The sequence below is a fragment of the Syngnathus acus genome, chromosome 4 (genome assembly GCF_901709675.1).
Source record: "Syngnathus acus chromosome 4, fSynAcu1.2, whole genome shotgun sequence".
NCBI classification, from domain to species: Eukaryota; Metazoa; Chordata; class Actinopteri; order Syngnathiformes; family Syngnathidae; genus Syngnathus; species Syngnathus acus.
Genome location: NC_051090.1, coordinates 1,957,924 through 3,035,534, shown reverse-complemented (window position 1 = coordinate 3,035,534; position 1,077,611 = coordinate 1,957,924). Strand labels below are relative to the sequence as shown.

At 45.4% G+C, this 1,077,611-nt stretch overlaps 123 protein-coding genes, 9 long non-coding RNA genes and 4 other non-coding genes across 272 annotated transcripts in view; 63 read left to right on the top strand and 73 right to left on the bottom strand.

Moving 5' to 3' along the window:
- The window catches only part of fryl (furry homolog, like), a 34,967-nt gene extending 10,839 nt beyond the window's left edge, over window positions 1-24,128 (bottom strand). For 4 of the 7 annotated variants that reach the window (XM_037250316.1, XM_037250320.1, XM_037250322.1 and 1 more), the window contains exons 1-45: window positions 23,692-24,128; window positions 22,865-22,930; window positions 14,559-14,767; window positions 14,218-14,271; window positions 13,340-13,479; window positions 13,164-13,260; window positions 12,590-12,669; window positions 12,444-12,524; window positions 12,196-12,364; window positions 11,513-11,605; window positions 11,343-11,441; window positions 11,174-11,275; window positions 8,754-8,857; window positions 8,488-8,596; window positions 8,313-8,399; window positions 8,074-8,245; window positions 7,748-7,880; window positions 7,557-7,664; window positions 6,991-7,483; window positions 6,757-6,843; window positions 6,411-6,679; window positions 6,131-6,341; window positions 5,938-6,062; window positions 5,812-5,869; window positions 5,644-5,735; window positions 5,381-5,553; window positions 5,150-5,310; window positions 4,942-5,052; window positions 4,402-4,556; window positions 4,233-4,332; window positions 3,920-4,088; window positions 3,565-3,833; window positions 3,355-3,495; window positions 3,116-3,284; window positions 2,950-3,034; window positions 2,720-2,835; window positions 2,508-2,658; window positions 2,336-2,439; window positions 2,086-2,268; window positions 1,798-2,017; window positions 1,587-1,708; window positions 1,243-1,430; window positions 962-1,056; window positions 284-894; window positions 1-190 (exon numbers count right to left, since the gene is read on the bottom strand). The exon at window positions 1-190 is cut by the window's left edge and continues 79 nt beyond it. In XM_037250316.1, coding sequence (XP_037106211.1) covers window positions 1-190; window positions 284-894; window positions 962-1,056; window positions 1,243-1,430; window positions 1,587-1,708; window positions 1,798-2,017; window positions 2,086-2,268; window positions 2,336-2,439; window positions 2,508-2,658; window positions 2,720-2,835; window positions 2,950-3,034; window positions 3,116-3,284; window positions 3,355-3,495; window positions 3,565-3,833; window positions 3,920-4,088; window positions 4,233-4,332; window positions 4,402-4,556; window positions 4,942-5,052; window positions 5,150-5,310; window positions 5,381-5,553; window positions 5,644-5,735; window positions 5,812-5,869; window positions 5,938-6,062; window positions 6,131-6,341; window positions 6,411-6,679; window positions 6,757-6,843; window positions 6,991-7,483; window positions 7,557-7,664; window positions 7,748-7,880; window positions 8,074-8,245; window positions 8,313-8,399; window positions 8,488-8,596; window positions 8,754-8,857; window positions 11,174-11,275; window positions 11,343-11,441; window positions 11,513-11,605; window positions 12,196-12,364; window positions 12,444-12,524; window positions 12,590-12,669; window positions 13,164-13,260; window positions 13,340-13,479; window positions 14,218-14,271; window positions 14,559-14,767; window positions 22,865-22,930; window positions 23,692-23,962 — 7,022 coding nt within the window. In that variant the 5' untranslated portion in view covers window positions 23,963-24,128. Of the gene's footprint in view, window positions 191-283; window positions 895-961; window positions 1,057-1,242; window positions 1,431-1,586; window positions 1,709-1,797; window positions 2,018-2,085; window positions 2,269-2,335; window positions 2,440-2,507; window positions 2,659-2,719; window positions 2,836-2,949; window positions 3,035-3,115; window positions 3,285-3,354; window positions 3,496-3,564; window positions 3,834-3,919; window positions 4,089-4,232; window positions 4,333-4,401; window positions 4,557-4,941; window positions 5,053-5,149; window positions 5,311-5,380; window positions 5,554-5,643; window positions 5,736-5,811; window positions 5,870-5,937; window positions 6,063-6,130; window positions 6,342-6,410; window positions 6,680-6,756; window positions 6,844-6,990; window positions 7,484-7,556; window positions 7,665-7,747; window positions 7,881-8,073; window positions 8,246-8,312; window positions 8,400-8,487; window positions 8,597-8,753; window positions 8,858-11,173; window positions 11,276-11,342; window positions 11,442-11,512; window positions 11,606-12,195; window positions 12,365-12,443; window positions 12,525-12,589; window positions 12,670-13,163; window positions 13,261-13,339; window positions 13,480-14,217; window positions 14,272-14,558; window positions 14,768-18,944; window positions 19,418-22,864; window positions 22,931-23,691 lie in introns of those variants that run through there. The other 3 variants (XM_037250318.1, XM_037250321.1, XM_037250323.1) reach the window with 2 other exon arrangements.
- A 129-nt stretch (window positions 24,129-24,257) lies between these two features.
- On the top strand, window positions 24,258-25,254 carry LOC119122116. The gene is made up of 2 exons (XR_005097802.1): window positions 24,258-24,427; window positions 24,462-25,254. It is a non-coding gene; the product is annotated as an uncharacterized LOC119122116 (long non-coding RNA).
- A 4,629-nt stretch (window positions 25,255-29,883) lies between these two features.
- On the bottom strand, window positions 29,884-31,733 carry dtymk (deoxythymidylate kinase (thymidylate kinase)). 2 transcript variants are annotated; one of them, XM_037250429.1, is made up of 5 exons: window positions 31,533-31,733; window positions 31,187-31,295; window positions 30,823-30,913; window positions 30,451-30,648; window positions 29,884-30,389 (listed from the first exon to the last, which is right to left on the bottom strand). In XM_037250429.1, exons 1-5 carry the CDS (start codon window positions 31,660-31,662, stop codon window positions 30,219-30,221), a joined length of 699 nt encoding a protein of 232 aa, XP_037106324.1. In that variant the 5' UTR covers window positions 31,663-31,733; the 3' UTR covers window positions 29,884-30,218. The 2 variants fall into 2 exon arrangements, with proteins under 2 accessions (XP_037106324.1, XP_037106326.1); XM_037250431.1 differs by having other exon boundaries at window positions 29,884-30,377; window positions 31,533-31,728.
- A 242-nt stretch (window positions 31,734-31,975) lies between these two features.
- On the top strand, window positions 31,976-32,047 carry trnap-cgg. Its single transcript has one exon. It is a non-coding gene; the product is annotated as a tRNA-Pro (tRNA).
- A 567-nt stretch (window positions 32,048-32,614) lies between these two features.
- On the top strand, window positions 32,615-32,686 carry trnap-ugg. The gene has a single exon. It is a non-coding gene; the product is annotated as a tRNA-Pro (tRNA).
- Window positions 32,687-32,692: 6 nt separating this feature from the next.
- On the top strand, window positions 32,693-34,322 carry im:7152348 (uncharacterized protein LOC559250 homolog). 3 transcript variants are annotated; one of them, XM_037250428.1, is made up of 4 exons: window positions 32,693-32,963; window positions 33,500-33,867; window positions 33,954-34,037; window positions 34,113-34,322. In XM_037250428.1, exons 1-4 carry the CDS (start codon window positions 32,760-32,762, stop codon window positions 34,165-34,167), a joined length of 711 nt encoding a protein of 236 aa, XP_037106323.1. In that variant the 5' UTR covers window positions 32,693-32,759; the 3' UTR covers window positions 34,168-34,322. The 3 variants fall into 3 exon arrangements, with proteins under 3 accessions (XP_037106323.1, XP_037106322.1, XP_037106321.1); XM_037250427.1 differs by having other exon boundaries at window positions 33,945-34,037; XM_037250426.1 differs by having other exon boundaries at window positions 33,942-34,037.
- A 488-nt stretch (window positions 34,323-34,810) lies between these two features.
- On the bottom strand, window positions 34,811-39,783 carry rab6ba (RAB6B, member RAS oncogene family a). Of its 3 annotated transcripts, XR_005097811.1 has the most exons (9): window positions 39,434-39,783; window positions 37,461-37,519; window positions 36,920-36,973; window positions 36,728-36,833; window positions 36,505-36,616; window positions 36,140-36,233; window positions 35,987-36,053; window positions 35,516-35,674; window positions 34,811-35,403 (listed from the first exon to the last, which is right to left on the bottom strand). XR_005097811.1 is itself a non-coding variant. In XM_037250432.1 (8 exons), the coding sequence occupies exons 1-8, from the start codon at window positions 39,501-39,503 to the stop codon at window positions 35,610-35,612; spliced, it is 627 nt and encodes a 208-aa protein (XP_037106327.1). In that variant the 5' UTR covers window positions 39,504-39,783; the 3' UTR covers window positions 34,811-35,609. The 3 variants fall into 3 exon arrangements, 2 of the variants coding, with proteins under 2 accessions (XP_037106327.1, XP_037106328.1); XM_037250432.1 differs by having other exon boundaries at window positions 34,811-35,674; XM_037250433.1 differs by having other exon boundaries at window positions 34,811-35,674; window positions 35,990-36,053.
- Window positions 39,784-39,865: 82 nt separating this feature from the next.
- On the bottom strand, window positions 39,866-45,957 carry slco2a1 (solute carrier organic anion transporter family, member 2A1). Its single transcript, XM_037250422.1, has 14 exons — window positions 45,855-45,957; window positions 43,396-43,533; window positions 43,122-43,284; window positions 42,426-42,638; window positions 42,227-42,325; window positions 41,999-42,144; window positions 41,764-41,830; window positions 41,525-41,689; window positions 41,246-41,450; window positions 41,006-41,153; window positions 40,766-40,929; window positions 40,631-40,695; window positions 40,416-40,536; window positions 39,866-40,302 (listed from the first exon to the last, which is right to left on the bottom strand). The coding sequence occupies exons 1-14, from the start codon at window positions 45,873-45,875 to the stop codon at window positions 40,182-40,184; spliced, it is 1,836 nt and encodes a 611-aa protein (XP_037106317.1). The 5' UTR covers window positions 45,876-45,957; the 3' UTR covers window positions 39,866-40,181.
- Window positions 45,958-46,169: 212 nt separating this feature from the next.
- ryk (receptor like tyrosine kinase) lies at window positions 46,170-58,000 on the bottom strand. Its single transcript, XM_037250421.1, has 16 exons — window positions 57,344-58,000; window positions 54,795-54,916; window positions 54,622-54,721; window positions 54,411-54,542; window positions 54,200-54,271; window positions 53,676-53,817; window positions 53,504-53,604; window positions 52,750-52,833; window positions 52,158-52,283; window positions 50,412-50,498; window positions 50,257-50,326; window positions 49,642-49,774; window positions 48,704-48,813; window positions 48,454-48,613; window positions 47,535-47,671; window positions 46,170-47,217 (listed from the first exon to the last, which is right to left on the bottom strand). The coding sequence occupies exons 1-16, from the start codon at window positions 57,573-57,575 to the stop codon at window positions 47,106-47,108; spliced, it is 1,920 nt and encodes a 639-aa protein (XP_037106316.1). The 5' UTR covers window positions 57,576-58,000; the 3' UTR covers window positions 46,170-47,105.
- A 288-nt stretch (window positions 58,001-58,288) lies between these two features.
- On the bottom strand, window positions 58,289-73,966 carry sned1 (sushi, nidogen and EGF-like domains 1). Of its 3 annotated transcripts, none has more exons than XM_037250416.1 (32): window positions 73,018-73,966; window positions 68,874-69,161; window positions 68,669-68,809; window positions 68,423-68,585; window positions 68,230-68,355; window positions 67,996-68,109; window positions 67,604-67,717; window positions 67,243-67,356; window positions 67,103-67,150; window positions 66,924-67,034; window positions 65,238-65,330; window positions 65,024-65,158; window positions 64,619-64,738; window positions 64,434-64,550; window positions 64,136-64,276; window positions 63,239-63,412; window positions 63,042-63,155; window positions 62,865-62,978; window positions 62,660-62,773; window positions 62,438-62,554; window positions 62,068-62,361; window positions 61,677-61,866; window positions 61,302-61,414; window positions 60,934-61,212; window positions 60,762-60,858; window positions 60,603-60,694; window positions 60,084-60,185; window positions 59,848-59,967; window positions 59,192-59,279; window positions 58,851-58,930; window positions 58,744-58,777; window positions 58,289-58,658 (listed from the first exon to the last, which is right to left on the bottom strand). In XM_037250416.1, the coding sequence occupies exons 1-31, from the start codon at window positions 73,231-73,233 to the stop codon at window positions 58,746-58,748; spliced, it is 4,161 nt and encodes a 1,386-aa protein (XP_037106311.1). In that variant the 5' UTR covers window positions 73,234-73,966; the 3' UTR covers window positions 58,289-58,658; window positions 58,744-58,745. The 3 variants fall into 3 exon arrangements, with proteins under 3 accessions (XP_037106311.1, XP_037106312.1, XP_037106314.1); XM_037250417.1 differs by having other exon boundaries at window positions 60,612-60,694; XM_037250419.1 differs by having other exon boundaries at window positions 66,924-67,011; window positions 67,104-67,150.
- Window positions 73,967-74,095: 129 nt separating this feature from the next.
- crocc2 (ciliary rootlet coiled-coil, rootletin family member 2) lies at window positions 74,096-88,269 on the bottom strand. Of its 6 annotated transcripts, none has more exons than XM_037250410.1 (36): window positions 88,064-88,269; window positions 87,080-87,203; window positions 86,899-86,996; window positions 85,484-85,645; window positions 85,219-85,302; window positions 85,060-85,154; window positions 84,495-84,639; window positions 83,911-84,017; window positions 83,431-83,631; window positions 83,283-83,358; window positions 83,084-83,173; window positions 82,912-83,022; window positions 82,644-82,843; window positions 82,363-82,503; window positions 81,983-82,127; window positions 81,773-81,919; window positions 81,465-81,695; window positions 80,413-80,606; window positions 80,218-80,345; window positions 79,963-80,132; window positions 79,723-79,890; window positions 79,429-79,563; window positions 79,210-79,353; window positions 77,570-77,787; window positions 77,266-77,425; window positions 77,028-77,195; window positions 76,601-76,934; window positions 76,410-76,537; window positions 76,170-76,281; window positions 75,958-76,112; window positions 75,417-75,818; window positions 75,137-75,286; window positions 74,860-75,060; window positions 74,671-74,784; window positions 74,424-74,603; window positions 74,096-74,313 (listed from the first exon to the last, which is right to left on the bottom strand). In XM_037250410.1, the coding sequence occupies exons 1-36, from the start codon at window positions 88,121-88,123 to the stop codon at window positions 74,218-74,220; spliced, it is 5,574 nt and encodes a 1,857-aa protein (XP_037106305.1). In that variant the 5' UTR covers window positions 88,124-88,269; the 3' UTR covers window positions 74,096-74,217. The 6 variants fall into 6 exon arrangements, with proteins under 6 accessions (XP_037106305.1, XP_037106307.1, XP_037106306.1 ...); XM_037250412.1 differs by having other exon boundaries at window positions 74,424-74,597; XM_037250411.1 differs by having other exon boundaries at window positions 79,723-79,884.
- On the top strand, window positions 77,482-77,553 carry trnap-cgg. The gene has a single exon. It is a non-coding gene; the product is annotated as a tRNA-Pro (tRNA).
- Window positions 79,621-79,692, top strand: trnap-ugg. Its single transcript has one exon. It is a non-coding gene; the product is annotated as a tRNA-Pro (tRNA).
- A 104-nt stretch (window positions 88,270-88,373) lies between the features above and the next one.
- On the bottom strand, window positions 88,374-91,731 carry klhl30 (kelch-like family member 30). Its single transcript, XM_037250423.1, has 8 exons — window positions 91,606-91,731; window positions 90,495-91,328; window positions 90,185-90,389; window positions 90,020-90,106; window positions 89,800-89,955; window positions 89,520-89,708; window positions 89,301-89,446; window positions 88,374-89,226 (listed from the first exon to the last, which is right to left on the bottom strand). Exons 2-8 carry the CDS (start codon window positions 91,266-91,268, stop codon window positions 88,978-88,980), a joined length of 1,806 nt encoding a protein of 601 aa, XP_037106318.1. The 5' UTR covers window positions 91,269-91,328; window positions 91,606-91,731; the 3' UTR covers window positions 88,374-88,977.
- A 107-nt stretch (window positions 91,732-91,838) lies between these two features.
- On the bottom strand, window positions 91,839-99,104 carry LOC119122185 (espin-like protein). The gene is made up of 11 exons (XM_037250420.1): window positions 98,744-99,104; window positions 98,472-98,668; window positions 98,224-98,410; window positions 97,969-98,151; window positions 97,623-97,754; window positions 94,408-94,464; window positions 94,245-94,341; window positions 94,046-94,176; window positions 93,811-93,975; window positions 92,911-93,734; window positions 91,839-92,826 (listed from the first exon to the last, which is right to left on the bottom strand). Exons 1-11 carry the CDS (start codon window positions 99,032-99,034, stop codon window positions 92,280-92,282), a joined length of 2,811 nt encoding a protein of 936 aa, XP_037106315.1. The 5' UTR covers window positions 99,035-99,104; the 3' UTR covers window positions 91,839-92,279.
- A 151-nt stretch (window positions 99,105-99,255) lies between these two features.
- Window positions 99,256-102,894, bottom strand: scly (selenocysteine lyase). 2 transcript variants are annotated; one of them, XM_037250424.1, is made up of 13 exons: window positions 102,760-102,894; window positions 101,914-101,993; window positions 101,738-101,847; window positions 101,534-101,634; window positions 101,303-101,465; window positions 101,027-101,154; window positions 100,706-100,861; window positions 100,530-100,636; window positions 100,312-100,348; window positions 100,005-100,088; window positions 99,791-99,890; window positions 99,640-99,715; window positions 99,256-99,541 (listed from the first exon to the last, which is right to left on the bottom strand). In XM_037250424.1, exons 2-13 carry the CDS (start codon window positions 101,988-101,990, stop codon window positions 99,388-99,390), a joined length of 1,293 nt encoding a protein of 430 aa, XP_037106319.1. In that variant the 5' UTR covers window positions 101,991-101,993; window positions 102,760-102,894; the 3' UTR covers window positions 99,256-99,387. The 2 variants fall into 2 exon arrangements, with proteins under 2 accessions (XP_037106319.1, XP_037106320.1); XM_037250425.1 differs by having other exon boundaries at window positions 101,914-101,990.
- A 343-nt stretch (window positions 102,895-103,237) lies between these two features.
- Window positions 103,238-124,046, bottom strand: kif1aa (kinesin family member 1Aa). 11 transcript variants are annotated; one of them, XM_037249770.1, is made up of 50 exons: window positions 123,775-124,045; window positions 121,848-122,021; window positions 119,792-119,865; window positions 119,534-119,716; window positions 119,303-119,368; window positions 119,013-119,191; window positions 118,837-118,948; window positions 118,680-118,757; window positions 118,538-118,603; window positions 118,428-118,445; window positions 118,266-118,344; window positions 118,109-118,187; window positions 117,678-117,820; window positions 117,359-117,397; window positions 116,590-116,723; window positions 116,366-116,445; window positions 116,206-116,281; window positions 115,724-115,803; window positions 115,528-115,634; window positions 115,377-115,457; window positions 115,105-115,285; window positions 114,969-115,041; window positions 114,812-114,902; window positions 114,591-114,739; window positions 114,345-114,523; window positions 114,101-114,271; window positions 113,638-113,934; window positions 112,334-112,452; window positions 112,185-112,270; window positions 111,878-112,007; window positions 111,512-111,674; window positions 111,222-111,312; window positions 111,026-111,144; window positions 110,865-110,920; window positions 110,004-110,112; window positions 109,861-109,927; window positions 109,705-109,789; window positions 109,519-109,624; window positions 108,665-108,691; window positions 108,200-108,226; window positions 107,422-107,536; window positions 107,216-107,349; window positions 106,946-107,153; window positions 106,665-106,850; window positions 106,461-106,532; window positions 106,262-106,383; window positions 106,034-106,177; window positions 105,765-105,957; window positions 105,572-105,690; window positions 103,238-105,474 (listed from the first exon to the last, which is right to left on the bottom strand). In XM_037249770.1, the coding sequence occupies exons 2-50, from the start codon at window positions 121,951-121,953 to the stop codon at window positions 105,432-105,434; spliced, it is 5,442 nt and encodes a 1,813-aa protein (XP_037105665.1). In that variant the 5' UTR covers window positions 121,954-122,021; window positions 123,775-124,045; the 3' UTR covers window positions 103,238-105,431. The 11 variants fall into 11 exon arrangements, with proteins under 11 accessions (XP_037105665.1, XP_037105661.1, XP_037105671.1 ...); XM_037249766.1 differs by having other exon boundaries at window positions 112,185-112,452; window positions 123,775-124,046; XM_037249776.1 differs by lacking the exon at window positions 108,200-108,226 and having other exon boundaries at window positions 111,878-112,001; window positions 123,775-124,044.
- Window positions 124,047-124,296: 250 nt separating this feature from the next.
- LOC119122069 (tetratricopeptide repeat protein 39C-like) lies at window positions 124,297-128,325 on the bottom strand. Of its 2 annotated transcripts, XM_037250244.1 has the most exons (15): window positions 128,243-128,317; window positions 128,006-128,159; window positions 127,681-127,729; window positions 127,462-127,590; window positions 127,267-127,381; window positions 126,794-127,151; window positions 126,562-126,730; window positions 126,402-126,495; window positions 126,217-126,324; window positions 126,042-126,151; window positions 125,767-125,890; window positions 125,594-125,691; window positions 125,427-125,531; window positions 125,168-125,206; window positions 124,297-125,090 (listed from the first exon to the last, which is right to left on the bottom strand). In XM_037250244.1, exons 1-15 carry the CDS (start codon window positions 128,265-128,267, stop codon window positions 125,001-125,003), a joined length of 1,767 nt encoding a protein of 588 aa, XP_037106139.1. In that variant the 5' UTR covers window positions 128,268-128,317; the 3' UTR covers window positions 124,297-125,000. The 2 variants fall into 2 exon arrangements, with proteins under 2 accessions (XP_037106139.1, XP_037106140.1); XM_037250245.1 differs by having other exon boundaries at window positions 128,006-128,325.
- Window positions 128,326-128,835: 510 nt separating this feature from the next.
- On the top strand, window positions 128,836-131,732 carry zgc:103559. 2 transcript variants are annotated; one of them, XM_037250246.1, is made up of 11 exons: window positions 128,836-129,023; window positions 129,212-129,375; window positions 129,481-129,595; window positions 129,831-129,977; window positions 130,190-130,235; window positions 130,315-130,408; window positions 130,507-130,693; window positions 130,783-130,921; window positions 131,003-131,175; window positions 131,247-131,279; window positions 131,343-131,732. In XM_037250246.1, exons 1-11 carry the CDS (start codon window positions 128,880-128,882, stop codon window positions 131,493-131,495), a joined length of 1,395 nt encoding a protein of 464 aa, XP_037106141.1. In that variant the 5' UTR covers window positions 128,836-128,879; the 3' UTR covers window positions 131,496-131,732. The 2 variants fall into 2 exon arrangements, with proteins under 2 accessions (XP_037106141.1, XP_037106142.1); XM_037250247.1 differs by having other exon boundaries at window positions 128,837-129,023; window positions 129,224-129,375.
- Window positions 131,733-131,836: 104 nt separating this feature from the next.
- On the top strand, window positions 131,837-134,155 carry agxta (alanine--glyoxylate and serine--pyruvate aminotransferase a). Its single transcript, XM_037250249.1, has 11 exons — window positions 131,837-132,217; window positions 132,318-132,510; window positions 132,599-132,663; window positions 132,728-132,828; window positions 132,896-132,966; window positions 133,045-133,129; window positions 133,225-133,323; window positions 133,387-133,456; window positions 133,536-133,631; window positions 133,723-133,851; window positions 134,038-134,155. Exons 1-11 carry the CDS (start codon window positions 131,936-131,938, stop codon window positions 134,143-134,145), a joined length of 1,299 nt encoding a protein of 432 aa, XP_037106144.1. The 5' UTR covers window positions 131,837-131,935; the 3' UTR covers window positions 134,146-134,155.
- A 187-nt stretch (window positions 134,156-134,342) lies between these two features.
- On the top strand, window positions 134,343-137,864 carry cep63 (centrosomal protein 63). 2 transcript variants are annotated; one of them, XM_037250279.1, is made up of 13 exons: window positions 134,343-134,718; window positions 134,794-134,971; window positions 135,043-135,138; window positions 135,232-135,351; window positions 135,466-135,558; window positions 135,638-135,805; window positions 135,866-135,948; window positions 136,024-136,158; window positions 136,225-136,318; window positions 136,611-136,676; window positions 136,759-136,928; window positions 136,988-137,141; window positions 137,270-137,864. In XM_037250279.1, the coding sequence occupies exons 1-13, from the start codon at window positions 134,678-134,680 to the stop codon at window positions 137,423-137,425; spliced, it is 1,554 nt and encodes a 517-aa protein (XP_037106174.1). In that variant the 5' UTR covers window positions 134,343-134,677; the 3' UTR covers window positions 137,426-137,864. The 2 variants fall into 2 exon arrangements, with proteins under 2 accessions (XP_037106174.1, XP_037106175.1); XM_037250280.1 differs by having other exon boundaries at window positions 136,991-137,141; window positions 137,270-137,861.
- A 2,803-nt stretch (window positions 137,865-140,667) lies between these two features.
- Window positions 140,668-146,262, top strand: amotl2a (angiomotin like 2a). 2 transcript variants are annotated; one of them, XM_037250147.1, is made up of 11 exons: window positions 140,668-140,916; window positions 141,620-142,289; window positions 142,354-142,462; window positions 142,566-142,710; window positions 142,776-142,868; window positions 143,381-143,676; window positions 143,761-143,945; window positions 144,018-144,119; window positions 144,482-144,627; window positions 144,855-144,971; window positions 145,048-146,262. In XM_037250147.1, exons 2-11 carry the CDS (start codon window positions 141,688-141,690, stop codon window positions 145,134-145,136), a joined length of 1,884 nt encoding a protein of 627 aa, XP_037106042.1. In that variant the 5' UTR covers window positions 140,668-140,916; window positions 141,620-141,687; the 3' UTR covers window positions 145,137-146,262. The 2 variants fall into 2 exon arrangements, with proteins under 2 accessions (XP_037106042.1, XP_037106044.1); XM_037250149.1 differs by having other exon boundaries at window positions 140,669-140,916; window positions 142,363-142,462.
- A 2,296-nt stretch (window positions 146,263-148,558) lies between these two features.
- Window positions 148,559-155,508, top strand: sap130a (Sin3A-associated protein a). Of its 2 annotated transcripts, none has more exons than XM_037249889.1 (21): window positions 148,559-148,669; window positions 149,257-149,399; window positions 149,638-149,895; window positions 149,977-150,143; window positions 150,233-150,359; window positions 150,433-150,548; window positions 150,619-150,743; window positions 150,821-150,968; window positions 151,054-151,144; window positions 151,224-151,328; window positions 151,396-151,537; window positions 151,651-151,766; window positions 151,890-152,174; window positions 152,313-152,466; window positions 152,607-152,705; window positions 152,902-153,263; window positions 153,364-153,585; window positions 153,697-153,822; window positions 153,908-154,011; window positions 154,140-154,253; window positions 154,334-155,508. In XM_037249889.1, the coding sequence occupies exons 2-21, from the start codon at window positions 149,285-149,287 to the stop codon at window positions 154,490-154,492; spliced, it is 3,135 nt and encodes a 1,044-aa protein (XP_037105784.1). In that variant the 5' UTR covers window positions 148,559-148,669; window positions 149,257-149,284; the 3' UTR covers window positions 154,493-155,508. The 2 variants fall into 2 exon arrangements, with proteins under 2 accessions (XP_037105784.1, XP_037105785.1); XM_037249890.1 differs by having other exon boundaries at window positions 149,641-149,895; window positions 154,334-154,492.
- A 139-nt stretch (window positions 155,509-155,647) lies between these two features.
- Window positions 155,648-167,300, top strand: LOC119121872 (unconventional myosin-VIIa). Its single transcript, XM_037249888.1, has 47 exons — window positions 155,648-155,985; window positions 156,379-156,405; window positions 156,505-156,606; window positions 156,684-156,836; window positions 157,162-157,346; window positions 157,418-157,539; window positions 157,607-157,749; window positions 157,812-157,925; window positions 157,987-158,140; window positions 158,200-158,276; window positions 158,336-158,455; window positions 158,691-158,830; window positions 158,991-159,201; window positions 159,274-159,409; window positions 159,468-159,637; window positions 159,720-159,860; window positions 159,929-160,087; window positions 160,164-160,256; window positions 160,329-160,423; window positions 160,499-160,583; window positions 160,712-160,930; window positions 160,994-161,194; window positions 161,262-161,471; window positions 161,596-161,760; window positions 161,826-162,119; window positions 162,196-162,486; window positions 162,781-162,900; window positions 162,958-163,131; window positions 163,222-163,449; window positions 163,517-163,684; window positions 163,755-163,872; window positions 163,990-164,116; window positions 164,184-164,344; window positions 164,405-164,586; window positions 164,659-164,777; window positions 164,849-165,003; window positions 165,087-165,240; window positions 165,297-165,452; window positions 165,547-165,652; window positions 165,743-165,856; window positions 165,917-166,004; window positions 166,076-166,182; window positions 166,253-166,438; window positions 166,503-166,619; window positions 166,691-166,774; window positions 166,847-166,966; window positions 167,040-167,300. Exons 1-47 carry the CDS (start codon window positions 155,869-155,871, stop codon window positions 167,130-167,132), a joined length of 6,801 nt encoding a protein of 2,266 aa, XP_037105783.1. The 5' UTR covers window positions 155,648-155,868; the 3' UTR covers window positions 167,133-167,300.
- A 620-nt stretch (window positions 167,301-167,920) lies between these two features.
- gpr17 (G protein-coupled receptor 17) lies at window positions 167,921-171,038 on the top strand. Its single transcript, XM_037250066.1, has 2 exons — window positions 167,921-168,632; window positions 169,709-171,038. The coding sequence occupies exon 2, from the start codon at window positions 169,718-169,720 to the stop codon at window positions 170,726-170,728; it is 1,011 nt and encodes a 336-aa protein (XP_037105961.1). The 5' UTR covers window positions 167,921-168,632; window positions 169,709-169,717; the 3' UTR covers window positions 170,729-171,038.
- Window positions 171,039-172,009: 971 nt separating this feature from the next.
- inpp5d (inositol polyphosphate-5-phosphatase D) lies at window positions 172,010-177,714 on the top strand. Its single transcript, XM_037250065.1, has 27 exons — window positions 172,010-172,278; window positions 172,351-172,414; window positions 172,585-172,720; window positions 172,789-172,933; window positions 173,005-173,145; window positions 173,248-173,338; window positions 173,397-173,474; window positions 173,541-173,618; window positions 173,687-173,810; window positions 173,893-173,999; window positions 174,064-174,166; window positions 174,234-174,430; window positions 174,494-174,611; window positions 174,670-174,766; window positions 174,840-174,978; window positions 175,058-175,166; window positions 175,230-175,318; window positions 175,404-175,485; window positions 175,814-175,903; window positions 175,978-176,088; window positions 176,169-176,248; window positions 176,313-176,400; window positions 176,461-176,607; window positions 176,669-176,891; window positions 176,952-177,379; window positions 177,465-177,501; window positions 177,623-177,714. Exons 1-27 carry the CDS (start codon window positions 172,097-172,099, stop codon window positions 177,630-177,632), a joined length of 3,294 nt encoding a protein of 1,097 aa, XP_037105960.1. The 5' UTR covers window positions 172,010-172,096; the 3' UTR covers window positions 177,633-177,714.
- Window positions 177,715-177,934: 220 nt separating this feature from the next.
- smx5 lies at window positions 177,935-179,669 on the top strand. Its single transcript, XM_037250327.1, has 5 exons — window positions 177,935-178,016; window positions 178,206-178,273; window positions 178,391-178,421; window positions 178,903-178,962; window positions 179,124-179,669. The coding sequence occupies exons 1-5, from the start codon at window positions 177,942-177,944 to the stop codon at window positions 179,247-179,249; spliced, it is 360 nt and encodes a 119-aa protein (XP_037106222.1). The 5' UTR covers window positions 177,935-177,941; the 3' UTR covers window positions 179,250-179,669.
- Window positions 179,670-180,610: 941 nt separating this feature from the next.
- bcl6aa (BCL6A transcription repressor a) lies at window positions 180,611-187,079 on the bottom strand. Of its 2 annotated transcripts, none has more exons than XM_037250622.1 (9): window positions 186,966-187,079; window positions 185,419-185,590; window positions 185,123-185,344; window positions 183,966-184,901; window positions 183,131-183,309; window positions 182,854-183,021; window positions 182,580-182,710; window positions 182,315-182,452; window positions 180,611-182,247 (listed from the first exon to the last, which is right to left on the bottom strand). In XM_037250622.1, the coding sequence occupies exons 1-9, from the start codon at window positions 186,994-186,996 to the stop codon at window positions 182,104-182,106; spliced, it is 2,121 nt and encodes a 706-aa protein (XP_037106517.1). In that variant the 5' UTR covers window positions 186,997-187,079; the 3' UTR covers window positions 180,611-182,103. The 2 variants fall into 2 exon arrangements, with proteins under 2 accessions (XP_037106517.1, XP_037106518.1); XM_037250623.1 differs by having other exon boundaries at window positions 185,419-185,587.
- Window positions 187,080-187,354: 275 nt separating this feature from the next.
- Window positions 187,355-250,776, top strand: LOC119122293 (LIM domain containing preferred translocation partner in lipoma). The gene is made up of 13 exons (XM_037250624.1): window positions 187,355-187,694; window positions 194,668-194,783; window positions 196,269-196,533; window positions 205,262-205,303; window positions 215,692-215,879; window positions 220,104-220,207; window positions 221,743-221,865; window positions 227,935-228,453; window positions 234,672-234,774; window positions 241,100-241,269; window positions 248,577-248,755; window positions 248,851-248,971; window positions 249,079-250,776. The coding sequence occupies exons 5-13, from the start codon at window positions 215,696-215,698 to the stop codon at window positions 249,205-249,207; spliced, it is 1,632 nt and encodes a 543-aa protein (XP_037106519.1). The 5' UTR covers window positions 187,355-187,694; window positions 194,668-194,783; window positions 196,269-196,533; window positions 205,262-205,303; window positions 215,692-215,695; the 3' UTR covers window positions 249,208-250,776.
- An 849-nt stretch (window positions 250,777-251,625) lies between these two features.
- LOC119122295 lies at window positions 251,626-259,329 on the top strand. The gene is made up of 3 exons (XR_005097829.1): window positions 251,626-251,793; window positions 256,741-256,773; window positions 258,645-259,329. It is a non-coding gene; the product is annotated as an uncharacterized LOC119122295 (long non-coding RNA).
- A 1,991-nt stretch (window positions 259,330-261,320) lies between these two features.
- tprg1 (tumor protein p63 regulated 1) lies at window positions 261,321-269,023 on the top strand. 3 transcript variants are annotated; one of them, XM_037250132.1, is made up of 8 exons: window positions 261,321-261,444; window positions 261,511-261,565; window positions 261,620-261,771; window positions 262,349-262,440; window positions 263,411-263,587; window positions 267,697-267,850; window positions 267,919-268,128; window positions 268,660-269,023. In XM_037250132.1, the coding sequence occupies exons 1-7, from the start codon at window positions 261,430-261,432 to the stop codon at window positions 268,111-268,113; spliced, it is 840 nt and encodes a 279-aa protein (XP_037106027.1). In that variant the 5' UTR covers window positions 261,321-261,429; the 3' UTR covers window positions 268,114-268,128; window positions 268,660-269,023. The 3 variants fall into 3 exon arrangements, with proteins under 3 accessions (XP_037106027.1, XP_037106026.1, XP_037106025.1); XM_037250131.1 differs by having other exon boundaries at window positions 261,617-261,771; XM_037250130.1 differs by having other exon boundaries at window positions 261,614-261,771.
- A 9,639-nt stretch (window positions 269,024-278,662) lies between these two features.
- Window positions 278,663-295,079, top strand: tp63 (tumor protein p63). Of its 7 annotated transcripts, none has more exons than XM_037249911.1 (14): window positions 278,668-278,854; window positions 280,875-280,991; window positions 281,304-281,415; window positions 287,675-287,929; window positions 290,949-291,135; window positions 291,203-291,318; window positions 291,393-291,502; window positions 291,577-291,713; window positions 291,906-291,988; window positions 292,065-292,189; window positions 293,222-293,367; window positions 293,713-293,860; window positions 294,213-294,335; window positions 294,417-295,079. In XM_037249911.1, the coding sequence occupies exons 1-13, from the start codon at window positions 278,802-278,804 to the stop codon at window positions 294,298-294,300; spliced, it is 1,677 nt and encodes a 558-aa protein (XP_037105806.1). In that variant the 5' UTR covers window positions 278,668-278,801; the 3' UTR covers window positions 294,301-294,335; window positions 294,417-295,079. The 7 variants fall into 7 exon arrangements, with proteins under 7 accessions (XP_037105809.1, XP_037105808.1, XP_037105806.1 ...); XM_037249907.1 differs by having other exon boundaries at window positions 278,671-278,854; window positions 294,242-294,335; XM_037249908.1 differs by having other exon boundaries at window positions 278,672-278,854; window positions 291,577-291,701; window positions 294,242-294,335.
- A 7,212-nt stretch (window positions 295,080-302,291) lies between these two features.
- zbtb11 (zinc finger and BTB domain containing 11) lies at window positions 302,292-307,463 on the bottom strand. 3 transcript variants are annotated; one of them, XM_037250085.1, is made up of 11 exons: window positions 306,923-307,463; window positions 306,467-306,705; window positions 306,148-306,379; window positions 305,034-305,974; window positions 304,525-304,842; window positions 304,014-304,422; window positions 303,619-303,736; window positions 303,383-303,541; window positions 303,135-303,310; window positions 302,638-303,035; window positions 302,292-302,601 (listed from the first exon to the last, which is right to left on the bottom strand). In XM_037250085.1, exons 1-11 carry the CDS (start codon window positions 307,230-307,232, stop codon window positions 302,428-302,430), a joined length of 3,474 nt encoding a protein of 1,157 aa, XP_037105980.1. In that variant the 5' UTR covers window positions 307,233-307,463; the 3' UTR covers window positions 302,292-302,427. The 3 variants fall into 3 exon arrangements, with proteins under 3 accessions (XP_037105980.1, XP_037105981.1, XP_037105978.1); XM_037250086.1 differs by having other exon boundaries at window positions 302,656-303,035; XM_037250083.1 differs by having other exon boundaries at window positions 302,292-303,035.
- Window positions 307,464-310,956: 3,493 nt separating this feature from the next.
- dpt (dermatopontin) lies at window positions 310,957-317,863 on the bottom strand. Its single transcript, XM_037250209.1, has 6 exons — window positions 317,112-317,863; window positions 316,512-316,970; window positions 312,528-312,956; window positions 311,514-311,639; window positions 311,264-311,371; window positions 310,957-311,205 (listed from the first exon to the last, which is right to left on the bottom strand). Exons 3-6 carry the CDS (start codon window positions 312,812-312,814, stop codon window positions 311,139-311,141), a joined length of 588 nt encoding a protein of 195 aa, XP_037106104.1. The 5' UTR covers window positions 312,815-312,956; window positions 316,512-316,970; window positions 317,112-317,863; the 3' UTR covers window positions 310,957-311,138.
- A 103-nt stretch (window positions 317,864-317,966) lies between these two features.
- On the top strand, window positions 317,967-324,277 carry atp1b1a (ATPase Na+/K+ transporting subunit beta 1a). Its single transcript, XM_037250208.1, has 6 exons — window positions 317,967-318,273; window positions 321,646-321,774; window positions 322,505-322,660; window positions 322,734-322,918; window positions 323,137-323,217; window positions 323,571-324,277. Exons 1-6 carry the CDS (start codon window positions 318,180-318,182, stop codon window positions 323,826-323,828), a joined length of 903 nt encoding a protein of 300 aa, XP_037106103.1. The 5' UTR covers window positions 317,967-318,179; the 3' UTR covers window positions 323,829-324,277.
- Window positions 324,278-324,748: 471 nt separating this feature from the next.
- Window positions 324,749-332,929, bottom strand: nme7 (NME/NM23 family member 7). Its single transcript, XM_037250337.1, is given in 17 exon segments — window positions 324,749-326,071; window positions 326,879-326,890; window positions 326,892-326,987; window positions 329,158-329,259; window positions 329,361-329,423; window positions 329,540-329,604; window positions 330,492-330,597; window positions 330,828-331,023; window positions 331,417-331,467; window positions 331,943-332,031; window positions 332,034-332,055; window positions 332,307-332,333; window positions 332,335-332,360; window positions 332,362-332,417; window positions 332,420-332,472; window positions 332,741-332,853; window positions 332,915-332,929. Coding segments are annotated over 17 exon segments (1,125 nt in total). The 3' UTR covers window positions 324,749-326,038.
- A 1,250-nt stretch (window positions 332,930-334,179) lies between these two features.
- Window positions 334,180-336,410, top strand: zgc:172121 (uncharacterized protein LOC337599 homolog). The gene is made up of 7 exons (XM_037250210.1): window positions 334,180-334,386; window positions 334,637-334,704; window positions 334,773-335,034; window positions 335,348-335,509; window positions 335,566-335,771; window positions 335,862-335,941; window positions 336,196-336,410. Exons 1-7 carry the CDS (start codon window positions 334,288-334,290, stop codon window positions 336,282-336,284), a joined length of 966 nt encoding a protein of 321 aa, XP_037106105.1. The 5' UTR covers window positions 334,180-334,287; the 3' UTR covers window positions 336,285-336,410.
- LOC119122042 (basic immunoglobulin-like variable motif-containing protein) lies at window positions 336,064-339,148 on the bottom strand. Its single transcript, XM_037250204.1, is given in 10 exon segments — window positions 336,064-336,606; window positions 336,609-336,777; window positions 336,852-336,948; window positions 337,010-337,093; window positions 337,190-337,417; window positions 337,504-337,608; window positions 337,686-337,781; window positions 337,976-338,099; window positions 338,196-338,635; window positions 338,925-339,148. Coding segments are annotated over 9 exon segments (1,404 nt in total). The 5' UTR covers window positions 338,620-338,635; window positions 338,925-339,148; the 3' UTR covers window positions 336,064-336,529.
- Window positions 339,149-339,258: 110 nt separating this feature from the next.
- si:ch211-201h21.5 (uncharacterized protein LOC555526 homolog) lies at window positions 339,259-341,349 on the top strand. Of its 3 annotated transcripts, none has more exons than XM_037250206.1 (5): window positions 339,259-339,676; window positions 339,907-340,092; window positions 340,158-340,269; window positions 340,500-340,636; window positions 340,770-341,349. In XM_037250206.1, exons 1-5 carry the CDS (start codon window positions 339,494-339,496, stop codon window positions 341,157-341,159), a joined length of 1,008 nt encoding a protein of 335 aa, XP_037106101.1. In that variant the 5' UTR covers window positions 339,259-339,493; the 3' UTR covers window positions 341,160-341,349. The 3 variants fall into 3 exon arrangements, with proteins under 3 accessions (XP_037106101.1, XP_037106100.1, XP_037106102.1); XM_037250205.1 differs by having other exon boundaries at window positions 339,895-340,092; XM_037250207.1 differs by having other exon boundaries at window positions 339,260-339,676; window positions 339,910-340,092.
- Window positions 341,350-341,420: 71 nt separating this feature from the next.
- tmem131 (transmembrane protein 131) lies at window positions 341,421-355,940 on the bottom strand. Of its 2 annotated transcripts, XM_037250202.1 has the most exons (41): window positions 355,606-355,940; window positions 353,343-353,404; window positions 353,081-353,118; window positions 351,730-351,819; window positions 351,048-351,116; window positions 350,182-350,302; window positions 349,981-350,097; window positions 349,782-349,904; window positions 349,604-349,684; window positions 349,221-349,371; window positions 349,086-349,142; window positions 348,955-349,016; window positions 348,767-348,875; window positions 348,529-348,637; window positions 348,313-348,466; window positions 347,860-348,030; window positions 347,641-347,751; window positions 347,394-347,528; window positions 347,216-347,320; window positions 347,062-347,148; window positions 346,827-346,979; window positions 346,636-346,711; window positions 346,442-346,556; window positions 346,186-346,324; window positions 345,998-346,107; window positions 345,747-345,819; window positions 345,522-345,673; window positions 345,305-345,447; window positions 345,055-345,241; window positions 344,792-344,977; window positions 344,568-344,723; window positions 344,077-344,504; window positions 343,771-343,955; window positions 343,561-343,691; window positions 343,333-343,451; window positions 343,123-343,257; window positions 342,744-343,016; window positions 342,598-342,679; window positions 342,419-342,522; window positions 342,167-342,318; window positions 341,421-342,093 (listed from the first exon to the last, which is right to left on the bottom strand). In XM_037250202.1, exons 1-41 carry the CDS (start codon window positions 355,736-355,738, stop codon window positions 341,830-341,832), a joined length of 5,448 nt encoding a protein of 1,815 aa, XP_037106097.1. In that variant the 5' UTR covers window positions 355,739-355,940; the 3' UTR covers window positions 341,421-341,829. The 2 variants fall into 2 exon arrangements, with proteins under 2 accessions (XP_037106097.1, XP_037106098.1); XM_037250203.1 differs by lacking the exon at window positions 349,604-349,684.
- Window positions 355,941-358,389: 2,449 nt separating this feature from the next.
- LOC119121841 (cyclic nucleotide-gated channel cone photoreceptor subunit alpha-like) lies at window positions 358,390-364,348 on the top strand. Of its 4 annotated transcripts, none has more exons than XM_037249816.1 (9): window positions 358,390-358,710; window positions 361,124-361,248; window positions 361,390-361,461; window positions 361,606-361,737; window positions 361,814-361,873; window positions 362,327-362,488; window positions 362,588-362,689; window positions 362,759-362,865; window positions 362,939-364,348. In XM_037249816.1, the coding sequence occupies exons 1-9, from the start codon at window positions 358,699-358,701 to the stop codon at window positions 364,333-364,335; spliced, it is 2,169 nt and encodes a 722-aa protein (XP_037105711.1). In that variant the 5' UTR covers window positions 358,390-358,698; the 3' UTR covers window positions 364,336-364,348. The 4 variants fall into 4 exon arrangements, with proteins under 4 accessions (XP_037105711.1, XP_037105710.1, XP_037105713.1 ...); XM_037249815.1 differs by having other exon boundaries at window positions 361,561-361,737; XM_037249818.1 differs by lacking the exons at window positions 361,814-361,873; window positions 362,327-362,488.
- Window positions 364,349-364,369: 21 nt separating this feature from the next.
- Window positions 364,370-368,699, bottom strand: il12rb2 (interleukin 12 receptor, beta 2a). Of its 5 annotated transcripts, none has more exons than XM_037249812.1 (16): window positions 368,567-368,699; window positions 368,362-368,490; window positions 367,993-368,253; window positions 367,804-367,927; window positions 367,532-367,704; window positions 367,321-367,463; window positions 367,108-367,255; window positions 366,959-367,032; window positions 366,420-366,630; window positions 366,102-366,275; window positions 365,894-365,995; window positions 365,642-365,788; window positions 365,433-365,564; window positions 365,259-365,361; window positions 365,102-365,189; window positions 364,370-365,030 (listed from the first exon to the last, which is right to left on the bottom strand). In XM_037249812.1, exons 2-16 carry the CDS (start codon window positions 368,432-368,434, stop codon window positions 364,677-364,679), a joined length of 2,307 nt encoding a protein of 768 aa, XP_037105707.1. In that variant the 5' UTR covers window positions 368,435-368,490; window positions 368,567-368,699; the 3' UTR covers window positions 364,370-364,676. The 5 variants fall into 5 exon arrangements, with proteins under 5 accessions (XP_037105707.1, XP_037105709.1, XP_037105708.1 ...); XM_037249814.1 differs by having other exon boundaries at window positions 367,108-367,252; XM_037249813.1 differs by having other exon boundaries at window positions 368,362-368,447; window positions 368,567-368,648.
- il23r (interleukin 23 receptor) lies at window positions 368,672-373,715 on the bottom strand. 2 transcript variants are annotated; one of them, XM_037249808.1, is made up of 16 exons: window positions 373,514-373,715; window positions 373,303-373,432; window positions 373,055-373,233; window positions 372,862-372,985; window positions 372,633-372,790; window positions 372,380-372,522; window positions 372,145-372,301; window positions 371,832-371,914; window positions 371,542-371,740; window positions 371,280-371,480; window positions 371,096-371,194; window positions 370,825-370,980; window positions 370,536-370,676; window positions 370,311-370,395; window positions 370,145-370,232; window positions 368,672-370,074 (listed from the first exon to the last, which is right to left on the bottom strand). In XM_037249808.1, exons 1-16 carry the CDS (start codon window positions 373,551-373,553, stop codon window positions 369,592-369,594), a joined length of 2,466 nt encoding a protein of 821 aa, XP_037105703.1. In that variant the 5' UTR covers window positions 373,554-373,715; the 3' UTR covers window positions 368,672-369,591. The 2 variants fall into 2 exon arrangements, with proteins under 2 accessions (XP_037105703.1, XP_037105704.1); XM_037249809.1 differs by lacking the exon at window positions 373,514-373,715 and having other exon boundaries at window positions 373,055-373,244; window positions 373,303-373,401.
- A 512-nt stretch (window positions 373,716-374,227) lies between these two features.
- Window positions 374,228-376,493, top strand: LOC119121843 (cytochrome P450 2J2-like). Its single transcript, XM_037249819.1, has 9 exons — window positions 374,228-374,492; window positions 374,639-374,801; window positions 374,904-375,053; window positions 375,118-375,278; window positions 375,341-375,517; window positions 375,587-375,728; window positions 375,790-375,977; window positions 376,047-376,188; window positions 376,252-376,493. The coding sequence occupies exons 1-9, from the start codon at window positions 374,310-374,312 to the stop codon at window positions 376,425-376,427; spliced, it is 1,482 nt and encodes a 493-aa protein (XP_037105714.1). The 5' UTR covers window positions 374,228-374,309; the 3' UTR covers window positions 376,428-376,493.
- Window positions 376,494-376,883: 390 nt separating this feature from the next.
- On the top strand, window positions 376,884-379,998 carry LOC119121433 (cytochrome P450 2J1-like). Of its 2 annotated transcripts, none has more exons than XM_037248977.1 (9): window positions 376,884-377,100; window positions 377,473-377,638; window positions 377,710-377,862; window positions 377,988-378,148; window positions 378,420-378,593; window positions 378,652-378,793; window positions 378,886-379,073; window positions 379,164-379,305; window positions 379,376-379,998. In XM_037248977.1, exons 1-9 carry the CDS (start codon window positions 376,909-376,911, stop codon window positions 379,549-379,551), a joined length of 1,494 nt encoding a protein of 497 aa, XP_037104872.1. In that variant the 5' UTR covers window positions 376,884-376,908; the 3' UTR covers window positions 379,552-379,998. The 2 variants fall into 2 exon arrangements, with proteins under 2 accessions (XP_037104872.1, XP_037104873.1); XM_037248978.1 differs by having other exon boundaries at window positions 376,972-377,100; window positions 377,508-377,638.
- Window positions 379,707-383,341, bottom strand: LOC119121434 (LIM/homeobox protein Lhx8). Its single transcript, XM_037248981.1, has 7 exons — window positions 383,260-383,341; window positions 382,348-382,473; window positions 382,025-382,146; window positions 381,413-381,633; window positions 381,073-381,176; window positions 380,774-380,869; window positions 379,707-380,662 (listed from the first exon to the last, which is right to left on the bottom strand). The coding sequence occupies exons 1-7, from the start codon at window positions 383,290-383,292 to the stop codon at window positions 380,435-380,437; spliced, it is 930 nt and encodes a 309-aa protein (XP_037104876.1). The 5' UTR covers window positions 383,293-383,341; the 3' UTR covers window positions 379,707-380,434.
- A 3,774-nt stretch (window positions 383,342-387,115) lies between these two features.
- Window positions 387,116-393,148, top strand: erich3 (glutamate-rich 3). 2 transcript variants are annotated; one of them, XM_037248973.1, is made up of 14 exons: window positions 387,116-387,238; window positions 387,869-387,962; window positions 388,185-388,310; window positions 388,421-388,492; window positions 388,550-388,675; window positions 388,741-388,869; window positions 388,948-389,169; window positions 389,265-389,445; window positions 389,548-389,734; window positions 389,800-389,948; window positions 390,020-390,160; window positions 390,228-390,503; window positions 390,728-390,871; window positions 390,940-393,148. In XM_037248973.1, the coding sequence occupies exons 1-14, from the start codon at window positions 387,219-387,221 to the stop codon at window positions 392,829-392,831; spliced, it is 3,759 nt and encodes a 1,252-aa protein (XP_037104868.1). In that variant the 5' UTR covers window positions 387,116-387,218; the 3' UTR covers window positions 392,832-393,148. The 2 variants fall into 2 exon arrangements, with proteins under 2 accessions (XP_037104868.1, XP_037104867.1); XM_037248972.1 differs by having other exon boundaries at window positions 390,225-390,503.
- On the bottom strand, window positions 390,661-399,720 carry tnni3k (TNNI3 interacting kinase). The gene is made up of 26 exons (XM_037248974.1): window positions 399,579-399,720; window positions 399,337-399,445; window positions 399,177-399,262; window positions 398,842-398,939; window positions 398,669-398,779; window positions 398,506-398,604; window positions 398,306-398,444; window positions 397,671-397,815; window positions 397,503-397,607; window positions 397,341-397,435; window positions 397,130-397,279; window positions 396,987-397,070; window positions 396,855-396,911; window positions 396,448-396,540; window positions 396,322-396,379; window positions 396,056-396,250; window positions 395,541-395,645; window positions 395,401-395,453; window positions 395,284-395,336; window positions 394,672-394,804; window positions 394,448-394,557; window positions 394,267-394,326; window positions 394,017-394,186; window positions 393,812-393,891; window positions 393,638-393,726; window positions 390,661-393,009 (listed from the first exon to the last, which is right to left on the bottom strand). Exons 1-25 carry the CDS (start codon window positions 399,616-399,618, stop codon window positions 393,647-393,649), a joined length of 2,508 nt encoding a protein of 835 aa, XP_037104869.1. The 5' UTR covers window positions 399,619-399,720; the 3' UTR covers window positions 390,661-393,009; window positions 393,638-393,646.
- Window positions 399,721-399,832: 112 nt separating this feature from the next.
- On the bottom strand, window positions 399,833-402,241 carry fpgt (fucose-1-phosphate guanylyltransferase). Its single transcript, XM_037248976.1, has 4 exons — window positions 402,111-402,241; window positions 401,758-401,925; window positions 401,528-401,620; window positions 399,833-401,466 (listed from the first exon to the last, which is right to left on the bottom strand). The coding sequence occupies exons 1-4, from the start codon at window positions 402,199-402,201 to the stop codon at window positions 400,073-400,075; spliced, it is 1,746 nt and encodes a 581-aa protein (XP_037104871.1). The 5' UTR covers window positions 402,202-402,241; the 3' UTR covers window positions 399,833-400,072.
- A 199-nt stretch (window positions 402,242-402,440) lies between these two features.
- acot11b (acyl-CoA thioesterase 11b) lies at window positions 402,441-407,180 on the bottom strand. The gene is made up of 16 exons (XM_037248975.1): window positions 407,020-407,180; window positions 406,417-406,603; window positions 405,931-406,000; window positions 405,737-405,797; window positions 405,566-405,667; window positions 405,281-405,416; window positions 405,053-405,206; window positions 404,796-404,915; window positions 404,540-404,678; window positions 404,371-404,426; window positions 403,923-403,989; window positions 403,749-403,832; window positions 403,535-403,668; window positions 403,328-403,459; window positions 403,137-403,263; window positions 402,441-403,033 (listed from the first exon to the last, which is right to left on the bottom strand). The coding sequence occupies exons 2-16, from the start codon at window positions 406,589-406,591 to the stop codon at window positions 402,845-402,847; spliced, it is 1,746 nt and encodes a 581-aa protein (XP_037104870.1). The 5' UTR covers window positions 406,592-406,603; window positions 407,020-407,180; the 3' UTR covers window positions 402,441-402,844.
- Window positions 407,181-407,619: 439 nt separating this feature from the next.
- Window positions 407,620-417,779, top strand: ssbp3b (single stranded DNA binding protein 3b). 3 transcript variants are annotated; one of them, XM_037250157.1, is made up of 18 exons: window positions 407,620-407,821; window positions 408,723-408,795; window positions 409,123-409,184; window positions 409,282-409,366; window positions 412,370-412,459; window positions 413,880-413,954; window positions 414,140-414,202; window positions 414,490-414,553; window positions 414,707-414,780; window positions 414,844-414,908; window positions 414,983-415,031; window positions 415,182-415,217; window positions 415,289-415,340; window positions 415,409-415,473; window positions 415,573-415,651; window positions 415,750-415,778; window positions 415,862-415,963; window positions 416,050-417,779. In XM_037250157.1, exons 1-18 carry the CDS (start codon window positions 407,766-407,768, stop codon window positions 416,077-416,079), a joined length of 1,149 nt encoding a protein of 382 aa, XP_037106052.1. In that variant the 5' UTR covers window positions 407,620-407,765; the 3' UTR covers window positions 416,080-417,779. The 3 variants fall into 3 exon arrangements, with proteins under 3 accessions (XP_037106052.1, XP_037106053.1, XP_037106055.1); XM_037250158.1 differs by lacking the exon at window positions 413,880-413,954; XM_037250160.1 differs by lacking the exons at window positions 412,370-412,459; window positions 413,880-413,954.
- Window positions 409,706-414,222, bottom strand: LOC119122011. The gene is made up of 2 exons (XR_005097794.1): window positions 414,116-414,222; window positions 409,706-411,970 (listed from the first exon to the last, which is right to left on the bottom strand). It is a non-coding gene; the product is annotated as an uncharacterized LOC119122011 (long non-coding RNA).
- Window positions 417,780-419,131: 1,352 nt separating the features above from the next.
- Window positions 419,132-422,157, bottom strand: dio1 (iodothyronine deiodinase 1). Its single transcript, XM_037250165.1, has 4 exons — window positions 421,747-422,157; window positions 421,256-421,399; window positions 420,971-421,170; window positions 419,132-420,474 (listed from the first exon to the last, which is right to left on the bottom strand). Exons 1-4 carry the CDS (start codon window positions 422,081-422,083, stop codon window positions 420,409-420,411), a joined length of 747 nt encoding a protein of 248 aa, XP_037106060.1. The 5' UTR covers window positions 422,084-422,157; the 3' UTR covers window positions 419,132-420,408.
- A 257-nt stretch (window positions 422,158-422,414) lies between these two features.
- Window positions 422,415-424,255, bottom strand: rex1bd (required for excision 1-B domain containing). Its single transcript, XM_037250166.1, has 5 exons — window positions 424,103-424,255; window positions 423,737-423,819; window positions 423,287-423,491; window positions 422,927-423,018; window positions 422,415-422,837 (listed from the first exon to the last, which is right to left on the bottom strand). Exons 1-5 carry the CDS (start codon window positions 424,103-424,105, stop codon window positions 422,765-422,767), a joined length of 456 nt encoding a protein of 151 aa, XP_037106061.1. The 5' UTR covers window positions 424,106-424,255; the 3' UTR covers window positions 422,415-422,764.
- A 227-nt stretch (window positions 424,256-424,482) lies between these two features.
- fam78bb (family with sequence similarity 78 member Bb) lies at window positions 424,483-427,028 on the top strand. The gene is made up of 2 exons (XM_037250164.1): window positions 424,483-425,075; window positions 426,149-427,028. Exons 1-2 carry the CDS (start codon window positions 424,810-424,812, stop codon window positions 426,669-426,671), a joined length of 789 nt encoding a protein of 262 aa, XP_037106059.1. The 5' UTR covers window positions 424,483-424,809; the 3' UTR covers window positions 426,672-427,028.
- Window positions 427,029-427,121: 93 nt separating this feature from the next.
- Window positions 427,122-433,171, bottom strand: slc35a3a (solute carrier family 35 member A3a). Of its 3 annotated transcripts, none has more exons than XM_037250161.1 (8): window positions 432,898-433,171; window positions 429,618-429,813; window positions 429,294-429,448; window positions 429,115-429,237; window positions 428,824-428,998; window positions 428,599-428,717; window positions 428,392-428,525; window positions 427,122-428,292 (listed from the first exon to the last, which is right to left on the bottom strand). In XM_037250161.1, the coding sequence occupies exons 2-8, from the start codon at window positions 429,805-429,807 to the stop codon at window positions 428,202-428,204; spliced, it is 987 nt and encodes a 328-aa protein (XP_037106056.1). In that variant the 5' UTR covers window positions 429,808-429,813; window positions 432,898-433,171; the 3' UTR covers window positions 427,122-428,201. The 3 variants fall into 3 exon arrangements, with proteins under 3 accessions (XP_037106056.1, XP_037106058.1, XP_037106057.1); XM_037250163.1 differs by having other exon boundaries at window positions 429,618-429,809; window positions 432,898-433,168; XM_037250162.1 differs by having other exon boundaries at window positions 429,618-429,816; window positions 432,905-433,168.
- Window positions 433,172-433,947: 776 nt separating this feature from the next.
- On the bottom strand, window positions 433,948-459,051 carry notch2 (notch receptor 2). Its single transcript, XM_037250156.1, has 35 exons — window positions 458,651-459,051; window positions 452,459-452,540; window positions 446,641-446,915; window positions 446,148-446,355; window positions 445,903-446,036; window positions 445,305-445,427; window positions 444,971-445,204; window positions 444,503-444,658; window positions 444,240-444,425; window positions 444,053-444,166; window positions 443,870-443,983; window positions 443,563-443,796; window positions 443,016-443,126; window positions 442,734-442,926; window positions 442,518-442,663; window positions 442,339-442,452; window positions 442,143-442,262; window positions 441,922-442,074; window positions 441,615-441,843; window positions 441,348-441,549; window positions 441,112-441,265; window positions 440,848-441,032; window positions 440,628-440,760; window positions 440,311-440,562; window positions 440,118-440,230; window positions 439,201-439,736; window positions 438,536-438,877; window positions 438,331-438,473; window positions 438,065-438,269; window positions 437,914-438,001; window positions 437,695-437,845; window positions 437,305-437,624; window positions 437,081-437,228; window positions 436,826-436,923; window positions 433,948-436,752 (listed from the first exon to the last, which is right to left on the bottom strand). The coding sequence occupies exons 1-35, from the start codon at window positions 458,721-458,723 to the stop codon at window positions 435,382-435,384; spliced, it is 7,440 nt and encodes a 2,479-aa protein (XP_037106051.1). The 5' UTR covers window positions 458,724-459,051; the 3' UTR covers window positions 433,948-435,381.
- A 3,980-nt stretch (window positions 459,052-463,031) lies between these two features.
- Window positions 463,032-477,543, top strand: shroom2a (shroom family member 2a). 4 transcript variants are annotated; one of them, XM_037249761.1, is made up of 11 exons: window positions 463,032-463,310; window positions 463,986-464,195; window positions 467,392-467,540; window positions 471,767-471,895; window positions 471,963-474,195; window positions 474,408-474,493; window positions 474,921-475,277; window positions 475,682-476,167; window positions 476,236-476,404; window positions 476,517-476,789; window positions 476,866-477,543. In XM_037249761.1, the coding sequence occupies exons 2-11, from the start codon at window positions 463,992-463,994 to the stop codon at window positions 477,136-477,138; spliced, it is 4,359 nt and encodes a 1,452-aa protein (XP_037105656.1). In that variant the 5' UTR covers window positions 463,032-463,310; window positions 463,986-463,991; the 3' UTR covers window positions 477,139-477,543. The 4 variants fall into 4 exon arrangements, with proteins under 4 accessions (XP_037105656.1, XP_037105659.1, XP_037105658.1 ...); XM_037249764.1 differs by lacking the exons at window positions 463,032-463,310; window positions 463,986-464,195 and adding an exon at window positions 464,525-464,624; XM_037249763.1 differs by lacking the exons at window positions 463,032-463,310; window positions 463,986-464,195; window positions 467,392-467,540 and adding exons at window positions 469,323-470,024; window positions 471,277-471,378.
- A 1,076-nt stretch (window positions 477,544-478,619) lies between these two features.
- Window positions 478,620-480,638, top strand: cldn34a (claudin 34a). The gene is made up of 2 exons (XM_037249765.1): window positions 478,620-478,828; window positions 479,135-480,638. The coding sequence occupies exon 2, from the start codon at window positions 479,211-479,213 to the stop codon at window positions 479,919-479,921; it is 711 nt and encodes a 236-aa protein (XP_037105660.1). The 5' UTR covers window positions 478,620-478,828; window positions 479,135-479,210; the 3' UTR covers window positions 479,922-480,638.
- A 1,509-nt stretch (window positions 480,639-482,147) lies between these two features.
- LOC119121803 (putative claudin-24) lies at window positions 482,148-483,114 on the bottom strand. Its single transcript, XM_037249729.1, has one exon. It carries the CDS (start codon window positions 483,011-483,013, stop codon window positions 482,363-482,365), a length of 651 nt encoding a protein of 216 aa, XP_037105624.1. The 5' UTR covers window positions 483,014-483,114; the 3' UTR covers window positions 482,148-482,362.
- Window positions 483,115-484,385: 1,271 nt separating this feature from the next.
- On the top strand, window positions 484,386-498,358 carry wwc3 (WWC family member 3). 2 transcript variants are annotated; one of them, XM_037249847.1, is made up of 20 exons: window positions 484,386-484,885; window positions 490,039-490,148; window positions 490,303-490,506; window positions 490,751-490,827; window positions 491,534-491,613; window positions 493,375-493,504; window positions 493,707-493,868; window positions 493,935-493,996; window positions 494,092-494,397; window positions 494,462-494,551; window positions 494,662-495,182; window positions 495,375-495,495; window positions 495,576-495,659; window positions 496,012-496,098; window positions 496,198-496,393; window positions 496,458-496,628; window positions 496,696-497,049; window positions 497,282-497,611; window positions 497,690-497,817; window positions 498,090-498,358. In XM_037249847.1, exons 1-20 carry the CDS (start codon window positions 484,734-484,736, stop codon window positions 498,160-498,162), a joined length of 3,438 nt encoding a protein of 1,145 aa, XP_037105742.1. In that variant the 5' UTR covers window positions 484,386-484,733; the 3' UTR covers window positions 498,163-498,358. The 2 variants fall into 2 exon arrangements, with proteins under 2 accessions (XP_037105742.1, XP_037105743.1); XM_037249848.1 differs by having other exon boundaries at window positions 484,387-484,885; window positions 496,738-497,049.
- A 382-nt stretch (window positions 498,359-498,740) lies between these two features.
- On the bottom strand, window positions 498,741-502,254 carry traf3ip2l (TRAF3 interacting protein 2-like). 5 transcript variants are annotated; one of them, XM_037249853.1, is made up of 11 exons: window positions 502,100-502,253; window positions 502,005-502,032; window positions 501,158-501,224; window positions 500,438-500,970; window positions 500,329-500,365; window positions 500,168-500,235; window positions 499,996-500,093; window positions 499,853-499,921; window positions 499,671-499,787; window positions 499,526-499,600; window positions 498,741-499,275 (listed from the first exon to the last, which is right to left on the bottom strand). In XM_037249853.1, the coding sequence occupies exons 3-11, from the start codon at window positions 501,184-501,186 to the stop codon at window positions 499,129-499,131; spliced, it is 1,173 nt and encodes a 390-aa protein (XP_037105748.1). In that variant the 5' UTR covers window positions 501,187-501,224; window positions 502,005-502,032; window positions 502,100-502,253; the 3' UTR covers window positions 498,741-499,128. The 5 variants fall into 5 exon arrangements, with proteins under 5 accessions (XP_037105748.1, XP_037105746.1, XP_037105744.1 ...); XM_037249851.1 differs by lacking the exon at window positions 502,005-502,032 and having other exon boundaries at window positions 500,438-500,976; window positions 501,158-501,260; window positions 502,100-502,254; XM_037249849.1 differs by lacking the exon at window positions 502,005-502,032 and having other exon boundaries at window positions 500,438-500,976; window positions 502,100-502,254.
- A 597-nt stretch (window positions 502,255-502,851) lies between these two features.
- chd1l (chromodomain helicase DNA binding protein 1-like) lies at window positions 502,852-509,287 on the bottom strand. Of its 4 annotated transcripts, none has more exons than XM_037250211.1 (25): window positions 509,098-509,287; window positions 508,890-509,002; window positions 508,658-508,764; window positions 508,474-508,579; window positions 508,376-508,407; window positions 508,014-508,095; window positions 507,794-507,956; window positions 507,521-507,676; window positions 507,361-507,453; window positions 507,195-507,291; window positions 506,918-506,991; window positions 506,742-506,852; window positions 506,295-506,409; window positions 506,045-506,198; window positions 505,760-505,952; window positions 505,538-505,683; window positions 505,307-505,470; window positions 505,035-505,231; window positions 504,863-504,961; window positions 504,715-504,785; window positions 504,486-504,600; window positions 503,779-503,887; window positions 503,429-503,638; window positions 503,117-503,198; window positions 502,852-503,034 (listed from the first exon to the last, which is right to left on the bottom strand). In XM_037250211.1, exons 1-25 carry the CDS (start codon window positions 509,189-509,191, stop codon window positions 502,909-502,911), a joined length of 3,009 nt encoding a protein of 1,002 aa, XP_037106106.1. In that variant the 5' UTR covers window positions 509,192-509,287; the 3' UTR covers window positions 502,852-502,908. The 4 variants fall into 4 exon arrangements, with proteins under 4 accessions (XP_037106106.1, XP_037106108.1, XP_037106107.1 ...); XM_037250213.1 differs by having other exon boundaries at window positions 502,852-503,031; XM_037250212.1 differs by having other exon boundaries at window positions 505,319-505,470.
- Window positions 509,288-509,594: 307 nt separating this feature from the next.
- Window positions 509,595-511,391, bottom strand: sft2d2a (SFT2 domain containing 2a). Its single transcript, XM_037250311.1, has 8 exons — window positions 511,191-511,391; window positions 511,032-511,121; window positions 510,605-510,690; window positions 510,443-510,524; window positions 510,292-510,327; window positions 510,146-510,204; window positions 510,035-510,064; window positions 509,595-509,916 (listed from the first exon to the last, which is right to left on the bottom strand). The coding sequence occupies exons 1-8, from the start codon at window positions 511,254-511,256 to the stop codon at window positions 509,877-509,879; spliced, it is 489 nt and encodes a 162-aa protein (XP_037106206.1). The 5' UTR covers window positions 511,257-511,391; the 3' UTR covers window positions 509,595-509,876.
- A 207-nt stretch (window positions 511,392-511,598) lies between these two features.
- tmem45a (transmembrane protein 45a) lies at window positions 511,599-514,547 on the bottom strand. Its single transcript, XM_037249870.1, has 6 exons — window positions 514,181-514,547; window positions 513,078-513,283; window positions 512,796-513,008; window positions 512,536-512,720; window positions 512,191-512,333; window positions 511,599-512,105 (listed from the first exon to the last, which is right to left on the bottom strand). The coding sequence occupies exons 2-6, from the start codon at window positions 513,271-513,273 to the stop codon at window positions 512,009-512,011; spliced, it is 834 nt and encodes a 277-aa protein (XP_037105765.1). The 5' UTR covers window positions 513,274-513,283; window positions 514,181-514,547; the 3' UTR covers window positions 511,599-512,008.
- Window positions 514,548-515,180: 633 nt separating this feature from the next.
- lnp1 (leukemia NUP98 fusion partner 1) lies at window positions 515,181-516,531 on the bottom strand. Its single transcript, XM_037249871.1, has 4 exons — window positions 516,194-516,531; window positions 515,844-516,080; window positions 515,679-515,777; window positions 515,181-515,607 (listed from the first exon to the last, which is right to left on the bottom strand). The coding sequence occupies exons 1-4, from the start codon at window positions 516,395-516,397 to the stop codon at window positions 515,419-515,421; spliced, it is 729 nt and encodes a 242-aa protein (XP_037105766.1). The 5' UTR covers window positions 516,398-516,531; the 3' UTR covers window positions 515,181-515,418.
- Window positions 516,532-517,666: 1,135 nt separating this feature from the next.
- Window positions 517,667-521,794, top strand: tomm70a (translocase of outer mitochondrial membrane 70 homolog A (S. cerevisiae)). The gene is made up of 12 exons (XM_037249868.1): window positions 517,667-517,969; window positions 518,379-518,552; window positions 518,732-518,858; window positions 518,941-519,050; window positions 519,265-519,413; window positions 519,498-519,705; window positions 519,774-519,908; window positions 519,983-520,090; window positions 520,165-520,281; window positions 520,347-520,444; window positions 520,566-520,688; window positions 520,754-521,794. The coding sequence occupies exons 1-12, from the start codon at window positions 517,730-517,732 to the stop codon at window positions 520,905-520,907; spliced, it is 1,743 nt and encodes a 580-aa protein (XP_037105763.1). The 5' UTR covers window positions 517,667-517,729; the 3' UTR covers window positions 520,908-521,794.
- Window positions 521,795-521,910: 116 nt separating this feature from the next.
- Window positions 521,911-527,638, top strand: tbc1d23 (TBC1 domain family, member 23). 2 transcript variants are annotated; one of them, XM_037250024.1, is made up of 19 exons: window positions 521,911-521,977; window positions 522,639-522,750; window positions 522,822-522,927; window positions 523,018-523,222; window positions 523,336-523,459; window positions 523,537-523,661; window positions 523,736-523,782; window positions 523,906-524,009; window positions 524,090-524,212; window positions 524,290-524,382; window positions 524,464-524,634; window positions 524,707-524,749; window positions 524,864-524,970; window positions 525,062-525,195; window positions 525,339-525,383; window positions 525,953-526,041; window positions 526,119-526,254; window positions 526,327-526,521; window positions 526,592-527,638. In XM_037250024.1, exons 1-19 carry the CDS (start codon window positions 521,940-521,942, stop codon window positions 526,674-526,676), a joined length of 2,082 nt encoding a protein of 693 aa, XP_037105919.1. In that variant the 5' UTR covers window positions 521,911-521,939; the 3' UTR covers window positions 526,677-527,638. The 2 variants fall into 2 exon arrangements, with proteins under 2 accessions (XP_037105919.1, XP_037105920.1); XM_037250025.1 differs by lacking the exon at window positions 525,339-525,383.
- Window positions 527,639-527,924: 286 nt separating this feature from the next.
- Window positions 527,925-529,844, top strand: nit2 (nitrilase family, member 2). Its single transcript, XM_037248693.1, has 10 exons — window positions 527,925-528,041; window positions 528,121-528,239; window positions 528,303-528,423; window positions 528,520-528,608; window positions 528,685-528,778; window positions 528,853-528,927; window positions 528,997-529,075; window positions 529,148-529,246; window positions 529,348-529,403; window positions 529,516-529,844. Exons 1-10 carry the CDS (start codon window positions 528,014-528,016, stop codon window positions 529,614-529,616), a joined length of 861 nt encoding a protein of 286 aa, XP_037104588.1. The 5' UTR covers window positions 527,925-528,013; the 3' UTR covers window positions 529,617-529,844.
- On the bottom strand, window positions 529,712-531,791 carry LOC119121278 (T-lymphocyte activation antigen CD80-like). Of its 3 annotated transcripts, none has more exons than XM_037248690.1 (5): window positions 531,433-531,791; window positions 531,033-531,308; window positions 530,624-530,932; window positions 530,327-530,500; window positions 529,712-530,157 (listed from the first exon to the last, which is right to left on the bottom strand). In XM_037248690.1, exons 1-5 carry the CDS (start codon window positions 531,497-531,499, stop codon window positions 530,072-530,074), a joined length of 912 nt encoding a protein of 303 aa, XP_037104585.1. In that variant the 5' UTR covers window positions 531,500-531,791; the 3' UTR covers window positions 529,712-530,071. The 3 variants fall into 3 exon arrangements, with proteins under 3 accessions (XP_037104585.1, XP_037104587.1, XP_037104586.1); XM_037248692.1 differs by having other exon boundaries at window positions 530,648-530,932; XM_037248691.1 differs by having other exon boundaries at window positions 529,712-530,145; window positions 531,433-531,790.
- gtpbp6 (GTP binding protein 6 (putative)) lies at window positions 530,823-535,259 on the top strand. 2 transcript variants are annotated; one of them, XM_037248673.1, is made up of 11 exons: window positions 530,823-530,956; window positions 533,070-533,237; window positions 533,326-533,463; window positions 533,545-533,615; window positions 533,826-533,956; window positions 534,051-534,121; window positions 534,211-534,369; window positions 534,437-534,645; window positions 534,709-534,857; window positions 534,922-535,074; window positions 535,139-535,259. In XM_037248673.1, exons 2-11 carry the CDS (start codon window positions 533,108-533,110, stop codon window positions 535,257-535,259), a joined length of 1,332 nt encoding a protein of 443 aa, XP_037104568.1. In that variant the 5' UTR covers window positions 530,823-530,956; window positions 533,070-533,107. The 2 variants fall into 2 exon arrangements, with proteins under 2 accessions (XP_037104568.1, XP_037104567.1); XM_037248672.1 differs by lacking the exon at window positions 530,823-530,956 and adding an exon at window positions 532,432-533,007.
- On the bottom strand, window positions 534,863-537,807 carry si:dkey-66a8.7 (PI-PLC X domain-containing protein 1). Of its 2 annotated transcripts, XM_037248684.1 has the most exons (6): window positions 537,369-537,805; window positions 536,901-537,037; window positions 536,532-536,660; window positions 536,300-536,455; window positions 535,951-536,134; window positions 534,863-535,770 (listed from the first exon to the last, which is right to left on the bottom strand). In XM_037248684.1, exons 1-6 carry the CDS (start codon window positions 537,511-537,513, stop codon window positions 535,505-535,507), a joined length of 1,017 nt encoding a protein of 338 aa, XP_037104579.1. In that variant the 5' UTR covers window positions 537,514-537,805; the 3' UTR covers window positions 534,863-535,504. The 2 variants fall into 2 exon arrangements, with proteins under 2 accessions (XP_037104579.1, XP_037104580.1); XM_037248685.1 differs by lacking the exon at window positions 536,532-536,660 and having other exon boundaries at window positions 537,369-537,807.
- An 18-nt stretch (window positions 537,808-537,825) lies between these two features.
- Window positions 537,826-551,078, top strand: LOC119121284. The gene is made up of 3 exons (XR_005097647.1): window positions 537,826-537,887; window positions 538,533-538,628; window positions 550,983-551,078. It is a non-coding gene; the product is annotated as an uncharacterized LOC119121284 (long non-coding RNA).
- Window positions 539,003-542,167, bottom strand: plcxd1 (phosphatidylinositol-specific phospholipase C, X domain containing 1). 4 transcript variants are annotated; one of them, XM_037248689.1, is made up of 8 exons: window positions 542,069-542,167; window positions 541,454-541,537; window positions 540,701-540,825; window positions 540,491-540,629; window positions 540,251-540,379; window positions 539,971-540,126; window positions 539,695-539,878; window positions 539,003-539,491 (listed from the first exon to the last, which is right to left on the bottom strand). In XM_037248689.1, exons 2-8 carry the CDS (start codon window positions 541,481-541,483, stop codon window positions 539,256-539,258), a joined length of 999 nt encoding a protein of 332 aa, XP_037104584.1. In that variant the 5' UTR covers window positions 541,484-541,537; window positions 542,069-542,167; the 3' UTR covers window positions 539,003-539,255. The 4 variants fall into 4 exon arrangements, with proteins under 4 accessions (XP_037104584.1, XP_037104583.1, XP_037104582.1 ...); XM_037248688.1 differs by having other exon boundaries at window positions 540,491-540,633; window positions 540,705-540,825; XM_037248687.1 differs by having other exon boundaries at window positions 540,701-540,831; window positions 541,451-541,537; window positions 542,069-542,166.
- On the bottom strand, window positions 542,772-548,528 carry jade3 (jade family PHD finger 3). The gene is made up of 11 exons (XM_037248667.1): window positions 548,328-548,528; window positions 546,759-546,818; window positions 546,600-546,679; window positions 546,379-546,536; window positions 546,116-546,306; window positions 545,826-546,037; window positions 545,577-545,744; window positions 545,390-545,506; window positions 544,847-545,317; window positions 544,652-544,769; window positions 542,772-544,578 (listed from the first exon to the last, which is right to left on the bottom strand). Exons 2-11 carry the CDS (start codon window positions 546,805-546,807, stop codon window positions 543,743-543,745), a joined length of 2,400 nt encoding a protein of 799 aa, XP_037104562.1. The 5' UTR covers window positions 546,808-546,818; window positions 548,328-548,528; the 3' UTR covers window positions 542,772-543,742.
- Window positions 548,936-552,740, bottom strand: rp2 (RP2 activator of ARL3 GTPase). Its single transcript, XM_037248683.1, has 7 exons — window positions 551,840-552,740; window positions 550,967-551,242; window positions 550,508-550,900; window positions 550,309-550,423; window positions 550,090-550,175; window positions 549,914-549,998; window positions 548,936-549,881 (listed from the first exon to the last, which is right to left on the bottom strand). Exons 1-6 carry the CDS (start codon window positions 551,999-552,001, stop codon window positions 549,915-549,917), a joined length of 1,116 nt encoding a protein of 371 aa, XP_037104578.1. The 5' UTR covers window positions 552,002-552,740; the 3' UTR covers window positions 548,936-549,881; window position 549,914.
- Window positions 552,741-553,177: 437 nt separating this feature from the next.
- Window positions 553,178-562,176, top strand: slc9a7 (solute carrier family 9 member 7). The gene is made up of 17 exons (XM_037248670.1): window positions 553,178-553,193; window positions 553,279-553,637; window positions 554,043-554,248; window positions 554,320-554,397; window positions 554,856-554,932; window positions 555,102-555,214; window positions 555,348-555,453; window positions 555,798-555,939; window positions 556,134-556,239; window positions 556,308-556,396; window positions 556,728-556,841; window positions 556,915-557,026; window positions 557,099-557,252; window positions 559,521-559,584; window positions 559,918-560,000; window positions 560,151-560,256; window positions 561,310-562,176. The coding sequence occupies exons 2-17, from the start codon at window positions 553,391-553,393 to the stop codon at window positions 561,547-561,549; spliced, it is 2,037 nt and encodes a 678-aa protein (XP_037104565.1). The 5' UTR covers window positions 553,178-553,193; window positions 553,279-553,390; the 3' UTR covers window positions 561,550-562,176.
- Window positions 562,177-562,781: 605 nt separating this feature from the next.
- On the bottom strand, window positions 562,782-565,606 carry chst7 (carbohydrate (N-acetylglucosamine 6-O) sulfotransferase 7). The gene is made up of 3 exons (XM_037248681.1): window positions 564,713-565,606; window positions 564,118-564,598; window positions 562,782-563,558 (listed from the first exon to the last, which is right to left on the bottom strand). The coding sequence occupies exons 1-2, from the start codon at window positions 565,511-565,513 to the stop codon at window positions 564,131-564,133; spliced, it is 1,269 nt and encodes a 422-aa protein (XP_037104576.1). The 5' UTR covers window positions 565,514-565,606; the 3' UTR covers window positions 562,782-563,558; window positions 564,118-564,130.
- A 775-nt stretch (window positions 565,607-566,381) lies between these two features.
- tubgcp5 (tubulin, gamma complex associated protein 5) lies at window positions 566,382-571,877 on the top strand. Its single transcript, XM_037248663.1, has 22 exons — window positions 566,382-566,674; window positions 566,741-566,794; window positions 566,969-567,077; window positions 567,141-567,237; window positions 567,314-567,393; window positions 567,459-567,594; window positions 567,671-567,788; window positions 567,912-568,001; window positions 568,107-568,200; window positions 568,273-568,507; window positions 568,572-568,774; window positions 568,836-569,208; window positions 569,302-569,500; window positions 569,724-569,912; window positions 569,980-570,162; window positions 570,234-570,318; window positions 570,386-570,506; window positions 570,580-570,737; window positions 570,850-570,975; window positions 571,132-571,220; window positions 571,294-571,394; window positions 571,467-571,877. Exons 1-22 carry the CDS (start codon window positions 566,541-566,543, stop codon window positions 571,511-571,513), a joined length of 3,021 nt encoding a protein of 1,006 aa, XP_037104558.1. The 5' UTR covers window positions 566,382-566,540; the 3' UTR covers window positions 571,514-571,877.
- Window positions 571,878-572,181: 304 nt separating this feature from the next.
- cyfip1 (cytoplasmic FMR1 interacting protein 1) lies at window positions 572,182-583,711 on the top strand. Of its 2 annotated transcripts, XM_037248662.1 has the most exons (31): window positions 572,182-572,535; window positions 574,428-574,545; window positions 574,661-574,750; window positions 575,449-575,526; window positions 575,617-575,718; window positions 575,789-575,970; window positions 576,159-576,255; window positions 576,361-576,489; window positions 576,575-576,679; window positions 576,745-576,836; window positions 576,907-577,024; window positions 577,098-577,220; window positions 577,294-577,419; window positions 577,489-577,655; window positions 577,731-577,878; window positions 577,957-578,110; window positions 578,198-578,354; window positions 578,444-578,540; window positions 578,618-578,694; window positions 578,780-578,888; window positions 578,971-579,090; window positions 579,159-579,358; window positions 579,432-579,519; window positions 581,609-581,752; window positions 581,832-581,922; window positions 582,050-582,180; window positions 582,300-582,372; window positions 582,511-582,605; window positions 582,699-582,937; window positions 583,010-583,157; window positions 583,258-583,422. In XM_037248662.1, exons 2-31 carry the CDS (start codon window positions 574,429-574,431, stop codon window positions 583,420-583,422), a joined length of 3,762 nt encoding a protein of 1,253 aa, XP_037104557.1. In that variant the 5' UTR covers window positions 572,182-572,535; window position 574,428. The 2 variants fall into 2 exon arrangements, with proteins under 2 accessions (XP_037104557.1, XP_037104556.1); XM_037248661.1 differs by having other exon boundaries at window positions 577,731-578,110; window positions 583,258-583,711.
- LOC119121282 (fibronectin type III domain-containing protein 9) lies at window positions 579,878-581,447 on the bottom strand. The gene is made up of 2 exons (XM_037248696.1): window positions 581,334-581,447; window positions 579,878-580,604 (listed from the first exon to the last, which is right to left on the bottom strand). Exon 2 carries the CDS (start codon window positions 580,579-580,581, stop codon window positions 580,000-580,002), a length of 582 nt encoding a protein of 193 aa, XP_037104591.1. The 5' UTR covers window positions 580,582-580,604; window positions 581,334-581,447; the 3' UTR covers window positions 579,878-579,999.
- On the bottom strand, window positions 583,660-586,995 carry nipa2 (NIPA magnesium transporter 2). Its single transcript, XM_037248682.1, has 6 exons — window positions 586,882-586,995; window positions 586,492-586,749; window positions 585,959-586,015; window positions 585,654-585,744; window positions 585,406-585,566; window positions 583,660-585,315 (listed from the first exon to the last, which is right to left on the bottom strand). The coding sequence occupies exons 1-6, from the start codon at window positions 586,946-586,948 to the stop codon at window positions 584,687-584,689; spliced, it is 1,263 nt and encodes a 420-aa protein (XP_037104577.1). The 5' UTR covers window positions 586,949-586,995; the 3' UTR covers window positions 583,660-584,686.
- Window positions 586,996-587,622: 627 nt separating this feature from the next.
- LOC119121281 (melanoregulin-like) lies at window positions 587,623-589,935 on the top strand. 2 transcript variants are annotated; one of them, XM_037248695.1, is made up of 6 exons: window positions 587,623-587,721; window positions 588,208-588,376; window positions 588,442-588,673; window positions 589,168-589,258; window positions 589,329-589,495; window positions 589,656-589,935. In XM_037248695.1, the coding sequence occupies exons 1-6, from the start codon at window positions 587,718-587,720 to the stop codon at window positions 589,734-589,736; spliced, it is 744 nt and encodes a 247-aa protein (XP_037104590.1). In that variant the 5' UTR covers window positions 587,623-587,717; the 3' UTR covers window positions 589,737-589,935. The 2 variants fall into 2 exon arrangements, with proteins under 2 accessions (XP_037104590.1, XP_037104589.1); XM_037248694.1 differs by lacking the exon at window positions 587,623-587,721 and having other exon boundaries at window positions 588,119-588,376.
- Window positions 587,884-591,003, bottom strand: LOC119121283. 2 transcript variants are annotated; one of them, XR_005097645.1, is made up of 3 exons: window positions 590,894-591,003; window positions 589,622-589,703; window positions 587,884-588,718 (listed from the first exon to the last, which is right to left on the bottom strand). It is a non-coding gene; the product is annotated as an uncharacterized LOC119121283 (long non-coding RNA). The 2 variants fall into 2 exon arrangements; XR_005097646.1 differs by lacking the exon at window positions 590,894-591,003 and adding an exon at window positions 590,777-590,831.
- herc2 (HECT and RLD domain containing E3 ubiquitin protein ligase 2) lies at window positions 590,319-617,228 on the top strand. Of its 4 annotated transcripts, none has more exons than XM_037248655.1 (91): window positions 590,319-590,451; window positions 591,164-591,282; window positions 591,502-591,595; window positions 591,811-591,954; window positions 592,737-592,956; window positions 593,016-593,116; window positions 593,180-593,321; window positions 593,393-593,497; window positions 593,583-593,754; window positions 593,840-594,013; window positions 594,099-594,287; window positions 594,364-594,515; window positions 594,594-594,751; window positions 594,825-594,938; window positions 595,010-595,261; window positions 595,344-595,537; window positions 595,692-595,892; window positions 596,010-596,238; window positions 596,372-596,496; window positions 596,608-596,786; window positions 596,856-597,043; window positions 597,119-597,274; window positions 597,345-597,530; window positions 597,601-597,777; window positions 597,840-597,943; window positions 598,059-598,209; window positions 598,287-598,501; window positions 598,562-598,694; window positions 598,771-598,898; window positions 598,971-599,166; window positions 599,241-599,368; window positions 599,433-599,612; window positions 599,683-599,819; window positions 599,903-600,054; window positions 600,182-600,373; window positions 600,477-600,664; window positions 600,738-600,930; window positions 601,002-601,184; window positions 601,259-601,443; window positions 601,509-601,656; window positions 601,732-601,928; window positions 602,003-602,233; window positions 602,338-602,476; window positions 602,577-602,723; window positions 602,936-603,078; window positions 603,163-603,433; window positions 603,514-603,656; window positions 603,763-603,861; window positions 603,925-604,093; window positions 604,183-604,308; window positions 604,390-604,498; window positions 604,622-604,761; window positions 604,832-605,022; window positions 605,105-605,210; window positions 605,276-605,367; window positions 605,434-605,609; window positions 605,679-605,790; window positions 605,862-605,943; window positions 606,013-606,247; window positions 606,320-606,497; window positions 606,574-606,655; window positions 606,734-606,905; window positions 607,108-607,252; window positions 607,387-607,612; window positions 607,752-607,923; window positions 608,013-608,199; window positions 608,360-608,503; window positions 608,687-608,878; window positions 608,942-609,095; window positions 609,172-609,279; window positions 609,355-609,486; window positions 609,562-609,720; window positions 609,875-609,993; window positions 610,095-610,220; window positions 610,327-610,482; window positions 610,628-610,942; window positions 611,001-611,215; window positions 611,323-611,500; window positions 611,668-611,829; window positions 611,933-612,024; window positions 612,092-612,231; window positions 612,352-612,539; window positions 612,599-612,796; window positions 612,888-612,971; window positions 614,011-614,152; window positions 614,228-614,422; window positions 614,511-614,623; window positions 615,278-615,468; window positions 615,569-615,674; window positions 615,895-616,107; window positions 616,180-617,228. In XM_037248655.1, exons 2-91 carry the CDS (start codon window positions 591,211-591,213, stop codon window positions 616,450-616,452), a joined length of 14,502 nt encoding a protein of 4,833 aa, XP_037104550.1. In that variant the 5' UTR covers window positions 590,319-590,451; window positions 591,164-591,210; the 3' UTR covers window positions 616,453-617,228. The 4 variants fall into 4 exon arrangements, with proteins under 4 accessions (XP_037104550.1, XP_037104552.1, XP_037104551.1 ...); XM_037248657.1 differs by having other exon boundaries at window positions 599,436-599,612; window positions 616,180-616,452; XM_037248656.1 differs by having other exon boundaries at window positions 601,005-601,184; window positions 616,180-616,452.
- Window positions 617,229-617,306: 78 nt separating this feature from the next.
- oca2 (oculocutaneous albinism II) lies at window positions 617,307-629,681 on the top strand. 3 transcript variants are annotated; one of them, XM_037248666.1, is made up of 25 exons: window positions 617,307-617,431; window positions 618,554-618,745; window positions 619,962-620,183; window positions 620,649-620,744; window positions 620,824-621,021; window positions 621,102-621,159; window positions 621,293-621,365; window positions 621,444-621,601; window positions 621,692-621,774; window positions 621,844-621,997; window positions 622,284-622,355; window positions 622,485-622,550; window positions 622,817-622,873; window positions 623,806-623,930; window positions 624,003-624,141; window positions 624,757-624,889; window positions 625,365-625,512; window positions 625,725-625,782; window positions 625,865-625,973; window positions 626,798-626,925; window positions 627,007-627,066; window positions 627,727-627,831; window positions 627,909-628,002; window positions 628,077-628,170; window positions 629,226-629,681. In XM_037248666.1, exons 3-25 carry the CDS (start codon window positions 619,969-619,971, stop codon window positions 629,311-629,313), a joined length of 2,511 nt encoding a protein of 836 aa, XP_037104561.1. In that variant the 5' UTR covers window positions 617,307-617,431; window positions 618,554-618,745; window positions 619,962-619,968; the 3' UTR covers window positions 629,314-629,681. The 3 variants fall into 3 exon arrangements, with proteins under 3 accessions (XP_037104561.1, XP_037104560.1, XP_037104559.1); XM_037248665.1 differs by lacking the exon at window positions 617,307-617,431 and having other exon boundaries at window positions 618,309-618,741; window positions 620,854-621,021; XM_037248664.1 differs by lacking the exon at window positions 617,307-617,431 and having other exon boundaries at window positions 618,310-618,741.
- A 2,860-nt stretch (window positions 629,682-632,541) lies between these two features.
- Window positions 632,542-640,800, bottom strand: LOC119121272 (gamma-aminobutyric acid receptor subunit gamma-3). Its single transcript, XM_037248679.1, has 10 exons — window positions 640,733-640,800; window positions 638,574-638,707; window positions 638,186-638,331; window positions 636,956-637,023; window positions 635,541-635,764; window positions 634,925-635,007; window positions 633,709-633,846; window positions 633,467-633,619; window positions 633,196-633,395; window positions 632,542-633,123 (listed from the first exon to the last, which is right to left on the bottom strand). Exons 1-10 carry the CDS (start codon window positions 640,775-640,777, stop codon window positions 632,842-632,844), a joined length of 1,473 nt encoding a protein of 490 aa, XP_037104574.1. The 5' UTR covers window positions 640,778-640,800; the 3' UTR covers window positions 632,542-632,841.
- gabra5 (gamma-aminobutyric acid type A receptor subunit alpha5) lies at window positions 640,282-650,599 on the bottom strand. 4 transcript variants are annotated; one of them, XR_005097643.1, is made up of 12 exons: window positions 650,521-650,599; window positions 649,178-649,312; window positions 648,290-648,374; window positions 648,103-648,227; window positions 647,918-647,985; window positions 647,583-647,803; window positions 647,003-647,085; window positions 644,924-645,067; window positions 642,352-642,504; window positions 642,084-642,295; window positions 641,459-642,018; window positions 640,282-640,792 (listed from the first exon to the last, which is right to left on the bottom strand). XR_005097643.1 is itself a non-coding variant. In XM_037248675.1 (12 exons), exons 1-11 carry the CDS (start codon window positions 650,534-650,536, stop codon window positions 641,722-641,724), a joined length of 1,539 nt encoding a protein of 512 aa, XP_037104570.1. In that variant the 5' UTR covers window positions 650,537-650,599; the 3' UTR covers window positions 641,370-641,590; window positions 641,687-641,721. The 4 variants fall into 4 exon arrangements, 3 of the variants coding, with proteins under 3 accessions (XP_037104570.1, XP_037104569.1, XP_037104571.1); XM_037248675.1 differs by lacking the exon at window positions 640,282-640,792 and having other exon boundaries at window positions 641,370-641,590; window positions 641,687-642,018; XM_037248674.1 differs by lacking the exon at window positions 640,282-640,792 and having other exon boundaries at window positions 641,370-642,018.
- On the top strand, window positions 643,524-655,145 carry gabrb3 (gamma-aminobutyric acid type A receptor subunit beta3). 2 transcript variants are annotated; one of them, XM_037248677.1, is made up of 10 exons: window positions 643,524-643,618; window positions 649,875-649,922; window positions 650,741-650,832; window positions 650,914-650,981; window positions 652,686-652,906; window positions 653,076-653,158; window positions 653,754-653,891; window positions 653,971-654,123; window positions 654,456-654,700; window positions 654,780-655,145. In XM_037248677.1, the coding sequence occupies exons 1-10, from the start codon at window positions 643,524-643,526 to the stop codon at window positions 655,143-655,145; spliced, it is 1,509 nt and encodes a 502-aa protein (XP_037104572.1). The 2 variants fall into 2 exon arrangements, with proteins under 2 accessions (XP_037104572.1, XP_037104573.1); XM_037248678.1 differs by lacking the exons at window positions 643,524-643,618; window positions 649,875-649,922 and adding an exon at window positions 650,501-650,630.
- Window positions 655,146-657,096: 1,951 nt separating this feature from the next.
- Window positions 657,097-670,766, bottom strand: atp10a (ATPase phospholipid transporting 10A). Its single transcript, XM_037248660.1, has 21 exons — window positions 668,415-670,766; window positions 666,732-666,936; window positions 666,578-666,663; window positions 666,038-666,144; window positions 665,840-665,971; window positions 665,618-665,748; window positions 664,858-665,110; window positions 664,567-664,784; window positions 664,182-664,376; window positions 663,119-663,674; window positions 661,631-661,734; window positions 661,398-661,524; window positions 661,110-661,294; window positions 660,590-660,932; window positions 660,418-660,494; window positions 659,662-659,787; window positions 659,391-659,591; window positions 659,220-659,300; window positions 659,037-659,141; window positions 658,758-658,945; window positions 657,097-658,593 (listed from the first exon to the last, which is right to left on the bottom strand). The coding sequence occupies exons 1-21, from the start codon at window positions 668,822-668,824 to the stop codon at window positions 658,311-658,313; spliced, it is 4,113 nt and encodes a 1,370-aa protein (XP_037104555.1). The 5' UTR covers window positions 668,825-670,766; the 3' UTR covers window positions 657,097-658,310.
- A 132-nt stretch (window positions 670,767-670,898) lies between these two features.
- Window positions 670,899-675,144, top strand: ube3a (ubiquitin protein ligase E3A). Of its 2 annotated transcripts, none has more exons than XM_037248668.1 (11): window positions 670,899-671,081; window positions 671,760-671,807; window positions 671,913-672,154; window positions 672,276-673,396; window positions 673,499-673,643; window positions 673,703-673,908; window positions 673,973-674,137; window positions 674,213-674,368; window positions 674,436-674,509; window positions 674,574-674,717; window positions 674,797-675,144. In XM_037248668.1, coding segments are annotated over exons 2-11 (2,376 nt in total). In that variant the 5' UTR covers window positions 670,899-671,081; window positions 671,760-671,805; the 3' UTR covers window positions 674,918-675,144. The 2 variants fall into 2 exon arrangements, with proteins under 2 accessions (XP_037104563.1, XP_037104564.1); XM_037248669.1 differs by having other exon boundaries at window positions 671,690-671,807.
- Window positions 675,145-675,620: 476 nt separating this feature from the next.
- LOC119122056 (zinc finger protein GLIS1) lies at window positions 675,621-718,582 on the top strand. 2 transcript variants are annotated; one of them, XM_037250226.1, is made up of 10 exons: window positions 675,621-676,065; window positions 691,461-691,653; window positions 692,733-694,290; window positions 707,033-707,194; window positions 708,748-708,846; window positions 711,013-711,133; window positions 713,004-713,184; window positions 717,068-717,216; window positions 717,863-718,006; window positions 718,081-718,582. In XM_037250226.1, exons 1-10 carry the CDS (start codon window positions 675,801-675,803, stop codon window positions 718,215-718,217), a joined length of 3,009 nt encoding a protein of 1,002 aa, XP_037106121.1. In that variant the 5' UTR covers window positions 675,621-675,800; the 3' UTR covers window positions 718,218-718,582. The 2 variants fall into 2 exon arrangements, with proteins under 2 accessions (XP_037106121.1, XP_037106120.1); XM_037250225.1 differs by having other exon boundaries at window positions 708,748-708,858.
- Window positions 718,583-718,637: 55 nt separating this feature from the next.
- On the bottom strand, window positions 718,638-721,095 carry elovl8b (ELOVL fatty acid elongase 8b). Its single transcript, XM_037250234.1, has 7 exons — window positions 720,768-721,095; window positions 720,097-720,284; window positions 719,916-719,996; window positions 719,777-719,833; window positions 719,581-719,695; window positions 719,374-719,501; window positions 718,638-719,168 (listed from the first exon to the last, which is right to left on the bottom strand). The coding sequence occupies exons 1-7, from the start codon at window positions 720,823-720,825 to the stop codon at window positions 719,004-719,006; spliced, it is 792 nt and encodes a 263-aa protein (XP_037106129.1). The 5' UTR covers window positions 720,826-721,095; the 3' UTR covers window positions 718,638-719,003.
- A 173-nt stretch (window positions 721,096-721,268) lies between these two features.
- On the bottom strand, window positions 721,269-724,688 carry mutyh (mutY DNA glycosylase). 2 transcript variants are annotated; one of them, XM_037250229.1, is made up of 16 exons: window positions 724,575-724,688; window positions 724,142-724,247; window positions 723,772-723,902; window positions 723,618-723,657; window positions 723,469-723,542; window positions 723,355-723,396; window positions 723,216-723,287; window positions 723,037-723,150; window positions 722,869-722,966; window positions 722,644-722,788; window positions 722,489-722,576; window positions 722,249-722,431; window positions 722,040-722,188; window positions 721,811-721,960; window positions 721,677-721,727; window positions 721,269-721,576 (listed from the first exon to the last, which is right to left on the bottom strand). In XM_037250229.1, exons 2-16 carry the CDS (start codon window positions 724,245-724,247, stop codon window positions 721,436-721,438), a joined length of 1,584 nt encoding a protein of 527 aa, XP_037106124.1. In that variant the 5' UTR covers window positions 724,575-724,688; the 3' UTR covers window positions 721,269-721,435. The 2 variants fall into 2 exon arrangements, with proteins under 2 accessions (XP_037106124.1, XP_037106122.1); XM_037250227.1 differs by lacking the exon at window positions 724,575-724,688 and having other exon boundaries at window positions 724,142-724,413.
- A 339-nt stretch (window positions 724,689-725,027) lies between these two features.
- mpnd (MPN domain containing) lies at window positions 725,028-729,151 on the top strand. The gene is made up of 13 exons (XM_037250231.1): window positions 725,028-725,235; window positions 725,905-726,101; window positions 726,165-726,386; window positions 726,536-726,638; window positions 726,893-726,971; window positions 727,032-727,128; window positions 727,226-727,298; window positions 727,367-727,443; window positions 727,526-727,694; window positions 727,826-727,896; window positions 727,963-728,052; window positions 728,114-728,206; window positions 728,371-729,151. Exons 1-13 carry the CDS (start codon window positions 725,232-725,234, stop codon window positions 728,455-728,457), a joined length of 1,362 nt encoding a protein of 453 aa, XP_037106126.1. The 5' UTR covers window positions 725,028-725,231; the 3' UTR covers window positions 728,458-729,151.
- On the bottom strand, window positions 728,846-736,433 carry sh3gl1b (SH3-domain GRB2-like 1b). Of its 2 annotated transcripts, XM_037250232.1 has the most exons (10): window positions 736,078-736,433; window positions 733,510-733,578; window positions 733,357-733,429; window positions 733,140-733,283; window positions 732,933-733,066; window positions 732,700-732,858; window positions 732,514-732,617; window positions 732,275-732,408; window positions 731,936-731,983; window positions 728,846-731,120 (listed from the first exon to the last, which is right to left on the bottom strand). In XM_037250232.1, the coding sequence occupies exons 1-10, from the start codon at window positions 736,120-736,122 to the stop codon at window positions 730,927-730,929; spliced, it is 1,104 nt and encodes a 367-aa protein (XP_037106127.1). In that variant the 5' UTR covers window positions 736,123-736,433; the 3' UTR covers window positions 728,846-730,926. The 2 variants fall into 2 exon arrangements, with proteins under 2 accessions (XP_037106127.1, XP_037106128.1); XM_037250233.1 differs by lacking the exon at window positions 731,936-731,983.
- A 1,039-nt stretch (window positions 736,434-737,472) lies between these two features.
- rorca (RAR-related orphan receptor C a) lies at window positions 737,473-748,652 on the bottom strand. Its single transcript, XM_037250230.1, has 10 exons — window positions 748,240-748,652; window positions 742,995-743,080; window positions 742,733-742,874; window positions 741,496-741,924; window positions 741,290-741,411; window positions 741,060-741,192; window positions 740,316-740,423; window positions 740,127-740,237; window positions 739,938-740,050; window positions 737,473-739,875 (listed from the first exon to the last, which is right to left on the bottom strand). The coding sequence occupies exons 1-10, from the start codon at window positions 748,244-748,246 to the stop codon at window positions 739,714-739,716; spliced, it is 1,413 nt and encodes a 470-aa protein (XP_037106125.1). The 5' UTR covers window positions 748,247-748,652; the 3' UTR covers window positions 737,473-739,713.
- Window positions 748,653-758,946: 10,294 nt separating this feature from the next.
- Window positions 758,947-832,293, bottom strand: sema6bb (sema domain, transmembrane domain (TM), and cytoplasmic domain, (semaphorin) 6Bb). Of its 3 annotated transcripts, XM_037249088.1 has the most exons (20): window positions 831,691-832,293; window positions 818,242-818,245; window positions 811,290-811,425; window positions 794,696-794,823; window positions 793,368-793,482; window positions 789,143-789,203; window positions 788,979-789,041; window positions 782,960-783,058; window positions 781,527-781,617; window positions 781,068-781,187; window positions 780,590-780,678; window positions 780,126-780,343; window positions 777,427-777,558; window positions 777,163-777,312; window positions 776,999-777,031; window positions 776,034-776,213; window positions 775,472-775,612; window positions 775,073-775,150; window positions 773,004-773,062; window positions 758,947-763,821 (listed from the first exon to the last, which is right to left on the bottom strand). In XM_037249088.1, exons 4-20 carry the CDS (start codon window positions 794,802-794,804, stop codon window positions 762,932-762,934), a joined length of 2,628 nt encoding a protein of 875 aa, XP_037104983.1. In that variant the 5' UTR covers window positions 794,805-794,823; window positions 811,290-811,425; window positions 818,242-818,245; window positions 831,691-832,293; the 3' UTR covers window positions 758,947-762,931. The 3 variants fall into 3 exon arrangements, with proteins under 3 accessions (XP_037104983.1, XP_037104982.1, XP_037104984.1); XM_037249087.1 differs by lacking the exon at window positions 818,242-818,245; XM_037249089.1 differs by lacking the exons at window positions 776,999-777,031; window positions 818,242-818,245.
- Window positions 832,294-838,221: 5,928 nt separating this feature from the next.
- On the bottom strand, window positions 838,222-840,062 carry LOC119122035 (oocyte zinc finger protein XlCOF19-like). The gene is made up of 2 exons (XM_037250196.1): window positions 839,540-840,062; window positions 838,222-839,430 (listed from the first exon to the last, which is right to left on the bottom strand). The coding sequence occupies exons 1-2, from the start codon at window positions 839,730-839,732 to the stop codon at window positions 838,649-838,651; spliced, it is 975 nt and encodes a 324-aa protein (XP_037106091.1). The 5' UTR covers window positions 839,733-840,062; the 3' UTR covers window positions 838,222-838,648.
- A 2,060-nt stretch (window positions 840,063-842,122) lies between these two features.
- On the top strand, window positions 842,123-845,743 carry plin3 (perilipin 3). The gene is given in 11 exon segments (XM_037249644.1): window positions 842,123-842,266; window positions 842,504-842,560; window positions 843,437-843,514; window positions 843,587-843,593; window positions 843,596-843,790; window positions 843,848-843,891; window positions 843,893-843,936; window positions 844,047-844,276; window positions 844,356-844,693; window positions 844,766-844,984; window positions 845,069-845,743. Coding segments are annotated over 9 exon segments (1,290 nt in total). The 5' UTR covers window positions 842,123-842,266; window positions 842,504-842,560; window positions 843,437-843,457; the 3' UTR covers window positions 845,225-845,743.
- A 36-nt stretch (window positions 845,744-845,779) lies between these two features.
- On the top strand, window positions 845,780-848,446 carry zgc:77486 (uncharacterized protein LOC405808 homolog). Its single transcript, XM_037249643.1, has 5 exons — window positions 845,780-845,927; window positions 847,331-847,531; window positions 847,713-847,830; window positions 848,163-848,295; window positions 848,392-848,446. Exons 2-5 carry the CDS (start codon window positions 847,372-847,374, stop codon window positions 848,395-848,397), a joined length of 417 nt encoding a protein of 138 aa, XP_037105538.1. The 5' UTR covers window positions 845,780-845,927; window positions 847,331-847,371; the 3' UTR covers window positions 848,398-848,446.
- A 373-nt stretch (window positions 848,447-848,819) lies between these two features.
- Window positions 848,820-851,672, top strand: LOC119121754. The gene is made up of 2 exons (XR_005097756.1): window positions 848,820-849,802; window positions 850,128-851,672. It is a non-coding gene; the product is annotated as an uncharacterized LOC119121754 (long non-coding RNA).
- A 368-nt stretch (window positions 851,673-852,040) lies between these two features.
- On the top strand, window positions 852,041-855,424 carry abhd17ab (abhydrolase domain containing 17A, depalmitoylase b). The gene is made up of 5 exons (XM_037249144.1): window positions 852,041-852,572; window positions 853,097-853,470; window positions 853,593-853,787; window positions 853,919-854,098; window positions 854,229-855,424. Exons 2-5 carry the CDS (start codon window positions 853,103-853,105, stop codon window positions 854,440-854,442), a joined length of 957 nt encoding a protein of 318 aa, XP_037105039.1. The 5' UTR covers window positions 852,041-852,572; window positions 853,097-853,102; the 3' UTR covers window positions 854,443-855,424.
- Window positions 855,425-856,311: 887 nt separating this feature from the next.
- Window positions 856,312-873,677, bottom strand: rgl1 (ral guanine nucleotide dissociation stimulator-like 1). 2 transcript variants are annotated; one of them, XM_037249142.1, is made up of 19 exons: window positions 873,565-873,677; window positions 872,246-872,435; window positions 863,246-863,356; window positions 861,749-861,957; window positions 861,544-861,603; window positions 861,282-861,472; window positions 861,081-861,205; window positions 860,777-860,992; window positions 860,487-860,590; window positions 860,329-860,413; window positions 859,940-860,029; window positions 859,768-859,854; window positions 859,344-859,376; window positions 859,149-859,270; window positions 858,749-858,838; window positions 858,269-858,455; window positions 857,935-858,186; window positions 857,692-857,806; window positions 856,312-857,572 (listed from the first exon to the last, which is right to left on the bottom strand). In XM_037249142.1, exons 2-19 carry the CDS (start codon window positions 872,396-872,398, stop codon window positions 857,373-857,375), a joined length of 2,430 nt encoding a protein of 809 aa, XP_037105037.1. In that variant the 5' UTR covers window positions 872,399-872,435; window positions 873,565-873,677; the 3' UTR covers window positions 856,312-857,372. The 2 variants fall into 2 exon arrangements, with proteins under 2 accessions (XP_037105037.1, XP_037105038.1); XM_037249143.1 differs by lacking the exons at window positions 872,246-872,435; window positions 873,565-873,677 and adding an exon at window positions 865,735-865,990.
- Window positions 873,678-875,594: 1,917 nt separating this feature from the next.
- colgalt2 (collagen beta(1-O)galactosyltransferase 2) lies at window positions 875,595-882,561 on the bottom strand. The gene is made up of 12 exons (XM_037250250.1): window positions 882,247-882,561; window positions 879,500-879,610; window positions 879,271-879,388; window positions 878,933-879,067; window positions 878,516-878,720; window positions 878,010-878,129; window positions 877,712-877,785; window positions 877,532-877,638; window positions 877,319-877,451; window positions 877,131-877,258; window positions 876,835-877,041; window positions 875,595-876,069 (listed from the first exon to the last, which is right to left on the bottom strand). The coding sequence occupies exons 1-12, from the start codon at window positions 882,462-882,464 to the stop codon at window positions 875,796-875,798; spliced, it is 1,830 nt and encodes a 609-aa protein (XP_037106145.1). The 5' UTR covers window positions 882,465-882,561; the 3' UTR covers window positions 875,595-875,795.
- Window positions 882,562-885,341: 2,780 nt separating this feature from the next.
- zgc:92140 (uncharacterized protein LOC447854 homolog) lies at window positions 885,342-896,248 on the bottom strand. 4 transcript variants are annotated; one of them, XM_037250109.1, is made up of 6 exons: window positions 896,087-896,248; window positions 890,201-890,333; window positions 887,744-887,829; window positions 886,990-887,054; window positions 886,314-886,374; window positions 885,342-886,069 (listed from the first exon to the last, which is right to left on the bottom strand). In XM_037250109.1, exons 2-6 carry the CDS (start codon window positions 890,289-890,291, stop codon window positions 886,010-886,012), a joined length of 363 nt encoding a protein of 120 aa, XP_037106004.1. In that variant the 5' UTR covers window positions 890,292-890,333; window positions 896,087-896,248; the 3' UTR covers window positions 885,342-886,009. The 4 variants fall into 4 exon arrangements, with proteins under 4 accessions (XP_037106004.1, XP_037106005.1, XP_037106007.1 ...); XM_037250110.1 differs by lacking the exon at window positions 896,087-896,248 and adding an exon at window positions 892,735-893,099 and having other exon boundaries at window positions 890,201-890,332; XM_037250112.1 differs by lacking the exon at window positions 896,087-896,248 and adding an exon at window positions 892,851-893,099.
- A 620-nt stretch (window positions 896,249-896,868) lies between these two features.
- edem3 (ER degradation enhancer, mannosidase alpha-like 3) lies at window positions 896,869-905,715 on the bottom strand. Of its 3 annotated transcripts, none has more exons than XM_037250093.1 (21): window positions 904,793-905,715; window positions 904,673-904,718; window positions 904,450-904,550; window positions 904,299-904,338; window positions 904,104-904,216; window positions 903,575-903,728; window positions 903,354-903,488; window positions 903,121-903,226; window positions 902,866-902,963; window positions 902,519-902,644; window positions 902,360-902,443; window positions 902,036-902,119; window positions 901,728-901,852; window positions 901,436-901,607; window positions 901,208-901,362; window positions 900,976-901,120; window positions 900,524-900,715; window positions 900,282-900,447; window positions 899,603-899,788; window positions 899,318-899,365; window positions 896,869-898,451 (listed from the first exon to the last, which is right to left on the bottom strand). In XM_037250093.1, exons 1-21 carry the CDS (start codon window positions 904,879-904,881, stop codon window positions 898,126-898,128), a joined length of 2,691 nt encoding a protein of 896 aa, XP_037105988.1. In that variant the 5' UTR covers window positions 904,882-905,715; the 3' UTR covers window positions 896,869-898,125. The 3 variants fall into 3 exon arrangements, with proteins under 3 accessions (XP_037105988.1, XP_037105989.1, XP_037105990.1); XM_037250094.1 differs by having other exon boundaries at window positions 899,351-899,365; XM_037250095.1 differs by lacking the exon at window positions 899,318-899,365.
- A 333-nt stretch (window positions 905,716-906,048) lies between these two features.
- On the top strand, window positions 906,049-910,928 carry npl (N-acetylneuraminate pyruvate lyase (dihydrodipicolinate synthase)). Its single transcript, XM_037250105.1, has 12 exons — window positions 906,049-906,204; window positions 906,605-906,686; window positions 907,447-907,520; window positions 908,614-908,701; window positions 908,828-908,885; window positions 908,996-909,071; window positions 909,155-909,247; window positions 909,567-909,712; window positions 909,792-909,838; window positions 909,973-910,057; window positions 910,347-910,386; window positions 910,493-910,928. The coding sequence occupies exons 2-12, from the start codon at window positions 906,616-906,618 to the stop codon at window positions 910,636-910,638; spliced, it is 924 nt and encodes a 307-aa protein (XP_037106000.1). The 5' UTR covers window positions 906,049-906,204; window positions 906,605-906,615; the 3' UTR covers window positions 910,639-910,928.
- LOC119121976 lies at window positions 910,753-911,070 on the bottom strand. Its single transcript, XR_005097790.1, has 2 exons — window positions 910,989-911,070; window positions 910,753-910,937 (listed from the first exon to the last, which is right to left on the bottom strand). It is a non-coding gene; the product is annotated as an uncharacterized LOC119121976 (long non-coding RNA).
- A 170-nt stretch (window positions 911,071-911,240) lies between these two features.
- Window positions 911,241-913,725, top strand: sec22bb (SEC22 homolog B, vesicle trafficking protein b). The gene is made up of 5 exons (XM_037250108.1): window positions 911,241-911,454; window positions 911,916-912,025; window positions 912,111-912,271; window positions 912,341-912,487; window positions 913,087-913,725. The coding sequence occupies exons 1-5, from the start codon at window positions 911,380-911,382 to the stop codon at window positions 913,239-913,241; spliced, it is 648 nt and encodes a 215-aa protein (XP_037106003.1). The 5' UTR covers window positions 911,241-911,379; the 3' UTR covers window positions 913,242-913,725.
- A 295-nt stretch (window positions 913,726-914,020) lies between these two features.
- Window positions 914,021-917,474, bottom strand: LOC119121964 (zinc finger protein Xfin-like). Of its 3 annotated transcripts, none has more exons than XM_037250091.1 (3): window positions 917,199-917,474; window positions 915,321-916,770; window positions 914,021-915,272 (listed from the first exon to the last, which is right to left on the bottom strand). In XM_037250091.1, exons 1-3 carry the CDS (start codon window positions 917,383-917,385, stop codon window positions 914,210-914,212), a joined length of 2,700 nt encoding a protein of 899 aa, XP_037105986.1. In that variant the 5' UTR covers window positions 917,386-917,474; the 3' UTR covers window positions 914,021-914,209. The 3 variants fall into 3 exon arrangements, with proteins under 3 accessions (XP_037105986.1, XP_037105987.1, XP_037105985.1); XM_037250092.1 differs by having other exon boundaries at window positions 914,021-915,378; window positions 915,571-916,770; XM_037250090.1 differs by having other exon boundaries at window positions 914,021-916,770.
- Window positions 917,475-917,744: 270 nt separating this feature from the next.
- On the bottom strand, window positions 917,745-920,742 carry LOC119121970 (zinc finger protein 774-like). Its single transcript, XM_037250104.1, has 3 exons — window positions 920,469-920,742; window positions 919,008-920,108; window positions 917,745-917,904 (listed from the first exon to the last, which is right to left on the bottom strand). Exons 1-2 carry the CDS (start codon window positions 920,659-920,661, stop codon window positions 919,027-919,029), a joined length of 1,275 nt encoding a protein of 424 aa, XP_037105999.1. The 5' UTR covers window positions 920,662-920,742; the 3' UTR covers window positions 917,745-917,904; window positions 919,008-919,026.
- Window positions 920,743-920,935: 193 nt separating this feature from the next.
- LOC119121968 (oocyte zinc finger protein XlCOF6.1-like) lies at window positions 920,936-922,940 on the bottom strand. Of its 6 annotated transcripts, XM_037250100.1 has the most exons (4): window positions 922,635-922,940; window positions 922,144-922,419; window positions 921,719-922,060; window positions 920,936-921,688 (listed from the first exon to the last, which is right to left on the bottom strand). In XM_037250100.1, exons 1-4 carry the CDS (start codon window positions 922,825-922,827, stop codon window positions 921,003-921,005), a joined length of 1,497 nt encoding a protein of 498 aa, XP_037105995.1. In that variant the 5' UTR covers window positions 922,828-922,940; the 3' UTR covers window positions 920,936-921,002. The 6 variants fall into 6 exon arrangements, with proteins under 6 accessions (XP_037105995.1, XP_037105993.1, XP_037105994.1 ...); XM_037250098.1 differs by having other exon boundaries at window positions 920,936-922,060; window positions 922,635-922,937; XM_037250099.1 differs by having other exon boundaries at window positions 920,936-922,063; window positions 922,156-922,419; window positions 922,635-922,932.
- A 179-nt stretch (window positions 922,941-923,119) lies between these two features.
- On the top strand, window positions 923,120-928,072 carry anapc4 (anaphase promoting complex subunit 4). Its single transcript, XM_037250096.1, has 28 exons — window positions 923,120-923,299; window positions 923,416-923,531; window positions 923,599-923,704; window positions 923,785-923,917; window positions 924,010-924,084; window positions 924,147-924,173; window positions 924,255-924,299; window positions 924,373-924,457; window positions 924,518-924,625; window positions 924,716-924,886; window positions 924,951-925,015; window positions 925,089-925,131; window positions 925,232-925,308; window positions 925,379-925,479; window positions 925,546-925,597; window positions 925,679-925,734; window positions 925,798-925,844; window positions 925,994-926,050; window positions 926,107-926,163; window positions 926,237-926,330; window positions 926,428-926,525; window positions 926,602-926,663; window positions 926,744-926,782; window positions 926,844-926,945; window positions 927,022-927,099; window positions 927,155-927,322; window positions 927,525-927,648; window positions 927,781-928,072. Exons 1-28 carry the CDS (start codon window positions 923,245-923,247, stop codon window positions 927,979-927,981), a joined length of 2,442 nt encoding a protein of 813 aa, XP_037105991.1. The 5' UTR covers window positions 923,120-923,244; the 3' UTR covers window positions 927,982-928,072.
- Window positions 928,073-928,210: 138 nt separating this feature from the next.
- Window positions 928,211-929,642, top strand: LOC119121972 (zinc finger protein 2 homolog). Of its 2 annotated transcripts, none has more exons than XM_037250106.1 (2): window positions 928,211-928,428; window positions 928,776-929,642. In XM_037250106.1, exon 2 carries the CDS (start codon window positions 928,785-928,787, stop codon window positions 929,568-929,570), a length of 786 nt encoding a protein of 261 aa, XP_037106001.1. In that variant the 5' UTR covers window positions 928,211-928,428; window positions 928,776-928,784; the 3' UTR covers window positions 929,571-929,642. The 2 variants fall into 2 exon arrangements, with proteins under 2 accessions (XP_037106001.1, XP_037106002.1); XM_037250107.1 differs by having other exon boundaries at window positions 928,211-928,457.
- A 289-nt stretch (window positions 929,643-929,931) lies between these two features.
- On the top strand, window positions 929,932-934,665 carry LOC119122128 (zinc finger protein 454-like). Its single transcript, XM_037250334.1, has 4 exons — window positions 929,932-930,215; window positions 930,325-930,504; window positions 932,478-933,322; window positions 934,552-934,665. The coding sequence occupies exons 1-4, from the start codon at window positions 930,035-930,037 to the stop codon at window positions 934,663-934,665; spliced, it is 1,320 nt and encodes a 439-aa protein (XP_037106229.1). The 5' UTR covers window positions 929,932-930,034.
- Window positions 934,666-935,012: 347 nt separating this feature from the next.
- On the top strand, window positions 935,013-936,575 carry LOC119122127 (zinc finger protein 2-like). Its single transcript, XM_037250333.1, has 2 exons — window positions 935,013-935,316; window positions 935,797-936,575. The coding sequence occupies exons 1-2, from the start codon at window positions 935,124-935,126 to the stop codon at window positions 936,573-936,575; spliced, it is 972 nt and encodes a 323-aa protein (XP_037106228.1). The 5' UTR covers window positions 935,013-935,123.
- A 1,518-nt stretch (window positions 936,576-938,093) lies between these two features.
- LOC119121496 (N-acetyllactosaminide beta-1,3-N-acetylglucosaminyltransferase 3-like) lies at window positions 938,094-943,346 on the bottom strand. Of its 2 annotated transcripts, none has more exons than XM_037249084.1 (2): window positions 943,247-943,346; window positions 938,094-940,386 (listed from the first exon to the last, which is right to left on the bottom strand). In XM_037249084.1, the coding sequence occupies exon 2, from the start codon at window positions 940,374-940,376 to the stop codon at window positions 939,234-939,236; it is 1,143 nt and encodes a 380-aa protein (XP_037104979.1). In that variant the 5' UTR covers window positions 940,377-940,386; window positions 943,247-943,346; the 3' UTR covers window positions 938,094-939,233. The 2 variants fall into 2 exon arrangements, with proteins under 2 accessions (XP_037104979.1, XP_037104980.1); XM_037249085.1 differs by having other exon boundaries at window positions 938,094-940,389; window positions 943,247-943,324.
- Window positions 943,347-943,545: 199 nt separating this feature from the next.
- LOC119121494 (potassium voltage-gated channel subfamily V member 2-like) lies at window positions 943,546-946,591 on the bottom strand. 2 transcript variants are annotated; one of them, XM_037249083.1, is made up of 3 exons: window positions 946,415-946,591; window positions 945,066-946,315; window positions 943,546-944,358 (listed from the first exon to the last, which is right to left on the bottom strand). In XM_037249083.1, exons 2-3 carry the CDS (start codon window positions 946,308-946,310, stop codon window positions 944,077-944,079), a joined length of 1,527 nt encoding a protein of 508 aa, XP_037104978.1. In that variant the 5' UTR covers window positions 946,311-946,315; window positions 946,415-946,591; the 3' UTR covers window positions 943,546-944,076. The 2 variants fall into 2 exon arrangements, with proteins under 2 accessions (XP_037104978.1, XP_037104977.1); XM_037249082.1 differs by having other exon boundaries at window positions 945,066-946,591.
- Window positions 946,592-946,986: 395 nt separating this feature from the next.
- LOC119121493 (low-density lipoprotein receptor-like) lies at window positions 946,987-954,632 on the bottom strand. 2 transcript variants are annotated; one of them, XM_037249080.1, is made up of 13 exons: window positions 954,540-954,632; window positions 953,704-953,829; window positions 953,234-953,599; window positions 952,611-952,730; window positions 952,249-952,374; window positions 951,563-951,728; window positions 950,697-950,912; window positions 950,145-950,263; window positions 949,722-949,861; window positions 949,026-949,167; window positions 948,760-948,951; window positions 948,162-948,301; window positions 946,987-947,538 (listed from the first exon to the last, which is right to left on the bottom strand). In XM_037249080.1, the coding sequence occupies exons 1-13, from the start codon at window positions 954,598-954,600 to the stop codon at window positions 947,506-947,508; spliced, it is 1,947 nt and encodes a 648-aa protein (XP_037104975.1). In that variant the 5' UTR covers window positions 954,601-954,632; the 3' UTR covers window positions 946,987-947,505. The 2 variants fall into 2 exon arrangements, with proteins under 2 accessions (XP_037104975.1, XP_037104976.1); XM_037249081.1 differs by having other exon boundaries at window positions 948,171-948,301.
- A 541-nt stretch (window positions 954,633-955,173) lies between these two features.
- ndufa7 (NADH:ubiquinone oxidoreductase subunit A7) lies at window positions 955,174-956,268 on the bottom strand. Its single transcript, XM_037250349.1, has 4 exons — window positions 956,156-956,268; window positions 955,898-955,947; window positions 955,484-955,621; window positions 955,174-955,351 (listed from the first exon to the last, which is right to left on the bottom strand). The coding sequence occupies exons 1-4, from the start codon at window positions 956,204-956,206 to the stop codon at window positions 955,264-955,266; spliced, it is 327 nt and encodes a 108-aa protein (XP_037106244.1). The 5' UTR covers window positions 956,207-956,268; the 3' UTR covers window positions 955,174-955,263.
- A 1,614-nt stretch (window positions 956,269-957,882) lies between these two features.
- mast3b (microtubule associated serine/threonine kinase 3b) lies at window positions 957,883-976,887 on the bottom strand. Of its 6 annotated transcripts, XM_037250394.1 has the most exons (29): window positions 976,648-976,887; window positions 976,516-976,607; window positions 975,003-975,092; window positions 971,262-971,350; window positions 970,160-970,232; window positions 969,034-969,054; window positions 968,771-968,849; window positions 967,763-967,920; window positions 965,854-965,929; window positions 965,415-965,624; window positions 965,051-965,152; window positions 964,830-964,962; window positions 964,511-964,563; window positions 964,233-964,324; window positions 963,862-964,070; window positions 963,659-963,797; window positions 963,459-963,591; window positions 963,230-963,395; window positions 962,814-962,915; window positions 962,601-962,723; window positions 962,382-962,494; window positions 962,132-962,298; window positions 960,757-960,878; window positions 960,491-960,691; window positions 960,205-960,431; window positions 960,003-960,125; window positions 959,756-959,892; window positions 959,371-959,555; window positions 957,883-959,299 (listed from the first exon to the last, which is right to left on the bottom strand). In XM_037250394.1, the coding sequence occupies exons 2-29, from the start codon at window positions 976,560-976,562 to the stop codon at window positions 958,260-958,262; spliced, it is 4,410 nt and encodes a 1,469-aa protein (XP_037106289.1). In that variant the 5' UTR covers window positions 976,563-976,607; window positions 976,648-976,887; the 3' UTR covers window positions 957,883-958,259. The 6 variants fall into 6 exon arrangements, with proteins under 6 accessions (XP_037106289.1, XP_037106290.1, XP_037106291.1 ...); XM_037250395.1 differs by lacking the exon at window positions 976,648-976,887 and having other exon boundaries at window positions 970,160-970,229; window positions 976,516-976,626; XM_037250396.1 differs by lacking the exons at window positions 969,034-969,054; window positions 976,648-976,887 and having other exon boundaries at window positions 976,516-976,626.
- A 2,387-nt stretch (window positions 976,888-979,274) lies between these two features.
- Window positions 979,275-981,806, top strand: LOC119122178. The gene is made up of 5 exons (XM_037250406.1): window positions 979,275-979,496; window positions 979,837-980,157; window positions 980,307-980,453; window positions 981,080-981,117; window positions 981,184-981,806. The coding sequence occupies exons 1-5, from the start codon at window positions 979,439-979,441 to the stop codon at window positions 981,328-981,330; spliced, it is 711 nt and encodes a 236-aa protein (XP_037106301.1). The 5' UTR covers window positions 979,275-979,438; the 3' UTR covers window positions 981,331-981,806.
- LOC119122179 lies at window positions 979,923-983,358 on the bottom strand. The gene is made up of 2 exons (XR_005097810.1): window positions 983,281-983,358; window positions 979,923-980,516 (listed from the first exon to the last, which is right to left on the bottom strand). It is a non-coding gene; the product is annotated as an uncharacterized LOC119122179 (long non-coding RNA).
- Window positions 982,483-985,882, top strand: il12rb1 (interleukin 12 receptor subunit beta 1). Its single transcript, XM_037250404.1, has 13 exons — window positions 982,483-982,747; window positions 982,832-982,968; window positions 983,042-983,081; window positions 983,240-983,362; window positions 983,454-983,530; window positions 983,597-983,831; window positions 983,904-984,035; window positions 984,151-984,249; window positions 984,343-984,498; window positions 984,590-984,745; window positions 984,843-984,918; window positions 985,034-985,115; window positions 985,445-985,882. Exons 3-13 carry the CDS (start codon window positions 983,075-983,077, stop codon window positions 985,712-985,714), a joined length of 1,413 nt encoding a protein of 470 aa, XP_037106299.1. The 5' UTR covers window positions 982,483-982,747; window positions 982,832-982,968; window positions 983,042-983,074; the 3' UTR covers window positions 985,715-985,882.
- A 97-nt stretch (window positions 985,883-985,979) lies between these two features.
- ddx49 (DEAD (Asp-Glu-Ala-Asp) box polypeptide 49) lies at window positions 985,980-988,825 on the top strand. Its single transcript, XM_037250403.1, has 13 exons — window positions 985,980-986,240; window positions 986,399-986,522; window positions 986,702-986,787; window positions 986,860-986,981; window positions 987,055-987,242; window positions 987,307-987,447; window positions 987,556-987,631; window positions 987,698-987,774; window positions 987,849-987,946; window positions 988,034-988,108; window positions 988,185-988,273; window positions 988,375-988,446; window positions 988,554-988,825. The coding sequence occupies exons 1-13, from the start codon at window positions 986,126-986,128 to the stop codon at window positions 988,707-988,709; spliced, it is 1,419 nt and encodes a 472-aa protein (XP_037106298.1). The 5' UTR covers window positions 985,980-986,125; the 3' UTR covers window positions 988,710-988,825.
- A 1,059-nt stretch (window positions 988,826-989,884) lies between these two features.
- upf1 (UPF1 RNA helicase and ATPase) lies at window positions 989,885-998,045 on the bottom strand. 3 transcript variants are annotated; one of them, XM_037250402.1, is made up of 24 exons: window positions 997,634-998,045; window positions 997,087-997,229; window positions 996,467-996,556; window positions 996,197-996,364; window positions 995,904-996,084; window positions 995,627-995,788; window positions 995,416-995,503; window positions 995,069-995,167; window positions 994,812-994,920; window positions 994,445-994,604; window positions 994,202-994,320; window positions 993,946-994,110; window positions 993,483-993,597; window positions 993,252-993,395; window positions 992,954-993,167; window positions 992,736-992,853; window positions 992,462-992,618; window positions 992,215-992,357; window positions 991,953-992,127; window positions 991,737-991,809; window positions 991,483-991,647; window positions 991,198-991,415; window positions 990,995-991,117; window positions 989,885-990,828 (listed from the first exon to the last, which is right to left on the bottom strand). In XM_037250402.1, exons 1-23 carry the CDS (start codon window positions 997,802-997,804, stop codon window positions 990,998-991,000), a joined length of 3,297 nt encoding a protein of 1,098 aa, XP_037106297.1. In that variant the 5' UTR covers window positions 997,805-998,045; the 3' UTR covers window positions 989,885-990,828; window positions 990,995-990,997. The 3 variants fall into 3 exon arrangements, with proteins under 3 accessions (XP_037106297.1, XP_037106295.1, XP_037106296.1); XM_037250400.1 differs by having other exon boundaries at window positions 991,728-991,809; window positions 997,634-998,044; XM_037250401.1 differs by having other exon boundaries at window positions 991,728-991,809; window positions 995,419-995,503; window positions 997,634-998,044.
- Window positions 998,046-998,692: 647 nt separating this feature from the next.
- LOC119121514 (pyroglutamyl-peptidase 1-like) lies at window positions 998,693-1,003,949 on the bottom strand. Of its 2 annotated transcripts, none has more exons than XM_037249113.1 (6): window positions 1,003,716-1,003,949; window positions 1,002,193-1,002,245; window positions 1,001,331-1,001,447; window positions 1,001,029-1,001,261; window positions 1,000,734-1,000,957; window positions 998,693-1,000,693 (listed from the first exon to the last, which is right to left on the bottom strand). In XM_037249113.1, exons 1-5 carry the CDS (start codon window positions 1,003,747-1,003,749, stop codon window positions 1,000,762-1,000,764), a joined length of 633 nt encoding a protein of 210 aa, XP_037105008.1. In that variant the 5' UTR covers window positions 1,003,750-1,003,949; the 3' UTR covers window positions 998,693-1,000,693; window positions 1,000,734-1,000,761. The 2 variants fall into 2 exon arrangements, with proteins under 2 accessions (XP_037105008.1, XP_037105007.1); XM_037249112.1 differs by having other exon boundaries at window positions 998,693-1,000,708; window positions 1,000,749-1,000,957; window positions 1,003,716-1,003,948.
- Window positions 1,003,950-1,004,347: 398 nt separating this feature from the next.
- On the top strand, window positions 1,004,348-1,005,999 carry lsm4 (LSM4 homolog, U6 small nuclear RNA and mRNA degradation associated). Of its 2 annotated transcripts, XM_037249115.1 has the most exons (6): window positions 1,004,348-1,004,478; window positions 1,004,746-1,004,787; window positions 1,004,949-1,005,047; window positions 1,005,119-1,005,299; window positions 1,005,425-1,005,572; window positions 1,005,634-1,005,999. In XM_037249115.1, exons 1-5 carry the CDS (start codon window positions 1,004,476-1,004,478, stop codon window positions 1,005,526-1,005,528), a joined length of 429 nt encoding a protein of 142 aa, XP_037105010.1. In that variant the 5' UTR covers window positions 1,004,348-1,004,475; the 3' UTR covers window positions 1,005,529-1,005,572; window positions 1,005,634-1,005,999. The 2 variants fall into 2 exon arrangements, with proteins under 2 accessions (XP_037105010.1, XP_037105009.1); XM_037249114.1 differs by having other exon boundaries at window positions 1,005,425-1,005,999.
- Window positions 1,005,651-1,006,939, bottom strand: LOC119121516. The gene is made up of 2 exons (XR_005097694.1): window positions 1,006,806-1,006,939; window positions 1,005,651-1,006,693 (listed from the first exon to the last, which is right to left on the bottom strand). It is a non-coding gene; the product is annotated as an uncharacterized LOC119121516 (long non-coding RNA).
- Window positions 1,006,940-1,007,367: 428 nt separating this feature from the next.
- LOC119121512 (transcription factor jun-D-like) lies at window positions 1,007,368-1,010,031 on the top strand. Its single transcript, XM_037249109.1, has one exon. The coding sequence runs from the start codon at window positions 1,007,533-1,007,535 to the stop codon at window positions 1,008,361-1,008,363; it is 831 nt and encodes a 276-aa protein (XP_037105004.1). The 5' UTR covers window positions 1,007,368-1,007,532; the 3' UTR covers window positions 1,008,364-1,010,031.
- rab3ab (RAB3A, member RAS oncogene family, b) lies at window positions 1,009,250-1,013,957 on the bottom strand. Its single transcript, XM_037249110.1, has 5 exons — window positions 1,013,855-1,013,957; window positions 1,011,713-1,011,937; window positions 1,011,079-1,011,197; window positions 1,010,760-1,010,884; window positions 1,009,250-1,010,645 (listed from the first exon to the last, which is right to left on the bottom strand). The coding sequence occupies exons 2-5, from the start codon at window positions 1,011,935-1,011,937 to the stop codon at window positions 1,010,455-1,010,457; spliced, it is 660 nt and encodes a 219-aa protein (XP_037105005.1). The 5' UTR covers window positions 1,013,855-1,013,957; the 3' UTR covers window positions 1,009,250-1,010,454.
- A 583-nt stretch (window positions 1,013,958-1,014,540) lies between these two features.
- On the top strand, window positions 1,014,541-1,017,990 carry mpv17l2 (MPV17 mitochondrial inner membrane protein like 2). Its single transcript, XM_037250219.1, has 5 exons — window positions 1,014,541-1,014,877; window positions 1,015,944-1,016,105; window positions 1,016,441-1,016,517; window positions 1,016,884-1,017,012; window positions 1,017,081-1,017,990. The coding sequence occupies exons 1-5, from the start codon at window positions 1,014,688-1,014,690 to the stop codon at window positions 1,017,183-1,017,185; spliced, it is 663 nt and encodes a 220-aa protein (XP_037106114.1). The 5' UTR covers window positions 1,014,541-1,014,687; the 3' UTR covers window positions 1,017,186-1,017,990.
- Window positions 1,017,991-1,021,520: 3,530 nt separating this feature from the next.
- On the top strand, window positions 1,021,521-1,054,965 carry LOC119121846 (cAMP-specific 3',5'-cyclic phosphodiesterase 4C-like). 10 transcript variants are annotated; one of them, XM_037249832.1, is made up of 20 exons: window positions 1,021,522-1,021,720; window positions 1,024,092-1,024,139; window positions 1,026,949-1,027,151; window positions 1,028,120-1,028,374; window positions 1,045,481-1,045,672; window positions 1,046,102-1,046,138; window positions 1,046,301-1,046,374; window positions 1,046,454-1,046,503; window positions 1,046,597-1,046,709; window positions 1,047,701-1,047,794; window positions 1,049,449-1,049,624; window positions 1,049,702-1,049,800; window positions 1,049,950-1,050,114; window positions 1,050,188-1,050,287; window positions 1,050,421-1,050,575; window positions 1,050,727-1,050,849; window positions 1,050,987-1,051,169; window positions 1,051,238-1,051,607; window positions 1,051,681-1,051,827; window positions 1,054,835-1,054,965. In XM_037249832.1, the coding sequence occupies exons 2-19, from the start codon at window positions 1,024,125-1,024,127 to the stop codon at window positions 1,051,779-1,051,781; spliced, it is 2,505 nt and encodes an 834-aa protein (XP_037105727.1). In that variant the 5' UTR covers window positions 1,021,522-1,021,720; window positions 1,024,092-1,024,124; the 3' UTR covers window positions 1,051,782-1,051,827; window positions 1,054,835-1,054,965. The 10 variants fall into 10 exon arrangements, 9 of the variants coding, with proteins under 9 accessions (XP_037105724.1, XP_037105727.1, XP_037105729.1 ...); XR_005097769.1 differs by having other exon boundaries at window positions 1,051,238-1,051,827; XM_037249834.1 differs by lacking the exon at window positions 1,051,681-1,051,827 and having other exon boundaries at window positions 1,051,238-1,051,611; window positions 1,054,835-1,054,949.
- On the bottom strand, window positions 1,054,035-1,056,560 carry LOC119121849 (gamma-interferon-inducible lysosomal thiol reductase-like). The gene is made up of 7 exons (XM_037249845.1): window positions 1,056,410-1,056,560; window positions 1,055,578-1,055,766; window positions 1,055,446-1,055,517; window positions 1,055,069-1,055,158; window positions 1,054,825-1,054,977; window positions 1,054,678-1,054,746; window positions 1,054,035-1,054,613 (listed from the first exon to the last, which is right to left on the bottom strand). Exons 1-7 carry the CDS (start codon window positions 1,056,536-1,056,538, stop codon window positions 1,054,554-1,054,556), a joined length of 762 nt encoding a protein of 253 aa, XP_037105740.1. The 5' UTR covers window positions 1,056,539-1,056,560; the 3' UTR covers window positions 1,054,035-1,054,553.
- Window positions 1,056,561-1,067,350: 10,790 nt separating this feature from the next.
- On the bottom strand, window positions 1,067,351-1,076,995 carry LOC119121847 (phosphatidylinositol 3-kinase regulatory subunit gamma-like). Of its 3 annotated transcripts, none has more exons than XM_037249838.1 (12): window positions 1,075,982-1,076,995; window positions 1,074,058-1,074,629; window positions 1,073,240-1,073,365; window positions 1,072,794-1,072,890; window positions 1,072,529-1,072,627; window positions 1,072,242-1,072,422; window positions 1,071,964-1,072,086; window positions 1,071,759-1,071,901; window positions 1,071,486-1,071,662; window positions 1,071,329-1,071,397; window positions 1,070,889-1,071,050; window positions 1,067,351-1,070,810 (listed from the first exon to the last, which is right to left on the bottom strand). In XM_037249838.1, exons 2-12 carry the CDS (start codon window positions 1,074,290-1,074,292, stop codon window positions 1,070,621-1,070,623), a joined length of 1,602 nt encoding a protein of 533 aa, XP_037105733.1. In that variant the 5' UTR covers window positions 1,074,293-1,074,629; window positions 1,075,982-1,076,995; the 3' UTR covers window positions 1,067,351-1,070,620. The 3 variants fall into 3 exon arrangements, with proteins under 3 accessions (XP_037105733.1, XP_037105734.1, XP_037105735.1); XM_037249839.1 differs by lacking the exon at window positions 1,075,982-1,076,995 and adding an exon at window positions 1,075,939-1,075,957; XM_037249840.1 differs by lacking the exon at window positions 1,075,982-1,076,995 and adding an exon at window positions 1,075,771-1,075,884.
- Window positions 1,076,996-1,077,611: the final 616 nt, after the last annotated feature.

Here is a 1,077,611-nt window from a genome sequence, read left to right as displayed (position 1 = left end):
TTGGCGCAGTCGCGCGAGTAGCTGTGCGTGCTGTACAGGCTCATCATGTGGGCCAGGTTGCAGAGCGTGGCCGACTTGTCGTCGGCGCACAGCTTGGCGATCTTGTCCGCCGTCTCCTTGCAGAAGGCCGTGGGGCTGTCAAAGTGCTGGATGAGGTGCGGCAGCAGGCACAGGATGTTCAGCGGGAAACCTGTGGCAGGACCAATGGCAGTTATAGCCGGCTGAATGACAAAAAAATGGTATCCGGCAAATCTACATTGGACAATAATACAAGTCGACTTGCCTGCCAGTTGCGAGGGGTCGACCAGCGCGTGCCTGGAGACGCTGATGAGCTTGCTGAGCAGCTGGATGGTGAGCTCCTGCGTGGCGGTGGAGGTGAAGCCCTTGAGGAAGAGCTGCAGCAGCCCCGGGAAGCTGTACCACTTGAGCTTGGCCTGGATCCTCTCCAGATGCTCCCTGTTGTCCTCCCGCTCCAGAGGCAACTGGCCCAGCAGCTTGTTGAGCAGCCGCAGCGCCAGCAGGTACTCGAACTCGTAGTCCGACTCCAGCAGCGAGGCGGCGATCCAGAACACCGTGGCCATGAGGTTGGTGGGGTCCACCGGGGGTTCGGCGTCACGGCCCGGGCCGCCGTTGCCACCCGGGCCCCCGCCGCCCAGCGCCGATAAGCTGCGGGTGCGCGCCAGGTTGCCGTGGCTGCCCCCGAGGCGGTCGGCCACGTCCAGGGTGTTACTGCGCCGCCGGTCCGCCCTGCGCTCGCCCATCAGGCTGGTCCGCAGGGAGTTGCTACGATTATGGACGCAGTGGAACAGCCCGCCGTTGCTCAGGTTCAGCTGGCCCGTGCTCTTCCTGTTGGCCGCAAATTTGGGCCCCAGCAGATGATCACTAGTGGAGGTTCTGAAATGAGCAAAAAGCGCTGAGAAGATGAGCCCGCTACCGGTACACGGCAAACGTCGGGACGTACTGCACTAGGGCGGTGAGGAGGTCGTAGTTTTTGACCGTGTCCGCCAGTGTGTCGATGCCAGATTCCAGTGTGAGAAGAAGTTCGATGACAAAACCCTGAGGAGACAAATGTAACAATTAACTTCTTCAATAGCTTAGCATACAGCATCCAATAATAATAATAAAAACACAATGCCATATTTAACTTTAACAGGTTTTCTGCCTCAACATGCCACTAGATGGCGCCTGGGTGGTACATTATTTATTTACATTTTCAGAGCCACAAGTTGACTAGGTCCTAACCTGAGCCTCCTCTCCAGGGTCCCCCACAGTCTCAACCAGTCTGGAGAGGATGTCGGACAAGGCGGCGGGAGTGAGCGGCTGCTTGAGCGCCCGGAATATCTGGAAGGAGCGTCCGGCGTAGTGGCGGGAGGAGCACGACAGAGCCGTCTGCAGGGCTACGTCGCTCAGCAGAGAGTCGAGCTGAAAACCTGGAGCGAGGTACGAGAGATGTACAATAAAAAAACAAGTCATACTGACGCCAAGTACAACAGTAACGCTATCTGTGAAAACCATTGAAATCAACAACGGCGCCAAAGCACACATTTCTGTGATATTGCGGGAAACACTGTCTGGAGAAAACACACCTGGTTGGGAAAGTTTGAATACATTCATGACATGTCGGACAAACACGCTCAGCTGCTCGGCGCTCTTGATGTTGGGGTTTTTGGGCGACACGTCCTCGTGGTTCCAGAATGGCCCGCGCTTCCTAACAGAGGGGCGGGGAGGTTCAAAAATGAAATTTGAAAAAAAAATGAACACCCGCCACCTCAAATTGATGCAATGAGCGCTTCTGACCTGGAGGTGATGAACTCGATGAGCGCTTTGACCTTCTCGTCCTTCTCGGCCGTGGCGTCCACCTCGCTGAGGATGGACGGTGACGTGTGGGACAGGTGCGACAGGTGGGACAGGGACGAGCCGCCGGCACCCAGGCTGATGCTGGACGACGTGGAGCTGGAACTGAGGCCCGAGTCCGTCACCGGAGACGGCTGACAGTCGGGCAGCAACTCTTGGACGCCTGGCACCCGCAAGCACACAAAGTTAAATCCACACGAGGGGTCGGTCTCCAGCGACAGAAGCGGCAACCTGTGAAGTGGAACTCGGGCGGCGGGGGCTTGACGGTGAGCACCCTGGGGTCGTTGAACTCCCTGTTGCGAAGCAGCACCATGGCCATGCCTTGAACGCTGCTGTTGGCTCCCTGCACGATGAGCAAGTGCAGCAGGAGGCGCTTGCAGTGCTCGTACACCTCCGGGTGCTGATGGTCGAACCCTGGCGAGACGACGGTAGCGACATTAGCGCCGAGCCGGACGGCAAGCCGCTTTGACCAGCGAGTTACCTATAAAAACGGCATGCAGCAAGAGATGCAAATAGGCATTCCACTCCACTTTGACGCCGTGGTCCACTATGAGGTCGGTTAGAAGGATGACGGCGATGTTACATCTGAAACGAAGCACATTTGTTACTTTTGGCACCTACCTCAGGTTCGGTGAGAGGTCCGGGTGGCGTACCTGTGCAGTGCTACAGCGGGGGTGTTGGTCTCCGGCAGGTAATCCACCAGCGGGGACCAGCAGCCGCCCGTCGGGGGGAAGGGCAAAGGCTCCGGGCGGTTGTGATCCATCACTTTCAAGCGCCAGTTAGCATAAAGCGGCATGGAGTCGCCTGGAGGAAGCCATTGGTTAGCCGATCACTTGTATTGACGCTCACGCGAGTGTGAGCTTACTTTTCTCTTCTTCGTAGGAACCTCCCGAGCTGCTACTGTAACGGGACTCCAGGCGGTGGTGCTGGCGGTTCAGGTTGGTGTTCAGACCGCCGTAGATGTCGAGGTGTGTGTAACTGCTAAGCACAACCAAACACTCGTGTTAGGTCAAACCAAAATCCTCATATTTGTTCCGTGTTGATTCCCAGCAGTCTAAAATCAAACTTGACCCATTCAAGTTTTATGATCTGCACCTGTCCTCCATGTTGGAATCTTTGCCCTTGCCGTCGTGATGAGCGTCATGTCCGGGCACCATGGTGTTGCTGCTGGACGTGGTACCTACGGGTCGACACGGGCGAGACGTGACGTCATTTGGCGTTAGCGCTTTTTACAAATCGCGGCACTCGTCACGTGGCTAACCCGAGGCGACCGAAGGGATCTTGTAGCTGGAGCTGATGCGGTAGAAGGGCGGGTTGTCCATGTGGGCGACGGCCGAGCTGACGGCGTCTGTCAACTCCAGCTCGCTCATCAACTCCTCCAGCAGCTGCATGGTCTTGTCTCGGCCCAGGTACACCACCACTCGCTTCACCTGCAGAGACACGGGTGAGTGCTGGGCAGCGGGCGGGGGGCGTGCCCAAGATATGCAAAATGAAACTCACATAAGGCAGGAGGCTGGGCTCGCTGCTGACTCCGGACATGCTGATGAGGAAGTGCAGGATTATTTTGAGGTTCTTCGGCCAGCTGTCAGCTAAGGTGGTCCACACGTTCTCGATCTCCGACCAGGCAAACTCGTCCCCGTACTGCAAAAGAATAGAAAGGTCAGCCTGTCCTCCCTTGGTACATGCTGTATATATGTTTTAAAAACCCACCTTGGCCGTCATGAACATGAGGTTGTTGAGCACCATGGTGGTGGCCCGTGGCGAGCCCCATCCCTCCCCGTGCAGCCAGCGCCGGCTGTTGACCATCATAACGTCGCCCTCTGGCACTTCTTCGTCCTCCTCGCTGCTGCCGGCGTCCTCCGGGCGCCGTGCGACGGGCTTGAAGTCCACCAGCTCCACGTTGTTCATCCAGGGCAGTAGGTAGTGCAACATCACCTGGCGACCGCCGGGGTGCGCCGTTTGGATTCGCTGGCTCACCTCTGCATACCCAGGGAAATGTTGGAAATCGGTTGAGAACAAATGAGAAACACAAGCAGCAATGGACTAAGAGCAGTATTGGTAAGACCTGCGAAGATGGGCAGCGTGAGTTCTGGGTACGTCCTGGCCAGCTCCTCGGAGAGCTGGTAGTACGACACGGAGTAGAGGTGCGGCAGGGGCGAGGGCGGCGTCAAGATGCCGTCCGTTCGAAGGATCTCCAATTTATGGGCATAACGGAAAAACTTGGGTTCCAGGATCTGCGCATGTACAAATAAATTTATTGGGAAAACATAGTGAGACATTCTCAATGTTCGATTATTATTCTCAATGTTCTATCTATTATTACGTGACGTTAATTCACAATCAATGAACGAAAAAAGAAACGCTGACTATACACTCACCTGTAACAGTTGCATGGCCACCTCGTAGATATCCCTGGAGGAGTCGGCGGCCTTGAACAGAATCAGGTTCAGCAGCACCACAGTGTCGAACTGATAATCCCTGAGAACAACAACCAGAGTCTAAGAAACAAAGCTAGCAGCAACAGCAAAGCAGCACGGCGTTTCATACCTGTTATGAAAGACGTTGGCGATGGCCCGGAAGCAGCCGGCGGCCACGCGGCGGGAGCCCGTGTAGCAGCGGTCCACAGCCCAGAACATCAAGTTGCTCTGGTCCGGGTTCAACTCCAGCAGCAGCATCACCGCCTCACAGCCCAACTGGTGAACCTGAAGGAGTCCGTTTATTAGAAAATGGCTCAAACGAGAGAAACCTGTGAAGGTGCGCTGTACCTAAAACAACACTAGAGGGAGCTAAATGCACATTAAGCGTGGCGTGACCTCAACCGTCTGGATTACGCCAAGCAAAACACACTGGCTCATTGACATAGCACCTATGTTATGCAGTTAGGAAGCATTATGTAACCACATTGCACTTCAGACCATTCTAATCGTCGACCGAGTGACTGCACAAAGGCGTAAAATTCACAAAGTCACACCAGCAGAGAATAGAAATGGGATAATCTGTTTTTTTCTAACTTTGTTTGCTCCAATCTTGTTTTTTCTGTTGACCCCACATTACGTAGACGTTGAAGGATTCTTGATACTGCGGTACCTTCTTATCCTGGGAATCCAGAATGTTGTCCAGCCACTTGTAGAGGTAACCATCAGAGGAGAGGCCAACGTTGTCAGCGACGGGCCCGCAACACAACACAGCAGACATGGCCTGCATGGGAGGAGGATTTCATCACATTTCAGCCTCTGTGTGCTGATAGTTTTGCGTCGTCTGGTTAGTCAGAGGACTTGACAAACAAGTGTCCTACTTTTAATGCACAGTATTGATGGCGGTTGATCTGCATGTTGCGGTCGCTGTAGCGGTCCAGCGGCGTGAACATGATGCTGAAGGGCCCGGCCCAGTGGCTGAAGAGCATGAAGAGGCTGTGTCGCAGCGACTGCTGTGGGAAGATGCTCCGACGCTGGTGCACTGCGAGGGACAAAAACGAGGACATTTACTTTTCTCGAACTTTTCAACCTCATCGCCGGTTGAGGAGTACCTGGAACATTCTGGATGATGTTTGCCACAAGCGCGCTGAAGTGACAACGGATGTCCTTCAGCGTGTCCGAGTCCTTGTCGTTTTCCGCCTCCAGCAGCTGCCGGGTCAGGTCCACGTACTCTAGCAGCGTGTTGTTTAGAGAGTGACTGTCGCCATCTAAGCCCCCACTAGCTCTGCGACGAGAGTGGGATAGAATTTGTTACCGGGATGTTATGGTCAGAACAAAAATTGGCAAGTTGCAAAAACATTTTGAATTCCCGTACATTTGACTGACGACGCCGGCGTCAGCCAGAAGCTCAAAAATCCGGACCAGCTGGACCCTGAGGATGTCGCGGCGCCGGCGTCGCTTCACGTTCTGCAAAGCAAAAAGAGCATCGCCGTGTTTGATTCGGACTTCGGCGGCACTCGACTCCTTCAGACATCAAACTTACTTCAGGTCTTCTTTCCAGAGCTTCTTTGATGATAGGATTGAGCTCCTCTAACAAGTCTCTGTGGATGTAAGAGTTGCCCAATTAGCATGTGTGTTATTCACGAGCCAGCGAGAGAGGTGCTCATACCTGAAGGCCACAGGGTTGGTCCTGCCAAGTCCCAGCACGAGAGATTCTGTGATATCCATGTTCTCGGAGCGCATCATCGGAACAATGTGTTTGAACAGTGAGGAAGGGGATGGAGTGCCCACAATCTGGGAAGAGAGGAGGGGCAGACCGTTGTAGGTGCTATTTGATTATTGGGTGGGGGCGTCCTCCTAACCTTGGAATCGTAGCTGTAGCCACTGTCCGGCGTTGACGCCAGCGTCTCGGACGGGGAACAGCGGACGGAGCCCGAGGCGGACGAGGAGGAGCACGCGAGCGACGAGGACGAGGAAGCCGCGCTGCAGCACAGGATCAGGTAATTCCGCCAGAGGCTGACGTAGGAGTCGCTGCTGCTCAGGCTGTTCACTTTCTTGGCGTTGATGGGGCTGCTACGGGAGGAAGAAAGACAGGAGACGTTAAAGTCGTCCGATCCCAAAGAGCGCCTTCGATTGACCTACTTGATATCAACTTGAGGAGAGAGCAGCTGCAAGCGGGTGTAGGCAAACATCCAGGCGTAGTTGAGAGCGGCGGGGCAATGCTTGGGCAGGTTCTCCTGGCGCAGGTAGCTGGACAAGCTGATGACCCAGGGGTCCTGGCCCTGCGTGACGTGCGCAAACACCCAGATGTGCGACGGGCTCACCACGTCAAACTGGTGGCTGATGGGAGACGAGCTCCATTCGGCCAGCGACTGGAGGTCGATGCCGCTGGGACAGTACAGCAGGTTGGTCTGAAAAGGCAGTCGCATTTCAACCGGACAATTCTACCTGGCTGGGCCATTCGTTCTTTAACAGCACATTGACATACCTGATCAGCACCAGTGAGATGAATGAAGCTCTCCAACACCGAGGCACTCAGCCTATCCATGACATCTATTGCCAGCTCCTCATCACCCTAAAAGAGTGTTACAGAACTCAAATGACTGGAAGTTTCAGAGAGGTTCTCAAATTGGGGTCCTTGGGCGCACATTGGTCCACTAGCTGTAGGTTGGGGGTCCGTAAAATTGCGATACGGGTGATGGTCATGAATCCTCTTTATTACCTTGCTGATGCCCAGGGCAGTGTGCAGTGCGCGGACCTCCTTCAGGACGTTGACGGCCAGCCTGCGCGTGGCAGGGCGACAGCTGCAGAGCACCACCATTGCCAAACCTTCGACCACATGAAGCACGCCCAGCAACGAACCGCTCCAAACAAAGAGAATGGCTGCTGCTCGGAACTCTGTGAAGATTGTGTTGAAGGGCATTTCGTAAATGGACCTTTTAATTTGATCCAAACCAAGCAGACCAAAGTAACGCACCTGCACATCGTGGCTCCTGCTGCTGCTTTGCGCCACCTGCCTCCACTGACTTATAAGCTGGAGGAGCATCTTGACCGAGTTGTCCAACAGCGTGGGGTGCACGTCCGTCACCTCGCGCATGATAAAGTAGACGAAACCCGACAGTACATCCTCGCGCCACTCCGGGAAGTCCACCATGAGGGCTTGGAGGGAGGTGAAGGCCAAGCCGCGGAGCTCCTCGTCCATGTGGATGGTCAGCCTGGATGAGAAGGTTGGCAGAAATTGAGGGAGAGCGTATCGACGGTGCCACCGAACTCAAAAAGAAGACATACTTGGCAAGGAGCTCGATGAGATCTTGTCTGCTCATGCCGTCCGGTATCAGTCGGGGAATGGCAGCGATGCAGGTGCGGAACAGATCGATCTTTGGTTTCCTTTCACCTCTGTCGACCAATCAAGCCACAGTTGAAATTGAAAGTACAACACGCACGAGCGACACACACACACTCATGCGCGGAGAACATACGTGATCATATCCTCTGGCTCCTTGTTGGACATTTGGACGCTGGTCATGCTCATGGAGCGTCCCACCTCCTTATCCAAGTGTCTCAGGATGTTATCCAAGGCCTTCCTCACTTGCGGGTAGTACAGGGACATGCCTGGGAGCGACAAATCATCAATTAGAGCTGATCTGCCGTATTATTGGACTGCACCTAAATTGTGTGCCAACTGACTGCGCTGACTCCCGTTTAATATGGCTTTGAAACACAGCCACATCCCCCAGTTATAGGAGGGTGTGCAGACTTAAGCAATTGCCATTAAGTCTCTTCATACGTCGTGACTCAAGCGCACCTATGACCTTGGCCTCTTCGTCAGTGAGCGTGGTGTTGAGGAAGATCTTTTTAACGCGCAGGGTGTTCCCCGAGGGCATGATGATGCTGGTGGTGGGCATGGGGGGCTCACTGTCCTTCTGCTGCAGGCTGTTGGCAATCACCAGGAAGGCTCGCAGGCCGATATTCATCCTCTGGGAGGGAGATGACAAAACAATCAACTCACAAGATATTGAAAAGAGTTTGTCAGTCACAGCTTACCTCGGGATTGATGGTGAAGGTTTTGTGAAACTTGCCCACGCATAGGAGGTCGTAGATGATCTCCTTCATGGCAAAGTCCAGTCTTTCCTAGCATACCGAGTCACACGAGACAATCAAGCAAAGGCAAAATAACTCCGAAAAAAAACCCAGGTTTTTTTTTTCTTTCCAGGGCTACCTGAGCAATGAACTGGATGATTCGGACAAATATGTTGAGGGGCGTGTCCCGTGGCACCACACTGCGGGAGCCTTTGGGGAAAAGTGCTGAAACGATGCTGAGTAGTCGACTAGGAGGAGGAAGAACGAAAAAGAAAAAAAGCACCCACTTTAATCTTCAGGATACAACGCTGCCTCGAAATACAACTAACAGGTTGGACATACAAGCATAGATTCTTTATCCTCCGCAAAGAACGACTATTATTATAAATAAATGTCAGAACTAACCTCTGCGTGACAGTGTTGCTCTCACACTTGATCCTGATAATGTACACCCACAGCAGCCTGTAAAGTGACTCCAGAGCCACTCGGGACATTTTGGGGTCTTTGTTCTGCGGAGGTAAACACAGACACGCATGTGAGCAAACTGAACAGCGCTTCGCATTTAGGGCTGGATTCACACAGCTGGCTCCGAGTGGCAGAATCAATCAATTCGCATGTACATATTTCATCCACTGCGCTTGTTAGTCATTAAATCCCCGCGGTGCATTTAATCATTCTCACACAGCGATTCAAACCGAATACAAAAGAAAAAAATATCAATCAACAAACAAGACCCCAAAGAAGAGTTTCCTCCAACCTCGATACGTAATCGACTCGACAAACAATCAGGGATGCAAACCAGCTCGAGGAAAACTTTCCTCATACTTTTCAACTCGGAAGCTATTGGAAAGCCCCTCGTAAGGCTTCGCCGGGTCGGGCGGAGAGAGGCCAGACGCCACCAAAGAACTCACCTGCAGCGTCTCAATCTGCTTCCGGATGCTGTTGTTAGACGGCATCTGGAGCAGGTGGAGGAGGAGGAATAAAATGACAGCAGGCAAAGAATGGAGGTTGGTGGGGAGAGTAAGCACAAAGACACATCAAACATGCGAGTTATAAACAAAAAAATGAGAAGAGAACAAAACCTTACATGCCAATAAAAGACGCATGTAAAGTTAGCGATATTTGGCTTTAGCTGAGACATTTCAGGATGAACCTAAGATGCACGATACCTCGACAGGTGAATTTAAACGTTTTTTTTTCCCAAAAGTTTCAGATCACAATATAGATTGGAGCGCATTCTCGGTTCATCCTGACACTCCAAAGTCAAATATCGTTAACTTTGAACTGTGCAGTATGTCACATAATGTTAGAAGCTGTTAAAAATGAATGCATCAAAATAATGCGTTGATGATGTGCTGCGGCCTGCAATTGGAGTCACATGAGCAGAGAACAGAAGACAGAGCGAAAGCGACGCCAACACACACACACACGCATCCACACACAGGAAGCGAGAATTTCAAATACAGTGGAACATCCCAAAAGGAGAAAAATTGAGTTTTTAAAAATGGCATTTTCTTTTTTGTCCACTTGCCATTATTTCTTATGGGGCTTTTGGAGTGTTAATTATTGTGTTGTGGACTTTTGAGGTTCCACTGTATGGTTAAAAAAGAAAGAAAGAAAGAAATTTTGGTTAAAAGGCAAACAAATCAAAGTTTTCACCTAAAAATGGACAAGCTCGAAATGATTTCTGACCAGATTTGAGGCGTCCAAGTGTGGCCAACGGAAAACTGGACTGCGCCATGACGACAGGCAAATACCAATTGCTTGCCACTGATAAGGGCGGTGGGAAGGCAATTACAACTCGGCCCGTGTGTTATTTTATACGCCGCTGTTGAGTTTTTGACAAATGAGCCCCTTGTTCTCCGTGAGATCCTTGTCTGGCGTTCCCAGCACAAGCAAAATGCCTCCCTCCATCCATTCCGGCATGCAAATACAATGGCCGCCCCAATGCGCTCATATTTTGGGCACAATGCTACGCGTTGATGTATTGGGCAACAAAAAACCTGACACTTGGCTCCTCATAACAAACTTCACTTCTACTGAGGGGCCAATCATGAGAACAACAACAACAACTTGAAAATGATCCCAGATCCTGGACCAGAATTATTGCCCAAGGAGACTTATTGTTAATTCGGGGCCACCTAATAGAAAAAATCACAACGATGGCACACAACTCACAACCACCAAATAATCGCCACAAGGATCAATCAATGTAAAGAGAGTCATCGAGTTGGATCATTCGGTCGGAGATTTGATTTCATTGATTTCCGTGGATTCATTCGCAGACCTGAGTAAGAAGAGCGCTTGGAAATAAAGAAATTACATTTTAATATCATTTCAATTCGAAATTGTTCGTCTCACGCTTTCTCACAATTGGGAAAAAAAAAATAAAAAATCAGTGAAGATATTGAAAATCATTTTACATGTACCCCGCTAAATTTAGATGCCTAGAATCATACTTTGTTTTTCCTGCCCCCGGTGAACAAAGATTGTACTATCAGCCGACGCAAGCCAAGTGCTATTCCTGCTCAGATCTGCTGCTTGACAATGCGAGGGACAGAACATGATGATCTTCAAGCCGGCACCACGGGGCACACGGGTCGCGACAGAACCGCTTCTAATTCAATCAGCTGTTAGCCATCACAACAATGAAAGCAAAACACTCACACTGTTGGGTTCTCTCACTGAAAATACCAGCGCCGGGATTACGCAACGCCAGTCATGAGGACTCCAAAGTCAATCGAGGCATTGTCCAGCCCGGTCCGTGGACTCGGTACAGTGTACGGATGGCGCAAACCTCAGAGAGTTGGGGGGGGGGGGGTTACCTTGAGGTGCGAGAGGCAGTTCTGCAGGAAGATGTGCCAGTTGTTGAGGAAGAACTGTTTCTGGCTGACGCACAGTAAGCAGGTCACCAAGGGGTACAGGGCCTGCATCGGTGAAAATAACAGCCAGCGTCAGACAAGAACTTTAATTTGAACATTTTGTGATATTGACCAAAGAGTGCTTCTTTCTGGAGCTAAGGTCAAAGGTGGTCTGGTACAGCTTCTCCACAAAGTTCTTCAGGCACGGCACGTTGACTTCATTCTTCACCGCCTGCGGGACAACAAAGAGCAACTTAGGCGAGGAAGGAGAACAAAGATGGCGAGGGAGCTGGCTTCACTCACGGCCGCAACTGGGATCAGAATCTCCACAAAGAGGCCGGCGAGGGCGTGTTTTATGTCCTTGTCCTTGACTTCCAGGAAGTACTGGGCACACTCCTACAAAAAGACATGAGGTCACACTTTCAAGAAGTAATGGAGTGGAACGTGAGCCGGTCAGGCTTACACGTTTGTTCACAAAATAAAAATCAATCACTTGACAGTTGAAACGATTCCTATGGCGGGAAAGCGTTTTGTATTCCGGGTGTCCCAATAAAACAATTTCATCGCCACGCGGTGGCTTTCAACTACACGCGAGGCCGGTTGAAACGAGGACAAACCGGCGCGTGCGCTTCATTAAAGGCGCTTACGAGGCAACAAGTAATACTTTGCGGAGAGCTGAATGGAATCTTCAAACGGAGGCACGCGCGGACTTCTTGGCAAAACCTCTGGCAGTTATTCACCGGGTTTTATGAGGCGCTACCGGCTTTGAACAGAGCGGTAAAGTCATAAAGAAAAAACTTCACGTCTGGTGTGATTTAGCAAACATTCTTATCGGCCGATTGTTATGATGACAAACGTTTTAGAGTCGCGTCCTGCGTGTGGGAAGCAGACGGAGCGTTTATTCCGCCGCCTTGACATCTAGCTTAAACTCCGCGAGCACTTTGTCTTCACTCGCAGGACAAATTTGGCATAAGACTTTCCCTCACCTGCATGAAGAGAAAGGACGCCTCGAAATCCTCCACGGGGTACATTTTGACCCGAAAGAATTTCATGCCCATGATGAGACTGATGATGCACTGCACGATGTAGGGACTCTGCTCTTTTTTCCGGAGCTCATCCAGTTCAGTGTTGAACTTTTTCGTCACAGCTAAAAACCTGACGCACAAAAGATTAGAAATGATTCGATTTTGTGTGAGTCTTGCTCACGTGTGAGAGAGAAAAAAAAAAGACTAACTTTGACTGCGTGAGAACTCCAATGACCTCTGCGTACAAGTCTGCGATGATGTGCACGTTGCCTGTGTTGGGGCCACAGTATCTGCAATGAAATAAAAGTCACGCAATTTAAAACAATTCCACAAAATAAAAATATACTTGACTTACCCCTCTTTATGTTTAAAGTGCTTAAATGCCAGGTTTAGAACTTCGTGTACTAAAGCGTCCGGCACTGGGTGAAGAGGAATCTGCGACAAACGCAAACAAATTACTCGCATTAGTCAGCAGTGATATATTTTTTTTTCTTCGCATTGCGACATTTCATTTCCTTCAGGAGCGGAGCCAAGGGCAAGTCGGAGCCGGTCTCCCGGGAGGGGGGGGTCGGCTTTGGGAATGTTGCTTAAAAATGTGGATGGTCTCCTTTGGCCACGCACCAAGGAAGGCTGCAAATTGTGCGAGTGTTGATTTATTAGGAACCCCCCCCTCCCCGTGGGCAAAGGCCTCAATGACAATAGAACAGCACATTCCATCAAACAATCACGTTTTGAAATGAAGAGAAAAACTTTCAATGTACTATTCATAGATGTAACTCATCATGGGGGACAATGTACAAGATTTTGGTTTTTTTTTGGGGGGGGGGGGTGACACTTCCTGCTTTACAGTAACCAAAGTAGAAGTGCTTTTTCTGGAAAACAATGGAAAATGCAAAGCGGCATTCAAAGCAACAAGAAGGGCGTCTCACCCGTTTGAGAACTTCCACCGACACCAGGCAAAACATGAAATCTATGGCTAAATCCCTCCTCTCCAGAAGGTAGTCTTTATCTCGGTGCTGATCATCTCTGCAAAGTTAAAAAAGATGGCATGAGAGGGAAATACTGCACAAAAAAGAAAAATGGCTAAGATTCTAGAATGTGTCACCCTTTGGACTTTGTGCTGGAACGAGGCCTGTACTCGTACGACTCGTCTTCGGTGCCGCTTTGGCGCCGGTACCAGTCGAAGAGCGTACGCAGCAGGGAGGGCAAACAGTGTTCGGCTATGGAGCTCATAGAGCTTATTAACTGGAAAAGAGAGGGGGGGGGGGGGGGGATCACAATCCAAAATTCTGATTTGTTAACCTCTGTGAAGACAAAAGTCTGACCCATATGGATTTTCTTAGGCAGTCGCCAATATTTGTCAAAATAAAGTTCCGATAACTAATTCATTTAAAAACAATTAATAAAATTTGTTTTTTTTTTAAATTTTAACACTTTAATTTTACAATTGAGATAATATTGAGATAATTTTTTTATTATATTATGTATTGTAATCAATAGTCAGGGAGAAACTAAAACTCCAAACGCTTTTCATGTGACAACTAACACGCGACACAGTCAAACGTTTTGGACGTGGCAGGCGGCGGTCAGCGGGCATGCAGGGCGTCGACCGTGGACGGCGGCCAGCGCAGTTACGCAAGCCACATGCCCGCCACTGCCCCTCGTGGCGCCAGGCAGCACGCACACACACACACACACACACACCCACACACACAAACAGACATACGGCAGCAGCGAGTGGCAGATTTAGTTGCGAGGATGACACAGCGCTTCCACCCTTGCTGACTTTCCCCTCGCCGTAAATTCTCCTCGTCGGCCTGGCGTTGTTGCGAACAAAGCTCTGCGGCGGGCCCCCATTGTACACACGACGGGCCGCTGAATGGGCCATTGATTGGCCGCAATTCAAATACTGCGCACAAGTGCAGTATGGAACTTGGCAGCGGGAGGTTGGTGGGGGGGGGGCGTTCACACTGCCGCACTGACCTGGTCAAACTGTGCATCCTCCCCTCTCTGGAGGGAGCGGGAAAGAGGTTTCTCCTGGGTGGGGGAGGAAAAGATTCTAAAGTCAACAAGGTATGTAACAGAAATTTTTAATAAAATCATAAATATTTTCGACATATATATAGTACAATAAACTCGACTGGTTTATTGAAATGACAATAAAACCAATCATTTGATTTCAAAACGGAGAGCGAGTCCCTTTTATTAACATTTGAAATCTTTCAGAGCGAGGGACAATCAGCGCCGCGTGTTAAGCATTAATCGATGCTCGTAAAGCTAACGAGCTTCCGCGGCGGCGGCGAGGTCGTTAAAATGACACTCACCAGCGGTTCGGCCATCACCATCTCGATCTTCTTCTCGGCCAGCACGGCGAACTCGGCGAACAGGCTCTTGATGACGAACTCCCCGGGCTTGAGCTCGGGGTCGATGGTGATAATGGACATGGCCGCGAAGTTGTGTTTTTCCCACAGGGGAGTCGTCAAGGCGGGGGCGCGCCGTCTACTCACGCTGCTGCTGCTGACCGGCGCGGAAGCTGCGGGACGAAAAGGCAAGGGGTCAAAGATCACGGAAAGTCGAGATAGGTGTTTGTGGTTGTAAAATGTATCTCAGGAAGCTTTCAGGTCAACGATTGATGACATGAAACAAACACGACAATGGCGCAGGCCCGCACTTGCGAGAATAACACGTTCAATAGGCTTGAGGAAAACGGCGCTAAGCCTCATGAAAGGCGTTGTCACGCAGCCAGCTCACAGTCATAACTTTGAATGGTGCGTGTGAGAATTATGTGGCGCAACTTGCAGCCCGGGCCCGCAATGGCTGCCGAGTGCAGCCGAGCGAGCGAGCGGTCGTCTGGCGGCGACAACAACGACGCCTTTACATCATCTTCCCCTTACGAGAACAATCTGCTTCTTGGCCCAGAAGCATTCAGATGACGAAATGATTGTTGATGACAAGCGTGTGAAGCGCGCCATTCGGTTACAGTTTGTATACTAAATATGAGATTATAAATGTGCAATGAATATCAGCCTATATTATCTTATTTTTGTCCAAGTTTTGGCTTATTTTAGCAAATTCTTTTGTTGGATTTTTTTTATTTTCGGCTACATTTTTAGCAACTATATTCAGTTTTTGCCTATATTTTTTATAATATATATATATTTTTTTGTCAAGTTTGTCAGTTATTGTCATAATTTTGCTCAAGTTCTTTTAAAAATGTTTTTTTTAGGTTTATGACAGTGATTCCTATCTGTTGTTTTTACCAATTTTTTTTTTCAGTTTTGTCAGTTGTGTCATATTTTTGTCCTTTTCCAGATTTGTCAGTTTTTTTTTTTTTGGGTCCCATTCAGCTGTGTGTTTATTTACAATAAAGATTTCATCAACATGGAAAGCGACTATTTATAAAAGAGGCCACACAAATTTGGTTGACCACTAATTATACAAATCAAAATTTTAAAATGACAGTCATGGATGGAGAAAGTCCAAAATGTAACCATAACCAATTGCGACATCACATTTGGCTTGTTCAGAGAGAGACGTTTTGGAAAATAAACAGCTCACAAAGGATTTCCTTAGTACACTTTCCACAATTTGTCCCGGCTAAAATATTTTCTTGGGAATTTCTTGGTACGTTGAGCACATTGCGGCGCTGTGTAGTATGCGGCGGTCATGTTGTCCTGCAACACAGAGAGCCTTTCAAGCCATTCTTGTCTTTGTTTACGATGATGTCACGCACTCGGCTTGCCTCTCCCCTAATAACCAATCAACGGCGTGGGCATCCTAATCTTCTTTCTCCCGCCTCAGACCAGCTGGAGCGTCGCACACAAAAGTGCTAATGCTGCACTTGTCAACAACAACAAAGTAGAAAAACAACATAAGCATAACACACCCAAGTGGCATTCCAAACTTCTTTTCCACGGATGACATCCTACTGACTTAAAAAAAAAAATGATAAAAGTGATGCCATTTTCCAACTCTGCTGCAGACCAAACTATTTATGTCTAACTAGGAAAAAAAAAAAAAAAACAGTTCTTGCTCTTCCCATAAATGACAAATTATATCCCTATATATTGGTTTATTGTGAATAGTAAAACTTAAAATGTATTTTAAAAGTATTTAATTAATAAATAATAAATTCATTTTTAATGAGTTAATTAATTAAAATGTTATTCATCATTACTACAAGTTAAAACTGGAAGAAAAACAAACAGTTTGAGGCTGCAGGAATTTTTTTGTTTATTTTTTTCTATTTCTTTTTTCAACACCTTGCTGCTCGAGGCATGCAAAGTACACAAGCCCTGCTTTTCACTTAGGAAATATGATTACACAACTATAGTGACTCCACCTTGTCACAGTTACAAAGAAGAAGAAAAAAAAAAAAAAAAACACTCCCAGCGGCCTGCTCACTTCCACTGTCAGGACAACCAGCAACAACAGCACAATCACACAAACGGCTGGAATGCAGAGCTGAGAGTTTCTCTCTTTTTTTTTTTAAACCAGACAAAAGACCTGCTGCTAATGTTTCTGCGGCATGGCAGTGCCAAATGTGTTATTGTGTCCTAACACGCTCCGGCTGTGACGAGTTACAACTAAAACACAACATAAAATCCGTGACTTTCTTTCCGCGAGTGGGTATCGTAAAAAGCACCAAAGGAAGGTGCTGTGTTTTTGATTTGATGGTTCCCTCGTTTGTTTTGACAGGCCCGATGAGGAACTGGCGCCCAACGTGGGAGGGGCAGTATGAAAGAGGGGTGAGTGGCAAACTATTGATCGCAATGCAGTTTTGTTTGGAAGTCATACAGGTATGGACGACTACAGCAACAATGCTTCGTAAAAAATAAAGTGGCGTGTCGCAACCTCGAGATGACTTGAAATAGCCTCTCTCGGGGTATTTGGACTTTCCCCTAAGAGATTTAAAAAAAAAAAAAACACTCACGTTGCAATTTCCTAAAATAAAGTACTGATAAGACATACTAAACAAACACATTGCATGTTCCTAAAAATACAACGCATTTTTTTGTTTTGAAGTTTCTGCAATATTCTTAAATTTCACTAATTTAGCCTGTGATTGGCTGGTGAGCAGTATAGGCTTAACCCCGCCTCTCGCCCTAAGGGATGGGCACCAGGCAGCACTCTCGCAGCCCTACTGAGGCTAAGCAGTGAAGAGGATGGACAAATGGATAATTTAGCTTCATTTCAAATGTCATTAACGTCAAAAAGCGCTCAGCTTGCGAACGAGCAAAACCAGAAAACTGGCGAGTGCTGATTGAGTGTTTCATGAGCCCTTGGGCACTGTGATGTCATTTTCTATTGACAGCAAGTGGCAGAATGTTAAAAAAAAAAATAGAAAATTGACAATCCGGTTCTGACTTTATGCCCGGGCGACTGTTGGCAAGCGGGGTGAATCTATAGCAAGCATACCGTCGCTGCATGTTAATTATACTCGTGTGACACTGCGCTCTGCAGTAATGGCACGAAAATGATGAGTCATCAGTGTGCTTAAAGCTCCATTGAAAGGGCATTATTGCGCTTCTATATGGACGGCTCAGGGACATAAATGTTGCATGATCGCACGTATGGATTTATGAATCACAGTATCAACATCCGGGAAAGAAAGAGGACACTATGGGTCGACTTGCGACTATGGTGGGAAATCCGTGCAAAAACGTGCACCCGTTTGTTCATAATCCACGAAGCAGACTGTAGAGCGAGGGCCTGTTGGATTTCTTAGAGTACACGTCGGGAAGCTAATAACGGGACAGAGGCGGAAGACGGATCGATGGTCGGGAAACATTAGCTGCCCCGGAGGGGATGGAGAGCAGGGTTATAAAAGCAGGACGTGGGGGTGGGGTGGGGTGGGCTGGGATGGGGGGACTGGGATTTGCGTTGAGTGCTGCCAAAGTAGATTTGGGTGGTAAAACGGAGCAGACAGTGACAGAAAGCGGCATGAGCGGAGGAGGTACTTCCGGCTGACTTCTAAATAAGGAAGCAGAGGGTTCGAATGGGATGGTAACTTTGAGCATAAACATTATATGCAATGTATTGTTTCATATGTTTGGGTATGACACATAAAAAAATAATAATAAAATGTTTCTAGGTGTATTTAAGTTACAAGAACAAAAGTACTATTTGTGGCATATGGGTGGAAACAAACCGCTGCTAGCCGTACTAGCTAGCTGAAATATTTCTCCATCCCAGTTCCCTGACATTGCCTTTTTCAAAGAGGTGAAAAACCATTGGGCTCGTCGACTGCTCGCATCGACGACGAGACTGCGAGCGGTCGTGTGGCTTTGCCTGCACCGACGGAAAGTTGGAGTGGTTTTTGAAAGCACGACTTTTTAAAGCCGCAGTAAACCTTGAAACGGGTCACTAGCACCTGACTTATGTTTTGCCTCCTTTCCAATTCCAAGTCAGCAATGTCTCAGAGTACAAGGTAAGCGATTTGTGTGCCAATCTCGACGTGAACACCCGGCTCGCTACGCATCAGTAGCGACGTTTTTACTGAAGTGAGACCGAAAGATGCGGTTGAACGAGGCCACCTGCACGACGCCAGCCCGATTCGGGTCTGGATTCAATACAATCAGTTATCCTGACACTCCATTAGTAATCCTAACACAGGTTCAAGATTGGTGGTGGTGGTGGTGGTGGGGGGGGTCCTCGATGCAACAATGCTGCGCAGATAAGATTGCGGTATGTAAACATCAGGTACTCACAGCTGCTGCTCCACGACTTGAGCAGAGATTTGATGCTGATCTCAAAGAAGACCGAATCCTGCAGGCTCAGCATGGCGGCGCCGACTCAAAACTTTGGCATGGTCCAGCAAGGCACAATTCTCACACGGTTGCGCTCAATTTGACCGCTCGCTTCACGAGCCATTTGGGTTCAATCAACGCCAGCTCCGTTACCCTCCGCAGGCGGCGGCCAAATGTGTCATCCTGACCGAGTCGTACGAGCGCTACGCCACCCCGCCGGGAGGTGCCACCGGGTTGTTTAGCTCCAAGTTCGGGGGTTGCCAGGCGAGTGAAGCGATCCGCTCGCTTGCCGATCCGCCGGCTCCTTCGTGCGGCGCATGGAATCCGGAAAGTGGATTCAACTTGTCGTCTTCGAAAAAGAGAGGAGGTGAGGAAAATAGTGCAAGGTATTAACAACGCACTGCGATATTTCCTCTGCGCTGCTCTTCCTGTGTGTGACTGTGCCAGTACGAGCCTGCTAGTACAGCCCCCCCCTCTCCCTCCCCATTCGCTCGCAGGGGCCTCCTCCCCTTCCCGAGCATCGTTCGTTCACACAGACCAAAAGAGAGAGAGGCCGAGCGAGCTTGTTTCGACAGCAAACAGAAGGGGGTGGGGGGGAGACAGAAAGAGAGGGTGGGCTCGCTGGCTGTCGGTGATGTCATCAAAATGCTGCCGGTGTCAGAGCGGCTACTGTGCGGAAGGCCGCGTTAACCCAGCGCCTTGGCTGGCGGCCTGTGACAAGCCGCTTCCTGTCAAAACACCGCGGCAATACGTGATGCGTCACGGCTGACTGTTGCGGGAGGAGGAGAAGGAGGAAATGGGAGGGTCGGCGCCATCACAACACAGGCCGACACCTTTGGAAAAGAAATATGTCAGACAAACATGACTCGGCTATTCCAAAACAATCAAATAGGGGACATATTGGGCATTTTTGTTCACTCTTTCCAGTTGCCCAAATAGAACGAGGATGTATTTTCAGGGAGGGGGCGGTCCCATCTCGTGCACATGAGCCACAGCTCGCCACACCCTCTTGGACCGTCAGCTTTCATTCCCATGACTAGTCCCGAGTCTAAATAAAGCCAGTATGAACTGCGGCAAAAAAAAAAAGGCCATTTTACATTTTACTCAAATTTCAGCAGAATTCAAATTTTAATGACGGCGTTCACACAAAGAGGAAGGGGGGGGGGGGCACTTCCATCTAAAAAGCACAGCCTCGTGCGTGACGTCAGTGTTCAGCCACAGCGCGATTAACCAGGGAGACTCACACACGCACACACACACCAAGCCTACGCACGCTGACGTTGCTAACGGGCCTAAGTGGTCATTTCCTTTCCCTTGTAATTTGACAGCAGGAATGAACAACCGCGTCGTAATAAGTCTAGTCGGACTAGTATTGGGGGGAAAAGGACACTTCATTATGGACAACAGCGTTTAAATGTGAGCTAATAAAAGAAGTGTTTGATCATTTTCCATTTTGATCACATTGTGTTATCAACACAGCGATGAGCAATCTTAATTGATCTGATATTCGAATTTGGGGGTCGACGGTCGTCTTTTCCGGACTCGCCAAGCGGAGCCGCGTGACATCAAGTCATTTGGCGCTTAAAACACTGGACGGGGTTTGTTGACAAAATAGCCGAGGAAATGAGTCGAGGCCAAGGGCGGCGACGGACAAAAGGTCTTTGTCCCCCTCTCGTTTGCTTGATTTCTCATCTCTGGCCGTGTCACATGCCCCACCGAGTTATGCAAAAAGCAAGCAGAGCCCAGCGCAAACAATCGACACAAGCGGGGACTTTGTGGTGCCGCCCCGACGCTTTTCAACGGACGGGTGCAAGAATGTCCACCGCAAATTACGTAATCCATTCGCTCGCTCGCTGTGGCCGTTTTGCGACAAATCAAAATTCCCATTTAACGGCGAGTTCTAACGGCCGTTTGGCTTCCCGTCGAAACATTCTCGGCAAGAAACACTTACGCGGCCACCGTTAAAATTGTTCATTGTACTTCCCCTGCTGTAAAAGATTCCTTTTCCCCCAAAGCGTTGTAAAGGTCATAGGTCACAAAGGTGAAGGGAGTTTTGGGATTCTTTCTTTTTAAATTGCCGTCATTGGAACAGGGGGGTGTAGACTTTATGACATCATCCAACGTGTTCTACTTTCGGGGCTGTAACAACAACAACACAAAGACATGCGGCACTTTTATGCACTCCGGGAGTCTAATCTCGTTCCTGAGTGTCAGTTTACGAGGTGCGCGGTTATGAAGCTACTCGAAGGGGGAGGAGGGCCGAGGCATATTTCACCATGCGGCCCTTTTTTTTTTTTTTTTTTTTTTTTTGAGAGCCGGCTGTTTACACTCTGCCTAGCCTAGCATACCTTGCGATGTCAGCGCGGATGGAGTCCCCGCTGAGTGACGGCCGGCTTGATTTATTCACCTGATTAATTTTCGCGGCCTGCATTCCGTTCAAGACCCGCCCTACCCTGCCTTGGTCTTAAAGAATGCAGGTGGGTGGGGGTGGGGGAAGCATGAATGGATGAAATTTACGGTGAAGACGTTGAACTTGAGTTTAGAAAGGATTTTCACTTCTTATGTCATAGAATGTGCTCGCAGATGAGCAAGCACGACTGGGGCTGCCGCTAACAGACAATTTTCACTCGCGGAGGCAGCACTTCATCGCCGAGCACGTGCGGCAGACAAACAGGAGACAATCCGAACATCCCAGAAAGCATTTTTTATTTGACCTCCACTGTAACAGAGCTTCAGGCTCAAAAGTTGTTTCTGGTTATCGTCCAATTAAACACGCTGAGTAATGCCCTCTTGCAGCATACCAGTATTGTGACACTCGCGCAAATACTTCCCCCTCCCTTGAGAAAAATAAGGGTAACATCACGCCTTGTTTGTGAGCGAACAACAAAGACGGGACATCGGAATATAAGCCAGCGCAGTTATCGGCGAAGCGGCCAGACTTGGGGAGGGAGGAACTGTTTTGTGTAAACCCAGCCTGCTTGTTTGAGGAATGCAGAGGAGGAACCGACAACACGGTCTCTCGATGGGAACATTTGCGCTCCGAGGTGACGGCTTCCGTTGTAGCAGGGGAGGGGGGGGGGTGAAAATAGCTGCTTGATCAAATAATCTCAAGAATCCACAACAATCTTCTATATACAATCGCAGACATTGATGGCAAAGTTCAAACGTGGCGTCATCGCTGTTCCCAGTGAACCCTGCTTCGAGCAGGTGATGTTCCTGGCCGGATGATGCATTTCCTGTCTGAAGGGCAGCACTTGGAACAATAATTGATCCGAGCCGAAATTTGATCCTCGACCTCTGCTCCAGTGGTGCCCGAGCGGCAGAGGACGGGCAATTTACATCCGGACTTTTTTTTTTTTTTTTGCCCAATCAAATCTGTGCGTGTCATTTACAATCTTATAAAATAAATTCAAAAGGATGTAATTATATTTTTTTTTTCCTCCACCGCTCTCCGCTAAATTCTCACACGGCACTTCAATGCGCCATAGTAGAGATTCTTCAGCTATTTGTCATTTAACAGCGAGGCCGTGCGACAACACAATGCGGCCAGTGTTCCGAGCGGGTAGAAAAAAGGACAAACAAATGTGCCATCACAAACACAAATCCCTGATCCTGTTAATTAAAATGCTCTAATCACGTCATAGATGTTTTTTTTAAAAACAACAAAAACTTGTTTGTGAGACAGCAGGGAAGTAGCGCCACCTTAAAAGGCAACTCAGGCTAAGCCAGTTTTGCAGAAGGGAGTGGCGCCGAGATCACAGCAAGGCAAATTATCCTTTGGTATGAACACAACGAGCGGGCGACAGTACGTCTTCAATTTAACAAAACATTGCATTTTTTTTTTTCTTTTCTTCTTCCTCGTTTCTAAAAATACAACTCACCCTGGCGGTTCCGGCCACGTTGAGCATGCTGTAAAAAGGAGGTTTTTCGAAATCGCTGGATGTTTTCTGGTTGGGGAGAAACAGAAAAGAAGATTTAGAATCAAGGTTAAAATCCGTGAGAGCTGTCTGAACATGCACGAAATTAGCATGAACAGAAAAATTGGAAGAATTTCACCTCTGGCATTTGGATTAGCGCAAACACAAATTATCGTAATAATTTTGTGTATAATGTGGGTTTGGCTTCTCGGTATTGTATAGTTTGTGTGTGCTGGAATTAAAGCAGCAACTCCAGACATGAAAGGAAAATGATCCGTCAGAATTGATGTGCATTTATTTATTGTAATGTAAATAAATAACTGGGTTGATTAAAGCAAATAATGTCTTCATTTTAACCAATGATTAAAAAAAACAACAACACTTTGGCACTCATAGAAGTCACTAGTATTGTCGTCAACCTCGCGCTCCACACGACAACATCCATGACTTTGAGTGTGTGCGGCTTTAAGCGGGGCACGGCCTGCTGAGCGAGATGGAAGTTGGCGAGCTGGTGTCAAATATGTCATCACCAGGCCCGAGCAAGCGGCGGATATCTGGGCTGCCACTTCCTCTTACGCGTGGCCGTCCGTCTTATCAGCAAGCGAAGACGCGGTACAAACAGTTGACCTTTGTAGCTGATCAATAGCAACAGACGCAGAGATTGCCAAATGGTGTCACTATCTTTCCATTCCCAAGTTTCCCAAACAAATGATAACATTTCTGGATGGGTCCGAAACATCCCAAAAACGGCATCTCGATCCATCGGCGTACGACAGCATCTTACGTCGTACCTTTGAATTGAGTTCTCCTATTTCGGAGCAGCCCGGCTGGGGTGACCACCGGGTTGCCGTCGACCGTGGTGTCCTCCTCCACAATAGTATCCCTCATGACCAGCAGCCCCATCCTCCTCATGCGGATGAGCTGTGGGCCGGCTTCCTGCGGCGGGGCGGCGGGCTGGACAGGAGCCCCCTGACCATTGGGCAACCGACTCTTCAGAAAGTCCATGTTCAACTTTCCGCTTTTTCGCTCGGGCGTACCGTCCAGCAGCTTGTGCCACGCCATCGTCACCCCATCCTAAGGTACGAGGGCGTCGAAGGCCATGTGTGAGCGACCACGCCAGCTCACGAGGCAGTTGACATGCCGCACTCCCTTAAAAGTTGTCCGTCTGGAATAACGAGTCACTGGCATAGCGAAACAACTTCCCTGTTCTGTGACGCTACCTGTCGGAAGGCGAGAAGCCCCAGCGCTTGTTGTGATGTCACCGCCGGCGACTGGGCACTATCTAGGGCGGGACTCGGACGTGTTCCACATGAGATAACGCGGCGGAGGAGGAGGAAGGCCCCGCCCCACCCCGGCTGGCCCGCATGACTCGTCCAGTCAAATTTGGAGATTGACAGGCGGCGTGAGAAGTAGGAAGGCGTCAGAGAGCGAGCTAAACTCGTCCGCCTGCGGGAGTCGATAGGCCTTATCACGACACTCAAATGCTCGTTCGCTTCCATCCAAGCGCTCTCAAGAAAAACAAAGACTGTACAGCGAGTCCACTTTCATCGAGGGAGTATAGACAAACGACAAAATGTGGCAATTCAAGTCATTCTCCAGCCCCCCTTTTTTTTTTTTTTTTTTTTTTAAACAAGCGTGCCAAACAGATTTAACAAATCCATCAGACATCCAAGAAGGAAGGTTGCCAGGTTGGTCTTCTGCCGGGATGGTGCAGAGAGGCTGAGGCAGCAGATCCTGCTAAGAATCGCTAAATCAGCCAGACGGGTGGCGACCGAGAGGGGGCACCCACTAATGACAAGGAGGTTCGCATTACAGATTTTTTTTTTAATTAACTCCATTTTGTAACTCTGGTGACAAGCAGGTTGCCGTCTGTCACCTGGTGCAATGATGGCAGCTGTCCATGGGTCTGCTGGACAGTAAGAACAATGGCGTCACACGGGGAGGAGGAGGGGGGCCAAGATCCCAATCAGCCCAAGAATGTGAAAGAGGAAGCCCGGGGAACAATGTGCAGCGCTACCCGTGCCGTTCTGGGCCCGCCCCCCCTGCCTTGGCCCGCTTTCAAACGCAGGAGAAAACAGGAAAACTCGTGGGCTGGAACCCAAAGACCCAAGTCTGTGTACTGTGTGGAGCGGGTGATACTGTAAGTCATGAGAATCACTTGGACAGTGAACTTATTTAACCTGCCTCACAGCCACAGATGAGCTCGAAAACAAAGTTAGACTGCCCCCTGGTGGCAATAGTCACACAAGACATCTATCATGGAAAAGTCTACACACCCGTGTTCAAATGCCAGGCTTTTGTGATATATAAAATAAATATTCTTTATTATTGTGACCTGTACAATTGAGTTGGGGGGGGGGGGGGGGGGGGGGGAATGATATCCACTTTAAGGTGCCTCTGTTTAATCCCAAATAAAGTTCAGCTGCTCTAGCAATGTAGGCCAAAAAAAAAAAAACATTAAAATTGACAAAATTAGGGAAAAATATTTAAAAAAAAAAAGAAAATCAGGCTAAATGTTTTTTTTAGAATTCAAAAGTCTGACAAAAACACATCAAAAACCGCCACAAAGAAAGTAGTCAGCGCTTCGGACTTTCACCACATCAGGAAGCCGGTCTTTGTTCTCGTGGTCACAGAAATGCTTGCTGCCACTTTGTGTTGTCTCTTGGGACTTTTCAGATCTGTGGAGCAGCCTTAGAATCGCTGGCCATCTTTTTTTTTCCCCTAGCGAGCGAAAACAAGCAAGGCTATGTTCAAGTTCTCAACGATCGGACAAAGAAGTCCGGCTGGTTTGGTCACAAGCCAGAACCACACTTGTGGGGCGACCCGGGAGTTGGTGGGGGAATGGGGGGGCTAAAGAATGTCACCTGACCGGACGAGACCCTTCATCCAAATGTTTTGTATCCCTGTCCAAAAGCAGGAAACATTTAACTAACTTCGATTTTTTTTATTGTGTTATGAAGGCACGCCGTCTTTTCAAACCAATATTTGAGGGACTACGAGCAAGTGCGTGACTTTATGTAACGTGACGCTCTCCTGTCCAGAGTTTGCGCGACATGATAAAAAAATAAAAAAAGTTACACAAGCTCGCAAAGTTGGGAAATAAAAGGCAGGGAAGAAAAGGCAACTTTGCACTTTTCACAATCGGGCCAAACAAACCAAGAGATTAATCGGGCCGGCGTGTTTGGTTCCCACGCTACTTAAGCTCACAGTCGCTAAGAAAACCTCAACTGCGACACACGAGTGACACCTTTTCACCACGTGGAACGGAAGTAGTGACGACAGAACGGATGACTTCTCCAGAAATATCTCGCACAATTTGCCATTAGCCACTCATTTTGCATACTTGCCACTTAACTGTTCTTTTCTCCGCTCATCTGTTTGTGCCCTGCCATTGACTGGCGACCAGGCCGTTGTCTTGGCAACGGGACGGTTCCGCTGAGCTCTGCTCGGCTTCGGGCTACCACCGGATTAAAACCTTCTCCCGAAGCGGCGGAATAATCTGAAGATTACCCTCCGACATCAATCTCTTACATAACTGATCCCCGGCGCGCTAAAGTGCATTTTCCTCCCAGTTTAAAAAACAAAACAAAAAAACGGTCCTAAAATTTGTGCTGAGAAATCATGTCGCAGTGACGCGTCTTTTACCCGCAAAACCACGACAGACGCATTAGTAACGCATTATCACACTTCCTGCTCCGTCGCGGTGACTTCAAGTTCAACGCAACAACCAAAGTGGGTCAAACGGTTGAGGTCAAACAGGTTCAATGCGTTCCTCTGACGTCACTAAAAATATTTAACAAAGTCCTCCACTCTTGGACCAGATGAATAACTCTGAACTGCATTTCGGTGCCACTCCAAGTCTCGGTGGATGAAAGCCCAAATTGAGAGGGGGGGGGGGTTAAAGGTCGGCGGAACGAAAAGCATCTGATCAATGATTAGCTCAGCCTCAGCCGATATGAGCCGTAATCTGCTTAAATGCAATGCAATAGGGATGCTACACCGACTTCCACATTAAAAAATATATATTTATTCTTCTCAGTACGAGCAATATGTGAATTGATTTTATGGATTTTTTTTTTTTATGTGACTTAAAATGTCACATGTATAGAACAAAAACCTCCGATTATTTCCATCATTGTTGTTAAAAATAAAATCCAGACAAAAGTGAGTCGGACCTCTTGTGGTTCTCCTGTACATTTCTGTGGTGGCATTTTTCCATCTATAAGAAGCAGTGCCAGTTACAAAACACACAAAAAGGCGTTGGACAAAAGCAGCGCAGGCTTCTCTAGATGCTCAAACGGACGCTAAATAACAGGCTCGGCCCGGCCATAATAACCACGTCCTTTGGCGGGAACGCGACGGGACGAGAAAAGTGACGGGATGTTAACCCCATGGACATTCATTCCTCAAGATCATATTGGAATGCGGGAGCGGGGTCTTCGGTAGCAACTAAATACGACCAAAACGCCAGCGCTCGCCTTCTCTCTGGTAAAAAAGAAAGAGTGTGGTTTCCTTCCCAAACATCAATTATGATCCAAAAGCTTGCTCCCGACGCTCGGGATAATCTTTCTCAGCAGGGCTCAATTATAGTTTATTTCCAGCTCCCCGGCTCGGCTCCACGCAATCGAGTGAAAGAGAAAATAAACATGTCGAAAGCTCGCTAAATCTCGGGGCTGTTTCACGCTACTCGGAAGATAAAGTAAGCAAGTTAACTTGCAACAATAATCAGGAGGGATATTATTTTGTTTTGTTATACGACCAAATTATTCAGGGTGGGACAAAAGTATCGAATCAGTATCGATTAACCTGATCGTTGTCGATTAAACATCATTGGGGTATCCAAACATCCACTTTTAAATCACTTCAATGGCAACAATTGACTTATACACAAGTCATTTTCTTGAGAAAGGAAAGAATTACTTGTGTTCAATGAAAAAACGGGAGCTACACAAGGCGGTCTCATTTTTATATATTGAGCGAATCGAGTCCAAAGTGACTTTTAAAACCACAACTGGGGATGAAAAGCGCCGGTTTTGTTTAAACAGGTGAGCGCGACGCTGAATGGAGGTGATGAGCCAAAGGAGCAGATGCGAAAGTGCCCTATACCAGCCCAAATATTTGTTCAGTCCCATGCGTCAACGCACTTCCCGCAGTGCAACGCCACCGTCAGCAGAAGGTCACTCATTAGAAAGGTGCACTCGGCATAGAAAATAGCGGCGAGAGCAAAAAAAAAAAAAAAAAAGAATAATGCACGTGTTTTGATTTTGAGCAAGCATTTTAAAAGATTTTTACGCTCTGTCTGCATTGCTGACTTGGCTGCTAATCCCGTGCGGGGCCAGTTTAGAGGAAGGGTGGGCGCTTACAGTCTGGAAACTTCAACCCTGTGCACTTTATATATATATATATATATATATATATATATATATATATATACACACACACACACATACATACATACATATATATAAATTGTCTGCGTGTGTAAATAAATGTAAAGATCGCTTTAAATATGGAATAAATGCTCAACTAACTTTCCATAAATACAAAAGGCAAAACAAATGCTTCATTATGTCAAGTGACACTGAGAATTTAACTCCAGGGGTCAAACTCTGCACCAGCAGGGTTGGACATGTTGTGGCTTTAAGTCCCTACAATCACGCCACCCTTAAAAAAAAATGAAGAGACACAGAAAGGGAGAAGAGTGACCTCCCCCAAGCACAAATGCCATGTTAGCCTTGTTATTTGTTCGTTCATGACATTCAATTTGGATGTTTTTAGTTGTGTGTTTGACTATTTTAAATATGAAGATGATTTTAAAAGGGCAGTTACACGACTTGCCGCAACATCCACCCAACAGCTTTTTTAGCTCATGTATAGGAGGCTAATGTAAAGAGAGATGCTAGTTAGCCACAACAGCCAAGTTTGAAGTTCATATTTTAACACAACAGCAAAAACTGGCGTCCTAACCGTCTTGTAAGAAAATGTTTGTGTGGACTATAGGACACTTTTACCTCCTCGTTTGGCAAGCTTTAAGGCTGCGTTTAAGCATCCCTCCCTCCCCCCAAAACGACAAAGTTAGCGTGCGGTAACGTTGCCGACAACATCACGAAACGAATGACCACCACGTTCTTCGTTTTTTTTTTTTTTTCCGACATAACAACGGCGTTACTTACAACTTTGTTTTCCGCTATGTCTTCTCTTTCTCTGTCCGTCTCTGTTCTCCCCCGTTATAGTTGCGCTATGCGGCTGGCTCGCAGACTTCATTCGCCGAACAAGCTCCAACGTCCTGGCCCTCCTCCATTGGAAGGATTTGCGTACTGGTGTGATTTGTTTTTTTTTTTCCTCCTCAATCTGCTTCGGGTGTAGAAAGTGCTCCTCTGTCAGAGCAGCCTGTGGTCACTTCGCCCCGCCTTTCACTGTTTTGATTGGCTCCACTAAATTACGCCTACACCAAGAACAGCTTCCTATTGGAACAGACTAGATGTCGATCTACCAAAAACAAACCGTTGATTGGTCGGCGTAGTCAGGGCAACATTCCTACGAGCTCGCTCGCTTTAGTAATGGCGTACACCGAAGATACTCCAGACGGGCGGATGCGTCGGTAAATGAATGCAAATAATTAATCAAGGACACAAAACACCATAAAAGGAAGACACCCCGACTGCTGCGTAGGCAGGAAACGTCACACACGTTGTTTAAAGTGTAGTTTGTCAATGATACCGGCATTGGTTCGCCGTAATTTATTTAACTAAAATAATTTTGCAAAAATTCACACTATTAAATACTAAATATATATAATGAAATAAAAAAAACGGCATCTTGTCTATCCTAGTCTTATTCTGTATGTACATTCTATGTTTAAATATAAATGGATAAATGAAATGTATCTCTCCTTCATTACTTTTGACAAAACTAAATTACTAAATGCAAATGACCAAGAGTAAAATAACCCAAACTGAATACATATTTCATTTGTCCCTCAATTGATTGCATTCTATCATTTTATTTCATACACTCTCACCGCTATTTCATACATTGCACTAAAGTACTACCTCCTGTAACATGTACGAATTAAACGACGACAGCGCATTCTCGAGGTGATTTTGTGTAATTACCATAGCACTTACTCCATTGTTTCGCTTCCAAGCAGACCAAGCAGACAATAACTTTAACTTTAGCATAAGCTATCACATGGTCTATGTAATATATATAGTATAATATAGGTGTTTTTAAAGAAAAAGTGACCATATATTATATATATTATAATAAAGATTAAAACTGACTATAAAACATCAGGAAATGCCAACTTGACTAGGAATCATTCAACTTCTAATGTTGTGATTGTGGGCTTGGACATAATTAGGCTATTTGTCCAGAGCTCACCCAGAGGTTGCGTCTGCGCAATGCGGATGTTGTCCAGACTCTTCTGGGCGATGTCATTGTGAACTTCATTCACGCTCCCGGATGCATCCACCACCTGCACGGGACACTTACGCAACATGAGCCAGGAAGAAGATCTCATCGCCAAGCACGGTTTTTAGCATACTCACCTTCCAGTTGACGGATGGGTCGTCTATGAGCTGATTGAAGCGGTCGAGCACGGCGCTCTGGAAGGCGGCGTCCTCGTAGCGCTCCTCGCCATAGCGACCTCGCAAAGCTGCTTCGACCGGGCTCAAGCGCAGGAACAGGACCATGTCTGGCTTGGGCAAACCCACATCTGGCCTGGTGCACCAATCTAGAGTGAAACCCTAAAATTGAGACATTTTTTAAAGTTGTAAGTAAAATGAAATAAAATGGTGACATTTTTAGTCAAGTAAAATTCAACATTTTTAATCCAGGTTATGCATCTTATTTAGTAAAACTCGAAAATCTTTTTTTTTTTTTTTTTTAGTAGTACATTGGCTGATTAGGGACCGCCTCACCGGTTTGGCGCTGGTGAAAGCAGCCCCGGAGAAGGCGTACCGGTCCACCACTAGCGTGGTCCCTTGCTCCAACTTTTGTTTCATAACAGGCCTGCAGAAGAAGATGACAAAAAGTTATGATGTTACTCCAAGATAAATGCTTGAGTCATCCATTTGTGAGGAAATAGTTGGACTACCACTAGAATATAGTTGCAACATTTGGAGATGAAAAGTCAAATTTAAAAGGGAAAATGGCATACCAGTTCCAAAAACTTGAAAATGCAAGGGAAAAAATGTGATCATCACAACCAAGTGAACAACTTTGCTAAAGAACCAAATGAGAACCTCTGCCTCACATGACATGAAAATGATCTCCTCCACTTACACCATTTCCCACCGGTTAGCGGAAAAGAGAAGGTGCACTGTGTGGTCCTCCAGGTCGCTCTTCTTCTCCAGGTAAGCGCTGATCAGCTTTCCAATCGGAGTGCTTCTGTCTACCAACAAAAATCACAATTTCTTTAACCTTTAAAAACTTTATGCATCATTTTACCCTGAAATTTGATTACTTTGCCTTTAGCAATCCTGTACAGACAATAATACTACATGCATAGCATAGTATACATATAGACAGTCATCAAGAGTATATGCATAGGAAACGGACAGTATGCAGGAGATCGGAGCACGTCCATACTGGGTAGGCTAAGCTGCAGAAATTTCGTGTCGGGCCTCACCGGGAAACCTCATCATCTCCGCCGGGTGTCCTCTCTGTTGCAGCGCCTCGACCAGCTTCTTGCACTGCGTGGTCTTGCCGGCTTTGTCCACCCCCTCTAACACGATGAGCGTGCCTCGCTTGGCCGCCATGCTGGCGTCGCCTATGTTCTTCCCGCGCCGGAAAATGTAAACACGGAAGTTCGAAGTACTTCCTGTATGATGGGAAGTACTTCCTGTATGACGGGAGCGTCAGAGGACCTCGCCTCCTACGTCATCACGCAACGATTGGAGAGCGAGAAGGAAGCGAGGTCGGCTAAGCTAGAGAAGCCAATGCAGTTGTCTCGCATTTTCTCTCAAAAGTCATATAATTATGGGGAACAGGAACGGAATTGAAGCCGTGTTGATGAAAGAACATGATTTAGCGTCTCTTTATATATGAAAATGATGGTCGAGAGAGGCACGTGGCTCGTTGGTCTAGGGGTATGATTCTCGCTTCGGGTGCGAGAGGTCCCGGGTTCAAATCCCGGACGAGCCCATTATTTTGGTTGTCTCTACGAGCCAAGAAGTCAACACGCTGGTATAGCCACAAGAATTCCGTTGAACCAGTTGATGTTGATTCGAGTCTCCCGTTTAACTTGAATATCATATTTTGTAATGGATTTTGGTACAAAATTAGCTTCTGTCACAATGACTAATTTGAATAAAGTCATTGATGACGTAAACCATAGTCCGGAAAAACTTAAGGTTTATAAATAGGCTCATTTAAGTCAATGATAAAATACCCCATTTTAAACATTGGCAGGGTGTTTAGTTTCAGGAAATATACGTATTTGCCACCTCTGTCGACAGTAACATTGTTTGAAATGCTTAAAAGACCTTAAGAAAAGGTTTGTGGGAAAAAAAATGCTTTGTTTTACCCGAATTTGAAAGCATTTGCACAGGGGGCTGTCTTCAACTCTGTCGCTAATTCCCCTCGCGTTCGGCATAACAGCTAAATATCGCATAAATCCAGGATTCAAGTATGAACACTGGTAAATTGCATCGAAAGCACAGCGAACAAGGTATGAGATTCATTACAATATTTATTCACTTAATACAGCGTGGCTCGTTGGTCTAGGGGTATGATTCTCGCTTTGGGTGCGAGAGGTCCCGGGTTCAAATCCCGGACGAGCCCAATATTTTTTATCATTGCATAATTGATCCGATTTTTGGCTCCCGTCTCCATTCCCGACGTATTAAACTGTCTGATGCGCTTGGTTCAGCTGCTCCTAACAAAGGCTCGCCCGCCTCCTCAGTGCTGTCTGCTTCCACAGCTGCCGTCCCGACGACGTTCCAACTGGGAACCGCCCCCACAATACAAAGAAACAGGCTTCGCCGCCTTCATTCACAAACCAAAACCTCTCAGCAGCCATCACTCAAGCCTTGAGATTGGATTTATTTCTTCTCATCAAGTAAGTACTTTTTTTTTTTTTGTAGGTGACGGGAAATCAGCATAAGTAACATTTGCTCAGTTGTAATTCAAGTTGATAAAGTAAATGAGTTCAATCGCTGTATATTAAAAGTATGCAATGTATAACAAAATACTCTTGGGTGTATTTTAAACAGGCACATTTAAGTCAACTACAAAATTACTTGCCCAATTATTATACAAAGATAGAGAAATACAGTTTTTCTTATGTCATACTAGTAAACAATAAGTGAACAGCTGTATAGTAAAACTGTAAAAAATGAAAACTGCTTACTCACCCATCTTCAGCTTCTTGTGATGAAGTGCTGATCAAAAATCAATGAGTAGCTCTTTACTAAATCTAACAACTTTAAATTCAGTTTGCCAGTTTTCCTAGCTAAAAGTAAAATAATAATAAAGGAAAACAATCCATTTTTTTTCCTTCCACTTTCCAAACGGCTCCATAGACGTCAACGTGTGTGACCATTTGTCTGTGTGTGCATTGTGACTGTCTGTAAACATGAACTTGCAACCTCGCAGGGGAACATAGCTGGGGGTCCCTCCATGGTGCTGTGTGGTGAGGGCGACTGCGGCGTATGCCTGCAGACCTTCAACAGGGTGGAGCGTATCCCCCGGACACTGCACTGCCGACACGCCTTCTGCCAGGCCTGCCTGGAGGCCATGGCGGTGTGTTCAGGGCCCGGAGGCGTCGGGCCGTCGCTCAGCGTATGCTGCCCGCTGTGCCGCCGCGTCACCTGCGTGCAGCGGGGCCTTAGCTTGCGAGAGGCGCTGTGGGTGGACAGCGACCTGTGGGAGCAGATACCCAGCGACCAAGAAGACAAGGAAAAGGAAGGCAGGATGAAAGAAGACAGGGAAGAGGCCACAGAGACCACACCCCAAGCCAAATGGTAGCTCAACAAATCATCGATGTATTCATTTTTACTCAGTTATTTGTCAAAATTGTTCAGCCCGATAACCTCTGTCATCCTTCCAGGAACAAGGTCAAGTTCCGGTCCTTCTTCCGCAAGTTTACGCTGACCAAGAGACCCCGAGAGAGGATCATGCCCAGCAGTAATGTGTAAGTCTGACCCCCCCCCTCAATGATGACATTGATGAAAACGCTAGATAAATTGGCATTTTTTTATCCTTGCAGGGAAATGAAATCCTGGCGCAGGCTCTCCGGTGACGAGACGTTACGAAACCCCTGACTTCCACTTATTTATTCTGGGCTTAGTTCTCCCAGCTGCTGCTCCGGGATTTGGTTCAACACGGACTAAAACACATCCAGGGACCCCCGGGGAACAGATGGCTTCCCTCAATGTTCCCAAATAAACAGCATTCTTTTTTAATTTATTATGACAAAGTAGCTGTCGAGAGTATTTATTTATGTGCGATCTGCTAGTATCAGCTTTAAGGGACAACAATAATTTCACTGTGGGTGGCTACTCTTATTTTCTTAGTTTTACAGGACAACAATCAGCTTGTAGACACCAGTCCTTCTGCCGAGGAGACTGCTTCTTCTGCCAATGTCACAACAGAAGCATGTGACAAAAGGCTTGCTGAAGCATGAAAAGGGATTATGAAGGGCATTCATCCAGCATCTGGCAGAATCTTAGTTGGGATTGTATGGAAAATATTGGATCATCACTTTCATTAAAAAGCAGATTACAAATTTCTCAGGTCTCGAGTTTCGGGTCACAGTTGATGACGCAAATTTGGGCCATGGTGGTTTCCCAGTGGCGTGGCGCAAGAAATCCGTTTGTTAGCGATCCGGTTTGGTGTGAATTTGTTGGAACAAGTCAGATCAGCAAACTGTGACAGTTACAGTTTGCCTTGAAGGGCTTTTTTTTTGGGTGAAATGTTGCTATGTACGTACAGTATTTGACCTGGACTAAAGTCAGGACCAAGATTTGGATTCTGGACTGAGAATTGGTCCAAGATATGATGGCAAGACATGTTTAATGGAGACATCGTCATTATGCTCCGTAAAGTTGATGAGAGCGGCCGTCATCGCTGCCCCCAAGCATCACCACAATGCTCACATACAGGAATAAATACAAAGAACCGTCTTACAATGAAGAAAAAAAAAAGTGCTCATCTGATATTAAAAAAAAAAAATGTCATAATTCAAACACTGTCATCAGATTTTCAAGGCGTATTTGGGTCAAATTTGGACTCTTGAGATTCCATTGTAAACACATTCTAGTATTCAGCACAAATACTATTTACAGACAAATTCCAGGTTTCAACAGTGACATTGCCCAAATGTTATACAGAGAAACACAAACATGATGAATCAAAACAAAAGTCCAACGTTAGTGTGTGCGTGTGTATGACGTTACCTGCCATAAAGCGAAGCGTGCATGGATAGTCCAAATGATGTAAAAAGTCTCTATTGTTGCCGTCTGTCTTAAAGTTAGGGGCTCCGAACATGAATATAAAACCTGAATATAAAAATACAAAAACAAACTGACTTGATCAAGACAAAACTAAAAGAAGAGTAAACTTGTTTTTGGCAGCTTCAGCGTTGACATATTCCTCTCTGGAAGCACTGACCAGCAGTCGGGATGGTAACCAATAGGAAGCCTCAACATAAGAAGCGTGGGGGGGGGTGCACATGATGACCGCTTGCGACTGATGCTAGCGGCTATTAGCAAGAGCAGCCCGCTTCATCCGTAGGTGACTCGTGTACTTTGTCCAGCTTGATGTCGATCACTGGAGGAGATTGTGAAGGAAATCATAATGGAAAGACTTTTTTAGTTCAATCGAAAATAATGTAGAGGAATTTCAAGACAAGGTGACACTGGTCAGGAAGTTGTGTTGCAGTACTTCCTTACAACCACTTGGTGGTGCTGTTTAACTTCAGTAAAATGTCTACAAAGGTTGATAATCAAGATCCCATTTTGGGCGTTATAAAATATTTGCTAGTTTGACCTTCTATTTGCATACGAACTGCACCATTTGGCGTGAAGGCTGCGGGACAATAAAACAGCTTAACTTTTTTCTGAACACATTAGAAAAGGATACTACCTTCTTTGCCGGTTTCCTGAATGCCCTCAATGCCGGGAAGAGCCGAGGCCACGCGGCGGAACAGCTGCAATAAAAAAAAAAGACAAGTCTCAAACATTCAAAGTGATTCATATGAAGACTTTCATCATTTTAACTTAATGTTACCAAGACCTGTTTGACGTTGTGACCCGTCTTGGCGCTGGTCTCCGTGAACATGACGCTGAGCTCTTTAGCTTGCTGCTCACCTTCCTTGACGCTAATTTGCCTAGGAAGCGTCGACAGCAAGTGATGACACAACTGAAGTAGCACGATTGTCATGCTTATTAGCAAAACTCCACTGAAAAAAATTCATATAAATCAGAGCAAATAAATACATTTACATATCAATGACACGTGAGCGCGGCTGTTTCTGTGTGCGTGTTGCGACTGAAGCCGAGGCTTGCTCATCATCATCAACATCGTCATCATAGCTTGCATAACTCTGGTCCTAAAATACACGAGAGGTCTGTTTCTCCTGGTGGGCAGCACATATGTACCTCTTTTCTGCCAAGTCCGTTTTGTTGCCCACCAGCATGACGATGACGTCACTTCCTCTCTCTGTCCGCACGTCGTCAATCCATTTGGTCGTCTGCCGGAAGGAATTTGCGTCTGTTGACACAAGACCAGGTTTTGACGAGACCACGGCTAAACCACATTTATGCGATATAGAGAGAAGAAAAAAAAAAGATTGCTCCCACAAGCCATTTTACCAAAACCTACTGGTGATGTCGTAGACCACCACGGCCACCGTGGAGTCACGTATGTAGCTCGGGATGAGGCTCCTGAAGCGCTCCTGACCCGCCGTGTCCCACAGTTGCAACCTCACCTGCGGTTTCGGGACCGACAAGACATACGCATGTTTCATAATACAAGACAACATCACAACAGCACAGAGTGGAGTCGGCGGCTTACCGTTCGGTCCTCCAGGTACATGGTTTTTGACAGGAAGTCGATTCCGATCGTCGCCTGGAGAGGAAATCCAGAGATGAGTTCATTAGCACAAATTGACCCACTTTTGGTTGGAAGCCGTTTAGCAGTATTCCGAGTAAAAGCTTTCTGTCTTGCTTTTGGCCCAGGTGTTAAAAATAGCTGTATATGAACACATTGGATCCTTGTAAATTTTTTACAACGTCTTTTTGAATGATTAATGAGGGGGGCTGGCTCCACGCCCGTCCCGAAAAACCAAATAAAATGATGGACGGATTTTGCCGATTGTGAATCCAGACGAATGCCAAGCATCTTATTTTCACTTTCCTCCCAGATTTCAAAACACAGACCAAATTTATCGAACAATTGTATATTTGTCACGATACGAGTGGCGCTAATCTGCTTACGATTACTCCATAATAGCTTGCATGTGAACGTCACTTGGAAAGGGCTTTTTGAGCTTTACTTTAAAGCCTTATGATCGCCATACAAGACAATCTTTGTGTGATTGAAGTTTTTTTTTTACCTGGTAAGTGCTGTCGAAGCTGTCGTACATGAAGCGCGTGATCAGCGACGTCTTTCCCACTGTAAGAGAAAACAAAAATATCAAACGGTGCCCAAAGGGATCATGCAGACTCTTATCAGGAATCCACGTCATCAACCTAGAATGAGCTCGCCAAGACTTTTAATCAAGGAAACTAATTACACTTGCCTGCTGTGTATGTCTGCCAGGCACAATGTGATGCACAGATAATGACCCTCCTAATGACGCCTCGCTAATTTTTTAATCACCGCATCATATGAGCTAACTTTAGATAAACGTAGCAATCAACTTGCCGTCAGCACTATCAGGCACTGACACGCTTCAATAGATTTTTCTGGCACATTTTGCAATTTCCATTCTGTGCGTGATTTTCTTTTCCAAATCACAATGAACTTGTCGGATAACTCCGATGACACCTGTGCAAAAATAAAGGATGAAACATCGGCAAACAAAAATCGATTTCAGCTCTGTTGTGGGCTGATGGAGAATTGGGACTGTAGGCCAAACACGACAACACACACACACGTGTGTATCAATATTGGAGGACACTAACAAACGCAGCCAGGTGTGATGCCATGTTCGCCTCAGGAAAGCAGACCTGATCGAGGCTGTTATGACAGAACACACTTGTTGTTTGAATGCGTCCAATTAGATTGCGTCCTACAGGCAAAAAGCAGAACACAAAAACACTCGTGCTGCTTTTTTCTATCAAGCTAGCTAAACCTGTGAGCCAACTGAAAAAAATAATGAGTGCAAATGATAGCCTGCTAAATTTTGAGTTAGTTTGTAATTGCTTACAGGTGCCACAAGATGGCAGCAAAGCATATTTTCTTTTAGAAATGAAGACGTCACGAGGAACTGTTTCATGTCTTTGGCCTGAGATGTCACGTAATCTTCCCTTCTTGGTTGTTTTGACAATTGTGCTGAATCACCGGTCAGAGCAATATGCTGTACTGCACGTTCTGTTAGCCGCACTCAGACATCAATCAGCACGTGTGTGAGCAGGAAGCGGCAGCCTACAAACATTTCCTCACCGCAGATAACCATTAAGTGAGGCTAAGTGTTTACATATTCCTTATCTTTGAAATTCAGCTTAAGGCAAAACTCAGGTCACTGGAGTACTGTTGACCTTTAGCTTGACATCAGGTCATGATTTATTAAGTGCATGGGCTGGCATTAATTAAATCAACATTTCCGCCACCCAGTGTTTCTGTTTAAAATGTCATGATTTTGCAAATCCGCTTTGACCTTTTAGCCGTTGGGGGTTAAAACACATGCAATGTGAATATAATCTTCACATTAGGAAAAGTTATGTTTCTATACTGTGCCGTGAAAAAGGATTTGCCCTCCTCTCACAATGGAATTTCAGGAAAAAGAAAAAAAAAAAGCATTGCACCAAAAATGAATGTCGATTTGAAAGCTTTCAAAGTGTACCGTTTAAAATTTGGACGATAGACATTTTCTAATAAGCATAAAAGCTTTGCTGACCAAATGACGTCATAGTGGAAAGCTTGGAATCTAAAACAAGGATCTCGTGGGAGGAAGCTGCGTAACTTAAGGTCTATTTTGGATCCTGGTTAATGAGAAACCTTTTTAAAAAAAACGAACCGGAACCGCATCCATTTTTGCCACGTCCAACAAGCTAAATGTGTCAGACAAATACGTCCGCCGCATCACTCTTGAACTCCATTTTGGCTCCTTAAACGTCTTCAAGTGGATGACAGCACTCTTTATATGTTCAATTCGATTCACAGAGACGCCCTTAGCATTTCCTAAAACAAAAAAAATCACAGTACTGAGCTTGATCTCGCTTGAAATTGACCAAAAATGAACTTGGTGACCGGGCAGGTGCATCGGCATCACGTGACACCGCCCCCTTTCGTCCACAGGAAAAAAAAAAACAAAAAAAAAACACAACTTTCGCCACGACACGTAAATGAAATGTTACGTCTTACCGCTCTGCTCCCCTAAAAAGACGAGTTTGAATTTCTTCAAAGGATTCCCATAGTCACTAGCCACCGACATGTTGACCAAAAAGAAGGGAAGGGCGGCTCGTGAACGCCGGAGAATGGACTCTTCAGGCTGTTTGTGCTGCCGGACGACGATGAGGATGGTGGGGAGGAAAAAGGCGGCGGTGTCGCACACCCTCTCCACTTCCTCGCTACCTCTCTCCTTACGTCTCTCTTCCGCACTTCCTCGCTCACTTTATGACGGTGACAAGTCGCCCAAAACCCGAACGTGCAGCTCGCTCCCTTCCGGCGGGGCTGCTGCGTGGTCTGGGTGGGGATCGGGGACTTTCGTCGCACGTCCCGAACCTTATGCGCATGCGCAGTTGGCGGAATTATCCGAAGAAGCGAAGCCGAACAGTGAAATGACGTGATTGTTGATTATTGTACAGGTTGTTTTTATTAGAAAGCAGGCATAATGTGCGGTACGTAGCACCGAAAAACGTGTGATTAATACAACGAGTAAATACAAAATAAAAAAATAAAAACATTGTATAAAATGAACAGCGTGCACTTACACAGTATAAAAAAAAAAATCACTTAAATATTAAGCTATACAGTTAACGAGATGTGCATTAGACTCTACCCGACGGGCACTAGTGAATATGTTATTGTACAAGTCCTGCAAAAGCTGTGAGGTATTACCAGATTTTGGTCTTTTGAGCACTCCCACATTAAGCTGGGAAAGGGGCATGTTTTATAGCACGCCATCAGGCCTCTTCTCTAGACTGTACTCCTGTGTCCGCATCACTTTCCAACCCAAAATAGCCAGCAGCGCCACACCCATCACTTTGTAGCCCACCACCAAGCCCAGGTACCTGAAAAATAGCAAAAGTGCATTTGTTCTAGTCAAGAACGTCACAAGTCGTAAATAAAAGAGACTCAGGTCGCGTCATTTGAGTGCTCCATCTTTCTTTGGCCATGTTCTAACCTGTTTCTCAAGATGTCATTGTCATAGTAGCCGCAGCTGAACTTCTTGCCGCACACACGCTTCCACCAGATGCACGAGGTGTCGATGGCCATGCCGAACAGCGCCGGAGCTGGAAGCCACGCTGGGACCGAGGGGACGCAAAAATCACAATTTAACCCGCCCTACTCGAACCAATACAATTTATTAGCAAATAGCATGATAGCTTTCTGACTTACCCAACAGCCTCAGGAGGAGAAACTGAACTCCGATAGCAAAGGACTTCTCCTCTGACGCAACGCTCCTAAATATGACGACGTCAGTCACTTGCGCATCTGAGATTTGGCTGAGTTTGGTGAGGAACGACAGCTGACCTGAGCAGCATCATGTACATGGGGTTGTGGGTGAGGCAGGCCACCAGCGCCCCCGCCGACAGCATCAGGATGACGGGCAGCAGGAAGTGGGTGCACTGGTTGGTGCAGGGCGACGGCCGCACCTGACTCTCACTTCCCGATACGCACCTGCAGTTGGTGTACAGCTAAAAAACGCACATGACAAATCAAAGTCGGATAGCTTCAGCGCTGAATATTTGCCGAACGGGTGACTTATTATACCTGGACGGCGTGTGGGTTGTCCGGGTTTTTGGTGAAGTTGGTGCAGCCGGCGTGGCACGGTGAGATGTACTCCACGCCGTCAGAACCACAGACTGGATTGAAGGTCCCGGAGGGGCATGAACAGTTGACGTAGCACATGGATGGAGAACTGCGCAAAACGAATATGTTGAGTCCAACGAGACAAAATAAAAGACTGGAGAAGGAATCCCGTACATTGCTTTGAAGGAGACGAAAGCTCACCCATGGTGTCCGACCTGGTGGTGATTGACCAGGGACACTTTTTGTGTGGAGCATCCCATGAAGAAGAGCGGCACGCACATTAGCGTGGAGATGCTCAACATGAGCACAGAAAAGCGAGGGATGTTCTTCAGAGAGATTCTCGTACGCTTCATGATGAACCCGCCCGCCAGCATGCCCACCGCCACGGCCGGAAGATTGACAGCACCTGCGAAGGAGCAACATTTTAGGATCACCGCTGGTCTCGTCTAGTCCTGCGTGAGGCGAGGAGTTGACACCCACCGACCAGCATGGTGCTGTAGGCGACGGAGGCGCCGTACTGACGCTCCAGGAACTTGTTGAGGAAGGTGGAGAGGCCCGCGATCACCGACGAGAAGCAGCACTGGGCCAAGATCAGGACCAGGAAGAGGGGATTTAGCAGCAGGTGGAAGAACATCCTGGGAAACACTGAACACAAAAATTAGAATCTGGGAATTTCTTGATTATTATTACCTTAGTAATGAGGAATTTAAGGAACATACTTTTCAAGAAGTCGAACAAAGAGACACGAGGTTTCTTGAAGTCCACGTTGGTTTCGCTTCCAATCATCTGCAAATACACAAGTGTAAAAATAAGTTGAACACTATGCCATGCGAGTAACAATGTCAGACGACAACCTTTGAAAATGCCTGTCTTGGATGTTTACAAAAATAATAATAATATGTAGTGAGGAGATACAGCCAGTAGAGGGCGACATATCGCTGCAAATGTTCTTACCCGCCCTTCTGATGGCATGCTGCGGGGGAAAAAGAAGTAGGGGAGCGAGGTGAGAGCCAGGCAGGCGGACGTGATAAGGAGGCCCATCCACCAGGCGCCCACCCAGCGAGGGTCTCCCGGTCTCAGCTCCTCCCCTAAGTCGCCATCTGAGTGGAAACAAAAAAAGCAAACTTGCGTCATGAGTATGAAAGCACATCAGGATGCGGAAAGGCGAAAGGTCGTCGTTACCCGAAGCCACTTTGTCCACGTCCACGTAGATACCAAGCATCACGGAGCACAATAAGAAGCCGAAGGCGGGACCAAAAACGGAAACGGCAAACAAGATGGCTGCAAGTGGAAATAAACCGTAAACATTCAAATTTGGATGATACATTTTTTGTTTTTTTACAAGCTAAGTTCAAGAATATTAAAAGGTGGAGAGGTTCACCTATGTAGAGTGGAGAGTTCCCGGGCGCGGCGAAATCGTCGATGTAAGAGATGCCAAAAGGTTGCATGGGCACCGAGCCAATACCGAAAAGCAGCTGAGCGGCGGCCATGAGCATCCACAGGGTGCGCGTGTCGGCCAATCGCTCGCTCTCATCGTGGCCGCAAGACTCGGAGACGCTGGAGTTCCTCTGCGGGTTGCAAATGTCCTGACGGTCTACAAGAACCAGATGGAGGCATCACGTCTCTATACCGGATATGTCTGTAGTCCCTTTAAGGTTTATCAGGGAATTTCGTGAGTGGCCATTTTAATTTCCTGAACATTAAGTCCGGAGGCGACGTGAATGAATGGTGATTTTCGTGTCAGATAATACAACACGCACAATGACGAATTTCCGTCTAATTAAGGCCAAAGTTGAGCTGGAGTGCTTAATGGAGGTTCGCAAAGATAACACCAAGGACCATGTTGTGCTGAGCATGGCAGGACAAACGTTCCAGCGCGGAGACATTTATCAGATTAAGCACTGTTGAGCGTCAACGTAGCCTAGAGGAAATTAGTTAATGACCTCTTCCCTGGATTTCCTTTTGCAAGACTCACATTGTCCGTACACGTACGTTAAGTTTGTTCGGGGTCACGGTTCATTCAGGCCTCGTTTTTGATTGACAGTCTTTGTTGATGAAATACAAAATGTGCTCGTACTCAGTAGCGCCGAGTCGTATTCATACGGTTGCGACAGGAAGTGCGGCAGGGCGAGCATCACGGCGCTGATTGACATCAACAGTCCGCCGATGCCGATGACGCGAGGGCGGTGCACGCGATTCCCAAAGTAGCTCAGGAAGACGATCAATACGCTGTTGCTCACCTGGAAAGACAGACGGACACCTTGAAAGTCCATCAACGTGGAATCTGAGTCTTATCTGAAGTGAATTACAATTACAAACAGTCAAGACAGATCTTTCCGTTTCTCTTTTACCTCGTGCAGGGAGGACAGCGTTCCGGCGGAGTAGCTGCTGAGCCCGTAACGTTTCTCCACCGTGCTCAGGGTGCTCTTGAAGTAGGAGCTGTACAGCAGCTGGGAGAACTGCAGCAGGCCGTGACATAGCACGAACAACTTGAACAAATAGAGCAGGATTACAAAATAGGTTGAAAAGAAAAACAAAATGCTAACCAAAAAAATACAGCGCTTTAATGTAGAAAGAAAATTCAAGGTATACATTTATTTATTTATCTGTTTATTTATATTTTTCTAATTTATATGTATTTATCAATCTGTTTATTTATTTATTTTGTTGAGCAGTTATGTGGCGGGGTCAAATATAAACAGCTCTCGAATCTGACGTGACAATTAGCAAACAAACGACACGTTCGAGTTCTCTCTGTAAAAACGGGGCCCCGGAATGTCACACAAATGCTCCTTTGTTGGTGACGTTAATTAAATCGCTTGTAAATAAATGAAAGCAGGCCTAATTTTCCATTTGAGTGATGCGGTCAAGTGGCAACGTTTACAAAAACTCATTCATTGGGTTCAACAGGTGTCTAAATTGCCTTCGCTGTTTACGAATGAGGTTAGTCGACTGAAAATTGTCAAATGGACTTTTGATTTTTATGAAAAGTGTCACCAAACGGAATGAATGACATAGTCAAGTGGCAAAGCCCCATCATGTCATCCTTCTGACACCTTGTGTTGATTCTTGAAGTGTTATGACGAGAGATGCGAGGTCGTAAGCGTCGTCTTTGTTTCAACACGCCGGTTGTCCTTCAAACCTGCTGCGACGGTAAGAATTGAGGGAAGTTTGCTCTCCCCTTTCAAACGCTACGTGGGACGCGAGCTTGATGTATCTGTGGATTTCCACATGGAAATCTCTGTTGTTTTTGTTCTTTTAAACCTTGGAGCAGAACGAAACAAAGGAAACGCAGAAAAAAATCCCAAGATAGGTCACGGAATCGACTCCCCTCATTGTGTGGGGGACATGAAAGCGTTTGGCTACACAATAGTTTCGATAGAGATCATCACCACATCATGTTACGCAATTAGCGACGATTGAAATGATTTTATGGTTTTACGGGAATAAAAAAACGCAAATCATGCAAATTATTTGTGATGTTTCCAAAAAGCCCGCACGTTCAAATCAACGACTCAGAATTGTCGTTGAGTGTTCAACGACTACAAATTCTTTGACGTTCGAAATTGATGTTTACACAAACGTTCGTTTATTCCCAGCCTCGAAAGCCTTATTTACCAAAATGCAAGTTCGACCTTTTTGGGAGTCAGCGACATTGCCGGATGTTTTTCCAAAACATCTCAGATACGTGTCAAGTCAATCCAGAAGTGAGCATTGAGCATCTTGGATTCCAAGTTGTTAAATAATACAACTGGGGTAGTTGATGTTGGATCTACTAAGTGTATCACTATCAATCTGTCGTTCCCTTTTGTCTCCTACAATGGCGATGACAGAAATATCCTTGAAGAATTTATGTTGCAATCCTGCTCTGTGCTGCAGAATGGAATTGAGCAAATACACAGATCTGAATGAACATTGTGTTCCGGAGCCAAGAAAAGATGGATTTATTATGAAGTGTTTTTTAAAGGTGCGAAAGGGGATGAATAAAAGTTAAAAGGCAAAAGGGCCTCTCCTGTGTGCAAAGCTACTCCCATTTATCCAAACATAACAAAGGAGGGTTGTGCAGTGCAACCTTGCCAGATCAAGGGCGTAGAGAAGAGATTATCAAACTTCTTATCATAGCAAGAACAAAATAAATCTGAATTCCTTGTTTTATGGTGGGTCATCAAACTGTCACCACAATGACAAACATTTGAAGTTGTCGTGATTCTGTTTAGTGTATGTGGTTCAAATTGAGAACCAATCAGATAAAACTTGTACAGTTGTGCCTTGAAATACGAGTGAATTAATTTGAATTATTTTTATTATTACTATATCCGTTTGTTTTTAAGATATACACTATATACTAAAATGTGGTCATTTTCATTGCACTATTTTCTTTCAATGTTAAAAACTGCAAAACATCAATAGGATCATTATATGGCAGATTTTGTGAATTTTGAGCCTGTATAAATATAAATAGAACATCTGCACACAAAAAAAAGGATAGCTGAAGTTGCCATTAATTTCACAAAATTAACTTGAAGTTTTAGGAAGCAAACAAAACTGAAAGGTAACATTTTAAAAATAGGATTCTGATGACTCAAAATTAAACCGAAGTGTCACACGACCTATTCTTTTTCATTGATTAAAAAAAATAAAATTATTATACGTGTACGTCTCGGTCGAAGAAATGTTGACATTAGCATGGTGGGGACGCTCACCTGTGCACTACATAGCTAATTTAATAAATTATCTAGCGTGTTAAAATGCGTTTAGATGAAGCTGTTGCTATTTTTGAGGGAACGATTTAAAAAAAGTTAGCTCCTACCTTAATGCTACGGAACGTCATCGTCCTCTTGTTTGTCTCTTCACGTCCGTGCTGGAATGATATCAAATGAAGTGTGCGTGTGTGTGCTGCTAGTGGGCATGCGCGCAAACTTATTTTTCCCTCCGGTGAGGCCCGCGTGTGACGTCACAGCACAACGTGTGCCGGCCATTAGCTGAGTCACACGCGCTTCTTAAGAATTATTATTTTTATTTACACTTTCCACGCAATTTAAACACACAATGATACCTTGACTCAACTTGAGCTTTTCTGGATTAAGTGTTATTTATACTAACAAAAGGAAGTTGAATGCTATAATAGCAGGCAAAATTCTAATGTAATGATTTAATGGAAATTCAAACTTGCCTGTATACGGGAAAAGCCCACGGGGTTCATTGTATGATGAAAACATATAATGGTGATTACAAAATCGGTCAATTACTAATGTATTCCCGCACACACAAAGGATGTAATGCAAAGGAACATTGTTCGTGAACTATTTGCTCATTAACTCATCACTTTGGTGACAGGATAATTGAAGCTAATGAGGAAGTGGGGGAATCTAGTGTTGATGAATGGGGCTGGGAATGGAGTGATAAATAAAAACATTGACGTGCCAAGGTACTTCCACTTTGTACCCTTAGTATTGATCAGGTCAAATTTGACCTGTTTTGACATTAGACAGCAATACCCTAAATTTTGATGTCTTAAGAAAAAGGTGTGGGGGAAAAACATCAAAGAAATAACATTTAATAGTGAATGTCATTCATTCGTTCGAGCACCATCATCCGACATGCAGTGATTGGGGGGAAAACACCCAAAAATACACCCCGCCCCCTCAAAAAAGAAAGAAAAAAAATCCCATCAAAATATGTTGAATGTTTACAGCAATGCGGACAAATTTGTGAACATCAATGAATCCTGTCATCGGTGTATATATAACTAACGTATATTGTTGGAATATAACAAGTGAACGATGACGTAATATGCAAAGCGGCACCCCAAGAAAACTGTCGTACCGCGCTCGTTGGCCGTACAAGATATACACGCGAACGCCCAAGTGCCTTTAAAACACGGCACGTGAATGTCGGTGGAAAAATTCCCAAAAGGGAAAGTCCTCAAGTGGAAAAACATCCGAGGGAAAAATACTTGCTATGCTGTAAAAGGCTATATAAAAAAATAAAACCTGTACAAAGTCATCAGCCTCCATTTAGTTTTTTTTTGATAAGGCACAAAGAGGACGTGAAAGGCTTTTTACACGTAAGCCCCCAAAGCGGCGTGAAATTCTGTGAGGCACTGGACCAGCTGCTGAAATTTGGGTCTCTCCTCAGGGTCCAGAGCCCAGCAGCACGCCATGACCGCGAACCTGCCACACAAATACGGCAGATGAAAGAAGACGTCAACAAAGGCGGAGGAATTTGGGCACACGCAACAGGAATGGGCACTTTTATTTTGTGGCCTCATCACAGTCGCCTCATCACCTTTTGTACTTGGCAGGAAATCTCTGCACGCGTCACCGACTTCCAATTTTAGTCAAAACACACACAGAATGTCGGAAATGAATCAGACAGCCCGGCAAAAATATTTTGTCATTATATAGGAATAAGTCTGTATAAATAGAAAAATAAGATGACGTGGAAAAAACAGCGGAGGTAACGAAACGAGCGGCTTATCGGAACGTACAGTTCATCGGGACAGTTGATTGGCTGCGCTATCCTGTAGCCGTCCTTCAGGTAGGCCGACATCTCAAAGGGGTCAATGTCGACGTACGGCGTCTGGCCCAGAGTCATTAGCTCCCACAGCGTCACGCCGAAAGCCCACTGTGCGGAGAAAATAAAATTGATTCATTATTGAAACGCTTTGTGAACACCCGGCGGGAAAAACAATACATGGAAGTAATGCTGAAATCTTTTGACATGCAAAATAAATCCCTTCTTGTTAGAGTAGCTGTTAACAAGCCGCTGAGGCCATTTGTTTTGATCAACCAAACGAGACATTAAAAGAAACTCAAAAACAATTCCAAAAATGGAATTAGAAAAACACTCTGTACATCGTTTTTAATCTTCCTTTTTTCTCTGCACAGAAGATTCTGACTTGTGGTCACGCCACAACGCTGTGCGCACTTGCAACCGACGATGCCAAACACCTGTTAGTGAAACGAGCCGGCGTGCGATTGCCGTTACGAAACCGAGCGAAGCGGCACGTGTGAGGACAAGCCCGGCGTGTGATTCACTGCCGTGCGCTACGTGCGAGCGAAATCGCCTTTTGTTAGAAGCCGCGGTTGGCGGAGACGAGTCAGATATCCTCGCATCCTATTGGCTCGCTCCGAGACTTGGCCGGGCGATGACGTGACGGAGCAACATGTTCATTAGAGGAGAAGACCGCAGCGTTCTAGCTCCAGGCGAGCGCATGGTGAATTCAAATGCGTCATGCTGTGTGCGTCATGTGAGCGTCTTTGCGTCTGAACTTCGCCCTGAAGCTCAGCTAAACAGTCGGCTTCGGCAGGCGGCGCTTTTGGGCTTCCATCGGGCGGCGAGGTCGTGTGAAGAATGTGTGGGGGGTTAGTTTGGTTTGAGTCGAGGGCGTCGCTGCGAATTCCTACCACATCGCTGGCACTGGAGAAGTCGTTGTCGAGCAAGCTCTCCAGCGCCATCCAGCGCACGGGCCGGTTCTCGTTGTCGCCCAGGCAGTGGTAGTCCATGGGGAACAGATCGCGGGCCAGGGCGTTGTCCGTGATCTTCACCTGCATGTTGTCATCGATGCTGACGGGAGCGAGGAAGCGGAATCAGGTGAAATCGTTGGCGGGGTGTTTTGTTTTTGTTTTTTTTAAACGGGCGTGGACGGACACTTACACGCAGTTCCTGGCGGCGAGGTCTTTGTGGATGACCTCGCGGCGGGCTAGGTAGCTCATGCCGCACGCTATCTGGATGGCCATGTAGACCAGGTCTTGCTGGGAGATGGCCTGGCAGGAAGCGCAGGGGGGAGGAGGGGACAGCGCTTGAGAGCAGGAAACACACGGTAGCGACCGACTGTGACTTTAGGTGTCACGCTGCCCTCGTTTCCTTTTTAAATCAAGAGTTGGACGGAATCGTTTTGAGCAGGGGAGTCCAAACTACGCCATTTTCAGTCTTTAAGACATTTTGGGCACGTAGACAACACAAAGCATCGCCCAGAAAATACAACTTGTTTCTTTACTTTGCCCTAATTGAAAACAATCCATTATCATCATCATCGAGTGTGATAGCGGTTTGAATTGCGGCATGTCAAACCAGTGAACTTGTTTTTTTTCCTCTACCCAGCCGTACCTTTACAAAACAGTTATTCTTTTGTTTTCAGCCAAACCCGCTTCGCAAGTTTAGGTGAGCTCGATTTGGCGCGATGAAACGTGCTTATCAAACATTGGCAATCAATTTCAGATGAGGTGTCAAATCGTCAATCAGGCAGAAGACGAAGGTTTTGCGGTTCCAGCTGCTTTTGAGCGCAGATGAATGGCACCTGATCGGGCCGCGCTGTAGACAATCAGCCTTTGTATGCTTTTCATCACGTTTGCAAGATGGAGCTTGCAGTCAGTCCTCAGCAAAACTCACTTTGCAGCCTTTGAGAGAAACGCTAGTTTGAAAGAAATCAGCCTTTTGGCGCTGGCGGGGGGAAACGGCGTCGCTTTTGCAATAAGCGTTGCAGCTGTAAATCAGGTAGTGGTGCCATTTTTTATTTTTTTTAACAATATCGCTCGAATCCAGATTAAGCACAGTTGTATTTTTTTCCTTATGCTGTTTTGTAAGACTCTCACCTGCGGGTTGTTAGCCTCTGCTAGCTTGCATTGGCGCAGGAAAAGCTTCAAGTTCCCCCAGGCCATGAAAGGCAGCAGCACCATTGGTTTCTCGCCGTCCTCCGTGCACACGTGGCTGATGGGTAGCAGGTTTCTGGAAGGGAGGGGGCGGGGGTCATTTGTTGTCAATGCACTCACTGGCCATTTGATTAGGTACTGTAGCTATGTTGGCAGGGATTTCTCCCAAAACATTGTTAAACAGGGGGGCAAAGGGGAAGAGGAAGCCTTGGCATCGTGAGGAGGAAACGGTGTCGGCCAAAATGTGTCCACTTAAGGTTGCCTCTTCCTGATTGGTTGAAGCATTGCAAGCAAAATTTAATAGGCACGATGGAAAATGATCCCGGACTTCCCCGTACCCTCCGAATAAGTCACAAGTTCTCTGTGGACTCTCATATCAGCAAGAAAAAATGTGCTTTTTGCCAAAGAGTTGCAAAAAATCCAAACTCTGATATCTGGAATGTCAACTTGCGTCCTTGAGCCACTTTGCGCACCAACATTGACTCGGATGGCTACTTTGAAGCAAAATAGTCAACTTTCGGCTTGAAATGCTGCCAGCAGGCAAAATGTGCAGCTCACCTGTGATGAAGGCCGCGAAGCTTGCAGCTCTCAGTCAACATCATGGTCACCTGGACCTCAGACGCGTGCTCTGCAAACAAAGCGGGAATTTCAACACTCTCCAAATGTGCATTCCAAAACGTTGAGAATTGTGTCCTAATATTTAGCATGGATACCTTTCACGGTCTTGACAAAGACCGGCCTTTCCTTGGCAGGGTCCTTTTCATCCAGCAGCACGCCGTGGAAGATGCGGCCAAAGGTGCCTGTGCAAAAATAAATCAAATAAAAATTGATTTTTAAAACTTTTAATGTCACACTGGGCTAATCACCGAATCAGTCTACGGCAGCAAAGCGCTTTGTCACATTGGCCAGATTTCCATCTCAGCTCTTTGCAGAACCACACGAGGAGCCAAGCGAGCGCATTCATCACCGCCGTTGTCTAAACTGTCAGAGGAGCGCTTGAGGCGGCAACTCCAGTGAGGTGAGCAGCAGAGCGTGGACGTAAAGTTTAGAAAAACATCTGAGCCCTGAGGCGAGCTGGGCCCAACAACAAGCTCAGTGTTTCGGCGCCTCCCCTTCCCACCTGGAGCGTACGCGTCGGGCGTGTTTGGACCGGTTCGCAGGCCGCAAGGGTTCATTTTTCACCGCAATGTGCCAAGCGTATGCTCCGGTAGTTATCTGATATTTATTTTATCCTTTGCAAGCCTGGGCTGTAATGATCAAGTACCGTATTTTCCGCCCTAAAAGGCGCACCTAAAAACCTAAAATTTTCTCAAAAGCCGACAGTGCGCCTTATAGGCCAGTGCGCCTTATATATGGATCAACTGATGAATTTGTTGATCCATACTGGTTGTACACAGTGCTCTGCCAAAATGTTTCAGTACGTTTTAGTACGACTAGTAAATTACAAGGTCGCATCGCTTCCCAGCATTACGGCAACTGTAGTCAGGGGGCGTCACCGAATAGCTGTTGTACCCGCGAGGCTATTTCATGTCAAAATAGGCTGCTCTGTTAATGTTTCGAGTAAATCTACGGATCGATATGGAAGGGAAACATAGGTAAGTAGTACCAATGCGTTAGATCGAACTTTAGTCAGTTCTGATCATTTTATAGGAGATCGTTTGAGAAACGCGATTGTTTACAGAGGGCTCGTTGGTTATTGGCTAGTGGATGCATACCGCAACCCTAGTCAACCTCAGTTTGATGCAGTATAGCTTCTATTTTATGCGCCTTATAATCCGGTGCGCCTTATATATGGACAAAGTTTTAAAATGGGCCGTTCATTGAAGGTGCGCCTTATAACCCGGTGCGCCTTTTAGGGCGGAAAATACGGTAATCAAAAAGAAAAAGACGGACTTTTCTCGTCCTCTCATTAAAAGCAGTGGAAATCGGATTCATTAATTAACTTCAAAACGGGAGGGGGAGCACAAATTTATTAATTTCAACAGCGGACCGACAGTCAGGTTGCCGGGAAGCCAATGCACGCACCACCTTTGTACGCGAGAAATTACGAGACAACTTCCCCGCTACCCTCCGTTGGTTTATTCAGGATGACTTGGACCAGTCGAGCAGGATTTATTGACGGCGCTTATCGAAAAAGAGTAATCTTTACAATATTTACGTTCCGATCGCGCGTTCCCAGACACGGGCCAGTGTGCTTGTGTCAGCCGTTCGGGGAAACGTACGGATACTAAATCCACCTAAGTGGGCCGAAGTCCAGCAGACTGAAAGACGGTCTTGTTCACTCCATGACAAAGCTAAGCGGCGTCCAAAGAATGAAGGCAACGTGGAAGGTTAACATAGTTGCATGACAAGAGATCTCAATGTGGTTTAAAAATGGGATGAATCATCCCAAAAATGTATCGGATTGTGATTTTTTTCCACTGCTAGTCCAAAGAAGCCAAAGTAACAGATGATGATACCTTCGTGCAGGACATCCCGCAGTGTGACCCTCTCCCGCGAGATGGCGATATCTTTGACTTTGGCCTTGGCCTCCATGAGAGTCACGCTCCTCAGGTCGTTTTTCTCGATGCGGAGTGATGGGAAGCCTGCGAGGGAGGGAGGGAGGGATGGGAGATGATCCAAGTGTAAACACAAAATCCCGGGCTTGGTCTACTTACTGGAAGAGTATCTGCTTTAGATCACTTTGACAGCATACATGCCACTTCTCTTAACTCTCCGAGCTTGATGTTGGCCATTTGTGACCACCTACCTTTCCTTTTTGTTTTATTAACCATCATCATAGTGTAAATGCAAATGGAATGAAACTTCCGAGGAATTATATATGTCCGATTGACTTTTTCAACTCGACATCTTCAAATGTCTGCTTTGCGATAAGGCTGCTTCGAGCAAAACAAGCAGAGTGGATGTTTTGATGTTCTTGTTACGTGCTATGAGATAAAGTGAAGGCACCGTGGTGGCATGCGGGTGGGGCAAAAAGAAAAGCCTTGAGGGTCAATGCTGCCCCCTGGAGGCAAACTGTAGCAAAGCGGTGCATTAGCGGGGGTCACTTACTTTTGGTTTCGTGAGGGGGGGCACCGGTGTTTTGGAAGGAGGAGGCTGCAAGCTGGAGAATGGGTGCGGAACTGGGGTGGTTGTCTGATAAGAGGATAAGGAGGGGAAAAGGGGGATGGCAAGGATTACACAAATGATGTTTACAAGTCACTTTAATAGGAACAGCCGCACTGGAATATCCGATGAAGGGACTTGTTAGTGTCGAGTAGGCGTTTGTTATAAGCTCTGACGCAAAAATAAAATCAGGCATTAAGATGATGGAAGGTGGAGTCCAAATCAGTATGCGACATGAGGTTAACGTTGCGTCCACTAGAGGGCGACAATGACTTGTAAGACGTCACCCTGCTTGCGGTTGGAAAAAAATCCTCAAAGTGTCAAAGCCTGAAAAATGAATTTCCAACTTTCTGTCGCTATTCTTGCCCTTTCTAAAAACAACCTTGAGTGTACAGTAGCTCTGCATGTGTCAAAATCATTCAAAGTTAAAGTGGGTGTCAGCAAAATAGCTTCACGGGTGCCGGATCCCGCGAGTTGACTTTTTGACCATCTCGTGACAGCAGTTGAGCTCGCTTCAGCATTCTTGCTCGCTAATCACATTTGGACAAGGACGCAGGATAGTGTCTCATTATATTAGCATAGCCACTGTTAGCAAATCTTCAGAAATAGCAACAGAATCATCTTTTTTTTTTTTTTTTAACAGTCTTGCGCAATCTTCAGAAAACATTTAAAAGATGCGGAACGAATGATAAAATCTTACTAGACACGGGTGCAGCGTTGTTGGGCGTGTCGGCCCGTAGGTATTGCGTGGTCTGCGTGGAAGGCTGAGAAAGTCCCTGTGAGCTTCCACTGTCACTCACACTGGAACAATGAAGAGAAATAAAAAACTAGTCAATGATATTCAATGAAGTCATTGGACGAAAGAAACCGACCTGTCCTCCATCTCCACTCGCTTCATGCTGTGCAGGTGCAGGATGGCCAGGATGATGGCCACCAGGAAGATGACGATGCAGCACACGCTCACGCTGATGTAGAAGACCTGAGTGGAGGTGGTGGGGGCAGTCACGCCGTCAACTGATGGAAAGAAAAGTTCTTAGAGAGCATTCGAATGTTTTTCGGTGAATTTATTTGAGGAATTTGACGTGCTCATTCCATGTTTTTTTCCACAAAAATGGCAGCCACTTGTCAAGTTGCTACTTCAAGCTTTAGAATGCCTCAGGTTGTTCCCGCTTGCTGGAGCAGAACTAAGGCCGCCCGCTAATGGTGCCGCTAATAGCAATGCGCTCACAAAGGAGGCCAAGCACTACGTGAGATGGTTATCCAGACGATTAAAAAAAAAAAAACGACCATTCAGAGACATGGACTTGTCATCTCCAAAATCGTTCATTTTGAGGAAATTGAACGAGTCAATGAATGCCGCTTTACAAGCAGCACGCTCCCACAAGGCCATACTCACAGTCGGGCTGCTGAAGCGTGTGAAGGGTGTGGTTGGTGAAAGGAAATGGAATCTTTGGGTCGGAATCTATTCCTGCCCAAAAGAAAAAGGACAAAGAGACCAGCGTTAGACTTTACGAGAAAACAGCCAAAGCGTTTTGACGTCATCGTGCTAATCGATCCAGCGAAGATTTACTCATCGACTTTCCCCGCAACAACATTTGCCAGCTTACTTTTGTAGCACATTTTCCTCCGCTTGAAGTTGAGCACTGTGTAGTTGTCGGCCCGCAAGGTCACGTTGAGCTGCACCGTCACGACGGCTTCGCCATCCACTTTGCCCGAGCAGAAAAGGTCCACTCGAAAAACTGTTGTGAGCACGCAGGCGCCAGAAACACCATTTGGTCATGCTCGTGACCGAAATGAGAAAGAATATTCTCAACCAACCGGAGGGAAAGCGGGGAAGCTCCCCTTGACTGGAAATGTTGCTCTGTGGGACGTTCATGGTGGTGGGATTCTCCACATGGAAACCTAAGCGGTAGTCCACCTAGGGAGTCAAAAAGAATTCAGCGTACAAAAAGAAATTCTGATGTTCACGTGTTGTCCAAAGTGACGTTTACCTTGGACTTGGCGTGCCAGGTGAAGTGTAGGCTGTCGGTCTCGCTTGGCACGGGCATCGTGAACGACATGGCGTTGAGGTTCACCACATCGTCGCGGACGTAATAAAGCTCTGCGTCCAGACCTGGAGAACACATTTCGGAAAATCAGCCATTTTGCTTTGCTGGTGGTTCCTCGTGAATTTGAGCTTCCGGCTTGGTGAACCAAGCACATCTGCTAGCACTTGAAACCTGGAAAAGTCAAGTTCAAAACATTCAAGTGCGGACCAGTTCCAAAATGAGGGGCAATTTCACCGAGGGGTTAAGAGAACGCTTCGGCTCTCCGTCCTAACTCGGAGGATCTCGTTTATAGGCAAGAATGCGCGCGACGGCCTCGGGGCTCGGACCACCTCCTCATATTGACTCAATTAAAAACATCTCAGGCCTTCGCTGCCAGCTTAGGGAGCAGATGGGCGACATCTTCAAGGGCCTCGGGTGGGCGGTGGCGGCGGTGGTGGCAGTGGGCGTTAAGCCTGCAGGGCTGATTTTCTTTCCATTTATGAGCAGAGATCAAACGACGGCGCACGTGTTGCGAGTATTACCAGAATCCGTCACCTTGGCTCAAAAGAGAAGGAAAATGTTTCAAAACACGTTTCAAGATATTCCTGAAACTTAATGACACTGTGTTTTTTTTAAGTTAATAAACAGTTGGAGTCAAAAGACACAATGAGCGAAAACGACCCCGGTACTGCGATAATTGCCTTTCTCCGGCTTGAACTCTGCGTTCCCCCCGTGTCTCCGCGTGAGGCCACCGCACGCTTCGATAGCAATTAAAGCGGCGCAACCGAGCGTGACATCAGTTCTCCCTTTCACTTTTTTTTTTTTTAGCAACTTTAACACAGGTAGTGACAGGAAAGACAAAAAGTCCAGTCTGAAGCTTTTGCTCACAACTTAGACGACACGATGTTAAACGCTAACTCCGATGCTAACAGGCTTGTTTGTCCACTGGGGGTTGCTGTTTTGAATTCCAGCGTGGCAGCGTGTTGATTTTGTTTTGAGTGATCACTTCCCTTGGGATCAAAACGTCACCTTTCCACGCTAGGAACACTCCACTCAAGTACACTTGACCTCGGTAACGTCAACGCTGTCATTTATTAACGCTTTTATAACCAGCCACACTTACCCGACGCACTTTCGGTCGTGCCGTGACTCAAATAAGGCTCTTCTTGCCTACACGTACCCCAATTGCTCCATTCATTTTCCCACTTTAATGTGAAGTAACACCGGCCCGAATAAACCGCAAGAAAGACGAAGCAAATCCGCGGCGGATCGCATTGCACGTTAAAAGGACAAAAGGTGGCGGCGAGCAGGTGCCGAGGTCACGCTCGCATGGAACAAAGACCCTCTTGTAGCCCGCTCTTGTGCCTTTACCTCCCCGAGGCACAAAGCTACAGAAAATAATGGAATAAAATGGACTTTATGTTGCTCTCGATAAAGACGTAACTAACATGTTAGCACGGGCCGCTGTGTTCTGTCGTTGGACTGTGGGGCAGAAGTTGAAAGGCGCTGGTTTCAAAAATAGCAAGCTTTCAAAGCCACAAAATGCAGTTTTCTTTCACATCAAAAGGACCCAACATCAACCGCCTGCTTTTATTCAACGGAGGGCCTCGGGGGGGGCCGATGTCGGCAGGAATGCCAGCCGGGCCGTCTGCTTCCAAAAGCACCTCACTGATGCTTGTTTGCTACACAAATAAACAAACATTGGATGGTTTGCTGAAGAAATGATTAGGTTGGGACTCAAGAGAATGATTTCTACTTTTAGACTTTAAGGAGGCACATTTTAACCACGCACAAATCCTGGTTGCAGGATGATATACATATATAGATAAGCACAAAATACACCAAATGTTAACTCGTTGGACATCTTCTGCATTCCAAAGTGTGTGTTTGCTTTTAAAGGACACATCCGTCACATGCAAAAGCGATCAGGGATTGTGTACACATTTGAGTTGGGCCCAAATGTCTCTCTTGCAGTTCTCATTTGGTAAAGTTATCAGAGAAACTTTTCCATCCGTTGTCCCGCAGAGACTTGACATGCAGATGTTGAACTTTATCCTCTATACTGAGTCTTAGTACTATTACAATACAAGAAAATTTAAATAAGGGAGGGCCATGAAGCCAGGAACTGTCAGATGCTCACTGCATTGTGAGCAGGCATGAGCGTGCAACAACTTTTGACCTTTTCACGCAACGCAAACACAGTAGGGCATCTTTGAAGATGTTCTGGTTGATTGTTTGACCCGCATAAAAAACAAAAACTGGTTTATCTATTGAGATGTCAGTACTGGAACTTTTCTGACGCAACCCGTTTTCTGGTTTTATACAGTATTCGATTTTTTACTGTATTACTTCCTTTTGTTTATGCATTTTTCCTAATATCTGTTTTAGAGTTTGCTTACAGGTGTCAACTGTAGCTAATGTGAATATTTTGTGTTTTTCAAACATCTTCGTATTGACCATTCTTTTTCTAGTATCACTTTCTTCTGTTTTTCCTATAAAACAAGTTTGCTTACCCAGTAATCTGTTGAGCTCGTCCACACTCATGTAAATGTTGACGCTGCGGTTGTTGCCGCCGTTGTCGTGGTCAAGCCCCGAAGCTGAAACACCAAGGCCGAGGGCCCCTTCGAGCATCAGCAGCAGCCCGACGAAGAAGCCCTCCAGCGGCCGCCGCGGCACCGCCGACTGCGGCCATCGCCAACGCTCGGACGGGCCGCCAGAGCCGAGCAGCAGCAGCCACCCCAACATGGCAGCGGTCGTCTGGCTCGCAAGTTCTCGTCTGCCTTCCCGAGTGTCCTTCTCATCCGTAGGTGAACTTCTGAATCCCGGGGGGCGACATTCCTAGTCACTCTTCGCCGCCTCGCTCGTTTCCCCGCGGGCCTGTTTTTGTCCTGGACTCGCTAGCCGAGGCGGGCTAATTTAGCCGAGGCGAGCTAATTTGGCTAACTTTTCCAGACCAACCTCGGGCTCCAAATTGGGAGATGTACGACTTTCCCACCCGCCGCACATAACAACAAATCACTAAAACAAACACATTTAGCCTCCACGGTTGGCAAAAGTGATTAAAAGTGTCTGGAATTTGGGTGAAGATACCCAGTGTTCTCCTCCATGATCGTCCCGTCCCGATTCTTTCCTCACCGCCACTAGCTCACTTTTCATTGGGGGAGCGCGCACTGCGCATGGAGCCGCGGGGGCGCGCACTGCCGCCTTTACATGCTGTGGTAAATAGCAACACTTATGAAATCATGACGTCACATACCTGAATATTGATTCACTGTCACACATATGCTCAAATATAACTTTACGTGCTGTGGTACTTGTTATTGGTTAAAAGGTTTACAAAAAGTAACAACTTCAATATAAATTATGCAATTCATCCATATGTACGCTATTCGGGTATTATAAATGTGCTTGTACTGTAAAAAAAATATGACTGTCAGAATAAAAGGCACCAACCCAAATGGACATTTTAACATTTTTATTATTAAAATATTCACCTACAAAATTGGCCTATGAACACTATGTACAGCATAACGAGCAGCGATGCCTGCTAATACATAAAAATAACAAAAATAATAATAACAATAATAATCAAGCTATTTTACAAAGAAAACACTGCGCCATCATCAGAGATAGGGAGAGATGAATTCTTGCAATTCGCAAGGAGATTGTCAGAGTTCTGGAGCCTGAAATGTTACTACATGAATGTCCATCAACAACACCAGCGGAACCTCGTCTTATCTTATCTTGCAACCAGCTAGTTCACGGACATTATTAACACCAACATGGACATTTCCATAGGTACGGTCCTTGTGCTGGCCTCCAAATGTTCTAGAATTTAAAAAAAACATCAGATGCGGGTTTTTGGCCATTTGTGATCATTATTTTTTTTGTGGTTAAAGCAAAGCAGACTAACCTTCACTGTTGTCTGCTTGTTCTTCTGACTGTTACTATGGAAGATGAAAATTATTGTAATTTTTTTGATTCAATTTATTATTATTGTGACATCAGATCCAAACTCACCCTGACTTTTCTTCTGAAGCGTCGATTCGCAAACTTCTTGGTAGCAAACATCCTGTTGTACCTTATACGTTCTTTTGTACCTGCAAGAACAACAAAAGGAACAACGGAGGATTAGAAAAAAAAAAGTCAGGCTGAGAATAGTCACAATCTTGTGAGCAATTGAATAAAATTAAAGTTGAAATTCAAAGATGGAAATTTTTTCTTGAGTGTATATTTCTTTTTACTGTTTAACATACCCAACAGTTGTTTCTGTATTAATAATATGAGTGACAATTTAAAGTATCTATTTTGAATAATTCTTGAAAAAAGATTCAAATAACATTACAAAGGGGGATACTTACACGTAATGGCAGACGTCGCCCTCCCACACGGGCTCGCTCTTTGTCTCTGAGTAGAGGCGGGTGCACGGGTGAGGCACTCGCTGGCACGCTGCGCAAAAACAAAACATCAAAATGTGATTATTTGGCTTTTTTTTACTCTGACCAACTTTATTTTGTACCTACAAATCAGTTAATTTTTTTGTAAGTATTTATTTCTTTTTTGCTGATGTTGATCTTGCAGGGTTGCAGAAAAAAACATCCTCTGGGTGACAATACGGAGAGAGCTCTTCTAGGTTTTGCACCACAGACCCATTTGACCACAAGCTAAAAATCATACTCAGAAAGCAGCAAGCCACAGTGTGAAGGAAAGAAACTTGTCACTTTGGCCACCATGTGTCCAAGAAGTTTCAATTGCCATGTGACAAGTAAGGGGGGTGATTAAAGTCTTCTATGATTCTTGCTTTGGTTGCCACAGATACCAAGTTCAAATCCAGGACAAAAGTCAACACACTTGATTGTTCTCCTACGAGTCATCTAGTAGTTGAAAAACTATCAAGTTTATTCTCCATGATTTATAAGATTTTTCACCTTTGGGGTGGTTCTGAAACGTATTCTTGGTTTCATGTACTAAAACCAAATGTAGCTGTGTTTGTGTGTGTGTGTGTGGGTCAACATACACAATTCACACTGTGCGCCTTTGAACCCAGTGGCGCAGTCGCAGACGTGCGAGTCGCCACTGTTATTTCTGCATGTGCCGCCATTCAGGCAGGTCAAAGTGAGACAGTCCTGAGGCGACTCTGAAACAAAACAAGCCCACTCGATATCATCGCTGCCCCAAAAATACCCAAGACTTCTCGATATCCAAAGCAGCATGGTGGTCCAAATCTTCAAAACTTCAAGTTTCGACACCTACCGAGTTTCGCCCCGGATGTGGTCTCCTCTTGAATCTCCAGCGCCAGGCTGATTTTGTTTGTGGTCTCCTCCATCCTCTCCAATCGAACCGGCGGCTGGGCTTCTGCCAAGCAAAAATATAATGAAAAAAAAAAATAATAAAAGCTTCACAAATTTACAGTAACTTGAATTGAGGAGCTCTGGAACACACCGTAGTCACCATTTTGGAGTTGATGATGTCATCGGCAGCATAATTCAATTAGCAAAGCATAACAACACATCTTGACATGTCAAAAAAACAACCCAAGAGATCCTTTTGCCTAATCTAGAGACACACATGGAACGACTTAAGCGAGAGATTTTTTTGGGGGGGGACCTCCTTAACGTAAACAAACGTCACACAAACACGCAGATGTAGAAAAGCTAAAATGGGTGGAAATACTGAAATGGCCAAAACTACATCGATATATGTATACTACAAAATACTACATAGCTGAAAGTTTTTAAAAAAATGCAGTTTTAAATCCGCACTGTGTTTTACTTTGCTTACTGGGCCGATGTCGAATGGCTTTTCTTGGCAAGTGTGTGAACTTGGCTGTGATCTTTGCTCTCCTGTCAATCAGTTCAGTGTATCTGGAGAGAACATCCATGTCAGTACAAGTATTATTTTTTGGTATTATCTTTTTTGGTATTTTCCCACCTTGGTTCCGGGCCACCTCCCTGGGTCTGAGGCTGAGACAGCCTTCGTCCCTCCTTGATCGGTCGTTCTCTTCTTCCGGGCCTGGCTTCCATCGGCACTGAGCCCAAAGAAACACAATCATTTAAAAACTTCATTCAAATGTCAAATTGTCAGGTGGACTTGTGGTACCCACAGGTGGTGAAGTCCAGGTACTGAGGCTGGCTGTGGATCTGCTCCTGTCCCACCTTCTTGACGGAGGTGAGGGCGAGGCGGTAGAGCTGAGCCGGCGTCAGTTCTCGGAGCGTGTACGAGCCCACCAGGCCGCCGGGCAGAAAGCGGCTCCTGGTGGTCAGCCCTCGCGTCACGTTCACCACAAAGCCGTCCGAAACCAGCCCCGGGTGGCGGGTCCAGGTGATGGCGGCCGAGTTGGCGGTCACGTGGGCCAGCGACAAGTTCTGTGGGGGGGATGGCCCTGCAGGCAACACCACAAAACAAATTAAATGTAGTATATTCTTGAAATTGGCGAGGAATCAATTCTATTTAGAAAAAAAGGAATCCCACGTGTCCAAAAGTGCAAGGGTCCTGCCGAGTGGCTTGTGGAGGGAAACTCATCGGGTCTGAGTCCACTTTGCGCCAACACGTCCACCGTGTACTTGTGGGCAGGAAGCAGAGAACTGAAAAGATCATGACAGTCGATGTTACATTACAGAGTTGTGCAACAGCAGCCCCTAGTGGTAAGAACAAAAACACACTTTGGCCAAGCAGAGCATTTTAATTCCTGCCTACTAGCTCTGGGATTTATACAACTTTAAAAGGTAGGTAGTTAAGTAGCTAGCTACTTAGCTAAGTAGGCAGCTAGCTAGTTGGTGGGTAGAATTGGAGGTTACGAGATAGGTTGATAGTTGGGCGTGATTTGTGACTGTTTCAGGGTCTGACCTGAAGGCAAGTTCGCTGGTGGTGGTGTTGAGCAGGACTGTCTGCGTTTGACCACCGTCCTCAGATGTTAGCGTGACTCGAATCCTGCTGACGGGCGCGTGTCGAGTGGCCTTGAGGTTGAGGCTCCAGCTCAGCCGCACGTCATACGCCGTCACGTTCAGCACCTGAAGATGCTCCACCCGCCGAGGCCCTTTTTGAAAAGAAACAATACCGTCAACATGAGTGTAACCGCTTGACAGAAAAACGACTGAAATGCTTTCACACACGAGTGACATGCTATTGACATGTATTTCAGTATATGAGCGCATTTCAGAGTATTAGACGAACACATTTCAGTTGTGTATGTGAGCCTTTTAGTAGTATCTGTGAGAAAAGTGTGTCTGCCACTGACTGGTGCGTATGAGAGCGGTGGCTGGCCTGCTGACGTGGTCGCTGTTGGCGTTGCGCTTGATGGAGTAGGTGGAGATGTTGTAGAGCAGGCCGGGCACCAGACTTCGCAGGACGTGCCGTCGGCTCTGCCGGTCCAGAAAGTCCACCTTGCGGGCGCCTCCGCGGCCGTGCGGCGCGTACGTCACCACGAAGCCGCTCAGCCACGCCATAGAGGACGCCTCCGGCTGGTCCCAGCGTAGCTCCAACTCGCTCTCTTCCACACGCTGCACGTGCAGGCCGGAGGGGGGCAGCAGATCTAGGAACAAGCCAGGTAAAAAAAAACAAAATGAAAACTTCTAAATAGTACATAAACTCAAATAAAGATGTCCGACCTTTCTCACAGTCTTTCCCCGTGTGTCCGGCTTTGCACACACAGTCGTAGTTGCCTCTTCTGTCACTTCTGCATTCACCCCTGCTCCCGCAAGGGTGCAGCACGCAGGGGTCCTCCACTAGGGGGCGACAGAGTCAAACACTTGTTACAGCGCTGCTCCCAAACAAAGTGTGAACTGGCTGAACTTGAGGAAGATGAGAGGGAGGAGGGGAAAGTCACTTACACATCTGGCACCGGTCGCCGAAGAAGCCATCCTTGCATGTGCACGCGTACGTCCGCTTGGAGGCACGACACACGCCGCCGTTCAGACACGGGTTGGACTCGCAGCTGTCCTGCTCTACGCACATATCCACACAAACACACACAACGAGCATGTTTGAGGTCTTTGTTTTGTAACAAATAATACAGTCAGCATGTTTTATGTGTACCCGTTTGGCAGTGGCGTCCTTTGAGGCCCACCGGACAGCGACACAAATAGGACCCCGGCTGGTTCTCGCAGGTTCCTCCGTTCTTGCACGGCTCCGACAAGCACTCGTTGACGTCTTACAAAGAATAGAGTGCAAATTAGAAATAATTTACCCTGACAAAAACAATTAAGCACTTACCTGTCTGACATTGGTTTCCATTATAGCCTTGCTCACAGTCGCAGACGTAAGAGCCTCCGTGGTTGCGACACGTCCCGCCGTTCATGCACGGCTCAGATAAGCAGCCGTTGAGTTCTGGAGGAAGGATAGAACTAACTAGCATCATTTGTTTTATGGGAATCCATTTGAGGATTGGATTGCGGGTTGTTGTGACGCACCTTCGCAGACGGGAGGCTGGCTCCAGTCGCCCTGGACGCCGCAGACACTTTGCGTGGCTCTGGGCACCGCCACGTATCCCGCCTGGCACAGGTAAACGGCCAGCGATCCCGGCAAGGTGGACAAGAACTGAACGTCGGCGTGCTCCACCTGCGGCGGCGGCCCGCAACCCATCTCTGCAACAACCAAGTGGCGTTTGTTAGCAAGAAAGAACGTCGAGGAAAGAAAACAAATTCTTAAGAAGAAAAAACAGAGATGCAAAAAGAATTTTGTATTTTCCACAAAAAGTGAAAAAACAGTTTGGAGGCTACTTCCTGAGTCATGTTTACATTGTCACTTGTTGCTAGGCAGATTTCATTGGGCTCAATCCCACCAGGAAACCAGTGGAAATAAAATGTTACTTGGCAACCACATCCATTGAGCTTATGAATTAGAAACAAGGATTTTTTTTAACACATTTATTTGAAGATGAAATCACTCAATTAAATATTTCAAAAACTATAAAGTTGCCACCAGGACATGGCACTAGCAACAGGGGCACATTGAGACTAAAATGAGCTTGGCCTCAATGCTCATATGTCCTGGACTTTGACTTGAAATAACTTTTACTCGCTTCTACTTGTACACGGGCTTGTGCCGCTACAGGGCAGCAACCACGCTAAGATTAGCGTCACATGGACACGGCCAGGGTCATCGGAGCGCCACGAGGTTGCGTCAGATTAGAGGTGGAATCGGACCAAAATATTATCCTATCTTGGGGCAGCGTGTAACATTACAAAATTTAAGTAAAAATGATTGTGAAGAAAAAAAAAAAGTCGCTTTTCCTTTTTATAGGAGCAACGTTGGTTGCAAAAACCTATAAATAAAACAAGATTGTTTTGGGGTAAGAGATGGCTGACCTGCGTGACGGTGCGTGGCAGTGTTGACCTCACAGTGTCTTCCGGTGAAGAAGTCGGTGCACTCGCACTTGTACTTCCCGATGTAGTGGAAGCACGTCCCTCCATTCACGCAAGGACTGGATGAGCATGGATCTGGCTTCCCTAAATGACAAAAATTCTTCAAAAAAATGAAAGCATTTGCTGCATCTGGAACATATCTGGTACTTTTCCGGATTTGATGTTTCAGTGCCCCGCCCCCTCAGTGGTTACAGCCTCATTCTAAAATGCATTAAATCCATTTGTGTAAGGGCCCACTCACCCACTTCACAGTGCTTTCCGGTGAACCTGTAAGGGCACACACATCTGTAGCTGCCCGCTTCCTCCCTGCACGAGCCCCCGTTGCGACACGGACCGGAGGCGCACGTATTGAGTCGCACTAAAACCACACGTAGGTAACATTTGCTCATTTTTCTTCTTGTGACTTTGTCGGCTTGCCCACCCTACCTTTCTCGCAGTGCTTGCCCCAGTGTCCGTGGGTGCACTGGCACGTGTAGCCGCCGTCGCGCTCGTAGCAGTAGCCGCCGTTGAGACACGGGCTCGAGTCGCAGACGGATTGGGGCTGTACTGAAAAACACAAAGCGACACTTGACTGTGTTCCTTCCGTCTCGTCTGGCTGTTAAAACCGCAAGCCTGCCGAGGGCTATTTGAGCAGATTGGAAAAATTAAAGAAATTATTAATATTACACCTTTTGTTATTTGAAAATAAAATGATTAAATAAAAAAAAAAAAAAATCTCCATTTAAATATTTTAATTAATCGAGAATACAACTTTATTCTACAAAAATATGAACCAAACAAATACACTGGATGTTTGTAAATGTCTTAGTGGCCTTGAATGAGCACTCTTACCATAAGGGTAAAAGTCCTGCTGGTCCAGTTCTGCAGCACTGGTCTGACACGTGCACAGGTACGCACCGCCGTATTCCAAACACGGACCCCCGTCGGGACACGGATGATTGTTGTTGCACGGCGTCTGCGTCACCTCTGAACGCAAATCACCAACAGTTATCGATTTGTTGAACAGGCCACTTTGAAACAATAAACGGGTCGAGTCCAGACTTACCGAATTGGCAGTAGAGGCCCGTGTAGGAGGCGGGACATTTGCACGTCCCGTTGCTATCCACACAGACGCCGCCATTCTGACACAGACATTGCTCTGCAGACAGGCAAAATAGCAAAAGTTAGCGAGTGGATTCGGGTGCTGATCCAAATGTAAACAAAAGGCAGGCTGCGAGCTGGAATGGTGAATGAATGGCGACCATCTGTAGTGAATACCGAGCGTCTTTCATCTTGTTATTGATTAGCTGCCATGTGACTTATTATTGTGTCAACGGTGAAGCGCATTCACACACACTGCTCCCACAAAAAAAAATCTCTTAATATTTTTTGCTACTTGACATTCTACTGCTTCCACATTCCTCAACCGATTCATTCCGACATCCTGATGTATAAAATTCAAGTCATGAAGAATAATCACACCTTTCCCATGATTTCCTTCAGGCATGAAAGACCTGGATGAGAAAGCATTTTTTTTTTTTTTGACTGTGAAGGAAATACCAGGTTTTCTTAAGATGGGACCCAAAGGCGGCAATTACAATGAAAACAGCAGGGGCCCCAAAATTGAACCCTTTGGAACACCGGTGGGAGACCGAGCGGGACAACTAACACAAAAAAGTTCTCCATCCTAATTGAAGGCGGAGGAAGCAGCCGTATCACGCAAAAGAAAAATGCCAGGCCTTTGAAGTTTATTCCTCTCGTGATACGGAACCGATGTGGGGAGAACCCTGGGGCCCATTAGCGGTAGCTTCATTAGTACAACGTGCTCTTTCATTGGCTACCTTTGAAGCCATGAGGCGCTCGCTGATGTCCTGCTTGCTTTTCTTTTTCTTTTTTTTTGCTCCACTAGCCGTTCCAAGAAAAGCATTTGGGAAGATTTAGGAGACGCTTAGTTGCGCTAAGGGGTGACAAGTTGCATGCTGTTTGCCGAAGCGCCGCTATCAAAGAGCTTTACCACGGCGAGGCACGATATGCTGCTGGGTTCTGCTCTCTCGCCGCCGCAAATCAACATAGAAACACTTGATATTCTCCACATGGCTTTTTTGGATTAAGAGGTATTCGTAAGTCAAAGTGTCAAGGTTTTAGTCGGATTTTACCATCACGGCGGGGTCAAACGCATCAAATACCAGACAGCTGAATATTGATGCATTTTTAACGCCATTTGCTTCCAATTCAATGAACATATAGCAAGGGGCAGATTCACTTATATGATGAAAAATAATTATTTTTTGGGCTTGAAAATTGGAATAAAAAAAGTTATTTTTTGCTAAACTGTAAAAACTATTTGATATCCTTAAAAAGTAGGAATTCATTCTCGCAGTATGATTTTGTCTCCGCGTTCCGAATACGACACGACTCGTTTTCCCTTTTTTCTCCCAAATTGCGTCTGTTTTGATACTCAGTGTGGCGTGCTGGCCGTGCTCCAGAGGAGCAAATAAGTAGCCTCATATTTGCGCAGCGGGAAGCAATGACTGAATACCACAGATTGCGGCATCCCCTCATAAACAAACATTTGGCCGTCTAGACAAAAGCGCTTCCTCTTTTGTTGGTAAACTCATAAAGAATGCTCCATAAAAGAAATATTTACAGGAGGCAGCCCGCCTAACCCTCGGGTCAACTCAAATGTGTCAGTATGGATAATTACAACGATGCATCAGCATGCTACCTCTTCCAAGGACGCGGACGGGCTTACCTTGGCACATGTCGCCGTAGTATCCCGGAGCACACGAGCACCGGTGTGCGCCGGAGTCGCCGTCCGATTGGCAGATCCTGTTCTTGCCGCACTCGTCCGGCTGGCACGAACCTGCAGGCAAAGACGAAAATGATCAAAAAAAAAGAAGACGACAAAAATGTGGGCAAAGTTGAGCTCACCAGTTTGGTTTTTGGACTCGGTTGAATTGAACTGAAGCTCCATTAGCTCTGTGGGGAACAAAATGATGAATTCAATTAATAATTAGGTCACGTCACGTGACAACACGGTAGACAAAAAGGTCTTTTGACCTGAATTTCACCTGACTCACAGACGACTCCTGTGAATGGAGCGGGACAAAGACAGGTAAAGTTGAAGCCGTGATTGACGCACTGGCCTCCGTTCAAGCAGGGCCGCGAGTCGCACTTGTCCATTTCTACGACAGAAAATGACACAAAATCCAATTATTATTGAAATACAAACTAAAAAAAAAAGATGAAAGTACAGTGAACCTGACAATGATGCTAATTTCTATTAGCCCATCTATGGTGTTTCACATCACATGATAGCATAAAGCTAGCAGTAATGTTTCATTTGTTTGTGCCACTTTTAGGTGCTTACGTCTCCAACTTTTGTTTATATAAACGGCAGTTGACTGTCCACCTTGACAGACTGTGTCCCACCTGTCTGGCACAGCACGCCAGTGTAGCCCGGCTGGCACACGCAGGTGAAATTGTCAGCAGTCTGCACGCACAGAGCGCCGTTGAGGCACGGCCCGTCCCTGCACTCATCCACATCTGCAACGGAATGTTACATCCATATTTCAATATTTACTCAGCCGATTCATATATCCGCCACGCGGCTCCCCTCGTGCTGCAAATATGCGCCGCTGGCCGTCAAATAAAGTATCACAAGAGGTCGGATACATCTTCACATCGCCCGGCTGTGGGAATGTTCACGAGAACGCCGCAGAATTGAAGAGTGAATTTCTCACATCTATTTATCAACTCGTGTTATTTGTTTGAATTCCTTTACTGTTACTGCAATTCAGATTTTACACATAAGCAGTGATTACCTGTTTCACACAGAGAGCCAGTGTATCCAGGTGGACACTGGCAGGTGAAATTGTTGACGTGGTCTTGACACGTTCCTCCGTTCTGACAGGGAAACGAAGCGCACTCGTCCACATCTGCAAAGTACGGTGACGGCTTTTACAAACTGTGCGAGGTGTGCAAATTCTGTGTTAGTGCCGGAAATGCACAGTCCAGACACAGGAAGGGCTCGTGCTACTATTACGCCGCCGACTCACTGATCTGGCATCGGCGTCCGGTGAAGCCCGACAAGCAGGAGCAAGTGAACGAGGGATTTCCAGTGATGCAATCGTCGATGCAGCGGCCTCCGTTAAGGCAAGGCCTCAGGTGCGGGCACACCGACGCTGGAGGAACAAATCACCGCGTGAAAGGGACTCCTCGCGGTTGGTCAAAAGCCGGTGTCGCTCCTACCTGAGTTATTGCAGCCGCCCACCTCCACATTGATGTGGTCGATGCGAAAAACCCAGCGGCCCGGGAAGCCCACGTTGGTGGTGGTCTCCACCTGGGCCACGTCTTGGGTGCGCGAGCCGGGAATGTTGAAGTACCTTTTACCGTCACCGGCGTTAAAACCTGCCTGGGGAAAGGCGGGAAGTGGGGTAGCCAATCAGAGCCTAGTAACGAATCACAGTTTCCTTCCTTCCTGTCAACCATGCTTACCTGCGCTGCAATGCCTCCCAGGCCATTTGCGTCCCCCCCGCTACTGGCGTGCCTTCCGGTGGTCCAGGTGATGTTGTTGTACTGGAAGATGGTAAACGAGAGCTCGCCATCCGTGATGAGCACCACTTGGAATGTGTTCACCTGCAGAAAGACAAGAGAACTCGTTTGTGTCTATACGATCATGGTTTGAGGTGGACCTCCATACCGGCGTGGTAGAACTGCCGCCATAAAAAGTGACTTGGTGCCAGGTGGAGACGAGCACCCAGGTGGCGTTGAAGTCAGGTAGGTCTGAGAAGTACATTCGGATGTCGGAGGACGCCCGGCGGAGGGTGAGCGGCTCGCGGCTCTGTCGGTAGAAGACGCGTCCCGCCCGCCGGTTGTCCACGTCGGCCCAGAAAGGCGCCACGACTCGGCGGTCCCCGGCGATGGGGAATGCCACGGGGGTGAACTGGGACACCTCCCGAAGGAAAGACACCAGGCCGTTGTTGTTCACCTGTGGAGGAGAGAAGTGAATCATCAGTGACTCAGTGATGGATGTTTGCACTTCCCCAATGGCAAACACATGCGAGGTTTATTTATTTCGTGGAAGGACAGACTGCAGCTGAGCAAACCGAGAGATTCTCAACTGGGAAGTCACTCAGGCGGATGGAAAGTTCACACGTCTTCCGCTTAATAATAATACGTTTGATTTATAATTCCCTTAAAAAAAAACTCAAAATGCTTATGTCAGTGATAATGTAGGTAGTTGGAAGCTAGGTAGGAAGGTAGCTAAGCCGGTTTGGTCGGTAGATAGTCGGTAGTTATGTCAGTAGGTAGGAAGGAAGGTTTGAAGGAGATGAACTTTGCCTCTGTGCCCGCGTGGCCAAGCAGCATGTGACAACAAAAACATGAAGGGAGAGTCAGTCGAAGGCACCCGGCCAGCTTTGGCTTGACGCCTTCAAAACATCATTTGGTATAAAAACAGCCCAGGAAGTTTTATTTGGCTACAAGGACGGAAGCTCAGTTAATGATCCCCAGCACAGTTTTCTTCCCCTTCGCATCAGCGGGACGGAGTGAGAACCTGGACTTCTGCGGAAGACTGCGGAACACGGGCGCCGAGGTCGGCCCATCCGATAGCGGGAATTAAAAAGGACGCCTATTTGGGAGTTGTGAAGCTCCCACGCCTGCGGAGCAAAGCGCTAATGATGTGTTTCTGAGCCTTCCGATGACATTGGATAAACTGTACATGAACACATAGACCGTAAATATATACAAAGTATATATAGACCGGATTTACGAGCGTTTAAGACGAACTGAGGACCTTTTGTCCGTGCAAGTGGTGGATGGTGTCTGAGGCTTTGCACTTATGTGAGAGAGTGAACGGGTTCAAGTGCTGCCCAGCGAAACAGAGCCAAGGTCAGACTCACAGGAGAAACATCTCTGTCGGTATTTCTTTAAAAAAAGAAAAAAAAAATGAGGAGGATTGGTAGGGGGAGTTTATTGAGTGGCGGACACATCCTGGATTTAGCTTGGGTGCGTTTCTGCCGGCATCGGCGCTTTTATGGAGCACAACAAACTTTGATGTGGTTTACGCCGGGCCAAAGCAAACCCGCCGAACGGAGGAGACCATGCCCAGGCGTCAACAGGAGGGGAAACACTACTTCTTTCTTGTCAAAAGACGGACGTTTCCGCTACTCCAAAGACTTTTCGCCTCATAAATCCCTTTCAGAACAACTTTAATACGGTGCCGACTCTGCGGGTAATTGCGGGGCTCCTTTTTTAATTAAGGGAAATAGTCAGTTTATGTCTTGACAAATCTCGACAACTTGCTGCCAAACGTAACAACACACGGCAAGTGAGAACATCTCGCATCTCATTAACGAGCTTTGTGAGCTTGTTTTGCTTCTTTTTTTTGTCGCATATTTTCTTTCAAGCATCGTTTCCTGTTTTTTCACATTGCACAGGTGGCAAAAGTAAAAATATTTTTGGAACGTAATGACTTGTTTTGTACCGTGCAGTTGATAACGAGACATAAGAGGGTTCCCCCGACTGAGAGCGCAACTTCTTTTAACTCTCTGTGACTATGCTAAGCTAAGTGACATACACTATAGGCCTTGATGTAAAGTGAGTTGTGACATTACTAGTAGCCAGTAGATCAGAAGATGTCAAAGGCTTCCCCTACTTGTTTTAGCACATTGCTCTTGTGCTACGTTAAGCAATACATATATATCATGTGCATATATATTAAGTTGAGTCATTACAAGTGGGCATAAAAGCCCCCCTCCCCATGCATTCCCACTTCTTGTTTTAGCACTCTAGTCGCTAGGCTACGCTAAGTGACAATAGTATATATAAATGTGAGTTGTGACATTACGGCGCAGTGGAAATAAGGTCATAGGTGGTTTCCTAAATAAAACAAACTAAAAAGTTAAGTGAACTTAGTATAGTGGCTTTTGCGCTACCTACGCTATGCTAAGCTAAACTATTACGAACTTGCTCAAAACAGAGCATTTAAAAAAAAAAAAAACATCTTTAGAGATGAGCGCTTGCAGATGTTGGCCAGATATTCTGTGAGCTTCTACGTGCATGCATCATGTGTTTCACTCCTGGCACCGCCTACTTCTTCTTTCTCTCCACTTTCTCTCGCAATAAAAAGCGGCAGATCGTAACTATCTCTTGCTCACATCTGCTTCCAAACATGTGCTCTGTCCTCCCTGACCTTCACGCTCCCGAACCCCTGCGTTAAAATGTACGGTGAAAAAAAAAGAAAAAATAGGGGGCCACTCGGTTTTGGGAGCCGCGGCGCACGGGACTGACATCTGGGTTGCGTTAAGCCTTGATTGGTCATTTCTAAGATAAAGCAGCTGGACAGTTCCAGGGGGAAGACCCCTGCCATGTTATCTGAGGCGTGGGAGGAGGAGGGGGCGGGGGGGGGCTTATGGGGGGGTGGGTGGGAGGGGATCCCACAGCAACATGTGAAAACTCCCCCACACAAAGCACAACAACACAGCGACAGCCTGCCTGGTTACTGAGGTTCCTTGTTTGTCAATCACAGTGGACCAAAATAAAGGCAGGGCAGAATATGGAAAGCGCTTTCAGCATTTAGTCGATTCAGTCAATTTTATGATATTTATACAATTTAAGATGAGACCATATAGTACAATATTGAAATTGTACATATGCTATATTTCACTTTGCTTTTTTTTCAGTTAAATCAATTATTTCTTATTTTATTATTAGGCTTGTATCAATGTGAACTGTGCTTATTGTTATATTTATTTTTATGTATTTAGTTTTTATTATTATGCATTATATTATTGTTATATGTTTTATTTTATAATATTTCGTTATATAAAAAAAGGATTTTTTCTTTATAGGGCTCTCTTTTGATATCCTTAGGTAAGCGCTACGGGAAAATTCAAGTTACATACCAAACAAGTTTTTTTTTTTTTTTACATTCAAATGGGCTGCAACATTTTCCTGCACTTTCCAAAGCAGCTAAGGTGACTAACTTGACTGACTTATGCCAATTGTTGCTGTGGTTCCTCAGCCTCCCCTGGTGGCCATTTGAAGATATGAGGAGGAAGAGGAGGAGGAGGAAGAGGAGGAGGAGGAGGAGATGCATCCGCACACAACAGGTGGTGCTGATTTAAGGAACATCAAAGTGTGTGCGTGAAAAGCCGGTGAAAAGTTCTTCTGCGGGTCGCACGGTACGGCAAACATTTAATACGGCGCAAATGAAGGTTACATGCACATGCACGCAAACATACACAAACAGATTTTTCAGCAAATAAAGATCATATTCTTTTATGAGAATAATGTTTTTTTTGCAGAAAAAGGTTTTGTAATATAAAATCGTATTTTTTTGACAGATATTTCAGCTTTAGGAAAACATCTTGGGTTTTTAGAAGAGTGAGACAATTATTTGATGTTTTCATTTTTCAACGAGTAGGTGTGGAAGGGGCTGACTTGTTTGCGAAATAAAGTTTGTAAACCAGTGAAATGACGAACACGTCCCTGTTGATTGTGGTTGCATCATTTTCACAGCTTTTGAGTTGAAGATAAAGATGAGTGGGGGAATTGCGTCCATTACGAGGGAGGGAAATGGATTGAACATTTTAGATGACTCTTTCTTTTGTCACAGAACATTATTGAGATCATGAGAAAACATTTGGAAAGGTAAAAGTCCGATTTTTGCAGTATAAACACACACGCGGCAAAACATGCAGAAACTCTGCGGTGTAGCGGCCGGGCGCCAGCCCCCCTGCTCCGTCTCATCCCCCTGGAGTCCTGTCACTTTCCTTCGCCAAGTCCGCACAGACACACATGCACACACACATGCACACACTTAAAGACATAAACACACTTACATAGAGTCCCGTGTGCTTGTCTCCAAAGAAGGGGAACGCCACCGAGATGTCAAGGAGTCCCGAGCCTCCGTCGTCCTGGGCCACCGTCTGCGCGTCCCCCCGCTCCGGGCCGAAGGGGTAGAAGTCCTCCAGGGGCACGGCCGCCTCCGCCCCTCCAGGCGGCAGCAGCAACAGCAGCAGGGCGCAAAGCAAGGAGGACAGCGGCTGTGGCGGCATGGCCTCAGCCACCCTAGGGGGGTAGCGGATGGAGGAGGCCCTGACTCGAACCCAGCTCGGGAGGGGGGTACAAGCGGTCTCGGAGGGTCTCACGCTGGTCCTTCAGCTCCGCGGCGTGTGAGGAATACTGGGGATTCCTTGCATTCTGCTCTGGGAATGAACGAGCAGCAGCCGGAGCTGGAGCTGATGTTTAGTTTTGTTAGGTAAACAATCTTGCAATTTTTTTTTTTTTTTTTTAAGGGGGTCCCCTGATGACTGAGCCTGTGAGATATCCTCAATAAAGCACTCTATTCTAAGCCTGCTAAAGGACTTCTTTCACAATTTGGCCACACCCCCCCCCCCCCACCAGCGGGGATAGACCACCTTGCATAATTAGCCGGTACCAGCCAATGGCGACGCGGGGGGCGGGTAACCGGAGCGCTGCCGGGGGCGGGGCTATGGAAATCAAAGCGCCGCTTGCAGCCCGGTCCGGCCGCTCAGGAGAGAGCGCACAAGGAGGCGTTCTCATGAAACGCCCGCACACACACGCTTTTGTGGTTTGTCAGCAGTTCATCCTCTCACAGCCACCGCAACACTAAATCCACTTCTTTTTTTTTTTTATTTAATGGTCAGCGTGTAATGAAAGACACTTCTGTCCCGCTCGGAGTCCCTCCCCAACATAACTCAAAGCGCCCCCCCCCTTGACAAAATACAAACAAAAAAGCCACACAAAGAACAACGTTAACGTGTCGAGAAAATCTGACTTCAAACAAAAGTCAAAATTAGCACCGTGTTGTCATCAATAGCAACTAACTATATCTTTTAACTAATAACTATCAATATACCTTTTGAAACTAATCCTCCCAATCTTTTTTGTGAGTGATAATATTGATAGCCTGCAAGCGATAATATTTGTCACCCAGAGGAGTCGAACAGTTCGTCCCGTCCGCTCCGTCGTAAACAAACGCCCCGTCGTGGTTGTTGTTGTCACGCGTGTGACGGTGGCTACATACTTGAGTGCACGCCCGGCCGCAGCATCTTGTGGACGCAGGCCTGTCGCCTTCGTGTCTCCTCGTCCAGCTGCTCCTTGAGCGTGGACACCTGTGCACCAGATGTATCTTCGCTGATTGAGGACTTCAAAACCGTCAACGCCCACCAAATCGAGTTGAGATGTTCTAGTAGGCTTTTCCTAACTCTGCAGTCACACGTACCTGATCCTCCAGACACCTGACCCTCTGGCGATGGGCCTTCTCACGGCTCTCCAGCGCCTGCTGAGCCTGCAGCTGGGCCTGGCGCGACCGCTCTGTGGCCGTTTCCATCTCCTGGTGGTGGCGCGCCGTCACCTCCAGGAGGCGCTGTGCCTGAGCCTGCTCCAGCTGACCTATCTGCGACTACGATACAAAATTGGTGATCCGAAGCATACCACATCATACGCACAACTTCCAAAGAGGTGCTGACCTTCAGGGCAGTCACCTGGTCCTGCCTCTCCACCAGCTGTCGTTCGAGGCAGACGAGCGCCTCTTGCGTCTCCCTGGTGATCCCCTCCTCCGTCCTCCGCCTGTTTGTCTCTGCCTAACCGCACATCAACACACACGTGAGGAGGAAACTAATAATGCAGTGCTGCTGTTGGATTTTGTCTTATCTCACCTTCTCCAACGACTTCCTGAGAGCACCTTTGTCTTTTCCCAGCCGCGCCATGGCTTTCTCCATGTCGGCTTTTTCCCGCCGTAGCTGCTGCAGCGCCGCCTGTAGGTTCGTCACCTTGCTTTCCAGATTTGTCGCCTTGCTCTCCAGCTGCTCAGCCTTCTCCCGCGTCGCCTGCTGCGCCCCCTGTTGCACCTTCAGACTCTGCGAGGAGTGAAAGCTCACTCGGATATGCAACGTGAAGTACCATCGTACCTAATAAAGTGTCTGGTGCGCTAACCTGCTGCAGGCTGATCTTTTGTTTGTCCAGCTCACGGTTCCTCTGCTCCAAGTCCTCTTGTTCCCTTTTAAGTGTCTGACTGCGTTCCATCAGAGAGCGGTTCAGCTTCTTGCTCTCCGCCAGGGCGTCTCGGCTTTCGTTGAGACGGTCCTGTGATTTCACATGGCGAGATGTTGGGATCAAAGCTCACACCGGTCGGGTGAGCGTCAAGCGGACCCGAGTCTATGCGCAAGAATGTGACAAATGAATCATTATATGGAAGAGACAAACAACGGAAGACCTGCAGGAGTTGTCGTTCCGTCTCGCTGTCAGTCAGAGCTCTGTGCAGCTGCTTCAGGTTCTCCTGCAGCGCCCCCTGGCTGCTGCGCTGCTTGTTCAGCTCGGCGATCACCTGCTCGCCCAGCTGTCCCTGTCGCCGATCAGCCGCGCTCTGACGCTCCTCGCCGGCTCTCAGCGCCGCCTCGCTCTCGACGAGTTTCTTCGACGCCTTGGTCAGCCTCTCCCGTAACGCCGTCGTCTCCGCCTCCAACTCAGATGCTCTTTGGCGGGCACACTGCAGCTCGGCCTCCAGGGAACCTTGAGCGAGTTCCAGCCGGACATTGCTCCTTCGGGCCTCCTCCAAGGCCTCGTTTAGTCTCTCGTGTTCCGCGTGTGCGTTAGCCTGGGAGCCATCCAGCTTATCCTTGGGCAGAATAATCAAAGTGTCAGTCGAGAGCAGGGATGGGCAACTGGTACCACAAGATCAAGTAACTCAGTAGTAGTTGGCACTTGGTATTATTTAATGGCATTTTTGTCAAACATCTGGTTAGGAAGTCACACACCTTGAGTGAATTGGACTCAACTTGGAGAGTGAGCAGAGCGGACCGCAGCTGAGTCACCTCCTCCTCCTCCAGGCCCGCCTTGTCTCTCTCGGCTTCCCGGTGAAGGAAAAACGAGGTCTGCGATTCACGCAGTCGCTCCTGCATCTCCCGATGTTCTGCAAATAATAATAGTTGAATTTTGTCGCTCTTGTGCGTCCTTCACCTCCCCTTACCGTCTTTGAACTGCTTCAGGGACTTGTGCAGTTTGGTCACCTCGCCGGCTGATTTGTCCTGGAGTGTTGACACCTGCTCGCTGAGCATGACCAGCTGAGCCTTGGACTCATCCTAAATACAACAAAGAGACCTTGTGTAAGGCCAGTGGTGCCTTGACTCAACTTTATAAAGTGTCAGAGGCTTACAATAATAATGTCTCTCTAAATAATAAGTCCCTGTGTCAGGTTTTACAGACATACTCTTTCTCTCTGTGTGTCCCTGAGTTCCCTCTGGAAGTCCTGCAGGCTGTCCTGGATGAAGTCCAAGTCCAGTTCCTCATCATCAGCACAGGAAGTGGAGATGCTGGTCAAGCCGTCTCCCGCCGAGCCTGCGGCGAGCCTGTGTAAACCTCTTGACAGCCGCATGTAAACTAACAAGCAACAAGACAAACCTTGAAGAGGAAGCCTCCTCCTGGGAGATGTCAGGCGGAGACGGCGCAGCGCCGAGCCCACCGCCGACACTTTGCGCTCAAGCTCGCGCCGCCGGCTCTCGCTCACCGCCAAGCGACGCTCCAGATCCAGGGCGGCGGCCTCGGCGCCGTCCAGCCGGGCGCTCGCCTCTCCGGTTTGGAGGGCGGCGTCCTCCAGGCTTCGCTGCAGCCGGGCGGCCTGGTCGCGACGCTTCTGGTCGGCCAGCCGCTGCCGGGCTTGCTGGACCTGCAGGAGCTCCGAGGCCTGACGCTCCGCCTCCTCCAGTTCCAATACGCGTCTCTGCAGGGATGACGCCTGCTCAAGTAGAAGAGAGATGCAAAGTTGACTTGTGTTTAACATTTAAGACATCTCATCCACCCTGGGTCAAAGGTCAAAGGTGAGCATGACCTGATTGGTGGCTGCATCTCTGGCTGCCTCGGACTCCAACACTTTCTGCTTGAGACCGAACGCCTGGCGTCGCGCCTCCTCCCGCTGCTGCTCCTCCTGACACAGTTGCGCCTGCAGCTGCTTCAGCTCTTGCTCCTGACGCTGCTTCTCACCTTCCAGGACCTTCAGCTGAGACCAACGTGATTTATTTTCTTCGACTAACTTCTGGTATATTTCACTTCATATCTAATTTTCCAACCTGTCTGCGCAGCTCCTGATTCCGTCGGCGCGCCTGCAGCCGTGACTTCTCGATCTCTCGCATGCTGCTCCTCAAGGTGGACGCCTCCTGCTGCACGGCGGCGCTGCGCTCTTCCAAGACGGACAACTGCTGCTCACACCCCTCCAACGCTCGCCTCAAGCTGATGGCCAAGGGAACATGTGACCAAAAGAATGGTCGTCAGTGAAATTATAGTGTGGCTCGTTGGTCTAGGGGTATGATTCTCGCTTCGGGTGCGAGAGGTCCCGGGTTCAAATCCCGGACGAGCCCTTCTTTAAAACTTTACCTGCTGTTGTCGCTCTCCGCCCGCTTGATGGAAGCTCTGAGCTCCTGGTTGGAGGTGTGAATTGCTTCCTTCTCACTGGTTTCGTCCTCCAGTAATCGCCGCAGGTTGAGGGCCTCCTTGCGCTGCTTCTCCCAACCCTGAGAGCTCTCCTGGAGGGACTGTCGGGCTTCGGCCAGTTGCTCCTCGGTGTGCTGCAGCTGAGCTTGAAGAGCCTCCACCTTATGCGTGATGGATGGAGAACATTATAAACGCATCAAGTAGACAACATTGTTTCTCACAATTAAACCCGACTCAGCATATCAAACTCTTTCGTCTTCATTTCTAAATATTGTCAGAACCGATAATAAATTTAGAGGAGAAAAACTGGATTCAATTTTCATTCGTCCCTACGGGAGAAAATTACCTTCCACTGTTTATTGCTTAATTTAGTGGAAGAAGTCCAAAAATGTTGAAGCAGCTACTAGAGGAAAAAGATGAGACTGGCGATAAAAAAACAAAAGTCACAAGAAGTTGAGTTCAAGTCCAAATGGGTGAATGAGCTCATGTAAACAGAGCAGAGTGAGCACATGACCTATATTAGTATATATTTTTTTATATTTATATTTTCCTCGAGGGAGGATGGGGGCTTATCAGGGCCGGGGCTAAGAGCCATTTGGGCACACGGCCAGCTTGCGTCTCCTCGCTGAGCTCACAGTGTCAAGAATCCGCAGAGCTGCGTGATAAACAGCAGCGCACCCCCCTGAACTTCGGGACGTGTGGGGGAGGATGAGGAGGCCACACAGGATGATTCTTTCATAAACGCATCTGAGGAATAACAAGCTGATCCCACCAATTAGCCTTTATGAGGGACATTGGAAAAATGCAGCTCCCCCAAAGTCACTTAGCGACATTAATATAAATCATTAGTAGCAGTACGCCTAAAAAAGCCGGTCTGAAAAAAAAAAACATAAAATCGGACATTTGACTGAGAACTTGTTGGCGTTTTTGTCATTGCTCGTGGGCGGAGCTTGGCAGCCATGTTGGACGCCTCGCCATTAAACAGAAAAGTCTCCCCGAGCCCACAAACGTCTCGTGTGTGATGAAGGTCCTGCCCTGAAGAGGTTCGTCCAACCGGCAGAAATGTATCACACGCCCTCGAGGGCCGAGGGTGTGAGGGTCCGTTCATCGGCGCTCTCAGCTTCTAATTTTTTTTCTCCACCCCCCCTCTTCTACAGGATGAGATGGGGCAGTGTAGTGTTATATGTGCGAGAGAAGGGGGGAGAGGTGGGAGTGGGGTTGAGGGTCCCGCTGGAGCCAGCCTTTTGCTGTTACAAGGGGGAGAAAATAAACACCCGGCCGGCCCCCCCCTTCACTGCTGGCTTATTTACACAAGGGGTTAACGCAAACTTTGATTTCATAATACGGTACCAGGGACCCGCGATCCCACCAACCCTCTGATACCGTCCAGCTTCTCATGCTCTGTCACACGTAAAAGAAGGAAGAACTATTTTCTTTTGAACTATGATTCGATGTAGAAAAAAAAAATAAAAAAATCACGGGTACGGGAACATTTTTGTCAAGAAAAAACAATGGTAGAATATATAATAAAGAGGTCTTTACTGAATGCTGCGCATCCAGACAGATCAAGAGAATTTCCTGACCTGCTGCTGGGCTGCCTGCTGCTGTTGGCTCAGCTCACGCAGCTTCTCGCGTCCACTCTGCTCGGCGGCCTCGTGCGAATGAAGCCACGCCTCCAAGTCGGCACGCAGCTGAAGTGTCTCGCGCCGCAGGACGGAGATTTCATTCTGGAAGAAAAGGTGTACACGTTAAATGGAGGAAAAGCTTCTCAAATGGAGGGATGGAAGGTTGGTGATGGTGACCTTGTCCTGCTCCTGTGCAAAGAACGCTTCCTTCCGCGTAAGCTCCAGATGACTGGTTACCGATTTTAGATCTTGTTGGAGGATAGCAAGTTCCTCCACCAGGGATGTCTTCTCCGTGTCTTTCTGGGACAAAGCCTGACCATAGACACACAATTTGGCTTTGGGTACGGCAGGACCTCAATGACCTCATGTGGCTCGTTGGTCTAGGGGTATGATTCTCGCTTTGGGTGCGAGAGGTCCCGGGTTCAAATCCCGGACGAGCCCTCCGACGAAACTCTCTTTGGTTCTGCTTACCTGCTGATTCTCGTTGTGGGCCTTCATAATGCTCCTCTTGCAGTCCTGCTGGACTCTGAGCATCTCCTCCTTGGCTTTTTGCACCTCGTCCCGACTGCGCTCTGCCAGTTGTTGGTTGAGTGAGCGCAGCTGCTCCAGCTGCCTCATCAACTCTGTAAGCTTCTGCTCCTGTACGGTAGATGAGCATCTGTGACGGCTCATCTTCATCCTACCGCAGCATCAGTTTCATCAAGGTCAAACCTGCTGTCTGCTTGCATCTTCCAGCTGCTCTCGGTGAAGCTCGTCGCTGTTCTTCAGGCTCTGCAGGGTCTTCCGCTCCGCTTGGACCAGCTTCTCTTCTAGGTCGCTGCGCTCCTGCGCGACCTGAGCAAGCTCACGCTCCGCATCCAAACGCACTCGGGCAACATCACCTGCATGTGAACGTGGTGGTAATCAGATACATTCTCACGGATAAGGACAAAATGAGAAAAATGTTGGGGGGGGGGATCTACACACGTGTCAAGGCTTCATTAGCCGACAGCAATCTGCAATTCTCGGCCTCCACGCGGCTACGCTCGACCTCCAGGGACGAGGCCAGCTCCTGGCTCTGGAACACGCTGGTCTCCGAGGACTGCTTCTCAGCTCTGCAAGTTCAAGTGTGGTCAGAAGCCACGTTCTAACTCAACTCAATATTTATTGTTGCCTTCATACCTGAGTGCCAGCAGCTCCCGGGCAAGGTCGCAGCTTTTGCGCTCGGCCGAGCAGAGTCGGACCTCCAGGGCGGCCTTGTCTTTGGCCAGACCGTCTCTGTCTGCGGTAACTTTCTCCAGAACCTTCTCCTGCTCGTCCAGCTGCCTCCTGCTCTCGCAAAGCTCCTCCGATGTGCTCTGCACCTGTCTGCTCACCTACAACACATATAACAAAGTACTTGCTGACTTTCGGCCTAATTGACGTAGAGATGGTGAAATGTAGATCCAGGACCCCAAAAAAAAACTCATACGTCCAAGAACCTTTAGGTTGGGATACATGAATAAATCCATGAGAAAAAACAGAGGGGGAAAAAGTGCCGCAATGGCTGAGTTCATAACGCGTACCTCAGCACCCTCTCGTGTTTATATTTTTTTCCAGCGCGGCGGAAGGTTTAAAAAAGCAATAATCAGCGTAATTTGATTTCCATCCAGGCTAAATTGAAGTCAAACTAAATATTAGCGCAGCACGTCTCCCGGCTCAGCCTGGATGACACCCAAGCTTTTTCGCATTTATTTTCACAGCTCGCTTATCTCAAAGTGTTTGGACGGAATTTGTCCATTTGTTTGGTTTGTTAAAAACTACCTGAGCTCAAACGCGGAGGTCCTGCTCAAGCCATAATAAAGCAGGAAAGGATTCTTGTCATTCTTCAGAGAGCAAAGAATGAGAAGACTTTGGCGGCGCAAATTTACGAGGCTCTCAAGTTAAAAAAAGCACTCTGAACCTCCATTTATCTTCCTCGCATTTGTGCATTATTCTTTCTCCCCGCTGACACATAAAAAACTATTAATAGCACTTTAGGCCGAAGAAAATATCAGTTTTAAGGAGACAGTAATGATACTAAAAGTTATATACTGGCCTTCATATCTGCGGTAGCTTAGATTCTTGACAAAAATATGACATTCATTTTATCACCTGTCTAACTCGAGGCTGAATTTTTCAAATTGTGGCGTAATCCTAAAATGGCCGCTCCAAACCAAAGATTTCCAGCATCTTTTCCGATCTTCAGCCCTTACCTGCGACCGCTGCTGCAGGTTGCGAGCGTTTTCCTTCTGCAGTCGCTCCAGGTCCTCTTCCGTCTTGCGCCGCAGGTCCCATAGGTGGCGCTGCGAGCTCTCCAGGGCTTCCTTCTCCATCAGAGTGTCTGTCGTCTCCCGTTGTAGCTGGGCCACCTCCTCCCGAGCCAACGCCCGCTCAGCTTCCGCCTCCCGATGGCGGTCGCCGAGCTCCGCCTTCTCAGCTTCCGCCTGAAACGGAGTGACGCAATAGGTGACAAAAATGAAGGGTCCTGAAAAGCACTCTCTTCGTTGAGATGACTGCTAACCTGCAGGAGCAATCGGTTGAGCTCCACCTTGTCCTTGGCCAGGCCCTCACTCAGAGCCGCCATCTTGGCCAAGGAGTCCTTCAATCCGGCTTCCTGGTGCCGCAGCTTGGCCAACAGCGCTTCCTGCTCCACGCCGCGACACTCCGCCTGTGTAACGATGCGTCACGGCGGTCAGAAAAAAAGATACGGACCAGGTGGCGGTGGTCCAACCTTGCTGAGAGCCAGAGCCAGGCTAGCCTTGTCCTCCTCCAGAACCTCCTTCTCCAAGCCAGACTGGCTCAACGCCTCCCTCGCCGCCACCAACTCCCGTCGGACGTCCGAGTGCTTCCCCTCCAGCTCCTCCAGGCTCTGCTCGCTGGAACGTAAGCACATTTTCTCACGCCGTTGCGTCATTGCACAACAAGGGGGGAAACAGCACCCCCGAGCAATAATCCATCTGGCCTTTGAAAGATGGAGCGCCAAAGGCCGCCATCCAGAGGAACTGAGCTGGATCCCTCTCGGATCCCCCGAAAAACGTCTATTTAATTTCAAACCCATCCTGCAAATAAAGGCCTATTAGGTATGTAATGATCTGTGTGTGTGCGTCGCACCTTCTCTGGACGTTGGAACGTAGCCGTCCCAACTGCAGCTCAACATCTCTCCGCTGCCGTCGCAGGGCCTCCAACTCGCCCCGCTGGGTGTTGCACTCCTTTCGGGTTTCTGCTAAGAGCTGCTCCACATGGCACTTCTCTCTGGGTACACAAAGACGACGGGTTTACAGAATAAAAACGTTGGTTTGATCCGATCTGTTTTTTTTTTTTTTTTTAGTTCTTCTATGTTCTCAGTCCTTATAGTCCATGTGACTCCTTATCTTTGTCGTGATGACTGATACCTGGAGACATCGTCCAGCGAGGAACGGTATCTATCCTTCTCCTGCACAGTTTCCTCCAAAGCCTTTTGGACCTCTTGACTTTCCTTTGCGACTTCCTGGATCCTCACCTCCAGCTCCGTCCTGGCCGAGTGGCTCTGCTGCAGTCGAGTACGCAGCGAGTTCGCCTCGTTCAGAGAGGCCTCCAGGCGAACACGGAGGTCCTGGAAGATTGGGTATCATTTCAAGAGAACTATTTGCGATAGAGGGCACCAGAAAAAGGGAAGCAGACTTGAGTTTGTTGCTTGTGCTTGTCGAGGGCAGCCTGCACAGCCTTCAGGGTTGCGATCTTCCGTGGAGAAAAATCAAGAAGACCTCCACCATCAACCTCTCTGGACACTAGCTGGGGACCCATGTGGACATTGTTAGACTATTTGTACACATTGAACACTTTTTCTTCTGACCTGGTGGACCTCATGGAGTACTTTCTGAAGGGTTTGATTCTCGGCCTGGAGGACTTCCAGTTCTCCTTTGTCCTCGCTTCTGCTCGTCTCCTAAGCGGGAGACCATGCAGGTCAAACAAACTGTAAACTTAAGCCTGACATTTTCCAGACGGCAGCTGCTCAACCATCAAAGCTTTGAGACCAGCAAATTTGATCTCACCATCCTGTCCAGGCTGGCGTCCTTCTCGCTGTTTTGGCTGCGGAGGTGCGTCAATGCATCTGTCAGCTCCATGATCCTGAATTAGACATCAGAATAACAAAATAAATAGGATATCTTGTTTGGCTTTGGTCTCCTTTGCGTTCGGTACCTGGATTTGAGTTCCACTTTCTCGGCATCCCAGCGCCCCTGAAGCTGCATGGCCTCTCGGAGTTTGTCCTTTAGCTGCCGCTCCAGCGCCGACACCTCCGTGCCACCGGGGGAGCTCTCCTGCGTGGCCTCCAGATGACGACAGGCCACGCGGAGCTGCTGGCCGACGGCGACGCACTCTCCTCGCATGTCGGACAGCGTCCTATTGCAGTGGACCCCCACATACTAGCAGTTTGGCATCCACCAATTTTTCTTTCTAATTAAAAAAAGTTTTTCTGCGAAGTCAACCTTCATTTTGGGGGGAAAACTGTTCTTGGAGGTTCCATTTTTATTTATTTTTATTAATTCGGGGGGTTTAAAAATAGTCTTAAAATATTTGTTTTATGTACTGCTCCTTGTGAAGTCATGTGAATTACCGGATGACAACAAAATAAATAGTAAAAACAATTTTCCGTGTGCTTTTTGTTGACTGCACACTCACCTGTCAGCAAAGGTCCTGAGTTGCGTGAAGGAGTTCCTCAGGGAAGCGGCCTGGCGCCACAAGCTTCTGACGCGAGCCTGCTCCCGACTCAGGCGGCAAGACGACGCCTGCCAAGGGGTGAGCGTATATGTGTGTGTGTGTGTGTGCAGCAAGTGGGAGAGAGGTTAGCGAGAGATGGCACCTCTCATGTTATTGTGATTCCAAACAGACGCTGTCCTGGAAGTGTGCTGGCACACACACAAGTCATTGGATTTCCCTGAATAAACACACGTCGGACATTTACGGCAACAAAGCGGGCCTCTTACTCCCGCCCCTCGCCACTTGGAATGTTTTCACAGGAAAAAACAACGAAAGAAATCATACGAGAGTGAACGTTGGCTATGATTGACCTAACTAAAGTTAACCCTTGAGTGATCCTGGGGACATTTTGGAGTTTGTACACAAGTTTTGAGTTCCACATTTTGCCACCAGATGGTGCTACGTGTCTCCTATTCGAAGAATGCAACAATTGTTCTATTTTTTAATTTCTACTGTTTTCTGCAAGGGCAGTATTCAAAATACTATAAAAATAATAAGTTGCTCACCTCTTGCTGGTGGCGCAGGCGCGTATCGCACAGCTCCCCGTCCTGACGGGCCTTCTGCAGGCTCTCGACCAGGCCCTGGTTGAGGGCGTCGGCCTCCTCCAGCTGTTCTCGAAGTACACAGTTGACTTGGCTCAGGCTGCCGCATCTGGAAACACGGCAACACCAACTTAGCACATCTGCGTTAGCTTAGCTCGAGTCACACACGCGCGTCCTGTTCCATGCGCCAATGCTATCTGCTTTGTATTACCTAATGATGTTTGTGATGGATTTACGCCGCATTCGATGCAACTGGGATTTCGGAAATATCCAATTTGGAGATGACAGGGTGTGACGTCAAAGACCTCCAGGCGACCGCTAACAAAAAAACACGGCTGAGGACCTCGGTAAGATTTGGAGTGTTTGTTTTGCTTGAAAATTCACACGAGCGTTGTGAGCTACAAGTGGGACATTTCCAAATCTCCCAGCAGCTTCAAATGTAGCATGAGTGCAATCCACACTTACAAAGCAATAATGACAGTGTCGTGTTTGGAATAAGGAATGGAAAGTTACTCGTAGCTCTGCCCACCTTCTCTGTTCCTCTTCCAGCTGGGCAACCTTGCTCCGGATGCTGATGCTGAGATCTTGCACTTGACGTTGGGCCGAGTCTTTGTGGGCCTGCAACTACCCACCCGTACAAACAGGGGTTGGTTTTGTGTGTCCACAAGACAAACATATTGGTACACACCAACAGTCGCATCTTCTCCAAATCAGAGGTCTTCTCCAAGACTTGTCCTTCCAGCTGGCCACACCTGCTTTTGTACTGGAGGACCTTGTAGAAAAAAAACAGGACCAGATTGAGGAGTGGACTGAACAAAAACTCTTTTCAGTATTCATTTCCCATCCTTCATTTTTATTATTCAACCTGTTTTATGGCTGAGGACAAAAGGCCTTTTTGTACACTGACCTTATGGAATTAATGTTACGAGCGGCTCCATCACTACTTAGCTCACCTTGGTCTGCAGCCTCTGGACCAGCTGGGCCTGCTTCTGCTGGGCCTCCTGGAAGAGCAGCAGCCTCCGTTTGTACTCTCGCTCCTGGACGGCCTGTTGCCACGGCGACGCGCCGTCCCGGTCCGACTCTGCTGGCGACGGCATGCTCAGCATTCGATCCAGCTGGATGCAGAGAGAATTCTTTTAAGTTTGGATGAGCTACAAAGTGTTTTAAGATGCTCCATGTTCATTAGGGTTTGAGTTAGTGGAATTGGGTTTTATATGGTTAGAAATAGTATAAATAGTGTCAGGGCAGTTGACGTGGCCAGGTTGAAAAGTTGAAACATTCTGGCAAGCTTGGATTTGACTTTGATTCAGAATGATACACGGCACGACGGGTAATAAGCTGTTGGAGTGTGTCGACGTTACGCACGTACTATTTATGTAGCGCGCAAGCCTTGATGTCATTTCAGGATTCGAAACGGTTGCCATGGTTGCTTTTGATACCACACCCTGGGCGTATGCGCGCATTTCCACCGTCATCGTTGCCTTCAGAAACATGCTTTGAATTATCTTATTTCTTGATATGTATGATTTGTGCCCCTCCTCGCTTTTGTCTCCTGACTTGAAGGAAACGCTTTGAAGCTGTTGCCAGCGAGCAAGCGGAGGCTGGCTCCGGAGGCCCCCGTGAAGCCTTTGGTGTTGGCGCCAAACCGAGGATGGCCGAGGTTGGGTTTTCGTGACGCTTCTTGCGAGCAGCTGATCGAAGCTCTCGGGCCGCATCCGCCACATCTGGCGGCCCGGCGTGCAAAGTTTTAGCGCAGCTGCCGCCATTTTTTCTCTTCGAGCCGAGGGGCTTAATAAAGAGAATTAATGAAGCGTGCTATCTGGAAGATTCCTAAACACAGCTGGGGCGGATGTCAACGCTGGAATCACGCTGAGAGCGCTTGCTGGGAAAGCTGCGAACAGTTTGTTTTATCCAAAAGGAGACTGAGGGCCACTGCAGAAAAGCGGAGACTGTGGAGTGGTTTTTATCCAAGGGGCCCAGCTTTGACCTTCTTGCGGCCTCACTATTTGATCAATATTTAGCCATACAAAGTGTAATGTGTGCGTCAAAATCAACCTAGCAAAGACGTCTGGTTGCTAATTGGGACCTATATGTATCCCCTGAGGTAAACATAAGTGTCAAACTAATGAACCGGCTTTTACGGTCCGGTCCGAGCAGACAGACTGAGCGCAGTGTTGTCACAAATGGCAACTTTGTGTGGCAGGTGAAAAAAAATAAAAAATTCTTCATCATGACGGCGGTCCTCTGCAGTGTAGACATCACAAGGGGTGCCTTCATGAACCCTCTTTATTGACAGTTACAAATGATTGCGATAACTTAATTCCTCCACTTTCAGATTGAAGTGAAACATTTTCCATCTTTTTCTTACCTTTTCAGTGAGGCTGCATGGTTGGACTTGCTCCTTGCAGATCGTCTGAGTCAAAGAACCCTCATTCTTGGGGTTCTCCTCCATTTTGGTTGCCTGACCTACCAACAGAAAAGCAAATCGCACAAATATTCACTTTTTTTTTTTTACACAAAGCGCTTATTGGATTATTTGTTTTTCCAACCGTCAGGCGACTCGGCCACCAGGTTCCGGGTGATGATGTGGCGGATGCGTGCTGACACCGGAGCCGGTGCAACTCCAGAGTCTGCTTCATGGCTCTCAGAGTCAAGCAGAGACTCCTCCAACTTCTGCAAGTCATTGATAAGTAATAATAAGGATTTTAGACATTTTGTCTCATATATGCTAGTTGCCTTGTCTAGGTTGGCTCAATGGAATACTACTAATTAATCTGATATTTTAAGATCAGTCAGAATGACAATTTCAATTATTTTCTGTTTTATTATATACGTATGTTAATTTTTGATAAACTAGCTTAGCAGCTAACCACGTGCTCTTGAGTTTTATAAAAATAGATTTACAAACCTGTTATGTAATTACAGTAATAGTAAAACTAGTACTCAAAATGTAACTTTTCTTATTTGTAAAGGAATTAATTACTTAGCAACAGCTCACCAATATTTTTTTAAATATTCTTCAGGTGTCTTGCGATCTGTATCAAGGTTGCGCCAAAGACAGCAAAGTAAATGATAAACATCAAATTGTTAATTATTAGCGTTGAAAACGAAACATTAGAATTAAACAACTATACAAAATTGTAAAACAAGCGGCTATTGTTTAAAATAGATAAAAAACTGACTTAAAATTTGATTTTCGATGATTCTCGAAACGGATCAAAGACGGAGGCCGAAACCGGAAGTCAGCGGAATATATTTCCGCTGCCGTCTAATAAACTTTTAAAACAAATTATTTAGTTCGAAAGTTAATATTTAATTGATGTGGTTGTTTAATCGAGTAATTTAAATATTGTTTTAAATCAAATACTCCTACGCTAAATTACGGACAGCGCCAACATCATGCGGTTTACATGTGCAATCTTTTACGTAACAGTAGATAATTAAAATCTGTCAAAAATATACAAATATTTTTTCTGAGAATTTCAACGATTAAATAATAAAATAATCAATAGAAATAAATCAAATTTACCAACCTGAATGACAAGGTCTAGTGTAGGTGAAAGTGTGCCGTCCTCCTCCTGCGAGGAACTCATTCCAAATAAAAAAGTGGAGTAGAAATATTCGAAGTAAAAGGACAAAAGTTGCTGGTCAAACTTTTTAGTCGACTGCAAAGCTTTTGCCGTCCCTGCGACCACTGATCAGGTCGTGTGGTTGCCATGGCAACCACACACAAGTCCTGGGTGGGGGTCGTTGCCAAGGAAACTGAGTGTTGTTTGACTATTTCCCTGGCAGCCTCAGCGAGGACTGGATTCCTCAAGGGTTAATGATCACAATACCAGGTGATGCCATTTTATTATTTTATTCCTCAATCAAAACATAAGTACACAAGCAGAATAAAATCACAGTCATATGAGAATAAACGTGTGGTTTATCAAAAAGCACCATCTAGTCTTTTCTTAATTAGAAGGCAGAATTATTTTAAGTTATTTTTCAAGTCATTTTAAGAGAAAAAAGTACAATTGTATTTTACAATAATAAAGTCATCGCGGTATACACTAATATTAAGTTACAATATTAAATCAATAAAAAAATAAAATATTTTTTAAAAGGCAATCTTAATCTTGTAAGACAAAAAGCTTATTTTTAGAGATTTATTTTCCAAAAGTTTATACTATAAGAAAAACCTAACCGTTTTGAAAATTAAAATTGCCTTTCCCCCATCACATTTTTTCTTTTAAAAATGCATATTTAAAAAAAATACCTTCTTGTACGACTGAGGCTTATTTATTCTCACAACTGTGACTTCTTTCTCAAAAAAAAATTTTCCCAAAAAAAGCGAACATTCAAATTCTTGTATTTCATGTCAAATTGTGCGTAGGTTCTTTTTAACACATTAGCTCGATGTTTTTTTGCATTCAAACATGTCCAGCACATCACGTGACATCACCTACGTGGCGTCGGCGGGGAAGACCCGAGGCCAGTTGGTGGGGTCCAGGAAAATGGTGGAGACGCCGCTGTAGAACCAGAGTCTGGGCAGGAAGCCCTCCACCTCCCAGGTGTCCGAGGCGCGGTTGTACACTTCCACCTCCACGCCGTAATCGCCTTCCATCCCTTTCCAGTGGCCGCCCGTCACGTACAACCTCCCGTCCAGCGACACCAGGCCGCCGTTCTCATGTAGCATGTGGAGCAGCTGGATCTACAAAAGAACATTTCCGATGAGATCATCGCAATTTCATAGCGGAGCTTCCCGGTCGGGAAATAAGATGGCACCTTCTGCCACAAGTTGGCGTCGGGGTCGTAGGAGTAAACTTTCTTGGTGTTGTCGGCCAGCAGGTAGATGTTTCCTTCCATGCACACCGAGCGAGGAGACGAAAGGTACTTGGGGATGAATGGCGAGCAGATATTCATCCAGCTATCTAGGACAAAAAAATAAGCACGAATGGACAAAAGTGTTAGGACACAGTAAAAGCCCTTTTGACGTGTCCTCACCTATGACGGGGTTGTAGCATTGCATGGTCAAGGCGTTGTACTTGACGGCGCAGGAGCCAATCACGTAGAGCTTCCCCTGGCACGCCGTACACGTGAAATTGGTCATGTACTTGACGGCGGGACACGTGGAGGTCCACGTGTCGTGGTACGGGTCGTAACGTTCCACTTCTACCCGAGCTAATGTCGTACCTGAAAACACACGAGGGAAAAAAAGAGCATGATTGGACAGCCTTGTTGTCAAAAGTATTGGGACACTTAAAAGTTAGTTCGTCTCTCTTGCCTCCAATGACGTAAATCTCTCCGTTAAGCGTGGCTGACGAGTGATTGGTGCGAGGTCTGAGCATGGGCGCCACCGTGACCCAGCGTCCTTCCTTGGTGATGTACTTCCATGTCTCCGTGGTGGACCAGGTGTTGGTGTTGGAGCCCCGAGAGCCTCCTGCGGGGGAGACGTTTTGTTTGAGCCTCAAAATGGCTGACAGCGAGACGGGCGCATGCTTCACCTGTGACGTAGACGTCATTATTCAACGACACCATGGAGAAGCCCCATTTGTTGGGGTTGGGGAAATTTGGGAGCTCATGCCACTGTTCTGGAAAGACAACAAACATGGGCAAAAGTATTAGGACACATACATGGAAAGAAATATTGAGTTGAGGATTGTTTGTACTTGTCTTGGTGTTATAGAAGGCACAGTTTTTAAGCTGAGCTCTGCTCTCTCTCGCTCTGGCTCGCTCGCCATCCTCGTCGTCCGAATCGTCGTCGGAGTCGTCGTCCAGGGAGCGACCCCCCATGACGAAGAGCACCTCCTGCAGATTGGGCTGTGGACTCTGACCGTCCACTTGACTCATGCACTTCGGGGCCAAATGCATCTTCTAATAATAAATAAATAAATCTGAGGAAGTTGTTTGTTTGTTTCTACAAAAGTAAAGTGCATTATAAATAAATCTATTATTCATTTCAAGTAAATATTTCCGAACCTCTATGTGGACCTTCTCCACGGCCTCCCTGCAGCCGTCCGAGGCCTGCACCAGAGCATCCTGCAACAGTGTCCCCTTCAGGTAGTCCGGGTCAAGCAGCTCCAGTCTGCACAGGCCCAGCAGCTCCGGCATTTGGTCCAACCGAGCCTCCCGCCGGTGCCCGACCCACCTAAGAACGGCCTCCACTCTAGCGTGCTCGCATCGGATCTGCAGGCCATCGTGGCTCAAGCAGGAGACCAAGCGATCCTTCTCCTGGAGTAGGAACTCCTCGCTCAGCTGGACAGCCTCAAAGTTCTCTAAAAGAAAAGCCCGTGCCTTGGCCACCACCTCAGGGCAGCCGTGGATTTCTCCAAACTCCAGTATGCCCAAGCAGTTGGTAGCGTCAATCTGGTGCTGGAGGTAACGTGTGCACACGGCGCGGACAGTCTGGAACTGTAACCTACTGGAGGTCCGGATCAGGCCCTCCACGTTACTCTGGTTGATGGTCAGTTTGCCCGTGTAAGCAAAGTCCAACAAGCAGCCCAGTATTTCCGGGTCCACTTCTTGGAGCTCCACGCGGGCCGCAATGCTCTCGGCGAAGTCCCCCGAGAACATGGAGCTGAAGTAGGCGCTGCAGAGGGCCAGGACACCGCGGTGGCACGGGAAGTCACGACCTCCGGCGCTCAGCGTTACGTCCACCATCTTGGGCTGAGAGCACAGGGCACGGAGGCCCTCCAGGATGGTCTGCGGGTGCGACGGCAGGCAGAAGTCAAGGTCGTCCACGTTGCGTACCATTTTCAACGGCAAGTCAATAAAGGAAGAAGAAGAAACTCACAGATGCAGCAAGTCATTCACCTGAAAATGAAACAATTATATTGATTGTTACCAGAACATCTATGCTATTTTCTTTTAGCTAAATGTTAGCACTATAGGTGACAAACAGTTTCCTCAAAGTTTCCATTTCTTATCAATTTATAAATAAGTTGAATTATGTTTTATGGATGTAGAAAGTATCCCCGCAATTTACGATACGTTTATCCGACATGTGACTCCACCTGGTTGTGTCAACACCACCATTAAAACACAAACTCAGGCCTCAATGTGAATTAAATAAAATGGTAAATAGACTCACCGGGGCGACTCATCCTGCGATAGGACCGGACTATTTGCTTGTGAAGTGGGAACGTTATGCCCAGTCACCGTGTTGTGCTGCCTTTGGGTTATTTTGGGCTCCGACTGACAAGTGACGCTAAAGGCTGAAGTCACATTCTAAATAACATGCAGCTGCTACCACAACACACACAAACACACACACATTGCAGGGCAAGCTCATATGACCAATAAGAGGAGCCCAGCTAGCTTATGTGCACTTTGACTCATTTATTTCCTCTCAGCATGAAAAACAATCTGCTAAATTAAGTGTAAGCACACAAGCTTCTAGATCAGGTTCAATAACAAAAAAGCTTTTTCATTGCAACATAGAAAGCTAAAAGCCCAAACCCATGTTTAATGTATAAAAATTGATTTGGCGCCATCTGGTGGCATCAATAACGAATGACATGGCCATTTTGGTTTGAATCTCACAATTAGGCATTTTTTAGAATATTTTCAGTAACTCCGATTGTAGCACTTGTGGGTTCAGAATATTGTATATGGTTTGTGTTTTGGAGGAGAAATGTTGCTGGTGGGTCTGGAATTTATCACCCATTAGGAGTTTCGCAATACCTCAGTTTGGATGACGCCCTCGAGAAAGATGGCTACAATTCTAGATCGAATGTATTGTGTGAATTACAAAAGCTCAAGCAACTACTCAAAATCGAAAATTTCCGCCTCCTTCTCCTTCCAAAAGGCAAAGCTCCGGTCGATGTATTGGCATATCTCCTCGTTGCTGAAAGAGGAGATGTCGGTCCCGGCGTGGAGCGAGTTCTCATCCGGGGTGGGGGTCTGCACGATGACTTTAGGGAGTGGTCGAATCTCCGGAAGCTGGCGCGTCTCCGCTTTAGTCTCCGCCTCCGCTTTGCCCTCCTCAGACCTGGCTGTCGCCTCCCCGAAAAACTTGAGCTTAAGATCTTCGAAGCCGTCCTTCCACTCGCGGTCGCCGGCCTCGATGTCCTGGATGACAGCCTTGTGGAAGTCGCGCACCAGCTCCCAGGGGAAGCTGCCTACGTGGTCAAAGACCTCGAAGCACAACAGGTGCCTCATCTTGCGCTCATCCACCGGCAAGTCCAGCTCGAGGATGTGGAAGTAGCCCAGCATGAAAAGGTCCAGGGTCAGCTTGTCGTACTCCATCGCCACGCCGTCCATCCGTGGGAGGAACTGCTCCGGGGAGTAGAGGGTCTGCTGTCTGTGGAGCCTAAAAGAAATAATCCAAAAAGACGTTTCTGAGTCTCAATGTTGGATTTGTTTTCGTCGGAAATGACACAATTTCCGAGCCTACCGTCGTATTTGTCGCGAAGGCACGCTGGAGATCATCCTCCTCCAGTTGCCCAGCATTTTGTTGACAGCGCTCCTCTGCTTAAAAAAGTGGCCCAAGGAGCTGTTCATCATCTTGTCCCGACTGCTCTCCTCGATGCTCTTCTTCCTCTCGGCAGCCTCTTTGCTCTTGAGCGTCACGGCGTAGGCCGACTTCTTCCAGTGTCCCAGGAAGAGCACCACGATGCGCTCCTTCCTGAGGCTGGTGTTCTCGACCACTCCCGGGGGCTTCTCCTCAGGTTCTGGAGTCAAGGCGGAGAAGACCTCGTCCTCCTCGGCGGGCTCGTCCTGCGTCTCAAAATTAGACTTGAGCGTCCTCACCGACACGCCGAAGCGCTGGATCTCGTCCTCGATTCTCTGGCGGCGCCCCCTGGTGGAGGCTTGCCGGTCAGGCGCCTGCGAGAAGACACTGGCCAGCTGGCTGTCGGGCATCTTGCAGTGCGGCTGCTCGGCGAGGTCGCTCATGAGGAGAGACATGCTCTTGACGATGCCCGAGATTCGACCGCACCAGCCGGGCAGCAGAGGCGGACGTCCGGCCGGGTCGGCGAAGCGAGCGTGGGCGCTGATGTTGACGATGGGCGCCGGCAGGATGTGGCGCAGCTCGTCGGCCAGCCGCGCCAGCTCCAGCTCGTAGCCTTCGCCGGCGTGGCGGCGGAGAGTCACGCTGGCGATCTGCTGCTCCAGGTAAACCAGGTCGTGCTCGGTCAGGAGCTCGCCCGACGGGCCCAGGATGGCGTTGTGGGCCTGCGAGTAGCGCCAGTTGACTTTGGACAAGCTCCGGCCGTTCTCCTGGAGCAGATAACCCTCAATTGAGACAAGTGGACGATTTTTAAAGGTACTTCAATCTCTTGTAAGGTCTTCCAACCTTCCAACTTTGGTCCTCCTCATCCAACAGTCGAGCTTGAAGCTGCCTCACCATCACCTGCCGCTTCCACTCGGCGATGGGCTGGCCCTTCTCGTCGTGGCTGGGCACCAGATAGTCCATGTCCGCCAGGTTGGCCTCCTCGGCGGGCAACACCACCATCTTGCTCTGCGGTGGGAAGTTCAAATACTTTGGAAATGTGTCAATGGAATCTAAAATGGCGGCGGGCCGGGCTTACGGCTTGTCCGGTGAAAACGCCCGAAATGGACGACTGCTTGAGTGACATAATGGGCTTCATGTCGCCGAGGAGCTTCCTGTCGGCGAGGAGGTCGGGTGGCGACCTCTTTGGCTGATGTAAACCTTTAATCACTGAACACGCAAATGATCTTTGGCGTCTCGTCAGTTCCTCATATTCGCCGAACCTTTGATGAACTTACCAGAAGTGGCCGTTTGGATTTTCTCAATGTGTGGGACGATGCTCTTGCAAGGCAGAGGGTACCTGGCCGCCGCCGCCGTCTCCTCTGTCTCGGGTTGCTGATTTGACGAGAAGAGGTGACGTTATTTTGAGGGTTTCGTTGAAGTTTGCAGATGACAAACAACCTTTAAGGTGTCCATGATGGTCACGGCCGTTTTTGTGTCGTCTTGTGGTTCGGCGGCCTGGTTGTATCAGGAAAAACAACATCCAATTATCCATAAATGAAAAAGTGAGGACTGGAGCAACTCGGTGGAATATATTTGAGAGTGGAGAGAGCGGCTTGATTTTTTTCCCCCACAATACTAAATCCTTTTATATACGTACTTGATTTATTTCTTATTTTTTTTAATCGTTCAATTTGGCCTAGTTGTAAACACTCTTCTCCGTCATGTGTCAAATTTACAAGACATATTGTATTTATTTTCACTTTACAGGCACTTCAAAAAAACTTTCTTCATCCCTCCACCAAGAGGAAATTCCCTCACAAAATGCATGTCGTTTTTGCTTTGAATTATCTTGACACATCTACAACAAACAAAACTATTGACATGATGAATGAAGAAAACAAAATCATTCTCAGATGACAAGACCTAAAGGAAAAGCATGCATGGCGGTCGTGTTGAAAAATTGACAATGTCCTCATGTGCTCTGCCGACAACAAACCGTATCACATTCTGCCTTGCGAGTGCATCGGCAACTCCGCATCAAAGTCGAAAAATCGAGGGGGCTGGTCCTCGCCGCTTCCTCTCACGCGGCGCTACGGCTTCCCCGAAGTTGCGCAATCCCCAAGAGATAAACAAGGAGAAGAAGAAGAAGGGAGGAGGAAGAAGAGGAAGAGGAGGAGGTGGTGCTTCCTGGGTGACCCTTCTCGTAACAGTTCAACGTCTCTGTGCGAGCCTTTAATTGGACCCAGTGGCAGCAAGCATTTGGTTTTCATCAACGCCACCTCTCAGCTGCTCCGCACGCACGCACGCACTCACGCACGCTATCAAAGACCCCGATCACGACACATCGGGAGTTCACAACCTCGCGCGGCGTTCCATTTTGCTCCTGCCAGCGTTTGCAACAACACACACACACACACACACAAGGCTGCGGATGTAAGTACACATCCTCTCACGAGTTCACACACTCGGGTTTCCCGGTAGTCCATTTCTCTGGACGGATCGAAAATCAATCACAAGGGGCATTGAGTGCAAATGACAACTATGTGAACCACTACAGTGAACCCTGATGTTTTCTCGCAGTAGTAATATCTTTGCAGAGGATAAAGAATACATGACTATTGCGAAATTATCTGTCTACATGAGTTGCTCCACAGGTTGTGTTTCAATATGCTTAAAGAGGTTAGGAGAGCACGACACAGAAAGAAATGGACCGACCTTGATGTCAGCGGTTCAGCATGGCTGCGCGTTGAAGATGTGGCAGCGGCACGGCTGCTTCAACACCGGCGCCGTCTGCGTTGTGGCCGAGGGCCCGTCAACAATAAAGCCGGTGGAGGACGGCGTGAATAATTGAAGGTGGGGAAGGATTGGGTGGCTAATGTAGCTAATGCGAAAGGAGCGCTGGCACGGAGCGGGTATCAACGGAAGCTTTCGAAAAGAGATATTTTATCCCGTCGCATCCTCCTGATTTTTTTTTTTTTTTTTTCCACCGGCGCTTGCGGGAGTGGAAAGACAAATGACACCGTCAAGCCTGGATGCTTCAACAACAACAACAACAAGCCACCAACGAGTCGGGTGTGTAACACTTGTGGTTGGCTGCTCCCAATTCATTCTGTCTCCATTGCTTTACTTTCTTATTTACCGATTCGGCTGATATCAAATTCCGCACGTGATACTTCTCCAGCTGCCCGTCTAGGCACCAAACTAGTTGGGATGAAACAACTGCTTTTGCCTGATATTTCTGCCAAATTGTTTACATTTCTAATTTCTAACTTTGCCACCAATTCAACTTGCCTCCTTTAATCAGCTTTTTTTCCCTAAATGAGCAGCTGTATTGACAGGAAGTTGGCAAACTCATTGGGCCTGAATCAACTGCGCCCTCTAGTGGCCATTCATTGCTCCGTTCACTTCCGGCTTTCAACCGCAGCCCGTCTAGGCGACAAATACCAGCCCTCTTTCACGCAAGGTAAAGAGCCTGAAGACACCTGGAGAGATGTAATTAAAGCTCAGGTGATCTTCAGTAATAGGAGGCTCCAGCGCAAGAGTCTTCCTTGAATCTTGCTCCTTAGTTGGATTGAGTTGCCGGTTCCAGGCGGTGAAAAGCGTGAAACCAGAGCCCGTGGATCTCGTAACAGAGCTGGCTTCAGTTTATTTGGGGCCTTCCACCTGAGAGGAACGGGGGGGAAAGCTGATAGGAGCCCTCGCCCGGCGCTAATTACCCCGCCATTGTTCTGGGGGTGGCGAGGCACGGATCCCGATGAGCAATTGCAGGCAGCGCTGCTTCTTCTTAACTTATCGCCGACTCCCGTTGGTGGTGCGGGTGGTCCGCCGAGACACCTGGGAGGCTTTAAGGTCTGTCTGCGGACAGCATTCCCTGATTACTACGCCGCCCTTTGATCGCATTTCGGGGGGGGCGGGGTCGTAAATCACCGAGACGAAACTGACTGGGCTTTTAAACTTTTTTTTGCTTTTCTTTGTTTATTATTCAAGACCATTATAAAAAGGACATTGGAATTGCTGCGTGCGGTTGCAATGAATTCCACGGATCCCTTGATCCATAAATTTGCTCTTTTATAACACAGCTCACAAAAAGATAAAGGGATATTTTGGGTCAGAATTTCTGGATCAACCTAAAATGCACCTTTAGAGTATCCGTGAACTTGATTTGATCTCCTCTAAACTTGTGTTATGTTCCTAATTTTCTTCAACTAGCAATGGCATTCAACACTTTGAAGCTTCTTTTTTTTTTTTTTGAAATGAATTGTTCACTATCTGCCAAACTTCTGTTTGCTGAGAAGCGAGATGAGTTCACAGCCACCGCACAACGCCCATTTCTCAAATTTTTGAACGCAAGTCAAAGCAAAAAAAAAAGCTAAATCCAAAGTTTGGGCACTTGCTGTTTTTCGCTAGCAGAAAACTGTTTGGAAATGTTGTTCAGGGACACAATGGAAGCCCCGAAACAAAAGTCCCCTTGGTTGAAATTGTAGGCAACACCAGCGCTTTCATTTCCCAGCCAACAAAGCTGAGTGACCTCAGTGTCACAAATGGAGAAAATGATGCGAGATGCTTCCAGATGTTTTGCTTTTACCCCACAAGCCTCCCTTCCTTCCTCCCTCCCCGCCACCGCCGACCACACCAAGAAGCAGATGGTCAGCGCTGAAGCAGAGAGAACTTACATGTTTGTGGTTCGCTCGCAGGTATCTGGCGCACTGCTGGTGTCCGTTGTAGTGGGCCAGCTGGGCAGGGGTGAACCCGTCCAGATCTCTGTCAGATGGGTCGGCCTGGCTGGCCAGCAGCCGTTCGCAGCACTGAAATATGCAAAGATGATTTACAGCTACTGACGATTTTCTTTTTCTTTAATTAGCAATTGTGCCCTCCTCAGGCTTTTTTGGAAGAGCTGAGCATTTTAGCTGTGTTTTCCAGTCCAGTGTCTTTTATGCTTCTTTTTGTACTGTGTTGCCACATTTAGTACCAAATTATTTGGGTCATAGAGTTGAAAAGGGCACAAGGGTAGAGGCCAACCTCGATCTCTCCATTTTCGGCAGCATCGTGCAGCGGCGTCCCACCCCACAAATCCTTCAGGATCTTTGCCCCGGCACAAAGCAGCCGCTCCAAGACGCAAGCGTGCCCCCTGCTGGCGGCAAAGTGCAGCGCAGTGGCACCGTCCCGGTCCTGGCAAGATGGCTCCACGCTGGTGTGGCTCAACTGGCATGGCAAGAAAAAAATGGAAGGAGGTTGATATTTTGAACGAGGGACGTTACCTCGACTTCGACCCACCAGCCAGGCCACCACGTGGACGTGGCCCATGTGTGCGGCGGCGTGCAGGCAGCTCATTCCATCGTGCGCTCTCACGTGCACGTCTGCACCGCAACGCTCTACCAGGTACTCGGCAACGGTCACGTGACCCTCCTGGCACGCCAAGTAGAGCGGTGTGGCGCCTGTAGACATCTGCCGGCTCACGCACCTGAAATGATGACACAGATGTTCCATTCATGTCGTAGCAGATTTCCAAAATTGATGCTGACCGCGGCGCGTGGCAAACGAGCAGCTCCACGCAGCCGAGGTCTCCGTTGAAAGCGGCGTAGTGAGCTGCCACGGCGCCGCACTCGGTTTCCGCTTCTTCCAACGTCGAGCCGCCGGCGGACAGCAGCCAGCGGACCGCCTCCACGCAGCCGAAGCGGGCGGCCAGGTGAAGGGCCGTGGCTCCGGCGGCATCCCGGTCCTACAACAACAATTAAAATTAAAAAAATATGACTAGATGTAAAACTAGACCACACTTCAATGTATCGTAGCTCACCCCAACGTTGCATCCCGCCTCATCCAGCAGCCACCTCAGCTCCCTCACGTGTCCCGTGGCTGCCGCGTCGTGAGCCGGCGTGGCCCCGTTGGCGGCCCGGGCGTCCGCCGGCAGCCCGTGCTCACTCACCAGAAAGCGGAGGCACTCCAGGCGGCCGCAACGAGCGGCGTGGTGTGCGGGTCCGGCGCCTTGAGTGTCCACGGCGTGCGAGAGAAGACCACGCGTCGCCAGCTCCCGTAGGGCGTCCACGTCGCCCGCCCGGGCCGCTCGGATGGCCTGGTGGAGAACCATGGTTAGTTATGGAACCGTGGAGCTTCTCGTAGGGTAAACGTGTCACCGTCTCCGCCTACCTTGGTGGAAAAGTGACACCTGAGAGGCAGCCAGCTGGCCGGCGTGAGTGCAGAGGGGAGTCGAGCCAGCCGCTCGGAAAGGTAACGAAAGATTGCCGAGTTGACCACATGCTGACCCGTGGCAGGACAATGATACGCATTTTCATAAACAGACAACCTACGTGTTTTATTGCACAGTATTTATTGAACAACTTGTTATTCCATTTAAATAAAACGATTTTGATTTCTATAGAGCTGATTCAGAATTTCTCGGATAAGAGTCATTGCGGATTGCCTGCCTGTGATCACGAGGCTTTATTGGCTGCGCTCCAGTCGCTTGACGGCCTCCAGGAGGTCTTCCACGACAACGTCCACGTCCTCTCTGCTGGTCCTGCGGCCCACGCTCAGCCGCAGGGCGTTGGACGCCACCTCGGGGGCCACGCCGCAGCTCAAGAGGATGGGGGAAGGCCTGGCGAACCGCAAAAAAAATTGTTGGCCTCTAATTGAGTCTTGAAAATTGCAAAAATGTTCTAGCTGTTCACTAGCCTAGCCCCTCAGCTACGTCACCTGTCTCCGTGGTCCGAGTGGCAGGCGGCGCCCACACTGGCCAGCAGCTTCTCGCAGTGGGACAAAACTCGCCAGCCTGAGGCAGAACGAGACTGGTCCGTTTTTTTTTGTTTTTGTTTCTACACAGCTCAGGAGGCTATCAATAGGACACCTTGTAAGCTCGGGCCCAGGATGGACACGTTGCAAGTGTTAGGCAGACGATCGGAACCGTGGAAATGGCTGTTGAAGTGCAGCTTGTCTTTGAAAGCGACCTGTAAACATAAAATAAAATTCGGTGGTGGGGTGGGGCAAAACTTTTTCAATGTCGTCATCGTTTGCTCATTCTGAAAGCAACTCGGAAATCGGAATTTTGTATTCAAACTAACCTTGAGGCGTTCCTCCAGGTACTCCCTTACATCCAGCATGTGAGTCTCGTCGTCTGAGAGGCGAGCTGTCACCAATTCGGCAGCCTAGTAGACATAAAAAAAAGTCACAAATATAAAATCATGCAATAAGAAATATCAACATTGCCGCATAGAAAAAAAAATACACATCATTGAAGAAAATATGCCAATAATTAAAAATCCTTTGTTTGGAAATCAGCAGTGAATGAACAATACTGAAGATAAAAAAAAAAAGTTGCCAGAACTGTTTTTAATATTATTATGATTCATATTATTCCTTAAAACATACCTTTCCCAATCCAGCAATCATTGGTGTGTTTTCTGTGCTGCCATGTTACAAAAACATAAAAGTTAGTTTACCACTCAGTGCAAAAACAAAAAATATTTTGATGTTGCAGTAGTTATTTAAGAACTGATATTTGAAAACAAAGTAAAGGCATCACAGTTCTCCTGTATTAATTTATTGTTTTGGCTTTGTCATTGATAAAAGTTAAAAAAATGACATACCCAGGTCGAAAGTTCCTCTCCTGCCCGCCGCCAAACAGCATGGGAAAGAGTGGCGTTTTCACCCCGAGGCCGTTTACAAACAGCGCACCGATGCGGGGCCCGTAAAACTATTAAAAGAATCATAATAATCAACTCAAAACTGATTATCAGCTGCCTTTATGAGAAATGCTGCCTACCTTGTGACCCACAATGGTGAGGAAATCAACACCCAGGTCCTTGACGTCCACTGGGATCTTCCCCAGGGCTTGAGCGGCGTCCGTGTGGATGAGGACACGCACACGCTCGTCCTGTTGCTTCACTGACCGGATGCGCTGCGAGATCTCGCGGATGGGCTGACACACAAATTTGAAGAAACAATCACATAGCTATGACTTTTAATTCTTGGAATGCTGCTTGAAAGCAAAATGGCCGACCTCCTATGTATTTTTGGACATGGGTTCTTAAGGCTTTTTTTGTGTGTGACACACTCGCCCAGTCATTAGTGTAACTTTTTTTACCACGATGATGCCCGTCTCATTGTTGGCCAGCATGATGGACACCAGGCAGGTATTGGGGCGCAGGGCTGCAACCACATCGTCAGCCTCCACGCGACCCGTCTCCTTGGAAACCGGCACAAAGGTCAACTCTGCAATAAAAAAGTCTCTTAAGTGTCATGAAAAGAAAAAAATCGAGGCAATTGGACTCTTTTCGGTCGTGGAATCCATTTCCCCTTTAATCCAAGAGCAGTTTAGTTTGAAAGTACAAATTCTATTTCATTGTTGCTATCCTCATACCTGCTTTCCCTTCCTTCTTCAGGTGCTCGGCCACCAGTTTAACAGAGTCGTGCTCCACATTGGAGGTAATGATGTGCGGAAGGATTCCAGCACCTCCCTCTCTGCCACCACAATGGTGGCACCGGAAATGCTCAATGGCGGTGTGCAGCACCATGTTGTTGGCCTGGAATGAGTTTTGATTTTTATCATTTGATTTTTTTCAGATGTCAGTGGGGAATTTATTGATATTACCTCAGTTCCACCCGAAGTGAAAACGATGTCCTCAGAGTTGCTTCCGACCATTCTCGCCACGTTCTCCCTAGATTGACTAATGATGGCCTGCGCTTTCTTGCCTTGAAAAAATAGAAATAAATTTGTAGAAGTCCTGAATGTTCTTCAGCTAAACAGTTTGAAATTGTTCCAATAAAAATACATATTCGGGAAAAGTAGCCTCACCTGCAACATAGCTGCTGCTCGGGTTTCCCCAGGCGTCCCGCATGGCCTCGTATGTGGCCTGGATCACTTCAGGTCCCACCGGCGTCGTAGCATTGTAGTCCATGTATATTCTAAATAAGTATGATAATTAGGATAAGCATTGTGGTTGACTCATGTAGCCATTTTGACAGTCCTACCTGTCATGGCTCTTTTCAGCGTTACTGAACTCTCTTCCGTGTCCTGGGAATGTGTCGCCATTGGATTGATTGGACATCTTCTGGGGATGAAACATTTTTCAGTATCCATCCATGATGAGTGATGGATGCTAAAAAGCTGAACTGAAGTCATTATTAAAGAGATATTTGAATTAAAACAGATTACAAACATTCTTGTTTAGGGGAAAGGACACATTTAAGTCATTTTTATTATTTCAATATGGAACTTTAATCTCACGGCACGACTGCACTGTAAAAAAAAAAATCGATAAAACGGGGGGCAATCGGTGAACCCCGATAAGTAAACCCGATAGTTACCCCTCCAATATGGCGACTGTAAACGTGCGTGCGTAGCCGTTACGTAATCCGAGCGCGCCCCGTTCAAGATGCATTTAGGGGAGGAAGTTGAGCCAAAATATCACTAAGCATAAAATTAAAATATAAAAGGAAACAATTATTTTAACAACGAGTCAACATAAAATCACATTAGAAATGTGTTTACATTATAGATAAATGGAAAATACGTGTTTATTTTTTATTTTTATCAAACGTGTCGAACAGTCGTTGATGATGACCCATAGTGAAACTGAAACAAATAATTTGTTTCAGAATTGTTCTATTAAAAAGACAAAGCCAAGATATGAATTAAAAGAGGCACAAGTAATTAATTAGCGAAAAACGTCATATTTTAAACGAGTTTCACCGGTCGCTACAGTTGCTGACGTGCCGCGAGTTTTACTTATACCTGCTAGCATAATTACAGCCATGCAATAGCAGTACAATATGTTCACAATTTAAAAGTTTTCGGTGCTCAACTTCATCTCTCACCTTGTCAAGTGATGTCAAGTTGTCCCGGAGATAGTTTTACTGCGTCTCACTCGCGTCAATCATCTGCTAGGAAAGCGAAAGCAGTGAGGACACCAGAAGACGCTGCTGTTATCGGGTTGCCAGGTTTGATGAAATCAGTAAAGCAGTCGTTCCGTTGTTACCACCACAGACATGTTCATTTAATCAATGTGTTTGGTTTGAAAGTATTTTAAAAGTCGTCAAAATATACCGAATGGGCAGTATATCAAATCTTTGCTAAAATCAGAATATCCAGGATTCAGATAACGATTTACGACAGTGGCGGTTGATTTCCAGATCTGGCAACTTGTCTCAATGATATTGATAAGTGACTAAAAAATCGTTCATTTTTTACAAATGTCTTAAAATAACATTTAACGGAGTGTTATTCTTTCTGTACTTGGCAGTAAATTGTTTCACACAGTCACCCACGTATAATGATATAACCAACGCCATGTATGTGTTGCATCATTATTTTTATTTTGATTTCATATATGACAATGTGTTCCAGTGCAAACATACACGCACAAACATTTGGACGCTTAAACTCCGACGCTCGGAAAAAGACACACACTGAACTCTACAGCCCATTTACAGTAAGATCTCGGCCGCTTGATGATATGATACACACCTTTCACAGCAATTGTGTTTATTATATACATTGCAATGTCGTTTTTTAAAAAAACAAAAAAAGAAATAAACGTGGAAGCACAAAAATTGCTATTTGTCATTCAGAGCAGAGGGCGATAGAAAATGGATGACGGCTAAAGGGTGCATATTACAACAGTGGTGCCGCAACACACGCTGAAGGTCATATGGGAGCGCACGTACGTACACACAAGCACTTCAGTAGTGGTAGCAGTTTAAAAATGTGGTTTATACATTCAGTGTTGAGTGACTGAAACAACTTTGGTTGGATCCAGTGTGACACGCATGAAAAGCCCTGATGAAGCACTTATGTTGAAGAGGAACATGCAAAGTTGTAAAATGTCAATAAGTTGCATATGAATGAACATGTACACGATTGTAGGCCTTGGACAGTGATTCTATTGTTATTTAATTTTTATGGACAATTAATGTTAGGTGGAAGTTGGTGTAAATGGTTTAAAATGTCAATTGTAAAATGTTAATTGTGGTATAATGAAAAGAAACACTTTTGTGAGTGTGCATGCAGGTTGGCTGATCTGATGCACACTCAAAACATGTGAAAATGTGATTAAATGTTTAAAAGAAAAATCTTACATTTACGTTTGGGCGGGGGCAGTGGACTTGAGTAGAATACAGCAGAACCTCCTGAGTCCGTTAAAAATGGGACAATGTAATAAATGTTAAATTATTTATAATAATAAAACTAAAAATAATAAAATATAAACATAACATTTAATTCAAAATTATTTCATTTGTAATAAATATTTAAATATCGAACAAATCATTTTCCACTTTGGAGATTCTGCTATATTCCAAATATTAAAGTGTAGACATAACACATGATGATGTGGTGATAAAGAGTACAAATAGCAGCGTGAAGGTTGTTCGATAGAACGCAACCAAGAGGCACTACACGTCATCCATATGCACTTAATACAAGATATATATAGTTGAAGATTTTATACTATTTCCTACTTGCCTGACAACGTAAAGTTGTGGAGGAGATTCATTCAAGTAAAGTGTGGTTGTGTGATTATTTGCAAAGCAACATGGGAGGGAGCGTCTTACAAAGTGCCGCGTGCAGAAATTGCACCACTTTATAAATATACTGTAAACGTCTTTGTCAATAAATAAATACATGCAGACAGAAATAAATTAGACAAAAATAAAGGGAGCGGTTTGAAATTGTGAGGATGACCGTGGCGTCGCTGTTGTGTCGTGCGAGTGCAGATATGCAAACATGATAGGCAGCGTGTGAGACAGTTTGTCAGAGAAATGGCAAAAAAAAAAAAGAGTTATCTGTTAAAGACATTTTTTCCGCATACAGAGACAAAAGTATTAGGACATGTTTATCAATTAATCGGTCAGGGGGTTGAAGGAAGTTGATTTTCCCAAAAAGCATGCTGGACAGTAAAAAGGAAAATTATCTTCATTAATGGTGCAATATGTTTTCCAAATTAAACGTTCATTTCCTATTGGTGTCCCAATACTTCTGCTAAAATTGCCTCCCCTCCCTTTAAAGATTGGTAGATGTCCCAATACTTTTGCAAAAACCTCAAATCATCTTTTCTGCATGTCCCGACACATTTGTCCGAATTTTATTTTCCGCTGCTTATCTGTCGGAATCTCGTTGTCCAAATGTTCTTGTTTCCAGGCTGTGCCAATACTTTTGAAAAACTTGTCATTTGATCACAATACTTTTGTTCACACTGCAAATTTCTTACCTCCCACTCCAGTTTCCTCACGATACCCAAATAGTACCTTTGCCCAAACTTCAATTTTCTTTCTTTCTTCCTCGCACGCACACAGGCATGTACTATTGTATGTATAAGGCCGGATGCGCCACTGACACGACGACTACATGACATCACCACACATATGGAGTCTGACTACTGGACTGATTAGAAAAGTCTTGACACGAGATGGCGTCGAGGAACGCTAGCAGAGCGGAGGAAAGGGGGGGGGGGGCGGGGGCGGTGGTCTATGTACACCTCAAGTCTTTTCCATCACATCCTCATCTGTCCCACTCGTCTTCTGGACAACTTGGATCTGAGGGACAAGGGGTGGAATTAGCATTTTAGCATTTCATCTGGTATGCTAGCATTCTATCATCTTTTAAAAATCTGTGAGTTGTAAGCCACAATACCTGATAGTCCCCGCCAGGAGAGGATTGAAGGCATACAGCCAGTCGTGCATGTCTTTGTCACTTGTGGCTTGAAGCAATATTCCGCGGTGCTCCGTGCACACGGCAAACGTGTTGGGGGTCTGTCGAAGAGAAATAAAAGATTGAAAGGTGGCGAGGTGTCGATGGCTAATCAATACGAGATGACGGGTCGCACCTTGAGCATGGCCTGCTGGTCTTCGCTGTATTCGACCTGCGCCGAGGAGAGGTTGAGAATGGCGCGCTCGACGGCGTCGCGCTCCGTGTTGTAGATGTAGACGTACGGCCGGCGCACCACCACGTAACGCTTCACCCAGCCGTTGGTGTGCGGCTCCAGGAAGTGCAGGTAACCCTTTTTGGACACAATAGGGCTGCGACGCCAGAACCACGTTTGTTTTTTTTAGATTTCTACACGCATATAATGTTCTCTTCTATTTCGCAACTCACCTGACTCGGATCTCTTGGATGTCGGGGACAAATCGACGTATGCGAGGTTTCCCTTCCGTGGTTGCGCCCACGCACTTCTTGGCTTCGCCGTCCGGCTGCGCTTCGGGACTCGGACTGACGGCGCGAGAGCGAGGAGCGGGAGGTCTGCAATAAAAAAAAAAAAGTCACGTATTTCCATCGTATTTATTTTAGCGTATGCCGCAAATCTACAAAATGAACATGACTGACCTGAGAGCAGCGTTGTCATAGCAACCCTCCACCAGGGAAGGGCAGGTGGACGAGGGCGTGATGGTGTTGAGGGCAGAGATGGAGGCCGAGTCTCTCAGCGTGGTGACGGACATCTCTGAGATCTGCAAGAAACACGTGTAGGTGTCTTATGTGAGGATCATCGTGACAGGAAGTGGCCGCGGTGTGGAACAGGAAGTACCTTGCTTTCACTGGCGCTGACGCACACGTGAGTGTATTCCCTGTCGAAGGAGTGAGTGAGCAGCCGCAGACACTGCGTGGAAAAAAAAAAAGAGCAAGACTGGATTGGACAGCAAGAGAGTGAGAACAGGTGTTTTGATGAATTCATGTGTGCTTTTATAAATGTGTGTTAGCGTGACAATGTTCAATTGGGAGTGTAGGGAACCTTGGTGGCGAGCTCCCGTTGCCTCTCAGTGGTGATGTCTGATGCGGCGCAGACTTCCAGATCAACCCGGGTGGGCGGAGACGGCTCGCCTGGTTCCTCCACCAGTTGCTGAGCCCCCTGACCGGCCAGCAGTAGGGTGGACTCCAGCTTCTCCCGCAGCAGCAGGAAATGTTTGGTCTTTTCCACCTGACAATATAAGTTTATCTTAATATTGTTGTATATTCAGGATTTAATTTATTCTTCAATTATTTACATTTCTTTCTTTGAATAAAGTGGCTTACTTCTTGAAGCAAGCTGAGCTTGTCTAGCTCCCATTGATGCTCGAGGATGAGGCTGTCGCTGCGAGGCCGCCAACCGGCCAGGTTCTCCTCGCCGCGGACGTACGCCACCGACGTGTCCAGCACTCGCCGCCTGCGCCGCTGCATGCCCGGACTCCCCGCGTCCGCCAAGTGGCACAGGCTCAACTCGTACACGCCTGTCACTCGGTTTCTGATGATGATTATGATGATGTGAGTTGATGATGATGAGGTGACAGGTTGTTTCAAACTCACCCATCGGCCGCTCTCAAGCTTCCGGTGCCGAAAAGGTTCCGAATGGAACGCGAGGCGGACAGTTTGGTGTCGCGAGAGTAGAAGACCATGCAGACATCTTTGGTCACCACGGCCGGCTGTGTGCATTTCTCCAGCTAAAAAAAAAAAAAAAAAGCAGACGTTAGCACCCTGTCAACACACGAGTCCACCATTCACAGCACCGTCACCTCCAAGTAAGCCGAGAGTGTCATGTAGATCTTCTCGCCATAGGGGGTGACTCTGTTGAGGAGCAAGGAGTTGTGCATGGAGCTGTCCCACGCCGCCTCGAAGCGGTAGAACGTCCTGAAGGCGATCAAGCAATATGAGACACTGACAGACGCTATGCTAAAGTTACTGCACGTGGCGAGGAAACGATGACATCATGCCGATTGACTGAGATGAAGCACAAATGAAGTAGAGGAGCATGGAAAGCCTTTTGAGTCATTTGTCCAAATCCTGCTTCGGGTCCCTGTACGAGTGGACTAGTTGTCCTCACTAGTGAGACAACTATGCAGTAGAATTAATGTATGTTATTATAAATAATGATTTTTTTCTGGAGCCACTTTTGTATGCAATTATATCTTACTAATAACTGCGCTCTACTAGTAACATTATGAGCCACAACTCGTGGGTATGGGTCACGCACTAGTAGCCTCCTCATCGAAGCGCTCAAATGGCTTTCCATTAAGCTCTTTGAGAATTTATTCGCTATCCATGTACTCGTGCCAACCTTTCCCTCACAAGAAGACAATTTGGGCGTACCTTTAGGGTGGCTACTTGTTACCAGTGAGGCAAACTATGCACTAGTTGTATCCTACTCGTGATACCCGAGGTGTTAACCGGTAGCACTTTCAGTAGTAGTTGTAGCAGCACACCGTTGCCAGTTTTCCCTTCACTAGGAGTACATGGATCTAAATGCTCAAAGGTTTTCCAGAGACGAGTGCGAGTGAGGCAGAGGATCAATACCTCGGATCAAGTCCCCGACGGGAGATGCTGTGAGGGGGAAGAGATGACAGAGGAAGAGGAAGAGTGAGAGAGGAAGAGGTCGCGTGACAGGAAGTGGGCTGCGCTAAACTACTACAAACTATTACGCTACTACCAAGTGGTAAAAGCAACACACACCTCCGACCCCGCCCCTTGCAAAGCCGGCCATGCAGATCATCAAAGTATGAAGAGAACAAACGAGAAACAGCAACACAAGTGGAGCTGATGAAGAAATGATCATGAGGGCACGTATGAACAGATGAAGCGTAAAATACAATACAGTGAACCCACGGGATATTGTGCTTTCATATTATGTGTTAGCATTAAGCTAGCAGACTTTTGATGGCCAAAATGACATCATTTGGTTGAATTTATAGGTGTGCCAAGTGAGATCACACGATAAACGGAGGTTCACTGTATATAGATGAAAAGTAAAATGAAATATACCTAGGCATGTCCGAATCAAGAAACTGTCTGCAAAAAGCAAATCAATAAAAATAAAAACATTCCATTAGTGGATTGGAGAGAGAAAAACATTAGCGGCCATTCAAATATTTTGTGTTAGTTCCTCAATGCATTGTAAGCTACTAAAGAGCAGCCGGTGCTGGTCAGGCGAGGCGGGTAGCTTGGCAAAGAAATGGAATCTCCCGCCAAAAAATATGAAGTTAGCTTGTATTCAGTATGGTCAACACAATGTATACATTTTATATTTGTCTATAACATGGATGTCAAATATAAATTCCAATCGCATGCTAGGTTAGAGGCGCAAAAGTAATGATGATAATAATGGGCTGATGAAATGCGTCTTTTCACACACCCCTCTTTAAATGTTAAAAAAAACATACAAAACCTCAGATAACTCTTTTTTTCTGAACATATATGTCTATTTTTTGTCGTGACACTACGAAATTATTGTATGTAAAGTAAAACAAAAACATGCATGGAATATTGTTTTTCCTAAAATATGACTAATAATTTCAAAAAAATAATTCTAAGATTGTTTGTTTACAAAATTTCGCATCATTTTAAGCCAAATAGGAAATATAAAACAAGTGACGAAAACATTTAAACAAGTGCAAGCCCTTTAAATCTGCATCAAGCAGATTCATTTTGCAGTTCGCCGACATGACGCGTGACGATGAACGGGATGACAGGCGTGATACGACAAAACGTGAAACGACAAACGTTAAAGCTCGCACAGCTAGCTTGACGTCAAATCACGGTGACCATTTTGCATTCAAAGAGCTTTTCGTAGCCTCTCTCTGTGATGTTGTGGTCGTGGCCTCTAACGCCAAGTGTACCTGTCGTCGTGCAAGGGCCTGACGTAGCCGGCAGACAAAATGTTGAGGGACAGAATGTTGGGGTCCACGATACTTTCGTCACATTCAGGGGTGTTGCGGAGTCGCCCTGGTGTGGAAAACAAGCGCACCAATAAGACAAAAAAAAAAAAGGTATACGCACAACTGTACGATGCAGCTACAACGTACCCACAACGAGCTCTCGCACATCTCTCCATTCGATATCGCCGCCAGACTCGTGCACGATAGTGACAGTGATTCTCCTCTGGAGACCCTGCGGAGCAACCACAAAATTTGTTTTTCTGAGTATTGAACTTCTCAGTGGAGGGAAGCAAAGAAACCAACCTGGTGCAAGAGGAAAGTGCCATGACAAGGCATTCCTCCTCTGTGGTCCACCACAGCAGGGAGGTAGCTGAAAAGCAAACATCAACATTTTATTTTGAAAGCCCACAACATTTTATTGCGAAGAGATCCTAACAGATCCTTACTCTCCGTTGGCTTCCAGCTCACAGATCTCAAAGAAAACCATCAGGTCGTACTTGCAGTGGCACGGTCCGACTTGCGGGCGAGCCACCGCCGTCAGCTTGGTGGCCGGAACTAAACAGGAAATAGGATAGGTTAGACAGGAAGTAGAACGGGCTTGACAGGAAGTAATGCCAGCTAGTCCTACATGGGAAAAAGAGAGGGAAGAAGACAGGTAGAGCGGTCATGGAAAGATGACAACAAAACAATATCACACTTCATTCTCATGACTTGATGACTTTCCTGGAAAAGTAATTGAAAAAAGTCTGGATGGTCCAAACGAGGAAGAACAGGGGAGACGAATCACACCCGACACCAAAAGAGCCAGAATCCAAGCGACCAATCCTGACACATTAAACAAACCCTCTTTTCATGTCACTTCACTTATTTGTTCCTTTTTCTGAAAAATGAAACTGGATCTTTTTTAGCTGTTATTTTTTGCAGGAGACCAAAACAAAGATCGGAAACCAAAGTGAGTGACATTGAAAAAAAAAAAAAGTGTCAGGATTGTATGGGATTATCATGAACCAACCGGGCGTCTGCGCTTTAACAACAGAACAAATGGCGGCGGGCACGGCGGCCCACGCGGGCTCATTCGCTTCCATCAGAAAAGAAGCGGCCAGGCCCGCGGCGGAGAGGGCGTGGCCCGACAGAGAGTCCACCAGCGCCCCGTTGAGCGCGTCGGGCACCAGGTGTCGGATCAGTTCCAGCGCTTTCTCCTGGTTTTGCTCCGGGTCCGCTGCTCACAGCCAATGACACCAACATGACCGACACGCGGCTGACATCCACAACACAAAAGAGTCAGCGCTGTGTTTGGGTTTCTTTACCTGGTTTAGACAGAGGCATCACACGGGGGAACTGTCTCCTACAGGGCCGCAGTGGACTATGGAAAAGGAGGAGGGTGTTATAGAAGTATTTAATAAAGTGTGTTTACAATGATCATTTTCATTTGTATTATATGTTAGCATAAAGTAGCATGTTGGGCTACCTGATGACATCTTTACAGAGAGGAAGGAAAGCTTGTTTCTGGTAGTGTCCAAACACCTCAAACACGATGGGCTGAGTGCTGATGTAGTCCACGAACGATTTGGTCACTTCAACGGCGATCTGAAAAGAAAGACGAGCTAGCGATGAACTGAACCAAGCTACGATGACACTTCAGCATCATTATCATCGGTTGTTACATTCTGTACGTGGTAAAAGCCCAGCGGGGGTCCACGGCCCGGGTTCTTCAAGGGTTCCGTGGAGAAGGCTTCATCGTGTCGGTGGATGAAACTGTGCACAAGAAAATATACAGAATGTAACAGATTTAGATTTATATAGATATTATAGAGCAGCATTTGTTTTTTTAAACTTTTTTTTAGTTTCAGGGCTAAAGAAAGTTGAAATATTTCAACCTTTTCTTGGAGATAATATAACTTTTACTCAGAACAGACTTTTTTTTTTTTAAAGTAAAGGTGGAGGCATGTCTTACTTGAACTGGCAGAAGATGTCAGCATACTCAGCGGCGATGTTGGATGCTTGTAGCAGAGTCACACGGAAGGTGAAAATGTTCCCAATCTTCAGATGCTCCGCCGTCACGTCCACTTGGCCGTCCGGTCCCGACTTCACTGCTACGTCGTCCATATCACCACCGGCTGTCATCAATGCAAACAAACATACATTAGACAACAGCATGGATTCTTAATTATCGTGGAGTCCCTCAAAGCTCTGTCCTCGATCCACTTTTATTTTCATTGCTCCCTTTGGATCAATTGTTTTCCCCAATAATTCCTCACCACTCAGCCCCCTGCCTTTTACTGTATTTGAGTTGTGCTCCACTCTACAATACGACTCTCACATGTGTTATTGTTGACTTCATCGGCCGAAGGTCCCGTCTCAGCACTCTGCCCCTCGCCCTCCACAATACGAAGCTCCTCCTGGGATCCTCCAGTGCGGGAAAGTCCGGCTGTGCAGGACTCTGACTGAAACTGCGTGAAAAATAACAAGCAAAGGTTATTTGTCATTTGCAGAACAAACATCTCTAGACTGAGATTTTGTGCGGCATCAAAGGTTTTCCGGCACATAAAACCCACCAAAAAGGTTTCACTGTATGCTATGCTATCACCTAATTGCTAACAATATACTGTAATGTGTTGTTTACTTACCTTTTCGTATTGTTGATCTTCAAAGGAGATCTTGGCAGTGCCAGACTGTCGCACCCCTGAGCCGTAGTCGGGCGCTTCCTCATCGGCTGGAGGGCGGAAACGACGCCATTTACAGCCAATCCCACTTTTAGCCCGTTGCTGAGTCTTACCCGATATGGCCTGCACCGCCACGCGGAGGAAGCCCTTCACGTCGCCCTTCTCGCTCACGACGGCCACGCGGTGAACCAAGGGAACGCGGTACAGCAGGTTGCTCAAGTACACGAATGACCTGAACGGGAAATGGAAAAAGGAGGACAAAATGAAAGCGTCAAACGGGACAAGACGAGAAAAATCACAATACAAAAAACACTGAGCTGCAAAGCAACCAAACACAAGCTGGGACTGCTCTTGAGCGATGGCCATGGCTGCCCTTTACTTTTGCTTTCACTCTTCATATTTTAAGATATATTTTTTTTCAACTTGTATTAAGTCAGGGGTTATCAAACTGTGGTGCGTCCAGTGGGTGGGCCAAATCATAATGTAGTGCAACACTGGTAGAGTAATTACTTATGTATTTGTTTTTTATATTTTACCAAATAAAATGGATGTGTTATTTCAATTATTGACACGCCAAGACATATTAAAGTAATTTGAACAGCCTGATTTTGTGTGTGTAGGAAATTGCCTAAAATTTTTATGAAATGTTTTCTACATGTCGTTTGTCATATAATAGGACTGCACCACATGTCCATGTGCTAATTTGAGTGGGTAGACATTTAAGGGGTGTTAAAACAGAGAGACGGCGGGGGGCAGGCTTATGACAAGATTGGTGAGGTGTTAAGAAAGGCATGCTCAGGACAAAAAAACAAAATGAAATAATGCTTTTTTTTTTTTGGACGGTCAAATGACACAGAAAATCATCATCATCATCATACGGGGGGGGAGGGCGGGGAAAACACGGCTCAGCCACACAGCCGACCAATCAAATTAAAAGGACACCTCGGGGAGGGCCGCGAGGAGGTCACGGACAAAACAAAAATGAAAGGCCTTGTGCTCTGGCATGCCTAAAAAGAGACGGCTGAGGTCGAAACCAGCTCTTTCAACTTGAGACGTCAACTTCCTGTCTCGTCGTGATTAGACATGTCAGACGTGAGAAAGGACACACGCACGACCACGCGACACAAGCAGGTCGACGTTGCTTGGTATGATCCCTACAATTGTTAGCGATGAATATGGGGACAGGATATACGGTCGTTATAAAAATAAAAAGCCCAGAAATGTCTACTCCAGCATCAGGAAAGATTTCAGGAAATTAAAACCGAAGACCAAACAAGCAACTGCGACTAGTAAATCAAGTTACTGGATTATTAATTCTACGTCATGCACACTTTATCCCGCCTGTCATTGGCGTCTCAGCGTGAAAGAGCTAGTTTCGCCCGTCAGCGCGCGCTCTCTCCCCGTAAACCTCACCAACCTTCCCACTACACTGAATAATGGCGAGCGGTCGTAAAAGGGATCCTGGCCTTCGCTGGAGCCTCGGCACAGTTCTCGCTCCTCCTCCTCCTCCTCATCCTCATCATCATCCTCCTCCCCCACCAGCTCCGAGCTCGGCTCATCCAAAAAGATATCATCGTCCAGCTCCTCCGATTGGTCGTCCTCGCCGCCGCGAGCCTCCCGCTGAGGGGAGTCGGTGGTCTCGGAGGCGGAGGGGGTGGGGGACGGGGTGGGGTCGCTCATGCGCTCACTCATGCACGTGTTGAAAAGAGGATTTCTGGGGGAAGCGGGTTAGTAGAGAGAAAACACACTGAATATGGATCGGCCCCGCCTGTTAGTGGACGCGCACCGGGACCGGATGCAATAGATGATTGCCAGATGATGAGCCTTGTCCAACGTAGGTAAAAAAAAAACATTTTTAAGGGCTCGTGTTTCGAGCGTACCTGCCCACCAGTCGGAACCACGGGAAGCGGTCGTAAAAAGGGTCGCGGCCCGTCGTGGCGCTTTCACTGTCATCTGCGGTGACATTGGAACGCGTTGAGGAGACAACGGCAGTGGCGGGGGGGACCTCGGCGGCACGGTCGTACATCTCCCGCATCAGATCAAGTCTTTGCCTGCAAAGTTTGTTTTGTTCAATAATACTGTCTGGCAACTTATTCTTACTCCTATTGAGGGTCATTTTAAAACCTGAGTTTTTCGAGTGTCCAGTAGTGAGTGGCTCCATTCTTCTGGTCCTGCACCTCCACAGCCACGATGGTTTGCGGGAAGATTCGCCTCTCGCGGTCTTTGCCGGGATCGGGCGGCAGCAGGTCCGGCGGGAGCGGCGAATAGAGGGTGTCGGTCAACAGCACGAACTGGAACTGAACCTGCCGGGCATAAAGGTATGACTTGTTACCGTCATGGCGGTTAAGGGGACGGCGGGGGGGATTTTACCTTCTTTTTGAGCTCCACGCTGATGGCGTTGGCCTCCTTGAGGAAGATGGCGTTGCCCCACAGGAGGTCCCGCAGGGAGGTGAACTGGTAGCAGCGCCACCTGCGAAAGCTCCACTCGGCTAGCTCTCTTTCACGCTCGCTCCACTGGACTGTGAGACGGCACCGAGGTCAAAGTTCAGCTTTTACCCTCGCGACATACAAGCGTCCATTTAGTGCGTTACCTTCTTCTTCTGGCTCCTCCTCTTCCTCGGGAGCTTCTGGGTGATAAAGATCCACCTGCTTCTGAAGAGCCTCCAGCTTGCTCTCATAATCCTGACAAATGAAGTGACCACAAATTCATTCGTAATTCAAAAAATACGTTTGCAGTTGTAGACGTACCAGTCTTTGCTGCTCCAGCAGGTTGTTAGCCTCCTCTCTCTCTTTGCGATATTGATCCTCCAGCTCTTGCAGCCTAATCACAACCATTTTTAGTTTCAGACGTTCATTTGTACACCCGCGCTCCTCAGTGGTTTACCTCTGCTCCATCTCTTGCTTCATGTCGATGCCTTGCTTGTCCAGCAACTCCCTCTGAGCAAAGGCCCAGTCGACGGGCTCCGCGGGGGTCTCCACGCACGGGGTCCTCTCCCTCTCGGCCCGTGCCTGCACGGGGTGGTTGAAACGGAACACGTGGCTCTTGCCCAGGATGATACGATTTCCTAAATGTCACAGAGGCACCAAATGTACGATATAGTGACATTTATAAGAATCCATTCTTCAGACAATGAGAAGAGATCACATTTTCCTAACCTGATTTAAGGACTGTGGCCTCCGTCACTCTCTTGCCGTTGACGTAGGTCTCGGCTCCTTCGCAGGGCTCCAGGACAACGGCTACTCGGCAACAAAGACGGCAACGAGGTGAGACGACAAACCACCGGGTGCAAACCTGAAGATCACTCACTTTCTCCTTGCGGGCCGGTGGAGCTGGTGAAAGTGCAGTGCTCATCCTTGATGAAGTGGCCGCTTAGAACGATGTCCTGGCGGCTTGCGGCGTCCACGCGGCCCACCCTGGAAAATATTTTCTTGATGACTTAGCAAAGAGGAGCAATTGCAATATATAAAATAGCAATACACAAAGGGTTCCTCGTTCATCTTACCTGGTGATTCCATCTTTGATGTAGTAGAGCAAGCACTCGGACATGAGAGGGTCCTCGTTCAGGTTCACCAGATGGGGCGTCTGAGGGGAAACATAAAAAGATTTAAGTCGATTTCTGTCTGTCTCTTTATGATCCCTTTAAGAATTATGAACATTATGCAAACACTGCATATCACAGCGCCCACACAAAGCCAACTCGTAAAGAAAAGAAAAACATGCAGATAAAGCGAGTTTTATCTCGTCTTCAAATCTATCGGACAGTTTCAGGTCCAGATAAAACTTAATAAAGGCCAGAGACTGAAAAGCACCCGCACACTTCTCAACGACAAACCTCGTTGGGGGAAAACAGGCCGACAGTGTCAATAAAAACAGCCTGGGGCTTTCTGTGGGTGTCTGACGGCTTCGGGGACGGATAAAGAGGCTGTTTATTCTTCAAATGCGTCAAAGCACTTTGAGGTGTCAACTCAGTGGATGTCTGATTACCTTCTTGGGGGAGAAGACACCGACTGTGCCGCCGTCCTCGCGCATGGCCACGCCCATTTCGGCTAGAAGGGCCTCTCTGTGGATGAAGGGCACGGCTTGAGTTAGCCGCAACATGCTAAGTGTGTGAGTCTGTTGTCGGCGACGGGAAGTCGGAGCTCACCGTTCCATTCGAATGGCTTCAGTCCGACGAAGTTTCTCTTCCCACGTCTCGTTGAGCTCTGCGATGATTTTCTCAGTTTCCTAATGTTTAGAAAAGTTGATAAGATGACCTAAAATGTCCGCTTCAAAGCAAAATGGCTGACATTCGGCGCCTTTTGACTTATTGAGCCTTTTTTTCTAGACAAATCTTGAATTTGATGTTTTTAATTCCACCACCACACTCACCTTCAGACGCTCGATGGCCTCCTCGTTGGCCGGGCTGAACATGATGCGGTCGTGCAGGCTGGCGATGGAGCCGGCGCGGCTAGAAAGCACTGACAGTGATGGCGACGGACTCATGCCCGTCATGGCGTTGGTCACTGGAGCGTGAGAGACGGAAAAAGACAGCGAACCTTTTGATTGATAAATGATCAATTCCTGTATGATTGCTTTTTCTGTGTGACAAGCAAGCCATCCAGCAACAACAGCAAAAAAAGATGGAACACTTGAACCGCCAAGCTAAAAATAAACAAGCTGCAGAAAGCATTTTGCTCGTTGGCCATTTCAGATAAGGGAGGATTACAATTATCACAAATGAAATATAACAGCGAGGCCATTTCTGTGACTAATTAGCAGTACCTCTCATTTCAGTTGTGCTGCAATTGTTTAGCTCAGCTGTAATTGTTTTTTTATTTATACAGCTCAAAGTTCTTGACATGTTTACTTTCCACAAAATCTTTGTCAAAAACCAATGTTATGGTAAACACAACCCATGATCTACAGCTAAAGAACAAGAAAAGGTTCAATATGGGGAATTCTACTTTGAAACCGGCGCTACTGAACCATAAATTCCAACATCAAGAGCATGCGCATTATCTCTGCTGCACTGTGACGTTGCAAATTGTGTGAGGGTCATTAAAGGACACTCAGGGGCTGGGCAAAACACAAAATGAAGCTCTGACGTTGGAATGCAATGCAAAGCTGGCAGAAGAGAGAGAAACCAACAACAACACACGTTTCAAACCCTCAATCTCAGCAGCAGTGCCTCGAAATGCTTGGAGAGAGACACACAGGGAGAGAATAAGACAAGTAGCACAGGCTAATGACGTCCATTTGGCATTGCTTACAACGCTGCCGCTTACATCATCCGACATTACGGTAAACCTTGTGCCGCAACATGGCGGCCGGCACTGAGCTGTACTGGAAGTGGATGCGGCGTGATTAAGAGTAAAAAGCGGAAGTGCGTCCTTGCGAGTCTTGTTGTGTGCTCTGTTTAGCACATTTTACATTAGCGAGAAGCTAGCGGACTTGTTTTGGATGCAATGTTTGCTCACTGTCGATGATGTCCCCCAGGCCCTGGGCTAAGAGCAGGTCTTTGAGGCGGGACACCTCCTCCTTCAACTCGCGCACCAGCCGGTTGTTGGGGTCCTCGTTGATGACGGCGTTGCAGCGGATTTGTTTGGCGCGGTCGGCATACCTGGCAACAGGAACACGTATTAGTTTAATTTGTTTATAGAATGATAGAGCATTTGTCTCTCTTAGTAAATTACATTTAGCTTCTGCTCCACTTTTACACGGCGTTCCCCAGGGTTCAACTTTGGGCCCTCTTTTCTTTGTACTTGGTTATTTTCTCATTTCACTTTAATGCAAATGACTCTCAAATGTAAAAATGTTTGATCAGGATTTTAATTAAATTTATTTTGACTAACTGTCAAAAATATTTGATTTGGATTAGATGTGGTAAAAGTCGGCGTGCTGGTTCAACCTGAGTGTGCTGAGAGTCTCGTCATAGTTGATGTCCGCCGGGCTCAGAGCAGCCACCATGGCTGTGCGAGAGTTGCCGCCTGATGCAAAGCGGAAAACGTGACATTACCTCACTTTAAATAAGAAAAGGCGCTGATGAACGGTTAACTGATCCCTACCGAGATTCTCTCGGAGCAGCCAAGTCAGCACCGAATCGCGATAAGGAATGAAATTTTCCACTTTCTTCTTCTTTTTGTTCTGCAAGTAAGTTTAGGCTCGGTTATTACTTTTACCGGGTAGCTTCTTAATATAGTTAGCAGAAAATAATTTAATTGGTGTACCTTGTTTGATCCAGAGTCCTGAAATGAAGCAGTGAGAACATCAGAATGATTAACACACATGAATAAAAGTGAACAGTTTGTACTTGAGATGATTTATGTATAATTCTCACCACTTCTGCCAAAGCGGAGATGACTTTTCCCAATGTGGTTAGAGATTTGTTGATGTTGGCTCCTTCCTGTGACCCAGCACAACAATAATTTGAATGTGTTTAGATCGAAGGCGAGACATTAGGGAGGGAAAAAATGTCCTACCTTCAGCCTGGTCCCTTTGGCTCCAGTGGAATCAGCTCTCTCGCTGCCTGCTAAATCCACCAAACTGATTTTACTAACCTGAAAAGTTGAGGAGACTCCGGTTCAGAAAAGATGAAAAAGGCTTCTTGGTATTATCAAAAGGTTGCCATCAGTTAACCTTCTCAGAGGTGTTTTCGCTGTCGGCGTCGTGGCGTTTCTGTGTGAAGATGATGTTAAAAACGGCATGCGAGCGACTGCTGGTCTCGTTCATGTTGGTAGCAGCCACCGTCCTGTCAGGAGAAAGAAAGTCGCTTGAGTTTGTTAGCAGAAAGCTTTCTACCATCACTGACCTACCTGGCTTTGTTGCCAGAGTCCATCAAGTCCTGAATGTCATTGTAGGAGGTGACGGCCAGCTTGGACAGATCCTCCACGTAGGGCCCCATCAGCGGATGCTCGCGTACCCGCAGGTTGCCTTTGTTCTTGGGGTTGAGAAGGTCGCGCACACGCTCGCAGTAGATTTCCATGTAGCTCACCTACGAAGAGGCAGCGAGTCAGCACCGAGCCAAAAAAAAAATAAAAATCACAGAAATCGTAGAGGACATGCATCCAAAACAAAGAGAGAGAAAATATGGTTGGGATCTTACCTCCACAGAGTAGGACATGCTGTTGTCTGCGTTGTCATTGATTTTGGTAAAGAGGTCTTCACAAAGCTGGAAGCAAAAAAAAAAGATTTGTAAAAATCAAATCCTCTTATCAAATCACAATAAAGGGCTTGTTTACAAACGTTGCCATCGGAAATAGCTCCATCTCTGACGTGTGTGGGATGTCGCAGAGTAAATATTTACATGAGTCATCACTTCGCTACACGTGCGTACCAGCGGGATGATGCCTTGTTGATCTTTGACGTCCTGCTTGCCCATCATGGTGTAGGACTTGCCAGCGCCCGTCTGGCCGTACGCAAAGATGCAAACGTTGTAACCCTCGAAGGCGTGCAGCAGCATTTCTTCGCCGATGTCTTTGTAGACCAGCATTTGAGAAGCGTAGTTCACATCCTCGGGCTGCCGGTGGAAATGAAAACATATTTGTGAAGATGAGCAGTTAACAGCTCTGAGGTGTGTGTGTGCGTGCGTTACCGAGGTGTGTGACCAGTAGGAGTAATCGAAATTGAAGCTCTTGTTGTCTTTGGCCTGCTTAGGGTTGATGATGGCTGGGAGACAGAAAGATAAGGAGAGCATGTTCGGAAAAATACGATCCATTCAGACATTTTCTAGAAGCCTAACAAAAAAAGGTAACAAAAATCCAAACACGTAAAACCTATTTTAAATCAAAATCGAAAAAAATAACATGTCAATGATATCTAAATAAAAAATACATTTTAAATAGAATATTATTTTACCATATTTATGATTAGACCTTTTCATTAAATTAAAAAATGAAATGTAATTAAAAAAAAAAATTTGTAAAACAAAACATTCATATTTGTAATGATATTTTTGCAAATTGTATTTATCAAGCATTGGATGCACTATATGGGTCAGGGGGAAAAAAAGGAGGGGCGGAAACCCTCCAGTAAAACCTCTTACAGGCCTGTCAATTTAGAAGATGAACGTCGTAGCACCTCACTGGCCATTGAGGACGTGACCTAGAGCGGAGGATGTTCTAATGACCCGCTGCGCTGACGTCATTCCCTTCGCAGCGCTCTGCCGGTGACGCCACTCTGAGCGGCGCTATTAGCACGCCGAGCACGTCCTTCCGTGGAGCAGGCATTCATTTTTTTCTTTTCAACAGCGGGCGTGGCAGCAGCCGAGTGCGCCTCGCTAGCAACAGTTGTTACCCAAACTAATGACACCCGATGCAAGAGCTTCATGTCAAACGTATTGTTCACTTTTTCAAATTCAGCTTTACTTGGCAGCATGCCCCAAGTTTGTCATTTTGGTTCTTTGGGTGAGCTCTCCAACAAGAGGCCTCAGTTTAGTGCTTTGCATTTGAATTCATCTCAGCGTGGGAGAATCCCCCCCCCCCCTCTCTCAACTCAATAAAAAAAAAAAAGATGTCTGCCATTCTCCTGCCATGTGGGAAGCAGCCTCTGGACCAGCATGGCAAGAAAGACGACAGGAAGACAATGAGACGTTTATATGCCGACACTGCCACTGCAGAAGGAATGAACTCGCTCACATCCTTTAGAGACACACACACACACACACTCTCACAAAACATGTCTATGGATGAGTCTTTGCGTGAACACCAAGCTGCATCGCAATGAACTTACAACATTGTGGGCTATGACTTCATATTACAGTTATGTTTTGGAATTAAACGAAACAAAAATCAAAAAAAGTCACACAGCTGAGAAGTTTAGTCAGCCGTGACGCGACACAAGGGAGGGCAAGGGTTTAAATTAGGCCAAACGTTAAATATTTCACTGGGCTTCATCTATTATTGACGTGTGGCTTTAGCTCGGCAAGCAGACGACATATCCAGTGTCTCTTCCCAAGGCAAAGTGACGTGCACGTTTTGGTACTGACAACATGTACGAGTTAGTCATCAAATGCTGGTTTAATTCAGGAGCACATTATGTTGCCTCTGTGATGCTTTCGTAATAAGAGCGACATTTTAATTTGATTGTTTTTAGTACAGGCAGCACGGTCGAGGGGGTAGCACTCCTGGAGAAAGATGCGCCAAAGCACTACTTTTACTTGACAAAGTCCGATCTACTGTCAACACTTGAACTCTTTTCTACTGCCTTGCTTGATGGTTTGTCTGCCATCTTGTGTCCTTTTAGGGTGTTTTGTAAAGTGCACCAAAACGGAAAGTATAGGTGAGTTATTCAGGTTAGGTTACCAAAAAAAAAAAATGCAATAAAATCCAAAGGTAGCAAATCATAATATAATATCCGGAGAAAACCAACGCGGGCGCGGAGAGAACATGCACGCAATATTTTTATTTATTATTTATGAAAAGCGGTGCTGCTTCGATCGATCAGCCACCAGTCGTATCCGGACGATTTCCGTGGAGAAGTACGTGATCAAAAATAACTAATTTCCTTCCCTAAGTAGGATGTCATTAAGGTGAAATCCCACACCGACCGCGACAACTCAACTCGAAATGCACATTACAGTTACTGAACACAGTTGCTGTTCCGTCCTGAAACGAACCCTAGATTGAAATATGGGTGTGGTTACTACTCACTGGTGGTGTTTCCCGACATCTGGATGATGCATTTGCTGTCTTTGTTCATCTCCCGAGAGTTGAAAGGGCGGACTCGGACCGCCACCTTCACAGAGGCCCCTGACATGGTGCACTGCTTTTATTAGCACCCGGGGTGTGCCTGTTTCTTGCTGACTTATTTGGACCGGCGCAGCTCTGTGGAGGGAATCAAACAGGGAGCCCTGGTTAGTTTTACTGTATGTCAATAAATGTTTGAAATAAACAAAATAATAATAACACAACAGACTAACTCGGTTTACTGACTCAGCGGTTCAGTGAACCCCTGATGACTTAAGGGACTCCAGTAAATCGGATTTCTTTAGCGCATGATTCGTTTTAGAAAGCACATTTGAAGATGTCCTGGCGGTCCTGATAGAATGCAACCTTTGAGGCGGATGTTTGGGACAATGGCGGAGCATGCATGGTCAGCTGCTGCCATGGCGATGATAAAGTAACCAACAAAAGAAGCACAGGCCCAGCTCAAATATACGTCCCGGGATAAGAGCCACACATTCCCGGACCGTGTGGAACTTAAAAGCCACAATGTGTGTCGGGAAAAAGCATGACTCATCCCAATCCAATTAATGACGATCCTTATCAATAGCAGGCAGGATGACGCAATTAAATGAGTCTACAGGAAGCATTCAGGAAAATTGGCAATCGGCAACTGAGTATCTTAAGATGCCGTCTTGCAAATGTCACATGACCAAACGAAAACAGATGAGCTGTGATTGGTCGTTACCTGAGCATCTGTGATGTCATTGTCAGGGGACAGTAAGTGGCAAAATGGCCGAACCCTGAGACGGATTTTGCTGCTTAATTCATATTCCACAATCACAATAATAGAATGTTGTGTTTAGAATTGTGGAATAGAACTTGACTTCCCTTTAAATACTGGTAATATGGTTATGTTTAGTCAATCACATGTTCATTTAAAGTCAACAACATGCGTCACCATTTTATGTCTCTGATTAGGCCCAAATAAAGTTGAGCAATTTGCATAGTTAAGTAGTCGTTTTCATATTCATTATATGTGAGGAGCTACAATTCTAATGAGGTTGGCGAGTGAAATGATGCCTGGACAAAAGTAAATGGACACCGCTAGGGTGTTTTCTGTCGAGAAGGCGTCCGTTTACTTTCCGCTAAGTTCCGCTCTATTCTGGTTTTATTTCACCAAAAGGGCACACTTGGACGGCTACTCCCTTGATGCTGGCTAAAATGACATCTAGTGAGATATGCTGTCACGTCACGCTGGATTTTTTTTTTTTTTTGCTGAGTCATCACAGTTGTTGCCTCTGCCAAGCAGCACCTAAATGAACATCATGTGCCAAGCATTCAGACTGTTAAGAGTGGCATCTTGTTTATGTCAGTCACTTGGTGCTTAGCATAGCCTCCACACACACACAAACAAAGATTCTGTGTATTTTCTAAACTTAAAAATGATATTTAAGTCTGATTTTTGTCTTTGTTTTGCCCCCTGTCATGACGATGCAGGACAGTCAGGGCGGTCACCGTGTCGCTGGTGACAAAAGGCTACAACACCTCATGTCCCTCCCAACAAATTGTAATCATTTGAAGAGAAAATAACACAATTATTTTAAAACAAATAAGCAGTCACCAGCAAATGTCATTTATAAAAGAAATGACATGTTGATTCATGTAATTCGGTAGACAATATTATTTCAATTTAACTCTCTAAACTGTGAACATGACATTATGTTAATATAATACATATTATACAATAACAGGTAAACATGACAAGTGTCCCGGGGGAGGCGGTGGCAGCCTCCTCAATGGCCGCACCCTGAGCCCACGCGTCCTTCGGTGGGATTTAAAAAGCACAAACAGAAGCACCAAAACGTACACGAAGCGCGGAATAAAAGTGAAATATTGATCAAATCGTACATACGTGATGTTAGCACCGAGTGTGGGGCTCCGTCGTATTTTCAAATGGATCCTTTCCGCCTACGAGCAGCCTCCATCAAGACGGAAGGACTCGGTGTCCTCTATCGACCCGGGAAAGGAGGTGCCTTCGCGGGGTAGGTGGTGGCCGTGTGGGCCGCCGTCAAGATGACTTGGGTCTGGGTGGTGGCGTCCAAAATGGTTGTGTCGGAGGAGGATGCTGTGGCGAACCTCAGGGCGGTGACGTCACCGCCGAGGGAGGTAACAGCATCAATGCGGTGGTAGGAAGAGCGCGGAGGGGGAAGAGGGGGGGGGGTAGAAGGAAGAGCGCGGAGGGAGGTTTTTTGGGGCTTGGTTGGGAGGGGGGGAGCAGGAAGTGCACCTTGGCGATGCTGACGTCATAGCAAAACGTACTGTTGTGTTTATTAATTTCATTTATAGGCCTAGTTGGAAGCTAGCTAGATATATAAATAGATAGGTACGTTGATAGAGATATATTTATATGGCTTGTCAGATTAAAAGAAAACACTTTGAGGGAAAAGAGTTTATTGTAGAGTTGAGTGACATTTGAACTGAAATGTGGATCAAAACATTACTTGACAAACGGACCACTCGCACACTTCCACGTTCATCACAGAGATGAGGAATAACAAACACGATAAATAGCACAATTTCCTCCATCTTCTCGGAGTGGCTTTTTGTTGGAGATTCATCAAAATCGACACGAAAATTAAGGATGACACTCGATGTAAAGAGACCATCACAAATTGAAGAAATTTGCAACAGTGGCAAACGAAACATACTTCACAGCAGGCAAATGTGTTATAACACTGAGAAAAATTCTGTTAAAACCGTTTTGAAAACATTTGTGTGGCAAAAATTCTGTTAAAACTGTATTTGAGGCAATCACAATAAATATTGAGTTCTTTTCCCTGCATCAAACATCTTAATGTGTGCACAGGTGCTTGTTGTGATGAGCTAAATCATACAATAGGTGAAAGCATTTTTACATGGGCGAAAACCTTGTCAAAACACGGCACCGTTTGTTGCAAGTGGGACAAAAATACAGTACTTGAATGTACAGACTTAAGTTTGCATCCGGCACTGGTATCTTAACATTGTACAATGAGTAAATAAGTGATTTTCAAACTGGGTCTGGAGGTTTCCTTTAACAGATTCAGTTCGTGGGTTAAAAGATGATGTAAAAAGACTAACGCCGACCCCCATCTGGAGTCACTGAGGCACGAGTTCCTTCAGAGAGGCTAACGCCGAATGGATGCGCACGTGAAGCCTGTTCTCAAAGTCGTAGCCCGTGAAATCCTCCTGGAAATACAAATGGAGAAAATAAATATCAATCGGGTTAGCCTGTAATGCTAAGTGTGTGTGCTAACCATTTTTACCTTTGCTTGGAGTAGGAACGATCTTCCCTTCCCCACTGTCTGATTGGTGGGAACACAAAAGAAATGTGTCATCAAAAACACGTACCTTAAAATTATTATTTTTAATCAGATTTAGTGTTTTGGATGTATAATTGGAAAAGAAAATTGGACATACTTCTGAATTAAATTTAAATATACCAGCACAGTCTAGAACATAAATTAAAATATATATATAAAAAAAAATAATAATAATTAAGAGGCAGATGAGGACTGGACTGACCTCAGGTTTAGCTAACAGCATGCAGCCCAGCTCGTAGACGGCGTACGGCTGAACGTACGAATTGGTCTGACGTCCGTGCTCGTCTCTGGCTGCCATCTGGAAGGACTGCGCAAAAATATTCCACAGTAAACACCACATGGGGTGATTGTCAGAGGCTGTTAGATTACCTGAACGGCGTCTCTGATGTTGCCGTGACACTTGTGGATGGCGCCCAGCAGGAGATGTTTCAATCCTCGACACGACGCCTCGTCAAGACGCTGCAACACTGAACCCACAGCGTTACTCTTCACTTGCACAGCTTTGTTGACACAAACATGTCGCAACAGGGTCACTTTCGTACCTTGGTTCATGACCTGCAGCTTGGACGACGAGCAGTTGGGAAGCGCTTTCCACAAGTACAACACCTCAATGACGCCCAGGATGCAAAGCTCCCTGCTGAGTGAGATCTTCCTCAAACGCTCCGCCTGTACCCACACATCAAAGACACATCCCGAATCAACGACACTCATCCAAAACACACCACAGCTCCATCACCAAAACAACAGACACACATCTAATCCTCATCCAAGACACAATACTCCAAAGAGAGCGATTGTCTTTTTTTAGAAGGCATACCCGTTTGACAGCAAACTGCTCAATCTGGTTGTTTTTCCTCTTGAACAGCTTCTGCACATCTTTGAAGACACCGCTAGCGCCGTCCAGGTCGCCCGAGGCGCCCTGACACACTACGGAAAAAGACCAAAGAGATGCCACGATGCTAATGTCAGTAATGCTAATGTCGTCTTCTTACCTCCGGTCAGGTAAGCGTAATAACACTGCGACCATCTTGACTCATTCTTCAGCCTCTCGAAGGCCAGGTGGGCGTCTTCGAAGTTCATCTCGATCATGCTGCACCAGCCTGATGAGACAGATGGAAACGATTCATCACCGCAAATCCCTGACGAGCAGCGCCAGACCCGACGAGCCGCAACGTACCAATCTCATACAGACACACGTGCTGGAGTTCTCTTTGGTCTGAAGCCAGTTCCAGTGCATCGTTGAAGCACGCCAGAGCGCTGTTGATGTGACACTAAGGATACACAAAATCACGATCCTGAACGCATCACCGAAACGTTTGGGCCTAAGGCAGTCCTACCTCCAGTCTGTGTACGCGCCCCTTGAAGAAGATGAAGAGGGAGGAGTTTGGGTAGACCAGCGACTTCCTGTGCAGGATCTCTTTGGCTTCAGTCAGGCCAGCGTGAGAATCACACCCGTCGAGTGCAAAGAAGGGCAGCACTACCGTGTGGTACCACAAGAGGGCCAAACTGATGCCGCAAAAGAAAAACTTTAGTCACAATTGGAGAGTTTGTGTTAGTTTTTGTACTTACGTAGCTAAAGGTGCCTTCATGTCCTTGCTCTCGCTGGCGTAGGCAAGTGCGGCGAGGCCTTGCAGGCGGTCTCCGGGGAAGCCCAGCAGGTTGATGATCTTGAGAAGGTGAGGGGGCACCATGGAGATGCACAGGTGGAACAGGCCGTAGCCGAAGCTCACCGAGCCCTTCAGGCGGTCCAGGGCCTCGGACGTCACACCGCTCTCCACCTCATTGTGGTTGGCATTGTCGGGCACGGCGGCGGCGGCGGTCTCGGCGGTGGTCTGCTGGCAGGCGTCCTGCAGCTGGCTGATGTCGCTGTGACATTTGTTGTACATCTTCCACGCTTTGCGGAGTATCCATCCACCTTTTATGTACGCTGTTAAACCACATTTGTCATATTTATGGAACAGAAATCAAAAGAAAGACAATAACTAACTTGCTAACAACAAAATAGTCCACACCACAGAAGTGGAAGAAAGTACGAAGCTGACCTGAGAGTTCCTGCTTGACAAACGACAGCACGGCCAAGTAAACCTGACAGTCGGCCACAATGATCTGTCTTTGCAGGCGGTCTACCACCACCACTCCGGACCGCTGAGAGTCCATCTGTACATACGCAGAACATTCGAGAACTGTCTTTGGCAATAATGCATACAATGAAATCAAGTGTTTGATAATAAACCGACACTCTTCTTAATCTTGTTCCTGATGGTCTCCAGCACGCCGACGCTGTCGCTCTCACACAGCTTCTCGGTGGTCTTCAGGTCATCGCAGGCCGTCTGCATTTTCTCCTCTTCGAATGTCATCATGGCATTCTGAAAACGTAATTTACACACACCTCAAGGGACCTTATCAGCATAATGTCACATGTACTCCAAATATTTGCACACAAGCGTATCACTCACCAAGAAGCTGACAAAACTTGCCCCGAAGCTCATCAGCGGACTCTGACTCCTGCAGAAGACAACACGAGTGAAAATACACCACAAACTGCATGCAAAGCTGAAATGTGCCATGATGACTATTAAACCAGGTGGCATAAAGGTAAGGCATCTGGAAGGTACCTTTATTAATTAATATATACACAAAAACATCTAAAAATGCCTCAGCGTCAAGTCCATTTTACGAGGCTGGCGATGTGACGTCATGAAGTTGACTTCACCGCATATTTGTTAACACGCCCATACCCGCACAATCACGTATTTCTATAGGCGAGCACGGGAACGTTACCGGTATCTCCTAAATAGCTCATCGCTCTCCTTGAAGCCGTTGTTGAGGAGCATGTTGATGCCTTGCAGCGCCATCTCCGCATCATCGATGTGCTCGGCCTTCTCCTCCTCCACCTGCTGCTGAGGCTGCTTCTGCTGATCCGGGCCCGCCATCGCTGCTCGTGTGAAGATGAGGAGGATGAGGTTGATGGAGACAGTTGTTAAAAGAAAACCTGCTGCTCACGTTCACTCTATTCATCCATTGTTTTTCTCGAGCTAGCCATCCATCCAGCAATCGCTTTCCCCGCCTTGTCCTCCCGGGTTGTGCGGCATCCGGTACATTACGTAATGAAAACAATCACGTGATTCGGCGAGATTTGCGTTCTGACGTCACTAGAAAGGGAACCAATGCTGTTGAAACATTGAACATTTAAGAGTTTGACGAAGATGTTTTATTCAATATTATTATGATTTTACGTTTATCTGGTTCATTTTTCAAGTGTAATTTGTATTCTTTTTTCTCTCGTTTGTTAACTTTCTTGTATTTCACTTACATTGGCATTTCATCAAAGAAAATTAGGTTGATTATTAGCTTGTTACCCAGCCAGCTAAGTAACTCATTAGCTAGGTTGCTAGATGGTCGGACAGATAGCTGCGTAACTTTGTAGCGTGTAAAAAATAGTAAAAACGTCCTCTTAGTTGAACATAATAACACATAATAATGTTCTTCTTGTTTGGAGTGTTTTGACAGTTGTCACATGGTGGTGGTAATTCTCCGAACCATTTAGACTGCAGGCAGGGGCGGGCCGACCCCTGAGCATTCCACATGATCCGGTTTAGTCATTAAACAGACATTTTGAGTTTGTTATTCATATTCACAGGCATTGAATGCAGACATGGAGCTGGGATCCACTGTGTCGGCGGTGAAGAGCACCAGAGTGCTTCTGGGGAACCAACAAGTCGGATCTGCCATCATCCTCATACGGGATGGGAAAATCCATCAAGTGCTTTCCGCTGAGGAATTTACAGAGGACGTGGAGGTAAGATCAAACTGTTTTGTTAGATTTCTCGTTGTCACAAGCTACTGGGTCACAAATTAGGTTGCACGCTACATAGAAGCAAGTTAATGAGCTCGAATAAAGTTACAACGAGATAGCTCTCTCGGTTCTGCATTAAGTAGATAGCAAATTTGCTAACTCAACAGGTAGCTGGCCAGTGAAACCTGCAGCCTTGTTTGCAGGTGTTGGATGCAGGCGATAGCGTAGTGATGCCGGGAATCGTGGACTGTCACGTTCACGTCAACGAGCCCGGACGCACCTCCTGGGAAGGATTTTGGACGGCCACCAGGGCGGCGGCAGCAGGAGGAGTCACCACCATCGTGGACATGCCCCTGTGAGTGACCTACCCATGGATCTAGCAAAGTATCACGTGAAATGATTTTGTTACTCTTTTAACTATTAACTTCCATCAACCCTGTACATTACCCATTTATTCCAGAAATAGCATCCCGCCAACCACCACGCTGGCTAATTTACAGGAGAAGTTGCGCGAGGCTACGGGTAAATGCTTCGTGGACACTGCCTTTTGGGGTGGTGTGATTCCCGGCAATCAGGTAAGGCGGTGTATCAAATAACAATGCCGCTCCTTCTCTCACTACCCGTGGACATAGGGCCCTATTGTTAGAAACGGGCGTTTGCGCCGTTGTGGGAGTGAACACAGCTGATTTGCACATGGCGGAAGCATAAAGCGACTCGCTGGAGTCCATTCAGGCATGCAGAAAATCAACACGTGTGAAATACATTTATAAGGAACTCCACAACACTAACAAAACTCTCCTCTGCTTAAAGCTAGAACTTCAGCCCATGATCCAGGCCGGAGTGGCTGGCTTCAAGTGCTTCCTGATCCACAGCGGCGTGGATGAGTTCCCTCACGTGAGCCACGGAGACCTTCAGGCTGCCATGGAGCAGCTGAGAGGAACAGGAAGTGTCCTACTGGTACACGAATACACCACAGCAGGGCACATTAATAATCATTGCTGTTTTACATATCATTAGCATTATTAGTTTCAGTTAGCTTTAGCGCACCTCTGTTTTGCATACAGTTAGCATCTGACCACATTCTGCGTCTATTTTACTCAGATTGAGCGTTTTATGAAAAAAGATGATGGAAGATCGACACGTGGGATCTTTTTTTTTGTCTCTTTTAGTTTCATGCTGAGAAGGAAGTTCAACAGACCAGTGAGAGCAATGGCGGTAATTTTCTATTTACTGTAACACTTATTGCAGTCTCCCCCATCAGGTATATGGACTGATTATGTTATGTCCACATCAGATCCTCAACAATATGACACCTTCCTGCAGTCTAGACCTGACATCATGGAAGTGGAGGCTATCCGCAGTGTGGTACAGCTCTGCACCGAGTACCAGTGAGATCATCATCACCATGACAACCAGAAATAATCAACTCCCAGTTAGCGATATTTCAGGGACGTTGTTTTATGTCCGCTGTGTTTTTGTGCTTCAGGGTACGCTGCCATGTGGTCCACTTGTCTTCAGCTCAGGCGCTGCCTCTCATCCAAGAGGCCAAAAAGGGCGGGGCCCCCCTGACGGTGGAGACCACCCACCACTATCTGAACCTGAGTGCAGAGGGCGTACCAGCGGGGGCCACGCAGTTCAAGTGTTGCCCACCCATCCGATCAGCTCACAACCAGGTCAACGGCAGTTCTGTCACTTATTTTGAAATCTGTTTAGATATTAAAAGTCTTTGTGTCTGTACCGCCATCGTAAATGATACTTGCAGGATCAGTTGTGGGCGGCGCTGAAGGAGGGCCACATTGACATGGTGGTGTCGGACCACTCCCCCTGCACGCCTGACCTTAAGAAACTGGACCTTGGAGATTTTACTCAAGCCTGGGGAGGAATTTCATCTCTCCAGTTTGGTAATACCGGCAACAAAAATCTTGTCGTAAACTCCTCTATGGTCATAAATCACAATTTATGACTTGTTTGATATTGGTTAGGCTTGCCTCTGTTCTGGAGCGCAGCCAGTCAGAAGGGCTTTCAGTTTGGGGACGCCGTACGCCTCCTGTGCAAAAACACGGCCCAGCTCTGTGGCCTCGGCCAGCAGAAGGGCAGCCTGGCACCGGGTTACGACGCTGACCTGGTCATCTGGGACCCTGAGAGAGAATTTGAGGTTTGCAGCAAAAAAAAAAAAAGTCCAAGTAGCTACAAGGCTGGTAAAAACTTTGTTTCATCCTGGTATAGATTAAAGAAGAAGGCATACATCATAAGAACAAGGTAGGAAACAAACTTGAAGCAGGATTCATTCTGAAATTTGATCTTTGTGCTCTGTATGCGTAGCTAACTCCGTACCTGGGGGTGCCTCTCCGAGGCGTGGTGAGGTCCACCATCGTGAGGGGACAGCTGGTGTACCGCGACGGCTCCTTCAGCACAGAGCCCCTGGGGAAGACCCTTCTTCTCACCCCGAGAACCATCCCTCAGGATGACGCATGAAGACGAGGACATGAAACCAAGTATTTTTAAAATATGATTATAGCCACAAAAATATATAACCAGACAGTAGAAGCACTATATTAGATGTAGTTACTTCTGACGTTCATGTTCTGGCTGTCATGAGATGGTGAGAGTCCAAGTTAGAATATGCTACTTTTTAACCTTTCAAAGATAAAAGTATTAACATAAATATATGATGGAATATGTACCCATTTTACTATGTAAAATAAATGTATAGCGGTAATATAACAGCTTGTCTCCTGATTTGCACATTTTTAAATATTCAAACTTTGTAGTAAATATTTTACAGAAATATTTATTCAGCAATTATGTATCAAACCAAGTCTGCAATTTACACTATGATAGAGATTTTAAATTGATCTTGACATATCATTACGTATCACCGAATGTCATTTGTTACAACTTGATTGGATGATACAATGCCGCTAAAAAAAGTGAAGAGTCATTCGTTAATATTTAACTTCAGCCAAGGACTGGCAGACAAACAAAGTTGGAAAACTAGTCTGGTCGGAGTTCGCACAGCTCTCCGCACAGATTTAGCCATGTCCTCCTTGGCGGTTCCACCTCCGGAACGTCTGCGGACTCCCATGACGGTTCCTCGGCGCCACATGTTCGGACCCGGACCCTCCAACGTTCCGCCACGCATCTTGCAGGCCGGAGCCAATCCCGTAATCGGACACATGCATCCAGAAACCTTTGAGGTAACACCCAATTGTCTTTTTATTTTGACTGTGAAAAATGGGTGTGTATTTACAAAACAATCTTTTAAAATGAAAATGAATGAGATGTGTTGCTTTGCAGATAATGGCCGACATCCGCAGCGGAGTACAGTATATGTTCCAGACTCTGAACCCGGTGACTTTGGTAGTGAGTGGCACGGGCCACGCCGCCATGGAATGCGGCATCTTCAACGCCGTGGAGGCCGGCGACAGCGTGCTGGTAGCAGTTAACGGCATCTGGGGAGAGCGGGCGGCGGACATGGCAGGGAGGATTGGTAACACTAGCTTCTTAGCAATTACATTTCCTTTCTGACTTTTTTTTTTTATGAGTATCAACAGACTGAAATTTCATTGACTCAACAGGTGCTGTGGTTCACACCATTATTGCGCCCCCTGGTGGAGTCTTCACCAATGCAGAAATCGAACAGGTAAGCGGACACTGACGCTAACATGCTAACAAATCAATATCGATTGATTGTTGTGCCACGCTAGGCGCTAATCAAACACAGGCCTGGACTGCTTTTCCTGACACACGGAGAATCGTCCACTGGCGTCCTGCACCCGCTGGACGGCATCGGACAGCTCTGTCACAAGTAAAAATGATAAAAATAAAAATAGCAATGTGAAGCAATGATGATGATTGCGTTTGTGCCTCAACAGGTACGACTGTTTGTTGCTGGTGGACTCTGTGGCGTCAGTAGGTGGCGCTCCAGTGCGCATGGACCAACAAGGTATATAAAGTTAATATGCTCGATCACATACAAAAATATTGTACATCAAGGCAATGGGACACTTCTCTTTATGTTTAGAGATCGACATCCTGTACACGGGTTCGCAGAAAGTTCTGAATGCCCCACCAGGAACCGCACCCATCTCCTTTAGTGAGCGAGCATGGTAAAGCCTCAAAAACAAGCCGCAATTACTCATACAACGCCAGTCAACTACAAAAAAAACAACTTCCGTGTAGAAATGCAGCATTTTGCCCACAGTCGGAAAATATTCGAGCGCAGAACAAAGCCGGTGTCGTTCTTCTTGGACCTAAGATGGCTGTCTAACTACTGGGGATGCGACGGCAAAGCCACCCGAGTGTAAGGACTCCATTAAAAGGGTTTCAAAGCAGAAATCTTGTCGTGAACTAATCATCTTCGCAGGTACCACCACACGGGTCCCGTCTCTGCATTTTACTCCCTCAGGGAGAGCCTGGCCATCCTCGTGGAGGAGGTGAGGCTAACTCATCATTTGGTGGCTCAAAAGTACAAAGTAAATATTTATTTGTATCTAATCGTCTGCTGCTCGGTAGGGTCTGGAACATTCCTGGAAGAAACACAGGGAAGTGGCTGAGTATTTCCACACCGGTTTGGAGCGTATGGGACTTAAGCTCTTTGTGGAGGATCAGGTGAAATGTTTGGTTGGTCATTTATTGCAGCGGACGACAAGTCGGGTCACTCATCACTAATTGTAATAATTTCTAATACGAATTTTCCAAGGCGTTGAGGTTGCCGACGGTGACGACAATCGTGGTTCCGGATGGATACGACTGGAAGGAGATCACAGCCTATGTCATGAAAACGCACAACTTGGAGATCTCCGGGGGGCTCGGACCTTCTGCCGGCATGGTAGTGTGCAACCTACGTCTCTATTTATCTGTCTTGCTGGCAGCCTGCCTAACCCTTAATGCGCTAATCACGTGCCTCGCTAGCTAGCAACGTGAAAACTGCTGTCACCTACTTCTTTGGCAACCAATCAACATTCCTATCTTAGCTAGCATGTCACTTAGCAACCTAACATGTTGGCTGTTGCAGGTGCTGCGTGTCGGTCTGATGGGATGCAACAGCAGCATTTCGAGTGCGGACATGGTGCTGGAGGCGCTGAAGGACGCGCTGGCACACTGTCACAAGAGCAAAGTCTAATATTAGCATCATAAAAAAAAATTACACTGTCACTGACAAGTGCCATATGAGATCTTGTTATTATAATAAAGTTTTTTATAAATTAAATTGTTTCCATGGTTTCAGTATATGCGATGCCTGCACAAATTATCTGAATCAATAAAAATGACAACTTTTAAAAAAATAAAATTAAAAAATGACAAATTTCGCCTCACGGCTTCCGTCGGACGTGATGACGTCACTGGAAAAGGCGGGGTCTCTCGCTTCAAACAGGAAGTAGTTTGCTTTTAATGTACTTTGAGAAGTTTGTTTTCCTTCAATGTTCAGTTGACCACTAAATATTGTTAATTTATTTCCGTTTAGCGCGCTAGTTGCAAGCAGTTAGTCTTTTGAAAAACTAAGATATTAAGCGCTAGATTGCTTCGCTTTAAACGTAAGCGATAAGTTAGCTTGGTGGTTGCTAGCCGGTAGCTAATTCACCTTTTTACCCAAGTATGTATAAATAGTCTATTAAAGTTATATGGTTAATATTGGAAAACATTTATGAGCTGTAATGGAGGCGTGTTTGGGCTCGTTGCTGAATTCGGACCTCAGGTAGAGTCATGCTAATAGTTTTGTAACTTGTCATGTCTCCTATTTCATGCACTTGTTTGTCCACAAATTCTCCAGCTCAGTGCTGTCAGCGTGCGAGCCTGAGCTCCAGGAGTTGATGCGGCAGATCGACATCATGATGAGCATGCAGAGGAGCGAGTGGGAGACACAGATACGGGACCTCCAGCAGCAGCTGAAGGGCGGCCAGGAGGACATTTCCACATCCAGGGTGATCATCCAACGCAAAGACCTGGAGGTGAATCATACGTGGTGGGTACTATTATGTTCCTGAAACTCTGACATTTGTCTTTTGCTTTGCCGTTGTAGATTGGAGTTCTCCGCAAGCAGGTGGAGGACATCCAAGCCGGGCGACATGACTTGGCAACCAAGTACGAGAAGCAGCTGGGAAAAGTTAGTGAGGAGGTGAGCAGTTGTGATGTGCTGTCACTGTCCAAAAATCGAAAAGAACACTTTCACTTTATCCCACTTCACCGGGTTCCGCGTGAAATCCCTCAGCTGGACAAATTAAAGAGGAATTATCAGAAGCTTGAGCGCCGACACATAAAGAAGGGCAGCACTGAGGAATCCAAAGATGAGGACGTGTCTGAAGTCAGGGTGCTAAAGGAGAAGCTTGAGGTATTACACAGAACATCGATATGATAGATTTATTCTGGAATATGCTTTCCATACAACTGTCTTTCTGTCCCTTTGCTGCCACGGTGATGTGACTGCTTCCAATTCTGGCTGCAGGAGTACAGTCAGAGGTTGGTGGTCTACCAGACGCAGCTAGCAGAGTTGGAGGCCCACAAGAACAGTCTAAATGAGGAGCTTGCACACGTCAAAGTAAACGCATTAGTTTGTACCTTTGTGGTATCCAAACATGATAATTAATCTTACAATAGAGAAAATGATCTTTGTCCAGGCACAGCGTGCGTCCGAGCGCCTACACGCCGACTGCTGCATGGATGCTCAGCGAATGCGTTCTCAGCTGGATAAAGTTCACCATGACCTACACGTGCAGGAAATGGAACTGGAACGCTTCCGAGCCCTGGCAAACACGAGGCTGTCGAACGACCGTTGGCAGCGACAGGTAAGGAAGAGCGGCGGAAAAATATCGGCGCGACCAATCGACTTGTGTTTCGGCCGACAGGATAAGACGGAGGAGATCGAAAGGCTTCACAAAGACGTCAGCACGCTCAAACACATGCTGCACGACAAAGAGCGAGCGATAAGGTGGGTAGTCTGCATCCAAAGGTGTTGATGAGTGAGATCACGTGTGTATCTATAATGTGTGTGTCGTTGATTCAGCTCATTGGAGGAGTGCTTGACATCTCACGACGCGGGGAAGCTTCGCGAGGATCTGCAGAGGGCCTCCGCGGAGCTCGACCGCGCTCGCACGTGTGAGGCTCACCTCAACGCGCAAGTGACCCGACTCAAAGAGAGGTATGTGTGTGTGTGTTTTGGATTGTCGATAAGAATGATTTTGTGACCGTCTGCACGTGTGCTCAGATTGGAAGAAACCAGCGTCCAGCACGCAAAGGTCCAACAAGAAGCCAGGGTGCTAAAAGACGCCTTTGATACTTCAGTAGCAGAAGTGAAAAGGGTTGGACATCTCTTTTTTTTTTTTTTCCCTCCCACTGGTGACACATCATACTGGAAGTGACATCCTCATATTAAATATTCCACATTTCTTATTTACCATATCAATTGAATATTTAGGTATATAATAATAATTAAAAAAAATGTGTAACTATACATTTGACATTAAATTTCATTCAAAAATTTACATGTTTCACAATATTTGTATATTTATTTGAGAATTGTTACATATTTACATACCGTAGTTCCATAAGCATATTTTTAAAACCTATACAATATTTCATGCACATTCTCAGTTGCGAGAGGAGCTGTCGAGGGCGGAGCAGCGGCACAGCGGAGACACGGATGACGTGAGGAAGCAGGTCGGTCGTTATCCGTGCTATTTCCTATTCTATGGCTTTCATCACACTTCTCTTTTCTATGCTGATTGTTTTCTTCTCGCAGGCTGAGGCGTCGTCTGCAGCATCGTTGGCCTCCCACAGGGAAAGCAGCGTAACGGAGCAGCCCCAGCTGAGGCCGGAGCTCACGCAGACGACGCGCCCGAGGCCCGCCGGGGACGGGCCGACCTCGCAAGGACACACCGCAGACGACCCTGCCAAGACGGTTGCGGAAAGGTTCGCCAAACATAATCCACTTCAGACTTACTTTGACTTAACACCACTTCCTTTGTCAGCAGCAGTGTCAGCGAGGGAACTTCCTTTGACGGCGACATCCAGCGTTTGTTCACTCAGCTTCGCTCGACGGGCTCCCGGCAGCCGCCCGGCGAGCAGTCGGCGCTGACCAAGCGCGCTCTGGAGGGACGAAGCTTCATCTCGCCTTCGCCGCCGGTGAGCTCCCACCCTCTGCACATTCTTGGACATCTCCCAAACACGTGGGGGGGACGTCATTCGCCTAAAAGCATATTTGCCATCCTCTCAAGATGATGGACGCTGACTGGACTTTGGTATTTGTTCAGGATGCTTCTCAGGTGGACGCCACCGTGTCGCATTACCTGGAAAAGGAGATGCTTCACTCCAAGGAGCTTCTGCACAAGATGGACACGCATATCCTCGGCATGGGCGACAGCCACGCTGCCACCGTGGCCAAGTGCCTCAATGCCAAGACATCGTGAAGGTGGAGCAAAAACTCTTTCTTTTAGTTTTTTTAAACACTTTGCACATTAAACATGTCTGAAAAGTGACAAGAATTCTGCTAGATCTCATTTTTTTGTTTTGCCAGGAAATTCCTAACAGATTTTTTTTTTTTTTTACCTTGTAGTTCTGTGGTAAAAATGAAAATTGTTTTCACTTCAAATATGAATGTAAATGGTGCTAAAATATATACGTGTGCCCCCTGAATTACATCTATTTTTATATAGGTAAAAAATACAGCATTAAAAAAGATCTGTCTCAAAAAATTACTGTCCCTAGGTTATTCCTTCATGTGCCACTAGAGGGGGCACCACGCACACACATTATAGAGGCTTACTGAACTCTCGTGAGATTTGCGTTTGTGACCTGGTGAGGTCATCAAGGCCACCTGAGCTGGGTGCATTGGTTCCGTGACCCCCCCCCCAGCAGCTGCACTCGCTGAGAGTGAATGTGTGTGTGCGAGATGTAAAGAAAACAGACTTCACAGCTGTATATTGCATTTGATGAAAAAAAAACAGTTTAAATTTTGTGCAAAATAAATTACGAGAAAGTTTTAGTCTTATGTGCAATAGATGGGCAATACTCAGGTACAATTATACACGCACTAACAAGCAATTGTAATTTTAGAAAGGAATGTCACTTTCCTTTGACTCTTGACTGACTCCAGAGTCCAGCACTTCCTCTGTGTGTGTTAGGGGGGGCCATGGCGTTCACAAAACACACAGTTGATTTACTGTGAATAACACCTCAATTTAAAGAGAGGATAAAAGCAGTTACTTGTCGAGCAATATGAATCCTGCCTAGCAACAACAACAAAAAATGTACCCAAATTTTAGTGCTCTCTGCTGACACCTCTATTTTGTCGCCCAAGGGAGGTCACACACTTTATCTGCTCTTTACTGGCCATCTGGGAGGGGGCGGGGCTTAGTACCGGAAAACTCCACAGGCTTTGTTTTGCTTTTGCCTCATTTTTGCATCCCAACATTTTTACTGAATAAATCATATTGCGGTAAGAAGTTAAATTGCAGTTTATGGAAGAGAAAAAAAGTAATATTCGAAAAACAAAATCAAATTAATAAGAATTATCAAATGAAATTATAAAATAAAATGATATATTTACAATACCGATACATCCTTCTATTTTCTTCAATACGTTATCGAAGGCTTTCTGCTGAACTGGCTAACGAAGGGTCAAATAAGTGTGTCTGTTTTGAACACACTTCAACCTGCATTTCAGTCTTTGTCTCGATCTCCATATGCTGCGTGCGTGCGTGTGTGCGTGCATGTGACAGGTGCACATCGAAGTGCTGCGGGGCAGGACACGTTCTTTTGTGTGCGGAAACATCTGCCGTTTTGCTTAAACGCTTCACATGAATCTTTCCATATGGACTCAGTGGGCATTTATTCAAAAATCCCTGTGCTTAGCTTAAGTCTTAGCGTTATTCTTTGCGGAGGATAAAGAATATCTTTTTATTTCATCAAAAGTGTAACAGGTATTATAATCAGGATTGGTGATCACAATGTGAGTACACATGCTGGGTTAGTGGTCATGAATTTGGGTGACCATGTGGGGTGTCCCCCCCCCCCACCCCCCCTTCCGCCCCATCAGCAAACTGCAAGCTAGGTCAGACGCCATGGTCATGGTAATTTGAGGAATGTGTCCATTTCCTCCTTTGCGGGGTGTGTGTGTGTGTGTGGGGTGTTGGTCAAACAAAAGAAGCTTCTCCCACCTCAGCTCACATCACCATCAGCACACAGCAGCTCACATTGTGCTCAGCCAACTCCACCAAAGTGGCACCCGCACTTGTAATAGCTTTAGGAAAAGAAAAGAAAAAAAAAGTTTATTTATACCACATCAGCTGGTTTGTGCGTTGTGTTTTTATGTTGCAGGTGAAAACAAAGAAAATACCTTTGTGTTTGGTGTACACACAAACTACTACTTTCCAATCACAACAATCAAACAACAAGACAAAAAGGTGGTGTTAAAGTCCCCTGGAACGAAACATAAACTTTTTTTATGGGTCTATTCATGATTGACTTTTTTTTTTTTTTACCAAATTTGGTCTTTTAGGAGGCCAATGGCAGACTTACTTTGTATATGAAGACAAGAGTTAGTATAATAAAAATAAAATATACATTAAAAACATTCCTCCCAAATTTCATGCTACTAAGGGAAACAGTGTTTGAGGCGGAATTTTTCCCAACAGTCCAATTTAAGTTCATCTTAAAGGATCCCAAACCACAATGGCTGACTTCCTGTGTGTTTTCAGGCAATAGTTCTTGGAACCTTATCGGTCTACTCATGACACTCCAAATTTAGTGTTTTTCTATTCTTGTCTCACTTTATGTAAGTAAGCTAGCACAAATACCGTATTTGAACTCCTATCAAAATTCTTCTTCTAGAAAACGACAAAGACGACATTGTGCTGATTAGCCTAAGCAGCATTTTAGCGCCGTTGGGTTTTTTTTGGGTTTTTTTGCGGCTTATCTGGAGACTAGTGTCAGTTGAACTGCCATGCAAATGAGCAGGTGGACGTTTGGCTGCCATAGATAAAGCAAACCTGGGCGGGCCACGAGACGGGCGGGCGGGCGGGCAGGCGCTAACAAGCGCTGTTTTGTTTACAAGCTGCCGACATATTAACCCGCCCGCCACCCTCCAATGGATGGACAGCTGATCCCGAAAAGCTGGAATGATGGTTACTTGGGGGGGGGGTTGAGGGCAGCAGATGGCAGGTCTGCCCCCATCATGTCTGCTTTTTGGGGGGAGAACAATGCATCTCTCACAGCTTCTGCTCAAAGGAGGGAAGATTGTTTGGGGGCGGGGGGGTTGAGTTTGTGGACAGCTGGCAGGCAACGTGCCTCGTAGACCAACAACCACCCCCCCAAGCCATTCAGCCAGCACACCAGGACCCTCACTCCACAATTACCCGGCACGAGCCCCGGCTTAAATATTTACCCTCAATCCTAGACTAGTTTTGAAACTTGTTCCATCATCTTACAAATGCAGAGGAATACTGTACTAACATTTCCAACTGCCCTGAAGGTCACAATAGCTCAAGGTCATTTTGCAGGAATAGTGCAATTTCTGATAGTCCCTGAATGCAACATTAGACCCTTGGAAAGCTAGGTGGATACATATATAGCTAGACAACCCCCCCCCTCCTGCTCACGCCATCATCAGCACCACCACCCCTTGCCCACCGCCCTCGTGCCACCCCCCCTCCTCCTTCCTTTTCCTCTCCCCCCTCCTCCTGGTGCGTTTGATCCCCGGGGGACGTGAAGCCTCAGCATTCCTCTCATTCCTCCCTCGCAACAATCAGCCTGTGAGCCTTTTATGAGCCACACTCAGTCTGCTCACACTCACTTGCGCGCGTGGACTGCATTTGCGCACTCCGGGAGCTTTTCGGAGGTTTTTTTTTTTTTACTCCCGGACTTTGAAGTGTTCTTCTTTGTGTGATGAGACTAAAATTTGGTGAGTTTTGAGTGTTTTCTAGATTTTTTTTCCCCCCGTTTTATGGAATGTGCTGCACAATGGCGCAATAAGTGTACGTGGGGCAGAATTCTTGGCCGTTGGGTCGTGTAGAGCTTTGTGTTAAAATGTGTAAAAATATTGGAAGGCTGTTTTTGACCTTTTAAGTTAATTATCAGTCAGGAGTAAGAAAAAAAACTAAAGTGTAAAAGTGCATTGTTTTGAATTTTACATGATGGTTTTGTTTTTACATTTTTATTTTTTATTGGTGGTCCAAAAAAAAAAAAAAGAAATTAGCATTGTTTGTTTTAATTCATCTTCAGTCTTATAGCCTTTCAACAATAATGTTACAAAAAAATACATTTTATGTGTTATTTACAAGACTGATGTTGCAGTTGTGGAGCAATCAGCAAATACTATTTGAGGAATTATGACATTTCATATTCAACTGATTTATGTGGCTGATGAGCAACAACATGGGATTGGCTCAATTACTCGGCCAGCACCATAAAGCATATTAAGCGTTGACCAACAGCTGCTGTCTCTTTTCAGAAATCTTCTTGAGACTTTTTTTGCGGGACAACTCATGAACAGCATGCCTACCAAATTTCAGGCACTTCTAATTCAGTTCTACCAAATCCAATTTCCCTCGCACGCTGAAGCCCTAATAAACGATCGAGGGGTTGACAAGTGTCTTTTCCTTCAGATTCCTTGTGATCCGTGCTGTTCCTCAAGTCCCCCCCCCATCCAGGCCGCCCCCTCGCCTTCTCGGACATGAGAACCGCCGAGGCTGCCCCCGGGACGGTCCTGCACCGCCTCATCCAGGAGCAGCTCCGCTTCGGGAACCTAGCAGACACCCGCGCCCTGCTGGCCATCCAGCAGCAGGCCTTGCGCGGTAGCGGCGGCGGTCGAGGGAGTCCTCGTTCTTCTCAGGAGAACCTAACCCGAGACGAGTGCCAGTACCTGCACATGTCCACCCGGCAGGACCCCCAAGGCCAGGAATACCAGGGAAGCTGCGTTCATCCGGAAAAGCCTTTGAGGATATCCTACCACGGGGAGGAGCTTCCCACCTACGAGGAGGCCAAAGTGCATTCGCAGTACCTAAAAGGGGAGCTGGACTCTGGCGTGGACATGCACTGGGATGCCAAGCGGGAGCACGCCCGCTCCCTCAGCGAGCGCCTCATGCGACTCACCCTGGAAGGGAACCCGGGGCCTCGAATGATGCCGGCCATGAGCACCTCTCAGAGTTTTCCGCAGTTGTACACCGCCATTCCTCAAGGGGACCCGCGGGGACCCCCGCCTGGGTATCCACCCCAGGACCAGGAGGTGTACTTCCTTGACCCGAACACGCCTCCACCCTTCTATTCTCAGCGCAGGTATAGTCGACTCGGCTCGGCTGGTTTAAAGTCTGCGGTCGATTCATTTCATTCCACCCATCAGGAACGGAAGTGAAAGGTCCGGAGACGAGGGTGACGCCCTGAGACGGGAGAACTGGAGACTGAGGCGGGAAGTGGACATCTACGCTGAGAAGGCCGCACGCCTGCATAAGGTAAATGAGGGGGATTTCCTTCTTTTGTCCCTCCTTTACTTTCTTTCTTTCCTTCCTCGCATTATCCGACTTGTTTGATTGACGCTCCGATGTCTCCTCCAAGCTGGAGAATGAGATCGCCAGGATCTCAGAGGCGTACGAGACTCTAATGAAGGGCTCGTCCAAGCGTGAAGCGCTGGAGAAGACCATGAGGAACAAGCTGGAGGCCCAGATCAAAAGGATGCACGACTTCAACCGGGATCTCAAAGGTACGGCGCGACTCGGTGACTTGATACCAGAACTTCAAACCCTAACCATGTGTGTTGCTTTCCAGAACAAGTGTGCGCGGCCGCCAAGCGGAGAGCAGACAAGGAAACCGAATGCTCCGAACAAAAGCAACACGTTTTCCTCAAGCTACTCGAACAAAGTGAGTCCATGTACACACACACACGCACACTTGTTTGTGGACTGGACACAAGTCGGACAATAGTAGGGCGCTGATTTCACCGTCTCGCTGGCGCTCGCTTATATTTTCAGCTTCTTGTTTGCTTGGCGTTCCGTGGAGGCATTCCACAGCTTTTGGCAGTACAAAGCTATGCCTTGTGTATGTACGTGTGTGCGCATGTAAGTGGATCAGAGGAAGTCTGCATTCCCCTGGCAGGCATGCAGTCACAGCACAGGGGGGTGCTTGTGTAATCAACCCCCTTTCCAAGTGACACATCATTTTCTGTTTTATTGAGAAGTTACCGAAAAACAAGTACAAAAGCTGCAGTGTCTCGATTTATCCTCAACTTTATTTATAAGACGCTTTAAAGGAAAACCACAGCTGTCATCCACACAGCCTGGAAGAAATAAAATGAAAACAACAAGGGGCCCGAAATTGAACCCTGTGGAACAACCAAATGAAAGATTTTTAACTCTGTGTAAATGTGTGTCCAGATGAGGAGCAGCAACGTGAGCGTGAACGTCTGGAGAGGTCCCTCCAGAACTTGCGGGTGTCAGCGGAGGAGAGCCAGCGTGGACGCGAGCTCCTGGAGAAGGCTCTGCTCTCAGCGCACGGCCGAAACCGCCAACTGGAGGACGAACTGCGCAGGAAGCGAGCCTACGTGCAGAAGGTGGAACGCCTCCAGAGCTCGCTGGGTCAGCTGCAGGCGGCGTGCGAGAAGCGAGAAGAGCTGGAGATGCGACTGCGCACCCGCCTTGAGCAGGAACTCAAAAGCATGCGTGTGCAACAGGTGAGGATATTTCCTGATGATGCAAGTCTCTGGGTAGAATTAAAATTCATCAGGGGGAACTAACTTGACCCACGTTGCCTTCAGAACCAGACCTCAGGCTCCGTGGCTTCGGAGCTAAGCTCCTCGCTGTCGCAACAGCAGCTGAGGGAGCGTGAGGAACGTATCCTGGCCTTGGAAGCGGACATCACCAAATGGGAACAGAAGTACCTTGAGGAGAGCACCATGAGACAGTTTGCCATGGACGCCGCCGCCACAGCTGCAGCGCAAAGGTACGTGACAAAATCGCAGCTGCCCAAAAACATCCCACTTTTTTTTTTAAAACAGTTTTTGATACTTTACAGAGATACCACCATCATCAACACCTCACCCCGACATTCACCCGACAGCAGTTTTAACGAGGACCTGCCTCTGACCAATCACAGACGTCAGGAGATGGAGAACAGGTACACAAAATGTTCTCAAATAGAGAACCGAATCAATCCCCAATAACGATTCGGGTCACTCCAGGTCTCCGGAAAAATCCAACAGAATTCCACCAACTGATTTTCCAAGTTAGAAATTAAATTCATCCCTGTTGACTTCACAATGGGTCCATTCAATACTTTGACACACTTTTGGAGCTTGCAGACTTCCCCTAAAATTGGAAAGATACCCAGTGCTTTGGTTCCGGCTGATATTTGGTGTTCCGCGTCATCCGTCAGATATCATCATTGTGTGACAAGAATACAAGATGGCCTTTGTGTTTTGAAAAGAATGCCTCAAGTTATTTATCGACTAACGCGAGCGTCCGTGTGCGTCGCTCCAGAATCCGAGCCCTTCACACACAGCTCCTGGAGAAGGATGCCATGATTAAAGTCCTCCAGCAGCGCTCCAGATGGGAGCAATCCAACCTTCGTCCGGCCGCGTCCGTCCCGTCCATCGCCACGGCGACCGTCAGTACCGAAACGAAAGGTGAGCTAACGCGAGATCGTATCGAGGGACAACTGGCCACCGGACGAAAAAACCCAGACGGCCCCTCCTGGTTCTCAAATAGACGAGGCGTTTTGAAGCTGGAATGCGTGTCATGGCCCGCCTCCAGAATAGCCCCGTTCCAGAATAGTCATGGGAAGAAGCGAGCGTGTAAATGTGGATGTAAGCAAAGCTAATTAAGCTACTCCTTTCTTTGTCCGCATCCGCAGGAAAGCGCTTCTCGGATGACCAGACAGGTGGTGCCATGCTACGACGCAAGAGCCGGGACTCCAGCACGCAATGTGACCAACTAGAACCAAAGTCAAATTTAGCAATGGCCGCCCCTGGTGAGTTTTTGTTTCTTAATAAACGTAGATTGTTGTCTTCAGTCGTTGTCGTGACGATGACGTTTGTCGGGCGCAGGTAATTCAGAAGAAGCCGAGCTGGGAGGAGTCCGACGGGCCTCGGAGAGCATCGACAACGACTCCGAGATGGTGGAGATCCTCATTTGAGGGATGTTGCTGTATCTTATTTATTATTTCTTTTTGTCATCGCTGCTTATTTGCATCGTGTCGCCCTTTAAGCTAAATGTTTTTGTAATTTAAAAGAATGGAAGTTGTCGGTGGAGGCGCGCCGTGTCTTCTGTGTGACAGAACAATGTATATTTAACTTTTATTTATCTTTGGGGATGGAACGTTTACAAAACTCTCAACGCGGAGCGGCTTTAGAAAATCCAAACGGAGCGTTTGTCGCCGAACGCCGATGATACGAAAACATTATTTTGCTACACTCGACATTTCAGGCGTGAGCGAAGGGAAGGACTTGGGTTTGTTTTTCAGCTTTGGATTAGTTTTTATTCGGACTCCATTTTGAACGTTAGGGTTATGTTGAATTTAGGCTTCACACGGGTCGGACCTTCCAACTCCGAAGCTAATATTTGCGGCCTTGTAGCGTCAATTCCCCCTGGCCTTGCCTCGCCCCTGCGCTGGAAGCTAATCTTCTCACATTCCTGGCTGAGGGAGTGAGAAAAAAAAGGCTATCTAAAGCGGGGAATGTGAAGTCCCTCAGCCCTCGTTAAAACGTTGCGCATTCCCCCGCTTTAGATAGACTTTGCTTTCCGCCATCAGCCAAACTCCAACTTTGCCTGGAATGTGTTTTCGTATTAAACTGGAATGCCCACTCTGGAAGGGGGGAAATACCGCCTCGGTACACTAATCCAGTTTGGAACTGTCGCCGTTGGTGTCAGTGGGGATTACCCAAACGTAAATTCTGACATTAAATGGCTCGTTCCACTTCACGCTTTCCCATCCATCGCACACAATATGAATCGATGCATTTGCTGGTCAGTGCAGCGGAACAGATTGACGAAAATGGCTCTCTCGGAATGTGTTTACATGGAAGTGAAGTTAATATATAATTGTTTTTCTTTTTTCGTTCATAAGTTTGTGTTGTTTTCTGGTGCCAAAGATGTTCTCTGATTTGGTTTTGTTCTCTTATTAATGTTATAACAGGTGACATAGATACACAAAAACTTTCTGATCCAGTATGGACATTGCTGTGAAGTTGTTGTTTTTTGTGAAGTATATGACTTCATATTTTTACCCCACTGAGAGATTAAAGATATTAATATATGTCCAGCAAATGGCTTTCTCTTTTATTTTGATAGCAATTCTAAAATGAAAGAAATTGATTTGACCAAAAAAACAAAAAAAACTTTCAAGTAAAAACAAAAATAATGATCCGACCCAAAAAATATATAATTTTTTCAAACTATTTACATAATTTTCCAAATAAAAACAAAAAAATTTATCTGACCAAAAAAAAAAACCTATTTGCATTTTTACGCTCCAAACAGCACAATTTTTTTTATCAGTTCTCCGTTTCCTTTAAACAAACCCTGAAGATGTCCATCTCCCAATGCTGAGATCTGCCTTATCAGGCATCTTCCATCTTGGCATGTGCAGCTGTGCCGCATAAAAGAAAAAAATTCTCAATGTCAATATTTATGCCTTCCTCGTTGGCCCGCTCGGTGAGACAGCGATGGCATTCCGTGGATGCCATTCGTTCTCTCACCGCTGCTGTCTTTACTTGTTGAAAATAGCCATGGAGAATCTCTTCCCAAACGGGGCAGGTGTCTTTGAGATTTACCGTCGCCCTTTTTTGGCCCATTTCTCACTTGCATACTCCAAATTTCTGATTAATTCCTGCAAGCATCACCCTCCCTCACTCGCCCGGCGATGAACTGAGAGGAATGTTCCGAGTCGGAGCGCTGAGTGACGGAACATTGCTCCCAGGAATTAAGATCTCGTGTCATTCCATCCACACACACGCACACACACATCTGGATTCCTGCTGGGATTGCCGTGACCTAGCATCCCAAGTCTAGGCGCATCCATTTTCTAAGATCTGGAATTCCCCCAGGATGGTCGCTTTCAATCAAAATGGCAAAATTCCTCTTCAATTTCAGGCTTGGGTCGAATTGTGAGCCCCAAGATGGCTGCCTTGTTCAATTTCAGGCATGGATCCTCGAAGTAGCTACGCATGGCATTTTTTTTGCGAAGTTCCCTCGAGACGCTATGCTCCATCAACGTCAAACAGTTGAAAAATCCATGTCGAACTCTGTGCTTTGCTCTCATTTTCATGGAAATTCCACAACTTCCTGCCTACAGCTTCCATGGAATGTCAACCCCCGCCTCATAGCACCCCACCACTCAACTTTTCCACGAAGCTTCTGATTTTTTGGAATGTTTCTCCTATGAATGAATTCCTGAAAACGCACCATTTTTCCAAGTGCTTGTGACATTTTAAAACTGTGTGTATTTTAGCGGGCACTAACTTGCCTAAAAAACACTTGCCCATTGGGCTGCTTGACTTTGCCCTAATTGACCTTTCTTTATCCTCCTAACTATTTTCTGCAGTATGTCGAGAATGCACTGAAATCAACATGCTGACAGTGTGTGTGTGTTTAAGTATGTCAAGTGTGTTTATGTGTGTGGACTCGTGTATGTGAAAGAGTGCAGCTGTGCAGAATTGTCCGATCATGCCTGAGCATGCAGAACGAGTTTATGCAGCCACATGTACGCTGCATGTAAATAACGAAGGCCCTAAATTGAATAACGGAAATAATGCTGGACCGACGGCAAGTCTGGCTTTTGTTAGCGTGACCAGCTGGGGGGTGGCTTTGTAGCTATGCGATAACACAGAGGCCTACTCGGAGGCAGCGGTTCATCCACGACATTGCAAATCGGTAAACGATAAAAGCAAAGAGAAGTATTGAAACGCTCAAGAAACTTTTTCCCTCAACAATTGTTATTGTGTTGTTTGATGCTCGCTGAGCTGAGGTCATGAATGGCATCACAATGACAGGTGCAGGCAATAAAATGCAACTTTTCGAGGTGAAAAGGGCACAACGCTATTCACCTCATTCCCAAATGTCAGTCTAGCGCCATCTCGCGTATATCTGCGGTATCACAACCAGGAGTCATAATCGAGTGGCGGGAAATTCAGCAGGGACCGCCAGCCCGCACTGACTAAATAATTGTCATTTTCACTTAATAGAATAGAAAATACCTTAATTGATGGATAAAAAAGTAAACATATTTAAATAACGTAAATAACGGTAAACATTCTTGTGGAGGTCAGAGGAGATTCTCGCTCTCCCATTGGTCGACACTTTGGTCTTCTTTTCGCTGATTGGTTGAGGGAAGCAGAAGGGCGGCTCTTGGTTGTTAAGGTTGGTCGACGCATTTCTCACGCTTCCATTTGGCAATGCCCCGGTTTTCTCTTCCCTCATTCGTTAAAACTAGTTAGAGGGGCCGGCTCTCAATCTAAGGTTGCGATTGGTTGATACATGTTCCCCGCTCCCATTGGTCGACCTCTCGGAATTCTCTTCCCCGATTGGTTGAAAGAGTCAAGGGGGCCGGCTCTCTATCAAGCGTTCTTCCGGCTTACATGTTGTCGCGAACGAAGAAAAAAAGGAAAAGAAAAGACGAATGGAAAAATTGTAATCCAGAAAAGGAGCGTTGCTTATCAACTCAGTGATACGGTAAACACATGTGGACACTCGGATACGCCTTTGCTTGTGTAGGGTGACCTGTTTTAGGCAGTCGTTCGCCATAAAAGTTCATTTGGACGTGAGTGATAAACAGGCGGCAGCAAGACCTAGCGAGTCTCACGTTAGCTTGTTGCTAATAAGCTCGCTCGGATAAAAATGTATTCCTTCTACTATGTGATGTTATCGAAGCAAAAGCGTCGAATATTTCCACTGGAAGTCTCACTGGGCTAACATCGCGTTTGTGTTCTCTTCCCAAAGCGGCGAAAATGACGTCGCCACACTTGATAAATGGTGATGAAACTTGAGGTTAGACGAGTGTTTCGAGCGATAAACGCAAGCAAAAATACTCTTTAATTTACGTATCGATTTGCTTCTGTTAACCGGGTGTCTTATCATGTTGGCCGCTGACCATAACTATGTTCAGTTTTCGTGCCCTCGCTCATTCCGCTAAAGGGTTAATTTTTCGAGTCTTTCATTGTTGAGGTGCTCGTACTTCGGTTGGCACCGCCGCGCATGCGCACATTTTCTTTTCAAGCGTTTTCACACGCGTGTATTTACGTACTTTTTCTTTTTTTAAGTGGTCGACTTAAGAAAATAAAAATCCGAATGAGCTCCCAACAATTCCCACGACACGGGCAGCCCGCCTCGAGTCCCGGGGGACCTCCCCTGATGCCCGCCGGTGGAAACCTGGTGGCTGTCAGTCAACCGTCAAATTTGCAAGGTGAGCGAAATAACCATCACTTTTCCAATGATTAATAAGTGATGCCCAAAAACCAGGGAGGGAGCGAGACATTAAATTTGAGTCGGTACAAGGGAGTGATTTGAATAATTATTATTTAATGAGTACCGAGAGTCATCATTTAACTAGATTAGTTGTATCACAAGTCCAACAGGGGGGAAAAACGCTCCATTCCTTTCTGTTTGTTTATGCTAGTCTATAAATAAATATGATCGTTTAATAGCCGGCGCTGAGGCTGTGGACAGCGACCAGCAGGAGCACCCGCCAGCGGGAGGCGGAACGACGGTGGTCTTCCGGGACGACAAGCAGGAGACCATGGTGGTGCGACCGTACCCGCAGGTGCAGACGCACGGGCAGCCACAGCCCGCCCCGCAGGCGCTGCCCATCCAACCTGGTGGACCGCCTATGGCCTTGCCTGCTCCGCCGGTGCATCTGCCGCAAGGCCAGCCCACGGTCCTCACTGACGGACAGATGAAGGTACCGTATCCAAGAGTTGACAACCAACATTAATGTCTTTCTTAAATAACAAATCTAAGCCAAAGTGAAAATAATCACCCCTAGGTTCTGAAGTCCCCCATGCCGAGCCGCTTGATAGCCCCTGCGCCAGCATCCAACCAGGGCCACATCACCATTCCCCCCAAGGTCCCGGCCCACATGACAGCCACCCCGGAGAGCAGCAGCGCTACCACGCTTTCTATTCCCGTGGCCACCATCAGCGGACAGCAGGTGTCGTGTCACGTCTGCACCAAGTTTTCATTTCATGTTTCCCAGCCCAAAATCCCAAATGACTTTGGTGGCCTTTCTTTGTGCGTCAGGGTCACTCTAGCAACTTGCACCACCTTATGTCGGCCAACATCCAGATCATTCGAGGTAGCGGCCCAACGCTGCAGATCGGGACACCTGCCGTGCCGCCGCAGACTTTTACGTCGCATCTGCCACGAGGTATTTTACATGCTAGTTTGATTGTGACAACCAATAAGTGTTAGTTTTAACTCCCAAATATTTTCCCTCACAGGTGCAGCTGCAGCCGCGGTCATGTCCAGCTCCAAAACAGTCCTCCGACCGGCCACTGGAGCAGGCGCAGGCCCGGGCCAGCCCACCGTGCAGCACATCATCCACCAGACTATTCAGGTACTAAACACACATATTGTGCACTCAATCATTTTATGTGTGTGTGTGTAAGACGTCGTTGTCTCCACAGTCTCGTCCGGCTGTGACGACGTCCACGTCTGTGCTTCCCACCGCGGTGGCCCCCATTTCAGCCACGAGGACCCAGTCTCCCGTCATCAGTCCCACGGCCACGCACTCTGCAGAAGTTGCTCACGGGTAAGATGACCACCTTATTTCAACATTCAACTCGCATTGGACAATCGCTTTAAAGTATGGGATCTGTTTTCTTCCAGGCGTCCCGGCTTGACCATTCACCCGCCGCCAGCCAGCATCAGCATCCAGAGGCCTCAGACATCACGCGACACAGCCACGCGCATCACGCTGCCCTCGCACCCGGCCATCGGCGCTCAGAAACCTCAGCCACCGCACACCATGACGCAGGTTAATCGACTCGGCGGCAAAGGAAAGATTTTTTTGCTTTTGTGAGACAGAAAATGTAAATACCCCCCCCGTTTTGACCTCATAGAAGCCCATCTTCAGTACCGTCACGCCAGTGGCAGCCGCCACCGTGGCGCCCATCGTGGCCACCAACACCGTGCCCTCCACTACCTCGATTGGTACGCAGGCGCAAGAAAGACACTCCTGCCAAAAAGATAGCGGATGAACTCCTAATGCACATTTGTGTGTTGCGTTCAGGTTCCGTGCCCCACACCCAAATGAGCAGCAACACTATCGTCACCATGACGATGGCCTCCCACTCGTCGCACGCCACCGCCGTCACCACCTCGGCCATCCCCGTCGGTGAGTTTTCCTATTTTTGCCTTTCCCGCTTTCCTTCACTTTGGCCTCACCTCGCTGTCGCTCGCAGCCAAAGTGGTGCCTCAGCCTATCGCCCACTCGTCGTCTCGCGTGCAGCCCGACTACCCCGGGGAGAGAGCCAACCTCATTCCCATTCAGGGCCATCGCTCGTCGCCCAACCCCGTCACCATGGAGCCGAGAAGCGACAACAGGTGGGATAAGATATTTTGCTAAACGACATCTTTGATGTAATGTTCCATATATACATTATTTGATCTTGATACGACAACCTTTGGGTGACCTTTTTTGACCTTTGATTTTCAAGGCCTCCCGTTCCGGTCCAGTTCCAGTATTTCCTGCCGACGTACTCGTCGTCGTATCCCCTGACTCACACCTACACCCCCATCAGCAGCTCTGTGTCCACCATCCGACAATATCCTGGTAGGAAACAGGTTTTGTTAACCAATAAATTCATTGGTTTTCTTTTTCAGGCAATTAAATTGGCGATAAAAAAAATGGGATCATTTTTTCACATTTTAACCTGAGTTTCTCCTCCTTTTCAAGTGACTCCCCAAGCTCCAAGTTCCGCGCTGCCCGCGCAGGCCGGCGTGGGTGTGGCCACCACCGTGCACCTCAACCACATGCAGCTTATGGCGGTGGACCGCATCGGCCTGCCGTCGGCGCAGATCAGCACCCAGGGCATCCAGCCGGCGCCCATCGCCACGCAGGGCATCCAACCGGCGCCCATCGGTGTGCAAGGCCTCCACCCGGGTACGGCGTCCATCGGTGCGCCTGGCCTCCAGCAGGGTGCTGGCCAGCAGCAGCAACCGCCCGCCGAAGCAAAATCCGGTACCATATTCCCTTGACGATACATATGAGTAGTTCACGATAAATTCCCTTTTTTTCTCTTGAATCTAACCTCAGCCGAAGGAAAAGTAGTACAATCATTGCTTTCAAGGATTACTCAACCGTTTTAACCCCATCCAGGTGTGGTCTTGGCTGACGGCTTTGTGGCTAACCCGATCGGCAGCACCGCTCAACCGGTCGGCACCATGGTGCAGGCTCACGGACAGGCAGGGGCGCCCACCCAGGGGTCCTCGCCGAGACCCTGCATCCTACGCAAGAAGCCCACCACCGAAAGGTGAGAGGCGATCCGAATCATTGATCAATTAAAAAAAAAAATTCAAGGGGCAGTACATTAAATATCTCATTTTCAGGCTCGACACTTCGAACATGTTGTCTTTACATCCATATATTTCTAACTTCTTGTTTTGTTTTCAGTTGTGTTCGCAAGACCCTCATTCCTGCTCAGCCCAGTGAACCGAGCAACGTCCGAATGGAGAGTGGCATGAGAGGCGCGAGTTCCCCCCGACCCGCAGGGTGAGCATCCCTCACATGGATCGCTTCGAAACATATCAACCTGACGAAAGTTAACGTTGAGTGTGATTGTGGGCTGTGGCCAAGGGGGGTTTAGTAAAGCTAAAAATAGATGTGTGCTAAGTGGCTAATGCTATATCTCATTTCGAAGGGTATTCAAAACAGTTCTTGAGTGCACTTTGACCTTTCACCCCCTCAGAGTCAAACCCAAAGCCGAGGTGCACATGGCGGTGGCCCCTCCCGTCATGGCCGCCGTGGATGCGCTGCCCCCGCCACAGGGCGGCGAGAAGCAAGCGATAGTGGCATCGGGGGCCCCGCACCTCGCCCAGGCCCTGCCCGCCATTCTGGCCACGCCGGGGCCCGCACCGCCCTCTCAGCCCTCTGCCGTCCTTTCGGCCCTTCCTGCGGCCATGGCGGTGACTCCGCCTACTCCCGCTTCCATGGCCAACACGGTGGCGTCGCCCACGCCACCGGCCCCCAGCAGCACCGCCGCCTGCATCGCCAGCTGCCCCGACGCCAAGGTCAAGCACGACCCGGACAGCGTAAACACCTCGCACCCAGGTGAGGAGGCGACACTCGTACTCTTCTCGCACAAATCTATTACCGATGCTGGTCATGCTTGAGGTTTACAACTTTTTTTTTTTTGCTTTTTTCTTCACAGACGCCAACCCTGTCCTGAACACCTCCGCCCTCAACGTGCCCCCCACGGGAGACCTCATCCCAGGGGCCTCCCCGAGGAAGAAGCCTCGCAAGCAGCAGCACATCATCTCCATCGAGGAGAGTGAGATGATGGAGACCAACAGCACAGACGAGGAGAAGGCGCCCGGGAGGCCCATCACAGGCAGGGCTGAGCGCAGAGAGTCTCCCCCCAGGGAATATGTCGGTACGTAGACGGGTGAAGTATTTACGTACTTTTGACTGGTTTTGCATATTCAAATGCCACCTTTAAAAAAAAAAAAAAAAAAACAAAAAAAAAAAAAACATCTTCTCTCAGATGAGGAAGGGGTGCGCTACGTGCCCGTCAGGCCCCGGCCGCCCGTCACCCTCCTACGGCACTACCGTAACCCCTGGAAAGCCGCCTACCACCACTTCCAGAGGTACAGCGATATCCGTGTCAAAGGTTAGTTTTTTTCCAGACAGATGCAAAGTGTCACCGGGTTATCAATTCAATAGAATTTATATATTTTGTGTGCGTTTGTGTCCAGAGGAGAAGAAGGGCACCTTACAGGACATGGCCAACCAGCGAGGGGTGGCGTGCCGAGCGCAAGGCTGGAAGATTCACCTGTGTGCCGCACAGCTCCGACAGCTGGTGAGTGGCAGGGACAAGCTGTTTCCTGACCTTTATATTTTCTTTTTATTAAACTTGATAAGGCGACGTCTCCGCTACGTCAGTCATGTTTTTGACTGACCTTCCCGCTGGTCATTTTGTGTTTCCAGTCTAGTTTAGAGCACGATGTGTACAGCCGCCTGTCCTCCCTGCAAGAGGGCCTCATCCCCAAGAAGAGAGCGGGAGCAGACGACGACCTACACCGCATCAACGAACTCATACAGGTCCACCTTTAATCCCGTGGAAAAAGTTCACACATATTGCCACAATTTTAATTCCAATTCAGCGCATCCTTTCCCCACAGGGCAACATGCAGCGCTGCAAGCTGGTAATGGACCAGGTGACGGAGGCTCGGGACACCATGATGAAAGTTCTGGAGCACAAAGAGAAAGTTCTGAAGCTGCTAAATAAGAACAGTGCTGTCAAGAAGTCGTCCAAGCTCAAGCGCAAAGAGCGGGCGTGAGGACCCCCCCCCCCCAACTGTCCCTTTACCTGAACCCCCGCTCAGAATCTGGTGCTATGATCTGCTCTATACAATCACAAGCACCCAACGTGGGCAACACGAGGCTGGCGGGGACCTTTTTAGGAAGAGGTTCTCACTTTTTTAGTTTTGTTTTCATTTCCGAAGACCCCGAGAGACTATGTTTGCCAACATTGCTTCCACAGCGTCGCCTCGCCGTGGCGCAAAAGAGGCAAGGAGGAGTAAGAAACGGTAACGTGAAGACCAACCTCAAACGTGCTGTTTTATGTTTTGTTTTCGATCAGTGCCTTCGTTGTGTCTGCGGATGATTTGGCCGCCAGCATTTTGCAACGACGTGTGCTCTCGTCACTCGTTTCCCTCCATTTTGTAGCACCCGATCAGGTTCCGAGTTTTCCTTGGGGAGTTTGCAATTAAAAATAGTGCTTTTTGTCATCTTTGTTACAACTGTGAATATTATTCCTAACAATAGTAGAAAAGAATGAAAGAAGTGAAGTGAATGTGGATGTCACCTAAACATTGGCCTTTGCTTTAAGCATGCTAATTTGCAACACTGAAGACTTAGAATGGAAAAACTCATCCATCTCTGACCTCATCTTCAGACAAACACTGCTTAAGCAATGTCCATCTGAACAAAGTGGATTTTTTTTTGTTTTAATTGCAGACTCCCCTTTTAAATCAAGTCATGACTTTTCCTAAGTAGAAAAAAAATGGTTTACAATTTTCGTAATTGGCAATCATGTTTTTTTTTGTTATTAGTGAAGAAGGCCGAGAAGGAATTTCAAACGGAGCGTTCTTATGTTCACAAGGCAAAATTACTGTTTTAATGTGCTCTTTTCTTTTGTACACTCCTCCACCCTCAAATTGCAGACATTTTATGCCCTGCGATGTGTAAAAAAAAGATTTCACAGAGAGGGAGAGTTGTAGTGAGTCGGGATCATTCAGCCCAGACCTTGTACATTGTTTTTGTCTGTAAGTATAGTAAAGATGCTTCAACAGTGCACACTTGTGCTCAGGTGTCATTCTACAACCAAATTCTTTCGTCATTTATATTGATCATATACATCTTCTGTGTTTCAAATTCTCATATTCAACATTTTTTCCCCTATTTGTATTAATAGCACTGCCAGTTGAGTTTGGCCTCAGCCCGTCTTCTGACGCCCTCTAGTGGCGTATGACAGAATCACAGATTTAAATATGTCATGTCACAGTGGCTTAAACTTTTACAATCCAGCTAAAATTTGGTAAGTACAGTTCAGTTGTATTGAACTTTTAAGAACAATTTTTTATCAGATTTTACTAGAGCTTGAAAAGGCAAGTACTTTTTTTGTTTATCATCCATGTGTTGTCTATGTTGATTCATGTACTGTTGTCACTGGGTGGTTCTGCAGGAGCAAAGTCAAAGAGTCGTAAAAAAAAAGACTTCCTTTTTCAGCGTCGTTGAGGGAGCAACAGCTCACAGGAGAAAACAGTCTCAGGTAAGACTTGCCTCACATATTAAGAACGCTAAATGATTGATTGTGTTTTTAAATGCAAGTTCATCCTGTTTTGAAAGGACAAGATTTTTTGGCAACTTCAAAATAAAATCTATTGGTTCATGAATTCATTGCAAAGAAAAGATTACACTGGTGTGTTATGTAAAGATGCTACCATCCCGACAAAGACCAAACAAAATAAATTAAGATCATCTCAAATTGGCAAACTTGGGCTTGGGGTCCGAAAGAGGTCCCAGATGAGCATATGTAATTCTTAAAAAAAAAAAAAAAATGTCACGGGATGTGGTATTATAAGAAGTCATAAATATCTCTCGATTGACTTCATATAGTGGGTCGTGATAGAAAAGATATTTTAATGAAAGTCATTTTTTTCAGATTCCCACAGTGATGCATCTGTCCAAGGTAAAAGTTTTTCAATTTTTTTAGACGAACAGTAGGTAGAATTTCAAGAGGAAGAAAAAAAATATAATCCTTTTTTTTAATCTTTTTTTTATCAATTAGGGGGATTTTGTGTGGGTGGACACCGGGGCCGGCGTGCCCATCGGTGCCCAGGTGAAGGTGACTGACACGGGGCAGCTTCACCTCATCGATGACGAAGGAAAGGTAAAAATAAATAAACACCGTACGATAAAAATCTTGCCAACTTTTTGGTGATGTGCGTTAAACCGCCCAATTTCCAGGAGCACAAGCTCACCGAGCGTATCGAGGGTGGTCTCCGGCCCATGCACCCCACCTCGGTGCAGGGCGTGGACGACATGATTCGGCTGGGGGACCTGAACGAGGCCGGCCTCCTCAGGAACCTCCTGGTGCGCCACAAAGACGGACTCATCTACGTAAGTCTATCTCGCCCGGCTTTTATGAGGCCCTAATCACCTCGCTGGGAGAGTTTAATCACTTCCCTGGACTTTGCCCCGCTTCTCTTGGGGTTTTATCACTCCTCTCCATGGTGACCATTCCAGCTCTACCAGGAAAAGGAAACTGAAGTGAGATTGAGACTCGAGTTGTCACGTGTAGTTATGAACGCTGTAAATGTCAGTCACCATGACTCGTGGTGATGCAATGGGGGGGGCTCTCTCATGATAAAGTTGTTCTTCACAGAGGATAAAGAATATAGGCCTGCTCCAAGATATTAACCGGACCGCACCTTTATGCTTTCAGACCTATACGGGTTCCATCCTGGTAGCGGTGAACCCCTACCAGCTTTTGCCGCTCTACACGGCCGAGCACGTGCACCAGTACACGGACCGACGACTGGGCGAGCTACCGCCGCATGTCTTCGCCATCGCGGACAGCTGTTTCTTCAAAATGCGCCGCAATCGTAGAAACCAGTGCTGTGTCATCAGGTTTGGGGACTCTCCAGGTTTCTAGACCTGGATTCAACACCTCTGAAAATGTGTGTGTTGTGTCACCGCAGTGGTGAATCGGGGGCTGGCAAAACGGAGAGCACCAAACTCATGCTGCAGTTCCTAGCGGCGGTAAGCGGCCAGCATTCCTGGATTGAGCAGCAGATCCTGGAGGCCAATCCCATCTTGGAAGGTAACATACGCCACTGGTTTTCTTGGATCAAACCGAGGCATCTCTTTAGCTTCTCATTTTCTCGCAGCCTTCGGGAACGCGAAAACCATCCGCAATGACAACTCCAGCCGCTTCGGCAAGTACATTGATATCAGCTTCACCAAAGGGGGCGCCATCAAAGGGGCTCGCATCGAGCAGTACCTGCTGGAGAAGTCCAGGGTGTGTCGCCAGGTAAGCTCGCAAAACGAAATCCACCCAGGTTGTCCTGAAGTTGAAGACTGTTGACTTTCCAGGCAGACGAGGAGAGGAACTACCATATTTTCTACTACATGCTGATGGGAATGCCGGCCGAGCAAAAGAAGATCCTTTCGCTCGGGAGCGCCGCGCAATACGACTACTTGACGATGGTATGGATATTTGTATAAAAGCGGTGATTCGACTCCTGGATGAAAACACTTGTATGAACAGGGCAAGTGCACCAGCTGCGAAGGTCGTGACGATATTAAGGAATACGCTCACTTCCGATCTGCGCTGAAGATCCTCATGTTCAGCGAGAACGACACCTGGGAAATCTGCAAGCTGCTCGCCGCCATCCTGCACATCGGCAATGTCAACTTTGACGGTGAGATCTCAAACTTCCCGGTCTTGACTATTCTCAACTCTCACTCCCTTCCATCTCAGGAACCATCGTAAACAATATGGAGGGTTGCGAAGTCCTCTCGTCATTGCATTTCGACATGGTCAGCCAACTTTTGGAGGTGAGTAAAAATATTTGATAGCACATGCCAGCTGGATTTGCAACCCTCTTGTCCTCTAGGTGGATCCTAAAGTTCTTGAGAATAGTCTTACTCAGCGTTCCTTCATGACCATTCGGGAAAGCGTGAGCAAAGTTCTGACCGCAGCACAGGCCTTGGATGGCAGGGACGCCTTTGTTAAGGTAACCAAAGGTCACTCCTTGACCTGTAATAACCTTTCCAATGTGTGCTTGATTCTTCAGAGTTTTGGTCTAACATAGGTTTTAGAGTTTGGGGATCTCCATTTTGTTTTGTTGATAATATACTGTATGAGTGTGAATGAATCACGTGTGTGTGTGTTGTGTACATGTGTGTGAAGCTTTTGTGCTTCGGTGGACACACTTTATGACAGAAGTCATTTTCTTTACGGTCGGCCAGGCTATTTACGGCCGGCTTTTTATTTGGGTGGTGGACAAAATCAATGCTGCCATTCATAAGCCGGACGAGGAGTCGGACGAGGTCACTCAGTCTATCGGCCTCCTTGACATCTTTGGCTTCGAGAACTTCAGCACAAACAGGTCAGTGTTCCCCCTTCTCAAGAATCCGAGTCGTCTGCCATGATCTATGATCCTGTTGTTTTTGTAACTTCAAATAAATAGCTAAAGCTGTATTTGTGTTAAAAAAAGAAAAAAAAAAAAGTACAAATTAGTGACTGGACTTTACTTCTCACCACTGCAGCTTTGAGCAGCTCTGCATCAACTACGCCAACGAGCAGCTCCAGCAGTTTTTCGTCAAGCACGTGTTCAAGATGGAGCAGGACGAGTATGCCCGAGAAAGCATCGTGTGGGAGCACATCGACTACAAAGACAACCAGGAAACATTGGATGTGCTCGCCCATAAGACCCTCAACATTCTAGCGCTCATTGATGAAGAAAGCAACTTCCCCAAGGTTCTCCAAATGTCTCATTTTTTGAAATCCAAACATTGCAGGTTCCAACTGTTTTTGTGTTTAATCCATCAGGGTACAGATACCACCATGCTCCAAAAAATGAATCAGGTCCACGGGAAGGGGAACATCTACATCCCCCCCAAGAATAACTACGAGACTCAATTTGGAGTGAATCATTTCGCCGGCATGGTCTACTACGACTCCAAAGGTAAGACTAAAAACTGCAAAATCCAAAGATGGAAAAACTAAGTTGTTTCTTAAATAAGGTTTCCTGGAGAAGAACCGCGACGCCCTGAGCCCAGACTTCATCCAACTGGTGGAAACATCCAGTAATAAATTACTCAAGATGGTCTTTCACAACGACATTTCCTCCAACAGCACCAAGATGACAGCCAATGCCAAGCTGACCATCAACACACCCACAAACTCACTAAGGGTCAGTTAACATGAACTGTCATGCTAACTTAGCCCCGTTTGAAAACAGAATCCAAAGCCGCTCATCTTTTGTGCGTCAACAGCAAGCCAACGAGGGCAAAAAGCGAGTTCCCACGCTGACTGGTCAGTTCCGCCAATCCTTAGAGTCTCTGATGAAAACTCTGATGGCGTGTCAGCCGTATTTCATCCGGTGCATCAAACCCAACGACTACAAGAAGCCCATGGTCAGAACGAAGCAATTTAACGATACAAAACATGGACCCTTTCAGATTTTTTTTTGGTGTGTATTCAGCTGTTTGACAGAGATCTGTGCCTGCGTCAGCTGCGCTACTCGGGCATGATGGAGACCATCAACATCCGCAAAGCGGGTTATCCGGTGCGCTATACGTTTGACGAGTTCCTGGACCGCTACAGGGTTCTTCTCAAGACCTACATCTGTGACCCACATAAGGTCCGTGGACTTGTTGGAAACCCTGGATGTGATTTTAGCTTCTCAAATGATTCTTTTCCCGATTGTCCGTGGACAGGAAAGCAAAGAGAAATGCTGCGAAAGTATCTGCGAGTCTCTGCTGGTCGGAGAGGGTGATTGGAAGACGGGAAAGACAAAGATCTTTCTGAAGGTGAGCTGACTTTGAACGAAAAATATGATAACTAAGGAAAAAGTTTAAATTCATAAAAACAATGGCGCTTAGGAATTTCATGACACCATGCTGGAAGTGGAGCGTATGAAAGAACTCAACGTCAAGGCACTTTTGATCCAGAAGGTTCTACGAGGCTACAAATACAGGTAAAAGGGAGAAGTCATCAATCAAAAGTATTCTGATCGTTATTATTGATGAGCTGTTTTTATGACTCTTCGCAGGAAACAGTTTGTCAAGAAAAGATCAGGTGCTCTCGTCATCCAGAAGCACTGGCGAGGACACAAAGGGAGACAAGTGTACCGTGTGGTGAGTTCAATAACGTCTCTAAACTTTTGATTGTCCGCCTGTTTAACATTTGACTACTTTTTGCACAACTTAATGTTCGCTTCCATATCCTCTTTTGTGACTGTCACTCTTCATCTGATATATTTTAGGTCCAGAAGGGCTTTGCCAGGCTCCAGGCACAGGTTCGCTCCCGCCAGCTGCACCTCCAGTACAAGAGAAAGCGGCAGGCGGCCATCTTGCTGCAGGCACAGGCGCGGGGCTACTTGGCCCGAAAGGACTGGAAACGCAAGCGGGACGCCGTGGTCTTCCTGCAGGCGCACACCAGAGGTCTTCTGGCCAGGAAGACTGTCAAGAACATGAGGAGAAACGTAAGACTAACATCTGACACAAACGTGGATTACGGTTATAAACGTTTGTTTGTTTCCATCCAGGATCTGTCAGCAAAAGAAAAAGAAGCCGAGCGTCTGGCCATGTTGGCGCGTCAGAAGCATCTTGAGGATGTGCTCAGGCAGAAGGAGATGGAGGCCCAAGCGCAGTCCGAGTCCACGATGGATCAGCAAGTGGACGACATGTTTTGCTTCCTGCCCGTCATCGTGGGAGGCCAAGAGGGGCAGGCGCCCGATGGGTTTGAGGTGAGGCTCCACAAAACTCCCCCGAGTCTTACTTTGATGTCAAAACAATTTTTGATGTGCTTTCAAGGCCTTGGAAAGCAAGCGGGTTCTCCTGGAGGAGATTGACATTGACAGCATTGAGGACGAAGACCTGTCCGTAGAGGACCAGGACGATCTGGACGATTATCCTTTCTCCAAATTGGCGTCGATGTTTTTCCAGGGCGGTGCGTCGCCTTCGCACATCCGCCAGAGATTGAGACGCCCGCTGCTCTACCACGAGGATGAAGGAGACGTGCAGGTGCTTCCAAATTCACTAACTGGGCATTCGAGACTGGTCGGGAAGTCGGTAGTTTAGCAACGGCTAACAAGTTAGCAGCAACTTTTTTAGCCCCCTTCCTTCACGTCCTTGTGTGGTTTTCCAGGCCTCGTTGACAGTTTGGTGGATCATCCTGCGATTCATGGGAGATCTTCCTGAGCCTAAAAAGTCTTTCCAAGTCCAGGGAAGCTCGTCACAGGATCGCTTTGTCACTCAGGCCGTCATCAACAGAGAGAACAGACGTCTCAGCCACATGGTCGGGCTGGATCAGGTGAAAGACATTTGAAATGCAGTAGTACGCACGGTGTGTTACATCTGTATTTGTTTTTGTTTCAGCGTGTGCTCCGAAACAAAAACACCCCGCCGTCTTCTCCTGTTCTGGAGGAGTCCACTCCAAACAGAAAGCAATCCATCTTCACGGACCTCCTGTCCAGAAACAAGAAGGCCGCTCCAGGTGAAATAACCCCAAATTCCAAGGTCTACACCGTCCCTGAAGGGACTCCTCGCAACAGGAAGGGCTCCACCTTCACAGATCTTCTGTCTCGGACTCGGAAAACCTCCAGCGTTCAGGAAAACGGAATCCCCAAATCCTCGTCCAGCTTCCGGAAACCCTCTATCATCGCGGAAGAGGTTATATTCTGAATGTTCAACTGTTTTAAGACTTTTTCAGGAAATGACTTCAACCTGACTTCAACTGCACTTTTAGTCTGAGGATCAGCCAGATGTATCCAAGGCTCCTGCCCTAGAGACGGTGAAGGAGGACGGTGGCGACGTCTTGATCGGCGAGGGTCCCTCCCTGGACCGGCCCCTCTCGTCTCTGGAGAAGCTGCACATCATCGTGTTCTACGCCATAGTCCGACGTGACCTCAGGGATGAGATCTATTGCCAGATCTGCAAGCAGCTGCAGGACAACAACAACCGCAATAGCTACTTCCGAGGATGGATCTTGCTCTCGCTCTGTCTCGGCGTCTTCCCGCCGAGCGAACAGATTATTAGGGTGAGGAGGCCATTTTGAATCTCAGACACCATTTTGACACTCGGAAGCTTTATCAAATCGTCTTATCTTTTGTTCGTAAAAGACAAGCGCGTGGAAGCTAACCTATCGGTGGCTAGCTAACGAGCTAGAGAATAAGAGAAAATAGCATAAGCACTCGACAATGTCAACTTTCAAATATAGTGTTAAAGAATTTTTATCCACAAGTGACAAGCAAATGGCAGTCGGTGAGCTAGCCTTTAAAACTGCCTCATTTTTGACATTGTCTTTCCACACAATGTGCGTTATGCCTGACAGTACATCCAGAGTTTCATCCGCTCTGCCCCGAGCGGTTATGCATCCTACTGTGCTGAGAGGCTGCGTCGAACACTCCTCAACGGCGCAAGAGGGGAGCCACCTGCCTGGCTGGAGCTTCAGGTACCGCCATCGATTTAGTTCCTCGGAGCAGGGTCATTCAATTCTCTGATATGACAGGCAACCAGGACGAAGAAGCCCATGGTGGTGTCAGTCACGCTCATGGACGGACGCGCCATCACCCTTTCCGTGGATTCGGCGTCCACGTCCAAGGAGCTCTGCCAGCTCCTCGCCAACAAAGTCAAGTTAAAAGACACCTTTGGCTTTTCCCTCTATGTTGCTCTGTATGAAAAGGTATTATTCATACATAGTATTTTTAATTCAATTCATTAATTTTAATTAAAATGTCATAGTAGTTTGTAATAGTAAGGTCTTTTCGATAAGGTGTGGGCCCTGGGCGGTGGGTGTGAGCACGTGATGGACGCCATCTCCCAGTGCGAGCAGGAGGTGAAGCGGCGCGGCGGACAGGAGCAGCACGCACCCTGGCGCCTGTTCTTCCGCAAGGAGATCTTCACGCCGTGGCACGACTGCGCCGAAGACGACGTCAGCACCGATCTTATCTACCGCCAGGTCGTCCATGGCCTGAAGTTCGGGGAGTACCAAATGGAGAAGGTGAGCTTGGACTTGGCTTGTACCAATCTGTAAACAATTTTTATGTTCCATTCTGAAATGATTTTAGGAAGATGACTTTGTCCAACTCGCCGCCAAGCATCTTTATATCCAGCATGGCTCGGATAACGGCAGCGAGTTGGTGAAGGAGGCGGTGCAGGCGTGCATAACCAACTCCCTGCTGGAGGCCACATCCGAAGGCAAATGGGTGCAGATGGTTAGCACGGCCCACGCTCAGGTGAGTTACGTCCCTCTACTGTCACTCGTGAGCCTCTGCTGGCTCTGATGTTGGGCTTCTTTTGTGCAAGGGTTCCTACTTGAGTTCTCAGCAAAATGTGAATTCGGTGAAGGCAGAGATGGTTGATTACGCCCGTGAGACGTGGCCCATCTTCTTCTCTAGGTTCTATGAGATGGTCAAGCTGTCAGGTAGGACTTGAGTCCATAAGGTACTGCTCAAGAGAATATTGGAGGCGACGTCCCGACGACTCCACTCTTCATCTATCAAAGTGGAACTGATGCAAATGGATTCTTCCTTGTTTCCAGGTCCTCCACTGCCAAAGAACAAATTCATCGTGGCTATCAACTGGACTGGCATCACCTTCCTGGATGAGCGAGAAAAGAGGCTGCTGGAGCTCTCCTTCCCGGAAGTATCTGGCGTTAACTCCACGAGGTCGAGATGAGAAAGCAGGAAGGGATTTTGAGGGTACCTGTACCTAAAAGCATCTTCTCTTCTCCAGAGGTGCTAAAGGCCCAGTGGTGTCTTTGCTGACTTTGAAAGGAGACTTCACGCTGAGTGGATCCACGGCCGAGAACATGGCTGAGCTGGTCACCATGTTCCTCAGCGGACTGACGGAGCGCTCGCAGTATGCCGTGACCCTGACGGACATGGACAAGCAAGGTTTGTCGCGGCGTCCCAGTGGTCATGTCTAACCCCTAACCACCTCCGTCCTTCTGACAGATGACCCGACGTTCCTCAGCTTCAAGAAAGGCGAGCTCATCGTCATCCTCAAAGACAACGAGTTCTCGCAGCAACGCGGCTGGATAAATGGGAAAAATGATAGCACGGGAAAAACAGGGGCCGTCCCCATGGAGGCCATCCTAATTCTGCCCACGCTCAACAAACCCACAAACAAAGTCATGGTACAGAGACAGGTCCATGCGGTGTATCTTCTCTGAGCTGGTTTCAATTTCGGTCTTCCGTCTCTTCATCAGAGCCTGCTCAGCCTGTCGCCCAACCAGCGGCAGAGTATCCTGGCCAATCAGAAAGAGACGGGCACGGTGGAGCGACTTGCTCCGTCTACCTTGAGGGAGTTTTCCCTCGAGTACTTCAGGTATCATTACCTCCTCTGTCGCAACCTCGACGTGTCTGAGGAAGATCTAGAAAAGATCTACCAATCTACAGGCAGCCGACAAAGGACGTGAACCGGCAGGTGATGTCACGGAACGCAGCTCCCGAGAGACTGTGGTTGAACTCCCGCGAGCCCATCAGACAGCCGCTCCTCAAGAAGCTGGCGGGCAACTCCGAGTTGAGCCACAAAGCCTGTCTGGCCTTCACCGATATCCTCTCGACGATGCCGTTTCGCATCTCCAAAAATGGCCTCGCCAGAATCCAAATGTTTCTTCCTTGACTCCTCGTCCACCCATCCTCAAGTACATGGGCGACTACCCCACCAAGCAGATGCAGAGTCCCCTGGAACTCACCGACCAGATCTTTGGGCCCGCCGCGGAAAAAGAGATTCTCCGAGATGAGATCTACTGCCAAATTATGAAGCAGATGAGCAGCAATAACAACCGGTAAGGCGCAGTCACGTTCTCGTGATGGTCGTATCACGTCGTGACGCCATTTTCAGGTTCAGCTTGGAACAAGGGTGGCAGCTGCTGTGGTTGTGCTGTGGCCTCTTTCCTCCAACTCAGTCGCTTCTGAAGCACGCTCGGCGATTCCTGGAGTCGCGGCGCACGCAGCCGCTGGCTTCCGACTGCCTGCAACGACTGCAGAGCTCTTTGAGGTCAGGAGAAGCCCGGGTGGTTCAAAACGCGGCCGTGTAAAATATCGCTGGACTCTCGTTTTGATGACTAAACATTTTTTGGGTTCCGGAGCAGAATGGAGCCCAGGAAGCTTCCGCCACACCAGGTGGAATTGGACGCGATCCAGCAGAACAGCACGCAGATCTTCCACAAAGTCCACTTCCCCAATGACACGGGGGAGGTACGACAACCTGGTGTGTCACCCTTTAGGTTGGACGCACCTCACTGTGTGTGTCCCCCACCCCCCCCCCCCCCCCCCCCCCCCCCCCAGATCTTCGAGGTGGCGACCAGCACCAAAATCAGAGATCTCATTCGGAACATTTCCAACAAACTTCAACTGACGACGGCCGACGGCTTCAGCATTTTTATCAAGACGCACGACAAGGTCCTTTTGATAGCTTTCTTTTGACAAAGAATTTCTCGTGACTCTCGTCTCACATTGTAGGTCCTCAGTCTGAATGACGCCGACTACTTCTTTGACAGTCTGAGGCAGATCACAGACTGGTCCAAGCAGAACAAACGTATTAAAGACGGTAATTCTCACAACAGTCTGATGACATTCTGTGCGGACATTTTTGTTTTAGCCTATTTGTGGCTTGTGCAGTTAGTCAAGTCAACATGCCCTACCTGGTCTTCTTTATGAGGAAGTTGTGGTTCAATGTGATCCCTGGCAGAGATCTGGAGGCAGACCTCATCTTTCACTTCCCTCAGGTGCACAACCAACAAGTCTCAGAATCGGACTGTATAGTTGGTGCTGATGTTTTTTTTTTTATCTCTCCAGGAAGTCCCCAAGTACCTGCGGGGCTACCACGTGTGCACCAAGGACGACATGATCCACATCGCCTCCCTGCTCTTCCGCATTAAAGTGGGTAACGACAAGAGTCAGTTTGTGAGCATCCCCAAGATGCTGAAAGAACTCGTACCCGGTGACCAGCTCAAGGCTTTTTCTGAGAACGAGTGGAAGAAGGTACGACAATCTAAAAGCTTTTGCGAACCAAAACAGCAGCACATATTTGTTTTGTCCACCTCAGAAAATCGTAGAGTCGTTTAACAAGCAACCGGGAATGACCGCCGACGAAGCCAAGGTGGCGTTCCTCAAGGTGGTCTGTCGCTGGCCGACGTTCGGCTGCGCCTTCTTCGAAGTGAAGGTGATCCTTTCTCCTCCGTTCAAATCGCCGCGACAACCATGAAGACGTCGTCTCCTTTTCCATCATTTCAGCAAACCTCGGAGTCAAATTTCCCGGACATTGTGCGCATCGCCATCAGCAAGCAAGGACTCACCATCATACACCCCAAAACCAAAGTCAGACGGACGCTTTTGATGAACGTTGATGGATGTCATCCGTGTTGTTAAGCCGTTTCTTCTCCCACGCAGGAAGTGTTGGCAAAGCACCCGTTTACCAGCATCGCCAGCTGGTGCAGCGGGAGCACGTATTTCCACATGACCATCGGCAGCTTGGTGAAGGGCAACAAATTCTTGTGCGAAACGTCACTGGTGAGCACCTTCACGACTTCCCAATTTGCAAATGAGGGCTTAGACTCAGGAAGTGTGTTGTCAAAAAAAAAAGGGCTACAAGATGGACGACCTCATCACTTCCTACGTCAATATGTACTACATGCAAGAGAGGCCAGTGCAGAGCAGGAACCAACGCTTCAACTGATGTCCACCAACTACGTATGGAGACAAATCATTCTCAAAAATGGAATATATAAACTCTACCGATGCTAGTGCTGGAAATATTTATTCAAGTTCCTTCCAATCATATTTACCTTTAGTCATTTGCTTGATCTGATTTGATTCTTCATAAATAAATATTCATTGTATGCTACACGGGCAAGATGTTTTCCCACAAATGTATCCTCCATTTTGCTCCAGAAGCTTTCAAGTGGGAGATTGTAAGCAGGTGAACTCGCAATAGATAAATAAATATTACAATAATATATATATATATATATATATAATAAATAAATAAATAAAATCCCCGCGATAGACTGAAGCTGAACTGCAAAGTAGCGAAGGCACACTGGATATAACAGGGGTTAAAAGATTATATATTTGTGCAAGAAAAAATCTAAAAATCAACTTACGACTCTGCTAAAAATCTGCAAAAAAGTTAAATACAACAAAAACAAATCTGACCAAAATATCCCACAATAGGTGATCAACTGTGTCTGCCATCAGAACAGGACAGCTGACCCGCTTTAGATTAGCAAACAACAACAAAGACCGTGAAGAACCCCTAAGAAACATCTCTCAATGCATTCAATTTCACAAGACGCTGTTTCTTTTTTTTTTTTTCTAGCGTGATGAGGGAGGGCTTTGGGTATACGCACGGCAGACTGAGCGTCTCCCCCCGACAAAGCCTTTAGTTGAAGGGGACGACGAGGGCAGGGGGGGGGGCGCTATTCTTTGTCCCAATTAGCGCTCGATTAACAGGGTAGCGATGTCAAGGCGTAGATAGTGGCCTCATTGACGGCGTCCATTTGCATGAAGACCAGGACAAAGAGCAGAAAGGCCTGATGTGTAAGGACAGCTGTGCTATGAAAGAAATATTTCTCCGCTATCCACATCTGTGCCGCCGGCTATGTGACTGATTATTTTTGGGGCCGTTGTGAGTCGGCGTGCCCCCGGGAGGCAGGGGGACCAACAAGGGCCTCTGTTTCTTGAGTGTCCAACCCCCCCTCCCTCGACCCCTTCCCATGTCCACTTCTCCTTCCCACCAGCAGCACTCTTGTTTTGCTCTCCTCTGCGGAACCTGAAGACAGCAACTTGGAGCGATCAGCTCACTCATAAACGTGTCAGTTGACTCTCCATCAGCGAAGGGGGGGGGGGGGTTCTTGATGGTTTCCATGGAGCAACGGTCCGACGAGCGGGTCCCCGACCGGGCGAGGCATGCCATTCTTCCCCACTTAGTCTGACTCGAGGCTATTGTGGAGCGCAACAAGTGGCTCTCTGAGGAGGAAGAAAGGGGAGGGTTCAGGGTTCAAACCCCAGCCTCCCGTCGGGACTCCCTCTCTCTGTTGTCCAATTTGTACAGCCACAAAAAGAGCCGCCGTCTCATCCATGAGAACATCTTGTGGGAGGGAAGGTTAAGGAGAAGCACGACCTGTTTGTCCCACCCTGACGTTTTTTTCCTTCAGGCTTTCTCGGTGAAGATCAGGTGAGCCACTTTTTCTTACACTGTTGAAGATATCAACTTCTATTGCCTAAAAGCTATTGATGGTATGTTTTTGCAGTACACAATAATCCAATCCATTCAAATGTTCTCCACACTGGTCAACTTGAAATTTTCATCAATTTGATGTCAATTGTGGAAATGCTTCACGACCGATAGTTCTGGGACCAAGCCCTTTGTGATTTTGTCATTGGATTAGTGACGTGCTAATGTTCGCTCTTTCAGCTGCCTCTAATTACTTTTCCCGATTTGAGCTTCTGAAAGCCCGATGCCCCTCATTGAAAGCCGTCACACGCAAATGCACACGCAATCCCCAAGGCACCAAAGTCAGGGCGGCTGCAATTGGTATTTCCTCCTCCCGACACTCCTTTTGAATATCTGCGAGTTTGTGACTGCCCCAAAAAAAATATTCACTTTCCATCCCACTGTGGGGATGAAAGGGAAATAAATACAGTGAGGTAGGGCGGGAGGGGGGGCTCCCAGGGGACAGGAGTCGAGGGTGATTAAACGCGAGGTGTGTCCCAAAAAGATAACACAACATCCCAAACGGAATGTGTTAGTCAAACGTAACTCCGTCTGAGATCGATGCAACTTGGGGAATATCCACCCAGGTTCACTTCAGGGTTACCACGTATGATTGACGATTTAGACACATTCAGCACTTTGCTTTCCAAAGTTCTCGTTTTGTGTCTTGACTGTGCAAGCTAACTTTTGGCCCCAAAAAATATTTGCACCCCGGATAGTTTGTCAAGTACAGATTAGGATCCCAGTTGCAAGGCAGATGTGTTGACCGCGAGTCCACCTTGGTGTCCTTGGTGTAGAATCATAAGCGATAATCTCTTAGCCATCTCTCGGTTATCAGCAGAAGAGACAGGAAACGCCGCACAGCAGGGGGGGGAGTTTGTCACAGGCCGGTCCACACTGCCCAACAATAGATGCTAGTGTCGCTAGTGGTTTAAAAAAAAAAAAAAAAAAGAAATCTGATAATGACTTCTTGCTCAAACATCAAGACTTCCTCTGCAGAGCCCCAAAATCGATTTTTGAAAAAACTTCTTTGACAGACGCCAAAGATGGAGTACGCCACCACGGAGCTGCCGTCCAATCAGACGTTACCAAACTGCACGGTGGAGTCGGCGACGGAGAACGTCCTCTTCGGGAGCTTCTACATCCTGATCTTCTTCCTGGCGCTCAACGGCAACAGCCTGGCGCTGTGGATCTTCTCCCACCAGCGCGGCACGTCGTCCCCGGCCAATATCTTCCTGACTCACCTGGCTGTGGCGGACCTGTCTTACGTGGTCATCCTCCCCCTGAGGGCCACCTATCACCTCACGGGGGGTCACTGGCCCTTTGGCGAGGTGCCCTGCCGCTTGGCGGGCTTCCTTTTTTACGTCAACATGTACGCTAGCTTGTACTTCCTGGCGTGCGTGGCGGGCGACCGCTACCTGGCGGTGGTCCACGCCGTCCGCTCGCTCAAGGTGCGGCGTACCCGCTATGCCCACATCATCAGTTTCAGTTTGTGGGCGTTGGTCACCATCGCCATGGCGCCCCTGCTGGTGACCCACCAGACACTGGAGGTGGACGGCACGACCGTTTGCTTGCAGCTCTACCGAGAGAAAGCGTCCCGCAAGGCGCTGGTTTCCCTTGCTGTGGCTTTCACGCCGCCCTTCCTCGTTACGTTGTCCTGCTACCTGCTCATCATCCGCAGCCTGCACCGAGGGTCTCGGTTGGAGCCCAGCCTAAAACTGAGGGCGCTGCGCACCATCGGTTTGGTCATGCTCATTTACGTGGTGTGCTTTCTCCCTTACCACGCCAGCCGCGCCACCTTCATCCTGGGCTACGGCTACCCGGATGCGTCGTGCCGGACACGCCGAGGCCTGAGCCTGGCCAACCGGCTCACCTCGCTCCTGACGTGCCTCAACGGCGCCATGGATCCACTCATCTATTTGTTCGGAGCGGAAAAGTTCCGTGGCACCTTGATACGACTGCTGTGCAAAGGCAAGGCGGCGGGGGCATCCGGGGCGACCAGCGTCGAGTTGAAGGGGACCCACGAGAGCTCTGTGAGTGCCAAGTCAGAATTTTGAACTGGATCTGCCAAATGAGTCCCAAACATTGTTTCTGTGACTTCCATGCAGCAACCAACCAGCTTTTTCCCAAAAGAACTTCTGTTCAAAAAGTTGTTTGCCAGTTATCGCAGAAAGAGATAGAAAGGCGGAGCAAGAGAGGGCTGGCGAGGTCACTGATTTTGCAAAATTAGCTTGGATTCCTCGGGGCCAGGCCAGATAATTGAGTTTTGGGTATTTTCCGATTATTTTTTTTCCAGAAATTATTTTCCACATTTCACACTGTTCTCTGTAACGAAATATATGGAATCAGCTTTTTCTGGAAATTAAAGAAAAAACAAAGTTTCTGAAATGACCTTGGTCACCCCGTGGGCCCCCCCCGAGGGAAAAAAAAAATCCTAGCTCCGCCAGTGGTGTATAAGTCAACAAATTCTCGTAAAATTTGGACTTCAAATTTGTTGCTTCAGCTTTTTTTTCTTCAGTACGGCCCTCACTTTTTTTGTCTAAAATATGGAAACAAGAGGGAAAAAAATACTGTATTTGTAAAATAATGGTACACTGTTGTAAGTATGTTAACCAAAATGCTACAGCAAAGCTAACACAATGACATTTTTATACTCTTATTGCTTTTTTTTGCTTCCAAATCATTGTAAATAATAAATATGGAGAATTGTGAGCTTTTGCCAACAATAAACATTATGACAAAAATGTGTAAATCAATCTCTGAGCCATATTAGTACATTTATAAACAGATTATTTTTGCCCTCACGGTTTACTGTAAAGTAGCTATTTAAAAACGAGGCAGCGGTTGTCATTCGCACATCAACTTTTTATGTCACGTGACTCCGCTTGTGGTTTTCTTCAGCCATGTATTTTCCTCCTTCTTGTTCTGCAATGCTTCCTGTCCATTGCGTGAAAAGGGCAAGCGGTGCTTCCTGAATATTGTTAACACCCAACTTTGCATTTATAATCATTCAAGCTGATCATCAGATAACAGTAACTTCAATGTAGAAAATCAGGTTGATTAATTTAAACAGTTGCTGTTTCACATGAGACTTTTTTTTATTCAACTTCTTTCAGATATATGCTGAACTATTGGCACTTCCTTTTTTTTTTTGTCAGTTCCTGATTTTCATTGTAACACATAACAAACATTCCATCAAAATACAAGCTAAAATTCACAATCGAAAAATCTCCAAATGACAAAAACTTCATTTTGTGCAACTATTTGCATTTATGAATGTGTGACATATCCGGCATGTGTGTGCGATGTGTGTGCGTGTGTGTGGGGGGCGGACGGTTTTGTGTGTCTGCTTGAAATGAGGAAGTGAGAATGAACGAGCACTGAAAGATGAATCTCCCCAAAAAAAGAAAAACATTCGGCATTTAATGCCAACTAGTTTAGATTCAAAAGAGGCCAGAGCAGTCAGGATGCACAACCAGCACGCTTGGTGTCATGGCTATATCACTCGTTCCAAGACAGAAGATCTACTCTCAAAAGCAGCCAAAGATGGAAGCTTCCTCATTCGGGACAGCGAGTCCATACAAGGAGCATTTGCTCTGTGTGTTTTGTAAGTACACTACACATTATATTCCTTTTTGTACTCTTTCACATTGTTGCACTTTAATGATGACAACCACAGATTCCAGAACCAGGTTTACACGTACAGAATCCTGCCCAATGAAGACAAGAAACTGTCAGTCCAGGTGGGTCAAGGTTTCTAAACGTACTTTTGTTGGAGAGTGTTATTAACTCTGCCGGCCCAGTTAAAATGGATCTTTGACGTCTATACCCGTCAATGGGAGTGAATGACTTGACAGAACACTTTAAAAGACGAAGGTGCAAAAAATGTTGTGTTCTTCTATCTTCTCTCCAGGCATCAGAAGGAGTTCCTATTAGGTTCTTTTCCATGCTTCCGGAGCTGGTGGAAGCCTACCATGACCCTAATATGGGACTCGTCACTCATCTGCAGTATGCCGTCCAAAGAGAGGAGGAGCGTTACGAGGAACCGGGTTAGGACACATTCAAGTAAAAATTGAAGTCCAACGTAAGATCTGAAAAGAGCTGCTTTGTTCTCCAGAGTCCAACAATCCTCCACCACAGCTTCCTCCCAGGAACTTCATGGCCAACGACTTGAAGGACGGAGACACCAGGTCTTCTGACCAGGTGGAAAAAAGCCTATCAGACACCTTCTTGATGAGGCTCCAACACATGGACATGACTACGTATGATGGTTTTTAAATCCAAACTTAAACGGCTAGCTCTTGTGTTTAAACGTTTTGACGTCAATTTTCAGGATACCAGAAGAACAGCAAGCCCTCATTTCGGACTACTTCAGGACTTCCATCTGTCTCGATGCTGAGCAAGTCCAGAGTGGGAACACCAGCCTTCCTGGACTCAAGAAGCTCACCGGGGCAATCTGCAAGAACCTCAACAGGTACACTAATCTTCAAATCGGAGGAACCTGAAACTTCCACACGGGAACTTCTTCTGAGACAAATGTATTTCTAAATATTAAGACATATCTTTTGGGTGGCAGTGAAATTTCCCGGATCCTACCAGCTCTTGAGATTTGCCACAGAGCGTTGGACCAGCAGCTCTCATCAGGCATCGGGAAGCTTCCAAAACAAGTAAGTGGCAGGCTCCTTTTGTATCCCGCTTAGGTCGACAACCATTTTTTTTTTTCAGATTCCAGCAGATCCAAACCTATTTGTCTCCTTGAGGCTGGAGCAACTGACCAAACTGCTCTACTCCATCGAGGATCGGGTAATCACAGATGTTCGGTCCGACGTGAACCTTGAGCTTTAAAACTCCTGCTCCTTTTCCATTTAGGCTATTAACGCGGTCTTCAACTCTGTCGGCTATGAAGGAGGTCACAGAAAGTCTCTCATCCCTCCTGTTGTCTTTGAGGTACCCCTGACACCTTCTGGCAAATATTTGCTTTGTCATTCATTTGATCATCGACTCTCCCCCGTAAGGTCAAGCAAGAATCTCTGGGGATCCCCACCAAGTTGTTTATAAAAGTTGACGTGGAAGGCGGGAAGCTTCACTTCAAAAAAGCAAAAGATGGACCTGACGATAAATACTTTGCACACAACAAAAGTAAGGATCTGTTTGTTTTTGGTGGCTCCTGGCTCACACTGACAATCGACCCGATTCCTTGGCCCTGGATTTTGTTCCCCAGTTAGACAGCTGGTGAAGTCCCAGAAGATGCACGCCAAGCTGGTCATCGTGGTGGAGACGGAGAAAGAGAAGATCTTACGCAAGGAGTATGTCTTTGACAACACCAAGGTCAGACACACAATTTTCAAAACGGAAAGAAATCCAAGAAGCTCACTTTTTCTTCCGACATCAGAAACGAGAAGGCTTCTGTCAGCTTCTTCAACAAATGAAGAATAAACATTCCGAAAAGCCAGAACCGGATATGATCACGGTTTTTGTCGGCACCTGGAACATGGGTAAGAATCTCCACTCCGGATCGTAGGTAAGAAATTCCGGTGTTCAGTTTTTCTGACGTCCCCTCAGGAAACGCCGGTCCACCTCGCAACATCACTTCCTGGTTTCAGTGTAAAGGTCAAGGGAAGACGCAAGACGACACGGCCGATCACATCCCGCACGATATTTACGTCATCGGGACGCAGGAGGACCCTCTGGGCGAAAGGGAGTGGGCCGACACGGCGAAAGCCGTCTTGAGGGACTTCACCAATATCAGCTTCAAACAGGTCAGCGCGTCAGGAGACGACATTCACGCCACGTCCGTCCTAACGAGGCTTCCGATCTCCTAGGTGGTGATCCAAACGCTGTGGAACATTCGGATTCTGGTCCTGGCCAAGCCGGAACACGAAAACAGGATCTCGCATGTTTTCTCCGATAGTGTCAAGACGGGGATTGCCAACACTTTGGGTAGGCGGAGTTAAATGTTCCTGTGCTGGTGAAGTCACTGGATTTGGTTTTCACTCAGGTAACAAAGGAGCAGTGGGCGTGTCCTTCATGTTCAACGGAACGTCCTTCGGGTTTGTCAACAGCCATCTGACGTCGGGGAGCGAGAAAAAGCTCAGGTGGGCACGACTTGTGGATTTTTTTTTGCCCGTAGCGTCAAATTTCAACTGGTACCTTTTCCTGTCTTTGCAGGCGTAACCAAAACTACTTGAACATTTTACGATTCCTCACTCTGGGAGACAAGAAGCTCAATCCGTTTGATATCACCCATCAATTCACGCACCTTTTCTGGCTCGGTGATCTCAACTATCGTGTGGATTTTCCAAATGCGGTAAATTGCAAAGAAGAATATTTGTAGCTGTCTTTAGCGCTCGTTGTGATCTGTGTGTTTTGTGCCGTCATTTTGTCAGGAAGCTGAGAATGTCGTATCAAAGATCAAACTGCAGCAGTACCAGGAACTCCTGTGCAGAGACCAGCTCAACATGGAGATCAACGATGACAAAGTCTTCCTGCATTTTGGTACGTCTTGATTGAGCAAAGTCAGTCTTTTAAAGATTCTAACGACTTTTTTTTGGATGGTAGCTGAGGAGGAGATCACATTTGCGCCCACGTATCGTTTTGAGCGCTACACTCGTGACAAGTACGCCTACACAAAGGCCAAAACCACAGGGGTACGTTAGGGTTTTCTCAATTGCAGTTTTTGTGTTTTTCACAAAGAACTACTTTCATGTCATTGTTTACATTGAAATCTCGCAGACTAAATATAATTTGCCGTCATGGTGCGATCGTGTCCTGTGGAAGTCGTACCCTCTTGTCCATGTGATCTGTCAAGCCTACGGTGAGTCGTGTGAATTTTTTTTCAGCCCCCCATATTTTCCAAAATAATATAACATATATATAAAATATAATAAAATTATTTGGGAAAATTTTAAATACATATTTTATATTTGATACATATATATATTATATTATTTGGAATTTTTTCCGAAATAATATATATTTAAAATATAATAAAATTATTTTGGAAAATTTATAATATATATTATTTTATTATATTTTATACATCTCTATATATTATATTATTTGGAAAATGTATTTATTTATTCAAAAAATAGGAACATTTTATAAGTAACATTCTGATCCCCGTGTTTGTTGTGATTGGCAAGGCTGCACAAACGACATTATGACCAGCGACCACTCCCCGGTGTTCGCCTCCTTTGAAGTGGGCGTGGCCTCACAGTTTGTCTCCAAGCGAGGTTTGTTCACGCTCTGGATGACTTTCCACTCTCCAAAACAGCTGAGTTGTGTATTTTCCTTTTCCTTTCTCCAGATCCAAACAGTGCGCCCCAAGGCGGCATCCAGATCATGAACTGCAAGGCCACCCTGCTGACAAAGTCCAAGACCAAGTTCTTCATCGAATACCACTCCAGCTGCTTGGAGAGTAAGACCACAAAAACCCGAATGGCATCGGCTTTAAAATCAGAACCTCCCCAAAACTGAACATTCACTGAATTCCTCCAGAAACTGTCAGAACCTACGAAGGCGAGAACACGGAGCATTCCGACGGCTCCATCAAAGTGTGGTTTGGGAATCAGGTTGAGGTAAGGATTCCGCTACAGGAACGTGAATCCGTCCCAGAACCGAGTGACTCTTGTCTATATCCAGCTTACGCCAATCATCTCGGATGCCGAGTACCTTCTTGACCAGCACATCCTCATCTGCGTCAAGTCCACGGACTCGGACGAGTCATACGGTAAAGATGGCAGAAAATGAAATGAAGTACAAAGTAGATTTTTTTTCCATTTGTTCCAAGGTGAGGGTTGCGTGGCCTTACGAGCCGCCCAGTTCTGCTACACCGAGTTCCAAGTGGCGCTCACGCACCACGGCGAGAAATCCGGCGTCTTGACCGGCGGCATTCAGCTCCACGCCTCCGAAGGCAAACCCACCGAGAAGTTATACGGTGAGTCCGATCGCTTCATTTCCTTGGAAACCTTGGCTTCATCTATTTTTTTGTCTCTCAGACTTTGTCAAAGTGGAGCGAGATGACTCCAAAGGCAAAACCGGCGACCGGACCATGGCCGGCCATGACATAGCTAACCCGAGCTACATGGAGGTGACCTACAGGAGCGGCAACGTGATTGACAAAGGCTGGAGTTACAGCATGCCACCGAGGAGCCTCCCCATCGGTGGCCAAGCCGGGATGGACACAAAGAAGAGTCCCACCGGAAAACCTTTGAAGCCAGCGTAAGTGGCTGCTTTCACGGTTCACGACAACATGGTGGAAATGTGGATTGTGTCTCTCAGGGATATCCAGGCAGCAGAGATGTTCGACAATCCACTTTATGGCTCCATGACAACATCACAAAGTCAGTCCAAGGACCAGGATGCCGCACAGAAGAAAGCCGTCATTCAGCCAGATCCCATTGTTGGAGCGAAGCCCCCGGATGGAGAACATGAACGCCCCCCGGTGCCCACCCCTCGCAATCGTTCCTTCACCATCTCCGAGTCGAAGCCTCCTCTTCCGGCCCCTGTCGCCCAGCACAAGAAGCCAGTGTTTCCAACACGCTCGCAGGGTTGTGTGGTCAACAGCCGACCGCCTCTGCCCACTAAAAGGAACCCTGGACCTCCAGATCCACAGACCCGCAAACCCAGAGACTACAGGGACAGCTCTGAACTCCCAGGCAAGCACAGACCGCCAACGAGGCCCGGCCAGACGCAGGTCCAAAAAGACGGTAAGGAGGTGGTTTCCACACTTCACAAAACAGTTGTTGGCTTGGTTCGTTTTCTTCCAGTTTGCTTGTCTTCCTTTCTTTTCAGTGCATCCCAACGTTGCCAAGATGGGCCATTCCGTGATGTGAGTCCTGGTTGCACTTCTCAACTCTTCCTTCATTGTGATCTATTCCCGTGCTGCATTTCTTTTGAGCTGAATAATATTATTAATTACTATCATTCTAATGTATTGCACGATTCTACAGCAGCCAATGAATGTTTGCAGTCCTATATTGCACATATTGGATGTTTGATGCCACTTTGATCATTTCTCCAATAAACATAAAATCTGGACTTACATTGTAGTATTAGTGTGTTTTATTGCGCATCAAACCGATGAAATAAATGTTTCAATAAATGAAGGAGCCCATTTTATAAATAGCGCCCATTTGACTTCAGAATCATTTAGTAACAAATGTGCACGTTAGCTGACTATGTATGCGTTTCATCGCATTCCGTATCAAATGGCGCCACCCAGCGGACGTTTGGAAAACTGCCTTTATCAGTACGGTCCGTCGCGGTGAAATGACGTCATGGTACGTCTGCCTACATCATCGACGTCAGCCCAAACGCCGCAAAAATCAAAACGGCGCAGCAATGGTGAGGAAAAACCGGCTCGAATGAATGAATTTGTCACCGTTTTAAGCATTTTGGCGATATTAAGTGAAACTTATTGTTGCGACGAAGACCATGTTTTGTTTATTTGTGTGCTAACTGCGTCTTCTCCAGTGTTAGCTTGTTACCAGGCTAACGTGGTTGTGTCGTTTTGTGCTCTATTTTTATGTTCAGCTTTTCTACTCGTTTTTCAAATCGCTCGTGGGCAAAGACGTGGTGGTGGAGCTTAAAAACGACCTCAGGTAAAATTTGATGTTGTATTGATTAAAAGTGATAACCAACAACGTTGTGTGAACCAATCGATTGCAACTATCGCGGACGCACCGCTTTACTTATTATTCCATTTGTTTTGTATTTAGCATATGTGGAACTCTTCATTCAGTTGACCAGGTATGAATACCATTTATTTGCGTATGCATTTTTTTGAGAAATGTGTGTTGTGAAAAGTCCCTGCAGAGAACACAATAGTGCACCGGTGTCAAACTCAAGGCCCGGAGGGCAGATACGGCCCGCCACATCATTTTATGGGACCCGTGCATCAAATTCGTGTCATTATTAGAGTTGCAAATTGTCTTCACTTTTAATAATGTCTCTCTTTTTTTTTTAAATAGTTTTACTCATCTGATTTGAAAACGAGTTGTCAGTTTGTTTTGTAGCTTTTACTGTATATAATATGAGGTGCTCATACATTTATTTGGGTTGACAGTTATAATGGCCCTCCAAAAGAAGCTATGACTACAATGCGGCCCACGAAAAAAATGAGTTTGACACCTCTGCAATAGTGTGTCAAATTGCACGCAATTAAAAAAAAAAAAAAAAAAGATTGTTGCTGACCTGAACTTTTGACATGCTCTTTTCTTTCCTGTTGCAGTACCTCAACATCAAGCTGACAGACATCAGTGTCACGGATCCAGAAAAATATCCACACATGGTAAGTAATATGACGTCATCCCAGCTATACATCATAATGTTCAATCAATCAATCAAAATAAAATGTGTGACAATTGGCCTTCCAGTAGACTCTGACATGTGACTGTTCCACAATATTGTATGATTCCGACTGACAGGAAATCTTGTGATGGTTACTTTCAGTTGTCAGTGAAAAACTGCTTCATCCGCGGCTCGGTGGTGCGCTACGTGCAGCTGCCCGCCGACGAGGTGGACACGCAGCTACTTCAAGACGCCACACGCAAAGAAGCCATGCAGCAAAAGCAGTGACCGCAGGTGTGGGTGGGACATGGGGTGGTTAGGGTCTTTATTAATCATGGTTCAGTTGTCACAAAGATTTGAGTTGTTTTGTGTTCTCTTAAAAAGAGAGACAAAGTTGATCTTTGTTAGTCAACTCCATATTTGATATTAAGAATACATCTTAAAAAGGTTGAAAAATGCTGACTATTAATGTTTTAATAATTCCTGAAAGGGTTTGGTTAAGCACAGCAGATTTCATACCTTTCTTAGTTTGTTTACTGTTCAAAAAAAAAAAAGCAAATGGCAAACCTTTGTATGAAAACAGGTATTTTTTTAAAGTTGTGTTTTGATGTCTTTTTTGTTGTTTTTACTGTGACTTTATGCTTGGCCTCATGATACCAAGTGTAAATGTTCAAATATTCATTTCTGGGAAATAAAAAAGCAAAATCTCATGGCAAATCTGTATGGTTAATCATATTTTTTTCCAGACTTATGAGCATAAAATCATATTTGATGTAAAAAGTTTTTGTCAGAATCTTGCCAAAGAAATTGTAAAAAGTAGCTCGATTTGCGTTCAAATAAATGCAATGCACATCCAACCCGGAACGTTCGTCAATGCCCCCATTACCGGTGCACCCTTAACACTGACGGACACACGTCACAGCTTCAACCGTCGGGTAAACGTGCGTCTGGGTAGACCAGCCGGTTGTCAGCACAATTCATCCACGTGGAAGTCACGAACACCAAAATAAGGACGCCGGCACATTGCGCGGAATGCTCTTGCGCACGAGGCCGGCGTACAGTCACATCCAGGAAACTCCAAATGGTCTTACACAGGTAAGACATTTTTGGTCTCTTTTTCTTCTCGAGTGTTCTGTCATAATATTTCATAGTTATGTACCCTTAGCTTAAAAGTTGACCTCGTGAAACTCGTTTTGAGCAAGATGTGACTTTTTTCCGCTGCCCATGCACTGCTTTTGATGGGAAAGTTGCCCCCACTAGCTTAGCCGCTACGTAGGCACGTTGAGTGGCGGAAAAGTGCAACAAAAGTCACGTGTGTGCCGCCTTTTCGACTGACAAGTGGAGATCAATTAAAGGCAATAATGTTCTGGGGAACAAAATGCCTAAAATGCCACTCTTGTCTTTTTCTACTGTTTCGTATCAAATGCAATTAAATACACGTTTCCAGAGTAAAAAATATTCACGCCAATCTTCCCATTTATTTAAAATAATTTTTAATCTTGCACAAGGGCGCTTTGTAAACCTTCTTAGTTAATGGCATATTTTGGGATGGAAAGTAATTTTATTTATAGAAGTTTTTTTTTTTTTAATTTTTAGGTAAAGAAATATTTTTTCTCACAATAAAAAAGTTTGTCCACTCCTGTTTATACATAGAAATCAAATACCTTTATTTTACATTCATACATCAAAGGACATTGTACAATAGTTTTTAAATTCCGTTAAAAAATTCCAATCCAAAAAGATTTACAGTGATGCATTTTGCATGTTTTTAAAGTTAGTGACAAGCAATGAAAAACACAAACACACACAGGGAGGAGTTGGGGCGAGGGGGGCGGTTGTACCTTAATTGCGTTGGCGTGGAGAAAAGGCACATTGAATCCACAGTGTATATATGTACAAAGTGACAACTACACAACTGTACGTCGGGAGGGATAACAATGACCAAAAAATAACAAATTAAATCCAAGTCTTCACTTATGAAAACCAAAATTCAATATCAATCCCCCAAAAAGAAGAAAAACACCTATACAAATACATCAAAATTTAATTAAACATCAAAGATGATTGGCTCCGCCTGCAGAGAACAATCCCACAAATATGTATAAATACACAATATGTCACAATATTTATAACCGTACCCCTCGAGTGGCTCATGCATAAGCAGTTGTTGGACAAATCTTTTTTTTCCATTTTTTCTATTATTTTTTTAACTCATTTCACAATGGTGCTTAAAAATGAAGACTACTGCCGTCATTTTTAAAATATATATTACCACCCGTCAGTCAATGTTTCCAGAAAAGTAAGTTCTCTGATATAAAATACTGTATTTTTTTTTTTTTTTTATCTTCTCCTTAAAAATCACCTTTTTTTTAATACATTCCATTCTTCGACAAAATAAAGCTTTATACTCGTACTTTCGAAGCTTAGAAACATACATACACATACTTATTATATAGATCTGTACGTATAGAAACCATAAAGTGACTCGACGTTCACATGTAGTGGAAACCCGTTTTTTTTTTTCATTAGCGGAACATTGCTATTTTGATTTGTCCGAACACAGTGTGGCACTAGCGTCTTAAATGATTGTACACATCAAAAGGTGGTGGGGGATCGCTTTAGGTGGACGTCTCGAGTGATGCTACCAAAAATTGAACACGATCCAAATAAAAAAACCCCGAATAAATCTGCTACCTGCATTCACTGCACAAAAATCATTGGAAAGTAAAATTTGTTCTAAAAATAAATAATAGAATGAAGCAATAACATTTTTGGCCTATGTAGAGCCCTCGAGAGCTTCTACTATTGTGCAAAATTTCAAATTGCACAGACAAACAAAAACAAACCCTCATTGCACTAGTTCGTCTGTAATCGGAGTAGGCTACTCTTTTCAATGACATCGATTTTGATAACTTCTGTAGAATGTGACACCATTTTTTAGCCCACGTGGAAATCTCAACCTTTGCTACCGCCAAATAAAATCAGAATGCAACAACTCCACCTTTTGTTGTAGCGCACAATAAAAAAAAAAAAAAAAGTCCACTTCAATTAGTCCCGTGAACAAAGTGTGGCACGAGCGTTTTTGGATGATTGTACACGTCAAAGGGAGCTGCTCGGGTTTCAAATCAAGCTGTCCGCCATTTTAACAGGCCTTGGTGAGGTCTGTGGGCATCGTGTCGGTAGAAATGCGGTACTGGATTTTGGTGTTGGTGATGGCGCCGTGCTTCTGCCGCAGGTGGAGACGAAGCTGACTCTTGTGGCGGAAGTGCAAGTTGCATTTCTCACACTGCAGGGGGAAAAAAACGGTTAAGGTTTTTGAAAGCATGTAATAAGAAAAATAAATGGGGACATACGTGGTAGGGCTTCTCGCCGGTATGTATGCGCAGGTGGCTCTTAAGGGTCTGCAGGTGGCGGAAGCGCGTTCCGCAGATCTCGCAAGGGTACGGCTTCTCGCCTGTGTGGATTAACACGTGGGCTCGGAGGTGGGCAACCTGCCGGGAGAAAAAAAACACAGCAAGTTAGGCAAAATAATTTGGTTTTTTTGCTCAAAATATTTGGTTTTCAGGCATGTTGAGGCCCACCAAATTTTGATTTATTCATAAAAAAAAATAATCGGACCTGTACAAAGCGAGCGCCGCACGTTTCACATTTGTATGGCTTCTCTCCTGAGTGGATGCGAGTGTGAGTCTTGAGGTTGGCTGGTCGGTTGAACTGAGCACCGCAGATGTTGCAGCGATATGGCTTCTCGCCTGCAAACACAACAGGTGGTGAGTCCAACAACAACAAATCTGAAAAACACATTAGAAAGGCCAATAGACTTTTGATTAACTCGTTCGTGTCAGAGGGAGTGATCGTGAACACAGCCAGGGAGGGAAAGCGAAAGTGTGCACACCCGTATGGACGGTCTTGTGGCTGGCGAGGTTGCCTTTGTAACGGAAGGCGGCCTGGCATCGGTCGCACTTGTAGGGCTTGTCGCTGTGGACTTGGAGCACGTGCTGCTTCAGAGCTTCCTCCTCGGCAAACTTGGAGTCGCACTCGTTGCAGAAGTAGGTGCCGTTTTCTGTTGGGGAGGAAGTGCCGATAAAGAATGAAACGTGTGGAGCGACTCCATCCGAAAGAAAATCCAAATGAATTCATCAATAAAAAGGGAATCGTTTGATCAGACCTACCACAACTGGAGTCGGAGTATTCCGAGTGCATTTCGGCCATGTCCTCGCCCAGCCTTGACCGGGAGGGGCAGACCTCGGAGTGCTGGGGCGACTGGGCGCCGCACGATGAGCAGTTGAGGCGCTTGAGGTAGCGCGTTGGCTGTTGGGCCTCTGCGCTTCTCACTGACCCGTCCAGCGCACTTGAGAGGAAACACATGAATATCAGTCGAAAAGAGGCAAACACAATGGCTACGTTGGCGCGACAACAGAGCGTTTATTAAACATCAACCCTTTGCATAGTTTAGCTCACGTAGCATCTTGCCAAACGTTGACTGAGCCATTAAAGCTAAAATTGCAATTTACCCCACTTTCCTGAAATGGCACGAGAAGTGGTAAGACAAGTCCAAGAAGCTTTTGAATTGACGTGACGTGATGATTGAGGGAACCAGGGGTTTTCCCTCAACCAAAAAGTGTGCCGTTGCCACGATTCACATAAGACAACAACAAAGACAACTTGCTAACTTTTAGACCGTACGAAACAAAGAATAAAGCGTGGCAGGTCACAAAGGAAGTCGGAAACTTTTTGAAGTCGGATTAAAGCAACCGGATTCTTCTTGGCTGTTCAACAACCAATCGTAGTGCAGTTGCAATTTTTAGACCGTCCTAGTTTGAAGTTAATGACAAAGACTGTGGATTGTTCAAATTCGAAGGACAAGTCCAACTGCCACAAAAATAGAACTGAAGAAACCGGACTCTTTGTTTTCGAAAAGTTGAAAATCCACATTTCTACTTTTGCGGATTACCACAATCTTGGTGACTGAGAATCGACACCAGCAACTAAAATGTCTTTCCTCACCTGCTGATGATGTTGTTGAGTCGACTGGTCTGCGGCATGGGATGATCCTCGACGCTCTTCCTTGCGCTTTGCACCTCCAAATTGTCCCCGGCGTGGAGATACGGCTGCAGGCCGACACGCTGAGGCGAGCACAGTCCGGGGTTCCGCAGGCCAGCCTCGTCCTCCCTGGCGCTCTGGTTGAGCACGATGAATTTGTACTTCTTCCAGTTGCGAGCTTTGGGGTCCTGCGTTCCCGCCCCCGCCTGCTGCGCCCCGGCCTGCGACAGTCCGGCGTTCTTGCTACTGCTGGACTCTGTCGGGGAGTTGGGTTGGCAGTCTGACTTGAGGGGGCTCTGTGGGCTGCTCATGAGACTCTTACGCCCAGCGGAGGAGATCCCAAGAGGGTAGTGGTGATGGATCATGTCCTCCTCGCTTGGCGGGACGTGCTCTTTGTCTTTTTGGGGTTCAAGGGTCAAGACAGGGTAGACCCGCTTCCTCCCGCCCAGGCCCAGCGGTAGGCCGAGCCCCTCGTGGCTTTCCTTTTTCACCTCGTCCTCCCGCCCGAACTCCCTGGGGGCGAAGTTTGCGGCGTGCAGGATGCCGGAGGAGCCCACCGCCCGGGCGTACTCGGCCCTGCTGATGGCGGCGGCGTCGTGCGGGTGCTTGTGGTGGATCCCGCTCCGTGACAGGTCGCTGAAGGCGTTCTTAGCATCGGTCAGCTTGCAGAGAGGGAAAGGGAATCCCGTCATGGGGAACTGCCCGTAGAGGTGGTAGTTGCCGGGGGCGGTGACGCCGTTGAGCATGCCGGAGCTGTACGCTGGCCGCGCATCCCTGAAAGGCGCCACGCGGCCGTGCAAGGCGTCCACCATATCGTGAGGGCGGTATGCGTGGACGTCCTGGGGCAGAACCAGAGGGCTCACCAGGAATTCGTCTCTGGGGAGCTTGACGGTCGGATCGCTGCAAGAGAAGAGACGAAATGTGAAGGTGCGGTTTTCGGTTCACTTTGAATCATTTTAGAATTGGCAGCGTTTGAACTCTTTTGAAAAGATCACAAGATGGCAGCAAGTCAATGCCTGGAAGTAATAAGTACTGCACTGTGAGATCCTGGAGCACAGAGAAAAACAACCGGAAACATGCCAGGTCCACATGAAAAGACACACAAAGACTTCTTCTCCAACCTGGACTTGATGAAGCGGTGGCAGGTGTCCACCACGTGATCCATCTGCAGGTAGACGGCCGTGTTCATGATGGCCATGATCAGACTCTCCCTGAGCGCTAGCCTGGAGGTGTACATGAACTCTAGCAGGATGGCAAAGCCCTCCGGGTCCACCTTGGGGTCCAGGCTGATGGCATTGAGGTTGCACTTGTGCGAGTCGGTGAAGATGGTGTAGAAGAGCCCGCTGTGTGGAGGCAAAGACGAGAAGATCAGTCATCCTTTTTGACAGCACCAGACAAGACTACCGTTGCTACATACCTGCAAGCCATGAGGACGGTTTTGTGCGCCCTGAACTGTTGCCTGCTGACCAGGATGGTCACGTCGGTGAGGATGTCCCGACTGCGGAGGCGGTTCAGGTTGAGCAGGACGTCGCTGGCGTGACGCGTGAACTGGATGCAGCTGTCGGCCAAGCAAGACATCCTGCCGACTTCTGGAGGGGGGGGGGGGGGTACGCGCAGAAAATACACATTTACACTTTAGTTGCATGTCAGACTTGGTTAAACTGCATTTTGAAGGAGCCATTTGCATTTCCTCTGAGTGCCGTTAGAGGGCGCAATTTAGCCGACTACGCCGGTTTGGGACATTTAAATTTTGACACCCTATTTATTTATTTTTTTTCTCCTCAACCGCAGCTTTGAGGGCAACGCGGGTTGACAAGAAGAGGACAACAAATTATTTAAATGAATTATAATAAGGGGAGGGGGGAAAAGTGCACGGCGTGAAAACGACTGAGCTGCGCACGGCAAAAAGTGCGTGACAAAGCGACAGTAGTAGGCAATAAATAAACTTAATAAAAAGACGGATTTTTTTCAGGCGGGTAGCAAAAATACAGATAAAACATGCGCATGCACGAAAATAACATTCTTTGCATTTAATTGATCAAATGCAACTTTTAAAGACATTTTTACTTTTTGAAACCAAGCACAAGAGCCCATTCTTAAGCGTTATACAAGTTAAAAACTGAGATTTAACAGTTTGACAGTTAAAGATGCATGCTCAAGTGATGTTTGGTCGCGGGTTAAACTCAAAACTACATTTGTTTTCCTCATGCACTTTTTCCATATTTTGTATTCGACTTAACTGTACTTCATTCGTTTACTGTACTTTCTTATTTATTTTGCCCCAGCATGCATACATACTTAGCTGCAAATTCAATCCCTCAAGCGTTACAACAACGGGGAAAAAAAAAAGCATGCAACGTGCACACGCAACCCCACTTTGCGCAAACGCAAAGAGACAAGTTGACAACTCCACCTCGGAAACGCACGCACAATACAACACTATTATGCACATTTACGCAACAATGTCACGTTGACTGCTCGCATCTCTACAATAATGCATAGCAAATACATCATTTAGTTTGACCAGAAAACCCCGAAAACATCCCGTTAAAGTTGGTGATGCGTGACAACCGGGAGCACCGGAGGGGGCGGCTCCGGCCCTAGCTGCAGCCGCCTGACGCGCGCATTATCTCGGCTCGAGAAGCCGCGGAGGACCGAGGGTGGTGGTGGAGGGGGTTGCGAAGCTTTTGCGGATGAAAGCCTCGGGAAGAGACTGAAGCAAGGGGAATGGGAAGGTGCGGTGAGGTGGTGAAAGGGGGAAGGAAGGTTCAGGCTTGTCGGATGTCTGACAGCCGGAGAGCCGCAGCCGCTGCTGCTGCTGAACAAGTACGCGCACAGACAAATTCACACTCAATACGGTGACATTGGCAGCATAAATCCCCGTGAAATAATTACGAGGGAAGATGAGAGGGAGGAGAAAAGAGGGGAGGGATAATGTAAAAAATGAAATTTGTCAAAAATCACCTGGTAGCGCTTTCCTAGAAACTTCTTGCATCACCACTTCTAAGAAGCCCAGTTCTAAGAATCAGACGAGCTCAATTCTCGGAATTTGAGCCCGGGATCGTACCAACGTCTCCGGCCAGGGGGGAGAGGCCGCTAATCCCCCTCCGGCTTCAACTCCCTATTCCTTCCCTCTTCTCTTCTATATTGCCACCCCAAATCAATTTTCACGTCTACCTAAAATATCAAATTGACATGCAAGTCACTTTAATCGACTATTTTATGGTAAAATAACCAACACGGGACAAGCGTGCTATCCCGGACTCCCCCCGTGCAAGGTTGGTGGAGTCCAAAGTGTGTGACGTCACACGTCTCTGAGCCCCGCCCCTCCGCGGAGCTTCTGAGAAGTGGCTTGGAGTCGTCACCTAGAAGGGAGAGAGTCCACTTAAGGAGCCCGAACGTCGGCATCACCGGGGGGTGGGGGGCGGTGTTGGTGCCCGTGGACAGCACATTTGATGCTTCTTTATATAACTTACATTTGTGATAAGATGGTTGGTTAGTTGCGGTAGTGTTTGGAGTTAAACTCGATGCATGTTATTGTCGTCGGCTGGAGAAGCGGCAAGTGGCATACTTGTTGAATGTCCGTGAACGCGTCATCGTTGACAAAATAGTGACAGCGGAGACGCAACTTCAAAGTTGATGCGCGTTCAGAAAACTGGGAAAAAATAATTGAGAGTAAACGTGACAGTCGCGGTAAGGGAGTAAATGCTTTTACTATTAAACAAGTATTTGTGCATTATTAGGAATTACTTTAGTTCTGTATACATTTACAGTATTATTTTTCATGAATTTATTATGAATATGCAAATTAAATGTTTTATTTAAATTTTCATGGTATCCTCATTTGCTTTTATTGTATTTCTGTCCTATACTTGAAATAGACTAATACCTTTAAATATCATTGTTTATATTATTTGAGGTTCATTATAAATATTTAGGTTATATTTTTAATTTTAAGTATTTTCTTTAGATTTTATATTTACTTTTTTTATTGTATTTGATTCAGATTCATTATTTTTTACATTTTATTCAAACTTCTTTATCTGCCTTTTCATTTATTTTAGTTCATACAGTCTTATAGTTTATAGTAAAGTTGTATGTATATTTTGAATTAGAATTTTATTTGTCATTTTCTGTATTTAAATGCTTTTTATTGTGTTAAACATATTTAAATGTAGAATATATATTTAAAAAAATCTTCATTTTCTTTTAATCGACGCAACAGCACGTTGAATTGGCTTGCATGGGACAAAATGATCAAGTGTGATAAGAACATCTAATGGAGGGTGTGTGCTGTTTATCACACAATGAATCGATTCAGTAGAAATAACATCAATTGAACTTGTTTGTGTTCAAAAGGACACCATCAGCATCAGCGCCAAGATGTTGAGTGACAGTAACGCTTCGCGTGTAGAACGTGGCCGCTGACTCACCGTGGAAAGTTTGTTTGTGGTGATTCCAAAACAGGGATTTCCCGTTCTTGTCGGTTCTCATGCACAGAAGTGACAATTTGTGCACTTGCAAGCCACAAAAACGCCATAACATTATGTTACTTTGATTCAGAAATACATCGCTTGCCGTAATGCACACCATCGAGAAATTGTACATTGGGATATGACATTTGAGACACCGAGAACTCGAGTGGGCTAACTCCAGTTGTCGGAGAATGATTTAAAGTTTTACGTCAGCAAGAAAAATCTGGAGGATTTAGACCTCGGCGATTTATACAGATGACTTTTTCTCAAATTATTACTTATTAATTATTATTTTTTAATGTACACCATGCGATTTGATTAAAAAACAAGTAAAATATATTCTAAAAATATTTGTATTTTTAAATTAATTGAATTTAAATTCATTTAAAACATTTGTACACTTTTAAAGTAAAATATATCCTAAAAATATTTGTATTTTTAAATTTGATCTTTACACATTTCTTGCCCCATCCCCCTTGTTTTGCACATTTTCGGCCTTGAAAACAATTAACGTCTGACCAGACGAAAGCTCTCGATCGATAGGCGCCGTTAAACGGACGTGAGCAGCCCTCCGCCGCTCATCAAGCGTCCCGACGTGACGTGACCCAAATCAACGCCGCCTGCAGTTTCCTTTTCTGTTTTAACCCATTTGTACTGTGACACTCGCCGTCGTAACGTATCTGACGTTGCTTTTCCCCCTTTGAGGAACGCCGGAGCATCCGCCCATCTGCATCCGCTGTTATCCTGCCTCCCGCAAAAAAACAAAAAAACAAAAACAAAAAAAAATAATCACTGCATGTGTAAACAAACCATAAGAGAGCCGGCCAAAAAAAAAAAAAATCAAATAATTAAGAGTGCAAACAAAGAGCAGCGTCAACTTTATTTCCATCCACTCGGGGGAAGTTGGAGGCGCTGCTCTCCCGGCATGCTAATGCATAATGCACCGCAAGTGTGGCGGCATTTGCCAGATTTTCATTTGCTCAAGGATGACGACGACGCTTCAGTTGCGCTTTCTTGCCAAGATGAGGAAAAACACTTTCAAGGGACATTTAGCATTGTTTGCTAGAAACCGACTAAAGCATTGAAACAAACCAGCCCAGCAGGTGGGACAATATGTACAAAATGGCGATGGGCCTTGATGGCCTTTGACCTCTCTGATTGGCTAAAAAATCAGTGCACGAGATAGAAGTCAGGTATGTGACACGGCTTCCATCTTTGTTTGGGCAAGACTCGGTCTGCCCATTCCACGTCGCGGAGGAATAAATGCGTAAAAAGTCCGGCTTCACTTTTTTTTTTTTACACGGGTGGCGGGTGACAAAAGCCCGAGGCCCGGAGGTTGCCTCACTTGCAAAGTGCTTCACTTTTGTCTGAGGTTTTCGCAGCAAAATTGTGCCGACTTGAGTGTTCATTGTCAGCAAAGAGTTTTTTTTTTTTTTTTTCTTTTTTTCTGAGCGGCATGATGCAACACGGCTGTAACACCCAAACACACACGGAGATGTTGGGGCTGTTAGCGACATAGTTACTCCTCCTCTTTCTTGTTCTTCTCTTTTCAAACTCTTTTCTTATTGTTAACTTTCACTTCTTTTTTATTTTTTTTTAAAAAGCCCTGACAGGCCAACAGGCATGTCCACGATCATGTTTTGTTGCATATATATATATATATATATTGCCATCTCTGATGACAATGAGGATTAATTACCAGTAAAAATTATTTCTTTTAGTTTACACAGAAATTCCCCGATGCCGCATGAAAGCTTTTCTTTGTGCCCGCAGGCAACCCGCATTTTTTTTTTTTTTTCCAAAGTAGCATACGTGCAGGTATGACTGCAAATCATATGTGCAACACTCATTCATCTGAATCAATTTTATTGCTTTCTATCGTTTTTTAAGAAATACTTTCGAACAGCCAACGTTCGAGAAGTTAGGGTGTGTTTTTGTTTTGGCACTACTTGGCTCTTATTTAAATTCTTAGGGAAAAACAAAGCGTGTGGAATCAAGACTTTTAGCACCAGGCAGGAATGTGACCTGCAAATTTGGAATTTCCCACACGGCGAGCCTCCTCGCTCGGTTGGAATGCCACCTGCAGGATAAACCTTTCATAAGATAACCAAGCGGCGTTTATTTCTTCGAACCCCGCCCATTTTCACCAACCTTTCTCATATCTTGGCTCAAGTTGGCCTATCAAGTAAATTTGTGATGGTATCTTTTTTTTCGTGTGCCTTCATTATCATAACGCCGTATTGTTCCCGCAGAAGGAATTATTGCATAGTACATTACTAGATTTCAATCCCACACGGGCACACCGGAGGGATTGACCAGGATCAACTCAATCCCTAAACCGCTCTCCACCGATATGATGCGTGCATATGTCCACTTGACATCCTGAATCATCTAATGTAGCGATTCTCAGTGTGGTACACGTACCATGACTGCGCCCTCTAGTGGTAGTACACTTTTCTAAACGGTTTCTGAATTCAAGAAGTCTTAATATATCCAACTGTGCATAATGTAGCATTTGATTATTATTATTTTTTTTATATACATGACAGTATTTTTAAGTACAGTTCAGTTGTATTTAACTTTAAAGTTCAAAATATTTGGATTTAATCTGTTAGAACTGCTTGGTGTATTTAAGTGCAGTGTTCATGTTTATAATCAAATTAAATGTACCTTTTAGGAACGAAACTAGTGAGTTTTATGGTGTGTAATATTTTTTTAGGCAAGTCGCTACTTGTATTTATTCACTCATTTGACTTTCAGGTGTCAGTTGTGCAGACGCTTTGCATGAGCCTTCATTTTAATTTATGGCCCTTTCATATCATATTTTACTGGTATTATTATTTTAAGTTTAAGTATTATTTTAAGTTTGCATATACACACTTTTCCATATGTATTTACTCAAGCCCCCGTTTAGCCCCAGCAGAGAAAAAAAATCAAACCTCCCCAAAAATCAAGAAAAGCAATCAGCTTGACCGAATTCCCAACCAACTAACATACAGATGAAGTTTGTTGGTTATGTTGATTGGTGGGTCACCAAGCAACGAAGCATTTTTCCTGTGGAACCAGAAGAAGACATCTTACCTTTTTTTCTCTGGAGGGAGTGAGGCATGCTGGCAAGTCCAATCTTCAATCTTGGATAAATCCAGAACCTTTTTTCTTGTCTTCTCCTAAATATGGAGACGTGAGACGGACAAAGCTGTCTTGAAGTCCTCCAGAAAGATGGGTGGGATGCGAAAATCCGAGATAGAGATCGTAGCTTTCACTTGCTCGGCTTTCCCGTGAATGTTACAAGCACCGATATTTTTATTATTTGTAATTTTTTTTCCAGAAAAGAGATTAAAGTAATCTCCAATCCCATTAGGACACACTCAGACTAGCTGTGCCTTTAACATGGCAAGTGAGTGAGCGCCCAGAGATGATGAGCCATCTGCCATGGAGACACATTGTTTGATAAACACAGCCTTTATACAACAAACATTTGAGTGCATTAATCTAGCTAAACTCAGCTCAATCTGGGGAAGCAGATATTGCTCTTTATAACTTGTCCGCAGGGGGAAAGCCAAGGAGTGCCATCGCGTTATTACATCACGCCAGATGTCGCATCTACAACCTGGGGAAGGTCACGCCCACCAAGAGGGAATTCCAAACACAATTGCGGGAGAAATATGTTGAACACGACATCGATTAACCGAACCGATCCTTTTTTTTTGCTAGCGTCGTTTTAACCGCACACTTGATGTCGAATTGCCCGTGCAGATAATCTCGCCCAAAGAGAAGACATGCTACCGTCCAGCGAGGGATAATCTGACGGATGAGTGGACTAATATGGGGCCCATCCCGTTTTAAGACAAATTAGTCCAACACATTTCCATCACTGCGGAGGGCCTAACGAAGCTGAGCCCTCGGGGGACGTTGGCGGGAAAATTCCCTGTCAGATCCATGGTCATCCCGGGATAAACGGGGCGGATTAAATTTGTGATTGGGACATTGATTTGAAAGCCAACGACAGGTCAGGAAAACTTGGTTTTTCCTTCTACGTTAACATTTTATACACTGCAAAGAGAGCAAAAAAAAATAAAAATCACATACCTTTATCTTTTTACAAAAAATCTATTTGCCACTACTCACAAAAATGGGAACGCCAAGGTGTTGGTGTCATTTACACAAAACAGCAACATGGAGGGAGGGGCGAGCAAAAAAAAGACTATTAAAGGATATCGAGCAATACCAAAAAGACTTTATGAAGAGGACAACCAAATCTATGCATCACTACCCCTCCGTTTTTACGCCATTAGAAGCTTACATGAATGACCTTAATCATCAGGCGGGCTATTTGGCTTTTTATTGGCCGAGTGCTGCAGTGGCACTGGCAGGCATCAAAAAAAAAACAAAAAAAAACAAGCGGGAGGGCAAGGTCGGTTGTCCCAGTATAATCCATATCATCCCGTTACACAGGCGAAGCGCTAGCTCGCTAGCTAGCCTGCTGCATTTTGTTTTTGATGTTGATAATGATGGCGGGATTACTCTGTCATCTGATGTCGTTTGAAAGGAAGGGAAAAGGAAGATTCTTTCAAAGAAGGATCAACTGGGAGATGCGCCATGTTGTGAGGTCACCGAGGCCTGATGTGTTTATTTACACCAAACTCAACTTTTGTGAGGGCCGCTAAAAAGTACAGCCAATTTGATTTTCTCTTTATTAAGAACAGTTCGGAACATTTGCCGTTCTTCAGAATGTAATGATTGGTGAGACGTCGTTGAGTCATGTCGTCTGATTTCTTAAGCGACTTTGTCCAAAGATTTGAGTCGCATTTTGAAATTGCAATTACCGTAATTTTCGGACTATAAGTCGCACCGGAGTATAAGTCGCACCAGCCATAAAATGCCCAAAAAAGTGAAAAAAAAACATATATATATATATAAATCGCTCCTGAGTATAAGTCGCCCCCCCACCCAAACTATGAAAAAAAACCGCGACTTATAGTCCGAAAATTACGGTATTTACAAACATTTTAGTAGAATATGGGGAAAAAGAGGGGATTACTGTGTCCAATATTTTAGTTTGGTCAAATTGCATCAACTTAAATTCTGTCAAAATTCCTTGAAAATATTTGGTTGAATTTTGAAAATGTTTTCTTTCTTTTACAAATAACTTCCTGTGTGTAATCCATTTATTTTTAAAATGTCACGCTCTAGATAGAATTCTAAACCCTTTGACAAATAATTTTGGATATCCAATGCAAAAACTTTCATTCCGCTTCAGCAGTGTATTTTCCCACTAAAAAATGGACAAAATTCCTCACCACACAATCACTAAAAGTGCCACATTTTCCACGTGCCTGAATGTTGTTGTTTTTCTTCATGGCACATCAGCACAACCGATTTGGGGGCAACAATGACAAAACGAGGAGCGCTTTGAAGGTTTGCAGCATGACAATCCCGCATCCACGTTTAACTAATGCGTTAGCTCCGGGCGGGGATTGTTTGATTTACATGCTCAAACACAAGAATTAGAATTCATTAGCACAATCTAGGGTCTCCATCAAGACGCTGACTTGTTTGATGAGTGGCTTTGGGACATTGTTTTTTTTTTTCCGTCGTCATTCTGCCTGCTTGCTGCCGACTTTTGTTGCTTGCTTATTAGGCGTGACTGGCCCGCTAACGTGGCTGCTGTGCTTGCAGACTAATCTGCGCTATCTACACTCTTAATTAAGGCAGCGTATGTGCTTCCCAGACACGCTTGTTGTTCCTGCTTGCTATAAAAGTCTTGTTTTTCTCAGCTTGCCACCATTCCTTGTGAATCAAACCAAAAAAAAAACATCACTGGAATAATCTTTTCATATTACATTGATGCAAAATGTTGGTTAGCGCTGACCTGTCACTAGGCCACATAGACACAGAAAAAAAAACACTGAACGTGTGACAGTCTTTTAGAAATATTTTTCTTTGTCTAACATTTTTGTTTTGGTCTGTTTCAAAAAGCCTAAATGAACCCGCATGAATGGGTTGATGCTATTTTGTTTTGAACTCAAAATGCCACGGCATTGCTAACTTGTATCCGCATAACGACCCCGTGCAAAAAACAAAATACTTGCCCCCTAAACCTAATAAGCAGCATCCTCTGAAATCAAGAGTTTTTCTTTTTAAAGCCTTTCAGAAGCTAATATCTCTTGCCGGTTTCGTTTCTGCTGCAGAACCCGAATGCAACGTCGCTTGACTCAAGTCGTGAATCAAACGGGCCACCTCTGATTCCTGGAAACTGTTGATTTGGTGGAAGCCAGTGCGAGTTGAATCGTCGAGGATTTGAAAGGTGAGCGTTCCATCAAACGTTGAAAGAGGAAGTGAGGGGTGCAGCTGCTGTCTTCTACGTTTGAGGTTTAACTCATCGCAAGGGGGGGAAGTGGTGTCTGTGTGTGGGCAGTGGTACAACCTGCGAATCAAACAGGATATCCGTCCTGGAACAAATTGTCATCCACTACTTGTTTGTCGACTATTAATGCATTGTAGGCAGTCTACAATTATTTTAACTCACTGTTACTAGATCAATTTGAAATAAAATTGTGCTTCGTTCAATTATGGCAACGATGCTATAAGGCTAACGATAGAGCGTAAAAGATATTAGACGCCGAAGCGATTCTCTCCGGCTTGGTGCTAAAATGGTGACATTGCGATAAAAACCTATCTGGAGAGAGACTTATCTGTGGCGGTGGACCCTGAAAGCGTAACCCCACTCCCGTACTTGTGTGAAATTGAAAGGCATCATCTCAAGGAAAGGCGAGACATCAAAGCTCCCGATGTCCTCTAACGCAGCATGCTAATTGCTCCTTGATTGCGAACTTGAGTTCTTGTTCCGGGGTGTCTGTTTGAAATCGGCTTTTCTGGCACACGGGTGATGGGGCGTGACTAGCGGCTCCGTTTGGAAATTAGGAACTAAAACGTCACACGTTACAAATGAGATTAGCTTTAGCAACCTGCGGACGAGGAGGCTAAGATGCGAAAAGAGCTAAACTACTTTGGGGTTTTTTAATCAGCGTGTTGCATCTGTGTGTGCTGTTTTTGCTTCCTGATGGGGAGAAAGGAAAAACAACAGAATATTTGATTGCTGGCAGCACAATGCGATCAGATGCAGTCGAGCGACAAGACGATTTTGTTCGTTTCCGTGACAGAGCGACGATTCCCTTGGAAATGTTCGGTGCTGGTTTTCATAAAAGATAACATCAATATGTATTTGCATGTTTTTAGACACACGACACAATGTCAGTATTGTAAAAACACTCAACTATCAAGATAAGCAGAGGGGGAAGCAGTTAGCATTTATTTGCATGAAGTCATGAATGTGATCTAAACAGACTTATACTTAGTAAACTGGACAACGTGCATCTAGAACAGGGGGGAAAAAAGTAATTTGCATGATTAAATGGCATATAAGAGCCTGAAAACACAGTTATTATCTATATAGGCGATAAAAATATTTCAATATATTTTTTCATTAATTTTTGTGTTCTAGAAAAGTGATGACCATGCGTGGAGGGGCAGTGCCCCTATTGTAGCAGTCACCACTGATTTTGATTAAATAGTTTTGCAAATAATAATAAAAACATGTAGTGAAGTGTTTAAACTGTGTATAATGTTATAATGGCTTTTAATTATAATTTTTTTACGTTAATGTTACTGTATTTTAATGGTGTTCGTGACGATATTTAATTGTACATTTAATTTTCGTTTTAAGTTGTATGTGTTCTAGAACATTTCCCACTGCTATAAGTAGTTTGATTCAACTTTTTTTTTCTTCAAGACAAACATACTTCCACTTTAGAAAAGAGGGCGTCGGCGCTGAGCTGGCCGGGTGACGGTGCGAAGAAGCGGGGTGTCCCTGCTGGCTGTCCCCGCTGGCCTGCTGCCTTACATGGGCAAACCTCAGCTTGGAATTTCACCGCGTGACGTCACTGGCCACAAAACTCTCCCATAATTGAGGATCAAGAAGTTTGGGCTGTTTTTTTCCCCGAGGATTCTGACCGTCTTCCTATCTTTTTGATTTCCTCGAAAGCCCCAACTAAAAGGTAAACCGAACCGAGCCGAGCCTGAACCGGGCGCGGTTGCGTTGAGCTGACGCGAGAGTTTGAGGAAATGTTTGACGTGCGGTTGGCAACAGAAGCTGCTTCGTCTTTGGGGCTCTGTGTTAGCGGCGGTAAGAATGCGTGAGTGTGGCCGAGGTTCGGACGTGGATGACGGGGGGAGGAGGGCGTGGGCACACCATGGGGCCGACGCTCCAATACTCGTTTAACTAGCATGACGAGTCGGGCCAACTCTCGGCTAACTAGTCACTAGCTAACGGAAAAAAAAGCCAAGTGAAGTTGGGGAAAGTTTTTTTCCCCCTCTCTCTTCAAACTTTGGGCGTCTCTTGCTGTGTTTGTGTCTGTTTTTAGTCGAGTGGCAGGCAGCTCGTCTCTACGAAGGACGAACCTTTGAGCCATTGAGAAGAAAATGTCTCGAAATGTTTAACTTTTGGGGAGAGACAACCATAAGAGCAATGCGAGCTTGTTAGCCTGTTGGTTAGCCGTTTGAAGTAAACCCAGCCCCTTGAGTTGAAGACGCAGATTCGTCAGACTGTCACAGGGGCTTTAAATGTGATTATTATTGATTATAACCAGTTCAGGAATGACTACTTTTAGTTGTCTACTGTTAGAAAACACCAATGGGTCTATTATTATTTTGGAGTTTTCTCAGCATATATAGATTATACCAGTCCATAAATGGTTGTCACATTTTTTATGCTAAATTCTCCTATAGTGTTTTTTTTTTTTTAATCTATGTACCACTAACATAATGAAGTATCCATCAAAAACAAGACAGCAGCTTTATTCCTAAAACCTTGATGTTATTGTCACCCATTGTACCGTATTTATTGTACAATTTAAATAAACATTGAATCGAAATAAGTATTCTAAAAACAAAATGATGTTGGAGATGAAACGCAGAGAAAATCAGCAGGCCTTACCGAAATCCAGATAACGATCCTGATCTTTTCAATCAGGATCGTTATCTGAATTTCAGAACCAGATTTGGATACTCCAATGAAACATTCTTAATGGATCTATGGGATCCTTAGATTGAGGATGGTCATACCTGTAGAAGCTGAAACTTCCTCACAAAGTTCTTAAGTCTCAAGACGACGACTCACGCAGAGCCGCCGCCGCCGTACCCCCATTAAAATGTGCCTGAGTGACTGCGACGAACCCACCAGGAGGGTCCGCGGCTCAAAGCGTCTTTCAACTTTAACATCATCAACACTGTCAAACGTGTCCTCTTTATTTTTTAAAAGAGCGCCGCCGCTTTTAATGCAGTCAGAAACGGTTCTGAGCGACGCAGATGTATGCGGTTTGATAGCGGCTGCTCTCAAGGGGTGTCGGGGCGCTGGGCGGGTGGAGGAGGTGGGCTTCATATTATTGATTTGAAATTCACACTATGTGTGTGTCCTCTTTCCTTTTAACAACTACAATCGAGCTCTTTTTCCTCTTCGTTTATTCAGACGCGGAGTCAAAGCGCATTGACATCGCGATAATGTACGCTTCTTGATCGCCACTTGTGTAAAATCACATTGCAATTATTGTGAGTTATCTGCCTTTGTCCCTAATTTTTTTTTTTGATAATGCACTGCAGCAGTCTGTTTGGAAAAACAGCGTAAAAATAGTTGTTGTGGAACAGGCAGAGTATTTAAAAAAAAAAAAAAATGGTTTCAGGACCTTGTTAGAATGGCCTTGTGTTGAAAGGCTTTTTTTTTTTTTTTTTACCAACGTATTCATCAAAACATCAGTGCTTCAAAGGTTCATCAACAAATTATATCTGACAAAATGGAGGGCAAGCAAAGTGTTTGACCGCCATTTTTGTTGTCTATGCAATTGTGATAAGGAATTTATTAACCAACCAGGTACAAAGGTTTCTATAGATATTTTTACATCCTTGCCTGTTGTAAAAGTGTAAAAAACACTTAGTACTGTTAAATGTAAAAGTTGCCACGCCTTTAGCTCACCTTACACATCTTTGCGTGGTTATCCTGAGAAAAAACATGCCTTAAAAATGAATGTTGGTTTGGCCACATGGTGCTGCCCCCCCCAAAAAAGTCCAATTTACAACAAGAATAATGACACATAGCAATTCCAAAAGGGACACATTTAAATAAAACGTGCCAAGGAAGTGACTCATTGACGTTTATTGAGAGGAAAGAATTAAGCGCCTTTGTTAATCAAAGTAGCAGATTGTGCGAATGTCTGAAAAAAAAAAAAAAAAAGAGGGTCCATTTACTCTGAAGATTACATTGTAGTGATTAAAAAGGTATAATTAAAGTCTGATGACTCCCCAGGAGTGCCGCAGGGGTCAGCGGTGATGAAGGTGATATTAACAGCAGCCAAGAAGAGAATATTACTATGAGAGACAAGTCCTCTTGACTAGTCTGCGATTTTACTGGCAATTCGTAGCATGAAAGACAGAAAATTACAAGATGTCGCATAATTACATGACCGGCTGAAAAATACAAGTTATATTTTATAATATTTTACCCTGTTGAGCGGTTCGTCTGAATTTGGATACGTCGAATTTGTACTTGAGATTTTAAGCGTTGTTGTTTTGGAGCTTTAACAATAGAAATATTATTTCCCCCTGGCCTCCGATTAGCACCCACCCGACAGATATGTCGCAACACGCCGCGTGCGCAAGCGCGCCAAGAATGTGCGCCGGGTGACTCTTGTGCACACTGACGAGCGCTACGTGCACCGCTATCAATCACCGCGTTGAACGTCTTGGCTTCTTTAAAGTCTCCGTGTGAAACTCAGTAGGAGATTGTAACAAGCCAATGACCTCAGGTTGAGGTCATCGATGATGTCATAACATTGTCTCCTTTAGGATTGGATAGCGTTCAGATTTAGAAAATGGGCTCGTGATATCATTTTCCATGGATTCAACTTTTCTACATGTTTGATTTAGCACGCAGGTTTATGAACTTTCTGGTAATCTCCCCCCGGATACAAACTCCCTTTTGGAGCGTCCGCTCGCAATCATTTGTGATGTATACGGTAAACACGCGCACATGATGTATCCTGCAACGTTGAGCAATAAAAGCCGCAGACAAATTCCTGTTACGCAAGAGCAGATTACAAGTTTCTTGGATATTAATTTTCTCTGTGAAAAAAAAAAGAAAGAAGAAGAGAGCCACGGCGGTGGACAGGCGGAATGGAATGCGCAAGTACAATTTAAAAGTGGGATAAATATGCTGTGAAGAAGCATTTGTTTTTTTCTGGGGCACGTCTTTCATTCAAACATCAATTGGACAAACTGCCGCCCTGTAATGAAAAAACACTTTGTTGTTTTATTTACTACTGACTGCGCCATTTTAACTACCATGAGTTTGTCTGATTCGGATTTCAAACAAACAGTCTAGAAAAATGGGCACAATTTTGATGTTCATTGGTGGCATTCAATTTTTAGACTTTGCTGGATTCTAAGTTTGATTATCATTTCAAAGTTTCTCCAAATTTTTGAGAAACAAAATTCCCAGATTGTGGTGAAATTCAAGAACTCACGAAAAACTTTGAAGAACTCCAACACAAAATTGAACAGGAAGTCGGCCATTTTGGGATGAATTCCAAAGACATGGACATGTCAATCATAATTGAAGGCCTTGTACGAAGCACATTAAAACCAAATCGTTTTTCAATTAAAGGCTTTGCCTTATGAACCAAGGCTTTTGGGCTCTCAGCTTCCAATATTTTGATTTGTAAGCTATGCACCGCAGTACTGGCTCTCTCTTGACATTCCCAGCAAAACTAAACCAAAAGTGACATTGCCCCTCCATTGCTGACTTCATAGTTTCTCCATATTTGGAAATGTTTGCCTCCTTGCGATGCTCGACAGCGATCGGCAGAGAAGGGGATGTGAGTCACTTGGGCTGCACACGACTTGCTCTGCCATTCCTTTCCCTGATCCAAACCAATCGTGAGTATCTTCTTTTCATTGATGAATAGACGCCGCGGTCTGCTGTGTGTTAAGGCTTTTAATAGTTGCCGCCAGAACACGACAAACTCATTTCGCTACCATTTTTCTAGCTGTCCCTCCGGCCTGTTAGGATGAATGTGTGCTGACCTTTTTCCTTCCGTCCTTGCTTTCTTACTTCCATCTCGCACGTTCACACTTCAAACATCAGATGGCTCGGTGGAGAACATCGGGGGGGGGGGGGTATGGGAGTGCGATATATCGTTAAATGAGTGGCTGCGAGGGCCGAGACGTTCTTATCTTGTCGGTTGGGGACGAGGAGCTTCCAAATGATCCTTTGAAGCCGATCGGGCACCTGCTGCCGCCATCATATCCATCGAGTCGTGCCTCCAGGGCGGCAATGTCGCATTCCGAGGGGCTTGTTTTTTTTAGCCGTAAGTGGGAAAAAATTGTCACGAGACAATGACAATTTGGAAAAAGAAAATTTCTCCTTTCAAGGGTGAAAAGGATTGTTTGTGAGAATCGTGTTGTTTATCCTGCTCATTTCGCTAAAATACAATTTTAAACCCCAAATGCATTTTTAATTTTTTAATCTTATTTTTACATGATATAGATTGTTTTTAACTGAAAAGCCCAAAAGTTGTGTGGCAGGTTAGTTTTGGGCGGAAAAACAATTGCGTCACCTTTTTCCATTCCAAGGCAAATGTGGTCGGTGTGAGTTAATTATCACATACTTTTGACGGCAGTTCAGTTAAAATGAATTTTTACTTGGTATGTGTGTGTAACTGGTTTGGAATTCTAGATTTTGTTTTCCTCCAGGCCAACTAGTTCATATTTTGAAAGTCGGCGGCTAAACGAAAGCATTCTCTTGAAATCGCTGCATCAATTCCAATTTTTAGCAAGGTTCTTTTAATTAACAGCAATTTGTCTGGAAATTCAAAATTCCCACTACATCATCCACAAACTTAATCTGGCCTCACTCGTCCTTAATTTCAAGACGTTGGCAAGTCGTCTGAAAAGAAATCTCAACAAGTCAACAAATTAATACACGATTAACGGGAGCAATTACACCGCCGCCGATCTCGCCTCAGCTCAAGCACAGATTATCTGTATGTCATTAATCACTTTAAAGGTTGTGATTACTTTCTGTTTTTCCCGCTTAAAGTCATTGCTAGCCCTTCCCAAACAGCTATTTACCGTTGAGGCTTTTCGGGTGCCGATTTGGGATTATACGCACACGTGCCGCCATACGCGGGTGGCGTATTTCCATTTATTCCTCTTGGGCTTTAAGCACTTTTGAAGGATTTTTGGATTTACTCTGTTAACCCGCAAGCCGGTTGGGCTGATTTAATAAACTCAGAGGCTTCATGCTAGTGCTACCTGTGGCCTCTGTTTTGTGCCTTTACCCTCGTTTGTGTTGCTATTTACAAAATGCTAGTCGTTGTTGTTATGTTGCTATGTGGTCGGGCAGAGAAGATGAAATGAAATATGATCCACACGTCTTGAGACCGCTTTTGGGGAGTTTTGTAATAGATGGTATTTTTTTTTGTAATTTTCTATTACCAAAATGCAACACAATTTGGCATATATTAAAGTTCGGTTGTATTTTTTATTTTTATATTTAGGAGCATGAAGTCAATCTTACAGGAACAAAAAAGTAAATAGTCTGAAGAAGTTAAAAAAAAAAAGTTATCTTCTAATATTAAACTTGAAATAAAACCAAAGTTACAAGAATATTTGTAATTTTTGTCAAACTTTTTTTATTGAATATTTTTGTCACAAAGGATGCTCAAGTTTTGGCATTTTTGATTCCAAAAATTGTAATTTAACAATGAGTTTTTTTTTTTTTTTTACAGTCGCTTTGCCATGTGTCACTTAGCGCTTGCAGTCAAAATGAAAAAAAGTTCATATCAGCCAAGTCCTCTGGTGCACATTTCCACTTCCTGTCAACGAGCATTTTCAACCAGTCAAGGAAATGCTTCGTCATGAAGCCAACCGTCCCGGACAGCCCAACTCGCGCTGTGCCAAAAATGACATTTCCTGCCTCCTCCTCCCCTCTCGTTTAGCTCGGGATGCCGCTAAGTGATTAAACTGAGATTAGGCAGCCGGGCCGCTGCGGGCTAATGGGAACACACTTTGCGCTGTGTGTGACTGATACACTCTCCGATGCCAGCCGCTAAACACTCTCAAATGACTGTGGCGGCCTGTTGCCAAAAGAGCGTCATTTGGAATAACAAAAATTATACACAAATGTTCGGATGATAGAAACTGAAAAAGAATTGAACGACACGCTATAATTTCCTGTGAACATAAAACATTTTTGGTCTGTTTTTTTTTTTTGCGCTGACTCGAAATGTGTCAACATCCGTCACCGTTTTGACACGGCAGCAAACAAGACGAGCGTACGTATTTCAATCGGTTCAGCGTCGGTGGAATTAATTGGCGTCAAGTCCTCCGTGGTTCCCGAATGCAATTACCTACTGACCCAAATCATTTTCTTATGTGTGTGTGTGTGTGTGTGGTGCTATGTTACACCCAAGACCAAAGTCCTCACATGGTGTCTATACATCATGGCGGTGCACCGCTTTATGTCTCGTGTTAGCCGGCGCTTGTGATGTAAGGCAAGCATTTATCACCGGAAAATGTTTCATCCGACGATTATTCTTCCACCGGATGTAAAGTCTGTAAAAGTTGGATTGCATGAATGCAGTGTCTTACTCCTTTCCTCACTGGATTAAACCTGGCCTGGGGAACTCAGGCATTCTTTTTAACTTCAAGAGATTGTGTATGTATCTGTTAAGAAGAAGCTAACGCTAAAAGCTAAAAAGTCAAATATTTCAAGTATCATGAAAATGTCCCATTGCTTCGTGTCGCCAAAATTCTAGAGCTGTCTGAAGGCATCTATTATGGAAGACTGGCTTGTCAATCTCGATTCATTTGTTTTTAGTTTGTGGCGCCTTTATGATTAACCTAATTTTCATTCCTCTGTGGCCTAAAACAAAACAAAACAAACAAAAAGTCAGCCGAACTGAATGGAAAGCATTTCTTGGTGGCGCGTTCTGACGCCGCGTTGTTAATGCTGTCACAAGTGTGTGACAGCCGAGTGCGGAGCTTCTTCTCATGTCGCGTCTAATCGCATCTTTTAGCAGCTTGTCACAGAAAATGTTTCAGTGACGGATTAACCAATTGTATACGCTGCACCGCATATGTTGCATAATTGCCGTTGATGTCAGTTGAGTTCAGTTGTCTTCGCGTAAATTGAGGCGTCTGGCCGTATCTGGGCCTTGGGTTTGACTCCTATGTTCGAAACGAAAGACATTTGTTGTTGTTGTTTGGATTCGTCTGCTCTGTGCCTTGTGTCATTGACAAAGTGGATGTAAGCGTTCTCGTTGGCTGCAACGAGGCTAAAAATACACGAGCGCAGTGTTCGCCAATCTATGTCTTTTTCATTGGCTCTGCTCGAACATTTCCAGGCCCAATAAGACTTGTGCACAACCTTAGGGAGAACGTATCCGCCAAGGTGCCATGGCCTATTTGGGAACAAAAAAAAAGGCAAACAAACATCAAATGTAGTTTGCAAAAATAGCAGAAAAAGGAAGACGACAAAAAAAGCATCATTGCTCTTAGTAATGAATTTTTTGGTCAAGGCTTTCGAACGATTGTCCTCTTTCAATTCTCGAGCAGAACAAGAAAGACCCTTGTACATTGTATTTACTCGGTGACTCGATAAAAATAAACTGCAGCAATACATTTTTTGGGTGTTTAAAAAAAAGCCTTGTGCTGTACTTCAAAATTACTTGTTCTTGATTATAGCCCAAAAAAAAAAAAAAAGGTGAAGACATGAGTGGATCGCTTTTAATAAGAAAGCATCCAAGGTCCAATTGGAGTCCCGCTGATGACGAAGATGCGTTTCGTTCAGAACTAGTCAATCCATGTGCCTTGGCACATTATCCAAATGGAGCACCAAAAACTTTTTTGCTTGTTTTTGCTATGCTTGTCAAAAAAAAAAAAAGAACACTACTGTTTTGTTTCCCAACACGCAAACAAGCAAAAAGTTAAGGAAAAAGTCTCGCTTGTCAGAAAATTATACTTGCAAAAAAAAAAAGTGCGAAGGAGGCGGCCTGGATCACATCCAAACTGGCGCCCACCAGTAATTACGATGCGAGTACAAAGAAGAAGAGGATGCACGCCGTCCTAAAGGGAAAAAGGGGGAGTGTAGGTGTATTAATTCCTATTCCCGCCTCGCCTTACACAAAAAAAAGAAGACCCACCCTCCCTTTTTCCTTCATTTTAAAGAAAGAGGAAAAAACAACTGTCACGTTGACTGACGCCCATCGTGCGGAGCATCCGCGTTACATCCCATCGTCGTTCCCTGAAGTATACGCCGCCGAGCGGGGAAACTGACACTGTCAATTTACGGCAACAAAAGGCTTCCTCAGCGAGAGCATCGCGCATCTTTTTGGGGGGCCCTGGAGACAAAAAGAAAAATAAATAAAGAAATCACTCCGCCCCCACTTTTACCTGCATCCAAAGAGAATGTAGGACATTTCGCTGCGCCAGAAATAGCAATTTTGCTCGCAATTATCTGTTTCAATTTATCCCCTCCAGTCAAAAGTTGCTTTTTAACTTTGTTTGCGTTGCACTTTAATGCTAACTCGGCTAAGAAAAAGCGCCGAGGCGAACGCACGGGAGGCAAACTTTGGCCACCTGAGATTGGACAACACTGATGAACAAACGACGTCTTTTCTATACTCGTGTTGTTCCCCAGCGTGATACTGAATTTTTTTTTTCTTTGTCTTACAGGTGCCGCATTGTGTAATAACTCGCCTGGTGGTAAAAGTTTTGGTGAGTTTTTATTTCTTTCCTTCTTTTGTTTACAATATTTTGATTGGGTTCTCAGTAAATCCCAAGTAATTTGTCATTTTAAATTTTTTTGTAAGAAGCTCCTGACTGAACAGGTGCGAACAGTTTTTATTCTTTATTCTTCTTTGCGAAAAGAAATGACACAACTAAAGTGATGCCGTGCCCTCTTTGTAATATTTGTTTGTACATATTGTGAGTGTAGGACATCATGATGTATATTTGATGTCATATTTTGGTAACATTTAAGGGGCATGATTTTTTCATTGTCATCCATTATTCACTGCATCTTTTCGCTTTTCATAAATGGCCTTCACGAAACTTTCGACCCTTGGTGCGCTGTGATGATAATTTCTTTTAATTTATGCAAAAACAACAAACACAGAATTCTACAGTCTGTTTTAAAAAATATTAGCTGTGAGCATTGTAAAATACAAATAAAATATCTCAGAAAACAAAACGAATTGTCATCAAGGTGAAGGTATTTTTCAAGTTGTAAAACGTTACAATTATTTTAGCAACTAAAAAAAATTGTACAACATAATCTTTATGAAAAGATGAAAATAAAAACATTGGTGTGCGCAAAAAATAATTAATTTGATTAATTAGTACATGATTTAATTTGACGATTGCACAAAACATTCAAATGTAATTTGCACATTTCTAATGCATTTGTTTCAAACGTATGGAAAAGGTTTTCCCTGTACAAAATAATCCAAATTCAGAAAAGTGTCAAAATGAGTCCACTCCTGTTAATATGCAATTGTAAAAGTCACAAACCACTCTCCCCTTAACTTTGCCAGCAAATATGATAAAAAAAAAAAAGAAGTACAAAACCACCACTGATGAAAGATGAAAGCTATGGCACAAAGTGGCTGTGAATGCCTTCATTACAATACAATCTTGTCTCCCCCCCTTCATTTCACACACTTTGATAACCATCTATGTTCCTCCTCGAAAATACCGCTGCACCTCTTCTTGTAAAGACTGAGAAAAAAAATGTGTGCAATTATGTCGTTAGGGTTAAACATGGTCGACTGTCATTGCATTCACCTCGCACTCGCTGACCCAGCTAAGTTAAAAGAAGAAAGAAAAAAAAACATTAAGCGAAACGCAAGTGGCTGAGAGTTTCATTTGACAGCCACGGTAATAACAAGCTCGGTCCTGAGCTGTTTTAATGTGTTGAAAATATCCGCAGGAGCATCTCTGCATTCCCGCGGTTGCTCCTACGAAAAAAAAAAAAAAGTGGAGCTGGAAAAACGTGCCAGCGATGGATGCTTGTCGGTTTTGCCTCCTGGGATTCCTCACGATGGGCTGGATTTCTTCAAGTTACCGTCCAAACCCCGCTGCCCACTTGAATTTCAAGTTGACGATATTTAAGCGTTTGGGCTTGTTTGTTGACTTGTGAATGTCTGTGATTATGGAATTGTGTGATTGCTGGGTAAACATCTTTTCATCGATGTACTTTTAAGTCCCGCTTCCATTCAAGCTGCCGTTCTCTTTGTAATCTTCTCCTACCTGTGAATTTACGCTTATGTTCCCTAGCGGGCCCTGAAATTTCACCCAATAAACGTCGTGAAGTATATCAAATTGTCACAGTGGATGCTCTAAATTGAAATAGCTCTGAAAGATGAATTTGTGCAATATTTCTCAAAAGATGTCGCAAACATTACTTATGGCGAAGTGCTGTGAAGAACGTTTTACAAATACCGCCACACTTAGGCAACTCCAAATCATGCAAAATCCCTAAAAAGCTCACGAAACTCCTTCCAAATCGTCTAAAAATCACACAAAAATGTCTTTGTGAGGCGTCTTCAAATCTTGTAATGCCTTTTTTGCAAAACATCTGTCAATTCCACCACACCTCTGACAATAACAATTTCAAAGCAAGCTCTCCGAATCTCCATGAAATCTCAGAAAATCTTGTGCACAACCTGATTATCTCAAGAGGCCTTTTCAACATTTTCAAAACGACTACAAATCTAACAAACGTTACAAATGATTCGAGTTTGTGGCTCACTCCGAAATGAACACATTTATTGAATTCAATCTTAGTAGACTTAAGATAGTCGTCCGCCGTTCAACGTCCTTTGTTTGGAAAGGGGCAAAATCCGACAGCCCGATTGTCTTCAGGCACAAGGTCATGGGAAACCCCTGCAAATCTTGTAAAACCAGTAAAAAAAAAATCCCCAGAGACATTTTTCCGTCGACTTGAACTCTGTGAACGTCAAATTGTCACACAAGTGACAGGTAAGAATGCTTAAATGTGATTTTTCACTTTGCCCGTGGCCAAGGACAGACTGGGCCCCAAATTGAGTTCAGGAATTTGAGATGTTGAGACATTTTTTTTTGTTCCTCCTGCCGTTGACAGAGATTTTAGATCTCAGAGACTTTAAAATGTCAAATTGACACTTTATTAAATATAAAAGAAAACTAAATTATGGCTCACTGGACTAGATTGCATTGGACTTGAGGTTTCACTCTACAATAAACCATGACATCATCAAAAGACCACGACCCGACGAGACGAGGCGGTCCTGAGCGTCTGTTAACGAACTAACAAACGTGCCACTATTTGACACGATGCCTCCGGTGTTTTTGCGTTCACCAGCGTCTGTTTAACAAAAGCGCCCTGATTGCTCTGTTGCCGGCACCGTTTGGGATTTGGCGCCTCATTAGCATCACATTTGGCACGTTTGGGATGAGTGAGGCGGGCGGGCGGGCGCTAATGTGCCGCCATGTCACTGGGGTAATCATCGTGTTGATTTTGTGTTTACTCCTTTTAGATTTGCTTGCGTTATGCGGCAAAAAGGTGGATTTGGAACTCATTCGGAACCACTCTTCCGAAGATTTGATATCAATATTTGATTTTTTTTTTTTTTTTTTTTTGCTCCACGCCATGGTAAGCCTTGTTCTACTTCAAGCGCGACGGCATGTTTTTGCGCGCGAGGATCAGGCCTGTTTTGAGCACAAAGTGCGGAGCTTAGGTGCGGGAATCATCATCAACATCTTCCTCCTCCTCCTTGCTGAGGAAATGGAAGAGGTGCGTAAAAAGGGGTAAATAAGACACGCTTAAGGATGGACAGATGTGATTAAGATAGGCCGCCGTGATTAAGAGGCTGATATAGATAGCGCTCGGATAAACAGCCTGAGCCGGGAGTCAATTAAAGTCCAAAGCCGGCCAAAAACAACGAGTTTAACTTTTCAATTAATCTCCTTTCACAATGCTGCGGAGTGAGCAGCGAAGCCAAACAGCTGGAAGCTTCCAGGCCTAAGACAAAACTCTGACCTCAACCTCCAGATGCTTTTAGGCAAACAAGATTTTTTTTTGTTTTTCTTCTGTCATCTCTTTGACACAACGCATCGGAGCAATAATTAGTTTCTCACAGAACCGGGATTTAAATGCAACTGTGTGTGCTTTGGTGAGCCACATGCTGCTTCACCCAATTCAAAGCTAAATATCATTTCATGCGTCGGCCTATTCTGCTAAAGCATGGCAGAAGACCGGAGTTGTTTTGTTGCAGCGCGAACCGGTGTCGGATTGTTTGAGGGGCGGATTAAACCCGGTTAAACCTTGCGTCGGGCCCGCAGCGATAGACATCTCTGCGAGTGCTCGCCTTCTGCGGATAACAAGTTAAACACATTTTAACATCCGTCATGGCAGAAAAGCAGCCGAGTAAAAATCCACAGGAAGCTCGCTGGTTCATGCAAAGGTGAGCTCAAGTATTCAGGTGGGTTTAATACTGATGCAACGTTACCATACAAGACACTGATCAAATAAATGTAATAAAATTACTTTTTTTTTTTTTCGAGCTCCTTTGGTTGCCCTCCAAAATCAGATGCTTGTGAAGTTGAAAAAGAAAAAAAAAAAAGGCACCCAGTGGTAAGCTTAGCCACATGCTATTGTGTGCAAAAAGCAGTATGAGGAAACCTTGGCGCACTGTGACATGATGGAAGTTTTTTTTCTTCAAGCTGCCTCGAGCTGCTCATTGTTATGTGTCGGCCGTATTCTTTCTCCGAGAAGGGCTGGAGAAAAGCAGCCATGCGGCTGCCAACTTTTCCCAAGCACAAGTTCAAGTATGCGGTAATAAGTCGAGACGAGCGGATAAATCAACCTCGCTGGCTTTCATCGAGCCACGTTGAGATAACGCGGACGCACGCCATTGCTATGCAGAAGATGAGCGAGGCGTCTCAAGACGGTTATATTGATGCGCGGTGGCCTTTCTTTGTCTTCTACGGTTGGCATTCTCTTCCTCAGGTCATTCATTTTCTCTTCTAGTCCAGGTCTTACTTCCAAGTTTATCTTTTCTTCCATCGATTGCTTTTTCTTCTTTGTTCATTTGTCTTTACCCCCGTTTGGGTCTCTTTTTTGTTTTTGATGCTCTTAAAGTCATCTGTAGACAAAGTGCCATCGAGCAGCCGCCTTGCCAGGGAGGAAAAGGATTACACGCCCGAGCCAAAACAAGTTTGCACAGACACCGGAAACAATACCAAAGCTATTGTTGTCTCCAAACATTGGCTCTATCAACTCTCTAATTGCCAGTGATAATAGTTTGTGTCATTAAGCAAAACCGGAATGGCTTTTTAGCAGCATACGGCTGAGAAGAAATCCAGAAATCCACACTAATCCGCCAGTCTTGTATCGTACACTCACCACGGGGATTATACGTTCCCACTTTCCCCATGTTTACCTCCTTTAGCTTAGCATTGAGCCCAGTTCCCTTTCAGCAAACGTTGTTGTTGAGCTGCGTAGCATCTGGTCAGCGGTAGTCGTTCAAAAAAAGAAACTTGTTTTTCACTACTTTGGCTTAAAAACTGTAAATAAACAGTAAAGCTGACCCCGCCGTAGATAAGAAGCAATGAAGGAGATTTTCTTTTTGTGTTTACAGATGTTCCGCGCGTAACGGCGCGCTACCAATCAGTTTCGTACAAAGCTTGCTTCCAAGGTCACGTTCGGTACGAAACAAGAGCAGGTTTGTACAGTATATGAAGAAACAAATCATAATAATACAAACTGCTAGCTGCAAACAAAAATTCTCTTACACGCTACGGTAAATATGGTAAAACTTCAAACGGACATAGTAATCGTCTCACATTTCATTCTGCTTTATTGATAAACACTTTTATCCCTAGCGGATTCGCTTTCCTTAAGCGGTCCACTGTGCTTTGATGCGCTGCACAACATTTGAGCGTTTGACTTGTTTCGCTCCGAGCTATCATCATCAGTTGGTCTTTGCATCCCAAAAATGTCAATGGGCTGTTTTGCCCCCCGCCCACTGAATTTTCTTTGCCTCAAGAGGACTGAAAATTAAATTCAAAAGTGTTAATCCGGAGATGACAGCGGTGACAATGACAGGACATTATTTAAAAATTGCTAGCAGCTACGTGTGTTAAGGCGAGTTGGGGTGGAGGGGCAAATAAGCAAAACAGTACTTTGGTTCGGGAAGAGGTTTCTGGCAAAGACGAAAAACAGTAAAGCCTATCTGGAAGGGAACAACATTGCCTTGAATTGATTAAATGTCACATCAAACCAACGTTAATTACTCTCATGGTGTTGTCCTGAAGCTTGTTATTAGCGCATTTCATAATAATAATAATTCAATAAATTTGTATAGCGCTTTTCAAAAACCCAAAGACGCATTTATTCTTCGAGCTACCTGGATGCTAACCTCTTTGAAAATTCAGCCCTTGAAAATGGTTTAATATGGCAAGATGAAATTTGGTAGGCAGGTCTGTCATGATTAGATGCACAAAGAAAAAAAAAGCTTTGGAAGCCATCCCTGAATATACAAAGTGGCTGTTGAGTTTTAGGGTCAATCTTGCCACGCGAAAAGCTCCATATTTTTTGTTTTGCTGAAGAAGTTTGATGACTCCTAAAAACAAGTAAAGAACTGGAACTGGTCGAAGTTGAGCGTAACCCCGAGTAAAACTTTCTAAAAAGTCTTGTTTTGAAGGCAAAAAGTGTCAGGTTATGAATTTGTGTCACGAGAGGTGTGGCCTTAATTTTCCAACCTTTCATGTTTTCTGCACCTGAATGTTTGGCATGCTAATCAGGCGACTCATATTGATTTGCAGATGCCTTGGTTTGTTTGTTGTCGGCGTGGCGTTCGCGCCTTTAAAAGAAGAGCGCAATCCTCGGCGGAGGCTCGCGGGTTTGCGACGCGATATATTTACAGCTGTCACTCAGCGACCTCCCGAGACGCGAGCGAGATCGACTCCCGAGACGCGGCGCACTTATCAAGGAGCGAGCCGAGCAAGCCCGTCCCGTTTTTCTTTTTGATTCCTCCCCCGCCGATGCCGGCTGTCAGTCAGCGTTAAAGTCACGTTCGGCGTATTTACAGGAACTAGTTTTGCTACGCGCCGTCATTAGGGAGCAAAGGCCAACTTGCGTCAACAACATTGCGAGCGTTTTGTCAACAGGTTTTTGCGGTGACGATCATTTTAGTTTTTTTGCGGTAGACAATAATTGAGTCAATTAACACTTCATTCATTGTAATATAATTGCTTTGTTCTGCTCTTCAGTTTTTATTTGCGTGCCACTTATGAGAAAATTACAAACCCATACAACTTTTTAGAAAACCTTTTCACATCTACTCGCATTTTTGTTTGACAAACTTCAGGCTTCCGATAAAAAGTTTTCAGTGTAGTTCCAAGCGAGAAAAGTAAAGTAGTATCACAAGTTTTGTTGTCGCGTTTGTTTTTTGGGACACTGTAAAAGGTGACGCTAGCCGGCGGCGTTTCTCGTCGGCGTTGTCGTGGCTGCTTTGCGTCAGCCGTCCGCTAATTCGGCTCACACCGGGGATGACTGCGTGCAGGTGTCGCAGGTGAAGCGTGTCACAGGTCGCCAGGCAGACTTGTGGTCACAGCTTCTCTCCCCCCTGAGGAGGTGTTGAAAAGTTACAGGAGCTCCATTCAAGTCGACACCCGTAGCGTCTAGTCACATTTATAATGCTATCGACAAATCAAAGGTTTGGAAATCTTAGCCAGCCTACTTGATTTTGTGGTTTTAAAAAAAAAAAGAAAAAAAAGAAATTAACTCATTCACTACCATTGACGGCTTAAGACGTCAAATATGCATTTTAACCGGGTCGGCAGCGAACGAGTTAGTTAATGATAGTTTTTATGCTTGTAGCCGAATTACTGCGACCTCTGACTGTGCGCAATCAAGCATGCGCTCTAATCCCCACCCTACATGTTGTATAGGGATAAGTACTTTTTAAAAAATATGTAATAAGAGTTAAGATGTCTTTTCTTACTTTCTCACATTGACATGCGACAGCATACAAATCCCACTTTATTTTTTATTTTTTAGGTCAGGACAAGAAATGTCCTCAGAATTCCCAAAACATTATAAAACAGGTTATACTAAGATGGAAGTGGCCACTGATTTTCTACTTGTCATTTTTATTGCTTTCAGGCAGTCTGTAAGGTTTGCAATGCAGTGTTTTCAGGAGTTATATTTCAGAACACCGTGTTTGACTTGGCCCGTGGTCTGACGCTGTTGTTGCCTCGCCTCGATTAAACTTTTAACACCCAAAAGGCGTCCTGAACAGCTCTCCGTGCTGTTGGTAAAACACCGCCAGTCAGTCAGCTTTTGAAGGCCCTTCTGAAAAATCTTTGCGAGCCACGACGACCACTTGACCTCTTTGCTCCCGGCGGTTGTTGTCAAAAGGCTTTGGGTGGTACGATGACTGGAAATAAGGAGAAAGTGTGAGCGGGCGTTTGTATAATGTCGCGTTAACCCACTCAGCCATTCAGGCGTATCCGAGGCGGCCACCGCTGCCGTGGGCTCGCTCGCTGGGATGGGAGCGTTGAATTTTTTAGAGCTTCTGCTCGCCTGGCTGAGCGGCCTCCGCGCTTATTGCGTCACCGAGCGTGAGTGCTAATCCCGGTCACCCCTCCCAGCCCTGTTGAGGTGGTACGACAACGGTGTCTGTTTTAAGTGATGTTTTGATCGGTGCCTAGCCGAGCGAGGCAAGTCTACTCCCGGGACAGAAACGCAAGGTTTTTTTTGGGTGGGGGGGTTCGTCAGGATGGCAGCAGCCCATCTAAGCGGCATCTCGGAATCATCCCGCCAAAGAAGTTTGGCTGGCAGGTTCACGTCTCTCACTTGAAGACTTGCTCGAAAGCTCGTCATGCCCAAAAGAAAAATGTTTGACAGTGTAGCTGAGCATCCCTCTTTGATGGCTTCCGTGGTGGCCATGAAAAATTAATGCAGCAGAAAAACACCTGCAGCGAGTTCCTCAACGACAAGCAAGAGAGGGGAAAAAAATAGCCGAAGTTGGCAGCTAAAAGTGGCGGCGAGGCTAACTGGAATGAAAATGTGGATTTTTCTTGTTTGTTTGTCGATTCCCTTGTATGTCGTTGGGAGTAGCGGTGCTTAGTCATGAAGAATCCACGCCATCCAGGCTCACGCGCTCCGTCGTTTAATATAATCTTCCTCGGACATGCCTCCATTAGTTCGCCTCCAGATAAAGTGACTTTTAATGAGTCTGACCTCTAAAAGTGGGACGCCACCTAGCCTTGTGCTTACGAACACGAATCACGGGTTGGAAAATGTTCCATTGATAGGGGGATATTATTTAATGCAACATTGTGCTGTGCGTTAAGCCGGAAAACCAAGCGCAAAATCGGTAACTCTCGTCGGTGCGTATCGTCAGCTCAGCGTGTCTTAAGAACCAGATATTTCAGACAAGATAGACACTTGGGTTGTTCCTAATATTTTGTTTTTTATAGTTGAAACTAGGGTCGGCGATATGGCCTTCAAATAAAATCCATTTTTTTCTCCCTCGCAAAATCGGATTCTCTGTCATAACAGATTGTTTTACCCTTTAAGGAGAAAAATAAACAAATTCCGATTCGGTTATTTCAACTTGGGGATTTTTGTTTTTGCATTTCAATTATTTGCTTCACTTATTCTGCCCCGCCCCATCTCAGCCATAACTATCAGTTTCCACATCTAGACTATAGCATTTTCCACATTCCCCAAATTGCCACATTTTTCTGTAGTCCACATTTCCCACGACAAGATAAAAAGTCCCATTCCGTCATCACATCTCTTCTCTTAATGCCTTTTTATTTATTTTTTTTGGTCATTGTTTTCTTTTTGTTTGTTAAGCTACCGCTCCATCCCAGTAAGTCCCGTTAGCTGTTCTATGGGCACCATCACATCATTTGTTAGCTTTCTGGCACTGACAGATGTTTGGATGGCTGGCGTGCCCAACGCGCATGTTAGCACCCGGTAAGCACAAAACGACGACACGCTGTGATTGTACACGGCGCGATCAAAGCCCGGCGCCTTGTATTGTACGCGCCGCGCGGCGCGGCGTGTTGAATGTGCCTCGCGTCTCAGATCATTTTCCCCTTTCTTCGCTCGCCTCTTTTTGGTGAAAGGCGTGAAAGGACAGGTGGGTGTGAGACATCCCGCGTTAAGATATCAAACACGAGGAGCCGGGTTTTCAGCTAATATTAAAAGATGATTGTGCGTGGGCCTCAGCCGGAAGAATGGAAACCTCCCAAAATCAGTCGCTGTCGTGATAAGAAAACCGCACAAATAAGATGAGAAATGGAAGAAGAGGAGGACGACAGGAATTTTGCCGTATAAATAGATGAAATAATTGATGTGATTTTTTGGGGGGGGGTTAAAGAAAAAAGGCTTCTTGTTGATAAATATAAACAAACACGTTTTTGTCGATCAATTCAACCTCCACTGCTACAGTGTTAGGGCCGAATAACCTGGGAAGAAGTACCACTCTTCTTTTTTTGTTTTGTTAACACTGTCCTCGCTGGTATCCTTGAGTCTTTATCATCAATGTTCCAGTTTTGGAAAACATTTGTAATAGAGTTGTTATTGATGTTCCTCGATCTCCATCGTTTGTTAGCATGATCGTAGCGACAGTAACTTAGCAACGGGAGAGTTCAATTAAAGATGAATTACAAGATTTTTTTTTTGAGAACTGCAACCAAACACAAACCAACGCAAGTGGTTGCAGCAGAATTGCAGCATTTTTCAATATGTTTTTATTTCATTATTTTTACTGTTGTTGTTTTGGTGAGTTCGCTTTTGTCTCTCATTTGATTTGTGGGGCTTTGTAGCGCAAGAGAACAAGCAACAAAAGGTTTGGCACTTCAAAGTCATTTTGATTGTTTTCTTGTTCCAGGCTTTTTGGACACATTCAAAGGTGTCAAGATCACAAGATCATTTCTTGCTTCTCAACTTGTCTTCGCCACTGACTCGATAGTTAAAAAGTTCATTCAGGCATCACGCCTTCCTAATTACTGTTGGTGGGGGGACTTTTATGCTCCAAATTATATAACATTTAATTTTAATATGTGATTTTTGTTTTGGATTTTCTTTTCTGTCTGCTCACCAGAAGCATGTGGAACGCAGGCAACAGTGGCGACGGCGGTCAGGTGACCGCCAGGATGGAGACCACGCCGTCGCCGGGTAGCGCCAGCATCTCCGTGTCGCAGCAGCAGGTGCCCAAAAAGTTTGCCCCGGTGGTGGCGCCAAAGCCCAAGTTCAACCCGTACAAGCACGCCACTGACACCGATCCTGCAGGTAAACGCCACCTGGAAACTTCATCTGCTATCACATTTATGCTCATGCAAATGTGAGAGTTGCGCAATCGCATTAGTCCCGGTGTCACAGGCCAGATCCATAAAGGACACTCCGCAAATAAGAGTCACTTAAAGCGACCCATTAGGATTCCTTGTTGAGCGAGCAGCCCCTTGAAGCTAATTGCTCAATAAAGAGAGTGGAAGTGTTGCGATTAAGCCGCTCTTCCCGCTGCTTCTTCTCTCAATTAGCGCTGGCGGCTTCGAAGCCCGCTGATGTTAAAATGGACGCCGCCGCATGCACGGCACGGACAGGAAAAAGTCACAGATGTGTGACGTCTTGTTCCACTTTCTCTCATCTTCACCTACATAAGAATATTGTTGCACATCCGTTTTTTTTTTAAAAATGTTTTCTATACTTTGAAATCTGTGAGGGGAGGGCCCCCATGTGGCCCGTGGGCCGCTACTTGATTACCCCGGAGTTAAACCCTCAAATCTGTTGTAAGTCATCTTGAGTCGTCGTCTGGCTCACGCTTCCCTTCCCGCTGGGAATCGACACAAGTTCTCCGACAAAAAGATTTGGAGTCGGCGGACCCCGCTAATGGCCTCAGTGAAGCCCCCCAAGCAAGGCGAGACAAAGGCGGCAGTGAGGCGCGCTGCCAAATTGACTTGTCTCTTAATTTCTATGCTAATCCTCATTTTTACATCAGACGATTGATAAAAAAAAATAAATGCGAGGGATTAATGTGCTCATAAAGACGTCTTATCTTTTTGACAAGTGTCTGCAGACGCTTACACATGCTGTCACTTTTCATAATAGTGTCTATGTGCTAAGAGTGATCTGTGAGATACATTGATCAACTCTAAAAACACTGTATTTACTGGTATTAAAAAAAACAATTATGTAAATTAAAGAGCAGATATTTGATCACTTTCCGGCTCACAAGACAGACAAAATGTTCTGAGTGGCGAGAATCAGCTGCCGCCTTTTTTATTTTTTTTATTTTTGAAGCGCAAATCATCATACTTATAGGATCTGTTTTAGTCCAGAGAAGACAAAAGTTAAAAAAAAAGAGAGAGAGAAAACAAAAGTGAAGCTCTTAATTAGCGAGATATCTCCGGAAGAAAACGCCGACTGATTTTATGACATTTTAGTCCTCTCAAGTGCAGACAAGGCAGGAGGATTTGGGGGTACTTTGGAGATGTGAAACAGCAGCAAAGCCCTGGAAAAAAAAAAAAAAGAAAAGAGAATTCCCTCCGGATGAGAAATTGAGATGGAGAACAATAGGAGGATTATTTTATTGTAGCAGAGGGGGAAAAAAAAAACAAACGTTGGCAGAAAAGGTGAATGCCTTTCAAAGAGCAGCCAGTCTCTTTAGCGGAACATTTCAGACGGGTTGAAACAAATGACGGCTGTGAAATGTGCGCTATGCGTGTCGACTGTGTTGTGTGTGTGTGTGTGGAGAGAGAGAATGTGTCACAACATGAAGCAGACCGCCATCATGCTGGGAAGGTGCAATGAAATTAGACAATTGAAGTGTTACCTAAATGTGTAGCAATGAAAGTCTTTAACAGGGGACTTATTAGAGCTTCCTGTTTTATGGCGAGCCTTCAAAGTTTACCGAAATGTTTTATAATTTTGGGTCGCCGGCCCGAGTAGAATACATATTTTAAAATCGTTAGGCTATCAGATTAGTTTGTGATGGATGGACTTTTGGAAACGAGGAAAATGACTTTAAAATGGCCACGGCAAAGCAAAATGGCTGACTTCCTGTCCATATTTGGGTATGGCCTATTGAGACATTTTTATAGGTCTACTCAAGATAGTCATGTCTCACCCAAATTTATGTTGCCAGGTCAAACTAGCTTTGGAGACCAAATTTGGAGAAATTATGAGTGACTCTTGGGAACGACTACCTCAAAAACAAAAATGGCAGACATCTTGTGTTTTTTCAGGCATGGCTTTTGTGAGTCTTCAGTGAAGGTACAGCAATGAAAGCTTCAACCCAAAATGGCAGTCTTCTTGTGTCTTACATAGCACACTTAGTTTTGTTTTTTTCTGGAACCACTTAAGACTTTTTTGTGTGGTTGATTCATGATAGACTTGCCAAATCTCATGTTGTGAAGTGAAACTGGCTTCAGGGTCTAAATTGTCACCATTTCTTTTCCTTCTGGCACGTGGTCACTCAGCAATATTAAAATCAGATGAGTCCTCATTTTTGTTTAGTTTTGAACTCCACTTTTCAATTGAAACACTTTTATTGCTCTTGTGTAACTGATTGTCATCAAACGGGGCGAACAAAAATGCAGTCACAAGGCAAAGAAACATCAAGGGCTTGCGCTAATACACACAAAATGAAACACATCTTGATGTGAAAGCCGCCAGGCGCGAAAGGAGCAGTCTCAACGGGACGGCCGAGACTGCTCGCCGGTGGACTTCCTGTCAATCCTCCCGGCGAGGTGCGCCAGGGACGGCGACTAAACACTCGCTCGCCTCAGAGCAGGAACGAAAAAGCGCTTATGCAATCGCTAAGCGACACTAAGCCCACAATTAGTAAGTTGACTCACAAGTTTTTTGCAAGTTTTAGAGGAAAAAAAAAAAAGAGCTTGTCAGATGTTTTATTTTTCAAACTTTTTTTTTTAGTATTGCTGCTGATAATCACCGCGATATCATGTGGGGCCACTTCCTATCAACAAATCCGTTTAGCTTGGGGAGGTTGTGAGGGGGGGGTGCTAATTGTTTTGAAAAAGACGACCTTGTGATAGCTCTTTCTTTGTCACATGGACCTTGTGAACAATAAAAGTCTTTTATGGGTTTTGATAAATGTTTTTTGTGAAGCTTATCTTGTAAGAAAAAATATTGAAAATTATTTTTCTACTGTTGACTAACAGCAGCGGTTTTAAAATGACCAAACAAAGTAAGTAACAAATAAACCAAGTAATGGGCCAATCAACAAACAAAGTAAGAAATGAAATAAATTACAGGAAAAAAAACTTGCTAACATAAAGCTAACTGCCAATGCTACTAACTACAAACCAAGTGCTAAAAACGCAGTAAAATGATGAACCAAAAGGTTTTGGGATTGAAAGCTTCACACATCTCGTGTTTATTGCGTAAAAAAAAAAAAAAAAAAAAAGCCGCCGACGCGACTCACTCAAAATGAATTCCCACATGGTCACGAGTGCTCAGGACACGAGCAATTAGAACCACGGGGCATTATCTGTCTACTAAATTAATTTGCCAGTCTGCCTTGGATAAGCGACACCGACGACATCAATTAAGACGTAATGAAATTCGTCAAAGTCTCGGAATTGGCACCAGTTCCCGTTCATGTCCGCCTCATGTACCATGATCCCGCCGTCTTAAATCTTACTTTAATTTGGCCACGCAACTCCTCATCCCGTCTGAAACATGTGGCCCCCGCCGCAATCCTTTTGGATTAGCGCCGATTTAAGGAGTGCAAATTTGGCTCATTTCCCTCGCCCCTCAAAAACACATTTGACATTTCTAATCTAAAAAAAACAAAACAACCACCTTAGATCCAGATTATCAGACTACTACTACTTCGTTAGGCAAATTGCGACAACTCTTTCAATCAATTTATGCGACTGCAGACAATCTGCCACAATTTATGGTCTTCTGTTTTTTCGGGTGAGACCTCCAGCGTCTTTGTCTCCCGTCTACGCTGTATAAATCTCAATGTAGCAGGACGCAGGTGCTGATCCATTTTTGCAGGGCAATATTTACTAAAGCGAGTAATCGACCTTCAATTGGGCCAGTCTGGGGGCTCATGTGGACGTTGGCTATTTTTGATAGAAATTCAAATTAATAATGTCGGCATTTTCTCACTGCTTTTGATATTATTCACTCATTTGTCAGAATGTTTTGTTCCTTTGTGTAACTGCGGTTTGGGGCTCTGTTAGTTTCGTAAGCCTTTTTGTGGCTTCTCGCATTCCGTCTTAACATCAAGCGAGCGGACTTTCGAAGACCAAGTAATGTGCTTTAGTGAAATGGCTCTGTTGAGTTTGACAGTAAACTTTGCACAAAAGCGCTTGAAGCGAGGACACTTGACCTCGCTTTTCCAAGAACTCTTTGCCAAAATGCACGTGGGAGAATCTTTTCAGCAAGTTTTTCCCTGCAACATTAGGTCAAATTATAAATTTTTACAATGTCGAATCAATCCTTTGCTGAAATGAATCTTAGATTTTGTTTTCTTTCCCTCCCTAGCTGACTACCCTCCTCCGCCGCCTGCCGCTGATTCAATCCGCTCTCCGCCGTCGTCGGCCGCTTCCTACCCGCCTCCTCCGCCCGCCAACTCGTACGAATATCAGGTGAGAACCGCCCACCCTCCTCATTTCTGTCCGAAGTGTCAGCGAGGTATAGCGGTGCGCCGCGAGCGTGGCGCGCTCCCAAGCTCACGCGGCGGGGTCCGGCCCAGCACGCGGCCGATCGTCCGCGCTGACCTGCAGCCTAGCGTGGATACTTTGCAGCTCAGCTCCACGCCCGCAGCCATGAGCTTGAACTCCAGCACCCCCATGCACACACACAACACACTCACAAGCAAAGTTTCTCAGACTGAAGGCTGACACCTGTTGGTGAAGCTTAGTCATTCCTGCCTCGTTGGAGGAATTTACAGAGCACAAAAGCAGCCAAAACAAAAGACGACAATATCTCTGGGGACCTGAGGGTAAACAAGAGGAAAAAATGAGCACAAAAGGAAATAAAATTTAAAGAAAAGTTGCACCAATGAATGAAAAAACGCTTTACTCTGCTGAAAAGAGTGTACGAATGAATAAGGATACAAAAAAAGGATGACAACAGCTAGATTGAGCCAAAAAGGAAGCACAAAAGGCAGCGAAAGAAACACAAAGGCAACTTTTCCACGTCTTGAATAGCGCAGAAAGCAAGAAACGGCAAGACGTGTGAAAACTGGGGATCAACAAGGTCAACAAATAAAAACTCTTTGGTGGGAAACAAAACAAAGAGAAGTGGAAAAAAAAAACAATAAAAAAAAAAGACAACAGTCAGAACTAGCTGAGGAAAATAAGGAGAAAAAGAGTCACGAGGACGACGAGAACATCGCTTTTTGGAACTTGTCGATAAGCGGGGAGAAGAGAAAACCGCCAAATGCACTTTCAGAGGACAAAAACAGCGTCATGGGATGGACAAGGACCAAATGGCAAACAAACAGCAAAAACAAAAAAGCTGGCCATGCGACTTGAAGAACGTGAGGATCAAAAGGAGAAAAATGGCACGAAAAAGCAAAAGACAGCATTTGTCCAAGCACGGTGATGAATTTGATTGCAATTCGCTGGGAAAAACAAAAGGCAAAGAGTGCAAAAGCAACAAAAACACGATAATGAACACTGACCGGAAAAAAAATAAGCACAAAAAGCAACAACAAATGACGGCCGAGCACTTGTTGGAACCTGGACGCAATAACAAAGGACGTCAAGGTCTCGTCGTACGTGCATGGCATTCCATTGTGATGCGTAACCATGACTGCGAAATAATCCATAATCATCTTTTGATAATTTGATGTGCTGCTTCACAATGATTCGCTTGTGACCGGTGTTGCGCAATCTCCAGTCCATTTACGTAAGCTTCATGTTATTTTTGTCCATCACCACGTGTATGATAATTGACAGTGACTCACATTTATTCACATCGGCGTGTCACTGTTTGGCTTCATCTAATTATTTTTTAATTCAACTTTTTTTCTAAAATAAGAAAAATATATTTTTTTTTTAGCAAGCCCATTACTATATATTTTTTATTTTTTTATTTTTTATTTTTTTTGGGAGGTATCCTCAACAATAAAAAAAAAAAAAAATCATCCAGAACTGCAATTCTTTTTTTGTCACAGACGAGAGGACCCGAGAAAACGCTGGAGGAGCGACGCTCCAGCTTGGATGCCGAGATCGACTCTCTCACCAGCATCTTGGCCGACCTGGAGAGCAGTTCGCCGTACAAGCCGCGAAACACTCAGGTAACCCAAACACCTCCCTATTCCGTGCCCCCCCCCCTCTGAAAATGTGCCCCAAGATTTGAAGTGAAATCCGGCTGCAATTCAGCAAAGTAGAATAATTGTCGGAAAAAACCCAACTTATATTTCTCCTTTAAAAATCCGAAGCCCAAACGAGTCCTGGTTTTGTTTGGCAATAACGACTAAATGTGCCTCGACCTACATAAACGAGTTGACTTTTTAAGGATATTAAAAGAAAGTCAAAGCCTAGGGCACAAAACGAAATTGTTTCAATCAATGTAGGACAGATGCGTGATTTAGATGTATTAGAAAAAAAAAAGGTCACGGGTAACTGTGGCGCGTTAAGAGTTGTGTGCATAGTGTATCAAAGGAGGCATAATAGCGTACATAGTGTATATTTATACATGCGTACAAAGTAACATGGTTGACGTAGGCGGACATAAATAATTGATAGCTTTTCATTTAGCTCCCATTGAACTCTGTGGCCTCAGACAGTGGAGGAACTTCATGCACGAACAAAAACACGAACGGTTTAGTCGCAGCCAACATTTCAGGAATTCAGACTTATCTGTTCGTGTGCAGTATTTACATTTTAATTCATCGACAAAAAAAGAATGATGTTTTTTTTACAGAAATGAAAAATAGCATGTGCAGTTATATTTAAAGTTTCATTTAAAAAGATGATTACAAAAAAAAAACTTTCAATACATTTTAATAGTCAAATTAATAAAAATATAACACGTTTTTTTAAATGTCATTAATATAATTAAAAAAAAAAAAAAGTATCATTGGAATTAATAAAATCACATAAAAGCAAACCAATGAATGAAACAAGTGTATCAGGTGAAATTAAATATGTGTCATTGTTAGGTACATGAAAATCTTGAAAGTTGTACCCAAAGTGCTTGAAAAGCACTTGAACGTGACTTTATGAAAAGTTTATGGAGTGAAAGCTTAATGGCGGAACCTGACAAGCACGCTTCTTTCTTGCTTACATATAGCTTATCTTTTTTTTGTTTTGTAAATAAAATAGTGCATAGCTTAGTCGGGAGAAAACACGTGCTATACCGTATTAGCCAAGGAGACCTGAAAGCTTTTGTCAACATGCCGTAAAACATTGATAGGCACCTGTCCAGGATCTCGCGCGCAGGTTAGCGTCTGTGCTAACTAATGTATGGCCGACCTGCTGCTTTTTACCTGTAGTGGTTAAAATGTTTTTTTATTTATTTTATTTTATTTATAGCGACTTCCAAGCTGCCGCCAACATGCCTGCGCATGTTTTAATCATGAAACGTGGAGAAAATGTAGCTTTTTTTTTTTTTATTGTACAGTACAGAATAGAGAGACTAGTAAAAGTTTCTAGAAGTGTGCCGTGAGGTGTTTTAACCAGTCAAAATTCCTTTCATTGACTTCGCAGATGGTCATTTTCTATTTATATGGGGGGGACTGTGGGCTCTGTAATACTCCCTAGCTCCGCCCCTGGTCATGGTAACTCAATAATGTAACTACTCCATTTTACTTTTGGTCACTTTGCTCTTAAAACAAAAAAAAAAGACATGTTAGGGACAATTTAAAGTCAAGGTTCCTTTGTATTAGGAACTTAGCGGTATACGCAAGGATTGTAATTGTAGCAGATGAACTCACCTTGAAGCATCTTGGCCTCGCCGCGACTCCGGCTGGGTGATTTACGGGCAATTACGAAGCGGCCCGGTCAAAATCAATCGGTCGACCAGCGCACTCCGGCGGGAACGATCTTGCCCTGACCAGCAAAAAGGTGCTTGGTGTAGCCGTGTGGTAGACAGACAGAAACAATCGTTTCGGACAGCTAGAGTATGATGCCATGAGATCTACCTACTCTGGTGTTTAGTGTACACGAGGACAATCCCAATAGCGCGGCTTTTCCCCTTCCCTCTAAATGTTTCCCTCCGAGAGTTTCGCTGCTCGGTTGTCCGAACTCATCATCTCTGTTTTGGTGAGTTAACAAGGAGGCGAGCGCCGGTGTCAAAATAGACTACTTGTCAACCCGCTGCGTTAACGCCGCCGCGGCTACGCGACGCTACCCGACACTACGCTGACCTCCTGCTCGCATCCTCGCTGACCACTTGTGATTTTTTTTTTTTTCTCCTCGAAATCAAAGACGCACTTGATGTCTGGTTGGTTACTCAAGGTCAGTGTTAACCTCACATGGGGGTTTTGTTCCAATTGCGTGTTCCATTTTTTTTTTTTTTTAGCTTTTTGTGGATTGGGACGAAAACAAAATAGAAACAGTTGTTGTTGAGCTGCTGTCGGCCACTACTCGCGCCCAAACGCTCTCAGACTACAAACTGATTCAAAAGTGTGATACGATTTAATTTTCAGAAACAATAAAACTTGAATAGTAAAGAAAAAAAACCTACTTAATACATTTTTGTATTTGTTTGCCCAAATAGCAAAGGTAAAAAATAAAAAGACAAATGAAAAACATTGAAATTTAGTTCAATATAAATAGAATTTCTTTATTAATGAGGTATTTGTGTGGTTACATTTTTCAAGTGCTGGATTCAGTCTGGAAAACAGCCGTTGTTTGTCCTTAAATTGCGCAACCCAATCAGCCAACATCATCATTAGCAACCTTCACCGCTATGAAATCAAAGCCGTGTTCTTTGTTCCTCACGTACAAAACTATCTCATAAAGTGGCCTGAATCTTTCATTAATGCGCCATTCAGCCAGCCGCGTGTTTCTTCCGCCTGTTTAGCAGCATACAACCTTGTAATAGTTTTGTTTTGGACTAAGTGCTCTCCCGTGTTCGTTCATATTTAAGTTTGAAAGTGAAGTCGAGCCGTTTGACATAACTTCTGCACCCAAAGCTCGCGTTTGAGGCTTCAAACTTGGCTTAGGCTTTCAAAAGGACCCAACATGACGATTCCTCGCCCATCGTTTTGTACGCACTCGGAGAGATGCGAGCATCCAGACGGCGGATCACATCCCGCCACGGAAGACGCTTTGACGGACGCGCCGTGACGCCGTCTCCCCCGGGACATCTCGCCGAAGCCATCCAACATCTCTCCGCCATTTCCAGTACTCTGTTTCTGTCGGCCTGTCACGCTCCCGACATGACATTAGCTCCGCATCGGGCCTTTTGACCCCCGAGTATAAATATAGCGTGTAAGGTAGCCGAGCGGACTGTGATGCACAAAGACAACTGGACTTCTTCTTTGTGTGCTCACTTACACATCAGTGCGCTTGACCGATTCGCCGTTTTCAAATGGTGATACTCACCGTCGGCCAATCGGAGGATGGCGGCCGTGTTTAGGTCCACACTAAAAATCGCAGGGGACGAGTACTGATGCTAATTCCGGTTGTTCTCTCTTGCTTTTTTTTTGTTCTCAATTGAATAAGTCTACATCATTACGAGTTAAAAATAGAGCGGGAATCTGCAATCCCCGCCACTAACGGAGTCGTACCAACAGTTTGCCCGCGAGTCCAAATGGGTGTACCACATAGTTTACAGCTGTTGATGTTGTGACATTTCATATGAAGCAACAAAGTCAAAAATCTCTGACTCACAGTGTCAATGTCATCAAAGTGCGTAGGTGCGTCATAATTTACAGTGACAGCAGTTGACGTCAAGCCTGTTAGCATTGTTTCGAGGACTTTTTTTTTTTTTTGGATGTAAAGAGTGAGGTTAGCGGCTGCGACCCTTGTTTGTCATTGGCCCGGCCTGTTTATCAAAGACAAAAAGACGGTGACTAACAAACGTTGACGGAACAATGCGAAGTGCTTCCCCATCGCCCCCTCTGTCACCTCGAGGCTAAGCTACGCTAGCCCGCAGTGCGCCGCCCCTGTCAAAACTCTGAACCTGCTGCCGGATTGACCTTCCAGTCAACGGCCGCCGCTGGCCAACGTGGCGTCGTGCAAACAATCAAAGGCAAAATACAAAACGTGAGGACATTACTGGCATGCTGCAACCTTTATTCCAGCGACTTAAAATGGAGTGGAACCCGCAACACAAGATGTGAAGCATTTCACAGCTGGAAAATGCTTCACATCTTGTGTGATGCCTTTTCGCTTAACACAGTGCGCCAACCCTCAGCCCCGGCGCTCTGAATTCACAGTGACTTTTCTGACAAGTTGAGTGTGAAATTTGTCAGAGAGTCTCCTGAAAGCCTTTTCGACACGTGAGGGGAAGATTAGGAGCCACTCCAGCAGCCTTTGGGGTCTGTTCGCTTAAAACTGTTAACTTTGCATTTCAAATCACCAGGGTGGAGAATTCATCTTTTTCTTTTTTAAGCTTTAGGAAAAAGCCTCAGAGAAAGGAAGCCCTGCATCTTTTTTTTTTTTAAGGCACATCACAAAAATTTGCTTCTTTACACACACAATGCTTTTGCACTGTTGGCTTCAGATTAGCTTTTGGAGCCTTGTCCAAACTGTGCGGCCGGTCTCGTCGCGTCAAGGCCGAACGCATTTCAAAATGAAATTTCGGGCCGACAAAATAAAAGCTCAGGAAGAAGCAAAATTCCAACAGTTTGTTGGATTCTAGCAGTTTTAGAGGCTCATTTGTTCAAAAAGAAAACTCTTTGTGTTCAAATATCCGCTCGGGCAGACATGCTATCTGCGCGGGCGGATCCTAAAAATGTATCCCGCTCGGCAGAGTGACTGATAGTGCGCATTTGATTAGTTTCATCACATTCCGCCGGCGTAATTGGTAGAAAATCTACCGTCGCGCCATAATTATTTTGGAGGGGGCCCCCTCAATTTGCATTAGCCGCGGACGCGCTAACTTAAATGCTAGCTCTGGAGGCCTGAAGAGATTAATGAATAATTGCCACTGTTTAAAAGCCATGAAAGATTTAAATGAAGTAATGTCTCTTCCTAAAGGGCACAGTGGAGATTTCACCCCATATATATGCAGGAAAAACCCTCCAATTTTTTTTTGCCTTTTAATGAACATCAGCGCTAATCAGCCAGACAAAAATCAGACTGGAAGTACGTCTTTTTTTATATATTTTTTTATTTTATTATTTTAGCTTTTACTGCTTCCTTAGGGGATCCGATATGGGATTTGGACAAACATGCTAACTCAGATGCTAACAAACTGATATATGCTAATCTCATCGCTAGCAGTCAGTGTGGAATGTGTGTGTGTGTGTGTGTGTGTGTGTGTGTCCTATTTTTTTTTTTTAGAAGAGGGAACTACGCATTTTATTTGTTCCGCCCAGTCAACTTTTTTTCTTGAGGTCATGTTGGAGGCCTTGTCTTTGAGCATTAGTGTTTTGGTTCCACCACAATGATGTCTTTCCAGAAAGCTACAGGATTTATTAGTTCCACACAATCTGTTTTAGTTTTCACTCTTTATTTGGATTTCTCCATAAGAGTAAATTATTGACTTATAGACTATGACCCTGTGATTAGCAGTAGCAGACTGGGTGGAAATATGTCACGTTCATAACAATGCGGAGCGACTCATTTGGACCTCAGTGAGTCAACAGAGTAAATTCCTAAGCATCTTGACAACAGCCACACAATGTACAGCTAACGGGCGGAGAGAAGGACGGAGGACGGGATAAATGGTTGCGCAGGATGGAAACGCCACAAAACACTTGTGCTGACTCGGATGGAAAAAGACGCTAAATCACCGAGATTTGCGACGCCCTCTGCGTTTCCTGGGAAGAGTTGCGACGAGCGAGCCGCTCGACCGAACGACGGCCGGCTCTCAAGGCCTAGACAATAATAACGTCTCAATCACGTGGCGGCGGGGCTAAAGTACGTATCTGTGGTGTCAGTCTTAATTGTTTTCCGCCCAACGCCAAGTATCGGTGTCAGACACGCAGCCAGTCTAAAAAGGGTCTGTCATTAACCTTGAGCGGCCTTATTAGGTTAGCGCCTAAAGACAGAAAAAAGTCAATTACTAAAACTTAGAGCACAAGGAGGAAAAAAAAAAGAGACAAGCTAGACCTTTGCTACTCCTCCAGACGTCTGCTGAACCAGGGCAATCTCTTCAACTCTTGACGGCTGCTGCATTTCTTTATTATTCTTTCACAGTCGGCCAAAATTGTGTGTATATGTGTCATGAATTCTCTGTCTGTTCCTAGACCCTCGGTCCATCTTCAGTGTCCACCCCCAGTGCCCCGGTGACAGGCTACAAGCGAATGGTCATCCCCAATCAGCCACCTCTGACCGCCACCAAGAAGTCCACGCCCAAAGCCCAGCACCCGGGCAGTGGCTTCTCCACGTTGCCGGCGAAGCTCCAGCCCGTGGCGGCCTCCTACGCCACCGCCTCCACGCCCAGCCAGCCCACCTTCAACGTCCAGGTGCGGGCAGCCCAGCCCAGCCCTCAGCACCCTACCAGCGGCGGGCAGCACTTTGGCGGGGGCCAGCAGCCAGCGCGCAGCCCCACCCAGGTGCAATACACGCCGGCCCAGGCCAAAGGGCCCGACTTTGCCTACGGGCCGCCCCAGCCGGGCTTCTCCCCGGGCGGTTATCAGGATCAGCAGGCCTACAGGAGAACCGATCCTCAGCCCTACCAGGCGGCGGGCCCCAAGAAGACCTACATCACTGACGTGCCTCAGAGCCTGGACCTGTACACTTCTGGGCCAGCCGTTCCACCCAAGGTAAGAACAGTCCCAGAGTTGATTCTTCGTTTTGTTCCGTCATGTGGTCGCTCTACCATGTCGTATGTGTGTCGGTACGCATTTTCTGTGTTCACGCGTATACAATATTTACTTGAGCGGTAATGCGACAGGGGAGGTGCTTGATTGTGATGCACAGAATAAACTGTTGTCTTAACCTTTATGAATTTTTCAAAGACGGCGTCCGTTGGGGCGATGCGCTTCTGAATCCATTTGTTACCAGCCGCGGAGTTTTTTTTTTTTTTTTTTCTTTCTTTTTTTTTCATCTCCGCCTCCCTCACTGCGATTGGATATAGCGTTCGTGCAGAGATTAAAAGGTTTGTTTACACTTTATTTAGTGTTAGGTAGAGATCTGTTTGTCTTTGGAGTAACAACACGTCCAAATGGAAAAGCTCTATTGAGCTTTTCAATTCAATTTGTTTGTAATAGACTCCGAATTATGCTGCAATGTGGCATTTATAAAGTCAAAAATTGATTAAAACTCAAAATACGTAATAGAAAATAATGGTGAAAAAATGAGTCAGGACGTTTTATTTTGTAAATCAAAAAAAGGCCATTTTGCTTGACTCGCAATTTATGATTAAAATGATGGAATACTATAGAATAAAAATGATTTGTCGTATTTTTAGAAAAGAAGAAAAAAAATCAATCCCTTTTCAGTTTAAAAATAAATTATTTATGAAAAAGGCGACTTCTTTTGCCGCATGCTGCCGGGTGCCAACAGAGCTTCTAATAGTGCCGTGCGTCTGTGTGCGGAGAATTTGCAAGTATAGCCGAATACCGTCGAGACAAACTTGTTGTAATGTGAACAACATCTCTGGAAAGTAAAAGGCCCTGGAGTTCTCCTTCGATTCAAGGATTTTTGTTCACGTACAAAGCGCCTCCGCCCGCCATCCTGCGGGAGGCGTTCATCAAGGACCGTACGTGTTTTACTAAACACAAATTAGACGTGCCAGCCTAATTATATTTGTTCAACAACAGGAAAATCTACATTTTTTACTTGAAAGCTCGCTCGCCCGACGTCCCAGCCAAAACCCAAAAGGTGATGTTGAGTAAGTTTGTTTGCCTTTGATGCCACATAAAAGGAAAGAAAAGAATTCATTAAATGCAATGAAAGCAAAATGAGCGCCTTGTATGTATATATTTAGAAATGACTCTCTAAGGTCTTACGGCTTTGCGATATTAGCTTACTTCGTTGTAGGAAGAATGATTGTAATATAATTGCTGCCATGAAGTCTTCCCGTTAATGGCCGGCCGCCATTTTCAATGGCCCTCATCTTTTTCATCTTCCCCTTGAATTTCACTCCTTTCTTTGACTCGTTGACAACTTGTCTCAGATCCGATAATTAAAAATTGCAGCGTTATGAAAACATTTGCTCCCTAAGCATGTCGTGACTTGCGGGTAACCTTGGCGGTATGAATTGAACGCCATTTTAAATTTTAAGCCACATCCATTAGCTTGATTGATTGACGGGATAGCGAGATGCTTTTGATGGATGCCTTCATTACAGGATCACGCCGCGATTATTCATGAAAGGTTATGATGAGTTCACTACCAACTCATGTGACCTAAGTCATTTTATTTTCTTCATCACCGCGTGACAAATAGATGACCAATTTCCACGAATCTCCCCTACCGCCACTCGCCAAAATGGGAACGCTAAGCGGGTTGACAACTCGTGTTCTTGCCGGCTGAGCTTGAGTGACGGCAGAGTTTTTACAGCAGCGGATTATTATTTCAAAATCCCAACCGGCGGCTAATGTCCGCCGCAAGGTCGCCCATGTTAGAACTACACTGTGTGGAAAATTTCATGAAGATTTTTGGGTGATTTTTCAAAATCACTATTCTCTTTTACCATCATGCAGATGCAGTGGCCTACACGGGAAGTAAAGAGTTGAGTCGCTCAGTGGTCAGCCGGCGTAGATCAGTTTGTCACACACTTGTAAATAAGCGAGCGCGCTCCGAGACAAACGGCGGCGCCGCTAAATAACGACCTCAATCGATAGCTGTTGTCGGGAAAGCAGCTTGGTGGAAAATGCCTATTGCTCTCTTCTTCAAACCTGCACGGTTGATACAATGGCACCAACGCATGCTGCTATCTTTTTGTGTATGTTACTTTTCTCAAGTACTGTAGAAACAGCGCCCCCTGCTGGCTCGGTTTGAATCACATGCTTGTGCTTTTAAAGGGATAGTTAACTCATTTAGCAATTTCAACAGTAAAACGTGCATATTTTGTCTGAAATTAATTTGATAGTTATTGCATTTTTTTTTTTAAACAATTATTCAATCACAACGTTTGGTCATGTGACGTTCAAAAGCGACTCTACAATACTAGAAAGGTGCAGGAATCTCCCAAATGCCCACTTAAAATCCTAAAAAAAAATCCCAAATTATATTAATTGTATACGTTAGTACAAAATTTTAATCTCATTAACGCTGCACGCTAAAGACACGTCAACTGAGTTCACCTCTGTCCCAACCGTCAGTTGTGGTTATGTTCTTTGCCTTTTTAATTCTCTTTTTCCCCCTCCCCTCCAGATTGCTGGTGGCGGCCCCTCTCTGCACTCAACAGATTTTCAAATATCTGTTTGCAGGCGCATGTGTCACTTCCAAACACATGACCTACTTTTGTACTCACGCACAATCTTACAAACGTAAAAAGAAAAGGAAAGCCGTTCCCGCCCGCCCGCTCGCTCGCTGGCTCGCATACATTACACGTTGTCTCTTTGCGGGAATCCCGTCTGCACGGCAACATGAGTCCGTTATGGCTCGACTCTTAATTTTTAATTACGGTACACAGCTGCTCTACAGTTATATTTCTCTATTTTCTCCTCCCCCCTTCACCCTCCGCCCTCTCTGCACCCCTCAGCATTTAATTGGAGCTGAAAGAGAATGACCTATTTTGTTTGGAGAACATTTAGACTTATGTGCTCCTCCTCACGAGGCGGAAGGTGGCCTTGGGCTGCAAGGCTTCCTCTGGAACAATTTAAAGAAAAAAAAAAATCGTAATGCATCCTATTGGCAATCAGCAAAGAGTCAAACAGGATTATGAAAAGATGTGCGCATCCAAAAAGATTAACCAAGCAGCTGGCAGGAGAACATGACAAAGCAAATTTCCCTCGAAACAAACATGGATGAGCAACCGCATGTCGGCATCTACTGGACACAATCGTCATTCGAGATACCGTCGGCGCATAACCTCGAGAAACCAGATGCTCCGAGTAACTATGCTAGAACCGGCAAGAACCGAGGCGGAACAAATTAATCACTTAACTCCTCAGAATGTAAATATTGTCACACACGACATGCGGGAAAAAAAACCATGCAGGAATTTGTCAATAAATCATCAATTGCGCAATGGCAAGCAGGACACTGCTACGGTCGGTTGTCTCACGCTCCCCATCAAAGGCGTTTCGTGCAACTTGACAGATGTCGTCAGTCGCCAACTGACATTTGAGAGCCGTCGTCTCCGATGTCAGTCAAGCGGCGGCTTGCAAAAGGCACGACTTTGTCGCCCTGAAGAAAAACAAAACAAAAATGGCTTCATGTTGAAGAGCACACACAAACGGGGCCACGTTTCTTTCATTTGCTTTTGTTAGCAACCTGCTAAGCTAATGAAGCATTTTAGGCGATTTGCAAGTCGGCACATCATTTCATTTTTTTCACTGTCAGTGTAACAAGAAAAACAGAATTTTGACTTGTGTTAAATGAGACACATTTGACTTTATAATGTAATATATTACAGTAAGCTATTTGTGTAGAATCTCTCGTAAGAAGTCGATTTAGTGTCCTGCAGCTTCAACAACCTTTTCAGACTGACAATGGAATTATCGGAAGACGGAAGCAGAGAAGCTTACAGTATTATTAGCGGAGCGGCGATAAGAGGACAAAAAAATATAAGAGCAGGGCAAATGAGCGTCAGCGTTTGTTCGTTAGGATTCACAAGGGACGATAATGTTTTATTGGAGTGACTGTAAAAAAAAAAAAAAAAAATTCATTTGTTGTCGTGCGGTACCGCTAAACGGGTGATTACAATGGCTTAGGCGACTCGCTTTCACCCAAACAATGCGAGGATTGCTGGGATCAGTCGCGCGCACACACACACACTCGCACACTCGCACACATCCTTTCACTCACTTGTTGTGTTTGCGTGTGTGTGTATGTGTGTTTGACTAGAATTAAACAGTTGTGTTATGTACTTTGTATTATATGTGACAAGTTGACAAGCTATTTATTCTCACCACTAGGTGGCAGTACACTGTATATACCGTATAACAAAATATGAAATGCAAAAATGGTTTGATTTCACGAACAAATTGGTTGTTAGAAAGCTAAATCGCTAAATTGACATTTTGTTTCATTGTAATTCAAATAGTTCGAACCATGTATACCAGACAGATTGTTGATGCTAAACTGCAAATAGTTGAGTTTTCTTGATTGCGAATCTGTGAATCACGGCAACAGAGTTCCGATGATCTGGCATGCACGGAGTCTCATTGCGCACACAGGAGGAAAGAACGTCTGCTGCTTTTAAAGCGCAAACCTAAATGAAAGTTAGAGTCCCGAGGGGCCGAGGCAAACAAATGATTGCATAGAGACAGATGGAAGTTTAAAAAAAAAAAAGTCGATGATTTCTATTGTCGCCGGTGGAGGGGGAAAAAAAAAAATCTCGGCAGGAAGCGCGGCGGCATCACAAAAGCGTGCGGCAGCAAAGCAATTTCTTTTATATTCAAGTGAAAAAGTCTGGGGTGCCATCACAAAAGAGAAGCCTAACAAGGCGCTTTAAACTCTGCCACCGCATCGCTGCGGGCTGTCAAACGAGCAGATCAGGTATATAAAGCCAGCTTCTAGTCAAAAAGTCTGTTTGGGGTAATCGCTGCCTTTTTTCCACCGCACGTTTGATGCGCAGCTCAGATTAACTGCATCAAATTTGACTGCGACTTTAAAAACCCAAAAACTAAAGGCATTAATGGCTCTTGACATCTACTTCCTTTGAGGTTGTCGACGTACTCTGTTTAACCTTCGGATTTGTGTATCCTTTAGAAAATGCTGCCTTTCGCCTCTTACGAATGCTGATCTTGACCTATGATACCGCTGCGGCGATTAATCGAATAAATCAATTCCATCACCCCAAAAAAATAAAATGGCCGAAGCAAAATGACATTTTTCTAGTTACTTAAGTCACCCCACTCCATGTTGTGGAAAAATAGAAACAAAAAAATAGAAATAATTTGTAAAATTTCAAGTATATGATTACAAACAAAGCTATCGTCAACGTTGTTAGCGCTAAAACGCTAACAGCACTCTCCGAGGCGCTTGGCCGAATATCCACTAATCAAGAGGCCGAGCGTCTTTACACGTCGTCGTCGTTAGAAGAGCTAAAGACCTTCCGCTCGATCCGCATCGACTGGTCTCATCCGAGTTTGAAAGGCGTCAGAACCTTCCCGCCGCTCCCAAATGTCTCAATTAGGAGGAACAACTGAAAGGTCACGGCAGACGTCAGTCCGAAGTGCGTTATTGATAATCAAAGCCGGCGTAACGATCTGCGTGGCGAAGGTCAGAAATGCAAACGCCTCACAAAGGATGCCAAAATAAGCATGAGCTGGAATGTCAAACACCATTTTTTAATACTGTGTATGTATCTATGCGTTCTATTTCTAGGCTACATTCTATCGTGCAAGGTGGCGGTTGCCAAGATTCAGTGACAAGCAATGAATTTTCAAATTGAAGTTCAATTTGATTCTTTCTTGTCATTGCATTTATTGCTATCGTGCAAGGCGACAGCACGAGTTCAAGCAACGTGCAAGTACGTCCTTACGCAAATGAACAGCTCAAGAGAATTTTCCGTCTTTTGCGTGGTTTTATTATTATTTTTTTAGCTTTATGCAAGGTTGAATCAGGGTCGTCCTTTGTACGGCGCGCGGCAAGACGTGAGCGACCTCCTCGTAGCGCCCTGTCGGGGCCTGATCCAGGGTCAGCTCTCTCTCTCGCGGGGGGAAGACGCACTAACACCGGCATGAATGTAAATCGTACTCGCTGACTTTGACCTTCAGGCGGCGCTTCGTTAACGTGTTTGTACGTGAGTGCCGGAATTCAAACCTTTCGATCACGCTCGTTTACTCTCCCGCAAACAGCAGTCAGGTGGAAACGTCTTGACTCAGCACTTATGGTTTCAACTTCCTGTGTGTGTTTCTTTCAGAGCGGCGGCGGACCCCCTGCTGCCCACCCCGAGGACGAACTGGAGCGCCTGACCAAAAAGATGCTCTTTGACATGGACCACCCTCCGTCCGAGGAATACTTTGGTAAGTGTTTAGTCTCTTTTTGACATTGTGGATTATAAAGAGTCGTTTTTCTTTTGCTCTGTTGCGCGAGATTTATTTATTTTTTCCCTTCTGAGGTGTTTGATAATTAATTTAGCTCTCGCTTTCATAAATAAAAATATAACTGCCAGGATTAAACGTTAATACTCTTTCGGGGATTGAACGAGGATTCTCGGCATTTATACGTGGCTGATATTTTCCCGCCCTCTCTCCCCTCCGGAGCCTTTAATCCCCCTCGGGGGTGGTGGCGGGGCGGGTAGGCTGCTGTCGCCTCACGTGCCCATTAGATGGCTGGCGGTGGCGTGTAGGTGTATTATAATATTAGCGCTGCCGGAGACTTTGATTTAAACTGCCTCTGCTTAGACAGCCCATGTTGATGAAGACCTTAATTGCCTGCTTGGCTTAAGCACAGCAGAGAAATGACCCTCAAAGCCTCGTTGGCCTCAAATTTTATTTTTTTTTGGTGGCGTGCGGACATGCCAGTTGACGGACGGATGGGCCGCGTGTCAGCTGAGGTGGCCGGTGAAATGGTTTCCTTTGACAACATAAAAATGAATTATTATATCGCGAGAAGCTTTGCCCAAAACCTCAGGGGTTTTACATTTTGGTTAGAAGTCAAAAAGTACCAAAAACTGCATATTGATAACTGGTCATGATAGCCACTTCCACGCCGTTTCAAGCTTAATGAACCCCTGCAAACCGGGATCATGAAAAGATTAAGAAGGTGAGCGGGGCAACTCATTAGCAGAGTCGGTCGGCCGTCCGCTGAGAGACCCCCGCTAACAATCCCCCCCCTCCTTCAGACACGGTCACTACGGCAACCTTAAGATCCATCACTTAAGTCTGCTATGTTTTCCGGAGCCAGTCCCAGAGCGTGAGACTTTTGTAATTACAAAGAATGTAATAGCGCATAAGCCTGTGCGCACTTTGTTTTAAGAGTATGAAGGGGGAGGGGGCTGACAGGGGGGCTAGCGGTCGCCGAGACCCTGGGGTGAGTAATTAACGAGATTAATCAAAGTAGGCCCGTCATTTGGACCGAATGGTCGTCTTTGCCCAGCAAAGTTCCATCGCTCTTGAGTTCCGGGGTCTTTGATGAAGTTGAAACGGCGGCGTCTCATTGGTCCGCTGGGGCTTTGTTGAATTGAATTAATGTTAAAGGCTGTCGATGGAAAAAGTCCTGCTCACTATTCTGTATAACTGTACTCGAATCAACTCTGTAACAACTCTAAATTTGAGATGAATGCTTTTGGAAAATAATCTGTTTTGATCGTTATGACCCCCCCCCCCCCCCCCCCCTTCCTCGATAATGTGATTCCCATTTAAAATGCATTAATTTTCCAAGATCTTCTTCTCATTCAAAATAAATAAATATATCTCTTACAATAAACAATTTGTTTCGGTTTAGGCTAAAATTAAGGCAAACGAACAGTGAATTAACATAACCTAGCCTTGTAAAATTAGTTTAGCTGGTTAGCAACAAGGCCTCACGGTGTTTGCATTTTGGCTAACGGGTTAACAACATACTTAGCCCATAACTACTGGGAAATTGGCAAGTCGGTGTTTCACGAGCGTGATCAAGTACTCATCTTGATCAGGAAAAACCTAAAAATGAAAGCGCGTAGCAAAAAAAGTGAATATGCTAGCATCTTTGATTTAGAGTCTCAGATTAGATCGGCGTAATCTGAAGGAGCCTCTTGTACAAATGTCATCATTCGTCATGTCTAATCCACTTAGCCGCTGCGTAGGTGTACGTGCGTGTGCGCGTGTGTGTTGAAGTGTGTGTGTGTTTGTGCGCGCCATGCAGGCAAATCTAATTGGAAGCAGCAGCGGCTGTACAAATTCCCCGGCATTTGTACTTATGTTGTTGTCGCTACAATGCTGTCAAGCAAAAACCAGGACAAAAAACTGAATAATTGAAAAAGGATGAGCGGCTCTGCATTATTTACAATTAGCGATGGTGGTGTTTTATTTCCTTTGCTTTGTGTTTGCTTTTAATGCGGGAATTTCTCTTTCTTTTATCTGACTGTGCGAGATTTTTTTAATCATGTTGAGTTAGTTGGTTGGCAGTTTTTGTTTTTCCATGGACCAGGTGAGGTGAGCTTTTTTTTTAAAAAAAATTAGTATCGTGGAATACAAGCGTGGGAAAAAGCGGGAAACCTATTGCCGTTTTTCCGGGATATGTCAGGCGTCATAATTCATGAGACACATCGCATGAAATGTTGATGAGGAATCTTGGAAGACTTCGGACGCGGGATCAGCAGAGGTAATTGGGTCAGGCGCAAGTTTTGCTTTTTATTTTTTTGGCGCCGGTATTAATAGAGGCCTTCTTTAGACAGCGGCTCATCTGACGCCCTCAGCAGCCTGTCGGGAGTTTGCTTTTAGGTGCTGCCTGGCTTGTCACAACGACGAGACATTTCACTAAAATCAAATATCACAAACCCGAAATGCAGACGAATATAGACACAAGTTGCTGTCAAATGCTTTTTTTTTTTTTTTTTTTTTTTTTTTTTTCCCCAACCCCCCCACCTTTAATCTGCTTACAGGCCCTCTAGTTGTTTCCTCTTTTTATTCCTATTTAAGGATTTCCTCAATCACAGCATTGCCTCTTTGTCATGCTGTGCGAACATGCGTGTGTGTGTGCGCACATTATTATGATGCGGCTGGAAGGAGGTCACCCAGCAGCCGGGGGCACCGGGGGCCATCAGTCTGGTGACATGGCAGCTCTCCTCTTAAACCTGGCATCAGTGTCCGACCACCTACACTGGATTAGCATGCAGTGAGAGTATGTGTGTGTGTGCTTGTGTGTGCGTGTGGCTGCCAAAAGGCCAAACGAAAGCACACAATGGCCCCGCATGGTCTATTGGTATGCTGTTCAAACCAGGAAGTAGTCCCCTCCCAAATTTCAAAAGCCCGATTGACAACTCCAAATCGCCCACTGTGATGATATATTTTGCTTTGTCCTGGGACAGAAATGTCTCCGCCCACTTTTCCATCCGCCGCATCAGCTCTGCTTTCTAGTTTCTGCGTCGCCGTGTGCCAGCGCTTCTTGTCCTCTCTTGCCTTCCCTTTTCTCGGCGACCCGAGCCTGCGCTTCTTCCTTTCCTTCTGCCCCCCACTCGCTCTCTCACTGTCTTTCTTGCAGCGGTTCATGCGAGGTGACCGCCCCCACTCCCCCCTCCCTGTCGTTTTCCCCCCGCCCCCCCCCCGGGCCGAGGCGCTCGCCGGCGCTCCTGCCTCGTTGAGACAGCTTCAGTCAGGCTTGCAAGATCAGCTGGCGTGCGAGCGCACGCCAGGCTGCCGGGCGCTCACGTTGTTGCTAGATTTCATTTGTGAGCGAGTGTTTGACCTCGGGAGTGTGCCGACATCTGCATGCTCACGCACGCAAGCACACACAGGGAGAACCAAACAGCTGCTAAACACACACACACACACATGCTACACACACAGACACACACAAAATCACCTGTTCCCTGCCTCGACTCCACGCCGACCTGCTCCTCAAACGTGTAAGCTACACTCGGCTCCCGACCGCTAATGTCGAGTGGCACGGGTCGGGGCTGCTGTTTGCTGACACTGGCAATGAGATTAAAGGCGGGCTTACGGAGAGCGCAGAGAGGCGGCCGGCCATGATGGGCTGTGACAGGCTGCGCCGCTTTGGGGCGAGCCGAGGCTAAAAGCTAAAGCCGCCTTGCACGTGAATGTGATGCGTTGTTTTAATGATGGACCAAAAGTTAATTCATATCTTAGTCAAAATTGTTCGTTTCGGTAGCCCTGATGTCGTAATTGCTCCATTTGTAGTCATATTCCGCTTTTGTTAGTTTGGCTGCAGACGTCGGCGCGGCCTCGCAACGGTTGCGCCAGCGAGAACGTCGTTCTTCATTTTCACACAAGTGGCGGGAAATAAAGTTTTCCCTCTCCCACAAGAAAAAGTTGCGTGCGTGCGAACGCTCTCGCCTTTTTTTTTTTTTTCTCCCTTTACACGCCGCGTCTTTGATTTGCGAGGATGTAAGATCAAATTGAGGCGCGAGTGTGCGCTCCCTCACTGCCTTGATATCACCGTGTGCATTTGTGTGTGTGTGGTGGGGGGGAAACACACATACCAAAAAACAAAAGAAGACTTTCCTGCCACTCAACAGCCGTCCCCCCCCCAAAAAAAAGCGCCATCTCCTTGTCACTGCCGATACATTAGAAATCAATTATTAATGGCCCAGAATCAGGGTCTCTTTAATCTTTGCCTTTTATCCAATTAAATTGTCTTAGCATCGCCAGGCGGCTCGCGGGATACGTGCGGCAAAAAAAAAAGAAAAAAAAAAAGGATTTTCTCTTCTTCTTTTTCTTCTTTTTTGACTTTGGCACAGAAGAGACACTTCTGAGGCGGCAAGAATGAAAGCAAAGAGAGCGAGTCAAGTGTAAATGAAGCTCCCGCCCTCCCCGTCACACTTGCGTTGCTTGTACAGGAAACATTTGAAGTGGAGACATTAAGGCTTCCATTCTCTTCCGCTCGGGACAGCTCGGGCTTTCTTTCATGATTCCTTGATGCGCCCGCCGCCGATGGTTGGAAAGTGTTGGGGTCGGTCGCCGTCCGTCCGTCGGGGTAAATAATCACGGCACGTCTTGCGGTTTGCGAATTATTCATGTGAGACATATCTTTACGCGAAAGCCATTTGTTTCGCGATCATACAAAAAGTTCCCGCAAAAGTCTTACTCTGCCGGGAAGAAAAATGGGATTGTTCACTTTTGAAGGGAATTTTGTTTCTGAAGAATACTTCAATTTTCAGCAGAAAAAACAATGTCGCATTGACAAATGGAAAATCTCAATTTTGTGATTTATGCAGACAAAAACAGTAACAAGCAAAAAAAAATTCTTTTGTTGATCATTTTAAAGAATAAATCTTTGCCATTTATTAGCATGAGGATTTCCGCGAGGTTTCTGCTCGCTGTTTAAAAGCGAGAGCCCCGCGGGACACGTTTGGCATTCCCATCAGCTCACCGGAGATGGCCTGTGATCCCCAGCCGCTAACACACGCACACACACGCACACAATTCCGTCGACACCCACGTGCTCCCACGAGACGAGCCTTCTCTCCTTTGTTGAATTTGCCTCCCTTTCCACACAATCTGTACCGCTGGCACACTTGAGGCGCCGAGGCAACTCATGATTGCCGTGATCATTTGACCAAAATGCATGAAAACATGCCAGTCAATTTAAAACATCATGAACGTTTTTTTTCTTTCAATCAATGAAATGTAATTTTTGGCTTCTTTCATGAGCAATTTTCCACAGAAATTGTCAGTGTGGTGTGAAATGGTTTCAAAACAAAAAATAATTAACAAAATAATCCCATTTTTTTGTCGCAGCCGACGTTCCCAAAACTTTAGCATTAGCTCACTTTGGTAATCCCATCAGTGACTTCATTGAAATGAGAAGTTGCAACACATCGCTACCTGCCAAATATCAACATCAGATGGCGGCACAAACACTTGCGTGGCTTGCCAATCATCAGCCAAATCGTCCCAAAATGAAGAAGCGGAATTAATGTCGGAGATGGCATCGTTCGTCAGATGTGTCAAAAAAGAAACCATTCTCTGATATCTCTTTCAAGGCTATTATTGTCAGATAGCGCTAATGAAATTGACAGTGGCCTTAATTGGGCGCACAGATAAGTGCCATTGAGTGGAGGACATCTTAAAGCCAATTAAAGATATCGCCCACGCAATTAAAGATATCCAAATGCCACACCAGCGCGCAATCGGGCTATTTTGCCCGCAATCGTATCTCGTAACTCGTGACCCCTTTAAAAAGTTTGTTTTATCGCGCCCACACTTTTATTCTCTTTTGTCGCTTGGCTTTGTGGGATTATGTCGAAGCCGCGCACACGCCCAAAGTCGACTTTGTTCCAAGACTGGAAGTCGAGTCAAATGATGTGATGGCTTGGGCAATCGGAGCTGATCGGCAGTCCGTTTGTGTATGACTTTTTTTATTTATTTATTTATCTATTTGAAATTTGTATACACTTTTATTTCTCAAAATATATCTTTCTCTTCCTGTCAGACTTTTTCTCAAAATGTTTTTCAAAAACTCTTCCACAAAAAAAATCCCTTTTTTTTTAAATGCTCTGTAATTATTCTTAAAAAAAATGTAACAATAAAATGCTTCTAAAAAAGTTGAATGGAAAAAAGTGAAAGCCAATCATTATTCTCGATTTTTTTTTTTTTTACGACGACACTCCCCAACTCTGTAAACTGTGCGAGCGTGATGTTTACTGCCAATTTGCTTGTGACCTTGAATTCATCCCCTTTCCCCCAGGGCGCTGCGCCAGCTGTGGGGAGAACGTGGTGGGTGAGGGCACCGGCTGCACGGCCATGGATCAGGTCTTCCACGTGGACTGCTTCGTGTGCATGACCTGCAGCGGCAAGCTGCGCGGCAAACCCTTCTACGCCGTCGACAAGAAGGCCTACTGCGAGCCCTGCTATGTGGTGAGTTGATGTTTTAAATAGCCACACTGACCGCTGGCCCTTTAAAAAAAACATATATTATTTTATATTTTTTTATTTATTATTATGACATTATATGTATTACATTATTTTATATTTTTTTTATATATTATTATATTCTCTTATTATATGTCTTATTTCATTAAGAGCAGTTTTGGGTTATACCATTTTGAAACAATGTCCACGTGTTCAAATGAGTGGGGGGGAAGACAAAGTTGCAACAACTTGCCTAAATAATGATCTCAGTTTCTTTTGGACTCGATTTTTCTTTTTTTTCTTCTTCATGTTTTGATCAAGCCGATGCTATCTGCAAGTCGATGGCGGCGGCGCGCCGCTAAGCTTGCCGTTCCACCGCGCTTTGTGTATTTAATAAATGTCAAAAGCATTTTAATTAGCTTTGGTGAACTGATAAGGAGGAGAAGAAAGAAGAGTTTGAATTCTTCTGATGGCTTCCGGGGTGGAAATGTTTGATTTGGATTGTGCTGTCTCCTGCATCGACACTGATGCAATGTACAAGCGGCGGTGTGACGCGCCACTAATTACCGGAAGAAGTCGTCAGTCACTTTTAGTTCAAAGCACTTAGTTGCCGTAATACTTCAGGTGTTAGGGGTCTGAGGTTTGGGTGGGGGTTCAATACAAAACCAACGTGCCAAAGAAAATGCCAAACACTTGACCGTCTTATTTGCTTTTCATTGAAATGGGCGTGGCCGTTGAAGGTGTTTGACGCCCGGCCGCCTCTCTTAAATCTTCCCCCTTTTTGCGAGGCACTCACGCCGATTGTGCCCGTCTCGCCTGGAACTTCTCCAAGCGGGATAATTGAGCAACTTTTATTTATGCATTTCATCAGCATAAATGTTCTTCTGGCGCCGGATCAAAAAAAGCGCGGCGCGGAAAATCGGGAAATTCCTTAATGGACGTTGTTCCTCCTCCTTTTCTTCCCATCCCGCCGGCATCTCCCATGCGATTACGACAACGGTCGCTCCAAAAGTCCACCTTCCATTCATTTCTGATGTCGGCTTTTCCCGTCTGGGTTCACTTTGCATTGCTTCAGTTACAGAAACAAAAGTGTCGCGTCTCTAACGGTTCGGCGTATGAAAGAAACTTGATAAAAGCCACTGTATGAGGATATTATGCGGTGTCTCTGTGACAAATGACCTTGCCGTACTCGCACGCACACGCACGGTGTAGTAGTGTGTGTTTTGTGTAATGCTAATCCTGTCATCTTGTTGTAGTGCACTTCATCAACTTGTGACAACACATTGAGCTGCTTAAAGGCCTTGTCGCGCTCCTCAAATGGAGGCGCAATCCGCATTAGCCCCAATCCCGCAGATTAACACCGTTTAAACTCGATGCCGCCATTATTCAACGGTGAGACCTTTTATCCGCACTGTCGCACTTTTATCCATCCTAAAAAAAAGAAAATCCTCTTTCCCCCCCCCCCCCTCCCCGTTTTAAATATTATCGCAGTGGAATGTCCGTACTTTCTTTTAATCCCCTTTAAATACCTTCACAGACTGTCTGTGTCCTGCCGAGAAACTGCACAGTCAACTTCTCCCTCAAGCCATGTTGGTGATGTTCGTATTTATAGACCGAAAGGTGTTGACAAAATGAATAATTAAAAAAAAAAAAAGTCGCTCACTGTCAATAAACCCTTTCAAACAGAATCGGGACAGCCGTGCAGCCTAATTGTCTTTGGCAAGTGTGTTAACACGCCGCCATTTGCGATCCCATTCAAGCCGGCGCTGTCTAATTGCTGGGCTCCGTTGAGGAATTAACAGATTTAATTACGTGTGAAAGTACACAAGTCAATTTCGCCACAAACAGGACATGAATATTTGATGACTCGGCCCCACGGGAGCGTCTCGAGGCTCTCCGTTGCAGTCTCCGAACGCGCCGCCGAGTCCGCATGTGACGACCCGCATATCCGTCACGGGGGGCGGCGGTGACAGGTGTGTGTGTGGGCGGGAAAATTCAAGTCAAATTAAAATCACGCCACCGACGTCAAAGACGCGGCTATGATCCTCATATGCTGTCATGTCGGATTGCTTAAATGCTAATGTGCTAATACGTAGCAGTGATGCTAAGGAAGAGTGGGTGGGTGTAAGATATGTTACAGGACATAAAAATCATGGCGTACTGTCCAGTCACGTCATCTTTTGCCCGGAACCTTTCCGTAGAGGTACGCTAGCAATTATCTCAACACAATCCCAAACTGACAATTTTTGACGCCCGCCCCGGGCAACCTTCGGGCGCCGCGCAAACAAACTGCGACGACGACTTGAGGTGTGCGTAGGTGCGTCACACGGATGAAGGGTGATCCGCGTAATGGGAAGCTCGCTCTTGGTCTCAGCCATCTTGAAATGCGTTTCCCAAAAGATTGTGAAATTCTCAGTCTGAATGTTTGTGACGCTCCTTGACGGAATGTTCATCCGGGGTGTGAGCTGAGCTGAAGTTTCGACTTAGTTGACCCGGCCTGGCCTCTTGCTTGTTGGTAAGGTGCAGAATGACTGGCGGGTCCAAGAACGGCGTGGCACCGGGCCAGAGCCTCCCACCATTTTTTTTTGCGCTTCGACCTCCACTGGATTGCTTTATGTAGAGTTTAGTTTCTCTTAAAGGCGTATGCATCCGAGCCGGGTCACTCTCTGGCACTTTTGACAAACCTGTCCGGAGTGGTTTATCATGACAGCAGGCCTTCCGGTGTTAAAAGGTGTCAGGAGTGCAGCGATCTCACTCCACCTCAGATACCGCGGCCCGGTACTGCCTCTCCGCCTTAGCTCCCGCTCGGCAGCTGAAAGTGAAACCCGCGTCGCCGGCTCGGACTTTCCTTCGACGTGACGGGTCGTATGTCAGCCCCCCCCTCCCATCCTTCGCAGAACAAAAGGTGGCAGGAGCGGCGCCGTCCCGCTCCGGCCCGGCGCTGCCTCTCCGCCTTAAATCCCGCCGTGTGGCTAAAAGTGACCCCTCTGGACTTTAGGCAACGTCTCCTGCCGCGGTTGCCGAGAGAAAGTGACAAAGAGCCCGGCGGTAGTTGGCCGATGTCATGAGTGGGAGTGACATTGCGGCGGGTCAGCAGTGGGTCGCCGATATTTTCCTTGCCCCCGGGCAAGGAAATATGCTTAGACAAAAAACATGAGGGAGCTTCCGCGACTCTTGTCCAAACAATGGACCCTAATAGCAACACTTTGGAGCTAGAGGCGGGACAGAATATCGGTGTATATCGTATCATTATCTCTGATACGTACAGGCTTGTGAGTGTGTTAAATTTCCCACCAGTCATATAATTAGTTGTTTTGGTCTGGATCTGTTACGTCCTTCTCTACTCTCATCATCGTAAGAGCTAAATAAGTCATAGTGATTGCCGTGTGGCAACATGAGCTAATAATGCTAACTTAAGCATGTCCGATTCCTCGCCGCCGTATTTGCCAAAACCTTTGATGTTATTTCCGCCGAACCACCTTTCCTTTTTCGTCTCGCTCCTCTCTTTGTGAGTCATCATCATCTGCTCTTCATTTCATCTCCTCAAACTTCCTTCTCATAAACAACACGAGGCTTGTTTGTCAAGCTTCGTTAAGTCACCTACACCCTGCCCCCCCCCCCCCTCTTTTTTCTTTTTTTTCTTTGCCGAGGTGACTCATCCATCCGGCATTTTGTCCCGACTTTCCTCCGGTCGCTCGCTCATTCGCTGGTCCCATAGCAGTAAAGCCAGGCACCGAGCAGACGCGGCACTGAATCAGCTCAGCAGTAAATTTAGCGGCAGCGAGTTCATCCTGCCAGGTCATAAATCGCGTGCAAAGCGCAGCCTGCCTCCCGTCAGCCCCGATCGGCCTCGCGGAAAACACGGCTGGCAAAGAAAAAAACAGAAATGCTAGGTGTAAAATGTGTGTCAAAGGAGGAGAGATGAAGTTATTCCCCCCGCTTTGGAACACCGCTGTGTTATCATATGCGGGAAATTGGTGATGCAATCCGGAGCGGTTTTCACATCACGGCGAAGGGAAAAAAAAGTCTGATGCAGATGTCGGGATGTTTAAATCACGGCGAATAAGCAGATGGAGGCAGCAGGGGTTCCTTCAATCATTGTTAGCATTTCAGGCACTCTGTTTGGACGCCGTCACGTGTCAATCATTCCAGTCGCTCCGCTTGTCAAAGCAGGAGAATTAAAGGAAAAGTTTGCAGATGTGAGGGATTTTATTAGGGTTTAATTGCACAAATTATTTGTAATAAAATTAAATAATTAAAATAATTTTTGATCCACCTTTTACGTTTATATTTTAGGAAATTATATTCTAATAATAAATGATGAAATACATTTAATAATTCAATTGTACAATGCTTAATTCAAATCAAACATTTGTGTACATTCTGTTTGGGGGAATTTGTCATAAAATAAAACAGTGGCCAAAAGGCACTTCTCATTGGAGCCTCTCCCCCGTCAATCATTTCAGCATCACCACAGATCTCAGCCTCATCATCAAGTGTGTCAAGAAGCAAACGCGGAGTTCTTCTTCTCGTGTTTTTTTTTTACGCGAGTATTTTACTGCGGGAAATTGGTGATGCAAGTTTTCACGTTATGCAATCGCCAGCGGTTTTAACATCACAGCGGCAGCAAGGGGAGAAGGAAAAAAAGGAAGAGAGCGAGCTTGAATGTCGGGACGTATGAATCACGGAGGAGTCGAGCAATAATTCCAAACATTTGGCGGGCGGGTGCAGCAGCATTTCGCACGGAACAACATTGAATTAGTTTTATTTTGGTAACCATGTTAGACAGCCTCATTAAGAAGCCATCATTATGTCCGACCACATTTATTTTTACTTTGCTTCTAATGTAGTTAAGAAGTACAACATGAAGCAGGACAGAAATGACCTCAATGACCTTGAAATGGCTCCAATTTAGGCCTTCCTTCAGTTCCAATATAATTTTTGAAATTATTATTATTAGGCCCTTTGAATCCAGTTGCTAACCAAAACAGCAGCACCTCCAGAAGTCCCCACCCACATTATCCTGGAGCAGTTCCAAGTCGACGCGACGCACGCATGGCCTCGTCGGGCCTGAGTGTCACCAAAACACATGCTTGCTCCATTTTAATTTCCCCGCTACACGCTGTGTTTTGCCAACACGGCTCCTCGTGTCCGCCAAAAGCTGTCAGACGTCGTTTAGCGTCCGGGCCAAGTCTCTGCAGACACTGTGGGCTTTGCAGGAAGTGGGGGGGGGGGGTCTCCATACAATTGACTTAAAGTGTGCGTTTGTGTGTGTGTGTGTGTGTGTGTGACCTACATTCACTTTACTGCCGAGACGTTTGTTTAGCCTTGTGGGCAAACACGCATGTGAGAGAGAGGAGGCGCATCGAGTCAGTCAGTATGCTTCAATACATCGTTGCAGCAGTGCTTGTATGTTGCCCTCTAGTGGCGGTGGGCATATGAAGCCCCCGCAACGGAGGCCATCCCGGGACTCAACAGCAAAGGGTTGGCAACAAGTGGCACCGGTTCAAACGTGAACCCTGATGTGAGTGGGCTGAGGACATCAGGGAAAAATATCTTGGGAACTTTACTGTGAAATTGGTTTTAAGGTACCGAGTTGTACACCAAGCTTGAAATACATTAGCGACTCAATTGTTTCATGGTGTTTTAAAAGTTCAGGCTCCGCCCCGTCAACCGACGTGTCAACTGTCAAGTATCGCATCCATTTTTATTTGGGGGAGGGGGGTCTTGCGAGTACTGTAGTCAGGCAGCAGGAAGTGAAATCACATGCTCCAGTTAAGCTAAACAAGGCTAAGGTATTCCCACAAGTAGAGGCAGGGAAGGATGCGGATCAAGTACCGTTCCTCACGTTGCTTTGGCGCCTGCGAGGTAAATAAAGCCGGCAGGCTCGCGGCATCCGGCTCATTAAAAAGCTTTTTTATCCTTTTCCAGCCTGCACGCGGCGAGACTGCAGCATGGACATTGTTTACACACAAACGCCGCCCCGGGAGTCGTGTTGATTTCTACGAGCGTCTCGCTTTTCATGAACTCTTCCAGCCTTTCCAGGAGCGCTCGCGAGCCACGCGGCCGCGCCGCCGCCGGTCCAAAACATGAAAGTCTGGCATCTCTCAGATTGCGGGGCCTCAAGATGCCGTGACCGCACGACCCAATTCTGCGCTAACTATAACATTCGGCCGGCCGGCAGGTATATGTGAAAACGATTCAAGTCAAAACTGTTCAAATAATTTTCGTAGCCCATTAGCAATTTTTCTCTTCAATTTTTTGTACATAAGTTCAATATGCAAATATGTTTTAGACATCACAAAAATATAATTGAATTAGATTTTTTCAAATTTTCTTTGTTTTTTTGGCTACACCATGGAAGTATTTTTAATTGACTAAAAATTAGATTTTTTTTTAGTAGATCAAATTAAATAATTTAACAATTTCAATTGAATGTCGTTTGACAAATAAATTGTATTTTTGCATCAAGATCTTCGATACATTCAGTTTCAAATAGATGCTGTGTCCTCGGTGACCCCAGTAAGGTGTGACACCATGTGACCTGACAAGCTAGCCTCCGTCCCCCATGCAGGCTATGCTAGGTCGCTCATTAGCATGCAGATGCAGAATGTCAGCGCACACGCCGGCGACCGCTCCTCGTCCCGGCGCTCGGGGCCCGGCGGCGCGTGACTCTGCGCCGTGTTGGCCACACACTCACAACCGTGTTTGGAAACACTGAGGCGGCAGGATGGGCTTTGGCGGAATTCGGAGGCAGCTCAAGCGTGTGCGCTTTAGCCCGGTCGAGCACGCAAAACGGCCACGGCGGAGAACAGATCCAGGAAATGCGCAAAAGGCAATGCAGGCATACCTGTGTGTCGTCTTTCCACGTTGAAATGATGGAAATGAATACATTTTGAGCCTCTTGACAATACTGCATACACACACAGACACACACACCCCGCTACCTCCACCACGGGCTGCTTGCCCGAGAGTTCTGGCGGTAGAAAGCCTGCAGTCATCACAAAGTGGAAATATTTACCACCCCTCTCGCGCTCCACTGTGGCTCCGAGGGCATCGGCAGCATTGCCAGGCAATGTGAGGACACCCCACGCAAAAAGAACTTCACCAGACTTGACATGACCAGGAGCAGTTTTGGAGGAGCAACTTTCTAATTTTGAGAAGCACATTTTTTTTTCCAGGGTTCACAATCTAATGGTTGTTTTTTGTGAGAATCGTTTTGGGGTCATCATTCCTCGGAGGTTCCTTGTTTATGCATTTTATTTATTTTAAAAACCAGGCCTGGTCTTACGTGTATGCGTGTGTGTTTGCAGAATACGCTGGAGACATGCAGCATGTGCAGCAAGCCCATCATGGAGCGCATCTTGAGGGCCACGGGAAAGGCCTACCACCCTCACTGCTTCACCTGCGTGGTCTGCAAGCGCAGTTTGGACGGCGTGCCCTTCACCGTCGACGCCTCCAATCACATCCACTGCATACACGACTTCCACAGGTGACTTATCACTAAACTTGAAATACTAGTGGCAGTCCAAAAGTTGTAGTACGACTAATAATGTCTCTGTCGTGTGTGGTGTTGTGGCTGAGCAGGAAGTTTGCACCCCGCTGCTGTGTGTGTTCTGAACCAATCATGCCCGCTCCCGGTCAGGAGGAGACGGTTCGTATCGTGGCTCTGGACAGAGACTTCCACGTCCACTGTTACCGCTGTGAGGTACGTACAAACGTCAAAACACTACATTAAAACCACACGACGCGGTAACTTAGCATAAGGCTAAGCTAACATGTGTTAGCATGCTAACGTATGTGTTATGGGTACAGGACTGCGGCTCTCTGCTTTCCGAGGGTGACAACCAGGGCTGTTACCCTCTGGATGGACACGTCCTGTGCAAGAACTGTAACACGGGACGCATCCAGGCGCTCTCCGCCAAGGCCACCACTGACCTCTGAGCAGCCGAACTATTTTTTCCCGCTCTTTTCGTGCTCGCTTAACTCCGCTTCCTTCTTTGACTCAATAGCACACACGTTTTTTCTTGCGCGCTTGGATAAGTATTATAGTTATTACTACATTGTTTTACGATGAGCATCACGGTATATAATACGGTTAGTCCATCTCAGCATAAATTTGGCTAACTGGTAAATGAATTAAGTTTGACTCACCAGGCTAGACTAATCAGTGACTAGCTGCGAACACGGCTTAGTAGAAACTCAAATTACAAAATTACCTAAAATATTCTGAAGCGCATGTTAGCCTAGTAGCCATTAGCCAAACATTTACGCCGGGAATAGAATCGATTTCGATTCCCAACAATTTTTAACATTTATCGCTTTGATGCTAAGCTACTTTACTCAGTGACAAGTGTGGACATTTTGTGATTGACGCTATCATTAGCCTAGCGTAACATAAAAACAACTAACTGTGAGACAAACTCAACTAGGTCAATCGGCTGATAGACATGAACATTTGCCATTTGTGACCATTCCAGCATTTTCTTTATCTTGTTTACAGATCCAAATCATGCTAACACTCACAGCGTGGCATTGTAGCCTTTATGAGCAATTATCCCTCCTATGCAGAAAGAATATGAAGTTTTCGCTTGTGTTATCGAAAATTTGCCACTTACATGGCTAATGTCAGTCGCATTGACACTTTATCAGAAATTTTCTGAGTTGAATATTTTTTTTAACGAGTACAGAGCAGCGCATTCTCATCGTTATCTTTCTAACACTGTCGGTACGCCGCCGCCTAACGCTACCAACCGTGTGTGCAGTTGTCAGTATTTTGTCCGACTTTTCGTTTCCAGCGTTTATACTAAGCAAGGTGGCCATTTATTTTTTACATCATAATAGAAGCTACACGTAACCTAACTTGATCATCAAGATAGCTTACAGACAGCGTTCTCGTTCGATTCCCAAGTATATGACACTCTTGCGGATTCCTTTATGCTGAGCTTGGCTATTTTCGCAACAAGATGCAGACATTTCACGTGTACAACAAGCCAGCAGAATTTTTTTGGGAGCAAGTTTGAAGCTGCCGTTAGTATAGATTAGCATGAAGACAGCTAATTGGGGGAGCGTTGTAGTTTAACTACCAAGTGTACGACACTCTCGTCCAGTCTTACCGTTGCTCGCTATCGTGCTCATCTTAATTAGCATAGAAATAGCTAAGAGAGAATTGTAATTTTCAGAAATATTTTTTGGGGGGCATTCCCAAGTGTATGACACGCTTGCAGATCGTTATCATTTCCTGTTATTATGCTAAGGTAGTCTAAATTTATGACGCTAGCGCTAAATGGTTGGCACAGAATAAACAACGTAAAGCGATTATATTTTTTAAAATTTAACGTAAATGATCATTTTATTTGCTGTTGTGTTGTTAGCTTGCTGTCTTTTTGTTTCAATAAAAGTGCCTTTGCCCCTTTGTGACCAAAGTAAACAAACAAGATAGCCACCTGACACACAACCATACTGTATGTTCGATTTTTTTTCAGTAATAATAAAATAATGCAACAGCACCCACTCTGTCGTCGTCGTTGTTGGCGTTTGCTTGCCTTATCATTTTTTCAGTAAGCTAGCTTTTTCACTGTTGTCAAACTTAGCATTTAACTTTTCTTGTGTTGTGTCTCTATGTGTTTTAGTAGGTGTTGCCGTGCCGGAATAACGGGAGATTTCCTGGTCATTTTTCCTTTCTTTTTTTTTTTTTTCTGTATTCCTTGGCTTGACGGGCTGCAGGCCAAAAAGCGCTGAGCTCGTTGTTCATGCATTTGCGTGCAGTGCTTCAGTCGCCGGCGGCTCTCCGCTCGCTTTACTGCGCATAAATCTGTTGTTTACAAACAAATTGATGAGTGATGCGCCCCCTGGCCAACACAGTGCACGCCTCCCCCCCCACTTCCGTACAGTCCCTTCCTCTGCATAAATATCCCTCCGTGACTTCATCTCCCTTTCTCTGCCCCCCCCCCCTTTGCTTAAACGTCTTCTCGTATGCTGAATGATTCTATAGGAAATATTGTTCAGATGCACTGGGCTTAAAAGGGGGATGAAAAAGGGCAAAATAAAGGTAGATGGGTGGCTGCATGGGAAAAAAAATCGAGAAGTGAAGTGTGAGAGGCTAACTTGGTGGCTGCAAGGGGCCAGCTAGATGTTAAAAAGGAGCCTGTAAGGGGACAAAATGAGACCGCAAGTGTGGGTCGCAACAGAAGGGGCCGCAAGGTGGTCAACCCAAGGCCATAAATGGCGTCAAAAGTGACTCGCAAGAGGTTGAAAGAATGAGTCATTGTTCAGTGCTGCTGTAGAATAGCAGCAACCTGCTTAGTCGCCAAGGACTTAAATGGCTAATCAAAGACACTCAATGTCACACTAACACATTTCCCGACAAGTCATCCACTTATGTTTGCACAGTCACACACTCTAAACTTGCAAAAAAAAAATTTTTCACTTTAATCACTGTAAGAATGTTAACGCGTTAACTAGCTATTATTGCAGTCAAGGAGAAGCTGTGACTCGCTGTCAAGGAAATCAGCTGTTCCATTCAATCTGGTGTGTTCTTTGTTCTTAAAAATTCCGTGCCAAAGTGAAAAGGTTGAAAAGTGACTTTTTCTTTTCTTAGCCTCGAGGTTGCAAGGTGCCGCCTCAAAAGAGCTTTCTTAAATCATGAGAACCGCGTTACCTTTCCGTAGCGCTCCCGTCCGTAAGTCGCTAAAGTCGGAGGACTTATCCCAGATCCTCACGACGCTTCCGCCATGAATATCAAGCAGACGCTAGCGCTACCCAAGTGCTACGAGGATCGCACTCAATGAGAGCAGGCCAGACAAAGGTCAGGTCGATAAATGATTCTTGAATCCAAAATAGATCATTTGATTTATATTATAGTCATGATTTAGCTATGTTTTACCCCGTATTTTATTTGACGCTAGCCACTATGCATTAGCGACCATTTTACTCAACATTTTTGTCATTTTACTTGATACTCGTCTCACCTCCATATTAGCTTATATCTAAGTGCTAATTTAGCTATTATTCCAACCGTTAGCTGAGTATTAGCATGAAGAAAATTTCCTGAGCGTGTCGGTGATTCATATCATTTCAAATGTGTTTTGAAAAGTTCCTTGATTTTCATTCAGATTCACTGTGCTAATGATAATTGGTCTGAACTCTGAACTGCAGCTGCACTGTCAGAGATGTGTTGAATGTAAATATGTGCACACTCAAGTCAATGAGTCTATTAGTGGTGTGTATATATTAATACAAGTCCCAGAATGAATAGCAATTTTCTCCACACGACGTTGAATTGACTCTTTTCATCCATAATGTGTCTGTGATTTTTATGAGCGCAAGGATATTGGAATAGATGTATTTGTGTTTCTTGATATTAACCACCATCCTTCAGCCAAAAGTTTTCATTTTTGTTTTAATTCCCTTTGCAGACAATTATTTGATTGCGAGCGGATCTACAATTATTATTATTATTATTTTTTTAAACGATTCCTTTGGACACACAACAAAGACCAGAGCGATGCATTATTCACAGCTTCCCTCGTCGCGCTTTTGCTAGTTGTCCAAGCCGAAATCTACCGGATTAAGTTTTTTACTGTATACTGCTGTGTTTATTAATTACACAAATTGTCTTTTGACATTCTTAGGTGATAAACGCCCAAATGTCATTCGACGTGTTCCTTCAAAACAGTGTTCCCTCGTCTCACCCTGGCTGAGGTCTTGTCTTATCCCGGCTGATTTATGCGGGCTGTTTTTTGTCGGGGATCAAGCGGCTGTGATTAAGGGGATTTGGGAGGAGAGGAAGTTTGTGTGTGTGTGTACGTACGTGTGTGTATGCGTGCGTATACGTGTGTGTGTGTGCACGCACGTTAGGGGGGGATTTGCTGGATTAGCAGTGCAAGGTTCGTGTGTGTGCGTGCGTGTGTGCGTGTGTGTGTGTGTGTGTGTGTGTGTGTGTGTGTGTGTGTGTGTGTGTGTGTGTGTGTGTGTGTGTGTGTGTGTGTGTGTGTGTGTGTGTGTGTGTGTGTGTGTGTGTGTGTGTGTGTGTGTGTGTGTGTGTGTGTGTGTGTGTGTGTGTGTGTGTGTGTGTGTGTGTGTGTGTGTAAACAGCTGTATGTCACAGGTTGTGTGTACTATCATTGACTTTAGACTGTGCACTGGATTAACGCAACATCAGATACGGCCACATTGTGAACAAATGTTTTATCATCAACATGCTGCGCCAGGGGAGGAAAATTGATTTTTTAAAAAACGCACTTAATAATAATGATTCAATTTGCACCTATTGTTCAAATATGGCCGACAACGTGAGTTGCCGTTCCAATTGAAAGTACGCATGAACCAAAAACGTCAACAGTCGTTGTGAAGACGCTGACTGGAAGATGTCTCACGATACTCTGCGTGAAAGTCGTTACCCTCGATTAAATGCCTTCCCTCTCCATAACTCATCATCTTTTAAAGTTTAATCCCCCTTTCTGAGATGAACCGCACTCTCCGTGTTCTTAGCAATAGCCTCTTCGGTGCTCGCCGTCCACGCGTGTTTTCCTTCCGCGCCTCTCGTCAATGATTCACGACGTACACGCTGGAAGTCGTTTTGCAGATGTTGTCTGCGGTTGGGCTTTTTACGCGGCACGCCGGTACTGGTACCACGCGCACACATTTGCACGCATATCCAGACGCGGAACGCCTGCGGGAGCTTAAATTGCGGGTTAGCCTCGGATTTACACCTCGGGATGTTGCACCTAGGGCGGGAAATGTGAGTGATACCCGCTTGCATTTGAAGAAACCATTAAGAATTAAGAACGTCAAGGACGATGGCGAGCCGGCACGGAAAGAAGCAAAGCGGTGGAAATAGTCACGTGCCGTAGCGTGTAGTTGTCAACTCTTTTATGCGGAAGCTTTTGACTTGACACGGGAGGACGACAACGCCAGAAATCTTCCGCCCTAGGAAGCAGGTGTATGCAAATGAGGTGACACGGACAGGAAGTACTAAAAAGGAAGTGCCTGGAAACAAGGATTGTTTCTCAATATGAAGAAATGCTGAATAGGCAAACGTTTCCCGAAGTACTTGGTAAAAGCGCAAGTGGGTGTCAATCAAATCCACCGCAATTGTGCGTTATTTGATTTTGGCGACCTATGTATGATGAGTTTTCGGCCTCCCCCGGGCGGCCATCCCGAAGGAGATAAAGGATGACGAGTTGATGGATGAAAAGGATGATGAGCACATGGATAAATAGGATGACGGGGAGATGGCATTCAGGAGCTCTCAAGCCGCACGCACAGGCTTTTTATTTTTACCTCGCCGCGTCTTGCCAGCCATCTGCGCCGACGTTTTAAAGGAAAGGAAAAAAAAAAAAACCCGAAGCTGCACCAGACAATGAAGATTATTGCTTTACATTACTTTGTTATAATTGCCTGGCTACAGTTACCTAGTTACAAACCTGTGACTGACTTGAAGGCAAGAACCAACAGCGATTTTACAAATGATCTGACTCGTAGGTTCATTTTAAAAGTCAAATGTCAATCAAAGCACAGATATGAAGAGGAGGGTCCAAGTTCCTGCACGTGCGCCAGCAGCCCGCCCGCCGATTGACTTGCTGTCTTTTACCGCTCGCTTCCTTTCATTCCCTTTAATCAGCCACTCGTCACAAAAGGTCATTGACGTGCGTTAAGTGGAGTGTCCTGTGCTTATCTGCCTCATTCACAAGGGTTCATTTAGCTAACAATGTTATCACGCCCTCGTCTGTCTGCTCATAATTGGCTTTTTTGACGCTTTTCATAATAAAAAAGACGAATAAAAGAATAATGACACTTCCCCGGAGACTTTTCCTCTTTATCTTTTTTGTTGCACGGCACTCCAACCCTAACCCAAAGATGCCGACGCGCCGTTATTGTTCTGCTGTTTATTTCTATTTACGGCGCTTAATACAATGATTCCCAGGCGCGACCTATTTAAGTGCAGCCTTTGGCAATCAGCTACAAAGTTAGCGTGCACGCGCGCAAGTGTGTGCGTGAGCGTAGGTGGAGGTTCAGAGGCCGCTTGTTTTCATTTAAGCAATGTTCCGTTGCCATAGGAGCGATGCCTCCGTTCTTCTCCCCACCCTCAAAACCGCACAGCTTGTCTTTGATGGAAGGTGTCAAGAAGGTTGTCCAGGTTTTTACACAGCTCTTCTGTTGCTGCTAGCATGATTGTTATCTGGTGTGTTACATTCTAGCATGAAAATTGGCAGAAGTTAAAACTCGCAGAAGCTAAACACTATGTCTGTCTACATGTGTTGCTTCACCATTTTTTTGTCCAAATATTAATTGCTAAATGGGTTGTCGTTGCGACCTGTTAGCGCATCAACAGCATGTCAACATTGAGCTGGCAGTTGTATTAATGCTAATAACCTCAACTTTGCATTAAGGGACCGACTAGAAATTAAACACAAGAGTGAAAAAAAACAACAACAACACAGCACTCCACTTGGTCATGCTCACAATGGAGATTTGTCGTATCGTTACGGTAATGCTAAGGTTCCTCGGCAGTTATTCATGATCTCCGCCACCTCGCACAACAAAAATAAACAGAAGGTCTAGAAATAATCCACAGAGTCAACAAAGTCGACTTGCACAGTCTGCTGTGATCTCTCTTTTTGCACAATAACACTCAGCCCAATTGAAAAAGTGGGTCAGCCAAGCTATTCTTAGTAGCCGCCGAACGTGCTTTTTCCCCCGCCAAACAAGCTACGCTAACGCTAGCAAGGCAAATAAAGGTGGAAATAAACTTTTTTTCCCATTTTAAAATCCGAATCCTCGCATCAGGTTAGGGAAAGCGGGATTTTTTTTTACGTTTGGTCATTTTCAAGTGAGCCTTAACTAATTTCCTTCCTTTTCAAATAGTTGTGTGTGCTGATTATTTTCAAAAAATATTTTTTAAATGTTTTTGTGTCAAGTTATAAAACACAATCTTCTGTGAGCCTTGAAGGATTTGTCAGAATGCTCTAAATTGGCGGGCACTCAAGAGGTTCTCTTTTTTTGAAAATGGCTGGCATTGAAAGAAATGTTTTTTTTTTTTTTTAAGGTCTAAAAAATGTTTCTTTTCAATACAGCCATAATGGTACCATATTTCACATGGACTTTGGTCATTCATGACACACAGACACACACAGGTGGAAGGCCGTTTTTTTGTCTTTTATTTTTTTTCCCCCTAAATCACTGTTAATGATGACGTGGGAGCAATCAGGCTGGATACATCACACACGAGGCTGTGCGCTGGCTCGGCAGAGCAGAAAGTGATTTGGAGGCCGAGCAGAAAATGCACTGTCTCCCTGCAGGCATTGCATGACAAATCTTTGAACTGGCACATTCCTCCTCCACCCCGTCCACGTTGCTGTTTGTTTGTTTGTTTGTTTGTTTGTTTGTTTGCTTGTTTGGATGACTACCTGAATGCTCGCTTCACCCCTGGCACCGGCATCCTAAATTTACAGTTTTTTTTTTTTTTTCTTTCAGTCGCCTCAGCTCAACCTCGACACTCTTTTGAAGGTGAATTGCAGCAGTGGCTCTTCTGGCAGGTGCCGAGGAGGATTTCCAGGAAAATTCTCTTAGTATTTATCATCTGCAGTTAGTGAATGGGCGAGCGAGGTCTCAAGAAATGGCAGCTTGCAGGTTGAATAAAAGGTAGAGAAAAAAAAAAAAAAGCAATTATACTAAGTCATATTGACAATGTCATAATACAAATTTGGTTTATGGCCGTTTTTTAGAAACAAAATTGAAATTTAAGACACTGTTGAAAGTAATCGACTTCATTGTACGATTCCCAGATTAATTGATAACCGATTGGATATTCGATTCTCCAGCGATTCATTTGTGTCAGTCCTAGTTTATTGATTTTCTTATCAAATTGATAAATTATCTACAAAGAACTTAGGTAAGATGTTTATGACCCCGCAATGAGTCAAATTAGATGAGCTTTTGTAATTATGTTATGATGTTGACAACACAGATCGACGGCATTGTTACATCTTTGTCTGGAAATTGCTCATTACCTTGAATTTGAGGTTAGACTCTTAGCACTTGGTTGTAAATGGATTTAGGATCCTTTTAGCAGGGAAATTATGCTTCGCATTTATGTGAGGGGATAATAATGTTCTTTGTGACGTTACCTAATTATTTGATTGTGCAATGCACTCAAGTGTGAATGGCGCAGCAGTATCCCGCCTTCAATAGGTTTTGGAGAAACGTGGACGCACACCACGGCTTCTCATGTCAGCGATGTGACATTTTTGCGTAATCTGTCTTTGTGAAGTCTCTCGATTGCTATATGGCCTCTTGTGTCGCTGTGGATACCCAGCAGGAAGCACCCTCGCCACACACACAGTATTCACCATAAAGTGAAATGTTTTGCACTGCAGCCTTGAGTGCAGAGTGACTGGCAAGGAAAAGTGGCCTAGAAATTGCTGCTTTTGATTTGTGAGTCCTAAAAGCCTGAGCAGAGACGATGAATTGAAGGTGCCAAGTGACGAAATTGTATTTATCAACCATTTTTTCCCCCCCCAAAGTTTTTGATGAGGGCTTTTCAGATCTTTAATCCAGCCGTCTTATTACGATTTAGTAACCCCCCAAAAAATGCACCTCTAGGGCTAACTTTAACAAGTTCTGGGAGTCATAAGTTAATTTAATAGGTACCACATGGAGTCACGCCTTAAATTAAAGATCTTTCCAGATATGTTATTAATACGAAAACATGGACTCATTGGTGAAATCTATGGTCTCTATGAAAGATTTTTCAGATATGTTTTGTCAATAAGACTCATGCCCCAGGTCAAATTAAAATGTTAAAAATCAAGGGTCATAAATCAGTTTGCAAGGCCTCACATGGAGTCAAATTAACAAGGTCAAATTTGAGTCATAGATTCATTTGCACAAAAGTAGTCACGTTTGAAACGAAAGGTCCTCGTGATGCTTTTCCAGATAGTATTTGGTCAATATGCCCTCATTTGACACTTCAGCCCACATTACACAATAAGCATGTTGAAACATTACACGTGAGGTGCAGCCTGCCTTCACCATGACTGGAATTACACTGCCACTTAGTGGTTGCATCATCGCCTCCATGTGGAAAGCAGCAGGGAGGATCTTTTTTTTCTTTTCTTTAACGCCACAGGGGGAACAAAGTTTGGGGCAAAGGCTGGTCTTGAACTGCACATCACATCCCCCTGCAACGCCATCTATTATTACGCAAGTGCTTACTTTTTAAAAAGCAGCCTTTTTCCGCCTGGGGGACGCCATCAACATTTAAATAAAGACTTTAGCGGTCTGATTTGTTGTTGTTGTTGTTACTGTCTGTGATGCGACAAAGTTGGGATGTGTACAAGGGCCTGGAAACCATGCAGTGAACTTGCTTTAATTACCAGGTCAGCCTCCACTTCAAAATGGACGCCGCAGATAGTCAAACCACGTGAGGCCTCCCAGCCAGCCAAGACTGATAAATATTACAATCCTAAAATAAGCCCGTAACATAAGATCATCTTCTTGAATGCGTTGAGAATGTTGGACTGTTTACCTGCTTTAGTAGGTGCTGCTGTTTTGGTTAGCAACAGAATTCAAGTGGGCTCAGCCATGGGTAAAAAGTTAGTCCTTTCTACATCGCGTGAGTCATCTGCAGAGAAGCTTTTATGTTTTTTTGTTGTTGTTGTTGTTGAATGTTTTGGGTTTTATTTCCAGCTCAACAAGCTTCTGCAAAGCTAATGAAGCCTCACCGCCGCCCCCACGCAACCGCCACTCATGTCTCTGCATTATTTCCACAACTAAAAAAGCTACCGTGTCTGCCTACGCCCCAGCGAGCTGCAAACACACACGCAGACGATGGGAAGTTTGGAAGGGTCAAAGGGGTCTACGCAAAACATCTGCTAAACCGGCCCGCCCCCGCACCGTGTCACTAACTCGCCACCGAGCCTCCATGCGGGTAAACAAACATGGCGGGAACCTAATTGAATTACTTCCGTCCGTCAACAACCATGTGGCTCACGACTCGGACATGTTTGCTACCACAGAGGAGGCAAAAGTCGGCGTGCCGTGTCGAGATTTCAGTTCACAGAGCATCTTTGGATGAACTCTACAAGTGTTGTATTTTTTTTTTGGCTACACGGTGACATTTAGTTGAATGTAAACAGTGCATAACATACTTTTTTTACACTCGGTGCCCCATAACAATGTTGAGAAAGAATGAAGTTAACTTATATTTTCAGTTAAACATAGTTAAGAATGTTATTAAGAGTGCTTAACTTATTTTTACGCTTGTGTGACCATTCAGTATGTAATTAAAAGTGAATACCTTACTTTTTAGATTGCCCAATACGTGTTACTAACGTTTTTACAAGAATGTTACAATTTATTTAAACTTGCATGATATTTAGTTGTTTAAACGTGACTGAAAAATCTATTATTTCTCGCAAAAAACAAAAGTGATGCATGATAAGTTACACGCACGCATTAAGCACACAACAATGGCAAACACGCTCGCAATCCATTAAAAGGAAGCTCGTGTATTATTCACTTTGTTATTAATTCATGACAGAGCCCATCAGCGATAAACATGTATGTCGAAGGCGTAAAGGTGAGAAGATAGAGGAGCATCTCCGCATTTTACGCCGTCTTGATTGCTTGGCCTAGATACTACGTTATGGATTATTCTTATCCTTGCTGCTTGGCCTGCAGCGATGCATCATGGGGGCAAAGGCTTTCTAAGTTCACTCGCTTACGTAAAGAAAATAAAGTCGTGTATTGTGTAGCAGCAGGAATCCACGAGTCACGCTTAGCTCTTTTTTTTTTTTTTTACTCCGCTATAATCCCAATGCAGGAAGATCTTAGGGGGAAAACACAACACAAAATGATGGGAGGAAAAAAATATTGGACATTTTTAGTTTGTTTGACAGACTTTATCAAGGATTTGTATTTTGAGCTAAGCTTTTTGCTGCTTCTGAAATTGTGGTTTATGAGCACCTTCAAGTGGCATGCAAAAGAATCACCGCCTAAGTTCAGCTCAGTTGTATTTCATTTTAAAAGGTGGACTCAAAACTAAAATGTTCTTTGCAATAACAGATAAAACCGAAAAACACTTACACCGCCAAAAAAAAACCAAGTCAAATGTATACACGATTTAGAACCTATTTGCATATGCTTTATGTGTTATTTCTGTCTAGAAAGTGTTTACGCAGAGAAAGGAGTTCAATTTTAAGATATTTTCCTGCTAGATGTGCAGAAAGATTGTCTTCCAAACAACAGAGGACTTATCCAAAACGCTTTTTTTTTTTATATCACAACGGAATTATTTATGACAGCTTTATTGGAACACGGGGATGACTTGACATCTCTCAGATGTGTTCGGTAAACAACGCTGACAGTGTTGATGAAGGATTTTCACCGCGCGTCTTCCTAAAAATATCACTCAATGGCATTTCAAGATGCCGCTGGACAATGAAACCGACAGGCGATTTGTTGCACAATGAGATCTTTACACCCACAAAATCCTGGAAAAATAGCAGCGGCCATTGAGATGTCAATCAAAGCCCAAGCTAAGGTTTTGTGACGTGAGGCCACACTCTCACTCAATCTCGATTGTTCCGGATCTCAAAACGCCCTGTTGGACCTGGGAACTCCGTGGAGCTGTCTGAGAAATGTTTGTGACGGTTCACATTCCGCACGGATGCTTAGCGACTCCCACAGGCTTTCTTCTCGGCCTTTTTAGCATCAATGTCGTCGTGGCATGAATGGCATTCAAGGCATGAAAGCTGTCAAAGGAAAATGTATTTTTGCTACAAAGATCTGTTAAATCTCCATTAGACTTGGAAAGAGTCAGAAAACAAAGTGTCTTGGATTTCACTTTTAATGGGTCATTATCAAATTGACATTTATTTTTACCCTCGTCATGAAATTTCAAATAGCCCTTGCGAAAAATACAGAAAAATGCACTTGTTATAAAAGTTTTAGTTGTGCCAAGACAAAATATTGTAGTAGATTTAGTGAAAATGATTTCTAAATATTATTCAGTGATATTTGGATGAGCTGGGAAATAGTTTGGGTCACGTGACACGCGCCACACCCGGAAGCAGGAAGTTCTCGCCGCACCTGTCGCGAAGATTCATTTCTCGAAAATTCCACTCAAGCTTTTCTCTAGTTTATTCAACCTGCGGTTCTTTCATGTCGTTACTTGAGGTGAGGAAATGCGCGTTTGTTGTTTTTAATTACTCTTCTGAACACTTTTCCTTCATCCAAAAAAAGGCTTCCACGGAGGAGGGAGCGGCGTCGTTCGCGGCGGTGGCATTGGTGACCGAGGAGACGTCGCAGCCGCCGCCGACCCCCCCAAAGAAGCCGCCCGCGACGTCGCCGCCGCCGCCGACCCCCCCAAAGAAGCCGCCCGGCGCGAAAGTTGAGGAACCGGCGACTATCCGCGTAGTGAGCCATTGCCACTTCGGAGACCCATCCGGAGAGCCACCGCTGTCTCTGAATCAATTTAAATGCAAGAAGTTCTTCGTCCTCAGGGTAAATTGTGATTTAATTTCAATACGTCACATGTATTATTAAGTAGAGGCCTCGCGTTTTAACCAAGCAGAACGTGTGGAAAGAAAAACTTTTTAAAATGGAACACACTAAAACTAACTTGTGACCTTCCGCCGTATCTTCACACAAAGAATTTTAATCACATTTTGCTTGTTAGACCATGATTTATTTTTTAAATTATGTCGTGAGAAGGTGAATTAACAGTATCACCCAAGTAATAAAGCATTTTTCCATACTGAATTGGGTGAATTCTAGTGCCAAAATTAAAGCAACTTTAAAAAAAAAACACAAATCACTGTTGGCAGTAAAAGCTAGTCATAACTGTGCTTTAATCTAGTATTCTATGATCACCTCTTGTGGCATTGAACCTTCTTTTTAGTTTAGGTCCAGCCAAAGTGTCAAAAAACAAACAAACACCAAAGCTAACCTGTCTCTTAGTGAAAGTCCAATTGATACTCATAATGTGAAGCATTTTGTTGTTATTCAGTTCTTCCTCCACCACCTGTTGCTTTCACTGCTGTTTAGCGGCAGAAATGACATATTTTGTCCCCCCTTGCAGCCTGGCACGCTGCACCAAGCCGTCAAAGAGGTTAAAGTTCTGGTGGACCCACAAGTTGACGGCAACATTCTCGGCGTCTGGCTTATGGCAGAGTGAGTTCATTTCGCATGCACACTTCTTATTGACGTTCAGGCTCACTCCTGCATCATATCAATTACATCGTTTAGTAAGTGGGAAAATAACACAACAAGACGCCGGAAAGAAGATAAGAGCCACACGGACTGATTCAAAATTTCTGTGACCGCTAATAGACACCTCTCCTTTACTTCATTTGCGGGCATACCATGAATAGTTTCAGATAAGTGGGACGCCTGACAAAATGGAGGCCAAGCAGAGATTCCAAACAGTCACTTTCAGATCCACCAAACCAGTTGGATGCTGGAATTTTCTTGCGTCATTCAGCACCTATGAAATACGTAACACACAATTACTGCAGGCTGTCAACAAAAGGTGTACGCGTGTGTTTGTGTAGGTTTTAATCACACAGATCACCATAACATTGATAACCCAAAGCCCCATGACTCAAAAGTAGCATTGTCCTTTGTATTAAAATGTTCCCCGGCAAGAAAAGAGAACATACTTTTTCATTTTGAATGGTCAGATACTTAATTTCTTTCTTTCCTTTTTTTTTTTTTTTTTTGAAATAGTTTTTTTGCTTGGGTCAAAAGAGAACGGAAATTGATGAAATGGGCTTTTGTTGTACAAAATTGAATAGCCTCCTGATAGATGTTTTACTTTTGTTAACCTGAAACCACTTTGACGTTTGCGGTAGAGTTTTCTTTCAGCCTTTCTCGCAAAACAACGGCAAGGTCTGAGAGTTTCAACTATCAATTATCCTGTCAGTGCTCTTTCAGACATTAATGGACTAGCCAGAATGAGGACAAAAAACATTTTCCCATTTACCGAATGATTGCTGCCGATAATAGCTGTATTTTCTGCTTGTTTTCTCCAATTTTCAATTAATGTACTAAAAAGGAAGTCGAAAATTTGAGTTCTCCTTAGTCATATGGTACCTGGGTTGCTGCAGCCATAAGTAAAAGCAAACACGGTGTTTGACTTCAGGGTGGATCACTGGAACAACGAAAAGGAGCGCCTGACCGTCATCACCGACAACTTCCTGCTGATCTGCAAGTACGACTTTATCATGTTCCAGTGCGAGCAGGTCCAGAAGATCCCGCTCAACATGATTGATCGCATCTGCTACGGGAGCTTCACTTTCCCGCCCAATTCCGTACTTCAGTAAGTGCATCAAACCACACTTCAGGCTCATTCGCTTAGTTTAGTGCGCCAAAGCTCTTTGTTGGATTTAAAGAGCTAATTAAAAGCATTGCAAAAGAGACTCTGCCTCGAGAGTTTCCGAAATTCTTTATAATTAAGACGGCTTGTGCTCCGCTTTACTTTACACAAAGAAACAAAATTCCCTTTGCTTCTGCAGCCGAGGGTTTCTTCTTTACCTCAAATGTTCCCCATCCATTTGCGCTCAACTAAAAGTTTTTACTTTTCTATCGTCCTCCAACTCAGAAAGTACGTCAAGACGGTTGAGTGGTATCGTCGTCTTAGTATCGAAGCACTTTCATGACAAAAACTTCATTCTGGTCTTCTTTTTTCCCCCCCATTTCGGTGTGACCCTAATACTTCGTTGTCGATAGGTTAGCATCGCTCAAACAAGGCGTCGCAAGAGCATGCAATTTCTTTTTTTCCCCCTTTTCTGCAATGTTTAAGAAGTGCAGAGCTGTCATTTGGACCTGTCACTCGGCTGATTAGCGGCTAAAACGAAGGCGGTCCTTTTGATGTGAACCTTTTTAAAGGCGGCTCAGGGGATAGCCCTGCGACGGCGGCTAATTTGATGAATAAAATGTAATGCGCTGTGAAGAGCTTAGAGAGCGTCGTCTTTATTCCGGGCTTTATCTCGCGCGCATTCCTTTAAATTATACATAAAAGAGTCGGCGGCGGAAGACACGCGGGACAGTCGAGGGAGAAAGACGGATCCAAGCCAAGGCGACGTTCTTGCGTTTCTCTTCTCCGCCTCCCACAGGAAGTGTCTTCATTTTGCGACGAGGTCACTCTGTCACCTCCTGGCGGGAAAGTGATCCGTGAGAAAAATGCCAAGTTAGGCCAAAAAGTTTCAGACGGTTTACTTTTTTTATTTAATTAAATTCAACTGTTTTGTTAAGAAAACAATTTGAAGCCTGATTAAGGTTTCAAACCATGGTTAGGTTTTCATATTTGAGTTTTGATGAAGGGTTTGAAATTAGTGTTGCAAAGTTTCAAACTTGATTTATGATTTCATGGCAGTGTTTGGATTTCAAAGTAGGGCTTCAAACTGAGCTTATTGTTTCACGTTGTGGTTTCAAGACAGCGTTAGGGTTTTAAAGTTTGGGCCAAGCCACGATTAGGGTTTTCAAGTTTGGTAAGGTTGTCACTAACCTCTCCTGCCAGCAGAGGCTGCTGCTGCGTTGCAAATCTTCACCACTGTTTGTCTTTGCAATAAGCGCACCACTCAAGAACACGATTGGTGCTGCACAGGAACAGGGACGCTCCCATCTTACCCATGAAATCCTTTTTAGGCCTTTCATGCTACAAGATGACAATCCTCGCATAATACCTGCTTTGACCTCATTTTGATCAACGCAACATTGAATAAAATATGATGACATATTAGAACAACAATTCAACTCCAAAAGCAAGCAACATAAAATATTCACATTCCTAAAAATACAAAGTGCACAGGGCTTTTCCTCTTAAATATTCCATGTATAAATGAATGAAGAGCCATAAATATGTGATGTTCCTGGCGTACCAATGATCTGAATGTATTCACCTCGAGAGCAATGCGCATAGCCTCCAAACCGAGCGGTGGACTTAATTCTAACACCTAAAGCCTCGACCTTCCCAAATCTTGGCACCTCACCCCTTGCTCATTTGCCCGTGTTGTTTCTGGGCGGCCGCTCCGCACCCTCCGTTGGACGCACGCACCTATGGGCGGGCGAAGCTTCGGGCGCTGTTGAGCAATCAGTGCACATTTGTTTGTTCGCCCCCAGACAATGTGGGACACTTGCCATGACAGCTGGAGCTGCACTCTATTTATCTTGCGTGTTGACTTACGCGTCCCAAGCGCCCACAGGAGGATTTTTTTTTTTTTCCCCCCAATCACTCGCCCTCCAGCTCAGAATACAGTCGTTCTCTCGGTGTAGATGCACACCGTGGAGAGCGCTCAAGGGGGAGGTCAGTCAAGGGTGGATTTCCTTACCTTCCTCACCTTCAGGTGCAGGATGAAGGATGACATCATGAGTTCATGGAAGTGGACGAAGGGAAGGAAAGTTCAGCCCCCAAAGCAAGTTGAACTTAGACACGTGATTCGATAGTCTTGTCCGAAAAGACAATGGAATTGTGGCCTTTTGGTTTGAGCAGACATTTGAGGTTCAATTTGGCAAATTTTTAACATGACTTTTCATACTCCTCGCATTCAACCCCAGCTTCTTAGTTGTATTTTATTTATTTATTTATTTATTTATTTTTTTAAACCAATCGTCCAAGAAATTTTATTCGATTGACAATTTTAGGGTCATTAAAATTTTTTGATTGCATATGTAGGAAGACCACTTCTCCAGCATTTGATCAATTCCCATTTTCTATCCATCTTCACATGGTCACTAATTTGCGCATCTCTCATAGTGCCAGAGGCCAAGGTTGTGTCAGTCGGAGTGAAAGTCCAAAACCCGCAAGATGTCCAAGGCCTCTGGCTAAAAAAAAAAAAAAAAGCCCCGCCCTACTCTCTACCTGTTTGGGCTGGTCTGCCCTGGCTCACCGGTGATTGCTTACCTGAGGAATTCACAAAGCTCTTTTTTTTATTTTTTTTATAAATATATATTCATATACGTCGACATTTACACGAAGGCCATAGCTCAGTGCACTCACAAAGGCCAATGTGTACCCACCTAACCCGCCTCTGAGGAAACATAATCAGTCTTTTGAGTCTGGGCTTTGCTTTTGTGCCACCCTTTATACTTTCCTCCCACTTGCGCAAAATGTTCCTGTGCGGCATTGTCATTGCTCAAAGCTCTTCTGTAAACACATCTGGATGTTTGTGGCCGTGACATGGCTCCTCCTTCGCACGCCGTGGCTTACGCTCGCGAGTCTTCGTCGCTTTTGTTTTGCCTCGGGGGCTGTTTGAATTGAATCTTATGCAAGGTTGCTAATAAAATGAACACAGCGCGATGACTGGTTGTTAAAGATATCTGGGCTCGTCCCGTTTTGTTCATCCCCATCTTCTGCAACTATTCAATAATTTGTAGTCCTACGTCGCTCGACCAGAAATGTTCTTAGGTGTCAAGGCTGTTTGAGATGTCATTCCGAAACTGTTCCTTTAACTTGCAGGCTTGCGTGACTAACACAATGCCATATTCGCTAAAAATGCTTTTGTTATGACATTTTGTTCTCTTTTTGAGGGGTGCGCCAACGCTGATCTAACCGATTAATCAAACGATATTTATATGAGTGTTGCTTAATTTCCAGTCAACGACACGAGCTAGCTTCAGGCATTTAGTCATCTTTGAAGTTTTTTTTTTTTTCCACACAATCATCAAGCCGTCGTAAATATTGTAGCATCACCCTTTATTTTTGAACTTCCTGTGAACCCCAAACAAAGGTGTCGTATTCCTCTGATAGCACGCTTTTAGAATCATTGGGCCTCGAATGCATTTGATGGACAAACATCACGCAGAGTTGTGAGGAACGTTTTCAAAGACCTGCGACTCGGTTCACTCATTGAAAGCCGCTTCATCTAGCCTAGAAAAGACGGAGCCCCGGGGCTTTTTCATTAAAACCTTTGGTATGTTCCCCTTAAAAACGAGCACGCAGGCAGAAGACAGAATATGACGAAGACGCTGTTGATTAGCCTGAAGTTGGAGATCACGCTCACATAATGAGCGAGCCCCCGCAGGGCGCTAATGTCATTGAGTACCCACAGATCTGCTTGTCCCCTGCAGGGAAGTCATGATTTAGGGGGGGGGGGGGGAAAGACATCAGAGGGCTGCTACTGTATATATTCCATGTATGATATATATTTTTGACTCAAACACAAAGGATCTGCTTTGCAAAGTCATCATGGAACTAAATATATAATGTAAAAATGCTAAAAAATTAACAAAAACATTCAAAAGTAATAAAATGGAAAAATATACAGATTTAAAAAAAAGAGTACATAAATACTAGAAAGCAGTAGGCTACATTACACACTAAAAAAAACAATTAGATACACAAATATTGCATGAAACTGCAAAATATTTGGGGCAAATTTTTTTTTTTTTAAAAATAAGAGTATGAGAAAAATGTCTCCATGTGATCAGCCGCGAAGGCGAAGGCTTGCGGGTCTTCTGGGACCGCTTAAGAGAGCCGACCCTCTTGTCCTGGTGGAACCCCTTCGCCACCGATCTGCCATACATGACCTTCACGTCTCATCCCGTGAGAATGTTCGACGATGCTTTCGCCACCATTTGCCACGTAAGCTCCCATCAGTTTATACTTTGTTCGTTTTTGCCCTTCTCTGACTTTGGCCATGTCGTCCGCAGATGGAGAACTTCCGTGAGCAGCTCAAAGAAGCGGCACAGAAGGCCCACAAAGCCAAGCCGGTACCCGGGAAGGCCAATGGTGTCCTGCTGCTGAACCAGGACATCTCCATCAAGGCCTACTTTGGCTTCATGTCCTTCCTGGGCAACACCAACAAAATGGGCTACTGCATAGCGCGGGGAAACCTCGGCTTTTAAAGCTAGCTTCCTTTGGTACTTTCATTCATTTCCTCCCTTTTCTGCGGTTATTTTCCTCCTTTGCCGACTCGGAAATTGAATTTTGAACAACCGGTCAATCCAAACCATCTGGCACGATTTAGTTTTAGAATTATTAAAGCAAAAACGAGCTGGAGATGGCCAACTTTAACGCACCTTGTTTTGCCGTCTTTGGTTTAAAATCGACTTCTGTTTACCTCAAACCGATATGCAAATTTGTCACTGTCACGCAATGGGACTCCTTTCTTCTTCTTGCTGTCTCTCCCATAAAAAGTCACTCAGCACGCCGTTCAGCCTCCTCCGAGAGAGCGCTGAGGGGAATACGGTTGTCATTTTATCTTTAGAAACACAAAATTGTTTGTCTATTTTTCAAAAGCTAGACTTGTGTGTTTTCAGTAGTTGACGCTGCCTTTATGTCCGCTGAGAATCACGGCAGCTGATGTCCCAATTACACCAAACGTTACACTCGTCTTGTGATCACAAACGTACAATTGTTTCTGTATTTTTAAACAGTACTTGTGTGTTTAGAACCCCGGAAGAGCTGGAAGAAATAGCGGCCGGGGAAAAGGAAGTTTGCTGAAGCTGATGCCTCCACGACCCAAGCCCGACTAAACGGTAGATAATGGATGGATGAATGTTTGGAGTCTTGTCATTTGCATTCCAGTTAAAAAGGGGCCTCATAGAAAATTATTGGGCAGATTATAACAAACTTTATAGTCTTATTTATATTACGGTTACATTTGATTGTGTTGTGACGGTAAAGCGGGTATTTTGTTACAGCAAAGCAGGTATTGGTTTTTATTGACTATTTGTATTTATAGCATCAACAAATCACTTGTAAAAAAAATAAATAAAAAACCCCCAATAAAGATTTCTGTTTTTTATGCAATTTAACTGTGTCACTTGAATGGAGTTGAACAGTATGAAAGAAAAAAAAAAAAGATTTACAAACATACTTTTTTGTGTACATTTCACGTGGAATTTTGTTTCTACTGCTTTGCTTTGGCTTCTAACACAATAACCGCTTTCCCTCTAATATTTATGGCTTGGTGATTACAAACAATTGTTTCTTGTGCTTTTTCCCCCTGCAAATTCTGTGATTTTATTAGGCCATGCTCTGTTTGTGTCTTCTAACACAGTAGCCTCTGTTCTTCTGATACTTAACATTAAGCTGGCTTGAGTTCTGCACATGCAGTTCTTCTCTGACTAACAAATTCACTTGTATTTGGACAAAGTCAAGCCTTGGCGTTCTCGCTCTCTCTGGGCAGGAAGCAAGGTTAAGTATCTTAACGAGCATGTCGTCCAGATGTAGCTCCACGAGGTAAAGTGGCACATAGAGTTCTTCACCCGGGTATTGAGTATCAGCACCCGAGGGGGCCGCAAAGAGGGTTTAACCTGTTTCCTCCCAGAGTGAGGTCGTGTCTCTTGTGGGATCAAGCTCTTTGCTTCTTTGCTCTGGCCTCGAGCTTAACACCTTGTCCATACGTCTTGTTACGAGCCTCCTCTTCAGGTAGTAAAAGATGTTCACCACGCTGACCTTGACTGCACCCAAAAAAAGCCCTCGAGAGATGTGGTAATTCCTATGAAAGTAGAGTCCCTCATGCTCTGGTAGCAAGTCTTTGGCTTTTGGCCTACGCTCTGCCAGCAAGTCTTCTACTTTTGTATTATAGATGGACGTTGTTTATATTTGAGTTAACTAGCCATCACTTTTCCTTGATGTGACTTGACTGAAACCCATATGCAGTATTTCAGTAAATCTGCACGCGTGTGTGGGTGGGTGGGTGTGTTGTGTGTCCTCAGTTGCTCCTTATGTAGGAATTACACATCATTATTTGCTTCTGCCCTCAGGCTATGTAAGCACAATTAAAGGAATCCACATTTTCTTCTGATAGGTGTCGTTGATACTTTAATGAAGTAGTGTGGACAGAGCTAATTATAACACAAATCAAAACGGAGCTAATATAACTTCTTTTTTTCATGTACAACTTAAAAGTGAATGTCATTATCCCCCCCCCCAGTTGTCATTTTCTGTAAGCTAAGGATACGCCCTCTTAGTGTTTGCTACGCGCTGAAACCTGCCTGTCTTATCCTAATCACTTGGGACTTGAACTCGGAACTTGTTGCTAGCGGAGCTGGTAAGGCAAAGGAGTTGCTAGGAGATCGGACAACATGCAGACATAATAGTTGCTAGTGATGCGGAAAACACGGAGGCAGACGACTTGATAGTGGGCTGGGAAACTTGCAGAGTGTAAAACATGGAACATGGATTGCAGGAAAGGAAAACCTAAAGGCAGGAGAGTAGAAAGCATGGAGGTGCATCACGAATAATATTGCAAAAATAATTGGCTGCCGTCACTGTGGTGAACTTGATGTGTTCTTGTGCTTTGTCCAAGTGACTTTCCCAACCAATCATCGCATTCCAGGCTACCCAGGTAATCTGTTACCTGCGGCTACATACTCCTCATTAATGTGTTCCTCACGCCTCCCTCCGATTATTTTCCATCAGTTGAGAATCCCAACAAATTAAACATTTTTAATCATCATCCCAAATTGTGCACTGCTAGCCAATTTCAAAGCAGAGTTCATTTTCCAAGAATTTTCGTGATGGGGGGAAAAAAAGCTGCGAGCTTCTCTTCTTTAGATTTTTCTACCCTCTAGCAATTCTACCTCTGTTATCCTGCTAGGAGGTTTCCACCATGTAGTAATTTTTTATTGCTTTAACTAACGTTTGGATTGAAAGGTTTAAGTTTGGCGTTGTGAAATAACTGCTGACTGAGCGCAACAGCTAAGGTGGGGCCGCGGTGAAGCAAAACGCTACTCGGTGTTTATTGGACGGCTTTTGTGTCCGAGGCCAGCCACTGAGAATTCAGGGTGTGTAGCGGCCTACATAGTCGGGAGGCTCCGCGGATTTGACACTTCTCCAAGTGGCCGCGTTCACCTAAAACGCCTCCAGACACAACACTGACAGCTGGCTGTGTGTGTGTGTGCGTGTGTACCTGTGTGTGCAAGTGTGTGTTACCGATAAATAAAACCAGCATGTATCACATACTGGGTCCCCCGCACACGTCGCCTCGTTCACACTTAGTGCATCGACAACACATGCGACCACAATGGTGGCGCCGTTAGCAACCAGCGCTAACTCCCTCGACAGCTGGAAGATGTTTACCAAACAAGCAAGCAAAATGGCCTTCTCCCGCGAAAAGGGCTTTGCAGGTATTAGCGGGCGCTAGAATTTGTCTTGTGCGACGCGCCTCCAGCATCCCGACGCGGACGTCTGAGCCAGGCCGTTCCAGGTCTCCTCTCGCTTTCCCCGTCGCATTCCCATGTCTGGCATTCCCGATAGATTCCGCTACCGGGCGAACCTTGGCCTCCCGTGGAACCCTAGCAACCGCATCCCAGATGAACGGACATTTCTTCGAGAAACAGAACAGGAAAACAAATCCCAAACTTGCTGGTAGTGAAGGAAAATAGATTAGCCTGAGTGGTACCATAGTATGATTATTTTTATTTATTTTTTTAATATTGGCTTGATTGTATTTCTTGAATTTGACAACAAAATGAAGCATCTGTCAACGGCTTATGGGGATGCAGTGGATGTACAGTCCAGCGCATGCGAGAGGACAGGGACATCTGGTGAAACCGGAGCGGCACAGCTGTCGCCTGTCTCGCTCTCAAATGTTCCCTCTGCCGGTGTACAACATGCCAGCCGTATCTACGTTGCATATTTGGCAACTCGCGGGAGGGATGGGGAGGGGGTGCTGCTGCTGGGTAGGGAGAGGAGGAGAGAGTCAAAGGTCACAATACTTGATCGGGATGCAGTGTAAAAAGTTAGCCACAGGTCATCATTATGTTGAAACTATTTGATACTTAATTTTCTTCATTTAATGTGATTTTTAATAATTCTATAACATTTCTATTCATTTTTAATCAAGTAATGTTACTTCTATTTTTTATTTATTTAAATTTTATATAAATCAGTCATATTCTTGTTGGTGTAATTGTTAGAAATGGTAGTTTTGAATTATTTAAGGACTTCTATGATGACAATTTATTGAAATGAATTTGCAGTTATTGCATGGATTTTTTTAAAAAACAATCAATCCGTTTTTTCTAAATCTCATTTTATTCTATCGCAACATAACGCATTTATCGCATTTTATTTAATGGCAACAAAACTCCCATTTTTACACTGGACGGTGTCTATTGGTCAGGCGGCATGGACATTCCGGTGGCTCTGATGTTCCACTTGTTCATGTGCAACATGATTTAAAGCAGGCCGTTGGACTCATGTTACATTTTGGATGGCTGCAATCTATTCAGCAGCTTCTTCTCACGTTGTTTTGATAACTCTGGCGACGTGTTGTTTTGAAAAGGCCTCACTCGATGAAAGATTTCTTTCTTTTTTTTTTTTTTCTTTACTGATGACTGAGTGAGAGCAGGAGAGAGAGAAAGAAAGAGGTGTTCCTTACCTAAGATGTCAAATATGGCATAGTGAGAACAAATGACAAGAAAAATCAATTCAGCTCACGTGTCGGACGCAGCACGTTTATTTTTTTTCAAGCCGGCGTTTTAGGACGAAGCTGCATTTCAGTGATGCGTTTATGATTGTGTTGGCACGTTGCCACCTCACATGCAAGCTTAAGCCGACTTTGAATGGTTGGCGTGGTCCTTGAAAAAAAAAAAAGTTTACAAATGCATTCCAGACCTGGCGATTAGCTGGAGGGGAGGTGTTTAGGGGTTAAGGCGAAAGGGTAGGGCTAAGGTTAAGGGGAAGAACGTTTAGGATTTCGGTTTAGGGGTAAGCTTAAAGGGGTGATTGGGAATTTATAGTTTGGATATAGAAGTATGTTTAAGGCCTTGGAGTGTGTTTTAGAGGTAAGGATCAGCAGTAAAAGAAAGGTTTGGCCATAAAGGATAGTGAAGAAGGTGTTAAAGAGGAAGTCAACCCAGAACGTTTTTTACAATATGTGTCCAAACACTATATTCTGATTAATACTACGTTTGTAGAATATGAGTTAAGTAGCCAAACAAACCCGTTTTTATCCAAATCAGTTTTGGAACTTCCTGTCGACTGAAAATGACATCACGGTTTCCAGAGCCCAGGTCATAGCCAATCACGGCTCAGGTTCAGAAAGGTTATTTGTGATTGGTTGACACTGAGGCAACTGTGATGTCATTTTCAGTCAACAGAAGGTTCCAAAATGGCCGTCCCTGATTTGGATAAAAAGGGGTGGATTTTGCCTGTTTAATTCATATTCCACCAACGGAACTTTAATCAGAAAACTCATGGGCTGCACAGAATATATTATTACAAAGAAATCTTAAGGGTTATAAATTGGGTTTAGGGACAAAGAGAAGAGATAGAGGAAGTTCACGAAGGGATCGAGATAAAAGAAAATTGGCATGGCTGCTTTTTCCTTTTGTCTGGCATGTGTTGCAACACTTTCAGGATGACTGGGAAGCGACTGCCTGGAGCAATTTTGCGTGTCTGCAAATTACACGGAAAAACTGACTGATGACACATTCATCACATTTTCCGCCCTTCACACACACATACAAAACAAAAGATAGGCGGGAATAATGAACTACCCTAAGTGTTCATTATTTGCCACCGGATCCTTTTCGTTGGTGCCCCCCCCACCACCCCCTCCCCGTCATGAGTGAAAGTTCAGGGCTTTTGTCATCGCGTCCCTCCCGAGATCATTTGGAATGACTTGATATATGTGAACGCCTGTCAGGAGGACGCATAGTTGACATGATTGGTGACTTTGTGCTATGGAGAGCAAGCTCCGCGGGGTGCCCCCGGGGGCTCCACAAACCAGTCCTGCAAGGTTCTTAGTTCGTCTGCAGATTTGAAACACACACACACACACCCTACTTGTTTAATAACCATGTCTTGTGTTACAAAAACAACAACAACAACACAGCATTTTCAAGCGTCTTTGGGTTTTTGAAAAGCGCTATACAAATTTAATGAATTATTATTAATTATTATTATTATTTTTTAACCTTAATTACACTTTAAAATGTGAATTGGTCATGCTTATTAAGTTTGGGTATACAATACACGTGCGTCTCCTCCTCATTGGTTGGACGCAAGCTGTTTGCATCCTGAATACTTTGTGTTTTTCCACATACTGTACAGTATTGCGTTGTAATTGAAGTGAATGTTTCTATAATGAATCATTTTATTGAAGTGAATCTTATTATACTCCAATTGAAGTGAATTGTATTTTATTTAGATCAAATCGTATTGTAATTGGAGTGACTCACAATTTGAGGGAATCGTGTTTTAATTGGATTGAATCGTTTTACAATTGGCATGAATTGGAATGAATTTGCTTACTGCTATTTTGTTTTATGCTGTTATGAAGCTTTTGCCACAGCCATGGAATTAATTCGTAAATTTAAATAGTCTAAGCATGAAATGTATTAGTCCACTGAAAGAGCAGCAGACATTCCTCAGCATCCTTGCCCGGCGGTTCACCGCGACACGTTTGTGTGGCTTTAGTAAGACGAGATGAGCGGAAACGTCCCGGCAGAAACGAACAGTTGCGCCGGTCCAGTCCCTGAAGCTTGTCGCCGACGGATTGACATGTGACGTTACGCCGCAGGAAGCTGGCTCTCTACCTGACAGGGCTAACATTCCGCCGCGGGATCGGCTTTCGCATGCGCTCATAGCAATGTCGATTCTCTAAAGCCTTCCAATTAGCGGCCTGACGTCACTCAGCGGGCATGAATAGGCCTGGCCAAAGTGTAACGAAACGCCCGGCAAATAGAAACAAAAGTCAAGGTCGTTACAAAATGGTGATTGTGTGTGAACGCAGACCGGCCAATCACAGCACAATGCAGACAAACAGTCTGACATTTTACGATTCTTTCATTTTCCATATTCATTCGTCTCTTAAATGGTAAATGGCGTGTAATTTTGTTGTTCCGCATTTTGCCATCGAATCAAATTGCATTTTATCAAATCGTAAATCGGAAGTGTATCACTGGAGTGATTGCTTTCTTAATTGGAGTGAATTGTAAACTATCGTAATTTGATCGAATCGTATCGGAATCTGCGTGATTCTTGGTTTGGGATTATCATTTTTTTTAATCCTTGAGGTCACCATCCAATCCGTTTTTAGTGATGTCTCTGTTTGTTGTATTTGCGTCTTTCCAGCGTGCCTTTTTTATACCCGCGCATCCATCTTCTCACCAGCGACCCTGCGGAATGTTTCTCTTTCGTCCCCAGTGTCCCGCAACGTGGACAGCATGTTTTATTTTTAAAACATGTATCCGGTGAAAAAAGACACTTGAACTTGACGCTTGGATTACCCAGTGTAAATTCATGCTAACGTGTCGGCATTGCGTCGTCGCACCCTCGGCGAGAAATGCTTTTTAATTGGTGCGGAGGCGCTCCAATGGCACCCCGTCGCCCGTGGGGCTGTTGCCGGGATACTGCGGGCCGTGGTCGCGCCAAACACCGCTCCGCAACTTTTGCGTCATGCGCTATCTTTCGGACAGTTTCGAGCGCGGGACGATCGTGTTACCGCGCAGAAGTGCTGAAGCAGGTCGCGGCGGCCAGCTGCTCGCTCCGTGTAAAGTATCGTCACCCTTGTCCGAATTCTTAGTCGTTTCCCCCGCCAAGCGACGTCAGATTAGGGATTAGCACCAGGGAAGGATTTGAAATGAGTTAGTGTCAGTTGCAAACTGACAAAAGAGAAACTGTTGACCGTGTTTGTGTCATTAACACCACGTAAAGTGACTGCAGTGGGAAAAAAACAAAAAAAAAAGCGGGATAAAACTGGTTCAGTGGTGGATTTTAACCGTTTGACTTTTGTTCCGTCACAATTGGCAGCGGCTGGAGGAAAACGTGGATCGTGATCAGCCGGAGAAAAACATCAGTGTGTTTGAAAAGTGAAACGATAAAAAAAAACAAATCACACACACAAATCCAGTTCAACTTGTTTGTCGAGGAGCAAGTTTTAAGTTTACAGTTTGATGTTTTGCTTTGTTTTGCACGACCTGGTGCCTTGCTACACGGTGGGTGGGCTAGTGGTTAGCAAATCCGCCTCACGCGGAAATAAAAATTGGAGATTGTAGTTTAGAAAAGAAGATTGATGGATGGCTCTTAGCAATGGTAGCATTTTCCATTAGCTGTAATTCAAACGTGCCAGTTCATAGTAGTAAACGTCTTACTTTTAATTCTATGTTTTTTCTTGAGGCCGTGACAGATAGTTAGTCAGGAACATTCTGATACATAAAAAAAAATGTTCCCAATGAAGCAAACAACTCCTCCTTTGGATTATTGCACTCTGACTCATCATCTTTTCCCGCTTGCCGCAGGCAACGTTCATTTTCTCAAACGCAAGGACAACATAAGATCACAATGACGAGTCGCAGTGACAAAATAAAAATCCATGACACCGTGGGAAGGTTGCATGTGGGCGAAAAAAATAAAAAAATAAACGTATTACAATTGTCTAGCAGTTTGAAAACGTGTGTCATACATAACTTGAAATTCAAACAGGATTTGAAGTCCTGAAAAAAAAAAAACTTTTGGTTATTCTTATTGATATTTAAGACCCTTGGATTTCTTATTTCTTGCTTCTTATTTATCCACTCATTGTTTTCATTGTAACTGGCATAAATTGTTTGGTAATTGGAGTGAATCGTATCATGCTGAGGAAATCGTATAATCTCAATGAATCAGGTTTTTATTGAAATTGATCACATCTGTATTAGAGTGAATCAAACAGCGTAATTATTAGAAAGAACAGTTCAAAGAATTGACATAATTGGAATGAATCGTATCTTTCCTTGTTTGAAGTGAATCATATCGCAACGATTTTCTCATATGAATAACAACGCTGAGGTTTTAACAGAACTTCATTTTGAGTGCAGACCTCATTAGCAGGCCAAATAGTTGCCATTGTTGCACTTAGCTTTGCTTTTAGCGTATTCCCAGTGAGAATATCGCGTGTGGCGCGGTTCGGCGGAACAATGCCCCGGTTGCCAGGCAGTTTTAGCGTATAGGCCATAAATTATCAGCGTTGCATCGGACACTGGTCCTTTTGACTCATGTGGATTTCCCCTGCATTAGTCACCCGGTGGAATATACACACGCTCGCGCACTCAAGTATGTCCATATACCCCCCGACACACACGCACACACTTTCAAGAGTGATGTTCCGCAATGACTGACAGCCGTCTTCGCTTCCGTCAGCTGCCGGGCCAACTGTAATGTAAACACGTGAAGGGGATATATCGTAGCGTTGGCGGGACGATGAGCAGCACGGATTAAGACATTTACGGCCCATTTAAAGTCTATTTTGTCATTTTTGTACGGGGTGGTTGATACCCAGCCGCCATGCTTGATGACAGCATGACGTAGCCGCCAAGTCATAAACGCACGCGCATGCATGTCAAGTGAAGTAATCGAGGCTCAGTGACGCGCTCCCGCTGTCCAGGCCTTAGTGTAATTAATGATGTAAGGGTGTCGAGTGTCGGCCCTCGTAAAAATATCTCATTTAATGGGCCACCGCGGAGGTCGCTTTGTCCTCGCGCGGTTAAAAAGGCGCATTAAGGGGATTTTGTTGTGTAAATTTCCTAAGACTGAGATATTACCGGGATTTTAATAGGATTTTGTCATATCAACAATAATACTGACATTTTAGCAGCATTTTTTTGTTGTGCAGATAACATAATGGCACCATTGTAACAACTATAAATTATTTTAATAGGATTTTATTGGATGTTTTTACAACACAATGCTGGAATTTTTAGCGAGATGTTCTTTTGAATAATGGTGACATTTTAACCGAATTGTAACATTTTTAACAAGACATTTTTAATGGGATTTTGACAAAGCAGAGAACAAAGAAGCATCTTGTAGGCTGTGGTTCCCCAGATACACCGCATCTATTTATTTGCTTTTCCCCCACCGTGACCCTGCCCGCCTTTTTATTTTAGCACACTGATTCACCTGCTGTCCATCTCGGCAGCACCTCTAGGTTTACACTCTCATGCCGAGACGTCGGGAGAGGCCTCTTGATAACGGCTCGGAAAAAAAGCGTGCATAGCTTCCACTCGTACCTTTCCTTCTCGAGCCAGACACAATGGAGGTTCACTAAGGTGGAGGCTCGTAACCAGGTGGAGATGTCGTGATGTTGCAAACTAGCTCGACGTGTCTAGCTTGTGATAAAAGTTGATCATGAACTTATTTTTAAAGGTTTGTACTGGCTGGAAGACCATCTGTCTCGTATATCCGACATAAACACAAGATAATGTTTGTTTTGTCTCAAACATTACGGCTTACAATATGACAAACATGCCCTGGCGGGGGGCAATGTGTATGTGGAGATGTGTGTTAGGGCAACGGGGTCAACTTGGCATGACATGTATATCCCAGCAACTGAATTTGCGAGTAATATGCAGCACTCACCAGCGTAGCCAGCGATTGGTCGCGCCGTCCAATCAAGCCCCTCCTTCTTATGAAGCCAAAATATCTAAATTCAAAACACATCTCACAGCACTCCCCACTCTGCACTGTACCCTCAGGCACTTTAACGTTGATGATTTCTATTTATAGGGAAATTTTTCTTGAGGTTGTTGACGCGTATTGGTCATTCTAGATGTGGTGCTAGTATCTTTTTGTACCTTTGTCCATCTGGCATGACAACATGAATTCACCCTATGCGGCTGTGCAGTACTACCCCGACTTTCCCTTTCACCGGTAAGTAGGGCTTGTGAGTGATGCTAACCCCGCTAACGTAGCATACGCGACACGAAAAGGGATTTTGATTGTGAGTCAATAACAGAAGCGGGGAATCCCCCTTCAAAAGATGCCCGGCAACAGTTGCGTCCGCCTGCTTCCTCAGCTGCCGCCACGGCGGCGTGTATTTTTAAGTGAGGAGCGCGACGGCTGGACAAACGGAAGCTCATGTGTTCAGTGCCATCAAACGGCTGTCGTGGCCATTTTTTAATGTTATAGAAACTTACCTAGTACAAATTGAAAAAGTGAAAAAATAAAACCAACGCTTTTAAGGAGTTTTATGAGAGTGTCGTGGCCAAATTTTGACAGTGTCTTAGCGGTAGCTAACTGGAATTAACTGTTAAAATTGTGTTCGATTTGGGGAAAAAATGAAGGAAAAAAAATTATAATCGCATTTTATAAACGATCTTTATATCAATGTGTAAATTAAATGAAAAATGGAAGAAAAAAAAGGAATTTCGTACTTTTTGTGTTTCTGATCAGCCCACGTGGCGCACTTTTAACCAGCGCTAGCTGTACAAATTCTACCACAAATTAAAAAAGATAAATTATGAATATAAAAACGTTAAACAAAAAATTTGTTGATTTTAGATTATTGAAATTAATGGTTTATTTTCACCACAAGAGATAATTGATCTTTTTGGGACAATTGGTGAAGTCGGTGACAGCTAGCTTATTTAATAGTTCATCAGCTAGCTTTTTTAGTTGAATGTTCATTGCATGTGCTTTTGTAACACAATATTTGGTCCCATTCTTACTAAAAAGAAATTGCTGCCTGTTGATTTGAGCCGGTTCAACCTCATCATGTATCAAAGTGTCTTATTGCTTCTCAGAGTCTTTGCATTCCAAACCTAAAGAGAATTTGACTTTTGACTGTTTCACTCGTGCGGCAGGAGTCAGAGGATAAGTGCAGGAGAAACTTGGGGCTTTCTTTTGTTTGGCAGTCATGTCGCCCTTTTTGAGAGTGGCTTGGGGGGGGCTGACAGAGCATCTTTGAACAAGTGATTAATAAGGACACTGGAGAAGCCTGTTTGTTTTGATTGCATTTTCATCGGCAGACAATGGGCCGGCCCTGTTTTTAGAGTTGACCTCTGAACCGGCTCCCTGTCTGGAGGTCTTTAAGTGGAGGCCGGACAGCCTTCGCCTCGGGCCGACTGAGGAAATCGGACACCCGCATCCAGACAAACAAAAGACATCCGTCAATTGACTCTCTCTACCTGTTTCGAATCACGCCAATTGTCTTCATTAAGTTCAGTGTGATCGCCCAAAAATGGCTTTTGAATTTTTGAAATGTCAGCCCTCAGTCTCAAGAAGCCATACCCAAAAAGACCAAAAGTTTTACCGTTTTGCTTTCAAGCCACCATTTTACGGTCCTGTTGGCAATCATATTTTTAACAGAGTAATTCAAAGCCAAAAGAGAGGCGTTAAGTGTTTTCTCGATATCCTTGGGGCAAATTGGATTTGATGTACTTTGACCTGGCAAAGGTCAGCAGGTTGAACCCCACCTTAAACACCCCCCACCCTCCATCATTCTTACATATATATATACAGTATATTACTGTATAACAATTTCTTTCCATACACAGGATATAATATTGCGTGTAATATGTGTGTATTTGTTGACACCGTCGGGGGGAATTCCAGCGGCCCTTAAAATAGTTTGCGCTCCGCATTGCCCGTCCAGCTGCACTCATAGCACAAGTCGCGATGGTATTCAGTGTCTGGTGCTTGTCGGCGGCGGCGGTGGAGGGAAATTCCGAGCGTCTCCGGGGAGGGATGCGAGCGTGCGCCACTTGAGCTTCAACAATGGCGGCGTGAGTTGTGAAGCAGGTGTCACCTTTCAGCTCATTACGCACACAGCCAATATTCACAAAGGCCAAGCGGGTGGCATCCAGGAAGTGCGCTGGCTGACGCGGTGGATTATTACTCTTTTATTTGGAAATCCCACACGTCTGACCCAAGGTGATTGGTGTTCCCGCAGACTCCGAGAGAGGAGGGACAGCCCCTTCCTCGCCGCATCGTCCCACGGTCAGGTGGCGCCCACCGCTGAGATCTTCAACCAGGACGTCTTCAACCAACTCTTTGACATGCTGGACCAGTAAGTGCACCCAGAATCATGACAGTGAAATCTGTGAAGTGGAACACATTTACAGCCAAACGTATTTTCACTAATTCATATATTTTAGTTGTCAGGTATGCTAAAAAACTTAGAGGCACAAGATGGCACCAATGTCCTGTCTAAATAGGAAAGTAGTACAATATTTGGTGTTGAAGTATTTTGAAGTGCTCTATCTGGACTGTGTGTTTAATTTTTTGATTGATTTTATTTTGTTTTATTTATTCTTTTTTTTGGTTTCAGTTCATTCTATTATTTTGTTTTTTTGTCACTCGAATTTCTTTTGTGCATTAGCTCCTCCATACATTCAGTGTTCGGTGAGAGTCCACCTCACGTTTCGGGGGGGAACACCATCCAGATCAGCATGGACTGCATCACCATGCACAAGCCTGACGACACGCTAACTGTGAGTAATATTGCTTTCCTTTCATACGTCTATTTTATTTATTTTTTGCATCTGATCATTTCTGGAATGGTTAGTTAGCATTTGGCATTCGGTCAACGTTGACGATCGACGCCCACAAAATCTGCAGGTGACTTTCGCTTTAAGTGTTCGGGACTTCCAGGGGTTGCGGTCATCAAGTCGTACAATGTTCTCCTCGCAACAATGGAATTTCCCCGGGACGGGCTTTGATGCAGAGCGGCTTCACGAGTCGCGTTATCAACAGATGTTGTCTGCGAGGGTTGGCAGATATGATCTCCCAGTGCACTCTGACCCCTGTGAACCCCCTCGGGGTGGTGGTGGTGGGTTTGGAGCTTCATACATGGAGCTGACGATGTGCTTAGAAAAGTTTCTTTTCTCTTTTCAAACAGTCGAGATGGCCAAATTGACTCAAAAATGGCTCTTTTGTGTCTGTACTGACGTGGCTTATTGAAAATTTGATAGACACGCCTACCAAAATCATGTTGCTATGTTAAATTGACTCCAGGGGCTGAATTTTGTTATGGCGAGTCATCAAATTTGAAAAAATGAATTTCCCCACCCCTGGGGACCAATAAATATTCAATCAATCAATCAATCAAAATGTAAGTATACTTCATATTTGCTAATGTTCTGAGGAAAAAAAAAAAAGTCTTCTGTGGAGTAGGTGTCATTTTGACCCATGCAGCTTTTCATGACACTCAGGAAATACAAAAAGAGAGCCTCCATTTTGGGAAGGCTGCAGGCTGGGAAATGTCGCAAATATAAATTTGCTTTGTGGAGCTGAGTGATGTTGCCTCCCCCAAGGAGAGGCTGTGTGCTCCTGATGAGTGATGGGCCTGACCTATGAACCCCTAACCCCCCCCCAACACCATTTCCAAAAAGTACCGTATACTTACTGTCATTTGAAAGCAATGCATTATATTGCAGTTTTACAATCAAAATAAGTGGTGCCTCTGGATATAAGTTTAAATGCACTCCAAAAAATAGAAAAACATTTAATGAAAAGTAGCACTCTAATATTTTACTGTAATAAACAGTAGTGGAAAATAAATAGAATATATTTTTTCTTACAAATTATTTGCTTCATGTCAGTGGTGTGCTTTGGCCGCCTGGGGGCAGTATAATACGGACAGACAAATATACAGGGTGTTGGTTTCTCCTCTGTAAGCTGCGGTAATGTAGTCATTCTACACAGAGGATGAAGAATCTATGAGTATTAATATATTATTTGTCTACGCGTGCTGCTCCTCTGCTTGTGTTCAATGTTGCACCCACCACCACTAGCCCCCCCCTCCCCATCCAGCCTCCTTGAGGTGTGCCTCTGTTAAGTCATTAAATGTCAGCCTGGTGTTTAGTGCCCTGAAGGAGCTTATTTGTATGGTGGAGGGTTTTATGTTTAATCTTAAATTCCTCTTTCCCCCCCCACTTGTAGCTGCAGGGCGACAATTTAACGCAACTCCCATCTCTCATCGATCAGAGTGGATGTCCCTTGCCCCCCCCCCTCCCTCATCCTCCCATCCATGAGTGTAGTGGTGGAGGTTAGAGGGATGCAAACAGAGGGTCGGATAACACTGAGGAATGTAGCGGCAGAAGAAACGTTATATCCTGCCTCTCAAACAGCTGATTTTACACATTGATAACATGGGAGGGGGGGGGATCAGCTGTGTGTTGAGTCAGGGGGCTATCAGGGTGCGTGGAAAGGGGGGGGGTTAGGTGGCGACGGCGCACCTTTTCAGAGGTGCGGAGTGGCTCGAGCGTCACTCGGGAGGGGGGATCACGTTACGTGTTTGCGCTTCCTGTCTCTGAGTGCTCGTTGGGTAAAGTCAGTCAATATTTTTGCCTTTGTTTCCTTGCTAGGGATGGCGGACATTTTTGTTCTTATGCGGCATTAATTGAATAGGATCCGTTGGTCTGTGTCTCCAATCAGCAGCCCCACCTTGTGTTACATGGCTTGGGGGAAGGGAACGCCTATGGGGGCGGGGGTCAACACATCAACACTTTAAAGTGTCCTGCAGCTTTGTGAGGGGCATCATTAGCCCACCTAAACAAACTTCTAATTATGTGGAGAGAGAGAAAAAAATGCTCAGTGGCGACTACGCAGTAGCGAGGAGCCTCAAGTTAGTTTGGGTGATGCAAATTTTTTTTGGGCTCTTGTACTTTTTTTTTTTTTTGCATTTTTAGATGACGTATAAAGAAAAAAAACGTTTGCAGTTTGTATTACGAATGTATCGTTTGATCGTCTGCATTTGTAGTAAACAAAGTAAGCAACCCTCTTAAGTTGGGGCACTCTTAAGTCAAGGTTTCACTTCAATCCAATGCATTAGAATTAGCAGTTTTGTGTTTCAAAACTACTTGAGTCAGTTCTTGAAGTAGCCGCTGCCTCTTCTTCCCAGGATGGGCGTGAACTCAGGTAGCTCACAGGTAGATCTTACACCCCCCACCTTCATGGTATAAAAGAGCCCTCCCATGGATTCTGTAAGAGCCGCTTATTCATCTTCTCCTCCTCGCCCGTCCACGTCGCTAACTAAGCATCTCGTCTAGTCCCCCCCGCCCGCCCCCCAACGAACCACCACGCTATCGATTCAGCATCGTTTGCGCTCCGTGTCGGGTAAAGATTTTTCAGGGGGGAATCCTGGAGCCGGTGGAGCAAACAGCAGCCGCCCTGCTCAATCTCAGCGCCAACATGTTGTACCTGGAGACGGGCACCAGTACGCCCTACAGCGAGGTAAGCAAATTGGCAGCCCCCCCCCCCAAAAAAAATAGGCCAAATCTTGGATTCTTTGGATTTTTATTTGAAGTGAAAACCTTTGTCGTTGGATTTGCTAGACAAAACAAATCGGAATGTTAGCATGTGTAGAATGTAAACAGTTGAATGTGCGGGTAAAACGCGCGCGTTTAAATTTTTAAGCGTCAAATGTCTTAACGAGAATGTTTTTTCGTTTTTATATTGCTGGATGAAGGATATTCTTTTCGAGAAAAATCAACAGAAAATTAATTTGCGGTAATTGCTAAGTGGCTGGCACTTTTGTGTTTAGATTTTTTTTTGGCAAAGGCAAACATAGCTTGAGAAAGAAAAAAAAAAAAACAATGACAATATTTGGAGGGGGATTGTATAAAAAAATCCCCTTGCTGTTTTTTTTTTTTTTCCCCCTCATTAGTAACTTTTCCTGGACCGTGACTGTCATTTTGATTTTTTTTTTGTGGTTGGAGGGGCAAAATCTTTTAAATTGATTGCTCTTATGTTCACTTTATTGCCTTGATAGCTGTTTTGAATTCTATGCAACTTAAGCTGTTGTGCATAAACTAGCCTGAAATGCCATTTCTATCTTTGATTACATCATCTTGAAGAACAAACAAACAAAAACTTTTTTTGTTCTCCTAACATGAGCAGTTAATTTCCGCTTCTGAATTCGTATTTGTCATCTGCAAGTGTACGTCTTTCTGATTTCTTTGTGTAACCACACCTTGAAAAACACAGACTGTGTCAACATGTAATTGAGGCTTTTTTGATGTTCTTCGATGTTTCCCCGAGCATGTGAATAGTGATGATTTATTTGGTGCGCTTAGGCGAAGCACACCTGGTTGCGCCCTTTCATTGCACAAAAGTGAAAATGCATTGAAAAAAAATGAGTTGCTGACTGTGAAAACGCAATCAAGGTTGCTTTGCTCTGAATGTCAGGTGCCGTGATTGATGTCAACACGAGCCGCTGTTGTGATTTTGACAGTCACTTGAGTTGCTTTTGAAAACGTTTCCTGCTCTGGGGTTGTCTTCCTTGAGCCGCTTTTTTTTTTTTTTTTGGGTCTCGGGTGCAAGCGTGAGGCCCGGGTCACAGGGGTCACGATGACAACACAGGCATTTTTTTTTTTTTTTGGTGCTGAGTGACTTGCGTTCCATTGCACTTTTGCTGAAAGCGGAAGTGGGGAATGTCCACCGCCATAGTTTGCGTCCAGCAGCGGGCTAATTGTGGATAGTACAATTCCATTTCCCTTTATTTAAATAATTTACTTTAAATTTGGATGGTGTCATTGCCTTTTTTTAATTTACTTAATTTTTTAATTTTTAGTTTACTATCATGCTATTAGGCTAACAGGTGTACTGTATGTGCTGTCTGGTTTTTTGTTTTTAAGATTTGTTTTCGTCATGTGTGCAGGTAGCATTTAACAGGTGTGTGGGGTCACTGTCTTTCAACCTGTTAAGCAAAGCACAGGGCGGGGGTCTTTAAGTGGTGTCCGACTCAATCCCACCGCAGAGCCGAGGGGGATCGTGTTGCAAAGCCTCCTCACGCACACCCATGCACCCCCCACGAACCCCCTTAGAAGCGGACAATGCGGCCGTCCGGGGCTGGTAATTGCTGTAATGGTGTGTTGATGTTGATACAATCACCTGCTGCCAAAGGTGCCGAGAGAGCGACTTTAGCCAACACCCGCCTCCACCCAGACTTTAATGACCCCTCCAGCCACTGTGGTCACTCGGGCTAACCACTCCCTCGGTTCAGAAATTCCTGACGTATTTCAAAAATGTGATAAATCCGGCATTCAGTGGTAATTGGCAATGGCCAGCCTAACATGTTGGTACTTTTGTATTATCAATGGCGGCAAATCACTTTTTTTCTATTCGACAAGGTAATGGCTTGTCTAAATGAAGCTCCTCCCTTCATTTCGTCTTAGCACCAAGATGTTACAAAATGATGCCAAATGAATATTTTCATCTTAGACACTAGATTATTACGATCTAGTTCACATAACAGTAAACAAAAGTGAGTGTTAGCAGTTGTATGCTTGTGGCCAAGTTCTGATTTATTTCCCCTGCCTCAAAAGCAGCTTTTGAGCGGACTTGGTAACCTTTCTGGGGGAAAAAAAAAAGGGTGCTGAGCTTGTCAAGGATGTTGATTTACATTCCCAAAGTCCTCGGAATGCTCCGGAGGCGCTTATTAAATGGCCATTATGGTGGAGTCACTTCAAGGAGATTTTTTTTTTTCTTTAATAAAAGGCGTTATCCTGACTTCCAGTCAATTAAACAGCAAATCCTTGGCGTTTATTCTGCTGCCTTTTCTTTCTTCCCGCTGTTATTTGATCATTATTGCCTGTCGCTTCCGCGTCATAGCATCACCCCCCGCCACCCCCGCTACCCGATGAGGCAGTGATGTCACTCATTCCGGGAAAAGACACAATTGTGTAAGATTCATTCCTGGCTTTGGTGTGTTTGCTGATGATGATCCCAACGTCTCACTAGCCCTATTTATTTTTTCTTTCTTTTTCCGCAAATGCCATTCTCCCAGGTGCACTAACATAAAATGGTGGTAGTATCAGAAGTTTATGCTACCTGTGCAAGTTTTGTGTCACATTTCCCCAAGTCGCTGATCTGTATGAACGACACAAATTTGGTGCAGGGGGATAAAGTCACACAAATTTGGTGCAGGGGGATAGTCAACACCTGCATGGTCTGCACTATTGTGTCCCCCAGACCCTTTTAAGCGGCACTCTTTCCGGAGCTTAGCGGGGCCTTGACGGGCTTTTGACCCGCATCCCGCCCGCACTCAGATGACCCGGCGGTGGCGGCGTTTCCTCATGTGTGTTTATGTGTCAAAGCGGAGTTTCATAAGGGTCCGGTAACACCTGGCCAGCCGGCCGAGGGGGGGTGCAAGAGGCAGCTGTGGTCATTCCGGGAGGGGATGGAAATATATCCGCGACAGATTGATGGCCGTCCCGGAATGCGGCGCTTATAAAAGGAACGGAATGACTGTGTTTGAAGACGGATATGTTTTGGATCTTTTATGTCCTGGAAAGCGAGGACAGTTATTTAGTAGCATTAGCCATTAGCACCTAACTGTTTAGCTTTGATCTTTGACCATTTTTTTTCAAGCGTCAAGACCAAACTCTTGAGTTATTTTTACTGTCACATAATCCCTCATTGCTCTGTATTAAATAGAACCTACAGTATATAAAGATCAAGGTTGATCGAGTAGGTTGATCGGGCTGACTTGACTCGTCAGGAGCCCAGTTTAAATGGCCATCACTGCCTTAAACTGCCTTTGTAGCTAATGGCTAGCAGCTAGCTGCTAAGCGAGTGCCGATATAAGAAAGTTTTCATTATCGAGTGAAGTGTGTCATTCTGTATTCGTAATTGTTCTTTAACCAAGCAAAAATATATTTTCTGTTTTAGCGGAACAGCTCTACTTAATGAAATGAATAATGAATTTCTGTACTATATCACTAAACGATTGTTTTGTTCCTCCCGCAGTCTCAGTACACCAACCTGGGCCTGTTGAACATGGAGCAGAACATCCAGAACGGAGGCTCCACGTCCACCAGCCCGTACAACACTGATCACGCCCAGAACGGCGTCCCGGCGCCGTCGCCTTACGCTCAGCCCAGCTCCACCTTTGACGCCTTGTCGCCCTCGCCCGCCATCCCATCCAACACCGACTACGCCGGCCCGCATACCTTTGACGTGTCTTTCCAGCAGTCCAGCACGGCCAAGTCGGCAACCTGGACGGTAAGGCATCTGTCTTTCAAAGTCAAGTGCTATCTCACGGAATAACCACATCAGAACACTTTCACACGGCAACACTGCATTCCAAAATCTGATAACTTCATGACATCAGAACATCCCTGGTTGACTTTTTATGGGAAAAGAACCGGTGGTCATGTAGCAGATGTGGCTGGTAATGACAGAGCCTTTCAACCTCAACATACCTCTCAAGGTTTTGTTTTCACCACTCTCATAGAGTTGTTCTCTAGTCCTGTTGTGCATTTGTCAAGATCCTGCCATAGTTGTGTTTTGTGTAAAAAGGTTACGTTGGATGAATCTATTATGTCCTTGATCCTGCTGCATCTTTGTTACCGTCGTCCATTTTGTCAAGCAAATGAGTTGGCGGGTAGTGACGTCAAACAGCGAGAAGTCACATTCTGACTCAAAACACACCAATGTCGAGACGGTCGAGTGTTGTGCAATGCGGGCCGAGGAGTGCTGGGAACGCCGTGGTGGTGACACCCTCCACCCTATTCCCGCACCAACGCCACGCCCTGCAAACTCAACTTTAACACAAACAGCAAAGCATTTAAATGACACCGCTAAGGTCAGCCTCTTTTGAACTTCATCTGCCAAACGCTCTGAGGGAGACGACGCAGGTAATCCTCAGCCCATCGCTGGCTTCACCTCTTCCTGTCTGGGAAGACCAGGGTGACACACAACACCTCCAGTCCACCTCTTCCCCGAAAGCCTTCCCCACCCTTCTTCCTTTTCCTCCATCACTGATCTGGCAGCTCGGAATGAATGGCGCTTATCCTCGGCTCCCATTGTGCCTTGGGAAGATTGGCGCTGTTTGCCCAGTGTCTTAGGGGGTCGCCGGGATTACAGTAATGGATGGAGGGAAGACTTGTGTCAATACTGCCTTTTCGAGTCAATTGCGCCGCAGGAGAGGAAGGAGGAGGAGGAGGTTAGGGTTTGTCTGAAAGAGAAGAGTGTTCAGCGAAAGGCGGCAAGACGCAGCTTGTCCCGGGAACATCTGCGGGCCCGTCCCACGCTTCACGAGATGGGGCCGAGACTTGTTTGTGTCAGGGAACGTGTTGACACTCGCCCCTGGAAGCTACTGAAGGTGCTGCAGGAGGAGGAGGTGACGAAGGAAGGGGAGTTTTTTTTTTTTGGTTTTATGATTTGGGCTTATGTTGTGGAAAAGTTTAAGAAGACTAGAATTCAGGGAGCAGTGATTGGCGTTGTTCTAATGTCACCTTTTTTTGCGTACTGTTTAAGAACTCATAGTCAGATTAATTTCATTTTTAAAGAAAGTTATACCTTTGATAACACCTTTTTTGGGGCTTAACAGAAATAGAATCTCTCAACCACTGTGTATGCCACCAAATCACAACCTTGAACCACATGCTGCTTCACCACCACCAGCAATTTTCTCCCTGACAAATTCCAATGATTCTCACTAGAGTTCAATGTCAGTGAAGAATGGAAAACGAAAAAGCCCGAATCCTTCACGTTATTGACGCTGCAGGCAAGACGCGACTTGTCAGGTATGAAGCAGACAAGACCAGAGGCGCCACGTCGTCCTTGTTTTGTCAGGACTTGACTGGGGTGCATGCGCCCGCAGCGCCTGTCAGCGCCACTGGAACACCGCAGCTGGCGGGCCTGCCGGGACCTGCAGCTGTACGGGAACGCACTCGCTCGCTCGCGTGGCCCGCCCTAGTGACGGAATAGACCCAACACATAGCTACAACATACGAGTTGTGATGTCATGTATGCAAAACTTCCCTTTTCCTTCCTTTCTTCTCTCTTCCCGTTATGATTTAAAAATGAAATAATATTGGGCCGTTGAGTTGGAAAAAGTGTCTGGAGTGCGTGTCAGCATGAGCAACAAAATGACACGCCTCACTCCCCCCACCACTGAATGCCATCATTCAACCCTTAGCGTTAGCTGTTAGCGCTGAGCAAACCAGCGCATATTTGGGCTGAAAAGTTTGTAGCTGGAGGGCAGGGATGGTTGGTGTGGTGTGTTGTGTTGTGTTCTCCTCGCGCTCCTCCCGGGTGGGTGCGAGCGAGCCTGGGATAGTTTGATATCATCTAAACAAACTTTTAGAAAGATTAGATCTTTTCTCCTCTGTGTGTTTTGCGGCTTTTGTTTTTAGCCTACAGCTACACAAAAAGCCGCAGCTTGTAATTATTGTAAACAGCATCCAGAAAACCATCTCTGCCAAACATTTTTTCAAAATGACATTCTTATTGTCTAAGTTAGGAGCTGTGCAGTTTAGATGTTTTTTTAATCGTTCAAAATCAATCACCCAACAGAACTACGATAATAAACACACATGCTAGGAAGGCGGACAATTGGCCCCCAATTGGACACCCTTGACCAGTCCCTCCCTCCCTCTGTCCCATCACATTCAGCTCCATTCCCACCTCGAATCAGAAAAGCTTTTCCGCCTCATTTAGCAGAGCGACGGCGGCGTGCAGGGGAGTGTCGGGTTCGAGTGCAGCTATCCGTCTTTGCCACCGCCTCTTGTTTTTGTTACACTTTCAGCCGGATCGCTCGCCGGCCAATGTAAAGGAAGAAAGAGTGAAAGGAAGGAAGGATGAGGGAATACATATATTTGGAGGTTTATGTTTTTTTTAAATTTCATGAAGAAAGGGAGCACACAAGGTTAGAAGCCTTAACCCTAAGCCTCGTGTGCCCCCCCCCCCCCCCCAAAAAAAGATAAAAGCCAGGCCCGGTTTAATTGCGGCTGCAGGCTTGGTTTTTATGGAGCCGCTCGGAAGTAGCGCAGGCTTTCCATCAGACGTCTTCAAGGGTGCCCAAAATGTGCGTGCGCGTATTCAAGTGGGTGGTAATCACAGTCTTGACTCCAACCTCCTTTTTGCCTGAGGGCGAAACAAGGCAGGGTTGGTTGGGTTGGTCCAGCCAACAGGTGTTCCCTTCCAGCCTTGTTGTTTTTGTGCGCATGATGCTAATGCTAAACCAACAGTTGAAAAATGCCGGCTGAGATCATTTTCTTGCCGTGTTCTCTTTCAGTACTCCACAGAACTGAAGAAGCTGTATTGCCAGATCGCCAAGACATGTCCCATCCAGATCAAGGTTCTTACCACCCCACCGCAGGGCGCCGTCATCCGCGCCATGCCCGTCTACAAGAAGGCGGAACACGTCACCGAGGTGGTCAAGCGCTGCCCCAACCACGAACTTAGCCGCGAGTTCAACGACGGTCAGTTGATTGATAGACAAGTCGGTTTCTCATCGCGTGTGTTGACCGCCGGCGTGTTCCGCACCAGGTCAGATCGCACCTCCGAGTCACCTGATCCGCGTGGAGGGTAACAGCCACGCCCAGTACGTGGAGGATTCCATCACTGGGAGGCAGAGCGTGCTGGTTCCCTACGAGCCGCCTCAGGTGGGAAACTCTCCGCCCATCTCAGGGATATTTTTTGAGAAAAAGAAATGAGCTCACTTCCCATCGGCCAACAGGTCGGCACGGAGTTCACCACCATCTTGTACAACTTCATGTGCAACTCCAGCTGCGTTGGCGGTATGAACCGGCGACCCATCCTCATCATCGTCACCCTGGAGACCAGAGAGTAAGTGGCACACTGCAAAGGAAACTGGCAGGGGGGGAAAAAAAAATTAAAAGCCTTACTTTGTGTGTGCGTAGCGGTCAGGTTTTGGGCCGCCGCTGTTTCGAGGCCCGTATCTGCGCATGTCCGGGTCGCGACCGCAAGGCCGACGAGGACAGCATTCGTAAGCAGCACAACACGGACGGCACAAAGAGCAGTGACGGTACGAAGCGCCGTAAGTAGAGCTTGGGGGGGCTTGGTGACGGGTTCTGCTGCTGCTTTGTTTCTCTTCCTTAAAAAGTTAAGAATCCTCCTTGTGGTGACGACCTGTCCAACTTTCGGCTCCCTCGCTCGTCGCTCTGCCATAGTAGACCTGAAACGTCACCGCTTCTCACACTTACGTCTTCCCATCTTTCGGCTCTTCCAGCCTTCCGACAGGTGTCTCACGGCATCCAAATGTCGGCCATCAAGAAGAGAAGATCCACGGACGAGGAGGTGTTTTGTTTGCCCGTGAGTATTTCCTCCTCTTCCTCGGTTCTGAGCGTTTTTTCCGCCCCGCCGCCTCTTGACGGCCTTGTCCTTGCAGATAAAAGGACGGGAAATCTACGAGATTCTGGTGAAGATCAAAGAGTCTCTGGAGCTGATGCAGTTTTTGCCGCAGCACACGATTGAGTCATACCGGCAGCAGCAGCAGAACCTTCTGCAGAAACAGTGAGTAGAACCAAGCAGCGCTCACTGGATATTCTTTTGTGTTGCAAGTCAAAGTTTGAGAAACAGGCAATTTCTATTTTCAATTCTTGCCTCTCCCGCTTTCCTTGTGACTCTTTTTGTGTTGGCGTTGTGCCCTCTAGTGGCCAATTTCAGTAGTGCGACTTTACTTCTTCAGGTCTTTGGGGTCAACTACTTGACAGGTTGCTTTTGTGTGTTTGGTCCCTTGTTGCAGTGTGATCAAAACGCGTCTCGGCAGTCAGTTACTGGATCCCGCCGGGGACGCCAGGTGGCGCTGCACCTCCTCCTGAGCCTTCCTCATTCCTTCTCCTCCTCTTTTCACTCCTTTTTCTGGACTCTTTGGATGAGTTTGCATGTGTTTCGTGTGTATGTGTTGCTTTATCGCCAGAGCTGGACTCATTTGTGTTATGGTGTGGGTGGGTCATGGGTCTTAATATTATTATTTGTTATAACAAAATGCTGGTCATATTTTGTAAAGTCACTGCAGGACAGTTTGGGGAAACAAGAAAATGTTTTTTCTTCTGTTTGAAACAGATTCTCTTTTCTTGTGGCTAATGCTAATAAATTTGCTTTTTTTGTTTGGGTTATCATGTGGTTCTTTTTTGGTTGTTGGTTTTATTTCAATATTCACAATTCTGTTTAATGTCAAAAGACATGCTGTGTACCTTGAAAAACTTGGTCTTGAGGCTTGAAGTATTTTTAAATATATTTTTTAAAATCAGGAAAATGTCAAACTATTATTCTAAAATTTAATAGTTAATGTAAGGCAATTTTTTTTTTTTACTGTATTGCAAAACAGAGCCACGATGCCTGTCTTTACTGACTTGTATACATACATTTTAAAGTTCTTATTGACACATTAAAAAATATAATCTATAAATATATTTTTTAAAAGCTGTCTTGTGAAAAAAAAAAAAAATCTATTAAATACAAAAATGTCAAAACTCAATCTTTTTTCAAGTTATACTTCTGCAAGTACTTTCTACTCTAATGTCTCTTCTCCTTTGCCCCCAGAACGTCAATGGCGCCTCAGCCGACTTACGGCTCCAACTCCCCACCTCACGGCAAAGTCAACAAGCTTCCTTCAGTCAGTCAGCTCATCAACCCGCAGCAGCGCAACACGCTCACCCCCTCCGGCATGTCCGCCGGCCTCACCGACAGTAAGTGCCGCTTGCTTGATCCACTTCCTGTCCCACCTCGCACCCGCATTCATTTTTAGGGCAGGGCGATCTATCCATTTTCTATAGTGCTTTTTGGGGTGGAGCCTATCCCAGCAGCCAATCACAGGGCACACAGAGACAGACAACCATCGGCACTCGCACTCACCACTGCAATGTAAAAAAGAAAAAGTTTCCTCTGGGACGAAATTCTGTGTAATTGTGAAAATTTGAACCCATGGCAAAGCAGTTAGAGAATTCTTGTACAGGGAGAAAAAACATTTCTAAAAGCGAGCTCAGGTCGAACTTTTTCCGGCTGACCGACCGCCACTGCTTTTGTCTCTGCAGTGACTCCTATGATGGGCTCTCACATCCCCATGAGCGCTGACATGAGTTCACTGAGTCCCACTCACGCCCTGCAGCCCCAGCTGCCCCTGGTGCCCTCCTCGCACTGTACCCCCCCTCCTCCGTACCCTATGGACAGCAGCATCTCCAGGTACCCCGCTAAAAAGAAAATAGTCGAAATTCATCCCGGAGGAAATAAACACAGCTCGAGTGGAAGCGCAAAGATTCAAACTTTTCTTCTACTAAAACCAAATGACTGTTAATAATAAAAAAAAAAAACTCATTGTTATATAATACCTAATATCATAGAAGTGAATTACTCTAAAATAAACTGGCATTAAAAACACATTGATTCGAATATGGAAGAGTTCAGGGTAGCTAACAAAAAACTGATTCCTTGTAGTATTTTGACTTCTCTGAAAATTTGTGTATGTTTACGAGGACATTTTCCCAACACTTGCTTAAAATTTGACTAATGAAGATTTGTTTTTTTTTCTTTTTTGGTCCCCTTCCCTTCCCCCTCACCTGGCAGCTTCCTCATTCGTCTGGGCTGCGCAGGCTGCTTGGATTACTTCACAGCACAGGGTTTAAGCAACATCTACCAGATTGAGAACTATAACATGGAGGTGAGCCCTCAACCGTCGTCAATCGCAAGCGAGTGGAGCCCCGCCACGCCTAATGCTGCTCCCCTGTGTCATGACCGCTAGGACCTGTTGCGGCTCAAGATCCCCGCCGAATACCAGCATGCCATCTGGAAGGGCATCCTGGAGCACCGGCAGGCCATGGACTTCTCCCCCCCGCCCCACATCGTGCGCACCACCAGCGGGGCCTCCGCCGTCAGCTCATCCGAGGCGCGCGGCGAGCGCGTTATCGACGCTGTACGCTTCACGCTGCGCCAGACCATCTCCTTCCCGCAACGCGACGACTGGTCCGACTTCTCCTTTGACCTGGATTCGCGCCGCAACAAGCAGCAGCGCATCAAGGAGGAGGGAGAGTAGTACTGGACCCAAACAAAAACGCCCAGAACATTCCCAATTTTTTTTTTTTTTTTAAATAGACGTGCACTTATTCTTCTTCTTCTGCACGGTTTTGATTTCTTGAGAGCACTTAAGAAATGTTAAAAGTGTTTTTAAAATGCATTTCCAAGTCCTGATTGTACATTTCAAGTACCTCTATCTCAATATTTAGCTGGTGTGTCGCCACCTATAGGCCAAAGTGTTGTACAGGATTCAGGAGCATCATTTCAATTTAAGTGTTAGCCACTCCTATGTTGTATTTGGTTGAGGATTCTTACATTGGATTAATGTGTGTACATGTTGTATAGTTTTTTTTTGTCATCAGAGAATAAAACATTAAGTTAGAACTAGAGACAGATTTGTTAAATTTTCCTCTTTTTTTTGTACAATTTTTACTGTAAATACATTGAGGCTATTTTGATAAAAATCCAAAATAAATATTTACCTTTCTTGACTGCTGTCTTATTTGATTTTTATAAATACCTCAAATATTTTAAGCACATATAAGAATGTGCTCACCTCTGAAATTGAACCAGGGCAGAAACCTTTGTCACTAACCATTCGGCTATTTCGACCTGGTAGCGCCAGGCATTCACTTTTTTCAGTGAACGAGAGTGAACGAATCACTTCCTAAAATGATACTTTTCACTTTCAGTTCAGCTTTGGCCATGATTTTTCCCTAATGAAGTGGCCTGTTATTAGGTACACTTGAAAATGGCAGCGTACCTAAAGGAGTGTCCGTGTGACGTCACAGATCAAACATATAACCATACACCTCCCTAAAGGTTAGGGTTAGGGGCTAGGCTTAGGGTTAGCGCTAGGGTTAGGGTTAGTGCTAGGGTTAGGGTTAGAGGTAGGGTTAGGGTTAGAACTAGGGTTGGGGTTGGAGCTAGGGTTAGAGCTAGAGCTAGGGTTAGAGCTAGGGTTAGAGTTAGAGCTAGGGTTAGGGTTAGAGTTAGAGCTAGGCTTAGGTTTAGGTTTAGGGTTAGAGCTAGGGTTAGGGTTAGAGCTAGGGTTAGAGCTAGGGTTAGGGTTAGGGTTAGAGCTAGAGTTAGGGTTAGGGTTAGAGCTAGGGTTAGAGCTAGGGTTAGAGCTAGGGTTAGGGTTAGAGCTAGGGTTAGGGTTAGACTAGGGATAGGGTTAGAGCTCGGGTTAGGGTTAGGTTTAGAGCTGGAGCTAGGGTTAGGGTTAGAGCTAGGGTTAAGTTTAGGGTTAGGGTTAGACCTAAGGTTAGGGTTAGAGCTGGAGCTAGGGTTAGGGTTAGAGCTAGGGTTAGGGTTAGAGCTAGAGCTAGGTTTAGGGTTAGGGTTAGGGTTAGGTTTAGGATTAGAGCTAGGGTTAGGTTTAGGGTTTGGGTTCGGGTTAGGGTTAGGGTTAGGGTTAGAGCTAGGGTTAGGGTTAGAGCTAGAGCTAGAGCTAGGGTTAGGGTTAGGGTTAGGGTTAGGGTTAGGGTTAGGATTAGAGCTAGAGCTAGGTTTAGGGTTAGGGTTAGGATTAGAGCTAGGGTTAGGTTTAGGGTTCGGGTTCGGGTTAGGGTTAGGGTTAGGGTTAGGGTTAGGGTTAGGGTTAGAGCTAGGGTTAGGGTTAGAGCTAGAGCTAGGGTTAGGGTTAGGATTAGAGCTAGGGTTAGGTTTAGGGTTAGGGTTAGGGTTAGAGCTAGGGTTAGGGTTAGACCTAAGGTTAGGGTTGGAGCAAGGGTTAGGGCTCTAACCCAAACCCTAACTCTAGCTCTAACCCTAACCCAAACCCTAGCTCTAACCCTAACTCTAGCTCTAACCCTAACCACTACACAATGGAAGCCTCGCGCACATTGCATGGAATATGTATGGTTTTATGGAGTAGCTGACAAGCGAATAGTAAAGATCAGTGGTCCCCAACCTTTTTTGCGCCACGTACCGGTTACGTGTCAGAAATATTTTCGCGGACCGGCTTTTATATGAATAAATAATACATGTACTAGGTTCATCTTGTTTTTTCTTTTTCAATTACTTCACTGGTTCTTCTATATCAAACAATTTGGGTTAGGGTTAGGGTTAGGGTTAGGGTTAGGGTTAGGGTCATCTTTGGTGACATTATGTACTGTAAATCCCTGCCGTTTACAAGCTTCTACCCAGCTAAAGCATTTCTCTCCGTTCTTCCACGGCTTTGGGAAAGATATGAAGAAAACTGCCCTCATATGATCCCGGTCAGCATATCGCGAGTCGCTCCGGGAGGCTTTTGTGTTTGTCCCCATCGCCGGGGGCGAGGCGCATGCGCAGTTCACTGTGCTAAAACGTTCATAACCAGTAAAAAGTTAAAGTTAAAGTTAAAGTCCCAATGATCGTCACACACGCACCTGGGTGTGGTGAAATTTGTCCTCTGCATTTAACCCATCCCCGTGTGATTTTAATCCATCCCCTGGGGGAGAGGGGAGCAGTGAGCAGCAGCGGTGCCGCGCTCGGGAATCAGTTGGTGATCTAACCCCCCAATTCCAACCCTTAATGCTGAGTGCCAAGCAGGGAGGCAATGGGTCCCATTTTTATAGTCTTTGGTATGACCCGGCCGGGGTTTGAACCCACAACCTTCCAGTCTCAGGGCGGACACTCTACCACTAGGCCACTGAGCTGGTCAGTGTAGGTGTCAGTAATGCCCATTGAAGCTGGTGCCACCTCGCCGTAAAACAAAACGAAGAAGAAAATGACGTCACTGAATTATATTTCCCACTCACCAACGAACGAATCTGTGAGAGTGATTCGCATTTCCAGTTCATCGCGAGAACGGATCAGTGAGGGAATGAATCCTGACTTTCCCGTTCGCGAACGAGTCAATGGGTCAACTGCCTTCCTTCCCGTGCATCAACGGATCAGTCAGTGAACGTGTTGCGTCTCCCTCCTGGCGTGAACTATGTAAGCCAGATTGTAGATTTACGATTTGCCAAGGAAAGAAAGAACCACTTCTTTTATGCGCGTTTTCTCCAAGCTAATGGCTAACTTTATTGCACGAAGGGATGCGCCGTTATGAAACAACGGGGAGATTATGCTTCTCTTTGGGTAATCTTGATTTTATAACACTTGTAGTAGTTTTTAAATAACGTGTATGCATATATACGCCTAAATATTGTTTCCAATATATCTACTGCAATTTCACATTGGATTGCTGGTTTGAAATTTACTTTTAATATTATTATTTTTAAATAAACATTTATGTTAAAACTTGTCTGGTGTTTTATTCCTTGTTTTTATATTCGCCAATTAAAACATAAAAAACAGACATTTGGTTAACTGCTTTATATGACAATATGTGTATGTACGTATATCTACTGCAATTTCACATTAGATTGTTGGTTTGAAATTTACTTTTATTATTATTTTAATAAACATTAAAAACCTGTTAAAACTTGCCTGGTGTTTTATTCCTTGTTTTTATTTTTTTGGGCATGAAAACAAAAATTTGACATTTGGTTAACTGCTTTATATGATAATATGTATATGTGTTTTACGTTGTGTAACGTGTTGGTGTCCCCCAAAATAAAGAGCAACATTCTTGACACGTACAAAAAATACATAAGGTTATTAGGTACACCTGAAAATGGTGGTGTACCTAATGTAGTGTCTGTGTGACGTCACAGACCAGCCAGCCAATCAGGAGGTGGGGGTGAGGGCGGGTGTGGCACCTTTCACTTTCAGTTCAGCTTTGGCCATGATTTTTCCCTAATAAAGTGGCCTGTTATTAGGTACACCTGAAAATGGCGCCGTACCTAAAGGAGTGTCCGTGTGACGTCACAGATCAAACAGCCAATCAGAAAGTGGGGGTGAGGGCGGGTGTGGCACTTTTCACTTTCAGTTAAGCTTTGGCCATGATTTTTCCCTAATGAAGTGGCCTGTTATTAGGTACACCTGAAAATGGCGGCGTACCTAAAGGAGTGTCCGTGTGATGTCACAGATCAAACAGCCAATCAGAAAGTGGGGGTGAGGGCGGGTGTGGCACTTTTCACTTTCAGTTAAGCTTTGGCCATGATTTTTCCCTAATGAAGTGGCCTGTTATTAGGTACACTTGAAAATGGCGGTGTACCTAATGGAGTGTCTGAGTGATGTCACAGATCAACCAACCAGTCAGAAGGTGGGGGTGAGGGCGGGTGTGGCACTTTTCACTTCAACCAGGGGTGTTACCCTCCAGTCCTCGAGGGGCCGCGTTCCAATATGTTTTCCAAGTTACCCTCGTTAAGCGCACCTGCGTGAAAAGTTTTAGCTCCTTTCACGTTCCGCAGGAGCTAAAACTTTTCACGCAGGTGCACTTAACGAGGGAATCACACGGACACTCCATTAGGTACACCGCCATTTTCTAGTGTACCTAATAACAGGCCACTTTATTAGGGAAATATCATGGTCAAAGGTCACAGGTGTCAAGCTCTAGTCCTCGAGGCCGCGTTCCAACATGTTTTCCAAGTGACCCTCGTTAAGCGCACCTGCGTGAAAAGTTTTTGATCACTTTCACGTTCCGCAGGAGCTAAAACTTTTCACGCAGGTGCACTTAACGAGGGAATCACACGGACACTCCATTAGGTACACCGCCATTTTCAAGTGTACCTAATAACAGGCCACTTTATTAGGGAAATATCATGGTCAAAGGTCACAGGTGTCAAGCTCTAGTCCTCGAGGCCGCGTTCCAACATGTTTTCCAAGTGACCCTCGTTAAGCGCACCTGCGTGAAAAGTTTTAGCTCCTTTCACGTTCCGCAGGAGCTAAAACTTTTCACGCAGGTGCACTTAACGAGGGAATCACACGGACACTCCATTAGGTACACCGCCATTTTCAAGTGTACCTAATAACAGGCCACTTTATTAGGGAAATATCATGGTCAAAGGTCACAGGTGTCAAGCTCTAGTCCTCGAGGCCGCGTTCCAACATGTTTTCCAAGTGACCCTCGTTAAGCGCACCTGCGTGAAAAGTTTTAGCTCCTTTCACGTTCCGCAGGAGCTAAAACTTTTCACGCAGGTGCACTTAACGAGGGAATCACACGGACACTTCATTAGGTACACCGCCATTTTCAAGTGTACCTAATAACAGGCCACTTTATTAGGGAAATATCATGGTCAAAGGTCACAGGTGTCAAGCGCTAGTCCTCGAGGCCACGTTCCAACATGTTTTCCAAGTGACCCTCGTTAAGCGCACCTGCGTGAAAAGTTTTAGCTCCTTTCACGTTCCACAGGAGCTAAAACTTTTCACGCAGGTGCACTTAACGAGGGAATCACACGGACACTCCATTAGGTACACCGCCATTTTCAAGTGTACCTAATAACAGGCCACTTTATTAGGGAAATATCATGGTCAAAGGTCACAGGTGTCAAGCTCTAGTCCTCGAGGCCACGTTCCAACATGTTTTCCAAGGGACCCTCGTTAAGCGCACCTGCGTGAAAAGTTTTAGCTCCTTTCACGTTCCACAGGAGCTAAAACTTTTCACGCAGGTGCACTTAACGAGGGAATCACACGGACACTCCATTAGGTACACCGCCATTTTCAAGTGTACCTAATAACAGGCCACTTTATTAGGGAAATATCATGGTCAAAGGTCACAGGTGTCAAGCTCTAGTCCTCGAGGCCACGTTCCAACATGTTTTCCAAGTGACCCTCGTTAAGCGCACCTGCGTGAAAAGTTTTAGCTCCTTTCACGTTCCACAGGAGCTAAAACTTTTCACGCAGGTGCACTTAACGAGGGAATCACACGGACACTCCATTAGGTACACCGCCATTTTCAAGTGTACCTAATAACAGGCCACTTTATTAGGGAAATACCATGGTCAAAGGTCACAGGTGTCAAGCGCTAGTCCTCGAGGCCACGTTCCAACATGTTTTCCAAGTGACCCTCGTTAAGCGCACCTGCGTGAAAAGTTTTAGCTCCTTTCACGTTCCACAGGAGCTAAAACTTTTCACGCAGGTGCACTTAACGAGGGAATCACACGGACACTCCATTAGGTACACCGCCATTTTCAAGTGTACCTAATAACAGGCCACTTTATTAGGGAAATATCATGGTCAAAGGTCACAGGTGTCAAGCTCTAGTCCTCGAGGCCGCGTTCCAACATGTTTTCCAAGTGACCGTCGTTAAGCGCACCTGCGTGAAAAGTTTTAGCTCCTTTCACGTTCCGCAGGAGCTAAAACTTTTCACGCAGGTGCACTTAACGAGGGAATCACACGGACACTTCATTAGGTACACCGCCATTTTCAAGTGTACCTAATAACAGGCCACTTTATTAGGGAAATACCATGGTCAAAGGTCACAGGTGTCAAGCGCTAGTCCTCGAGGCCACGTTCCAACATGTTTTCCAAGTGACCCTCGTTAAGCGCACCTGCGTGAAAAGTTTTAGCTCCTTTCACGTTCCACAGGAGCTAAAACTTTTCACGCAGGTGCACTTAACGAGGGAATCACACGGACACTCCATTAGGTACACCGCCATTTTCAAGTGCACCTAATAACAGGCCACTTTATTAGGGAAATATCATGGTCAAAGGGCACAGGTGTCAAGCTCTAGTCCTCGAGGCCACGTTCCAACATGTTTTCCAAGTGACCCTCGTTAAGCGCACCTGCGTGAAAAGTTTTAGCTCCTTTCACGTTCCACAGGAGCTAAAACTTTTCACGCAGGTGCACTTAACGAGGGAATCACACGGACACTCCATTAGGTACACCGCCATTTTCAAGTGTACCTAATAACAGGCCACTTTATTAGGGAAATATCATGGTCAAAGGACTGGAGGTCGGCACACCTGGTTTAAGTGAAAAGTGCCACACCCGCCCTCACCCCCATTTTCTGATTGGCTGTTTGATCCGTGACGTCACTTGGACACTCCATTAGGTACACCGCCATTTTCACGTGTACCTAATAACAGGCCAGTTCATTAGGGGAAAATCATGGCCAAAGCTTAACTAAAAGTGAAAAGTGCCACACCCGCCCTCACCCCCACTTTCTGATTGGCTGTTTGATCTGTGACGTCACACGGACACTCCTTTAGGTACGCCCCCATTTTCAAGCGTACCTAAAAACAGGCCAGTTCATTAGGGAAAAATCATGGCCAAAGCTGAACTGTTCGTTGGTGAACAGGAAGTGACGTCATTTTCTTCTTCGTTTTGTTTTATGGCGAGGTGGCACCAGCTTCAATGCGCATTACCGACACCTACCGGTTGAAGTCATATGAACTGAAAAAAGAACCAATCACATTAGGAAGTGATTCGTTCACTGAAAGAAATTCGTTCTTTTGAACGAATCGTTCACTCACGAGCCAACACTATTCGCCAGGCTCGTGATCCTTATGAAGCTGAGTGCTTGACATGCAAGGCAGGCAGGTAAAGGTGCCAGCCAACACAGACCGCAAGAGGAGGACTGAAGAGGAGCCCTTTTTTCTTCTTCAGATGCTGCACCGATGGTCGTATTTCTTTGGTCTTTTTTTACTTAGTGTTCCACTTTAAAACTAGTTAAATATGCTTTTGTTATTATATATATATGTTATATATAAATCTGGTCACCCGACTTAATGAAGAGTCCATTAACACACACACAAGCAAACAAAATTGGCTTAAAAAAACAAGGGATAATGCAGTGGCATTTGTTTTTTATTATCTTATGTAGGCCCAAAAAGCCTCAATTCCTCCAATTTGTCCAAAGCTATTTACACAGTTGAAAGGGTGGCTCAAGCTAAATAAAAACAAAGGTCCAGGATAACAAATATTTCTACTCTATCTCGGCCACCTCGACCTCCATGGTCTGAATGGCGTCGGGCGCCTCGTCCAGCCGGATGCCCGTCATGGCCTGCTGCGCCAGCACGTAGTTGACCACCTGCATGATGCCCCGGTCGGACAGCGTGGCCAGTGAGCCGTCGGCCGCCGCCTCCACCGCCTCCACCGCCTCCACCGCCTGCACCGCCTGCACCGCCTCTACCGCCTCTACCGCCTCTACCGCCTCTACCGCCTCCACCGTCTCTTCGGTAATCAGCACCGTCTCGATTTCCTCAGAGGAGGAGGCGCCGGCGGGCGGGGCGGGCGTCTGCGCCAGCCGCAGCTCGGGCGGCAGGTCGGCCGCCAGGATGCTGACGGCGTGCTCTACCTGCGTGCCCTGGTTGTGAAACTGCAGTGTGTCCTTCTCCAGCATGATCTTGCAGGGTAGGCTGTCGGCGTGGTACTTGGACATGTGCTTGCGGAGGGTGCGGGCGTCGATGTGCGCCTCGTTGCAGTTGGGGCAGACGTAGGGACGCTCCCCCGTGTGCGTGCGTACGTGGCGCTTCAGTGAGCGGGCGTCGGCCCACGCCACGCCGCACGTCACGCACTCAAACGGCTTCACGCCTGGAGGAGAAGAAAGCAGAAAAGACACAAACGTTGCGTGTCGTTCAGCTGTTGTGTTCTTACTTATTGTGCTTCTGTAAAAATGAGCCCGGGCATCACCTTGGTGATTGTTGATGTGTCTTCTGTACTCTCTGAGCTGCGTGAATTTCCTGCCGCAGTGCTCGCATTCTCGCTCCAGGTTCTGCTTGACGCGACCCTTCTTGCCGTGCGTGGCTTTCTTCACGTGACGCCGGAACAGCGCCTTCTCGAAGAACTCCTTGCCGCACACCTGGCACCTGAGCGGGAGTGAGCAAGGTTTTCAACATTTGGCTTCTATACAAGGCCGGAGGTCTTGGTCCGAGACTCACTTGAACGGCTCGGCCACGCTGTGCGACTTGACGTGCGAGTACCAGTCCTTCTTCCAGCTGTAGCACTTGCCGCATATCTGACACTGGAAGGGCTTGAGGCCCATGTGCTTGTTCATGTGCTGCTGCAGGTCTTTGGCTTCGTAGAAGCGCTTCTCGCAGCTGCCGAAAAGCGCATGAGCGGTCGTCAGTGCCCAAACAGCGTTTGCATGGAAAAGATGAGGGGGGGTTGCACTCACTGGGAACAGGCGAAGGCACGAACGTCCGGCTTGGGTCTGTGCTTCTTCAGGTGCTTGCTCAAGGCCGAGGCTCGGTGGAACGTGGCCCCACACGTGTTGCACAGGTACTTGGATTCGCCTGCCACGCCGAAGGACATCGAGCGCAATGCAAACAAGAAAAACTTTCAGGTTAGGGTTTCAAACGAAAATTAAGTGTTCAAATGTTCGTTTGGGAAAAGGTTGGGCTGAGGGTCAAATTACAGTAAAAGCCTCAGCTAGCGTTTTAAGCAAATGTTAAGTAAAGATTAAAGTTCAAAATGATGGTTTCAAATAAAGGCGAGGGTTTCAAATCAGGGAATGTTGCTTTTTCAAATGAACGATTCTGAGAAACATTTTCAGTGAAGTGGTGTTCTGACCGGTGTGTAGGCTGGTGTGCTCCTCCATGCTGCGCTTGCTGACAAAGGACTTGTGACAGTACTGACACTGGAACTGCTTGGTGACGTCGTGGAGGACACGGTGCATCTTGAGGCTGTGCTTGTGGGCAAAGCTCTTGCCGCACACCTTGCATGTGTGCGGCCGCACGCCCGTGTGGTGCAGCATGTGGATGCGCAACGAGTACAGCTTGGGCAGCGTCTTGCCGCAAATGTCGCACACAAACTCGCGCTTGGTGTGCGACCAGGTCGCCGCTTTGGAGTCCTGGCCGCCCTCGGCGACATGCGAAGAGGACGCCGATTTGGAGGCGGGTGCCCTCTGGGCGCTCTGCTGCTTGTGGCGGGCCAGGTGGGCGCGCAAAGAGGCGGCGTACTGGAAGTCTTTGCTGCACAGCTGGAACACACAGCACGTTTACTTTTAACTTTGCGAATGGTAGGAATTAGCGTGTCAAGGCAAAGTAGGGCAGAGTTCAAATTGAAGTAGGCCTCTGCTTACGCTGCACTTGTATCCGCGACTTTTGTCATGCTTCCTGGCGTGCATGATGAGGGCGTAGCGGCGTGGGAAAGATAAGCCGCACTCTAAGCACGTATGCTCTCCCTCCACGGCGCCCTGGGCCGGGACCTCGCCATCCACACCCGGGTCAGATGCCGCCGGGGTGGGGACGTCGGCGGCCCCTGTCGAGCGAGCGTCTTCGGTCGCGACGGCTTCTGCGTGGTCTGGCTCCTTGTCCTCCGTAGACCCGGGTTCTTCTTTCACCAGGTTCTCTTCCAGCTGCTTGGGAGGCCGCCCCCTCTTTCCTGGCCTCGGACCCACCTACAACAATGTTTGTGGTGAGTGCAGTAAATAAGGGAACCTGTGGGGGTTCATGACAGCATGACTGCAATCAACTGGACTAACCTGCACTCTGTTGCTAACCAAAAGAGCAGTGCCAACCAAGACAACAACCGTGTCTCAGATGAAGTCAAGTGTGAACACATGAGTAATTGGGCGATAGAAGAGCATACCTTTGGGCTGAGGGTGGGGGTGGCACAAGGGGCCACGGCGGCGCTCTTCCCCTCGTCGTCGTCATCCAGGCCCATATGGAGGCGAGCGTAGCCACCCTCGCCAATGGAGCGCTGCCGCAGTCGCCGTTGGTTGGAGTCGCTCGCCGTGTCTAGCTTGTCGTCCTCGGCAGACGGCTCTGCCTCCTCCTCCTCTGGCGGCGGGGCAATCTCCTCCATCGCCACATCTTTCTTCACCTTGGGCGGGCGCCCACGTTTCCGTTTCGGGGGCGCCGGAACGAGGGCTTCGGGGGCTGACTCTGGGGCTTCGGTGGCCAATTTGGGTGTGTCGTTGTCCACCTGGTTCTGAAGTTCTGTGTTCATTTCTGCAGACTTCTCCTCTGCCGCCTCCATGTTTAAAAGGAAGGCCTCCGCCCCGTTTGGCTGCTCGATAGCCAGGCAGGCGGACACCACTGCCAGGGACTCGGTGGCTCCCGCCTGACCGCTGTGGGTGACCACCGTCATGGTTTCCCCCTCGGCGCCCATAAGGGCGGCCTGGTGCGCGATCAGCGTCAGGGTCTCGCTGGTCTCCACCCCCTCTGCCGTGACCGGCTGCTCCGTGCCCGCGGGCGCCACAATGGCAAAAGACTCCCCCTCCACAGCAAGCCCGGCCTGGGTGACTACCGCGCTGCCGTCGCTCTGTATGGTGACCGTGTAAGAGCCCGCCTCGTCGGGGGTGGACTCCGCTGTCTGTTCTGGTAAAACGGCACGGCTGTCCTCGCGCTGGTACAGGACCAGCCTCTGCTCCTCCACCTGCTTGTGCACCGACTCACAGATCTGCAGCACCTCAGGCATCAGCAGGTGGCGCGCCAGATTGGCAATCTCCGCCATAACATTGAAGTTGAACGTCAGCATGGACGTGTAGGAGAAATCCAGCAGGGGAAGGAAGCTGTCTTTGGTGAACCCTGGATAGAGAGAAGGGCAAGAGTTGAGGCACTGGATTGAGGCCAAGCCAGCAAAATCGTACGGACACACCAAATCAGCGGGTACTCGAATCAAAAAGAAATCCCCAAGCATTTTCTCAAATCAAGGAACTCTATTCTGGTTTAACGCCTAACAAGCATAGATGCCAACTCACCGGCAAGGTCGACCACAGCCTCGTGCGTGGCCGCGGCGCCCTTTTCGAAGAAGAGCTCATTGAAGTACTCGCTGCACGCCGCCAACACAGCCTTGTGCGCCCGGTACTCCTCACCCTCAATCAGCAGCGTGATGTCACAGAAATGATTGTTGAGTCGCTGTTGGTTGAGTTTGTCCAGCACCGTCTGGCCATGATTGGACAAGAACTGGTTCACCTCGCCTTTGCTGTTCACCTGGGGGTTAAAAAAAACACACGCAGCTCAGGATGAACTCCACCATTCCCGGTGTATGTGCTAATATAGCAGGCTAACAATACTTACATAAACCAGCTCCTGCTTATCTGAAGTCTTTGCCACCTTGGATCTTGACTTTGTGTGGAAGAGATCATCAATTTCTTCTCCCACCTCCATCTCTTCCTCTTCTTCATCATCGTCGTCATCTCTATCGGCTGTCTTGCGCTTCCTCGCCCGGCCGCCTCCCCCAAAACTGTCATCCGCCCCACGGCGAGCGGTGCAGGTTGTGCACTCGCGGATGTGATCCTTCACGTGCTTCAGGATACCTACGGTGGACGACAAAAACCACCATCAATGATGGAAACACTGGAAACCTCCAAGTTAATGACCACAGGATGGTGCCAAAACTCATGTGTACGTCACAGTGACCACCGGGGATGTGTTTGATACGAAACGCTGACATTTTCTCGCTCATATTACTGTTTTATCCCAAAAAGAAAATTATTTTCCGGGGCTGCCGCACAACTCGTCTTCCGCTCTTACCTCTCCACCAGTACTTCCGCGAGATGCCCTCCCAAGTGAGCTGCTGGTTGAGGTGCTCTCCTCCTTCGAGGACGTGCGTTTGCTCGATCAGTTCCTTCCTCCGCTCATCCCGCAGCACGACCTCCAGCTCGGTGAACTCGTCTTGGCCCTTGAGTCGCCGCTGGTAGTACAGGGTGCCGTCGCGGACCACGTAGCAGGCTGCTGCTTTGCGGATCTTGCGCTTGGTGTTGCCCGGCGTGCCAGGCGCGTACGGCTCCCGCTCGTCCGTCAAATAGCGAAAGATAGCCAAGTAGCTTTCGCTGCACGACATAGTGCTCTCTCGGCCCTCTCGCCCGCTTCAACGCGGGGCGTTTATCACGAAAAGTCTGTCCTTGCCTTGGACGTGCGTTTTTAGATGTTAATATATTTTTACATACAAGTTTAAAGTCGAAATAAAGCCATGGTATGTATATTCGAGTGTTTTTGTTGAGGTGGAACGGCAGTTGTTCTAGCGTCAGAGTAGACGTGCCCGAACAGAGAAAATGGCTGCTGCACAACCGGATGTTACGTACGTTACGCCGGAAATGCACCCCCGAAGAAAATAAAAGAAACACGACACTCCACCAGAGAGCGCTGTCGTCAAACTATTCATCAAATAGATACTTTCCATGTTTAGTAAATAGAAAGAATTATGTGTTATGTATATTAAACGTACCATCAGAGCAAATGTATCATACCAAGTCGGCGTGTTGATACACATGACAAGTTGTCTTGTGTGTCCAAAGTAAACAAGAGCTCATATTTGCAGAAACAAAGAAATAAAGACAAGGAAATTCTGTAAAAGGTGCAGATAAGTCACTTAACCTTGCACTTGACCCTTCAACAGACAACGAGGCCCTGTGTCAGAAGGTCTCGGCTATCCGAAACCACAAAAGTACGTGTAATTGCTGCTTACAAAGCTGGTTTATTCTAGGCATTTGTTTTGTTGTACTTTCCCCCATCCAGCCATCAACAGCATGTTTTTTATTATCTATTTTTTCCACCACTGTTTCACGTTCTCCTTGAAGTCATTTCCTCTTCATTGTTCAGTTCTCTCACTTGATTTTATTTTGATACAACTAAAAGATTTTCCTCTTTGAAAAGAGGAACATCTTGTCTGCCTCTCACGCAATCTGACAGTTTGAGTCAATCAGGACTATGTCACAATTGGAAACAGATTTTAGAATCAGCATTTTTCAAAGAATTTCTGAATATTGTAATTTAATAGATAGAAACTTTTCCTCTTAGCAACCCTGTCTTTGCACAGGGTAATATTATACAACCCAATGTCTCAGTGACAGGTGTCCTACAGTGATCCATTTTAGGCCGGGTGCTATTTACTTGATTTAAGCAGCGAGGCTCAGTCAAGGTTAGAGCAAGGTCCTTGTGGCAAAGCAGCAGTAAGTCTGGAGGTGCACACAAGGAATGGGGATCCGGGTTCGAAATTAATGAAAGCTTGATGGCCCACTAAACGTTTGCGTTGGGCCACGACCTATAAAAAAAAAAAAAAATCGTATTGCTTCAACGTGTGCAACTATCCATTTGCAATACGCGTTGGCTATCCTTGAGCTGCCTCATCAATCTCTACCGGTAATGGGTTTCGCCTCCAGCTGGAGGGTACAAACAAATCAGTTCGACGACCCCGCCTCAGATAACGATGTCTGCCTTCGGAAAAGCAGAAGCTGGCGGGGTTATCTTTTTAGTGTCTGGATGACTGTGCGTGCGTCCAAGGCCGTCTGATATGCGACTGACGACGGCCGTCCCTGGTGCTTCTTCTGCTGCTGCTGCTGCAGTACTTTTCCATGACACACTGCTGGTGGCACCATGAGAGAGAGACTGTGTGGACGTGAGAAAGAGCCTCTGTAGTGTTGTTCTTGTCTCATGTGCTGGGATTGCACGCAGCCAGGGTAGCGAGGAGGGAAACTGAGCAACACGACATTTTCGCCACGAGTGTTTTAATAACTGTGTACAGTACAAAGGCGGTAATGGGGGCAGCCATTATGCGTTGGGTGGCAGTACGAAGGCGGTAATGCTGTCGGAGGCGCCCATTTGGAGTTGAGTGGGTGGCCTAATTACACCGAGGGGGCGTTTGGTCAATTCCCATCAAATTCTGTGGTGTAGGCCCCAAAAGACATGGTGAAGTTCCGGAATGTTTGTCATTTTGGGGGGAAAAATTGCAGAGTGCCTTTTTTTTTACCTGGCTGTCATTTTAGGAGGAAAAACACAAGCAAGATGGGAATATCCGCTCTTCTGGGAAATCTCAGGAGGGAGCTCGGTGCAGATGTTTACACACTGCCCTCGTGATGTACAGCTTGGGGTGTCGGGTAATATCACGGTGGAGATTAAGGGTTAAGGATAATAATAATAAAGCATCCTCAGGGCAGTGTGGGAACCAGGGCGGCGTAAGGTGAGCCGGGTTGCTCCTCTGGTTCCCAGCCTCCACGTTTGGGCCACAAAAGCCTCATTCTTGCATTGGCTGAGGCGGAGTCTGAAGTTCACTGCAGGCCGCAACATATGAGCCGTCCATGGATATATGACAATCACAGAAATCTGATGGATCACCTCGCTACCACATAAACAGCTTTCCTTCGGACACTCGGGAAAAGCGGAATGAAGCGGTGGTGAAGGGGTGAAAGGTGAAGGCAGCCAGCATGAAAGCGCTGCTGAGAGCTGAGCCGGGCTCTGACAGTATTGTGTGCATACAAAACAAAAGCTCTTCTCGCACCGTCAAGCATGTGCTCCTATCTGGAGCCCAACCGCTGATGGGCCGCTCGCGCTAAAATCGACACCGAACAGAGAGAGCCTCACTTTTAAGGTTTTGGACCAAGAGCACAAAGCTCAAGCTAGATTGTAAGGAAATCGAAAAATGTGAGGCAATAAAAAAACAAAACATTTTGAATATGAAATCAAGACCGCCACATGCATAGACACGTTGCGCAGGATCACGTTGAGGATGATGATGGAGTGCGTGGGAAGCACGGGTGGGACGGAACACCAACGTGTGCCAGCCTGTGAGTGTTCCTTTTGCTTGCGTACCAGTGGGCGTCGAGAAGGTTCGTAAAGGTGAAGTGTGTCTAACATCATTTGAGTGCTGATGTCATTTGGAGGAATACAAGAGTCCTCTTGACTCCTCAAGAGTCACTTTGGGATTCCAGCTGTGAACACAGATGTTGCATTTAACCCCAAAATGTGTTTTGGCCGCTTATCCTCAGTCATGAATCCCACAACTAGCTAATTTATAGCAACTGAAACTGGTGGTTAGTCCTAAAACGTCTTCTAGATTTCCTTTGGCGACACGTTGTTTATTGTTATCGTGTTATTTTTATAAGCTAACTCAACCGGGCTACCCCGCTGCTGTTGTTGTCATACGTGGAGGAAAAGAAAAAAGAAAAAACAAGGCATCTGTTTTGGTTGTGGCTGGAGGAGAACTTAAATAAACAAGGCAGGCTTCAGGGGCAGGCGGCGGGGATGTCAAGCCGCATGGCGCTGACCCACTTGGGCTCGTCCAAACAACCCTCCCCTCGCACCATGAGAACCGAATACTTGCTGTCTACGGAGTAGAAAGTCCAAAGATTGACGGCCCGAAAGAACAAGAAAAGTTCTCACTGGGCCAGGCCACTTTGGCTTTTTTAGGAGGTGTCAGGACAAGGGAGGGCCTCAACGGGCGTGTGGCTCGCCGTGAGTCTGCGGCTCAGTGGCACAAGCGCGGCCGTGCTTGGCCTTCAGCCCCGAGACGGCAGCTGCCGTAAACAAACAGTGCTGAAAAGCAGCTGGCTCGGGCCCCGGCGTGCTCCTCAAAGAGGGCCCACTCACTTCATTGTGTCCTCCGAATGACTTTGCTAACTGGACTTTGGAGCCGGACCAGGTTGGAGACAAGCGAGATAAACGATAAAGCCAACAAAGTGACTTCTTAACTTCTTCTACCCCTGATTGGCTTTTTATGAAATTCCTTCTTCCTCTTGAGGTTTACCAGCTCAGATTATTAGTACCATATGGTGAAAGAATATAAATCCAAATGGAAAGGAAATGAGACTTTTAATTGTGTGGTTATAGAACATTAGTTTCTACAGCTTCTTGAAACTGAGCACAACTTTTGTTGTTTAAATGTTTTGACGTGGATTTTGCATGCTAGTAAATTATACGAGGCCCGCGGAACGTAACCACATGGTTGTAATTACGACACCTTCCTTGGATGAGTCTATAAATTCTCAAATTCGCAGTCGAAGTCGGTCATCCTGCACAAGATGTACTTCCACTGGCGATCCCTGCAGGGAAACATCGCTGTGAGTCCGGCAGCACAAGGAGAAGTTGAGAGAAACAGACCTTAGCACTCCGCTGAAGGTGGTTTGAGCTCCTCGGATGAAGAAGCCGTAGCTAGGAATCACCAGCTCGCCCTCCTCATGGTGGTATTCGGGAATGTCATTGGTCTTCCTGTCATAAAAAGCCACACACAATTCAATCCTGGAGATGATTCAATATGCATTTTTTCCCGTTTCAACCAAATGAAAGGAAAACTCGAAACACTAACTTACTCAAACTTGAGAAATATTGAACTAAATATCCGAAAACATACATGCAGTCGTATGGACATCGGCGTTTGTAGTAGCAGCAGTAGAATTGCCATTCTCGGTCCAAGACGCTGGGAAAGTATTTACTCTGCACGCCTGCCACCAAGCCGTTACGGGTGCACTTTGAAGTCCTGAAAAGAGAAAAAAAAAAAACATTATTATTATTCCACACACATGGAAGGCATATGTATAAATATATCGTGTTTGTCTACATGTGTTGCTGCACCATTTGTGTTCAAATCTCTTTTTTTACTAGTTCGGTGTTAGCAAGTCATGTAATTCTCGTATGATTCTTTTCATATGGGTGCAACCCGTTTAGGGAATGTTAAGGTCCAAGGGGAGTGGTGGTGTTGGGCATGTGTAGACAATTGTCATGGCAACATTAATCCCCCCGGCGTTCATTCAAATAGACTTGAAGTATGTTAGCGTATGGAGTGTTTGCCTTTGAATCAAGTCACCTGGGAGGCAGTAAATCTCAAGTTAAACTTTACGACGCTTCTTTGTGGCCCATTGGAGCGGTTTGGCTGGATGCTCAATCACGGTTGTTGCGCAACCGCTGAAGTTTCACATGACAAGTCCGGAGATGACTCTTTTAACTTTTATTCTGACTTCCATCACTTTCTTTTTTTTTGTCTCTGGGACATATTTGATTTCATATATATAAAATATTTGTTTTGTTGTGTGTTCTTACGTCGAGATATTTTGCTAATATATGTGTCTTGGCTCAAAAAAAGCTTTGGGAAATTGCTGAAGACTGTTGCAGGACAGCTGCTAGTATGTGGCTAATAAAATATTTCCAAAAAATGCAGCCTCCAAAAATCCAGCAAAATGCTTCCCCGCAAATAAAAGACACATGACTATGAGAATGACAATTTTGCGAGACGAAAAAGTACATAAAGTTGTGATGTACGACAAAAAGTCATTTTAATTTTCCTAGGAAAAAGTCGTAATATTAAAAACAGACGAAAATACTTTATCGGACAATTTTTTTTAGCTTATCTACAATGAAGGTCACCTACCATTCCAGGCCGGCACGGTTGATGTCGTCCCACCAGCAGTCGGTGGGGTGTCCCAACCCCTCGGGCGTGGGCTGGCACTCAAAGGACCAGAGGCGGTCGGAACCGTCGGCGGCGCTGAAGTAACTCCTGATAGCCACCAAGGCTTCGCCGTGGGGGCACTGGAAGTTGAAACCTTGACGGTAGCCGTTGATCCACCCCATGTCCTGGTGATCATGCAACTGAGACTCAGACTGAGCCTGGACCGAGACCACCAGGGACCAGGCCAGCACCACCAGAACTGGATTCATGTCGACGGGTGAAGACTTGTGGCGCTCTCCCTGGCAAAGTCCCGCTTATAAAGGCTTCAGATGTTTGGCATCCTGCGTGGATACAAATGAGTCGCCGAGGGCCAGAAGTCGTTGGACCTCCACGGACATTTTAAGGTGGACTCTGAGAAAAGAGAGCAGAATTTTCCATTCAGTTTCTAAGGGTGTGCCTTAAAAGGTGGGATTTGTCATTTAGTACATGCAATTCAAATATTGACGTCATGTTTTGTTAGCCTCGCTAACACGTGCAGTCGCGCATGTGTTAGCGATCGTAGCCATGTGTTCCACGTCAATATAAACACCAAGAAAGGATGTTTTGTGAAAGATGCAGGACAACTGGACCACACAAGCATTTACAAAACGATTTGTTTCGAATAGGATATGATTTATCTTATTATCATACGATTCAAACCGATTATGATACAATGCAATTAGCTTCAATTACAAGGATTACAATACGATTCATTCCATTTAGAACGTCATCGCGTTCACTCTGAATATAATCTGATACGCTTCACTTCATTTACAATGTCATGATTTGCTTTCCATGCACCGTGATACGATTCCCAGTAATGACGATAAGACTCGATCCACTTACGATATGCGTCACTCCATCACCTGTTTGTAATTGTAGCCATGTGGACCTCTTCAAATAAACACCAAGAAAGCGTGTTTTTGAAAAGGACCACACGTGGAAATGAATGTTTAGGAACAGGAGCCAAAAACTGGATATTGTAACAAACAACTATCGGAAAAAAAAAATGAAATACTTCAAAAGCTGATCGAACAGGAAATGGAATAATACCATACCAGACTCGGAAAGCCATTAGTGTATCAATACTGTGTCTCACGCTGCAAAAAGCTACTTACCTAAAATGGGAAAAAAGGGCATTTGCTGAAAACACACACACACACACCACTAAGTGCTCTATCACTGAGCATTGGCTGTTCCCTTAAGGGGTGGGGGGTGACAAATTAGCAAAGGAGCTCATTTTATGTACTTGGTGTCACATTTCCAATCATTCTCCTGCCACATGCTGCTTACATAATCTTCACATGAAAGATTTCACACATCGTATTAGACTCCATGTCTGTTCTTTGCAGGATTAAATTGCAGGATATTTAAAGCAATGTACCAGGCCTTAACAAAATAGACACAAAAAGTCTGTCTTCTGACCGTCTTTCCCTTTAGGACATGAGTGTCAACCAATGACGCATTGTTTCCAAGCGTCCCTCGGTCTCCGCGGCAACCTGTCGAGCATCTCTTGTCACCCTGATTAGCCGAGGGAAAGCATCCATTTGTTCTTCGAGGGCCTCGCGAATTCCGCACCACCCCCTTATGATTATCTTCAAAGCATCCCGAAATAAAACGCTGGCCCGTGTTCCAAAATAAGAGCCCTGAACGGGAGCACAACCGGCGAGTATTTTTAGACGCTGTTGTCTATTTTTGGGGCGTCCATTGGGAGCGGGGCTTGTTGAATGTAGGGCTACAATCAATGGTGGCCTGACTTCTGAGTTACACCAACCTCACAACTGCAAATTTATCACATCCAATATTTTGTCTTTTTAAAAGTACTATAAAATCGTATTCATATCGATTTTGGCTCGTACCTTTTTGTAAATACCAGACATCGTTAGGTGTTATGTTTACTTATTGTAATTCTTTATTGGCCCGTAAAACTGCGACGATTACTGTGATAAGCGTGATAACAAAACACAGCCATAAATGTAATCGTATTTTACAACCCGAGCAGCCCTGGTGCATGCTGGCAATTGTTTTCTTTAACCTTTACATGCCGCTCGGTTTCCTTGCGCACAGTATGACCCGGGGTCAAGGAAATAAAAGCATAAATCAAATTACAAACTACATATCTTTTCGGAAATGTATAAAAAGCCCTTCGGACATGAATAAATAAATGATTGTTCCTTAATCAATGTTTCAGAGACACGGGTAAACTGCATGACTGGCTGGTAGCAGTATGATTCAATATGACAACTGTTTACGTGACAAAGATGTACGGCTTCCGTTGACAGATACAAACCGCTACGATTACGAACGGAGTCGAGGACAGAAAACGAAAACAATCTGTGGTATGTGGCGTTGTGCTAGCGTGTCAAAAGGTCTCCCAGTATGATTCTATTCCCCTTCTCATCAGACTTTTGCTGCTTAATTGAGTTTCACTAATGTAATTAAGAGCTCGACCAAAAGGCCAACATAATAACCTTGACAAATCACAGTGCTCCGGGCAAGCATTAGCGGAAAAAAAATAAACGCCGGTGTCTCAGATAAGATGAAAAGGCCTTGGAGGAAAAAGGAAAAAGAAGTGTCACTCTAATTGTTGTGGGCACGTTTATTAGCCCGCACTTGGCATGTTTCATTGTTAGCTTGTTAGCATTGGGGGGAACTGGCACGCTGACACGTTGGAATAGCTTCAAGCTAACCTCAAAGCTCAGGTTAATGCAAATTCAAATTTTGCAATTCAAATGAGTGCAGAGGTGTGCGGAGACAATTTGCAACCAGTTGGGCTTATGCCGCCTGAACAACTGTGTAATGTGCTTGCTGAAATAATTTGGCGCACAGCATGAGGTGTCTTGAGTTGAATTTTGATGTCTTTATTGGCATTGCCAAAGTTTGACTTTAATTTTGTTTATGTAAGGTTGTCTTCAAAGATATGAGTAGTTTTACTTAAATTTCATTTTCTCTGTCTACCTACCTCAAAGACTGAGTCGTTTTACTTCACACACTGCCTGTCCATTGAGTAAAGCTTTTTATAATGGCAACTTGCCTGTGAGGAAAAAAATTGTTTTGCAATTACAACTTTGTGGAGGAGTCCATCTTTGACCCCCGCCCACTCCCGGGGGCCGCCCGCACAGGCACACGATTGTTGACAGGTTAGAGTCGGGCTGGCTCCTCACATACCAGATTTCTTCCACAGGCCATCTCAGAATGCCGCACCTCGTGGTAATCTTGGCGAAGCTTTCATCTGTGCAAACACGGCGGGCCTGCTGTGCTATGGCCGCGTAAAAAAATCAATAGTGTCGTTGGCGGACTGCGTTACACTGTTTTCTTTTTGGATGGAGTCAAAATAGACCCCAGGGATCGCCATTAACGCAGACGTTATCCCCCCCCCTCATCTTAACTGTACTACAAATGTAATAACACATTTATGACCATAAACTGTCAGACAGAGGTGCTGTCGTTCGGCCATTTTGTAAAATATATCAAAATATGGTGTCAGTGAACTCGACTCACTTTACAAGAGAGAACAGTTCTTTAGAAAAATATAACTATATTGCAAAATATAACTATACCAATGCAGATACGTACAAAGCATGGCAGCTACATGTCAGAGCAGCTAAGGCTGTAAGCTAATCAGGTCATAAATCAGACCTCCCCCTGTTGCTCCCGTCTCTGTGCTCATTATAAATCTGATTTGAAGAGATTGGAGCGTAATTTTCAATTGTTCGGTAGCCAAATCCCGGCTCAATATTACACACACACATATGCGCGCGCACACACATTGGAGGTGGAAACTTACTGCCTAGCGGGCACAAAGGCTGTGAATGGAATTTGTAGCAAGCCTGAGGTTTAACTGTTAAAATGAAAAAGACTACACTAATTCCATCATAAAGACTCACTAGAGAGGTCAAACAAAAGTGAGAATTCCGCAACACGCACCTTCATCCAGAGCTGCAACAACATTCCCAATTGGTTCGTTGTTTAGGGCCCATGCCACGTCCAAGTTTTAATTTTATCTGGCACACAAACAGATGAAAACATTAGTCTGTTAGGAATAAAAAGGGAGCAGAAAAACAAGAGTGTACAAGAAAATGACAATTACCTGCTGTTTGTTCTGACTAGAGGATAATGCTTTTCTTTGCCAAACTTGCGGTTGGTAGTAATGAGCATGATAAGGTGTAATGGAACCAAATCATGATCAATGATTAATCTCCACAAATGAGTACTACATTGCACGTTTTCAGCAATTATCTTCAAACACATATTTCTTTAGAGAACAAATCTTTACCAGATTTTTATGGTATAAGCTGGTAAGAAGGTAAGGATCTGGTAAGAAGGCAAGGTGATTTTATTTTTCAGTGTACCTATGGGAATAGCTGTTGACAATTTTCAGAATGACTGCTGGCTTTCGTCTGGGCAATGGATGACAGGCTTCAACCTGATTGGAGTCTATAGTTCTTCCTTTTGTTTGCAGACATGCAATGTGGCAACAAAGTAACAACATAAACTGCATAGGACCGTACCGAGAGTTAGCTGCACTATTTTTTTCCTGGTTTCCTGGTTTTTAGACAAAATCAAGGGTCAGTATTAGGCCCTAAATTGTTTATTTTGTATTTAAATGATAAGTGCACTGTATCTAAAGAACTAAAACTCGTCAATTTTGCAGATGACACCAATATCTTTTGTTCAGGTAATAACATCCAACAAGTGGAATCAGTGTTAAATGAGGAAATGAAAAAAATATAAAATATGGCTTGACTGGAACAAATTATCATTAAATGTATGCAAGACCAAGTTTATGTTATTTGGCAAAGGCACAGCGAACATAAAGGTACGAATAGAAATAGATGGGACTGAAATTGAAAGGGTGCAGGAAACCAAATTTCTTGGGGTTATAATAGATGTCAGGCTGAGTTGGAAGCCACACATCAATAGTGTTATTTGTTTTATTTTAAATAAAATATGTATTATTGCAAAATAAATGTAAATATTAAATATGTTCGAAATAAAGATATCAATCAATCAATCAATCAAGAGTTTCATCGTCTTCGACTTCACGTCAATCAAGGGAGTGGCGTCACCAACTACGTTTGATAGGGAAGGCGGGACGTGTGGTGGGGGGTACGGTTGCTATGGCACCTGGCCCATTTTGTCTTTTACAGCTCTTGGCAACTGAACGACATTTTTTTCCCCTTCTTTGAATCCCCCCTCCTCTTCGACACTGCCTTTATCATGACGTCATAGAGCAGCACGCCACTCTGATTGGTTCGTTCGCTGCCCCTTTGTGACCCTCTCCTCCCTCTTGCTGTAACTTATTGCGGGAGTTTGCGGGCGGAGTCGCGCACCGTGAGAGAGAGAGAGAGAGAGAGAGTGAGAGAGAGAGAACGCAAAAGAGATAGAGAGAGGGGGCAAAGGAAGAGGGAGAGAGAGCGGGGTGAGGGAGAGATTCAAGCGGCGCTGCGGGCTTAAAAAGTGTCCTTTTCTTGCTTCCGGTGAGGCGCAGCAGTCGTTTCCTCCGCAATACACTCTCGAGTGGTCGTGGGTTGCCTATTATAGAAGACCAAAAGTTGGAGCTACCCGGTGCGTGCGTGGGGGGACTTCTATAACATGTCGGGGAATAAGGACACCGACGGCGGCTGGAGGAGCTTTCTGTGGAATTCCGAGAAGAAGGAGTTTCTAGGAAGGACCGGCGGCAGTTGGTGTAAGTGATCGGTTTTTTTTTTTTCTTCAACTGTTGAATGTCACGACGCAAGATCGTTTTTTTTCCTTTGCCACCTTCCTCCATTTTCTGGCGACAGAAAGGTTGCTTGCTTGGTAAAGCAGCACCTGTTCGAGCTCTCCGAAGCTGACAAGGCAGCGTCGTGACTTGTCGGGAGTTTTTTTTTCTCCCTTGCGCCGTCATTTTGATTTGGGGAAATCGACGGCGCCGCGAAAATTGACAGCTTGAATTCACGCGAAAAGAGAACAAAACAGGGGAGAGAACTTGAGGGTAAAACGACTCAAATGTATTCAATTAAACGAGCAGAATCGATCAGTTAACGGAATCGATCATTTGAGCTAAAAAACCTCTTCATGACGACAAACTAGTTTACTACAAAGGCCTGACGAAATGGAAATCTGACGCGTAATAAAGGCTTCGCCGGTCGTTCTTGTTGTGGGGGGGGTTCGTTTAAAAAAAGGTCACCCCTGAAGGACAGCCTGTGCCGGGCAACGACTTTCTCTCGTAGGGAAAGTTGTGATCAGCCTGTAGCCTACAATCACACTTCTCCAGCATCCACACGACAAGCTAGTTCAATATCGAATGATTATGAATATATATAAGGGGGATCTGATTGGATGGTTTACCCCCTCAAAAGAAGCTAAAAATGAGCACTTTTTCCATGGTGAATAGTTAGCATTCCGGTCAGTGTTTGCCTCATCAAGCTTGACGTGGTTAGTAATAAACACGTGATGTGGATCCACCCCCTCCCCGTTTACAAAAGCCCCCCTGAATTGCATGTTAATCACATTTGAATGCGTCGATTCCGGTACTGTCGAACTGATCACGACTCACATGTCTCAAGCCCCCCCCACACACAATTTTCCTCCTCCTCCCCTGCCGTCGAACACATACGGTTAAATTTTCCGAAAAGAGGAAATTGGACTTTTGTCGCGTATTCATCCGAAAAAACGAGTTCCCCCGACCAGCTAACGAATGAGGCAACCATTTCTGGCTGTCACCAAAATGTTCGAAAGCAACAGGTTAGACATTGAACGCACCGCGGAAAGGGCTCGACGAAACGAAAATGCCTCCGAATTTAATTGGTTGTATTAATCATACTTTTCGATGGTGATTTTGAAGATTGACGCGACTTCAAAGTGCTCAGAGTGTCCGTGAACGTACCACAGAGAGTGCAAGGCTATGAAAAGGGGAGGGGGGGGGGGGCGCAGCGTGAATGTGGTGATGGTTTGTTCACCACAAGCTCCTGCTGCAGTGTGTTGGGGGATGGGACTCTTTCCATTGACTTGTGTCAGGTTGTTGTGCCTGTTCCCGAACTGCTAGATCAACACTGACTATCCCCAGCCACATGCGTGCGTGGGTGTGTGTGTTCGTGTTCATCTGCCTTGGGGCGACGCCCATGTCAAAATCGATTATGGCATTGAAATTTTGACAAGTTCTGCATCCAAATGCTAATTATTTTTCAAGCCTCCACTTCCTCAGGGAAAGTGAATCACTGTAGAGACCATTATTTGTACGCAAATTTATCAAAGGCATATTTTCATAATGTGGGAGTTTGGTAACTTTAGTTGTGGGAGTGTCTACACAAGTCAGACTCATTATCTTGAGCTGCACACATGCAACCGTGTGCCGTTGATAATTTTGTAGCGTGTACGTCCTGAGTTTGAGAAAAAGTGCGGGGTTTTGGCGTTTGGCCGCTGTGCGAGGCCAAGCGTTGAGTTTGTCACATGACACGGGCTACGACGCATCAAGACTACTCAAAATTGGCCACGACGTTTGTCTGCAACATGTCTACCGAGTCAAAATGGAGCCAAATTCGTGTATGCGGTAGTTATTACACGTTTATTGTAACAGTAGTTTAAAAGCATAACGACGAGCCCAGCCATTTGCATGACAATAATAAACTTGACTGTCGCTGCTATTTCTGTCACACCTCATTCTTACCGCTCATTTGCTTCGCAGATGACTGGCACTCGCTCGTAAATCAAAAGTGAAACGTTGAGATTCCTGCTATTGCTTAAAAAAGAAAAGTCAAAAGTGAATCTGATAGGAAGTGTTGTGACAGCAAGAAAGTTAGCGACTAAGCTAGCTATGGTTTCCAATGCCGCACGTGGGCGCAACTCAAAATGGATGCTGCTCTCGGAAGGCTGGTAACACTACGATGAATTGAAACTTCCGTGGTTTAACGTTAGACCAGCCGAGGCAGCGTCTGACGTGGCCCCGGGGGGCTGTCGGCTGAAGCTACGCTCGACCCGTCAAGCGGGTTCCCAGGGGTCCCGCTTGTAACTGGCAACAGAGGTACGCCTTGGGAATGCCGCCGTGACTACGGGAAACCGACATGAGATAGATGGTGTTTTGAATGAATGAGGGCTAGCTAGCAATTAGCATCACTTGAACAGGATACTAGCAAAATGAACACGAATGGCTTGATTGGTAGTAATCAAGCAAAACTTTATATTGTGTAATTACACTTTTATGACAACATTTTCAATTGAATTCAACGTCTGTATCGGCTACTAATCACGGAAGTAGTGTCATTTACGCACAAATTGATTCGAAAAAGCGGATTCATTCATCATCCAAATGACCGCTAACACTGTACAGCCACATTACATTACACGGACACTCATTTTACTTTACAGGGAGGCCACAACTGAGCCAGTTCCGGAGTCAAATTTCAAACTCGCTTAAAACAGCTGCTTCAATCCCAACCGGACCACTTTTCAATCTCAGGCATGAGGCCAAGCTTGGCGTTATTTTGCGAGTCCCGCTAAGATGCGCTCAGTTTCTTGTCTATGTTCAAACTGCTGTTGTGGACAGTTGTTTCTCTGCCAAACCTGTTGTGGCGGCAGCAGGCTACACCACGGGGGAGGGGGGGAAAATGGCCGGTGACTTATCCTGTACTGTGCTTCCCTAAATGGCTCCCCTCTCTCGCAACCGGAGAGGAGTGGAAAATGAGGCGCTCTCACAATAGTTCTCTCACAAAGCTTCCGCCACGAGACGAGAAAGGGATCCTTTGTGGTTGTAGTTCATCATAAAGCCGTCAATTACATGCAAACGACTAGTCGCCCCCTCCCGAGAACGCTCATTGCTCTACTTTTTTTTTTTTTTTTTTTAAAGATCGGGCAAATTAATAATGACCTCGGATTATGAAGGTCACATCTCCACAGTTTATCCAATGGGTACATGACATTCTCTTTTGTTTTGACGAAGCGTATTACCATGACTTTGTTTTCATGAACCAGACCCGGCCCCCGAACCTCGAGTTTGACACCAACGCTGTAAAGGTTTTATGTGTAACACGACGAAGAAATAATTGAAGCTGACCGTCCTACTCTTCTCTTTTGTCCACAGTCAAAATCCTTTTGTTCTACGTTATCTTCTACGGATGCTTGGCGGCCATCTTTGTGGGGACCATTCAGGTGATGTTGCTCACCTTGAGCAGGTACAAGCCCACCTACCAGGATCGGGTGGCCCCCCCAGGTACGTACGCTGCATCTCTTAGATAGCTTCCTCCATTTTGTCTTACACTCACGTGGAAACCTGTCAATGGCGGCGCCCCCCTCAGGTGACAGCAAGTGTTGCAGCCCTGCACCACGGAGGGGCTCGTTGTTATGGTTGCCCAGTGCGGTGCGAGGCCTCTTTAAGCTTGTTGATTAGCGGGACAAAATGCTCTCTGTAATGCCTAAGCTTTCGGTTAGAAACGGCAGCAGCGGCAGCGCATGTTTGAGCGTTATTTTTAGAGGCCATTGTGAAGCCCCTCGCGGTTTTAGTTTACCGCCCGGCGTGACTGGCGAGCTGCCGACTTTGGTTTACAGCGGTGTGACTGATAAAGGAAGCAGCAGGGGGAGTTTTTTTTTTTTTTTCTTCTCCACGCTGCCACTAAAAAAAAAGTTTCCACTGTGAAGGAGTCATGGGTGAAGAAGGCGGGAGACGCTCACAAGGCACACGTGTGTAAAATCTGCACAGCACTACGACTAACGTGTTTCCGCCTGATAACAAAGATGGCAGGAAGCAAAAGTGCTGTCAGAGAGCACTTAAAGGAGACTCATCCAGCATTTTTTTCCCCCCTTCCAGTTTAAAACAGTGCCTGGATGTCTTCAAATGTTTCGGATATCCTTTGATAAAAATGATGGCACACTTGGGTATTTTTTTGCAAGTTTGGTCTGAAGGCAGATGTATATTTACACAAGCTTTCCTCGCTTCCTTGCAGGTTTGTCACACACGCCACGCTCTGAAAAGTCAGAGATCGCATTCAGCATCAGGGACCCAAAGTCGTATGAGAAGTACGTGGACAGCATTAACAAGTTCCTCGCGCTCTACAACGACGATCGCCAAACCGACTTGATGAAATACGAAGACTGCGGAGGCAGGTTTTCAGCATCGACTCGCACAAAATGAAAAGGAAGCATCGTTAATGTGTTAACCTTTTCGCCGCACAGACACTCCTCAGCCGTACCGCGAACGCGACAGCATTGAGAGCGACAAAGGGGAGCGCAAAGCTTGCGGCTACAAAAGGTCCTGGCTGCAAAGCTGCTCGGGCAAGACGGACAACATGTACGGCTTCCAGCAGGGATCGCCGTGCATCATCGTCAAACTCAACAGGATTGTCAATTTCAGGCCCAAGGTGGGTGAGAGGGGAAGAAAAAAACAAAATGGCCAGCCATGAAAGATCGACTCCATCAAAGGGTGGGCAACAATTTACGACTTTATGACACCGCATAGACGAGTGTCAAATTGTAACGATTAAAGACATAGCAAGCGTTCTTCAGAACCGACCATTTTGGAGCAGCGTGCGGCGAGCACACCTCCTGACTGTCGGCCATTTTGTATGTGCGATTTCAGGTCCCCACCGATGATGATGTGCCTGTGCCTTTTCAAGCCCGAGTCAAGCCCAACTCCGTGCCTATTTTCTGCAAGAACAAGGTAAGCGGACTATTCTCCAATTGCATGTCACTCTTAACACCGACTCATTAAACACAAGAGAACATTGTAAATGTCAACCAAGAGCATAGAACTGAATGTCAACTTAATGCTAGTTAGCATACAGTATCACACGAGATGCTAAAGAAAATTAGCTTCGCAACACATACAAACAAGACTTTTTGCTCTGAGGGAACAACGACTATTACCAGAGCTTAATGTATGCCTCGTCTACTTGCTCTTCATCAACACCCGGTACAGCTCAGTGCTACCCCCGCTGGCACAACACTTGTACTACACAGCCAGCACTCCAACGTAGGACTTGAGAATCATCCCGCTCTTTTGTGTTTTATCAGCGCGACGAGGACGCAGACAAGATCGGCGATATTAACTACTATGGCTTTGAAGGCAGCTTCCCGCTGCAGTATTACCCGTACTACGGCCGGCAGCTGCACCCCAACTACCTTCAGCCCCTGGTGGCCATCCAGTTCTCCAACATAACGCTGGACCAGGAGGTGCGCATCGAGTGCAAGGTGTACGGCGGCAACATCAAGTATAGCGATAAGGACCGCTATCAGGGACGATTCGACGTCAAGTTCAACATCAAATCGTGACCTCTTCCGGCGGTCGGTCAGTCGGCGCGCACTCTTTACCACCCCCACCCACCCTTATTTGTTTTGACAAGCAGGTCTCCCCCCACCCCAAAAGAAAACACGTAGAGCCAACTGAGATGATAAAAGTCACATCCGCAAGAAAAAATAAACACCACTATAGTAGTCTTTAAATAATGACACAATACAGCAGTGGTTCTCAACTCTTGCTACCCTACTCCAGTTTCTGCCCGGGTTTTAAGCCAAGGAAAATATTGTTAGCCTAACAGGATGATTGCCAAAGTCATTTTTGTTGTGATAACAAATTAATGAAAAGTCCTGTTGCCTCCATTGAAATTTTGCAGATTTACTACGACGTGATGACTGAGAATCTACAGATTAAAAAAAAGGAACAAAGTTAAAAATGACTCAGGCAATGATGTAATTATTAAGCTCACAATATTTAAAAATTTTAAAAGAAAATGTCTTGCACACCGCCACCCAAAAATGTTACAAAATGTTTTGAAAAGTATGTTTCTTGTTCTGCCTGTCACTTTACATCACTAGCATAGATAGATGAACAAATTTTATTTGCGATTGATAAATCCTAACTTTTGGACCAATGTCACTTTCCCAGTGGATGGGAATCACTGCCCTCGGACACAGGTGCCAAACTTCAGGCCTACATCTGGCCCGTCACAGCATTTTATGCACGGTATCTTCATTTCTTGCCCAAATCCGTGCCAAAATTGTCCTCACGTTAAAAATGTTGGAATATTTTGTTTGTTGTCAAACTCCTTTTTAAAAAAGAAATTGATACTACTTTTTTATTACTGATTTCAAACATTGTTTTCCTATTTGTTGTTAATATGTAATAAATACTGAGGCCATTACACGTTTAAATGGTTTCAGAGTTAGAGCCCTCTAAGGGTGACAAAATTCTCTTTTTTTGCCAAATATATGACTATGACCATGAAGATTCAAATTTCTTTAACGCAAAATCTGGACTTGTTTTTGAAAATAAAAAAAAACAAAAAATCAAGACCTTTTTCCTGAAAAGGTATTTGTACTTGATTTTTGTTTTGTTTTAAAATACATGTTTGAGGTTTTTTTTTTTTGCCAACAATTTTTGTTTTTAACTGTCCTTAAAATTCTAATTCTATCCTACACTGCCATACGTAAGCACCGTAAACTGAGGGCGCCTCTGCCATTTTCTACTCCCCGCCCGCCACCTCAACCCACTTTTAGGTGCTGTACCACCAGTTGAGAATCACTGCTCTACAGGACTGTATTCCATTTGAAAAAAAAAAGTGCGCGCTTCATTCCCACATGGGCTTTTCGTGTCTGTCCACGGTTTTAGGATGTGGCGTAGCAATAGCAAAGCAAATCAAATCATATTTATTCTGCTGTACATGATGAATTTCACTCCTTCAGAGCCGTATAGACGCATCCATACTGTCTGAGGTAAAAAAAAAAAAAAATGAAATGAAACTCCACTACTACTACTACTACTACTTATTACTACTGACGTGTTTGTGTCGTAAAATCTCGTCGCGTCCGCTTTTGCGTGAGTGTCTGCGCGTGTGCAACTAACTGAAATACTAGCGCGGTACTGGATACCATCAAGGAAGGATCCATCATTTGTACGCTTTTCATTCCCCTCCATCTGTTGTTTGTAGTTTTTTTTGTAGTTCCTAGCAGTCCTGTTGAATGTTTTAGCCATGTTCATGGTGCAAGAATTTTATATTTATGCAGTTGTACATTTTATTTCACTTTCAGAAATGTCATGTTTTGAATCTGATACCAAAGTAGTCGCTGGTTGAAAAAAATAATTTCAAAAGAGTATCAATGCAGTATCCCGTTATATGTTGAGAAAATTAAGGAAAAAAAAAAAGAAAAAAGAAAATGAAGAAACTCAAAACATTGTCAGAAGTCTTCACTTTATTTAATCTGGCTGAAACAATAAACAACAACAAATTCATGTTTGTCCGTTTTTTTTTTTCCACAACTACCTTTAAGCGATTAGAATGAGTAAAATAATGAAGAGAACAAGTTATGCACCAAAATTGATTCTTAAAATATTCTATGCAATTCACAGAGCTGATTTTAAAGGTGCTAACTATTGCCGCATTATTTGGTCAGGCCTCAAATGACGATAATAATCCACATACTAGTCAGGAGTCTTCTGGTCAGAAGTTCTTCAAGGATAAAGTCTTGATGTGTCGTGATTGTGATCAGCTATCCAAGATCTTGAAGAAGTACTGCACCTGAGGAGCACAAAATGGCCACCCCTTCAGGTTCAAGTGGCAAATGGTTAACAAAGAGGCATTATGTTGCCCCCCCACACACACAACCACCAGCACCTCACCCCTCCGCTGCTAACAAAAGCTTTTGTTTCAAATTGCATCGTCATTCTTGTTCCCGTCGCACAGTAAGAGATCTGAGGCGGGCAGGATCGCGGTTCACGCTGTGGTCATGAGACCAAAGTTGGGTGGGAGGGGGGAGAGTATAACAGCCCCTTTCACACTGTAAAGGCAGCATTTTTCAGGTTGTCGCTATAGATGGCACCGACAGGAATGGGTTAGCAACATCTTTTAAAATACTGTAGCATAATTTCTCTAGTATATCACATCCTTAAAAATCGCTGTTCAAAAACTGACTTTTTATAAGCATCTTTGGAAAAACTGAAGTATCAACCGCATTGATAGCTTCCTCTCTATTATCTATTTACGCTTCATTTTTTTGTATCAGAGAACTTGACTTACCTTGCTGGTTTTGGCTGTCACCGTTTCCAGGTGTGACAGAGGAAGTGATGTCACAAAACCGAAGCGCGGCAAAACGTCCTGGATTTGCGCCGACGTAGCTCGAAAGTTTTTCCTTTCTCGAATGTAGCTCGAACTTTTAAGTCTCAAATAATTGCTCTCAAAAATTGAAAATGACCTCTTTCAATACCCTTTCTTTTTTCCCCGTCCCTTTGCGTTGGAAAATACACCGAGACCTTTTAGTCAAAATATGAACTTCACATGGGCTCTCGCTTGCCCCTTGTGTTTCGGCCGGAGATGCATCACACCTACCTCCAGGATGGCGGTCTTCAGGAAGATCTGTGCAATGGACGACGTTCTTGACTTTGTCGATGCCGTAAATGGCTCGCAGGGTGGACGGACGGAGGTGGCGAGCAATGGCCTGTGGAAGGACCAAAGGGAGTAATAAGATTCACATCAGGAAGTACTCTCCAGCCACATCCTGAAACTGAAATAGTTGACTCTCACTGGACATTAGATTAGGGACACCTGGACATAAATAAGTGAGGACTGCTGTCTTTGTGTTCGACCCAAAATGGCAGCGCAGGCAGCATCCCGCCCGCCAGTGTCCTTCTTTGAAGGTCACCGCGGCTTGCCGCCAGGAAATTAAACCCGCCCATTGGGTTCCGACACACACACAAAGACGAGTGTTAACTCTATGGAGTGAATGGCGGAAAGAAAGCGGATCATAAGAAAAGTCGGTTCCTATTTGTAAATGGGAGGAAGTCGCCACATGAACACAATTCGCGACGGCATTCATTCTCAAATTCACACTTTGGTTTATGATAAAACTCAAAACCTTTGTAGCACACCAAGTGCAAAAATATGTCCCAGCTTATGTTCCAGGATATTTCTTTCCTGAGGGGGACAAATGAAGAGAAACCTTGAAACAGGTTGTTTGTTTTTACTATTAATCAAATTTACAAAGTATTACCGCGCGTAACGATGTGACAGAGCGTATGTGTGCGTTTGTGTAGTTAAGGAGCTGCTGGTGCGTGATATGAAAGCTAATGGTTAGAACGCTGAGCGCTGTTGCCATGGCGACGCGGGGCAATGAGCTTGTCAGTGGGAATGTGACTCAGCACTGTTTTTAATTTGAAAAAAAACCAAACAGTTCAGCAAATTAATTACACTTGTTCTTAACATGTTTTAAAACTTAAATAATTAGAAAAACCATTGGATATAATCGTAAAATATAATAAATTTTTTTTGTTCCTAATTACAATAACTAGATAATATTTTCATTGGAAATTAATTTCTAATGAAATCCGAATTAAATGGAACGAGTATTTTTTTTTAAAAACGTACTTTAAAAATGAAAAAATAATTTCTTTCATTACAACAATTGAAATAGCGAATACTTAGAAAAAATAAAAGCAATTAAATAATTCAGACATATTGTATTTTTTTTTTCATGTTCACCTTGTCGTTACTATGCAGAGCAGTGTGCAGCAAAAAAAAAAGGTTAATTAATTGGCTAATGATTCCTAGACAGGTCACAGGAGCAAACATCCAAACGCTTGCCAAACGAATGAGGCTGGCTCGATACCGAGCTAGACGCAGGACGCGATGTTCGGGGTAGGGGGGGACGAGACCCACCATGCCAACCAATTGGAGCGAGGCCCCGACTGTGGTGCGAAGGTCACCGTGTGTGGCTGATGGCCAGAATGGACTATTGACGAATAGATCCACATCGCATGAGTGGATGACTGTCAGTGCTAATAATAAAAGACGCCACTCCTCTTTATCAATCAGACGCTCTACTCATGGATGACGCATTTGGGATGTGCGTGTGCGAGTGTGTACGTGTTGTCAGATGCCTGGAAGTTACACAACAGCATGCAACGTTGGACTGCAATAGCGTTTCTATTTCAGAAAAAGGCAGAGAGCGTCATCAGTTATGTTGCTGAAAGTTTACCCGTAAAGCAAAAACATGTGTTGCCGCCTCGGAAACCCGCTAAGCAGATGGGCTGACGCTATCGCTACGTGTCATATTCAAATGATGATTCTGATTATAATCAATTAAATAAACAATAGTTATCAATTAAATAATAAGAAAAAAGGAGTTGTTAATATCGAGTACATACATTTAAGATAAATAAAAATAGAGCTATAGAGACAAAATAATAGACAACTCAATGCAATAAAAAATAAAACTATACATGAGCAACATAATTTAAAATAGATAAATCACTAATATAAAATAGACAATAAATCTAACTTGAGAAAATAAAAGAAATCATTATAGAAAATAAACAAATAGAACAAGAGGAATCAACAATCTAATCTACAAAAGCAAATCATCTTGTTGGGTGTGTCAGAAGTTCAAAAACGACTCGCACATGACCTCTGACAGCGTCAGTCATGTGATCGCACACTCACTTGGTCACATCATCATGGGAATGTGTCACTGATAAGCATTGGGGAGGCAATGGCAACTTAGCCATTTGTAATGGTGCAATTCGCTCCCCCGCAGATTGTTCAAATAACTTACGAGACACGACTTTGTGGCAAAATGCAGGTAGGTGCCGCTGTTTTGGTTAGCAACTCACCGGATCGGCAGGACCGCAGAAGTCACGAAAGGTCTTGGCTACGTCGGCGCCGTGGAGCTCCAGCACCAAGCATGGTCCCAGAGACAGCTCAGTCACCATGTCCTGCGGGGAATACGAGAATGAACGACACATTTATCCAATGTCACTGATTACTTCGGAATGCTTTCCTTCCCGGTTGATGGCGCCGCCCGTGTCGTACTCACCATGTATTCCATCACGACGCCTTTGTATACTTCGTAGAACTCCTCGGCGTTGGCTCGGTCCACCTTTGAAACTGTGTGAAGGGAGTGAACATTAAAAGAACTACGAGTAGTTGTCGTCAAAGAAAGTGTGCGGTGGTAGTCGTGGAAAAACACAACGGAGTGGGCCAGCGTGTTATTACCATTTGCAGAGCGAGATGTGGGAAGCCAGCCGCAGCGATGGCGTTGATGATCTTGCCGGCCAGCCCTGCCGAACAAAATTCAAATGGATTCATATCAGACGCATGAATGCAGCAGCGTGTTTCTTACGGGGCTGACTTTTGAGACGCTCTCATAAGAGTCAGGCAGAGGCAAAATCGAAAACGTGACAGATTGTGAGAGAAAGACGACGAAGGTCACACAGGAGGACGGTGATAAGACGTTTGCCAATCTGGCTCAGTCTGTTTGGCTCGTGTGCCCCCCCCCTCTTAAAAAAAAAACAGCTGCTCCTGTTGCTAGGCAACCCGCTACTACTTGTGGGTGCCTGGCAACAGAAGCTTCTTCTATTCCAGTCATGTCTGCACGGCGCGTATGCTAGCGCGTGACCGCCAACGGGGGCGGGGCGGGGGGGACTCGGCCGCCATGACGCTGCGGACTCGTCTGGAATGAGATTGTGCGGCTGGAATAGTGATTCTGACAAGATGGATGCCAGTCAGAGAACCGATTCGAGCAAATCATCCGCAGCATCGCTCCCCCCGAGTCGACGAAATCAACTCAATAAACCATTTTGTCATTTCGGGAGATGAACTTTGAAAGTATAACATGTGCAACATTGTGCTCAGCGTGACAGTTGAGCATTCACTGCCGGTTGCTCTATCGTGGCCCGCATCAGAGATTCATTCTTAGGCTTATCTTACATAAACCGATCGTTGACATGTCTCGACACGAGACGCAAACTGCCTCGACTTTCACGCTGGTGTGGCTCCAGGCTATTAAAAATCTTAAATCCAAAACATTTCATAAGCCACCGGTCCGCATGCAAGGATTTAGGTGTGCTGAGTGGGTCGCAGAAGTAAAACCCGACTATACGCAGCAATCCCACGCAAATAATTTATGACTTCATTGAGTCTTCATTGGTTCTATAGTGACGCTTACCTTGTGAGACGGCGTGTGGTTTGATAATGCAACACGTGCACTGGGAATATTGCGCCGTGTTGACGGGCCCGTGGCAGATGGTGGTCGGGAAGAAGAACTCCAGCTCCTGCGCCACGTGAACAGAACGCTACATTAGAACATGGCGCCTACTTGCCGGGCGCCAAGACTAATGAAGAGAGAATAGCGGGGCGACATAAAGACGAGTGGGAACATGAAGATTTATGAGGGATGGGATAGAGGGCATAAAACCTGCTTGGACATTTGAATTGATGTTGCTGTTATACTAATGGGGACATGCATGGTACAAAGACTGGAAAGGACATGGAAGCAGTTTACTCTGGCTGCAGCGGTGAGGGAGTCGGAGCTGTGAACCATATCGCTTCCAAGGTGCCCCCGGGCGCTCTGTGGCGTCTCCTTGTGCGGCGCCGCCACATCCGAGGCTCCCAGGAGGTTCTTCCAGACAGACACGGCCTCATCTCCAACCAGCTCCATGGCGATCACGGGACCAGACGAAAGCTGCTGCACTAAGGAACTAGAGGAGCCAGACACGTTTACAAATATTTACTGTATATAAATACATCATCTCTTTCTAATGTGTAGTTTATATTTAATGCATAGCAATGACGTTAATTGCAATACAATGTTTGACACCTTGGAATAATTTGAGCATATCTGCACCCTTTCGTGCGCCTATTGGTCCGTTGGGAGTCTGGCCTAGTAACAGCTGCATGATCTGTTTTGATTGGCCCTATTTTTTTCTGCCTAGTAACAACTGTATAATCTCCTCTCATAGCTGTGAAACAGACTTATTCTAATTGCCTACCAACAAATACATTGATTCATTTCGTTGGCAAATTATCGTTTTGTCGTCAGCTGTTACGTAATATCGCAAATTGCGTCACCCGCTCTCAACATTTACACTCACTTGAAGAAGGATTTTGTCTGATGCTCCACATAAAAGTCTGCAGCTTGGCTCCTGTAATGAAAATATACTGTGATTTGTGTGTGAAAAGCATAAAAGGCTATGGTGAGCGATTCTTAGAACAAGTTTGTTTGTGTAAGGAAACGAATGAGGCGAGCTGAACAAGTGAAATAAATAAAACATAGTGGGCCTCTCGGGGAATGAGAACTCCATCGATATTTCCTACTATAAAAGTGTGTCAACTGGCAACTGGCAATTCATTCAGTATGTTCCTGTTAATGTATGCAACTAGTCTCTTACCATGCCCAACATCTGGACCTTGGCCCGTTTTACAACTGGTTCTCCCTCTCTCCTCCCCCCCTCTGATGTCTACTGTTCTTTATTAAAACATGCAATATAGTTTTCTTTTTTTTTGCGGCGGCCAGCTGAATAGATTCATGGTATTTAAACTATTCCAATGGGGAGATCTTGGACACGGAATAAATGAAACTCCCAAGGTACTGTAGAAATGTTTCCTACATTAAATTACCATGTCAAGTGTGTCATCTTGGCGTTGGTGACCATCAGGTTGGTCTGGGCGACCATTTCCAGCACGTCTCCCGATCTTGCTGACGCCGTCCGGCCTTAAGCAACGCGAGGGTCCTGTATACGACATTGCGTCATTTTATTACAATTTTTATGAGCATAAAATACTCTCATGCGACTTTAAGATTAAGACATGGGCCGTAAATGTGAAACAGGATTAGATTTGCTTCCAAAGTAGCGCTTGAAAAATGACAAAAGTCATCATTTTGACTAGTTCAAGCACGATATTCTGATCTGACGCCCGCGCTCATATCTAAGGAGTCCTAAAATAAACGGAGGCAGCTTTTGTGACGAGGTTAGGTCGTTACCGTTCTTTTTTGCTTCCCAGCTGCTGGCGTGTATTGGTCTGCGTAGTCAATGATGTTTGAGCTGCCGCGCAAAGACGTTGACCCGGTTGCCCACAAACAAATCCCTTGGAGCAAGTCTTCATATTTGGTCCGCCTCAGAAAGATGCGCTGGTTCTTCACGTCCAAACTGTCATGAAAACACAAAAATCCATTATCGTGGATTAATGGAGATAACCAGCAACTTCATTTGTGTTGCTAATAAGGCACGGAAAGGCCTGTCTTAAATAAACAGCGCTACAAGCCGTCAGCATAGTAATAAACATCAACTATGTCTTCGTCTGTTCAGTTCTTCACCCCAGAATAAATTCATTATCTATATTTACATCCATCCTTCTCATTGAGGATTGTACAGTATTAAATAATGTATGTAAATGAATAAATAAATAAAACAACACTGTACCATCTCAACAGAGTGGTCATGGGGGTAGTAAAAGAGCTGGTAGCGCCGTAGGAGTGATGCCGCCGGGTCGTACCAATCGGTCAGGAAGGCAAAGCGCTCCTTCTCCTCCTAAACAAAAAGAGACAAAAACATTAAGTACACTAGCACTATTTAATTCAAATTAAAAAACTTTAGTCATCCCCATGACATCCGGGATCGTACTTAGCGTTTGAGAGCCCCCTGGGCAATTATGGCGAAATGGCACGCCATATGGGCGAATAATTATTACCAAACTTCTTTTTTTTTTTTTTATAAACAAAAAGTCATGAATTTTGATAGCTTGTACACGTGTAGCTAATAGTGCAACAATCTCCATAGGAACAGAAAATGGACACAAACTGAAACAAACAAATGACTGACACAAATCTCAAAAGTACTTTTAACTCGCTAAACCGAAACTAAACGAACATTCATAATACATTTGTTCACCACAATTTGCTATATTATGAGAAAAAAATACGGCAAACCGTCAATTCACGTTAACTGTAATGCTAGCGAGTAAGCGACCGTGGATACTATGAGGGGAACACAATTGACTGTTTTCGACTGTGTTTTTCACCCGGAGGCGACTCTAAAGCTAACAAATAGTGTGTTCGTGTTGTCTGTCATATATCAAAAATGAGTTTTACTCAACTTACCATTATTTAGGCTTGAACGACGTGCTCAAGTCCCAAATGTTACGCTCAGCAAGCGCGCTATCTAGCTAGCTAGTTGTTTGTGCTCGTGGTGCATTTCAGGTCTAGTGTAAAGTTGGAGTAGAAATGAATCCCTTGATATTTAATGGTTCGTCACAAAGTTTCCAAACACATTTGACCCCAGACGTCAGTGTCAACAATATTTAGCAATTTTAAATTACAATTATTTTTATAACGACTCAAGATGTTTTGTCCTAATACGTCCTCGTGGGTTGAAACTTGGAGATTAAAAAAACTGAAGTTACAATTTCCGAAGAATTTTGAATGCGTCATTAGTTTCCATAGTAACTGTACAACAAGTTAAAAATGCATTCTGGCAACAAAGATGAGTGCGTTTATTTATATTAAAACAATTTACAGCTAGCCAATCTAAGATTTGGATCAAGTGGATCACCAAATACAGTAGCTCACCATAACAACACCAGCTCAGTGGCCTAGTGTCCGCCCTTTAACTTTAAATATGATATTGATCAGTCGAATAGGTGAGTGAATGACTTTTACCGGGAAGTTTGTAAGGTTGGTAAGACGTTGGTAAGACGTTGGTAAAACGGGAAATTGCAAGTGGGATTGAATAAAAACAAGAGTGCTTTACGTATTTTCTATTTGGAAATGTTTTAAGACACAGACAATCTTAAAGCGACATCTAGTGGGGATTCTGTGGTCGTGCAAAAGTCATCATGCTCCGGGTTGTTAAATGTTCAAGTGACTTTAAACGCAACACTTGAACCTATTGAACCCGGAAGCACAACATTGACAGAAAACAGAAACTACTTTATACATTTTTTGATTCACGTAAACGTTGTTTTTAATGAATTTACGAGCTCGACTGAGAGATGACCATGAGAGAGTTTTGCTCTTGGACGGCGGATTAGCAACAGAATTGGAGGCACAAGGTGCACATTTACAGGTACAATATACCAAAGTACTACTTGGATGGTCATTTACAAGTTATGACTATACTACAATAACTGGGAAAATAATTAAATATCTTAATTAATTTCCTCTGTTTTAAATATTTGTTTTATCAAATTTATGGAAAAGATTAAAAATGACAAATTTAAATTGTGTATTAAGATTTTTTTTTGCCACTCATTGTGACAATGCAGATGTAAAGTAAATAACAAACATGAAAGCTGGACTTTTGCCGCATTGTCTAGGGAGATCCATTATGGAGTGCCAGGCTATTGCACACCAACCCCCAAGCCATCAAAGCTGCTCATCACAGGTATGTCTAAGCGTGAATACATCTGCATTACTCTGCTACTGGTTGACATCTACGTGATGCGTCATCAGCTTCCTCCTGAACGGTGCAGATGTAATCACCACTGCCACTTACCAAGCTAGCATCCAAGGCTTCGTCCAACACTTGGGAGTCAGCTTAGATACCGCCAGGGAATTGATGGCGTCCGGGCTTCATCTTGCTGTAGACGCAGCGATGACTTTTGGTTCTGGAAAGCGGGCAAGGGCGGTGGCGGCATCCGTGGGACCCTACGGCGCCTTTCTTTGTGACGGCTCTGAGTACAGTGGAAAATACGCTGATAAAATGAGCGTAGAGGTGAGATGCATAGCAAAAAAAAAAAAAAAAAAGCTGTGGTGTCCCTCAAGGCTTCATTCTTGGCCCCATGTTATTCTCCTATTAAAGATTACTCACATCCAAATGTAAAATGAAAATCATGACTTGTAAAAAGGTAATTTTATCAATTTTAGAACATTGTAGTCATGATTGTTCTATGCATATACAGACCGTATGAAAAACAAAATCAAATTCATTTGAATAGTTTCTAACAACCTATGTAAACTGCCATAAAAAATGGCTTACCTTACTTGACGACAGAAAGATCTTTAAACTTGATCCCCCGCATTCCAAGGAGTTGAAAGCTTGGCATCGGCCTCAGCTGGAATGTTTAGCAGCAGCGGGAGCAGACGTCCTCGCTTTGGAGACCATCCCAAGCATCAAAGAGGCGGCAGCATTGGCCGAGCTGCTTCGGGAATTCCCAAACTGCAACGCCTGGATTTCTTTCTCTTGCAAGGTAATGAGACCAATCACCGCGATTGGGTCAAGCAAATTAATCCACCTTCCTGTCAGGACGGGGCGCATCTGTCAGACGGCACCCCGCTGCTAGACGGCGTCCGTGTGGCGAGCAGGTCCACGCAGGTGCTTGCTGTCGGGGTCAACTGTTGTCCTCCGGAGTTGGTGGAACCTCTACTGGATTCCGTCGCGGCCTTGAGGGGCCCCGATCTGAAATGGGTGGTGTACCCCAACAGCGGCGAGGATGGGATGCTCAGCGGGGGGTGAGTTGACAACAGCCACTGGTTGACATTAAAAAGTAGACGCAGCCTTAATTTGTCAAGTCAATTTTGGATTTGTACGTTTTGGTTAAGATGGCACAGCTCAGGGAAAACATCAGCGACTTTACCGGCTCTAAGTGACACTTGGATCAAGCAAGGGGCTGCTTTGATCGGTAAGGTTACAATTTTTACTTCGGAAATTACACATCTGAATAAAACCATTTCACGTTGGAGGTCATGATATCTTATTTTTGTCGTCAATGTGAAGATGTAATAAAAATATGCAGCCTAACTGTAAAATGATTATATAGAATGTTTATTTACACACTGACTTCACTATCAAATCACTACATAAGAAAAAACTTTTTCACCACAGAACTGGATGAAATTTGACATTCACATCGTTAAAATGTTTCTGTCCGGTCAGGTGGTTGCTGCCGCATTCGTCCAGAAGAAATTGGCGAGCTGAGACGACACTTACACCCAATGGAGAAGGAAGCGGACTTGGAAATCTAACACTAAAAATATCATTTCAAATGTATCGTTTTTAATTAATCGGGGAAACGCAAACACAAACTGTTTTGGGCGGGACATCTATCTGGTTTGTACAAAGAATAAATTAAGCACTGCATCTAACTAGTATTTGTTATGTATGAATTCAATGTCATTCGCGTTCATGAACTTCCAAATATGTATTTTTTTGCCAGAGGAAATCGTTTTAGCCATCAGTTCGTCAGCCCTCACGTTTGTTGTCCTCATGTTCAGTCGCCATTGTCCCCGTCGCTGTCGGGCAAGCTCTTCTGTTTGTTATCTGCTGTGTTGGACATGCGCCACCAGGGGCGTCCTTCTGGCTGCCCGTGCTTTGCGAGCGTCCCAGCTGAGCAAGGCGCTTAGTTTCTTCAGCCTCACTGCCCGCATGCCGCAGGTTTTCCAGGTTGAGGGCCCAGGGGCCCAGTTTCTGCCAGTTGACCCGCTGGAAGGCCATGATGCAGTGCAGGTTGCCACCCACCTGTGAACCCACCATGTCGGGTCATCAATCTATTTGCAAGACACTGCACTCACTGATGTCAAAAGTCTCGTACTTTTTTTGGTGGCGCGCCTCTGGATGCCCTTCTCCATGTGGCGGATGTCCAAATATTCCGGATTCTGGGTGTTGAGGTCGGTGACTATATCCGCCCACCTGCGCGAGAAGCTGTCTCAGTGAAGAGCCAAATGGAAGTGGGAGGAGCATAGAGGCTTACTTTTTACAGTGGATGGCTGCGTGCTTCCTGCTGGGTTCTCCAATCAGAATCCAGTGTTCCGTCTCGTTGGTGGGCAGAGGACCCCTGGCAAGTGCAACACAACGACCATATTTTATTGGAATATTTAAAAAAATATGTGACCGGAATGTAGCTTACTATAATGGATGGTTATTTCCTTACCGATATGCCTTGGCTGCTTTGAGGGGCGTGGCCTCAAATCCGAGGGGGCAGCAGTAATGGTTCTGGCAGTGGTAGACGTAGGCCATGGTGTCGTCCCTCAGACCCAGCATTAGCTTGGCCAAGGCTCCCTCTGCAGTCTCTCCCGCAGTCTTGTGTTTCCCGTGCGGCTTGTACAGGATGTACGAGCAGCCTCGCACGTGGAAGTGGTCGTTGATTTGCCGGAACCACCTTGGGAGGGGGCGAAAGAGCCAAAAAACAAGTGTCGCCATCTTGTGACACTTAAAGCTTATTAGAAGTCTGTTATGCCCGCTTACCGCATGAGGGTGGCGTTGCCCGTGAAGGGCCCGAACTTGATGTCATCGAAGGGCGGCTGGTAGCCCAAGATGTGTAGCGCCTCCTCCTGGGAGATGGGCGGCAGACTGGCAAGGAAAGGCAAAGTCACCAGGCGACATTTTGTGTGTGACGACGCCGAGAGGTGGACGGCAGTGGGCTTCACCTTCCTGCGCCTAATGTGCTATACAGGAAGTTCCAGCAGGACACCAGCGACGAGATCCCGCACGACGTCTTGTACTGAGGCCGGCTAATGCAATACCTGGCAACAAAACAAAACACTTTTATAAAAGGCCTATTTTTAATAGCGTTTGTGGCCATTTGTTTTTAAAATCATAACTGAACACACAGCTATTGCTTTCAGTTGGCCAAAAATGTAATGAATAACAAAACGTAAAAATATCAATGCCGGGCCACTGTATATAAACCCGGTATACAATATGGATGAAGAGTTACCATCTTCGGAGGTCGAGAACTTTCCTCTGCTTGACATCTTCCAGCGTGGGGTCAGGCAGCATGTCCTGAAGGTTCCGGCTAGCTCGGTCTGACTTCATTTTCTTGCTGCTGCACTTCACCACGCCTTGAGAGGAATACAAAAAACAAACTGATAAAATAAATAAAATGTGATGTAAAACAGTCAAATGTAGCAATAATGACTTTTTTTCTGTCATCTTACCCTTCCTGATTTTGCGCGTGAGAACCGCCTTGAAGTCAGTGGTGTCGATCTCCCACGCCAGCGTAGTCTTGGCATCCACGCCGCCTGTCAGATCTTCCATGTCGCAATCGCTGTCGGAAACCACGCAGGCCTCCGCTGACTGGAAGTCTCGGGCGGCATTGTCCCCGTCGTCTTGCTTTCTCACCGCCCGGTTGAGCAGTGCGTAGTCGGAACAAACAGTGTAGAACTTCTCCCGGGAGTGCGTGACCGGGAAGGCGCGGGGCAGCTGGAGCTCGCCACTGGACGCCCGCCGGCTTATGCCAGCAGAGGCGTCCCAGGCCAGGGAGCCAAGCAGGCGGCGGTCCTCTTCTTCCCTGGCCACGGTCTGTCTTTGCATACTTGCCGCTTTTGACAGACCCACCGCAGCTTCTGATGTGTTTAACATGGATGACTCACTTCTCCTGAGAAAACATTGACAGTTATTTTTTCAGATTCCTCCTGAGAAAACATTGAGTTATTTTTTCATATTGCTTTTGGTAAAAATTTCCTTAACACTGTTTTGCCAAGAAAAAAAATCAACAATTATGGGCAATGCACTTCAATTGAATCGTTTACATCGTTTCCTTATATTCAACTGCAATGTTAACATATGTCGTACATTCCATTGAGCGAGACATACGCTGCGCAATAAATACAAAAAAAACAAAAACAATATTCATAGGAACACAACTACAAAGGACCCCATTTTACCTGAGGATTCGATGAAGGCAGCAGGCTATACATCAGTTTGGAAAGCAGGTGCAGGTGCAGGTGCAGCTTTGCTACGTCCACTATAAATAGTACTCTTATAAGGTTACTTTTTAGCGTTTAAATTAAAAAAAAAAAAAGAGCTGTGATAACATTAGCACCTTAGCATTAGCTTGCTTAGACGTCAAGTCAATTAACGCTCGATGCCGTTTACTTCCGGATTAGCCGAACCGGAAAGAACCATTATCGGAAATAGGGGTCTTCAAGATTTTAACCAAAGAAAGGACTGTATTACAAATACACCCACGCGGTGATTAAGGTTAACGGACTGTATTACAAATACACCCACGCGGTGATTAAGGTTAACGGACTAAGTTATTAATAGCACGTTTGTTTTTCAAGTAGTTAGCAACATTTTGACGATTTAATAGCTCTGCCATATTCCACTCATTGGGATGATTCTGCCACTACGAGCCAATCAAACGAGACTGCGGTCTCGCCTCCTGTGGAAAGTTCAAACTCCACTCGGAAAAGTGGGACTTGTCCGCTTGGAAAGTCATATTTAAGCAAAGATGTCCCAGAAACTTCTCGTCATCGACACGGACTGCGGAATCGACGACGCCCAGGCCATCCTAGTGGCATTGGCAGCGACGCACGTCCGCGTCCTGGCAGCCACCTGCGTATTTGGCAACGCATCCGTGGACGACGTGTGCCAGAATGTATTGAAGGTGTTTGAAGTGGCGCAGCGCGAGCAGGTAAAATCGGATTTATACTGGATTAATGGATGGATGCAGAAAAACATTTTAAAGAAAGCTTGCAAAGTGCTGAGTCATGCATGCATTTAACCATTTACAGTTTAGTTTTAACGGTGGTTATTTGGGAGGTGGTTGTCAAGAATAGACAATAGCTGGTTTGGGTGGTTGGCAGGGAAATGTCTTGGAACATCTCACAAGTTCTTGTCAGCCTCATGCAGTTTTTCACCCAGGAGATCCCGGTGTTCCGAGGCTCCGCCGGGCCCCTGCTCGGAACCACCGCCTCCGCACATGACCACTTTGGCACAGATGGCCTCGGGGACGTTTTGGAGAATAGAGCGCCCCGATGGGAGGAGAAAATTCAGAAGGAACACGCGGTGAACGCCATGCTTCGCCTGGTGGCCGAGAATCCCAAACAGGTGAGTATGCGCAGCCCCGTCTTTGACCTCAGTTATTGGCATCAAGTGTGGCTTGGCTGCCGCAGGTGACACTGGTGGCCCTGGGTCCCCTCACCAACCTGGCGCTGGCTGTTAAGATGGACCCAAGCTTCCCTGGAAAGCTGAAAGAACTTTATATCATGGGCGGCAACATGGAAGGTAATCCAATATTTAAGGGCCTTCTTCAACAAGACTCACCTAGTTGTCCCTACAGGTTGATCAACAATGGTGGTGAGGAAAAATAAAACCAGGCTGTCTCACCTATCTACCAAACAAACATGATAAAACATGTCTGGTGTCCTGAAAGCACCCTAAAACGTCAATACTGGACTTGTGGACCTGGGAGCCATAAATTCACTTTTTTTGTGTTTCTGTGTGAATGAATGCAGGCAAAGGAAACGTGTCCCTGTGTGCAGAGTTCAACTTCGCCATGGACCCAGAAGCTGCTTACTTGGTTCTAGAGGAGTACTTATGCCCTACCTACTTGGCGACGTATGAATACGCCTGCAAGAACGTTTTGTCGTGGGTAAGACGTGCTAGTCTTAAAAAACTCAATTTGTTGGCTCTTACAAAAATTAGTCTCTACGAAATATTTCGAGAAAAATACAAATTTTGCCTCACCCATTTATGACTTGCCCGAGTTATTTTCTTTCATGAAGGAATTCTTTGAGGAGCTGACGAGCCAGGACACAGCAGCGTCCCGCTTTATGAAGACCATCACATCCCGCTGCTGGGCCTTCTCCCCGGAGATCCGAAACAAGCAGCGTGGCGGTTACTTCGAGCCAGGCTTCGTCTCCTATGACTCGTACGCGGTGGCGGCCTGCGTGGACGCCGACGTGGTGGCCGAGAGCGTGCGCTGTCCGGTGCGAGTGGAGCTACAGGGCACCGTGTGTCGCGGCATGATGGTGCTGGACCGTGTGGGCAGGCTCAACAAGCAGCACAGCGTGACCGTATTCACCAAATGCCACAAGGACAAATTGGCGCAGATGCTGCTCAAGTCGGTCGGGCATCCCTCAGGGAGCCCGCACGCTGGAAAAGAAACACCCTGATTAATTCAACGAATAATCAATACATTAGAAGAAAATGTCAATACCGTACTGTATAAAACCAAGTAATTTTTGCTTTTTTGGTATGGACATTGTGGTGGTACTTTTGTGTACCTTTGCCACCAAGGGGCAGAATAATACAGAGAGTTTAAAAAACAGTAAATGTACCTTCAACTTGGACATCTAAGTTCATTCTAGACAAATGACAGCAAAAAAATAATGCACAATCACTGCAAATCAGTAAATCCTGAGACCCAAAAAGAAAATTGTGCTGAAATCCTTTATTGGAATTTGGTGACAAATAGAGGCCTGGTATAATTCAAACTGAAGTACTTTTTGGACTTTTAAAACGGGGGAAAACATTTCTTGAAATGTCCAATTGTAGTCAAGGTTGCTGTCAAATTAGTGCGCTTGACTGAAAGTCCGTTTAAACCAATTGTAATAAAACTCTGAAAAATGTTACTTTTTTTAATACTGAAATTCAGTACCAGCCCGTCACATCTCATTTTAGAGGGGCAGAGGAGCTGCGCCTCTGTTAAAAGAAATAAAAGTGTCAGCCCCCGTGAGTAAAAAGCAGTGGGAAATCCAACACAAAAAGGAAGGTGAATGATTTAAATCCTTCCCGTCACACGAGAAAAATTTCTGATCGGCTGGCCGCCTTTAAGTGCCATTTTTAATTGTTGTCCTCCGAGGAACTGGGCCAGGGCTCGGAGCTGCGCCGGCTGAGCGTGGGCCGCCACATGCTCCATGGGTTGTACGTGCGGCTTATGTCGGCCGGGGGCGGCGGCGGCGGCGAGGGCTCCAGGGGGTCCGTCATGGTGGGCGGATTGGCGGCGGGGGAGTAGGGGTGCAGCGACGACTCGGTGCTCGCCGACCAAATGGAGTTGCCGAAGGCGGAGCTGGCGGACCACGGGTTGTGGCTGCTCCCCAGGAGTGACTGAGATGCAAACGCCCCAAAAGAAAAAGAAAATTACTTACTGCGAGACAGCAGCGGATAAGAAGCGTCTTACTGAGGTGGGCACGGTGGGTGAGCTGGAGCTGCTGGGCCAGGAGTGCAGGGGGTCCGGGCTAGGTATGTCCCAGATGGACGATGGCACCGTGGTGAAGTCGGGCCAACTCAGTTGAGGCTCCGATGGTTTCTGGAGGCCCATTCCGCTGAAAACTAAGAAAAAGTTTTCTTGTAAAAAAAAATACTTTCCTGAAAACACTTATCTAAAAAATTGATTCTTATTACTCATTCATTTTCTCAGCAATATATTTACCTCCTGTCAGGTTGAAGGAGTTGTTAGGCCCAAAAGCAGAGAAGGAGTTGGTGGAATTGAAGTTCGGACTGCTGGCTGTGTCGATGGCACTCCACAACCCTGAGCTGCAACACAAAAAAAAAAACATACATTTTGGGATTTTTGCGTAACGTGATATTTGTTATTACTGTCTTGAGTACCTGTCTGAACTGTCACTCTCTCCTGACATCGTGTGTGCCAGACTCCTTGAATGGCCTTCGAGCCTGCCCGGTCCAGAACCACCTGAAGCCACAGAGGAACTTTCAACTCCCTGTGGTGCACGCACAAAGCCATCCCATACTCTTACCTGGACTCTTGTCGTAACCACCGGCAACAGCGGCAAAGGTGGGGGTTCCGTTTTTGCCGGGGAGCGGCGTGGTGCAGGAAGCTTTGCTTCCTGGAGCTTTATTGTGGTTCACGTCGCTGTTGCTGTTGCTGTTGAGGACGCTGCTGTAACTGCCACGCGTCAGCAGACTGGGGGAGATGGGCGGAGGTGAGCAAGGTCTCGCCGTGGACGATCGCTTGAGGAAGGGGTCCGCGTTTAACGTCTGCAGGGAGATCTGCTGCAGGCTGTCTGCTTCTACGCATTCAACGAGACGTAGAGCACCGCTCATTTAAACATCTCTAAGAACATGGACATCAATTACACAGAATCGCAAGCCCAAAAAAGTTGAAGGGGTACTTACGGACGCTGGGGTTGTCCCACTCGGGGGCTGCAAACTCCTTCTCGCCCTCGGAGCCGCTGCTGTGTCCGAGCTCCTGAACCGAGTTGGACAGCAGTTTGACCAGCTGAGATCGACCGTCCTCCTGCTTGGGTTCGACTGTGGAGGGGGGGGGGGCAAACGAGTTGAAGATGATGACATCATAAGACGAGATCATGCTCGGAGAGGACTCACGTTGAGGACTTTGTGGCGGTTTTGTCTTAGGGGGACTGCTGACGGGTTGGGGCGGTTTGGACGTGGAGGACTTGCGCTGTTTATTCTCCTGCGGCGGCACGTACGGCAACTCCAGGGAACTGCTGATACAAGTTGTTTTCATGACCTTTGATTCCCTCAAATGCGTTTCTCGGTCTCTTCCGAGCAGTTAACAGTCTAGCAACGTACATCCAGCGATACAACACCGACCTGGCTTTTTCAACTGGGACCTCCTTTTTCGAAGCTCCATGCTTCTTGGGTTTCTGTTTGACGAGGAAACTTGTACCTTCTTTTTCTTCTTTTGGCTGACTGCCTGTCCTTCCTTTCTTTTTCAGTGGTTCCTGGTGAGAAAGCAACTTGCGTTTCATTGATAACATTGTGCATGCTCAAAATGTGCCAAGGAGATTTTTTTTTTGTTACCTCTTTGCCACTGGTCTCCATGTCTGGGTTTGATGTTTCCGTGGTGGTGGAGGAGCTGTCGTCGTTGTCGGCCAAGTTGTCCTTTAGCTCATCGCCCGGCGTCTTGACTGTTGATTTCTTCACTTTCTCCTCTTTCTTCCGCTGCACTTTTGTTTTGCCCCGGAGTTTCCCTTTGGATTCCAATGCTGGAAAAACAAAAGCACCCGATTACTTTTTCGAAAATTGCAACCGGACTCTGATTTTAATGTCAGAATATTCCGACTAAGCCTACGTTGGGGACATTAAAAACACTACAAAACAAAGCACCTTTGTTGAGAAGTGACTGAGAACTCTGGTCCTGTAGCGTTTCAACGAGAGAGGCTGGGCGCTGGCGATCTGTGTCCATGGTGTTGACCAGGTTGGCATATTCCGTGTCAAAGGTGGCAGTGCTCCTTTGCGGCGGCGACGCGGACACAGCTAAACTTGGCTCCGGTTTGGGGCTGCGAGCTTTGCGGTTGGCCAGCTGGCAGTCGGAAGATGGGGAGGCTCCTTCCTGGACCGAAGTGCCGCTCCCCCCTTTGGGCAAATGCACGGAGGAAGAGGCTGGCGTCGACGTAGACTGGCGGCCCAAGCTGATCCTGGAACGCTTGTCTTGGACGTCAGAATCGGACGACGTCCGGCTGTTGCTGTGTCGGCCTCCGCGCGTCGCTCCGTTGGTGGACGCGTATAACCCCCTGGAGTTCTGAGATGTATGACTAAAACATGAAAGTGGTCACACATTAAGAGTTCTTAATCCACATTTTTCCTTTGTCACTCACTTTGAATCACTGTGCAGCTGCACTATGTCCCTGAGATTAAAGGGCCTCCCCGTCTCCAAGGTACAGTTGGGCTCGATGGCTACGTGCCTCTTGAAGGGCTCCCAGATGCTCTGCGCCTCCAGGTAGGCCGTGCCGATCACCAAGAGAAACATTGAACTGCAGGACGATTATGAAGAATGAATGTCGCGAGGAGATTTTTTCCACAGTGCGCGTGCCGACATCACCTCATGACGATAGCCACGACTACGCAGAGCTCCATCTCCCAGGAGGGCCTGGGTAGGGTCTCGGCGCACGTCGCCAACATGTGGTATGGCAGTGAGGCGTTCATCACAAAAATGAACTCCGAGCCGCTGCACGTGACCAGCTTGAGCTCGCGGATAACTCGCGACGCGGTGAAGTCTGGTGTAAATCTAGCAGGAGGAGGATATAACATCAGATGGGGATACATTTTGGATCTTTTTCAACTTGCGAGTGGTGCGCCGCTCACAATATGATGAGGTCTTCCCACGCGTTGGGTTGAAGTATTAACTCTTGACAGTTGACGATTTTGAATCCGAATCCTTGGCAGGCTTCCCCGTTGACCTCCATCGAGCGGATGGTGATGGGGAGCAGACCCGTGTTCTCCACGCGGAATGTTTTCTTAAGCGTGAAGCTTGGATCCCTGGTTCTTTTCTCTGAAATCAAACAAGAGTCCAGTTAGCGGTTTGGTACTTTTTGCACAACTTGCTAGTACTCACTGTCTGTGCAATCTCTCAGTATCGCTTCCGTCATCTTGAACCTCAACGAGCCGCCGTTGCCCGGAGGCTTCCCTGCGACTTTGAGGCTTTCGGTGGCGCCGTGGCCGTGCAGGACAATGGTGTCTATTACAGTCAGATTATTCCTGAAAAAACAGACAGGAGAGATTAGAAACACAATCAGGTAGAGAGATTCGTGTTTGCAAGCTGAGACCTTTACCTGACTATGAGCAAGGAGGAGACGCTGTGGTTGCGGACTGGCGTGAATCTTATGTTCAACGACTTCTCCTCCCCGGGCATCAGGACCAGGTTGTACACGAAAGGTCGACTGGAACCCTCCGCAAAGCCGTTGACGCTCTTTACTGCAGTCGTCTGGCAAGCGGACAGAAATGTCAGTTGAGACAAAACGGGGTCACTCTGTGAGCTTATCTTCACAGGCACTCACTTGGTTTCTTTGCACTTGGAACTCCATCGTGTTTGTGTCAATGTTGATGTTGGACAGATTTTCTCGCTGCCATCTGAAAACACGGACGAGGAGTAATGGACACAAAGCAAGCTGCAGTGAACACGTCAACCGGAATGAAAACGTTCAATCAAAAAGATGGAAAATGTGGATGAAAAATCTCCTGGGTATCAGATGAGTGCCACCCAGAGGTAGCGGCGGGAAACCGTAAAAGGTTGCGAGTGACTTCCCACCTGTCTGCCAACTTTCCGGAAAAGATGGAGGGGTTGGGCAGTAGCGCCAGCGGGAGAATCTGAACGTAAACGGGAACGTCGGCTGGATTCTGCAGCTTTACCTCTCTTTCCTGAAGACGCGCGAGCAGCGGAAGAGACATTTAAAACGACCTCAAGACATTTTCTGAAAGCGTTTGCAGGGCACGTACAGTTGAGCTGTTTGTGTTTGTCAGCGGAAAAGTTATGTGCCGTGACGAGTTGATCAGCGAGGGCCAGGTCAGCTGGGCTGTAATTTTAGCCTGGACATTTTTCTGGAGATCCGTGTTGACTTCAAACATGGCTTCAACTCTTCATTTGGTGAGAGAATGGAGGAAAAAAAGAAAAACATTCTGTAAGTGTTCTGTAAATAGTTCTGTCCACCCGCAGAGCCACTAATTTGCAAGACAAAAAGGTTAAATGGCTCACATGTGGCCCGAGCGCTCTTTCAACTCGTTCCATCGCCTGAGAAGTTTCTGGTGGAGATCCACATCGGCGTCCCAAATGTCCTCCTGCAGTGCCATCCCGTGAGGTTTTGACTCAGCTGTCAATCCAGAGGTTACGTCATTATTATTTTTTTAAGAGTCCCGCTGTGAGCGCTGCGATGACGTCACAACACTTACTTTTAAATACGAAAGGCAGCCCCACGTAGCAGTGATCGCCACACTCTAAACTGGCATCAAAATAAATATTTGCAACCTGCCAAGAGGCATGCGAGATCTGTTAGGTGGGACCATTTTTTGTCAGATGGAAGTAGCAATAAATGGGCAGAATAAAAACAAATACAGCGACTCAAAAAGCAATGACGCCTAACCTTGGATTTGCGCCTGGGCTCGAGCTCGTCCTTGTTGCTGCGCAGGCGCTTGTAATAAAAGCGAATGTCTTCGGTCAGCGAGCGAATCTGCTCTAGCTTCACTTTTTGTGAGAACGAGCTCCGGATACTGAAAATCTGGTGTACAATTTTGCCCTACAACAGAAAAATAAAAACATTCGAGTTATCCCAGAAAATAGATGAAAGCATCATCAAATCCAAAAGCCGTCTTACTTACTGGAAACGACTGAGGCAGGACAAGGTGACTGGGGAAGCTGCTTAATTCCCCCACGGCGATAAGAGCTTTCACAGGAATGGTTAATATCTGGGGGGACAAATGAACGGGTTAAGTGTGAGCAGGTGAGTTGAGGTGGCAAGATGGCGCGCTTTACCTCATAATCTGTGGTGATGTGGATGGCCCCGTCATACGCGCCTTCCAGTGACTTGGCCACCAGTGTCACGCGGAAGGCGGCGTAAAAGCCAGATGCTATTATGACCTAAAGAGCCAAAAACATTAGACATCAACAGGCAAATTTGTGTCCATGTATTTTAAATGAAATAAGTCTTTACCGTTTCGTAATGCGACGCCGTCATGTTCTGCAAGTCCTTCAGGCGACTGGACGCCAACGTTGCGTTTCCCTTCTCGGCCTTGAGCAGCTCCACCGAGAGGCTGTCGCCCGTCACCTGCCAGGACCGTATCTCCAACTGAGGGGGTTCAAAATCACTTTGTTTGTACTTGACTGAGCAACCCCACAAAAGTAGATGTTGGAAATATTCCATCAGTCGCACGGTGAATAAAATTGGTTAGAGCTTTCACCTCTATAGGGTTACTGTTGACCGCCACGAATATGATGCTGCTGGTGTCTGTGGCGCTGCGAACACCAAAGTCCAGTATGTTCTTCTTCAGGCTGGGCGGCAGCACATGAGGCTGGTGGGGGCAGAAAACAAATATCACTTTTGATTAGCACTTTATTGGCCACACGAGGCTCCATTTTTTAATAATCCAGGAATAATACAGAGTATGTGAGACGTGTACCTCCAGAAAGCCCGTGTAGGCCCTGATAGGTAGGTGAAACTTTGATGCGTTGGTGATGAGCAGCATGTTGCTGTCGATGTGAATGGACGGCCGAACCGGTTGGAACAGCAGCGAGAAGATGTAGCGCGACTCATGTGAGGGGACCAGGATGGGTGCGCTGAAGTTTTGTATCTAGAAGTGAAAAAGGGGGGGGGGGGGGGGGGGGGGGGGGGGGGGGGGGGGGGGGGGGGGGGGGGGGGGGGGGGGGGGGGGGGGGGGGGGGGGGGGGGGGTGGGGGGGGGGGGGGGGGGGGGGGGGGGGGGGGGGGGGGGGGGGGGGGGGGAGTAGTCAGTGGTCAAGTGGACTCATAAAATAAAAAAATCACCCTCAAAAAATAAATATTGAACTTGCTCTGTGTCAATCTGACCCAGACACATTATTGCTCTTCTTAAGAATCTTTTGTCGGGGACTCACGCTGAACATGGTTTTGGCCTCTTCGGGCAGCGTCACGTTATGTATCCGGATGGCAGAGTTGAAGGCGTTTGTGAGGAATATAGGCCGGTCGACCGGGTCCACGGGGCTGTCGCGAATGTGGAACAACGTGGCCGTGTGGTCAAAGCCCAGATAGCTGAAGATGAGGACAGAAATTAAGTCGACAGCACACACGGCACACGGCAAAGTAAGACTTACCCTTCCAAAACGTCGGCCTGGTAGGGAATTTCTAGCTTGGCGTAGCTCTTCTCCTTGGCTTTCACGGTGATTTTCCCAAAGAGCTGATACGGTCGCCTGGCCCTGGAGGCTGCCGTGGGCGAGGAGAAAAAAACAAGCAAGCGGAAACGTTCTTTATTTGTTGACTGTTGAATCAATATTTTGTACAAAAGTATTTGTGCAGTCAGACAGATACTTTGCATATGCAGAGACGACTTACCGTCAAAGGTAATAATTGCTACTTTGGTGTATCTGCTCTCTCCCGCTCTGAGAGTGACAGCTTTAAAGTCTATCGTGATGGCATCATTGGGCGGCGTTGTGCGGATGCTCTGTGCGACAAGACACGTGTCAGTCAAGCATCTTTACGTACACGTGCGTTCCAAAGGCAAATAAAAAAAGGCAACCCACTGTGATGGGAACGTCTTTTGATCCCGAATTTAAAAGGTACAAAGCCATCAGTTTTGGCCGATCTGGGCGGGGGGGAAAAAAAGGTGGCGTGAGTGTATGGGGGGGGGAACAAAAATATTCAGAACATGTACCTTGTGAGCGCAACGTGCCAAAGTGGAGCATCTCTGTGGAGGCGTAAATACCAGGCGCTGCACACAAACGTCAAACATGGAGGCTCTCAGATGCGGTGCGTGTGCAAAAAAAAAAAATTAAAATAAACAGCGCACCTGATGTGACCTCCACCTCTACAGGCAGGATGATAAATTTATCTTCATTGGGTGCATTGGTTTTAATTCGAATGAAAGCCGTGTGGTTGTCCTCGTCTCGGGACGAGAAGCTGGCCCTCATCACGCCCTTGGTCTCAAAGGGCGGGATCTCCTGAGGGGGGAAAGCACAGCGTGGTGATTATGCGCAAAAAACATTCTCACAAAAAGCTCACCATCTCCACAGGTTTTGTGACTTTCAATTGGAGCGTAGCAGACCCATTCCAAGCAAGCCTTTTTGAAGGTTAGTTGGCATCAAACCGTTTCGCTACCCAAACACGCTCTACCGTTAGCTGTCGCTACAACCACTTAAAAAATACCAACCACAAAACGTGCAAATGACGCACCCATAATTTCCCCGTGCCTCCCTGTTGGCCCGTGGGAAGTTCGAGATGTAGATCCCCTCCACTGGAATACATCTCAACCACCTCCAGGTGGCCGCGCACACAGCAAGCAAACCCATTTTAATAAGCGTGGAATTGATATCTAAATTTAAAAAAAAAAAAAAAATCTCAGTTTGGTTACCTGGAGTGGCTCACTGTAGGGATTGTGGATGTTTATTAGCGGCGAGAAGCTGCTGTTTACTGGGACTCGAGCCCCAATGAAGGGGCGGAGCCTATACGGGTTTGGAATGCCCACTCCAAAAACCTTCAGAGAAGAGTTGGGGGGAGGATCAGCAAAGTCAAATGAAAGACTCGCAACTTTCCGTGTACTTTTCGGTTACCTGGTATGTAAACGTTCCGTGATGTGACGTATTAATAAATAAAGTGTTTTCTACATTCCCGACGACTCGCGCGAGGAACACGACATCGAATGACGTGTTGCCTCCTGGCGGGATTATCTGTGGAGGAAGCGGAAAGAAAGACGCTACATTGTTTTGAAGCAACACAGTAATTAAAAAAAAAAGTAACAAAAATGTACTCACCCTGTTTTGGAAAAAGGAGGCGTGAAAATGCGCCGTCGTCGCTGATATTGATATCAAACTAATTTCTTCTGGGCTAGGATTATGTAAATAAACTTTTTCCATTTTTGGCATCCCCACAGGCCTGCCAATGTTAGAAAAACAAAGATTAGACTGAGAGCAAATTAAACACGCATACATTGTTGCCAGTCACAGTGAAAAACAAAATGCCTAACTTTGTTTCCCATCAGACAGACATTGTTTTGCTCCAACATAATTTAGAGTTGAGAAACGGGTGTGGCACGTCATTGAAGTCATTTAAGGTCATCTTATTTACCGGCTGTCTGAACTTCATGTAATGAATCCATCTTTAATTGCTGTTGCTATTAAACTGATGTAACCCAACTTGCTTTCGTTGATTTAGTGAACGCTCAAATGCAAGAGGCGCCACGATTTTGTAAGCGCGATAAGGGCGCTTTCTTAAGGCTACGGCTGAAAAGTGCCGTGTTTGTTTCTGTTGGCGTAAGCCGGAGTGACGATAGCTTGTGACAGGCTACTTTGGTGGAATAGGAACACCCGTCCAAATTGCAACATCATTTTTTATTTTTTTTTTAAAGTAGATAACCAAGATTTTTTTTCTAGGATGATGTGTTCATGGAATTTCAAATCTTTAACTTGCTTGTATTGCTGTTTATTAAAACAAAAAGGGACATGTCTGGCCAACTTCCCAACTGACCTTATTTGCATGTCTCTGTGACATGCTGTCAAAGAACGAAGGGCGTGCCAATGCCGAGCAAAGGTGAAACTAGGCTAAGTTTTCTAGTGATTGTCCTCGAGCCGCCCGGCGATTGTGACCGAGTGCGTGAATGCGACGGGAGTCGAAAACTCACTGTTTGTGAAAGTCCAACATTGGAGGTTCAAAGCGTATGGGTCGGCAGCTGCCTCTGTGCGGGGCTGTGCTGTTTTGGGGAACAGAGAGATGTGACGGGAGCGGGGAAAGATTGGGGGAGAACAGCGGCCGTTCATATCAATGCCGTCTTGAGAAAAAAACGCACGGGGCTTTTGTCGCACGGGAAATAAAGTCACGCGACTCTTCTAAACACTGCCGCCCTATCAACGGATGCGGCTTACCTGTCGTCGAGGACGCGGGTACAATAACTCTCCTAGCCTGTTGGGCGACAGTTGGATCTTCAACAGACTGGTCGGTTCCTCTCGGATGCACAATGCCATCATAGGTGCCAATATGGGATCAACGGAGGTGTGGCACATTTCATTGCATTGTCGCGGAGGTGTGGCACATTTCATTGCATTGTCGCTTCATTTTTTTTTTTTTTTCTTATAAAGGCTGCTAAAACAACAAGCTGTATGGCCATTTTGGCTAATCAAAGAAGGGGGATAGTCATGATAGACTCGTTAGACTTCATCCAAAAGGAGAAACTGAGGGGTAACACTGTAGCGAGGATTAGACAAGTGTAGCAATTTCAAAGTCAACTTTCCAGTACACTGCGCCTCTCAACTTTTTTGCGCGAGATGTTCTGGAAGATGGCCATTTGGATTTTGGTAGACACCAACCTCATTTTCGGTGGACAAGCCTGGCAGCCCCGCCTCCAAAGATTGGGAGTAGGTTTCGGACATGGCTCCGGGGGTTTCCGGCAGGCGGCCCTAAAGTACCAGGACATTTGTTGTCGGTCTTTTGCCTAATCCTAGCTCGTGAAACCGGCAAAGCAAAAATCACTCGCGCTTAAAGGCCGAGCAAGGAAAAATGCGTCTCAAACATTTTGATTAGGTGGCCTGATTTAAAATGTCAATCATTTTCTTCAATGGAAACCAGCAGCTTCCCACTCCTGCCGGACAATCAAACTCGGATCAGTTTCATTTACTAGCAGCAGACAATGACTGGGGCGGCGTTCTCCATAGACGGCGCTCCCGAGGGATGGGATGATGTTCCACCTCCGGAGGCGCACGCACACAAAAACACACGAGACATTGGCAGTGCGCGGAGACAAGTGTGTGTGATCTCAATCGGGTTCTGAAGAATCACAAAGTGCCACCGCGGCTGTGAATTGCGTTGAGCTTGGTGCCGCCGAGCTAACGTATAGTAATCGGAGAAGCCGGTGCTCAAAGGAGGGGTGGTGGCGTTGGGGAGGGGGGGAGCATTTTAGGAGGACTATGATCTGCACGTTGCAGGTTAACTGGGTTACTCGAATTCATCTCAAGGGAGGAGCACAGGACTCTGGCAAAGTCAATGAGTTTGGTCCGACTGAGCCTTGGAACAATTTTTTTTTTTTTTTGTGGTTGCTTTTGTGCCCTTTGAGCTTGCACCTTGCCTAGCTTCTGCTTTTACATTCAAGCGGACAATCAAAAAAAAAAAAAGACCACAATCCTTTGCTTCCATCCACATCTGCTCATTCTCTCCATCGACTATTTTTTTTTTTTGCAAACGCTTCACGTCAACAGCCATGAAAACACTTGAATAGCGCCTTAGCAATGCTTTCAAAACCGAGAGTTCCGGATATGACTCAATGAATAAGTGAAAGAAAATTCAACTTGTCCTTCAACCCATATTCCGTCCAAATATGTGGCAAATTCTTAAGTTGGGCTGGCGACAAGACAAGCAGCCCACACAGACAACAATCTCCCTAGTGGAGGGCACGCCCGCAGCATAGCAGATAATGATTAACAAGCACCTCAGTGTGAGAGATCTTTCCTTTCCCTTCAAGGAGAGAGAGAGAGAGGGAAAAAAAAAAAACCTTTTCCTCTCCCACAGTGAGGGGAAGATAACCCATAGCGGATCAGAAGACTGTGCAGTCAAGTCTCCTTGACTCACGAGACTAAACACACTGTGTCGCGTCCAATCGCTACTTTACAAAGTCCTGAATTCATGTTCCAAATATGTTATGTGGTGGCGCACATTTTTACGTACCTTTGTTGATATAAATCATAATCGATGTCGGAGTCAGCCTGCAAAAAGACGGGTGCAGTCAGTAAAATGACATCAGCGGAACACATAATTGCTCATATCGATCACGCGTGGACGAATCCCGCCAAGGAGATCTCAGCGTCAACTTTATGGACAGCACGGTGCGCTAGTGGTGAGCATGTCTGCCTCACAGTCTTCATGCAGCTTTTTATCCTTTCTCAACTTAATTAGCATTCAATTTATGGTACATTATGTGACGGCTTACCGGTAAAGTTTCTCCATCACCGAAATTTAGAACTTCAAGTACTGTGTCACACTGAATGAACGCTGTGGGGAAGAAAAAAAAAATGGCACATCAGCATCGCAGATGAACATGACAAAATATCTTCCAAGAATATTTTTCTTTCCTGTCTAATGTCTGTGCGAGACATTTTTATTTAACATTTTTTGTAATACTTTCCAATACTTTGTATTCTTATTGTCCCCCTAATGCCTTTTCTTCCTCCCCTTTGCTGCAATATTTATTATTCTTTCTTTCCTGTTACGTTATGATTGTGACTAAGGAGAAGAACCGCTCACACGGCGAGGGAATTTTCGTTTTGCTCAACTCGACAGAGAACATCGGTTTGTTATTGGCATAATCCCTACAAGTGTTTGACTTTACAAATAGTTTCGTCAATAGTTGCAATTCAAAAACAACATTATGAACCATTTAGATAAGCGTTCCGCACAATTACCTTGACAGACATCGCCGACGTTTGATGCCGGCGTTATTTCTAAGTGAAGCGCGGATAAACGCGATGCCGCTCGGGATTTACGAGGCTTTTCGCCCGCATCACCCGACACCCGTCGAAATGGGATCGCGTGTTGGCGTTTTCGTCCCGACAAAAGCAGATTGTGGTTATTATCGTCGGAGGCAAACGCTGACACACAACGGATATATTGGATCAACACGTGAAGGCGAGAGCGCGAACTGTCAATTAAAGCGGCTTAACGCGGCTGAAAATAATCCCCTCTGTGCAAACATATCACAGCTCCATTAGCTTATGTGAAACAGATACCTCACGCTTATTTGAGCTTGCGCCGCAGACAATGTGTTTCAGCACATTTTGACTTACGCAAGCCCTTTCTTTAAAAAATAAAATTTGCTTATTGTCAGTGGCATTCCGCAAGACAAAAAAGGGTCAGTACCTTGCAGTACAAGCCAAACGGGGCTCGATATAACAGCCACAAGTTACAAAATTGGTAATTAAGTTTGTCATTTTGCCCAAAACAATTGAGTTCTAGTAGTGTCCCAACAATTTATTTAAGGACAATCCCGATTTCCATATTTGGCAGGATAAAATTACAATCACTGATTAATCGACCAATCAGTTTAAAATATATACACGATAAATTCAATAACTTATTTTTGGTACTAGAATTACAAGCAAAATATTTGACTAATTTACATTGTTTATCTTTACAACTGAGAAAAATCAGTTTCACCTTTAAATACGCAGTAATTCAATTCTAAATTCAACAAAATCTCAGAAGAATACAACTAAAGCCACACAAATCTCTAGTGTTTGATATGAAATAAAGATAACTTTTGCAAACTTGAACCTAAGGCAAACATAGTTGAATGACTAAAGTTCTACAATTCAGAAGTGGACCAACATTTTGAGAAATTCCTTGTCTGAAATTGAGCAAGTTTGTGGCGTCAAACTTGTACAGAAATCAAATACAGTTGACCTTCTTCAATTTAATGTCCCTAAAATTGTACATTCCAAAATGAAGGAAAACACATCTCTCGACTTTGTAAGACTTGTAATTTTTGGTTACCAAAGTTACCTACAGAAAAGTAAGTAAAACTAAGTTTGATTTCAAAGGAGGCGTCTGTGACACGTAACATTTTCTTTGCTTTGCTAAGACACGACGTTTTGTACACGCTCGTCTTTGTGGTTATGAAATGAAATTACTGTGAAGAGAAAGCATCTTAGTGTACTTCAGTTTTTCACAAAGTGAAACTGACGTTTTTCTGTACTCTTTAAGTCACGTCACAACGTCACTGTCCTTTTGTGAAGTTTGCTGGTAAACAAAAGTTGCAGCAAAGTGGCGGCGGGGGGCTCGCCCTGACAGGGAGCAGCTGTCCACTGGTTGTGGATCACCATGACCTGCCAAGAGTCCAGACACCCGATACGGGAGCAGATATGACGACACGGCTGTCATTTCTGCCTTCACTTCTCTAGCACAGTATCCAAGCCGGGCCACGTTTACAAACTTTAACCCGGGCCACCTGACTTACCCTGGAGGTAGCACCGCGATGCTAACCAGCCCAGCTATTAAATGCCACAACCGCGTCGTCGCGTCACGTCAACCAACATTGAAAACAGGTTGCTGACGTCATTACGGTAAACGGAAAAGTCAGCATTGATTTAACTCCTTGCCTTCTTAATAATAAATGATTTGAAAAAATGTCCACGGAAGTTACGCTAGCTCACTTGAGCTTCGGGAACCCGCCGCCCCCCCCTTTTTTTGATACAAACCTTGTCTATTCGCCCGTGCCATGTGGATAAAAGCAATAAATAATATCCTCAAGAGTCCCAGATACGGCAGCGTTCTCCTGTACGAAAAATGGCGAGAAGTCCAGCGGGCTCGCTCGTTCTGGCCCACCGCCATGCCTCCCAGTAGCCGAGACAGCTCTACGTTCTTCTCTTTTTTCACTTCAGCTGGGACAACCGTGCGAGAGTGAGGACCTGCCCGTGGAAAGTTCCTCGGACTCTGTCAATCATAGCCGTCGTCGCGGTGAGTGCTGCTAAGCGTACAGTTGTGGACGTACACTAGCCTCTCCTCTCTGGCTACAGGGCTTTCTTCTTCTATTGCAGGGGTGACGTTTCAAAGGTGCAAACGAAACGTTCACTGTGACGTGGACTGGCGGGTGCTGCCCCCTGCTGGTTTGGAGGGGCTCAAGGGCACGCGTGGGACAAACGTTTAGTCGAATTATGTAAAACCATTTCTTTCATCAATGAAAATAATCATTGTTTACACTATTTAAAAGAAATGAAAAAAAACAGTTATTTACTAAAAGAAATAAAAGCGACTTGTTTTATCTATTATCAGTACAACAATTTCTTGTTTAAACAAAAATATTTAAACGTGAACGTAATTCTTAAGGATTCATACTTTTAATTCGAAAATTCTTCAAAGAAATCTGTAAAAAAATACATTTGATGGCTTATTTTTTTCTAGCCTATATTAAAGCAAATTAATGACCATTATTATTGTATATCCAAATTAGACAAAAATATAATTAGGTAATTCAACTCATATAATAAGATGTTGATTTTCCTAACCATTATTGTTTTAGTAAATTCACATTCCTTGATGTCATTTGCCTGAGCAGGAATGTCAAGTGAATTTGCCAAATTCTGGAAAAGTAGTCATCAAAACAAAATCTTTTTTCTCACTTTTTTAAGGGGGGGGGGGGGGAAAGTCAGACACCATCGCATAAAGCAGCAATAACCTAAGTGGTGGTTTCATGTTGCACTGTTTTGCTATGCAATATCTATAGCAACAAAAACCCCAAACCACTAAACTGACCTATAATGAGTGTCCTGACATGAGAACATGCTCTAAAAATGTCCAAAACAAGTCAGGAAAATATATATTTTCTCAACACATGGCGGGAGAAGAGGATTTCATGCCTGCACAATATCTGACGTACATCTACGACAACAGATTCGGAAAGGCAGTGAATCATTGTTGTAAATGATAAATAGAAAATGAAACTACAATCGTGGTTAAATATTTACACTCAATTGATAACACTTAGACAAACCTTGTTCAATGAATGTCATTGACGCACTCTCGTATTTGCCATCATACAATTAAAAAAAAAAAAACCTCAATGGGGTCATCTGGTTATTGTCTATTTGGGAAGAAGGTTTATTTGCACTAAACCAACTTTATTGACCACCGTAATGACTAATAGTACATGCCAGTGAAATGAAAAGCACACTAAAGATAACCACTAATTATCACCACTTTGATAAGCAGATGCAAAGGTTAGTTTTCCACAACAAAAACAAAGACTTCATACATGGAAGCAATTTTAGAGCACGCTATTGTTTCCTCGATCATGATTCAAAGTGTTTGGTTTATATCATCACTGCCATTCTTGCCCACGCTTTAATTTCTATGTTGAAGTAGCCTGATTACACACCATTGACTGGCTGGATGAATCTTGACTTTTGTCAGCAGTGATTGGAATGACTCACAGTCATTATTAGGGCTGCTTTAGCGTCCATGTTGATGGCCCTTCTGCCAATCAGGAGCATCTGACATGATGATTGAAAATAAAATGTGATACAACCTCCTCTTTATACATTTTTTATGTGGCGGGGTCTGTTTTGTGTCGTCTCACTTGTAATAACCTCCATTTTAGACTAATTAAATGTCTATTTGCTGCCTATTGTCAAACAGTTGATGAATGAAACAAAAAGGAACCAAGGGGCTGTAATTGCACCGGGCACAGGGAGGATCTGGGGGAGGGGGGGTGCGCCGTTGCTGCCGCAACACATTGAGAAAGCATTAATGAGCACGTGGTATGATGAGTAAAGAGGCTTTGAATGGATCTCCATGCAGCTGGAGGCAGGCCTAAAACTAATGAGGTTTGGAGAGGGTGGTTGAGGGTACAGGGGAGAGGCCAATTGGTCGCCATAATAGTTAAAATGAGATTAGCCACGCTGCTTCATCAATATAATGACTCCTCCATGCTTGTGTTTTTTTTTTGTGATGTATTTTGAAGGTAAAGAATTTGAATTTTCCATAGTCGTGTTTGTTTCCCTAATAGAGTATGTTTTACACTCATGGAAAACAAAAGTGAATGGAACAATATGTACAAAAAGTTTGATTTCATAGTTGGACAATATGTTGACACAAAAGTTGAGAATATTGAATGGAAAAGTTGACCAAGCGACTATCAGGGGGCTTTAAATGGCTGAAATAGATTCTCCACACTAAAGCAGGATTAGAGGCAGGCCTCTGTTTATTGCCAAGGGATTCTTTTTTAACCTCACGGGGGTGATGAGTGAGCTGGGCGGGACACTGATATGCTAATGAGTTGCTCGTTATGATAGTAATTGTTCGACTGGGACAAATTGACCAGAGATGCTCAAATTTGAATCAAAATATCAGACAAAATGGTTCTTGTAGCCATATTATGATAATATGTTGTCAACGTAAACAAAGTTGTAAAATTCCAAGGAAAAAAAACTCAAAATCATTTTACCAGAAGGAAAATTGAGTCATAATGAGAGACTAAATTGACTGATTATATTGTGTTTTTATTGGGGGTTTTAATCATCTCATAGCCTGGACAGATGACTCCTCCCTCTTTCCTGATCTGATCTCCCGGCTGAACCTCTCCTCTTCATCCTCATCCTCACAGCCCGCTCGTCTGGCTGTCCAGGCGGCGTGCACCTCTTTAGATCTCGTAGACAGAGGAGCGAGCCATGGGGAATTATTTATTGGTCTAAAATTTGTCGTACACGTGAGGGGCAGACGGTGGTTTGAGGAAGGATGGATGGATGCGGACGGTGGTGGTCTCATTGGGGTCTCTTCTGATGTAGCGGACTTACATGCATGACCAGGTAGGTGCCACATTCAACAAACAAACAAAAATGGATGAATTTTTTATTGTTCAATGAGTAACTAGAACTGGTCCTAAATCTTATGTATTTATTTATTTGTCTGTCTATTTATTTATTCGTTTAATTATTCATTTTTTCATTATTTATTCATTCATTTATTTATTTTTGTTTATTTGGGTTTCTGATTATTTATTTGTTCATTTATTTATCCAAATAAAAAATTCATACAAATAGCTTTATAATTTTATCTTTTTTTTTTAAACAAATAAAATGTCATTTGTTTACTGGAATAGAGTGTGTCTATTAGCAAAGCTACCCTCATTTTACAGTCTCAATTAAATTTAATCAGTACAATAGAATACAATACAATAAAATAATCAATTAAACTCCCATTGTATAATACACTATACATCATTAAAATCAAAACAGAGCTAAATCTTCTCATATCATTTCAGACGGGATATTGGGTTGTCCCTGCCTGGGGTGAGGTTGTCCCGATAAATAGAAAGCCTCAAGCCTCTTAGCGGGTCTTTACACTACAGTGCTGCTAATCTCCCACAAACCAAATAAGAGCATTATTATATTACCAGATCATTCTGTCAACACAATGCTAACAGTAACTATGAATTTGTAAGTTTCAGTGCTTAGTTACATTCAGTGGTGGGTCGTGTCATACTCAAATCATAACAAGTAGTCAACAAAGTAGAAATACAAACTGTACTAGTAATTGTTTTGTAAACACTTTTTCATTTTCCTCGACAATTGAACACAAATACCTGTACAGTTTACTTCCAGCCGATTTAATCCACCGATATTAGCTCATTTAAAACCGGCAGATTATTTTATTCATTTAATTATTTCCAATTTTGTGCCAGCAAAGCACTTTTACAATTGGACAAAATGAAGCGACACTCTTCAGTTTAACATTGTCATCACATTTTTATATTAGACATAGCTTTGGCCTGATCTAAAAAAAAGAGCTGTACCTCCCTGGGTATCCTTGAATACCAAATATGTCGGGCTCACTGTACTGTATACAAAATACGAAATACATTTTTAATTTCGACTTGTGTACCTTTCACACTTTGTACTTATTTCTTCTTAGTACCAAAGTTGAATGAGTACTATGAGTTCTATTTGAGTACAAAATGTGAGTACTCTAAGCACCAGACGCATGTTCCAATGGCAAGTTTCTTTCGTATTTACAAAAACGAGATCAAGGTAAATAAATTGCAAAACATTGTCCATGATTATTATATAACATTATGTGCTAACTGCAGCCATATCATCATTGCAAATGAAAAGCTGTTCTCAATTTGCTTACCTGGATGAATAAGGGTTCAAATAAACAACATTGACTGCTATTTTGAACTGTTCATAATTAACGTAACACAGTGTTGATATTCACTGTGCATAGTCAAATTTAATCTATTTACTGAAATTAAATTCACACAAAATAATCAATACATCTCCAGCACGTCTGTTGTTGATATGTCTGATGATGTAATGCTAGTCAAGTTTACCTTTAGCCGCGCTGGCTAAAGGTAAACTGTCAGTTTCGTTTAATGTAGTGAGGCCGGAGGGAGTGTACTGTGCTTTTTAACTCCCTGGCATTAGCGCTAAGCTACACGTGCCTACATGTGTTACAACCACTGACATTAGCAAGCGAGTTTAAATCTTTGCTAAGATGACAGCGACAAAAACAAAGCAGATGTTGACTACTTCACAGCAGCCAAGAGAAAAAGCCAATTAATAGAGATATTTAACTAATGTTTAAATGTACATTTGTGTTAACCATGACTAACTATATCTTGCTATTTATCTGAGTTACTATGATATGACCTCAGGCTTTATCCTGCTAACTTTACGAGCCATTTCCCCAAAGATCGCAACCGCTAGCTAGCAAAGCTCTTTTAAAAGAGATGGTCCAGACTGAGCCTTCTCAGAGGTGAAGAAAGAAGACCTTAACTATGTGTTTCCAAAGCGCTCTGCCTAATGGACTTAGCCGGGCTATATATTCACACGGCCATGCTGCCAGCAGGTCCAACACAGACCTGTAAGAGGCACTTATTTTAAAATCAGGGCTGACCGTACACACATAGAGAGCGCGCTCATCCTGTTTAGTGGTAAAGACATAAGGAGGGGGTATTTTTAGAGGCCGTATGTATATACACAGACGCAGTGGAAAAGTGTCTGTCGGGTCCGTATATGTTGGAAGCAAACACAATTGAAGCTGTGAGGAGAAAGGAACAGGCCCTGGAATGCAATTCTTTGAATGTCACAGGAATGTTTAGAAAAACAAAAACAATCTGCTCTGGTTTTCTATTGTATCTCAATAGACTGAAACTAGATAACATTTCAGTGAGTTTTTTCCAAAACTTCTGTCCAAAAAGTTTTGTTTGTTTCTTCTCAGGCCAGTAAGGCCCGACACGTCACCATGGCAAAAGTCAACAGCGAAATCTCCTCCCTGACCAGACGTCCCTTGTCCAGTCACACATCTGATGAGGAGCTGGCCGTCATTGAAAATGGAGACAGCAGGTTTGTTTGAAGGTTTAAGAAGGTTTGAAGGCCCCTCTAAAGGTTTCAGTTGCAGACTACGCAGACATTTATGATCTGTGAAAGTGAAAAACATTTGATGTTTGACTTTGTGGCTCAAGTTCTGTGGACGGTGTCTTCCAGTAACAATTCCGAGAGGGCCCTATCTTCAAAATCCAACAGAACACTTTTTACTGGTACAGGCGCAATGGCCAGGTAAACTTCAATCTTATTTGATCTTACCACTCCTTCTCTCAGTAGCCTAGATGGGTGTCACGTCGTCGTCGTCTCTGTTCTCTCTCTGACCATGTCTAGGCTCTCTTACTTCTTCTACATGCTGCGCAACTGGGCCTTCAACAGGATGAACCCTGAAGTACCGCAAAGGCACGACTCCTTCCTGGAGCGCTTCCGAGGCCCTGAGCTCAAAGAAGTGTCTGGCTGCAAGAGCGACGGCCAGTCCCTAGACCGCAACGGCACAATGCACTGGAAGAAGTGAGTAGAAGTAATTTGAAGAACGTCAACCATCAAATAAGGGGGCTTGACTACCCTACGTTGTTTGTTTCCAAAGTCTTGGCAATAAGTGGCCGCTAGCTACTTACAACATGAATAACTGCAACAACACAGATGAGTAAGTTTATAGACTTGGTAGAAAGCTAGCCTACCTTGGTAGCGACATCCTTCCCATTTCTTACACCCAAGCAAAGGTACAGTTCCAAGAAGAATCTCTGTTTGTTTGGATTTGGGATGGATCTGCTTTAAGGCTAGGAGTCCTACCAAACCTAAACAAGATAGTTCCTGACCTGCACCAGACCTGCTCCTTTTGGTGTTGTCCGGAATTCTTCCAGTAGTCCTTCTTTTTAACTTTAACTTTAACTTTCTAGACCTAGTCAACCCCTCAATCCCTGATTCACAGTCAGAGTTTGTGACCAATAGCATAAAGGACGACAAGAATAAAAAGAAACTGCCAGGATATTTCTAGACCTCCCTCCCTCACCTCCCGGTGTAGTCTGGTATCCCTTTGGTAGTCCCTTATAGACATTTGTGATGAAGAGAATTCAAAGCCCAAGATTGTATCCTTTAGCAAAAAGGAAGACAAGAAAGAGGAGATTAAAAAAGACCAGGATGACAAAAAGGATGAGAAGAAGGATGACAAAAAGGATGAGAAGAAGGATGAGAAAAAAGATGAGAAGAAGGATGAGAAAAAAGATGATAAGAAAGACGACAAGAAGAAAGAGGAGCCCCCGTAAGTATTGTCCAATACGTCGGGGTCACTGAATTGCGGAAACATTGGTCTGATTCCTGCATTCTTCGACAATGAAATATGTTTTTTTTTTTATTTCAGGAAGGAGATCTGGATTATGGACCCGGCTGCAGACATGTACTACAAGTGGTTGACAGTCATCGCTGGCCCAGTCTTCTACAACCTGATAATGATTGTCACCAGGTATTCTTCTTGGCTTAACATTTGACGTGAAACTGAAAAGTCTTCAAATGTTTTCATCTATTCCGCCAGGGCCTGTTTCAACGAACTCCAGGACCGGTTCACAAAACTTTGGATCTTCTTAGACTACACCGCAGACTTCATCTACTTCACAGACACATTTGTCCGGTCAAGAACAGGTCAGTTCCTTGGCCAGGTCTTCACCTGGTAGCCAATCAGAGCCATCGTTTATTTACTCATGCCATTCCTCAGGCTACCTGGAACAAGGTCTGCTGGTGAAGGACGCTGCGAAGCTGCGAGCCAAATACAGGATGACGTCGCAGTTCAAGTACGACATGATTTCCATGATCCCCACCGATCTGCTCTTCTTCAAATTCGGATTCAACAACCCAGAGTTCCGATTCAACCGCCTCTGCAAGATTTCCAGGCTTTTTGAGTTCTTTGAGAGGACTGAAACGAGAACCAGCTTCCCCAACATGTTTCGTATTAGCAATCTCGTGCTCTATATCCTGGTCATCATCCATTGGAACGCCTGCATGTTCTTTGCCATCTCCAAGACAATTGGTTTCGGCACAGACACTTGGGTATACCCCAACATCAGTCACCCGGAACATGGCCGCCTGGCCAGGAAGTATATCTACTCCCTCTACTGGTCCACCCTGACCCTCACCACCATCGGCGAGACGCCCGCGCCGGTGAGAGACGTGGAATACCTCTTTGTCATCGCTGATTTCCTCACCGGTGTGCTGATTTTCGCCAGTATCGTCGGAAACGTCGGAGCCATGATCTCCAACATGAACGCCTCCCGCGCTGAGTTCCAGGCCAAGATCGACTCCATCAAGCAGTACATGCAGTTCCGTAAGGTTACCAAAGAGCTGGAGGCCCGGGTGATCAAGTGGTTCGACTACCTGTGGACGGAGAAAAAGACTTGCGATGAGAAGGAAGTTCTGAAGAACCTGCCGGACAAGCTCAAGGCTGAAATCGCTATCAACGTCCATCTTGACACACTGAAGAAGGTGCGCATCTTCCAGGACTGCGAGGCGGGACTCCTTATCGAGTTGGTGCTCAAGCTGGAGCCTCAAGTCTTCAGTCCGGGGGACTACATCTGCAAGAAAGGTGATATTGGCCGGGAGATGTACATCATCAAGGAGGGCAAGCTGGCAGTGGTGGCCGACGACGGCGTCACGCAGTTTGTGGTCCTCAGCGATGGTGCATACTTTGGGGAAATCAGCATCCTGGGCATCAAGGGCAGCAAGGCCGGGAACAGGAGAACGGCCAACATCCGAAGCGTGGGTTACTCTGACCTGTTCGCCCTCTCCAAGGACAACTTGATGGAGGCGCTTACCGAGTACCCAGATGCCAAGAAAGCCCTGGAAGAGAAGGGCAAGGCCATCTTGATGAAGGACAACCTGATTGACGAGGCTGTGGCTAATGCCGGGGCAGACCCCAAGGACCTGGAGGAGAAGCTGAGCAGGCTGCAGGAGAACCTGGAAGCCATGCAGACCAAGTTTGCTAAGCTCTTGGCTGAATTCACCTCCAGCCAGACACGCATGAAGCAACGGGTCACCCAAATGGAGGCCCAGGTTAAGGCGGTCAAACCTGAGGACCTCTCAGAAGTGGTGGCCGATAAGGATAAGAAGGTTCAGTGAGAAAGAACTTTTATAAGGAGTGAAGGACTGAAAGTTGTACTTGGTTTGATCCATTTATACATTTTAATCGCACATACGTACATCTTTTTGACAGCTATTTTCTCCACAGAGCAGGTCGAACAAAGTTTGATATTGTACATAATGCATCAAATATTTGTGCACATTACGCTAAGACGTCTCACTGTGTCATGGTCATTTTGTAGATAAAATAAAATATCACAACATATTTTTTGCAGTTTTTTGGCTAGTTTTCCACACCAACATGAAATTTGAGTTTTCAGAAATTTGGTAGGCGGACCCACGAAAAAGTCTCAAAAAAACAAGTCAAGTCAGGTTTGTGATCAGCAGTTCTCAGAGAGGCTCCAGTCAATCCTGACTAAATCCAGGGTCAACTTTCCAATGGTCGGCAGCTCCTCTGTTTTATATAGCCTATCGTCCTCTTCCTCCGAAAACTGTTCCTCCTGTTCAGTCTCGGTATCGAGCGAGGTCTGAGTCTGCTCCGAGCCATCCGACTTGTGGGAGTAACTCTTGATGTATGTGGGGAAGGATTGCCCGGGTGTGGAAGGGCTGGTCGGTAAGGAGTCCACCTCTTCTGTGTTATGATTGGACACTACTTCTGGATCTGTGATGATGACAACGATTGGCTCCTCCTCCTCCGTCAGAACGGTCTGACTTTGCTGAGCGTGCATTTTACCCTGAACCGTAACCAACAAAGGCAACTTTTTAATTAAATCAGGTTATTAAGGTCGTTTTTAAAAGTCATCACCTTCCCCTGGTCGTATTCTTTTGCCCATTTGCTGTTTGCGGGATCTGGCACCACTTGAAGCATGAAGCACTGGAAAAGTAGCCACGCCCTACAAAGAGAACACCATCGGGTCAAGGAAGGCAAACAAACTTCTGTACTACTGTGGCATGTTGTGAACCTCTTCTTCACGGCTCCGATTTGACACAAGCATAGCAGCAGTGGCACCGGCACGGTCAACAGCAAGCACAGAACCAAGAGGAACACCGGGATCCCATCGACAGCTGAGAACCACATTTCCATTTAGTCTTTCGAGCTTTTTGAGAGCATCAAACTCGAGTAGACATGTGCTCACCTTGGATGTTGATTTGGATTTTTAGAGAAGCCGGACCTTCTCCCTGAGAAGTCCAAGCGGTCATCCACAGGTTGTGGGGACCCACGGGCAGGTCCTCCAACACAAACGTCCGCTTGGTCGCTTGAACAGAGTCTTGCACATTAAAAAAAAACAGCAATGGCAGTTACAGTCGATGACATAAACTCCAAGGAGATATATTTGGTTGTTACATTGCTGCACATGTTCATGGCTGTCTTCCAGGTAGATGGTGTACTGAGTGATGCACCCGCTACGTTGAGCCCTTGGAAGCTCCGCCCACGTCAAAGTCACTCGAGTGGCATCTGCTTTCCATTTAACCGACGGGCCGACTTTAGGTACTACAAAAGAGGCGATTGAAATTCTCTGGAACGATTCCAGCGGCTAAAGACTTTCTCTTCAATTTGGCACATGGCCTCAGAGGAGGATTCATCTCGAATGGTCACCTGATTGGCTGGTGTTGAAGAGTCTAAACGTTCTCCAGGTCATCGAGCCGTCAGTGTAGAGAACGTAAACGGCCCCTTCGTAACACTCGGATGCATTCAAACCTGTGCATGAAAAAAAAAAACGTGAGCAAAAACAATTTGCAAACACATTGGGAGAGTGAGCGAGAACATCAAGAAGAACTTCTGAAGCAGGACGTCATTTCAAGACCTGTGATGATCGCACGATGATCTTCTCCTGCCAGTCTGAGCCATTGCAGCTCGTGCAGCTTCAGCCCTTCTGGGTACCACTCCACCACGTAGGACGCCGCCATTTCTGGTTGTCTCCACCAGAGGGCGACACCGCGCTCCTGTGCTTTCACGTCAACATCCAAATGAGCCGATGCTAAATGGAAAAACCAAAATGTGTTTGGGGAAAATGCAAATGAATTACTGGTAAATATATTGGTGTGATTTTCAAAAAAAGATTTTTGTAACACTGATTGGTTTAAATTGTAAACAATAATAATTTAAAAAAAAAGGGAAATACCTTTGGCATGATAGGCAAGGATTTTGGCTGGCGGGGACATTCCTTTGGAGTTGAGGGCGCTCACCGTCACGTGACACTCGGCACAAAACGTGACAGAAGTGTCGGTGGCATTTGCACTGAGGTTGGATGTAAACTCCAGTACAGACTGGGAGTTGTGTACGGACACCAAGTAGGCCACAATCTTCCCCCTGGCATGGCTCACGGTCATTGGCTAGAAAGTCAAGAAACATGACAGTGGAAAGAGCAACAACTAAAGATTTAGCTAACGCTAAACTCAAATGCTAAAAAGACATTGCGGCATTTCACGTCTTTCACTCGATCATTTCTCTTAAACTTCTCATTTCCAGTCAAACGAAAGTATCAGCTCGCCTTCGCTTTTTGTTTGAATATGACAATGCAAAGTGTGTGAATGTGCGTGTGGTTACAAGTGTCTATGTGTGATGTGCGAGTCGTGGTCAAAAATTGACCTTTAAATGTCAAAGTGGAATAGAAAGTGACGCTCAGGAGATGATACAACACACTCATACTTGAATGTTTACCTTCCAGAAGAGCCTGATGGACTCGAAGTCGAAGGGATGTTGAGTGTACCACACGTCCAGCTCCTTGGCAGGTGCTGCCAGACCACAAACCACGTTTGCTTTGAGAGAAAGCCTTTATTTGATGATTGTAGCGTAGAATTATTTCAGACCTTCCTCCTGAGTCCAACTGGAGGTGACATTGCTCCAGCTACTCCACAGTCCTGTTGTGAATTTGGCCCTGGCTCTGAACTGGTACCACTGGTAGGGCTCCAGAGATAAGATGGAGAACAACTGATCCAAAGCCACAGACATGTTCTGCTGTAGCAACGGTTAGCATGTTAGCATTTCTGATTGGAAATATTGTGAGGAACAAAGACTCTTACTGAATTTGGATCGGTAGTCCACAGTCCCGTTTCCGTAGCATACTGGACCTCCAGGTCTTGCGTCTTCACGGGTTGCCGAATCCTGATGGTGCAGCCCCTGGAGGTGCACCGAGGCACTCGGAGAACCGGAGCGGCAGGGGTCACTGTTCATATTAACACAACTTAAACATGCACCACAAGAGTCACACAAAGACAAGAACGCGAAAGGTACCGATGTTGCTGAGGGTGTAGTTGGCGGGCAGCGACATGGCCGACCCCAGTGCATTGTGGGTGGCGACTTGCACTGAGATGAACCGGACTCCATTGGGCAGGGCAAATCTAGCCGATGGGGGGTCAGATCCTTCGATTTTGATTGGACGCCAAGACTTTGAATCACTGCTCACCCTGCAACACACACAATTTTGTATGGGGAAAAACGTTTTGAATTCTTAAAGGTCATGCACTCACTCGCTCTGCCCCCCCCCCCCTCCCTCTCTTACTAACCGCAGTTCTGAAGTGTCTCTCAGGTGTGTCTCAGAGCCTTTTTCCCACGAACAAAACATCTCACCCATCTGCTCGCTCAGCACTGTGTAGTTGCAGTAAATGTTCCGTGGTGTCTCCGGTGGGTCTGCAAAAAAAAATATATGATTTATTTTTGGAGATGACAACCAGCTCCAGGTGGTCCTCACTCACAACCAGCCGAGATGTCAAGTCCGCAGGGGTCGAGGTCCAGGCACGTGCACAAGCAACTGAAGGTCCGGTCCTTGGTGATGTTCTCCACTTGGATGTAAGTGGTACTGTGGTTGACCACCGTGTGGCGCTGCAGGCTGGGCGGGTGCCCGCTGTACATGGAGCGGCCGCACCCGCAGCGAAAGGTGCAGTACACCTCCAGGCTGGAACCACGCCGGACCACCGGCCCTGCGCTGGACCAGATCACGCAAGAAGACAACTCACCTGAGAAAAATTAGACAATAACTGAAGGTTGCCTTCCACACCTTCTTTGTGACCTTCCTTCCTTCCTTTCATACCATACTTGTTTCTTTCAATAACTTTGTGGCTCACCTGTGCCTAATCGCAGCGGCAGCACAAGCGACACGGCGAAGAGCCAGGACCATATCGTGGGAATTGCCGCCATGTGTCATCAGGAACTGACAATGTGAGTCACATGTTCATATCAAAGACCACCACCACCTTTCACAAAAAACACAAAAGGGTTGAAATATGAGTCAGAAAAAAGCAAATCAACATTCACACAAAATGTACTTACCAAAAGTCTGAAGAAGAGATCCTCCATCTTTATCTTCGTGCTACTTTATCATCCTCCATGAGATCGGCGTGGTGATGTTTCATCTTTTCAGTTTTTCTTTGTTCTCATGCGAGTCATAGTCGCACTTGATGGGAGGAAGTTCAGTGCGGTGGCGAGCCGCACAATGGAACCACGACAATGCACACAAACGCCGTCCGTCCGTCAACCTTATCTGTGCTATCTGATCATATCCAGTTGTGTTTTAGAGTTTAGCTATGCTGATGTTGTCCTCAGCACAATTTCCGAGCATCTAGGAACTCCTTTTAGGCAGCACGACCGATGACGAGATACATTGTGGGACTTTCCCCCCAATTCCCACAAAGCATCTCCCTTGACTGGCACATTGTTGTTGTTTTTTTACCAGTAATGTTTTACATTGGGGTAGGTGGGGATGTGTGTGTGCGTGTGTGTGTGTGTGTGTGTGTGTGTGTGTGTGTAATAGTGGTGGTAGGGTGGTATTGAGGAAGTGAGACAGCCCTCAGGAAGTTGCAAAAAAAAAGTGTTAAGTTGAACTACACATTACTACCAAGCTTGGACAAGATGAGCCAATTGTTATGGTAATTGTACAAAATATTAAAATATATAATTAAAAAAGAACTCAATTTAGAAGGCCATATTGAGTCCATCCTCTTGAGAAATAGAAAATTGTAAAAAAAAAAAAATACTAAATGACCATTTTAGGGACTTTTTGCTGCAAAATTCAAATTTATAGGATTGTGAAGAAAAATTCTATATATTTTGTACATTCTATATATTTTTGGTTTGAAATCCTTTTATAGTTGGGTACTGTAAAATAGTGTACTTGCTTGCTTACAATTATTAGGATATAGTACAAAACAGTACACTCAGTATATTCATAATAATTTTAGGCAAACAATCCGTTTTTTTTTTCAAGAATATTTGCCACTCCCATATTTCAGATTTGAATTGGGGTACCATACTGATGCACAATATTGTCCAAAGCAATGCAGAATGAACAAACATAGTCATTCTGCCTCCTGCCCGCTGCTGGGAATGCAAATTTGTGGGATGTACCCACCAGTCAGCGAGACCTCCACCACGGTTGCACTTTGTAAATCCACCACTGGGGGGCGATCTTCGGGGTCACTCAAATTACCTCTGGTGCACTCTAATCCCATCATGTTGGGCCAGCTGGAGGAGTCCAACGCCAAGCCGGACAGTAAGTTCCCCAGGATCGGTCCAAAGCCGCCAGAACCCGAGTCATCCCCCGTGGGGGTCGTCTGGTCCTGGTCCGACTGGTCTCCTCGTGTGTCCACGGTCAGCTGAGGTTTGTAACCGTTGTTCAGCGTTGCCAGGACAACCGTCTCCAGAAAACAGGTCTCGGATTTAGTGGGATGCCGGACGGAGGGGACGAGGGGGTACAAGTCTTCTCCGGAGGCAAAACTGATCGGGGACAGCGGTGGGTCGCTGTCGGTGTATGAGAAGGATGGCTCGCTGCCGGCATCCAGCTAAAGATGGAGATGATTAATTTATTTGGATATCTTCATCATGCAGACACTTAATGAATTGTCCTACTACCAGTAATTTGATGGCTTGGCTATTTCCTGGCTTGGGAAGTTCCTCCACCAACCAGTCAGGACCAAACAATGCAACTCTTGCTTTGATCCTGTTCATCACAAACACACATGAGTGCTGCTGTTTTGGTTAGCAACAGGTTACTTCTAGTAACAAAAGAGTTCCATACCTTTGCCTGAAACAGCTCCAGCACGCCAGTTGTACAGTGACAGCCACCACAGCCAACACGGGGACCACCACCATGGTAAGTCCAGCTAAACAAAAAAAGAAATCATTCCAACATTACAAAAAAAGTAATTTCATTCACAACATCCAGGCATTCCACAAATTCTTCAGTAGTCAGCAACTTTCTACCCTAGTTATTATTTCTGAAGTAACATGATGGGGAGGAAACCTGCAGGTTCCGTGGGTCGAGAATAGATGAGGTTCCCGCGCCGGCCCTCTCCGGCGGCGGTGGAAGCAGACATCTGGAGAGTCACCGCACCCTCGGGACACTTCAGCCATGTCTTCCTGTGATGTGTTGCAGCCACCGCCACTAACAACGACATCTTCAGCTCAGCAAACTTGTAGTAGTCAAAACTCTCCACTAGAGGTCACTGTTATATTGAAGCAGTCTTACAATGCCTCAAACTGCTGTTTTTTTTTCTCTCCACTATTTGTTCTGCTGTGATGCTTTGGTTCACCTGGAATTTCTTGGCTATGCATGCGTAGGGTCCGTAGATAGACGGTGTAGTTGTTGATGAAGCCCCTCTGCAGCTCCACTGGAGGGTTCTCCCACTGGACCAGGAGGTGTGTGGCGTTGTGTTCCAGCACCGACACACTGGGACCGGCATCTGGTTCTGAAACATTGTGTGACTTCACAACTTATTTGCAGTCCATTCAGAAAGTTGATCACTTTTAGTCTTCTTGGCTTGAAACACCCAGATGATGTGATTTGTATTTTTAAAATATTACTGAGCTGTCCTGAGTAGGCCAAGATGGATGACGGCGTGCTGACTCCTCCTCTGCTCACGGCGTAGACTGAAATGTTGTACCTCACGCCCACAGACAGGCCTCAAAACAAAAAATTACAGATCGGGTGTAATACATTAGCAATCCACTAGATGTCAGTGTCGTATTGAAAAAGTTGTTTTTCTACCTTGGATGCTCGCATTGTTTTGATCCAGGGACACTTGTATCCAGCCGAGCTCACTTTTCCCTCCAGGCACGCTTGTCCATTCCACAATGTAGTAAAGCTCGTCACTTCCTGGTGCTCTTGGTCTTACCCAGTCCCAGGAGACTAGGATAGCACTGCCGTTAGCCACTGGATCAGTGAGTGTCAAAGCAGGCTCAGGGTCACCTGAACAGCAACATGCAACGTTAGCCTAAAACCTGCATTACATCGTCTGAAGTGTTTGTACCTGAGAATGTGAGGGGTACGCTGGCCGGCGGCGACGCCCCATAAGTAGTGACCACGCTAACGGCAAGCGCCTCAATATCGGACGGGACTTGAAGGGAAAACCGGCACAGGGACGTGGCACAGACTACTTGCCGTGAACCCCGGCCCTCGTCCACCTTGTAGTACTCCACCTGTCCATTGAACGTCTTTGAAGGAGGAGCCTAGAGATTGTTATCAGAGATTAGCATTAAATAATATACAAGCGTTATTTACTGCATGACTCCTTGAAAAATCGGATTAAAATCAGGTCACCTTCCACAAAACGGTGACATTCTGCATCGAGCTGCTTTTGTGATTACTCAATATCCGCCACGCACGCAGAGGCTGAGAAGGACCTGAAGATAAATGTACAGGAAATGCAGTAGTTATCACTGATAAGTTTTTTTTATAACCCCAAGAGTCCACTTTGACATCGGGGCCTGTTTGTTTCAAGCAGATAGGCTCTGTACGTTAGTGGGAAAAAAAATATATATATGAAATTAAAATAAAAATAAAATCATAAAATTATAAATAAATGAATAAATGAATAAATGCATGTTAATATTCAGAGGAAAATGGACCTGACCTTTTCCAGGACTTCTGCTCACTACCTCTTGACTCCATTTGCTGCATTTTCTGGTTGCCGTGCTACACGTCCTGATCTGGAAATGGTAGTCCACCAGGGGCTGCAGATCATCCACTCGTACCTCATCCTGGCTGAGCCGGGTCACCTCTCTTGCGTCCTAAGGGACTCAAGGTGGGGGTCAGTCCTGCACTGAATAAGGAGGTAACCTAGCTTTTGTGTATTTTGTTTTTTTTACCCAGGGGGAAGAGCTGGCGGGGCGGAGCCTGACGGTAGCTGTGAGCTGTGACGAGTTTTCGGCTGTCTTCCAGTGCAACACGGCCTCCAGTGCGGAGGAGTTCCCAAAGTGGATGTGTGTGATGCGAGGGCTTTGGGGTACCACTGCAAGACAGGGGAGAGCCCTTGATTAATGATCACGCTGGTGATCATTTCTATTTGATTTTTTTTGATGCAATTATAAAAAAAAAAAAGTGCATTTCTTGCTTGCTCACGTATGCGTGTGGGCTCCAGCGTGAACGGATCCGAGCGCGAGCGACCGAAGCGGTTGTCGGCGCTGACCACAAATCGGTACCGCTGGTTCACATTCATCTCGGTTTTTGGTAGCACCACCTTGTCCGCCTCCGAAGGCCAATTCCAGGTGCTGTTTCCACTGAGGACATGCACACAAATGTTAGCTTTGGCAAGTCAATCCGAGCCGTGGTTGAAGGACTGACAGCTGACCTGCTGAGTGACACGTTGTAGGAAGTGGGCACGTGAGTGTTGCGCCCCGCCCGCCACTGGCACTCCACCCATGGGGAGGTCGAGGTGGTCTCGCAGGTGATGTTCTCCGGCTTATCTGGGGGCCCTTCGGTGGTGGGAAACGCTTGTTAGCCATTAAGCTCGTTTAACATTTTAGTGAAGCTATGCTACATACATCCTCCCTGCAAGGTCAGCCCTCCGACAATGTTGACCAAGCCGTCTTTGTGCAGCCTGCAGAGCAGGTGGAAGCGAGGCCGTCGGACGTCGGGCAGCTTGAACGTCACGACCGAACTGCAGTCGTTCCTCTTCCATTCACTCTCGGGCCAGGGCTTCATCACCAAAGACACTTTGGACCTGCAAGGCGACTTGCAGTTCTTGTACTAGAGCGGGTCTGTGCCTAATATTTTGACTCCAGTTTCTTACCTCCATTCACACTTGTTGTGGCAGGACACCAGGAGGTCCGAGCCTAGCAGAAAGGGCGAAGGCGGTTCTACGCTGAGGTTGCCCAGGCTGTTGTCAAACACCTGGCAACCGCCAAAAAGTGGCCCACTTGCTGCGGGGAAGAGCGAAAAAGCAGATGTAGATGCTTTTTTGGAGCGTATGAGTGTGAGAAAAGCAAAAAAACAAGACTCACTGCTGAGGAGAAACGCGATGAAGCATCTCCAGAGGGTCATGGCCGCTCAGCACGAAAAGTGTCACAGCTTCCTGGCGTCAAGCGATTGGTTTTGACATTCTCCGAAGCGTCCATCTGATAAAACACAAATGGCATGACGGCGACGTGTTAAGATGGCACTCGGTGCGTTTGCTTGCGTTGAACGTGGGGGGAGCGAGAGAGAGAGAGAGAGAGAGAGAGAGAGAGAAAATGAGGCCAGTGACCCGGTTTAGTGACGTGGCGGGGTTAGTCATAGAACTCTTCCAGTCAACTGCTGCCCCAGTTCACTCACCGCAAGATGACGTTCACACGCAATGTTCCCATTTCAACATGTAGCTTAATATCGTGGGAAAAAAATATGAACTACCACGTTGCGGGAAACTTTCATTTCAAGCATATATTATTTTCTACCTGGTTTTGAACAAGTTTATTTTTGGACCCTACATTCCGAGAACCACCCATACAATCCCTGGCAAATTATTACTTGCAATTCTTCTTTATTACATTTATGACTGATATTAATTGCACCGCTTTAATGATTTTTAGGAGTGCCAAAGGTCACACACTAAGCCAATCTATTTAGTTATATAACTTTCCATTTTCTGCATGTGCATCCACTCCCTCTATGTGATTACTATCAGTAGCCAACAGCAACCTCTACTCTAATTCACATGGGGACGTGTTACATAACTTTCCCCACCTCCTTCTCCACCTCTCATTTCCCTCAAAAACAACTCCGATTGCCTGCAGACAGGTCAGAAAAAATCTCCTCGAAATTATGATTTTTCAAGCTCTTTTCGAGTGTCTGGACCCGAGCGGCTGGCTGCTGTTGGGTTTGGTGGCGCTGATGTTGACGGACGTGCTGCGAAACTGGCGGCCAAGCACTTTCCCACCGGGACCTTTGGCCCTGCCTTTTCTCGGGAATGTTTTCACTGGAATGGACTACAAATCCGTGGAAAACGTAAGATTGAGAATCAAAAGTGACACTGCACATGAATAGGTGGAGGTGGACCCGAGTCTGCAGTTTTTAAGATTCGGCAAAAATTGCATTTGATCAGTAGCACCATGTCAAATTGTACCGTTTCTCACAGGTCGTATTTTGTTTAGTTCACCAAGGAGTACGGCCCCGTGTGCAGCTTGAGGCAAGGCAGCGAGAGGATTGTGTTTATCTCCACCTACCGCATGGTCAAAGAGGCGCTTATCAACCAACTGGACAGCTTTGCCGACCGGCCCGTCGTCCCTCTCTTTGACGAAATGTTCAAGGGTCTCGGTGAGAGAGCTCCTTCTTAAATGCGATTTCAACAGCGCTGGGATAAGTGGCTGTTAAGTGTGCTGTAATAAGCTCGGCTTTTTATGGGTGACATTGCTACAGGTATCGGGCTGAGCAATGGTTACTCGTGGAAGAAGCACAGGAGATTTGCTAACACCCACCTGCGCTACTTTGGAGAGGGCCAGCAAAGCCTGGAGAACTACATCAAAGTGGAATGTGGCTTTCTGTGCGAGGCCTTCAAAGAAGAGCAAGGCAAGTGCTTAAGATGAGGATTTGTCAGAACCTTTTGCCATCCCCCGATGCTTTGAATTCTCAGGGAAGCCGTTCAACCCTCAATACAGAATGACCAACGCGGTGGGGAACATCATCTCCTTGGTGGCGTTCGGACACCGCTTTGAGTATAGCGACGTAAACTTCCGCAGATTCATCGAGTTGGACAACGAGGCCATTCTGAATAGCGGCTCTCCCTTCGCGCAGGTCCAAGTCCGAAAATCAGTCCTTGCCGCGTCGACCGACCTGACTTTTTGCTCCGACCGCAGCTCTACAACGCCTTCCCCTTTCTCTTCAAATACCTGCCGGGCCCGCACCAGAAAGTCCTCGCCAACTACAGGGAGATTGAGAGCTTCCTGCGGGGTGAAGTGCAGAAGCACCAGGAGCAGTGGAATCCGGATCTACCTCGGGACTTCATTGATGTGTACCTTGCGGAGATAGACAAGGTGGGCTCCTTTTTCAAGACTTTGAAAAACTAAAAAGGGGCTCAACATTTAAACAAGAACATTTTCTAGTTGAAAGGAGACCCTGAAGCTGGATTCAGCATTGAAAGCCTGGTGGTCACCACCTTGGACCTCTTGGAGGCGGGCACGGAGACCTCCAGCACCACCTTGCGCTGGGCTCTGGTTTACATGATGCACTATCCGGACATCCAAAGTGAGACAAACAAAACTCAACAGAGCAGAATCCAAATTCTGATTTGCGTTGCGCTCCCCAGAGAAAGTCCAGACGGAAATCGACAACGTGATCGGACAATCTCGCCAGCCGGCGTTATCCGATAGACCCGACATGCCCTACGCCGAAGCCGTCATCTACGAGACCCAGAGGATGGGGAACATCGTTCCTTTGGGATTCCCCAAGATGGCCAGTAAGGAGGCCACACTGGGAGGATATATCATTCCAAAGGTAAGTTATCAGACGGAGGAAAATGTTATGGAAGTATAAAACGATGACATCATCACCACCGCTTTCCAGGGCACGGTGATAGTTACCAACATGACGTCGGTGCTTTTCGACGAGAATGAGTGGGAGACCCCAAACACGTTCAATCCTCAACACTTCCTGGATTCGGAGGGCCACATTCGCAAAAGAGACGCCTTTTTGCCATTTTCTGCAGGTTTGCGTCTACGAGAAGAAACTTGCCAGTCCAAATTGATTCCTAAGTGTTTTTTCCTTTCAGGTAAACGAGTATGTTTGGGCGAGCATCTGGCGCGAATGGAACTCTTCCTCTTATTCACGGCCCTCCTGCAACGCTTCACCTTCGCCGCCGTCCCCGGAGAGATGCCCAGCTTGGAGGGCGTGCAGGGTTTCACCAATTCCCCCGAACAGTTCCGGACCATGGCCATACCTCGTTGAGAAGCAAGACCACCATTTTGATTCCAACTTTAAACAAGTTGACCAAATAAAATTCTTGTAAGGTTTTTGTCTTTTGTTTACTGTACATTCCTTTAAAAATAATATTTCTCAACGAGTTACAGTGACTTAACTGGAGTTAACTTATTTAGTTTTTGGGTTTGGTTTCCACCTTTTCTCGCTTGGCCTGTTCCTTGTGTCAACAAACCAGCTCCGGGTGCGCCTCATTGCCACACAAAGTTTTTCCAAATGAAATTCAGCCCAAGAGACAAATTTCAAGCTGACTTTTAACAATATTATCAAACACCAGATACCTCAAGGGCAACTTTCGTTGCCCTGTTTTGTTAAAATGTGTTTGTTTTGATGACTCTCCCGCAGCCCGTAGGGTTGATTCAATTAAATTAGATTAAATTAGGCATCTGGGCGGTATTTAGAGGCGCCACCTCGGGAAAGCCACACTAGCGGAACAGTCCAACGGGACATCATGTCGATGTATAGCGTGTTCCTGGGTCTGAATACTTGGGGGGTGCTCCTTTTAGGTCTAGCACTTTTCCTCCTTTGGGCCACCTTTGGCAAAAAGGAGCCGGCAAATTTCCCACCCGGGCCGCTCGCCCTGCCTCTCGTCGGAAGCGTTTTCAATATTCCTGTCAAGCAGCCTCACATGTATCTGACGCAGGTAGGAATTGACTCATTATGATTTTTGGAGGCCTTGACTATCATTGATTTTTTTTTTTTTTTTTAGTACATAGATCAGGAAAGTTAGGAATCATTAACCCCGGATTTTGATTTTGTGTGCCAAAGTATTATTTGAATAATCCAAGCTAAAACTAGCTGACTCATCACAATATAACATGAACTCATATTTTTTATGTACTTCATCTTAATCATGCGAGACTGGAATATTCTCCCATGGTGTTTTTCTATTCCCTCCGGGAGGGGAACGAGTAAATACTTCCATTAACAAATTGCTGACACACGGGGAATATTGTCTTGGAATAACCATGCACCTCAGCTGACCACAAGGCGCCATTGTCGTGTGCGTGCACAGTTGGCCGACACTTACGGGAACGTGTTCTGCATCAGTGTGGGACAAGAGAAGACGCTGTTTGTGTGTGGATGGGAGATGGTGAAGGAAGTCCTCGTGACGCAGGCTGACAAATTTGTAGACCGGCCCTACCAGGCCCTGTTTGCCAGACTGTACAATCAACACACAGGTAGGACACACACACACACACACATACCTACACAGTGACAGATGAGAGTCATTTTTCGCTTGTACCTTTAGGAGGGCTTTTCTGCAGCAACGGCAAGACATGGAGGAGGCAGCGTCACTTCGCCATGGGCACCCTACGCACCTTCGGCCTGGCTAACGGCATCACGGAGAGGACCATCAACGAGGAGAGCCAACACCTATGCCAGGCCTTGGAAAAACACCAAGGTGACCCAACATCAAATATTACAGATAGTGGTCTTCAAGTTGGGGATTTGAAGTCGCTAATTTTTGTTGAAAGTCCGATTTGAAGTCATCTTACTTTGTTGTATTGCCGTCACCTTCCACCTCAGGTGAATTATTTGATCCCGCCTCCGAGTTGAACAGCGCAGTGGAAAACATCATCTCCCAGGTGGCTTTTGGGAACAGGTTTGACTACAGCGACCCAAACCTAAAGCAGCTGCACGCCACCATGGCAGAGATGGTCTTTCTGGAAGGTTCCGTGTGGGCCCTGGTGAGGGAACTCGGATGCTAACTCAAATGTTCATCGTTATAACGGCAAAGGAATTCTTGTATCCTGGATGCTAACGCAGATACGAACTCAGCTGCTAGCTTAGGTGCTAATCATGACAACACAAAAAAAGCACAGTTGTCCGAGCCGATGTTTCCTTGGTGTAGCTCTTCAAGGCCTCCTTGTGGACCTTGTTGAGTGAGAATTATCTGGCACTGAAACTTCGGATGCTAACTGAGATGCTAATTCAGATGCTAATCATAACTTGCCGCAGCTCTACAATGCCTTCCCGGCAGTGCTGAAGCGATTGCCTGGGCCCCACAACAGAATCTTCAGCAACTTCCAAGCCGCAGGAAAGTTCATCAACACCCAGATACAAATCCACAAGTTGGAGTTTGACCCCAGCAACCCACGAGATTACATCGATGCCTTCCTGGTGGAGAGCAAAGTAAGACGACGACATCTAGGAGCTCCATAACGGACCCTGACTTTGTCTTTTCTGACAGGACAAAGCTAACAGTGAACTAGGTTTCACAGAAGAAAATCTGATTCTGTGCTGTCTGGATCTGTTCCTCGCCGGAACGGAAACTTCCTTCAGGACACTGCAATGGGGACTTCTCTTCCTTATCCAGAGCCCTGAAATCCAGGGTGGGTTTTCCTCAAGGCCATGAAAGAAACATGAAGTGGTGTTATTATGCTCCGGATATTAAAGTGCAACAATTTTCCATCCTTTCTCCAAGACAAAGTCCAGGCGGAGATCGAGCAAGTGATTGGGCCGAGCCGCCTCCCCAAGATGGCCGACAGAGCCCACATGCCCTACACTAACGCGGTCATCCATGAGATCCAGAGAATGGCCAACATCATTCCTCTCAACGGAGGCAGAGTGGCCTCGACAAACCTGAAACTGGGGGATTATGTCATCCCCAAGGTGGGTTGTACAAAATAGTCTCAAGAACCTATACATGTAACTGATTGGAAAGTCGGCCATCTTGGATTGAATCATGCTTGTGGTTTACAGGGCACCACCGTGTTGCCCATCTTGACATCGGTGCTGTTTGACAAGAACGAATGGGAAACTCCACATACATTCAATCCTGAACACTTCCTGGATTCCGATGGCAATTTTGTGAAGAGGAATGCATTCGTAGCTTTCTCTGGAGGTAAGAAAGACGGCGGGCTGGATTCTTGAGATGGTGGAGGATGGTTACGGTAATGACTGTCTTTTGTAAGGCAAACGTGCATGTCTGGGTGAGGGCCTAGCCAAAATGGAGCTGTTCTTGTTCCTCGTGGCTATGCTGCAGAAGTTCACGTTCTCCGTGCCTGAAGGAGTCGAGCTAAGCTCCGAGGGAATCATTGGAGTGACGCGCTCGCCGCACCCCTTCAAAGTCTTTGCTACAGCCCGCTGAGTGTCGAACACACATCTTATTTCTTCTTAAATGGAACTTGATGCAGGCAAAGGTGCTTTTTATCCATTTAGCTATCCTAGACTTATTTAAACTGCTTATATATATATATATATATATAAATATATATAATTATTCAGGTTTATAACAGCTCGATGTTTGTGAAATTAGACATTTATTTTCATAAAAGACACTCGACATACACACAATAAATTACATTTGCAGACGCATCCCATTTGCAATTGGTAAGCACATTCCGAGGGCTGCGTTCAGAGCGGGAAGGCTTCACAATACATTTTGAGGCAGCTTACATGAATAATATTTCACGGTTTGCAATTTCACATGTGATATGCTCCGAACATAGCATTATCAAGAAATGTGGTCAATCATTGCGTCATACATTTTTGCATGGCCCCATGATGACAATAAAACCTAAAATGATGTCTGGTAGAAAAATGGCAGCTAACCTCTAATCAGCCACTGCCCTATTTAATCGGGTGATTGTCAAAGTGAGCTACCGAGTACCACCACCTTTTTAGTACAACACATTTGCAATTAATCTTTCACCAACTGTTTGTTTTTTATCCTTTCTAAAGCTCCTCAAATTTCTTCAACCTAATTTCTTGGCACCAGGAAGATGCCAAAGCAATACTTTTATATTAAAATACAATTGAATTAGACCAAGACATTATACGGGAAATTAAAGCAGTGCTTTGTCGCCACCTTGTGTCCTCAATTGGAAAATACAAACTGTCACTCTACTGTTGAATTAATTTAGTGATTCTATGACGAGCCTCACTTTGAGAATCGCCACACATGACACATGGCACTGACGTGACACGCATGATTTGTGAAGTGGAAAAATGCAGACCGAGGTGAAAAGCAGTCACTCGTATAGTAGTTCATAAAAAGCCTGGTGCTCACTGTCGATGAAGGAGTGCAGCGCCGACAGCATGGAACCTTCCGGACCCCCGAAGGTGGTGTACTGTAGCTCCTCGGGGGTGGGAGTGGGCGGGGCCAGGCGTGCGGGTTGCAGAGAGGTCACGGGGGCAGCGGACGTGTGGTTGGGGCTCACGTGCTTCTTGTGGCGTGCTCGGCAGTTCTGGAACCACACCTGCACAATCCAGTTCGTCTTTATATGCACAGTAATGATCCTATTTATATTCATAAATGGAAGTTTTATTATTATTATGCTTGTTTTTGTTTGTATTATGTTTGCTTGAACCTGTATGACTCTTCGACTGAGGCCCGTCTGCTCGGCCAGTTTCTGCAGCGTCTGAGCATCCGGGTTGTTGTCCTGGGCAAACTGCGCCTGCATCACCTGCATTTGTAAAAATGGGGTTAAATAATATAATAATGCATCACAATCTGTAATAAACTCATACAAAAAAAAGGCCTTTAAATAGTCTGTGAAAATAAATGATGTATTTTTATAATTTTATATAGAATATTATAATATATATAATATTCTGTATTACACACGCACATGCAACTCTAAGCGGGAACATTTTTATTTTTTTTTACCTGGAGCTGGTCAGCAGTAAAGCTGGTCCTCGCTCTCTTGGATGGTTTGGGCGGGCTAATTTCTTGTTCGGTGGGCATGGCACCCTCCATATTGACACTGCTGCCTGCAGTAATCATAACAAGGTTATTCATATTAAAAATAGGCACCAAAATTGGTAAAAAAATAAATAAATAAAATGCTATATTTAAGAGCCGTGCATGTAAACTTGATATTTTATATGCTGAGTCTATTTTTTTTTTAACATCAGACATGTTATAATAATATGTTAGGGGTGTGGTGGCCATTTGGAATTTGGGGAAAATATTACTGGACTGACAATTATATTCATTTGCAAATGACCTTTATCGGCGGCCCTTTTGAGCTTGTCCAGCATGCAGTCGTAGTGGACCCTGCAGAGCACCTTGTCCTCCACCAGGGCAAACTCCTCTCCGGTGGACAGCTGCCGCTTGCACGAGAAGCAGGCGAAGCAAGCCAGGTGGTAAACGTTGCCCTTGGCGCGCCGCACCCAGTCGGTGGCGTGGATGTGGCGGCCGCAGCACGCGCACCACGTGCCGAACCTTCTGCGACACAGGCAACAAATGGACGTCGAGATTCACACGGTCACCGGGAAATTATACAAGAGGAAATTTTTATTTAAGATAATAATAATAATGATAACAGTAGCTTAGATGCATATCATTTATTCATTACTGTTATTCTACAGTCAAAAAAAAATACTAGAATAAATCATTTTAAAATATGTCAGACTATTAGTGTGAATTAGTGTCTTTGTTTTGAATCTTTTCGGGGGAAATAAAATTAATCAAGAGATAATGTGCACAAGTGTACACACCCTGTCATGCAAGTGTTTAATATGACCCAATCACTTTCAAACTTGTGTTAAACGGGAGGCGCACATGCACTATTAATATTAAAAAAAAAAAGAAAGCAATAAGCCGGACAAAGGTCTACCTGAAGTAATCCATCTTGCAGAAGACTTCCTTGTCTTTAATGTAGCAGCTGGTGTGGCCTCCCAGCGCGGCCTGGCACACGCTGCAGCAGAGGCAGCGCACATGCCAGGACAGGTCGCTCACCTGTGCGCACGCACACATACACACACGGAACACACTGTTTATTTCTTCTCCGGTCCTGTGAGGGATGAAGGCGTGCAAACCACAATCACCCTAAAGCTGTCATGAAAATGCTCATACAAAAACAACTTGGATATATATCAAGGCGCACACACACACATTCCAAAGCAACAACAAAAAAAGCAAAGTAACGCGAGAAAATACCTTCAATAAATATTTATCAACAATTTCTTCATTGCAACTGGCGCACACACACACGCTGGCGGTGAGAAGTGGCTCAGCGGACATGGCCTGCAGGCCGGAGCGCATGTCTTCAGCCACAACCTCCACCTGCAAGTGCAACAAAAACACAAGGCAACATTTCAAAATAAATATTAAATGAATCTCATTTGATATTATTTAGTGATTAAAGATTAAAAAAATAAATAAACAGCAAATTTGATTATTGTTAGTTGTGCTCAACTCCAAAGAAATTGTAATTATTAGAGCAAAATGATATAAGTGCCTTAAAACATTGACTATTATGTTATTGATTAGTAAGATTGACTTAATATTCCATAATTATAATTAATAGGAATACAATCAAATCTCACCTACTTTATATATTAAAGTCCTGAATTTTGAAGTCCTCACTCGCACATCAACTCAACTCTCTCCCGCTTAAGCATTTTGTACATAAAGGTATGCATTAATATTAAAAACACACCATTAAAATTGCAAACCCAATAACCCATATTAGGAGCAGAATTAGTTAGTTGAAAAAAATAAAGTTGCTGCTTAGATATTTTGAGCAAATTACATCTTTACACATTTGGGGAAAAAACATGTTATATAATATATATATATTTAATATTTAAGTGAATATTTCATTAAAAAATGACTCCCACTTTTATCTTTTTAAAATGATATAAATCAAAATATCTATGGATATAAGGAATGTCGTTTTGATGACCGGTTTAATTTTTTTTTTCATGACTATACACGGTTGTACGTGCATTAAGTTGTTAAGAACATTCCACATCCAAAAATAGCATCCATTAAATAAAATAATAGCAACAATAAAAAGTATATTTTTGCCCTGTTTAAAAATAAAATTAAAATAATCCCCATCCCTACCGTGTTGTCTTTGGAGTCCTCACATGCACACATATTTTCCTCTGCCCTCCGTCGCTGCGCGTGTCCTCGCTGCCCGCGTGGTGCGTTCAATGACCGGCGCTCTCGCCATAAATATCATCAGCTGGCCGCTCACTTGCTCACCATGACGACGCCAATTGCACATTTACAAAGAGTCATTACTTGGACTAACAGACGACACTTGAGCCGACACTTCTCCCCCCCCACCCCGCCCTTTTACCGATATTACATCAAAAGGGCGTTGATTTATTTAATAGCGGCGATTAAAACAAGTCAAAGTTAAAAAAAAAAAAACATGAAGTGGTCCCATTAACTGCTCGAGTTTTAACAACGATGGAAGCTAGGTGGAGTGGGTGCCCGCAGATTGCAGGAGAGAGCAATTAAAGTCCCAATATTGAACCAGGCCGGATCCACCAGGCAGACCCCCGACCCCGCCCGCCAACGCTTGACCCCGGGCCGGCCGAGGACTTTCATCCCAACCGACTCACCTCCTCGCCGGAGCCTCCAGCCAGGATGCAGCATTGAACTTTGGTCTCACTTTTCCAGCGCATGTCTGTGGCTTCTTCTTCTTCTTGTCGTCCTCCCAGAGAGTGAGCCTTCCCTAGGGAGGATCAGAATTCATATTTCACATTTCATATGTCACCTTTAGCCACGCCCGCCCACCCAGTTGCCTGCCTGCCTGCCTGCCTGTGTGGTTTCTTGCAAGCGTGCAAAAAAAAAAAGTTGAAGAAAAACGCAGGTATGAGCGGCTGGAAAGGACAAAAAGAAAAAGTTGTTCTTTTGGAGAGTTTTTGTGGTGACGTTTGAGAGTGTGAATTACAGTTTAGGTTTTGGGAGGGGAAGTAGAGTGAACTGTTTTTGTCTACAGGTTTTTTTGGGGATGAGAGATTTTGTTGTTTGGAGTTTTTTGTTGTGTTTGATATTTTTATAATGTTAGTGTGAGAGTTTTATGGTGTCAGTGACATTTTTTGTAGAGAGAAATTTTCGTGAGATGTTTTAAAATTCTGAAACGCGCTAAAAACGTTTGGCTAGTCAGCTTTTTTATTCGTTTGGGTGAATGTGACTTTTCTAATCAAATAATTTTTTAAAACACAATTTAAAAAAAGTTTTATCCATGCCGATATTAACAGTTTCAAAGCCATGACGATTTGGCTGCAAAGTATTTTTTCAATTTCCAATATTCATTTTGAAGAATTTCTTCTGCTCTTTTGAAGACGACTGCTACAAAGATAACGTACTGTGACTTTTTATTTTTCCTGTCTCTTTATCGCCTTGCAGGAGGTCTCGGTAGCTCGCAACCCGCATTGGCACGAGGCTCCCTATCACATCATCTCAGGAGGCCTTTAGCAGTCCTAGCGTGCCTCCTGGAAGATGTGTCGCGTTCCAGCTGGTGCCCATGAATGCTATTTTTTTTTTTTAAATCAGATAACGCGTTCTCAACCGTGCACCCAACTAAAACCTTGCTCAGATAGAACAGAGGTCAAAAAGTGACAAAATCGAGTGTTTTATCATCAAAAGAGCAGACGTAGTTAGGAGCCCGCATGTTGCTCAGATCCCAATCGGCCGCGTGTAGCGTTTTGCGGGCTACGGAGCAGACAAAAACAAGGCGGACAAAACTCCTCCGAGTGCCTTGTGACATCACGTCTGGATGATGCAGCGTGTTACGTTATGAACAGGGAGGAAGGAAAGTGTAAATAAGATGACATGTATGGATGAGGAGTTGTTGTTGTGGTCACATGAGGGTCTGTGGTCATCACACTTTGCCAGTGGAATTTTCTGATCTAATTCCATAACATCTCCGACGTTTTTCACAATTTCTCCACTTGAATGTTTTGTTTGAACGAAAAAAAGAACATCATACCAGATGATGTTGGTCATGGGGCTGTTATGTATCACCAGGACCTGGACAACTTGCTGGGATGGACGGAAGCAGGAATTCTGCAGACAACCCTGATGGAAAACATCAGTTTGTGACTTCAAGCTTCAAGACAAAAATGACTTCAAGAAATCGCGACAGCGCTGGCATGCAGCAAGCCTTTTTCCAAGTGAAGAGCATTTGACCTCTGAAGCTTTCCTTCCACTCCGCTTGCTTCATCTCGTTTATTTTATTAAAATCAGGTCGACAGGTTGGATTACAATTGACACTCGCAGATGAGCGTGACCTTTTCTCCTTGCTGTAAATGGCTACTCGTTGAATCTGAAAGGGAGGAGGGGGGGCTTTGGGCGAGGGGTTGGTGAGGACCATGGGTGGAAATCACAGCGGTGAAAATGGCAGTGAAAGAGGGGCCTGATTGCGCCGGGACGGTGCGAGCGGGAAGCAGCATGCTCAGCACCAATCAGGGCCACATGCGGAGGGAAAAAAAGTGCTCTTATCAACAAGTAATGGCCCACTTGACAATCACACAGCCACAAAACGGCTCTATTTAACACTGATTGCAAAAACTCAACCCCCCATCCTTCCATCAACAAAAGTGCAGGACCCCCAGGGACCTTCCCCCGTCGACAGCCAGAATCTTTTTTTTTTTCCTCCCTGAATGGAATTTATAATCATCCCTCTTCTTTTTGGTGGCTAATTGTTATTTTAAGGCTTGCTGACTTGATTACGGTGTTTAGCGGGCCGGAAGCGCATCGGTCTCAATTTCCAACAGCCCCCGACTGCTTGCTGACGGAAGTTTAAACAGGCCTTGAGGATGGATGGATGGATGGATGGATGGTGTTCAAAGACTCGATGCTATTCGTTAGCCCCTCTATGACGTTCTATATTGATTGTTAGCATTGAGCTAAGCAGACATTCCAATGGCAAAGCTTTTAATACACAAGCTGGATTTCTTTTCAACTGAGAGTGGCAATAAACAGATGAAAATGTCTTCCTTTTATGAGTTTAGTCTTGGAACCAATTAAACTAGTGAGTGAAGGTACGTACCACTGTATGGTCATTTTGGCACATCGGTCGTCCTAGTGGCATTGGCATCTCAAGAATGAAACATGGCCGCACTCGGCTCAAGTTTGATACCTAAAAAATAAAAAATCTATTAGTCAAAGGCAGTAAATTAATGCCACAATTCCATATACTGCAATATAATATCATAGTCCTAGATTAAAATTGTAAAGTTCACTTTTATTGAAACTGTTGGAGTATTGTATTAATCTAAATATTAAGTTGGACTCATAATTCACTAACAAGATTGTAATTTTCCTTATGTCCTCTAGAGGATAGTATAGGACCTGTGTACCACAAACTGGACTGCTGTGAGTTTTTTTATCTTAATCTTGGTCACGCATTATTTACTGTGTTTTGACTTCTGTAAGAGTATAGATGTAGATTTAGTAGCAGATGTGGCAATAAAAATAATGACATCAATTTCATTCTGATCATTTCCATTGAACATCATTATCACCAACAAGAGGTGTGATTGAATGTTAGTAAAATAATGCCATCTACATAATCTGTAGCAGTTTGCAAACAAAATTGAAGAAAAAAAAAAATCACCAGGGATGCTGATGTGCAAATCGTGTTTTGCTAATCGATCACTTTCGCTCTTAAGTTAAAGGAACAGTTCCAAGGGCCAACACTTCTGATTCTGAAGGCCCTGGGCAGGTGACAGTGACATAGCAAACACATAGAATAATTTGCTACAAGTCTCCAGAACAAATATATTACAATTGAGGTTGTAAATGTAGGTCAGTGCTTCGGGTGTCTACTTTGATGCCAGTGGGACTGCGTCTGTGTGTGCGCGTACGTGCGTGTAAGTGGAAACCAGCCTGGTTGGCAGCATTGTCACGTGGTCTCCCATGGCAACCGCCCAGTGTCACCGCTTCGACACTAGCAAAAGTAAGGCAGCGACTCCGGTCGGGGATCAGATGAGAATTTGGTGCTCCGTCACGACAACTCTGCCGTCCATCGAGCCAGCTGGAAAATTTGAAGGATTTGAAAGAGCACCATGAGTCACTTCAACCCGGGGTATGTGCTACTTGATTTGCTACTCTACGTTTTTTTTTGCGTGCGGCCTTCTTTGCGGGGACAATTTGGAGAAAAGGGCCTTTCAAGCATGAGCTGCGCACACAGTCAGGTATCGGATACTACAGTACACTGTGAAATTGGATTTACTAGCCTTATTTCAAGGTATCGGGTACTCGTGAAGGATACCGATACCAGGCCACAGATACTGAAATGAAAACAAAATTTGAGGTCATAAGTGGTATTGGTGGGTGTGAATATCCATCGAAAAGAATGGTGGACAAGAAAAATCAAAGAATTTAGGGATCGGGTGAATGATCGAGTCAAGCCAACAAAGGATGTGACCTGTTGGATGGCCACGCTTCATTAAAGATGTTCTCAAAAGAGCATCCGGCCGTCAAGAGCTGCACGAAGCGACACAGTAGCACATCAGAGACAATCCAGGTGCACAATAGAGAGGCGAAGAGGGTCAAGTGTGCCATCTCTTCAAATGACTGCATGTAATCAGACACCTTTTTCAAAAAAAGAACGGCAGCTAAAAGATCCCGATGGAAATAAATAAACATAAAAAAAGTTTCTTCTTATTTTAGAGTGACGCAAAAATACGCTTTGTTTTATTTCTCTCCGCCACAGGCTCATTTCAGCCTACAACAGCCTGACGGACAAGCACCTGAGCAGCTACTTCAGCAGTACTCGCATCAGGAGACATTTGCAGAGAGCCGGACTGGTATAGAAATAATCTGTTGTCGCCAGGAAGCCTTGTTTTAAGTCTTAATTTATAATACACAAATTAGAACAATTTTGTTCTAACTCTATTTTGGGTGTAATTCCAATGTCAGCCACTAGATGGCAACACATTATTGTGTTTCTCTGTGTAAATATGAACGCAGAAAGTATTTTAAGATTAGTTTTTGCTAAAGATTATTAAATGTCAAATCGTCTTCATCAGATCACCAGGAGCGGGCGCATCGTTCCCGACAAGGAGTACAAACACAAGATACTCCAGAAGGTGCACCAAAAACATGTCAGAGAGTGCCTGGCCCAGGCCATTTTCCTCAAGGTGCTAGAGATGGAGGTGGGTGGGTGGGGCGGGCGAGTGGCTCGGAACACGTTGTTCCAGACACAAAACCGATTCAGACAGCGAGGAGGGACGAGCCATGCTAATTGGCTCCTCTTCCCTCGCAGCGTCTCCATCAGATGGAGATTAAAAGAAAACTGGAGGAGTTTGCCAGGAGGGAGCGAGTGCACAAGATGAAGGTGAGTCATTTGCATCTTAATGGTGTCTACGTCACGTACCGTGCGATACTTTTGAAGGTGGCGCGTACAAAGCGATTTGAAGAAGATGTTCAGATGATGTCGCCGCACCCACCCGTGGGCGCGAGGGCTGTCCGGAAGCAGCACTCGGGACCTGTGGGCGGTCATTACGCATCCTCAGAATCTGTGAGTCCAAAGAGAACTAATTGAGCAACAGTGTTCCGCTCCCACCTTTGATTTCGTGTGCGCAGCCATGCTCATCTCGACCCAACACGGCTCCGGGAACGATGCAGCGGCCCGCTCGCTTGAAGCCCATCCGCAGCGGCGCCAATAAACGCCGCTCCGCTCACAAAGTCAACCAGGCGTTCAGCGACTACACCGTGAGACCAAAACAAAACACGTGCAAAAAGTAAAACACGATTTCGGATGATATATGAAATATTGAATACTTTTTTCAGAAGGAGAGAGAGTCGGGAAAACACGAGCCCACCGCATGGGATCCCCCGCCGGGCGTCTCACCTTACTGTCTGCCGGTCCTCAACAACTTTGTCACGCCGCTGCCTCCTGCCACCAAAAAAAAAAACAGGGGACCCGGCTGCAATCCCAGCGGCACTCCAAGTCTCAGGGGCGGCCGCCGCCTGCGCCCTGCCACCACCTTCAGTGCGGTCGACACCAACGAGGTCTAATCAACAAGTTGTCTGGTTCTGGAACATGAATCCAAACAAATGAGAAAAGTGCGAAAGAAACGTCAACCAAACGTGTCGTTTGACGACAGGAGCGGTCCCTGGTGAGGATTTCTGAGCCCCAGAGCAAAGTGCGTGTCACCATGGTGTATTTTGGCAAATCTGTGCATCTCTCTCATGACTCGGAAGACCCGAGGGACGAGGTCAGAGTGTTTCAGCAACACTGCGGAGGAGAAAACCTCTGCGTGTACAAGGGCAAGCTCCGTGAAGGAGGTCAGTGGTGAGATCTGTACCCATTAGCTTCATGCTAACATAACGCGAAATGCTATAAATGAAAATTAGCATTCATACAGAATGTCATGTGACCCACCTCAGAGACATTCCAGTTCGTGTCGAGGCGACATCGAGGTTTCCCCTTCAGCTTGACCTTCTTCTTGAACGGGCTCCAAGTGGAGCGTCTCAGCTCGTGCTGCGAGTTCAAGCACCGGCGAGGCCCCCGATTGGGCGGCAGGCACGGACACTTTGGCTTCAGCGTTGTGGAGCGGGCCTCGCCGTGCTACAAGTGAGGGACGCCGGTTAAACTACAAAATGGCCGACGATGAAAACCCTTGATTTAATGTGCTTTAGGTGCATAATAGCGATGGGGCTGGACAAGAAGCCTGCTCCCCCTCCCATGAAGGTCCAAGATGCCAGAGGAAGCTTCAAGGAGGCCAGGAGCACATCCCACTCAGGACGCGAGAGCACTCCATCACAACAAGAGGACAAACACAGACATGGTATGATCATGATGATGATGAAGACGTGTTATGTACCAGAAGGACCGACAGGCAATCATCTCATCGAGTAGATTACGACGAGGACTTTGAAGGAGACGACGACATTGCTGTGGAGGAATCCAATGAAAAGAAAGCTGCATCTCCAACCGGTGGAACTGACACACAGCCTAAAGATGAAACTTCATCAGACTCTGAGGATCACAACCAAGATGGTAGGCTGACTCTTGAGTTTGTAAGAGATGAGAACGCCAGGAACCATATCTAGTATCTTCACAGAAGACGACGACACGAGACCTCGTTCAAGTTGCTGTGAGGAGAGCGACGTCGAGGTCGTCGCCAGAGAGGACGAGGAAGAACCCAAGGAAATTCTCCAAGCAGAAACTGTGGATGAGGAAGAGGAGCAAGCCAACCCAGAAGACTCCGCAGCCTCCGAGTCGAGCGCCGATGTGGACGTCTTGGACTCGGGCCAGAAAGAACAAAGCCAGGAGACATCAGGAGAGAAATCAGAAGGTCAGGAATCAGAAGATGAGAGCAAGTTGGAGGAGCCGGAGAGGGGTGAGTAAATGGGAGTGACCCCCCCTCACAATCCAGAAACTATAACGACTGCTGAATCCTATTTTCATTTCTGTGTGCACACATTTGCATGTTCTTTGGACTCCAATTAAAGCTCCAACATCTAAATGAATTTCAGTTTCCTTATTGGGTGTCTTTCTTTCTTCGAAATGTTCTGCAAGTACCTGACAACGATACATCTGCTATGCATCTTTGTCTTTCCCAAGCCAAATCTGTGCAGGAGAAGCTCGCCGAAGCCATCCTGAAGGAGTCGCAGCAGAGTTCCGAGCCAGAGCTGAGCGACACCAGCACCGAAGAGGAGGAGACGGCGGCGGCGCCTTCGGAGCAAGGCCAGAAGCCGGAAAAAGACGGTATCAAATTGAAATCCTCTCCAAAATATTGTAAATGCTAATTGGAACCTCTTGGTGTGATTTTGCAGAAGCAGTTCTGGCGGAGGCTCAATTAGAAGAAGCGTCTGAGCCCAAAGAACCTGCTGAAGCAGGTCAAGAAGAACCTGAAGACGTGAAGGAAGGCGATTCCGAAGAGAAAATGGAGGAAGGCGCGGAGATGTTAGAACCTCAAGACAACTCTTCCGCTATCTCCGTCAATGTTGATCCAGAGGTGAAGCCAGGTAGCGAGACAACAGAGACCAAGGCGGAGGAGACTGCTGGAGGATCAGAATTAGAAGCAACACCAGAGGACCCGAGCGGGTTGGATACAATGGTTTCTCAAGAAGATGTCAAGGACGAAGCGTCGGGAGATGTCCAGGATGCTAGCGAAGAGCCAGATGATCCAGTGGATAAGTGTGAGGAAGATGGAAAGAAAGAGGAAGAACAAATAAATCCACAGATTGACATAAACCAGGAAAGTGAAAAGGAGGAAACCATAGAAAAGACTGGCGACGATGAAACGCAAGAAGCAGAAGTGGCGACCTTCGATGAAGCTGAGGCCGAAGAATCAGAAAAAACTGAGACGGGCAATTGTGAGGCTCTCAAAGTGAAGAGCGCAGAGGACCAAGAAGTAAAGGCGGATGAAGTTGAAGAAACAAACGAGGAAGACGAACGGGAAAACGAAGCAAGTGCAGACAAAGACGAGGCAGCCGGGACTGCTCAAGCCAACGAAGGGGAAGAAAGCAATAAAGCGACCAATGAGGAAAATGAAGCTGAGGATTGTCCTGATAAGGATGAAGAAGAGAAAATTGTTGAGGCAGAAGAAAGCCAAGAAACAAACCAAGCAACTACAGATAAAGAGGAAAGTAAACCGATGGAAAAAGTCGTGAACGAAGCTGAAGGACTTGAAGAGTTGACAAACAAAGACGACGAGAAAATGACAACTTTGGAGGTCAAGGAAGGACAAGAACTCGACAAAACAACCACAGATGAGGAAGAAAGTGAAGCCATAAAGAAAGACGAGAGGGAAGATGGAGCTAAAGATGACTCAGACAAAGAAATTATTATGAATGAAGAAATAGATATGGAGAGTGAAGCGAGACACAAAGACGACACCGACATAGGCGAACAAAAACAACAATCGACCGTGGAAGATGAGAACAAATCTGAAGACAGGAGTGTCACCTTTGACCCCGAAGAAAGACAAGAATCAGCGAAGGACTCACAGGAACAGGAGAAACCATCAGAAGCAAACTTGCAAAATGAACATCTGAACGTTGTGACGGAGACTCTCGGTGTCTTTCAACAATCAAGCCCGACCGAAGAGACCATAGCGGACAAAGTTCTGAGAACCGAAAACGGTAAAAGGAGTCAAGTTGACGGTGAAAACGGGGAGACGTCGGGTAGAGTTGACTTGACTGAGGAGCCAGATCAAATCAGACAAGACCTGGATCTTGAGAAAACCAAACAAACTGAGAAGCAGTCTTCCGAAGACCCGAGCCAGAACTTGACCTCCGAAATGAGGTCGCCAGGGCCCGAGGCCAATACAGAAGAGGCAAGCAAGGCCTCGGACGAAGGAGCAAGTGTGCTTCTCCAACCCCAGTCAAATACTCAAACCGCCAATCAGGTCCCCAACGGAGAAAGTCCAGATGCGCTGGCCCGGGCCAGCAGTGCCGAGCTAGTCACCAACTGGCTAAGCACGCATCAAGCTTCCAAGTTCTTTGAAACCTTTGTTGAACCTCTGGAAGACTTCAGGGACTCGGATGCGGGTCCCGGCAAGGAGGCCAGACAATCTTCAGAACCTCTGACGATTGTTGAGGAGTCATCCCGTGAGGAGGTCGCACTAAAGCACTTGGAAGGAGAAGCTCAGTCCTACCCTGAGAGACGTCCCATGACGGACGACTGGGGCATGCCCAAATCCAACTTGGCTGTCACGCATTAATCACAAAGTAGATGAGTTGTGATGGCTGCACACAATGTTTACAAAAGCAAAGAGGCTCGCTTAATGGGAGGTATCAAATGCTACGTTGGGGCTCTTACCTGCAAGCAGATACTCCGGCTCGCACCAATTAAATAATTCACGGCGACTGGTCTCCGAGGATTTGGCTTACCTGCGCACACTTAGACATGAAGTGCTTTCATGATTTTGGCTAGATGAGAGCTAATGTTTCATCACAAATGAAAAACTTTGCGATAAAATGATGAAAACTGTGGTAAGACTGTTTGTTTACTCGTAAATAAATTATTTATTCGCCTTACTATCCTCCAGTGTGGCTTTGCACGGCTTCATCAGTGGTTTGGCCATTGAAGAAATAAAAATTGACATACAAAGTCATGTGTGTTCATTTCGAATCCCCTCCTGTACAATTTAAACAAATTATAACATATTTAATATCGTTAATTTTTTTTTTTAATATCTTAATGTTTGTTCTCACTCTCAAACTTCCCCACAAAAAACAACAAAAATAAAAAAGTTTCTATTTCGACAATAAATGTCTCTTCCTCTTGCTGCTAATTTACTGCATCTCGTACACTAGAGCTCAGTGCTGCCAAACATGTTATGGCACAATGTGGTACTACACTAAAGATGCGCCACTATAAACTCCAACTTGCCTGTATACTGTAAAATAAATCTCAATTACAAATCTGTCAAGCAAACTCTATACACAAAACATACTCATCACAGATTTTACTGACTAATTTAAGAAAAAAAAACACAATTTAAAAAGAACCATGAGTGCAAACTACCACAAGGTGTTAGTTACTGTCTTCAAAGCTGCCGTTGCTGCTGAATGAGGAGCAGAATCGCATGGTGCTCATAGGATCGGACACGTAACCTGCAAAAAAAAAAAAAAAAAATTAAAAATGCAGTCTCAGATAGCTAAGATAAAATAATAAAGCTAATCATCTTGAATAACAAACCGTTGCGATCGACGGGGGAAAACTGCATGCTCCTTCGTACTTCCTCCAACGAGAGGCCTCCGGATGCACGCCTCCGCTCGCTGAAAGCCAAAAAACAAAACTTATTTACTGCACTTGCTGCTCTTTGTTGTCCGTTTGGTGTCCAAGCGACTCCAGCTGCCATTGTCGCCGTCATTCTGCGCTGGCATTTGCTTCTTCTTCTCACCTCTGACTCCAGAAGGCGTAGGCTCGAGTATTGAGCGCGTATTCCAACTCAAACCTGGACCGCAGTGCAGCCACATGACCCCGACTGGGCCCGGCTCTGGCGAGGAGGCAGTCGGAGGACGACGAGGGCGACAAGGAGCCGCTGCTGTTACTGGAAGCGGGTGACATCAGCTTTGGCCGCACAAACACACAAACGTGGTATTGGCGTACTCTGTTTGTTGACAAATATTGTCCAGAATTCCAAAGTATACCTCAATGTTACATAAACACTCTTCCAAGTTGGTGACCACCTCAGAAAACTCAGGACGGTCCTAAAACCAGATGAGAAAGTACAAAAATGATTCATCTGCAACTAATCGCTAAGATATTTTGAATGCAAATTATTGTTAGCCATGAATATTCACATTATTGTTTGATAAAAATATATAAGACCTCTGGACATGCGTTCCATCCTCTCATCAGAAGCGCAGAGATGGGCTTTGGGATCGAGTAGCCGACAGGAGGTCGGATGTGATGGTAGGCCATGTCTGCTGCTGCGGCAGCTGAGGACAAAAAAAAGAAATAAACAGATTTTCACATTTCTGTATTCTTGGCATTCATGGGCACTGCCCGATTGAAGCCAATGCAGACGAAATATGACATGAGGGAAATGTTACCAGGCTTCAAGTGTGCAAAGGGAATCTCTCCAGTCAGCAGTTCCCACAGACAGAGGGCGTAGCTGAACATGTCCGCCTTCACCGAGTAGCGTGTACATTGTGTGAAGACTTCGGGGGCCATCCATCGCAGGTTCTTAAAAAAAAAAAAATCATAAAACGCACATTTGACAACACACACAGGCACAGTCGCTTTGCCAAAAAAAATGCATTTGCATCAAGGTAATTAATTTCCTCCAACAGGCGGCTCTCCAGAGATGCAACACACTTGACGCCAAACTGCAGGCTAAGCACTTTGGCTCGTGATGAATCATCACCCCGAGACAAAATCTGCATGAAGGCAGTTTGGTAATTGATTGCAAGTGTGGGCAGGTCCCAAGCTACACGTTTAAGCCTCAGGAAACTTCGGTGGTGGGCCGTATATTTGCTACCTGACTCTTCAGTGGGGGAATATAAAACTTGAGCTTCCTCTTCATACCTTGTCACAATTTTAGAACTGCTATATACATCATTGCAATGTTGATTTAAATTAAATGTTCCCACCAACTGTCCGGTTTACACTGGCAGATGAGGTCGGCATGGCAACGGAGGCTGAACTCTGATTGGTAGACTTACGCCAGGCTGTTTGGTCATGTTGTCTTCGTCCACAGATTGGAGGAATCTGGACTCTGCGGACAGAAATCTGTGCTTAGCGGGGAAAGTCACTCAATCAGCCTGACAAACAGGTTTCACCTCCAAAATCAGCCACCACGGCGTGACCGTCCTCATAAAGAAGAATATTGTGACTGCAAAAGAACACACGAGTCAGCGATAACGGCAAACATCTCAAGGGTCACGGCTGGGCCATGTGTGTGTGTGTGTGAGAGCCATGCCTGTTGAGATCTCTGTGGATGATGGGCTGGGTGAGGTTATGCAGGTACTCCATCCCCTTGGCCACGTCCATGGCGATGATGAGCTTGGACTGCAGATCAATAAGCCTGTCCATTGACACATCATTAAAGCGGCAGCAACTTAGCAGCGGATCAATGGCTTTGCTAATCACACACACGGCTCTTAACATCCGTCGGTCGATACGCCCGAGTGCACCTGGGCACGCGCAAGACTTGATCCCAATCGATGAGCGTTGAGACTAAAGTGGAGGAATTGGGGAGGCGTTGCTTCCAGGGGGGATAATGAGACCGACTGCGCAAACATGTCTAACTCTTTAAGATATAAGTTTCCTGAACACAAATGGTGCTGCAACACATGTAGACAGACAATTAAAACACACATATTTATCCTCTGCAAAGAAAGACTAAAATGCTTACTGCGGTCTCAATGTATAACAATATATTTGGACTATACTGCCCCCAGGCGGCCAAAGATGGAAGCGCTGTCTCCCCCTCACCTCTTCTGCTCATGCAACAGCGCGAAGAGCGAGCCTCCCGAGATGTATTGGGTGACGATGGCAAACTGGCTGGGGTCGTCCAGACAGGCGCCCACGAACTGGATGATGCAAGGGTGGTTGAGGCGGCACAGGATGGACACCTCTCGGCAGAACATGTCCACGTCCGACTTGGAGCAGTACGTGTTGGCTCGGTAGCTGCGGAACGACGGCCCAAGTGTCAGAAAAGAGCGAGGTGGACAAGAAAAGTGCTTCGTGGGGAGGGTTACCGTTTAATTGCGACTATTTTGTTCCGGCACTTGCCTTTGTAAACTCTGCCGAAGGAGCCTGTGGGCGAAATAGCGTTTTATGATAATATTGTAAGATTTAAGGCGAAAATAAATCAATAGAATTACCAGATCCAATAATTTCATTAAATTCCAACTCGGAGAGCTGAAGATGGAAATGAGAAGGCAAGCTGGCTCTGAGTAGAAGAACCTCTGCTTTCTCTGAAACAAAACAGTCAATATTGGTAAACATGTAATTCAACATTCACGAGATGAAAAAGGTGTAACTTTTTTTTCCCCCTGTGATAAAATATTTTATTTATTATATATATATTTTTTCATCTAGTTAATTTTGAAAAATAAATAAATAAATAAAAACTAATAGAACTAATTATAAAAATAATAATAATAATTCTACTGAAAAATCCCAAACCATTATAATCCTGTTTATCACCAGTTTCCCTCCATGTGTGTGTGTGTGTCATGTCAGCTGACAGTAAGTTGAAAATGTGAGAAAATCCTCTCCGCCTTGTTACCTTTCGTCATGCTCTTGATCTTCCCCAGCGGCGACGGCACAGAAACGTAGGAGCCATCTGGAAGACAGTCGCCAAATTTAGCCGCTCGCACGTGACCCTTTGCGCGATTCCCCCAATTCCGGATGGACTCACCCCCTCCTGGCTGCGAGTACTCATTGCAGGGAGAGTCATCGGGACGCTTGTAGTGCTTCAGCAAAGTGACGATGGCGTCGTGACCTGCGGCGCCAAGCGGGATTGAGTCGAGCGTGACGGGCGCCGTGGTAGAGGTTTGTCACCTTTCTCGTAAGCCCACATGAGGCAGGTCTGCTCATCCTTCTCCCCGCTGGAGCGGCTGGGGTCACAAGCCACCAGGTTCATGTCGGCCCCGTTGTCCAGCAGGAACTGCACCAGGCGGATGTGGCCGTGGAAACACGCGCTGTGCAGGGCTGGACGACCACAAGGTTGAACATGACAGATTTTCGGCGAGGTCCACCGCAGCAAAGTCACCTGTGTGTCCATCTCTGCCTTGGTGGTTGATGCTCATGGCATTCTGGCTCAAAAGAAACTTGACCATCTCCAGGTCTTTGCCGTAGGTGCAAGCACTGAGATGCAAAACGGGAATCCATCAGGGCTTTACTCTATTTGAGGAAATACGGTAAAGGCCGATACCTGTGCAGCGACGTCTCGCTGAAAATGTTCTCCTTGGTGAGACTCTCGACACCAGAGAGCTGGACGATCTCCTTGACGACGTCGTATTTGCCGTTGTAGCAGGCCCTGGACGGGAAGACGGCACGTGAAAAGGCGGAACGACGGGGGTAACGTGACGACGGGCTTTACAAGTGTAACGGCGTGTCCCCGTAGATGTTGGTGGCGTGCGCCTGCACGTCCAAGTTGCCCTGAAGGAGGAAGCGTACCACCTCGTGGTGGCCGAAGCGAGCGCAGAAGTGGAGGGGGACGTGGTCCTCGTTGTCCTGCGCATTCACTGCATGCAGAGAGTGCACACAAGGAAATAAAGAAATGTTGATATGCTTTTAAAAATCCACTTTTACACATTTATTTTATTTGGAAAATTTGTGTGTTGTAACATTTAAAAATGATTATACAACTGTGTGATATTTTGTAACTTAAAATAAATTATGCGGTACCATTTTACCTTTAAAAATAAATCATTTTGTAAAAATACAAGTACAATATTTTGCAACCTTCAACTTAAATGACTGAATAAAAAATACTATAATATCTTGTAATGTTGAAAAAATATTTGCCTTTATTTTAATTTAAAAAATAAAATATTGATAGTAATATAATAATTCAAAACAATAATAAATAATAATAATAAATAATAAAATATATATAACATTTAATAAAAATATTGCGGTATTTTGAATCTTCGTGTTGGACAACCTTACCGAAACTAAAACATTCCCTCTCACTGTTCCAATTTATTTGAAGAGCTTGAAAGAAAGTCTCACCGTTTGCTTTCCCTCCTTCCCCAACGAGAAGCGCGATGATGTCCAGGAAACCCTTGGCTGCGGCCAGATGCAATGGCCGGTCGCCCACCTCGCCACTGGCATTCACATCCGCGCCAAACTTCAGCAGTAATTTGCTGAGCTGGTAAAAAAAAAAGATGATTATTCAAAATGTTTCAGCTCTGGATGGACATCGGTTTTACCTGCTCATTGCCGTTATAAGCGGCGATATGCAGCGGGGTGAAAAACACAGCATCCTGGACATTAACGGAAGCGCCGTGCTGGAGGAGAATATCGGTGGCCTGCAAACAAGTGCTAACTCAGCAAAAAAGCCCGTCGACTCTGGTCGGCTTGGCGTTCTCTCACTTCCATGTGTCCGGCCAAGGTGGCGACGTGCAGGGCGGTGAGGGCTCCGTAGCCCAGCTGCTGCACGTCCGACCCCCCGTGGAGGAGCGCCGTCACCAGCTCGCCGTTGTCCTGACAACAAATCAGACAAGTTCACGGTTGCCCATCGTTCAGGTTTCCCAATTTGACTTCACCTTATACGCAGCCAAATGGAGCGCGGTGAATCCATTCTTGGTCAGTCTGGACGGGCGAAGACCTTTGACCATTAAAGAGCTGATATGTTCCTTGTTACCTGGACACAAAATAGTATTGCAAAAGTCTACACACCCCTGTTCAAATGCCAGGTTTTTGTGGTTTCATTTATTTAAAGTGCCTCAGATTCATGCCAAGTCAAGTTCAGCTGTTCTAGTCGCCTTTTTCTGACACAGCATTAGGTCCATAAGAGTAGACTGTCCTTCAATGAGTCGCGAGTGTTGCAGCGTAGTGTTTTGTTGACGAGTTATTAATAGAGTGCGGTGAGCGCGCATACCTTCGCACACGCAGCAGAGATGCAGTAGGGACAGGCCTTTCTCCGTCCGGTAGTTCAAGTTCACCTTCTGAAAGGCCTCGTCGGAGCTGAGGCGCAGAGGGGAGAAAGAAAAAAAAATATATCAACATGGCCCGGCCCAGAATGTAAAATGAAGGCTCACCTGAATGCGAGTTTGAGATCCACGAGCTCGCTTTCCTTGAGCTGGAGGTCATCTTCCAGCTTCTCCAGGATGGCGGAGTACGACTCGCTCACCTTTTTCTTCCATTCGTCTTAAGCGAAACACAAAGTACTTCAGTGCATGTAAAGCTTGATGTTAACATTTTTTTAATCATTTTAAATTTCCAACATTGTAGCTGTAGAAACAATAATATTTAAAAAACAAAACACACAAAATGGTGTTACCTGTACACGTCTGTGACGGTCTGGATTTGTAGTTCCCCATTGACAAGTTCCCGTGTTGAGTCTGCGAGCAGGCCGTGAGTCATACAATCACTACCTCCTGCCACAATTGCACACATCCAGATAAAGAGGGGGATCATGGCGGGGGTCTAAAAATAATAGCGGCCCAACAAACGCCGACAACTGATCTCCCTTCATCGGCGTGACACGGGAGCGCGTGTCTGTGCACGTGTGACATATGTCCTCCATGACACAAGGATGTTAAATTCCCGTGGGGGGGGGGGGTTTAATTCATGATGGGAAACATACAAGATAAGCAGAATCATTGTTTTCCTCGGGCCGGGAAAGAAGCCCATTGAAAAGCGACTCCAGTCTTTTCTGTGAAATTCACATTTGTAAATCACTGCAATGACAAACATATCCCAGTAGATGGCGACAGAGGTCAGATAAAGATTAGGGTTGGCGCTTATGAGACACGTTAAAAGTGCCTATGAGCTTCAAGATCTCTGTGTGATGTCATGATAGAGTCCCTTCCTAAAGTTCAGCATCTCCTTCAGGTTCTTACACTGCAGTGCTTCATGCATGGATATTAATTTGAGGTCTTTAGGTAAGGTGAAAGGACATCTGTCCAGAACCGCTTGCAACATGCTGAGCGACACAGAGAACGAGCGTTCTTGGTCCTCATAAACTGGAAACAAACAAGCGGTCCACAAACTGGACACATCACCAGAGAACTTTAGGTCGTGGCAGTCCAGTCCCCAAAAGGTCACGCAGGCTTCCAGAGTCACGCCAAAAAGAGTCAACGAGTCCAAAGACGCGGAAGCTTTCACGCAGCGTTTTAAGTTGTCGTCTATTCCAAAGGCGACGGTTACGAAGCCGCTTCTGTTTTGCTGGGTCACGCAGAGCGAATGCATGAAGACGCCATCGGGCACCGAAGAACCAGGATTGACCCAGCAGCTGCTGAGCACCGAATCCCGACCCACGGACACCCCCTCGCCCAGTCTGGAGTACTCCACCACGGATCCGGCCCCCAGGGAGCAATTCGGTTTCAGGACGCTGTGCATCACGCAGGAGGTTGCATCGGTCTTTGGATCGGGTCCCACGCTGAACGCAGAAGATAAGACACCCAGCTCGCTCCTCAGGGCGTCATCCCCGGTGAGATGGAAGAGGTACTCCCTCGTGGTCCCCAAGTGATAAAACTTGGAGTTATTCAGGAGGACAACGTTGAGCGGCGTTCCCCGCAGGAGACGGAAAATCTTCTGGCGGATTTCTACCAGGCCGTCGTCCTCTTTGGTGACATTGGCCGTGTTGCGAGTGTATTCTATCGAAGCCAGCGGGCCTAACGCTTGGAGGAAATCGCCGTAGGCGTCGATCTCGCACTCCAGCGGTGCCACCTCTTTCAAAATACCGAGGAGACGCTGTGAGGTATCAAAGTCCACATAGTAGGTACTGTCCGTGTAGACAAATTCGGCATCAGAAAGAGGAAAACAATCGCTTCTCCTTTGAAAAACGGCGCCCGTGTCGCGCATCGTCTCGATGCTTGGTTTGTGAAGAAAGCGCAGGCAGGTTCTGTTCTCCATTTCCGACCATTCGGCGTCCTCAGTCGGCTTCAAAACAAACACGCCGTGGGTGGTGCCGATGGAAAGCGGCGATGGGTGGGCTAAAGCGGTGAAGCCGGGCTTGTCCAATGCAACACGCTCACCCTCGGCGATACTGTAGAGCTCGATGTCGTCCGCGCAGGTCACCAGCACGCCGGGCTTCATGTGATTGGGAAAATCCACATACATGGCTAGTTTGAGTTCCAGCATCTGGTAGAGGGGCTCGCCAAGCGGCACGGCGGTGAAGATCTTCCCGAGAGCGCTGGCACTGGGTAAGCGCTGACTCGAGCCACCTGGGTGAACAGTTAAGAATTAAATAAAATTCTTTTTTCATCCACTAGATTGAGCGCCAACCTGCATGGATCATGATGACTCTCATCCTGCAAAGAGTCTTGCCAAAGATGTCACTGAGATGCTGCAGAGCATATAAAGTAGAGCCGCCATTGCCTAGAATGCGTAAATAATTGTTCGTTTAATTTAGTACACAAAGAAAATCAAAACAATTTATACTGGAAAGCCTGCCCAACATTTTTTTTAATGAATACGACTAAATAAAGACAGTCATAGTAATTGAGCACACTCACCTATTTTATATCCAGGTGGATCCGAGAAGACTTTGTAGTGAACTCCAAATGGAAGCTCTTTCCTGTCTACTTTTTCCTTTATCTGAAGCTCGTAAGCATCTTTTTGCCTCTCATCCGCGGAAGTCACGACCACCGCGTCCCAAAACTCACCGCAGGCAACATCTCGACCTTTAGGCACACCACAAGGCACCATATTATTTTTCACTACACAAAATAGTGTGAAACAATGTAAATGTAAACCATCATGGTGTATCAGAGTAACGCAAACAACTTGGCAAACTAACTAAATGTTGACAGCCTAAATCCAATACAGGACTTGGAAACTACTGTAAGAAAGCTTGATAAAAACCTACCACGTAAACTGTTGAATTTTCTCAGTTTTTCTTTGGTTGCCATTTGCAATTTTTGGACGCAATTTTTATTGATGTTTGCTCCCGAGTCCATCTCGTGTATGTCTTGAAATCACTTCCTGTTTCACTTCCGGGTTTTTGGTCACATGACCGTGTTATACCGCGAGATTTTAAATTCATTTTTAATCAAACCTACGTAAAATTATTTATGATTTTTGACTATTTTATGCATTGACAGTGTTACAGACTTGATAGGATCACAATACAAAAACTTTAAACAAAAAACAAAAACAGATTATACCTTCATTTGTGACTTCTGTTTATATACCAAAATGTTTTTTTCTCTCAATTTACTGTCCGCATTCCTCTGGAGTACACAACTGACAATATAGCTTGTTTAATATTTTAAAAACATTTATTGTTGCTGCTACTTGGCCATGTTCTGTTATATCGCCATGTCATGCTCAAACTCAACATTAACCAGTACCAATCACAAGTGATAATTACACTAATTGCCAAAAGATGAGATGAAATAAGAAAATATAATCCACTAGATTAATAATTATTGCACAATTTCATTTTCCAGACAGTTCCGTTAAAGCTATAAAAGGCATCCTTGTGCAATCTTGCGCAATAACTGTTTATCCTATGCCCTTGAAACGAGGTTTGACGACACGCGGTATTTCCTTGGCACTTTGACAAATGCCCATAATATGAATGCAAGAGAGAATACAGTACTACGGCTCCTTTCGCAGAGTATCTGCTGCATATGTGACCTGCGGAGTTGATGTGGCCAAGCGGTCCTTGTTGGCCTCAAGGAAGTTACTACAGGCGGAAAAAGCGCTGTAAAAAGACGAGGACAGTCCGGCAATGTCTGTTGAGATGTAGGGAAGAACTCCTGGTGTGGCCTGATTGTAATAGGTGACCTGAAAGAAAATAGATTATTTCTCAGCACTTTGTTTTTCTACACAAATCACAGTTAAAAAATAAACAAAATGGCGGCGAGCAAAATGTTGGCAAATGCAGAACCTTAGTGACCGCGCTGGACTCCTCCAAGATTGTAAATCCGGCGCAGAGAACCTCTCCTCTGTCGTAGTCCGCAGTTGGCGGGTGAGTGGGCAGCGTGACAGATCGCAACGCGATCAGATACGGATCCCTACGAGGGTCAAAACTCTCAGCTCAGCGCTGTTCAAACTTTAGCACACGGTGTCACAACATACCTGACATCACATGGTTTCCGACAAGATGCCAGCAAGATAAAATCCTGACCTTTGCCCCCTTTTCGGGTGGAGGGCGTCCTGACGCGATATATGGTGTCGTCCTCGTCCGCCTGCGTGATCACCTCGCACGCCCTTGCGGGAAAGCCCAACATGTGCTTAACAATGAAACATTAAGCTGACATCGCTCGCTTTCAACAAGTGACTGACTGATAATGGCGGTCCCATTCTTTTCTCCTCCCGAGGTCCGAGAGAAGGTGGAAGGTCTGCTCGGCCGACACGCTCACGTTCATTTCCACTTTGAAGCACAGCGTCTGGTTCTCCTCCAACGTGTACAGTCTGACCTATAAATTGCGGTCAATGGAGAAAACAAAAGAGGTCAAAAATGGCCGATGAGGGTTAAGTGACCGCTGTTAGTACTCACTTTGTTTTTTTCCGAGGTCAACACCCAGTTGTTTACGGTGTCCATCAGTTTCAGAGCGGAGACATTATTGTAGCTCAAGTACATCTGACCGAGGAAAGCGAAACAGGGTTGTCAAACTCATTTTATTCGCTCGAGTGCCGGCATATGGAATTGCGTCTTTGGAATGACTCATACCTGGTTGCTTGGATCCCAGGGTACGGACAGAGGCACTTCATTTTGCTTGCAGGAGATGATGTATTTCCTGCACGCACAAGCAAGCATTTACTCTAGAAAGAAAAAAACAAAAGCAAGACCCGAAGCAATAGGAAAACATTCTTGTAGTGGGTCCGATGTTGGGCCGAATAAAAATGAGATTAGAAGGAAAGCTGGAAACAATTGGCGTATTATGCCCGGCCAGCTGGGCTCAGCACTAACATTCTATGTCACATGCTGAGGACGCGGAACAAAAGATTCCGCTGCACGACACAAACGCTGTGCACACAGCGTTACTTCTCATTTGAAGCAAATTGAAATGTATGAATTATATCGAAATTTGAATAAAGGAGCATCATGCCTTTTTGTAAACCTGAGCATTCAAGAGCTGAGAAAACTATTTGTAAAAACGCTGAGCTTTTCCACTCACCTATCGAGACGGATCTTCTTTCTGGCAACAGCTTCTTGATAACGTCGTTTACCGTCCTGTAAAACAAAAACAAAAATTTGATTGACATTTATAATTATCCCAACAGTCTTTATTTTACCGAATTTCTTTGGCTGTATCGCTTCGACTACAAACAACATGGCTGACTCACCACAGGCTCGGGTCTTATCCGAGGTAGCGTGCGCGCTTTCCGATTAGCATCCAGGACTTCGAAGATCATAAAGGCACTATTGATATGACGCTGAGGTTCTCCACCCTGGTAGGCCTCAGCGCACACTCCCACTTCCATGCTGCAACATCAAATTAACGGTGTTGCAAAAGTGTGCACACCCTCTTCTAATTGCGATCGACATAGGAGGCTTTCTTCGTGACGGTTTATTGTTATATTATTTTGGCTAAAGACTGACCTGTGCTTGAATGCGTTGTTCACAATTGACTTCAGTACCAGTCGGTCGCCGATGTGGGACGGGCCACGGAAATGGAACATGTCAATGCTCCTCAAGGTGGGATGGGCATTACACAAGCGACTATAATGACAAGGAGAGAGACAATAAATTCCTTTGCAGCGATTTATTGGTCAAATTCAGCTGCCCATGGAGTAACAAACAGCTTGAAGCAAGCGCGCTTGGCCTCTTTGCTAAATAGGGGTTTAGTCCTCTCATACCTTGCCGAAATGGTGGCTACATTCTCCATCCAAGCCATGATCTGGCCCCCGAAGGTGCTGACTTGGTGGTTGGCGTGGGGCGGCAGCACCAGCTCCACGCTCTCCACTCGGGTGCGCTCGGCCGGCACGGCGTCTTGGTACTCTTGGCATTCGCCTGCATACAATAGAATGTCTTTATTGGCGTTGTGCGATGCGGATCGAGAAAAATCTGGGGGCGGGAGTTAATACCGAGTTGTGCCGTGCTGCTGCTCAGCAGGTCTGTGATGATCTCGGCATGGATGAGCCTCATCCTCCTTCTCTCTGCTGCCAGGCTGTACTCCATCTGCTCCATTTGTGTTTGAGGGGTCAGCTGCTTCAGTTGCACCTGTGGTGGACAAATGTATTGGGACACCCATCAGGGGGTTCTCCAAAAATGTATGGGAATTTTGCCTTCCAATATTCCTAACCACGCCCGTGATGCAAAAAAAAAGCCCAAAACATTTGCGTGCAATGTCTCAATATTTTCGTTCCTACCTTTCCAGTTTCCCTTCTCCTGGCCACAAAGGTGGCACAGGCTTGACAAACCCTCCAGTGAGTGTCAGTGTAGAGATCCTCGCATGTCACCATGATGCCAACCTAAACGGGAAATAAGGAAGTGAGATCACTTGAATATTTTTAATGGTAAAATCAGTCAGGAGCACCCACCTCCATACTGGATGTGAAGGCTCTGTTGACCTTGGCTACGATGGTGACTACATTTCCCACACTGCAACACAAACAAGCTTACAATCAACACAGAGGGGTGATGATGGCATCAATATAGGCTAGGCCGCATATCTTGGTAGCATGAATTTTTTTTTTTTACCAAGACCAATGACCGGTGTTGATTCGGTTCTTACCCTATGGTGTGTTCAAAGTGGATGTCATCGACAGACGCCGTGACACAGGAGCAGCCTGCGTGTCTCTCGGCTGTAATCGCAATAAAATCCACATTGCAATGTAGTAGAATGCAATTTTTACATTTCAATTTGAATTAATACGTATTTTGTTGATTTTCTATTGTGTATCCATCATTAAAAATCCATTTATTTATTTATTTATTGGGGGGGGGGCAGTAATAGGTGCTACATTAAACATGTATGAAACTTTTTCCAACTCCATTTATTCACTTTCTGTGCAATTTCCTGCACGTTTATGTTTGTGAATTAGAGTTCCACTTAGGTGATGTTGCATTTTGAGCTCCACTATGCCCTGATAATACTAGGAAGGAGCAGTACAAAGTACAACAACAAAGAAACAAACCACGAGGTTACCTCTATAGATAGGTTACATTTGGTCATTGTCTTATCAGTTTTATCTTCGACACTCGATTTCGATTTGCTCACCTGACAAGCAGGCTGTGGAGTCCATCCACTTGAGCAGCTGTCCGGCGCTCAACTCGCTGCGGTGATTGGAGTGACAGGGCAGCACAATCTGACTCATGGTGACTTCGGTGGGGTTCCTGTAGCCCTCGCCAATCTCCACCGATGCGCCAGCGCATTTGGCCTCCTCCGACGTCATGGCTCACCCACGCTGTACAGACGGGAGACACGCGACGTGGCTGGGAGTCAATTGCAGCATTGCAATTACATTGAACACTTTCAAGACTGGGAAAAAAACGGAAATGATGTTTTTGCATAAGTGTGCACACCCTTAAACCCAACTTCGCTGCAGGTCGCTTCACTCTTGAGCTCTCATTTGCAGGTTGGCACTTGTATTAAGTCGTTTTACAAAATTGCAACAACCAAACTGCTACAAACAAACTGCACACGACATTAGTTGCAAAAGAGGTCATGCATTTGGATTTATCCTTGCAATGACCTTTCATCTTAATCCAGGTGTCATACGGGCTAAACAACGCTGTCGTAAACATTTGAAGCTTGTCTGTGTGATCCAAGAAGAAAAGAAAAGAGTTTGCCGAACTCTAAAGATCGCAAAAAGTAACTTACCGATTGAAAAAAGGGACTCCGGCTTTCAAAGACGAGTTGACAGTCCTTCAAATGGCGGAAAACTGAGTGGGAAAGACGGCAACCCGGAAGGGGCTTTCTTGCTCCATTTCCCCATTCTTAAATAACAACACACACCCGAAATACTGTTACAACACGCTCGCCACAGGAGGGGGAGAGAGAGCGAGGTGGGAAGGAGAAAAGAGGGAGGGATAAAACTGGTTTAAGTTTTAAGGCGGAATTTATATTTTCTTAGGTTAAAATGCTCCGAATATTTACTCATTATTTACACTTGCTCATTTTTAAAGGGCAGTAAGTTCTATAATACAAGCTGCAGTGAATACTTTGCATTGCAACGTAGCCAAGTATCTTACAGTAATTGAATCTTTACAAAATTGTGAGGTTGTACTTTTGTAGCTTTTCAATTAAGTGAAATTAATTAATGTATTCAACAAAAACTGTTTTACGCAATTATCAGCTCAATAAACAATGCGCACGATGAGGTCCACATTAAATAAAGTCCCACACGCTTATTGGCTAGCAAGACTATCAATCAGAACGCTAGCCCCGCCTTTGTCTCCGCCCCCTGCATGGACCAAGCTCGGTTGAGTTATCGAGCGAGGAGGACCAGTGTAGTGCGGTTGGAGTGTGAGAGGGTCGCGATGAACCGACAGATGAAATAGAGTGGCGAGGGGGGAAAAAACAACCAAAAATAAGCAAGAAAGCCGACTGTTCTACCACAAGAAACAATGTTCCCAAAAGGCAAAGGAACCCCAGTGCCGTCGGACGTCCAAGCACGAGAAAAGTAAGGCGAGAAATAGTGACGAATGTGCCGTCTTTTTTTTTTCTCCTCCCCTCGCAACTTGCCTGTTGTTCGCTGGACAGGCTAGCAAGAGGCGATTTCCTGCTACCGAGAATAGAATTGAATGAACCGCCTTGTCTATCGCCGCCTATTTAAAAAAAAAAAAAAATCCCCCTTTGTCCCAATTTCAATTTAATTTTCTAGCCATATATTCCGCCTGTAAATAGCGACTCGAATAACGAGCACTAGTGTGACATTTTGGCTCGAATCGAAAGGTAGAAAACAATAACATCGCCTGGCTGCACACTATATTGTTTTGCGTGCGGAGCTCTTTCCAAGCTTGCTTTCGATCGTTTGCCTTCTCGTCAAGCCTTCCTTGCAGACGTTTTGTGTCATTTCTGCACGATATACTGTTGCTCTCCCCTCCGCCACACTTTGTGTTCGGAGCCCCATGCAAGTGTTTGTGCCACAGCCTTGCTTGGCAGCCATTGTTCACAAGGCCTGCACAAGTATGGGAAGACGTTTGAGCATTTATTCTGTATCAGTGATTGCCAGTCGTGTAATAACTAGTTAACTCTTTACTAGTACGACAATTCAGTGCACTTGTAGAACGACTTGGGAAAACTAGAAAAGCGCGTGTCTTGCCAACAAGGTGGGTTTTTTTTACCCGATACTAGTGCAATTTTGGGTTTACTACTATGCAATAAAACCTTGCTAGTAAACTACTCTGGTGCACTAATAGTAACAAAGCTGGTTGAGCATTTATTCAATGTCAGTTTCCATGAACTAGTAAGCTCTTTGTCCTCGCTGGTAAAATAATGCAAGTGTAGTGATGTAGTAGAATGACTGTCTTACAAATATTTTTTTTATAGCTTGAATTAAAAATCTGGTTTGTTTCCCACAGGTTAGCTCTCTACGTTTATGAGTATTTGCTTCACATAGGAGCACAAAAGTCTGCACAGACCTTTTTGTCAGAGGTAGGTGCCCTTGGTGGATATTTTCAGTCTTGCACTTTCTGACTGACTCACATTTTCAGACCAATATAAATATTCATAAGTACTCACCAATACAGAGTACCTGCAGATGACAATTAGCCAATGTGTCAAATTGTCGCAATATAGCGCCGACTACTGGCGAGGATGACTTTATTAGAGGGGGGGGCCTTACGTAGTATCTGTGGCAGTATCGGCAACCCCCACAATTACCCGATACCTTCAAATAAAACTGGTATCGACCCAATCCTGATAACATTTTTTTTCATCATTTAATATAAAGTGTTTTAAAATTCCAAACATCCTCTCCAGATACGATGGGAGAAGAACATAACACTCGGAGAACCCCCTGGATTTCTGCATTCCTGGTGGTGGTAAGCACCGATGATCTCGTCTCCCCGTGTAAACACGTCCGGCCGGGGATTGTTTACGTGCTGATGTTTTTCTCACGTCAACACGTGTCGTCCTCAGTGTATTCTGGGACTTGTACTGCGCTGCGCCGGAGAGGAGAGAAACATGTGACCACTCCAGTGAAGCCAAAGCCTTCCACGACTATGTGAGTAGTCTGTTCATGTGTTGTGGCGTACATATTGCATCGCCCAGCACGGAATTCCATTTTCTGTTTTTTAAATAACTCGAATTCCTAGATTGGTCATGTGGAAAATTACTCCGGTTTTGAGTTTACTCAGGATGACTTGTACGTTAGACGGCAAACTAGTTCAGACTGGATCAACAGCCTTGGCCGGTTGCGGCTCAAGTCGTCCTCTTGACCTCAATTGCTTCATGGCCTGTCATTAATTGAAATTGCAGATTTTTTTAAAATAAAGTTACCATAAACTTTATTGATCATTGATATTTTACATGACAAAAAAAAATCTCAATGCTTTTTTTTTTTCCTGACTCTGTCCGTAATCTTGCCCTGTTGGTGACGCAACCGACGGAGGAGCTTATTTGGTTTCTGGGAAAAAGATGCTGATGTCAGCGTGTCAGAGCCGTACGCATAGAAGCATATTAACTCGCAATGGGATCATCTCAATTGATTCGCAGCGAGGGGGAGACGGCCAAGAGATCCACAATGTATGAATCGCACACCCGGTCAATGACACTTTTGTGATTGCGTGTTACTTTTTAAATGGATCCCGTTTTTTTTTATTGTGATACATTTTGTAAGGTTTTATCATGGCGGTCAAATAAGCAAGTGTCAATTAGAAGACTTTCACGGCATCAGCAGAAAAACACGACTGCTCGCCCGCCGGCGCTCGGGAGAGGAGAGGGGGGTTGACTCATCAGGCAGGAAGGGAGGGGGGGGGGTTAGCTAAAATGGAGAGGCGGGTTTCAGCAGATAGTTGTCACGGTAACGGACCTTCTGGTCCCGCCGGTGACCTAGGAGCTCGGCGAGCGTCAGCAGCGGCACACTGCCCTTTAAATAACGACTTGCCTCGTGATTGCCAGGCCGGCTCGTTGGCTCAAACGACATTCTTCCGTTTGCTTTGTGTAGTGTGGTTTGCAAACTGAGGATTGCACCTTGATTTACAAGTGACCCAGTTTGCGGTTTTTGAGTTACAAGACAGTGCTTGCTTGGTCCATTTACTTGCTTTGTGTTGCAAATCCGAACTAGTTAATTAGTCACGATTAATGCTGCTACTAACAATTATTTGAATAATTGAGTAATCTGTCGATTGCTTTTGTCGATTGATAGATTCATCGGATTAAGAAAATCACAAATAATGACTCAGACTATCGTGTGTGTGTGGACAGTACTTGTGCTTGGAGCGTAGCCATTGTCTGCGTGGGGGAGGTGCGTTGGTGCGCGCCGGCGCTCGTAAAGCCCTGGTGTACTCACGCCGGCGATGCCGAGCGCTCCCTGAGGGGCCCCGTCGCCATGGCGTCAGCGGCTGATTGATGGCTGTCAGGGGAGTTGAGGGCCAGATTGGCAAAAGGGAAGGGGGGGTCGGCAGCGTGGCATATGCCCACCAGCATGAGGCGAAAGGGGGCGGGACCGGAGAAGTCCAGTCGGGATCCGGGCCGGCTTTTACGACGCTGAGTAATGGTTAAACATTTACAAGCTAAACATGGGGCCTTTTTTTCTCTGCGCTGTTGATTCTAAGGGAAGAAGAGAGGGGCTGTTAAGACTTGGTTTGGTCAGGAGGCGGCAATTGGGTGGTCTCTCCAAACATTTCTCTCTCATGCCGTTTATTCGATCTGTGTTCTGAATCACTTCCGATCCAAAGCTCAATGTTGACGGGACGATAGGGTGTTTTGAGATACAAGTGACCCTGCTTACGGGATTTTTGCTTTGACTTGTGAGCAAAAACTTGCGAGTACTTTTTGCGACTACAATTAATCCCAAAACATTCTTCCAGCTGGTTAATGCAATACTCACCGGCATATATTCTTTATCCTCTGCAGTGAAGTAGAACAATCATTGTCGAGTAGAAAGGGCGCATGTCTGAAATGCAAAATCTTGCATGGAAGCTTGAAGACTTAAGTGCAATTTGCCGCTGCTTACGTGACTCTTCAATAAATTATACTTCAAAATTTACATTCAAGAAGAACAAAAGGTTGGACAAAAAACTAGCAGTCAACAGAAATATTGGCATCCAGCCTCCTCTCTCCCTGTGCCAAGCAAAAGGAACATTTCCAGGTAGACACAGGTGGTATTAATTAGGTCACAATGCCTCCGCCCCCCGGTGACACACTTAGCTCTTACCTCAAGTAACAAAAAAAAAAATCAAATAAATCCTTCTATGCTCGCTTAAACATTTTTGTGCCCCCCCCTCTCTCCCATAACACCAAGGTGTAAAGACCTACAAAATGCGTGTTTGTTTGCACATCATGGAGGTGTCGGGGCCTCGACTTCTCTTTCTGGCCTCACTTCTCTCCCGGCTGAGGTATTTCACAGTGGTCCTGCAGCTGCAGCCTGCGCCCATCCGATATAATAAGGGGGGGGGGGGAGTAGATACGCGTGTCGGCTCTTGACCACTAATGCCTTTAGTGCCCGTCAGCGTTTGCATATTTGATGCGACGTCCGAGCCTTGCGTCGTAGCCACTCCTTGTCGCCGTGCCATCCAAAATGGAGTCCTCCCCTTGCGTCGCTCCTCTTTGGAAGCCCAACAACGGTGCCGCTTAGGAGGCATTAGCACATCTCATGTTGCCTTCGCTACAAGGAAGAAAAAGACGCGGGCAATTAGGAGTGTGTGTGTGTGTGTGTGACCAAAGCAAATGGCACATTAGTGAATTAGGCCTGCGGTTTGCGCAGGAAATCGCTCCGGTCTGCCTCGGCTGTGGAGCCACTGACTCACCGAGTCCCCCCTGATGCTTATCTCAGGCGCTCCATCGTGGATCGGCGGGGCTCGGGATTTGCCTCATGGACCGGACCGGTTTAAGTATAGCAAATCCCATTTATTGCGAGGCACATGATAGGGAGGAAACGTAAACCCGACTCGAAACCAAAAGGTCGAGCTCGGACTGGCACCTAAAATCTCAGTTCCTCTTAATTGCTCCTAAAACTTCTTTTCAGTTCAAAATGGCTGACTGGAATGAATTGTTTTGTTTTCAGAGTGCAGCGGCGGCCCCCAGCCCCGTAATGGGAGGGATACCCCCTGGTGACGGCATGCCAGGAGGACCCATGCCACCTGGATTTTTCCAGGTCGGTGCAACGCTCGCCTCACTGATACCAGAAACATTTTCCCCCAAAATTCACCGTTCATTCATTCATTCTTAATCACTTAGGCTCTGTTCTCTAATACTGATGATCCAATTTTGTGACTCATGCGTAGGATTCCGGTTTTTTGTGTACCTGCGTGCTTGTTCACATAATCGACAAAATGCCAAATTAGCATGAACACATATTGAGTCATCTTAAGTCTGGCCTCTTGTTCATTACGTTAACAGCTCTGGGAACATTTTGTTCCAAGCCTTTTGAATGACAAGATTTCATTTTCATAACATCTCTGCTGCTAAAATTAGGATTGAGGGATTTTTGGAAACTTGCTCGGATTTTACGAAAGCAGCGTCACTAACTTGCCACAAAAGCGAAGGAACGGCACAAGCTTTTTGTTTAGTTTTGACTCTGCTTGGTGAACTTGTAAACGTCAGAGATGTTTAGTATGCACGGGCCGTCCAGTGCTGTAAACAGGAAGGCGTGGCGCGGCCATTTTCCCCTTAATGGAGAAATGGAAGTAGGCTGCACCTACTGTCAGATCAATATCTCGACAAGCGTTGGGTAACTGTGCGCAATGAAGCAATGATATTAACTCTGAAAAAGTCTTTTAAATAGATCCCATCCAAAATAGTCATCTGTAAAAATGTTCTTTCTCATTTTTCTGCACAGTAAATGAAATGAACTGGTTTTAAAATAGAAAGAACGAGTCATAAATTGAAAAAATAAAGCTACCAACACATTTTTAAACTTACCAATTCGATACTGTAAATATAATATGACAGAGCTAAGATATAATTTGTGATTGCAGCTATGACGATACTCCTTGATGCACTAGTTCGCCCCCTAGTGGTTGGCTGACTACTGTTTGCAAAAATATTGGCGCACAATTTAAATTCCATTAATAATGCAGCCCTACGACAGAGGGCTCGGGGTGAAAACAAAACCGGAACGAGGCCAAATAGCTCTTGAGGGGTTACGCAATCCGGAATCCTTCGTAAGTGTGTAAAACTTGGATGCCTGCTTCTCTTCCCAGAGTTTCGCATCAAGTGTTAGTGTACGGCTAATTGCACGGAGCCTAATTGATGCTGTTATTTTTGGGGGGTTGATTAGCGTTGATGACATGCTGCATGCAGCAAGGTTCCTCCCCTCCTTGATTGACAGGCGAGAGAGCCCACATCATCGTTCAAGGCCACGTCTCACTCGCTTGCTCCTTTCTGCTTAGCTTCCAGGAACACGATAGCCAGCTTATTCTGTTCTTGCTTTTTTTTTTTTTTGCATCTCTCGCTCCAACTGTCCTCTGCCCTGCAGTAACCCTGCTTTTCTTTTTCTGTCTTTGCCCCTCTTTCTCTCTTCACTCCCCCCCCCCCTTTCCTCTCTTTTGCCATCATTTTGTGCAATGCCGCAGGGTCCTCCCGGTCCCCAGGGCTCTCCTCACCCTCAGCCTCCTCCCCCTAACAATATGATGGGACCCCACAGTCAGGTAACGCTCCCTCTCCCACTGCGGCCCTCCTTGTTTTGCCGTCCGCCGTCGTTTCGGGACAGCGGCCGGCGGCGCTCGTTGCTTCGCTCTTTTGACGCTCACTGCTCGCACAACGGAGAGGAAGGAAGGAAGAGCCTTGAGGCTTTGAATGGAAATCTCACGCAGATGTCTTGTTTGTGTCGCAGTCCTTCATGTCGCCTCGCTTCGCCGGCGGCCCGAGAGGTCCCCCCATCAGGATGGCAAACCAGGTAAAAGTCAAACACACAAACAGAGGAAGAAAAAAAAAATAGACCAGGTTGAAATGACCAATTGAGAAATGTAATTTTTTTTAACCTGGATAAATATGCTATTGTATTGTTTAAATTCGTTTGCCTTGCTTAATAAAGACTTAGTGCGTTGCCCCCTGGTGGTTGGCTGACTTCTGTCACGTGATAATAACTGCAATATTAACTTAGATAAAGGTGCGGTAAATTGAAAAAAATATATATCATCCATTAGAAATGACAAATTCACATGATGCATTTCTCCTTCGCAGCCACCAGGGGGAGGACCCGGCCCGCATCCCATGTTGCCTAATATGGACCCCACAAGACCACAAGGTAAGGATCATTCCCATTTCCTCTGTCAGCGCTCGAAATATTCCTTTTTTAACTACCGAGGGGAGAAAGGAGGCACGCATTTGGGTGTAGTCGCTATTGAATCTGTTCAAGTAAAGGTGTGAAGAAATGCATTGTCTCCTCTCCTCCCTCCAGGTCATCCTAACTTGGGGCCCATGCAGAGAATGAGCGGCCCTCGAGGAATGGGGCCCATGGGGCCCGGCCCGCAGGTAACGCTAGATTGTCTCTTTGCTAGCACTAACGCCAAATAAAACAATGTGATGTCTCGTCAGAACTTTGGTGGCGGGATGAGGCCCCCACACAACACCATGGGCCCCGGCATGCCAGGAGTCAACATGTGAGCCTTCACGTCACTTCATATTTTCCACACAGAGCGCAAGTGTCAGGTTGAACATTGCTTTTGCCTTCCAGGGGCCCGGGGACCGGTCGGCCGTGGCCCAATCCTAACAATGCTAATTCTGTGAGTAAACACACAACCGCACAGAAAAGTTAATGTGCTGCGAGGCTCCCGCCTGGAACGCAATTGCGGCATTTTGTGTCATCGGAACCGGCGGCCATGATGACACTTTAGCCTTCTCTAGTCAGTAATGGTGGCTGTTGTTTCTTTCAGATGCCTTACTCGTCACCGTCTCCCGGCGCGTACGGGGTAAGAAGACATCTTTGCTCATTTTCCAACACATTTTTTCCCGGTGTTTAATGATGTCATTTTTTCTGAAGGGAGCATCTGGAGGAGGACCACCAGGGACGCCCATCATGCCCAGTCCCGCAGGTGAAAACTCATATTTTTACATTTTCCACGACGGCCGACATGAATGCTTATCTTTTTTGTTTAACCAGACTCCAACAATTCTGGTGACAATTTGTACACCATGATCAACACTGGACCCGGCAATCGAAATAATGTAAGTTACGACATTGAGATTGCAGCCGCAACTGTAGCTGTTTTTCTTCGTGAGCCTTCCAGTGGCCGTGCAATCCCACACATTGTGTTTCCGCTTCAGTTCCCCATGGGCCCCGGCTCTGACGGACCCCTGGGGGCTATGGCTGGGATGGAACCGCACCACATGAACGGGTCACTAGGTAACACCGCCTGCCGCAATGCACACTTTCAAAATATTACCAGAAAAAAAAAGTAGAAAGTGCTGATATCGGCATTCAAATAAGATTTATTTGTTTAGGCTCCGGCGATTTGGACGGAATGAACAAGGTAAATCTCGCAAGCGGCCGTGTGACCAAACCCTGCGCATCTACACAATAATAATTTCATGCTTTTTTTTTTCTCCTCCTCAGAATTCTCCAAACAATTTAAGCGGCATTAGCAATCCTCCGGGGACCCCGAGGGATGATGGCGAGCTGAGTGGGAACTTCCTCCACTCGTTTCAGAGCGAGAACGTAAGCTCACACCCACTTAGCCTCCCGTTCGTGATTTGCTGGTCTAATAGGATTTGGGTAACTGATCTTCTAACTCTCTTCTGCAGTACTCTCCAACCATGACGATGAGCGTGTGACTCCCCCGTCTCTCTCCTCTGCCCCCCCGCCCCCCTTGCCAGCCTTACCCTTCGTAATTTGCCATCATTCCAAGGATTCGAACCCCCATTCGATCAGAGGCATCAGCAAAGAATCAGGGATCCAAACTCCACGTCAGAAAGACGGGCAAAGAAAATGTCTCTCGCGGAACAAAAGCGGCGAGTGTAACGATGGCGACACATAACCCCGACGATACAGTAAGAGAGAGCGATGCTTTGCTTTTTTTTCCCCAGACGGAATTTGCGCAGGAATTGTCCCCATCGGGTCCACTTCAAACACTGGAGAGTGTACATACATGTACATGTGCATTGTGAGCTTTTTTTCTTTTTTTTTTTGGGTGCTGCTCGCCATACGTGCCCAGCTCGTTGCTTGAAACACTTTTTTTTTTTTTTCCCTCCCTCATACAGTGTTCCCCCACCTATTCCGAAATCCACTAGGGCCCGGCCAATACGGATTTTTGAGGTCAAGCTAACTCCAATATTTCGCAGAATATGATCATGATTAAACAGCCGATTTTTAAAAGCACTAGTTGGTCAATTTGCCATTTTTTGTGCCCATGCCCAAAGCGCTGTGAAATCTGAACAAGTAGTGCTTTGACGCCATTTTGTAGCATCTTGGTCGCAATGAACTATGCTGAATTGGAGGAGTCTAAAGTCCTGCTGAATATAAGTAGTGCTTTGGTGCCAAGAGAAGTCAAGCTTTTCTTAGGCCAAATCGAAATGTTGCCATCAGTGGGGGAACACTGTAGTTCGGACTCCATAGATTTTGGACAACAACCTGATCAAAATTCAACTGGTGAAATAACTGCCAAATATTGGTAGATTTTTAGACCTTTTTTAAAAATTTAGGATTTTTTTTTTCATTTCGTTTTTGACTGCTCTTACCTTTCCCAGTAAGTCCATCTGACTTTCAGACGTGGCCCAACGAATACACACATTTGGGAAGCCGTTTGAACGTTAATTCCACATTTTACTAGAAAGCTCGCTGGCCTCGATAGACAATTCAACGCGTCAGTGGATCGACTATGCCTTATTGGTATTTTTTTTTTCCTAGTCGTGTCCAAGTGTTACTTGTCTAGCACGGTAATTATGTACTGGAAGGCCAAAAGTAGCATAGTAGCAAAAAAAAAAAAAAAAAAAAAAGGATTTCTAGTAAAATAAATGTTCAACCGGCTTTCTTTCGACATTCTCAGCATGCGACCCAGTGCTGCCCCCAAGTGGACTCATGCTTTTAAACTTTTTTTTTTTCACTGTGGTCTTTAATTATTTTGTCCACATTTTTTAATGTAATATATTGATAATATTTTGGACTCCGTATATTGGCACAGCCATTGCGAGTGAGTCGGCGCCGTTACAAACTTAGCAAGCAGCAGTCTTGTAAATGTGATGAGGGGTTTTTTTTGGTTCTTTTTTTTTTTTTTTTCCTGTGAACATTACACGTCTGCTCTGTGTTGTCCTTTTTTTGCTTCTTTTTTTTATTTTAAAATTGAGGAAAGATTGATTGTTAATATAATTTTACAATAACTTAACTTCTAGTGTCTGTTTTTATTTTTTATTATATTTTCAATTTTTCCATTCACTGGGAACATATGGACGCCGCGGACACGATTGCTATTTATTAGACAGTTAACAGACATTATCATTCAACTGAGGCATGGAATAAAATGTGGCTTTAATACAAATCGTTAGCTTGATCTGTCTCCAGTTTTCATCAAGTCATGTATGTTCCCCCAAACTTCCTTTTCTCATCTAAAGACTTTTTTTTAAATTCTGCTAAACAGATGTTAAACTTTCTTGGGAAACAAAAAATTCTCTTATTTGCAAACAATCAATTTGAACGGTGCAGTACAGCAGGTGCAAACTGGTGGCTGCTGTTTTAACTCCAACCAAAAAGTTTCAAATGACTTACGTTATCTTCTGCATTGTGGCCAAGGTTAGACTCCAATCCAAGTCGGATCCTGTCTGGAAATCCATCCATGATCTGTCAAACCAAACACGAGCATTCTTTCCTCTCTCTTGTCCTTTGTGTCATTCCCCCCCCCCACCCTCTTCTTCCTCATTCTCTTTATTTATTGGTTAATTACAGCTTTTTGTTGTATACCGCCACCTGCTGTGCAATTTCTGTCACTCGTCAGCAAAACAAACAGTGACAGAATGAAAAAAAATGAAAACCCTTTTAGAGTACCGTTTACAGATGAACGTTTTGAAAGCATTTCTAAACCATTAAAAGCAAAAATATTGAACTTAAAAGAGAAACACAACTGATCTCTACTGTAATTCTTTCTGCTGCCACTAGAGGGAGTCATCACATCACACTTTGAGAACCTCAGGCCTTATAGAAAGCTTGTTTATGTTACCTAAGATGTTGAACTTGCTGACTTATGCAGACAAAACCAGAGGACATGTTCTGGCTCAGCGCGGGTCCAACGAGTCCAACAAGTCCTGCCTCGGCAGGAAGTGACCTGGCTGGGCGGCAGCCAAACTTTCTGTGAAACAAGAGCTTGCTGAATGTATGTGCCGGCATCACAAACAGACCCTCTGTTCACTACCTCATCCTAATTATACCCTCAGCAATAATAGCCGCCATTGCCCCCGTTTTCTGTCGCAGCACAGAGCGTCCTTTGTGGCTCCCACCGTGACTTCCGCTAATATTGTGGCAAATTGGCAAAATCGAAACTTGATGTTTGGAATTGACACAAAATCAAGCCACAACGTGAAGTAAGACTGCACCAAAACACAAAATCGTGTGACTTGTTATACATGAAATATTTGTTTGGCCTCATTATGGTGACTTGGAGAGACCTGGAACACCCGGGATTGGTCGCCAGCCAATTACTGGGCACATCGAGCGGTAACTTAAATGATTATAATGCCCCCGGGACAAAAACATTTGTCCCCATTAGTTACCAATTGGGCTCACGTCTAACAAAGTGAAACAGAGACAGTGACCTCAGGCTACTGAGATGATTCACGAGCGATTTTTATTCCAATTGAACTCCCCCCCCCCCCAAAAGCCCAAAAAATCGAGTTATAGTTGAATCGTTGCTTTTTATTGGACAGTGATAATATGCGGCGACTCGGATTGCATCACATTCCTCAAACTGCATGACCCATATGGTACACAGATCAGATTGTCTCCAGACAGTAAACAAAAGCTGGAGAACGACATGTCACTGTAATGTCAATACAGGAAACGATGCTGTTGGGAAAAACAGGGATTTTCCACTCCAGCGTATCGAACAGTCGCAACCATTTAGCCTCGGGCAACAGATACCGATAGCACAGTTAGAAAGTTTTTATTTGCCGTGTAAATCATGTTCCAAATCCAATTCCACCTCTGCCAAGAACAGATTCATTATAGTAAGGGTAGTAAAACTATACAAGGACCGCAAGTTAGAGTAAAATATCAAGTTCTCAATTACTCAGAGGAGTTTGTGAGCCACATGAGAAACTCGATGAACCTGCTGACCCGGCGAGGTCGTTGGCGCTGCACGCCTGCTTTGACTTGCCTTTTCCTTTTGTCTAGCTATGCCGTGTTTAAGGAACATAAGCTAATTATTAGCATTTATTTTTTTTCCATCATTTCTGGTCATGTTTTTTTTTTCCAGCTCTAAAAAGGCTTATCGTAAGCCGTATTAGCTCAGGGAAGAGTGTCAAAATTCAAAAAGACTCCTTTGATCAGCTTTGAGCTATAAATGCATTTTTGGATTATACAGAACTCATTCAAGCGGACATGTCAATTTTACAAACATGAATTTCAAAACCTCCCGTGCTCGATTAAAATGAAACAAAACTGAGCCGCAAATGAAACTGGAAACAGAAGCTTTTATTGCGAGACTGTAATAGAAGAAATATGGGTCACAGACGAGGCAACTTGGAAGCCTTCAAATTACAGCGACCGGAGGTTTGTGCCGTAATCGTCATGTAATCGTCTGTTTTGATGATAATTGCAGTCCTTACTGTTAAAATCACTGAGGCCAATTTCCAAAATCGCTCATGGTAATAACAACCGAGTTCAAATCCGATCGATTTATCGATCGCTTTAAATCACTTGGTCACAGCTGAGAGTTCATCTCAAAAGTTTACATTTCATTTTATCAGGCCACAGAGACCGGAAGGTTTGCTCTGTAGCCGTCACCAAGAAACACAGACCAGTTGAGATGAAGTTCAGACGTCACGCAAGTGTGTGTATGTGTGTGTTGCCAGGGGCAGCGCATCAGATGGGCAAAGACGAACAAGCTCAATGAGAAAATGGTGTTTAGTAAGTATTAGTGGCTCTTGAATAAAAAACGAGTCTACTTGTCTTCCTTCCTACTTGAGCTTCTCCAAGACCAAGCGGACCTCCTGTGGTTTGTAGCCCCAAGGCCCCATGCCCCCCTGCAACACACACACACACACACACACAATCTAAATTGTATCTAATATAAATGATTTAAGACATAGTTGCTTTTTTCATGGCAACCTGTGTTTACTTGTTTGAATAAAATCTCGCCAAGTCATAATTATTGGCAGACAATTGAGCCATAATGAGTTTTCTTTGTTTTGTTTTTACTCCAGCGTTTGTTGAACAACAGAAACACATCAGAGCATTCTGTCAAAACAACAGAGGATTCTATTGACGCATACTTTTCGGCAAGGCTTGTGTCAGCCTGGGGCAGAGCCAAGAAATTCCACAGCTATCTGCGGCGCTCTCAAGGCTCCTAGACACGCGATTGCATGAGCCAAGGCACGTCGACGCCCTCTTGGCCGGGATTCTAATCACAACATTTGCATGGTGCAAAGAAAGCTGAGAATGGAGCAGGGGAAATGCTTCTTCTTCTCCGATCACGGCAAAGAAAAATCGAATCAATAATATTGCTAATATCTGCCTCACCTTGTAGAGGACTTTGCCTTTGTGGAGCACGTAGAGCCTCTCGGGCAGCGCGCCGTACTCAGCGGAGGCCGTGTTGCTCATTTGGTCCACCACCACGGGACAAAGTGGATCTTCCTTCAAGAGGATCTGCGCCGCAGCAATCCTGTCCTCCAGGCTCTGGTGCTTGCTTACTTGAATGTTGTTGGTGAAGGCCCAACCATCTGCGTCCCAAATTATAGAAGGATTATTATTGTATTGAGAGTTGGGAATGAGTATGGGATTGAGTGTTAGGCTGAATGCGCTCACCACTTGAGTGCGCCTCCTCGATGTACACGACAAGAAAGTCGGCTATGTCGCCGAAGTCCAGGATGAGCTGCTTGAACAGGTCCAGCTTGAACATGAATGGGGGTCAGGTGCAACTTCCAAAGTTCAGCACCAGAGGCCTTGAACCTGCACGCACAACATTGAAGAAAGATATGGATTCGCATGCACTTCATATAGAAAACTAATTCGATTTTTTTAAGAAAAAATAATTTTATTCAGCTAAATGATGAATGAGCAAATCTAAACTGTTTTATTAAAAATACTTTTGCATAAAATAATTATTAATGAGAAATTTTACATTCTGGTATTTAACTAAAACATCGATAGTCATATTTATGAAAAATAGAATTCCACATTTCTTTTACGTTGGTCTGTTATTGGTGACGTCACTGGTGGGTGCCACCAATAAATTTTGAATAGGAAAATGCATGATTGAATTTTTTCGTGGATTTTTTTTTACCGATTGGACTCACCTTTGAGGAAGTTACAGATGCTGCTCTCGCGCTTATCCATGGTGACCACGGACGAGTCCGGGGCTGGTTCCCCCACGAACGCCTTCTGACCCAGGGACACCCACATGTGTTCCAAGGCGGTTTTGACAAACTTAAACGTGAAGAACGTGGGCCCCCAGTCGTCATAGGTGAAATTTGGATTCTTGTTCATCGAAGTATTTTCGTTCATTTTCATGACCACCTTCTTGGCCAGGGCTGGCGAAAGCACGTGGAAGACGCGGAGGACGACGTTCACGCACAGCACGAAGAGGAACATCCAGCCCGTGTAAAGGTACAGCCAGACCTTTTGCACAGACATGATCGCCGGCGTTGCTCTCGACTTCCCGTTTGGGAAATGAGCGCTCGAAGAGACCAAAAGACACGCATGATGCCTTCACGGGAGGTGTCTGCTTACGTCTTCACGGGCGACGCCTTCACGCGCAGCTCGGAGTTTCCAAAGACACCTGTTGCGTAAACTTACCCAACAAGCATGTTTACATTCGAGAAAGTCTCAAATGTTGAAGAAAAAAAACAAGTTTTTCTTTTGAGTAAAAGGTACTTTATCGATTTCACATGAATAAAATGCATCAAACAACAAGGAGCAGTTGAGCAGATGACAACTCTGAAAAAAGAAATAAAAACCAAGCGGAGCTGTTTAACTCCACCCCGAGTTGAAGTTTACTGTCTAACAAAATATATTACAAAAATAATATGTATATTTATAACAAACACACGTCCATTTAGCTTAATGCTAACACAGTTGAAAATGCCATGAAGTGCAAAAAAAAATAGCATCGTGTGGAGTCGTCACTCTGAAGCGACACATATTTAAACATGGAGCAACAAATGTAAACAGATAATGAAACAATACTCGCAAGTATAAATTGTTGAATTTGTTCGATCCTATAGAATAATATCAATATGTAAATTACAATGATATTCCCCTGAAAATATTTACAGATAAACTCCAAAAGCTGACTGAAGGGGATCGGACCGACGGTCAGTCGCTCTCCTCAGAGTCATACTTGAAGTCCTGCATGATCTCGCTGAGCACCTCTTGGGTCTTGATGATCCTGAACATTCCAAGCACACAAGAACATCACACCGGACCCGTGTGGTCAGAGGGCCACCTCGTAACCGTGGCAACAGAAACGGCGCTTACTCGTGTTTAAACTGCTGGATTTTCTCCTGACAAGCGTCCTGGTCTTCCGGTTGGTCCTGAGCCTGCTGCCGGGCCAGCTGCAGCTGAGCTGTCTGAAAAACATCACAATGAAACTCAAGTTTGTTTTTTAACAGCAAGTTAAACATGACTAGCAATTTTGGTATTTGGCTAACATGCAACAAAACTATAAGCAATGTGATTCTTTTGACTACCACTAGGGGGTGACAGTGTACCATTAGTGAGGACGCCTTATGTAAAACATGCATTAAAATCCCATGATTCAATAGTTGGTGTTACTTGTTTTTTATTTGGATAAAGAATATGGTTTTTATTTTGTAAAACCTTGTCAAACAGACTTACCAGTTGGAGCTTGTGCTTCTCTTTGCACTGCAACTTATCGATGTGATCCGAGAGGTCGGTCCGGTTCAAGTGGACTTGGAACTTGTCCTTGATGTCCAGGACTTCCTTGGAGATGCCGTTGAAGGCCAGCGTGATCTGGTGCACCAGCTGCTTGTAATGCTCAAAGTCATAGTGGGGCCCCGTCCTCAGGTAGGCCTCGTGTCCTCTGCAAATGCGTGAAATGATTTAGTTTCATTTCAGTGGGTTGAAAATGAGGATTTGTTGACTATAGAGTGGATATAAAAAGTCTACACACCCCTGCTCAAATGCCAGGCTCTTGTGGGAATAATTTACATTATTTATAAATGTATATAACCTATGACCTGTAGATCTCAACTATTTGGAACAGTTCCTAATGCTCTCCACCTTGCACCTCAACAAGAGAATGAGCAGCAGTACACACAAACGTACTCCTCAAAGAGTCGGTAGGTCTCCAGACGCTCTGCCTGCAGCTGGTAAAACCTTTGGATCAGCCCTTTGAAATCAGTGGAAAGCTGCAAGAAAACAGTCACTTCAACCATAAGTTTTTCTAGGCACTGGTGGGAGGTAAAACGTACAAATATTTCATTACTGCGCATAAAAAGTTTCCAGGTGTCTGTATTTTACATATGTGTTTTTCTGTCCATTACAAGTGAACGTTCATAGTTTTGTTTAACACGAATATGTGCACATACATAGTCACATGTTTTATTAAAAGATGGCAAAATAGCGGATCAACGCATTAGCTGCACACGTGTGTTGGTTAAAAAATGTAGATAACAGGTACGAAGTACTTACCATTTTCACCAACTCAGAAATACTATTTTGGGCTTACAATATTGATACAACAATATTAACGCTGACAATCACGTTGTTTCGTTTTGAGTCAAGTCATTTGGTTAAGGCGAGGCTTATTTCCGCATGGAAGTGACGTCATGCCCAATTTACTTTAACTGGCCTTCACAATAAAAGAGATTCTGAACCTATTTAACAATCCTTAACCATACACTTCAAAAATGCTTATATTTGAGTTAAGGAGATGATTACTCTCAATATCAACGCTGTTTTTTTCCCGTTTCAGACAACAGACTTGGAGGCATGAGCGCGTTTCCTCGTAAAAATGAAGTCAAGTCAATGTTAGTTGGATTGATCTTCAAAATAAAAGATCATCAAACGACGTGGAGGGGAGGTGTGTCGGTCACGTCTGCGTATCGCGTCACGTTCAGTTCAGCACCACAACGGGTTGAACAGCGACACGCGGGATGCCGGTGGACTGACCGACATCCGCGGCCGGGGTTCGGTCGGCACCGGCTACGAGCGAGCAGCCGCAGCATCCGATGCCTGACGCCCGACCTGCGGCATTCCGTGACATGCCCGCCCGGGCGAAGGGTGGGGAAGCTCCGGGCAGGAGGGGAGCAAAAGCGTCGACCCCCTGAGAGGCACTCCAGGCGGTGAACGCTGCCCGGATCGGGTGGCGGTGGCCCCGGCGGCGGTGGCCGGTCGTCATGGGCTGCGTCCAGAGCATCGCCTGCAACAAGTCGCGCGTCCGCAGGGAGAACGTGGTTGTGTGCGAGCTGGCGGCCACCATCGACCACCGCCCCACGGCCGTGGAGGAGGACTCGGCCATCGTGCTGCGCTACAAAACACCCTATTTCAAAGCGTCGGCCCGGGTTGTCATGCCACCCATCCCGCGCAACGAGACCTGGGTGGTGGGCTGGATCCAGGCGTGCACCCACATGGAGTTCTACAACACCTACGGAGACGTCGGCATGTGAGTGTGATGGAGGGGGTCCAAGGTTTATGACAGAGTTCCGGGGTCGGCGTGGGTCTAATTTGTTCTTGTATTTTTCCTGTTCGTTCTCTTACTTTCATACATATTGTCTTGTAATTTGGTTTTCCTAGATTTGATCGAGTAATTTGATTTAAAAGTAATATTTGTGTATTTTTAATTTATTGTATTTTTTTTAAATTATTTTTATTGGTCAATTTTCAACTTTCTTTTCATATTTTTTACTTTTTCTACTTTTTTTTCAAACATGTTTTATTATTTCATATCATTGTATTTGGATTAGTTTGTTATTTTTCACGTCACACATTTTCCATGTTATTTTTTTTCCAGCCGCAAGATACTGTGAAGAAACAGCGATTAAAAGTCAGTAATATATTCTCATTAACAATCTCCCCATAATTTCTGGCTCAGTTTACTGTAAACTCTTACTAAACGTAATTGATCAATTAAAGGGACGCCAACCGGGGTGGCCCAGACACGTCAACACAATAAATAATTCAGTGGATTGATGCAACTAATAGAGATGCTAGCATGGCACTTCTTATTTCCTGGCCAATCACAGGACACGTAAACAAAAAACAAGAATTTGCACTCACATTCTCACCTAAAACCACAATTCAGAGTCTTCAACGAAGCTTAATTGCATTGGAATATGGAAAAACGATTCATATTGCATTTTTTTTCTCTCTCTCCCCACGACTACTTGTGTGCCAAAGTCACAAGAACACAATGTGTGGGTGTGCTTCTGAATGCGGGAGTCTCACCTGCTGCGTGCACAAATGTTCCTCTTGATGCATTTTCATTCATTTACTTTTTTGCATTCTTATCTCTTCTTTTCACCCCTTTTTTACTTTTAGAGTTTATTACAGTTAAGTCAACTTTTTTTCCACCTATAGATTATTATAGCAAACAACTTCAAAAAAATTTTTCCTTCTCTGATTAAATGAATACACTTGCAAATTCGGCCTAGCAACTTTTAAATCTTAATCCGACAAAAGTGCTCCCCCTTATGTCTAACATGCATGATCGCAGTCACTCTGTGTCGCCCCCCGCAGGTCAAGTTGGGAACTGCCCGAGCTGCGCCAAGGCCTGGTCCGGGCCATCAGCGACTCGGACGGTGTTAGCTACCCGTGGTACGGCAACACCACGGAGACGGTCACCATCGTGGGCCCCACCTCCAAGCCGTCACACTTCACCGTCAGCATGAATGACAACTTCTACCCCAGCGTCACCTGGGCCGTGCCGGTGAGCCGATCGGACCAGCCCGCGCTGACCGACATCAAGCGTGACCAGAGCTTCACCACCTGGCTGGTGGCGCTCAACGCCAACTCCAAGGAGAAAATCCTGCTCCGTGCCATCAAGTGGCGCATGAGGGTGGACATCGCCGTGGACCCGACCCGGCCTCTGGGCTCCAGGGCGCGGCTGGTGGGCAGGGTCCACCAGGAGCAGCCGCGGGTGCTGACCCGCGTGGAGCCCATCCCGGCCAACGCCATGGGGAGGCCCAACGCCAACGATGCACAAGTGCTCATGTGGAGGCCCACCAGGGGACCTCCGCTTATCGTCATACCGCCCAAGTAGAGCTCGGTACAGAAGGCCCGTTTCGGGCCAAGACTAATCAAGCTTATCATACGTAAGCCTTAAAGATACTCGTGGAGAGCACAAATGCGTCAATCACGCAAAGTTTTGATAAGTGCTTTTCAATGTGTGGAGGCTTGTGTCTTTTCTACAATGGAGTCAGATTGCTGCTTATAGTTACACAAGACTGCCTCAAACGTCGCTCCAAGGACCCGGCCGGTGTCGACATTTTCATTGATTTCAAATTAAAGTGACTGGATGGTAGCATTACAATGTGTTGAAGGGCATCAAACCTCTCCTCTATGATTGTCCGGCATTAGCATGCAGTGTTTTGGAACTCATTAAAACAAATACCAAAAACATTTAACAATTGATTCATTCTTGTTGATAAGAGTTCAAACGCTTCGATTCAACCTTATATGGACATTAAAAAAGAAACAACTTTTAGCAAACTCATTGGCTTTTTATTGATATTGTCACAGTCATTTTAAAATGACTTGAGCAAATATACTATGAGGCTCACAATATGATTGAAACGAGAAAACAAATTCAATTGAAACTCCAGCCAGACTCCAAAAATGATGAAAACACTTTCACATGAATCGCGCTGGTCAAATTATGCATTTGATATCGACGTTTGATGTGAATACGGAATGGATGAGGTAGATAAAGAAATTAAATGTAACGTGGCTGATCACTACTTTTACATGGCAAACATGTTTTTTCTTTAACGCACTGGGTTAGGTTGCAGCGTATGAAAGATTATCAGGAAAAGCAGCACAAACATCCTGAAAAGATGATCTTAGTAGTAATTGAGACAAAAATAATCATCACTCAAATACTACAATCAAATGAAGCTTTTCAAAATAAAACCTCATCAATCTCTGATCAGCATTAAAAAAAAGGGGGAGGACCACATTTTCACCCCGACATTAACAATAAATAACACGATCTAACGGAATCACTCATTGAAATGAATCTTCTTAATTGATTTAATCGTTTCAAAGGCATCATTATTTACATCCACTGTAACCGACTTCATTTCTTAGTAACGGCGTCGGTCGGTCATTCAACCTCAAGTGTTTCTCAAGCGACTCGGTAGCCATGTTGAGCAAAGACGCTCAAAATCGGTTGCCTGGCAACAAAGCAAAATGGCCGCTTGAACGCCCATTCTTGACAGTGGCGCCACAGACGGCAGCCGAGATGGGCCTTCAAAAAGTTTTTGAAAGTTGACTTGTCAAGGTTATCCTGTATTTTACGGTTTAGCGGGGAGGACATTTCATTTGAGAACCTAATTGTAGGAAAACAGGATTTCCTACGACGTAACTGGAATCCTTAGCCAGCAGCCGTTCTTCAGTAACACGTGATGACATTATTGCTACAGATGGCGTGATTACGCAAGAACGTTTCCCGCTCCCAACAGAGGTACTTAAGGTGTCGCCAGCAATTGTGCTTGACCTATTTTTTTTTTTTACTTGTTCCTATTGTGTATAGGAACTGACCTCCTTTGATCGTGCTGGGCCCACGCCCGTCTCACGCCCTGCTGGGGTTGGCCGGCTTCTTGCCTTCGTAGCCGTAGAGGAATGTGGCACCGATAACGAGGGCGGCTCCCAGGAAGAAGATGCTGCCGACAAGAGAGAGAATTGATTTGCTTTTTAAGGTTCAACTCATTCACTGCCTGACACTTGATTGAAAATTTGTAATTCACCGCTACTGCTCGTACCTGGTGGGGTCAAAGTCCTGGAGCCAAAAGTAGGAAATGAGCGTGGAGACGATGATGGAGAGCGACGTAGCGAAGCCTTTGAGGATGTTGTCGGCGTACTTGATGACCGCCGCGATGACCAGACCGCCCAGCGCCTGGGGGGGGGGCACACACGTTCACAGTTGCACGGAGGCGAGACGGAGTCGGTCGGCAGCCGGCGAGACCGACCTGCAGCGTGACCACGGTGCAGGTGACGGCGTTGTACCCCTGGAACATCCCCAACTCCATCACTTTGTCACCATCGAAGCTCAGCATCCCCACAAAGCTGAACACCAGGCAGAACATCCCTGACATGTGCACAAGTTAGTATATAATGGAAAATGTCATAATATGACCCCAAGTGGACAAAAATAACAACTGCACCTCGAAACCAAAACAAAGTTCCCCACTGACCGAGCTGGATGTTGCGGATCCAGACGCTCTGTTTGCTCTCCTTCAGGATCTTCTCAAAGTAGACGCCGGCAAAGCCGCTGGAGCAGCACGCCACCAAGACGGCCATGACGCCCACAAACTGGGAGCCTGTGGAAGTTGACGCCTTCTCCGCCACCACCGAGGATTCAGACGGCCACTGCGGACGAGAGACAAACGTGTAAGCTGCCACTGAGATGATTCAGTTGTGAATTTAAACTAAGCTAGCCTTCAGATTAATGCTAACAAACGATGCTGAAAATGTTGGCTACCGACCTGTACGAGAGCCACTCCGGTCATGAGGATGAGCAAGGAGAGCCACTGGTAGATGCCCAGCCGGCGTCTCAGCATGAGCACGGAGAACAAAGCCGTGGTGAGGATCTTCAACTGGTACGTGAGCTGGAGGACAGGCAGGAGTGAGCGTCGACGACAAAAGTACATCTTTGTCCATGTACCTGGTAGGTGGCGGCATCCAAGTTGGAGAGGGCGACGTAGAGCAGGTTGTTCTGCAGGGTGTAGATGCCCGAGGGGATGGCCAGCTTCAGGGTTTCCATGGGCTTGTAGACGATCTCCTGCCGGAGGACGCTGTTGAACGCTCGCACGCTGTAACCTGAGGAGAGATGGCAAAGCTACGATAGCTTTTCAATCCATTGCTCATTTGGATTTATTTTGAACTTTTTCGGTTTTCGCCCTCGGTTTCCTCATTTTCGGTTTCCTTTTTAGTCATCCCTAATCGTTGGGTTGGTGAATGGCAGCAGATAATGGGTCCTTTCACTCACTGTGGTCTTTGAAGACGAGCATCAGACAGATGACGATCTTCATGACCTCGGCCACCACTACGGCCGAAGAGGCCAGGTACCGCGGACCCTCCGCCTGCAAGGTTCGGGAGTAGCGCATGATGAGCACCAAGGATGTGGTCTGGAACACCAGCACGCCCAGAGAGAGGTACTTGAGCCACGATGAAGCCATGCCTGCCTGACAGGAGACAAGAGGACAATGATGAAGAAGTAGTGATCCTTTTTATTTATCCTCACACTCACTTTTAATAAGTTATGAGTGTGTGTATGTGTGTTGGGGGGGGGGGAGGCAGAATCAGATTCTCTTGTTTTCTACCAATCACATATACGCACCATCCTGAAAAAAACAAACATTTTGTCCTAGCTAAAATAAACATCGGCGAGATGTAATTAATTAATAAAGACAGCAGTAAATAAAAAATATAGATCAACTTACAACTACGTTTTTAAGTGCATCAATTTGCCAAAAAAAAAAAAAAAAGCACCACTGCCATCTACTGTAGAGGATGTGCAATTACACTATTCTAACTAGAAAATGCAATTTCTGGAGAAATTGCGTGTGAAGGCGAAAACCATGAATGGGAATTGTAAAAAAAAAAATTGCGCCATTTTTTTTAAAATTTGTAACAAAACAAAAACTACAGGTTCAAGAGGTTCAATTTGGAGTTCAAAAGTTGAAACGGGTAAAATCGGACAAAAATTGTAAAAGTTAGAGTAAACGTTATATTTAGGTCACTTTTGGTTCCATTTACGGCAGTTATTGTTGAAATAAGGTGATTTCCGGTTTATTTGGGGCACTTCCGGTTTAATTTAGGTCACTTCCGGTTTATTTGGGGTCACTTCCGGTTTAAAAAGGTCACCTCCGGTTTATTTGTGTCACTTCCGGTTTACGTGAGGACACTTCCGGTTTGATTTGGGGTCACTTCCGGTTTACCTGAGGTCACTTCCGGTCTATTTGGGGTCACTTCCGGTTTGATTTGGGGCACTTCCCAAAAAAGCCCCAAAAAATTTGAATACCTGGGTCCTTCCCCGTATTTGAAAAGCACTGCTCTAAAGTCACACAAAATCAGGATTCTGTCCATGTGTTTCTGTTGACTTTTTACATACATTTTCTTCATACATAAATTGCAAAAAAATAGACACTAAAAAAAAAAGGGTATTAAAATCCTAATATAAAAAGAGAAGATGACTATAGGCTACAGAAGATTTGTTTTGCCAGAGAACATGCTACTCGATCCTGTGTGTGCTCTCCCTCATTTGCAGCAAAGATGTGATCCAAAGCGTCATTTACAGGTGGACAGCCCAGGTGGAGAGTGGACTGGCCAGGCTCAAGGTGAAGAAGGCGACGGGTCCAGATGGCATCACCTCCAGGCTGCTCAGATCCTGCTCCGGGCAACTGTGCGGGATCGTGGAGCACATATTCAACATGAGCCTGAGGCTGCACAGGGTACCACAGCTGTGGAAGACGTCCTGCGTGGTACCAGTGCCCAAGTCATCTCGCCCCAGTGACTTCAACCACTACCGGCCGGTGGCCCTGACATCCCACCTGGCGAAGACCCTGGAGAGGCTGGTCCTCCACCACCTGCGCCCCCTGGTGAGCTCCTCCGCCGACCCCCTGCAGTTCGCCTACCGGCCGAGCATCGGGGTTGAGGACGCCGTCATCTTCCTCATGCAGAGGTCCCTGGCTCACCTGGAGCGGGCTGGAAGCACTGTGAGGATCATGTTTTATGATTTCTCCAGTGCCTTCAACACCATCCAGCCAGAACTGCTGGGGAACAAACTGCACCATGCTGGAGCCTGCCAGCAGCTGACATCATGGGTCCTGGACTTCCTCACAAACAGACGGCAGTTTGTGAGGACAGGAGGCCGTGTGTCTGACACGGTGGTCTGCAGCACAGGAGCTCCACAGGGGACCGTCCTGGCCCCCCTCCTCTTCACCATCTACACAGCTGACTTCACCCACCACACATCAACCTGCCACCTCCAGAAGTTCTCGGACGACTCCGCCATCGTCGGTCTCATTAACAACGGAGACGAGACGGAGTACCGAGAACTGAATCACAGATTCGTGGACTGGTGCCGGCGGAACCGCCTCCAGATTAACTCTGGGAAAACAAAGGAGCTGGTGGTGGACTTCCGCCGGCGCAAAGTCTCCCCCTCGCCGGTGAACATCCAGGGAACGGACATAGAGATTGTGGACTCTTACAAGTTCCTGGGTGTTCACCTGAACAATAAACTGGACTGTTAACACTCAGGCCCTATACAAGAAGGGCCAAAGCAGACTCCACCTGCTGCGCAGACTGAGGTCCTTCGGAGTGAGGGACGGCCTCCTGAGGACCTTCTATGACTCTGTGGTGGCGTCCGCCATTTTTTATGGGGTGGTCTGCTGGAGCAGCGGCATCACTGCAGCGGAGAGGAAGAGGCTGGACAAGGTGGTGAAGAAAGCCGGCGCTGTCCTGGGCTGCAGTCTGGACTGGGTGGAGGTGGTGGGGGAGAGGAGGATGGTGGCTAAGCTGTCCTCCATCATGGACAATGTCTTCCACCCCCTTCATGAGACTGTCAGAGCCCTGGAGAGCTCCATCAGTGACCGGCTTCGTCACCCACGATGCACCACCGAGAGGCATCGCAGGTCCTTCCTCCCTGCTGCCATCAGACTGTACAACCAGGCCGATCACCGTAGCTAACGGACAAAATAACATGCAATAACGTGCAATAACCATATGTGCAATCACACTATGTGCAATATCTGTCTACCTCACACTCTTTTACCTGCTTTCTTTGCACTGTTTTTTATTTATTTTTTCTTCACTTGCACTAATTTTTTTTATTTTTTTTTTTATCTAATATTTTTTTTATCTCCACTGCATATTGTGTATTTTGTATACACTGTCCATATTTTTTAATTATATATACCTTCTACTTTAAAATCTTTTACCCCCTTCCCCGCATGCGTGTGTGTGTGTATATGTTAAGTGTACTGCTGCTAACATAGGAGTTTCCCCATTGAGGGAATAATAAAGGATTATCTTATCTTATCTTATCTTATCTTAGTCAATCTTCTCCTCATTGTTGCATCCTGTGAATTTGCAGCAAAGTTGTGATCCAAAGCTTCATTTACAGTCTTTAACACAGTATTTACCAACACCGATGATTTCGTTTAAACGTGTTAAAAATGAATGTCAAAAGTCGCCCTTGCATTCTTCAATTTTTGGGAGGAAACCGAAAGTTAAACACCAAAGGATTAGAGGAACAGTTTTCTTACCTGTAAGTGAGTCTTAAAATTACGAACAAGGGAATTGCAGCTCACTTCTCGTCCGCTCTGACAAAGTGTCAAAATTCTTTCTTTCGGTCACGTCCTGTTGTCCGTCAACCGGCCCAGGTCATCCACCATTCGCGGCGACTCAGACATTATGACGCACTTACCATCCTCAAAGAAAATTTGAATTTAGACAAGCATCGCTAAACCAGGAAAAGCGGAACAGACGTTTCGGTTCGCTCAACAATATTAAAAAAAAAGCCACTTCCGTGCAAACGTCTTCTTCGTTAGGTTCCAGGTTTGATTGGTGCTGTTAAGTCGATAGGTTGCCACCTACTGGCCAGTTAGCAAACTGCACAACACAGGTTTGCAGACAATAGTTGGTCAGAATTTATTTAAATATACACACGGAGAAATTTAGACAGACAGACGTAGATAGATAGACAGACAGATTTTTATCTCATGCGCTGATCGGTTGGCACTTTTTAAATTTCGTTGTACATGTGTGTCTGACTTCATAAGACCAAGTCGGGTTGTTATGATGCGTCTAGTGTGTTGGTGGAGTGCCCAGTGCATGTCACTTCTCACTGTCAACCCTCACCGCTGGCTAGCAGTATGCGAACGGGAGAGCCGAGTGCGTAAGTCTCTCCCTGCCAGTACAAAGCCTCTCTAACAGCAAGCCCTATGTAGTGCCTCCACGCGGCGACACATGGTAACTGGGTACAACACGGACCCAGGCTAAACTACAAGGGACTCGGAGGAGGTTTGGCCCCTAGACGTGCGGCACGCAGGCCCACCGGTGTGTGGACACGCCCTGGTGCCCACGAACCAGCCCCCAACTATGGGTTAATAGTACCACTGCCCAGTGGGCTCCTCGGGAGAGGAATGGGCTAAGGGAGTTAACCCCTACAGAAAATCAGGAACATGGACTTTAAACCGATGATGATGATGATGTGTGACAATGACAATAAAGATCTATTCTATTCTATATTTTATCAAATAAATTGAATTAATTAAGATAAAAATAAAACTGTCTAAAATAAAAGAACACACATGACGCTGATAATCCGGGCTTTAATTAGGAAAGTTGGCTGATCTTTTTGTTCTAGTTTACCAAACTTGGCCACAACTACATCTGGTCAATGAAAAGAAACATCTATATACACAGACTTTATAAACATAGCTTTTACCTGCTATATATGCAGAAATATCAAATGTCTCTTGTGGAAATTTAAACCACGACTTGGTTGAGAATATTGCCAATTGCAAATCGCAATTGCGACCTTTGTATAGGACGCACGACTGCAAGTGGGTACGGAAAGCCGTGAGAACATTTATTCCATATCCTTGACCTCAAGTTCCGTAACCTATTATACTTTTGCCTTCACTAATAAGACAATTCAGCACACCAGCAAAAATGACGAATAAATCCAAAAGTGGTACTTGCAGTGGAAAAAAAACAAAAACATTCCTAGTAGTCATTTTACTCCTACGCTAATTCTTATTAGTGAGAAAAGCGTATAAGTACCTTCTGAGATTACCAAGAATGTGGAATAAACGCTCAAACGGCTTTCCAGAGAAGAACTTCGAAGACAAAATACTTTGATTGACCTCGAGACGTGACTTATGCATCACGACATAAAACAGACACAATGATTGTAACTAAGCAAAAAAAAAAGAGGAAGGTTACATAGTTTTGAAAGAAAACATGGAAAAAGAGGCAGTTAAAAAAAAATCATTTACAATCAAGTGCGCACCGTATTCATATAAAAAAAGCCGTTAAAAAAAAAAACGTTGCCAAGTAAAATCTCAGACTTTACAAGCAGAATGTGCTGTGCGTCCGTGTATATTTCAACACCAGAAAAAAAAATGGAGCTTTCCAACGATGATTTTCCTTTTTTGTAACTGCCCACAAGTAAAAGCTTGCGATGGTGTCACGAATAACAAACAGGCAATCCAGTCCCGTACGCTTGGCCAAAGGGGAGTGGTTTCAACATGAACACGCATAAATAGAAGAGGCACAAAGGATCAATGCAGAACATCCCCGCTCCCCATCTCCATGACCATGTGATCGTAAAAAAAAAATACAAATAAAAAGTCCATGGTTGCTTGCCAACCGAATTTTACGTGAGGTTGTTTGGTACACATGGAGACAATGTCACAACATTATTTTTTTTTTGGGGGGTGTACTGTACAAAGATACTGTTCCATACAAGTTCATTAGTTCCAGGACCTCTGTGTGGTCTCATTTTGAATTTGGGTGTAATGATCACAAGTTTGCTTGTAACAGAAAAAAAAAAACACTTAGTCAAGGCACCACTGTATTTGATTTCTAGCTCGGGACATTTTAGAAACTATACATAAGTTTTCTTAAGTGCAAAGAGAGAAGGCTATAACATACATATAATGGGAACAAAGAAAGTTACTACGCGGAAGCGCGTAGAACCCCCAAGAGTCATTCTTTGGCTGCTTGGCCGCCCGCCGGCCAGCCTACGCGAACACTTGCTGGCTCCCCAAAGCCGACGACTGCTGGGACGCCTGTTGCTGCGCCGGCGGCTGCGCCTGCGGCTGCAGCTGCGCCTGCTCTGGAATGTGCGTGTGGCGGGCTGAGGGCAAGGCGTGGTGGCCGTTGGCCAGCGGGGTGGGGCTGGTGGTGACGTCAGACCAGTCCGAGTTGGAGTGCGGCGAAGACGACGACCAAGGGTCCGGGGATTCGGGCGAGGGCGTGAGATAGGGGTGCTCGCTGGGAGGATGCCTGGGGCCGGGGGTGGTGCCCTCGGAGCTGGCGGGGGTGAAGCTGTGCTGGGAGGGCGGGGTGGGGTACTTATCCACCGGGCTCTGCATGGGTGGATAGGAAGGCAGCGGCCCTCCGTGGCCGACGGCGTGCTGCATGGGGTGGGGGAGCCCCATGCTCATCTGCTCGGGCATCTGGTACACCAAGCCCTGGCTACAGCGGAGGTGGCCGGGTCCCGGTTGAGGGTTCTGCGGCTGGGCTTGGGTCACCTGCACGTGGGCCTGCTGAGGCTGCTTCATCATGCCTTGGCCTCCGCCGGGCGGCATCATTTGGAAGGTGACGATGGGGGGCAGCTGCTCCCGACTCATGGTGACATTCATGGGGGTCAGCATGGGGCCCCCGTGGCCGTGGTGCTGCGGCATACCGCGGTGGGTTCCCCCCATGGGGTGCGGCAGCAGGCCGAACATGTGGCCGCTGTAGCCGTGCTTGCTCATGCCCACCCAGGCTTGCTGCTGCTGCTGCTGCTGGCCCAGCATGTGGCTGACGGGGGGCAGCATGGGCCTGGTTCCGGGGCTGCTCATGAGGGGCGGCGAGTTGGCGGTGGTGGTGGCCGCGCCGGATGCGTCGCCCGTGTACGAGTGCGGCGACTCCAGGGAGTCGACGGGCGACATGGTGACGGAACTTTCGGGAAGTCCTCCAGCTGCCTTCACGCCGTTGACGCCACCGCCGCCAGCACCCGGACCCTCCCCTCCGGTGGGCTTCTTTCTTCGCTTGGCCTTCATGTCTTTGGGCTCCTTGGTCCCCCCTCCTACACCCCCCATCTTGCCGCCGCCCCTCCGGCTCTTTTTTCCCTGCGGGCCGGGACGCATGCCGATGAAGGCGGCTCCGTTCGCCCCGCACATGACTGAAGAGTTTCCGCCGATGTGATTGGGCCCATTGTGGGGGCTGTGAACCAAATTGTACTGGTCCAGCAGGCGCACTATGTCGTGGTGCATCCGTTCTTGAGCCGTGTCTCTGGGGAGACGGTCGAGATGGTCGGTGATGTCGCGATTTGAGTAGTGGTCGAGGAGCACTTGAGCGGCTTCGAAGCTGCCTTCTCTGGCGGCCAGGAACAGAGGGGTCTCCTCCTGAAAGAAAAAAGGCACCGGGTTGCCTCGTCACATGATTGAAAACTTCAAATTCATTCATTCGATGGCTAACCTTATTGTCCTGCATGTCGCGGTTGGCTCCGTTCTTCAAGAGCACAAGCGTGGCCTCCACGTTGTTCACTGCTGCAGCCCAGTGAAGAGCCGACTTGCCTGAATTGACGGCGAGATAAAAAAAGGACATACGTTGAAAAGCTCACCTATGTCCTGTTTGTGCTCAGGCGATGTAAAAGTAGTGCTTTGATGCCATCACGTGCCTACATATGATCTCAAGTACATTCGAAGGCTTTTTCCCTTTTGCATGACTAACCATGATCATCAACAGCGTTGATGTCAGCGTGGCAGTGGATCAGTTCTTCCACCATGCCTTCCACGGCCAACCTGGCCGCCAGGACTAGAGGAGTGGTGCCGTCATTCATTCGGGAGTCCAGATCCGTGGCACGATTGCGAATGAGAATCTACAAGGAAGCAAAAAGAAATGTAATTGGTGAGGAATCTCATGCGTGTCGTCCATGTCTTTGATGCCGGCCTGACCTGGAAGACGCCCTGCGCGTCCGCCGCCACGGCGGCGTGCAGAGGAGTTCTGCCCATGTTGTCGTGGGCGTTGGGATCAGCGCCGGCGTCCAGCAGCCTCTTGGCGGCGTCCGCCCTGGCGTAACGAGCGGCCAGATGCAGCGCCGTTTCTCCCGTGCGGTCCGTCTGGGCCATGAGCGAAGCACCTTGCGCGATCAGGTCGGATATGACGCTCGGACTCGGTTCGTCGCCTCCGCTCTCCTCTTCCTCCTCGCCCGGGAACGAACAGTCGGGGCCGCCGCCGTTGCGGAGCGAAGCCAACATCAGCGGCGTGAAGCCATCTGAAAGAAGAGCAATAAGAGTGGCAGGACGAACGAATTCAAAAGACTATCGGGCTTCAAGACTTCTTACCAGGTCCCTTGACGTTAACATCCAGACAGTTTGTATCTACATCGGCTTGCGGCGGAGTCAGGATGACATCAGCGGCCTTGCGATGTTGCAGGGTCCACTCCCTCCGGTCGACGCCTCCGTCGGAAGACATGAGCAAGGGCTTGTCTTCATTCTAACCAAAAGGCAACGTGAAGTTGGAGCACACATCGCAATGACCGAGAGTTCTCCTAATCGACTCACTCTTGGGATCTTGGCTGGAACCTCATCGTCCATCCATCGCTGGCCCTGCCGTCCATCCATCATGGCTCCGTCCGGGCTCTTGAAATTTCTGATGTGAGCAGACAAGTGTTTTATTTGGATGTCTTTGAATGCTCCTCATTCAAGCACTCACTTCATGTCAAAGTCATCTTGACCGACAGGTTCTTTCCTCTTGTCGTTCTTATTGGCCAAAAAGCCATCGGGTAGCCACAGCAACCCGTGTTTATTTTTCCTCTTGGCCGCCAGCATGCCCAACACCACAATGAGCAGAATGACGACGACCGCCACGCCGATCACGTACATGGGGAACGTGGGCATCTTTTGAACCGTCAGGTCGCCTAAAAAAGGAGCGTCGAGAGTCGGACCTTGTTTACCAGCCCGGCTGGGAAATCGACTTACTGTTAACAGACACGAGAGGATAAGGCAGGTCGGCCTTGATGTGCGCCGCTGCGATGAAGGAAGCGGCTTCGTTGGTGTTTGAGAAACAGTCTTCGGACTTCTGAGCGCATTCCCGGTTATCGATTTGCAGGTGGACCACAGAACTGAAAATGTTTTGACATTAGACACAAACTTTATCACTTTTAACTAAGATTCTCCTCCTTACCCGATAACTTCTCTCTCCATCTCACGCTTGCTTCTGCCCTTTTGAAAGAGACGCCCGTGGCCTTCCTCTGGCCCGTAGTACGGGTACACCATGGGCTCCTTGTTCTCATCCAGCTTCACCTTCGGGTTGGTGTGTAGCAGTGCTCCCAAGGAGCGCAAGAAGCCACGCATGTCCTCAATCAGCTCCTTAGGCTGAAGCCGGACCACGATGACCAGGGTACCCTCGATCACTTTGGCCGGAGTGTCTTTGGCGCAGTCCAGGCCGTCCCAGCCGCAGGCCTCCGTGTTGCAGCTCCAGTCACACACCAGGTTACCGTAGTGGTCCGGACAGTATCTGTCATACCTAAAAAAAGAAAATCAAACACTGAGATCTTGTTTGATTTTGCTTTGCGGCCATTTTGGATTTGTTTACTCCCCTTGTAAATAACAAAACATTTATTGGTTCATGTTTTTGTTTTATTTATTTATTTGTATTTTATTTGTAATTTATTTGTATTTTATTTGTATTTTATTTGTTATTTCTTTTATTCATTTAGTTAGTTAGTAACGCCTTTTTCAAAAATTGCTCCCTTGTCTAAAAATAAAGATAACTTAATTTTCAATTTTTGCACCATTTTATGTAAATAGTATTTTTTTTTCCTCAAATCAGTGGAATGGGTGACATACTTGCAGGCGCCGGGCGCATGTTCCTGGCACTCGAAGCTATCGAAGAGGCAGCCGGGGTTGTCGCACTCCTTGTCGCAACGTCCGTTTTTAAAATAGTCCCAGCAAGGAACACTGGCGGTGCAGTTGACCCAAGGCTGCTTCCAGTTGAGCGAGCAGTCGCCTCCGTCCCACTGACACTCGTGGTTGTTGCACTGCGTGTCGCACACTTTATCGCCCGACTGGTGCTCGCACTGGAGATACGGGCAGGAAGGGCTGCGCGGAACCGACACTTGGTTCTCGCAGTAGCGCCCGGAGAAATGCGTCGGGCAGCGGCAGCTGTACAGGTACGGGTTGGAAGGGTCGCTGATGCACGTTCCGCCATTTTGGCAAGGCGTCGGGCACGTCTGCTTGCTCTCGCAGTGCGGGCCGCTGAAGCCAGGTTGGCACTGGCAGTAGAGCTGGCCCACTGGTGACTCCACGCAGTTGCCACCATTTTGGCAGTGGAGCTTGGCGCAGCTGTAGCCTTCCAGGTCGCCACAGTTGAATCCAGCAAAGCCCTAAAAAAAGGAACATCCAATCGTATTCATGTTTGTCAAGTGGCGGTCGATCCTTGCAATAGCATGTGGAGGTAAGAAGCGCATTTGATGATTATTTACAACAAGTGCTTGTCTACCATACCTCGGCCATGGTTTGCCCGTCTGAAGCAAGCGTGAGGGTTAAAGAACGGGAAGAGGTTAGTTAAGAGAACAAGGATTAAGTGGAAAAAAGTTGTAACTTGACTGAAGCATTGAATTATAAAGTGTTGGATGGGTGTCTCTGAGGGGGCGTGGTCTAGTGATTGACATCATGACCAACATCGAATCACCTTTAAGCTTTTTTCTATTAGGCTGAGATTTTAATAAAAAGGTTTTGCCAAAGAAGTGGCACAGGAAACTTACAGGTGGACAGGAGCAGGTGTAGCCGTGAACTGAGCTCATGTTCATGGAGCAGACGCCGCTGTTGTGGCACGGCTTGGACAGACACAAATCCACCATGGACTCACAATGGCGACCTTCAAAAAGAGACCAAACATCAGAAGACATTTTTTTTTTTTTGCGTCATTATCGTGTCTCTCGGCGGGGTTCGGCATACCGGTGTATCCAAGGCGGCAGCGGCACAGATAGTCATTGACGAGCTGCACGCAGTCCAGGCTGCCGGCGGCGTGGCAAGGTCCGGACAGGCATTCATTGAGATCACCCTCACAGTGTTCTCCGACAAAGCCCGGCGGGCAGGTACACGTATATCGTCCAATCCCGTCCACGCACTGACCGCCGTTACGACAGCGCGGCTCCCACGAGCCGGGCTTGGGCGCGCAGTCGTCCACGTTCATCTCGCACTGGAGACCTTCGTGACACGTGACAAGCAGATGATGCCACATCTGTGGTTGGTGGAAGGAAGTCGGGGCTTACCTTGTGTTCCTGGCGGGCAAGCGCAGGTGAAGCGGTTGATGAGGTTGATGCACGTTCCCCCGTGGAGACACGGCCTCGAGTTGCATTCGTCCACGTCGTACTGGCAGTTCACCCCTTGGTAGCCCGGCTTACACTACAGAAGCAAAATGCGTGTTTAGGACAGAGGTGGAAGCTAATGGAATGAGTATTTACCCCATGCGCAAAATAAACATTTACTTACGACACATTCATATGTGCCCTGATAGTCCATGCAAGTAGCTCCGTTGCGGCAAGGATTGGACTGGCATTCATCCACCATATCTTTACAGTAGCTGCCCGTGTATCCTGGCTGGCACTGACACTGGTGGGAATTAGCCACGTTTACGCATCGCCCTGCGTTTTTGCAAACATTCTCCACTTCCAGACCTGGAGAAGTAAAAAAAAAAAAGACATGTAACATACACTACCTGCTAGAACATTTTGTAAGTAGACGAAATGTCCTCACCATTTCGCGCAGCAAAGTCCTGGCAGGACATATTGGGCACATCGCAGTAAAGTCCAGTCCAGCCCATTTGACAATGACAAGTCCAGGAGGTGGCGGTCTGAGAGCAGGAGCCGCCGTTGTGACAGCGCACTTGGCTACACAAGTTGACAAAGTTCTGGAAACAGTGTTTAAGTCAAAATTGTGTTGGAAGCTTCTACTCCAACGTCTTTCATCAAATACGAAAAGATGACACATGCCTGGCAGTTTTGTCCATTGTAGCCGACAGGACAAGTGCATCTGTAGGTGCCCAGGCCGTCGGTGCAGGTTCCGCCGTTCTTACAAGGCTGGGAGTCGCATTCGTTCTGCTCATACTCGCAAAAGGTGCCGTAGAAGCCGGGTCGGCAGCGGCACGAAAAGGTGTTGATGTCATCGATGCATGTGCCGTTATTCAGGCAAGAGCTGCCAAGGGAAGGAAAAAAGTTACAAAAAAAAAAAGCAAGTTGAGTAATCATTGGGCAGCTAACCTTTCGGTGCATTCTTGGATGTTGCGCTCACACAGGAATCCATCAAAACCCGCCCGACACTCGCACACGAAACTGTTGACGTAATCTCGGCAGTTGGCGCCGTTCCAGCAAGGTTGGCTGGCGCACTCGTCGATCTCGGTCTCGCAGCGACCGCCTGCGAAACCCTGTCGGCACTCGCAGGCAAAACCGCCCACGTCGTCCACGCAGGAACCTCCGTTCAAACACGGGTCTGAAGTGTGCACGAGGGGAATTATTTCATTAAAAAGATTCATCATCGTGCACCAACTCGCGTCGCGGGCAAACTCACTGGGCGAGCAGTCGTCGACATCCGTCTGACAATTGTGTCCGCTGTAGCCGGGTTGACATTTACACATGTAGCTGCCCGGGCTGTTGACACAACGGCCGCCGTTCCTGCAAGGATTCTTTTTGCACTCGTTGACATCCTCCGTGCAGCGCGGCCCTGTGGCGAGAAACAGATGAAGAGATTGAAGTCACGCGGAAGTCCTGGCATCGACCACAATGACGTACCTTGCCATCCGGCAGGGCATCGGCAGGTGTAGGAGCTGTAGTCCGCCGTGGGTCGGCAGACTCCTCCCCTTTCGCACGGATGTGAAGCGCAAGGGGCAAGCTCGTCCTTACAGTTTTTACCTGTTTGGAATATCAACCTCATCATTTCACAAATCACATTTTGGTTGACAACAATTTCCTAGTTAGGGCGCCCGACCTGTGAACGGCGGACTGCACTGGCAAGTGTAACCGTTGACCCTGTCGATGCAGAAGCCCTGGTTGAGACAAGGATTGGACGCGCACTCGTCGATGTTCTTCTCGCAGTTCACACCTAAGAGCAGATACGGAGTTTAAGTCGAGCTCCAAATGATTAATATCACATTGTCTTAACGCTACCTCTGAATCCAAGCTGGCACACGCAAGTGTAGCCGTTATGTCGGTCCACGCACGAGCCGTCATTTTGGCACGGATTGGGCTGGCACTCGTCTTTCTCCTGCTCGCAGTGTTGCCCTTCCCAGCCGGGTTCGCACTCACAATTGTACCTGGTGGCAAGGACAAGGAGGAGATGAGAAAGAACCACACGGGACCAGGGGGGGGCATATTCGGGCTTACCCGTGTTGCTGCTCGATACATTGGCCGTGCTCGCAAGGCTGGTGCTCACAGTGGTCGATCCCCGAGAGGCACAGGGGTCCGTGGGTGCTGGGCGGGCACAGGCAGTGGAAGCCGTTCACCTTGTCCCTGCAGGTCCCGCCGCTCCTACACGGGTTGGAGGCGCACTCGTTGATGTCCACGTCACATCTGAGTCCTGTTAGATGGTCAAGAGCATCCTCAGCTAACTTCACCGCGAAACGTTGCTTCCGAGATTCAATCGTGATTGTGGTTTTTGAACCATACCTGTGTATCCTGGGGAGCACACACACTTGTACTCATTAATGCCATCTTGGCACGCTCCATGCTCGCAGGGGTTGCTGTCACAGTCATCTTCATTGATTTCACAGTTCACACCTGAGGAAAGAAGAAAATATTTATTTTATTATAAATATGATTACATCATTTTATTATATATTTTTGCTTTTTGTTAGAAATTATTCTATTTATATATTTTTTTGATCAATTTATTATATATAAATTATATTTTATATACAAGTCTGGATGTCTCTTTATGTAATACAGTCAAATGACCACCAGGGGGCATTAGAAGACACCTTTCTGAAAACGCCCTAAGCAGGAAGCGCAAAAATGTGGACAAACCAGTAATTCAGCAAAAGTCAAATACATTCGGCGTGTGTCACAGCCTGACGAAGCTAACGCGTAAGTGTCATGCAAAGCAAACTTTCAAAAGAGGAACTTCGCAGGAGAGGAAGTGCAAGTATGAGACTGGAAAGTGAAAATGAACTCCACTTCTGGTCAGTTGAGGACAGTACAGGAAAAATAGTTTTACCCGAAGTCCCAGGTGGGCAGTTACACTGGTAGCCGTTGACCAGGTCGATGCAGCGTCCTCGATTCTGACAAGGGTTGCTGTGACACTCCTGCACTTGGATGTTGCAAATGGAGCCGACGTATCCCTGGATGCACTCGCAGGAGAAGGTGGCGATCCCATCCTTACACACGCCGTGGTAGCACGGGTCCGGCTGGCAGTCGTTGATGTTGTCTTCGCAAAGAAGCCCCGTGAAGCCTAATGAGAGATATCGGACGAAATTTAGCGTGCTTTTCAAATGAGCGAGTCGTAAAATCGGTCACGAAATTACCTTCAGCGCATTCGCAGTCGTAGCTGTTAGGTCGGTCGATGCACTTGGCTCCATTTAAACACGGTGTACTCGAGCATTCGTCGATGTCTATCTGGCACGTTTCGCCACTGAAGCCTGAAACGTGACAACAACAAAAAATTTTTTTTTTCCTTTCAACTTGCCACACTTTGAGTGCGTACCAACCTGCCGGGCACTCGCAGACAAAGCGGCTGACCTGGTCCAGGCATTTTCCCTGATTCAGACACGGGGAACTCAGACACTCATTCACCTCGATTTCACAGTGAGTGCCCTCAAATCCTGCAGGATGTCACACAAACTATTATTTCATTGATATGACCGCATCACGTTCAATGGATTTTGTGAAGCGTACCGTGCATGCAGATGCAAGTGTAGTCGCCGATGCGATCCAAGCAAGTGCCGTCGTTCTGGCAAGGGTTGGACGCGCACTCGTTGACATCCTGTTCGCAACGTGGTCCGGCGTAACCTCTCACGCAGTTGCACATGAAGGAGCCATCCGTGTTGACGCACTGGCCTCCGTGCTCGCAAGGGTTGCTTCCTGAGGAGAGAAAAAAACATACGAGGTGATTGGCAAATTGTTGGCGTCACACCGCCGGCACGGCACGTCTCTCTCACCGATGCTGCACTCGTCTCTATCGTTGGTGCAGGTGCTGCCGACGTAACCGGCCGGACAGTTGCAGTGGAACATGCCGGTGATGGGGTTGGTGTCACATTGGGAGCCCTCCCTGCAAGGGTTGCTTATGCAGGCGTCGTCAATGTGGCAAAGTAAACCTGAAGGTGGTTGAAGAAAAGGGATGAAGTGAGATCGTCATCATTAGCTACAAACCGGGCGATAAGCTAGTCAGCTGCGGTGATCACATGAGTTGGATTCTCGTGAAGCGCGGCTGCTGCATCTCCCCGAGGGTAGACGGCAGGAGGATCATAAAATCATCTAAATTTGGAAAATATTAGTTCTGGGTAGACCTGTTCCACAGATTGCAGTGGCCAATGTCCAAGAAGCATTTGAAGACACCTACTGGTGTTTATTGATTCAGTTCACGGACACGCCCGGTGGTTCGAAGAAGGGTTTTGTAACCGGCTCACCCGTCTTTCCATGGGGGCAGAGGCAGATGAAAGAAGCGACGCGATCGATGCACGTGGAGCCTTGCGTGCAGGCGGCGGTGGCGCAGTCGTCGATGTTTTCCGAACAGTCGGGTCCGCTCCAGCCGTTGACGCACACGCAAACGTAGCTCCCGGCTAGGTTGTTGCAGGTACCGCCGTTCTGGCACGTGTTGGGCTGGAGACGACATTCGTCCACATCCTCGGTGCAGTGCTGACCTGTGGACAGATGAATGAAGATGGAATGAAACTAATGCACTAATGTACAAAATACCGCAGCGGCGTACAAAAACGGCCGCTCGCATTAATTCAAACTTACCCGTCCACTCCGGAGGGCACTGACAGTTGTAGGTGTTGACTCCGTCCATACACGTGCCGCCATTTTCGCACTGATGACCGGGGCAGTCGTCAATGTTGTTCTCGCAGTTGGTCCCGTTGAAGCCTGGAAGAAAATATATGATAATCCATCGAATGTTTCAGGAACATAAATCAATTGCTCCATGTTGTTACAATCTTTCACATCATTCATCCAGTCAGTACACCACAATGCCTTCAATAGAAACTAAACACAGTGTAACACTGAGTTCCATTATGTACACAGTAAAGGCATTTTATTTTATTATTTTTTCCCCGAGGTGTGTTCAGGTTGACACAGAGGGGTTAAATAGAGGCTGAGATGGCGCATATGTAGACAAACGTCTCGTGTACGGAAGAATTATGACATGCCCCCATAGTGTAGAAATAGCAACTGTGTGTTTGTAGCGTCCGCTCGCTAACTGGAGAAGAGTGACAGGGCGTTGACAGCCAGCATGACCTGAATGTTTGTGTCTCAAACAATAAAATGAAACATCCATTCTCTTTTTACACTGGCCGGAAAAAAAAATCTCATTTAACCTTCCACAGTTTCAGCTCCTTACCCGGAAGACAGTGGCACGAGTAGCTGGTTTCAGAATTCTGATGGCAAGTTCCTCCGTTTAGACACGGCGAAGGAGAGCAAGGGACGTAGGAGCTCTCGCAGTGTCGACCCGTGAACCCGGCGCCGCAAATACATCTGTGGAAATAAAACTTTTTGAGAGCTTCTTTCCATGCTTCGTTGTTAGCTTCCATGCTAACGCTGATACTTGGAAAAATGAGATGGGCGGCCAAAATGTTTGAGTCTCACTTGTAGGAGCCGGGGGTGTTGATACACGTGCCTTCGTTCTGACATTTTGTGGGGGAGGCCACGCATTCGTCGGTGTCGTTGAGGCAGCGGGGACCCGTGTAGCCGGGTGGGCAGTAGCAGATGTGTTTACCGCCGGGCAAAGCGCGGCATGATCCGCCATTGGCACACGGGCTTGACAGGCAGCTGTCCTCGTGCTCACATCGCTGTCCTACGAAGGGGAAAGCAAGAAGACGCAGAATGCCGTGATCCATTTCTTTCTATCATTTCCTCACTCAGCAAGCCAATTTTTCCCACAAAAGCAAACAAAACGTTTGCTTCATACAGAGACTCTACCCGCTTCGCTTTTTAGCCAGAGGTACTACATATTAAATCTGCATTCACGTTTTTTTTCCTCTCTCTTTACAACAAATGTAACTTTATTCAGGACGATGAACGCAAAGTCGACTAACCCCGAGGAAACCTGAGACCTGAAATTCAGATGGCTTTCTCTCACCTGCCCAACCCCGGGCGCACTTGCAAGTGTATTTGTCGAGGGACAGCAAAGTGCATGTTCCTTTGTTGGCGCACGGGTTGTCGGGGTAGCACGTGGAGTTCTGGGGAATGTGGCAGTACTCTCCGATGAAGCCCAGAGGACAGACGCAGGTGGCGCTGCCCGGGACGGGGACACCGGCGAGCAAGCTCACGGAGCAGTTCCCGCCGTTCAAGCAGAAGCCGGGATGACAGGGGTCCTTGTGGTGACAGTATTCGCCCAGGAAGCCTGGCGCGCATCTGCACGAGAATTCAAACAACAATGCGTTAATGCCAAAGTAGGCGTGACAGTGACTGTGGTAAATTTGTCATTCTTTTCGGTTGTATATCTGTCAAGCGTTTTTGCGGTGTCACAAAATCATATCACTGTTCTGCTCGACACGTTTCTTTTGACAAAAAGCTCATTTTCTCCGTGATTTAGACATAAACCGGTGTTTTTGATGATTCATAAGAATGGATAAACAAAAATCAACCGCCCGCGACTGACTTTAAAGACAAATTGATGTACTGGAATGATAAACAGGACAAAGGAGGAAGTTGTAAAGGTTAAACTAAGGTCAGTGAAGAAGAAGTTCAAAAGCAGAAGGATGTGAAGTAGCGTCAGATGGAAATTGTTGACAGAGGCTTGGCAGAAACCATGGCTGCTTTCTTTTTCAGACAATCGATGAAAAATAACACGGCCATCTCCCCAAATGTTTGCTCGTCTACATTCAAGCCACAGTCGGCCACTCCCGCTTAAGCCCCGCCCACAAGGCCACCCTCCTTTTCCTGCCATCCAAAGCGTTCCAGATGAAAAAGTCTATGTTTGAGTAGCGTTCAAAAGTTGACCACATCACACAACGGCGAGCCCACGCCACCATAACCGATGTCGCTTTTTTGATTTAGCACGTTTCATCATGGGGCACGACAACATCTTGCATACAGTCAAACTGAAAAAACGACTATGTATGATTTTTCCACCGCATTTACTCCATTGGTCTATTTTCTTTCTGCTGCTGGGAAAGTAAATTACAACATTACACAACATAGAAAGTCCACAAAGGGTTATATGTTCCCTTTGAAAGTTTCTATTCCGCACTTGGGTGACGGGAGGTTGGTTGCCAAGTGTATCGTTTTGTCACAACAGCTCGTACTATTTCCCCCGGTGCGCCGAGCCGGCATTGTTGGAAAGTGTGCGGGTGCTGTCTTGGGACGGTGGATGATTGAGTGAACTGGCGCCTGCTACAATAGGCCCCTACAAACTTGCCTCCCAGGACGACGGGCTCAGGTGACATCATTGGAGAGCCCAAAGAAAAATGTTACATCCCAATCTTTTAGCTCTAAAAACTCAAAAGTGGCCCAACTAAATATTGATTGTCGCACAAAATCGTTTTTCTTCCACCATTCCATCAAATCACTGCGGTTCAACTCGGGTCGAGCTAATCCAAATGCCAAAGCGTCCGAAAACGATAACACCCAGTCCTTCCGGTTCCAGTACCAGATGGAGCGCTTTCTTTATTAGCCTCGGGAAGTCTCGCTCCAGCTCGCGGCAAACAGACAAGGCTGTGCATGATTCATATTATTGTCAGGGAGTGGCGTCTCACCGGGGAGGAAGCATTCTGTCAAAAAAAAAAAGAGTCAACAGATGACACATTACTCAGCATTGTCATCCGCAACTGGACATTGTCTCGGCATCAACGCGACGAGACTGTTTATGCATCGGTGGAATTCTTTGTCTCCCCCGCCTCCATCTTTTCTCAATCCCTCTCTTCCAGCTTTCTGCAGCACTTCTTTACCTCTTTCTCACTCCTCCACCTCGCAGTTCTGGCCAACTCAAGGTGTCAGGTTTCTACAGCTGGTTCACATTAGCGCCCCCGTACACACACTCACACACACGCCTTCCTTCTTTTCTCTCTGCACTCCTTCTCCCTCCTCTACCTCATGCTGACCTCAGCCAGTACCGGCTGGCTGCGGAGCTTGGGATCGGGTTGAATCTCACCAATAGCGTCTCTCAAACTAGTTTCTTTGCTGATCTATATACCAGGCCCCTTGTACCCACCCCCGCTACTTCCCCAAAGTTCAAATCTGAAATGCAGACCTCGCAACCCCTAATCTAGTCTCAAAGAAGCCTAATAACTCCATCATGCTTTCTTCCCCCCCTGCGGCAATCGCAGGGAAGCAGCGTGTGAACGTACGTGTGCGTATAACTCGGCTCACATTTCAAACCATGAATGCCTCGACTAAAGTCTGTTCAGTGTACCGTGGCCCTGTGTGTGCATGTCTGGACGTCAAAAGTCAAGTGTATAATACATTAGTGGCTTTATCGAATGGCTCAGCGTGAACAAAATGGCCACTTTACTGCTGGGGGGCGATATAGAATAAACCTCCCCCACGACTGTGGGCTTGGCGTAACCTGGAAAAGGCATCTTTCCTGGATGCCGCAATTTATATAACAGCTTAGCGGTGTTATTTAAAATCTGCCGAGAAAGAGAAATCATTTGAGAGCAGAGACAAAGGCTTGAATTTTTTTGAATGATTTTTTTTAATCATTCAAATTTGGCAGTGTAGCAAATTTACAATGCATATTTATTTTTATTTTATTGGAAATTGAATCTAGCTGAGACCCTACTAAGAATAAATACCAAGAATGTAGTAACAAAAAAACAGTGTCGCAGAGAATCGAAACTAACCAGAATTAGACTGGAAGAAAAAAAATCTATAGAGAGAGCAGGAAGCTGAGTAGGCTTACTAAACAAAGTGTGGCGAAAATAAGAAGTCAAAATAGGGTGGAGTCCACAGTGGGCTCGCGTGGTAAAATCTGAGCCTTTTTCATGAAATGCTTCAAAAAGGCTCATGTAAGAAACTGTGGTTGACAGACAGCGTCGGCTCTCTGCATAGCGTTTAGTCATCATCTTGTCCTTGTGGTTGTAATGAGGTCTAACTATAGACCTTCAAACTTTACGAACACTCATTACCTTACTTGAAAGTTTCGTCCCCCCCTCAAAAAAAAAAAGTCGTACTGACTTTAAAGAGCCTGACCTTTGTCATTCTTGATTATGTCACCCGAGTGCCACTTTAACAGATGCCAAGTTTGAAATGAGCATTTGCTGCCTAAAAGGTGACATTTGGCGCAACGCTTTGGATGATTCAAAAGAACAAAAGAGTTATATTTGGCCCACCTTGTCATCATCAGTGAGTGGCAGGAAGAAATTGTCACTGGTAGCTGGTTGCGACATTCCCCACACTTTTGTAAGTCTTCTTACCGGTCTGGATATGAATGGCCATTACAACTTGTTTGTTTGCTTTAGCGAGTCTTTACAAAAAAAACAGCCATTCAAACAACTATTTTTAGAAGATGAAATCATGTATTTTGGTAGCCTTGATAACTCTGAAGATATTTTTAACCAAAATGGCTGCTTGTGCGTGTGCGAGTGAGCCATATCCTACACAAAGAAGCTCTTATCATCGTGGCTGCACTTTTAACCACATCGAGCAAGCTGGGGGGAGGACCAGGGAGATTTATAAGACATTACAAACGTTGGCACAAATCGTGTTCAGAATTACTCCTTATCCTATATGGCGGCCATTTTATTTTTCTTGTACTACACGAGGATGATAATGAGGCTAGTTTAGTCGTGTCCTGAAGGCATCACGACCCTCCAATGAAGGGACTCGGTCACGGATAAATGACTGACAATGTGATGAAAGTAGCAGGAGGCAAATTATAGTCCCCCCCCCGCCTCATTCCCTTCACTTGTTGCTCTCTCATCAGTAAGAATTTGTGCTCTGGGGTAGTTCTTCTCAGATTACCTGAAAAGAGGCATCCTCTTTTCTTTTGGCCTTTTCTCTTCCTCTGTCTGCCCCGCGGGCAAATCCTGCCTGTCAGATCAAACAGGCAACAGGTCTGCACGACACCGTTTTTTTTTTTTTTTTTACTGGAACCTGACTGTGAGAGAGCGACCGGTTTTCAATCATCACCTGACTATATATAAAGGAATTTTATTTTGCGCAAAGCCGGCAACTCAACAGCTAACAGTGAGTCGGCCATCTTGGAAATGAGTTTGGAATATTAAAAAGAACGTACGGGGAGATCAACTTATGTATTTAAATTTACATGTGGTGTCATTTCAGTAAAGATGCAAGACGTGAACAACATAGCAAGCAATTAAGGGACAACATAGGTTTTCTTTCACACGCAAGCTAATGGCTTGCAGTCACACTGGTTGGGCAGCTTCTCTCAACCCTGCCCTAAAATGCCGGTAAGCTTTCCTATTCAATTTGTCGTCCAAAATGGGATTTGAGAGATAAAAAAAACAGCATAGGAATAGCATTTCCCAAGTTGCATTCATAACGTTAGCTCAAAAATCGGCGCGAAGGAGGTTCGCCGAAGTTCTTCTTGATAGGATGCAGTCAGACCAGTCCGATCGCAAAAAATAATCATCCATGCGGGCCCAAAGTCTAGAGTGAGTGTTTACTTACAAGCGACTGCCTTAATTCACTGAGCAGACGAGCAAATAGAAAATTTGATTTGGTTAACAATGAGCCCTTTGAGCAAAAGGAAGACGGAACAAAAAATGTGCACCAGGGCGTGTGTGTACTTTGTGTCTATGTGCGGGTAGAAGGAAAAAAAAAAACATTCGACTGAAGAGTTAATCAGTATAACAGTAGGCAGTCACGTTTGTCAGCTGACTTTTCCTAAATGAAAGAATCCTCTCTTTTTATCGTCATCATGTTCGCAGGAGCAAAGCGGCTGTTTTCAACTCTACTTTGGTCGAAAACTCGATTCCAGTTAATCCTCAGTCACCCACTTAACAGTCAGGATGACCTTCAACGTGTCACCTGATATTTTGCTGAAGATTTGGAGTCGGTCTGCAAAACACAGTCGAGGCACCCGTCCGTGATGGATGTTTGGTCCTGAAAGAGCGTGAGAGCGAAGCCGGGACTGGGCCGAGTAAATCAATGTTGTTTAATATCCACCGCGACCACCAGCCAGGAATGCGTCATTCCGGCGATTTAACGCCGGTCGGTTGATCATCAAGGTGACTGATCAGATCCTTCGTCTTAATATTAAAATATTCTAAATAAAGTGAGTCCACACAAGCTTGACTCGCTATCTGACCTTCGAGAAGACAAAGGATGTCAAACAGCGAAGAAGATAATGCGACTCACTCCGGCTCCCCTTTTACAAGAGTCACTCCTGGCATTCCCAACGGTGTGGGAACGAAAACACGGGCTGATTCACACTACACCTGATGAAATATGTTTGCGGGCTGGCACAGTGATAACATTTGCTGGCTTTTAATTAGACGGTAAGAAAAAAAAGCGGAGCTCATGCTGTAAAACTCAACAGGGCCACTCGAGTCAAGCACAGATTCAAGAAAACGAATGAACGAACGAGCAACAACCTGTGAGGACATCCTCCGGAACTTTCAAACTAAAATTTTTCTTCTATTGCCGTGACCTAAGCTCTAAATAAACGTGACCAATTACATTTGTCTTTTCACAAACTTGAAAACCACCTGCGGGGGGGAAAATAGTGGGAAATTAACGAGCGGCAATGCCAGAATCTGTTCAATCTGTAGTAAGGCCGATTGAAATAACATTCAAGGTACTAAATAAAATGTTGGAGAGGGGAAATGTGTGTCTTGGTATTGTTCCCAGTCGCCGTGGACTTTCTCACACAAAGCAGTCCATTATTCTCCGCTCTCGTCAAAGCGAAACCTCATGGCTCTGTGGATTGATATAAAAGCCCGACTCGCTCGGCCGGCTTTGGCGTTTAGCATCGAGAGCTAGCTTGCGCTTACCTGCAGTGTCCGGTGCCGTTGCTAAATGTCTGACAGGTGGCGTTGTTAACACATGGCGCTTTGTCATCTACACACTGAAGAGCTGTAAGAGACAAAAATTAGAGCTTTGTCAGAATCGGACATTTTGAATAAAGTTTTTCACTTCAGGCACACGTCGCTGTTCCTTCTCCCGCCGCCAGATAAAGCAGCGTGATAGCTTCGTCTTTAACGCGGTAAGGTTGGCCTCAGATTAGCGACCGGTCACAGGGCCGGCAGACAGAAACGAGCCTTGAGGAAAGAAAACAAAGCCCGACTATCTCCCTGCCAATGAAACACTCATAGCCGCACACACCGGCCATTGTGCGGGCACCGGGCCTCGGCTCGAGTGGTCTTTGCAGACACCCAAGTGGCGCACGCAGGCAAAAAGACATGCTGTGTTCCAGTTTTTATTAATCCCTGCAATGTGGCTGCCAAATGTAGAAAGACACTGCGAGGCGGGCCAGATTGAGCGCAACCGTGATGAATCATATTTCGAATAGCATCACTGCTTTCGTCATTTTTGGGAAAACAAGAAACGAAAGAAGAGCCCAGGAGGATCCCTATAAAGAGCCAAATTTTCATTTTCAAGTTTGAAAATGGCTGAAATTTTACAACCAAAATATGTGATTTAGTATTTTTGACAAAAACTGAGGCAGGGTCGATTTTTTTAAAGGAAAGGCTAACAAGTATTTGAACGCTGAGCGGGTGGTGTTACTTCCTGTGCCTGCGACTCATCTCAGGGTCACCAGAGTTCAAGAGTGTCTGTGACTAGAAGCAGACGTGATCGGATTGCGGCGGCGGAACTCGGAACGTGCGCGCGGTTCATTCTCGAATGGTGACGAATGTATTGGAGGCCTCTTTGTCTGACGCCATTCGACATGGGGATGCCTGGACGTATAGCGGCGTGAAATTTATAATCCTAGCATGCGCACATGCTAACATGCAAGACTGTCCACTGGGACCGCTGCAAAAAAAAATCCATATTGGTTATTATTTTCTGGAGTGTGTGAACGTATCAGATGTTCCGAATCTGACCCCGCACTCGTCGCGCTCGCCAGAGGGAGGGGGGGAGGGAGCGAGCGGAGTAGAAAACAAGCGAGAGTGAGGGGGAAGTAATTAGGAAAACAACACGCAAAGACTAAACACAAACCGCTGTCCCTGAGCCCTGGCACACATCCACGCGGCGGAGGACAGGAAGTTGTTCACGCTAAGTGAGGAAGTCAAGTCATTTCCTGAAATCGCTGCACAAGGCGCTCAGATCCTGCACTCCGAGCCGTCGCCATGGAAACGTGCAATAAAATACCTTTGGCTCAGCATGGGAGGAGGGAGATGAGGCTCAAACTAAACACCGTTACCCCGAGGGAAGCTCGGCCAGGCCCACACAAACAGCACACACGAAATATTGGCTCCTCTGACGTCACGTTCGGCTTGGAAGAAAAAACGTGACACCATGCGAGAATATTTTTGGCCTGATGTGGAAATACAGCTTAACCTCGACTTCCAAGTGACCGGACTTGCGTAACTTCACAGTACAATCGGCATAACATAAAATCTGGCAAAAACTGTTAAATTCTAAATGATAATGTAACAGCAATAAATCTTTTGCTCATGCTTAATAAAAATAATTTCATTTTTTTAGTGTTTTTGGAGGGAGTTTGGAACCAATTAATGGCATTTCTATTCATTTCTATGGTGAAAGATGATTTGTGACTAATAATCCTGCTTATTTGTGAAACTCTTCTTCAATTATTATTATTACAAGATCTTACTATATATTTTTAAAGGTACAGTGGTTTTGAGTAACCAGTGAGGTCACGGAAGAAATCTAACCTTAAAATCAAGGCAGCACTGTAGTTAATTAGCCAGAATGCTTTGAGATTTTAGCCTAGGCGTGATCCACTAATTAGGCGGCCAACGGTCCACTTATGTTTATAATTACAGACGAGTCGATCGAGCGTGTTTAGTGGCAAATTAGCCAGTGTGTAAAGATGTAGGACAGAAACAAAAGAAGAAAAAAACAAAAGAAAAATCAGACAGACAGCGACTATCAAAACAGTCGAAACTATTTTGAGGGACTTTCCCTCTACTCACTCAGGTCCAAAGTTTTTGGAGCTGTTTTTAAAGGGAGAGGCTAAAAAGAACCAGACTGCGTGTAAAATCATTTTTAAACATGTCACAAAGTCTATAGGGCCGATTTTTTTTTTTTTTTTTTTGGGCGGCATGGCTTATACTTCTTACTAACTCGGTTCACCCTGGCTGAGTGTCTCCGGGTTTACGGGCCTATTTGGCTGAGGAATGCAGCTGGCGGTAATTCCTTCTTAATTTTCTAACCCGTTGAGCAGAGAGGACTCAACGCTTTGTGTAATTCGCTCGACCTTCACCGCCGCAGACATCGCTTCCTGTGGTCGGTCTCGCACCTTTCCTTGTTCCACATTTTGACTGGCAACTATTTAATGCATGAGGATTAAAGGCGCTGAGAACAAAAGTGGTCAAGCAAGCACCTTAAATGATACACAATGCTCCGAACTATCCGCTTGTACAACACTCGGAATGGAAAAGACCGTGAAGAAGTTCTGGTGGGTAGAAGTGGGGGGTCGAGTAAATAATGCAGTGTTGTGAGTTGTTCAACAAATTGCTTTGTCTTCGGAGGGAAGGGCTGAGCTGCTGCACACACAAAAAAAAAAAACGCATTTCACACACTATAAGGCATCTTCTAGAATGCCCTTCGTTCGCATTTGGGCTATTTTAAGACAACTCAAAAAGTTTTTCTCCCTTTGGTCAGGTAGGAAGTAATAATCTGTGCAGGGAACAAAATTGAGTGCAGTTCGGTTGTCTTTAACTTTTAAGAAAAATACATAGCAGAAAATCTGCAGTATTTAGACCTTCTTTTTCTTTAACAGCCAGACACTGAGTCAATATTTTTTGCTTTGTTGCATTTCAGTGCAATGTAGACCAAATACATATTTGCTTTAGCGCTTTAGCGTCACGGCGTCAAGAAGGCTAATTAGCTTAAATTGCTCTCTTGCCTTTGCTGCCGTGGCGTGCCCTCATTGACTGCGCCGGTAATTACGGGAAGTAGCAACAAAGACCAGGTTAGGCCTCCTGAGTTCAATAGCTATGCAAATATTTTCTGTTTGAATTACTTCGAGATATGAAACGATATTATGAGGATTGTTTTGACATATTTCGGATCACTTGGTTTTTGTTTAAACATAGGAAGAAAGAAATCCAGAAGGGAAGTCATTCATTTTAAAAAATGTGCCCAAAATATTTCAAAACGATACAAAAGAAAGACTTTGAAGTGCATGTGTGTACAAGTTGAAGAAAATCGGAGTGCTGAAGAGCAAATCCAGCAAGTCCATCACTCACGTTCGACAAAGGAAAACAAACTCGAGTGGCCCAAGTCAGCAAAATTGCAGTCAATCAAATTGTTTTGATTCTTTTTAACTCATGCGTTTTGTTCCTGAACATCTCGTTCATAAACTGCCCCGAGGATAAGGCCAGCAAAATGTAGGTCAGAACAGAAGAACACTTTTGCCATTTACCAAAAGACAAAAACCCCAATACCAGTGCCCCGATACCAATGAAGTCTTTAAAACCTGTGGTGCCGGAGTTCAAAATATTTGTCAAAGTTTAAGAACCGGTCTACTCTGGATCTGGAAGGTATCCCCGTCGATACCCAGGAGTTGAGTGGCTCTCACATTCCACATCTCATCGCTATGATGAAGTAGCACGTCGAGATAATGCTAATGCCAACCTGCTACTTCCCACACGAGACACATAGAAAGCAAACACTTGGCAGGCCTTTATTATTATGTTTGTCGCAACAAGGGGGGGACGACACACCATGCCATGTTGACATAAGACATTTGTGACATTTCACATTTGTGTTAGCAAATACCTTCCATCAAGAAAGCAAGCCCTGTTACAATCCACCGTGGTAAACTGACTGGTAAGCGTTTTATGATGAGTTGATTTAATGTGCGCCCATAAAAGTTTAACAGCGTTCCGTAGAGCTGACAAAGCCTTTGCCCCTCCCCTGTGATCTTTGGCCCCACTATTAAGGGGGCTCGGACCCCTGGTTTGGAAATCTCCGCGTTAAATAATATTTTAACATGAAAGATGTTGGATAATGTGATCAATAGGCATCATCTTGGTATATTACGGTTAATTCAACGTTGTACTGTATGCATGTGTGAGAAAGAGCGAGAAAGGGGGCTGGGGAGGTGGTGGAATGTCAAACACCAACAACATTCCACTGCTCCTCCTTGCACTGCCTGCAGCACTTTTGCATTGTCTTTTCTCCTTTTGTGTGATTTCCACTCATTGGGCATTCATAGTAGCCATGCATGTATCCAATTGGAGTTACATAAACGTCGCTCCATACTCGTTAAGGAGCTTTTGTCGAGGGGCGTCGCCGTGTTGTTAGAACTAATGAGGCTTGAGAATAGACTAAATATAATCAAGTTAGGACATTGCAGTAGTTTATCAACAGGCGAAAATGTGAAAGTGCAATCGACAGCTCATCAATGAGCAGATTAAATGGTTGAGGACCTTAAACTTGGAATCCTCAGCCGCTCAATAATAAATACTCTCAATGTCTGTAAAAACAACAAGAATAAATATGATACGGATTGCAAAACACAAAATAAAAACATTGCCATCTGTAGCACCAAACTGTGCAAGTAAACCCAACAATAATGGTGATATTTAAATTAGAAGTCTCACTACATAGTCGATTAGTAGTTGGGCAAAAAAATAAATAAATCACTTGATTTTTTTATAACTTTCTCCTTGAGCTGGCCTTCCAGTTTGCGCCTTTCTGTCTGCTTTAACTAGCACTTGCGGCTCTGCACTACGGATCGTGGATTAAGGGTTTGAAAGCCGCTGTGTTCCACTATGCAATATTTATGTGCCAGTTATGCTGCGTTCAAAAAAAACTTTGTGCTTTGCAACATTATTTGCTCAAAACAGACATTTTCCTCACAAATGCTTGCTGTCCGGCTAACATGAGCTAATTTAGCAGTTATTAAAACCGTAAGAACAGTTTGTTGTCTCGAATTGCTTCACAAATGAAAAAGTGGCACACTTCCTTCCACAAATCAGAAGCGATGCCTTCGCCAAATCAGCAATGAGTCTCACCCCACTGACCTCCCCGATCAAATTCCCGTCCCCGCTTGGAAGACAATCAAACAAGACTTTAGTTGCTGCATGTGACTTTGTGTTTTCATGTGCCCAAAACCAACATGTGCAACAGTTTGTTTTGCATTAACACAGTTGTTGAGAATGAATTATACGACCCTTGCTAAATTATGGAGTGTGTTATGTACAGCTGTTAACCATCATTGTCACAGATGGAAAAAAAGTACTCACACGCTGTACTTAAGTATCAGTGCAAGTAACTTGAGTAAAAGGTGAAAGGTAACCAGCTTAAAACACACACACACATGCACGCACACACAAGCACATTTGTTTTTATTGGTATTGTGACAGTAGATAAGTGTTTCTCTATGTTCTGTCACCCCCCCAGGAAGAAGAAAATATCTTGCAGACCCCAACTTAGTGCCACAACTATAATAGTATTGTCTAAAAAATATATAAGTACACCTCGTCATAACATTGTATCTTTATATGACAATTAAAAAAACAAAAATATATAAATCTACTCCACCTACTGTGGAGAATGTGTAAGTACACTTTATTTTAGTACAGTTTTAAAATCAAAATTTCAAAATTTAAATAAAATATGTTTTATGGGGTGTTAAAAGTTTTACAACCACTGCATTAGACAAATCTTAGTTAAGATCATTTAATCGAATCGTGAGTAAACAAAGTTAAATTTGAGAAAGTACGTGTTGTATTTATTGACCTTACAAAAGGTGAGTAAATTCGGACCTTTTAAGATTCTGTGATAACATCATAAATAACTTATGCTAGATAGCTTCATTTTAGGGCAAAAAAAGCAGAGGGGTTGTTGATCTATCAGTAGTTTGTTTAAATGTTTAACGTCGTTAAAATGTGACTTAATTACCTGATGAGTTTGGAAGGATGAAGAAAAGTGCGGAGTACAAGTGAACGCGCAGTGATGCTACGCGAGGGAAAAGCGCCAAGGTGTCGGGGGGGGAAAAGTTGACAACTCGAGACGTGAACTCCGCCGTAAGAGAGGACACTTACCCTGGGAGAGGTGAACGAAAGTCAGGACGAAGACTAGCGACGTTCCCGAGGAGAAACCGGGTAACCTCTCCATGTTTTTTGGTGTAAAATCCACATAAGGTCACGCGAGTCCCAAAAGTGTGCTGCCTGCTTGCTTGCCTCTCCGGACGGTGACTTCTCAAAAAAAAAAAAAAAAAAAAAAAGTCCGGCTACGCTGGGAATTGACGCGTGCGTAATTAGTAGATGAAAAAATAGTAACTCGACGAAGATCAATTAAAGCATGTTGGTAGTTTCTTGATAAGTTGCTAGCACGCGTTTTTAGGCGTGGATAGTTTTTAAAAGTCCTTGTTTTTACTTAAATTGCTCAGGCGCCGCGTCGCACCTCTCTACCTCTCCATTGCTTGTCAACGAGTGAAGACGTGAAAGCGGATATCCTTCCGCCCTTCAAGTGGATCTATTTATTACCAAAAATGATGTCCCTTTTAAAGCCACCAAGGCTCGTTTTCTACTTATATAAACTCAAAATGTATAAAAATGATTAATTCTATTAATATATTCGCCTGTTGGGTCGAGGGTACGATGAAAAAGAAACTTGCGGAAAAGTTTTCCCTCTCGATGTGTCGCCGCAGCGGAGGAATTTCCATTTTATCATTTTTGTACTTGGCGGATGACTTCAGATTAACCCGTTCATTGAATCTCACAAAATCTACACGACCATTATAAAAATCTAAATAAGGACGAAACTTAATGTTATTTTACGGTTTTGTGGCAGGCTGAGTGCAGGTTTCTGGTCTGGATGGAGGTGACTCTTTTTTAAGAAAAAATCAAAAAGACAAAGGGACCCCTACTAGGTGCAAAAAGGTCAGCAGGGGGACTTTTTTTTAGGGGAAACCACAGGTTGACACTCAAACCATAAGCAGTCAAGTGCAACAGGAAAAAAATACTCATTTTACCTAGTGTGCATTCATGTTAATGTCCTGGTTGCCTCACAGTTCTAAGCTTCTGCATGGGTTTCTTCATCTAGTTATGTGGAGCAAACCCATGCAAGCATTTTCCAAAAAAAATACATTTATTCTTTGAAAAGTAAATTGTTCTGACTGGTTGTTTTGCATTGACCAGTCCAGGGTCCAGCCCACTTTTCTCAGCAAAAGTCAGCTAGGGCAAACCAGTCTATTATTGTGTCTCTTCTCAATCTCAGAACCTCACTTACAGTGATGGTGGCCCATCCTGCTCTGGTGAATCAGAGAATGTGCTGATTGCAATAATGGACTGCCCTCTTTATGTCAAAATTGGAACTAAACCTAGATTTAAACCAGTATTTATCAGAAAGTTATGTCTTCATTCTTAATTAAGAATGAAAATAATAATGTCAACTCACTCTAGTTTTCAGAGGATCAGTGTAGCGAATAAACCAGGTGTAAATCTGTGGCTCATCACAAGGATAAGCAACCCCCCCCCCATGTCGTGCCATCGATTGTTTGTCTTTACACCCCGTGACAGAACACTTGGCGGGCCTCCTGCTGCTCTGTCCTCCATTCAACCCAGCTCGAAGGCCTCGCAGGACCAAAAGGAGCAAATTAAGCCCCCCTCATGCGAGTCATTTTGTAGCAAGTCCAATTTGTCAGATTGTTCATATCTATTGATAATAAATAACTTGTATATATAGAAGTTGGCCATGGCGTCCCACTGGGATCCGCACGCCGACCACTTATTATTTATTACAAGTGGTGAAAAGGTCTGTCATTGCGATAGTGGTGTTATCAAGAAGTGAATGAACTCAAATTACTCCCGACTGAAGATCTAGGTAGCAAATGCAGCGGTCATGTGACAGCGGAATATGACGACCCGTCTGCAGCAGTGCTTTCTTAATGATGTCACTCCAGATGTGGCCTTGGGAAAGATGGTCTGAGAAAGGGCGTGGGTCGGCCTCATGAGTAGCAAAACAGGGATTAGTTCCCGCCCGCCATGGATGCTGATTAAAGACTTCCACAGGAGAACAGATCCAGCCCTGATACTTCAAATCCAGTTGAAGGATAATTTGGTGAAAAGCTAAAAAATATGCATTTTTGGAACAGATGTACTACTTTTAGTTTTCTTAAACTTATTCTCATAAAACTAATACTATGTTTATTTATTTATTTTGTAATGTTACGTTTTTCTCCAAAAAAAAACAATTTCCAACAAAGAACATTCTGTCTGGATCTGATAGCAGATTATTTTTAACCTTACTTTTTTTACACCAGTATTTTGAAGCCACTCTCATCAAAGTTGAAAATCTTCACGCTAATTCAGAGCGGATTGGTCAGGGCGACTCCAGCTGTCAGGCGGCAGATTTATGCTGCAAGACAGGAGGAGGACGAGGAGGGGGGGGGCGATAGGAGTGACTGATTACGCCGATGTGTGTGTGTGTGTGTGTGTGTGTGTGTGTGTGTGTGTGTGTGTGCACGACACCATAAACACGGCATCTTCCATAGCCATGGGAAACCAAATCAGCACCTGTCAGGCAGGAGGAACTGCCTGTGCTGTATACATGACGGCCTATAGTTAGCATTCACCTCATCATAAACAGATATAGAATGACTAAGGTCTCGTGACGTCCATTCTTGCGGTTTGCAGATTCTGGTGGTCGAAATCAACCCATTTGGGATTAACCAATCAGAGAAAACGATTTGTCTGGAAAAATGTGTTTTTTTGAAACCCCTCTGCTGTGTTTTTCTAGCGGGACTGATTTATCCCAAAAAGTTAGCAGCGTGACCTCTGTCGAGGAGCAACTCACCAGAACGAATGCACACACGGACATACATATTTGGATGGAGCAAAGGTCACGGGGTGGGCGAGTCGAGCCTTGCCCCTACAGTTTTAAGTTGTTAATGGCGCAACATAAACAGGCAAACACGCACGATTCCATCGTATCAGCACTTTCAGTGTGCGAATTGTTTTTTTCAGTTCTGTGTCCGTGCTAGCGTTTCGACATATCACATGAGAACATTTCAGTATGTCTACTTTATGTGCCAATCTCGATAGCTGTATAAATCCATAACTTTTCCCATCTGCCGAACATGTGAACCGTTGTGTAGCGCTCATGTAAACATGAAGTGATTGAGGCGAGGGGGGGGGGGGGGGGGTCATTTATCTTCATGACTTTATTACAGTTTAATCTCTGCTGCTTTTTTGTATATTGTGATGACAGCAAGGTGTGATGAATAACAAGTAGAGTTGAGAGCAGCCCCTCCGCTGTCCCCTTACCGTGAGAAGTTCCCTGTTCCCAGGCCCCGGTGTGTACGTTTGGGGGGCAATAACTCACCAGGTCCCCCTTCACTTCCTCTTTTAGGCCCTGCGCTTTTTATGATCTGCTCCTCTGCCGCGCATCTGCCAGCCTCACCGCTGCAATTGGACAATGGAGAGACGAGGAGGAGGAGGTGGATGCAACTGGGATGAGGTGGGAAGAGATGAATGCACCTTTTCAAAAAAGATAGTGTATAGATATCCATTTCACTTCATGAAAAATGTTTTTAATAAATTAGAGGAACAGACGCACGTCTGAAGGAGGCCTTGTGTATTTAATACGTGCGCCGTGTTGCTGACCCCCTGATCGCACCAACTATTTTAATCCAATCAGCTTCCTTTTCACATGACTGTCACACTCTGGCCGTCACCATGGCGACGCGGCGAGAGGAAGGAACAAGAAGCTGAGAAAGGTTTGCCTTGTCCTCTTCCTGTGACATTTAAACACACATATACTTTACAGACAGTCACTTTCATAGGTTTTGGTTGCTCTAATGAATTACAGCGGTGCCTTGACTTATGAGTTTTATATTTGCCATGAACAAGCTCGTAAGTCAATTTACTCCTGCAATACCGCGGAGCTAAACAAGATTGCACAGGCAGATAAACATCACATACTGTAAGCGAGACCAAACATCAAAACTCACTTCCCCTCTATGCAGAGGTGAAAAGTTGAGCCTGTGCCCTCTGGTTCTTTTTTTTCCCCTTTTTTTTTTTTTTACTCACACCGAGCTGCTATGCATGTTGCTTCTTGCATACTCATGTTTACTTACTCATGTTTAAAAAGTTTTACATTATTTTTGCTCTTGCGCCGGAAACTGCTGCTTGGATTTTCCTCACCAGTTATTTGATTCAATATAATTAACCTTTCCATTCACTCATTTAGATAGACAGTAATGCAATACTACCATCTAGTGGTCAACATGACTTACTACACACTTTCTGTGTCTCCGTCGTTCCACCTCCATGGGGCTTATGGGTAATGTAGTGAATTCGTTTCCTCACCGAGTCAGCGCAACGTTGGTTGACTGTCGGTAGAGGTCGCCATTGCGGCGTATTCCATATCTACGGTGGCCGAGTGGGTGCTAAAGCTAAAAAAGGCAACTTAGCTCCACTGTGTGCGTGCGTAAGTGAGTGTGGCAGTGTCGGCGGTGTGCGCCGCCAAAGAGTAGCCACACAAGCAGAGAAGCTTCTCTCACACTTTGTATTCGGCGCGCGCCAGGTTTGCAGGTTTTAACTATATAAGACAATCCAAAAATAAGTAAATTAAAAGGAAGAATGTGTAAAGGCGACACCGGGACATCAACCCGTCCGAACTGACTGACTGAGCGGCTAACTAAACGACGGGGACGGTCTGTGATCGCCCACCGGTTGATCCACAAGTTGCATTCCCCAGGTAAGGCGACGCTTTTAAGCATTAAATACGACGTTGTTTGTGGTAAAATTTGAAACTCAATTTAGTTTTGCCTTCGACTCGATGACAGAATTTGATTGGAAGTGTTTATTAGAGTTTTTGTTGCGTTTATTGCTGGACAAGATGGTCTCCCCCTTCTTTGTGTTTGTTCTCGGACTTTGTTGTGCTAAGAGCATTAAGTTGCCGTCTGGACGATGACAACAGGTGTTTAAACAAAAGAAAAACGGTCAATTATTTGACTTTTATGGGTTTAAAAAAAAGTTAAACAAGGGTTAGTTTCCAACGTTGACGTGTTTCAAATGATAGGACATGAGGATCTGTCCAGTTAAAACTGCTTATAAAGGTAGAAAAAGCGCTCCGTGAGTAGAATTTAGCTAGTTGTGTAAAAAAAATAATACTATTTGGATTAAAATTTTGTATATCGACTTCTGCCCCATGGTTCAATTTTCACTCAGCTGGTTTGTGTGTGTGTGTGTGTGTGTAAAACTGTTGAAACGTTCTACTTGTTATTCACATCTTCATTGTTCTTCATTCTTCCTTATTTTATTCAATCTAATATTAAGTTTGTCCTCTCTTGGTCAAATAAAATAGGTGGTGTTTACAATTGGTGTCATCAGAAACAATGGATGATTATCATCGTTGTTTCATTCCCTTCAGATCTCCATGGATTCAGAGCAGTACAACGTAGAACCACACTACATAGACGGCCACCACTGGCACGTCATGGCCAAAGCAGTCGACTCGGACCCCAGGGGACGAGACGGGGACGGCTGGAGGCTCCTGGAAGTGTCGCTTTCTGGAGGCGCGCCGTGGGGCTTCACGCTCCGCGGTGGGCTGGAACATCGCGAACCTCTGCTCATCACCAAGGTAACCCAAAACTCTACATGGCTTTTTCTTTGGCTTTTTTTTTTTTTCTCTTCTCACTTCCATTTGACTCAGTCACAGAACACGATGAGCACTGCATGTTGATTCAACGCAAACAACAGATAGTTTCTGTCTCAGTACGATTTGTGCTTCCATGTCACCGGTGTAATCATTTACCACGCAAGGCCTCGGCGTCTGCTTAATTCCCGATGCGAAAACACCATGTTTGAGTTCGGCCAGTCGCGTCGCCAAAGTGGTCCAAAGTTCAAGCCAAGTGGGGTGGAAGAGAGACTCTCGTGTAGGTCTCTTAAAAAAATGTGTCTCTTGAGGACTTAATATGTCACTGAAGACGGCAGTTTGATGTTGACAGCATTTTGCTGTTAATATTTCATTACCTCATGGATACCGGAGGAAACAGCCAATGGTGACCTGGTGAGATTTTAACCTTTTAAGTGCCGCGATCGATTGTGACATACCTTGAAATACAAGTAACCTGACTTTTCTGAGATACAAGCAGGTCCGCCGTGTTGTGGACTTATTGTGCTAAGCAGTCAGGACATTTGTTCCACATTGCTGCATCGCAACAAGGTAGCTCATTGTAAGATGATATTGGATACCAGATACCTGAACTAGATAAAGAAGCAAGTGTATCTATTCTTAGTGTCTGGAATAAAGGGATGGATAAAGGAATGTGTTCTGTGTAGCTCCAAAGCCGCCTGTAATTTTTTTTTATATGTCAGTTTTATTGGGTTCTGTCTCACAACACAGTTAACTGTTCTCCCGCGCGGATTTACTAGTATTAAAAAGTCACATTTCATCTCAGATTGTACGTTTTAAGATCGACATCTGTTTAACATACAGACACATCAATCAAAATTTGATGTTGCCCTGTCTTGTCGAGAAGTAGCGGGCCCCTTCATCTTTCCATAAAAAGCTAACTTCTTTTTTTATATTTTATACAAAGGAATTCAACTCTTATTATGTATGGCTGTGAAAACACAAGTATACAATATAAAATATTTGCACAATGGCACACAGTGTGAGAAGCGATTCTCTTGGGGGGGGGGGGGGATCGTTTTCCTGGATCTAATTAAAATTCTTAACATTCCTGTCATGACTCAGGTAATGCGCGAGGTCTTGGCGGCCTTAAAAGTCCTCACTCAGGATAAAGTGAAATAATCCCGTTTTACACGACACAGCTGGGCACGCCGCCCCGTCCGTACCTTTGACGTATTGTTGCGCAACGCCGCGATAAATCAAGTTCACTTAAAACGCATCGATTTAAAGAAGCGTCTTTAGATTTCATATCGTGGGAATGTTCGCCTTCAGAATCTTTTATGTATCTTCTTATCTTGGTGACTAGACTTAAAAGAGAATTCTTTCCATAATTCAAAGCAGATCCGTGGTAGTTTTTGCGATTTGAGAAAGCTTGCTTGCGTCCAGCTGTTTATTTTTTGATTCCTTTTAATACTGACCCCGCCTCACTCGGAACGTCCTCTCGGCTACACCTTTGACCCTCATGAGGACAATCTATGACACAAAAACAGAGCGGTGGCTTGATCTGTTTGTTTACTGGCCAAGCCTCAACTACACATGAAGTTTTGATGACGGGACGCCTTGTCAGCAGAAAGTCCGCATTCCCCCCCGCCCGCTCACACCACATCCTTCCCCTTGCATCCCCTCCGAGGGACTATTTTCACGGCCATAGCTGCACATTGACTGATTGGAGCCCGCAGGAAAAGCGTCAACAAAGGCCACGCTATGTGGCTGGCGCTGATTAGGCCAGCACGCTGCGAAATGTTTAGAAAAAGGAGCTGTAAATCTCCCGGAGAGTCGGCCCTTTTATTTTTGTTTGTCTGGCTTAGCCACATACTTGATGTATTCACGCCGTTGGACGCAATGAAAGCCAAACCCTTGTGCAGCCTTGACGCTGATGAGCATTTTTTTTTTTTATAACACTTTCTTTATTCGCCTATAGGAATTTTACTACCGAGGGTTACACGTGCGCGAACCCACGTAAACCGTTTAGCCAACACACCAATTAGCAGCAAGCGAGGGCAGTGATTAAGCTGCACCCAAACGACCCTAACACTAAATGTTGTAAAACACTTTGGCAGGATATTTAAAAAAAAAAAAAAAAGGCCCAGAATGCTCTTAAAACAGGCCCTCGTGCCTTGACCCTCATTATCATTAAAACTTAAATATGATTTATTGTGGCCTATTTGTCGAGCTGTCAAATCTTTGAGACTTTTTGTCCAGTTCTGATAAAACTGCTGCAACTGACTGGTCCGGGCCTCGTCGGCACCGCTTAACGCTCAGCTGCTTTGCAAACTCACCAAACCCTTTTGAGACACCCAAAAAGCCACAATTACGGTCTTAAAATTCGGTGCGTCGCAGACTAGCCCGCTTTGACGCTGCACATTCTGCGCTTGGACTCGTCAACGAGTGTTTATTTGATGTTTTAGTTGCACAGTTAAATATATCCTAAGCACTCTTTTGCGCTTGGCAGCGGCCAGAATGCGTCAGCCATCGATTCAGGCTCTTCCACAAAATACACCACCATATCGGGCCCAGGTCGGGAACCCGGCCAGCCTCCAAACCGCCGCCCCCTCCCCTCCCGTAACCTTGTTTCGTAGGGGAACGAGGAACGAAAGATGAGAAGAAGCTAAGATGGTCGCTCGTGGATGAAGAGCGCGTCATGTGCTGTTAATGTACACATGCCTGCGCCGTTGCGTCATCGGGTTCACACTGATAATCAGCTGCAGATCCCGGTGTGCTAATGCAATGTTGTCGATACGGTTTCCTCCAAAAGTATTGGAACATGACTTCTTTTTTAATACATTTGGGGTTCAGATCACATGACTTCTTTTCAGAGTGAGCCAACCGCTTTTTTCTAAAGACGACTTTGGCCGCTCTCCGCCAGCTGACCTTCTGTCCGCTGTGTCCCAGGTGTCTCCCGTCAGACACGCAGCGCAGCGAGTGTTTGGCAGACATAAAAACGCTCCCCTGACCCGCTCCTGACATCCATTTCTTCTTAGACTTTTTTTTATTTTTTATGTTAAACACATGGCAGACCACACATGTTGCCGTTCGATCTACCTCTTGGCAACTTTGATATTTATTTTACGGACAGTTTTTTACTTTGACTCCCAACCGGGTTCGGACCCACCCTGAATGGCGTGCTGCGTTTATGTGTCAGGTGGAGGAGTCCAGCAAGGCGGCAGCTGTGGGCCTGCAGGCGGGAGATGAGCTTGTCAACATTAACGAGATTCCCTTGAGCGGCTTCAGGCAGGAGGCAATCTGCTTGGTGAAAGGCTCCCACCGGACACTCAGCCTCATGGTGAAAAGGTAAGCGGGTCGCCGCGGCAACCACTCCCGACAACAAACCCGAGGTGACGCGGAGAGCTCCCTCTAGCCCGCAGTTGGGTTTCTAGCGGGCCGGATGATCCTGTTTGGTGGGCTGGCGCCGAGTTTGCGTTTTTTTGACAGGTTGCGGGGTGATTTTGGAATTCACTCAACTGTCAGTGGTGGTGGGAAGTAATCGAGTACAAATACTTTGTTACTGTCCTTTTGCTACTTTTATTGACCACTATTAGTTTTTCGAGGTGTCTGTGCTTGTACTTAAGTACAAACAGTGAGTACTTTTGCCGCCTCCGTGCGTCACCACTTCACCTTTACGCTCCCTGCCACCGTAAACATCTCGCGGCCTTCCTATCTTCTTTAAAGCGATGAATCATTCGTCAGCTCCTTCCGCCTCGACAATGGAGGCTTTGTCCACTTGTTGCCGTCTGTTTGCCTTTCTGCGTTGTCTCGCATTTTGGAACGCAGAGTAAAGCAAAAGGTGTGTTGTGTTCAAATTCATCCCAAAAGTCGTCATAGTGAAACAATGTGTGCGGTTGTCGTTTGAACACAATCGCCGCGGGAGGCGTCAAAGCGCGCATCTGCTTATTTGTCGCCTTTGCCGCGCTAAATGAAGAAAGATGTTTCCTGCAGACAGGATCCCATTGTTCCCGTTGCGTTGTTGACGGCCTCCAAGCCAGCTGGAACCGTCAACTTCCTTCCTGCTCTTCGGCCGCCTTCAAGAATTTATTTATCTGCTCCGGCGAGTTTGTCCAAGGTTATTCGGATGACTTGTGGCGAGGTGGGGTGGGGGGGGGGGCACAGAACATAACAATGGAGAAATGCATTACAGTAGTACTCAATCTTACTGAAGGCAAATATTTAGTCACATTGATTGAAGCACGCTTTCAAAAAAAAAAAAGTCCTTCCATAGCATTGCTGTTCGTTTTTGTTATCTCGGGGATCATGTTGAACAGGAAGCTGTCGGAACCTGCTCCGGGTTCAGGTGCGGCCTCCTTCCAAACAGTTTACTCCGTGTGCGCTGATGAAACCGGGATTGTCGATGAAGCGCCATTCCAGACATCCCCCGCGTTTTCAAATACAAAAGGTGCGGTTTGCATTTCAGCATCTGCCAAACATGCCCAGACATGGCAAATGGACGCGTTACGTAAGAGCGAATTAACGTCTGTCATGAAAAAAAAAAAAGGTCCCGAGGAACCGTGTCCCAAAATGTACTTGAAGCTTGCATGTGGGCGGAGCACGAGAGCAGATATTGATGACTCAGCATAAAACGGGAAAATCTGAATCGCTCCCCGATTTTGAAATCTCAACCAGTTTCACTCAGCAACGTGAAATTTGGTTGGCATGACTCTTATAAAGTTTCATGATGTCACGGACAGGCACAAGAACCGATTTGATGGCTTCATGTGGCAATTTTGGTCCTTCAGAGATTAATTAAAAAAAAGTTGACACTGTCCCTTTTTTTGTTGACTTCTTCACTTCAGTGGATTTTACTGCCAGACCCCTGCGGCCTGGACTCTCTCTCTTTCTTTTTCTCTCTCTCTCTCTCTCTCTCTCGCTCTCTCTGGGAATCATTGAAACTTCCCAACATGAACTCTCGCCATTCATTGCAGCGGTTGGCTTCCCTCTTCTGGTGTTTTTGCCGAAGTGCATTTTTCTCAGTCATTTTATAGTTGTGGTTCAGTCCACCTCCCTACCTGGAAAAGTTGATTGCACTTTTTTTTTTTTTTGCTCATAAGCCCATGCAGCATGTTTGGAATGCGCCGCGCTGAATTCCGCTCGGAAGTGGATTTGTTCAAATCAGTTGCTCCGTGGCTGGCGACGGGCTCACATCAGTTCTTCTAAATATTTCCACCTGTTGGACTTGGTCATGTTTGTCGCTGGCTAAAGATTGAGGTTACGCTAACGGGTAACGGCATCTTAATACTTCATTAATATTGTCAGATTCTTTTTTTATGATTACAATAACCTTGCACCAGTATGGATCACTTTTTCTCTTATGATGTAGTATTGTGACAACAATGTAGCTAAACATGCTAACCGCCTTGCCGCCTCCAACGGCAAAATCACAATTTCAAACCAAAACACGGCTCGTCGCCGTCACCCTGAGTGCTCGCAAAGCTCATTAGCCAGGCTTTCTGGAAGTGGGGTGCGCCCTGGAGATCAAGCCGTTGCCATAGCGATGGGAGAAATGCACATCCGCCTCACCACTCGGGCTGAGGGAGGGAGGCTGGCGGACGCTCTTGCATATAGCCACTTGAGAGCCAATAGGCTACAAAATCCCCAAGAGGGGACTGGCTTGGGACAATAGCTGTCCTCTTCATCTTCATCTTCTTCCCCCTCCGTGTGGTCACAAAAGTTTGGTGTAGCTTTCAGGACCTACCATGCTTTGCGTCTTTGGAAGCGCTCTCACTTTTTTCACCGAGTTGCTCTCGATGTTGTCTCGTTGGGGATTGCGTGTCCGCCGCCCGGGTGAGTCAAAGCAAACTTTACTTTGGCCCATATTAGGTTTGATGACCCTAATACGGAACTGTTTTGATTGTTTAGCTTCACGAGGTCACGCTTCATTTGGGTTAAGCCACGATCAACTCCGTCAATTAATCTCTAGCATGTGGTTTGAAGGGGATTATATTTGGGAATATTAACACGTCTATGCGGCGAGGTGACAATCGTGTTTTCCGTCGTCTTTGTAGGTCAAGTATGATTTTTTTTTTTTTTCTATGCTGGAAGTTTACCGCCAACTTTCCAGATATTTTGCATCCCTTTGCAGCCTCGCCCCTGCCCCCCATCGCGCGGCGGCCCAACCGATTCACTTTCGGAGCATATCTGCGCCAGGCCAGCTGTAGCCCTGACGATAGGCCTAATAAAGCCGCCCTCATTTGCATGCCAATGCCCGCCGCCGCCGCCTTGTGTGGCTGGCTGGCTGCTCACAAGTCCCCCGAAGATGGGAGTTTGCTTTTCTTAGTCTTTGCAGTCAGCGTTTAACACCAATCCGCAATTTTTTTATTCTCGGCTGAATCATCCAAAAAAATTTAAATTGGGTGGCTCTTTAAGAACAACGTTTTTGATAGTCTTATGGCCATTTTTCACAAATGAAAGCCCCCCTTGTCAAAGACTCATTGAAGTTCTTTTAGTCGAGGTGACGGAAAGGGCGCAACCCCCTGAACCCAAAGCTTTTTGTTTGTCAGGTCCGACCGAGTCTAATCAGAGTTGAAAGCCTCGTCTGAAATTCTTGACCAGCGCAACAGCGTTATGGAGCGTTTTGGAGCTGCTCGAAGATGGAAATGCTAAAGTGAGGCAGACGACAGCTTGCTTTAAAGGGGCTGAGGTGGCTCAGAGATTCTCCCATCACTAAGCCTTCCCCCACCACCCCCTCGCTGGGCTCGTGACGACCATATGTTCAAAGCCGTGGACATCTCGGCCTCGTCCTTTTCACAACGAATCCAGTGGTGAATACATGTCAATCATCATCCTGGGAGTTTGACTTTTTTGAGCATAGCCAGCAGAGAGAGCTGTAACACTTCTTTACTATTGGTTAATTTGTCCCATGAGCAAGTTCGTGACTCAAATTGAACGGATTAATGGAATTAGCATTCGTTTAAATAGCGAGGATGTTTTGGGTTGTGTTCTCTTCTTTTCTGAATGAGCAAAAAAAAAAAGTGCCATGTCTCGTGCTGAGAGTGTGTGTCGGGTGTATATGTGTGTTCCTTCCGTTGCTGCGCAGGAATATGAAAATGGTGGACATTGTAGCTCACAAAATGCCCTCAGAGAATGACGTGCATGTGGCCCGGAGCTTCCTTACCAAGATTTTGCGAAGTTCCATGAGGTACAGTTCTGTGGCGTCATCCAGTGACCAGTAGTAGCTTTAACCCTCATGTCGTCGCAATCTCCAGCCATATCCATCTTTATATATTTTTTTCCATTTTATCCGCTGCTTCTACCTTTTTTTCCGTAGCGACTTGTAGCCTTCCTCTCCGGCATGTGGATTGTCGTTAGCTTCATTCCTCATGTAGCGCATGTATGGAAGTTTGCAGTAGTTGTCTTCTGACATATGTTGTCATCTTCTTCCCGACACGCATCTCAGAAAGAATCACTTTATCATAGGGTACGTTTTTTATCGATGTGTATCAATATCAGAAAAGCGATTTATTTTTAAGGCATTTCTTTTGTCTCCAAGTCCACTCTGCATTTTGTTTTCGTCTCTCTGTGTTCAGACGCAATGAGCCCATAAGCAGGCCGCACTCCTGGCACTCCACTAAGTTCAACGAAGGGCAATCCGAGTCGGCCAAAACGCAGCCGTCTCCAAACTCGGCCGTTGCGTGGCGCACCACGTACGATGCGAGGTGAGGCTTCCGGGATCTCGAAAGTTTTTCGACAACTCTTTCACCGTTGCTCATTTTCACCCCCCAGCTCATCGTCGACTGACCTGTCCTCCAGTTGGGAGCAAACCAACCTCTGCAGGGTCTCGGACCATTTCAGCTCTCTGGGCAGCATGGACAGCCTAGAGCACGTCCCCCACCCGTACCCGGCCGGTCAGCTGTCCCCCGCTAAGTCCAACAACAGCATGGAGCACCTCGGCAGCGGCGGCGGCGGCAAACGAGACTCCGCCTACAGCTCCTTCTCCACTAGCTCCGGCACGCCAGATTTCACGCTGTCAAAGAGCAACGCTGCCTCCACTGAGAACGTGCTGTACAAAGTCAGCCAGTGGGATTCCGGAGGACGGCCCGTTAACGGCAGGATGGGCCAAAGTTTAGCGGAGGGCGTCAAACAGGACGACAGGCTGACGTACTTTCAGATGCCGGGAGGCTGCGACGGCCCGCAATGTGACGACCAAGCCGGCTCCCGCCACTCCGCTTCTAGTCGAATGAACTGCGGACCCGTCTGGCATGTTCCAGAGAAAAAGAAAAGCTCCTCCCCCTCTCCGCCGCCGCCGCTCCCGCCGGCACGCAGCGACAGTTTTGCCGCCACCAAGGAACGAGGCCTCGTGGCTCATCCCGACCCGCCCAATTCGCGAACCCCGGGGAAACCTGAAGATCGGAGTGGTCACAACCAGTCCCCGAAACAGGACAGGGCTAGTTTTTACTCTCACGCCCAGGTCAGCTCGAACAAGCAGCACTCCCTCTCCAGCTGTGATGTCCGGCAAGGTCATCCCAGACATCACAGCGATAAAAGCACTTTCCCCGCTCAGCCGTGGCCCGCCACTACTCCCAAACCACTAAATGTCGGAGGCTACTTCTCCAGCATGCAGGAGCTGACCACTAACGGTTCCGCTCAACCCGCCGGCCAGAACACCAGGAGGAATTTAAGCACAACGCAAGCAATTGACCCAGACGCTGAGAGCAACGGGCAGAGCCGATACTACTGTGCCGCCAAAGGCCAGCCTGCGACGGGACAAGTCGAGGACAGGCAAAGTTTTTCCGGGCTCGGCTTAACCCAGACAGAGCAGAACTCGATCGTCCCCAAAGCTAAATATCAACTAACTCCACAACAGCAGTACTCCTCAAATGGTAGAAAAACAAACGGATACAGCAAAAACCAACACGTCTCCTCTGCTGTGGAAGCCGTCGAGCCCAGGAGCCACAGGGGTCAAAGTTCACAAAACGAAGAGGTTCTGTACTCCGTTACTCCGATCAGACTGTCCAACCAACGGCGATCTCTTCCTCTGCAGCACAGAGAACCCCCGGGCCAAGAGACGAGACAGCGCAGCCAGGCCACCGACAGAATCTGCCCCCAGGCCACGCCCATTCTCCATTCCTTGTCCCTGGACGCCAAGGACGAGACCTCAAAAGGCGGCGGCGGTCCGGAGGAGACGTCCGAGTCCAAGCAGATCCGCCGCAACGAGCGCTTCGCCACCACCTTGAAGAACGAAATTCAGATGAGAAGAGTACAGCTGCAGAAGAGTAAGAGCGCCGCCGCTCTGCCCGACCGGAACCAAGACGAGCAGGACGTGTGGAAGTCCGATCAGAGCGCCGCCCCGGCTTTGTCGGAGAGCCCCTTCACCAACACGTACAAGGATAACTTGAAGGAAGCGCAAGCACGCGTGCTGAAGGCTACTTCCTTCAGAAGGAAAGATCTGGAGCCCGTGTTGGCGGAGCACCCGTCAGGGGAAGCCGTACCAAATTATCCATCCTCGGCCGTGGCCAGGAAAGATCTCACTCCTCTTCCGACACTGTCAGAAGCCGGGACCGGTAAATCCGCACCTTTGCGCATCGGTGGACGAAAGCGCTTCGCAGCAGAGAAGAAGGTCAAGTCCTTCTCTGAACCGGACAAAATCCACCACGTTGGCGTGAAAGAAGAAGAAAGCTCCTGCCCGGACCAACAGAACGGGAAATCCACCGCTCCCGGTCACGCCTCCGCCGACACGGAGAATTCCAGTGACTCCGCTGAAGCGGCGCCGAAGCAAAGCGGCGGGGACGACCACCCGGGCGGTCCAACGTACTCCGCCCTGGACCAGCAACGACTCGGCACCTTTGCAGAATACGAGGCCAGGTGGAACACCCAGAAGAAACCTGGCGAAACCAGAGCCTCCGGACGATTCCGCTCGGCCGACAACATTCTCAATCCGAGCTCGGAGGAGAGGGTCAAACCCGACTGTTTCCACGAGCGGTCCCGATCTTCACCCTCGGCCGACTTCTACGGACAGGTAAGGTTGATGTATTTTTGAAGGTCGCCGTCTTCAGTCCCTTGAAGACACGCCCGCAGCGCAACTCCATTGAAAATCAATATTTGTTCTTCACGACACGCCTTCGTTTCAGGCAGAGACTGCCGTCCATCTTGTTCCCGTGCATTCTTTTAGCGAGCAGGAAACTACCTGGAGCTGCTCCTTTTTTAAGATGAATCTTCTGTTTTCCCTAGACTACTCGTGTCCCCGCAATATCGCCGCAGAAGGAATATTCCCAGATGGAGGATAAACCTGCCGGGTCACTCGGCTCTGCCTCAAGGTAATGTGCTGCTGTTTTTGTTGTTGCTCAGTAGAACATTTGATCGCAAATATGGCGGCTTCGCTTTAGTTTGCATTTTGTTAAGTTTGAACCCAAGTTGCCACAAAGTGTATCTCATGACTACAATTGACGGACGTCTGGGCTTCCTAATTGAGTTTGCGTGGAAGCGCTCACATGCATGCCAGTAAAAAAATAAAAAACTTGCACTTGGTCTCTTAAGAGTTAAAAGCGCTCGAGAGGATTCTTTATTCCTCCTCGCTGGCTTTTTTTTATACTACTCAAGTATTCCTGGCAGCTCCAGTCAAGGGAGGAGACTATTTTTTTTATTCACGGCGGCTGCTGGCGAGAGGAAGAAGAAAACTTCCAAGGGTGGAGATGATAGTTTGTGCCCTGTGTAATTAAAAAGCCTTTTCGTTGTCATTCTCAGCTGCCCGGAGGACTGCAAAGAGAAGCCTGGCGAGTGCGAGCAAGCTCCTCCCGTGACCGAGCGCAGAGCTTCCACGAGCGCAGCTGCCGCTGTCAACCACAGAGCAGCCGAGTCCGGCCGCTCTCAGGTCACGCCCGGATGCCCTGACCTCGACCCAGACGCGGCCCAAAGTCACACCCCGAACTGCGAGGCTAAAAAGACAGACGACGAGGCGCGAGTTGGCGCAGTTGCGCGTCACACTCCCTCCTACAGGACGCCGGTCGCCATGGAGCCACGCCGCTCTCCTTCCCCGCAGTTTTCCCCGCAGAGACTCAGCGACAAGCCGCCCGTCTCGCTGCAGGACCAGGACTCCAACGGGTTGGTCTTTTTGATTTTAATATGCGTGTTCGCATTTTTACGCATAGTTACTTTTTGAAGTCAAGTACATTTTTAGGTGCAGTTCAGTTGTATTTAACTTTTAAGTGCTATGAAATACATTTGTGACGAATCATCGAGGACTGTCTGTTTTTAAATGTTCAAAAAAAGGATACATTATTTCAAAATAAAAGACTTTGAAGAATTGGGCTTCCATTGTACACTTCATGTGCTGGGTCATAAATTTCTAAAAGCAGACCAGCACATTTAGAATCTTCTTGTCAGTGGGCATGGAAAATCACTTTACCATCATGCGGTGTCATTTAAAATCAGCAAGCATGGGCCCACAGAATTTCTTTTTCCCTCCTCCTGAAACTATTCTCACTGTGTTTTTTTTTCCACGCCAGGGTGGAAAACGGGACGGAAAAGCCAAGCAGCGCGGTGAAAAAAGTGCCCGTCAGGATCGTGTGCTCCGAGGGAATGCTGGAAATGAAGAGCGGGAGGACTTTTCCGCGACCCGACGAGGCGCCTGTGGCCCAAACGGGAGGTCCTGATATGAGCAAGCTCGGCACCTTAGGAGCCGGCGGACAGGACTCCGTCTTCTGCACTTTCACTCGGCAGAAAGATCTCAATGAACCCGGCGTGACTTCGAACGAGCCCGAACGGGACGCCGCCCCGGGAATTTTGGAGGAGCAGAAGCGGGAGGAGCTGGCCCGCGACATCATGGACAAGGACAAATCGCTGGCTGATATCCTGGACCAGAGCAAGATGAAGACCACCATGGACCTGATGGAGGGCCTCTTCCCTCAGGGCGAGCAGCTCCTGGAAGGAGCTCACCAACGCAGGAAAGCACCGACCAAGCCCACGAACGTCGCCTGGCCGGCTGAGGAAAGGTCAGCAATCGTCAACTCGCTTTTCATGTTATGTTTGATATTCCACTGATCTTCTGATCTTATTTCAGAGAGAAGGAAGACAACATGGCAGCGGTCGCCATGGTGACCAGCTCTGCATATTACAGCACGTCAGCCCCCAAAGCTGAGCTTCTCATCAAGATGAAAGACATGCAGGAGCAGAACGAAGAATATGAGGACTCTGAGGATGAGCTGGACATGGATCTGGCTAACAAGAAGGTACGACACGCTCCTCACAAATCACCCCAAAAAAAAAATTGGGCGTATCAAACAAAGCATTCAGTATTTGTCACATTCCAAGCATTGTCTGAATGCATTTGATGTGGTGCAGCAAGAGCTGATGGACAGCCTGAGCAAGAAGCTTCAAGTTCTACGCGAGGCCCGCCAGAGCCTGCAGGAGGACATGCTCGACAACAACGCGCTGGGAGAGGAAGTGGAGGCCCGAGTCCAGCAGGTCTGCAAGCCCAACGAGCTGGACAAATTCCGAATGTTCGTGGGCGACCTGGACAAGGTGGTGAGCTTGCTGCTGTCACTGTCGGGCCGCCTGGCCCGGGTGGAGAACGCCCTCAATAGCCTGGACGACGACGCCACGCCCGAGGAGCGGGTATGTAGACGCTCACCTCTCCAGTGTCCCTTTGGATGGATCTTCTCCAATCCCCTCCTTTTTTTTTCTTCTTCAGCGCACGCTAACAGAGAAACGCAAGCTGCTCATTCGGCAGCACGAAGACGCCAAGGAGCTGAAGGACAACCTGGACCGGCGCGAGCGAGCCGTCTATGACATCCTGGCCAGCTACCTACCCGAGGACGGCATGGCCGACTACGAGCACTTTGTCAAGATGAAGTCGGCGCTCATCATCGAGCAGCGCAAGCTGGAGGACAAAATCAAACTGGGCGAAGAGCAGCTCAAGTGCCTGCTGGACAGTCTGCCCATCGAGCAGCGCTTGGCCTACTGAGATGCTTGCCGTCAAGTGCACCTCGCGTCCACCGGAGGGCGCCAGAGACTCTGGTATTTCCACTCCCCAGGACGATGCTGCTTTTTCTTGGCACTTGTGCCGAACGCAGTGAAACCATTTTACGACCCAGAAGACCGCAATACACGAAGATCAGCATTATAGAGAGACCACATACAAGGCTTTCATTTTAATGCCTCATAAAATAAGACGGAATGAAACATTGCACAGTGGTGCCTTGAGATACAAGTGACCCAGTTTATGAGATACAACCTGTCGTTTGGAAAATAGTTTTGCTTTGAATTGCGAGCGAACATTTCAGATAGTTGTTAAATTCCATACTAAACATCAAACCAATAGAATTTATTTAAAAGAAGAACCACACAGCTTTGCCTTCTGCCACTTTAATGCTAACACATAATGTAAAACGTCATAGACAGGCATGTAAAACAACAAATTACAGCAGCTTACTGAGTCATTTACAGTGCAGTAGGTGTGAAACTCTTCTTTGTCTGCGTTATGTGGCCAAGTCACTCACGCTAGTGCTGCCCGCCACGTTGTGGCACAAAGTGGTACTACATTGAAGGTGCACAACTTTTAAATCGGACTGCACACTGTCAAAAAAAGACTAACAAATTGAATGATTTGAAAACCACTGTATAGCTGGGACATGAATTTAACTGCGATACAACCGGGGTTCTTTTTCTGTTTTTTTTTTGTTTTTTTTAGTAATTTATTGTAGCCTTTGGTTCAGCACAGCAGGCGGATGACTTTTTTTTTGCGCTCACAGCACCACACTAGGATGAAACTATCATCTTTTCATGCCACTTTTTTTTTTTTTTCTATTATTTTGTCCATCAGCTGTATTGGCCTTGAAGTGAGGTCCTGTGTGACCCCTCACCGCCTGTTGTTGACATTTTACAGAGCACTTGGCCGCACAGGAGATGCACTTGACATTCAGTGGCAAGTGCCTGCCGACCACCACGCTGACGCAGCGTCCTCTCACGGGCCGTGCTAAATTGAAGAAATATGTATTGTTCTATATTATGAACATTTGTGATTTTTTTTATAACACTATCTGAGGTTGGTTTTTTTTGTTTAGAATTGCACGGGAGGGCCCTCTTGTGGTAGTTTCCATTTAGACACACAAAAAGCATTCACAACCTGCTTTAAAATCAAATCCAAATATCCCCAAAAATTCCCGTTGTCTTTTTTGTGTGTGATTGTTTTACATTTTCCAGACAATCAGCTCATCGGTGTCACTCATTAACTCAGCCAAGCCCTGCTGGGCTGCTGATAGTGTGAGAGTTGCACCAACATCTTTTACAGTCGCAACGTGCACTCGCCTCTGTCAGTTCGTGGTTTTTTTAAGACGCTAACATTTGGAAATTCTCACTCCGGCTGGAACTTCTTTACAGGTAACTATTGACATTTGAATTCAGACAAAGTGTAAATTTGTGTCGTGTGTTTAATCACTCTTGTGATTGAATGAGATAGAAAAGTTTTATTAATGTGCCATCTGAGCTGAGTGTGTGACGTGATGGTGATAAAAGCTACGAATAACTTTCAAATATTTCTCCCTTTTGACGGCAGCCATCTTTAAACATGATGGTCAACATGTCAACCATCATCAACTTCGCTGGCAAGTCATCAAAGTTGCTCAGCTGAATGGGAATCACTTTCTAATTAAATGGTAGGTCTCTTGTTTTATTCCTCATTTTCCTACATCATGATGACTGAGCACACCAAAGATACTTTGAAGTGATTTTGGCCCAGTAATGTGTTGAAATTTCAATTCAAGAGTTTCCATTCTGTATTTTTAAGTCTTAAAGTTTAGAAATGACAAATCTGGCTTCTTTTTGACACTTATTTATTTTTGCATTCTTGCATTCATTCTAGTCTAGTGAGTGACGTGGGTGTCGTCGAATGAACGTATAGAGTGAAAGAATTAATGATACATAGATTGTTGATGATGTTTTGTTTTTATTCATATACACAGCTGTCCCGTCACAAAATTCTCCTGAGGGAGACAAATCAAGAGCAACTTGACCCTTGACCTCACCATCATTCTCATCATGCTGTTCCTGGCGCACACAGCCCACTGGCAGTTTCTGGGCTTGCTGATTGGTTGCTTGGCGTGGATCCTCACCATGGCCACGGCGGGCATGGACGAGTGGCGTCTGTGGCACGTAAACCCCGACAACCTCACGTCCGTCATCACCTCGGGCGTGGCCTGGGTGGGCATCTGGCGGGCGTGCTTCCACAGTCATGCCCTGCCCAAGATGGAGAACTGCCAGACTATGGCCATCTCAGACAGCTTTGTCCCGGTGGAGATACGGGTGGCGCAGGTTCTCATGGTGCTGGCCGCGCTGGGCGGCCTGATGAGCAATGTCGCTGCAGTGCGGGCTGTGAGGCGGGTCTATTTCTCGTTGGAGCGTCGCGGCAGCGTGCGTGGGGTCTTCATCCTTGCGGGGGCGCTCTATCTCCTCACAGCGGTGCTTGTTTTGATCCCCCTGGTGTGGAACGCGGGCGCGGTGGCGAACAACGCTACCATCCCCTTCCCACCCAGGTTCAGGCTTCCCGCTGCTCCAGCTGGACAGCGAGTGGGCACAGCCGTCATGATGGGTTTCCTGGGTACCGTCCTCATGCTCGTCAGCGCGCTGCTCTTTCTCGCTCACCGATACGTGTGGCGGACTCTCGAACCCGAGCTCCATGGACGGGGGGTGGCTCAGGAGGACAAGCGAGGCAGGGATAATCCCGATTTTCATCCTGATGAAGTGTCGTGATGGTAACATTTTCAAAGGCTGATATCAATATGGTACTTTTACGTTAAATTAAAATTCTTCGATATGGAAAATAGCCAGAATAATCCTCCAAAATAAAAAAAGTGATATACACAACAAATTTTGACTTTTTTGTACAAATATTTGATGCCCATGATAATTGCATTAAATATTTTAATCAACCCCAATAATTCTTGAAGCAGCATAAATTGTATTGTGCTCTGTTACGACATCACATGCTCTCTCAAGATACTAGCATGCGAAAGAGTCATTGTGATTGTATGAGGCATGTTGGAGGGTCAGCTTGACAATGTGAACTTGGATGTAGGAGGCTAACAAACACGTGAGCTTTCGGAGAGGGGGCCGCCAGCCAGCCAGTGGAGAGAAGAGAACGGCGGGCGGCCCACTTGGGCCAAACAAAAGGCTGTTGAGCTGCCGTCACAAACACAAGTCCAGCATGAGTGGAGCAAGAGGGGAAAGCACAAGTGGCGCTTGGAGCACATACCCCAAAGTGAAGGAGCACAACGCTCTTGGCGCGCATTCTCCCCTAGTTGCAGATAAGACTGACATGACTTGTCGTTCTTATCTAATCTGCTGTGTCATTTATCGGAAGAGTAACCCAGCACAACATAAGAGCGGGTTGTAAGGAATTTTGGAAAAAAAAAAAAATCTGATGCTTAATTGTTATTTCAAACTCAAGGTTAATAAAAATGAGCAATACAAAAAATATTTGATCTTATCTTCATTTTGCATATAAACCAAAGTACTAAGAACAAAATAATATATTTTGGAAGCAGATTTGCATGATATAATGTTCCACGTGTGCTTGACTTTCCATGCAGTAAACCCACAAGATTTGTGACGGTGATAAAAATGTGCTCTCTGAACCCCGACTGACCTTTATCGTATCAAATCTTGCATCTTTTACGGCTCGTTTTACTGTCAACGTAAAGATAAAACATCTCGATAATAATGCTCAGACTTTTTCAGACTTGAGTATCTATACTTCTTTTTCTGATTTATTTTATAAATATCTGTACTTTCACTTTTTTACTTTCTCAAAGTAGCCTTTTTGTTTTTCAATCTGTATAGTTACTTAAGTCCAAATATTTTTGCTACCTCTGATGGGAGGACTGCAGTCTTCCAGCAAGTTTTATTTGTTTGTGTTCCACTTCATGTTAGCGGGAGGCCATTTTCTAAATCTGCGGAGGTTTAATAATCCCAAACATCTTGTGTGTGTGAGTGGGGGGGGGGGGGGTTGTTTCCCCCTGCTGCCTAAACTCAGCAGGTAAAATGTGCAGTCTGCTAATAAACATCCATTTGTGTCCAATAGACACGAATACAGATCATTAATAGTCTCATTATCCCCTTCAAATCACACAATCAGCTCCTTTTTAGTTTATTCTACACCGACGACCAATCACGGCTCAGCTCGTGAATGTCACATGACTAAATTAAAAAAACAGGTGAGCCAAACTAGTGAGCTGTGATTGGTCAATACCTGAGTAGCTATGATGTCATTTTCAATCAACACATGGCAAAATGGCCGCCGACTTCCTGGATGAAAACCGAATTTTGTTGGTTAATTCATATTGTGCTTAGTGTTTGTTGAACATTGTTAACATAATCATTGGGGGACTGGCTTAGATTGACTTTTTCTATAGCATGACTTCATGAAATGGATAGCGTGCTATCAGTGATGCTAACTCGTAGGCTAGCAACATTTTGACATCGGTTCAGCTCTAATCAGAGACCGACTCACTCGTTTTCTGCCACCTGGGAAGTAACCTGTGGCCTAATGTTTCCAAACATTACGAAATGGTCAATTAGCTTCCTCTTATGAGAGCAAACTCCACATGTTGCATGTCCAGTACGTTTTGTGCTCTTGTTGCTTTCCAGCCAAGCCGACGGCCTCTGACTGTTTGGCAAATTAAGGCGTTCATTAAACGCAGCTTAGCTGGGCCGGCGAGCAGGAAATGCGATGGAATTAACCTCACGCTGCGTTTCCACCAACGGCAAAACACAAGGCCCTGGTCCAAGTGACTGGGAAGAGGAGGAACGCGTGCCCTGCTTTTTGGTGGTATAACAAGCTTGGGGCACCGGACCCCCAGGAGTAAATATGGTTGGGCGTATATTAGGGTATTTTTTCCTTGGTGGCACGCGAGACAACAACTGTTTTAGCTCGAGCGCTATCTAGCTGATACAGTACCAATTCAAATGACTTACACATGTAATCTCAGTTTGATTTATTGTGATCATTCAGCACATACAGATTGAGTGCTCATTTTACAATCGCAATATTTTAGCTTGAAACATTCCACTGATAGAGGAGCAAGAGATATTTCTATCATTTTTAGCAGCATCTATTCATCTATTTACACATCTATGTACATTTTAGAAGTGAAACTGATTGCTTGATTGCGATGTTTTCCAGTGACGGGCCTTCATACGTACTCTGCCCGGGCCAGCACCGTGTTCATCACCTGGTACCTCCGCTGCGGGCCGGCGGGAGGGGGCGGCTCTCGGCCGGTCGAGCGGGATGCGAGCACCAGGAGGAGCCCGGCTAGCGCCAGGAGGAAGCCCCCCGCCCATCCGCAGAACAGGGCATCGCCAAACTCCCAGCGGGGCACCACGTCGGGCAGCGCGTCGTCGAAGAAGCGCACCACGGCCAAGTGCGCCACGTACGAGACGGGGATCAGACACAGAACCCCGGAGAGCATGCCCAGCACCCCGCCCGCTGTGCCTAGCGTCCTCTTGGCGCCGTCCTCCTCGCAGCCGTTGACCAGCGACAGACCGGGGATGGCCACAATGAAGCCCAGGGCACCGACCGCCAGGGAGGCGCAGGTGAGCACACGACCCAGCTTGAGATCGGGCGAGAGGCCCAGCAGGCTGTCGTAGGCCCGGCACTCCATGCCGCCCATGTCCTGGACCACGCAGGTCTCCCACAGGCCCAGCTCGTAGCTCTCCACGGGCAGCATGGAAGTGGACATGCTGAGCCAGCGCGGCGACACCACCGCCCCCAGGACGCACAGCCAGGCGCCGGCGTACAGCAGCATGCCCGGCAGCTCCAGGGCGCGACAGGCGCACCCCTCCATCAGCTTGAGCGAGAGCTGCTTGCTAAGAGGCTGGAGGGCCCGGGAGCTCCTGGCACCAAGTGCTGCCACTCAGAGGAGCGCTCATCCTCTACTGGAGGGAGGGGAGAGGGGAAGGCCAGCAGGGGCACCACGGCCCTCCCCTCTGCAGCCCTCCCTACTTCCTATGCCAATGGGCGGCGTGGGCAGAGTCGCTCACCCGTCCGTTGCAAAAAGTCAGTATCGCTCTGTTTGCGAAAGCCTTCCCCGACTACAATACATGAAAATTTAATGCAAATTAACCAAGAGAATTATTTCTTAAAACAAACTCATAAAACACGCCGAAGTGGTCGAAGTCGGACATTTGCAACCGACCTAATTGATTTTGGATGTGACCACTCCCACATCGGCGCAACCCTCCTGTGCTTTTGGCTGCAGGATTACCAACAGCCCCTAGTTTTATTTGATTTATGAAGCATGTTTTGACCGAAAATGTCTAAATGGTGCTGCCTTTGGAACAACACATTGTGAGTGACACTGCGGCCTATTGTGGAGTGTTCATATGGCCTGTGAGAAACGGCCTGTGGGAGGAGGCTGTGGATCACCGTTAGGATGTGAGATGGATGCGATGTGACACACACACACACACACACACACACATACATATGCATACACACTCATAAGCCATGCAGGAGATAAGAATGCAGAGATAAACTCCCCCTCAGGTGGAGAACAAACGCTCAGCTGACTGCAGTGACGCTCTCAGTCACACACACCATTGGTGGGAAGTAACCAAGTACAAATACTCTCTAACTACTGTACTCTACTGTACTCTACTGTACTCTACTGTATTGTACTCTACTCTACTCCATTCTACTTGAGTTTATATTTTTCTGACAGCTTTACAATTTTATTTTATGCATTGGAGAACAGATATCTGGATGGTCAACTTTCTTCGTCAAAATAGCCTTGTTACTTTTTTCAAAGGCAACTACCATGACGGTCAAAAACACATGACGTCATGGAGTGACAAAAAAATGGGTGCAATATTCACGTTGTGCTGTAGGTGGCGCCAATGTATATGAAAAACGATTCAAGCGCTCAGAGTTTGCACTGGAGGGAAAACTTGTTTGTTTTGAGGAAACTTTTTTCCCCGAGTTGTCATTAATCTTGCTTTCGATGGTCAAAACAGTCAATTAAATGACAGTTTAAGTGGAATTATCGGAGTTTAATGACACGATTCAACATCTTGTAATGGAAATAATAAATTATTAGCGGGGATTAATTAGCCAAAGTCAAGTCGAGTGACCGACTTAAAAAAAGTCAACTTTTTTTCTTTCCTTTTTTTTTTTTTTTTTTTTTTAAAGAGGGGCTGTTTTAAAGTGGACACGGAGGAGGCAGACAAGAGGAGGGGATTGGACAGAGTGGCCGAGCTCGCCCCGCACGTCCGTCCGTTTATGCAAATCCACCCCCGGCCCGAATAAGGACACGGAGGAATGAAACATGGTGGCGGAGGGATCAGGCCAACATGGAGGCGCGAGCACCGTGAGAGTACCGTCGCCGCCTCCTCTTTCTTTGTAAAGCGAAAACTTTGCTCTTTTCAATCGTGGGGCCGCGATGCGGTGAAGAGGAGCAACTGGTTGGCCGGCCCGGGGAGACACTGAGAGCAAACGACGACGACGACGAAGGAAGCAAAGAAGCAACGGGGCTGGAGCCCTCCGCTCAGCAGCGGCGGCCAGCCGCGATGCCGTGGCCGGGCGGAGGCGGCGGCAAGCGGCGAGAGAGCTCCGAGCTACCGCTGCCCGCCGGATGGGAGGAAGCCCGAGACTATGACGGAAGAGTGTTCTTCATCGACCACAACACTCGGCAAACGTCGTGGATAGACCCCAGAGATAGGTAAGAACCTCGAAGACGTCATTCGACGCATTTGACTTGAAAAGAAAAAGTGTCCGAATGATGCTTTGGGGGATTTTGTTGTTGTTCCTTTTCACACAAATGAACATTCCTTCATCACTCACGCAACTAAACCCTCCTCGTTCCGAAAAGTAACCATTTATGTTTTCAAATATTTCTGTTTTCCATTCCCATTTTACACACTCCCCTTGTGTGTGTTGATGACAAAGTGACTTGTATTATTCCAAATTCTCTAGTCGAGCCTGATTATCTTTTCTCCCTAAAGCCTTATTCCAAATATAATCAACTAATCAAACTGTGTGAATGTGTGTATTTATTTATTTGTGTGTGTGTGTGTCTTCCATTGATCTGCAGCATTCCAGCATCTCTCCCCTAACACTTTTGTCACCTCCTTTTGTGTATACTTTATTCCCGCTCCATCCTTTCCAATGTACGAAAATGTGTGTGAGACTGCCACTTTTGTAACTGCGTGTGTGTGCGTGGCCGTGAAAACTCCATCTCCCAGAAATCCAGGCAAAACTATGTCAGGAATGTTGCTAAAGTTGGGCCGCTGGGAAAAGCCGCGGGGAGGATGCGCGCCTCCAACCGGGACTGGGAATCCACCGAGTACTTTTGAGGATGGATCGGAAATTCGAAGCCGGGGCGATTCAAAGATACTTATTGTGCTCCCCCTCTCGCTTTAAAAAAAAAAGAAAAAATCCCAAAACATGTCTTTTTCCCCCTGTTCCTTCTCTTGCTGAAATTAGCCTGTTTTGAGGGGGTGGTCTTGTCTCCCTCTTTTGCTGGGTCAATGAAGATTTCATTGAGCCCAATGTTTAAAAGTGGACTTTGCAGCTTCCATTGAAGACTGGGAAGTGTGTGAGTAGGAATGAAAAATCATCCTTAAATAAATATGAAATATTGCCAGTGCCAGCCATCCGTATCAAAGTCTGCGCTTACATCGACCCGACAAAGCTTTAATACATCACAAAGATCATTCAAGTGACTTTTCCATAATATGACTCTTGTCTTGTTTCAAGTGATTCAAACAAAATGAATGCAGAAGTAGCGCGTCATCCAGATTAGAAAAAAAAACCTCATCTCCTCACCAGTTTTTGCTTCATCAGCAGTTTTCCAGTGATTCATAGATTTTCTCCATTGAAGGAATGCCTCCTTTCGCAAGCCCATGTTGACCTTTCGATAAATCAAAATACAACACGTACAATTCTATAAGAAATCGTTCGTCTTTGGTGTCATCGAACGGATATTTGAAAAGAATCCTTTTTGCCGATTCTACTCTTCCCAGCAGAATTCAATTGCGAGTCGGTGTGAATGGTTGTGTGTGAGTCGCCTGATTGACGGGTCATCAGTCCAGGGTGTGTGTCCTACCTCGTACGCTAAGTCAGCTGGGATAGACTTCAGCCTCCCCCCGTGACCCTGAACAGGATAAGCCCTGTTGAAAATGGACGGATGGCGAAAATTCCAAACATTCTTTTGCTACTCGCCTGCAGTTAGTTCTGTTGGACGCTATACGATTGCAAGCGGCGTTACCGTGACCGGACCAATTGAGTAACTCGCAAGTAATTTGATCTGTGACCACAAATGCCGTTAGTACAGAAATGCTAATCGTACAGAGGTGTCCAAACCTCGAGGGCCGCTGTCCTACATGTTTTAGATGTTTCCCTCCTCCAACGCTCTACAGAAGCCTGATAACCATCCTGATCCTTTCAATCAGGGGTGTTGAAGCAGAGAAACATCTAAAACATGCAGGGTAGCGGCCCTCGAGGACCAGATTTGAACACCTCAGTAGCCGTAAACCGCAGTCATGATAGTTGTTCTTTGCAGAGGATAAAGAATCTATACGCCTGAGTGTTGTTAGATCTGTCGACGCGTTGCTGACAAATTGCCGCTTGTTGTGAATCTCACATTTTTGCTCGAAAGCAAACAAAAAAATCATCCATAAAACGACTGGCGCCTTGAAAAACCTGTAAATCAGGATTCTTGTTCCTCAAGGCCGTGCTGTATTTGAATAAAACAGCCTCCACTATGTGGAAAAATAAAAATCGTCTGCAAGGACAGCGAGATTGGTCTCCTGATGAGTCTGCTGACTGACCCGCTGGCGAAAAACACAAGAGCCACTGAAGGCCAAAGCATAATTGTCAATGGTTGTTGCGATTCATGATGCCGCCGCCCAGCGTTGACGTGCGCTCGCTGACTGGATGTTTGCGTGAGCTCGCGGCATGTTGCGAAAAATTGGGTTAAGGTGCAAAGAACGCACAGAAGGGATCCCTCGGTCGAGCAGATGGTTTTTGTTTACCTTGTCGGGGTTACAATTGAGACCACTTCAAAACATTCCTCAAATAAATAGTCTTGAAATGATTTGTATTCAGATTTTTTAGGGTTTAAATGTTTGAGGATATTCATAAAAGAAATAATTGGATGAATAATTATTTCGTATTTTCTCCAAAATAATAATTGCAATAAAAATACATTTCATTTGTTTTTTTGGTACATTGATATTTAAATGAAAATAATCACATCTGCTTGTCTGAGGGGGGGGGGTCTCAGTTCACTCGGGGACGCCATTGCCGACTCACGCCGCTGCGTGGGTCTTTTTTGTTCCAGTGGAATGAGCGTCATGCTTGGCACGTTCAACACTAATGCCCGGGGGCTTGCTCGCTCGCTCGCTCGCAGCCTCAGAAAAAGCGTCAGAAGCGGGTGTAAGGGGGAGTGGCCGCGGTGGGGTGGTTCCCACGTGTCCACAACCCGTCCCGGCGGGCCCCCTCTATTAGCTCTGTTATGCAAGCCTGCGCCCGGCAAAGGGAGGCCATTATGCCGGCGCACAAAGCACACCAAATTCAATTATTCTGGAAAGGGTGAGCTGTGTTCGCAGGCGCCCAGAGGTTATTCACATGCGCTGAACCCCGCTTTTATTTTGCTTCCCACAGTGTTTTCATTATGTGCCAAGGGGGCGTCGCTTGAGCTCCGTGTCATTTGGCCCGTGTGCTCTTTTTATGTTTTTCATCATCCTTCTTTAACACCGTGCTATCTTGACTGTGAAGTGGCCTAAATAGATTGATTTTCAATTTACAAACTTTTTCATGTTGGACTTTGAGCCATTTTTTTTTTTGGATTGAAAATTTTGATATATTGTACATATTGTATATATTTGAAATACGGTTTTAAGGAGTCAAAGGGTGACGGAGGCCCAAATGTTGCTCGGCGTAGTTGTCTGTGAACGGGCCCCGCTCAGAAGAATGCAACCTAAACAGGACATGCCAAACTCTGCGAGCCATCAGGGCCTCTATTGTTCCACATTGGTGCACAATTCTTATTGAAAAGCAGAAAAAGTCGTCGCCTCAACGCTTTAGCTGTGCTCCAGGCAAACGACCCGATTCCAATTCCGTTGAATCCAACTTGCAGTTGTACGGTACCCTCAGTGTCTAACAATAGCAACAGTATAAATTAATTTGTGATTGTGTTTTAACTTAATATTATTAAAACTAATAGTAGGCTGTCGTTTGTTCTGCACTAACTGGGTGACTTTTTTCATCCCATTCGTGATGCTACGCTAGTGATGCTACAAACAAGCGACTCTGAACCTGGCTGGGGCTTTTCCGCCATACTTTCCACGAAACTCTCCTGGCCAAATAAGAGCAGTGACACTTTTATTCCCGGCACACACCGCCCACCCTCATCTCTTCTCCCCGCTCGCAGACGCTACTTTTAGGAGGCCTAATTCTATCGGATTTAACACATAAAGGCACACAAGCAGATTCCGTCTGCATATCAGCTGCTTTAAGCCGTGCTCTGAAATCCTGCACCCGCCCGCCCGCCTCAGACGAGGCCCGAGCGTGAGTGACATTCCTCCCAAAGTTGTTTTCACGTTTCTTTTTTAAACACACAATGGAATTTTGAGGCCGGCACCACTTGTGGCCTTTTTGTGGGCCATCTATAGAGGGGCTTGGGGGGGGTTGCTAATTAAAAATTGAGATTTAACTTGGGATTGATATTTGTCTTCTAACAAAAAGTGAGGAGATTCCGCATGTTGGAGAATTTCTGGCCTCCAGTTTCACATGCCTTTCTCACGCCACCGCAGCGGAGACCCTGTCGCCGGGCAGAAAGCGGCTGGCACGGGAGGGAAATATCCTCCGGGCCGGATTATTCTAGAATTAGCAAATGTCTCTTGACAACTAAATATATTTTTCATGGAAGGTGCGAAAGCGTCGCTCCACAGCTGGACATGCTTGCGAGTCTGCCTCGGCTAATTTCAGAAAACTCTTTTTCGCCACACCGATGTATGGAATGTGTGCACGGAATGTTACACACACACACACACACACACACACACACCGCTTTAAAATACTTTTGTAAAATTATTTTGAGATGAAATAAAAGACTTTCATTTTTTAAAATGTTTATTATTTTATTGTCCATGATACGGGGTCACTGGATGTCACTGTGTCACTATGACAACTCGTTTTGCTGCATGTACAAATATGCGCGCCTGGCTTGTGTGTGTGTTTTATTGAGAGACAGAAGTGACCACGCCGTCACAAGACTGCAGAACAAAGCAAACATTCACATGCAGTATGATTAGAATCTGCGAGCGGACATGTTTTTCCCCCTCAAGACGGTGACGTTGAACAACAACAACCAGAGAAATGAAATTGCATGAGATTGCTGACAAGCTGATATGGAATTAATTGAATTGTCCAAAATGGAGACTGGAAGGCTCCGTCAAGAAATGTGTAAAGTGCTGCGTGGAGTTTTTCATTTTGTTTGGGTCGTTGGGATGACTTCCCAAGATGACACAAGTGCCCCGAACGTGGTAGGCAGACACAAGCTGCTGTTCTTGAGCGGCTTTTCTTCCTCCTGCTTGTGTGTGCAGACATGACTTGAGTGTGTTTACCTTTAGCAAACACTTGAAATGAGGTGTTTGCCTCCTTGTTGTTTGTGCGTGTGCACTTTCACCTGTCTGTCACCTGCCTGACACGCGACCATTCATACATGCTGTTTTGAGTTTTAGTTGAATGTTTTCCAAAATCAAAAAAACAAAAAGTTGTTGCCTCATTGGAAGGATCGGGACGACTGAGACTTTGGACTGTATTGTTGGTTGGAGTGTCAATCAGTCCGATTTAATGGCGTCTCTTCAGGATCACCAAGCCGCTGAGCTTCGCCGACTGTGTCGGAGATGAGCTGCCCCTCGGCTGGGAGGAGGTCTATGACCAGCAAGTGGGCGTCTACTACATCGACCACATCAACAGTGAGTAGCCCACAGCGATCTGTACTTCTTTCCCCCCTCAAGTATCGGGTGGCTGGTATCGAGGTCCTCTACGAGTACCCGATACCTGCAGGTTTAGTTTCTTGTTGCTGTGGAAGTCTCACCGGTGGCGGTCTCACCTTGTGGCGTCCCTCAGAGACCACGCAGATCGAGAACCCGCGCACCCAATGGCGGCAGGAGCAGGAGCGCATGTTGAAGGAGTACCTGGTGGTGGCGCAGGAGGCCCTCCGAGCCAAAAAGGAGATGTACCTGGTCAAGCAGCAGCGTCTGGAGCTGGCCCAGCGCGAAATGTTGCTCTTCCACGAGCTTTCCGAGGACAGCCGCTCCGTTGCGAGCAGCGGTAAGACGCTAGCGAGGTCGGCGACATTAAAAAAGGCTACGATGAAGGACCATGAGAATTGTTGGTAGCGTCATAGTCCTTTTCACATCAAGTTGAATGTCAGAGTACATCCAGAACACCCAATTATTATTATTTGGTTTTATTTTTGTATTTTGGTTTCATCTTCACCTCAGATTCTGCTTTCAGCAAGCCGCAACTCACTCCCCTTCTGCTTTCTTTCTCGTGTGTGTGTGTGTGTCCACAGCGATCTCTGGCTCGTCCTCAGGCGCGAAATACGACCCAGACCAAATCAAAGTGGAAGTGGCTTGTAGGCGAGAGCGGGTGAGTCATTATCAAGGGAGAACAATGGGCTGCCACCGGGGCAAAGGGGGCGGCCGGGACAGCTGGGCGGTCGGGCGGGCGGGCGGGGTGTTGCCCCGACAGGATACCGTGGCCCGGGGCCTCTCGAGGATGAGGATGAGCTCAACATCAAAAGGTCACGGCGAGGCGAGGCAGCTCATATTTTGGGTTCTATACAACGCTAATGTAGCACATTCATCTCCCTTTAGGTGTCCGAATACTTTTGTCCGTGTAGCCTCTCTCCTAAGTGTCCTCACGGTGACCTCGCCGCCGACGCACACGAGACGAGGGCAGCGCAATCCGCATGACGCTGCTGTACTCGTCAGATGACCCCATAAAGAAAAAAAAAAGAATAATGAAATGACACGGGCGGCGCCATCGCAAGCTTTTCTCTTCTTTCGGGAAATTCATTCATTGCGATTAAAATGTGAAATCATGAATTGTCCTGTTAATCTATGAAATTGTGAAAGTCTGCTATAATTTGATTTAATGAGACGAATTAATTTCCGGGGTGGGGGGGGTTCTTGGTCTTGGATTTTTTTTTAAACATTTACTATATTCACTGGTGCTTTTATTCCAATTTTAAGAAGTGGCGTGCAGCCAGTGGGTGTGATAGTGCTGAGCGTGCACTTTAAATGGAGAGGAAACCTAATGATCTGCCCTTTCCCGGTCCTCGTGGCCTTTGCAGCTTTCCCGACTGAAGCACGAGCTGGCCCAGGTGAGGCAGGAGCTGCAGTACAAGGAAATGGGCGTGGAGACGCTGCAGGAGTGAGTGTGACCGCCACCCTTCCTCGTCAACACCCTTCTTCCTCACCACCCTTTCCCCTTGGCGCTCTCTCGCTCTCCATTTCTACTTTCAAAAGATGGAAAACACTTTTTAGAGGCTAACTCGCACGTCGCTGGTCAGGACTAGCTAACTTCCGCTTACTTGTTCACTCGTACTCGCTAAACAGCACGACAAAACGGATCGTTTTCAAACACAATCGCTTTCTTTTTGTCTCGGGAGAAAGTGAAGCTCTGCCGCCCACAGGACGGGGAATAAAAGTACGTTGAGTAACTGCAAATGGAGGGTCCCTGGAAAAGGGAGTGGGAGGTGCGGGGGGGGGGTCCCCACCTCAGGAAGAGGATGCACCAGTAGAGTGCAGGGAGCCAAGGAGAGGAAGTGGGGGGGGCGCACAGTTTGGAAAACAGTGCAGCGAGATATCTGCGAGCAAATTCCTCAGCACTTCCTGACTCGCTTATCTGCCAGATGTACACAACTGCACACGTTCCCAGAATAACCTGCACAGATTGTGCACCGTGTATGTGTGTGTTTGTTGTGCATGGTGTGTATGTTTGTGTGGATGCAGTGCATTGTGTTTGTGGAGAGCGGGGGCCACCTCGGGCTGTTGTGGCCAATAGGTCGTCCACACTGTGTGGCATCAGATCAAACGCACACTTTTGACTCGCTAGCCGACACAATTGCGCCTTTTATCTCCAACAGAGATTGGGGCAATACGTACGTTGTTCACATTGTTGCGCATTTGTGTGGAATTTGTTTTGTATTTGTAAGAAAGAGAATATACTTAGCCTTTACTCTTGTAAAAGTTTTTTTTTATTATTATTACAAATCTTAGTCGAATTTTATTCTTGTAAATGTACAACTTTTTTACATTTTTGTAAAACTGCATTTTTCCTCGAATATTTTTGAATTCATTTTATATGATCTATTGTCTTGGAGTTAATTTTATTTTTTGTAAATATTTTATTCTTCTAAAATGACCCTTTTTGGACGCAATTACACCCAATGATATTTTTGGATCAAGACTTCATTCTCAGGACATATAACTTAACTCTCGTAGCATGTTTCTTTTTTCTTTTCTTTTTTCAGTATGGGTCTTCCCCCCCTCCCCTCCTTCTTATAAGCATATAAACTCCACGGCCTTGCTAGTGTGTGTGTGGTGTGGTGGGGGTTTGTGATGGAGGTGAGGCGGCAGGGGGGTGTTGGGGGTCTGAACAAAGCAGGTCTTGTTGCCTGATGGCTGGCTGAACACTACCTGCTGTTGAAGGGCCGTGAAGGAAGCGGGCTGCGGTGAGCACGGCGGCCACGTGCCAGACCCGGCGACAGGGGCGGAGGAGGGCGCCCTCCGCCTCACCCCACCCCTTCCAGTGCCCCCCCCCCATCCTCCCTTGCAACCACGCTATAGAACATAAGCCGATTCACCTCAGGGCCACAGCGGCAGATTGGTTCCGTTTTGTTTTTCTGGAGCTCAATGATGAAAAGGCACTTTGAAGCACAGTGTGACAGAGTAGACACTGGATACGCACTGAGGAAATCCTTTGAAAGGAAAACTTGAAAAGCAGCTTGAACAATAGGATGTCCACGTTCCAGTCACGAAACTCGTCTCGGGTTAAAATCAGCGAGACTTTTTTTGTCATCAATATTAACCATTTTTCTCAATATTGCGAGTTGATTCATAGAAACATGTTTTATTTATTTTGTTTATCTCATCCAAACTATCTTAAGTAAATGTTTTTGTCCCGGTTCAGGATCGACCGCAAGATGTCGTGCAATCAGACCAACTACAAGCTGGACGAGGCCCAGGCCATCTTCAACGAGCTGCGTAACATCAAAAAGGCCATCAGCGCCGGCGAGAAGGAGAGGCAGGACCTCATCCAGGTGCGATTCATTCACTGCTCAACGTCTTTCCAGACGTGTGAGTCAGCTGGCGCGTTCCACTCATTCCGCCAGACAAGAAAAAAAGAATTCCCACATGACAAAGCTGGTGACTCACTGGGAAATTCTCATTTGTTTATTTGCAACTTCTTCAGTCCTTCATTAGCTCCTTGATGATTTATAATCAATATTTCTATTATTTTAGAGCCTGGCCAAGATGACGGTGAACTTCCAGAGCAGCTTGTCTGCGGGTCACGCAGCTGGCGAGGTGGCCAATAGCAGCGGAGGGGGCGGGGCCACGGTGGCGGGCGAGCATCAGCAGCAATACTGCGACGCCGGCTGCCAGACGGACATGATGATGGGAGAGGTCGTACCCTCATCCTCACGTGAGTCGGACCTGTGAGTCGTTTACTGACGGCCATCTTGTCTACAGGACTCCCCTCACACGGTGGACAAAGTCAAAGTCAACTGGCAGTACGAGGAGGCCAAGAAGAAGTAAGCGTCTTTGCGATATGTTTTTACTTCCTCCGAAAAAATGTAATGTCTGTAATATTTATTAAATGAGTGTGGGTCACCTATGTGTCCACCAGGGTGCAGAGTATCCAGCACCAGCTGGCCCAGCTAGACAGCGAGAGCTGGTCGGGCCGAGCCGAAGCCGACCGGGATCGAGATTTCATGCAGCTGTTGCGGGAGAAGGAGGCTCTGCTGCACGACATCATCATGGCTAGTAAGCAGCACAAGAAGGCTCATGGTCCCGATCGGGCTCCCGATCCTGGTGAGAGTCCGGAACCCGGTCCCGGTCCCGAAACGCTGCGCCAGCTGGAGGAGGAACGCTGCCGATTGGAGGAGGAAGTGCAGAGGGCTCACAGCTCACAGAGTCAAGGAGCCAATCAGAGGTCAGCGTCGACTCGATTCGACTCAACTCGACTCACCATGGAACTGCTTAATGTTTGTGTCCAGACTTCTGCAGCAGGAGAAGAGAAATGTGTTGCTGAGACAACTGGAGGAGGCCACGCGCATCACCACCTACCTTCACTCGCAGCTCAAGAGGTGTGTCATCATGCTTTCCAGATTGATTCCAAATATTTTGTACGTCACATCATGGTGTAAAGCTCTCTTCACTTCATCCCGTCTTGAGATTTCATTTGCGTGTCTGCCAGCCTATCTGCCAGCTCCCTGACGGTGTCCTCCAGCAGCAGCCGCGGCTCGCTGGCGTCCAGCCGCGGCTCGCTGGCATCCAGCCGGGGCTCCCTCAGCTCCATCAGCTTCAGCGACATCTACGGCCTGCCGCAATACGAGCGCCACGAGGAGCCGGCCGACGCCCACCTGCGCTATGCCCCGCCCCCGGAGCCGGCGTCCAGGGACACGTACACGCCTGAGCCGGCCGCGCCTAGCAAGGCCAAGCGCGCTCACGACACTCCGCAGTCGCTGGCCTCGCTGTCGTCGCGCTCGTCGCTGTCCTCGCTGTCGCCGCCCAGCTCGCCCATGGACACGCCCTACCACTCCACGTCTCAGGACTGCCCCCTGACGCAAATGACAGAGGAGTACATGGAGCAGGCGGGCCGCGGGCTCCTGGAGGGTCTGCGCGCCCAGTCGCAGCAGGACGCCCTCGCCGCCGCCGCCGTGCACCCTGCGGACGCTAAGAACCACGGAGGCTCTCAGGGGCCTTTCAACTCAACTGGTGGGTAATTTAAAAAAAAAAACTTCTCAGTGAAAAAACGTTTGATGGTACCACGTTCCAGTCACACTTACACGTGAACATATGTTGTCCGTCCATTCGTGTACATGCGTTGTGCAAACATTTGTCCGCTCGCACGGAAAGGTCGACCGTGGGTCTGTGCGTTCACACGCACACTTCAACTGTCATGTGCAGGAGTGACGCTGCGCGGCAACAGCGGCAGCAGAAGCAGCAGGAGGACCAGGAGGGTCTCGGCCGGCATCTCCGAGGACGCTCTGGCCACAGACAGCGGCGTCTTCGAGGCCTGGGGTAGGAGGTGAGTGGAGGCCACATATGGATTTAAAGTCAAGTTGTCAGAAAAAATCTATAAAAAATCTGACGTGTGCTTTCCACCAGAGCGGAGGAATCTGAAGAGATGTCCTACCTGAAGGAGCAGACGTGGTCGGCCGGCGAGCCGACGCAGATCCAGCTGGGACTGCTGTGAGTTTCCTTCCCTCCGTATATTCTTTATCCTCTGCATAGAGCAACTATGGCGAGGCCAATCTGTGGCTTACTGAGAAGTTGTGACATCTCCTTCAAATAAATCTGGATTATACTAACGCCAGGGGGCCACATTAGCAAACTGTGTGAGTAATTGTCACCCACCCAAACTTGTTTTTCCTAACTGCAAAGCATGAGACTCATCACGGCCTGACACCAGAATGCCACCAGATGGCGCCACCGTCATGGCCTGAGCTCAAATTGAAGTTTCTCACTGTACTTTCCGATTGTATTTATTGATATTTTCATTTTTCCAAATTTCACCTGCGCATTCTCGTTGTTTGCCTTCCAGGTGGGAGTCTACCTCCCAGTCCCTGCGTCTCCATCTGCTCCAGCTCAGGAATCTGAGCAGGTCCGTCGTGAGGGACGGATACAAAGTGTGAGTCCGGTCACTCTGGCTTTGTTGTCCATTTGTCAGACGAGTGCAAAAGTGTGTGTAAGGCAGACCTATAATATTGTTGTCAAAATGTATTTTCAGCTTCGTGAAGGTGCACCTGATTCCGCCGGACGCAGGGCGAGCCTGCGCCTTCTACTGCTGCACGGCTCTGGAGCCGCACACGCACGTGAGCTTCAACGAAGGCTTTCGCGTTCCCGTGCCCGTCAACGCCCTGGCCGGCTGTGCCCTGCAGCTGTCCCTGTGCTCGCTTGGCCCGCAGGCTCAGGAGGAGCTCCTGGTAGGTCGAAGGGGAGAAGAAAAAAAAAATTCCACGGTTGTAAATCGTGTGTGTGCGTGTGTAGGGCAGAGCACAGGTGGGCCTGGCTGAATGTGAGGGGAGTACAGAGATGGTCTACCACTGGCTGAGGGTTCAAATGTTCAGCGGGGCGGAGCCTCAGAGACCCGAGGTGAGAGGTCAGGGTCAGCGGCGACCTCACGATGGGCCTGAGGATGAGCACAGACCGAGAGCTCCGGTAAAGATGATTTCGTAATAAGAGTCAAATCCACGGATGCATATTACGCAAACATTTCCTGTTTTAGGATTATTGTCATGTGAGTGAAATGGGTTTCTCGCCAACCCAGGAGAGCTCGTGCGGACTGTTATCCCGCACTGACGCCGACCCGGACTCGGACCCGCTGCCGAGGCTGCAGGCCGAGTCGGTGGACAGCGGCTGCAGCAACAGCATGCCGAGCGAACGGATGCTGGGAAAGGTGGCCGTGCTGAAGGTGGAGAAGGCCACCATGACGGAAGGACACTTTGCCGAGGCGGTGCGAGTGCGAGGCAAAGAGAGGGGCGGGGCTCGCTGGGGCCACGCGGCACCTTTCATGCGCGGCAGCACTATTGTGCGCTCACAGACCTTCTCTCCCGGAGCTCGCAGTCAGTACGTCTGCAGGGTAAATAGCCTCGTAAAAGATGTCGGCAAAGCTCGTAAAAATAGAGAAGCTCGTAAAGCTTAAATCATGCGTCTAGTATGTACGTGATAATGAACGTGTTCCAGACTGCATTCGGTCGTTCAAACAAACCACCTTGACGTGATGCTAATCAATAGCTGGTCTGGCTAACATGCTACAAATCAAATATGCCACTTTATTTATTCATTTTTCCCATGTGTCGTTATTGCCGCAGTTGTACCGCAGCGACAGCGACAGCTCCACCCTACCAAAGAAAACGCCCTTTGTCCGAAACACGCTGGAGCGGCGGACGCTGCGCTACAAGCAGCAGTCGTACCGTTCCTCGCTAGCCGAGCAGCCCACGCGCACCTCCCTGGACCTGGAGCTGGACCTCCAGGCCTGCAGGACGCGCCAGAGGCAGCTGAGCGAGGAGCTGAACGCCCTCAGGGAGCTGAAGCTGCGTCTGGAGGAGCCGCCGCCGCCACCCCGCCAACCTGGAGAGTTGCCCCACTGGGCCCTGAGGGACGAACGCTTCCGCTGTCTTCTCAGAGAGGCGCACAGACAGGTCGGACGCACGTGACACCGAGGCGCAACGTTTTGGTGGCGGCTTGGCGTGACGCGAGCGCTTCCTCCGTGGTTGCAGGCGGGTCAGAGCGAGCAGGAGCAGCGTCAGGAGGAGGAGGTCGGCAGGAGGCTGAGGAAGGCATCCAAAGAGCTTCTGCACATGAGGGGGCAGAGCCACAAGGAGCCACTTCCCGTTCACACGTTCAGGTCAGTCAAACCAACCCACACATCCTCATCAGGCAATCTTTTGGGTTCAAAAAAATGTCAATCTTCACCAAGATGTTTGATGATAAAATAGGAAAAAAATGGAGAGAATAGAATAGAAAAAGCGTCTATAACTGCCACCCATCACATTGAAACTTAGCACATCAAATAAAAAAGAAAATCAAAAGACAGAATTACCTATAGTTGGGTCAACACATTTTTTGCGGCATTTGCATCTTTCTGCGGTATTTGACTCGAGTTAAATTTGTCTTTAGAGAGAAGATGGCTTTTTTCACCAGACCAAGGTTCAACATAAACGTACCTCCTTTACCGGCTGACGATGTGTGACGTGCGCCCCTTCCCGCGTCACATGACATGAAGTATTTGTGCTACTTGCCTCACACGCACTCACACACACACACACACACACACACAAAAGAAGTCAAGAAGAGTTTGTGTGTCATGAAGAAACTCTTCTTATTCCTGCACGAGTGTCTTCTGCTTGCCAGATGGGAACAAAAATTAAAAAAAGAAAAAAAGAAAATACACACACAAAGCTACTCACTGTACTGTAACTTATTTTATAGTACTTTTTTCCTTGAAGGAAATTTGGAAAAAACAAATAGATCATGAAATAAAACCTGCTTCCCGCTTTCATGTGTATTTTGTAGCTTTGGAACAAATAGCACTTCATTGTTTGTACTTATCCTAAACGCAATGTATTTACACCCAATGTCACTTTGTAATCCACTTTTATTACAGATGTCCCTTTTTGTTATTAAAATTAATATTATTTCATGTACTTTTCATTATACAGACAAAACACTGTATTCAGATTGTTTTTTTTTTCTAATGATGTCTGTATGAGCATCTGCAGTGTTACCTCTTTTGTGAAAATAAAACTATTAAACCACTTTTTTTTTTGGCGTGCCATGTCAACAGCTACGTGGCGGATGACCCCATTTAGGTGCAGGTTGGAAATGAAAAAAAACGCAAGACCCGCCCCCTCCACGCCAATCGTGGTTTTTCTAAGAAAAGAGCACTTTTTGAAGTTAAGGGCAAAAAGTTTGTAAAGGTGCTGTTGGGGCGTCCCTCCATTTTCGTAAAGTCCCCCTTCTCTCCCCCACACACTTTTAAATCCATTTAAAAAACATTTTTTTAACAAGTTTTATTAAACATCTCTTTCCTATAACATTACAAAGGCAATGTAAAAAAAAAAAAAAAAGTCCAATCCAAAATCCCAGGAGCCCTTTACCCTTGAAGTCACAAAAATGTCTTTTCATCTTCTCAGCGCTTAGCGTGTTGAGAAAAGCTCTATATAGGGATGGACACGATGGTGGGCAGTTCTCCGATGGGTGGCGGGTTGTATTTCTCAACCCTCATCAGCCGTCGCAGGATGTCGTCGCGGTCGCGCGGCCAACCGTACACGTGTGTGTTCAGCAGCCAGTTGGGAACGTGACGCTGCAGGCAACGCAAACACGTGGAGAGGGTTGATTAACTTCTTTCTACACTCACAGGTAAAACTGTTGATTTGACTTTTATTATAATGACTATTTTAATAACTTATTGAATTTGAAAGGGTTGTAATATACATTTACATTTTACAATTAATTGTAGCGTGTGCATGAGGTTGGATCCATTGCTTCAATGCTGGTAACCACAGGGGTTCCCCAAGACTCCTAGAACTTCCTTTTAATACATTCAATCTTACCTTTTTTGCCCCAGGGAACAAAATGGGAATGAATCGGAAATTCTTGCTTCCGTTCTGGATGAACTCATTCTGAAGCTGAACAGAAAGAATCATCAACAAGAAGCCAACCAGCGGTAAGTTCCTGTCGGGGTTCTTTATCGGGGACCTGTTTGTGGATGTAGACGGTGTTGCACATCCTCTCGTCGTTGTCGGGGCTGACGTGGGAGGCCGTGACGGTCTCGTGGTACTTGGGGCTGATGATGATGATAATCAGGTATTCCTTCTGAGGGGGGTAGACGACACCCGTCAGTTTGCGCTGCTGACCAAAACCCCAGAGCGGCAACTCACCTCGCTGAGGTAGCGCTCCATAAAGTCGATCTTGCTGATGCTGCGAAATTGTTGCTCGAATATGTCAATCTGAAAGCAGCGTGTTTGATATTGCGGTCACTCTCTGGACTGGGAAGTATGGTGACGTTTTCCAAATGTCTTACGTGAGTGTCGAAGCCGTTATGTCGCAGCAGGGCGACGAAATTGATGATCTCGTTGACGTGCGCGTCATCGTCCGCCTCGTACGTGACGAACACCCTCCCTGCAACCATGTAGATGTGATTTAGAGTGAGATGGCCAATCACGCTTGTCTCCGGAGTCACGTGGGCCACTTACTCTGCTCCAGGGACAACGGCATGCTCTGCGTCAGCGGCTTCTCCGCAGGTGGAATGCTGTGGCCGCCCCTGCCAAACAAAATATTTAGCAAAGCAGGCTGATATCGCTGAATCCTACGATCTGGTTTGTTTACGTGGAAAGAATTCCAAAGATGAACTCACGTCGGGGTGAATCGTTCCCAAGGAGGTCTGCAGTCACCTGTGTGTTAACAACAAAAGTAAAGCTGAGAACAGCGCAGCAAAATGTGCGCAGCGACAAGTCGAGACTCACGTTGCTGCGGGGCGTAAGCCGCTCTGTTCTGATGCCACGGCAGCTTAACGGGGCCCCCGGCCGGGGCGTCGGAGGGACACCGGGCCCAGCAGGCGGCCCCCGGCAGGGAGCACATGTACGGCGGAAGCGTGTGGTGCCGGCTGGGCGACTCGGAGCGCAGCGAGCACGGCTGCTCCAGGCTCAACTTGTGTCCGGACCGGAAGCTCTGGCTGCAGCAGCTACAGAGTTCTGTGGGGTCCGAGCCGGACGGGGGTCCGCTGCTGGGATATCCCGACCAATCGCCGGAGAAACTGGACTGTTGCGGCCAGCTGCCGTCCGCCAGACTCGGAAACGGAGCCGCCGGGAAGGAACAGGAGCTCAGGCCGGAGAAGGAATTCTCGTCTGGGTTGCGTTCCCTGTCCTGCTCCAAACCTTGCGGGCCAAGCCGGCTGGAGGCGCCGGAGTGGTTGTAAAGGGGGGCCGAGTCCAGTTTGGGGGCGTTTGCTTCTCGCTGTTCTGCGCTCATGGTTTCATCGTCCTCTTGGGGTGTGTTGCTGTTGCTCAGGAACCAATGAAATTAAACTGAAGTATCAGAAGTGCTGCTAAGTGACACCTGCCACCTAGTGGCAAAAGGTGTCATTACAACTTGATTATTACCAATAAGACTCTTTTTGGCAAAGATTTGGTTGGACTTTGGTAAAGAAATACCTTTCTTTGAAAAGCAAGTTTTGTGTCACTCACCTATTTGGAGATTTGCAAGCTGGCAGCATGATTGAGCCTTCGTATATCCGTGTGTGTTCACATTGCACTTAATACAAACACACATGTATTAATGCAACATACTCTGATTAAAAAAAAACTGAAGTTACTTTTTACTTGACTCATATTATTCTAAAGTAACAATAAAAATGTCGCCTACTCTGCCCCCCACCTCTGTTACTACGCCCCCAGGCATTTTATGTTTTCGCCGTAATTATTTATGATTGTGTTGAGGATTCAAAATGTCTCCACCCAATAAATGTAACACGTTACAGTGAAATGTTATGGCCGTATCACGCAAAATAGAAAAACAACCACACACGCACAGCAATAGAGTGGAAAATGGTCGAAGGTGTTTCCCATTTTGCTCTAATATAAAACTAGTGGACAAAGTTATGTGATTGTTTTAATACTCAAAATGTATTTTGTTTTATGTTAAAATTAACAGTCAAGGAGAAAGAAGCCCGTGGTATGCAAGAAGAATGTGCATAGGCAAGGATTGGGTCTCACAAATATAGAAAGACAAGAACACAGACACGCACACTCGGAGTTGAGTAGCTTGACACGGGTGAGTTGGTTCACGTGCGACGACGTCGCTTTCAAAACTAACACTTAAAGTCGTTTGATCAAATCACGCCCAGGTCTGCATGTGTCTGCAGTACAAATAGTCATTCTTTTTATCATCGCGCAATTTGTTCCATTGAATGACGTATGACATCTAAAGTGACATTTAAAATGACATTCGCGGTTATGTGTATGACCTCAATAAATTTTCGCTCACATCTTTTTTCCTTTGCTAAAGATCTCACGAGGAAAAAAACTTCCATACCTTCTGCGTTGTTACAATATTTATACTGCTGGACTTTTTTTTTTTTTTTAACTGTCAAGTTACACAAATGCAAGGAAAAAAAAAAAAAATCTTACCGTCGCTCAAGCCTGTGTTGGTTGTGAGAATCCTAAGCGACGACGCGCAAATTCCCTCGCTGGAAAACGAGCTCGCTCGGCGGCTACTTTGTAACCAAGACGCTTGCTCGGTTCAATTTTGCCTTATGATCTGACGTGTGGTGAAGCGCACTCGCTGTCTTGTCTTGGGCTTTCCGCCAAGTCCCGCCTGCCGCCGACGTCCCACGCACTTTCAGCTATTTACACAAACTTTACACAAACTGTGAACCTAATAGTTGCATAGATTGCATGCATGGGGCTGCAGATTTAATGTTGTCATTCTTTCATTTATTCAGTGTCCCACATATTGACTTGATTGCACATTTACACAATATCAAAGATTTCACTAACTTAAACACTACAAAAATAGCATTTAGACTTTCATGCGAATAAAATTGAGTATTTCTCAATATTTTTCAACTAATTGTGTTGCTCCTTTCCCCCCTTAATGTACTTAATTAAGGTCTTTGCAGGAGCAGAGGTCAATGAAAATGAACAGTTGGTGCCTCACTCACACAGGATGGGAGTACGCCATGACATCAGCCGATTCAGAGAGAAGAACTGACTGATAAAAGAAAGATTGATTGTTTTGGGGAAATAAGAAAAAAACGCCTTAGGAGTATCGCTGGCGCAGCGATGAGCAAAACGCATTTTTGGCATTGTTTACATTTGAAGTCAGTGGTAGTCAATCTCTTTCTGTCAGCTTGTGGTAACCAAAAATGAAAACAGGCATAAAGTGATCATTGCTTTTATTGTTCTCACACAGAGCTAAGACAATTAAACCTGAAGTGTTATGTGAGGGCGAGTATGAAGTCTGCGCTGCGGACTTGTTTCTGTTGGGAAAAGCAAGCTTCCAGCCAGGCCTTGCCAACCAGCACGGCCCGATGGTAGCGGTGCGTCAATTCCCGCAGCTCCTGCTTTCACACGCGACAAAACAAAACAAAAATCACATTAACATGTGCAGATGACGTCAGAGGGGTTAAAATTGCCACGGCTAACCTGAGCGTGGACCTCGTGCTCCACTTCGGCGACTATGTGCGTGACTTCGCCGCTCATCACCTCATCTTCATCGCCGTCATAAGTGCGCTGCAGCTAAGGAAGCATGATGTGTGTGATTTCTTTTTTTTTTAGTCGAAGAACCATTTACAGCCTGATGTTGCCGAACAGCTATACACGTTTTTTAAATCTCTATTTTTTAATGTAATATTTGAATCAAAAAAAGGAATTGCATAGTGACTTTTGAGACAAGCTGTATTATTTCTCATAGTTGTGCTTCTTTCTCTTGCACCAGGTTGCAGTTATCAAGGATATGTGACGAGGTAGCGGGCCAGCCTCTTCCTGTCCGTTGCCGTCAGGTTGTAGAAAAACACACGGATGCCTTTCATGAAACATGGCAGCTCCGAGGAAGTCCGTGGGGAGGATGGGCCTGTCTCCTGTGCATCCGCGGCGGCCGAGCTGCTCGCTTGCGCCGAAGAGGTGGTGGCGGTGGATTTGTTTTTGCCACCGCGATTGTGATAGTATCTGTCAGCCAGGTTAAGGGAAGCGGAAGCTCAAAGGTGGCGTTAATAGGAGATATGAATATCATTTGATCTATTTTTAGAATTGCACGTCAGGCCTCTTGTATAAGGCCATTCCCCAACCCTGCCAAAAAAAAAGGATACATGAAAGTGGGGATGCCTCTGGAAGCCAGATGTTTTCTGATCAGACGCTCAGTGCCGTACCAGTTGAAGCCCTTGGTGGCGTGGCCGATGCGAGGCAGGTGCACGCTCGCTTAAGCGTGAAGAAAAAGAACAGTTCGTATCAGCCAACCTGGCACGCATTCCAGTGTAGCCACAGAGGTAGCGCAGTGCGGCGGTGACGGGAGAGGGGGGTGTCTTAGCATATCCCGTCAGTCAAGTCTAACCATGACACAACAAAAAAACGCCGCCACGACGCCAAGAAAATGTTGCTCAAACCTGCAGTGTGAGAAATCAACTACAAGGGCAACAACAGTTATTTGTAGAATACTCGTGAAACGTCACTTCGTGTCGTATTATCACTTTGCTTTCTTAAAAAAAAAAAAGAAAGACTTTTACCTACAAAAAAAAATACAATTTATTGTTGTAAAATGTGACTGTTTTCCTCGAAAATTAAATGTAATTTTTGCAATATTACATCTTAAAAAAAACTTTATCTGGTGGCGTACTAATTCTAATTTTTCTTAACATGTAAATATTCTAAAAAATATATAATTATTTATATAAAATATTGTGAAAAAATCATAAAGGTAAGAGTAACTTAAAGAATTAAAAATGTGACACAATATTGCAGGTGTACCTAATGAAGTGGCTGACTGAGTGCATTTGGATTTTATTGATACGTTTTCCACCTTTGTGCCGTTTAGCGGCGGCGTGAATCTTCCTCAGGCCTTGGTCGAGTGCCGTCAGAAAGATTCCGGACAACTTGTTGGCTTTGTCTCGCTGCTGCGCGACGATGAGGGCCAGCTGAGGAGGGAGCAGAGGATACTCAAAAACTGAACATCGTGATGGAAATCAAGACAGGAAGTCACACGGCGCCATCGCATGCGCACACGTGCGAGTATATTTTCGGAAACCCACGTGATCGTTCCCGTCCAATCGGGACTGTTTGTCATCGATGGGAAAAAACAGCACGTTTCCGACATCCAAGTCTGTGGAGGAAAAACAAAGCGTTGGCATTTGTTACGTTATCGATTCTCCTGCCAACATTTTTTTCTTCTTCTCATACCTTTCATCTCTCCTGCCAGCTCGTACTGCCGCCGTGGTTCATCCGACCGCACCTCCAGCGCGGTGAACAAGCCTCCCTTCCCCCACCAGCCCGAGTCATCTAAGAAAATGTATTTTATTTCCAAGGTGATGCGTAAAACAATCAGTAGCGGGTCAGAAGGCGTGGCACGTACCCACACAGTGGACGATGACGGCGTCCCCACGCGCGGTGTGAGGATGCGTGACGTCTCCCAGGACGTAGCTGATGGCGCCGCTATCTGAGTCGGCCGAGCTCACGCTGCTGCCGTCCTCCTCCTCTTCCTCGTCTTCCTCGCTGTCCGCAGATTTCAGGCAGCGGGATGTGTAGCCTTGGGACGCCCACCACGCCATCCTGCGTGGAATGACATCAATGACGATGCAACTTTTTGCTTGGTGGTACGCCGTCAAATGTGTGTCCGAAACGGACTTTTTCTTGTACTTCTGCTCCTCCTGCTTCTTCTTAGCCTCTGCCTCATATTTGGCCCGCTTGGCCGCCGCCTCCTGGCGCTTCTGTCGGCGCAGTTCCAGCTCCGCCTCCGTGAGAGGACGCCGCTTCCTGGTCGGGAAGATGAGCCCCGTCGCCGACGACACCTGAAACAAATACGGTATAATTCAGATCCTACTATAGTCTGTTGAGTGTCAATGGGGAAAGTCGTACGTCGGTTTTGTTCCGTAGACTTCGTCCTTCCCCGCCAGCTTTCGGCAACTCGGCGAGCTGTTGCTCCAGCAGGCGCTCGAAGCTTCTCTGGTCTTCCGAGCTGGGGTCCTTGCTGTAGTCCTTTCCCTCAAAGTAGTACATGTGGTCTGGGAGGGCAATAACGGGTTGACATTTCCAACCCTTGTTGATCTCCAGATGAGAAGCTCCACGGTGAAAACGTACTCTGCCTGTCCGATTCCGAGTCGCTGTCTTCATCGTCTCGCAAGGGGGAAGGCGCTTCGCCGACATCATCTTGATCAGATGTCCAGCGGCCGTCGCGTGAGGCGCCGAGGATCTTCTCCAGTTTCACGTCCTGGACCGAGCTCTCGTCCGAAGACAGCAACTTGTCCACGCCAAACTTCAAGATCTCACTGAGCTAAGGAAAGCATATTTTGAAATGGTTTTTCCAAACAATATGTTTCTGTATATTGGAAGCCCCCACAAAAAATTGGGTGGTGTTGTGCTCACATGCAGTCCGGCCGCCGCCGACTGGGCGCGCTCCAGCAGCGAGAAGCGTCCCTCTTCGATCACCGTGTTGGTGAGCTCCAGCTTGGAGACGGCACGCGAGTACATGATCTCCTCAACCGTGTCTCTGGCCAGCAGGCGGATCACCTTCACCGGCCTGTCGCCAAAAATATAAGTCACACACCCACTGAAGATGATTAAAACATGTGTTTTCTGTCCAGGTAAAGGATGACATCACGATCGAGGCGGACACCTGCTCTGGCCAATGCGGTGACAGCGTGCGGCTGCCTGCAGGTCGTTTTGAGGGTTGAAGTCGCTGTCCATGAAAATGACCGTGTCGGCGGCCGTGAGGTTCAGGCCGACGCCTCCTGCATGATATTTTTTCAGGTAATAATTGATCAATGAAATCAATATGGAAAATATATTTAGCTACTTAATTCATATTCCACAATATGGTACACAAACTAAATCAGCCTTTTGATTAACTTTCTACTTGAAGACTCATGCAGGACGTGAAGGCCAAAGTATATCAGGAAAGTGACAGGAAGTGGCTGCCGTCACGCAGCGCAATGGCCTTGTTTTCGTCATCCTGTCGCAGATCTTATCTGCTTTCATCGGGCTCTCGCTTTCCTCCCTCACACACACACACACACACACGTTTTAGCTGAAGATGCAAGATGTGACGAGTGTGCAAGTTCACCTGCTTTGGTGCTAAGCAGGAAGACAAAAACATCTTTGCTGCTGAAGTTCTTCACAGCAAGATTGCGTTCTTCGCCACGAACCGAGCCGTCCAGGCGCTCGTAGCTGAAACCTGCGTGGAAAAGAAATCCGACTTGTTTGGTCACATGAGGTACAGCTGCTGCTAAGAGCGCTGACCTCTGTACTCCAAGTAGTCCTGAACAATGTCCAGCACCCTGGTCATCTGGGAGAAGAGTAGAACTCGATGGCCGCTGCAAGCGAGCCACATTAAAAAAAAAGCTTTTAAGGGGCCCTAAGTAAACGTGAAGCCAATCAAATAAATAAATAAAATAGAAGTTCATATAAATGTAAGATATTTAACTTTTTATTGATAATTTTCTGTTCATTTTTAATGAGTTTTGAAAAATTTCTCGCATTTATTTACGATCCAGCGGGTGACGGCAAAGTCACGCACCCTTGCTGCAGGTAGGCCAGCATGCTGTCAAGAAGGCAGAGTTTGCCGCTGGCTTCCACCAGATGTTCCCCCATCTCAAACGGCTCAGGCTCCACTCCTGGCCGAAACAAAAAAACATTTAAACCTCACGGGAAGCTGCACCTGAAACGAGCTGAAGTCACCTTACCGTCAAACAGATACGGATGGTCCACGCACTTCCTCAACTGAATCAGGATGTTCAGCAAACGGGTCTTGTTGCTTTGGTCGCTACCAAAAGCCTCTTGAAGAAGAAAGCACATTGTCGCCATCCTTAAATGGTCCAATAAAATCCTGGAAGTGACACTCACCGACATCTTTCATGAGGAGGGCTTTGTAGTATTTCTTCTGCAGCGCAGACATGCCGTGGTAGACCACCACTTCCGTCTTCTTGGGCAGATCCACCGCCACCTCCGACTTGACCCGGCGGAGCAAGAAGGGCTCCAGGATGCTCTGGAGCTCGGCGGCTAAGGGGCCGACACGTAATATGTATGTCGAACTTTTTCATTTGTTGAAGATGTTTCAGAAGTTGTGCATCCTCTAATTTTCTGTATGCAGACAAATGTTTTTGGGTTCAATCATACCGAGCGCAGGTCGATTCCGCACATCGGCGTAAGAGCGGGCAAACCCGTCGACGTCGTCCTCCGAGAAGATGGCGGGCTGGATGAAACTCAGCAGGGAGTAGAGCTCCTGCAGGTTGTTCTGGATAGGCGTGCCGGTCAGTAGAACCCGGAAACCCACTGAGAACTAGACAGGAATGTATTAGTGATGATGATAACAACAAAGATGGCGCCCACCCAGTACCTCCGTCAGGGTCTTCCGGAGCAGAGAGTTCTGGTTCTTGAGCCGGTGAGCCTCGTCTATGACCAGAACCTTCCACTTCCAGCTGAGGGGGGACGGCAACGGTGAAACGGTAAGAAAAGAAATTCTGATTTCATTATACCAAAGCTCATTGGGTGAGGGAATTAAACAATACAAATCATACAAAATCTCAGCGTCAATATCGTTGTTGTAAGCAGATGAAAACACAAGGGAGCGATGTCGCCACCTAGTGGCCAAGTTGTTAAATAACTTCATCAAACAACATCTTTACTTGGGATGGCTACCTTAGTCTATTTGAGTTTGGACTTTAAATCCAATCATTGAATTTTGGAGAGGACACTCACCGTCTCAGGAAGGAAGCATCTTTGAGGCAGAGCTGAAAAACAGGCCATTTTTTAAAAAGTAGAGGAATCAACAAACGTGTTCCTCCATGTTCACACACCTCGTATGTAGTGAGCAGAACGTGAAAGTCTTGCGCGTCCCCTTGAATCTCAATCCGTCTCTCTTTGTCTCCCTTGTAGCATAGCACAGTCAAAGATGGTGCAAAACTGGAAGGGAAAAAAAAACCAAGCTGAAACCTTTACAGGTAGATATTATTTTATGACGCTAGACTCAAACATCTTTACCGTTCCAACTCACTCCTCCAATTCTCCATGACGGAGAGTGGGCTAAGAATTAAAAATGGACCTTTGACATCAAGAGCGCCTGACATGTACACCAACAGGCTGATGGTCTGAACGGACGAAACACAATTTAAAGTAAATAATATTAAAAAGAAAACATTGCAGAGCGACCACAAGTCAGTCATATGCAACAAAAGACATAATATTATGGAGAAACTTGTTCGTTCTCTCAAACCTGACAAGTTTTCCCCAAGCCCATCTCATCTCCCAGGATGCATCCCTGCTGGTTTTTCAGGCACTGAGTCAGCCACTGGACGCCATGCAGCTGGTAGGTCCTCAGCTGGATCCCTGTTCGAGAGCCAAATCAAACCAAAGTCCATCTTAGCTTCCTTACGAATGGAAGAGATCATTGAAACTTCCCTCCGCTTTGCTGTAAAAGTGACCTTTTAAACCCCAACGCTGCAAGTCGCGCTGAGTCAAAGTCGTCTTCTTTTTGGCGGGCACGCTGTTTTTAATCTTCAGCAATAATTCAGTCATATTTTTTTACATCAAAGGGACCAAAACAGAAAATATTAATGTGTACAGGAAAGGCGTCTAAGCTGAGCGCTATGCCCCGCCCTCAAAGTCGAAAACACTTCCGAGTTGTCACGTGATGCCGGAAGTTATCCAACTTTTCGAAATTCTCGAAATTATAAAATACAACGCTGTGATTTGATCCAAGCCTGTTTTATTGTTTCATCTTAAGCAACAAATTGATTGTTTTGTTATGGGAATACAAAAATGAAATACAGGCGAGACTGCCAAACAGTTCCGTCACGTGACTCGTCGACACGAAAAGTAAAATGATCAGAAACAAAAATAATAATGTTAACATGCATATTCAAGGAAAAGAAGTTTAAAACACTTTCAAAGTTGATTGCAGTATTTTGAAATGAAACAATTGGCTTTTTTTACGTTTTTTATTGTGATGCATCAAGTTGTGATACTTTACAGTAGCAGAAACATTTCAGGTAAAACATTTTAATTTAAAATGAAATATATACTATACAACAAAAACCATAATTGTGTATAAACATACAAAAAGATACAGGAAGAATGAAATATACATAATGCACATGCACCCCACTTTCATTTATAAAAAATAAAAAAGCCAGGGGGGGGGGGGACACACACCTCTCCCTTAAATAAAAAACTGCAATATTGATGTCACCAGGCAAAGGCCTCATTTCATGCACATGGCCACCAACCTCAAGATGGCATCCCTGCAAAGTAATTTTTATCAGGTTAGACCAAAGCTACAAAAGTGTAGACAAAAGCAGTTCATTATCAAGTTATATCTATGTATTCATTTTTATTAGTGACAATGTTAAAATGACAAACCTGACAAATGGGATGTAAGAAAGGCTGTACCTGTAAACAAACCAGCAGTTTAAGTCCAACAAGGTCTGTAAATATGAGGTGATATTTGAAAAGGAAAGATGATAAACTCACCAAGTGAACGACAACACTTGCAGGATGACAAACAGCAACGCCAGACCAAAGTTTTTCCACTAGAACCAAAAAGATACAATTACTGGCAAGTTGGCTTGAACCAAAGTTTTTTCTAAGTGACATAACAACCCACTTAAGTCACTCACCCAGAAAGCGGCACAGAGAGTCAAGACTAGACAAGTCTGAAATAAAACACACACAAAAAATTGTATTTTTTAGTGCATAAAATAAACACCCAATTTCAAAAAGTGGTATAGTGGTGATCATTGCACTTTCAAGTGGACAAAATGAGCTCACAATCATTATGGTGGTTGCCAACGCTCTTGTCTTGTCACACATCCTCTTCAGTTGCTTCACGGGGCCCATCAGGAACATGGTACTGTATAGCACAAACATTCGTTTGGGGTGGGGTTAAAAGGGTGTGTAGACTTTTGATATTGCCTGATGACACACACTAACCTTGCCAGGGCACAAATATTTCCAAACGTGTAAAAGACGATGAATAGGATGATGCCGATCCTGGGGATGAAAAGTAAGCACACCCCCTGCAAAACACAACGATTAATCTTTTATTTTGAAATCTTAAATGTGGAGTAATTTGGTGGATTTATTAAAATGATAGCAATTCAGACTCAGTCTAAAATGCTTTGGTCCACTATGAGTATTTAAAAAAAAAATAGAGTTGTTGGAAATCAGGCACAGTTGAGTAGAATGCAATTTATATTAAAAATAAATAAAAACGGATTCAAAAGAACAATGTAGTTGCGTTAAAGTCAGAGCATCAGCAACATTCCTGAGAGCGAGACCAACCAGTAAAACGACAACAAGGCTACACTCAGCTTTCTCCTCCCCAACAAAATGTTGCCCGTTTCCGTGTGGGTCTTACGAGAATGGCGCAAACTCCTCCGATCACAAAACAGGCGATGAATCCTTTCACGCGAGTCCCCCAGCCCAACGTGGATGCTTCGTTCGCCGCCTGCACAAACGACCGCGGCAATTAACGATCAAATAAACGGGCACCACAAATCAGTCTGCTTTTGCTTACCTCTAAAATCGTCCTATCTTCTCTGCGCGATTCCTCGCCGCTTAAAACCGATTTGAGTTTATCCATACCCAAGTCTGGAGTTTACTTGGATTTGCTTTTTGAAATGAGGACAAATGTTGCGAGTATTTCCCTGAGTGGCACGGCGTGACCTACCTGAGCGGCTGGATGACGTCACCACCGCTTACCTGAGATCGTCAGAGCGGAAGTGTCGCTCTTGGGGAGAAACCGTGCCCTGTCGTTGTCCTGGCAACCACACTTAAGTACGTACGACTCAGTCTTTTAAATTGAATGAATTAAAAGGATTCGTGCACAGGCGTTTATGGGTGCTAGGGGGTGCTATAACCCCAGTTAAGCCTCGCCAGTGTTTTATTAGTCATAATTTTACTGTTTATTTACATAACAAGCACATTTAGACATAATATGTTTTTATTAGTGTTGCAAAAAACATGAGACTGTGATAAAGTGCAAGTCACTCTTAAAAAGATACCGTCATTATTTCTTAACACGTTTGTAGGAACATAAATAGAAGTGTGTGGTTTGTTTGTTTGTTCACGACCAAATATGACGTAACAATACTCAAGTGTAATGACATGAAATAACGTTATAAAATACAAACAGTTTGGCAAAACAGGGCCCCACCCTGCTCATACTGGCTGGTATAGCAATAGCAAAATAGCTAGCTACCGTTGATATCATGGGCCCTGAAAATACAAGCTACTAAAGGCTGTTAGAATAACACATGAAGGCAGTGATGATTCTCCTCACACCTCAAACATATTGTCCCTGATTTTAAACGACCACGGTGGCGGTGGTCGGCGTCACACCGCCTCGTCCTCAGACTCAGGGTCTTTGTTGCTGCGCTTCAACAGGCCCATTTCCACTGGGGGGGTTTTCTTCAGTCGGGTGCGAACGGCACTAGGAAGGAATTGACGACAAAAAAAAAACATGTTAACTGTTGGGAGAAGGAGCGAATTGACCATTGCTAGCTGCATATCCTCACCAGCTGACCAGGCAGTAGAGCATGCCTACGCCGAGCATGGCGAAGGCGAGGTGCCACGAGTAGCACATGGTGATGAACATCATGTTGTTGTGGTCCTTGGGGTCCCACTGGGCCCCACTGGGAGGGTACAGCACGTAACCGATCTGGGATGCAAACACGAGAGAAAACTCAGGCGGTTGCTTAGCAACGCACCTGCAATTCTGCTGGGACCGCTAGTGGGAAAGTAGCAAAATGGCCGCCACCTGAGATGAATGAAAACGAATGCATGTTCCAAAACGTAATCAGAATAGCGCCTTTGGACTAGTGGGGCCACCTAGAACACTTTGAAAATATTTGACCACTCACCTGCCAGAACCAGCTACCCTGCAACAGCGTCAGGGCGCAGCGCAGCAGCTCCAGAAGGATGTTGCCTCGGTGAAAAAGCTCCAGGAAGGCCACCGCCGCCCCGCCGAAAACAGCGTAGAGCAGCAACATGTGCAAATGCACGTCCAGCATGGACCGGCCATGGAGGTGATAAAGGAAGAGGAACCCTGCAAGAACAACATTTCATTTTTGGTAACGTCCTCTCAAAGGGGTTTCACTATTTTCTGTACTGAATGTCCAACCTTCATTAAAGAAGGCGATTGCCATCATCATCCTGTCGAGGGCGAGGGGCGCGGCCTCGGTGGTGTGGACAATCAGGGACACACATCCTGCCAGGCCGAAGAAGAGATACATGGTGGCGTGTTGCCAGTTCATCAGGTCTTTCCATTGCTTCTCCGCAGAGTCGTACAGCCTGAGTCTCGGTCCGTCGGCCAAGAACTGCTCCGCTATCATCCCTGGATGACAAACGGCGGCGGTCAATCACATAACGGACCCCCTGCGGGATGTCACCAGCTTGCGCTCACCTGCTAACGAGAAGAAGAGAACCAGCGAGCTCTCTATGACCTCCAGGCGACGTTGCGCCGCTCGGCTGCTCAGCCGGGTGGAACCGATGTTCTTGTTCCGCCGGGTGGCGTGCCACAGTGAGTACTTTGCCGTCCACCAGAGGCCGCCAATTAGGAAAAAGGTCCCAGGAAGCGCGTGGCCCTTGAAGCTCCCCATGATGCAACTCCTGCAGTGGGATGACATTGAAGGAAATATTTACTTTAGTTATGACTTTGCATCGTGTTGTGAGAAGGTTGAGCAGGAAAAGGAATGGTAGGCTGGAATTGAAGCACACAGTAATGACAGGCAATTAGCTTGTACACACTCGCATTTGGAGCTTCAAATCCGATTTAGAGAATAATTTTCTGACAACCTGCTTGATTTGATTTCCCAAGTAGCGCGGTAAGCATCCATTTTAGGAGATGATGATCAAACGGTCGGTCACCTTTTGAAAGCAAGGATGCTCAAACATAAGTGGATGTTTGTTTCCGGGCAAGACCACTTCAGAATGAGAAAAACAAAACCATCGCCGTGGCAACCGCTGTGTTACAATAGAGGCAGGAGTGAGGGTTAAATAAAATAGTGCTTGGGGTTTTGATTAATTGTGAAAATGTAAATAGAAGCATCAGCTGTGCCAAAAGGTGCACTGACAAAAAGCACTAAAATGAATTTAAGTAAGTTTAGAATGAAATGAAATGATATAAGGACCTGGCTCATTTGTCAGCAAGCTATTTTTGGAGCTTCTAAAATCAACAAAAAGCAGACGATTCTTTTTTTACACAATACAAGTTTACAACACAAGAACATTTGAAATAAACAAAATATGGGGGAAATTGAGAATAAATTGTAATTTTAGATAGATTTTTTCTGTATTACATAAATGATTAAAACATGTAAATTGCGGTATGGTATTTTTGTAGGGATCTTGAAAAAAGATATTTATCAGTAAAAAGGTTAAAAATAAAGCAGAAAGTTGTATGTGAGTTTTATAATGTACGGCTTATTTAAAATAAGTAAGCACAAAGCATTTAAGAGAAGAAAAAAAAGCTACAGAGTGGAAAAACCAAGGGGGTGAGCATCTTACCCAAAGTAGTTGTGTCTCCTAATATTTCAAAAAGAAAAAGTTAGTTAAAATAAAAATGAACACTTCTTGAATTTTCCATCATTTGAGCAAACTTCCTCATCGAAGTAGACCCTGACTTTCTCCTCAAAATCCTCGTCGCCTCTGAACCGTTTCACAACATCTTTTTTCCCCATTTTCCCTCTCGAGCGCTGTGATTGGTTGGCAAGGCTCAGCGACGTCACATTCACGATTTCCCGATGGCCGAAACACGCGTCAATCTCAGGTTTCCACGTGTGCATTTTCACTCCGCCTGCTCAAGAAAAAAAAGAGAATCCGCAACTTTCCGTACTGCCGAGTCGAACCGAGCAGAAACGAGGCCCGTAGCACGTACACAGCAGCCGAGGAAGTCTTTGTCCACTTTGGCACCTCCCCTTGCCAAGGAGGATTTGTTTATTATACATATTGGGCGATAGTACACAGAAAAACGAGTGGTTCCTGAAGGGGACACCTATTTAGGAAATGAATGGGGGGGGCGACCATTTGCAATGAAAATAAGTTTATTTTCAATTTACAAGAATACGCAAAGTATTATTTTCAATACATTATATATTCATAGTTGTCTCTCCTGGCCTGTATTGGGAGTCATGCACTCCTTCACTACTCCCAAATAGTAACAATATACTGTATATAAATGTAATTTGTGGACTAACCCTAACCCTACTTAAAAGTCCACTAAAAGTCCGTATGTGGTGAATAATGATTTTTTTTTTTTGCAAAATGGAAAACTGACTCGATAGGGAGTGATCCTCAACACAACCCTGGTGGTACACGCGAAACACACAATCCACTCCATTAGGTACACTACAGTACATGAGCTGTTCAAGAGTGTAACAGTGAACCAGACCAAAGTAAAAAAAATAAAATAAAAGAATTTGCAAATATACGAGTTAACTATTATTTTCGCAACGACAAGGAGGAGTTCATGCAGGGATGGTGGAGTTGTGGAGCAAATTAGCGGGACGAGAACCAGGGCATGGACACCAGGACACGACACGTTTGTTTCTTCCACAGCCATTGCTCCATGCACTGAAACACATTGTGAAATACATTTTTATTAATATATCAGGTAAGATAGTTGTCAGCACAGTGGAGCATGTGGTCAGCCTGCATGCCTTGCCATCAAGAAGTTGTAGACTAAAATCTCTGACGTGGCAATTCCGCGTTCGGCCTGCCACTGAAAAATATACACTGTGTTAAGTTCAACGGTGTCGGCGCAGGGAAAGCTGCCGGCGGAACGGCTGCCGCTGCTGCTGTTGTTGTTTTTCGGGGGTGACGGCACCGACTTCATCCGCGGACCTCCGCCTGTCGCTCAGGAGTCTCCTCACCATGCAGGTCGCGGCCGTCTCGCTGCCACTGCGTGGGCCGCACGGCTCGGACCTGCGAGCGGCCTTTCGTCCAAAAGCAGACTGGTGAGTTTTCATGACGTCATGCATGGCAAGTTAGTATTTACAAGCATTACCTCCTTGTGAAAGGTGTGCGCACAATGCGGCTCTTGAAGGCCAGCACCACTTTTGTACACGTTGTCATGACAAAGCAGACACATCTTGACATCTCCGTTCTGAAAAACAAAAACACATGAAGAAAAAGCAGCGTCGTCTTCATTTTGTGACCTCTGCCTGCTCACCTGGGACGGGGTGCATTTATCTTGAAGACAAAGTCTTTTTTGAAAGGATTCGGTCAGCTCAGGGATGGTTCCGATGCGGCTCTCCGGGACGGCCGACTTGGAGCGTCCGTTGTCGTCTGAGGATGTCCGCCGAGCCCTCTGGTGAGGTCTGACCTCACCCTTGTCCTCTCGGCTTTTCGCGTGACTCGCAGTAGTGGCCGCGTGTAACCGGTTCAGCTTCATGGCGTCAAGTTGGGACTGTGGAAAAAGCAGAATTGTTTTATCTACCATTTCATTTTAGCTGAGTCACCGTTGATTAATCGATGAGGTCATTGATACAGATATTTTATGTCATTGTGTTGCATTCTTACGACTGTTGGAAGAGATGCTCGTCTATCAACTCTTGTCTTGGCCGGTCTCCTAAAACTTCGCTTCCTTTCACGCAGGTGTCCTCCTCCACCACCTCCGCCGCGTCCTTCGGCTCCGTGTCCCCAGTAGCTGCTCATCCACTTGGTAAAGTTGCCGTCATCATCCTCGTCGTCCATGATGATGGCGGGCAAAAGCCTCAGCGACATGACTGTGGGATGCGGTGACTGACTGAACGCCTGACTGACTATTCCCAGGTTATCCTGAAATAACCTGCCGCAATCCCTTTCAATCTATTAGCTGGAGGAGAGTTGTCACTCTGGAGGGACTGACGATGGGAGTGTTGGTTTTTGGAACCCTTTTCATTTCAACCCAGTCAGCATCCGCACCCCCACCCCCTCCCCGAGGCATCTCCACAATGTGCCATACTTTCCATGAGCGCATCAAACATGTCAATAGTTATGGAGTGCTTCCCTGGTCCTGGTATGTAGGACAACAAAACATCAGCTTATAACACTTCCGTGTGTGCATGAAGCGTGCGAGGCAAAATATCATTATTTTTTTTATTTACTTCATTTCATTAAAAAAAAAAACATATTTAACATGGAAATTAACACAAAATTGGTGATAATTGGTAATACTGCCCCCGGTGGCCAAGTAATTATCACTAGAAGGAGCAACACAATGTCCATTGTAAAGAGTAGCAAAATATGACAAAATTGTTTCTTCTTCTTCATGTTTTAATGAAATATATTTTAACATGACTAAAACAACCAGATTTCATGAGATAGCTTTTAATTTGGCAATATTGAATTTTACAGGAGCTAATCTTGTAAATTTCCAACAGGCTTGAGATAAACAACGCGAAGGGATGGCATGCGATTCTTTGCAATAGGGTCACTTAGACACAAAATCATCAACATTTTTATTTTATAGGTTACCATTATGTTGACACGTGTGTTAGTCTTTGCCAACTACTCTGTCCCATTTGGGAGCTGAGCCCTGTTGTGTCTGGACGCCACTCGATGTTTTTTTGCCTGCGGCTATTTGTTCTCGACCTGTGACCGACACTCACCAGTCGTCAAAGTCAGCTACAGTCAACCCCGTCAGGCTTAAATAACGTCTCTATAACGAAGAGGTGTTAGAGCTAAAATTACTCCTATAATATTAAGGAGACTTGGATCATTTTAGCTCAGTTTATAGGATTTCAAATTCAAGCTCAAACCAGGGTTGGGGTTTCTCAGGCAGGGGTTGTATTTAAAAACAGATTTATAGTTACAAAAATGGATTGTTTGTATGTCTAAAGCACCTTTAAATTTTATTTGAGACAACAGAACAAACCGTCAAAACACAAAATAACATATTGGACCTGAACTAATCGGAAGCAAGTTTGGACTACAAATGACACTACTTAAAAACTACAGCTCCCGTCAGCCGCTATCCCATGATTCTTCACGTTGCTCCAAGCACGCGAAGAAGACGACTTGCGCAGAGCTGCTAACTCGCTAGCTAGCGCGCTCGCCGATCCTGGGTTGCTCATCATGGCTGCCTCCAAGCCAGTAGAGCCGCAGTCCGGCACCGGCCTCCCCCGTTGGCAGCTGGCTCTGCTGGTCGGCGCTCCCATCGTGCTCGGGGTAGGAGCCGTGTACCTGTGGAACCGCAGCAAGGCGAAGGGACGCCCGGGGAAAGGCAGCGGCGAACGGATAACACCAGAAGGCAGCGCCAGTCCGGAGCAGGGCCAAGACAGCGACTCGAGAGCCAACCAGGGGCTGGACAACATGGTACCGCTCGGCGGCGTTTTCATATGGCGCAACCGCGAGGGTTGTAGCGTGCCGCGGGGCTTGCTGGGCGGCTTATCCGGCCGAGGGTGTGTCATTGCCACTGAGGTGACGCGCACCCAAGGACACCTGCCTATGACAGCTACCCTCCGGCTGGGGAGGCCACGCGCACTCGGTCTATCGACTCGATCAAACAAATGAGAATGTGCTAATGCTACGAGCTCACTAACCTACAAATTTGCAGGGCTGGTTGCTAATTCGTCATAATGCTATCGTCAGGATTTCATTGTAACCTAACTTTAACTTAAAATGTGTTTTATGTTTGATAAGTATAATTCTGTAAATTTAATTTGATTGCAACAAAGGCAGATGCTGCAAGTTGGTTATTGCTCCTGTGTTCCTCCCCTTTTAGAGCCCTTTGGACAGGGCCCAAGCAGCAAAGAACAAAGGCAACAAATACTTTAAGGCAGCCAAGTATGACAATGCCATCCAGTGTTACACCGAGGCCATCGCGCTCTGCCCAGCCGAGCAGAAAAGCGATCTGTCAACGTTCTACCAGAACCGAGCAGCGGCCTTCGAACAGCAGGTTGGCACCACGCTCAACAAAACAAGCAAAGAGTTCTTGAGTCCTTCTCTGCTTCTTGAGGAGATCAGGCGTGTTGATGTTACATTTTGATGCATAATTTACAACCCTAAAATGTAGATAATCTGTTTAGGTAACTGTGTCTAATTCATTCATTCATTTAATCTTTTGTTTTTCCACAGATGAAATGGACTGAGGTGGTGCAGGACTGCTCAGAGGCTGTGAAGCTCAACCCGCGCTATGTCAAAGCTCTTTTCAGGAGGGCTAAAGCTTTGGAGAAGCTGGACAATAAGAAGGAATGCTTGGAAGGTGAGAGGTGTAGATGTGTGTGAGGGGTAAAAATGGAAAAAAAAAGTTTTTGCGTGACATTCCTGGTTGTGTGACATTACAGATGTCACTGCTGTGTGTATCCTGGAGGCCTTCCAGAACCAACAGAGCATGCTGCTGGCAGATAAGGTGCTCAAGCATCTGGGGAAGGAGAAGGCTAAAGAAAAATACAAGGTATGTACTTTCCTTGTTTGCACTTTAACTGTAGACTAAAATAACATTAAATTTCAATAATTGTATTCAAAACAATGCCATTTAAAATATTTACCAAGGGGAAAAAAAAACCATTGTATGTGTTCAGGGAGAAACACTGACACCTAGTGGCTGGAAATAAGCATAGTAAATGAACTTGCTTGAAGGGAAAGTAACCATGCTCCGTCTGTTCCAGAACCGTGAGCCAATGATGCCTTCGCCTCAGTTCATCAAGTCCTACTTTGGTTCCTTCACCGATGACATCATCTCGCAGCCCCTGCAGAAGGGCGAGAAGAAGGATGAGGACAAAGACAAGGAGGGCGAGGCCTCTGAAGTCACGGCCAGGTATGAGGGAAGATGATTTGCTCTTTCTCAAGGGGATGGCAAGCTTGCTATTTGGCGCTCTTAAAAATTGCTCCACATCGTTAGCTCGGGCTACCTGAAGGCCAAGCATTTCATGGAGGAGGAGAACTACGACAAGATAATCAGCGAGTGCACCAAGGAAGTGGACTCTGAGGGTCGCTACACGGCCGAGGCGCTTCTGCTGCGCGCCACCTTCTACCTGCTGATCGGCAACGCCACCGCCGCTCAGCCCGACTTGGACCGCGTCATCAACATGCAGGAGGCCAACGTGAAGGTGCTTGCATTTTTTTTTTTTTTGCTTGTTTTATTTTGGTGTGGGCTCATCTATTTTCTCGTCGGCAGCTGCGAGCCAACGCTCTCATCAAGCGTGGCAGCATGTACATGCAGCAGCAGCAACCCATGCTGTCCACGCAGGACTTCAACATGGCGGCGGAGATCGACACGCGCAACCCCGACGTGTACCACCACAGGGGGCAGGTATAAGTCAGGTTGATCAATTCTATATTCTATTTCCAGAAGTGATGTTTTATAACTTGTGGCTGTTTGCTCAGTTGAAGATCCTTCTAGACCAGGTGGATGAAGCCGTGGGGGACTTTGACGAGTGTATCCTGCTCAGGCCCGACTCCGCTCTCGCCCAGGCACAGAAATGTTTCGCACTGGTAAGTTTAGACAATCGTCCGCCACGTTTTAGCGTGAACGACTTTGCGTGAAAAAACACTCCTGTGTCCTCCAGTACAGACAAGCGTACACGGGCCACAAACCATCACAAGTCCAGATCGCCATGGACGGCTTCGAGGACGTTATCAGAAGGTTCCCCAAGTGCGCTGAGGGCTATGCGCTCTACGCTCAGGTAAGAACTCAGATTTATTCTCAGTGTGACAACAATACTTTAACATTTTCATACCTCCTTCTTAGGCTTTGACCGATCAGCAGCAGTTTGTCAAAGCGGACGAGATGTATGACAAGTGTATTGAGCTGGAACCCGACAACGCCACGACGTATGTCCACAAAGGGTAAGACTGTCACAATGGAGGATTCCTACTCTTGATGTCTACAGATCTGCTTTGGGTTCAGCGAGGCTTTAAAAAGGCTGTGGCGTAGTGTGCTATAAATCTTGATCCCTATTCTGTGCAGATTGCTACAGCTCCAGTGGAAGCAAGACCTGGACTTGGGTCTAGACCTCATCAGCAAGGCCATCGAGATTGACAACAAATGTGATTTTGCCTATGAAACAATGGGAACAATTGAAGTTCAAAGGTGAGGGGACCCCACTGATCTTTTTCGAGATGTGAGATAACCAGAGGGTAACTTTTTTCCCCCAGGGGTAATCTGGACAAAGCGATCGAGATGTTCAACAAGGCCATCAACCTGGCCAAATCGGAGATGGAGATGGCACACTTGTACTCGCTGTGTGACGCGGCGTACGCCCAGACGGAGGTGGCCAGGAAGTACGGCCTCAAGCCGCCAACGCTCTAACTCGGCATCAATCTGAAGGTTGCTCGTTCTCCAATCGTAACTGTGTAACTGCATCGATTTGTTTAAGCGAGGTGGGGAAAATGCTGGATTATAATGTAAAAAAGAATAATAATTCGAAGAGCCCGCCTGAGCATCGTGTTTACGTTGTGTTTGAAAAAGGGTCTGGAATGCTTAAGGTTTTTTTTTCCCCACCATGTGTCACACACACAAATGACAGTTAGTACGATTAAAAAAAGGGGACTTGTGACTTGTCAGCAGAGAATACTGTGAGAGAAAGTTTGACTATCAAAGTGTTTTGTTCCATTTATCTCCCAATATCAGTTCCAAATTGAAGATTCAAAACATGTAGCCAAATATGTCATGTCTGTCTTGGGAATGCTTGGGCCTGTATGCAAAAGTTGATTCGGAAGCAGGCAATGGTATTTCTTTTTTTGTTTTGCTTGTTTTTTAAAATATTGAATTGCCTGTTTCTTTTTTCTTTTTCTACGTTGCGTGCAGCATGTTCACTTTCTAATGTAAATGCAACGCCTGCGCTGTTTGAACACTAGGAGAATCAATCTTATCAGTCTGACTTAAAACGCCTCCTTTTTATAGCACCTGCATTGTTAAAACAGTTCTACGATTTAATTTACCTGTTGGGGACAAGAAAACTGGTTTCATTTCCTTTTCACCTGCCGGGGTCATCCTTTTAATCTCGTTAACTGAGCCTTTTTTTGTTGTTTCTCGTTTTACAGACAGGCACAAATTTCCTATTGGAATTGTTGTAAAGGTTTTGAGATGGACGCTTTGATTTTGACTGACAAATTCTACTGACATTCTTCATCGATGTGTATGGTGACCAAAGTGAAATAGAATTTGAATCCTAATAAAGTTATGATTCCTGGAAAGACTGTTGACGTGCTTTCACTTTTTACAATAAATACAAATCAACGCAAAGCAAAAACAAAACACCGACACGTTAGCTCCGCCCCTCAGCCACCAACAAACTCTCGCGATACTTGTCGGCACTTGACGTGTCTCGTCAACACAATAATGGCGGATGCTGTGGAGGAAGCGCTCCGGGGCAGCTGGTGAGACAATCTTCTTTTTGTCCTTTTCGTAAAGCGACACTTATCAATTTCCTGCAGTCGGACGTTCTTTATCCGCGGCGGGTCTACCGAATTTGATGGACGATAAATTTGTGTTGTTAATCTGCTTTTGTATCGTTTATTCCGTGTGTTGTACTCTTCGGTTTTTAGCCAGCTATTTATCATTTATTAAAATTAGTCACCACGTTAGGAGTCACACTCACGTCGAACTTACTCGTGTATTTTTGAGGAGCTTTCGAACAAAAAAAAAGCCTATTTTGGATATCTTTCGCTTGGTCAGCATATCTAGTTCGCCGGTTAACTCGCTGAGAATGCTAACAATGAGCAAGTCCAATTGATAGCTGGGATTTGTTGCGCTCAAGCCCAACCAAAGCGGAACGCTCGATTCAACAATGGCCTCTGTTTCGTTTCCCTTGCTGCTTGACGTGCTTAAAGAAATCTGACACAATACCTCGCTTCTCTGCTTGACCGACTTGCATAGGGTCATAAAGGACAGATCAACATCATCATCCCATCGGAATGAATGGAATGTGATGTGTTAGGGAGCGGTGTATCGTTTCATATGTATTTTACTACCTGTTCCTAACACTCGCGATACATAAAATCTAATTGATAATTGAAAACTTTCGGTTTGTCCCATCAGGGACCAAGATTTAGCTGAGGCTCTGGACTCGGGTAGTTCCGACATGGAGATGGACAAAGGTGTCGTCCACCCTCAGGAGACTTCAGCTCAACAGAGAGCAAAGATGTGGAAGGTACAGTTGTCTGGAAATTAAGATTTAAATAGTGATAAGTTGAACATCAACAGCTTATTGTGTGTTGCTAGATTGCGCTGAACGTGTCCGGTAAAGGAGACTCTCTGGCCCAATGGGATGGCATCCTTGATTTACCAGAACAGACGCTCATTCATAGTCGCAGTCAGCAGCTGATTGGTGAGGAAATGCGGATCGCTGTTTGAACAAAATTTGGGGGGATTTGGTCACTCATGTTTTTTTTTTTCTTTTGTGGATTCCCACATTCAGAGCAGCTTCAAGTGTCGGAGGAGGAGCGCGGCGACATGGTGTCCGACGTGGAGGCGGTGGTCACCTTCTACTGCAAGTCGCGCAATATCAGCTTCACTTCTGACCTGAGCTGGCCGCATCTACTCAAACCGCTGCTGGGCCTTCGGCTGGCCCGCAGCGACCTCTACAATTGCTTCTACGCCATTATGAACAAGCACATACCCCGGTGGGTGTGCTGTCCTTTTAAACAATTATTTGTTTTCAATCGAAATGTTTTGTGTATAAAAGTTGCCTATTAAATCACATCATTTAAGGATGGTTTTTTTTCCCCCCATTCAGGGAGTGTGTGCCCAAAGGTCGCCCGTTCCACCTATACCGACTGCTTCTGCAGTACCACGAACCTGAACTCTGCTCCTTCTTGGATACCAAAAAGATCACGCCTGACTCCTACGCCATCCACTGGGTGTGTTGGAATTCCTCAAATTGATTCTTTCCGTCACTGCGCTGTTAATGTCCCCGAACTGTTTGTGTTCTCCACAGATGGGCAGCCTGTTCTCCAGCCACTGCCCGGCCGACGTCACCCAGGCTCTGTGGGACTGCTACCTCCAACAAGCGGACCCGTTCCTCATCTTCTTCCTTTTGCTCATCATCCTCGTCAATGCCAAGTAAAGTCTTACCGTTTTCCTGTGAGAGAGAATCGGACTTCTTACTTTTTTTTTTTTATATATCCAACCTGTAGAGAGTCCATCCTTGACAGAGAAGGAGACAACAAAGATGACATCATCAGTAAGTATGATCCTCAGTCTGCATGCTTGAGGTGTTCATTGACCCCCCCAAAAAAATTGTAATTGACTTTAGATGCCACAAGATGGCGGCAAATCACTTTTAATGAATAACATTGGCTAACAGAAATGCTGGAAGAATCTCCTTCTCTACTTGAAGCTGAGGACATCGAGGACTTATTTTCCTTGGCCCAGTACTACCAGAGCAAAACTCCTCTGTCGCTCAGGAAGGTTGGACTTCCATTTCCTGGCCATCATCTACCACATCCTAGTCTGATGTCGACCGCTGACGCCTTTCTCTCTCTTTCCAGATGAACCAAAACCTGTTCGGGAGCAGTCTGGTGGCTCTGAAGGAGGAGGACATCGACCTGAGTCAGGCGCTCTGCCTCCCAGTGTCTGTCCCAGAAATCCTGCTGGCCAACCAACATCAGCAGGTGACTGAGCTGCCGACCATTTTAAAATGCAAGTGAATAAAATCTAACGTACCGCCACCTCCCTCTTTTCTACTCAGGACGGGGTGCGCTTCTTTGTGGTGGACTGCCGGCCGGCTGAGCAGTACAATGCCGGTCATCTGTCCACTGCCTTCCATCTGGACTCAGACCTGGTGAGTTAGCGCCATCAGTGGTACTCAGAATCATCCTGGCGCCTCTCTTGTCAATTGCTCACTTTTTCTGTTTCGCCACAGATGCTCCAGAACCCGTCCGAGTTTGCTCTGTCGGTCAAGTCCCTCTTGGAGGCTCAGAAGCAGTCCTTGGAGTCGGGCTCGGTCGCCAGCGGAGAGCACCTGTGCTTCATGGGCAGCGGCAGAGAGGAGGAGGACATGTACATGAACATGGTGCTGGCACACTTCCTGCAGGTGAGAGACTCGAATAGGGTGGGCTAAAACGCACGGGCTCATTTTATGCTGACTAAGAGCTTTGTCTTGCAGAAAAATAAGGAATATGTCAGCATTGCTAAGGGGGGCTTCATGGGTGAGTATAGTTATTTTTTAAAAGCCTTTCAGGTTGCCTCAATAAATAAATTAGGAAGGGATAACCAAGCACAATTTAAGTGACAGATAATTTAGTGTTTGTGTTTGTTCTCAGCTCTCCAGCAGCACCTGGTGGACATGAACGTGGAGGGCTTGGACTCGTCGTACATCCACTGGATCGTCAGCACGTCGGGATCTCACAGCAGCCTCAGCTCGGCAGACGTACGGCAGAAAAGTCTTTTTTATTTTTGCTTCCTGGTTGACATTTGAGTTGGAAGTGAGCAAGTTTCTTGTTCTTTTGCATGGCCACCAGGGGGAGTCTCTGAGTGACGGCAAAGGTGTCAAGTCTTTGGTCAACAAAATGACTTTTGCCCTCAAGTCCAAGTCGGTGAATGTGAAAGAGAAGATGATCAGCTTCATTGAAAACACGTCCACCCCTGTGGACAGGTGAGCAATTCCTTTATGTGCCCGTGTTGCCAGTGGAAATGAAAATATTTGTCCGATTGTGGACTTGAGCTTTGTCAGTGTTGCTCACCCCAAGCCCCAAAACAAATTATATTCACCGTACCTTGTACCTTATTTCATGCTAGAATATCTTTCAATCTGCCCTGGCCAGAGAAGGTGATTCCTGATAGGTAAGCGCTCGCTATTGAGCTCTCAGCATGCCAGCGACTGGCTCTGAAGAACACATTCACGCATGCCACTCTGTATTAGCATTCATGGCTCCCTCTTAACCCCCAAACAAACACACACATGCTAGTCGTCATGCTTTCACTAACATTTTTTTTGTAGGCGTTGGTTGATTCATCCTCACTTCAGCTTTCATCGTCTTTTTTTTTATTCCGTATGTCACGCAGAAGAGACTCACTGCCTAATCTTTATTGTCTACTCAAAAGCTATGCTGATCTCAAAACCAATGTGATGCAACATCGCCATCTGTTGGGGTGCGTTGGTCATTACAGTGGTTTACAAACTTGAATTTCTCAGTTATGCTGGGCAAGACCCTCTTTAAAAGCAAATTCATTGTCTTTATATTATATGTTTTATTCCTAGCAATTCTTGTCACGCTTTTCCTTTTTTCTGCAGCTTGGAGGTCTTCATCTGCCATCGCCATTTGTGTCAAATAGACGAATTGGGCTTTTTCCACAGTCGTGTTGCAGTCTCGGCATTTCCCCCCCCCCACTAAAGCGTTTCCTCTCTTCAGACACGTGAGCAGCAGCGACCGCGTGGGCAAACCTTACCGCGGAGTGAAGCCCGTTTTCAGTATTGGTGACGAAGAGGAGTACGACACAGGTGAATGCTTCATCATCTTCTTTCATCATCAGATGTGAGGAGCGTTTTTATCGACGTGTCCCCCTTGCGTCCTTTAGATGAGATCGACAGTTCGTCCATGTCGGACGACGACCGGAAGGAGATTATCAACGTTCAGACGTGGATCAACAAGCCCGACGTCAAGCATCACATCCCGTGCAACGAGGTGAAGGAGACCGGTCACATGTTCCCCAGGTGAGTCAAAACTTTATTTCTTTAAATTCTCTTTTATTGTGTTCTTACGTTGTGTTTTGCGCTCAACTGCAGCCACTTGCTGGTCACAGCCACGCACATGTACTGCCTTCGCGAGATCGCCACCAGGAAGGGCTTCGCTTACATCCAGTCCAGACAAGCGCTGAGCTCCGTGGTGAAGATCACGTCCAAGAAGAAGCACCCGGAGCTCATCACTTTCAAGTTTGGCACCAACAACTCCACCGGAGTGGAGATTTCCGCAGTGGAACGGTGACTTTTTGCTCAATCACTTGGTGTGCTTGTATGAGTCGCTAATCTGCGTGTGTTTGCCTCCGCTTAGATATCTTATCCCCAACGCCGGAGACGCCACCAAGGTGATCAAGCAGCAGATCATGAAGGTCCTCGACGCGCTGGAGACTTCGTAAAATGACAGACGATGACCACGACAACGGCGGCGTCTGGTGCCCGCTTGCCCCTAACAAAAACTGTTGGAAGTACCTCGGGTCCCCGACGCGGTGCGGCGTTGGCCCTCGGATGCCACGCCGCTCCACTGCACAACTGCGGGAGCCCAGAGCGTATCATGCTGCCCTCTTTACACTAACTTATGAAATATATATATATATATATATTGGTTATACTGTATTATTTGTTCATTCTAAAGCAGTGCTATTCCACTTTGGAAGCTTTCCTCTGGCCTTAAGGTAGCGTTACTATCCAAGCGGTTGTTCAATGATTATGTGACACACTTTGTTAAATGTTTAACAGTGTTTTCGCTGTCTTATTTCCACACCGGTTAATTTAGGCGGACAAGTACTGAATGTACAGGACTAGTAGCAGCAATGTTACAGTCGAGGCGAGGTTCTTTGATTTTTTTCCAGCAGTCAGCCTTAAGTAGAAACCCAATGTGAGGTTCATTATAAATATGTACATATGATGTACTGCTGTTATGTGAAGCATCTCCAAAGTTAAGAGTATGCAGCAAGGCTTTAAATTCATCTCGCGTGTGATGTAGCAACTGAGCATCAACATTTGTTTCATTACAGAATTATTTGCAGTTTACTTTTGCGCTTTAAAGAAAACATTACTGATTATACATACTGATTAGAATATGGTCGACACAAACTTGAATACAAAACTTTCAACGAATGACTTTTTTCACTCTGATCGTTACGCCAATGCATCGTGCTGTAAATATTACACTTGCAAGTATATGAACAAGAATTAAACTATTGGTCCTAGTCTTAATACCACTGGTTAACATCACTAACAAAAGAATGGCACCACTCGGCTGGCAATGCAAAAAAAAAAGGTTGAATTTGCACCTTACTGTACTGCTATTATTTTGTAAACATTTCCCATTTTAATAAACAAAACGATATCACTGCTGTATAATCGTTGTTTTTGATTAACTAATGGAAATTCCACAAAATCCTAATAAATCCAAGTTTCGCACAGAAACGCGATTGGCGGACAGATTTCCGCCCCTGAAAACGTCACTTCCTTTTACATTTCAGAGTAAAGTCTTATGGCATTGCGTATACACCTAGGTCGCCAAAGTACGATGAATAACTATGAATGTTGAATTGTGTTACATATAATCAAGAAAGTCTAAGGCTATCAATACTGTCATCAGTCTTCACTTGAAGAAATAAACTTAATCATTTACTTTTACTTTGAAGAGCAGTTGACGGCTAGCCTTAATGTAGTTAGCATATAAACATACACCACGCACGAACACTAGTTACAAGTAGCCGTAGTATTCATGTCTACAATAGCGAAGGCAATGTCCAGTAAGTGTGTCTTTTTTATCGACTGAGAGCCTCACTAAAACACAAACATATAATGGCGTCTTGTTGTCGCTGCTCGCAGAGTTCCGGCTTGCCGTCATCCAGCTGCAGGTGGGAAGCGTCAAGGCGGACAACCTGAGCCGGGCTCGGAGACTCATTGACGAGGCGGCGGGACAAGGCAGCAAAGTGGTGCTGCTTCCGGTGAGAAGACACAGTACCATTTTTTTTTTTTAAATTAAATTTGACTAAATTAAAAACTTGCAGGAATGCTTCAATTCGCCTTATGGGAGCGGTTTCTTTCCCACCTACGCTGAGAAGATCCCAGGAGAGTCCACGCAGCTTCTTTCCCAGGCAGCCAAGGACAACAAGGTCTACCTGGTAGGAGGTGAGAACCTGCTGCCTAACCCAATTTATTACAAATCTTTCACACCAATTCTCACGTATAACACCATGACTTTTATTTCCATTCTCATTGCACTAGGTTCCATCCCCGAGGAGGATGCAGGGAAGTTGTACAACAGCTGTCTGGTGTTTGGACCTGATGGACAGCTCCTTGTCAAACACAGGAAGGTACACCACCAAGAAGTTTGATTCCCACACACAGAGACACATGACACACACAAACTGTTGCTTTTTCCTCTTCAAGATCCACCTGTTCGACATCGACATTCCAGGCAAGATCTGCTTCCAGGAGTCGGAAACGCTCAGCCCAGGCAACACCTTGTCCATGTTTGAAACACGTGAGTGCCGTCGACTTGCTCTTATTTATTTTCTTTTGTCTTGACAATATTCCAAATGTCCTATTTACTCACAGCCTTCTGCAAAGTGGGCGTGGGGATTTGTTATGACTTGAGGTTTGCCGAGTTGGCGCAGCTCTACAGCAGGAAGGGTGAGTGTGTCACCAACGTTGATGTTTGTTATAAGGCTTTTTGACAGGTTCTTCTTCTCTGCTGGTCAGGGTGTCAGCTGTTGCTCTACCCAGGAGCCTTCAACATGACCACGGGTCCGGCCCACTGGGAGCTCCTGCAGAGGGGCAGGTGAGGTTTTCCGATGTACAGCGCTACTGCGATCCACGAGCGCAATGGTGTGAAAATATCTGTGATTCACAGAGCTGTGGACAACCAAGTGTACGTGGCCACGGCTTCACCCGCCAGGGACGAGAGCGCCTCCTACGTGGCCTGGGGTCACAGCACTGTGGTGAACCCCTGGTGAGACGCAGCACTTGACTTGAAACGCTTAAAGGTTGTTTGAATGGGAGAGAATACAAGAATGAGCCACATGCTGCTTCACCAAGATGTCTCATTTCAAGGGGGGAGGTTATCTCGAAAGCCGGCGCGGAGGAGACGGTGATCTACGCCGATATCGGTGAGTGTCAAGTGCACAGAAGCACTGGGCTAAGTTTTACAGCCTGAATTTGAATATTTGTTTTATGAAATTGTCTAAATTTGTGTTTCATTCGGCGACGCGCTGATTTCAGACCTTCAGTACCTGGCTGAAGTGCGGCAACAGATCCCCATCACCAGCAAGCGCCGCCACGACGTCTACGCCGTCACCTCTCCGCAGGGAGAGGCCAGATGACAAGATGGTGAACGTTTTTCACTTGTGATTGTTTGACGTTAAGAGGTGCGTCTTTTGACTTGAGATGAATGAAGAATGATTTTATAAACACATTGTGAAAAAAATGAATTTATTGGAAAAAAACTGAGAGCTCCAAAGCTAAAGTGCCAAGAATTCATTAAAACATTCGAGCAGTGATGAACAAATCGTCACATCTCCTTTTTCATGGTGAATCCTCCATTAAAAAAATTACACCTTATTTATGGTTTAGGCAAATTCCTTTCTTCCGTTTCCTTTTCAATCTTCTCCGTGAGTCCTTGAGAGCTTTTTGTACATATTGTTTTTGACATGTCAATTTCTTTTTCTAACTTTCCAGGAAGGTGCTTCCGAGTATGAAATGTCTGTTTCAAATTAAAATAGCCAACTTGCGGTTCAATATCGATCACGTGCAGAAGGAACATTTCAAAGTTGGACGATTAGACGTTGGACTCCCACGAATGCAACGTGACCACTTCCGTTTCCTCGGATTGCTGACGTCTCCTGTGGTAACCTGCAGATGGCGGTGCCGTTATTTGACAGTAGAGAATGCAAAAATCTGACTGCATTATTTTAATAGTTGCTATCCAAATCCTTAATCATTTTGAAAAATGTTCTAAGTTCCAATTTTGACGAAATGCACATGTGAGAGTTTCACCCGGGACCAAACTATTTCAGTGCCCGCCTATATTTACCTCTGTCCCTTCTGCTCCGGTGTTGTATCTTCTTCCTCTTGCTCACCCGGTCCAGGTGGATTTGGTAGCCCAAGCCCACGGCCACCATGATACCCACCACAACGCACAGAGCCGTGCTGAATACCCACAGGGCGTCTTTGGCCCGGGTCACCACGGGGCCATGCCACACCGCATCTAAGCAGAGACAAGGAAGAAGCCATCGGGACCCACATATAAACGTGCATAGATCAGGGCCACCATATTGGCCATCAGACCATGCCGACCCCCTTTCCAGTGACATCACAATCCTCCCCTTACCCCCTGCAGTGACATCCCACATACGTGTGGTGGAGGTTAGGGTCTGGTTGAGTAGCGTGTTGTGAACCACGCAGGACACGTTGTTGTCCGTCACGTTGACGGACAAGTAGCTGGTGACGTGGTAGAGGCGAGAGTCTTCCCGCAGCTCCACCTGGGTCTGTACCGAGCCCTCTGGGATTTCCTGGGCCCCGTCGTCAATCAGCCAGTCCACAACCGGCTTGGGGAAACCGCCGCCCGAATCGCACTGGAAGACACTGGGGACATTTTCCACCGCCGCCTCCCACCGCAGCTCGGGAGCGCTAAATGGAGCTGACGCACAGAAATAACACGGAGGTAAGACTCGGGTCTCTATTTTCGAAATTTAAAGGAAATGTATTTTTAATAAATAAATAAAATAAAACAAACTTACCAGCGACCTTGACACAGAGCGAGCAGGCCTCCAGGCTGCGGTTTTCCCGAGCGCTAATAATGACACTATAGGATGCATTGTCTTCCTGTGGGTCCACGGTGGGCAGGCTTAGTGTGAAATTGCCGGTGAGAGCGTCGTCGTTGTCATCGTCGTCTCCAACCACCTTATTCTCATTCCTCCTCCACTCAACAGAGACATTGGCCAAGGTGAGGGCTTCCGGGTAAAAGCAGGAAAGCCGCAGCGGCTGGCCCACAATGCCCAGCACGCACTCCACGTCTGGGGAGAGCATTTCCACAATTTTCATGTTGTTTGTAAAGAGACCAGTTTGTTAGCCTTTTCCTTGTATTGCACACGAAGTAAAACTCACCGTGACGTCATTAAATGTGGATTTAAATCTTACCCCAAGCGTTGCAGCAGGTGAAGAAGAAGCTGAGCAGTAGTCCTGTGCTCCACAGTGGCCCGCGCATCGCCTCTCTGCCCCCTAACACTGATTTCCCCTTTTTTTATGAAAACTCTTGACGCTGAAGTTGTCTAACTCCGCATCAATTGTTCACCCCAAAGGAATGTCAGCGTCATGTTGCGTCTTGTCGCGCCGTAAAAGTTTTTGTCGCTCCTCTTTACACTCACGGCGTGAAAAGTGTGGGAAGAAGCGAAAGGAAGATGAGACATGAAGGATTCGCTTTCAAGACTGCTGAATTTGTATCAGGAGGGGCCATTGATGTGTTCGGTCCAACCTGTTTGGTTTCTCTCACCTTTTGAGCACACGCCCACTAAACCCTGGAGGCGGCCGGGAGAGGGGATTTCAATGACATGAATCACCTCTGACGCCCATATTTCACCTATCAATTCCGTACTAATATTTCTAATTTGACATTGGTAAAGGTTAAATATTACATGCATTATTTATGTATTAGAAAGACCGATAACAAATGCTCATCTAACTGTTCTTGAGACGAAGCATATCCCATGAAAGAGTGAAATTGAATCGAATTTTAAAGCCTAATGACGCCATGATCCTTTAGAGGGCAATTGCCCCCCAAAAACGAGAAATAATTTTTGTTTTAAGCAATAAACAATAACTAGTTTTTAAAATTGTAGAGAGGACGTGGCATAGCGAAAAGCACCGTGACAACACCATAAACAATATTAACTTTGAAGTGTTGTGGTCTCCTTAATTTACTATTGTGTATTTTGTAAACAAGAAACTGAAACTCATTATTGACATTGACGTACCGAAACAATTTAGCGACCGGAAGTGACGTTTACAGCATAAATAATACAAAAAACGTATAACACTATTCAAAATGTCGTATTGTTTGTTTCATTGACTAAATAGTGTATATTGCTCCTTCTATGAGTAAACTTTGTTTTTGCTCGCTCGTTATCTGTACAAAAGTAGTTAAAAGGTTTATTGAAAAAATACAGGAAGTGACGCAAAAACACAATATGGCAGCGATGGTGATAAACTTGTTTTTCCGCATTTCATTTTGCAGGCATTATCGCTGCAGATATAGGAAGAAAACATCACCCAAACGCAAATTACTTGATAACTAAATCACTTTAGCTGCATTAAACTAATTACTTCGTAGTTAGTAACTCTGAATATATCGTAGTATTTAATCCATGGTAACTGTTGCCTGCAAGCATAATTAGGGTTGCATTTGTACTGTTTGGGTTACGCAGTAGTATGTTGCGAGTATTTATGTAGTATGAGGAAACGGTGAATTACAATGTTAGTTTACATGACGTGATTGAGAGACCGCAAATAACATGGCAATCGTGAGGAGGATCCACGCGTGGTCGTCTTTCTTGCACCGAGTCCGTGCACGCAACAGCCGGGCAGTAGCATCAGTGCCCCCAGCGTGGACGAGCTGTCTTCCATTGCACGGAGATGCCCCCACGCCGCAGTGCAGCAGAGCGTTTGGCCTCTCTCGCTCCATCCTGAGGCGCTCGGACGACTTCACTGAAGGCACAGGTGCTTGGGAAATAAAGTACAACCACCTTGAAAAGCAACTAAAGTACAACTACTACGTGCAGGTTTCACAGAGCAGGAAGATGATGAGGATGAAGACTCGATGGAGGAGGAGGCGGACGAGCTGTTTCGGGAGTTGCAGCCTGCCACGACCCTTACAGGTGGCCCGCATCGGATCTTTGTGGTCCACCCTGATGTGAAGTGGGGAAGCAGGAAGCAACACCTGACCACAGGTAAATCGTAGTCAACCAGGCGGATATTGTGGTCAGGCCAATTGAATCACTCTCGATCGGTCACATGACTCCCCCCCCCCCCCTGCAGCCGAGCTGATGATGGCGGAGGCGGTGGCGCTGGTCAACACGCTGGACAAGTGGTCCGTGGTGGATCGCCTCATCCTGTCCACCAAGACCCCAGAGAAGAGGAAGATCTTCGGCAAAGGAAACTTCCAGATGCTCACGGGTACTTCATGTTCACACCGTCACTTTAGCATCATAGGTCGAACAGGTTGTCAATCATCACGTGTTTCTCTTCCCTACGCAGAGAGAATCAGACGGACAGCGGGCATCACTGCCGTTTTTGTCAACGTGGAGCGCCTGTCGCCATCGTCAGAGGTGATGTCACTCTAGTTGTGCAGAAATTTTAACACTTGGAATTTCAGATTGACGTGACGATACATTATCATATCTGAGCTTTTAATTGGCCCACAAATTAGGTAGGGATGACTAATTGGTTTCTTCTTTTTATAGTAGTGTGCCTGTGTTCACAAAAAACGTTTAGCGCCTATATGCCAAATCACTGTAAATCTGCTTGTTGTCCTCTAGAGGGAGCTAGAGGATGCGTGGGGGGTGAAGGTGTTGGACCGATACTCACTGGTGCTTCATATCTTCCGCTGTAACGCCAAAACCAAAGAGGCTAAGCTACAAATCTCGCTGGCCGAAATCCCTCTGCTAAGGTACCACACAAAAGTCTATGCTACAATTATGTAAACAAAAATAAACATTACAATAATAATGGTGTTTAATGTCAACTTTTTTTCCCCCTGGCAGGTCACGTTTGAAAAATGAATTTGTCAACATGGACCAGCAGGGCGGAGGCAACCGGTACATCGGAGGATCGGGTAACCAACATTGCAAACTGACCACCGCCACGGGAGTTTTTTTTTAATTTTAAGCAACCTGGCCATTTTGATGTTGGTGGTCTATGCAGGCGAGACGCAACTGGAGGTCCAGCAAAGGGTGTTGAGGGAGCGTGAGATGAAGATTCGCACGGCGCTGGAAAAGCTGAGCAGGAAGCGGCAACTGCTTCGAACCCGTCGGAAGCACAAAGAGTTCCCCGTCGTCTCTGTGCTGGGATACACCAACTGTGGTGAGACAAGTCACTTCAATTGATGGCCGCATTTTCAGCAAATTCAAATTTCCGCAAATGTCCGCAGGCAAAACAACGCTGATCAAAGCGCTGACGGGCGACGCGGGGCTGCATCCGCAAGATCGGCTTTTCGCCACGCTGGACGTGACTGTGCACGCGGGCCTGCTGCCCAGCCGGGTCACCGTCCTCTACGTGGACACCATCGGTTTCCTTTCGCAGCTGCCGCACCAGCTCATCGACTCGTTCGCCGCCACGCTAGAAGACATCAAGCACTCGGTATGCAACCCTAAAAAGTGATTTTATGAATGTTGGTCCACATTTGTCTCGTGCGTGCGTCAGGACGTGTTAGTTCACGTACGGGACGTGAGCCATCCGGAGAACGTCAACCAGAAGGCCAACGTATTGAACGTCTTGAGGAACCTCCGAGTGCCAGACGCACTCATGAGCTCCATGATCGAAGTCCATAACAAGATTGACCTCATCGACAAGTAAGTCACTCTTTCTTTGGCTTTTATTTGGCACACATCAATAAACAAACGTTCTGATTTCCAGTTATGAATGGACGGAAACCGACGCCCTGGCCATCTCGGCCCTGGAAGGGCGTGGTCTGGAGGTTCTGAAGTTAACAGTGGAAGAGCGCGTGGTGGCCGCGACGGGCAAACGTCTCGTCAGCCTGAAAGTGGACCTCAGTACACCGCAGCTCAGGTGAGGTGACCACGTTCAGGCCAGACGCCACAAGCTGTGTCATAATTACCTTTGTGCTCCTCAGTTGGCTGTACAGGGAGGCCGCCGTGCAGGACGTCAGCGTGGACGCCGACGAGGGCTCGGCCGTCGTTCAGGTGGTCATCGGTAACGCCGCGTACGGGCGCTACAGGAAGATGTTTGGCTAGCGACCAACTACATGACTCATTGTAAAAAACAATTTCCTCCTTAGGCGGCAGAATGTAATGAATCCGGTTGTTGCGTAACTCTTGATACATCAACAGACAGTACGCTCAGTTGTTCCTACTATTGTGACCACCACGACAAGCTAACTATTGCATTTGCATTTCACAGTACGATTTACCACACAGTAATAAAAAAGTGTTCAACGAACAGACTTGATTGGCTGGTGCAAATGTCCACGAGGATTCTGTTAGCATCCGTTTTCAGTGTGCTGCTTTTTATCCGTCAGTAGTTTCCTGTTGAGTTCCACAACGAGGGGGCAGAGGGGGAGCAGGCCCACGAAGTCCCCGGCGATGATATTGAGGCTGTGGGGGTCCGAGCCGGGGGTCTGCTGCTTCACCCACTCGCTTAGGCTCTTCCACTGAGCCAAGGTCATCGTGCGTAAAGACTCCTTGGGGTTGGTGAGGATGTAATTCCTGTAAGCAGTCAGGTTTAAGCCCGCCACGAAGAAACCCTCTGCGGGGACAAACAGATGCAGTCGAATATTCAGAAAGGCGACCCCCAGTGGACAAAAATAATACCTGCACCTCAAATGTTTGATCAACAACATACGGGTAGAATCATTCTAAAAATGCTTGAGCGCCTTGCAGGTCTTGCTACCCGATGTCATGGTGAGGAGATGTCAAGTGGACTCACGAGGCCTTCCGAGCTGCTTGTTCCACTCCAGGAAGTTGATGGCGCTGCAGGCCGTGCGCTCATTGGCCCACCAGTAGGGAATGCCAGGGAGCAGGTCAGCGTGTCGGGAGGCTACGTCGGCGTCGTACGAGAGCAGAACCTGACGACCCGACGCCCACAGAGACCTCAGGGACCAGTCGGCTTCCTGAGCGGCAAAAGACAAACGTGATTCTCGAGTTAGAGCAAGGGACGTCTCATCGTGGAAAGTATACGCTCAAAAAACTCAATGAAAAGAAGCATCTTGTAGTCCAAAGCATCACGTCGAAGATCTAGCAATGGAAAGAAACAGCTCCAAAGCATACCACATCACCTGGCGCAAACAGAGTTTAGTGCCAAAGATCTTCTTGATGTTGCATATGAAGAAGTGATGGAGTGCATTGCTGAGCCCCTCAAAGTGTCTGCAGGCCAGGATGACCACCTCCTTGGGATGACTCTCCAGCCAGGAAGCCACGGACCACAGAGTGTCCTGATTGGTCAATAGTAAGCGTGCGTTTGAGCTCATTCGTCAGGGCGAAACTCAGCGAGCGTCGGGTGTCACTCACCAGGACGGTGACGTGTGTGTATAAAATGTGTGTAAAGTACAACTCCGACGACGGGTCGTTGGGTTTGTGGGCCACGCGCAGGTCAAAATACCGAATGCCCATTGACAGCTGATCTTCGATGCAGCGTTCCTGAGTGCACAGCATTTCAAAATATGGCTTTCTTTGGGGATGTTGTTATATACATGGGAAAAAATTACAATATTGCGCAATTTCAAATGTAATTGAACTGAATTGCTCACATTTTACTTTTTGCATAGCACACATTTTTATTTCCCTAGTAAAAATTCCTCCTTGATGACATAAGATGAAGTGACAAAAACTCGTCAGACTTGTGTTCATATCTGTATTTGTGATCTCCAGAGGTGGTACCTGCGTGGTGGCCCATTTGAAAACGGTGGGCCTGGTGAGGCAGCAGCAAAGTCCATCAAGCACCTTGAACAGGTCTGACTCAGACCTCACCAGGGGGGAGGAGATGTCCAGGCAGTAGCTCATTGCGTCGTGACTACCTGGAAGACACGTGCACAAACACATGCTGAACAACCAGAACAGGTTCTTGCACTTACAATGAGGTACTGTTGAAGGAATTTTTAGTAAAAGCCCGTGTGTGCGCACATAAATTAATTAGATCCAAATGGGAAGTAATATTGCATAATTGTATGAATAACTGTAGTATTACAGCATGTGAAGCGTTGTGCCTAATGTTTTGGGTTATTACTCCAAAATATTTTAAACTCATGCGTTTTAAGTTATACTGACGTTATTTCAGGACAATACATGACTCAACGTCCTAGTTGTTGTCATTGATGAAGCAGAGATTTGTAATTAAAGACACAGTACCCGGTATTGCCAAGTGGGTCAACGGGACGTCCAACAGCTCCTTCGGCAAATTGGACATCCAGTCTTCGCACCAGTGATCCATGTCGGGGGTCTCCTCAACGTCGCTGGACATGGACCGTGTCGGTGAGGACAGCCTCCCCCACATTCCACGCTGGAAGAATCGATCGCTTTCGATTATCTCATCCTGTGCCTTTAAGAATCAGGGTCAGAGGGTAAACAGGAAGTGGTAGTGGACAGTTGGATCATCCAGGTAAAATAAAGCGAAGTAGGTCCGCGCTTTTAGTCAGTCTGCTTGGCGTTAATGGTTGGAAACTGGTCGAGTCACCATGACATCATTCTCCTCACGAAATAAGCATTCTCGTTCCGGGTTCGTGTTTGACAGGCCAGTCCGGTGTTTGATGCGGCTGGCGGGTTTACTTCCTGGCCGGGCTACGCATGCGCACTTGACAGAAGCAATATGAACACGAAGCGGTAAGGTTGTCGAACTTGCAACCTGTAACATTGACTTCCAAAGTGAAGGTAAAACTAAAAAAGACTTTACGTTCTGCTTTCAAATATAAGTGCAAGCTAGTTAAGTGCAGCTTCTTAAATTTAAAAAAGTACCGTAGTGCACTCGTGAATTGTATTTTAGTAGAACAAATGCGTTTAGGTTCAAAATATGTCTACCAATTTTAATAACCAAAATAAGTCTAATTGACCAAGTCACGGGTAGTTCAACTCAACCAGGCCTCATGTTTGACTTTCGACCGCAGTTTTTAATGAAGCATGAGTGAAACCAAGAGCTGGGTTTCTTTGAAGAGGAACGCAAACTCTTCGAAGGCATCACGGCAAATATTACGTCAAAAGAGCAAATTGGAAATCACACAATCCAAATTTTTCAAGCACTTGTAGACCACAAGCGAGTGCAAGGTCCACGTGTGTCGGGCTAGTGTAATGCTGCACTAAATTAAAGGTTTAAAAAGAGCCGTAGCTAATGTTTTTTCAGGACAACACACAAAATCCCCCTAAAAAGGAACAAAGTCCCACTTCGAAGGTTAAGGCATGACATTTAGTGTTTTCTGAATATAAATTATAATTTGGAATACAAGCGCATATTCACAGTTAGGCATTCATTTTTCTTTAGGGGGATGAGCCAAGTAAATGACACTGCCTCTTGTCACACAGCTTTTAAATGACATCAAGTCTTTCAAGATGACGTCACAGAATTGCCGTCCTGAATGTCAAGATGAGCCAACGCAAAGCCCCGCAAAGAATCAACCGGTAAGTCTTGAATCATTTTTAAAAATGCTCATAACCACTATGTATATTAATTCACGTGGAATATACTAAATGATTTCTGGATGGTTGTTTGTAGAAAATACGAAGCATTTTCGACGGTTTTTGTAGTTTTAGCACCCTCTAGTGGTTTGTGATTTTAGGCACGTTTGGCCACCTATGTTAGGGATCTTAGCACCCTCTAGTGGTGTTCATGTGGTTTTAGCCGGTTGATACCGAAGGCTACACGTTCGAATTTGACCTCAAACGGTTAAGACTTCATAAAAATGTTTTTTGTATGATCGTATTCCAATTACGTGTAACCGCTCATTGGTTTACAGAAACCACAAAGGACAAATACAAATTAAATACTCCAGCGGTATGTCTAATTTTTGCACCCCTGTAAAAAACAATTTTAATCACATTGCAGTCCCTTAAACAAGTCATACAAGCAAATATTTTTTCACTGACAATATTCTTATAAAATAAACTTTTCCCTCACTTTTTTTCTCAACCTGGTCGGAGGATAGGCTTTATTTTATTCTATGTATTTGTTTAGTGTGTGCGGGACACAGTTTTTGTTTTTTTGGTTGTTCGTATTTTGAGGCCTGTAAAGTGCTCAGACGCGTGCTCCTAATTCAGTAGTTTGCGATTAAGCAACACGACGGTTTGCGCAAAGCGGCCGTCGCCGACAAAATCCGCCGCCACGATGTTGATCCCGCGCTGATGGTTGCCGGGCCTCTGCTGCTTGACCCACGCAAGCACCGCTGGGTTGGAGGTCTTCACCAGGTCTTTCAGAGATTTGTGCAGATGCTTGGTGATGTACGGCAGGTCTACTGTCAAGTTGATCCCAGCGGCAAAAAAACCTCCTGAAACAAATTTTTTGAAAAATCGTATTCAGCAACTTTAGAACTTGTACTAGGCTGTGCTGTACTTTTTTCAAAATAAATGTATATACTGCCGTCTAGTGGTCAACAGTGGAGGTAAAGTTTAGTGCCACACCAACCTTGAATCACAGAAAAAAGTAATGTGTAACTAATGTCCACTTGTCGGTGGATTCTGTGGCACTTACTCGGTCTGCCACCGCTCTTGTGCTTCTCTAAGCTCTTAATCAGGTCCCGTGCCTTGACCTTGTTGGCCCACCAGTACGGAATGTGTGGCCAAAAGTCAGTATTGCGGTTAACAATGGCGGACTCTTCGTACGACACGATCACCTGTTGGCCTGACTGCCACATCTTCCGAAGTGTTGGCATTTCCTGAAATGCAAAACCGTGACAAGAGCAGTTTTCTCCTTGCACGTCGACTTGAAAAGCTAATCCATAACCGTGAATAGTTATCAAGGGAGTACCGTTCTGGGACAGAGTTTGCCTGAGAAGATTTTTCGGATAGTGTTGACCAGCCGCATGTGTCGGTTGTTGTCGATGTCCAAAAAGTGGCTGAAGGACAGGATGACCACCTCGTTAGGGTGGTTGTCCAACCACTTGCGAATCTCCAGCAGAATCGCCTGTCCAGAGAACACAAGTCGTTTTGATTTACTCTGCCACAAATAGCAAATGAGACCACTTTCAAGGAGCAAAAAATGAAAGCAGTCAGCTGTTGTGCCACGTGCCTGCCTGGTAGTGGCGTACCTCCACTGTAACTTTGCTGTATAAGCCGTGGTAGAAGTAGAGGTTGGACGAGTTGTCCTTGGGCCTGCGCCCGATTCGGAGGTCGCAATAGCGGATGCCGCTGTTCAGCTGTTGTGTCACCGTGAGATTCTGCAACACACGTTAAAAAATGCACCTCAGGAAAATAAATGTAGAATTTGCGCCCCCTTGTGGAGTCTGAGGGCCACTTCAATGTGGTTTTTCTTATGCTGATGATCATACCTGCGTTTCACACCACTTGTGCATTAAGGGTCGAATGAGGCCGCTGGTGTATTTGTCCGCCTTCTTCAGCAAGTCAGGCTGGCTCGGGTCGACGGCAGATTTGCCTTGTTTATCCAGGTTGTACGTGATTGCATTGTGGCTGCCTGCACAGACAAGGGAAACACTCCAAGTGTGTGTCAAGGCTGATGAACACTCGAGTGTGCAGGTGGCCTACCTGGAATGGCCAAGAGGTTGAGCGGGATGTCCTGCAGGGCTGGCGGCATGTGACTCATCCAGCTGTCCATACGAACTTGAGCTCGAGTCTGAACTTGAGACACACGCCTCTCGCTTCTCGGCTCCATGTAAAAACATCCGCATAGGAAATATTATAGATTAAATGTGATAAAGGCATGTTCGAGCCCCGGCTGTTTACTGGAGGTTCCACAATGTCTTCATATTCAGTGCTTTTAAGTGGGCTACTCCTCTTGTTTAGGACGTGGATAACAGTAGATCATTAATTAATATAGATTAATTAATATACAACGAAAAAGTGAGAAAAAAATCGGTGGATAGAAAGTGTGTAAATTTCCGACTGCATTTGAATGCACCTCATGTATCTCGCGCATCGCGGAGCGACCAGGAAACGTCGGAGACTTTTAACGCTCAATGACGGCGTCGTTAACTTGCTATTTCTTCGTAGCGTGCTAAATTGATTAAAGTTATTATTGAAAGTGGCGTTTGCAAACTATGATGACGTGCGTGCTATTTTAGTGTATCAAATTAAAAAAGCAATATGAAGTAACTAAATTTTACTAAAGTGAGTGTTGACTTCAGGGGCCATAGGAATTTCCTTATATTCCTGTTTTCGTGCGCCTTTTGTCATTTCATTCACTACAAACTGTCTTCTTTTTGGGCACGCTTACACCAAAAATGCGACCAAATGTAAGCAATGTCTACTTTAAGCACCTAACTTGGTACTATTACCTCCGTAGTCGCGCAGAGAGCCGCTCCCATGGCTTTTGGTTGTTCGGATGTGGCTGCAGCGTCTTCACTCGCTTAACACGGCACCTGCACGTCTGCTTGTCAGGATTCACAGAAGTCCACCTCCACCCCTGCTATTTAATTGGCCCGCCCGGTTTAGGCCTTCATCTGCTATCGTGCTAAAAGTGTCTTTATGAGGGGCCTTCTTAGCAAAAATAGTCTTTATTCCTTTCCCTAAAGAATAACTCTCTAAAAGTTAACAAAGTGTCCTTTGTTGTGCACAAGAAGACATTACGGTGCTTTTGTTCTTAGAATTGATGCAATAAAGGCCAAATTAAAAAAAATTAAAAAAAATCAACAGATATTAATGTAACTTCAGAATATTCTGAAAGGACTTTAATTTTGGTATTGCTATTTTGTAAAGTCTTTTTGCTGCTACCACTTGTTTATATGTTATCCATGTTATGTGCCTTTTGTTATTGAATCCAGTTTCATTCGACTCTTTGGGATCCCATACATCATTCGCAGACTTATTAAATTTTGGAGGTAGCATCAGAAGCCGCTTTCACATTCCTGTAAATGAAAACAATGTTTGTAGTTCCCAGCATATCAACTCACATTTGTCTCGGGCATGACATTGAAGCTCAGCGTCCATTATGACGACATGCAAAAAAACAGGTTATGACTTTATCGAGACTCTTAGGATAGCCACTAGGTACACGGTTACTAACAAAAGGAGTTGCTAAACGGGTTTCAAAACAAACGTTTGACCTGTGACAAGTCAACAGGTTATTTCGTTATGAAATGTATTTACTGCTAACATTACCATTGTAACAATATTACCAGTAAGTAAATGGGACTTGTTGACTTCCCCTCAAAAGCATTTAGTGGCAAAAAGTAGCCTACTAGAACATCTGAACTTTATTTGGAGTTAATCAGAAGGAATTGAAATTGTTAGGTGTGTGCCAACTCCTAGTTAAGTTTGATGCAAGTCTTCTAAATAGTCTTTCTTCATGCAGAACCTTTTAAGGTAGCAGGCGTGTCATTCGGTTCGAATGTAAGCTGTGGTAAATACTGCCCCCTATCGTTATATCCGTGTATCAGCACAACCTCGATTATATTGCTGGTATTTATTTCACACAAACACAAAACTAAGATAATGAAATAATTATATTGTATCCTAACAGCAATTTTTGAAGTTAAATCAATTTTAAATCTTTTTTACACTATTTACATTTAGGTCTATTCTAAACATTTCAAAATTCCCCTACTCTTTAAATGGAGCATATTTTTTTAAAAAAAGAATATTTCATGCACAAGACAGTCTTGATTTGCTTCTTTATTAAATCAGGGATGAGAAAAGAAAAGTGAAGGCAGCAAATGCGACAGAATTTAGTGTCCGTTGTTGACGACACACATTAAAGAGGAACTCAACACAAATATTTTCTTTGCAATTGTTTAAACGACCCCCACAAACCTATACATGATAATCCAATTGATATTGTGCTTTTGGAATTTAGCAGCAAAATACACCCCATTTTTCATCCATCCCAGGTGGCGGCCATTTTGTCACTTGCTGTAAAATAGTCGTTTTTAATGTCATTTTCTAACAAGTGCCAAAATGGCTGCCTCGCAAGATGAATAAAAATAGGTGGATTTCATCTTCCAAAAACACAAAATGTATCCAAATGCTGTGATTCATCTCACAGGGGGTGCATAAAACATTGTAAAGAAAAATTTGGATTGACATCCTCATTAACATCTTGGCAACAATTCTATCCATCCATTTTATGAACTACTTCTAGTTCAAGAGTTTTTCAAGGCAACTTTTTTGTTTATATAAAGAAAACAAAATACAGTAGAAATTAAAAATGTGTTCATTTTTGGCCGCCATTATTAACAGTGTTCTCCCCCACCTATTTGTTAAAGGACTGAAATTTTCACCCGCTTGCTCTTTTTCTGTTATGGCCAATGCTTTAATATGAAAGTATTGCTTTGGTGCCATCTTGCCGCCAAGAAATGAGATTCATTTATTCAGGCTGCAGGGAAAACACTGTAATTTTGAGGGGTGTGGCTTAGTGACATCATCAGCTGGAGTCCTGGTGGGTGTTCTCATTTTGTCTTGATATTTTTGGTCCGTTGGTCAGAACACTGTACATCCAGCTGTGCGATGAGGAATGGATTGTAGTGAGCTGTTCAGTAAAAAGTTGTGCTACTTACAAACGTGGTGCTAATCGGTTAGCACGCTAATCTCGTATTTTCGCACAACGAGTGCAGCCGGACAGTCTGTCGTCACCTTTGTACGCAGTGTGAGGTTGCGCCTAGCGACTGTCTCCCGCGCCCACTGCCGCCCTTCTGGCTGCTACCACGCCCCCTCCGGGCGACATCCGGCGGGAGCGGACCGCCCTGGCGCCGGTGCCTCCCCTTGGCCTCGGGTTCCGAGTCACTGAGCTCCAGGTCGGGGCAGTAGCCGTCGCTGTCGTGGTACAAAAGCGCGTTGTTGGCCGACACTGCCTTGGGCCACAGTTTCTCTTTGCGGGCGAGCTTGTCCGAGGCCCGCATGTCCTCAGTGGTCCTTACCAAGTTCATGGTGGCCTCTTTGAAGGACCTGCCAAAGTGCTCCATGGCAGACTTACCAAAAGCACCTTTGTCCAGCGGTTGCTTTGGTATGTCGGGCTCGCCGGGTGTCTGACACGAGCTGTCTTTCTGCCCGATCAAGAGGCCATTTTTGGAGGTGCGCTCTTGCTCTGCTTTGCCGTTGGATGAGTGGCCGTGCAATGCGGAATGCAGGGCCAGCGGCTTCCCTGCCAGCGGCTTCCCTGCCAGTGGCTTGTCAGCCAGAGGCTTACCCGCCATGGGCTTGCCCGCTAGAGGCTTCCCCGCCACCCTGCCGTTGGCACGCTCCTCTCGCCGGGCGTGCCCGTGCAGCTGAGGCTTGCCTTGGCCCAGACCCTCGCTGGCGCGCCCAGACACGTTCTCGCTGTTGTCCGGACACAGAGGCCCGTTGGCCGATTTGGACGCGGTGTAGGAGTTTCCCATGCTGGAGGCTTTGGGCATTTTCAGCTTCAGCGTGATCCTCGGAGGAGGCCGGAACAGAACACTCTCCACCGGGAAGGATGCAGCAAGGCCTTTGGAAACACCAAAAATTAGCGGTAGATGTGTGAAAGGGACTAAAAAGACTCTGAGCAAAGGGCGGCTCACCAGCAGAGGTCTCCTGGCTCATGAGGGTGACGTGCAGGTTGAACATTTGCTCCTGGGCTTTGCTTTGCAGCAGCTTGAGCTTCTCCCGCCGGCTCACCATGTAGCACAAGTTCCTCACCTAAACCGACAACACATCACTTGAGCACAATTTGAAAACACCTTCAATTGAGTTAAGGTGGCAAAAATGGCACTGACCCTCTCCAGGTCCTGTCGCAGGTGCATGAACATGCGCATGCGCGTGTGGATGCTATCCTGGTGCGGCTGCAGAACCAGGTTCTCCTCATCTTCCTTGGGCGCCAGCAGGGCCTTGTTGAAGTTGCTCTTCCTCTTCAGCTTCCAGTACTGGTAGACAAAATCCACCAGACGCGACGAGAGCCCTAGAGCCCGCGACACCTCGTCCGGCCGCACCAGCGCGTAGAACTCCTCCTCCAGTTCTTGCAGCCGCTGCGCCCGCAGGCCCACCTTGGTCGGGTCGGAGGGCGGCGCCGGAGGCTTGGCGCGCGCCGGGCTCAGGCCCACCTCGCCAGCTGCTTTAGGCTTGCTGTGCTTGAGGCAGTACGACTTGAACTTGACCTCGTCGCCCTCGTCCAGGATAGTCTTCATCTCCAGGCTGTGCTCGAAGGCGCACGTCACGTGGAAGGGCGTGGTGCAGTTCTTCACCGAGCACTGTGGGGAGGGTCAAGTAGCACCTCATGCTTGAAATCAAGTTAATGTTATCGTGATCGCTGGCATCCTCACCTGGATGCACGCGCCCGTCTTGATTTTGCACACGCTGCAGATGAGCGACCAGCGGCTGGGTGGGATGTGGGACACTTTAGTGATGGGCTCCATCCTTTCAGGGCACGCGATGCTGACCTGCGTGCAGTGCAGGGACAGACTGTGAGTCGGAAATCTCAGAGGGGAGATTTTTCCTTTTTAATTTTACCTCAGGGATCCACAGGGCGCAGCTGACATGCGCCCACTTGGTGCCGGCGCGTGTCGCCTTCATGGCCCCGCCCTTTTTGGGGCACAGCAGGCACTGCGGGTCGATTCCCAGCACGCACGTGCGGCACAGCCAATTCCCGACGGGCACTTTGACGATCCCGTAACATGCCTGGGGAGTAAAGAAAAAGTACGTCCTCTTGACACATCTGCTACATTGCGAGTTCATGATTTTTGAGTCGGGACAACCTACCTGGTGCACGCAGATGTTACACTTGTCGCAGAAAACCATGTCGTTGCCTTCCTCGCTGTCGGGCGAGCGGCACACGTCGCACACCACGTCCTCATCGTACTCGATCCCCAGGCCCTCCACCGTCTCTATGGCGTGCCTCATGTTGTCGTGGCACTGGCCCTCCAGCGCCTCCATGGCGCGCTCCATCGTCAGCTCGTCCACCGGCTCCTCGCCTGTATGCCGCACGTGAGGGAAGCTGTAAAGTGCAGGCCGAAATGACATGTGGCACCGTTTTGAGCTTTGTGGCTCACCCATGCAGAGCAGCTGGGTGTTTAACGTGTGCAGCCAGTAGATGTCAACGTCGTCCAAGTCGTAGCGGCACATGGCCTCCGCCAGCTCCTTGATGTTGACGTAACCGGGCTCCACGGGGTCCTGCCCGGAGCACTGGATGTACTTCTTCTGGTGTCCGTACAGAATCTCCTTGGATTTCTCCGCAATGATCCTGAACATAAAAAACGACCACAACTGTTAATGACTTTGTTTACTTTTCTTTCTACCACGCCGTCACACGTACCTGACAGACGCTTGCGGGATGGTGTCCGGGCTTGCCAGAACCTGAACTCCTTTCTCCCATTCCTGCTTCCAGGTGTCGGCCAGCAGGTAGTACTCCTCCGGCGGGACGTGGTGCGAGTCCGGCAGCTTCATGGCGCTTATCAGGTCTTTTCGGAACACCTGCGAGACACGTCCAAAGTCAGGGTAGGCCCGAGTGTTAACCACCGCGGCAGGGAGACTTACTTCAGCCGGTTTCTTCGGGTCGGAGGCAGGGGTGCCCGGTTTGCTGCCATACTTGTTGGAGCAGAAGGAGGTTGAGGGACCTGGATGGCACACGGCATTCAGCTATATGCACCCAAATGCCGCCATTTTGTCATCGGGTAGTGTTGAGCGAGGACTCACTTTCATTGTCAGAAGTGTCGCTGCTGCTGGAGGTCCTGAGACGCTTCATCCTGTCACATCCTGCAGACAAGACGAACGCCGCACAAAGCCTTCAGACACATTGTTTACACTCGGACAAATTAGCCTTGAGTTGGAAATTGACATTTTGTGTATCGTGGTCAGCCAGTATGTTTCGTTTGGGCTTCTCTGGCTATCATCGCTTTTCCCATGACGCACGAGTGTGTCAGTGGAGCAAAAGGGTTGTTTAAACAACGTGGACATGCCTGACATTCCCCATGAGAGGGTGGACGTGGTCATTTATGTTCGTGCTACGCACACAAACATTCAGCTATTTTCTATGGCACTTTCATCTCAGCTATCGCGACACCGATCCCAGACTAACTGACGATAAGAACATGCAAACTGCACACAGTCGATCGACCCTTAGTTGTTCCGCAAGCTATTTTTAAATGGAAATGAGGAGAACGAGCTAGAGAGCACTTGACAACACCTGCTGTCGACATGAGGGGTGTCCACAACAATGCCGACATTTTAAGACAATGCCAACATGACAATCTCAAGGATAGGTGTACAAATGTTTTCCTCCGAGGGCCGCATACAGAAAAATGGAGGCGTACAAGGGCCAAGTAGACATTTTAACAAGATGAAGTACCCCATCAGCCGGTTTTATATTGTTTATTTATAAGTGCTTTCTGGTAAAGGCAATAATGCAAACATCAGGAAATGGGGAACTCTGTTTTTAAACTGTCTAATTTATCGAGTTAACATTCCAGAGTCAGAACTTTAAAAAAGTAAGTAAAGTAAGTTTAGTAAACTACTTATTTACTTTATTTTTAAATACCATAAATTATTCTGTTGTCTTTTGTTTGTATGTTTTGTAACTATTGAGTTGCTCTAAATTTAATCACAACTTTTCTTTTAACACAATTATCTGAAGTAGTACAAGTACAGAGAATGACTATTTGTGCTACCTCTGCTTCATATTAGTACCTAAACTAAATCTAGCACGTGAAAGGGGGGGCAACAAACTAGCAAAGAAGCTAACCAGACGGAGGGGGAGGGGTTGCCGGATGTGACGCCACAATAATGGGAACCCGCTGTTAAAAAGCTCGGAAACAATGAGCAAAATGCGACGGGCTTTGTTTACGTTGCGCCATGCGTGTCGCGTTGGCTTTTAGACTCCAAGCGTAGCATTCATTTTACCCCCCGACATGGTGGTCGGAAATAAATAGGTCATAAATAAAGCCTTTAACAGAGCTTTGGCGCCAACTCCAGTCGACGCGTAGGAAGCGGGAGACGACGAGGGCCAAATCAAACATGGGCGCCACCACCAGCGCGCCGACATGTCACTTCCTTACACAGGAGCCTTTAAAACGAGGGACAAGGTGGGGGGTAAACGTCGGGTTTACCCGCCCTGTGTGACCAAGCGACGAGGCAATCGTTCAAGGGGATTAAATCTATCAAAACGCCTCGTCAACAAAAGGACGGCCTGGCTTTAAGAGCAAGCATCCACGGCACTCCGAGCCAGGAAACACACGGGGAATATTGTTCACGTTCCCACCATTTTACCTTCAAATCTAAGCGTTGCTAGGTCCGCTTTATCCCATCCGTACGCCGTCCAACGTCAAATGCAGTGTATAGCCACAAAATGATAAGTATTTGTGCGTGGTAATATTTTAAATTGAGGGTTTTTTTTGTGGGGGGATTCTGCTCCCGGGCTTGCAGTCAGTCGGCCCACCAACACGGCACAACAGCGCTATTGTACCGCGTGGCCCGCCGGGTCCTAAACTCTGCCGGTTTCGCCTCAATCCACCTCGTGGGTACGTTCGATTTGGACACTGGTGTTAGGCGCGGGGACGGGTAGACACTCATTGACCCAAATTCAAAACGCTAATACAAGTCATGAGTTTTGCATTTAATACTGAAGAACTGTTTTTAAACATTAGTTTGGGTTAAAAAAAAAAGTTATATCCACTGACTATTATGTCAAAACAAATACTGCAGGCCCTTCAATCCATCTGGATGATTGAGGTGCAGGTTAGACTAATTAATATCATGAAATAATTTTAGTCGGAAGTGAAAGCTGCCAAGTGTGATTCATGGCACGGAGGAAGTCAGCAACTCCCACGCATTTGTTCTAATCTACACTAAAGATTAAAGAACAAAAATGAACTATGTCACAAATGTAAACTTTTATTTAAAAAAAAAAAAAAACATTCAGCATCAAACATCAATTGGTCTCTATACAAAATCATGTAACAAAGCATATAAAACACATTATACAAAAAAGACTGCTCAAATGATGGCCGACAAATACAGCATACACGTTCATTTATAGTAAAGGTGCGCTCCATCGTACACTCAAGTATCGTACAGACGCGTGACAATCTTTATACATAAATATGAGGCATTCTTGTGCTCCCGATGTTCCAGGCAGTGAAAGAACCAACACTCGTGCTCCACGTTCACATTTTGACAGAAGCAAGCATTAAGAAATAAATACAAATTACAAATATACACCCAAGCACACGTTGACCAGTAGTGTCAGGTAACCAAGTACAAATACTTACTATACTATATCGTCCAAAACGAATTGGGCTGACAACCTTAAATATTTCAGACCAAAAATCTACATTTGTGGGGAGAGTCAACAAGAGAGCAGCAGTCACAATTAATTTGAACTCATTGTTGTGACGCCTGATAGCACTCGCCGAAAGTCGCAACCAACAAAAGTGCATTTCAGAGTGTGGTTTTGTTTCCTTAAGGGGTTAAATCGATTATTATTTTTCCAGGTTTTTTTTTTTTTGATATACAAGTGTGTGCACTTCTACATATGTACACCATGTGAGTACTTCTGCCACTTCTAATGGCAGCAGCTAACAAACAGCAAGTGGTAAAAAAAAAAATGCAGACAGCATGAGGGTGAATTTCCATTTGCATTGATTGTGTAAATAACATGATCGGGCGGCCGCGCCATACATTCAAAGCTCCTTCGTCAGGTCAAACATTCCAGCTTGAGGTTTTGTTATGAAAGCAGCAGTAGGTCTGGATGGTGTGTGGCCCACATAGATTGGAGCAGTGCACCCAAACAAAGCTGCATCCAAATATGTACAGACCTGACGCCTCACAAGACCATTTGCATGTCGGCCTGACGCCTCACAAGCCCATTTGCATGTCGGCAAAATTGAAGAAGTTGTCCACGTCACGAGATGATGTGTTCTTGTTGTCTGAGACAAAAAACTGTGGCGGGGGGAAGGGGTATTACATTTTATACCATCACATTAAATCGGCCAGTAAATTATAATTGCAGTGATGAGAAAAAGGTGCTGACCTTAGTGCCGGCAAACACCTCGCTGGCTATGTTCTTGCAGGCTTCCACAACGCCGTCACCATTCAGCTCCAGAGCGATGACGGGACCTTTGCAATAACAAAGGAAAAAAGTAGTGAAAACCATTTCATGTGCACATTTGAACCCTTGACGTCGCCCGGCCATCTGGTTTAAAAATTCAACGTGGCCCTTTGAAGTAAACGCTTGATTGCAGTGAGCGACCTTTGCTGATCGACTCCACGAGATCCTCGGCGTTGTTCTGGAACACACGCTTAACGTCTTCGGGCCGCATCGACACCTCTTTGGTCTGGATCAGCACGAAATCTTTGGCAGTCACCTGATTGGAGAGGGCCAGTGTTAGGATGAGCAGGGGAAGGAAGAAAGGAACAAACATGCACGTCTTTTTTGAGCCACCTCTCACCTCGTCGATCATTTTGCGTGCATTGGCGGTGGTGTACTCTCCGGCAAAGAACACAAACAGACAGGACTCTTCGCTATCCTTACGCCGGCCTCCTTTGGTCAGCGGCACGATGCTGCGCGACACGTCCGCCGAGATGCGGACCGCCTTAAAGTCAGAGTCGGCGCTGGGGGCCGGCACCGACTCCAGCACGGCGGCGCTTTCGGGCAGCAGGCTCCAGTTGGTCTCGCCGGCCACGGGCGTGAAGTCGTGTACGTTGCTCCAGTTGTTGTTGAAGATGCTCAGACCGGCGTCCTTGAAGTGGAAGGCCAGCTCGGGGTAGTAGTACTGGAAGCAGCCAAACTTCATACCCGTGGATGACTCGATGATGGGCTGCGTGGCGCAGCACAGGAACACCTGTGGCGACATGTTGTTAGTTTCTATGAAAAAAAAAAATAGGTCAGAGTCCAGATTTAACAGCACCTCCATTTTTTTGCAGTCCCGCGTACGGAACTGCTGGCATGCCAGCACGCAGCGGATATCCTTGCAGTCCCGAAAGAAGACGCTGCCCTTGACCGGGCCCAGCACGATGCGACAGTTAACGCAGTCGTCGATGGTGACGGCCGCCGCGTGGTCGAACACGTAGATGTCGCAGTTGTGGCAGTCCTGGATGACAAACTGTTGACCGTTCAGCTTCCCGGGGAGGCGACCCGCTGTCACGTCTTTGAGGCCTGTAAGCATGTAGTCTTTGGGGTCCACCTGGGCAAAGGCAAATAAAAGGGCTGGAGGATTTATAATAATTGTGATTTAATGATAAAATAAGATAAGATAAGATAAGAGGAACTTTATTAATCTCACGTGTGAGAAACTGCATGTTTTGCAAATACAATGAATACACAGTAGCGCAGTAATAAATTGTTACTTATACAATTTAAGAGCAATCATCAACCCGGAAGTTGAACTGTAGGTTAGATTAAATGCGGTTACACGAGGTGCATTTTCTAATCCCATAATGGTTTTAGAGTTAGTGTTAAATTTAGTTCCACGAAGTGAGCGAGAGACGGTGCGAGGCCGATGGCTCGAATGTGAAAGTCCAAATCTGGTGGCTAAGATTAGAATTCACATGAGAGCATCAACATGCTACCGCAGACAGGTAAAACTCAAATGTGTCCAATTTTGACGCTAGTACGCTTCGAATCGAGTCATTCGCCATTTGCAAAAAGTCACACGCTTACACGTCAACGTCACCACAGCGACACTTCAGGTAGGCTGTCATGACACGTGACGTGTGTCAACTTTTTAAGCGTAAAAAATGGTGTATATTGCAAGAATAGAAAATGAGAAAGCGTGGAGAACCTTTTCTCTCTTGTCCCAGCTGTACTGTTTCGGTGCCGCCTCGTCTGTGTTGTTGCCAAGGGGAACAGCGTTGCTGGTCGTCGTAGTTTCCAGCGTCGTCGTTGTCGGTTCTTCTTTTTCCGACGACTTCCGCTTGGATTTTTTCGAATAAAAGCACCCCATTTTGTATCCTTTTAGTTTAGTTTTTGACGAGCTCTACAGGTAAGATACGAGCGACTCAAGATTGCGTGAGGTTTAGTTGACACAATTTCTTCCCCCTTCCCTTTTTCCCTTCTGGGTTGTGCAACCAATCAGCGCTGAGCAGGGCGGATCAGCAGCCAATCACAGCTCTTAATTCGACGTGAGGTGGGTGTGTCACTTATGATGCATTCGGAGACGAAAAGTAAAAATAGTTGTTTTGATATGCAATTTCTTTGAAGTTTAAAATACAACTTGATAAACTTAATTTTAAAACCATTACTTTATCTTTAGCTTTTAATATTACTGCATCATTACAACAAAACTCGCTGTATACAGTATTTGGATAAACCAATGATAAATGTTGTATAGGCAAACAAGGATAAAACCCTATAAAAATGCAAAAATCAACAACCACCAAGCAGATTACTTCGCAACTTAAGCTACTTGTTCATTCTAATAATAGTTAATCCACGCCTGAGTGTGAAGGATGTTTTCTAAACAGGCTTCTTTTCTGTGCAAGCCTCCTTGTCATTCCGTGAAACCAAACAACCGCAACCCCATGCTGCTATTTAACTTTCACATTAGGCAAATAAAGGTTTGGAAAATTAAGCTACAGAACGAGTCATCCCTTGTCTGTAATTCATTACTCACACAGCATGCCTTGCAGCCAAAACTGGAAAATGTGCGCCAAGATTTCCTTAAATCATGGCCAAACAAGCATCCGTGGTGGGTAAACTTAAATCAAAGTTTGTTCAAATAGAAGCCAGATGAAGCTATGGGTTGGGAATTTTTATACACTGTGGTAGGATTGTGAGGTATGCAAGCCTGCATGCCTTCCTGTAAATCGACCTCTTACGTGTCAGCTACGTGTCGCAAGAGCCATACAACCAAATAGTCACGATAACACCTTTAACGTCGTATTCCATTTTATTAATCATATGAGCTTGCATCTTTCTCATGTTCACTCACATTTACCAATGCAAGGGTTACTATCCAGATACATATGTGTCTATCCCTGTGCCACCATCTTTCTCTACTTTCAGGAGGCAAAGTCCATATTGTGAGCTTCCTGCTTGGAATTGGACTAGATTGCAAAATCAGCCAACAAGACAAAAAGCCATGACTCAGTTGCCTCGGGGTGATGTTGGTGGGCGTCTCCATCCGTACACGACTGGTACCCCCCCCCCCCCCCAACCCCTCCTCCCCTTCCACGCAGACGATTTGGACACTGAGTCGCGCGTGTCTACTGTGCCTTTAAGCGAAGGAGCTGAGCGGCGTGTGGCAACGAGTCAAGCGGGGCTCTCGGTGCGTGCTTTCCCGCATTAATATGGCGTGGAGGGCGGCGTGAGTGTGCAACATCCTCCCAGCGCCATGGCCGCATTCCTCGCGACGACGACGATGATGATGACGATGAATGTGATGGCGGCATCCGGGCAGGAGGACGCCGCCGCGTTGGAGGACCTTGCCACGGAGAAGGAAGCCGAGGAGAGCCACCGGCAGGACAGCGTCAATCTGCTGACCTTCATCCTGCTGCTCACCCTCACCATCCTCACGATATGGCTCTTCAAGCACCGGCGCGTACGCTTCCTGCACGAAACCGGCCTGGCGATGATTTACGGTGAGGCGTGTAGCTTTCCATCCATCCATCCCATCCATCCATCCATCCATCCATCCATCCATCCATCCATCCATCCACCATCCATCCATCCATCCAATCATCTGAACCGCTTATCCCTTTTGGGAAAATACATTACTGTATTTACATTAGTGGTGGGAAGTCACAAATACTGTGTAGATTTCCAGTATCGCCAACTTTACAATTTGTTTTTCTGATAAATGTTTAGTTTTACTGGTGAACAGATATCTGTACTTTTCTGTTGGTCTGAGATGTTCCTTTCCTTAGATTTATGATGATGTATGCTTTGGATCATGAGATATTGGTTCCCATAGAAGGTTCCGTCCCATCACTTGTGCTCCTAACTGTTGACCGACTGCCCCCCCCCCCTGTCTATCTTTTTGGTAGGCCTGCTGGTGGGCGTCATCCTGCGTTACGGCATCCCCGCCACCAGCTACCACAACAAGAGCCCCCCCAGCTGTGCGCTGACCAAAGGGCCCGCCAGCAGCAGTCTACTGCTCAACATCAGCGGCAAGTTCTTTGAGTACACCCTCAAAGGCGAGATCGATTCCCGTGACATTCACAACGTGGAGCAGAACGACATGCTGCGCAAGGTGATGTCAAATCAAACAACGCAAACAAAATGTCCTCAACTGACCCTTAGTGTCCTCTTTCTATCTCTTAGGTTACCTTCGACCCGGAAGTCTTCTTCAACATTTTGCTGCCTCCCATTATTTTCCACGCCGGCTACAGCCTGAAGAAGGTGAGATTTTTTTATTTTTTTTATTTTTGGGATCACGTAAAAACAATTTCTCGGGCAGCCATCTTTGTAGTCCTTCTGCACTTGGCTTACGTCCAGACTTGCATCATGCTTTTAATTAAATAACACTGGAAAAATAAAACAGTCAAATGAAATGGAAAGAAACTACCATACTGCAATATCTGCGTGTTGGACGTGTGCCTTTAAGGGGCGTGGCACTTGCCCTTTAAAACCATTACGTAAGTGCTTACCGGGTTAAAGATTACATCGAGACGTGCTGGTGTTTGATCTAAAACTTGTCAGTTTGGGCCATCAAGTGTCCCCCCCACCCAACCCACTAAAAACACACACATGCTTGCAGTTTTTTGCTGACATCCAGGTCATGCATCCGGCACAAATATCCTGCAGTAAATAGCAGAACATTTTCCCTGACTAAGCACATTTCTTATTCTCCTTTTTAGAAACATTTCTTCAGGAATCTGGGCTCCATTCTCACCTACGCATTCCTAGGCACGGCTGTATCGTGTTTCGTGATCGGGTGAGAGTCCATGAGATTTTTTTTTTATGGCCAGCCTATGAGCAAAAGTGTTGGGACCACACAACAATACACTACCTTATATTGCCAGCATGTTGCAATAGTACACTGGTTGTGCAATTCTATTTTTGGACCAACTGATGGACTCTAACCGTTTGTATTGTCGTCGCAGGAATTTGATGTACGGCGTGGTCAAACTGATGCAAGTGGTCGGCCAGCTGAGTGACAAGTTCTACTACACTGACTGTCTTTTCTTCGGGGCCATCATCTCAGCCACCGACCCAGGCATGTGACTTGACTAAAAATTCATCCATATTAGTAAAATTGTAGATCATTTGGAAGTGGTCTCTTCATATTTCCAAAGTTGTACAAGCACATACTTTGTACATGGCACATTAAATTTGATTTTTTTATTTAGTGACAGTGTTGGCCATCTTCAACGAGCTGCACGCGGATGGCGACCTGTACGCTCTGCTGTTCGGCGAGAGCGTCATGAATGATGCCGTGGCCATCGTGCTGTCCTCGTGAGTTTTTTTTTTTCAAACCTTTCTTGCCAACAAGCACCGTAGGTTAAAAATATGAAGACATCTGTACTTAAATACCTAAAAGAAATCCCCCAAAATTTCCAAAACAATACTAAAACAATATTTACATATATAGGAAATAATTGACAGGCTATTGAAACCCATATGAAGATGTGTCGTCCTTTGGCTCCCTCTAGCGGCAAGAGTGCGTAACACCCCTTGCATTGTCATGCTGCACATTTAACCCATGCAATGAATACGTTTCAGTAAAGCAAAAGAATCAATTAATAATAATGAAAATATCATATCTTTGTTTTTTCTTTTTTTTCCTCCCCAAATGTCAGCTCCATCATGGCCTACCAGCCCCGAGGCGCCAACACGCACATGTTCGACGCCTCGGCTTTCTTCAAGTCCGTTGGGGTTTTCCTGGGGATTTTCAGCGGCTCCTTCATGATGGGTGCCGCCACGGGAGTGGTCACCGCTCTCATATCCTTTTCTTCAATCTTTTAAGACAAGCTATAAAAAGTCTACACACCCCTGTTCAAATGCCAGTGATTAGAAGAATGAAATCTATCATTGTTTCTATAACTGGAACAACTCACCAGATGGCGCCAAAGCAAGAATAGTCAATTGCAAAATGTCGGTGAAAACATTCCTTAACTGTAATCCTGGTTCTGAACGTGACCAAATTTACCAAGCTGCACTGCTTCCCCCTGCTGGAGACGGCCCTCTTCTTCCTAATGTCCTGGAGCACCTTCCTGTTGGCGGAGGCTTGCGGATTCACAGGTGAAGACGAAAAGCATCGTAATTATTTTGTCATGATGGCCGAATCAGCGAATATCGTGTTCCTGCAGGTGTGGTGTCTGTGCTTTTCTGCGGCATCACTCAGGCACACTACACCTACAACAACCTCTCCGTGGAGTCCACCAAGCGTACAAAGCAGGTAAGTGTTACCCTCCATGTTTTTTTTGGGGGGGTAGACGACCCACATACTCGCAGACATCAGTGGACAGTGTCCCCAATGCCAGATGGCCCAACGATCTGCCTGCTGTGACCTTAATCGCCACCAATCATCTGACAGGACATCCCTCCTGACTCTGCGGCTGTTCAGCCTGTACGCGGATTACACACACAACATGTTTATATTTGACAGAAAGCAGGGGTGCAATAGAAATATACAATTGCATCGCAGGTCACAATATTAGGGACAGTGGTGCCGCAGTTCACGCCGTTGTTCCTCATGAAATGACCTTTTTGCCATTTGTTCTCCGCAGCTCTTCGAGGTCCTTCACTTCCTGGCTGAGAACTTTATCTTCTCCTACATGGGCTTGGCTCTGTTTACTTTCCAGAGCCACGTCTTCAGCCCTATCTTCATCACGGGTGCTTTTGTATCCTCAAGAACTGTTGCCTAAAATGATTCGGGGGGGTCGTAAAAATGTCTTAACCAAAATCACCTGCCAGATTGCCATCTTCCTGGGACGAGCCTTAAACATCTACCCGCTCTCCTTCCTGCTCAACCTGGGCCGCCGACACAAGATTAAAGGAAACTTCCAGCACATGATGATGTTTGCTGGTACGTCTTTTCCTTCTTGACCAAATGCGCACCTTCAAAATTGCCACAATCGATTGTGACCCTGATTTGCAGGACTGCGCGGGGCGATGGCGTTCGCCTTGGCCATCCGCGACACGGCGACCTACGCCCGACAGATGATCTTCACCACCACGCTGCTCATCGTCTTCTTCACCGTGTGGGTCTTTGGAGGAGGGACCACGCCCATGTTGTCTTGGCTGCACATCAGGTGACATGTCACGACACGCTATATTCACAACATTCTCATTCAGTTAAGAGCTCATTTGACCAATGAGGCGAGACTTTCTCTGATTGGTCGTCCAGAAGATGGTGCAAGGGTGCCCAATTTCCATCTGTATGGTTCTGCCTTGGAATTCCTGCATATTTAATTCCTGCATCTCATTCTGATCCACCCCCAAAATGTTAAACCCGTTTTTTTTTACCAAATAAAAAAACACTTCACTTTCCAAGTACCACCATAATGACCGACATTAAAATACAGAAGCATAGCGGGCCTAAGTGTTCATCAAAACAAGACTTGGATTGTATTCCTAAAAAGTGTCTCTGTATCATTATGCAGGATTTAAACATCAATACCGCATAACAATAGGGATTCTTTTTGATGTATTCCACTAAAAAGTGAAAGTCTGCTGAACTGTACTTAGCTTGTGATTGGTTAATGTACTGCCAGAGGGAGCCTGCATGCACACCTCGGGACTCGTTGAGTTTGATGACTAATGCTTGCTTCTAGCCTCTTAGTATGAGTATTGCAACGCACACAAACACACGAGGGAGAGCTCCTAAAGCGGATTAGGCATCTGTGTGTGCGTGTGCAAAAAAAGAGGCCGTGTTTAATATGACTAATGCAGCCTGGGTGCGAGGAGGAACCATTGTGTTGCCGTGTAGCACTGCCAAAATCGCCCCCTCTTGAACCGGTTGCCATGGCAACGAGGACATGCTGCTGCTGCTGTAAGCGCTACATTGCTGTGATGATGTTCGTGGCCATCACCTATCAGAATATTTGAAATTCTGTCAGTAATAAATCTGATATTGTTTATTATAATACAGATTAATTGTTAGAAAAAATATAGTTTTTAGTTCCCTATATAATACCAGTGTGAATCATAAACACGGATCAATTAATAACCCCTCATCATTTTCACATCTTATTTATGTGTGTGGAAGCTGTGAAAGAGGAAGGCGTTGTTTTGACACGGCTTCCGCCATTTTGGGCCGCAGACCAAATAGGACGTGATGAGAAATCACGGATGGCTATGCTGAGACTGAGCGTGGGGCCTTTTTTTCAGGGTCAGCGGACGAGAGGAAGTCAGTGGAAGAGCCTCTTACATAAGTGAGGACGTGTGTTTGTATCTACGTGCGATTTATCTCCCCCTCGGGGGGCCCCATGTCTTCAACTCATGACGGCCTTGTTTTATTTCTTTTTTGCGCCTTCTACAAATGACCCTTCACCACTCCCAAGATCCTGTGTTTGTGTTACTGAATATCCAACCTCGAAGCCAGTTTCACTTAGCCACACGGAATTTGTCTATCACAAGTAATCCCAGAAAGAAGTCTCAAAAAGTCTTATCCCGAAAAGTTAACACGAAGTCTGCCATTTTGCTAATAAAAACGCTAATAACACGATGCTACGTAGTTAGCTCTTGACTGAACGTCCTCCTCGCAAGTGAAAATATTTAGCCCCCGAAGCCAGTTTCAAGTAGCAACAAGAAATTTGGTCGGCACGTCTATCATGAGAAACTACAGGAGAAAAAAGTCATTCCTGAAAGAACAAAGAAAGGCTGCCATTTTGGTTGGAATGGCTTGCTGTTGAATTTCACGCTTGGGTCTTGATAAACATAATTTAATTTAGTGAAATTGATGTCGAGTCATAGCGAGTGATTGTTTTTAATAGAAGGACTCATAGATGTTATTTTGCTTTCAAGTGGCTGCCAAGGAAAACGTGTGGTTGCCATGGAAACCTAAAAGCAACGGCATATTTCCTATTATTCATTGCTTGGAGAAGTTCATAGAATGCTGCACTTGTCTCTTTCGGCTCCCATCCAAAGAGGCGATTAGTCGACTGCTCCCAAGTTTATGTGAATTAAAAGTGCCCCTCTTGAAAATCCTTCTTGGCCCAGTTTTAATCCCCTCGTGGTGTAAGAGACACTAGAGGGGCAATTATTTATACACGTGAGGCTCTGACATGGATGTTTTTTTTTTCCTATGCAATATATTTTGCTAGTGTAAGCGATATTTCTTTCTTTAGATATATGAAATAACAATAAAAAAAAAAAAAGCTTTTTTGGACATGCAACTAGATTGACTTGTCTAAACTCCTCCGGCATTGCTTGCAAACTCAGAAATGTGTGTGTTGTTGAAACAGGAAGTTGTGGCTTTAAAAAAAAACAAAAAAGACAACACATTCAGGGCGTGTATACAGCATAAAGCTCTAAAATGAGAATTTATGAGAAACTGGTTTTGTCTTTCTGTGTTGCAGGGTGGGAGTGGACCCAGATCAAGACCCGCAACCTTGTGTCGACACCTTCCAGGTCCTACAAGGGGTGAGTGGGGTATGGAATGATTTATTTCCTAAGACGTACATTGTGACATTTTGCGGGGCTGCTATGTGAGAGCGTCCAATCACAATCCCATCTCATCCTGTGGTGAGGCGAGGCCTCACGTTTGTGTCTTACTTACGTTGACACTTTTAGTTGTGCTTCTGCAATTGAAGAAAGGAAGAAGACTCGAAAATAGTTCAGCCCGTCAAATTAATAGAGGCCAGGTTCTTAAAGAGACAGGACGCCTTTAATTCTTGTGCGAGTGATCTGATCATTTGAATATCAAATATGCAATTTCGAGTGTTTTTTTTTGTTTTTTTTGTTTGAAATGTGCAGGATGTCCCCCAGGGTGAAGGACAGAACAAAACCAAACAGGAGAGCGCCTGGCTCTTCAGGATGTGGTACACCTTTGATCACAAGTATCTTTTTATATGGTAGGGAAATAAGAACTATATTTCTATTCTTGTCGATTCAAGATAAGATTAAATTAATGGAGTTAGAATCCGAATGAATGAGAAGACAAATAAAGTGACAGAAGGGGTGAGTCTTTTTCCTTAAGAGCCGTTCAGCTACTTGAAGCCCATCCTGACGCACAGCGGCCCCCCGCTCGCTTCCACGCTGCCCGGCTACTGCGGACCCCTGGCCAGCTGCCTGACCAGCCCACGCGCCTACGAGGTCAGTCAACAACTTCTCCGAACAAACCTACTTTTTGAGTATGGAAGCCTGTTTGTGCCGAAGTTAAATAAAAAAAACAAAAAAAAAAACAAGCGAGTACATAGGCAGTTAAACAGAACCTTCATCATGAATACATTTTTGAAAATCCAGCTAATATTGGTCACATTTGTTGCTAGGCAGAATTCATGAAGGATCATTAGGTATTTATTTCTTTATTTATTTGCAACATTTTACACAATAGCTTGTGGCTAATGCTAGCATATGAATCAACTGTAATGTGTCACAATGTGGCGGTGCAGTAACAAAAGCACATCTGAGGCGAAAAATCATTTGTCTTTAGCCTCAGGAAGTCTTCCCTTGGGAATACTGAAGCCTTTTCACTGAGGAGAATCGGAACATTGTCCTGGTGTTCCCGCCTCCTGCCAGCAAATGCGTACAAAGGAGAAAATGGATGGTCAGAAAGGCTTTTTATTTGCATTGCGTGGGCACAAAGGGCCTTTTTTTTCTCCCTGCTTCTCTGCACTCCCTCAGCGATCATCTAAGACGCTGCATGTGCTTGGTCTCATGGAAAGAAAAAAAAACACTTCTCACCACAGGCTAATAAATTCTCAACTTTCGGCTTCTACTTTTCCGCTCTACATTTGCCCGTCCCATTGTGTTCCCGACGTAATTGTCCCGTCCGTCCCCGCCTGTTTTCCGACGTCCCGCTGTGTCCTGCGGCCCGCTATTGATTGTCAGCTATCAATGAGAGAGTGAAACCTCGCCCCACAACACAGGCAGGAAATGCTCCAATGAGTGTCATCGGCATGTGGCCTTCAGAAGAAATAGAACCCGAGTGTCGCTCAGTAGGGCGCGGACCTCCTTCAAGCCTCACTGTGTGTTTGTCCAGCTGTTTGCTCAATGCTCCCTGGTTAATGGAAAAAGAACAAACTCCAGGGGGGGGGGGTTCTAGAAATGGTGTTGCACTTTCCTAAACAGAAGACAAACTTCATGTTCATTAAATCTATTGCTGCTCAATTCCATCCCATGTTCACTCCGGATCTCCTATTCCAGAACCAGGAGCAGCTGAGAGACCCGGACGGCGACGACGGCGACCTGTCCTTCACGTTCGGCGACGCGGCCATCGCCACCAACGGGCTGTCGGGTGACGGCGGAACGACCGGGTGGAACGCCAACGGAAAACGCAGCGGCAGCACGTCCGAGGAAGCTCTGGAGCGCGAGCTGGACTCCCGAGAGCAGGAACTGCTGAGCCGAGGCACCCGCTTGGTTTTCCCCATCGAGGATCACATCTGATAAGCACTCGATGTTCTTCCGAGATATGTTTTATTTTTGTCAAATTAGGCCAAATATGACTTTGAACATTAATAACGTTGACCACATTGTCTTAAAAAAAGAGAAAAACTCAAGATGAAGCAATTATCAACATTTCCTCCGCCGAGGAACTTGTTGCCATCATCCCTGTTGGATTTCTCTGGAATGTGAGTAGACATCGGCCCATGATTTCGCAACGATTATCATTATCAACTTCAAAATATCGGACTATGGGGCAGGGAATGCATTGCCCCTCCAGACGTCTCTATTAGCGCACCACCAGCTGACGTGAGATAACAAAAAAGCTTTGCCATAATGAAAATTTGTCACAACGACCAGCTTTGTTATGTCTTATGACTGTTAACATTTGCAGCTGTGTGTCTCCAGGCTTTTTGAGCCTTGGCGGAGGTCGAACATCAAGCCTAAAAAAGCATAAGGGCGCGGTTCTTTTTTTTTAGATTTTTTTTTAGACTATTGTAATGAATCAAAAATATCTGCATGAAATCCTGTTTGCTGGTTAAATCCCCGCCCGCAGACCCAAAATTTAGTTCAGCTTCTTTGGCACTTTAACATCACCAGCCTTATTATTACTGACCGATGAAGCATTTTTCTTTTTTTTTTTTAAAGGGCTGCAGGCAGTAGATTTATGAAAAAAAATTCCCCCAATAATCCCTTTGAAAACCCAAATGTGGACATTGGCCTAAAGGTTTAATTAGTGATCCCTCCCCTAACTCCTCAGTAAACAATTTGATCACAAAAGAGCAAAAAGTATAACATGGCTTGGCACTAAGATGACTTTTTGTAGCAAGAGAGGAGGAAAAAGGGCCTCAACGTGATGAAGATGCATGAGAGGCTTCCTGTTACGTAACGCGATGCAGTTTGCGGCGGGGGGCTGCCGCCACGTCACGTCACGTCAGGCTGTCACGCTTGCTCCGCATGCAAATAATTGTCCTGAGCAGCAGCCAAGAGTGACCGCTGCTAGTCGATGTTTCACTGTAACGGTCTTTTCAGGACGAAGTAGCACTTACAAAAGAATAAACTCATTTTTGGGACTCGATTGAACCTCAAACTGTTTGTTGTACTCGTTAGCATTGTAGCCAAAGTAAAACTATTGATTAGCAATTTTGCTTTAAACATGTTTCAATTATGCGTGGATACGGATTTTTTTAGGCCGATGCAGATTCCGATATTTGGCAGGACAAAATTCCGATTTCTTGGTTTTGACAAATCCTTTATTGAGGTCACTTTAAATAGTTCATGTCGCTTAAAAAGTATGACAAAACAAAAAAGTCCAACTTGTAAAGTTGATCATCAAAACATCCATCATCTGGATGCAGGCCGTAACACAATGGTTTGAACACAACAGGATAGATATAAATAATCAGGATTACGATTGCAAAGGGGCTGGAAAATTCACAGTAAATTTAAGCCAACTTTTTCAACCCTAATCAGTACCATTTGTTTTGTGTTTTAAGTCATTGGAAGGACAGGGGTCGGAAAAAAAAAAAAAAGTCCCGCCCATGTGAGTGTTTTGTCAGTGTGGTGCTGCAGCAGCTGTCCAGATTCCTCCGAGGCTAAGAGGCCTTGGAATTAGGTGGAGGCGGGGGAGGAACAAGACTTCCTCACGCAGGCCCCTCAAAGCACACACATTGGAATCTCCTTGAACTTTCCAGTTAGCATGGTTAGCAGATCCACTTAGCTTAGTCATGGCAAGGTGAAGCTGATGCTGCCACCTCTGATCCACCCAACCTTTTGCAGGGATTTAGAGTAGGTAGGGTTAGTGCGACTAAAATCGAGCATTTGATGCATCAAGCAGCCTCCTGGCTGCTGCTGAACAGGGAAAAGTGGTAAGAGGCTCCCCAGTCTTTGAAGCATTCCACTTTTTGAGTTCTTCCTACTCCTGGTCATGGTCTTTGTGCGCTTGGCTGCTCCCAGTCAGCTCTGCTCTAACTGGACATAGACTTTTGCCCTCAGCCTCGACTTGCAGGCCCTGGAAGAGAGGTGCATGAATGTATTTTGACGATAAAGTAATAAAATAATTTTTTTAATACACTTTAACGCAAATAAAATTGTATCCTATTATTCGATGAATCGATAAAAAAATATTTGATCATCACAGTCATATTTAGCACAAGCTGAGGGAGGAACAAGATACGTTTTGTGCGAGAAAATAATGGCATTCTTGCAGGCCTGCTTTCCTCAAGGCTGCGCCTGTCCGAAGCTGCCGGTGACATGCTGGTAACCCAGGGGGGCGTATAGCCTGTCACGGCCAGCCGCGGACAATGAAGCCCCTTCTTAGGGGCACGAGCGCGAGGGCCCGGGCGACACCCTCAGCCGCCCGCGGCGCCGACCCCCGAGGCAGCCACTCGACAATGACACCTTTATCAGAGGAAGGCCGAGCCAAATAGCTCCCACTCGGATGGAGTTGATTCCTGTAGAGTATTTTCAACCTGTCGCTGACTTTCACCCCAAGTATCCACTTTCAAAAAGTGAGAAGGTATGTTTTGCCTTTTTAAGTTTGATGGTGCCAAAGTTACAAACTCTTCTCACCCGTACGACCTCCTCATGTGGTTTTGTCCGCGCCGTGCTTGGGGTATCCGAGCTGCCACATGACCTCGCTGCAATAGGCTTCCACCTGGTTGATCTGCTCCACGCTGAGCCTCTCCCTCCAGGCATAGATGGCCTCCTTGGCATCCCGTGACGAGATGAGGAAGGGCCGGTCCGATGAGTAACCGCGGCCATGGGTCATGTTGAGGGCGAAGCTCTCCAGCGCCGGCGACGAGGACAGGTTGGAGAAGCGGTAGAGCTTCTTCAGCTCTTCGGCCGGGTGCAGGACCAGGTCCTCGTAGCGGACCCGGTGGTAGCTACGGCGCACCCAGGGTGGCGCGTTGGTCACCAGCATCATGTCACCCAGCCAGTTGTCGCAGATGAGCTCCATGGCGCTGGAAACGTAGCTCTCGGCTCGGTTCATGCGGTTGTTGGGCACAAGCAGACGCTTGTACTTGTCGTTGTGCTTCTTGCTCCGCAGCACCTGGAGGAGCAGCGCAGATTTTTTACATGCCTAATATTACAGCAGCTAAACTATTTTTCTCATCTATAGGGTACAGATGGATCAATGCCCCCACCACCACCCCCCAAAAAATACCTGGATGCTCTCCTTCACCAGAGCCTGCTTGGACTTGAGGCGAGAGTTGTGCACGGCTCTCGGGTCGCGAAATAGCTGCACAATGTGCAAGTTGACGCCCGGGTCCTTCATGAGGGGCACCAGGGTGTTGAGATCCAGAACCCGCACGCCCTTGATGACCATCACCGGGTACTTCTTGCACTCCCGCTCCAGCTCGCGGATGTCCCGCTTGGGGCACTTGGCGCAGCGGTCCTCCTGCACCAGGCCGACGCGGTGGCGCTGGTGGGCGTCGCACAGCGGCTCGGAGCACACCACCTTGTTCATCTTCCAGCCGAAGATGAAGGCGGTGGTGAGGTTCTGTGAGCCGGCGTACAGCTTGAGCACGGAGAAGTCGCAGCGGAATAACGCGCTCAACATGTCGCGCACGGCGCCCTGCAGGCTGCCCGCGTCACCGGGGTACAGGGCCTGCCAGATGTGCCACATGGGCTCGTACAGGTAGAACACGTCCGGGTGCTGGTTGAACAGCTCGCCGAGGAACGACGAGCCGGTCCTCCAAGTGGCGTGCAGATAGATGTGCGTGCGAGATTGGCCGGGCCCGGGCGGCTCCGTGCCGTTTGCGCCGTCCACTTTGTAGCCGTGCTCCCACAGCAGCGCCACGGCATTCTTCAGGTCCGAGCACCGCGACTGTTGCTGCTGCAGAAGCCCATGCTTGGCGCGCTGGACCGAGCGCTCCCCGAAGTCGAACACATAGGGGATGAGCAGGAGCAAACCCGTGTAAGCGAGGATCAGAATCAAATATTTCTTCTGAAGCCTCCTCTTCATCGCGCTGGCTTGCACGCGTCGCTCGCTGGAGCTCCGCTCGTTTAATGTGCGTGCGTGCGCCAAGCAGACGACTTGTGTGGCACACTCAAAATCAAGCGATGGGGAGAGAGGCGGGTGGAGTTAGTTGCAAAATGAAGGCGGGGTTTGTTTCACGCTAAAGTTGCTAAATGACGTCCCTGATTGTTGCTCAAAGTTCCTGCATGCAGGTTTTTATTTTGGCGAAATGACTTTGCATCAAATAAAATATAGGTAAATACACATTTATAATCATAGGTTGCACTGAAATCATATGGCGCAAAAGCCATGAAATATCGCAGTTTTATAGACGAGTGCTGATACTTTTTATTTCTAGTGAATATTTATTTTATATGATACAGTCAAATTGTGAACATGTGTTATAACGTAATATGGTGACCTCAGGATCAGACTTCACATCCAGCAAGCCTGCAATTAGGGGTGAGGTGATATGTTTATCCTTTATGAAGTCATCAAATTGTATCTAGCCAAAGTTGAGTCATGGAATAAAGACGTATTCCTCACTTCTGCCACAATAGTGTTATTCAGTGAGTATTATCTCATGGAGATTGCAGCAAATAATGAGACAGTAAACCCATGTGTTTGTTATCATAAATGCATGCTTGATGTTTCTAAAATACGAGTTTGTGTCAAAATCAGTAAAGAAGAACGAAGACGCGTTACTGCGCGATGCATTGTGGGAAAATGTGATTCAAAACACCAATACAGATTTTTATTTTATCATTAAGGTTTAGATTTTCTTGTCACTTCGCATTTGATTATCATCAACATGTTATATGTTGTAAAAAAAAAAAAAGAAATCAGATAAAAGCGTTTTTCTTTGAACGCGCGCATGCGCACAACGCCTCTGGAGGCTAATGGCGCGTCTATGAACATGTTGCTAACCGGACATCTCCGGCGACAAACACAAATGGCGTCATTCAAAACATACTGCCGCTGGTATTAATGTGTCTTTTGGTGTAGGGTACCATAAGTGACGCCGAGCTAAGCTATGGCTCACTTGAGCAATTTCGAGAGAGAAACAGAGAAGGAGACGAAGGAGCTGATCAGGTGTGTGAGTGGTCTTCAAGATGAGGAGGAAAACAACTTCCAGATGGCTCTCAAATTCGCTTGGTCCAATTTCAGGTAAGATGGTGTGATCAACCACCTATCCTGATTTTTCTAAAATCTATGTTTTTTTCCCCTTGTCAGGTTCCATCGTTTCCTGGATGTGGACAGTCACAAAGTGCAGCGTAGCATCAGTGGGTGAGGGTCTATTTTAATTTCAATTTTATTTGGCTCGTGAAGGAGACAAACAAATTGTGTTAACTGTCTTTACTCCTTTAGTTTTTATTAACACTTGTTGCTCAAATGTCCTTTGACTTTTGAGCTCAATATTGAGGCAAAAATGATTGGGAATGTATTGTTTTTTTGCCGCAGAATTTACGAAAAACTCATGGTCCACTCGGAAGTGAGTAAGGCTGAAAGCTGGATGAGGTTGACCGACGAGTTCCTCAACTCGCCCTTACCTAGCGTCAATGAAACAAAGGTAACCTCTGCCACAATCGTCTTGAATCGTTTCTGTGTATTTACGATTGCGTTTGTTTTACAGACTGACGTACACTTCGGTATATTATCGCTGTTACTACTCTTATCGGACTCCCCCTCTAACACTAATTATACAGAGAGACCTCGGCTGAAGGAGGCCGGTGAGTTAGGCTCATACGATTTTTTTTTTTTTGTGGGGGGACTGATTGTTTTCAATAAAATGATATCACCCCACAGAACCAAAGGACAACTTCGATTGGGCGAAATACCTCCTGGAGGGTGAGGACATAGACAACGGGCCATACCTTGATACTCCCGTGAGTATTATGAGTCTTTTTTTTTTGCCCTTTCATTTACTTAAACTGTTATTTCCTGTTATCAGGAGTGGTCTGAGGAGGAGAGCGACGGCGAGGACAGCTGTCAGCCAATCAGCAGGGAGGACTCCGGGATTCAGTTGGACAAAACCCCACAAGAGGACAAAGACCAAGGCAGCAAGACGGTTTCGGTCCCGTGGACAGGTCAGAAACAATCGCGGCACAATCCACGGTACGTGGGGAGAAAATGACTTTTTGTTTGGGTCTGGTTTTCTTGCAGTGGGTGAACCCGATGCTCGAGCCTGGCTGGAGCAACACGTAGTGACCCCCTACTGGGTGCCGCACGCCTCCCGATTCGCCCACAGCCTCCATTTACACTCCAACTTGCTCAATGTCTGGTGAGACCCAAGCCAACACACCGACATTTGCTCCCATCATACAAAATCGTAATTATTTTTCAAATTCGGTCAACCCTATAAATGACTCAATAAAAGTTTACGATGACCTTTTTTCCTCCGCAGGGACCAGCACTTGTACAACACGGATCCGCTGTATCTGCCCGAAGAAAAAGCTTTTGTTACAGAGACCCAAGTCATCCGGGAAACTCTGTGGTGAGTCACATGATCAAATTTTTTATACTGTCTGTGAAGGTTAAGAAAAAACATTAACCACTGTCTATTTGTTCAAAAGCAAATTACAGTTATTTGATCTTCCAGGCTTCTGTCTGGGGTTAAGAAACACTTCATATTCCAGCATCACGATGGGAAAGTGTCAGTTAGGAATAACGTGGTGGTCACTCATCTTACCAGTGTAAGTGTAAGAAAATGCAATTTCATCCACTGTACTTTTTAATATCGGCCCGTTTTTCTCAATTTGCCGCAGAATTGCCTTCGGTCCGTGCTGGAGCACGTGGCCGCGTACGGCCAGGCGGTTTCCCGGCTGCAGAGGTTCATCGACGAGGTGACGGGTCACTGCCCCGAGCTCGGTCCGCCCGGCGCTAAGAGGGGCTCCGAGCCTCCCTTCAGGACCTACCAGGCCTTTGTGTGGGCCCTCAATAAATACTTCACCAGCTTCAAGGAGGAGCTGGTTGCAATCGAGCGAGGCCTCGTCTGCAAAGGTAAGTCTCGTCAGCTCGGGCTGAGCAATTCATAGACTTAAATTATTATTTTTTCCTCCTCCAGATGAGACGGTGACGCTGTCCGGCGTGCTGGAGCGTCTCAACCCGCAGCTGGCGCAGATCAAAGTGCTGCACAAGGTCTTTTGCACCGGCATTGCTGAGGTGCCCCCCGAGACCCCCAATGTGGTTCGCGCGTCCCACCTACTCAACACGCTCTACAAGGCCATCCTTGAGTACGACAGCGTCGGGGAAGCTTCCGAGCAAACGGTGAGATTTTTTAAAAATGATTATTTCTGCTTTTCGTCACGTTCACCTTTTTCTCCGTTAGGTGGCTTTACTGTTTTCACTCTGGACTGAAACCGTACGACCATATTTGGAGATCGTGGACAAATGGATTGTCCACGGACACTTGTTCGATCCCGCCAAAGAGTTCATCATTCAGAGGAACAAGGACGTGGCGGTGAACCACAGGGACTTCTGGCACGCCACCTACACGCTGTACAGCATCTCCGAGACGGTGGAGAGCGAGATGAGCGACGCGGCCAGCGGCAGTTCGGGAGGGGACGGCGGAGGAGGAAACCGGCAGCTAACGATGGTGGCCTTCCTTAAGCCCGTCCTCAAGCAGATCATCATGGCTGGAAAGTCCATGCAGCTCCTCAAGAACCTGGACCGCAAAGAAGATGCTCAGCAGTCCTCCAGAGGTCAGTCAGGGTTTTTGAAAGAAACGGTTTTATGGACCCATTTTATGGTGAAATCGTCCATTCTGACTGCTAAAGATGTGTTTTCCAATGTAGATGCTGAGCGCAAGAGTTTATACACGCTGTTCCTGGAGTCGGTGCAGTCGCGTCTCCGCAGCCAGGACGCGTCTCCCTCTGGCGCCGTGACCGAGCAACAGGCCACCAGGAAGAGCCTGATCCGGATGCAGTCGGTCATCACGCAGCATCTCCAGATTGAAAATCTTCATGACCCACTGCTGGCTATCAACTTTGCCAGGTGAGCCGCAAGAACAAGTTACACTCACTTTACTTTACCCTTTTTTTTTTCTTTAGGATTTTACAATCATCCCAGCTCACTGCACAGCAATGCTAACATGGAACGCTACCACTATCTAGCGGCAGAACAATTAATTGCAGATACAATATTATTTTAAAATTTACTCTAAAATTATTTTAGATGAAGGACTCGAATTTTCTGGCCGTGTTTGATGTTGGGTCAGGCTCTACTTGGAGCAGAGCGACTTCCACGAGTGCTTCTCTCGGGACGACTTCACTGTGGACCGCTCGTCGCAGTCGGTCACCTGCCAGACGTTCGAGCTCACGCTGCGCTCCTGCCTCTACCCGCACATCCAACGGCGCTACGTCGACTGCTGCGGCAACCTCATGACGACCCTGAAGAAAGACTATAAGTCAGTCAGCCAGCATCGCCGCACATTGGAACCTCGAATGAGATCTTGGTCTTCTTCACACCTTTAGGCTGCTGGAGTACCTTCAGGCCATGAGGAATTACTTCCTGCTAGAGGCCGGCGACACCATGTACGACTTCTACACGGCCATCTTTGACAAGGTACGAGAGAAGGAGAGCTGGCAGCAGCCAGCTTTCCTCAACGGCCAGCTGCAGGAAGCAGTCAGACAGCGCCGCCCGGAGGACAGTAGCAGGTACTGCCTGTGTATGCCTGTTTTTAATTGTTTTATTCTGTAAATAATCTACATCTTTCTTACTATTTAAGATTGTCAATCTTCTTAGAGACAATTGATCCTGGCCGGAAGAAACACCCGGTCAATAATCTTGAAGTGCTGACCCTCAGTTACAAGGTAGTTTTCTACTCAATAAAGGGTCAAAAGAGTATTTTATTATTGTGTTTTTTTTGTTCCTTCCTAGGTTCCGTGGCCTGTTGACATTGTGATCAGCTCCGAGTGCCAAAAGATTTACAATCAAGTATTCCTGCTGCTGCTTCAGATCAAATGGGCCAAGTACAGCTTGGACACGCTTCGATTCAGCGGTAGGCGTCACCGGTCCCTCCGTCGCGCTCAACTGCTCCATAATCACGCTCATACCTTCTATTGGATTCTCAGAGTTTGCAGACTTCACAATGAAACTGGAGGTGGCGCCGGCCGACGATGCCAAACCGAAAGAACGACCGCCGGTCAGGCAGCAGATTCACCGCATGTGTTTGCTGCGTGTCAAACTGATGCATTTTGTCAACAGTCTTCACAACTACATCATGACCAGGGTGAGTCCAGAACACCTCTTTGGTGAACACGCATACTTTTACCTGCCTCAATTTATCAGTCAGAATAATTACAACTTTTGAAGGAATCAAAATTCATTTTCCTTTCTGTCAGATTCTGCACAGCACTGGACTGGAGTTCCAGCACCAAGTGCAGGAAGCAAAGGACTTGGATCAGCTGATCAAGATCCATTACAAATACTTGGCGACCATTCATGACCGTTGCTTATTGAGGGAGAAGGTGATTAATCGAGTTGTAGCGATTCATGTATTCATTTTCAAATTATTTAAGACGGCGCAGATCATTTTTAGGTACGGGAAGTGACGACATGTCAAACCTGTTGACTCGCTTGGAATAGAAAATATTGCATCATTTTTTCCCTCCCTCCCCGCTCAGGTGAGTTTTGTTAAGGAAGCCATCATGAAGGTTCTCAACCTGGTCCTCATCTTCTCAGACCGATGGCAAGCCGGATTTGGAGCTTGGAAGTAAGAGCACGTGGAGAAAGATGTAATCTCAGAAACCCTCAATATTGATTTATTTTTCGTATTTTCCCCATAGGATCGAGTCCATTGCTAAAATGGAGTCTGATTTCAAAAATTGTCACATGTTCCTGGTGACCATCCTCAACAAGGCTGTGTGTCGTGGCTCTTTCCCTCATTGTAAGTCCAATTTTAATGCAATGTGAATGTTTTATGCACAGTTGAGATGTTTATTTATTTATCTTTTTACAGTGGAGTCGCTCGCCCTCTCGTTGATGGCGGGCTTCGAGCAATGCTGACGGGGCGGCCGCAGACTAACAAAGAGTTTTATGAGCACTATAAATCATGTGATTGCAAAAAAGCAAGACTAAATATATTTTGACCTGTTATCAAGGTGACTGTTAATAATGTGTTGTTGTTTGAAGCACAGTAAATCCTACTTCATTTTGAAGCTGTTATTTTAATGGCCTATTTTAGTGGCACTGATACTTGTGATATATTCTTCAGCATTTTCATTTAGTTAAGGTAAGAGCATTATCAAATATAGTTAAAAAGTCTTGAATCAAACTTGACAACCCTTTTATAGCCTTATGTCTGTTATACTGCCCCCATGTGGCCAATGAGCGCACTTACAGCAGTGGTACAATGTCCATTGAATTGAAGTAAAAAAAGTACCAAGGTATAAACTTTAATATTAGTGCTATTTTATGCATTAAAAACGTATTTTGGAGAGTGGAAAGGATTATAGAGATTTCCAAGTTTTAAGTTGAAGGAGTGGTCACAAAACAGATGTGTGTTTTTTACCATTAGTTAATTCTTGGATAAGTGGGGATATAAAATAAGTGTTTTCCGCGAAGTACGAGGTTGGCTCCCCGACCCCAGGGCACTCCAATAAATAAATAAAAATATATTAGGGGAGGAAAATGGGATACGTGAATCCGCGGGTGTCGAACCCCAAGTATGCGGGGGTCCATGGACATTCCTTTGGCTTCACCTTTCCTGGCGAAATGGGGGTGGCAACTCTTCTCCTCTGCGTCCGCCTGTTTGTGGCTCTCTTTTTCTCTTCCTGTTGGATTTCCCAGTTTGTTTGAGCCTGGACAGGAACTCCGTGCTCCGCCCCATGGTAATAACACCGAGCCTGGAAGGACTCCCCAAGCTACCGACGATACCGTGGAAAAACTCCCCGTACACACTAACTTGGACTTCCAGCCTCGTTGGAAAAGGAGGAAGGGGAGGAATCGACGACGTGCCCGGCTGAATGGCGCTGCTGTCGGCTTAGTCGACTCTCGGTTTCCCGAAGCTAACCAACAACTCTCGGCGGGTGAGTTTGGACAGATTGAACGCCGAAGTTAAGCTAGCAAACTTTGGGTGTAGGCTTCCCAAATGTCGCCTGCTTGAATGCCCCCCAACCACCCCGAAATATCAACAAACTTTGCTTTAATGTCAAATATTGTGGTTTTTGACTTCTAGAAGGATCTTAAAACATGTATGTGACTTTTTTCCCTTAGTGGCTCGGGTGGTGAGGCCGCGGCAGGCTCACCGCAGCGACATATTGGGGGCAGGCACTTTCTCACTTCAAAGGCAAAACGAATAATTTTGAAATTAATAAAATGTTGTCTTGTATTAGTGTTTTAACTGCATAATATGCACACAAGAGTGCTCGTTGTTGTTGAACAGGGGAGAAAGTGTGGCGTAAAAGTGTAGTTGTGGTTTATGATGCGTTCACGGGACTGTTGCTCCCGTTCACTGTCAATATGCTGCATTTAGGAGAATGGTTAAAAACAAAAAGTTAATTTTCATGTACAGTAATTAAAAAAAATCGAAGGAACACAGAACATAAGAGTATTAGCCACCTTTTTGTAATCGAAAATATGTTTTCAAATTTTTCTCAATTTATATGTTTCAATAATTTGAATGAATGGGACAATTTTCACATTAAAACATATGTTACAATTTACAAGACATATAAAGGACTCAGAAGGTGACCTGAACATTGGAATTAGGAATGGCAAGGACAGCAGATTCCCCCCCACATTTCTAGTTAACATTTTTAAAAGGTATTTCCTAGATATCTTTTTTAACTGTCAGGAAGTTCCGTAATGCATTGCCGGCTTTTTGGAGAAGTTGAAGAGTGCTGATAACCTCAGCGCAGGAAATGGAATGTTCGGCTCAAGCATTAGCTTTGAAATGTAAAACATATATCATAATCTCACTCTCACTTATTTTTTTTATTATACATTTTTGCTCTGGTTAACATATTTTTACACACAAATGGCCATTAAAAATGTAAATTAACACATGACTGTACTTCCTGTGATGTCACAAAGAAGTTCAGATTGAGTAGACATTAAATGATGGATGTTGCTTGCTTCTGTGTTCGTCACCCGCTTAGTACTAAGCCTCTTACCGAGTAACACTTCTCGAGCGCGATCTCTTTTATCAGAGGAGACACTTTGGTTACCCTTTATTTAGAAGTCATGTCTTATGCAACCAATTCTTTTTGGAAGATTTTTTTTTTTGGTTCTATATAGTTGAGATCAATAGATTCTTGAAGCACATTGAAAGAAAAAGGTAGATTTGTGAGCAGAAGTGGCTTCTTTCCATCCCGTGCTTTCCACTTACACTTCCTTGTCTGCTCACTTGTTGCAAGTAAGATTGGCAAAACTTTAAAGGGGAACTACAACCCCCCCTTTTTTTTCTTTTTTTCTTTTTTTTCTTCAACAATTCAATGTGTGTGGCATCACAAGTTAAAACACAGTATTTGGATTAATACTACTACCATGATACCGATACATACATTTTCAGTCATCTCGTGGTGGTCATTTTGAGCAATATCGCCCTCTGCTGACGACCGAAATTAACATCCCAACGACTCGGCATTGCTTTGCAAAGGTCACGCAATGCAAAAAAACAGGTTAGCGGACTATGGTCAACTTTGATGTCCTCTTGTGACCTTCCGGGGCCGACGAGCTTTGTTTGACTTGCTGATTGTTCGCTATCGGAGGGAAAATAAGCAGTCAGCATCAATGTGATGAAGCACAACTCCACACCATTTTGTTTGTTGCTAGGCCGGTGGTGTCAAACTGAGGTCGCCCATAATTTGGGAGGAACCAAAATAAACAAACAAAAAACTAATACTAAAATGAAACATTTTTGAATAAAAAAAACAAAACCAAATCTGATTTCTGTATATTTTGTGAATCTTTCCAACAGAATGACGTCCACTGTGACTTTAGAGGATGCGCTGTCCAACGTGGACCTTCTGGAGGAGCTGCCGCTGCCCGACCAGCAGCCGTGCATCGAGCCCCTCCCCTCCTCGGTCATGTACCAAGTAAGCGCCCCAATGAGCCTTAATTGACAATCTGGACTAAAGTAATCCAATATCGAAACGTATGCGAGTGCTTCGGCTAGTGTTGATTGTTCTTGTTCTGTCCTTCCTCCCGCAGCCCAACTTCAACACCAATTTTGAGGACCGCAACGCCTTCGTCACGGGCATCGCTCGATACATCGAGCAGGCCACTGTTCACTCCAGCATGGTGCGCTAGCTACATTCAGTCTTTTGAAACCGGAATGTCTGATTTAGTCAAGTGTTCAGGATTTATCTTAGTGAAAGAAAAAGTTGGAATATTACGTTGTTTTGCATTTTGAGGACAAGTGGATGCCACCGGGCGTCGTTGGCAGGACTCGAAAGAAATTGTGTCAAAGGAAGAGGGTGGGTGGGGGGTCATTCCTGGGTCTTGGAATCAAATAGAACTTTGTTTGGAAGCAGCAATGCCTCGCTTTGCTCTCCTCCTCCACCCTGCCACCTCCTGGGAGTAAATGACTCATGCATGCCTTAAAGCATTTTTGTGAACTGAGTGAGCTATTGGAAAACAGAGAATGGACATTTTATTAGGTACAGTGTCTCAACTGTATCAAAAAAAAAATTTTTGATAGTATGCCATGAAATCTGGGGCAATAAGTGGATACATAGTGACATAGTTTTTATTATTATTTTTTTTTAATAAATAAAAATCTGTGCAGTGGTATTTAGTACATGGCTTTATTGTTTTTGGGTATAGTCAGGAAACACAATTTAAAACAAGTGCTTTTGAGTTCTGTAAATAGGAACAGATTTAAGGTTATTTAAAATCAAATAGATTCAAATTTCATAGGAAAATAAGGCAAACAGTGTGCCTAGTAAATTGTCCAAAAGTGTATTCCATTTTGACATTGTTGTCATTTGTGGCCATAGAATGAGATGCTGGAGGAAGGTCAAGAGTATGCGGTCATGCTGTACACCTGGAGGAGCTGCTCACGCGCAATTCCGCAGGTAATTGATTGATTGATTGATAGAACTTTATTCATCCCAAGTCGTAATCCCAGCGCCACCTCGGCCTCACTCGTCGCTTTCCCCTCGCAGGTGAAATGCAACGAGCAGCCTAACCGGGTGGAAATCTACGAGAAGACGGTGGAGGTGCTGGAGCCCGAAGTTACCAAACTGATGAACTTCATGTACTTTCAGGTAGGTGACACGTTTTCAATCGCGTCTGCAACGCCAACCCCCCCCCCCCCATTTAAATTTTTTCTTGTAGCGCACCGCCATCGACCGCTTCTGCGGCGAGGTCCGCCGCCTGTGTCACACCGAGCGGCGCAAGGACTTTGTCTCGGAGGCCTACCTGCTGACGCTGGGGAAATTCATCAACATGTTTGCCGTGCTCGACGAGCTCAAGAACATGAAGTGCAGCGTCAAGAACGACCACTCGGCTTACAAGCGGTAGGAACAAACGACGGCCTGCATTTGATTATACAAATAAAAAAACAGCAATATCTTATTATGAAAAAATATTGAGAAAAATCTATGTATTTTTTAAAAAGTCAGAATTTGCTACTAAAATTGTTTAGACTGAATAAATATTATCCCCGTGAGATTTTAGGAAATGCTTGTTCCTTTTTGTCCCACAGCGCCGCCCAGTTTCTTCGTAAAATGTCTGAGCCCTCATCCATTCAGGAATCCCAGAACTTGTCCATGTTCCTGGCAAACCACAACAAAATCACTCAGGTATACAGATCAGTGTTGTATAATGAACATTTCCCATAAATTTCCATGTTGTAACATTCCACCCGTTTTGCAATCGGATAAATCTTTTTTTCTCCACGCACGCAGTCTTTGCAGCAACAGCTGGAGGTGATCAACGGCTACGAAGAGCTGCTGGCCGACATCGTCAACCTGTGCGCCGAGTATTACGACAACAAGATGTACCTGACCCCTGGAGAGAAGCACATGCTACTCAAAGTAAGTCAGCGGTTTGTACGGTGTATTTTATTTTGTCAGCAGAACTCACCCCCTACTCCCCCCCCTCCCTCCCCCTTTCAACCAGGTCATGGGCTTTGGGTTGTACCTCATGGATGGAAACAGCAGCAACATCTACAAGATGGACGCCAAGAAGAGGATTAACCTGACCAAGATTGATAAGTTTTTCAAGGTATGAATCGAGGAGCATCATTTGACCTAAACTCGACTGATCATCTCGGCTCGTTTCCTTCACAGCAACTACAGGTGGTTCCACTTTTCGGCGACATGCAGATCGAGTTGTCTCGGTACATCAAGACCAGCGCTCACTTTGAGGAGAACAAATCCAGGTGAGAGGAAAGCGGGCACATGTCGCCCATGTCCATATAACCCGTCATCTCTCCCGAACTGTCCCTCCAGATGGACATGCACGTCCATATCCAGCAGCCCTCAGTACAACATCTGCGAGCAGATGATTCAGATCCGCGAGGATCACATGCGCTTCATCTCCGAGCTCGCCCGCTACAGCAACAGCGAGGTTGGCACGTGAATTTGCTTTTCCAGCAAATGTCTTAAGCAGACGCCCAAGCTGATGGAAATGATTCAACTAGGTGGTGACCGGCTCGGGGCGTCAGGAGGCCCAGAAGACGGATTTGGAGTACAGAAAGCTTTTTGACTTGGCTCTGCAGGGCATGCAGCTCATGTCGCAGTGGAGCGCTCACGTCATGGAAGTGGTGAGTCGAAAAGAAAGTTATCATTGGCATGTACAGTGAGCCGCCATTTTTATTCTGACACTTTTCTCCTCAGTACTCCTGGAAACTGGTGCATCCCACCGACAAGTACTCCAACAAGGAGTGCCCCGACAATGCCGAGGAATACGAGCGCGCCACTCGATATAACTACACCAGCGAAGAAAAGTTTGCCCTGGTGGAGGTGGGTCAATCACAATGGGGGTTTTTGTGGTCAATGAAATGTTGAATCTGAAATGTTGGGATGACGCAGGTGATGGCCATGATAAAAGGGCTGCAGGTGCTGATGGGCCGCATGGAGAGCGTGTTCAACCACGCCATCCGCCACACCATCTACTCGGTCCTGCAGGATTTCTCGCAGGTGACCCTGCGCGACCCGCTGCGTCAGGCCATCAAGAAGAAGAAGAACGTCATCCAGAGGTGCGACCGGGCAACCCCCTCAAGCGCTTACCATGAGCACCTTTGACCTTTTTTTTTTATCCTGCTTCTCCTCAGTGTGCTCCAAGCCATCCGAAAGACGGTGTGCGATTGGGAGACGGGTCGTGAGCCGCACAACGACCCGGCCCTCCGTGGCGAAAAGGACCCCAAGGGCGGATTCGACATCAAGGTCCCTCGACGAGCCGTGGGACCCTCCAGCACTCAGGTGACACCTCATTTTGGGCACATCCCACTCATGATTTTTGCTCACGTTCCAAACGAACCACTTTCCTCCCTTTTGAAGCTCTACATGGTGAGGACCATGCTGGAGTCCCTGATCGCCGACAAAAGCGGCTCCAAGAAGACCTTGCGCAGCAGTCTGGAGGGCCCCACCATCCTGGATATCGAGAGATTCCACCGCGAGTCCTTCTTCTACACCCACCTGCTGAACTTCAGTGGTGAGCCTCCACTTCTACCAAACAAACCCATCGCTGTTGTGATTCCAACAAATGACATGTTGTGTCTCTCTGTCCACTTGTGTGTAGAAACCTTGCAGCACTGTTGCGACCTCTCCCAGCTTTGGTTCAGGGAGTTCTTCCTGGAGCTCACCATGGGACGCAGGATCCAGTTCCCCATCGACATGTCCATGCCCTGGATCCTCACAGATCACATTCTGGAGACCAAGGAATCTTCCATGATGGAGTGAGCACACCTCTCCTTTTTTGTTTGAATGTTTGTCAATGGATTTTTTTTCATTGCATGATGTGATACGAAATGTCTTTTTGTTTCAGGTACGTGCTTTATCCTCTGGATTTGTACAACGACAGCGCCCACTACGCCCTGACCAAGTTCAAGAAGCAGTTCCTCTATGACGAAATTGAAGCCGAGGTAATCCATTTCCCATTTCTGTCAACCCGAAACCAAAATTGGTTTTTCCACTCTTTCTTCATTTTGCCTTCTTTCAGGTCAACTTGTGCTTCGATCAGTTTGTCTACAAGCTGGCCGATCAGATATTCGCTTACTACAAGATCCTCGCCGGAAGGTAGCTTGGAGAGCAACAGAGCCAGAACACTGAATACAAAATCCCCCCCAAAAATATTGCTTTCTATTTTTCTGTTTCCTTTTAGTCTTCTCCTGGACAAACGTTTGCGTGCCGACTGTAAGAACCAAGGCGCTAACATTCCCTGGCCGGCCTCCAACCGCTACGAGACCCTGCTGAAGCAGCGCCACGTACAGGTACCGCCACCTTTCTCGTCACAGCTCCGATGACACCGCTAGCATCGCTAAAACAGTTAGCTAACACGTCGGCATTCCGCAGCTCCTCGGCCGCTCCATCGACCTGAACAGGCTCATCACTCAGAGGGTCTCGGCCGCTTTGTACAAGTCCCTGGAGCTGGCCATCAATCGCTTTGAGAGCGAAGATCTCACTTCAATCATGGTAGGGAAGTACTCTGGTTACATTTGACAGGATGAGGAGCATTGAGGAGCTAATACTGTGTCCTGAAGGAACTGGAAGGACTTCTCGAGATCAACCGCCTGACGCACAAGCTCCTCTGCAAGTTCTTGACGCTGGACAGCTTTGACGCCATGTTCCGCGAAGCCAACCACAACGTGTCGGCGCCGTACGGCCGCATCACGCTGCACGTCTTCTGGGAGCTCAACTATGACTTCCTGCCCAATTACTGCTACAACGGCTCCACCAACAGGTAGCGGCCGGGCCGGGACGCTCCCCTGGGATCTGACGTCCATCCGGACTGACCTCTGACGTTTTGTGCTCAGGTTCGTGCGCACAGTCCTTCCTTTCTCTCAGGAGTTCCAGAGGGACAAGCCACCCAATGCTCAACCGCAGTATCTATACGGATCCAAGGTCAGTGGCATCTGTAGTTGCATATTCGGGCATAGGAATCAAACCTGGATTCATATCCAATGCTCCGCTGTTAAAAAAAATAGAGGGAGGGAATTGTAATTACATATCGCTGCTACAAGATGGTGACAAATTATTTAAAATGGAGACGATCATAAAGCATCAACGCCATCACACACAGCAAACAAATATGCACACTCGTACTTTGCAAAAATTATACAAGCCATTAAACAATAAATGCTCAGTTATGCCAGAGGCAGAAACCAAACCTGTGGCCGACCCTCATCCTCAATTACCCCACTTTATACCTCTCTAGGATTAAGTGATTCATTTATGCAGATTAAAAGAACGAATTAAGCGGTCAATTTGAAGTGGGTATATTTTTTTATTTCCTGACACGTAAAATTCCATCATAATCCGTAGTTCAGTACAACATAATTCCGTCTGGCCGGACAATATGGCGATGACCTCAATCCAATTGGCTCAAGCCGGCTCGCTCCCAGACAGCTGAGCCAACGCCCTGAGCTCGTGCAGACCGCGTTGGCCGCCGTGGTCGCGGCTCCCTCGGGGAGTGTAGAGCCGCCCGGACGTGGAGCGAGCCGTGCGGATGGCTTCGGTCACCACCGAGCATCCTTCTCCGCCGCTCGCTCGACCCGCGCACACGCCGTGCAGACACCCCCTTAGCAGGACGCCGGCGATAACCAGCAGCAGAAGGCAGCAGGTCAGCCAGGCGCCGGCGGCCATCTCCCAGCCGCCGCGCTCCTGCCCCTCGCCGCTGTCGCTCAGCGTGCCGAACACCTGGCACTGCTCCCGCGCTGGGTTGGCCGCCTGGCACGTGACGCACAGTAAATAGGTGGTCTGCGGGAGCAGGTTGGCCAGGTGGGCGGCCGTCTGGCTGACGGGGATGCGCTCCTCGTGCATGAAGCTCTTGCGCTTGAAGGCCATCAGCAGGCTGGTCCAGTTGGGGCTGTACATGACGCTGTAGAAGGTGTCCAGGCAGCCGGCCGACGGGAGCCAACTCACCTTCGCCGAGGTCGCCGACACGTTGTAGACTGCGATCGCCATGGGAACAGCAAAAATGCTTCCTCCTGTAATTCCAGTGCAAATAAAAATCTCGAATGAGTGCCCCAAGATTAATCAACCCACCGCGCATCATTTTTTGCGATTAATTACAAATCTCAATGGCAGCGCACGATCCCGCATTGGGATTAGGGAACAATGACAGCATAATAAGCATTCTGCGCAGGCAGATTGTCTGGAATAAAACCTAGCTACTGGCGAGATTAAATTACATAATCGCCCCCAATGATTTGCCAAGAGGTCATTGAGTCACCGCCAACCTTTTGACTCTTTTTAGAATATCCCGATGATTGCTGTAGAGCAGCAGCTCACAAGCCTTGTACACTAAGTACCACCTAAAAAAAAAAAATGCTGCAAGTACCACGATCATGTTTTTTATCAAGAATTAGATGAGGGGTTATTTTCTCAAACTTATATTATTGCAGTTCAGTTGTATTTAATGACGTCAAAAGTCGAAATATAAGTGACTTGTACTTTGGATATGATTTGTGCATACCACTAGAGGGCGCATGTTTAGAACTAGTAATTAAAAAAAAACAGTTTTAGATATGAAAATTGGCATCAAATTTTATCCATTTGCTACTTTGTCAAAAATGTTTCCTTTTGTTAGCCTTGCACAAAGTCACACTGTCTGCCATCTGTAACCCATAGCAACAAACCCACCACTTCCACATTGAATATTAAAAATGTATTTCATGTTTGGAGAAAGAAATAACTGCAGAAAACGTGGGACTTACCTCGCCAGGCTCTCAGATTATCCTGAGTCTCATCCCGTCACATCTGGGACAACGCTGTCGACATGCGGAGTGCAAATCAGTGCGTCCTTGTTTGAGCCGCCGCGGTCGGGTGTGTGCTCATCCGCCAGTGGACTGGGACGAAGGGAGGGGGCGGGGCCGTGGGGGCGGGTTAGGCTTGAATATCCTCCAGTCCGTGATTGAAAAGAGAACAATCCCAATTTCCAAACAAACCCATCTGCTCCTGAAAAGCAATGGTGACGTTTTCTCCCCCCCAGACGCTGAACTTGACCTACAGCAGCATTTTCAGCTGCTACCGCAACTTTGTGGGCCCACCGCACATCAAGGTCATGTGCCGGCTGCTGGGCTACCAGGGCATCGCCGTGGTGATGGAGGAGCTGCTCAAAGTGGTCAAGAGCCTGGTGAGTCCCATTTGTAGTTTGCCGACGCTGGGATGGTGCGGGTGTACCTAATGAGGTGTCTTCTGGATGGCCTTTGTAGCTGCAGGGCACCATCATGCAGTACGTGAAGACCCTGATGGAGGTGATGCCCAAGATCTGCCGGCTTCCTCGCCACGAATACGGCTCGCCAGGTTTGTGTGTGCTCAAAAAGTATTTTAATTGATGATCAGATATCAAAATTGACATTGGCCTAAAATAAATAAATCAATTTCTGCTTTTTGTTGGATGCCTTTTTTGATTTTTTTTTTTTTAAATCAGGAATCCTGGAGTTCTTCCACCACCAGCTGAAGGACATCGTGGAGTACGCCGAGCTCAAGACGGTTTGCTTCCAGAGCTTGCGGGAAGTGGGCAATGCCCTCCTCTTCTGTCTACTCAGCGAGCAGAGTCTGGTACGACCAAAGTTGATCCAAGAGGGCTTTAAAAGCAGAACTGATATAATCAAACTCGACTAAAAAAAAAAATCTCACATCTGACACGTGCATTGTTGATCTGTGTTATTGTTGTGCAGTCACAGGAGGAGGTTTGTGATCTGTTACATGCAGCACCTTTCCAGAACATTCTGCCCAGAGTCCACATTAAAGGTAAACCACAATCAAATAAATAGAAATAATATTAGGATGTTTTATAGCTGTAAAAATAAATAAATGACTGAGATTCATTTGATTTAAAAAAAAAAAAAAGTGTACCAAATGAAATGATTGGCATGTGTGTGTTGACAGAGGGTGAGCGCTTGGATGCCAAGATGAAGCGCCTGGAGGCCAAATATACCGCGCTGCACATGGTTCCTCTCATCGAGCGTCTCGGCACGCCGCAGGTACGCCCAACTTCTTCTTTTTAAACAATTGCGTGCAATTTTGAGTTGGAATTGAGTGCGTCATGCCATATTTGTCATTTTCCCTTTCCGCAGCAAATCGCCATCGCTCGTGAGGGCGACCTGCTGACCAAGGAGCGTCTGTGCTGCGGCCTGTCCATGTTTGAGGTGATCCTGGCGCGCGTGCGCGGCTTCCTGGACGACCCAATCTGGCGCGGCCCTTTGCCCAGCAACGGCGTCATGCACGTGGACGAGTGCGTGGAGTTCCACCGCCTGTGGAGCGCCATGCAGTTTGTCTATTGCATTCCCGTCGGCGAGCACGAGTACACCGTCGAGTAAGTGTTGCGCAATTTTTCAGCTGTAGAATCAAACGTTACTTCAACGTGTGGGTCCGGTCCGATTTTCAGGCAGTGCTTCGGCGACGGCCTCCACTGGACAGGCTGCATGATCATCAGCCTGCTGGGCCAGCAGAGACGCTTCGACATCCTGGACTTCAGCTACCACCTGCTCAAGGTGCAGAAGCACGACGGCAAGGACGAGCTCATCAAAAGTGTAGTAAGTACCCGGACCGTGAGGCTCTCGCACCTCAGAACGCCGCAAACGAATTGTAAAGTTACATTGAGATCTCATTTGTATTCTTGATGCTTTTTCTCAGGTGCTGAAGAAAATGGTGGACCGCATCCGCAAGTTCCAAGTGCTCAACAACGAGATTTTCGCCATCCTGAACAAGTACCTCAAGTCGGGCGATGGTGAGAACATGCCGGTGGAGCACGTGCGCTGTTTCCAGCCGCCCATTCATCAATCGCTGGCCAGCAGTTGAAGGCAAAAATATTACAAATACTCCTTTTTTTCTTTGACTTGGTTAGCAAAGACCACAGGGTGTTATTCCCAACTTTTTGTATTCACACGTGCCTTATCGGGGAAATAGATTTGTTTTATACTTCTAGACTTTCTAAGAGATTAATATTTAAAAAGATTTTGTGGTGGTGGTGGAACATTAGACTTGAGGTGAAGTTTTTCATATTTTGCATGCCAACGCATTTCTATTGACAGTGCCTTGACTTTTAATCATCCTTTTATTATTTCAATAAATATGTAACAAATCTGTTGGTTCATCTGCAGAGATGCATTTTTTAAAAGAAATTAAAAACAACAAAAATAGTTACTTTCACATATCACAACAATTTGTATTGACAGTCAAACCTCATGTTAAATATAAATGATATTTCCAGTGCATGAAAATTAAGTTCAACCCTCCGTCTATGCTGTGGATCAAATGGACCCGTTTTAATATTAAAATGAAAAGTATAATATTTCCGCTCATTTAAAAAACTTGATGATCCTATGATTGCTATACTTAGTGTTCGTGTAAAACATGAGAAAACATTTGGAGTGCAGAAAAGGTAAGTAGAGTCATGAGTCGTGCCTTGAGATACAAGTATAATTTGTTCTGCAGCCATGCTTGGATCTCAAAATGTCTCCAATTTTCCCATTGAAATGCAATCAATTCATTTTTCAATTTTAGCAGAGCTAATTGGCTAATGCCAATTTAATCAGGCCACTTGCTGATCATTTTTAAACACAAACATAACAGGAGGGTTACAGTCATACGAGTCAAATTGACCCAGGAATGCAAGAGGAAGGTTAGTCAGGAATCACTCACCTATAGTTACAAATCACAAAAAAAATGTTGATATTGTATTTTGACCATTTTCACTTTCTGGAGAGAAATGCTCAAGATACAATGCCTTTGAACAGGATTGTATCTCAAATCATCTTTGCCCATTGCAATGAATAGGAATGTCATGACTTGACATTATAACCTTAAAAAAATAAAATAGAGCCAGGTAGCTATCCCTGGCCACTGTACCCATAAAGGACAAAAAAAGGAAAACTTGACTGATTTCATAATTATTTTCCAAAACTGTATAAATGTATATGATTTTTCACTTCATGAATTCCTCCGAGGGACTCCCAACAGTCTTTTTCTCCCCAGTGCTACAACTGAATTGAAAAGTGAGAAGAGGGGAAAAATGGAAGTAAGGCAAACTAAAACAAGTACAATCCATCGGACCTGATTGTCTCTACGACGCCAGGCTCCCGTTACGCCTGGAAACGGCGTCAAACGGCGTCTCGCGCTCCTCGTCGCCATCAGCTCGGAGGAGTTGGTACGTGCCGTTGGCTTCGAGGTAGGCGCCGTTGGCGCTCCTCTGGTCCTTGCGGGTGGTGGCGGCCAGTGCGGCCAAGCTGACGTTGACGTCCTTGAAGCCGTGCAGCAAGAAGATCCCCACCACGATGGTGAGGAAGCCGGCCAGCGTGCCGATGATGTCGGCGGCTCCCATGTGTTGCCACTCCTTAAAGAGCGCCGCCGAGCAGGTGAGCACCGAGGTGGTGAAGAACACGTAGTATATGGGAGTCACCAGGGACGTGTTGAAGATGTCCAGCGCCTTGTTGAGGAAGTTGATCTGCGTCCCCACGCAGACCACCAGCCCCAGCAGGAGGAGCCAGGCCAGGGGGGCGCTTGCCACGTTGACGCCTCCCAGCGCCTCCTTGATGGCGATGCCCAGGCCCTTCACGCACGACACGGACAGCGAGCCGATGAGTGAGCAGATGCTGATATACACCAAGATGTTGGTCTGGCCGTGGCGCGGGGCCACCCCCAAGATCAGCAACAGCACCACCGTCACCACCGCCGTGGCAAAGATGAAGAAGCCTCAACGACAAGACACAGAGAAAAGCATCAGAAACGTACACAGTGAAGCATGTAGTATGTCTCCCTCTAGTGGTATGTTAAAGAACTTACCTGGGTCAATCAACTTCCGTGCCATGTTGTCCAGGCTGCCGATCTCCTCCTCTTTGGGGGCGTGTATGACCATGGTGGTGGAACCCAACACACTGAGCAGACAGCCCAGCTTACCGTGCAGGTTCAAGCGTTCACCCAGGAAGTATGATGACAACACCGCGCTGAAGGAGAGGAGGGAGACTGTAATCATTGATGACAACCTTCGCCGTTTATGTGACAGTAAGAACGCTAAAGGATTCTTTGTGTACCTGACAAGCACGCTGAGGGCGCCTAGAGGCGTGACCAGAGTGGCGGGGGCGAAAGCGTACGCTACAAAGTTAGCGGCTTCACCTGCACCCACTGAAAATGACACAAAAACAGCAAACATTAAAAGAAAATCAAATAAATGCTTTAATTTCACAAAAATAAATTAGAAATTTATAAATGACAATTTTCTAAACAAACACGCCGTTTTTTAAGGTTTTATGATGACGAACAATTGACTTCATAGAATTCCAAGCAGGAAAACAAACACGAACTCGGAAGCCGGCTCGCGTTGTTTGCATTTACTTACTTGAAAGTAAACCAGCCCACCAAAGCCACTCCTTCAGATAAGCATGGCCGCCCTGACCTGAAAGGTGTGTGAAAGAAAAAAATTGTGAAAAGGTGATCTCGTGGCCACATTCCATTTGCATTACCACATGGAATAAAAGAGAATCGAAAATCAAAATCGAGTAACAGGTTTTGTCATCGTGTTGCCATTGTCTCGATCGCGACGACACAAAAGGGTGCCTCCACTGGTTTGACGCTTTCAAGTTTTACAAGTTAAGTTCTACTAGCTAAAGTTCTGTTTGTGGACAAACGCAGAAAAGCGAGCGAGTCCCACGAACATTGCAAAAGCCTCCCGTGTTTGGGGTTGCGCTGCCGGATAGAGATAAGTTGATGCTTATCTGTCAGTCACTATCTATAGATAGTCCAAAGCTTACATTACATATAAAGACGGGCTTTTTGTGTTTCATTGGCATGGAGACAAAACCTCGTTTACATATACCCACGACTGTTGAACGCCATTTGTCTCTGTTGTGCGGGTCGTCGAAAGCTTCTTACCAGCTCGCATGGATCCCTTCCTGGCCAGACGCAGCAGGCCCTTCTTCTTGAGGATGAAGCTACCTCCGATGAAGATGCTGGAGCTGACGGCCAGAGCCAGGCCGATGTAGAAGTCGTACTTGCCGCGGTCCTGAGCCATTCCGAAGCCGGGTGTGCTACTATTGCTGCTGCTGTCGTTATTCTCCTGTGTTACATCGACTACCAGGCAGCCGAGAAGTCTCTGCTGGCCGGAGGAGCAGCTCAAATCGAGCCACACGCCTCAGGGGAAAAAACAAACAGTATTGTGTCAGGTTTTTTTTTTTTTTTTTTTTAAAGCTGGCTCCAAATTATTCAAGACAGGTACAGACAAATATGATGACGATATATTCTTAGTGTTAATATTTCACGCACCATTTTCGCTACAAAAAGTCCAATTCGGTTTCGACTCCGAGTCCACGACTTTAACGCTGCACTCCATGGCGAGCTACACAATCTCGTCGAACCGGCTCGGTCGCCTATGGAAACACCTAAGACACTCCACTTCCCACTTGAAGGTGTATTTTGACGACTCGTCACGCGTTGTCTTATGTTAATTGAGGAGCATTTGTTTTGTTTCGTCCTTTTTGTTGTCTTTGTCGTCAGCGTCAGTCACTCAAGTGACCTCGACAGGTGAGCATAATTAGCCTCGCAGCTAGCTGACGCGCACGATTACGCGGTTGGGTTTGGTTTATTTTCAGTCGGAAGTCAAGTTTATTTTCCGCAAATAAGTGAAACAAAATCGTGAAAGGGATTAGTTTTGAGTTAAATCAAACAAAAAGGCAAGTAAGCGACTCTCTACACACACAGTAGCAACGCTAGCTTCCCTAGCATGAGGGGCTAACTCCGGCTAGCCAAAGTCGGTCCCGTACCTAGAAAAACATTATTTGGATTAATTTGTTGACAAAGTACCTTTCTAAAGCCACTCCACGACAACCGGTTGAATAGGGCTAACACCCACGGCCACTTTGGAACCACCGCACCTTCCACTTTCTGCGTCCATCACAACCGCCGAGGCGACGACGACTGGTTGGTCGTCTTTCTGGCTGGCACACCCGGCAGGACTGGACTGCCTTTGCGGCTTGTTGAGCAGCCGGCAGCGGCCCCACGCTCCAGTGTTCACGCGTGGGATCACACACTTTGCGCTTCTATCAGAGTTGGGGGCGTTTCTGGACCACATGGAGCACCGCATCTTAAAAGCTACCTGAAAGATGGGTAAGCGAAGATACATGCATGATTTATTTATAATAAGAGATCACAACTTTCATTACTGTAAGAAAAAAAAAATACGGTGCGCTTACCTTGAAATAAACAGAAGTGGTCTATTATTCTAGTAATGTGTGTGTTTATTGTTAAATAAGAAAAACAGCACTGTGGTGTTGAAGGAAGTCATAATATTAATTCGTTCATGGGCACAGATGGCTGGGGGGCACAAGGGGGAACTCGCCCCCCCCCCCCACATTACAGCAACTTTGAGGCCGATAGCAGTTCGCTTCATCATACGAGCTTATGTAGAAAAACTGCCAACAGGCAAAAAAAAAAGATCCTCATGCAGGAATTCTGTCTGTTTCGCGTTGACTGCGTTGTTGTCTGCTGCCTTGCACTCACGTGGTGGACGAACCTTAATTGACAGATGACTCTCATTGGACATGATGCAGGACACTACTTGTATTCATCCTCTGACACACACACACGTATTAGTTGGATCGAAACATTGCGAGTTACTCAGGAGGACTGTAGGAAGAAGGTCAACGCTTCACTCGAGGAGCTTCAGTGAGAATCCATTGGCGGAAATGGGGGCCAGCTTGACTCTGTTCTGCTGTCACTTCTACCTAAAGTACAAAAGAGGCAAGAAAAATGCAGTTTTGCGGTAAGTCTATGATTTCCAAATCGTCCAGCCAGCCTCGTTACTTTTAACACGTTCTCTCTTTGCAGGATGCCCAACGCCAAAGCTTGCAAGATACCAGAGGAGCTGTCCAGTGGATCCAGCGGTAGCGACACAGAGGAGGAGATTGTCTTCAGGCAGCGGCCGGAAAGCAGACCGCCGTGGCTCACGCAGCCGAGCCCGAGGACAAACAAACGTGCCTCGTCGTCCAGCAGAAGGGAATCGGACCGAGAACTGCAGGCTTTCATCAGCATGAGGAATCAGGTTGACAAGGCCACGGAGGTGAGACACGCTTGTGTTGGTTTCATCAGGGTCAGGGTCGGCAAGCTTTTCCACACAAAACCAACACAAAGGTAGTTTGAAACATCACATTAACAAAATTAGAGCACTAGTAAACACACTTTGCTGACTGACCAGTTCATGTGACACACAACTTTCAAATTGGGCTCAAAATGATTCAGGGAACACATTAAACAATTAAATAATGTTCCTTTTGGATAATTAGGTCAACAGCGTGGTCAATCTGGGAAATATAAATAAACCATTAGCTTCAGACCGTCCCTTCACCCCCACCCTACCATCCAGGAATTAAATTAAATTAGATACTAAACAAGGATGAAAATAGAAAAGGACTTGGCAGCTACTGTACAGTAAGTAGTAAACGCTTTGTATCGTTTGAAAAAGTGGTGATCTTCCGCCACCTAGTGGCATCTATGGGAATTTGCCGATGCAAAATTGAAGACTCATTTAATCCATTGAGCGTGTCTTTTGCCAAGGAATGGGAACAGCTGAATTATGACATTCACACACTACGCTACGCCAAACGAGAAGTGAGAGCACGATGGAAAAAAATCCTGCTGCAATTAGGTGAGACGCTGTTTTGATTTGAAAGATGTGTGTCTATGTGACTTTGGGTGGGTGGATTCTTCTCCTGCAGGTTATCAATCTGAGGTGGATGCCTTGTTGTACGTCAACAATCAAAATGACTTCAATCAAGACCAGGAGGGTCTCACCAGAGCTACAGAACTCTTGACCCATTTGTTGGAACACACATCCCTGTTTCCTGTCGGCACGGGACATCAGACCAGATACCTCTACGTCATGGTACACACGCATGCACACAAGATTCGAGTCCCATCCTTAATTTAATAAAAGGCTAGCTAACTAAAGGGTCCGTTAATGGAATTAACATGCCACAGGCAGTTGATTGTATAAAGCATCAGGACTTACCTCGGCATGTTTCTTTTTTGCACGGCTTGTTTAGGACCGCTTGGTTTCTCTGGACAGCGCAGACGACTTTGTCAGACTGGCTCTGGAAAAATATCCAAAGAGACAAGATGGGTAAAATGGAGCACATATATATGTTTATGTATGCAATATTAGATACTGTTTTTACTGTAATCCACGTTATTTTTATTTTTTTTTGGACTTCAACTCAAGTATGGCAATTTAATTGATAACATGAACTGCTACATTGGGTTGCTAATGACATGAACGGTACTAAAATACAAGAATAAAATAGCATTCTGGATTTGTACTGGAGTTGTATAAATGAAATGTACACAGTTTGTGGTGTTGGCAAAATAAAATGTTTGCTTCCTTTTGGAAGAATATTCATTTTGCCGTTCAAATCCTTGTTGTAGAACAGCAAAAACTGAACATTTGCACAGGTGCAGACAGAATTTGCATGAATTATAGCGCATTTTAATTTCATCTTTTTTTTTTTGTGGTGCGCCGTTCGTAACCTCGAAACGTCGTATGTCGACTCTCATGTCCAACCATTCCGCAGGCTTCCGCGCTTAGGTCCCGCCTTAAATTTAGAAGAAGGGCGTCTTTTAAGTTGCGCTTTGTGCCGAGGGGGCGGAGCGGTACATTGTCACGCGTGACACTCCACCCCTCATTTTGACGGCACCAGAAAGTAATCACAATCAAACGCTCCACCACGGCTACGTAATGTGTCTCCATGCTTGTGCCTCTGTCGGTAACCTGTCAATCAATTCCAATTAATGCAGCATAGTAGCTAAGGAGAGGACGGCAAAGTCGTCAGCGGAAGACCGCAGGTAATTTAAAAGTCTTTTTTTGTGAACTATGAAGGCGTTTAATTGTTGGCTACCCCCCAAAACATTTCGCCCGGGTGTCACACTTTTGGAGGGGTGTTTCTATCCGAGCTAGGATGACGACAGCTGTATTAGCATGGCTAGCTGTGGCTAACGTATTCCCTTTGCGGTAGGCTACTTAGCATTAGCCGCCGAGCTAAATGGCATGAATTTTGTCTTGTTAAATCAACGCACATATTAATATGATAGATTTTTATATGCAGCTGCATTGTCGAAGGATAACTGTGGCAGTCCGGCTGGTATTTTAAAAGGTACGACGATGATGTACCTCACCCTCCCCATCGTCATGTCACGATAAACATACACACACATGCAGCACACCCATACACAGTGCTGTTTAAATACATGTAATTCCTCCCTGGACTAATTGACGTTGTGTACATACCAGGTCATGTTTATTTTAAAAGTGTTATTCGCCTAACGATAGAGCGGCGGTGTGACATTCTCGTGGCGATCAAAATAAAAAGAACTAAATTTAGATGCAGCAGCAACCTATTTTTCTGGTCCAGCCTGTCAACATCTCATGATTGGATTTCCAAATGTGTTGCAATCATACGATGAGGAGGAGCAGATCACTGGCCTGCTACTGTCGTATTGAACACAAATGTTATTTAATTCGCATTACACATGTTTTTTTTCTTCCCCGTATTTGCAGGTTGGCTGCGTTTGCAGCCGAGAGAGGCGCTGGGGAGGGGAGGAAAGATGCCTTCTCCATCTTTTACCCTCGATGCTCAGAGCAGATTCCATGACAAATGGCTCAAGATAGATTTGCAGGTACGTACCACAATAATCGACAAGGGTTGCCAAAAAAGTGTGTCCAAAAGAACAAGTCATTTCTCACCATTTTTTATTTTATTTATCCGCCTTTCTGACCTTTAAATACCTAAAGATTTGTCAGCCAAGATCACGTGAAAGTGATCACGTGATATATATACGGTACAAGCATGTACAGACTGTTGAATTGTTTTTGAAATGTCTCCTTTCCTCTGACAGTGGGCCTTCTCGGCAGAAGGATTAAGCGAGATGTGGAACGAAATGGTAAAGGATGAGGAGATAACGTTCAACGGCGAGGAATCGGCACATCCAGGTAGGGTACCCCATTGGCTCGTTAATTTTTTTTTTCCGTAGGAACATCCAAAAAGTCATGGTTTAATTTATTTGACCCAAAGCGTGAACCTGAAAATGTGAAACATGGGGGAGAAATATCTTTCTTTTTTTCAATATGGCAACTCTGCAGCTACAGTTGCTACCTTGTAAAAGCTAATAGATGCTAACAAAGCTAACCCTGACAATGTCTTGCAGAAGACTACCCGGGCTGCTTCGCAGGTCAGAAGAAGGATGAAGCCAACGACAAGGAGAAGAAAGATGAGGACGAGGCGGCAGCTGTGGCCTCTGCAGCCGTCCACCATTCCATCATCGAGACGTGGGACTGGGGACGGCAACCAGGTGAGACGCTCAGTTTTAAAAGAGCTAATATTGTCTGATTACATGACTAACTTCCCCCTCCGCTGAGTGTCAATCTAAAAAGCGCTAAAGTCTTGGTGGTGTTTATGCGACTGGGTGGGCCGCCATTATGCTGCCGGGAGATAAGCTTCGAGTCGACTTTGCGGGGTCGGTCGGGGGCGTAACAGGGCTGCTTCTACTATCGATTGGGGAAATGACATCATCAGTAACCGGAGCGCCGCTTGAATGAGCGCTCCGCCATCCGGGCTGAGGGTTCAAATGGCACACTTCCTGTTCACTCATATCCCGCACGTCAGCAGTTTTTAAACTAAGATAAATATTGATAGAGTCGCTCGACCGCGCTTGGCTCTCTTCCTGTTTTGATCTGTTCGGGGCGCAGACTGGTTGGGTGCTTATTTTGCTCACACAACCGAAGCGCCTTGATTGGAACTCTGCTTCCACATGGATGACCGAGTAGCGGCGAGTGTGCGTTTGCAGCGCACCTCGACGGCTGCGCACAGCTGAGACGATGTTGCGCTCACAGCCTCTGGCCAGCGTGGCTTACATAAAAGCTTAAGTGGATTTCCAAGCGGCTATTTTGGCCGTCTTGTTCGTCCCCTCAACGCTGGCTGCTGTGACCCAGTGAGGACAATAAGGGTGTGCTGCTTTAGCATGAGTCGATTAACAAAAACAGGCACAATTCTATCAAAGTGTATACACAGTATTTGAAGTTAGCGTCAGTCATGGCGTGGAAAAATAATTGGAGGATGGCTGTGCGTCTCCAGACGAGAAAGAGCTGAAGGACTGCCTGATGGTGCTGGTGGACGACCAGCAGAAGCTGTCGGCCCAGATGGCCAAGAGCACTCTGTCGGCTCGCCGTCTCTGCCAGCGTCTGGTCATCCTGGAGCGCTACCACATCTCGCTCAGCTACAGCATAGTGGAGAAGGACACCTTGTCCTGGAAGTTCCCCGTCAGCCCCCCGCGGCCCGCCGCTGACAATAAAAGGTACTGCCATGAAAGCCATGCACAGTTCTTTCTGCTAAATGCTGCGTTTCTTCTCTCAGTCCGCGTCCTGACAGCAAACGTGTCGAAGGTTTGGCAATGGTGGGCTCTAGGGCGGCGCTCTCGTTCGCCTTTGCCTTCTTGCGTCGGGCCTGGAGGTCAGGTAAGAGTTTCAGTTCCAAAATTAAAAACCGTGGTTTGCTAAAGCATTAGCCTTTGGGTGCAGGAGACGACGCAGACCTGTGCAGCGAACTCCTTCAAGAGTCTCTAGACGCTCTTCGAGCCCTCCCCGAGGCCACATTGTTCGACGAGGGCACCGTGTCGTCGGTGTGGCTGGAGGTGGTCGAGAGGGCCACCAAATTCCTCAGGTGAGCCCGACGCGGACGCCTCATTTACGGCGCTCCATCCGCTCACAATCTCGCGTCTTCTCGTGGATCAGCGACATCCACGGCACCGCCAGCACCAAGGTCAACATTCCGCTTCAAGACCAACATCTGGCGCTGGCCATCTTGCTGGAGCTGGCTGTGCAGAGGGGCACACTCAGGTAACCCTCAAACACTTTCCCATGATGTATTAAACATGTTCTATATCTGATTCTAAAACCTCACCTGCTGACTTCCTGTTTGCAGTCAGCTGCTGTCCGCCATCCTTCTGCTCCTGCGCCTGTGGGAGAGCGGCACCCGGGAGATGGACAACGAACGCTCCACTCAGGGCACCAGCGCTCCCCTGCTGCCCCTTCTGCAGCGCTTCAAGAACATTTACAGCAGCAAGGAGGAGCCCATCCCAGAAGAGGAACCTGAGGTCCGTCTTGGAATTACACTGGAACCTAATTGACCACATACAAACGTTTTCCTTATCAAATAATTGTCAAAACGATCCTTTCCAGATCCTCTCAGCGCCGCTGAGTCCAAATGAGAGTTTCCTGCGCTACCTGACCTTGCCCCAGGACAACGACCTGGCCATTGACCTGCGACAGACGGCCGTGGTCATTTTGGCCCACCTAGACCGCTTGGCCACTCCCCGCAGTCCCCCGCAACTCAACTCGCCCACCACGCACAAGGTGACATTTTTTTTGGCTTGCTGGAGGACAATTGTTCTGATGCACACGGAAAAATGAAAGTCAAGATCTGTTTGATGCTTTTCAGGGGAACATGCAGGAGGTGATCGCCTGCGGTCTCCTGGGCTGGAAGCTTTATGTCAACTTGAACGGGCCCATCCAGTGCAAAGCCCTCGCCAACATGGGCGTGACTCAAATCGTCTGCTCGGAAAAGGGCTTCCTCATCCTGTCCAACAGCGGCGCCGTTTACGCCCAGAACTACAAAAGCACCACCCTCGTGAGACGCCACTCCTTGAGGCTAGCGTGTTTTTCCCCCACAGCGAGGATTGATATCTTTATTTTCCCCACAACAGGCGCCCATGCTCATCTATGGACTGAGCTCCAGGAAGATCATCAAGTTGGCGGCGCACCCGGAGGGGCAGCACTACTTGGCTTTGTCGTCCAGCGGGGAGGTTTTCTCTTGGGGCTGCGGCGACGGCGGCCGCCTGGGACACGGCGACACTACGTACGGCTGCTCGCGCTAACAAAATGATTTTTAAACTCACAAAGACTCTCATAATACTTTGACGCCGCGTGCATGCAGGTATCTAGAAGACCCGACCTTGATCGCCGCCTTCAACGGGAAGCAGGCGGGAAAGCAGGTGGTGCACGTAGCATGCGGCAGCACGTACAGCGCCGCCATCACCGCCGATGGCGAACTCTACACGTGGGGACGTGGGAACTACGGTCGCCTGGGCCATGGTAAGAGTCTCCAACAATAAAAAATGCTGCCTCGAATCACTATATAAATAAATGTGATGCCCTGTGATCGCAGGCTCCAGCGAGGACCAAATGACACCCATGCTGGTGACGGCACTGAAGGGTATGAAGGTGACGGATGTGGCGTGCGGCAGCGGCGACGCGCAAACGCTCGCCGTCACGGAGAACGGTGAGGAAGGCGCCCGGTGCCTAGGGGAAATTCTAAATGGGTTCAAAACCATTTCTTACTGCTGCGTGCAGGTCAAGTGTGGTCCTGGGGCGACGGCGACTACGGCAAGCTGGGCCGAGGAGGCAGCGACGGCTGCAAGACGCCCAAGCTGGTTGAGAAGCTGCAGGACCTGGACGTCGTCAAAGTGTGCTGCGGCAGCCAGTTCTCGCTGGCGCTCACCAAGGACGGACAAGTGTACACGTGGGGCAAAGGCGACAACCAGCGCCTGGGCCACGGCACCGACGAGCACGTGCGCTACCCGAAAGTGCTGGACAGTCTGCAGGGTAATTGCAGTGTGACCCACCGATATCAAAACTAATACAAAAAAACACTCGTGATAGCGGCCTGATTGTTTTGTGTTTCCAGGGAGGAAAGTGATGGACGTGGCCGTGGGCTCGTCACATTGCCTCGTGCTGACCGACGACGGCGAGGTGCACAGTTGGGGCAGCAATGACAAGCTGCAGCACTTTGACACCCTCTTTTACAACAAGAAGCACCCCAAGGCTCTGCCGGGTCTTAAAGCCAAACACATTGTGGGCATCTCCTGCGGCCCGGGACAGGTGACGCACGCTCAGATATATTTTTCCCCCCACAATAATAATATAATAAATAAATAAATGAATTTGAATAAATATGATCAAATAAATAAATTATAAAATATTTAAAAATAATCCAAAGACATTTAAATCATGGCGTTTTCTTGCTGTTTCCCAGAGTTTCGTCTGGTCCTCGTGCTCCGAGTGGTCCGTTGGCCAGCGCGTTCCCTTCGTGGTGGACGTGTGCCCCATGACCTTCGAGCAGCTGGACCTGCTGCTACGACAGGTCAGCGAGGGCATGGACGGCAGCTCGGACTGGCCGCCCCCGCAGGAGAAAGAGTGCATGGTGGTGGCCGCCCTCAACCTGCTCAGGCTCCAGGTAGTCTTTGGTCTAGAAACGCGGTGCACTCAAATCTGTGCATTATTTTGGATAGCTAATTGAAAAAATAATACGCACGTTCACTCTGACTGAAGCTTCACATATTTGTGTCTCCAGCTCCACGCCGCTATTAGTAACCAGGTAGACCCGGAGGAGCTAGGCTTGGGTCTCGGCAGCGCCCTGCTGTACAATCTCAAGCAAACCGTAGTTGTGCTGGCGAGCAACGCCGGCGTGCTGAACACGGTGCAAGTCGCCGCTCAGTCCGTCTTGCAGAGCGGCTGGTCCGTGCTGCTTCCCACCGCCGAAGAGCGGGCGAGGGCTTTGTCCTCCTTGCTGCCCAATACTGGTAAGAGCTCAACTACATTTAAATATTGCGTCAAGTCTTAAAATAGCTCCACTTCTCATTTTAGGTCAAGTATAAAAAAAAAGGTTGAGCACTGTTAATGTTGAAAACAATAAATCCTTTTCATGTGCCGCAGCATCTGGAAATGAGAGGAGCGTGACTCCCGGCCGCCGCTTTATGGTCGACCTTTTGGTCAGCAGCTTGATGGCCGACGGTGGCTTGGAATCTGCGCTGAAGGCGGCCATAGCTGCCGAGATACAGGTCAGAGCTCAAATAATCACCGAGGCCATTTTTAACTAATCACAAGCCGGAAGGAAATCATTTCTGGAAAAGGCACTGTAGCAACAATTTTGGCTCATTCCTCCATGACAGGACATTGAGGCCAAGAAGGAGGCGCAAAAGGAGAAGGAGATCGACGAACAGGAGGCCAACGCTTCCACCATGCAGCGCTGTCGCGCCGTGCTGGACAAAGACCTCATCAACACCGGCATCTACGAGTCGGCCGGCAAGCAGATCCTGCCTCTGGTGCAGCTCGTGCAGCAACTTCTAAGGTATTTTCATTTTCCATGCTCGAATAACTCTCAGCGCAACTCAACCATCCGCTGGCCATGGCGTTTCAGGAATATCGCCTCGCAGACCATCGCCAGGCTGAAGGACATCGCCCACTTGCGCATCTCCAACTATTTGGAGGCGGAGCACGACAGCAAGGAGCGCTCGGCATCTTTGGATCTGCTGCTGCGCTTCCAGAGGCTGCTGGTCAGCAAACTCTACCTCGGCGTCAACGATGAAGTCAATGTCAACGGATACAGTGAGTGCTGCGTTACGTAAAGCGCCCACGGCCAATCGCTAGCAGTTTTTAAAACTGAGTTCTTTGAATCGGCAGATCGTGAGCTTCTAGGTGTGGGCTCATTGCTCAAAAAGTACATCGCCTTGCTGTGCACCCACATCGGCGACATCCTCCCCGTGGCCACCAGCATCGCCTCCACCGGACACCGCCATTTCGCAGAAGTCTCTCACGTCATCGAAGGAGATCTGACGGGTAAGAAGCTGCGCTGTGATTGGTCGATTTGCAGAAAGCATCAATTGTACCGTCTGCCGTCCTATCGTAGGTGTGCTCCTGCCCGAGTTGGTGGTGTCCATCGTCCTCCTCCTCACCATCGACGCAGGCCTGATACAGGAGACGGGCTCCATCCCTCTCCTGGCCGGACTCTTGGAGCATCTGGACCGGTTCAACCATCTGGCCCCCGGACACGAGAAGGACGACATCGAGGATCTAGCCTGGCCTGGAATTATGGGTACGCCAAGCTCTTGGAGTGCAGCAAGCGGAATCAATACAAGCTAAAAACTATGTTTGTGCTGGGGCAGGGTCGTTCTTCACGGGCCAGAGCTCTAAGAACAACGAAGAGGTGTCCCTCATCCGCAAAGCCGACCTGGAGAACCACAACAAAGACGGCGGCTTCTGGACGGTCATTGACGGACGCGTCTACGACATCAAGGACTTTCAGGCTCAGTCCCAGTCACTGACGGGAAACAGTGTCCTCGGTAGTCCATTTTGAGTTGAATTGTCTTTTCATAGGTGTACTAAATTATTTTCCCTCTTGCAGCCCAGTTTGCGGGAGAAGACCCGGTCATTGCTCTGGAAGCTGCCCTGCAGTTTGAGGACACCAAAGAGTCCATGCAGGCCTTCTGTGTTGGCCAATATATGGAGGTATTATAAAGTCTATCTGTGATGCCATCATACTTTTGAATCATTGTCAATAAAAAAAAAACAATTCTAATTGAGCTAAAGCGTGATGAAAATAAGTGCGGCTTTTTATTTCTAGCCCAACCAGGAGATGGTGACCACGCCGGATCTGAGCAGTCTGTCATCCCCTCTCATCGACACCGAGAGAAATCTGGGCCTGCTGCTGGGTCTCCACGCGTCCTACATGGCCAAGAGCACCCCCCTGTCGCCCATGGAGATCGAATGTGCCAGTGGGTTCACTTTTTTTTCCCCTTTCATCTCCTTTGAAAACATTTTTTTCAATATGGCCTCCTGACACGTTTCACAGCGTGGCTGCAGTCCTCCATCTTCTCGGGCGGCTTGCAGACCAGCCAGATCCACTACAATTACAACGAGGAGAAGGACGAGGACCACTGCAGCTCCCTGGGGACCACCGCGCCGGATAAAGCCGAGCTGTACTGTCGCCGGATCACCCTCAGCGACCACGCGCAGCCTTTTTTGCAGGCCATCGCCGACAACAACACCCAGGACCACACTGTGAAGGTAAAACCGAAACCACCTAACTTCTGTAACTTCTCTAACTGCTTTCTGCTCGCCTTGCAGGACTTCCTATGCCAAATCGAGCGTTGCTGTAAGCAGTATCACCTCATCACACCCATCATCTTCCCACCTGAGCATCCCGTGGAGGAAGTTGGCCGCCTTTTGCTCTGCTGCTTGCTCAAACATCAGGACCTGGGTAACCAAGCAGCAGGACACAGAATGATGGCTTTCCTTTTGCGCTATTTCAGAACGTTGGTTTTTGGTTCCCTCAGGTCACGTTGCTCTCTCGCTCGTCAGCCAATGTGCCTTGGAGGTGGACCAAGGGAAGCAGAGGTCGCTTCCTAAATCCGTTATTGAAGTGTGCCGCATGGTCTACCAGGCAAAGTGTTCTTTAATCAAGGTAGGGACGACGGAGTGCTGATTGTGTGTCGCGTTTACTGAAGCGGGCATGCCGGCCGGCGTGCGTTTTCAGACCCATCAGGAGCAAGGCCGTTCCTACAAGGAAGTCTGCGCCCCGGTCATCGAGCGCCTGCGCTTTTTGTTCAACGAGCTGCGTCCGGCGGTGAGCAACGACTTGTCCGTCGTGTCCAAGCTGAAACTACTCAGCTCTCAGCCGCGTTGGCGCAGGATCGCTCAGAAGCTCATCAGAGACCGGCGGAAGAAAAAAGGTAACGGCAACGTGGACAATGTGTTTGTAATTGATAAGCTTTTAATCGTACTATTTTTTTTCTTCTTCTTCCAGTGCCTAAAAAGTCAAGCGACGTCGACGAGCCAAAGCTGGAGAATGAAGGGACCATAGAAGAAGAACTGAATGTCAACATCAGCCCGACAGCGGCCGATAGGAAATCGCCCACCAGCAAGACTGCCAAGGTACAATTGATCGATTATTCATCACAATTTTGTCGCTCCGGCCAAACTGACAAAATTGTCACAGCAGCACAAGTGGGAGCCCAAGCTGAGCACGGTGGACAACGTTCACAAGTACCGCTGGCTCAAGTACAGCGTGCACGGCGGCGCGTCTCCCCAATCCAGCCTGATGTCTAAAATCGTGGAGTTTGCTTTGAAGGAGGAGCCCCTGGATGTGGAGAAAATGAGGAAATGTCTCCTCAAACAGGTGACGCGTCCAAAATGGTCACTATAGCCGCTGACCACAAGTGCAAGCTCAATTGACTTTTGTTTGCCAGCTGGAGAGGGCGGAGGTGAGGTTGGAGGGCATCGAAACCATGCTGAAGTTGGCCTCCAAGAGCTTTTTGTTGCCCTCGGTGCAGTACGCCATGCTGTGTGGTTGGCAGAGGGTGGTACCAGAAGGAACCAACATCGGGTAACTAACAAAATATGAGCGCATGCTGCCACCTACTGTTCCAAAACGGTATCAAAAGATCGACCTGTATTTTGGATCTTCAGAGAGCCGCTTTCCGATTGCCTGAAGGATGTGGACCTGATCCCTCCTTTCAACCGCATGCTCCTGGAGGTGACCTTTGGCAAGTTGTACTCCTGGGCCATTCACAACGTTCGCAACATCCTGCTGGAAGCAAGCGCCCGCTTTAAAGAACTCGGTAAGCACTGCGAAAGGACCGCAATAGTTTTTCTTTTTTGGAAAAATAATAAATGATGATGTTATATTTTAAGAATAATTCTATAATTTTAAGAAAGCTTCAGGGTTTTTTGTCTTGTGAAAACCAGGGGTGCAGCCAGTTCCTTTGCAAACCATCACCAACGAGAACCCGGCGGGACCGAGCGTCGGCACCATCCCGCAGGCCCGCTTCCTTCTGGCCATGATCCACATGTTGTCGCTCAAGCACGGTGCCAACAGCCTGAGCCTCCTGCTCAACTCGGGCGTACTAGCCCTCACGCAGAGCATCCTCAAGCTCATAGGTGAGCTATCCCTTTTATCCATCCATGTATTTGAATGTATCAATTTCATTTTTTTTTTCATTTAAGTACAGAATAAAAAAAAAAAATAATGTTTGTCCACCAGGACCCAGCACCGACAGCAGCGATGAGGACCATAGTTTGTCGGCGCACGGCGGCTCGGCAACCGTGCTGGAAGAGTCCAGGAAGGAGGCGGCCCCTGTGCCCATTCCCGCCTCCGGCCCGGAGCTGGCGGCCATGATGAAAATAGGCACACGTGTCATGAGGGGGGTGGACTGGAAATGGGGAGATCAGGTGTGAGATTTTCCTTGCGTTCCTTGAGTTCCTTGATGCGAGTTCCTAACATGCGACTCTCTCGGGCATCCAGGACGGTCCATCTCCAGGTTTGGGCCGGGTCATCGGCGAGCTGGGTGAGGACGGCTGGATCCGAGTCCAGTGGGACACGAGCAGCACCAACTCCTATCGGATGGGGAAGGAGGGCAAGTACGACCTCAAACTGGCCGAGCCGCCGCTTGCCGCCCAGCCGGCCGCCGAGGATTCCGACACAGAAGACGACGCGGGTCAGTACACTCCCGACTGCTCTCCTTTTCCGGAGATTGTACCCTCGAGCGCCACATTGCCGTTGTTCCAGAAGGCGAGCTTGTGGAAAAGAGCAGCCACCCTACAGCCATGCTGCTAACGAGCACCGTCAACCTGCTCAAGACCTTGGCGCTGTCCTCCGGGATCTACGCCGACATGTTACAAAAGGACGCCACGCGCACCCTTTGCGGGCTCCTCAGGATTCTGGTAGAAAGCGCGGCTAACGACAAGACGGGTAGCTAAACCTCGCCGTGTCATATATTTGAAAAGCAAAAGGTCATCGCGTCTTAGCAGCGCCTCTGCCGTCAGGTTGCCACACCCACAGGCTGGTGTCGCGGGAGCAGCACAAGAGCTGGTGCACGCTGGGCTTCATTCGGAGCATTGCTCTCATGCCCCAAATGTGCAGCACGCTCAGCACCTCGGCGTGGATCGGCCTGCTCATCCGCATCGTGGAGGGCAACCAGTCCTTCAGCGCCGTCACCTTGCAGCGACAGGTGAGATTGGATCAAGTCACACAATCCTCAACTTTCGTTGGCATCACATTTGTGTGCGTTCACAGATCCTCGCGCTGCGTCTCCTGCAAGCCGTGCTGCCTTCGTGGGACAAGATGGAGCGCTTGCCAGACATGAGGTTCCTGGTGGAGAAGCTCTTTGGCTTCTTGGGAAGCTTACTGAGCACGTGCTCCTCAGACCTGCCTCTGCTCAGAGGTCGGCAAAGCTAACGAGGCACACGCAAGCGCTTTTTTTTTTTTCTTTTTCTAACTTGTTCCATTTCCTCGGCAGAGGGTTCCCTACGACGCAGGAAGTCCCGTCCTCAGGCCTCTTTGACGGCCACTCACAGCAGCACGCTGGCCGAGGAAATTGTGGGCGTGCTGCGTACCCTCCACTCCCTGGCCCAGTGGAACGGTCTCATCAACGAGTACATCAACGCTCAGCTGAGTTCCATCGGAGATGTCATGACAAGTTGCCAGTCGGAAGCGGTAAGATGATTAAACGTTTTCACACACACATATTGAGCCTGAAGCCTCACATGCTTTCCACCTGCTCCTTCCAGAGTCTCCTGGAGGAATATTTCCCCGACGCCGATGGTCCCAGGGTTGGCAGCCTGATGGCAGTACTGGCAGTGATCGGAGGAATTGACGGCCGCCTGCGTCTTGGCGGCCAGGTGCTCCACGAGGAATACGGCGAAGGCACGGTCACGCGCATCACGCCGAAAGGACGCATCACCGCGCAGTTTCATGAAATGCGCAACAGCCGAGTGTGTCTCCTCAGCCATCTCAAACCGGTATGGAAGAGGACAAAAACGTTCATGTCCTTACATTTGTTTGAGGTCCTTTTTTTTTTTTTTTTATGGAAGTTTTTGATTCAGCTATTATTGATGTCTCCCAGTGTCCTGCGGTCTCCTTCAGCGTGCAGAACCTGCCTTTCTCAGAGCCCATGCTGGCAGTCTGGGCTCAGCTGGTGAGCCTGGCTGGAAGCAAACTGGAGAAACAGCGCATGAAGAAGTGCCTCAGTCGAGGACTTACAGGTGCGAAAGGACCGTCGATTCCGACATCCACTGTTTACGAGAATTATGAAAAGCTTTGTGGCGCTTGATGTGCTGAATTAATCGTGTATGTGTGATTCAGCGGACCAGGTGGACATTCATTTGTTGCGCTGGCAGCAGCTGAGGCTCTACATCCTCAAGGCCGCGCGGGCGCTGCTCTCGCATCAAGATAAACTGCGGCAGATCCTCTCTCAACCTGCCGTGCTGGACATTGGACCCAATCCCAGCGGTAAGGAAGACGCCAGCGGAAAAAAAAACATTCAGATGTATTCTGGGTCCAATGAAAGTAATTCACAATTAATTAAATTAATTAAAAAATAATAATGAAATAATTTCAAATGTATTCTGGGTCCAATTAAAGTAATTCACAATTGAATAATTAATTACATTAATTTAAAATAAATTAAATAACAATTGAATTAGCTGTCTGTATTCCACTAGATGACACGGTTGTGTCGTCGCCTGACATCGGAGAGCTTTCTCCCGAGGGTCCCCTTCCTCCGATGATCCTCCTGCAGCAGCTCTTATCCGCCGCCACTCAACCGTCGCCCATCAAAGCCATCTTTGACCGGCGGGAGATGGAGGTGAGTCGGAAGAACCGACTGTCAAGTCAACACCGGCAGTAAAGAAAACACTGATTTGAACTTGTCCATTGCGTTGCCTCGTAGGCTGCAGCCCTGGCGGTTTGTCAGTACCTGGCCGTGGAGTCGGCCCACCCGTCGTCTCCGCTTTTTGAAGAGAGCAGCTCCAGCGAGGCCACCACGCCCGTCACCGTGCAGCAGCACGTCCGGCCGCCCAAGCAGAAGAAGCACAAGACCTCGCCGGTCCCGCCTCTCCCCATCGTCCTGCAGCTGATGGAGATGGGCTTCCCGCGGAAGAACATCGAGTTCGCATTGAAGTCACTGTCAGGAACGACTGGCAGCGCCTCCGGTGTCCCAGGTAGGACCGACCCACGATTCGGTTCATTTCAGGTTTACCGACTCGAGCCGGTAGAGTCAACTGGTTTGATTTCTCCTCAGGTGTGGAGTCTCTCGTGGGTTGGCTGCTGGACCATCCTGACATTCACACCTCGGAGGTGTCGGACGCTGACTCCGTTTCAGACGAAGAGTCAGAAGAGGAAGTGTTGGAAGAGCTGGAGGAGGCCGAGCCCATGTTCCCAGTGGTGCGCCATCACTTTACGTTCTGGCTTTGCGAGCGGCTCAGTGTAAACGAACCGAGTCCGGCTTTTTACTCTCATTCACTTACCTGGTTCCGTGTTCCCTTTCCAGCCTCTCGCTGTCGTGGTGACGGAAAGCCAAATGTTTAAGAAGCGCTCGGATTTCCAGAGCAACGACGACTACGCCGTTTACATCCGCGAGAATATTCAGGTAAGAGGCAGATTTCCAACCGTCACGTGATGACAGTGGATGATGCGAGCGTTTCCCCTTCAGGTGGGCATGATGGTCAAGTGCTGCCGAACGTACGAGGAAGTGTACGACGGCGACGTGGGCAAAGTCATCAAGCTGGATCGCGACGGCCTGCACGATTTAAACGTGCAGTGTGACTGGCAGCAGAAAGGCGGAACCTACTGGGTCCGCTACATCCACATTGAGCTGCTCGGTGAGCCGCTTTTGCTTTATTGACTACACTAGATTAAGTTTGGAGCCTTTGACGCTTTGGTTAAACCATCTCTGTCTGTTTGCCTCCAGGGTTCCCGCCTCAGAGTTCTCCCTCACACATAAAGATTGGCGACAAAGTGAGGGTTAAGCCTTCAGTCACCACGCCAAAGTACAAATGGGGGTCCGTCACCCACAGGAGCGTCGGTGTTGTCAAAGGCAAGTGTGACTTTTGATTTTGAAGAATGAGGGATGATTTGTAACTAAGATGGAACACGTGTGTGTTTGGATCTGATTCAGCTTTCAGCGCCAACGGGAAGGACGTGATTGTGGACTTCCCTCAGCAGTCGCACTGGACTGGCTTGCTATCTGAGATGGAACTGGTGCCCAGTGTGCATCCTGGAGTCAGGTCGGGATATAAAAGTTGAAGGTCGAAATCAAAAGCCGATTGAGACCCTTTTTGCCGTTCAGTGTAGATCCTTTTGCAAAAAAAAAAAGTAAACCTCACACCTAAAATGGTCGCCCCCCGCAGATGCGACGGCTGCCAGATGTTCCCCATCAACGGCGCCCGGTTCAAATGCAGAGTCTGCGATGACTTTGACTTCTGCGAAAGCTGCTTCAAAACACGCAAGCACGACATCCGGCATTCCTTCGGCCGAATCAATGAGCCCGGTTAGTCGAGCGCGCAAACGGAAATCCCTCAGTCGACATAACTTTGACACTTTCTGTTGCTTTTCAACAGGCCAGTCACCGGCTTTCAGCGGCCGCTCGGGGAAGCAGCTGAAGAAGCACCACAGCAGCCAGCGCGGCATGCTCATCGACGACTGGTCGCGTGCCGTCAAGACCCTCAATGTTTCGTCCTCCGTCAACCAGGCCCCGCGCCTCATCGAAGCCGGCGACCACTGCTGGCAGTCGTCCGGCTCTCAGGGAAAGGTGTGACTACATGTTTTATTTATTTTTATTTTTATTATACACCCTGAGCAGTCGACTATAACCATGTGGCCTTGTCATGCAGCATTGGCTTCGCTTGGAGCTCTTCCCAGACGTCCTCGTGCATCGGCTCAAGATGGTCGTGGACCCGGCGGACAGCAGCTATATGCCCTCCCTGGTGGTGGTATCCGGTAAAAAATTTCATTTCAAAACTTGACAAATATTCGTGACATTTTGTAACACATGTTGTTTGCAGGTGGCAGCTCACTTAACAACTTAACGGAGCTGAAGACCATTAACGTTAACCCCACAGACACCAGCGCCCTGCTGCTCAGCGATTGCACTGAGGTTAGTTGGAGTCATCTCAAAGGAACCGCCATTTATCACACAAATGACCCTTTCCCCGTGCTTCAGTATCACAGATACATCGAAGTTGCCATCAAGCAGTGCCGCAGCTCCGGAATAGACTGCAAGATTCACGGGCTCGCCATTGTGGGACGCATCCGAGCAGAAGACGAAGACCTGGCCACGGTCCCTTTCTTGGCGTCAGATAATGAGGAAGAGGAAGATGACAAAACTGCTACTGGAAGGTGGGATCATCTTATATTTTGGTTACCATTTTTTTGCATGGACAAACGTTTTACACCATTTTACTTTAGTCTTGCTCGCAAGAAATCTTCTGGGTTGGAGTCATCCGCCACCATCAGGACAAAAGTGTTTGTCTGGGGGCTGAATGACAAGGACCAGCTGGGTGGACTGAAAGGATCCAAGGTGAGCTCATTGAGTAACATCGACGGCGCCGGTCGCTAACAGCTGCTCCGATGGCGTTTCTCGCTTCACAGATCAAGGTGCCCTCCTTCTCCGAGACCCTCTCTGCGCTCAACGTCATCCAAGTCGCCGGTGGTTCCAAAAGTCTTTTTGCAGGTGGGTTCAATAACGTGTCACGCAAATATCACCACTTGGACCTGACGTAACCAAACCGTGCCACCGCAGTCACGGTGGAGGGCAAGATCTACGCGTGTGGTGAGGCCACCAACGGCAGGTTGGGTTTGGGCCTGTCCAGCGGCACCATCCCCATCCCGCGGCAGATCAGCGCCCTCAGCAACTACGTGGTGAAGAAGGTGGCCGTGCATTCGGGCGGACGCCACGCCATGGCGCTCACCGTGGACGGCAAGGTGTTCTCCTGGGGAGAGGGCGATGACGGGAAGCTGGGCCACTTCAGCAGAATGTACGTCTCTCGCTGAACTTCTCTGATGTACCGATGTCGGTGGTTTTATTTATTTTACTTTTTTCTTCTCAGGAACTGCGACAAGCCTAGGCTGATCGAGGCTCTGAAGACCAAGCGCATCCGAGACATCGCCTGTGGCAGCTCCCACAGTGCTGCCATCACCTCCTCTGGCGAGCTTTACAGCTGGGGCCTTGGGGAATATGGCCGCCTGGGACACGGCGACAACACCACACAGCTGAGGCCTAAACTTGTATGCTTAATTTGGTGCTTCCGATTTAATCACGCATGAGTTTGCATGTCATTTGCTGCTATCCTGTGGTGTTCAGGTGAAAGTTCTTCTGGGACATCGTGTGATCCAGGTGGCCTGTGGAAGCAGGGATGCTCAAACGTTAGCACTCACTGATGAAGGTATTCCTCAAGTGTAGAATAGTGTGTACTTTACTTAAAAAGCACATCTCGATGGCTAAAATCAATGTTTCCTTTCAGGACTTGTGTTCTCGTGGGGTGACGGCGACTTCGGGAAGTTGGGTCGAGGCGGGAGCGAAGGTTGCAACATTCCCCAAAACATCGAAAGGCTGAACGGGCAAGGCGTTTGCCAGATTGAGTGCGGTGCTCAGTTCTCCTTGGCTCTCACCAAATCGGGCATGGTCTGGACCTGGTAATGTGTGATGACTTGATGATGCCTGACACAGCTGGGTTAAAAACTGGAGCAAACCAAGATGTTGGGTTCATTTGACCCCAAAAAAAAAAAAATTGTGTCAGTCCAATTTTGAACCCAAATTGGATGTTTTTTTAACGCAGCATTTTTAAGGGTGCATGTCTTGCCTTTGAACGGCTTGTACTCGTGTCCTCATGCGCAGGGGCAAAGGAGACTACTTCCGACTGGGGCACGGCACCGACGTCCATGTGCGCAAGCCCCAGATGGTCGAGGGGCTGCGAGGCAAAAAGATTGTCCACGTGGCCGTGGGAGCGTTGCATTGTTTGGCCGTCACTGATTCAGGACAGGTTTGTGTGCTAACCGGTGTTTAGTACAAACGAGAGGATTGCTGCTGTGTGAATAATTAAAATGTTCAGAACAAAAAAAAAAAAATTCTGATCTGGCCTGAAAATTTGAAGACAATCGTGTGCTGATGCGGCAGGTGTATGCGTGGGGCGACAACGACCACGGGCAGCAGGGCAATGGCACCACCACCGTCAACAGGAAGCCCACGCTGGTGCAGGGCCTGGAGGGCCAAAAGATCACCAGGGTGGCCTGCGGCTCCTCGCATAGCGTGGCCTGGACCACGGTGGATGTGACCACGCCCTCTGTGCATGAGCCTGTCCTTTTCCAGACCGCCAGGGACTCGCTGGGGGCGTCTTATCTAGGTAAACAAAGCAATTCAAAACATTTTGCTTTAGGTTGACCCTGCTCTGAATGGTTTTGCCCAGCACATCCAAATTCAACATTAGGGTGCTCCGGACGGCTTGATTTCAATCAGTGATGTTTTTCTGGGCCGCTCGGCAGGCGTCCAATCAGACAGCGACTCATCAGCGTCCAGCAACAAGATGAGCGGTCAGAGCAACGCGAAGCCCAATCGGCCCTCGCTGGCCAAGATTCTCCTCAGTCTGGACGGCAACTTGGCCAAGCAGCAAGCCCTGTCTCATGTGCTCTCAGCCCTCCAGATTATGTATGCCAGGTACGTTTGCCGCACATGCCCAAAGAACCTCTTCAGACGTGATGGAGATGGCATTCATAAATGACAGTGGTGGTTCTGTCCTCCCCCAGGGACGCGGTGGTGGGAGCGCTGATGCCAGCCAGCATGATCGTGCCCACCGAACGTCCCGCCAGCTCCCCCGTGCCCCCGTTCGACTCGTCGTCTTCGTCCAGCGCCAGTGATGACGAAAGCACTCCCGTCATGCCCAAGACGGAGGCGCCGGTCAGCCCCAACCCCTGGCAGGACAAAAAGGGCGAGGTACAAAAGCTCCATTGATGCATTTGAGAATAATCGCGGCACCGCTTGTGCTAGACTCCATTAAAATAAAAACATGCTGAAGGGGTTACATTTGGCCCACTGATGTTATTTGAGTGTACAGTTATATAAAAAGAATTTTACTTTGTGTGTGTATGAGTAGGCTCCTTCTTCAGACGACGCCGTGACGCCATCGTCTGCCGTCACTCCCTCCGCCTCGGGCGCATCCTCGCGTCCTTTCATTCCTGTCACGGATGACCCGGGAGCAGCCAGCATCATTGCAGAGACCATGGCAAAGACCAAAGAGGCACGTATAGGATCAATATTAATTCATGTCTAAATATGGTACACTAGAGATGTATAGCTGACAGGTAAATATTGTACAAATATTTAAATATGATGTAGCACATTAGACAAAGAACAGGAAATATGGCGAAAATATTGGACATTAGAATTATCTAGAGCTCATTCAATCACTTTTTGTCAGCAGGACTCTGAAAGCCAAAGCAAAGTGGTGGGCCCGGAGCCGCAGTACCTGGACGAATTCTCCAGCCTGCTCGTGTCCGACGACACTCGAGTCATGGTGGACCTGCTCAAGCTGGCCGTGTCTTGTCGCTCCGGGGAGAAAGGCAAGGAGGTGCTGTCGGCCATCTTGTCCGGCATGGGAACGGCGTACCCCCAGGTAAGGATTAAGGGCGTTTCTATTCATTGAACAAATGAATCTGATGGCGTGTCTCTCGAGCAGGTGGCTGACATGCTCCTGGAGCTGTGCGTCACTGAGCTGGAGGACGTCGCCACCGACTCTCAGAGCGGCCGCCTGTCCTCGCAGCCCGTGGTGGTGGAGAGCAGCCATCCCTACACCGACGACACTTCCACCAGCGGCACAGTCAAGATCCCCGGTAACAATAAAGAAGCAAATGAACGTTTGAGATTTCAACACACTGGATCGAGCACTGAACTTGTTCCGTGCTCAAGGCGCCGAAGGTCTGCGGATAGAGTTTGACCGGCAGTGTTCCACGGAAAGACGGCACGACCCTCTGACCGTCATGGACGGGGCCAACAGGATTGTGTCAGTCAGATCAGGTAAGAACATGTACTTCCTTATTGAAAAATCATAAATCTGAGTTCATTAAAACCGTGCGCCTTTGTGTATTTTAGGTCGCGAGTGGTCCGACTGGTCCAGCGAATTAAGGATCCCGGGAGACGAGCTCAAGTGGAAATTCACCAGCGACGGCTCGGTCAATGGCTGGGGCTGGCGCTTCACCGTGTACCCCATCATGCCTGCTGCAGGTCAGACAAATCTTGGATAGATGGCTGGATGACACACACACACACACACACTGATTGTAAATGTCTCATCTGCAGGTCCCAAAGACTTGCTGTCAGACCGCTGCATCTTGTCCTGCCCCTCAATGGACTTGGTGACGTGTCTCCTCGACTTCCGGCTCAATTTTGCCTCCAACAGGAGCATCGTGCCGCGTCTCGCTGCCTCCCTGGCAGCTTGTGCCCAGCTCAGTGCATTGGGTATGAATTTACATCAAATGGAATTGAGTTAGGAGCTTGGTTATGTATTGACTTAAATTGGTAATCACTTCCAGCTCTTGGATTTCAACTCGGAAAGTTGTCCGACTGATAGCGGCGTTGGCTCACATTTTAAACTTTTGTTGTGTTTGCGCAGCTGCCGGACACAGAATGTGGGCCCTGCAAAGACTACGAAAGCTTCTGACCACAGAGTTTGGGCAATCCATCAACATAAACAGGCTGCTGGGTGACACGGACGGCGAGGCTCGCGCCGTGGTGAGCCAAGGCGCAGATGGGATGAGCCCCGATCCAAATTCTGGGGTATTCCCATTTGTCTTGAAGAGTGTTTGTTCATTGGGGTTTGGTTTGTCTTTCAGAGTTTTACAGGCAGCGCGCTGGCCGCCCTGGTCAAGGGCCTTCCCGAGGCTCTGCAGAGGCAGTACGAGTACGAGGACCCCATCGTCCGGGGAGGGAAACAGCTCCTCCACAGCCCCTTCTTCAAGGTCTGAGCATTGATCTCAGCTTTTTTTTTTTTTTTTTTTAATATAACGCTGAGGCATATTTGTTATAGTAGTTTTCATTGTGCGCATTCTTCCAATCCCTCGTCAGGTGTTGGTAGCTCTCGCTTGCGACCTGGAGCTGGACACGTTGCCGTGTTGTGCCGAGACACACAAATGGGCCTGGTTCCGCCGTTACTGCACGGCCTCCAGGGTGGCCGTGGCGCTGGATAAAAGGACCGCCCTGCCAAGACCTTTTTTGGACGAGGTGAGCGTCAGCAATGACAAGTGCTACCCGTCTTTTTTTTTTTCTGTGCGAATTAATTCCCTTGGAGAGTTTCCTACTTAAAAAAAAACATTGCAGCCTCATTGTACAAAATCAACAAATGTTTTGCCGACATATTTCCTCCCAGGTGACCAAGAAGATCCGCGAGCTCATCGCGGACCACGAGAGCGTCAACGTACTCCACGAGAGCCACGAACTGTTCAAGCGCGAGCATGACGAGCAGCTGGTGCAGTGGATGAACCGGCGGCCTGACGACTGGACCCTGTCGGCGGGCGGCAGCGGGACCATCTACGGCTGGGGGCACAACCACCGCGGACAGCTCGGCGGCATCGAGGGGGCCAAGGTCAAAGTTCCCACGCCTACCGAAGCCCTCGCCACGCTGCGGCCCGTGCAGCTCATCGGAGGGGAGCAGACGCTTTTCGCCGTAACTGCCGACGGAAAGGTAGGTTTGAAAAAAAGATGCAAGTCAAGGTCACTCATTAAACACAAACATTTTGCAGCTGTACGCCACCGGGTATGGCGCCGGAGGCCGGCTGGGAATCGGCGGCACCGAGTCTGTGTCCACCCCGACTCTGCTGGAGTCCATCCAGCACGTCTTCATCAGAAAAGTGGCAGTCAACTCTGGAGGAAAGCACTGCCTGGCGCTCTCCTCGGAGGGAGAGGTATACTCGTGGGGAGAGGCGGAGGACGGAAAGCTAGGCCACGGCAATCGAAGGTGAGCATAAAGATGCCGATTGCTGGGTAAACATCTTAGCCTTGGGGAATTTGTCATGAATGATGAGCAGGGCCAACAAGCACAATTGTTCTTTTTGTTTTTTTCAGCCCCTGTGATCGTCCTCGTGTAATCGAGTCCCTGAGGGGAGTGGAAGTGGTGGATATCGCCGCGGGAGGGGCGCACAGCGCTTGCATCACGGCCAGCGGAGAGCTCTTCACTTGGGGGAAGGGCCGCTACGGCCGCCTGGGCCACGGGGACAGCGAGGACCAGCTGAAGCCCAAATTGGTATGATTGATGTTGGCCTCATATCAATGATGCTATGTGGCGAATTTAGAATCAATAATAATGATGCCTGTGTTAAAAATGGCGGGCAGTGACCCATTAGATCCAGCAGGTGGTGCTCTAGCTATACAATCGGATGTGACAGGAGCTAACTGTAATATTCCGTGCAGGTGGACGCCTTGCAGGGTCACAGGGTGATTGACGTGGCATGCGGTAGCGGCGACGCCCAGACCCTGTGTTTGACCGACGACGATATGGTGTGGTCCTGGGGTGACGGCGACTACGGAAAACTCGGCCGCGGAGGCAGCGACGGCTGCAAAATACCCATGAAAGTAAGCCGGCGTCTTCCACGTGCTCGTAATGGTGCTACTTGGAAAGCGGAAGTACTTCATGTAGGACAATTGAGGAGCACTCATCTCGTTTGTTCCCCTTAAGATTGATTCGCTGACTGGTGTGGGCGTGGTCAAAGTGGAGTGCGGCTCACAGTTCTCAGTGGCGCTCACAAAGTCGGGCGCCGTCTACACATGGTACGTTCCACATCGCCGCCTCCTTCGTAGCAATCGCGCAACTCATCTGCGTGGGTGTATCTTGAAGGGGCAAAGGTGACTACCATCGACTTGGACACGGCTCCGACGACCACGTGCGGCGGCCGCGGCAGGTCCAAGGGCTCCAGGGCAAGAAGGTCATCGCCATCGCGACCGGGTCACTGCACTGCGTGTGCTGCACGGAGGATGGTAAGTGGAGTAGAGCCACGCCCACCTGTCCATCAAATCAACCTGGGAAATGGATGCTTGGGTTTATTTGGCCTTGGAGGAGGTCTTTTGCTGACCACCTTCTATGATGTTTGGACTCAGGAGAAGTGTTCACGTGGGGCGACAACGACGAGGGCCAATTGGGCGACGGCACCACCAACGCCATCCAGAGGCCTCGTCTTGTGGCAGTACTACAGGGCAAGAAGATCAACCGGGTCGCCTGCGGCTCGGCCCACACGCTCGCCTGGTCCACCAGCAAGCCCACAAACGCCGGCAAGCTTCCCGCACAGGTAAATCACTCCTCGACAAATTAGTGACGGGCTATGGCTGACGAGTATTTGAACTTAAGGTACCCATGGAGTACAACCACCTGCAAGAGATCCCCATCATGGCGCTGAGGAACCGGCTCCTGCTGCTGCATCACATCTCCGAGCTCTTCTGCCCCTGCATTCCCATGTTTGACCTAGAGGGTCGCTTGGGCCAGACGGGCCAGGGACCCTCGCTGGGCTTTGACACCCTCCGCGGCATCCTCATCTCGCAGGGCAAGGTGGGAGAGCTGCTGCTGCTGCTGCTGCTTGTGATGGTGGTGGTACTCACTCTGCTGTTTTGAACATGGCAACACGGCTTTATTTGAACAGGAAGCGGCTTTTAGGAAGGTGGTCCAGGCCACCATGGTGCGTGACAGACAGCACGGACCTGTGGTGGAGCTCAACAGAATACAGGTAGCAATGTCGTCCCCCCCCCCCCCCCCCCCCTTATTTCAAGTATAAGAACTTTATTCTCAAATGTGCTAAAAGCATCATCTTAACCTTTTTGCACTTGTATGGTAAAAACACAGGAAAAAAGCACAACGAACAAGACTGAGTGAACATTTGATTACCATAACCTCCCTTAGAATCTACACAGACATGAAGGAAAAAAAAAAAAAAAATTCAAGTAATAAGAACTTGATTCTCAAATGTGCTAAAAGCATAACCTTAACCTTTTAGCACTTGTATGGGAATAACAAATAATAAAAAACTCAACAAAGTCAAAAAACAAACATAAAGGAAAGAAAGAATAAGAATATTGCTTTCAGTTAAATGCCGAACTAAGCAATTGTATCCTGGAAAATAGACTGTATAGGCTGTATTTTTTCTTAAATAACTTATCCGCAAATCTGCAGCTTCTTAAAACACACAAAGGAAATGAAGACATTCGTGCATCAGCTGCTGTCAGCCACAGCCCACACTCACACAATAACACATCTATTTGTAAACATTCACGTCAGTGTGCACAATCTAATAACTTTTGATGACTATTTTCTTGGGATTTGAGCTCAGACTTATCTTATCTGTAACCTTGATCTACTTTCCTCTTGATTTGGCTGCCTTACACGCACACGTGCTCACTATGAGGCCAAACAGGCTCCTGATGATTACATGTGATGTCTTTTATAAAGAGATTTTTTTGTGTGTGTGTGTGTGCGTGCGTGTGCGTGATCTGCACACCAGACTGTCTGTAGGGCTTCCTGCCCAGACAGTTGCACAAAGCTCCTTGGTTTGGGCCATTAACCACCCACACATGCACACAAATCCAGGTCTTTCACAAAAGTTAGCTGTATTCATATTTGGAGTGAAAATTCTGGATGAACAAAACCGACTCCCAGTTTGTGGTCGTGTGCATTTTCTTCTTGAAATGTAACTCGGAAGATGAAGGAATAAACGTAATCTTCTGAGGTCTGGTCAAGCGCCAAAGCACTGACTTTGTCCTTGTTTGCAGGTGAAGCGCTCTCGAAGCAAAGGAGGTCTGGCGGGACCCGACGGAACCAAATCCGTATTCGGTCAGATGTGTGCCAAAATGAGCTCGTTCAGCCCCGACTCTCTGCTGCTCCCCCATCGAGTGTGGAAGGTCAAATTTGTAGGTGGGTGTCCCAAATATGAACCTCATCACTTGTGTGAAAGCGAACGTTATTTCATTTTGTCTCTTTGTCTTTCAGGGGAGTCTGTGGACGACTGCGGTGGCGGCTACAGCGAGTCCATCGCCGAGATGTGCGAGGAGCTGCAGAACTCGCTGACGCCGCTGCTCATCGTTACCCCCAACGGACGCGACGAGTCGGGGGCCAATCGAGACTGCTTCCTGCTCAACCCCGCCGCCAAGTCACAGCTGCACATGAGCATGTTTCGCTTCCTTGGTAATCGCATACATCTCTCAGCTTTTTTTTTTTTTTTAACTCTTAATTATTTTCCGCAAATGTTAATTTCCCCGTGGTGCATCCGCAGGAGTTCTGCTTGGCATCGCCATCCGCTCCGGAAGTCCGCTGAGTCTCAATCTGGCCGAGCCGGTGTGGAAACAGCTGGCTGGGATGAACTTAACCATCGCAGACCTCAGTGAGGTGAGACCACTTCTGGAGCTGGTGCCTTTATAATGTTATCTGTAATATACCTTTTTTTTATTTTTTATAAACACTCCGAAAAAAACTTTAGGGAAACGTATTGGTAGGTCAAAATAAATGCTAGTCTCAGTGGAGGCTACTGCTCTAAAATATTGAATCGGGCTATGCTGCAATGAAATGAGGGCACAGCAACGGCTCTCATTATTAGCAGTTCTGATGTAATTGCCTCCCTCATTGTGAGCTTTTTCGACTGTTAAAAAAAGAAAAAGCACATTCCTCCAGATTCCTGCGCTTGTTAAAACCTCGGTAATCCACGTCGGGAATGGGAACGTACGAGTCGGTCTTGGGTCCACGTCGTAATAATACACTAGTGGCCTCACGCTGCGATCATGAGCTTCCTTGTCTTTCTGCTGCTGCTTGTCCACACACACACACACACACACACACACACGCGCGGACACAGACTCTGACACACTGTCTTGTTCACATGCTTTGCCCTTGAGATATAACAAAGGTTAGCTCAGGAATACTTTTGGAAAGCACAAGACTTGGCAATGTGAATGCTGCGTGTCTTGGATTGTTGCTGTGTTGGACCCAAAACAAAGCCCAATTTTCCCATTTGGCCAAGTTGTGCACACGCTGTCCTGTTTCCAGGTGGACAAGGACTTCATTCCCGGCCTGATGTATATCCGCGACAATGAGGCCACATCCGAGGAGTTTGAGGCCATGACTCTGCCCTTCACCGTGCCCAACGCCAGCGGTCAGGACATCCAGCTCAGCTCCAAATACTCGCACATCACGCTGGACAACCGCGCTGAATACGTGCGACTCGCCATTAACTACAGGCCAGTGGAAAAACGCACATTACCGCCACCTACAGGGATGGAGTGGAGTTAAGTGTCTACTGTGTTAATATTCACTCCGCGTTGTTTTGTTTTTGTACAGGCTGCACGAATTTGACGAGCAGGTGTCAGCCGTGCGGGAGGGCATGGCCCGCGTCGTCCCTGTTCCTGTCCTGTCACTTTTCACCGGATATGAACTGGAAACCATGGTGATGGATCCTTTTTTTTTCTTTCAATTTGGGTTCTGGTTGGCAAGGTGAATCAAATTTGAGCGGTCATAAAGCCATTCTTACTTGGCGACATGAAATTTGATCGACATGTCTATCGTAAGGTGACCTACAAAAAAAAAAAGTCATTTCGAAAAGTCGCTCGAAGGTGAAGTTTGCTAAATTCTGAACTTCAGATTCTAAACGCATTCTCCGCGTGTAGGTGTGCGGGAGCCCCGACATCCCTCTGCACCTTCTGAAGTCTGTGGCCACCTACAAGGGGGTGGAGCCCACAGCCCCGTTGGTGCAGTGGTTCTGGGAGGTGATGGAGTCCTTCTCCAACACGGAGCGTTCCCTCTTCCTGCGCTTCGTCTGGGGGCGCACGCGGCTGCCGCGCACCATCGCAGACTTCCGCGGACGTGACTTTGTCGTACAGGTAGGAAGAAGTGTGAAAATTTGTTATGCACAAAAGACCAGATTGAAAAAAAATAACTTTTTTTAATTTTAGGTGCTAGACAAGTACAACCCTCCCGACCACTTCCTCCCCGAGTCGTACACGTGCTTCTTCCTCCTCAAGCTGCCGCGCTACTCGTGCAAGCAGGTGCTGCAAGAGAAGCTCAAGTACGCCATCCACTTCTGCAAGTCCATCGACACGGACGACTACGCCCGCATCGCCTTGTCGGGCGAGCCGGCCGCAGACGACAGCAGCGACGACTCGGACAACGAGGACGCCGACTCCTTCGCCTCGGACTCCACCCAGGACTACCTCACCGGGCACTGACCTCCTGTAGAGTTAGGGGGAAGGCGAGTCCAGGTGGAATTCTTTTTTTTTTTTTTATTAATGCTCACATTCCTGCAGGTTAGGCGCACTCGTCTGTGTGTGAATGTGTGAGTGTGTGTGCAACCAGCTGTGAAGCATTAAGAGCTTAGAAGAAGAGGAGCCATCCCGTGATTCTTAGATTTTATTTATATTGTAATGACGACTCGAGTCTCTGTAAATACAAGTGCATAAACAGTAGCTGCCCAGTTTTTGTCTTTGAAAACAATCCTTTTAAAAAAGAAAATGTCGTCGTAGCCCAGACGTTGCTCTACTGAAGTATTTGTCACCACTGTCTCCCCATTGAATGTGTGTACATAAATAAATATACAGAATTAAATATGACTGTGCCATGTATCGAACACAAAGCTGTCATTCCTGTGTACGTACAAGAGTGTGGAGACAGTTTGGCATATTTCATCACCCTCCGAAAATAATGGCCTAAATGATTTTATTAAATTTTTCCAGAAAAAAAACAATGTGTTGTAAAAATTGTATTTCAGGTGTACGAATGATGTGTGCTAAAGGCAACAAAATAATTTTTTGTCAAAATATGACTTGGGCCATTATTTCTGTAGGAGGGTATTTTGCAAATTCACATTTCTAGATTTTTTTTTCCAGCTCGGGCGCAAAGCAATCATCTTGTATTTTTGTTCCAGGGAGCCATCTTGAAGTAAGTTGAGATTGGTCCTCGCGGCCCTCCCACACCCCGTGTGTGTGCCCGCGTGCTCTACCTTGGAAAAAAACCGAGCCATCTTTCTGAGTAGTAGTTCAAAGGCACGAGGGAAGGCTCGGCTTAAAAATCAATTGCATTCTTTGTCGACTTAGCTGCCTTTTTTCCCAGGAAGAATGTACACTACGCTGCTGAGAGTCAGGTGCTCTCATACAGTCCGACTGGAGGCGAGAGAGTGAAGGCCTCGTACAATCCACTCAAAAGTAGCAGGTTACGTAAAGTCAATTTTGCAAGCCTCATTGTATCGTAGTACACTCTGGCATTTGATTTGTTAATATTGAAAGGGGTTTTTAGCCTTCAAAGAACCTTATGCACATTTTTTGTCCTATATATCACGTGTAGTAAAGTGACCCGAATGGATGTGGACGTGATCCCATGACCTTTGATCCCGAGATGTCTTAAGGCTTTAATGTGCTAAAACCCCCAAACATCACACACTCATGCACACACAAACACACTTTCCTCAAGAGTCTTGCGGTCTGTCTAACCTTTCACGTGCTTTTAAAACAAAAAAAACAAAAAATATTGAAATGCTGATAAATACCAATGGCACAAAAGTTTGCCAGCCGAAAACAGTAGAACCTCAATTTTAAAAATAATAAATAACTAAACAATTAAGATTAATACATTTATAAATCCAAGCTTACCGTAACAAAGTCTATATATAAATAAAAATATGATAAATGATATTTGTAGATATAGATCATCAGAAAACATGAATAGCAATGGCAGTTTATGACTCATAAAGTCTTTCAGATGATTAATCAGATTATATATGATTAATATTTTTTATTATTCATAGGAACTCTTAAAATAATACCAAATGAAATCATACATATTTTTTGTAGAATTTATTAACCTAATATACAGTATTCTTAGTACAAAACTAACAGTTTCCTAATTAAAAATAACTAACATTAGTTACAGTTTAGAGAAACATTAACTGACAACTTTTCATCATGGAAAATATAATATATATGATATAATATAAATATAACTGCTCTATAGCTGTACATTCTGCAATTTTGTTTTCAATTTTCAACTCGGTGTCAACTCTGCAAATTTTTTTTTTACAACTTTTTCAGTTCAAGTTATGAGACCAAAAAAAAAAGAAAATCTAGAGTAGAAAATCACTCGAGCAGTAAAATGAGTGTTGCAAAAATGCCGTTATGGAGTGTTGTGAGGATTAAATGGGCTGTAGGGGGTGGGGACTGGGCGAAGTCTTGCAGTTAAGCAGCTATTAGAAGATTGGGCCTCCTCCTCCTTCTCCTCTTCCTTCTTCTCCCCCTCTTCTTACCCTCCCACCTTCCCCTGCCGGCCGAGCCTTTGCAGTCCAGGCCGCCAAGGACCATCCGCCTCCTTCGCTGGGAGAGGAGACGCCGACACCTCCAGCCTCCTTCCCTTCCTTCCTTCCTCCCTTCCTTCTGTCTCCATCATCTTCTTCAGTCACGGCCCCACTGGAGGTCGCCAAGCGGAAGCGTTGCTTGCCCCCGTCATCATCTTAAACAACTTTTGTAAATGTAGGTAAGCGCTCATCCTCTCTCCCACTTGTCTTGGTGAAATTCAAAGTGGCCTGTTTAAGTTTCACAAGTTTGCTTCTTGTTTTATTACATGTATTTATATACACAGTAGTACGCAAAGGTCTTAGGCCGCCATTTCATTTGTAGTTTTAGAAATGGCATAATGTTCATAATAACAAAAAATATATAACTAATTATATTAACATACCGTCATGGTCTTGATTTCATCAAGTCTTATTCTTGTCTAGCTCTAATTTCAAAGTCTTGGTCCTTACCCTGTCCTGACCGGTTTCATTCTTGACAAAGTCTAAACGCTCACATGTTGTGAATAGTACAAATGTGGTGTATCGTACATTCTAAATCTGCGCAGAGAGGCGTAGTAGACAGAGTATAATTTTGCAGACGTGCGCAAGTCGTCCTTGAGAAAGGGTGTTGTGCGCTGTTGTGGGTGTGAACACAGCTGACTGCATTTGCCGCCAATCAAAGCGGCTCCTCTTCCCTTGAATTGCGGCACACTCGCATCTTATTTTTATTTCATTTTTGTGTATTTTGCTCATTTTAGAATGGTCACAGAATTTCAAGGATATTTGCTTTCCTGTCCAATGTCATAACTCGTCACACTTGACAAACACTATGCACGGACTAAATCTTCATCTGAATCAAATAATGAAAAGAGTGTAAAATTGTTAAAAAAGCAGTTTGTATTGCTCGTACAGCCGGCGGGCAAGAGGCGCCCACAAAGGCTCTCATTCATGACCAGGATGAGGTCCATCACATGAATTGGACAAGGTTGTTATGTGGTTAGTGAAGACGTCAGAAGCAAAATTCTCATCACACAAGTGCGTGAGTCAAGTGAAAGCTCGGCCCCGGGGGTGTCCGCTGGGTGGACTCTGACGTCTCCAGTGATGGATAGTTACGGCCAAAAAGTTCTACGCTAGCCTGCAAACTACCAGAAGCGCCGACCTCGGCCTCAATCGTAGCACGTGAGCGCTAGTCGGCTTCCATGTGAGCAATAATCCCGCCGGATTCCTGAGCGCATGTCTGATGGAGCCGACCCGGTCCACTGACCCCCTGCCGCCATGGCCCCCCTCAGCTGATGTGTTTGCGGGTCATGTGATGGCCCTAAACGACGGCTATCAGCTTTTCTATTTGAGTTCTGTGGCAACTGGCCAAACGATGACAAAAATAATGTCCTTCCTCTCCTTTCTTTGCTCCTGCAGTGTCACCATGTACCTGGAAAACACAAGCAACCTGGACCTGGAAAAGTCCCAGGCCTCAGCGCCGGGCCACCAAGCCGCTGGGAATTTCGGCGAGCTGCGTCTGCTGCAGGGCATCTCGGAGCGGCGGGAAACGCAGAAGCTGCAGCAACAGTCGGCGGCTCTGCCTACGGGACAACGCGTCATCCACGCTGAGGCCTTCCTGCCCGTTCGACAAGAAGACGGGTGAGGACCAAGCACAATCAACATAGAGAAGTGTGTTTCATGTGGGGACGCAGCTGCGCTTCCCTTGCAGGTCTCTGCATGCAGCAGCAGGTTGATTAAAAAAAAAAATAAATAAATAAAAGTCAACCTAATGATGGAAGTCGTGTTTCTGGGGGCAAGAGCGCATCTGGCAGTCTGCTCGCACAGATGTGACACCTGCTCAGTCGCGGTCACAGTTCACGACAAAGCCTTTTTGTTCCTTGAGAAAATAGACATACTGTTTATTTTTAAACCTCCTCTAGGGCTTTTGAACACAACACAACCAAAAGGCCCCCATTAGTGCTGCTGGGAAAACTAGAAAAAAAAAAGTTTCCCTGACAGGAAGTCGGACATTTTGACACAAATGATGAATATCCCCAAGATGGACGACTCTGGCAACCTTTTTTGTTCATGCCTTCTAATATGACCGTTTTGTTTTTGTTGCAGGCACAATTTCAACATGGTTAATATTCTCACCGGCAAGAGGAATTCGGCTAACCTCTCCGAAAGGTCGCCTCTGCTCAGGTTTTCACAAGATGACAGGTATGCAAAAGAAAACAAAAACAAGTTGAAATCAAGCTATTGCACATCTGAGGACAGCTTTTCTTGCTCATGCTTCAAGCGTGGCATACATGACCATGCATAATCCCAGTTTCTACGGCGGCGAGGAACCTTGGGACAGCAGCGCCATGGACCTGGAGAGGAGGTACCGCTTGGGCAGCGAGGTGACCAGTCTGTCCCTGCTGCGCTCCAACTCGTCCGACAAGAACGACCCCCTGGAGCACCTCAGCCTCAGCTTCAAGCTCGCCAGAAGTTTCAAGTGAGCATTATTTTTTTTTATTTATAATGGTCACTCTATATATACTAGCTGGTGTAATATGTTGTTGCTTGTGTTTCTAGATGGTGTTTCCGTATCTCCAAAGTGGCCATCATCTTCACAATTGTTGTTCTTTGCAGTGTAAGTGTGTCGAAATTAGCTTAGCTTAAAATGAGGAGAAAATAACCCAGCTCCACTTCTGTATTTATTTATATATTTTTAAAATGAATTTATTTTGAAACATTTGATTTAGAATTTATTTTTGTTTTTCCAGCTGCTCTTCAGTATGTATCCCGATCGGGACAACCCTTGGAGGATGCTGGCCGTCTCGTCAACCGACAGCTTCTGTATCCGCTAAACATTTCAAACAAACAACAGAAGGCAACGTTTGTCGCTTTGCTCCTTGACGGATGGCCGCTCGGCAGCGATGAACCTGACGGAGTTCCGCGACAACGCTCTCCTCAAGCTGCAGGTGGGCGGCCCCTTCAGCGGCGCCGTGGCGGACCCGGACAACCAGGAGTACGTGTTGGTTCAGGTGGAGCAGACTGACCCGCCGGGCCAGAGGAGGAGGAGGGCGCAGCAGGTGGGACATTCAAGTCGGAAAATTATGAAAATATGAGAAAAGGGTTCTTCAGAAAAAAAATAAAATAATTGGCTTCATCTTTTTTGACAGGTGATTTACAATTGGACCATTCCTTTGCACAGCGAGCGAAGCGACCAGATGGTGCTGACCAAAACATTTGAGATGCTCAGCAGGTACATCTCCACATCTTTCTGATTGCACTTAAGTCCATTTTCAGGAATTTGTACTTCTTCTTTTTCTAGCGACCCCATCACCATCACGGTGCAGGCCTTCATGGCGGACGCTGAGGTGGTGCCGCTCTCCATCACCTACCAGTCGCTCTACTTCAGCGTGGAGACGCAGGTGGCCATCGCCGGCATCATCCTGACGGGGGTCTACGTCCTCATCATCTTCGAGGTACGGCCGTGTGAGGGGAAAATCAACACAAGGCTTGGAAGCTTTACAGATGGGCTGGGGTGGTGCTAGTATTTTTTCCTTGGGGGAGGCAAGAATGTCTCCAATCATTCAATTATTTAGACCTGGGAGGTCGAAGCGTATTTCAGGGGGCCAGTGCCCTCGTGGTCCACCCCTCTAGCGCCGCCAGTGGTATGTGCTAGCAGTAGTAGTAAAAGTATTAGAATTTGTACTTGTGTGAAGTGTTAGTAAAATAATTGTTGTATGCTGTCGTGCTTGCATTTTCCAGATCGTCCATCGCACCCTGGCGGCCATGTTGGGATCTTTGGCTGCTTTGTCCGCTTTGGCCGTGATTGGTGACGTAAGTTTACATCTTGTGCTTGTTAGTCAGTCCACATTATATAGACTAGCCAGATGAAAATTCTGTATTTTCATTGAACGTTCTGCTGAAGTTGCATTTTGCTTTTGTTTGTTTCTCTCCCTCCCGCAGCGGCCCAGTTTGGTGCAAGTGGTGGAATGGATCGACTACGAGACTCTGGCTCTGCTCTTTGGCATGGTGAGACCACGGGAGTCCGTCCGCCTTTCCTCCGCAGTCTCCTCCATTGTTGTTCCCTTTTAAAAGCCCGTCTCCATGGTTACGGGCAAAGCTGAAACGCACTCAGCCTTGCTGATACTAAAATTAAGGTTGTTGTGAGCAACAACAACACACATTGACGCAATGTTTTGTGTAAATATTTAGGAAAGTTAGATTAAAAAAATAAACAATAAATTGCTGACCAAGATAAGGAAGTAACGACCACAACAAATCTTTTTTTTTTGCAGATGGTGCTGGTGGCCATTTTCTCCGAGACGGGTTTCTTCGACTACTGCGCCGTCAAGGTGCGTTTTGGTTCCCGCTTACATTCCCAAGATTGATGCCAACCTCCCGGCTATTCTTCACACTTGACATTTAAACGACCCCGCACGGGTGACATTTGCTGCGTTTAGCGGCCTTAAAGTAGGTCAGCGCTGTACAAATGGGATGAGTCGGTCTGGAATGTCCGCCGATGAGCCGGTTAAAAGGTCAAAGGTCACCCCGCCCTTATCACATTTGGCCCGAGGTCACAAATTTCACACGGGGATATAAGAGGTGTGAGCTTTTCGTCAGCCCGCCTTGATATTCCCGAGTGTAAATTGAATTTGTGGCGTAGGCCCTCGAGCCAGCGATCGAGCCCGCTCGCCTACGTCATCGTCGCTTCGTCTTGGAGGTCAAGGAGGTGCGCAAACTCCTGGTAGAACTGTTCCCGCTAATCCTGAATATGCGGAATGTGTCCTCTAGGCTGAGGCGAGGATAATAATCAAGGCTGATGAATGTTAAAAAAACAGGCTGAGTGAGAAGGACGAGCCACCTCGCTCATCAGAGATTTGGTTCCTTTGCTGCTCGGTGATTGAACATTTGGCACCCAAGGAGAAAAATGATCAAAATGTACTTTTATTAATTTCATTTTTTTATCAACGTGAAAAAAAGATTTTCAATGATGTATAATTGTGCATTTCTACCTGGCAGAAGGTCCATGATGAACCTGTTGAAATCACTTTTTGTTCCATTTTTGTAAAATATGTGCCTTTGCTCCAACAAGCGTAAACATTCTGTCGGTTATTTACAGGTACCTTTTGAGAAATTTGCCAGTAATTTCACCACCCATTTGCGACACCGACCTCTTCTTAAAAGTGTACTCTGTAATCTTCGATTTGCGTCATCTCAAGTCGCTGATGGATGGCTGACTCATCATTGTGTCACGTTTGTTCCTTCCTTGCTTACTTCCTGACAGGCCTACCGCCTCTCCAAAGGCCGCGTGTGGCCCATGATCATTATCCTCTGCCTCATCGCCGCCATCCTCTCCGCCTTCCTGGACAACGTGACCACCATGATGCTCTTCACCCCCGTCACCATTAGGTGCTGTTATGCTCCGCCCACTTTGGATGGCAAAAAAGTTTGGTGATTCGAGTCGCGCGAATTTCTTCGCAGGCTGTGCGAGGTGCTCAACCTGGACCCCAGACACGTGCTGATCGCCGAAGTCATCTTCACCAACATCGGCGGCGCGGCCACAGCTGTGGGTGACCCGCCAAACGTCATCATCGTGTCCAATCAGGATCTGCGCAGACAAGTAGGCTCTCACCCTTGATGCTGACTTTCTTTGTCCTCGCCGTGTACTCTGGTGACAAGTGTCCTCGGCAATACCCGAAAGATCTACTTGAGTACTCCACCGTCTGTACTCTCGGCGGCACTGCAATGGGTTTTGTAAACATGGCGGTAGAATTTCAAAAACAAGCACACTCGGACGTGGCCTAAACAACGAGACGCGTCTATCTCTGGATTGCCCTCGAAATATCCCCGCCTCCCTCTCGGTGCCACGCAAGTAAACAAACAAGCGGGCAAAGCAAGCATGCGTACACAAGCTGTCCTTATCAGAGTGCCGCCACGACCCGACCCAAGCGGCGCCCCCCCCCTCATCGCCGTCCCCCGCCCACTTCTCTTCCGTGAGCGCTGCCAAGACAAACCGGACGTTTGCTGGAATCAACAAAACGTCCACGTCCGCCAAAGGCCAAAATGTCAAGCGCTGATGTCAGCGGGAAGCTGCTTGGAGAATGAGGATTTGGTTATTTGGCAGAAAAATATTCCGATAACTGATTAATCGGCCGATAAATTCAAACGAATCGGTCACATCAAAATGTCTGCCCCTACCGTGACCTTTTGTTGCGTCATTGTGCGTCTCTCGCAGGGCATCGACTTTGCCAACTTCACCGGCTACATGTTCTTGGGAATATGCCTGGTCCTCTTCACCTCCTTCCCGTTCCTGCGCATGCTCTACTGGAACAAGAAACTCTACAACAAGGAATCCATCGAAATTGTGGGTGAGTTCAAACTATGAGGTCACTGTCACTTTCCAGCATCTTCTCTGTCACGTTAGCCTCTTAGGATGCGGTCCATCACACAGAGAGAGACACAAACGTTTACCCTCGATAACACGCGGTCCCAAGGAGAGCGGGTTCCACGGGGCAGCTTTAAAAGAGAACCACAGGAAGGTGGATCGTTTAGTGGCGAGCCGATTGAAGGAAGCCGCCCCCGCCGTTTGCTAATTATTTCCATTTGCTAACTCCTTCCTGTTCTTTTGATGTTGCATCTTCTGGGTCGATTTTGAACATCCTCATAAATGGTTTGGCCCGGCATGACCGACACAGTGGTAGCACCTCCTTCAGCGGCGGTGGTGGTGTTGCTGCATTCGTCCCTCTGCGGGGTTCAGCGCTCATTGACCGGAAAGACCATCTTCAAAGACACCAGCGCCAAATTTTTCTCACTTTTTTTTTTTTTTTTTTTGATCTGCCGTAGAGCTCAAACACGAGATTCTGGTGTGGAGGCAGACGGCGCAGCGCATCAACCCCGCCAGCCGAGAGGAGACGGCTGTCAAATGTCTCCTGATGCAGAAAGTGCTCAACCTGGAAAGTCTACTGCGCAAGATGATGAAAACATTCCAGAGGTAAAAATGAAACATGGCACGAGTTTGACGTCATGTTACGCCCAAGTAGTTCGTGTGCCATATCCCCTACTTGCTTGGATGAATTATTCGAATATGCCAAAAAACATATATTTTTTAATTAATTATTTCTTTCCAATGATTGCTAGCCTGTTTTGCTTTCCACGTATATACGAAACTATGCATTTAAAGGGAACACGAATTGTGCTTGACAGAGAAATTTCCCAAGAGGACAAAAACTGGGAGCAGAACATTCAAGAGCTGCAAAAGAAGGTTTTGCTTTTGTTTTTCTTACTTCCCAACACTTGAGCTGATTGTCACCATCCTGATTGTTCTTTTCTTTTGTTCCCCGCAGCACAGAATCACCGACAAGGTGCTCCTGGTCAAGTGCGTGTCGGTGCTGGCCGTGGTCATCTTGATGTTCTTTGTCAACTCCTTTGTTCCCAGCATACACTTGGATCTCGGTAAGGGCCCGAATGTTGCTCCCGCTGTTCCTATTTTAGTGGCCGATTGAAGTATTTACTTACTTACGGACGGTGCCGGTGCACGGCGACTTAATTACGGGCTGCTCGGTGGTGACATTCGTTGAACGAGCGTGACCCCAGACAGCGGCGGCCCAGGTAATTGGTTTCAATTACAGCTGCTTTCAAAAGCTCAACCTCATTAAAAGCTCATTAAACCAACACGGTTGAGATTTCATTCCGCTCCGTAGGTGGCCGGCAATTTGTTTTCGTTCGGCCGATGCGGTCACCCGCTCGCGAGCAAGCGAGTGAATTTCTCACATAATGAGTTAGTAATGTATTTAAATCGATATCTCGCATTGTGAGTAAATATTCAATATGAACGGAAGTTATTTTGAAATTCTCATTTGTTTGGTTAGCTGGGTTGTCAGACAAAATGGGAAGAAAGTCAATTCGATGTAGCCAAATAAATAAAGAATGCTACGAGGTCCATTCATGAGCGTGAATGGTTCGGTCCAGTCTAGTCCAGTTCACTGAGTTCAGCCTTGAGAAGCAAAATGATCAAAACATGCTTCAGACTCAATTGACAATAATTTCATCAAGCACATTCAAAAGAAAGAAATACAGTTTATTTCTCTCTTGCTCTGTTTTTGTTTTGCGTGTCCTTCCACTTCCATTCATCCTTGTTCTTTCCCTGGACGTAAAGTAATTGCAGTTGATATTGACAAAGAATGGACTCTCATCCTCGTTTTCTGTTTTTTGTCTAGTTGTTAATGGCTTTCTCGTAAATCTCCATTTACTCTCATTTTGTTCTCTCCCCCATTCAGGTTGGATCGCCATCCTGGGCGCGCTGTGGCTTTTGGTCCTGGCCGACATCCAGGACTTTGAGATGATCTTGCACCGCGTGGAGTGGGCTACGCTTCTCTTCTTCGCTGCCCTCTTTGTCTTGATGGAGGTGCTTCTTTTAAAAAAAAAAAAAAAGATGCGCACGAAATGATTTTTATGATTATTATGATTTTTTTTGTTAATGTTGCAGGCTCTGGCCCAGCTGCAGCTCATCGACTACATTGGCGAGCAGACGGCCCTCCTCATCAAAGTAAGTCACCTTTTTACTTTAGTATTTATTTTCTTTCTACCACAACGTGAATAGCGAAAACCTCAAAGTTGTGTCATTGCCTATAGTTGCTACAAGATGGTACCAAAGTGCATTTTCAAATGAAGCTCCTCCCCTCAGTTCAACTTTGCGTATTTCTACTCCGTCGGTCATTCCGACACATCGGACACATCCCCTGCAAATTCCATGACGGCGTTTCCACCTGGTTCCGCTCGGAACGTCATTGTCTTGGCTAGCGAGCGGCCGTGAGATTGCCTGCGTAATAAATGCGTCAGTTGGTATAAAGCGGCGGGCCACCTAGAGCGCAGATAATCGCCGGTGACAGGCGGCGCGGCGCTCTTTCCATCTGACTTCCTGTGAAACAAAAAAACACACATCTGGATGCAAGCGTGCGACAGGTGCGAGGCAGAGATCTTATTTGTGTTGCTTAGCGACTTGATGGAGCAAAACAAAGCTTTGTGAGGCACACAATACAAATACTTTGCTTTTGTACTCGAGTAGATTTTTTCTGACATTTCCATTTTACTCCCTACATTCGAAAACACTTTCTACTCTTTACATTGTCAAAATCGTCTGGTTCTTTCTTTTGAACTTCCACGAATGACGTAAAAGAACAACTGCTAATGTTTGTTTTGATTGCAGTCGGTGCCGGAGGACCAGCGCATGGCCATCGCCATCATCTTGGTGATGTGGATCTCGGCCTTGGCTTCTTCTCTCATCGACAACATCCCTTTCACTGCCACCATGGTGAGCAAGCGGCTGCTAACGTAAAACATTGACTTGCTAGGTTATAAATGACGCTTTTTTTAAAATTATTCCTCCAGATTCCAGTCCTCATCAACTTGAGTCAGGATGCCGATGTGAACCTACCAGTGAAACCGCTCATCTTTGCCTTGGCCATGGGAGCCTGTCTCGGCGGTGAGTTTCCCTCAAAGTCAAACGACCGACGTTTAGCACAACAAATCAACATCAGCGGTCATGTGTGTGTGAAGGAAACGGCACGTTGATCGGCGCGTCTGCAAACGTGGTGTGTGCCGGCATCGCGGAGCAACACGGCTACGGCTTCTCCTTCATGGAGTTCTTCAGGTACCATGCTTTCTTCTCCAAATGCTGGGCCGTTTGGTCAGTCAACTGGAGCACACGCACACACACACACACACTACTACTTTCATTTGGGCTAGGTTTTATTATAAGTCTCTCTAGCAAGTACTCCAACCTGACGCAGACTCCCATGTGCGCTTTGAACTCAAAGAGCCAGTTGCTATGGCAGCTAGCTCATTGGTTTCATCGACAGCCACAGCAAGCCATCGCACATGAGCAGCGGTGGCAAAAGTATTCACACCCTTCTACTTAAGTCCAAACAGGCTCCTTGTGTAAATCGAGACAAGGAACAGTAAGAGTGGCTCACTTAGGTTTGTGCAACCCAAATTTTTTACAAAGCTCTTAGAGCCGTGAGTGGTGCAATACTACTGATAATAATAATGAATCATAATTATAGGAATAGCCTTTGGTTTCTCTTCCTCACTGTCTTTTGACTTCCTGGATGGAAGCGTGGCCTCCGGTCGCCACCTTTGCTCGTGTCGCAGCTGCTCCGAGGGTTGGCGCTGATTGGTAGGGGCGACCCCCTCGCAGCCCTCCGCAGCTGAGATCCGACCGGTGCGGCGTTGAATTCTCGTCCCGCTTGATCACTGCGCTGCCTTTTGCTGGAGCGTGACTAAGCATGACGAGTGCAAGCTATTCCAATCCTTCTTTTGTTTCGCTAACTAAGATCACAATTGAAAAAAAAAAAAAAGAACAACAAACCAAGCAAATGAAAAAAAGACTTTTTGGAATATGACCTTAAAAAGAGTTGCTTCAAAATGTCAGACTTGCTGTGTCTTGGCACATGTCGGCGTTCTGGTGCGGGTCCAACGGATCCGTGCCGGCTGACGAGCCGGGGGCTAAGTCTCCCGGGCCCCGCGAGGCGCCATGTGTCCATGGAGGACATGGACGGTGGCCAAGGCCAACCATCTGCAGTCACTCCAGCGTTTGAGGACGTGCTCGAATGAAAGTGGCGGCCAAGTGACAAGTTCAGGCTGAACTTGTGGGTTCATTTTGGAGGTTTTGTGCAACTAACGCTTCTTTGTTTTGTGATCTGACAGGTTAGGCTTCCCCATGATGATCATGACGTGCATGATCGGCATGTGCTACCTGCTGGCCACTCACATCGGACTCGGCTGGAACATGTGATCCAGGACTTGAAGGTTCACAAGAACCAGACCACAAACCAGAATCCGAAGAGGTCGGAGCGAAGACGAGAAGAATGGCAACCGTTAGCACAAATGTACATTTTCCCTCTTCCAGTTGAACAGACAATGAATTGTTCAGTGTTGTCAAATATGGCCTCAATCATTAAACAAAATATTCCCCAAAATATATTATTTATGTTTAAAGAAACCATGACACCCAATTAAAGGGATTTTTATAATCGTTCATGTAAAATATTTTTTCCACATAGCCATAAAATAATGTTGGCGGAGGGCGATGATTTAATGCAGATGATTTTTAACTAAGAGGAAACCTTGAGAAATCAAACGATTAAACTTGGTGTTTTGAAATTGCTTCGAAGCTTGTCTATGTTTAAATGAAGCCTATTGGAGGGTATTTTTCTCCGTTTTTCACACGCGCACACGCACACAGCACAGCACTGCTCCGGAGTTGCTCTTCCTTTACTGATGACCTGCTTCGACCGAAAATCCATAGTTGGAAATCATTTGGATATGTAAAACGAAGAGAGAAAACGAAAAAAACAACGAATTTTTAACGAAATAAATGGATTTGCTGAGGTATCAGGAAGTGGGTGGGGCAATGAGAATAAAATCCGATTGGTTGGAAAGGGGGCGCGGTTATGCAGACGAGGGGTCCTGTGATCGGTGGGATGTAAAGTAGACGTGGCGTCGTCGATTTGAAATGCTGCCCTCCGATTGGCTGATGGATAGGTGGGCGTGGTCAGGCCCATTTTAGCTGCGCTCTGATTGGTCAGACTGAATTTGGGCAGAGGTAGGAGGCGGGCAAAGTGGCACTTAGGTTTTTGAAGGGAGTTTTCAGTCTTGAGGTGAGCGTTGGTTGCCGTTCTGTCACTGCCAAAGTCACGAGTCTTTGGTCGGGTGGTTAACGTCATTGCCTCTGACACGATGGGAATAGTGTTCGAAACCTCCCCTTGGGCTGTACTTTGTCAATTTTCTCTCACTTCTGCATAAAGATTGTGACTCTTATTTTTTATTTATTTTTTTACCTTTCGCTTGTTTAATACTGCTTCATGATTCGCTGAGGTCTCAGGAAGTGGGCGGGGCAATGAGAATGGAATCCGATTGGTTGGAAAGGGGTGATGCAGACGAGGGGTCCTGTGATTGGTGGGATGTGAAGTAGGCGTGGCGTCGTCAATTTAAAATTGCCTTCCGATTGGCTGTTGGAAACGTGGACGTGGTCAGGCCCATTTCAGTTGCGCTCTGATTGGTCAGACTGAATTTGGGCAGAGGTAGGAGGCGGGCAAAGTGGCACTTAGGTTTTTGAAGGCAGTTTTCAGTCTTGAGGTGAGCCTTGGTTGCCTTTCTGTCACTGCCAAAGTTGGTCGAGTGGTTAACGTCATTGCCTCTGACACGTTGGGAATAGTGTTCGAAACCTCCCCTTGGCGATGGCGGGTGTGGCACTTTTCAGTTCCATAATTTTTCCCTAATGCGGTGGCCTGTCACGTGGTACGCGAGTGTGCAAAGCGCCATTGGACGAGCAGGCGAGGAAGATTTGAATTGGCGGATGTGACGTCATGAATTGGGGACGGTACAATACCACGCATACCATGCAATGGCACAGTACAAGCGACAAAAGACGCCATGCAATGGCACAGTACAAGCGACAAAAGACGCCATGCAATGGCAGACAGTACAAGCGACAAAACACGCCATGCAATGGCAAACAGTACAAGCGACAAAACACGCCATACAATGGCAAACAGTACAAGCGACAAGACGCCATACAATGGCAAACAGTACAATTGACAAAAGACGCCATGCAATGGCAAACAGTACAAACGACAAAAGACGCCATACAATGGCAGACAGTACAAACGACAAGACGCCATGCAATGGCAGACAGTACAAACGACAAAAGACGCCATGCAATGGCAGACAGTACAAACGACAAGACGCCATGCAATGGCAGACAGTACAAGCGACAAAAGACGCCATGCAATGGCAGACAGTACAAACGACAAAAGACGCCATGCAATGGCAAACAGTACAAACGACAAAAGACGCCATGCAATGGCAGACAGTACAAGCGACAAAAGACGCCATGCAATGGCAGACAGTACAAACGACAAAAGACGGCATGCAATGGCAGACAGTACAAGCGACAAAAGACGCCATGCAATGGCAGACAGTACAAGCGACAAAAGACGCCATGCAATGGCAGACAGTACAAGCGACAAAAGACGCCATGCAATGGCAGACAGTACAAGCGACAAAACACGCCATACAATGGCAAACACTACAATATATACAATACAAACACTACAATACATACAGTACAATACAAACAATACCATACAGTCCAATACCATACAGTACAATACCATACAAACACCATACCATACAAATACAAACAATACAATGAAATAAATAAATAACTAATAACTGATGGCATTTGTACGTCGTCTCTGAGTATAACTTTTCTTTTTTAAAAGCTTTTAATAGATTAAAAAACAGTATAGAAAATAATTTGAAAAATATAAAAAGATCAGAATGAAATGTGTTATCTTGGTGCGTTGTCCGCTAGCTTAAATACTGTACATGAGCTTTCAGAATGCTTCGCTTTCTTGCGCCCGTGCAGAAATTTAATAAAACTTGACTGTGGTCAACATTTAGAATGTCAGCCTCGAGAAGCCTCTTCAGCTTTCTTTGTGCTGTTGCCTAGAAACAGCCATGCCCGAGTTCGCCACTAATGTGCATTCATTAAATGGCATTATTTGGCATCCGGCGCCATTGCAACATGAAGGACAGCGTCAACTGTGCATTGCTATCTTATTCTTGTAGCTTGGAATTACCAAATCACAATACACAGTGATTACACTTAGAAAAAAGAAATGATTGAAATGAAATTTTAAAAATGACTATTGTAATGCTTTTAAAAACATCATGTATCGTAAAGCTTTTAAAAATGACCAATTACAGTAAGGCTTTCAGAAATGACCAATTACAGTAAGGTTTTTAAAAAAAAAAGACCGTTTCAGTTTAAAAGGCTTGAAAAGGCCTACTATGTATAGTAAGGCTTTCAAAAATGACTCACCATAGAAAGGCTTTTAAAAAAAATCACCCTTTCAGTTTAAAAGGCTTCAAAAGGCCTATGTACAGTAAGGCTTTCAACAATGACTCACCATAGTAAGGCTTTAAAAAGATCAGGCTTCAAAAATGACCATGTATATAGGCTTAAAAAATGGCCTTTTATTTTTAAAAAGACAAAGCCCACAATACAATTAAAAATCCATACATTACATTTAAATATCATTTTGATGATAGTAAGGCTAAACTACAAGCTACCATTTGTTAGCAGCTGAGCTCGCTACTTATACCCTCTTGTTGTCTAAGTACACACTAGCAATGGGTGGTAAACTTGAAAGATTGAAAATCCTTTGTGTTTAAAGCATTAAGGCTGTATTGGCTAGTTGACGTAGTGACCTATCTTTGCAAACACTACCAGAAGGGTGTACGCTTTGAATTGTCACTAAAGGTAGAGATATCCCACCCAATAGACCACGTTGAAGAGAAGAAAGGAGGCAGGGAAAAAGACCCTGGAGTAGGCGTCCAGGTCCAGCAAGTCTACGTGGACGCGTCCTCTCCGCCAGGCACCGTCTTTGCAGTCGTCGTAGCAGCAGAAGAAGCCGAAGCAGTCTTTGCCGTCCAAACACTGAGAGGCGCACGTGTCGTCCAAGTCCTGCCAGTAGGTGGTGTTGTTCAGGGTCACCACCGTGGGAGGAGGCTGCCTGGCATCCAGCACCGAATAGTTCTGCAAACGAGACACACTTTTACTTCCTAACCTTAGATGGTGTTACACATCATATTAGGCTAGCATACTTACGTGGCGTTTCCTGTCCATGCAAGGGGGCGTGCGGGTCCAACTGGAGTAATAGTTGAGGGTGGCGTACTCCATCAGAGCGGCGAAGACAAACAGGAAGCAGACGGTGACGAAAAGGTCCATGGCCGTCACGTAGGACACGCGCGGAAGAGACGTCCTCGCCACCGAGCTCAGCGTAGTCATCGTCAGCACCGTGGTGATTCCTGCAAAATCTTTCAAAGTCAAGTTTCCAGCCTGCTTTCAAAGCACGTTTAGGGTTAAAAGTTTGTCTGACCCAAAGCGGTCCTGGCTGGCGTGGCGTCCTTCTTGATCCAGAAGGAGACCCAGGACAGTACCACAGTGAGGATGCAGGGAATGTAGGTCTGGATGGTGAAGTAGCCCATTCGCCTCCTCAGGTCAAAGTACACTGTCATCGCCACGTAGTCACCTGGGTGTGTGTTGGGGCACGCCGCCGCCGGCAAAAATCCAAAATCGTTTACCCATCTCAGCCACTCATCTTTGAGTGCTGTCGAGTACCTGCTGTGGTCTTGATGATGTTGGTGGTGTTCCTGAGGCCAATGAAGTCAAACTGATAGAGGCGCCAGGACTTTTGGTCCGCCGCCTCCACTGAGTTCCTCCTCCACTTGTAGACCATCTCGTCACGCGGGTACCCGTCTGCAACGGTTCCAGAACAAACACAATGCATTATACTTGGCCGAACCATCTTTCTTCATCGTCACGTTTCAATCGAGAAAAGATGCTAACATGTTAGCGTGCTAACAATTGCTATGCCATCTACTATATGCTGTACGTTCACAGGTGGGCTGCATATCAGCATTGTGATGAGTTGATTAGTGGAACACAGGCACAATCACCGCCCCACACACAGTCTTTGGGATGGACTTCACGAGAGGAAGAGGATGGAGTGGTTGCCACGGCAACAGCTGTCACATCGTCTGACTTCCTTAAGTAAAGGTGAAAGGCTTTGAGTTTCTCCCCTGATGGCTTTCATTAGATTTGTGGTCCCTGAGCGTGAGGCCCATTCATTGACGCTCAAGTGCCTCCTTTGATGGGCCCCTTTAAAAAGAGCCTTTATTTACATAGTTCATGCACATCCTGTTGTTAAAATAAAAAATCGAATTATTAGCGAGACCAAAGGGACACCTGATGGGTGTCAAACTCAAGGCCCGGGGGCCAGATACAGCCCGCCACATCATTTTATGTGGTCCGCAAAAACAAATTGTGCATCAAATTCGTGTCATTACTAGAATTGCCTTCACTTTTAATATCTTTTTTTTTTTTAAATATTTGACCAGTTTTTACTCGTCTGATTTGAAAACGAGTTATTTGTCAGTTTGTTTTGTAGCTTTTACTGTATATAATATGAGGTGCTCGTACATTTATTTGGGTTGACAGTCATAATAGCCCTCCAAAAGAAGCTATGACTACAATGCGGCCCGTGAAAAAAATGAGTTTGACACCCCTGATCTAATAGGAACCAAAATAAAGGACAAGGGTGACAAAAAAAAATAGAGAACCTAGAGCCAGCTCTCTGAATACCTCACATTAATTTCCATGTTTATTTCAAATGTATGAATTGTAAATTACATTTCATACTGAAAGTAACAAGATCTCAAACAAAATAAAACATTTGTCTTGTTTATTGGGACCTTGGCAACAAATGCACTGCTGAATCTTGACTAAAATCTTTTAAAATTAAATCAAATTGTGTCATTCGTTGTGTCATACTCACAGCTGGAGAAGATGAGCGGACATGAGTGCTCGTCCATGGGAAAGTTGTGTAGCTGCAGCTGGCACTCTGCGTTTATAGTCAGTCTGAAACAACAAGGTGTTATGAGCCTTCAAGCATCGTAAACAGATACTCACAGGCATATATTCTTTATCCTCTGAAGAATGACTAACATTCCTTTGTCTGTGTTATACTGCCCCCACGTGGTCAAGGCACACACACCATGAGAGAAGCACAATATCAATTAAATTGAGGCAAAAAAACATAGCCATCACTACAGACAAGCTTTGCTAGTTGAACTTGAAGTCTGGCCCACTTGAAGTCCGATTTTTTTTTTCTTAACGTCATCCACGTCAAGGCATTTTAGACAGGCTGACATTCCATCGTCAGCTTCTAATGCAATCTCACTCAGCCCCTTCAAATATGCCTGAAAGCAAATTTCCAGACATCTCCACATGGCCATAATAATGTTTATTGTTGATGTCGAGCTGGGTCGAGGTGAACCTTGGAGAAGAGTTAAATAAAGCAACGAGGCAAGTCAGCGTCACTCGATTTTTTTTTCCCGTTCACAACCAAGCCAGGGCACATTAGATTGCGACTTCAGGTCACACTTGTTTACCTCAAGGTGTAAAGTATCTTGCCGTTGTTCCATATTCTGAGCAGCTGATTTGGCATGGTGATCCAATGGGCGTCAGCGTTCTTGGAGTTCCTGAAGATGGTGTCGGGCAACCAGATGAGGCCCACCATGTTGCTGTTGAGCGTCAAGATCTTCATGCTGCTGCTGTTGTAACGCAAACGGCTGTCGATCCACGTCTGCGCGAAGATGATGTCAATTTGGTATTCCTGGAAGAGCAAAGAGGGTTGATGGATTGCGACGAGGCCCCTTCAAGGGCCCCGGCGCGGTATTGAACAGGAAGTCAGACATTTGGGTTTGAGGCCGCCAGTAGTTACACTAATTGACTAAATGGACTGACCTATCATAACATGAAAAATTCTCAGAAATGATCCATTTTGGTTTGAATTAGCCATTTCTTAATCGGTAGCAGTCCTGGAAATCTTGATGATTGGAGGGTTTGAATGACTATTATTATTTCACCACTGAGTGAGGCAAGCAAGCCAAACATCCCCATGGCAACAGTTCCCGCGAGCAGCACTTTGGCCCCTCCGGTTTCTCAAATATTTTCACGTTGCATCTGACCTTTGGCCAAAAGCGCTTAAGTAGCAGGCCAATTACAAGGAAATCTATAATCAACGAGTACGCAGGGTGCTGATGACCTTTAATTGTGCGCCGCCGTGGGGAACCGGAGAAGAAAAATTGAACATTTGTAGAGGTAGATTTCTGAAAGGAGCAGCTAGCTAATCTGTGGGGATAATTCCCCATTGCATGGAGACTGGGAGGTGATTCATCCATTCTCCTGCTGATCGGTTCTCCAAATTCTGCCAAAAGGAAATTCCTTTCACTTCTCTTTTCAATGCTTTTGGTTAACTACAGGAAAAACAATAATCGCATAATAATATAGAAAATTGAAAGAGGACTTCAATCTCTTACGAACAAAGACTTACAATTATCGCGCTGAAGAATGAATGGTGATTTTGTCTCGTCACTGTGATCGAACAAAAGACAGGTACAAAAGTATGCCGCCCCCATCTTTTTTTCTTTTTCTTTCGCTACATGCTAATAAACGGCGATTAGTCCTTTCATTGTGAAATCCTGAAAGCAAAACGACATTGTTCTTTTTGTGTCCTGGCAACCCGAAACAATGGCGGTAGTGGAATGAGAAGGAATGTGAGTGTACGTGACTTATTAGCATTTTTCAAACCTGTTTGAAATGTTTTTTTTTTTTTGACACATTACAAGACACCCGTTTGTGCAACTCCAGGGCTACAAATTAACTTGTGATTGGGATGCCACAGGGGTCCGTATTAGGTCCTAGATTGTTCATTTCAAAACAGAAATGTACATCTTTTTAAAACAAGATATAACATTCAAAGATCCCTCCCAGATTATTCAACTCGAGATCTGTTGTGACTTACCATATCAATGGAGGACACGGGTCCGATGCTGTTGACAAAAATGTCCACGTCGATGAGGGTTGGCTTGACTGTTGAGAAGAAAGAGAATGCTAATTAGTGGAGAAGCGCATCATTCACGATTTAGTGAGCAATGCGAAGCAGCACTTAAGGCCGTGACAACAAAACGTGACCGTCACGAACAAACCGATCTTGTAAGGAATCAATTGTACGTAGGACAGCTCATGTTCCAAAGCATTTCACCAACAATGCTCGAACCAAAAAGGTAACAATACATGAACATGTACATAAAATGATCCAATGCATGTAGCCATTAAAGAGAAAACGATCCCGACCCAAAGCATCCAGTCTAACATTGACTTGATCCAAAGCATGTTCACATGTTGCAAGTGGAGTGTTTGTGTCCCCAGTATGTTGTTTTGAAAGGAGAACAATGTGTTTTAGTTTTGACACTAAAGCCGTTTCATTGTGGAACGTCAAGCCGATCGATTTCACTCAACGTGAGCAAGAGAAAGCCAGCAGCTTCTTTCTCGGTCGCCTTCTCAGACGGCGGGATAATCGCCTTTGATTTCCAATATAAACTCATCAAAGCAGTGGGATTAACTTAGCTTTTCGTTTTTTCTCTTAAATAAAGGAACAAACGGCATGGAAAAATCGATAACACTGAGGAATGCTTCATTGTTTTCCTGAGGAAGATAGCTGGCTTGCTAGCAGTTAGCCAACATCGGTGACGGCTAGCCTGCTAGCTTGCGGCTGGCTCCAGATGCCAACATAGCGTGTAAAGTCTCAAACATACTAATCAAAGTCCTTTGTTGAGAGCCCCATCAAGTCAACAGGAAGCCAAAGTGCACCAAAATAATAGCAATAAGAGTGAGATACATGACATCACAGTAGAAGAACTGAGTGACAGACGATATCGAGCAGCTATCTGAAGGTACTATTGTAGTCTATCCCTTTAAGTTCTTGACAAAAGTATTAGGACAGTATGAATAAATGAAACTCAACTCACTTTGAAATAGTTCCTTGGCAGCAAAGCACTACTTTTGTTTAAACTTATTTCAATGATTATTTGCTACAAGATGGCAGCAAAGTACTACTTTTGTTTAAACGAAGATCCTCAACGAATTTCGACACAGTTTCTCAGCGCCAAGATGCCACAAAAGCAATTCTTTTCTCAAAACGGTCCTCATCTCACTTGATCAATGTTATCAATAAAAACAATAATCAAATGACCTCCAATGTCGGGCCTGAGCTTGCGGTCGTAATCCTCGAGGAGTCCGTTGAGGATTTTCGTGGCATCCGACTGCTGAGATTTGGTTGGCATCATCTTCTGGACCGTCACGTCCTCGTAGTCGTCCTCATAGTCGCAAGTCACACAACTAAACACACAGAATTAAATTCCCATTTTTATTTTCTAATAAAATTTCTTTTCAACATATTTTCTTTTCCCCGGATTTAATTGTTAATAAATTCACATTCATTCTCATGGAAAGTTTCCAGTTATTAATTGACACATTTTTCCAACTTAATTTACAATAGACTGGCAACATTCAGGAAATTTTCATAAAATTTCTCCAACCCTAATTATGCTTTTTTTTTTTTAATAATATGAGCTACACACCTTGCATTGAGAGCCATGAGGAAGAGGAGGAACCAAGGCGAGCAGGCGGAGGTCATGCTGGCCGACCGCCACTGGTCTCTTGCTACAAGTCTTTCCAAGTCCTCCTTGACGTTCTTCATCTGTTTCGCATTACCCTGAAAGACATTTTTTTTCTTGATGGTTCACATCCAAAACGCCGGGCATGGCACGGCTTTGGCGCGCAACGTCGGCGCGCATCCTTCTTCTCCTCTTCATCATCACGCCAAAAGTGGGCTGCGCGTATGAGAGGTAACTGCGCGTAACTCTTCACCCTCCTTTTCCTGTTGTTCCTCGCGCGTCAGACACACAAGCCTGCAACATGCCAGAGGCGGAGATAGCGGAGATGAGTGTTTCCTCGGGTGGCCAGAGTGGGGCAGGGGCGGTTCATTTGGAAGGGGGCGGGAGGAAGGTTAGACACGAAGTAGTTTTTTTTTTTTTTAAATTATGAATATTATTACTATAATCATGATTAGAAAGTTAGTTATTTTGTTGATTTGTTATTTTTTATTATTCCAGATGTGAAAAACAAAACCAATAGTCGAATATTTTATACATCTATGTACATTTTTGTTTGTAAAATGGCCTGTGATTTCCTTGCAGTACTACTAATGTACTTTTTGTGAAAATGTATCCTTCAAAATATGACTATTGAAAAAAAAATATATTTTATACTCTATTCCTATTTTGTTATTGAAATTATTGTAAGCGTTCCTGCTGTTGGCCAACATCGCATTCATTTTTTAGCTTCTGCCCCCCTCTGCCGGTCACAAAAGGAATTACAACGCTCAGTCCCAATTTGCAATGTATTAAGTTGTAGTTTAAAAAAAGAAATTAATTGCACTTTTAGCACTTAGAAATGTCCATAAAATATACCATGTATTATAAATTCAATGTATTATACAATTTTGTGTTAAAACAAAAGTTCAAAAGGTTAGATGCTACGGTATTTGGCACTGTGGGTTAACATGTTATTTGAATAAATATAAATATTTCAAAATGCATTAGTCACAGAACAATGGAATTGTCACGTGACCACGGTAACCGTCAGCATTTCAGGTAGCACCCCGATGCGACTCGCCTCCACCCGGTGTGCGTCAGTCAGTGCGGGTAAAAGTGCGGCCAAAGGTTACGCGGCGCGTCTGTTTGCACTTGTGCCGTGACGGTTATCGCCGGGCGGCTTAAGTCGCTGTGCCGAGGACGCAAAAAGCAACTTAAATGCAGCTAAATCCTCCGCAAGCAGATGTGAGCCAGATGTTGAAAGATGGATTTATATGTGTGCTAACTGCCGACCCGACATGTGTGCTATGTGTAATCAAGCACGTGCCGCCCGCCGGCTTGTTGTTCCATTAAGGAAGATTAAGCTTGTGCAGAAATGCATCTTAAATAATGAATATAGTCATCAGATGTATATTTCATATATGCACTACTTCCACCGTAGGTCTCAATTCTTTTGACACCACTTGAAAAAGTATATTATTCTTGGTAAATTATGCATTTTCAACATTAACACTGTTTTCGTAAGACTCCAATAATGTTCTTTTACTTTTTTTTTTGTCCGTGAAAGCATTATTTATTGCTTCAGATATTTGCATTTAAAGAACAGCCCATATTAAAAATGCACTTTCATGTGATAAGTATAATACATCCATGTGCTCCCCAAAAGGTTTCTTTTAAAATGATGACAGGCCACTTGAAGGCATTTACATTGCATTCATATTTCAGAACTTTTATAAGACAGAAACAAATGCTCTTTTCAAAACTCATCATTCAAAAACAATCAGATTACAAGGCGTCACCGTGTTCTATCCAAACTAAAAGCTACTGGTGGTGTTGCTGTTGCTAAATTAATGGCAATATACAGGAATAATACATTTTACGCAATGGCGTTCCCAAAAACACGACGACACGGTTGCGGGAAAAGTACCAATGAGCATTTAAGCCACACCAAAAAGAGAGTGAAGGCAGAAATGTATGAGAATTCAACACAAAATCTCAATTTAAAGTAAGCGGAAAAAGTACAATACAATTTAAACAGCATAAAAGTCACTCATCAGTTGTCATCTAGTTTTTTTTATGCAGACAAAAATTAAGACAAGAAAAAAGTTGACATTCTTGGAGGGGAAAAAAAAAAGTTCAATTACCTGAACAAAGTCGTAGTTGGGCAAGAAATGTGTTCTAGTCCTCATCGATTTTTTTTTCCCCTGGAAAAAAATTAGGAATAAAGTACATTTTCAGAAGGGGGGGGAGCTCAAAGATTAGTTCTGAGTGCGTTTGTGCACTCTGAAGGCAACCCACGTTGGTTGGCATGGCTTTGCGACATGTCCTCATTTGTACAAAAGAAGGCTCCAAAAAGCTGTACACAAGCTGCTGTGGGCAAATGACAACAACAAGAAGATCAATCGGAACTTTTTTTTTTTTTTTTTGCATAGCATTTGGCCTCGCTGCCATGCTGCGCCCACACTCGATGATGAAAAAGCTCAAGGATACACGAGGTTTTTGAAGCTCCACCGGAGAGTTAACCTAAAATGGCCACTTCAAAGACTGACTGTGGTTTCTTGAGACTTTTTTGGGGGGGTCGACCAAAATTCATGTTGTTGAGACAATCTGGCTTTGGGGGTTGAATTTACAAAGTGTGAAGGTTTTTTTGACCACTCCAAAATCCAAAATGGCAGACTTCCTGTGTCTTTTTTGTGGGTCAGCTACCAAATTCAAGTTTCACATTTTATATCGACCCCTGAAAATGACATTCAGATAGTTGCGTCAAACCAAGACTGGTCAGGTCTGCTTTCTTGAGACTTTTTTCTTTTTTGGCGGGTCTGCTCTTTCAAAGTGTCAATATTGGAAAGTGGCTTGAGGGCATCACCCACCTGTTTAGTACGTGTGCCTCCTATTTGTAGAACATCTTTGAAGGCTGGCTGGAAATAGCCAAACTGTCCTTGACAATGTATTTTTGCAGCTCACAACTGACCTTGCTGTACTTTGGCACCATGCCTCTTGTCCTTTCAAAGAGAGAACTACAATCGAATCCAAATGCTAAAACGTGAAAAACATGGCCGTGAAGGAGATGCGGAAGAAGCGACATGCAATGAAATTACCTCAAATGAAAAAGCGACAGATGAGTTTAGGAAGGTTAAGTGCTGGGCGGCGTGGCGTGCGGCTCCCGGTTGAGATAGGTGGCCCAGTAGACCAGGTTGAAGGTGCCGAACAGGACGGGGAACACGATACGGGACATCTTGTCGATCTTGCTGACGCTGTTGTAGGTCTTCTTGGGATCGGCGCCTTTGGACTCGGGGGGCCCCTTGAGCTGGACCGACGTGCTGTTGGAGATGGTGGACACGGACGCGTCCTTGGTCAGGTTGGTGGTGTAGTTGACGCCGGCCGTGCAGGCGTTGTTGGGTTTCTTGGATAGCACCAAGGGGTCTTTACGCTAGAGGAAGAAAAGACATGACTCGATTTGATGAATCGTCAATCCCGAATTGGAAGGCCACTTACTTTGGGCTGTTGGGCCTCCATGGCCTTCTTGCCGTCCCAGGCCCAGCTACGCTTGGTGAAATAGTTGACGGTGGCGAACTCGATGAGGGCGGAGAAGACGAAGGCGTAGCAAACGGCGATGAACCAATCCATGGCGGTGGCGTACGCCACCTTGGGCAGCGAGTTGCGGGCACTGATGCTGAGCGTGGTCATGGTCAACACCGTGGTCACACCTGTAACGAGTCACCGTGAGAGCCGGCGAACGATACACAGGGTGGCTGCGTCTTACCAAAGACGGTGCGTGCGGGCACGGACTCGCGGTTGAGCCAGAAGGAGACTTGCGACAGGATGACGGTCATGAAGCACGGCATGTACGTCTGGATGACGAAGTAGCCGATCTTCCTCTTCAGGAAGAAGTGAGCCATCATCACCGTGTACTGGCCTGATTGACACACAACAGTTAATCAATCATTCGGAGATTGCACAAAACCACAGGTAGCAACATTTGACACGGGCTCCCTCTAGTGGTGCATTGAAGAACCACATTTTTAAATTGCTGGTGCTTAAAGAGAGTTATGTATTTTTCTTTAGGTGAGTCTTGGTATAGAACGTTTGAGAATCACTCTTACCTTGGCTGTTGGGTTTTGAGTGTCAGTAAACCCAATTTTTGTTTGGGGTATTAATCACGATAAATCGGATTGTTGACCCATCTTGTTGTGGTCGGTCAAGATAAACGTCGCCCTTTGAACTCACACATGTTGTTGTTTGTGGTATTAGTCAAAGACAAACAGGATCCCGGTGCAATCCCCTGAAGAATTGACCATACACAAATTGTAAAGATAAACGTCCATTTGCCATTTTGGCCGTCTCATCCGGAATAAAACAGATCAACTGCGGTCATACAAAAAAAAAAAAGGTGGCTTGTTCTTTAAAATTTCCTGGAATCAGGGAGTATGATCCTACTCTTATTTGTCACGTGAAGGCAAAATAAATGGGTTGCCGGGCAAGACATCATCATCATCATCATCATCATCCTGTTAACCAACGAGGGATTGCATTTTATTTCCTCTCCCGTGGAAAAAATCCACAGATGACTGTCGATTTTTTTTCCCTCTCTCGCTAATCCCCCGCCACAATCTGCATCCTGTGTGTGCGTGCGTGCATGCGTGCTCAGGATTGGTGCATCCTCTCCTGAGCCGGGACACCACTGGGGCAGCAGAGGCGGAGCGTGGGGCAGAGGGTGGCGGCCGCCGCGGGACGGCAGAGCGGAAAAGTTTGGGAGACGTTCCGGCGAGCATCCATCATGTCCTCGGCCAGCGGACGAGCCTCCGTCAGACGAGCTCGGTGGCGCCGGCGTCGCCCCGGCGCCGCTCGCTTTTGACCCCGTTTCTTCTTTGGTTTTTTATTTTCCACAAACGTGGATGGGAAGGTGCGGAAAGATAAAAATAAAGAAGACGAAAAATGCGGCTTTGGTGGACTTTAACGTTTGGATTTTGGAGCGTGTGCGGCGAGCTGCCCTTCATCGCCGATAACAACGCGGCCATGCTGGTCAACTGGTGAGTGAGCGCCGCGCCGGCGTTCCCTTTCGCAGTTGTTGGGAAAACACGCTTTAATTCCCCGGCGTCATTCGGTGAGGGCTTAACACGGCAGGGCAAAGGTCACCCGTGTCCACTGTGAGCTATTCCCGGCCCGCTTAAGGAGGGTTTGTACCTCCGATTAGCGTCTGGAGGCTCCGTCTGTCTTAAAGAAAGAAGCCTTTGGCGTCACGGCGGGATTTCCAGCGCCGCCGGTGGCGCGTGATTCAGAGCGGACCGCTATTGGTCGGAGCGGCGACTGCATGTCAACCATAGCAGGGATTCCCTAAATGTGGCGGCTGTACGGAACCATTTTGTTTTTACCAATCACAAGCAATAGATTCATCTACTCCAAGAGACATTTTCAGATTAATTACATTTGGATCATTTGGTTTATGGCTAAAATTGCAATTGTATTATCTTCTTGAATTTAACACCCGAGGAGCAAAGGTGCGTCAACTGGGGCGTTGAAGGTCGTGACGGAGGGTGAAAAGTTTGGCACAGTTTGTTACACTTTTGCACACTTTAGTGTTTGGCGCGCCAAGTCAGGTGCATTTTGGAAAGCCTGGCATCATACTCGATCTTACACAAGAGAATGGAGCAGATGCCACTCGGCCCCTCCCTCCCTCCTTCCTCTCCCCTACGTGGCACTGCCGCTGCAGCCAAAGTGATGACGTCACTCGGTAAAAGCACAACTGCCTGATGGGCACCGTGTGAGGATTAACCCTGCACAACCAATAGCTGGGATGCTGGATAAGTGTATTTTTCTCCCCCTGGGACGGGGGCTTGGAAAAGGGAGGGGGGGCACATCTGGCGGTGTGTGGGAGGCCTTCCCAAATCCGAGTGATTCATTTGTTGTCCCTGTCAGGCTTGATTTGAAAACATTTGCTATGAAGAATGTCAGCCACAGACCAGAACATTAGCATTTGGTCGGCCAACATATAATAGAGAAAGCCCCCAAAATATTAGGGAAGAACCATTTCAAATGACAATTGATCAAATAGCATGATAGTGAGGATGGAAAGCAGATCAAGAAGGATTTAAAAAAAAAAAAAAAAAAACCCATACCATTTCGTAATGCTAACATGATTGCAGCTGGTAGCAACTCAAGCACTGAAAGCGCCAATGAAAATCAATGTACAAAGCAATTTTCAAATGATAAACGTGCCAGCAATTGATGCCACCAGATGGCGCCAGAATAATTATGATCACAAAAAAACAGCCAATACGATTTTTTTTTTTTTTTTTTATAATAACCAATGCTGAACGGAAGAAATGCACGTTCACCTCTGCTGGTGTGGATGTCCTCCGTGCCGGCCGTCTGACCAGTCAGGTGGTACTGGTTGAGCCTGTTGCTTTCCTCGCCCACCACCACCGACTTGTTCGCCCCCATTTTCCAAGTGTAGACCACCTCCGAGATCGGGTACGCATCTGAGGGACACAAACATTTCACCTGTCATGTTCACTCGGGACGCCGTGAAACTATAAACCGGAATAATAATATCAGCTATTCTAGATCTTTTACATGCAAAGTTTTAAAAAAAAAGAAAACAATGAGTCAGGCATACATTTTGTGGATTATACAGTTAAGTAAATTACAGGTTACGTGACTCTTCTATTCTATTTGAGCGCTTTAAACCTTTGACTGCAATCTCAACAGTGACATGTATTCACAGTTAATCTGCGTGTCGCCGTCGTCGTCCGACAAGCCCCGTTCTCCATAGCCACCTGTGCTGCCTGAAAGTCACAGTACGAGCAGGATGTCATTTTGGCTGCTTGCTTAAACAACCATTTTGGATGGTAAAAGCAAATCTCAAAGTGGAAGGAATGATCACAACATGTGTACCCCCCCCCATTACATAATACAACGCACAATTTGTAGGAGTTCAGAATGAAACCGAACAGGTCCTGGAGTGTGACCCAGTGGATGTCGTGGTATCGAAATTTAATGGGTAAAAACAATAACATAAAAAATCCAGGTCTTCTGTTGCACCAATTTCTACGGAAACTGCGTCCGACAGAAGCAGTTGTGCGGCTAAAACCAATCGTAAAGTATAACCCCCGTTACTAAATCTATGTGTGTGCGGCAATCGGCGGTCCAATCTCCGAGCACTAATCCCACGACTGTGGTGTCAGAAGACTTCACAGATTGTCTTCAATATCCCCAGATTGACCTCAGCCCCGTCGGGATTATTGTCTCTGACCAGCCGCGACAACGTTAGCGTGTTTTGTAACGTTGCCGTCCATTGTCTGTTTCCACTGGTACTAGCGCTTCTTTCAAGCTAACATTTAGCGAGATAGTAACTCCTCGTGCGTGATGGATTGGTATGGGTAAGTCAGGTGCTGCTCAAAAGAGAATTCGGGGTGCCGATATACAAACATCTACAGTGCGTTGAAAAAACTCGGAATCTTTTAGGGCGAGCGCCAATTACAACCAGTTCAATATGTTCAAAAAACGTTATCAATACTTTGTGGGTTTGAACGACATAGCCCAGTCAAAAATATTTAGTGTGTTTAACAACAACACCAAAAAAGTGTGACTTCAAGAGTAAGACTTCTTATCATTAGCAAACTAGCAAAACCTGAGCTAACGAATCCCAAGCTAGCGATAGTAGCCTAGCGAGAGCATGAGAGGTGATTAACGTGTCCAAGAACGCAACCGTGGCAGCTTTGAGAGAGCCAAGAGCAACAGGGCGGGAGAGCGGGCCGGCCCAGCCCGCCAGGCAGCATCCAAGGGGGTCAAAGGATTAGTTCGGGTTAATGGAGTTGCAGGAAACCGGATGCGACGCTGATAGCTTGCAAGGCTCACGCAGGCCCCAACACATCACACAAAAGCTTTTTTTTTAATGTATATTTAAAAGGCTTTCCAAAAAACCCTAAGCAGATCGGAAGTTAGGATTCTGTGTTGTTCTATTATTTGATTATTTTGTCAGCTTCCTCTCCTAATTCTGAAAAAAAGATTTCAATTTTAAACCTAAAAAAATTCTTCCCCCCCAAAAATGCTTCAGTTTACGTTTTCTATGAAAACAGAGGGGAAATACAACCCCCCAATATAAAAAAAAAAAAAAATTGTATTTTAGATTGAAATTAATGATTGTATTTTTAAAATATCATTGTATTAAGTGAATACATTGGCATCTTTGTGAAGACGGCAACGGATGCAGTCGACTGTGTGGCTTTACCTCATGAACTGACCTGTGAGCGGTGTGTATTTAAGTCTACCTTGCAATTAATCTAAGTCGCTTTTAGCTTGGACTGGGCACACCCGTCTAACTGCAGGGAAGCCCCTCTTAATTCATCCCAAAAGCTTAAGGGCCAGCTAAACTACCCGTACGTCACAAAACAAACACCTCGTGGTCTACTTACAGCTTCCAAACTTGAGGGGGCAGGCATGCGTGTCCATGGGGAAGTCCTCCAGTTGCATGGGGCACTCTGCAGATATAGTCAATCTGAAAAACAAACAAAAAGCCATCCATGCATCAATAAACTTTGTGTAAGATTAATCCAAAAAGTCCTATAAAAGCCATTGAACTGAATTGAAGGAGAAGACTGCTACTCCCACCGTGTGGACTCAATTGTAATTTCATGATAGAAATGTAATGTCAAAATGATGTAACAATGTACTTTGTGCAGCTTTCGCAGATTTTATTGGAGAATTTATTCCCTATTATTCCTAAAAACTCCTCATCGGTCCTATTCTCTTTTTTTGTGTGTATAGATCAAAGCTTTGACACCATTTTGTGGCATCATGAGATCAAAATCGGCATTCCGTTCAGCCATAGCCTTGTTTAAATGTCAAAACGTTTTGCTGCCACCTTGTGGCATAAAGAGGTGTTACAAAAGTTTTAAGATTTGCGAGTACTGCTCCTACTCTGCATGCCATGAAAGTCGGGGAGCTCGTAACTGCAGGTACCATGGCAGCTAAAGTCACGGGCTCGTCAGGTACCTCATGGTGTAGAGCAGCGTGCCGTCATCCTGCAGCCTCAGCAGCTTGTTGGGTGTGGTCATGTTGTGCGCGATGGACTTCTTGCCGTTGAGGAAGAAGGTGTCGGGCGTCCAGATGTTGCTGGCCAGAAGGTTGTTAAGCGGCAGCATCTTCATGGGCCCTTTGAAGCACAGACGCTCGTCCTTCCAGCTCTGGCGGAAGAACATGTCGATGGTGTACTCCTGAAATTGAACAGTCGGCCATTTTGCTTTACGAATTCCATCGCTCATACTTTTTGTGAAATTCAAACTTTGACCTAAAGAGCCCGATTGGAAACAAATATTTTGAAGTCGTACCATTTCCGTGTCCGAGACTGGACCGAAGCTGGTGACAAAAATGTTGGTTTGGATCTCGGTCACATTTTCTGTACGATTACAGAAAATAAATGATTTCAGACAACACACAACAACTTTTACCTTAAGGTGATGAACATTTACAAAGGGATGTAAATGTTGAATGTGCGTCGCGTGCACGCCGTTACCTCCCAGTCCGGGGCGCAGCCTGTTGTCATAGCCATCCAGCAGTCCGTCCAAGATGCGGGTGAACACTGTGATGTTGTTAATTAATTCCGTCTCGGAGGGGGTCCCTGTCGCCTCCTGCTGGAGGCTAGACGACAACAACTGTATGTCAAATTACTGTTGATGATGGTGATGATGCGTCACGCTCACCTCGGGCGGCAGGTGAGGCTGGCGAGCAAGAAGCAGAGCCACGCGCGTCTCATTGCAAAGCTGCGCTGCATTCCATCGCCCATTCCTGCGGACAAAGGGACCTCGTGATCATGTCCGGCCAAAACAAGGGCTCATTAGGAGTTGGGCTCCGAAAAACGAGATTGACGCCTGCGGCCCAAGTGCTGTCTAGCGTTCTGCTATTCTGCAGAGATCACAGCTTTATTTTGACAGACGTCAGCAAGGGCAAGAGTTGTTTCTTTTTTTGGGGTGTTGTTATCCTTTATGGTCATTGAAAAAGTCTCTATTGTGATATTTTCTGTTCGGGGGCACATTTTATTCAATATTTTTAATTTTTCTTAGTCTATTTGTTATTTAAACTTTAATATTCTGGTATGTATTGCTGTATTAATTTAAATATCTTATTTGGCAATGTTCATTCTTTAATTTTAGTTTCAAATTATTTTTGCGGGGTATTTCTAGGCTATGTAAAAGTGCCCGTATATTCTTTTAAAAGTGTTTATTGCCTTTTTATGTAATTATCCTTTTAAAGATTTAAGGCCATTTTATACATATTTTTATTATGACATTATTTTATTATGTAGATGTGCTTCATCCAAACATCTTTTTAATATTTACTAACACATGAATAGCAAAAATTCCTTAATTTTGTTGTTGTTGCGTTTTTCATAGGAGAGCAAAAAAAAATAGAAATGTAAAAAAAGATATAAAAAACAGAAAGGGGGGGTTAATTAGGCAAAATCAGAACGGGTTAAAAAAAATCACAGCCCACTGGAATTGTTCCACCTGCATCCCTGCACCACACATGATCTTCTCCAGGAACAGCACCTTGCACCCCCCCACACAGACACACACATTCACACCTTTTACCTTCAAGAAGAAGACGACGACGTCTATCTCTCGTCCTCCAGCGTTGCTCTTCGGCAGGCTCTCCCCGGCGCAGCGCTCCAAATTTGCCGTTCTGGTGGATGGGGAGGGTGGGGGTGGAGAAAGAACGCCCCCCCCCTAAAGAAAAGACGTGGTGTTCAAATAGAAAAAAAATTATAATAGCATCACTTTCATTCTGCTCGGCCGTCGCTGTGACAAAATAAGGTCCCCCCCCCCAAAAAAAAGGTCTTAAAATATGATGAGGAGGCGAATGGGAGAACGAGAGGAGAAGAGAGGGCGGGAAGCAGCACTGGTGGATGTGCGCAGTGGCGGCGGGGTGAAGATGCTGGGAGGGGATGGGAGGGGGGGGGGGGGGGGGGGGCGCAAGAGAAAGAGAGAGAGAAAGCGGTTGGATAACACCGCTGGATCCATTCCTTGTTCTTAGCCCACTTCTGACACCACCGAAAAAATAATCCAAACTGCTGACTCGTTTGTTGACGTTCCAGCGGCAGGGCTGAACCACTGACAAAAACACCCCAGTTGACATTTTCCCCCCTCAATATTGCAATTGCGATTTAACACGATTATTTCTCAAGGTCCTCTTCCAATGTAGTTTAATTTGAAAACAAACAAGCAGCAAATTAGTGTTTAAATGTATAATTTGAATAGGTTCCAATTGTATTTTTATTTTGGTTTACAGGAACGCCGTTGATGGGAACAAAAAGCTGCATGCCATTTACGACACAAGGTGAGTGTCATTTTAATGTCACTTCATTCTGTCAGCGCTGGCAATGGCATGGAAAGGCGTTGGAAAGATTAGATTGTTTTTACAACATGAAATTGGCTTCTTATGAGCAGAATTGACAAGTGTCAGTGCTGTTTATAGCACACATTTCATAGTTACTCATCAATTGAATGCACAAAAGGACAGACAGCGCCACCTTCAGGCAGGGAGGGACAACAGCATAACTTTCACCTGAAAATTGTATTTGTTTACAGTAACTGAGTACTTGTACTTGGATATTTCTCACCACCGGTAACCGGAGCCCCCGCTGGCCCAGCCTTGCTTCTCATTAGCCTTCCACATGTACACAAGAGTGTGCGTGAAGCGTTATTTGAGGCGACAAGCTGCCAAAAAGGAGCAAGAAGTACTGCGTGGGACGCTGTGGATTGATGGCGCGTTCAGGCGTGTGTCGTCGTGTGGGTGAAGTCTCACCTGATTTAGTGGCGCTCGCCGGGGAGAGAGGAAGGGACCGACCGAGGGAAAGGAGGAGGAGGAGGGAAGGAAGGAGGCAGGCAGGGAACGAGCGAGCGCCTCGAGGCAAGGGGGCGAAGCGCCGACTTACACCCGGCCGGCCACATAGCTGACCTACGCTGGGAGAATGAGGGCCCCCCGGGCGGCGTGCTGGTGTCATTGCTGGCCGCTGGTCGTGGCCGCTATGTGCGCATGCGCCAGGTGAGCTCGATTTGGCGCCAAGGATGACTTCTTCTACTGCTTCTTTTTCGTCTGCCTATTCAAATGGGCATATATTGACATTTAAAAATGGCCGCTATTTTCTCTTTTAGCGTCAAAGAGCCTGGCAACATGTCTTTCGTCAAAGACACAGTGGACAAACTTTTAAAGGGATACGACATTCGTCTCAGGCCAGACTTTGGAGGTAAGAATACTTTATAGATTGTAATTCTATTTATTGACATTTAGGTAATAACATACACTCTTGGTTGTGTTATTTTTGAAGGTGCCCCTGTTGCTGTTGGCATGAGCATAGATGTGGCTAGCATAGACATGGTCTCCGAGGTGAATATGGTAAGTGCCACACAAACTATCTTATTTGACATATATAAATGCATATGCATACATGTCATCACTTGCAATCGTGACATGCATTTTGAGAAGCGTGTGTGTATAGATCTTCCCATGAAAGCAACATGCCAACCACTCTCATTATGTATTCATCGTAAAAGACATGCTTGATTTAGCAAACCGACAAATACATTGATTGCAACAATGTTGACATTAATCGGTGTATTTATACGTCTCTGTCAAACACGCATAATTTAACGATGTGTCTGTTTGCATGTTGTTACATTCATAATGTAAATGTTTGCTTGTGCATTTATCTACGAAGACTAATTTGTCCGGATGTTTGCGTACACACGAATATCCATCTTTACAGGCACATGCATGCTAACATCAGTCTAACATTCACAGACACTAAGTTAATGCTGCATGAATGAATTCAACATGCGGTTTGTTGAACAACTTGGTGCACATTCCACCGGGGAAGTGTCTCATGAACCTTGTGCACGCTGTTCCCAGTTGATAGGCAGCTGTTAGTGGGACAATTTGCACGTCTGACACGGGATGGCACGCCGTTCTCCCACCGGGCCTCATTAACCGGAGACTGAAAACCAGTCTTTGTTTCTCCTGAGATCCAAATGATCTGACAACAAATTAGCGCGCATCTTAACTAAATTGCTACTTTTAAAATTTGAATTGCGATGAGACTAAAGTGAGTTTCAGGTTCGGAACGAGGAAAGTTTTTAAACGGTTAGCGCTCCAGACGCTGAGCTGAACCCGCCATGTTGCGCAAAAGCTGATTCAGCCGAGCCACTCTGCCGGTGTTGCTGCATGTGGGCGGACATCACGTCTCACAACAACACCTGCTTTTCATCTCACTACTTTCTCAGCAGCAGCTTCTCTTCAACTGCTATTACACGTTAGCATTAAGCTAGAAACATTTTGGTGTTGCAATGTGCCGTTTTGCTTTGTTACGTATGTCAGTTATGCTTTCAACAGGGAGTGAGAAAACTTGAATCAAACCCGCTTTGGAGAACTGAGGGCTGATCTTATCATTCCCTCAAAGCGATGTTATATGATAGTCTCCCATTTACTGGCAGCGAGGAAATACATTTGGGAGGGCGGAAAGTATTATTATGGCCATTTGCATATGCACTTACTGTAAACAGCCAGCCCAGTTAATGTACTGTACACACAATATAAAAGCACACCAGAGTCTTCAACGGCACAAGGAATGAGTTGACAACGTTAGTGTGATTCACCACTCCTAGCTAAGAAAATGATGCAGTTGCTACACCATGCAGCAATCTTGCAAAAAAAAAATGCATTTCCATCATTTCATCCGCGTCAGGTCAGCACTTTTACACGGCCGAGTTACATTTATTTGTTCAGATGGGTTGTAGTCAGCCCTGCCAACGACCGTTACGGGACAGGCACCGTAGGCCGAGCGCACCGCTACACGGAACACGCGTGCGAGTTTGAATCACTGATGCGGCACGGCTTGTTTATTTCCTGTGACCGGCTTATTTATTTAAGAGAATATTAGTCAGCAGAATGTCAGCTCCTTTAAAAGGCTGCAAAAGCTTTTGTGTTGCGCCCGATCAGTGGTGGAACGTAGCCAGCGAGTCAATGAGGGCCTTTATTAATTATTGATCCATCCATCTATCAGGATCTATCAATCCATCCGTCCGTTTCCCCCCCCCCCGGCAGGACTACACGCTGACCATGTACTTCCAGCAGTACTGGCGGGACAAGCGACTGGCCTACTTGGGCATCCCGCTCAACCTCACCCTGGACAACCGGGTGGCCGACCAGCTGTGGGTGCCCGACACCTACTTCCTCAACGACAAGAAGTCCTTCGTGCACGGCGTCACTGTCAAGAACCGCATGATCCGGCTGCACCCGGACGGTACCGTCCTCTACGGGCTCCGGTAAGAGGCGGATCTGATAAGTTGGCCTGATTCAAAACTTGCTTCCCTCCTTACTGTGTTCTGTACAACTTGCTCCGCATCGTACAATCTTCACACCGCAATGCAGCATCAACCAATAAACATTTGTTTCCTTTTTTTTTTTTTTCTCGCCCCCGGCCTTTGGACTCAGAATCACCACGACGGCCGCTTGCATGATGGATCTGAGGCGATACCCGTTGGACGAACAGAACTGCACGTTGGAGATTGAGAGTTGTGAGTTAATGACACGCACGGTGCAAAGGAGAGCGAACCCTCATTAGTTTTGATGACATGTGCCCCTCCGCTCGCCATTCACGTGGAATCATGTGTAAAAGCGCGTAAGATTTACATGTGCTGCAGTCAGCGCTCCGGCGCCGACTCGTAAATCAGCCTTTTTGCCTCCCGCAAATGTAAAGTGCATCGCGTGCGGTTCATTCACAAGTTCGCCGTGCTGTTAAATCAAACGACAGACCGTTGCGCCGTGCCAAAAACGATACGCGGGAGTCGACAATGTCATTTTCAATAAATATTTTTTTTTTCAACTCAAAAATATGTGTTCATTTACATAAACAAACTACTATTATTAATTTGATTTATTCAAATATTTTGGTATAATACTGATATTTGTTATTGTAATTAAATTTAATTCAATTAAATGTTTGTGTTAGTTAAAAGTCTGTGGTAGGAGGACCTTAAAAAAATCGATTAAATTGCAATCCAATATTGATCGCAAAAAAATCGCAATTAATTTGTTTTTAAAATTGTTCCGCCTGAGTGCAATATAAAAAATTAACCATAGTCTTTTTTTTTTTTAATGAACACATGACAGACGGCTACACGACGGACGATATCGAGTTCTACTGGAAAGGAGGCGACACGGCCGTGACGGGGGTGACGCGCATCGAGCTTCCGCAGTTCTCTATAGTGGACTACAAGCTGGTCTCCAGGAACGTGGTCTTTTCCACAGGTAAACGTTGGGAAATATGAAATGAAAAAATCTCGCTCCTATCTCTCATATTCACTTTTTTGTGTGTGCGTGCTTGCAGGTGCCTACCCTCGACTGTCTCTGAGCTTCAAGCTGAAGAGGAACATCGGCTACTTCATCCTGCAGACTTACATGCCCTCCATCCTGATCACCATCCTGTCCTGGGTCTCCTTCTGGATCAACTACGACGCCTCGGCCGCTAGAGTCGCTTTAGGTAAACGGCGCCGACCTGCCTTGGAACATCAAAACAACAACATGATCATGTACTGCACAACTATTCCGTACTGATGCTTTAATCTGTGTCAGTCTTACGCTCCGTTCTGGTTCTTGGCCCTCCAACGGGAATCGATGGCACGGACCCACACAGCTCTCCGCTCCCTCCCCCGCACACACTGTTCAAGCTCTACATTTTCAGCCCACTTACGCAACAGCGCTCAAAACAGAAATGCAAAGAAACATTGTTGATATAGTTCATGTATGAATCATGTCCAGAAACGGCAAGTTGGATTACTATCCTGACTCGACGGGCTGCTTTTGCGTCGGTAGGCATCACCACCGTGCTGACCATGACCACCATCAACACGCATCTGAGGGAGACGCTGCCCAAGATCCCCTACGTGAAGGCCATCGACATGTACCTGATGGGCTGCTTTGTCTTCGTCTTCCTGGCCTTGCTGGAGTACGCCTTCGTCAACTACATCTTCTTTGGGCGGGGACCTCGCATGCAGAAGAAGCTGGCCGAGAAGGCGCAGAAGGCCAACAACGACCGCGCTGCTTTCGAGCGCGCCAAGGTGAAGCCATATCTGTTGGAGAGAGATAGTTTAAGAAGTTATCCAAAGTTGAGGCTGATTTTTGTTGTCCCCCCCCTAGGCCGACTGTCAGGGCAACATCCTGCTGACCACGCTGGAGATCCACAACGAGGTGGGCCACACCACTGTCACCACCAGTAGCACCCGCAGCAGCACCGGCAGCAGCCTGTACGACGCCACGGCAAACTCCACCCCAGTCTCGCTGGATAACTCCTCGGGCGTCCAGTACAGGCGTGGCGGCGGGCGGGCCGCGCGACCCGCCGGCTCGGACGTCAGGAGGAGCCGCCTGAGGAGACGGTCGTCGCAGCTGAAGATCAAAATCCCCGACCTCACGGACGTCAACGCCATCGATCGTTGGTCCCGCTTCATCTTCCCCTTCTCATTTTCCTTCTTTAACGTCGTCTATTGGCTCTATTACGTCAATTAATGTGTACCTGCGCTTTTCGTGATGCTTGGACACGTGTCACGTTGAGGACGTGGGCGACCTTGTCACGGCACGGCCAACGGGTCGTCCTCCATGCACGGTCGCTATGTTGCCACGCCACTGGGATCTTAAAGGGCAAACAAACACCACATTAAAGTCATCAAAGGACAGCGACCAATCCTGGGTGTACACTATCCCACTTCTCTTGGCAAAAGTCATCCACAATTAATTAAGGCCTGTAAATTGTCCAAGGGGGCGAGTGGGAATGGTTGTCTGGTCTATTATGTGCCCTGATTGACCGGCGACCAGTGCAGGGTGTATTCGCTCAATTTTGGACTGGTTAAGGTCTCTCAATTGCCGTTTGTGTATATGGACCCTGAGCAAATTGGCGACCAGTCTGGGGTGTATCCTGCGTCCCTCAACAAATGTCATCTTGGGTTGAATTCTAATTGGTCCAGACGTGTGTGTGCGCAAATTGTTTGTCCATTTGTCCCCTGCAATTGGCTGGTGGCCAGCCCAGAGTGTGTCCCACTTGTCCCACCAAATATCATCTTTGGTTTAATTAAAGACTCAAAATTTTCTGTGAGTGTAAATGTGAGTCAGTGTGAACGCTTGGTTGTCCATATGCGCCCAGCAATTGGCCAGCAACAAGTCCGGGGTGTATCCCGCTACTCTCATCAAAAGTCACCAACATTACCTGATGCTAAAGTTCGCATGGATGCTAAGCTAAATTTGGGGTGTGCGTCTTTAATGTTTATTTATTTTTCAAACAACCGCCAGACTTTTCATTGTTTTCATTATGTGTTGACTTTATAAAAACATGCAGACAAATCCCAGCTGGTGTGTGTGCCGTTCTTATCGAAAGCGTTCTCGCCATCTGCGGCCGGCCACGCGTAGGAGTGGACGCCAACTGCCACAACATGGCAGAACGCTCGCATGGCACAAGATACTCGAAAAAACAAGACAAGCGGCAAACTACCGAGGAAGTCGTTTTTTTGGTTGTCTTTAATTATTTAATTTTAATTGGTTAAAATAATTTTGCCATTTGACAAAATATCCACGCCACTAATTGAGAAGGACTGATATTGTGTAAGTGATGGTTTGCGTGTTCTCTGCTGCCCGATTTTGAATGTGTGACATGTCTGCTGAAACGAGGATGTTACGTGAGCGACATTGCTCGATGGGGAGACAGCACGTCGGCTTTTACGTTTCAGCAGGTGAGCCCTCATATTGGTCTCTTTGTTTGCTGAGCTGTTCTGGGAGGCTAACTTTAGTTGCTAACTCAATGTTGCTATGCCACATGAGAAATCTGTTTTGTTCGTGCTGTTTAGCACCTCGTGAAGGCCAGCGAGAGAGAAAGAGGGTGGCGGTAATAGTGACTGGTTGCTAAGCAACAGGAGGATGCCTTTGTGTGTGTGTGTGTGTGTGTGTGTGTCTCAATCTTGATGTGTCAAGGTTTGCTACTGTCATTGTTTAAAGGCGACATAAAGTGATATGTAGCAGCCTGGACGCCAATAGTAACAAAACACGACTCAAAATGACAAATTCCGGCGGGAAATATCAACCTTGGTTTCAAATGTCATTCGTTTTTAAACTACATTTATAAAATAATTTCAAATAAAATACATATCTTGTGACATTAAATTTTGGTTACATTTGCATTGTTTTTTTATTTAATTTTTTTCATTTTGATTTTTAAAATGTTTTTAATTTGAGCAATTTTTTTTGTGTTTAGCTTTGGAGCCACCTTGAGGCCAATGAACATTGTAGGGTGAAGTGAGGCACTTTAGTCAAGCCGTAGTCTATAGTCTAATATAAAAAATTGCTTTGCTGCCATTTAGTGATATTTACAGGCAATTACAAACATTTTTGGGTATGTGCCAAACAACAGATTTTTGGCTACGCTACAACACATGGAAACGACTGAGGGGAAAAACCGCCTTACGCCAAAATCGCTTTCCTCAACGGGGAACAATAATATTTATTATCCAGTGTTACGGTACATATATGGAAAATACACCATATGTAATGATGTATTCAACGAGCACGTCGTTTCTTCATCGGAACGACAAAAATGTTTGGGATGGAGAAACGTCTGAAAATCTCAAAGTGCTTTTAAGGGTTTTTTTTCTTCCTTTGGCCACTCAAATCTTTGTTTTTGTTTCCAGCTGTTTTTCAGACTTTCAAGTAAAACAGTTACAAGCTTTTGTTTGGTTTGGGGCAAAACAAGGGATTTAACATCACGTTGTCTTCATTCCCAGCTTAATTGGATATGAAAGAAGGAATGGAAATGCAGCTGAGAGGGGGCTCCTAAACTATATTGAGCTAGGCTAGGCTAGCTAAGCTAAGTCTGCTGGCTGCTAGTTGAGGCTTTCAAGGCATACTTTGGTTAACACTGTTAAAACACAATGAGACAATAAACATCAGTCCCGCAAGATTGGGCTGGAATGTCTTTGGATTGTTCACTGGAATGTGTAGAAAAGACATTAGCGTTTGCATTCGTCCAGCAAAACGATAGCACAAAATGTATACATGTGAATGTTAGTGCCACACCAGAACGGGAAGAAAGAAACTAAAAACACAATGACAATAAAGTCTGTAAATGGCAGACGGCCAACATAATAAAATGACTGTTGCTTTTCTTTTCCTGCAAAATTTGGCAATCGTGTTCAAAGATTGATTTTTTTTAAAAGACTACTTTATAAGTCTAGACATGTGTTTTTTAACAACTTTAAAATTTGGCATGAAAACTATTATGTCCTTTTGTGACCCGTTTCCTTATCGTTTTAGTCTTTTTCTGTCTTTTTGGTGCGGCACTAACACTGCAATGAACCGAGGTCACTGTGTGCTGGAAAAACAGCCGTCTAAGAGAGACACAATCAAGGCCGCAGTTTCGTCAAAGCACTTTGTGTGTGGAAAAAGAAAAGAAAAAAAAAAAGAGCGCGAGAGAACAGGATATATATCTATCTATCGTTACAGACTCGGTACTGATATGCATCTTCTGTGGAAGATTTAGTTCTCCTGGCAAAAAAAAAAGAACATCCAGTTCTTCTTCCATCTCCCCAAATAACATTAGATAAAATAAAGTACCTATTTGCATCCTTTATAAAAGAAGCTCTTTGGAAAATCGAATAAAAAAACGTGCAAATTAGAAAATGGGGCGATGCTTCAGCCGATGCTGAGCATCTCCTGCGAGTTCTTAGTGTACTTGACGCCTCTGTCGGGCGGGAGGTCAATCCGGACTGACAGACTGGCGTCGGGGCGCTCCGTTTCCTCACGGGGGCGGCGGGGGTCTTTGGAATTTGTTTCGGGGTCGGGGCGTGCCGCCGTCTGGATCCCGCTCATGTTTGAGATGTTCCTACGAGGGTCTTTGGCAGTGAGCCGGTCCAACTGCCGCCCCACTTGCACCGGGCTGGGAAAGATCGTGCCTTGACACGCCCGGTAGAAATATCTGTAACACACACGATTATCGGGAGCCCACATATTTGGATTATTTAAGAAATACTTTTGAATGATTTAAACTGAAGTGATTCGTTACTCTTTCTGCATTATTGAGTAAGCACCGTCACATCAAAGTCACAAGAATAAGCTCGCAGTTAATGTTAGCACACGTACCTGGGCAGCAGCGCCACTGCCGGCGTGATGAGGCAGAGTAGGTAGAATGAGGGGTCCTGCAGCAGTCTCTGCATGGTCCAGTAAGGGTTGGAGGGCGAGTAGCAGGTGGGGCATGAGGCGTTGTAGCACAGCGCCACCGTGAAGAACAGAACCACGCTGAAGCAGATAGACAGCCAGTTCATCCATGTCTGAAACAAGAAGTGTCGCTTAGATAATATGCACAGTCTGTCTTTGAAGGACACCTGGGGAAAAAACCCTGGATGGTCTGAGGTTTCTCACCCAGGTTTTGGTCTCCACCCCCAAATGCAGCAGAATGGTGAAAACAGCGATGGTTGTGACGGGGGTCCCCCATGTAAACAGGTCGACGTCGGAGTCGGCGTAGGCCTGAGGAGGAAAGGAGCCGAGTTACGAGGCAGGACCGGACGGAAATGAAGAAATGACACCGGAGGGGGGCACACTCACAAAATAAGGAATGAAGAAGCAGATGAGACTTTGGTAGAAAGCGTCGATCATGTTCATCCAGAACATGTATGGCTTGTATTCCTTTCAAGTGGCCATCCAAAGAAATGTTCAAATTTGAATTTTTAACGTTTCAACAGAGGGGGGGGAAAAAAGTGACGCAAACCTGCCCACCTCCGAGTTCTGTCCATTAATGTAAAGCTGAGGTAGTTGTTGCAGCGTCTCGGCCGACACGTCCTTGTCCAGCGTGCCGGTGACGAGTTGCGGGAAGGCGGAAAACATCAAGTTGAAGAAGATCAGATACCACTGGTCGATCATGGCCGAGCCTGAGAAACCGCAGTAGAACTGATACCAGAAGATGAGCGCCACGAACATCTGCGGGGGAGGGCGGAGGTTATTCTTTGTCAACTGCCAAGACGGAGTACGTGAGGCCGCGGCGACGTACGACGTTCTTGTAGAAGAAGTAAAGAATCATGTTGGCCAAGCGCGAGTAGCACCAATGCCCGTGGACCAGCAGCAGCTTCTGGAGGTAACGGAAACGCGGCATGGCAAAATCGCTCGCCATCACAGCCTGCCAGACAACAAGAGACGCAAGTCAGCCGTAAGGCCTACGCCGTAATTGGTTGCTAAGCCTCGGCGGCGCGGTCAAGCGTTAGCGGCCTTGGTAGCGCAGCTCTCCTGGCTTACTGCTGATCTCCAATAAACGGCGTCTCCACGGGTTCATCGGAAGGCGATAGCGAGCGGGGCTCCCGCCTGTGAAATGTGCATCTCAGCACACGTGGGAGTGAGCAGCGCTCCCTTTAAGAGAGCCCGTGGCTAACGGTGATTAATCTCGCGCGCTTACACCCCCACCCCCTTCCTCCCGCCACTGTTACAGATGGGAGTCTTTAACAGATGTGCTACGCCCGCCAGTTAATTGGGACTCTCCGTTATCGCCGTGCGAGATCATCACTACCACCTTCCTGGAAAGGCGAGCTAAGCGGGAATAGGCGGCCGCTGGTGACGAGGACGCCGACTGTGACCTTGGTGTGATATCAGCATGGATGCTGTGAACGAGCAGGGACCATATAAAGATGGCCGCCAGGTTTGCGAAAAACAGCCATTAAAGGCGACTGGAAATAATTCACCGCCAAAAATCTTTTTTTCCATTCTTTGCTAGATGTGTTGCTTCACCTAAAAAAAGAGTGTCAGAAAAACTCACCTGCATGCCCTCCTGGCCCGATATGCCCACGCCGACGTCAGCAACCTGGATCATACTGACATCATTGGCTCCGTCGCCTGAGGGAAACAAACAAAAAAACAAAAACAATTCTGACTTCCTTTTTGACATGGCTTTTGGTGGCGACTTTATTTGTCATGTCACTTCTTTGTACCTATGGCCAGCGTCATGACTTTGAGCTTATTGCGCACCAGCTTGACCACCATGCTCTTCTGCAGCGGCGTGGAGCGGCAGCACAGCACCGAGCGACAGCTGCGCGCCACCGCCAGGAACTTATCCTCCAGGCTGCGGTCCAGGGCGTAGGCCAGGGTACGCCCGTCGATCACCAGGCCCAGCCGGTGCACGGCGGCGTGGGAGGCCGACGACCAGTTGGTCGGGGGAGGATCCGGATAGATGTGGAAGTGGGCCAAGTCGCCTTGGAAGGCCTTGGGCGAGCCGCAAAGGAATTTGGCCTGGATGTAGTGGAGACTCTCCTCCAGGAGCAGGGAACAGGCCTCCTGGTTCATCAGAGACAGGCATGGTCAGGATCAAAAGATGAAGCAACTCACCTGCTTCACATCTGGGAGACATCGGACTTTCTGCCATTGCTTCATCTTTAGTTTTTTTTTTTTTTAAGACTTGATTTTTCTGCATTTCACTTTGTTTCAGTGTGTTACAAAATAGGCTTTGCTCACCATGGAGTCGGCATTGAGAGTCAAGATCTCCTCCTCGGGGTCCAGCAGCTTGCAGGCGTAGGCGATGTTGACGGCCGTTTCCTGTTTGTCGCCCGTCAGCACCCAAATCTGCAGGCCGGCCTTACGCAAGGCGTCGATGGTTTCGGGCACGCCGTCCTGCAGCCGGTCCTCGATTCCCGTCGCACCTGTGAGGAAAAATATTGTGGATTCCCAAATCAGCGGGTTTTCTTCCAATGTTTTAAAATAATTTTATTTTGGGAATGTTTTTTGTACTGAGAATTAGTTTACCCAGGAGCTGGAGGTTGGTCTCCAGACGCAAGGCCGACTCAAAGAGCAGCTCCTCTCGACCCTGGATGGCCGTCTCCGCCTCTAGGTGGCGCTGCAGCCAGCAGGCATACTCCTCCTTGCTCAGAACCTGTGGTGAAGGGCATAATTCAGCCATGTGGTGTCGTGACACAGATTGTGGGTGAGTCATGAAGAATGGTTGAAAAGTGGATCTTGAATGACTTTGCCCCAATTACCTTTTTGGCAATGCAAAGCGTGCGTAGGCCGTCAGCGGCGTACTGGTTCAGGTAGTTCTGCGTCCTGTAGATGATTTTTTTCTGCCGTTTTCCCCTGGAGTTACCTTGGAAACACACACGGCACAACAGGGAAGAGAAGGAAGACGCTGATGAGATTGGCGGAAGAGCCTTGACACGTCGGCGACGCGTTTGGATGCCCACCAACGCCATCTGCGTTTGCACCTCCAACGCTAGCCCAACTTATAAGCGTCAAGAGAGTCCTGTCACATTTTTTTTAATTAAAAAAAAAAAAATGTTGCTCGTGAGCACAAACTTTGACCCTTTTCTGCTTCAACTGCTGATCTTGCTTCACGGTACAAAACACCCGACAAGGTTTTCTCTCAATTACTTTCTAAGCGGGTTTAATATGATCCAATATAGTGTGTTTCCCCCGTGGAGAAGCGCACATGATCGCTAGTCTCGTGTCTCGCGGCCAAACAACGAAAGAGGTTGCCAGGCGCTAATGTAATAACAGCACAACCTCATAGGGAATGATGAGCACACTCTCGTTATCTTTATTAACTTTGGTCTAAATGTTTTCTTGAAAATATTTAGACAACCTTTACCAGAGTGTAGAAAGGAGAACGACAGGGTATATATTTGCCAAACAGGAAGATGCACAATTTTTAAAATTGGGCCTGTAAATGTCGATGAGTACTTTTGATGACGTCACAGCGTACGCTCGGCAAGCAGTACGCTGACGCTGAACAACTTCCCGGTTGTGTGAATGGAGCCATTGTGAAAGCCGGGTTCGCCTGGCCATGAGCTTGCACTGGCTCTGCCCCTCTGATTGGCTAGCAGCACAGTAGTCAGTGTTGTGCCTCTGGATGGCGGGAGAACCTCTGGCGGCGAGAGACGCCCCGAGCTTTTTATTGAAGGAGAAAATGATGCAACCCGGCCGCTGCTGCACATCGACCAAAACGGGAGGTGTGTCCGAAAAATGACAGGACTGGCGCTACCCACAAAATAGCTCAAACCCAAACTAAACATTTCGAGTTTACCTTCGAAGAGCTGAGGCAGGACAACTCGTGGCTGCTTCGCCATGACAAAATTTATATTTTCATTTGGATAGGTTAGGCATAACGTGGGAATGGGGAATTTATAGCTTGCGTTTTGCTTGACATGTTTTTTATTAATTTATGGCTCCAGTTGCAGTAGTTTGATATTGCATTATAACACGGGCGTGTTTGCCAGTGATTGTCAAATGGCATGCTGGGAGGTGGCCAAGCCTTCTGTGCAAGCGCATGTGAGGTTGCTTTTGTATGCCTGGAAAAATAACATCCTCAACAGGACCATAAATACAACAATGATTTGACACCGCAGAGGGGAAATGAACTGCGCAAGCAGCTTGTGGATTTGTTATTGTTTTTTTTCTTTCTTTTAGGTTCAAGGTATGCAAGCAGCAAGTCAACCAGCAGCTTATAAAGCACAAAAATAAGTTTGTCCTACCTGCGTTGGGGGATTTAATGAGGTCCATGATGACAGAGTCGGCGCCTTTGGTGTAGACGGTGATCTGTTCTGTGAGCGGGTGCTTCACCACCACCGACATGCGCTTCCTGGTGGAGTCGAAGCCCAAAGTGTGCAGCAGCTCAAAGTTCAGCTTCCCCAGGTGGGGCAGATCCACCGTGGTTTGGTCCGGGAGCCGTCCCACCAGGGAGCACTTGTAGGCCCTGGCGGCGTAGACCAGCGCCGCTTCGTCCGGCGACTCGGCCTCGTAGCGCAGGTCCGCGCCCGCCGCGTTTTTGAGTTGACCGTCGTGGGTGGGAGACGAGGGGCTGAAGGCCGTTGCCACTGCCGCCGCCGCCTCCTCGTCCAGCTTGGTGAGGGTGCTCTCGGCCGAAGGGGACGACAGCAGGCTGGAGCAGCCCTTGTTGGAAGAGCGGTTGGTGACGAGACTCGAAGAACTGCTGCTGTTGGAACCCGAGGTCAGGCGGCTCGGCGTGAAGCGTTTGATGAAATCTTCGATGGTTTTGACCGGGGATTTAAGCTCGAAGCGCATACGGACCTGGACGACACACACGGGGGTAAAGTCAAGGTCATGCTCCACCCATATTAGATGATGTGGGGCAAAAAAAGCTGAGCAATTTAGCTTTGCCCATCTGTCTAGGATACCTGAAATAGCTGCTACAAACCAAAATGGAGGATTTTGCGTCATACATACAATAGTTGGTGCCATGGAACATTTGCATATAACCTTTTTTTGTTAGCTGCTTTCCCCCCTCGAGGCAGCATAGTACAATAGTGGAGCCGAGCGACTGAGCGTGCGGCCTGCTGGCATCCAGCCTTATCGCAGGCGTGCATCTTGAACCTATAAATCATTCGGTCGAAAGCCACAAGGGCGTGCTAGCAAAAAAGGTGAACAATCACAGTGGCAAAAAAAAAAAAAAAGAACAAAGCAAGCAAAGAAATACGTGCAGGCGAAATTTCCACATGAAACTGATGAGATGGTAACTGAAGCTAACACGCTAACAGAATGCGCTATCACGAGGAGACACCTGCGGAGGTTCGTTACCGTGTGCCGAGGCTGGTCGGGGGAGGACACCACCACCGTGTTGCAGAGGGTCAGCGCGATGAAGAAATCCATAATGTCGCCAAGGTCGGACGGCAGCTGCGACATGGGCTGGCTGTGGAAGCGCATGAAGTCCATCTGACTGGCGCATTCATTGACTTTGTCCATCAGCTGAGGGTCAGGTGTGATGTCCTTCTCCTGCAGGCACGAGGGGAACCAACTGAGTGGGGGAGCAGATGGCCGGGGAGAACCGTGCGAGAAAACAGGGGGGGTCGGCCATTGAGAAGGATGATGGATAGTGGGAGGAACAACTTTAGAGGACACGAAAGTAGGGGACAAAGTGAAAGACAATGGAGGTGAGTGACTGAAGGAGAGTGAACAGACAGACCATGGGACTGCTGAAGGCCGTGTGTTTGGACAGGATGCTGGCCCTCTTGGCCTCGGCCCTGCTGCCCGTCCTACGGTGGGACTTGGTGCTGTGGGAGCGCAGCACCACCTTGATGCTGTGGTGGCTGCCCACGCTGTCTCGCCTGGGCAGCGTCCCACCGCGGGACGGACATTCCTCCTCCTCCGAGTCCATCTCCTGGTACATGGCGAGTCTTCTCGCTGGAGGTCAACACAGATCATTCACTATGATGTCACTCCAGAGTAGATGCTTTGTAAAAATGATTATTCTCACCGTTGGCGTCGTGCGAGTACTCCACGCCCGCCACGGTGCAGCGGCGGAACACCATCTTGTTATCCGTGAGCGTGCCGGTCTTGTCGGAGAAGATGTACTGCATCTGCCCGAGGTCCTCGGTGATGTTGAGGGCGCGACACTGCAGGTGCGAGTCGCTCTCCTCGTCGTACAGCTCGGCGTCCTGGTGGATGAAGTATACCTGGCAGATCTTCACGATTTCGATGGACACGAACAGCGAGATGGGGATCAGCACCTGGGCGGGGAAAAAAAACAAAACAGATTTTGTTGGCTAAAAGGGCTTAAAGTAAAAACTGAATCAAGATGCTAGCTGAATGCTAAATATGCTAAGCGTGACGAACAAGCTTAGCAAAGGCAGCTGGCAACTCTTCCTGTCCCTTGAACGTCAACACAAAGTCATGTGCTGTTACAAAGTGCGTCAAGAAATGTCAGAGCGGCAGGGGAACCCCCCCCCAACCCCCTTCCACCAATATTTGTTTGCGCAAACTGACACCAACTTCACATCTGACCAGCTCAGGGTGACATTTTTGTTTTGTTGATGTCAGCAATTTGTCAAACAGAAATAAATCAATGCAGCCTGACCCGTAAAAAGAAACATTATAAAGAGCCATGGTGAAGTGTTGAAGATACAGACTGCTACATTAGCACCTTTCGCTAACTTGTCGACAAACGTTGTTCGGGTCAAGTCAGCTACGCTAGCTTCTCATCCTCAGGGAACAAAAGGTAAGCCGATGATTCAAACCTGTAAGACGATAATCATGGTGAGGAAAAGATAGATGGCCGACAAGACGGGCGACAAGTCCGTGCCCTCCGGACTGAGGACGTCAAAAATGGGCCTCTTGTCACCGTACTGAAACATCCACAGCCCGTGACCTGTGGTATAAGAAAGAAAGAAAAAAAAAACCCCCCGTCACAAACACCACCAACTTTGGTTTGAGTGTGTATGCATTGCGGCGGTACGCACCAACGGCCGCGAAGGAGCACATGACCAGCAGGATGATGACGCACCAGAAGACGTCCACATTCATCTGTCTCTCCAGTTTGCTGCGCTTGTAGCGCGGCCCGTTGTTGTTGAGCATGGCTTTGGTCTCGTGACCTGTGGACACGCACCGTCTCAGGCTCGGTCGCGTAGGTCCGGTCATTGCGAGGGGTCGCCGCTCACCTGCGTAAATGACGATGCCCACCGCCTCCTCCGTGTTGCGGATGGTGCAGCCCCTCAGCAGCAGGTTGTCTTTGTAAAGCGCGTCTCGTCGGCCGCTCCGGTGGATACTGCCAAAACGAATCAAGTAAAAAATATGGTACTAAAAGGTTGACAGAGGCAGCGGGAACATTACATCATCAGCCAAATATGCAACACAGCCGATTTGTCAGTTCTGAAATTTTCCAGGAAAATGGGACAATTTGGGCTTAAAAAAGAAAAATGACCGATGGCCCGCTCAACGTGAAGATTTATGGATTTTACACCGCCGTGGCAGAATGTCATAGAAGACGGGAACCATTTATAGCGCCCAATACCTCCCACTCAATTACCTACAAACCGTGGCGGCCGCTCCAAGGAGAGAGAGAGAGAGAGAGCCCTTATCTCAGCGCAAATTCCTCAAGAAAGCCGAGTCTAATTGGCCCGTGACGACCTTCACACGACGTTCTTTGTGGATCACAACACAAAACATAATTCACTAAGCTAACGAGTTACAATACTCACATGTAGCCTCGGAATCGGTTCAAGTCGTTGTTGGGCTTCTCGCACTCGATGACGCTGTCGTACTTGGACGGGTCGAAGTCGCAGACCTGCGCCACGGCCACTTCATTAGGCACACCGTGTCTCACGCCGGCGACGGGAAGCGACGCGGGCTCACCAGGTCGTAGAAGCTGCGCACCACCTGGCGCTGCTTGAGGTTGGTCTCGCCGTCCAAGGTGGCCGTCTCGATGTGGCACAGGCGGTCGGGGTCGCTGGAGCTCAGCAGCAGGACGTCGGCCGGCAGGATTTCGTTGCAGCGGAGACGGATAAAATCGCCCACGTGGACTTCCTTCCAGAACTTCTCCACATAGCGCCGCTCTATCCTGGTGACCAAAAGAAAATGTTAAAATCCGGCATCAGCGTACGTCTTTGTATCACAAGGTTGAAGGGAGAATAAACTCGGCGTTTCTATTTTTAGCCTTCAAAAAAAAAAAAAAAGTTCACGCAGCTCTGAGAAGAATTCAGATATGCTGATTTCATGGTTCCTTACAAGAATGAGGGCATGTTATGAAATAAAAACATTATGTAGCTCGACCACTAGCCCAAAGTGCTAAACAACGGCCCAGATGTGAAAGGAACAACTTTTTGGATTGTATTCTTTAAACAAGCCCGACAGTTGCTCATTGGAAATCCCACACAGAAATTCAGCCGTTCACATTTTGTGTTGATTGTATTCTTTGAGGAAGGCGATCTTAGCGTTGCCCTCAGCTGAGAAAAATGCAGCGTGACTAATGAATTTACACTTGTTGATCAGCAGAGCACATGACTTTTGTCGTCTTTGACCGACCGCACTCCACACAAGTTACGTTGATTTGTCATGTTTGTTGTAGCGACAAAAAATCTTCAACACAATACAAAAATATTCACTGATATCTATTATTTATCCTCCGAAGATTTTTTTTCCAAGTGCAATATTTTAGGGTTCAAACAGAGTTCACGGCAAAACCAGCCCGGTCCAAAAGCCAAAGCCAGAGGTTGTTTGGTTTACACTAGAGTTCAACCAACAAGAGCCAAGTGATTACTCATTGTAAACTTCTCCGGATGCCTCAAGTCTACGTTTACTCACAACCCCCGCCGGGCCAAATCCCTCAAAGGGGAGGATGAGGGCAAACATCAATGCTTGCATTATCTAAATTTGTTGTAAATATTAGCGTTTCGGGACACAAGCGGGTATTTCCTGCCACGTATGCGCTGGCATCACCTGGATAGAGTTGAATGCAAGAAGTACGTCACTTAAGGCTCCAAAAAAGTAAAATACACAGAGAGAGCCTTTTGACTGCTGTGAATTATGCTCTGTATAAGCGCCACAGCCGAGCTTTTCATTAGGGCGGGAACGGCCCACAAATACAGGCACAGGATGCCTGAGGACACCGGACACTTTCTTAGGGACACACAATACTGACTCTACAAAGCTACGGCTCGATTTTGCTGCATATTCTTACTTGATGTGGAAATTGTTTCAGCCCAGTTTTGCAAATTCATGGAGTCATGAACATGTATTATGGATCTGACTTCAAAGACTGGACAGTTCTGTCTTTTGTCACAAAGGTATAAACTGACTTTCAAATGATCAGTCATTGATACAAATGTAATGTATTGAAAGTAGCAGTGGTATCGATTACTTGGTATCGGTATCAGTGAGCACGCGAGAGCCTGTTTGAGTACTGGAGGTCTGAAAGAAAGTGTCATTAAACATCTCAAATGGATATTAAATTGAAGTCTTCATGTTAGAAAAACAGTTTGTTGATGATCTTTAGCGAAGTGTTGTCAACTTTCCAAACAGTGTTTTTGCGTTACTCGCCTGCTGTAGACAAGACAGTCCATGTGGTTGATCTCCGTGTCGGACCTGTGTCTCCGGTAGTCCTCCCACAGGTCCTTGATGGCCGTGACCGACAGGATGAAGACCACCGGGGCCAGGGCGAGCTCGGGTTGGAAGGCGTTGACCACTGGCACGAAGTTGAGCAGCGCGATGAAGACAAAGTAAACATTGGCGAAGCGGTGGAACTGCTCGAAGAGATTCTTGGGCAGGAAGGACAGCACGGTGTACTTGGTGGTCTTGATTTTGTTGTCGGCGTAGTGTCGGTTGGGGCTGTCGTTGTCCTCCTCGCCGAGGATGTTGGCATGGACGCAGCGGGTTTTGCCCTCTTTTTTGCTCTTTTTCTTCTTCCGCGGCCCCAGTTTGACTTTGGAGGCTTCTTCGCGGCTCGCCATGGCCGACGAAGACTTCTTTTGGGGAAGGGGTGGGGAAGAGACGCCACAACTTTTCTCTGGCACGGCGGGGAGAAACAGTTCGAGCGAACCGCTAGGTGATCATTCTTTTCCCCTCCCTGGTTCGGCGTTTCAGTTTCCTTACGAAAGCAGTTCCTTTTCATCCATGTCTTCACTCCGCCCGCCCGGAGGACAACTTTTAGCTTGTTTGGGGCTTGTCTCTTTTTTTTTCCACTTCGGAAAGGATGCTGATTTTGGCCCGCCCCGGCTTGCCGATCTACAAGTTACCTGGATGTGGCACACTAGCTAGCATAAGCATTAGATTACAACGAGCTAAGCAGCTAGCGTTATCTTGTGTAGATCGACACTCTTGGCTGGAAACGTGAGACTCAAGACCTGCCACCCGCCCCGGAGCCCAGCCCCGCTGCTCCCGCGACTGCCACGCGGTATTCCCGGAGTTATGTTCCTGTCCTGTCCACAGGAAGTTAGCGGGCTGGGTAACAGGAGCTCATTTTAAAATAAAGGATTGATCTCTCAGAACAAAATGGTAATTGAATTCGTGGGGGAAGTGGTCGTATTTCAAAGCACCCCAATAGGAAATACGTACATCAATGCCTTGAGATACAAGGGATCCGACTTACGAGTATTTCTGACAGGAGTCGATTGCTTTGATAGCAAAAGTTCTGTATACAAATGCTGTATCGTGGCAATGGATACTACGCAACTGACTTCACAGGAGTGCTTTAGGAATAGTTTGTTGCTACTCCCAGTAAAGGTCTACTGTCAAAACAAACAAAACGAAGGGATGGTCAACTGGTGCCTTGCAGGCCACACGCGGCCACAGTCTAAGCAGCCCGGGTCGCAGCCTGCTTCCCGAAACACATTGGAAAGAAAAAAAAATAGTCTGCTGGCATCGATCCATCAAATAAAGCTCGACTATTTCAGGTATTTCACCAATATGCAACAACGCCGTGTTGTAATAATGCAGCCAGATGCAGTTGGAAGTTATCACAAAAAGACAACATGAAATAAATTCAATAAAGCCATTAGATTCTAAAAAGCCATAATACTTTCCAAGGCCTGAGCCGTCAAATGTGAATCCAAAAGAAATACAAATAATAAAATAGATGAGTTCTTGTTGGCGTGGAGAAGAATTCCAACTATCCTCAAGATGGATGAGTGAGCAGTGAGGTGAATTGGAGGTAGCATTCTGGCCTTGAAAAGCTAGGAAGAGAAAGAAAATACTCATGTTGCAGTAAAAAATGATAGGATTACAGAAGAAAAAGAAGAGTCTTCTGGGAATAGGGGAATACAATTTCACAAATTAGAATTTAGATTGCAAATGTAGGTCAGTGCTTCCAATAGTGTTTAAGCTCTTGCTTGAATATTCTATTGAGGGCAAAGACATTACTATTTAATTCCAATATCAATGGAATTGAAAAACTTTTGAAGCATTTGTGTTATTTCGATACATGGTGAAAAGGAAATGGTAATATTAAATGGCCAAAAAGGTGGAAACCCGTAATAACATTTAGTCAAAGAAATAAACCACTATATTTTGCCAACAGTAATATCACGATGCTAAATGTTAGCTCAGGGGACCACTGTAAAGCTCCTAATGATATTGGGAGTGAAATGATTGTCTAATAACTTCCAATAAGCGCTGATGATGACGAGGCCGTGAGGGGAGATTGATGTTTGCCGCTCGTAATCATGAATAGAATACATTAATGTTTCACTGTATGCATAATCAGATTGGAATGCATATACTGAATAGCTGTAATATCCACCGAGGTCTAATCAAAGTATGCAGTGTGGCCCATTATTTCTCTGCCACTTTTCTAGCTAATTAACTTGTGCTTACAGTGACGCCGAGTGGCCATAAAGGAGATTGCAGCTTACAATATTTTTACAGACGCGAGTTTTATCGGCGTGATTAAGTACAGTAGTTCAATTTAAATCCCACGATACAAAATAAATTATAGACACAAATTCGGGAATTTAATAATAGTCCCTAATAAATAACAAATCAAACTCGTCCTGGTTCGTGGGTAGGGGAGGGGGCAAGGGTGTTGAGGGTCTGCGCGACCGCGTTGCATGTCGGGATAATGTCACGCACGCTCTGACAAGATGGTAGAGATTTTTGTTGTGATTTGTTAAATAGCTCACCTTGAAGTTGTTGTCACTTTTTACCACTGTACATTTACTGACGCAGAGATAAGTTTGTTTTGTTTCAAAAACGTAGCGACGAAAATAAACAGTGAGTGGACGGCATGCCTCTAAATGTGTGTTTCTGCAGCGTCACGGACACACAAGCGCACTTATTGCCTGCTCACGTTTAACAATCACTGTGTCATTGCTTGTTTGTGTTTACATGTATGTGTCAAACTATTGTGAACGCTTTGTTACTTTTGACATTTTTCGGCGTGCCGGCAGAAAGTCAGCTAGAAATGGCAACTTGTCCGCGTGACGTCACGGCTTGGCATGTTGTTGAAGTGTGTAAACAATAAACATTTGTTATAAACCGTTTTAGGGCCTAGACTTTATTACCCTTACAGTTTGTTTGTGGCCTATTTTATTGATATCTCAAGATATTGTTCCCCTAAATGATGTCATCTGGTAGAAACAAATTTTGAGTCTAGAATGAAAACCATTTCCCCAAAACTATGATTCAATATAGTAAATAATTAGGATTTAGAAAGTGTTGTTTTCATGGGTCTCAGTCGATCAAAAGTGGCCACAATAAAGCCAAAAGTTACCATTCTTTTAACAGTACATTATTGATCGATTGAAAATGATTAACTTAAATAAGGACAACCCTAGACTAAAATCCCCACCCTTGGAAAGTTTCATTGCATTTGTATCTAGAGGTGGCCTGGATACCAAATAGACAGCGCAGCCAGCCAATGGAACGTATTAGATGTAATTTTCCTTTCAGGGGTTTTTGTCCTCTGGACCTGTGGAAGGTTTCATAATCCATCCGAATGTAAGTCAGTTCACATTGCATCACATTGAAATTAAAGTGGCTCTTCTTAATAAACAGAGTTACGCAACTCAGACTAACTGTGGTGCAATTTTTTTTGGGCCACAGGAACAGATCAGAAGCAAAGAATCTCATCGAGCGCTATTTTCGGCAGCTAACTGACGGCTGCGGTCATGACGACTGCGACAACGAATTGTGCGCCTCTTGTAGCCGTTTCCGACCGCTGGATAAAAACGCGGCGGCGGTCCGAGCGTTGGAACTGTGCAAGATCAACGCCAGACTGTGCCGTCTCAGAACTTCACTGACAGAATCTGAACTTCAGGCTCTGGATCTCAAGGAAGACTTCTCAGGTGGGGCTGATTTGGAGTTTTCAACAAATTTGGAGAAAACGATTCTGTTTAAATGTTCAGAATGGAACCACTTCTGCCTCAATTTGGAAAAAGTATTTTCCGCTTGTTCATTTTGTTCCAGATGTCCATTACCTCACAGAGAACACAATTTGTATGATTATAAGCGTGTGCGAAGAGGAGGACGACTACTCCGCCCTCATCCGCGTCGTTGGCCGGGTGTTTTCCAATGCCAGCGCCCTGACACAAAGTTTCCGTAAGAATGAAGCCGAGCGTTCCGAGCCGATTGGCGGGGCTTCCAGTCGGCCCGGTGCCGCCCTTGAGGTCACCGTGGACATCGACTCGGTGCGACGCGTCTACGAGCGACTTCGGGCTATCGACCAGGCCGAGTCGGCTCTGCTCAATGCGCTAGTCTCCCTCGCTCCCAACATGGAGCTGGACCTGGAGTACCTGGACGTGTACGAGACCAATCCGGACTACCTGAACATCTTTGTCATCCTGATGGAGAACGACAACCTGCACAGTCCCGAGTACCTGGACCTGGCGCTGCCGCAGTTGTGCAAAGCCATGAGCAAGCTGCCGCTAGCCGCCCTGACCCGGCTTTGCAAGCTGTGGTCCGGCTGTGAGGTCCAGCACATCCGCCGGATTATGGAGACCTTCCAGCAGCTCATCACCTACACCGTGGTGAGCCGAGAGTACGACGGCGAGCACCTGGTCAACGAAGACGAGACGGTGGTCGCCGCCTGCAAGTGTCTGAAGGTCGTCTTCTACGCCAGCATGGCAGGCGGCGACGTGGACACGGAACACAACGACGATGACGACGGCGACGCGGCCGATTCGGACGAGCTCACCCTGCACGAGCTTCTGGGCGAGGAGCGGCTCTACAAGAAGGCTCCTCCGGTGGATTTACTGGAGAAAGAACTCGGGGTCCGTCCGATCGACTGCAGGAAGCCCCTCATCCCTTTCGAGGACTTTGTCAACGAGTCTCTGAACGACGTGGTGGAGATGGACAAGGACTTCACCTTCTTCAAAGTGGATGCGGAAACCAAGTTCTCCTTCCAGACCAGCCCCTTCGTTCTCAGCGTCTTCACCAAGAACCAGGGGCTGTACTACGACAACCGGATCAGGATGTACAGCGAGCGGCGCCTCACCGCCCTCTACGGCGCCGCCCAGGGACAGCAGCCCAGCCCTTACCTCAAGCTCAAAGTGCGGCGAGATCACATCATCGACGACGCGCTCGTCAGGGTGAGTCGCTGACGATTGCAATTTGTTCTCCTGTTGAAAGATCGTTTGAATTTGTATCCCAGCGGAAGTTAATCAAAGGCTTACCGTTTTCCTTTGACGCAGCTGGAGATGATCTCCATGGAGAACCCGTCTGACCTGAAGAAGCAACTCTTTGTCGAGTTCGAGGGCGAGCAAGGCGTGGATGAGGGCGGCGTCTCCAAGGAGTTCTTCCAGTTGGTCCTGGAGGAAATCTTCAATCCCGACATCGGTGAGATGCCCTCTTCTGACGATCCAGTTCAGGAAGACTAATTCGACTCGCCCGTACAGGAATGTTCACCTATGACAAGGACACCGGGCTCTTCTGGTTCAACTCGTCCTCCCTGGAGAACGAAGCCCAGTACACACTGGTGGGCATCGTGCTCGGCCTCGCCATCTACAACAACTGCATCCTGGACGTGCACTTTCCCATGGTGGTCTACAGGAAGCTCATGGGCAAGAGGGGCACCTTCCGCGACCTCCCTGACTCGCATCCGGTATGGCCCGCCTGCGCTTTACTCTCAATTTGGAGTCTTACATACAGTGATGTTTTCGTCACAGGTTCTTTACCAGAGTCTGAAGGAGCTGCTGGACTACAGCGGCGACGTAGAGGCGGACATGGCGCTCACCTTCCAGATCTCCCACGCGGATCTTTTCGGAAGTCCCGTGACGCACGACTTGAAGGAGGATGCGCAAGACATCCCTGTTTCCAAAGAGAACAGACAGGCAAGGCCATTTGTTCGGCATTGAGAACCAAGCCAGAATTATTTGGTTAACACACACAACACACTTTTTTGGTAGGAGTTTGTGGACCTGTATGCCGACTACATCCTGAACACGAGCGTGGAGACGCAGTTCCAAGCGTTCAAGAAAGGTTTCCTCATGGTCACCAGCGAGTCCCCGATGAAATACTTGTTCAGGCCCGAGGAAGTGGAGTTGCTTATCTGTGGAAGCAGGGTGGGGGAAAGCACGTTTTCATGAGATCATTTTCTTTTTACAAACCGATGTTCTCACGCTCAAACAGAAACTTGACTTTGAGGCGCTGGAGAAGACGGTCGAATACGACGGCGGTTATAGCAAAGACACGCAAATTGTCAAGTACGTATTTGCGACGATTTCCTCAAGTACATTTGAACATATTTGTGAATCTTTTTTTCCATAGGGATTTTTGGGAAACGCTACACTCCTTCGGAGAGGAGCAGAAGAGGCTGTTCCTTCAATTCACCACCGGCACGGACAGAGCGCCTGTCGGCGGGCTCGGCAAGCTCAAAATGATTATCGCCAAAAACGGCTCAGATTCCGACAGGTACGAACCGGAATCGAAGGAATACGTCGTGATCCAAAGCATACCACATCACACGTTCTGTCTCCATCTTGTCTCGTAGGTTGCCAACGTCGCACACCTGTTTCAACGCTCTGCTCCTTCCGGAATATTCCTCCAAGGAGAAACTGCGGGAGAGACTCCTCAAGGCCATCACTTATGCCAAAGGCTTCGGAATGCTGTGACGCTTCTGCCCGCCAGATTTTGTTTTGGGGGTAGCAACCAAGAAAGAAAAAGAGATGTTTGTTTGTAATGAAATGTTAAGGGAAGTACATATGCAAAAAGTCCAAGTAAGCAAAAAAAGAAAAAAATCCAGGTCAAATTTCTGAGGTGAATAAATGTGTGAGTGAAATTTCAGTGTTGCAAATAAGATTAACTATATTGCAAATATAATAAAAAGGTAAGAAAATCACTTTTTTTTTTAACTCCAGCCTGTGGGCTGTCCTTGCCGCAACAGCCACTAGAGGGCGCCCCATTACAACGCATGAAAGCCACATCCAAAGTGAGCCATTATGACACTTTCCAGTCATTCAAGACTTCTCGTACTGTATTCATTCCATGTTAATAATCAACACACATAGGGCTAATTTATGGCCATTTAAAGACAACAAAAAACCTTGTGTCCTGCTGAAAAATGTCTCTTATAATGATCAATACCTATTCGTTTTAAACCTTAAAAAACATGTCTATTAACCAGCTTCCCGAACATTTTCACAAGAGTCATAATAGTTATCATTAATTTAGCCTTTTTCCCCCCAAATTGCTTTAAACGCGCACGCATAAATCTATTCGAATTCTGCAGCCCGGTCCACAAACATGATGTCGATCAGAACCGAAAGGGGGGGGGGGGGGGATACACGCAACGAGAGAGAGAGAGAGAGAGAGAGGGCGAGAAGTGATGCTGATATCTTCACTCAGCATAGAGGATGCGATCGGTCACATCCTTGCAATTTATCGGCACACGCGGAACCCAATGTGACAATGAGATGCCGATCAATGCATCCCACCTCGCCACAAAAACGACGCCCAAAGTAACTCTCAGGTAGCGCCTCTTTGGAAACCTTTCCGATGCAGAACTCCGCACCAGCGCACTCCGGGATGGTGAGCCACTGTCAGCCGACCTTCGGTAACTTCGCGGCCGCGCACGGCGTCGCTCGAGCGGACACGTGGGCGCGGCGCGCCGGCTTCGGTGGGGGGCACGTTTACCAGCACCACCAGCACCACCAGCACCACCAGCAGGTGGACACGAAGCGAGCGGGCGACACCCCGGGTGTAAAAGCGCATGTGGCTGCCAAAGCTCCGCGATCCTGCTTCACGTTCCCTCCGATGCAAGGTAGGAAAGTAGTACTTGCGTTCAAAAATTCTCGGGTAAAAGTAGAAATACTGTAAAAGTTCAAATGTACTAACTGAAATGAATCTCGGCTCCCTCCTATATTCAAAAAATATGCATGTTAAGTCAATTAATATTGTCCCATACGGGTCGATGTCCCCCCCCCCCAAAAAAAAAATACAAAATCAGTGATGTTGAATATTTTTAACACAAGGTAGGTGCAGAAAATGTTAACTATAAGCAGCCTATGATTTACTGTAAATTTACACTTTATCTCCTATAAAATATTGTAAATTTGACTAAAATAGCTAACATACTTTAAATCTGCTCTCGAAAGAATTTTACACTTGTGTTTCCTCGAATCAGACTTTCAAGAAAAAAAAGAAGCTGTTTTTAGTCTAAGACCACATCATCCCGCTATTAATTTATTCTAAGTGCTTAAAAAAATATAAAAGCTCTTTGCAGGATATAGCGCAGGTTACATCAATAATAAACACAAGCTCTTAAAAATGAAGCACTGCTATTGTTGTAAAGGCAGATGTAGTGACATAGGCTTGTCTAATGGATTACGTAGTTGTATCAAATAATCAAATAAGCCGCATCAAATAAAGTGCTATCCGAAATAGCGTTTGTATTTATTTTTATTTCAAAGCAATTTTGTGTAAATGGCCCTTTAGTGAGAAACTCTGAGACACCCCCCCACACACACACACACTGGCGTGCAACAGCAAAGAATATTTCGAGTTGAGAAAACAGTGAATAAAAATCATCATAATTCCGTGACCTTCACCGATGAAGGCCCCTCATAAGGTCTCCATGGGGGTGCGCAAATTCCCCAATAATTGACACATCATGATGCCAATAAAAAGCCATTTCCCGGTTGAGCCCCGCACATGTTGCACATACCAGCAATCACCAGTGACTACGGCCACCATTGGGTAAAGATGAAATTCTGGTTTGACAGACATGCCATATGGGCCGCCGTCCATTTTTTAGTAACGTGTCAAACGAAAATTGACAACTGACACAGCCTGTGGCGATTTTCAAGTTCAACATTTTAGTATCTGTGCCTTTGAATGTGTGTAGTTTAACAAGGCGGGGCCTCGCCTGGTGAGTGACATGGGCGTCAGGTTCGCAGCTAGCTGTTAAGTAGCTAACTTTTTTTCCCCCCGCTCCTTTTCTCGTTTTCTCAAACGGCGGTATTTTTTTGGGGTCAGGCTAGTCTTGTGGAAAGCCAGCATTCTGTGCACGCCGCTCCATCCCGAGAGAGGGGAGGTAATTACGCTGCCCTAAATCATGATTAGACAGAACAGACTTTTATATTAGCAGTCATCCTTGCAGCACGAAGGGGAGGATCAACGTATTTGATTGTTGTTTCTTCTTGCCAAACACAAACCATATGTCCTCTCGACGTGTCTCCGTGTTTATTACAAGAGCTACGGCGTCCCCCGGGCGCTCCGATCCGAGTGTCCGGCGCCCGGAATGAATCGTCCCATTGTCCCGCTGCCGCTTTTGAAGCGGAGCTCAATTGCGGATTACGACACACGTGCGTGTCCAGGTTGACTATTTTGGTTTACAAACACGTAAAGAAAAAATAAACCCGATTTATTTCCTTTTTTTAATGAATCTGTTGATGGAATTTTCCAATATGTTTGTCTTTTTGTGTTTTTCTGTGGAATTACACAACATTGCTTTGCCCAATACTAAGCTATAAATATTAGCGGTTGCGTTCCCCCCCCCCCCCGCAAAAGAATATCTGGTTTTGAGTGAAGCGTGTGTTCTCGCATCATTTGATACCTCGCTCGAATTTTTGTGGAAAATGTTCTGAGATGGAGCGGTGATTGGCTCACCTTTCTCTATCGGATACATTCCGCTCAGTCTGTCTATTGACTCAACTTATGAGCGGATGACTAATGGATCCTTTTTGGATTGGATCACTGTTGGCTTTTCCCATCTTGTGCCAGTTTACACTTCCTGTTTCCCATACACCATTATGATCACATCTCCTAAAATCATTTAAAAAATTCATTAAAAACCTCAAATGAAATATTAATGGACATTTTGCTGTCCTGGTGTGTATGCCATGGCCACCTGGGGGCAGTACAACAAAGAAAGACAGAGACACAGGAGCTTCTTAATAAGCCAGCAGCATTATTTGTTCTTTGCAGAGGATAAATAATATATGCTTGTGAATATTGTTAACGTGTCAAAGTCAGGTCACTCATATCTCAAGGAGTGTAACCAAAATAAAGTAGTGATTCTAAAAGTGTTTTGTGAGAAGGCTTCGCTTGGCCCAACTGCCAACCGCTACCTTCATATTCAAGTCAAAAATGAGCTCAGCAGACAAAATACTGCCTGGGAAGCGTGTTAAGAGTGCAAATGTTTGCAGCGTGTTGCGCTGATTCATAAAGGCTGAGGGTACGCTGATGATTCCTCAGCGGTATTCCCGTAAAAAAGCTCACGTCTGGCGAAGCAGACGAGGAGGGAATGCCGGGTAATGGAAGGAGTCAGAGCAGATGGCCAGAGAGGAAACACCGCTGATCTAAGCGCTTGAATCACCCCCAATCCACGATGTGAATCTGAAATCTGAGCAAGTCATTATTTCACATGAATAACACTAAATAAATTCAGAGATAGTCATCACGATTGGATTACTGGCGCAAGTGTGCTCTCGCTGATGTATGTTTAGAAAATGTTTTCAGTCTTATCTGACTAGTGGGGTTGCTGTGAACCAGAAGCTTTCTCATTCTCGGCCAGTCAACCAGGAGGGAGGGGGGGGGGGGGCGGTTTGAATAAGTGTCGAAATACTTCTGGAGGAAAAAAAAAAAAGTCCTGGAGGCCTCAAGTCTAATCAAGGAAAAGCTGCACAGTTGGCCTGAATGTGTATTGTAAAAGATTTATTTTTAGTTCGCATTGTGCCTAAAAGAAGCGCTTACACAAGTTTGGTGCACTGATGAGGGGATCAGGCTGCCAGGGCCTGTGACTCACAATGACGCGTTCAAACCGGATCAGGACGTTTTTTTACATTGGGACACGACGCACTGAGCTTGAAAACACTAACAAAATGTCCAAAATTCTACTACACCACAGAAAGCGTAGTATTGTCGTCATGGGACTACTGCGCTGGTTGATTTGGTTGCTGTTGTGCTCGTTTTCATATTCTGCTGGTGTTAGCAAGATTTGATTTTCTTGTACTGTTGTAAATTGGCATACTAAAAATAAAACCGACATGACTGATCATGGGAGTGACCACCAGGGGGCCACAACTGGCTTCAACAGTGACAGTTCAAATTGTAAAGTTTTTTTGTTTTTTTTAAGATAGAACTTAGTTATTGTTTCCTGCTCTAAAAAAAAAAAAAACCTAACCCCCTGCCCCCCGAAAAACTGACCGCATGTCTATAGTGGCCGCATGACTCACACATTTTTCAGACGGCTCGACGCGCGGCTGGCTTTTGGATTTCCATCTGGCCAGTGCCACTTGCTTTTCTTGGCTCCCAAGTCGCCATGTTTCATCAAGGAAGAATCCCGAATCCAGTTGAGACCGGGTACAAATACTTGCGTACTTCCTTTTCTGATGACTTTGTACTTTTATTCCCTACAATTTAAAACACATGCTTTCTACTCATTTGTCAAAATAAGCTTGTTAATTTGCTCAACCAACATGGATACCCGCACAAAAATGAGACAAGTTTATTTTTTCACTCTGTCATTGGACCAAAAGTTTGAATTAAACAACACTTTAGAATCCCACAACTCGAATTTCCGTAATTCTGTCTGACAGCTTTTTATAAGCCCGCTCATGTTTTTCATTAATCCAACCGTAATTTCAAGCGAGTGGTCACAAACAAACGGGCAAACACGACGCGGGCCCAAGTCGTTTTATGTCTTCATTAGAGCACAAATCTCCAATTTTATCCTCATTCTTGTTCACGCTTTCGCTCTGCCAAGAAGCTACCACGGGGCAGTGCCCGGGGGCGCACGCTGCCATTGGCTGGCGCCGCCCCGGAGGACCGTGAAAAACATTATATAGTCCAATACTGCAGTTTATACGGTTTATTCGAGGTTGTTAACGGAAAGCCAGTCTGCAAATGTGCACCGAGGCTGCATAAAGGCAACAGAGAATGACATTTGTAGCAATTGTGTGTGGAACCCTGAGGCTGAATTAATTGACTTCAAGTTGCAATGGTCTTAACTGGTTTCAGCTGCAAAGGGTGCAAGGGTGCACAAGGGTTAAAATGAAAAATAAAATGTGCCAAACTACAAGTATTGTCATAAATTGGAAAACTGGCAAATTCAACAAAACGAGTTCTCGTGCGGAACAACTATTCCCACACAATAAAAACAACATGGCATCGTGGGAAATTGCATCCTTTTATCAGCGCATTATCTCCTTGCTCATTGAAAAGCAGCCTTGCTTTTTAAAAATAACCTCCAGCGAGGCAGAGCTACCAGTGATCCCCCTTACTTTATTAATGTCCACAGTTTGGGCCTGGACCGTTTCCCGGCTCCTACTCACGTCGACGTACAAGCATCAAGAGTTTACCTTGAGAAGGTACCTCCAAATCTTCCACTTCCTCGCAATGATGATCAGATTAGCGTCACATAGACTGGGGAGGGTCCTCTGTTATTGCCTTTTTTTTTTTTTTTTTTGCAGTAGATAAAAACATTTGCCTGTCTACATGTGCTGCTCCACCATTTGTTTCCAAATTTTCACTGCTGGTTGTGTTGAAATACAGCTGGGATCTTTTAGCCTATCGATTGTACGTTAGCATTAAGCTAACCGGACTGAGGCAAAGTTATATGGTTATATGGTACTGACGATATAATTCTCTTTGGTTCATTTAACACACAACTTTAACTGGTAGTGGCAGCTTGAGAAAAAAAGTCTAAGTCAGCAGTACTAAAAATATCCATGTCATCCAGTGTTCCGTATTCCCAACGCTGTATATTAGGCCGCTAGCTGCGCGCGCGCCAATTGGAAAGCTGAAGGAATCAAAGATGACGCTGACTTTTGGAGCTCTCTGCTTTGTTTCACCTGCTGGAAGTGGAGAAACACAAACGGCGGCTGCGTTTGTTGCTCCAGTGTTTCCACTGGCAACACCAGAGACATCTGCTATCCTCTGCTTGCGGACGCCCGCTGTATACGAGCCACTTCAAATCGCATTGAAAAAGAAACACTGCCTTTTGGCAGGGTTTCCCTGTCCTCGGAAATGAGGAAATCAGTCCCCTGTAAGCATTTTCTTCCCCTCTTTGCACTATTTTTTGACTTGCAGCCGCCAAGAAGAAAAGTGGCACCCCTCATTCTTGTTTTAAACCTATTTTGAGTGTGCTGAGCAAAACAAAAACAAAGCGTGCATTATATTTAAGAGACGGTTTCATATAAGCCTTACATAATGTTCAGGTGAAATTTGCCCTGTTTTGACATTTGATAGTAAAAATATGTTCTAAATGTTCTCCATTCACTATCAAATTTGATTACTTTTACAGAAGTCAGCCAAAATACACAAAAATGAAATCATTAAAGTGTCGCTTTTGTTGAAGGCCAATTTGACCCCGTGTCAACTAAAATTAATGGATTAAAAAAAGGTAATAAAAAAGTGAAACACAACTGAATGTTGATTATTTCATCAGCCACTCGAGGAGCCCGTACGCCAATAGTATCTATGTACTTAAATATGGATACTTTCTTATTCTTTAAACTTTGACTCATATAGACGATATTTTTGGCCCCCATCAAAATTAACATACTACTGAGTAGAAAAGGGAACATGTAAGGGTTACGCGGAGCCACAATTTTAGTATGCATGCTTTACATTTCCCTCAAGGCCCACAAGTCAGCTTCCAAATGCGCCGCCTAACGCAAACATGATGTCGGACACCAAAGATCTCAGATGGGAGCTGATCTACAAAAAATGTGCGCATAAAACGTGCGTCACTAAAAAGATTGTTAATGAACAGTCACCATTGATGCAAAAGACAATAGGGGTCAAAGTTCAAGAGCGACGTCCCCGGTTTTATTTGTTGGCGCGGCGATAACTTTTTGTTGCGACACTTGTCGGTCACATGATTATTTGTCTTTCCCAAATAGGACACACAGTCCTTTTTGTCAACTCTGTTAAATCTCCAACAACTTCTTTCATTTTGAATTAATGGAGCAAAATTGTTGGCCCGTCACGTACAAACAACATTGTGTTCACAAACAATCAATTTTGTCATGGCAGGAAGTGTGTTGCCGAATCTGTTGTCAATTTACTAGAAGCCTTCAAGATGCCTTTCTTCTGTCATTTCTTTTCACTCTTTGCCGGACGTTGTCGATTAACTCTGATTAAATCAAAAAACCCCAATCGGGCACTTTCATCTGGTTTGGAGTCTGATCTAATTGCTTTGAAGGTTCAAATAAATTAGGACGTGTCAAAGCCGTGACAAGCAGGTGCTGAGCACTTGGCCCAGCGCGCGAGTGCCTGGGCCAAGCAGAGCGGAAAAAAAAAAAAAAGAAAGCTTCTCAGAATTTATCTGCGCTCTGCTCCCATGACAAATGATTTTATTGTTCCCTCACAGTTGGTTTTCATTAGCTTTCGAGGCCGGGACCATGTGGACCATTGTTGTTCCTTTATTTAGCGTAGATACAGGAGACCACATAAAACAGAACGTTCCTTGCGCACAACAAAGCAAAACTTGGCCCAGTTGACTTTATCGCCGAGATGGATGAGACCAGAAGAGTCTCTTGTCGTTTTTGTCATTGCTCGACCAAGCAAAATCTTGACCAAGTGAACTCGGAAAGCTTTTTTTAATCTGATTACGCGGCCGCGTGTCACGTACCCGGACTAGCGGGCGTCGTGTTGCGAGACGAGCGGCAGATGGGAGCGATAGGGCCGAAGCCGCCCGCCGGCCCTGGCCTGCACTCTACCTGACCTGCGTCGGCTACATCGGGGCTAGCGTAGCGGGCTAATCTTTTGCAAATGCTGCGAGTCTCCATGACGGGGCCCTCGCAGAGATGGCTTAGTCAAAACAGAGGTGTAATTTAAAGGCTGATTAACTAACAACTACCTGCTGCTTGTTGTCGAGCGTTAAACACGCAGCACGACATCGGCTTTGACAGCGCGTTTTGTCGTTCCGCTCGGGGACAGACTGTGTTAGAGGCTTTTTGCCATTTGTCGGTAAGATGATACGTAAAGTGCGAAGGCCTGGTACACACATGAGGAGTCTTCAAATCTCAAAAGATTTTTGTTTTTTTAATCTGTGGCAGAGCCCACACAAAGACAAACATTCTAGCAGTTATGGTCATACATATATATGTGGCCCAGGTTTAGATCAGTTTTGAATTTTCTTTTTTTTTTTAATTTATTTATTTCTAGTTAGCTTTTAGAGCGGGTTTGAATGTTCTCCAATTTCTGTAAGCATCCATGAAAGCAGATTGATTATCTTTGTATTGAAACTAAATTTAAAAAATGCTTTTACTTTGGAAAACAAGGATCAAGATTTTTGGCTATTGTCTGACATGTTACAGATCATACCAGTAACGAAATATAATTGATGTAATTTTGAATTAATTTTTTTTTTTTTTTAAAAGGCACAGAAATAACTATCAAATCAACAAAATATTTGATAGATTATCCGTTAATTATCAAGCGTCGATGTGGCTGTCGTCGTACCTATTGTTGTCTCAGACGCATTTGTGTGTTCAAATTTGTCAGAAAATGAAATGCCCAAGTACAAATGCCAGAAAAAACATCTACTTACGTAAAGCAACAAAGTACTTCTCCTGGTTCATTTCCAAACACTGGTAATAATCAATTAAAAAAAAATAAAAGTAAGCATGCCCCCCCCAATAGTACAAACATGCCTGAATTTGATCAGCACTGTCACACTGCGAGCCACATTTTCTGGACCTTTGTATAAACACCAGCAAGTCCTGGCTGTGTACTCCACGTGAAGCTCAAAGCCCAAAAAGTTTGGACAAGATCACTTGGCACACCTGAGCCGCTGAATAAAACATCAGCGCTTGTCATCTTTGAGAAATGTCGAAAAAGGGCCCGAGTGTTTAGCATCGCACAGATGTGGAGCCAAGTGCGCGTTTTCAACACGGCTTAAATGCTCTCCGCAGCGACTCCAAAAAAGATGAATAATGTTCGCTTGGAGTGACCTTAATCCGCATACGTGCTGCTTCCTTTATCTCGCCGTGTGTAACTGATTTCCTGCTGCCAGTATTTGTGCTTTTATTATCATCCGCAAAGGTTCGACAACGATCTGAGACACTGGGAACAATAAATATTCAGCACTTTTTGTCATTATTGTTCTGAGGAAAGTGCATCCAAATCGCTCCCATAAAAATAGGAGGATGCATGTTAAAACCAATCTGTCAAGCAATTTTATTTTTTTACATAATTTATAGTTACAAGGTTCCCCCTGTGAATTTCCACAAAGTAGAGGTTGACGCCTCTGTTAAGGGACTTGGTAGGAAAAATAGCAACAAAGTATAAATTAAAAAAAAAAAAAAAAAAAGCTTCTGCCTCATTTTGGGTTAGTTTAATGAGATGAACACTTAGGCCTACTACGCTACTGTATTTGTATTGTTGCTCATTATTGTGCTCATTGGAGAGCCAAGTGATTTTTTTTTTTTTGGAGGTGTAAACCACACATGGCGGGCCGTCGTTGGGACACCCCTCGTTCAAAGCAATTCTGCGTTTTTGTTCCAGGAATCAAAAGCGAATCGTCCGCTTTCTGCAAGGACGCACATCCATTCAAAGCCATTGCGAGGTTTATGAGCTATTTCATGTTCTTCCAACCACAATCCAGCTCAAGTCAACAGGCCTTGATAGAGCAACGTCCTTGGTAGCTCTTCGCCGTACATCTAAATGCACAGTTGAGCACACGAGCCAGTTTTGTGGTGTCAGAGCTGCCGTTGGACAAGAAATTAGTGCCGCCGTTGGCCACTGTAAAAATGCCAATGGTCTAGAAGCCCCGGCATGAGCGTATACGCACGCGGGCTGCCAAGGTACACTTATTTAACAGCACACTGAGAACCGGCGTGTTTATTTTAGGGATGATGTCAAATGGCCGGAATCCATATTTCACATCAAATTGCTTTTAAGAAGGCTTTTTCTCCACGCGAGGAAACAAACATTAGCATTTCAAAGCTCTCCCGCCAAAAAAAAATAAAAATAAATGAGGAGCAAACCCTTTTATGGTTTTGGAAGGCCATGTTGGAAAGGAGGTCAGGGTTAACATGAATATTTTGTTTATGGTGCCTCGCAAATGAATGGCAGGTTATGTGAAAGGAACGACACTTCGTTTAGCCCCAACGTTCGCCGGCTAGCCAAAGCCAAACAACACATGAAAAAAGGCCAAGGGAGCAAGAATGATTTCTTCATTTTCTGCTTGTTATCGTCTGATTAGCCTTGTTCTCAGCACGCGTGAGTGCCAGAATTCTATCAACGTAACATCAACCACTTTGACTCTGTTTGGCATCTTAGCACAGCGGCGCTTCAGCCAAGCGCTTCCCAGCGTCCATTGAGGAGAAGTTATTTATTTCTGGCTCAATTTGGGAGCGCAAGGCATGTCTAAGTGGAGTTTTCTTCCTTTTGGTAGTGTCGCAGATAAGCACGGATCAAAACGGGCTTTTGCGCCGTTGTGGGCGTGAACACAACCGACTAGCTTCCAAGCTAATGTGAGCAGCTTTCGCTTTCAAATTCTTTCGAGTTCTATCTCTATATGAGGCACCGGTTTGCCCTTTTGCACTCGCCATGGTTCTTTTCCTTTGACGGGATTTTGCGCGGTTACTCCGTCAAACCATTTCAAGCATCCAGCGCTTTCGCCGCGGTTCGCAGTATGCAGCAGGCGGCATCTTGAAATATTTGCGCCGCAAAGACAAAACCCGTGTCCCGTAAAACCCCGGGCCGCCTCGCACAGCCGGGGACGAAATCATAACAAAGAGAATCTTATTACAAGCATAAAATGAGAGACGGCAAAACACAGAAGGGCCCGCATATCTAAAATGCTTACACTGTGAGAATATATTTGGTCATAAAGCGCTTTGATGGTGGCCCTGTCTGTGTCAATAGCTGTATATCGAGCGCCTACCGCACAAGATTGAATGTGTTTCCATAGGTGTCACTTGGTAGCTTTTGGGGATTTTTAACGGGGCCCCGCTGTGCTTTAGTCATTGGAACGGCGGGAGCTCGCGAGTCCTGCCATCCTCACTCAACCAAATAGTGTGGCCAAAAACGGGCTCATCTGAAGGTTAAAAAGGGATGGAGGAGAGGGTTTATCGGAATTCCCCCAATAGTTGCAGAGGTGAAAAAAAAATAGTAATGATTGATTAATTAAAATGAATTAATAAATTGCAAGTGTTCATAAAACTGCCCTAAAAGTACCAACCGTAATCCAGACAAATAGGTGGAAATAAACATACTGGGGAAAAAAAAAAAAAAAAAAAAAAAAAATCAAAACACACACACATACACACAAATTTCCCAGGTTAAACTAAGACACCCATAAGAACCCCAAAAGTTGCAAAGGTCAAAATAAGACTACCGTAAAATCCCCCAAAGTTAAAAAAAAAACCAAAAAAACATTTGATGTGCAAATGACAAGTGTTGACGTAATCTAACAGCTCCGGGCAACATTTTCGGTCGCAGCTAACCTTACATGATCCCCCCACAAGCTAATATTTAGCGCCGCAACTGTGACCAAACATTTGACGGGAAAAAGGAAATGTAAAAAGTTCAAGCTGTTATGCATGCTTTGGGGGTATCGATTTCAAAGATAAGAGCTGGTTATTTTTGCTGATGTAACCAAGAAATAGGAAGTGAAATTGGACCCCGGCCCCCCTTTTGCTTCTCAAAACATCTGTTTTTTGGCCCGCTATTAAACAACAAGCTTTCCCTCGATGCTTCCTTCGTCCTGTGTCAAAGTCTTTTTTTTTTTTTTTTTTTTTTTTAAATGGCTGCCATAACAAAACTGATTTCATGAGCCTCTTCCTTTCCTCAAAGTGATGTTCTACAATTGTCTCAGATTTCAAGTGAAAACATTTGCTGGTTTGAAAATTGTGTTTTAATGTTGAAATGTGTTTAAAGTTGTAAAGTAGAGGTAAAACCGGAGAAATGTTTTCCATATGGTCTCCATCGTGGATTTACACAATCTGGAACGTATCCGCCGCCATAAACGGGAGTCGACCGTATAGAGTAATTGCTGCCAATTGGTCACTTGTTTTACAGAAGTCGGCTTGTCAAATTGCGAGCGTCGTTGAGGGCTAATGCCCCGTGAGCCTCCTCGCGCCTTCACTGTACCAACATACTCATGTTCCGCGGTTGTGTTCGGCCACTGTCATTTCGCAAGAATTTCCCAGACATCTGCGTTCAATCGGATTCTCGGGCTTTGCGTGTAAATATTGGGTGACGGCTGAAGAAGACTGAAGGCGCACTGTGAGCTTTGCACTGACAGCTTCTCAGACCGCAGCGAACGGGCCCCCGTGATGTAGCAGGGATGAACTCGAGGCAGAATCTCATACGTCAGACGTATGCGAGATGACTCATGGTGGATTATCTAAGGTCGAGCTCGATTCCTTCCAAACTAAGTCCAAAAGCTTCGCTGGGCTCATATCAACGACCGTCAGTAGTCGAAGCTCCGCGCTACTTGCGCCGTTAGCTAGCGACTCGGTTCGGCTAGCTACGAGTGTGCCAAAACACACTAGTGCACTTCAGTAATTTCTTTGTGGGGGGGGGGGTGGTGAATAAAATACATTTATGGCAAATTGACAAAGCTAGCGAGTTCATCGTTTTCAGTTCAAGTGAGCGGTTGTCAATCACTTTTCTCCCACCAGGATCTTCCCTGGAATCTTTTGTTTACAAATGGAATACAAGCATCTAAAAGGTGCCGCTCACCATCCAAAAGTATCGTGTCAAACATTCCGCGACCACTCCGAGCCTCTTTTCTGTCCACTTATGGGATGTGGTTTGGCCGACGACAAAACGCTTTCTGATTGTCTCTGATTAATCTTGGCAACTTCCTGCTTTCTGAACAAAATCCTGTTTTGACAGTAATTGTCAGAACCAGGGCCCTTCGTGTGGTTTGCGGACTCTGCACATTGTAAAATAATCTTGATTTTTTGTGATTACAAAAATAATCATCCTGTTTTTATTGCTGCGTGTTTTGCGCAAGTACACTAAAGCCCCGCTTTTGCCGCAAATTGAACACAAGGAACCGATGTTCCTCAAAAAATGCTTAGAACTGCCTCATCAAAATTCTCCATTACCGAATCGTTAGAACTCTTGCGATTTTTAATTTTATCGGTCACATTCACAGTTGATTTAAGTTTTTTTTTCTTTTTTTGGGGTTATGTGACCATGAGAAAAATCTAGCAAGTTAAGACGCCTGCTTGAGAGGGTCTAAAATGAGCCAGAACAAATGGATTTCTATCCGATTATCCCCGCACAAGTTCTCATGTCTGCCGTTGCCGGTAATCCCGCTACAAAAAAAACTCCCAATATTTTTGCGCGTACATAATCATTTAATCGAGTTTTTTTCCCTCTCCTCTCTTCCCGTCGCTCCGCACCTGCTTTAAAGAAGCGCTTTCTCTCGAGCCGTTGTTATTTTTCATTTACTTGTGCCCCCGAGCTTTTTCAATCATACATCCATTACAAAGCCAACAAATAAGTTCCGGAGTTTTTCTTTTTTTTGCCGCAGACACAAATACAGACACGAGTTATGAAATTCGGAGAAGCCAGGAAAGGGCTTTGGAACTTAATGCGCAACATGTGTAGCGTACAAGTGACCCTCTCGGACACCATCACACACTTTTTTGTAGTCTCTGGATGAATCGCAAAAGAAAGAAATGACAAAAAGTGACATTTTTTTGTAGGAATGGCAACTGAAATACGGAGGAATAAACTCAATGGAGGAAATGTTTTGAACATGCGATGGGGGGAAAAAAAATGAATGAAAAAGTTTGGGATGTACTACTTAAGTGAATTTTGTGAATCTTTAATATTCTGCTCATTTTGCTCCACAACAGCATGCAATTATTCTTATGAGCCGTTTAATGTTGTGATTTGTGGAGCCAAAGTGGGAACGTTTGAGGTGTCGCGTCGGATTTCCAGAAGCATTTGTCTTGTGGTTTTGGCAGCTTGTTGCATTTCAGGTACAGATGTTTGCATCAAACCCATGACATCCTCTTCCTCCCCCCCAAAAAATGGGGGGCACGTGTGCTCACCGCCCTCCCTTTTCCTCTTCTCAAAAGCACCTATCCATCAGCACATCTGCTTTTCATTTCAACTGTACGTCTCCAAGTACTCGGACGTTTTAAACGCCAACACAAGCGCTCTCATTCCGGCACTTAACACGATTCTTCGGTGACTTAAAAGAAAGCGGCGAGAATTATCGAAAACGAAGTGTCACGGTAAGGTTGAAAAAAATAATAATCAGAATAAATACCAGCAATTACACACAATAATAGAATCCAGGCAGGGTGTTTGTCTGATGGAGGCCTGCTATTGTCTGTGCGTATAATATTGACGCCGCAGAAAGTTGACAGACAAATGTACGTGAACGGATTTAATCCCCCACATGTTGTTGTTCTACAAGAAGACCAAAGTTGTACTTGGATCTATCAGTTATTGATACGGCTTTTGTCGTGCCCATTGTTCTGCTCAACGGCGCCATTTTGTTTTCATTGCCATTGCTAGCAGACCGATGCTAGTTAGCGCAACACAACAAGCAAGTTGCTTTCTCAAAACAATTTGCTATTATGTTTTGACATGCCGATTATCTTTAAGTTGGAGAACAATACAAAGGATAATAAACTAATATTTCCTGCGAGAATGCCAATTTTCACAGCATCAAAACCTGTTCTGAGTGCTGCTCTCTGTGTGCAATTACACGGCAAGACACACGTGAAGACGTTTATGGAGAGGAAGGTGCCACTTAAGATGTAGCAGAGGATTATTACACTTCGGAGTTATCAACAGCGGCTGTTTCTCGCCTCCGTTCTGTTGAGGGTTTAGTTTTTTTGTGGAGAAAGGGGGGCGGCGGTGGGGTCGGAAAACAATAGAGGCCTTCTTATTTTTTTCTTTGTTAGTAATGCTGACATCAGTGGCTGTTAGAGAGGATGGGCCAACACATGTGTGCTGAATTTGCACCAGGTGTCTCTTGACAGTGTCCTGCCTCTGTTTTTCTCCAATGTCTGTCTGCAATTTTCATCTTGGACTCTGGTACCGTTCTTGCTATTTTTACAAGCGCTGTATGGTGGCAGTGAACTCAACAAGATGCTCTTTTCCAGGTGGACGGGAGGGGCCGCTGCCCCTCGTCCCCCCCATCCTTTACACGCCACTGCTCCGCCCAAACTATCGGCTTCACGGAGAAAACCGAAGCCGCAAAGTTTCCTCCGCAACGGCTACGTCACGCCGCCGTCCCTCGATGCTCCGGTTGGCTTGGCGCTCATTGAAATATAGAACGCACAATTACCACGGCTCATTCAGTCCAAAAGTGAATTTACTTCTGGGTCCCATCCAACCCGGCATACGTTCGAGCAAGCGCTACTTTTCGAGCGTATATTGAGGTTGTAAATCAAGATGATTTTTTGAATTTGTAATCTTTCCATTAAAGAAAATGTAATTTCAACACTGGTTTTAGTTGACTCAAGTCAGTTTAGGTTGTAAATGTACTTCAGGCCATCGGGGATAATTCTTCCTGCGTTTGTTGGCTCTCTCACATGAAGTGTGTCGGAGCGACTGGATAACTACTCGCGCGTGCTCGTGTCAGTGACATCTTGGGCAGAAAATGCTGTTTCGAAATTGAGTTAGGCAAGCGGGAACGAGGGACATGCGGCGTTCCAAGCGGTGGCATGGGGATATCGGCTTACCGTCCGCAAACGTTTCTGCGCCGTGTGACTCCTGACTAATCTTGAAAAAGCGCGTTTTTTCCTCATTCAGATCCTCGGCCTTGACTTATACGATGATACATCACCGTAAATGAGGATCTGAATGTGTGAGAGTCGGGGGGTGGCGGGGAATTCATTGGGTAACCAACACCGTCCCATGTGTCTCTCGCACCATCTGATTATTTGCAGATGGGATTCTCATAAAAGTTATTAATGATTGGAGACTTTGGAAAAATTCCGCCATCAATCATCGAGTGGATCGTCAATTGGGCAAAAGAAAAGTCATGATTTACTTTACAAGTGCAAACAGGACCGAGTAATGGCATTATTGATATAAAATGACTCCCTTACATTGCGCTTGACTGAATTGGTTTTCCGGACACATGTCATTTGAGTTTCCTTCACTTGCACCAACACTAACATTTGACGCTATTTCTCAGACATTACTCTGCCTGTCGCCAGTTTGTTTTTCGCCAGACGGGACCCGATCGCTAACATTCCCATTTCTCCACTGTGCCTCCAGGTAACAACAGCTACTGCTTAGAAAAAAATGGCGACGCTGAGCTGGGGGGCAGCCAGGGCGCCATGATGCCACGTGGGCAGACTTTGCCGCTGCCCTTGGGGGGTCACCCAGGGGGGCTTTACCCGCAGAGCCTCCATTGCGACAGTCCTGCACCCGATCATCTTCTGCAGGACAGCCCTCACCAGAACGCCAGGTAAACATTCACTGCCGAGCTGCATTATTATTTCCTTGTTGTCTGAGATTCTTCTCATATTGTCCGCTCAGCTAAACTCACTTTCTGTGGCTCTGTTTTTTTTTTTTTCCGCCATACTTTTTGAGTGAGTCGGTGTAGGGGTGGGGGGGGGGGGGGGGGGGGCGGACAAAGACGATTCCTTCATCGTGAGACGGCCTTGAAAGAAAAGAAAGATCTTCTCACATCACTCAGGGGCTCTGCACAAAATCCATAATGAGCCAACTGACAGGAATTATTATGTCGGGGATCACAGCGACGCACGGGGAAATCCGAGTGGGGTCCCCCATTCAGCGAGGCAGAGATTCCCACCATAATACACAGCATTGTAATGGACTAACCCTTCTGAGGCTGCAATTACGCCACCAAAAAACAGGTGACTCCATATTCATCCGCCCATGTTGGCTTGGGTTTAACCCCGATTGTGCCATCAAAGGACGTCAGGCGGACGGACACTTGAGCCAGTGGCCTCTCAGTCTCGGCTACAGCCTTGCCTTTCTAATCTTAGCAATAAATGCCCGTTTATATTCTCGCATTACTAGATTTTGTTTCATCCATCTGGAGGAATATTTGAGCTCATCAGGGAAGTATTCCAACATGAAAAAGGAATGAATCTGGAATTGACTTTACTACAAAAAAAAATCATTTCACTTCTGTTTTTGCTTTGATAACTTGGCACAGTGAATAGAAATCGTGTTACATTTCATATGCTGTTTAGGCCTATTAAAACATTTTTAATACCTTTTCCAATGTTGTAAACTGGCTAGCCAAAACTGCAAAATTAGATAATGTTAACAAACAAAGAGATATAATTCAGTAAATTTAGTTTTTAGGCTTGACTGGAGCCAACAACATCTAACAATTCCCCTAAATAAGGCCACGGATGCAGATATGTAAACTTCAGATAGCAGAAAATGTTACTTTTTTGGTCTGTGACATTCATTTCAGTGAATGGGAAGATGAACCAGTCTGTCTGTCAACAGTTGCTAAGCTGATGGCGCTCATGATCCCCCCTTTGTTTTTTTTTTGTCCCCTCTCTGCAGGTCATCCACTTTTCAGAGGACCCTGCCGGGGGCCTCGCCTGGCCTGAGCTGCGGCGGCGCCGACGGGGCTCTATCGGCTCTGCCGTACTCAATCAAAGAAGAGGACGTGATGGGCTACGCCGTTTCGAGCATGGCGCCCAGGGTCCAGGCCGGGTTTCACAACTCGAGGTCCGGGATGGTTCTGAGGACGTCAAGGGACGAGATGGCACACGCTGGCGACAACGGCGGCGATAGCATGCGTATGGCGAGCAACGCTGCATCGGGGGATCTGTCGCAAGCCTTTAATAATGAAGACGGCTCCTCCCCGTCGGCTTTGTCCCCAGCGAGCTCCCGTCATTCGGCGCGTCTGCTCAGCGCCGGCAGTCTGAAAAGACGTCGCCTTTCGCCGGTCTCGCAGTCCGGCGTCCAAACCGGCAGCGTCGCAGATTCCCCGTCTGGGACCAGAACCGCCCCCGAGGAGATCAACATCACCGCCATCATCTGTGCCTCGTCGCAGATGTCCATGGTGGCTTGCGTCAACGGCTTCCGCGCTAACCTCTCGCCCAGCCACACCGGCAACGGCAGATTCTCTTCTCCCTCTTCCTCCTCCTCTTCATCGTCAACATCCCCGCCGAGTATCCCCTGCTCTCGGGAAGCCCCTCACAAACCCCCGCAGCACCAAAGCCCCCAGCAGCCCACGCTGCAGGAGAGCTATCTGCTGTCAAACTCACCTGCCACCTGCCTGCTGTCCCTGTCCTCTTGCTCCTCTTCCTCGTCGTCGGTGTCTTCGGTGGAGCCGGAGCAAGGCCAGGGGCGGTGCGAGGAGCGGGGCTCCATGCAGCTGGGCCGTGAGGCCGGAGGGCCCCCCTTGGGGAATGCGGGAGGCGGCTCAGATGGGTTGGGCCTATTCATGCTAATGTCAGGGACGCTACAAACGGCGCAAGAAAGCGGGGCTCTTTTGGACAGGAGTCAAAGATCGGGGACTGAAAACGGGGCGGTCCTGGACGGGAACAAAAGATCGGGGTCTGAAACCGGGGCTCTGCTGGACATGAGCCAAAGATCGGGGGCCAGCCTCAAGCAGGAGCCTTTAGATGACTTCACCGCCAGTGACGATGAACTCTTGCAACATCGCTACCACCAACATTTAAGTGGTCGCCATGGAAACCTCCGTCACCTCCATCAACACCCCCGCGCCACCATGCCGCCGCCGTACCACCTGCACCAATATGCGGGGGGCGGCCCTCTGAATAGCCATCAACCGGCACCGGGCTCTTCCCCGGGACTCAAGTCGTTGTCGTCCGGAGGCCCCCCTGGCTTCCACGCGGGCATGGAGAGTGAGGAAGTAGGCCTAACGCAGGCCGATAAGCAGTCATGTCGCTGGATTGACTGCAATGCTGCCTACGAGCAACAAGAGGAGCTCGTCCGGCACATTGAAAAGGTCCACATCGACCAACGCAAAGGTGAGGACTTCACCTGCTTCTGGGCCGGATGCATCCGGCGCTACAAGCCCTTCAACGCCCGCTACAAGCTGCTCATTCACATGAGGGTTCACTCTGGGGAGAAACCCAACAAGTGTATGGTGAGTCTCCATAAACCTGGAAACACTCAATGTGTGCCCTCTTTAAGCACCTTCATTCTTATTCGCGGTAATCTGGCACAATCGGGACATGTAATTAGCTAGCTAAACATCATACGCTATGCATAATAGCTGGTTAGCTAGATATGCATCATACCTGGTGGCTGCTTTAGAAAACATGTGGACAGAGGTGTTGTGGTGGGGTCGTTTTAGAGCGCCTTGATATCGCTGGGTGGAAAAGCTTGCGATGGTGCGATGTGATACACAGCAGGAAACTTTCAGTATTTCTTTTTAGCAGCTTTTAAATCTCATTTTCTATACACTTTGTGTGGCGTGGCCCAGAAATTGCTCAAATCAACAAACACATACTACATCATAATGCCTTGGCCGAATGGCCAATTTTAGTTTACAATAGTCGTAATTCGAATTCATGTGTATTTTTAGAGGAACGTGTTAAGAGAACATGTTGTTTTTCCACATGAAGAGGTGAGCCGCTGCTCGAGTCGCACTACTTTGCGGCCGGGTGCGTTACAGGTAAAGCTCCGATTCCACAAGTCAACACACTGATCAATGTCAAGCTGTCACTCCGCTATACCCTTTTACAAATGGAAAAAGCCCACTAACTTGAAGAATGATTTAGTCCAAATACACAATTAGTCCACAATTTGTGTAGGGCCAAGCCATGTTTATTTTCACAAGCACTGTGTTTTGGGAGAAGGGATTCGGATCCTGAAAAGCCAACACACATGGTGAACATAACCAAACAATGCCTGCACTTGATCCGTTTAAATGGGGGGCTTTTCACGTTTAGCCGTCCCGCAAGTATTAAGTGAATTGGCTTCGTATCCAAACCAAACAGCAAGAGAAATGGATTCGTCTGGAGTCGCGAGCCACAGAGGGATGGTTGCTAACGTTTGCCCTAGCCTAGCTATGTGCGCATACCCCGAGACTCCGTCACAAGCGGTCCTCTTCAAATCAAAGTGACTGACGAGTATGCGGTATTACAATAGTGCCCGTTTCATTTTAAGCGTGCCGCCTCCTTGACAACTCGTGCTTATTTTGGGGGACTTGAGTGGCCAATTTTAGCACTCGGGAGGTGCGTTGCTAAAACTTTTGAAGGACTCGACTTTGAATTGATATTTATGAGAGAGGTTCGATGCTCTCCAATATCATATTTATAAACAAAATACGATGATATCCATCGTACATATCAGAAAAGCGCAAAATCTGCCTGGATCAAATCCACCTGCGCCACAATTTAGACCCGGTATTACTTGGTCTAAACTGTCTAATCTACTTTCTATCACCAAATTGTCAGCTACGCAGGAGGTGTGAACCAAGTGCCCAAACTTAAATATATATAAATGTTGCTAAGTGAAGGTCCACCAAATGCTCACATTCGCCATAAATGTCCACCCTGTCAACAAGTTGACACATTTGCATGTACATGGTCTGCTTGCAGTCAATTTCTAGTCTGCATTCCATTGACTTAATCCAATTAAGTTCCATGGAAAAGCTCATCTTTTTCGGTCAGAGAAGTCTCAAAGTCCTTAGGTTGACTCATGAAAATATATTTTAGTGCTGCCGCCTACCTTTGTGTTTGGTCATAAAATGGTCAAAGACATTCAAGAATGTGAGCAGTTGTTACAGAGGAAATAGATCAGACATTCGGACGGGGAGCGGAAAAAAAAAAAGAACTGATCTTTATTATCTTTCCAGCAGCAGATTCCATTGGACCCTTGTGAAGCGTACTACGTCTCCACATGTCCAAATATAACACACACCCTGCTTCCCTTTAAACATTTTCAAACGTCTCTTTCTCTAAATTGTCAACTTATGGCAGGAAAAGTCGTCATTATCGTGGGGCGCAATTCATGTCGGACCCCCGCTCGAGCCTGTCGCCGTTTGTAGACGGCTAATATTTTAAGTGATGCCGTTTGGAGAAGGAAAAATAATTGTAAGGCTCCTTCCATAAAGTTTGTGACTCGTGACATCGTTTTGGGATGACAAATGAGAAAAAGCGAGCGGAATTCGCTGACAATCTCGCAAGCGACCGTAAATAACCGCAAATAAGGCAGACGGGCCGCTGCGCTATATTTGCCATCGTTCGCGACCGTTCTTGGCCCCGTACGGACATTGTTCTTTTATTTCTTGACTTTTAACAAACATCTAAATGCGCAATAAAACTGTCGAGAAACATTTTCTTTCCCGTAAAAATAATTGGCAGGTTAAAGTTAAAGAATAATATTTTCCATATTCTCCATTTGACTCATTTGAGCATATTTTGCTGCTACGCTACACTCCTGTCAGGAAAGTTTGTCGGAGTCATGTTGGGGCTCCAATTAAAGAGGGCCGTGGGCTGTTGTGCGGTGCAACGAGGGACACGCTGGCGAGGAGGAAACAACCTAATCTCTTTGCAATATCCTGTTGTGTTTCATGCCTAATTCACTTGTTGTTTTTAAGTTATTGCATTTTTTTTCCACCCACCCCTTCATGTCTGCATAAATATTAAAAAGAGATCCAGTGAGAGTAGCCCTAACTTTGTCCCAGACTGATATTGTTCTTCTCTAGAGCTCTCAGCACCCCTAGAAAAATATATACATCTTAAACCGCACGATGTGAAACGGACTTTATTGACAGCGTGCGTACTTTATTTGCCTTGTCGGTAATTTGTTCAAATGAAATAAGGTGCTTTGAGCGTTATTAGGGAACGCTGTGGTATGCGATGATGGATTTGTTTGGCGGTTTCTGGCCATGGAAACGAGATCAGCAAAGCAGCTGTTTTTACAATTACTTCAACTTTGCATTTTCTAAAACAAAAGTACGGGATGACAGACGATGGGACGCAATGATAATATTTTACTCGGACAGTTTGGGCTCGGGTTCAGTTTAAACGCCTCATTCGACTGTTTTTTTCATTTTGGCTTGAGGTAAAAGTGTTCCGTGTTCAAATGGTGGTTTCCCCAAATGTAACCCAGTAAATTGTTGCTCTCTCATCTCACTCATTCCGTTTTACAGTTGAGTAACATGTCTTTTAAATGACCGGTGTTAATCAACAAATCACTCAACCCCATATCATAAACTTTTAATGACATATTATTTGAAGGAATGCTATGAACTTTATGTTCTGCATCCAGCAGAAGGAATATCACACGTGGGGTGCCACAGGGGTCAATTCTGGGTCCACTGTTATTCTCTGATCAATTGGCACGCGTACCTCAAAGCACCTAATCAAAGCTGTATACTTAGCGGAGGTGGACTTCTCCGTATGAAGGTCATGTGCTGCCCCCTTTTCGACAATTCCAGAATGATCTTGGCCAGACATCTGCTTGCCTAACGATTTCAACAGGTAGCTAGATCGTTGTAATTTACTATCTACGCAAACAAACATTTCATCCTCACTCCCCCTTGTCGTTGTTTCCTCCCTCTGCTGAGCCGCTTGGTTGTCATGCTAAAAAAGTAACACAACACTGTCCATGTGTGACATTTGTGTGATGAAACTGCTGGCAAACAAAAACCGGGATCTTGCTCGTTTTTCCTCATTGAGGATCGGAGCCAAGTCCATGTCAGGGCAAAATGGTTCTCAGTCAATCTTTTGCACTCATGTCATCCAACACTTTGCATCCTTCCAGGAACTCCCCCCCCCCCCAACAGCCTCAAAACACTAGTAATATTTTTTTCAATTTATATTTCATTTCATGTAGATTTATATGCATCAGTGTGTGTATTATATATAATATTTACATATATGTGCATTATATACTTTATGTATGTATATGCATAACATCCTTAATTTAATGTAAAATATTGTGCACTTCTCCAATTTAAAATCCACAAGGTCAAAGCACTCCAGCTACTTTGCTTCCAACCTTGTAAGCAGGTATCAAAGCGTGCAGGATTTTCTATGCGCTGTACGCCCTAATTACATTTACGTGGAATGCAATATTTGGAGTTTGCCTATTTCCTCCACATTTAATCACCGCCTTGTGTCTGAAACCTGAAGAGCTGCAGTCCCCACTTTCGGACCTCTTATACATTACGCACAGATTGTGTCATAATTGTGTCCGATCCAAAAGTGTAATCAGTTTAACCTTTCTACTGAGCCAGATCGGTTTACTAATACATTGGAGATATGAAGGCGTGTGCGTGTGTGTTTTTGGGGGGTCTCGGTTGACGTAGCAACATGGGGACGGCTGACGGACCTCTTTTAGGACTTGTCTTTAGCACCCTTGTTGACTCTTGGACTGTATGTCATCATGGATTTTGTGGAAGTGTTTGTTTCTATTTTTTTTTTCAGCAGTGCTTGCAAAATATTAATCTGTATGATGATACTTGATTTTAATAATACAAAATAGTATTAAAATAAAATAGTAGAATAATAAAATATAATGTAAAATAAAAATGTATCAAATAAAATACAAATATTAAACTATATAAATAATAATGGACTGAAATCAAATTTAAAGAAGTCTTAAATAATCTTATATAGTTGAAGTACGTATTTTATGGTGCCGATATAACAGAATTGGGGATTTTTATTCACTTCTCATGAGTATTTTCGTTGCCTACTTGCTTTGTCATACAGCGGCTCAAAGTGCAGCCGGTAGGCTCCACGTGACACGACGCTTCTGCGCAAAATAAACACCAGAGGCCAACGGCTGCCCGACGTAGCAAAGAGACGTGTGTTTAAAGTGTCAAGCTAAAATTACGCACACGCGGGGTGCTACGGTTCATATGCCGAGGTTAATTTCAATGTTTAAGAGAAGACGTGAAGGCTTAAATAAACACTCGACGCATTATATTCCGAGTGATGTCATCCGAAAGAATATGCGGGCGACTCATCGGGCATCGTCTATGACAAGCGATTAGGCGTGCGCTGAATGCGGCTTTTACAACATTTTTCAAGCATTAGGCCGGATGTTGAGCGCTCAACTTGAATGTTTTTTACAGACAAGGCAGGAAGAATTTGAAAAAGAAATTCCAAATATGGGCAGTTGAGTCTTAAGACAACATCCAGAATCAGATGAGGTCAAAGTACTCGCACTTTTTTACTCATTTTAAATGTCATCAGATGAAGTAGATGCAAGTGAAAAATCTAATTGCTTAATTGAGTTGTAATTGAGTCATTAGATCATAATATTTAAAGACAGACAAAAAAAATACTGAAATAAATCTCAATGTGGAAAATGACTGTAAATAAAGTTTAACTGCATCCAAATATTAACGTTGTAGTATTTTCGAAGAAGGGAGACAATTTTATCAGTGGGCCATTTAAGGGCAGAGTACATAAAGTCATGATTTATATTGTGATTTCCCCATTTTAAGAGCAAGATCCCCCCCCCCGCCTGGAGGCTGACGCAATCACCTGCGAGCCCTCTCGCTTTCAAAACATGTTTTATGTTTGGTCACATTTGTTCCGCTTTGGACTTGGTTTAGCAGAGAAACGTTTGGCCAGGGTTCTGTTATTAGGTCAAAAGTTAAAAAAAGAGAAAAGAAAACATCTGTACTGTATTCTTTATTTTTTTTTTCTTCATTTAATCGGCCTCAGTCAGACAGTGACACCTCTTAGCGCTCATTTGGATCCGATATTGAAGCAGCGCCAAGCAATTTAGCTTTGCCAATGCACGACTGAAAGAAAAGCCAGGAAATAAAAATTATTTGTTGGATATTACATTATAATTTACCGTCACACTAACTGACAAATTTTGTGCTCTGGCCTCTGAGGGGAAAAAAATTTGAGGGAAATAATTCATGAATATGAAAAGTGAAGATTAACTGTGACGAGTGGAACGCGGGAACCGTTGCCATCGGCGAGATGGTCGATTGGATCGGAACAAGACTCGATTTTTGTTTTTAAACAAATTTGGCAGTGAAACATGGAACGGGAATGAGATGATTGAATTAAGGAGAGAATCATGCACAGAAATGAGCCTCGTGATTTGCCGCGTCATACACGCCTTGATAAATTGCCGCTCGCCTGTGTGTCGCCAATAGTGGACTCGGGGGAAAGTAATTCAAATGCTAAAGAGGCGCAGCGATAGGGAATGAATATTGGGGGTTTTGTGAATTTAACGCTGTAAAGTCGATATATTTTTCCCGTGTTATTAGCTGATGCAGCATTTTTAGGTTAGCAAAGCTACCGGAACATGTTTTGATAGCATAGTAGCATGAGTCCACGCTAGCTAGCTTTTTGGAGGGAAAATCCCTTGTGCTAAAGTTTTGATGCTGAGCTCAGAATCGTTTTACTTTTTGCTTTTCTTGCTTTCATTTTGGACTTGTTTAACGGTTAAGTAGAATTAGTACCACTTTTCCCGCCACTGTGAAAAGTACACAAGGTTGGCACGCCGATGACTACGTAGTGTACAAAACTAAAAAGGGTATTGTGGCATCTCGGTTTCACCGCATTTCTCTGGCTGTCGCTTTGAGGCCTGGTGCGCCTCCAGGAGTTTGCATAAGTGCACCCCCTCCCCATGTCGACTCACAATGCCACGCTGACCTGTTGTTTCATTTTACTGGCATGTTTGCTGTCTAAAGCTTCTGGCACAGAAGTATTTCGCTTGGCAAGTGGTGGAGCTTCTGCAATGTTTATTTGTTGTCGCGCAAGACAAGAGTGTGTGTTATTATAGACATGAGCTTTTGTACAGCTGGCTCAGTTTTTCCTTGCGATTTATTTTCATGTTTCTACATGAACAATGGGATTGCAGTCCTATTTGTTTGGTCGCACAAAGACTCAAGTTGAAGTTCAACCTTAGCCCTTGTCGCTCTGGCTCACAAGCAGCCTACTGTCATAGGTGAGAGAAACTTTGTACCACACTTTAAATCACACGGTCATGACAAGTATTCAAATACTTTCCTAACACTTCCACAATGAACAAAAAAAAAAAGAGCTTCTGGAAATGTACTTTGGAGTTTGTGTATACATGCTGCGGTTTCACTGGCTTTTTTTTGTTGTTGTTAGGGGAGCGTGGATGGTTAATGTCAGGGTTTAATGTCAAAGCAGCGGCATCTTTCCAGAGTTGTGGCCATGCCCGAAGAAGCCAACGTCTCCACTGCCCGCCGCCGCAAAATGAGATGCTGCCGTGTATTGAGTGACTGGTTTAATATTTGTGAAAGAGGAAAATAACAGAACAACCTTTCAACAGTAGTTATGGATGTTAATGTTCGTCATTAAAAAAAGACAAAGCAAATCATCACCGAAAGCATTGTGATGAATATAAAAAAATGCCTGTCGGAAAGAAAATAGCTGGAGTGCAGAATGGTGTGGTGGCGATGTTGGTGAAGGTCCAATATAAAGAATACGACAGAGCGCAAACCAGTCATCACATTGAATTATGTCGGATTAGGCGCTGTCAGGGCTCACAAAAGAGTCGTAAAGCGGACGTGTTAAAAATAGCGGCAGTGAACCGGGCCGAGCGAAGCAAGAGAGAGGCGAGAAGATGCTGGGGCGGAAGGCCGCAGCTCCCGCGGCGACTGCCGGGAACATCCGATCTTGTTCACTTGTTTTCATTTCCCCGCTCTGTCATTTTGGCGGCAGGTTTGGATTTCGTCAAGGAGTGCATAATTAATGACCGTTCTCTCGCTAAAGTGGCAGCAGAGGCATTGTGTTGCACTCCAATTAGGCCGTTAAACGTGGATACGGTTGCTCGGCGAGGATGGCGCTTGGTGAAATAATAAACCGATGGAAATATCATTTTGCAATGGATGTGATCGTTTGGTGTGGTTATAGATAAACATCAACGTCATCATGGATGTTGTAACTGAAACGGGCTCCTATCACACACCGGATGAACCGAGGGCCGACATACGGGGCCAATATAAGACAAACGTGAGCTCGGCGTGTAAATCAAAGTCCTGAGCGGGAAATGAACTTAATTGGGCCCCTTTGAGAATATCAATTCTGTGACAGTCGTAACTCTCTCCCTGACAAGCCCTCATATGGACGCCATTAGAAAGTTGACCCCCGAACGTGAAGACCTGGACAAGCGGTGGGGAAAATTCAATATTGCGCATGCAGCCCGAGAGTTAAACGGACGTTTGAAAACGTCACCGAGGCACGAGACGTTTGCTTTTCTATGACCCCTTTTTTGCCTCAACCCGGAGAACCGGGAAACCTCAGCTTGGGAGGAAATCACATTTTAGTGCTCTAATGTGATGCAGGGCTGGTCGACATTTGAAGGAAGGCCTCCGCATCACGACCGCTTAAGTGCTTCCATGTAGCCTTTGCGAGCGTGGCGGCATACACATTTGGTGATTTTTTTTTTTTTGCTTATCAAAGCAAATCTTACTCGATAACTCGCCAGCTCTGGCGAAAGGAAAGCTCAAGCTGGCCTGGCTCATTATCATGAGAGCTTCCTGTTGTGCCATCCAAATGGTTTCTAAAGGGGCCCCCGGACGATCCAGGCATGGGCGCAAACTGGCTGTTAAGCACAATTTCTGGAGTCATTTACATGAACGCTTCCTCACACCAAATTATCGGCCGGGCTCTCACTCAATTCCTCGTTCGTGCGCATCTGGTAAGCCGCACCTAACATCCTTTCATTTTAGTGGTCTGGAATAATAGTCCGGAAAATGATGGTATAATTTACGGAACAAGTGCACGTTTGGAATATTTCACGGAGGCAAATTAGTCTCCGAGTGTCATTTCGATTCAAATGGTCGAAGTCCGGCGCTGGAAGTGATATGTGTAAACGATGTCATGCGAATGTTTTGCCCAAGCTGCGTTTGATTTGCTATCTTGACGAAGCGCATGAGAACCCGGCCTCCCTTTCGCTGTCTCATTGAATCATGTGGATATAATTTCATCCATTTTCGTGTTTTGGGCTCTTTGCTGCGGCGGCCACAGGGCATTTGGAAGCGGGCAGATTAAACGCACATGTTGCTCCCCATCTGCCGAAACAGATCGGCGGGTTTTCCCTCGCAGAGAAAGACACCTTGCGATCGACGCAACCCTGTTAGGCAGAGTCCTGTTTTCGTATTTTGGTTCTCCGGACTGCTTTCGAGCGTTGGCGCTTTCCGACATGTTTTATTTGGCCGCTGTTTTCTTTGGCGCCCGCCATGGCGGCCCTTCATCGTGTCTGTCAAGCTTGGAAAGAGGGCAGATCGGAGCTGAAGGGTAAAACTAATCACAGCGGAAAGCTGATTGCTGAGTTCATTGGGATTTTTCAGGACCCTTTCCATTTCGAGGGCGGCGGGGCCTCGCAACATGAGTAATGGTGAATTTCATGCCAGTTAACAGCCTCGCGCGCTTCCATCACATCTCAGAGTCATTAGTCAGAGTTCTCATCTACAATTACGAGGCGAGCTCAAGGACATCCTGTACGGTGCGGCCAATCAAAGGAGTGAGCAATTCGAGACATATTCAAAGTCCAGATCAAGTGCAAATAACGTCTTGTGAATTTGACACAGCACAGAGAAGAGTGTCGTTAGCAAGACTGCCAAAATGGAACGATCCAAAGCAGACCGAAAATGAACAGTTAATTGAACTTTGGTGAACTTTTCTTTTTTTTTTTTTTTTTTTTTTTTTTTAACTTGTGCGTTTACATTCATAAAAGGCTATACTCGGCTATTAGCTAAAAAAATGTACCTAACGTCAACGGTCAAAATAGATTGGAATTTCTCATGAGTTACTTTTGAACTATTGGCGTCCATATCGGTTTTTATTCGTGTGCATCGATTCCTCGTTCATTCCTCTTTGATTTCTTTTCTCTGCCGTTAGCGGGCACATGTAAAGACCGTTAGCCGTCCGGCATGCTAGCAGACGCGTTTCCCTTCCCGATAGAGCTCGATAATGGCCGGTTTGTTCCCATCCGCTGCGGGTTTCTAATGAGCTGCTACACGGGCGCTGACACTACTCCCTTTTAGCCGGCCTGGCTCGACACTGTTTGGCCTTCCCCCTTGCCAGTCAGGAGTCATTTCCCATCCAGGCCTCAGGCCATCGCCACTAGTTTGTCTGCTTGTTGTGATCAGCTGCCTGTCCACGGCTGTCATCCCCAATGTTTACGGAGCGATTGAACCCCCGCCCCCCGATTGAGATGGAGTGCCTCCGCTTGTGCGGTTATCTGTCGGTTTACCTCAGCCGGAGGTCTCGGAGAGGAAAAGTAAACATGTTTGAAGCAATTTGAATGATTAGAGCCGTCTAAGCTGTTTTCACAGATAATATCCACGGCAAAGATTAATCTCATGTCACCACGTTTGGGTGTTTATGGAACGTGTCCATCACTTAGCTGCAATTTGCAGTTTAGTCCAAAGAAGCGCAGAGACATTTAGCATTCAGTGTGGTTTTGGATCCTTTTGAGACTTTTTTTGGTTCATTGTCAGCAACTGGTCAGTCCAGCGGAAATTTAATGCATCAGCAACTTTCTCCAATTTTATTTTTTTTAGCCTTACAGGAGCACTTGCGAATTTTTCAAACAAAGCGAAAAGTAAATTTAATCAAGAAGAAATAATTTAGCCCCACATTTGTTTTGCACACAAGAAAGTATTGAAACTCTGATAACCCCTTGCCCCCCCGCACACACTTAAATACACACATTTGGCAGAGCAATAAGTGCAGACTTTGTTTTCGTATTTGACTCGCTCATCCATCTAAAGTGGTGTCAATGTACTTCTCTGCTAAGATTTGCATTCGACTTTCACACCTGCATGACATGTGACATGACACGCGAGAGTGTTGAAATGTACGTTTCCAGTGTGTGAACTCCTCAAAATGTTTACTGTGGACTTTTGCTGGTCTTTGACGTTAACGTTTGTTGATTTATGCGTGTATCTCAGAGTTTAGCTAGCCGGGTGCCGATTGGCCAGAGTAAAATGTCAACATTCGTCGACTTTTATGCCTTTCTGTGACTCTTCCAGTCTAAGCTGAAACCTGAAGCTGTTTTTTTCTTTTTTAAACCTCATTGTTCTTCATGATAATAATTCAACGAATCTGTTTGATGACTAATAAAAATGCCATTTAGTTACCTCACCCTATAAATTTACTGTATTCCCATAAAACAACTCATTGGTTTAGTTTTAACACTTTCAACAAAACAAGCACTGTTGAAATGTTTAATATTTGTTTAACAGCATTTTCTGCAGCCTATTGTTGACTTTTTTGGCGGTGGTGTTGCACAATGAATGTCATTATGCATTTTATGCTCAATTTCAGTCGCAAACCACAGAAGAAGGCAAAACACAAACGCTGCGTCGCCTCGATAGTCGAGTGCAGGGGCCAATTCAGAAAGCGGCGACAGATCCGCGGCGGTCACCCGAACTGCCTCTGCCATGACGGATTTGGGTTTCGCCGATATTGAATGGAGCCTCGCTGAATAGAACGTTCAGCCTGCGTGTTGTGTGAGTGAATGAAGACAAGCGGGGATGAGCGCCGGGACGCTTCGACCGACGCTGTCACTCTCTCCTTAGCTGCAACCTGATCTGGAATACGTTCAGCTGATGCAGAGCAACAATTTGAGCTCCCATTTATCAAGGGCATCCAAGACCCAACCAGGGTAAATGAAACAAATCAAACAGGTATTTAAATACAAAATGTTCAACAATCTATAATAAGTTTGTCTTAGACACCACCCCAAAAAAATTAAAATAGCAGGACAATGAACTTTACTGTTATTGGTTTTCCACCTTCAATTTCACAAGTTTCTACAAGCTCGTGACTGACATGTTTCTGTACCGATCAAACCGGCCAACGTGTCTCTTAATTCCTCATCGGGCCGTGTTTCATGTGTCAATAAGTAACATTGAACCCACAAGTGGACACTTTGTTGGTCTCGGATACGCGAGAAGCATCTCCCCCCTCCGCCCTTGAATCTTTCATGTGTTAACAAATCTGTGGTGTTCATCGGCTGAGTGCTCGGCTCCGAATGGGACGAGCGGGCTCGGATACGAGCTTGTTTACAGCCACTGTCACTTGTCCGTCTAATGTGCCATTGGCGCCGGTGAGTGCTGGGCTCATGCTACGCATTACATCCTATTAAGCGCGCTCCGCTTTCCACTAACTGCCACTTAGCCGCATGCCCCGTCTTCAAAGTCACTGCGCATTTCGTCAAGTGGACGTCCACGGGCCAACGGGAAAATCGATTTGTAATCGTACCACCCGTGTTTCCACAACGGCACTCCTTTTCCCAAGGCGGGAGTGCTGGGATATTTGAACTCGCACAGCTGTGCGAGTGATCAGGGAAGTTGTGGAAAGGAGTCATCCATTTTGTGTCTCCCGTTCAGGGTCACGGAGAAGCTGGAGGCTAGAACACCATGCTTTGATCACCTGTCAGTCACAGGATGGACTTTTACATTCGCGTTCACAGACAATTTAATCTCAGTGTGGTACCAGGGGTGCACATTGGGGTGGGATGATGGGGCTTATTAACACCAACCCCCATCAATGCGGTATTTGATTTTTATACATTAGAGTGACTCCTCATACTGTATATATAAATTAGAAGATTTGTTTTAACATTCCCTCCCTCTGAAAATAAATGCTAAAAAATCTAAAAAAAGATTTTGCAGATTTTTCTGTCTGTTGCAAAGTTGAATTTTAAAAGGGCAAAATATTGTAAACAGTCAAATGGTGGACCTGTTTCTCATAGCTTTGTGTTAATGGGCCAAGAAAATAAACTATTTGAGTCATTACATATTTTCTAATTAATCAACCGATTAATCGGCTATCAGAATTTCTGAATCGGCATCTCCCTCCAAATCCACATCGGTCAGACTCTAAATAATGTTGTAATCGCCGTGCTTGTCTTCTCTGCAGTTTGAGGGCTGCAACAAAGCGTTTTCACGTCTGGAGAACTTGAAGATCCACCTGAGGAGCCACACGGGGGAGAAGCCGTACCTGTGCCAGCACCCCGGCTGCCAGAAAGCTTTCAGCAACTCCAGCGACCGAGCCAAGCACCAGCGCACTCACCTGGACACGGTCAGAAATGTAACAAGTGTCTGCAGCCGCGTGGCTCGATTTTCTCTCAAGCGTTTTAGAACAAGTGTGAGAGAAATTCAATAAAAGGTCGAAAATCACACCAAAAAAAATGCAAGTGAGGCCAACTTCATTGAGTGACACTCACCTGAGTGTATTGTGTTTATTTTCATTGGCGTTTACAGGTTGGCTCGGATGGAGCCAGAACACTAAGTACTGAACGCATTAAGTTTTGGCATTGAAAATAACTGTTGGCGCTGTAGGAAAGATGCATTGGCACTCAAAAACATGACGTGATAGGCTTTTTTTTATTTGGATTTTTTTTTTTTTAGTTTATAGTATGAATGTCAGCCTATAATCAGGGACACTGCTTTGATTGTTTTCAGTGCAGTTGTTTTTCAATTTCAACTTCCTGGTTTTTACATTCGGGTTTGTTTACAACTTTATGGATCTCGAGCGATTAAATATGGCCTCTCTATTTCTAACTATTCTATTTCTATTTGCAAGTGGGCCTAGAATGCATCCCTGGAGTTAACTATATCACTTTTTATTTATGATTTTGTTTCTATACATTTACATATTTTTTTTTATATTTCCGAGATCAACAAGCCTAAGACATGCAAATTTGATCGGACTTTTATGTTTCCACATTGCTTCAATTACATTTGCGAAACTTAAACAGATTTTTTCTTTTTTAATTTCCATTTCCTTTGTGTCCATCTGTAGCGAAAAGCCACACTGCATGGTCTCAGCATAGGCACAATATTGAATGTGGCCTTGTGTTATTGTATCAGTCAAGTTTCCCACCGGCCGCTCTTTCCACAAGTAGGACAAATGATGGCGCTAATGTGGGCGGGCGCTGCTTACGGCTTCACATTAACACCCCGCTAAAGGCCCGCTCTGCCAAGAGCACTTGAGGGGAAAATGATTTTTAAACTTTAATGATATTTATTCTACACAGAAGTCACGCTTGATTTTGGTGACTGGAGGCGCCGCGCCACGGCGAGCTGCAAAACAAACATGGCCCAGATGAGTGGCACTGGAAGCGCCTTGCGAAAACAAAACGGGCTTATTTACAGAGGCCGTCAACGTTCGGGCGCGCAGCGCTAATAAAGACCGGGATCAACTTACACTTTAATAGGCATCTTATGTTCCGAAAGAGGGAGGGGAAGGGGGGCTAGCCGGGGTCGCCGTACGACATGCTATATTTGCTTAGCTAATGAGCCGGACACAAATTGATTCGGAAACTCCAACTTTTCACTTGCAATACCGCAATCGGCTGCATAGATTGAAAATCAATATGGATCGTAAGGATGTCGACAGTTTTCATGCTAATGAACTTGCACTGGCTGTTGTTTTATAATCAATTGTTTTGTCCATTTTCTCTTCTTGCTTTCCCTTCCCATTTCCCGTCTCCCTTCTCAGCTGGGAGGTAAGACTTCAACTTTACCTCTGACTTGCCTTCCGATCTCACATTTCCTCCGACTTTGATCGCATCGGTGTCCCGTTTTATCCCGCCCTCTGTCTAAACGGAAATCCCGCGCGCTGCCTTCCAGAAACCGTACGCGTGTCAGATCCCCGGTTGCACCAAGCGCTACACCGACCCCAGCTCACTGCGCAAGCACGTCAAGATCCACTCGGCCAAAGAGCAGCAGGTGCGTAGAAAGGTAAGACGGGCTGACTCCAGTCGATATTTTCATTTTTAATAGTACTTGAAAACAGTGTTAAGACATCTACACTACCACAAAAAAATTTTAAACTATGATTATTTTGAGTTTGCGAAACAAATCTGTTGCCGTTTGGCGCCATTACAAAGCTTAGATTGCCCAAGGCTATCTCAGGGGGGCTCGCAAAACTCAAAATATGATTTTATTAACCCCCACTATTCTGAAAATGCACGGGGGGGAACCCTGCAGCCCCATCCCGTCGCTCTGCCAGTGGCAGCAAACCTTTCAGTAGCTGTCTATTTTGCTTGACTTGATTTCTGAATTATCTATCATTTTGCTGCCTACAGGTAATATGATGCAACGATGATACATTCCCAGACATTTTGACACTTTTAAACCTCATCCATTGTTTTTTGAAAAATCAAATTAACAATTGAGCCTCAAAGTTTGCCCACGCCAAGTAGTTTCCAGTAGATTGCCTGCCCACCCGCGTAACCTTACACAAGTCAAACATTGCATTTTGCACATTATCACAGTTTAGTTGGAGTAATTTGGCTTTGGCTCCGGCCTGGCTTTCATTTTCACCACAATGGATCAGGTCGGAGCGCAACTCATTGTGCTCACGGTCAAAGGCTCATTCTTCTCCCTGACTGGAAATGAGTAAATAAGAGAGAATGGACTCATTGTTGTGGATAGCGGCAGGCCGCGTGATGTGTTCCGTTGGCTGCGGCCTCGTAAAAAGGGAAACACATGTGCGCTCGTAGCGTTGTTAAGAACCCGTAATGCGCCATCCCCGCGTGGCCCAGATGTTACGGACAAATGTCAAACACAAGCGCTCTTAACTGCGCTTTTGGAGCGCGCCTTTTTTGGACTGCCGCCGCGGGGAGGAAAGGGCCGCGGCAATTACGTGTGGTAAATGCTTCTCGGGGAGGAGCCGCCGCTTGTGTACACGTTTGGGGTGCGAAATCAACACGAGGATGTTGCCGGTTGAATATGTGGATCTATGTTCTTGCTCGCGGAAGGAAGGGGGGGGGAGCCACCAGGTTGGAACAAATATGATTGACGCACTCGCCTGACTGGGCGGCTTGGAATGAGGACGATGAATGAAAACATCTCCGAAGCTGACCTTGTCGTGTTCTGTATTCCTGCTGATTGACTTCAAGTACGACCGCGCCACGTTTGATTCATTTGAAACATATCGGCTCGAGTTAACATCACAAGTTGAGGAAAAAAAAAAAAATTGACAATGCAGCACTGTGTATTTCCAAATTCATCATTTCACATTTTTTGTGCTCATTCAATGACAATCTAAGATGCCACAAGATGGCGCCAAAGCCCGGATTAAAAAGAAATTGGTAATTGGTCTCAAGGAGGAGGACTTCCCTGCATCACAACTTGTTTATACACTTTTGACTAAATATTTATTTCGTGTAGCAAATTCAAACAAGGCCTGTGTGTTTCCTTTCTTAACTTTGGTAAATGATAAATGCGCTTTGTACGACTGACATGACTTTAGAAAATCCTGCTGAACTGTCGTGAGAACGCTCTCCCGTAGCGTACTCGCTGATTGTGTGTTTTATTAGCTGGCTTCCAACAATGCGGCCTTTACAGCACACACGAGACTTTACAAACAATATTTGTTTATAGTATTGGCTCAAAGTATAGACTGCTTGTTTGCTTGTGGGCTCTCGCCAACAATGAGAACAACATGGAATATGCAGCGCACATGAAAGAACCCAAATCAAGCGCACATTTGCAGCCGTTCGCATGTCTTGCGGCCGATAAACACAAAGTCGAACGCCCCCGGTACCGAAAATAATATACAATTTTTATGACAGCGTGTCAAACTGTTGTTTGCACTCATCCCGCTACTCACTAACTTTTTCTGGGATTTGCATTTTTCGGTTTTAAGTGTGCCGTGCCCTCCAGGGGGCGCCACAAAAGGGTAAATCAAAATCAAAATAAGTGTTGGCACAAAACTTAACTTTAATGATGACTTAACTCCATTACCGATTACCTGATTTTAAAAGTAACCAAGTTACTTTTTTTAGTTCCATTCAACAGATTTGACAATATAAATGAATTGAGGGAAAACCCCAAACCAAAATTGAGATTATTTTTGCCACCTGTGCTGATTTACGTCTCATTTTCCAGCTCCGTCCGTGTCCTCACCTGGAGCAGGACGTGCTGAGTGACTGTCTGTCCATGCAGACTCAACTTCTGTACGGCAACAAGGAAAGCTGCTCCCCAGGGATGAGCCAAGACGTCTTTACAGGTCGGACGCTAACATTTACTGACTGTGCTGGAATTAAATTACTTTTGTAGCTTAGCATCCAGCCGTTTTTGTTGTTGTTGAAGTCTGGTGTCAGCGATAGCCAAGATCACGCTCGGAGCCAGTATACAAATGGCCAGTAAAGTCGGCGAGCCAAGATCGTTTTAAGACAATTGTGAACGACACTGCTCATTGCTGCTGCACGCAGGAATTATTTTTAGTTCTGCTCTGCGAGCTGGAGCCATTCGATTGTTTTCTGGGAGTTGGGGAATGCACTCAGGAAGTCTTTAGCTCCTGAAAGGAGAGAATAGCTCAACCTTCAGGTCTTTGATATTCTTGGAACAATTTTAAAAATAGTAAATAATACACCTCTTTAATGTTCGGTTTTATGATCTACGATATCCTTGCCCTTGCTTTTGCTTATCGTCATTTTGATGGCTAGTTTTCAAATCTGCGGGCCTTGGCTTTGACACCTGGTTTGCATTTAATTTTTCAACGCAATCTCTTTCAGCGCCAAAGCGTGATTCACTGTCAATCCATATTTTTCAACGACGCTAAACCACGCTGTCGATGCCAAAACTTAATGGCAGTGTTCTGGCCGCATGACAACGTGAGCGTGACGTTTTTGAAAAGGCCAAAGTGCGGGTGCATTCGGGGTTATTTACATTTTCACTCTTCGTACGCAGTGACAAGCGAGCCAGCCTCCTTTTGTTTGCATTGCGTCATTCGAACACGTCTTAATCAACGCGCACGCCAGGGAAACGTTTATTCATCGTCACGCGGCCGTCCATTTTTCCATCAGCGGGCGTCAACGCCACATCGGATTAGGACAAAGACGTTGTGAAGATATTCAAGACAACGAGCGACGATGCCCGCGTGGGCCTCCCTCCCGCCTTTCCGGACACATCTGTCCTTGTTTTTCCGCCTGTACGCCGTCCAGCATCCCCGGTGCGCCTTCTTATTGTTGCTGGAACTCGGCGCACCGTTGACAAGCGCGTACGCTCGACATGTCTTGCACGTCCAAAAGGACTTTTGGCTGCTCTCTTACTGGATGTTGCGCGGAAATCTCCCTGAGGAGCCACCAAAGCCGCGTGCTGGCTGGCACAGGTGGAACAAGTACTCGCACACAAGGGGGAGTACTTGTGTTTAAAACAAAAAAAAACACCTCTGAGTTCACTTTACATCTGCTATGTAGAACTCAAGCGGGCTTCTCGTAAGTCTCGCCCATGAACAGGGGGCAGACGTATCACTAGGCGACATTGAAAGAGTGAGTCACGTTCACTCTTGATGTGAATCCGAATGGAACAAAGTGGAGCTGGTGTAAATGGGCACACCCCAGATAATAACGTTTTTTTTCTTTCCAAAAAGATGTTTCAAGATGTTAATGCAACACCCAGTTTGTTGTTTAACTAAACAAAAAGAGACTCGCGCTTAGCTTAATGCTAACGAACGATGCGAAACGCCACACAAGAGCTAACGACTAGCATCTGTGTTATAATCTAGAAAGATTATTTAATAAGAGATCATTTCACAATATGTACAGGCAGATATTGTTAATCCTCTTCAAAGAACAACTGTGACTTACTAATGCAATTGAATAGAGAGAAAAGCCTGCTCTTCCTTTCAAATGTTCTGCTGTTGGAGCACATGCAACATTTGAGCTCATTATGCAGTATTAACTACAAGCAGCTGAAAGCTGAGGCCCCTCGGCGACGGCGGCAAAAAAAAAAAATCTACTTTTGATTACAAACTGCACAGAAAAAAAACATTTCATGTGATTGGACAGCGGTTGTCAAAATCAAAGGCGGGTCGCCATCAGATGTCGTTTGAACGCTTGGCACGTTTGACCAATTAATCGTGTTTGTCTTTCAAGGCTTGTACGCCGGCACCCCTAACCACCACCACCACCACCACAGCGCCGAGCTCCTCTCGCCCCCCGCCGCCGCCAGCGCGACTGCCGCCGACCTGCCCTCGCGACAGCACTGCCTGGAGCCGGACCTTAACAGCCCGCGCCATCTTTCGCCCATGGCCGCCTTGGACGGCAACAGAGACGGGTGAGCACATTTTGTCACTTATTCTACCGACAAAAAAAAAAAGAGAAAAGCGGCGCAGAGTAGTGTAGAAGGTGAGCGTCCCAAGAGCGTCTTGATGATTGTACAAGAGAATCTCCTCGGACTCGATAAATAGATGAATCACACCGATAATATTATGAAGGTCACAACTTTGTCCCGCAGAGTCTCACGCTTGTTTTCCACCGATAGCAGGGCGATCCCGTACGGGGGGAATCAACCTCTCGGCCCCGTTCGGCCCTTCTTCCTGGAAATGAGTCCGCCTGCCCGCCCCCCCACGGGCGCTGGTCACGGCGAGGTCGTGGTGACACATCACTTGCTCTATTTCTGGCGCCCGACACGGCATTCGCAAAATCCCCCAGGAACCTCGAAGCGATGACCAAAGCTCTCCGTGCTGGGAGGGATTCGTGCGTTAATGAGAGCAAACTGCACGGGAGGGCGGCAAGGTGGGAGTTGGGGTTCTGCTTTCGTTAAACAGGCTTACATCAGGATCAGAGTTCCCCTCCGAGGACGGCGACTCGGCAAGCGCTCGGGACGACGTGCCAAAGAACGCCGATAGCACAATGAGTTCGTACCAATGGGTCATTTCCGCCTCATTTGCTGCCTTCGAGAACAAACAAGCAAGCAGCGCCGTTCGCTCATCAATCGCCGCATCACAGAGGGGGGGGGCGCCGGACGGGAAATACAATGGATTGAAATCCGATTGGGCTTGTTACAAATGGAATTTTTGCTGATCTTGCAGAAAAGAACCATTCCTATTGGATAAGGTGATTTGCCTGAAACGGTAACCCTGTCTTAAAAGCATCATTTGAATTTTGGCTTAAGAGCATGAATTGGACCTTTAACCCTTGCTCGAAACCCTCATTTGAATTTTTTTGTTGCTTTATTTGCATTGCTCCAACGACAGATAGAACTTTTACAGCCGACCGCCAAAGTCAACAGAAGCGGCGCACTTGTTTTTCCCAAACGGCTTAGCGGGACATGAAACATTTGGAGAAAATGATCAAGCCGCAGCGTGCCGCCCTCTGACCTCATAGCTTAAATGTGTTTACCCAAACTCAAACAGAGCATTTACACTCAGCGCGCTTGGTGTCACTTTGCCGCCCGCCGTTAATATCGCACGATGTCGGTGGAAATGGCTTTGCGGTGCGCTGAGCTGGATGAGCCGCTGAATGTCGTCGTTGACTGGCGCCTGTTGATATTACAGCCCCTCCGCAAATATTAGCGCCCAGCGTATTGATAGCGTCACCGTGAGTGACGCCGACTAATTGAATTAGAGTGGCAAACACCGCCACAGTAGAGCTCCTACAGTGAAGGCGAAAAACTTTGGAACTTTCTATCCGTCCATCTTTCCTTCTCCAGTCCAAAAATAATTTTTAGCAGTGGTCATTTTTGGTTTTTACAGCGGCAGGAAGTAACCTCACTCGACCATTTGTTTGCTTTTTCAAAAAATAAGCTTTCCACTAGTTTGTAAAATGATCTGAGACAACAAATGGCAACAGAAGACGAAGGCGCCCACGACTTCTGCGCCAACGTTTGACTCCGCCTCCAACTTTAGGCTTCACCCAGCGAGCCTTGGGTGGGCTGAAGCCAAGTCCACCAATGCTCGGAGGAGATAAGTTCACGCGGCACATGAAAGATCGCCCTCTTTCCTGCCAGCCCGATTTCGGCTGCCAGCCACACGCGAGCAGGACGAGGGTGGCGACCGTGTCCAGGCAGCTGGTAACGATTAGCATCTCATTCACTTTAGCTGCACATAGAGGCGGCTTGTCAAAATATGAAGAGAGGAACTGTTTCCTGACTTGGTGCTGACAGCGGGTCAAGGGGTGGGGGGGCAACGCTCGCTCATTGGTTACAAGCGGACAGCTGGATTATGACGTGTCAAATTCAAAGTCACTTCTAAAGCCTGACTAGTCAATTTCTTTATTGTTCTATTAGAGGGCAGCTTTCAGTTTGTGGTGTGGAACTGACAACATGGAGTAAACATTTTTGGCTGGCAAATACAAATGTAGTCACAAGTATGTTTGAACATATTGTTTTTTTACACACAGACTTACCTTTTTTCCTCTTTTTTAAAATATTATCTACAAATCAGCTTAGTCACTGTACAGAATGTTGGTGTTGCATAGAAATAGGCAAAAGGATTTTGTGGGCTTCAAAGAGCCCCCTACCTGAACACCAGCGGGGATGCAATTCTTGGAATTCTGTGATTTTCAGGGGGGGGGGGAAATCCCCGTTTTTTTAGAGGCTTTCAGCCTGGTCATTTTAAGTCACCATGAAAGCCTGTAGCCTGTAGAAAAGTATCAAAAGAATTCTTACAAATACAGCACTGCTGGACTACATTTAAAAAATACTCACATGTAATCTTTCCGTATAGCAATGCTGAATAGGAATGAATACAAGTCATTGCGAATTAAGCAACTTTTATACAAAAAGAGAGAAAAGAAAAAAAGCGTAACGTATGGACGACCTCACGCCATACGAATGAATGTAGAACAAACTATCTGGACTTACCTATTCCGCGAATTCTCTCTCCTTAAAATGAACTTTTTCCCCATTTTGGTCACACGGTAGTCACCTACAAGATGAAATTTGACATAAATTGAGCGCCAAGCATAAATAAAGTAAATAAACATGAAGTAAAAGTAAAGTTAAAAGCTAGAAACGGACCTGTTGACGATTCCTTCACGCTTCCATTTTGTCACTTTCCGCTTGACTTTCCCGCCCGCTCATCAAATCGCGTAATTGTCCGCGAGAATTCACGTGACGTCATCACACTGCGACGCTCTGATTGTATAAGACACCGGCCAACAGCCGGGTTATAAATAACAAAAAGCTTTATTTTATTCTAATAGGTGGCCCTGTTTCCATCATTATTCCTACATGACCTTGAATTTAAAGTCCACTGAATTTCACAAGTATTCCACACAAGTTTATGAAGCATCAGGAATAAGGACAATAAAAAATGTGCTCCTCAAGGATGAGTTTTATGTACCAGTATTTTTTAGGCCCAATAAAATCCTCAAGCAGTTCGCTTCGGCTAACCTAAATGCAGAATAAATCAAGTATTGGCAACGCTGCTTCGATTGTTCCTCGTATACTCGATCGGCCATTATATCGAATGTTAAAATCGCGTTAACAACGTTAAGAAAAATATACCAAAATAAACAGGCTTTACATTCCTTTACCACCTCCGAAAGAAAACCCATGATGTCATTCCACTACTTTCATATTCCCTTTGCGGTAAATACTTTACCGCTACGGCTTGGATAAACACCATTTGGTGTGTTTTTCAATGACAACATGCGTGTCAAAGGGCCAGTGACGCAGCGCAGACGTGGTCGGTGTCGTGTGGGGGGCCGAACGGTTCTGCACAAGCTCACCCGGATACACGGCAAGGTGCTTGGTGCACATCAGTGTCACAATCAGGATCAGAACATTTTATTGAAGAATTTACACCTGTGAGTATTGTTTGCATGTGTTGCGCCACCGTTTTTGGCCTAATTTTGTTGCAAAAAGGGTTTTAACACTGCAACTAACTCATCTCTGATGTTTTGCATCATTTGCTAGCATTAAGCTAAGCAGAAATTCCCTATTTCACTTTTTGTTTGTGTTAGAATAAGGCCGATTTTAAATACGCTCATTCACACATACCTTGCGACATTTCTCTCCAATGCAAACTTAGTCAAGTGTTTGCTGACTTTAAACGCAGCGTGTGTTTTCGGGGAGCCCCAAAGTTTCCACACGCCTCCTCCTTTGCGGTGAGCGAGCCTGCCTGGAGGTCCGCTTGGGAAGTGATGACACGTTTTAAGTCCTGACATGATGGATTGATATTGGAAGACAACATATGTGTATGTGTGTCCTCCAGGGTGTCAGGTCCACTCCTATCTCCAGGGATGAAGGGAACAGGCACCCCTCCGCCCCCTCCTCCTCCCCCACCCACATTGGAGAAGCATCAGGTCCAAGCTCAGCACAAGACCTTCCCTCACTATCACCAACATCAGACCCCCAACAACGGTAAGGGCAGTGAGGACTTTTTCTTTGAAGCAGGGGACACTGGGAAGCGGACTCGCATCTGGAGCAGTTTTAGGGACGGCTAGTGGGAAAGCCACAATGCCGGAAGCCCGAATGAGCCGAGAAAACAGTGGCCGGCGTGTCGTACTGTTCTCGGGGCACGCGTTGCAGGTCAATACTGTTTTCTCTGCACACTTGAGCACACGGACACCCCCCCACCCCACCGCTTTGTGGTCACGCAGTTGCCGAGACATGTTCCAGGAACGCTGGGCCCGCTGCTGTTGTGTCTTCTGTGGTCCACACAACACAGACAATGGCAAAAACTATGTTAAGACTTAAATAGCGACGAGAATAGAGATTGGCAAACCTTTTTTTAGAATAAATGTTTCCAAGGACCTTCTATTGAGGACCTTTATTTTCTGCATCTAATAACATGACAAAAACTCAAAATCATACTCACCGGAGATGCCGATTCTCAATCTGTGTTGATCACAACAGATGATAGTCAAACAGATTTGACCAACCAATCAGAGGATGGTTGAGTAGTGACATCATCGAGAGGATGAATCTGAAAAGTGATTGGTTAAAAAAGATGAAGATGAAGTCTAGCTACAATTTGATTTCTATTTCTCTCCCCCCCCCCTTGCAGAATTCCAAGGTAGCTTCCAGAGCTGCTTCCACTTCTCGGACTCCTTCCGAAGCATGGAGCAGACGGTGAGCGATTCTCACGCCTACACTTCCCATCAGCACAATGGCTTCCACATGGCCACTAGCAACTGTCTGGGCACCGCAGGTGAGACATCCCAAAACGCTTCCATCAGAGTCCGGGTGATCGATCCATCTGTATCAGGCTTGTGTGTCTTGCAGGTTTCAATTTGAGCCAGGAGCTGCAAGGCAGTGCAGGCTGTCAGTTCTCCTCCAGTCCAGAGGAGGGCGCCTTCTTCCAGACAGGCAGCTTTGAGCGTAGCCTTGGTCACATGTCGTCGGTGTACACAGAGTCGTAGACACAGATATATTTAGAATGTTTTGTTATTACGTCACACGTGCTTTGCACTCATACATGAACGCTAATTTTGATTTTTATGTACTGGAAAAATCTTAAGCAGGCCTCTTTTGAGAAGATTGCTTTAGCGCTATCTGGTGGCATCTTGAGGTCAAGGACATTTAAAGTGAGTTGTGCTTCATTTAGACAAAAGTAGTTATTTGCCGCCATTGTGTGGTATCTATAGGTAATTACAGCTGTGGCAGTTGAGTAGGGGTGTCAATTGCTATTTCTAAATTATAATAGTGGGGCTTCACTATACCAAAGAGAGCCATCAAATTCTGCAAAATGGTTCCACAATCACTTTTATTGGCCCGAAAGAAGAAATAAATGTCTCGGTTACAGCGTTGCAACAATGTGAACGTCTCTCATACATTTTTTTCGAAAACATTGTCTTGTATTCCACTTCTATTTTTAGAGCGAAACACAGAAACAAACGTATCGTGTTGCTGTGTTGTTTTAAAAAACAGCCGAAACAATGTTTGCATTCCTCCGTTTGATTTTGTGGCTTTGGGGTTTGTCTCCCTGCTACAGTAATGCAAAGCATACCGACCCTCCTTTAAGTTTGTGTATAATTGTACAGATTGTTTACAGCACACATTTGAATGTTTGTCATTTTTGTCCATTCCAGAAATAATAAATATATGAACGAAACAAATCATCAGCACTTGCTTGTTTTCAATCCAACATGGGCACGTGCTGCCCTCTTGTGGACATGGCTGAGTACACACACAAATCTGAATACATCTTACTTCTGCTTCTTCTTGTCTAGGTAGCTGCGGCGATAGAAGTTACCAAAAAGGATGATGAGGAAGATGCAGTAAAGAAACACGACAACGTTGGTGACGACCGGGAAGTCGCATTCGGTGAACAGGTTGTAGGTCGCGTGTGTGAGAATCAGCAGAAACTGCAGCTGGCGAGACAAAATGAGCGCCGAAATTAATATCTTTGCGCTCTCAAGTCATGGTTATACTTGGAGACTTTTCAGATATTTGACAGAGTCCACTTAGCTTAACAATGACAATAGACAGCTAGCTAGCTAGCTAACAATGACAATCTGACAACACACAAAATGAAGTAACATCACCGGAAGTTGGTTTCAGTGCTGCTTTTCTTACCAGCTGCAAGCAGGTGAGGTATGATTTCCACCACAGGTACTTGCGCAAGTGAGGGCCCATAGCCGCCAGGCCGTAGTAAGAGTACATCACAGTGTGGACCAAAGTGTTGAGCAGGCCGATGAAGAAAGCTGCAACGCCAAATTTAATACATTTGGTTTAGTGCATTCTCATACATTCCCATGGAAAGATTGCAGGACGTTGTCTTACATTGTCCACCAGCCGTGTACTTGACGGCTGACCACCAGTTTAAGATCATGGTGGCGTGGTGGAAGACGTGAAGGAAAGTCAGCTGGCTGTTCTTTTTCCTCAGGATGAAGAAGAGCTGCTCTCATCCACATAGAAAAAGGAGAACCACTTCATGTCAAGCAACAAGATCTTTTCCAAATGACAAAGGTCTATGTACCGTGTCGCTGAGCTCGATGACTTTTGAGAAGAAAAACCACCAGCAGACCCGAGCCATCTACGAGAAAAGGAAGAAGATTGGAACAATGAGACATGAAATGTACCTTGTGCTTTTCTAGACACTTCATAAGATCTCTCACTCTCATGGGCAATGGTCTGCTGCTGTAGTCCACCGGCTGGCACAGGATGCTGTAGTTGGACAGCCAGGAAGTGGTCAAGAACTGGGGAAAAAAAAGGCACACAAGAATTTAGTGGTGTCAAAGGTCGGTCAACTTCACACACATTCCAAAACATCCCAAAGGCCAAAAGAGTCTGACGCACCTCATGGAACATATAGATGGACATGCCCACCATGCTAAAGTTATAAATGATGAGAACCAGGCGGAGGTCTACGGGTTCTCTATGTCTCATGAGCCGAGGCCCCGCCCAGACCATGCAGAGGTACAGCAGGACGATGAGCGTGACCGGGACCGGTGAGTAGACCAGCGGCCACGGGTCGGTCCTCTTGTCTGCAGCATAAAACAGCATGTGGAGCAACGGAAATAAAAAGATATGATAGCGACATTTTTTTTTGCCATGTGATAATGAATTTTCTTGTATCAACATCATGTGACATTTTTGGACGGAGGAACTACATTTATGTGAGTTGAGGAGGTTCACTTGAGCAAATGGAATGCTTTGCTGCCAATGGCCGCTGTCATATTTAATAATCTCGGTGGTGGAAAATAAGGATTTGCATCTAACTGTCGTCACATGCATTGAAGACACAAGGCTGGACATTGTGACACTGAGCTATCAACGCTGGCATTCATTCGATTTGTTTTGCAGGATTCAGCAAAAACAGCAACAAAGAAAACAAACGTATTATTGAACAGTTCTGGCCAGCAGGAAGAATAAAAAGCCAAAATATGACTGCAGCCTGACTAAAAACTAGACAGATATCAATCATCTCGATACAAGTTGTTGAGTTAAGACGAGGTCAAAGTACATACCTCCATTGTCGACTATGTTCTGGTGCACCGACAAGATCGTTTCCCACGCAGACGTCATCAGCTTTCTCTCACTCGCCAATTAGCTCCGGTCAAAATCTATAACGTTTTAAAACATCTTCGAGTTGAGCTGAGTTCCGTTGCTCTTCCTCCTTCTTGCAGAGTACCTACTTTGCCTCGTGTGAGCCGCCTAGACTGAGCAGGAAAAATGTTGAGGAACAGGAACACGTCCGCATTCTTTACAGGGCACGCAAAAGGCTTTATATTGGCTTAATGTGATATTTTCTGTTGTATTTTTTTGTTATTTTATGTTTTTGTCAAGCGTTTTGTTACGACGAAGGGTGTTGCGAATGCGAAAGTGCTACAAAAATAAAGTCCAATTCGTTTTACTCATAAAAAGATCCGGTTAGTACCCCGTCTGTACACTGGGTGGTGCTATTTCCTTATTTCAACAACTTTGATAAGGATCAACATAGCCGAGTCTAACACATACACAGTCGTGCCTGGACTTAAAAAAGTAATTTTATTCAAGCATCTTAGAAATTATTTCAACATCCTTAACTGACATGTAGAAAAATTGAGAGTTGGCCATTAATATCTCATTTAACTTTGTTAGCAGCATGATTCAGAGACATATGTAGATGACACTGTACAGAAAAAAATGAAAACTTTCAGCAAGGTTCCTGCTTGGTGGTTCTGAAGAAAGACGTGAGTGACAGTTGCTTGTTGCTACCACTGGTTGCCTTCATTTTGCCTTTCCTTGTACTTCGTACTGGTCTTTTCCTTTCGTCGTTCTTTTGCCTCTTTGCATCCTAAGCGTCAAGTTTTTAAATTATTATCATTATTATTATCACTTGCAGTATTAAGGGCTTTGTGTGGCTTCATAAGCCACAGAAGGAGAGGAATTCTTACTGGAGAGTTGAGCTCCTTCTGAAGTTTCGCAGAGTCGCAAAGCTTCACAATCTGGATGACAGCAAACAGTACAGTACATTTGTTTCAATCTGCAAATGTTGTGTTGTGGATTTCTATAACTTGCTGTAAGTGACCTTTTTGACTCCCGTAGACACGGCGGCCTCCTGCAGCGCCGACCTGCTGATCCACCGCACGTCTCCCGTCCGCAGAGGCGCCTCGGCGTCTCCAAGGTGCAAAGTGTGGACCACATATGTCTGGTGGATGTGCGAGAAGATATGAGGCACCTATGATGGAAAACAACAAATTTAGGAAGCAGTTGATTCCTTCTTCGTTTAGGAAAGATGAGCAAACAATTGAACTTACTTCTCCCACATACTGAAGGGAGCTGTCAATCAACGGTGCTCCCAAGTGTTTGTCGAGGTGGGCACGCAGCGCCGCTTTTTGTTTCTTTTCAGACTTGTCCTCCTTTTCCAACAAAAGACTCGGAAACTCCCACAAGCCTGCCAGCAAACCTGACAAAACCACATGTGTTTTGGGACACGTCAAAGCCGAACATAGACATGAGTTCAAACCTTTATTTGGCCTTTGCTTGAGCAGGAACTCCTCCTGGCCTCCTTCTCCACGTCGAGTCAGCACACACGTTAATGTCCGCTCCACCCTGGGGGGCTTCTTGGCCGGCTTTCTTGGGAAGTTCTGAACCCCCAACTCCTCATCCCAAGGCTCAAGTGGACATAGTGGGCATATTCCACTTGCACCTGAGAGAAGTCAGATGAGAAAAAAAACTCTGGTGGGGAGAAAGGAAGATGACTTACTGCAATCTTCAATGTCTTGAAGAGCTGGAGGCTTTGTGTCCTTTTCCCCCAAAAGCCTTTTGGAATTCTGCTCTCGTTTGGCTTGAACCTACACACAAAACGCACTCGCCACTGAAGTATTTGTACTTAAGTACATAGTGTGAATACATTCATACCTTGCGGTAAGAGTGGCATTGAGAGCGTATAGGACACTGCTCGCACAGGGGTCCCTTTGGCGTGCAGACTCGGGCCCCAAGCTCCATCATGGCCTGGTTGAAGTCCCCTGGTCGCTTCGGGTCCACCAGCGTATTCGCCAGAGCCCTGAAAGACAGCAGAGCAGAAAGAACCACTTGTTGTTGACGGCAATTCACATCACCGGCACTCAAGGAGTTCATTTGTACCAAAGGGCCTCTGTGACTGCGGGACTCGTGCAATTGGCCCCGATGGCCCTCACGCGACACAGGACCCGGATTACGTTGCCATCCACGGCTCCGGTAACCTAGGCGACCAGGGATGTGATTACTTCCTGGCATCAAAAGGCATTCATGCGTGTGCGTTTTCTAGCTGACTTGGCCCAGTGCGATGGAGCCGATGGCCGCGGCAGTGTAGCGACCCACTCCTGGTAGCTGTCTGAGCAGCTCGGCCACCGTGTCGGGCATCCGGCCATCGAGCTCCGACATCACCTGTGGCATTAAACAACCTGCCGTCCATTTTCGATACACCTTTAAATAAAGCCCCCGTGACTCACCTTCTGAGCACCTTCGTGCAGTCGCTTCCCCCGTGAATAATAGCCAAGGCCCGCCCACATCTGATTCACCTCCTGCTCGTGAACAAAATCAATAGTTTCAATCCCAATTCAGTTTTTGAACTGATGCTTTAGCGATCACCTCTAGTGTCGCAGCCGCGAGATCCGAAACTCTGGGCCAACGCTGAAAAACATTCACACAATTTTACAACGTCAACAAACTGGTATATCCCCACACGCTGACTGAAATGTGCACCTTCATCCATTTTGTGTAGTAGTCTATCACCGTGGCGACTTGGGTCTGTTGTAGCATGATCTCCGACACCCACACTTGAATAAGAAAAGACAAACATGTTCAAGTGAATCAGTGGCGGGTGGGTGATGCAATGACGGCATTGACCAGACCTGCATATGTCCTTATGTTGACATCAGGCTCTGTTAGCGCCTGTTGGAGTAATACAGGTGGTCAGACAGCTCTATGGAAATACAGCACAAACCAGACAAACACCATCTCGTGTAGTGTTTTGTGTGTGTGTTATCAAAATAGATTATTTCTTACCAGAGTCCTCCATGGCAGTTCTCTCTTCTCCAGGTCGTACCATCTGAGGAGATGAGTCTGCAGGTGACGAACATCAGCAGGCTCACAGAACGTGTGGTAGACGGAGGGCGAAACAGCACTCGAGGGTTCTTCTGCAGGAGAAAAGTCAGCATGATGTAACAAAGCGTGGTACAGATGTTAAGGGAGAAATTATGAATTTTAATGAGTGCTGCTAGGCTATCTTGATTTTTGCAGTGAATATGGTCAATGTGATAACTCAGTTTACTTGTGTAAAAGTTACGTGGAGGAAAATTAAATACTTATTTGGTTTATCATATCAGTTCACTGAGCAGGTCTGCTTTTTCTCATTTTGTCATACTGTAATAATGACCTTCTTTTCCAAGCGTCCGCTGCCTTTTCCGCTTCGGTTTGACGTTTTCCACCTGTTCGAGAGCTTCTTTCTTAAGTCTACGCATCGTTAAACGTGATGCACACATCTGAAAGTTAAAAGCGATTATTATTTTCTCTTGCCACCGTTTTAACAGGAACATGGATTATTTACTTCCACTGGCGCTATTTTAAAGAAACACCCCTTTTTCGACACTTGTCCAATCAGCTGCAAGGGAACACTTGTGACGTTACATCCGGTAAAAACAAAATATGTACATGCTTTTTTCCCCCCATCCGTTAGTTACACCCGGATTTTGCGTGGTTATCGCCCTCGATAGTAGGCGTTCACTTTGTATAATAACTTCCATTCCAAAGAAGTTAAAGTGTTCCATTCCAAAGAAGTTAAAGTGTACCCATGCGGAGTGGAGCAATACCTTATCCAACCAGCATGTGTCGCTAAAGACCCGCTGGCAATGGTCGAAGCCGAAAACTGGAAATTTGCTGCCCTCTGCTGGCGAAATCCCCGGAAAGTGCTTTTCTTTGGGACTTGGGCGTCCTGTATGGAAACTGTCTTTAAAGTTTAAACAGTGCGGAGTTTTCTAAACTTTCCTTATCACTGTCCGGTGCTTATCGCTTGAAAACATCCCGTGATAGTCAGCGCGCATTTAAAATTGCACTTTCAAGTCGTTTATTTTTCCAGCCACACTGTTTACATTATTTATGTTTTATTAATTAGCACGTTTAATGCTGTCCTCTGCTCGTGGGGTGTATAAAAGTGAATCATCGGAGTGGATAACAGTGTCCGGGGGGAGGTGGGTGGTCGTCAGCATGGCAGCTGGCGCCCAGGGAGAGAGTGACAAGGAGGAAGAAGAAAGGGGAGGGGATCCGACATTAAAGCAAGACAACAAGGAAACGACCACGACGGAGCCTTCATTTTATGCTTTTCCACAACAACCCGAGCCGCCGGGAGCACGGGAAGAAGGCGCATCGCCGACCGCTAGCGATAGAGAGAAAGCCTCCGTACCGACTGCACGCTCAAGCGGCCGCTTCCCGAGCTGGAGCGACTCGTTCCCGGCTCACTCGGAGCCATCATGGGTGAGGAGGATGAATGAAAGTGGGCTTTAATTATCATCCCGAGGCTGGGGGGGCGAATTAAGGGAAGAGGGGAGCAGCAGGCCGCTTCCTTTGCCGAGAAGAGACGGGGAAACAAAGGCAGTGGTTTAAGCCACAGTTAAAGGAGACGCTCCATTGGGGGGGGGGGGGGCGTTTTGTCCCTTTAAAAAAACCAAAACAAAACGGGATGCGATTAATTAAGCATGCAGCAACCACAATAGAACACTTTAACCAGTCAGACATTTAAGGAGATTGTTTGACATTTTACTGTTTGGGAACAAAATCTTTTTGCTCCTTGGAAGAAAACTAAAATGTTTATTTTAGTAGCCAACCATTCGACATGAACCCCCGTTTATCGCGGGGGATAAATTGCAACTCTTGTGCGCCCCTTGGCCACCGGACACAAGTTTCAAGTGACTCGGAAAACTAGAAATATTTTAGTCATCGTTTTCCACAGAGGATAAAGAATATTTGTCAGTCAATATTGTTATTCTGTAATTACACCGCTTCAATTATTATAACCGTCATAGATGCCATTTGTATCCTGTCTATAGCATTTTGTATTGTTTGTAAATTTCAGAATACTATTTAATTGGAAGGCAGATTAGATTTATTGACACGGTACCGCTACCTTTTGTGTGTTCTGCCCAGAGGTGCCCAGCTCACCTCAGGTGGTGGAGGACGGTGGCGAGGACGAGGAGGAGGAACTGAGCGGCGGCGAAGAGACCGACTTGCGTTGCAGCTCGGGCCGGAGCTCGCTGCTCACCCGGCGGGGCATCACGTTGCGGGTGCTCCTCAAGGACGGCCTGGTGGAGCCCGGTGATGGCGTGCTGGCCATCCACTACCTGGTAAGAAAACAGCACGTAGCAGCAGGCTGAAAAGAAAAGTTTTTCTTTGGGTCTGACTCTCAGGGTAAGAACTTCATCGGGGACCTGCTGAACGACGGCAAAATCCGCTGGGTGGAGACGGGTCAGATCTTCAACTCGCCGAGTGCTTGGGCCACTCACTGCAAGCGTCTGGTCAACCCGGCCAAGAAGTCCGGTTGCGGCTGGGCGTCGGTACGCTACCGCGGACAGAAGCTGGCCCAGTACAAAACCACCTGGCTGCACAAGTATCAGCCCAGCGCTGACATGGTGAGCACGCCGTGTCCTTACAATTAAAACTATGAGGGGGACCGCAAGTTTGAAGTTGGCTGAAATGTCGACAAATGCAATCACCAGACCTACAAGTTGTTCAAGAAATTAATAGGTCTCTTCACGCTACGTCGTGTTGCTGACATCAGAGCCTGGTGAGCGAGGAAGACGACGACGAGGATGAAGAGGAAGGCAAGTCAGCCATGCAAACTGAAGACAAGAACAAAAACAACAAACCTGGAGGATTACATGGTATTTTTTTCCCCCTTCTTTTTTAAGTCTCTCCTCTGCTCGGCAATCTGTTTCCTATTTCAGGGATGGGCGGAGGCAGGTTCTGTAACTTGACTGTTAGTTGACATTTTTTATGGAAGTGCTTACATTTTCATCCAAGAGCCCTTTGCACTGAAAAACTGAAATTCTCATTAAATGATTACTTTTCTACTTTTAAATTTGAATGTAATTTCAGTTCATTTCATCATGGGGACACATTTGCTTTTTGTTCCCAGACGCTATGGCCCCGAGGAGGACGGACCGGGAGAGGATCCCAGTCAGATATTGCACTCTGGGCACAAGGGACGTTACCAGGTAGCCACTTCCTAAAAGAATCCACCGGAGGGCGCTAACGAGGTCACCTTCCATCCTCAGAGACCCCCACACGCTGGTGGAGCTGTCAGCCTTTTCGGCCATTAACAGGTTCCAGCCTTTCAACGTGGCCGTGTCCAGCAACGTGCTGCTGCTCATGGTAACGTCCAAACACGCACACTTCTAACTTTTGGGGGCGGAGTCTCAAGGTGGGCTGGAAAAAAATCTCAAAGGTACCATATGCATCTCCTCACTAGGACTTCCACTGTCACCTGACCACCAGTGAGGTGGTGGGATACCTGGGAGGACGTTGGGACACAAACACACAACGTGGGTTTGACCCGAGATTAAAAAAAAAAGATTATCCATCAGATCTAAATCTTTTGGTGTCGTTTCAGTGCTGACCGTCTTACGGGCGTTCCCTTGCCGAACAAGGCTAGCGGACAGAGAAGCTGCCTCTGCTGTCGAGGAGGAGGTACCACACACAGTTCTCTCAGAGAAAAAGTCACACAATTATTCTTCCATTTTTTTTTGTTTTTTTACCTTGACGCATCCAGATCTGCCAGAACTTGTTCATGCGCGGCTTGTCGTTGGTGGGCTGGTACCACAGTCACCCTCGGGGTCCAGCCCTGCCATCGCTGCAGGACATCGACTCGCAGATGGACCACCAGTTGAGGCTGCAGGGCTCCAACAACGGCTTCCAGCCATGCCTGGGCGTCATCTGCGGTACCTGTGCTTCGGGACTTTTTGGAATGTTACAAATAGGCCTGGCGGATTGGCCCGATATTAGCTCTTGAAAAAAAATGAACAGTTGGGCTCCAATTACAAGTTATGTTTCACAATTAACTGTTTTTCAGGACCGTACTATCACGGCAATCAAGGTGTGGCCTCCACCATAACACCGTTCTGGGTCGTACCCCCGCCTGAGGTGAGCACGGCAGGGGAGCTTACCCGTGTGCGGGCCTAGTTATTTTTCTGCCGTCTTTGATCGCAGCAAAGGCCCAGCGACTACGGGATCCCCGTGGCTGTGGAGGTCACGTATGTTCAGGACAACTTTCTCACCAGTGACGTCCTCAACGAGATGGTATAACGGCGCCGAGTGTGATATTTGGTGAGAAAGAGCACTGAACACAAAATATTTACAGGTGCTGCTGGTGGACTTCTACAAGGACGCGCCCGACCTCGTCCACTTCCACCAGTACTGGTGTCCCGACACCACCATGATGGACAAGATCAAGGTGAGAGCCAAACATTCGACATTATTTGTACATAATAGTTGAATGATCGTCAAAGCAATACATTTGCATTAGATATTTATTTTCAAATTAGTCATTAAGGTACATTTTATTGGTTTAGGCCCCTAATATATATTTTTTTAACTTCCTCACTGTCACATTTAAAGGGCTCACTGAGTTGTCACGCCCCCAAGGACCAGGCCTACTCCCAGATCCTGGAGCACGTCTACAGCCAGCTGAGCGCTGCTCAGTGAGACGAAAGTCTTATGTCATTGTTTGTTTTTGTTGCTAATGTTTGTTGAGGTTACACTGAGGTGATTTCACTGTGTCAATGACAGGGTTTCAAGTTTTGCGGTCTGGGGGGGAGAAATTAAGAGTAACATAAGGCTTTGATTCTTAGAAAAAAAAAAGTAGTTTGTGAACACCTTTTGAATTGTGCTTGTTTCCCTTTTTTAATTTATTACTGCACCTGCATGAGAACAGAGTGATGCCTTAAGCCTGCTGATTGCTGTTCCATAAAACCTTTCTACCAATACACACTGGAAATATTTAAAACACATCTGTCTTCTTTTTTTTTTTTTTTTTTAAATATTTTTGTCTAATACAGTATCAGAAAATAAATTCACATTTCCTTTTTTTGCCTTTTGTTTATTGTAAGAAGTAGAGAGGGTCGGGAAAGATGCACATAGGAATATAATAGTAATAAAGGACAAATAAATTGTGGTTAAATTCAGTTCTCGTTGCAAAGGTAAAAAGGCGGCTTACGTCTAACATTTGACAAGGTACAACAATAATTAATGAAGGACTACATGCACTTTTTGTAATGGTTTTGGATATAAAAATAATACTATAGCGAACCTGAATATGTTTAATGCGATTCCGTTGAATATTTAAGACCAACTACACAAAACATAGCGCTTTACAATCAGGAAACGAATGGGACTTTTTTCAATCTAAAATGTATGCAAAACAATTAGTTAGCTGTGTGTATGTATGTGTGTGACAAAACAACCTGTAGTGTCATAAAAGTGCCGCAATGAGCACACGCACAAAAAGTGCCAAAGGTTAAAAAATTTGAAAAATGAAATTGTGGACATTAGTTTTTGGTTTCCTACCTTTCTGTTCCAAAGGCACTCAAAACAATCCATAAACAGTGCTCCAATACCAGGTGTAAACATATTAGACAAGGTCCAAAACACAGTGGCAGTCTGGTTCTGGGGGTGGTAAATGCACAAACGTGGACTGGGGGGGGGGGGAAAAAAAAGAAAAATGGTAAAAACATTCCCGATTCAAAGCATTCCCTTGATGTTTTCCCTTTGACCTGGAATCCTCAACTATATACAAATGGATTTTGGTGCAGTGGAAGCTCCCAAGTGGAACACAATACCTGGAAAAAAAAGCAAGTGACTGCCAAAGCCTTGTCAAGTATAAAATAGATGCTTTGACGCCATTTTGCGGCCAAGCCCCCTATGTTGAGGTGAGTGGAGGAAATGTCATCTCGTTTCAACTTTCAAATTGAGTTTGAAACATTCCTGGGCATAAGGTGCATTCATGAAATGTCAATGCTAACATCTGTTAGCTTCTCTAAGGCCTTTCGCATCATGGTAGCATTAGGCTAGCGGAGTTTACGGTTGAAAGTTGTCATGGTTAAAAGGTTCCACTTTGGTGTTTCCACTTGTACTCAGAGTACAGGAAGAGTTGAAATGTACTAAGACAAACATCACATGGGTTTAAAAGCATGGCAATACCTCTTAAGTGGGAAGCAGGAGTTTCACATTACGGACAGAAAGACGGAAACGCTGCCAGCAGCGTCGTCTTTTCAGGCACTGCGTGTGTAAAACGGCCTCTACGACAAGTCGGAGTGCACAATGAAACAAAAGTGCACTTGTCAAGTGACGGTAGCATCGCTGAAATGCTTTTATAAAAACATTGTGGACTAAACCATTAAAAAGACAAAACACTGAAGGTTAACCGGTGGCTATTTTGAGCATTTATTCCATATCCGCCCTTTGTCCTTAGTGAGATTCAGTAGTCGTCTCACTTGAGTTAGCCTTGGTTGCTCTGAGTCCTGCTCTTCCTCACTTTTGTATGGTGTCCCACAGGGTTCAATTTTGGGGCCCCTGCTGTTTACATTGGTACCCTTGGAATCCATTTTGAGAAAACATTTCCTTTCACTACGCCTCACTGAGCAAAAATGACACTTTCTCATTAAGGCAACTTTTGTACTTTCTAGTGATGGGGAAAGATATATAGTATGGATTTTAAAATGGAGATTAAGGCTACAAAAATGCTCAAATGGATATCAAGGATATGGAAATAGTTGAAGTAGTGGGACAAACGTTCCAAGTAAGACACAATCATTCCACTAGTGCACTTAACGGTCTCACTAGTGAGGGCACTCGCATACGGACCTGAGGGATATGAAATAAATGCACAAACTGCCTTGCACGAGTGTTACTAGAACGTGCTAGACTGCGACGATGTGGTTCAATACCTCAGTCAGATAAAAAAGGCAATTGTCAGAGTGGCCAGCAGGTGTCAGCTCAGATTTGAAACAGGGGGGGGGCGTATTGCGTCAACCTGAGCGTTGCATGCTTACTTTGTCTCGGTCTAAAAATCAAAGGGAGGTCTTAAGAGTCCATCCTCCAAGTGGAACTGGATCTAGTGTGGACCACGCCGGGGTCTGTCCGAGGCCTCGCTCCCAACATGCCCTCCCACACACCTTATTGGGGCAACGGAACCAGCACCTCCACGTAGTTGAGAGGGAAAAAGCCAGACTGACTGTTGAGCATCCCCTCGTACCAGTTCTCGTCGATCTGATTGGTCAGCGTGATGATGTCGCCCTCGCGGAAGCCCAGTTCGCCCTCGTTCTCCGGCTCAAAATCGTAGAGCGCCTTGCAGCTGGGCTGCTCCGGGGCTGCGGTCAAGGTGGGAGGGGAAAAAGCACGAATTTTACCAAAACATAAGAGACTGTCACAACATCCTGCGGCACCAATAGTGGTGGCATCTCCTCTTGTCAGTGGTTTTAATGCTGTGCAAAGCACCGGCTGACATAAAAGTATTACTTTGGCGCCATCGACATGAAAAAGTTACATATTTTTTTAAAAGATACACAAGTATCTTTACTCTTACTTAGTGTGAGTACTTTCCCCATCTCTGCCTCGTGTTATCTCGTACTCCCCCCCCATCCATACACACACACACACACACACACACACATCACTGATCAGAGCAGCAGAGCGCACAGGAGCTCCATGCACAAACAAACTACGCAATTGTCTCCACACAATTCACTCATTGTGTGACGTGGTAGTCGAGCTTGAGAAGCGCAAATAGCTAATCAGCCCTGTTGTCTGTAACAAAGCCTTGCGTCTCAAAAGGTATTTCACTTTAGTATAAAATCCTAAAGATGATTTACATGATGCAATGCAAATCACAGACGCGTTTCGACACCGCGTTATTCAAATTGTGGTGAGTTGAGTTCCTTTTTTCGAAAAATGAAAAAAGCAGACTTTGCTCAGACCACAGGATGTGGACTTGTTTCACCACGTGCAGCGTTAGCAAAGAAAACATGAAGCGCGTATGGTGAAATTCACCAACGATTTAGTGTGTGTTCTGCTTCCTACTTTTCACACGTTAAAAAAAGAAAAAATAGAAACTCAAACCAAAATAACAAACAAAACAAAACATCAGACCACAGGAGAAATTCATGCTCCGCCCACTCTGACTCACAAAACGTTTGCTTCCGGAAAAACAATCTGGGCCGGAGAATCGACGCTTCTGGTGATGTCAGGGGGAAGAGGAACAAGGTCAGTCGGACAATGGCAGGCCAAAAAAAAATCACGCGCGCACACGTATGTAAACACTACAGATGTGTGTATGTTTGTGAGACATAATTGTGCTGCGCTGCACTGACTCATGCAGGTCTTGTGCAATCATGTAGGAAATAGCTGGAATGTTTACCCGCTCGTTTTCACCGAAACAGACGTGTCCTCGGATCGATGCTGTGGTTTTCCCAGAATCGCCAAACATTTCAGAAAAAAAACATTCGTCTCCTTCCGAGTGGCTCACCTGAGTTGCGAGAAGGCGGCAGGGCCATTGAGGTGGAGTAGCCCCCGTTGGAGTGGTTGTCTTCTCCAAAATCAAACAGCGGTTTGGGCTTGGGTGTGTATTCGCGTCTCGGTCGGGACTGGGCCTCGTTCATCCTGTTCGGAAAGATCACGACCCCGTTTGAAGCGTTAGCATAAAGTGACGGCAATTTGGCTAAATATCTTTGCTCTTTAAAAAGACAATATTGAATCGCGTCGCACCTTTCTCCGAGCTTATCCGACAGCTCTTCCAGAACCTGAACGGCCTGCCGGTGGTACTGCAGCTGGGATTCCACCAGTGACGACAGCTGGCTCACCTGCTCAATCTACTCGCACGACATAGCGTCACAGCGGGTAAGCAAAACGAGCGCCCCCACGGCACGCCAAAGTTAATAACGGGGTCCTCACGTCAGTCTCCATTAAGTTGTACATGCTGTTCTCGGCAACCTCCTTCGACTCGTGAAACTTCTCTAGGGCCTGTCGGATGTCCTCCTCGGGGATCTTGCCCTGCCGCTTTTTTTTGTAGTCGTAATCCAGGCGGCGGCCTTCCAGCTTTTTGAGGTGGTGCTGCGGGCGGACAGACAGAGTTACGTCATCCATGTCCTCGGGATATGAGACGCACGATGTCGTGGTGAAAAAACCTGAATTTCCCGCAGGTCTTTGTCGCAGAGGCCTTGCAACGGATCGATGAAGTTCTGTTTGACGTCGATATCCAGCGAGTCTTTGACTTCGGCCATTCTCTTCATGGCTTCGCCCACTTCCACGAGCGCGCCACCTGGAGACAGAAAGAAATGATGGCATTGATTTGAAGCGGCGCTTTTAAAGCCGTGCCCAGAAGTCCATCTCACCAAAGTTAGTCTCCTCTCCCAGTTCTCTTCCGTACTTGGTCATGCATTCCCCCAGCAGCCCCTCGGCCTGCGGGTAGCCGGGGTTCTTCACCTGACCTCGGATTTTAGACATGGTGTTCAACATGGAGAGTTTGGCCCGAGATGCTGCGGGAGGAAAAGGAAGCTGATGATCTTGCTTCTAAAATTTACAGCTGCAAACATTCCTCCGCCTTCTCACCGGGGTTGGGCTGGAGATATTCAGAGGTTTTGGAGATCACCTCTACTACAGCTTTACTGGTCACGTCCACCTTCTACACGCACACAGCGAGAAATCCGATATCATACGGAATTCCAGAAATTCACACACCCAAAAAAAATAAAGCTGTCTTACCCGCTCCAGATCTCTGAAGTCATCATCAAGTTTGGTTCCTTCAGCGCCGCCAACTTTCTCGCTCACCATCTAGCGGCAGGAGAGGAAGACAAAGAGCCATGGGGGAGGGGGGAGAGCAGAAAGGATGAGGTCATTTAATGAGGCCCATAAGGTTCTAATGGACACATCCACACGCGAGCTCCGGACATTTGTGTTGTTTTGCTGTGTCAACGTGCTTTCTAAATTCAACGCAGGAGCAAGGAATGATTGTTTTGCACTTGTTTATTTAAGGCTCCCCCGACAACGATTAAATATTACTTTGGGCCACCGTTGAGAGCCGTGCCTTCGTTTAGCGGCAACACCGACTTGCATTTCCTAATCCCAGGGATAAAATAAAACAATGTACGTGTGTTTTATTCGGCCAGAAGTTCCTCCAGGCTCCATTGGCAGCAGATAACGGCGATGATTTACAGCCCTGGGTTGCAAAATAACTGTATGACCTACTTTGTAAGCATAACAAATCGTTTTTTTTTTTTTTTACCCTTACGTCATATTAATATTTGTCAGCAATCTGTTTTATGACAAAAAAAGTGACTATTTATCCAATCTGATGACAAGAAGGACAGAACTAAAAATAGTGTGAAGTATCGGTAAGACGTGAACTCCTTTTGTCATGTCTGGAATTACAGAGCGCCTCGTGCATATTTGGCCAAAGGTTGAAAGGCAGCCTTGAGGGCAGACGTGTCACAAGATACCAGTCGTTTCCACCCTTTGCCCAATTAATTGGCCTTCAAGTTCACTTATCTGTCCAAAGGAGTTAACCCGCCTTACTGGATTTATATGATGTGGTTTACATATTGGTGGCATCCCATCAGGCCTCTTCCAAACGTTTGTGGTACCATAATGGAAAACAGCAACTTTTGCTCAATAAATGCCTGAACCCATTTTGAATTTTTACAAACAGACAAAGTGGACGAGTCACACGCAATGTCAGAAGCCTGCGGTGGAAAAATGAAACATGTCAGGAAAACCAGTGACTTTTAGCTGTTGCCACCCTCAATTGCTCACCACACTGATGAAAAAACAAGCACAGCTAGCGCAGCCAAGAATCGACGCGAGTCTGTCGACAATCCCGCCTGACTTAGAGAGAAGAAAATAGCCCGGACCGCGGGAGGCATCATAGCGAAGGATTTACAGTCACTTTATTCCATAACTACCAGTTGTTGTTGTTATTTTTATTTTTTTTTAAATGGTCTTAATTAAGCATTTTAGGAAGAGCACAATTCCCAGTCATTGTGAAAATGTTTGATTTGCGATATTGTAGCACGTTTTGGTTTTAAAATCTTTGCATTTGATGATGATGATGATTATTACGTAAAAGCAGACGAGAAAAGCGAAAGGTAAACAAGGATGTGCGCACTGCTGGGCATTGATATCCAGCCCCACTTCCCGTATGGCTCCAGTGAGGAAAATCTGAGCTGTGTCAAACGTTATTGAGAAGAGGGAAAACAAAAGAGGTGGAGTCAAAATAAAACAAAAAGTTCTGCTTATCTCCATGTGTTCTATCTGTGACTGACATTGAGCGGCGGTGATTTACCGACATAATTTAGTCTGCCTGATTCAATAAATAAATACTAGAAAAAGAGAGTGGTTTGCTGTAGCTAGCGGCTTAATATGCTTGGTTTTTTTACCATTACTATTAAATGAGCTATCATTGATACATTAATTTCTAAACGCTTTGCAAGATTTCATTTCCACCTTCTTTTACAATCAAGCCATTTGAGTTAATCAGTCCATTGTTTCAGCCCTTCTCCTGATTGTGTTTACAGTCCACTTTTACACACAAGCTAATCAGACATTGCAACACATTCTAACCGTCAGGGATTTCGGCATGTTCCTGACAGGAAACTCGAGGCAGAAACCCAATGGCTTTCCTGCTTAGATCAGCAGGGGTGGTGAAGAAAACGACATTCTTCAACAGCATCCCCGCCCAGGTTGAACTGTAGTAGTAATAGTCGTCGTACAAGAAGATCCATGTTTAAAATAAATAATCAGCACTCAAATTCATCAATTGTGTGAGCAAAGGTATCGGTGAGGGCCCACAATTGACCTCCCGGATTAAAATAAACAAGAAATGACTTAACACGACACATCTGGAGTGAAAAGGAGGTCAGCAGGTCTTCCAGAAAGCGCTGACACATTTTCAAATTCAATTGTATGTTTAACTTGGAACTTGTTGTGTTTACTTCTTTCTCATAGTCATGACTCACAGGGAGACCGAAAGAGGTTTTGACCTTTGGTATTATAAAGCCAAAGAAAACGAATCGCCTGGAAGATTCACCTCTACTTTAATTAGCTTGGGGTGGGGAAGAGGAGACAAAAAACGCAACACACAAAAACACAAAACACATCATAAACAGCAACATTCGCTTCTTTGTGGCACCACACAATGAAGAAAACCCAAGTAAAGTGTTAATTAGCCGTAGCAGAAACTAAATCGCGTTAGCTACAATGCTAAGCGAAGCTAACTAGGAGTTGGTTAGCTAGCCGAACCCGAAGCGGGCTCGAGGAAGGAAAAGTTGAACAAACCTGGCTCGCTTTGTAAAACTGCTTCTTCAAGCCGGCCACGGACATGTTGGAGGTGTCGTCAACTTCACAGCGAGTTCGTGGCGTGAACGAGTCCGAAGTTGGTCGCGCGGCGTTGGGGGCAAAACGAGTCGAAATGCTTCGGAGGTCTCATAGGACTGCTCACACGTCCGTCACTGGGTCGGGACACGCCGACTGACCACGTCCACGTCCACGGGGGAGTCGTCCCACTGTCACCGGACATACACACACTAAACTGTCCCGAAAGTCAAATTTGGTGAGGTGGAAACTTGTGGCGAGCGTCCACGTAATCACCCAAACAAATGTGCAGCAGAACGAAATGATTCGGCATGTGCGGAACTCTTGCATTGGCGTCTACTGCCCCCGTGTGGTTGCGGGTGGAAGTGCACGTTGTGTTACCAGGCCAGATGTTTCCGTTGTTCTTACATAACTTAAAAGCACAGAACATTTTTATTAGGTCGTCAGATACAAACAGGAGCATTTGTCATAGAGGGCAAAAATTGTATTACTCTCGTGGTTCGTGGCTGGCGAGGCAATAATATTAGCATTAATCTGTACATGGATGTACAAAATTGCTGAATGTAACAAAACCGGGATTGCGATAGGTAAATCAAACAATCATAGGACCAAAAACTTCTGAAAAGTATACGCAGGTACTTCATAAACTCTATCCACCCACAAAGCAATTTTGCAACAATACTACTATTGACCAGAGGGTGTCGCTAACGTACAACATTTAAGATTTACACGTAATTTGACCACTTTTCAAAGTGAAAATACATGATCGAAATGGCGATATTTGTATTTAGAATTTGTTGTCTGTTCTTAGATGACAGAAACTGTATCATGGAACCAAAATGCATTATCAGACATGTCCCACTGAATTTAATACATTTGTTGAAACTAGCCTCTGCATTTCCTGAACAAAGTAAACTGTGTTCAGATTAAGTCTGTTCTCTTCAATGACAAATCAGTTCAAAACGCGTTTTTTTAATTGTAAAAAGAATTTTATTACATTCTTAAACCCACAAAGCATGTCACCATTGTGCAATAACACTTGTGTTAATAAACCACTCTGGCTCTTATATCCATGACATGACATAAATTACTTCTCATATACAACTATCATGATTCAATATTATTAATAATAATAATATTTCTTAAAATAGAGTGACAATATCATATACAGAAGGATCATGACCAAAAAAATAAGAGGGAGACGTATTTAAAAATGCTCTTACAAAAAATAGAATTACATTTCTCCAAAAGACGAAAAGGACACTAGCGTAGACTGAGGAGGGAAATATGATGGTACGTATCAGGACAAAATTGAAGATCACATCAAAACCAAGACAAGGATCAGAGATTACAATTTTATATGCATTTCACTTTTTTTTTTTTTATAACGTTTTTCTTGATTTGTATCAATATCCTATTAAATCTATAACAATTATCAAAAGGGTTCTATTCCTTGATATTTCCTGTAATCCAACATTCACAAGAACTGTACACAGTGATCAAGGTTTAAAGGTCATCTGCAGTTTGTCAATGCCAAGTGCCTCGTTGACACGGCGGGACAGGACAGAGAGCCGAGCTATCACCCTGAGGAACTTCAACCGGGAACATTTTGTCCCGTTAAAATTGCGGCGTGGAGGATTGCAACGATTGAGGGGGAAAGAAATAAAAAACAAGAAAAAAAAAAAAGTGCTTAATTAAACATTCTCCGACAAAGTATTGCACCTTGTTACAATCCGGCCAACCCTGCGCATGAGTCAGCTTTGAATTTATCATATTAGAATCCAAAGAACCTTTAAAAAAAGTCTATGCTACTTTAAAGTTCACTGTTTGGCAACAAAGGCCTAATTGCACAATCCCACTGTGCCGCCGCAACGACGACGGCATCTCGTTTTTGTTTTGTGTGCGCTGTTTTCATTTTTCTTTTTACACAACTTGAGAGCATCCGTAGGGGCAACAGCACTGTCCCAGCAGTGCCACGCAAATCCGATCAAAATATTTCACATCCGGTGTATGATTGTCTCAATATGCTACACGAGTGCTAGCTTGCGCGGAATACTGGTAGCAATTTATTTTTTTTTTTTTTTACTTTCAATGTTAGAATTTGGGGTAGAATTTCAGGTTAAATGATTGATTTTGCGTTATAAAACAAAATATGCATGTGAGGTTCCGGGTATTTTTTGCCATTGTCACATTCTACATTGTCGTTCTGTCGCTTTAAAAGGCGGGGCCTAACTTGGTGAGTGACGTGTGTGCCAGCATATGAGTGTACTACATCTTGTGCAGAAGCTTTTCAGCATGAATGTTTGAGAGGGAATGAGGTAGTAAAGGGTCAAAAGATTCGACTGAGCAACCTCCAAAGTTGAGTGAAGATTTTGAAGAACCAATCGGAGCTCCAAATTTGCCTCCAAATTTGGTGTTCAAGTCACAAAATGTCGGGAGGTCAAAAGGAGTAAACCTCACTTATTCACAAATATGCTGTAGTGAGAGTTGGCGCAGATAATAAATCCCTTCCAACCGACGTCTAAGGAGCTTAACTAACCAGCGGCCCATCTGTCAACTCTTTATCCTTTGGCTCCGCCCCCTCCAATCAAAACATGCTGTGGTCATATAGCACATAATAGCTTAGTTCAAATGCTCAGAACTTTAGCTATTATAATATTTTAATTTCTGTAAAAAAGGGAAAAGGTGTATTTAAAGTCCCCATTATGAGTCAGCCTTTAATTTTATTCCCGCTAATTCCATCGATAAAAAAAAAAACAGATTTTCCAATTAATTCTCCCCTGGATTTTGTCAAGAGCTAAAACACCCTTCCATGGTACAGGCAGGCAGCATGTGTGCGACATGGGCGCATTTGTCTCCTACAAACGACTATAGAAACACTATATAGATATCGATATATAAAATGGAAACTCTAAAAATAGATTCACAATCTCTCTTGCGACTCTCCTCTAAGTGGCATATGCAAAGGGAAAGGCGCATGGGACTGAGGTAATGATTGCATCAAAAGGAGCCCATTTACTTCAGTGTCTGAAGGGGGGAAAAAAAATAAAATAAATACCTGCATGAGACGGGGAGAGAAACAGGACTGAGATTGATTGGTGGTCCCTTTGAACGCTTTGTTTGCACGGCGAAAACCTTGCGAAAAGGAGACAACTGATGCTGAGTGACAAGCGGTGGATTGCTACCACACACAAAAAAAAAAATAAAAAAAATCTGCGAGGTAAGTAAGTATTCAGTATGTACATTCGGAAACAGCCCTTGAGGCTGTGCTGAATGCTCGAAGGGGCCGCGTTACATTCAACCATAGCTTACTGGAGCTCTGAGAACTGCACACATATGCTCTTAAAAAAAATCATTTGGAAAATACAAATTATCTAGGCCACTCTTGTATCGTTTCTCCCAGCTCTCTCCAAGAGAGATTTAGCGGGCACCCTTGGGCGCGGCGGCGGCGCCAGAGGGGGGGCGGTGTAAGTCGGAGCGTGCAGGATTGTCATCGAGCTGCAGCCACATGGTTTGGCTTGCTCGCCCCCTCCCTCACACGGTCTCCGTTGCAGACTCTCTGTTTTGATTTTTCAGTTTGGTTTTGAAGCGAGCGCACGCTTAACATTCTGTGGAGTCCGGGAACGTGAGTTCGCTGCCAAACACCTCCCGGTAGAGCGGCGGGAAGGTGTACGCCGTCTCGGGGTGGACCAGACGGAAGAACTCCAGTTTGTCGATGTGGAGCATGCAAATGGACCTCATGACGGGAAGTTTGGACACCATCTGGAGGAGGAGGAAGTCGGTGGGAAAATATTCGGGTGGGAGGTGGCAAACAGCAGACGTACCTTGGTGAGCTTCTCTTCGGATGCGCCGCCTTTTTGTAAGCAGCGCTGGAGGGCTACGTAGACCTTCTCCTGAAGCTTCTGGATCTGTTGCACATCCGTCAGCCAGGGTCGGTCTAAGACGGAAAAAAAAATTAGATTTTAATCAAGCGGCTCCAATTAAGCGATCGTCTCAAATGGTATTTCGCTCACCTGGTGAGAGCAGCACAGCGGCGGTGAAGAGGGCCATCTCCTCTTCAGACATCTGGATGCGACTCAGGCTTTTGGCCAAGTCGAACACGGCCGCCACCAGGTCGTCGCAGCCTGGAGGAAGCGGAAATAAAACGTCGTCATGGATACGTCAAGGATGAGGAAGAAGCGTGAGAAGATGGAAGCACTCACCGAGCGCTTTGAAGAAGTGAGCGGGGGCGAACCTCCCGTTAAAGAGGAAGGTGTTGTTGATGGGGTTGTAGGCCCGGCACATTCGGATCAGAAGGACATCCATGCAGCCTGGATGGGGACAGAGGAGAAATAAAATCACATTATAAATAAAAATAAGCAAAATAATCGGACCATATTGTGGCATTGCACACTGCTTCGAAAACTCATGACAAGGTTAATAGTTGCGTAACTAAGTTTCATTTTGAACCTCAGCAAAGCCGTCACTGGTGAATCTGGTTTGCCAAAGAGATGATGTCACACATTCCTTTGATACGCTGATATGAGCGAGAAGGTCCAATTAGTCCGATTGTGAAAAAATATCAACTAAAAAAAAATAAATAAAAAATCTAGCCGAGTCTAAAACGATGAGCCGTGATATCCACTGAAACACAATGTCCAATCGACAGATTCTCCAGAGCGTGACGCCACGCGGTCCAAACAACGGCCGCCATTCTTCAGCCGGAGCACAGATGGGGGGCGCTTCTCAAGTCACGCTGCATGCTTGTGATTCTCGAGCTCTGTCAAGTCGGCGGCCCCTTGAGGCCATTCTACCGCGTGTGCACTTTTCATGTGACAATAAGCACAGCTATTACAACCAAGCAATAAACACGCACGGCAGGGGAGCCATATTGCCCAGAGGCCTACTTCCTGGCGACAACAGCTCCCAGCTGAAACCCAACGTGCAATTTTTCAAGTCTTACTGACCTGCTTTGAGGAGGATAATCTGATCATTCTGACAGAGGTCCATGAAGCCAGAGATGCGCTTGGCAAACTCCACCACGTACTGAATGGCGTTGGTGATGTGAACGGCACACTGTTGCCACATCACTTCAGCCGACTGACAGAAAAAGAAAAAAAAACATCAAGAAAACACGTTCGCTACTACTGACGGCTATAGACGTCAATTTGAAACGTTAATGAATTCATCAACCTACTTTCGATTGGTACATTCGGGTCTCTTCCACGCTGTACGTGGACCACGCCATTCTTTTCAGCTCCTCCGTACTGTATTGGCTCGTCTCGATATGGGACTTCACCACGCACTGAGTTATGTGCTCTGAAAGGATTAGCGATATTAGCGATAAGATTACCGTCATGCTCCAGATTGATTTTCCGCATGCATTAGAAAAGTAGCGCTCACCGAGTTCAAGCAGGGAGCATCCTTCGGGCAGCGGGTTGTGGATGGCGTGCGAGAAGAGCCCAGAGTCGTGCAACAGCTGATACTCGTGTTTGATGCCGTGATTGCCCTCCGTAAAGTCCAAGCCGGTCTGTTCCGGTGAGCTTTGAGAAGACGAGCTGCTGCCGGCGCTACCGGCCAGCATGTCCAAGCTGCCGTAGTCGCCGCCGCCCCCGTCCTCAGGGGTCAGCGGCAGGTCGAAGAGCAGCCCGTCGGGCAGCATGCTGAAGTCGTCCAGATCGCCCAGGGTGGTGCTGGACACTCTTCTGTAGGCGCGGTCGCCGTTCTCTTCCCGGGCGGCCGCGCCGGCGCATTCTTGCGCCTGCTGGTGCTTCTTGACCTCCGCGTACAGGCTGTCGCGCTGCTTCTTGGACATGCGGCCAAATTTCACCGCTGTGACAAGCACAAATGATGTTTAGTGGCTAAAATAAAACGGCTGTCGTAGACATGAATTGACAAAAATAGCTCATGTATTGTTGCAAAATGTCAAATGAGTTTTATAAAGTGTGCTAATTATTGGAGCTACTGTCGTATTTGTATGCGTGCCTAGTCCTAGTGAATGACGTAAGAAGTTGGAGTTGCCGGGTTATTGTTTGGACGACAATGGTCGCAGCTCTTTGTGAGTTAGACTGTGTGTTGTCCACATGCGACGGCTAAATAAGACTGTAATTGCTCCATTTTCTTTCTTCGAGGGGTGGCATAAGTCAAGCTTGCGTAAAGCTCTAATTTTGGCTCACGACACAATCCAAGAAAAAAAACAATGGTTGATAACTTGTTTTGCATGCTAAGTTTATATTTAGCGTGTCTGTAGGTTTGTTTTCCTCAAGCTTGCTCGGTGTTGAATCTGCTGATCGGAAGAACCAACCAGATAAAGGTTTGTCGTAGGGAACATTTAATAAATGTTTCATTGGCATTTTCTGAGAATATTGGGGTTTATAAAAAAAACATATATTTTTGTTTTGCTAATCTTCTGAAATATTCTTGGCCACCCCGTGGCCACCCCAAGAAAAAAAAAATCCTAGTTCCGCCAGTGCACGCGATATAAATAAGTCGGATTGTATCTACTCAACACAATAGCTGTGATTGTTTTCACACATTCCTCATGGCGGGCGAATTAAAAACAAGCTCTCAGTCGCGCACCAGTTCTTCGTGATCTTATTGGAAGCCGGCTTTTGAACAATGAGTGCGTGACCGTCCTCACCGTCACGGCTCATGCCCAGAGCGAGACACTTCTGCAGCCGGCAGTGTTGACAGCGGTTGCGATTGGTCCGATCGATTAGGCAGTTTCTCTGTCGGGAGCATGAGTACATGGCATTGTTCTGCTGGCTGCGTCGGAAGAAACCCTGAACAAAAAAAAATAAACGTTCACAATCCGATTTCAGTTGGGCGGTGGCTACAAAAAAATACTTGGCAGCATTTCAGGTGTAATAATCTTAATGACAATGACGCAAGCGAGGACTCACCTTGCAACCTTCACAGGTGATGACACCATAATGGATCCCTGAGGATTTGTCCCCGCAGATTTTACAGGGTATCACTTCGATTTGAGCTAGAGAGAGAAAGAAATGGATGACTAAAAATTCTACAGACATATATTTTCTTTATCCTCTGTGGAAAAACGTGTTTGTCTGCATCGTTACACCGCCCCCGGTGGACAAGTTACGTACATCAGAAATTCATTCCAATGGTGAAAGATGATTTAAGATAAAAATGACGGCTTTACGAGCATGGTCACGACACAACTTCAAATCTTTTCTCAAGGTACCACAAGATTCTTTTTTTGGAACGATTGTCACAGCCACACAATACAACTCGAATGGAATGGAATGTACACTGACCAGTGAAAGAGGGAAATGCTGCGCCTTTTTTGAGGAAGAGAATTTGCTTTTTATCTCGTCCACATTTAACGTAAACACTAGCATTTTTAGCTAGTTCTTATTTAAAGTACACATTAGCATTTTTAGCTAGTCCTTATTTAAAGTACACATTTACATAAGCTACCTGTCAAAACTCAATATTTAGGCAACGCTAATTAAATAGTGTCAAGCATGTTACAGGTAGTCAAAAACGTCACACGAGTGGAAAGGTAGTGCAAAACGACAACGACGGCGAACCCAGCACCTTCCGTGATTGACACGGGAGCCGGCGTATACATTATGCACCTCCAGTTCATTGTGGAAGCTTGAGCCTTCTTAGCAAGGAACAGCATGTTCTTTTCATTATGTTGTTTATCTAAGTAGCTGGGCCTCCTCAAGCCCAGAATAGCAGGTCAATTGCATTAGCCGAGGCTCGAGGTTATAAAGTTTCATGGCTCGCGCCTCTCCGTCCCTCCTTCTCTTGCTTCTCCTCTAGGAAGACCAAAATGCTCATCGAGCAAAACAACTTTTGAGAATTTGGTCAAACTAAGCAGCTATTGTGTTGACTGCTCACATTTTCCTTTTGGGCAAAAAATAAATAAAGAAATCAGCTTTTTCACATTTATTTTTTTTTCTTTCTAAAGGCTCTTTGATAAAATACTCAGAATTGAGTTGGGGAAGAGATGAGATCTGCGTCACGCACTTGAAAAGAAAAAAATGAGAGCTATCATTGAAATAATAAATGACTTTGTTATTTTTCATCCACACTTCCTGTACAATGGTGACATATCTGGTTTTATGGCCAGCAGTGTAAAGATATGAATGCATAAAAATAAATAAATAAATAAATGTCAGTTTGGGAGGGGGGGGGGGGGGAATTGCTGCTCCTTCTATTGCTCCTCCGCCGCCCCTCCCGGCAGCCTGTTATATAACCGCAGTCTGGCCGCATTCCACAAATGCACGCATTGAAAGGTGGTTGCCCCGACAACCAAATGACGTTCCTCCTTCGCCCGCCTCCGCTCTCATTGTGCTTTTTGACTCGCCGCCTCACCTGCCAGTCAGCTGAGCGGCAAAGTCGGGCCTGCCGGGCCTGAGCTGTTCCACTGACACACTTTCCCATTCATGCAGCAGGAGCCCCCCCCCATTTTAAGGCTGACTAGGGCCTAAACTTTTACAAAACATATCACTGCTGACAGATTTCAAACGGCGAGTCGGTGGTTGTTTCGAAACTCGCCCGACATCTGGCTTTATTCAAAACGTCAAAGGACAGTCGAGTAAGAACAGCTGTAGCCAATGGCGGCTCCCGACTTGTTGCAGCATGTCAAGTATCGAGAGTGAAATTTCAGCTGTGCCCATACATCTATTTTTTGCTCCGGTTGCAACCGACGGTAGACGGATCCCGCTGGCAAATAAACGTCTGTGTAGTAACGACATGTGAGCAACAAAAGCTAAAGACTTATTAGCATGAATGAGATAAGAGGGGAGGCAATTTATAGCAGTGGTGTGACACGAATTAAACTCGTTACCTCCGCCAAGGCGGTTTAGCAGGATTGCGCAAAAGCAAATGCGACTTGAGCACTTAGCTCAACGCTTGCCTCATTTCTGAGCGAACATCAACTCACAAATTTGGATTTTAACCATTTATGTTATTTATAAAAATGTGATCGTTTTAGTCACGTCTGTGCCAGTTTTTCGCTCAGGACTTTAGAAGGGAAAAGTGTTGTAAAGGCTTGTCAGAGCGGACTTTGCTCTCTCATCCGAGCTAATCAAACAGTCCAAGGTTCTGTTTACTCGCTCCTTACCTGAAATACTGTACTTAACCTACTTTTGGAAAATAACGCTTTTATTTCTATTACATATCAAGTAAAGGCAGACGTTTCAAATATGTTTTGCCAGACAGTTCTTCCAATGACTGAGACCGTCTTTCTAAGAAGCGACTCGGCATTTTAACCTCTCTGACCTACCTTGAAAACAAAATATGACCCGACACCCGTTAAATAAATAAACTGCATGTTTAAGTGATTACTGCGAGTGTGAGGTGACAAGTGCAAAGGGGCCCGTGACAGAGCCCTGTGACATGCCTCGAGTGCAGCCGGACGCCGCGGGGGCATTTCTGACATTTACGGCCATGTTTTCTGGACTGACAGGAATCGCAAGATGGCCGCAGGGCAATTCATCATTTGCAAGCCACACCAGATCGACTTACACTTGCGGTGCGGAATGTTTCCAGCCGACTGGGAGAGAACAGTTTAAAGCATAATGCAGACACAACGCAATGCTGGCGGTCACAAAATGCCCATAAGGCATCTTTCCATCAACACACATCCGAAAAAGGACTTTTTAAGATTTGGAGGTCAGCCTTTTTTTTTGTATACAATGAAAGGCGAGCAGTTGGATAAACACTTAAAAAGTAAATTATCTCTAATTAGTTGCGGCTAAATCATGACCTCATTGTTGTACCGCTATAACTCTGCAAATGTAATGTAATTATCATAATTAAACGTTATTAACCTGTGCAGCCACCTGCTGACATTCATTACGGTAACAATGGCGGCACATAAGCACTGAGTCATTTTTTTTTTTTCTGGTGACATTTTCTAATTTTAAACAGGTGCTTTGTGTCAAAATAAGGGTTGGGAATAATCGACATACCGATCCGATGTAGGTCATTATCTCACGCGGATGTAGCTTTAGCGTCAAACGCTAGCATTTATTCAGTTCACCATATTTCCAAATAGGAAAACGGGAACGAGGTTCGTTCCATCGTCACATTATGTCAGTGTTTCCCAATCTTTGAGCCAAGACGCATATTTGACATTGGAAGAAACCTCAAGACTATGAAAAGTACATACAGTGAAATAATAATAAAAGATCTCGTCTCAATTTACTCAGAAACTCAGTCTCAGCGTGACAGCTGGTGTTGTTTAGCTGAGCGCAAAGATGACACGCGTCGGAATTTATTACAGGGATTGAAAATAGACGCGCAAAGATGAGAGGAATCATTTTCAGGCCAATTAAGTGAAATTGGATAATTTCCCATAATAATCATTTTGCTTCCAGGTATCAGACCATCGCTATTTGTTAGCTTTGGAGCACACTGAGGAATTCAGTTGTGATTTTTTCGCACAAATGAAAATATTGGAGTGGCCTTGAGTTTGACTACTTTTCTTCAAGATACCCCCAAATAAACGTCTAAGCAAAATATTTATTTACGGAGCTCTTGTAAACACGAATGGTGTCTAGATAATTGTGGAACGGAATCTTAGCGTGCGGTCGACAGCGAGGGGAGAGGGCACCTTGACACATACCGAGTTTCGCAGTGAACTCCCGCAAGGTTGCGCGGATAGCGGCAGGGAGGCGTTCTTGGAGAGCACTGTGCGACCTTTGCGGCACCCCCGGGGGGCCTTTTGATCCTCGTGAACTCAACACGGCTGACTGGTTTCATCGTAGCGCGGCAGTCAGAGGGGAAAAAAATAGCCCTTGTTTTCATTTAATATGAGGCAGCCTTTTTATTCCTCAAAAGATTAAAATAATATAAAATTGGTTTTGAAATATGACCAATTATAATTCATAGGATTTGATACCGATTCAAATTAGGATTACTCGTCTATGCTCAACGCCAACCGAAATTTCTTATCCGATCCAACTAAACGCAGTCGCGGGTCTCGATCGTTCCCTTGGGTTGATACGAGTAACCCAAGCTGACAGAGGAAACCGAGCTTAACTCGAGCCTGATGTGCCTCGTGTTTAAATGTGGGCTTGCTGTGCCCATATCCGGCTTTGCCACAGCGCTGACATCATAACAACAGCAGGGACACCTTCGGACACTTACGTCTTGCGATATACAGGAAAGGAACACTACTTAGGCTTACCACGGAAAAAACAAAAGTCGTGGCGATTATCAGGGAGGGCCAATTAATCACATCCTTCGCATTAATTACTACTTTCCTTTTCACCACAGCTTTGGCACCATCTTGTGGAATTTTATTTCATGACTAAAAGTTAACAAAAAATGCAAATTGATGACTTTTTCCATCAAATAGCTCAGGAAAAAAATCGCGACTGGTGGAGGTGGAAAAATACATTGATTTTTTTTAATCAGAAAGTTCAATTTCCTTTTACGTCAGCTCATGCTAGTGCAGATATGCTTACAAATAGATATTGAGTGCACACAATAAAAGATGAGCATCCTTCTTGATTGGAAAGTAATTTCAACAAACACACACACACACGAACAGTAATCCTCAATGACAGAACTAGGTCAGTGGAACACCTCCTATCCTCCACCTCTACGTAACACATTGTTCACCATACCGATGAAAACAAGAACACACTTGACCGACAAAAAGAAACACTTGTGCAATATTTTACAGTACTGTAAACCCATTTTTCTTTAGTATATATAATTCTAGTGGTCAAGTGGGACACACATTGATGATATTTAGTGTCAGAAAATGAACTCGGTCAAGCTCGGAGCTGATGTTAAAAGTAAATAAAAAATGGTGAAATTAAACAAAATAGGCGCGCAAAGTGTCTTTCGTGGAGGTTTGAATCAACCAGCTCGCACCCTCCCTTCGCCATTCCCTCTCTCGCTCTTACATAACCGCAGTAAAGTCACCAGAGAGGCAACGTACGCACTCGGAAAATAAGACCGGCCACCTTACAAACTAACTCCATTTTGTGCAAAGATGCAAAATTGCAACGTATATTTGACATAAAATAACAATATCCATTTTTTTCTCTATTTTTGGTATTTTTCAAGGTGCGTTTAAATGCTTTCCAAAAAAGTGCGCATTTCAGCCTCTTATTATTTTTGCAGGAATTCCAAACTTTGTTGTAACGGCAAACTTACCTCTCATGTCGTCGATTTATTCTATACGAGTCATGAAATTCCTCCTTGGTTGTGAGGTGGAGAAAAGAAAAAAAAAAGCCGGGGTGAAAACTGAACTTGCTCCGAACTGTAAAAACAGCAACTCCTCATACGGCTCGTGGAGCCTTTTCGCCAATGGGGGAAAAAAAAGAAAAGAAAGCGCGTCCACGATAGGATACTTTGCGGTATGTAAAAGTTCGCCCACTTTCTACGCGGTTTGCCTTTGCGGTTGGGTCGTTGCGGTGAACTCTTGCGTTGGTCGGTCTCGCAGCTTCTTCCTTCCTGCTCTGCGGCTGGCGCTAACCTACTTTAAACGACGCGTGGACTACACATGATCGTCACCCGGCCAGGCAGCCAGTCAGCCAGCGAGCGTGCCCGCCCGCCGCGTGCGTGGCCCGTTGTCGCCACAGGCGCGCGCACGTACGCACGCACGCAGGCAGGGCGGGTGGCTGGCGCGCGCGCGCGCCTCCGGAGCTTCTCTTCGCTCCCTCTCACGCGTGCGTGAGAAAGTGTGGCAGTGTGTCAGTCAGTTCAAGCCGACGGCCACGCAGCGTGGGAACTACTACACGGCGCGTGCGAATACAGCATCTAAAAGAAAGGCTTCATGATGGAAAGCAAACTTATCTTTCGCTCCTATTTAAAAAAAAAAAAAAAAAAAAAAAAAAAAAAAAGAAATTCCACGAGAAACCTCCTGGAGGGAAATAAATTATTTATACCGACTGCACTTTGGTACATTTTTCGCCCTTGGACCACAGTCTCCTTTTTTTTTTTTTTTTCTTCTAACACTAATGCTTAAGTGCAGTGTACGTTTGCCACCATTTAAACAATGCAACTTTATGTAACTTTATTGCCGTAGCAGAACTAATAGAGGGCTACAAAATGAGGTTTGCAGCTGTTAGGCCCATACTGTAAAAATACACACATTGCAAAACTATAAATATCTATAGCTGCAGTACAATGAGTAATTAAAAAAAATAAATAAACAAAAACGAAACGGATATGGATGCCAACAGTACATTAAAATTATAATTGTTACAATAAGTTTGTCTTGAATTCAGGGCTCTAAAAGAATTGTTTACTATCAACTAAACTGCATCTTGTTGTGACGTGATGTGAAGTGAGCTCACTGCTAGCACGTAGCATCTCAATTTGTTGCTCGCAAGTCAAAGCAAAAAAAAACCTTCAAAATTGGGTCAGTTGCGTTTCAAGAGGTGCCTCCTCCTGATTTCTTTTTGGATACATGCAACACTGGAGGAAGTTCATTATATCACCGGATTAACAAACGCTAATCTCATTTGAGGGAATTACGTGAGTCAACGAGTTGCTTTCTTTCATTGGGTACACTGACAGTGTGTGTGTGTGTGTGTGTGTGTGTGTGTGTGTGTGTGTGTGTGTGTGTGTGCGTGTGCGTGCGCGTGCGCGTGCATGTGTTTTTCCATAACACATTTTCAAGAGTTAGAAGAACGCATTTATCGCGATGAATTGTCCTGCGCAGATGTCGATAGGAGCAAAGGCCGCCGGCGCACAAAGCCCAAACATTAATAACGCTGACTGAATAATTGATTGGCCGACGTGGGTACCAAGACGAGCGTATCATGTAACGCGGGCGCAGTTATGAAATGAGGAGAGAGATTATGGTAAGTAGGTTAGTGGAGCAACACGGAGCTTTCACACACCCCTCCCGCTCGGGACGCTCATGCGCCCTCGCCGCGAGCGAGCGTTCGACCGGGCCTCAATCGTTGGCTTCCCAGAACTCCACTTCCGCTTGTTGTTCCCCTCCGAGCACGTCGCCATTCGTTTACTTTCTGTAAAGCAGATAAAACATTGGCAAATAAACGCCAAACGTTCCCCCTGTCTTGTTTGACAAGCACAATGATGGGAAATGTGCCGTCTTGATTGTTTGTTGCTCGTATTCTATTCTCCCTCCGGCCGTGTAAACTTCCACTTCCTCCCGTTTAGGCGGGTTGTGTTTCCTTCCCTGATCCTGATCTGCCACGACGCTGGGATTATATTGTGTCCTTCGGCGTGTCTGCAAAGCAGCCAAGCATCCATCCGGCGTTCGCTGCCTGTAATGACACTCACCCGCTGACCCTGAGACTTACGTAACCACGGCGATGCCCAAATTAGACCAGCGGTGGGCGGCGGGGTCGTTGTATCGTTTAAAAGATCCGCAGACCTCGCTTGTTATCTGGAGTGACTCAAATCAAGATTCGAGCCATTGTATATATACAATGTGCTATAGAAAACAACCACATAAATAAGTGTCAGTTAGCTTGATGCTAGCACACAATGCAAAACTGCATAGATGGGCTAATAGCATGTAAGCACAGTCCAAGCAACGGATATTTCAAGACAGACTTCCAGACATATATTCTTTTATCCTCTATAGCCTATTTAGCAAGTCAAATAGACAAGTCTATCCTTATTTCTCGAAATAACCCAGCTTTGACTCATGCCTGTTGGCTATTTTGCACAATTTGCATTGCTTTTGAGACAGCAGTTCTAAGAGTGCACGTTACAGTAGCTTTGAAACTCTTCTTTGTTTGTGTCTAAATTACTCTTACACTGCCTGGCTTTGTCCAAAGTCAGCACGAGTTCCTTTTTTTAAATATCTGTAATTCTTATCAAGTACAAAGGGACCAAATAAGAACATGAAAAACAAAGTCAGTCATAAAAAGGCCCTTTGTGGCTTTCACTTTTGCGTATTTGATCATCCCCGGTGTGCTCGACGCACATTCGACCAGGCGAAACCGGCATGTATGTAAATCCTGCAACGGCGAGCGGATTATTTTGGGAGCCAAGCGCCCGTAATCCTCTCTTCTCTCCTTCATCCCGCTGAAAGCTCTCTCCGCTTCTCCTCTTTCCGACGGCCTCTAAGCCCCCTCTCACTCTTTTGCTCGCCCCTCCCTGTATCCTGTAATCTGGTTTGGTTTCGAGCTTCACCTGCTGAAAGGTTCACGTCAATAGGTCAGTGTGTTAAAGCCGCCGGGCATTTCCTCCTGTCGGTTGTCATCGCAGTCATGTACACACGCATATAAACACGGCGAGAGTTATAAAGATTGTTTTGAATGTCATTCTCCTGAATAATAATCCTGCGATGAATCATCGCCGGATGGCTTGGTGGGGTTGGGCGGTGTCGGTAAATCGCAAATGTTTACAGTGTTGCCATATTTGGCAAAATGTCTCCACTGGGGAGTGAGCAGACAAACTATCAACACGACACAAAAATGGAATATAAAATAGAATATTCACTCTTTGTCACCAATTGTTGTTTTTGTTTCATGCTGTTCACCACTAGGTGGCAGACATCACCTTGTAGCCCTCCCTCATGCTTATCTCCGTCACAGAAGAAGAAACAAAATATTTTTTGGGGCATTTAAGAGTTGCAAAATTATTTGTTTTATTTGTAATTGGACTTTTTGTAAACATAAATTATTTTTACTAATGGACCAATACAGTGATTTATTTATTTATAATTTATAAATAGCACATCTGCTCAGACTTGGGCCTTTGCATATATGAAGCGACCTGTTGCTGTCACAGAGACACGAGGACACTAACGGGGGGTTGTAAAGGTAAAACGGTAAACCCAACAACAAATGTGACATCCTCCGAGCTAAAGCAACTAACTTGCCCTTCAGCTCCCTCGTAACCTCACGTCCTCTCTCGGCAGCTGCCGCTAGCGTCGCTAAATCAAAAGCTGAGCGACCACATGACGCCGTCTTGTTTATTTGCCATATTTAAAGGACGGGTGTCCAATTTAAATTGAGATTTACTGCCCTTCCCACGTGGCTATCTGTCCCGCTTATCAAAACAGCTCTTCTGTCCCGTTCCCTCGTTGGCGTGGTGACGAGGCTCTCGATGCGAGGATAGAGGAATGAACATTAATCTACTCTGTGACCCGAAGAAGATTACGGCAGAGATTACGCTTGTGACATAAACACACACACATAAGACAAAAAAATATTAAGTAAGAGTGGATGGAGACATGTTGCCTGCTGTGACTTACGTCCATCTCGGCAAGAAGTGCTCGCCTTGATCCCATCTGCTGTTGTTGCCCTTCATTGTGAACCGAGCCAACCTGTTTTCATGTCTCTGACGCGTCTCTTCGTTCCTTTGCACGCTTGAATCAACGGGAGAAAGAAAACGGAGATTGCTCAGGTTATGACAGGACAGGAAATGGCATCAATGAAAGGAGGCTGAGGGTTACTGAGAGGTGGAGGACAAAAAGGAAAATATGGGATTGGAAAGAATAAGAAAAAAATCTGACAAGGACTGATAGAAAGCAAAGTGACAAGACAATGAGGAACACCTGGACGAGACTGGAGCGGACGAAGTCGCTGATTGGTGGATACAAGAGGCCGGGCTGACAAAAAAACGCCAGAAATGGGGAAAATAACAAAACAAACATGACTAATCCAAACAAAAACACAGATGGGACAAAAAGTTTAGATTTCTTTGAAGGGGCCTCGGAAATGAGTCGAAATCTTTTTTCGTGAGCCTGCAAATCTTATGTGGCTGAAGTCCTTACAATATAATTTATGGGCCATCATGAGCAGTCATTAACCAGACAGAAGTTACCAAATTAGATGAACAAGATCAGGAAAGCGTCTGGACTATCTGACCAACTTAAACAACTGCTTTGGCCTACTTGCACTTTGCCGCCGCAACTTGACTCATTGCTCCAGTCTCAACTAGTTTGCCGTCTCGACAAGAACGGAAATGTTGAGCTACTAAATCCACACTCGAAACCCTAACTGAGTCTTAGAACCTTATTTTAAATCCCAAAACCTGTTTTCTAAGACAAGTCTCAAGGTTTGTTTTTTTTCCATCAAGACACCAGAGTTCTTATTTCACCAAGACACAAAATACACGGAAAGAGGCGCTGCGTGAAAGCCAAGCGAGCCGATTGGCCGAGCGGGTGTCCCGACAATCCGAACGATGATACTGAAAGCGGATCTGTTCTTTGCAGCTCTTGCTTCCATGACAACAAGTGTGCAGGGCCCCTGACCCCGTGCCGCGTCTGCTATGAATCATCGGGCCGGCCGGAGCGTACGGTAACGCCCACAAATGTACAGCACACATATGTGCATCCAAACACGTGTCGAGACACAACATATGTTTTTAAAAATGTTAGCTAATCCGGTTGATTTCAATATGGGGAATCATTTCATATTCACGTACATTTGATTTTTTTTAGCTCAAGTCCAGGAATCGAATCAGTGTTTTGAGGACCTTTGACACGTCATAGCCTGTTTACTGCTGCGGATTCGGGGAAAGAAATGTAGGCTTGTTAAGGTGAAAGGCGCCTTTCGAGCGGATGGCATGCAGAGACTAATGACCTGTCCTGGAGGCTGAGGCAGAACCGCACCTGAATTCCCTGCGTCAACATACACAACTTGGAGTGTACACACACAGGAAAAACAAAAACATATCGCCATTTATATATATGATCAGGACAGCTAATGCTAATTTGAAATGCTAATGTTTATTTGAAACCATCACTGTAGTCTGATTTGGAATCCTAACTCCATCCTGAAATCCTAATCTTTGCTTTAAACCGTGCAGCTCAAATGTGTCAACGTGAACAAACATAACCGGGCAGAGCTATGAGCCTTGTGGCATTCCACTGCTGCTATTTTATTTTCCAACATCAATCTCAAGCCTCGATCACGTCAACATTTCACGATTCCAATCCAGATTATATCTCAAATCGACGAGGAACCAGATTTTTTTATTCATCGCATATAAAAACAATGATTTGATTGACTCTTGTTCAACTCCACTAAGGGAGTGGCGACAGCTGTTTTCCGTTGTGCGCGTCTGGAGACAATGACTTCAAGTTGAAAGAATTCCAATCTGTAGTTAATCCCGGTTACTCTCCATAAATATGCTGCATCCTTTCTGCCTCACGCGGATGAAAAACGAACATTTCTGAAGCATTTCATCAAAAACTAGCAGCCGCATTTATTACCCACGCACGCAGTTGATTTGTCGAATAAATTGGATTACAGGAAGAATGTTGATGTGCCTTCATTATTTCTGCTTGCCCTCACACTTTCTATTCTGACACATGCCTCCGGGCAATATTTAATACAGCGACGTTACAGGAAATTAGATCATTACTGCAACTCTTAATGTTGTTGTTCCCCCCCCCCCCCCATCTGGTTTACCTGAGACAAACAAGTTTTGTTCACATTGCACCAAAGTAGAGGAAGAAAAACAACTGCAGACTGCAAGACTACCTTTCTCCCGGACAATAGCGTTATTATTATAATTTGATAAAGGCAATATTTACGCCGCCTTAACATTCTTGGCGAATTATATTTGCTGCTTTTTACGTCAACGCAGTGCCAACGAGAAAATGAAGTTGAGCAAAGTACAGTGTAACTCTGCATATCTGTTTATACATCAGCAGACATCATGTAATACTTTGGAGACGGTACGTACTTGGAAGTGGCCCAGATTGGTAGAGAAGTGTCAAAAAGGGCATTGTTGTTTTTTTTTTTTGGAAGAGGGGCACTGCGAAGATAATTTTTTTTGACAATGATTGGTTAAATTCCTTCACAGTCCGTTTGCATTTTTTTTTTTACCATATTTTGAAGAAAAATACCACTCTCCTTTTTACATGCTAATAACTGCCTTGTGTCTTTATTATATGATAAAAATCCAAAGCAGTCATGTTAATTTTTTTTCACAGAACTGGATACTCTTTAAATGCATTAATTCAGCCGCCGAGGAGAATGCTAATAGAAAGTAATGTGCATAATATTCACAAGCTAATGAAGACAAGTCGATTCACGCGCATGCTAACCGTGTTTCATCGTCTCGAAATTAATGTTCAGTACAGATGCTTCAAAAGCTGCTCCAACAAAACAGCGTGTCCCCAAAAGTTACAAAACATTGATTACCGTAATTTTCGGACTATAAGTCGCACCGGAGTATAAGTCGCACCAGCCATAAAATGCCCAAGAAAGTGAAAAAAAACCATATATATGTATATAAGTCGCTCCTGAGTATAAGTCGCCCCCCCACCCAAACTATGAAAAAAAACCGCGACTTATAGTCCGAAAACTACGGTAATCCTTCCAGCTCTAGTTTAAACTGTATAAAAATGTTATTATGGAATCCAAACAATCAAATATTGTTGCTTTATTCAAACACAGCCATCTCTGCTCTCCCGCCCAAATGAAAACTTTTGCAAAAGTCCACACCCCCTCTCCCTCCTCGAACTGTTGCGCCGGCATGAAGCAAAAGAATACAAACAAGAAATTCCTGTCACAGTGCGCTTCTTCCCCATCTTATGACAGCAACTTGTGATCGGTTGCGCAAGCTTCAGACAAACTTAGCAGATGGATTATGGACGGCCATAGAAATAGACAAAATATTTTTTTGCTTTGAGCTTCCTCATTCTATCAGCCAGCCGCAGCATTGTACAAGTACAAGTTAAGTAACACCGTTGATCATTTGGTTCAATTCCTGTGCTTACCTTCCCGTTACCTCGAAATATGTAAACATCTTTTATACTGGCGGTCAATTTGACCCCATTTGGGAACGGCCCTCGCAATGCTCAAAGAATAAAGATCTTATCATCCCACTATTGAGGAGAGCAACACAAACACACACACACAAAAACACAAACAAAAGCGCATACTGTCATGAGTACACGCAGCTGCTCATCTATTGTCATGGCGACGCATCATAAGATGCTCTCATGGTTAACGGTAAACATGGGCTCCATCTTTCCAGCTAGAGACTATTTAGACAAAAGTGGTGTGACGCTGGTGTCGATCTCGAAATCTGTACAAAAGTATATGGTCACAGTGATGACAACCTCTAAATAAATTGAAATGAATTTCTTTCAATGTCACAACTCTTCATCCAAGGAATTGTGTAGGATGAAAAAATCTGCTTTTTAATTACGATGCGCCTGTGTGTGCCTTGGCCACTTGGGGTCAGTAGAAACGCAGAAATACAGCTAGCAAGACGGTCACAAATGCTCAGTAAGCTACAGTAATATTTTTTCTTCTTCGTGGAAGATAAAGAATATAAGCGTTCCAATAAGTGCTCAAATAAATAGCTGTATAATTTGTGTTTTTTATTCTACATTTTTGTGTTTTACCAACAACACCAAATGGTTGACATACTTAACTTCTTTGCATGGAAACACCGCCTGCTCACTTGGTCATTTTGTTCCGTTCCAATGTTCTTTCGCTTCTAAACAGACAGCGAGTGTGGGTCACTGTCTCAATTTCCCACCTCATCTTTAATGGGCCAACCGTGCGCTATCGGCTGGCGATCTCCATTGGTCTAATCCGGCCCTCGTATGGTTTTACAGCACAGCGCTAGCGCTGGAGCTAATCAGCAAAGCCGGACCTGACACACTGACACACATTTACAAACCACAACACACACTTCCACCCGAAGCCATGTTTGTGTGTGACTTTTATGTGGCTTTGGTACAAACGGGTGGCGCTCGACACCCCGGACCGGCACGGGCAACAAAATGCAACACAGGAGGGCCTCAGCGAAGCTTTGAAGCCGAGAACCTGTCAACGGCGAGACGGACGTGCTAAGCAATATTTTATGCTGCTGCCGATATTGTAATTATACAGAACTAATTGAGAAAGAGTCTAATGTTCCGAGTGATTCATCGGCGTTCTCAAAAGAGGCCCAGCCAATATTTGTAGTTAATTATGAAGCCGTTTCTCAGAACCATGCAAGTAGATGGGCACACTTACTTTTTTAATCATTCAAACAAGTAAAAATACCAAATTAACTTGAAATAAGTTTTAATATTCTCCTGTCAATTAAATTTCTAAGCCAACCAACCAAAAGAGATCCGAGTTGCATTTAAAAATCTATTTTGTGAGACATCTCATAAATGTTTGTGACCACAATGTCACTCGGGTCGTTGCACTTTCGTGCTCATGCATTAATAAAGAACTAAAAGGTCATCCACTGCAGTTTTTGTGGCGTAGAGGGCTTTTTTGTTGACATACAGGAACATCGTATAGCGCTTAATGGGAAAAGGAAACAGCACAGCGCGGTGCGGACAAGGTAGACGTGACTCAAAGTCTCGTCACGTAGCCTCAATTTACAGCACTTTTACATCCCGGCTAAACGCATCTGAAATATATTGAACTTTGAACCACGTTACCGTGGCAACAACTACATTTCCCCATTCGAGTGCTCGGGAGGACAATGGCGACGAGGTAATGGCGTGCTCACACAATGCCGACAAACGCACCTTTGTGCGGGCGTGGAACACAAAGGAAGAGGACATTTAGTGGCGGGGGACGAGATTGAGAAAAAAAAAAAAAGTCTACATTCAGGACAGGACAAAAGGCCTCGTTGATGAAATTGTGTTCTGCTCCACTGCCCCAATAAACTCTGACGTCAACAACTGGAGAACCAAAAAAAATCTGATTCAGACTTTAGAAGCTTTGCTGAAACTATGACGGAATATCAAGCAGGATTCCCACCGACCAGTAAAATTATTCTAAAGCCAAAAGTTTAAATCTTCGTGTTTAAATCTACGAATAAAACTCTTTCCACGGGCTGCTGGAGGTAACGCATTCAACAGCTTTTCCATATTTCACATGAGTAAATAGCTGGCAGACGTCTTTGCGAATATATTGTTCCGCCGGATCCAGGCGAGCCAATGAGGAGACGCGACGGCTCAGATGAGGACGTGGTGTCAGGTGCTTTGGTGGCGATGTTAGGTAAGACGCACCTTACAGACCAAGCTGTCGAGTTTAAAAAACAAAAAAGAGCCACCCACGTTGGAAAGAGGTGTGGAGGTTTGCGTAAAAGGGGTTCCTCAAGGCCAGAAGGGCGGAAGAACTTTAATGAGCAAACTGCTATTGCGGAACTACTAATGTGGAAGAAACAACCCAGTGGGGCAAATATAATAAAAGTTGCTGCGCGCACACCAGGTGTCCCAATACTTGGGTCCGTCTAATGTGCCCGTTATGTCACCGATTGCCGACGGGAAGCTGTACATCGTTATCATTTGCCAATTAGGCCTAAATATCGACTTTAACACCCTGCTGATTATTCCAATTACACCTCTGCGGGCACGACAGGTTGCCTGCTGTAATAAGGCATTGCGCCTGAGACACATGCGTGTACCGAGATTTTCTTCCTCAGGTTTCAAGTCTGTGTTCTGAGAAATGTGCAATGATAATGTACTGATCTTTCCAGCTTGAATATAATTAAAAATGTCAATAATGCCGGCGGCCATGTTGATTTTAACCCTTGACCCCTGCGAGGAGCGACACGTCTATTAATGACTGCTGTTTGGTGCCGCTTAGTGGTCGCTGGTCGATGCCAATTTAGTGGTGTATTTCAGCGGCTGCAGAAACTGGAACTTACATCAAGTAAAGTTTTCAGTCTAGAAGAAAAAGTATGTGGATTCAAAAAACGTTAATTTACCTAGTAAATCCAACAGTGACAGTAAACAGGAGAAAATAAAATAAGGCTCTGCTGACATCTCGTGTTTAACGCTGGTATTACATGTTTGTCATTACTTTTTTAAGGGGGGTAGAGTTCCCTCTAGTGGATATTAATGGTCTTACAACTGCATAGGCGCTGAAGGTAGAATGTGGCATAAAAAAAACAATATTAAAAAAAGCTAGTTAAACACTATGTACAACGTACAGTATTGATGATGACAAGAAAAAAAGCTTCATGTCCGAGTGGTTTATTTAGAATAAGAAAAGTGACAAGTCTCCAGGCGGAGTGACAAGGGGAGAGCATGGGACAATGTGCGGAGAAGTGCACAAAGGTATGTCCTGTTGTTTGTTGCTGTCGTGTCATGTCATGTTACGATGCCATTTTAGAAAATGTCATGTAGAGCAGTGCAGCGTATTGTATAGAATTCAATGTCATGTTTTGTCACGTGACGTCATGTGGCTTCTTTGTTTTCGTGTAATTTAATGCAGTGTTGTGCAATCTTTTTTTTTACTGCAATGTAGTGTTGTGTAATGTTTTGACGTAGAATGTAAATGGAATGTAGTGCAAATGTGTGTTGTGCAGTCGCGACATCGCGCATGCACGTGTGACTTGCGGACACGAGCACGCACTTGAACGTACGGTACAAATTCACGCGCACGCGCGGGCGCGCGCACAAACAGAGGCTGTGTGGACATGCAGCTACTGCACTTAAGTTACACAAAAAGAATCAAGATTATGTACACATGGTTGCTTGTCGTGTAATTGACAGCTGGCTGGGGCGGGTCGCAGGAAGCTCCCCCGTTTTTTTTAACCTCAGGTCTATGTGACCCCCGTTGAACCCTAACGTGATAGTCTTCACCTTCATTGTCCCACCAAAGCATATTTCAACAGAAGAATCAGAATTAAATTACACATTATTTCACAAAGCATAGAAAAACAAACAGGCCAAAAGGAAACAAGATCAGTGCTGATTAAAAACATCAAGTTTACATTAAAAAATAAAATAATAAAAAAGCAGATTGTTTGTCAATTCTTATTGTGCTCCCATGTACACATTCTCTTAAGCCCTGATTCTCTTTCACACACACACAATGCTGAAAAAATATCATCGATGGATCGACTTGGACTCGATTTTCATCACACAAGTGTGGACTACAGAAAAAAGAAATCAAATTGTTCTTCTTGGAGCAACTTCTTGATTTTCATCTGTTTTTGAAAGTTTCCCCCCCCCCACATGAACAACACACAAGCTGATCGATAGCAACAAGCAGGGTCAAGACATAAATGTGTGTTTTTTTTATGTGGGTGCACAAACGCGGAACAAGTAAAGCAATTTAGCACATAACAAGCCTTTGACCGTGTCCTGTCGATTTGGGGGACAAAAAAGGTTTTCATGTGAACAAAAGTGCTTCAACACAATACAGGAGGTGGCAAGCGGGTGAGGATGAAAAGTGGCAGCATGAAGAACGACGGCTTTCGTAAGGATGACGCTTCACCTGAATTTCTTAGTTCGCAAATAAAAGTACGCTGGTGCCTTGAGATACAAATGACCCGACTTACATTTACTGTCAAACTCAAAGCAAGAATTACATTGTGTATTTCAAACAAGCATACATAGGCTCAGCCTTGGTAAATCCTGCTTAGCTCGATGCTAACTGTGGTGTTTATAACACGGAACAGACACAAATGCTGGTGCAACACGTCGACAGATAATATGAAAAAATATTGAGTGAGTTTTGATACTCTAATTTGAATGTCTGCGTGCGAGAGGCCCTTTTCCATGTGTGTGTGTGTTTTATGCCCCTGATGAGCTTCTCGAATGATCACGCAGGTCGCTGTCGAGAGGGCCGACGTGACCGCAGTGATTTTCTCGGCCTCGTCACACCGCCACCGCGTACTGGAGCTAATCAGGCATGTTTAAGCGGACACGGCTGACCGAGCACGCCTCGTTCGCACTCGGCGCCGAGACACAGAGCGCCGCGACGCTAATGACCTGCTTCCAGCGCTAATGCTGCGACTTAAACACGCTCGCCCCGCATGACCTCATCTTCGTCTTCTTCCATTCTTGCTTTCATCCTTCTCAGACAGCACCGGCGGCTATTTGCTGCGCCACTCTCGAGACACCCCGCTGCTCGAGGAAAATGGTCTTTGGCGTTTAAATAGAAGGAAGAACTTTGAAATGAAAAGAGTTGACTAAAAAAAAGCCATTACAGTACATTCTTATCAGGACATTTCTAATTGTTCATCACTGCATCCATGATGGGTTCATTTATAAGCATGACGGGATGTTTGAAATTGACATCAGATGAAGCGCTCCGTCTACAGAGAGGCAAGAAAGGATGCGAGCGAGACAAAAGCAAAACAAAACATCGGGGAGTGCGGTGAGAGCCTCCAGACCCAAACGGAGTGGCCGTCTGTCTTCTGAATGCAGCTTCTGTTATTAGCGCACGCTGAGTGATGACGCCAAAAGGGATGACGGTTGGCAGTGGGACAGAAAGTCCTGACAGAGCGCTGAGTCATGCCTGACGCCAATCACTTGGTGCCATAATACTTAAAATGACCAACCAATCAGAGGACAGAAAAAAATGCTGATGTCACCAAGGACCAGAGCCTATTTAAGCCCTTTTAGGATGAATTTGAGATTGGATTGGTTAACAAAACCGCGCTTCAAACCCCCACCACTAGATGGCGGCAGCAAACTTCACAACATCGCGTCACAATCGAGTCACATTGGTTTCGGAAATGTGGGCGTAGCACTAACTTATATTATATTTAATGCTTTAATGATTTAAAACAAGTGTTTTGAGATACAAACGTGAGCCAATTGCTCATATCTCAAGGCACCCTCATAGCTTATGATTGATTCTGAAGTCTCTGGGTGGATGAGATTGACATGGCGACACAAACTGAAATATGAGCGGACAAAATGTAACATCCATTTACACATACTGGAAGCCACGTAGCCAAGAGAAAGGCAATGGAATCCGTTGAAGCAATTCTATGGAACCGATATTAGATTGCAAAAGTAGATGAGTGCTTGTGATATTGTTTAAGCCACCACTGACTGGGCTGGTCTGGGCCGGGCCCTGTCTTATCTCCCAAGATGGATGGATGGGTTCGCCCTTCCTCATTGCTATTCCGTGAGGCGAGCTGTCTGACTCTTAGCGGCTATTTGTTAGCGCACAAAGAGGCTCAGTGTTGGCAACGAGCGAACTGAATGGAGCTCCCGAGCCGCCCGAGTGAGACGGCACCGGACGGCCGCAGCTCACGTTCGCCAAGCTTGAGGTCAGGTCAGATGAGACCCGATAGGGAGGGGGGGGGACGCGATGGAAAAGGGGCTTTGTTCATTTTCCCAAAAAGCCCTTTACTGAGAAAACAGATTGGAAAAATCATCCTCTGGTTTTCCTCTTGTTGATTATTGCTCTCCTTCACGCATGTTAAGCTTTTAAACGGCCATGACGAGGGTCCACAAGTTCACTCGGCTGGCTCGTAACAAGGACGCGCAATGTTTACTTCTTCCCCGGGATGGGCATAATCAAAAACGATTATCCCGTGAATTGATTGTTAAGCATTCAGCGGGGTGTAAACGATTAATGGTGTGTTGAAATAAATAAGCCTCCGTTGATTAGTCGACGCTAATTTCCTGTCCAAATAACACTGCAAGTTGAGCACCCACACTTTGGCACGATGACTCCTCCCAAATCATGTCCAAATGTGATTAACAGGCTTCAACCGTGTTCGGGGAGGGATAAAGTTGACGCCCAATCGGTTCAGTCCCAAATACACGCACACATACAAACGCACGCGGACCTCCGTGTGTGGGCGGGGCAAGAAAAGCACAAAGTAAAATATACACGGTGGTGAAGGGGTGGCATCGCAATCGTGCCTCGATAAGTCCAAATCGTCCATCATTGTCCCCACGCTATCATTTCGCCCTGAGGCTCCGCCTCCTTAAGCAGCCCATAACCGTGTCCTGCGCTCCGCGGGTCGTACCACTAGCAGAGCGAGAGGGGTGCGCCCAAAGAGGAGCGGCCATGTTTGAGTACAAGTGTCCCTTTTGCGTCTCGTCTCTCTCCCTCCAGTCGGCTGAATGACGTCAGAACGTTGAATGACGGCGAGAGAGGACAAAAAGGGAAAGTAAAAGGTGGAGGGGGGGCGGATTGGTTTCTTCCAGTTGTAGGGGGGGGGGGGGTCGCTCAGAGAGATTTCAGTGACCTCACTGGACACTCGGGGTTCTCTCGCTCTTTACAAGAAGGTGGCTGTAGTCGGCCAGTTGTCCGAGTCCACCTCGGAGCCCGTGCATCTCCGGCCTGATGAGGCGCTGGGGGTGGTACGGCACGCCGTTGTTGCCGTTGTAGTTGAGCGCCTCGTGGCTCCAGCGAGGCTCCCCGTAGTCCGCGTGAGGCGTGGGTGCCGAGACCACCCGCCGCCGGTCCGGAGACTCCTGCGGCGTGCTCGGGTAGATGTAGTCCCCCGCCGAGCTCCTCAGGGCGCCCGCCGGACGCCCGGCGCCGTTCCCGCCCCGCTGGGCCGAGAGGATCAGGTAGCGCTGGCGCTCGGCGTGCGGCGGCAACAGAACCTCGCCCGGCTCGTCAATCCGGACCATTCCTCCGCCGCCTCCGCCTCCCTGCAGGAACTTGGAGCTCAGGTAGATGACCGAGTTGTTGGGGCAAGGAGGCCCGACGGCCGTGAGGAAAGTTTGGCTCTGGTCCCAGTCGGTGTCGGGCAGTCGCATGACCCGTTTCTGCTGCAGCGGCGTCTGCTCAGGTGTGGGCAGCAGGCCGGGGTCCAAGTCCCCCTTGGGCCATCCGTTGGCTGTGACAAACGGGTTGTCCACCTGAGAGTTGCGCCGATCGCCTCCGCCCGTCCTGGTCACGCTCATCACCGAGCCGCTGCGGGCGGGCCCGAGTATGTTCTGCTCCTTGTCGTTCTTGCGACGGGCCCCTTTGGCGCCGCGGCCGTGCCGGTGTCGGTGACTCATGATCCAGCAGACGGCCAGGCCGGAGAAGAGCGCGCCCGTGGCGAAGGCCGAGACGGCAGACACCACCAGCAGGTTGACGGACACCAGGCCGTCCGGCTCCTTGATGAACGTCTCTTGAAGTAATCCTGGGGAGAAAAATGCACAGGAAAGCTTTTTGGTCAACAGGCACACCGTAGAAAGTCTTTGGTGGTTGGATGGGTTGTGCTGGTTAATGACTTTCATTCCATAAAGTGGAGAGTGATTTTAATAGCTCTGATAAAGCGTCTTCTTGATTGAGAGTGGTTCTTTACGCCAGCATGTCTCACAACAGTCGCTTTACAGGCAAGAAACAGTTGCGCCATTAATTGGGACATTACGGCATTTCTTAGCGTTGAAAGAGGTGAAGACCAAGTGAAAGCGCAATCTTGCATATCATATTTATTTATATCATTTAAGCCTATTCTATTTGACAGCCGAGTCGATAGGCTTGGCCACACGACTGATGAGAGTTCCCGCCCCCAGCTACAAAGTGGCAAGTGTTTATTGACTGCAACTTGAATGAATCAACCCGCCTGGTTGGTCAATCAATGTCCTATTTTTGTTTTAATTAAGTCCTTCATCAGAAAACGTGATTGCGGCGTCAGCGTGACGTGCTCACCTCACTCGACAAAAGGGAAATTTTGCTTGGGTTGGGGGAGAGGGAAAAAAAAAATAAAATAAAAAAAAATAATCCTCTTTGTTAGCCATTAATCCTCTCTCCGCATCGCTTCCATTAGCTCCCACCGCTTTGATCAACGGCATGACGGCAGTAATAGCTTGTAACATCCACAAAGAAAAGTTGAACTCGGGTACAATTTCAAATCAAGGTCGCTGCTGCGCAATCAGTTTTTTTTTTTTAATAAAATATACGCGAGAGTTGCGCTCGATTTTATTCGTCCGCGCTCGCCCTCCGATCGAGCGGCAAATGAATGAAAAGGTCCACAAGCATCGTGCGGCTTGTTTAACATTGCGACTGATGAGGCCAGACGAGCGCTTGGCAATTTGATAACCCGAAGGAGAGATGAGCCACAATCAATAAATTGGTTAGTAGAATTGAACTGATTACCCACTTCATTGATTTTCCTTTTTTGGTGGGCCACTTTTACACATCCTGTTGAAATGTGCTCATTAGTCTCACAGATGTAAATAAAATGAATTCCTAGCAAGACATTGATACAAATAAAAAAGTAAAACAATTCAATTCACCTTGGGAACGATTATCAACACAATTTCCAGTGTCCAAAAACATTTTGGCTTTTCAAGTACCCACAAAAAAAAATTTATTTTTCATCATTTCCATTCATTTCAAAGAGGCAAGATGAGATGGAACAAAGTGAACTTTATCTCAAGGCAGCACTGTATCAAAAAATGTTCCACATCAACCCACTTGCTTGTTTTTTCCAAATTTCTGCCAACTCCGTCGAAACTCAACATGCACGTCATACAAACCTCTTTCCCGCCAATGTAATGAATAGAGTGCATCGTTCCCAAGATAAACTCATTCGAAGCGGCGGAAAGTGAGCGCGTGTCGCTAATAATCTGCCTTTTGTACAGACAACCGGCACCATCGGCCCAAATTAACAGCGGATGCATTCATGACGGTGAAAATGAAATCCCAGCGGGGTGTCGGGGGGCCATCAAAGACCCCCGGAAACCAATTTCCCGTCGATCGAACTGCCTCCGGAGCGGCTCTCAGATTCCACGCATCTTTAGCGAGCGTATGTACATAAGTCGCTGGCGGTTTTGAAAATAATACGTCATTACCTGTCAAAAATGGCTATTCTGCTGCCCCCCGTTCAAACAGCATATCGTGCACTTTTTGACATCTTAATACTCGCTGTCAACTCCGCAGAGCCACCAATGCAAAGATGCTTTATGGATTTTTAACGATTACTGTCACAAGTGTCCGCAAGCATCCTTCTTCTTGCTCGGTTTGATTACGGCAGAGCAAACACGCTCAACGAGGCCATCAAAACAACTCGTTACTTTGCTTTAAAGTGGCAAAAGTGACTTTTTAATTGCTTGTATGCACATATTTGGCTCTCCAGAGTGTCTGCCCACACATCAAGTGTGAAATTACAAAAAGCAAGTGGATTTTTTTTTGCGAGCTTCCTGTCGTCAGAAAATGTGCCGTCAGCAAGCCGGGCGAGTTTTGAGTTGTTTAATAAAACGTACGTCTCTCATTAAACAACTTTCATGTTCTAGCCGAATGCAATGCAGAGCTGAAGCGCTGTTGGATGTATTGATTAGCTTAGCGTTAGCTTCCGATGACTGACAAACATCATTATGCAATGTCTAATTTCAACAGCATATTAAGTCAAGTGATAAGTGTGCTGTAATTCTTGATCTTGCTATAGGGAGAAGTTTGTCAGACATTTATTAACAAATGACCAAAACTAAAATTGAACCAAGATGAAATATCTCAAAATATGATTGAAAGATATTTGATCTTACCAGGCATTTTTTTTAAGAGAATTTAATTTGCTTCAGGAAAAATCTTGATTGGTTACTGATTGAGTACATTTAACTAAAAATAAGAAATGCCACCCACTGCTTTCTTTTCAAGTCCAACATTTCCTAACTGCAAAAGTAATAGCTCTCCCCAATGCCTTGTTGTTGTTTTTTTTTTAATGAGTGTGAATCCGCTGAGTGATGGCGCTACTATTAAGTGTGATAAAGAGGAAAAGGGCACGGAAAACATTTTTTGGCTTGCTTGTGGGCAATCACACAATTACAGGCTGAGCGTTGCCTTGTATCATAAATTATACAGTTGTAGTGGCCAAGTTAATTCCCTGTGTCCTGTCTGCTTATCAGCAGCCTTTTTGAAATATTCATGTCGGGATCACAGGTGGCTGCATTCGGTCCACGTAGTGAATCTTCCACAGGCGCACTTGATGAATTTTTCAGCTGCCGAGGTGGCCGCGTTTCTCGGCTGTGTATTAATAATAGGGATGAAAAACCATGGAGTGACTCAATACAATGATATTTTGCCAAAGGCAGCTTCGCGCAATTGTGCCATTATAGATGTACATTATTCTAGCTCAAAATTATGTAAAAAAGGACAAATGTCCATCCCTAACGGGATATTGAGTAAGAACAGGAGGGATTTCTCAACGAGATGGGTTAAGGATGTGTCAACGCATAGCCGCTGAGCTGATTGGCTTCCATCGCCACGAGCTAGCATCCCGCCGCATGCTAATGTGTCGGGCAGAGATGCAGGCGCCCGACACAGTTAAGCGAGACCGCTTGCATTCGCTCGCTATCCCCGTGGCTCAAAAACGAGGCCTAGTAACGATGCGGTGGTATTGACTCGCAGAAGTTAACTCGTTCGCTGCCATTGACGAGAATAGACGTCAAACACTTTCTACAGGGCGGAAAGTTTGGGGAGGCACCCCCAAAAATGGGCAACACTGTACACGCCTCAAGAAAAGCACCATATACATCAAATCATCTCAAGCGAGGTAATTAAAGTGCTTAAAAAAAAAAACTAAAGAACATATACGGGAATTCTCCTTACTTGGGCTGAAAGTTGGGTTTTAGTTGAGGCTCGTAAAGCGTGTTTACCCTCAGGATGGCTGTAAAATCTTTACGGCTCCTCCCCGACAGGCTTTTCAAGCGAGGAGGAGATCCGGATCACTCCGGGAGCTCGCCGAGATGCAAGGAAAATAAAAACACAACCTGCACGGAACCAGTCAGACATGCCAGTTTTTTTGCTGACCGACCGCCACGAGTGAACTCTTCAAACATTTATGCGCGCCAACCGCGATTGCGATTAAAAGTACATAAGAATCACCAGCAATAAAAAAAAAATGCTGAGCAATTCGATCTGTTTCTCGTGAAAAATTCTAAAAGTCTAAATTTGCATAGGAGAAAAGCTGTGTGTTAAAATCATCAGCGGGGTTGTTGGGGGTACTGAGTCAGACCCCCCCCTTCCTGTCCCCTTGTAATCAGACGCTTTGTTTGGCTCCCCATGAACGGTTTTATTCTTCCCAGTCAAGAATTCTCCCAATTTGTATCTTACAGATCCAATTATGACTGGGGACTTTGTTTCGCCCCAATACCAGCCGGTCGACCTGGAGCGAAAAGCTGATTAAGAAGTGCTTCATCCAAGCCAAACAAAGAAAGAAGTCCATGGCTAAGATTTCACAGGATTGGCTTTCGTTTGGATTTACAGACTTACCTCCACTTTTTGGCCAGTATTTTTATATGACCAGAGACTCTCCACGCTTAACTTCTGGAGTCTAAAGTTTAAGTGATTCTCTTGTTTGGTAGTCTCGACCGTCTTAAGTGAGGCGCAATCATCTCTAAGCACAACTGTAAACAATTTCAATTAGTATTTTTTATGTATTCGTCCACCAGGTGGTGCTACAATCCCCTCTCACCATTTACTGCTGTCAGCTGATCTCATCTAATCCTGTCCATAGTCGCATAGTTATTTGATTTTCTTCTGGCCATGCAGCTGTTGCGTTGTCATATTTCTCAGAAAAAAGTCAGTCCCGAGTTCTACTGCTGATTTCACATTTCTTATGGAAAGATTTCTGATGTAACCTATTTTGTCAGTCGAAACATGACCATCACTGCAGTAATTAAAACTGTGAGGCGCTCTCAGAAAAGGGCTTCGAGTCAAACCCAGGTGGGCGATGATTCATATTTTCATTGAAGGGAAAACGTGAAACAGTCATTCTTTTCGGAATGACTAAACAGGCGATAAACTCAATAGCGGGTCGGCTCCTCGCAAACAATCCGCCCAGAGGGTTCATCTCTCACTCCCAAAATCAATCGGCTTAATCTATCTAACGGGCCGCGTCCGTATATCACATCATGATCACGATGTAAACCCACCAGACGATTTTTATGTTCACCCCCCCCCAGCATTCCAGTATTAGTTTGATTCCTGGCAGACATAAAACAGAGTCAAAGGAAATGATTAAAATGTCAGCATAGGAGGCCGTCTGAGAAACCACCCTCGCCTCCCGCTTGTTCAGCAGCAGCTGTGGTGTTAATTCACTTTCTTGTATTGTTCATTTTGCAAACATCTACTGTTTCAAGATTCCCCCACGACCAGCAGCGAGATGAGAGCAAATGGATCGATGTGGAAGTGTCCAAGAAGGGGGAAGTCAAAGTCAGAGGAGTGTGGAAAAATAAAAGATCGGGATTTTGGATCTGAGATGCAGGCAAAGTGTACAAAGAGAAGGCTTATTGATATATCCTGGAAAAGCTTGATGTTGGCATGTTGCTAGGCAGATTCAAGAATATTCAAAAGGTATATATTCTTTATCCTGTGCGAAGAACGAGTCAATTGCTTTTTTTTTACTATTCTACTAACCCGAACCCTTATTTTATTTTATTTTACATAATGAATCCAAACATATTACAAGCTATAAAGTCCCAGCCATGAAAAATAAAAGAAATGAACGTACTGTTGCGCTTGGAAGGCAACACATTGATCATTAAGAACCAGTCTGCTTCTCGCAGCTGCAAATGTCAATATGAAGCCATGTCGCCTTTCCAGAACCCTCACGCGGGCCCGCCTCCAAAACCGCAGAGTGGAACCGGCCCAGACCGCTGCCGTAAATTTGACGACAAATTCCCTTTCCTGCACACAAAAGCCGCACGCAACTTTCGGCGTCCTGCCAAGAAAAACAGTCAGCTGTGTACCTTAACCACGCGCCGCAAACAAAGGAATGTTCCGTCAACCGCAACGGCGGACCTCAATTACCGAGTGATTGCCTCTCGCTGCTGCAGGAGTCAAAATAGCACCGTGTTCGTTCAGGAAATATTTTCGCGACGCCTTAATTGCTTCCTTCTGCAGCCGTGACGGCGGAAAGGGTACGACGTGTCGTGCCAGCGCCCCCTTTTTGCAAATTCACCTATTTGCAGATTTTGAAAAACTTACATAGAGCAAAAGAAATCCATTGGCGCCCTCTAGTGGCAGCTATTTGCTTTGAAAAGGATTTTGCAGGTCGCTTAATTGCAGGGGGACTAAATTTGACTGATTAAAAAAATATATACATTATCCACGAACGGGTTGTAACTAGAAGTCATGAACTGGAATTTTGTTTTTTTTCAAACTCAGGTCCAGATGACGGTCAGGCGGCGACAACCTGCCGTAAGTGAAAGTGACATCTTGTAGCGCCATTCCACGCCTGAATCCATTTGGAGTCATTACCATGTTTGCGTTGGCGGTTTTCTATTACAAAAACATGCTCAGACAAACACGCTGAGAGAAAAATCTGATGGGAAGTCACTCGGTAGAATTTAAGTCCATTTTGACAGAGTTTGGCTGGGAGAGGAAAACCTGATTCTCGGTCAGCAGTGGCGGAGCTACGTGGTGGCTAGGGCCGCCCCTTGCCCCCCCCTCTACTTTGAGCTACTTTTTGATGACTATCTCACACATTTTTGCCGGCATCATCTTTTTTCCCTCCAACATTGCGGAGCTCTCACGCCGCTTTGATCAAAAGAATTCAGCTGAATGCAGCGTAGGAATATTTCAAATGCGTGCATGCCTGTGTGCGAATGCAATTTTTATTTCATTAAACACGGAGAAAAGGTAATAAACTCAGCTCCACCCTGCTTGAAATGAAATTGGCCCTCTGACTTTTTGAGCAAAATGAGGCGAACGCCATGTTGGATTACTTGACATTTCTGTCAGATGGGGAAGAAAGAGGGAGGGAGGGAGGGGGAGCAGTAGATGAGATGACAACGTATGAAAAGGGAAAATGAAGGCGATATAAGGCCTGGACGGACGAGCTACCCGCATCGGGGGGGTACGCTTCTTGGCTTCCTGTTTGATCCCCCCCCTCACCCCTCCCCTCCAGTTCACCCTCATGACTCTTCGCCTGTGATGTTCCGAAGCCTTTCCGCCTTTAACATCCTCAAAGTTGGCCCTCTTCTTGTGATCTCTCGGCCCTTTACTCATTGCTTTCTCTCTTTACTTGGTGATGTGATTTAGCAGCAACCCCCCCCCCCCTACCCGCCCTCCCCTTCCTACTCCTCATGCTCTTCCCCGAGAGGAATCACCCCTTGATATCAATTTAAGTGACATAGGCCAGGGGACGAGATGAAAATCGATTCTCCCTGCAGCCGATGCGTCTTCTATGTGACTGGGGCAGGGGGGGGGGGGGGCTTCTGTTTCTCTAAAGCAAGGTCATATCCATCTCCCTTTGAGCTCTCATGACAAGGCAGAGCCCAAATCAGTCTGGCACTGACTGGACTGAAGAGGCATTAAAGAAGGAGCAGTGCGGCTTGATAGCGCAATAAAGCACTGCGCTAAATGACTTTGCTCCTCCAAAGCAAAGTTTCCCTCTTGTGAAGAAAGGCTCGCTAAAGTTGATACTTTACGTGACTTAAGCTCGAGCTACATTGCAGGTCCGAGTATCCAATGACAATTTAAGGCCGGATCCAACTAGCTGGTACAATATTTACATTTCAAGAGACACATTTGATTACGTTTGCTATTATTTGTAATTCAAACAAATGGAAAATGATACCGGGCCAACAAACACGGCGCTCGCCGAGTCGTCGGAGGGTTACGACAGAAGCAGAGCGATGTGATGAGCGCAAATGTGTCACTCCTGATTTACATTTGCGGCGTCTCGGCGGACTTTAAAATGTCAACGTCAATTTGAAGAACAGCCAGTGAGTTTCCCTTTCAACCCGAGGATGACATTTCGTTCATTTCCTTTCATCATTTTCGAATTTATCTCAATAAGCACACGCTAGGAAAACTTTGGCTTACTTTTGCACTCTCAACCAAGTTCCTTAGCGAATGAGTACACTTAAATGAATTCACTTTGGACTAAAAGCCAGGGACAAGATCAGAGTTTTCTACAGCTTTAAAATTATCTCATGCGTGCAAAAAGGAAATACGGAAGCACATTAATAATGAATAGCTTTTAATAAGCCTGCTGGACTTATTAAAATTTAATCAGGAACTGGGGGGAAAAAAACCGAATCGTGACAGCCATGATTGGCAGTTTGAATTTCTATCATGTTGGCAGCACATAATACTCGCTGGGTTGCAATTGACTGTACAGATAAGACCGCTACGTCAAATTTAATTTTAGGATATTTTATTCATCGACTTGCTGAAACATAATGTCCCTCCCAAAACTAATATAAGACTCGTGACAATAAGTACAAGCCAGGATGAAACCCAAAGTTCGGGATCATTTTACATTTCAAGTTGACAGGCTAACCTGAGCTAACCACTAGCTAGCTAGCTACAGCGTCAGCTACCTACACGGTCTTATTTGACAAAAAAACTCAAGTAGCCACATATGGTTCCAAACGATTAGCGTTAATCCACGGTAAGCATTGAACATCTCTTCGGGCTCCCTTTGCCTTTTCCCACTGAGATTTTTCCAGCAATGTGAAGTCAGAGCGTCACATCAAACAAGGGTGCTGATCTCCAACAGGATTTGCGCGGTGATTATCCAATATTTATCTTTTCTTTTCACACGGAGCACACGCCACATGAACTTGGGCAACTTTCAGAAGCAAAGGATTAATTTGCACACACTGGAATTAGTGCCAAGATGAAAGTCAGGTCTGCATGTGTGTCAGGGGAGCATCCAAAACCTCATCTGGAGTAGATGGATTAATATATAATATGAGGCTCACCTACATCTATTTCCATAAATCAGAGGAAAACGTGAACATGAAGGGGAAATCAGCTGGAGGACAAGATAATTGGCCACAAGTTGATGGAAGGAATGCAAAAGCGCACGTACATTTAAGGACAGCGTAAACAAGCTTGATGAACAAAGTCAGCTGAGAACACACACAGCTAGCTGCCACACCAAATGAGAGCATCAGAATTTCTTTGTGTTGGATGGCGCCGCTGCTGACTCTCGCGGGAGGACGCCTCATCGCTGTTTATTTGCGTCGCATTTCATCTGGCACGCGTGCAAACTCTTGCTATTGGTTATTGCGATGGCGAGAGAGAGTGCCAAACCTTTGTGACTTAGAAGTACATTTTTTTAGGGTAGGATCGCTTTACTTTTTGAGGAGCTTTTAAAAACAGCATTCGCCGATTTAGCATTTCTGCTAGTCAATTTGCAATGCTAGCAAAGCTATGGGAACACTAGCTTATTTTTGATGTTTTCATCTCAACATTAATATTTTTACTTTTTAGTTGGAATGTTCAATATCACTTATCTCCCAGACCATTTGTTTTACTTTTAAGTATAGGAATTAAATCATTACTTCTATGTTTAAAGGGGTGTGAGTACTTTTGCAACTTCAGGCTGATTTGTCTTGAGATAAGTGATCTTCACTTTGCACTTACCGTCGCAGTCGCCCAAGTGAGCCACGTTTCCCTGCTCGACGTCTTGTTCAAACGGCAGCCTGTCAAAGAGGACGCACAAAAACAATTTTTAGACATTGTCTAGTTCATCTCATTTTTTTTAATTAATATGTCCATTATTAGGACATTGTGATCAAATTGAAACTGAATTTTTAAGCCTAAAAAGTCTTCTCAAACAAAAGGTTCTCGAGCCTTTACCGTAAAAAGCTCGTCAACAAAACAAAAGAAAAAAATGAGAACATGAAGACGCCCCTGTGGCTCCATTACGATCCTAATAACCGAAGCACGGCTCTAATTTAAAGATCACGCATACCCGCGGGGAGTTTAATTTAGCAGCTTAATGAGCCGAATTGCAAAAACGTCTTGGTCAGCATGTTCACTCTTCACATTCTGTATTGATGGTGTAAATAGAAACTCCTGGGTGTAATGCAATAAATAAGATCGTGGCAGATTATTTTTTTTTATGAGTTTCACCATTGACCCAAATTGGTCACACTGGTGGGAGCACCGGAAATAGACTTTGGAGGGCTACACCAGTTTGATATTTATTTATTCCTCCGGAAAATCCTTCCCTCTTTAATAACCTCGATGGACAACTGGTTGTGATTTCCAGCGGTTATTACAAAAAAAATAAATAAACATCTCACCACAACATTTATATTCCAGACCTCACTTGTGTTCTCGGCGTGTTCAATTTGGCACCTCGGGCAGCCTTTGGTCTCAAAAAGATGTCATATTTATATCCAAATGAAATTTCACCAACACAAAACAAATGTTCCACTTTTATTACTATCCGCTCTCTGAAGATTTTATCATAGCCATACCTGTTAATGTATTCATGGCCTGATAAATAAGAGTTCACGGAATCTCGGGCTCCATGTTTTGACAGAAAAACACGATTGCATAAGCAAACAAACACCTTGGTTGAATTGAGGCAGGAGCAAATGCTTAGTATATTTTGTTGACCTTATTTAACCTCCGGAATGCGGATATGAATACAAAGTGGTGATTATTATCTTTGTAAAGGCAAATTTTTTCAATTGAGGCGCTCGCTACAAATTTCTCAGGCGAGAGGAAGCGGAGACGAAATGAGAGAACCAAGCAACGAAAAGAAAACACAGCTGGCAAAACAGAGCCGAGAAGCACTCGGCACGAGACGCACAAAGGCCGTCAAATTAACGGAATGGAAAACGCTGGCCAAAAATATCTCATTAGGAATTGAATTAATATTTCAAAAACATCTGACTTGTTTCTCACAGCGTGCAAAAACAAGAAAGAGAATAGAGCAATAAATGTTGCAATCAATTTCGCTCCCGTGAGGAACAATTTGCACCACTTCGGATATTTTTTTTCAGTGCTCGCCCCCTCCCAACTTTTTAACACCCCCGACCCGTTTCACAAAGACATATTTCGATGGACTGGCGGAGTAACAAACAAAAACGAAGAATAAATAATAATAATAAAAATAAGTTGCCATGACGACGTCTTTTCAAATGGTCCTGCTTCGACCTCGCAAGATGCCTGGAGGAATCTCCCCGTAACTGGAAGCAGGATCGATGGGCGAGTGGAGCGACCCGCTTAAATCAAATCAGGACAGGCCACACAAGGGCTCTGCGCAGCCCGCGGTGGTCTTTACGGGCCCGCCGTGTCTGTTTCTTTGGCTCGGCATCTGTGTTCTCGGAGCTTCTAATTCAATGAGCCGAGCGCGGGAGGGAGACGGCGGCGGAGGTGAGCGCATGTGCACGGCTAAGTGAAAGAAGATGCGGCGTGGTGCCGCGGTAGCCATCGACATCTTGAACCAATCGCGCCACTGACAACCCACTTAGAGCGCACAGATGGTCCTCTCAAAGCATGACTTGCAGACCATATTTAGTAATAAAAGCAATCGCAGGTGAAATCTATTTTTTTGTTGATTGTTTTTTTACTAGAAAAGTGTAAATTGAGAGTGGTGCAATTGTGTAGTACCACATTGCGCCACAACATGCCGGGGCAGCACCGAGCACTATTGTACGACGTAATTGAGAGCAAGAACAAGATAGGGTTGAAGTTACCTGGTTCCAGGGCGAAGGAAGGAGCAGGTGCTTCCTCTGGTCCAGCCACAGTACGGATCCCTGGAGGCGATGCAGTTTCTGCGCGAGAAAAGCGAACGTCACACTCGCGCCCAGAATTGGATTGCGAGAATAGACGCTTGCCACTTTTAGTGCCATTATCCTTTTCCAAGCATGAAATGAATTTAGGGATTGATTTCCTGCTTGTGCGGGAATTTCCAAAGGACTTTACAGCTGTGGGAATTTCATCTAGGGCATTTTAATTTCAGACTATTTATTAGCAATATATTCTTTTTGAAAATTCACACTTATTGTTTTATTTGCGTAAGATTTATTACAATTTCAGTTTGTTTTTTCGAGATGGACAATTTGAGCGTGTGCATGCGTGTGTGTCGGGCTCACTTGATGCAGCGCGAGAAGCGCTGGCAGCGCGCTACAGGCACTCGCACCACGCAGGAGGGGAAGGCCAAGATCAGAGTGTGACTGGCTCGATCCAGAGTCAGAGACAAAAGCTGCCTGGCCTGTGGAGAGTCACCGGCGCATCTGCGACAACAATACACGCACGGGGGGAAAAAGAAACAACAACAAAATAACATCTTGGAGCTTTAATCAGTGTGGAAAAGAAAAACAAGCCGGTGAATTAAAAAGAAAAAAGCCAGTAAATGCCAAGAGGACAAACGAGGGCTCGCTCGTGTGCATTGTTGTTATGCTGATTATTCTCGTGCTTAGCGTCGTTTAAAAGTGCAGCCGGAAGATCCCCGAATGGCGCATTAGCTTTAGCGATGTTTATGTCCTTTTATGCTAGCCAAGTTCATTTACACAGCAGTGCCTTGAGGTACAAGTAGCAACTGAGCTCATTAAGTCATTGTAATATTGTTCTCCTCACAGGATAGAAAATATATGCTCGTTAAATTGTCTGTCTACATGTGTTGCGCCACAGTTTGTGCTCATCCATATGTCTTACTTTTCGGGGTTGAAGCCCTCCAATTCCTCCAGGAAGATGTTGCTGCTAGTGACCGTGTTGTCCTGGTTGGGCACGATGAGGAACTTGAGGACGGTGCCCCGGCTGGAGCCCAGGAACAGGACCGTGCGGTTCATGTGCGGCCCGGCTTCCGAGTCCACCACAATTTTATTCAGCTGGTACCTGCGCACAAAACAGATGAGGGTTTGGGATCATTTCTTTTCCAAGAAATGAAATATTGTGCATTGGAAAGAAAACATGCAATGGGATTTGAATGGAAATAATTAGCAATGCTAATGTGATTGTACACTAATTAGGTTAGACGTTGGCTCGTTAGTTGGACAAACGGGCTTGTCTCGGGAACAAAAGAGGAGCGCGACTGGACTCCGATAGTTGTGTTGTCCCCGATGCGTCCTTTTATCCGGTCTTCATAATCCTCCCAGCGTCTGAGTGACAGTGCGAATCCTCGATGGCGAGCGTGCGCTCGCCGTTACTTTCAACGCCCAGTTTTCTAGCGCAAAAATCTTTTTACGCTGCGAGGGGAACATCATTGTTGACGAGATTACGGCTTGTGTTTAGAGGTAGATAAGCGGGAATGCAAAGTTTTACGGCTGAAGGATGGAACGCCGGGCGGAGACGGCCACCGGTTATATATTCAATCGTCTTGTTCTTTATGTGCTATAAAAACAAGCGCGGAGGCAATCGTAAGATAAGCAACTAAGCTCTGAAGTCCCGGTCAAGTGAAAATAAATATGCAAATCTAAAATGCCACAGAGGAGTTTGTTGTTGAGAAAAGCATCGTTTTCAACTTGCATTGAAAGAAACATTTTTATATTTGGAATTGAGTTCACTTCTATCTGCAGCATAAACGCTAAATGCTGCTTCACCATGTTTGCTTTGAAGTCAAAAAATGTCCGTTACACAATTAGGACACTGCCTACTTTTGGGAGACATGCTTTTCTCCTTACCTTGTTTTTAAACCTACATCCAGTGTTGCACCTCTAAGAAGAAAAGGGAACAAATATCATTTGTGTTAAACGTTTGAAGGACTTGGAAGAACTTGGCACGAATAAAATTCCAAGGAAACGTTACCACGAGTCTTGATATAATTCCACAGAACTTGTGATCTCACCTGACCATGGTTTTGACAATCCACGGCCTTTGTCCAAGCGACGGGACGGCCTCGTCCATCAGCGGGTGAGTCTTGACAAAATTAAGCATCTCGTCGGGGAAGGAGTTGGACGAATTGAATCTGGAACCTTGAACGGCGCAGCATCCGGGTCTGAAAAAGAGCCAAACTTTGTTTTTCCAAAAATTAACCGTCGGACTTCTGTTTGTATGCATTGCTAATGCTCATTTCCATTAGCCTGCGCTAATTGATTCCAGTCTGACTCACCTTGGTGTGGGGATGACTTCATCAGGAACGGGCGTCCAAATGGACTCGGCTGACTTCTGCTCTTTGAAGCGGCCGTCGAACACGGCGGCCAACTGCTCCATGTCAAAGGCGCACACCGCCGAGCCGGGGATGCTGCGCAGACAGACCGAGGCAAAATTAGTCCGTGCGTCACATGAACGACCGGGAACAAAAAGTAAGATAACTCCAGTCTTGACTGATGGAACAAAAGGATAAAAAAATAGCTCGCGGGCGCCATACGAGGACAGACAGCCAAGCAAAAAGACGACAAATTGGATTTGAGCTTTTCATATTTTCACAGTCAGCGCTTGAAAACAAAAGGTATTGTTACAGAGAGCAAAACGAATGACGGGCAATGATGGAACTTGTCAAGTCGGCGGCTTGAGAAAAAAAGACAGGCGGTGGATGCAATAGAGAGATTAGAAGAGTCTTGGCGTCAATTTCTGGAAAACAAAACAAAACGGGAAATGAGTCACTGATTATTCCTCCCTGTGAAGGAAATGAACCCAACAAGGAGGCCTGCTGAGTCACAGGGCGCTTTAACAGCTGTACACCGCCCACATGCAAACACTCACATGACCCCTCTGGACCCGGTCCGTGGAAACTTAGACCACCTTGTGTGCGAGTGTCAGATGACGAATGGTGCGCGTGGTGCGAACGTGACTAAGTGGCAAAACCGCAACGCAACTGAGACACCTGCAATCTTCCTTTTCTTCGCTATATGCTAGCAAGCTTGTCGCTAACTGCGAAGCTACATCTTCAAGTCTGCTGAGGAAAACCCCGAAATTGAAACCCAAAGTATCGCTTTAAATCCGGAGTCTTTGAAACTTTAACTTGGAATTGTTCCAAGCTGCTTGGAACCCAAACTTAGCCTAATTAGAAATCACGATCCTGCGTTGAAAGTCAAATTTTGAACCCTTACCCTAGTTTGAAACACTAACCCTTCCCACCCTTGATCATCCCTTATGAAACGTAAACCGAACTTTTCCAAAGACAAAATGTTCCGCCTGTCCTTGTGCAGCGATAGCAACTCTTATGACAGGGTTGAAAACGAAGCTGCAAGGTGGGCGTCAGATAACGAGTGAGACAAACAACAATAAAAAATTGCCTCTCAAAGGGAAACATGCCACATCTTGTAAAGGTGAATTATAGGAACAATATGTTGTGGCTTAGCTGGAGGGAGAGACGAGCGGGGGTCTGACTCTTGGCTACAATATATGAAGTCCTCTCCGTGATGTTGCCAGGCAACTAGCGATGAGAAAATCAGCAACTTTATAACTGCAAAAATAAGGATAACATTTCTTAGACTGAAGGCTAAAAAGAATTTTAGGATATTATCATTCGGCTCGAGGGTTGAACCTTGTCTTAGGAGCGACACGTTTTGGGCGACACTACATTCTAAGTTGTCAAAATGGCTAAGTAGCCCAAATTTTGATATTTTCACTTCAGTGTATGCTTATTTTCATTTATTTTATAGTTACTTAGAAAGGAGAAAGTATTTTTTTTGTGTTAGACATGATGACTACCTCAAATTGTACGTATGAAAAAAAAAAACCAGGAAAAATATCTAACAAATTGACTCAAATCTGTAAAAAATAGCAAAAAAGCTAACTAGCGTTCTGGCTAGCTCAGCAGACAGACATGCCGTCACTCCTTCCTTGAGGTGTTTACTTGGTGTTACACAAAGGCAACATGAGCGACTGTCCGTGAGAGCTCTCCAAGGTTTCTCGCCCGTTTCATTGTGTCTGTCGGATGAAGTCATTTATCCAGCTAGCACTTAGCGCGGCGCTGTGGGCCACATGGGACCAGTGGGACATTCTGGCATTCATTTCCTTCTCCTCCCTTTCTCACAATCATCACTAAAGATGTACAAACACCAAAACAATATACATTTAGTATATACTAAGGAGAGTGTCACAAAGTAATGTAAAGTTTCTTATATGACTGATATTCAAGCCTAACACTACACAGGAATCAAAACCTAATTTGAAACCCAAACAAATCATTTGACTTTGAAAGTCTAACCTATTTGAAACCCAATCCAGGCTTAGAATCTAAATTTCAAGCCTTACATCACAAGATGACAGCAAAGCACTTTTGTTTTTTTAATCTGTGAAGCTCCTCAACTCACTTCACTTTAACATCAAGATGTCACAAAATGGCGGCGAATCCCAATCTGAATATTTGAATTCATTAATGCTGAACTTAAAATATAATCGACTCTATATAATCTTCACAAGTGAACAGCCTTCTAATGGAAACCAGAACGGCACTGAAATTGAGTCTGACACCCTTGCAAAATGATTTTATCTGGGACTGAATGAAAGTGTGAGTGTGTGGTATGTGCGGGCATGTTCAAAAGCTCTTCCGAAGCGGCAGCTGAAGAAACACATTTCCAAGACCTTGTGGACGCATGTGTTGTCCATTATTGACTAGCTCAAAGTTCAAACAATCCCCCTCGCCCATCTCCACCATCATCATCATGCCACCTTTCTTCTTCATCATCATCACCAGTCACACATATTGTTGTCACTTCCCCCAAAGTCGTGATATCAGTTAGCAGGTTGAGGTGCAACATAACACGTGAGATGCAGAAAATGTCGAGGTGTGGGCTCCGGAACAAGAACTCATTTTGTTGCTAGCTCTGGTAAAGGCACAGAGACAGAATGGTCGTGCGCTACCTGTTGGCCGGTGTGGAAAAGACGCCGAGGATGATGTCGCGGCCGTGCATGTTGATGATGGGGCTGGTGGAGTGCAGCATGTTGAAGTAGAAGTGGGAATCTCCCGGCACGGAGCAATTGAGCCGGGCCTTCAGGAAAGAGGTCCACTGCTTCTCCAGGACGCGCTGAGAGCCGCCCTGGTCGCGCTTGCACACTCTGGCCACACGGGGCACCACAACCTGCATTCACACAACCAGTGATGTCATCTTAATTTTTTCATTTATTTTTGTTTTCTTAGCTTCTTTTTTGGTCTGATTTTTATCTATTTTGTCCCATACTGAAAAAAAAAACCGGCAAAAAAACAAATCTGGCAAAAAAATAAATAAAAATACTTTTATTGAATCGTTCATTAATCTTGCTCTTTTTGGTTGAAAGCAAATACACCTCCCCAATGAGGAAGACATACTGTCGTGTACTTTCATTACCTTTTCCAGGTAATTAAATTCCATGGCGATCTCTCGGAAGAAGAAGTAGATGTGAGGGCCCCACTCCACAGCGCTGACGAAGAAAGGCTCTGCGTTGGGGCAAAGCATTGGACACATTTTCACCTCTCTGTCCTCTTTTGAATAATTATTCTTTTGCCCGTGCTTTGTTTCGTCCTTATATTTGAAAACACTTTTGATTCCATACAGGCTCAAAATATGCTGCTAAAAACTTAGCGAAGAAGCGTAACGGCGGCACGACGTTTCAGCAGATTTACACTCGCAAAGTCTACCTGCTAGGCGCCCGATAGCGTTTCTTTTTACTACCTTATCCCGGTGAAATAGTGATATGCGAGCGGGGCCTGCTCAAGCAGCTGCTAACTCAACATAAACTTGTCAAGCCTGCAGGCGGGCTCAAGCCGTCCACGTCTACAATTCTTCACAAAATGACACACGCTAGCATACACACATCTCGGGGTACCTCGGAACCACTTGGAGTCGTGCTTGATGGTGCGAAGAGCGGGACTGTTCCCGAGGCTCCGGTAGATGACGGCGTCGATGGCCAGGAAGTCTGTCACGGTGGCCGTAAACAGATTTCCCTCTGTGGCACAGACACATGACAGACAGGTTAGTTATTTAGGAAAAAAGACACTCACGTTGCGGGTTGATCCCGAATGTATCGCATAGCACATCGGTTAACACGACAAGTGAACAGCAGATAATATCAAATAAACTCAGAGAAAGGCTGCTAAATTATAGCGTGTCAAATGTTAACTCAAGTCATTAAACAAGGTTGCTAAGCAAACTGAAGAAAGCCGCAGCCGAGCAGAAAAAAAAGGCTCATTATCCACCCCGGTGACAAACCATGGACATGCACTCAAGTCAGAATGGAGATGCCGAAATAAATATGTGAATTGCGACACAAATGAGTCACCTTTACCTGCAAACAAAGCCACGTTGGCGTGTTTGGGATCGTAAGGGCATCTGGCCATTCCGCTGACGGGGTCACTGACCATTTCCAGAGTGTCGCCCTGTTATACATACACACAAACACACTGAAGCATCAATCCGTAGCAATCAGAAGGCAATATTTTGAAAAACAAGTCATAGGAGAATGACACTTTAGCGGGGTTAGCCTAAGTGTACAGTAGTGATTCAATGGTAGCAATTAGCGATAACAATAGTCGCACAATTGCGCATGAATAATGCATACACACACACACTCGGGATGGTTAAAGATACCTGCAAATAAAGACCTTCCATGAACTTGCCATCGCACGGGTCCTAGACTATGAAAATAAGGGTGTCCTTGCTAGCTTTAGCAATTCCAATTGACGCTAGTCTTAAAAGATTCGAAAGCAGTGGCACCACAGGACTTGCAGCGAGGTGAAACTGAAAAATGTTATGTAATAAGAAGAACCTTTTACATCATAGAACATCACGACATGACTGATGTGAATACGGCGGAAGCTAAAAGATCATGAGATAAAGCTCATCAAGACGGCCCCCGCTAAATATTGTCGCGTACGGTATTATACAGTTGGTGGGGTTGCATTAAAGCACAGCTAAAAATAAATCAGTTGCTAGCTTGCTAACTAGCCCCCAGGGAGGCAATCAAGTTCATCGTCGCACACAGTCGTCATTAGCGGCTGACAGATAAAGAAGCGGCGCCTCACCGCCGCTTGTAACGCGAGGCATGAAAAATGATCTGCCAGAGAGCTTTTGATCAAAGTATTTGGGCTCCGATATTCACTCGCCAGCCGAGCCAATGACTCATTTATGTGCCGTTCCTTTGCGGCGGTTTGAAGTTGCGATCAAGCGGGGCAGAGGTGGATTTGGGAAGCTAATTCAACAACACGCCGATGGATTTAGGTAAGATGAAGAACGCTCAAGCGTTTGACTAATGGCAACAATTAGAGGGCAACAATTAGAGGGCAAATTGACAGAGTCAGGTCAGTTAAGATGGTTAGCAGAACCTTGTTGACTTCATAATTTCTCTTTGATGAAGTCACTTTAAAAAAAAAATTTAAAAAAAGGAACGAGAAAAGAAACAAATGAATCATATCTTCGCATGAGCTCATTCGTTCTACGCCTCTTCAAAATGTGATGTTACACAACAATGCAACAAGAAATACATGACAAATTCTCGTTTTCTCAAACTTCCTCGAGACGTTTATGGACAAGATGCTATGTGGCACAAAGATATATTCATTTAATCACATTTATTTAATTATTAAAATTTATTTATTACATTTTATTTTTATATTTATTTATTACATTTTATATTTATTTATTTTTCGAGGTGACGTGCGTGCTCTCGTGTCCAACAAACGAGTCTTCACATACGAAACATTCATTTTATGGGCAACTTACGGTGTAGTTGGCACAAAGCGGGTTGAAAGCGTTGGTGCCGCACACAAACAACCCGTCAGGGCGACTGAGGAGTACCTTCATGAAATTCCGGCATTCATCCTGCAGGGTGACAAAAAAAAAAAAAAAAACCTTGAGTCAAGTTCATTTTATTTTTGTAGCACCCATTGACAGCAATGGGCACAACGGCAGCCATATAAACAATGTGATGAGCACTATAAATTAATGAGAGTGTAAATGGAATAGAATACAGCAGCTCGAGTATGAAAACAAGAAATCATTCCCCAAATGTACGCCTGTCAGCAGAAGCCTTCTGCAACCTGCGCACAAACGATGTCACGATTATCTAAAGCGTTCAGTGAAATGAAGCTTTTCACTCGCCTGATGTGCGGAATTATTTCACCATTAACGCTGTCAATCAAACTGACGGAGGTTGAATGCGGCCTGTCGAGACCCAAAGCGTCGAGAAACGCGCCAGCGTGCCGCCGCTGATGATTGACAGACTGTAATGCAACCCAACCCGGGGATCTTAAAACAAACGTGGCATCCAAGGCTAATTTCTTCAGTGTGACACTTCAAAGTAGATGAAGTGACACGACAAAAATCATTCTCTTGAAACAGAAAGGCGAGGCGGACGAGTCGCGTTGACGAACGGCGCGGCCAACGCCGCCCAATGGAGACAAATGACTCGAGTTAATCTGCAGCCAGCGTTGACAAATGGTTTCCAATGCGCTAACATTAGCGTAGGCTAACCCTACACAACCTCTGCCATGTTATTTACCATTGTTGTAGAGTTAACCGAAAACAAAGGAAAGGCACACATGCGTGTCTACTGTAAAAAAAACATCCTCCAAACTATTAGCGCCCCAGTCAGTCCGGCACCAGGCCCACCAGGCTAACTGATGACATCAGCGTCATGATGAGGGGACCCCCCTGGAAGCCAGATGTCGACGGCCTTCAAACCCCCAATCAAACTTCCCGGCGGGGTTCTCATTTTCACCGGTTGAGAAGAAAAAATGTTAAGTGTGTGTTCGATGCGTGGTGTCAAGTGCGAGGTGTCACTTTCCAAGTGACACATTGCGGAGTGACAGTGATGTGCTACTTTCCGCTCACCCGCCCATTAGCACGCGCCACCTGCGCCAGTCTGCTCTGAGTTAACGTGCGTGGAATCGGCACTTGGGTTTGGTTCTGATTTGAAAAACGGCTATCAAAGTGGAGCACAAAACATGTTTAGGAACTTAAGTTAATGTTTGACAAGCAATTGGCTAGTTAAACTAAACGTAGCTGAGGATAAATCAAGCTAGCATACGTAGCTTAGCTGTCCGGTTGGGTTTTATCATGACAGTTACATTTAGACGTTATCTTTGATTTGGAAACCTTGCAGGTTACTTTTTTTTTTTTTATAGTTTTGTCACATAACGTCCATAATGGACCAAATGATTCCTCTCGGATGAAAACAAGGGGGCGGAGTCTTTTGTCAGACTCTAACGAGAGTTTTTTCGATTCTCATTTTCTCTTTATGAAGATTGGCAAAATTCATCTGCTGCTGCATGAATTCATTTCATTAACTGGCATTCATCTATTCCAGGAAGCAATTTGGCACTGGCATGCGCAAGCTTTATTCAAAGACAAATGAAGTCAGCAGGATCAGGCTTTCGTCGCGCTTTCGGAACACGCGTGCACACGCGCGCCCACACATTACGGGGCCGTGAATTAACCAATGATAAAATTGTGTAGAGCGCCGAATGTTTCACGTCCTTATGCCTCCTTGTCCCTTCCGAGTGCGCTCTCTGCTCCTCCCCTCCCTTCCCTGGGAGGAATCCAGACAAAACGCCACCTGTGCTGTGTTGGCAAGCCTCGGCCAAAAACCCAGACGACTGCAGAACCTCCTCCTCCTCCTCCTCCCCGCGTCCTCCTGCTCTTCTAACGGACACTGGCAGAGCAGCGAGGCCTCTGAAAAATTTATCTCCTGCTCAGATGAAGCAGCCGGCAGGCCAGCATAAATACGGCCCGAGATGAATCTGCCATGCTTTTTATTTATCGCCTATTAGCAAGCTATGTTGCCGATGCGGACTAAATTGCAACGCATTTGTATTATTTGCAACTCGGGCCGTTCCTTTCATCCATCGTGTTGGTATCTGGAGTCTCCCCGTATGGGACTAATAAAGAAATGTCAAATCGAAATCAAATCATAAGACACAATTTCCACACAACCAAGCTCATCCCCACACTTGCATTGACTTACTTAAAAAACACAAAAGATTCTGTGTTGCTCGGAGCGCGAAAACTTTAAAATGAGATTTAATGCGTTATTTCCCACTAATTTTCTTTCAATAATTAATCCTGCACAATTAAGAAGATAAAATCTCAATTAGGTGAAACATTAGTTTTGCTTTAAAATCCTGTTAAATGCTCCCAAAAACAGGTCTGGCAAAGGTTCAATACTTAAGTAGAAGTACAAAAACGTTCAACTCCATTTCAAATATATAAATAAATAGTTAAAGGGCAGATACCAAAACAAATCTACGCAAGTAAACAAATACTTTCCACCACAAGTCACGACGCAGTAATAGTGTGGAAAAACCAACTATTGCATCTGTTTCCCATCTTTTGTCCTGACCTATAACAATCAACAAACTTTTCATTTGACTCCACGCCAAACGAAACGATGTTTTACCTCCGGCTACAATCAACATTCCTCGTCGGGATCGCAAAACAAAACACACCGGCACCGTCGTAAAGAATTTCCCCAGCCTCGGTTTGATTCATAGGCTCGTAAAATATTAGTTACTGCCCGCCGTGACCCGCTACGCTAACGTGGGTGCGATAGCTATGTAAGGCAGCGGTGCATCAGGGGGTCGTCTTTAGCGCGGTGGCTCCTCCAAAGCTCCAAAGTTTCCATTACATGGCTGGCTGCCTCCCTGATGTTAGCGACTGGCGGGAAACGAGCAGTCAAGAGTGGCCATTGGCTCACACACACATATTTGTTCTTCCTTTTTTTTTGTTCAAAATTTCTGACCTTAAAAAACATGTATTGCTTCACTTGCTATCAATTAGCAAACGTTTTATTCAACACAAAGCGATCCAAACATGTTTTAATAGCACAGAAGTTGAGCCAAAGCTAACTAGGCTCTTAAAACATGCAAAATATTGTTAGTTTAATACAGAGAAAAACGTTTCTACCTTTACGCAAAGTTTTTCGTTGTTGTATCTAATCTAGAGGTAAGGTATTTTTGTTAGCTAAGCTAATTGCTAGCTAGCTCTAGGTTTTAAAAAACCATGCACCATTGTAAAGAAATTTTCTTCTCAGTAAAAGTTTTCATTAAAGAGACTTTACTACTGTTTCCTTGCGCCAAACTATCAAAAATATTGGGGGGAAAAATAATTTTAGCATTTGTGCATTTTCACACGGTTGTTATTCATACTTGCAGCTTATCCCAATGTACATCAATTATGTTTTATGAAACCAGTTTCTCTCTCTACATTTTAAAGTGTTAATAGAAACATTTTCTATAATGTAAACAACACAAAATGCAGATTTTTTTTTTTAAGTCCGCTCCAGGGATTCAAGTTGAATCACTACCTCTCCTTTTTTCCTACTTCTTCTCAAGTACAACGCTGGAGCGAATACACGTCTGCCTACAAGTCGAGATCTGCGAGTTTTTCCGTGCCCACTCCTCAAGTCGTTAACAAAAGCCCCCGTGTCGCTTCCCAGAAAAAGCGTCCCTGGCGCACCATTTGGAGCGAGTGATGCACCGTGACAGGATGAAAGGGTGTGTATGGATGTTAGTGCGCATGTGGGCGGGGGATTAATTAACGGCAGCACCAAATTAGCAGCGCTGCACCGTGCAGTGCTTTGAGTGTCGTGCTTTTTAACCCCCCCCTCCCTAAACCCCGCCCCCCCTCCAAACTAATCCGCATCCCTCCGGCTTGGGGGCCTTCATCTCTGCTTGATGGTAATTGTGACTGAACACACCACAGGCCACAAACAAACATCACACACCAGTGGGAGGCGGCTCGCCCGAAAAAATAGCGTTCGATGACTCCCAGGTGGAGAAAAAAACCTGCGACCAGACCGCACTCGACCGGCGTCACCTTTTTGACAGCTTGCTGAGAACGAGGTGGCAAATTGACGCGGTGGAAACACAAATGAGTCGCAGCTCGCAAATTTGCTTTCGCTAACCTCTCGTGACGAACAGAAGGCCACACACATGCCGAGCGTTTAATCACCATCTGGGCTAACTTTGCAGACTCGGGGAAAACCTGCCTACCTTTACGTGCTTATGGCGCACTTGTGTCATTGTGACGGACGGCAACGGTGGCAGAACCATAAAGACAGCAAATTAATTGGGTCACAATCACCGCGATGGGCACTTTAGAGTCTCCTTGGACTTTTTAAACTGGACCACTGTGGGGGGAAAAAAAAATTGCATTCCACAGGCCTAACATACATGTTGAAAAACATAAAAGCATTTAACTTGACGAGTCCGAATTTTGAACTTTTAAATTACCCACAGCTGCACGATTAATCCAGTTTGAATGGTGATCACGATTTTGGGCAGGCACGATTAACTGAACCTGAAACTTATGTGACCATGTCCCCCCCTCCTCCTCCCACCCGACCCAGCACTCCACGCCGAGCTCAATCAACACCATATTGAACAAACTCCGACCATAATGATGCCCGCCCACTGTTCCCCATGCGAAATGGCCTGTTGGCAAGATCATGTGACACGTGATGTGACACATCCTGCCGTGCCGCCCCCCCCCTCCCCTCCTGAATATGACGAATGGCAGAACAACACAATAAAAAGAGGGCGGGCGACAAGCAAAGGACAAAGGCGACTAAGACGAGAATATGCAAATGAGATGCCGTCAACAGTCGTCCGGACGACTCGAAAAGAGGACGAAAGGTAAAATGCGGCGATATCAGGATATTACATTTTCTGCCTAATTAGGGTGAATAGCATGTCCTTTGTGATCAGCCAGGCAGAAACATTTAATTACAAAACCAATTATAAGGTGGTGAATGTATCACATCTGACACGCGCTCCGCCACTTCCCTCCGAGCAACGGGGAACATTTGCAGGAGGTGAAGTGGCGGAGATGTATCCGTGTTGTTGTGGAAGGTGCTTGAGATTTTCTGTTTAATTGCGCGCCTCGTTAATGCGTGCACGGGTACCGGACAAAGAGACGACCGGTAAAAGAAAAAAAACAACACTCAAGTATGATGAATATGGATGACGCTGTATATGCAAAACTTGTTGAGCCCACCTGCACCTCCAGCATGTGTCAATCAGTTAAAAAAAAAAACAACAACTCCCACTTGATTCTGATCTAACAAGCTCCATCTCGTGAGATTAATCCAATTAAAAATGAGCTATGGAAATGCATAATGCTTACCCTTTAATTGCAACTCTGTTTTTTTTTTTTTTGGGAAAGGGAGGGAATCTCGGTCTTATCTCGCTCTCACTTTAGATGCAAATTAGCATTTTTACGAGATCACCACCCTCCTATCACAATAAGAAGCGTAAGAGGGCCAAAGAATGAATGAATACTAAAGAGAGGAAAGTGCTGCTGTAGACAGTCAAGCATCACTAACCAAAAAAAAAAGTCGAGGTCGTGGGCACTTTGCATTTCCGCCTTTATATCCTCAAATAACATGAACAGACTAAGTGGAAAGCCTTCGTATGACATGGAGGTTCTTATCTGTCCTCTCCTGCCGGCATTAACTTCGGGCAGTGCAGTCATTAAGAGGCCAGGAGACCTTTCATTACCGAGTCAGCCTTTCAGGAAAGGCCTCACACATGCACGCGCAACAATACGTAAGAAGGTAAATGTCACTCTTCTATCAACTGAAAAATCTCTTATGCTTTTCCAGAAAAAAAAAAATATAGTCTAGCACGTTCACCTCACCGGTATACCCCAAGGCTCCTGCTTAGGGCCCCTTAACCACTAGGGGGTAATTAACAGATTCATTTCTAAACTCCTCAGCGCAATTATTTCACTGAAAAGGTCTCACCTCACGTTTACCCTTCATCCTGCAGATCCTGATGTCGTTTTTGTTGGACTCCCATGTTCGTTTCTGGAGGCAGAAAAAGGTCAAATGTTTGCCGCCTGTCCACAACGTAAGCGAGGTCATGGAAGATTCCCGGCGCGAGCGGCCGAGCCCGGGGAGGCGCTCACCTTACTGTAGAACATCTCGTCCGCGGCGGCGATGTCCAGCTCCACTCGGAAAAGGTCATCCCTACGGAGAAGCGGCGTGGCAGCCGGCCAACAACAAAGTCAAAGATATATCAGCATCCAGCAGAGTACAACACGCCTTTTATTGCTGGCTCCCAAAACATTTTTTCAAGTTCTCTTTTCTTTTGCTTTTGGGTGTCGTCCAAGCAGCTTATTCCTGTCAACATTTCCTTAATAAATTCAATTTAATACCTGGGCTTGAACTCCAACATAAATTTCCAGCCGAGGGCTACGTCACGCACGCATGCACACCACAAACGTTTGAAGACAGTGATTGGAAGCAGATTTTTATTGCACTGGGGATTAATTTCTTTGTTTTTACCACTAGTTAGCCCCAAGGACAACCGAAGTAATGTGTTCCGTTGCTTTACCAACTTGGCCCTGTGACATGCGTCCATTCATGGCGCTCTAAAAGCAGCAGGAAAAAAAAAATTTGAATTAATGCTGCTTGAATCAACGCTGATAATTGCACACACGCCTCCTGATCATCGTTACGCACCCCCTCCGCTTCTAGGACAGATCCGACTTCCCCCGAAGCCTTCGAGATGTCCGTTTATTGAATCTGAGATTTGTTGCCAATGCTTGGTCCAGCCGTGAATCTCCGAAAAGCCCTCCGTAGGTTTTTTCCATAGGAAACTAAGTGCTTTGGCTCACTAACGCTTGTATAAGCCAAAGCCTGACAAATGAGCGATGCTAAATTGTGAAGCCAAAGTTGGCGCCGGCTGGTATTAAAGTTTGATGACGATTTCAAGGACTCCCCTTAAAAAAAAGAACACGGGGGCATATTCCTCATCGTTTCAAATAATTGTGTTAATGTTGCCAAACTATTTGTATCACCCCCTCCCCTGCATGTGGTACAAGGTGAAGATCGAGCGTGTGTGAAATGTGGCGGCATTTTACGGCTATTTATGTTTCAGCCTTGAAGGACTCCATAGCTCCACACATGGGGGGCCTCAACCTTAACAGCGAAACTTCTTAAAAGCTACAAATCAACCGTCTTGTTTTGCCGCCTTTGGTCTCGTGCATAAATTTGGATGCGGGGAGTCGGATCTGCACGTGCCTGCGCTATAATTTAACGAACACCCCGACACCTCTTTTACCCAAGAGAGACATCCATTTTCATTCTTTAGCGGCTGATGAACTTCGACCTTCTGGCTTTCCAAATACCACGGCCTCGAGGTCAAGAGCTCTTCAGCCAGCACGGTTACCTACACTTCTTCTTCTCGCTCGCTTGGTATTGCAACTTGGAACGTTGCCGCGTCTCTTCGAGCCAAACTGGCATCATGGAGCACGAATATATTTTGAAGGACCTTTAGGAAAGTTAACCAGCAGAGTTTGTGGGCTATTTTCCAATCACTGTTCACGGTAGTACTTTGGAACACCCTGGAGGTTTTGACATTCGGAATTTGTGACGCTAAAACTATAATAATAAAAACTCGGAAAAACCTAGAGTTGACTTTTTAGGTTTTTTTTTTTTTTTTTTGCTAAGATAGGAAAGAGGTTGCAGTGTGTCAGGATCTCTGACTAGCTATGGCGGCTACTGTCACACTTTTCCTGATAAAGAGGCGCCTGGTGATCACAATCGTAAAATTGTTTACGTTGACAAGGACCGTCAAGTAGATGGTGGAGTATGAACTTCTAAAGAGGACAGATTAAGACCATCATCGGGTTTGTGGATGGCATTTTGACATACGTTCATGGCTAGCCTGCTAGCTAATGTTAGCTTTATAACATCCAAAGAGCGTGTTACCAAACCTATGTTGTTTTTTCTGACATACATATACATATATATACATAAAATATAATATATAATTGTCCACCCATGCCCAACTTTCTGCTAAAGCACAAAAAGCACAACTAGGTTGAACTGTCTGTGTAGCCGTCCGTCCGTCCGTCCGTCCGCCTGCCTTGAGGCATTCGACCTGCCCACAACTTGCGGTGACCTCTAGCGTGCGTGGGCTGATGAAGGCAGCAAGTCACACACACTAATACACAGACTCCAAAGCTTGATAAATAAATAAATAAAAAGTCAGTTGTTATTGTAGAAAAGCCTCTAACTGCTTTATAATGCCTCCATGATGAAGTTTGTAATTCAATTTAATCACATATGAAATTAATTTTCCACCTTGAAATCTACTCATTAATCCGTTACAGCAATGTGTTATTTAGTAGGGTTAATGAAGAAAATTAACACTGTATTATACATGCTAATAATAAAAAAAGGAAGGAAATAAACCAGGGCAACTACTAAATTGTGTATCATTGCATCTAAGTGTTTGTTCTTTCCGAAATAAACACACCCCGACAAAAAAATTAATGTTTCTGAGCCCTTTTGAAACTAAGTCTGAATAGTGACTCGGCAGCAATGACTCGGGGCTTAACCCAGCGAGGTGCCGCTGACTCCGACCCGCTTTAATACTTTGATTTGGCGATGACGGGAAGCGTCTCGGGAGAGGTGTGTGCACTCAGCAGGTGCTGAGGGGCAGAGATTTACGGCCGTTTGCACTCGGAGAAGTGCCTATGCTAATGGTGACAGGATTTAGGGGCGCGTGGGGCGGCTTATCAAGGTGCCCCGCGCCCGCCTGAAGTCATAGCTGCCATCGCGCGAGGGAGTTATTTTAAAACTCCGCCGTTATAAGCGGCTTGCGCATTTACACGCCGATCGGCTTCTTTGCAAACGTATCGCCGTCGCCGCCGCCTGTCAGGTAGCCGCAAACACCGCTAGCCTCATTAAACTTATATAGGCTTCCTTTCGCTGACATAAATCCTCGTTCACTCGCGCTCATATAACATTCTGGTGGTTAGCATTTTTACGAGCATCCGCATGGCTGAGACATCCCATATCGGATAACTTCTACATTTTCAAAAACACTTGCGTTACATCGAAGCGCCGCCGTGTAGCGCTTCATTTAAGTAATATCACACCGGAGGGAGCAACGTGTTGTTTATCACCAGGATGGAAAACCCAAGGCCCGCTCGATCTCAAATGTGGTCACGCTTCCAGAAAACACTTTTACAAGTGCGGTTTTTCAGCTAAGACCAGGAGACAACAATGAATTATGATTTATTTGACACGTTATTCATAAATAATTCCAAACCGTGGCGGAGTTAGCCGTTAGCAAGACTTGCTAACTAGATTTTGAAATCGAATAAAGAGGAGTGAGAGACGAGGGAGTGCTTCGCAATCTTTAGACGTCGCTTGCGGTTCTGGTTATTATTTTGACCGATCAGGACAGATTTTTACGCAACAGTTTAGCTCAAATTTCAAGTTTGAAAGTTTCTAGGGTCAGCTGTATTTTAACGACAACCCTCCGACCACGGGAGCCATACTTTTTTATTATTGGGCAACGTGCACTCGTGATTACACAGCCTCTCAAAGCGCAGACAAAATGGCTGGAACGAGCTTCCAAGATTTAAAAAATTACGACTTTGCTTCTCAGTAGTGAGGTCGGACCAGGTGGGGGCCAGCGATTGGGTCATTTCCTGGTTGCCCTTCTTGGAAACTGCAACGACAGACGTAAACCAACACCACATGCCGGGATGGCCGTTGATGGATTTTTACCACGTTCTGAGTAAAATTTGAATTTGGAAAACATGTGCAGTAAATCTCGGGGGTTCGCGGTCGGCCGCGGAAGGCCTCCGGGGAGCCCCAAAAAAAGCGGCTGAACTGTCGAAGCCCAACGCAGCTGAGCTGTTTTACTGAGTCCAGGATCAGCAAATCCATCAGAGTGACGGACAAAACGAGGTCGCGAAAGCGTCGTCTCCAACTACTCACACATCAAGAGTTATCGTCAAACAGACATTTGACATTATAAGCTGGGATGACTTCACAGAAAAACTATTTGAAGTGACTGTGATGTCATGTCGGGATTTTATGTCCTATCATAAATGTATCGCTTTGTTTTTCAGCTTTCAGCAAAATATTGGATTATGGTGTATTGATTTTGTATCCAACTTTTCACCCTCTTGCATTTGCCTGCTTTAAGAGCTTGCTGGTGGATTCTGCTCCGGAACTGAGGTGGACCAGGTGTCTGCTCAAATACGATAATAACCCTGACCCTTGCGTAATGGAAATCAAGACAACTAGAAATAATCCATTAACTCAGGAAAATTGCAGCAATCAAATTGCCAAGACAGGGGGGGAAAAAAAAACTAAAATGTTCCGTACCTGGCTCCGATGTAGAGTGTTCGGTTGACTTGGATGACCCTCTGGATATGAAGAGGCTCTTGTCGCTGCCACGTGTGGTGAGGTCGGCCCAGAAACACCGGATAGCGTCTTGACACTATTACGAGGCGAAAGACACACACGCGTAATTACTGATCCCAATCTGGCATTCATTCTTGGAAAATTGATGTAGAGCCACATCCGATTTCGAGTCATTCGTAATGCGATCCCGGCAGATTGGACCGAGCTCACTCCGACGCAGAAACTTCCCCAAGGCCAGAAATCCCACTTTAGATTGCCACTAAAGTGTAAATCTTTACAGATACGCATCAACAGCAAATGCACAAATTGCAGCCCTGCGATAAAGTCCATTTTAAACATCGGGAAAGGTGGAAGGATGTGAAATTGAATGGCTGACGCTCGCGACTTCCATGAAAGCAATCGTCACTGTCTGGCACGTATTTGAATTGGCATTGGTGCTGATGTCATCTAATTATAATCAATAACAGCTCATCACTCACTTTCCTTTGCTGGGTGGTGAGTAAAAAGCAAAGTCAATTTTCCATTTCTGCTCTGAAGCAGCTATTTTGGGAAATCGCAATTCTATGGTGCGCCGTGTCTTCATTCGGATGGCTTTTGATCATGTTTGCATGAAAATTGACTTCTGAGAAATGACTCAGTATATGCATATTTCAGTCTCTGTAATGCAAAAGTGTGAAACTAAATAAATTCTTAGGAGCATTCAAATAAACCGTCTGTCGCTTTTTTTAATGAAGCTAATCAACTGAATCAACCGTGTTCATTAAAATCTTCCTCTATCAGAGGGTGGCAGTGACCCCAACTGCCCACCACCTAGCTCCGCCCCTGGGACTTGCCATTCATTCACATCCGGAATGGTGAAGTGTGGGAAAGGCTGCTCTCGACTTCTTCTGAGGGCTTGACCGAATCTATAGCTGACTTTCTACTGTCGATACATTAAGCAGGCCGGGAAGCCATCAATCAATGCGATTGAACCGCAATTGATCCTGGTCTGGAGCTGCTGAGCTGACATGGAGACTCCAAGTCTGAGTGCGGGGGGGGAGGGGGTTAGCATCTCCAGAGACATCCACGTGTGTGGGAAAGTCGTAAATGCAAGCAAGCGCCTTTCCACACCCGCTCCGCATTGGCGACCCCCGTCTGACCTCCATGACCTCCACATCGTGACCCCTAGACCACCTTCAACACCTTACGTGTGAGGCCGTGACCCCAAGTACTCAGTACTTTAACCAGATTTTTTTTTTCCTCGAACTTTTGCCATCACCGGACGGGAGATAGCGAGAGAAGGTCCGTACCTTCGGTGGGGATGAAGTTTATAGGGCCTGGTTCCTCAGGGAATGCGGAGCAGGCTGTTCGGAGCAGCCAGCAGAGTAGGAAGAGGAAGGGAGGGGCCGCTGTCGCCATGGCAACAGAATTGCCGAGCCTGTGCACAAAAAGAGAAATAATAGACAGAGTGAAGGGAATGAGTGTTTGCCAAATGAAACGGGGGAATGTGAAGAGCAAACGCACAAACATGAACTCAATCAAGATGGAGGATTTGTCAAATACCACATATTTCATTCAAACGACATCTTCACCGGCAGCATGCTGACGGTCATTATGTCGTTCGTGCCGCCGCCAAGGGTCGGTCTAATTCTTGAGCAAGAAACCGCAATAATACTCATTTTTGGCAGAGGATAAAGAATATACGCGTATACGAGTATTGTTCTATTGTCTGTCTACATGTGTTGCAGCGAGCTTGGTGGTCCACCTTTGAATCGTGAGGAAACACCACGTCGTAAGCCTAAGGATATTGTACAGGATATAAAAGAGTCCAAGTGTTGACGACAAGCAAGCCGCAACGTTCGCCTCAGTCACCAGACATAAATTTTGGTAAAATCCGCATCAACGGAATGTTTATGACGCAAGCCGCAAACCTCCAAAGGCTGCGTGCAAAGGCCTGGAATCGCCTCACTTGTAATCATCACTTTCCTTGTAGTCCTTGTTTGCACATTATGCTAATAGCTCATCGCTGGAAATCTCTCAAAAGATCATTTCCAAAAGAGAAACCAAAGCAACATCTTGTTCCAATGAGCGTCGGGGATGAGTCACCGTGTCAACGATGCGACCCGCCGACTTGGAGTCACGGAGCTCGCTTTTTCCGCCACGCACTGTTGACGGAACCTCACGTTTGTGGAGCCGCACTTATGTAAGAATAAGTAAAGAAAAATATCATCTGGCACGTTCGACTGTGGCCTCAGTTCGCCCGCTGGATGACACAATGGAAAGAAGCAAAAAAAAAAACAAAACTGAATTTTCACAATTTCACAAGAATGGAATAATTCAGCCAAACATTTTCTGAAGCGCTGATATAAAGAAAAAAAAAATCACTTTCAAACAAAAGTATCAGCGCTTCTACGAGTACTTTTGCCAGCAGATTGCGAACACATGGCATCAGACGCGCCCGCCAGCCGTGGCCGCTTTTGGTCCTTCCCCACATCTGTCGCTCGTTCAAGTCCGTTTTAGCTGAGCCTAAGTGGTGCGCATTACATATCTGCGTGTAAGCCAATTAAGTCTAATCCAATTGGGCTATGTAACTAATCGAAGCGGAACAAACAATGACAACATCCTCAAAATGGAGAAAAATAGTCTGCGGGTACTTCAACTAAATGGCGCTGCTAAAAAATCATGCGAAAAATATACAGTCGTCTTGGTATTTCTTTATATTTTAAGTTTCTTTTAGGATTTTAGGAAAAATAAATTCAAGTTTCTTTTAGGATTTTAGGAAAAATAAATTTAACAATAAAAAATAAATGTCCTCATATATTATAATCATGGACTTGTTTTTGAATTTTTTTGCATTCCAAAAAAAAAAGATTTTATGATAACAAAAGTTTGGCCATGACAGAATCTATAGCTGATTTTTCTGTTTTCATTTTCAGCCGCACACAAAAGCGGCATTGTGCGCCCACTGCAACCTTATCGGCTTATCTTGATGTAGAATTTCTCAAATTCTCTGGCCTGTCATTAGCATCAAAGTGAGTCTGGGGGTGCAAATTACTCAGCGCCCGCCTCAGCGTCATCGGGGTCAGGTGAAGGCGAGCGAGTCAGCGCCACGGATCGGGCCGCAGATAAGCTTCACGGCGGCCATTGTTGCGTCGTGGGCGGACAACCCAAATGCTGCCGGCAACTGGAGTGTAATAATTAGTTCCAAATTAGATTGGGCAAAAAAAAAAAAAGCCTCAAGCATTTAATGTGTACGTCTTGGTAATGATGACGAATGTCTCCAGCCGAGTTCCCCCAAAATGAACAAATTTGCGCTCGTAAAAGGTGAGCAATACAAGGACATCGGAATCACGGCGGAGATAAAACGCATTCCGAGGTTACGACCGACGTATTTCCAGATTGATGGACAGCGATCGGGCTGCCAACGGAATCCAGATGGCAGCCCGGCCGCGAGGAAGCGCACCTCCGACTAATGAAATTGGACTTGTAAAGTCAGCAACACGCTCAGCTTGGCTTCCGACGGCGATTTAACGCGGCAATTTGTCCGACTCCTGGCAAAGTCAATGAGGAAACATTGAGCTGTCGCCGCCGTCATAAAGTCGGGGAGGCAAGGCTTCAAATCGCCGGGCCATCAATGATGTCGCTCGTCCTTCGCCAGCTTTTTAATTCAAGGTGATTCGCCTGAGAGGTTACAAAAAAAGGAGGTCAAAGGTTGGCAAATTGGAATGGAGTGAACTTCTCTCTTTCCATGCTCGAAGGCCATCAATGGAAATCTGCATATACTTGATTTTGTTGTTGTTGGGGTTTTTTTTTTTTTAGTCTAACATTTAAGTACTTATTCTGCAGTGCCAACAAACACATTTGCCGCCGGCAGCTTTGGGAAGTCACCACACACAATCCAGTGGATAGGAATACAAATAGAACGAAGAGGAACGTGGCCAGCCTACAGACAGAGAGAAAATGCATGTATCATTGACGCCCATTATAAATGCAAAAATGCATTTTTTTTTTAATGAAAAAAAAGCCTTTGCCCTCAAAATATAATAAAAAACTATACCATATTTCTCAAGCCCAACTTTGATGTTAAAGCTCCAAACGATGACAAAAAAAAAAACCTTCCAGCTCCTTCTGGATCTTGTCAATGTGTTGCCACACACAGAAAAATCTGAATTTGACAGCCACACTTCCATGACAAAAGATGCCAGACGTGTTCTCATTCGACACCTCGGAATGTGCTGGAGATTCCCAACAAGCAAAAATGAGCCAAAGTTTCCATTTGAAAACATTTTCACTTGTTTTTCCCCCCCCAAGTTTCATTGTTTCGCAACCACAGCAGCAGAAGAAGTCTCATAACAGATAAAGATCGATTTATTGTATGAATAATAAAAAGCTACAAAGCATATTATAGTTTCTTGATTAAAATTTCAAATTGTTTGGCAAGTAAATTTGCACGCTCAATTAAATCCTGGCTCCCTTGTGAGCCAGCTCCGATTGCTACCAAAAAAGATTACAAATGACTCATTTCTGCTCCAACATTAACAGTACACGAAAATAAAATTCACATTAAAGCAGTTGAATGGTTCGTTTTCGTTTTATGACAAGTCGCCTACAAAATTTCTTGTTTCTGCAGATTTTTTTTTTTTTTTTTATAGACTTTTTACTTTAAAAATGTTCAAATCTTGATGATGTCAAACCACCACCGAAAGATTTAGCATCGGGCCCGCGGTGACGTCCTTCAGACTTTTACGCAGTTGAGAATTACGAGCGTATGTGTAATAAGATATTAAGTAAGTCACGGACTCTTGTTCCATTGTTTTTTATGTGATCTTAAAAGAGACACCCAACAGATTTCCCCCGAGCCTAGCTTAATTGTCATGTTAGCAAGCGGCTTTATGGAGAGTGTCCAATCACGGGCGGAAGATAGCCGGCTGCGATTCCATTCGAGAGGATTTAAGGCAAACAGAGGCGGGAGAAGGCGAGCAAGGAGAATGGAAATGACAAAAACAATGCAGCGCTGACGAGAGGTGAGAGAGAGAGAGAGAGAGAGCGCGAGAGGGATACAAGTAAGGCATTCAACATAGCGAGGGGGAGTTGCAGCGGATATATTGCGAGCCAGGCTAAAAGAATGTCCGGAATGAATGCGAAAGACAAAGAAAGAGCCAGTTGCACAGTGAGTGGGGAATACTTGACTGCTTATTGTGTTTAAGCTAATAACACTTTTATGGTGTAGGAGGTGTACCTCTGGGATCAATCCTTTGACCCTTTGTGTTTTGCTCAAGCAGGCAGACAGATAATTGAAAATGCTAATTAGTTACACATAATAAAAGAAACATTTTGGTTGTCCAATTTATTTGGTTTTTTCTAGTTAGCAGACTACTTAATGGAGAACGACTGAATACATACTTGCTTCAAAATGGGTTTGCTTGCTAGAGGTTAAATTTAATTTGGACCTCAAAAGCTTTCCTGTGTAATCATCTGACCGCGTGAGAGCTCAGAAAGACAAAGCCACGCTTTGAATTTGGAAGTCACCACTAATTGACCCACTCCTAATTCATGTGTGATGACATTACGCTGCCGGGTCACTTTATTCAAGTTCACTGCAAAATATTTCTCATTGTCGATAAAGATTCGCATGATCTTTAGCCACAGGCGCTATCATTCTAGTCTGCTTATCTACTGGACATCCTCGGGCATCTGCTGTCGCCATTTTGATTAGTCACAGCGAGTTCCTCTTATCTCCTTCACAAGACTAAAGCGATAAACAACGGCCTCCCCTGGACACACATGATTTATTTCGTCTTTGCATGAGACGCCAGAGAGTCGCTTCACGCGATATTTGCGTGGCCGTGAAACTTCGGAGATCTAATAAGATGGCGAAGGGAAAGAGGAGGGTGCGAAAAGGTTGAGCGAAGGCGAGATGAAAAATGAGGGGTGACCTTTGGCGTTCAGTCAGCCGCTTTTCCCAGGCAGCGCCACAGATCACTGCGTGACGCACAACATATTTGGAGGCTGCGCAACAGGACGGAGACGCATAACTCTCCACGCTGGCGCTCATGGAAGTCTGTGCTCTCAGGAGTCAGCGCTAATCAAAAGAAAACAAATGAAGTCATGGCGAGCGCAGCAGACAACCGGATCAAAACCAGAAGCGGCGGACTCCAGTCATATGGTTTGACTCGACTCGGTTCTGAGGTGCCAGTTTTAGAACTTGGGACTCTCCTGGCTATAACGAGAATGGCGAACTTTCAGGGATGCAAATTTCTTCACTAGATTCGATTCGGGTTTTGATTCGTGAGGTGCAAAAGGATTTAAAACGGTTCGAATCAGTTTGACTCGCATTCTTTGAATCGAGAATCATTTTTCATGGTTAAAATCGTGTTTTATTACACAGATAAGATAATCGTGGAAGTCTGATTAAGAATTCCGAACGTCAGTGCCGTCGCGTAATAATCGTAACAGCATCGTGTCGATGGATGAATTTCTGGGAGCTTTATCCGCTGGAGTGGTGTCACCGTCATTAACCTTCACAGGACTCCAAATGACGGCGGGCAACAAAGCATCTGCAGTCATCGTGTAGAACAAAGACATTCTGTCCGGGTTTCCGCCTTAATTAACGGGCCACGTTTCAGGGGAGCGAAGCAGAAGAGCTGAGCTCAGGCTTTCCTCCAATTCCTTTTATATTTGCCTACCATGACTTTCATATGATGATTCATTCATCTCCGACGCCTCCTCAAGAGCGCCGACCGCAAAGCGTGAGACGGCTACGAAGCATTCCGTGACACGACGACGGCGGCGGAGACGACGGGCCTGACATTTGACCTTCTCTCCCGGTTTACGAGCGTCATTAGCGGGGCAGGGTTCAGGGGCCAATGCCATTAATCACTCTTCAAACCAGCTTTGGAGGAGGACTCCAATGCCACTGCATTAAGCATGAAAAGAAAACACTCCCAGACTGACGGAGGCTAAAAGCAACTCCATCCATCACCATTGGAGAGAGCGGCTTAGTGGAGCCAATGGCTGAAAAAAAAAAAACACACGCAGAGATCAACTCCGACATGGTTATAAATAAAACAGAAAGTTTGATGATGCAACAGTCATCCGAGAAACAGACGCGGGCCTTTGTTACATCTTGGGTGGACGACTGGAATGTGCTTTGTTTTGGAGTCAGCCAGCCTGCCATCAAGCTGGATGGATGGATGGATGGATGGATGGATGGATGGATGGATGGATGGATGGATGGATGGATGGAATTTCCATGCAATTTCAATACGAGGAATATCAGCCGCAGGAACACAATTCCTGTCACACATCGGGAATACGCCTGAGGAAATCCGATTTTCCGCTACCACGTCTCACATCTAAAGGACAAAATTGAGCTATATTTTTTTTCAACGGTGCAACGTGAACGCAGCATTCACACAATGATGTGTCCCGCAGCTGTGTTGAGCAATCTCCCAGGAAGAAAACGGCGCCAAGAGCTACACCCCATCATAAACAACATTGCCATATAATTTTCAAACGCACCCGAGAGGATAAGTGAAGGCAAGCGCCAGAGATGGAGATTTGCATGAGTCATCCGTGAATCTCTTGAAAAGTCCCTTCACCTTAGCGCCCTCAATCACTCGTTCCCGCGACCGTCTCGTCTTCCAATTGGTTGGCAACTATCCCACCTGTTTCCTTTTCTCCGGGCCGGCTTTATTTTCGGCTTGATCTCTTTTGAATGTCACACCTCGTATGGAAAGGAGACGCGCGCCGCTGCGGTGTCGATCACACGATTTGCGAACAAAGAGACGCGTGCGTGCGTGTGCGTGCTGGGATCAAGCCATCAAACCAAAAGAGAAACAAACACACAGAGTGGAAGAACATTGCAGGCAGGACTCGCCGGGCTCCGGCTGTGCGCGAGTTCGATCCCCCTTTCACCGTGTCTGAGGAGCATGTTAATCGGAGAGCGAGGCTGCCAAGTCAGCCCCATCCAAGATGTCTCTATCCATGTGAAGCTCGGAGAAAAACGACTGCCTCCACCTATCAACAAATGAAGTAGGCCCCCTAAATGCATTTGACCAGATTTAAAAAAGCTAAGGTCGACTTCCAAAGTGGCTCGCAAGTTTGACATTTTACACTCCCGCCGCTTCAAGGCTTTAGGAACTGTTTGTTAAAGTGGATTCGGGTTTTGCACAAGGGGGAGGCTGCGCCGTCGTGAGTCTAAGTCGGCGCTTTGAAAGCTGAAGGGCAAAAGAAGGAAGTTGAGAGAGATCTACATCGCTTGTGCTTTCACAGAGACGACTCCCGGAAGGTGATTTTCACGCCTGGTGAGAGAGTACGGAAAGAACTAGCCGTATTGAAAATAGCAAAAAATACAACCGGTCGTCTCATATAAGTGTAAAACCCGATTCGGCTCATCATCGCCATCCCTGACCGACTCGCAGTTTAAAAATCAGTGAATGAAAAGTGGGCACCTTCAAAAGCTCCGCACTGCCACAAAAGCGGCCTTTGGCTGATTCCACAATGGCGTGAGGCCGACGCACAAATTAAAAAGAGACGTCGCTCGCCTCGACCCGAATGACCCTGGCGGGGAGTCAAAGACGGCGCGTCACGCATGAGCGACTCTTTTCTTTCTCTTTAAGCCTGACGGGCTGTCGTGTCGCACGTACAATTAAACGCTTTGACATGACACACTTGGCGGCTAACATATCAACGCCGTCGCCGGGGCTCAGTCACCCGGGAACATACATCTTGGCTGATTTGCATGAAACACACTCGGGGTGAAACCCTCTGCGGTCACTTAGTATGTCTGATGGAGACGACGGAATCGATAAAAAAGCCACCGCTGGACCCCGCTCCGGTTGGCGTGTTGATTCAATAAAAAAGCAGACGGGAAAGAATGTCAGAGAATGACGCTTGAGGGTTGTTGAGGGATCATTGTGGTCCTTGCGAGAAGAAAAAAAAAGAAAAAGAGGCAGAAGCCCTGCTTTAAGCATTATAGCACAGTCATGCTAATCGTTAGCTCCTCTATGGCGTTTTTCCATTCAGTGTTAGCATTAAGCTAGCAAAACATACTGTCGTTTTAAATACAAAAGATTTGATTGATTTCATGTTTAGTTTGACAGAAATCCTCAACAACTAGTAGCAATAAACACCTTGAAGCCACCTTTTTTTCAAGAATTGTCCCGATCTGTCAAACTGTTGCTCTTTGTTAAGTGAGTCGCTTTGCCTCCCACTACCATATTTGACCCTGAGAATAATAACGGAGCGTTTTCTCGGGGAGTAGCAAGATGTAACCACATGCTGCGCCAGCTAACAAACGCTGCTTTCAAGATGACCCAAACCATGAAGCCACTGTGGAAACATTGGTTAGTTTCTTCAGAATGGTTTTTTCCAGCAGTCTAATAAAACACCCCTGGAAAAAATTTGGAAATCTTAACGCTATTGTTGTCTAATGTCCATTAACAGGGGGAAAAAACTGGACAGCCTCCACAAAGTGGCCTCAGGCTGACGCTCATTGGCAACAATCAATAGAGAAATTGGTATTTTTTCTCTTTTTTTTTTTTTCTTCCTCCCGCAATATTTTGCTCGCCTTGGATCAACAGTCATTCAAAAATATTCTGGTCATGGTTTCATTTGGAAGTCAAACAGAGTTGATTGCGATTCTTCAAGGCTAACTCCAAGCGGCTAATTTAGCGCCTAGCGCTTGGCAAAAACAGATCGATGCCAGGGGAATCGAATGAATCAGATTTATTTAAAGATTCTTTTACAGCTGGCAATGATGAAGTCACGCCGCACACTCACGAGGAGCCGCTCGCGCAACTCCAGCTCGGCTTTTCAACGCCGCCATCTCGACCTTGACCGTTTCGCCTCAATGTTCTGCAACCGTACAAAAGAACACGACTTCCTCTTGCATAGAAACAAACAGAAGCAACGTGAAAATGGAAACGCGGCAAGTTAGACTGCCAATTAAAAAGTACAGCCTCAAAAGATGAAAGGTCGGGTAGTGAGACTGCCGATACCAATCACCGATACTTGAGGCAAAAATAAAAATAAATCTAGACGTACTGGATGGATCTGTCCTTGGACTTCCAAACTGAAATTATAAACTCGGAGACACAACCCCAGTGATGGAGCAGCACTGTAGACATTCAGTAGCTCTGTTTATTCACTTCACTTGGCCAAACATTCTCCATCTGCAGCCAATATGAGCAAAACCGAAGGACAATCTGTCAAATCTGGAAAGCCCCCTCTTCATGGCCGTGAAAAACATCATTAGGATTCATTTGGCAGTCTTAAAAGAGACATGCACAACACTGTGGGAAAAGATGGCCGCTGGGAGGGGCAAGTCTGGGGAGTAGGAGGTCGCGTTCATGAATTTTACAGATGGAACAAGATGACACGGCCAGATAACGGGAAGACGAAAACAAGTTGGGTCAAAATGGCTGCAGATAAATCGTACGATAGCGTCAAAGTGAGCTCCTCTTGCTGGATCACCACAAGATAAAAACAACCAGATGCCAGTTGAACTCGCCAACGCTCTTTTTTTAAATTTTTTTTTTTTATCACATCCGCTCAACATATAAACACACAAGCAAATTGGATTCAACCACCGAGAGTTTTTATCAGTCTGAAAGCATCGTACGTATTCTCCCGTCACGGCCCCCGAGTGTGCTTTGGAGTAGCTGCTAATCAGAATAAGTGCTTCTGGAAAAGCCCAGAAATAAAAAAACGAAAGGGGGGGGGGGGGGGGCAAGAGGAAGCGGGCATCAATTCAGGTTTAAATGGCTGAACATTAAGCGTTATGTTTGCTCATTAACCTCAACATCACCTTCACGTTGGCCTTACTCGTTTCCTGACTGTGGACACGCGCGTTCCGCCCCGCCTCCTTCATTATCAGCAGGCGCTATGGCAACAAGGCATCGATTTATGCCACAGGAAATGTAGAAATGAGTCTGTCACTTTAAAGACGCGCACATCTACTTGGGCAATTGGCATTACCACTTTAGATCTCCAGACAGACTTTCTCCTTCTGTTTCAGCATCATCGCCGAGTTCAAGTACTGCATTGCAACTCGATTAATTTGCGCATGTAAATGTAGCGCCTTGGCGTTTAAATAAAAGGACTAAGTGGCAGAGGCCGTTAAGACCTGCGGCAAAATGCATCAGCGCAGTTAATGCTCCTGAAGCCGCGAAGCAACCTAAATTCTTTCTAATCCGAAGGAGCATGAAATGAGAATGTAGGCTGCTACGTTAGCATCTAGCGCTAGCCGTCAACTGGATAGCTGGCAGATGTTGTGTTGAAAAGCGACGAGAGATTTTAACTTGGCTCTTATCTAACTATTGTTGTGGATTTGAGTTCATCTTTTTGTGTTATTTAACAAGGAACACCGAGTGACATATCGACTTTTACATTAGCGTCTCCCGCTAGGCGCCAACTGGTTAGTTGCCATATGTGTCACTACAGGAAAAAAATAAAGGATAAAATATTTCAATTTGGATCTTGATTGACTGGTGTCTTGAATCCTCTTACATTGTTTGAGGTTTGATTGATTCAGTAGAATGCTACGTTAGCGTCTGTCGCTAGCCGCCAACTGATTCGCGGCCAGTCTACAGTATGTCTTGTGTGATTTATGTTGTCTGTATACTTAATACGTCCTTATATAGGTTCAATAAATATAAATTCATTTATTGATGTGAATATTACGTTAACATGGGTGATAAGTATAGGCCGGATGAACTGATAGTAGAGCGACAACCTCGACAAATTAAATTATCATTTCAATTATCGTAATGAGCTGGAAATACAGCCAAGGCTCATTTCCCTTCACCTGAAACGGAAAGACGGGCCGCGGGGTTTTTAATCTGATCGACTGCGAGTTGGTCCACTTTGATAGTGTCACTTACTGGACAGCAGTCAAGGACTGTAATCGGACATGTTGTCAATTAACAGAAGCGGCGGCTCGGGCAGGCCATCAGAGGCCTTTTTAGCGCACACTTGGCTCCAACTTCAAGGCCACAACGGAGAGAGGGCGACGCGACGCGTGGGAGGCCAAACGTCGAGTCCATATGTGGCCAGACAGTTGCCGTGCTCCATACGAGGGCCCGATCCAACTAGCTAAACACACGTTGTTGTTGTTCGTAGCGCAGTTTTCGCTAACATGATGCTTTTGTTTAGCATGACCAATTTTTTCTGTATAAAAAGAAGACGCGGCGGCGTCGGAGTCGTGGGCGAGGCGCTGATGGATGCCGACTGATGGCGAGGCTTTCCCACCTTGTCCGTGATGACACTTTAAAAAAAAAAAGTTCGCACTCCAACGCACGCATGCGTGTCTTTCATACCTCCCACGTCGGCGAGCATGCGGCCACGGCGGCGAAGTCTTTATGTCCGCCCTTCTGCCAATTTTCTACCTCCTCTTCTTGCGTTTTATCCCTCCGCAGTCTCTTAACGGGTCTCTATTGATCATACTGTTTCCTCTTTATCTTTAATCAAAAGGCCAGGAAAGTCTGTTGTTTAATTTATGAGTCACTACTCTCCCCGGCTCCCGCAGAACCACCGGCTCTTATTCATAATTAATAAAGAACGGCTAATTATCCGAACGCGGGGCCCTCACGTCGTGCTCGCCCTATATAGAGGGAAGAGAGGGAGGGGGAGGAAATAGAAAAATTTGGAGGAGGGAAGGGCAGATCGCGACACGTCACCTGTGGTCGGTTAGGATTTCAGCATCTTCATCGCATGGCCCTCAGCTGCTTTTCATCCCCGGCGGGTTGTGGGAACGCGGAGGAAATGGGACCCACTTGAGACGGAATAATACATTGGCGCCTCACGTTATTTGTTTAGAACGGCACGGCATAAAATCTCCACCGTAAACTGCGCAAATGGTCTTGAAGTGTTTCATATCCTGTTGGGGTTTCTTCAATGGAGCGAGAGATGTGGGCTGGGGCTTTAAGTCCAAATGGAAGCAGCAGATGTCTCCAAAGGCCTGCTTGCATGCTTCAGTTACGCAATGATTGAAATTTGCATTGAGATTGAAAAATGTGACATTTTTTGCTTCATTTCCATGGACATTGCGGTTTAAAGTAGGAAAATGTGCGACCGGGAGCAGGTTTTTGTTTTCACAAGACCAAATTGGAAGGCTTCAAATGTTAACTGCCTGTAAAGATGAAGCGTGTCAATCAATAATGAAAATACAAACAAATAATTCAATTGTATCAAGTCCAACTGCAGCTCCCTAATTGGTCTCTTATGCGTGTCCTGCATCAACAGATGCATTTGGTTATCTCATTGAAGGTTATTGTAAGAGTGAACTTTGACTTCACATAAACAAACTTCACTTTGGCATCCTTCAGCCTTTCAAAACGATTCCAAAATCTAATTGTATGGAATTCTCTTTTTTTTTTTTCACATGCAGATGACCAAAAATGTAGCATCATGTTTACTCACACAGAGCTCCAAGAAAAAGTCTTAAATACAGTGCCGGTGAAACACACCAACTGCTTGTTTGAATTCTGCCAAGCAACAGCAGCATTGATTATGTGTAAATGAACAACCGTTAAAGCTCTTGAACCGCAGAAAAGGAACACTGATTCTTTTGAAGAAGGGGGAGGAGAAGGTGATGGAAGAGGAGGAGATTCTTTTTTTTTTTTTTTTTAATTGCGCCTAAGGGCAATTTGATGATGCAGGGGGAATTCTGCCTAGCAACAAGTAGCATAAATGACATTATGTCCCCAAAAATGAATTTTGTTGGATTGGACATCTCAGACAGAGAAAATTTCAACATGATCCAAAATAAGTGTGGAATAAAAAAAAATCTCAGCTGGGATTCCTTGACACGCTACAATAATCCAAAGTGGTAGTAGCATTTGGTTATTGTTGTGAATTGGTCACACAATTCTGCGGAGAAGCATTATCAAAGTCATTATGTTGAGCAACAACAGCCCTCGCTACCTTTCAGCATTCATGGTAATCGAATTCAAAAGTCACCTTGGAGACAGTTATATTCTCCCTTTTTCCTTTTAATGTGCAAGTAATATAAGGCAATCTTATGTGAATGTCCCCCAACATACAAAAGTGCACCTTTGAAAGGCAAACACGACTAACTAGGGAGAATATCTTTTTAGATTTTCTCAGAAACTATCACGATGACCAGTTTCCATTCTTGATTTGAAAACAACCAATGAGGTTAGCTTAATGCTAACACACAAACGGCATAAACAGGCTAATGAATCGCATCAACCTTGAAACAATGATCACAAATGGTGAAGCAACACATATAGATAGACAAACAACTCTGGCCATCAAAATTGAACTAAATAAACAAAACAATGTGATCTCCATATCCAGACTGCGAAGCGTCTTGACTAAGACTCCCCAAGTCGTACTGATCTTGCCTTTCTGAACTTCAATAGAAACATAAAAAATAAAAAAGATACAGCAAGCCTCTTACTCTCAAATGCCACTCTAATGATGCATTTCCCCGTAAGATCAAGGACAGACCTTTAGAGCCGAAGGTGAAAGGTCCGACTAGCAAGTTACGGTTCAGCTAAAGGTCAACTCCGATTACGAAGCTTCGCTTCGCAACAGTCGACAGCGAGCGACTCGTGAAGCGCTTTCATCATAAAAAAAAACGTAGAAATTCCTCTCACACGCGCCACGGCGAGAGCTTTCGGAGAGACGACATCAAACGCTTCGGAATTATTCGTCTGTTGCAATCGGCGGCAAGCAGGCAGGAGGCGGATAAAAAAATAAATAAAAAAAATTGCTATCTCAGATGACATTCTGCATCCTCAACTGAATCCTTTGGCATCCAAAATAATACAATCTGAGAAACGCAGAAAGTAACTCGGCAAAAAGACACTTTGGATAATTTATTGCAGTAAAACTAATGTTGCTCGCCCCCTCCCACTCCGGTTCCCCTCTGAGTGGAATGAAAATAGACAAAGTTCAAGTTTACCGTCTGCTTCTGCTCAACAGGGAGTTCACAACGGGAGCGGACGTTATTACAATGGTATGCTATCACTTATCAGGGAATATCTGTTCTTCCGTCTTGAATTACATGACAAATTTCCGATGAACACTCCAGTCGCTTTTCCACTGGGATGAGCAAGCTCGCTGATTGCCGTCGCCAATATCTTTTATTCGTCTAACACAATGCTAGGCACGTGTCGGATGGGTAGAAATTTCCCATCTAACCGACGAGCAGATGTTCCGAGGGTTCGGTCAGAAAGGCTTCGGTGATTAGCCACAAGGTCCGAGTTAGCGCTAAGGCGATGCGTGGCCCTCAAACGGAGCATGGTTGTCCTGGAAACAGCTTCAGTTCGTTCTCCACCCACCGCTTGCTTTTTTTTGCGACAAATTGCTCACTTTCACACAAGCGAGCTCGCCCTCATGACACTTTTGCATGCCAGACAAAAACAGACACATTCTTGGGTCTGTTGAAAAGGCCTCGTCTTTTACGTACTAGACTTGGTGAAGCAGCATTTGGCTCATTGTCAAAGTTTATTGGATCATGTAAGCCGAACCTATAAAAGCAAAACATTTAATTAAATATTTTTAAATAAACAAATTATTCCTTGTTTTTGTTAAAAAAAAAAATCACTTAAAATCAGGTGAAATTGAAGTAAGATTTTTTTTTCAAAATCATCATAAGGAGTTCTGATTAATAAAAATATTTCTATTAAATCAGCCATCCCATTAAAAATGTATTTGAAAGATTATGATTAAATTTAAGTAAATCAATTTCATCAAATAAGCAAAAAACAACAACCGTGGCAACGATGACTTCGGAACAGGCCGAAATCCCATAAATAATAAAAAAATAATATCTAAAAGAAAGGAGGATCAAGGAAATTTAGTCTGCTTTCAACTCGACATGGTCGTAATCATCAATTTGGTTTCATCGTTACGAGTTAAAACATGCAGAAGGCTTCGACCAGCTCATTAAAAAATAAAATTGAAAAGAAAGAAGAGATCAAGCAAATTCCCTTTGAGGCTGGACCGCAGAAAGTCCAAGTGGGAATTATCCTACATTTTAGAAAAATAGGTAAGGGGTCAAACACAATAACGTTTTTTTTTTTTTTTTTGGGGGGTTGAACTTTCAGAATGATTGATGATGTGGCACACAAAAGGTGTATCGCGCCCGAAGCCCGGCTCAAATGGGAGCTAAATTTAGACGCACAGGTAGCTGTCATTATGGGCCCATGACTGTGAAGCTTTTGTGTTCTTCTATAATGAACCCCCCCCACCCCAACACCTGTCTCCCTTGCCTCCCCCCCTCCCCTCCCTGGGACGACCACTCAGGTCAGACTAAATATAACTCGCCCCGTTCGGCGCAAGCACCCACCGGCAGCAGCATCGACCCGACGCCTCCTAATGTGCGCCAAACTATGTACAGCGAGCGGGCCCGCCTCCAGAGTCTCATCTCAGCCCCTTTTATAGGAACACGGCGACACTACGCAGGACATGAATAACAAACAGGAATCTATTGGCACCCAAGAGGCGGCCGTGAAATGTCCTCTCTGATTAGAGTTGCAATGCAGAGAGTGTCAGTTTATCTTTGGGCGGCCGGGAAAGGCAAAGTGATGGAACACAAAACAGACAAAAACAGAGCAAAACTCAAAAGTAGCATGCTCAGGATGGACGGCTGCTCAACATGATGCCAAACAAGAAAAAATCACATTTGAGGGTGTCTTTTTTGTCTTCGCATTGTAATTAAAGGAAACTCCCAACCAAAAATATCTAACATGCGGTGTGGTTGTATTTTAATATAGTTGAGAACGATCTGGAGATAAGATTTTCAAAGCATAGAAAGATGAAAGGAGTTCATCGGAGTAACAAACGTAATTGCTCTAATAATTAGCATAACGCTGTGTGTGTTTTGTTTTTTGGCCTTGGCTTGCACATTCTCACCTTTCTTGTTTGGACAAGTTTCTTTTCACTGCTTCCCTGATGCTAATGCTAGGCAGCGTGATGGCTAGCAAACGTTAGCATTCGTATCAGATTGACGCCTACCAATTATGCAAGAATTTGAAAATAACAAGGCTATTTCTTGATGTATAGTATAGTATACTGCAGTAGGATGGTATAGCATAGCGTACAACATCATACTAGTAGTTAAGATTAGCATATAGTATGTTAGCATACTATATACTGTAGACGTCTAAATGAAAGTAACCTAGCCAAAATGACCAATTTTATACTGTAGAAATTCTTAATGTCTTTTTAATCACGGAGTGCTCAGGGATGCTGTTAAAATATATGCTTTTTGCCAGTTACTTGGGAAATAATCTGAATACATGAGCTCTTTTCCCAGTCACAAAGTCAGCGAAAAGCACCTTAAAGTGTGACACCGGGATGCTTTGGTTGATCCTATTCCAAAAGTACGTGAGACGATTATGGCAGAGCAGTCACGGCTTTGCTTTGCAATTCTGAGCTAAAAAAAAAAAGATGTGGGAAAAATAATATTTTCTCAGAATATTGCAAATCTGGAGCCAAAAAAATAAATTCCCAGGAGCGACGCGAGAATTCTAGGACAATCTTATGATTGTCAGCCTCTGACGAAGCGTCTAACACTGCAGGCAGTGGCAGCAGGGTAATAAAAAAAGAAGATAAAGTGATTAGGCAAACGCTGGCTGCAAAGCTGCCCGTTCGCCTTACAAATGTGAGCCGGGCTACTTTATGTCGATACAGCAGCAAGCGCAAAACAGAAACACGGCAGTCCATCACTGTCTAAGGGCCGCGGCGTGTATCAGGAAGTGGATAACAACATTCTGGCCATCGCCTTCCTGCCTCCGTTACCGTGGAAACAGTCGCCCGTGTCGGAAGAGGCAATTCTATTACGGCAGCTGGGCCGGCCAGCAAATGCGACTATAAAACATGACTTAACAGTTCGAGGCGGAGCGGAAGGAAGTGGTAAAGAATACATACCGGGCAATGGAGGGGGGGGGAGACCACTTCCACGGAAAAGACAGCAGGATGCTTGAGGTCAAAGTTTTCACCCCTCAAACGTGGTGGGTCCAGACACCGGGGTGGTCATGAACGTTCCATCTTCAGGTACCCGTCACTAGGAAAAAAATGGAAAAAAAGTCAGCAATTATGGTACTGTGATGAAAAAATGGGCAGGAGTACATATAATAATTCCAGTAATTGGTTTTGCGATTGGGTTTGTAAGTAGAACCGTTTGTAAGTCAAAGCAAAGTTTCCCATAGGAATCAATGTAAAAGCAAATAATGCGTACCAGACTATACCAAAGTCACACCTTTTGCCCTATTTTTCCACGTAAAACCAAGACAACAGTTTTATTGATACTTTTTCAAACCTTTATAACAAAAACTAAAAGTCACTTTATTCTTAACCTCCTAACTCGGTTTCAGCAGGTTCTAATTTTCGACAATTGCTAAAAATACCCCCGAGAAGACAGAAAAAGTCCGGCTAAATTATGATTATGTAGCCGGGGGAATATTGCATGTGGTTCCTCGCAGTTTTTTGGCAAGTCTGCCCGGTAACAACATTAGCGGCTAATGCGCACTTGGCACCGTTGCGATCACGACTGTTATCAAAGTGCGTCCGATTACGCACAAAGTGGACGAGGACGGCGGCTTTGGAACGCGGCCAGGAGCAATAAGTTGCTTAAGCCCACTCGCCCCATTCAACGAGGCTTCCCGAAATGTATTCACAGCTTCTTCGTCTTTGACATCCATCCCTCCTCCCCCGCCCCGCGCTCATAATGGACCTTTTGAGTCACTCCATTTGTCTTCCATCATTTGCCCAAAGCTAAATCCTTTCTTGATACGGCCTTTGTTTGTCTTTCTCCGCCCCCACGCCATCTCAGCGAAGGCTAAGCCGTCTCGCTCGTGCCGAGCGACAAAGCTTGATAGCAGACGGCGAGTGAAGGTCAACGGGGAGCCTGCGGGAGAACGGTGACCGACAGGGATCAAATACTAATCGATATCGAACGCCGGCTGACTCGCTGTGCGCTCAGTTACGCTTTTTCACACTCTGGCGGCCGAGTCTGCGACGGTGTCAAAGTGCAGTCGGCCTATCGGGTTTCTGTTCTTCCGTTCGAGCTGCGATGACCCGGCGGTGCGAGTGACCCCGGCACGCCTGGGAATCATCGACATGCGTGTCGTGTTACCGGCCGGTTTATGGCCGGCTTACTTTGTTCTTGGGTGAAAGACACCAGACCGCAATACCTGAGCGGGCTCACGTTACTCCCGGTCCAGTCACGTCAGCGCTTTTGTGCGACGGGACCGACGTGGCACAATGGAAGCCCCGAGGCTTCCGACGGGCCCACCCGAGTAGATGTTCGAACCCTGACCCGAAGCGCCGTGGCACAAAGACTGGAAATTTGATTCAGGTGACTTTCCTGAGGTTCAGATTGCCGACATTGCCGCAAGGTGACTTCACCGAGCAGCCGAGGCGGCATCAAAGACCCGCTCGGTAACGTTAACCCGTTTATTGTTCTGTAGACGCGTCATCTGGATGAATCGCGAGATGATTCAATCAGTGTCGAGGGAATTCCGGAACATTCGGTATCGGTGATACCAGCTTCTGCTTTACTTGAAAGAGACCATTTCAAAGAGGTATTAACGTGACAACGTTTATCGGTGCGGTCGCACATCTGTGTAATATCAAGTCGAGAATCGTTTATGTAACGTGAGCGCAATGAATCGCAGCTGGATCTGAATCGGGAACTAGATCGAATTAGATTAGGAAAGGTGCACCCAATATTGCGGCCAGTGATTGTTTGCGTTTCAAATTGAATGACACAATCGTTGACTGGAAAGAGCGAGAGCGTCTGTATTTGGGAGACGGCAGACTAAACAAAACAGAACTTTTCCCAATCGGGAACACATGTTTCACCCTTGCTGCCAGACATTTTGAATCGGGGAAATCGTGTCACTTGGTAACCACAACTTTCAAATCAGGTGACTGAGATGAAATCCCAATTTTGCCTCGGGGTTCTCAATCACATATAACTCTGACAGAAAATGGTGTTTTGGAAGATGTTCTACTAATATAAACAATGGCAAGGAGGTCACAGTTTGTTTTTCAACATTTCGATTTACTGCCCTGCGAATGGAATTCTGCCGAGAACAAAGGATGCGTGTCGCACTCTGATCGTAATTACAAACAAAATGGCACTCAGATGCCGAGCGCAATTACAACGGCCGCTACAGAAAGCTCAATCGGAAGGTGGCATTTGGGAGGAAATACAAAAAGACGCAGTTGGGAAATGTCAACCGGAGACGACCTCGACCGACCCAACATGCGGAGAATTTCTCTCTGACCTCTTTCCGTATCGTGCAACTTCAAATTGAGGGAGTGCGTGTCGGAAGGAAAAGTTTGGAGAGAATTTGTCTCTTGACTAATGAAGACCTATCCGCAGCGCTTTGCAGCCTCCGCGTCACCTCGCTTGATACACGACTTGGCTAGCTCGCCGGCGGCCCACATTAGCGTCTCGGCGCTCACCTCGCCTCCTCATCCTGATGGCCGAGCTTGCTAGGGACTGTCACATTAACTACCTTCTCGCTCTCGCACGGGTAAAGCAGGTCACACTCTCCGGTGTTATGGCTCCTCTGGGCGACTTCGTGAAACTTCTACAAATAAAGTGCGAGGGGAAATAAGCAATGTTTGGTTTGATTGAACTCATCCCAAAATGCAAAACATTGCTTTTAAAAATTAGGACAAGTGTCAATATCCTTCTTGTGACTGGCACTTTGATCATTCGGAATCTCAAAATATTCCCTTCCTACGCAATATATTTTATAATATTTATGGGAACATACTATATATATTTTTTCATATTTTTATATACATATATTATATTTATTTCTTTATTTTATTGTTGTGCAAAACGGCAATACTTGTACAGTTATCCATTTTCTCAGGAGGTACTTTTGAAAAATTTGAAGACCACTCATCTACTCTGTTCATCACAACAAGAGGAAGTTGAAAGCGGCTCGCATTGAACCTGCTTGCTCTGTTTCTCCCCAGCCGCATTCAGCGGAGGAAATAGAAAATACACAGCGACCTTTTCACGCACGCTTTACCGAGTCTAAGCACGACTCCCACGATGTCTCGGTGAAAACAACCGAAGGAAGTTGGAAAAGAAGGTAAGGCCTGGACCCCGTCTCACCTCGGTAAACCAAACTCCATTTAAATCTAAAGTGACACTCAAACATTGTGACAGATTCCGACACTGCAACAAGCCATTCTCACTTTCCACGTATCAAAGCCCGCAGTTGGTTTTGCAGGTGCGGCCGGCGGCCGTTAAACAAAAGCCGGCGTGCGGTTACGAGTAGAACATTTGGGTAGGTCGGGCGGGTCGAGTAACCCGAGATCGTTGTTCGAGAGCACTTTCCACTCACATGTTACCAGTTGGACAGCTGGTGCTTTGCTCTTTCGCTAATGTTGCGTGATAATCCTTGGAAACGTGCTGGAGAGTCTCGAGGAGAGTCCAAACGTGAGGGAAGGAGGCGCCACGTCATGACGGACAAGCAAAATGGCCCATCGAAAAAAAGATGGGGAAAGGTGCGAGGTGTCTGATTGCTTTGCTGGACGGTGATTACTCGAATGTCTGCGGAAGATGCTTTGCGGCTGTCGGAGGGAGGCGAGCGAGGAGTCGGTAGTCATCATCACCGAGATCAAAAGCTTGTCGGCTTGTTCTGCCTGCAGCGCTCCTCTAAAGTTTGCAAGACTGGATGAGTGGGAAGGAGGAAGAGATGGAGCAGAAAATGGGGGGGGGTGGGGGGTCTGCATCAAGAACTTTCTTGAAGAACTTGCTCATTTAAACCAGACTTGACTACTTCTGGTCTTAACTCTGATAGGAAGAAAAGTTTCTTCAGACACTGAATATTCAGAATCTTCAACTGGACAGCCAAAGTTCAAACCTGAAAAGTCAACAACTAAAGGTCTCCAAACACTAACAAGTCTCCACTCAAGCAGCCGCAGGAGCTTCTGGATGACAACCTTGGAGCGACCCTGCACAAGCTCAAAGATAAACTTTTCTGCCTCTTAACCTGAAAGGGATTAAAGGGTGCACAAAAAAAAAAAATCAAAGATATTCTCTGCCATAATCTCCAGCGCTGAGCTCAGCTGTGTTCGAGAATACCCGAGCGGAGAAAGTCAAATCACATGCTGATGTTTCTCACCCCCCCCCCAAAAAAAACCCGACTTTGCTGACAGCCTGCTCGAGAGGCACACTTTGCGAAAATCCCAACATCTGCCAGTGCCAAGCGCCGCCAGCGAAACACAGACGATTGCCAGCAGCATTAAGGTATGGCAAATGAGCTCTGCGAACACAAAAGAGCCGAGTGGGGAGGGGAGGGGGGGAGGCGAGAGACGGCATCTAATTCATTCAGGGAACGCCGCCATGGCAGCGTGGAAATCAATCACCGTAGCTCTTTATCATATCAGGGCAAAGGCATTAGCGGGTATTTTACCTCTCTGCCTTTGAGAAGCCTTTGTGGGGGGGGGGGGGGGGGAAGTGTGATTATTTAACAGTGTCACCGTCCTTCCGACGCTCACTGCGATTATTTACGTAAAGTGAGTTGTTAGCGTGCGACAGCTAGTATCAACGTCCTCCAATCAAAGCGCGTGACAGCCATCGAGAAAATGAAGCCGGTCTTTCGAAATTGCGCAAACATCAACTGTGACCCCTGTGGGTATTTTTTATTTTTTTTCACCTCGCCAACTGGATGACAGCCTGGGTGCTCCCCTAAAATAAAATAAAGTGGTAGACGGGAAAGTGTGAGATTGAGGTGTGCTGGAAATTTAACGGCGTGATGGTTGTCAGACAAATAGAGGCAATTCCTCGGAGATGATTGAATGTTGCGGTAAATGTTAAGCCGAGAAGATAAGCGGCCTTGCTTTATCTGGCCCGGTGTCCAAAGCGGTCCGACAACACTGAATGCATTTAATCACAGCTACAGACACCGGAACACCAAAACCCAAGAATCTTAATGTGAATCAGCAACAAGTAGCTAAAAAAAAGAATTATCAGTCAAGATCATGTCCTCTCGAAGGAATTCTCACTTCTGCCTTTAGGCAGACGTTTTAAAGTTCCCCCATAAGAAAAATAACCGGCATTATTGTATTTTTTTTTTTTTTGTTCCATTCATGGGCTAACCAAGCATGAATGCACACTGGGAAGCTACAAATCCCTCATGGGATGAATCAAGTTGTTTGTATTTGACTCTGAGATTTGTGGAGTGGATGCTTGACGTTTTTCTCCGCTTTTTGATCTGAAACTGGTGTTTTTTTTAAGATGCGCTCACTGGCATGATTCCAGTCAAGTCATGTGACCAGCATCGCCTGCTGAGTCATAAAAAGAAAGCTATAAGCACCTCCTGCATATGCCTGACTTACGTTTCATGCATTATTCACCGAGGAAATAAAGAAACGCTGGGAATGTGGACCAAAGCGAACAAAAAGTCCTGGCTCAGCGTTACTTGCGGCGTTTGATGGAAATCACTTGATAAACAGCGTGGACGGAGTCCGACGGGAGGAAGAGCAAGACGAAGACATCTGCGTTTTTGAGCGCTTGCACTTTTCGAGCTCTGTGCTGTTGCTTTGGCAAACATCCCGACACCTCTGCTGCTGAGCGCCGGCCAAACACGACGCGGCCCACCAAACGGAATTCAACTGAGCAAAATTCTGACCTGCCCCGGATGAATTCACTTTTCCTACTTTATAGCACACGATGAATATGACTCAAAAACCACACGAGGCCCATAAATTTGCTTCTCTTATTATATGTTAGCATTAAGCTAAAAGGAAAATTATTCATTAAATATGACGCTACAACATCTCATTCAGCTAAAGGACAAATATGAATTAAATTAATTATTAATTAAATATGACATCTCATTAAGCTAAAGGGAAATTATTAAAATTAATTATCGATTAAATATGACATTACATGTCATTAAACTAAAGGAAAATTGTTAATTAAATGAATTAAATATGTCGTTACAACATCAACAAGTGCAGCTCGACTCGTCAGCAGCAAACGATTTCCGAGCCATCCGCCTCCGAGAACGGCTTTTAATTCCGAGGCATCAAAAATCAATACGCGTATTTTCAAATCTTACGTCTGGACGTCCTGATGCTTTTGAGCTTGATCTAATTGCAATAACTGCGTGCCATAATTGCAGCAAAACAATTCGCTGCACTACAGCGGGAGACAACAAATCATCCATTGTTGGCCCTTTTCAAATTGATAAGTGCTTCCCATCTAATAATTCTTCCGGGCGGCTATCGAATCCTTTCAGAAAAGACGAGTCGACGTGCCAAGAATGACGTCAGATCTTCCTCCGACTCTTAAATGGATCTTGAAACGGTGACACCGTGTTTATGTCTTTGTCTCGCCTGCGAGGTGTTTAATAAAGAAACAGGGCCGCTCATTTAAAAACACTCACACCATGTTAAACTGTCTGGAGCCTTTCCATTCCCACTGTAAATTGGATTGAGACTTGAGTGGCATGTGTGTGGGTTTTGTGCCTGCTTGGGGGGGGGCAAAAGATCTTCTGGTTGTTTTTCAAAGGTCCCTTTCCAATGTGACTCAAAGCCAGTGTGTGACGGACGAGATGTGAAAAGACCTGAAGTGACCATTAGAACTTGGCACTGTTGACAGCAGAGCTTTTTGTAAAAGGCGCGAGGCAACTTCTATGGAAGTCAAAACAACACTGACACATTTTCGACCTCACCTTATTTAAAACGCAGGACAGTTGGAACATGTCGAAATAAAATGACCGCGACTATCACAGTACATGCTAAATTGTCAACACAAAATAACGTTTGTGTAAGCTAATGCTAATTCAATATAGCCTCCCATGGCTAGCTAATGAGTTAGCAACAGTAGTTAGCAAGCACCTACATCACTCACCAAGCCAGGTCCGGCTTTTTAAGGTTTAATATTTTATAGCCCTAATTTTTACTTGTAAAATTTACAATAGTTTAAAAACAGGTCCCAAAATAAGTCGTCAAACGAAATGATAGCAGAAACCTTTTGGCAACAACATGATTCTTTTATGTTTGGAAAAAGCACATCATTGCAGCTTGAGGCTTTCCAATGTCGAGTTCCAAACGGTTACCTCGGAATCTAATAATGAGCCCGATGGGCTAAATTATACTGTTATGGCAAATTACATTGCACCGAAAGGGACTCATATTGATGATATTGTACTTCAAATGAAACGACATTGAAGTCAAGTGAAAGTCGACTTTTTCTATGCACAGGAGGTCGTTTTGCTTTCAAAAAATATGACAGAAATTACCCGCTATTGTACGGCGAACTATGATCCTGAAACTTATCTTGGCGTGCATTCATGCTTCTACAAAGCTTCTCGACGAGCAAAGGTGGATGACATGTCCATGTCATTGCTTTGTCATCATTTCTCGCTTTTGATAATTACCTTTGTAGGAAAGAAACAAAAAGCCTGCATCAGTCAATGATTACTGACACAGCGGCTTCCCACATCAACACAGTCGCCTTTTACTTTCTTTGGAGGCCAATTTGCAGAGCAGGCGCAACACAGCCCGCGCGCTCTAATGAAGGGAAACTTTAAAGATGGACGGCCAGGAGCAGCGCTTTTGATGCGCTCAATGTTGAAAAGTCCAAAGCGTCTGTTTAGACCCGTTTTATTTCTATTTTTGGGTCTCGTCGAAATATTCAGGACTTTCACTTGACTTGCGTTTTCAAAGTCACCTCATTTGGGTTTCAATCACTTTTTTGGGGAGGTGATATGCATCACAAGAGACAAAATGCTTCCATCCTGCTCCTTGAAAATAATGTTATCGATTAATCGACTTGAAAAATACGAAGCTTTTATCACATTATAGTTGACCGCAAAAAAATATATACCAGTAGTTAGTCAACCCCAATCTGGCTCGGGCCCCGCAGTTTGAGAACCACTGATTTAGACATTCAAGATGAAATGCACATAATTCCATAGAATGGAATGGATGCACACACACACACACAAAAGCTGGAGCTGCACATGCTGCTGCTGAAAGAGCCATTGTGACAGCAATGGATGCCGCCTCATAACGAGAAGGGACAGGGCGAAGAGGAGGGCAAAGCTAAAATGTCAGGGTGCGGGGCACAAAGCCACGCGTGGTGCCGGCTTGACAATGTGTGTGAAGCCATCAAGTCTTTGTGTGCGTGTGTGTGTGTGTGGGGGGGGGGGGGCAGTTTGGGGCACCCTGGCTTTTAACACACAAGGTCAGCAGCGTTAGTCAAAACAAACTGCGAGTGTTGCATCATCGTCTCAGGCCACTGTGTGGTCGAAAAGACGAGAAAACCGGGTGGACAAGATCCGGCCTATCAATTGGTCACCAGCCAATCGTTTGTGTACTTCCACGTGTAAGCTATTAGTAACTAACATTTACCCTCAGAGGCGCTAAATACAGAATGAACAATAATTCCAACATCTTCCATCGTATCATCTTGTATTCGTTTTGCCTCGATTGCTGGAAGCCAACTAATGAGCCGTTCCACGCCATCGGTAATGAAGGCAACATTCAAAAAGACGGAGACGGATCGCTGCTGGAAAACAATGAAGTGGTTAGATTGACGCGCAGCTAATGAGGACGCGGTCGGGCCGGGTTCACGCCAGGCCGTCCGTCCGCCGTCGCACATGTGAGTCATTTGCCACCGCTGCTTTGCAACAATCTGTCAGCGCGCTTCGGCTGCGAATCATTTGGCTTCACTCATCAACAACCCCCTCCCTCCCCTCCCTCAAACTCTCACGCAAAATAAATAAACAAGCGGGTCAAATAGCCAATTCCTATGCAAACCATCCCGTTTATCTGGAAAAACGATTTAACACGCTCCGATCTTCCGCGTAATATTTTCACGGGAACAATAAAGCAGCCTTCGATGACAAGCAAATTCATATCTTTGCTTTCTAGTTCAAAGAAAAAAAAAACGATTGTTTTTAAAACTCAAGCAGTCTTCTATATTGTTTGTTCCACATAAGTAAAACTTTCGAGTCAGCCCCAAAATGTCTCAGGTGTGGCCGCGCCAATCTAGCGGCGACTCCGCCTTGCGGCACTCCAAGTTCAATCCCGCTGGCTCGTGACAAGAGGCAATCACCTCTAGCTTCTTTTTCCATTGGCCCACATCGCACTCTCGCCTGAGGGTCATTTAAACCCCCCCGACCGACCGCCCACCCCTCCCCTCGCCTCTTTCCTGGAATGAACAGAGTTGCATTCCTCTTCAGGCTCTTGTGCAACTGCGGGAAAGAAAAATCATCTTGGAGGCGACCCCCCCCCCCCCCTTCCCCAGGAAAGGGAAAAAGAGAACATTCTCCGAGTGTGGCCTTTGGTCAGCTGGACCTCGATCCGAGCTGTTAAAACTCACACGCGGACAAACGCTGAGCTTTGTTGCTTGTCAAAAGGTGTCCGAATAGTTTGACGCAAACATCCGAGCGGGCTGGTCTTCCGGTCGAAGCGAAGAGAAGACCATTAGCGTTTGTTCACTGGCGCTGACCCCGAGATGCTGCGGCTGCGTTCACCTTGTGGACGGACGGGGCTGAGTTGAAACAAAGTGCCTGAGTGCTTTTGACAGCTTGCGGCTTTCACTCGGGTCGGCGGACGAGCGAGCCTGGCAAACGGTCAAACGCGGCGGCGCGAGATACTGACGACTCAGAGCGAGGCCTTCACTGTCAACACAGTTTTGTTTTGTTTTCTATCCTGAAGCTGTAAAGCATTAATTTGATAACTACCGAGAAAATAAATTCCAAATTGGACATGATTGCAAAGCGTCTGCTTTCCAGCGGCTTCCAAAACGTTGTGGAAATGAATTAGAAACAGATTAAGCAAAGCCGACCGATCCTGATCCTTTCAATCCTCCCACCGTGTTACGGCTTCAAGTATCTGCATTATCTTTCCGTCTTAAACATGTGTAAATAAAGACGGCGAATCAAAAAGACGAGATCTCGACTCTATATTGAGGCGATCTCGTGATGGAGCGGAGGAGTATGAAAAGAGAGCTGATTAAAAATAAACCACAATGACTGACTGACTGTCAGCCATTCAGAACCACATCTTTGTAGAACAAAAAGCGATTTGTGTTGTGATGAAACTGTGATGGCCCCTGAAATTGTCAGCGTTTCAATATTATGGGTCACATGGTATTAAATCAGTGGCGGCGCTAGATGGGTGGGGGGCACAGGGGCACTAGCCTCCCTTTAAATATGCTTGGACAGGTGCCAGGCCAGATTTTTTTTTTCTTACTTTATTACTGTACAAGCCATTAAAAAGTCCCGATTACATAACATATCCCCGTTAACAAAAGCACAGCACGAAAACACACCAGCACAGCTGACAGCGAATGAGACATCAAAGACTTTTCACGCGTCCGTCCGTCCGTCGGGATGATCTGAAACACCGAGTGACTCAACCAGAGTGGGAACTCGGAATTCTTCACACCACCGTTCCAGTAAACACAAAATCTGGCCGCTTGGATCTCCGGCACGGCCCCCGCCGCCATCACACACATTAATTAATGAAACGCCCTGCACCATAATTTGAAACATCGTCCAAATAGAAGAAAAGCTCCAGTCTACGTTTTATTTTTCTTTAGTTTTCCTCAAGAGCTGTATATCCTCTGAATAGATGAGTTCGTACGTTTTTCTGCAGAGCCGCCTTGGCAAGCGAAACAAAACGCCCTGTCACAAACACAGACGGCAATATTTTGCCACTGAAACGACTCTGACAAAATCAATATTGCTCTCCTGATAATCACGCGGGCGATGTCGGCCGTCTCGGGAAGATGAAAAAGAAGTCGCTGACAAAAGACGGCAGATAGGTTTCAGCGAGGTCGCCTTTGTGTTTATGTATACAAAGACGGGCTATTTCTATTACTCTCGCAAGTGTGTGTGTGTGTGTGTGTGGGTAGACTAAAATTCAGCTTTTCACAATAACGCTAAATCACTAAACCTGAAGTTTAAATTAATATCAGCTCCTGGGAGGAAACATCGATCGTTAGCGGCTGGTGGTCTGTCCTTGAGGTGAGGTGCTGATGAAGACGGCGCCTTAATGATCTACCGACTGCCTTTCTGGCACATCAATATTTACTGTAGCCGGAGCGCCGACTTGAGACTTTTACAAGATATGAGTGATTTTTTTTGCAAGCAATGGCTGGAGTTACAAGTTAGCTCCAGCCTCTCCCGAGATGAAGTGAGAAATTTGCGCAGTTCGTTATTGCGGCTTTTGTTATACGTTGCTACTAGCCTCAGCCTAGCTTGCGCTAAGCTAATTCGTCTCCCTTTCGTTTATTGCTAGCTTGGCGTTAGCTAGCCAAATATTTCCATTCTAAATACATTTTCTAAAAAAAGTCAATCTCTTTAATCCCGGGGTCATGGAACGTAAAGTGAGGAGAAAACCGTATATTTGCTCTTTTTGTTGGTCTTGGTTTTATTTTGTCACCTTTTTCGCTTATTTGTTATTTTGCCCGCGCTAGCTGGCCTCAGGAGAGCGAGAAACTAATTTCAAGAGTGGAAAAGGGAGATTATCAGATGCGAGCGCTCCACCTCCAGACAAAGATATCGATGTAGACTTGACTCGGGGAACAAATAGCGCCGCGATGCCTCGTTTTCAGCCTGCGTGGCAACTCTCAAGGAGGACTCGAGTCAACCGACGCGCTGGTAATTATTCCTTATCTGCGGCGGGGGAACAAACTGGAAAAGACAATAGGAAACGCTGAGCGGACGCTCCATAAAACACAAGCGACATAAGAATGTGCACGGCATAATCAGCCTCTTTGCCTTTTTAGGGATTTGGCAGACGACAGAGTGACAAATGTAAATAAGGGCCGAGAAAAAGCGTTAAAGAAGAGTCCAGTCAAGGTCTGCTGCCAGGACTGTGACGGCAGCAACGTGCAATGTTATTCTAATAAAGGGAAGAAGAAAAAAAGAAAAAAAAAGGCTCAACAGACGAAAATCACATTTCTATCGGTCTCGTAAAATGTCCGGCAAAGTGTGTCGGGTGGTAGCTAGCGATTTTGGCTAACTGGATTATGTAATGACTTATCCAGGTCTCATTTTTGAACCAAGGGTGTGTAGACTTTTGCTTCCCCCTATGAATAGAAAGCGGAACAAGGTGAGAGTGGGCTGTGAGCGTACCCTCCATTACAGTATGTCCTATTAGCGGCAAAACCCCGCCGAGAGCTTCAAAGCCACTTTGTTGTGGCCGTTAATGGTGCTGATGATAGCGCGGCGCGCTGGATTCTCAACCCCTGGTGGTGCAGCACAGCCAAAAGGAATGAGAGGGCAAAAAAAGAATAAAAGAGGAGGAGGTTGTAGCAATGCCAAGCGAACAGTTAAGTGAATATGCTAACCTCCTCCTCCATCTTTAATATTTGGGTAAGTAGGCACTCGGCTCTCTGGCCTTCGGCGGAGCAATTAAGGGAGCACTCGCTCGTGACTCATCAATAACGTCAAAATGGAGAAAATCCATTACTGGTTAGAAGCGGCAAAGCCAGGAGGATTTTTTTTTGGGGTGGTTCTTTTGGCAAGCGCTTTTGTTTACTTGCTTTCACGGCATCAACAGGCTTTGGTTCCAATTCTCCCGGCCAGATGAATTGGAAAAAAAAGTCTGTGGTATCCGTTTCCTCATCTTTAGCCTTGATGTTTTCGACAACATGACACGTCTCCCGCCAAAGCAGCTGTGTTGTGACAGAACGCTGCGGTCGGATTTTTCAAATGGGACAACAGACGCAGGGAGGTTAGTTAGAGGAGACGTGCGGGTAATTGGGAGGGAAAAGGTTCCGGCGGTCGGGGAAACGCGGCGCTGACAGGGAAAGATGCTCCAAATGAGTTGTCTGGTCGGCACGCCTTCCGAGATAAAAACCAGCTTGAATCGGTATTCTAGACCACCCGTTTTTTTTGTTTTTTTTTTACTCAAAACACTAGTCTCTAATCGAAGTAGAAATATAAAGATTCACATTAATTTTCTTTTATTCAGGGAAATAAACTAAACCAAGACCAAATAATTTATGTAAAGTAAATTTTACATTCTTTATTAATTACAGACGAATTTACTGGGAGTGTTAAGAGGACCTTATAATGAGAAATAACTACATTTAATTTTTCAAAATTGTTCAGCCTTAATCTAAATGCCATTAATCCATTCAAGACTACAAGACTATAAAAAAAAAAAAAACATACTGTAAAGAATTAATCGGTGAATTAAGATAGATTAATTGGGGCTCCTTCTGCTGTGGACAACTTGACCACCGGAGGGCAGTATAATGCAGTCACAGAGACGCAAACAAAGAAGAGCTTCACAACTACAGTAAGATGGAGAAATATTGCCGATTCTCTGCAGAGGATAAATAACATGCCTGAGAAGATTGTTATCGCGCCTTAGCTAAGCAAAGCCAAAGCTACACAACTCTTTGTTTTGTTTGTTAGAGTAAACTGTGAGTGGTTGATTGTTGGTCATGATGGCAAAGTATTTTTTGCACTTGGCTCGAAGCGTTTGACAACCTCTGGATTAGTGGGAGTCTTCCACTTTGGATCATTATCACATCAAACTCCCAACAGCCTGAAGTGGAAACCTTCTCAAATAGTTATTTGGACTGCCATAAACCTCCCACTCGCACCTTGACACAAACCCGACTAATTATTTCCAGTTTGACGAGGGGGAAGCCAAAGCGCCTTCACTCTCACTCGCTGGCGTTCAGAATTCACTCGACGTCCCCGCTATGAGATTTACGGCGTCGCGAGTCACTCGGTGACAAGAGCCTTGACAGATGCCTGACACGGTGCCAAACTGTGTGGATGTGCTACATGAGCCGAGCGCAAACACTCCTCCATCACGCCGACTCGTCATCGGCGGAGTGTGGGATGCGTGCCAGCCAGCCAGCCTGTGCGTGCTACCGAGAAACAAAAAAGAAGAAAGCTGTGGAGAAGGTCCATCTATACACATAATATATTCATACACACTTTTTTTTTTTTTTGTGCCACTGATACATAAAATTAAATAGCATTGTATAGTTAATGAAAGCTTAATCCTTGTGTATAAAGGGCTAACAGAAATTAGACAAAGCCTAAAATAACAGAATTAAATGTCAAATTATTCAACCAAGCCATATAATTCCTTTAAGCAAATGCTAGCTGGCTTAATGCTATTGCTAACATCTAGGCCATGATGGAAATTAGCATTGATTTTATAGTAATAAGAATCCTTCAAAGCAAAACACACTTCAACCAAACCAAAATAAAGACTTGGAGCTCAACATCAACATATATTGAACAAAAACATTTGGTATGAAACAAGCATCTCCCATCCTGAGCACAAACCGTGTCAGCGCCATGATTTCCTATCACCTCCATCCCTCGTGGGAAAAACACTTTTCTGAAAGAAAACTAAAGGAATGTCACCGCCAAGCGAGTGGATGTGACACGGACGCGCACGCAGCCATTCTGATTGGCCCGCCAGTCAATCCGAGATGTGAAGCGCATTTCCATGCAAATACAAATTAGGCCCCTCTTTGCTCGCCACGGCGCCGTGAAAGCCATAGAAAAGCGACGTGTCAATCAACGCCTCATTTGGAATGAATGTAAAGAATTCCACATGGACGTAAGGTATGGCGTGCATACATTGCGAATTCTTCAAGCTTCCGCTCCCACCACATAGTTGGTTAGCGTAATGCTAATACACGAGGCAAAACTAGCATTGATGTTGCGGTAGCATAAAGGCCGACGACGCCGCAGTCCAACACCGAACGTGTCCTCTCGTCCCTCGTCCTTCACACCTGACTTGATCTCCTCCCATCACACGGGACGCAGCCTTTTCCCTCTTCATCTCGCCGCTACAACTCGGCTTGTTCTTCTGACCCCCGGACGTCCGACTCTAAGCTGGCCGGGCGCACTCGCTTTCATCTCACCTCTTTGCTCACTCACCGGTTTTTATGGCTGAAATCCCCTTCGGTGTGGGAGGCGCGAGTACACACACACACACACACACACACACACACACACACACACACACACACACACACACACACACACACACACACACACACACACACTATCAGCCATATTGCTGGAGTCATAGCGCAGCCAAAGAGAGGCTTGGCAGTAATTGGCGCTACTGCCGTTCATTTAGACGAGCACGCTGAAGGACGCACTTTTGCGACGGAGGCTGAACGAGCATCCTCTCAAGACTCTGCCTCCGCGTTCCCCCAATGACGCCAGCGCTCTGCTCACTTGGCGTGACGGCACCTTCTGGCCGCACCAGACGGGCCAACTGGCTTGGCCTCGCCATCCCCGCGTGGAGCCGGTCGGCAGGTTAAAAAGTCTTCCCTCCGTCTCTTTATTCACGGAGGCTGCAGATAGCAGCCAGAGGGTGAAGAAAAAAAAAATCTGGATCGCCCATCGTTGGTCAACGTCAAACCTGATGAGGCTGTCGACTAAAGTACAAAGAAGCAATTGTGTCAACGAGAAAATTCTCATTTCATTCTAACAGCTTCTCTGTGACCATAAACGCCCGAGTTGGAGCTGCTCAGCTTGAGCGCCGCCGCCGCCGCCTTCCCTCGAGAAATGAATCAGCTATAAAAGAGCGCTATAACGCTGGCTTAGCCCACGCCAGGTGTGGCGCTGGGGTCTTTTTAGAATCCCGCTGTGCTCACTAGGGGAGGGGGGGGGAGGTAAAATTCCACTACGAGCCTGACCGGCATCCTCTCAGCGTTGAGTCAGAGCATCGTTAATCGAACGCTATTAGTCAGAAGCCATCATAGCAACCTAGCGTGGGAAATAAGATGCGCAAAATCAGATGCTAAGTGATGCTATTTATAGCATGTCAGAGGGGAAACATGAGAATAGTTGCGGCATGGCTGTTTAAAATGCCGCCCCAGGCCTTTCTGGTAGCTCGTAACGTCTCGGGCCCGGATCACGGGGGCTTCGCCGATGTGAACGCGCTCGCAAATTCAAGGACAAATCCTTGACGGATGTACAGCGAAGACTTGTCTTTCCCCAATCGACACACTGGAGTGGCAAATGGTTGAAGTGGTCCCGTCGGGGTTTTATTGCAATTAAATGGGGGGGGGGGGGGGTCTTGGTGACCCCCGAGCTAACACCTTGGAGTAGATCAGAGAAAAATCCTTGACTGAGTGCCCCCTAGAAGCCATGTGGGACTTGAGAATGAGATGTAGTGTGTGTGTGTGTGTGTGTGTGTGTGCGTGTGTGTGTGTGTGAGACAAGGCCTTGCAGGGTCACAGGCAAGTGTTTATCCTGCTGCTATGGCAACTCCATCAGTATAGCCTTGCGGCAAATTACAACAAACAATACCATGTGGGAGAGCATAAGAGAGAAGAGGTCAAAACATTAGGTACGCTAGAACCGTCTAATGAGGCCCAATAAAAGACTTGCATCACAATTATACACGGGCCCCGTTGCTGATTGGAAAAAAAACCAACAACAATGGGTGGCCTTGACTTTCGCCCATTCTGACACGCCAATCAATGTTACCCGCTGGAATGAAACGAAATGTGAAATCGAAAGCGTGCATTTTGCCTTACAATGTTAGGTAGACCCCAAAAAAACGAGTTAAAAAAAATATTTGTTTTGGTGGAGGAGCTACATTTAGCCTGGGTTGCTAGCGGAAATTTATATTGTATTAAATTAAGCTTTTTTTTAGGATGAAATTTTACATTTACAGTTTAAACTATTCATACAAGCAATATTAGGTCTCGTCCCTATCGACGGTCCCGCGTGAGACTCAAAGCTGTTTCTTATATTTTGCTCTTTTATGAAGTAAAATATCAGAGCCGGCGACCTTTCAACAAGCACGATAATAAACAGCTTGTTATTTTAGAGCGCCTCTGACAGTGTCAATCAAACGTGATTATTATCTTTGCAAGAAATAGCCGTCCCCCCCGAACCCCCTCGCCTCTGCGGCTGGCCGAGCCCTCAATCATCGGGTGCCTTCCTTTTCACATCCCCTCACTCCCAGCGCCACATGCTAAGTGGGAACATTGTTACGGTCAATTTGTCCCATTCAGAGTCCCAGTGGGCAGGGACCACACTGCCTGAGAGGCCTTGACATCCCGGCCCGGCCCGGGTGGGGGGCAGAGACGGAACAGTGAGGTGGGAAACAGGAAAAGAGAATTCCGTGTTCTTTGGCCCTGCTACAACACAGATTTCTTTAAGCTATTGTTCTATTTATTTATTGACTATGACTCATTTTCCAAGAAGGAGCAAAAATGAAACCTATTTTATGGACTCACCCAAAGTGTTATGGCCGCTTTCAAATGCACTCATTTGACTTATTTCAAGTGAGCGGAGCACGAAATGCTGACAGTAGGGTCTGGGGATTATCCACAGTCAAAGCGGATACTCATTCTGGACGGACAGCTTCGGAATTCTAAGAGTCATTTTTCTTTTACGAGGCGGAAAAATGCAAAGACAATCAAAACTCCCCGGCGTGTCTAGATACAGCGCGGCTGGGAGAAATGTCTATTTTGGAAAGGGGGGGGGGGGGAAGCTAATATGTTTGGAGAAAGTCAAGCTGCAAAGTGGACTAATATGAGGTAGCGGCGACGAGAGTTCAATCAATAAAGGCACTCGAGGGAGCTTGTTTAAGTCGGCTAAGGTTTACAAGAACATGTGAGAACGGTTGTCGAACGACACCGGAGTCCGCCAAGGTCGACAGGTGCTTCCATTGAGCCACTCCGAGAGAAACTAAACACCCGTTTTGATGTCGAACGTTAGAACATTTGCTCCACAAGACACGGCGCTCATTGTAACATTGGTGCCCAGGCCCACTTGTGAGGCACATGTCAGAGGACAGAAGTTTGCCAACAACAAGCAACAAAGAAAACTGTTGTAATTTAAAATCAATTGTCGCCATTGAAATGCAATTAATAAGTGCGATATAGACTAAATATAATGGCATTTTCCCTTAAAATGACAATTTCAACTCGGCTTTCTATTAACCAATCAATTTATGCTTAATCCAACGTTACATTTGTCAACTCAGCTCAGTGCTGCCTGGCATGTTGTGGCCAAATGTGGTACTACACAGAAGGTGTGCAACTCTGACTTGTCTGTAGACTCGCAAAATGATCAAAAACAATCCAAATTTCAGCTATGAGGTAGGTTTACTGTCCACACAGCTACAATTGACAAAGATAGGCAGGGAAAGTGTCAAGGGGGTCGCTCCTCAAATTAGCTAACTTGACAATAAAGCAATGGGAGCCGCTCGGCCTGGATTAGCCAAGCTCCAGTGAACGCTTTTGTTAAGCGTTGAGAGGAGGAGCACAGGGGATGAGCAAAATCCCGCCAAAAACTGTAAGAAGCACCGGGACCTCGGATGAGTGCAAGCCCACGCCGAGCAACCTGGTCACAATCCCGTCGTTATCTCATTTAGAAGAAAATGAATGGCAAAAAAAAATTACTTTCCATTCTTGCATACACAGCGTAATGCTAAATTCTTTTTTTATTTGTTTCCATGCTAGTCTGTCCAAATTATTGATGTGAAACGGGGAAGGAAAATAAACAATGACGGACTTTTGCTTCAAAGGGTTAAAAGAGCACTTGGGTCTTTGCTCTCGGCAGCCGTCCAAGATTGCACTTGTACTGCGTCAGTTGCTTTTAAACAAATTAAAAACCCTGAACCCGTGAGGAGATCAAAGATCCCATCAAGCAGGTATTTGCCTGTTGTCTATTCATTCATTCTCTCTGATAGCGTGTCTCCAGCAGTTAAGTGGTGGGACGGGAGACGACCGACAGAGGATGAGCCGCACCGCTAATCTCAAGCGGGCTAGTCGGGTTGTTTGGCAATGCAGTTTAATTCATTGAGGACCAAGTTCGTAACTCAATATTTGTAGCTAGAAAATAAATAAATATTTTTCGAAACTCCAATTTTGCTTAATTTTTCAGGGGAAAAAATATTTCGCTACCTAGCTAATTGCATGTCTCCAGATAGCGCCTAGCTAGCTAGCTAACTTTCTTTCCATCTTTCTATTTAGCTATCTGTCTGTCTAGCTGAGATTCAACTGAGTGACAACCCAAAGGAGAAAAAGAAAAGAAGTTAAAAAAATAAAAAAAGACTTTGACTCTTGTCTAGCCAAGACTGATTGACGCATTGGGTGCAACAGAATGGTCGTTTTCAGGTGGTGTCATTCCCTTGGCTCGGTCTCCTTCTTCGCTCTCTCACACTCAGGCTGCAAACCCCTTTGGGGACTCCACTTACTCCTCTTGTCTCTTCTTTTCCACCCCACAAACTTCAGGGATGGACAAAAGGCAACGGATGAAAAGCCATTTGAATGTGAAACAGAGGAGCCACTATAAAAAGAAAGCAACGTGCAGCTCGCCAATTGGGGAAAGTTGGGGAGAAGAGGAGCTCGTGGCTATCATGGGAAAAAAAGAAAAGTCTCTGAAAACGTACAGTAATGTCATTTATCATTGCAGAAATGACAGTCATAGAAGACAGTTCTAAAAAAAAAATTCTCTGAATGGTGCAAAATGTACCTGAATATTGCATAAGCATAAAATTTGCCCCTTGTCATATAATTATTGATATTATATATATGAATAAAATATTTGCGCTACCTGGGGCATTTTCTTTTGTCAATAACGTCCTGTAAATGATAAAATGTGGAGGGAAAAAAATTCTGATGTTTATTAGAATATTTATAAAGCATCTCAGGCGTTTTGCAGCACTTCCTGTGAGGTTTTATTTGTTTTTTAAATTACCATCACATACCAGAGAGTCCCCAGGCTGTAGGGGCTGATATGGACACTGATGGTAAGTCTTTTTTTTTTTTTTTTTTCCCTTTCAACTGTGCAGTGCAGGTGTTCCTAATATTGTGTCCAGTGAGTGTGTAGCAGTGCAGGAGGGGGGGAAAGGTGGCACAAGGAGCCCAGCGGGCATCGCAGCAGACACAACACCGCACTTGACAACATCAGCCAACTCGACCACGACATTTTGCAAGTTTCCCAGCATTCATTTGAACAGTTTATAATGAGCATATTGCATAATACATCGGGAGGGAGGGGAAAGGGCAAGCACTGCAGGTTAAATCCCAAGCGTGTCAATTAAAAAAGGTGGCTGACTGAGGCGATTTTAATGTTAATCTGCGCTGCCGTGGCAATTGCATGAATAAATCACTCCCTTTATGCGTTTTCCAATGGTCCGGCGAGAAAATCTGGACTCGTTTAGTATGTGGCTGCGAGCTACGCAGTAAGAAATTGAAGGAAAGATAAGCAGAAGGATGCAGGACAGTAATGATATTGCACATTAGGAGGCTTAAATCAACATAAATAAACACAGCCCAATACGGAGCGCAGCACGCCGAACAGTTGGTCTCACTTACCTTAATTAGTCTGGAGTGGAAGAAAATGTTCAGAGTTGGTTTGAGGATGTGGTCCGCTTGTTGAAAAAAAAAATCCGCTTGATTGTCAAGGGAGTTCGGTGCAAACTACTCCTCCCCGTCGCACCTGTCTATGCCGAGTCCGGAGCCCGTTACGCCGGCCTGACATCCAACGGGGGGCGGAGGGGAGATGGTTGTGGGGGGGTGAGTGTTGTCCCAGACTTCACCACCACCTGTCCCCTGATCCAAAACACAATCCACAAAAGAGTCTATGTAACGCGGCGACACATGGCCACACACGCGAAGGGGGCGCGGAGGGGGGTCACCCCGACTCAAGTGTCCGAAGGTGAGCGCCGCTGGCACTGAACCAGCCACGCCGGCGCTGAAATTAAATTGTATCTCCGCTTTTCGGTTCTCCAATCCGCTTCGCGATGCTCTCCGAGACTCGTCCGCAGTTGAGTTGGACTCTCTCTGGGCAGAGTGAACACGGGCGCCCCTCGTCGGCTCATTCAAATGAACAGTCTTTCTTCCCTCCCCTCCCGGAGACGGGCCGGGCCAGCTGGGCTTGTTCGAAGGAGGTGGGAGGAACTCGGCGAGGGTCTTGAGGCTGACGGCGTTTCCAATCTCTCTCTCTCCCTCGCTCTCTTTCTTTCTTTTTCCCCATAACCGCTGGAGACGAATCAAAGAGAACCGGTGGTGCCAAAACCTGAAGCAGAATTAGGGACGAACTGGAATGGAATAAGTTAATTACTAATTAAGCACAGGTGGTTAAAGTACCGTATTGGCCCGAATATAAGACGCTGTTTTGTTTTTTTTTTGCATTGAAATAGTACTCAAGTACAGATATTTGACTAATAAGCTAGCAAAATGTGACCAATCTGTTCCAGCATGTCAATCAAATCGTGGTGGACATATTCAGGATTGGTCGACCTTGTCCCCCTCACTTTATCCCGCTTGACATGTAAACAAAAGCAAGACAAAAGTAGAAATTCAACACTTTCATGGTAACAATAGCAATACTGAGCATTGAATATTTCAGGAATGAAAAAAGAAAATATTTAGTCAAATGTGGAAAAACATAAACAGACTGTTATGATGATTCATAATGCAGGCTCTGAATTTATGATTAACACCGAGGGAAAACGACGTGTCCTACTTTTCCTCATCAACTGCTGCACGGTTACACAATGCGCGCAAACAAACAAAAAAACAGCAAGACATTTGTGAACAAATGGAATGTGGGCTGCTATGCCACATGTTTTAAGTAAATTATTTAAATACAAAAGGTGTAATCCGCTGTTTTAGTTTTTTACTGAACAATCCAAAATTTGCAGATGATCTTTTTTTCCAAATTGCACACCAGCCCGAAGCAAAGGTGGCCCGCGTGCCGTCGGTTTAGCACCCGAACAGAATTAAATCCTTCGCCAAGAACCGGCAAAGCGCCAAAGACACTTAAAAGCTTCGCCTCATGAATAATTTGCCGCTAAAATAATGACACCCGCGGGCTTGACGACTCATGTGATTAACACGTTGAAATGTGATTTCATCCTAGCGGTTAATCTGCTGCGGTAAACCAAAGGCGGCCTTTTTCGCAACCGTCTCATCCCAAACCACAGAGACGAAAATACGTCAAAATCCCCGTCGCTAATGTCTTTTAGCTAGTTGCGACTAATTCAGTCTCAGTTTGGAAAGAGTTATTTTGGGCTTATTTTTCTTGTCATTTTGTTTTGAGCCATTTCACTCGGAACCACGAGGCAGATGCAGGGGCGGATCTATTCTTGAATATGCTTCCTTGCACCTCCTGCCCCCCCCGGGTCAAACTGACATTCTAGTTGTTTCTAACAAAGCTAACAGTAGCTTGAATTTATTTCCAGTTCCGTACCGTGTCATCTTCTTCCATCCACTTCAAACAATAACAGCAGAGGAGCCGATGTTAACATAAAAACTTCCGTATTTCTCTTTTGCACAAACAGACGCTTGTGATGGTTTTGCATGAGAAGCAACACCTGGCTCGGGGAGAGAAATGAAGTGCATGAGGAGTTTTCCATCTGTGTGTGTCCAGGGAGTGTTTATGTCCAGAGTGAAAACTTTACGGCTTTGTCCGGGCTGCAGTTACGCTCCGTTGGCCGATTCTCAACAAACCATTTCAGGCTCCTAAAACACACGTTCGGATTTCCAATGAAGCGGCGGTGTTATTGATTAGCAGTGTGAGTTTTGCATACTTGATCATATTGAAGCAACAAAACAAACACAATATAAAATGATTGCTTTGGGACAATTAAAAGCTCTGATGTGGTTGCTATTGAAAGCTCACGTCCCAGAATGATGATAACTATTTTTGAAAAAATACAACTTTACTCCCCCCCACCTATATACAGTACCCATTACAATATTATCACTAAACTACTTCAACCAGCAGAGGTCGCTGTTGTAACAAAAAGAAACGTTTCACAAAGCCCGTGATTTCACAAAGACGGTGGGTGATTCATTCTCATTTCTTTTCCCCTCGCAATATTCTTAAATTCAATATGTGATGCTCTCAGCCATCCATTTTCGAGACTGCTCGTCCTTGTGAGGTTCGAGGGTGAGACAGGTTGGACGCTTAATATGCGCGTGAGCATCTGGGCGTGAGTTGTGGTCTAAAGCAGCTTTTAGTATGTCCGTACTAATTAATTTGCTTATAGCTACCCGTGATAATTGACGGTAGGATGATAGGGGTATCTTTCCCTGGACCCAAAAAGTTTCAGAAGCCCTGCTCTATGTAACGTCACATCAATATTCTAGTGGCTCAACTTTGGTAAACTCCCGCGGGAGCGAGCCATCTTTCTTCCCCCGCCGTATGTTTCGTCATGTTTACTGCAGCCTACAAGTGACACGATGAGGCTGTTGAGGGTAATCCAAAGCAACAATAGACAGAAACCGGCCGTATAAATCCCCATAAAACTGCTTTCATCCCAGGTAACAGTATCAACAGGATCACGTTGTCGTTCCGTCTCTTCCACATGTTGTGATATCCTCGTAACTCATCCCGCATATCATCTGTAGCTGACACCGCTCTAATATTTAGTTTCCCCTAAAGGTTTTGCTCAATTCCACCACCGGCCTTTATTATTCTCTTTGCCGCCCCCTTGTGCAGAACCAAACTTTGAACCATGATTCAACAAAAGAAACCGAGGCTATTTTATCTTCTGTCAAAGTTTGTGTGATGGCAATAAATAAATAAGTATCTCATCCTTTTACTTTCATCCCGCTTGCAGTGTCAGAGCGGGAAGACAATACGCCCGAGCAGCGTAAAAAGTGAAGTTAAGTCACAAAGAGTGAAAGACGCCCGATGGGGAACGCACTTTTTAGCGTGACAAAAACATGCCACGGGGGTAACCCAAACTCAAAGTCTTTAACCCTAAATAGGTCACATAGATTCCTTTTTGTACATGCTTACACAAGTCATACTTAGACTAATGATAGACAGATTTATTTTCCATTTAACGGCAACATTTAATTGAATTTTGAATTGACTTGTCACGTCGTGATGATCGATCTTTTCTGTTTTAGAAAAGCAATGCTCTAAAGTCGTAAAATGCGTGACTAAAGTCTGACTCAAGTCCCTTATTTATATTCTAGTCGAAATAATACACTCGCGCGCCTTCCAAAAAATGCCACCAAAATATAATCAATGCTTTCCAAAAAGTGGCAGCAAAAAAAATTGAAAGAGATGAATCACAAGAGAATGATTCACAGTGTGTGAAAGAGAGCTCATCGACGTGCTGTAAAGTTAGCGCCGGGCAATCTGGTCCAACAGTATTATCAGTGTGAGCTACTGCAGCCGCCTCCATCAATCTGTGATTATTTGGGATGAGCTGCCAAGTGGAGCAGGTAGAGGGAAGGAGATCAAGTACAACTTTGGCGCATAGGCATCCGCAGGCCCAACATTCGCTGGCTCGCTAGTTAGCCGCCAACTGGCTAACTGCCACAGTTATCCCATGTTCATTTCAAAAATGATCTGCTTGCTCCGTGCAAAGTGACAAATGTTGCTATACATGTCATCATTTGGGATCAAATAAAAGTATAGATTTTTATTATTATTAGATTATTTGGTTTGTCATGACTTGGGATCAAAGTATTGTGGAGTCGATCGCTAAGATTAGCTGCTCGGTGGCTAGCTTCCACCTTCTGGTTGCCTGCTATAAAAATCAACGTACGGGCAGTGAAGTCAAATGCTAACATTAGCTGCTTGGTAGTGAGCCACCATTTGGTTGGCTGCTATAATAGTCTTGACTTATTAAAGAAAGTGTTGCTAACATTAGCTGCCAGCGTTCAAACTCTGACTGGCTAGCGACTATAAAAGTCTTGTGAACATAATACAGGTAGTCAAATGCTGACATGCTAGCTTCTATATAAAATAATAACTTGACTTAGGGTCACGCTAGCTTACAATTTTTTGCTAAAGTTATGGTTTATGTTATTTACGACTGATTCTGGCAACACAGAGGCTGAAATCCCATCGGACTATAAAATCTAGTGTTGTGAAATGTGAAAACAAGAAAAACAAAAAACCCACACGAGGGTCTCTGATTTTACGTATGTGGGAGTGGGAGGGGTTGTGGCAACGTGCTGTCAAAAATCATCCAATCTCACTGCAAGAACAGCATAAATATTTCAGGGCCAGTCGGCTCCGATCCCTCCACTGCCACCGTGGCGTCTGACCTCCTTCGCTGGGGTCAAATAAGGCCCCCCGCCCCTCGTGACAGTTTGTCAGCGGCTGCTTTAAAAAGAAAAAAAAAAAAAACAGCAACTTGGAGACATTAAAAGAGCGCATTTGTTTTTCATTTTTAACATCCCTGCATTTCTTCTCCATAAAACCAAGAGTACACCTATGAAAGATGTTGTGTTGTTAAAGTCTTGCATAGTGAGGGGGGGGTCCAACCTGCCCCCCCCTTCCCACAAATCACTTTAGCAATAACTTTTAAACCAGAGAGGCGCAGCACTCATAAAACGTCTGTAGCCAGTTACATTTTCCTCACAGGGCAATTTTACTCTGAGATTAAAGATCCTCACTGGCAAGAAGTTTAATCTTAAAGGTAATGACTTTCATTACTTTTATGAGCTTTCACTTGGAGCCTTCCAAGTCTGCGTCCCGCATGACGAGGCTCAACTAAACCCAAATGTTCGCCGTCGAAGTTGTCAATACATTGTCAATTATGCATTCAAAATATTCCCAGCACTTCATCCATAATACAGAATGTAATGTAAGTCTTATTAAATAAAATATCACACGATACGATTTTGTGCAAATTGCAATACAGTGGCCGTCATATTAATCCGCCGCAGGGTGAAAAGAAATGAGCAAAAGTTACAGAATCACGATCAAGTTTCAAAGCAACAGATGATTTGTAGCCATCTCGTATGTTACCGATACCACGGGAAATCTGTCACGGGATGTTGGGGATACAATTCCCATCAATATGGCACAGATGTAACCAAACTCGGCTATTCATTTCAGCTTTTTTTTGACATTGGCAGCTTCTTTTGGTCATGAGGCTGGCAGCTATCAAATATTTTACAATTTACACATCAATTTTCAGATCAAAATGGATGTTGTGTTCACAATTAGTGATTATGTTGCCTCGTGTTTCATTTCATTCATTTGTCTAGACTGGGGCATTATCTCAATCAAGTATGTTTATTTCTCATTTCTAAAATTACATGCGTGTAATTGAGTTTTGTTAAAAGCTGCACAATCGCTAATTTGTCTCGCAAGGTGTCCCCGGCAGAGAAAGAAAGAGCAAGAGAGGGAGAGAGTCGATACGGAGCCACGCTTTTTACCCCGAGGTTCCAGCAGGTTTCCTGTTATCTCCGAATGAGCAATTAGTCTGTTATAGCCACAACAATTTGGGCTTCAATCAACAGGATGCAGTCAAGCAGAGTTAAGTGAGGACAGATGAGCGCCTTCGGGGGAATATAGGCTGCCACGTCCTGTTTTTATGGTGAACTCGCACACACCGCCGGGGTCAGACGTCTATCAAAATGTCAAGGCAAAGAATGCTTGAAATGCTGACTCATCAAAATGTGTATGTTGTATTTTAGATGATTGACAGTTAAGTTGTCAAAGTTGACCTCAATGCATGACTTGTGCAGTTAAAGACTTTATGATGCAGATGGGTTGAAATATTAATAACTGTTGTTTTGAAATGGGGAAAATGTGTACGATTGATCAATTGAAAGCAATTAGTGTCACATTGAGTGCATTTTAACTCCCCATGAATTTTTCAAATCGGGATGTTTGGCATATTGCAACCTCTTTTCAGTCCTGCGCATCTACGTGAGGGGTCATTATGAGTCAGGTCCAGGTTTAGTGAGTAAATACTGCCCTCTTGCGGCTGTCTACCGCCATTACATTGCTAACATGGTTCTACGTCGCATTCATTTTACAATTTGACATTTTAGGCTGCTGCATAGCTCATGAAACGTGTATGGAATCATTACCCACCAAAAATTCCAACGATAAACCAAAATGAAATACATTAATTACAATAATTAAGGATCAGTATGTCATGTTTATTTTTGTTGTCAAAATGCATATCACATCTAATTAATTATGTGTAATTATGAGGTTTGTTTCTTAACATTACCACTTAGCTTTTTTTATCTGCATTTTTTTGTCCAAATTCGTCCAATTAACATCAAATTTACAAGTTTTCCGCCCAGTTTTGTTGACTTTTTGTCTATTTTCTAATCTCGTGACTAATATGACATTTGTACACAAGTCTGAACATCATCAGTCATTTACAGAACAAATGCCATTGTGATTTTTTGAAAGGAACATTTTGTAAAACTGAACTCATAAAGGCTACATTAGAGCACAAACGACATTTACAAAAGGAATTTCGATTCCAAAATACGAGTAAACAATTTCCCCCCTCAATTACACAAAGTGTGTGAGCTTGGGAGGCGTCCTTCATCTTCATTGACCAGCATTTTGGTTATCCACGACACAAGTGTGCTTCTTAAATCCGTTCTTAAAATGAAATTGTTTCTGACACACGTCGCACTGGAACGGTTTCTCTCCAGTGTGTGTTCTCATGTGCACTGCGATGTACCATTTGGTCGTGAAGCCTTTCGCACACACCGGGCACGAGAAGTGCTCCCTACTTGAGTGTGACCTCATGTGTCTTTTCAACGCGTAGTGCCAAGTGAATTTCTTCTCGCAAAAGGAGCACTCAAACGGTTTCTCTCCGGTGTGTTTTGCCATGTGTCTGTTTAAACGGGCAAGCTTGGCAAATGTTTTCCCGCATTCTGAGCAGTCAAACTTTTGGTTGTCGGATAGGTTGATGTTGTGACGTCTTTTGTGCGATCGGAGGAGCCCTCTTGTCGGGAAACTTTCTGTGCACACGGAGCAGGGGAAAGTTTTCTGTACTTGGTGTGATTTCAGGTGTCTCTTCATATTTCCCTTGGAGGAGAATAATTTAGGACAGAATGAGCATCGGAAAGATTCCTCTTGTCCGTAATCACAATCATCTTCTATATCTGACAGTGGAGCGAAGATGCCATCCGGGTCCGGGCAACGTTGCTGAACGTTCAGTTCGTCGGGTGTTGTGAAAGTGATGTCAGCCTCCTCCTGTCCCACTTCCGCCACTTTTGGCCATTGAGGCTGCTCCCCATCCTGAGCGTCCCACACATCCTCCTCCTCTTCCTTTTTAATGACGGGGTGCTCCACTGCTGGCTCCGCTTGACTCTGCTGCGTGTCTGCACCACGCAAAGACAGCAGAACATCATCAAGTAACAGTATGTGCTCAGGTGGACAATATTTGATGACAGATATAGCCTAGATATGAAATTACAAGAGTCCACCAACCTGCCTGCTGTATGCCACCTAGAGACTTTAAAACGGAGCCCAGCAATTGGCTTTGTCGCTCTTTCTCCGCCTTGGTTCGACCAAGTTCTTCCTCGTACTCCATTATGGTTCTTTCAAAAAGTTGATATATTTCCTCCACGGCGAGGTTGAGTCGCTGCTTCATTAATTCTCTCAACATGGTGACTTTACACATTTTGCCACGATCGCGTAAGCTGTCTGCTTTGAGACGTGTTGCGAATTCGAGCCTGCCGCTAGTAAGCTAAGCTAATGTGAACGCCCGTTCGTTTTGATGAGTTTGAGCTCAACGCCGATACACTTTTGTCACACATCAGACGTGTGTGGTGTTGGAAAAACAAAAGCAAAAAGGGGAAGAGGTCCAAAACGATCGATTAGATTCGAACTAGGGGGCGCGCTCCCTCGCTCGGTGAGTGACTTCCGCATCTTTCTTCTTCTGGTGTTCAACTGCAAATAACGTTTAATGTACAACACCGCCACCTACTGGTGAAGATAGGGAGTCTGCTCAATCGACTGACTGGAAAATACAGCATAAAAACGTGATTTTTAATTAAACTATTTATATATCACTTCAACAATCAGAGCTGTGACAGGGTGCTAAAGAAAAACAAAAGACAATTAAAATAATACAATCACAAATTAAATATTTAAGTCCTGACCGTGCCCATTTACACATAGTGAAATGGCCTCGTAAATCAACTGTCTGCTAACAAAAATTAGCTGATCTGAAAACCGATTGTTTCTCAAAACCGTTACGTCTGAACTCAGCTGAAGACGTCATAACACAGTTGATCGTTCTCACTGAAATCAATCGCATCTCGTCAGCTCAACTTCCAGTGATCCAAGCTGAAAGGCTGAGGATGCTTTTCAGGGAATTGCGTAGCTGCCAGCGAGTTGGGTGGCATTTCCAATCGCACCAAAGTACTGGGCCTGTTTCGGTCTCTGGATTGTTTTTTGGCCTCTGATCTTTCCTTTTCTTTCTCGAGATACTTTCTTCTTCTGTCCGGGTCAGCGTCACGACGTTGCCGATATCTCCTTTGTGTCTCGGCTGCTTTTGATGCCGTCCCTTGAAAAAGACAATTCAATAAGTTCCCTTCAACTCTTTAATTAGTGGTCCATCATACGGTATTTCTCTCTGAATCTTTTCCCGCTAAACGAGCACGTAAAAGTTTTTTTCAACCCCAACCTCCGCCTAAATAAATGCGTATTAGCATGTGTCGACTAGCGTAACTCTCGACGGAGAAGATTTTGTCGCAAACCGAGCAAGGAAACGGTTTCTCTCCGCCGTGTTTAATGCCGATGTTGTGTTGTATCACTTTTAGACTGCTCGTTAGTCTCCAGAGGTTCTCTGGTGTCATCACTACTGTGTCACAAGAGTGTGGCGTCATGTTTGAATCTGACAGTAAAGCAAAGTTACCTGCTCGTGAACGTCGTTGTTTAATTGCTTCTGTTGTCATGTGTTGTCTGTGCTTCTCACTTGGACCTTGATGAAGCCTTGTTGACTGACCTTCACCCTCTTCACTCTTTACATGGACACCAGTCAGTGCGATCGTGATCGTGTCAGCCTCTTCTAGCCGCGCCCCATTCGGACTGCTCCACATGTGCTTTGGTTCCTGCTTTACACTGGAAGTGCACTCCGGCTCTTTCTCATGATACACCAACATTTGCTGAAAACCTGGATGACATTCCTCCTTCTCCTCTTTAATATGGGAGGGCTCTGCTGGAGCCTCCTGGTGCTGCTCAGAGGGAACCTCTTCCTGACTCTCCCCCAACATCTTCTGCATGTCTGCACCACACAAGAAAACACACAGTACTAGAAGCAGTATATCAAAGGAACATGCTACCAAAAGGAGAATACATGTTAGGTCATGATTTCATGCTGGTTCGTGAAGAATGTTCCAATTAAAAATACTGAAGGGGGAATAACCATGCAAACCTGCTTCATGTGATGAAACGTGAAGATTGAAAACAGCATCATTCTCTTCTTTACCACGACAAAGTTCCTCTTGAAACTCCGCAATGTTCCTCTCAAGCAGTTCAAATATCTCCTCGATGGCCACGTCTAGTCGCTGCTTCACCAACCTTCTCAGAAGTCGGATTTTACACATTATTAATAGGATGACGTTTCCTCGCTGCTAAGCTAGCGTCTCCGTCCGTGTAGCTAAGCTACAATTTCAAAGTCCACGAGTTAATTTTGAAAGGATGCGAAAGTGTGACAAAGGACAAGTGTGCTAACGGAAGCAAAAAGTTAAAATGTCAGTGTTTTCGTTATAACACACTGCTCAGAGTCGGCAAAGTACTGCTCCTGAACTGCCCTTTCTACTTCTTGAGCTTGATTAGAAGATAGCAAACAGCTTTTGGGAGCATCACCGCCCCCTGTAGGACACAATTGAAATCACACGAAACCCAAAAAGTACACAACTTTTGTGTAGTGTTGTCTATGTGGTTTTTGATTGTTTTTGTGTGTCTTTGGTTTTACTTTTTCTCGTAGTCATTCACGGGGATTGTAGTTTTTCTGGTTGTGTGACGTAACCTTTGACTTGTGGTGTGATGCGATTTGATTGGTCAAAAGTTCATAGCGCACGTCTCTACTACGCCCTCCAGTCCGGATTAAAATTGTCAATGCGCGGTCCAGGTTCAGCGCAGACGTGAACGCAGTCAGAACACTTCTGTCGGGGTTGACCATCACAAGGGGACGACCACGAGCAACAGGTAAAATCATCCTTTAACATTTTAAAGTTCGGTTTCACTTATTTAAAACTGGTCTTTTAACATTGAGCAGCCATGTTGCTAAACTTGCTAAAGTGACGTCACGTGACTGAGTCCTAAATGTCTCACTTGTGTCAAATGTTAGCACTGTGTAAGAGATTGTGATGAATTGTTTTTGCTGAATAATGCTAAATGACATGTCTGACCTACGTACTAATTTTTACTGCGTTCGTCATCTAGGGTAAAGTTCGTCATCAACAAAGTGAAAGAAGTCAGCTGCCGAGTCACCAATACGGTAACACTGCGCCCTCTTTGGGGGGACTATTTGACGTACAAATGTGATGGAAGCGTTACCCGTGGGACTAATATAACATTTTTCTATTTATCCAGATGTATTTGAAGAGCAAATATGTACATAATTTATATTTTAACATATAGCATCTGTGGGTGTTCTGATTTTTTTTATGTACAATGATTGGTTGACTTGGTTCAATATCAATTGGGAAACAATAGTTTAGATAATGGACAGCATTTATGCTGTTTTTCAATATGACACTATACTTTACGACTGCAGGTATCAGTTCTTGCTGATATGCCAGTTGGCTCATAGATATCAAAGGTCATTATATCACCCCGTCTTTTTTTTGCGGCTCACTTAAAAAATATTTTTTCTAAAAGACCACAGAAACACTTAAGAGGTCAAATTTGGTTTCATTTGAGTTTGCTTGGCTGTAGTATTGTTGACATGAGCACGGTTTCTTTCAAATTCATTTCAAGGTAGTTTTATCAGGGAGTGTAATAAAACTTGTGATCACGCAGGGCCTGTTGAAACCCGTTGCTCAACCTAGATGTTGCAACAAAATAATGTTTTACTGTCATAGTGCACTTGGCGATGACAGCGACACCAAGCAATTTCACCTTTGACCACAATGACGGAGCGCAATCGCAATTTATGGGGTAATCGGGCACTTTTGACGTGGCACATTAGTTTACCGAGATGTTCCTATCTTAAGCAAAGCTGCTGTTATCAAATGATCACATATAGTAGTGGATGGCCGGAAGCTATTTACACCTATCACTTGTATGAATTACTCCAGCATTCTATGTCATGTTTTGTCATGTTATTAGATAACGTTTGATTGCAAACTGTTCCAGATTCATTTTTCTCGTCGATGAAATCAGGGAGTCGCAACAATGGCGGACCACGAGAAGACCAATGAGGCTGAAGCTGCAGCTAATGGGGAGCAACAGGTGAGGTGCACCGTGACCCAAAACAATTTAAGATGCCTCTGGCGCTCTCTAATAGTATTTTATTATTTTTAGAATGTTGTTCTCGTGTCAGCAACCTGCCACTGGTGAGTTCGGCTTGCGGCGCAGTCTGCAACGCTTACGCCAGCACCAAAGACAGCGTGCCCATGCTGAAGGGAGTGATGGATGTGGCCGAAAGCGGCGTTCGAACCCTCGGGGCGGCTGCCGCCACGGGATCCAAGCCTCTTTTGAACATCATCGAACCGCGCGTAGTCTAGAGTAAATCATAGGAATAAAAAAATAAAACCACAAATGTCACGTGTACTCTTCGCAGAGTGGCCACAGTGAATGAATACGCCATGAAAGGGCTGGACAAGGGTGGAGGAAGGTAAGCTGCCCATTCTTCCGCAGCCAGCAGGAAAAGGGTCACAACTAAGGAAGCCTTTTTTGGGATTGGTGTGGAATCTTCAAGGCTTCGTAGCGAGAACCCAACTTTTAAAATACCCTGTGTAATATCAAATCTTCTATCAGGTAGTGTCGGATACAACTCGGGATGGTGTGCCAGTCGCGGTGACGGTGCCAAAGACGCCGTGGTGGGGGCGGTGATGGGCAGCGTGGAGAAGACGCGGGCGGCTGTCAGCGGAGGCATCAGCACCGTGATGGGCACCGGCGTTGGCCAGATGGTCAGCAACGGCGTGGGTCTGGCCCTCACCCGCTCAGAGGACTGGGTGGAGCAGAACCTGCCGCTCACTGAGAGGGAGCTGGGTAGGTCACTCGAAAACCATCACTGAATGGATTCTGTCCATCCCTACGTTTGGTAATCTCCCTAAATCTTGTTTTTCAGCCGCTGTGGCCGAGCCCGCCACGTATCAGGTGACCGCCTCGTCAGCCACCCCCAGCTACTTTGTCCGTCTGGGCAACCTCTCTGCCAAAGTGCAGGAGCGAGCCCTCCAGCATTCTCTGGTGCGCGCGCGGCAAGCTCGAGACGCCACGCACGCGGCCGTGACCCAGATGACCAGTACTCTGGATTTGCTGGAGACCGCCCGCACTAGTATGACCTCAGGCAGCAACCAAATAGGGGGCGCCATAGAGCAGTTGCAGCAGCGCTGGACTGAGTGGAGTCAGAAGCAACCTGGAGGCGGCGGGCAAGCTGAATCCGAAGGAAGCCAGGATGAGGCCGAGGTTATTTACAATATTGAATCGATTGCCATCGAATGAATCGATAAAAATCAACACAGGTTGCCTTGTCCGCAGCGGTTGGAACTGCGCGTGCTCTCCATGGTGCGAGGTCTGAGCGAGCAGCTGCGCTCGGCAAGCTCCAACGTGGTGTCGAGCGCTCAGGGTCTGCCGGGGGCCGTGCAGGAGCAGCTAAGCAGAGCCCGGCGTTCGGCCGACGAGCTGCAGGCCTCTCTGTTGGACACCAGCGCCCTCACACCCCTCCTCCTGGAAAGGAGCCGCCACCACTTGACCCAAGTACCGGTTCCCCCGCGGCATCTGTTTATGACAGGCCGGACTGTGGCGTGTGTGAAATGTAATGGGAATATTTTTGTTTTGTAGGTTCAGCAGTCTCTGGATGGCGTCACAGAGTACTTGCTCAACAACACACCGCTCAACTGGCTGGTGGGACCCTTTGCCCCCACGGTCAGAGAGAGGATGGCGGGAGAGACGCAGCAGGCCGGAACGCCGCTCCAGCACATTTCAAATGCTTCTTAGTCATGTTTTTGCATTTTCAATCGTTGTATTCCATTTCTGCCTACTGCAAATAGGTGAAAAGACATTAGTTGTATAACAGCTATAATGTTGAATTGCCAGTATTAGTCAATTCTAAATGTACCCCAAGACATGGTAATAAGATTAACTGCCTTAAAATAATAGATGGATTTGCAATAAATGAATCGGGGTTGCAGAGATTACAGTGAAGTCTGCCTAATTCACAAACACCCCAAAATACCCTGACCAAAGATTTATAATTGCCTTATTACCAACTAAAGTTTGAGGAGCAGTGTGACATGCCAACTTGCTTGCTATGCACTGGATTTAGTGAATTCATTTGTAGATTTGTAGTCTTCAAATGTTGATAGTATTGCACTTTAGAAGTAAAAACATACTTTTCTGCTTTTGAATTTTAAGTGCCCTTGTAAGTTGATATAAGCACACTTTGTAACCTTGTTTTATGCTCTTTTTGATTTCAGTATTATGTTTATGATGTGAATAAATGTTGGTCAAGGAGCAGAATGTTTTTGCCGTGAAGTGTACGGTGGTTTACTTTAGTGTTGCTGGGGATGACGTCATGCTGGTCGTTTCCAATGTCGGGAGCTCGCGCACCTACCGTAGGAGGCCGCTCGGCGCACAACTTCATCCCAGACAAAATTCAACCCCAAGGTCTTCGACAGCACGCCGGTACCGTGACGCCCAGGTACCCGCAGTCCTTCTCGACCCGTACAACAAAGTAGTGGTTCGGCGTGACCGTTTGTTTGCTTGATACGTACCGCGGACCTTGATGAGATCTGGCCGCTTACATTAGCATCCGAGCTAACGCTAGCCAGCGGCTAACATTCGGCTTTTGTTCGATTTTCGACTCAAGGGGAATTTATTGAGATCGTTTTTCTTACTGTCCACCATTTATCCGCAATCAGACTCCAACCAAGTGACAGATGAGATTGAAAATGAGATTTTTTTTGGTTTGCGAGGCTTGTCTGCTTTGTGCTATGTTCCCCACAGCTCGACAATTGTTTTCTGCGCCGACTCAACTCAAAGCGCTCATTCACACTGCATCGTTTGAAAAAGCACATTTCATTTGTACCTTTTTCTTTTTTGCTCACTACCAATTTTAGAAGGCTGTTGAAAAAATGGCTGTGTTGCTTTGGCTGTTTTGTTTTCGAGCGCCCTAAAGCGACACCGTAAACAAGTTTCCCCCGAACAGACTCGCTGTTTTTTACGTTTTTAATGGTTAGACAGTGAAATCAAAACATCTTGAGGCGTTTACTTTAAGAAAACAGGACAGTATATGATTAATGATTCCTTATAAGCACTCGATTCATAGCTCCCAGATACCGAAACACTCAGAGTAACCGTGCCGTTTGAGTTCAAATAAGTGCACAAACTTTACACTTGAGTTTTGTTCTGTTAATGAAAATCACAACATTCCATTAAGAAATAATGACTCGCGAAATATTTAGCCAGTACCCGATAATACGAGCCCTGCACTCTTCAATTCGAGTCGATTTACGTTCCGTTTAATTCACGGCCCTTTTATTCGATCCTGAATCAGAAGGCTTTACTTTGTAGCGAGGCAACGACGTGCTCATTTCAGGCAGGTTCGAGTTTGCTCTCGGCTTAATAAACGCGCCGACTACCCCCCCCAAAAAACACCAACAACTCGTTGCGTGTTGGTGACGCCACTCGTTTAGTTTTTTACCTGCTTCGAGGCACTGTATGATAAAGCTACGGGGGGGCCCGGATGACACAGGGAACGATGTAAAGTGCGAACGTGTGTGAGTGAGCGAAACGGACCCTTGACGTCCCCTAGCACAGCCAGCCGCACAACAGCGTTCACATGCGTGTTGTGCACTGAGTGAGCCAGGGCATGTCAATAAGCAGTGCAAACCTCATCCTGGCATACATGTTGCCAAATTTGCATGGCTTGCGATGTAAACAGGGTCCAAGTGGAGAGTTTCACAATATAGAGACCCCCAAGCAAGCACACACACTAAGCCAAGTGGACTTTGGAGATGTTTGTGTTCGACAACTCCAAAGCCCACTCTCCTCATTCCTTCACTCAACCTTGAGCGTCTTGACCAACCCGCCGCCCTCTCTCAGGAAGATCCAGTCCCACCCCCCCTCACCCTCTCTGTTGGAGCATGGCTCAGGAGACCAATCAGACCCAGGTGCCCATGCTTTGCACGATGGGATGCGGTTTCTACGGTAACCCCCGCAACAACGGCATGTGCTCGGTCTGCTACAAGGAACACCTACAGAGACAACAGGGAGGGGGGAGATCCAGTCCTCCCGGGGAGAAAGGTAGGATGAATGCTAGGGAGGGGGGGGGGGCTTAAATGGGGAGTCAGCCCACAGCAGGGGTGTCAAACGTACAGGCCAGACCCAGCCTGTCATTTAGCTAATTTTGTCATCGTCACTTTGATGATATTTTCAGGAGGGAAAATGATATATCAAATGCTCTGCCACCTTTGCATTGCACCAGCTGGGACGTCGCCGTCGGGGATGCCCGGGGCCGGCGTGATGTCGTTCCAGAGAGCACAGTCCCGGTCCCTGGCGCGGAGGCGCCGACGCGGACGTCACCGTGACGAACCAACATCCAGGTACGAGCCACGTCACGGCCGCTAAGCATTTGAACGCACAGATTTCTACCTCTTAAATCATTTGCATTCAGTCGCCCATTCTACAGAACATGAGGATGGCGACCCTGAGCATACAAAAATAATTCCTGAACTTCACGAGCTGGAAATGCATCACATGCTCCAGAGTCTTACAAGGGTTGTCTTATTTTTTTTCCAAGACAAACATTGTGAGATTAAAATCAAAGGTTTAAAAAACGGCAGTCAGGGCATATTTAAGTCATACTAGCAATTAGATTGGTTTAATAGGACACCAAAATGCAAGTTGTGTGTCGTGTTGTGTTGTGTTCATGCAGCGTCAGTCCTGGCTCAGCCAGTCCAGTAACTCAACAGATGACGGCCATGAGCATCTCTCAGGACTCGGAGCCGTCGGACTCGGATCGAGTGGAGGCCGACGATGCCGAAGAGGAGGAATCTCCGGCACCTCAGGTACCAACGCCTAAGCGAGGTGGACGCGTGATGGCTCCAAGGTTGACATTTTGTCTTGACTCTCCGGAGTCATGACAATTGGCTTTTTGTTTTCAGAGCTAGCAGGAGAAGCTGCACAGACCTCCGACGGCGAGCAGACTCCTGATAAAAAACAAGAAAGAACCGCTGCTTTTCTGCCGGAAGAAAGTTGCCTCACCGGTAGACTGCACTTTTTTTTTTTTTTTGCACCAGGGAGGGGGAACGGAAAAAGGCCTCACCCTGTGCTTCTTCCGCAGCCTCGGTTTCGACTGCCGCTGCGGCAACCTGTTCTGTGCCATCCACCGTCTACGCGAAAGCATGACTGTCCCTACGATTACGGAGCGCCGCCGCTTGCCCGCATAGCCAAGGAGAACCCCATCGTGGTGCCGAAAAATCCAAAAGTTATGAAGACTCGAGGACCGACGATGCGCGCGCCACGCCTCTCTTGACAATTGGCAACACGGTTGACACCAGACATCACGGCTTCATCGTTCATGGTCGATCTTAAGCCAGGGAGGGGCGGGGCGATGCGCTCGCATATCCGCTGTCCCAGACACTTTCCCTCCCCTTAACTAGCATCTCCACTAGTGACTGAGTGTTTTCTGTACGATTGTGTTTGTATGCGAGTATGCGTGCGGGAGAAGAGCAGCGGGGGCCGGGACACGCTGCGGCGTGGTGGGAGGGGGGGCAGGTTTTCTCATGCACAACCTGGTGAAGAACAAAGATGGATCATGAGGTGGAATCCCCACTGCACGTGGAGATGGCGAAGGGCTTCAGAGTCGCATCTCCGCTCTTAGATATGATGTCAACTTCCCCGTCATCCCCCTTTCCCTTCCCGACTTTCTCAATCACCACATTTTGGACTTTGTCAGCAATTTCCAGCAGCGTCTCTCTCTTTGATATATTGACTTCTATCGGGTGCACTGAGGGGTAACTTGACTTAAGACCGAGTGATTTGAATATGTTTTTGTTTTTTTTTTCCTTCCTGTGTTTTAATGAGCGTATGACTTCAGAAGATCTATATTAATATATTGTAGTTAGCCTTGTGTGAATTGCTTCTATTATTTTTTATCATTTTGGTGGGTCGGCTGGAGATTGGGAGCAGGTGTGGGCGAATCGCAAAATTTTGAATTTAGAATTCTATTCTTAATTGACGGTATTGCAGGGGGGGGGGCATAAATCCATTGGTTATTGCGCAAAAAAAAAAAAGTAATGCGGGCTGAATTTGGAAATGGAAGTGACTTTTGGCCCTCTTCACACTTCTGCAACTTTATTTTGTACAACGGGCTGTTCTTTAAAATTCACAAACAGATGAACCATCAAACATTTACGGACATCGACTCCATGCCTTTCTGCGATTTGTCGACGAGTCACAGAAGACTAGACTGGACTGGAGGTGAAACAATCAATCAAAATAATGGATGATTTTTCATAATCTGTTAATTGTTTGGAATTTTCAGCTTGTCAACAGCAATATTGTCCCATCTCTGTCAATTTAAACAAAGATTAAAGATTAAAGTCCCAATGATCGTCACACACACACACCTGGGTGTGGTGAAATTGTCCTCTGCATTTAACCCATCCCCGTGTGTTTTAATCCATCCCCTGGGGGAGAGGGGAGCAGTGAGCAGCAGCGGTGCCGAGCTCGGGAATCAGTTGGTGATCTAACCCCCCAAATTCCACCCTTAATGCTGAGTGCCAAGCCAGGGAGGCAATGGGGTCCCATTTTTATAGTCTTTGGTATGACCCGGCCGGGGTTTGAACCCACAACCTTCCAGTCTCAGGGGCGGACACTCTCCACCATAGCCACTGAGCTGGTTAAATCAAATAAAACATTTGTTTTTACTCAGGCAAAAAAAAAAATCAAATTTTCTCTATAACATTAACTGGAATTTTTATTTGTTTTCTGCACTATCAATATTAAACTATTTTTGAATAGAGATGGAAAAGCATTTTTTTTTAATCAGATTCATTAACTTGACAAAATATCAACTGATTAAAAGAAAAATTGTCACAAATAAAAAAGAAACTCAATGCAGTACGTGTGAAAGAGGCATGTGGCGCACCTGCTCAGTTTTGTTCTGTGTCTGGGGTCGATTTCACTTTCAACTTGATTATATTATTAGTTTGTTTTTTTGGGTGAGCACTGCGTGAGCTCCCTGTCGCTCCAAGCACCAGCAGAACCACTGACACGTGCTGAATGAAAACTGACCCGGCTTGCAAAACAACAAAAAAAAGCTACAAATAGGCTACTCATGAAATGTTAGTGATCTTTAAAGTGGAATTTCAAACAAATCTAAAATGCACTCTGACCTTTATGGCATTGAGAAGCCTAAAAATATCAATTTTAAGATCCGCTCTAAAGGTTATGGTGCATTTTTTGCTTTCTTGTGGAGATTTCACCCGAGAGGCCTTCATATGCCAAAGTTTTTGTGAATAGTCTCCCGTGTGTGCTTGTCCAACCAAGTAGCCCCTCCCCCAAGCTGCTTCTTGAAAGATAGAAATAATAATCATGATAATATGCATGTGTGCTGCCTAACATACATGTTAGAGTTTTGTAGCTGCACAATGCATGGCTGCAAACTGGAGGTACCATTAACAACTGCCCCCCCCCCCCCCCCCCAAAGAAAATTGTAAATCCTCATGTAATTCCCGGATATTATCTCTCTTCTACAAAACAACAAATTACTTCCTACAGGCCACGTGATCCTTCATCCATGCTTTTACTCCATTTGTAGCTGAGGGATGGGGAAAAGGGGAATTGATTGAGGGGAGGGGGGGGGGCAGTTTTTCTAGACGAAATAACATTTGAGGGACCAGCCCAATCTGCTGTTGTTGGAGACAGGCTTTTTAATCATTATTCCCAGCAAAAGAGTCACATTTGGATTCCTTTTGGGGCCCCTTCCAAGTTAAGCTCTAGGAAACGCTTTCAACTGTGGTGGATGTTTTCTCCTTTTTTTTTCCCGCCCAAATAAAGAGTTGATTGAATGTATACCAACACAGTTTATAGCTGAATCATTCTAAGCGCTGATATCGACTGAGCAGAGTGACTGTTACTCTAGTTATTTTAAAATTGTATTCTAATGTCTTCATCACACAGCCGGCGTAAATTAGTGATAACAGAACGCGAGAACTGAGGACGCATGAAAATAACTCGATTTATTTTGCCTGATGGAAAAGAGCTGAACTAATGCGTTTTCCCAGAGTGCTAGTTGTCCCTTTTTTGGCACCCCAGCCAGAGCACCTTCCTCCCCCCTCCAGAAATACCACCAGGTATCTTTTCTTTTTTTTATTTGACAGATTTAGGATTGTGTGACTTGTTCAAGTACAAAACAATAAATCACAAAGTTTATTTTAAACGAGTTGTGATTGTTTTCATTGATGCTGCTTAAGTGTGCACTAGTTTCACAGATTTTTCTGCCGGTGTATTTGTCTTTTCAAACCAAATAGTACTAATTACGCATTTTTCCCTAAAAGTGCCTAATTTAAATCAGTTCATTAAAGTGTCGACATTTTAAAAAGTTAAAAGTACAATAAACATCAAATATTGAACCATTTAAATGATGTTGCTTTAAAATGGAATTATGAATTTACAATTTAAATATGACTTATTTTATTGACTGCAATTTTACATCATTTCAAATGTTCCCTTCGTATATCTTTTTATGCATATTTTGGGTGGGTTTAACGCGTATTGTCTTACGTCACATCCGGTCAGCTGTCATTTCCGGATGCGGCAAAACACGGCACGAACGTAGATGGATTAAAAACGCGAATTCCGAGACAGGAGGAGACGCCGGGGTTGCAAAGACATTCAACAAGACAGTGATACGCTTCGGATTCCCCGTTTTCGCCTGTTTTGACTTGTCTCCCCGGGAACATATTTTTGTACGTTTTAAACCGGTAGATTGTTTTCTTTTTTTTTTTTTTTGCTACTTAGCGCCGAGGTCGGTTAGCATTAGCTGGCACGAGGACAACAAATCAGCATTATCCGGGCTCCTCCATTGTGACGTCACCGGCGCGCAGGATCTAAAAATTACGCTGCTTTATTTGTCCAAACTTGAATTATTTCTTGAATTGTGGAACCCCGTTTAGTTCTCGACAAAATGGATGAGAGCAGCAGGACTTGAGTCCAACTCATGCGGTGAATAATTGTTTCCACGTCGTCTGTGTCGCTGAAGGGGAATTCGGGAAGGAGACGTCTCTTGTTTTCGGCATTATTTTTAATTTAGCTTATGCAAATAGACTCAACTGAACAGGTAAGTCCACATTTCCACCAGTGCCAAATAGACGGCTTTCATTAAAACACTTTATAGGTGGTACAATAAATACTTCATTCCTGTACTCAGTAGATTTGATCTGTTCGTGAGGGTTATTTTTTCTTACGGCTTACTTTTAATTCCTATATTTTATTAAACCACGTATTTTAGGGGCAGCGGTAAACCAGACACTAATAGGTCTTAAAATTGGCAAAAATGGTTCGATATTTTTTATTATTAATTGATGATCATAATGTTATTCTGGCAAATATTGGAAATGGCATTTGCCTTAAAAATCCGTATTGGCTAGAAGTAGTCAAATGCAAATATTTTTGTTGTCATAAGTACTCAAGAAGATATAAATACCAAGCACAAATACTTTTCTGTACTAGCTGCCTGATCTTGCATATTTGAGCCGAATCAAGTCCAAATCAGAACGCACGATAACGTCATGGTCAAAAGTTCAACTCTCCAAATTTGAAGTTGAGACAGCGGCGATGCGTTCTAACAATATTTCCCCACAGTGAAGGATGAATGGCCTCTCCGTCAGCGAACTGTGCGGTCTTTTTTGCTGCCCACCATGCCCCAGCCGCATCGCCGCCAAGCTGGCCTTCCTGCCGCCGGAGCCCACGTACGCCTTCATCCCCGATGCGGAGCAGAGCTCGGACGCGTCTGCGTCAGGCAGGACGTCCAGCCTGCGCACTCGCGGCGGCGGCGCCTCGGTGGCCGAGGGCGCCTCTCCGCCCTCATCTGAGAAAAAATGGCGGCTCCACCTGACAGAGCGTGCCGAGTTCCAGTACACACAGCGGGAGCTGGACAGCGTGGAGGTCACCTTCGCCCAATCAAGCCGAGGGAACAAAATCGGCTGCATGTACATCCGCTGCGTTCCTAATTCGAGGTGCGTTAAAGCAAAGCCTTGCCTGCACCTTTTGAACGAGCTCCGCTTTGATGGAGCCGTTTTCATCAGGTCTGATGTGGTGCCAGTTTTGTAACCAGGCGGCCGTTCGTTTTGCGCGGCAGGTTCACAGTGCTGTTTTCCCACGGCAACGCGGTGGACCTGGGCCAGATGAGTAGCTTCTACATCGGCTTGGGCACGCGCATCAACTGCAACATCTTTTCCTACGACTACTCGGGCTACGGCGTCAGCACTGGCAAGCCCACAGAGAAGGACCTCTACGCCGACATTGACGCCGCCTGGCAGACCCTTCGCAACGGGTAACGCTCAAACCCAAAGAAGGCCGCAGTGGCCGTCGGGAATTTCCAAAATATTGGGGGGGGGGGGGGGGGGGGGGGGGGGGGGGGGGCTTTTGCTACCAACTGTGCATCACGTGCGTGTCGTCTCTCAGGTACGGCGTGAACCCCGAGAGCATCATCCTGTACGGCCAGAGCATTGGTACGGTTCCCACCGTGGACCTGGCGTCCCGGTACGAGTGCGCCGCCGTGGTCCTACACTCGCCGCTCACATCGGGCATGAGGGTAGCCTTCCCTGACACCAAGAAGACTTATTGCTTCGACGCCTTCCTCAAGTGAGTCTCGACCGACACGCATTCTTTATCCTCTGCAATGAACAACTACGGGCAGAAGGTGGAGCATGATGTCCATTAAACTCGAGCATGAAATCATGACGCGGCAAAATTGCGCCGTGTGTTTCGGCAGCATCGAGAAAGTACCCAAAATCACGTCGCCCGTGCTGGTCATTCACGGCACCGAGGACGAGGTGATTGACTTCTCGCACGGCCTGACACTGTTCGAGCTGTGCCCCAAGGCCGTGGAGCCGCTGTGGGTGGAGGGGGCGGGGCACAACGACATCGAACTCTACTCTCAGTACCTGGAGCGCCTGCGACGCTTCATCGGACACGAGCTCGCCTGAGGCCGCCCCACTACCAGCTGCTGCTGCAAAAGGGACTATGCCAGTACCTTGACTTACCTGGTGTTAATTGATTTAGTTTTGTATTTTTTTTATTTTTTTTTCGCTTTCAAAACACAAATGCAAAATGATCATAGTACTCACCAACTTAATTTTTTATTTCAATTTGATGCGATGTTTAATTGGGACAAATTAGCCTCGTGAGTCAAGGTACCACTGTCTACACTTTTTTTTTAAGGGATTTTAACAAATAACAAGAACTGTTTTTCAAGAATATTGTTTAGTAAAATGACAAATATTTTCCTTGCTCAGGTTATCCTGTTTTTTGAAGATGTCAAATGGAAGTGTCTGGTCAGCTACTTGAGTGCTTCCCAACCTTTATTGAGCCAAGGTGCATATTTTACACGAGAAATATCTCACAACACTAAACCAGACACAAATTTCACAACAAAGGGAAAGTAAACAATGATCTCAATTTAGAAAATTACTGAAAGCTGCTCCAATATTATGAATGACAACAGATTGATACTGCCATCTAGCGGGAGAGCATTGAATTGTGGCACTATACGTCACTGGCATAAAGAGATGAACATGGTTTTGTGGCACATCGTGGTTGGGAATCATCGGTCTACCTCAAAGCCCTGTTTTTGTTTTTGAGTCTTATTCAAACCAAAAAAAAAAATTGTTTTCACTCTTTTCAAGTCGATGCGCTGTTTGATTTCATTTGCAAATGTGAATGAAGAAATTTCTGCACCACTTTGTCCACCCTTTGAATGTGCTGCTTGATTTGTTTGCAATATCTTGTACATATTCATTTTTTTTCTCTCCAGGCTTTCATTATGTATGAACCAAAGTTATGTTCTTCACTAATCCATTCACCTGACTAAACTTGATTCTTTTGGTTTGGCTAGAAACTTAATTCTATCGTGTCTGCTTTCCAACGTGAAGTTTAATAAATAAGCTAATGAAGGCTTCTCTTGATTCACTCTGCTACATTTCTTCCTCAATGCTTCAATATTTACATATAAATACGCGTTTTACAGACGAGAAGACTTTGGCTACGTGTACAACGTGTATATTGTTTCAGTCATCACCGTAGAACACACATTGAATTTTAACGTTACCATAATGTTGCGCTGCTACATACCTTGGCGTTGATGTTCTGGATCTTCGGATGATCCTCACAACTCCGGTTCCAAACGAGGAATAAAACCATTTATCCATAAGGTGGCCAAACAGCAGCAGCGTCCAACTTTGTCCTCAAGACGACACGAAAGTCGCTAAATCCGTGAGGTCCTCCACTTGCGCTTTTGTTTACTCCTTTCAAAATAAATATGAAATGAAACAGGGCCAAAACGTCCCTTTTCATCCTTGGAAAAATTTCCAAAATAGACCAAATATAACGAACACGCCCGTCGCCAACGGTCTAAAACTTTTTGCCTTATCCCACGAGCAACACCTGAGTTCCATCACCGCATCGATTATCTACTGTCGACCTTTGACAATTTGGCACCACAGCGCCCCCTCGTGGTATAAATTTTAAATCCAGGATTATTAGGAACAATATAACTCGGCTACTTTTGCCACCAAAGTCTGCTAAAAATATATATTGTGGCGTGCAAGGACTGGAGTCGGAGTGACAAACGACGGTGCCAACGGCAGTTGTTTTAATGACATTTATCTTTATTCTCGTTCAACAACGGGCAGACTCTTTTCCCTTCGAGATCCTAACACACACCAAACTCAACAGGAAATTCCCACACCTGTAAACTGTCCCACCGGAACTATGTAACGTGAATTTATGTTCCGGGTGAATTATGTCAACCCACTACAATATTACTGTTCTGACAGAAGACAAAAGAACACGTCTAATATTGATAATGAATAATTTATTTGTTCAGGTAGAGGTGGAGGCATCTTTGGCAATGATTTTGCATCCAAGTGCTGCATGGAGCTCAAAGGCAAGTCCAACTTTAAAACAGATTATATGCACTTGTCATTAATTGACGTTAATTTTTCTTCCACAGCAGCGCTTTGCAGTGTGAGCTTTAGTCATTTTATTCATGTGATTTGATTCCAATCTTTGACCTTTCCTGGCCTGGCAATGATTTGGAAATGTTTTTTTTTTTTTCCTGGAATTTTCTTGGCACGTCTGTCACAGTTTGATGTGCGCTGCTGTGGAGGTTTCAGAAAGGCATCACTTTTTTTTTTTTTTACTCCTAGCTAAAATCCTCCGTCGCCCTCTACGTGACTGGCGTTCCACCAAATTGACATAGAAAAAGCAAGAGTGACATGTTCATGTTGTCTTTTCACATCCCATCGGCATGTTGGCCCAAGTGACAAGTGCAACGCTGTGTGGTTCAGTTCAGAGCAAGAGTCCCGTTCGCACCCCAAGTGGGACAACCAATAAGAAGAGCACCCCAGGCGAACCAATCAGAATGCACGCTGGGCATTCGTCATGCGGCTCGCTATCTCGCTCACACACTAACACATGCATTCATTCAATGACTCTCACACATACACAATACTATACTCACACATTCAATAGCACACACACACACAAGGCCTACTCACATGAGGACTGGTGTAGGTCCAAGAAAATTCTACAATACTAATAATATTATTAACAATAATAATGCTGATGCTATGAGAATACTGTTGTTGGCGCTCAGGAGCTTTGGACAGGCCCCCTTTTTTTTTGATGTGCAAATATAACTTGCCATAAGACATAGAGGCCACTGGGGGTCGCTGTTTCCTCTTCTCTGCTCTAGGCAGGCGTCATTGGTCACAGCAGTCAGGCGGGCTGCCATTTTAGTTAGTCCACAGTCCTCAGCATGGAAAATAGAATGGAACTAACGCTTAGCATGAGGATATAATACGAACAAATGTTTTTTGGCACTTTGTCCATTTTGCGTTCCAGAGTAGTGTTGCGTTCACAGTGTGACTTTGCTGAGCCGGAGCGACAGGCTGGAGCGGTGGTGGTGCGTTCGGGGCAGCGTGGAGCTGCAGCGCACGCGCATCTGGACCGGCACGCCGGTCCGCGGCGTTGAACCGCGCACGCGCAGCAGGAAGTCAAAGTTGGCCGATGTGTTCATGGCGTAGAAGACGTTGGCGTTGTCTGGGATGATCAACTCTGGTGGAGAAAAAGAAAATAGACAGCAGGGACTTAAGGCTTTTTAAAAAAAGTAATTATGTTTTGCTCAGCTAGGAATATGAACGATGAGGATTAATGAGACGTGTTCTGATGACTACCTCGGTCGTCAGAGATGACCTGCACCAGCTCGTAACCATCCTCCGGTTCTTGCTCAAGGTTGTGTTTGGCCATGGCTCTGGAAATCACCGCCCTCGTCTTGTCTTGACTTGTTAGCTGGAAATAAATAAATAAAAATAACATAAATAACATTATTTCTGGTAAGATTATGACTGTTGAAAATCTAGGTTTTTTTCTCCTCAGAAAAGAACAATTTTGCTCTCCTAATGCTGTGAGGTGTTTACCAGTATGCTCTTGTAGAGGTTCCCGTTGCCCTGCTCCAGGCTGACTCTGATGATGCAAGCGTCCTGGGCCTGGGTGTTGTAAGCCGGCGTCTGGCCGGGGGACGAGGGCGACAAGGGCGTAAGGGACACGGAGCGTCGGTGGCTGCACGGGGGTCCCGGAAGCAAGGGGGACACGGGCGTCATGGAAACGCTGGTGGTGGATGAGCCCGTGTCCATGGAATGCAGCGACGTGCAAGATGATGACTCTGACAGCTGAAGATACACGCAAAGCCATGTTAAATTTTTTTAAAAATGATGATTTGGACTATTTTTAAAACAAGATCCCGGTGTTCACCTTGTTCTGGGGGTCTGTGCCGTGGGTGGGGGTGAGTCCCTCGCTGTCTGAGGGGCCGCTGGAGTCACTGGAGGAGACGCTAACCGAGTCCATGCTCTCCCCGGAGCTGCCGGTCGGTGGCGATCGCGGCATCTCCCGCACCGGAGAGCTGGAGCTAGACGCGCTGCTGTCTACACCCAGGAACAACCTGGAAACAACACAGCAGCCATCCTAATTATAATTATATATTCATAATTCAAATAAAACCAAAATTCACATTATAGTTCATAAATATTGAATGCAAAGGTTTTTGACTTGGTAGGTACATAAATAAATACAACTGAACTGTCCTAATAGGCAGTGGATTATTTTGCCTGCCACTAGAGGGAGCCCACGCACCACTAGTGAAAATACACCAGTATAGAAAATACAAAAGAATATGTGATTTTCTTTGCACGTGCTGAACATTTTGACCGGCATTATGTATGCTTATGTACTCACAGGCTGAGCCTCTTCACCATACTTTTCCTTGGCTTGGGTAACGTCGGGCTGCTATCGCCAAGGCCTTCAATTTCGCACGACAGGGCGTAGCTGCAATGGAAACATCAGAATTCATCAAGGTCATCAAGGGACTTCAATCAAGCCGCAATGCATCAGTACAAGTGCCACAAGAAGAATACGACATTGTGTGTGTGTGGACAATAGGAGCACTCAGCGATGACCTTGTGCACCACTTTCATTGTTCTCTAAGAGATTACGACAAAAGAGCTCAGTGGAGCGAAGACCTCCAGCAAGGCTCAACTGGTCAGAAAACAACATCTGCGGAGTGCCAGATTAAAAAAAAGAAATCTGTGTGGCCTATCATTCGCACTCCTGGTGGCTTGTGTTAACTCTCAATTACCTTTCCTCTTCGCTGAGCTGAGTCTGGCTCTTGAACCAGCGCAGGAACACCTGATCCCGAGTCAGGCAGTAGCTGTTACAGGCCGACTGCAGCAGCTTGATCTGAGCAATCACCTCAAACTCCTGCCAAAGTTAAACATCGGTTCAATGGCGGCGCTTTCAAGCAGGGCGGCGCGATAGATGTGGCGGCGCTTACCCTTCGTCTCTTCTCAAAGTTGATGAGACCACCCTGCGGAGGACACAAAGAGCGCGCTGTCAGGACCCCCGCACGTCACATACCGGCGGTCAGCTTAGGCAAACAACATGACGACGCACCGCTCGCGCAAAGCGGCTGACCGCAAATTCCTCACACTTGGAAAAATCACGCGGGCAAGCGCTCTGATCGGAGGTGCGCTCTCACGCTTAACAAAACAAACGCACAGACAATCGACACCTCCACTTTTGCAGAGGATAAAGAATCTATGCCTGTAAGTATTGTTATATTGTCTGTCTACGTGTGCTGCTCCTCAAGTATTGTTCCCTGTCAATGACGTTTTGCATTGTTTGTTAGCATTCAGCCATTCATGTTGCCTTTTCGACGAGCTCCCTAACTCCAGAATATTGTAAAGTGAGTCGAGTACCTCGCCGAGGTCAGGAAGTGCTGTGTCAAGCATGGTCAAGTCGGTCAGAAAGGTCCCCAAGTAAGGTATGGTTCCCTGCATGGCTCCCTATGGAGGAAAAACACATTGAAATGAAAGTCGGCGTTCCAAAATATCCCGTTTTAGCCGCCGTCATTTCCATCCTTTGTCTCACCATTTCCTTCTGCAGCTGGAGTCTCTTGTGGGTGCGTTTCTGATGCTCCTTGGCACAACTCTCCAGACTGGCAAACTTTGAAGTACCTTCCTGTGGGGGCCAAAATAGATTCGGTCACGGAAAGTTCTCGACGGAGGAAAATGTCCGCTCCGAGTCTCGTTTCGGTTTTTAAGTGCAAAAGGATCTACTTTATAGCGAGAGGCGAGTGATCGCTAAGTGAATGCTCTGTAAACAAAAAGGCTTTATGAAGACATAAAGAAGGTTTTTATTAGTCTCTTGAGGGAGGAATTTAAGATCGCACTGTTTATCGAGGACAATCATGCTGCATAAACTGAGAAGGCCCAAAATAAAATATTTATAGTAATTGTTAGGGGGGAAAAAAACCTCACCCTCATGAGCAGCTCTCTGCTGGTCAGGTAGTTGTTGTGGTCGGAAAAGATGTCCGACAGCTCCTCAAACGTCTGCATGCTGTCTCTGTCCGTCAAACAAGCAAAACATGAACGCTTGCCTTATTTGATTCCAAGCCAGTGTATGTTCGGCGCCTTACTTGTGCACGCAGTTCCACGCTCTCTTCAACCGGTACAGAGGGTTGGACTGCAGGGCCGACACGATGGCTCGCAGGGAGGAGAAATTCTTACGGATCCGGCATTCCTGTCAGAAGACAACCGGGATGACTTCTTGACACTGACTTAAATTGCTGATCACCCAAAAATGGAATTTAGTCTTTTTTTAAAATGATCCGCACTACTAGTATCGGTGCTTGGTATCGGTATCGTCAAGAATTGACGTTTTGTATTAAAAAAAAAAAAAAAGTGGTACACTTTTGCATGCTCCCACCTGAGCGATGTCGATCCAGCGCTGGATGACCCTGGCTCTGACGTGCGGCCGTATCTGTCGGTGCCTCAGCACGGTGCTGACCACGCAGGCGGCCACGGCGTTGAACTGCGTGATGGTGGCCCGCACGGTGGGGGCGCTGTGCTTGTTGTCTTTCTTGTCCCTCCGGGACCAAATGGAGCCCAGGCAGTGGTACGGGACGACTTTTTTGAACAGCAGCTGCGGCCGGAACAAAACAGGATGGCTTTACGCAGCTGTTTCCCTTTGAAAACACAACTCTGCGTCTGTTTGCTCAGCTCGCACTTACTGCGTCCATGTAGGTCAGCTGTTCCGCCACCAGGTCCGAGTCAAACGACAAGAAGTCCTCCTGGAGCTCCGTGTCCGCTTCATCCTCCTCGCCGAGGCAAAAGGAACTATTGCCGTGGAACCCGGCTGAGAATCAAACGTGTTTGGGTCAGGTGATTTTAAGAAAGCTAAAACGATTTTATAAAGTGAACGCCTGGCTTACCGTCAGGCTCGTCCAGGCTGGCCCGCGCCCGCAGCTGCTCCAGCAGGCCCTCGGCGCGTCGCAGGGCCTCGGAACCTGGCAGAGCCCCGCGTAGGTAGTCCGTCAGCCTGCGCAGGCAGGGGTAGTCTGGCGGCTCCTGGAAGTCTTCGGGACACTGGTCCAGCCAGGCACGCAGGATGGAGGCTAAGGCACTGAGGAGACCAGACAACTTTCAGACCCGTGAAAAGAGCGCAGAGTTCACGGCGAGTGGACAAAATCTCACTTTCTGATGGCTCCGTTGCTTTTTTTGGCACCTGGTTGGTTTTCTTCTGCGCTTCCATATCTGCAACGATAACACGACTGTGAATAAAAGTAGTGATCGCACGCTCGGGTTACATTCCGCGCCCCTCTGCGATAGCGAGCATACGCTCCCACTAAACAACTGCTGCGTTTAAACGACAAATCCAAACCCCAGCGCAGCGACGTACCTGTCAAGCAGCAGGTGCAGTACCGTCTGCGTGCTGGCGAAGGCTCGGTAGGTGGACAGGAAGATGGATGTGTACGTGAGGTCGTTGTCGCCGAACGCCGTCAGCAGCGTCTCCACCAGACGCTCCAGCGTCCCGGCGCGGATACTTCGGATCTTGCACGTCTCCAATTGGCTGACCGTGTGACCGGGAGGCAAGCGGTCGCCCTCCGCCTGAACACACGCGCAAACTTGTATGATTCGGTGTCGGCCACCTCGCCGTTTATTTTGGGAGCGCGACCGACGAGGCCGTTCCATTGAAAACAAGCAAATACGGCGGAACGGAAAGAGGGAGGAACAATCTTGACCTATATTTTCCCCGCTACTTATCCAGATGTGTCCTACTATTGTGACTTGAGGAGTTGCAGAACGACCGGGAGGGAAGAAGTGGCACAGACAAGACGGAGGGAAGGAGAAAGGGAAGGGGGGGGGCTGTGCGAGGTTAGCACACTACAGCAGGAAAGGCTCCAATCTGCTTTTAATCACAGACCCCTCCTCCTCTTTCTCCAAGCCCCCCCCTCCGATAACAACTCAAGAAAAACACATATCCGTCACTATGAGCTAGCCCGGGAGTTCAACAGGCAAAAATATCCAGCGCACATGCAAACAGCCCTTTAAACGCTTCCTCGGCACGCGGGAATGGCGCGAGATCTTGTGCGATGGCGAATAACTACGGAAATGCAAAAGTCAGGAAGACATTTTGTCTGTCTACATGTGTTGAGGCACCATTTGTGTTTCAAGGTTGCAACACTGTCACCATCAATGCCATGAGTTCAGTTCGGCCCTTCCACTAATGAGACAAAGAATTGAGTTTGTCGTGCAAACAGACATTTCTCAATTAATGCTTCAAAATGACGCGGCCAAGTCCCTCCCGCATAGCTCGCGGCGCTTTACCGATAAAAACTGCTGAGCGTGTCACAATGCCGAGTAAACAACAGCGTTAAAGAAACAAGAAGTGTCTTTTTTTTGTGTGTGTGTGTGTGTACGGCCGCGAAATGCGCAACTCAAGGAAAAGCCTTTAATGCCTTTTTAATGCCAGAACAGCATTTCATCAAACTGCTGCTGCAAAAGGCTGAGGGGAGAGAGAGAGAGAGAGAAAGAAAGAGTGGGATGGATGAGGAGAGGGAGGGGGCGAGCAGTTTGCTTGCCAAGCTGGGAAAGTCAGGAAATCACATGCTTTAGCTAAAAGAGAGAGAGGGAGAGAGAGAGAGGGGGGCGTCAGTGCAAGCTGCTGTTAAAGGTGACGTCCAGAGTGGGAGATTTATAACGCAAATGTTAAAACAACAATGCAGAGAGGCGCCAGCGTGCAAAACAATGGAGACGAGTTGAAGAAAGCGGATGTCTCCGTCCGTGACCACCACATGACGTTTCACTCGGAATGACTTGGCAGATTTGTCAGCAAGAAAAAGGCAACGCATTTCGTTGCGACAAAATGGATGTCTGTAAATATTGTCAGCCGTACCCCCAGCCATCTTGCGCCTTTGTTGGCCGCCTGCTGAATCTGAACCCTCTTCAGCGTCACGTTGTAGATGGCTCCTTCCTCCACTTCCTCCCCCCAGTCCTGCACCGAGCTCTGCAACAGAGAAAAAAAAAAAAAGAAGTCTGCATTAGAGGTTGAGTTCTCTTCACAGTCTCTTTGCTAGCCAGCAAAGTTCAAGAAGAAGTCGAGACATTTGGGATGTGATAAAAGCTGTGGGTTAGCTTCAAGCTAGTAACTGAACTCGCTCATATGCAGAAGATGACCTCAGCGCCGTTGACATTTTTTGACGGGGGCGTCATTTTTTTTTTAAACTTTATCAGTGAACGACGCAGCCGTCGGAATGACAAAAATCTGTTTGGCGCTTATCCAAAGTAGGATTGCTTGGCCTTTGTCTATCATGTCTACTGAAGCTGGGATGACCTCAGAGACTTTGGCTAAGCTCAGAAATATTCGCTCACTCCCTAATCAACATATGGGGATTTTTTTTCTATAGTGGATTTAGATAGTTTGCTACAATTTCTAATCAATGGAAGGTAGGAGTTCCTCAATGTGTCATTGAGCTCCAGAAGGAAAATAGGTAAGTCGTGTACATTAAGAAGGACACAAGTGCTGTACAGCGGTTCCCAACCCCCAACACTGCAGCATGCCAGTCCCCCCTCCTTCCCCCCCTTAAACTCCCCATCCATCTATTTTACTGTGTCCCCGTCTCGGCGGAGGTGAAGCCGGAGCTGCGCAACCTTCAGGGAGCCGTGAAAAGGTTGACGAGGACGCAACGGGAATGTGCGCCGACTCCCAAATGAGCCCCGATGCGACAAGTCTGCATGGGACTTTGATGGAGAGCGCGTCAGTCGAAATCGGCACGACCGTGCGAAATTGCTTACTTCTTCGGTTTGGACTATTAAGGTAGGAAGTTCGAAAGGCCTTGGGGAGGTCGGTACCTGACACACTGCAAGGGACCGTCATGACTGCCACACAACAGCGGCCATTAAACTAGCAAGGGGGAAGGTGAATGAATGACAACACACTTGAAAAAAAAAAACAAGGCGAGTGTGGAGCGTTGAAAGCCAGCAGTGAATTCTGCTGACACATCAACATGTGGAGACAAAAACAGAAGCGTCGACAGGAGACGGGCCAGAACCGAACACCACGCATGCAGCATGACGGCCAAGTCCACGCACGCACGCACGCACGAACACACTTGCAGCAGAGATTTGGATCACACGCTCGCAAATGGGAGTCGAGAAAAGGTCAAGTGGTAGCAACGTCACCACACGAACGGCGTGTCGTTCATTCTTTCCACTTTCAATTGGAAATGCTTTCATTATTTCAACAGACCAAAAAAAGAATGATTTCATAAAAAAATACAAGTCACCATTACGCAAAATTGTAGCTGCCGTAATTATCAGAAGTTTCTCTTCAACAATCTATCAAAATGTTTTCTTAACCAGAAAAAAAAACATATTGTATTAAAAAGAGGCTTTTTTTAGATTTCCAATTGAAAATAAAACAAATGACACACTGACTCCTGTAAATTTCGATGTAAGCACGACAGCTTTGGGACAGGACGCTCAATTGGACGGGACGGACAATCCCCCAAGCTCACGGGTCAGCAACACGTCTCCACGTCCAGCTGCAAAGACGGATCAGCCCATGAGTCATGCAGTCCGCATACTCCCAAAACAATAGACGGGGGGTCCGGCCCAGCCCGGCCTGGCCTGGCTGCACAAACACAGTGTGTGTGTGTTGATTCCCAAATCTCTCCAAGTCAGTCAGGCTTACATGGACACCAAAAGCCAGTCTTTTTTCAAATACACAATACACAAGTGTTATCAAAAGAGCCCTGAAATCTGCATTAATTCAATATCCTTGGTAGAGAAGCAAATAGGTCGAGTCCTGTTACTTGTCCAAAACAGTAGTTTTCCAAGTTTGTGTGCGACTGGTAGTGTGAGGAAAAAAGACTAATAACACTCAGTATTGTTCCTACCACTACTACTAACAAGTGCGTGTTACTCGTGCTGTGCACTAGTTGACAACAGTGTGCTAATAGCAGCTGTCGGTACATCACTAGCACAAGTAACACGTCGATGTGCGTGAAAAAACGACGAGTTTGCTGCATTGATTTACTGGCGAGTACATTCAAATTAACAGTCGACCCAAGGTAACAAGTGCTAACGCTTTTTGTGCCTTGAAGCATTGAGAAAAGACAATTGTCCAACCTTTCCTAACGTGCGTGTCCCAGAAACTAACGTTTTTGAAAGCATCATCTTCACGAGTTGGGGAAAAGTCCAGTAAACGTTTTACGTCTGGGGCCAACGCGAAATCAATCCCGACATGAAAGAGAGACCCCCCCCCCCCTTTCTTTATCTCCACTACTTTCCCAAGCTTACGACCTCCACCCCCCTCCTTCCGTCTTCAACCTCTTTCAACGTACTCTTCTTCCAAAACGTTCTTTTATTTATTATTGTTTTTACCATTTTACTCTTCCAGGCGAACTTCATGGCGAGTCCTTCTCTCATGGTCCGGGGACAGCATCAGAGACCACCAAAAAGTCCTTGCGAGGAAAGAGATGAAGATGGACCTTTTCAACTTTGGCTTCTTGTTTGTTTCTCCGTTTTTCTTCAAGCTCCACCACATGTGCTGGTGTCCAAACTGGAAAAGTCCAAATGTTCCGCTCCTCTCGGGTGAGCGAGCCTCTTGTGTTGAATGAGCTGCCTCCTCCTTCGCCCTCAAAACATGAATACGCAGCTCCTGACTCCTCCCCCCCAGCCGGCATTACCGTAAAACACCCAATAAAATGACCGGCGGATTTTTTTTTTTTCCGCTCAGAGCTTCCCCTAATCTAGTGTGTTTTTCAAGGAAATTAGAAACATTTCACAGCACACCACCACACAAAAATATCACTTGTGGGGAAAAAACATCATGAAATATAATGTAAAGAATTGAAGCTGATTTTGACACATTTTGATGTGTTGATGTTTAGAACTGTAAATATCAGTAAAAATATTTTTTTTACTTTTACATTGTACATTTCAAAGTCAGTACTTGCCTTGCCTTTACCTTTAATTAAGTACAAGCAATGAGTCAGTGTTACTTCAACCAGAGTAAACAATCGAGGGTGTCCTTTAATCAATGCATCGACGATAAAATACACCATTAAAGAAGCGAATGATGCGAAATGTTTTGGATCAGATGTATGCAAATGCTACGTCATTTTGTGAGGGAAGCAGCTGCTGCCTCGGGGCCTCCCGACGCGGGACAATACAAGGAAGGCGTTGCATGGCGTCATTGGCGCTGTGCATTGTCAATGCGCAAAGAGGAGAATGGGCTCGAGTGTGTGAAAAGGGCCCACACTGCTTCCACTGTTAATATCTGAAAAACTCCAACTCAAAAACGACCCACTGATGTGAATAAACGGGAAGATATGAATCAAGCCTCGGTTTCATTTGGGGACAAAAGTTGGATTGTAGATGTTTGGGAAGAAATTCGATGTTGCTTCCCAGTCAAAGTGATACTATGAAAAAAAATAAAACTTGAATGACGCTCAGTATAAAACTGCTTTGTCATCATTTTCTGTGGCTGCAACCCACTTTTTGTGTGCTGCCGAAACCACCGACGTCATCGAAAGCGTCACCGCGCCGTCAACCGCAACCTCACGAGGTCCTCACGTAAGAAGGTGAGGGCACGGCCCTCACATCTGGCTTCGCTCCAGTTCCCAGGCCGAGCCGCCCGGACCGAGTCTACACAGTGCTGGGAAGCCCGTGGGGTCAGTGGGAAGGTTATGACCCCGAAGACCCCCCCTTGAGACAGTGATGTCATCGCTGCCAGAAGACCAGGCGTCGGACGAATGCCACAAGATGGACGAGCTGATGTGGGGGTGTCTTTCAATGTGACTAAACATTGTACAGTTCCCCCACCTACGTAGTGATTCTCTATTTGCATTAAAACACCTTGGCATCAAATTCTCTAATGACCCAGCAGAAACAAAAAAAAAAAAAAATGGCTGATGTTCTTTTATGGGTTCCTGCTATTATTCCACTTCCTAAAAACGCTCATCTTTTATGTTAACGTGGTGCTACAGTAGACAAAAAAATAGGCGCCGCGTCACCGGTACCGTTATTGCACCACATGTTTGGGGGGGGGGGGGGGGGGTACATTCCAGGAAATCTCCCGCTTCCTGCCTCCAACCCCCTGACTCTGCTGTCCTCGTACCAGTGCTGCGAATTAACCAAGTACAAATACTTCATTAAAGTACTTAACAGTGCTATCTATTCGTGAGCCCATCAATGGTATTTTGCATTGTGTGTTAGAATTAAGCTAAGTATTTGTACCTTAGTACAAAGTGCGAGTACTTTTGCCACCTCTCCCTCATACCTGACTGGCTCGTCCAGAGCCTCTCCAATAAAGTCATAAAAGCAGAAGGAGGAGGGGCGAGGGATGATAAAATAGAGGCAAGAGTTGACTTTTGGGCAGTCCGCGTTGTTTACGTCCCAGATAAGACGATGGTCGTATATCAGGGAAAGTGTCGGAGATTAATTTGAAAGGGGACATTATCTCCACTCGGGGTCGAGTTCACGGTACAGGCAGAACCTGAGAAGACGCACACCGACCGGCTCATCTCATGTGGCGTGATGTAATCTCGTGTCAGCCTTGCGGAGAAAAATGACTCCATCAATCCACCCCCGCACGGACGAGTCCTACTTTGCCTTTTAGCGGTAAACAAGATCGCGGTATCACTTTGTTGGTGTGTCATGTTGGGAAAAAGAAAAAAAAAAAAATTCCCGTTGCTGTCAAAATGTCTGTTCTTGTTTTTGCCTCCCTCGGTTTCCGAGCAGCGGGTTTGTGTCAATGGATGTGGAAGGCAGAGTTCATAGCCGCAAGTCAGAAGTTGAGAGAATTACACATTTAAGTCACAACACAGTTTTGTTTTTTCAAAGTCTGCTAGCATCGCGCTAACGCATAATGCGAAACGCTACTGACAGGCTAACAACTAGCATTCATACTGGGATAGTGTTCAACCAAGATGTTCTTTAAAATCTATGTGCCAATGCAAGCTTAGGTTTTCGCCACTATGATGTCATTTTCAGTCGACGACACAAAACAAACATAATAAATCAATACTCACAGGCATATATTCTTTATCCTCAGAACTAATAGTACAGCCGCTGACAAAGCTTTGAAGAGACAGTCTTCTTTGTGTATTAATAAGAGTATATACTGCCCACTGGTGGCCAAAGAATGCACAGCAGGAGCAGCACAATATCAAGCAGTAGTGAAGCATGAAAAGATGACGCACAAACTGTTGAAAACCGATCGACGCGCTAGCTACCGTAACGCTTTCAACAATCCTAGCGGCCCTGCGGGGTCAACCATAACAACGAAATCAAGCTTGCTGGAAAGTGCGAGGCTGCTTAACTTGTTCCATATGAGCGGCGCTAAGACGACTCCAGTTGTGATTTGTGAGGCTGAGGGTTGGTTGACCGCGTCGACGTGCGGTGACAACGGGCCAAACACTTGCACAGCTGCGTTTGCCTTTGCCTCTCTCCGTTCAAGCGGAACTTTTGTTGGGACCACATGAAAGGCCGGCTCGCTCGCGGCCCCTCGCCATCGCTCATCTCTGATGTCACTCACAACTATTGTCCACCCTCTTTCTTTCTTTCGCTCTTTTTTTCTTTCTTATTCCACAAAGATGACATCACTTCCAGTAAAGGCCAGACTTTGGAGGTTTAATCCCCGCCCCCTTTCGGGTCCCACACGAGAATCACAGCTGACACAGCTGGGAGGAAAGTTTCTTGGGAATTTCATAACCACTTAAATTATGACAAATCACTTTTTTTTTTTTAACGTAGGGAGATCTTCATAACAGATTTTTTCCCCCCTCAGCTTCCTTTTGCGGGTCAGTAGTGAAAAAAACTGGGATGAATCCTCCTGACTTGGATTGTGTGCTGATTCTACTTTCAAGTGTTGGGCCTCGAAATTAGACACACACACACATCCCCCCCCCCCCCAGCCGCCTTCCAAGCTAAGCCAGGCTAAGCCTTGAATGAGTCAGTCTGGACCAGGTTGCTTGTCTGTCTGACCTGTCGCTAATAAGAGAAGGCCCATCTGTTAGCCGAGAGACCCACGCAAACCTCGACTTGTCACATATGCAACAAAAACAACACACACACCCTCGGCACAATCTGTGTATAGTTTATCCAGTCCATTCTGTCCCCCCTCCAAAAAAAAAACAAATGCTACATGAAATAGTTTTCTTTTGGCAACAGGTAACAATGGGAAATTTGCGCCCCCTTGTGGTGTCGCCCTTTGATCAAGCCACACAAATACAGTGGGCTCCCAACAAAGTCACACCTAACTGTGCATTTTAACTCGAGAACTCACACCAAAAGAGAGCCAGCTATTAAAAAAAAAAAAAAACTGCCGCAGTCTGTTGCTGTGTTAGGAAATGAAACCAAGTGAATGACGCACATAACACGCGCATCAAAAAAGTGAACAACACGAGCCGGAATATGCAAAAAAAAAAAAAAATGACATGTTCAAATCCGCCGTGTTGTGCTGACTGGGTGAGTGACTCACATTTTGAACTGGACGACCAACCGCAACACACACTCATGCAATTACACACATCGCAATGCCAGCTTGATCCCTGTCATGCGTCCAGGCTAATACTGCTAACTCTCCTTTCCCAACACCAAGTACCTCCATTACATCTCAGCTAAATTACTATGATTTTTTTTTTTTTTTTGGAGTCAGCTAGTCCCCCCCTCAAGCGTCTCCAGCAGGGACGGACGGACCAACAAGGGACAATAGCCGCACTTATTGACTTTTCACACCAGTCCCATTATGTGACCTAATTAGGCCGACAACAACACGGAGTTGTGCGGCGCCCCGGGCGGCCAGACAACCCGACGCATGCCGGGGGGGGGGTCGCTTGAGAGCGTAAACAGCATCTTAAGTGCTTGATTGAATAAAAGGAGTCGCAGGGACCTTATTTTGGAAGGTAAAAAGAAGCTTTGTTCATCTTAAAGTGGATCAAAGGTCATCTATTTTAGTTCCGAAGGACAACAGACTCTCTTTTGATTAAGTTGCTACACACAAACCAAAACTTTCTGTGGAATGATGGCACGTGATGGACAAATATGAAACGGGATGTCAAAAAAGGAGAAGTCGTCTTGCAGTTCAAAGTGTGTTGTCAAGTCATCAAAACGAGTTTGGGAAGGGAAACACTGAGACGTCACGGAGAACGAGCGGCACTTCTCTGTTCATAAAAGACGAAAGAGGAAGGAGGAGTGCTCAATCAGCTTTCCCATTTGTTTTTGTGTGTGTTGTTTTGTCAATGGGACGGACGCTCGGGTTACAGACCACATTGTGGAAATTCTTCGTCCTTTCCGCCCGCTTTCCCCGTCGACTACCACTTCCCCTTTTTCTAGCTGGTGACTTTTTCCAAGTTCACTGAACTTATCCAGCCGCCGGTGCCCGTACTTTAATTCCCGCTTAATGAACGGATCCGCCCGCGGCTTAATTGGATTGCTGCCACGGTAAGTAAAAGAGAGCAGGAGGATAAAAAGTCCATTGTTAGGTCAAAGTCGTAAAACGTAGCGCGGTAAACCGCTGAGATGTTTGCGCTTCTGTCACAAGGAGGTTTAAACTCGTTCAAGCTCTTTGTCAGCACGTGAACTCGGTGAACTTCAAGCGCTTGCTACCTGGGCCTTCAAATCCAATTCGAAATAAAAGGGCAGATTAGTTTGACATGGCGACGCACAGACGCTGAAATCTGATTGGACGAAAAAAAAAAAAACTTGGTAACAGAACAACTCGACGACAATCTGTACTTTTGCCGACTCGGCATTTTGACCCGTTTTGCAAAAACAGCATAGTGTGGCGGTCTCGTTATAATCAGCGGACACGTTGATAACGTTAGACAACTCAGTGCTCGTATCATTTCTGACCTGAACTTTTGGAACGGTGATTACAGTAATCAGGTCCGCCGCCAACTTTTTTGACATCCTTTCATAACAGGCGACTAACACAGTTCACCCAAAGGCCTTCAAATGCCCTTCTTGACTTTCTCAACTGGTTTTACAGTTTACATATCCAATATTTACACACTTAAGGGTTTATTGTTACATCATTTTAGTAGAGTCCTCCAGCTCTGCTTATAAACGCTTTTACTGCCCTCCAGCTGTTATGATACGGTAAAAGTCACAAGGTGCTGATGGATGCAGCAAGCGAGAGAGCGAGCGCTCCCTAAGCTCCCCCAAGGCCGGCAAACAATGGTCGGAAAGAGCCAGGATGTCGGACTAGCGACCGTCCGCGCCGAGCGCAAATACGCTGACAAGTGACGTCATACTTTGGAAAAAAAAAAGTCGCAAAGGTCGCCGATTGTACCTTTCAGTGCACAAATCCAAAGCCGCCTCGGACTAAATATGATTAGCGGCCGCTCGGCATTTCCTGTCAGCTAAAGCCTTCGAGCGGCCTCAGATAAAACGCAGACCTTGACATGCGTCGACAATTCTGATTTAGCCTGTGACACACATCAGGAGTCATTTCTGAGAGTCTGCAGTCACGGGGGACTTCTCTGTCAACTTGAGGTCGCCGCTCCTCCCCGGTTGAGTTACTCGAGGTCACCGTCGGGGTTTGTGTTTTTGGGATGCAAACAGAGGAAGGAAATGAAGGGCATGTGATGGCCAGCTCTGTTGTGTGAAAGGATTTCTAATCTTGAACTAGAGAAAGCAATGGAGCCAAGGCCAACATCTGCCGGCTTGTTTTAAAACACGACTGCGAGTACCTGCGACTGCTTCCAATGGAAACACACAGAACAGGGCAGACTAAACAATTGGGCAGCTGTTTTGCACCACAGTTGCTGAACGACCCCCCCGATGAACTCCTAGATGAAATTTGGAGTCCATTTGCCCAGTTGGACCCGAATAATCGAGAATCTCCACAAACATTGAGTCGAGCCATAGCCTTGTCTAAAGTACTCACCCAGTGTCGCGGGCTTCCTTCCGGGGAGCGGGCCTGGTACCTTTGCAGGGCCACCCCTCCGTCGCCCTCCAGGAGCAGAGTGCAGTCCAGGTCGGCGAGCGGCGGCCAGGGTAAGATGGTGGCCAGCGGGTAGTGGGAGATCATGCTGACCATTTGCTTCAGCCCTCCGGACGCCAGCACATACTCCAGCCTGGATGGAGTCCACGACAAGAAATGTATATTTTTTTTCTCGCCCTCCTGTTGCGCGTGGAAGCGGACTTGCCAGTACCACTGGAGCGCGTGAGTGATTAAAACTCTTGTTGTCTCTCCTTTTTTCCTCCCCCACCATTCATCCCAGTCAGAGGGGAGGAGAGAGGGAGGGAGGGAAGCGGAGGAGGAGGGGGAGGAGCCTTCGCAAAAACACTGGCGTGAACCACAAGACAGGAAAGCTGAGATAGACAGCAGGATGTTGTGCCAGAGCTTCGACGAATCCAAGACAATCGAGGCATATTTTCCTTTTTCCACTGACAGGGGGAAATTCATTAAGTACACTTACACAATCTAATGACAAAAATTCAACCTTTACAAAGCTGGGTCAAATTGTTCCCTGGTGAAATAAGTGATATCGAAATGTGGCTTTTCAACTGTATACAAGATTAATGATTATGTCAAGTGAATTCATTTGCATTTCAATTCATTGTACTGGTCTGAAGATAATTTTTAGGAAAATGTTTTGTTTCATTTTAAAATTTGTGTAAGTTGTAGAATGTGGATTTTTTTTAAATCAATTTCAGGGTTCCTAATGACACAATTAACCCCACAAAAATGATCATTTTTATCTTTGTAGAAGTACAAGTGACACTTAGCTTGCAAAGGCCAAACAATGACCCACATGATCAATGTGTAACATTTCTGCTGGGTGTGCGTGTGCACGCGTGTGAGCAAGTCATGTGTAAAACTCGGATTAGAGCAGAGCTGGTGCGCACCCTGCACGTAGAATCAGTAGTTAATGTTGTACAGTGCTTACCACACTTTTCAAGCTGCTTCCTAAAGTCAGACTGAGCATCCTGTTGTTTTAAGAGTAAATAAACAACCACGGGGTCAACACATACACATGTAACACCAACACACACACACACAGTGCTGCGGCATCAACTTGTGACTCACGACTGACTCAATCGGACAAAATTGCTTAATGCAAAGCATCTCTTCTTAAAATACATTTGTGTACATATAAAAGGAATGAGTCACGAGCTCTTAGGGAACATATCAATCATTAAAATGCCTCTGTAACGAGACGTGATAGCCCGGAGTGTGTGTGAAGACAAAAAGCAACTCACCCAGTAATGCCCAGGATGAAGTGTTCCCCTTCCTCCGCTTCCTGCGCCACTTTGAAAACATTACTGGATGGACATTCAACTTCCTGACATCCAATGAGGAATGCTGGAACATAGATGCACATGGAAAGTTTTGCGTCACCTGTAAATGTGAAAAATGATACCAATCGTAAAATATATAATTGTTATACAGCTACCCTGTCAAAGTAGGTTCAAGGGAAACTGTTACAATGGGGAAGAAGTTTACCCTGGGTTGTTGGTGGAAATTCCAGAATGTCTGATGTTTTCACCACGCTGAGTGGTTGTTAAAAGTTAAAGTGAACTAATGACAGCTATTTTTATAAGTTGCAAATGAGACACACCCGGATTTACGCTGGATTTTTTTCAAAATCAATATATATCTGTTAGTCAAAGTCAAAGTCAAAGTCAGCTTTATTAGTCATTAATTTTTAAGCACAAAATTATCAAATGAATGAAATGAAATTATATTGAGGTCGTCATGAAGTGTAAATTTCTGGTTTTATAGGAGTAATGCGTTTGATTATAAAAATAAAAAGGGCACGTGCGAATGTGGGGGGGCCCAATCGACCACAAATGAACAATTAGTTCAATAAACATTTCCCAACCGTGTTCCAGGCTGGAGCGTACGACGGGTACCTTCAATTGGAAGTTCTTCTCTCTATTAAGCAGAATTTAGCTCCATTTCATTACATTTTTACTTATTCTTACCATTTTCTTGTACTTCTGCGCATGCTAGATGAAGTGGAACTAACTTCCGGGATTGCGTGACGTAATTACCACCAGTGTTCAGCTTGACGATTTAAATGTGCCCCTAGTCTTTTAAATTATTCCCTCAGTGACAACAACATTCATTATTAGTTTAAATAATTTAAAAATTGTTATTTTTCAATTCTACTTCTATCTCATGAGCTAAGTAAAAGGAGTTGCTAATTTCCTGACGTAATCGTGACGTAATTGTCTCCACGAAAAAAAAGTGGAAGCTATTTAATTTAACTTTGTACGTTCAGCTCCAACATAAGATAAATTAGTCAAGAGGGAAAATTGAGAGGGTTTTAAGGGCACTGCTTGCTTCAACACGAGTCTATACTGTCCTCTTCTGGTTAAAATAAGAACACGAAGGGAAGTAAATCCAAAGTGACACAATATATCTTATGACCAGCAGATGGCAGCATAATACCGTCTAGGTTTCTCAGTCTTAAACCAGCACATGCTTTATCTCCTAATTTGCACCGTCAGAACTTCTTGCAGACAGGAAATGTAAAACAGTACGTGGTCCTCCCCCATAAACCCTAACCTCAAATTCATTATGAGGCCACACGTTCCCTTTCAAGTTGGAAATCTTTTTATGGCCCACGGTGATTGTTGTGAAACCCCACCGGCACCAGAGGCTGTCTGCAGCCCCTCTCCGGGAGGTCATGGGAAGAGTAGGCTACTCGAGTAGCTTGTTTGTGCTGACTGTGCACATCAATAAACACCCAAATATCCTTGGCTTAATGAGAGCTGGTTGATGATATTAGTTAATATCACTTGTATTTAAAATAAACTTAAATCTTGACAAAATATTAGTTTCATATATTTGGGGGAAAGAGTGACAACACAAATGAGGGAGGTGTTTTATTAGTTCATCAAGGGCACAAATCAGCCTGGACGTGGAGAAGAAACCAGTGTGTTTGTTGTACATAACTTGTCGAATCCGAAATTAATGTCAGCTTTTGGCTTGTTGCATGCGTGAGAGATGCTCTGCTAACAAGCAGGACCCGCCTGCTGCAGCGCCACTATACTTGTCTAACTTTGTATTGTCATGTGACAATCGTGAATGTGTGTTAAAAAAAAAAAAAAAGCTGACACACCCTTTTTTCCTTTTGAGGTCTGACTTGAACACCATAGTGGTCTTTTATTTACTCAACTGCACATGGGGGGAGGCAACAGACATTGACTTCAAATAGGCCCACTTTTAAATGTCCGTCGTTGTACATAATGTCTACTGTTTCTCATTTTTCCCCTAAATGAGAAAAAAAAGAAGCGTCTATTTGAGGAACGTATTTAATTTAGTTGGATGACGGCCACGATTTGAGGAAATGGGGTAGTACAAATGACCAAAAGAGGCACGCTGGGAATAAATTAAGGCACTTGCTCATCTTACGAATATACAGTATCTCCACTTCAAGTGTCTTTTCCAAAACCTTCACACTCGTTCCAAAACTCCCACCACTTCACAGTTCGTCCCGCGAGGTCCTGGCGGCGGGCAGCGGTGAGTCCCCCGTGACGCTGTTCTGGGCCACGCTCCGGATGCGGCCCTGCTGGGTGCTCTTGCGGGCGAGCCGCCGGTCCCAGTCGGTAGCCACGGCCTCGTCGTCCCAGATGGTGGAGGTCTCGGTGTCGCTGATGTAGCCCGGCTCGCCCGTGTAGTGCGTGGGGTAGATGAGCAGCGGTTCCACCGAGAAGGCTCGCAGGTCTCGCGGCTCGTAGTGGGACATGTAGTCCACGCTGAGGAGGAGAGACAGCAAGACGTTTCATGCTTGGCTACAAACAAGGCAGGCGGGTGGATGCTCATACTGCTAGCTTTATGCTAACACATCATGGGAAATGACATAGACAGGCTAGCGGATAGCATCCTTGCGGCAGGGTCATTAGATGTTAAATAACAGATATTTGAACACAAATGGTGCAGAAGCACACGTAGACCGACAATCAAACAATTGAAGCAAAAAGTCTGGACGTGCTTTGAACTTACCAAACTGTTTGTCATTGACGAATTTCTACAATACATTAAAACACACATGTCCCGTCATTCCCATTTCTTTCCCTATTGAGTGAGCGAATGGCTGTGAATACACACAGTGTATTTACAGAGTAATCTATACAGGGAACACTGGACACACATCCTTGTGTATTTGCATTAGTAACACACACACACGCATGCACGCACACACACACACACACACACAGCACGCATCCCTCGCCCCCCCTTGCCTCCAGGCCACTATCAATGGGAATCCTGTCCCCCTCTCCGAGCAGCAGGAAGAGCCTTGGCGGCCCGCATTCCTCAAAGAGAGGCAAGCGAGGCAGGAGGGGGGGGGGAGTGGGCGACATAGGGCGAGCGCACAAAGTCAAACCTTTGTTGGGGCTCTCGAGTCGTGCAGAAGGTGCAGAAAGAAAAAAAAAGATGCGAGGGCATGAGAGGTGTGACAGAGCCCTGAGGGACGCCGGAAGAAACTTCTGCTGCGAGTTGAAAATGTCGAAGCGACTTACTTGGGGTGTTTGTTGAACATGACGGGCAGGAACTCGTCGACGGGCAGCATTTTGCTGAAGCCTTTGGCGTTCAGCAGCTTGGTGGCTCCCTGCAGCGACAGCGCGTAGCCTAGCGTCCAGTACGAGTAGTCGGCCTCCACCAGGTTGTTGACGCCGTCCACGGAGCGCTCGGGCTGCTTCACTTGCATGCGCTTGCGCCCCACGTAGCTGACAAAGAAGATCCCAAATTACATTTCTAGACTGATGACCCAAAGGGAGTGGAAAAAAAGTCAAAGAACGTTTTAACGTGTTCTTACATGAGGTCCCAGTCCAGCTGGGCTTTATCCGTATCCTCCATAATGGCCTGGAGTCGTCGATTGAAGCGGGGCTCGAACCTCACGTCGTCCTCTAGAACAAGAACTTTGCGGAGGCCGCGCTCCACCACCTGCGGATAAAAAAAAACGGCTTGCTGAAACCGTACCGATCCCCAAATATTCGCTCTCACCTGGCTCCATATGGAGTGATGGCTAAGGAAGCAGCCGATCTCGCCTCGGGTCAGAATCCGGCCCGAGTACGGGTCCTTGTAGCTGGGCAGCATTTCGATCCCCAGCGCCTGCAGCCGGGACGTGTTGAGGGCTCTGAGAGGTTCCGAGAAGAAGTCACGCTAGGTCTCAAAAACACTTCGTGGCGGGAAAGGAACTCGAAGATGTTGACCTACTTGCCGTCCACGGCGTCCAAGAGCGTGACGTGCAGGCCCAGCGCCGACATGGTCTTCAACATCCGGCTTCTTCTGTCCAGCCGACGCTTCAGGTTGACGAGGAAGATCTAAAAGGAAACACATGACGCATTCTGTGCGTGCCCAGGCAGGGAAAAGACTCGAAGGGACAAAAAAACTCACGTCATCGAAAGTCATGGTGTCCCGCGGAGACGGCGGAACGTGAAGATGCTCAGAAGGCTCAAGACTGTGCTCAACTGTGCAGGAGAGAAACAGCAAGTCAAAATGTGGCCGTGATTTAGTTTTCCGAGTTGGGCTCTGCAGGACAGCGAGTGGAGGAGGGCGGACAGAGAAGCAAGATGAAGCTGACAGGATGCAATCAGAGACGCCAGCGGAGGTCAAGGGGAACCGGGCGAGCCGACATCGTGAGGCGTGACAGATTGCTGGAAAGCGTGGGTCGGCTGCGCGTGTGCGCACTCACTCAAGGCCTCCGTGGTGGTGTGGATGAAACTCTCACGCTCATCCTCCACAGTCTGGTGTTGTTTGAGGGGGACGGGAAGGAACCCGTAGTGCTCTCTGTTACACACGTGCATCTGCACATCTGGAGGACACACACACACACACACGTTGACATTGCCACCACAACGCCGTGACCCTGCAAGGCAAATGTGTGATGCAACATACTGGCATGCAAATGCAACACATTCTTGTCAAGTGTATCAAATGGAAATCTCCAAGGTTGTGTTTGCACATTTAATATGCACACACCTAAAAATCAGCACACATGCTTTTGCTCATGGATCTGCTTTTACTTTTGCTACAAAGTCGTCTTTGTTAGGAACACAACAAACACACAAAGAAAAGCAGCTGAGTGTTGACGGCTGTACTCCCGTTTAAGAACTTTTGTTACTTGACCGGAGCCCGCCGTTAATGACAACTGACAAGCCGGGTCCAAATGTACTAGTTTGCCTGGAGCTTCCAACTCACCCGCTTGACGTGCGGAGAATGCAAACACCATGATGTCATCGAAGGACCAGCTGTAGTCGGGGTGAGGCGGGTAGAAGGCCAGATCTCGGCTGGACTCCCGTCTCAGGTCCAACAGGAAGGTGCTGTGCACCATGGGGACCGGGAAGCAGCCCAGACGCTTCCACTCACGGATGGGCTGGTAGTCTGGGGTCCTCTTGTAATAGCCCTGAAAGACACCACAGTGTGGTGATTGTTGTATTTATTTTTGTGTGGATGGATAAATGAATAAATAAATACATTTAAAAATAAATAATGTAAAAATACATACAAATAAATACATTTAAAAATAAATAAATGAACAGACCAAAAATATCATATTTATTTATTCATCCATCTCCATATTTATTTATTTGTCCATGGATGGATGGACGGACGTACCTGTGGGGTCATGGCGCACCAGTAGTTGGAGTACAAGGAGCGGGACTCCATCATGGGGGCGACCACGGTCAAGTTCTCGGCGATAAGCAGGTTGAGCACACGCGGGTTGGTGAGAAGGTTGTCACTGTCGACAAACTACAAAAAAAAGATTTTCATTTAAGGAGGGATGGAAGCAAATTATTTCAATGGGGAAGATTGATTGGACAAATGATTCAATGAAGAGCTGGCTCAAGCTTCTACTGCGCCCATGAGCTGTCATGCCGGTTGCCAGTGGATGCAACCGTTTTCCCACACTGACAGCAAATCAAATATTTTTCGGGCACGAGTCTTTCACATACCAGTATAAAGTCAGCCCATCGTTCCCTGGCCGCCTTGAGCGCCGCCTGCCTCAGCTTCATCACATGGTTGAACCTGGATGAACACCAGTCCTTGGGACCCCACTCGTCCGTGTAGAACCTTCACAGAGCACCGCTCATTAGTGAAGAAAGACTTTTCTTTTTTTATTGCGTCATTATAAGGTAAAGCTTTGTTTCCCTAACCGAACCTGTTCACTCAAAAAATGCTGACCTGGGCTCCTCCATGGGCCTCCACTCCACGTAATGGTAGAGACGCTGGGCGTTCATCAGCCATTCTCGCAACATGGCCGTGGTGTTGTCCACGTTGTGGTCGCTGGCGGCCCTGGAACGACACCGAGGACGCCCTTGCATCATCTGGACAATAGTATTGGGACGCTTGAGCATGGCATGACAGTCATGACATCTCTTGACGTTGTTAGGATGGATCCCATTTCCATTTATTTCTCGTTTTAATCATTATTTTGCATTTGTAAACCACTGTGGACTTCATACGCCAACAAAGCTTGCCTTGCCTTTTGCTTGTGGTGTGTTTATAGATATGCACGTCAAAACATGTACCAACACGCGTGTGTGTGATTATTCACACAGAAGGAAGCCTCCACGTGATGACTGTTGTTATTTCATTCTAGTTTATGGTGTCTCGTCAAAGTGGGGAACACCTGATGTTGGATGGTCGTAATGAGAAGAGACGCACATATTTACACGCTAAAATGCACATGGACCAGACATACATGTGCTGCAACAAGCCCGAGGAGTGTGTGACATGTCGCAGCTTCAGGCAATTCATGTAACATACATTTCAGCACTTCAGATTAATTATGATAGCTCAAATTTGAGAAGAAGAAAAACCCAACCCAAATTTTGCATTTCTGTAAAAATAATGTGATCCACGTGCGTGACTCCAAAATAGACTTTGGGGGAAAAGTGACAGCAAACTAGCAGTGGAAAAGTCCACCAAAGCAAAAGCCCGTTTACATGTTTGTGTGGGTGCAATTCCAGGTATGAAGCAGCTTGTCATTTGCTAATAGACGTGTTACTCTTTGGCATTGCCTGTAAATGACAGCGTCGGGAGCATCGTCTTTACTTTTGAATTCCAGGGGCTGTCATTTGGTTGTAAGTCATAAAATGTTATACTCAACATAAGTAAATAAATCAAGAAATAAGTTGGGAAATAAAAGTTTGCCTTCGAGAAGGAAATAACTCATTTTCCAGGGCGCAAAATAAAAGTATGGAAGCCTCAAAGAGTCAAAGAGCACATTAATGACTAACCAGCATATAAAGCAGGAACATAAATCAAATTTCTTCCTTTCAGCTTCGTATTGTTGATGTTTTTAAGAAGGTTGTTTTGACTGACGTTTGGGTGAAGCTTTTTTGTTTTGTTTTGTCTCTCCCATGTCTGGCTGGCTGTCTGCACGGTGCAGGGCCCTTCCTTCCCCTCTCAGCTCTCTTGAGCACAAGCTGTGACTTTCCACCATGACTAACACGATTACATCGCCCTGCTTCTTCAATGCTGCTTTTTGCATCTGTAATGAAGCATCACTGTAAAATGTAAAATATTCCACGGCTGAGGTTAGATCACAAGTGGACGCCATGTACTCAAGGCCACACAGATACTAAATTGGACAAAAATAGAGAAATGTTACAAAATCAAGAGAATGGAATGTCATGATGAATATTGAAGCCGATGTAACAGTATGACTGCTCTGCCTCGTTGTAAAAATTGATTGTATACTGCAGCCTCATTATTTTGCTCCCCGAAGGTGTTTTGTTACGTCCCTCTTTCCGTTGCTGTCTACGATGTCATCAACATCTGGACAACACATGCTTAACCTATACAGACGGCATCTAATACAACTATTGTGACCCTTTAAAGCTTAACCTTGGTAGAATGTGAACGGAAAATGAAAGAATATGAACGGAAGATTAAAGCAAATATATTTTGGCCATGATACACGTTCAGCCATGTGATTGGTAGGTGTGGTTTGAATACATTCAGAAGACACGCCCACATCATTTGGTAGTGGAGAGAACGACTTGATTTTTCATGATTTCGAGGGTACGTGCCAATTTTGTAATCATTCAAATTTGTCAGGTTTGTTTGCATCTGTAATGAAGCCAACTCTCATCTGTGGAGTGTCAAATTCATAAATTTCGCTTAACAGGGTGTTTAATGTTGTCGTCGCTATCCCGAATGTCAGCACAATATTGCAAATGCCGTGGATATTTGAACGTCTTTCCTGTGAAGGCCGAGAAGAAAAAGAGTGAGAAATTCCTCATGAGTCTCAACGTCAACAAAAAGTGGACTTGCGCTCAAGCGTGACATTCAGTAGTCACATTCAAGGTTACGTGGAGGCTTGCATCTTTGCCCCCATAACAAGATCGGACGCCCTGAAAACCATACGGCATAAGGCATCAGTCCGAATAAGACACAACTCTAAAATAATATTTCATGATCATAAAATCAAGATGCTCCTTGGTTTTTTCCCAACATGAATGGTGATGACATCTACATCTAGCAGGTGTGCCGACTCCCATGAATTAAAGTCAAAGTCTGCTTTAGCTTTATGATGAAAACAAAGAATAAAGCAAAGTGTCATAAAGGGGCAAACTGAAATGAACAGTTGTTAATCGTAAACTGAATAAAAAAAATGTACTTCTACTAGGCGTACCTAATAAAGTGACCTCCCCATTGACTTTCCAGCGCGAGTTTGTACACATTTCTTGACACGCATGACTTAGCCCTACTACTAATACTCCCTCTCTCCCTCCCTTCTCTTTTAATCCTGCTGTCAAAGCAATTTAATGTCTCCTTTCATGCACCCCCACCCTCGCGTTTTTATGATTAGTGAATCGGTTGAATTATGTGGAAGGAGTAGCAGGACTTTGATATAATAATAAAGTGAATGGTGTAGAATAACATAATAATAATACTGATAATAATAATAATAATCTACTGACCAGATTGCGATGCGCTCCTTGGGGTAGTCCAGCCTCTCGATGCATCCCAGGTAATGAGCGAGGCTGTGCGCCGCGTTGCGAGCCAGGATGGCGATCAGGACTTTGGGTCGGAGCAGGGCCGACTCTTCCGTGGGGCTCACATCCGCCTCCTGCACCAGCGTCACGGGCTCCGAGCCCACGGCACACAGCGCGGCCAACAGCAGCAGAGGCATCCGCATCTCGTCGGCTTTCCTTGGTTGTGCTGCTGCTGCTGGCTGGTGGAACCACCCGGACACACCGAAGTCCTGACTGAAAAGTGCGAGTGCGAGTGCGGGTGAGAGAGAAGGGGAGGGGGGGTGAGAATGAGACTCCTGTCACACCTTCCCTTTGAAAACAGTCAGCAACTTTTGAGCTACGTTATAATTGGGGGGTGGGGCTAAATATATTGACTATTATCTTTAAAGAGAGGGAAATGGCAGGGATAAAAAAATAAAAAAATAAAAAATCCCTGCTGTATTTGATTGTGCTGGTGTGTAACTGTAATTTGCCTGCAACGAGCGAGTGAGTGCATGAAGCTTCTCTTAATGACAGACGGCCACGCCGCTCTGTTTATTTGAGCTGGCATGTCGGCCATTTAGGAGAATGTTTTTTCCTCCTCGCTGAGGTCATGACAAATGATCTTTGTTAGTCACCGCATAGGAGGTGTCCGAAGCGTGCCTGAGCAAAAAAAGAAAATCACAGCAATTGAGTGCGGCCTAATATCACAGGTAGCAGGCATTATTTGAAAGCATTAGTTTTCATGACATTTGACTAAATGACTGTAATGCCCTCACACGTGGGAAAAGAGAGCCGCGGCTCCAAATGCACTTTAGTAATATAGTTTTTTAATCCATCTTATGCTAGCATTTTTGGGCCGTGTTTTCCAATAAACAGCCAAGGTTTTAAAATGTCTTTAAACGTGTTTAAATTATGCTGGACATTGAATAAAATATTAATGGATGCTCTATATCATGTGTTTCCGACTGTTTGACATTGCCCCGTATTTATAACAGTAAAGAAGGTTTAGTATTCGCCTGCACGAGATGGTGATAATAACCTGGTGCGTGTTGCCACCTGGTGGACAAATGGTGACATTGCAGGCAGCCAAAATAAATACGTTTGACCTTATGACCCTTTCATGTGAATGTTTTAGCGTTCATTTTTAATAGAACCATCTATCAAGCAACAAAATGTCTTACTTTGCTAAGAAATAAAACAAAATGAACAGGCGTGACGATTTTCAACACTCTTCTACCTAAGTGTGCGTGTTGCATTCGATTCAATTCATTTCAATGTGGGAAAATTGATTTGACAAGCATTATCAATAGTTTAACAACAGCAGACAGGAGAATCTTTGGGCGCTAGAGGGCGCTCTTGCTTCAGTCTTCAATCCAGCTCAATCTCACACACACACTCCCATATTCTCAGTCTCTGACACACACACACACACACACTTCTTCCATGAATTTGCACACACACAACCTGCACGTTGTAAACAGTGTACGGGCTAAATGCTGCCATCCTGTTGATTATGACAAGCCACGTCAGGCTGCACATTGATTGCAAACTGGACTCGTTCCAGCAACTCTGACTCAGCTAATGACAACAAGCCTTCAACCTTGGGAGTAAATCATCAACACTGACTGAGCACTGAGCACTCCCTTAGCCTTTTGCACTCAAGTCGCAGCAACGACGATGACGACGACAACAACATCTAGGTATGGTAAAAAGGGTGCAGTCGTTGAACGAATGCCAACGTGCGTTTACACAGAACGGTGGCGATTTCAAGTAGGTCATCCCTTTGTGGCTGTGCGGCGTGAATGCAAAATCGAATTGTAAAAGCTCGGGGGGGACCTCCCACTCGTGTGAGGAGGTAATCCACGCTGTGAAGAGGCTTTACATACAAATTTGGGGGTGTAGATGTGCACATTCAATTTGGTACAGGGGGGCCTTCAGTGGGCACTTCATGACAATTTTACAAAGCAATAGAAAAAAATGGAACTGCAAGAATAAAATACATGATAATCACCAGTCTTGCTGATTCTATAATGTACTCATGATTGCTACAAATAAGCTCTGAATAGTTTCATTCTGAGCATTAGTCAACGATGGTCAACGTGCTGGCCCGGTATGGAAGAATTTCAAATCTGATTGGTTGAAGAAACAATCCTGTCGTGACTATAAATAAAAGTTACATGGCCCGGCAGTGCCAATTTGAAATCTGATTGGACAAAAAAAAAAGGACAAAATTACAAAGAGGGAAAAAAAAAAAAACTGTTGAGAATACGTTGACACACTGATGGAAAAATGATTACAATTTAGGTTGTCAAGTGATGCGAGAGCTTCTGTTTAGGTCAGCAGAGGCCTTGCTCACTGAAACTACTCAGCACCACTAAATGGGAGCTACAGCATATTGCGGTTGGCGAAGGCAGCGTGCATGCTCAGCCCCCCCACCCTTCGCCTGTTGAGTCATCAGCTGTGTGGGGCAACAAGAACACACACACACACTGAGTCACATCTGTAAATAATGCCCCTTATGACCACAAGCTCCTGTTTTCAGCACACTCGGCGGACATTTACTGCACGACGACTTTCCCCTCTGCATTTGCACTATTTACACAAGGTTGATGTAAAAACACTGAAACAGGAGGTGGCGAGGATTTTGTGCTACTTGCGTCATCTTACTGGAAAGAGCATTTTCTTGGACGGGCAAGCGCCATCTCTTCTCGCTGTACTCCTCTACAACATATATTATAGGCCAACTATTATTGTGCCACTGGTTGGCCGCATTTCGAATGTTGCTAATCAACGTTGACATGATGGGGGGCCCTTAGGGTGCCCAAGCCCAGGAGAAGGAGGCTGAGTCAGCACTTCATTTATGAATGTAAAATCAATAGGAATTGTTGAAAAGAAAAAAAAAAAGCCCACTTGCAATCAGGTATTGATTGACTGTGAATCAACTCCGAATTGTTGCCCAAAAGTATGGGAACATTTAAATATTTTTGGATTGCTTGGAAACCCCCCCCCACACATCACACATACTCCCACATCTCACACTCTCTTACACACACACACGCTAAAAACTTTGCCCTCTTTATTTTAATAGAAAAAACATATACAAATAATATAACAAGGGTATCTCCGGTAAACAAAACAAGAAAAAAGCAACCACGCATTCTATTCATTCTCCCCATCCTCCCTCTTCAGTTTTGTGTTGCTACAGTGCCTGAGTGTGTGTAGACGCTAAAAAGGTGTGTGTGTGTGGGGGGGGGGGGGGGGGGGGGGGGCGGCGAGTGTCTTGAATGTTGAACTTTGTATGTGTGTGTTGAGGGAGGATGAGGCAGCAGTAACCTGCTCCATGTTGATAATTTACAAGTGTTCCAAAAAAAAAAGGGTGGGGGTGGAAAAAAAAAAAAAAAAAGGTAGCGGACTCCTGCCTCTTATTAAAATATCACAAAATCTTTCTGTCCAGCTTGTCCATCAATAAAGTTCCATTCCGTAACTCTTCTTCACCTCTGCGGGCCGCCACATTTGGGAATGTTCGCTCTGTCCTTTTCACTCGTCAGTGCACTCGGGGTGGAAAAATGTTCTTTTTGTCATTGACACTTAAAATACTTTTACGTCGCCGTAGCCCGTACACCCCCCGCTGGTAAAACACTGATTGGACGCCCTCACACACTCACACACTGTGAGGCTTTCAATTGGTGTGATGTCTGGGAGGGGCTGGTGCTGGGGGGCCTCTGTGCTATGTCGTCGTCGCCTCCTCCTCTTCTTCCTCCTCCTCCTCTGAGCAGTAGTCTCGCCCCTGGTAAATAAACCAAAAGATTTGTTTTCATTTAGGTTCAAAAGGACATTCAGGACAGTTGGAAGGTGCAAATATCTACGTACGTTCTTTATCCTCTGCAAAGACTATTATTAGTGCTGATGAATTGATGATGGCCCTCATTAACTCGAGACATTGACGTTTCTTTCGAATGCACGTCATCACCCCCCGCTACTTTCTTTCACCATGAGACAAACAAACGCAGCGCTCCCTCCCCTCCTCTCACCTTCTCAATCTTCTCATCCAGCATCCGGAAGAATTCCTGCTGGCTGTCTGACGTGTGAATGCTGGGCGAACGAGAGGAAGTTGGAGGATGAGGACCAAGAAGAGGAGGAGGAGGAGGCAGCAACAAATACATCATGAGAATTTTCCATTAGGCACCCCCCCCCCCCCCCCCCCCCCCGCCAGGCGAGCTCCCCGCTACGCACACACGCAATTCCTCGATACAGTGTGAGAACAGCTCAGCCTGGAAAGAATTTGAATATCCGTCTAGCAAAAATATTAGCCGACGCAACGTCAGAAAGGCAAGAAAGCTACGATATGACAACTAAAAATAGCAAAACACAAATTCACTTTGACCGTCCTTGATGAAGAGGACGGACGACTCAGCATTTTTCATGTCTTTTTCCATGACGCCGTTGTGCAGAAAAGGAAAGAAGCTCGGTTGGTGTGTGTCAAGAGCGCTGATGCGGAAGGAGGTGGCCGGCAGGGCTGCGGCTCTCGTGCATTTTTCAAATCAATCACCGTACCCATTCATCGGGTAAAATTGGATTTAGTCTTAGTAAACAACCAAATGCGCACGCGGGGGCACAGGTGATATAAAACGTCCGACTCTGAGCGAGCTTGGTCATGTTAACGGCTCCTCTCATCTGGCAAAAACCGGAACTCTTTTGGCCACTTACTTTGATTTAATATTTGCCGCCGTCTCTTTCTGCAACTTGCCCCTTTGCGGCACGTTATTTCTCTCCTGAAACACACAAATGACATTTATGAGCGTAACGAACATCCGCTAGCATAATACTAACATAGAATGCAATAGAGGTGCTAATGGAGTAGCAACACACACACAAAGAGTCTACCACAGAACTCATTAACGCTGAATCTCATCTGACGTGTTACTACACTGAAGGTGCAAAACTAAATTTGGACTTGTCTGATCGGAAAAAAAAAAAAAACCCTGCCCGACCTCCATTTTATACTAAACGTCTTTACAAAAGTGTGTCCTACACGGAGCAGAGGATAAGCGCTTCCTTCACGTTATAGCGAGTATCAGCGCGCTGATATAAAACAGTGGCTGCTTCTGTTTCGGCGAGATTTATGACTTACATTAGTTCTTGTTTATAGCCGAGCGGGACGGCAGGCGGACCCACCTGATTGGCTGCCACACACATGCGCTCCTCAACTTGGAAATGAAACGTTTCCAAAGCTTTAGCACACGTCATGGCTGATTTTTTTAAGCAATACTTCCTTATAGGGGGTTTTACATTATACACAAAAAAATAAATAATTCAGAGCAAGAGGCAGAGAAGGTCCCCAACGAAGTTCCAGTTGAGAATAAAAGTCATTTTATAGACAGCAGTTGTGTAAAAATATATATAATGCTAGCCTGTCAACTGCTAACATTACGCTAGCAAGCGAATTCTGTGTGTGTCTCACCAAGTTCTCCTGGTTGCGTACATTTACCCGGTTTTCTTCCCCTCTCATGTACTTCACCTCCTCCACCGCCTTCATCTTGTACTCATCTGGGAGAAAAATAGAAAGACGCACGATTAGAAAGGTATTAATGGGCGAGCCGTGCCACGGGAGAGTCACGCCCAATGTGTCCCTGAACGCTTCAAGACGCTGCAGATGAGCTCAGTGGCGCTGAGTGTGTCTAAATCATAAATAATATGACGCCGCGAGATGCAGCACACTTAGGAGCTAGCGTCGGCGGTCGGAGCGCCTCGCCTCACTTGGAGTGATTTACCTGTCGCGTTGAATGGAAACGGTCGGCCGCTTATTGACGTTGAGCTGTCGGTCGCCGTGGTTACCGTGCCCTTCATCACTCAACTGTCATTTATCGGTCAGAGTCGCCTCGTCTCGTCTCGCGTGCACAATATATTTTTTGGGAATAAATTTGTCATTGTGATCGTGACCTCGACCTCCCACTCCATTTGACCCCTCCCGGACGGGATTTCCACTCCCTCCTCTGTATCAGTTTCACACTTTTGCCCCCGCCAGCTACCAGCAGCGTTTATCCGTCCCATCTGTGCAACTTTGCACCCAGCTGATTGCTTCGCTCTGCCCAAGGGTGGGGGTGAGGAGGGGTCATGTCCGTGTTACACCGAGGATGGATTGGCGTGCGCTTCATATCATGCTCGTCCATCACCTTGTGCGTGCGTCATCGCCACGGCAACCTCAAATGTCAAATAATGACGGGAGGCGGCGAGAAATTATGTGGAAAGCTGGCTCGAGATTAAAAGATGGAAAGAGGAGGGGGAGGGTTTGTTCTTTGCTCCTGTTTGTGCGAGGAATGTAAACCAAGCGGGAGCGAGCCGTCTCGTGTCTCAGCATGCCGAGACGCGCCGGGCGTGAAAACACTACGCAGGCCTCGGCCGACGTGCAACAGCGCGCGGCCCTGTCGCGCCGAGGAATTAAGAGCAATTTAGTCCGCCGTGTTTCAAAAATAGAGATAATCCGCGTGAAATGTCATATTCAATATTCTGCAGCCGGAGGAGGATGCACACGAGTAGGCAGAGTCGCCGCCGCCGCACACTGCGAGATGCTCAAAAAGGATCCGGCCGCTGCAAAAAGTGACAGCTGGCCACCGGCAGTGGAGCAATTTAGCAGAAGGACTTCTCGCCATGCGAACTGTCCCGCGTGCGAGCCTTCGTCACGCTAACGACAAGCTGGACCCGCGGCGGGAAGGATGGAGGGACGCTTTCGCAGAACAAGATTGGAGGATAAAAGGGGGCCACCTTTTCTGACGTCTCAGTTAGCGAAAGACTAAACATTGATTTGATTTTGTGTTCACAAGTGTACAATTTATGTCCTGGTTGGTTTGTGGCTCACTAACGCAAATTGAAGATCCGTCTAAGTGGGTCATTTCACTCTCTTATATTCACGCAGATTAAAGGGAAATGTAACAGAGTGAAAATGCTGCAGAGCTCCAGGCACTGAAAATAAAAGACTTGATTTAAAAAAACAAACACTTGCTGCTGTAGACCACAGCTCACATGTAGATGGCTGGCTCTGGGTGCTGATGTCACTCATTGGCCACGCCCCTTAAAAAGGCACACATCTAAATGTCTAGAATGGATTATAATGACACCAGTTGATTTCAACTGAGACTGATTTGAACAAATTAAAGTCACAAGTACCACCGCATACTAATTTTCATAATGAACAAAACATCCTCTTGCAAAACGATGACGAGAAGAAGGACCTCTGAGCCACTCGGCTGGCACATCACCTCCACACGACGGCGCAAATAAACCACATCATGTCGAGAGTGCGGCTGTTTTTCAAGTGCTGTTTGTGTAATGGAGCTCAGCCATTTCCGGTTATTGTGCGTGAGCGAGGGAGGGAGGGAGGAGGCGGCGGCGGCGGCGGCCGTTAGGGGTTTAGTGGCCACAATCTGACAGCATCAGACAATATCTGGGACACGAACACGTTTAGCCACAACAAGGCCTGACCGGCAATCTGTCGACGGCCGACTTGTCATAAACACATGCACAAATGAACGCACACGATTTAAAATACAGCGAAGCCTCATTGAAACGGGAAGTGTCAGCCTTCAACACAGCAAACAAAAAGCAACCTCCAATCCATCAAACACCTCGAAAGCACCAGAGGTGCATATTGGCATGGCTTCTGGGGATTAACCGGCTGGCATGAAAGCACTCAATTAAGATCCGCTTGGTCACGTCCCCTCTCGGCACGTCAAAACAATAGACTCCACACTTACGGACGCTTGCAAAGCCAGAAGATTAGGAGCTATGATCGTCAGAGGATAGCGACAGCACTCATACGGGGCCCACTGCTGAGGAATTAAGGACCGCAAAATGAAGTCGGCAAGAATTTATTGACGAGGTGAAAGTGAGACCGGGATGGTGTGTGTGCGTGTCAACTGACCGCCAAAGAGGTCCCCGTTGCTGTAGGCCTTGCCACGGCCCTCGTCTTCGTTGGGCACGGCCGACACCTGCTTGGCCGAGGTGCAGCCCATGGCCTCCTCACTCTGGGAACGCTCTCCTCATCGCACTCTCACCTGATAACACAATCAGCACAAGGATGCATTGAAAAAATTGGACCATTATCAGCATTTTTGGAAGATTTTTTCAGTTTTTTACAAAATATAAAAAGTTTCTCAAGTCATATTTGAATACCGTGTTTTTCCATGCATAATGCGCAAAATGTAACTAATTTATTGTCCTAAAATCTGGGGTGCGCATTATGCATGGGTACAGCAACTTTTGACGAAAATCTCCCTCGAAATAAAACTTGAAATCACACCTTTCTTCTTGTTTGTTGTCAATGGCGCATCGCATTCAGCCATCCTGCCCAACACACTTAGTCAGTAAAATTCATAATTGACGACACATCGTTTGATGCGATGGTGCAATCCTTGATGGTGTGTTATTGTCAAATATTGTTTGTTTTTTAATCTCCATCGCAGACCGGATATCATACGGAGGCCGCCATGACAGTATGCGCAGAACGGATGCGCAAGACACGTCAGCTATATAAAGAGCGAGAGTTCAGTTCTCTACCTATTAGTTTCAATTCACAGTTTAATTAGCAGTTTCAATCAGCAAATAACAAAATGCGTATTACAGGTCATATTTTATTTCACAACACTTTGCCTTGTTCCTTTCTTCTCTGCTGTTCACTTCAAACACGCTCCATACGAACACAATGCTCTCGTATCAGACGCTTGCTCGATCACCTGCTCGTTTGCTGTCACAAGGTACCCTACACAAATCCGAAACATTTCTTCGCTATCGAGTTTGCTAGCGCATGCGCAGTGATACTGACCGGCAGAATAACATCCGGTTGTTCCCGAAGATGATCTTTTTTTCTGAAATAATTTTACGTTTACGGACTTAAGTAAGAGTCAGAATTTGGGTGCGTATTATACATGGGTAGAGGCTTTTTTCCAGCATCGACATGCCATTTTTAGGGTGCGTATTATGCACGGGGGCGCATTTTGCATGGAAAAACACGGTACTTGGAAAACAACAACAAAGTACACTGCTATGTTTTCGTAACACATGGGTGCAAAGTGCGGCGAGACATGTTGAGGGGAAAACAAGCGTAGCGTATCACGAAGAACTCTGGCACGCCTCCTTCTGAGTTTGAAGTGAGCACCACACGGGTGTGTACTCTATGTGTGTGTTGTCTATTTGTGTAGACACGGCAGGCTGCGGCAGGTGAGCGCAGGGTGCGGCCACGGGATCTTTGTGTTAGGGTACAAAAGGACGCGAAACCAAAGTCAGCTGGCACATTGTTGTCTCATTCAAATCTGTTTCAGAATCACCTGAGCTGGACTTCCACGACATGGTTCAGAAACGTGCAACAAACTTGCTTCTTCTTCCTTTTAATGACCTTTGACAAAACTTGAAACAAGTTCCCGCCCATTTTGACATCCTCTTGCTAGCTAACAAAGCTAGCATCCGACAAACGGAGATTTGAGCAACACCTTTCGCTTTGGTGCTTTTCACAGCGTCAGCTACTGATGGGCATTCCGTTGCTCTCTGGAGGAACACAAACGTCACGCTGCGACGGCACAAGATGAAGACATCTGAGGAAGAATGGCTTTGCGCTGAGCTTGCACACAAGAGACAAGTCGACATTTAGCAGCTTGTCGCGAGCCTTCCTGCTACAACGCCACTTGGTTCCCATAATGCTAGCACCAAACTGAAAGAAAATACAATGCTTTATTCTTTATGTGTCATTTCTAATCTTTCTTTATTTTACAGAGAAGAAAAAAATTACAGTACAACACCTTTTTAAGAGCTCGGTAGATAGCATTAGCTTCACCCATGCTAACATTGGGAAATGCGTACACCGAAAAGGCTGAATGAAGTGATAACTGGGAAAAAAAAGAAACATTTCTTGTACAGTATGAGTTGGGCAAATATGTAGATATGCTATGTATTGTTATAATAAGGAAATAGCCATTTCAAAGCAAATTTAAAGCTGAAAGCAAATTTGTACTTGTTTACGTCCCACCACAGTCGTCGATAAAGAAAGAGTGCAAAAGTCCATCGAGTTAAAGAGCCTGGCTTTCATCAAGTAGACCGCTTCACAAGGTTGAGGCAGCGTACGAACCAAGGCCTCTCATTTGCGCGTATTGAAACATCAATTTGTGAGTAGCGGCGCGCTAAAAATAGCACGGCGGCAGCCCTAGAGCTTTTGTTGCGAGTGTGGGATAATGCTAGGCTGCGTGAATCTGCGAGGCAGGCCGCTCTAATTCGGGTTATGCGCGGGGAGGAGCAACAGGCTGGCTATTACTAAAACAGAGGCAGAAGAAGTCTCAAATCTCAAGTTACTGTTAGCTTAGCATTGCGGTTTTGCTCCGCGTACTTTCTGACAACTTGTCACGACAACACACTTTAATAATGGCGGGGCCATTAGGAAAAACCACATTTGAGAAACGCACCTTGAACCCTTTGCACTTTTGCCAATTCACACACACACGCTGCTCTGACATGATCCCATCTCGACATGAAACGCGACTCCAGATGTTCTCTATAATCTCGCTCGGCGGCGTCGGAAGCCTTACTCATTAGTCATGATGTCATCAAGCAGGTTGCCGGACCGGGAGCTATCGAGCTGGCTTTCAAACGACAACAAAAACACACCCTGGGACAAAAAGTCATTCTGACAACGGCGCAGCCCTCCAGCTTGCCCCTCTCCTGGTCCTGCCTACGTGGACTTTGGGTGGTGACCTGGAGTGGCTGGTGTGAACAGGCCTCGTTTGTTTAAGGAGGAACTAGTGAGCGAGAGAGAGAGAGAGAGAGAGAAGGAGAGGGCGAGACGAGTTGCATAAGGAGGTGTATAGGAGCAACGAGCGAGCCGTAAGGTTCCGCAGACGCCCGAGGCACCGAGCCTGAAAAACGGGCTGGGCCCAAGCGAACAAGAAGAGGAAGACGAGCAGGAAGCGTGAGCGGGGGGGAAGGCCCCCTTTTTCAAAAGTGGCTCACGCCTGCACCTTTCTCGCTTCAACAATCCGAATCCTGGATGGAGAAGTGACGACTTTTCACACTTTCACATCGGCTTTTTGGGGGGGTAGGCGATATAAGTGGTTAATTACGGGAACGTTTTTCTTTTTCTCACCATTGAACTATTTTTGTCTGGCACACGATCATTTTTGATTCTTCCAAAACGAAACTTTTTCATAAAATTACGACTTCCGTCATATTTGGATTTAATCGCCCCATTTTATTTGATTCTCTTGATGACGGACTCGTAAAAGCACACGCGGAGAAAGTTTTTCCCCAGCGCCATGTGAGCTCTGAGGGCTTGCAAAACACAACTGCTGACAGCAGATGACACCTTCCAAAAAGATCAACAAAGCATTCAATTCATGGCAAGGATGCCTCTGTCCCAACACTGACAAATCGTTTTCACGCCAGACATTGTGACCTGGCCCGCTTTGAGGAGAACAGCCACAAATCCTGACAGCATATTCTGAGATATCTTACAAACACTTGACATGAAACGCTAGCAGTATGTCATAACATACTACTAAAAGAAATGTAAACAAACAGAAATCACAGATGGATGGAGCACCCCAGGGAACGTATCTAAGGGCCCCTTACATTTGCTTTGGAAACAAACTTCCATAAGTCACATTTGTCTGGCTCGTGTATCACTGCAGTTCACAATCAATATTTAACAAGCGACAAAAACAATTCAGCGACTCGCCTTTATGACGAACTACCGAGGTCCGCGCAGAGTAAAGCGTCTATTTAAGTTCGACTGGTTTTTAGGGGCCTGTAGTGAAAAAGCGGGCGTGCCGCCAGAGTGCGCGTGTGTGCGTAACAACTTGACAATCTTCTGCAGCACATGCCACAGCTATGCAACAAGTCCCATGCTGTCAATCAGTGAGCACTTTTTCAGGCTGGAAAACAGAGCAGCTCCTGTCGGCCGGCACCCCCGCCCCTCACCCGTTCAAATCCTCCATCCCTTGTCGCGCTACTTACAACAACTAGACGATGACTCAAGGAGATACGAGCGAGTGTTACGAAAGCTGCCAAAAGTACCGACTTAACTCTTTGACGCGAAAGAAAAATAGATGTCGGACAAAAACATTCTCAACCGAAGTACTACCTGAAAAATCGACTATAGTACAGAAAAGGGATTCGTTACTTCCCAGGGACTGTCAAGCGTGTGTGTGTGTGTGTGTGTGTGTGTTGGCGACCTCCCCAGGCTTGTCAGGCTGATGGAGGTCTTAAAGTGGGACTAGAGAAGCGCTGCAGCATTTGCTGCCTGGCTTGAGTAAATATTATGGTGTGTCCACAATACGAGCAGTGAATCAGAAGCTTACACATATCTCGGCTTTTATACCGATATATATTTTATCCTTGATCATTTTTAATAGTTAATTGATGGTTTTTTTCGTGATACTAAATGTTCTATTTATTACCTGGAATAGAATTTCAACTGGATGTGGCACAAGTGTTTCCACTTTCTCTTGGCTTTGCAACGAACGCAGCTGCTGGCAACTCCAAAGCAAAAGACAAACCAAGCAGCCAGCCATTAATATTCATTGAAAATGATCTCATTTGAAGGAAATGAATCAATCTGGGAGTTAATTGGCAAGCCCGCCGCCGCGGGGAAGGTTCCATCTCGCCCCAGCGCTCCGTTTCACGTCTCATCGCGGCGCTATTGTTTTCGATACAAACGAATAGTGAGTCATATTCGGCAAACGTTTCGAAAGAAAAGCCGCCAGGTTGCAAACACTTCTCATGGCGTGACGAATGCAGCAACGATGGCTGAGTGCAATGAAGACTATTTTGATTGACGTGTCAGTTTTACACTCAACTTCAACTAAAGAAGCGTGCGAAAGCATTTGGACTTTTCAGGAATTTGGATCATTCCCAGCAGCACACCTGGGAATCACGGTAGGGAAGACGCAAGATGCGGAAGAACATGACGAACCCAGTTGATGGACTCTGAACCCGCGGCATCCTCGTCAGCGCCGCAACAAGACGACTGAATGCAGCTTTTTTATTGTTCTGTGCTGCTGAGGCCAGCTGAAGGGCAGAGAAGACACCCAAGCCTGCGGGATCACGTTACGCTGACTTCGGGGGGTTTGCCTTTAGACCACCTTGTCACACCTGACCGCTCTGGTGGGCCCCCGGGAGCAGTCATGAACCACGCCAGACAGCTAAACTCTGCATTGTGACATCACTACGTAGTTACAATCCATTTAACAGAAAATAATACTTTGGGGGGACCGATGTGGCAGGGCCAAATTCTGATGTCCAGCAAAGTTGGCCAGCAGTCTCAGAGAGAGCGTGCACAAGATTCTGCAAAACCTGGTCGCAGTTTTTGTTGCAGCTCGCATTAAGAGGGTCGCAATTTTTTTTTCTCCGCACCATCATCAGCCGCCACTTCATAATTATGGAACTTGGTCCAAATAAAACTTGTGAATTCAAACTTTTTGGGTGACAGTTTTCTGATTTTCTAATGTAAAATACGACTAAACGCCTTGGCTCCGTAAATGTTCGGGAAAGGCTGACGTAGTGCAGCAATTGGTTTCCACTGAACGGCAGGCTGGCAAGCACTGTGGCTTCCTTCCATCTGTTGAGTGCTGCTCCCCGGCTGAGGGGCCTCGCGAAGCGGGGAGGGAGTGGAGTGGAGGGTGGAGGAGTGTCGACAACACACGAAGCCCGACCAAAGCGGTTTCAAGTGCTCCGCGGTTGGAACTCGACAAGCACACAACCCCGGCCGGCGTGCGGAAAGAAACAACAACCAGGAGGGAAGCGCATGGAGGCAAACAAAAGTACTTACGAGGCAAGAGGCGCCGGTTCCGTTCAGTCCAGGCTTGGAGGGGAGGTGAGGCCGCTCCGTCTTCTTCCGGGCTCGGCAGCGGCGGTGGGTCGGACGGGCGGGCGGGTATGTGACTGCGAGTCTCCGGAGGACTGAAGGCGAAGTGTGCGGCTTGCGTCATTCCAGCAGGATGCCGCTATTGAGTGAGGGCGCCAACGCAGCCATCTTGCCGCGGAGCAAAGCCACCAATCACAGCGCGAGACGAGACGGAGGCCAACCCACTTCCTGAGCAGTAAATACTTCGTTACTCTAACGAAGTAAAGTACATTTGTAGCTGGACTCCAGCATATTCGCGGATTTTTTTTGGTCCAGTATTTATTTATATTTTTTGATTTATTTGTTTTGTATTGGGGCGTCCCCCATTATGTAAATATTTGATTTCTGTAATCAGGCAGATTTTTTTTAATGTACATTAACTATACTTCTGTCTGTTCTTTTTGAGTTGACTACAGGTACCAATATCTGTACATCTAAAGTACACGAGTGAGTACTTGTTCCTCTCCCAGCAGTGAAAGTAATCCAACAAGATGAGCTATTGCCCCCCCTCCAACTCCTCACGCCTTTAAAGGTCGTGTATTTATAATGTATACAACATTAATCATTTAATAGGCAGCCGATTTCAATCAAGATGTGACAGTCACTTGCTTTGCACAACTTTTCCTGCACTTTTTTTCCCCACTGTAAACCCTTAAAATTGCAATGTATTGCCATTTCTCATGCATGTTCAAACAGAAACAAGATGATCCTCGAAAGTCTCACGTTTTATTCAGTTACTCATCAGTGTTGTTTCTCATATTCTTTCTGCTCATCATCATTTTCATAGTTTCACACCGTAGGGTGGCAAATACAGGCTTGACACGTTGCTGTGGCTTGAACGGTTACGAGCAAACACCTTTTTGCGTTAGTTCAGTCAATAAGCACAGAAAATGTCATCATGTTGACCTGTACACGGTCTTGCACATTTTAGATTCATTTGGATACATTTTCATGCAGATTCCAAACTTTTTGTGAGTCGTGAATTGACGAGGTGAAATGATGTTTGGTTTCTCATTAAGCATCCACTCGGAGCAGCACCCAATGACACAGTTTTAGACCTTTCCCAAACACTTCATATTGCGCAAGAAATTCAAATCAAATTTTAATTAAATAAAGATCCACTGATGAATGAAAGATGTTCTTTTTTTCTTCTTTTTTTACAAAAAGTCTGCAATGCATAGGACACCAGCGCAAATAATGACCACCACGGATCTGATGTTAGTTACATTAAACAAATACGAAAGAGAAAACTGTTGATTTCTATAGAACCTGCCCCTCCATTTTCCTTAATTCCTCAGAGAACAAAACGCAGTGACAAAACTCACTGATTGGTGGAGATCAATGATTCCCAACCACGTTGAGGGAAATTAACCAATTCCAACCAGAGATTTGATTACGTAAGCAAATGAATTTACCTTCTCTATCTGCATCCGTCCACGCCAGCAACACATAGTGGCAGGCCTAACAATCAAGTACTCTTCCACTAGATATTCGAATATACAATTAACTTGCTATTTGACCCAAAAGCTGGATATTCTGAACTTTTTGAGAGAAGTGCCTTAGTTGGGAAACACTGGTCTTATACACAAAATACAAAATCTGTCCATTTGATAGGAATCAGTTATGGTCACGAAATGTCAGTGAGGTAAGAGTAGAATTGAAAAGATTTTCACGTAGCAGTCCATGGGAACTTTGGAAACATTCCAAATTGGAAACTTGACGAGAATTACATTAAAATCTTGTTTGCGATTTAAAAACCGCAAACTCCTCCTTGAATGGAGAGTTTCCAACTTTTCAAATTCCCGCAATTTTGCAACCCTAGCTGTCATCCGTCATCAAGCAGGGTTAAGAGGTCTCCATCGTGGTCCACTCGGGGCGGGCCAGACTCGCTTTGGGACTGCGTGCGGTCCGCCGATGAGGCCGCGAGCGCGCCGACGGCGTCGGGTCACCGTTGGACGGGAGCGTCAAAGCTCGTCTTTCTCCATCTGCCGGAAGGCCTCCAAGTCGTCCCGCCAGTCAGCCAGTTGGTCCACAGATTGGTCGGCGCCGTCCGCGTCATCCCTAGGCTCCTCATCCTCCCCGGAGTCCGCTTTCGGCATGTCGGCCTCCGCCGACCCGACGTCCTCCGCCGACCCGACGTCCTCCGCCGACCCGACGTCCTCCGCCGACCCGACGTCCTCACCTTCCGCCGGAGCGGCGCCTTGATCTTCCGCAGTCACCTCCGACTCGGATCCCGTCGGCGCGGTGGCCTCGGTTTGGAAGTCCGCCTCCGCCTGTTGGACGTCGGCGCCTGAAAAGGAAGGCGAGCGGTGGGCGCAGACGCAAAAAAGGATGTGAGATGCGCAAAAATAGAGCACTCTTCACAAAGACGCTGCCAGCTCGGAGCGGCGTGATGCCCGCCCGTGATGAGTCACAGGATGGAATTTTTCTCCCCCTCTCAGCCGAAAGGAAGCCGAAAAGTTGCGCGAGCATTCTGGCAGGGTTACTTACTATTCCTCCTGAAGTGTGCTTTCCATAAATACACACTGAACTAGAAACGGAAGGTCATGACGAACCTCCTTTTCTTTGTAAACAGGTTGTTCGAGTCAACAGGAAAAAAAAAAAAAAAGTCAATCCGATTCAGCTCCAATGAAAATCTCTACTTTTTGCTACTGTTGTAATGATGCCCAGTTTTGCCACTGTGTCCAGACTTGTAAACTAGTGTTTGGTGAGAAACAAACAAAAGGAAGCATAAGAAAAGAGGAGTGAAGCCAGGAGGGAAAATCACAGATAACACAAATGGAAATGTGTGGGAAGGCTGAGGAGAGGCTGGTGCCGGTGGAGGAAATAACATTACGGCGAACCCCTGGAATATTCCGTTTAATTGTTCGGCCTGCTGCTCTATTAACGATTTTCATCGGTAATAATTGAATAGAATATGACTCGTTTCTTTTGCATCAGTGCAATGGACATTGTGCGGCTCCTTCTGACGGATCATGACACACCTTGGCCACCAGTGGGCAGTAAAAAGGACATTGGGACATACTGATAGTGAATCCAAAGTAATATTAGTCCTATGCAGATGGTGTCAGTAATGTATCTCGGGGTTCACTGTACTGTAAAAACGAGAAGACGTGAGCGGGGGAAGCAGATAGAAAAGCAGAAAGGATTACTTACTGCCCTCAAACAGACTTCCGGGAAGAGGTTTACCTTTGAATATGGCAGCTGTTTGCCCACAAAATGAGAGGGGGAAGAGAGGAGAAGGCAAATGAGCGAGAAGAGGGGAGGAGGTACGTGTTGGCTCAGATTGATAAACTGATGTGACCACAGCCAGTGGCTTGGGAGTGAGTCAAACGTGCCGGGAACGGCCGAGCCTCATCTTTAATTCACGAGGCAAATTGGTTAGGCGTGATAAAGGGCAGCGATGGCGCACACGCAAACAAACAAAAGGGCCACGCTCACCTCTGTCTCGGGCTTTGTCGCTCAGCAGCACCTCCACCTCCCTGTATTCCTTCAGCGTCTCCAGCAGGATGTTGCCCTCCTTGTAGAAGACGAAGAGGAGGGGCAGAGTGATGTCGTCCGTGTTGCGGCCGTCACCGGCCATCTGGAAGAGCGGCGCCGTGTCGCTGCTGCTTCCCACGCTGTCGTCTGACAAAAGAATTGGACTTTTTGTTGCATTCCGAATATCTTCGCGTAAGATGTAAATGATCTGCTCAATATAGTGGGTTCATGGTCGTTCACATGTTTGATACATGGTGCTTTGCTAATTGCCTGTGTTGTCAACGGCAACCGGGAATCAATGAATCCACAGTGGAATAGCGGTCTCTTTTGCAGTGCTTTGCTGCCACCGTGTGGCATCTTTAGGCAATTACAACCCCCATTTTCAAATTCTTCCACCAATTATTTTATCATATATATTTCTTGGGGGGAGAGAGGTTATTTTACGGCTCAGAAAAACAATGAGAATTCAGAATCAAGTGTGGTGGTGTTGCTGCGGAAAATAATCGTGGCCAAGCCCAGCACAGGAGAAACCCAATTAACGGGTCATCACACGCGACTTATCTGACCGTCTGTCTTGCAGGTAATCCGTTTAATCGGCGGCTAATCACATCAGCGGGTTCATTTTTCTCATTGCGCTCACCGACGACGATGCCGCCGATGGCGCCGGCCTTCTGGATGTGCCGCGCCTTCTCGGCGAACATGCACTGGCCCCTCTGCAGCAGAGCGATGTGGCCCCGCACAATCTCGCTGTTGGTGATCTCGTCGCAGCCGCTGTACGGCTGGGCAACGGTGACAAAGCCTCGGACCTGCGCACAAGAGTTTATTTATCTTAACGTGTGCGCTTTAGTTGGACGTATATTTGACGTCTGTGCTTCAGCTCACCCCCGCGGAGCTTTTGGACAAGTCGGTGCCGAACTGCGCCGGGCCGGCGGTCAGCACCACGCGGCCGAAGAAGGGATGCGAGATGATCTGTATGGCTCGGGGAGGCAGCTGCTCCTTCTGCTGCTGGCTGGAGAGCTCCATCATCTCCTGCATGAAGCGGACGCCATCCTCCGCTGCGATGGGACTCACCGCCTACGTTGGGAAGAGGTGACATCGGCACGAGTGAGTCAACAAGCCGGACGGTGGTACCTTGACGTACGATCCACCAATTTTATTATTAACTGTTCTTTGTTGTTGGATGAATTACGAATGTGAAAATGTCACCATGCCAGTTCATGAAGGAATTCGAATGACGTCATCATGAGCCTTATTTTGACTCATCCTTATCCTTTAGTCGAGACTGAGTCACGACTACCGGAACACGATTCTATGAGAGCATTTCTTTTGCGTACCTGCGCGGCATGCTGCACCAGCTGCACCCTGCCATCCTTCAAGTGGATGAGGCTGACGCCCATCCGCCTCAGCAGCTCCAGATGTTCTGGGTTGTTGGCCATGAAGTCCTGAGCTCTCAGAGGAGGGGCTCCCATGCCGGGCTGCCTGGATGGAGGAACAAACAAGCGAGGTTCTATCGGGACGACCCGCTCAATTGCAGCCACGGTCCCCACCGAATGAGCAAATAATGACCTGTAAGCGGCGGGCCGCGGGCAGCTCTTGTCCACCGCGCTCCGGATGGGTTCCCTCAGGTTACGTGGGAAGGCCGGGTCGGGGAACATGAGACGCGTGTTGGGGCAGGTCCAGTCGAAGTTGGAGTCGTCCAGTTCCTGCTTCGACTGAGGTATCTGGACCGCATGGCCTCGGGTTACAAGGCGATGCGTTTAAATGTGTCTCGCTAAGACCGACGTGAGTAATTACCGTTCCGTTTGGGGGGACGGATGAAAGGTGAGGTGTTGTGGAGAGCGACAGAGGCAGCAGATGTGCTTCGGTGGTGAAGATGTAGTCCTCCACGTCGAAGCGGAGGTCCTCCGGGTCAGCGAAAAGTAGGAAAAGGTACTTGAACATCTCGGCCAGGAAGAAAGAGTCCATTCTGAGGAGATATTACATTTGCATGTTTACGACGGAATCGTGTTGATAGTGACACCGTTTGTACTAAATCCGGCATCCGTTTGGTGTTCTGTTTAAAATGCCCTACAAATCCAATTCTCACCGGTCCTCGTGGCTGCCGGTCCGCACGTCCTTCATGGCAGCGAAACCGCACGGGACCCGAGCAAAGCGGTTGAGGTTGTCCATGATGGTGCGACCCGCTTCGAGATAATACGGGTCTCCTGTGGCCTGGAGTGAGAGAATTTTAGCCTCAATTTTTTTGTCCTTATTCCATACAAGTTCCATGATAACCCTCACGTATAGGTTTTACTTTTGCGTAGCATTTTAGTCAAATGTCACAAATTACAAAAATTCAAAATAGTAAGTACTTGGTAATGAGACATCTGCATTGACTTTTTTTTTTTTTTTTACCTTGTAAAGGAAATAGGTGCTCTCGGCAAACTCTGGCCTCAGAGGATGCTGGGCCCAGTGTACCCTGAAATCTGTCGTGAAGGCCTGGGGGGGGGCACATGCAGGAAAATAAAACACTTGATTTAAACATAGTTATATTTTTGGACCTGGTCATGGCAGAGATGAGCAAACCTTTGTTTCGAATAATTGATGGCGATTGTATTTGAGGGAACTTTGCAATAAAGAAGATACACCAGTTTGTCTTGTTTGCGCTCATGTGGATCAAGTTTTGGGAAAACCCCAGCTTGTACGTAAGCCGACATTGAAGTCGGTGGGACGGGTTACCTCGGGGAGGAAGTTGTGTTTCTTGGTGACTTGATACAACATTTCATGAGTCTCAATGGCAGGACGGATGTCTCCCTTCAACACCTGGAAAGTCAACAGAGGAAACAATCATGTCATGAGAAATAAAAAAAAAATCAATTCCACATGATCAAATCTGACCTGCAGACCAGGGAAGAAAGCTAGCAGAGAGTCCATCCAGGTGCGAGTGGGAAGCAGCGGCTTGTGGATGAGCACGTCCAACAGCAAGGGGGGCTGGCTTATGTACTTCATTATGGATGCATAGTGCTGAGTGGAACCACAATGCAGTCATATTTTCAAACCCCAAAAGAAGGAACAAATCACACAAACCGTGAAGGAAATGGCTTCAAGAAAAATCACTACCCCAAGGTGAGCGCCCAAAGTACAACAAATCGGAAACATCACATATTGATTGATCTCGTTTGCTATCAGGTTGCCCGGCAACAGAATAAATGAGCAGTTTGCGTGTGTCGTGCGTGCGTACTCACAATATTGAAGCGCTGAAGAAACTGGTCATCTCCCAGAAGAACGTAGGCCTTGAGGAGGTATTCATAGTACGAGTCAATTCCTGCTCCAACTCCGCTGTCTAGAAACAAAGCGTGCGTCCATCTTCAGGTGAGTCATCACACAAACAAACACTCCCAACTCCTGCGCCCGTGGCGCAATCTAATCTTCCCCATCTCTCGTCCTCCTTCTGCCACCTGCTACTTCCCACCTCATCTACCACCCTGTGCTCCTCTCACCCCGGCGGACCCACTCTCCCGAGTGGATGTTGATGGTGGTTCCCACCAGATTGCTGTTCCTCTGCCTCTTCTCCCAAAGAAAGTCCAGGGCTCTCCGGGCATGAGCCTGCAAACGTGAGGATAAAGAATATGTTCCTGGGAGTATTTTTATGTGGCCAGTCTACATGTGTTGCTCAACCATTTCTATTCATTGCTTGAAGGTAATGGCCTGGATTTGCTAATATGGGTCGAACCTCAAAAACTGGATCCCCAGTGAAGCGACTTAAGGCAGCAAATTCCAGGATGATGGTTCCCGCGCATGCCGTACAGGTGTCGGTTTCTGTGCCCGTCCGTGTCTCGGGCCCCCTGACGCCGTACTTCAAGTTCACCTGTGAAAACACAATTTAAATATCTGGGGCACCTCCAAGTCTTGCCTCTTCTCTTATGGACGCAGTGGCCCAGTTTTAGATCCCACCCTGGGGTAAGGAAGGCCACTGCTGGTGTTGAATGCCGGCAGCAGTCGGAGGCCCAGGTCTTTGGCCATGTGCAGCAGCTCGTCTTGGTACCAACGCATGTGCTGTCCTTCTTCCTTCAGCATCACAGCCATGGAGTGAGCGCCCAAGAGACCCCTGAAGAGCATAAATAAAAAACAATAATGTTAATGCAAGGTAAAATTGACAGCAGTACCATGACTTCTCAATTTTCTCATTGAACTGTTTCTTTTTTCTTTCGAATGAGTGCGTGAGCAGTTTGATCATTTATTTAGCTGTGAATGTAAAAACATTAACTATGGCCAGCAGATGGCAGCATTAGATCTCTTCTGGATGAAATCAGCACGCGTCAGAAATGCAACATTTTTTCGTACAAATCTCATTTTCTGCTTTTTGGGGGTCCAAAAGGGTGATTTGGGTAGTTTATGTATTTACTTAAAACACAAGCTGTGTTCCTTGAAAGATCAGTTAGAATGCTCTCAATAAATTCTGTTAAGGGATTATTTTCCTTACCCCAGAACTCGAATGTTGGTTTCAAACACCGACACCACAATGTCGTTATCCAACCTGACGTCTGACAGGACTCTCCTGACCGCAGCCTCAAACTCCACCGTCTTGTTCAAAAGCTGGTGAGCAGATGATCGTTTCGGAAGTGTGAATTCATTTTTGTGCAACTTGATCCCACAGAAACAAAAAACTGCTACTCACCACAAGAGTATCCAGAGTGTCAATGAGGGTCAACGAGAACCTACAAGACATGCATTAACTCATGAGAAGACGTGCAGTAAAATACTGACGTAGCAAAAAACCAAACAGCATACGACATTTTTAAAAAAACTGTAGCCCAAACAGTTCTTACTTTCCGAGCGCATCGTCCACATCACCCCGACTGGGTTCCAGTCCACGCACTCTTCCTCTGCATGTTAGCGGCATCAGCTCGTCGGCTGGGTAAGCATGGTCCTTGGGAAAATGGTCAATAACACGTTAAGTGTGCACTCATCTGACTTTCTTTTTTTTTTTTGAGCAGGCGGGCATTTCACATCCAATTCAGTCCATTGAAGAAATTAAAAGCGATGACTTACCATGTAATTCTGGTACGCGTGGTCGAACATCTCGACCACTTGATCCCTTTTGGGAGAAGAGATGAGCAACTTTAAGGACCATTTTAGTCATGATTAAATGCAACTTTTTCTGACACTCACCTCAACTTGAGCTTCTCATCCCGTGACATGGCAAGTCCCAGGCTACATAACGCCGCCGGCAGCATCAAGACAAACAGTGCCGATGGCATCGTGGCCAGATGTGCAGCAATGTATACAATTTCACTTGACTCTCGATTAGTCTCTTGGCATTTTGTTACAATAGCAGCTAGAAACTATAACTACCACACAGCGAACCTTAGGCACTCGCACGCCATCTCCCTTGTCAGTAAATGACTGAGAATGTTGTATCAGTGCCATATTAATGGTTCCACGTAACAGTTGTTGACTTTTCCATGCTGTCACCCGGATCTACTGGAAGCAGGATGTGTGACACGAAACCCAAATACATGGACTTCTGTTTTTTAATTTTGCAATCGAATAAATTATTGTTTAATACCTGGTGGACGCAATTAAAATCCAGTGTCACCACTTGCTGTGCACGAGTACACACACACACGAAAGCAAATGTTGACTTTCTGAATAGTAACGTTCAAAAGGCCCACTCCCCATTTATTAGATGAGGGCAAATAACTGTAGTCCTTGCCAAGGAGTTCTCCATAACGCTTACAACCGCCAGAAACCTACCAGTAGACCGTAAATGTTAATAATTGCCAGACCTTGACGAACTGCTTTCGTCATCCCAGTCCAAAGAGTCCCGCACTTGCCATAGTTGAATTAGCCCAGTTAGCCTGTCGCTAGCCGGTATGCTAACTCGCCGCGGACACGGCAAACAAAAATGTCACGGTGAAGTCATTAAAAAATATTCCATGCGGTGAAATGACGACATTGGTGGCGTGATGTTTAAAGTCAGTTGAGGTAGGGTAAAAACACTGGAGGTCAAATTAGCCGTCTTCTGTTGCTCCTTTCCCCTGTGGGTGAGCCTGCTGCTGCCTGCTAAAAAGGTTCGACAACATCCGCTTGCCGGAGAGGCGTGTTTTGCCCGATTTACGACGCTCACTTTGGAAGCGAGAAAAACATTTATGCCCAATTTTTAACGAAGCGAGAGCACACGTCATTTTATTTTTATTTGCTCTTATTAACGTATTCAATGAAAATTGGATCACCCTTCTCAATTGACATAAGTAATTCCTTAAGCGATGCCTGTCAAACCGGATTTGAATAGAACTTATCCCCCTAACAATTGGTAAAAAAGAATACGAGCTTCAAATTTGGGATGATTACGTCACAAAGCAAGGCCTTTTTCTAAACATAATGCAAACACAGTGGGCATCAAGCCATATGGGAGATAAAACTACATTTCCCACAAGGCTTTGCGCCCACTTGACGCGTTCACGTGAGAGGGAAACCAACTCCCGAGGAAAACATTCAACATGTTTATAATTCGCACCCGGCTTCCCCTGGAAGTGCAGTTCTTCACTCACACTCGCAGGGGAACGGACGAGTTATAACAGGTAGGCAGCAACCGACGATTGGAAAAATAGATTTGCACTTTTCAACACATTCGCAAAGTGGACACACAGGCTCGCGTAAAGCTAACGTACACGATCGTTACCTCACTAATGATTTATTGAACAGAAACACAACTATTTTTAAAACAATCAACACGAAAGAGGACAGGAAAATATCGTTTTGATCGGTGCAGTTTATTATGTTTAAGTAGGAAGTACAAAAACGTTTCACTTGCTCTCATGGAATAAACCAATAGTCCATATTCCCTAGTAGTAGGTTAATCATAAACGGTACTGCATTCCAAAATGTCACCCATTATCCCAAGTGCCTATCATCACTGGAGAAATGTGTGTTTTTGTGTACATTTTTAACATTGCATTTTATTTTTGCATGTCAACATAGAGGGATCAACTATGGCTCAATCTGCTGGGAAGAAATTGACTGGCCTGGTTGCAGCCACATTCACTCCATTCACCTCTCAAGGGTATGTATTCAAAATATTGATCTATTTGGAATGTAGAGGGTGCCCCTAAAGTCACCATGCACTTCCCATTTTCCATCATTCAAAAATACGAGGCCATCATAATTTGTCATTCAAATTTTCTTTTCGACATCGCCTGCTCCGAGAGTTCAGTCTCTTCATCAGTGGTTGAAGAAGAACTTCTGCTACGTTGTTTTTCAAGAACCGCTTGTATTTAGATTAACGTGCCTGCGGTAAATACTTTTTATTATTCTACCGTCTGGAGCGGCGTAATTGCCATTGCTCAAAATGCAGCTAACAGGAAAAACTTCTTCCTAGGTGTGCAATGCCACAGAAATGCTAATCGGCAAGGTAATGACATGCTGACTGCAAAGATAAAGATTTCAAATCCTCACGGTCTCCCGTCTACCCGAATGATACCTGAAAGCAAAAAAGGAAGCAAGTGCATCGTGACTTTTGGGACACTTTGAATGTATCACGGCAAGATACAGTCGGATGACAAAAAAACAGGGTGATTCAAAAAAAAGAGATGAATAAGCAATTTCAGAAAGAGGATGTCAGCGCTCACATTTGCAAGCTAAGAGGGAAGTGAGTCTTGTGAGGATGGGATTTTTGTTTGTTTGGTGAAAGTCAGATACGGTGACCCTGTTCTCTTGCCACTCCCTTGTATCTATCTGCAAATGGCCGCCATCTTGTCAATGCGTAGATCTAGTTTTGCCAAATGTCAGGGGGGGTGGGGACTGCATGTGTTTTCCCATAACAGTGAAATCAACCTATCCGAGATCGGACCTTATATTGACTACTTGACACAGAAGCAAGGTGTAAATAAAATTTTTGGTAAGTTGACACATAAATTGGTCCTGTCTGCTCCGTGTGCTTGTCCTCGATCGACCACGTTGTCAGACTTTGCATCATATTAGCATCATTTCTTTTCTTTCTTTGTCACATTTGTTTCTTTGAAGCTTGCAACCAACTTTGGACTTTTTCCACCTTTTAATACCGAAACTATCACGTCACAATAGTAGCAAGCATCAGTCTGGTAACGGCGGTGCTTTTGCAACGTTGCTGCACTTGCATACGTGATAGCGGCGGAATAAGTCTGGCAGGGCTCGCCCACCACTGCTCAACAGGAAACAGCTGTGATGTTGAAATCAAATATTTTGCCTTCGACAAGACCACTCATCCTTTTCTTCTGGGTCAGGTTCCCTTTTTCATATCGTGTGATCAGGGGATCTTTGTTGCTAAGGGACTCTGTCGCATAATATGATGGTGTATGGAAATGAAGACCCAACTGATTAACCAGCCAACATGATCTCTTTCAGACAATTGATTGAGAAGAAATTTAGTTTGATTTTTGGGGCTCTCTAGTTTTGCAATAATGTTGATCATTTATACGAACAGCTGGAGCCGGTCTGTAAGTGCGCTATAGATTTCTGCTCACACTTTGAGGCCGCAGTCATATGACATTTCCTTCTGGTGAACCAGAAGAGGTTGCGCAACCAAGAATAAATACCTATGGAGGGAGAGAGCAGAATGTATACTTCGATTTAATGCCGTAATTCTACTTTACAAAAATACTCAAGTAAAAACACAAACGATGTGCCGTGGGAAGTAGTTCTTATCCCCTGAAAAATACTTCAATGATTATAATTAAGCAAACTACCGAACTCTGGTTGACTGTTAATGACTCGTAGGGCGCCCCCTTGTGGTTGAGCAGGTGCTTGGTTCGGTTGGGTTAGATCACCATGCAAACTTACTGTATTTTCACCATCCAAGATCATTTTCTATTTTTCTGTATTTCCTATATTTGTTTACCTCTGTGTTTGGTTTTCTCTCTCTCTCTCTCTAGCTCAGTCACTTCTGTATTTGTTGAGATGCACTCTCTCAATCTCTCATTGACCTGTACAAAAATCTAACTTTTTCCACGTAGTGAATGGCACCACCGGAGAGGGCATGTCCCTCAGCGTCGCCGAGAGGAAGTTACTGGCTGAGGACTGGTGTCGGAAAGCCAAGGGAAAGTAAGTCTTTCGACAGATGAACAGAATTACCCCAAATTTTTCTTTTCTTCATCATTTTTTCATATTATTTATGTCACAATTCCATGACTACTTTGTATTAAGTCCTGTGTTTTGTTTTTTTTAAAGAATGGAGCAGGTGATTTTGCACGTTGGCTGCACCAGTCTCAAAGATTCCCAAGAGTTGGTGAGTCGCTCTAACCAGAGTACCTGCGCAAACGTAGCCGTGTCTTCAATTCCCGGAATGCAACGTCTCCAAATGACTTCATTTGAGGCTCTGCCTTTCCGATCGTTCAGGCTCGCCATGCGAAGGAGCTCGAGGTTGACGCCATCGCGGTCATCTCTCCCTCCTTCTTCAAACCTCGCTCTGCAGGTGTGCGGAGAAGAGACATTCAAGTGCGGTTGCACGTGCAAAGCAGAAGAGAATCAACATGTGTGCACCTTTTCCCTTCTCAGAGACGTTGAGGGCTTACCTCCAGAAGGTCGCTGCCGAGGCCCCCGCTTTGCCATTCTACTACTACCATCTTCCAGCCTTGACTGGTGTTACTTGTGAGTATTTGCATGTGCCACATCTGCCACAAGGAAAAAAACAAAAAGGACATAGCTCGACCTTGGCAATGAATGTTTTAATTTGATTGGACTTGAATCGTTTTTTTGTCCATTTAACAAGTTAATGACACATTTGACCAGTTTGCAATGGCTGTCTGAACTACTACTTTCCTTTTACTTTTTATGCAACCCCCCCCCCCCCCCCCCCCCCCCCCCCATAATGCTTTAGAATCTACAACCCCAGCAAATGTCACCAATTCAAATAAGTAAAAAGTCAATTTTCCCTAATACGGCCCCTTGAATGCGTCTCGTCTTGAAGTGCCTGTGAGCGACTTGCTGGAAGGCATCGAGACGCTCATTCCCTCCTTCTGTGGAGTGAAATTCTCCGGGACTGATCTGCTGGACCTTGGCCAATGCATCAGCCATTTTCAGCCCAATTGGTCGATCCTGTACGGCGTTGACGAGGTGCGCTGCGCTCGCTCACGCTGCGTGACCACACCTCCGCCTCCTTTGTGGCTAATCACCTTTTTGTCATGTCACGTAGCAACTCCTGGCAGCTCTCGCGATGGGAGCCCATGGAGGAGTTGGAAGGTCAGCCATGATGATTACAAATGATATTTGAACACAAATGGTGCAGCAAAACATGTAGCAGACAAACTACTATACGTATGATGCACACTTATTTTTTAAATTAAAGCTTTACTCATTTATTGCTCTACCCACAGCACGTACAATTACCTTGGAAGTCACATGAACAAGCTGTTGGTAGAGTTTGAGAGTGGCAACCTTACGCAGGCCAGGAGCCTTCAGGTACAGTTTGTGCATTATTTTTTTCCATCCACTTGAGGTTCTCAAACTGGCCGTCCATGTCGCCGCTTCACTTTCAACAGTCAACACACAAAAATGCAACATGAGAAGACTCACACGGAGCTGATGTGGGCCACTACTCACATTCACACAAACAAATATGTTCAACCTGGTTCCAGCTCCTGACGTCACTCACTAGGCCACACCCCTTGATGGCACACATCTGTCACATGACTACTACAGTATGTACATTTGATGAATTAACAGACTTTGTCTTTTCTCTCTCGAGCAGTTCAAGATGCAAGAACTCATCAGACATGCAATTAAAATTGGTGAGTGGGATTTGATGACTTTGGTTTTATTTATCGACATATGTTTAAGTACGCCGAAAAGAGTAGCTGTCTGACACCTCAAAATCTCTTTTTTCGCGATTTTCAGGATTTGATTTGGGCGTGAACAAGCAGCTGATGAACGAGGTGTCGGGCTTACAGTTGGGCCCTCCGCGCCTTCCTATCACGCCGTGTCCTCAAGAGCACGCCGCGTCCCTCATGCAGAAATACAAGGACCTCTTCTCCGTAGATTGATGTCACCGCAACACTCCTGCCACTCATTTACTGGACCATTCTTTTATGATATTAATTGTAACTGAATGTTCAACTTGCTGCCTGTGTAAATGTAGCAACGCTTCACCCTGTCGACTATTTTGAAATCATGCACATTCTGGAGCAGAAAGCAAGCAGCTATGGAAAGCTGTTTGAGCGGTTATTACGTTGTTTTTTTTAAAATATAATCAGGTACTGTAACGAGACCTCGGAGCCCAGGCTTGTTTACAATTGAAATTTTTATTAAATGCTAATAAATTGATTTGATTTTATTACCAGGCCTGATGTGTGTGCAAAGATGAATGAATTATAATTTACATGCATCATTAGACCCTTATTTGAATTTTTTCTTTCCTGGTTGAAGAGACTTTTGTTGGGCTACACAAATAAAAATAAAATGACCGATGTAGGTTTTAACTGCTAATTTAGCTTACAGCCAAAACATTTTTCTATATATTTTTTATTACATTTATAAATAAAATAAGCTTTGTCCAGTTAAACATAGGGGGGAAATGGATGGAATCATTCTCGGGATGGAAAACGTTCCGGCTTGCGACATTACCGGAAGTGTTAGGGTGACGGACACGACAGCTGCGGTGACGCAGTTCCGGCCAGCTCAGCGTCGTCACGTCATCCGTCCTGGTGCTCCCTTTTCCACTCTGGTTCACTCCAGGCTGTCAAAATCGACCAAATATAAAAGCTTGTGCGGCGTCTGCAGACAAGATGGTGCTGCTGACGATGATCGCCCGGTTGGCCGACGGCCTGCCGTTGGCCGCCTCCATGCAAGAGGACGAGCAGGTTGGACACAACGCCACTTGTTTCTTAGTCGCTGTCATTATTAAATACTTTCTAAGATCCGACTAAAAAACAAATACATGATGAGTATTTGCAGTAGAACACATTGCTTGGAAACAAATCTGTCAAACGTTCCTCCTGCTTTCTCGTTTGCTATCAACCAGGGAAGCGAAAAGATTCATTTCTGTTGTGTCCCAGCATCCTTTTTTTTTTTTTATGTCGACTACTGCGATGCTTTCAAGGACACACCAAAAGCAGAATGTGCGCAATTTCTGAGGGTTAAAAATAATCAAATGATTTCAAGGGCAGATGAATCACTGCACCTCTATTACACACGCATTCAAGGATGCTGAAAAGCAGATTGTCCAAAAAAACAACAACACATCACGTCATCCCTTTTGTGTTGTGTGGCACTACTGCGATGCCTTCAAGGTCGCCAACCACGCGTGTCCCGTGTTTTGCAGTTGGGCCGGGACCTGCAGCAGTACCAGAGTCAAGCTAAGCAGCTTTTCAGAAAACTCAACGAGCAGAGCCCCACTCGCTGCACCTTAGAGGCCGGCTCTATGTCCTTCCAGTGAGTTGCCACCAACAAAAGGACAACGGTAACCAAGTATTTGTACTTGGTCACTTGCCCTCACAGTCACTTATGTCACGAGCAGCTATGTCTTGGAGAAAGGCGTGTGCTACCTGGTCCTGTGCGAAGCCAGCTTCTCCAAGAAGCTGGCCTTCGCCTACCTGGAGGACCTGCAGGCCGAGTTCCACGAGCAGCACGGCAAGAAGGTGCCCACTGTCTCGCGGCCGTATTCCTTCATCGAGTTTGGTAAGCTCAAACTTTCAAGGTGTGCGTCCATCAGTCGGGCTTATCAAAGTGTGGCTGTGTGTGTGTCAGACACGTACATCCAAAAGACCAAGAAGGCCTACATTGACAGCCGGGCCCGGCGGAACCTGGGCAGCATCAACACGGAGCTGCAAGACGTGCAGAGGATCATGGTGGCAAACATCGAAGAGGTGCTGCAGAGAGGAGAGGCGCTCTCCGGTGAGTCAAGAGACGTCTCTTACCATGTCGATTAGACCTTTTTGCTCGCTAGGGGGCAGTATTCTATGCTCATACATTTATGAAGTTGTTCATAAAACAAAATCAAGAGCCATTTTGAATGAACAAAATTGTTCATTGAACAAGCACCCTTAATAATTCCAGAAATCCATTTTTGCATTTATTTGTGCACTCATTGACTCACCAGTCCGAGTTGCATTCCGTCGCTTCGATGCGGCGTTGACGTGTCCGTGGTCATTGTACATTGATGCTGGCGGCATAGCTTCAATATTGTCAAAGCAGATTCATTCCAAGTCGTCTAGCACCAAGGGTAGTTACAGATCCTGTCACTTTGTTGTTGATTTATGTCAAATAAACACTAAAATAGTACCTTAGTGCATTTCCACCATCTGTCCTGGCACGTCTGTCTGACCCTGCACACACACAGGTGTGCTAAACGGACGACCAATTATTGCAGGCAAGTGACCCAACCCTAAAAGGGGAGGGGCCAAAAAAACTTCAGTAATATTGCTCTTTGCAGAGAATAAATAACATCTACCAGTGACTATCCTGCTTACGTGAATTCTATTCCTCCTCTTCAGCGTTGGATTCCAAGGCCAGCAACTTGTCCAGCCTGTCCAAGAAGTACCGCAGTGACGCCAAGTACCTGAACACGCGCTCCACGTACGCCAAGCTGGCAGCCGGCGGCGTTTTCTTCATCATGCTCATCGTCTACGTGCGCTTCTGGTGGCTCTGAGAAGACAGCACAGCGCCATCGTCGACACATGAAAAACAGCCCCCCCCCACCACACCAATAAGACTTTAAGACAACGGCACTTTTGCAGAATGATTAAATAAAGCATGACGGTTTTGGGATTAGTGACCCCGTCCTGGAAAGGTCAACGTTTGGGTGTCTCAAAGGCGGCCGCGTTCCAAACAGAGGAAAAACAGAGGGACTTCTGTTCTGTTTCCCGCAATTTTGCAAATGCTGCTTCATATGATCTTCAAAACTGTGCAGGTTACACCAAAGTGGGTTTTGATGCTAGAACATAATCTTTTTATATTTTGGAAGATGGAGCCTCACACTCAGCCCAGCACACATTTCTGCTCCATTGCACCGTTTTTGTCTTGTACAAAGTTTACTCGTGAATTTCCAAGTCAGTCCAGGTCGAGGCGGGAAGAGTTGCAGATTGCTTTTTTGTTCTGACTTGTGAATAAAAAAAAATAATTAGCACAGCACACAGTTTCTTGGACTCTTGTCAGTTTTGTGAAAAATACAAATATGCTGTCTAGTTGGTCTCTCAACTCTGAGGCCAGAACTACTGAGGTCAGATTGGATTTTGTTTTTTTAATTAAAAATTTTGGTGGTTTTCTCTCCCTAAAATAATCTAACCTCATTAATTCCTCATCTTTGTCAAATTTAAACCAAACACATTTCCACGTTTGCATATCGAGTCGGTAACCAGTTCACTACTAGTCCAGTAATTATGAATCTTTGACATGCAAAGCCATCAATTGCAGTGAATTACTTAATTTTTTTTTTATTCAAACCACATCTACATAGGGAGAAAAAAAAGAATACACGTGTATATAAAAATAAAACATTTTGAGAAAACAGTATGAACAACTGGCCCGACCGATCGTCAGCTTCTTAAACGTCAGCTTCTAGAACTTTCCTGCACGTGGTGAACATTTTTGAACAAAGAAGAAAATAAAGACGCGTTGTCAATGTGTGTTCTGAATATGTTCCCTCATCTCTTCAGGAAAACAAAATTTCTCATCGCAGACATGACAAGAGTTTCTCGACACCAAGTGTTGGGTCAACTGACTCATTTGCTCAAAACGTTTTTTACAGTGTGAGCACTTTAAATTTTTGATGCATTCCTGCCGTTTCTTGTTGCCTTTGGACTTTTTCTTCATCTTCCGAGGTTCCCGCTTGCCGTCGCACGCTTGCGATCCTTCACCGGCTTTGGATTCCGAAGACGCCCCCTGGTGGTGACTTCTGACGTGTCTCAACAGGTGATGCTCCCTCATGTAAGTTTTCTCACAAAAAGAGCAAGCGATGCGTCTTGCGTTGTCTCCAGCTCGCTTGCTCCCGTTTGCTTCACCTTCCGAGTTCTTGCTTGTCGCTCCGGATACGCTGCTGTTGTCGTTGGGATCGTCCGCAGACGAGTCCGACATGTCCGAATCTGACAGCGGAGCAAAGAGGCTCTCCGGTTCCGATTGGGTATCCTCGCCATGTTCTCCGTTGGTTTGCGTCGGCGCCAGCTGAGTGGAGCTAGTCGAGGGCGAGCGTTTCTCGTTGGCGTGGACGCTCACGTGTGCCGCCAGAGACTCTTCACTCGCAAAACTTTTCGTACAAACCGAGCAGGACAAAGACTTGACGGTGTAGAAGAGTTTGGTCACGCCTGTGGAGTCCACAACTTGCTTTCCGGTGTGCGTTTTCATGTGTCCGTCCAGATCTGCCTTGTGGACAAACACCTCGCCGCATTCTGAGCACGGCAACTTCTTGTTGGTCTCCGGAGATTTTTTGGCATCGCTATCAGAGTCCGAAGAATCTGACGTCACGTCGTCCTTGTCTGGTACTTGTGCCGGGTTCTGTGGTCTTGGGCGGATATTTTGACTTTCCGACAGCAGGTGCTGACCAGAGGTACCGGAGGCCACCAGTTTCTGCCTGTCATGGGTTTGCATGTGTAACTCCAGAAAGTGTTCAGTCGAGAAGCTTTTCTTACAAGTTGAGCAGGTGAAATATTGATCAGCGTTGGATGGTTTAGAGACTGGTGGCAACGTGTCTGGTTGGGAGTTAAGAGTTGGTGGTTTAGGCACTGGGGGCAACTTGTCTGGTTGGGAGTTAAGAGTTGGACTCTCTGACACCCGGCGCTGACCAGAGCTACCTGAGGCCACCGGTTTCTCCTCAGCGTGTGTTCGCGTGTGCGATATGAGAAGAGCGCTACTCGGAAAGTTTTTTGCGCAAATTGAGCAGCTGAAAGATTTCACGGCGTCGGGTGGTTTAGCCACCGGTGCCAATCTGTCTGGTTGCGAGTCAACATTTGGACTCTTTGACACCAGACGTTGATCAGAGATACGGGAGGTCGTCGGTTTCTCCTCGGTGTGAGTCCTTATGTGTGATATGAGAAGGTCTCTACTCAGGAAGCTTTTTGTGCAAACGGAGCAGGTAAAAGATTTAACCGTGTCAGGCGGTCTAGCGACTGGCCGCAATTTGTCTGGTTGCGAGTCGAGATTTGGACTCGCTGGGACTGCAGCGTGACCGGAGCTACCGGAGGCCACCGGTTTCTGCTCGTTGTGGGTTCGCATGTGTAACATGAGAAAACGTTCGCTCAAAAAGTGTCTCTTACAGTTTGAGCAGGTGAAATGTTTCTCGGCGTTGGGTGGTTGAGCGACCGGTGGCAACTTGTCTGGTTGCGAGTCAGGTTTTGGACTTTCTGGCACCACGTGTTGACCGGAGGCCGCAGGTTTCTCCTTAACGTGGGTTCGTATGTGTGATATGAGAAGGTCTCTACTCGGAAAGCGTTTAACGCAAACTGAGCAGTTGAAAGATTTCACAGGTCCGGATGGTTTAGCGACAACTGCGCTCTTCGTCCCAATGTGTGTTTTTGTGTGTCTATCCAAATCTCCCTTGTGGACCATCTTTGTTTTCTCCAAAGGTTCTACAAAGGAGACATCAGAATCAGAGTCAGAGTCAGAGGAGTCTGACATTAAGTAATCCCTGGAGTTTTTTGACAATCCAGTTGCTGAGTGAAGATCTTTAGCATGTGGTCTGCCACTTTTGGTTGCCACTTGTTGACTCGAGATAGCGGAGGTAAAAGATGGTTTAGGGACAACTGCAGGTTTTTTTTCAGTGTGTGTCTTTTGGTGCTTTTCCAAACCTTCCTTGTGGACAAACATTTGACCACACTCAGAACACTTTAACTTCGGTTTTGTCTTCAAAGCTTCTTTGGCAGACGGTGTAGGGACAACTGCAGAAGTCAAAGGTTTCTTTCCCGTGTGTGTTTTTTTGTGCTTTGCCAAATCTTCCTTGTGGACAAACATCTGACCACAGTCAGAACACTTTAACTTTGGTTTTGTCTTCAAAGGTTCTTTGGCAATGTCACCGTGATCACTGTCAAAGGATTCCGAACCTTGGGGACTTTTACGGACTTCTTCTTGAGCTTGCGATGCCTTTTCTGGACTTGACTTGAGGCCTGAACTCCCCGCATTCTTCCTTTTTTTTGTTGGTGGCTCCTCGCATTCCTCCTCTTTAATATTCACCAGCTCACACTGAGAACCTACATGACATAAATGAATGAAAGTTCAGAGATACAAAGTAGAAATAGAAATGTGGAACGTCTTCCATTCACCAAGGATACATGACGTCATTGGCTCAGCGGGGGGGGGGGGGGGGGGGGAAGACATTATAGCTTGGCAGCCATAGTGAAAAGAAAACTTTTAATTAACACGGCCACTTTTCAGAATCATTCCTAAACTTGGCATCTAATATTAAATATGTTGTTTATTCTTATGACTAATTTATACTGTTTAAATGAATCAGGGCTCCGCCATCTTTATATTTCTTACTTCTAGTTGAGCCCGAGGGAGTCTTGAAACGCTCCTTGATCATTTTAACCACTTTTGTGACACCTAGTTTCCCTCATACTGCCGAACGTGCTCATTCTAGGACCTTACAGTGTGAAAATGAATAAGACGGCAATTGTACCTCTTTGAGTTTTGCGACCAACGTTGGGCTCCACACCATGCTCACTCTCGCACGCCTCTTTCCTTCCTTTTCGACGGAATTCCTCTTCGTACTCGGCAATGGCCTTCTCAAACAGTTCCCAAACCTCCTCAATGGCCACATTTAGCTTGCGCTTCACCAACAGCTTTAATGTTGAGACTTTCGACATGTTTCACGCAAGCTTGCGCTTCTTCTTCAACAATATCGAAATAAAGCTAAATCGAAACACGGCCGTTAGGAAAAAGCAGAATGGGGAAGTCCTCTTCCTCTTTGTGTTAATAGGCGGTTCACATACTGTGATAGCTCACTACTGCCACCTACTGCTCTAAAATTATTACTGCTTTAGCTTGCGGTCTAAAATTGTTCATGAAGCAAAAATAACATTTCACAGGAGTTCGGATTTGGAAATTATTTTATACAATCCTGTCATTGTAAATAAAATTGAATAAATATCTAATGATTTCACATTGATATGTATTTTCTTTTATAATTACGTAGCATATTGATCATACAGCCCACTACAATGAGAAGACTTAAATTGTTTTTTATTTATGGAAACATTCCACTTTTGTCATCTCTGCGGTTCTCAGGTCACAATTAGATACAGAGTTGAAAAGTAAAATCAATTTCTCGGGGAACACAAAGACAATTTTTACAATGAACATAAACTTGACGTTTTTTGACAAATCTGTTTGAGTGTGCTCACATTGGTCTTCATCATAATTTAAAATCAAAGACTTCATTACTGCATTATTATTATTTCTCCCGAACAGGAAAACGGTCTCTCCCCGGTGTGAATGGCCTTGTGTCTCTTTGTGTGAAGCTTTGTGTTGAATCCTTGTGTTTTTCTTGGAATAATTAGATGGTCGGCCTGACCAAAGGTGTTAGGATTATTTTGATCGTATGATTATGTTGGAATGTAGACTAGAATTATTAACTTTGTTTCAACCTTTTACCTTTCCTTGACTCTGAAAAATTTAACCATTCAGTTGTTGAAACTTTCCAAATGGTGTGAAAACATTCTTGCTTAGTTAGTCATCTAAAATGCTCCACTAGTTTCTGTTTCCACGACCTTGTAAAACAATGAGCTGGGACCCTCCGCACTGATTAACCAGTTGCTGAGGTGACCACCAAACATGTCCAATGTCACCCCCCACCCTGCTTTCTCTCAATAAATACTCTCTTGCAAGAATCCAAAGTCACACCTCATTCGATCATCGGTGTACGCACAGCGACGAATGACTCTCCACTTGCAAGTGCTTAAAAAGGGCATACTGTCTCCCGTGTGGTTCTTGCAAAAATAAGTTAGAGTGAGCACCGCTCTAACAAAAGGCCTCATTATTTACGAGTTGGGAGGACTCAGAGAATTCCTCTACCTCCCTTCGTTTCTTATCTCACTCGATCTTTAATTCATAAGAACTTCTCTCCCTTTAAGCCAACTCTGTAGCTTTTATCAATGGGTTGTTGTTGATTGTGACTGTTTGTCTTTAAGTGTTACAGAAAAAACATCTGTTGAAGTAGTTGCATATAAGTTTTCCCATATTTACTCAATATTCGTATTGTGTGAAACTTAGCAAGAAAGTTACATTGGTCCACAGGAAAACGACCCTCAACACCCTTCGAGATATCTAATCAAGGACGAGTCAGCCAACCGGCTGCCAACCAGCTGAGGAGTAACAGGACAGACTCTGCATTGCTGGGGTCACGAATCGGCCAAGGCCTCGCACCGCGTAACATTCGTTAGCTAATCAGCGTTGCTACACCCACAATCTCCCCTCCCTTTAGTGTAGCAATCTTACATCCCAGCAAATCACTCCAAAGACGTCGCTTCCGATGCGCTGACATCAACGGCGCCGACACACTTGTGTCTGGTCACCTGGTACTTGTACGTGAACTTCTTATCGCAGGCGTTGCAACCGAACGGCTTCTCCCCAGTGTGCGTCCTCATGTGTATCATCACGTATTTTTGACTGGAGAATCTCTTATGGCAAACAGGGCAGGTGAAATTCCCCTCCGCGTGCATTTTCATGTGTAACTCCAAATAGTCCTTCCGGGAGAAACTCTTGCGACATAGCGAGAAGGTACACGTGAACCTCTTGGAGGTCTTGCCGGCGTCTTCAGCGTTGTTGCCTTGCTCGCTTCCGGAAGAGTGTGACACGGCGTCGTCCAGGTCCGATAGCGGAGCCCGGTTGTCGAGTTGCGAGGGAGAAGCATTAGCGTGATCTCCAACGGCCGTCGTGGCGTGCGGACTGGTGGAAACGGGCAGCTCAGGGGCATGCGTTCTCATGTGCGTCATCATTTTGGACCTGTCTCTGAATCTTTTAGGGCAAAATAAACAGGAAAAGGGTTTCTCTCCGGTGTGTATTTGCATGTGTCGGTCTCTGTGATGCTTTAAAGAGAATATTTTGGAACAAAACGAGCAAGCGAAAGGTTTCTCTCCGGTGTGCGTCCTCATGTGTCGGTTCAAAGTTCCCTTCCGGCTGAAGGTTTTGCCGCATTCGGAGCAGTTGAAGAGTCGCTTGCCGGCGGCTTTGCTGTCCTTAGAACGCTTGGAACGTTCTTTGGCGTCGTCACTGCCATCGGTCTCGGACGACGTGACGTCACGCTCGTCCATATCGGACAGCGGCGCCCTGCTGTTGTGTGCTTGTGACCTTCTGCCAGCATGTCTGTTCTGCTCGCTTTGACTACAGCGAAGCTGATAAGCGGAAACTTTGTTTTCACTGTCTTCATGTTTCACAGGGTGATCAGAGGTGGCATCTGCCGCCTTCAGGCCTGGAAGTTGCTTCCAATCCTGACTGCTCCACACGTCTTCCACTTCTTCTTTAATGTGCTCCACAGCAGAACTCCACGCTTGCTGCGGCTCAGGAGGAATCTCTACTGGATGCTGAGTGTCTGCAGAAGAGAAAGAATGGAACTTTTAGAGACCAAAGTGATATTGGGCAATTCCAGCCCTAATTCAGTGTACAATATTTTCACTCTAAGTGGTCAGTCAATCGAGTGTGTAATGAATGATGACAATTTTATGGCGTTGATAAAAAAAATTGTCAACTAACCTAGAAAATAAAATTTTTACTGTGCTATGTAACACAATTTGGGCTAATTAGAACGTAAATACTGGACGTGGATTCGCCTCGCTGGCCACGCACCCAAATATCGACAAATCGCAGCCAGCCGACTTATTCAAGGCAGCGGTGCTGAATAATCAAATGTAAAAATGGCAACAGACGAAGACAAGTTGAAACGTAAACAAACCAGCTCCATCGAGCCCAGACTGAGGCGTGAAAACAGCGTCCAGTAGTTCGCGTTGCCGCTCGTTCTCCTCTTTCGCTCGACAAAGTTCCTCCTCGTACTCCGCTATGGTCTTCTCAAACAGTTCGAAAATCTCTTCCACAGCCACATTTAATCGTCGCTTCACCAACTCTCGCAACATTTGCACTTTGCACATTTTTGCTTTTCCAATCACGCTTGCGCTTCACTTAGCAACGTGTTGCTAACTTCCGGTTGTCTTCTTCTTCGGATATAGAAGTAATCCTAATTGTTTTACGACACTGCCACCGTCTGGTGACACGTACTCATTTCTGCAAGGACGTCCCAAGGTTGCGACGAGTTCAGTTTCTAGGTTGTGAAATAATGTAACGTTATCAAAGCCCCTATTAAAAACCTGTCGATTAACATTTAAAAAAGAGAATAAGAGCGAAAATTATTATTATACAACAAACTTTTCTGTGATAGCGATTTATTAAGCCCACAAAGTGATACACTTAAGTTACAGATACACAAGAGTATTTATTTGTTCCCAGTACACACATGACTCTTGACCTGAGACCCAAATGTGAATTTTTCATTACAGGTATCACAGCTGAACAGTTTCTCCCCAGTGTGCGTCGCCATGTGTATCCCGATATAAGCTTTATTGGCGAAGTCTTTAAAGCACACAGGGCAAGTAAAACGTTTCCCCTCTGAATGTCTTTTCATGTGGCACCTCAGATATTGCCTGGTCGAGAAACGTTTGCCGCAGACGGAGCAGTCAAAAGGCTTTTCGCCCGTCTGCGTGTGCGTCAGCATGTGCGACTCCATGTGTGACTTTCTTACGTAGCTTTTGTTGCAAACGTTACAGCTGAAGGGTCTCTCCCCAGAGTGTATCTTGGAGTGCCTCTGCAAATGTCCTCTTGTTATGAAACATTTTGAACACACCGAGCAGGTGAAAGGTCTCTCCCCGGTGTGTATCCTGCTGTGTATCCGCAACTGTCCGTTTGAAAAGAAAGATTTGGCGCACACCGAGCAGGTGAAAGGTCTCTCCCCAGTGTGTGACCTGGTGTGCGCCCGCAACTGTGATTTTAATAAGAAACCTTTTGCGCATATCGAGCAGGTGAAAGGGAACCCTTTGGAGTGTGCCTTTTGGTGAGCCATCATGTACATCTTCCTAGAGAACCCTTTATCGCACAGGGGACACTTAAAAGGCTTCTTGTCTGCGTGCGACAACACACCAGTGGTCATTTCCGACTTCTGGACAAGCGTTTCCCCGCGTTCGGAGGAGATAGTTGGACTGATATCACCGTTAGAGCTCACATTAGTAATATTTGAATCGGCATCAGAATGGGGTGACATTCTGTCGTCCAAATCTGATGGTGGAGCAGAATTGTCTGGTTGCAATGCTCCACTGTGTTGACTTGAGCTACTGTCTCTGTTCTCATCACTGTGATGAAGCTGTGAGAACTGAGCTTCGTTATCTTCACGCTTCACAAAGACGTCAGCCTCCACGTCCTGTCTGCTCCGCATGTCTTCTTCTTCTTCTTTAACTTGCACATCTTGACTCGTCACCAACGCCTGCTGAACCTGGACCTCTACAGGCACAAGCACAAATAGTGTTACCAAAGAGCATTGGGCCCCATTTGTGAAGACAATCAGGGAAAAAATGAAGAACTACCACCTAATGTTAACAGGTTGTGGCTCTCGGATGGGGTCTCAGCAGAGTTGTATCCACGGTGTTGACTTGAGGTACTGTCTCTGCTCTCCTCACTGTGATGAAGCTGTGCTAACACAGCTTTGTTATCTTCTTCACTCTTCACGAAGACAAGAGTCATTGTGCCCGTGGTGACGTCAGCCTCCGCGTCTTGTCTGCTCTGAATGTCCTCTTCTTCTTCTTCTTCTTCTTTAACATGCACATCTTGAGTCGTCACTAACGCCTGCTGAACCTGGGCCTCTACAGGCACAAGCATGAACACAAATAGTGTTACTAAAGAGCTCTTGGATGGGGTCTTGGTCATTTTGTGTGCGAGGAATGTGCTTTGGACCATGTGAGCAAAAGCAAACAAACCTGCTCCATGGTAACAAAAAAACTGAGTCATGTTAAAACCGTTTACTTGGTCGAATAGTTCTGACAAAATGACCCAAAAAAAGGTGAAGAAAACGCCAAACCTGCTCTGTCCAGTCGAACTTGAGGGTTGAGAATAGCGTCCAGTAGGTCGCGTTGTCGCTCGATCTCCTTTTTGGTTCGAGAAAGTTCCTCCTCATACTCCACTATCGTCTTTTCAAATAGTTCAACTATCTCTTCGACGGCATGATCTAGTCGATGCTTCACCAACGTTCTCAACATTTGGATTTTGCACATTTTGGCGTCGTTGCAACCTGTCGCGAGCAAGGTAGCTCCCTCGTTTACCTCGGCCGGTGGCCGTGATGGGTCAAAGCTCAATAAAAAAGAAAAATAGTAAGGGGTCGCACGGATATGACGTCACACGCTTCATTACTATCGATAACAATTGATGAATGTGCATTAAAGTATTAACTTGAACGGATTGCAACCCGTTCATATTGAATTTAATAAATTTAATCAATGTATTACGTATGGGCAAACATAAGTTATTATTTACAATATTGCGTTTTTCCTTATGAGCAAATTTGTCTCTTCTTGCTACCCGTTGCTTCACGATGATTGGTCGAGGGGAAAAAAACATGGCGCTCCCCTCGGAATAGCAAAAGTAAGCGAGTTGTGTGAATAATAGAAACATAAAAACGAGATTTCTCTCGTATGCAAGTTCGTCAATCGAACATTTCTTTGGACATAACGTTGGAGGAGAATAAAGGTGAGATTATCAGCGTAAAAACCAACTTCAACCAGAGAATTAAAAACAAATCGCACCGCGGTAACTAGAATGACAAGATAACTTTACATATTCTTGTATTGTTTTGTATTATTAAGCACAAAGGATGCCTTCCTTCCGGCAAGTCGGAGAGAAGCAGCTTCCCAACCCCGTGCTGTGCATGGCATGGTCGCCCAAAAGAGATCTCGTCGCTTTGGCCAGTACAACTGGAGAGGTACGCTCAGGAAGAAATATTGGTAGTCATCAATTCTATTGTAATAATTCTTATCTTGTTTTTGTAGTTGCTGCTGCACCGCTTAGCCAGTTTCCAGCGGGTTTGGAGCTTGGCACCCAGCGAGCACATCGGGAAGGAAATCACTGCACTCGCCTGGAGACCTGATGGCAAAAGTGAAGCAACGCTTGTTATTGATTAAAAAAAAGGTCTCAGTTATTTTAGTTCAAGTTCTCATCTTCTCCTGGTTGCTCAGTTCTGGCTTTCAGCCTTGGAGACACCAAGCAGGTGGTGTTGTGCAGTGTGGAGAAAGCAGAGATCCTGCATGTGTTCCACATGCAAAACCCCGTCAGCTGCATGCACTGGATGGAGGTGACGGAGGAAAGCAGGTTGGCATTTATGCCTTCAAGTTGGCCAAAACGAATTACGTTAAGAGAATTAGAAAATATTCATGTTTTGTGTTCTTGTTTATGTGCTCCAGTGTCCTTGGATCCTTTTGTCAGTCAGAGGATGAGTCCAAGTTGTTCCTCCCCAAATTAGCTTCCCTCCCCAAGAGGTAAGAAGATTAAATCACCAACATCTTCTCAGGTGAGCTAATTTCATATTTTTGTTCTCCAGCTACAGCACAACATCAAAGCTCTTCAGGTGAACTCATTTTTGCACTTGTTTTGGAGCCTAATCAAAATATATTCCTACCCAGTCATAATGTGTGTTTTTTTTCTGCAGTGAGGAGAAGTCTGACGAGATCATGAACCTCCTTGGAGAAGTCAGGTACAGTTTGTCTTAATGCTCCAACAGCAAACCATAGGAGCGCTGTTTACATTTGCCTTTTTTCTCCGTGTAGGTTGAACATACTCGTCCTCGGAGGAGACGCCGGCCATGTGGAGCTTTACGCCTACGGAATGTACAAGATTGCAACGTTACCCGAAGTAAGTCATCTCACAAGGGGGTCAATCGGTTCTCCCCTCACCTTTAACTCCACTGCGCAGGTTTCCGGAAGCTGCCGCACCGTAAGTCTGGCCAGTGACCTCAAGTCTTTGGCCGTCATCACCGAGGTGAAGTCTGCCGAGGACCACGTGGAGATTTGCTTCGTTCAGGTGAGACGGTTTCACCCCAACGTAAGAATTTGTCATCACATGGGATCAAAAGTAGGGCATTCAAAATGCAGATGTTTCCCCTAATACCAGCTGGACACGGGCCTGCTGTCCGACTGCCTTCCCGAACTCACCAGGATGGCTCGCAAGTTCACCCACATCTCCACGCTGCTGCAGTACCTGCACCTGTCGCTCACGTGTATGTGCGAGGCCTGGGAAGAAATCCTCATGCAGATGGACCTCCGACTCACCAAGTTTGTCCAGGTGGGCTCGGGTTCCTCTCCCAGTGCCAAGAACTGCTGTGATGTTTTGTTTTGTTTTCCTCTAGGAAAAGAACACAAGCACGCAGGTACAGGACGAGTTCCTGGAGCTTCTTCTGTGGGGACAGTCGAGGTGAGGACGCCCAAGTTCCGTTCACTTAAGATTTGTGGAGGTCCAATGCTAACTCGGTTCTCTGACTCTGAAGTCCTGAACTGCAGGCTCTTCTCATGAACCAGTTGACTGTCAAGGTGAGCGCGAGAGGTCCTCAACTTGACCAATTTCCTAGTTCTTCAAAGGTCAATCCTGTTGCACCGGTCATAAATTTGTTTTCTCCTGTTTCCATGGCAGGGTCTGAAGAAGCTGGGCCAGACCATCGAGTCATCTTACTCCAGCATCCAGAAGCTGGTGATCAGCCATCTGCAGAGGTAGGAGCACGTGTCTCTCGGGTTTCCTTTCCCGACATGCGTCAAAGCGCTCTTTTTGCTCGTCCACCAGCGGCTCCGAGGCGCTGCTCTACCACCTAAGCGAGGTGAAAGGCATGTCCCTGTGGAAGAAGAAGTTCCAGCCCCTCGGCCTGGATTCGGCCGCCATCGAAGGTAGCGTGCCGCGCAACAAGCCTGTGGAAACGTTTCACATACGTCCTTTTTAATTTTTGGAAACAGACGCCATCACGGCCGTGGGTTCCTTTTCCTTGAAGACCAGCGAGCTCCTGCAGTAAGTTTATCCACGGCTTTCGGAATAATCTAGTTTGAAACGCTATACTGTGATTATTATTTTATTTTTTTTTACACGCAGGGTGATCGACAAGAGCATGAAGAACTTTAAAGCCTTTTTCCGCTGGCTGTATGTGGGTACGTATAAAGTTTTTTTTTTAGCATCGAACATTCACCTGAACTTTTTATTTCTCTCGACAGCGATGCTTAGAATGTGCGATGAGCACGTCCCTCCGGAACTCAACAAGGTGAGATTTGTATTTAGGTGCTATCGAACACAATTCCACCAAAAGTCACTCAGGAGCTCCCCTGAAATTTTTTTTTGTCAAAACGTGTTTGATCATGATTATCAAATTTCGGGTCAATTATAGCTCAATTTCGAATGTGCTCCTTTTAGATGACACAGAAGGACATCGCCTTTGTCGCCGATTTCCTCTCGGAGCATTTTAGCAAGGTGAGCCCGGCACAAAGCTTCACGTTCCACTTTTGAGTGTCACGTTCTCGCCACAGAACGAGCAGCTCTTCGATCGCAAGGGGAAGTACTTCAATGTCGAGCGGGTCGGACAGGTAAGCCATGACATAATATCTCCTGACAAGCGTTTTCTACCTTTCAAATTGCGCAACCGTTACTCGTTTGTAGTACCTGAAGGATGAGGACGAGGACCTGGTCTCGCCCCCGAGTACTAAGGGCAACCAGTGGCTCAAGTTTTTGCAGGACAGCACGCACCTAAGAGGTGATTTTCGACTTCTGGTTTGCGCACTGTTTTTTTTACATGAACTTATATTAAAAAAAAGCTTACTTTGTGTATGGGTTGTTTTTTTTTGGTCTAGAGAGCCCACTGCTGTTTCCTTCCTTTCCCCAAAAGTCTTTGCATTTTGTCAAGCGGATGATGGAGAATGTAATCGAGCTGTGTCTGCAGAAACCGGCGGTGAGGCTCCCAAGTGAAGTCGACAACGAGTGATTTTTAAACCAAATGAGGTCATGTGACGCTTCCTTGTGTGCAGGAAGTTATCGGGAAGTCTGTGAAGCAGGCTACTTTTCTGCCCCTGTATTCAGCCCCACAGCGGTCGGATCTCTCATCTGTCTTATTCCAAATACCGTTTATGATTAAAAGTCTAATTTTTCTATATTTTTTTTAACCTCCAGCTCTGAAAACACGCCGCGACTTTTTGAGCTTCCATCCTTGTAAGTAAAATATAAGAAGCGACCATGAATGTTCAATGCGTAATATGTGTTTGTTCCTCAGGTGGAATGACAAGAAGACCAAAATGCACTACGTGGTGTTTTGCATGCCGCACGTTTTGCCGCACAAACTCTTCTTGCTGCGCAAAGCAAGTGACCCAAACAGGTAGCCTATTTATAGTTTTCACACTCAAGTGGTAACAGTAATTTTGATAACTCACTCACTTAACTGCTTCTTGCAGACACATCCCCAACAGTGTGGCGTCCCTCCACCTGAGCCGCCATCTGGACGCCTTAGACGTCGAGAACGCAGAGCAACGGTGAGCGAGTGACAGCGAGGTTTCTTCCATTTCTACTCTCGTCTGTTTTTTCCAGGCCGCAGGATGTCTACAGCTGCCTGGATGCTCGTTACTACAACGACGAGATGCTAACCGTGGTCCTTCAGGGAACAGAAGAAGACAACAGTCGCAGTGTCCTGGCGCAGGTTCCTCTCTCTTCCATCCTCAACTGTGAGAGGGAATTCAACTGGATGCCCAACATGAGGTGTGTTACATCAAATTATTTCAATTCTTTTAAAATCGGGATAATCATCTGCTGTGCAATTGACTCTTGTTCATACTGGTGATACTTTTTTGTTAAATAATTTGATAAATGTCATGAACAGACAGGTGGACTGTTCTAACTTTTGGCAATACCACACTATGAATGCTCCCGATTAAGATGTTCCACTTGTACGTACCTTCAGGTTGGACCAGCAGAGCGGCAACATTCCCTGCCAAGGCCCGATGCTGGGAAATCAGAGGCGGGAACTGGATGGCATGAAGGCGCAGTTTGTCGCAGTCAATGGCATCCGAGAAGTAGCCTGTGTGGTAAGCGTCCTCACGTGCAATTATTCTAACATTTATAGTATTACTCATTTTTTGCCATTCCACTAAAGTAAGGGATAAGGCCTACCGCACACAGTGAGCTATCTTTGACTCTCTCCACCTCCCGCCTTGCAGCTAAGCGAAAATCTGAGGCACCTCCGCGTCTTTGAGATGGACATGGAAGAGGAGGACGACGAGCCGCAGAACGACACCGCCGAGCCGGATACGCTTGACGCCACCATGACCAGCCAGGGAGACGAGAATGCTGAGGCTGGAAACGATGAAGCGGGGAAAACCGAGGAGCACTTGGAGTCAGAGGAAACATCTGAACTGTAGATGGACTTGTTTACTTGCTTTTGTTACTTTTTCATAAAAAGTTAAAAAAAATGCAGCAGTTATTGTCTTAAAATAAAGATGTACGTGCTTATCTATTTGCCTTTGTATATTCTAACATCATTCATATATTTTATTGTATGGATTGTAACTGGCAAAGTCTACGTGTAATTGTACGTTTCGCCACTAAGCGGCGCTCTTGTATGTCTAGCGATAGTTGAAAGTTTTACATGGTGCGCAATTTATTTCTGCGTGAATTTGTTTTCCTTTTCTTGTTATTTGTAGTTGTTAATATTACGTTGCAAGATAAAACAAAAGTCTAATTTCGAGTGCACTTCCTGTTTCCGGAAGTGACGTAATGCAGCAGCGCGATAGGAAACAGCCACGCGTTACCGCGAAGTTAAAAAGTTCAAGTAAATTACCCCGTTTGTTCACTTTCAGGCCAAAGTGGTATGTATGTTTTGTAAACCCAAGTTTATGTAAGTGTACACCATTTCGTTTGTCTCACTAGTTGTACGGTGTGGCTGTGATGTTAAAGAAAGCTAAGCTCACAGTAAACATCAAGAACCCTTGTCTCCTTTGTGTAGTAACCTCTTGAGCTTCTGTTAGTCCACGTGTATTATACACGTATATCCGCAAATGAATATAAAATGTTTTGCGATTAGCTTGTCTTCGTATACTCGGTAGGCTCTCCGTTTAGCTTAGCATGCTAGTTAGTATAATGTTACATTTGAATACAAACCGTTACTGTACTTCTCTACGTTATTGGTCTAACCATGGATTTTCTTTCCATCCAGCTCCTGACGATGGCGAGTCAAGGCGGGCCAGAACTCCTCAGCATTAAAGAAGAGGATTTGTGGACAGGTCATGATGGGGAGCATGCGGAGTCTGCCATCAGCAGTTTTCCTTACACTAATATGCTTGTGAAGAGTGAGGATGACAACGAAGCTCAGGCCTCGCAGCTTCATCACAGCCCGAGTGAAGAGAAGACAAGCAACAGAGGACTGCACGGTGAAGCAGGAGTATCGCAACCAGATAGTGTTGCTCCGTCGTCAGATACGGACGAAGTGACGTCACACTCGTCTGATTACATCACGGACCACAGCGACGACGGCAAAGAATCTCCCAAGGTGATCCGCAAAGCTAAAAAACACAACAGCTGCTCCGAATGCGGTAAAGCTTTCCGTAGCCATGCAATTTTGACCCGTCACATGAAAAGACACACGGGGGAGAAACCTTACGCGTGCTCGGCCTGCGGCAAAGCCTTCAGCCGGCGAGACTCCCTGGTCTCGCACATGCGGTCCCACACCAAAGAGAAAACTTTCACCTGCTCAGTTTGCACAAAAACCTTCCGCCACCGACAAAACTTGTCCACTCACCAGAGAAGTCATAACGGCAAGAAACGCTTTAGCTGCTCGCAGTGCGGCCGGGCCTTCTCCGCCAAGGCGAACTTGATGCGGCACACTCTGGTGCACACTGGAGAGAAACGCTTTTTTTGCTCTGTATGCAATAAACGTTTCACCACAAAGCGGAACATGATGGGACACATGCGGAGCCACACGAGCGAGAAGCCCTTCTCCTGCTCTGTCTGAAGCAAGACTCTTATGAACTCTCAGGAATCAGGATTATTCTAACATTTGAACCAAAATAAAAATATGAACCAATATGTTGTTGCTGTATACAACTTAGAATGTCACTTTTTTTTTTGTGGTAGCAAAAGTAACATATAGAAGTGTAATTATGGAGCTAGGTGACAAAAATTACTGGTTGAAATTGGGACCAGGTAAGCACAAAAGCCTCATCCTGTTGCCTATTTTGGCAAGTCATGCGGTTACAGTGCAAAAAATGTTGAATCTTAATTGTGACGAACATACAAGTCGAAATAAAAAAAAACACAACCCTTTTGTCTCACAGGGCATGCCGTAGCCTTCCCAAAGTGTGCGCATGCGCAGCGTGGCTTGTTGGCGGATTCGTATTTTTATGGGGTTGCAACGATCCAGAAGGCAAAAAAACACTTTCATTAATAACAGCAGATAGTTCGTAATCTCTTTTTAAAATGAGCAAAACTCAAGTGCTGAGAACGTTGGTAATGCAGCGTCTAAACGTGGCCGTCGAAGAGATTTTCCAACTTTTTGAAAAAACCATAGCGGAGTATGAGGAAATTTGCCGAGCCAAAGAGAACAACGTGCGACTACAGGGCGAACAATTGGCCCACTCTGAAGTGGCAGCCAGCTTCGGTATGTTCTCTTCATTTTACACAATATGAAATTCAACCCCACCGGCTGGATAATATACAAAGGAATATTTAATAGTACCTTAATTCATCTGTTTTGTTGTGTGTTGCAGACGTGCAGCAGTTGGTGGCCAATCAAGAAGAGGAGCCAGCAAATTCCTCATGCATTAAAGTAGAAGAACAAAACATATGGAGCAGTCAAAATGTGGAGCAGCTTCCAGCGCTGAAGGAGGAACCTCATGTAAACATGTTGGCACCCCCTGATGTCCAACTGAAGAGTGAAGAAGACAAAGGTCAGCCCTCGCAGCCTTGCCACAGTCAAGGACAGATAAACAGGGGCGGCAGAATGCCAAGAAAATGCAAAGGACAACACTCGCAATCAGGCAGCTTTGAATCGGTTAACATGATGCCACACTCTTCAAAATCTGATCACAGCAACCACCCAAAAGAAGCTCAGAAGACTCGTAAAATACCCAAAGGTGATTTGGCGCATCACGCTCGAAATAAAGAGTTCATCTGCCCTGAATGTGGGAAGGTTTTCGTCCACAGGGGAACTTTCAACAGACACACAAGGACGCACACTGGAGAGAAGCCTTTCAGTTGCGACCGTTGTGTTAAAAGATTCTCCACAAACTCCGATTTGAAGATACACATGCGAACGCACACGGGGGAGAAACCGTTTGCGTGTCCGTTTTGCCCTCGAAGATTCCCCGTCAAGTCGAACAGGGACATACACGTCCGCGGCAAGCACACAGGCGAGAAACCGTTCGCCTGCTCCATTTGCCCTCAGAGATTCATCCGCAAGTCGGCCATCAAGCACCACGTGCAGGTCAAGCACCCGGCAAGCTCTTCATTTGCTCTCTTTGTCCCAAAACGTTTTGCTGGAAAAAGAACGTGATAATACACGAGGACACACACTGGCGAGAAAGCCTTCAGATGCAACGTGTGCACGCAGGGTTTCTTGTACAAGTATCAGCTGGAAAAGCACCGGTGCGCCGTCGTGGAAGCGGACACCTTGTCCTTACATACAAACGCATGAATCCCTCCATACATACATCCAATATTTGTAAAGATTTTTTTCGAGGATATATATCTCAAATTTTTCTTCATTGTGGTCATTTCTTCATTGTGTTTGTCATAGATTGAAGAAAATTGTCCGAAAAGACACAGGTACAATTGTTAATGTACATGTAAAATATGGTTAAAGATCATATTTGAAGAAATAAAAAATGAATCGAATAATAATTCATTCTTGGTTTTATTCTGGTAATGTTTCTAATTACATGGTTGGTGTAAAGTTAAAATACATGTCGAGTTTTGGTTGCATTAAACCAACTATGGTTGTTTAATTGCAATCGTAATAGTGTAATCTATTTTATCCCTAATGGCGTACCGTAAACATACCAAAGATGGCGGCTCAGTATGCGCTTGCGCGATATGGCTTTTTGGGCGGAAATGTTTACTCGGGCGTTTTGGGTCATCACAATCCACACAAGAGCACATTTCTCCTTTAAGAAGGAAAGAAAAACACCACATTTCGCACCTTGTCGCTAAGCAGCGATCCATCGTGAGTGTGTCAAAATGTGTAAAGTGAAAATTTTGAGATCGTTGGTGAAGCAGCGACTTAACGTGGCCGTCGAAGAGATTTTCGGACTGTTCGAAAGAACCATCGCGGAGTACGAGGAGGAACTTTGTCGAACCAAAAAGGAAAACGAGCGACAACGCGACCTACTGGACGCTGTTCTCAACCCTCAAGTTCGACTGGACAGAGCAGGTTTGGCGTTTTCTTCACCTTTTGTCAACGCTGTTAACATGACTCAGGTTGTTGGGCACACAAATAAAATGGCCGAGACCCCATCCGAGAGCCACGAGTTAGCATTAGCTGTTAGTTCATTTTTTCATTGATTGTCTTCACAAATTGACAAACTTCGCGACAATGTTTACAACCATCATGCTGGACTGCTGGCAGCAGGTTTGTTTACAAAAATCACAGAATCAGAGTGTGTTGCCTTGGTTGTAATTGACTGTGAAGTTCGCCAGTCCGCCATCGCAGTCAAGGAAACCACCATTTTTGTCTTGCCCGTTTATTCTAAGCACTACGACAAAATAGATACAAAAACAAAAAAATGCAACGATTCATTTTCATCACTTGCAGTATTATGTAGGAAAAGTCAAGAATATTGGGTTTCATTAAATTTGTATAGTATACCCAGTAAAACAAGTATCAGTCCTAATACACAAGTTGTGTTTTTTGTGTGTGTTGCAGATGTGCAGCTGGTGTTGGTGGAGAGTCAAGAAATGGGGGACGAGCCTGCGGAGCCCCCCCACATTAAAGAGGAAGAGGTGTGGAATAGTCAAGCCTGCCAGGAGGCTGGCATCACCATGCTCACACTATCTGGTGTCCATGTAAAGACCGAAGACAACAACGACGGTCAGCCACGTCAAAGTGAGGACAACCAAGGCGGCAGGTCGGGACAATGCTTGTCAGCAGAAGCCGAAGATCTCCACTCGCGAGCAAACTACTTGGCGCCGCTATCTGATCCGGAAGACATGACGTCCCGCTCCTCGGACACCGTCAACACTAAAGTTTCGTACGCCAAAAAAGCCAAAAAACGCAAATGCTCCGAATGCGGTAAAACGTTTGTCTGTAAAAGCGATTTAAAAAAACACATGGTCACGCACACGGGTGAGAAAGCGTTTGCGTGCTCAGTGTGCAATAAAAGATTCCCCTTTAAGCATCGCATGCTCAGACACATGAGTATACACACGGGCGAGCATGCCCATTCCTGCTCAGTTTGCGGGAAAGGATTCCGAGATAGGTACGACATGGAAGGTCACATGAGCAAACACACCGGCCAGAAACTGTACTCGTGTTCGATTTGCGCTAAAAGTTTGTCTTGTAGAGCGTCGCTTCGGAATCACATGAAATTACACACCGGGAAGAAACTCCATACCTGCCCCGTTTGCGGGAAAGGTTTGTCCGGGGGCTCGTCGTTTGGCGCACACGTGAGAAAACACACGGGGGAGAAACCTTTTGTCTGCCCCGTCTGTAACAAATGTTTCTCCCGTAAGGACACACTCGCTTTACACATTAAGCGTCACAATAAGCGTCGCACTGACAGTCAGCAATAACAGTGGCACAGTCAGCTCAGTGGCCTAGTGGTAGAGTGTCCACTGGAAGGTTGTGGGTTCAAACCCCGGCCGGGTCATACCAAAGACTATAAAAATGGGACCCATTGCCTCCCTGCTTGGCACTCAGCATTAAGGGTTGGAATTGGGGGGTTAGATCACCAAATGATTCCTGAGCGCGGCGCCGCTGCTGCTCGCTGCTGCTCACTGCTCCCCTCTCCCCCAGGGGATGGATCAAAATCACATGGGGATGGGTCAAATGCAGAGGACAAATTTCACCACACCCAGATGTGTGTGTGACAATCATTGGGACTTTAACTTTAACAATGCTGTTGCTGATTGCCTATAGTCAAAATTATAACAAAATGCCACAAACAGATTAATCAACAACAAATCTGATCAAATCGAATCACCGTAGAACCATTTTTTAACTAAAGATTGTCAAAAGTAATAATTCTCTGATTTCTCTAGACTTTCACTGAAGCAGACTGATTTATTGTTTGTGTTTAATCAAAATAAAACATTTGCAAACATCTGCATTTACTTTGGAAAACAATGATCATCAATCCTTGTGGGATATTGCTTAGTTGTTTTTAATCACAAAATAATCCCAAATCTACACAATTGTTAAGAAATACTTAATAGAACTAATAGAAACTAATTTTATAAAATACAATTACAACCAAAACTGTATCCTTTGTTGATGTAATAAAAATACTGGTATGATTTCTTTTCCTCATTTTCTGTTTAGATTAATGACTACATTCCACCAATAACTACAAATATTGGAAGAGGCTTGCCACAAGTAATGTCATTTTCCTGCGTGTCCCTTATAAATGACGTCATAGGTCAACTTCTCGGTTTCCTACCTATGGGAGCATTGTTAGCTAGCAACACACCAACAAACAACTCGGATCTATGATCGTGTACGAAAATGTGTAAAGTCCGAATCGTGAGAACGCTGGTGAAGCAGCGACTGAACGTGGCTGTCGAAGAAATATTTGAATTGTTTGAGAGGACGAGAGCGCAGGACGCGGAGGAACTTTGTCGAACCAAAGAGGAGAAAGAGCAACAACGACGACTCTTGGAGGCTATTCTCAAGCCTCAAGTTCGACTGCACAGAGCAGGTTTGGCGTTTAAGTCACCTTTTTTCATTTATTTCGAACCATTCCCCCAAGTGAGTGACGTCAGAGGAAAATGGATAAGACTGGCACACAGGCGAGAAACCGTTCGCCTGCTCCGTTTGCCCTCAAAGATTCACCCGCAAGTCGGCCATCAAGCACACGGACGGCAAGCTCTTCATTTGCTCTCTTTGTTTGTCATAAATTGAAGATTGTTCGAAAAGACACAGGTACAATTGTTAATGTACATGTAAAATATGGTTAAAGATCATATTTGAAGAAATAAAAAAAATGAATCGAATAATAATTCATTCTTGGTTTTATTCTGGTAATGTTTCTAATTACATGGTTGGTGGATAGTTAAAATACATGTCGAGTTTTGGTTTAAAATTGTTTGGTTTAATGATTAAACCAACTATGGTTGTTTAATTGCAAACGTAATAGTGTAATCTATTTTATCCCTAATGGCGTACCGTAAACATGCCAAAGATGGCGGCTCAGTATGCGCATGCGCGATATGGCTTTTTGGGCGGAAATGTTTACTCGGGCGTTTTGGGTCATCACAGTTCCACACAATAGCACATTTCTCCCTTAAGAAGGAAAGAAAAACACCACATTTCGCACCTTGTCGCTAAGCAGAGATCCATCGTGAGTGTGTCAAAATGTGTAAAGTGAAAATTTTGAGAACGTTGGTGAAGCAGCGACTTAACGTGGCCGTCGAAGAGATTTTCGGACTTTTCGAAAGAACCATCGCGGAGTACGAGGAGGAACTTTGTCGAACCAAAAAGGAGAACGAGCGACAACGCGACCTACTGGACGCTATTCTCAACCCTCAAGTTCGACTGGACAGAGCAGGTTTGGCGTTTTCTTCAACGCTGTTAACATGACTCAGGTTATTGGGCACATTTCTCGCACACAAATAAAACGAGTTAACATTTGCTGTTAGTGCTTCATTTTTTCATTGATTGTCTTCACAAATTGACAAACTTCTCGACAATGTTTACAACCATCATGCTGGACTGCTCGCAGCAGGTTTGTTTACAAAAATCACAGAATCAGAGTGTGTTGCCTTGGTTGTAATTGACTGTGAAGTTCGCCTGACTTTAAAGTCAGAATTCTGAGAATAAAGTCAGAATTCTGAGAAAAAAAGTCAGAATCCTGTCACCCCTCATTTTTTTCTTCTTCACTAGCCCTAATCCTCTTCCGTATTTTCATCACTTGCAGTATTATGTAGGAAAAGTCAAGAATATTGGGTTTTATTAAATTTGTATGGTATACCCAGTAAAACAAGTATCAGTCCTAAAACACAAGTTGTGGTTTTTTTACGTGTTGCAGATGTGCAGCAGGTGTTGGTGGAGAGTCAAGAAATGGGGGATGAGCCTGCGGAGCCCCCCCACATTAAAGAGGAAGAGGTGTGGAATAGTCAAGCCTGCCAGGAGGCTGGCATCACCATGCTCACACTATCTGGTGTCCATGTAAAGACCGAAGACAACAACGACGGTCAGCCTTTGCCACGTCAAAATGAGGACAAACGAGGCGGCAGGTCGGGACAATGCTTGTCAGCAGAAGCCGAAGATCTCCACTCGCGAGCAAACTACTTGGCGCCGCTATCTGATACGGAAGATATGATGTCCCGCTCCTCGGACACCGACAACACTAAAGAAATTTCGGACGCCAAAAGTGACAAAAACCGCAAATGCTCCGAATGCGGTAAAACGTTTCTCAGTACAAGCGATTTAAAAAAACACATGGTCACGCACACGGGTGAGAAAGCGTTTGCGTGCTCATTGTGCAATAAAAGATTCGCCTTTAAGCATCGCATGCTCAGACACATGAATATACACACGGGCAAGCATGCCCATTTCTGCTCAGTTTGCGGGAAAGGATTCCGAGATAGGTATGACATGGAAGCTCACATGAGCAAAAACGGCTGCCGGAAAAATTTGGCCGAGAAGCTGTTCGGCTGCCGCTTGTGCGATAAAAGATTCACCAACAAGAAGTACGTGAGGATCCACATGCGGTCGCACACGGGCGAGAAGGTGTTTGCTTGTGACATGTGCGCTCAGAGTTTCACTTATAAATATCAGCTGGACAAACATCAGTGCAGCCCTTGAAAGTTGCATTTTATTATTAAAAGGAACTATTGTATGTATTGTAACATTTTGCAATGATGTCCATCCATTTAAAAAAATCTAATGTTGCCTCATTATTTTTTTCTTTCCAAAACAGTTCAAATTGGAATACATCGATTAAATCATAATAATTAAACAGTAAAGAATGAACAGCATGAAGAAAATTATTTGTAGTATTCAAGTCAATCCAGAAGGTGGCAGCAAACCACGGTCGTGCATTTTAAGATTAAAGATTAAAGTCCCAATGATCGTCACACACACACCTGGGTGTGGTGAAATTTGTCCTCTGCATTTAACCCATCCCCGTGTGATTTTAATCCATCCCCTGGGGGAGAGGGGAGCAGTGAGCAGCAGCGGTGCCGCGCTCGGGAATCAGTTGGTGATCTAACCCCCCAATTCCAACCCTTAATGCTGAGTGCCAAGCAGGGAGGCAATGGGTCCCATTTTTATAGTCTTTGGTATGACCCGGCCGGGGTTTGAACCCACAACCTTCCAGTCTCAGGGCGGACACTCTACCACTAGGCCACTGAGCTGATCTTGATTGCCACCATCATTTTTCTACGCTGCAATTGTGTATTTCTAATGAGTAAAAATGACTAACTGGGGTCAAAATTATTGTACATGAAAAACCAATACTCGTACTTGAAAAAATAAAACCTGGAAAAAAAGTTTCCAATTAGGGCTAGGGGCAGGGGTCGGGAACCTTTTTGGCGGACAGAGCAATAAATGGCCATTTTTTAAAAATAATTTCCCGTGAAAGCCGTACCATTTAAAAAAAGAAAAAAGGGCTAAATACAATGAAATACATGTATTTTAATAAAGACCAACTATTTTTTGAGGGTACTAATGTATTCTTTCTAATAACGTTTTTATATTGAAGCCAAGAAGAAAAAAACTCACCATTAATGAGACTTCTGGGGCTGCATTGTTTTGCTGGTGGCTTTGTAGTCCGGGTGATGGCATGTCTTTTATCCGTTTGAGTATCTTTTCTTTATCCGTGTAGTCGTCAAAAAGTTCATTAGCCACATCAAGCATAAATATTGAAATACTCGCCATCAGTGAATGGCTTTCCGTTCCTCACAATTACTAAAGCGCCGGCAAAACTAGCTGAATTAATGTCCATATACGGAGTTGCTGTTGACTAGCTTGGACCTACAAATGCAATTTCTTCGGTTCACTCACTCTGAAATGTTCGGTAATTGTCATTTTTAATTTTCTTCGCCATCTTTCTTGCTTGCCTCGCACACACCAGCTAGCTAGCCGAAATTTTAAATAAAGCGGATGGAATTTGACCTCTCACGACCCCGTAGGCACCGTATTGTCCAATTAAAATCGCGCTTTATTTTGTCCGACCTGGCGTCACCCTTCTCTACACCGAAGGGCAGCTGGGATTGGCTGATATGTTTTAAACGACTCTAAATTGTAAAAATTACGGGATTGGCTGATATGTTTTAAACGACTCTAAATTGTAAAAATTACAAGTATAAAATACGCAGTACATGGTATGTAAATATTTCCATTTATTAATGACCTAAATATTTACATACAAATTTACATGTGGAGCAACAACAATGGCAGATGAACTGCAACCATGACCTCTTCTTGTGAGGTCCAAATAAAAGAAACTCGAAAAATGTACACTAATTTCACCCAAGTACTGTGTACAGAGCCCTCGGTTTTCCTTTGCGAATCACAGTGAACATTGCGAATCACATATAACATATGTGAACCACAGTATAATATCATATAAACCCTGAGTCAATATTAAAACTGACATTTCACAAAGTCCTACATTACCTTAAGTAAATAAAATAGATCAGTACCAGTGCATACATTAATTAAATATACACAGAAACTCCCTTGCATGTGTTTAAATAGCAAAGCAATCCAAGATTTTATGATATACGTTCCAGCACATTGGCATTTAGTTTTGACACTAGAGGAAAAAAATACTTCACACACAGTATTGTCAGCAAAAAAAAAAAATTAACTGCAATCCTCTGCTGTAAATACATTCCTACAGCTTCTGATTTTTGGACTGCACCCAAGTGTAACATTAACCCTAGTTTTACATTTCCTGTGTTAAAGATAAGTCAGAATATTACAAAGAATTTCCCCCCCTGCAATTTTAGGCAGCTTTTGGTACCGTTAAAAACGTGGAACAAGGAAATAGTTTGTTTACTCCTGCACACACTTTGACGTCATTGCTATTCTTTAAGCTGCCCCTCCGATCATTTACATCCTCAAGAGTCTTGTGATATGATTTGAATTATTTTGACCATGTTTTTCAACTGTAATTCGTTGAGGATCATTTTTTCAATCCATTAAAATGTTCATTTTCATAAATACAAAATATCAGTATCATAAAAAAAAAAAGGTCTTCAAGTTTGACCTTTTTGACATTTTCTTTTTAACCTTGGGATTGTAATCAAGCAAGGATTCATGTTGTTGGACATAAAAGGCAATTGAACAATTATTTCTCATGAAAAGAGGTTGAACTGATTCCTTCTGGTGACCCCGGCTGATCATCCACACGACGTCCCGCGTTGTGTGTGTGTGTCCGACCGCCTGGCCGCATGCGGACCATGCCGCTATTAAACTCCGCTCGAATCCAAGCAACAAACGTTACAATCTCTGCTTTCACCTGACAGTCACATCTGCCGAAGTACATTTAAGCGTACGGTCGTGTATTCGATGCCACATGAGGTACATCTGAGCCGGGAGGAATCGATGGACCAGCAGCATATCTTTATAATAGCAAGGATCGTACGTGTCTACATTTTTGGCGGGGATGTACAGTCCTGCTGTCTTCACCCCCATGTGCGAGCTCGGTGCAAGTCCCGCTTTCTTCAGACACATCCCCATGTAAACGTCATCGATGGGAAGGATAGTGATGGAATGGGACATCTTGAGGATGATGGAAGCTGTGTAGCCTGACAGCAAGAATCCCCCGCCTCCGCAATAGGGGGGATACGAGTCCGACTCCTGCACCTGAACCGGGATGTAATATTTGCTCCCGGGCGACCGAATGGGTCCGACGTTGTAGATCAGGTGACCGGTGAAGAGATGTTTACGTCCATCGTTGTCTTTAAGACTCTGGAGGAACTCCACCATGTTGTCCGTGTTGGCAAAAACGTCGTCGTCACCGTTTAACATAAAGCGAGCGTTTGGACAGTTTCCTTCCATCCATTCCAGGAAAAGCATTTGCTTCAAGGTGAGGTTGTAAAAGGAGTCAGCAAAATCCCACTGGATGATGTCTTTGTACTCGCGTTGCTCTGCTTGGAGGAGCTTGTTCAGTCTCATCTTCTCAAAGCCTCGATTGGTGGTACCCGAGAGGAAGATCCTTCTGATCCAAACCCCGTTGTGTAGTCTCTCCTTGGCCCAGGTCTTGCGCAACACCTCTCGCCGCTCGTAGTTTCCAGGAGAGCTTTTAATGGCCAATAGGAGGAAAACATCTCCTGATTGCTCAACTCCGCCACATTTATCAGGAACGTCCAGTAGCATAGGAAAATGGCGACAGTGGCGATAGTACAGAAAGTCTCGAATATTAACAGGAAGAGCGGCGAAGCCTGTCATGTTGGCTACCGATGTGTTTTGATGACAAACTTGATTTTCCCAGAAGGTTTTGGTTTGGTTGGTGGTCTCCTGAATGCCATTGTGACCCTCTTTCACGCCTAATTGGAGGCCAATGTTCTTTTGGTCTATAAGATCCAAAAGGAAGTGGATGACCAACACACTCAGACTTCCAAGCAACAAACATGTCCGGGTTCTCAACTGAATCATCGTCAGAACTCTGCTGAGACAAAAAAAAAAAAGCATGAGACACATACATGTTACCCTTTATTTTATTATTTACCTTATATTTTATTACGTTTTTTTTTTATTACTTAATTATTTTTTATTTTAAAAAATTTGCATTTTTTTACTCTCTTTATTTTACGGAAGAGGATTAGGGCCAGTGAAGAAAAAAAAAACGAGGGGTGAAAGGATTCTGATTTTAAAGTCAGAATTCTGACTTTATTCTCAGAATTCTGACTTTAAAGTCAGAATTCTGACTTTATTCTCAGAATTGTGACTTTAAAGTCAGAATCCCCACTTTCTGAGAATTCTGAGAATAAAGTCAGAATTCTGAGAAAAAAGTCAGAATCCTGTCACCCCTCGTTTTTTTTCTTCACTGGCCCTAATCCTCTTCCGTATTATTTGCACACACCATTTTGAGCCCAATTGTTTATTAAATAAATAAGGAAATGTATCTAGTCATCATTAGAATAAACTCACAAATACCAATTCCAAAGAAGTTGTGTAAAACAATAAAAGCAGAATACAGTAGGCTACAGTACAAAGTTTTGAAAAATCATTTTCCATCTGAACGATGAAGTCCAGCTTGGGTTTTCAGTCCACATCCCACAAGACCGAGGCTTGTGAAACGACCGGAAAACATCACGCCTTGGCATTATACTGACCTCACCCTGTTTTCCAACACGATAAAATCCCACTCTCCTGCTAACAGCCAATACAAACCACACACAAATGAGCAAATATGCAGGGACAACAACCTCCTGCTGAACGTCACCAAGACCAAGGAGATTATTGTTGACCTCCGGAAGGGTCACACCCAACACCTGCCGCTGACCATCGACGGCGCTGTGGTGGAGAGAGTGAGCAACACCAGATTCCTGGGGGTGCACATCAGTGAGGACCTCTCCTGGACCACCAACACCGCATGACTGGCGAAGAAAGCTCAGCGCCGCCTGTACTTCCTGCGGAAACTCAGGCGGGCAAGTGCTCCTCCGGCCGTCATGACTACATTCTACCGTGGCACCATTGAGAGCGTCCTTCTCCAGTTGGATGGCTGCACTGAATACAACATGAAGGCCCTGCAGCGCATAGTGAACACGGCTGGTAAGATGATTGGTGCTTCACTCCCCTCCCTGAAGGACATTTACACCTCCCATCTCACCCGCAAGGCGACCACGATTGTGTGTGATGTGAGTCACCCCGCTCACTCTTTGTTTGATCTTCTGCCCTCTGGGAAGAGGTACAGGAGCCTGCGCTCCCGCACCACCAGACTCACCAACAGCTTCATACTCCAGGCTGTTCGGATCCTGAACTCTCTCCCCCCTCCTACGTAACGTCCTGTACTTTTGCGCTATATCTGCTGTATGCACACTTGCTCCGTTTTTGCTCCTCTTATTTATTTATTATTCATCACTCTTATTTATTCATTGTTTGTGCCTTCTTGTTTTTACTTTTTGTGTTGTTTACTTGTATGTATAGTGTGTACTATGTCTTGTCACCGTGGGATTGTGGGAAACGTAATTTCGATCTCTTTGTGTCTCTTGACGTGAAGAAATTGACAATGAAGCAGACTTTGACTTTGATTCTTATATAATGACATCACAATAAAACACAAGGCATAGTTGAACACACAACAGCACATGGAAGTAATGCTTTGGTCAAAAAAGTAATGTGTGTGTGTGTGTGTGTGTGTTAATTTAAGATGTGTATAGTGCTTGGCATGGAAGAAAACCTTTTATCATGCTTTTTATATTCGAGGCCACATTTAAAAGACGAAAATTGCAACACTGTAATGAATAACAGTACAGTGCAAAAGTTGGAAAACTTAGCTAGCTAGCTTGTAGTTTTAATAGCTCGGCCAAAGCAGTTCTTTTGACACAGTAAAACAGCACCCATGGGAAAAATACTACGATTTCCATAATCATATGTAGAGGTGTGACGAAATGGTCAAGGAAGGACCAAATGTGAACAATTTTGTAATAATCTGGATTAAAATGTGGATATTGAAGTCACTATCAATGTATATTTGGCAAAATTATAATGAACTTGTCTTCTAAAAAACAGACATTGAAAGGGGTGTCAACAAATATTTTAATTATTAATTAAAACAATTCTTGTGGGAAGGCGTGATTAAATATCAACCATTTATATGGCTCGTTGAGATTTTAGTCTTGATTACGGAACATTGTTAATGATCGGCTTCCAAGAAAAAGATGGCAGGTGTGTCCACAAGGCCACATACATACAAGTCACATATTTTCTTTACAATAATAGGCTCAATGTGGCACCACTGGTTTAAATATGATATTTTGATGAATATTTTGTTTGTGTGATATGAATTTGACACCTAAATCCACCTGTTCCCCTTCATCTGCTAGTTAGTGAAAACAGCATGAGCTATCACCACTAGCAGATTTCTACTTCTCATTATAGTAACTGAAATATCCTTTTTTTTTTTTTTGCTTGAACTTTAACACAACACAAAAAAAAGATGTTTTTCACAGTTTCATATGCTACCGCAATTAGAACGACAGAAGGTTTTGGTGAATATTATTTTCAATTTATGCTTCCTATTACGACTTAAATACCTCTAATTTCTCCATAATGAGAGCTATCGTCACATTTTCAGCTTTGGTAAGTAGCACTCGACTACTTCCAGCTACAACTGCGTAGTAGGGCATTCAGATAAAAAAAAAAAAAAAACATATTTAATTTATGATTGTCTTACATATATCCCATGTAATTTGCAGATGGTCCCTAAAACACAACAAACATCGAACCAACTTTTCCTCGCTAGAATAGCGGGGCTGTATAATAAATCGACATTAAAAAGAGAAATGGATGCGTGTACTTACTTTATGAGCGAGCTTCCTCAGCGTGTACTCACTCTTGTGTTGGTGCGCGCGCCTGTGTGCATGCGTGCGCGCGCGCGCTTGGATGGTCGCGGCTGTCAGCTCCCGAACGGGCGGGGCCACCGCAGTCCACTTTTATTTGGCAGATACACTCTCCACATTTACAGTGTAAATGTAATTACTCTGCATAAAATATATATTTTGGGATTAATGTCATTATGATATAATACAGTGATGTTTTCTTGGTTAAAAAAAAAAAGGGGAACAGGATGGGTCAGGACATTTCACATTATTACTTTATTTGTATGGGTAAACTGATTTATCATTTTGCTCACAGAAGATTAAGATTAACACCTACAACTAATAAATTGAGCCAGAAGAGGAAAAGGCACATCCATATATTCAACACAACTCAAAAACACAAAAGTTGGACAACTTAAATTTGGGTTGAAAAAGTCAAGTCAAGTGAAAAAGAAACCTAAACCTGCAAATGACGTTCACACGCCACATGAATAAGCTGCAGTGAGTGAACATATTTGAGTTGAGAGGACCTTGGGGAAAACATGAGTCATTGTGGGTAAAACAGAAACTGAAAAATGCCGCAACAAGAACGTACAGCACATGATGACACCATTGCTCAATCCATCTGGCAACTTCCTAGGCTACAATATTGATATAGTTGAGCTGTTAAGGCATGTGTTGACTTGTCCCGTATCAATTTTTTCTCTATTTTGTGTAAAATGATACCTTCATCCTGTATTATTTTAATTCTTAGTATCAACAGTTAGGCTTTCCTGTGAAGTCACTTTTACAATGCTTCCTACAAGTTCTCATTACAATTGATGTATTATTAGTTTCGGCTCTCCTTCCGTGGGATGAAAACACATATCCATCCTGTGTCGGAGACGCTTCCGAAGCTGCAAGCGACGCCGGACCGAGATTGTCTTGTATTCTTGGGCTTTTAGTTTGGCATAGTAATCTGAGAATTTGTTAAAGAGGAAGGAGATGGGCATTCCGTTCAGGATGATTCCAAAGGAAATGCAGACAAAGGCCACCATTCGACCCAGGATGGTCACAGGGACCACATCGCCGTATCCAACAGTGGAGATGCTGACCTAAGATCGAAGAGAAAAAAAAAAAAAAGGGGACTGGTCGCCAGCCAAATACAGTCCATTGACAGATAACTACTCACAATTACAGGATGGTCTGCGATGAAGCTAACTTTGTGATTTTGAATACATTTTGCGTTCGTTTCAAAGCTGTTCTTCTAAAGTCTAGTTCAAGCCTTATAAGTTGATCTTAGGTAACCTTTCAAAATGTGTTTGTTCACCAACTTTCTCATTTCCAGTCATCTACACTCATGGGACTTGAGTCATAAAAGATTAGTTGTGGATTAACTTTGTGAATGAGGAAGTGGTAGCTGTACAAAAGTTTCGTTTTAACCCCAACCGAATGTGACGGAAACACGATTGAAAGACGCTATGGTGGCAGCCATTTCACAGCGCTACCCACTATCATTAGAAAACCAAACCAAATAAGTGCGCTACAGCCCAAAAGTAAATCGTGCCACTCAGTGGAAAATCAACGATAGTAAATTCCATCTACGTCATGGAACAGTCTGTACTCTTCTTCCTGAGTGGCGGTGGCGACAGAGTTGAAAACAGCTGGCCACTATTATACAGTTCAGTTAACCCGTCAAATATACGCAAAACATTCCTTCGACCAAGTACTTGGCATTTTCTAGGCAGATGTATCAGATAAACACTTCCTCTGATGACATCACAAAAGGCAGAATTCATTATCGGTGGGTGTCTATACTTACTGCAGCCCACCACCAGGCGTATGGAATACTACTGATGGGAGAACCCTCCGTTTCCCTCTCGGCCGAATGCAGGAGAGCAGAGAACGTAAAGATCCCCATGGCGATGAAGAGCAATATGCACGAGGCCTGCTGGTAACATTGACGGAGCGTAAAGCCAAAAGCTCTCATGCCGGTCGAGTGGCGGGCCAGTTTTAAAATACGAAAGATCCGCAGAAGTTTGACCACTTTCAGGACATGACTTAACTTGCTGACGCTCGCCAAGGTCCTAAGGTCTTCTCGTGTGTTCCCGTCACCCGAGCCAGGAATGGCTTCCAAGATGATCTGGGCGAAATAAGGCATGACCGCCACCATGTCTACAAAGTTGAGCCCACTCTTCAAAAACATTTGGACGTCTGGCGTGGTGGCAAGTCGTGTTAAATACTCCAAAGCAAAGAACACAATGGTGATGACCTCCACCCACTCCATGTGAGTTTTCCCCCCAATTTGATAGATTTGAAGCTCCTCCACAGTGTTGAGAGACATTGCCACAATAGAAATAAGGACAAAGAGGTTGGAGATCACACTGAACGCTTTGGCCTGAGTCGAAGAGTAAGGATCCTCCACCAGGTTCCAAAAACTTTTCCGAATCTTACCAAACAGCATGCCTTCGAATAACTCGTCGTCATACTTGACCTCGATCTCACCCAGTAGTTCTTGCTCCACCTTCAAGTTGTCCTTCAGTTCATCCACCTTCTCCTCAAACACCATACAGCAACAACGGGTGGTGTCCGTTAGACTCAAGCCCCAGTATGCAATTTCCTCCTCAAAGTTGATTGGGCACATTTCTCTGATGATCCACAGTTCTCCGCTGGCATAAAAATGGCAGATGTGGTGGAAAAAAGCAGGATCATGGTCAAAGAAGAATTCATTGTTTTTAACCGAGTAGTCATCGCAGAGGGTGGCGAGCCGGGCTGTGTTGGCCGCCAGGGAGCCGATACGAGTGTGAGGATATTTCATGGCACATTTTTTAGGGATGTGGAAAACCTTCCCACCGACATTAAGCTTCATATGATGTTGCTGTTTGGCTTTTTCGTCAACCCCCGGGCAATCTGGAGAGTCCAAGTTCTCCAGAGAGCTCCAGGCTTTCACAGCACTCTGCTGAGAAAAGGGAAAAGTCTTTTTGTCTTTTTCACCTTTTGCCAGGCAGTTGATTGTGCTGCGGCGATTTTGCAAACGTTTCTGAAGCTGAGCCACGTCTGCGTTCATTGCACCTGTGGTTAAAAAGCAGGAAGTCAGCGTTGACGAAGAAAAGGAGAAAAGCACAACAGGAAACCAGACAGGAAAATGTGTGTGCCCTGACACATGCTAACCTGCTGAGTCGTCAAAAAAAATCCATGTGCTCCCGCTTGCGCTGATATTCCAGTAAAAGGGAGTCTTTCCTGTTTACTTATGCCAGGTCACCTCGCTCGGGCAGGACACAAAAAGCGTTTGATGTGTTAGTAGAACAGTCACCAGGGAGTAAACGTTTGAGCCCCTTAATCTAATTGGTGAGTCTCCAAGTTTCCTTAACAAGTTGTACATTTAGTGGAGGCGGGAGAGATTAGCGGATAAAGTTGATTTAAGGATTTTCAAGAGATAAGACGAACAGGCAGTTGAAGCCAGCGCGTTTACTTGTTCCGCTGTAAATCAGACATTTCCGTTTGGTGAAGATATAAAATGCCACCTCTGCTTTTCAGTTGATCTTGATACAAATTAAAAAAAAAAAAATCTAGATTTTGAATAGGGCTGAGAGAGAGACATTTTAAAATACAAAATGTCAAACCATAATCTAGGACACTTCTCGGATGCGTTTGAATTGAAGAACAGAGATTAGAAACAGAAGAGCAAGTTTTTTTCCATTACAAAGTATTTGTATACAAGGAAATAAAAAGAAAGAAACATATAAGAAGAAAAACTATTTATTTTTTTTACAGTCAGTTTTGCTCCAGTTGCAGATACAAAAGTGCAACGGCGCATATGTAAATAAACTCCTCTATTTTTCAAAATAAATAACAAAACAGCAGTTTGTACCGTACTTCTGTTGATACTTGTGGGGTAAAAAAAATAAATTCAAACCTCCCAAGTGAGAACCTTTATTCCTGGTGTCAGAAGTCAACACCTTCAAGTATCAAACCAATACAGGCTGATTTCCTTGCCTGCATATCCGAGCTGCACCTAAAACACTGCTTTTGACCAACAAGCTTTACAATCAACAAACAAGTAGGTCTTAAATTAATTTCTACAACTACTTTAAGTGCATAGCGCTTTTTGGAGTGACCAAGCTCAACATGTGAAAGAATCACAAGAGGTGCAAGTAATCAAAAGAACTAAAGTCAGTTTGTTTTTGGACGCCGCCATGAGTAACGATGAGCACAGCAGCTCAGCTCACCGAGGATTGTGACAATGTCGGGCGAAGGCGTCTTCATTCACAGTCCAAGTCCAGCTTAAGAGTTTCCTGGCGGAGGAGAGGCCATGGCTTAGTTGACACAGTGAACCACATTAAGTCTTTACGGCTTCTCTCAAGACGCATTAAGGGGACATTTTATTTCTTTAAATTCACTTGGGATGGTTGTTGACATCACATTTGTTTGCATTTCCCCACCAAACTTAAAATTCAGTCATGTTTAAATAGCCAGAATTTAAAGCTCTGAAAGATTTTTCTGTTCAGCCCAAACCTAGACTGATGATTTCACATTTACCCGTGTTTAATTTTGTCCTCCCTCCAAGGTATTACTTCATAGTCTTTAACACTTCACTGCCAGCCCACAGATGGCGGGGTGGGGGGGAGAAAAAAAAAAAAAAAAAAAACTTCCAGGAAACATCTGGAAGGTGCTGGAGCAAACAATGGCTGCGCTAACAAAAGAAGATATGATTGTGTGGATTTTATAGAGGAAAATGGGGTCCGTGGTGTTAAATAGTGTTCATATAATGGTTGGATTTTGAATTAAAATACAATATTTCCTTTTAAATTTGATCCTCACACGCTGTGTCAATCATCACTTCAGTGACACCGTTTCAAATATCTAGCGAGCTTCTGTGAAATGATATTCTTCCCATAATGCGTGAGTGTTGTCTTGCCTTGCTTACACGTGGACCTTGGATGAGCGGGTCCTGAGATTCGTTGAGGGGGAAGCTTTGCACTACGAGATTCCTGGCGGGCCGGAACTCTTCTCTCCACCACCACAGAAGCGTTCCCACCAGGAGCACACTGAGGAACACTGGTAGAAACAAACAGACATGACGACTGTTACACTGCTCATAATTGCAATAAGGGGAAAAATAAAGAGTAAAAAGCTCTCCACTGAGAGTAGAGGGTATCAAAAGCGGTGCAGAGGCAGAAACGAGAAGGCGGCTTCTTGTTTCCATTCCTATATTTAGCTTCTAGTGTTGTGTGTAATCGGGCGCAAGACAGCTGCAAAGGCGCCGTTACATTAGCCGGCCGTGTGGGGAAGGTTTATGACTCAGCTCGGTTACCACGGCAACAGTCTTATCAAAGCGCCGTTCCCTGAACAGATCAATCCAACAGAAACAGCAGCGGCTTTAAATCAGACACTATTGAGGGACCTTGGGGTCCTGATATGTTAAAAATGTTTGCCTTAATTAGCTCACCAATGATTTCAAAATAAAACACCAGCTTGTAATTTATTCGAAGAAAATCGAAGCTAACCATGCTTACCGGTTAGCGAAAGGATTCCCGCCAATCCGGGATCGGATAAACCGAACGCAGGAACGGTGCGGGAAATAGCAGGGACGCCTTGCGATGGATTGCGCCGCGATCCGGCGCAGTGGAAGCTGATGGTCGGCGAAAGGAGATCGACAACGCACGTCTGCGTGCACCACATTCCGGGACGGCCGCATACGCCGTTGTCTGGAGATGAGTGGACCGCGCTGTTAGTTTCAAACTAGTTTTGCATCACGACAAATTTGATTATTTGCTCCGACATTTGGGTTGAAGGGCAGGCTGAATGATGGCAAGGCCGCCCGGTGAGGTGACGTTTGTCAGAAGTCGTTGAAAGTCGTTCCCGTTGTGCTTGTTGGCTCTGCAGATGGAGTGTGTGTCTTGGTCAGTCCAGTATACAAAACCCTAAAGTAGAAAACATACGGGTAAAAAAGTTTTTACGAGGGATAAATACAAGTATCAGTTTTATTTCATTGTATCGGTACTCACGACACTGTTGTGCGATCAGAAAGTCAAAATTAGAAGGATAGAAAATTACAATTAATTTCATGCAATTTTAAGAAAAAAATAATTGAGACTACCGTAATTTTCGGACTATAAGTCGCACCGGAGTATAAGTCGCACCAGCCATAAAATGCCCAAAAAAGTGAAAAAAAACCATATATATGTATATAAATCGCTCCTGAGTATAAGTCGCCCCCCCACCCAAACTATGAAAAAAAAACGCGACTTATAGTCCGAAAATTACGGTACTTATGCCAGATAAACATAAATATTTTATTATTAAATTATTTTCCCAATTTAAAAAGTACTCTATTAAAAATTACAGGGGAAAAAAAAAAAAGACAGCATCATTTTATTTATATTATTATTTAATTTGTTGCAAAAGGATGAATCCTCATTTGCCTTTATTTTTTTCTTCCACTTTTCGATGCAACACTGGCATGTTATCTGTTTACCTCAAATACCGCCAGCCCAAATGGCTGATCCAGATAACCGTTTGACTCCAGCACAGTTTTACGGTGACGCCCATCAAGGTTGGCTCTGGAGATGCTTCTCATGCCGCTATCAAGCCAGTACAGCAACTGGCGAGGCGTATCTAGGGAGGAAGATCAAATTCAAGATTCAAGATTCAAGAGTATTTATTCGCCATGTTTGAGCGTGCCAAACAAGGAATTTGACTTCGGTAAAACACACCCTCTGTTCAACATATAGGTGACTAACAACACTCAGGACATGTGAATAATGGCAAAAACAGTGTAGACAAATTCAAAAGGTTTCAAAACAACTTTAAAGGCACTCCAGTCAGATGTGAGATTGTTCATGAGGTACAAAATATTACATTGCAAAATTGCCATTCCATATAATTTCCCCCTACTTACCCAGAGTAAGAGCAACCGGGTTGTGTAGTAGAGAAGTCACCACATTCCTCATCTCCTGGCCATCAAAGGTCGCCCTCACAATTTTTGCTGGGCTGCCACACTGGGCCCAGAAGAGCAGTCTGGAAATAATAATAAATAAAAATCATTTCCAATAATTATGATGGCTGCTATTTACAAAAAGTTGCGTTTGTGTGAAATTTCAGGATGGAGTTAAATTGCACTGTAAGCTTTACATCTGAATTTAGAGCAAGATGAGGAGCAAAATTCACATTTGTGGAACGACAAGGCCAAAAGTAACACACTTTTCCCCCCCCGACGTGTTTCAAAGGTTTCCAAAAGTGTGTTTTTCTTTTCTTTGCAAGATAAGGCTTCCGACGTGATTAAGATAAGAGATTGTGTGTCTGGGACATGAAAAGTGCCAGGACATGCCGAAAACCACTGTGGCTCCTTCAATGTTCCCAAAACGTTTTCTTCTCATCTTTTCAGATGTTTTCTCTTGACGGCACATAGTATTAACAGCCACATAAAAGTAATCCTCAAATGACTTCCTACCCATTCAGAGGGTCCACCGTGATTGCACAAGGCTTGTCCAGTCCTGTGATGACTTGGCGCTGCTGAGAGCCATCAAGCAAGCTGACATGAATGGAACCGCTCTCCAAAGAGCTCCAGAAGAGAAGATGATGTATCCAATCCAGAGTCAGGCCAGAGACAGGACTGAGAAACTTCAGCACCAACGTGGCATCCTGGGCTTGGAAATTTAGGTTGACCCTGAAATGAATATAAGAAATAAATCTAAGGAGTACAGTTCTGAAAGGTGTCAAGTTATGGGCCAGCCAAAACATTAAACCAAAAACTGTTGATTCATTTCAATAGAGGCTAAAGGGAAATTTGATCATTAAATCTAAATGTTTTTTTTTCTGTAAAACATTTCTTACTTGTTCTCATGCGGGCATACTGGATGTTTTAATCATATGAAGCAAAACTTAATAATAAACAATATATGACAAACAAATTTGCTGAGAAGTGGTAGAATTATATATTAAATTAAATTAATTAAATATGGAGAAGTGGTAGAATTATATGTTAAATTAAATGAACTAAAAAATACATATATATATACGATTTTTTTTGTATATATATATAAAAAATATTCCAGTTTACAGCATGCACAGCTTGTTCTACAATTCATGCAATATCTCCTCTGTCAGTTTTAATGACAACATCCACCTTACATAAAGTAAAAAAACGCTTGCCTATATAATAGCTTTGCACTTTGGCCACTACAGGATGTACGGATTAAGACAACTCGCAGTGTGTTTACAATTGGATCTAACTTGATGTCCTTGGCAGGGGAGACTTTGCTTGAACTATCAACACACACACACACTGGTATATAATGTTTAGATCTCCTCACTTACCTGTAAATGGAGCCCTGTCCTTGCTGGGCCAGGTACAGTATATTTTTAGAGGCCAAGACTGCCACAGGACCCGGTCCATGGACTGCTAACGTCCTGGAAGTTGCACCACCAGAGCCCATCTCAATAAGTCCTTCAAATGTGGACACCATCACCTTGGCATCAACCCCTGGAGGGACATAAAACATATCACTTCATCTGTTCTCCATTCCAAAAATATGCATGTTAGGTTCGTGAAGGGTCTAAAATTGGACCGAGGTGTAAACGTGAGCGTTAATGTTGGTACCCCACGTAACGAGGACAAACAAAACGGATGGAAGCATCACCGAAAGTGTTAACCAACTCTTGCTTTTTACGAGAAAGTCTTAGCTAAAGGTTAATGTTTTTTTTTTTTTTTTAATGGATTTGTAAAGATAAGTCAACTTAACGGTGGAAAGGTGGAGCCACTCTTTGCACAATTTAAGTGTGCCTGAACAAATCCTGTTACGGTCAATGACTGACTAAACGTGCTGTGCAAATATGTTGCCAATGACTTGCCAATCTTGTTCAAACATGGGGAACCTTGTATTTCAGTTTGAAGTGGAATGCATATCTATTGCCTAACATAGCATATATGTTTCTGAAACATGAAAGAAACACAGAGAGGGCCAGGCCGCCATTTGAATTTGGAAATTTAACGGCTGCCTCACCTTTAGCCTTGCAGTCTTTGCTCGTAGGGGTCAGCTGATATCCGTCAAGGCAGTCGCAGGAGAGGCTACCGTTTGTGTCAACGCACAGTTGATCACAATGGTCACTTTCCAGGCACGTGTCCACTTCTGTGTGACCAAAAAAAAACAAATTACAAAATACAAATACAAAATTAGACTCAAAAAGGAATAAGATTCAAGAGTTTTTATTCGCCATGTTTGAGCGTGCCAAACAAGGAATTTGACTTCGGTAATAATTAATACAGTTTACACCCCTGATATGTGGCTGACTTTAGTTTGAAGTCATTCATTTCTAAATGATGTGGGCAATTGTATTCATTTCCAGCTTGGGAAGACTTCCTCACCTTCACAGTGAGTATTCCCAATAAGGCGCATACGGTCGGGACATTCACAGTGGAAGCCCATCTGTGTATCCACGCAATGGTGAGAACAGCCTCCATTATTAACGAGACACTCGTTCTGCTCTGCAAGGACAAATGTTACATCATCAGCATTTACGGGAAGAACTGTATTGACAGAATGAAAGGAAAACCAAACAAGAAAACCATTTTGTTCATTGCACAAGGAGGATGTGTCATTTTATTGCGGTGATAAAATCTCGTCAAATTTGACTGGCACACATTGAATAAAAAGGTCATCAGTAAAATTCGTAGCCGTGATGAGGATAACTTAGCTCCAGACGATAAATGGATGAGTTATACAGTGTTTTTATGACACCTGTTTAACCTTTCAAGAGCATCAGTAAGCGCACCACAGCGTGACTACAGCGCCCTCTGCAGGCTATCATTGAAATTACATTGTCAGTTGCCTTGGGGAAAATAAAATAAGCATTTGTTTATTTAAGAATTAAAAGCGTTTTGTTTTATTCGCCACCATGAGTCGAGTCGACTAGTATATGAATGTTTTTTTATTGTGTCAATGCAATTGATAGATGCGTAAAAATAAAGAGTAGATGGTTTTCTCTTACCGCAGTTCTCCTCGTCTCTTGCATCCGAGCAGTCTGCTTTGTTGTCACACCTCCAAGTATGGAGGATGCATTGGCCGTCACCGCAATCAAACTCGGATGCCTCGCAAGAGCTGGCCGGCCTCAGAGCGCATAACTCCTGGATCTCATCTCGCCCGTCTTTGCAGTCCACGCGTCCGTCACACAGCCGGTGCTTGCGGAGGCAGCCGTCGGACGGCCCGCAGGAGAAGAGGCCGGCAGCGCAGCTCGGACAGGAATCCTCATCGCTGCCGTCGCCGCAGTCGTCCACGCCGTTACACGACAGGTGAGAGGGGAGGCATCGTCCGCCGCTCAGACAGGTGAACTCGCCCTTCTTACACTTGAGCTGACCTGTGGGAAATCTCGGTCAATATTGTGAAATTCTTCAATCAAACAAAAAAGGCAAAACATTAGTTTGTTTGTTTCTGGTGTCACCTGACAAGAGTCAGACTCACCACAATGGTGTTCATCGGATCCGTCGTGACAGTCGCTGTATTGATCACAAAGCTTCTCGCTTGGGATGCATGAGCCATCTTTGCACCTGAACTCCAATTGTTCGTGGCAAGCAGGGAGCGTGTGACCTGCAGAACCCCAAACAAACTTTATTATTATTACTGTTTGGATAACCCCTCAGGTAGTTTGTCTACTTTATTATCTGTAGGAGCAAAACAATGAATACTGTTTGTGGTAGGACAACAGTGATGGAGCAAAAATTCAATTATAAATGAGATTTTCAGTCACATTGTCAGACATCTGGGCCAGCTATAGAGACTTACCCTAGCACTTTAAATCTTTTAATCGATGGTAAGCTGTTTAAAGTTGTTTTTGCTCAATTTTGTCTCATGATTGTGCTAATCTGAAATGGCTTATAGTTTCATTTGATACATTTTAAAATCTAAATGAATGTGTTGATTGCCCGATCGTTTTCGTAACACATCTTTAACCATATGAGCACAATATTATAGAGATATACGGATATGCAAGTCAAGTTCAAATTCACGCCCAATTGGACGCGCGTGACGTGATTATTGACGCTAATGTCAAGTTTGCACGTGGACTCATTCTACGCAAAAGCGAAATAAACTCGAATGCGTGTGAATGTCTGAATGGATAACAAAAACGGAGAAAATGATATCATCCGAAGTACATTTGTAGCAGATAGATAAATGTTATTCATTCAAACGAAGGGGATCATGTTCCAACTTTAGCCTTCATAAGCTAACAAACCCGAAAAAACACATTGCATGAACAAGGCACAGCGCAATTTCCCTATATAGGTAGAAGATTTTACCTAAAATGTGATGCTGGATGATGGAAAATACCCAAATAAATAAAAATCCAAGGTGTCCCATGCTCGTTCTCTCCTAGGCTTGTCATCCGTCGCGAAAATATGACGTCAGAGGCACATTGCTGCCTTCTTTATGGGGCCGTTGTTCGTCTGAAGATTCATGCGACCTGAAATTTGATTCAAAACACTTACTACAAAACATATGATTTTTATAGCAGAGGGAGGAATGCAGGTTGGATAGCGTGCAAATGTGAAGTTGCACCCCAATTTTGTGATAAAATAGCTATTTCTATATATACCTGTACCTTCCGGTTATATTGACAATTTTTTAGTTTTCATTATTTGTCTTCAGTGTTCTGATAGCACACGAGTATATACCCTCAAAGTATGGAATCAGAGAATCTAATTTAAATCCAGATGCTCATTTTCTATCTGGGTTCTTATCTATGTATATAAGGAAATAACATGAACCAGGTTGGATTTGTCTTTTTTCCAGATGCACAACAAAACAAAATATGTGATAGATAACATATTTGCAGGAAAGTTGGAAAATTATTTATATGTGTGATGACCTATCTTGTGCTGTGCACACAGTATGGTATGCGGTGGAAAGAGTGAAGGACACGTACAAATGCAATGAAATAATTCATAACCATCAGTTTTATTTATAACATGTCTTTTGTACTTTCTGCAGGGGGAGTTCTGGGGGTGGCTAAGTCGATAATGCTCAGAGGTATGGCTGATCTGTGGAGAGTTCTGGTTCCTTGTACACCGCCCCGGGAGTCACTGGAGGCTTTGTTACCGCAACAGCTTGGCTAGAAGACAACAAGTGGAGACACACAATGTCTTAAAGGTTTTATGATGGCACGAGTTGACTCTAGGAGTAATGATTTGAAATTTCATTGATTCCTATAGAGGAAAAAAAGAACTTGGGAGGTGAGACTTACCTGCCGGCAGTGAGCGCCTTCTGTGCGGACATGACAACTGTTGGGGGCATGGATTCTCTGCGTCCATCTCTGGTGAAATAATAGTTGTGTGCAAACTTGTGGCTTGGCCCAGCGGCCAAGTTAGGTGGTGGCTGTGTCCTACAGAAGAGGGACAGTCAATTTAGGAATATTATAAAAACAGCAGTGCAGACTATTTCATTGTGCACCATTCATAATCTTGACATGTCATTATTACAGTAATTCAATTGCGATACATTGTTTAACAAAGTAAGACTTTTATTTGCAAGGTGGGACGTTCCTCTTCCAGGATAACACAATAACTCTTTGTTGTTGTTTTGGAGACTGTAATGATGTCACTTGTCTGCTGCGTATAACCTTCATTTTTTCGTCATCTCACCAGATTTATATACGCACCTTTTTGCTACCTCTTCATACCGCAGTTGGAGTTTAGTCTGAAGGTCATGCTGTAAAAATGCAAAATAGCACCACATCAAACCAGTTGCAAGAGCATTTTAATTTTGTTGTCATTTCCCAAATTGGCTCAAAAGCGAGTTGACACAGACGCCTTCGTTTGCACACTGTCCAGCAACGTAAATGGGTACTTTTAAAAGTTCTATTGTCCTCGGCAATGTTGTCTTGTATTCATCACGACACCCCGTTTCAATCACTTACCCCTGAAAGAAAATTTCGAAGCCTTTGTATGATTTTAGTGGCATACGCCATGTTTGCTGTTATGAAGGACACGCGGCTTCTTCTGTGTTCATTAACTGCCTTTCTCAGCACACTACTGACACCATGCGGCCAGGAAGATAAACTGCAGCTTTACATGAGCGATTTTTTTCTCCTTTTCCTAACGCTTTGTATAATGTAGTTAATGAGGCTTTCATATTGAGAAAAAAAAAAAAAAAAGGTTAAAACACAAGAATTTGTCGAGAGAAATACAAATTTTATTTTTCACAATACACAGTACTGGGCGACACCGCCAATATACCATGCAATCAAGTATTACGGATATGTGCTTGTTTCATGCAGCATGCAATGCACAGAAGAGTCCACAGGAGAAAACGTGCACATTTACAACAGTGTGCAACTTTGGATTTCCAAATTGATCATGTGCTCGAGCATAACCTCCTGCTTCCATGACATCACGGTTTGGTTGGGGTAATTGGTGCCATACTGTTGTTGGCAGACACCTGAGATGCAAATAAGGTAGATTTGTCATTTGAATTCGTTTTCCACAAACTCAATATCAATCAGAACTGTTTTTTTATATTAAAAACATCTTGCAATAGTAAAAACTGTTCCAGCATGAGCAGTGTGGTTTTCTTTGGAATTGTTTTGAACTAGCTAACTTACCTTTAGTTTTGTCTTCAAATTATATCGTTATTTTTGATCACGTTGGTTAAGTGTGCACTTTCTTTTCTATCTGAAGCTTTGGTCATGGTATGATTAAAGATGTGTCAAGATTTTCTACCACCACATACTGTAACTTTAAAACATAAAATAATTCCAGTCCAGAAATCTATTTGTCGTTATAAAAACATTGATCTTGTTCTATATGCGCCTGTAAACAGAGCATGAGTCATTTAGCTTCCTGTAATTGAGAAGAATGATCAAACTACAACTACAAAAACAAAATTACTTTCATTTAAGGTATGACAAAGGGTAGTTTCATCTTGGAGCACAGAGTAAAGAGCAGTACAGTACATATCAGGTTTGTTGTAAACAATTCCATCAATCACACAAGATTTGTGTTCAGGGAAAAGAAAGTGTAGATATTTGAAAAATAAAAATAAAAAGTTCCTTAAAGCTGGTGCATCAGCTTTGGTGTTGAAGATGCTCATTCGAGGGAATATGTTAAAAGCAGTACATGAAACGCTGCACTGAATTACAACCATTGTGCATCTCACGTCCTTAACATATTCAAAACCGTATGAAAATATTCAACATTTATACATCAAATACAAAAATGCCTTTAAACAAGCCGTGGCTTCAGATTTCGATTTACCTTCCCACATTTTGCTCAAAGTACAAAATTGTCTGCACTCCCCAACCCATGTTGTAAACTTTAATACACTGTTAATGAAGTACGAGCGGGTTAAGGTGGCTCACACGTTTGTGTGAATAAAGATTTTTAGAATTATTTGCTGAACGTGAAAGCCCCTCCTGACTGACAGTTTGCAAAGAAGACATGGACTTCAATTTGGCTGTTGAAGGTTAGTTGTGTCCAACACACGATACATTCAAACTTGATCTTTTCGGATTGCAAAATGCACAAGATGATCAAATAAAAATAAAAAATATGGCTTTGAGTACTGGACATTATAAATTGATTTTATGTATTTCAGTGAGGACACATGTTCTGGATTTTGAGACAGGTGTGGAAACTGAAGCCAATAAAAGTTTTATCAAAAAAAAAAAAAAGAAGCATGAACAAAGTACCATTCTAAAACTACTTCTTGCACATTTTGGTCCAATAACAATTCCCAGCATTATCAAACGACTTGGTACCACTGCGGATTTATTTAAAAATATAAACATTTATAAAAAAATAAAACAAAATAACATCCAGTCAATAAGCACATCGGAAGGGTACAAAACGTTAAGCCTTGGCTCTTCCAAACCTTTGAGAACTTCCCTCCTTTCCATTTAACGACGCACCGTGCTTTACAATTGTAATAAATACGACCGACGGGTCCACCAAACAAATATGGAGAGTAGAAAATTCAAGTAAAATGTGCCACTTTTTCCACTTCCTTCAGTGCAGGTTGAGCTGTCACTTTTTGGCATGTGCTTTTTCTGCCGTCTCCTTCTCAGCCGATTGTCCGACTTGAGTAGAACTTGACGTGTCTTCTTCCTGGCTGTGAAGGAGGTCCACCTGCTGCTGCGGCTGAGATGATGAAGTGACGACGGCGGGCTCCTGTTGGTCCTCCTCCCCGTCCGAACACGGCTCCCACTCGTCCTGTTCCTCGCTTTCCGTGGAGCCCTGCACGGCGATCTGGGGCACGAGGGTGAACCTCCTCACCGTGGGCACCTGCAGCTCCACCTCCTCGCTGTTTCGCGACCCGGCCCCGGCCAGCCAAGTGGTCCTGTGTTGCGGCGGCTGTTTCTGCGTTTGTTCGACCCCCGCCGGGCCGGCCGAGACGCTCGGCTTCTCCTCGGGTTCGTCAAAGCTCACCTCCTGCACGGCCTCCTGCTTTTTAAAGGAGTCGCGGCGCTCGGAGAGGTTGAGCTTACGCATCACCACCAGTTGCTCCGATCGCTCCAGCCCCAAGTCCCACATCCTCTGGCCGCCCAAGTAGCCGCAGAGTCTGGAGTGGTCCACCCCCTGGTGCGAGGCGCTAAAGCCCCCCTCAGCTTCTGAGTCAACGAGCAGCTCCCCTTCGCTATAAAATGGCACTTCCAGGGTGTGCCTGCGGGGGGTGTATGACTTCTTATCGGCGTGGTACATTCCAGACAGCTTCTCAGCTGACTGGACCCTCTTGAGGAGGGGAGATCGAGGCGGCTCTGCACTGCGAGGCCGTACCATGTGTCGAACGATGGTGGGCGGTGACAGGGTTTTGCCGTGGAAGGGGTGAAGTGTTTTGGCGAAGCCCGGCAACGGTGAAGGCGAGCGCTGTGGAGAAAGCGGCTGCGCCGAGGAGGAGCAGGCGAGGGGCGAAGGCGGGATGTTGCTGGTTGACTTCCGGCGGCCCACCTTGGTGTAACGCTGCGTGTTGAGCTTGGAACCCAAACCGTGGAGGGAGCTGGGTCGTATATGCGCGGCAGGGGAGCTCGGAGAGCTGGAAGATGGAGACGTGCTCTGAGGGGAGTTATCTGGAAAGAAAACCCATGAAAATCATCAAAAAAATAAGCCAAGGCCAAATTTTGCATTTTTGAAATCTTACCAAAGGCCTGATGGTCGGGCGCAGGGCTTCGGCAGGGTGTGGAGGGGCCCGGAGAGAGGCTATGAGTCGGGGAACCTGGAAGACTCTCGCTGGAGGAAACGGAGTGGTGGAGACCTGACGAGAAGCTGCGACTACTGTGCATCACCGTGCTCTGCTTGGATAACTTCTTCAAGATGCTGCGTCTCCTGCGGGGGAAACCAGGAAAGGCTTTTAATCATCATTATATATTGTATTTTAATCCAAATTCACATTTTAATTACAAAATAAAATAATAATAATTAAAATATTTAAAAATATATATTTTCAAATTGTTACAGTACAAATAAAGACACACTCATTCTGCAAACCGAAGGTACCAAAAATTCTATGACAGCTTCCACCTCACCTATCATAGTTATCTCTTCTCCTGCTCCTCTTGCTGCGACGGGCCATTTTGCCTTTGTGTTTGGTCTTTCGTGCTGGACCAACTTTGATGGACGTGTTCTCAAGCGCTATAGTCTGGAGCGCCACCTTGCTGCCACTCTGAAATGACATAGCATGACAAATCTTGTCAAAATGTATCGAGATAAACGTGCCTTGGATGACAAAGTGTCCAACTATCTATCTGTCTCGTTATCTAAGGTGCATTCTACCTTCAGCAGTAGTTCCATCATCTCGGTGTGAACCAGGCCTTGGATGGACTCTCCGTTCACGTGAGTGACCAGATCACCGGTACGTAAACCTGCCTGGTAGGCCGGACTGCCCTCGTCCACGCTCTGTTAGAAACAAATGGTAGATCAATTTTAAATCCGCAGCTCTTCTCAGGGAGGTGGACGAGTCTTGAGGGCCACCCACCGACACCATGTGATGCACTGTGTAGACATCGCTGTCGCCCATGTAGACGCGGATGGCCTGCATTGTGAAGCCATACTTTTTGCCCGAAGTGTGAACGATGATGGGCGGTTTCAGGCTACCGGGACTGAGGGACAGGTCCCGGCTGGGGGAGGAGTCACGAGAGGAGGGGTTGGACGACAGGGACCTCGGGGAGATGGGACTGGGCTGGAGGCCGCCGGGAGAGTCGTCTGGAATTCAAAGATGATGTAAATCTGTGTCCTTGTTACACCACCGCCGTGTAGTTTACCTGTGGTGATGATTAGCGACAGAGCTGAAACGGAGGCGGATTTGGGAACTTTGCCTCCACACGGAAGCCTCTGTCTGTCTGGCGTCTCCAGTTGGTTACCGAAACGTCGTGGGCCAGCTGGCTCTTTGGGGGATGAGTGTTTGGCCCCCGTGCTGTTGCTGCGGATTCGGATCCTCCGAAGTTTGGAAACGACAACCTCGGCTGCGAGTAAGAGAAATGAGACTTGGTGAGAAAGTGAAGGTCTCAAGATGTTTGTTTGGAATTACCCTCATCATCTGTTGAGACAGCAAAGCGGGGCGTCATCTCCAGGCTGTGGGTGCTGCTCATCACCAGGGGACTGGTGCTCCTTTCAGACTGGGAGGAGTTGGGTGATGCCCGAGGGCAAAGGCTACAAAAAACAGAAAGATGTACTACTGAATTCAAAATGGTTTTAAACTCATACTTATTTCATCTTGAGTTAATAAAAAAAAAGAGAAAAAATATAATAATAAAAAATATAATAATGAATAATATCATAAGAAACAAAATATATCATATAAAAAATATAATAAAATAATAAAAAATCTAACAAATCAAAAAGACTTGTCAAAGCATAGGCTACAGCAGGGGTGGCCAACCAGTCAGAGACTAAGAGCCACATTTTTTACTGTGTCATCGCAAAGAGCCACATCATACACATGAGCACACATGAACACCCCCCCCCACACACACGCACGCACGCACGCACACACACACACACACACACACACACCCCTCTGCTCAGCCAAATTTATTGTGTGACATTATTATGTCACGCACCAACATGATAATGACAAATTGACTCCTACAGTACTAAAACCACAGACCAAAGACCACATTTTCAACAATGAACATTGTGTGCATTGTCTCACACAGACAAACTCTCAGTTCAACAAGATTCCACAAACAAAAACATAATAAGTTTTTTCACTTACTATGTGTGGCGGGACAGACCATTCGTTTTAGTTTGTCGTTTTCAGGAGACAAGATTTCAATAACGTCACTGAGGCATATTTTAACGAACTCCACTTCATTGTATGGCTTTTTAGCCCGTGCAATGTTCCAAGCCAGTTGAAACAATGCAAGTGTGACAGTCTCTGAGTGCTTCATAATTTTTTTGAAAAACTGTACCTATTTTTCTGCCTGACTTTTCAAAGTCTCCAAACTTGTGCTTGCGAAATTCAGTCCCTTTTGCGAAGTCCTTATCGATATTGGCATGAAGTGAGCTGAAGTGGCGCTGACCATTTGAAGCTTTTAAATGCGCCAATGACGTCCGACATATCAGGCAGAATGGTTTGCCATAGCGTTCAACAAACAACGACTTTAAGCTTTTCTGGACCTAATGGGCCCCCGTAGTCACAGTCGCCATTCATTAAAAAGCCAGCAAAACCAATCGCTCTGTTTGTCCCTCCTCCTTTGCGGGATTTCACCTCACGCGCATGCGCGTTTGACCAAAATACCATATTGAACTCAAGCGAAGCAAATACGCACGAAAAATAAACACAAATGTTGATATGAACGTAAAAGAGCCGCATGAAACCAGCCAAAGAGCCGCATGCGGCTCGCGAGCCGCGGGTTGGCCACCGCTGGGCTACAGCATTAAATATCCAAGATTGTGTCTACCTGGCCATGCGTCCGGGCAGTCTGGGCTCCAGGACGCCCTCTGCTGGACCTATCAAGGGACTAAGCCCTCCAGCATCGATGCGGTCTTCTTTCTCCTCACTGTGACTGCGATCAGATGAGAAGCTCAAATTGGACGGCGTAGCTAAATGTTCAGTGCTGCTGTAAACCTGGAAAAGCAGGCAACACAAATATATAAATGATTTTGTTGCTGAATAGTTTGTTCATCTCTCCAATGCTCTGGCTTCAGTACCTTGCTGAAACGATGCGACCAAGAGGAAAACTGCCTAATTTCCAGTGAAGACTCTTCATCGTTTGTTTCCTCATCCTCGTCCGACGCCATATGATGGTAGCGCTCGGAACGAGCTGAAAACAGATTCAAAATAAAATCCTGATATTCACACGGATTATCCTGAAGTGACAGGATTATTTTTATAGCATTACAAAAAGTATCATCTCAAAAGTGGTTTACTGTCAAAGTAGCTCGTATCATCTTCTGCGTCAAGCTGAGGGATGAATTCAGCCTTTTGTCGTAATAGTCCGTTCCAGTCCAAGCCCACGAAGAAGGCGTGCTGTTTGACCTCAGAGGCCCCGCCTACAGTCACGTATGAACATTTGTGTGGTTGAGCAAAAAAACATTCACAGCAGTCTTTTATGTAACGATGAGCAGTAAACTGAGGAGTACCGGTTCCTAGTCTTTCTAGGGGGCTTTGCTTCAGGAGATGGGTAATCATGTCTTGAGCGTCCATCGGTAAAGCATCGTCTCCTTCAGGCCAAATGATGTCATCTGGGGAAAAAAAAAAATACATTTCAAGTATTGTTTTCCCATTGTAGAAAAGCAAAAAACTTTTTTTTAAATTATAAATAAAAACACTGAATTGAAAAAAATAATACCGTAATTTTCGGACTATAAGTCGCACCGGAGTATAAGTCGCACCAGCCATAAAATGCCCAAAAAAGTGAAAAAAAACCCATATATATGTATATAAGTCGCTCCTGAGTATAAGTCGCCCCCCCCACCCAAACTATGAAAAAAACCGCGACTTATAGTCCGAAAATTACGGTACATAAAATGGAGAAAAGTAAATTTGATATTCTCACCGCTGACAACTTGGCCAAACAGCTCCTCTGGAGTGTCGCCAAAAAACGGAACACAGCCGACCAGAAATTCATAGAGGATGACCCCCATCGCCCACCAGTCTACCGGCTTCCCGTATCCCTGCCTGAGAATCACCTCCGGGGCAATGTACTCGGGAGTACCACACACCTGCACAAGCCAAATATTTAGCGCTTTTTTTTTTAAAAGCTGTTTCATATCTGACAGTCTCACCTGTTTATCAACAAACTCTCTTGTATCTTTCTCCATGTGACCCTCATATAGGTTGGTGGTCATGTTCATCAGGCCGATTTTTGATAGGCCAAAATCTGTTAATTTGATGTGGCCCATGGATGTGATCAGCAAACTGTTAGGAAGGAAAATTATTTATTGATATGGTGACTGGTCATAACCTGTTCCAATTTTCTTCTCACTTGTCAGGTTTGAGGTCTCGGTGGACTATGCCGTAATTGTGAAGATACTCCAGGGCCAGGACGGTTTCGGCAAAATACATCCTGGTCATTTCCACAGGTAGCGGACCCATGTTCTTCAGCAAGTTGGCGCAATCACCACCTTCAAAAAAAATCATTCAAATATATACTTGATAGTCTGCATCTTAAACTATCATCTGTCTTACCCTCCACATACTCCATGACCATGCAGAGGTGGCGTCTGGTCTCGAAAGAACAGAACATGGACACCACAAAGGGGTTCTCCGCAAACGTCAAGATGTCTCTCTCCACGAACGCCTGCTGAATCTGGTTCCTCAAGACGAGGTTTTGCCGATTGATTTTTTTCATGGCAAAACGCTGACGGGTTTCCTTGTGGCGGACCAAATAAACAGCCCTGGCAAAACACAACATGTTTTTTCACATTAGGCTTTTCCCACCACAACGACGACACCGCTTCTTTGATTTTACACTGACTTGAGAAGAATTGTGCATTATATTTTTACATCATCCACTCCCACAAGATCTTTAAGGGAATAAACAGGAAATGTCCACTCACCCGTAAGCCCCATTACTGATGAGTTTAATAGTCTCAAAATCACTCTCAAGAGGTTTGCGTCGGGTTGGGGTCACTGCCTGTGGAGTTTTAGTCTGCAGGAAAAGCAGAAAAATGAGCTTTAGTTTTCCCACGTCTAACATATTGGAATGCAAAATTAACCTGTGAGGTCACAAAATTGCCAATATAACAACTTAACATTTAGGCTGCAAAATTGTAAAAACAATTCATAGTATAATAATAAAAAAATAAATAAATAAAGACTCAGGATGAAATGTCACCTCCACATCGGGCTCAACAGACACAGAGGGACCGCAATCATACTGCACCATGTCTAAAAAAAAAAAAAAAGAAATTGGAAAATTAAGGCAAATACTTGTGATGTCTTTCAGGCCCACGTTGTATCAATTATTTAAGAAAATGCCCACCATGATTTTCTTATTGCCATAGCAACACTCACACGTTTTTATTGAACTATTCACACGTTATTAAAGTCGCCGCTGGAGACGATACCTAGAAAGCTTCCAATCAAAGCAAAAAGTGAAACCGAGGACACCTTGCTCTGCCCATTAATGAGGTTGCAGGAAAGAAATTCTTTACCCTCTAAAGGATTTCGCGTCAAACCCAGCTGGCTGATGATATATCGAGGGATGTCCGATTTGATTCCCTGGCCGACTTTGGCGTGACCTTCTGCTGCCTCCAGCAAATGGTAAAACTCTTCCGGATCAAACTCCTGCAAAAAGAAGAACCAAATGTAAATGTGATTGATGTTCAATTTCAGAGATTACTGAGAGATTTTCAATGACAAAAAATCTGTTTACCAGACACTCGAGGAGGCGAGCCGGTCTGGAGATTATGATGAGGATTTTCCTAACCAGATGGATGATGACAGTCACCTCCTCACTTTCCGAACGTTCGTAGGCCTGGAAAGCAACAGGGGAGCGGCGACGGCAAAATGTCAAGTTTATTTATATAGTGAATGATGAAACGAGACCAAAAACACTTCATAGAAATTCAATCATTTTAATTCATGTGAATAATCAAAATGATTAAACTCATATAAAATATTTCCTCCTCCTTCAATTTATAGACAATCTTCAGAAACACCCAAAAATGAATAACCTGGTTATGGAGAAAAAAAGTCTGAAAATAATAAAGTGTCTTCTGAATTATATTACATCTCACCTCATGAAGCAGCTTTTCCAACTTCTCCTGCAGTTCAGCAAAGTAGCGAGATGTAACCAGACCTTTCTGGGACTTCTCCAAACAGTCACGGACCAACTCGACCAACTGGTGCTGGATGAAACCCAACACCCCATCGGCCAACGGGAGGGAGCTGTCTGGAGAACAGTGGGTAACAATTTCCAACAATCTCTCCTCCATCTGGGCTGTGGCCTACAGGAAAGAAAATTCACCCAAAAAATCATTTTAACTCATTCAGTGCCATTGACGATTATAGACGTCAACGATATTAACCGAGTTGTCATAATGTGATTTGTTTATGTTGAATAATTTAACTAATGAATTGATGATTGTGTATAATAACAGCCATTTAAGATGGGGAAAAAATTCATTACCTTTTCTGCTCAAATATATATAAATAATATATATTTTTCGAGCTCACCTTTGGAAAGCGTTCTCTGTAAACATGGTTCATCATGACTATCTCATTGTCAAAGGAGACACTTGATCGCCCAGGGCTGTAAACATGGAAGAAAATATTGGATTGGTACAGTGAAAGAGCTCAAGAGACGCATTGAACTTCAACAACAATATAAAATTGCTTTGAACTATAACACTTGCCAAGAACAAAGTCGGCAAAACAAGTTTGTGTCGAGACGTGTTGTCTTTTTAATTCAAGTCGAGACGTGAAGGACATTATTGGGATTTCCCAAGCATCAAAATGAAAGTAGCTTGCTTTATATTTCGTGACATTGACCTCTCATCGACTACATCACCGTCGGGATTATGTAAGAAGAGCCAGCAGCGTCCGTGCCAAACTCCCTTCGACTGGCCTGGAGTCTATTCACTTTTATCAAACTAAACATTCTAATCTAATCCAATATTTTAACACATGACTTGAGGTCAGCGTGTAGTGATTCATTAACTGCCAAAAGCCGCATTTTCAAGCTGTTTGAGCGAATTTCACAGTCAGGTTTTGATGCATCTGTTCTGCATGTGTTTATATTTTAAGCCAAACAGTGAATCACTACCGGCAGCGGATGTATGAAAAAGCTGCCCCCATTTTAAAGCTGGTAAAAAGGCTTAAACAGAAAAGATGCGAGGTAAACGTGCTCCTTTTTGTTGTCGCGAAAGCCGTCGCAGACAGATGCCCAGCACGCTCCTCCCCCAATCCTAAACCACCCCCGCCTGCCCGCCATCGACTACAGTTCAGCAGCGGGATCCCTGCGGCACTCTGCAAGGCAGCACGCCTACGCATGGCACACCGAGGTGCCAGAATACAAGAGCATTCAGGCATCATACAAACACTGCAATGCTGCGCCAACACACAAAAATGGGCAAAAAACTTCACTTCAATTATTCTTAATAATGAAATTCAAGTACCGTAATTTTCGGACTATAAGTCGCGGTTTTTTTTCATAGTTTGGGTGGGGGTGCGACTTATACTCAGGAACGATTTATATACATATATATGTTTTTTTTTCACTTTTTTGGGCATTTTATGGCTGGTGCGACTTATACTCCGGTGCGACTTATAGTCCGAAAATTACGGTATATGGAAAGTGTTTTTTTACGTGTACATTTTGGCGCCAACCTTATTTTGCTATCTTGAGCGCGGCAGAAGTAATTAAGTGAATTATCATTATAAAAGAAGAAAGATCTTAAGTATACACGATGAGCAATATTTTTGTGGACAGTTGGTGAGGTGAGCTTGCTTGAAAGGCAAAGATTTATAATCTCACAATCCAGCCATTGCCAAACCTCGGGCTGATACAGGCAACAAGAAATAAATGACTCACCAGGATGAGATACAGGTCATGTTTTAGAGAGACAGTGACTCGTCCAATACAATTGGACATTTTTCACGAAACAACAACAGAAGATTTGTACTTCCAAATCAAAGTTTCTCTTGCATCTGAGAAATATAAAATGGTTTGAGGCATGCCTACAACATGCTTGTACATGTTTACTTGTTCTGGTTTGTCCGTCGTGGATGTGGGAGCCAATGTGCGCTTGTGTATTTGATCAACAAAGAGTTGAGAAGCAACAATCTGGCTCATCTGGTTGTACAATCGTGTAGTAGCACCAAGCCCTTGCATTCACACACTCTGTTAGTAATTAGACTACACAGATTTGATCGTCCAGATCAGATCAACTGATATTTTTATGTATTATGCAATTTTTGTTATTTATTTTAATTGTTTATTATTTCATATTATTTTTCATTATTTTAAATATACACGGTCCCTTTTTAAACAAACAAATAAAAAGTTATATTTTGCTTCATCTTGTGATCGGATTATCTTTTTTCTTTTTTCGATCGGCGATCGGTAATTTCGATGGCTGGCTACCTCAGACTCCGAGAGCGAGGACGCATGACGGTCGTGGGGCGGCCATCCTCGTCGGTTATACTGTCGGTGCTGCGGAAGTGTTTGAAAAGGAAGTGCAGCTCATCTTGGGTAGGCTGGTAGGGAAGCTGATGAAGGCGCTCCTGGGAGGATGACGAAGACTGCGGCGGACACAAGAGAGCTCAAATGAATCTCATGGAAAAATGAGAATACTGTTAATGTTGTGTCAAAGACTTCAGTGCCAATTTTGTCTGAGCAAGGAAATGCACTGAAAACCACAAGCATGTGTTCAGACAAGTTAGGCTAACATCAAGTTAAAACAATATTGCGGGGAACTCCAAATGGCAGATAATCCCACTGGATAGGAACGTCATGGAAAATGGAGTCAAGTCTCTTTCTAAATCCACATTATAAAGAGACTCACTGATTATTGTCCACACTGACCTTTAGGTCTGTGCCCGGGTCCCATCCTTATTATAGAAGCACATGTTAGGGATGCACAGACTGTGAAATCATCCAGATAAAACAATTAAGGCCTTATCCTGACTTGTCATCATTCAAATGCCACCCAAAAAAAATTCTCATATTTAATTTGCTTTAAAATCTCAGTGTCACAATTGTTTAAAACTTGTTTTATATATCTATTTTACTATATTTTTTAAATGTATATTTTATTATTTATTCCACTTATTAGTATTTTAGTTTACTGTGTTTTATATTTTATTAGAATTTTTTTTCCAATTATTTTTCTTTGAGTCTACTGTGTTAACCATGTTGTAAGAAACACACCACACTCAATTTCATTCACATGCACAAAGTGTACATTCCACACAAATTGTGCCTATTACCTCTTAACTGTGTTCAACATATTCTCTCAATGACTCATTGAAGCAGATGACGCTAGAAAACAATTAGCTGCTTATCAACTCGGCATTTGCCGTCCCTAGCGGCATAAACCGACGCGTCATTGGGTGGGAGGAAATCAACTGACATCTTTTGTGGGTTACTTACGGAAACGGTTGAGCTCGGCGGGTTGGTTCCATAACCTGACGAGGGGAGCGATGCCAGAGACCATCGACGGCCCTCAGCTCTGAAACGGCACATCAAGCAGTCTTTAGCATTTCATAGGGGAAACGCTAGTTTGTGTCATTTCCTGTCACATATTGCATGACATAGGTTGCATGTTATATCACATTTTTATTTAATATTGATAATGTGCTGGTCGGTGAATAAAAAAATTAGAGACTGGCTACCCCACAAGAAAAATAAGGTACCTGTCGGCACGAGCCAAGTGACTGAGAGGAAAGCAGAGGAAAGAAGGGAAGAAGAAGAAAAAAAAAAGTTTTAGTGAGACTGCAGACCAATGCAAATGATCCTGTGACCTCTGGCATTCAGCTGAGGAATTCATCTTGACAATGTTGCCATCCTTGCCACTTTGCATTTGTCCACATACTAAAATTCTTCTCAGGAAGCACTTTATGTAACAGGAACAAATTGCCATGGCAAAAAAAATAAAAAATAAAACATAGCTCAAAGATTGTCTTTCTGCTCTAGTTTGGTTTAACGACAAGAGTGGAAAGAGGAAAGACAAGACAAAATAAGGGTCACAATATTTGACTTGTACACTAACTCGCCATGCAACACAACAGAAAATAACATTACAGGTTTACGCAAAATAAAGTACGTAATTTTCGGACTATAAGTCGCACCGGAGTATAAGTCGCACCAGCCATAAAATGCCCAAAAAAGTGAAAAAAAAACATATATATGTATATAAGTCGCTCCTGAGTATAAGTCGCCCCCCCACCCAAACTATGAAAAAAACCGCGACTTATAGTCCGAAAATTACGGTATATATTTGTCCCATTCCTATCAAAGGCCAACACTTGATTTGATGTTTTGGTTGAAGTCAACTGGTTTGAAATTGACTGATCTTAAAACTCCTCCGGTGCCATCCCACTTTTAGCTTCACTTGTAGGCTACACATGCTTGTAAGGGGAAGCATGTTGCCATAGGAACTGGCTTGAATGCTGTGCGAGTGACTTTCCAACGGCAACACATTTCTCCTCGCCTGGAAGATGTGGCAGATGGGAAGGTACTGCGTGCTCGAGGATACATGGCCACCCTCCATCACTTTGCAGACACCGAGAGACAAAAAGTGTCATGACACTTATTGTAATTTTGAAATTTGAGAAAAAACATTTTTTTTTTTAGTGTTCTCTTTAAAAATATGCAGCCTTGCAGTAGGCAAAGAATGCGTTAACCGTGGACAAAAAAAAAATCTAAAAATTATAATAAATTAAATTATAATTCTATTTTTTACAGTTCAATGCACCAATCAAAATTGCTTAAAGCCATGAAGCAGATATTTACGACTTCACATAAGCAGTGCGGACATACCTTCGGGCAAACGGAAAGTTGACGCAGGCACCGGTCGCCACATTTCGAGGGCTGTCCAGCGGGCTGCTCGCTGCTAAACGAAGAAAGATTTCAACTTATTTGCACCTTTATTAATAAGCCCACAAGGAGGAACCATGAAAGGAAATCTAAAGATACCGCAAATGACCACATGGTGGTTTTTTTATGAGATGACTTCATGTTTATGTACAGAGCCTCAAATCGCTACGGCAACAAGCTCCTCGGAATGATACGCTCCAACTTTGCCAAACATTCCAGCAGCAATTTAAGAATAGCTGTAATTTGGCTTTCCGACACAGCAGACTGAGCGTTGAGCATCATTTGGAGTCTGCGAGATGGAGGCGATTAGAAAGTGATTGCGCTCTGTCGTGAGATAATCCTCAAGAGATTGCACATCGGCACACCGCTGGCACGAGGAAGCCTCGACTCGCCAGCCGGACTTTATAGCGAGTGCAGCTGCTTCGCTGCGTTGAGCAGAATGTCAACAATATCGTTGACTCAGAAACCAGCCGCCCCAAAATTATCGTCATACTCCAAACGAACCACCGCTCAACCGTGTTTTTCCGTTACGGGAATGTAATTACGATGATTTTCAAAATGCTACGGTCCAACGTCTGGGCACGGCTAAAATTGTACGTACGTTTCGGGATTAAGAAAACACAAAGCTGCTATACATGTCGATATATGAAAATTGAGAAAATGAAAAATGAATGAATTCTTGGACATTGCATTTATCCTCGTGAGGACACACGTTGGGAAGCCATTGGGGGATCCAATGTAACATATCGCAAGACAAGACCTCGGTCACCTTTAAGAAAGGAAACAAGATCTTTCGCGGGCGGGGTGAAACGGGAGCCCGTGCTCGTTTCTAGAGTGTGTATCAAAATGGACTTGAATAGTTTGGCTGCCAACGTGTTGAGCAGCGGAGATCAGTCATGGAACCCTTCTGAGCTCAAATTACGAAAAATGGAATCGGGCTGGTTCAGCAACAAAGCACCTGCTGCCGCCGACACATCGAATCCTTCTGTGATTGGTCGCTTGCTGTTGCTTACAGATAAATAGTCTTAAAAAAAATACAACTTACCTGTATGGACCGAGAGGGGGGAGAGGGGTCGGGACAAAGTGGGTGATGGCGTTCCGACACAGAGACTCTTCCTGTTGTTGTTGCGACAGCTGCAGCACAAACAAATGAACGGTTACGTTGATCACAAAGAAGAATGACCGTAAAACAACTTACACGTGTTTGAAATTGTGGACAGCCCGTACAATATCGAGACGCTCCATGTAAAAAGACAACCTTGCGTACCGCTGAAAGCTTTGTGTCATCATGTCGGCCTTGGTTTTCTGCCAATAGGATTCTTATGCAACGTTATGTGTTAACTTTATACAGCTGTAGTATAAAAGATGAATGACACCGCATGGATTAACAAGATCTGACCTCGGAAGTAGCCGCAATCCACTAAGCTCTGGTCTTTGGCAGGACACCCAGTTAGTCGTAATAACATCAAATAACATTTTAACCAGATGTGGAATGGTGGATGATGATGATGTTTTTTATCATCAATTTAAATGGAAATAGCTTTTTATGTAGATACAATGTGACCATATTTCTGGTGCACCGCTTTTGAGTTTATACCATCAGACAATCTAACACTTCCCAGTTTCCAAGAACTTGGGGGGATTTTTCTTTTTTTTTAAGTGTCATCCACCAGAGATTTAAACCAACCCATGAGATTATTTCACCCTTGGAGCAGATCCGCTTGGGCTGGAGGCACGTTTATATAACTTTAATCTGCAGGCAGATTCATAACACACTACTACTATGGCCTTAGAGAGTAGGAGGGAGATCTAATGAGAGCCAAAATACAAAGAACCTCCTGTCAACAGACTCAAGGCTGATGGGAGTGGGTGGGTTGCAACGATAGCAGCAGGCCCATCTTGAATTGCAGATGTCCAAGACTGATTTGTGTGTCTGTTTTACAGGGTGGGAATGATATAATCCCCCAGGCCTAAAAGGAAGGGGGCCAACTTGGACCATAAACGTCACCAGGAGCAGATGTTTCACTGGGATGAACAATATTGTGGTGCAGCAAGACTTGAAACTGATGAAATACAGTCACCACAAAATAGTTTAAAAAAAAAAGTTGGTTTTTCATACATTCATTTTGAGACCACACTTAAAATAATGCACTTCAGCCTGACATTGACTTTTAACGATCTGGAAACTTGGCCCAATAATAATCCTATGACTCCCACAAAACTGTACTATATATTTTTTTAAATTGTCGGTAAACAAAGTGCTGTACTGTCAAACACACACAATGACTAGATCGTTATTAAGGGCAGGAGATTTTGAGTTGTATGGGTTTTTAACACGAAACAATACAATAACAAACAATAGAGTAGCAGTCACTATTGTAGACAACCCGCATCGTTTTTGTTTATATTGCCCGACTGCAGCCTACCTTTTAGTCGGCCTTAATTTGGCTTGACGTATTGTTGAGCTGTTGCAACGTTAAACCAACGAAGTGTCAAATTGTTATGCAAGTCAAATTTTACAGCGCATTAGTAAAAAAAAAAAAAAAAAAAAAAAAAAAAAAGCTCCATCCCAGACAAAAGCTCACGTCCCCCCCAAATGAAACGTAGGATTAACGTTCGAGCATTTTGCTCAGCATTTAATTCATATCAAGGCACAGGCAATAAATAACCAATCATAAAAATAATACTTTTTGACGTAGCTCTTCAAAACAATCAAGATCACAGCCAACTAGCCGAGTGTAAAACTATTTTAGAGTTTCAATTGTAAATTCCCAACTCTAGTGAACTAACCTTTTTGAGCGCTTTAGCAAGGCGTCAGGAACAAAATGGGACTTGTTCTGGCCCGGCTGACTTGGGTCCGACATACTAGATGATTCTTTTTCATAACCTTCAAAGTTTTTGTCAGAATCGGAGGTCCTCTTGTGCTCTCACGATCATCGTCTTTCTCTTTCAGCAGCTCCAGTCCTTTTGTATTCAATGCCGATGACGTCTACCGCGTGCAGTATGATTCAAAGGGAGTTCGACGATCCTTCCATGTTCTGCTTCGCTGTCGGACTGCAATAGTGTTTCCGAAATATTAAACCTTTGACGGTGGATTTGCTGGACAACGCAGACCACCGTGCAGAAGGCTGATTGTGTGTATTCCGTGTGTGTGTGTGTGAGTAACCTGGAGTCTGGTGTTGCGTTCAAGTGCTGCTCGGTTACTCGGGCTCCGACTGCTGCTACAATATTTGATAGCATAACAAATGACTGACGTCAAGCGCTTTTGTATTTTGGCGAACTAACTTCACGGTCAAAATTAAAACGATTTCAGACACAGCAGAAAGTAAACATAGATGAATATGTGATGTAATCTTTAAAAGTATGTCTTAGAAAAGGGTGGTAGTCGAAAATATACTTGTCCGTCTCGGGGGAGGTGACCTCGCGAAAAGCGAAACCCTACTCCCGCCCTAAAATTGTTTACGATCGTTTATTTGGGCTGATTTGAACGTAATCGCGATTTAATATGGTATTTCTTTTTTTACAAAGTCATCTTCCAATATTTTTATTTAACAAACACAAGCAATGAATTAATCTGGATTAAAATAAATATTAGATTCATTATACGTAAATATTTTGGTTTTATAGGTTTATGCGAAAAATGACAAATTAAAGACTGTATCTACTTCAATTTAAAAAAAAAAAGTGTGGTTCTATAGTCAGTGGAAGTGAAACTTTAACTGTAAACCACAATGACATTTTCATTTGCTGGGAGAAAAACTATGCACTATTTGAGTCCTTGGTTCAGTAATTATTTCCACGTGGGTGTGCATTGAGTGAGATGCATATGCAAATGACTGAGATAAATAGAATGCAAACATGACACTGGGGAACAGAATTTTTGTTGCGTTAGGGCTCACAGCTTATGTGTGTGGTTGTGGGTGCGTGCGTGTGAATAAGCTTTGAAAATAAAAGAGCATAAATGAAACTTAACAGTATGTCAATGATTACAAAGTTAAAAGAAAAGCCAGCTTTAATTCCGACTATGGTGGCTCTCTATTAGCAGATAATGATATTACTGACCTATTGGGAGCTGTGCACACCTCACTGTCTCAATTGTGACTGCACAATCAAGTTGCTGAGTGCACTGATCACCAGTCAATTACAGAGTCCATAGTACAAACAACACACATTCACAGCTATGGACAATCCGGAGTCGCCTGTAAACCTAACATGGATATCGAGAAAATCCGCGTCAGCACGGAGAGAACATGACAACTCAAGTGCGAGGCAAACGTGCAAACCGATAAAACACCGCGATGCCAAGTGATGGAATGTGATAGGAAATTCATCTAACAGGGGCTTTTCCCACATTCAAATTTGACAAGAGAAAATGTAAATAGCAAAGCACAGCAGGTTGGATGTGATTTGGAGGATCAACAACAAATGAGCAATCTGAAATGACTCATAAGATGATGCAAAACTGCCTTAAAAAAATCGATATGGCTCATAATGTGGCGAGATTGTCAAGCGTTGCTCTCCTATCCAGAAACATGTTGGATGCAAACGTCTGTTTGCGGTGTTGCCTTCCTCCAGAGCACCCATCATGGTTGCCAAGCAACCCGCAGACTTAGACACAACTAATAACGGATGGAGCTTAACTGGTAAAAGAGGAGCTTCTTAAAATGCAAAGACAACTGCGTTTTTAGGTGCTTTGGAGTTCATGTTAAATCATTGAGGGTGGAAAATCGACACTTTTTAGACTAAGGCTTGTCATGAATTCAATCTGTGACATGGTCAAACTTACCTCCAGGGGTGAAGGGTTTGCAAAGGGCTGCAAGGGCTGCAGGGGCTGCATGGACTCAGAAGAGTGGGACTCTGATAGGTGGGTGATAAACTGAAAGGCAAGAAAATGGTGCACAGATATTAGTATACTGTAGTTACAATTACATATTGTGCCGATCCATGCATGTGGTGCATGCAGCAGACACCAAAAAGCAAACTCCCTCCCTCCCCCATTGCATCTTCACCAATAATTAGGCCGTTTCCCACACACTTGCTTAAAGTTAATAAGTCGCTCCAACAAAACTCAATGCAGCTCTGCTTACCTTTTGTTTCTTTTTCAAATCTGCTGTCTTTTGTTTTCCCACGAGTGTCCCAATCCATTGCTACGGCAACGCACCCAGCACAAAGTGTCATCGACCAAAGCTTGAGCAAGCATCTGATGCAAACTTTGATGCTGTAACATTTCCTTTATGACATTCAACTGGCATCACACCACACATCCCATCATTTGTTTTTTTTGCCTTGAAATATGCCAGCTCAGCCAGCCAGCGGCAGGCATCACCCTGACACTGACCCCGCTGCTGCTTTCCTAACGATTTGCCCAGCAATGTGCTTTGGGCTCTCCAGTGCAGCTATTGATGAACATGTTCTCCTAGTAATTCACAGAGGATGTTGAGACTTGCAAAGACTTAATTGTTATTCTATAGGCTGAGCTATAATGACAGACCTCATTGCGCTGTGCAGTGATGTTCATTTCTTTGAGGAAGCTTAACTCGTGACGGCAGTGTCACAAGTTCTGGCCATTTCTCAACTCAAGGTTGGTGCCAGAAAAGGTGCACGCAAAACGATTGCATATTGAAACTTCTGCATGTTTTGTTGGTCATCTGGGATCATCCAAACGCTCCCTAACGCTCTTAAAAACATGGCGCATGCTCAGCTGAGATCATTCCTGCGCTCCTACGTCTTATGGATCAGCATCTAGTAGGCAGCAGGTACCCCCAAACATCCCCCGCTCCCCAACCCCCACTCACTTCCCAATAAATAGAGGCTATAATGGGGGGGAGGGGGGCTTTGTTTTGAGATGATGTGTGATTCATGCAGGAATGCAAGAGTGAGAAAACAATGCACAGGAATGTGGGATAATGACAAACACAATGGTGGAAAATTTCACATTTCCAAAATTTAGGTTGGAGTACTAAAAGAGTATATGACTATTACTAAAAATCCACAATCCTTCTCTTTCAAAACTCCCATAAAATGCAAATCCAACATATCAGCTTAATATGTACGTACAGTGGAAGCCTTTGTTTTCATTTCATTTGATGACGTCATTTGTGATTCCTGAGCTTTTAGTTTTCCTGGATTCATTTTGTATTTTCACTTGATTTTATGCATATACTATAATATACACAATATTCGAAGCGAGTTTGTATTATTATTGTAGCTCCACTTTTGTGTGACTTCCACAAAACATTTGCAAAACAATATTTCCGTCTGCAACTTTTGCAAGGCTGGAAAAAAAAAAGGTTACTTACTCCAGAGTCAAAGAGGGGATCTTGAGTTTATCCCGTCTGGACTTCATGTTTGCCGGACACGCCGCAAGAGGCGGCTCCTCTCCTCTCCTCTCCTCTCCTCTCCTCTCCTCTCCTCTCCTCTCCTCTCCTCTCCTCTGCTCTTCTCTCTCAGGGCAGTGCGGCACGACGCGCGCTCTCTGCCGCCGGAATCAAGTTCCGAACACTCATCGCAACATTCTCCGCAGGTCTAAATATAGTCACTTAGACAACAGTGTTGTTCATCCACCCAAGCTCAAGAGTAATTCCTCTCGTTTGTGTGTGCAGGAAGCAACGGAGAATGTGTTGCTTGCAACTCAAGCAGCAGAGAGTGAGAGACGGGTCAGCGTTCACCTCCATGTGACTGGTGGGAGGGCAACAGGGGGGAGGGGGGAAGAAGGGGGGAGGAATGAGTGAGCTTCGCAGTCTATTGGCGGAGACTAAATCAATTTGGGCGGTGGGTGTCAGTCACAAGTGGGAAAAAAGCCCTTGGATGCAATGATGTAATTTGCAGCTGGCTGTGCTTTCTGCAGACGTTCAGCAGATATCGGAATTGTGATGATCAACTAATACATCTCAATCTATAAAGTTGGAGTATTTGTGTGCATATTAAATGTTAGGGTTCCTAAAAGGTTGCAAACTTTTTTTGACTATCTCAAAGAATATTCAAACATGGGAAAATTTTGAAGGCAAGAAAAACAATGTTTGCAATCATTCAAACTGTTTGCAACATTCAACAAACCCTGATAAAAAAAAAAAAAAAAATCGCATCATATGCAACTTTCGCTGCTCAGTGAGCTACAGGCTTAAGAGTTTTTTTTCCATGTTCACCATCACCACTAGGATTGACATTGGTGAAGTGGAGGGAGGAACAACAATGTTGCCATCTGAATTTGGTAGGTCACTGCACCCACTGCTGCATTTCCATCGTCCCATAGTGTCCATTGTTGTGCTGATGCCTGAATATCAATTTGCTGTGCTTATTTCAGGGCTGCTATATACAGTACTTGATCTCAATGGAGATGGTGGGATGAGGTTGGAGGGGCTCCACAGAATGTCTCCAACGGCAACCAGTGACAGAGATGACTGCAGTGTCTCGGTGGTTGCTAGGGAGCTGCTGATGGTTTGCCAGGTTGCTAGGTCATGAGCCAGAGTGAAAACACATTTCACACTCTCTGACACTCAAGTTACTTCAGCCTCGCTTTGTTGCTTTGACACTCCATGTGCACGTCTTGTCGAATGCAGGAAGCCCATTTTGTTCTTATTCCGGTACCAGCGAGTGAATATTAATTTTACCGTAGCACTTTATTCATTGTGTATTTTTTATTTTGTAGATATAAATTATATATATATATTTTTTTTCTTATAGGAATTGTTTTAAATAAAAAAAAATTGCATATTTCCGCTTAAATAATATACTAACTCGCAAAATAGCATTGATTTACTATATTGATGTCATCACATTTGTGACTGTTGCATTTTTTTTTTTACATTCGCATCAAGTGTATATTGTAACTGCGTTCAAGGACTAATCAGGGAAAAGGATTCCCTTGCTACACTAATAATAAAGCAGAGATGGAGGAAACGGTGTCCTCGCCACGCTATTGGAATTATTGTGAGCTCCCTCGCTGGAGATGAGATTCATGTTGGGAGCTGCGGATTGTGAGTGATTCAAGCTCTTGCTCAGTTGGATGAAATCGGAATCACAGCCCACCAAAGGGACCTTTTTTCGATTTTATATGTAAAATAAAAAGAATATCCCCGTGTACAGTGGCGGTGAAAGGGTTCCCATTCCGCTGGGTAATTGTTTTGTCGGAAGAGCTTTTAATAAGAGAGTTGCCATGGCAACAAGGGCTTTCCTGCTCCTCTCATCAGCCTTGCACGCTTAGCCCATCTTTTCTGTCTGACACGACGCTTAGCAATTTAAGCACTTGTTCCTCAAAGTCGTATTATGAATCTCATAGAATGTATGTGACAGCTAGCATTTGGTCCTTTCAAGTCAGGTCCATAAATATTGGGACATTGGCACGATTGATGTTTTGGGGCTTTAAGTATCATCACAATGGATTTGAAATGAAACAAAGTCGAAATCATTTGGAAGGTGGATGGATTTGGATATACACGGGCCACTTTTCAAATCATAAAGTTCTACACATCTGTGAGCAACAAAAACCGCAGGGCAGCTCCGTTAACTTGCATGATAAGACCACAAGGGGGCGCAAAAGGAAACCGCGGGGCCTTTGCCATCTCAAACGCTATCAAAACAACATGCTGAAAATTTAGATTTTGGTTTGTCTAGTACTATTTTTAGACCATTTTTTCAGTAGTCTAAATTATAATCAAATAATCTAAATTCATTTAAGACATTCAATACAACAACTACATTTAAACAAGTGTACAACTGTATTTAAAGCAACTATTTAAAGATTTTAACTGTCAAGTTGTTGAATTGGGAGGCTTGCTAAAAGCTTTATTATGAGTTCCGCTTTGTTTTGTTTATTTAAAATCAATCTAAAGTAAAAGGTTGCCCAAAATGTTAATATAAAGTTATGGCTCAAATCTAGACGTACTATAAAACAAATTTGCAACATTATTGATTGAGAAACAGAAAATAATAAATCATTTAGTTGCCATCACCATCTACCAACATTCTGTAACGACACGTACGCCGTAAACACACTCATAAAGTTCAATGTTGGGATTCTATTTACGATGATACATCGTAGTTCGAATAAGCACACAAGTTGTTGTCCTCGACCTTTTTGCTCAGATAGCAGGAGGTGCCAAGTTGAGGTTAGGGTTCCTCTTGACACTTGACTCTTCCTGTCAAGCTGAACTAGACATTTACACTTAAAAGATTAAATGCATAGACAGAAGGTTGGTAGAGTACACGTATAAGGTCAAGGATATGGTGCCTAAATCCCTTTGGTTTGTTTTGACGATAGCAACGCACTTGATCATCAATGGTGAGTCTTTTTCTTTTGGTCGTGATAGTGTGCTACGTTCGAACACGACAATTATTTACAAAAAGAACGGTTAAATTTTTTAAAGCAAAGTAAATAAATGAAAGGAAGCTTACTAATATTATGAAAATTAAATTGACGTTATATTATTATAATAATTATAAAGATTAAAATAAAAAAAATATACAGTGAATCGATAAGATATTGGAAACATTGATTGACCTTAATCATAATTTTTAAAAAAAACATGCATTTTTACTCAAATTTAAAAGCATTATTTGCACTAAAAGATCATTCAAAAGTATTTGTTTTGTTCAACAATCGGTCTCCACATTGTGTCCAGGCTGCAGCCGAGCTCAGGTCACGGGGCTCCTGGGCCACGATGTCACCCTTCGGTTCACATTTAACACCAGCATCACAAATAGCAGCCATTTTGCAGTTTATTTAGTCGACGAAAAAATGGCAGAGTACTGTCCATGGAAAGGTTGCGCAAAAAAACACGGATTCGACATTTACTCTGAAAATTCTTTCGTATTTTTCCAAATTATAAACCTTACGGAAGAGCACAATGGCACATACAGGGCCACTTTATTCCCACAAAGCGAACCGCCCGAGGAAAGTAACAAAGTGCACCTGATCGTTCAAGAAAAGAGCAACAAAACCGGTAAGCGTATATTTCATATTGTTTATAATTTTCCCTTTTCTATGAAAAAACAATTCCATAATTACCTGCTTTAGAAATATCCAACATAGTGGAGTAAACATAGCTTCAACCCAAAAACTCAGTCTCACCTTTTCTTTCCACTCCCACAGTTCCTCATGAGCAGGAGCACAGAAACACAACCGAATATCAGCCAAGCATTTTTTCCACTACAACCATCACTGTACTTGTGGTCTTACCTGTCATCTCGTTGGCGGCAACATTGGCCTGGTTCTTTAGGTGTTATGTCCGAGCTCGAGGTATGGACTTGAGTTACTTCAGTTCTGGAGTTGATTTATTGGTGACCAGCCAAGGTTCCATACCTGTGAATATGCATGAACAACATTTACAGTCAATAATCCAACTTGACTATGTCAATGCACACCCTGCATTTTATGTTTAAGAATATTTTGATGATATTTTATACTCTTTTAAAGCTGTTCTCTAACCTGAACAGCTAACCACACAGGCCCACTCATGGACTATAAACATGTAGACGAAAAACCACATGTCCTCATTACTGGAGGAATTTCAAATGTCACAACAATGCAGTATTTACCTGCAACATATGCTTTTATCTCTTCAAGATGCGATTCATCAATTTAATAAATCAGTTCGCAATTGACAGAAGAATCCATCGACATTAGAATGATGTAATGACAACAACAATACTAGTAATAATAATAATAATTAGATTAAATATTAGATACAAAATTCTGTGATTTATTTTTGGAATAAAAATGACAGGACTTTGTTTTTTTTCGAGAAAAATAATGATCTGCTGAGTCATGATATGGCAACTTCAAAATATTAGGTAGAATCGTATGAATGAAAGAAAAATATGTTTGAATGTTTAGTGATTTGCTCAACTTTTGTTCTATTTCAGTCAATAAAGCAGATCAAAACTCCTCTCCCTCAACACAGGTGAGAAGCCATTCTGGGAACATGTTAAAACCAAATGTTTCATTTTCATTTTTGCTCTCATCTTAGGTAGCAACCGTGTCATCGAATAACATGCTCCAGGCTGAATTCGCTTACAGTGTGCTGGACTTTCCTAAAAAAGAATTCACGGTGTTGACCGACAAGCCAAACAATACCGACTATGTCAAGGTTTATCTCCCCCCTTATCAAAAATGAATGTGAGCAAAGCTTTGGAAAATGTATAAATGTATATACGCTATATTTACAACTTCATACATGATAATGCTCAGGAGGTGTCAACCGTTTCATTTTTATCATTATTTTTTTAATGTTGTTGAAAACCAGAAATAAAGATAGAAATTGAAAGTGTTCACAGAGAAAGTGTGTGTCTCTACATGCTTGTGTGGGCGGGTGGTGTGACAAATACACATGTATGGAAGTCGGCAGTATCACAAAAGGTTTGTTGTTTTTCTGCTGACACTTGTGGCTTTCTTCTGCGCTTTGTGAAGACCTGAAACCGGTGACATTTCTGAGAAACCGACCTGTGTGAAATGGAACACCTCGCTCTCGCTCTCTTCTCATACACACATACATGCAAGGTGTTATCTCTGAAACTCATGGAAACTTTGGGCTGGACTTCACTACTGCGATGTATTTCGATGTTCCTCGTGTTTACTTCAAGTTCCGGCAAAGGTAAATGAACATTCTTGTCATATTCTTTCATGGGATCAATATACGGTTGGCTAGAGAACATCTGTTCTTAAGTAGACTTTGCTAATTTGACACAGCAGTTTGAATTTGATTTCTTCTGAAAACTTCATCCTGAAATGATTTGTTTGGGTCAGAATGTGAGCCTCTTTCAAGTCCTCAGTGCTTCAGACGAAACAGCGAGACAACTGTTTACGACTGCGAATGGAGAATGAATACAACACGCAGAGATGTGGCATTTAAACTTCACTTTGAGTAAGAATTGAAGTATTAGTTAAATAGAAGTAAATATTGATGTGTGAAAGTATTGGAAAAATAATATGCTATCTATTATTCAATAAGCATTTTTGAAATACTACTTTCAGTGTTGTTTTGAACAACACAGTGAATAATACTGCCTGGAGACAATGAACTGTTTTTTTTTTAAATGAATGAACATTGAAAAATGAAAACATTTTGCACACTTTCTCTTTAAGATGCTCCTGTATGTGTAATGTGGAACTAACAGCGCCCCTGCTGGTTGTGGCCAATAAGTGCATGCCAAATGATGATTTGATGAAAAATGTACTTTTTAATTGCTTTTATATACATAGTTTTGTGTCAGGGTGGCTTGTCCACGACTATAACTTACATGATAACTCAATATGATGTAATAATGATAATAACTTCTGATACATACTTATCGGTAAAGTTGTCAACATGGTGAATTTTTTTTAACGTGCCCATTCATCTCCTATTCTGAGAACATGACTTGTTTTCTTCAGTAAAATCGATCATGACATCAGCTTTAAGATAAGAGAGACTCACACTCAGATCATTGAGGAGAAGCTCATCACATCTCGACGTGTTGAATTTTGGGTGGAAGCTCACGTGGGAGGCTCCGTGTGCAAATCGAACAAAACTTCGGGTATACTCAACCAAATAGGTGAGAACGCTGCATTTCAGGTTGCTTTGCTTTCTTACCATTATAATTATCGTAGCAGACATTCATTTTGCTTCTCAACGACAGTTAAATTTGAAGCACCAGAAGACATTTCAGTGACCTGGTTTCAAAACCACCTCAATGTGACCTGGAAGGCTGCAGAGAAATACCCGGCCTTGGCTGAGGTCTGGTTTCGAATAGATGAAACCAAGTCTTGGAAAAAGGTTCTTGTTCTTGACAGATTCCAATTTACATCTTTTCTTATTGTAATAATAAGTTCTCTTTTTTCTTTTACAGAAAGTGAACACCACAGAATTCAGGCCCAGTAAGATGGCATGTGAGTGTTCTTCAAAAATAACAAAAGTCTCGAATTAGGAAGGTTTGGTCAGATGGATGACTAACATTAAGTAACTTACAGTGACGACAGTCCTTATGCAAAGATATTTGAAAATATCAAATACATTATTCCATAGCTTTATTGTATTTCCTAAACAGATCAGCTAGCTTTCGAGACCCTGCAGAAGCATACATCTTACCAGGTTAAGCTCCGACATCGGACCACGGTGACCCGCACCCCCCTGTGGAGTGAATGGTCTCCACTCATCATTGTACCTGCAGGTGACATCACAATATGTCTTTAAATGTATTATTATTGTTGTATTTATCTGGGAGAAGTCATCTCGACTGCTCCATTGTTTTTCCACTGCAGAGCTTGAAGATAAGCTGGAGGTCAATGTGACGTTGAAACAATTAGAAGGTGCACGGAAGGTCACGCTCATGTGGAAGGTAAGTCCAAATTTGGATGATTAACACCAAAAAAAATCTAATTCATTATTGATTGATGGTTTTTAGCCAGTTGACCATGCAGCAGCAGTACCCAGTGTGTCATACATCCTGAGGGACACACAAACCTCCGAGGGATGTCCTTGTGAGAAGGAGGAGGAGATCCGTCCCACCGACAAGACAGAATACACAGACTACGTGTCCTACTCTCCGGTCAACTTCTCCGTCATCGCCAGAAACGCAGCAGGCTCCTCCCCCGTAGCCGTCGTACACATACCAGCAGAACCAGCTCCTCATTTAAAACGTACAAGTTATAAAGTCAATTTGGAAATGTTTACTAAGTCTTGTCATAAATACTGTCGTTTGTATTTTGCAGCTTGTAATAAAAAACTAGTGGATGCAAAACGGAACGAGACTAATCACTGTCTCGAGTGGTACAAGCTTCAAGATGGAGACTTGAAGCTCGTGGCAAGGAAGACAAAAAGAGACAAGAAACTTTTTAGAAAGAGTAAGTTATGAAAGAAATTTTAGGCTAACAAGACTATAAAAAAGTGTACACTTTTCACAAACTCAATATACTTTGTCTCGTTAGCTTAGAGAAATGATTCATTTTTGTTTTCTAGGCATCAAGGACTACGTGGGTTACATTTACTTTGAGCACCTGTGCATCGACGAGAAACCAAAGACAGTTCAAATGTGCGTCTATTATAAAAAAGAAAATGGTAAGTTGATTAGGTTTTTTTTTTCCGTCTTGTCATCCTCTCAATAAAAATCTGTATTTTTTTTTTTAATTCAAATTATCTTCATTCCTTCAGTTCCAAAAATAGCTCCTCAAGATCTTTTGGCCTTCAATGAAACGCATAATTCTGTTACACTGACATGGAAAGCCATTCCCGAAGATGATGCACGAGGTTTCCTAACACACTACAATGTGTGCAGTTTGAAAATAAATTTGGAGAAGGAGCACATTGGTGAGTACATGACTGACATCACCCAAAATATCACGAAACATTCTCAACGTTTTTCAATTGTATAAGTGTATACTGGATATATTTATTCCAGAATGTCACACTGCAGCAGCTTCCTTGTCAGAATACCGTGTGGAAAATTTAACACCTGTAACAAAATACAACTTTACTGTAGCTGGAGTTACAAAAGCTGGAGAAGGTCCAAAGGCCACAGTAACTCTCAAAACACAACCACTGAATCTTATGAAAGGTACCGGAACATTTATTTACATACTGTATGTAATATGCATGTTGATGGGGTACTTTTCTAATATTGCTCCCCCCCCCCCCCCCTCTCTTACAAATAGGATGGTTAATACTTGCCTTGGTTATGGCATTCTTGTTCATCTTTCTTTTAATGGTGTGCTCGTGTACCTGGAAAAAGTGAGTGATATATTATATATATATATATATTATATATAAATTAAAAAATATTTTTTTTTATTTTATTTATATAAAGTTAGTATTAAAGCGTGAACATTTGTTCCTCATGTTTTAGAATGAAAAAGAAGATACTTGTTCCACTACCAAAGCCTCCTATTTTGGAGTTTGCTGCTCATCAGGGAAAATCAGTCCATCAGGTAAATCTCTACTTATAGAATTTTTTTATCTTTATAATTTTAGTTATTTTATAAAGTTTACCAACAGATTTTTTTTTTGCGATGATGCTGAGTATAAAAGATAAAGGGGATTTGAAAACCTGCATGTGACATTGTGTGACCTTTCAAAAAGACTCATTTCAAAAGTCAGAAGAGAACAGGCAGGTAGTTTTTGCTGACATATTTCAGGAAGGCAGGCAAAGGTACGAAAGTCCTTGCCGTTGCCGAAAAAAAGAAGTGAGACAACTGTCACTTTTGGTTTTGACTTAGCGAGGAGAACACTGACCAGAACATATCCTGACCAATAACAGGATATGCTGGAGGAGAACGAGGAGGTGGTGAATGAAGTGACACTGCACAAGTTGCTTCCAAAGGAAGAGAAAGATTTAGAGGAGACCACCATGTCGTTGAACATTGACATCAAGAGGACAAGAGATGATGCTCTGAGCCTTTCTTCTACCCAACAAGCATTGAGGAGTTCCAAAGAGGAGGAAATGACAAACATGGAACAAGAAGATGTGCTTGCCTTGCTGCGCTACAGGAAAGGCTTGATCTTTGATATGAAGACGGACGAATGTTAAATTAACTGGCTCTTATTTTGACATGTTTGTTATCTCCAGAAATGTTCAATCACTATCTGATTTGAATTGACTCTATGTGTCATAGCAAGTCATTTTCAACCACAGAAGGGTGAGCCGTTTGTCCCCATATCATAAACTTTGAATAAATACTGGAGCAAATAAAAAAGGGTGGGACTCTGATTTTATGTCTTGCACGTTCACTCTTTGGCCACTAGAGGAGCCCGTGTGTATCCTCAACCTTTCGTCAGTTGCTATTTTACGACGAAGAAGAAAGTCCTCCATGTTGTGTTCGTGAAAAATGCACATGATGCTGTCTTAGCTCAACTAAACTTTTCTGTCTTTTCGCGTGTTGGTATTTTTTCGTTATTCGCGCGGATTTAAAGCTTCGGGGAGTGATTCTAAAATTCTAAAATGAGTGACTTTTCGTCGCTTGGGCTCTCTGACTGGCTCATTAAGCAGTGTAAGCAGTTAGGCATCAACAAACCGACTGCTGTCCAGGAAAAATGCATGCCAGCTATTCTAGAAGGTAAGACAGCTATAAATACGAACAACTTTTCATTTGAGTGTATAGTTTGCACACTTACAGGACTGTTGTCTCAAACGATGTTTCTCAAACCCAAACGATGATGACATGCTAGACAATGGTGTCATCTAACTAATAAATAAAATATTGTTTGCACCTAGGTCGCGACTGCATGGGTTGCGCCAAAACCGGAAGTGGGAAGACAGCAGCCTTTGTGCTTCCCGTGCTACAGAAACTGTCAGATGACCCTTATGGCATCTTCTGCCTGGTGCTGACGCCAACTAGGTTGGTGCTGCTGCTGGTTCACACTTGCTGCACTGTTGGGTCATTTAAAGGAATATCCACGTCTTCATCTCATGTTTTCAATTTAGGATTTTCTTTTCTAAAGGTGGCAGACCTCACACCGAATACAAAAGTGCTGATCAGTCTGTTAATATTACGAGTGTCACTGTGTTGTGATGCAGAGAGTTGGCGTACCAGATCGCGGAGCAGTTTCGAGTCCTGGGGAAGCCGCTGGGTCTGCGCGACTGCATCGTCGTGGGTGGAATGGGTACGAGCGGTCTGTGCCAGCAGCAACGTAGGCTCCAAATGCAGAATTGGTGACGTTCTGTGTCATTAACAGACATGGTGAGCCAGGCCCTGGAGCTTTCCAACCAGCCTCACGTGGTGGTAGCCACACCTGGTAGGCTGGCCGACCACATCCGGAGCTCCAACACCTTCAGCTTGAGGAGGATCCAGTTCCTGGTGAGTTGATCCAAAAAGATGGATCATTAAAGCCTATCATAATTAAATATTTGTCCTACATTTTATCTGGCAGATCTTGGATGAGGCAGACCGGTTGCTGGAGCAGGGCTGCACAGACTTCACCAAAGACCTGGAGGTGATCCTCGGGGTGCTGCCGGCCAAACGGCAGACTCTTCTGTTCAGCGCCACGCTCACCGACACGCTGCAGGACTTGAAGAGCATCGCCATGAACAAACCCTTCTTCTGGGAGAGCACGTCCGAGTAAGCGTCCTGCAAATCACGTGGCGCGTGGTGGAACGCTACTCTGAGTCAATGTCGTTACCAGGACGCGTACGGTGGAGGAGTTGGACCAGAGGTACATTCTGACTCCGGAGAAGGTGAAGGACGCCTACCTGGTACACCTGATCCAGACCTTCACGGACGAGCATGACGACTGGTCCGTCATTATCTTCACCAACACGTGCAAGTAAGATCTCAAAACAGATTAGTGGGGGGGACACTGAAATGGATTGCTTTGTGTGTACCGATTTTCTTTGCGGTCGGTCCAAAAAGACGCGGTTTTGATTTCCCACAGGAGCTGTCAAGTCCTCACCATGATGCTTCGCCAATTTGACTTCCCTACCATCAACCTCCACTCGATGATGAAACAGGTGAGAAACAACTCTAAAGAAAGATGTGTGAGCTGTGAGGTGAGCTCTCCTCTTTTGCAATTCCAGAAACAACGATTTGCCAATCTGGCCAAGTTCAAGGCCAGCGTCTATAAAATCCTGATCGCCACAGATGTAGCTGCCAGGTAAGAAGCTCCCCTACAGCACTTGGTGATTCATTTTTCATTTCTTACTCACTCACCTTTTGACTTTGCAATAGGGGCTTGGACATTCCAACTGTACAGGTTGTCATCAACCACAACACCCCCGGCCTGCCAAAAACTTACATCCACAGGGTGGGCCGAACAGCCAGAGCAGGTAGTCACCATTTCAACGCTTGTGCAACAATTAGACAATTCCTCACCTTGACCGAGTCTCATGAGGTGTTCTGTTGTTCCTCTGCAGGCAGGAACGGGGTGTCCATCACACTGGTGACACAGTACGACATCCATCTCGTCCACGCCATTGAAGAACAAAGTCGTAAGTCGTTAAACAGTCCACACAAACTCTTAATTTGCTGTCTGGTCAATTCATTGTCTTTTTTTATTTTCTTCAGAGACTAAAATGAAGGAGTTTGCAGTGGAAGAGAAAGAAGTCCTGAAGATCCTCACGCAGGTCAACGTGACCAAACGAGAGTGTGAAATAGTAAGCGCTTTGCATCATGTCTTCAGCTTTCACCTAATATAAATGCATTCGTTTTACTGCAGATGAAAACGATGGCCTGTCGTATTGTGTTTTTTTTGTAGAGGCTGGAGTCTACAGATTTTGATGAAAAAAAGGAGATCAATAAGAGGAAAGACATGATCTTGGAAGGAAAGGTAAGTCTTTTTTAAACACTTCAGTGTACATTCAGTTTACTGTATTGGTTCTAAAGAAAAGAAACTATGGTAACACAATTCCGATTTGGGGGTTTGTCTGATTCCAGGATCCAGACATGGAGGCAAAGAGGAAAGCAGAACTAGAGAAGCTCAAGCGCCAGAGAAAGAAATTCAAAGAGCAGATCCAGAAGAACATTGAGGGACAGCTCAAAAGGAAATTTAACAGCACACATAAGAAAAAGGCAAAACAAGGAACAGATTGACACTTGTTGGGGTGGTTTGCTCTTTTATTACTGTGCAATATCAAATACTTTCATATTTGTGACTGTCTGCAAATCAACATGACATTTATTTTATATAATAAATGAAATTATCAATTCGTGGCAGTATTTTCATTCTATCACTTCACAAGAAATGAGACTGCTCGTTTGTACTTCATATTTACATCCCACTGATGGATGACTCACTTAGATGTTGACAATTCATGAGACTGCAAAAGTTCACTACACATTACACGATGCAAACACGTTGGCTCCGATGACAAAACGTAAGCGATATTTTATTTTTTTTAAAGCCATTACATGTAAGAAACAGATCAAGCACAACTTGGTGACAAAAGGTAAAAACGAAATCTATACTTGATCAAACTAGAACCACAAGCAGTCTGAGAATCTAAAATCATTCCTCATGGCAACACGTTGCTACAAACTAGTAAAAGCAGACACACGACTGAGCAAAAATAAACAACAAAAGCAAGTAGAATTCAACAAGCTAAGGAATTCCACAACGCAGCTAAATCTGCATTGGATTCATCAAAATTCCACTGAAGCAAAAGAAAATATCCCATCCTCCATTGATTTCACCCCAGAGAAGGAAGGTGGCTTCCAAACACATGACCTGGCCTCATCTCTATACCGCATGGATAAAAATAAAAATGGAGCCCTGTGGTGTCTGAGGGCTCCAAAGCTGTTTTTTTCCAGACTTAACAGTACAGCCGTTTTTTTTTTTTTTTTAAACAAACGTATAGGCACTGATTCAAAGTCAAAAACTGCCATTGTCCATGGTTCAGTTCGACAGATTAGAAATTGTTTGATGGTTTCAACGCATGATGTCAAATGTTCTACCACGTTTGGCCTCTCCTTCACTGTGACTGGGCGACAACTATCAGTCTGGCATGATTCACAACGGCAAGTGTGTATATTTGCAGACTTACGTGTGCCTCGCCCGTTTCTTCCCAAGCCACCTTCCTTTTCTTCCCCTCATGTTCACGTGATCAACACAACAGGTTTCCTCAAGCATTGGGGGGGTTGTGTCGACTCTTAATTGAATTCACACCTCGTTACTCAGCAATGCTGCATTACGAAAAAGATTAGAGAAAGCAATAGCCATGACTGCTACAGAAAGTAGTTATTCAATGCTGGTCAGGTTATAATTTTTTTTTTTTTTACAATTTTGTGCTGATTCGAAAGCTACTTCAAAGAAGAAAATGGTCTCAAGAGTGCGGCATGGGTGGGATTTGTGAGCCATGCCTTGGAAAAAAGTCTGAAATCCCCTAAGCCAGTCCACCACTGATGCGTGGTGCAAAACCACTCCATTAGAAGACCTTGTAAAAGACCCAGTGGGTACCAAGGCAAGTGGTTCGGTTTCTCAGTTCCAGGCTCCAGATCGTCAGTGTCAAGCACAGAAAGTGTTTCCTTTCCTCTCCAAGGGAGAGAGAGAGAGAGAGAGAATGTGTGTCGACTTCCACTTTTCCTTCAGAGGCCGCTGAGGATTTTGGGACCCTCCTCCCAATATCGAACAAAATTTAGATCGGTCCAGGACTTCTCGTGACTTGGACATTTTTAGGATGATTTCTTCTTCTTTTTTTTTTTCTTTTTTTTAAGCATTGCTTGTTGAATCACTGGTTGTGCGATCCTGCCTCGTGCAAGTCTGGAGAACCAATTCTTCAAATTCAGCTGGAAAACTTGGAGTGTCACCCGCCCTCTTTCCTGGCGTCTGCGAGGCGAAGGATGTTTGTTGGACATTTGGGTTGGCATTTGAGCCTCGAGACCACCGGCGTGTCACCTCGCTTCCCCTCGGCAGCTCGACAACCCGTGGCCATCTTGTCGACTTCCCTCCTCGTTCCTTTGCACCGCCGTGGGTGCCCGCCTACTGCCCGTCCACCGGCCTTTTGCCTCTTCCTCGCCCGTCTCTTCGTGCCCTCGTCTTCCACCCTCTTATTTCTCTCGCTGGTCATTGGTTTGCTATTCCGTCGCTTTCACTCGGTGGTGCTTCGGTTGTAGCAGAGGAAAACAGGTATCCATTTTATGATTTTATTATTTCCCAGATTAAAAAGCTAGTGAACTAAGCTCAGCTCAAGCCTAGCTCACTCCTTCAAGCAACCTGCAAGGATGACAACACACTTGTTTAAACCAAAATCAACACAAATGACCATTTTTTCCCATGTGAGCAAGCGATTCTATGTTTCCCCTTTTAGAATTGAACTGCAGTACTCAGCCTAATTGCAAACCTAAATGATTTGCAAAAAGTCCCAAGTTGATGCACTTACACTCTAGTACTGTGACAGGCCAGTCACCCCACCATGCTGGTATGCACGTTCGCCCTGGTAAGTCGAGTCCTGGGACAAAGCCACGTCGATCTGGGACTTGAACTCGTCACCCAAGTAACTGTCCTGTAGAGATTGAAAAAAAGATCATTGGTTAAATGGATCTATTTGAGGCAGTGATTCTCAACCAATGCTACATTCATTACCTGGGACAGTTCGGGCTGGGAGAGACCAGGCTGACTCATCTGGGAAGGCTGGCTCATGGAGATGTAGCCTTGAGTCAGTGGCCCCTGCGAGAAGGACTGCGAGGCCCCGTCCTGGCTGGCTTGGCTGTTTGGTCCATGAGTGGCACCTTGGGCTGCTGAACCACGGGGCCTCTGGCGCCCACCGCGCCCTGGCTTATTCCCTTTCATAGCTCCACGCCCTGATCATGTAGAAGGATTTTAATACGGGATGAGTCCGTTTATCGCTTTATCTTTGCAATAGCATACCTGCAGCGGGGCCGTTAGTTTGGCCCAAGTAGCTTGGCGGAGGCATGGGGGGCATCACCAGGTTGAAGGGAATTGGGAGATTCATTGCAGCCATGTGGCCTGGGCCTGCCCCGATCATCCCGATCTGGTCGTGAGTTTGGAAGTACATGTTTGACGGGCGACCGACTGCAATACAAAAGAAACAGTCAACGGCGAGAACACCCTTGATGAATGTGGGAATTTTTTTTTGGATGTGAAATAAGCACCAGTATTACTGCGGTCGTAAGCAGAGCCAGGGATGAGAGCTTCACGGGCATCATACATCGCAGTGCTCATGAAACGTCCACCCTAAAACACAACCAAAGAAAAAATGATGTTGTTTTAGACTACAATGCTTAATTGTTGGAGACATTTCCCCCCAAAAATGTGACTTCTACTCCTGAGTGTTTCTAGAGCGGGGTTGTCCCGCTGTTGTCTCGACAGCAACTCACAGGATTGATGGTGTTGACCAGCTTGCGTGGCTTGCTGAACTGCATGAGACTCTCCCTCAGGTTGTTCAGGGGTCCCTCCACCAGGACTTTCTGCTCTTTGTAGTTGTTCAGCAGGTTGTTCCACAGTGGCTGCTTCGAAAGCGCCTTGGGGTTGCCCACGATAATCACTCCATATCTGCACAAAGGACACATCACATTGTCAATAAATACAACCGAGAATAGGCGTGTTGACTTTGATTATCTCAAAATGCCGCTTCCTTACTTGGCTCTGGTCAAAGCCACGTTAAGACGCCGCGGATCGTTCAAAAAGCCGATGCCCTGGTGCTCGTTAGCGCGAACGCAAGACAGGATGATAAAGTCTTTCTCTCTGCCTTGGAAGGCATCCACACTTGCAATTTCCACTTGCTGTTATGGGACAGGATAACACAAGCATATGCAATTTTTTTTTAACATGAGGATTTCAAGAAACAAGAAAAAAGGTTGGCATGCTTTAGGGCTGGGTGGTGTACCTGATAGAGTTTAGTGTGCAGAGAGCCACTGAACTGCATGTATTGGACCAGGTACGAACGCTGACCCTCATACGGGGTGATGATTCCAATCTGGTCCGGCTTGGCACCCGCCTTCAACAGCCTGGTGGTGATCTTCTCTACATTTGCAGCCTCAGTCCTTAACGAGGGAAAAAAAACATTACGCACTGAATCCAATCAAGGAGCAAGAAATGGCTTACTGTTGAAATAAACAGTGGGAATTTTCCTCCCAGAGTATGTTGCAGTGGACTGTTACCTGTTCAGGTAGGAAGTTCCAGAGCTAGCAATTTCCTCCTGGCCTTGTGTCACATAAAAGAACATTGGTTTGTCTGGCTGTGGCCACTGGAAGTCAAAGCCCTTCTTGATGCGGTCAGCTGGGAAAAAAAGTTAAAAAGAACTCGTGTTTTTCATCTCTGCGGGTAAAAGATAGAATTCTCCTCAGTTCTCAACACGGCAAAATTGATTGGCGCAAACCTGCTGTGACGCCATTCTGCAAGGAGCCCTCGTAGAAGATGTTCGACGGGAAGGCGCTGAGAGCCGGATGCATTCGGTATTGGACCTGAAGGCGAATTGGCCGGATCCCCAGAACCACCAGGCGCTCAAACAGGGACTGGGACAACCCTGCTTTGGCTGCCTTCTTACACATCACCACAGGACCAAGCTGGCAGTGATCACCCACCAGTATGAGCTACACGGTGGCAAAAAAAAAAAAAGTAAATATTAGAGATGGGACTGACTTTGAGACAGATATCCTTTACATTCAACAACCTACCTGCTTTGCTCCTAGCACAACAGGCACCATACACTCAGGCTCGGTGGCCTGGGTGCTCTCGTCAATCAGGATGGAGCGAAACTGCATCTTGGCCAGGCGAGGGTCCCCTGCGCCAACGCAGGTGCAGCAGATGACATCGGCGTTCTGCAACAAAAGACAATGAGTTCCTCGTTTCAACTGCACTCAAAGTCACAATCAACTTTTAACTTGAGAGAATTGAATTGGACTCACCATGAGCAGCTCCCTCTCCGCGGTGCGTTTCAAAGCTCGATAGCGCTTCTCGTCGGCAGAAGACAGTTCGCCGGTCTCATCCTTCAGCTGCTGAAGTTTCTGAAGTTCTGGCATGCTAAAATTCAAACGCTACAGGATGACTACAGAAACTCCACATAACACGGCCAATTCAAACACAGGGTTTAAGATTCGAAGACTCGGAAGTGGCGTTCGACATTTCAAGGTCACAAATGGCGAGTGTCGCACGGCAAGAACTTGCTGACCCCTGGCACGAGATTCATTCGATCGCTCCCGCACTTGCTGTTTTTGATTTGATTGCTTCCGATTTATGGCTTGGAAGTGTTTTTCAAACAATCACTCGAATTACGGTTTTACTCTCCTATGTCGGCACAGGTCCGTGAAACAGGAATTGATTTCTTGTGGCAACAAAGCAGAGGCACTCCATCTCCATAGATAGACTGACCTGTCCATATTGCTGATCTGATTATGCAATGCCAGGAAAGACACTGGTGACTCGATAGCTTCACGGCTCTTCGCGCACAGCCTGACCACCTTGAGGCCAGTCTTGTCAATCTTCTCGGTCAACTGGTCCACTGCAATGTTACTGGGAGCGCACACCAGGACTGGTCTACGAAGACAGGAAGAGACGGTAGATCGCGACAAAGACGAATGACGGGATTCAGAACTAATGTCAAGACGAAACCCTTCGAGATGATTACCCGTTGCCCTGACGTGACAGGTGGTAGACAATAGTGGCCGAGGTGACAGTCTTGCCGGTGCCAGGAGGACCCTGGATGAGGCTGAGAGGCCTCTGCAACACCGTCTTCACAGCGTACACCTACGCACGACGGAACATCATACAAATAGGAACATCAAAACCTTTTCTTTTAAACTGCTTAATTAGCGACAAAGCACAACGTCCAAAGAAAGAAAACCGGAAGAAAAAGATTGACCAGACTGACCTGTGAGTGATTGAGATCAGGTAGGCCCTGGGCAGTGAAGCGCTTGGGCAGCTGACACTTGATGGTAACATCTTCCACTTCGTGACCCAGGAGCTTGTGGTAAATGTAACCTGACACTGAGGTTTCATCCACGGCAAAGGTCTTCAGAGCACTCTGCATTCTGCAGGAGAACAAGCATGAATGGTTAGCATCGCTGTCAGACACAGATATCGTTTGGAGTGGCTCTTATTTGACAATCTTGCAAATTTTTGACTATATTTCTATGATTCAAAAGTTCCTTCAGTGTTCACCAAATCATATTATGACACACCATCACATCGTCCCGAGTGGTATTACTAGATGTTACAAAGCTGCTGAAAGAGTCTACCTGTCAAACGAAGTCGCCTTCCACACAAAGTCCACCTGGAAGTTATGAGGAATTTCCACAGGGGCTCCAACACTGCTCCGCAGTTCAATAGCAATCTCATCCCCGTAGTCTGTTAAAAAAAGTTGTTAGGGAATTCTAGATTTTTGAGAAACGTCTAAAGCCGCCACAGTGAAGCTGTAAGATCACAATAACGCCACTACGAGGCAGCGATAGCTCAGCCTGTAATTCTGGAAAATAATGATCCGTGAAAAGGATACTGTCGGGGACCTTGATGACATGGCCGATCCCTTTCCAAAGCGGGGCCAGGTCACCTTTGTAGCGCAGGCAGATCTCATCACCTTGCATCAAGCGCATGTCTGATATTTGCAAAGAACACATGCGGTATGGTGTTAGAATGTTTCACATTTCCACTCAAAATAGACTTGCTAGTGAATCCACAATGTGTATTAAAAAATAAAAACTGACTCGAAGCCAGTCAAGAACAAAACTAAGCAAGCACACATGCTACTAAATGATGATGGTTGGAGGAAGTGCGCAGTCAGTGGGAGGAGATTAGATGAGGATCTTTCTGCATGACTGGGAAGAAGTGAATCTCAGGAATTACCACCTGAATCGGTCTTCGGTAGAGTGAAATATGCAATCCGCTTCTTATTCAGGCCCAAGTCCCACCTTACTGTTATATTATCTTGGGTCTGCAGAAGGAGAAAATGGAGAGACAATGATTTAATCAAAGACATACCTACCAACCTGCAAAGTTAGTACATAAATAAACAATATCTGAAGAGGCTTCAAATGATCATTCACAAGAGCAATACCTGAGACTCCTTGAGCTTCTTGTCATAGTCTGCTTCCAGTTTGACCAAAGGGCCAAAAATGTTTTGGTACTGGTAGGCATCCTCGTAGCGCAGCAACACATGTTGGGGCTCCTCATCGACACCAGGCTTCTCCAAGTCCTCCAAGGTGGCGGTGGGGTTGTCCTGAAGGAAAGACAATGGGCACCATCAGGATTAAATTTGTTGTGCCAGTAAGCGAGCAATCACTCGCATCACTCGACAACAGAATAGCTTTCCAGCGTGTCCGACCGAGGTCTACCTTCCAGAGTTCCTCCAGCTTGTTGATCTGTTGGGCAGTGATCTGCCGGGCACGCAGCTGCTCTTGCTCCGACGGGATCTTCACCAGCCACGAGAGAAAGCAACGGTCTTGGATCAGCGGCTGCCACTGGGAGCTATCCCAGTTGATGTCTTTCAGGCTACTCTGGCTGGCACAAGGCTGCCTGTGGAGAGATGAAACATTCACACAGACACGGGGGAACACATTAAACTTGAGACTGCCCTTCTTCTGACGGATGGATGTGTGTTTCAGTCAAGTCAGCCACGGTCACTTGCCTACAGAGCAGCACGACTACAGAATCAGCCTTGGCAGGGATGAATCCCAGGAGGAAGACATTACGACACCCGCAGTTGTAACACTCCAGGACGGTCTCTCCCAAGGGTCCATCTTTGTGAAGTGTCACCTCTTTGCATTTGGCTCGCACCAAGTGGTTCACGATGTGGCTACAAGTCAGCGGATGAGAAGGATTAGAAAGCGTCTATTTCATCTTTTCTGTCATTCAGTGGAAGCTCTGAGTCAAAATATTTATGAGGATGCCTACACACCTGCCAGATGTATTTCCACGTCCATTGCAGAACCACTTCTTGCTGGTGTTGCAGTACACCACACAGGCTGGATCGTGAATGCCACAATAGCTGCATGAAAAGTGTTGGATGGATGACGTGGATTTTAATGGATGTCGTCAAACCGTAGAAAAGATACATATTTAATATTCTTGAATAGGCTGTTAACTATCCTGCCACTATGCAAAAGAAGTTTAACTGGCGTATTGAGTATATTCAAAGAAAGAAGATCCTATCACGACAACATTTTGTTATGCAAAACATGTACTTCCACATAGGCAGTTAAAACAACATAACACAAAGCCTATCTAATGACCACAAGGCCATCAAAGTATACTTTAGTTATTTGCAGAAGGCAATCATTGACAGCATTGTGGTAGAAATATGAACCAAAGTGAAGCCTGTTATTACACATGGAGGAGTTTATTAATTATACGTTTAAGCACTCCTTTATTATTTCGAAACAAACTACGAACATTTAGGATTTTGACGTTGGTGTGTTCGTGCTTCAAATCCACTGTTGTATCTCGACAACTAGTTAGTGAGTCCGTTAACTGTGTAGGTATTCCTCGGTATAAACAACGTGTTGCTGTCAAGCTTACCTGCAAGCATGCACGGGCAGGTCCTTGGTGTAGTACGCGTCTTCTTCATCCTCCTCAAAATTGAGTTCTGCCAACAGCTGACTGGCTTTGACCACAGAATCTTCCACTCCGCCGTTGTGGAGACCATCATCGGGACCGTTAACCTGCAGCACAACGCAAGCTTTACGTCTAGCCTAGCATAGCAATAACGTGTTATGCTAACAACTCGAAGCTAATATTAGCTGTGAGAAATCACATTGCGGAAAAGACGCTCTAACAAAGTTTCGTTAGGGTCGCCATATTGTCAAAGCACGTTTTGTCATACACAATTGAGTACTAAAATATGCCGATTGATTTCCGACAAGATTTTATGGCAAACAAAAGCACACGTGAATACTTTGTGGCTCAGTCGGAAGGGTAGCTTAGCAACAAGCTAACAGTCGCATACGTCCAATAATAATAGCGGGTTAGCATAGCATCCAACGCTTTCGCAGCTAACTAGCTTCGGCTAACGTCAGTACACCGCGCGATGATGTTTGTCGCTGGCACAAAAAAACAAGACGCAAACCTGGCCGTCAAGCTGACTCGGAGTCTGGCCCTGGGTCTGAGTCTGGCTCGGGAGAGTGAAGTCGGTGAAGTCGTATTCGGAGCCCTGGGTGTCCGCTCCGAGCAACTCCGCTTCCTCGGTGTCCAAGAAGGTGAGGGTCTGGGAGCTTGGCCCGTACGCCTCCACACTCATCTCGACTCAAGTTTGGGTTCCCAAGTGTTCTCTGCCGTTCGTCCAAAAGATTACAGTCCGCACCTTGTGTGCTTGTCGCCAAGGGAACGTGAATTCGACACGTGACGGTAAAACTGGAGGTAAAATGGTACCGAACAGAACCTCGGTGAAGGTCCAGTAGCCACGGATTTCTTTCTGTGCGGCGCTCGAAGTGTGACGTCCCTCACGTTGACAGTGAGCAGCAGAGAGAGGCGAACACATGAAGAGCTCTCACTCAGGGCTCGTTTCCGGGTGTCGAAAGACAAACGCCAAAAAAGCTTTGCGACAAATGGCAAACTCAAAGACGTGCAAGTGATGCAGCTTTTCTGCGGCCCACTGTTACGTCATCACCGCAATTGAGTGTATTTGTGAGAAAGCAAAATTCTTCACAAAGCAACATTTTATAATTTTTTCTCCACTTCTTCCATTTTTTTTTTGTCTGAGCTGAAATCATGTCTTATATTTAGCAAAGGTCTTTGATGTAACCCTCCAACTGAAATTGTATTGAAATCTTAAGTTCTGTATTGCTTTTTTAAATTTGTGCTTTGTCCTTTTATATATGTTCATCCTGCAAATGGAAAACTTGAATGTCTGTCTGTATGCTATGCAACTAAAAAAAAAAAAAAAAAAAGAGAAAGCAGAATTCACTTCACTTGGTCTAATTTAGCTTCATCATTTTTACTTTCTGATTACAATTTTGTCAAATAAAAAATGGCAATGTGCTTATCCCCCCTTAAAACAGCCATGTGAAATCACAATAACAGAGTAATTTTCACCCTAAATAATAATAATTTCAATTACCAATGTTATACTCAATCGCAGCTAACAGTTGCAAAATGCTTATTCATACCAAAAAAAACACCACACCAATCAGTTATCAACATCTCAATTATCTTTATTTAAAAGCCTCCTCATATAAAGCCAATCTTACTTATTGTAACAGTGCTCTGATAATGTCAGAAGCGGAGAACAGGCCTTTCATGGGATGTTCCCTTACAGAGGTACAGTACTTACAATAACTCACAGTCATAATGTTGCGCCCCGCTTTGAGATTAAAAAATAGTTTTGAGGTAGCCACGCATTTGCCTGGATAAATTCAAATATATCTTTGAACTGACCGGCCACCCAACATTTAAGGCCTTATCCAAACAAAAATAAATAACAGCAAGGCACAGGAGTTAAAAGGAAAACATACTAGCTCTACATTTGTGAGCAGCTGTTAGGTGCAGCACGACCCCATTCACAGACGTACTTGCACTCACAATGCCACGCCCCGTTAAACATCAGCACCTACCAAACTTGCCCGGTCAGCAATTAAACAATTGACAGAGTAAAATGAAATGTACAATGCTGAACAAATGTATTAAACCACCAGTCACCAGCACCATTTTTTTTCCCTCTTCAAGAATAACAATTTTATAATAACTATATTTTTTCGATCATTAGAATTCTATTATAGCATTATACAAAAATCACTTTGGTTTTATTCTCTGTGTACAGAAACATGAAGTATGATTATGTCAATTACTAGTGCTGTTAATTTAGGGCAACTATCCCCCATATGTTGGGTAGTGGTTTAATAAATGTGTTCAGCAGTGTACAAGTTCTGCTTCAGGTTACTACTTTTACGGCAAGAAAGAAAATAAATCAACTGGCCGAACATGTTCGTCTTAATTGGAACTGAAAGGCATGAAACAAAGATACATAAGTAAGCCAGAGTAAATATTGAGAGGAACTCAAGATTTTTCTACGGAAAATAAGTTTATGTTCAGCAACATATCATAATAGCAATAAAGTAAAAAGTGGAAAAGCAAGAAAGTGCTAGAAACCATAATTTCCGGCCCAAATCTGACTTGACACAATGTCACGTGTATTGTTACGTATGAGCAGCTATAAATGGAATTCAAAAGCCTAAAAGTTTCCAGGCTGCACAATTTGGTGAAGGGGAAAAACATTGTACTGAACTGGTCGCCAGCCAATCGCAGGGCACAAACAGACGGAAAGGCCAAAGGTCAAGCACAAAGATTTTCAAATAATTGTGCAGCCCGGTAAACCCCGACAAGCAGGAGATCTGTTAACATCATATTGCACAATCAGATCTCAGGGGGGTTGAATTATTGGTCAGAAATGGGCCACAAAATGGAGGGAATGTGAGCTGGAACCAACCCTAACCCAATTCTAAACCACCTTTGTAAAAGAAGGTAAATTCACAACTTCTTATAAAGAAAAAGAGTCCAGAAACAATTCAACATCAAATGTGAAATAGCAGAGATAGACTTAAGAGGAAGATGGATGGAGAGAGGAGCAGCGGGTTTTATACTCAAGAGTTCCTCCATGAATATTTTAATCACGTATAAGTCTATACACTTATAGACTTGGAATGATTTTTGTATTGAGAATTGAAACAAAAATTCAGAAGTAACCTGGAAGCTTTGGTAATATGAATAAGGCAAAATCCTGAAATGGAAGGATATATATTAAAAAAATCCTAATTCATCCCAAATGTGACTCCTGTAACTATGTCAGTAACCCTAACACTATAAGGTGCAATACTAGTAGCCACATTTGGAGTAACGCTGTGTCGGATCTGCTATACTCTGTAGCAACTATAAAAAAAAAATTGTTTGTGTGTGTGTCAACAACAAATCTTCCTGTGCTTTGGAGGGACTACAACTCTAAACATATTCACAAATCCAAATTTTAAAGTGGGACAATCTTGTTTGATTTTTCTCAATCGCAAAATAGTTAAGCAAGGAGAGACGAAGAAAAAGGTTCCTACACACTGAAGCTACCGTGATCTCAGACAGGACGAGAAAAAGAAAGAACTTGGCTACTTGTGGTCGAGTGCAATTTGTCTTGCGTGGCTGGAGAGGCTGGCTGGCTGGCTGGCTGGCTGGCTGGCTGGCTGGCTGGCTGGCTGGCTGGCATCAAGAGGTCACTTAGTGGAAGTGTTGCTGGCATTGAATCTTCTCCTTGGCGTTACCCAGAAGTTCCAGCATCTCCCGGACGATGGCTTGCAGCGCGCGGCCCAGGTCTTCGCCGCTGTACGGCTTCCCGAGAGGCGGCACGTGGATGAAGGCCGAGCGACCGTGGCTCATGTGCAGGGATGTGTAATAAGTGAAGTCGCACAGATACCTAGAAGAAAAGGGCTTCATCTTAATTTCCCTCAGAAGTTACAGCCACGCATCAAACCGCAAAATAAATACCTTCCGGCATCCTTGGAGACGGACACGGCAACTCCCAGTCCAGAGGCAGTCACTCTCTTGCAGACTGATTCCATGTCAATAACGGAGTCAATACAGTCTGGGCCTCCCACGACGCAACATTGGGAGTCAGGACAGAAGCTGCTGTTGTCCAAACCTTTATAGCCATGATTTCTGCCACACTTCTCTAAGGTGACAGTGGTGGCCATGCCTGAGACGCCCACATGAACGACCAGCTGGAAAATAGACAAAAAAAATATTATAAGTGCCATATCAACATCAAATCTTTTCATTCTTCAATTTACCATTGGGTGATACTTCTTCCATAGTGATGGAACTAAACTCTGCACTGTTTGGTACTCGACAGGAACCTCGTAGACCTGCAAGTCCACTTCGGTGCCAAGCCCGAGCTTCTTCAGCTCCTGTCAGGGCACAGAAAGACATTCAGGTATTCGTGACGGCAATACAACAATAGTCTTGACGCCGATTTGAGACACACAACAAGACAAATGTGTCGACGCACTGACTCCTCCCCTTCATCTCGATGCGGGACAAATCGCCCTGGACGCTGACCCCCTCTGCCCTAAAAGGAGGCTCGTTTGACCACGTCCGTGACCTTGCCACAAAGCTGCCTTTTGTTTGCCTTTAATATCCTTATCAAGTTTGTCTAGACACCCTGACAACCAATATCTACCCCACCCCATCTCCCCACACACACACACACACACATGCACCGTTAGGAACCCCAGCAGGACCCCGGGACACCTGCGATGCAATGCTGTATAGCAAAGGCCATTCAATTAGCGGCTCGTGGGCCACATGCGGCCCAGAACCAACCTCTGAGTGGCCCAGCATGCTTGAATTGAATTGCATTGCATTCCAGAGATGCTTTGCAAGATTGAAACAATTCCTACAGTGTTAGCGGTAATGCAATACTCATGTAGTCTATCCACATTGTGTTGTTTTGAAGCTAACAGCTAGCGTTGCTAAAAACAGTGGAAAGATACTCAGGGAAAAAAAACGACTTTAAAATATACAATTGACAATGAAAACCACAGATTTTTTGGGCCCGGCTACATTTGTTGATTTGAAAATGAACGATAATGATACATTTATTTGATTTTAGCATGTAAATCGCTGATCTGTATTAAAAGCGGTTAAACTCACCTGTACCGCAACCCAGCTGGCATTGACTGTATGCTCTCCGAATGGCCCAAAACCTGCAAAATATTGATTTTATTTGTATGAAAACTAAAATATTCTCCCCTTTCTTTATGTCACATTTAGGGCCATCACAAACAAATCCTTTTGGGGATTAATTATCCTATCGATTATTAAGGTAATGAACAAAAAAAACGTTTTTTTTTCTATGACCTGCAAAACCAGAAACGACAGACGAGAGCTATTCCCTCACACAGCCTTGTTTATATTGGAATCTCCAGCCAAGCAAGCCCCCTCCACCATCACTCAAAGGGTCAGCGAGTCCCTGGGGGTTGGGTGGAGGGAGGATCAGTCCGTCTGACAGGCTGCTGAATAGAAGCAGAGTGAGGGGTCGCTAGTTGCCAGCCGGCAAGCTATTGTGAGGAGGCCGTTCCCAGGCATACTATACATCCAGCATCAGCTGGGACGCCTTTGTGTCTGGACCATTGTCAAGTCGCTCCCCGTGCTACTTCTCTTTACATTTAACAATATGATGTCCCTTCAAACGTGCTCAATTGAGAAGCAATGCAGACGTACATTTGAAGTGGTTATGCTCACGGAAAGGAATCTTGTGTCAAATTTGCCATTCGCTTTCAAGAGTTGCAAAGCAGTCGCATAGCCACAAAACCTGATTTAAGTGTCAGATCGTAAATAAAGACTCGAAACACAGCAACAAGGATGTAAGTCATTGTGAAATTCACTTTGTCCAGCACAAACAATAAATAAACAACACTGTAGTACAAGAAATAGTTAATCTGATAAGTCAATAATGGTACTAACAAAAACAACAACAATAAAACATCACCTGTGAATCAGCAGCCAGTTTACAATGGCTTGGTTGTTTTCTTTATTTGTCATTTGCACCCTGTTATTCTTTTCCCGTCGTTCTACACATTTGCACAATTGCAGCGTTTTGGCAATGATATTTTCTTTAGCTTTTTCGAAAACTGCTGTTGTTTGTTTACATTTAAAGTTCAGCTTGCAGTCATCGCCAGTAACGTCATGCACGCCCCTATACTGATCAATGGAGATTTAAATGTTTCTCGAATCTTCCCCACAATATGCATGATTACTATCATAATAATGCCAACTTGGTTAACATGTTTTTCGGGTTAAAACATTTATGCAACCACACGAGTAGTCCGGATTGCATAATTACAAGTACATTATCATAAAACTTTGTTGTTGTTTCTTAATCGTGACAGATCAAGTCGTTTTAACAGTTTCCTGCAAATTGGTTTCGTTTGGCATCGTAGCCCAGCATGCAAAGAAAAAAATAAATGTTGCACTAAATCCTCAAGCATGCAGTTGCGTTGTGTTGAAATAGTACTTTCTGCAAAGGCAGCTGAGTGGAGCAGAAACAGGCCGACGCCATTAGCGTTCGAGCAACTGTCATCAACAACTAAGCAACTTTTTTTCCCCACTACTTCCACCCACTGACAAGCTAGCCTTGAGACTCAATAAAAAAAAATCAATCAATATGACAGTACCTGTAACGACGACAGTCCGTTTACTGTTGTCCATTTCCCGTCGTGAGACGTCGAGTGTTTCGGTGTTTTATTAGGTCTGTGTTGTGCAGCAAGACCATAAAGTCTCCCTCGTTGAGCGTTGAGCCAGCCCCCTCTCTGTGGCTGTGCAGGCAAAGGGCCAACAACCACAGATCGCGAACGACCACCAAACACCCAGGGAGTGAAGGAGGAGTGGTGACGTCACAAGACGTCACCACGGCTATGGCAGCTCAAACGTGTCAAGTAACTGATAAACAAACTAGCACACTACGGTCGTCAGCTGTTTTACTTCTTCAACGTGCTCATGCCAAAAAAAAGAAATTAAAATCAATTTTTGTTACCTGTTTAAAAAATATAATTCATTCATTCATTCATTCATTCATTCATTCAACCTTTATTTATCCAGCTAAGATTCTTTTTTGCAATCACCTGACTGCAGACAGCAGAGTAAAATTTATTTTTAACATGACCTAAGCTTATAATAATAATAATAATAATAATAATAATAATAATAATAATAATAATAATAATAATGTGATTTTTAAAAAGAGTCAAACGTGGCATTCTTTGAGCACTCAAATCTACTTGTACTACCCATGTAGGACTGTAGAGGGCAGTCGCTGACATTATAGTCATAAACCGCCTTTAAAATTCTACGCAGAAGAAGGCGAAGCTAAACCGTGTGCTCGACTGCTCGTACGCATGAAACTCGGATTAAAAATCTTAATTTGAGCCGATTACAATGGTAGGTAACCTATTTTGGTTTTATGAATTATAATGCAGTTTTAACACCAATAAATACTGGTCAGTGTGCATGTTAAGGAGCTAATTGCGGCAGGAGTATAACAATGACAAATTGCTCGGAGGCTAGCTAGTTAGCTATAGCTGTAAAATCCTTTCTTCCGAAAAGTACATTTCTTCTGTTTTTGTTACTAAAGTCAAATGATGTTCCATGGCAAATTAATGTATTTTGTACGTATCTTACGTTTGTTAACGTATTTTTGTTTTACAGCTTCCGTTGTCGCTATTGAAGACCGCCCAGAACCATCCAATGGTGAGGCGGAGTTTATTTCAATGTATATTAGTGCAGCAGTTTCTCAGCGTTCTTTGCTTTTTTGTGAAATTAATCATTTACTTTTTTTATTTATAAATTAGGAGAAAGAAACAGCAGGGGGTGGATTGTCATGTTATTTTTTTGTCTCACTTATTCAACAGCTGGTGGAGCTGAAAAATGGCGAGACATACAACGGCCACCTGGTCAGCTGTGACAACTGGATGAACATCAATTTGAGAGAAGTCATCTGCACCTCTCGGGTATAGCTGAGTTGTTCTTCGCCTTGTCTACTCAATACACTGTGTATAAAACTTCATTTGTTTCCCAACAGGATGGTGACAAGTTCTGGCGGATGCCCGAGTGCTACATCAGAGGAAGCACCATCAAGTATCTGCGAATCCCGGATGAGATCATCGACATGGTGAAGGAGGAGGTGGTGTCGAAGGGTCGCGGGCGGGGAGGTGCTCAGCAGAACAAACAGCAGGGCAAAGGAAGAGGAGGACCGGGTCGAGGTGAGCTTTTTGTATCCCGCTTTCGCATTGTTGTACAAATTTGAAATGTGTTGCTGAAAATGATTTTTTCATACTCATTTGCTTTGGTAATTTGTATTCTCTCTCTCTGTGCTTTTTCCCGCCAGGTGTGTTTGGCGGTCGAGGCAGAGGAATGAGCGGCCCAGGACGAGGTCAGCAGCAGCCGGATAAGAAAGTTGGCAAAGCACAAGGGATGAAGAACCAGCACTGACATCATCATCGACACAAGAGCCTCTTCCTAAGTACACAAATATACAACCAACACTCAAATAGTCAAGCTGAGATATGATGCCCTGAATTACTTTTCTCTCTACTGCCAGACAGATGGGGATTTTTTTTTTTTTTAACCTTATTTCAGTATATCCCTCCCACCTGGCAGTATGTTTATTGATAAAACGTTCTGGTAAGATGTTCAGTTTCACAACAGTTGTCTATCATGTGATGCACTGGAATAAACGTTTTGGTTTCTTTTTGTATGTTATCAGATTGGCTTTACAGCACAGCGCGACAACCTAATTTGCATACACATTCATGAACATTTCCGTTCAAGCACTTGGGTGCAAATTCTCCTTCTGTTAAATCTGTGATGTGTTACAATGATTGTTTTCCTTTTATTTGTCATTACAAAAGTATGGTAAATTATGTTCTTGAGAACATGGAAATAAAGGAGCTTTTGTTTAAAGTGTTGCATTCAATTTGAACAAGCAGATTATCAGAATAAAAAAATATTGGAACAATTGTCCAAATGAAGGCGTGTGTGACGTCAGTTTACGCCTAGCGTACGTAATCGCGTTACTGCTAGCATGCCATTCCCCTTCTGCCCAACAGGTGTCACTATAGTATTGGCATCCGTTTGCAGCAACTGCAGTAGGAATGGAACCGAGGTGGAGGTGTAAACATTTTCAACAAGACTTTATGGGTCCTCCAAGGACCTACATAACGTAATGTTAGAAACGACTATATTTTCTTTTTGTAATAGTGTCATTAGCAATATATCGTATAGCGCAGCTGGCATTTGAATGTAATGTTAAAAAGATACATTTGTAATGTTATTGAACATGTGTTCACACGTGCATTTCGAGGTCAGAAAATGTTAGAAAAATACATTTCAATATTTGTGTGTGTCTGTGGTTCGTCTCAGTTTCTCAGTGCCATGCCACTTCATCCTCCCTCTTCTATTTTTGCACTTGCCAGCCAATCATCACCTTCCTTTCTTTCTGCTGCTCTTGCATGCGTCACACTGCAACGTGTTGCCTTGGCAACCTCCGATGCCCCCCCTTCATCCCTCAGCCGTGTTGCGGTATGACCATGAGGGCGACTTGCGGGTAGTGATGCAGTCAGGCTGCCCACGTCATCACTTCCCGCAGGAGGGAAGCCTATTTTTATCAATGGGCACAAAGTATACCAAGATGTAATACATATTTATGGAATCACATCTTTCCATATTTCATACCTCCATCTTTATTTATGTATTTATTCTTGACTCACCCTTTTCTCCCGAGAGCTGGTAGAATAGATGTGATGGTTTTATCTTCATTTGTTCTACCATGGACTGAAAACCAAATCATATTTTCTGTATTGGGTAAACCTCAACAAATTTCCCCAAAAGCACCCACAAATGAGAATACCTTCCATTTCCACCACATTTCTCTCGAAACCAGACATCACAGGCTCCATCACATGATCCACCCGCACATTGCTTTGCAGTTGTGGATGGTGCCTACCTGTGACGCACACAAGTCTTCCAGTAACTCTTTGTTGGCCGGAGGCTTCTCAATGAGTGAAAATTGGATCAGTCTAATTTTCCTAATTGGAAAAAAGAGCAGGTGTTACATATCATATAAAAAAAGTAATGGAATGTATGCATTGTTTTTTCAGTTAACAAATTATGTACACATTCATGAAATGAATTCATAATTATATAATATAAGTGGAGACACACTCACGTAAAAGCAGAGTGAGACCCAAGAAATGAAATAGAATGGGAGTCAGACGCGCCAGACTGCTACTGCGCATGCGCTGCTGTGACATAATCCAACGTGAGTCTAGAAAAAGTCCAAACTGCGTTGGCGCGCCAGCATTGCTCGCATCCAGCTGCAAGTAGCGGAAGTACGAGTTGCTGCTCTAGAATTCGCCCCGAGGCTTGTTTGCCAGGTTATGGCCAAGGCACAGCGCTAAATGTGTTAAAGAGAAAAAAAACGCTTCCAAACGAACGATGAAGAAGGATATTAACTTGAGTCTGAGCGACGCAGACATGAAGCCTCACATTCGCGATGTTGACGGCATCCTGTGCTCTTCGGACTTGGGGATGCTCAAACTGTCCTCGCCGGACCTGGAGCGGCTTATCGTCCAGTCCAACGGGTTGGTCACCACCACTACCACCACCACGTCGAGCAGCTCCCACTTCCTTTTCCCGAAGCCTGTCACGGACGAGCAGGAGTTCGCCGAGGGCTTCGTCAAGGCGTTGGAGGACCTGCACAAACAGAACCTGAGACCGGAGAACGGGACTTTGGATCTGGGTGCCACCATCAATATCGTCCCGGTTACGACGCAACTGGAGCTGCCGGTGTACACGAACCTCAACAGCTACGGCAGCGGGCCTTTGGGGACCACCGTCAACTACTCCACGGACACTGTGTCTTTTCCGCCCCCCACCCTGCAGCCGCCTCACCATTTCAGCGGTGCGCCTTCGGCGGAGCTCTCCAGCCGAGTGCAACCGCCCAAGGAGGAGCCCCAAACGGTGCCGGATGTGCAGAGCTTCGGGGACAGCCCACCGCTATCTCCCGTCGACATGGAGTCGCAAGAGCGGATCAAGGCCGACAAGAAGAGGCTCCGGAATCGGATTGCTGCTTCCAAGTGTCGCAGACGCAAGCTGGAGCGCATCTCCAGGCTGGAGGACAAGGTGACGACGTTGAAGAACCAAAACACCGACTTGGCTTCGACGGCCAACGTCCTCAGAGATCAGGTGGCCCAGCTCAAGGAGAAAGTCCTCACACATGTGAACAGTGGCTGTCAGCTGCTACCACACGAGGTCCAAGTGCACTAGAGCTGCACCGCAACATCGATGCATTTGTGGCCAATCATATTTGGACCCTATTTGTTGAGATTTGAAGGTCCCCATTCCCTTGGCGAAGTATCAATCACCGCTCAAGACAGGAAGGACCTCCGAAGGACCCTTGTTTCATAAACACTCATAAATTGACAGTGTTGTCTCTGGACTTCAAATATCACAAGGCAGCTCTTATTAATCAAATGTGGATTTTTAAAATAAGACACTTATCAAATATCCGGTCAGACCTCTCGTATTGCTCTGTGCACTTGGGAGATTGGCTTTGCCGATGTTCAGCACCAACGCAATCTTCTCAAATAATCAACTGGAAAGCATTACAGTTGTCCAAGGTGCCCATACTGAAGTGTGTTTGTGTGCATGTTGTTGACAAACTGGAATGTAACCAAATGTTGAGTGTCACATTGTGCAATTAATTAGCTGTGTCATGCAGTTTTCAAGTTTTCTATTTTGGGATCTCATCGCAACCTTGTTAATACTGTATGGTGAAATAAATTATGCTCTATTAAATACTGTATGTTTCATTTTGTAAACAGTAATAATTAGCTTGGCCCTACTACTGACGTCACAACCCTACGCTTTCCTCTGCTGCCATCTGCTGGTCGACTTTTACATTTTATTCATGCCATTATATAATAAGAGCCATTATTCCATTTTCTATAGCGTTTGATGTCTACAAAAATACAACAGCACACTTTGAGTTAGTAATGCTTTTATTGTTTTACCACAAAGTACAGATAAAAACACGACAGCATATTCTTGAATTTTACTGGCCCAAATTGAAGGGAGGTGGGTGGGTGGTTGGGTCGAAGAGGCAGTGAGACAAAACTTCTAAACCTTGTCGAGCTGGATGGCAATTTATATATTTTTTAAGTTACTGTATTGCTTTGTAACTGAAACATTCATTCACAAGAAAGCCTGGTGATATGAATGCAGACAAACTGTAACATGGCTCTTTTGTTGTTACCAGCATGTTTTTTTCCTCCCCTATTATTTTTTTTTGCAAGCCTGAGTCCATCGAACACAACCAACATATAAGAGTCAAAGGTACACTTTTTTTTTTTTTTTACACTTGTGTTTCTTTTTTTAAGAGAGGAAGACATGAGATGGGGTTAAGGGTCATATTTTAAACAGTCACCACCAAAAGGACACAATTAGTCTCCTTGGTTCGCCTTAATTATTAAAATAAAAAATCTTCACTCGCTCTCTGATTGAAACATTGTTTGACATAAGAAAAAATGCATACCTAAAAAAAAAAAAGATAGAATTGGTTGGTGATAAATTGGTTGGTGATTTTTGCAACATCTCCGCAAAGCTGCATGAGAATAAACTGACCGGGATACGAGGGAGGGAGTCAATCGCACACAAACCATCCAAACAAACTTCACAATAAAGACCTGATAGATGTATATAATACTACCTTCATATAACTTATCTTTTGCAATTAACTTCCAGAAATGCATACCTGGATATATATATATAATATATTGCACAATATTCATATATAAACATCTGAAATAAATACAATTAAAATGCAATTTTGTCTCCTTTGTCTATGTCTTGTTCTTCATTCACCCAGTGCTTGATGCAGCAAAATAAAAGCAACACCACAATACAAACAAAAGTTGCAGAAATGTAAAAAAAAAACAAAGGCTGGTTCTTGATACCTTCAATAACAATATGTGGCTACAAGGTGAGACACATGTTCATACCTGACTGTAAAAGAAATTGGACACGGATGAATTTGTTCACCAGAACCCGACAAACGAACAAAAAAATACCGTAAACATCAAAAGGATTTAGGTGGCACTTTAAATCCTTTCAAACACACACACAATAAAAGAACCCCAACTGACTTTGCAAAGAGTCTGAAACATGGAGGTGTCGTCAAAGATACAAAAACAAACCAAATAAAAGCGATTTGATGACTATACAAGAGCAACTCAAGAGCTGATTTGCTCAGAGATACTTTTAAAAGATGGCTCCCGGGACCACCTGCCAATGGTCCTCACTGGAAAATGGGTGACAAAAGGGTGATGGACAATGGAAGAAGGACACAGACGGAAATCTTTAACATGCACAGTCCTGGTGCGGTGGAGCCGGCTGCTCCGTCAGCTGAGGCCCCTGCTTGGCCCCCGTAATGGCGGGATCACCAGCATCCAGACTCTCGGACATCTTTTCACATATAATGTCGACCAGACGCTCAAAGGTCTGCTTTACGTTGATGTTATCTTTGGCGCTGGCTTCGAAGAATTCAAAACCTGCAACGGCGGAAAAGGACGGAAATTTTGAATGGGTTCATAACCTGTGTGATGCCTCAAGTTCTGGTAAAAATAAAAATACACAGAAAGGCTGAATGCACAATGTGTACTCACCAAGATGTTCGGAGAGCTGGCGGCCTCTGTCTCCACTCACCATGCGCTCATCATCCATATCACATTTATTTCCCACCAGCAGCACCTGGGCATTATCCCAGGAGTACGTCTTAATTTGAGTAGACCTGGAAAAAAAACATAACAAAAAACACTCATCATGTCAAATAAAAGAAACCTAAATGGGGCATTAAAAAAAAAATGAAAAATTACTCCGTTTTTAATTATTATTGAAAATTTTACAATTTAAAAAAGAAAGAAAAAATATTCATAGAATTTTTACAATTGGGTGGAATTCTTCTTAACCATGTGTGTTACATACCAGTCTTGGACGGCATTGAAGGACTCCTCATTGGTGATGTCATACATAAGAATGAAGCCCATGGCACCTCGATAGTAAGCTGTCGTGATGGTACGGTAACGTTCCTGACCTGCCGTGTCCTTAAAATCAAGACAAATTAGCATGAAACATCTTTTAATGGCGAAACAGGATCCGAATAATCCATACATTCAATTAAATAGGTTGCCTTTTCTTCTCTTACTCTCTTCCTCGCGCTAAGATGAAAAGATGTATTCGTCTATTTATAGGCAGGTGTAGTGCTGATGCATTTCAGCTACACGTCTGCTCACCCACTCAATGCGCCTGTTTGTATAAGACGGCCATTATTTCGTCAGTGGAGGTTGTTATGCAACATTGTAAATAAATCAAAACAAATTCTAATTGCTACCATATTCTGTGTTTTAATGGGGGCGGGGGGGGGAAGAGTGATGCTAAATCAGCCTCTTTGCATTTCAATGAGAGATTTGTCCAATTTGACTTGGGTTGCAGGAATAATGGGGGGATGGGAATTTTATACGCGTGTGTGTATTTCCTCAGACATGTCTAGTAATGGGGGAGGGGGAAAATCCCAACAGCTCAAATAAATATGATTTCCTGAATTGCATTCAAGACTTACCCAGATCTGGAGTTTGATCCTCTTGTCGTTCCTGTAGATGGTCTTCACCTTGAAGTCGATGCCCACCGTACTGACAAAGGCGGGCGTGAAGGAGTCATCGGCGTAACGGAACAAGAAGGAGGTTTTACCCACACTGCTGTTGCCAATGATGAGGATCTTAAACATGTAGTCAAAGTTCTGGTCTGAGGACTCTTTCTGTCCATAGGTCGCTGTGGCTGACGCCATCTGGAGACAGAAATGGGGGGAGGCGACAATCAATAATATATCATTGAGACTCAACGATAGGAAAGTCATCAAATTCAGTCAAGGTTAACCCCCCCGATTGTTTTGTTGACCCAAACAGAAAAGTACCAGTGAAACCAGAGAAAGCGAAAATAAACAGTTTTGTTATGTAACTGCAACGGAACGATACTGAGCAAGGACACAAAGGACGGAGGAAACTTGGAGACCTTGAGAAGAGGTTGTCTTCAGCTCCGGGTTGTACCATGTCCCAATGCGGGGCCCCGCTCGCTCTATGTTTAGAGCATTATCTTGACTTGCTGCAGTGCAACACTAGAACGGCGAGCGCCCAAAGCACCAAAGCAAAACAAACTGCGGCCTGCTATCACCTTACATGAGATGTTGGATAAATAATGAAGTAGCATCAACCCAAATGCTAAGAACGAAGGTTGTGTTCTGTCAGTAAGAACTACTCTTCTATTTTGGTCAATGTGTTCACATTTCAGGTCTGGTCCAGTTCACAATTGTGGGTGATGATGTCAGAGATGAGTCAAAACTGATCAAATGTTTTCAAAAGATGAATGGGAATAAAAATTGGAGAAAAGTTGATGCACAATTTGTCTTCACGGGCCATATAAAATGATGTGACGGGCCGTATCGGGCCCCCGCGCCTTATGTTTGACACCCGTGATGTAACTCAAAAGACCACATGATTCCTTGTAATGCAGCATCTGTCCTCCCAGGTCGTCTGAGATGGCATTTCCTCCCAATTTCCTCCAATCACACGCCTCCTTTTCGAGGAAGCGTGTGGATACAGATGAGAGGAGGAGGAAGATATAAATAGCACTGCTTCATCCTTTTTTCTCTTTTCTGCACAGCAAACAGAAAAGCGGAGCAGCGAGGGGAACATTTCGGCGCGAGTTGTTGATGAAAACGAGAATCAAATATTTTCAGGACATCATTGTGAACTGTGAATAAATCAGGAATGGATTATAACTGCGGTTTATGTTCTCGGTGATATAAATGACCTGCCTAAAATATTTAGTTGAATGCCCCAACTTGTTATCAAAGTGTGTTGCCTTGGAATTTTGAGTTCACCCAACATTTTTTTTAGTTTTAAGATTCTATATTCTCCATAATTGCAAATGTGGCTGTGGATGGTTGTATTTCTATATGTGCTTTGTAATTGGCTGGCGTCCATTCAGCTAGAAGGGGCTTCAATTACCTCGACCTTAATGAGGACAAGCCTATAGAAAATGGATGGATGGAAACCTGATGACTCCCAACCAATGAACTGTAGGAATCCAAATGTAGCGGTCGGGTTTTCCATCAAAATGCATTGGAAGATATTTCCACCAAATAATTTCATGACTTAATGAGATTGGGTTAACAGCAAATATTTAAGCTTATCAAAGATAATAAATATCTCTCATAAAACCTAAATACTGTGCCACCTAATACAGCATGACCATCTGTTTGTATTGAATATCAAAGCAATACCTGAAATGGCCAAAATCAATTAAAATGATGACAAAACTAAATGCGGCTGAATGAAGTCATATTTTCTTAGAGCCTTGAACTCAATTATGATCCATTATCTCGATTAGCAGCATCCGACAGTGGAACGCATTTGCTTGCATGACGGGCCTGCATCACTCAAAATACCATCTGCACTTGCCTTCAACACCTATCCAGAAGGCCAACAAATAAATGCATAAAGCAAATTATCGGTTTCGCCTTTCAAAACAGCTGTTGAAAAGCCAACATCTCCCGCGGGCCGCGCATGGCTTACACCTCCATTTGACAATTTAGTTGCAAGGTATTTCAATTATTTAATATCATTTGTAATCATTTGAAGAGGGATTGCCTTTATGATCAAATAATACAGACGATATAATGATTAAAAACAAGCTTGAACCCTACCTTGTTAGATTTCTGTCCGGCTGCTGTCCACCACGTCCTGCAACCGCAGAGACACCACCAGAATTAAGTTAGCAAGTGGGAAAGCTTCAATTCCGTTTACATATCCAAAATAAATGTGTGCATGTTAAAGTCACAACGTTATGTGCGATATTGGGAATTTAGGTGGTATGGGTTGAGGAAATGATCTCTCAAGAGCCGAAATCTCATCATAAACAAGATGAATTGGCAGCACTACCGTCCTTTTTCCTTCTTAGCTTTTATTGTGAAGGAAACAGTTGTTTCCGTCATTTTTCCAACGCTACCAATCAATCTACTGCCCAAAGTTAAACCCCGCGTGACCAATAAAGAGTCACTCTGAAAATACACACCCTAATTGACATTTTTTATTAATGAGAGCTGCAGTCGGGACTGAATTACTGATGAGGTAGTCATTAAACACAACTGTCATGTTTGCGGATGTGATCCTTATTGCACAATTCCCCCACTAGTCTTTTTCAACTATTCAGAACTTATTTATTAAACCAATGTTGGATATTAAAAGATATAATAAACAAGGGCAGCGCGGTGCGAGAACGCCCTCTACTGTGTTTACAAAAAAAACACCTGGTGGTGTTCTTCCACACCAGCAGATGGCGCACCTTCATTTACGTTCTTCTTTTAGCGCTCGTGAATTGTCTTGAACATTTTCCTTGTTTGTTTAGATCCACTCAGTCATACAACTACAAGTTACGTCTTGACTTTGGGAACGCTTAATTTGGTCCGAGTTCTGTCCGTTTAACCTTTTCAAAAAATAACTTTATAGATGACAGTGTTCTATCTACGGTCCAGACGATATGCTTCCCCGGGCGGGCAAAGAGTTTGTGGTCCGCATACGCTTCTCGTGGCGGAAGTTGTTCCAGGGCCGTTACCTGCTGCTCACCAACACGGTGAGCGGAGGAGCCATGCTGGGGCTGGGTGACTTTCTGCAGCAGAGCCGGGAAACGCACAAGGACACGACCAAAATCCGAGACTGGAACCGGACAGGTGAGAGCCATAGCATTGTGGTTAACAAACAAGCACGGCCTCGGGGCTCATTCAAACGGCCATGAATTTTTTTTTGCAGCATTTCCCCACTTCAATGTTTACAATCATCAATCAAATGTAAAGGCCGGACCAAGAAGCTAATGAACGAGAAAATGCATTTTTCTAATATTGATAGAATGTATTATGAACAAAATAAAGTATTCAAAGCTACCCAGCCTTGTGTACATAAATAAATATTTGCCCCTCTTGCTAAATCAAACATTTAGTGTGGTTGATTACATTTTCCCCAGGAGCACAGTGTCAACACCTCCAGGAGGTTACAAAGCAAACCAGGAGAACGTTTAAAGAACTGCTGGCCTCCCATGTTTTAATTTCTTAAGGTCTATATCATGACTAAATAGTGAGCAAGATTCTAGGCAAAAATGACATCCATGGCAGAGTTCTAAGACTGCAAGTCATCGTCAAAATACCCCAAGGGTCGAAAATTATAGGACACTTGACACACCATATTTCTCTGTTTTGCTGAAATTAGCTTTTTTCAGAGGTCAATTTCCCACATTTAAGTGAACCAAACCTCATACTGATGAACTGGCATCATTTCTGACTAAAGGGGCCATAAAACACTGTTAATGGCTCGGATCAAAGAAATACCAAGCTACTGTGTAAATCATTTGATTTACCGAAGTCAAATTCCTTGTTTGGCACGCTCAAACATGGCGAATAAAAACTCTTGAATCTTGAATCATTTACTGGGATCATTATTGCAGCTCAGTACAGCAATAGTACAACTGACAACTACTATAAATATCCTAGTCAGGACTTTATTGCTTTCCAATTACACAAATATTAATATTGGCTTTTCAAATGAAATAATAACAAAAATAAATAAATAGTGAGAATAAATAATCAACCCATCAAAGGTTGTTATGTGCTAAAGGCAATACCGACGATCAGTGATACTATCCATACAAAAAAAAGACAGTAGTCTTAAAGTGTAATAAGGAAGCTGTTGTTTTATATTTGAAAACCTACTAAGTATTTTTTTGTCTTTTCTTGTTCCCAAAAGGTCGTATGTTTGCGGTGGGCTGCTCCATGGGTCCAGTGCTGCACTTTTGGTACACATGGTTGGACAGAAAATTTGTGGGCTATGCTGTGAACACAGTGCTCAAGAAGGTTCTGGTGGATCAGATGGTAGCATCACCAACACTTGGGATGTGGTACTTTTTAGGTGAGAACAGTCCTTTGTCATTTGATTTAGCGTAGCATAAAGAACATTCTCACTTAATAAGACTGGTGAGTGTCAAAGGTTGAGGTCTTGATGTGGGCGAGGTGAAACAGAAGACAGTTTTCATATCAGAGCAAGTTCAAAGGTTGTATGTGATAAACTATACTGTCGCTTTGTCTAGTACTTGATAAGAGTTGTGCAACATATCTCAAGCTCGTCTTGATAGAGCGCCTCGCTTACGCACGAATGACTCACAACTGACTCACAACTGACTCACAACTGACTCACAACTGACTCACAAGTGACTCACAACTGACTCGCAACTCTTTTTATTGCAGGTATGGGGGTCATGGAGGGACACTCTTTATCACACGGATGGGAGGAATTTAAAGATAAATTCTGGGAATTTTATAAAGTAAGTGCACATCCGGGAAGGGTCGCCAGGGTTCAATGGAAATGTGACAAGTGGGTCGATTCCACTGAACTGTTTGATACTAGCATTTGAGTTGACCAAATTAAACGAGGCATGTTTCTTTCACCTTTCACATTTTAACGATTGCACAAGCAGGTTAAAAATTCACTTTACTGCCACATTAAAAAGCGGTGGGCATTTTTGCTTGACTTTGTGGGAAACTTTGAAAAGCGCTCGACTAAAAGTAGCAAAGTGAGCCTCGATGTCACTGCGTGTTTATTTTCTACCGACATTTGGCTTGTAATGTTTGCGCTGTTTAATCCGCCGAGGTTTGTTCATGCTGATCTCCGTTCCTGCTCCTGTCGACAGGCCGACTGGTGCGTTTGGCCCGCCGCTCAGATGATCAACTTTTATTTCCTTTCGCCCAAATTCCGTGTCGTCTACGTCAACACCGTCACCTTAGGGTGGGACACCTACCTCTCTTATCTAAAACACAGAGTAAGTGAGCCTTTTTATTTGAGCATAAAAAAATGTACTTTGACTGAGTTTTTGTGTTTACGCTACAGGATGACAGCCAGCCCTCGGAGTTACTATCAGACAGCAATGTGGCAGATGTGCAGCAGAAAGCTCTGCCACCGGCCAAACCGCTGGAGGAGAAAAGTGGATGGTGAAATCTAAAATGGCTGCAGGAGGATGTTAAAAGTTGCTGGGAAACATTTTTTATTTGAGTGGTACTGCATTCATGATGTCCAAGTGGACATCCTGCGATTTAAAAAAAATAAAAGAGATGCTGAGAAGCTCTTTTTAGCATGTAACTATGATTGGTAGAACAGTCGTATGTTATCCATCCATTCATCCGCCAATTTTGTGAACCGCTCATCCTCGCTGATTTGAGCTATTTTTGCAACTGACTCGATTTTATTTATTATTTTAACACCGTTTTCTTTGGTGCATTGCATTGTATCCACATAATTCCTGCCTGAAGAGAGTGCCTAATTTTCATAGGATCTTGTGTATTGATGTTTAAGATGCAAGTTAAAAGTATGCATAAGTGTGATTTTTAAAATGTCATTTAAGATATCACATGGGCTGTTACATCGCTAGATATAATAGTTCGTTCATTAGTACAATAAGAAAACTGTTGGCTTCATAAAAACTGTAAAATGAAAAAAGAATCAAAACCATATCAAACATATTTTTGTTGACCATTTATGATCTTCACTTCAAAAGCAAACAAATACATTATTTTCAGTTGTAATCATTTTATTTGTATGTTATTGACTTACGACCATTCAGCTGGTTTACATATTTATATTTGGTACTTGACATATTTGAAATTTATTTATGTTACTTAAAATAAAATAGATCAGAGAGCTCCTGGCACGGGATTCACTGATTGACTCTGAATTGTGGAGAGATTATTTCAAGTCATGTTTATTATACCTGTGACGATGATTATGTAATAAAAAATACAAACGTCAAAAACACATAACAATGACTACATTTCTGATCAATCAAAATCTGCTACTATTCAAACATTGTCCAGCAAGCTTTAAGCACTGACCAAACAGACGTGCAACGCATCCTGCTCTTAAGGATATGTGTGTGCTGGCAGCTTTTTCCAACCAACAGAGAGCAGTGATGCATCCGACTGTGCTCATCTCCCTGTTGACTGTGACCATCAATCCGAGTAAGTCAGACTTTCACATTTTTAATGCTTGATCAGACCTGTGTGTGTGTGTTTGCGAGTGCATATGTGTTGTTAAGCATTTCAACTGACACTATGAATGAAAAACTCAAGTCTGGTTACTTGGAGTAGCATTTGCAAATTCATGATGATTATTTAAAAAATATATATAAAAATGATTGCAACCGTTTTGGCTCATTACAGATGCTTCTAGAGATAATGTGATCTGTTTGAAATGATCAATAATATATATATATATATATATATATTTTTTTTTTTACCTCAACATGTCAGGTTTTAAAAACCTGAAAGTCTTGTGACAGATGAAGTGAAAGCACATTTGCTTTTTATTTTCAAGGATGTGATCATCTGAGCAATAAACAGAAATTTAAATTCTTGTTTTTTTTTTTTCCCTAAAATTACAACACATAATTAATTTGAAAGTTATCTACATTCATATTGGCAACACTCATTTTAGCGTGTCAAAAAAAAAAAACATAACTGAAGTTACATGCATCTAAATTATAATATTGTTCTATTGCAGGCACCAGCAGCTCTTCAACAACTAAACAGACTCCAGTGACAACGATCACGGCTTTAACCAAAACAAACAATGCCGATTGGAGCAACCGCAGCACGCAGCAGCAGCGGCAGCAAACGGTCACTCCTACTGGGACATCACAAGCTTCGCAAACATCCACCAGGATCCAGGAGGAGCATGACACCACCGTTACCGGGCAGACTTCCAAAGCTTTTTTAGCAACCTCAACTATTGTCAAACCTCCCCAAAAGTCAACCATCCAAGGTCAGTCTGTTACATATAGACACTATACCAAATTGTCCAAACTCTAAATTTGTTACAGCTCCTGCAGAAGAGTTTGGAGAGGACGATTTGAGGGCCAACCCTGGCCTTGTGGCCATCCTCACCATCTTCTGCATCATCCTTGTACTTGTGCTCATTGTGGCCACCGTCAAATGTATCCAGTCACCAAGCTCTGACTTTGAAAGGCTTGAAGATGTGCCCATGGTGAGTTTCAAAACAAACACATTGAGTTTTTTCATTCTTCTGTTTCACAACATTCCTTCCTTCCTTCCTTCCTTGATTTTTGAAATTGTGTCACATGTTCTCTAATAAATTAACGGCAAGATTCATCGACTTCAACCCTATTTGAGTATTTAATACCAGTATCAGAATATTTTTTTAATTTATAATCACTGCCCCCCCCTAACCTCATATGATCTCCCCAAATTCTGGTAAAATCCAGTTAAGCTCCGCCCTCTTATTCCATTGCGATCCCACTCAGTCACGGTGTTCCCTGTGCAGTGGCAACCATGGAGCAAAGGTTGATACGTCTCATCTGAAGCCAAATGAATGAATGAATGGTGACTCTTGTCGAGCGATGCGCTCCACAGGGGAATTGAACAGTCAACCATAGTCAGGAATGAAAGCTAGCATTGAAAACACATTGGCGTCATTTCTTCCCCTTTGCCCCTTGGTGCTTTTCTGCTTACTCTTTTACGTCAACAGGAAAGCTGACTGGATTGTTGGGCCTTGTAATAGTCAGAAAGGCCGGAAAACAGGACTGTTTGTGTTGTGGCTTCTCTCCCCCCCCCCCCTTTCCTCTTAGTACCATCATTCAGAAGTTGACATCACAGATGTTAGTGTTTAAAGTCCTAAAATGTCCTTTTATGTCAACGGAAAGCCCTTTGAGCATTCTACTACGAATTCAAATGTGAGCATTATTTGGAAAGATAGGATGGTTGATTTGTCTCTCGCACTAGAGAACTGTACGTCGTGCGAGTGTACCTAATGAAGCGTCCGGAATTGTCAACCCGCTCATATGGGTACAAACACTGACGCTGCAAAGTGAGAAGGTGATGATTAGCAGATAGGAAGCGAGCGGGCTTAATAAATGACAGCAGAAAGGACGTTACGAGAAGTGGAGGAATCTGGAGGTTGCCTGAAGGTTGGTTCGTTGGAGGTGACTTTTTATGTCTCGTTAGTTTCAAAAAGAGATCACGAAACGACTTGTCAAGTGTAGTGGACGTTTCACAATTCACATTTCCTGTTTAGTCATTGTGTCATTGCAACATGACTGATTGTGTCATTAAAATACTGAAAGGAACAAAGGAAACGTATAATTTTTTTTTTTCAGGGGAAGTTGAATACTTTTTAATCTCTATGATGAAAAGAAGCCACATTTTGGCATCCCTCAGATTTATTCCAGCCTAAAATCATATTGGGTCATTTATTTGTACTTTTTTTTTTCTTATCTTCCCAGGAAAGAATAAACGAAGGATCTCCATTTGCTCGCTACTCTAAATAAAATAACTTTTGTGACTTCAAGAGAGCCATGTGGTCAACGCGGCAGTCTCCACGTACAAAGCTTCACATTAATAATTCAGCCTCTGCTTCTCCTTTTTATTATGATTTTTTTTGGTGGTTTTCAGCTTTTGCACTTGGTACAAGGTCATGTGATGCCACTTTAACACTATTGTCTCCTCTCACACACGTCAAGTTTCCTGTAAATGAGTCAGCAGCATACGACACGCTTGGATGGGAACGGTTAGGGCCGCTGCGACATGACCCACATGATTTTTTGCTCTCAAAGTCTTTTCTTATCAAATGTAACCTTGAAGAAATGCATGACACATGAGCCGCTTGTCAGACCAATATCTTTGAATAACATACGCACATTATTAGCTCAGTCCATGAAATAAAGATTGTTTATTTCTCACACCCATGCATTTTATTTTCCATAGAGTCACACGCACAGACTCTTTGATTTGAGGCAACCTTCAAGTTTAATTGTCCCTTTGCGCTCTCATCTGAAAAGTGACTTTGTTTCTTTGCTCTTTCACTTTTGATAATATCACAACCCCCAATTATGTTATAAAATATGAAATCCTAAATAGCAGTGGTGGAAAGGCTTTGCATTTGCTTTCTGGGACTTGAGCAGTGAGTTACCCGTTTATTTCATGATACCATGATTGTGGATTGCATGATAAAGAATGACTTAATAATGATTTTGATTTCCATTTACTGCAAAGAAAATGGCAGAAATTTGACACATTTTAAGTTTTCACTTAGGTGCCTAGCTGCTTGCTCTGACCGACCAATCACAGGAGAGAAAAATACTAAGAAGAAAAAATGGGTCTAACATAACAAATAATTTATATTATAGAGTTAATCGAATTTTTTAAAGGATGTGAGAAACGTTAGATTAATATTTTATCCCTTTCCATAGACAATCGCTCCTCGTGCTTAGTGTGGCGAATTTGTTTACGTCTTGTCACGTGACCATTCAGAGACGTCACTGTGACGGAGTGCCAGTAGGAGCCGCGCGTCGCACAGTTTGAACAGTTTGAAGAGTTTGAAGTCGAACTATCCTGTCAAGACGCAGCAATAAAAATGAAAGTTCCGATAAGAACTACCATGTTGCCCGGTGGACTGGCTTGAAGAAGAAAGCAGGCGTTTTGTGCGGGACAAAAGACGGCGTCGCCACCACAGTCTCACCGGTGAGTTCAAGTTCGTCGTTCAAAGTTGAAAGTCAAACTTAAAAGTTGTTCTAAGAAACTACAAAACAATTCAATTAGGATGTCCATGACACGTTACTTAGCGTATATCGACTCATATTAATTTCTCACGCGTCTTTCTTTCGTTTATGAAGTCAATGTGTAATGTGAGCATCCCTTTTAACTCTATTGTGTTCAAAGTAATGAGGAATGAGTCCTCTCACTATTTATCCTTGTCTTTTTTCTTTTAACTCCTTCCACAATTTATCTGCTTCCTTTCTTCTTTTGCTAACCCCCCCACACAGACAGACATTATTTCTTTCCTGTATCTCAGAGGAAGAGGGAATGACCGTCTCGAATGTTCATTATTAGAATAAAGGTTCCAAAGCAACCTGCTGGCAAAACATATTTCGCTTAAGAAACAATAGAAGTGACCAATTGCCAACATTAAATCTCTATGAACTGCCCAATTTAAAAGCAACATTATGTAGGGGTAAGATAAACGTGTATTAAGATTCAAATTGATATGACAACTGATGCAAGACAATGAAGTAGTGTGAAGATGCACGTGCGTGCATGCATGCTGGATACTGTCCAAATTTATTGTAAAAAATCAACGACAAGATGACTATGATGCTCTCCAGCTGTGTGGTGCAGGAGGGAAACTTCTAAAATCCAGGAAAGCGGACCGGAGCTAAAGAATCCTGCTCGACAGGCTTTTCCGAACTACTTGACATTAACTAAGAAATGTATTTTTGCAAAATCCATTCAACTGGGTTTTACACAATCAAGATTACACATTTGGGTTGATTTCCTCTTTAAACAACTTCTTTACTGGTTTAGGGCCGGCCCACGGATGGCCAAAATTCTTGTAAAATGGTCACACTAAAATACTTTATATTTAAAAATGTCTTTGTGTGTTTTAATAAGTTTAAGTGAGTTTATAGTATGGGGGATGATTAAACCACCTAACATATGCCTCGTGATAAAAGGGACGCACTCTATTTTGGGCTGTTTACTATAGTTGTAATTGAATAAGATGAGTACAACGAGCTGTTATGTTGTGGCAAAGTTTTCCTCAAAAAGCTCAAACCATTTCATGCATTTTCAAAGCATGCAGTGATGCTGAAACGGACCCCTCCAGGCCGAAGATTATTTTCCCCTGCAATAACAGTTATGTATGTGGCCAGTAGGTGGCGCACTGCTGCAACAATACTCACCATTTCTCTGATTAGTAAACATTTAGAGCAGGGGTCACTAACTATATTTGTCAGAAGGCCAGAATTTTATCAGTCACCTTGGACGCTTAACTAAAAATTAAATTTTGGCATAACATTTGATGTTTATTTGGTGGTTAAGCACTATGACTAAACAACCATTGCGCAACCATTCATATTTTGGAAAGGCGAAAATGCTTATACGAAAATAAATAAGGTCAGGCACCACATTGTCATAATTTAACCATAAAAAGTTTAGAGCAAAAAATTAAAAAGGAGTAGCAAAACTGTCTTGGATAAGAGTTTATTATGATTAACCTGTAAAGATGACAACCTTGTCTGCAACTGCTCAGTCAAGCATGTGTAAGTGAAAGCAAGACGTCTTGTGATGGTATCGTCACAATGACGCAAAGCAGATAGCAAAGCCGATAAGCGCCTGAACAACGTTCAAGAGTTTTGTCATCGAGCTATTAATTCACAGAGGCCAAAATGTGATTGGAACGCAAGGAGAAGCAATTGCTATAGATAAACATCATAAATTAGGTCATTCTGCAGATTAAGAGAAAGGAGCTTTCATTTGAATGAATTATTTTGAACAAAAATCTTTTATGTTCTTCAAAAAAAACTTAAAATCATTCTTCTCAATTGTTTACTTAATTTTATTGTTTGGTTGTGACGCTGCAATTTGGGCCTCTGTGTATGCATGTTGCATCTTTTTCTCCGAATGAAGAAAAAAAAAACAGCAAAGGAGCTTTTATAGTTCTAATTGAATCCCCTGTGGGCTCTCTTGTTTATTCAGTCACTCGTTTCAATACAATTAAAGCTAATAAGCAAAGGGACTCAACCGTGCATCAGCCTCCTCACTTGCATATGCAATGTTGTTTTCTTTTATTTGCCACAAGCTAAATCACAAGTTCACTATTGTAATGTAACTTTAGTAATTAAAAAAATGATGAATTATGTGAGGTGGCGTTGCAGAATCTTTGCTTGGATTTCATGCCAGGTCATTAAAATAAATGAATTAAAAATAAAATAAATAAACGTAAATGAATGGATAAGTTGTTAAATATAAAATATATTTTTAAATGAATTTGTCAGAAGAATTTATTCAAACTGGATCACTTTTCTCAGTGCTGTTTTTCTTTTCTTTGTCTCAGATGCTGCACTGCTGCAACAACTAACACACATCAATGTCTTGGCTTGAGGTAAGCAAGACACAACACACACATTCATTATATTCAAATTGATAGAGGATTTATGCAAATGAACATTTCTGGAAAAGCACTCAATGGATTCATGAATGAATCGCCAACCAATCGTTTATTGAAACCAGTAACAAAATAATATACATATGTGCATTTTCTGCAAAAAATATCCTGTTTTTGCATAATGGGATAGAAATATTTTTTCCATCCCTTTCTTTGGCAAAATAATCCACAAATGAATCGATTTATTACGATAATTATTAGAAGCAGCCCGACTTTTGTCATAATTTAAACATCAACGCAAACAAAAACGATTCTATTGCTGCACGGTCATTCTCGGAGCACTAATAGCAAAAGGTAGAAATGTGGGCAAGGTGGAAAGCGACTCTATTCTCGGAACGAGACTAATCACACTCCTCACATTTCTGGGCGTGATTATGCATCCAGGATGGGTGAAGCATTTCCAGCTTTGCTTCTGGCCACCTGCCGGGATATACACACACGCAGGCGTTCACACACGTCAGACTCGCAGCATGAAGGTCATCATGCTTGCTGTTGCCACCATCAGCATCAATTAATATTGGCTTTCTCAATTAGGGAAATCACAGCAGCTTTGATTGCTCCTGATGCCTTTTTAGAACAGCAGGGTGGCGTCCTGATGAAATGCTCTCATCTCTGATTGCGTGATGATGCTACACACAGCGTCAGGTTCAGTGCCAACATATTGTCTCCTTGACTTTTAATGTACAGTTTTGTTTGTTAAGCCAAGATATTATCAAAATACTTTTGTTGCTTTCTTCTATTTGACCTTAGAATTTAGCAATGTTAACGTAACCTGTTAATCAGATGGGTGTGTGTGCGCTGTGCCAGTAAGCAATCAAATGACCTGCATGATCCGTAAGTTTCCAAATCACTCCGTGAGCACACGCACAGTATGACGCGCAGGTGTTGCCTCTGTTTCATGTCCATCCCAAACTTCTTTTCATTTTTATACAAGACGTCTCAATCCAAACGGCACCGTGGGTGGTTGCTAGGCTGGCTGTACAGTAGTTACCGCTATGTGGTTAGTTAACCCTCCTTTGGCACTTGCCAAATGTGCTCGGGAAACAGCCAGCGGCACCTTTTTGTTTATTTACCGAATGGCAGCGCAGAAGGCGGGCATATAAAAGGTTATTTGTGAAAGCAAATTATGCAGATTGGTGTCAAGAGCTATTTTGTTTTTTCTCGTGACACGTGACTGCGTTTGACTGTGCCAACTTGAATTAAATGAGACAAGTGAAGTCGTCTTACCTGCAGGCTGCAGTCATCGAATATTTTTAGAATCGGTTAGTCTATCGATTAAGCGAACATCCTTTACAATTTATTCTGCATAAAAGTGTCTTATCAAAAAAAAATTCCAATTACTCTTTTAATGTGAAGCGGTAGTTTAAAATGTATTTAAAATTTTATTTCGTGACTTCAAAAGTACTCATTGATTACACCTCTTAGTTGATGGCTCAGTCCAAGTGCAAAAAGCGATCCGGGCTTGAAGTTGTTACGTGCGATACATAAAATCACTCGGGTAAAGAGATTGAGCGCTCCGTCGTCATCGACACAGCCGCCGGCCGCCTCTTGATTAATGCAGAAGTGAGACCAATAAGAGCGCAATTGTCTCATTGATTTTGAGACCTGCTGAGCATCTTCTGTCCCATCTGATTACACACTGGCCTTCAGGCTTCCATCTCATTCACACTTGTTGTTTGTCGCATGGCGGGACACCAGCCAGGTGATAACACAAGCAGCTGCTTTCTTACGGCTGGAAAACAACAAGGTGCCCAAAAAAAAAATAAAAAAACCCGGCTGAAGACTTTCTTTGGGCGCCTCTGTATCATCTTGACACTTTTAAAATAGGCTACTTGTTTGTTCACACAAGCACAATGGGTTTGTCATGTTCTCATTTGTCAAGAAGGCAATGAGACTCTCTCCGAGCTGTCATTCACCTTCAAGGCAGAAATAAAAAAAATGCATCCAGGCTAATTATGGATGGATGTATATCACGACTGCGATTCAGTCATCAGCACAAGGCCGCATGGCTTCCGCTGGTGTGATCTTCCCTAATTAAATGTGAACAAGTATCCATGCATTGTTGATGGCGCTATGATTAATGTGTGAAAACAGCATCATACATCCTATTAGCAGTCCAGCCCCCCATAAAAAACATTAATTATGTAGTGGAACAAAAAGTCTCCTGAGCTCTTTTCAGACGTGTTATTTGTAACAAGCTATTATGTTCATCCTTGTGAGATGGCCAACAAGTCCCCTAATATTGACTTTTGAAGTTAGATTTCGCCTGACCAAAAACCCAATTAGCTCGAAGCAAATGATCAGTAAACGTGGTTATTCTTCCCGGTACGATATCGACTCTCCCTTGCCGTTAGGAAAGTCGTAGCTATAATCAGGGTCTGATATTTTATTGACCTGGCGGCCTCCCTTGTTTAATAAGTGAGAATGCACTTTCACTTTTAAACAAAGAGTCCAATTATAGGCTAGACAAAAAGCAATTTCATCTGACTGAACTGTTTTATTTTGTTTGTGGGCAGTGTTGATATCCCTCTTGAAACCTTATTGTTATGTACACAAAACGAGCGTACGCCACTTAGCATAATGCTGAATATGGATGTGTGTGCGGAGGCTGATCCACATGCACGCCAGACCAGATGCACTCCCATAGAAATGAATGGAGTCACGAATCTGACTCCTGTTTGTTTTCTACACGTTTTAAAAAAAAAAAGAAACCATCCACACTCGCTTCCTTGTCGTTGATCTCTAGGGTCGTAGGGAGTCGCTTCCTGTCGCCCAACAGGTGGTCAGGCGGCGCTACTCGGGCCCGTTGCTGCTTCCGCCACTACGAAGGAGACACTCGTGTCAGGATCACCATTCGGACACCCGCCGCTTTTCTGCTGCACATGGCTTACCGCTGCATCGACTTGAAGTTCTCTATTGTCGAGCATTGGCCAGTCACGATGAACACCGGTCAGTTTGTTTTTCTTTATTTCCATTTACCTGTCTTGTTAATGCACATGCTCACAATGTCTGTGGATCCCCAAAAAAGGGTGGTTTGCGCATTTGTGGGTGTGAACACAGCCAACTTGATTTGCCGCCAATCAAAATGATTCCTCTCATTGAAGTGAACATGGTATGGACAAATTGTATGCAGTGTAGTAGGCAGCAGACGTTGGAGCATTTTTCTTTTGGATTTAGGCGGGTTATCATTTTACGGTCGCCCGAAGACAATTTTTTGTTTTGTTTTTTAAGATTGTGTGTGTGACAGCTCATTTCCTATCTCAGATTGGTGAATACCATAGATTGTGTGATCACCAAGGGGGCATCCTGACCCATAAATAATATTGAAAAAAATATTAATATTTAAAACATTTACCCCAAAATAATATTAAAAATATTTAAAAAACTGCAAAAACGAAAAAATGTGAATATGCGAATCTATGGGTGCCAAACTGTGATTTTACAGGGGTCGACTAACCTTTTTATTTACGTCAACTAAGTCTACTGCAGTTTTCCTCAGCTATAATGTGAACCAAAACAAGATTAAAACTGAGAACAATTGTCAAAATCCGACGTGGCACATTCAGGTCCCAAAAAGAAAAAAAACCAAATCTAATGTTTTTTGAGAAAGCAAATCCTCTCCTCAAGTGGCTGGTGGCATACAACGCTTAGCAAACCAGTTTTAAAACGGACAGATGGCCATCCGCTCGGACCCAGGAGGGCCGAGAGTGGCAGAAAGGCCAAGTGAGGCAGGATGCCGAGAGCCCGAGCGACGGAGAGAAAAAGAAGAGGAGGAGACAGAAAGCAGAGTAGCGCTCCGCCAGTCTCTTCATCAGTGCGGCGCGTGGACAGCAGGCGCACCATGTCACGCGCGCACCTCCTCTAACATCCACTTGAAATTGTTCTCCCTCCCCCCCGACCGCTTCTGTTCACGGAAGAAATTGGCTTTCAAAGGCGCCGAGCAAACGAGCAACCGAGCATTCGCACATCATGGAGTGCGCGGCGCTTAGCCGAGAGGGAGCCGGGCTTGCCAAAGCACCCAAGCATTTGTGGCGGCAGCCCAGGACAAACATTCGCTTCAAACAGCGCTTCAACTCGGACACCGAGTGCTACCTGTGCCGTAACAGGACGCTGGAGAAGCTCCGACCCGTACTGAAGAAACCGCGAATGTCCTGGCCCTTCTCGCTTAAACGGTAACTAATTGCGTACTTGCACATTTCAATTCAGAACTTGCAATCAAGTGACAAACTAGCAGTGCAATTGCAGTTTTATTGTATGTTGTTTCTATATAGTTCTGTCATTGGTTATCATTATGTACAGTGTACATAACTAATTAACTCCAAAATGTATGTGTAAGAATAGAAAAACTAAATCAATTGAAATTTGAAAATGGGACCTGATTCAGCCAAAAAAAAAAATACACTTATGTACAATTTTCAGATTACATTAATCTAACATACATGTTTTGGTTCCATGGAGAGAATATTCATATGCCTTTACATAGACTGAATATTGGTTGAAGTCTAAATTCCAATTCAGTCAATCTCCAGAAGTCCCCCTTTCTCTCTCCTGCCCTTTTAAAAAGGATATTTTCCTTTACATAGGCAGTGGTATCCATCACATGGATATGAAAGCATTATTAGAATAACACTAGGGAAGCGCATTTGTTAAAAAAAAAAAATCACCCTTAACATTTAAAATGACATTTTATAGAGTTTAAATATAATCAATCCCCTAAAACAATCCAGACAAGTCAAGGCTGCAATGGCTACGATGCTTATTCACCCTTGTCTTTTTTCTTTTTTTTTTAAAGCTATCTAGAATGTGGGTCTTAAACTAGTGATCTAGTAGCCTGTAGTAAAATGTCTTGAAATGCTTTTCCCAAGGCAGATTGGAAGTTTTGGAGGGAGAAGAGCTCTCCATTACCTTTTCATCTTCCAACTCTGCTGAAGCTCCAATTAGTATGCAGTGTGCCCAGGAAAGCATTTGGAATGCTGTCTGTTGTGGAACATAGCACATTTCTAGGTTTTGGGGAAAGATTTCCGAAGTCAAGTATTTTATTTTATTTTTTTAAAATGAACAGGCTCGATGATGCCGCTTTCTATTCATTTTCTTCAGTGTAGGGATGAGGCAAAACACACTTTGAATATTTGAATTAACATAATAAGTCCTCCCACTCGAGGTGGAAGCGGGAAAGATTTGTTGTTTCTCGCTTGGTCCAATAATAATTTTGAACAATTTCTTCGGGTCCGTTAACGGTTGGTCCCCTTTAGATTTTGTGCACAGAGAAGATGCGGTTGTGTGATCGATGGTTTAGCTAGCGGGAAGCTAACTACCCTTTGCACCTCATCAGTCACAGTGATGGAGGTTCAGCTTTGCTTGTTTGCTTTCCACCGACTTTCATTCTTCTTTGTTCTTGCTCTTGGTTTTGTCCAAACTCAGTTTGAAAGTGTCACAGTAACCTCATACAAAAAAATGCATTTTCTTGTCTTTTAAGAAGTATTTTCATTATTTGCATTGATCTTGTTGAAACCCCCCCAAATCTTTTTTAAATATTTAAAAAAAAAAAGAAGAAATCTTCAGTCTGTGAATAATCGTTTTGAGCTAATTGAATGTCTTTTGATTGAGGTACTCACATTATCACGCATCTGCCAGCACGTCAGTATTTCTGGAGAGTAGCTTTTTATTCAGCGCAACAAAGGCTTCGATTAAAACGGTTTATGTGATTGGCTGTTGCAAATCTGATGGGGCATGACAGGCGCCTTAACTGAGCTCGTGGTGACATTTGCCTTCAACAAATGATGCCGCGGCTCATTTCACACGCACGAGGAACTGTTTTGTTAATCCCCCTGATAGTCAATTATATCATCGCGTTAAAAAACTTTGGGAAATATTTCTATCGTGAATTCAGTTGGGCTAAATTTTCAAATCGAGAAATGTAGCCGGGCCATACGCATTTTTTTCTTTCTTTTTTTTCCCCTTTAAAGAAAGTGCCACAGAGGATGTGGGTGTACGAACAATAAATAGATTTAAACACATATGATGAATCGGAATTCATCAGCCTCTGCATTGTTGAAAGTGCAACATTAACGCCTCCTGTGTTACATTGACGACGCAGCTAAGGCCAGATTCTTCCATTAGTCTGACTGCCAGTTGCTTTCTGCAAATACAAACATGTTCTGGTTTGGATTGAACGATAACAATGCAATTTTTTTCAATGAATGATTATTTTTTTTTTTAGCTCCCACCTATTTCATGCATATGAGTCATATGGGTTGCATAAGTAAAACATCCTCATTATTGTGAAAATAAAACTTCTATTTAACAAAAAATGACAAATATTGTCAAATTAAGTAGTAAAATTAATTAATTGTAAAATGTCAATTAGAAATGGTCAAATGTGAAATTACTATCAGCCCTGCAACTGTCGTTTTGATGACGCCATTCGTTTCACTTAATCACTTCAAAAACATTTTATTGACTGGAAAAAGGAGCTAGCTCAAAGTCTCTGAATGCACTTTGATGAAGAGTGTCACACAAATGCTCTCTTTTTTAGCCTTTCTCACTCTGACTGCAAATGGAGGACTAACATTGTTTACTCATTTCCAAGGCAAACCATTCCCCCGTAGCAAAAAAGCATTTCAGCGTTTCTAGGAAACGGCCACGTGCTCGTTTGATCAACCCGTTTGTTTCATTGACTTTGGTGATGGCGTTAAATGGCGCTCTGATGCTCCTTTATTCAACCCATGTCAGTCTCTCTGCAAAAGAAACGGAAATAAAGAATTTCAGATGCAGTGTGGCGGTTGAGATTAATCTGGACCAGGCAAAATATACGTCATGACATTATTGGTCATTTTAAGTAATCAGAGAATTGATTTCTTTTCGAAATTTTGGGAATCACAAAAAAATCTGTTGGTAAAACCTGGTCTCTCCTGATGGCTTATTTTATTTATCACACAGTCGCAGAAGGCTTTAAGGAAGGCAAATCCTCCAATAAATATCAGCAAGCCCATCTGTGCTGGGTGCTGTTTGCTCAGTGATGCTCCATGTATTGCAGAGAGGAAAGCAATCACAACAGCAAATAGAGATTTTTCAGCTCGCACTTGCTTGCTGATTGAGCACTTCTGGGGACATCGTAGCAATATCACAGAACCTTCACTCACGTTACAACTGGCCGCATATAATTCGAAACCCATTCCTCTTGAGACTAAAAAAAATCATCTGTCATCACTCAACAATGCTTTTAAAGTGGAACTGACATTTCTAATTTCATTCATATTAATGGGAGGGAAAGCGTTATTATGACAAAAAGAAGCCTTTTCTCCTAAATAATCAACAAAAATATAATATAATATAATTCTAAAAATAAAATTAAATAATATAATAAAAATAAAATGCAACATGATACAATCTATTGCCATTGCATTATGTTGGCATAATGGACCTGATTGATCTGGGTCCATCTTGGTGTTGATTAGTCAAACAAATGGACAGACTAGATTACATTTATGGCACAACAGTATAACTGTTATCGCTTTCCTGGCATCGTTAAGCTTTATTAGACCGCGATGTTTACATAGCATCGGAAAATGTGAAAATGGTTGCCATCGAATGAATGCAGTCACTCGCAATCAAACTGCGGCGCCCGGTTCTTATATAGTTGACAAAGGGTGACTACTAATTAACTAGCTAACCGTTTTAGTAATGCCCCCCCCAAAACTGAAACTGCATTTTTGAATATACGTGTGTTCTAAAAAACACAAATAAAGATCAGGCCCGATAATGACACCATTTGAAACTTTTCGGGAATTGCAGGTGGAAATAAAAATGAATCTCTCCCATGCACCCTTCAAATGCTGTCGTGTCTGACCTTTCACCACACAAATGGTAAATGTCAGTTTTGATCTGGGGAAGGAGCAGATGCGTGTGACCTTTTAGTTAATTTATCAACAATTTTCACATTTGGGACCCTAATAAGAATAAGTTAGAATATATGCAGACGTTGTGTAATATTTGGGCTTTTTGTTTGTTTTCCTCTTTATCCATCTGATCTAAGTATAATCAATTGCCCTGTCTGGGAGAAAAACAATCTGCACACTCATGAATGTTTTACGATTCTAGCGGCACTGGCTCATCTATCTCAATTTAATATTGAATAATTATCAAGAGAGTCATCAACCTGAGCTCATCCAAAACCCTATTTTCTGTCAGAGTTCTCTCTAAGCTAGCTACTGTTTATTTCTATACGATTCATATAAATAAAATGAAATAAAATAAATACTTGACTTTGATCTAAATTTTCATCGCTCCTAAATCAGCCTGGAAAGTTTTTCCCCCATGAGATAGAAATAAAATGTGAGCTGAGAGATCTTATCTAAACCTGACTCTGTTTTTAGAGAGCGGACCATCACATGTCTGTCTCACCTACTGCCTGTTGACAACTAAAACAGCTCTGGTATTTGTTCTGATGTACCAAAAAAAAAGGAAACAGATGTAAACTGGTGCTGCTAGTTTACTTCTGCAGGAAGTGACACCTGTGGTATGAAGTCTCAAAATTGAGGCTTGTCCATATTTATGTAGGCAGGGCTGAGCGCTTTGGCAGCAGCGCGTGCATGCATGAAGTGCTTCATTATCAATTCAACCTGAGTTACATTTTGTCCACGGACTACCTGAGCTGCATGTTAAAGCAAAGCTTGATGCAGGAGTGCTTGAGGGCCTCCTCCAGAAAGATGAGCTGGGTCATTTGTGGCGAGACGGGCTCTTTGTCACTCAGTCTGGCAAACTGAAGCCACATTCAACACGTCATCCTGTGACTTTCTTTGGCTATTGCGCAAGCTCCTGGTGAGCCGCAGAAAAGACGTTTTACACACAGTCCCAGGTATTGTCATAAAATAGATTTTGCTAATATATGCTACGATCAAAGATCAGAGTTGAACTGCCTCATGGAAAATAGGCCGGCAATTATTTCCCGATTGTCAGATCCCTTTCGATTTTCACGACACTTGTCCAAGTTTGTCGTGTGGCACTGACAACCTATTGTCACGTTTCATTTTGGATGTAAAATTGTGTATGCTTGTGGTGTTATCTCAGCCTCAAATCAGCAGTCTGTCGGCTGTATCACCATCTGTGTTACCTCGCCTACCAGCTTTATCATGAACCGTGAGAAACAATGAGTTGAGAAGATGTGAAGTGTGTCTTTGTACTCCACTATTGTTGTCCCTTCTCATGAGAATGTTCTTTGGCTATCCCATTCTTCAGAAAGGTTATCTTTCTGTGCTCATTTTTGACATGGAGTAGCACCACTTGAATATGTATTCTAGTAAAAATTCCGCTATAATATTCAGCTATTAATAAAATAAAATAATCTATTTACCTATTGTGCAACAAGATGGCAACATAGCACTGTTTTTTCCTCTCTATTCCACAAACTCAATGAAGCTTCCCCCTCTCCAGTTCAACATAGGTGCTTGGCACCAAGATGCCAGCAGATGGCGCCAAATCAGTATTTTGAATATGAGACCAGGCTTTTTGCCTAACATGAAAACAATATTTGGTTTTAAATGTTGAGTGTGGTGATTAAATAAAAATCCTAACACTATTATTATATTTCAACACCAAGGCTAATCTCGAAATGACTTATTCCATAATTAATTTTCTGGTTCATGGTCATCCATGAATATTTTGCGTAAATACGTTTTGATGATTCATTTTATAAAACATTTTTTTGTATGGCAATTTTTCCCAGACATCAATATTGAACAATACTTGCAGGGCACATTTCAGTTCAATTTGGACTTCCTTTTGATCACATGTCTCAACAAGAACCGGGCTGAGCCAGCTCTCTGCTACTTGTTACCAGACATAATAACACCCTCCAGTCAAATGTCTGTGTGCCAAGGTGAAACTCCCTCAATGTTGCTGTCTTCCAAAGTTCACCATTCTCTTAATCTCTAGCTCGGTGTTTTGACATTTCAGGCATTGCAAAGTGCATCCTCAAGAATAATCCCCCGGTAACTTGACGCCAAGTCATTGAGGGTTGGCATGTTTGCTGTGGTAGTGGATACCCTGTGAATATACCACGGCCCCTGATGACTTGGTGGGCAGTCTGTGCTGGACCCTTGTGGATTTTGCCCTGCAAGAGCAACAACTGAAACCGATTGCTTGAAATTGCATGACAAAGCTTTTTTTATTTATTTTTTGCTGCTAAACATGAACTGACTCGCTTTGAGTGAAGGTGAGAAAAAAATCCTTCACCTCCATTAAATGCTTTGTGACTTTCCCCCTTGGAAAGACAAATTGACATTTACACTCCAGCCCATTTTGTCTTGGCTTGCCTCACTGGATCATCTGTGAAAAATTCTTCTCCTTTTTATCCCGAGGCCCTGAGGATTAATTGGATCCTGCATCTGCTTGCTTTGTATTTGTCGCTTACCTGTTTGGGTTGTTGGAAAGAAAAAAAAGAATGGAGTTAGTCCACACCCATCCGCTGGTTCTTGAATGAAAATAACAACACGAGTTGGTTGAGATGTACAGCTTACTGTCATTGCAGCTGAGAGTGTGAGTTAAGTGTGACAATGAACAAAGACTCTAGATTGGCAAGGAAAGGGGTGCCATCAAGTTTCGGTCGTCGACACTCGTGCTTGGGGTAGGTTTATTAATTTTTTTGTTGGCTTATTCAGAGAGTATTTGCAGATGATTCATAGTAAAAGACGAGGGTGGAAATGTTTGCTAGCTATTTTAATAAGACTTTTAATCTCGCGCCAATAGGATGCGGTCTTTATTTTCATTTGTGGAATACCGGCACATGGATTTCACATTTCTTCAAATTGTTTTTTTTGTTTCCCTGATGATTTGACATTTATTGATTACTGCTTCATTTAAAAAAAGAAATAACAAAAAGTTGGGTTTGAAAAAAGAACCCAGTATGAGTCAAAGAGGTACTGGCACAACTTGTTGTTTTTGACCGCACTGTTTTGAATTTCTTTTTAGATTTAACATGAACATAACTTGCATTCCTAAAGAAGGAAGGTTGAAGTCGTGTGTCGTCAAACTGAAGTATTCTAAACGGGTGTGGCAAAGGATTGCCTCAGGGACTTTGGTAATGCTCCCAGCTTTATGGATTGTTTGTTACGGATTGAAAAATATCTGTATCGTTGAATGCGGCGGATGAGTTGCAGGACTTCCTGAAATGTATTATGTTAAGTTATCTCCGTCTCGTGTTTGAACATGTTTCAAAAGGAGAGTTCCTGTTTCGCTCAGATGTTTTGCAGTCACACGTGGTGCTGCCCAACTTGTAACCATGTCATCAGTCAGTGTGTCAAATCAGTTTACATAGTCACTGTATGGAGACAATTTTGACTGCTGGGTCAGCTGCTGCACACAATGATTGCTATCATTGCATAAAATGACATTTTATTTGACAATCTTGTCAAATGATAACAATGTGTCAAATACATGTGTTACTAATATCTTCTTGGAAAAAAAAACGAGGTGACTAAATAAACATGTAGGCATAGAAAATGGATTAAAGAATGGCTAATCGAACACCTGAATAAATCACATTACAGATTTTGTCAATTTAAATTGGCTTGTAATCTTGTGAATATGAACCCTATAGTCTCTTCAATATATGACCCAGTTTATTCCCAGTAAGAGACTCTTAATCAGCAGCCAATTCTAACCCAGAGCAAGAGTGGTAAAGGGGGAAAAGCATAATACAGCAGGCCCCCAAAATAAACCCACCATGCTTGGAATAGTTCCTCAGCCCGGCCGGCCGGGCCTGGCTGCTCATTACACGTGAATGTGACATGTGTTTCTTGTTTTTCATGCATAGACACACACTGGTGCACACACACCGTGTCTCTGTCACCCTTCCCATAATACATATTAATTGTGCCAGATATGATTACGCACACCAAAAAAACAATTTATTTATTTATTTATTTATGAGTGCTTGTAAATATGTCAAATAGGATAGGCATCAGTGAGTATCACTCATCAAGTGAAAGTGCGGTCAAGAAGAATGCAATGTGTTTTGCTTCCTGTATGCAAAACCAGTTCAGTTTGGACGTGAGCAGAATTTCGCTCAGTGTTTCCTTAGATTAGACTAGAGCGACATCTGCTGGTGAGTCAGTTGGGATGCTGTATCAGGGAGCGCGTTGATGTTTTGGCAGGCAATTTATCAACGAATATTCAAAGCATAATTCGACAAATAACAGTTTTTATACTTCAAATGAAATATACAAGTAAGTAATATTTTTTAGATTGATAACAGTGGAATTTGACGACACAAAACACACACCCTTAGACATAAATCACACTTGCCCGTCCGTCCCAGCTTATTCTTATTAACGGAGTTAATGTTGTCATAGGAGCCAGCAGCCAGCTGGGCTTGCAAAAGCCATGTGATGGCTGGATTCAGTTACACGGTGGCCTCACAAACACCTCATTCTCCTCATCAAGCCTCCCTCCATCCCCGCCGCATCTGTTTCCAGGTCCAGCGGCTTGCTTTCACAAGCACAAGGAGGGAAGTGGCCCACGAGTGGGAGGAATAGGAGGTGCCTTTGCTTTTTAACTTAACGCAAAATGACAAGTTTGTAAGCATGGAGAAGTCAACTGTTGCGCAATCGAGATTTCAACCAAATAATATGCGGCGTGATTCGATTTTGGCAGGTAGCACGGCAAACTCGTGGTTTTGTCAGCCTGTTTCGGCCTTGAATCTTAACTCCCAGCTTTCCTGTTTGGACTTGACATGTTCTCTCTCTCTGTGCTTTCTTTGGGTTTCTCCATTTATTTCAGAAATGCGAGGTTCATCAAAACCTCTAAATGAAGTTAGTCAATTGTTGTCATTGCTGCCATTAAATGAGCTAAAATGCTAAAAATCAGCCAATAGCAACCTAACGTGTCCACATAGACAATCTGAACATCTACAACTAGATTGGGTCGGCACCAAAGTTCAATGAACTTCACTAACTTCCCTGACCACCATAAGTGTTTCCAGTCACATTTGAACCAAGGGTTGTTTGAGGGTCCCTCCCTTCTTGTCCCACTTTTCTGTACGATGTGCCTGCCAACACTTCTGCGTCAGCCCCCTTGCCCCATGTCTCAAAAGACAAATATTTGTCCATGAGTTGATGACATATGAGGTCCAACAAGTCCATTCATCCCTTTTGCAGTAACTCACTGGTGATTCTTCCTCGTCGCACACTGAAGAAGATAGATTCAGAGAATTAACAATAACATGGTGTATGCATTTTAGTCATCCTCTCCGTTTCGTCACTTTGTTCCAATTCTACAGGAGTTGTGACTTTGCGTTAAAAAAAAAGTAATACAAAAATATTTTCAACCTATATTTGAATAAACTACAAAGACATAATATTCAAATCCACCAGTTGAGGAACATCGTTTCTCAATGTGCAATGACTCGAAGGATTTCATCATCTAAAGTCCATATCGTCATGGTCTGATGAGTCCACATTTAAAAAATAAAAAAAAATCATAGACATTGTGCCACTGTGAGGAGAAAACCCACGTAAGCACAGGAAAGCCGGAGCTGCGATTCAAACCATAAATCAGACGCGCTAATCAGTAGACCAAATGCTCCCTCCTCAAAGTATTTCCAACTCCTTAACTATTTGTCTGTTATACAACTTGCATAGTTGCCAAACTACAACTGCTTCCGTGCATTTACACTACCGTCGTTTTTTTCCCCCTTTTTTCTCACTGCAACTCTGCTCGGCCACACCGGCTCCAACAACCGCACTCCATTGCCCAATCGCAGACCCTCCTCTTTTCCCTGCAACACACACACACACACACACATTCTGAACATACACATGCGCATACTTCATGTGTTTTTTTAAAGGCACACTGCGGCCATGTGCATGGAAGGAGGAGACAAGTTGAGCGAGCCATAGAGGGGCAGAGAGAGGGAGGAGTGTATCGTATGGTCCGTCACCGAGTTCCGCTCACTTTAGATTTGAAACAAACCGCCTTGCTCTTGCTCTCGCCTTCTCGTCCCCAGCTTTTCGGAACCACATGAAATCAGGGGAAATGGCTCATTAAAGCCAACACTTCCTTGGACTTTCTTTATTCTTTGGACTTGAGGCATGCATCTGAAACAAACCGAGGAGGACTTTCCTCCATCTGTTCGTGCGTCAAAGGAAACCCGAAGTGGCGTGAGGGCAAAGGAAAGCGCACGCAAAAGTCGAGGAGTCGCGGAGTGGCCGCGAGAGGAGGAAGGGGACGATTAGCGGGCGATCCAGAAGGAAGGAAGGAAGGAAGGACGACTCAAAAGATGAGTTTGCCGACTAACTGCGTATACCTGGCTCCCTCGTTCCAGGAGCGCTACTTGAAAATGCGCCATGGGAATATCGGCGGTTCTCCGTGTGCTGTCAATAGACCCATCGATATCGTGCAGAAACGAAGACGGTAGGCAAGATGGGCACCAAAACCGCCAACCTTTGACAAATGTTTGACACCCCATCCCAGTTCATTGATGATAGCATGCTCCATAAATCAAAAAATGGAAAGATTTTCAGTAAATAGGATGAAGTTCATCATCCCTCAGGAATTTATTTGATTATTCAGTGCCAATATTGGGACTAAATTTAACAGAACAATTATCTTGATTCATTTTGTGGTTGGCTTTACACTATGCGAGATTGCCTTGTCGGTGAAATTCGTTGTAATTTGACTCCCTTAAATAATGTTGACGTTTCTTTGCTGCTTGTCAGGGAGTTTTGAATGAATCTCTTAAATCACAGATTGTGATTTACAACCAGAATTGGTTACATCTTACTACGGTTTTGAATTTGTAATAATTTCTTGCTATTTCCCCAATAGCCAGCAGACAGTTGTACTGTTTTTTGGTATAGAAAAAATATATAGCCAATTGATAGCAGTTCTCATTCTTCCAGGCTGGAATAATTATCTTAAAGAAAAGTTGAAGTTGAAACGGGATCACTTTAGGAGGTTTCTTTTTCTCTTAAATCTGCAAATTGAAACAAATCAGTGAAATCATTGCCTCTTCTTACTCTTTTAAAATAATATTTCGTGTATGCATCCAAATAGATGGCTTCCTTTTTTTGAGGGGAGGTCATTCCAATCCGTTTTCTATGGCATATTAAATACCACAAGAGTTATGGATGTGCTTTTTGTGTAGTGCAAGGCCATGTTCAGGGTGAAAGTAAATTTTTTTTCAATAGCAATGTTGTATTGTTGCCAAGAAATAGTCAGTATTTCTCTTGTCTTCCAATCCAGCGAAGGAAGTCTGTCTTCTTTTCAGAACCTTTTGAGAGGGAAAAAGTCATTTTTATCCTGTGTGAGGAAAGAGGAGGATCAAAGTATGTTTAGGCTGTCCCGCTGGTAAAACGCCTTTGCAGAGACGTGGCTAATGATGGCAGTCAACCGCATATGGGCCTGATGGATAAACCACATGTGCGTAATAACACTTTGAACATATAGTCAAGGAAGAGTGCGCACAATAATTAACTGATGACTTTCACTGGTACGTTTAACATAAAAAGATGACTCACCTTCATCATATGACTTTACATTGTAAGGTTTGAGCTTTTATATTTCATGCAAATATTTGATTGGGCTATGCAAATGTGGTCCACTTGACTATTGCGCTTATCTCAGCTGTTTTCCCCAATGGACTCAGCATTCTTTTAATTGCAACGGTGACATTTCCAAATCGACTGGAAAAATAAGTGAGAGTGAGTGAGAAAGCGAGATAACCTTGCACACCCTGGATTTAGACTGGCGCACAATGACCATTGTATAAAATGGAAAAAATATGGCATAATGGACCAGTTGAACTTACAGAAAGAAGTGTGGGCACAAAATCAGTAATACAGTTTAGTTGTTGGAGTTTGTTTGTATTTTATTTTGATTTATTATATTTTTATTCTATTTTAATATTTTTATTATATATATATATAATTCTTTTTAAAATTATATATATATAAAAAATTTATATTTTTAAACCATTATTGCTCTCTACAGACATCATAAAATAATGACTAATGTGACCCCATACAATGTTTTTATCCAGAAGGCGTGGAAATGTCACGTGCAACACACGCAGGTATCGCATGTCCTGTCCTGTCCTGTCCGTCAATGAGCTGTGAACTTTGGTGGCGTCCCAGCGGGTTAACCAGCCCTTTGGCTCATCACATTGAGACATGACTCACAGTTTACTCATGTTAAGTCATCAGAGGTCTTTTTTTTCTTTTAACTTTAAACTTAATAAAACACACTTTGCAAAGCTATTGCAAACATATTTGAATTAAAAAAAAAAATCAAATTACAAGCAAAGATTGTATAGAAAATATTGTAGTGTTTGTGTGCATACTATGTGATTTTTAGGAGGCGGGGCATTTTGGGGTGTGTGTGACGTCAGCAAGTTTGCATGCGTGTGTTAGAGCATGAGTCGTGGCTGCTCCTTGGTGAGTGTGCTGTTTCTGTTTCATTTATACATGCAAGGGCATTACAGTAAGTAGAGTAAAGTTGTGGATGCGTGCTGCAACGTAATACGAAGAATTTGCTCCACATTTTCAATGAGTCAGACATGATTGTAATTAACAATTTATTGTTTTTCTGCAGCCAGTCGGATGCTACTCATTTCAGGCTCTAACTGGTTGCTCATTGCCCAATTGACAAGGGCCCATATTGTGCCAAGAACAAATGTTTTGGTCATGAGGCATCAGTTGCGTGCCATGAAATGCATGGAAATTAGCTTGTTTCAATCACCCTTTGTGTTTTCATATTTGGTCTGAAACAAAAGAACAATTTGAAACAAAAAAGGCACCAATCTGGATTATTTTTTCAGGCCCGTGCTGATTACAATATTTGTCAGAATAAAATTCTGATCACGGATTAACCTGTTAATTTATTTTAAACCTGTTAATAAATATAGAATGAATCAAATAAAAATAAAATAAGCAAAAAATATATAAATACCGTATTTTCCGCCCTAAAAGGCGCACCGGGTTATAAGGCGCACCTTCAATGAACGGCCCATTTTAAAACTTTGTCCATATATAAGGCGCACCGGATTATAAGGCGCATAAAATAGAAGCTATACTGCATCAAACTGAGGTTGACTAGGGTTGCGGTATGCATCCACTAGCCAATAACCAACGAGCCCTCTGTAAACAATCGCGTTTCTCAAACGATCTCCTATAAAATGATCGGAACTGACTAAAGTTCGATCTAACGCATTGGTACTACTTACCTATGTTTCCCTTCCATATCGATCCGTAGATTTACTCGAAACATTAACAGAGCAGCCTATTTTGACATGAAATAGCCTGGTACGTATAGCAGCTATCGCAATAGCATTAGCCATCCGCAAAGTCTCACAAGCCTCAGCTCGCAATCTCCCATGAGCCTCAGCAAAGTGTAAACAATCGCGTTTCTCAAACGATCTCCTATAAAATGATCGGAACTGACTAAAGTTCGATCTAACGCATTGGTACTACTTACCTATGTTTCCCTTCCATATCGATCCGTAGATTTACTCGAAACATTAACAGAGCAGCCTATTTTGACATGAAATAGCCTCGCGGGTACAACAGCTATTCGGTGACGCCCCTTGACTACAGTTGCCGTAATGCTGGGAAGCGACGCGACCTTGTAATTTACTAGTCGTACTAAAACGTACTGAAACATTTTGGCAGAGCACTGTGTACAACCAGTATGGATCAACAAATTCATCAGTTGATCCATATATAAGGCGCACTGGCCTATAAGGCGCACTGTCGGCTTTTGAGAAAATTTTAGGTTTTTAGGTGCGCCTTTTAGGGCGGAAAATACGGTAATATAAATAAAATTAATATAATGTAAAAAAATACACGTTTTAAATAACTCAAATGGAGGTTTTTTTTTCTCATTACTTGCTTATCAGTTAAAAAGAATAAAACACCTGAAATGGCAGAGAAAGCTTTCACAAAAACAGCCTCAATGTGTTTTTGCCCTATCTGTCCGTCCGTCCGTCCCACTGTGAGCTTGAGGACCAGCTGCTCCTTAGCTACCTTTAGCTAATTAGAGGAAGAAGTGGCGCAATCGTGACTCTCTGTCCGACTCAATCACCGTATAACCAAAGACGCCAATTAGTCCTATATGAAGATGATTAGAGGAGAGCGCAGCGTAGCTTGTTAGCGGCCCAGGTGGAATCTGCGTGCGTGCGTGCGTCTTACGGCCTCAACTAGCCCATCCAGTTTGTGTATCAGTGTGATGTCAGGTTGTTCGATTTTTGGATCGATAACAGAGCCAAAAGTGGGCCTTGACCACTGGGTGGGTAATCACTGCCCTCTGTGACTGTGTGTGTGGATGTGTGTGTTTTGTGTGCTTTTCTGGCCCGGTGTGTGACTGTCCTTTCCAGCTTCTAATGATGTTAATACTGATCAGCCACTCTATTGAATTCCGCGCCACTGGACGGACAGAGCTAATCACGACCCGTAGACTCCTTGATCGATATCTTTCTTCATGGAAAAGTGAATCTGCCTTTGAGGTAGTGCACAAGTTTCAATTGTGATTATATTCCAATCACAATTGAAAAAAAATGGAGATGTTTTTTGGGATAGTTATGCAATATCTGGATGTGTGGGGATCTCAAGCAAAGATCATGGACAGGCATATGTACCATATATATGTACTAAGTCGAACTGATGACCTGCCTTGAACGTGAGCTTGTCCTTCACTCGGCTATATTTAGACGTGTAGCTGTTCTGAGATCAGATGTTGATGTTGGACGGGGAATGTTTGTTGTGTTTTGACAGTGGTCCACTTTGGTTGCTGAGGAGAGCAGTAGGCATCAGAGTATACTGTAATCATGTTTTATTTAAAAAAAAAAAAAGAGCTGAGGTTTTCTTTTTTTGTGTTTTTAAGTAACCTTTTTTTCTACCACTTGTCCTCATTTGAGTTGAGGGCCAGCTGACTTTGGGCGAGACACTCACTTATGAGTGAAATCCAAGATTTGGGACGCTTTTGTCTTCTGCTGAGACGTACTGATGATGGCCAGCAGGGGGCGGCATTGGCTTACTTCGATGCTTGGCTCAGAATTTCGCCGGTCATATTGTTACATGCAGTAAGTTGTTTCTCCATGTGTGACGTCATAAAGACATCAACACAGGGAAAAGGAAAGCATCGTTAAAAATGTCCGCTGCTTCTTCCAAAGAAATTTCCAATTATTTTTCCCATGCAAAGACAACAAATGGTCTCACTCCACGCAGTGTTCCCTCATCTGTTTTGCCTTTCTCCTCCTCACCTCTTGCCTCCTTCCTGGTGTGATGTGTGAGGCCTCGCAGGCAATTCCCACGCTTACAAGAAATGAAAACAGGAGGTAGCATGTGTTTGGATATGTAAGGGTTGACCTTTGACCCCAGTCCCGTGTCATTCCCCATCAAATAACATCTGGCCGTCAGTGTTCTTTTGGGCACGAGAGAATCTTACTTAAATTCCTCAGCCCCGGTTCCCATGAGCACATGACACACACATGACACTTTTTGTCATTTTCCATCCTGACATTGTGACTCTTAGCATACTTGTGCCTATTACATGACTGATTGAAGGTCTCCCTAGATTTAGTTTTTTACTCGGAAGTTTGGACTATTGCGAAAGTAAATTAAACAAAATCTGCTTTCATTTACCAGTTTGTTTTCAGTGGAAATTGGTCATTATTTTTCATTTAAAATGAGTAAATAGTGAAATAAAAGGATGGTTGAGTACTACAAACTAAAAAAAAGTCAACTGAGGGCAGACCATGCAATGAAAGCTGCAAACTGGACATCCTGGGAACAAAGGCGGAAGGTTAGGATGTGGGTGTGAGAAAAGTTGAGTCGAACTGAATTAAAGAGCAAAAAGGGGGGGCCGTCATTTGCGTCACACAACTGGAGAACAATGCTGAAGGTAGAAGACCACCAAGGTCATCTTGTTATGAATGCAGTGTAAGTGAATGAATAAGACGCCAGCCTGTCTCATTTTCTCTTTCCCTGCCTGTCTGCCCATTTAGTGGAAAGTTTGAATTGATGTTATGCTGACATTGTCAACGTCAATAACAAACGCCAACTATGGCACTTCACAGTGATGGAAAAAGTTCATCTCAATTTAATCTGCTACAGCAATAAATATGCTGATCAGTCAACAAACACTCCTTGCTTTAAATCTTTCATTTACAGGATGAATCCAATAATCCTTTAAGGGTTGGATGGTGATTTTTTTATTTTTATTTTAAACACATGCTGTAATGTAAGCGATTTTTGCTCAAATTATGCAGTACACCGTTTTCACCAATAGTGGGCGCCATCGCTCTAGTATTTACTGTTTGAACTCAGCAGAATAAAACCTTTACCTGTACTGAGTGAAAAATAAGGGGTCCCATTTAAAACATTGTAAATCCCATTTAAAACGGCACCTAAACATGTATTTGCATCCGCTATTAAACTATAGGGCAAGAAATCCTCTCGAATGAATTGGTGAAGGGTATTTGGGGGAGCTACATACGTAAGTTCCCTCACAGCTGCCTCAGTTCCCCAGGCAGAGCTATTTATAGCTTCTGACGTCACTAGCCTCCTCTGATGGAGCCTCGTCACGGCCAGTTTCACTGAGCGGGCACGGACGGGCGGGCGGGCGGGCGGGCGGGCGGGGAGGGAGGGAGGGAGGGAAACCGGCCTGGGTTAGGTAGAGGGTATCATCATTGAGCTGCTTCAGCCCCGCCCATCTTTGCTATGTCACACCAATGGGCTGCCAGATGATGTACCGCATCACTGTGCTGGATGCAGACTTCCTGAGCATCCCCCCCCCCCCCCCTCCACCTCTTCAATTCTCTCGCTGTGAATCAGGCTGGTTCATTGAGCCCCGAGTTGCATAATGGGCTAGCCATCTTCCATTTATCAGCCGCAGCTATAAGGAGGAGTGCTTTAGACAGGCTGTGCTAAAAATAGACTCCAATAACCTTCAATTGCTTTGTGAGGGCACCTTTTTTTTTTTCTATTGTTACAACCAGGCAAGAGAGGTGGCTTGCGGTGGCCTATTATTTAAAGATCAGGACAAATAGCCAAAGTCACATGAACTTCCAAGAAGATTCTCACACTGTCGTGTCTCAACAATCTGACGTGATCATGCACTTCAGTGTGTCCTTGAGCAAGGCAGTGTTATCCTGGATTATTATATTATTTTATATTATATTAAAATCATTATTCATTCTATTATATGCTATACATGATAGCTAGCGATGAACTTCAAAACAATTCCTGCAAATTGTGTTTTATATATTGTTTGTCTCTTTTTTTCAGTTTTGATGTGGAAAATGGCCTTTTGGTGGGTCGCAGTCCTTTGGACTCCCAGACCAGCCCAAGCTCGGGTCTGGTCCTACAGTCCAATGTCCCCCACAGTCAACGGCGGGAGTCCTTCCTCTACCGCTCCGACTCCGATTATGACCTCTCACCCAAAAGCATGTCACGCAACTCATCGACGGCCAGCGATTTGTGAGTACTTCATTAAGAAATGACATAAATGGGATATTTCATTTTAAAATAGTCAAATGAAGTGTGCTTTTTTTCGGGTAAATATTTGATATTCCCATTTGTGGCATACTTTGCCCACCAATATATGCTACTCCTTTTTTGAAGGGAGGAGGGAGTGAAGCAATGGGAAGTCAGTTGGCTCACTCGGTGAGACAAAGCGTCAAGATTGCTGTGATCTAATTGCGTTGATCAGCCCGCTGCCCCCTTAGCGCTTTCTAAAATGCTCCTCTCTAAATGCATCACCGCTGCAAAGTTTGTTGGACAACCAAAACAGTCCCAGCATGCGTTTGGAATATCGACATGTTCCTAAAATAATGGCAGAGGTCATCTTCTTTTTCTAACCCCCCATTTCTTTTTTAATCCAATTAAAGTGCAGTTTTCTATTTGCAGGCATGGAGAAGACATGATAGTTACCCCATTTGCACAGGTTGGTAGCATTTACACGTCACCACACACACATTTCATGATGTCAACAATTGAATGTGTAACAGAAGTTTGATTTCAATCTTTTTTTTTTGGCATATTAGCGCGGACGCTGATTATTACGCTCAAGCCTGCATCTTCACTCTGTCTTTGTTTATCTCTTCAGATTCTCGCCAGCCTACGAACAGTGAGAAGTAATTTTGCCGCTTTCACGCATCTGCAAGATCGTGTGGGAAACAAGTAAGAGCAAGGAAAAAAAAATATATATATATTATATATATTTTTTCTACCATATTGTCCTAAGTGGTGCTTGTTGCAGGTGGCCACCAAGCAGTAACCAGCCACCCCCATGTAAGCCATGTCACACAGGTCAGTACGAGCACCAATATCTGTGCTTTTATATCATAACAACATTTTCATATAAAAATGTTGAGTTAAAAAAAATCAAACCTGTCTTTTCAGAAGAGCCTTATCAGAAATTGGCAGTGGAGACTCTGGAGGAGCTGGACTGGTGTCTCGACCAGCTCGAGACACTTCAGACCAGACACTCGGTCAGCGAGATGGCGTCTAATAAGGTGAGACATTTTGCACCAAAAAAAAAAGACCTTTATGAATTTGAACATTAAATATCGAGTGAATAGACTGAAAATGGATTTGCAAATCTTTCTATTAGAATTTTCCTTGCATTATGCACGATGTGCCAAGTTCATGGAAATTTGGGTTTGTACAATAGTTTATTTTTTTTATTAGGGCATTTAACAGATCGAAGCCCGAGCCATTGCGAGTGTGTAAAAAACACTTGAGCTCATTTTCACTGAAAGAGTTAACCAGCAGTCCACATCTTTCCTCCTCCATTTTTGAGTCAGCGCGTCAGCTTCCTTTCCTCTGCCCATCCTCTGAAAGTAGCCAACCTGATTGGACAAAAAAGGGGAGCCCACACTGTCTGAGGCTGGGGGAGGGACAAAGGCACAGTCCCTGCTTTTTATGTTTCTCATTGATTGCGTGAAAGTACTTGAATAGGTCACAGCACATTTGCAATCATCTCCTTTCCTGACAACCACTGCATCACCTTCAGGACTGTGGAAACTTATTTTCATTGCCACTTCTTTGGTTGTTTTTTTTTTTTTCTTCCCCCCCAACCATCTCTGATGAGTCTAAGGCAGCGCAGGGAACTGTTCAAATCTTTTTTTTCTTCTGCCCATTGGATTGGATTTTACGCAGAGAAATAGCAACATGCATGGAATGGCATGCTTGTGTTGGTTCTCCGGGCTTGCCGGAGACTCGGACAGGTGAGCACGCCTTGTTTACATCTGGATTTTGCAGGCTTTGCAGGGGGGCTGTGTGGAATACAGATGAGTAGGACAAGCTTGTTTGAGAGAGCAGACAACATACTGGCAATATTACATTTTGGACAGTATAACTCATATATTGAGTGTGCTGTTGAATGGACAAATAATAATTGTGTTCAAATCGGTGAGGCAAATAATAGCAATGGTCTGGCATCTTGGCACAAACTACTGGATTCTTTTTACTGATTTTTTGTTTTGTTTTTTTGTGTCCACACAGTTTAAGAGGATGCTAAACCGAGAGCTGACTCAACTGTCAGAGACCAGTCGCTCAGGGAATCAGGTGTCGGAGTTCATTGCCAATACCTTCCTCGGTGAGTTTTCAAACAAAGCAGAAAGAAAATAACAACAAATGATAGCTGTTGGTGTTCGATTAACATTGATTTGAAAAGAAACTTGGAATTTGAATCCATGTTAAGAAATATAAATAAATTCAAAAAATGTTGCAGTACTGAGCAGAAATCTCCACAAGTGTTCTTATAAACATTTTGATCTTCATTTCATAAACAAGTAAAAAAAATAGGGCCCGAAATAATTCATCAACCAGTAATCAGCTGATTCAGCACTTTTTTTAAATCAGAAAAAAATATTTTTTGCCACTTTTTTCTTTTCAGTGCATTACAAAATAAAATAACGGTACACTCCTGCCTCACCGAAAAGAAAAAGAAAAACAAGTGTTGCAGCTTTTTCTCTTTCGTAAACAAATACTAAAGGACAAAGTATTGTCTTGTTGGGTGTAAGTGTGAAGGTACCCACAAATATTTGAGAAACATCTGCTTGTTCATGCTTTTTTTGGTTGCGTCAAACTCTTACGCTATATGACATTTTTTAAATAATATTTCATTGGCTAGTCTTCACGAATGTGGGCATTAAGATTCCTCTACAGTTTTCTCAATATGATACGTCTGACTGGCTCGTCTATTAAATGGACCTAAATAGAAGCAGATGTCTCCATTTAAAATGCAAGGCTGCTGTAAGAAGAATTGTAAAGACGTCATTGGAACAGATGCGGCGTGGAATACACGCAGAGATTGTTTCTCCACGAGAGCCGGGGAGGAGAGGATGGCTTCTTAAGCGGACAGGGAGTACGAGGATTTTTTTTTCCTCCAGACAGCATTCCCGGACACATTGCGTGGCGTTGTCGTAGCAACAGGGTGCAATATTATTCGAGGGCATGTTTCATCAATAGAAGAATCAGTGGTGGTTGGGAGGGAGGGAGGGAGGATGGCGCTTGAGCCCAATAAGGAGGTGACTGTCCTTCACGCGCTCTTTTGATATGGATGCCGCCGCCACGTCCAGCCTGGCTGGCTGTGCTCGGAGATGACCAGCATGGTTTCTGCTGTGAGAAAAAGAAGGCACCGTGAGGGAGGTGAGTGGCGGGCGCCAGCACTCGGCTGACTGCATCCCAAAGGTGCCGTGTGTATTTGGAGGCGGACGTTTGGGCATTATTCCGTGGAGCAGCAGGTCAATGCGCTTACGTGGATGGATTGTAAAGCTTGTTGCTCCTTCTCGATTACAAATTGGCGCAAAGAATATTTTGCTGGATATTAAATAAACAAAAAACAACAACCTGATGAGTCACTTTGAACAAACATGTGCCTATGGGGACAGCACCTCATGATGTGATGATTTTATGTTTTTGTCTGAACACATAAGCTTTTATGGAGGACAGAATCAAAAGACAAACTTTATTTTAATTTATTTTTCTTTTTATTTTATTATTTTTATTTTCATGCATTTTGTTGTTGAGGTTTAGGCCTGGGAGGTTTCGCGTCTTGAGTAAAAACCCCGAGGAGAAACACATTTCTATTTAAAAATACTCTGTGACCCACATTTGTCAAAAAGAGTATTTGACATGCTGGGCATCCTGTCGGGGACCAAGTGAAAGAAAATGAGAATTTACTTTTGCATAGGTTCAGAAAATATAGACACAGTTTTGTTCTAAAATGGATGCTGTTGTCATTGCAGAAAAACAACATGATGTGGAGATTCTGTCTCCCCCGCCTAAGGAGAAGGAGAAGAAGAAGAAGAGGCCCATGTCACAGATCATTGGTGTGAAAAAGGTCACACAGAGCCCCAGCCTTGTATCCACCTGCATCCCTCGTTTTGGAGTCACCACCCCACAGGAGAACCTGCTGGCCAGCGTGCGTCTACATACAAAACAAAAAAAACACACACATACCACGACATGCATTATACTTGTCATGTTTGACTTCCTCAGGAGATTGAGGACCTTAACCGCTGGGGTCTGGATGTATTCAAGGTAGCGGAACACTCTGGAAACCGCCCTTTGACCGTCATCATGTTCTCCATCTTCCAGGTAGGGACATCTTTTCTCCAAATACAACAATTTTATTTATTTTTTTCTTAATGAAGCTGCATCCAGTAGACCTCGGTGCTGGCCAGCGTGTTGCAGATGTTAAAGTTGATCAACCTGACCCTCCTCTCCCTCTCTTTGTATCCTACCAGGAGCGAGATCTGCTAAAAACATTCCGGATCCCAATGAACACATTCATCACCTTCATGATGACCTTAGAGGACCATTACCGTGCCGACGTAGCTTATCACAACAACATCCACGCGGCTGACGTTGTGCAATCCACACACGTGCTTCTATCTACACCGGCTCTGGAGGTGAACTCTTCAGTCATTTGGAATCCAAATAGTCCAGAGTCCGCCCTTTCTAATACCGTGTGTTTGGTTGCAGGCTGTTTTCACAGATTTAGAAGTCATGGCCGTTTTGTTCGCCAGTGCCATTCACGACGTCGACCACCCCGGCGTCACAAACCAGTTCCTAATAAACACAAGTAGGTCTTCTGCTCTTTGCGAGGTCTTACATCTGCCGTCACACAAAATGTTTCCTTCTCACGGTTAATATAACTTGGTGGAGTTTCCCAGTGACGTATTTGAAGCAGCCTCCCTCCACCATCTCCTTCACAGGTTCCGAGTTGGCGTTGATGTACAACGATGCCTCGGTGCTGGAGAACCATCACCTCGCTGTGGGCTTCAAACTGCTCCAAGGGGACAACTGCGACATCTTCCAGAACCTCAGCAAGAAACAACGAGATTCCCTCCGCAAGATGGTGATCGACATGGTGAGGTTTCAAGCTAGGGTTAGGGTTTCAAAGTAGGGTTTAAAGCTAGGGTTAGGGTTTCAAACTAGGGTTAGGGTTTCAAACTAGTTCCAAGTTGAATGTATTTACAATGAATACGATTGTAATGTGTCACCACTGATTTTGTCACTAGGTGCTAGCCACAGATATGTCCAAACATATGAACTTCTTGGCGGACATGAAAACAATGGTGGAGACCAAGAAAGTGACCAGCTTGGGAGTTCTGCTGCTTGACAACTATTCCGATCGAATCCAGGTTAGAGCGCCTCCTGTTGACGCAAAAAGACTATTGAAATTACTCATTTTGACAGCCCTGATTGTTTTTTAAAAGACCTAAATGTAAAACTCTTTGTGTCTTACTAACCACATTTGGAATGTCTTTCCTCCACCCAGGTTCTTCAGAACATGGTCCACTGTGCCGATCTGAGCAACCCAACCAAGCCCCTCGAGCTTTACCGTCAGTGGACCGACCGCATCATGGTGGAATTCTTCACGCAGGGAGACAGGGAACGTGATAAGGGCATGGAGATCAGTCCCATGTGTGACAAACACAATGCCTCCATTGAAAAGAGCCAGGTAACACTTCAAAGCACCACTTCAAATGTTTCTTGATAGACCCCGCCCCAAACTTGTCTCTTCTCTAGGTGGGCTTCATCGACTACATCGTTCACCCTCTGTGGGAGACGTGGGCCGACTTGGTGCACCCTGACGCTCAGGACATCCTGGACATCCTGGAGGACAACAGAGAGTGGTACCAGAGCATGATCCCACGCAGCCCCTCACCTTCTAGTCCCGACGAGTCCCACGCTGAGCTCAGATCAGGAGGTAGCCTGGGAGGGCCCCCTTCGACAGGGGTCAGCGGGGACAAGTTCCAGTTCGAACTGACACTGGAGGAAGAAGAAGAGGATGAGGAATTGGAGTCGGACCTCGAGAGTCCACTCGAGGATGAGCCACAGTTGGGGACGGAACAGCACCGGGACTCGTCCTCCCCTTCCACGTCCCCGGACCCGCGCAACAGGTACCGGCCTCCTTCGCCTCATTTGTCACGGCCCACCAGTCTGACGTTGCAGAGCCCCCACCCTCACAGGACCACGAACCCGACCGGCCAGGAGGGATATAACAGTAAAGACGACAGTGCCCCCTGGCTGCATGAAGGCACATAACACCCAGCACAACCTGCCCTCCTGAAAAGACAGTCGCGGGGCGGGCGGGACCTTACCTACCAAGGAAGTCTGTAAGATCACCACAGTCCCTTTACACTGGAGACAGCCTCTCTGTAGACAGAGGGATGATAGCCCTCTTTTTAATTTCGTATTTATATATCGGCCTGTCTTTGGGTGCCTCCTATGTCTCGATTGTTTTCCTCTCTGGTTGGGGAACGCCACTTGCACCGGAAAAAAACGAGTGACTCTCTCCCATAAGAAAAGGCAAAAGAAACGTCTTCCTCTAAAACCTTTTGGACGTGAGCAAATGAGTTGCAGTGTAATGATCACAGGGTCTTGGAAATGATTTTGCAACATTCGCGAATATTCAATTCAGAATCTTATTTTGTTGAACTAATATGTAATCCATTCCTTGGGGCAAAAATATTTGGAAGTTGATATTTGAACTGTTGAGAAGCAGCGAGAGAATTGATGGACCTAAACCTCAGGGTATGAAGAGAAACACAAATGGAATGTAGCATGCATGTTGTGCATACAAACTCTGGTCCTCGAGGGTCACTGTCTTGACAATTCAAATAATAATTCTAATCATTCTCATCAGGCGCCTGCATCATGTGTGTTGGAGGGGGGGGAGTATCTAAAACATGCAGGGTAGCGGCCCTCGAGGACAACTGTGTGCCCTAAAGTGATTCCCTGTTTGAATTTACCTCTTAACCATGCGACTGGAATTTGTCTAATCCCAGTTGAAACCCTTTAATTTAGGCACCTAGAGCAATCAAATGTCTATGGATGGATGTGTGTGAAAAAGAAAATATATATATATTGCTATATTTTAGGAAACCATCTTGTAGCACATCAGATTGAGCACTGAAGACACCACCTGTAGTCTAATTGTTATCCTTTTTAAAAAAAAAAAAAAAGTTGATTAATTTCTATATCAGCCTTTATTTAAACGTGATTATTAATTTTCCATTCCCTCATCTTGTTTTGATTTGATCAGGGTGCCTCCAGTTGGCAGTAGCACTTTAGCATTGTCGCTTAAGCACTTGGAATGTGTTAGAAAGGGCTTCTGCACATCAGAAATACAATACAAGAGAGGAAAGTAATCATTTTATTGATTTGGAATTTCATCCATTTTGATTGTAACAACAATGAGGTCATGTTAATGGTTTTGCTTTTGTCATCTAATTGCATGAGAAGACCAAAAACGCAAATGTTTTTCCACCTACCATTGCCTTTTGAATCATTTCAAAGTGCTGCAAATACATATACAGCCCGAATGTCAGTGACTTACAACTTTAAAACTCACGATAATGCTCCTGTTTTTTTTTTTTAAGAAAATTAATGATTTTCTTTGTAAACTCAAAAGCATCAAGTTGCATAAAGATTTTATCAGACGATAGTGTATCTTTTTATACTTTTTTTAAATAATACATGGTGTGTTCCAGCCTTCACATCTTAACTCATCAGAACCACAGTGCCTGCTTGTCAGTGAAACATCAAGTCACCTCAATTGTTTATTATTTGCTTTAATATTGTTTTAGTGGGCACTACACAAGATTTGCAAGCATAATTATTGAACAGAATAAGTTTCCATTTTGCACACACACACACACACACACACACAAAAAGGCAGTAGCAGAGTTCTAATGACAAACCTCAAAATAATGAAAAAAAAAAGACAGAAAACATTGACACCGTTTGGAAGTTAACCGCTTGACTGTAATAATGCTGTTCATGTTAAAAAACAAAATACAGAAAAATATTTCAAACACCTGCCAGCCTACAATGCTAACTTTTTACATTAAAGATTTTAAATAGATCATTTTATCAACACCATTGACTTATAGTGATAGTTTTTACCACAAATAACTATTTAAAACGATTCATTTTGGCACAATTTAGCAGTGCTCTGCTTTTCTAATCTGATAGCTGAGACTTGACAATGTGTAGTTTGAAGACTTTTTGTGTCTCGTGTGTGTGTCCATTCAGTAGATGAATGATTGTTGCCAACAGAGATTGGAAGTGAACCAGCACTACACACATTTTATTGCACTTCCTGGTCAGGCAGTAGTAGGAAACACTAGTCAAAAAGTATTTCATGACCACAGAAAGCATTATTGATCAGCCTTTTTTTTTTTTTTTTACTCATCATGTGACTTTTTTTCACTGATCATGTGACTTAGGATGTTGGGCCACGGATGTTAAAGGACCAACGTGCTGTTTTGACTCACTGAAACCAAAGTGAACCACAGGATGTTGTAAATAGAAAAGCCAGTCACCAGAATTCATTAGTTTAATTAGAAAAGAAAAATACAGCAATCGGGTTGAAAGGTTGGCGAGTTAAACTCAGCACTATGGTTCTTTATATTCAAACACTAGTGCCAGAAAGTATTAAATGTGTATTATTGCTCACTTCTTGTGTTGAGCTCACATTGGCATCATGTTAGTAATGTTGCTCAGCCTCATATCATGCAACTTTCTTGAATACTATTATTCATATGTGTCTGTTAGTGTGTATGTGTGTGTGGGGGGGGGAGTACTGTAAAAAGAAAAAAAGGGGAAGAACAGTTAATTGTATGTCATGTTGTAATCATATGTTAAGCCTCAAGATCAAAATACAATGTATACAGCTGATCTGCCACTCCGACATTTTGGAAAGAAAACCAAATGATTTTTCTGGATTTGAGGGTGTTCTGCAAATGCCAATAAAGTACAAAGAAATTCATTTTTTTCATGATTGGCTCAGTCTCACAATGTATTTGTTAGTATGACTCGCATGTTGCTTCGGACGTCCTCAGCAGAAACCTCTGTCAAGTCTCACCGGGGCTCCGTTGCAGGCTGGAGGCTTAACTCCCTGAAATCACACAAAATCAATGTGCTGAAATAATGTCAAAAAAAAGAATGCGGCAATATCTCACCGTATAAAGTTGGCAAACCAAATGGAAGAGCGAAGACATGGCCTTGTCTTCATACGCCTGTGTGTATTCCTGCCAAATATTTTGATCCATATTTCTTGACATCCTTCACAATCTTTGGACTTGATGACGTGTGTTTGTGTCTCTTACCCCATTGAAGGTGACCCAGGGGACGTGCGTGTGAGGAGGGCTGAGCGCTCTGGTCATGACCGCGTTAGTGTGCATCAGTCGACGGCCCAGACTTCCCTTAACGCAGGAATCGATGCTAACCCAGGAGACGGCGGGGGCGTGCATCTCAAGACACTACGACGACACAACACACACGCACGCACGCACGCAGAAGAAAGCTAGAACTTTCACTTCTGTTTTTGAATCCCACAAAGAAAGCAGTCACCGGCCGAGCTGCGCTGACAACATCGGCAGCGGATTCCATGCAGTAGATGGTCTGAAAAGCAGTGGGGCCACTCAAATGGAGAATGCAGGCCTGAGGGGAGGAGTAAAAGGTGAATTCAAATAAATGATTCAAATATATTTTAAAAAATGCATTTAACAATGTTTTATTAAATAATTTAATACAAAATGATCATGATGATTAAATTACAATGACAAAAAAGTGAAAAATTCTATCTGATCATTTGTCACAAAATAAGTGGTTAACTGCTATGAATATTTTATTTATTTTTTCAGATATTTTTTTATTACTTTAACTTGTTGAATAACAGGTTGGTTATGATTAAATACATTTATAACATACAATTAAATTGATTAAACCTCAATCACGTTTCCATGACATTCTGGCTCCCCATGCTGGCAGGTGAAGGTAGTATTTCCCAACACCAGCTCCTGCAAGAACAATTCTGAAGTGAAATGATTTCCTTGTCACCAAGAAACAGACTGGCGCACCTTAGCGTTGCCATACGGTACCAGCGTGACCTTCATGATGTCCTGCAGCATGGACCAGGTAGGGAAGAGCTGCTGACTGATGAACACTCTGCAGGCTGGACAGAGACTCTCGTAGTAAAGCCTGACAGACACAGGAAGAGCTGGCTCCTTGGGACGTATGGCACTTAGTTCCATACACTGCTTCTGCACCTACAGTATTACAGAAGGACACAACAAACATGTTTTGATCACGAGTCATTGAATTAGATCTGATCAGAGCCAATTAGGCAAGCCAAAGCCACTCATGAATAACTTGGCGTTTTCAATTCACATCAAATATTTTCGGTATGTGGTAGGAAACTGGATTACCGTGGACGAAATCCACACAAGTGTGGGGGAGAAGTGACGCAAATTACACATGACACAAGTTTTGTTTGAAATTTTGTGCCAACCACCACAGACAAAAACATTCAGGTTGAAGTCTCATTTTTTTAACCAGAGCAGCCCATCTCGTCACATGCAGAAGTAATTCAGGCCTAAAATATCTGAGGCATGACTCTCATTTTACAGATTGGCAACCCTTGGATAATTTTCACACACACACCCCTCCCAACCCAGAAATTTGGAGATGGTCTGACCCAACTTTGGGTATTTTACCCCACCCCCTAAAAAAAAAAATAAAATAAAAATAAAAAAAAAGGATAAACATTGTACCTGGGAAAAAAATGCTACTTGAAGTCAGTCAGAAATTCTACTTGGTTATTTCCCACCACTTCAAGATCCACTCTTAATAATAAGTCAAACATTGCAATGAATCAAAAGTGTCCGTCTGTATTGTAATAGCCACACTCACCTTGCATTCAACAGCAATCTCCAAGGAGCGACACCACTGAGACGGAGGATAGCGACAAGATGGTTTAGGATGAGATGAAGCTGCGCTCCAAACATGCCAGAGGATGACCACAAGAGCTGCAAGCTTCATGTCTGCAGATCAAAAAGAGAAAACAAGACAGAAAGATGGAAGAGAAAGTGGACGGACTACGCTCCACACCGAGGAGGACAACCAAACAAACCCAACTCACAACTGACTAGTGTTGGCTCGTGAGTGAACGATGAGTTCAAAAGAACGACTCTTTTCAGAACGAATCACTTCATACAGTGATTCGTTCTTTTTTCAGTTCATATGACTTCAACCAGTAGGTGTCAGTAATGCCCATTGAAGCTGGTGCCACCTCGCCGTAAAACAAAACGAAGAAGAAAATGACGTCACTTCCCGTTCACGAACGAGTCGTGAATTGCATTTCCCGTTGGCCAACTGAACGGAGCTGTGGGTCAACGAGTCAGTGAGTGATTTGCATTTCCAGTTCATCGCGACAACGGATCAATGAGGGAATGAATCCTGCCTTTCCCGTTCGCGAACGAGTCAACTGCCTTCCTTCCCGTGCATCAACGGATCAGTCAGTGAACGTGTTGCGTCTCCCTCCTGGCGTGGACTATGTAAGCCAGAATGTGGATTTACCATTTGCTAAGGAAAGAAAGTCAAAGTCAGCTTTATTGTCAATCCCTTCATATGTCAAGACACACAAAGAAACAAAGAACCACTCACCACTTCTTTTATGCACGTTTTCTCCAAGCGAACGGCTAACTTTATTGCATGAAGGGATGCGCCGTTATGCAAAAACGGGGAGATAAGGCTTCTCTTTGGGTAATCTTGATTTTATCAATTAAAATGATCGTGAGCAGCAGCGGAGCCCCATTTCAACCCCTTACACTGAGTGCCAAGCAGGGAAGAACTGGGTACCATTTTTATAGTCTCCGGTATGACCCGGCCGGGGTTTGAACCCATGACCTCCCAATCTCAGGGCAGACACTCTAACACAAGGCCACTGAGCTGGTAGACGCTGTGGCTTATAGTAGTTTTTAAATAACGTGTATGCATATACACGCCTAAACATTGTTATCCAATATATCTACTGAAATTTCTCATTGGATTGCTGGTTTGAAATTTACTTTTAATATTATTTTTAATAAACATTTATGTTAAAACTTGTCTGGTGTTTTATTCCTTGTTTTTATATTCGCCAATTAAAACATAAAAATCAGACATTTGGTTAACTGCTTTATATGACAATATGTGTATGTATATCTAATGCAATTTCACAGATTGCTGGTTTGAAATTTACTTTTATTATTATTTTAATAAATATTAAAAACCTGTTAAAACTTGTCTGGTGTTTTATTCCTTGTTTTTATTTTTTGGGCGGAAATGCAATTCACGACTCGTTCGTGAACGGGAAGTGACGTCATTTTCTTCGTTTTTTTTTTTACGGCGAGGTGGCACCAGCTTCAATTGGCATTACTGACACCTACTGGTTGAAATCATATGAACTTTTTAGAACAGCGAACTGCGCATGCGCCGCGGCCGTGGCGTTTTCGGACAAACACAAGAGCAGCACAGGTAGTGAACAACGCAAAGGACTAACTCGCTATTTTCTTTTTGGTCAAAAATAACATTAACGGTTGCAACAAATCACTGCTGCTTTGGTGTCTGCCGGAGCGACTCGCGATATGCTGACCGGGATCATATGAGGGGACTTTTCTTCATATCTTTCCCAAAGCCGTGGAAGAACCGAGAGAAATGCTTTCGCTGGGTAGAAGCTTGTAAACGACACGGATTTACAGTACATAATGTCACCAAAGACACATATATATGCATATATATATATCATTGACAATTATTCTCAAAGCATCCCCTGATTTTAAGGTCCCAAGAGAGCAAGGAAAAACTAAAAAAAAAACGACTAAAAGAAAGAAATACGACTATCATTTTATTTCATCGTATTTATATATTTATCATAAATGTATTATTTATTCATATAAAGGCCGGTCCGCGAAAATATTCACTTGTGAGCTACTCCATAAAACCATATCTATTCCAGGTAGTGTGAGTGAGGCTTCCATAGTGAAGTGGTTAGCGCTCTGGGCTCTCACCCCAGGGACACGGGTTCAAATCTCAGTGGGGCCTAAAAATTTTATCATAGAAATTTTCTCAAGACAATTGCTCGTGTGCTACCCCACATAACCATACACCTCCCTAAATCTTAGAGCTAGGGTTTAGGGTAGGGGTATCCAAACTACGGCCCACGTTACTAAATATGGCCCTCCTTGCAAAAAGTTTGGACACCCCTAGTTTAGGGTTAGAGCACTAACCCTAGGGTTAGAGCTAGGGTTAGGGTTAGAGATGGAGCTAGGGTGAGAGCTGGAGCTAGGGTTCGAGCTCGGGTTAGGGTTCGTGCTAGGGTTGGGGTTAGAGCTCGGGTTAGGGTTGGGGTTAGAGCTGGAGCTAGGGTTAGAGCTGGAGCTCGGGTTAGGGTTTGAGCTCGGGTTAGGGTTCGGGTTGGGGTTAGAGCTGGAGCTAGGGTTAGGGTTAGAGCTGGAGCTAGGGTTAGAGCTGGAGTTAGGGTTAGAGCTAGGGTTAGACTAGGGTTAGGGCTAGAGCTAGGGTTAGGGTTAGACTAGGGTTAGGGTTAGAGCTAGGGTTAGACTAGGGCTAGAGCTAGGGTTAGGGTTAGACTAGGGTTAGGGTTAGAGCTCGGGTTAGAGCTGGAGCTAGGGTTAGGGTTAGAGCTAGGGTTAGACTAGGGTTAGGGTTAGACTAGGGTTAGGGCTAGAGCTAGGGTTAGGGTTAGGGTTAGACTAGGGTTAGGGTTAGAGCTGGAGCTAGGGTTAGAGCTGGAGCTGGAGCTAGGGTTAGGGTTAGGGTTAGGGTTAGAGCTGGAGCTAGGGTTAGGGTTAGCGCTAGGGTTAGGGCTAGAGCTAGGGTTAGAGCTAGGGTTAGACTAGGGCTAGAGCTAGGGTTAGACTAGGGTTAGGGTTTGAGCTCGGGTTAGGGTTCGTGCTAGGGTTGGGGTTAGAGCTGGAGCTAGGGTTAGGGTTAGAGCTGGAGCTAGGGTTAGAGCTGGAGTTAGGGTTAGGGTTAGGGTTAGACTAGGGTTAGGGTTAGAGCTGGAGCTAGGGTTAGAGCTGGAGCTGGAGCTAGGGTTAGGGTTAGAGCTGGAGCTAGGGTTAGGGTTAGCGCTAGGGTTAGGGTTAGGGCTAGAGCTAGGGTTAGAGCTAGGGTTAGACTAGGGCTAGAGCTAGGGTTAGACTAGGGTTAGGGTTTGAGCTCGGGTTAGGGTTCGTGCTAGGGTTGGGGTTAGAGCTGGAGCTAGGGTTAGGGTTAGAGCTGGAGCTAGGGTTAGAGCTGGAGTTAGGGTTAGGGTTAGACTAGGGTTAGGGTTAGAGCTGGAGCTAGGGTTAGAGCTGGAGCTGGAGCTAGGGTTAGGGTTAGGGTTAGAGCTGGAGCTAGGGTTAGGGTTAGCGCTAGGGTTAGGGCTAGAGCTAGGGTTAGAGCTAGGGTTAGACTAGGGCTAGAGCTAGGGTTAGACTAGGGTTAGGGTTTGAGCTCGGGTTAGGGTTCGTGCTAGGGTTGGGGTTAGAGCTGGAGCTAGGGTTAGGGTTAGAGCTGGAGCTAGGGTTAGAGCTGGAGTTAGGGTTAGGGTTAGAGCTAGGGTTAGACTAGGGTTAGGGCTAGAGCTAGGGTTAGGGTTAGACTAGGGTTAGGGTTAGAGCTAGGGTTAGACTAGGGCTAGAGCTAGGGTTAGGGTTAGACTAGGGTTAGGGTTAGAGCTCGGGTTAGGGTTAGGGTTGGGGTTAGAGCTGGAGCTAGGGTTAGGGTTAGAGCTAGGGTTAGACTAGGGTTAGGGTTAGACTAGGGTTAGGGCTAGAGCTAGGGTTAGGGTTAGGGTTAGACTAGGGTTAGGGTTAGAGCTGGAGCTAGGGTTAGAGCTGGAGCTAGGGTTAGGGTTAGGGTTAGAGCTGGAGCTAGGGTTAGGGTTAGCGCTAGGGCTAGGGCTAGAGCTAGGGTTAGAGCTAGGGTTAGACTAGGGCTAGAGCTAGGGTTAGACTAGGGTTAGGGTTTGAGCTCGGGTTAGGGTTCGTGCTAGGGTTGGGGTTAGAGCTGGAGCTAGGGTTAGGGTTAGAGCTGGAGCTAGGGTTAGAGCTGGAGTTAGGGTTAGGGTTAGGGTTAGACTAGGGTTAGGGTTAGAGCTGGAGCTAGGGTTAGAGCTGGAGCTGGAGCTAGGGTTAGGGTTAGGGTTAGAGCTGGAGCTAGGGTTAGGGTTAGCGCTAGGGTTAGGGCTAGAGCTAGGGTTAGAGCTAGGGTTAGACTAGGGCTAGAGCTAGGGTTAGACTAGGGTTAGGGTTTGAGCTCGGGTTAGGGTTCGTGCTAGGGTTGGGGTTAGAGCTGGAGCTAGGGTTAGGGTTAGAGCTGGAGCTAGGGTTAGAGCTGGAGTTAGGGTTAGGGTTAGAGCTAGGGTTAGACTAGGGTTAGGGCTAGAGCTAGGGTTAGGGTTAGACTAGGGTTAGGGTTAGAGCTAGGGTTAGACTAGGGCTAGAGCTAGGGTTAGGGTTAGACTAGGGTTAGGGTTAGAGCTCGGGTTAGGGTTAGGGTTGGGGTTAGAGCTGGAGCTAGGGTTAGGGTTAGAGCTAGGGTTAGACTAGGGTTAGGGTTAGACTAGGGTTAGGGCTAGAGCTAGGGTTAGGGTTAGGGTTAGACTAGGGTTAGGGTTAGAGCTGGAGCTAGGGTTAGAGCTGGAGCTAGGGTTAGGGTTAGGGTTAGAGCTGGAGCTAGGGTTAGGGTTAGCGCTAGGGCTAGGGCTAGAGCTAGGGTTAGAGCTAGGGTTAGACTAGGGCTAGAGCTAGGGTTAGACTAGGGTTAGGGTTTGAGCTCGGGTTAGGGTTCGTGCTAGGGTTGGGGTTAGAGCTGGAGCTAGGGTTAGGGTTAGAGCTGGAGCTAGGGTTAGAGCTGGAGTTAGGGTTAGGGTTAGGGTTAGACTAGGGTTAGGGTTAGAGCTGGAGCTAGGGTTAGAGCTGGAGCTGGAGCTAGGGTTAGGGTTAGGGTTAGAGCTGGAGCTAGGGTTAGGGTTAGCGCTAGGGTTAGGGTTAGGGCTAGAGCTAGGGTTAGAGCTAGGGTTAGACTAGGGCTAGAGCTAGGGTTAGACTAGGGTTAGGGTTTGAGCTCGGGTTAGGGTTCGTGCTAGGGTTGGGGTTAGAGCTGGAGCTAGGGTTAGGGTTAGAGCTGGAGCTAGGGTTAGAGCTGGAGTTAGGGTTAGGGTTAGGGTTAGACTAGGGTTAGGGTTAGAGCTGGAGCTAGGGTTAGAGCTGGAGCTAGGGTTAGGGTTAGAGCTGGAGCTAGGGTTAGGGTTAGCGCTAGGGTTAGGGCTAGAGCTAGGGTTAGAGCTAGGGTTAGACTAGGGCTAGAGCTAGGGTTAGACTAGGGTTAGGGTTTGAGCTCGGGTTAGGGTTCGTGCTAGGGTTAGGGTTAGAGCTGGAGCTAGGGTTAGGGTTAGAGCTGGAGCTAGGGTTAGAGCTGGAGTTAGGGTTAGAGCTAGGGTTAGACTAGGGTTAGGGCTAGAGCTAGGGTTAGGGTTAGACTAGGGTTAGGGTTAGAGCTAGGGTTAGACTAGGGCTAGAGCTAGGGTTAGGGTTAGACTAGGGTTAGGGTTAGAGCTCGGGTTAGGGTTAGGGTTGGGGTTAGAGCTGGAGCTAGGGTTAGGGTTAGAGCTAGGGTTAGACTAGGGTTAGGGTTAGACTAGGGTTAGGGCTAGAGCTAGGGTTAGGGTTAGGGTTAGACTAGGGTTAGGGTTAGAGCTGGAGCTAGGGTTAGAGCTGGAGCTGGAGCTAGGGTTAGGGTTAGGGTTAGAGCTGGAGCTAGGGTTAGGGTTAGCGCTAGGGTTAGGGCTAGAGCTAGGGTTAGAGCTAGGGTTAGACTAGGGCTAGAGCTAGGGTTAGACTAGGGTTAGGGTTTGAGCTCGGGTTAGGGTTCGTGCTAGGGTTGGGGTTAGAGCTGGAGCTAGGGTTAGGGTTAGAGCTGGAGCTAGGGTTAGAGCTGGAGTTAGGGTTAGGGTTAGGGTTAGGGTTAGGGTTAGAGCTGGAGCTAGGGTTAGAGCTGGAGCTGGAACTAGGGTTAGGGTTAGAGCTGGAGCTAGGGTTAGGGTTAGCGCTAGGGTTAGGGCTAGAGCTAGGGTTAGAGCTAGGGTTAGACTAGGGCTAGAGCTAGGGTTAGACTAGGGTTAGGGTTTGAGCTCGGGTTAGGGTTCGTGCTAGGGTTGGGGTTAGAGCTGGAGCTAGGGTTAGGGTTAGAGCTGGAGCTAGGGTTAGAGCTGGAGTTAGGGTTAGGGTTAGAGCTAGGGTTAGACTAGGGTTAGGGCTAGAGCTAGGGTTAGGGTTAGACTAGGGTTAGGGTTAGAGCTAGGGTTAGACTAGGGCTAGAGCTAGGGTTAGGGTTAGACTAGGGTTAGGGTTAGAGCTCGGGTTAGGGTTGGAGCTTGGGTTAGGGTTAGGGTTGGGGTTAGAGCTGGAGCTAGGGTTAGGGTTAGAGCTGGAGCTAGGGTTAGGGTTAGAGCTAGGGTTAGACTAGGGTTAGGGTTAGGGTTAGAGCTAGGGTTAGACTAGGGCTAGAGCTAGGGTTAGACTAGGGTTAGGGCTAGAGCTAGGGTTAGGGTTAGGGTTAGTTATTAGGTACACTTGAAAATGGCGGTGTACCTAATGGAGTGTCCGTGTGCTTCCCTCGTTAAGCGCACCTGCGTGAAAAGTTTTAGCTTCTGCAGAACGTGAAAGGAGCTAAAACTTTTCACGCAGGTGCACTTAACGAGGGTCACTTGGAAAACATGTTGGAACGCGGCCCCGAGGACTAGAGCTTGACACCTGTGACCTTTGACAATGATATTTCCCTAATAAAGTGGCCTGTTATGAGGTACACTTGAAAATGGCGGTGTACCTAATGGAGTGTCCGTGTGCTTCCCTCGTTAAGCGCACCTGCGTAAAAAGTTTTAGCTACAGCAGAACGTGAAAGGAGCTAAAACTTTTCACGCAGGTGCATTTAACGAGGGAATCACACGGACACTCCATTAGGTACACCGCCATTTTCAAGTGTACCTCATAACAGGCCACTTTATTAGGGTGCACTTAACAAGGGAATCTTGGAAAACATGTTGGAATGCGGCCCTGAGGACTAGAGCTTGACACCTGTGACCTTTGACCATGATATTTCCCTAATAAAGTGGCCGGTTATTAGGTACACTTGAAAATGGCGGTGTACCTAATGGAGTGTCCGTGTGTTTCCCTTGTTAAGCGCACCTGCGTGAAAAGTTTTAGCTTCTGCAGAACGTAAAAGGAGCTAAAACTTTTCACGCAGGTGCGCTTAACGAGGGTCACTTGGAAAACATGTTGGAACGCGGCCCCGAGGACTAGAGTTTGACACCTGTGACCTTTGACCATGATATTTCCCTAATAAAGTGGCCTGTTATGAGGTACACTTGAAAATGGCGGTGTACCTAATGGAGTGTCCGTGTGCTTCCCTCGTTAAGCGCACCTGCGTGAAAAGTTTTAGCTCCTGCAGAACGTGAAAGGAGCTAAAACTTTTCACGCAGGTGCGCTTAACGAGGGTCACTTGGAAAACATGTTGGAACGCGGCCCTGAGGACTCGAGCTTGACACCTGTGACCTTTGACCATGATATTTCCCTAATAAAGTGGCCTGTTATTAGGTACACTTGAAAATGGCGGTGTACCTAATGGAGTGTCCGTGTGCTTCCCTCGTTAAGCGCACCTGCGTGAAAAGTTTTAGCTTCTGCAGAACGTGAAAGGAGCTAAAACTTTTCACGCAGGTGCATTTAACGAGGGAATCACACGGACACTCCATTAGGTACACCGCCATTTTCAAGTGTACCTAATAACAGGCCACTTTATTAGGGTGCACTTACAAGGGAATCTTGGAAAACATGTTGGAATGCGGCCCTGAGGACTAGAGCTTGACACCTGTGACCTTTGACCATGATATTTCCCTAATAAAGTGGCCTATTATTAGGTACACTTGAAAATGGCGGTGTACCTAATGGAGTGTCCGTGTGTTTCCCTCGTTAAGCGCACCTGCGTGAAAAGTTTTAGCTTCTGCAGAACGTAAAAGGAGCTAAAACTTTTCACGCAGGTGCGCTTAACGAGGGTCACTTGGAAAACATGTTGGAACGCGGCCCCGAGGACTAGAGCTTGACACCAGTGACCTTTGACCATGATACTTCTCTAATAAAATGGCCTGTTATGAGGTACACTTGAAAATGGCGGTGTACCTAATGGAGTGTCCGTGTGATTCCCTCGTTAAATGCACCTGCGTGAAAAGTTTTAGCTCCTGCAGAACGTGAAAGGAGCTAAAACTTTTCACGCAGGTGCGCTTAACGAGGGTCACTTGGAAAACATGTTGGAACGCGGCCCTGAGGACTCGAGCTTGACACCTGTGACCTTTGACCATGATATTTCCCTAATAAAGTGGCCTGTTATTAGGTACACTTGAAAATGGCGGTGTACCTAATGGAGTGTCCGTGTGATTCCCTCGTTAAATGCACCTGCGTGAAAAGTTTTAGCTCCTGCAGAACGTGAAAGGAGCTAAAACTTTTCACGCAGGTGCGCTTAACGAGGGTCACTTGGAAAACATGTTGGAACGCAGCCCTGAGGACTAGAGCTTGACACCTGTGACCTTTGACCATGATATTTCCCTAATAAAGTGGCCTGTTATGAGGTACACTTGAAAATGGCGGTGTACCTAATGGAGTGTCCGTGTGCTTCCCTCGTTAAGCGCACCTGCGTGAAAAGTTTTAGCTCCTGCAGAACGTGAAAAGAGCTAAAACTTTTCACGCAGGTGCATTTAACGAGGGAATCACACGGACACTCCATTAGGTACACCGTCATTTTCAAGTGTACCTCATAACAGGCCACTTTATTAGGGTGCACTTAACAAGGGAATCTTGGAAAACATGTTGGAATGCGGCCCTGAGCACTAGAGCTTGACACCTGTGACCTTTGACCATGATATTTCCCTAATAAAGTGGCCGGTTATGAGGTACACTTGAAAATGGCGGTGTACCTAATGGAGTGTCCAAGTGACGTCACAGATCAAACAACCAATTAGGAGGTGGGGGTGAGGGCGGGTGTGGCACTTTTCACTTGAGCTTTTTCCCTATTGAAGTGGCCTGTGATTAGGTACACCTCATGGACACTACAATAGGTACACTACACGAGGTTAAAAAAAAAAAAAGAATAAATAAATAAAGTGTAGCGAATGATTCGGTGAACGATTCTTTTGAACAAATATTTTGATTCTAAAGATTCAGTTCACGAGAACAGGAATGCACATCACTAATACAAAACAGTGAAGACGACCATAGGGTTACCACGTCGAAACAGCCGACTGGTTAGTGACACGGGCTCTTGCTTGGTAAGAACTTAGTTCGATCCCAGGTATGAGGGTAAGCATAAATGTGCCCTTTATTTGTTTATTCTTTTTTTTTTTTACCTCGTATAGAGTACCTATTGAAGTGTCCATGAAGTGTACCTACACATATTGTCATATAAAGCAGGTAACCAAATGACTGATTTTTATGTTTTAATTGGCGAACAAGGAATAAAACACCAGACAAGTTTTAACAGGTTTTTAATGTTTATTAAAATAATAAAAGTAAATTTCAAACCAGCAATCGAATGTGAAATTGCAGTAGATATACATACACATATTGTCATATAAAGCAGTTAACCAAATGTCTGATTTTTATGTTTTAATTGGCGAATATAAAAACAAGGAATAAAACACCAGACAAGTTTTAACATAAATGTTTATTAAAAATAACATTAAAAGTAAATTTCAAACCAGCAATCCAATGTGAATTTGCAGTAGATATATTGGATAACAATATTTAGGCGTATATATTGGCGTTATTTAAAAACTACTATAAGTGTTATAAAATCAAGATTACCCAAAGAGAAGCACACTGAGTGGTTCTTTCTTTCCTTGGCAACTCGTAAATCGACATTCTGGCTTACATAGTTCATGCCAGGAGACGCAACACGTTCACTGACTGATCCGTTGATGCACGGGGGGGAAGGAAGGCAGTTGACCCATTGGCTCGTTCGCGAACGGGAAAGGCAGGATTCATTCCCTCACTGATCCGTTCTCGCGATGAACTGGAAATGCGAATCACTCACTCATTCGTTCGTTCGTTCACTCACAGATTCGTTCGTTGGTGAACAGGAAATGCAATTCACGACCCGTTCGTGAACGGGAAGTGACGTTAGTTTCTTCTTCGTTTTGTTTTACGGCGAGGTGGCACCAGCTTCAATGGGCATTACTGACACCTACTGGTTGAAGTCATATGAAGTTTTTAGAACAGCCAGCTTTTCTTTGAATGTATGTAATGTAGTGAATCTGTGAAGGGTTAGAGCTAGGTTAGGGTTAGTCTCATGGAGGCCTGCTGTATCTTAAATCCCCAGAACGACTTTTTTAGGTTTCCCTTTTTTAGGGTTAGTCTAACCCTAACCCTAGCTGTAACCCTAACCCTAGCTCTAACCCTAGCTCTAACCCTAACCCTAGCTGTAACCCTAGCGCTAAGCCTAACCCCAAACCTTAACCCTAACCCTAGCTTTAAAATACAAGTCCATCTTTATCAAATACATTTTGGGGCTTGGTCTCCATGTGCCGAAGCAATTTCGAATTTCGAATGCCCATTGACATTGTACGTCTGCGTGCCTTGGCCACCAGGGAGCAGCATAACAACGTTAATGTATGTAATTTTACAGTAGACTTCTGGGAGTGGTAAAAAAGCTTGAACAAAAAAATAATAAATTTCTGAATCAATTTAGTTGACACTGTAGAATTTTGCCCCAAATGGGACCAAAAAAAATGAGAAAACGCTATGCTCAATACATGTCTTTATAATCTCGACTTTATTTGGTAGTTAAAGTGCATACATGGACAAAGGAAGGCAAGGAACTAAAACATTTTAAACCAGCACATTTCTTCATATGACTGACTTCTAAAAAGAAAGACAAGCTACCGCGACACAACGCACAGTGTCATTGCATAATTCAAATAGTAAACCAACATTGACATGAACATATATTTCTTCACAGCAAAAAAACTATTCAGTGCAGCTAAATGATTTGGATGAAAGCAGAGAGACACATTTCTACAGTCACAACAGCAACAAGCCAAAGTCACAGAAACACGAAGAGGTATTTGATTGTATACACAGTTCAAACTGAAACCAGCACGGGGGATTTTTTTTCTTCCCATTTGTCATATGGATTTGTTGTTGTACAAATTGCTTGACAAAATGCAAGATAACATTTCTCGTTGAATCACTTTTATTAACCATTAGACCTTTTCAAATATTCCAAACTCCTCAAAGATAACATCTAACAAACTCTAAAAAGCTTGACAATCCCATGACTTGTAGTGACCCTTCCCAGTTGTACAATATAATAAAAATAAATTTGATTCCGTCGAGTTCAATATTTCATCATTTTAATCGTCCACACCACAAACTAAACCCAATTTAAAGGCCTGAGCATTGTGATTTTTTTTTTTAACCTGCAAGAAAAATAAGAGGTATTTGAAAGAACATTTCAATGGCTACCCTTTTTAAATAAAGTCTTGTCATGCACATGGCAAGTACAGTGAACTTCTACTGGCTATTGTGTACCAGAAAGCAAAGTGATCATTTGAACTATGCTACTTTTTTCCCACAATAATGAAAAGGTTATGAAACACTACACCAACAGAAAGAGAAACTCCACAAATACAAAGTTGTCTATGTCAAATGAAATATTGTTAGGAAAATGGTGAAAACACTGTCTCGGAATTCCTCTGTCAGTCACATGACACATTTAGCACCATCACAAATCGGCTTGCTTCATGAAAGACAAATAACACGACTTGATGGCATGAACGGCGGCCATCATCATCTACATCACTTGAGATGCTTTAGTGCAAATTCTGTGCTTCTCCTGTTTTAGAGTTGCTGTGCAAGTCCTGTAATGTGCAGACATATTTGATATATTTTCTTTCATCAAGCACTAACTCACATTTCGATATATGATCATGTAGAAGAGAAACAAGAATACAAGCAGTGGGTTTGTATCACAACTTCCCATAGATGAGGATTTTCTTTTTTTTTTTTTTATATGACAGAGGCGACCTACGACCACACGAGCATCCCACGGTCTTAATATTGTAATTTCCTAGGAATGTTGTAGGATTATTTCTGACACTTGCAGATATTGATAATGGAGAAAAATAAAGTGTCACATGGTGTACCATTTTCCATCATTGTAGGTCGTTATTAGTATATATTTTTTTCTATAACCAGAGACAAGTGCTGTTTGTTTCATAGCACTGCTCTCCTCTCCTCTCAACAGAATAACAAAGTTCACATCTTGACTGGAGCTTCAAGACTCACTGCACACAATATTGTTCAGTCCACGGGGACAAGCTTGTATCTCACCGAGCAGCCAAGGTTAGCGAGGCTTTGAGCACGGCCTGAATGTTGATACACTTGCCTGTATACACTTGCGAAAGACTTTTGCCAGACTTTTTTTCAATTAAAATCTACTTGCAACTGTTTGCAACCTTTTAGGAACCCTGACAAAACACCATTTGCAGCTTGCTAATAATAAAAACAGCTTCAGATTTGAGAACATACTGTATTAATGAATATATTTCTACTTTTCCATTTAAGTCATCCATAAGACTTGACGGTGTTAGTTTATTACTATTTAAAAATAAATAATTGAATGTAATTTGATGAGCACCAGTCCACCTCCACTCAGAGCACAATCAAGGAGAGCAAACTTGTCCAGGGCTGACAGACAGATCTGACATGTAAACACATTTCGAAAGAGACGAAGAATCGAGCGCTGTTTTGATTGTACCTCACAAATGCTTGAAAGAACTCCTCCTAACACTCCAATTGGATTTCAAACCTGCTCATCAACAAAATTCAAAAGCTTCCTTAAAAGTGGAAGTCGTGACTGAGCTGAAAGCTAAACTTGCAATAAATCTAATGGACCTTTTCTTGTGCTTTTCCTGTGCAAATGGAAATATCATTACAAAAACCACCCAAAGGCACTTTTAATCCAGAATTTCCTGGATTACTTTCTCCAGCTCAAATCTTATAACCTGGATGCATTGGAATCAGTCAAACGCTTTAGTAGCTCAAATTGTAATTTTTTTTCCCTACTTATGTCCTTTGGAATCATTTCATTATTCTGCTTCTCATCTCATCTCCTTATTTTAATACTTCAAATGGGACGGAGCACCCTAGTCATCGTGTTTGAACTTCTCACAGTGCTGCAACGAGCGCACTTTGACATCATCGTCTTGTGTGACTTAACATACAACACAGACTAAACATTACTCTAAAGTGGATTTTCTTTTCTTTTTTTTTTTCTTACACTAAAGAATGTTCTTATCTTAGACACTATACCTAATTTTATGAAAGAAATTCCATGCTTACCACACACAGGCATAATTTAAAGGAAGAATATTTAGTTGGATTAAAATCTTGCATTTTTGGTGGGTCAATTCAATTATAACTAATCTTTACAAATCACCTACACAAATAAATGGGGGGAAGATTTGTAAGTCTTATTTTTACAAAATCTTTGTTTTGATTATACTTGTGAAATCTGTCTGAGATTAGAATATTTGTAATTATTTCTGAGTATTTTAATTTACATTAAAATAAATGAATATGTTAAGTAGACATGAAGTGGCTGAAAGAATAATTGCAATACATTTTAATCATTTAATAAACCTTTCTGGGGCTTTTTTTCAAAATGTCATTTATATCTAAGACAGTTCTGACCTGTTGTCCTAATTTTTTCTTTATCGACCCACTCAAAAAAACAGAATTTAATCAACTTAACATATTTGATCATTTACAGTAAACTATTTGGAGCATTCAAAATTAGGTCTATTTTTAGTATTTTGATGTGACTTATATTTATAGGATTGTTGGTCATATACAGTATGTAAAAAAAAAAATCACATTGAAATCGTAAAAACACTACTTTTTTTTTTTTAGTTTGAGCTGGTTAAAGATGTCCCTCATCTTTTTTTTTGTCGTTGTCTTTTTCCGAGTGCCCATAATACAGTGAAGCGTTGAGAAAGTGCTATCAGTGTGACGTGCTGGTGGTTTCTCAGCTGGGCTGCTGGCTGAGAGCAGGCCAGGCCAGGGTTACATTCAGCTGCTGGTTGTGTTGGATCAGGGATGTGTGCTGATAGTGGAGGACCAGCTCTCTGAGTGACGAGTACAAGTTGTAGGGCTCAGCAAAGCCGTAGCCTGTGGACGTCCTGTTGATCACACAGTGCTTCACGTGCCCGTCCACACTGTGCGGGAGGACGGACGGACACCTGTCACCTTCTGGAACCTGAGCAATTATCCAGAAGAACGTGAAAGGTACTCACACAACAGAGCAGGCAAAGGATCCTTTTTGACTTTGGCTATCTCTGATGAGGAAAGTGCCGTCTCGTTTGCCTTCCAGAAGCTCCTCGGCCTGCTTCCGAGTCATACCTCCCACGTACCATGTCCGCTCTTCGCGGTGGGTATCGTCTGCTAGAGTGTACGGGCTAGCAAAAAGAACAAAAGAAAGACATTTTTTATTAGATGCAATTTCATATCCAGAATGGGGAAAAAATGGATTATTTTGGTTTTGTGGGAATGGAACTGTAAATTGAGAACGTCACAGTGGAACTCACTATGCTCTCTTTAGCATTGACACAGTGTTGCTTAACTTATTCTTTTTATTTAAAAAAAAAAAAAAGGCTGATGTCACAATTTCCATCCCGTTTGTAGATTTACACCATTGTCACCACGGCATTAGTTTTGGATAAATGATGACACTCACTCTTCTTCATTGCGTACACCGAGCCAGTCATCAATCTGGCTCTGCCTGGTTCCTTGCTGAGAAAGCCAGCTGGAACGGAAAGTTACAGCTGTAGGCATTTTCAGGAAGTAAAACCAAATTGCTCAGAAAGTGTCAAAAGCGACAAAGTGAAACTTACAACAAATATTGATCTCTGATCCTCCTGAGGTGCACAAGGTCCGGTTTCAAGTGGTTTAATTTCCTGTCAAGCTCCATGTGGGCAAGCACCTTCCTCCTTAATTCCTCCTCCAACTTTATTTTGCTGTTATGGATTTCCTCCACTCTGGATTGCAGCTCGTCAGGGTTGTTTTGCAGCCTACGAGCAAACGGGAGGGAGAATAGCAAGCTCAGTACACTTAATTACTCTTTGTAAAAACCAAACGATAAGGACAAAAAGAGTTTGTCTCCATACTTGTCAGTCTCCGTGCTGTTGTCTAATTTGAAGAACATGTCGATGTATTCCTTGCTGTAGCGTTCGTGCGTTTCACACTCCTCCTCAAAAATCCGAATGATTTCGCTGAATGCCTCAATGGCCATCCTTTTAGTCTGCAATTCCTACATTGAAGAAAGAATACATTCAAATTTCAATGGACTCACCATATTTTTGCTTCGCCTACCTGTGATGTTTGGTTGAGCTCCTCATAGAGACGGTCATACTCTTTGCTCTTCCCTTCGTATTGGCCCTGAAATACCTTGAGGCGTTCTCTCACCGCATCCATGTCAAGCTCCATCACAGCTTGCTGCACACATGGCACAAAATTTTATTTCTACAAATGTCTATGCAGTACTTTTATATTATTCATGGATGAAATTATATTAAATATTGATATTCATAATATATTAAATATTATTGCATGAACATGAAGTAGTACAAAATTCAAAACAACAGACCCACCTGCATATATTTAGAGATGGGAAACAACAGCCGTGTGTCCAGTTTGGAATTGTACTGGGCCAGTGACCTGTTCTGGTAATACTGAATAAGGTCCACCACAGAATGGAAGGTCAACGGCTCGGAGAAGCCGTACCTTCCTCCATCGTGGAAAATTTTTATCAGTCTATTGGAGCCGTTTTTCCTGTAATGGAAAAAAGCATCATTTAGCAGTATTGGAAATTATTTTAGAATGAAATGCAAATATCGTCTTCAGGTTGATTTGTATAATAAACTGCAACCTTCTGTACCTCAGCGTGAGTGTATATTCTCCCTTGACCTTGTTGGAAGCATCACGCACCAAGAATGTGCCATCGGGTGTGTTTCTCATCATTCCATTCACTTCATCTCTGCTCAACAACACAACATGGACTTTTTTTTGTAAACATATTTTCACCCAAAAATAAAATTCAAATATCCTAATTTGAATAGTCTGTCTGAGGAATTCAAGTCTCCATCATCTATCTTTCTTGTGATGTTTTTTTCTTTTTTCTAAAGAGTGAAGAGCTTATGCACCTTGAGATGTTGCCCCAATACCACTCTGCATCAACCAGCTGTTCAGAGCAGGAATCGCATGGTGCCATTGCTTTGCTGATGAAGCTGGCTTGGATCCCTGCCCACAACAAAGTACATAATATCATTTTCCACATTTATATTCACAGTACTCAATTCTGATACTGATACTAAGTACCGATACCACTAGTGCTTTTCATACACAACATTTTCTCAAATAGACAGTGACAGTTCATTTTAAAAGCGCTTTTCAACCCCTTGGCTACAAGAGTACCGATACCTTCATATAAGCCTGCTATCGGTACCGATATCTAGTATCACTACTGATATCTGGTATCGGTACTCGCCCATCTCTATAACTGAGAAAACGTATATTTAGACACGTATAAGATGTATTATTCAAATTGCAGACTGATATTCGCTTTGATGAAGCAAGTTGAAGAGCGTACCGTCTTCCTTTCCCAAGTCTTGGAACACATCATTATCAGCATCAGCGATGGTGGTAAGGTCCTGCACAAAAGCTGTCAGAGACTCAGCCTGGCTGTCATTTCTGTTCATCTTTGTCTCCAAGAACACTGCGACATCAAAAGTAGAAAGGTTCAGTGTTAGCTCAGTCGATAAACGACTGTCTGCATCATGTCTGGGTTGTTCCCATACTGCCGTCCTACTGACAAGGACTTGAGATTAGAAAGGTTATGTTGCTTAGTAGCGCACACTGCCCAGACTGGTCTACTGACAGGTGACACGGACTGTCTGACTTCCTCGAATACCAGAAATGACACTCCTCAATGCTCAGGCCCACTGGGCCCGAATCCACGTTGCTTAGAGCGCAACCTCGCCTCGCCTTGCCTCGCCTCGCAAACGACAGCTGTCTGCATCGACATTTCATATTACGCCGAGAAACTGGATCAAGCTGCCGCTGTGTGTTTATTGTGTCTGTGTCTTTCGGCTTTTCATCTACATCTATTTAAGAAAGCGGTATATGGAATTGCGTGGGTGACCTTTATATGTATGTGCGCAGAGATCACGTCATGAGCACTTGATGAAAGTTTACACCTTGGACACTTGAGATTCATTTTATTACTGTAGCCACAGCAGTATGTTGAAGGAATAACATGAATGACTTGGTATTATTAGAAAGGCCCAACTCACTCATCTGCGCTCTATATAAAAACAAATATTTCACCTAAATAGTCTGATCCATTTGGCTGATGAATATGAAATCGATTTGAAAAAATTGAATTGATTGTGTCATCTTCATTTTTACCTTGATCTGCTGATGACGGATTGGAGCATGAAGCTGAACACATCATCCCGGTCTCCTGTGGTGACTGGCTGGATGTCGATGACGTGATGGGAGGACACGCGGAATGGGATTGGGGCTCATCCCCCGTTTGCTCGCTCTTCTCTTCCACAAGATTGAGTGCTGCAAACGGTGACGTCAGCAAATCTGCAGCCTGGAACTTGTCTGCTGTCCGGAGGTGGAAACCTGCATCTGCCATTTTCCCCGACAAAATTGAATTGAGGTGGTGTAGCGGCAGGACGCTGGGGTTCCTCAATTCCGTTGATCACATGCTAGATTATCTATCACCTGCCAGTTACACTCATGGCCAACGATGGAGAGGGAGACAGATTTGCAGATTTCACAAATGCCATTTGTTCAGGAGGTAGTGCTCATTCTTCTGCCTCAATTTGTCATTGAACCACATCCTTGAGCAGACTGACAGTCAGTAGAGCTTGATCCAGCCAGTGCCGTTTGCATTTGAAGTCATTTTCGTAGTTTTGTGCTATGATTGGCTCATTTAGATATGAGTTGCTTGAAAGTGACCGGTGAACAGCCTGAAAACAGGAAAAGTACACAGTCAGCATTGCGTAAACTCTATTTTTACATTTAGGGGGGAGAAAAAATAAATACATATCTATGTTTATTTTGCATAAAACGAATATAAAAATAACAAAAAATATTTTTTTGCAAAAATAATATATTTTTGTTTTATCTTTAATGAAATTTCCTCGATCTGACACAAACCGATGCAGTCTTGCGCAAAGTAGTGCCATAATAGAATGTAAAATGTTGACTTTTTGCTACGCCATAAATGACTATAGCGTCAAAATACGCAGACGTGAAACCAAAGGTTGAATCCTATTTAAAATCCCGGGCATTTAAAATCCCTCCTGCATTCACCCCCCCCTCCCGTCATGGCCCACCCTATAGAGAAAAATTTTAATAATAAAGTCAATGCCACAAAATCCTTTCCCAAGCATCTGGACTTAATCAGCAATTTCTGATGCTCCTTATCTAATGCGTATCAAAATCTGTTTGAGGTGTGTTGCTTTTTACTGTTAAAAACTACAATTGGTTTTATAGCAATGATACATTGATATAAATTACGCTCATTCTATCTTAATCGGATTAAACAGGGATACTCCGATACCAACTAAATTTCCAAAAACCTGCCCGAAAACCTGGACCCTTAAAAATTCTGCCTTCATATGGCTTCTTTTCAATATTTAATTTCTTATTCCTTGCCGTTTATATCAAATAAACTCTGACAAATTATTTGTGATGATAAAGCATATGGTTGAGCGCAACATTTTCGATCGATGCCGATCGTACATCGATACGTCGAAAATTGTCCGAGAAATATTTCGAGCGAAATGTGGACGTGACGCAGTTTCAAAATGTAATTTCTCGGTCTAAGAGAGTCATTTGACACCCAAAGCAACTTCAACTAACTGCGTATTGCAATTTCTGATAACCGCTGACAAGGTTCAAGATCCGATACGCAATGAGGATGGATTTTTCCGACGACTCCATCCAACTAATCTTTGCTCGGTTCTCAAATTACCGATCAAATACAAAATCCCAAGGAAAACCCTCCAAAAATGGCATTCATAAAAAAATCAAGGTTAAAATGTGAATCAAATACTTCTTTGACGTATTTGCACGGACTCTAGTAACCGAGTAGCTAATACCCACCGCATAAAACCAAAGGACGGAATCGTTTCTGCAGATGGGACGCTTGACGTTCGCCATATTTGTGCGAACCCATCATACGCCTCTTTGCCCCGTGTGTATGCTAAAAAGAAGTTTTGCAATAGCAACTTTTTGGAGGGGGGGGGGGGGGGAGGGGGATACCCCAATTACCTTACAAATGGAGCTCTCCTTGGAAATGCCAGTAGGCACTTACCCGGTCCAGGACTGCGGAGAGCGGCCATCAGCAAACGTTTCGTCGACATCCATGAAGCGGCGAAGAGACGTGGCCGGCCGGACGCACACGTGGCTCCGATCAAACCAACCACCGGCTTGGGTCCTCACGCCATCTTATGTCCTTCCGCTCCTCCTATCCTGTACCGCCTCTTCTCCTGTATCCTCCATCTTTGAAAATCCTCTCCTCCCGATGTGTGTATATCCCATCTGAATACAACTTCTTGCCGTGATGTCATTCCTCCTGGGTATGTCATTTTTTTTTCCCTCCAGTGACACTTCCTGTCCTTAGAATTCTTTTCCAGACTTTTCCAGGACTAAGCCCATTTTTTGTTTATTTTTTTTGGCTGAAAATAAAGAAACTTTTCTGGAGTGGCAGGTAAAAATGCTGACATTTGAGAGTAGATCAGAACAACAACAAAAAGAAACTAAAAAAATGTTGCTATTTTCTAAGTAAAGAAAGGTAAACGCAGCACTGCTCTCTTCTGACTGGAACTCTTTTTCACAGTTGAAGAGCATAGTGTGCCAGCTCACTGGGAGTCAGAAGCATGAGAATGAATCGGCGGGAGAGAGGGGAAAGAAAAAAAAAAAAAAGCTCTAAAATAAATAAATAAAAGAAGGATGCCACTGTTGCTATACAGAGCGAGGTGCTTAGCGGGCTCTTGAAATTCTATTGGCCCGCTTGTTGCCATGTGCTTAGGAATCAGCAGAGATGCTGCTAACAAATCAAGGAAATGTTCTAATATTAGACTGTATGTATCTAGGCAGTGGGAGCCCCTGACCTCTCTACTCTGCAAGCATTACGTTCCACTTCACAGATCAACATAATGAAAGAAGTGGTGTGGAAGGAAGTGGTTAAAAAAATGTTAGGTCATCGGAGACAAAACAAGAGCGGCAGCCCCCGCGGTTCTTTTCCTTTCGGTGACGTCCCAGACAGACAGACAGCCAGACAGACAGACAGCCAGCCAGCACAGCTCTCGTCGAAAGGATTTGGTTACCGTTGTCTTTTCTTTTCTTTAATTGGCTTAAAATATCAATCTATTCATAGCAGCCTTTTTTTGGTAAAAGCTATTTATGATATATGCTGCAGTCATGGTTACTCGTGGTGATGATAATTAATTTTTGAAGTCAAATCTGGCTATTTTTTCACCTTTTTTTTTTGCAGAAGATAAATGTGAGCAACTAATGAGTTATGTTCACTATCCAAAGCTATTGATCCATTTTGTTAAGAAATAACATCGCATCTCTGTATTAAGAAAAAATCTATTTGTGTAATCATGCATTTAATTTTGTAATGATTTGAATCTGAATACGTAAATTAATTGTCTATGTGTTTACAAGAATATAACTGGATAGCAATTATATAAAATAATAATGAGCTTGGATTAAAAATAAAGGTTAGCTGTGTTAATCTACACTATTAAACATAATCCTCAAGACATAGCAATTTATAAACATGAGGACGTGTACACGCCGAAATGAAAAGAAAGAAAAAAAAAACTTATTTGTTTATGGTGATCTTGAAGAACTCCTTCCTGGTCTTGGGGTGATGTCCAAATGCTCCCAACATGACCTTTGTAACAGTAGTGGCGTTGTTCTTTTGCACACCTTGC

Coding starts and splice junctions, on each gene's coding strand:
- lsm4 (XM_037249115.1), top strand. Junction 1,004,788..1,004,948: donor CCGCCCAGAACCATCCAATG/GTGAGGCGGAGT, acceptor CTTATTCAACAG/CTGGTGGAGCTGAAAAATGG. Junction 1,005,300..1,005,424: donor AAGAGGAGGACCGGGTCGAG/GTGAGCTTTTTG, acceptor TTTTCCCGCCAG/GTGTGTTTGGCGGTCGAGGC.
- zbtb11 (XM_037250083.1), bottom strand. CDS start 307,232: ATGTCGTGCAGCGAAAGCTACTTGGCTATCTTTCGCTATTTGACGGAC. Junction 306,380..306,466: donor ATAAGCAGGAGCTGGTTTAT/GTAAGTATTGTT, acceptor TTTAACCCCCAG/GTGAACAGCAAAGGCGAGGT. Junction 303,036..303,134: donor ACACATCAACAATCACCAAG/GTGATGCCCGGG, acceptor CTTCTCCTCCAG/GCGTGAAGCCGTTTGAGTGC.
- mpv17l2 (XM_037250219.1), top strand. CDS start 1,014,688: ATGCTTCCCCGGGCGGGCAAAGAGTTTGTGGTCCGCATACGCTTCTCG. Junction 1,014,878..1,015,943: donor CCGAGACTGGAACCGGACAG/GTGAGAGCCATA, acceptor TGTTCCCAAAAG/GTCGTATGTTTGCGGTGGGC. Junction 1,017,013..1,017,080: donor TCTCTTATCTAAAACACAGA/GTAAGTGAGCCT, acceptor TTTACGCTACAG/GATGACAGCCAGCCCTCGGA.
- LOC119121803 (XM_037249729.1), bottom strand. CDS start 483,013: ATGGAGGGGTGCGCCTGTCGCGCCCTGGAGCTGCCGGGCATGCTGCTG.
- cldn34a (XM_037249765.1), top strand. CDS start 479,211: ATGCTGTTCCTGGCGCACACAGCCCACTGGCAGTTTCTGGGCTTGCTG.
- LOC119121846 (XM_037249828.1), top strand. Junction 1,046,375..1,046,453: donor CAAGATCGTGTGGGAAACAA/GTAAGAGCAAGG, acceptor TGCTTGTTGCAG/GTGGCCACCAAGCAGTAACC. Junction 1,050,850..1,050,986: donor ACTATTCCGATCGAATCCAG/GTTAGAGCGCCT, acceptor TCCTCCACCCAG/GTTCTTCAGAACATGGTCCA.
- ryk (XM_037250421.1), bottom strand. CDS start 57,575: ATGTTGGGGTGGCTGCTGCTGCTCGGCTCTGGCGGCCCGTCCGAGCGT. Junction 50,499..52,157: donor GCGGGATGTCCTGCACGAAG/GTATCATCATCT, acceptor ATTTTTGCACAG/GCACCTTTGGCCGCATCTTC. Junction 47,218..47,534: donor ATCAACTGTCCCGATGAACT/GTACGTTCCGAT, acceptor TTTGTGTGGCAG/GTTCGCGGTCATGGCGTGCT.
- zgc:172121 (XM_037250210.1), top strand. CDS start 334,288: ATGAATTTACGAGCTCGACTGAGAGATGACCATGAGAGAGTTTTGCTC. Junction 334,387..334,636: donor CACAAGGTGCACATTTACAG/GTACAATATACC, acceptor CGCATTGTCTAG/GGAGATCCATTATGGAGTGC. Junction 335,510..335,565: donor GGATTTCTTTCTCTTGCAAG/GTAATGAGACCA, acceptor CCTTCCTGTCAG/GACGGGGCGCATCTGTCAGA.
- LOC119121968 (XM_037250098.1), bottom strand. CDS start 922,827: ATGTGCAAAATCCAAATGTTGAGAACGTTGGTGAAGCATCGACTAGAT. Junction 922,420..922,634: donor AGTTCGACTGGACAGAGCAG/GTTTGGCGTTTT, acceptor TTGTGCCTGTAG/AGGCCCAGGTTCAGCAGGCG. Junction 922,061..922,143: donor CAACCTGTTAACATTAGGTG/GTAGTTCTTCAT, acceptor TTGTGCCTGTAG/AGGTCCAGGTTCAGCAGGCG.
- cep63 (XM_037250279.1), top strand. CDS start 134,678: ATGGAGGCGTGTTTGGGCTCGTTGCTGAATTCGGACCTCAG. Junction 136,159..136,224: donor GTGACCCGACTCAAAGAGAG/GTATGTGTGTGT, acceptor ACGTGTGCTCAG/ATTGGAAGAAACCAGCGTCC. Junction 136,929..136,987: donor GCCAAGACGGTTGCGGAAAG/GTTCGCCAAACA, acceptor TTCCTTTGTCAG/CAGCAGTGTCAGCGAGGGAA.
- sap130a (XM_037249889.1), top strand. CDS start 149,285: ATGAGCTCCCAACAATTCCCACGACACGGGCAGCCCGCCTCGAGTCCC. Junction 149,896..149,976: donor CACTGACGGACAGATGAAGG/TACCGTATCCAA, acceptor ATAATCACCCCT/AGGTTCTGAAGTCCCCCATG. Junction 150,360..150,432: donor TACGTCGCATCTGCCACGAG/GTATTTTACATG, acceptor TTTCCCTCACAG/GTGCAGCTGCAGCCGCGGTC.
- upf1 (XM_037250400.1), bottom strand. CDS start 997,804: ATGAGTGTGGAGGCGTACGGGCCAAGCTCCCAGACCCTCACCTTCTTG. Junction 997,230..997,633: donor CGAGTCAGCTTGACGGCCAG/GTTTGCGTCTTG, acceptor GTTGTGCTGCAG/GTTAACGGTCCCGATGATGG. Junction 993,598..993,945: donor CAGATCAGCAATATGGACAG/GTCAGTCTATCT, acceptor TTTGAATTTTAG/CATGCCAGAACTTCAGAAAC.
- sned1 (XM_037250416.1), bottom strand. CDS start 73,233: ATGCCGCCACAGCCGCTGTCCTCCTTGCTTTGCGCCCTGCTGCTGTTG. Junction 67,035..67,102: donor CGAGTCCAAAAACCAAACTG/GTGAGCTCAACT, acceptor CTTTGCCTGCAG/GTTCGTGCCAGCCGGACGAG. Junction 58,931..59,191: donor GGCGACGTCTGCCATTACGT/GTAAGTATCCCC, acceptor TTGTTCTTGCAG/GTACAAAAGAACGTATAAGG.
- sh3gl1b (XM_037250232.1), bottom strand. CDS start 736,122: ATGTCCGTGGCCGGCTTGAAGAAGCAGTTTTACAAAGCGAGCCAG. Junction 733,579..736,077: donor AGTTTTACAAAGCGAGCCAG/GTTTGTTCAACT, acceptor TCCTGCCGCTAG/ATGGTGAGCGAGAAAGTTGG. Junction 733,067..733,139: donor GGGAGAGGAGACTAACTTTG/GTGAGATGGACT, acceptor TTCTGTCTCCAG/GTGGCGCGCTCGTGGAAGTG.
- atp1b1a (XM_037250208.1), top strand. CDS start 318,180: ATGTCGGGGAATAAGGACACCGACGGCGGCTGGAGGAGCTTTCTGTGG. Junction 322,661..322,733: donor GAAATACGAAGACTGCGGAG/GCAGGTTTTCAG, acceptor TTCGCCGCACAG/ACACTCCTCAGCCGTACCGC. Junction 322,919..323,136: donor TTGTCAATTTCAGGCCCAAG/GTGGGTGAGAGG, acceptor GTGCGATTTCAG/GTCCCCACCGATGATGATGT.
- LOC119122185 (XM_037250420.1), bottom strand. CDS start 99,034: ATGGTTCTCCACCAGGCCATCCGAGCGGCCCGGGCGGGCGACGTGGAC. Junction 98,411..98,471: donor CTCGTTTGCCACGCGCCGCG/GTCAGCATCAAT, acceptor TCATCATTTCAG/GTGCGTGAGCCGGCAGATGT. Junction 93,735..93,810: donor AGGAGGACCAAAGTTGGAAG/GTTGGAAGACCT, acceptor TATCTGCTCCAG/GAGAACGGCCGGAGCTTGTC.
- LOC119122056 (XM_037250225.1), top strand. CDS start 675,801: ATGCAGAACTCCGCACCAGCGCACTCCGGGATGGTGAGCCACTGTCAG. Junction 694,291..707,032: donor AGAAACCCAACAAGTGTATG/GTGAGTCTCCAT, acceptor TCTTCTCTGCAG/TTTGAGGGCTGCAACAAAGC. Junction 718,007..718,080: donor CAACTGTCTGGGCACCGCAG/GTGAGACATCCC, acceptor TGTGTCTTGCAG/GTTTCAATTTGAGCCAGGAG.
- gtpbp6 (XM_037248672.1), top strand. CDS start 532,803: ATGGCAATCGTGAGGAGGATCCACGCGTGGTCGTCTTTCTTGCACCGA. Junction 533,616..533,825: donor GCCTGTCGCCATCGTCAGAG/GTGATGTCACTC, acceptor GTTGTCCTCTAG/AGGGAGCTAGAGGATGCGTG. Junction 534,370..534,436: donor GCTGGGATACACCAACTGTG/GTGAGACAAGTC, acceptor AAATGTCCGCAG/GCAAAACAACGCTGATCAAA.
- LOC119122178 (XM_037250406.1), top strand. CDS start 979,439: ATGGTGCCTAAATCCCTTTGGTTTGTTTTGACGATAGCAACGCACTTG. Junction 979,497..979,836: donor AACGCACTTGATCATCAATG/GTGAGTCTTTTT, acceptor CATTGTGTCCAG/GCTGCAGCCGAGCTCAGGTC. Junction 980,158..980,306: donor AGAAAAGAGCAACAAAACCG/GTAAGCGTATAT, acceptor CCACTCCCACAG/TTCCTCATGAGCAGGAGCAC.
- LOC119122293 (XM_037250624.1), top strand. CDS start 215,696: ATGTGGAACGCAGGCAACAGTGGCGACGGCGGTCAGGTGACCGCCAGG. Junction 234,775..241,099: donor TCCGTCCGAGGAATACTTTG/GTAAGTGTTTAG, acceptor CCTTTCCCCCAG/GGCGCTGCGCCAGCTGTGGG. Junction 248,756..248,850: donor TGCATACACGACTTCCACAG/GTGACTTATCAC, acceptor GTGGCTGAGCAG/GAAGTTTGCACCCCGCTGCT.
- LOC119121964 (XM_037250090.1), bottom strand. CDS start 917,385: ATGTCGAAAGTCTCAACATTAAAGCTGTTGGTGAAGCGCAAGCTAAAT. Junction 916,771..917,198: donor TGGTCGCAAAACTCAAAGAG/GTACAATTGCCG, acceptor TATGTCATGTAG/GTTCTCAGTGTGAGCTGGTG.
- herc2 (XM_037248655.1), top strand. CDS start 591,211: ATGCCTTCTCCATCTTTTACCCTCGATGCTCAGAGCAGATTCCATGAC. Junction 609,721..609,874: donor TGCCCAGCTCAGTGCATTGG/GTATGAATTTAC, acceptor GTGTTTGCGCAG/CTGCCGGACACAGAATGTGG. Junction 612,540..612,598: donor CCGGCAAGCTTCCCGCACAG/GTAAATCACTCC, acceptor TTTGAACTTAAG/GTACCCATGGAGTACAACCA.
- nipa2 (XM_037248682.1), bottom strand. CDS start 586,948: ATGGAGTGCAGCGTTAAAGTCGTGGACTCGGAGTCGAAACCGAATTGG. Junction 586,750..586,881: donor GACTTTTTGTAGCGAAAATG/GTGCGTGAAATA, acceptor TTTTCCCCTGAG/GCGTGTGGCTCGATTTGAGC. Junction 585,745..585,958: donor GTGGGCTGGTTTACTTTCAA/GTAAGTAAATGC, acceptor TGTCATTTTCAG/TGGGTGCAGGTGAAGCCGCT.
- LOC119121493 (XM_037249080.1), bottom strand. CDS start 954,600: ATGGGACACCTTGGATTTTTATTTATTTGGGTATTTTCCATCATCCAG. Junction 952,375..952,610: donor TGGGAATACTCACTGTGAAG/GTGAGGAAGTCT, acceptor TTGGTCACACAG/AAGTGGACACGTGCCTGGAA. Junction 949,168..949,721: donor TTGGGCTGGCGGTATTTGAG/GTAAACAGATAA, acceptor TTTCTACTTTAG/GGTTTTGTATACTGGACTGA.
- ddx49 (XM_037250403.1), top strand. CDS start 986,126: ATGAGTGACTTTTCGTCGCTTGGGCTCTCTGACTGGCTCATTAAGCAG. Junction 987,243..987,306: donor TTCTGGGAGAGCACGTCCGA/GTAAGCGTCCTG, acceptor TGTCGTTACCAG/GACGCGTACGGTGGAGGAGT. Junction 988,109..988,184: donor CGCCATTGAAGAACAAAGTC/GTAAGTCGTTAA, acceptor TATTTTCTTCAG/AGACTAAAATGAAGGAGTTT.
- gpr17 (XM_037250066.1), top strand. CDS start 169,718: ATGGAGTACGCCACCACGGAGCTGCCGTCCAATCAGACGTTACCAAAC.
- LOC119121841 (XM_037249815.1), top strand. Junction 361,249..361,389: donor ATTGAAAATGGAGACAGCAG/GTTTGTTTGAAG, acceptor GGTGTCTTCCAG/TAACAATTCCGAGAGGGCCC. Junction 361,874..362,326: donor AACTGCAACAACACAGATGA/GTAAGTTTATAG, acceptor TGTATCCTTTAG/CAAAAAGGAAGACAAGAAAG.
- fam78bb (XM_037250164.1), top strand. CDS start 424,810: ATGGGCTGCGTCCAGAGCATCGCCTGCAACAAGTCGCGCGTCCGCAGG. Junction 425,076..426,148: donor ACCTACGGAGACGTCGGCAT/GTGAGTGTGATG, acceptor CGCCCCCCGCAG/GTCAAGTTGGGAACTGCCCG.
- rgl1 (XM_037249142.1), bottom strand. CDS start 872,398: ATGGTCAGCATGATCTCCCACTACCCGCTGGCCACCATCTTACCCTGG. Junction 860,591..860,776: donor GCTGGATCGACATCGCTCAG/GTGGGAGCATGC, acceptor GTCTTCTGACAG/GAATGCCGGATCCGTAAGAA. Junction 860,030..860,328: donor GCAGAGAGCTGCTCATGAGG/GTGAGGTTTTTT, acceptor TGGCCCCCACAG/GAAGGTACTTCAAAGTTTGC.
- dtymk (XM_037250429.1), bottom strand. CDS start 31,662: ATGGCGGCCAAGCGAGGCACGCTCATCGTGTTAGAGGGGGTGGACAAA. Junction 31,296..31,532: donor GGAGATGATGAGGTTTCCCG/GTGAGGCCCGAC, acceptor TTTTGTTGGTAG/ACAGAAGCACTCCGATTGGA. Junction 30,914..31,186: donor GCTAACCGGTGGGAAATGGT/GTAAGTGGAGGA, acceptor CTTCTTCTGCAG/GCCTGTTATGAAACAAAAGT.
- tnni3k (XM_037248974.1), bottom strand. CDS start 399,618: ATGGGGAACTACAAATCCAGACCGTCACAGACGTGTACAG. Junction 396,912..396,986: donor GTACTCGCAGCCAGGAGGGG/GTGAGTCCATCC, acceptor ACTGTCTTCCAG/ATGGCTCCTACGTTTCTGTG. Junction 393,892..394,016: donor TACGCCTTCTGGAGTCAGAG/GTGAGAAGAAGA, acceptor TTTGGCTTTCAG/CGAGCGGAGGCGTGCATCCG.
- colgalt2 (XM_037250250.1), bottom strand. CDS start 882,464: ATGCGGATGCCTCTGCTGCTGTTGGCCGCGCTGTGTGCCGTGGGCTCG. Junction 877,639..877,711: donor ACACCATGACTTTCGATGAC/GTGAGTTTTTTT, acceptor GTTTCCTTTTAG/ATCTTCCTCGTCAACCTGAA. Junction 877,042..877,130: donor CAGCTGGACTGGGACCTCAT/GTAAGAACACGT, acceptor CTTCTTTGTCAG/CTACGTGGGGCGCAAGCGCA.
- il23r (XM_037249808.1), bottom strand. CDS start 373,553: ATGACCCTCTGGAGATGCTTCATCGCGTTTCTCCTCAGCA. Junction 372,302..372,379: donor CCGCCAGCTCTTCCCCCTGG/GTAAAAAAAACA, acceptor TGAGTCCCTTAG/GACGCAAGAGAGGTGACCCG. Junction 371,915..372,144: donor GAGCAGAAGTCCTGGAAAAG/GTCAGGTCCATT, acceptor ATTTATCTTCAG/GTCCTTCTCAGCCTCTGCGT.
- LOC119122127 (XM_037250333.1), top strand. CDS start 935,124: ATGTGTAAAGTGAAAATTTTGAGAACGTTGGTGAAGCAGCGACTTAAC. Junction 935,317..935,796: donor AGTTCGACTGGACAGAGCAG/GTTTGGCGTTTT, acceptor TACGTGTTGCAG/ATGTGCAGCAGGTGTTGGTG.
- fpgt (XM_037248976.1), bottom strand. CDS start 402,201: ATGGACTCGGGAGCAAACATCAATAAAAATTGCGTCCAAAAATTGCAA. Junction 401,926..402,110: donor AAAATTCAACAGTTTACGTG/GTAGGTTTTTAT, acceptor GTGTGCCTAAAG/GTCGAGATGTTGCCTGCGGT. Junction 401,467..401,527: donor AGTCATCATGATCCATGCAG/GTTGGCGCTCAA, acceptor CTGTTCACCCAG/GTGGCTCGAGTCAGCGCTTA.
- mutyh (XM_037250227.1), bottom strand. CDS start 724,301: ATGTTCCTGTTAAAACGGTGGCAAGAGAAAATAATAATCGCTTTTAAC. Junction 722,189..722,248: donor CAAGCAAAGGCCAAATAAAG/GTTTGAACTCAT, acceptor TGGTTTTGTCAG/GTTTGCTGGCAGGCTTGTGG. Junction 721,728..721,810: donor TGTCTACGGGAGTCAAAAAG/GTCACTTACAGC, acceptor GCTGTCATCCAG/ATTGTGAAGCTTTGCGACTC.
- bcl6aa (XM_037250622.1), bottom strand. CDS start 186,996: ATGCAAGAAGTTTCTAGGAAAGCGCTACCAG. Junction 182,711..182,853: donor CCACAAGACCGTCCATACGG/GTGTGCACACTT, acceptor TTGTGTTTGCAG/GCGAGAAGCCATATCGCTGC. Junction 182,248..182,314: donor CCGGCGAGAAGCCCTACCAC/GTATGTCCCCAT, acceptor TTCCCCCTGCAG/TGTGAGAAATGCAACTTGCA.
- il12rb1 (XM_037250404.1), top strand. Junction 983,531..983,596: donor AGGTCACGCTCATGTGGAAG/GTAAGTCCAAAT, acceptor GATGGTTTTTAG/CCAGTTGACCATGCAGCAGC. Junction 984,746..984,842: donor ACCACTGAATCTTATGAAAG/GTACCGGAACAT, acceptor TCTTACAAATAG/GATGGTTAATACTTGCCTTG.
- LOC119121847 (XM_037249838.1), bottom strand. CDS start 1,074,292: ATGGCAGATGCAGGTTTCCACCTCCGGACAGCAGACAAGTTCCAGGCT. Junction 1,071,902..1,071,963: donor AGCTCAACCAAACATCACAG/GTAGGCGAAGCA, acceptor TCTTCAATGTAG/GAATTGCAGACTAAAAGGAT. Junction 1,071,663..1,071,758: donor AACAGCACGGAGACTGACAA/GTATGGAGACAA, acceptor GTTTGCTCGTAG/GCTGCAAAACAACCCTGACG.
- LOC119121433 (XM_037248977.1), top strand. CDS start 376,909: ATGTCGATGTATAGCGTGTTCCTGGGTCTGAATACTTGGGGGGTGCTC. Junction 378,594..378,651: donor CCTTCCTGGTGGAGAGCAAA/GTAAGACGACGA, acceptor CTTTTCTGACAG/GACAAAGCTAACAGTGAACT. Junction 379,306..379,375: donor ATTCGTAGCTTTCTCTGGAG/GTAAGAAAGACG, acceptor GTCTTTTGTAAG/GCAAACGTGCATGTCTGGGT.
- wwc3 (XM_037249847.1), top strand. CDS start 484,734: ATGCCGTGGCCGGGCGGAGGCGGCGGCAAGCGGCGAGAGAGCTCCGAG. Junction 494,398..494,461: donor AGTCAAGGAGCCAATCAGAG/GTCAGCGTCGAC, acceptor GTTTGTGTCCAG/ACTTCTGCAGCAGGAGAAGA. Junction 494,552..494,661: donor CTTCACTCGCAGCTCAAGAG/GTGTGTCATCAT, acceptor CGTGTCTGCCAG/CCTATCTGCCAGCTCCCTGA.
- traf3ip2l (XM_037249851.1), bottom strand. CDS start 501,186: ATGCTGCCAGCTTGCAAATCTCCAAATAG. Junction 499,922..499,995: donor ATAACGGCTTCGACACTCAC/GTAAGACATTTG, acceptor CGCTGCTTTCAG/ATTGACATATTCGAGCAACA. Junction 499,788..499,852: donor TGGAGCGCTACCTCAGCGAG/GTGAGTTGCCGC, acceptor TACCCCCCTCAG/AAGGAATACCTGATTATCAT.
- LOC119121282 (XM_037248696.1), bottom strand. CDS start 580,581: ATGGCGATCGCAGTCTACAACGTGTCGGCGACCTCGGCGAAGGTGAGT.
- LOC119121494 (XM_037249082.1), bottom strand. CDS start 946,310: ATGAACGCAGACGTGGCTCAGCTTCAGAAACGTTTGCAAAATCGCCGC. Junction 944,359..945,065: donor ACGCCTGGTGGTGGGCTGCA/GTAAGTATAGAC, acceptor CTTCGATCTTAG/GTCAGCATCTCCACTGTTGG.
- klhl30 (XM_037250423.1), bottom strand. CDS start 91,268: ATGGTACGCAACGTGGACGACCTTGACTTCTGCCTGCCGTCGCACCCG. Junction 90,390..90,494: donor TGGAGAAGGTCCACATAGAG/GTTCGGAAATAT, acceptor ATTTATTATTAG/AAGATGCATTTGGCCCCGAA. Junction 89,447..89,519: donor ATGCTACAACCCCGTCATAG/GTGAGGACACGT, acceptor TTTTTGTCCTAG/ATAGCTGGATGAATATCTGC.
- scly (XM_037250424.1), bottom strand. CDS start 101,990: ATGTCCAATCAATCCAATGGCGACACATTCCCAGGACACGGAAGAGAG. Junction 100,349..100,529: donor GAGAGGAACTTTCGACCTGG/GTATGTCATTTT, acceptor GTAACATGGCAG/CACAGAAAACACACCAATGA. Junction 99,542..99,639: donor CACTCGGACCACGGAGACAG/GTGACGTAGCTG, acceptor GCGGTTCGCCAG/GCCTTCCCCCATCCTCTTGA.
- sema6bb (XM_037249088.1), bottom strand. CDS start 794,804: ATGGCGACAGCGGCCCCTCCCTTCCTCTTCCTACTCTGCTGGCTGCTC. Junction 780,344..780,589: donor AATTTAATTACCTGGAAAAG/GTAATGAAAGTA, acceptor GTGTGAATGCAG/GTTGTGGTGCCCCGTGTGGC. Junction 777,313..777,426: donor GAAGTCATCCCCACACCAAG/GTGAGTCAGACT, acceptor GCTCTTTTTCAG/ACCCGGATGCTGCGCCGTTC.
- mpnd (XM_037250231.1), top strand. Junction 726,972..727,031: donor GGCACAAGGGACGTTACCAG/GTAGCCACTTCC, acceptor TTCCATCCTCAG/AGACCCCCACACGCTGGTGG. Junction 727,897..727,962: donor GGGTCGTACCCCCGCCTGAG/GTGAGCACGGCA, acceptor CTTTGATCGCAG/CAAAGGCCCAGCGACTACGG.
- LOC119121512 (XM_037249109.1), top strand. CDS start 1,007,533: ATGAAGAAGGATATTAACTTGAGTCTGAGCGACGCAGACATGAAGCCT.
- cyfip1 (XM_037248661.1), top strand. CDS start 574,429: ATGACGTCCACTGTGACTTTAGAGGATGCGCTGTCCAACGTGGACCTT. Junction 576,256..576,360: donor ACCACAACAAAATCACTCAG/GTATACAGATCA, acceptor CCACGCACGCAG/TCTTTGCAGCAACAGCTGGA. Junction 576,837..576,906: donor TTTGAGGAGAACAAATCCAG/GTGAGAGGAAAG, acceptor CTGTCCCTCCAG/ATGGACATGCACGTCCATAT.
- agxta (XM_037250249.1), top strand. CDS start 131,936: ATGCCGCTAAAAAAAGTGAAGAGTCATTCGTTAATATTTAACTTCAGC. Junction 132,829..132,895: donor ATCGGACAGCTCTGTCACAA/GTAAAAATGATA, acceptor GTGCCTCAACAG/GTACGACTGTTTGTTGCTGG. Junction 133,852..134,037: donor TCGGACCTTCTGCCGGCATG/GTAGTGTGCAAC, acceptor TGGCTGTTGCAG/GTGCTGCGTGTCGGTCTGAT.
- slco2a1 (XM_037250422.1), bottom strand. CDS start 45,875: ATGACGTTCCGTAGCATTAAG. Junction 41,690..41,763: donor TTTGTTCGACTTCTTGAAAA/GTATGTTCCTTA, acceptor TTTTGTGTTCAG/TGTTTCCCAGGATGTTCTTC. Junction 40,303..40,415: donor AATGACATCTTGAGAAACAG/GTTAGAACATGG, acceptor GCTATTTTTCAG/GTACCTGGGCTTGGTGGTGG.
- LOC119121281 (XM_037248694.1), top strand. CDS start 588,156: ATGATGCAGGACACTACTTGTATTCATCCTCTGACACACACACACGTA. Junction 589,259..589,328: donor AAAAATCCTGCTGCAATTAG/GTGAGACGCTGT, acceptor CTTCTCCTGCAG/GTTATCAATCTGAGGTGGAT. Junction 589,496..589,655: donor CCAGATACCTCTACGTCATG/GTACACACGCAT, acceptor CGGCTTGTTTAG/GACCGCTTGGTTTCTCTGGA.
- npl (XM_037250105.1), top strand. CDS start 906,616: ATGGCTCAATCTGCTGGGAAGAAATTGACTGGCCTGGTTGCAGCCACA. Junction 906,687..907,446: donor ACTCCATTCACCTCTCAAGG/GTATGTATTCAA, acceptor TTCCCATAACAG/TGAAATCAACCTATCCGAGA. Junction 909,713..909,791: donor TCCTGTACGGCGTTGACGAG/GTGCGCTGCGCT, acceptor CATGTCACGTAG/CAACTCCTGGCAGCTCTCGC.
- jade3 (XM_037248667.1), bottom strand. CDS start 546,807: ATGAAGCGTCTCAGGACCTCCAGCAGCAGCGACACTTCTGACAATGAA. Junction 546,038..546,115: donor CACCCAGCTGCTCTGCATGG/GTGAGCCACAAA, acceptor TGCGGCATACAG/GCGAGGAGCCGGTGGACGAG. Junction 545,745..545,825: donor GTAACATCTGCGTGCACCAG/GTAGGTTGTCCC, acceptor TTTACTCCCCAG/GCATGTTACGGGATCGTCAA.
- LOC119122128 (XM_037250334.1), top strand. CDS start 930,035: ATGAGCAAAACTCAAGTGCTGAGAACGTTGGTAATGCAGCGTCTAAAC. Junction 930,505..932,477: donor GAAGAGTGAAGAAGACAAAG/GTCAGCCCTCGC, acceptor TGTGTGTTGCAG/ATGTGCAGCTGGTGTTGGTG. Junction 933,323..934,551: donor TTAAGCGTCACAATAAGCGT/CGCACTGACAGT, acceptor GGATAAGACTGG/CACACAGGCGAGAAACCGTT.
- anapc4 (XM_037250096.1), top strand. CDS start 923,245: ATGCAAGTTCGTCAATCGAACATTTCTTTGGACATAACGTTGGAGGAG. Junction 924,887..924,950: donor GACTCACCAAGTTTGTCCAG/GTGGGCTCGGGT, acceptor GTTTTCCTCTAG/GAAAAGAACACAAGCACGCA. Junction 925,309..925,378: donor GTGATCAGCCATCTGCAGAG/GTAGGAGCACGT, acceptor CTCGTCCACCAG/CGGCTCCGAGGCGCTGCTCT.
- LOC119122069 (XM_037250244.1), bottom strand. CDS start 128,267: ATGGCTAGCTCGAGAAAAACAATGG. Junction 126,325..126,401: donor CGTGTGTCTGTATGAGATTG/GTACGTTGCGGC, acceptor CTGTCTCATCAG/GCTGGTGCAGCATGATCGAG. Junction 125,207..125,426: donor TGCTGTTAGCTAAACCTGAG/GTCAGTCCAGTC, acceptor CCCACCAATCAG/ACAGTGGGGAAGGGAAGATC.
- zgc:103559 (XM_037250246.1), top strand. CDS start 128,880: ATGGAGCTGGGATCCACTGTGTCGGCGGTGAAGAGCACCAGAGTGCTT. Junction 129,596..129,830: donor GTGTGATTCCCGGCAATCAG/GTAAGGCGGTGT, acceptor CTCTGCTTAAAG/CTAGAACTTCAGCCCATGAT. Junction 131,176..131,246: donor ACCCTGAGAGAGAATTTGAG/GTTTGCAGCAAA, acceptor ATCCTGGTATAG/ATTAAAGAAGAAGGCATACA.
- sec22bb (XM_037250108.1), top strand. CDS start 911,380: ATGGTGCTGCTGACGATGATCGCCCGGTTGGCCGACGGCCTGCCGTTG. Junction 911,455..911,915: donor CCATGCAAGAGGACGAGCAG/GTTGGACACAAC, acceptor CGTGTTTTGCAG/TTGGGCCGGGACCTGCAGCA. Junction 912,272..912,340: donor GTATTCCTTCATCGAGTTTG/GTAAGCTCAAAC, acceptor TGTGTGTGTCAG/ACACGTACATCCAAAAGACC.
- sft2d2a (XM_037250311.1), bottom strand. CDS start 511,256: ATGGATAAACTCAAATCGGTTTTAAGCGGCGAGGAATCGCGCAGAGAA. Junction 511,122..511,190: donor AAGATAGGACGATTTTAGAG/GTAAGCAAAAGC, acceptor TCGTTTGTGCAG/GCGGCGAACGAAGCATCCAC. Junction 510,205..510,291: donor CTCTCTGTGCCGCTTTCTGG/GTGAGTGACTTA, acceptor TTTTGGTTCTAG/TGGAAAAACTTTGGTCTGGC.
- tbc1d23 (XM_037250024.1), top strand. CDS start 521,940: ATGGCGGATGCTGTGGAGGAAGCGCTCCGGGGCAGCTG. Junction 524,383..524,463: donor TCCATCTGGACTCAGACCTG/GTGAGTTAGCGC, acceptor GTTTCGCCACAG/ATGCTCCAGAACCCGTCCGA. Junction 526,042..526,118: donor CGAAGAGGAGTACGACACAG/GTGAATGCTTCA, acceptor TGCGTCCTTTAG/ATGAGATCGACAGTTCGTCC.
- tmem45a (XM_037249870.1), bottom strand. CDS start 513,273: ATGGGGAGCTTCAAGGGCCACGCGCTTCCTGGGACCTTTTTCCTAATT. Junction 513,009..513,077: donor TCTCTTCTTCTCGTTAGCAG/GTGAGCGCAAGC, acceptor TTTGTCATCCAG/GGATGATAGCGGAGCAGTTC. Junction 512,334..512,535: donor AGGGTAGCTGGTTCTGGCAG/GTGAGTGGTCAA, acceptor TTTGCATCCCAG/ATCGGTTACGTGCTGTACCC.
- ndufa7 (XM_037250349.1), bottom strand. CDS start 956,206: ATGGCGTATGCCACTAAAATCATACAAAGGCTTCGAAATTTTCTTTCA. Junction 955,948..956,155: donor TTCGAAATTTTCTTTCAGGG/GTAAGTGATTGA, acceptor GCATTTTTACAG/CATGACCTTCAGACTAAACT. Junction 955,352..955,483: donor AAGGCGCTCACTGCCGGCAG/GTAAGTCTCACC, acceptor GTTGTCTTCTAG/CCAAGCTGTTGCGGTAACAA.
- notch2 (XM_037250156.1), bottom strand. CDS start 458,723: ATGGAGAGGTTACCCGGTTTCTCCTCGGGAACGTCGCTAGTCTTCGTC. Junction 446,037..446,147: donor AACACCCCCGGCTCCTACAA/GTGAGACTCAAA, acceptor TTATTTCCACAG/ATGTATTTGCGGCGCCGGGT. Junction 438,002..438,064: donor CAAGATGACTTTGACATGAA/GTGAGTGCTTGA, acceptor TGCTCACATCAG/AAATTTCAAGAGCCCGGACG.
- abhd17ab (XM_037249144.1), top strand. CDS start 853,103: ATGAATGGCCTCTCCGTCAGCGAACTGTGCGGTCTTTTTTGCTGCCCA. Junction 853,471..853,592: donor CGCTGCGTTCCTAATTCGAG/GTGCGTTAAAGC, acceptor TTTGCGCGGCAG/GTTCACAGTGCTGTTTTCCC. Junction 854,099..854,228: donor TGCTTCGACGCCTTCCTCAA/GTGAGTCTCGAC, acceptor GTGTTTCGGCAG/CATCGAGAAAGTACCCAAAA.
- atp10a (XM_037248660.1), bottom strand. CDS start 668,824: ATGGCGAGCCGCGAAGAAGCCTCCAAAGTCAAACTGGGGCCGCGGAAG. Junction 661,295..661,397: donor GACCAACCTCCAGCTCCTGG/GTAAACTAATTC, acceptor TTTTCCTCACAG/GTGCGACGGGAATCGAGGAC. Junction 659,142..659,219: donor GCTTCTTCATTCCTTATTTT/GTGAGTGTGCCC, acceptor TTTCCTCCTCAG/GCCTACGCCGACTCCGACGT.
- slc9a7 (XM_037248670.1), top strand. CDS start 553,391: ATGGCCGCATTCCTCGCGACGACGACGATGATGATGACGATGAATGTG. Junction 553,638..554,042: donor CGGCCTGGCGATGATTTACG/GTGAGGCGTGTA, acceptor TCTTTTTGGTAG/GCCTGCTGGTGGGCGTCATC. Junction 555,215..555,347: donor CATCTCAGCCACCGACCCAG/GCATGTGACTTG, acceptor TTTTTTATTTAG/TGACAGTGTTGGCCATCTTC.
- rorca (XM_037250230.1), bottom strand. Junction 741,412..741,495: donor ATGCTCCCTGCTTGAACTCG/GTGAGCGCTACT, acceptor TAATCCTTTCAG/AGCACATAACTCAGTGCGTG. Junction 740,238..740,315: donor TCACTTCTTCAAAGCGCTCG/GTGAGTGCTTCC, acceptor CGCTTCCTCCAG/GCTGCGACGACCTGGTGGCG.
- erich3 (XM_037248972.1), top strand. CDS start 387,219: ATGAGTCACTTCAACCCGGG. Junction 387,963..388,184: donor ATTTGCAGAGAGCCGGACTG/GTATAGAAATAA, acceptor CGTCTTCATCAG/ATCACCAGGAGCGGGCGCAT. Junction 389,949..390,019: donor AGAGGACAAACACAGACATG/GTATGATCATGA, acceptor CTCATCGAGTAG/ATTACGACGAGGACTTTGAA.
- LOC119121872 (XM_037249888.1), top strand. CDS start 155,869: ATGTACTGTTGTCACTGGGTGGTTCTGCAGGAGCAAAGTCAAAGAGTC. Junction 163,873..163,989: donor TGAGATGGTCAAGCTGTCAG/GTAGGACTTGAG, acceptor CCTTGTTTCCAG/GTCCTCCACTGCCAAAGAAC. Junction 165,653..165,742: donor TCCCCAATGACACGGGGGAG/GTACGACAACCT, acceptor CCCCCCCCCCAG/ATCTTCGAGGTGGCGACCAG.
- elovl8b (XM_037250234.1), bottom strand. CDS start 720,825: ATGACGTCTGCGTGGGAAACGATCTTGTCGGTGCACCAGAACATAGTC. Junction 719,997..720,096: donor CCATCTATATGTTCCATGAG/GTGCGTCAGACT, acceptor TTTTTTCCCCAG/TTCTTGACCACTTCCTGGCT. Junction 719,696..719,776: donor TCATCGAGCTCAGCGACACG/GTACATAGACCT, acceptor GGATGAGAGCAG/CTCTTCTTCATCCTGAGGAA.
- shroom2a (XM_037249761.1), top strand. CDS start 463,992: ATGGATTCAGAGCAGTACAACGTAGAACCACACTACATAGACGGCCAC. Junction 464,196..467,391: donor AACCTCTGCTCATCACCAAG/GTAACCCAAAAC, acceptor TTTATGTGTCAG/GTGGAGGAGTCCAGCAAGGC. Junction 474,196..474,407: donor CGGCCGACTTCTACGGACAG/GTAAGGTTGATG, acceptor TGTTTTCCCTAG/ACTACTCGTGTCCCCGCAAT.
- dpt (XM_037250209.1), bottom strand. CDS start 312,814: ATGAATCCAGTTCTGGTGGTGCTGGCCTGGTCCCTGGTGGTCTCGGTC. Junction 311,640..312,527: donor AACCGTGCCGGCCTGGAATG/GTAGGTGACCTT, acceptor TTCTCTTTTCAG/GACTTCAAAGTGCACCCGTA. Junction 311,206..311,263: donor ACCTTCAGCGGAGTGCTAAG/GTCTGTTTCTCT, acceptor GTTTCCCTGCAG/GGATCGCCAGTGGAAGTACA.
- chd1l (XM_037250211.1), bottom strand. CDS start 509,191: ATGACTGAATTATTGCTGAAGATTAAAAACAGCGTGCCCGCCAAAAAG. Junction 504,962..505,034: donor CGTCATCGTCCACTGTGTGG/GTACGTGCCACG, acceptor ACATTTTCTTAG/ATGACTCGGGCTGGTGGGGG. Junction 503,639..503,778: donor AGAGGCATCCCCACTTTCAT/GTATCCTTTTTT, acceptor CCTGGCTGACAG/ATACTATCACAATCGCGGTG.
- LOC119121972 (XM_037250106.1), top strand. CDS start 928,785: ATGGCGAGTCAAGGCGGGCCAGAACTCCTCAGCATTAAAGAAGAGGAT.
- tubgcp5 (XM_037248663.1), top strand. CDS start 566,541: ATGGCTCACTTGAGCAATTTCGAGAGAGAAACAGAGAAGGAGACGAAG. Junction 569,209..569,301: donor TGCTCAGCAGTCCTCCAGAG/GTCAGTCAGGGT, acceptor TTTCCAATGTAG/ATGCTGAGCGCAAGAGTTTA. Junction 570,507..570,579: donor GGACACGCTTCGATTCAGCG/GTAGGCGTCACC, acceptor TTGGATTCTCAG/AGTTTGCAGACTTCACAATG.
- si:dkey-66a8.7 (XM_037248684.1), bottom strand. CDS start 537,513: ATGTGGGGGAGGCTGTCCTCACCGACACGGTCCATGTCCAGCGACGTT. Junction 536,456..536,531: donor ACACACACGTCACCGTCCTG/GTGAGTGACACC, acceptor TTGACCAATCAG/GACACTCTGTGGTCCGTGGC. Junction 535,771..535,950: donor CAAGCAGCTCGGAAGGCCTC/GTGAGTCCACTT, acceptor TTGTCCCCGCAG/AGGGTTTCTTCGTGGCGGGC.
- LOC119121272 (XM_037248679.1), bottom strand. CDS start 640,777: ATGAGGACTAGAACACATTTCTTGCCCAACTACGACTTTGTTCAG. Junction 637,024..638,185: donor GCTCAGGCCCGACATTGGAG/GTCATTTGATTA, acceptor TCTTCTCAACAG/TCAAGCCAACCCTCATCGAC. Junction 633,396..633,466: donor GCCAGCCAGGACCGCTTTGG/GTCAGACAAACT, acceptor AAGATTTTGCAG/GAATCACCACGGTGCTGACG.
- LOC119121496 (XM_037249084.1), bottom strand. CDS start 940,376: ATGATTCAGTTGAGAACCCGGACATGTTTGTTGCTTGGAAGTCTGAGT.
- plcxd1 (XM_037248687.1), bottom strand. CDS start 541,483: ATGGGAGCGGCTCTCTGCGCGACTACGGAGGTA. Junction 540,380..540,490: donor ACAAGTGGTGTGAAACGCAG/GTATGATCATCA, acceptor CGTGTGTTGCAG/AATCTCACGGTGACACAACA. Junction 539,492..539,694: donor CAAGAGCGGTGGCAGACCGA/GTAAGTGCCACA, acceptor AATTTGTTTCAG/GAGGTTTTTTTGCCGCTGGG.
- amotl2a (XM_037250147.1), top strand. CDS start 141,688: ATGAGAACCGCCGAGGCTGCCCCCGGGACGGTCCTGCACCGCCTCATC. Junction 142,869..143,380: donor CCTCAAGCTACTCGAACAAA/GTGAGTCCATGT, acceptor ATGTGTGTCCAG/ATGAGGAGCAGCAACGTGAG. Junction 143,946..144,017: donor GCCACAGCTGCAGCGCAAAG/GTACGTGACAAA, acceptor GATACTTTACAG/AGATACCACCATCATCAACA.
- lnp1 (XM_037249871.1), bottom strand. CDS start 516,397: ATGTCGCTGAGGCTTTTGCCCGCCATCATCATGGACGACGAGGATGAT. Junction 516,081..516,193: donor GAGCATCTCTTCCAACAGTC/GTAAGAATGCAA, acceptor CTTTTTCCACAG/TCCCAACTTGACGCCATGAA. Junction 515,608..515,678: donor CGCACACCTTTCACAAGGAG/GTAATGCTTGTA, acceptor TTTGGACGAAAG/GCCGCTCGCAGGTCCGAGCC.
- tp63 (XM_037249907.1), top strand. CDS start 278,802: ATGAATTCACCCTATGCGGCTGTGCAGTACTACCCCGACTTTCCCTTT. Junction 280,992..281,303: donor CTCTTTGACATGCTGGACCA/GTAAGTGCACCC, acceptor TTTGTGCATTAG/CTCCTCCATACATTCAGTGT. Junction 293,861..294,241: donor ATGGACAGCAGCATCTCCAG/GTACCCCGCTAA, acceptor CTCACCTGGCAG/CTTCCTCATTCGTCTGGGCT.
- LOC119121849 (XM_037249845.1), bottom strand. CDS start 1,056,538: ATGAAGCTTGCAGCTCTTGTGGTCATCCTCTGGCATGTTTGGAGCGCA. Junction 1,055,767..1,056,409: donor AGATTGCTGTTGAATGCAAG/GTGAGTGTGGCT, acceptor GTAATACTGTAG/GTGCAGAAGCAGTGTATGGA. Junction 1,054,747..1,054,824: donor CCTGGGTCACCTTCAATGGG/GTAAGAGACACA, acceptor AATATTTGGCAG/GAATACACACAGGCGTATGA.
- zgc:77486 (XM_037249643.1), top strand. CDS start 847,372: ATGGCTCAGGAGACCAATCAGACCCAGGTGCCCATGCTTTGCACGATG. Junction 847,532..847,712: donor CAGTCCTCCCGGGGAGAAAG/GTAGGATGAATG, acceptor GCATTGCACCAG/CTGGGACGTCGCCGTCGGGG. Junction 847,831..848,162: donor CGTGACGAACCAACATCCAG/GTACGAGCCACG, acceptor GTGTTCATGCAG/CGTCAGTCCTGGCTCAGCCA.
- LOC119121843 (XM_037249819.1), top strand. CDS start 374,310: ATGATTTTTCAAGCTCTTTTCGAGTGTCTGGACCCGAGCGGCTGGCTG. Junction 375,054..375,117: donor GGCCTTCAAAGAAGAGCAAG/GCAAGTGCTTAA, acceptor TTGAATTCTCAG/GGAAGCCGTTCAACCCTCAA. Junction 375,729..375,789: donor GCACTATCCGGACATCCAAA/GTGAGACAAACA, acceptor TGCGCTCCCCAG/AGAAAGTCCAGACGGAAATC.
- tomm70a (XM_037249868.1), top strand. CDS start 517,730: ATGGCTGCCTCCAAGCCAGTAGAGCCGCAGTCCGGCACCGGCCTCCCC. Junction 520,091..520,164: donor CACAGAAATGTTTCGCACTG/GTAAGTTTAGAC, acceptor TGTGTCCTCCAG/TACAGACAAGCGTACACGGG. Junction 520,282..520,346: donor GCTATGCGCTCTACGCTCAG/GTAAGAACTCAG, acceptor CCTCCTTCTTAG/GCTTTGACCGATCAGCAGCA.
- mast3b (XM_037250394.1), bottom strand. CDS start 976,562: ATGAAGTCCAGACGGGATAAACTCAAGATCCCCTCTTTGACTCTGGA. Junction 970,233..971,261: donor CCCCCTCTCGGTCCATACAG/GTAAGTTGTATT, acceptor TTCTTCGTTTAG/CAGCGAGCAGCCCGCTGGAC. Junction 964,564..964,829: donor GACGCGAAATCCTTTAGAGG/GTAAAGAATTTC, acceptor TTTTTTTTTTAG/ACATGGTGCAGTATGATTGC.
- zgc:92140 (XM_037250109.1), bottom strand. CDS start 890,291: ATGGGCTGCACCTCGGCCAAGCAGGTGTCGGCCGTGCCCAACGAAGAC. Junction 887,830..890,200: donor CAACGGGGACCTCTTTGGCG/GTCAGTTGACAC, acceptor TTTTTCTCCCAG/ATGAGTACAAGATGAAGGCG. Junction 887,055..887,743: donor TACGCAACCAGGAGAACTTG/GTGAGACACACA, acceptor TGTGTGTTTCAG/GAGAGAAATAACGTGCCGCA.
- rex1bd (XM_037250166.1), bottom strand. Junction 423,019..423,286: donor AGAAGCACAAGCTCCAACTG/GTAAGTCTGTTT, acceptor GATGTTTTTCAG/ACAGCTCAGCTGCAGCTGGC. Junction 422,838..422,926: donor ATCCAGCAGTTTAAACACGA/GTAAGCGCCGTT, acceptor TGGAATGTTCAG/GATCATCAAGACCCAAGAGG.
- tprg1 (XM_037250130.1), top strand. Junction 261,566..261,613: donor GGTGGCATTGGTGACCGAGG/AGACGTCGCAGC, acceptor CGCCCGCGACGT/CGCCGCCGCCGCCGACCCCC. Junction 267,851..267,918: donor CTTTCGCCACCATTTGCCAC/GTAAGCTCCCAT, acceptor TGTCGTCCGCAG/ATGGAGAACTTCCGTGAGCA.
- ssbp3b (XM_037250157.1), top strand. CDS start 407,766: ATGTTCCCAAAAGGCAAAGGAACCCCAGTGCCGTCGGACGTCCAAGCA. Junction 415,218..415,288: donor CGTCTCCCGGCGCGTACGGG/GTAAGAAGACAT, acceptor TTTTTTCTGAAG/GGAGCATCTGGAGGAGGACC. Junction 415,474..415,572: donor GACCCGGCAATCGAAATAAT/GTAAGTTACGAC, acceptor TTTCCGCTTCAG/TTCCCCATGGGCCCCGGCTC.
- gabrb3 (XM_037248677.1), top strand. CDS start 643,524: ATGCGGCTTTGGTGGACTTTAACGTTTGGATTTTGGAGCGTGTGCGGC. Junction 652,907..653,075: donor ACCGTCCTCTACGGGCTCCG/GTAAGAGGCGGA, acceptor CTTTGGACTCAG/AATCACCACGACGGCCGCTT. Junction 653,892..653,970: donor GAACGTGGTCTTTTCCACAG/GTAAACGTTGGG, acceptor GCGTGCTTGCAG/GTGCCTACCCTCGACTGTCT.
- rab3ab (XM_037249110.1), bottom strand. CDS start 1,011,937: ATGGCGTCAGCCACAGCGACCTATGGACAGAAAGAGTCCTCAGACCAG. Junction 1,010,885..1,011,078: donor TTCAATGCCGTCCAAGACTG/GTATGTAACACA, acceptor TTTTTTTTCCAG/GTCTACTCAAATTAAGACGT. Junction 1,010,646..1,010,759: donor CCAGCTCTCCGAACATCTTG/GTGAGTACACAT, acceptor CCGCCGTTGCAG/GTTTTGAATTCTTCGAAGCC.
- nit2 (XM_037248693.1), top strand. CDS start 528,014: ATGTCTACAATAGCGAAGGCAATGTCCA. Junction 528,042..528,120: donor AATAGCGAAGGCAATGTCCA/GTAAGTGTGTCT, acceptor CGCTGCTCGCAG/AGTTCCGGCTTGCCGTCATC. Junction 529,247..529,347: donor AGCACTGTGGTGAACCCCTG/GTGAGACGCAGC, acceptor TCTCATTTCAAG/GGGGGAGGTTATCTCGAAAG.
- LOC119121434 (XM_037248981.1), bottom strand. CDS start 383,292: ATGTGTGCATGTGAGGACTCCAAAGACAACACG. Junction 381,634..382,024: donor TGCAAGATGGATTACTTCAG/GTAGACCTTTGT, acceptor CCTGTGTCGCAG/AAGGTTCGGCACGTGGTGCG. Junction 380,663..380,773: donor TCAGTCGAAGAGTCATACAG/GTTCAAGCAAAC, acceptor TGGATTGTGCAG/GTGTGGTTCCAGAACTGCCG.
- LOC119121514 (XM_037249113.1), bottom strand. CDS start 1,003,749: ATGGACAACAGTAAACGGACTGTCGTCGTTACAG. Junction 1,002,246..1,003,715: donor ACGGACTGTCGTCGTTACAG/GTACTGTCATAT, acceptor AATATTTTGCAG/GTTTTGGGCCATTCGGAGAG. Junction 1,001,448..1,002,192: donor CCAGCTGGGTTGCGGTACAG/GTGAGTTTAACC, acceptor GTGCCCTGACAG/GAGCTGAAGAAGCTCGGGCT.
- gabra5 (XM_037248674.1), bottom strand. Junction 648,375..649,177: donor TCGTCGTCTTCTTCTTGAAG/GTAAAAGGTGTG, acceptor CTTTGTCCGCAG/GAATGGGCGATGGAATGCAG. Junction 647,086..647,582: donor ACGCTGCTCTACACCATGAG/GTACCTGACGAG, acceptor TTTGTTTTTCAG/ATTGACTATATCTGCAGAGT.
- tmem131 (XM_037250202.1), bottom strand. CDS start 355,738: ATGGCGGTGGGCCAGAACGAGCGAGCCCGCTGGACTTCTCGCCATTTT. Junction 347,529..347,640: donor TCAACAGTAACCCTATAGAG/GTGAAAGCTCTA, acceptor GAACCCCCTCAG/TTGGAGATACGGTCCTGGCA. Junction 344,724..344,791: donor GTCGTGGCTATCGTCATGAG/GTGATGTCGGCA, acceptor ATCGTCCTGCAG/TTCAATGTTTCTCTTGGTGA.
- slc35a3a (XM_037250161.1), bottom strand. CDS start 429,807: ATGGCTTCATCGTGGCTCAAGTACCTCTCTCTGGGCGTGCTGGTGTTC. Junction 428,999..429,114: donor CCGGAGTGGCTCTCGTACAG/GTCGGTAGCCAA, acceptor TCTCGTCCGCAG/TGGCCGTCTGAATCCTCGGT. Junction 428,526..428,598: donor GCACCGTGGTCACGCTGCAG/GTCGGTCTCGCC, acceptor CCCCCCCCCCAG/GCGCTGGGCGGTCTGGTCAT.
- inpp5d (XM_037250065.1), top strand. CDS start 172,097: ATGCCAACTAGTTTAGATTCAAAAGAGGCCAGAGCAGTCAGGATGCAC. Junction 175,486..175,813: donor TGTGATCTGTCAAGCCTACG/GTGAGTCGTGTG, acceptor GTGATTGGCAAG/GCTGCACAAACGACATTATG. Junction 176,401..176,460: donor GGACTCGGACGAGTCATACG/GTAAAGATGGCA, acceptor ATTTGTTCCAAG/GTGAGGGTTGCGTGGCCTTA.
- oca2 (XM_037248666.1), top strand. CDS start 619,969: ATGTACCTGGAAAACACAAGCAACCTGGACCTGGAAAAGTCCCAGGCC. Junction 624,890..625,364: donor GGAATCCATCGAAATTGTGG/GTGAGTTCAAAC, acceptor GATCTGCCGTAG/AGCTCAAACACGAGATTCTG. Junction 628,003..628,076: donor CATGGGAGCCTGTCTCGGCG/GTGAGTTTCCCT, acceptor GTGTGTGTGAAG/GAAACGGCACGTTGATCGGC.
- acot11b (XM_037248975.1), bottom strand. CDS start 406,591: ATGACGTCGGAGGAGGCCAAATGCGCTGGCGCATCGGTGGAGATTGGC. Junction 405,207..405,280: donor CAGCAGCACGGCACAACTCG/GTATTAACTCCC, acceptor TATTGTATGCAG/GCGAATGCCAAGAGTACCAA. Junction 404,916..405,052: donor GTAGCCACCATTTCGGCAAG/GTATGAGAGGAC, acceptor TTGTCATTATAG/TCGCTTGTGTAATGCCCATC.
- LOC119121278 (XM_037248690.1), bottom strand. CDS start 531,499: ATGCGCGGGCCACTGTGGAGCACAGGACTACTGCTCAGCTTCTTCTTC. Junction 531,309..531,432: donor CACCTGCTGCAACGCTTGGG/GTAAGATTTAAA, acceptor TGCTCTCCCCAG/ACGTGGAGTGCGTGCTGGGC. Junction 530,933..531,032: donor GCTCTGTGTCAAGGTCGCTG/GTAAGTTTGTTT, acceptor TCTGTGCGTCAG/CTCCATTTAGCGCTCCCGAG.
- LOC119121970 (XM_037250104.1), bottom strand. CDS start 920,661: ATGTGCAAAGTGCAAATGTTGCGAGAGTTGGTGAAGCGACGATTAAAT. Junction 920,109..920,468: donor GTCTGGGCTCGATGGAGCTG/GTTTGTTTACGT, acceptor TCTCTTCTGCAG/ACACTCAGCATCCAGTAGAG.
- smx5 (XM_037250327.1), top strand. CDS start 177,942: ATGACGTCATGGTACGTCTGCCTACATCATCGACGTCAGCCCAAACGC. Junction 178,422..178,902: donor CTCTTCATTCAGTTGACCAG/GTATGAATACCA, acceptor TTCCTGTTGCAG/TACCTCAACATCAAGCTGAC. Junction 178,963..179,123: donor CAGAAAAATATCCACACATG/GTAAGTAATATG, acceptor GGTTACTTTCAG/TTGTCAGTGAAAAACTGCTT.
- LOC119122035 (XM_037250196.1), bottom strand. CDS start 839,732: ATGTGTAAAGTCACCATGTTGAGAGAATTAATGAAGCAGCGACTCAAC. Junction 839,431..839,539: donor AGGTGGCATACAGCAGGCAG/GTTGGTGGACTC, acceptor TGCGTGGTGCAG/ACACGCAGCAGAGTCAAGCG.
- il12rb2 (XM_037249810.1), bottom strand. CDS start 368,593: ATGGAGGATCTCTTCTTCAGACTTTTG. Junction 368,448..368,566: donor ATCTCTTCTTCAGACTTTTG/GTAAGTACATTT, acceptor TCACATTGTCAG/TTCCTGATGACACATGGCGG. Junction 365,190..365,258: donor ATCGGAGCCGTGAAGAAGAG/GTTCACAACATG, acceptor TTCTCTTTGTAG/GGCGTGGCTACTTTTCCAGT.
- chst7 (XM_037248681.1), bottom strand. CDS start 565,513: ATGAAGAGGAGGCTTCAGAAGAAATATTTGATTCTGATCCTCGCTTAC. Junction 564,599..564,712: donor TGGTGAAGGAGAGCATCCAG/GTATTTTTTGGG, acceptor CTGCTCCTCCAG/GTGCTGCGGAGCAAGAAGCA.
- rab6ba (XM_037250432.1), bottom strand. CDS start 39,503: ATGTCGGTGGCTAGTGACTATGGGAATCCTTTGAAGAAATTCAAACTC. Junction 36,974..37,460: donor GCTTCGACAGCACTTACCAG/GTAAAAAAAAAA, acceptor TTTCCTCTCCAG/GCGACGATCGGAATCGACTT. Junction 35,675..35,986: donor GGAAACCGGCAAAGAAGGTA/GTATCCTTTTCT, acceptor AATCTCCTCCAG/TGATCGACATCAAGCTGGAC.
- ube3a (XM_037248668.1), top strand. Junction 673,644..673,702: donor AATCTTCAATCCCGACATCG/GTGAGATGCCCT, acceptor TCGCCCGTACAG/GAATGTTCACCTATGACAAG. Junction 674,510..674,573: donor AAAGACACGCAAATTGTCAA/GTACGTATTTGC, acceptor TTTTTTCCATAG/GGATTTTTGGGAAACGCTAC.
- crocc2 (XM_037250410.1), bottom strand. CDS start 88,123: ATGAGTTCCTCGCAGGAGGAGGACGGCACACTTTCACCTACACTAGAC. Junction 85,155..85,218: donor TGGAGAAGATGCGACTGTTG/GTGTGTACCAAT, acceptor ACGGGTGGGTAG/TTGCAGGCCCACAAAGACTC. Junction 76,538..76,600: donor GAGGAGGCTTCCTCTTCAAG/GTTTGTCTTGTT, acceptor GGCTCGCCGCAG/GCTCGGCGGGAGACGGCTTG.
- kif1aa (XM_037249766.1), bottom strand. CDS start 121,953: ATGTCAGGGGCCTCTGTGAAGGTGGCGGTCCGAGTCCGCCCTTTCAAC. Junction 119,369..119,533: donor AACAAGGCATCATCCCGCTG/GTACGCACGTGT, acceptor TTTTGCTTCCAG/CTTTGTGAAGACCTCTTTAC. Junction 109,625..109,704: donor TGTGCGAGAGCTCGTTGTGG/GTACGTTGTAGC, acceptor TTTCCACACCAG/GGCGACTCCGCAACACCCCT.
- edem3 (XM_037250093.1), bottom strand. CDS start 904,881: ATGCCATCGGCACTGTTTGTCTTGATGCTGCCGGCGGCGTTATGTAGC. Junction 903,729..904,103: donor ACCAACATTCGAGTTCTGGG/GTAAGGAAAATA, acceptor TATGCTCTTCAG/GGGTCTCTTGGGCGCTCACT. Junction 899,789..900,281: donor CATCGGCGGCATCGTCGTCG/GTGAGCGCAATG, acceptor TTCTTTTGTCAG/ACGACAGCGTGGGAAGCAGC.
- rp2 (XM_037248683.1), bottom strand. CDS start 552,001: ATGGGGTGCTTTTATTCGAAAAAATCCAAGCGGAAGTCGTCGGAAAAA. Junction 551,243..551,839: donor GCTGGGACAAGAGAGAAAAG/GTTCTCCACGCT, acceptor GCCTTTGCCCAG/GTGGACCCCAAAGACTACAT. Junction 550,424..550,507: donor CACGCAAAATGATCGACGAG/GTGAGAGGTGGC, acceptor CTCTCCAATCAG/GTGACTGCCAAAGATTTCGT.
- im:7152348 (XM_037250426.1), top strand. CDS start 32,760: ATGCGCTTGGTTCAGCTGCTCCTAACAAAGGCTCGCCCGCCTCCTCAG. Junction 32,964..33,499: donor GATTTATTTCTTCTCATCAA/GTAAGTACTTTT, acceptor GCAACCTCGCAG/GGGAACATAGCTGGGGGTCC. Junction 33,868..33,941: donor ACCACACCCCAAGCCAAATG/GTAGCTCAACAA, acceptor CGATAACCTCTG/TCATCCTTCCAGGAACAAGG.
- si:ch211-201h21.5 (XM_037250205.1), top strand. CDS start 339,494: ATGTCCCAGAAACTTCTCGTCATCGACACGGACTGCGGAATCGACGAC. Junction 340,270..340,499: donor CATGGGCGGCAACATGGAAG/GTAATCCAATAT, acceptor GAATGAATGCAG/GCAAAGGAAACGTGTCCCTG. Junction 340,637..340,769: donor GCAAGAACGTTTTGTCGTGG/GTAAGACGTGCT, acceptor TCTTTCATGAAG/GAATTCTTTGAGGAGCTGAC.